Source organism: Canis lupus, chromosome 33, assembly GCF_003254725.2.
Source record: "Canis lupus dingo isolate Sandy chromosome 33, ASM325472v2, whole genome shotgun sequence".
In the NCBI taxonomy this organism is placed as follows: Eukaryota; Metazoa; Chordata; class Mammalia; order Carnivora; family Canidae; genus Canis; species Canis lupus.
This window is the reverse complement of record NC_064275.1, coordinates 18682617-19836049: the sequence shown is the minus strand read 5'-3', so window position 1 is coordinate 19836049 and position 1153433 is coordinate 18682617. Positions and strand designations below refer to the sequence as shown.

The 1153433-nt window shown below is 37.5% G+C and overlaps 3 protein-coding genes and 6 long non-coding RNA genes across 51 annotated transcripts in view; 3 read left to right on the top strand and 6 right to left on the bottom strand.

The window, feature by feature from the left end:
- The first annotated feature begins 23455 nt into the window (after positions 1 to 23455).
- LOC112677973 (uncharacterized) lies at positions 23456 to 54765 on the top strand. Of its 2 annotated transcripts, XR_003147320.3 has the most exons (4): positions 23456 to 23644; positions 23938 to 24068; positions 52167 to 52390; positions 54180 to 54765. It is a non-coding gene; the product is annotated as an uncharacterized LOC112677973 (long non-coding RNA). The 2 variants fall into 2 exon arrangements; XR_003147325.3 differs by lacking the exon at positions 23938 to 24068.
- Positions 25530 to 63636, bottom strand: LOC112677979 (uncharacterized). The gene is made up of 3 exons (XR_004811749.2): positions 63107 to 63636; positions 36180 to 36283; positions 25530 to 26222 (listed from the first exon to the last, which is right to left on the bottom strand). It is a non-coding gene; the product is annotated as an uncharacterized LOC112677979 (long non-coding RNA).
- A 75806-nt stretch (positions 63637 to 139442) lies between these two features.
- On the bottom strand, positions 139443 to 139898 carry LOC112641216 (60S ribosomal protein L36-like). The gene is given in 2 exon segments (XM_035710113.2): positions 139443 to 139729; positions 139731 to 139898. Coding segments are annotated over 2 exon segments (324 nt in total). The 3' UTR covers positions 139443 to 139573.
- Positions 139899 to 271778: 131880 nt separating this feature from the next.
- On the top strand, positions 271779 to 304602 carry LOC112641224 (uncharacterized). Its single transcript, XR_003124560.3, has 3 exons — positions 271779 to 272028; positions 273561 to 273608; positions 304123 to 304602. It is a non-coding gene; the product is annotated as an uncharacterized LOC112641224 (long non-coding RNA).
- Positions 304603 to 362181: 57579 nt separating this feature from the next.
- ZBTB20 (zinc finger and BTB domain containing 20) lies at positions 362182 to 1135791 on the top strand. 41 transcript variants are annotated; one of them, XM_049105214.1, is made up of 19 exons: positions 362237 to 362296; positions 364424 to 364518; positions 433859 to 433923; positions 441243 to 441335; positions 509925 to 509976; positions 568323 to 568368; positions 571446 to 571483; positions 594668 to 594744; positions 595431 to 595551; positions 660838 to 660911; positions 730205 to 730254; positions 764728 to 764775; positions 880850 to 880949; positions 951277 to 951316; positions 1061070 to 1061170; positions 1069331 to 1069494; positions 1069865 to 1070052; positions 1098470 to 1100074; positions 1111019 to 1135791. In XM_049105214.1, exons 16-19 carry the CDS (start codon positions 1069484 to 1069486, stop codon positions 1111438 to 1111440), a joined length of 2226 nt encoding a protein of 741 aa, XP_048961171.1. In that variant the 5' UTR covers positions 362237 to 362296; positions 364424 to 364518; positions 433859 to 433923; positions 441243 to 441335; positions 509925 to 509976; positions 568323 to 568368; positions 571446 to 571483; positions 594668 to 594744; positions 595431 to 595551; positions 660838 to 660911; positions 730205 to 730254; positions 764728 to 764775; positions 880850 to 880949; positions 951277 to 951316; positions 1061070 to 1061170; positions 1069331 to 1069483; the 3' UTR covers positions 1111441 to 1135791. The 41 variants fall into 41 exon arrangements, 39 of the variants coding, with proteins under 39 accessions (XP_048961159.1, XP_048961147.1, XP_048961150.1 ...); XM_049105209.1 differs by lacking the exons at positions 594668 to 594744; positions 595431 to 595551; XM_049105200.1 differs by lacking the exons at positions 594668 to 594744; positions 595431 to 595551; positions 730205 to 730254.
- On the bottom strand, positions 663804 to 668689 carry LOC112678067 (uncharacterized). Its single transcript, XR_003147364.3, has 3 exons — positions 668215 to 668689; positions 665348 to 665676; positions 663804 to 663966 (listed from the first exon to the last, which is right to left on the bottom strand). It is a non-coding gene; the product is annotated as an uncharacterized LOC112678067 (long non-coding RNA).
- On the bottom strand, positions 744691 to 761175 carry LOC112678079 (uncharacterized). The gene is made up of 3 exons (XR_003147371.3): positions 760903 to 761175; positions 746741 to 746877; positions 744691 to 745075 (listed from the first exon to the last, which is right to left on the bottom strand). It is a non-coding gene; the product is annotated as an uncharacterized LOC112678079 (long non-coding RNA).
- Positions 905161 to 928707, bottom strand: LOC118353223 (uncharacterized). Its single transcript, XR_004811748.2, has 2 exons — positions 928502 to 928707; positions 905161 to 905316 (listed from the first exon to the last, which is right to left on the bottom strand). It is a non-coding gene; the product is annotated as an uncharacterized LOC118353223 (long non-coding RNA).
- A 3487-nt stretch (positions 1135792 to 1139278) lies between the features above and the next one.
- TIGIT (T cell immunoreceptor with Ig and ITIM domains) overlaps positions 1139279 to 1153433 on the bottom strand; it is a 15917-nt gene continuing 1762 nt past the window's right edge. Inside the window, exons 2-4 of one of the 2 annotated variants that reach the window (XM_025477128.3) lie at positions 1153245 to 1153433; positions 1150487 to 1150593; positions 1139279 to 1141641 (exon numbers count right to left, since the gene is read on the bottom strand). The exon at positions 1153245 to 1153433 is cut by the window's right edge and continues 141 nt beyond it. In XM_025477128.3, the coding sequence (XP_025332913.1) occupies positions 1141405 to 1141641; positions 1150487 to 1150593; positions 1153245 to 1153433 (533 nt within the window). In that variant the 3' untranslated portion in view covers positions 1139279 to 1141404. The remainder of the gene's footprint in view (positions 1141642 to 1150486; positions 1150594 to 1153244) is intronic. The other variant, XM_035710111.2, reaches the window with a different exon arrangement.

Sequence of the window (1153433 nt, the reverse complement as noted above, 5' to 3'; positions counted from 1 at the left end):
AGGACAATGCTGAAGGATTTGATTTTTCACTACTCCGTTAGCCACTTTGGCATTCTAAAGACACAAATTTTCATTTTCCTAGAACATATCTTAATCTGGGATTAAATGGCATTACACTGCCAGTAAGCTTTTATTGTCTTGATATTCCCATCACTATTAAAGAGGCCTACTGTGGCTAACTCTGTTTGGGACTATGAAATTTTCTTTCTCCTTAAAATTTTGTTTTCATTGCTGTCATTGTTCCTGTTCCTTTCTCCTACATAGATTCCTTCGGCTACATTGACATTCTGAGAAGAGATAGTCTTCAGCAATTATCCACATGGAAACATGTGCTACTTATGGCAGTCTGCTCTTTCTTTTCTGTCTTGCTAATTTTGTGAAATTGGTTATTTGTGAATAGTTACTTGATTACAGAAATAACTTTCTGACGCCTAGAATTGTTGTAAGGACTTAGACAATTAAGGTCATCTACATGAGTCTGAGTCAGTAAGATAAAAAGGGGATATCCAGGCTACCATCTGACTACCAAATATTTATATATGTTTGGGAACATCTTTGGACTTTTGAGTCACATAAAGGGAGCCAAGCTGATAGCTGTCTTATTGAGGGGTTAAAAAATAACAGAGCCTTTGTCCATCATATTACTCATTCCAAATGTCATCCTGAGTCAGGCCGAGAGGAGAGACCAAATAAAATTACTGTTACGTTCTGTACATTAATCTCAGTTTACACCTTCTATTTTTGACATATTGCTGCTTCTGTGTCATGGATTCATTTAGATATCCCCTGTTTGCAGTTCTTTGCAGGTTTCAAAGTAGTATCCACCTATAACACTCATGAAAACTACTAGAAGTGCCATTTTATAATATAGATCCCTAGGCCTTGCCTCAGACCCATGACATCAGATTTTCTCAGGTTTGAACTTAGGAATCTAGAGTCTTTTTGACAAGTGTCCATGTTTGCTTCATGAACTCTAGAGTTCAAGAATCGCTGCTATAAAAGGAAAGACAGAAATAGGGCATGAGGTTCAACCTGAGTTAAATAATATTCATGTTTAGCTTTTGAAGGGAGGGACAAGATATCTGATTCTGGCAAGATTCAGAACTGATGTTTGTGCTTGGAGACCTTTTTATCTCCCTTCCATCTTTGCTCCCTCTTATTCTTCAGTAATTCAACATTGTCATATGTTCAGTTAACACCATGAGCTAGTCATTGGGCCTTGAGCCTCATGAAATCCTCTGGAATAAGGAATAGTACCATCTCCCCATTTTGCAAGTGAAGATATTGAAGTTCGTTGAAGTTAAGGAACTTGTCCAGACCAGGAGCTAAGTAAGGTAGAGCTATAGGATTTGAACCCACATCCATTCTCTGCTCACTTGCCTGAGAAATTCATTCATATCCCATTGTTAGGGGTGTTAGGTTTCAGATGTGTGAATGTCCTTGGATCTGCCTGGTGGCCATCCCTTTTTTTTTTTTTTTAATTTAAGTATAGTTAACATACGATATTATGTTAGTTTCATGTGTACAACATGTTGATTCAACAATCTCATACATTACTCAGCACTTACCATGGTAAGTGTTACCATCTATCACTAAACAACATTATTATAAACATTATTAGCTATATTCCCTAGGCTGTACTTTTCATCTCCGTGCTTACAGAACCTTCAATGCTAGCACCCCTCACAAACACTTTTCTCTTTCCTTTTAGTCAACTCTATTTTCCTTTTTGTGGATATTTCTTCTAATTTTTTGAGTCAAAGAATGAATGGCTGATGGCTGGTGTCTTCTCCATCTCAGCCATCCAGCCATCTCTGGAATGTTTGTCATTAAGCAAATGCAGCCTCTTTGATTAGTACACACCTCACTAAATATCTTCTGGGGAAAAAAATGAGTAGAAGATATGTTATTGCAAAGCCTGTTCTTCTTCATAAATGACTCCATTGGAATATGTGCTCCATGTCCATGCTCTGGTCCCTGTTTGAGCTTCAGCACCTAGAAGAGTGGTTGATGCACTCGTACTCACTAAATGTTGGCTGAATAAATGAATGAACAAATTGAATTTTTTCCCCAGTTTTATTGGGAAACAGTTGACATACATCATTGTATAAGCTTACAGCACACAGCATGATGGTTTGATTTACATGTATTATAAAATTATTACAATAGGCTGAACCAACATCCATCTTCTCATATGGCTGCAATAAAAATAAAAAAAGGATAACAACGTTCTGCTCATGATGAGAACTCTTAGTGTTTTCTGTATTAACAACTTTCCTATATGTCATATAGCAGTGTTAGCTACAGTTATATTGTACCTTACATCCCTAGTACTTATTTATCTTATAACTAGAATTCTGTACTTTTCAACCAACTTTCTCCAGTTCTCTCCCTTGGCTTCTGGTTACTGAAAATAAAAACTCTCTTTCTGAGTTTTAAATTTTTTTTAAAGATTCCATATATAAGATCATACAGTATTTGTCTTTCTCTGACTTTATTTCATTTAGCACAATGCCTTCATGATCCATCGTGTTGTCACAAATGATAGGATTTCCTTGTTTAAATGTTTTTTAATTAAAAAAATAATTTAAATCCAATTTAGTTAAAATATGCTGTATTATTAGTTTCAGAGATAGAATTCAGTGACTCTTCAGTTGTATACAATACCTAGTGCTGGTTACTTTAAGTGCCCTCCTTAATGCCCATCACCCAGTTACTCCATCCCCACACCCACCTCTCCTCCAGCAGCCCTCAGTTTGTTCTCTATAGTTAAGTCTTTTATGGTTTGTCTCCTTCTCTGTTTTCCTCTTTTTTTTCCTTCCCTTCCCCTATGTTCATCTGTTTTGTTTCTTAAATTCCACACGTGAGTGAAATCATATGGTATTTGTCTTTCTCTGACTTACTTTGCTTAATACCCTCTAGTTCTATCCACATTATTGCAAATGGCAAGATTTCATTCATTTTGATGGCTCAGTAATATTCCACTGTATATGTATACCACATCTTTATCCATTCATCTGTTGATGGACATCTCAGCTCTTTCTATATTTTGACAATTGTGGACATTGCTGCTATAAACATTGGGGAGAATTTCCTTGTTTTTTTTTAATGGCTGAATGATATTCCATTGTATATATGTATATATACCACAACTTCTTTATTCATCTCCTTTTTTTTTTTTTTTTTTATTCATCTTCTGATGGACACTCAGGTTATTCTCATGGCTTGGCTATTGGAAATATGCTGCTATGAGCATGGGATACAGATATTTCTTCAAGTTACTGTTTTCATTTCCTTTGGATATAGTCTGAGAAGTGGAATTGCTGGATCATATAGTATTTCTATCTTTAATTTTTTGAAGATCCTCCATACTGTTTTCCATAATGGCTCCAATTTACAATTTCAGTAACAGTGCATGAAGGTTCCAGTTTCTCCACATTCATGCCAGCATTTTTTTAATCTCTTGTATTGGTGATAGCCATTCTAACAGGTATGAGGGGTTGTCTTACTATGGTTTTAATTGGCATTTCCCTAATGGCTAGTAATTCTTTCATGTACCTGTTGGTCTCTTGTATGTAGCTGTGTTTTTTGTTTGTTTGTTTTTTTGTTTTTTTGTTTTTTTGAGAAATATCTATTTAGGTCCTTTGCCCATTTTATAATCAGGTTATTTGATTTGTTTTTTGTATGTATTTTATTTTAACTACTGAGTTGCAGGAGCATTTCCTGTATTTGGATATTAACTAATCCCTTATCAGATATCTGCTTTGGAAATATTTTTTTCCCATTCTGTTGATTGTCTTTTAAAACTGAATTGTAATATTATGGCTCTCTCAGAAACTCAGAAGGTAGGATAGCTAAAATCTGGTTTAAAATTCCCAGGAAGGGAAAATTGATCTGCTAGATGCATCAACCCCTTTCCTGTGCACTCATCTGAGTAAGCAACACAGCTGCAGCTCTGTCCCAACAAGTGGCCCAGGAATGGGAACTTCAAGTTCTTCACTAGAAATATTTGGCCAAATGTCAATGGGGTCTATAGATATTAAAGCCAAGCTCTATCTTTCCTTATAAGCCTACATATTCATTCTTTCCCTCATTAAATAAATATTTATTGAGCAACTACTATGTATAGGCACAGGTCTAGGCACTGGAAATACAACAGTTGATAAAATTATCAAAAGTTCTAGTCCTTATAGAATTTGTTATATTTTGCCTGTGGTGGGGGTGGGGGGTTGGGGGAAGGGTTGGGAAAAGGAAACAAAGACCAGACTAGGTCTGCTAAAGAGAAGAGAACAGGCAAACACACCAACATCAAAGGCATATGCATTGGAAGAGTTAGGAGAGACCAACTGAACATTATACATGAGAAAGTTGTGCTGTGTGTGGCCCACTCTGCCCAGGGCTATCAGTCTCAAAAGGACCGCATTCAGGACAGACTTAGAGTGGGAAAAGCAATGATGTTAGGAAGGATCTGTCCCCACATCCTCCTCTGCCTTTGGAGCCCACTTTTCTACCCTGAATATGAAGGTAGAAAAGATGTTTCTTGCTCACTGTGAAGCTTGTAGTACAGGGCCTGCTGCTTTGGATGCCACAGACACCCTCAGCTTGTGCCTCATGGCTGACAAGGAATAAGAAACAAGTGCAGAGAGAAAGGATGAGGCTGTCTACTCTGGGGGTGGGGTGGGGTGGGGGAGTGGGTAGGGGGTGGGCAGCATGAGGTAGCTTGCCAGGGAAGACCACATACTTCACCTTGCTCATTCTCCTGACACAGCCCTTCCTGGCCTGGGCTGCAGTGATGCAGGGAGATCCTTGTTCGTTGTGGTTTAGGAGGATTCTCCTTTTGGGCAATCTTGAACAGAATCTAGCTGGTCACTCCCTACTCCTCCAATACCTGTGCCTCTGATGCCAGTCTGAATGTGGGTTTTTGTGTTTGTTCATTCTGTGCCAAGGATGGGATGCATAATCCCTAAAATATCATCATCCCTTCTCTTGGAAACATATGGTTCCACTCCTTTAAAAAAAAAATTAAGTAATCTCTACACCCAACGTGGAGCTCGAATTCACAATCCCAAGATCAAGAGTTGCATGATCTACTGACTGAGCAGTGAGGAGCCCCTGGATCTACTTCTTCTCAAAGGACTAATACAGTTTTATTAATGTCTTACTCTTTATTTCCTCTTAAAATACCAACAAGTCAAGGGAGAGTTAAATTAGTAAATTCCTAGCACATACACATGAATTAATTCCTCAGGCACTTGACAGGAGAGCTGAGAATAAGAAAACTGCCAAGCAGAGGAAAAGTATATATGGGGTGTAGAGAGGTGGGGGACACATGCACGTTGCCTGAAATTACCAAAGCCAAACTCCTCCTTCACTCTTCTTGCTTGGGGCATCCCCAAGGTGTGGTGATTCAGCAGTAAGTTGTAGGGGTAAATGCTCGAGCTCTTGGACAAAATGGGTTCTAATTGACTTCATTTCTGTGCATCTGAGTAACTGAATCCCTCTGAGCCTTAATTTCCTTAGCTGTAAAAATGAAGGAGTATGGGGGCACCTGGGTGGCTCAGTCAGTTACATATCTGACTCTTGATTTTGGCTCACGTCATGATCTCAGGGTCCTAGGACTGGAACCTTGCACTGGGCTCTGTGCTCAATGGGGGAGTATGCTTGAGGATTTCTCTCCCTCTGCCCCACCCGCCAATTCACACACTCACTCTCAAATTAATAAATAAATCTTTTAAAGTGAGGGGGGGTGTCGGATAATGACACCTATTTCTTAGGAGTGCTGTGAGGCTCACATAAGATGATATGCATTGGGTGGCCAGCCGTGTCTGACACATCACAAATCCAAGGGCTGTGAGCTTCACAGGGCTTCATTAGGAGAGTGGGCAAGACTTGCTCCTGCCCAGTTGTAGGCAATGGTCTTGCATCCTTTTTTGGCTTCTCCTGTAATAACTGAGAGCTGGTAAGAGTGTTTGGGAGGATTCCCAGCTGGTAGGAGGCAAGTCAGAAGACCCCAGGCCACTTCCATCACGGCTGTTAACCTTATTCATCTGGAAGGGATTAGGAAGGAGGAGTGTGGGCAAGGCAGGGTAGCACACGGGATGTTTTTTTTGCTGTTCGTGTTAGCCTGGCCACAATCTGCACGGAGATTTCTCTTCCAAACTGGATGGCACTGAGGCATTTAAAACCTCATTGCACAATGACTTTCATCTCTCACTGCTGCTTCTCCTGCCACTACACAATTCCCCATGATTGCTATTCATGTTGGGGCCTGGAACAGGTGACGTTACAGGTGAGGATGGGGGAAAGCAGCTTCCTTGGTGCCAAACTCCCTCAGAGCCGGGAACGCCACCACTCTAACAGCAAATATGAAGCTCCTCCCTCACAGCTGACCTTTGGCCTATTCTTCCTGTTTCTGCCCGATACATAGGCACCCTGCACATTTGCTCTGGTGGCCTATTTTAAATTTCACCTCACCTTTTGCTCTCAGCTTCAGGCTTTTGCCAAGTAGAGAGCTAATGCAGCATTCGGCTTCACCTTTATAAACAGAAGACTAAATCTCCAGAACCACCAGCTGTCTTCCTAGCTTCTTGCTTGGGCCTCAAACTGTGTCCCTGGGTGGTCTTGTTTACTGACTTGGGGGCTTCTATTAAACCTGTGGCCGTGGAGAGGCGGTGAGGCAGCCCCATGAGGCTGCTGAGCAGGAATAGAGCAGTTGAAGCAGTAATTCCTCAGGTCGTTACCAAGTGCAGCTAATAGATTAATCAGTGCCTTCCTTGCAAGCCTTGAATATTAGTTTGAAATTAGCTTGGTTCTGTACCCAGGGCAGGAGTGAGCATGCCAGTGCATATATGAGGCCAAGGGATTTAGTGAGTCTTGAGAAATGTTCTTTTCCCTAAGACCTACCTGTTCCCTGTGCTCCTGGCTGCCCCAACATAGTACATGGTTCTATCCCCATGCTGATCCCCAAGCCCAAACCTGGGCTTCATTAGGAGAGTGGGCAAGACTGGCTCCTGCCCAGTTGTAGGCAATGGTCTTGCATCCTTTTGGGTTTCTCCTGTGATAACTGAGAGCTGGTAAGAAGTGATTATGTGGAAGCTCTTGAATCAGGTTGCCTGAGCCTGAAGTCCCTCCGGGGCACTTTTATGCAATTAATCACTCTAAACCTCAGTTTCTTTCTCAGTGAAATGTTAATAATAGTATCTACTTCAGAGGGTTGTGGAAGGGTTAACTGAGGTAATGCATATAAAGTACCAGCACAATGCCCGGCACATACTAAGTACTTAATAAATGTCAGATGCCACTAATAATTCTCTACATTTTTATAGCACTTAATTACTTTCAAAGTATTTTCACATAGTTTCACATAATTCTTCTAACCAGCCCACCAGGTATAAAATGCAAAGCATGTAGTATCGTGCTCATTTTTACAATTATAAAATGGAGTTTGTAAATGATTAAGTGTCATAAATTGTAATTAATGAGAATTCATTCTATCGTCTTGTCCTTTTTTCACCATCCCTCAGCTGCTTTAAGAAAACAGACTAAGAAAAATCTTCTATTTGCATCAGAAAAAGCAGGACATTTGAATTATACCATGTGCTTCTAATCAAATAACAACCTCTCTGAGTTTGATTTTTGCACTTTGGTATTAGAGGGCTCCTTCCAGGACTGATAGTCTGTGGTCTTTGGCTCTCTCTTAACAATGAGGCTGGTTCCAGAGACAAGCGGTAAGGAGAGATGGCCCATTGCTCCCTGGTCCCCGCTCTCTACCATTCCCATGATCCTTAGGGTATATTGCCTGCATTTTGTATCTACTTTTGTGAATATACTATCTTCCAAGTAAAGTCAAGCTCCAGGAGCACAGAGGAACCATTTTAATTGTGTTTCCCCTAGAACAGCTAACACAATGCTTCCCACAGAGTATTCAATAACTGCTTGTGGATGAATGATTTTGTACTTTTGGTTTCTCTAATTCAGGTCTAATTTTTTAAAAAAAGATTTTATGTATTTATTTGAGAGAGAGGGAGGAGGGGAGGGAGAGAGAGAAAGAGAGCAAGGGGAGGGGTGGAGTGGGATGGAGAGAGAAAATCTCCAGTAGACTCCACACTGAGCGCGGAGCCCCACATTAGGCTCAATCTCATGACCCTGAGATCATGACCTGAGCTGAAATCAAGGGTCAGATGCTTAATCAACTGAGCCACCCAGGCGCCCCTAATTCAGGCTTAATTAATGACTATGTCAAGGTTAGCCTCATTATTCTGTCAAGTATTTTGATACTCTGAGTCTAGACATTCAAATAATAATAATAAAAATGCAGCTTTCAAGGGTTTTACCAAGAGGATAAGAAGGGGACACATTTTTGTAAACTTAAATATTGATATTGTTAAGAAACAAAAATCAGTTGCTTCAAACTCCCCAGAGACACCCAACATAATCATTAATTATCAAGAATCGCCAAAAAGAAAGTCTTCCTGCATATACCAGCATTGGTCTTTCAAGATCTCAGTTAAAATGTGACTCTGAGAGCCAAACATGTACTAGATAGACATCATGGCATGCCCCCTGTTTTGTACATTTGGATTCCAAGTGAACAGTTTTGCAGCTTTCATACAAATCAGGTAATGTTCTCTTAGTTAACGGTGATATTTTTATATGGCTCCTTGGACCATGATCATGAATAATTGAGGGCCTAGACCATAGTGCATGCTACAGCCAACATCCCCTTTCCTTTAAAATTGAACTTTATCATGAGATCAGAATTGAACAGTGAACTAACTGGAAGATAATAAACAGAACAAAACAAAAAAACCCAATGACAGAAACAAAAAGCCCCACAAAACTAACCAGAAGATAGTATAAACAATTCTAGGCTGCTTGGAGGAATACAAGCAAATGTAAGTTAAAGAAATATAAATACATGACATAAGAAGAAACGAATGTAATCCTTAACTGTTATCAATGTGTGCTTAATTTAATTCTAGTTTTAGCTTGGGAAGATTGTGAAAAAATTCATCCCAAACATTTGCTCAGATATAAATACATTCCAGGATTCCTGTTCTGCTTTTCAGTGTATTGGCTCATCATCAAATGCCCTCATAAAGAATTTTGCTCCAGGTTGCTTAGCAATTATACCATCTAATATTTAGTTGTTCTGCTTACTTAAAAAAATTCTTTAAATTTCAAAATGGCTATTATTCTTTCTTAAAATTCTAACAGCAGTAATAAGAATAGTCATACAACATGATTTCAAGGTCCTGAGTAAAATCCTTTTTCCAAATGGTTTTTTTTTTTTCATCTAACAACTTTTCTTTACATAAGAATCTCTTTGGAATCTCAGAGTTGAATACCAACTTACCCACTAACTTGTCTACTTATTACTTTCTTACTATAAATTTCTAGCTTGGCCTCTTTGAAAAACCCATTGACACAAATTTTCAAGATGTTTTTATCCTGATCCACTTGAAAGTACATTGTACAAATCATACCTCCTTATCCCTAAATACTTCAATTCTTCTTAAGAACAAGGGCATGCTCTTATATAAACATAACACAATTATTTAATTGAGGTATTTAATATTCACACTGTAGTATTATCTAATAGAAGGTTCATTATCAAATTTTACCAATTGCCAAGCAACAGCAAGTGTTGGTGGGGATGTGGAGACAAGGGAACCTCCTTGCACTGTTGGTAGGAATACAAACTGGTGCAGCCACTCTGAAAACAGTATGGAGGCTCCTCAAAAAAATAAAAGTAGAACTGCCCTATGATTCAGTAATCACACTACTGGGCATTTACCCCCAAATTACAAAAACACTAATTCAAAGGGATATATATGCACCCTTATGTTTATTGAAGCATTATTTATGATAGCTAAACTATGGAAATAGCCCAAGTGTCCATGAATAGATGAAAGAATAAAGATCTGGTATATATACAATGGAATATTATTAAGCTGTAAAAAGAATGAAAGCTTGTCATTTAAAACAACTTGGATGAAGCTAGATTGTATAATGCTAAGCAAAATAAGCCAGTCCGAGAAAGACAAATACCATATGATCTCACTCATCTGTGGAATTTAAGAAACAAGACAAATGAACAAAGAAAAAAAAAAAAAAACAGAGAGAGACAAACCAAGAAATGGACCTTTACTATAAAGAACAAATGGATGGTTATCAGAAGTGAGGTGGGCTGGGCAAGGGGGATGGGTTAAATAGGTGATGGGGATTAAAGAGTACACTTTTTGTGATGAAAAAAATAAAAATAAAAATTTTACCATTTGTCTCAATAATGTCCATTATGAGAATCCAAGATAACACATTTCATTTAGTTGTTGTGTTTCTTTAGTTTCTTTTAATCTGGAACAATTTCTCAGACTTTCATTGCCTTTTATGACATTGACATTTTAAAAAGAGTACAAACCAACTGTTGGGAGTTTGTGTGGTAGTTCCTTATGTTTCTGTGCAGGTTATGCATTTTCAGAAGGTATAGTATATAAGAAATACTGTGTCCTTCCATGTGTATCCAATCAGGAGGCCCATGATGGCAGGTTGTCCCATTGTTGATGATATTAATTTTGGTCACTTGGTTGAGGTGCTCTGTGTCAAATTTCTCCATTGAAAGATTATCATTTTCCCCTTTGGATTAACCAATCTGTGGAGAGATATTTTGAGACTATACTGTTTCTCACCAAACTTCCACCAAAAATTATAGCATCCCTTGATAATTCTTTACCTAATTAATATGGATAACTGCAAAATGGTGGTTTTAAAAATTATATTGTTCTTTCTACATTTATGATGTAATATTCTACTGTAAGAAGAACTTCCCTTTCTCCCCTATTATTTATTTGTATATTTATCTATTATCAATATGGGCCCATGGGTTCTTATTTTATTTAATGGGTCATAATAAATTACTGTAATTATCCATTTAAAGCACAAATTATGACAGATTTGGTCAGATGGAGCCCTTTCAAGTTGGCTCTTATATCCATTTGACATGTCCTCATCATTTTTCGATTATTTCTTTACTTTGCAGCACAGCAATATGTTCTAAGCTCAACTTGGATTTTCTCTGCCCCAATCCTGGAATCAACTATAGTTGCTTTTAGTGGAGAAATGATGTTTAGAATTGCAAATGTAGGCATACAATTAGATGTTAAAACATAGGCTTTAAAAGATATTCAGTGTTTCCTCTGTTATGTCTGAAGTGCTAGTTTGGGCAAAGCTAACTGTGTCCATAGAGCAAAAGAGTGGGCAATCTATATTGGCTGACCCAGTGTTATACATCTTAACAAGAATCTAAAGCACTAGGCTTAATAATGACTTCTTGGAGGGTGAAAGGAGGGTAAACAATCCTATATTAAATGTTCACATTGATTATGAGAAATCAACTAATTTCAAAAATATCTAGATGTGAAAAAAATTTGCATCTTAGAATCAAGAAAATAAGCAGTTTGTCTTGAAGAAGAGCATATCATTATGACTTCATGCAGAATCATTCAAATGACTTAGGGAAAGCATTAAATACTGTTACAAACTGCTTTGTTTATATTTCTTCTCTTACTTGCTATCCATAACTATACTTTTATTTCCATGAGGCTTTAATAAAAGTATACAGGCCAGGTCAAATGAGTCTATTTTATTTTTTTACAGATACATGAGAAATGAAAAGAAATCATAGCCAGAGCTTCTATTCCTCAATGATTGAACTTAAAAAATATAGATCATCACTAGAAATACGTTGGTTTGTTCCACATTTTCTCATATATCTAAATTTTAATAGGTCTACTATATCATCTTAATGAATCAGAGAACTAAATGGATTTTAATAATAATAACAAGAATATTTTACGTATGGATATGACTTTGTAGTTAACAAGCACTTTACAAAGGCAATCTTACCAAAGGTAGCAGAGTGTATTAACTAATCAGGAAAACCTGCTGAGGATCTGATTGCCTGGGGTACAAGTCCTGTCTCTGCAACTTACTGGATTTGTGTCCTTAGGCAAGTACTGAACCTGTCTAGGCTTCAGTTTTCTCGTCTGTCAAAGGAAGATAATAGTAGCACCTGCTTCGAAAAGTCTTCGTGAGGATGAAACGAGAGAATTCAGGGAAAGTGCACAGACCAATGCTTGGTACTCAGTAAACCGCTCAATAAATGTTAGCTAACAAAAAAGTTGATCAAACACAGGTCAGCATCATTCTAGAATCTCAAGGGGACACAGCTCCTTTGTACACCCCTCATAAGACAATTTAGTGTGTTTTCCCTACCTAAGAACCTAAATGGATCTAATAGGAAGGACCTTCTTAAGCTCTAAGTCAGGGATATGAGTGAGGATGCTGCACCACAGGTAGGCAGGGGCACTTACCTAGGGCGGTTTAGTTACTTAGCTCTTCGAGTGATCCACTACTAGTAGGTAATAACTTGCCTAACCCATCTTCTTTTCTCTCATGTACTATCCTCCCATTCATAGGAAAACCATGGTTCATGAGAGTTAGGTTCAGAAAACTGAGCAAAAAATGTTTGAGTCGAGATAAGCAGAGGAAAGGAGAAAAGAGCACACACTTAGCAGATGTGGGCTGCCCCATTTCACTCCGGTTGTCAGCTCCTGGATGACTCACTCTCTGTCACAATGCTGGTCACAAGTGGTCCTGAGGGTACTTATCCTGGGACAATACCACAAAGATGATTAACATTTTCAAGAAAAAAAAAAAAAGAAAAGACATCTTTTTTCCACGACAAGGGATTCACCATTTCCCTTTGAATTCTTTAATTGGCCTTTCTAATTAGAGGGATTTGCTGCTTTATTTAGCAGTAGTTGGCCGTGATCTATGTGGTTTCTGTAGGACTGGGCCAGATTGTTTGCATCTTAAAGGAAGTCTAAGGAAGTCTTACCCCTTTCTAGGGTTTCTTTCATGCTATTCAAGGGCTTTAGAGAACTGAGGTCAAGGATGATCTATTAGCGTGCAGAGGAAGGAAGCTGGGACTCCACTGCCTATTTCAGAGTAATTACATCACTCATGCTGGCTCAGCTCCTACAATGTCGTGTGAAGCTGTGGATGAAGCAATATGTGTTAGCAGACTGTCACAGGTCCTCTGCCATTTGCACAGCTCTTGTACTGTGAAGTTTTAGCATCTGCACTACCAATTCTTGGGAGAGTCTTCTAAGTTCTTCCAACTACACGGTTTGTCTAAAGGTTCCACTTAGGGGCTCCTGGGTAAGCAGTTAAGCATCTGACTCTTGGTTTTGGCTCAGGTTGTGATCTCAGAGTCATGAGATGGAGCCTCATGTCAGGCTCTGCACTCACGGAGTTGGCTTGGGACTCCCTCTTCATCTTCCTCTGCTGCTCCTCTGCTCACACATGCGTGTGCACACTCCTTCTAGTAAATAAATAGATCCGTAAAGTTCCTACCTAGCTAATAGCTGGAAGAAAGGGATTGTTTATTTGAAAATATCAAAATATGTGGGGAGATGTAGGATAACAGCAGAAAAGAGTTCACTAGGGGTTACACTACGATGTGCCTTCAACAAATAACATTACGACACAAAATATAATTATATGATCGTCATAAGAAGCGATTCGTAACAATTAACTCTTCAGGGAGGTCTGTTTCCACTTGGCCCTGCAGAAGCCTCAGGTGTTTGTTCAAAGGGACCAAACCTACAAAGTGAAAGTCTTTTTAAAACAAGGGAGACAACAAATGTTGAGTTTTGCACTTCACTCCCCAGGAAGGCCTTCTGCTCTATTTACACCCCCACCCAAACCACACTTCCCCTCACCCACCAAAGATTACTAATGGTAGACTCAGAAGTGCCTCTAGTCCCAATTTCCTCTCTTGTTCTGGATAGAGACTTAACACTTTCTGGAATTTGGATATTTGGCTGCCTTGTCCATTCCCTCTAGCTACTAGTTTACTGACCAGGATCTGTTGTCTGGTCTTTCCCTGTGAGCATGCATTTCTCCAGCTTCAGGCTTTCCATGGCTCTTCTTGCTCTATGATTTTTGTCCTTGAGTTCAGTGGCTTACCAAAGACCTAATTCAGCAGTCTGTCTGCCTCTGGCTCTTTAATTAGCTCCCCAGAGGCTTTTCTTAAAAGTCATTCTGGATCGTTTTGAAAGGGGCATTTCCTTAATATAAAGCTCCCTCCTCATCGGGAGGTACACAGCCTACCAAGGCCTCTGATTATGAAAACATGCTACTAGGAGGATCAAGGATGAAATAATTTCTTTCTTCATGCCTTCCTTTACTACACAGATGTTATTTGGCCATCTATTATCCTAAATACAATGCAAAAGCTACAATGGTGAATATATTTCCATTCCTGTCTCAGAAGGCTTACAGTCCAGAGCAATAGTTCTTAAACTACACTGTGCATAAGAATCTCCTGGGGAGTTTGTTAAAACACAGATACTCAGAGCCGTAACTCAGAGATTATGATTTCATTGTTGCAGAGTGGGCTTGAGAATCTACATTTTTAATAAGCATCCCTCCACTCTCTGGAGAACTGATGAAGGGCCCCTGTGGATACTCTAAGCACACTACTCTAGGAGAGAGACACCCCTATGTCTATGTCACCCCCTGCCAGATACACAGTTCTGGAAGCCAGTGAAAGAAGGCAAAATATGGCCTATATTTTTGATTTACCTAGGTAAAATGTGGAGTTCCTGTTGTATCTGCATTCTGTATTCCTACCAAGATGCTCAAACTGCTTTTTATGCTTTTACCACCCTTTCCTTTGTCATAGGAGTGAACATTACGTGTCTTGATTTTAGAGATGGGGAAGGTGAAACCTATCACTCAGTCTGCCACACATTACACAGCAAGTCGGTAGCACATGCAGGTCTCCAGTCAACTCACTGCCTCCACTACATAACAAGACAACCTGAAAACACAGTAGCTTCCCCAAGCTCCCATGTGCTCTGATTACCCAATGATGCACAAATAAGAAATGACTTTCTCAGGATCACCAAGCAATGGCTGGGGCCCAGGAATCTGAACATTTTAAGCTTTGTACTCCTGCCTATGCTTTTTCTCCTCTGGCTCCTATCCCCATCTCCTTTTTTTTCCTTGTTCTTATTTCCATTTGAAAAAATACTCAGGGCACAATCCCATCTGTCTGCTTGGAATGACAACTGCTTCTTTCCATATGTGGTTGTCTAAGTCCATTTACCTCCAGAGTGAAGTCTGTGAATTCTCTGGTATATCTAAATAATCCTGGTGTTGAGGGGCCTACATGAAGTATAAGAAATTACAGGTAAGATAAATATATACATATTAAATAGGTATTACATATAATTATATATAAATTATAAATATATTATTTACATATATATACATATAGATATATAAAGTAGATGCACATTTCAAAAATCTTCAAAGTACCTTGCCATCTTCTTTCAACTCTAGCTATCATCTTCAACTTCCAATATTATAGGATGCTCATGTCAACACTATTTCTAATGGAAACTGCAAGGATTTTACTTGTTGGCTCTCTGTCAGAGAAATGCTTGGAGAAGACCATGTCAAAGTTATGTCAGGCATCTTAAAACTCAGGAGAAAGGCAGTGATAGGAAATCTGTAAGTATCCTAGTCAACATAACCTAAGTGGGCAAGATTGGTTCATAGTCAAGCATGAAGAATACCAGTATTTGACTGGCTTTCAATTTATCCTTTTTCTTTCAGTTCTGCAAAGGTTTTCTTATTAATTGTACCTGTGGTGGTCTTACTTGAACACCAGTATCCTCAACTCTGCAGAAAGTGTTTTTTCATAAATACTTACCTACTTTTTTCATGTGTTTCCCCCAAAGTGTAAATGACCATTTTGAGGAAAACTGGGAAGTTCTTGATGCAGTATAGCAAGTGAGGTTTAGGGGTCTATAAACCTTCATTCAAATCCTGCTTTTCCCCTTATTAGCTTTGACCTTGAACAAGTTGTATGACTTCTGAGCCTCCTCAGCTATAAAACAGAGTGGACAGTTGTACCTCCCTCAATGGGATTTTGTAATAGGTAGATGAGAAAAAAAGCACACAAAATGCTTTGCACAGCACTGGGCCCATAATAAGCATTCATTTTATTGTTGTTAAATTTTATTGTTATTTTTACTAGTCTTGGGAACATGTGAAGTTTCAAAGGTATTAGAACTTTTAGAAAAAGAAATAAAACTCCTTATGTCAGTAAGCAAATGAATGAGGATTTGGGGGGCCTAATAAATGTTCTTGCCTGAAAGAATACCACTGACTTTTGAATAAGTTTATTCATTCAACAAAACTGTATTGTGCATATGCTATGTGAATTGTATCTCAATAAATTAAACACACACAACTGTATTGTGCACTCTTGACTATGCAGGGCATGGAGATAGATTCAGGGAATACTAAGCTAAAGACAGCACAATTTCTGTCCCTAGACTGTGAGTGGGAGCAATCAAAGCTGACGGTATCCTGACTTACCACTCAACACATCCCTAGAGTGAACTTCAGCTCTCAAAGGAGCACATGCTACTTTGAATGAGTCAGTGTCAGAACAGTAACCTTGGATACCTCTCTGATTCACCTGATAGCCATCCAGCCACATGGGACACAGGACAAATCCTTTCCCATTCCATATTCTCCCCTTGCCAAGCAAGCCCAGTGTCAGAGTGGCCTCTATCAAGAGTTTCCTTAATAAAGGATTGGGAAAGTGGTAATTATATGAATGGAGATGACAAAGATAACACAATCGTTTTTATTTTACTTTGTTTTTAAGTAATCTCTATACCCAACGAGGGGCTCAAACTTACAACCCTGAGGTCAAAAGTTGCATGCTCTACCAACTGAGCTGGCCAGGTGCCCCAAAGATCAGATAATCAAAATGTAATTTTCTTTCTTTCTCATGCAGGGAGGCCGATGTGGAACTCCATCCTAGGACTTCCGGACCACACCATGAGTCGAAGGCAGATGCTCAACTGCTGAGCCACCCAGGCGTCCCTCTTTCTTTCTTTTTTAAAATGCAATTTGTACATTTGCTATGACAGGTTGGAGGAGTGGCATGAGAAGTAGAGAAAGTGGGGCACCTGGGTGGCTCAGTCAGTTAAGCGTCTTGCCTTTGGCTCAGGTCATGACCTCAGGGTCCTGGAATCAAGCTTGTGTGCTTGCTCTCTCTCTGTCAAATAAATACATAAAATATTAAAAAAAAAAAAAGAAGTGAAGAAAGTAAATTTCCTATGACTTTGGATTTGAAACTGCACAATGCATGTTCTCCATTACTGCAGGATGGTGGAAGCGCTGGTTAACAACATCCTGTCTACTTCTATGATTTTTTTTTCCTCAGGACTTAGAAGTGCTGAAGTATGTGTAGAAGTTTTCTATCCATTGGTTACTTTTTTATTTATTTTGATGGGAGGAGGTAAGAGAAAAAAAAATGTTAATTTTCAAGGAAAGACCAAGGGAAGTACAGCAGTTTGGTAAAGCAGATGGACCAGCAAAGATTAATTTTAGACCATAAATCATTCTTACCCCAGTAAACTTAATCTTATGAAAAAAAAAAAAAAAAAGAAAGAAAGACAAAAATAGGCTCTCAAAGATATTTCCTTGGTCCGAGTGAGATGTATTTTTTTCAGTAGCAGTGGAAAGGCCTCATAATATAGTGGACAAGTCCTGAACTGGGAGTTGAGAAACATGGGTTCTCACCCATGTTCCTATTGGTCTCTGTGACCTCAGGCAAATTTTATAACCTTTCTGGCCTCAGACTTATCATCTGAAAAACAAAAGTATGTGATACTTGAGACCTCTTTGACCTTAGAAACACCATAAAGTGCATTAAGTATGAGAATGTAGCATGTAGCTCAGGAAGCCACTTAGATTATTGAGTGGGTATCTTCCCAAGATTCATCAACATTGTAGATATGAAATTATAACAAAGTGTTAGAGCTGTCCTTCTCACCCTGGATCTTGGCTTTTCAAACCCTGAGCCTAAAGACACCTATGACTGGCACTGCATTTATTCAAGCCAGCTATTGCATCTGCTACTCCACAACCCAATTTCTCTACATTTTTATTTAGTTGTATCACCACTGTGAAGCAAGTATTATGTTTTAGTTTTACAGATTTAAAAAAAATAAGGCTCAAAGAAGTGAAATATTCTATATTCCACAGCTGGTGAGTGGCATAACTTGGACTTAGACTGAAATATTTTGATTTTCATGTTAGTTCTTTTATGCTGTGCCTTTGTAGTAATCCTGATTAATATGGAAAGAGCTATGAGGCTTTGCTGAAGATGTTGTCAGTTGATATATTTTTGTCATTTGTCACCCGAGGCCTTACTTACACCTGTGCCAATTAAACTGATAAGCTTCCACCCATCCCTGGGAGATACTGACCATGAGAGACCTAGGGAAATTATTTACTTCAATAATACAAACAATTCAGGCCATAGCTAATTATTCTTGTCTTTTTTAAATCTCCTATTGGTTATACATCATCATCAATTATGTGTTAGTCAAGCCAGAAACTACAGTCATCTTTGACTTTTTCCCTCTTCTCTTCCATATCTGCTAGTCACTGAATCTTATACATTCTTCTTTGGAAGTGCCCTAAATCCATCTACCACACTCTAAATACTGTCATTTCCTATGGTCAGCTTAAGTCAGTTGATCTCCTTGATTTAAACTCTGTTAGCACTAGATCATTTAAAACACATTTTCAGAATTAGAGCTTTTACTGTGTGGTTCCTTTGCTCAAAAACCTCCCTTCAAGAAACAAACACATACATAAAACCCCACAAGATTCAGATTCCACAGTATAGCATTAACATCCACCTCTGAGTCTACTTCCCTATGTAGTCACTCTGGCCTTCTGAGTCTGCTGAAATTTCACCCTACTCTATGGCCCCATTTCACCCAAGAAGAGCAGATATAGAATGAAGAGAGACGAAATAAAATGATCTAATTTTAGAACCATCAACATTTTGTCAGTTGGAAAAAAAAGATGTCAGCCAATGGGATCAAGATAGAGCAAGGTCCAGTATTGGTTAAGCATATGCATGGAGGAGGTTTTTAAGAAAAGATTTGCAAGGTGCGTAGAGGCTCAGTTGGTTAAGCATCTGACTCTTGGTTTCAGTGCAGTTCTGATCTCAGGGTCTTGAGATCAAGCCCTGTATTGGGCTCCATGCTCAGTGTGGAGTCCACTGGGGTTTCTCTCTCCCTCTCTCATCCCCACCCCCCCCCACACACACACATTTTCTCTCTTTTAAATACATAAATTAAAAAAAACACTTTTTAAAAAAAAAGATCTGTGCATAGCAAAACATTCTTGGTAGCCTCACAGGAACTTCATAGGACACAGAGGAGCAAAAAATGGGAGACTGGATCAGAAAAGGGAGGAGCTGACCTGCATGGGCGCATCAAATTGAACACCTCAGCAAATCTCATGGAAAGGAAAGGAACAGAATTGGGTCTCATCTTGCCACCCAAGGCTGTTTGTAATCTGACCAAGATTCTCATACATAAATTATCCTTATCCCAAGATTCATTCATTCAATAAGTACTTCTGAGTGTTAAAGTTAAGTCAGGAGCTTAGCTAAGCAAAGGTGACCCAGAAATTAACAAGCAAAGGAGAAATAAAAAGAGACAAAAACATTTAAAATTCCATAGTTATTGTCTTCAAGAAGCCCATCACCCCATGTTTGAAAATGACAAGTAACAGTCATAAAATAGTGTAAATAAAACAGTGATAAAGGCAAATACAGAAAGTTGAGGGTAGATAGAATGCAGAGAGATCCAAAAAGTTTTCTTCGTATGGAAAACGATGTGGAAGATGTTGCCTTAATTTGACTCTCAGGTTTTGAAAGTTTGACTGTCTCGCATGTAATAAATATTAAGTTTTATTAGTCTGAAGGTATGCGTGAGATTACACCAAGTATAGGTGTTCTAAGCCACACTGGCCAGTGTAGTGGACTTTGGTCCCTCAACTATCTCATTTTGCCCTTTCCAGGCAGTGCCAAGGCTTCTCTATCATTCTGGGCTTTTGCCTCTTACTCCACTATTTTTCATGCTCTGGACTCACCAATCTCTATTCCATCTAAAGACCATTGCACCTCTGTTGTTCTGTGAGTCTGGGACTTCTGAGCTCTCCAGTGAATTCTGCAACTACTCCACTGGCCTTGGCATAGCATGGGTTTGGGGCCAGAGGCTGCCTGTCCTCTGCTATTGGCAATATGAAGTACACCCTTCTTTTCACTTTCCACAGTCTAGCTGAGTTCAGGCTATGTCTTTTAATAGAACTTTACTGGAGTTCTGGATGGCAGAAGGGAATCACAATCAATAAAGTTGCCTTCAACTGCTTCTCGAAGTGCTACCCTTAGAGCTCAAGGGTCAGGTGTGCATTCACAGTTTCTTTATATCATTGCCTAATCAGTTAAAAGGCTTCCTGTCTCTTTCCAAGGCTATCTCTGAGGCAGGGACTGACCTAATTCCATCACCAGGAATCTGCTAAGTCTACAGTCCTTAGAATCTGATGCCAACCCCATCGGCTCAGAGGAAAAGAAGCTGGACTTTGGTGAAGTGTTAAGTCCTACTTTCCAAAGTCTCAGTACATATCTAAAGAGTAGTGACTTATTGGGATGACTGCCAATGGGAATAGCCACTTTTCTATAAATGAAATGTTATCTTCTACCCACCAGAGTATAAGACCTTGTTTCCAGGTCTTATGAAGGCATCACTTCAGTACAGATGTTAATAATAACAACAACAAATGTTTGTATGTGCTGATTAAGTGCCAAGTACTGTTCTAAGGACTTACATTATTAACTCATCTAATCCTCAAAGCAATCTCATGAGACAGGTACAATTATTTTCCTAATTTTATAGATGAGGAAATTGAAGTACAAAGCAGGTATGTAATTTGCCCAAGATCACACAGCTGGTAAGTGGCAGAGCTGGTTTTTGAATCCAGGTAGTCTGATATCAGAGCCCATGTTGCTACAGCCCAGTATATCATACAGGTTTACATCCCAGAGAAGACCTTGGCCCAAACTCTGAGTTATTCAGTGTTTGCTTTTTATTTTTAAAATTGAGATTTAATTCATTTACCCTACAGTTCACTTAAAAATATGTGGTTCAGTCATTTTTAGTATGTTCTCTGAGTCGTGCAATCATCACCACAATCAAATTCTAGAATATTTTCATTACCCTCTCTCCACTCAAAAAAAAAAAGTCTCATATCCAGTAGTGGTCAGTGATTTCAATTCCTGCTCCCCTCCCCCTACATAACCTGCAATCACCATCTCTGCTCTGTCTGTGTAGGTTGGTCTGCTCTGGACATTTCATATAAATGAAAACATGCAATATGTAGTGCTATGTAACTGATTTATTTCATTTAGCCTAATATTTTTGAGGTTAATCCACATTGTATCACATATGAGAACTTCATTCTTTTTTATTGTCTAATTATAGTCTACTGTAAAGATATACCAATTTTGTTTATTTGTTCAACAGCTAATGGACATTTGGAAAGTTTCAACTTTGGGGCTATTATGAAAGATGTTGCTATGAAACTTCATGTACAAGGTCTTGCATATTTCTCTTCAGTATATGTCTAGTAACGGAATTGCCGGTAACTGCCAGTTTTAAATTATTCAAAATATATAAATAAATATAATTTATTCAAAATATAAGTCATCAAAAGCATAGTCTGCATGGAATTTCTACTGGTTTGCTATCATTAGTTATCTCCTTGAAATGATTTTTACTGTGGGAAATCAAAATCCAATCTGTAGTTCTTAGGTTTTAGGACTGAGCTCGATGATGCAAGGATCTTTGATAACACTCACACACATTCGCATATATTCACATTCACCAGAAATATAAGCAAGAATGTATAGGCAAGGGGTAGTCTACATTCTGATAGAGAAAATAAATATCCTTCTTACCCCCATCCCAGTTTGGCCCCGAAGCAGCCTCATTTGAAGCAATTTGTCTCTGGCTCAAACCCATATCATAATTCACATCACCAAACTGAACCACTGGTTTCTCACTGAGAAGATCTGCTTCCTTCACAGCTTTGGTATTGTTCTTGAAGAACAATGCATGTCCTTGCTTTGCATTTTTGTAACTAGTAGTTATTTAGGTGCTTTTTGCAGACCAAGGGACCAGTTTGCCCAAAAGAAGCAAGTCCTTCCCTCTCATAAGCCAGAAAATGACTTTGGTTCTTCCTGATTCTATCGAGGTTTAGAAAAAAAACCATAAAGCTTGATTTTTTTTCAGCTTGAACATAATGGAAAAATGCCAAAACACACAGATCTTGCTGAATGAGTTTAAAGTCAAAGGTAGTGCCCCCTGAGGACTGCAATGCACTAAAAAGATTAGATAAAGAATTGATATATATAAAAACATAACAAAAAATTTCACATATGATTATTCTAGGTGCCTGTAAAGCAAACACTTTCGTTTGCCTTTGGGACCATGTCCTAACCTTTACTTCCCTTCAGCAGTCTTCACGGAGTCCCTTCCACACAGAACATTCGTACCTACCTATTTGAAGTACAAAGTCAATGAAGGGAAACAGAGCCTATGTATTAATAAGTAAACCTTGAGGAAGGCCCACTAGTCATTTGTTTAGCAGACTTGTGTGTGTGTGTGTGTGTGTGTGTGTGTCCCATCCATGATTCACTCCAGTAATTTCCCCTTATTATCCTGGTTTTCCTCAGTTCCTGTTAGCTGTGGCTCAGTGCCCCCCTGCAGGCTTAAGTCAGGTTACTCTCCTCAGAGCCACCTGAACATGACCTACATTGGCTCCCTGCAATTCTTTTTTTTTTTTTTTTTGGCTCCCTGCAATTCTGATTAACATGCATCTCTTCCCCCCAAGGACTGTCCTTTGGATTTAAAAATACAAGTTTGAAAATTGAGTGGATTTTAAGGTATTTGGCCCTGAAGTAGAGAGAATCTGGGGGTGGGGAGGGGTGGGGGGGAAGAATAAAAATTCCCCTCACAGTAATGATTTCCAAAGACAGACTGTCCATTTTAGACATGTGTTCCAAAGCCATAACTTTAAGTTTCTTTTTTTTTTTTTTTAATATTTTATTTATTTATTTATTCATGGGAGACACACAGAGAGAGAGAGAGGCAGAGACACAGGCAGAGGGAGGAACAGGCTCAATGCAGGGAGCCTGATGTGGGACTCGATCCCCAGGACTCCAGGATCACGCCCTGGGCTGAAGGCAGGCACTAAACCACTGAGCCACCCAGGGATCCCCAACTTTTTCTTAAAAGTTACTTGGTAGAGACCATTTGATCTTGGTGATTTATCTGAATTTAGTTCATCAAAGAAGTTTTGGGTCAGCATCTGTCTTGAGCTATTACCTCTTCTTCCATTCTGATGGCTGACCTCTCTCCTAGGACTATCCAGTTCTAAACTGCTGATGCTGTAGATTTCTGTCTCAACCAAAAATTCTAATTCTAAGAAATTCCTGGGTGGGATGGTCTGCAGAAGCAAAAGACCAAAGATTCCATGGTTGCTGGACCTATTCTTGATTGTCGCTCCTTGTCTACTTGGCTTCCTGACCCACTTCTGAGCCTGCTCCTCTTGTGGGAAGCTTGTTTGCCTAAATTTCTGTTTTGATCCACTTAACTCACAAGCTATCTTTGTGCTCCGGCTTTCCTTTCCGGTAGGTAGTGTCTAATCTTCCTTATTACCCAACCACAGGTTGTGTCCATTTTTATTCTCTTGCATAATCATCACTGCTTTTTTGGCTCACTATCCTGTGCCTCTGCCTTGCTCTCCCGGTTCAAACATCCTGCTTTATCCTCATGTTCTACTGCTGCTGCTGATGCCAACATGACCTAGAACATTTACCCCTCCTTTATCAAGTACCTGAACTCTGCTCTGCAGTAAAAGATACTTGGCCAAGATGAATTTAATTCTATTCCCTTTTCATTTCCCCCCCAAAAATCTATGTAGGTTACAGAGAGAGGGGGATGGAAAATAAAGAACATCAGAGGCAGCATTTTAAAACGAGGATTTGAAAATTGTCAGTGAATCTATAATGAACCATCATTTGATTAGAACGATAGAGCTTCTCTAAATCTACCGTAAGTTAAATTCACTGAATTAACTAAATTCAAATATGATTTTTAAAAGGGAAATAACCAAAAGAGGATGGAAGAAAATTAATTTGTCGATCATTGCCTAACGTTTTAATATTAATAAATTGACTGATTTTGGAAGCATTAGCAAGCCCAGTTATAGATCTAAGGTAGAATCAGAGGTACTATCAGATAAAAAATTGGAAATAAGACATTTACTCCATTTTGTTCATCATAGCTGCCCAATCCAGATGTTAAACTTAATAAGGAATTTAGGTTTCACAATTAGTTTGATTAGTTAAGTATGTTGATCACCATAAAATATAATAGCTAAGGTTTTTTTTTTATGTGCCAAGAATTGTGTTAAAAGCTTTACATGCATTTCATGAATTAATCCAAGAATAGCTTTATTATGTAGGTATTATTAGTAGTATTTTTACCATTTTACAGATTAAAGTGTGGATGCCTGGATAAATTAATTACCTCCTTCAACATCATCCAGCTGTTAAAAACTAAATTAGTGATTCCAATGCAGGTTACCTGACTCTAAAGCCAGTGCAATTAACTGCTAAGTGCATCAGGGGAGAATTCTCTCATTGCTCTTTTTTATTCTTCATATTTTTACACTATTTGTTCAGCCTGAACATGAAGGAAAACTATGGTGTTGATTCATTTAGGCTGTGCTGCTCATGTCAATGGAGGGAGCAAAAGGTTAGATCAGTGAACATGTTCTTTAAAAAAAAATACTGTACAAAAATGTCATTTCCCAAGATATTTCCTCAGTCCCTGAACAGACTACCAGAACTGAGAGGACAAAAAGTTACCTTCATATCTTTCCAGACTCCAGACAGAACTCATCACCCAGAATATTTACAATCACATGGGGGCAGTGGAAAATTTATAAATTTTTAGAATCCTCCTTAGCTATTACCCATTTAGTGTACATGTTTACCAAATATGTTTGTTGTATGCTCTGTGTATTTCTCTTCAGTTGAGTTGCCCATAGCAGGCATTCTCCTTCCTTTGGCAGTTCATGACTGGTACTGGAGTCCCTTGGACTTTATCTTTCCTTTTCCTGCTTCTCCTTTACATAACCACACCCACCTGTCTCTCAGATGCCGCCCAGACCTCACACTCTCTGTGTTTTCTCTTTTCCTCTGCATCCTCTTCAGGTAAAACATTCTCTCTCTCTCTCTCTCTGTTTCTCTTTTTCTCTGGATCTATTCTCGGCATAAATTCAGCAGTTGGTTGCATTCAATTACTTCAAGAAAAAAAAAATCAATCCATTCTAAATGCTACTCTTTAATTGAATTCAGCTGTAATTTTCCCTTGTCTAATTCCATCTTCCCTACTTACCTGTTGCACCAACCTTATGGTTTTATTACTCAAGTTTCCCTCTGTTTATCATGTTTCCATAAAGCCTTCATTCATTCATCCCTGAGTGTCTGGGCCATCCTACCTTTGGCAATAGGTCCATCGATAGTCCAGATGCCTTGCCTGTCAGCTGTGTCTGTCTGTCCCCTGAGCCATCTTATATGCTTTCCCTAAACGGCGCTCCCCTCCCAGCTGAACTTTCTTCTCTAGTTGCTCTCTTATCTTCCAGAGGAGAACACTGACAGACAGTATCCATTTATAGTTCTTCCATGCTTTCTCCACAGATCACAGGCATGATTTGTTTCAGAACATTCAAGAAGTGGAGAGTGGCTGTTGGGTTGTGGTTACCCGATAGGGACCATACGCTTGATATAAATCTAGAGGAAAGAGTCCTGACCCCTGATCCCTTGCCCCCTTCTCTCAGACTTTATATTAACACAGAACAAGGTAGGGGTTTTTCTTTTTCAATATATTACTCTGACACTGAATTGATGCATACAATTACCCAAGACTTCTACATTTCAAAACTCAGTATTAAGTTTTACGTGAAAGGTAAACCATTTTAAAAAGCAGGTGAATACTTCTTTCACTGATAGTCATGCCAACAATTATATTGTAAAGCCATTCTTCTATTGGGTAGATATCTTTGTATAAGGCATATAGTAGGACTGGAATGGAAAGATTTGGTCAAGTTCAGTACACATGGCAGGCATTACCAGTGGTTTGCTGCCTGCCCACACCAGTATCTCCAGGGAGACAGTGGATTTCAGCTGCTGCATCATCAACCTGTTGCCAAGGAAACAAGAGAGGGCAAAAAAATGTCCTCAATGACATTCATTTTCAAGGCAGTCAAGACACCCCTGAAAAGAATTTCAACAGTCCTATGAAGGAAGCTGAAATAGGCTTCTAATTATAAATTCTAAGCCATCTCCTCTCACACCAGGTTATACTGTCTGCTTAGATTTGTCTTTCAATCATTTTCTGTTTACCATGGCATATATATTCCAGCTGTCAGAATAGTGAGAGTGTGTTTCTGGAGGGAGGAAGAGGCAAGGGGAGAAAAGAGCAAAAGACAGAGAGGCTAGGGGAAACATGGCTAATAGCGAAGTGGTTACAACACAGAACACACGAAGGCAAGTGAAGTCATAAGTGCTAACCTGGGGGGCTGACATAAATTTCAGTCCAAATTTGTCAGATTTTTAAATGTTTTTGTAACTGTATTTGTGTCACGACAAATAGAGAAATTCTCTGCACATGCATATGTTATAAAATAGGAGATTCGGTTCAGCATTTATGGTTTTTGATTTTATATTCAAGTACAAAATATGCAGGGCAGGCCTTCTGAGTGACTGCTTTGCACGAGAGGGTTCCCTTCCCTCAGAATGCACAGAAAACATTGTGTTTACCGAATCAGTGTCCTTAGTACTTATAAATTGCAATGTGTAAAGATTTAGCTTTATATAATACGATGTTTGGGGCATACAAGCAATTGTGTGAGAGAGTGTGGACATGTATAACATCAGTCTTTGTGAGGACATTAATGAGTCTGTCAGGTAGAAGTTCTTAGGTATTGAGGCCCTGTGTAGAAAGCACCACTAGCCTGCGCTCAGCAACCTACCCTGGGCTTCCAATCAGTTCCTTTCTCTCCAGCAGCCCTTACCCAGGCCCACCAGCACACTTCCCTCCTCATGGAATTTAAAGCTTTTTCAAATTGGTGGGCCTCAGAACAACATTCTCTGAGAGGAGTACCTATGGAACACCCTAGACCAGTGCTTCTCAACCTTTCGTGTGCATATGAATCATCCAGATTCTCATTTGCTAGGTCTGGGCCAGTAACCTCCCAGATGATGGTGAGGTTGCTGGTCCGAGATCTTAGACCACAGGTTCCCCAAAGGCAGCAGCTGATTCTGATTAATGTCTAATATTGTAACTAGCAGGACCTAAGTACATAATGTATCCATTTTGAATGAAATTATAACACTTCCCACCCCACCCCACCTCTACCCACACTGCTGGAAAATACTTCAAAGTCTCCGAGTTATGGCCAATGGAATGTGAGCAGAAGTGATGTGCATGTCCATTCCCCAACTGTTTCCACTTCTACTGATACCACTGGACCTAGGCCATGGTGTAGCCTAGGAGAAGGAAGGACCATGAGTCCCTAAACCATGTCTTGAAGGAGAATTTGCACATGTTACAGTCACACATTTCAGATTCTATATGAATATGAGATGTTTATCATATTTGAACCATTATGCACTTTCTTTTGGTTGTTAACAGCAGCTAGGATTTGCTTAGTTACATATTTCTCTTATAGGTATTATCACATTATATTGTAATTGTTGGTGTCTCCCACTGGAATGTGAACTTGTGCATATGATAGTGACTGACACATGGTAGGAGACCAACTTTGCTCTATGAATTAGTAAATGTAGATGGTGTTATTTTTCAGTCATTCACCTGTTCAATTCATAGAGCACCTGCCATAAATATAATTCTCATGCCCCATAAAAAAAGACATAGAGAAAGAATCAAGCTTATTTAATTATGCTTAGACTTTAGTTTCTTTCTTTGGGGCACAGATGGTAATGGGTAGGGGGAGGAGAAAAGGTATTGCTACTTAGGCTTCTTTATTTTCATTCAGGGTGTGTGTGACCTTTCCATGACAGATCTGATTTCCATGGGAGATCTGATTGCACGGAATGAAAAGGGGTGAAGGAAAGGGTGTTGAAAAGTAAATATACTTATCACACTTCCTCTTTGGTGGAAGTATATGGGCAGTGAGCACAAATGCATGGAAAATTATAGCCTCAAGTGATTAAGAGGAAAAATATATATGAACGATGTATTTTATGTGTAGCTATATATGGCTATATGATCTACCCTAGCTATATATAATAGCTATATAATATTTTGTCTATTATTTGGATTTGCTTCTTATGCTGTGTCAGGCCTTACGTATATTATGTAAGCTTTACAACAATTCCTATGGAATAGTATGTTCATGTTACTGACCCAGAAGTTACGTCTCAGGTAAGAGAGGTGAATTGTCTGATGACCTGAACTCATCCACATGGTTTCAAAGCTCAGTTTTCCCCCAGCTTCATTACACTGAGCAAAAAATGTACTTAGGAAGACTTTGTTATAGAATATTTGAAAACAGAATTATCCTGGAAATTTAGGACTTCTGGTTGTTGTAGGTATTTTGTGAGACCTTATAAGCAACTATACCAGAGAGACACATTATCTCAGTTTCCAACTTCCATGAGAGGCACTCATGCAAATGTGTGATCCTATGGGATGGCATGGAGGAGGGGTAAGGGACACTGCCTGGGGATTATCCCATGCTTGCTGAGACAGCAGCAGAAATGAAATAATTCCTTCTTTTACCAGTAAAGGAAGTGAGAACTATGATGTCCTTTACCACATTATAACTTGGGTGAGTTACTGGGAAGCAAAAACTCAGGTCTTCTGACTTGTAAACCCTGTTGTCCCACTGGACTGGCCCTTCCTACCTCTGAAGATGTGGGTCAGATATGCTCAGGGCTCCTATAAAAGAGTGGAATATTGGCCCTTTTCTATCCCTTTATTTTGACCTTTTAAACCAAAATTGAGGTACAGGTATCTCAGTTCACTCTGTTAACTGCATAAATTCTTATAAAGAAACTCAATGACTCCCAAATTTCCAAATCTAGCTTTATTTTTCTCTTTTATTTTCTGAATAAAAATACAAATGAATACAGTGGGAAATGCTTCCTTTCTGGAGTCCACAGTGAACAAGTATCCTTTGTATTTTTCAAGAGCCATCCCTGCTCTCATCCTGAAACCTAATCCAAACACTTCTTCAAATATTATACTTTCCCTCTGCTAATCACAATACCATTTGTAATTCACATCACACAATTTATTTTACTTGTATTGTTCCCAAATTGCTTTGCATATGTAAACCTTCTGGGCTTAATTGGGTTATAAGAGTTAGGAATATGTCTTGCCCTTATATGTAAACTCCTTGAGGGTAGGGCCTACACCTTTATAAGCTCTTGCAGCTCCTAGAGCACTTGCACATGTACTAATTGCTTATAAATATCAGCAAAATGAACTACACTCCTTTCAAAGTCCTACATTAACTGGGACAGTGCTGGGCCCATAGCAAAGTATCTAAGCAACTAGGAAACCCCATATATATGGGGTTTACCCGTATGTATGTATGTGTTCATAGCTGTGTCGCTAGTTCCTAGCACAGGGAATGGCCGATACAAAGTACTCAAAAAATACATGTTGAATGAATGAATGTTCATTGCATGATTTCTCCAAATTCCTCTTTCATTCTTTCACATCTACAAAGCTAATCACATAGATCAAAGCTTCTCAAATGTTAATGTGCATATGAATCACCAGAGGGACTTGTTCAAATCCAGGTTCTATTTCAGTAGATCTGGAGTAGGGCCTGGTTCATTAAGTATGGCATCTCTAGCCAGAGCCCATGTGATGCCCAGGTAGTCTATCGATCATACTTTCAGTGGCAACGTTATAGATAACCCCATAAAAGATGCAGGCCTTCCACGTTTGAATTGAATCTTACCAATGTACATCAGGACATGTCTCTCATAAAATGTGTTTAAAGAGCCTTACTTTGCAGCCTCTTGAGAAAGAAGTCCTGGGGTACTAAATCTGTATGCACCGAGATGAATATTATAAAGTTACTAAAACAACACTATCAATATTTAGTCATTTAGATCTGCTACATATGTATTGATCAAATCTAATTATGCTTCAATATTGAGCCTAATTGGAGAGTCTGCCATTTAAAGATCAAACTAATGGGGTTGCCATAAGGTTTTTGTGTATGACAAAGAGGCAATTACATTAATATCAAGAGGAATTGTTCAGGAAGTTTGCCAATGGGAATGAAGATTTCTGGCTATTGGAAAAGGATTTAAAAAATAACCAAACCTCTCAGTGCTATATGAGAGATCAGCTCATTATTCAGTCTTGAATTTGTCTCCATGCTAATACCAAAAATGTCAAATTAACTAAATTGAGTTAAAGTCTTGGGACCAAGGAGAAATCAAATGTAATGTTTAGCTATAATCATGCTATAGATTTTTTCCCATGTTTCATTTCACATGTGAAGGTCTATAACCCACCATACCCAGCATTTACAGAAGTAGATTTATTAGGTGTCATTTGGTCACCTCTTACGTCTTCTCAGAAAATAATCTTTGCAATTAGGGTCACTGTCTATACCGCAAATATTTTAAAATGCTAATTGGCAAGCTCTGTGCTATGCAAACCATTGATAAGGTAGATAATAATAGGTTTTACTGATTACTAAGCAGTGTTGTGCTATAGCCAAAAGTCAAAGGGCTCAATTCAGTTGTGAAGGGAACTGATTTTTCATTTGTTGTTACTGCAGTAGACGCCATAGTAATCATCATTATTGCAGTTATTTTGTAGAGGCATCCATTGTAGAAGCCCTGAGTTCATTTTCCGAATGCGTAATCAAATTTACTCCACCCATTTGCACACACCATAGAGCATTTTGTATCTATTCAGGTAATGCTTTGATACCGAGCCTCATGCATGAAACATAACACCGTGTCCAAGATGTCTGAAAGAGCTCAGTGGGTAGTTTTAGTAGAACAGATTTTAGGAGATGATACAAATTAGATAGGTCAGCCCCATTTTCCTTACTTGGGCCCTACCCTTCTTTCTGGTATTGATCTTCCCCAAATTCACTTTCCCATTAATGAGTCTTGAGATTTGGGTAGAAGAGTGATAGAGAAGCATAGGCAAAGGAGAATATTGGAATGTTAGGGAAAGTGGTGCCAAAGGGAAGGTTTTCATTTGTTTAAGCTAGAGGTGGAGAAACTAAGGGTCAGGGAGAGGAATATCTCCTCCCTGGAGAAGCAGCGTAGGAGAAGGAACGGGATCTGGATAAGGACAGGAAATAAAGCCTGTTTCAGTGTGCCTTGATAGTTTCAAGACAGATGTAGACTTACAAGAAAAACAAAACAGAATGGCAGCTTTCATTCTCTTCTACCCACTTTAACCTCCAAAACAAGTTCTTTGGAGATTTTAGTCCTTGGATTACTGTCATTTTTCTCAGCACCGTTCTTGCCATAATTCTTCACAATTTTAATGTCCACATAAACAATTCTAGTCCCCTTGTCCTGGATCCTTGCTTGATGGCCTCTCATTTCATTCTCATACCCCATCACTATCACTGTTATCTTTGCAGCTTGTTGCCTCCAGAGCCCTGACTACGATACTTGGCCATTGAGAGATCTTGTCACCTTTTCACTGTCTTTAACCCTTCTGGAGCCTCTACCCGCCTCCTTATGCAGCTTGGAGTCCACACTCCATCGTTAGAATACATACACTTGCGTGTATCCTCAACACATTTGCCTCCCTCTTTGTCACAACAGCAACTTAACACAACTGTATGTTCATTAATTCTAACAGTCTATCTCCTCCGTCCCTGTGCTCTGGCACCTGAATGTGACTGGAGAAAAACTCACAAAGTGCTTCATCTCTGTCCTCAAGCAGGTCTGCGGAGCTGCCCCTGCTCTGTTCACTCTTTCACTCTCCAAGATGGTTATTTCATAACTTCTCTTCTAGCCTCAGTCTCATCTCATGACTTCACTTCCCTGACCACTGAAAAACCAGAAGCAATCAGAAGAGAACTTCCACAAGCTTCTACTACCACCTTTAACCAAAGACTAAATCCTGTGCCCATACACTCCACTGTTGTTTTTGTCACTATGGTCCATGTTCCTATGATTAACTTTCCATTTGTACATTAACTATGATAACCGATATTATTTTTCTCTCTATTGGAGGATCAAATTTTCCTTCACTATAGGTTATTCCTAACAGCTTACAAAAATGATGTGATTCCTCTCATCTTAAAAACAATAAAACAGGGGTGCCTACCTTTGGCTCAGGTCATGATCCCAGGTTGCTGAAATTGAGTCCTCTGTGGGGCACCCTGCTCAGCAAGGAGCCTGTTTCTCTCTTTCCCTCTGCTACTCCCCCTGCTTGTGTTCTCTCACTCTTTCTCTCTCTATATCAAATAAATAAATATGATCTTAAAAACAACAACAACAACAATAAAACAAAAACATGTCTCTTGGCCTCACTTCCCTTTCTGGCTATCTTCTCTTAAACTCATCTCTGGCAGATTTTGACCCATCTTGCACAAAACAGAAGCCACTCTTATCAAGGTTGTTAGTGACTTCCATGTCATTTGATCTCCTTATAACATTTTTTTTAAATTTGGATGTCACAATATCATCTTTTCCTGGCTTTCTTCTAATCTTACAGGCCACATATTCTCTACTTCCTTTGCTGATTTCATCTTACATCACCAAACTGGTAAACTTTGAGAGCTCCGGGATCAGGTTTAGACCTCTTCACTTTTCTAGCTACACTGAACCTCTTGTTGGTAACTTCATCTAGTCTCCTATCTTTAAATACTACCTATGTACTGATATTTCCAAAGTTCTCTCTCCAGCCTGGACCTCTCTGAATCTCAGACTTGTATATCTAATTGCCCACTCAATATGTCCACTTGTCTGTCTACCAGGCATTTCAAACTTAACATGACCAAAACTCAAATCCTGGTCATTTCTTCCAAACCTAAGTGGCCACCAAATTCTCTCTCTAAATGACAACACTTTCCTTCCACCCACTCAGACTCAAATCCTTGAGTTGTCATGACTCCTTTTCAGTCCATAACTAATCCATCAGCAAATCCTCTTGGCTCTACCTTTGAAATACATTCAGAATCTGATCACTTATCACCACTTTCCACTCTGATTTATTCTCCATTGATTTCATTTGGATTACTGCAATAGTGTCTCTTAACTGACCTCCCTGCTTCAGCTCTTTAGCACGTACAGTCTATTTTCAACACAACAGCCAAGGAATCATTTAAAAATATGTCAGATCATGTAATTCTGTTCATAATCCTCCAATTTCTTCTTATCTGACTTCAAATAAAGCAAAATGTCTTTACAATAGTTAAGACCTTTTGGTACATCTTTAGTACCTCTTTGGCCATCTTTCTTACTGTTTTCCCATTGTTTCACTTGACTAATCCTTGAATATTCTGGTCACATCCCACTTTAGGGCATTTGTACTGTTCTTCTGCTTAGAATAGAACAGTTCTTCTTTCTAGATATCAATATTGTTTACTTCTTTACCTCCTTTTGCTTTTATCTCTCATGCTACCTTAAGTTTTTCCTGACACCTTTCAGATTGCAACCTCCAACCCTCCATTTCCCTTACCTGCTTTTTTTCATAGTACTTATCATTATCTGATACTATTTATTTTTTAGCTGTTATGTTTATAATCTCCCCATTAAAATGTAAGTTCCATGACAGCTTGAGTTTTTTGCTGTTTGTTCATTTTTGCATACCCAGGGCTAACATTTTCCATCCCTATAAATCATGTACTGAATGAATGAATGAATGAATGACATACAATTCTGATGAGCTTTCAAATTTTGTTTTATTTTTGTTTTGTTTGTGAGTAGCATATAGTATTAGGAAAATCTCAATCCCAGATTTTTTTTTTCCAGAAGATTCTGAGGTTATTAATCTAACACAATGCTAAACATTTCTAATTAAATGGGGAGGGGAATATCCATAGTTATCCAGATGTTTTAATTACCCACAATAAACCCAAGTAATCACCCATTTCTAATCTCTTGGTAACAAGAATAGTTTTAGGATAATTAGATTCCAAGTGACCAAATCTATGTTGCTATTCCAGTACTCGAGCTGATAAACCATTAGAACAATTTTTTTTTTTTAATTTAAAAACAGAAACCAGGGCAAAATGGGATCTAATTAGAAAATTCATTTTCAGTCAACTGTTTAGGAATCAATCAATTCTCTGTCAGGTAATATACATAGCAGTCACTAAAAGCCCAAATATGTTCATTCCTCTGGGACAAGAGATACTTATGTGGTCACCTTCTTTTTGAATCTCGCTTTCTTCTACGTTATTTTAGAAAAATATTCACATTGCATTTTACGTGAAAATAATACATGGATAATTTAGGAGTAATCTAATATGCTCCCAGGAATTTAGTAGGTTATTTTCCCTCCTTCCTTAAGCATTGTCATTTTTTGCAATTATTCTAATGCCATTTGTGGAGGAAATTGTTCCCTATTAAAGGAGTTTCAGGTAATAACTGTCAGGTGGGACAGAATTTAGGTTGGTGGTGTCTTTAGTGAGAGCTTTCCTCTTCCTTCTGTACATGTAATTCCATTTTTCTACTTAGTACCAAAAGTAATGGCAGAAAAATAAGTCAGATTATATTAATCATTTGCTTAAAAACAATTCAATGACTTCCAACTCTATCTAGAATAATATCTAAATTCTTTTTCAGGACTTTAAGATCTTGTATCATTTAGTTACTGTGTTTCTCTCTCTTAATCTCACAACACTGTCTCCTGTGTTCATTTTCATCCAGTCACAAAGGTTGGCAATATTTCCTCACCTCAGGACTTCAGCACATTCTCTTCACTCAGAATAGTCTTCCTTTGAATATTCCCACAAGGCTTATTTCTTTTCATCACTCTGTCAGTTGTCACTTCTTCAGAGAGTCCACTCTGCCCATTCTAATAGCAGGTCTCCTCTATGCTTATTCTCATCTCCTTGTTTGTTTCATTCATGAAAATTGTCACAATTGTACAGTTATTATTACTCATTTGCTTCTTTACATTCTTTTTGTCTGTCTTCTCCACTGGGTTATAATTTCCATGAGGGTAGAGATTACGTCCTTCTTCTGCCTTCTATGTATTCTGTTGTGATGAGATGTTGAGTTTGAGTCTTTCACATATTCATAATAGCTGAAAGCTCAGAATCAATGAGATCACCAAAAAAGCATGTGAATCAAGAAGGAGACTGTGGATAAACCCCTGTAGAAGTAGAACCCTAATATTTATGGAGCAGATAAAAGAGAAAAGGCCTCCTAAAATGATCAGTGCTGAGTGGCTTAAGAAAAGAGAGAGAACTGTTAGAAGAGAAGAGGACAGGTAAGATATGCTGTGTGCGCTGTTAGATCCCCAGCAGTCAGTACAACACCTAATGTTTAGTAGGCACTCAAAAAACATATATCCAACTGTGGGTAAGATGAAAGAATAAGGAGAACAGGTTCAACAATACCAAATGTTCTGAGGAAATCAGGAAAGATAAAGTTTTAGTAATTATGAGACTACTGGCCACCTTAACAGGAACATTCACTTTCTAACATATTATATAATTAATTTGCTTAATTTGTTTATTATTGTTTTCATCCTCTGCTAGAAGGTATACTCTGTGAAGTCAGGAAATCTTTGTTTATTCACTGACATATCCCAGGCTCCCAGAACAATTTCTGAACAAAGTCGAAAAGGTATTAGAAATGTTTAAAGCCAAGGTTTATATACAGAAAAGAATTGTTTTTTTAGAGTGCTTAATTCTTTAGTGACCCCACAGAACAAGAGCATTCCTATATTATCAAATCAGCCATTGCTTTACTAGTGAATCAGTTGGACATTAAGTGGTTCTAAGTCTTATGCTCAATCATCCCCACAGTTTTAGTATGTGATTTGGAGATAGGTTTAAATGTCAGCAACAATTATTCATTGTTCAATCGGTTTAGTGGAAGTCCATCCCTTAAATCTTAATGTAACAACAATAGCAAAGACCAGAAGGCCTGATTTTGTCTTTAGCATCATGGTACATACCCCTTCCTGCTCACTGATGTTATTGTAAAGAACATGTCACACCACAAGAAATTCATTGAAGTCCCAGAGAGCCTGAACTTTTCTGCAGATCAAGGGTTCACCACCTGAGAGAAATTTACAAATATTTTATCTAATCAATGGGACTAGTTCCGTAACTGGCAGATTATTTAAAAATGTAATGTACTCATTTTTATAAATTAGACTATGCCTCCAAAGGCTTTTATTTTTCATTCATTTTTCACAAGCTTTCCTGAGAAACACATCTGTTTTTATTTCCTGAACTCATTAGGGAAATACAAAACTGGCTTTTTCATGGTTTGGGGGGTGGACCCTTTTGTAGTTCTTATGAATACATTTTTTACTTGGTCTCCTTATTAAATATAAAATTGAAAATGTTTAAAATTGTCTCATGTTTAGATATTTCTTGATATTGTGGAAACTGCTCTATGCCAACTAGACTATGGCATTTTGGGATAGTAAAGGAGAGAGAAGATAATTAGATGGCGTGAAGAAATGTTAAGTGAAGTGATTGGGAGAGGAGAATATATGAAAGATTTAGGGAACATTTTGAAAGGAGAAATAACTGCCTGTGTGGGTGTTTGTACATGGAGATTGAAAATTTTAAAACTAAGAATATATATATGTTTTTTTTTTATAACAGGTGTGTGTCACATATTTAGATGTCAAAAAACTATCATTACAAGTGGCACTAGAGCCAAAAGTATTCAATATGAGAACATCAGTTCATCAAGACTGTCAAATAGAGGAGGCATATGTTCTGAGTACTCACCACTGATTGGTCAGCTGCTGTTTCCATGGCAATCCATGTACAGCTCAGACATTTTTTTTTTTCTCCTATTCTACATTACCTCTATTACATAGCAAAGAATGCTAAGATTAGTAAACAGACATATTTGGTAAATGTAATATGGCATCACAGTCACTAAAATTGTGGCTGATTATTCTAATTTTGGAATAGTTACAGTCTATATCGTACCTCAAACTGTGGCAAAGCAGTAAAGAAACCTTATATTTTGTCTTCTACTTGGGAAAAATGTCCTTTGTTTAGACAGTTTCTTGAACACACCACACAGGTTTAGGAAAACAGTGATGTGTGCCTTAAGCTGGAAAGAGTGAATTTACTAGAATTTTAGAAATTTCATAGATAGATAGATAGAGATAGAGATCTCCATTTATTGTCTATGTATTTATATTTGAATTTTACATGTGCAGTAAACACGTTTATCTTAGGTGTGTCTGGCATCTGAACAATTCTTTTAGACTAAAACTAGTCCCCTATACTCTAAATGTGAATCACAATCAATCAATCAATCAATCAATAATCACTACTCGTCAAAAACTGGAACCAGGGAGATAGTTTTTCTCTCAGGGTATTGCTACTGTTCCCTTCTCTAAATGCTACCAAAATTTGAATCCTCATTGAAGTCAACTTGCCGCTATGTTGGAATTAACCATCTATTTTCCATTCACTCTGTTTTTATACAGTGCCTGGTTTGTCTTGGGGCGGGGAGAATTATTCCATCCCCATTCTGAGACCATTCACTCTGGTGGAGCAAACTCCATTCTAAACTCCAGGGCTGAATGAGACTTAGCTCCAGGACCCTACATTCTTTTGGTGATTGGGCCAAGGATGACAATGGGCCAAGGCAATGCCAAGAATCAGAGTTAACTGATTGGAGTCAAACTAACTCCAAACAGAGTTAATTCTGGAACTTTTGCCTGAGCAACCAGAAAAGAGGCAAGCTTCGTTCTCTGGACGCTATCTGGGAGGGTGTGAATCTGAAGCAGCTAGAGAGACAGAAAGAGAACACCTGCTTGGGAATGAGCTACACAGAGGAAGGCAGAGACAAGAGACAGAGGGAGCTGTAAGGCAGGAATCATAATAGACTTCCCTTATTGAGTGCTCTAAGAATTAAATGAATTTATAATAGAAGGTACTTAAGTAGTATCTGACATATGGACAATGCTCAATAAATGTTAGTGATTATTATTATTCACATTGTTTGGATCCTCTTTTAAAGTCAGCTTTAATTAGTTTTCTGTCACTGTAACTGAAAAGTCTCTTTCTAAATATATATATATATATATATATATATATATATATATATCTCCAATATCTATGTATAGACATATATATATGAAATCTCAAAAGTAGTGTGCATTAATGTTAAACTTTTACTCTTTACCTAGCTACTCTGCTTATAGACATGTATCTGAAATGAGATTGAAGTATATGCATACAACCATTGCAGTATTACTGATACTTACAAAAATCAAGCATCTGATTTCTCAAAAAGAAGAAACCCAAGCAAATTTAAATAACTTAAGGGAAGTTATGTGGTCATATATTATGCTGCCATTAAAATTATGCCCATTAAGTATTTTTAATGTATTGGTTTATGATGTTATGTGCAATGAAAAAAATAACAGAATATATAGCATGTATTTATAGTATATGTACATACAATATAATCTCAAGTACATTAAATAATTATATAAAAAGAAGACTTGAAGGAAAAACACTAAGATATTTGTAGCTGTTTTCTCTGAGTCTTGGTACTACGAGGGGCTTGAATATTTTCTTTCACTTTTCCATATTTTTAAAGTGTCTATAATAAGCACTTAGTATTTCAATTATTATTTTTCATTATCTGTACATTCATGGAATTTCATGCATTCTAAACAATAGACCTGATATGATTGTAGCCACATAGTTAGGAAATGAATTTAGAAAAATGCAGAAATACAAGAATCTTAGAAATGTTCTCTAGTTCCATCATTTTTAGAGATTTTGTAGGAAGCTAAGTCTGAGAAGTTGTAACTTACTTCAACATTTGACAGTATTTGGCAGATATTTTAAGACTCCGAAGACATGGATGTGAATCATATTTCATTTTTTTTTTCATTTCTATTATAACACATTTTTTTTCTAAATGCAGCAGAGTGGACTCACTGATCTAAATTTGCATCTGGTTTCCATAGTAACTGCTTTTGGGCTTTTAACATTAGGCACCACCTGTTGTTCTGTGGACAAACCACCAAATAACATCACAGATTATAGAGGAGACAAGGGGTCCATACACCTGTCTCCAAATTGCACTTCCCTAATGTGCCATTTCTCACTGATATTTAGCTGCGCACTAGCATATACCTAAGATAATCTCCTTGCCATTTATGCACACACAGCAGCTGTAGTTCCTGAATTTAAAAATATTAAATCCATACTTTCACACTGTTATGGCAATATGGAGCTCACAGCTAGGAATAATAGGACATTATATGTAGATCTATAGAGTTATGCAGTTTATTTCATGTGATATTTAGAGATTCTGAAAATTACAACATAGTTAAGACTCTCTCACACAAATTCTCTGGTTTTCTACATTTGCACAACAACACACACACACAGAGTCACACTTCTAAATATATCAAGTTATTTTAGAAATTGTGCAAACCCTTTTTCTCTGATTCATTTTTAGGCTTTCTTACTTGCAAGAAACCAGCTGTTGGGGAAGACATAGGGATTTTCCTTAATTAAAATGATTTCTCATAGCTCTGATTCAAAGACCCTAAATTATGATAGTAAGAGTTTCTCTCCCTGGCAATATTCCTTTGCAAAGGGCAAAAGAATTTTCAGAAAGTAGCTTACTTAGACTTTATCATCCCTTGGATATATGTGATAAAACCCTTAAGGTAAGCGAGAAAAGACTCAAAGGCATCTTGAAAAAAATATATAATCAGCAGCTCAAAATGGTGTAGAGCATATATTGTGAGAGAATGTGGCTCACAGCTTAAAACAATCCATTGATACAGAAGCATTCAGTTAGTCGATGACTCTATGTATTATTTATTTATCTCTGTTTGCTGTTCAACATCTAGTGTTTCCTGTTGGAGAGTTAATCCAACCTCCTGCCACCTGGTAGCCAAGTGAGGAATTCTGAGAAGCAGATCAGATTCTCCCTGTCAATCTCAATTTCTAGAACCCATGTTGCTTTTGTAAAGGCATGATCCCCTCTCCGTTGTGCCTTTCTCTCCTCTTTCCTCTCTTTTTCATTGTGAGACAGTGGAAGGAGGCTTAGTTTTGAAGGCAAGCAGGCCTACTTATTTTTTTAAGATTGATTTATTTATTCATGAGAGACACAGAAAGAGAGAGAGGCAGAGACATAGGCAGAGGGAGAGGCAGGCTCCCTGTGGGGATCCCGATGCAGGACTCCATTCCGGGTCCCCCGATCAAGCCCTGAGCCAAGGCTGACACTCAACTGCTGAGCCACCCAGGTGTTCCAAACAGGCCTACTTAAAACCCCAGCTCCACAGGCATTAGCTATGTGATCTGAGCCTCAGACCTCTCCACAAAGAGGTAGTAACACCCATCTCACTTAGTAGAGTGATAGTAAAATGTCGGAAAGCAGATAAGCATGATACTTGGTAGGCACTCATAAGTTTTAGTTCCCTGATCTTTCTCTTCTCTGAAGGATTTCATGGATCTTCAGTTGGAGGTGAGACAGGTCACCTCCTGGGGGCACTCAGAACCCAATGCTGCCCCCTCCCACTCAGCTGTCACTGAGCTTGTCCTTAGTTCCTCTTTCTTACTAACCACAAGAGTAGCTGCAACAGCAGCAAGAGTGGCCCTACGGCTTCAGGGACAAGTTGTAGCTAACAGTTATCACCTGCTGTTCCAAAACTGTGGAAAAACCGAATATAACTTCCAAAATCCCTGAAAAGAAGCAATCAAAATAGGATTAAAGGACATGGTATTTGCAAAGTGCTTAGCATAGTGCCCAGCACACAGTAAATGCTCAGTAAATGTTATCCATTCCCATAGATTATTTTTGGAATGAATGGCTAAGTAGATCAGTAAGGGCTCCACTGGATGTTTGGTTGAACAGTATTAAGTGAACTGAAAGTGTTGGTGGCCATGAACATGAAACCAATTTCTGTTTAAATGAGAGTCTGCAGAGGTGAAATTTCAGATGAAATGTGAAGGGTAGGATATCTCACCTCTCTCAAGATGGAGCACTAGGTTAGATCAAGTTAAGATATAACACATAATACAGACATTAATTTCACTCTCAGCTGAAGTCAGCACAGAATGACTCCCCCAAGTCTTCCGCTTTGGATTTTAGAAATATTATTCTGGGACATAATAATCTCTAGTGTGAACAAGAGTGAGAGATAAAGTTCTGAACTTTTCATGATAGCTGCAAACTCTGTCAACTTTAGCATTAAAATAGGAAAAGAAATAGATCAAAAAGAAAATGTTATATTGCTGGTCTAAAAGCTACAAGATGAAAGTCGCTCTTTCCACCCCCAAATCCTCCCACTGTAGTCTGAAGGAATATTGATGATAAGTAAAATCTCTTGCTTAGAACAGTAACATTTTAGAGGTCAGAAACATCATGAAGGTTATGCAAATTAGAGACTCAAACTGGAGTCCATGGGATAAATTTGGGATGATGGTGGGAGAATCTATGAACCCTCTGAAATTATATGCCAAATTGTGTGTGTGTGTGTGTGTGTGTGTGTGTGTGTGTGTGTGTGTGTGCTTTCTGGAATGCTGAAAACCTGAAGGAAGAAATCAGGGCACTGACTGGGATTTCTCCTTATATGAGGAGGTGGCTGAGTTGATGCCATGGGACTCAAGAATAAGGAACCAATTCTTTGTAAACATTTACTGACTAGGAGTTCACAGGCTGTAAGTTCATCAATAGTGAGGCAATCCCTGAAAATAAAGGGAAGTGGCCCAGCAAGCCCCTCCTTCTTGAATCAGGGAAGACTCTAATTTGTACAAGTAGTGTCTTCAGTCTTTTTCAGGCACCTGGGCCCAAGAAAAACTATGTAAACTGTGGCTGCTCCTGCTCTGTGTGGCTCCTCATTTCCCAAATATTTTGTATTTTGGTGTAGATAAGTTAGAAATCCAATGTAGCTTTACTGACATCTGCATATGTGTGGTCACTTCCTGTTAATCTGTAATACTGCAATAGACATGATTCTGAAGAGATGATCTGTGGCTTTTACAGGGTTCCTAAAGGGTCCTTGACTTCAAGGGCTTAAGAAGCACCTTGATAGATGAATAAAATGATTTTATAGGTAAAGGAAGTAAAGTCTTTGAAAAGTTAGGAGATTTTCCCCAGAATAACCAGCAGAACCATGACTAGGAAACGGTTGTATCCAAGCCCAAATCACAATTTCCACCATCAACTCTTGCAGAATCTAAGTACTTTAGGGGCTGTCTGGGTCAATTCTGGCTGCTACAACAGAATACCATAGACTGGGTGGTTTAATTAACAGACATTTATTTCTCATAGTTCTTGGATGCTGGAAGCATGAGATCAGGGTGCCAGCTTAGTCAGGCTCATGGTGAAGTCCCTTTTCTTGCTTTACAGATGGCCCTCCTCTCCATATATTTTGACATGGAGAAGAGAAAGGAAAGATCTCTTTGGTATCTCTTCTTATAAGGGCACTAATCCTATTCACGAGGGCTTCACCCTCATGACCTAATTACCTCCCAAAGGTCCCACCTCCTAATATTAGGGGTCAGGATCTCAATGTATGAATTTTGGAGGGACACACACGTTCAATCCATAGCAGGAGCCTCAGAGATGATCAAGTGAGCTAGTGTCAACATCACAACATTCTAAATCAGGAGCAGAAGTAATTCCATGGTTTGTATATCTCCTATTTTATAATCTTGGTTTCAGAGAGAACACCTTAAACCAGGGCAATCAGGTAACTAGATGACCAAATCAAGGCAGTAAATGAACCATAGGCATAAAAACTAACATTTGTTTCTGTCAACAAGATGCTTTCCCAGGAAAGCCCTTGCTCCATACATCATGGAGAGAGCAGCCAGCAACAGCTAATGTATCTCCCTCTTAGTTTAGCTGCACATGGCTTGGCCTTGGCAGTCAAACGTCTTCTGATGGATTTGTGCCTCCATCTCCAACAACCTTCTTATTTTTGTTTCTAAGAAGATTGACCCATGGGAGTGTTCTGGGAATATTCCAGGGAAGACCACTTATCACCCTGACAAAACTATTCCACTAAAACAGCATCTCAACTTAGTGGTTCTTTCAGGTCTCTCCTTCTCACTCCCTGCCTTTGGTCTTGGTCCCCTCTCTACCTATTTTTCCTCTTCTGATCTCATCACCTCTTTCTGTTAGGGTCCAACTTTCTTGCTTCCTTTTGGTTGCCTATCTTCCTTCGTAGGTTGCCGAGTATCTAACTAGAGAACTAAATCACGCCATTTGATAAAGATGTTCTTGAGCTATTCATCAGCACGACAACAAAAAAGGCTCTCTGGGATTTAAGAATGTAAGACATGCTATTTTAAAGTGAGACAAACGGTCCATTTCATGCAATGTTCATGTCTTAAAAAGTAACATCAAGATGTTTATAGAAAAATATGGTGGCTCTCTATGAGATCAAATTCTAGTAGGCAAAGTATTCTGAACATTGTCAACTTTCCCTTAACAACCCATCCCATTGGTAGCAACTTAAAATGTTTACTAGGTACCTGCTATATGCTAGGCAGGTACCTAGTTCTTTAAGTTCTTTAAGTACATTTTCTCATTAAATATCACAAGTGTCATTGTCATCCCCATTTTGTGGGTGTGCAAACAGGTTCAGAGAATTTAAGTAGGTAGTAAGTGGTACAGCCAAATTCTAACACAGGCTGGTCTGCCTTCATAGACAATTTTAACTACTATGCATATGACACACATGCATTTAAAATATAGTATCAACAGTTCTAATTTTAACTACCTTTTATGTTAACAAACTCTATGCTGTTACTATTGAACACATTGTTTCTGTGTGCCTCTCATGAAAGATGTTCTTCCTTTCATTTTTTTTTCTGAAAGACGTTTTCAAATAATGTAATACATTCTAGGTTAGCTTTTGGTGAATGGATCCACATTCATTCTATCACACCAGGAGATACAAAATCTAATCAGAAAATCTAATTTTCCCATAGGGAAAAAAAGGGCTGGGGGGTGGGGATGATGAGGAACAATTTCTCAAATAAATAATATAAGAATGTTTTATAGAACCAAAAGACATGAATCTCAAGCCCACCGAATCTCCAGCATAGTGATTGAAAGAAAGACACTCCTGTCATGGAAATTCCAAACATTAGGAGTAAAATCAAGTTTCTCAAAATTTGCAGAGAGAACAATAGGTCATATAGGAAAGAATAGCTGCACACTTCTAGACAGTCATCCACAAGAATCAGGAAGATAATGGAGACCTACCTTCAAAGTACTTCAAATGTTAGTGAAACAGGTCTAGCCTAGAATTCTTTACCCAGACAAGCGAGACATCAAGTGTGAGAGAATAGAAGCTTTCTTCATGAAGCTGCTAGAGACCATACTTGACCGAAATGGGAGCTAAAAACAAGAATGAGGAAGACATGGACCTCAGGAGACAGGAGATGCAACAGTGCAGAGCCAAAGGCAATCTCCAGAGTAATTGGGAAGGAGAGGCCCAGGCTAATAGTGTAGTAGCAGAGCAACAAATCTGATTGGAGTAGGAAGACAAGAGTCTCAATGATGAGCCACCTTCACATGATTATAGTAATAAAAACACTAAATACAGATTTAATGAAAATAAATGTGCAAGATGTGAAAGACAAAGCAAAAAAAACTTTATTGACAGAAGAAAAGAAAGCCTTGAGTAAAGGAGAGGCATGTCATGTACCTTGATAAAAACATTAGATTTTATAAATATGACAAATTTCCAAAATTTTTTCAAAAGCAATTTTTATTTTATTTTTAAAAAAGATAATATTTGTTTATTTTTGAGAGAGAGAGAGAGAGAGAGAGAGAGAGAGACCACATGAGCAGGGAGAGGGGCAGAGGGAGAAGCAGACTCCTGGTGAGCAGGGAGCCCAATGTAGAACTCCATCCCAGGACTCTAGGATCATGACCTGAGCCAAAGGCAGACCAACTGAGCCACCCAGGTGCCCACAAAAGCAATTTTTAAAATGTAATCTGGTCACTTGTTTCTAAAGTTCTAAAAAGCAAATATGTATAGGTTGCAAATACATTTGGGGTGCCTTTTTTCTTGGATAAAGAAATTTATCAGAAAGTTTGAGTGATTTTAGCATTAGCCAAAACCAGATTCAGGTCATAGATAGGAATTCAATGTCTAATTAAGGTGTTTAAAAGCAGGGGGGGACACAATAAACCAGAAAAAAACAGGAGGGTTTTTACAACAAACTGTTAATGATGAATAAATAGCTTAAGAGTAAATGTGGGGGAACAGACACTCTCATGCATATACAAAGTGATGCAACTTGACAAAATCTATCAAAATTTCATGTAATTATCCCTTGACCTTGCAATCCTATTTCTCGGTAGTATTGCTAGAAAAGTAATGTGTACAGCAATATTTGTCGCAAGATTTTTTTTTTATTACAGCAAAAGATTGAAAACAACATACAAGGGATGGAAAGTGATTTCCAAAAAATATTGTTAAGTGCAGTAAAGAACATGGGGCTCCTGGGTGGCTCAGTTGGTTAAGTGATTGCCCTTGGCTCAAGTCACGATCTCCGGGTTCTGGGATCAGCCCCACTTCTTTTTTTTTTCCCCCACTTCTTCCTCTCCTCCTTACTTGTGTGCATGCTCTGTCAAATAAGTAAATTAAAAAAACTTTTTTTTAATGCAACAAAGCACAATTGCATATTATAGTATATAACATTTGTCTATAAAAGGGGGACAATTGTGAGTGTATGTATGTGTGCATGTGTTTGGATCTGTACATTCACTATATATACATTTATATTTGCTGATCTCTATATAAAGTATCCTTAGACACTGATAACATTAGATTTTTCAGGAAAGGGAATGGATGGATGGATAGCTGGGTGACAAGTGTGCGATAGGAATTTTCTTGTATTCCCTTTATGGCTCTTGAATTTCGAACCATGCAGCCATAATGCTTTAAGTCTTTAAAAATTTAAAAATATTAAAATAAATTAGTATTTTCATAATTGGTTTTGGGAATAAGTAGGCTAATTCTTTAATATCTGAGCTTAATATTGCCAGCTGAAGCATGGCTTGACACAGCTAACAGATAGAACCAATAGGTCTCCTTCCCTGGCACTTTGGACATTATTCTGTTATAGCATTTATCACATCCTATTGTGATTCACTATGTATGTTTCTATCTTGCTTAGTGTGAAGTGTGAAGACCTCTATAGGGTGAGGATAGATCAGATATTCATGGATTCATATATTCATTTACTTATTAACTAACTGCTAGACAAGGTGTTTATTCAACCCTGTATCTTTCGTGCATGGCCTGGCAACTGACATATAAGAATTCAGTGGACCACATTTTAGATGATGCATGAATAAATGAATAAGGTGAATTCAACAATTCATTATAGGATTCAGGATGATATATCCTTAAAGTTGGTATTGTTCATAATCCTTAGGACTTCTATCTTTTCTTGACTCAAAAGTTAAGCTGCAATCATATTGAATATACATTCCAAATCCTCTATAAAGAAAATTTTTAATTTACCTGCCAAATGATCAAGCTCATTCAAATACAAAGGAGACTCTAAGGTATCTTTAAATATTATTTTTTTTCCTGATATAGTTTTGCAAATATCATAATTGTATCAGAATAGTCAGAAGAAAAGAATGTTTTTAGTGCAAAATGTTTCATAATTACAAAGCATTATGCATCACTTGGGCCAAATATTTCCCACAATAGCCCTGGGAAGCAGGAGATTTTGATGAAGCTAAGCAGAAAACAGCAGTGTGAACAAACGATTCCTACCAAGTCATACAACACATCAGTAGCACAAATGGATTTCACCCAAACAAATCTATGCTCTCGGGTCATTGTTTCATCTATTTCCTCTCTCAAATTAAAAATGATATTGAGGCTGAATGTGAAGAGGTCATGGATACATATTGATAAACTCACCCAAACAGCTCTTCTAAGAGGGGATAGGATATTAGAAGAAATGAGTCCCTGCTGGGGACTGGCTACCTGTGTGTCAAGGGGTATTTTGCTTAAAAAAAAAACATGATTAAGGTAAGGTAGTTTTTAAAAGAATCCCTGAGATCTCTCTCAAAAGATTTGTCAAAACTCAGGCATTCTAAGGGAGTCAAAGTGTCTCACAGCCCCCTTATATCTCTATATTAGCCTCTCTATCTTACTGCATAGCAATGGATTTCCTGCCTGCCTCCTCACCCCAGCCCCTTGTGAGTACTTCCTAAGAAGAAGTTATATCATCATTTTTTGTTTTTAATCCCCAGGGCTTAGCCTAGTGCAAGGCATTCAATAGTACTTAATAAATATGCAGACAGAAGAATACAGTTCTTGTTCACAGTCAGTATGACATAGTAGAAAGTGGTTCTATCCTTGGCTCTGCCCCTGAGCAGCTTCAGCTAACACATGTACTAATAAACCAAATTTCAGTTTATTCTTCTGAAAAATGAGTGGGTCACTAGCTGACTTGTGATAACATCTTCAGTTGTAAAGTTCCATGATTTTATGTAAGTGTGAGGTAGGTGGGATGATGGAAAAAAGAAATAAAACATAAAATACAGCAGTAAGTATGTATTAAACCATTACCCTGCACCTGGATCCATGCTAAGAAATGTCTTTACCTTCATTTTCTCACCTAATCCTTGAAACAATCCCATGATGTAGAAACTAATGCTATTTCAATTTCACACATGGAGAAACTGAAGTGCAGAGAGGTGAGTACCTTGGACAAGTTCACAGACCTATTCTGACTGAGGAGTTCAAGCTTATCAAGCGCACCCCTATTTGGACTCTACCTAATTCCAGTCACAAAAAGATGGCTGTTAAAAAAAAAAAAAAAAAAAAAAAAAAGATGGCTGTTTTTAACAGCAACCTGCAAATGGAGATTTAGCCCATAACATGTAGGTACTAATGATAGATTAATATGATTTATGTCTCATGAAGAAATCCAATTTATGTAACTATATAATATCCTTCTCTTCCTTTTTTCCTGGACTTTGGAAGGGCATAAATATTTAATCCTCTAGTTCCTTTTTACCAGGAACACTGCATGCTGAGATATGAGTGACTTCTGGGTGGGCTTAGCCAGCTATAAGTAGGTCTGCATTCAGGATGGAGGACTGTTCAATATAGTCCCTTCCGTTAACATACAACGTTCGAATGCTTGACACAAGACAGCATTCCTAAACTTTACAAAGTCTTTGAATCATCTCAGCATTTATGAGTTCTTCCATTCCATCATTTAGAGCCATTGGGACACCTTTCTAACTTAGGTGCTATAAAGGATACCCAGAAGGTCTTAGTTTCTTCAATAAACTTACGTCCTGCAATGGCATGCACATGAAGATGCAATCAACACAGGCATGTTGATTGAACAGGAAGATTTTGCTATAAAATGGCAGTGCTAGAACTCCAATGTAGATCACTCTGTGGCTGAAGCTTGGACTCTTAGCAACTGAAGTATATCCAGCTTCCCAGCTGACAAATTCCTTGATATCAAGGATTGAAGTAGTATGTGCTTTGTTGTAGTGTCATATTGCCATATACAGAGCAGAACTCAGTAAGTGTCTCTGATGATAGTATGGAATAAAAAGTCCAAATTAAACAGAGGTTATAAAGAGAAATTTCCCTTATGTGATGCACTGAGAAGAGCACGAAGAGCACAGCATAATTTCTGTGGTATTCTTGCAAAGAAAGAGTGACCTGAGGCTGGTCATGAGGAAACATCAGAGAAGCCCAGGTTGAGGGTCATTCTGAAGACCAGTGGGATCCCATCAAACTCCCTGTAATGATAGAAAATCCTATGGTCACGCTGTCAACTTGGTAACATGAACCACATGTGGTTATTCAATGCTTGATATGTGCTAGTGTGACAGAAAAATGATATTATTAATTTCCTTTAATATAAAATAATTTTAATTTAAATAACCACATGTGGCTAGTGGCTGCCATATTAAACAGCTCAACTACAGACCCTCCACTGTCTGTTGAGAACATAAAAGATAGGGAAAGAATGAATGAGGAATTGTACACAGATTGGAAGAAACTAAAGAGGCATGACAACTAAATGCAAGGAGTCCTTGGATGCCATCCTGGACCCGAAGAAAAGAAAAGAAGAGTCATCACTGTCCGGGACAGTGTGCAAAATTGAATAGGATCTGTGTTTTAAACAGAAGTGTGATATTATTACTGATTTCCTGACTTAATGGCTGATACAATGTCTGTGTAGGTGAATGTCCCTGATTTGGTAAGTTGGTATGTTCTGGGGGTGATGGGGAATACTATTTGCATCTTGCTCTCAAATGGTTAACAAAAGTCTAATGATAATGGAAGTGTAACATATTATGTGTATATATATACATAAATGTCTATGTAAGTATGTGTATATGTAAATGCCCATGTATATACGAAAATGTGTATATGATGTAAATGTATGCACATTTTTGACATACATACAGAGAGATGGAGAGAGCAGCAGGGAGGAAAGTAGAGAGATGGAGCAAATACTGTGAAATGTTAACAATGAGAAATCTGGGTGAGGGGAATATGGATGCTCTTTGAATTGTACTTTGAGTTTGAAATTATTTCATAAAAATTTAAAGAAGAATTAATATTAATAAAAGTCCTCTGGACGTTTGCCTTTATTTGTCTGTAATCAGCAACATTCATTCTTTCATTCATTCGGCAAGCATTTATTAAGTATATGGTTTGTGAAAAGCACTTTAGGGGATACCCAAGTGAATAAGACAGTTCTATGTCCTTAAGGAATGTATAGTCTATGAGAGGTGATAAAACTTATTCATAGCCACTACACAAAACAATTTGAAAAATATTAAAAGAGAAAGGCAGTAAACACCATATGAATTTATATTTTATACGAGTTTATATTACACAAAGGGTGATTCTATAACATAGAGAAAAAGCTTATTTGAAGGATTATATCTGTCTCAAAGGATAGGAAAGGTTTCTCAGAGTGAAGATGGTGTAAGTGGTTATTCTTGTCTGTGTAAATAGTATCTATCTCTAAAGAAACTTGAGGAACCTAAGCCAAGAATAGTGATAAAGCTCAAATCCCTTCTATAGCAAGCTCATAGATAGTCCTGCTACCTCAGCTTGAGTACTTCTAGGGACAGAGAAATCACTACCCTCTCTGAGGCAGGTTGTTCTGCCATCAGACAGATTTATCCCCAGGGAAAAACTTCCTTATTCTAAACCAAAGTCTGTCTATATATCTCTCACCCAATCCTGGTGATCTTAGGTGTTCCCTTTGGGACTATAAAGAACAAATCTGACCCCCTTTCTTCTTCTGTATGACAGTTCTCTGCATATTTTAAAATAGCTGAATCCTCTTTTCTCTGAACTAAATATCAGAAATCCTCAATTCTTTTGAGTCTCCTTATGATCTCAGTCATAGCTTTCTGAATGTGTAAAGACTTTTCTATGTCTTTCTTAAAGTGTGATGAGCCTAAATGAGTTCAACATGCCACGGATCAAGAACCATGGAAAAAATAAATAATAAAAAAAATAATAAAAAGAATCATGGGATCATTGGCTCCTTCTTTTAAGACAGGTATATGCCCACTAATGGACATTGAGGCATTTTTGGTTGGAGAAAGATCATAGTATGCTGCAGACTTACATAGAGCTTACAGGTAACTAAAAGCTCTCCTTCTTGCGGTATCTCCCATATTATTATTGAATACTTGGCTTTTTAGGACCCATGTGGATCTTACATTTTATCTCTATTATGTGGATTTTTTTAGCATTCAACAATCACTCTAGTTTTGTGGAGATCCTTTTGGGTCCTGACTTGACATCCAAAGTGTTTTATATCCCTCCTGGCTTTATATCATTTTTAATTGTAATGAGATTAATTGCTATGTGGTTACTATTAAAATTTAATTGTGATAATCACTGTAAAAATAAATTAGAAAATGATTTATGTTAAGAGATAAATCACAAAAGATATTAAAATACAGAATTATGAAAATGAATGAAAAGATATGGGTGTGTATGATGAGGAATAGAGAGAGAACACACTGAAGAGAGAAATCATAAACTGAGCAATTGGTAAAAGACAGGGAACAGGAATTCTATCCATGTATAAAAAGTAATTACTCCAGAGAGAGGCATAGACATAACTGGACCTGCATCCTAAGGCAGGTAATAACAAGAGCTATTTCACACTGATTCTAGCTGATAAGATACTGGGACATGCCATCCAAAATTGGGGTGCCTGAGGGATTGTAAATAAGACCTTAAATCTGCTGCCTAAAAATTTCAATAATTTTTCTACCACCTAAAGAGAGAATCTATATATGGCAAATAATACTGTCTACATCTGTTCCAGGCCTTAACATCTTGCCACATCTTGCCTGGAGAAATCGAATATATATACACTAGATTCCAAATGTAAGAAGTGACTTGCAGTTCCCAGAACAGGTCAAACTGCTTGCCTCCACACCTTTGCACACGTTGGCATCCTTCCTTCCTTTGCTTAAAAAAATCTTGGTTCAAGGTTTAGTTAAGAAACCATTTACTTTCAAAATATTTATGCTCCTTTCCTTCAGTCTTGATTTATTTGCAATGGCTATCTATTTTGCACATATGTCTGATGAAGGATTTCTTTTATTAAATTATAATTATCTCTTTCTCTTTCTTTAAAAGCCCCTGCAGGAAAGCTAACAGAGTATCTGGCATATAGTAGCTGCTCAACTGATGTGAACTGAAAGATTGAGGAGGAAAAAAAACCCCTGGAATCAGGTTATTGTATTAGTTAGGAGTCTTGGCTGGCAGTATGAGATACCAACTCAAGTTAGTTTAACCATAATAAAGTGGGGAGGTAGAGAAATGTCTCTCAGAGAATCTAGGAAAGGAAGAGAGCCAGATCCCTGGAAAGTCTGAAGCCAGGAACTGACAAAGCTTTAGGATATTTTCATTCTCTTCTGTTCTTGCTTTATTCAGATCATCCACTTAGTCGTCTTTCTGGCTACAGAATAGCTTTCTGCATTCCTGTAACAGTTCCTGCCATTTACATCTGGGAGTTTCATCTGCATGTCATGACTGACTCGCATTCCCCCATGTCTGGGGAGGAAATTTGATTGACTCAGGTTGTATTGAGTATCACTCACTATCCAGTTGCTCAAGATGAGGAAGGAAGGGGCAGCATTGTGCAAATACTGCTGCTGGTGAGTAGCCCACTCCGCATGTTAAAGTAGGTGAAGGCGTTCTCAGAGAAGGACGGGTGTACACCCAAACATAGGCCATCAAGTCTGTCAAAGAATGCAGTGAATTGCTGCAAGTAGGGGAACTCTGGTTCGTAAGCTTGGATTTTATAAAAAGAAATTTTCTGGGGTTTTCAACAAAAGTTGCCTCTTCCTTTCTTTTAAACAATGGTTGGTCTATGGCTAACCTATCTCAAGTATCCACTAACTCAGGTTATTATAAATTATGTTTGGAGGAGTCTAGAGTACAAAGACGTGTGCAAGTGGGAGGAACATCTTGGAATGAGACTTTGTGATGAAATCTTCATTTTATGTCCACTGATGATTTGTTTTGTATTTTTCCCTTAATGTTTTACATCATAAAAGACCCAATTAATTTTTTTGATAGCATATTTAAAGAATAGTGAGCAATTGATTTTACTGGAGCATCGAGTATGTGGAGGGAGTGACAGTATATAAAAGTTCCAAAGTTAGAGAGTTAAGAATCTTTAGTTTATTTGAAAGAAATTTGAAAGTGTTGAACATTGAGAAATGGCATGATTGGAACTAGGTTTTAAGATTGTTGTGACAGTGGTACAGAGAATGAAACTAATTGGAAAAAGATGATTTAAGAAGCTGTTGTATTTGGGCAGAAAATGATTAAAAAACAGACAAACAAAAAACCCTGCACCTACATGGTAGCAGAAAAAAAGAAGCAAACAGATGATAAATACGACCTGAGTCAAGATACATTTCTGAGTTTATGAAAATTGTCCTTTCCCGCCATAGGTTCATGGATTTCCTTTTTTTTAAAGAAAATTTTTTTTATTTATTTATGATAGTCACAGAGAGAGAGAGAGGCAGAGACACAGGCAGAGGGAGACGCAGGCTCCATGCACCGGGAGCCCGATGTGGGATTCGATCCCGGGTCTCCAGGATCGCGCCCTGGGCCAAAGGCAGGCACCAAACCACTGTGCCACCCAGGGATCCCGGTTCATGGATTTCCTAAAGCCCATTCATGACCATTCATGAGCCTCTGGATTTGAACTTTGTACCTCTTATCCTCTTTATCTATTTCTCCCATCCCCTCGCTGATTTCTCCTTAGAGAGGTACTGGAAGTAAAGTAAAACAATAGGTAGAATTTTGAAACAGATCAGATGTGGAGGTAAGTTTGAGTCAAAGATGATGTGATGGTTTCAAGCCTTGATGACCAGAAAAAGCGTGTTGCCAGAAACAGAAACTGGAAAGAAACTTGAAATCATATAGACAAGCAAGCTGTGTGGGGTGGTGTGCAGAAGACCCCATATCTAATTTTAAATACTTTGCCTCTGAGATTCTTGTGGGAGAGCCATGTGGTCATGGGGGTGGACACATATTTTTTTTGAACATCTACTATTTTCCGGGTAGTGGATATATTTTAACTCTCTGAAGGGCCACTCAAACCCTAGGAGAAAGCATTTTCTTCATTTTACACACGAAGCCTCTGAGGCTTTGAGACTTAAGATACAGGTCCTGCAGTCCATTAAACAGCAGGGAGACGCGCGATCTCAGTGTGCTGGACCACAGACCCGTGTCCTCTACTGTCCCAGAGTGTCGGCCTACAGGTGGCTACGAAGACCAGGATGGACCTTGAAATGCCATTCTAGTCAGTGCCAGAGAGCTTAGAACTGAAATGTTCTGCCAACGTTTTCTGTGTTTGTCTGGTCTCCACATGGAGGTTATGAATTTTTTAAGGGTCGACGTGGCATCATAAATTCTTGCCTCCTTCCACAGCACCTCCTGCAGTTCTGGACACAGAAGAAGACTCACTAAATACTCAGATTGACCAGTGATTCTGATCCCTCGTGAGAATTGCATAGCATCTTCAACTTGAGGTTGTAATCCCCATGAAACATTCATCTGGGTGCCTCCCTCTCCTTGGGTCCAGTGGCAGGTACAACACAGGAGAGGAAGATGACGATGTTGAAATTGTGGCACAGGAACCAGCTTCATTCTCCATCCTTACCACTTGCCGGCCTCTGAACCCGTGCTCTGTTCCTCATGGGAATGCTGAGAGACAGTACCTGGCCATGCTTGCGAAGGCTTGCGGTGTCCCTGGGTTATGCTATCAGTGCTCCCATCACACATCTTCATCTTTCTTTCCTGTAGGATTCATTAAATTTCCCACCCATGACTGAGCTACATTGTGACATTTGACCAACTCAGGTTTGCTGAACTCTTGCCCCTGTCCAGAAGCAACTGGTGGCTGCTACCTGAGATGGGAATGAGAGAAGTGATTTGGAGAGATCATTAGACACACGAGAGAGGTACTGAGGCCTGAGCATGCTTTCCAACGAATAAAAGCTATTTAAAATTGTCAGCTGGACTAATTTCTCTCCCATGGTTTCCTAAAGGGCATAATGGTATCAGTAATAAGAGCAACCATTTAATTGTCTTATTTCATATTTTGGGAGCTTATGAATGCTTTAAATATATTGATTTGTTTAACACTGAAGCCAGTTACCTCAGGAAAACATGTGGGTTACTCTAACATCTGTGCAACAAAGCATAGAAGGATGCAAAAGGGGTGAGATAGCACCTACCTGCCCAGCTTAGAGATAGAGTTGCTCAGAGTTCCCTGGATCCACACGGTCCCAAAACCTCTTATTTTATGGGGACTCGGGGCCCCCTTTTAACATCATGTTTCTGTCTTGTTTACTATTATATCTCCTGCACCTGAAATATAATAGGTGCTCAAAAATATATATTGAATGGAAAAACAAATGAATCATCGAATGCAAGATTCCATGCAAGGTCTTTTATATAGAGCGAACATGGAAGGGATCCTAAGCTACTGCTCTGAGCAAGAAGGAAAAGCAACTTTTGCTCAAGTATGGCATGCTATTCATCTTTCACATCCTGTATTCCATCATTAGAGAGTGTCTGTTTTTAAACAGTAAATGTCTCTCTACTAGCAAAGCCAGATTCAGCTCTTGGCAATCATTTAGAACATAGAGAGATTCCGGTTATCAAATCCCTTTCTGCCCAGACAGCTAGCTGAGGCAAGACTACAGTCAGAGAGTTGAAAGGGAGAGAGGGAGATGCAGGCATGCAACTCTAGGATTCCCAGAAGAACCAGAGACAGAGGCTCTTCCTTCACCTTTCTACTACTATTCTTTAATCTAGGGCCCCAAGCTGTCATTGGTTTGGGGAGAATCCAGAGGCCCAGAGGCTATGAACTGGCCCTCAAGAGGGAGTGCTGAAAACATAACCATGAACTGTTCCACTGCTGAGAAACCTCAGGGCACGCAGAGTTGAGCCAAAAGCAGCTTCTGCCAAGAGCAGCTGTCACAGCAGCAGAGAACAGCCACTGGGAGTTGACTGAGGGTAGAATGGCTAAGGACATTTTACGCTAGAGATATCCATCCTCGTCAAAACCTAGCAAACTAGAGAAAATTAGAGATGATTGATCAGCTGCAATTCTCTTCCCTGATAAAAGACAATGACAATTACCCGCTGAATAAGTGAGAGAGGCCAGGGAAAGGAAGATCATATATATAATGGCTCCTTTGCAACTCTGCTCATGCTCCTACATCTTTAGAGGGTAGCAAAAAATGGCAGAGGCTACAAATACCTAAGGCAGACACTGCTCTCTGTTCACCAAATTTTCATTTTCTTCTTGTCCTTGGCCCATAAACAGACTAAATCTCTTCACCCCTCTTGCATTAGTTCTCATAAAGAGAATATGAATGGAAGTGATATGTGCCCCTTCAGGGCCAAGGTATTATAGGAAGGAGATGTGCTTTCTCCATACTCTTTCCCATCTGTATTCAGCAAATGGGGGTGGGAGGTGGCAAAGCCCTGGAGGATGGCAGAGCCATGATGTGGAAAAAGCCTTGGTTCCTGAATTACCACATGAAGAAATCCAGGTGTTTATAAAAAATACTGATCTTGGACTGTTTGAATGAACAAGAAGTAGCTTTTGTTGTATGAAGCCAGTATGCAATCTGAGTCTGTCTGTTACAACAGCCTGGCTCATCTTAACCTAAGACATGTCCCAAAATACACTCTGCAGACTTATGACAAGAGATGATTGAGCATCCTTCCCTCAGGAGGAAGACAAGACCCTTGGTGATGAACCCTATGATTCAAGGGTTGAATGAATGACCCCATATGAATCAAGATCCCTATGATTACATTCAACAAGATCACACATGCTATGGAAGAGAGTCATCATCAACAAGAGACATTTTCTAAAATAATCTCTCCCCTTCCCAATAGTGACTTACAGACTTCTTGCTGGTGTCATTAGAATGTGGGGAGTAAGTGCAATGAAGGAAACACTCAGAGTAGAGTGAGAACACATAAGGTGGGGGGCTGTTGCTGAAATTTACCAAAGCATAATCACTCAAGGATGAGCTGGAAAACTGAGTATCTAAGTCTATAAATCTGAGATTCAGACCCAAGAGTTTAAATGGTGGGGAGCTTTAACACAGCCAAACTAAATCTTGCTGCCCACCTCACTACCTCTAGCTTCTTATTCATATGGTGGAGAAAAAGAGGATATTACGTTAGAAAAATTCATGCTCACTACATCTCAACTCCCAGTCCCTTAATATAAATTAGGTAGAAGTGTCAAATTCCTTTAAATATCCAAAATGATCAAATTCTATCTGTAAAACCCAGAAAGTAATTTTTCTCAGGGTTTTGGAACATGGTGTCAAGAAACAGGCTTTCAGGAATTAGTAACCCTATAATAACAAAATTATTATAATATCACTAAAGGGTTGTTCCCAACTTTGGATTCCCAGGATCATAATAAATCCTCACAGTATGAATGGAAATGGGGGCTAATGAACTATTTTCAGAATTTCAGAAAGCCATGATAGAATCAATATATGTATCGAGATCATGTTGCAGTGACTATTTAAAACACTTAGGTTCTTTGACTTGGCCAGAAATATATCATCTAGCATGACAGCAATGCTTATTAGCTTACGTTGATGAGAAACTCTGATTAACCATCTTAGATGTGTTCAATTAAAATATACTAGAAAATATTTTTATCAGACTAAACCTTTTATAACATGGTACATATTCTGAAAAGACTAATAACAGCAAAAGGGCCTTTTGTTGAGAAAAAGGCTAGCCAGATTCAAAAGGCAGGATAGGATTAAGGCATTCAGCCCTTTAGATCCAGAGGAAATAAATTAATTTCTTCACCCTGAACACCTCAATATACCTGTATTTTTAATGGGCATTCTAAGAAAATTAGTAAAGATGCCTACCAAAGTGTAGCTATCAGGAGAAAAGGAGGTTGGGTGGTTGGGAAAGGGAAAGATATACATAGAGAAAGATATAATATGTATCTATCTATCATCTATCTATCATCTATCTGATTATCTGATATCTATAATATACATATATCTGATGTCTATTATAATTGTGTATATATATATATTTCTGATTATATATTTCCATGTAATAATACGAGACAGACAGAACTATTACAGGTGTGCTCTTCTCTTACTGTGGGAATAAATAAAGACCACACAAATGAGAACAATTAGGCTTATTCAGACCAAGCTATAGCAAAGAATTCATCTACATCACATTTGGCAGAGCCTCAAAGGCAGGCAGGGGAATGGAAAGCTTTACGACTAACTAGATGCAGGACATCCTGTGTGATTGGTCTGGGGAGTGTATTTGGCTTTCTCTCTTGTTGGTCCTGAACTGGAAGCAGGGGTGGAGGGACAAAGAAGAGGGGTGTTGACAATCACGAATCAAGTCCAGATTGACTGAGGTTGAGCTTCCTGTACTGGTTGCTGCCGAGGTTGAAGATCAGAAATCTATTATCGTATGTGATCTGGCCCTTGTTCATTTGTATACAATCACCCTTTCCCTCTGACACACATTCTATGACCCAGTTTTAGGTCAGGGATTCACTTTTTTCTCCACTTTCTACCACCTCCTATTTCTACTCACTCCCTACTTTTTTTTTTTTTTTTTTGCCATCAGCCTTTTACATGCAATTCCTCCAACCTGGATAGTCCTGTATCGTTAACAGAAACTAAACATAATCCTCACCCCTATGGGCAGCTTAAGCCCCACTGCTGGTCATTAAGTTTCCTTGGATAATGTTTGCTTTTAGTAATTTAACTTTTGTCTAGTGCTCGCTTCGGCAGCACATATACTAAAAAAAAAACACAAAAAACTTTTGTCTACATTCCTGCTGCATTTAGAATTTGTTGCCACATCATTAAACACTTGATTATAAAATGTTTTTAATTGATTTTCATTAATTTGTGAATGTTAATCTTATCTCTCCAACCAGATTATAAATTGGAGGCTGGTATCATAGCTTATACATTCTCTTTCATTTTATGATTCTTTGCAGTGCTCCATGTGGTAAATGCTCAGAAGATAGTTGTTAATTGAATACTATCTATACACACAATTCAAGTGAAGGGATAAAAGAAACTGACACATGATTCTATCTATTACCATTCCAGGTGCTAATTTTAGCCTCTATCACCCCAATTTTCCTAGAACTGGGGGATTTTGTACACTGAAATGAGAGGACCCTTTTCTAGCTTCAAGTGAAAAGGAGGAAAGACTAGTGATTTTTTTCAACTTCTAAGCCCTGTGTAGCAGTGAACCTTTTGAACAATTCATGAGATACATATTGGGTTTTTCAACAAGAAGGATACATGGTGCTAGAGGGCAAGAAAAAAATAAAAGTAAAATGGCTCCCTGAACCCGTGATGGAAGACATGAGAACTCATGTGACAGGCGGTATGAGTATGGATATTTTTCTAATGAGAATTCTCTACCAATTTCTGAGAGCATTTCAGATAAATTAACAATAGCAGCTAGAATAGGATCAAAGAAGAGAAGTTGTGAATATTTCTTTTGTCCAAAACCAAAGCAAGGATATATATGTTCCATGTTTGGTGTGTGGACCATCTAGCTGTGTCCACGCATGAGAGACTATTCACTGAGGCAGCTCTTTCTAGCTGAGGGGAGCACCAGTGGTGTGCTGGAGTGGCTCATATCAGCTCATCAGAGCCAACTGTAAGATTTTCAGAAATCTCCCTAGCCAGTTGTTAAATCATTGACAGCCTGGACTCAGCCATGTTGGGAATACACTACAGAAATTAGTGAACTCTACAAATCAGGATTTTTCTTTTTCCAAAACACAAGTGGCAGAGAGCAGGGTCATCCATCTCCCTTTCTAGAGAGCACCATCAAGGAGGTGGAGGGAAAAGGGTGAAGTGACAAATTCTGCATTTTCTAACTTCCTTGAAGAGTCCCTTAGAGTCAAAAGTATGCAATGTTAGAGCTGGAATGAGATGTTAGAGGGAATGAAGTCTGGAAATGAGAGGTAAGTTGCCTAAGATCATGTAGCTGGCCGGATCAAATAATCTGAAAAAAGCCCCAGTTCTCTTACCCTCACCCATTACTTTCTGGAAATGAATATAGTGTGTGATTATTCAGGATGGTATATTTTCCTCCCTCCTTCCTCTCACATCAAGGAAAGCTCCTGCTGGTAAGACCAGATCACTCTCTTGTGTCAGAGCCCAGCTCATAAAATGCTATTAAGTGAATTACTGATGACCTAATTCCCAGCTGCAGGACACATTCCATTAGAGGCAGGCTGGCTGCCAAGTAGTGTCAGCAATGGCTGGATGGCAGGAGTGATTGAAACCATCCTGCCTTGGGTGGCTGGGCCTCGGAGAGTGCAGTTCGTGGTGGGGAGGAGGTGCTCCTATTCCCCAACATTAGTCCTAGGTCTCTTTCTGGGAACTGGATTCATCAGCTTCAAAGAGAACTTTCTAGAAATAACAAGGGTCACTATTATAGAACCAACTAGAGATAGTGCTTCCCCATCATACATGTCTAGAACATCAGAAGATTGAACTGCTATCATCCATAGCACCAAGTTCTGCAATTTCTTTTTTCTGGCCATGTTATTACTTCCTTTTTGCTTTTCTTTATTGTCACGCTGTCCATCCTCCTACTTCTATATATTCCATTTCCTTAAAACACAGTTAGTTCCTAGCTGGTGATACGGTAGAGAAGAGTAGGAATAATATGGTCTATTTATTTTTAATTTACCTCAGTACTCCACAAATACGAGTTGAGAAAGTATTTGAGGGAAAAATACATTACAAATCAAAATTAGTTAAGTCCCATGTGGGTCATTTTATAGCTGCAATTTACTTCTCATAGAATGGGTACAAACATTAAATAATTTAGATAAAGCACTTAGTAAGCTGTAAAGCAAAAATCTAAATGTAAAAATGTTTTTAGAAGTTCAAGAAAAAAATGGGAAAGTATTTTAATTTCGAAGGAATTTTAGATTCAGTTAGCCTTTACAAGTATCAGAAAGAATGTAGCAGAACTAATACTGGACCCAGAGTCAGGACGCTGGGAGCTAACATCAGCCTCATCAACTCAGATATTAGACAAGTCACTCATCTCCGCCTTACTCCTGTTTTCTCATCTGTGAAATAGAAAAACAGACTGGATAATCACCAGATCCTTTCCAGCTCTGAAATTTCTCTCTAAATCAAGATGAGAATAAACTGGAAGATCCTAACCTGTTCATTAAGTGCTTAAGACATCCTATTCTATTTAGTTTTTCCCCTTCATCTCTCATTTTTTTTTCTACTTTTTAAATCTTCTTTATCTTTCCATTTCTCATGTCTCATTTTCTCCTTTGTGACTTTATTTTGTCTCCACTGACTCTGCTTCTGGCTACTAGTGGTGTCAACTGGGCACTTCCTAAACCACCAAGCTCATTTCTAGGAACTGTCATACCATATCGACTACCAGTACAGAAGTATGCAAGTACATTTGACTGTGTTTGGATAAATGAGGTTCCCATGCGTCTGTGGGTGTTTATTTGAGGTTAAGAAGCCAGGTTTTATTCAATTATCCAGAAGCTGGGCAGAATGGCCTTAGAGTAAACTAGAAGTCCAAAGATATTGTGGTAAACCATGTGCCTGAGAATGAAAAATTAATAAAAATGAAAATAAGTAGATTCTTGGCATTCTGTGCTTTTATATTTTTGTCATCTAAAAATTACTAATATTCTGCTATATTGCCAAAACTCCAGTGAGATGTTTTTATTATCAATATGCTTCTTAACCAACTGAGAGTAAGACCTAGAAAATAGGCCCTTGGTAACCAATATCTCAAGGACACAGAAACTATGGCTAGTTTGAGCACATATATATATGGCTTTATTTCTCTCACTCTTTTAAGAAAGAATTGCCGCCTTTGAATCCCATTACCTCCTGTTACCTTCCATCTAAACGCTTAAAACCATAAATTAGTCTTTGGCTCCCTTGTCCTTTAATTTATTCCTGATTTTTTTCCTAATTTTGGAATTAAAACTAGAAGGCTCATGACTGCGGAGTATGTACTACAGTCAGACCACAAGTGATAGGTGTTTCAAAAATTCGTCTAGTGTTTGTGATGCTGTTGCTCATCTCCTTCTTGTTATATCCCCGGAGTGTGCAAAGGAGTCCCGACTGGCACCAACACCTCCTGCATTTCAGTCCCATTTCAACCACACAAGTTTTTCAGTGCCCTTCACACTCATATAATTCTTAAGCAGCCTGAACCTGTACACTTTTTCAAGCATTCTCTCTCGCAACTCTAGCCTCTGGGTCTCTTAAAATGAAGCCTTTAGGGCAGCCTGGGTGGCTCAGCCATTTAGTGCTGCCTTTGACCCGGGCCTGATCCTGGGGCCTGGGATCAAGTCCCACATTGGGCTCCCTGTAAGGAGCCTGCTTCTCCCTCTGCCTGTGTCTCTGCCTCTCTCTGTGTGTGTCTCTCATGAATAAATAAATAAAATCTTAAAAAAAAAAAAAAGAAGCCATTAAACCTTGAACCTCTAATGCCAAAACCGTGTGGTTTCGTGAGTGGTAAAACTTGAGTAGAGGCCAAGCAAAGCTAAGACCAATACAAATTCCCTTAGAAATTGCAGCAATAGAAATAACTCATCAGAGAGAGAGAAAAAAATTGGAAAACCAGTTCACTATGTCACTTGACAGACAATTTTTCAGAATTGGCATTTTAAATAGGGCCCTTTGTAAAACTTTTTTTTCTAGACTATCCCTACAGAAGTTTTTTTTTTTTCCCCTGTCCTCCCTGTTGTGTATCTACTATAAAGGGCTAGACCTCAGAGGCATCTAATACTAACTATCCTTTTCTTTCTTGTATTAGAATTAATGTCACCTTTCTTAGACTGACCATGGTATGATCATCTGCTGCCTGTCACAAGTGGTCATTTGTGAGTGTATCCGTCTCCCTCATCAGAGCACAGGCGCCTTGAAGGCAAAGAGAAGCCCGCTCATTTTGCACACGCTAGGCCCATAGCAGACCTCAGAGAGTGTTTATTAAACCCAACTGGTTGGGATCCCTGGGTGGCTCAGCCGTTTGGTGCTGGCCTTTGGCCCAGGGCACAATCCTGGAGACCCTGGATCGAGTCCCATGTAGGGAGCCTGCTTCTGTCTCTGCCTATCTCTCTCTTATCTCTCTCTCTCTCTCTCTCTCTATCATGAATAAATAAATAAAATCTTAAAAAAAAAATACGATTGGTTTCTCTTTGTAAGGCCGGCAGGCACCTGCTGGCTTATGAGGGCTTTTTTTTTTTTTTTTTTTTTCAAAGACTTCGTTTATGGAGCAGAGCCCCTGTGACCCGCAGTTACCTAGGGCAGGAGGCACTGTTCAAGTGATGACAGCCCGGAGCTGAGCTCCCCCGGCGACCCCGAGCCACCTGCTTAGCATCTCAGAGAGGCGGCCGGTCCTCCCGCCCGGGCTCCCGCTCAGCCACCTGCAACCCCAGGTCCCACCTGGAGTGAAGCTGACGTCACCGGGGCGCTTGTGCAATCAGAGCATCTGCCCAAGCACCCCGTCCTCCCCTCCCCCCCACTTCTGCAAGGGGTTCGAGGCTCGGGCGCCCGGGGTGCCCTCGGGGTGACCTCGCAGGCGGAGGCGGGGCGCCTCCCGCAGCAGCAGGGAGCCCCGAGGCTCCGGGTTACCACCTGGGCGTCTCCCCTCGAGGAAACAGGGTGCCCAGTGGTCTGCGCTCCTTCCGTGCCTTGCAACCTGAGATCACAAAGGAGGCCTAGAACATCCTTCCTCCGCTGGAAGCAAGCACCCCTCTGCCTCCGGATTCCTGGAGCACCCAGGGGCTCGCCTCCACCACACCCTCCCTGCTGGGGTGCCCTGCCCTGCTCCTTTACATCCCTTCCCCTCACTCCCCCTCGCTTCCCCTCATTTAAATACAAATGCTCAGGGGCGCGCAGACGTCACCTAGCGGTCTCCATGGACGGGAGGGCTGCGTGGTCCCCTGCAGCCCCAGCACCCGCTGCGGGGAGAAGCCTGGCGGGCCTGGGGGTGCTGCGGGGAGACCTTCGAGACAGCACTGAGAAGCTCCTGAAGCATAACTGCATTCAGACAAGACAGGGTATACAATGAGCTAGAAAAAGCAGGGCTAATTGATGAAATTCTCTCCCCATTTTGGTTTCAACCTAGGAACCCTCAGAGGGGACCAGGTCCAAGAAATCCGCAGGGTCTTCCTCCCCCCACCACGCCCCCCACTGCTCAGTGTTCTCATGCAACCAAAAGCACTCAACCCAAAGTGAAGATTATTGGGGGGAGTCAGTTTTCTGAGTTTTCTTACCTTGAGTCAGCTGCCACACCTTACTCCAACAAAACTCTTCCCCCAAAACACTTAAAATGGATAAGATTTTACATTCCATTATGTATACAATGGAATATTCCTCAGCCATTAGAAACGACAAATACCCACCATTTGCTTCCACGTGGATGGAACTGGAGGGTATTATGCTGAGTGAAGTAAGTCCATCAGAGAAGGACAAACATTATATGGTCTCATTCATTTGGGGAATATAAAAAATAGTGAAAGGGAATAAAGGGGAAAGGAGAAAAAATGAGTGGGAAATATCAGAAAGGGAGACAGAACATGAGAGACCCCTTACTCTGGGAAACGAACTAGGGGTGGTAGAAGGGGAGGTGGGGGGGTGGGGGGTGACTGGGTGACGGGCACTAAGGGGGACACTTGATGGGATGGGCACTGGGTGTTATTCTATATGTTGGCAAATTGAACACCAATAAAAAATAAATTTATAAAAAATTAAAAAAAAATGGATAGGAGAGCCAACACCACAGTGCTCCTCCAGCATGTCCAGCTATTTTTAATGTGATGCTTCATTTTATCCTCAGGAAGGTGGCTTTATGACTCCTATTTTACAGACGAGAAAATTGGCTCAGACATGTTAGTCTTCCAAGTTGATATTTAGTAAGGGTGAGAATTTGAACACAGATCTGTGATCACCATAGTTTAGATTCTTTTCCAGGAAGTCTAAACTTCCTGATCTTCTATTTTGTTTCCTAAGTAATTTACCACAAGGGAATCTCTCACACTTCTTCACTGAAAGGAGATGACCTTCATGACAGGGGTTCAAAAAGAGAGTGGAGGGGGAAGATCTGGAAGTAACAGAGTTGGGGACAGCTGCCCTGTGTTAATCTGTGACAGTCCAAGAGTGGATCTGATCATGGGTCTTCTTCTGCTTCTTCTTCTTTTTTTTTTTTTTTTTTTAAGATTTTATTTATTTATTTGAGAGAGAGAAGGACAACACAACAGCGGGGGGAAGGGCAGAGGGAGAAGCAGATCCCTCCCTGAGCAGGGAGCCCAATGTGGGGCTAGATCCCAGGACCCCAGGATCATGATCTGAGCCAAAGGGAGAAGCTTAAGCTTAATCCACTGAGCCACCCAGGCCCCCCCGATGATGTGTATTCTTAGAGAAGTGGTTGGGATGATGCACAAGAGATGATGATGTACAGTTATTTCATCCACAGCTTCACATCCGATATAAAGTCTTAGAGAAAACTGGACCTCCAGAGTAGTTATATCTTGCTGGATTTCTATTTCGTCTCCTTTTGTTTGATGTAATACATCTCAATTCTCCTTTGGTTCTTTTCCTCATCATATTAAGGATCCCTGTATTACAGTTGACTCTTGAACATGGAGTTGAATGGTGTGGGTCCCCTTATACATTTTTTTTTTTTACAGTACAGCACTGTAAATGTATTTTCTCTTCCTTATGATTTTCTTAATATTTTTTCCCTCTAGTTTACCTTATTGTAAGAACACAGTATATAATAATACACTATATACATCAATTGACCATTTATGCTATTGGTAAGTCTGGTCAATAGTAGGCTATTAGTAGGCTATTACTAGGATATTAGTAGTTAAGTTTTTTGGGGGAGGCAAAAGTTATATGCGGATTGACTGTGCAGGGGGCCATGCTCTAACCCCCAAGTCATTCAAGGGTCAACTGTAGTTATCTATGTACTATAACAAATCACCAAAAATTTGTTGGCTTAAAACAACATTAATTTATTACCTTATAGTTCTGAACCTCAGAAGTCTCATGGGTCTAAAACCAAGCTGTTGGTAGAGCTTTGTTCCTTCTGGAGGCTCTACAGGGAGAATCAGTTCCTGTTTTGTCCAGCTTTAGAAGCTGTCCTCATTCCTAGGCTCAAAGCAGCATTTCCTCATCAAAACCAGCAACAAGGGCAGCCCCGGTGGCTCAGAGGTTTAGTGCTGCCTGCAGCCTGGGGTGTGATCCTGGAGACCGGGGATCGAGTCCCACATCGGGCTCCCTGCATGAGGCCTGCTTCTCCCTCTGCCTGTGTCTCTGCCTCTCTCTCGCTCTCTCTGAATGAATAAATAAATAAATATTAAAAAAAAAAAACAGCAACAACATCATTCCCACCTCCATGGTGGTTGTAACTCCTCTGGCCCTTACCCCTCTGCCTCCTTCTTTTAACCCTTGTGATTGCACTGGGACCACTAGGATAATCCAGGGTAATCTCTCTATCTCAAAATCCTTAATTTAATTATATCTGCAAAGTCCCTTTTGCCATGTAAGGTAATATAGTCACAGGTCTGGGGGATGGGGATGAGAATGTCTTTTGTGTGGGAGCGTTATTATGCTTACCACAAATAGCATGCCTTTTCTATCTTAAAAATGATACTTTTTCAACCTTTTGTCCTTTAAATCATCACACAATTTGTCTCCCATAACAGCCATTTTTTTTGTTTTGTTTACAAAAATTAGTACATATTCACTATCTTTATTTCTTCCCGTACTATTTACTTATCTCTCCACTACAAATGGCTTCTGTTCTCTTCATGATATAAAAACTCCCCGATCTAAGTTCAAAATTACTTGCAAATCGCCACTTTCATTCAATATTTACCAGTCTTAGTTCTACTTGTCAGCAGCCTTTGACTTTGTTGAACATTTTCTTCTTTGTGAAATTCTGTTTACCCTGGGGTTCCAAGACAGTACACCTCTTTTTTCCTCCTTTCTCTTCCTGACTCTCTCTCTGACGTCCTCTACTCAGTCCTTTTTGTGGATTTCTCATCATCTGGTTGTCCTTAAACACTAGAATGTTTTCCAGAGTCTTGCTATCCGAAATGTTGTCTGTGTACCTGCAGAATCCATATCACCTAGCAGCTTGTTCAAAATGAGCATTAGGCCCATCCCAGATCTACTGAATCAAAACTTAAGATCGCCAGGTGACTATGCACACTAACACTAGACACACCCGTCTAGAATTTTGTATTTAATCCCTTAATATACTCCCTGGAAAAGCTGATGAATTGCTCAATTTCTAGCCACAAGTTCCAAATTTACATGATCAGCATCAGTCACTCTTGGTATATGGAGCTCGCCAGCAGGCATCTTCCTCTAGATGTTCCACAGGCACTTCAAACTCACCCCATTCAAAAGGAATCCGTCCTCTCCAACTCCCCGTGTTCCTGTTTTGGTAAACAAGTGCTTCACCCAAGTACCCAAGCCAGAACATAAGCCCCTTCCATTCCTCATCTCCACATTCACACTGTCATCTTGTCATGTCACTTCTCAGGAATGTCTTCTCACATCTCCAAGTCCTACCACTCAACATATCACAATCGTATCATCTGTGACTTCTCAGCTAGTGTCCCTGTCAGCAGTCATAGCAGAGTACCAGAGCCTCCCCATGACTGCCCACTCTCAGTGTTTGAAGGCTTTCTGAAACACACACACACACACACACACACACACACACACACAACTTGATTAAAGCAGTGTCTTGTTTTAACTCTCCTCCCCTCATCATATGCAGAATAATATCTTAATTCTGTAGCATGATGACAAAGGTCCTCTTGATTTGACCATTTTCTTTCTCATCAGTGTCCCCTCCTCACACACGTATTCTTCACTTTACACATTATTTGCACCACATGTCTTCATACTTCTTTAGCTTGTGTAATCCCTGCTGCTTACACACTCTCCTCAACATTTTACAATTGAGAAATTCTTACTAAATCCTTTGAAACTGAGCTGAGCCACCTTAACTTTTTCCCTGACTGTAATCTCTTCTCACTCCCAGCAGAAATGGGGTATTTGCTCCTTTTTACAAACCTATACTTCTTTATACGTATATATGCACTTCTTATCTGGTGATTACTATACTTATCACAATGTTTTGAAACTGTAACCACTTGTTTATATGGAAAACTTCCTGAGATGGTGGTTTTTTTTCTCATTTTTTATCTCTATATCTTCACCAGGTTGCATACTCCTTAGCACATCTTAGACATTCAATAAAGGTTTAATAAATTAATGAATCAAATAGACAGTGTATTAATTGATCAATTGATCAAACAGCCCCCAGGTCTGAGATTACAGTGGCATGAAGCTAGGGATGCCTGGACACACTCAGCCCACTCAATGCTGCACCAGTAACTTTAATTGGAAAGAATCCTCAAGGCTGTGCTTTTAAGAGTGCCTGGATACTCAAATAAATATCATGGTATAATAATACTTTCTCTGGTTTTTAGATTATCTCCTAAATTAGCTGGCAGGCTAAAAGACTTAAATATAAATCTGACTGCTGCAACACGATTAGAATTCAACTGCTTGGCTTTACATGTAAAAATGTTTGTTTGAACTAAAAGAGTGAGGTTGATTTGCAGTTACATATTTTTAAGAAATTGGTGGGTTCTTCTATTTGAGCATCCTAACCACTGGATGTCTGGTCACACTCAGTAGGAAGGTGCTGCTTGCTGCATGAATAAAGAGAGCCCATCACTGTGGCTCTATGTCTGGAGCAGGGGTACATGCTTAGTCCACAGAGCCACCATGGTATCTGCTGGGACTTACTACGAAAGGTATTCTTCTTCCCATGGTTGGACAAGGAAGGTCATGATTTCTGTGGGGAGCTTCAGGCTGCCATGGCAACTCCCAGTTTTTTCTCCATTTTCTATTTGTGCTATTTCACTAGAAGAAGTAGAAAGCTGTAATCTTTTCTCCCCCCCGCCCTCCTTTTCTTCTCCACTGGGTCTAGGATGGACAAAGGTTAGCATTAAATCTTGCTTATGATTTTCTACACCTTGTGAGACTTTGTGCAGCCCTACTGATAGAGACAAAAAAAAAAAAAAACAGAAAACAAAAAACCCCACAAAAAACCAGGATTCTACTTCTTTTTCTGAACTACATTGTTAACTCTTAATCAAAACAACATACTGTCGTAGCCAGTGCTCCTCTATTCCCCCGTAGAGTCGGAATGCAGAGCGGGAGGAAAGGGAGTCAAGGTAAGGTAGGAAGAATCTAACTGGGCAAAAACCAGCTACAAAGTTGAGCTGGAGGCATGCATAATCCACTTCAGTTAGGAATTGCTAGAGTTGTAGAAGGTCCTAGAGCAGGGGTTCTTAAACATGTCTGCACATTAAAACACATGTTGGGGGCTTTTAGAGACATAGATACCCTGCCACAGAGTGTACTGGAACCAAACAGGGGTGACTCTGTGTGCTCAGCCTCAGGAAAGCCAGGGGCTGAAATAAAATTCTATGAGGGATAAAAACCAAATCAAGGACTTTTTATAGTAGCAAAAGGCTGGTAGAAAAAGCTAATGTAGGATATCAGGACAGAGAAAAAAAGGAGTGAATGGTTACCTCGACACAGTAAAATCAAGGTCTAAGAAGTAGATGAGGCTCCCAAATTAGGCTAGGATAAAAATGTTGGTATTATACATACCCCCTTCTCAGTCCTTCGGCTTTTTTGCCCCCCTCTCTTTTGTAACCAATTAGTTGCCTTTCTCTGCTTCTGCGGAGTTTTTAATTGTATTCTACTACTTACTAGTTTTTGAACTATAATTTGTCTGTTTACATGTTTAAGTCCCCAAAGCTTAGCACTTCCTTACAAAGAATAGGTGTTCAAAATATTTTTTTTTGAATGAGGTATTCAAGAACCAATGTTTATGGAGCTGTATTTGATAGTGTAGTCAGGGCTAGGTAGTCAAAAGCATTCACTGAGAAGGACACATTCCTAACCCTGTCCTTGATAAATAGAGATGAGATGCCTCCATACATTCTTAATAAAACCAAGGCATCCACTTCTGGGAGACAGCAACTAAATTTGGGTTGATGTTTTGGAGGCCTGAAGTCAATGTTGGCTTTCTTCCATTCTGTTGAGAGGCTCAGTAGTAACTAGAGTATTATAAAGTTGATAATTCTGTAGCAAAAATGTATTCCTCGGTTTTCAATGGATTCACTCAACAGATCTTTAACAAAAGTGAGGAACTACATTAAATATTTGGAGATACAATTATAATTGTGTTTGTGCGTGCTGTGTGTGTATTGTGTGTGTGTGTGTGTGTGTTAAGATTTTATTTATTTGCAGGAGAGCATGAGGGCAACAGCACAAGAGCAGGGGTGGGGGTGTGCAGAGGGAGAGGGAAGCAGGCTCCCCGCTGAGCAGGACCTGAGCAGAGCAGAAAGCAGGAGCTTAACCAACTGAGTAACCCAGGCGCCCCATGGGTGTATTGTTTTAACACCATCTTTAAATGAAATGGTATCTTATATAATACATACAAGCATGGATACCTACAGATATTAATTTATGATAAATTATATATCATAATTTAAATTTTAATTATATAGAAAGTGGTATATATCAAGAACTGTGAAGGGTCCAAGATTTTGCTCAACTTGTAAAAAATCACCTGCCATAGTTTTATGGATGTTGGCAATAGACATGAGACTTCTCACAGCACATCGGGCAGCATGAGATTCATGTTTTTGCCAGTTTTATGTCCTCTAAGACCCCCCCCCTCTAAGTGTGACAGGTAGACATAGAAGAATGCTGCTGAAGTGACAGTTGGTGCTTTTTGTTTGTTTTGTTTTGTTTTGTCACAGCTGAGGAACCCTGAGCTTGGGCAACCCCAATCTTTCCTAGTGGGCTGTAAGCAAACCCATGCAACATTGACCCTGAAGGAAGACATTATCCTTACAAACCTGCCCTCTTCTCTGGAGCAAGACACTATCTCAATTTTCCAAGGCTGTTTGCTATCTACATCCTTGAGAAGATAGTCTAGAACAAAAAGTTGTCAGTGCTTCTGCTCACAGAATGTGCAGAAACACAAAGGATTCACAGAGGGCTGTGTCCTATAGTATAACGCTATAGGTGAATGTGAAGATGGATATATAAGGAGGAGGGAGATAAAAAGGAAGAGTAAATTGACTGAAGCAGATACCCCAAAGTAAAGCTAGCACAGCTAGGATAAGAAATCCTAGGTCTAACTAAGAGCAGGGGCTAGAGAAAAGCATGTAGAAATATTGCCATATACTTGAATCATGGAGAAAGAATAACTCAAAAGATTTGAGTGAGAAATCGAGAATCTCAGAAGTTTCTTAGGGAATAGAGAGGTCATCGGAAAGAGCATCTGCAGGTTGCAGTGCCAGCTTGAAAGGACCATGTTTCTTCCAAAATCGTGTTGCTAAGAAACAGTACCTAGCAAATCTGGGAATAAAATAGGATAAAGATAAAAAAGAAAAGCCAAGTTATATCTCTGTAGCTATTACGAAGATACACACCACAGCTACCCCACTCGACTTGTAATGTATGGATTTAGCGTAGATGCGAGTGGTAGATGTTCACCAGCGTCCAGATTTTTGGAGAAGTCTCAAGTTGTTTCTTCTTAATCCTACCCAGTTTGAGGATCTGGAGTCTTTCCCCTCTACCTCATCATAGCTCCTCCATTTTAGGGGCTAATAAGTATCCTAGGTTCTTGAAAAGGGAAGGGGTCCTCTTAGGGGAAGGGGTCCTAATGGCACATTAGGGTCATTACTTAGAGCTGTAACAAACAACCCCAGAACCTTACAGGGTTTTATCCCCCAAAGTTTCATCTCTCATTCACAAAATCCATACCTAATAATGTTTCTGAGTAGGTGGTGTACTAATCAGCTTTCCTGCATCCACAAGCAACCCCCAAATCCTGGTGACTTACAACAGACAACATTATATGTTGGTGGCTGCAGGTTGGCTGCAGATTCTGTGTCTCTGTTTAAATCCATTTGGCTCTGCTCCGTATGTCTTTTTATTCCCCAACCCAAGCTAAAGAAGAAATCCCTGTGTGGTATGTACCATTTTCATGGCAGGAGGCAGAAGCAGGAAAAAAAAAAGTTGGCAGGATCTGACAGTGCTTCCTAAAGCTTCTGGAAGGTGGTAGCACATATCATGTATGCTCACATTCCTTTAGCTCAAGTAATCACACAGCTGAGGTAACAGCAATAGTGGGATTCTTACAGGGAAGTGAATATATCTGTGAACAATAATATAACTAATGATGAGTAGTTTTCTTGGGAAATTTGTCTTCAAACTGTCCCTCAGGGATCTTCCCTCCATATTGTGTTAGCGCCATCATTGGGGGTGTCTGTGAGAGGGAAAGAAAAGTAGCTGGCACGAAACCTGCTAGAAAGCAACATTCAAGTGGTGTGTGTATGGAGGAAGAGAGGTTTCTAAACCAAAAACAAGTTCAAGATATCCAGGGACTCCTGGGTGACTCAGCGGTTGAGCGTCTGCCTTTGGCTCAGGGCCTGATCCCAGCCAGAGGCCCGGGATCGAGTCCCACGTCGGGCTCCCTGCATGGAGCCTGCTTCTCCCTCTGCCTGTGTCTCTGCCTCTCTCTCTCTCTCTGTCACTCATGAATAAATACATAAAATCTTAAAAAAAAAAAAAAAGATATCCAGAGGAGGGAAGAGGTACAGGTGAAAGGCATGGCTTAGCAACTGCTGACTGTGACATGGTGCCCTGTGGGTTGGGTCATTCAGGACACTCCGAGAAACCTTCCTGAATATGAGATGGGCAAGAGTCTCAAACAACTTGTTTTTCCATCCCTAGCAGTTGACTCTCCGCCCCAGGCAAGTGACCAGAATCCCTTTCCCTCTGTCCCAGCGGCCACCTCGGCCATCTCGGGGGATGCTAGGCTGGCTGTGTTTCCTAAGCCCAGCATTCTGATTCCCTCCACTACTTGGGCAGGTACACAGATCTCCTTCGCTCTGTAATCATGAGGAGTTCTTACATGAACATTTATCAGTGCATTTACTACATGGCCTGCATGCCACAGGGGAAGTAGAAAAGTAAGGAAATGCAGTAAGGGAATTAGCCACAGGATCATCTTTGTTGAAGAAAGAAGAAAGAACTTCCTTTTTATCTTTGGGTAGAGACAACAGAAAATTCAGACTGACAGTAAGCAATGAGCAGAATGCTCATGGGGGATCCCTTAGACTGTAGAGATTCCCCCCGCCCTTGCCTGGAGTACTCCTTCCTAATTCATCACTCAGGTGAGTAAGAGGGCTGTGTATCTAGAGAAAGATTTAAGTAAACAACAGGACACTGAGGAAATTCTTTGCTCACCAGCATCCCTGTTGTATGTGTCCCCTAGTCCCCATCCAACTTCTGAACTCCCATGACTACAGTTCAGATATACAGAGATTCATTATTTGTCTATTTATTTGTTTAATAACCTCGCTTCAACATCCAGCTTTCAATTGAAAGCCAAAAGCTGTTTAAATTGCCCCATTATTCTAGTTAAATCCCAGAGCTTTGGGAAACTCTGAGGAAGGCTGCCTGCATTTGGGTCTAGCACTTTAGTTGAAATTACATGTATGCATCAAAGGCAGACAGAATGCCACAATGCCTAAAAGCATTGCTCATCATGTCTCTTTACTTCTTTATACCTTCTCTCCAAAAAATTGCTCTGTTGATTCCTTGGCTATTTAAATATCATTACTATTCTAGCCACAAGTGAGTTTTTGACATTCTGAATGTACGGTTTGCTTGCATACCCGAATGGGAGGGAGATGTGAAGAAGATGCTCCTGAGAGTGACAGTACATGGGAGGACAGGCTTTGTGAGATTATATGAGTCATTTTTGTGAAAGGTTTGGAAGCAGCAGCTGTAGCTCTTCTGCAAGGGATAAACTTCCATACCTCAAGGGATTCATAGGATGACATATAAAATCCAAATGGCTCATGAGGGGTGAGTGTTGGGTTTGGTAGACTGCTTTATAAGTAGATCATATGAGGACCCAGACCCTACCTGTTTGGGGGCAACTCCCTCAAAGGTGGCTCAGATTCCTCTCCACCCAGGCTGTGAGTGAGGAAAGACCCAGTTGTGGATTACAACATGGGCCTGGAAAATGCTGTCAGCCATTTCTGCCCATTTTCCTTTGGCCAGAACTCAGCACACAACCCCTATCCACCTGGGGAAAAGTTGGGTGATGTAATCCAGCTGAATGCTTAAAAAGGACAGGAATTCAGTGAACAGACATTCAGTGTTTGTAACCAGCTAGTCCTAAAATTAGGAATGCAATCAAAACGTCCTCACTTTGGATCCTCAGTATTCACAAATTATTATCAGATGCTTTCTTTCCCTCTGTCTTTCTGGGTGATGTTACTGCTCAAGAATCTTTTGCAGGATTTAGGAAGAATTCCTAAGGGACAGGCCTCTTTCCCACCCATTCACCTCCCTCAGCCCCAAATGGCAAATGATATTGCTGGTGGCAGTGAAGTGCTGCTAAGGGTGGGGGGCAGGTAGTAGCTGTTATAGAACACTGCTTGGTACACTGAATTTTTAGCATTACCATCGTCCACTTTTCCAGCTTCTTCTACTTCCACAGTATTCTAGAGTTAATTTCTTCCTGTTTTCTTAATCTATGGCCTGAGCTTATTTTAAACACTAGTGCCCACCCTCAAGGTTTCCTGCCAGTCATCCTATGGGCAAGACTGCATGCCAATTGAGGATATGAAACAGACTTAAAAATAGTACTTCTGTCCCCACCCGTAAGTTTCAAAAGAATAGGTATAGGGATATTCTTGCGTGAGACAAAATTGGTGCCTCCCCTCTGCCCTCAGCTTCCCCTTCATTTCTAATTGCTTCCTTCCTCCCACTGTTTTCCAGACTATCTGAATTGTATCAGTCTCAGGCATATGGGAAAGTGGGTACCACCGGATGGCTATTGTCAGTTAGGAAATAGCTACCATCCAAACACTGTTTGCTAATGATCATATTTAATATGATAAAATGGATGTGAATATTAAGTTTGAACCATCTCAGCACCATCTCAGATTTAGAAAAAAACAGACATGCGACTTGACAGCTTTGCATAAACCTCTTTCTTTCTATTTTCTGTAATTCTGACATATTCACATTTCACTAAATAAGAGTGAACACCACCATCCGCCCACTCACCAGGCGTTCACTTTATATATAGCTATAGATATTCAATGCAAAACAAAGCGAAAAGGGATTCATGTAACATAGATTTGTGGTGGGGTTTCGAACAGAGCAGGGGCTAACATTTTTATATTTAATTTTCAGTCCTGGCCTTGGTTTTACAATATGTTCTTGGTTAAGGCACGAAGCATCCTTGTCCTTCAGCTTTCTTGTTTATTTTATTCATTCACTCATGCATTCAATATTTTTTATCTATTCTCCGAATACCTGGAACTATGCTAGGTTCTGGGGATACAGAGCGGAATGATGTATTTGTTGCATAAGGGGCTCAACGTCTCATGGTTGCTATTATAGAAGTATATGATAATAAATGTTATATTTAGGGAGGAGAGAGTGGGTAAAGGCTCCATAGCCCTGGATGGTCCTTGAAAGATGAGGTATTATCCAAAAAGAAGACTCTGCCTTATGTGCCTTTGTACTGAGCATTCACCATGGGCCTGCACTGTCTGAGGAACCACGAATGTGATGGGAGCTAAGGCTACAGAAATTTAGGTTTAGAGTTTAGAGTTTCAATTTAGAAGACCTTCTATCCAATGCATGGATTTGGGCCTTCTTGTCTGAAGACCTTGTGAGCAGAGTCACAAGATCAGTGTCTCAGAACTACTGTCCTATTCACCACCATGGTGAGGAACACAAAAGGATTACATGGATTCAGAGGTTATGACACTATTTGGCAACACTTTTATTTATTCACTCTCAGGTCCTTAACTTCATACATGACATATGTCTGGGCCTTTTTCAAACGGTCAGGGTTATTCAGATCTATTTGTGTTCTCACCCTGAACACATTCCACATTTCAATCATGGTGAGAGAAAACATTGCTCTTGGCTTATAATTGCACTCTCCATTTCTTTCCGCTCCCTGAGTCTTGGGAAGTCCCTGAAATCAAAGCTCAAGGAGCTTAATTTGAGGGTTTTGAGAGGTTTGACTCCTAAAAGGAGGTGAGTTATCACAGCATATGCCTTGGACTTTCTGTAGGCATCAAAGCTCAGAATGTGAACAGAAAGACATGGAAGGTCCTTAAGTTTTTGTTCTTCAAAGAGTGTGGGCCTCGCATTTCAAACCAGTTTCATTTGGTTCCAGTTCACAGCAAGACTCCCTGCTTACTTTCCAGTTCTGGCCACAACCCACCGACTCCAACCACTGACCACCCACAACTCTCATTCCAAAAAATTCTGGCCTAACAGTCGCCTAATTCTGCCCTCAGTAAGGTTATTCTTCAGAATACATGTTTTCCATGGAACAATTTAAATATAATGGTTTCTTGTGACCTATGAGAAAGCCCACTCCCTTCTCCCAGCCCTGCCACCTATATTCAGAAACCCCAGTACTCCTGGGAAAAATGTAAGCTTAAAAGATGGCGCCGCATGGACCTCTTCCAAAGTTGTTCAGGGAAGGCTCATGCTCTGCCCCTAAGCTCATGCTTCCTCCAAAGACATTGGGTCTAGAGTGCCTCCCTTATTACAAATCCACTGTGGATGTTCTGAACCATGCCAGTGAGAACAGGCTGAGCAAGTCCTCTCTGGGTGGGATATTGGGATCTGCTTGTCTTAGCAGCTGATAGCCAAGGACATCAACAGCTGACTCCCAGGACGTCCACAGAGCTCTGTTTGAGAGGTTCAGCAATTGCTACAGTTTTCCTCCATATCAGCTCTTGTGGATGGAAGGGTGGGGCAACATTTTTTTGCAGGAAGTAACCACAATTTTTTATCCCCCCCCAACCCTGACCACTGTTTATCAGAGTTGGGGAGAGTGTTCCATTTTTAGCTGATTGAGTTAAAATGGAATGTTCACTGAGAAACACCAGTCCACACTGATGTCAAGTGTATCTAATTAACACCTCCTATGTTGAAAGCTCTTTAGCTAGTGTTCTCTGAACCAGGCCTTCAGCGTCAGGGTGGAAGCAGAACCCTTCTCACTAACCTCAGAGACCCTCAGGAGGATGACTGGTCCAGCTCTTCGGTTCTCTTCTCGCCCAAAGACTTGTTCAACAATACTTAGGCAATCAGAACAAAGATTAAAGTGTTAATCAGTTCGAGGATGCCAGTGAGCTCAATACAAGGTCAGGATGGGAGCCTCTGAGACATCCTATTTGCCACTAGCATTCCCCAGGCACATTAATCAGGTGCTTCTGAGGCATCGTAGTGGTAGTCTGTGTTTAAGTTCACATGCTTCTTTGCTAGCACTAAACAAGCACTCCTCATCCCTAAACTTTGTTTCCACAATTATTTCCTTCAGAAACAAGAGACAACCTTTCTTAAGGATGGTGGGTTAGTGTCACTTCTAATTGTAAATAAAACCCTTCTCCCCAACTATATTTATGTCATGCAGGATCCAGAACTCTCCCTTTAGAAATGAGGTCATTCCTCTTTCTTTCTTTCTTTCTTTCTTTCTTTCTTTCTTTCTTTCTTTCTTTCTTTTTCTTTCTTCTTTCTTTCTTCTTTCTTTCTTTCTTTCTTTCTTTCTTTCTTTCTTCTTTCATTTTCTTTCTTTCTTTCTTTTTTTTTTTTTTTAAGAAAGCTGGATTAAGAAGGATGGATTTGTGGATGATGTTTCATGGCTCTTTTTGGGGAAAACAATGAGGGTCAACAGACTGGAGCATCTTAAAAAAATAACTCAGAATCACTACCCTGCTGGTGTATTAGCCATGAAAAATTTACACCTTCAGTGGTTCCAGTTGAGCTTCTCTGATGCCTTTGAGTTTTAATCATGGATTACAGGTCACACTGCCATGCCAAGCACTTAGGAAGGGCTTCTTTCTGACCTCCTAAACCACTCTGTTGGTGATAGAGGGTCATCTAGAATTAAGTAAAAGTGAGATGGGGAAAAATGCTTGGGTCTAGTTTGTGTGTGCCATTATGTCTGTGATGTAACCTAAGCTGCAGACAAACTCACATGTTAACACCATCACAAATGGTGCCACCTGTGAGGACAGTATCCTCCCCTGGCTGATCCAGCTCAGACTACTCACAGATATCCCCATGCTAAAGCTCCTGGCAACCTCCCTGACTGTATCCCATGGGCTGCTCTTGGAGTTACAGCTGTCCTGGAAATTTGCAAAAAGTTCTTGGTGCAAATGAAGAGATGGGTCTACTCTTTTAAAGACCAGACAACTGAAGGGCTCAGGTCCCAGGTGCAGGCAGCCTGAAAAGTCCCTCTCACAGGAAGATAGCAACTAACTGGAGAGAATTCTGACTCAAGTTTCCTGGGCCCTTCCATATTCCCCTTCATAGAGTAACCAGTAACCTCAAGGCCCTTTTATCTCCTGATACCAATTCTTACCCTTTTGTCTCAATAAATGGTTACTCAACACCCACTATATGGCAGACATTATTCAAAGTCAAAGGTTCTCAAAATTTAGCTTGCATCAGAATTGCCTAAAGGCTTTTTTTTTTTTTAAAGATTTTATTTATTTATTCATGAGAGACACAGAGAGAGAGAGAGAGAGAGAGAGAGAGAGGCAGATACACAGGCAGAGGGAGAAGCAGGCTCCATGCAGGGATCCCGACATGGGACTCGATCCCAGGTCTCCAGGATCACGCCCTGGGCTGAAGGTGGCGCTAAACCTCTGAGCCACCAGGGCTGCCCATCTAAAGGCTTTTAAAGACACTTATTGCCAATGTGCTGTGGCCAGAACATCTAATTCAGATCTGGGCTCAGACCCAGTTTGTGCTTCTGAGAAGTTTCCAGATGATAATTATGCTGCCATTCCAGGGACTACACCTTGAGAACCTCTATATTACTTACTAGGAAAAAAAAAGACACAAAAATCTGAATTCTCCTGAAAATTATATTATTTTCTCTTCTGTCACAATAACAACCTGGGTGGCCTATTAAAACTAGAGTTCAATGGTTCCAACTATTAGCATGAGGAAAGCTGGCTTCTCCCTTCCTCAGTGCAGAATGGGCTGTATCTTCAAAATAAACATAATTGCTTGATCTCCATTCCTTAGAAGATGAAATAATCTTTCACACAAAATGGGTCAAATAACTCTTTAAAGTGGTTATAAAGAATAAGACAAAATGAGTTTAATCTTCATTTTGAAACAGGTAAATATTTACTTTCTTTAACAAGATCTTTGAGAAGAATTCTTTTGTAAAGAGAATTATAGAAAGCTTGGCCAATAAAAGACTAAATTCTGAGAAGTTAATACAACAGCAGAAGTAGGTAATGGGGTGACACGTGAGAGGATTTACACAAGTAGAAGTAACTGCACTTAAACACTCATCTAGAGTGTGAAGTGAAGGGAGGTGTGATATCAAGAGTGATTCCTAGACTTCTGTCTTGAAAGTCATTCACTAGTTACTGAAATTTATAAAACCTGAAAGCAAACAAGATTGGGAAGTGGGGAAAAGAAAGCTCAATTTTGAGGTTCTTTACTCTATGAAGATGGAATAGTTCTAGTAGACACTTTTATCTAAGGAAGTAGAGCTCAGGGTGAGTTCCAGGCTACAGATAAATATTTATGAGCTGAAGCTTATATATGGCAGCACAAGAATATGGCAGTGGAGGAAACATCGGATTACAAAGCTAAGGTCACAAATTATGACGTATCAACACTAAATGAGTGGACAAAAGAAAAGAAACCCACAGAGAAGTCTGAAAAAAGTAGAACAAGAAGGGAACAATATATTAGATGTCAAAGGAGAAACTACTTTTAAGAGAGAAGCGCACATTATGTCTGTTGCCATAGAGAAGCCTAACAAATTGAAGATTGAGAAGAGTTCATTTGATTGGGCAGTTAGATCATCAGACAGCCTTGCTGAAGTGTGAGGGACATTCAATTTCAGTAGAACAAGAGTGAGAGGGGACAGGAGGAACTGAGACAAGAAGGGAGGTAAGTGTACAATATTCTTTTGAGTAGCTTGGCTGAGAACCCATGTAACATGCCAGACTATGAATTAGTAATGATATCATATCTCTCAACAGCATTCAATAGTCCAAGTGAGGGGCGGAGGAGGAGGAATGAAGGATGACTCAATGGGTGGTCTGCAGCATCAGAATGACAACAGGGCTGAAAAATCAAGGGTGCTGGCAAGAAAGAAAGAAAGAAAGAAAGAAAGAAAGAAAGAAAGAAAGAAAGAAAGAAAGAAAGAAAGAAAGAAAGAAAAGAAAAGAAGAAAAGAAAGAAAAGAAAAGAAAAGAAAAGAAAAGAGAAAAAGAAAAAGAAAAGCCTAAGTGTTGGACTATGGAATCTCATATACTTATGGGAGTCGATGAAACTATTAATGGAATGATGGACTCAGAGAAAAGGCAGAGCTCAAAGTGTTGGAGAGTGAGAAGCTAAGAATGTAAGAGAGGAGAAAATAATGTTCAGTACTGGTATACTTATTATTTTATGTTTATATAACACTGTGATCTAAGCATTATTTAATACTAATTTATTGAATCTGTATGACAATCCCATGAACCACTGTTATGCTTATAGCCCCCAATTTATAAATGCAAAAATCTGAGTCACAGAGAAATATACTTGCCTCGGACCACACAGATACTAAATACTAAAATGGTAGAGTTCGAATTTCAACTCAGGCAATTTGGCTATAGAAGTTGTAATAGTAATAGTACTAGTATTACTAGTAATACTTCATGCTGCCTCTCCTTGATGCTTTGGATTTCAGAGTTGCTCTAGGCCAATAGCTTTCAATCTTGACTGTACCTTAGATTTAGCGAGTTTATACTCAAAACTCAGAATCTCTGGGAGTGGGATCAAAGGATCAATGTATTATAAAGCTCTCCAGAGGACTACAATGTGCAGGCAAGGGTGACACTCATCAATCCTCGACCTAAATAAAGAAGCAGCACAAATTAATATGATCATATTAATGGACAAATCAAAGTGGAGGAAACCAGAGTCAAAATACTATCAAGAAAATGCTACTATCTGGGGGAGATCTTAATTTTTTTTGAATTTTTATTTATTTATGATAGTCACAGAGAGAGACAGAGAGGCAGAGACACAGGCAGAGGGAGAATCAGGCTCCATGCACCGGGAGCCTGACGTGGGATTCGATCCCGGGTCTCCATGATCACGCCCTGGGCCAAAGGCAGGAGCCAAACCGCTGCGCCACCCAGGGATCCCCTATCTGGGGGAGATCTAATAGAATTCACAACCTCTAAGAACAATCAGATGGTATGCAGATTAAGAATGGGTAAAAAGGCAAAAATAAAGATGATAATCTCTCCAGAGAATAATGATGAAAATTAATGTCTAACTTCTAACCCCTGTACCTGAGTATAGTAGAAGCATTTATCCTTAGGTTCAAAACTACATGAAACAACTGAAAGATCTTCATGGGAAAAGCAAAGCTATCATGTGAGTGCCACAACCCAGAGTACAGATCACTTCAGTGTGAAACTAGAACAAGACATAGCTACCTGCTGTTCCACTTGTGCAACCTAAAGTGAAGACTGCCAACCCACTCAACTACCTAGAGAGCAAATACTCTTAGAAGAAACAAGCCTAAATAATTACATAAGAAACCCATGCCAGCTGACTTAACTCTTACATATTTTAAAGATGACTAAATCATTTGTTTCATTTCAATTAAGATAGTAACAATTGGAGTGCCTGGGTGGCTCAGTCAGTTAAGGGTCTGCCTTCTGCTCAGGTCATGATCCTGGGATCAAGTCCCTTGTCGAGCTCCCTGCTCAGTGGAGAGTCTGCTTCTCCCTTTCCCACTCCCCCTGCTTGTGCTGTCTCTCTCTGCAAATAAAGAAAATCTTTAAAAAAATAGTAACAATTGTAGAACACATTATTTTATATACCACAAAAGGAAAAAAAAAGCACCAGCTAAACTGTAATGTAGTATTAATTCTAAGATACATTCTGATTTCAGAGATATAAAAATCTGGGGAAAAAAATCTTAGAATTGATTATATTCAGATTTTGAGGAAAACTAGTAACACACAAAAAAGAAGAATCACAGTAAACAAAACCATTGACCTCAAAATGAACAGGAATAGTTTAGAACTTGAAAATATTTTATTTAATATGTTCAGAGAGATTAAGAAGATATTGATTCCATAAAATAAAAATAGGCTACTATATCAAAATTTTAAAAATCTGAGTATAAGAAGGAATTTTTGGAAATTTAGAATGTGTTCAGCATTTTTTTTAAAAGATCAATAAGAGGGCTATAATAAACACTTGAAGAAATTTCCCAGAATGTAAAGCAACATATAAAAGGATAAAAAAATGTAATAGAAAAGTTGAAAGTTAGGAAATCATTGTAGGATACTCAACACATAGCTAATGCATGTTCTCCAAAGAAAGAACAGAGAAAATGGAAAGGAGGAATAAATTTCAAAATAATAGAACTCATTAGAACTGAAGTAGGATCCAAGTCTTCAGATTTAGAGCTGCTAGAATGACAAGCAGGGTGAAAGAAAATTTCAACTTCAAAGAGGGAAAAAATTTCTAAAAGCTTCAAGAAAAACAAAGGTCTATTGTTACTAAAAATGAATAATGAACAGATTGCCACCAGACCTCTAATCAATATCAATAGATACCAAAGGCAATGCAGCAAATGTCATTTCTTTCCTCTCTCTCAACACACACACACACACACACACACACACACCCCATATAAACATAGAACACTATACTCAGAGTATCAGAAAAGCATGAGTCCAAAGTCACCATATTCTAAGCATACACATACTTATCTTTTATCCACTATTTCTGAAAGATTATTTTATTTGGAATGATTATAGCAAACTGAAAGAGGATCCAAAGAGGAGCAATACACGGGCTTCTAGAACTAGAAGGGTATGAGAGGTAAAAATCCCAGCATAGTTACTGAGAATAAGGCTGAAAGTAACTGAGCCAAATAAGGAAAAGTAATTAAAGAATCCCCCAAAAAAAATATTTTCAAGAAGAAAATGAATTTTCTATATCAAATAGCATAATTAGGATATTTAGGGATGAAGTAAAATTATATGATTCTTTTAACAATAAAAATATTAAAAAAAGAGATTTGAGGAAAAAATATATGAAAGTTATAATGTCTACAGGAAGCAAACCAAAAAGTGTCATGATTTTGAACAACTAATGGAGAGTAAAAAGAGTTTTTTACTAGAGGTATATTCTTCTTCACGAGGTTCTAGTTTTTGACTCAAAGAAAATATTACCTTCTCCACAGGTACGTTCATATTTGCTTCATCTAAAATGAATAATATTTACAGAATTCATTGAATTTCAATTCTTAGAGTCAACTCCATAAACAAAACACTGAAATATAATGGACACTGATTTTTTACTTTACATAGTGAACAGTCAAGAAATAGTATCTACAGGGACGCTTGGGTGGCTCAAGGGTTGAGCATCTACCTTGAGCTCAGGGCGTGATCCTGGAATCCCCAGGGCAGGGGTGGGTATCCTGCTTGTCCTTCTGCCTATGTTTCTGCCTCTCTCTGTGTGTCTCTCATGAATAAATAAATTTTTTAAAAATAGTAGCTACAGGTAAAGATAGATATAGATAGACAGCTATGGTATGTGTGTGTAGATAAATCTTTAAATCTAATGTTTGAAATCATAAAGGTAAGTGATAGAAAAGCTAAAAATAATTAAAATGAGCATAAAGAGAGGAAAATATAAATGGGCTAAACTTTATCTTTTATAGTTGACAGTAAGAGATACTGTGTAGAGTTGCTAAATAAAACAGTAGAGACAGAGTATATTATTTAGAGTAATGGAGCCTACCATAGGAGATCTCAAAATAAAAATACCCCAAATAGATTACTTCTTGGGAGTGAGATTGTGGGAGAGAGGGAGAGTTTATTTTTATTTCATACCTATAGCTGATGCTTAGGTTTTTATTACCCCTGCTTTTATGATAAAAAAATTAATAGTCAAGATGATAGTAAATATAAATGATTACAAAAGTGAAAATTTGTTTGTATATAGGCATTTCCCAGTTTCCCATAGCTATAAGGTGAACTCCCATAACCCCCACATCTTCTGCATTGTACAGTGGCTTATTTTGTTATCCACTACCACCAAAACAGGCCGAATTGACTTTTGCTTCTTTTTTCACTGACCCCCTAGTGTGTGTGTGGGGGGGGTTCTAATAAGAAGCAAAATGACCAAAAGGAAGGCTACCATTGGAAAGAAAAGAAGAACCTTGTAATTTTACTGCTCCTTTGACTTGAAAATGAGATACTGAATTGGGAACTGTTTCAGGAGTGCCTGCCTACCGCAATTTAGAGCCTCTTTACACAACTGGAAGGATGGATTCCTTTATGAACCTGGTAGCAATTTAATATGGCCAGTAGCATCATGAGGCTGATACTGAGGTCAGAGTTAGGGTAGATCTACTGTAAAACCGTATTAACTCTACTAAACTCCTACTAGCCAGTTCTGGGGCAAAGCACAGGAAGTGGGCTACGGATGCATTGCATCACAGGCGAGCTCAAAAGGACTTTCATGATTGCGGATTAAGTGAGATTAGCAAGTAGAGTCAAACCTTGCTTTCAGCTGAGTCTTGGGTAAATTCTGATGCAGATCCTTCTATCGAACAAGTACCAATTGCCTCTCACATTGTATCTGACTGTTTAGTGATCAATTGAGTGGAATATTATGGGAAGGAACAAGAAGGAACAAGAAGTCCTACTGGCTAATATAAGAGTGCAGACAGGGAAAGCTTACCTTCCCATCTGCTGCCTCTGGCACTCATTAGTCACACTGGCATTCAGGAGATAGGAGACAGGTGGTAGGAAATGGAAGCTACAGAAAAGAAAGAAAAGGAAGGTCTTTTTCCTAAACAACCATGACATGTGCTATTGATGGCTACTCCACCAAAAAAAAAAAAAAAAAGAAAAGTATATTTGTGCACCAAGTTCATACTTCATCCCAGAACCTGAGGAAGCAAGTGTATGGAAATTTTAGAATAACTTTCTTATCCCCCTCTTAGTTATTAATAATTCAGAATTGAAGTCTAATCTCAAAATAACCCACTATGAGATCAAGAACACCTGTTAATAAACAAACAAACAAAACACCAGTTAATGATACAGAATGGCTATTCACATCTGGTTTAATTTTCTATTACCTGATAACAAAAATACATCACACTGAATCATTACCAGACTCCTGATAAATCTTACTACAGACTAGAAGCTTCCCTATAGTAATGATTGGAGTTAATACTACAGGGAAGGGATCCCTGGGTGGCGCAGCGGTTTGGCGCCTGCCTTTGGCCCAGGGCGCGATCCTGGAGACCCGGGATCGAATCCCACATCGGGCTCCCGGTGCTTGGAGCCTGCTTCTCCCTCTGCCTGTGTCTCTGCCTCTCTCTTTCTCTCCGTGTGACTATCATGAATAAATAAATTTAAAAAGAAAAAAAAAATACTACAGGGAAAAGGACATGCTAGTGTATTACTAACAAGAAGAGTAGTAAGTAAGAGCATTACATTTGGAGCTCAGGGATTCCTGCCGAATCGCAGTACTGCCAATTGCTTCGTGATGATTATCTCTCCAGCTCTGAACTTTCTTGTCGCATTTTAAAGAGAGAGATGAGACAATTTCCAAAATACTTTACATACCTAAGATTATACAACAGTATATATATTTTGAAAGATAACTTCTTACATTTCTTAATACAGAGAGCTGAAATGTTGGAAGGGTAGGGTAAAAGTGGATTCTCGATGGAGTTATTTATTGAACAAAACAAAGAAGAGGACATGGTTGTGACTAGAGACTTAGCTTGCAAAACTCAGAAGATAGATTTAGTAATTGAATAATGCATAACTGTTAATTTACTTGATTCAATTATAGATTCAACCCTCAGATTCCTTTGCACTAAAGTAAAATAATCATGTCATGCCCTTTACAATAGAATATGTTACACTGCTGGAGACAACATAAGATAGTGATATCTGAAAAAGGTGTGAAAGGGGGAAAGACCTTGAGTCTCAGTGTCAAAATCTTTGGAGGAGGAATTAATTATAAAAAGTAGTGGTGACCGGAACTTACCGCAAGAGTCAGAGATCTTTCTTTCTGTTGGGGTGAATGGGAAAAGGGAAGGAGAAAGAGAGAAAAGCCTGTTTTGTTGTAATTATAAAAAGAAAGCAAAGAGATGGGAAGAGTCTGAGCTCAAAATCCTGGATGAAGGGAACTGATATCCCCATGGCCCTCTGCCCCCACCTGACTAGCACTGTTAGCATTTCATAGCCTCCTCGGCAATTACTTGCTACAGTGTGGTACTTCAAAAATTTACATTTCAACCTGTAATCCACACAAAGTAAAAAACTTCAACTGAAATCTCTTTTGCCCACTTCTTGTCTTGTATTAGTCTCATCTTTCTAGCTCTTGTCACATGAATCAAAAAAGGTCTTGCTTTGGAGAGTCTAACATCATCCTTAACAATGCGTAGATTCTGATTTAGCATACTGAAATATGTATTGTGTCTCAAGGGATGCCCTATATGAGATGTTCCCAAAACATCTAAATTAAGAGAAATTTGAGCTGAATTATCAAAATGAATGTTCTTCAAGTTTTAAAAAATGTATATGGAACTGTCCTCCATATAATAACAATTTATGGAATAGATTGGGTGGCTTCCCCTGGAAAGAATAGATTACTTAATGATTATTTTGGAAGATGGTAATATACTGTTTTCAGCCATCATTATTGGTGATCTCTTCGACTGATTTATTTATTCTTTCTTTTTAAAGATTTTATTCATCCATGAGAGACACAGAGAGAGAGAGAGAGAGAGAGAGGCACAGGCAGAGGGAGAAGCAGGCCCATGCAGGGAGCCCGATGTGGGACTGGATCCTGGGACTCGATCCTGGGACTCCAGGATCACACCCTGGGCCGAAGGCTGGTGCTCAACCACTGAGCCACCCAGAAATCCCCATTTTTCAACTGATTTAAATCTTTTTAGTTAAATCTCATTATGTTTATAATTCAGTTCCCATTATCTAAGCTCATGGAAAGCAAAAACCAGATATTATATTAATTTGTATTGCATAAAGAGCACTGCACCTAGCAGTAATAGGACTCAATCACCACATAAGTGCTTGGATTAGTTGACCTATATGTTATCTAACAACTCAGAAATTCTGATTTGATTACTATGCTTATTTTTTAACTTGATTTGCTCATTCGCTATTATGTCTAAATATCAAACTCCTAAAACTGTTTCAATGAACAGGTGAGGATCATTTGTAATGAATATTTTCTATTTGCATATCCACTGACAATAGCAAAGACATTGGAAATACTCTATGATATTGTTTACTTTATCAAAATGTTTAGCAAACATTTTGGTAGGCATTGTTATTATAAACCTGAATCCATATGTGCAAATTAATAGGTTATTAATGTAACACCAGAATTAGCTATTTTTACTAAAATGCAGATAATTTATTTGATCCCAAGCCCAGAGTGTTATAATACAAATGATAAGGTATTTGCTAAACTTTTAAGGTAGACTACTTTACAAGCAGTTTTTCAGAGCAGTGGAACCTTTGCAAAATAAAATCTATAAAACTAACTTCATATAAGAGGCACCTGGGTGGCTCAGTCAGTTGAGCATCGAGCTCAGATCATGATTTCAGGGTCATGGGGATTGAGCCCTTGCATCTGGCTCCATGCTTACAGGGAGTCTGCTTGAGATTCACTTTCCCTCTCTCCCTCTGCCCCTCCCCCTGTTCACTCTCTCTCTCTCTTTCTCTCTCAAACAAATAAATCTTTAAAACAATAACTTCAAATAAAGTTCATAAATTTGGGGATCCCTGGGTGGCTCAGCGGTTTAGCGCCTGCCTTTGGCCCAGGGCGCAATCCTGGAGTCCCATGATCGAGTCCCACGTCAGGCTCCCAGCATGGAGCCTGCTTCTCCCTCCTCCTGTGTCTCTGCCTCTCTCTCTCTCTCTCTATGTCTATCATAAATAAATAAATAAATCTTTTAAAAAAAAGTTGATAAATTTGTTTTTTATGTGGAATTATTTCATGATACAAATTTGCAAGAATAACTTACACATTCCACAAAAAGGACAAGGCTTTTTATGAATGCAAAAAAATTTAAGTTAGTAACTACAAAATCTTAGCCTCAACAATAGATTTTATTTTCATATTTTCTTTTGATATTTCATAGTAAAAAAAACTGACTCACAAGGCTAAGAAATAACAAAGAACTATACTTTTTTTTTCTTTTTTTTAAGATTACTTCTTCATCAGGATGTTTCTCAATTAAATCCATCCAGTAACCTAAAAACAGATGAATAGATTTTTTTATTCAAAAGTATAAATACTAAAATTATTCACACAATAGAATTTTCCTAAAACAATTTCAATAATTATCCACTCTAAATAATCATACTGTTGTAACAATTTTAAAAACCATTTGCTATAATGTATGGCATATATTGATGATATGACTCTGCAATTGGCCCATCAGTGAGCAGGGCCCAATCAAACATAATTGAATTGGATAGCCCAAATCAGGAATGGTTGAATCAAAAATTCTCTCTCAGAGGCAGTGGAAATCACTTACATTTCATGGAACAAAAGCCATTTACTGCAAGGAAGAAGATAATCCTCTTGTGCAACTAAAAGGTAGGCGCAATAAGGAAATCTAAAGCTTTCACATGTCACATGACATGGTCTGTCTCACCTTTTTCAAAGGGCTTTTACATCCTCTCCTCTGGTTTTGCTAAGAATATAACAGATGTCAATGGTTTTGCTGTACTTTCATATACAGACAAGGATTTCTCAACAAATGGAAATTTTATTAAAAACTTATAATGTGGGCAGCCCAGGTGGCTCAGCAGTTTAGCGCTGCCTTCAGCCCAGGGTGTGGTCCTGGAGACCTGGGATCAAGTCCCATGTCAGGCTCCCTGCATGGAATGGAGCCTGCTTCTCCCTCTGCCTGTGTCTGCGCCTCTCTCTCTCTCTCATGAATAAATAAATTAAATCTTAAAAAAAAAAACTTATAATGTAATATAAGTTATATTATATTTGTAACTTACAAGTTATAATTTATATATTATAAACATTAGTTATAATTATTGTAAGTTATTTATAATACAATTAATAATACAATAAAACAAATTTATAATTAATTTTTGAATTTATTATTAGTTTATATACTATAAATATATTACAGTATATATTATATATGTATAACATAATTTGTAAAGCATTACAAATTCTGAAGTTTTGGCAGGAGAATTGATAAGCAGAAGAATTTATTATATTCCCATTATTAACTATTTAAAGTTTAAGACATTCTATGAGGTTTTCTATTTTCAAAAAATCCCACAATTGTGATGAATGTGAAAGTACAAAGGCTGCTTTCTGTGTTTTCTAATCAATTTATATAATTTACTACTGCTGAATGACAAGTTTCCTAAGACACACAGAGTTCTTAAAACTCATTTATTTCTTATCATACCTTATGTCTCATCTTGAGGTAGAAAGTCATCAGCTCCAATACCCATCATGATAAAAGTTCTCAGTAAACTAGGAATAGAGAGAAACCTCAGCTTGATGAAGAACATCTACAAAAATTCAACAGCTTAATGATGAGAAACTTAAAGCTTTCCTATTAAGATCAGGAACAAGGCAAGGATATATCCTCTCAATACTACTTTTCAACATTGTATTAGATATCCTAGCTAATGCAATAAGAGCAGAGAAGGAAATTAAAATTAAAAAGGAAATAAAACTCTCTTCATTCACAGAGGACATGATTGTCTATGTGGAAAATCTGAAAGAATCAGTAAAAAATTCCTGGAACTAATAAGCAATTCTAGCAAGGTTGTAAGATACAAGGTTAATATGCAAAAGTCAATTGCTTTTCTTTTTACATTCCAGCAATGAATAAGTGGAATTTTTAATTTTAAAATAATACCACTTACATTAGCATCCTTCAAAAATGCAAAACTTAGGTATAAATCTAACAAAATATGTATAAGACCTATAGGAGGAAAATGAAAAAACTCTGATGTACAAAATACAAAAATAAATAAATGGAGAGATATTTCATGTTTATGAATAGGAACACTCAATATTGTCAAAATGTCAGGTTTTCTCCAACTTGAGTTATAAATTTAATGTATTCCCAATAAAAAGCCCAGCAAGTTATCTTGTGGATGTGAACAAAATGATTCTAAAGGTTATATGGAGAGACAAATGACCCAGAATAGCCAACACAATATTGGAGGAGAACAAAGTTAGAGGACTGATACTATTTGACTTCAAGATTTCCTAAAAAGCTATCGCAATCAAAACAGCATGATATTGGTGGAAGAATAGACAAATAGATGATGAAACAGAATAGAGAGCCCAGAAACAGACTCACATAAATAGAGTCATGGACAAGGAGCAAAGGCAATACAATGGAGAAAGATAATCATTTCAACAAATGGTGCTAACTTAACATTCACAAGCCAAAAAAAAAAAAAAAAAAAAAAAAAAGATACAAAGAAGAAAGAAAATAAAGAAAGAAAAAAATCTAAACACAAACCTTATATCCTTCATAAAAGTTAACTCAAAATGGATCATAGACCTAGATGTAAAATTCAATAGTATAAAACTACCAGAGATAATATAAGAGAAAATCTAATAACTTTAGATTTGGCCATGACTTTTTAGATATGACATCAAAGGCATGATCCATGAAAGAAATCATTGATAAACTAAAATTAAAATTTTAAATTTCTGCTCTGCAAAGTACAGTCACGAGAATGAGAAGACAAACCACAGATGGGGAGAAAACATTTGCAAAAGACATATCTGATACAGGTCTGTTATCTAAAATCTACAAAGGATTCTTAAAACAATTTGATTAAAAAATGGGCAAGGACCTTAAAAGACACCTCAGTAAAGAAGATATACAGATGGCACATAGCATGTGAAAACATGCCCCGCGTCATATGTCATCAGGAAAATACAAATTAAAACAATACAAAACTGTATGCCAATCAGAATGGCCAAAATCTGGAATACTGACAACACCAAAGGTTGGCAAGGACGTGGAGCAATAGGAACCCTCATTTGTTGCTCATAGGAATGCAAATGATACAGCCACTTTAGAAGACAGTTGGGTGGTTTCTTACAAAACTAAATAAACTCTTTCCATATTATCCAGCAATCATGCTCCTTGATGTTTACCCAAAGTAGCTGTGAATTATGTCTACACAGGTCCTGCAGATGGATGTTCAAGAGAGCTCTATGCATAATTGCCAAAACTTAGAAGCAACTGACACATCCCTTCAGTAGGTGAACGCATTAATAAACTGTGGTGCATCTAGACAGTAGAATAAATGGGCTCTCAAGCCAGAAAAGACATGAGGGAAGCTTAAATGCTTATTACTAAGTGAAAGAAGTTGATCCTAAAAGGTTACATAGTGTATGAGTCCAACATGACATTTTGGAAAAGGCAAAACTGGAGACACAGTAAAAAGGGCAGTGACTGCCAGGGGAAGGGAAATTTGGTATTATATTGGTGGATACGTATCATTATAAAATTGTCCAAACCCATAGAATGAACAATACCCAGAGTGGAACGACATGAACTATGGACTTTAGTGATAATGATACATGAATGTGGGGTCATAAATTATGACAAATGTACCAACTCTGGTCAAGAATGTTGAAACTGGGGAATATTTTGCGTGTAAAGAGGCAGGAAGTAAGTGGGAAATCTTTGCATATTTGCTCAATACTTCTGCGAACCTAATATTGCTCTAAAAATAGATTTTAAAAAATTTCTCTGGGGAAAACTTTTCTCCAATTCTCAACTTCCCTTCTCTAGGCCACTATGTCTCCTTTATAAGATAAAAGTATGTGGTCAGGTGAGGGTCATAAAACCAGTATTTTCATGCCTCCTTTGCAAATACTGTGAAGATGGTTCATCATTTCACTTTGGGCTATGAATTCAGAATTTGCCACCTTTCTTTACTCTGAACTTTCTGGGCACTCAGTATGAACCATAAGTTTGAAAGAGATTCATTTTAGCACCTTGCTATATATAAAGGTCTTTTTTTACAATACTTTGCCAATATACAAGTAATACATACAGGTTTCCATACTTTTGTGTTTGTAGTCATGAGCCACATGACTGCCTCCAAACTAGGAGTGGTGCATTCACAGAGCAGATGTGCCTGAATCTTGCTTGGCCTTTCAATGATCTCTGTAGACAAGTGCTGTAGAGATATGCAAGTATGAATTTTTCTGTAAAAGACTAACATGGAACTAGAGTTTTCCAAATCTATGACATATCACGCAAAGCTTAAATTTATGCAGGGTAATGACAGGAGAAGCATTATTCATAGGATTGCACAAAACTCAGCTCCTCTGACAATATAAATAATGGGTGTGGTCTCTATCATATTAGCATATATCACATGTTTGAGTGTGTATAGCATCATTTACTATAAGATGGCAGCTTTGAGAACTAAAAATATACTTGAACAAAATTTTATTTTATTTTTATTTATTTATTTTTAAAAACATTTTATTTATTTATTCATGAGAGACACAGAGAGAGAGAGAGACAGAGACAGAGACATAGGCAGAGGGAGAAGCAGGCTCCATGTAGGGAGCCCAATATGGGACTGGATCCCAGGACTCTGGGATTATGCCCTGAGCCAAAGGCAGCCACTCAACCACTGAGCCATCCAGGTGTCCCAAAAACAAAATTTTAAATCAGATATTTGTATAACAAGTTACAGAGAAGAGAAGATAATGGTTTCAGTTATTTTATTTAACTATTATTTAAAAATCTGCTAAGCTCTTTGGCACATTTCTATTATCACATTAAGTGAAGAGTATTTACTAAATAAGTATGATAAAGTCCTTATAATCTTTAAATGTTGAGGTCTGTTATATGTAAGTATATCAATAACCAGGTACTGATAGAAAGAGAGGAAACTCCATTTTTGGATTTGCAATTTGCTTACTTGAAAATGCTCATACCTCCACAAATATTTCCAAGTCCCATGAAATGCAGACATATTTACAAGCACTCAAAATGGTAGGAAGACAAAGCAAAGCTGAACCAATCTAAAGATGCTTCATTAAAAGGAGAAGAGTAGAGGTAAGGATAGGCCAGAACCTTGGGAAAAGTGTTCCCTCCAAACATCTATCCTTAACCCAGACCATCGACTAGTATTTCAGATTTAAGAACCAGAAATCCAAGAATTATTAAATTCCATTAAAAATAATTTCATGTGGATGAATTTAGTTGAATATCTACATAAATGAAACAAACTGCTATTCTAAATCTGGGTGTTAGTTGTAATGAACTCTGAAAGGGAGAGGCCATTTGAAGTTTTGGATATTCTCAAAGGGTGGCAGGGGACCTGGGTGGGGCACCCAGTGGAGACCCAGGAAGAGCTGAAAGCTGTGCAGGGGTTTTGGGAAAATGGCAAAGAATCAGGAAAAATAAAATATGTACAAAATTTTCTCTCTTCTGAGGAAAACATAAGACCCTAAAGAAACTTCTGAAAGTTGCTTGAGTATGCTTACATCCTCAGGTTCCTGATGACCCCCAGGTACCAGGATTAGAGAAGAAGATGGGGGTTTCATTGTCTCCTTTTTCTCTCTCTCTTCAAGCACCTAATGTCTATCCTTCCAATCCTCAGTCTTCCTCCACTCAGAGAGAGAATGGGAAGTGCTTATATGCATGTGCATCTGCCAGGGGTTAGACCCCTCCTATTTTCCTCACTCTCCCCTCAGCAACTGCTCTCACTTGTTATTCTAGCTTATTTTTATATTCCCAACCTTCACTATTCACTAATTCTGCTAAAAAGAATTCCACCAAGGGACTCATATCCTTTCCCTTCCAAGATATTATACCTCTACCCGTTGGATCAGAGTGAGAGCACTAAAGAATTTTTTCAAAGTGACTAATCAACAGGCAAATGATGCTATAATATTTGAGATAATTTAGCAGCTATTTATCTTCTCCTCTCAGGGAGAAGATAATGCTTCTCTCAAAGGTAGCCAGTCTTAAACCTACTTCAATTTCACTCCTAAACTTTCTACTATTTGAGTGGAATTTCTACTACTTCCTCAGGAGTTTACTTCCAAGTATTTACCCTACTAGGGGGGAGGAAAAAAGACTAAGCTTTACCAAGATTTGCAGCTATGATGAGACTAGGAATGTGATGGGTTGTTGGGGATTGCAGAGGGCTAGTATGTATTGTGACATTAGCTGCCTTCAAGGCTGATTATAGCTTCCCTGACCCTGCCAACACATACACCTAAATCACAACTTTTTTTCCAGCTTTCATCTATTCAGTCACGTAAGTAGCCTTGAAAATAAATTAACATGCTGATTTGGCAGGGGTATAAAAGAAATCAAGTATGAAGTAATCTTAGCATACATGGATAGATGTGCAAATGTGTGTCTGGGTGTGTGTATGGTGGTAACGATGGGGGTAGTGTTATTTATGTTTGCTGTTTTTATTCCCCTATTTACCTTGGGAACATTAAGGGAATAGAAGAAAGTAAATTTGACTCTCAGGAAAGAAAGTAACCCTGCAAAATACGATTGAGGCAAATGCAAATGTGATAGGCCAAATAGATTTTTCCAGATTTAACGATTTTCAAAGGCCATATAAAAGTCAGATCTGGCATTTTTGTCTTGCAAATCCCCTAAGACACCCCAGAATTCAAACAGATAATGCAGGATAAAACTATTGAAAGAAAGAGGCTCAATTCCAGATTTCCACCTTAAAAGAATGGAAATGGCAGGAGGTATATTATCACCGAAGTATATAATGCATTACTGAAGAGCTTAGGCAAAAATAGAAAACTAGTGAGTAGGTTGTGGGGTGAGAGAGAAGGGCCTGAATTGTTTTGAGTGCCTATGGTATACTCGCTACTGCACTGGCATTTTGCATGCATGATATTCTCAATCCTAGAAATACTAGTATGATAAAGAGTCTGAATGATTCCGCAAACTGCACTACCAATAACAATCTAGATGTGACATTGGCCATGAAAGTCTTTGTCACTCTAACATTAAACATCCAGGTCAGATCCTATGTGCTTAATTAGTAACTTAGGTCATTCTGACATTTAGTGGGCAAGCACCTTTTCTTAGCTCATTGGGATTATCCTAGATCATATATGTTCTCTTACACCATGCATTAAGTCTTTGCAAGAACACATAATTTCCGCTTTTGGAACTTTTACATTTATTTAAGCTCAACAGAGTAATAATGCTTCTCTCAAAGGTAGCCAATCTTAAACCTACTTCAATTTCACTCCTAAACTTTCTACTATTTGGGTGGAATTTCTACTGTCTTCTTGTTATGTGATATTAGATATCAGATTAGGAATTTAATAACATTGAGCTTAAAGTCTGGCTGGAACAGCAGAGTCTATGTTAAGACACTGAACATAGTGAGCATTCTCAGAGGGATGGAAAATGGCCTGCTCTTGCGGAAGCTGAATATAGCAAAAAAGCATACACATACATTCAGATGGTTTAAATGAAGGATAAGCCTTTACCGTGACAAAGTAGAGTTCTTTTTCCAGTACAAAAGCATGACACAATGTGCTTTTTCAACTGAGGTGTAGAGTTATGTGAGAAATTAAACTTGATGAAATAGATGGGAAGAGAAATTTGAAGAATTATAGGAATAAGGCAAGACTTCTCTTTGGTCTCTTAATGCCAATGTGGCCCTTTATTTCTTTCTTGTCAGTTCACGCTAAAAATTTTTTAAAAAGTAGAAAATGAATGGATGCTTCATGGCTCAGTTTAAGCAGCCAGCTTTTGATTGTGGCTCAGGTCATGATCTCAGGATCATGAGATCCAACGAACGCATGTCAGGCTCTGCCCTCAGTGGGGAATCTGCTTAAGGATACTCTCTCTTCCTCTGCCCTTCCCCCATGCTCGCTCTCTCTCTCTCTCTCTCTCTCTCTCTCAAATAAATAAATAAGTCTTTAAAAAATGTTTTAGAAAAAAGTGAAAATGAAAATGAGATTTGGAGATGCAGCTAAGACTAGTCATAGCACTGGGAACTAAAAGCATTAGTGATAACAGAAAAGGATATAGACGTTGATGGGAACAAAGTCCAACATTGCAAAGTCCAAAGTCAAAGTGGGGATCAGAGGGGAGAAAAGCAATCATCCTGAAGTGTGAATTTGGTGGCTGGGCCAGGAGGTTTTGTTTTGTTTTGTTTGTTTTACATTTTATTTTAATTTTTGTTTAGACTTTAGAGAAGATGGAGGCAGGAATTGGAAAACGTCCTTTCTGAGTGATGGAATGACTATAAGGAGTGAAGAGAGACCCCAGAGGAATCAGTCTTCTAACACATGACTCTGCAAAACTGGCATTCCTTCCCCAGGAGCTGATAAATGGCCAGCTCCTACCTGGGCACTTCCAGAGACTGTCACATAGTTGTAGTTATTAGAAAGGTCCTCCACATACAGAGTTACAATTTTTCTTCCTCTTACTTCCCACTATTAATCTTCATTCTGTCTTCTGGAGCTACACAGAATAATCACAATCCTTCTTTTCTAGGAGAAGAACCCAAACAGCCTTGGAGAGAGAAGGCAGGGTAAAATAGCCAAGTGATGGGACTGTTATGAGAGAGTAATTTCTCAGGTAGATCTAACTTTGAAAGGAAGAACTGAAAAAGATGCTGGAATGGTGAGAGGAAGCTGAAAGCTCAATTTCCAAATGAAGGGAAATTACAATAAAACACAGAAACAAAATGGTACATTTATAAATAGAACTTGGAAGAAAGGAAGCTGTCGATAACATGAAGGATATAGAAAAAAGAAAAATACACTTATAGTCCAATTGGAGCGATGGGAAAATATGTAATAAGCATAACGAATATATTACTTGAAGCTAAAATCAAGCTATGGTACATCATTGCCATTAAATTATGACTTGTATGGTAAGTATTCTAATTTTAAGTTTTGGAGTATAAGAAGATATCCTGAGTTGCATTCAAGCTTCATTCTGTAGAAGAAAACATCGGAGGAGAAATTAAGCAGCATTATGAGCAGCTCCAGGAGAAGGATAAACCAACGTGGTAGACAGACTCCAGGGTGGCCCCCACAATCTCTGCCTCATGGTATTTATGCCTTTTCTCATCCTCTACCCTTGAGTATAAGTGGAACCAGTCAGTGACTTGCTGCTAATCAACAGAACACACGCAAAGCTAATGGGGTGTACGTAATTACATTATGTAAGATTTTTATGTCTGACTTGCAAAAAAAGGCTCCCTTTTCTTTTGTAGCATCGAAGAAATAGGCTTCCATTTTGTGAAACTGCCTTTGGAGAGAGCCATGCGGCTAGACTGTGAGGATGGCCTTCAGCTGACAGCCAGATACAGACTGATGCCCTGAGTCCAGAAGCCCACAAGCAAGTGACTTCTGCCTACAAATATATGAGCAAGGAAGCAGATTCTTCTCTGGATGAGATCATAGCCCAGCTGACACCTTGACTGCTGCCTTGCAGAGGATTCGCTTATGTCCGGATTCCTGACCCACAGAATCTATAAGATAGTAACTGTATGTTGTTTTTATCTGTTAAGTTTGTTAGAGTATTATCACATAGCAATGGATAAATAATACCACCAGCTCTATATGGTTCAGGTCCAAGAGCCGTAAGAAGAATGATTGGCAACTGGACTATGACTTTCTCAAAGAGACAGTTGTAGCTCAGATGAGTCTTTTACTATTGATACCAAGAAAATGATTAATAAATGCGTATCTTTGTGTTTATTTAGCATATTGCATTTATTTACCTACTACAAAGTTCCTTCTGAGAGTAGGGAGCTTTATTGGACAATATCGGATACGTCTCAACAGAGAAGTACTGATGTGTGCAAAGGAGCCAAAACCTTGAGCAGGGAGCACGTCTTACTTCTAAGAATAGAAGGGAGAAGAGAAAAGGAGACAATGAAATAAATTAGAAGTTATACGTTATATAATTAAAAGATTAATTAAAAATTGTAGAATAGTTTGATGGTGAAAATTTCTTAAAAGTTATAAATGTTCATTGACACTACATGTAATAAAAAAATATGTGTGTGAAAATATTGCAAACCATTGAAGAGCTAATTAATTGTGAGGTAACATTATTTCCTAGAATTTGCCACAGTAGACATTACTCAGGTCCTCGATTTCTTCTTCCTCTTCTTCCTCTTCCTCCTCTTCTTCCTCTTCCTCCTCTTCCTCCTCCTCTTCTTCTCCTCCTCCTCTTCCTCTCCTCCTCCTCCTCCTCAAGTTTTCTTGTCCTTGGGTTATTTTACTGAACTTGGGCCTGGGTCTATTTATATTATTACATGATTATAATCCCCTTGTTCAGTAGGACAGGCAATAGTCTCACTATTTCAATTAATAATGAGATACATCTCTGCCTCCAGGGAGGCACTGCCATTTTCACATCCATAAACACTAGTGTTCAGGATCTCTCTTACTTATTGGCTCTCTCATTAAGTTTTGAAATCCAGCTGGTTGGGAAGATTCCAGCTCTTTTTATCAAGCCTCAAAGGACTGGAAAAGAAGTGGGCAGCAAAAATAAAACCCGTTCTTCAGTTATGGAGATTAGAAACAACTTACCAAGCACCTAGTTTTCTTATAAGCTTCAGGGTAGAGAAAAAGAAGTCAAAAAGAAGTTGAGTCTCCATGACCATGGAAATTGTAAAGAACCAGGGGACAAAAAAGAGAATACTTTTTAATTAAAGGCAATAATTTCAAGAAGTCCAAATAAAGGATGGCAAACAATCTTTAGCTTTAATCTCATCTTTTCCTAACCTACAGAAATAATTATTGAGCAAAATACCTCTGACTAAAGGAAAACAATTATTAAGTGTGCTCATGTGATAATGTTTGCTTGCAGAATGATTTTATAGCAGAGACCACTCAGCTTTTATATGTAAGTTCCAGGGGCACCTAAACATCAGATTAGTCCTTTGATAGTTTCATCTCTGAATCTCAACCACAATTTTAACAATATAAGGTTCATTTCTTCTGTTATGACCTGAGCCTCCTTTTTATGGATGTTCTAGGAACTTGGTCCCTCTCTTGCTTGATTCCACCTGTTTTCCAGCCAAGTTCCCATGTTAGATTTTCTGGGAAGGTAGTTTTTCCTGTTAGCTCTCGGAGGATATTTTGGAACCTGGGAATCCTTACCCTGGCTGCACGCTGAGTCTCCTAACAGCTGGTTTTTCCTAATGATTTCTGCCCTGCCTGTAACTCCTCTTTATTATCAACTGTGAGGCCACTAACCATCTGTCCCTAATATTCTTCCTGGTTGGGCTCTCCCTAGATTGTCCATCTAGGAAATCATCAAGCTTCTAGGGTATAGGGACATTCACACATAACAAGTTATTCTGAGAAAAAGAACAAAAGAGCGATTTATCTTGTTACACTGTCCAAAACACATTAATCCTAAATATTCCCAGTTTGACCAGAGAAATTCTTTTATGTAAAGAAAGTCCCACAGAACCATCCATTAGGAAGAAATATATAGTAGAAAAATCCATGACTTTGGAATGAGAACTGGATTTAAATGTAGGCTTTGTCATTTACTATGGGATCTTGATCCAATCCTATTTACCCTCCTGAACCTGTTTCATCATGGGGCTGATGATAACAGCTTCCACCATCTTTATCTGAAATGTGAAAACAAAATTCTAAAAATTGCTCCATAGACTACTGAATTCTGTGTGTAAGACATTATAAGGTTCTATGTAGAATAAATTAGTATTACCAAGCCATGCACAGCATGATGAAACAGAGCAAGTAATTCTTTCTAGTCTTTTCTAAGCAGTTTTAGAAATTGAGATATAGTTAATATACTGAGATATAATATATCATAAACTTCACCCATTTAAAGTGTAATTGAGATATAATTAATATATTATAAACTTCACCCATTTAAAGTTTAAAACTCAATGGTTTTAAGTATACTAATAGTGTTGTGCAACTATCACCATAATCTAATTTTAGAACATTTCATCACCCCCAAAAGAAACTTGTATTATACCTATTAGCAGTCATTCCTCCATCTCACTCTCTTCCCTCCAGCCAAAGGCAACTACTAACCTACTTTCTGCCACTAGATTTACCTATTCTAAGATATTTCATACAATATGTGGTTTTGGGGACCGGCATCTTTCACTTAGAATAATTGTTTTTGAGGTTTATCCATGTTGTAGCATGTATCAGTACTTTATTTCTTCCCTCCACCATTGTATTATTGTTGTAGAAGACACAATGTAAAATTTAGCATCTTAACTATTTCTGAGAATACAGTTCAGTGGTATTAAATGCATCTATATTGATGGTGCAACCATAACAGCCATCCATTTCCAGAACTCTTTCCGTCTCGTAAAACTGAAACTCTACATGCATTTACCGATAACTCCCCATTCCCTCCACTTCCAGCCCCTGGTGACCACTATTCTACTTTCTGTCTCTGTGAAATTTGACTGGTATTGGTATCTCATATGAGTGCAATTACACATTATTGTCTTTCTGTGACTGGCATACTTCACTTTAACATAGTATCTTCAAGCTTCAACCATGTTGTAACATAGGTCAGAGCTTCCTTTTTGAGGCTAGCCATCTCTATGTATATATCATATTTTGATTATCCACTCATTTGTCGATGGACATTTGGGTTGCTTCCACCATTTTGTAAATAATGCTGCTACGAACATAAGTGTACAAACATCTCTTCGAGACTCTGCTTTTAGTTCTTTTAGGTATATATTCTGAAGTGGATTGCTTTATAATACGATAATTTTATTTTTAATTTTTTGAGGGACTGTCAAACTGCATGTAACATTTTACATTCCTACCAATAGCACACAGGATTCTAATTTCTCCATATCCTCACCAGCTCCTGTTATTTTCAGTTCCTTTGAAAATTGCCAGCCTAATGGACATAAGATAGTATATCATTGTGGACCTGATTTGCATTTCCTTAATAGTCAGTGAGGTCAAGCATCCTTTTATATGCTATTGGCCATCTATATATCTTATTTGGAGAAATGTCTATTCAAATCCTTTGCCCATTTTTGAATTGAGTTATTTTGGTTGTTTGAGCTTTAGGAGTTCCCTGATATTTCATTCCTTTTTATTGTAAAACAGTATCCCATTGTATAGCCATATCACATTTGTTTTTCCATTTCCAACCTCCTAAAATTAGAAAGTTTTTATAGTATTAGCAGTAGCACAAAAGAAAAGCCACTGAACATCCTCACATCATCACTAGTACAAGAAAACCATGTATTCATTCAACAAACATCTGACAAACATCTCCAATATGTCAAGCACAGTGCTAGGCATACAATTTTCATAAAGGCATGGATCTGGGCCCATAATATATACAAATATTCTGAACATCTCTTTTTTGTACCAAATTTATGCTTCAGGATTAATATTCATAATACCTACAAGTATATATTTCAAACAAATCTTCAAATTGAGACAAATATTATGCCTGATTCATTGAGCAAAACTTTTCTAAAACCTGAGCAAGAGAAAGTGATCGAATCTGTGTAGGCAGAGACAATGAATCACTGTATCTCATAGTAGCTGCAATGAATAGACAGAGTGGGGAAATATTATAAACTGGGGTATCTGCTCAACTAGTTTTTACAAAAGAATGAGGAACAAGAAAGAATAAATACATTGCAAGCTATAAAATATGTGAAATCCTAGAAAAGATAAAGAAGAGATGTGAAATCTCTGAGAAGATTCCTGGTTCTGTGTAGATTCACTTTCTGTTAAAACGAAACACAGTAAAATCTTAACTGATTCAAAACATCTGGAGGAAGGAGACTGTTAATGAATATAATTTGCGGCTTATAACACATAAAAGAAACTACCTTTTGTTGTTTTTAATTGTCCAGGAAAGCTCAAATTTGGGAACATATTACCAAGCACTAGCCCCACTGAAATAAATTAGGGCTAAAGAACTCTTTCCAAATAAGGAATCAAACACCAGCGTGAGCATCAGGGGTTTGTCCCAATCACATTTCTTTCTAGGTAGGCTGTTTTCTCAGTTCCGTTAAATGGGCAAATAGTTCCCTCAGCCAGGTGTTTAGTCTTTTCATTTCACTCACCAGCTCAACCTCTTGGGAAGAAGACACACACACGTCCTAGCTGTGTTCCAGCCAGTAAGGAATTGGACGACACGATTTTTTAGATCCTTCCTCACACTGAGATGCTCTTGGTCAGGTGCAGCACAGCATAAATTAATGAATTTCTACTGGTCCTAAATACCTGAATTAAAACCTTCCCTCATATTTTTTATGACTACACACTTCTTTAGCACTTATTTATACCCTTTAGGGCAGGGATTGGCAACCTTTTTTTTTTTTTTTTTTTAAGATTTTATTTATTTATCCACGAGAGACACAGAGAGAATGATAGAGACACATAGGCAGAGGGAGAAGCAGGCTCCCTGGGGGGAGCCCGAGGTGGGACTCAATCCCAGGACCCCAGGATCATGCCCTGAGCCAAAGGCAGATGCTCAACCACTGAGCCACCCAAGTGCTCCAATCTTTTTTTTTTTTTTTTAATGTAAAGATTTTAGGCTTTGGGGTCAGTCTCTGCTATTACTGCTCACCTCTGCATGTGGCAAGAATGCAGCCCTAGTAAATATATAAAGAAATGATGCTACTATGTTCTAATAAAGCTTATTTACAAAAATAAGTGGCAAGCTGGATTTGCCTGGCAAGCCATGGTTTGCCATCTTCTATTCTGTGGGCATAATCTTTGTTGGAGGGACGTGCATTTCTGAAGGTGGAAGTGCTAAACTCAGCACCAACCAAAGCAGTTAGAGTACATTGTTATAACTTAGTTCCTTTGGGGATGTGGTTTCTTCATCGTTCAGTGGAAATTGCTCCTAAAGTCACCTCAAGCCTTCACAAGGCCTTTTCTGGCTACCTTACATGTAAATGTTGGTCAATCCTGAAGATTGCAGAGATATTTATGGTTCTCATCATAATATTCCTCTAACACTTCCTAAATGCCTGTGTCCCTAACCCTTGGTTCTTGATCATTTCCTTGAAGGTGAAGAGAACAGCCTCTGTAAAACCTGTGTGCGGTGATTCAGTGTAATAGCACTAGAGCTGTTGCAAAGGAAGGCAAATGGAGCATAGAGTCTTTGGCAGCTACAAGAGTCTAAAACTACTCCTGAGAGGACAAAATAATAGCAGATGGAGAGGCTACACTGAGAAAACAGCTATAGTCTAAAAAATTTTACCGTAGGATAGTATGAGGACTACTCATTGATTGAGAGCATTTACAATACATTGTGCTCACTTCTGATTAGCCACAAGTCTACAAGACAGCTGTGCTAGCTCCCAGTGGTCACGAGAAAACTCTACAATAAAAGTATATATATGTATATATAAATCCGTGCAGTGTACTGGCTTCTTAGATATGGGAGTTGTCTGGTAGAAAACAAAATCCTTACACTCATGGAAATCGTAATAGAGTAACCTTGAAAGTGAGAAAAGTAAAAAAAAAAAAAAAAAAAAGTGAGAAAAGTATATTTAAATATAAATACTTCAGATGTTTGTGGTTAGACTGACTGTAACTATTTTAAAAAGAACCAGGTGAGGGGCACCTGGGTGGCTCAGTGGTTGAGCCATCTTTGGCTCAGTGTGTGATCCCAGAGTCCTGAGTTCGAGTCCTGCATCAGGCTCCTGCAGGGAGCCTGCTTCTCCCTCTATGTCTCTGCCCCTCTCTCTCTGTGTCTCTTATGAATAAATAAATAAAATCTTAAAAAAAATTTTAAATAAAAAAAATAAAATGAATCAGGTGAAATGCACACAGCTTTTCAGTCAGTGGGCTAGCAAGCACTGAGATACAGTATGCAGCACAATGATGGATTTTGTCCAAGTTTCAGATGAGGTGACTTAGATAACATTGGTCAGGGATCAATATGCTTCTTCTGGAATCCTGTGACACTGCTGAAGAGAAGCAATGAAAGAGTTGTGGACTGTGGTAGGTAGCAATGTAGGTAGCGGGAACAGATGGAGGGATGGACCCTGGTAGAAATTTCTCACCGAGATATACCCAAAGCACAAAGATAGTGGGGGCACCTGAATGTATAAGGAGAGCTCAACATAATAAAATAATGGCTGGTGCCAAAAATAAACCATCAGAGGTGTTAAAATGCAGTATCTTGCTTTCTGAGCGTCAAGCAACTTCCTGAAGGAGCTTGTACAATCATATCACTGAAACTCCAAAGTCAGCCTCTGAAATGTAGTCATCCCTTCACACTTAAAGAAGAAACCTCAAGGATCCTAAAGGAAACGAAAACTTTATTTCAAAAAATTGCTTTGAGGTTTGAAAATAAAACAAGATGTATTTCAAACTCTGAACCACTAGACAGCTAGTCCTAATTTTAAAAGGTAATGGCATGAAGTTCTAAGCTTCTGCTGATGCCCTTAACCAGGCAAGGAACGGTGTGTAAGGAAAATGGGTAACAGATCGCTAACTAGCACATTCACCTGAGAATGTATTGGTCAGGACAATTGGTCAGGACTTTCACCCCATTATTCTGCTTATCTTCCCTCTCTCTTAGCTCTTTATCCTGTTGTGAGAACCTAGAAAATACTGAATACACACCCTTCATTCTTTCTCCCTCTCTCTCATTTTCCTTAATCTCCCCTTTCTATTCCGACTTTTCTTTTAAAATCCTCTTCACTCTACTTTTATGATTTTTTCCTGCTCTCCTTTATCTGTCTCCCTTCCCCTTCTCTGTATGCCTTTCTCTTTTCCTAACTTTAAGGTTACACTATGAAAGTAAAATATATTTTTGATTATTTTTTTGCAATTCCTTGATTGTCTGAACTCTGTTTCTAACTTTAAAGTAAATGATGATGGGGATGCCTGGGTGGCTCAGCCGTTGGGCATCTGCCTTTGGCTCAGGTCATGATCCTGGAGTCCCAGGATCGAGTCCCACGTCGGGCTCCCTGCGGGGGAGCCTGCTTCTCCCTCTGCCTGTGTCACTGCCTCTTTCTCTCTGTCTCTTACGAATAAATAAATAAAATCTTTAAAAAAAAATAAAAATAAAGTAAATGATGATGATACACACACACGCACAATGTTATACTGCTCTCTAAACACAGGAGAAAATGTAGTTGATCTTGTGTGGGGGACATTCCTGTGTTTTTTCTTGTTTCGCTCCGAGGTTCCACCCATCACATAGCATCTTGGCTATAAGGAGTAGCACCTTGACCTATGAGTCTGCTGCTGACCTTTCAAAAGATCAATACATCTCCACATTAGCCTTTTTTTAATCCTCTGAAGCGAATGGAAACTGATGCCAAATTTTCCCTTTGCAAGCCTAAGCATTTTTGGAAGGTGAGAGGAAAGGAGCTGCTCAGTGTTATATTTTATAAAATTAAACAACCTGCTACCTTGGCACAGCACTCAGAGAAAATATATCATGCTTCTGAAAGATTCTTTTCTAATGTCATTATCTTCTCCAGCCACACAGCATCCAAACTCCCCTTCCATCAGGAGAGTCCGGCCCGGTGCATAGTGTGGAGCCCTATCACATTACACCACTTCTTATCTCACAACCTATTTCTGGGCTCATTTATATGCATGCAAAAGTGGGTTTCTATCCCCTGGAGAGCTGGCAGGCATCCTGCGGTCTGATTCCTCTTGTCCCTGAACATTAGACACTCAGTTGCCAAAGAAAAGCCGCCAGAGAAATCATGTAGATCGACAGTCTTGGAAATTTCACTTTTATCTCAGTCGATTAGCATGGGGTTTTTTTCCTTCCTAGTGTCAGCACAGAAAGATGACAAGTTAAGGGAAATGTAAAGTAAATGCTGATGGAGAGCAGCTTAGAAAGCAAGAATCAGGCAGTTGAGTCTTGGGTGGTAAAAAGATGTATCTCTACCATCGGTCTCTCTCCCAAGAAAGATTGTAGGGCCTCCAGCAAATGTTGCTGGAAAGTGAAGTTCTCTTAGATGAATTTCACTTTTCTGTTGTCTTTCATTATGAATTTGGGATATGTTATGCTAGGACACTTCAATTTCTCTCTTTTCAGTGTCAAAGCTCTTGAGCTGGGCCCTAGGTAAGTTGGCTTCGCAGTCCTGTGTAAGTCGTCCCCCCAAGGCTGTTCCTACCTCTTCCACCGGCCTGAAGTCTCTCTCATATGTCCTCAACCATCTCCTGTTTGTCAAGTCCCATCTCCCCACCCCCTTCTGGCTTTTGACTCCATCCACCTGCTCCTTCATTCTGGGGCTTCTCTCAGTTTCCAAGACGTCATACTCTTTTGTTCTCCAAAGCTAATGAATGATTCTTCTTTGACTTCGCTGACTCTTCCCCCTTCGCCCATGACCATACTGTGAGTTCCTATCAAAGTGACCCCATCAGCCTTCTGCTCTTCTCCCTCTGCACTTCTTCCATCTTGTCACCTTTCATGAGCATCCCTGTTTGTAAGCCCAATCGGCAACCTCAGTGCTGCTCATACAGTATCTTCATTCAAACTGTCTTGGTAGCATATTTAGTGGGATAAACAGCCAACGACAGCTTTGATTTACTTTAATTTCAATGAGCTCAAAGCTTGCCTACTCATTTTCCCTTCTCTGTTTCTACTTGGGTGTACCTTATATCTCCCCCAAATACTATCTCCCCAAAACCAACCCACAAAACAGTTTTGGCCAGCTCCAAAGCATCCTGCAAATTACTCCATTAGTTTAAGAACATCTATGACATTTCAGTGTCTGCTACATTCAATTCACATTCCTGTGCGTGGCTTTCAAGATTTTTCACATCTAATCTAATTCTGGTTTCCATTACCCTAATATGGGCCACTATTATGGGTCAAGGAAGCCTCTTCATGATGGACACGCCACACTGCCAATCCCATAGCAGTTCTACTTCTCCAGAGGTTCTGCTCTTGTCTCCTGGTCGGAACTACTTTGCCTACTCAGTATATCTCTTAGCTGATTCTAACTTCTTGTAAGACATACGGTTGTGTGACGACCAAGTATCATATGGCAATAATTAGTAGTTTACAGAGAGGCACTCTATCCCAGTGGTTACAAACACAGCTTTGAGAGTTAGAGTAGGATAGTATCCTACTCTATGATCATGTCATGATCTTGTACAAATTATTTAAACCTCTCTCCTGTGTTCTCATTTATAAAATGGAAAGATATATTACCTACCATATAGGGCTTTTTTTTTTAAGATTTTATTTATTTATTCATGACAGACACACACACACACACACACACGCACACACAGAGAGAGAGAGAGAGAGAGGAAGAGACAGGCAGAGAGAGAAGCAGGCTTCATGCAGGGAGCCCGATGCAGGACTCGATCCCAGGACCCCAGGATCATAACCTGAGCCAAAGGCAGATGCTCAACCATTGAGCCACCCAGGCGTCCGCCTTATAGGATTTTTGAGAGAGATATACAAAATAATGCATATAAACCACTGCGCACAGGACCTAGTGCTCCATGAAATTAGCTATTATTCTCATAAAATGTATTATTCTTCACCCTGAACCCAATTTCATAATTTGTTTAACAGATCAATCCTAGGTGGGAAAAAACATAACAAGAGGCATGTATTGAAGACTGAAAAGGTACTAATGAGTTGCTGGAGACGGGAGGGTTGCACAGACACAGGAGGCCCGCAGACAATGGTATCATAAGGGCAGGCCCTCTATTTTCCTTACCATTGTATTTAAGGTGGAGCATAGAATAAGGAGATCTGGTCTCTAGATAAGATTGTGAAATAAAACAAATGTACTTGGAACCCTCCACATTTCTTGGAAGAGATCTCAGGCCGACAAAATAAAATCCTATCTAAAGGAGTGCCAGGCACAGGGTCACCCTCTTCCAAAGTATTTCAGGATCCAAGATCACACTTTCTTTTTCTCCCTTCTAGTCTTCCTTTGCTTACACCTCCCATTCCCTGCAACAGCTAAACAAAAAAGTGATTTGATTATCGTGGTAGAAACTATGCATACCGGGATATAAGTGAGAAGTTCAGGTATTCTTAAAACTGTATCTGCTTTTAAAATATGAGCTAATTAACACACTAGAATCTCTGATTTTTGAGCTGTCAGCATTTTAGACTGAATATCTCCTGTAACTCCTCCATAGACTCCTCAAAGTTCATCACCAGGGAGAGGTTCATCAATTTCTCTCTACCTTAGTATGTTCTGAAGGGCAAGCAGAGAGCAGCGTTGTTGTCAAGCAGTCACTGTAGTCACCCACTGAGTGATGCGGGGTCAGTATCTCTAAGCCACCCTTTCCTCTGCTGCTATTAGGACAGGGTATTAAATCCCATCGGGTCTTATCAGTTCAATTTATTCCCTGTTTTGATTTGCAAAGAATTTTTCTAAGTACTATTACACATGATTAAAAAAAATAATAACACATGTTCTTTTTCCTTAATAAAGGTTAGTCAATTTTCCACTTTCATCCTTCTAAGAGGGAGATTAGCAAACATTTTTAAAAAGGTCCAGATAAGATATATTTCAGGCTTTGCTGACCAAGAGACAAAAATCAAGACTTACCTAACGAGAGAAAACAAATTTCCACACATATTTTATTCATGAAATTAACAACTTTATGAACACTGAAATTTGAATCTCCTCTGATTTTTATGTGTCACAAAAATATTCTTTTAATTTTTTTCTTTCAATCATTTAAAAATGTAAGAACCATTCATCACTGTGGTCCTACAGAAACAGGCCAGGAGGAACGCATGGGTAGGGATGGGATAGGAGTCGTAGATGTGGCTATAGTCTGTCAAAATCTGTTCTAGGAAACACCTCACATTGTTCAAATCCATGAATCTAAGTCCATTCCTCTAAAAGAGAATAAAAGTTACCGTCAAATACCTTTGAATTGGGTACCCATGATTTTCTCTCCCTGTCTCCTCTGCTTTTCTCAGAATGCAGATTGCATTCTTGGCTACTGAAGAAGGGTCTTTTCTACAAGGTAAAGAATATGGCTATGGGCGGCTTTAAGCTTACAGGCCAGCTTGCCTATCTCAGGGAGAGGGTTTCTCTACCTCTGGTTCGGTATAGAAAACCCCAGAGAGGATCACCATAGCTGATGCTGTCAGAACTTCACCCATATCCCTCGCAGGGTCAGATCCATTTTTATGCACGCGTCTCCTAGTGTCTGTCACTCTCAACAGCCAACACCTGCCTCTCGTTGTTGGAGGACTTGCCCTCAGGCAGCTGGAACAGCTGGGCCTGCCCACACAGACTGCTAGAACTGTCTGGAAAAATATGTCCCTGACAGGTAGCCTTTAAACAATGACTGACAGGTGTGGAAATATACTCTAGCTCCAGGAACCAAAAGTAAGGTGTAGCCTGCATGGTTTCCAGAGCTTTCCTATGGGGTTGAGCCACAGGCACCTATGTAGAAAAGCATTTACATGGCAGGACTAAAGCTGCTAACCTTAAAAAGTCCTACTTGCCCTTGCCTAGCATCTGGGAACTTGGATTTCAGAAGGGTTCCCACCGCTCACTGTACCTAAACTGTTTGTACACACGATATGGTTCATGCTAGTCTACGGCCATACCACCGTGAACGCGCCCGATCTCGTCTGATATGGTTCATGCTGAGCACCTGCTCTCCTTCTGGGAGCTTGGAACTTTGGTAAGTACCTGGCAGAGGGTGCCTGTGTGACCAGCTCCCAATAAAAGCCTTGGGCACTGAGCCTCTGCTGAACTTCCCTGGTTGACAACATTTCAGATGTGTTGTCACAGTTTATTTACTGGAGAAACCGAGTGTCACGTGTGACTCCACTGAAAGAGCACTGCAGAAAGCTTTTGTGTGATTTCCTCTGACCCTCACCCTGAACACCCCTTTTCTCTTAGTTCCTTTTTCTCTGTATCCTGTCACTGTGATAAATCATACCTATGAGCGTGATAATACTCCAAGTCCTGTGAACCCTCCTAGTGAACCATCAAACCTGGGAGTGGTCTTAAAGCCCCTGACATAGTACCTTCCTAGGATCCTGCTTGACACTACTTGCTTGGTATTCTCTCCTTCCCAGTTCTACTTTTGTTTTCTCCAACTTTCCTCTATATCTTTCCTGGAATATTTCCTAATAAATCACTTTGTGGCACTCCTCATCTCAGAGTCTACTTCTGGGGAACCCAACCTAAGCCAGTTTCTGATCATTTCAAGCCTTAAGTAATGACTGTAATCAGAAAAACAAGGTGTATTGACTGTCCAAATCCTGACCATGTAGTTCATATCTGTGGCCAAGGAGAAAAGGGCCTTTTGCCAGAAGTAGGAAGAAGGGTGGGCAGGTACTAGACAGACACGACTAATCGCTAAACCATAGATGACGAGGCCTTCCCTAGATCTAAAGGCCTAATTACTAATACAACATGATATTCTTGAGGGAATATCCTCATCTGAAAATACCTTTCTTCTCCTTTATTGCCATTTCTTCACACAGTGAGATTTTATTACTTCACAAGAGCGATAGTATATATAATAGGAAAAAAAAAATCAAAGCTTTGTTGAAATGAAGATGCTTGTCCTTTTGCAAACCTGGCTCACAGCAAAATGACTTGCATCTCAAAAACTAGCTTTTTGGCCTCTAACTCAGGTTTGTGTCTTGAAAAAGTGAAAAATTGTTATATCACAAAATTTCTGAACACTGGAACCTCTGAACACTGAATCCATAAAATCTGGGAGCCTGAGTGGCTCAGTTGGTTAAGCGGCCCAGGTCATGATTCCAAGGTGTTGGGATCCAGCCCCGCATGAAGCTCCCTGCTCAGTGGGGTGTCTGCAAAGATATATTTGAATTAATTTATGGAGCTAAAGCTCCATTGTGAATTTACAGATCTTTTAAAAAATACTACTATGTAGAGCATCACACCTTCCAGATACATCCCGTCTATACTCATAAGCATTTTCTCAGTAAGTGTTTCCTTCCTACCCTTCAACAATATACACTGGAGCATCTGCCCTTTTTTTGTTTTTGTCTTTCTTACCTAGGATTTATTTTACACATTTGTTAAACAGTCTGATCATAAAGGAAATACATTCACACTGGAAATACTTCAAAAGATACAGATATGTACAAAATCAAAGAAATGTCATTCATAATCTCATCCACCAGAGAAACACTTGGTTAAGGCTTTTTAATGAATTCATACATATTTGTATACCAAAAAAGAGGTTCATATGACTAACACCATCCTGTCATTCACTTTGTTACACTTAAAAAAATACGACATAAACATCTTCCTAGGTTATAACAAATGTACCGAAATCTATCTCAATTTTTTTATAATGGCCACACAGTCCTCCATGTTATGACCATCACCATTTATTTAACTATTTCCATATTAATGGTGGCATATAGGTTTCTTCTAATTTTTCATTACTCAAACAACTGTGCAGTAAATATCATGCTATATATTTCTTAAAGAATTTGTGATAGTTATTACTATAGACACATTCCTTCAAGTTGACTGGCTGAATCAAAACATATATACCTTCAGATCTTAAAATATCAGAAAGGGAGACAGAACGTAAAGACTGCTAACTCTGGGAAACGAACTAGGGGTGGTAGAAGGGGAGGAGGGCGGGGGGTGGGGGTGAATGGGTGACGGGCACTGGGGGTTATTCTGTATGTTAGTAAATTGAACACCAATAAAAAATAAATTAAAAAAAAATAATTTCAAAGTGGGCTCAAAAGAGACCAGACCCATTTCAATCCCCTCACTAGTGTACAAAAGTACCCATTTATTTGTATCTTCAGCAACATTAAATATTCTAGGTCTCCAAAAACTTTTCCAATGTAATTAGTATACTTTGAATTTCCATATTTTGATAATTTAGTGATTAAGTATCTTTCCAACTATCTGTTGGTCATTTACATGCCTACCAGAATATATTATTATTTCACTTAATTTTCCTATTTTAAAATTAGACTAATCACTTTTTCCTACTAGGAGCATTTTATAAATTTTGGATATTAATCCTTTATATGTAATATAATATTTTTCCTATTTTCATTTGTCCTTTAGTGATTTTATGCAAATTTTTTTTATCCCAGATTCTCAAATTTTTCTATTATCCATTTTTAAAATTTTACTCTTATGGCTTCTTACTTTCTTGTCATACAAAGGCTTTCCCACCTCCACATTACAAAAATATTTTCCTGTGTTTATAAAATAAATAATTTAAGTACTTGAAAATATTTAAACTATTTATTTATTAAATAAATAAAACTGGTGCAATGCATGCATCTTTGTCTTTGCGTCACTTTATTTCTACTTTGAAGCTTCACCCTTAATGTACGTGTCCCTTATCATCAAATCCCACTTAATCATCACTTTGTCTAGCTAAGTACATTTCTTTCCTTTCATCTTTGCTCAAAGCCAGTCCTCCGTTCTCATAAATTCCTTATCTGAATTTCACCCAATTTACCTAATTGGTTCCTTTCTATCCTTCTAAGGCTTAAGGGAGCGAGCATGCTTTTTCAAGTGCAGATTCATTAGTTACATGCAGAGGATGAGTTCTGCCCTTTTCACATAATGCTTTCCTTTCCAACTAAATTAATGGGGACCATGTTCTTGCCCTATCACACAAAGATTCCTATTGGCACTCATGTTTCTATGTTTCCCTTTTAATGACTCAAGTGTGCCCCATATTGAAGCACTGTCCCATCTCTACTTTTGTCCTCACCTCACCTGGTTTCCCCGTTGACTTCTTCTTCCCTGTGTTTGTGGCACCTAGCTACCCAGTGGAGTAGTTTCCTGGGGCTGCCATAACAAAGTACCACAAACTAAATGGTTTAACAACAGAAATTTATTATCTCAGTTCTGGAGGCAAGGTGTCCAAAATCAACGTGTTAGCAGGGTCAGTTCCTTCTAAGGGCAATGAATCTGTAATTCCATGCCTCTCTCCTAGGTGTGACAGGTTGCTAATGATCTCTGGCATTCCTTGGTTTAGAGAAGCATCACCCCAATTTCTGCCTTCATCTTCACATGGTTCTCTGCGTGCCATCTGTGCCCACAATTCTCCTTTTATAAGGATATCATATTAAAGGCGCACCCTACTCCTGTATGACTCAATCTTAACTAGTTACGTCTGCCATAACTCTGTTTCCAAATAAGTCATACTCTGAGGTATTGAGAGTTTGAACTTCAACATGTAAATGGGAGGGGGTACAATTTAACCTATAACATACAGTCTTAAAGCTACAAAAGAATCTTTGTCACTTATCTTTCAACCTTCCACTTCTTACCAATATCAGATCATATTGCACATGTCCTACTTTATGCCCCCCCCCCAACCCAGATCTTGCACATGTCCTACTTTATGCCAATCTTGTTATCCAAATGTTCAGGTTCTCAGTACCCAGTCATGAATGAATACAAAAACCACCTAACTTCCACCACTCAATATATCCTGTACCCTAGAAATATACTGATCATCTTAAGCTATAACTGGTAAAATTTTAGTGACTTTTCATTACCTATAATATAAAATACAAGTTTTAGCTTATCTTGGCATTCCAGTGATTCTTAGCCTTGGCTTTTCTAAAATCAGAGCCTGAGACAAGAACTAGGATTCATGTAGTTTAATTTTGGAAGAGAGCTTAAAGAACATAACTGTGATCTGACTAGTGTGAAACCAGAAAGGGTAAGATGTCAATTCAAGGATGTGCTACTGAGCAGGTTAATTGCTATGGCAACTGGGGCTTGATCCAGTCCTCTTAGGGAATCTCTGAGGATCCATGGAGAACGGATCTCAGACATGCTCACCCAAAAGGCAATGCTCTCAATTCTCCACTGTTGTTCAAAGTTGCACATACTTCCCAGCTTAAGTGTATCAGAACGCTTAAGCTGGGAACAGCTGGGTAGCTCAGTCGGTTGAGCATCCGACTCTTGGTTGTGGCTCAGGTTATGATTTCAGGGTCCTGGGATTGAGCCTCATCTCTGGCTCCACACTTAGCATGGAGTCTGATAGAGATTCTTTCTCCCTCCTTCCCTCTCCTCCTCCCCCTCCTTGCAGGCTTGCCTGTGCACTCTCTATAAAATAAACAAATCTTTAAAAAAAAAAAAAAAAAAGAGTGATTGAGGAGGTTCTGCAAGCATAGGAGCCCCAAATCAGGAAATAAAAAATATGTGATGAAGCTAACTGGAGGCACTGTCAGCTTATACTTTTGTGCAGCTGGTTGCAGAAGCAATGGCTACAGTAAATGCATCAGCCAAAATGATATGAGTTGTGTATCCAATACAAGTGGGGAGAAATAGAGCCTTTGTTTTGAATCAGAGTTATGTATCTCCCAAAGCCCACATTCATAATCTCTGCAGGGAGACCACAAATGAAGTAGCCCAAGGGGAGTTCCCTTCTTGCATATAAAGGAGGTGGCCAGTCTTCTGGGGTGAAATTTAAAACTTTTCTTGATCACTGCCTACAACAAACATATGGAGTTTATGTCATTGATGCTGGTGGGGTCTTTATAAGAAATAGGGAGCAGAGAAAAAGGAAGGGAAGTGGGGAATGAGATGATGTGTTTTTTTCTGTTTGGGGAATGTTGACTTAGAAGTGTTCCAGGGTGGCTCAGATGACAGTGTTCATCAAACAGTGAAGAATTCAAGTTTAGAAGTTCAGGTACAGAACTGAAAAGTGAAACTAAAAATTAAGATGCCATCTGTAAAGATGTCTTAATAAGGAAAAAAAGGCATAAACATGGTTGAGATTGCCAATGGGAATTCAAGGGAAAAGGGAAAGAAAGAAGCCAAATAAACTAATCTAAGTAACATTTACATGTAGAGTTTGGAAAGAAAAGTATCATCGAATGAGTCATAAAATAGATAAAAGAACTAGGAAATCAAAAGAAGGTTGGTCACAGAAGTGAAGAAAAAGAATTTTGAGGAGGAAGAGGCCAATAATGTCAACTGCTGCAGAACTCCAAAGAACTGAATGTAAATAAGTTCTCAGTTGTGGGTTGTCTATGCTGGTAAACCAAGTGGGGTTGTTGGAGCAAATATCCAAATGATTCCATAAAACATACTGAATGCCTGCCAAATACTCAGTGTCGTGCTGAAACTTCATGTATCTCCTCAAGAAGTTTATATTATATTTGGGAATGTAACAATAGAACATATAACATCAGATAAGATAATTATGTCTATTTAACATTCTAGGGGTTTAGAGAGAGTTGGCTACATAGTATAGCATCCATTATACAAACATTCCATAATTTTTTACAGACATTTTTTGAGACATTTGGAGAGTTAAAAGCAGTTCTAAGAAAAAATGCTGAGATCCTGTGTGCTTTTTGCCCAGTTTCCCCTAATGCTAACAGCTTGCCAAACTATAGTACAACGTTACAGCCAGGATATTGACATTAATAGTCAAGATACAGAACCTTCCCATTTCTTTTTATTTTTATTTTATTTTTCCCCCATTCCTTTTTATTGCTGAGTAGTAGTCCATGGTGTAGATTTACCAGTTTTTTTTTAACTTCTGACCATCTGAGTCGTTTCCAGTTTGGGCTATTACAAATAAAGCTATATAAATAAACTAACAATTTGTGCACAGGTTTTTATGTGAACATATCTTCATTTCTCTGGGATAAACACTCAGATATGTAATTGCTGTGTCAGGTGGTAGTTGCCTGTTTAGTTCTTAAAGAAACTGTCGAATAGAGTGGCTATACCATTTTATATTCCCATGAGCAATTTATGAATAATGCAAATTTCCCAAAACCTTGTTAACATTTGGTCTTCCATCATATTTTACCTTAGCCATTCTCATTGGGGTTTTAATTTTTCATTTTCATAGTGTCTAATGATGTTGAACATTTTTTATGTTGTTTATTTGCTATCTGAAAAATCTTTGGTGAAATTTCTTTTTGCCCATGCCCTAATTGAACTATTTATTTAAGACTGTCAGATTTTGGGGGAATCCCTGGGTGGCTCAGTGGTTTGACACTTGCCTTTGGCCCAGGGCGTGATCCTGGAGTCCTGGGATCGAGTCCCACGTCAGGCTCCCTGCGTGGAGCCTGCTTCTCTCTCTGCCTGTGTCTCTGCCTCTCTCTCTCTCTCTCTGTGTCTCTCATGAATAAATGAATAAAATCTTTTTAAAAAAAGACTGTCAGATTTTGAGAATTCCTTATATATTCTAGATACTAAGATGCCAAATATGTGATTTGTAAATTTTTTCCCATCCCATAGTATGTCTTCTCATCTACTTTTCAGTCTTTTGTAAAGCAAAAGTTTTTAATTTTGATGCAAGTACAATTTTTTTCTATCGTTCATGTTTGGTGTCAAGCCTAAAAACTCCTTCTAACCTAGATCCTGAAGATTATCTTGCATGTTTTTTTCTTAAAGATTTAGAGTCTTGAATTTAACATTTAAGTCTGTGATGCCTTTTGAGTTAAATTTTCATAAAGTGTGAGACTTACATTAAGGTTCTTTAGATTTCTTTGGCTTTGGATATCAATATCCAATGGCTTCTAGAACTTTTATTGAAAAGTGATCTTGGGACGCCTGAGTGGCTCAGCGGTTGAGCGGCTGCCTTGGACTCAGGGCCTGATCCTGGAGACCCGGGATGGAGTCCCATGTCGGGCCTCTTACATGGATCCTGCTTCTCCCTCTGCCTGTGTCTCTGCCTCTCTCTCTCTCTGTCTCTCATGAAGAAATAAATAAAATCTTTAAAAAAAAAAAAAGAAAAGCAATCTTACTTGAAATTGCTTTTGTACTTTAGGCAAAAAGTAGGTGAGTTATTTTTGTGGGCAGAGTTTTAGCTTCTGTTCTGTCCATTGATCCATGTATCCATTCCTCCATCAATGCCACATTGTCTTGATTACTGTAGCTATAAAATAAGTCTGCAAATTGGGTAAGCTGATTTCTCCCATTTTCTTCTTCTTTTACCTATTCTACTTCTTTTGCTTCCAAGTAAATATTTGAATAATATTGTCTGTATCTACAAAAAGTATAACTGGGATTTTGACAAAAATTACATTAAACTTATATTTCAATTTGGGAGAGACTGACATCTTTTCATTTAAGATTTTTAAAATTTATATGAGACAGGGGGAGAGAGAGAGAGAGAGAGAGAGAGAGAGAGAGAGAGAGAGAGAGACATAAGTTGGGGGATGAGGGGTAGGAGACAGAGAAGCAGGCTTCCTGCTGACCTGAGAGCCCCATGCAAAACTCAATCCCAGGACCCTGAGATCATACCCTGAGCTGAAGGCAGACACTTAACTGACTGAGCCACCCAAGCACCCCAGAACTGACATCTTTATTGTATCTTCAAATCCATGCACATATATGTCCCTCCATTTATTTAATCATCTTTAATTTCTTTCATCAGTGTTACGTAGATCCATCATATACATTCTGTTCACGAAAATTTAGCACCTAAGCACATCAGTTTTTGGATAATTATAAATGGTATCGTAATTTTAATTTTAATTGTCCATGTGTTTGTGGTTAGTATACAGAAATACAATTGATTTAGCATATTTTCCTGTATTCTCCGACCTTGCAGAATTCACTTAGATCTAGAGTTTTGTTTTGATAATGATGTCATCTGCAAATTGGAGTAGCTTTATCTCTTCCTTTTTGATCTATATTTCCTTTATTTATTTTCTTGGGGGGATCGTATTGCACTAGATAGAACTTCTAATATTGTGTTGAATTAAAAGAAGAGATATTGAACATGCTTACCCTGTTTCTGGTCTTAGGGGTAAAGGTATTCAGTCTTTTACCACCAGGTATAATGGCAGCTCTGGGTTTTTTGTAAATGCTATTTGTCAAGCTCAGGAAATTCCTCTGTATTTTTTTTTTTTTTGAGAACTTTTAACAATAAATGGATGTTAAATAAGTTTTAATTTAAAATATCATTCAGGAATTTACACACTTGGATCTGTTTCAATTTTATATTGCAGAAATACTTGGGAAAAGCCTCAGGGCAAAGGAGAGACTTGAAAAGGATAGATGGCAGAAGGGATGAACAAATCCAAGTGAGAGGAATGCTCTAGTCAGTGACTCAGGAAAAACAAACCATTGAGGGGGAAGAAAGAGAGAATTTTATTTCTGAGTTGTTCAAATTGACTGTGCAAACATCTAATTATTTGTCAGATGTCAATGTATTGAGGCTGTTTTGTTTTTAGCGCTTCCTCAAAACATATGACCTTGGATAAGTCAAAATAAACTAATAAGATTTTCTATTATCTATTATCTGTTATTCTATTATCAGAATAGTCTAATAGAAAGACAATGGACTGGGAACCCAAAAGACAAAGGATAGGCACCATTATTGCTATTTTTGGGGTGGTACCTTGGTTAAAACCCCTGTTCTCTGATCCTCTGCTTCAATATCTGTATGACAGTATGATGATAAAACACCTATCTTGCAGGATCCTTGAGAATATCAATTGGTGCACTTTAAACATAGGCCATATCTTCAAAACATTCTATCAATTATTTGTCTACCTTCAATAATATTAGGCACTATGCAAAGATTATATTTTTAAAAATAGTTCAGTTTCTAATTTATGTACTTTTTCTAATCCAAAACTAAAGTTTTTAAAAACTTTATTGAGACATAATTAACTTAAAAATTATACATATTCTTGATGAGTTTGGATGCATGCATATACCCTTGATACCATCAACATGAAAGTACTAAACATATTCACCAGTTCTGAACATTTTGTGTTTTATTGCATTGCATGTGTGTGTGTGTGTGTTAAAAACACTCAACATGAAATCTATCCTCTTACCATACTTTAAAGCTCACAAAACCATATTGTTAAATAAAGGTACTATGTCGTGTAGTGGATCACTAGAACTTATTCATCTTATATATCAGAAACTTGATGCCACTTGAGCAAAAATTATCCATTTCCTTCTGTTTCCCTCTCTTTCCAGCCCCTGGCATTAAATAGTTTTGCAAGTAATAGAAAAGTCATACTGCTTATTCCATACTGGTTTATTATTTATTATTTATTCTAGTGCTTTATTATTTCATTTTGAAATGTTTAAAATTTTCAGAATTTTATTTGTTTGGGAGTTTGGATTTGTCTCCCCTTCTTTTCCTCCCATTTAATGCTACATGCAATTAACATGAAACAAATCTAAGTCTCTTTTCAGAAAACTTATTTACACTAGTCTGTGCGTGAGATATAGACTCTTTCAAAACCACTTTCTCAAGAACACTCATAATGAAGCAATTTGAAAATGAGACAAGAGAAAAAGAAAATACTCTACATATAAAATAAATGATACTAGCTTCCAACTATAAAATGGTAGTATTGAGGCAGTTGTGGCTTTATTCTCTGGTAGAATGAATATTTAACATCTTCTGATTAGAGACCATCTGGCCCTCAGATGAGTTTTATACTCACTGTAAAGACACCATAGCTTCTCTTTCTTTCTGCTTCCACTCTATTGAGAAAAGAAATAGGCAAACTGAGAGAGGGTGTTGAAAGCCATGTAGAATTACATTAGCAGTAGGCTATAATAAAAGCATGACTTAAGCCAATATAAGAACATATTGAAACAAAGATGTGTTTAGTACTGTAGATACCAAGATAACCCTAAATCTCATATCTACCTACCATCTCCTAGTATGTATCTCCATCTTTAGTTTCGCAACATATAGAACAATGCCTTGCAAATGGTGGGCTTTTGATGAAGAGTTGTGCAATGAATGAAATAATAAGTAAAAAGAAAGAATAAATTTCAGATTAGCTAGTTATAGGTATTTTAACAGAAATCTAGGAATTATATTTCAATTATATTAAGCAAAGGTCATTAAGAACTAAACCATAGGGATCTACTAATGTATTTACCTGAGTAAAAGGGCATTAAAAAAGAATGAAAATGTAAAAAAATAAATAAATAAAGTCCCTTTTGACCAGTCTTGCTTTAACCTCTTCATTAAACTTATCACTTTTTGACATTATATATTCATTTATGTTTATTATCTTATTTCTCAGTACTCTATAAGATTTATAAAAGTAAGAATTTTGTCTTGCTCACTGCTATATCACCAGCATCTAGAACAGTAAGTAATTGCATGTGATAAAGTACACAATAAAGATTTGCCAGGTTAAAGAGGGGTTGAGGGAGGCTTGTATGTAATGACATGGGAAGATCTTAAAAACATATTTTTAAAAACTCACCATTCTTAGTAGGTGAGTGGGAGGACCAAGCTGTGGTTGGGGGGATATATTCACATTTTAATTTATATGCCTATGCCTTGCTTAAAGTTTCAGAAATAAGTATATAATTGAATATTTGTTTGGCAATTTAAAAAATTGTGTTTCTAAAAAATTATCCAGTTGTTATCTTGTGTAATTGTTTTTACACCCAAATCACATAAAATAAATTTTTAAAATAATTATTCCTTTGTTTAAATTATTAAATTATAACTTGTTTAAAACAAGTTAGTCCCTTGTTTACTAATTTTATTTCTAGTAAGCAATTCTTGAGAAACTGGGACATTTTTATCGACTGTATCTGAACTTGGTTCATTTTTCCTGCTTGTTTGATCATTTAACAAACACTTGTTAACACAAGACAGTGTTGGAGTCTTAGAGGGCTACAAAAGAGAGTAGAGTTCATATATATATAAAGAGCTAGGAAGTTCTCACTTCCAACCTTATAGCATTAAAAAAGTTGAAAAGAAGTTAAAATTTGTGACTTTCCTTGGGCAGGTCCATCAAAGTCACCAAAATCACCTGAAATCTGGGGAGAGAAGTAAATAAGAATGATAGCCAAAATCATCTTACCTGGAGTGGGAGCTCTGGATCTAGCAACTAATAGAAATATGTAAATGGAAATTTTGATAAATTACTGGAAGCTGAGTCTGGACTATCATAAGACAGGTCTTAGGAGCTATAGTCTTAGGGGTGAGGAGCATACTCTAATGGGTTTGTACCTCCAGGAACTCCACAAAATTTTCATGGTGAAGAGACAAGAAAAAAGTCACTTCATTTCTCTGTCAAGGGGAAGAGAAAAGTGACCATTTGGAAATATGCCCAGAGCATTCTCCATAACAAAGGTCTGCTCCCCAGTGAAAAAAGACTTTATCAGAAGCTATATTTCATCTGAGAGAGGGACATTCTCCTGACTCCCTCTGTCCTTCCTGTCTTTTGTAAAGTTGGGGTGGAGGAGGTGAGAAGGGATAGACGGGTAAAGGTGAAAATAGTTGTGAAGGTCATAGCCCATTGGCACAGGCTTATTAAAAGACTGAAATCTAATCATAAGATTATAGGATAATTGCCCTCTCCCACTCCATATCACCACATATACAAGGCTTTAGTATAGTAGCAATGGATTATAGTTAAAGGAGCTGCAAGGCTCAGACTCTTTTTTTTTTTTTTAAGATTTTATTTTATTTATTCATGAGAGACACACAGAGAGAGGCAGAGACATAGGCAGAGGGAGAGGCAGGGTCCTCACGGGGAGGCAGATGTGGGACTTGATCCCTGGACCCTGGGATCACGTCCTAAGACAAAGGCAGGCACTCAACTGCTGAGCCACTCAGGTGTCCCCAAGCTCAGATTCTTTTTTTAAGAAGTTGGTCTGAGTACATCAATTAAAGACAGGGATTACCACAGGGGATAAAAAAACAAGCTTTGACTATATATTCTCTGCAAAAAACCTGTTTTAAATATAAAGACATAATCAAGTTAAAAGTAAAGAGATGGAGAAAGATATAAGAAAGTAGGAGTAGCTATATTAATTTTAGATAAATCAGACTTCAGGAACAGGAAAATTATCAGTGATAAAGAGAAGCATTACATAAGAGAAGGGGGTTAATTCTCCAAGAAGACATTATAATCATTAACAAGCATGTACCCAACAGGTTGTCAAAATATGTGAGTAAAAAGCTGAGAGTATTGTAGTTTAAAGATTAACATCTGTTTTGCAGAAATTGGTACATCAATAAGGCAAAAAAATCAGTAAGGATAGAGTTGACTCAAACAGTACTAATTGGCATTTATGGAATTTCTTATCAGACATCAGAATACACATGTTTCTTAAGCTCATGTAGAAAATTCACCAAGATAGAACAAATGTGGAGCCATAAAATGCACTTTAACAAATTTTTAAAAATGGAAAGCATGCAAGGCATGTTCTCAGATCTTAACTGATTTAACACAGAAATCAGTAAGAGAAAGGCATATGGAAAATCCTCAAATATTTGGAGGTTAAACAGCACACTCCTAAATCACACACAGAAAAAGAAATATAAAGAGAAATTTAAAAATATTTTGAACTAAATAAAAATACAACTTAGCAAAAATTGTGAGATGCAGTGAAAGCAGTACATAGAGGAAAATTTGTAGCATTAAAATCCATATGTTTGAAAACAAATCATAAATTAGTAGTCTAGATTTTCACCTTAGGAACTAAAGAAAGAAATGTAAGCCAAAGACAAGCAAAAGAAAAATAATAAAAATTAAAGCAGATATCTGAAATTGGAACAGGATAACAATAGATGAAATCAAAAAGATCAAAGCTGGTTCTTTGAAAATACTATTATATTGGTAAACCTCTAGTCATGCTAACCAGGAAAAAAAAAAGATACAAACTAATTGTAACTGAAATAAAAGAGATTTTCATTACTACTGATGCACTGCCATTAAGAGGATAATAAAAAAACTACTGTGAACGTCTCTACAACCACACATTTGATATCTTAGATAAAATAGACCAATTCCTTCAAAGATACAAACTATGAACACTTGAAAGAGAACAGATAGATAATCCCAGTCAGCCTATATCTATTAAAGATACTAAATCAATAGTAAATAAAAGCATCAGGGCCAGATGACTTTATTGGTGAATGCTATCAAATGCTGAAGAAATAAATGATGCTAATTCTCTATAATCTCTTCCAGAAATTAGAAGGGGAGAGACTACTTTCTATTTCATTCTATGAGGTCAGCATTACCCTAATACCCAAACCAGATAAGATTAAGAATGGAAAATCATAGACCAATATAAAATTTAAACTCCTAGTAAAACATTAGCAAGTCAAATCCAACAATGTATAAAATGAATTTAAAACCACAACCAAGAAGAGTTTATTCTGGGTGTGCAACACAGTTCAGCATTTGAAAATCAGTTAACATAATTCACCACATCAACAAACTATGATCACATCAACTGATAAAGAAAAAGTACTTGACAAAATCCAACACCTATTCATTATAAAAACTTTCTGTAAACTAGGGATAAACAGGAACTTCTTCAACATGATAAAAAAATATCTACCAAAAACCTATAGGCAACATATTTAATGATGAGAAACTGAGGGGCTTTCCCTCTAATTGGGAAAAAAGCAAGCATACACCTTTTCACCATTCCTATTTAGCTACATACTGGAAGTTTTAGCCAGTCCAAGCATATAATAGAAAAGGAGGAAATGTAAACAGATTGGAAAAAAAAAGAAATTATAACATTCTTCTTCCCAAATAACATGATTGACTATGTGGACAATCCCAAAGAGTTGAAAGAAAACAAAAGGAAAAACCACTTGGAACTAATAATTGATCATGGCAAGATCTCAGAACATAAGTCTCATACAAAAATCAATTGTTTTCCTATATACCAACAATGAACAATTATAATTTGAAATTACGAACATAATATCATTTAAAAAAGCAACAAAGATTGCAATTCTTACATATAAATCTAATGATATATGTACAGGCTCTCTATGTGGGAAATCACAGAACTCAGATGAAGGATTCCACATTTATGAATTCAAAAACTTGATTTTGTTAAGCTGTCAATTCTTCCCAACTCTTCTATATATTTGATGCAATTCTAATTAAAATCCCAACAAACTATTTTGTTAAGCATCTATAAAGTGATTCTAAGGTTTGTATGAAAAGTCAAAGGATTCCAATACAATAGCCAATATAACACTTAAGGACAAAATTGGAAGACTGACACTGTCTAGGTTCAAGACTTATTGTAAAGCTATAGTGATCAGAACAGTGTGGTACTGTTGAAAGAATAGAGCCCCACATGCCTGGGAGGCTCAGTCAGTTAAGCATCTGACTCTTGGATTTGGCTCAGGTCCTGACCTCATAGGCTTATGATTTGGAGTCCCATGTCGGGCTCCCTACTCAGTGGGAGTTTGCTTGGACATTCTCTCCCTCTACCCTTTCCCTTGCTCTCTCTCTCTTTCTCCCCCCCTCAAATAAATAAATAAATAAATCTTTAAAAAGTAGGTTCCCACAAATATAGTCAACTGATCTTTGATAAAGACAGAAAGGTAATTTAAGGGAGACAAGATAGTCAACAAATGGTGCTGAACAATAAATGTTCATTTGCAATAATCAACATCCATCATCTAGATGCAGACTTTGCACTTTCATAAGAAATTAGCTGAAAATGAATCATACACTTAAATTTAAAATGCAGAATGATAAAAATTCTAGAACACATCTAGGTGACTTTCGGTTTAGCAGTAAGTTTTTAGATACAACAAAAAGGCAATCCATTAAGGAAAAAATTAATAAGTTGGATTGAAATTAAAAACTTTTTCTCAGTGAAAGACATTGTTAAGAGAATGAAAAGGTAAGCCACAGACTGGAAAAACATGTTCATAAAACGCATACCTAGTAAGATCTTGTACCTAAAATTTAAAAAGAATTCTTAAAATTCAGCAAGAAAGCAATCCCAATTTAAAAAATGGGCAAATATCTGAACAGACACCTCACCAATTGGGATATATAGAGATTGTAAATCAGCATTAAAAAAAAATACTCAATATCATATGTCATCAGGGAATTGCAAATTAAACAACGAGACACCACTACACACCAAATTAGAATGGCTAAGATCCAAAACATTGACAATACCAAATGCTGGTGAGGATTTGGAGCAACAGGAACTTTCATACTTTACTGGTGGGAGTGCAAAATGGTATAGCTACTTTGGAAGGCACTTGGGCATTTTTTTAAGAAGATAAATGCAGTCTTACCATATGATCCAGCAATTGCTTTCCAAGATGTTCACCCTGATTTGAAAATTTATATTCACACAAAAACTCAGCATGCAAAAGTTTATAGAAGCTTTATTCATGATAACCCCAAACCAGAAGTAACCAAGGTATCCTTCAATAGGTCCATGGATAAACAAACTGTGGTATATTCATAAAATAGAATATTATTCAGTAATAAAAATAAATGAGCTATCAAATCATGGAAGAACATGAAAGAATCTTAAATGTAAATGGTGAAGTAAGGACAGCCAGTCTGAAAAGGCTGCACATGAATTTAATCATATGACATTTTGAAAAAAGGCAAAGTCACAGAGACAGTAAAAATATCAGTGGTTACCAAGAATTTGGGGAAGGGGAAAAGGGTTGAATAGCTGAAGAAGAGGGGATTTTTATAGCAGTAAAACTATGCTATATATTAGGCATTATTTGTTTTTTTCCCCCCAAAACTTACAGAACTTTATAGCACAAAGAGTGAATATTAATATATGTATATTTTGAAGCCTATTTAGAAGATCAGAAGACCTCATAAAGGAATGCAGATTGTGACAAGTGGATCTAACTGTATTACAAATGCTTGAAAAAAGCTTGTTGAAGGAGGTGGGGAAAAAGGGCTGACCTAAACAACTCTGAAAATGACTATAAGCCTAGGGGCAAAAAGAACTGCACATAAGCACTGTAGTCTCAGTTGACAGAGTTGTACTCATGGTAGTATGGGTTCAAAAATCTGGAACCACTGTATATATACATTGGAATTGAACAAGTAAGTAAGTAGGTGGAAGTTGGTGGGAACCTGGTTACTTATCACTGCAGTGGGAATTTACAGATCAACAAGAAAATGAGGCTAGAATGAGCCATGCAGAAACAGATTAAAGCTGGAGATATCAATATGAACTCATATTTAGCTTAATATAGATACAAGTGGCACATACAGAGATACTCATACGTGTATATATGTGGCTTATGATAATACTATATTTCTTTGCTCTTCTAACGTGATCTACAAGCAACCACATACCAGTAACAATGAGTATACTTAGCACCCAAATCTTAGATTCTAATACCATTTTCCAATAAGAAAAACCAGGGCTTAAAAAAAAAAAGAAAAGAAAAACCAGGTTTCTTAAAGAAATTATTGATTTTACTACTGAGGCAGGGAATATACAAGATACACCTGGAGCATCTTACAGTGCCAGGAAGTAGGGAAGTGCTCAAAAAGCAAACAACAGTAACCTCCCCTTCCCCCACACACACTGATGGGGATATACTGAAGAGAAGCAGAAGCCAACTGAAAGAATTCCCAATAGCCAAAGCTGAAACAATTTGAGAAATGAAGTGCTACTGGACTATAACACACAACATAAAATAAATACCCATAAGTCCATACTGACATAAGTTATCGAATAAATTAATAAATAGAAAGAAGAGAAATATCTCTTGCAGAATGCCAAATGATTTATGTAGATAATCTGCCTTTAAGGAGGGGTTATTAGATCCCCACTCCCTAAGTATGGGTCACACATAGTGACATTCTTTCAAATAGTATAAGTCGGGAAAGGGACAGGAAGGAAATAACTTTACAGTGGAAATACCTGAAAAACAGTACCTTAGCTAAAATGAACAAGGTGATAAATCACACTAATACTGTGTAGTTTTGATATGATGTAATGACAATGGTTTTTGGAGGTTTTCCTCTCACAAAACCTCTAACTCCAGTCTAACCATCAGGAAAACATCAAAATTCAGTAAAAGAGCATTCCATAAAATATTTGATCAGAACACTTTAAAACTACCAAGGTCATCAAAAACAAGGAAAATCTAAAAAACTCTCATAATCAAGAGTAGGCTGTGGAGACATGAAAACTGTGATATGGTATTATTAAGGGATCTTGGAACAGAAAAAGACATTTGGTTAAAAACTAAGGAAATCTGGGCCAACTATGAACTCAGTTAATACTAATGTATCAATATTGGTTTATTAATTGTGGCAAATGTATTGAACTAATATAAGATACTAATATAGGAAATTGAGTGAGGTATATAGGAATTCTTTATTACACTCTTAATTTTTTCTGTAAATATAAAGCTATTCTTAAAAATAGAGTCTATTGGGGTGCAGGTGTCTCGGTCTTTCACTGCATCTGTATCTTTGGGGTAAATCCCCAGCAGTGCAATTGCTGGGTCACAGGGTAGCTCTATTTTTAACTCTTTGAGGAACCTCCACACAGTTTTCCAGAGTGGCTGCACCAGTTCACATTCCCACCAACAGTGTAAGAGGGTTCCCTTTTCTCCGCATCCTCTCCAACATTTGTGGTTTCCTGCCTTGTTAATTTTCCCCATTCTCACTGGTGTGAGGTGGTATCTCATTGTGGTTTTGATTTGTATTTCCCTGATGGCAAGTGATGCAGAGCATTTTCTCATGTGCTTGTTGGCCATGTCTATGTCTTCCTCTGTGAGATTTCTCTTCATGTCTCTTGCCTATTTCATGATTGGATTGTTTCTTTGCTGTTGAGTTTAATAAGTTCTTTATGGATCTGGGATACTAGCCCTTTATCTGATAGGTCATTTGCAAATATCTTCTCCCATTCTGTAGGTTGTCTTTCAGTTTTGTGGACTGTTTCTTTTGCTGTGCAGAAGCTTTTTATCTTGATTAAGTCCCAATAATTCATTTTTGCTTTTGTTTCCCTTGCCTTCATAGATGTATCTTGCAGGAAGTTGCTGTGGCCAAGTTCCAAAAGGGTGTTGCCTGTGTTCTCCTCTAGGATTTTGATGGATTCTTGTCTCACATTTAGATCTTTCAACCATTTTGAGTTTATCCTTGTGTTTGGTGTAAGAGAATGGTCAGTTTCATTCTTCTGCACGGGGATGTCCAATTTTCCCAGCACCATTTATTGAAGAGACTGTCCTTTTTCCAGTGGATTGTCTTTCCTTCTTTGTCGAATATTAGTTGACCATAGAGTTGAGGGTCCACTTCTGGATTCTCTATTATGTTCCATTGATCTATTGATCTATGTGTCTGTTTTTGTGCCAGAAAAACCACACTGTCTTGATGACCACAGCTTTGTAGTACAACCTGAAATCTGGCATTGTGACGCCCCCGGCTCTGGTTTTGTTCTTCAAAATTCCCCTGGCTATTTGGGGTCTTTTCTGATTCCACACAAATCTTAAGATGATTTGTTCCAAATCTCTGAAGAAAGTCCATGGTATTTTGATAGGAATTGCATTAAATGTGTAAATTGCCCTGGGTAGCATTGACATTTTCACAATATTAATTCTTCTAATCCATGACCATGGAATATTTTTCCATCTCTTTGTGTCTTCCTCAATTTCTTTCAGAAGTGTTCTGTAGTTCTTAGGGTATAGATCCTTTACCTCTTTGGTTAGGTTTATTCCTAGGTATCTTATGCTTTTGGGTGCAATTGTAAATGGGATTGACTCCTTAATTTCTCTTTCTTCAGTCTCATTGTTAGTGTATAGAGATGTCACTGATTTCTGGGCATTGATTTTGTATTCTGCCACACTGCCGAATTGCTGTAGGAGTTCTAGCAATCTTGGGGTGGAGGCTTTGGGTTTTCTATGTACAGTATCATGTCATCTGCAAAGAGGGAGAGTTTGACTTCTTTATCAATTTGAATGCCTTTTATTTCTTTTTCTTGTCTGATTGCTGAGGCTAGGACTTCTAGTACTATGTTGAATAGCAGTGGTGAGAGTGGACATCCCTATCATGTTCCTGATCTTGGGGGAAAGGCTCCCAGTGTTTCCCCATTGAGAATGATATTTGCTGTGAGCTTTTTGTAGATAGCTTTTAAGATAGCTTTTAAGAATATTCCCTCTATCCCTATGCTCTGAAGAGTTTTGATCAGGAATAGATACTGTATTTTGTCAAATGCTTTCTCTGCATCTATTGAGAGGATCATGTGGTTCTTGTTTTTTCTCTTGTTGATATGATCTATCACATTGATTGCTTTATGAGTGTTGAACCAGCCTTGCATCCTGGGGAAAACTCCCACTTGGTCAGAGTGAGTAATCTTCTGAATGTACTGTTGGATCCTATTGGCTAGTATCTTGTTGAGAATTTTTGCATCTGTGTTCATCATATAGCAACAATGTCCACAATAGCCAAACTGTGGAAGGAGCCTCAGTGTCCATGGAAAGATGAATGGATAAAGAAGATGTGGTCTATATATATGATAGAATATTACTCAGCCATTAAGAAATGATGAATACCCACCATTTGCTTCAACATGGATGGAACTGGAGGCTAATATGCTGAGTGAAGTAAGTCAATTGGAGGACAATCATTATATGGTTTCACTCATACAGGGAATATAAAAAATAGTGAAAGAGATTAAAGGAGAAAGGAGAGAAAATGAGTGGGAAATATCAGAGAGGGTGAGAGAACATGAGAGACTCCTAACTCTGGGAAATGAACAAGGGGTAGAGGAAGGGGAGGTGGGCAGGGGGATGGGGTAACTGGATGATGGGCATTGAGGGGGGCACTTGATGGGATGAGCACTGGGTGCTCTGTTATATGTTGGCAAATAAAACTCCAATAAAAAACATACAAAAAATAGTCTATTTAAAAAATGTGGTTAGAGGGCTGACATATAATGGACATTAAAAAAAAAACTGATTAAAACTTTTCTTGGGGGAAAAAGGAGCAAACCTAGTTTTGACCTAATGACTGGGAGAGAATTAGAGGCTAATAACTATATAATAAAATAGTTCTACTTGAGTCAAACAGTACAAAAAAGGTGGAAAGAAGGCAATTAACAGGGGAGAAGACATTCCAAATGGAAGAAAACACAGAAAAAAAACTGGTCTGGAGGCCAGTTTGGGTGACAATAGTTCTGAGTGGTAAAAGAAACATAAATGGATTTAGACTCAAACTGCACAAATCTTTGAATATCTAATTTAGAAGCTTGGTAACTTATCAAGAATTACAGTATTTATATTGCTCATTGATGCCATTTAAGACCAACAGTTTCAATACAAGAGTTTTATTTTTTGCTGAAATTTTTCACATCTGGAAGAACATTATGGAGCAAAGAGCCACACTCTGGATTAGACATGATAAATGAAGTATTTTGGAATAGGTTAGAGTTCTTCCAACTCCAAAGTTATAGAGAAAAAAATGCTTAAGTTTTAGGGAAAAAATTAACTTTTTCAGGCCAATATGAAGGCATTATGTAACGCTTAATTATTTTTCTTGTTCATGTCAGCTCTCCTCTGCTTCAAGAGTATAATATCTTTTTAATGAAAGATCAAGCACCGTGTTATTTGAAACAAATACAAAAAAATTTAAAAAGGAAACTATTTCCAAATTTTACATAATATCTTAAAAAATAGTTACTGAAATGCCTAGATGGCTTAGTCAGTTAAGCGTCTGCCTTCTGCTCAGGTCCTGGGATCAAGCCTGTGTCCTACTTTCTCTTGCTTTCTCTCTGCCTCTTCCAGGCACTTGTGCTCTCTCTCTCTCTCTCTCTCTCTCTCTCTCTCTCTCTTTCTCTCTAAGTATGAAGAAAATCTTAAAAAAAAAAAAAAAAAACAGTTACCTCAGAGAATACTATATAGTGACTCAAAACAGAGCTTTTAAAAACTATATTTGGTTAAAGAACAGATTTGGAGTCAAAAGAGCTGAGTTTTAAACCTGTCTCCACCATCCACCACCTATGTGAGCTTGAGTGAGTTATTTCACCTATTTGAATCCCATTTTTATCTTCTGTTCAGTTGAGGACAATAGTTTTCCCTTCAGTTTTCTATGGAATTTAAATGAGAAAATATGTATATAATATATTTCAACTTCTGGCACATAGTAAGCCCCAGTAAATGTCAGGTATTATTATTTTTAATAATACCCGAAGAAAAGAGGCTCTTCACCAATGCTCTAAAATAGTAGTCATTATTTTGCACCATGCCTTTCTATATGTGGATGTACATAACATTCTAGTAAAAGGCATGGGTAAAGACACTTCTAGATTTTATAAGCCTCACTTGGCAAAGCTCTAAACTTCTAATGTCTTTAGCCAGCATTCTTGGATGACCTCTTTGTCAGCTGGTTTGTATGATAAATAAAGGACACAACACCATTCTTTCCCATCTCACCTGGAAACTAAGCCGCTGCTGCCGCCCCTGTCTTGGGGATATTGTGTGGAGTAAAGAGCAATTCATTAAATGTTAAGTGCACAGTGATTCCAAGAATACAGGGTGATAATTCAAGTCCAAACTTGTTTTGAAAATGCAGCACCTCACAAATAATGAAACCATGAGTGGTGTGAATGCAAGGAGATATTATACCAGGTGATCTCCACAGTCATTGTCCAGGGAAAGCCCAGGTTTCCAGAACCTGTGAATAGCCCTGGATAATCAGTAAGCAGAGTGTCTATGACACCAGAGGTTTCCCGCACCCCTCAAAAAAACTTTTGAGCATTTGAAATTCAGAGTCCATTCATTAAATACTCAGATTTTCCTCCATATGAAGCAATGACAAAATGTGGGTGAGCATTACTGGAAATGGACATTATTGCATATTTTTGGTTTCATTCTACCAGCCATATGTTAATCTCTAAATTTATGAGGGCATGGTTATATAGTGGTAGTTTCAGAATACAAACATGGAATAAGAGGAAACTTAGATCTGAGGAAAGAATAGTCTACATGTTAATTAAAGTGGAGACTAGAAAAAGAAAGGGAAAACAAAGGGAAACTTATGAGAGAACAAGTTTTAAAGCGACAATCAAAAAGATGCAACAAAAATAAAAGTATGTAACAGAAGGCCTGAGGTCCTCTGAGTGCATGGTCACTTATATGTTGTGCTTGAGGCATAAAATACTGAAGAGAAAAGAAAGCAAAAAAAGAGCATGTGTGAAGGGACTCTACATTTTTAAATTGAAGTCATAAATTATACCTGGAATCTCCCTAGAGACCTGTAAATAGGAAACTAAAAGCATTTGCTTCTATTTTATAAGTACAATAAACTTTATCAGCTTTTAGTATTGGAAACTTGTGCAATATTTATAAGCTGCTTACTTTTGATGTTATTCAGGAGATAGAAGGAGGCTAATGAAAAAGAAAATTGGGGTGGGGTTAGGGGGTCTTTGTTCCTCCTGTCCAACAATCAAGATTAATCATAAAGATTTATCATTTTGCTTCCTGGCCCATTCACCAGAGCCAACACAACGTGCTCTGTCTAGCGTGTGATATAATTGGGTTGGCCAGAGGCACACGGCTTCCTGGCTCTGCAGAAGGTCATTACAGATAGACTCCTTGCACCCGAACAATAAGTGTGCTCTACACCTCCAATGAGGAATCGTTAGTAGAGGAAAGACTGAGCAAAAAAGAGACTTAAGGTGGCTCTGAGTCATGTGGCCAGATCAATAAAGAGAGGTGCTCTGCAAAGCCTCCATCTACCAGAAGTCTTCAACCGCTTGTCAGTGTCAATGATCATGTCGCTCTGGACCTTAAGAGCACGCAGGTGTAGATTTAAAAGGGTAAAGGACAGTTGGTTGGTTCATTGATAAGAAAGAGAGTTCATTGAAAGAGAGTTGGTTGGTTCCTTGAAAGAGAGTAAACTCTCTTTCTATCAATGCAAATTTCAAACTGTGGGTCAAGGACCATAAATTTAAAACCTAGCCATTCTCAAATAACCTTTACAGAATTCTTCCCACTGTCCCTATATTTCTGGGGTGCCAAAATCTTCTTGTCAGGCAGCACGTATTTATGTGGCCTCTACAGACTCCCCCAAACCTTTCTGGGGTTATATGGGTAGTGGTTGTTCCCACTCCTGAATCTTTATAGAAGTTCATATAGATCGTTAACTGTTTTCACCTTTTCTTCCTTCCACTGGCACTGTCTTGTTATTGTTATCCATACGGTAAAACTGCTCAGAATTTTGTTTCAAGCTGTCACTAAATCTCTTTTCATGTACCCATTGCTCATACTTTAATAATGGCCAGTGTTTTAAAAAATTTAGGAAATTAAAAATTTTAAAAAATACAAATTTTACTTTAACATTTTATTTTTATTTTTTAAAAAGATTTTATTTATTAATGAGAGACACAGAGAGAGAGAGAGAGAGAGAGAGGCAGAGACACAGTCAGAGGGAGAAGCAGGCTCCATGCAGGGAGCCTGACTTGGGACTTGATCCCAGGACTCCAGGATCATGACCTGAGCCGAAGGCAGACTCTCAACTGCTGAGCCACCCAGGGATCCCACTTTGACATTTTATAGAACTGACTGGAATTTATAAAAACAATTCAAAAACACTTTAAAATCTTAAATCCTCTGACAGTCTGCTTTCCAGGGAATTAAAAGTAAATGTAAAAATAAAGAAACTTGGATCAATGCAAGTCAAGAATATGTTCTATGAATTCAGTTTGGAGACAAGTGTAGAGAAAAGTCGAAATAACACAGAAGCCTTACTTGAAATTATTATGGAAACATATACCAGAAGCCCACAGCCAATGGTCAACTGCAAGAGAGTTGATCTGTGCAGATAGAAATTGTGTAAGTCCCTACATTTCACACCAAATCTCTTTATAGTTTTCTAAGTCTCCCAACCTACAGTAGAATCAGGCTGCGCTGGCAGCTGGACTACTAGTTCCTAAGTTCTTAGACATCAAGAACAAAGTGTATGCAATACTACTTTACTACACCCTAGAACTGCAATGAGAAATCTGTTCAATGAAGGGTTTTGTTTTGTTTGTTTGTTTGTTTTTGATGCTTTTGATTTTAGTTTGATGGACAATTGCACATTTTCCTCAGGGTCTATTTCACTAAAACAACCTGAGAGCAGAGAAAGAGAGAGGAAGACTTTATTATTATGACTTTATACCTGCTAATCCTGTTGTAAGACGAGGTTCCAAAGTCTCTGGTCCATTCCAGAGTCCCCCAAACTCCAAGTAATTAGGGTCTGTGCTGGAATTTGAATCAGCTGTTTTAGGAATTATTGAAGTGTGTGAGGAATCCTGTTTAGGTCTGCAGGTTCCAGTCTATCCTGGGAAGTTTGTGGAGTCAGATTTCACTTCAATTCCCACTAGAATGAATGCTCCAGGAGGACAGGGAGTTGTATGTTTTGTTTGGTATGCTGTATGCCCAGTGTCTCATGCTTGATAAATATTTTTTGAGTGAATAAATCCATGAACTTGTTAGGAGTTTATAAGATTTAATTATGTCTCAGGTTTCCTGGGAATTGGGGGAAGACCTGGAGGCCATGGGAATGGCTGGGTAGTAAAGGGAATGCTGGCAGGTGCAGCACTATTTAAATAGGGTCACCTGCAGGTAATATTAAGAATACTATAACACAATTTCAGGTCCTTGGAAGTAATAAACTGCATACATTTAATACATTATTAAATTGTGGTCCAGATTACACTCGTGGTGTTGTTGTTTTTTTTTTTTTTTTCGGCTTATTGCTAGACCAGAGAACAAAGAGAGTAAACTTAGCAGGTAATATAAAATAGCAAGTCATAAGAAAATCACTTTGCCTCTTTTTTTTTTAAATTGGCAATTACTAGGAGATCTAAACGGTACAGATGGTTTCATTGAGGCATCTTTTTGAGTGCTTGACCCAACTTCCCCTGTAAAGACTGAACTGTTAGAGGCTACCTTCACTAAAATGTTAACAGACTAGATCAAGTTTAAACAAAATAGGTTCAGCCACCTGTCACCATCACAGACTGTATGAATGTATAACTGAAAACAGAGGAAACTGTCTGTTGTTCGGGACTGATTTTTCTAACGTCACTCTGATCATAAAGCCTTCAGCCATCTCAGTTAGCTGATGAACCGCTCCTATTGAAATGGCTGCTATAAGCTGAATTCTCAATGTTCACCTGGTGGCTGTTCCAACCTGAGAGGTTGTCATGTTTTTCTTTTCACCTGGGAACAGATGTGCTATTCCAATGAGAATCTTTGATCATCCATAAACCACCTGTGGAGAACATTTAAGCACCCCCAGAGCAACTCCTGTGACCCGAAATATACGAGCCCATAGTAATCTAGCAGAGTGACACAACAATCATAAGCTTGGAGCTCACCTCACTTCAAGGAGAACTGCCCTTTCAGACATTTGCTCTTTCTAGCATAGCATGTGACTCAGAGGGTCCCACACAGCTGGTGTCATCGCAGTGGAATATGACCCCTAGGAATATGTAGGTCTGCAGTGTGCTCTCCTGGTCAGTTTCAAAAGCTACATAAAAAACTTAGAATTGGCAGCCGTCTAAATGCCTGCTTATCATATCTACATGCACAAAGTTCTGTGTCATCATTACCCACAGTCTTATAACCGAGTTTATACAAATTACAAAAATTAAAAGTATGCATAATAAGGTTATAGCTTTATAACCTTCATGACCAACATTGTATTACATTAAACCTAATGTTACTTGATGATTTAAATTAGAAAATATAAGATTATTTTAAAAGTCTATTTCATGGGGATCCCTGGGTGGCTCAGCGGTTTAGTGCCTGCCTTCGGCCCAGGGCATGATCCTGGAGTCCCAGGATCAAGTCCCACATCGGGTTCCCTGCATGGAGCCTGCTACTCTCTCTGCCTGTGTGTGTGTGTGTCTCTCTCTCTCTGTGTCCCTCATGAATAAATAAATAAAATCTTTTTTTAAAAAAGTCTATTTTTCTGTTTATCTGATCAAAGTATCAAAGCTAATGTATGGATATAAACTTGTTTAAGTCTACAGAGTTTAGATACGTACAAATATTCAATAATAGAAAAAAAACAGATAAAGGATGAATCCCAATATCTAGTATTTAACTGCAACGATGTTCACTAACTCAATAAGACTGATAAATTCAATGAGAAAGTTAAATACTTGATCAGTTGATGCTAAATAGCAAGTAAGTGTCTCAATTTTTCCTAATAACTTAACATTTTTATCTATTAATCCACACTTTTGGCTTTCTGACTACATATTAGCATTTTAATAGCCATGGCTACTGCATACATAGATGGCAAGCCTTGTGTGGAGTAGTCTAAGCAAGAGTGAAAACTCTAAAATTGTAACTTTGAGGGCAACAGGAAGTCAGAGGAAATTGAGCAGCAGGGTGGGTGTATCCTCAGGCTTGTCTGACTTTGGTGCAGTTCTCCCCCTTTGGAACCTTCAAGCCACATGTGACTTTTTGTTATGAAACCTGTAGTGTTTTAAGAATTCTCATTTCAGCATCAGGAAATTACATTAGATGAAATCCTATGGAGGAGTCAGGAGTCTGAGGTCATCTTGGCTGAGAGAAATTGCAGATGTAGCTCCCAAGTCACATTTCTGTAAGGGATGTGCCCCGCAGCCAGCTATGTATGACTCAGTTCATTTTATTAAGCAAATTTCTCTTTCATCTATAATTGATTAAATAAGAATCCAAACAGCTGTACCCTCCTTGCGCCCAGATAAGGTGACATATTTCTTTATATTCAATCTCTACAGTCCCAGGCAATCAGTTCACCTAATCATTGATTGTATCTGCTCTCGCTCAGCCCTTTTAAAATGTTGGTATGAGCAGCTAAACTAAATTTTTCGATTACTGTGAGAAGCATTTGCCATATTTCCCTGCAGAAGAAACAAAAGATGTGTTTTAGAAGCCAGTGAGTAGATCACAAACACTCAGAGAGTCATCACCATTCTTTATTTATTATTTGTGAAATAGCAGCTGCTTAGTGCAGGGATAGACTTAGAAAAAGGCATAGATCTTAGTCAAGAAGCTAATGACCTATGTCAGACAGACAGAGAAATTTAGTCATAAAATACATATGCAAAAAGGTGGATCTTAAAACTCAAGTAAGAGTGGTGCCTTGAATTCTTTTCAATTTTGAAGGGTTAGCGGAGGGAAAACTTTAATGATAGAGAATCAATGAGGCTATTCACCAAGGAAATAAGGAATTGAGTTATCCAGAAGGATCAGAGACTCTTTTATGATTTTATTCATTTATTTGATTCTCAGAATTTGTCACCTCTTGCTTGACATATGCTGGTTATATCACTCCTCCCTCCTCTGCTCCGGAATGCACACATCATATACTGATCTTCTTAAACATGGAGGTCAGTTCTTATTCCTATCAGAGTACGTGGTACACAGCATGTGCTCAGTAAATGCTTATTGAATGATTAAATGAATAAAAGCTTAGTTCTTTCATGGATTGTATGAATGCTGGGAGACATGATAAGTCCTGAACAAAATTTTTCGTTGGTGGTGTTTTGTTGTGTTTGTTTCTAAATGTGCTAAGGGAATGGGCTTGAGCAAGCAGAGCTAGTTAGAGGAAACTAGCAAACAGGGCCTCAGAAGGGCACAGGGTGAGAATATGTTGTGCCAGGATTTAAAATACAATTTCTCTTGCCATATTTTAGAGAGATTTCAAGAAAAACATAAATTGCTTTTCAGTGATTATATTGATACTGGCTTTGAGCTCCTTATAGAGCTGGGGTTGGACATGAAAGTCATTTTATTTGGGTCATACATATGCAAATCAATTTGCATTTTGCAATGTTCCTTAAAGATTTCATGAAGATATCTGTATAGCTACAAAAATGTTTTCACGTTTTCAAAATTCATTAACAACAGAACTGTATATGGTTCACCTCTAGGCTGTTTATGAGTCATAGGAGCTCGATTGGAGATGGGTGGGAAGAAGAGCCATCAAGATAGAAGAAGGGGCACCAAAAAAGAAAAAATGAGACAAAGCTAAAAATGAACTTTTTAAACTTTTCCATAGCTCTCTATGCTGGCTGTGTAGAACTGAGCTAAGGAGCTAAGGCATGTGTCTAAATTGCGTGGTTAGCACCTCTGTGATGTTCTAGCACAGCCAGATCCTGGGATGTCAACATTAGCTGTACTTCATTTGTTTTCTAGGGTAAACTCACAAATTAGGCTCTAGAGGTATACTCGTCTGTACTTTTATTCCTAGCCCCAGAATAAGACAAAGAATAGCAGCCTAAGGAAGCCACAGCTTGATGGGCTATAAAGATAAGGGCATAATGACAACTAGTACACCAGGGCTCCAGTGGTGGGAAGCAAGGTAAAACTCGATTGATTTCGTTGCAATGAGCAGATGTATTGGCAACTCATTTTGTCTATTTCCTACAATGCTGTTTTTCAAAACTCCAGAGTTAACCCCTAAATATGTCTTCCACTCTACCTTTCCAATAATTTGGTGAATGACACAGGAAGCTGATTTGTGAAAAGCCATCTCTATCTTAATAGTATGTCAAGGGAATCTTGACTTACTGGGATACCAAATTCAGGTTTCTCCTCAGCAGGATTCTGACTAGAAATAACACTGTAACCATAGAAACACCTATTCAATGAATGGTCATGGGAGAAATGACATCACAATACCATTCAAAAAAGAAAAAAAGCAGAGAGAATTCCCTGCCAAATTTGATAGAAGATTTTTTTCTCAACACAAAAGTATTGTAAAGGCTCGGAATTCTGGTTTTTTTTGATTCTCACAAGTAGACATCTTTTTTGCCCTTCATTCATTCAACAAATATTTTTTTTTGAGTGCCAGCCACATCCAGGCAGTGTTCTAGGCACTGTAGGAAACAAAGCTGACCGAGTGGTAGATGCAGGGGAAAGGAGATGCAGCACTATCACACTGCAAGAGGATCGATGATACTTACTAAGGAGGGACAGAGAAAGACCATTATAAAAGGGTGACAATTGAGCTGATGCATGCCAGGAGGAAGCAACCAAACAGATTTCTCATTCTGGCCAGAGAGATATATGGAAAGGCCCTGTAGTGGGAATATTTTTTGGGTGTTGGAGCAAAAGTTAGGAGGCTTGTAATACCGGAATAGAGTAAAGGAAGGTAAACTAGTTGGGTGACAAGAGTGTGGTAGTAGGCTCTGATTAGGTAGGAATGCACAGGCCATAGAAGGGCCTTGGACTTTTACTTTGGGTGATGAAGGACCTGTTTGGAGGATTTAGCCTGAGGAATAATATGATCTGTCTTGATTTTTGAAGACTTTACACTAGGTGCTATCTGGAGGTTAAATTTTAATGGAGATTAGGTGAGAGGCAGGAAAACCAATTAAAGGTGTGATTACAATAATCCAGAAAAGAGAAGATAGTGACTTGGGTCAGGATGGTCACAGTACATAGAGAAGGATTGAGAAGGATTGAGATTGAGAAGGATTGAGAAGGATTCTCAATATATATTGAAGGCAGAACTGACAGGAATTGCCAATGAAATGAATGAGTGTGTCTAGCACAGTGCATTATGGGTGTATGAATAAAAATATACATTTTGGTCAAATATAAAAAATCAATCAATCCAATTTCCTTATTCTTTTCCCAGAGAAAATCAAAACTCAGAGAAGTAAAAGTATTGCTTTATTTTTTTTCATAGCAAAACATTTTGCATCTACATAATAGCCCTCATCCACGACGCTTCTGATGATCCTTTCATAAGTGTCAACTTGTCTAGACTACAATCCCCAGTTATTCAATACTGTGAAGGTATCTTATCTTGTCGATGTAATTAAAGCCTATAATAAGTTGACTTTATTTTACTACATTTTTTTAAGTTTCAAAAAGGCTTTAATGCATACAGAGGGGAGGGATTCAGTTCTTCTTGGCTGCTGCTTTCTTCATGGCTGACAGGATGCTGCTCAGCAATTCTCTCTTCCTTTTGACATGGATGTGTCTCCCCACCCTTTTGTTGATGAACTTGAAGACCTGCTTGTCTTTGGACACTTTGAGAAGCTCCATGGCACTCTGCTCGCTACTCGTACGGCATGAAGCTGCACATCTCTCGGGTCATGTCCCACATGAACTTAGTATGCTTGGCCGGGCACTGGTGGCTGTGGCTGTGCCTAGGCTTGCTCACATCCTTAGTGACCTTGTGGCCCTTCTTGAGGCCTGTGGCCATGGGGTACCACAGAGCCATGACTGCTGCTCCTCAATGGCTCCCTCAGAGGAGGGGATAAATTGACTTTAAATAAGGGAGTTTATCATAGATAATCTGGGTAAGTCTGACTCTAACAGTTGAAATGTCTTAAGAGCAGAGCTGAGATTCCCTAATGAAGAAGGAATTCTGTCTGTGGACATCACCTTCAGCTCATGCCTGGGGGTTTTCAGCCCACCCTCTGGATTTCAGACTTCCCTCTCTAGCCCCCCAAATTGTATAAACCAATTTCCTGCAATAAATCTCTTGATATAATCTCCTGTAGGTTCTGCTTCTCTGGTTGAACGCTGACTGGTACTTATCTCCGGCCCATCCTTCTCTCTGTCCTTGACAGCCTCTTCTTTTCCTACTAACTCTTATGCATCAATGTTCCAAGGGCTTTGTCCTGGTTCTTACTTTCCTTCTAGAGAGATTCTTGTGCAGACCTCTATATAAGTTACCAGTCAACTCTTAGAATTAACACCAACTCTAATGGTTCACTCAACAAGTTTAGACATGTATAAGACATAAAGTTGGAAATAAAATCCAATCATACACAAATAAGTTGATTGATAACTTGTTTATGCAACAGCAGAGTCATTATGGGATAAGTCAATCTTTGTAAACCAGCGTTGACAAGGTCCGTGTTTGAGGGAGTCATCAATAACAGAAGGCATAATACATAGTATAGATTTTGTGAATTATAACTTGGGAACTCTTTGCCTCCTCCTATACCCAAGGTAGGTTGTTTAGAGAAAATTGGTCAGGAGGTGGAGAAGCAAGGCCCAGGTAGGTACCAAAACAAAGAGATATAATGGAGAGATTGCTAGATTGGGAGCTATAAAACTTGGGTTCTTACTCTGGCTGCTATGTCAGTTGGGTTGTTTTGATCACAAATAAAAGGGTCTCATTCATATTATCTGGAGAAGAAGGGAGTTTGCTGTGACATCCAGGACATTGACCGGAACTGGAACGAGGAGAGGGAGGAGCAGCGACAAGGAGCTCTGCTTCATACCAGCTGCGCCTCTCATGTACTGTATGAATCTGTCTCTCACTGGGCTTCTGCTTCTTTGCTCATCCACTCCAAATTTCTCTCCCAGAGCTTGCTTATTTATCTGGTCTATGGATTTGTCTTTGAATTACTCATGGCCTCTGCTTTTATTGCCAGCTTCTACCTCATGGTCCACTATGTAGTTTCTTCGAGCTGGGCCTCTACTGTTAACTCTCCCACTCTTATATCTTCTAATTCAAATTCTCAAGAAAGGCAAGAGGGGGAATCTTATTGCTCCAATATGCAGAGTTGTATATTAAAGATTAAAGGTCATAACTTAGGGTGTTGGCAACCCATTCCTCTCAAAAAGGCTGCGGTTGGAGTAAGGGAAAAAACGTAAAAGGTAAAATCCCTAGCCAAAATCTATTGTTATCTAACCTTTCTGGGCATTAGCAGCTTAAAATTCCCTCCTCCCTTGCTTCTGCAACATTTTGAATGGTCTTTACTTATTTCTGGCCCATCCTTCTCTCTGTCTTGGCAACTGTTTCTTTTTCCATCTACTCTTAGATATCAATGTTCCAAGAGTTCTGTCCTGGTCCCTACTCTCTAGAGAAATTCTTGAGCAGACTTCTGTATAATCAAAAGTAACCCTTGAAACCAAATGTATATTGTCTGATAAAATAAGTGTACTAAGTTTCCCACATACGTATTTTAATTGTTTCAAACATATGTTGGATTTTCTGTTGTAATTAAAATATTAACCTTAAGAAGGAGGTTTCATATGTAAAAAAGATTGACAGTTGAACACCTTTCCATAGTAATCTCATCCTCATTCCCAGCTTTTGCTACTATCTGAACACCAGTGACTCCCAAATCTACATCTCACTTACTTAACATATATGTAATGAGAAAAAGTATGTGGTAGACACAGGACTATTCTTTGGGGTTGCTGCAATGATTAAGACAATCTCTCTTTCATGGAGTTCATAATCAGGGAAGCAAGAATGATCAGTAAGCAGGTAATTATAGAATGTGATAAATCTCCAAACAGAGGCAAGCACAGAAAGCAGTAAGTGTCGGGACCTTAGGGAATCAGATCTTTTTTTAAAAAGATTTTATTTATTTATTCATGAGAGACACAGAGAGAGAGAGACAGAGACAGAGACACAAGCAGAAGAAGAAGCAAGCTCCATGCTGGGAGCCTGATGTGGGACTTGATCCCGGGTCTTCAGGATCACATCCTGGGTTGAAGGCAGGCACTAAACCACTGAGCCACCCAGGGATCCCCAAGGAATCAGATCTTGAAGAACTTCTAGTTGATATTCAAAAGATAAGCAAGCATTGGTAAGATCAGTAGTTTTAAACCATCAGAAGCATCAAGGGAGCCTTTGGAAAATATAGATGTTAGGGCTCCATGCCCAGAGATTCTGATTTCATTGCTCTAGGGATAGATAGGTCCTCAGCATTGTTATATATATATTTTAAGCTATTAAATAATTGTAATGGGAAGAAAGAATTGAAAATCAATGGCTTAGGTAAAGCCAGACAAGAGCACTTCAAGCAGAGGTATTAGCATGTTGAAAAATCTGAAAGCAATAAGAGACTTATCTCGGGTTCAGTTGCCTAGAAAACAGACTCAGAGATATATATTTGCATGTGGGTTATTTATTGGGGAGTACTTTTTAGAAAACCACCAGTAAAAGAATGAGAGAAGAGAATTGGGTAAAAGGAGAAACTGACAGATTTATGGGAGCTCAAACCTCTCGAGGCTTGGAGCTGGAATATCCCTTTTGTTTGCATCATGACAAGAAGGCTGAAACCTTGCACAGCTACATCATCAAGTGGTTAGATTAGACTGCCCTATTGTGTAGCCTTACCTCCTCTTAATGATCAATCAATGACCTCTACCCATATTGTGCTTCCTTTCCTTGCTTGTTAGACTCGGCATGAGGAGACTTAGGTTACCATGTAGTAGTCATAGCTTAAAGTTTAATGGGATCCTTAAAGAGAGAATAAGACTTCCTTTAGGATCCAGGACTTAGTATAGACCCACACGGCCATGAACACATGCTTGAGAATAATACATTCCTCAACTGAGTCACCAGGACTGATAAGTGGGGTCATCCTGGACCCACTGGGGGAACAGAGCCATATAAGGGTCTTTGTTACTGCATCCTCAAAGATGGTGCTCCATCCTCATAGACTATCATCTGCAAGCCAACACCTCAGCTGCTCTTTCAAAAGTCAATTCTATCACCTCTCAGACCTACAACTTCCAATTAGTGCAGAATGTAATAGGCCCAACGGATACATGGTCATTGCCCACTACTGCAACATCATTGTTTGGTCTGAAGCTATGCTATACAGTATATAGTGTGGATAGATCAAATATTCCTGTAAACCTTCTTTTTTTTTTCTTGTAAACCTTATGGTGATGCTAGAAGAGGCCCTGTAGGAAGGAAAAATATATCCCTGAATATGTGTCTTTCATAGTTGAAGTGAATCATTAATTTCCAGGACAAAAAGATTCTAATGTAATCAACAAATCACCAAGTAGCTGGTTGATGTCCTTTGTGGATGATGCCCATAGAGACTCAGCATGGTCTCTTTTGCTGGCAGGCTGGAGAATTAGCAGTGACAGTAGCTTGATCAGCCTTAGTAAGTGAGGAGGGATACCATTGAGCCAATTCCTTGTGACAATACAAGTCCACTCATGCATCCATTATGCCAGCACTGGAATGGCCAATAACAGAAGCTGGATGACATCAACTAGTCCGGTCATTTTGTCTACCTGGCTACTTCGTGTCTCTTCCTTGGTAAATGCTCTTACTAGGCATTATCATGAGATACAAAGACATTCAAACTTCATCTCAAATGCCATAGACAGATGCACATGCCTTTTCTCCAGACCTCCTTTTCCAAGATTTATTTTTCTTCTTTCAATCCCCCAACCAAACAGGTCACTTCCTATAAGTTCCTATTTATTCTTACTTCCAGCTATTTCTTTCTTTCTTCCTCTGCCCCCTAAAAAGTAGGGAAACAGCTGTGGTCATCAGAAGCTGTACTCAGTGGGAAGATTGCCCCATATTGCTGACTCTCAGGGAACCTCTGAAATGCAGCTATATTTTCAGCTTGAACCCACATACAAAGCCAATTAACCAGATTTGTCCTTTTTTTCCTGTGTCAGTTGCTTAGCCATCCTCCTCCCCACTCACATGTGGCCATAGATGTGAGCTGAGGGAGAGGTGTCACTGTAACAGTAGTTGATATGGAGGTCTGTGCTACCTGCAACTTACTTACGCCTTCTGGCTTTGCTCATTCCCAATCCAATATCCCACTTCCATCTTACAATGCATTGTATTGGTTCAGCTTAACTTTATGACTTGCTGGGTCTGAAAGATCCCAGGTCATGATGGGCAGTCCTGGCTACATGGTAAATTGGTGTTCTGTGGTTGCTTTTTTCTACTGGGTCCCAGGTACATGGCAAGAGTTATTTTATAAATGACATTTGGGTCTCCAGCTCTAGGTTTACTATAGATACCATGGCTTTGCTCTAGAATCTTAGGAGTCCACTTTGCAATCTGTCAACTGGGGCTGATCACAAATCTCAAACAACATCTTTTCCATCAGATACCTACCATTATTTCTGCAGGATGATCTGTGCCAGACTTGCTGTAGAGCTCTTTCTTGCTTTGGGCCTTAATCAAAGCTAGTTGTCTTTCTGTGTCACTTGGTGAATAGGTTGAAACAAAGAGATCTTAAAAGTGTGCTTCTTTCTTAGGGGTGAAAGATATGAGATGCATCAGTCTCTCCTTTTCTTTAGAAGGAATATCCTGGCATGTCCCAGATGCCTATGCCCTTAAAAACATACATGTCAGAGCCCTGAATTTCATTAGGTTTATCTCCAGTCCTTTGGAGTGCATGTGTCTTACAGAGGCCTCCAATGTTTTTGCTATTTCTTTTTCATGTAGTCCAAGTGACATGTCACTGAAAGAGTGGACTGATAATATTCTGAAGAATAAAGAGTCTAGGTCCCTTTAGATTGTATTATACCAGAAGACAAGAGAGTTAACATAGCCTGGGGCAAGACCATCATATATGGCTGTTCAGTCCACATGAACACAAACTACTTTTGATCCTTCTTCCTAAAAGGGATAGAAAAGATCCTATTGCCAGATTAATTGCTATATATTATGGATCTGAAGCTGTGTTAATCTGCTCTAGCAAAGATACCACACACAGCATAGCAGTTGCAGTTAGGGGCTACTTCTTGATGGAGTTTGCAGAAATCAACTCTTGTCTTCAAAGACCCACCTGTTTTTCTGTAGAAGTCATAGTACAATTCAAATAGAGGACATGAGGCCACCCGTGAAATCATTAATTTGCTCAAAGATTGAAAAGTAATCTTGGCCTGCTGAAAGAGGGATAGGCCATTCCAAAGACAAAGAACCAATTTAGCAATTCTTCCAACTACTAATGTCCATTACAATTTTATATCTGGGAACCAAAGAAACGATTAAGCAGTGAGATGATGGACTAGTGAACTCACTGTGAGATAGAACTAGACCAGGTTTCCACTTATTAATTGGCTCCTGTATGTTGCTACTCTAATTGGTGCCACGTGATCCTTTAGGTCCCTGGATAGTAGCACTGGTAACTCAGACCCTGTCCACACACCTACTCAAAATAACTGGATATTCCCATTTTTTTCCAAGGCATGATTATTCTAATAGTCGTAGGTACCTGGGAGTGATACTAAGGCAATCATTATCACTTATGGTTAATAAAGAGTTGCAGGTCTCTCCCTCCTGGACATCTGACTTTTCCTTTAAGTGGTAGGATCTAGGGCTGAGAGAATTGGCTCAGTTTCCAGAAACTGAACAAGCAATTTTGGTTTTTTACTGGGATAAGTTCTCTTAACCTCCTGATTATCTCTCTCTGGCTCCTTTGATTGCATACATTGAGCATACCTTTGTTGACTGCCTGTGGCACACTGTGTTCTATCAACAATCTCCTTGGCCCTGTGTGGGTCAGGCGTCCCTGGCTATTACGCAGACTAGCCATTTATTATGATCATCGTGACTACCTTGCTTTTGATAGTAAAGTGCCACCACCTGGCCTCTATTATTTTGCCAGGCTCTGTATTGTTCTAAGGGTTCCCAGTTCAATACCAGCATCTTCCACCATCAGCCCTTGCCTACAGAGGACAGCAACCCCTGAGTATCTGATTCATGCTGGTGCCCCTCTCATTAGTGCATCCTTTATCACTCTGGTAAATGGAATGGCAAGTGGACCCTTAAGTGAAACATGGTTAGCAGATGGATTTTCTGCTTTGCATAATACACCCACTCCAGCACTTCTCTAAACCTTTTGATCTCTTCTTCCATCATGTGCCAGAAAAGTTCTGGTATTTTTAGTTAGTGTGCACCAAAGCTTTTTCCAAGCTTCTAAGAGCCATTCTAATTGCATGTTAGCACTGTCTCCGAGTCCTTGACAGGGTATTAAGTCCTTCAATGGAGAATGTTACATAAAAATTCCCCTTTATCCATACTTCTGTTTTGCCCTCATTCTCTCACATCCTCCACCTTGACCCAGAACCTCAGGATCAAGTCCATACTTTCTTTTCTGGGACTGTTGATACAGATCCTGCAGCTCTTTGAGTGTATAGTTCCTTTCTTTTGCTAGTAGAAAGACTAGATACTTCCCTAGCTAGCTATGTTGTGTCTTGAGCTATGTTGAGTCTGGTGGCCAACAGGGAGGGTGGAGATGAATGAGGGCCGGTATGGTAGGTGTGGGAATATATGTTATTTTGCCATCTAACAAGCAAAAAGAAATGATAACTTTTACTAGGAGGGAATAGGGTACTTCCCTGGGTTCAGAGGAAACAGGATTCAAGATTTCCAAGGGTATCAACCCAGATAATGCCATCCCAAATCTGAGACCTCACTCCTTGACAATTAAGGCCATGAACTTGGTAAGGCAGTTTTGCCAGGTTGACAAATTAATCTTCTCTGGAACTCTGTCATACTCAAAATCACACTCTAGGGTTGGCCCTCAGCTTTTCTACCTTCAGGCCTTCTGGCTCTCTCACTTTGCCCTAAATTTGAGGTTAATCACTCTCACTCCTTCATTGCCTTTCTCTAATGTCTGAGAGCATCCAGTCAAAACCATGTGATTCCATGGTCTCTATATTGACTACATTCCTAGAACCTCCTAATTGCCTGAGACAGTACACCTGCCAGTACATTCTCAGGTTCCATCCCAGTTAACCATTGATGAAAGGTGTAACTTTTGCAATGCTCCAGATTCCAGGGGTTATCAAAATTTCACCTGCTACCAGCAATGGCGTTCTCATTTCCAGTTAGCCAAAGGATAATATAGTTCACAAATCCCATTTTGAAGCTGCTAGGACAATTCTGGTAGCAATTGTTCTAGGTCAGACTTCCCAGGAAACAAACTGTGCAGGAGAAATATGAATACAGATTTGTGGAGAAGGTTCTTAGGAAGAAAAAATTTTAAATAGGGAAGAAGAGCAGGAATGGGTAGAGGGAAAAGTTTGAGTAGCAAGGCAGTTCCAACAAAGACTCAGCCAATCCTATGGGAGAGGCTCTGAGTTGGAACGACCTTCGGAGTTGTCCATTTTGACTTTTGGGCTTTATACCCCTGCACTGACCAGTCATGAAATGCAGGCTGCTTCTGGAGGGAGATGTAACTTTCTGTATGGCAATTCCCTTTGGTAGAAGGCAATTCTTTTAGAAATTCTCGGTTATCAGTGGGCAATAGCCAGCACTTCCGGTAGCTGTGGAAATGTATGCCTTAATCCCAAAGGAAAGATAGATGCGGGAGACCACAGGATTTATCACAGCATGTGTTTTTGCCAAACTGTAAGTAGTTCAGTAGGGCTCAACATAGAGTCTGAGAGAGAGAGAGGGGTATACGAGAAGCCCATACGCATAAGCAGTTCCCAGGTCAGAAAGAGCCTCTGTCTTGCAGCTGCTGTGTAGCAATGCCCAATGGGTACTTGGACATAAAGTCTGGAGCTCAAGAGAAAGATCTTGCTATGAAGTTACTTATGTCTGAGACATTGAGTTGAGAGTCATTAGGAAAAGCCAGTAACCTGAGTTTCAATTCTAGTTCTCTCCATATTACCTCGAATCCTCTGAACCTTAGTTTTCTCATCTAGAAAACCCTCATAGGGTTGTTAGGAAGAATGAGAGGGATGATTCACACAAAGCACTTCAATAGAGCTCTCTGAAAACATGAAACCTTTACACGGCACACTAAACCATCTCTAGCTTTGTTCTCAAGTCAACCAAAGAATTGATCCTGAACTGACAAAACTTCTATAGCTATTTATCCTTTAAAAATATCTATAAAAGAAGTGTGTGTGCATGGTAGGAGGGAGCTTTATTATGTACTATTTGTCTTTCATAGCTGGAAAAACTGAAGGCTGAGCTGTTAAGCTCTTTGGTTGAAGTTCCACCGCAGGATGAGTCAGGGTAAACAATTCAGATCCTTAAACTCCCTATACCACTGGGCTCTGTAACCACCAAACTCATAACCTACTGGGAAAAGAAAAGGACACTGATGTATCATGTTAATCCTGTAACAAATGAAAGGAACTTCAGGGTCATCTTTCTGAGATGATTGCCCAGGGGTTAGGCCCCAGGTGTTGAGAAGAGCAGACATTATAAGGTTTATTGAGAAGAATGTGACAGGGATGCATTATCAGGTGACAGGGTGATGAGGTGGGTGATAAGATTGCACCTTGCCTCTGAGGTCAGCCTCAGGTTGAAGGAGGCAATGTGTGTGACACCCTGGTGGGCATGAAGAATCTTCCGTGACTTCTCTCTGGAGTGAAGAGATGAGCTGATGAGCTTCCAGTCTAAGGCAGCAGCCTCTCTCTCCTGGGTCTAATCAGCTTTTAGGTTTCCTGCCTTCTTAGAGCCTCCTTCCTCCTTTTTTTTTCATAATGTTTATGAAATATTTCAAAGAGGGAAGGTGGAGAAGCAGCCTTGGAAATCCCAGCTTTGTTGTGTTCAAGACAAAACTACAAATACAAAATAGATGACAAAGAGTGGGTATCCAAATAGTGCTATGGGGGAAGGGATAGATGCAGTGAAAAGAGATGGATTGGCTGGAGGGAGAAGGGAAAGAGGAGGGACATGACTGGCAGCAACTATCAAACAGAAAGATTTATCTGTTTTCTGAGGAAAAGAGGAGGCAAGGTGAAAGCAGAGCTTGCTAAATATAAATGTCAGCTGTGAGGCTGAACTACAGAGTAGTGAAAATAGTCCTTGATAAAAGAGAAAAAGAAAATAGGCACCAAACTCCCCTTTATTTCCATCAGGTTTTCTTTTTTATTATTCTAACCTCTCTTTTTGGAGTAGAGGAGGAGAAATTGGCAAGTAATATAAATCAAGGCTTTTCCCTTCACCCTACCCCAAAAGCAAAGAGTTAAACATTTAGGAGCACACAACCGATAAGAATCACCTGGAGAGTTTGCTGAATATTCATATTTGTGGACCCACCTACAAAGCTTTTAATCCAATAGGTCTGCAGGGGCATCCAGGACTGCATTTGTAGCCAACTCCCTAGAGAGGCTGATGTGAGGGATCCAATGATCATACTACGGAAAACACAATTCTACATGGTCACCACCCATCTCAACCTTAACCCAAGACTCAGGGACATGTAAAGCAAATAAATACATGTTTACATGACCAATCCAAATAATTAAAAACAACAACTGGGTAAGAACGGTACTATCCATATAGACATTTCTCCTTTTCCTTGAAGGGTTTCTTCTAAACTAGGAATCTATAAAGGATAGCTCTTTCCAGAACAAAGGATAGTCTGCCTCTAAGTTAACTCCCATTCTCTCCTAGAAGGTAACTTTTTAAGTCAGAAGCTCTATTTTTACCTTCAAAAAGCATTAAAACTTAGTGTATACTCTTGTTACAGGGACAGCGTCAAATCCCAGCTCCAGACCATTTTCCTCATTTCCCAAATTTCCTCATTCCTATTTGCTGGAATCTGGCCAGATCCCGTAACAAAAAAAGGGTAAACTATTTTTATTCCAAAATAATGAGGAATAGAAACATAAAATGGACAGGGTTGCTTCAGCAGAGGTTGTTTTTCTCATAATTTTTCTTCTATTTGATTTTATTTTTAAATAATAATATTAGGCCAAATTTAATTTCTCTCTTCTTAGTTATTAACCACCCAGGAAAGCTTTGTCCTCTTCGATTTGAAAGCTAAAACTAATATTGCATGAGCAGTTTGACAGGAGAGCTGGATCCAGCATTGACCTTTTAATAACTCAGAGTTGTAAGAGTGAGGCAACAAGTGAAAACAGATAAGCTTCCTGGGGCACGCTACTGAAACTGGGATCTTTGGGCCTCTGCGAGGTTCTCAGAGAGGACCCACCTACAGTTTTGTGCATCCAGGCCCTTTGAATTGGGGCCAGGTGCTGGAAGGCTCATGTGAGATCATTCCATTGTATGTTCAAAAGTACTCTCATATCTCTGATCTTTGTAAGTAGGAGACTTTGTCTTGAATCCAAATCCCCTTCCAGATGCTACATCATTTCTTTTCTTCTTTGTACAAACTTCTTAAAAGAATTCCCCTTGCTTGCTATCTCTCCTTATTGCTACCTCTCAGTTTTCAATTCAGTGCAGTCTAATTTTCAACCCACCACTGCTTTGAAACCCTTCCTGCTAAGGTCACCAAAGTTTTCAAAGCCAACGGTTAAATCTCTTCCATAGCTAACTTGAGCTCTGGGCAGCAGCCGATGCAGTTACTGTTCCCTTCTCTGACTGTTTGATATCAGCCTCTCTTGTTTTCCACCAACTTTATGGCTTTTCTTTATTAGATTCCTATTTGCTGGCACTTCTTCCTCTGCTTGCTTGGCCTCCTCTAAATGTGGAAGTTCTTTGGCCCTCTGCACTTCTGTGTCTCCATTCTCCCAGGTGATCTTTTCTAGCTATATAATTAAAATACCACCTACAGCCCAATTATTCCACAGTCTACATCTCTAGTTCTGACTCCTTCTCTGCATTATAACCTAATGTATTCAACTTCCTACATAAACGTATTAGATCCAAATGAAACTCTCGACCCTCTCAAATATTATATTCCATGTCTTTCCTCAGTACAATATCCTCATTCACCCAGTAGCAAGGCCCCAAACCTAGCTGTTGTCCTTGGTTCTGCCTCCTTTTGCCACTGCCTATATCCAAGCTCTCTAACTGCCTCACCTTAATCCAAGCTACCAGCACCTTTTGACTCTACTGCTGCATTAGCTCCTGTCCATCACTTTGCTTGTATCCTCTCTACAAAGAAACAGGATAATTGTTTTAAAAATCACCTTATGCTCCCTTGCTTTATACTGGCTTCCAAGCTCCCCCTCACAGTCTTCAAGACCCTATGTGACTTTGTCCTTTCTAGAACTCTCTATCTTCCTTGTTTCAGTCACGTTAATCTTTCTGTTAATTTTCTCTAAAACCCCAAGCTCAGCACACCTGGGTGGCACAGTTTCAAGCGTTTGACTTTTGGTTTTGGTCATGAACTCAAGGTCATGATATTAAGCCCTGTATCGGGCTCTGTATGGAGGATGGCATCTGCTTGACATTCTCTCTCCCTCTCCATGCCTTTCTTGCTTGTGTTCTCTCTCTCTCTCTCTCGCAAATAAATAAATAAATTCTAAAAAACAAAACCAAAACCAAAAGCAACCCTCCAAGCTCATTTCCACTGTAGGGTTTTCAACCATGGCTTCCTCTATCTAGAACAACCTCCCTCGATCTCTTCATGTAATCAACTATTTCTCATCACTTAGATCTTGGTTCACCTGTCATTTCCTCCAAGAGGCCTTCTGGCTTCCCTAGGTACGATGGACTTTTCTCACTCCAAATACACTTCCCGTCACCCTGTTTTTGTCTTCAGTGTAGCACATATCATGAACTGAAATCTCGTTCATTTTTTCCTGCCTAACTATCCCCATTCCCACTAAATTGTAAGTTCCAAGATGACAGTAGCCAGTGTCTAGCAGATAACAGGGACATAAAAAATATTGAGTTTTAAATTTTAGAATGATCATACAAATCATGTATTAGGTTCATAGCTACAGAATGTTGGCAATGGATAAGCCCTTTAGAATTTCTTCTATTTTATTTGTGGTAGTGGGTCCTGGTTGAGTCCTACCTAAAACTCAGGTAATCTGAAGGACTATCATAAATTGCTGGTGGAAAGCTTCTTGGTGTTTGTTTTATTGATTTGCGCTAGTGGAAGATATATTTAAAAAGGAAGTTTGTGCAAAAATCCAAAGAATTCAGGAGTAGCTATGGAGTGGGAGTAATGAGGTGCAAGAGGGAAGACTGTTTCTCAGCCAGATCTGAAACACTAGGGATCAAGGGAGTTACTCCTGTGGAAGGGAGTTACCAGACGAAGTAAACAGTTTATTGTTTCATGTTTGGTTTTCAGAAATTTGGTTTCTGAAAGCAGAAAAACACAAGTAACGTTGACTCAGTGCTCAGGTGGCAAAGTGAGATACTGCACCAGGAAAGGGGCATCTCAGCATCTCTATTCACCTGTGGCTCCCAGGGCAGTGTGGAAAACACCGATCTCTGTTACATTTGAAGAGCGTGCAGCTTTAGGGGACATTGAAGGCAGTCCTCTGGGCAGAGAGTCAGAGTCCTCCCCTCTTGGCTCTGTTTCCTTAGGATTAGCTCTTGTTTTACGCTACCATGCTCACAAATGGCTGTAGCAGAACCAGACACCACATCTTTTCTCACCCATGTCCAGCGGGAAGAGAGTGGAAAGTTCATTGCTGACAATACCAGGGGAAAAAAATCTCATTCTATCTCCTCAGCTTTGACCCAGTCAAAGGGGATGGGCATTCCTCAAACTAAGATTGGGAACAGTGAGGTGACTGTGGCAAGTGGTTTCTTTTTGTTCACTCAATAGCACTTACTGAGCACCTACCGTGTTCCAGGCACTCATCTAGGTACTAAAGATGCCATGGTGAACAGAGTGTACAAAATCCTTCAACTCTAGCAAGACAACCAAGATTTCAAAGCCACTGACTTTATGGCTCCATCTTGGTTTAACCTACTCTTATCTGGAAATGCATGATTCCAGGGTGACTGTTTTCCACACCACAATAGAGAGGAAGGGACAGCTCAGCTGCTGGTTCTCCTCATTTGTAAGTCTGGCATGATGTGACTCTCCTGCTACAAAAAGCTACAATCACCCAGAGCAAGCATGACCTTTCCCCTGAACTCAGAGGTTGACAGCTGCTGCAACTCTTTGTTTTCACCCACTTTCGAAGCATGTGCATGGAAGGAAAGGAGATTGCAAGGGCAGATGCATGGATGGTGGGGTTGTGCCTTCCTCTGGACACCAGAGAAACTTTGCCTGTGCCCTCCTGACAGAGGAGCATTCACTGAATTTTAACAGAACACTATTCTCTGCAGCTATTTCATTTCAGGCTTACTGGACAAGTGAGGCATCAGAAGGAAGAATGCTGATGGAGGTTTGGGTAAAGGCAAGAAAGCTGATAAACATTTCCCTTCTGAGGCAATATGAAAACACCCACATCAAGGATAAGTAGCTTGCTTGAGAGAAGTCAAAGTCAAAATGAAGTATGAATTATTGATTTTCAGTAAGTCAGGAACTACCATTCTACTTTTACCCCCACTCCATGTTCTCTAATTTTGGCAATAATTCAACAGCCTCTTTCACATCCAGAAGCCTAGCCTTAAATTCCATTTTCCTTTTAACCTCCTTTTTCATTCTCTTTCTTATTTTCTCTCCTCCTCTTTGATCCTCTCTCCCCCTCCCATTCGCATTTCTCTCATTCTCTTGCTCCCCCCCTTCCCCTCTTTTTGCTTTAGGATGTATCCTAGCAACAGCTATTTCAATTTAAAAAGGATGGGAAGGGCCACCCGTGTTGCCAAGGTTACCAGTATTTCCTGCTGTCATCGGAGGAAGTAACTTGTGTGTCGATCACAATGGAATCAGATGCCCCAACACCTTCCTTGCTATGCTGCCTGTCTCCTCAACATCCAGATAATGAGAGGGTCTTCAACATCAAAAAGTCTTACAACTGTCTCACAGGGTCTTGGATGTTATCATTTAGTGAAACTATTCTATAACCCAGATGTTTATAGAAAACTTTAGGGAAATATAAAATAGTGATAATGATAATGATTAGATTTTGAAATCATTTTAGATGGTAGCAATTCTATTCATTTGAGATATATTGCCAGAATTCCAACAGCAAAATAACAGACCAACAGCCCCATTGTTGACCAACAGCCCCCATATGGTGACAATGACTCAATATCAGATACATTTGCCTTTTAAAAATATAATAGTCACAGTAATTTGCACCTATATGCCATCTTTTAAATTTTTAAATTTTTTAAAAAAATATTTAAATTTTAAGTTTTAAATAAATTTATCCAAATTAACCACCATTAAAAAAAGTTAAAAATTCATTTGGCAGGATCTTTTCTATTCATCCTAAAAAGATAGCCATTAGTGTCCAGGAACTAATTCAAAGACTGCTTACATCAGGTCCAAAAAACCTAAGACCAGCCCCTATGTATGGCTCCAGGTCTGAACTCACATTCCCCAGATCAGTCAGGTTAAATAAATTATCTCCGATTTTTCTATGTCCTAGTACTTTATATTGGCCTACTCCCTTACAAAACCCTCATACTTCCTTATTTCATTCCCACATTGGCTATGTAAGAATGAACTTTCCCTATTTTATAGATGATCAAACTAAAAGCCGGGGACTTTGAGTGGTATAAGTGGCAAAAGACCTGGCACCAGACCTTCTAACTCCTAACTCATGGGATAGCATTTTTCTTCCATCAGATGCTGATGAAATAGTACCTAAACATGGCTTCTTCCTCCTGCTTCTTGACTAGTTCTTCCTGGAACCCTCCTCTAGGGTCAACTTCTGGGGAACCCAACTCCTACAACTCCTATCACGGTGCTTTTTTTTTTTTTTTTTTTTTTTTTTTTTTTTTTTTTTTTTTTTAATTTTTATTTATTTATGATAGTCACAGAGAGAGAGAGAGAGGGAGAGACACAGGCAGAGGGAGAAGCAGGCTCCATGCACCGGGAACCCGACGTGGGATTCGATCCCGGGTCTCCAGGATCGCGCCCTGGGCCAAAGTCAGGCGCCAAACCGCTGCGCCACCCAGGGATCCCGCACGGTGCTTTTTCTCCATAGCTTCTCACCATTCCCTTCCCTTGACCCTTCATGCCAGGGGCTGGTAATGGTTCCCACTGTTGCTAGCTCTGGCATTCTCTCACAGTCTTGGTAGTTCCCTTAACTCTGCTCACACTGTCTTTCAGTTCTCTAGTTGAAGTCTCATGAGATAACTTAGTTGCAGATACCAACACTGTTAGAGCCTCTTAACTGATAGCTCCGATTTCTCTTTCACCCTTCCTCTCCTTTAATCCCTCCCCCATAGGCTGGCTGGAGTTATATTTTAAAAATCTTAATTAGATCACATCATTCCCCACTTAAAACCATCAATGGATCCCCACTATGCACAGATAATGGCCAAGCTCCCTGACATCATGGAGCTCTTTCATGCTTCAGCTGGAATCTTCAGCCACAACTCTGACCACTTCCTTCCTAATACGCTCACATTGCAGCAATACCAAACTACATGTAATTCCCAACACAGACCAGGGTTGCATCTTACCTCTGTGCTTTGGTTCAGCTCATGCTGTTCTTAAAGTATAGCATGCTCTCTCCTCCAAATGTCACTAATTGATTCCTCCAGTTAAAGCAAGTGTCATCTCTCCAGGAAGATTATGGTTGCTGGAAGACACAGATTATTAGTTTATTAATTTGTATACCATCTGTTTCTATTCTGACACAGAATAGAAAGCATATTGAATGAGTGGCCTTTCAAGGAGTGAAAATAGCTTCTACTGCACTAAAACACCTTTACAAACCCTCAACTATTATTGGAGATATCTTTGAAGAGTGAACCAATAATGTTAATAATTGCCATTTACTTGTGCCAACTCTGTACCAGACACTTAACGCATAATGTTATTATTTAATCTTCACAACAAATATAAGGTATCATTATCCTTTTTTTTAAAGCTGAGAAAAAAAAAACTTACAAAGATAAGAAATGTCCCTTAGGTCACACAGCTAATAGGAAATGGACTTGGGATTTGAATACCAGCATGTCTATCTTCATTCCCAGGACCATGGCCTCTCCTTTATAGACAATCATCTCCATCATAATGTAAAGTTAAAACCACACCCCTTGACATCACGTGGGCAAAGCCCTCACTCCCCTTCCATTCCCAGTCTTCTGATCACCATTTTTAAAAAAATTTTTTTAAAGATTTTATTTATTTATTCATGAGAGACACACACAGAGAGAGGCAGAGACACAAGCGGAGGGAGAAGCAGGCTCCACTCAGGGAGCCCATTGCCGGACTCGATCCCAGGTCTCCAAGATCATGCCTTGGGCTGAAGGCAGGCGCTAAACTGCTGAGCCACCCAGGGATCCCCTGATCACCATTAAGAAGAGGGACACTTGTTGGTTTCATATATTCAATTCACAAAACTTGAGCAGCATAACCAATGCTCTATATATGCATCTATTTCTCGCTATTTTAGAAGGCATTTTGTTTGGTGGCATTTCATCTAAAGAGAGGGCAGACCTAGAGACAGTCAGATACTTACATGGGATAAAGAAACCCTTACTATATGCCATACACAATAAAATACTCATGGAACATTACTTCCCTGCAAGAGCTACTACTACAGCCCGCATCCCCGGGAATGTCTTTCACCGGTTCTCGGTAGGACTCAGCAAGGCCTTGATCACATGCTGATCACACACACAGAGCCAGATTCAGACAATTAAAGTCGTGATTTGTTTTCGCTACCATCAAAACTTGATAACTAAATGGTAGCAGTAGTTAATGTAGCATTTTATAAGCAACAGTGAATTACCCATGGTTAGTGACTAATAATAAATTAGTATGGTTATACTCGACACACAGAAAGATATCTACAGATGGGAGATCATGTCACAAGCATGAAAAAGCAAAAGTAGGAATCGGGTTACACAAAACTGGAGAACAGGCAACTCGAAAAAACAGATGTGCCTAGCTTTTGATTTCTGCCTAGCTCAGAGCCTCTTCCTTCACTGCACCTTGCGGCCACCACCACAGCAAGATGGCTCTTCTCTGGTCTCTCACCCCAGTGAAGGGACCAACTTATACTAGCTCTACCTAGGACTCTACTGGTTTTAGTACTGAAAATTCTGTATTTACTGCTGAAAATTGGCTTCCAGGTATGGTAACTGTGATAGACAAAGTAATGGCCTCCCCAAAATATCTAAATCCTGTTCTCTGGAATACCTGTGAATATGTTACCTTGCACAGCAAAGGGGCTTTGCAAATGTGAGGATCTTGAGGTGGGCCCTCCCTAATCACATGGGTCCTTAAAATCAGAGAACTTCTGGCTACAGCCAGAGACATGTGGCTACACAACGGTCACAGAAATGCAACATTGCTGGCTTTGAAGACAGAGGAACAGGGAGGGTCTCTAGAAACTGCAGGAAGCAATGAAATGGATTCTCACACCTCCACCAGGTGTGAATCCAGGTCACACCTCCAGGAGGAAACACAGTCCTGCTATACTTTGATTTCAGCCCAGTGAGACCCACATGGGAATTCTGTTCTATAGAACTGCAAGATAAAAAATGCATTGTTTTAAGCTATAAGTTTGTGGTAAATTTGTTATGGTAGCAATAAAAAAAATCTAACACAGTAAGCAACTCATCCCAGTTTGCCCAGGAATGTCCTAATTTTGAAACTGAAAATCCCGCATCCTGGGAACCCCTTGAGTTCTGGACAAACCAGGACAGTTCATCATTCTACCCGCATTTTTCATTCCCAGTACTGAGCTGTAGAATTCTCCACTGACACTTAGGTACTCTCAGATGAAATTACCTGACCTCTCAAATGATGCCCCAAAGCAATGAACCAGAATCTCCTGGAGGGCTTGTTAAGACAGATTGCTGGGCCCACCCCCAGCGTTTCTGATTCAGTAGATCAAGAATGAAGCCTGAGAGTTTGCATTTCTAATATGTCCTCAGGACATAATGATGTGCTTCTGAGGACCGTATTTTTAAACCACGTCCTAAGAGACAAAAACCTGTGGGACAAGCATGAATAGAGGTTCATCTGTTCATCCACATGCCAAGCATAGAAAAAATGAGATGGGTTTGTGTAGGTATGTCTCAACTATAAGACCTGATCAAACAATCTTCTTGATCTGCTAGATCACATGTGAAACACTTCCATTTCTGCCTTTTATTTTTTGATTTTTAATTATTTAAAAGATTTTATTCATTTATTCATGAGAGACGCAGAGAGAGAGGCAGAGACATAGGCAGAAGAAGCAGGTTTCCTGGGGGAGCCTAATGCAGGACTCAATCCCAGAACTCTGGGATCACCACCTGAGCCAAAGGCAGATGCTCAACCACTGAGCCACCCAGGTGCCCATCAGTTCTGCCTTTTATAAACCTTTGGGCTCTCGGCCAGTTACCTACTACTTTGACTCTCAGAATTGGAGCTATACTAAGTAAAGCAGTTGGCATGATGTCTACCATATGACATTGCTCAATAAATGAATAGCCACATAAGAAGCCAGTCATTTGCAAAGCATCATTCATGTAGCTCAGACACCTGTGGATGTTTGCCATTCAACCCTGGTGAGAAGATCTGAAGTCCTGCTTATGCTATTCAAATTCAGCAAATTCCCATCACAGTTTGAAAAATATAGGTTTCCTGGATTCTCCTATTTTTCATTTATTCAGAACCAGAACCAAACCAGAACCATGTTTGAAGCACCACTTATGTACAAATCACCAAGTTAAATGCTGTAGTGCCTTCTAAGTCTAGGATTCATCGATTATTCAACAAATATGTATTAAGGATCTACACAGTATGTGAGACACTACTGTAGGTGCTGGCATTACAATGGGCAGGATGACAGAAAAGGTCTTTGCTGCCAGAGAACTCATGTTTTAGGAAAACTAAAAGAGAGGAGAGGAGAAAAGAGGGGAATAAGAATGTCAGTGGTGTTATGTCCTATAACAAGATAAAACTGGCCTTATAACAAAAAGGTAGTTTGGGATGTCCTGTATCAGGAGGTGACATGTGAGTTGAGAACTCAAAAACTGGGCAAAATTGTTGCAAACAAAGGAACAGATAGTATAGCCTAAGAAGAAATGAGCTTCATACTTACAAAAAGTGTCTAAAAAAAGAACAATGTGGATGGATCCTAGTGTGCCATGGGGAGAGACAGGAGAAGGAAGGATTCTGTGATTCTATGATGTAGATCCTGGGTTGGCATGGAACCTCTTCTGGCAGCAGGAAGCTTTATTAGGCAGGAAAAAATCTTGATTTTAAGGTGTATTTTCTATCCACGGCTAGTTTCTTATGTCTGTTATTCTGATGGCTTATCTGGTTTTTCCTTGTAGGGGGCATATGTTACTGTCAGTCAAAGATCTCTTTTTCTTCTTTTTCTAAGAGAGAAAATTCCCACCGTCTGGTTGGTTAGGGTAAGATTCCAATCAGAGAGTCACCCTATATGGTAACCCTAGCCACTGGGAGGTGAATCTAGGCAAAACCAATCATAAATTTTCCTAACTAAAATTAATGGGAACAGCTCTTTTCTCACAAGTCATAGAGCTATAAAGAGAAAATCCTGAGACAGCATATAGACGTGGTTGCAGCCTCATGGGGAGAGCTTGTGCTAATGAGTGAAAAGAGAGAAGCAGAACTAAAGTATGAGGAGACAGAGCCCTGAGGCCTTCACTTCTCTAGATAAAGACCATAGGACCTTTCTCCCATTATTGCCATAGCTTGGTTCCCTGAGCCAAAAAGTTCCTCTATGGTTTAAGATAGCTCGAGTAGGGCTTTCATCATTTCATTCGAGTTCTCACTGTTATGCTATTCATGACTTCACCTTAAACCTGTGTGTTTCTCAATTCCTGTCCTCCTGGTCTTGACACAGCCCTTCCAGGCATCCAAGCTCTACATACGCAGCTTTCCTTGATTCACCCAATGCCGGGAAGGGGCATAACATAGTTGTTGGGACCTGAGCTTTAAAGAAACAGATTTGTGACTGAACTCCTGGCTCATTTTAGACTAACTACCTGGCCTAAGTCAAGTTACTTTACCTATCTGAGTTCCATTTCCTTCACCTGTAAGGAAATGGAAACAATAAGAGCGCTTGGCCACAGGAAGTATAACCCTTCTGAGTGGGGGAAATGCAGGGGTGAAGTGAGATAATGAAAAGTAAGGCATATGGCATCATAAATGGTCACTTTCATTATAACTCAGCATTCAGATGTTAGCCTCGACCCTTAACTTCCCTCTGGGGTTTGCTTTCTGCTGCTGGCCAAATGGTATTAAATGTCTTCATTCTTTCTTTTTTCTCCCCTACTACTGCCCTACTGACTGGGTTGTCAGTCCATAATCTACAAAAGGAAAATTGGACTGTGTGCCCATGCAGATCTAAGTAAAACTGAGGTGTGTGATGCCCAGTGCTGGTGCAATGTACTTGAGAGTACTGATGCTATTGTGAGACACCGTGTCACTGCTCTGACAGGAGAAAGGATGAGATTAGCTGCTCACAGTTTTACAAAGCGATGGCTGTTTGGAATTGAACTATGAAGCTGTTCTACTATTGGGAGTGTTGACAAGATAATATATGCAAAGCATTTGGTCTGCTTGGAAGGCAGGTATGAGCAAAATACAAAGTGGGATTAATTATTGATTATCTGTGGGAAGGAGGAATAGAGAAGCAGAGACACATACTTTTCTTTTGGCAGATTTTACATTCTGCCTCGTGTTGCAATTATTTCCCTTCCAGACTATAAACTCTAAAATAAGGGGCTTTGCCTTATGAATTGTTGTATCCCCTATAATCCCTGGAAAACAGGAAGTTTCCAACAAATGTTGGCTAAGTGAATGTTGAATAATTAGATACATGGTTAATAACAAAACAACAATTACTTTGTGTGAAATAAAGAATAAGCAAGTAAGAAGGCAGTGTGATATTATGAGAGAAGAAAAAAATTTAGGTTCAAATTCAAGTTCTTCCATTCATTGGTTTTAAAAACTTAGGTCAATACTTGATATATTTTATTTTTTTCATCTAAATAATAGGAATTTCAATGCCCATTTGGCACATTTGTGATGAGGAGTAAGTATAACAATGCCCAGAACTGCTATAAATAATAATTAGTAGTAGAATCCTAATGCATCGAGTTATATTCTAGGTAATTCTGTTTGTATTCTTCTGGTCAACCAACTTAATTCTCTGAATGGTCTTGGTAAGATGCTTCCTTAAAATGGCCTGTTTCCCTCAATTACAAGAGGAGAACATTACATCTTAAACTATTTTTCTTTCTCTTATTTTAAATGTAATTAAATCAACATTCTAGGCCAAGTTAAAAAAAAAAAAAAAAAGACTTCACACTTACTGTACTACAACTGGGCATATCTCCTGCTTTGGTCAGGCATTCCAGATGGCTGCTGCATTCCCTTGGCTGTTCCTTTGCTTGTGAGGTTTTTCTGGGATTGAGTTTGTTCTTAAGAGGCATCAAAGCCCCTTGATAAAACATGGCAGGTGTTCTTTAAAATGCTCTTTAAATTTATCACTCAGTTAAAAAATGCATAGGAAGCAAATAAATCTGTTTGTGGATCCAACTCAGGAAGAAACTAGAGTGAGAACACAGATAATTCACCAGTAAGTTGCTCACTAGGTCCAGCAAACTCTCAATCCTCTAGATATTTTTGCTTTGACATAGGAAGGCAGCAAGGTGCTACCACCCCCACTCTCCAGGATGAATGTTCTGTATAACCAGTAAATCATCCACTTCTTTATTCTAGGCCAATTCCAGAGGATTTCTGATGGGCTACTAGATGGAAAATTCAGGGTTTTGGAAAGGTGAGGGAGGGAGGGATGGAAGACTTCCAGCAGGCTTGACTCAGAGTATAGCTCATAAAAAATAATCACATATCAATGGTGGTCAACTCTTCTAGTGAAATGCCTTTTTTTGTACCTCACTATGATAAAAAGAAATAATTTTCTTCAAATTTGAAGCACCACACAGGGGTGCCTGGCTGGCTCAGTTGGTAGAGCATGTGAATTCTTGATTTTGGGATTGTGAGTTCAAGCCTCATGTTGGGTATAGAGATTACTTAAAAAAAATAAAACCCCAAAGTTGAAGCACCACATACAACATTCCCTAATATAGTGTCCCAGGTACAGGGAAAAGGGAATCCAAGAAAAACACTCTTGTGTTTCCCCTTTATGATCACACAACTACCACACAATACTTCTGACACCAGATGTGTGTGCTTTCCATACATCAAACAATTCTCTGACATGAGCTAGGTATCCTACAATTCAATTAAATTCTGACACTATTTACCTGGAATTAGTGTGTATCCCACAGGTGAAGGGCTCAAACTCAAAAGATCGCCTCAACTTCAGACACCAATTGCAAGTTGTAGGTTGTCACTTGTACTTTTGTTCAATTGGCTTTAAATAGAGACTCCCATGACCTCTCCCCGGGTTTGGTAATTTGCTAGAATGGCTTATAGAACTCAGTGAAACACCTAGTTACATTTACTGGTTTATTATCAAGGTTACAATAAAGAATATGAATAAATAGCCAAATGAAGAGATCTATAAAGTGAGATCTAGAAAAGCCCTGAGCTCAGGAGTTTTTGTTCCTGTGATGTTGAGTTGTGCCACCCTACTGGCATATAAAGTTGTTTACCAACCGAGAAAAGCTCTCCAAACCTGGTAATTTGGGGAATTTTTATGGAGGCTTCATTGTGTAGGCATTTACATCATTATCTTAATCTCCAGCTTCTCTCTTCTTCCTACTGGATGAGGGGTAGACCTGAAAGTCCCAATCTTCTAATCACGGCTTGGTCATTCTGGAGACCAACCCCCATCCTGAAGCTATTTAGAAGCCCACCAAGAATTACCTCATTAGAGCAAATGACATTCCTAAATTCCAAGGAATTTAGGAACTCTGTATCAGGACCTGGTGTCAAAGACCAAATGTTAGAACAAATGTTTCTATTACTCTTATCACTTACAAAATTACAAGGTTTTTAGCTTTGTGCTTGAAGCTGGAGACTGAGACCAATATATATATATATATATATATATATATATATATATATATATATATATATATATAGTCTCACAGAATTTACTCTATAAATAAAACACAAAAAAGGAGAGTTGATATAGATGGAATGGGAAAGAGTCCTTTAAGTTCTGCCTTTCACTCAATTTTCCAAAAGTCAGTCTCCCATGAGCAAGCAATTGGTCAAACGACCAGCTAAAAGAATATATGCGCTATCTGTTTTTTATTTGGTCTTCATACAGTGTTTTAAGAAATGTCTAATTTGTTTCCGAGCCCCCTTCTGCTGCAGCTGGAGGCATCGGAGAATAGTGGGGTTCGGGGGGAAGCTTTCATGAGCTACAACAGTAATGAAGGACCTTTCCCAAGACCAGGAATTCTGTGGCCTGATCTGCTTCTGTCCCCACCACCATCAACTTGGATACCATTAGTTCCCTCTTCGTGATAGGTGACTATTTCCAGTATAGTCTGTGGGTGACACTCAATTTGATCACCACCCCTTCCCAGGCTTCCAGAGCTCTTCTGTTATCTCCTGGCTACCCAAGAATCTCAACTGCAGCTGTCCATCTGGATTCTATTTTCCTGCCATCTCTGCCCATTTCCCTAAGCCACTTCCCCCAACACCCTCTCTCTTTGTCTCTTACCTTAGAACCTATTTGTTTTCCTAGGTGAAAGCCAGTTCAATTAATAAATGGAGTGTGTTATTCCTTCTAGGAGGCATATTCATATTTTAGTGAGTGGCTTATAGATGAGTAGCCTATAAATACTAAAATAATAAACAGCTCTCATTTATTGTGCATCTAATACATATCAGGCAGAAAGAACCACTTTACATCCATTATTTCTATTCTGTGCCACAATCACACAGGGAATTTATTTGCCATTTCAGAATGAGGAAACTGAAGCAATTTGCCTGAGGTCACAGATCCAGTAAAGGACAGAGCTAGAAAATGATTCTGTGTCTATCTGGTTTGATTTGATCAAGCATCTCTAATGTAGGACTTGAGGACATAAACAATAATCACAAAGCCCTTTCAATGCCATAATAGTAAAGTAACTTGAGGGTAAACTGCATTCTTGATGACTCTTATTAATTTTTTTTTATTTTAAAGATTTTATTGATTTATTCATGAGAAACACAGAGAGAGAGAAAGAAGCAGAGACACAGGCAGAGGGAGAAGCACAATGTGGGACTCGATCCTGGGACTCCAGGATCACACCCTGGGCCAAAGGCAAGTGCTAAACCGCTGAGCCACCCAGGGATCCCCTGCTGATGACTTTTATATCACACCTCATCATAGCTTCCTTTCTCCATCCTGGTATAGGCAACTCTTCCCATGAAGACAGTCTTGATCTAAACTAAACATTTTACTCGTCATCAGTTCCAAGGTAAACAGACTTAAGCGCTCTCTTGAGCTCAAATCCCTATAGGTCTTGAATATAGGGTTTCTCTGCTTTCTCCAGTTTAGAAATGAGGATTTCACAGGACAGTTCAAAAAGGATCGAGAAGTCAACTGAAAAACAGAATTCCATTAATGCTGAGGATCAAGCCTGTTGAGCTAACGGTACAGCAGTCTCTGTGACCATGGCAATATCCAGGGAACCCAGGAAAGTAGAGCCTGGTCTGTGAAGAGAAATAGGGTGAGACCTGTAAGAAGGCAGACTTGGTGAATCCTCAAGAACAGAATGACGTGAGCCAAGAATAGCAGGGCAGGTAATTCAGAAATGATTAGTCTTCAAGTAATCTCCAAAGCTGAGAAAAGTTGGAAGTTCTATTTAGGTAACTGCTTTTCTCTTTTATTATGAACAAAGATTCTCACATCCCTAGTAAAGCAGAGTTTATTATATCTAAGACAATAATTGTGAGAGCATCTCTACTGACATTGTACTGGAAAAAGTATGAGAAAGAAGAATATTATGTATGTCCTGAAGGCAAAGCTAAAAAGGAAGAGTCCAAAGACATTGGGTTGCTGGTCAAAGGGCGCATCCCCACATCCCCTTACTTGCCATAACTCTGCATCCAGCCCACTACCCACTTCCCAACATACACGCTCCTTTTCCCCCATCCTACACCAGTGAACTGGGATCCACTGAGCACATTTTCCACGGAAGGCCTTGGGTTTGGTAACTGTGAGAAATACAAAGATGCATGAAACACAGGCTGAGCTCTGTGGTATTTCCTAGACCCTTAGAATCACAGAGCTGAAAGTATAGGCTTTTCATTCAAACAGCATTTAAATCACTTTGAAATCTTGCAAGTCTCTCAAAGTCAAACCTTCTTTTCTAAGGTCCCACTGCAAAGCCTATGAACCTAAAAATAGCAGTCACTAACATTCTAAGACTGCACTCCCCTGATTGCTTCATATGCATTCTCTAGGCCCTACAGCGACCCTCTGAGAGAGGTATTATTATTATTATTCCTGTTTTACAGAGGAGAAAACTGAGGCCTAGAAAGGTTAATCAGTGATTGGGCTGGAATATTCAAGGAAGTCTGACTCCAAAGCCCATGCTGGTATTTACCCTACTGCCTCTCACTTGCTTTATACCAGAATAGGTGAAAGTCAGAGTCTGATTTCACCTTTATAACACTGGTACACTGCAGACACCCTGTGGTTTCCTTGAAGTCATAGAGGGTAGAGGGACAGGCAAGGCAACCACCCCACATATTCCACTAGGGGAAATTTTGTTTTTCTTAATAAATCTAATGAGATGATAACAAACGAGAATATGGCCCAGGATCACAAAGTGGGTGGAGGTCCGTCTATTTTCTGCAGGCAATAATAAAATAGACTCCAAGACAGGTAGGGTTGCCATATGGAGAAGGTATGGAATAACTGGAGCCCTGTCCCAGTACAGAACATCGCTTATTGAGCCCCAAATCTGCCACCTACTAATTGTGTGACTTCGGATGGGTCACAGACTCTCAGAGTGGAGTCTCCTCCTCTGTGGAACTACTATCACCCTGCCTGCCTCAGGCCCGCTGAGGAACTCAAAAGAATAACACATGCAAATCACCTAAAACCCTGCAAGTGCTCTCTCCCCAAATTGGCTATTTTAAGTATTTCCAGTTCCATGGAGCTTTCCTTTAAGTCATACATCCCTGTTCTGTCTAGATCCCCGCCTCTCATTAAGCCATTTTCTCAGAAAGCCACGGTTTTCAATGTTCAAGGATGGAATGTGATTTCTTTGTGCTAAATCATTCAAACAAGTGGGTAAAAAAAGTTCCATGAAAAAAGGGAGCAGGGTGATCAGATAGACAGCTCGTGGCATCTGTGACAGCAGCTCAGGGCAGCACCTTATCCTTCGCAGGGGCCTCAGGAATCCTGAGCCAGGTGGCAGGGAATCCTGCTGTCTGCTCCTGGTTTTCATCTCTGCAGACTGATGCTCAGGGAGAGCAAACTCCTTCCCCATTCGCCTGCGGGGGGAGATGCCTAATTATGCACCATGCTTCTGATTTCCCTCTGGAAGGCTGGCGCCAGGGCCTGAACTCAGCTCCCCCCACAAAGCTCAGGAGACACAAGCTCCTGGAGAGCCTCAGCCACCGCCCTTCCCCCACCATACATGCGCACACACGCGCCTGCAGCCTGCACCCTGCCCCCCAACACAGACAATGGCTGGCGGCATCCGGCCAACCCCACCCAGGAGCAGCACCCTGAGACCAGGGTGGAGAGTCGGGAAGACAGTAGGTGGTGACTGGAGGGCGCCGCTCTGCACAGGGTAGCTCTTGGGGCTTTGGCCAGGCCTGTTTTAAATATTCTGTTCACATGTATACTCCACCACTGCAGTGACAGTTTTTCCCTGGTGAGCAAGCCCTGGTTTTCATATTTCTTCTCCTTGCTTTTAGAGCTCTCCTTGTAGGAAAAAGCTCCCTTCCCCCCTCCCTGCCTGGTATTACCCCTGAGAACATTCCTGACTAAGGCTGTTTCTATCCTGCATTCCCTGCCCCCTCCTTCTATTGCTTGGAGAAACTATACAGTGAAAATTCAGAAAATATTTCATCCCCTTAGGAAAAAGCAATTTGAATGTTTTAGCAAGGAAATCACTTCAAAAGCATGTGCTTCCACCCACCCCCTCCAGCAGCCTGAGAAGCCAGGAAATGAAGGCAGATTCTACAGTACAGACACCATCAAAGAGTAAATCAACACCCCAGGGACTGCAGCGAGGGCCATTCTGTTGCATAAACACCCAGCCACAGCCCATTAAATGGAGCTGGTTTAACCAAATCACAGGGCTTTCCTCTGGGCTTCTAACCCCAAGGGCTCCCTTTACTCCCGAGTGGCTGTCCCCAGCATCTTTCTCTTTGGTGTCTGCAGATTTCATCCATATGGTTTCCATTTCTCTTTCACAAAATGGATAATGTTGACTCTGCTAAACAAGAAGTCTCCAATCCAGTGTCGTGGCACCTGCTACTAGCATCACATAAATTTACAGCTTGATTGACGCTGACCACATATTACATTGCCAATTTGATTTTCTTCCCTTCTCTGCCACCTTCCTTCCTTCCTTAGAAAGAGTAGAGATTAGAAAGAGGTGAAAGAGATGACAAACTGTAACTATGGTAAAATTATGACCTGCTTTCTTTCAAATCATTGGCTCCAAAGACCAATCTTGAGCTTTCTATGAGAGATTGCAGGTTTCTGTCACTGGCAGAGAGGGGAAACTATGGTCCAGCAGCAGCAGCATCGCCTGGGCATTTGCTTAAGAATGGAATTTCAGGCTCTACCCCAGAGCAACTCAAAGCTTCTGCACTTCAACAAGATCTCCAGGTGATCCAAATGCAAGTCAAGGCTTGAGAGGCACTGATCTATGGGATGGTGACACATCACATACACCTTCCAGGACTTTTCCTCACTATAAACCCAAACTCAGTCATAGGGAACAATCTCTGCTGCTCTGTGTATAAAATTACCAAATTTAGTGGCTCTATTTGCAGTATATATATAGTATTCTGCACAAACTTAGTGACCTATGGGGGGCTGACATGTAGGGAACTGAAACACTAGGAAGGGGCCCAGAGACTCATTGACTCTGGAAGCTAGTGCTGCCCAGTAACTCAGCTTCAGCTGGGAAGACTGGCCAGCAAGACAGGCTGCACAAGCCAGGTCTTATCAGCTGCTTCATAGCCTGTGAGCTCCTGCTGACTCTGGCATCACGGTATCAACCCTGGGCCAGAGATCAGCAGACCTGGATTCAAAGTCTCCTTTCATCTCATCCTGGTTTTGGGCAAGTTATTAGATCTATCCTCAGTTTCTTCAATTCTACAATGAGACTATTAATAACAGTTTAGCCTGCCACACAAATTAATTGTGAGGATCACATGAAACAACATATTTCAAAACACTGTAAGCCATAGAGCAGTATTAATTATTATTTATTATTGTTAATTAGTCCAGAATCATAGACGAGAGAGGTAGCTTCAGATTGGAAGAAAATTAGTAGATCCAATCTCCTTCCTTAAACAGGAATCCCTTTCTTGCTAATAAGAGAAATCGCCAGCTGATTCTCTCCTGGAACCTCTGGGAAAAAAATAAAAGGATGGAGGAGTGGACAAATGAACATCCATTGAGCATGGATACTCTGTTAGGCATTTTTGCATATATTAAAAAGATGCTCACAGATTAGGTGCACACAGATATCCTGGTGCACACCATCCCCTTCAGGAAAGAAGGACTTATTCTTCTAGCTACCACAAGCACTATTGGCAGAAAGCCCTCAATTATCAGACTGCTTTGGGGGTTTCCTTTGGCTACAGAGAGTTGTTTCACCCTAGGCTATATCTAATGACTGCTCAACACAAGGGTGTCAAAGGCCCAGCTCTCTTCTCCAATTCAAGATGGCTCCAAAGGGTCATCTCACCCATGTTTCCCATTGAGACTGCATCAAAGCTCTACTTGTTCCTCTGCTCAGTCCTGCTTCCCTTCCTTCCCTTCTCTAGGGATCATCCCAAGAGCACTCCCTAATAAACCACGTGCTTGATAACCTCCATCTCACAGCCTTTTTCCCAGAGAACCCATGCTAATTTCTTAAGCCTATTTTGTTGACCACACATAGTCACTGAACACCCTCAGGATCAGAGACTATCAGAGACTCACAGTAAAAAGAGACTATTCTTTCAAAGCTGAAAGAAAACTTGGGGTCATTTCACCCAACAACTTCATTTAATAGAAAAGATTGAGTTTATATACTTTGACTAAGGTCACCTTACTGGTTAATGGCAGAGCCAAAACTAAACCCCAGGTCTCCTAATGATTCAGTATTTTTTCTATTGCACAAGGACACTGTTCTTGAAAGAGAAAACGCCTAGTACTATACCTGAGGAAGAATTTAGCACTCAACATCAACTTACAAAATTGAAGAAAAAAGCATTCAGTAACAAACCTTCGTGCCATAGTTTTTGGTATGCTGTCAAAAACAGATACATTAACATTTTGAAATACTGCTGGTTTTCTGTTATTTCTTAAGATAGGTAACCAGATACATCAGTTTGGCTGGGCAACCTCCATTTTTGATGAGGTATTTGGGTTGGGAGGTAACCCAGGACAGATTCAACAGGCTCTGTTCTGAGATCTCATAGGGCCTGCTGTAGTTAAACACAAACTTCAAGGTGTCTGAAATCATTTCTGTGAGTTATTATCCTTACATAAGGCAAAATGATCATAATATAGACTCTGGGTTAAGACACCGAGCAGACCTGGAGAATGAACAATGAGAGCTCCAAGAGGGAGCTAAGAAAAGTAGAGACATCTATGGTTTTTTTTTAAGCTTGTAAACAGGACATGGCAACTTTTCTTTCTGTAATAGAAATTACAGTCTCTCCTCTGTACATCCATAATATCTTGTATGGTCTTGATGATATACTGACCACACTGGATTATGATTATTCTTTATGGCCCTATTTCCCCCCACCCCTAAATTGAGCTCTTTGCAGCCAAACACCAGGCTTACTCACCTGAGTGCCAGCATGTGATTAGCACTGAATGGAATGTCTGTCAAATGCATGGGTGGTTGAATGAATGAACAATGTTATGGTCTCCTCATTCGTTCCTTAAAATATCGTACCAATAAAAGCCTTTTAGGGCCCAAGGATTTTATGAGAATTTGGAAAAGAGAGAGACTTTGAAAATTATCTTGTGTTATCGCAGTCTGTTTTACATATTAGGAAAAGAAGCCAGGGGGCTGAAGAAGTGGAAAGATTATGACATTATGCAATCAAAAGAAACAAGTTTTATTAGGGTTACATGCTTAAAAAGAGTAAATAGAACCTATGTTTTATTAGTCCATGTTTTTGTCACCTTCTCTAGATAAAGATTTCCAGTTCCTTCTTCTTATGTTTTAAATCTTTCCCACTGAAATCTGCGATATGCCTTGTGGTCTGAACCTTATGATAAGAGAAACAGTCTAAAGTTACATTCATAGAGTAAGGGTCTTCCGCCATTGATCCTTCTGCTTGTGTGAAATGGATGGAGAGCAGCTGGGATGACTACTGAGGTCTTATTAAACAGGGAGCTAATCTGATCAGAGGTTTGGCTTAACTGGGGCTGACTACATTTCCTCAGGGTTTTTGCTGTCCCTGAGGAGGAGGAGAGTCAGGATGCAGATCAGAAATATAAGTGCTTTCACTGAGGCATGCCTAGATTTGCAATTCAATTCAGCCAAGAGAGGAAAAACAAAACCAAGAAAAGATGGAATAGGCTACTGTGTTGAGGCTGAATGCCACAGGGTCATTGGGTTCCTTTGCAGCTGTGACTGTTCAGATGGGTAGGGAATCCATGGACCTAGGGCAGGGTAAGATACACCAAATGTATTCCATCATTCTGGAGAGAGAATTGCCTCCTGGAAAATGGAGGAGATTGCATCACTGGTTTGATTAGCAGAAGGAGCTGGGCTGAGACTAACTGAGGTAATCCTATATACACTACAATTTTCTCAAACACCTCCAGCTTCTACTATTGTTATCACTGGGGATTATCAAAGCCAAGCCAGGTAGAACTGGATAATCGTAGAAATATTATCAGTCCGTTGTTTTTTGGCTTTGTTTTCATAGTGTTACTAGGTTCCAGAAATATGCTTTGCATGAAAGTATTTTTTTATTGCTTGTATTAATAACACACCTTTGAGGAGCTCAAAAGATAGTGACAGGAAAGAATTAGCACGAGGTCCCTGAGAGTAAAGCTCAGAACCCAGGTGGGCTTACAACAGAGTAGAGGTCAGGCACCCTAGAGAAGTGGGAGCCCTCTGCAGTAGAAAATGAGGAATTAAGAAACTGCAAGATGAGAAGGAAGTAGTTGAGCAGTGAGAAGCCTTCTTTTGCACTAATTTAATTTGAGAAACAATTTAGGGATATTTACCCAAATTGCCATTTGATAAAGAATTAAGTGGCATAACTTGATTACCTGATTATTAAACCCAAGAGCTGAAACATTTTCTGCACCGGACCAAATGTATGTCTGATCATAAAACTGGAGGGACCATATTAAAATTCCACCACCTGGATATCTTAGAGCTATACAGTACACCTTAAACGTACCTACATTTAAGGATAACAGAGGTATCCAGAATATCCACCTAAAGACCACAAATCAAGTACAATAAACTTAATTATGCCTAACAGTTGAGTAACCCTTTACATGTTTCAAAATGCTTTTGTGGCACTCTTATCTTCTTGCAGTAACTATAACAAGTACAACATTATTATCAAATTCATTTTTTCCATTTTATCTCTTTCCCTACTGTCACATTAATTAATGGCAAAAGCTACATAAGGAAGTGTAGGGCCCAGATTTGCTCATTAGTTCTATGGCATTCATTTCTTTATAACGCAAAGCCCAGAATTTAATTTTAGACATGTGCTTTTGGTATCCAAACCATGCTCTATGCACAGTGGAGAATCTGTCCACCATGACAGTTCATCCTGGGAAATGAGGACTCTCAGGACATCTGCCCCTGTCACCACTGATCAATTCAGGCAAATCACTGCAACTAAATAGAGCCAGAGGAGCCAAAGAGGACCATTAGTAGCTCCTGTCCAGGAATTACAATATAACCAGCAGATAATTCATATCATGTTGAATCAGCCAAAATAGAGCATACTACGCTTCAACACTGTGGGCTTTTGCACAAATCGAATGACGAGTCCTGATGCAAAGCCAGGGAGGCATAAAGAGGAGGTAAAAAGCTGCCCTGACCCCCTTTGTATTTCATGAGGCCCAGAGAGAACTGATTCCTAGAAAAATCAAAATTAAAGAGTCATCAGCCTCAGGACACTTTGCTATGATTCCTATTGCCCTTAGAAATACTTTTTTTTCTTAGAAATATTTCTAAAACTCTTCTGTAAGACAACTTTCCTTACATCTTTAGCACAAGGGGAAAAAAAAGCTTAAGAAAACAACTATATTAAATATATTTAATATTGATTATATCTAGAGAATAAAGTTGAGAGGGCACTTTCCTTTCTAATTATTACATATCTCATAATGTTTCAATTTTAAAATACTATCTATTAATCAGAAAATATCACTAAAGACTAAAGAGAGACAGACACACATACACAGAGATGGACTGACCATAGAGATTCTAGGCCAATGCTATCACTTTAGAACTAAAACTAAAGTCAGAGATAATTTAGTTTGTCAAAAGTTACATGGCTAATTTGCAGCTAAACTAACTTATTGAGTTGATCTAAGCTATTGAAGCTTTTTCTTAGTGTCCATGTGGTTAAAGAATGGCAGATAACTCTAAAAAATTTCTTGCTGTAATAACCCATGGTTCTAGCAACTGGAAGGTAATTTGAAAATATCATCCTCAATAGGGCAGTCATTTTATCACAAATGAGATATGTTTGTGAGTGACAGGGGACTACTATTAGTAATTATTCCTAGATACCAAGTATAAACCAGAACCCTCTGGGCATACTTGGTTGTATGGTGACCCTGTCCTTAATAGACGATCAATTTGCAGACATTCATTAGGATTTCAAAACATTTATGTCCAGCTGCCAATATTTCAGAGAGCAAGAGATGACAAAAAAGGAAATAAACTTTAGCCTGTTAGTACCTTTCCAACACTTAAAGAGACATGAAATAGTGGAACAAAACTTGGGCAGTTCATACTTTCTGTTAACTAACTCATTGAGGTCTGGATTAGAGTAAAATATTAAGTGAGTTCTAGACTATGACTTCATGCAATAAAGTGTGAAGAGGTAAAAACAGCAGTGGGGGGAAATTATGGGTAGAAAAAAGAGGGATAGAAAACTGATGATCCATAATGAGTCTAGTCACATGATCCCCTGAAAGGTAGTATTTATAACAAAATCACAAAAATCATCGTTCAGGCAACAGGGTAAGTGGATGACATTGATAAAATATTATCAAAGTAAATATCACTCCTCACTGTGACAAGGGAAGTGCTGAAATGTAAGGAAGCTATGCAGATATTACTTTCATATGTCCTGGCTTACAGGCTGTTAAATTCCCAGCCATGATAATACATATTAATGGGAGGTTGGAAGTTAAATAAATATAATTTGAGCAAGTCAATTCTCTGTGGTATACTTTCTGTAATGGATAAAAAGCTAACTGAAATGATTAGTCATTGTACAAATAAGGCATTGATCATGTAATAATAATAAGACTTAGCTTCCAAACAGCATGAAGCACTATTCAAAAGCAATCAAAGATACCATGTCATTTCGTCCTCTTAGCAACCATGAGAGGCAGGAATTATATTGTTGTCTCAATTTTATAAGCAAGCTGATGGTGGCCCAGGGCAATTATATAACATGCTGATTGTTTTACCTTTACTGGAGAAGCTAGAACTAGAACCCTTTCTCCTGATCCCCCATTCACCTCACAATCCAGTGTTCATTGTACTTTATGCCTAGAAAAGAAGTGACCTCAAGAAAGCTATGGGTTTAGTGATTTCTGACCATCCCTTTTGGCCGAAGTCCATCTTTTTGGTTTTCATATGCCCTAGGGATAATCCATCTCACTCAGCCCTATCCATTCACCATCTGACCTGCCATGCTCTCTGAAAATTGCAACTATGTTTTACCTTTGGAGTAACCAAATTCAATTATAGTTTCTGCCTTTGTGTTTCCTCAGCCTTTTTTCCTACACAAATTGATGGTGACAGCAGCGATACCAATTCAATTACATACCATCTTCTGGTTCCCAGTAATGATTCTGAGTAGGTCAACAGAGACCAGCTAGGAACAAGAATGACCGTGAATTAAAAGGAAAGGATAAAGAGTGAAAGCTTGAATTAGAAACCCATTTTCACTTACTGGGAAAATTTAAGCCAGCTTCTCTCTTAGAATAAGCAGGGAAAATCATAGAAAGAGAAAGGAAAGAATAGCTTGGTCAATTTACAAAAGAGGATTTCTGGAAAGGATTAAGGAGCTTTATAATTGTCCTGCCCATATGAACAGAACCAAAGGGGTACCAAATAAAATAACATCCTGAGTTATGAAAGAATCGATTATTTTTGGCATTTTAATTCATTGAAAACTATTTGTGAATTTAGCTCTCACCATGTAGCAGGTCATTCTAGAATAGAGTAGAGATACTGCAGGGAACAGATAACGAAGTCCCTACCCCCAAGGTGATTACATTCCAATGGAGACAGTTGTAAGTACTATGAAGAAAATACAAAGGAAGATAAAGGGGCTGATAGTCACAGGACAGAGATGTGCTATTTAGGTAGAGGGGTCAAGAAGGGCCTCTCTGAGGAGATGACATTGGGAATTGAGTGCCAAACAGGTAACATACTACCAAATTCATTGAGAGCCAAACAGTAATGATATTTAATTGTTTAACCTTTGTGTATTTTACTAGCACAGACTTTAAAGGTTACTATTTTTATGACTGTCATTTACCCTAAGAATGACTGTAAGAGGCCAAATAAGAGACTTATTTATCAAAAACTAAATCGAACCCTCCACAAAAATGGAAACAGCTTACCAAATCAAGTGATTTTTTTTTCTTCTGTGACAATCTTTTAGAAACCAAGTTCTAAATAGTCTTCTTCTTGCTCTATTGTATGTACCTGATTGTCCACTCTTGGGCAGCTACTTATCTTTTTGTGTTTATAGATTGTTTTTGTGAGTGCCCATACTGTTTATATATTTAAAAAAAGCCCAAATGATCAATAATTGGTTCTGTCATTTTTTTTCTAAATCAGAGTTTTGATTTACACATAATAGGTTAGCTTATACTACTAATTTATGTCAATCCAACAAATATTTATGACATGAATACTATTAGCAGGAGAATGTGTTAAGCACAAAATGGGAGAAAAAGATGAAGGAAAGACTATCTTTGCTCTTAGACAACATACAATGCAGTATAGTAGATAAGTACACTGAAAACCATGAGGAAGAATTGTTTCTCTCAAATAAATTTTTTTAAAGTTGAGAAAAGTACAGATGAGGAACATAAATGATTTCAAGGAGGAGGAAAGATTTGAAAATCTTTTGCATCCTTGAAAGCAGGATAGAATTTCAAACTATGAAAGGAGAACCAGGAGGCATTTCAGAGCAAAGTGGCACCATAAATATATTAATGAAGGCAGAACGAGGCAGAGCATGTTCCAAGAAGGGCAAATATTCCAGTCTGGTGGAAATGAAGGTCATTAGGAGTGAATTCATGATAAGTAGGTTAAATAGTGATAATGGGCTGGGACAATATTAGGAAGAGCCTAGGATGTTGAAAAGCAATGAGAGCCACCAAAGGGTTTGAACTGGGAAATGTCTCTAAGAGGATCTGGTACAGATTGGGAGGAAGTAGACATAAGATGGGAGACTGGTTGAGGAATGCACTTCTAAGGTACAGATAAGAGGTACTGAAAGTCTGACGTAGAGTGATGGTACTGGGAACAATACTTCTTGAAGAGAAACACAAACTTGTTGACTATATGATTGATGGATCTAGGCAACTGATTAGATGCGAGGCAAGATAGAGAAAGTATAGAAGATATCTGAGAAGAGGCACCTGGTTGGGCCTGTAGAGTACACGACTCTTGATCTTGAGGTTCAAGATCTTGGGGTTCATGACTCTTGATCATGTTAGTTCAAGCCCCATGTTGGGCATTGGGTTTACTTTAAAAAAGATAACTGAGAAAAAAATGTCCCCCTTTGGGGGAAAATACTGAGAGGAAATATAGAGTCTCAGTCTTATAAATATTAAGATATTTCTAGGCTATGCAGGTGAAAAGGAGCAGGTGAAAATCTGGGATTGGATCTTGGAGGGGATTTGGTAGAAAAATCATTTCAGAGGTGAGAGTTATGGCCATGGGAGGCAAGCAGAATATTGAGGAAAAAAATATATAGAAGGCAAAGGGTAGAAAGCAGGTGGCTAATCTTAGGGAAGTATTTTTTGTTAGGTAGAGTAAGAAATGGAACCAGAGAAGAAAAGAAATAAGGAGTAGTAAAAGGTAGGATGACAACTTCATTAGAGAAATTAAGGGAAATGACAGTTTCAAGAAAAAAAAAAAAAAAAAAACATAGTCAATAGTATCAGATGTGACTCTGAAATTAAGGAGCATAGAACCATGGGATTTACTACTCAGTGATGGAGGAAAGCATGTTTGGAGTAGAGTAAGCATAGGCACATGTATCCACGAAGGAAAAAGAACACAAGGGCTTCTATGAAAAGTGAAAGCTGAGTAAGAATTCTTAACACAGCACCAGGGGAAAGGAATAAACTAACATTTATCCCATGCCCAGTTTGGTCCAACATTATGTAGGATACATTTATGTTTTATCATTTAGTCCTCATGTTGATACTGTGAAACAGTGTTATGAGATGAAAATCTAAGGTGCAAAGAGGTTAAACAAGTTACCCCAGAATATATCTATGTCCACAACAGCCCTGAAATTCTAGCCTTTGTGAAGCTAGAGCCCAGGCCATGCTTTCTCTGTGACACCATGACATTACCTGAGCAGGAGGCTTAAAGCTAGGCTCACTTGTTTCAACAGGGAAGACAAGCACCTCCTCCTCAGAAATGGGACTGAAAGAGGGAGATGATAAAGTAACTATTAAAGGGAAAGTCATCTGCTGCAAGTGACCCATTGGAAAACAGAAGAAAAATTAATTCAAAATTTGCAAAGTGCAAGAGGCAAGAGATTCTATAATGGTAGCAGTTGCATAACTGAAACAACCTACCATGTGTTAGAGGCTGGAGAAGGAGCTAGAAGCTAGAGCAGGGCTTAGAGGAGGAGAAGTTGAAGGCCTGCAGATCATGAAATGAAACAGAAGGAAAAGAAGGACACAGAGTTGCAATCAGAGTAGGAGATTTCAAGCTTAAGATCATGAGTGTGGGGACATTTTTAGTGAGGTAGAAAGAGCTGAAAAAATTAAAGTAAGGAACAGGGTAATTTAGTATGAAGCCTCAATCACAATGGCTTAATCCTATAGAGGACTAAATTACAAGAAATGTGCTAGTTGAAAAAAATGTGAGTAAGAAAATAAATAATAACTATGATTCACATATTGAATTTGGACATAGAAGGTTCCAGAATATGATATTTCTGGAATAAGAAAGAAGGTAGATAGCATAATCAAATGGAAGAAACTTAATGAAGATGTTGCCATGGAAGAGTGGACTAAAAGTAGCCATGGGGAAGCAAGGACATACTGACCTCTTCTCCTGGTCCTGAGATGCCCCTGGCTACATCGGGAGAAAAATGATGCCCCTAAAGAAAATGCCAAAAGGTTGGCCAAATCTCTGAGCGCAGGTTTGAAGACAAAGGAAATTTATCCACAATCAAGGACACAGGGAAAGGAACTGGTTGAGGGATGGATAGAATGTAAGAGTGCCTTTTAGATGCCACAGGTGAACTAAATTGGGATGCGGGTATTAGGGACGAGAATTCACACTCAGGGCAGATCCAAAACAAACATTAGAGGAGCAGGATCAGGAGGTAAGCTCGAGGGACTTCTTAGCAGTAGATCCGGGTGAGTCCACGTAAATAGTGATTAACGTAGGCAACTGTGGAAATAACCCCAGTTTTTTAGAAGAGGCAAGGCAATAGGGGAAGGAGAACCTGGTACTTTACAAACTTTCCACTCTATGTGCTTGATCATACCAGAATATAAAGGAACCATATGAAGAGAACCACATAGCTGTTTGATGTCTCAGGTGATTAGGTTAACAGAAACAGGACCTCAGCTCAGATCGATTTCCAAGTAATGTTACTATTTTATTTCTTTAAAGTTATCATGACTAGCATTTTATTTACATTTATTTGTTTTTTCACTATCTATATTCCTCCTCCATTCCCACCTCCCAGAGAATTATAGGCTAAATGGTGTCAGGAACTTTTATTAACTTGCTGCTGAGTCTCCAGTACCTAGAATAATGCTTAGTATACAGCCATTATTGAATAAATATTGACTGGCATTTGATAATGAATTAAAAAATAAAAACACTGGCCAAATAGGTGGTAGTTATAAACAAATGTCTAATATATAGTCCCTGCTTAAAGGATTTCATGAAATAGGAGAAACACATCAATAATGTAAGACTATGGATGCATGAAAGAGAATGTGATCAATTCTACTTTGGTGGGGGTCTTCATCGAAAAGATTGCAGAGTAGAGAAACTTATCTCCCCAAATCAGTGCTCTTCCCCCAGGAGAAACAAGCCAGTCATTGGGGGTGAAAATAAAACTCAAAAACTTCTAATTATTTTTACTTATATTTTTATGTAGGTTTATATATAAACATACACATGTACATCATTTTGAATATGTAAATTAACATACCTAAATTTAAATTGTATGTTAATTTCTGTCTGAGGGAGGGCACAATTAAAATGTCATCCATAGACTAGGGGATTAGAACTCTGTGCTACATCTTGAAAGAAAACTAAAAATGTGCCTTCCAATTAGAAGTGAGGCAGGACATTCCAGAATGAAAGCAACAGCATGGATCTATGAAAAATCAAAAGCTATTCTGAGAATTGTAAGACATTCATATGTCTGGGCATTATGATGAGCACAAGGAATAGAAAATAAGCTAGAAAGCTATTCTACTGGAAAAGGGAGATTATCAATAGAGTTATAGGCAAAGGAATGGTAAAATGAGATTTTTATGTTAATTAGTTTATTCCCATCAACGGGGAATGAATTTGAAGGGTAGAAAACTGAACGTCTAAACACAAGAAGTGTTTTAGTAGTTTGGGTAAGAGATGATTCAGGCCTAAGTAAGTGCTGGATTACAAGGTCTAGTGAACCAGATTTAGAACATATTTTGAGGTAAATTAGCAAGTCTTGGTGATAACTGGATATGGGCTATGTATCACGGAAGATAAAGTTCAACCGTAAGAACAGAGACCTAGAAAATGAGTACTTATAAAGAGGGAAGTGTACTTCCCTCATATATGATAGAATTTTGTCTCAGATTGGCTCACTCATATCAGGAGCCCAGCTCCTTCCGTTACTTCACTATGCCATCCTTGATGTAGACCTTATTCCTCATAATCAAACATGGCAAATGGGGCCTGAATCATCACCTCTATGTTAGAGGCAGAAGAACACAGGAAGGGCAAAATTAGTGCCTGCTTCCTGTCTTTACAGAAGACTTTCTAGAAGACTTCTGCCTACATGTCAGTGGCCAAAGCTCAGACATGTTGCTTGTTATAGCTGCAAGATAGGCTGGGAGACATAATCTTTATTCCAAGTACTGGTGTAAACACTTTGGTTCTTCACCAAAAAAAGAGTAGATATTGGATGGCAGCTAGCACTCAATAGACTAAAGAAAAGAAAGAACCATGGATAAATCCCAAGCTTCTAGGTTTAGTAGTCACTAGATGGTGATGACATCAACTGAATGAGACACTGTAAAAGGAGGAGGAAGTTAAACTCCATGATGAGTTCATTTTTGAATGTTGAATTTACAGTGGCTGTAAGACATAGAAGTAAAAATGTCTAACAGCAATTAGTGAAGAATGACCCAGAATTAGATTTGGATGTCAGCCATCTATGAGCTAAAATGACCAAGAAAGAATGTATGGAATGAGAACTGCGAGCTGAGGACAGAACCCTGGTTGATGGGCAGGATGGGAGGATGTTGCCAACATTTAAAAGGCTCCAAAGGGGAAAAGAGCCTATGAAGGAGCCATAGGGGCAACAGTCAAAGTTTTCAGGAGAATATTCTGCCATAATCCAAAGGACGGAATGAAAAATTCTGTGCAATACAGCGGAGAGACAAAATGTGAAGACTAATAGAAAAAAAGTCATTGATTGCCATGATTAGAAGGTCATCCAGAGCCCTATGGAGGCAATTTCATGGGAGTGGAAGGAGTAGAAGCTAGACAAGGTGTCAATCAGACTTGAGGAAGTAGGGATGATGACCAGAGCTTTACGAACTTTACCAGGCATCCTAGTCGCCCGGGAATTTGGTTAAAAATGCCAACTGTGAGGATAGGCTCCAGATTCTCCATTTCTTACAAGTTTTTAATGATTCCCAGACTACTGGTCAGCAGATCACACTCTGAGTAGTGAGGCTGTGGACCAGTGGTTCCCAAACATTAGTGTGCATCAGGATCACCTGTGGACTTGCTAAAGCAGATTTCTAGACCCCACCACCCCCAGAGTGTCTGAGTTAGTAGTCTTAGAGTGGGAGGACAGGGAGCTTGCTGAGATTTCCGTCTTCATTTTACTGTTGGTAATAGTAGTGCCAGCATATTCACACTCTCATTGTATTAAACACAAACGTCCACTATAGGCTAGTTTGATACATATTCTCAAGTTTTCTCTCTGTATTTTCTCCAAATTAGCCTGAATCTTAGACATACAGCAATTCTTATTCAGTCAACCATCTGCACCTAGTTTCACAGTCTGTAACATCGATATGTAATACAAAGAAATTAAAATATCCTAGCATCCCTAACCAGAATAGTATCCCCATCTTAAAGGGATGTTTTCTTCTTAGTTGGAAGAATCAACCTCCTCCACTCCATCTTTTGTTTGTTTTCTGTGTCAAAATTATTGGGTTACCTACTGATTACCAGACCTGGCCAATTAGTCTGATTATCTCATCACATATTTTCAACTTCTCCAGCTGTGAGAGTTTCTTTTTATGTTGACACTTTCAATAAAGAACTCCCCAAGCTGAGACAAATGATGAGTAAAGTAATAAACACCCACCAGCAATTTAACCTGAATATTTACTTAGAGTAGCATAGTGGTACAACTGAGCCATGGGGTAGAATTCAGGAAATGAATTACTGTGCTATGTTTTGAGGCTCTGAAGAGGTCCACAGCTCCTGGCACATGTAAATGAAATTGGTACTAATTTCAAATTGAACCCCATTATTATTATGTATAGACAGATAGGATTACTTTGGGAAAATATCAAATGTTATTAGATCTATTTATGTATGTCTTGGAGGAGTAGAAATGAGAAGAATGATCTGGCAAATAAGTAGGATACAAAGATGAATAGGACAAGCCCTCTTCGCAAGAATATATAACCTAATATTGTCTATTCCTTATTTCTGCCTCTTCAGGGAAAGGTGGTGATACAGATGAGGCATTTCTGTTTTCCCATAGTTCCTGTCTATGGTCAGAGTGGACAGTAGGATAGAAGATCCATCAAACCTCACAGTTCCAGCTTCTTGTATGTGGTCTCCTGATTTATAATGGACAACGTGGTTATACTCCAAAGAGCTCCCCCAGACAGAAATATAACCTGATGTCTTAAGTCTTTAAAGAGGGCCACTTCTCTAGCCATGGTCACGTTAGGCTTTTATTTTTCCCCCAAATAAGCCATCCTAGGAGCTCCATGGGAAAAGAATAGTCTCCGGATAGTTTGGAAAGCGAAACATATCTTTATCATTGAGACCATGCCTGCATTAACAAGGGGGTTGGCAATCACCGCGTGCCTTGTTCAAAGCTTGCTATCTCTCCAGGCCTCCATCCTGCCCGCCACCCCACCCCACCCCCATCCCCAGCTTGCTCTCTGATCAGTGAGATTCTCTGTGTCTTTGCTTAAAGGTCATGGAATCCTAACAGCTGTAAAACATACTGAAGGGGGATTAACTAGCTTGATTCCAGGCTACTGGCTGCAATACATGACTCAGAATGAGAATCTCAGATTAGTACTACATATCATCATCCCAGATGCTAGGAAATATAGGCACCCGTGTAACCTCTCTTGGAAAACAAGTTATCAATATCATTTTCTCAAAGCTCCTGGGAAGAATAAACAATGAAGTGTTCAAAATTCCCTGATGGAGATGTTCAGTTTTAGCCACAAAAGTTCTAAAGACAATTTATAAAGACCAAAATTCATTCAGTGATACAATCAATGTCTCTTGATTTTCTAGAGAATACATCTAAAATCAGTAGGAAGAGACTGGATGTGGGCAAAAGAAAAAAACACACAAGATAATTTTCTAAATTAACTAATTAAAATAAAGCATCAACCGCAACTGATTTTTAGTCATTTGGATGAACTTGTGAGCTTGGCTGGATCAGGCAATTTGAAGTGTGGTATACACCTAAGGAGTTTGGGAGCAGCAACATGTTTATTTGTGCTTAAATAGAAACATAGATAGCTAGTCCAAGCAAGAACTTCCTCCACAGAAACTGCAAATAACCCATCCCCTGGCTGCCAACTAGAGGCTTATTTTAGTAAGAGTAAGTAGGAACAGGATGCCTGGCCAGTCCAGGAGAATTTAGGGGTGCTCTTCCCACACACCAGGCACTCATTAGCATGTCTACTCAGTTTCTCAACTGCGTAACAGCTGCAAACAGACAATAGTGGGAAACTGTCACAGAAAAAGAAAAAAATGTACTGGAAAAGGCTGTTAATTAAAAAAAGATGGAGGAGGATGTTCTCTTTAGAAATGTAACTCTTAAACAGAAGAAAAAGTTTAGTAACAGAGTTTTGAGAGAAAATAGCTCAAAGGAAAAGAAATAACAGTAAATATACTGGCATTATGCTCATGGTATTGAAACCATAGTCACTTGTTTCTCAAGTATTTATTGAGCACCTACTAAGTACAATTCACCATGCTGAGTTCTATGTGGAGGAAATAGATTAGGCCATTCCAACCCTTCAGCAATTGGCATTTAATTGCCAGGATAAAATGTGTATAACCAACAACTATGCAAAATCATGAGTTTCGGTCATTTGTGACATGGAACATACCAGCTATTCAGAACTGTTGCCTTAAAAGGCACATTTCAAGGTGAGCCTACAAAGATAACAATTGAAGATATTACCCTTGACTCTGGAAGGAATGTTGAATGTTTTTATTTTTCCATTTGTTTTTAAGTGGGGATCTCATGACCCTGAGATCAAGACCTCAGCTAAGATCAAGAGTCAGATGCTTAACTGACTGAGCCACCAGGTGCCCCTATGTTAAGTGTAGATTGGGTTGTTGTTGTTGTTGTTGTTGTTGTTTTTCATTCTCCTTTGCTTAAAACAAATCAGCTCATGAAAATACCCTCCTATGTATTGGTAATTGACTCACACTACAAGCTATAGGTCATTCTCCCAACAGAGTTCAAAGTTACAGTCTAGAATGGTGATAGTAAGAAAACTGGGAAATGCAAACAAGGTAAAAGTCCGAAGCAAAAAGAACCAAGGAAAGCAAGGCAAATATAACTAGGACCCCTGAGACATCTAATGAGAAAAAAAGTTGTTAACAAAAAAATTGAGAGTCTAATTATAGAATTAAAAATCAGATCACATTTGATGAGAAATGGAGAATAAAAACAACTTACTGGTTGATCATGTTAGTATGAGGCAGTGATGGGAGTCCCATTTTATAGAAGTAATGGAGACTTGAATGGGTCCATAAGCAGAGAGACAGGAAGTTATGGAATCAGAATTCACCTAATGGCCAATGAACCAACTACTACACAATATGGGACTCCTATTTTGTGGAAACTGCAAGTAGATAGTGGCAGCAATGGATTCCTGAGATTTCCATTCTATGCCCATGTTATCTTCTCTTACCATAGATTGGGCCATGTATGCCAAGCTTCCAGAGGCAAAGAACAGCACAGAGTCATGTTCAGCCCACAGGAGTTGCAGACATTGCTATGAACCATCATTCTCTACTGGCCCAACTCCATTATTTCTCTCTTTTGGGACTGTCAACCTACAGACTTTGTTTTTCTGGGTAGGCCAGAGTGACTTGAGAAAAATAAATCTCAACAATCACAAATGATGCCCTGAAGCGCAGAGACTCAGCTCATACCTTTAAGAACAAAGTCCCTTCTTCAGAGTGGCTTTAGTACATCCAGCCAATAGCTACCTGCCCCTTTGGTCTTTGCAGGAAAGCGTTCAGGGTCCAGAGCTCACACATGCCCTTAATTTGAGTGAATGGATATCCTGAAGGTTGGGGATGAGGAATGCCACATTCATCTGAGGCATGCGGCAATGCCACCACTGTCTATTTGCAGTTTCCAATGACTAACTTGAACCACTAAGAAAATCAAGGTTGGGAACTAAGTAAAAAGTATGATAGGAAACATCCTGGTTTCTCACATTTTTAAAGACTGGCTCGGAAATCATTCTGTTTAGTGTGTGGATGTGCATAAATGCTAATGTTTGAAAGAAGCCACTCCTGGAAATAAGGCTTTGTGGCTTTTAAACTCCACATTGAGTTTGTCTACTAATACACCCAGAGAATGTATCCAAGGATGCTGAGGAGGAGGGCGCCAATGGGGTGGAGATGTGCTTAATGCAGACACCATTAATAAATCACTGATAGTTAAGATATAGATTGGATGATGGGTGGCAGATGGAATAGAGGTATGTCAAATTGCTTTTCTTATATAGGTTATTGGATTACCAAGAAAGCAGCAGGCAAGTGGCAAACTGGTATAACAAATTGCTATCATAAAAAAAAATTTTTTTGAACTTATCCCAAGATGGTAATAAGGTTCTGAAGGCCATTAGCCCTCTGGAGAGGTGCCTGAAGCAGGATTGCCTGAAGCCCTCTGAGATGGTAATACAGAGAACATTCTCCATACTTCTCCTCTTTTCCTCACTATTATACTTAAGCACATCCTGGTGAGGGAAAGGGGAAGGGAGAAAGCCAGGCTGCAGAGGGAAGTTAATTAATTAATGTGGCTATTAGCAGGTGCATGCCCTGCCCAGTAGGTGATAAGTGGAGGTGCCTATCACTTAGCTCTGGCAACCATTTCTGGTTGCAACTGATGCTGCCTCCTTTTTTCTTTTGGTCTCCTTCTTTCCTTCCAACTTTTTATTTTGAAAAATCTTAAACCTATAGAAAAGTTGCACTAGCAATGAGCACCTGACACTATTACAAGATTCACCATTTGTTAATATTTTTTCATGTTGGCTTTCTCTTTCATTTTCCTCCGCTCCTTTTGGTGAATTATTAAGTAGCATCAAAAAATACTTACCCCCTAAATGCTATAATATGTATCTCCTGAGAACAGAGTCATTCTATATATCCATAATGGAACTATCATTTTCAAAAAAAATTAGTCTTGATGTAGATTATATAATATACAATCCATGCTCAAAATTTTCAAATTGTCCCAATGCCTTTTATAACTTTAAAAAAATCCAGAATACAAATAAGAATTAAACATCATTTAGTAATCATGTCTTCTTAGTAATTGGTATTCTAGAACCATGCCTGTCACCCCTCCTTTTAACTTTTAAGACACTGACATTTTGAAGAGTCCAGACCAGTTGTTTTGCAGACTGTTTCTCAATTTAGATTTTTTTCTGATTGCTTCCTCGTGATTAGAATAAGGTTAAACCTTTTTGGCAGGAGTGTCCTTCCAAGAGACATAGGTTGTCAGTTTGTCAAGTTTGGTGATTGTAAGTTCGATCATTTGTTTAAAATGATGCTTCCAGGTTTCTCCAATGCAAATGTACTATGTTCCCTCTAAAATCAATAAACAGTTCTGAAACTGGGTGATTAGGAAGACCAACATTTTACGTAATAGTTTTAGCATGCTTTGATGAGTTTTACTTGAATAGAAAATGATTATATTCTTCCTACACTTATGGTTGCTATTCTGTAAAAATAAACCTTTCTTTCTATTCTCCATCCATTCCTATTGTTTTTGGTACCGCGATGGCCTCATGAAATTTTACAAGTAAATCTATTATAATCCATTCCTGCCATTATTTTCATATGCTAGTTGTCTGAACTTTGATCAACCTGGCTTTCACATTTTTTGGCATTTTATTATCAGTTCTTGAGCACTTCTTTACTTTTTGATGCATCTCAATGTTACAGGCTCAACCTTGCACTCCACGGTCTCAGAATCAGGCACTTTTCCAGGGAGTCTTGATTTCTTTGCATGGGAAATGGTAGTTAGAAACCAAAATCAGGATGATATGTACATTCATTGGTACTGTGGCATAATTACTTCTAAGCCCTTTCTTTGAACCCAGCAAGAGAACATGTATTTTGATAAAGTCATGAGCTCATTTTGATTCCTCCAATTCTAATCCAATACAACTGATTTCTCCTTCCCCATTTCCATTTTTTCTCCACTCTCCTACCATGAGAACTCCATTCCTCCAAAATGATACATTTGCACATTTGTTCAATTCTACAATATATACAAAATAGTTTCAAACTACCAGCAAGTTTTCTGTAGAAAAAAACTCCACTGAAGGTGGGATGCAGTAAAAGTAGTGTTCAAAATATACCTGAATTAATTCTGAATTTATCCCTTTGTGTTCATGTCAGTTTGATACAGAATTCAATTCATGTGATCCTATTTGTATTAAATTTTAGAATTTTATTATATACTGGATGAATTAATATGGTTTAAAAGTCAAAACTAGACTGAAAGATAAATTTAGAAAGATTTCATTTATTTTATTATTGCTTCCACTTGATTTCCACCCATCCCCAACAGCAGACCAATTTCTCTAGTCTGTTAACTAACTTGTGTTCCTTTTGAAGGTATTTGTATATATGTGTGTATTCTTTTTTTCCTTACAAAAATGCTAGCATACTATTTTCCCCTTGCTTTTTTTCATTCAGTATATTTTGAGATTAAAGCTGGGTTCTAAATCCTCTGATTCTGTTCTATTCAACTTCTCAGGTAATGAAATCCTATCTCAGTTCTAGGTAAAATTAGTGGTTCCTGTAAAAAGGAGTTATGAATATGAAAGAGAGTGGATCTGTGTTGAAACAGGGATTATGTGTATGTATTACGCTTAATGAAATTCTAAGTGTGGCTCAAATTACCCCCTGAGGTATTAGGTAAGGGTGCTCATTAAAAATTCTTATTCCGAGGCCCTGCTAACTCAAAATTCTCTGTAGGTTAAAGCTCAGGAATCTGAATTTTAAAACTCCTGGATAACTGTATGGACTTTCAGAAAAACATAGGCTATTATGAGGGGAATAAATGACAGGGAAAGCTTTATCATGACAAAGTCTTTTCACCTGAGTGTTTAAGGCTGCTTTTCCTCTGAGAGCATGGATTTTATTTTTATTTTATTTTATTTTATTTTATTTTATTTTATTTTATTTTATTATTTTATTTTAATTTTTAGAAATTGGGTTTCTTTTGGAGTAAGTAAGCTCTGAGCTCATGTCCTCTGCTGGAGTCAGCCAGGCAGACAGACTCTGTTTCCCTTTTGGATCTTTGAGACAAATTAGGCAGCTAGATGGAGCATACTGGAACCACACTGTCCCTTTCCCTACCCAACAAATCTCAGGATAGCGTTTTCAGGGAACACAGTGACTTTCTAAATGTTTAAGTTCCAAACTCTACATTTCGGTCAATGAAAACAGAAGGAGACAGATGAGTGAGTGATAACTTGAAGTATCACAAAACCTACCATTTCCACTGTTTCTCCCACCTTCCCTAACCCCTTCATATTCTCCCAAAATAGCATGATTGGATGATGCCTAAGGACACACTGTCCACCTAAAATTAGCTTTTTATAAAAGATATGAGATATTCTTTGGGGGAAGGTGGGGGATGAATCATCTATTCCATTCTGAAGCTGTGAAAATTGAGAGGCAGAGACACAGTGGGGATGAGAGGTTGACTGGCTGGGAGCAACTTCCTGTCACTGGGAGAGCCCATCACAACACCATCTAGTAGTAAGTCAGTTCTTTAATAACTCGGTCTTAATAGCCAGTGTTTATCAAGCACATACTGTGAGCCAAGAACTTTGCTATGTGTTTTATCTACTTTAGCTCATTTAATCTTTATAACAACTTCATGAAGCAGATAATATCACCATCTGTCTCTTACAGGTGAATAAACTGCAAATTAAAGATGTTGTTACTTTCCCTGATTCACATAGTGAAGCAAGAGCTAAATCTACTTTGCTAACACCAGAACCAACCCACTAACTGCTACACAAGTGAAAGGGCCTTCAAAACCATGATTCTTAAGGATACTAACCTAAGTGCCCCGTGTCCTAGCCTGTTGACTGCTTGTGTAATGATCTCTACTAACATGTTGTGATAGGATCTACCCTTCAAATTCCAAGGAGGCAAAGCCCCAGGAAATTTGATTGTGGCCTTAGCCAAGCCACCATGCTTTCCTTGTGCTCGGTGTCCTTATTCTGTAAAAACGGGAGGGATGGATTACAATTTTAAAAATAATAATTTTCCCTTCACTTCTGATAGCTTATAATCCAAACGCCAAATTCCCGATTCACATTTTCACGCTAAGGTTTTAATAGTTTTGTTTTCTTCCTCTTTATTGTTTTAATATTTTAATACGCTCCTCTTTATTCCCAAAGGCATCTGAATTCCAAAAGAGGCTAATGTATTAACTTTAAAAGATGAGTCTCTGAAAGTGGAAATTTCCAGGCAAAGAATCCAATGAGTATTGGAAAGCTGTTATATCCTGATTATATTTCTTTTCCCATTCTGAGATGACTGTGTTCAGGAAATGCTCTCTGAGATAAGGCTGGATAAAATGGGAACCAGGCACAGCAATCTGAAACAGAGTTGGCAGAAAAGAGGTGAGAAAACAGGGCCCACAAGCCAGCTGGCATAGATGGCAGGGGTCCCTCCCAGGCATCAGAAATTCAGGGGAACCATAGAAACCATATGTGTGAGAAACACTGGCAGAAGAGGGATAGCATATCAGAATTGTCTCCACATGGGGTAAATCCCAGGAGATTTGATAGGATGGTGGTTTCCAGAACCCTTGTCTTCCAATGTAGGGGAGCAGAAACTCCTCTGCACACCACTCACCAATGAGACAAAAACCACTTCTCTTGGCCTCATTCCTGTGTGGTTTCTCCTGGTTCAGGAACTCCTCAGTAGATGATTAGCTGACTAGAAACGACCTGTGTTTCTGTCCAAAAATTTTAAGATTCATGAGGACAAGACAGACATTTTGTTACTCAAGACAGCTCAAAGCTCTTCTACATATGTACTAACTATATGCTGCATTAAAGGAAGAACAGAGAATGAAGTGTTTAAGTTGGAGAAACCCAATATATATTTCAGGTGAAATGAATCAATGTGTAGACTTAGTTCTTTTTAATATTGCTTGTAATTCATTCATTCAATAATTATTGAGCACTTATGTACCAGGCACTTTACTAGAAAATTGAGGCTACAACAGTAAACAGGATAGGTACTAAATCCTGCCTTCTTAGAGTTGATTACAAATTGGTGGGAACAGGAAATAAACATGTAAACAATAAGAATTTCAGACGAGAATTGTGAATAAAATCGGGATATTGTGACATATAAGAAAAACATGTATTTGGTCTAAATGACCAAAGTATGTTTTCATGTATATTTTTGTCTTCCTCCAAGTTTCCTGGCTCACAGTTCCCAAAGTCCTTGGAATTTCCCAAGTGTTGAATGCTAAAGGTGTCTTTCATTATGTTAATGATGTGGCTTCTGAAAGTACCTAAGGATGTGGATGGGTTGCCAGTGGCACCAACTCATGTGGTTAGAGGATTGGAACTTTGAGTTCTACTTCCTGACCTTTGAGTAGGGAGCAGGGAAAGGGGTTGGAAGTTTAATCAATTACCAATGGCCAAATAATTTAACCAATACTGCCTATATAATGAAGTTTCCATAAAAACCCAAAGGACAGAATTTGGAGAGTTTGGGTGAACACATGGAGATTTAGGGAAAGTGGTACACTCACAGAGAATTGAAGCTCTGGGCCCTTTACCCATGCCTTGCCCTATGCACCTCTTCCATCTGGCCCCATTCCTGAGTTATTCTTTTTATAATAAACCAGTGATCTAGCAAGCAAAGTGTTTTTCTGAATTCTGTGAGCTGCTCTAGTAAATTATTTTTATTTTTACTAATTTTTAAATTCAATTTGCCAACATGTTGTATAACACCCAGTGCTCATCCCATCAAGTGCCCTCCTTAATGCCCATCACCCAGTTACCTCATCCCCCACCCACCTCCCCTTCTGCAACCCTTTGTTGCTGCTATAGTAAATTAATGGAACTCAAGGAGGCGGTCATGGGAACCTCCAATCTGTATCCAGTTGGCCGGAGCACAGGTAACAATATGCGCTCACAACTGGCATCTGAAGTGGGGGTGTGGGACAATCTTGTGGGATTGAACCCTTTACCTGGGGGATTGGACACCATCTCCAAGTAGATAATCAGAATTAAGTTGAATTGTAAGACACTGAGCTGGTTTTGGGAGTACTGATTATTGGTAATGGTGGAGAACTCACTCCCTATGTTGGAATTGGGTCCAGGAACCCTAAAGAAAAACAAAACCAGATATAGAAAAAGATTGAGATAAGGAAGAGAAAGTACCATAGGCAGGAGTATCTGGGAAGGCCTGTGAGCAGAAGATAGGTCAAAGAATTGTAAGCATGTTGGACATGGCCTCTAAGGAGAGGCTCAGAAAAATTTGACACTATTTCTAAATTCATCAAGAATTTTTGATAATAGTTATGAAACCAATATGTATACTTGCTAAAATGTCTCTATAGCATAGGATATAAAAAAGCAATATCCTCCCCAAACCCTACTACTTAATGCAATACCATTAACCATTTTCTTGTGTATTTTTATAAATATTTTCTATGTATATCCAGTAGTCCATCCCATCCACCAAGCATGGTTTTGTTTTCTGAGGTTTCAGTTACCCAAGGTCCATCCTGGTCTAGAAGCAGATGATCCTCCTTCTGATGAATCATAAAAAGGTCTGTAATAGCCTAATACTACATCATAAGGCCTACATCATTCATCTTGCTTCTTCTCATCATGTAGGCATTTTATCATCTCACATCACAGGAAGGATCAGTACAGTAAGATATTTTGAGAAAGGAGAGAGAGAGATTCATGTAAGTTTTATTACAGCATATTGTTATAATTATGCTATTATTAGTTACTATTGTTACTCTCTTACTGTGCCTAATTCATAAATTAAATTTTATCATAGGTGTGTATGCATAGAAAAAAACAGTATATATAAGACCTGGTACTATCTGCAGATTTCAATCATCTACTGGGGGTGGTCATGGAATATATCCCCCAAAGGTAAGGGTGAGCTACTACATAAATGCATTTATTTGAATAGTCCTTTTGTGCAAATGGAACCTTATTGCTTACTCTTTAGAATCACTCAGATCCCCCTTCAAGAAAGAACTTGCCCAGCTGTGAGACTTGATAAGTTTATAGCCTCTGGCTTTTATTTTTTTTATTTTTTTAGCCTCTGGCTTTTAAGGTGGGCCTCAGCTCAGTAACCAAAAGTGGCTTCATCAGTGACTGAGCCAGACTATGGTAAAAAGCCATTTCTACCCAACTGAGACTTCTCTAGCGCATATTTACCCTACGTCTGTTGTTGCTTTGCTTTGTTATTAAGAACAATGCAGCAATTAGCATCTTTAAACGTATATCTTCAAAAAATAAAGAAATGTATATCTTCAGGCAAGAATGGGTGCCTGTTTTTCTCCACCTTCTATTACTATTCAGTATCTAACTTTAATCTGTGCCAAGAGAAAAAAACGGCACTTCACTAACATTTTAATTTGCAACTTCTTAGTTATGACTAGGTCAGAATTATTTTAGATTGTCAACTCACCATTCGTATTTATCTATGAACTTCCTCTTTGTGTTCTTTGCCCTTTTTCTACCAAGTTGTTGATCTTTTTCTTATTGATTTGTTGGAGTGCTTTGTAAAAGAAATGAACTCTTTTCCACAAATGTTGCAAATATTTGTCCCTGTTTTTTGATTTTAAAATTTTTCACAACATTCTTCCCCCCATTCAATAGTTTTAATTTGCACATAAACTTACTTTTTCTGATATAGCTTCTGGGTTTGAATTCATGATTATAAAGTTCTTCTCAGCTCTAATAATATTTTCAGAATTGGTCCTTATCTAATATCTTTAGCTTTTTTCCCTTTAAAGTTAGGGTTTCATCTGCAATTTATTTTGATATAAGCTGTAAGGTAGGATTTCAGCTTTTTTTTTTTTCCCTCACCAAATTATCCTCCTCACTTCCGAATATCCATCTCTTCTCACTAATTCTATATTCTCCTCTTATAATAAACTAAAGCCACATATACTAATTTGGCTTTATTTCTGGACTTTATATTCTAATTTACTGGCCTATTTTGGTGTGCTTCACTGATACCAAAACTGTTTCTTATTATTGATTTATCATCTTTTAATAGCTAATAGGAACTAAACTCTCTAACTGTAACTGGATCAATGTGAGTGTGTTCCTTAGTGAGTCAGAAACTGCAGCAGGTGGAATTGTTCTACAAAGGAAACTTTATTTGCAGCAAATAAAGAGATTGCAGGAAATGGCTTTCAAAGCCCTGAAACGGTGAATGGATTCCTTTCATTTAGGGTTAGGATGAATATTTAGATAGGCAGGCCTTGTCATTGGATGTGGAGGTGGGCATAGGGTGGGGCATGCTCTTTAAGGAAACATGTCTTCGCACACACTATACGTTATGTAAATAAGGCTTGTGTTCTTCCTTGGGGAGAGATTTTAGTATGATAATGAGGTCAAGGTAGTTGTCAGTAATTCTAGAGGTCACTCCATGGTGCATCTACCCAGGCAGGAGTCAGGGGTTAAGCTTAAACTGTCTGTGTGGTCTGGGCTGGGTGGAGGAGGTCTTGTCAAGGCTGTTGCTATTGCTTGAGTGGCAGTTTCCCTTTCCATGTGCCTGAATTAAGAGATAAGCTAGAAAGAAGAGCTTAAGAAAAAATGTGGGAGAAATATCAGTGAGTACAAGCAGGTGGGCAGTGAAGGTAAGGTCTTGGGGTCTAGCTGGTGACATAATTTTTTAACTCTTTGTAAATTCTCTTCTTTCTTTAGGATCTGACTAGTCACTCATCTTTACTACTGTTAGTTTTTTTTACATTCTTTTCCACAGATAACTTTTGCTTTTGGATGAATAGTGAAAATGTGAATCTAAAACTAATTCAATTTTAGCTTTATTTTTCTGGGTTAAGGTCAGTATTATTTTAAGTTCTCTCTCCAAATTTTACCATTTCAAATGTCAGAATTGGATTTCTAGAGTAGAGCAGCTTTCCCTATTATTCTATAGCTTTACAAGTTGTTACCACTGAGGGGGGAAGAAACTGGGTAGATCATAGTTTCTATCTGTATTTTTTCTTATAATCGTATGTGAATTTACAATGACCTCAAGCCTATCATTTTTATTTTCAACTAGCACAATATCTTATACATAGTACATGCTTAGTGAATGTTACTTTCCTGCCTCATTCCCTGTATCCCTTCAACACAATTTCTTAAATGTATTCTTCAGTTTCTGAGTAGACATACATAAATATGTCTCTAAGACAATACAGTTAGCTTTGAGCTAAACTATAAAACTGATGTTATACTCCCACATCTCCACAAGAGTGATCTGATTTGAAAAAATAGCTATAGCAATTAAGAAGTGAATATGCATCAAATCAAAATAACTGGCTACTAGATCATGGGATCTTTTTCAAGTAGGGTTCTTTTAATCTGTGCAGCAATTCTTGTCTTGAATCTTTTTCCTCACTTTGAAATTTTTCTACAAATCAATAGTACCCCTTTTCCTACCCCAGTTGTAGGAAAGACTACATGTGGGAATATCATGTAGCTTTTTATCTGTATTTTCAGAATCAGTAAAACATTCCTATGCTGGCAGTGTTCCAGGAAAGACAGGTTACTGACAAGGCTAGTCCTAAGAAAAATAGGGAGGTAAATAAAACTCGCCTTGAGCCCCAACCCCATTTCCCTTTCCAATACCATCCCCAAGGAATTCTTGGGGAAAGGGTTGCAGTTTCCTTTGGCTTCCTAGAATCCTTCTAATGTTAACTCACTCAAACTTGCTCTTGGTCCATGCTCAACATCTATTTCCCTACCTGCATTACTTCTCTTCTGTCTGTGGAAATCTTATTTCAAAAACTGTTTAATTTTCTTGTTTAAAATATTCTGTGAGACATGAAGGGCCTTTGATCTGAAGTAGTGTAAATGTGAAACCAGCTACTGGTATCAACAATCTGGTAAGTTAATAGCCTTCTATTTTGGGGGGAATCAATTATACATGTTCTGGTAGAAAAAAAGACTTGTTCTGCTCTGCTATATATGAAGAAGAATAAGACATGAATTCAGCAGAAATACATATTAGGAAACCCCCTTAGTGTTGGTCAGATTGGAGGTTACTCCAGACAAAATCAGTAGTTGTGCCTGATTCATCTCACAAAGTGAACTGTCCTTCAGACTGAAGAGAGAGAAAACTAGAAATAAACAACCAAGATTAGGGATTGAACAAAAAGACTAATGGCCAATAGAGGTAACTCTCTAATGCTACAAAGAGTTCGTCATCTTAGAGAAACAGAGAAGGTACAAACACCAGCCCCTAAAAGAAACAGCCCCAATGCTGTTTGACACCAAAATAACCAAAGCTAAATCTCAAATTTCAATAGGGAATTAGATTTAGATTCAAGGGAACAATCTGTCCAAAGCCTATCACTAGGTCAGGAGTGGATTAAGCTATGCCTTACAGAGTGTAAGAAAAGTGCTAGTTTCCTCCACAAGCTTTTATTTCCACAGGAAAAAAACTTCAGACTTCAAGTTGTCAAACTGTTCTCTCTCATATTGGCCAACAATAAGTTCAAGAGCTATTAGAGCATATTGCCTTTGATATGAAGACACTAAATGGCATGTCTGTCTCCATTTCAATTTAACAAGCCCAAATCTTAGGTATTGGGAAGACAAGGCAAAAGAAAATGATCTTTGGAGTAAAAAACCTGTTTTACATCATAGTTTAACTATCAAGTAGCTATGTAATCCTGGGGAATTTACCTAGACCATAAAAGTCTGTTTCTTAATTTATAAAATGAGTAGTATAAGAGGCGCATCTGGAAGAGCATGTGACTCGATCTCATGGTTCTGAGTTTGAGCCCTACGTAGGGTGCAGAGATTACGTAAATAAGGAAAAAAACTTAAAATAAATGAGTAGTATATTACCAACCAATAATATTTAGTGAGGTAATATATACAGATAATATATGCAAAATGGTTAGCACCCTTTAGGCACACAGCAAGGATGAGTGAATGCTTATGACTTTTATGATCATGGCACATTCCAGTTCGCTGTGGCCAGACATTTGTCTCCAAATTGAGGTTTTTAAGGCCATAACTAAACCCATTTTCCAAGTTGATATAAAATTCAAAGAGTTCTGTCAGTGTCACAGTTCCTTCCTCTCAGAGATGACCCTCTGCTGTAACAGTTAAGGCTAAATTCCTGTTGAGGTAGTCATGGCTTCAGGTGTTAGTCTTTCTTTTGTATTGGCAGCATTTTAACCAGAGATTCTCATTCTGTAATTCAGTCATTCAACAACCGGTTATGGCTCAGATACTGCACTAGGTCAGGAAATACACAAATTAATAAGATCACTACTGCTTTTCAAGGAGCTCATGAGAGTCCTAATGACAGAACATAAAGAAAAAAATATTTATAGGTGTTGATTAAGACATTTACTTTCTATTATAGAGGTATATTTAGACAAATAAATGTTTATGTGTTTTATAGTAAATTCATTTGTGTCTCATACCATGGGTCTGGTTAATAAAATAGAAACCACACCAGTTATTTTAATAGAATTTAATATAGGGATTTACTTAGGCTTTGGAGGGCAAGCACAAGGCAGAAGAGAACACTGAGATAACGCAGAAGCAGTGACTATAGAATGCAGCTACCACCCCTAGAGCTGAGGTAACAAAAGGAAACAGGTAATCACACAAAGAAATTTGGAGGTTGGCCTCACAGAGCTGAGACCAGCATTCTAAGAGAGAGACACTGCCCTGTTGGTGTTGATGACTCAGGTGCCCCAAGGGGTCCCTGTGGAGCTAGGACTCAGCTGGTGTAGATATTTGTGAGGAAGAAGGTTGAGTCTGGGGGTAGGAAACAAACTGCTGCTGGGACCAGCCATTGTTGCTGGGGCAAAGGACTGTGCCGATGTGTCAGTGAGATGAACAGGAAGCCCATCAGGAAGAAGCATAACCTTCTCCTTTCCCTCCTCTTGCTTTTCAATCTCGCCAAATTCTAGTGTCCTCCATTGGCAGAGCCTCTATGGGAACCAGCTGGCAGGGCAGCAACATGGTGTGCAGGGGCCCAGCCACAGCATCAATGAGCAGAGCTTAGAAGAGTATGTTTGAATCTGAAAAATAACAGCGTAATATCCAGCACACAATTTGATTTGTAATACTCTGCTGTTTGCCCATAATTCTGCTCACTGCCCTTTTGGGCTAACTTCAATAATGATATGTTTTTATATATCTATTGAACTAGGTGAAAAAAGAAAAAAATTGAAAAAAAAAAAGACTAAAAGTGAAGAAACCTTGACTTTAGAACTTGCTCTGCCAGTAAGTGATAATAAAAACTTTAAGAAAAAATATGTAATATAAATTTTGTATTGTTTTGGAAGGAATAAAAGACTATCTAATCTTGTCTACTTGCTTTACTGAATACCTTAGTAATTTTGACACAATAGGAATTATTTACGACCCATATGCAACCTGTTTTGTTTTTCTGTGAAATCGGAGTGCTGGCATAAATGTCCAAAATGTCGTTTGTCCATCTCACCACTTCACCAACTTTCCCCTCACTAACCACATCCAATCATTCAGTAAATATATAATGTTTAGCTATATTAGGCAGTGTGCAAAGCCCTGAAAATGGAGTTCCTGTCTTCAGGAATACTATAATCTATAGAGGAGAAAGACAAGTTAGCAGATTATGAGTGTTTTAGGTATTCTGATGGGATGTATGCAGACAGCATTGGAGGCATACTAATGGAGGAGGAGCATTTAATCCAAACTAAATGTGGAGCTTGAGTTGAAACTTGAAGTAAGAATTAGCTGAGAAGAGAGAGAATAGGAAGAAAAGAAACAGGAAGCCATTCCAAGTAGAAGGAACAGCATGAGCAAAGTTTAGGACATGGAAGTTGTTTTCAGTCTCCACCAGGGCATGAAACCAAGACACAGTGTGTGTCATGACAGCTTGTGTCATGGTAGCTTCAGCTGCAGTTAAAAAAATTCCTGGACAGCATTATTTTAAAAGCACTATTATTTCACATAACAAGAAATCCAAAAGAAGGAAGTTCTAGAATTTGTTAATTAGGCCATTTAACAATATTGAGCCTTCTTTTTTGTGATTCTTTATGAATTCCCTCTTTTGTGATTCTCTGACCTCTCTTTTCCTAGCTGCAAGCCTTATATCCTCAACACAGTGTCCAAAAGTGAAAAGAAAAGGCAGACGTTTATCTTTATCCATCTCTAATCAGGGAGAAATATCCTTCCTAAAAGCCTTTGTAGAGTCTGAATTCCCCTCCTCCCCTTTCCAACCCTCAGCCTCCCAGAAAAAAAAAAAAACAGAGTCTGGAATAAGAGCTTGACTGGAGATAGTTATGTACTTATTTTGGGGAGAGGGATTAGGATAAGGAGAACAAGGGAGAAGGCAAGTCAATGTAAAGGTGAGTTGTTCAGCCCGCTACCACCATAAGCAGTTGTGGCTCCATCCCACTGACGTCCTCTGAAGAACCAGGTAGACTATCAGGGTTTTCAGTCTAAGACAGAAGAAGGAAACACTTGTCTACCAATTCCTGTCTCCCACTAGACAAAGGTTGAACTCTGTTGGACTTCCAGTTGTATGAATACATGAATATGGCTGAGCATATTCCCAAAGTGCCCCACAGGGAGATACAGAGATGGTCCAAGGCAGAAAGCAAGAAAATCATGGAAACAAAGCACTATGAGCTACCCTTGAGTGCACATCTTCTGTAACAGGCCAGGGCAAAAATGTGGGCTGAGAGAGGCACCACCTATGAGGTTGGACACACCTCCCAGTAGACCTGCCCTCAGTCTCTACTAGTGAGGATCACACCATGGCCTGTCCCAGAACTGCAAAGGAGGGTGGAGAACAGTGATAATACAGGGCTGTAGACTTATCTTACAAAATGTTCCATCAATAGATAATGCCTAAAAATGGAAAAAAAAAAAAAAGCAGCAGCAATTTAGGCATATTAAAAATACAGAGGTATATTTCAAAAGTTAGAAGTGCTGAAAGAATTTGCCTCTGCAGAGCAGGAAATGGGGATGCAGAACAATGTAATTTTTTATGTCTTATAATCTTTGACTCCTTAAATAAAGTTCATGTTTAACTTTGATTAAAGAATTATTAAATTTATAAACTGTATGTGGGAGCCTACAGACACAGCGTAACTTATATAATTCACATGATTTATACCTTTGAAAGCCGTTGGTGGTCCTCAAAATGGCCTTAGAAAGAGCAGAATATACCATAGTGCCTAGCCTGTAGGAGAGAGTCAAAGATGCATAAGAAAAAAATGGAGTGGGTGACGGGCACTGAGGGGGACACTTGACGGGATGAGCACTGGGCGTTATTCTGTATGTTGGTAAATTGAACACCAATAAAAAATTATTTTATTTAAAAAAAAAAAAGAAAAAAATGGAAAGAGGAAAGGAAAGAATGGAGGGCTGAGGGAAAAAACCACCAATATCATCTCCTCACTTTCCCGGTGCAGTAGAAAGGTATCCATGCACAGCAAAACCAGCCTGGGGCTTTCAGTTTAGGGACTTTGCTGTACTTTTCTTACAATAAAGACAAGAAGGGAGTCTCAGACTTAGTTATATCTTTTTGTTTTTGATTCCAGGTGGATAAAATTAAATAATCATATAATTCTAGAGTTTTACATATCAAGACACAAAAAGAACTCCTCTGATCAACATGTATTGTCCTCGGCAACAAAACAACCAACAATCATCCTTGCCAGATCTTATTTATTTAGTCTTCAAATGCTGCTCCATAAATAGATGAAAAATGAAAAAGATGACATTTCTCTTCAGCCAAAAAAAGTAGTCAATGAATCTGTGAATACATCAGAATATCCTTTAATACGATGACATGTTGAGTTTCACCTTTGTGCCTCAGTGTTTACTCCAATGCCTTGCACGTAGGAGGTGCTTTATAAAATATTGCTGAAGTGACTTAAACTATTGAATGGTGGAATGAATTTGGCATGTTTCCCAGTTATTCTATTCCACACTTACTCTTCCCTTTATTTATACCTTACACTTGTTTTCTGAATTCCCTGCTGCAGACCTCAGTAATGAATGGAGAAGAGAAAAAAGAGAAGGAAGAAGTAGGATGAAGGTGGAGAGGTAAAGATGGAGGGGAGAAAGAAAGGGAAAGGAGAATGGGGATGCAAAAGGAAGAGAAAAGGAATTAAAGCTTTGAACAGGGTCCGTAAGGAATAACCGAGAGTAGGAGAGAGTGAACTACAGGTGATTAAAATTGCTCTCTGGATATCTTCAACTAGTGGATTGAATAAAGCTATTTCTACAACTCCTCAACATCTTCAAATGGCCCTGTCCCCTTCACACTCATTTTTTTTTTTAATTTTCCAATTCTGTGCCTTTATCTTTAAAAAGTCAAATCATTTTATTCTTTAAACTTCATTATCTTGATCTTCTAATTTCTTTACACTTAAAATTCTTAGCACAAAACTGATATCAGATAGGTTGGCCTAGGTGCCATGGAAAACAAAGTTTTACTTCCCAAACCTGAATGAGTAGATTAAAATGCTATCTTCTGCACAGGCTAACTATGATTCAGCAATGGAATGCTGCAAACAAAAATACTAGGCTTTAGGGAACTGAAGCATAGGGGCCCCTGGGTGGCTCAGTCTTAAGTGTCTGCCTTCAGCTCAAGTCATCATTTCAGGGTCCTGGGATCAAGCCCTGTGTTGGGCTCCCTGCTCAGCGGGAGGTTGGCCTCTCCCTCTGCCTCCTCTTCCCAGCTCGTTCTCTCTCTAGAATAAATAAGTAAAATCTTAAAAAAAAAAAAAAAAAAACTTGAAGCACAGTATATTGAATTGGATTTGCATCTCCTTTTTACTCTTAATGATGCCCACTTTTAAATGTCAATATTCCAATATTTGGAAGAACTATTCAAATTTGGTGCCACAAGTGTCAAATTCAAGATGAGACAAAAATGATTCCAGATCAGTAAAATGAGAACCAGTATTAAGTCCAAAAGGAGCTGAGATTTTATGTCTTAAAGAAAATGTAGAAACCCAAATTTTTACCAGTATCTTTTAGAAAACTCAGTGAACTGAAGAACACAAGTAATTCACAACTCCTGAGAAAGTAGCAAAGTCCATTGAAGTGGTTGGCATTCACAGGTCTCCATCTCTGGCCCAACTTTATCTCAAGCCTTCCTGTTATTCTACTTAGGCTTTATGACTGAATTTTTTTTTTTTTTTTTTTTTTTTAATTCATGAGAGACATACAGAGAGGCAGAGACACAGGCAGAGGGAGAAGCAGGCTGCCCACAGGGAGCCTGATGCAGGACTCAATCTTGGATCCCAGGATCATGCCCTGAGCCAAAGGCAGACCCTCAACCGCTGAGCCACTCAGGCATCCCTATGACTGAGCTTTAATTATTACTTATTCGCAGATAACTCTCAAATCTATATCCTTCCACTTATATTTATCTCTGTGTTCCTGATTTAAACACTCAATGGAGTATTTCAACTTCTCTTTCTATATCTCAAATTCAACTTGTCCAAATTTGAATGATTCATGGACACCCTTAGCCTCCATCACTTGTTCTTCCTTCTGTGTTTTCTACCTAAGTGAATGTCACAGGGTCCTCTACCCCGTTCTTTAATTCATAAAGTTAGTAGTCATCTTGCATTTCTTATTTCCTTTTGCCCACCTATATAAAAAAAATCACCAGGTCCTTTCCAATTATACTTAACTTTTTTCAAGTACATTCTCTTCTACCCATCCTCAGCATGATTGTTTTAAGTCATTATTACAATAGTCTTTCACCGGGATTCCCTGCCTCAACTTGCCTATACCTGATTCGTTCTCATCCGGACACAATTTATTCATTCAACAAACCTTCTAGGGGCCTACTATGTGCCTAGCTCTGCTCTTGGTTCTGGACTTTACCTTGCATGCAGTGTGATATTACTAACGTGTGAATTTGATCATGTGATTCTTTTGTTTTAAATTCTTTATTCTAAGGTCCTTAGACCTTAATCTTAGTCTTAAGATTAAGACTAACCTTAATCTGAACTCCATAGTATAGCTTACTCAGGTCTCTGTGTCATGGCCCCAGTCTACCTTGTCATTGTCATTTACTTCCATCCTCCCTTACCCCTACTCACACTTCATTTTCCAGTGATATTCAGCCATTTGCAATTCCTCCACTGCCCCATGCTCACCTCCTAGCATGGGTTCTAGTTTCTTTCTCTGTCCAAAATGTCCATTTCCTCCACTTCAATGCTTAACTCACACTAATCCTTCAAAACACACTGCTGGTGTTTTGCCCTTTGAGAAATTTTCTTTGACACTGTCCTACTGCCCTACCTGACTTAGGTGCTTCTCTCCTACTTACTCTCTACATCTGTACTTACCTCCGACATAGCACATGCCATGTGTATTTTTCAGTTTACATGTCTACACATTGAACTCTTTATGAGAACATGCTTTGTTTTAGCATCCCTGGTGCTTAGCACATGGTAAGTGCTTAATAAATATTTGTTCATTGCATTTTTGGATAGTTAGAAAGGTGTCTATGAGATGACATTATGAATGTATATTTACTGTTTAAAAGGAAATATACTTCTTTCAGGGATAGATTGAGATCAGTGGGAAAAATAACCAAAAATAGATGAAGGAAGTGAAGCCACTTAAGACTGCTTATCTATTTTAATTAAAAAGAAAGTCACACCTTTCTTGTGAAAGAGGTGAAAGAGAGAAAGGCATTAAGAAAGCAATTTGTGCCCTATTTTCACAGAAGTCTGAAGCAATCAGAAAAGGCAAGCTATGGGTGTTGTAATAGCCTGAAGGAGAGATGGTATTGATGTTGTTATTGTTTCATATATATTGAGAATGAAGGCAAGTGATTAAGTTATGAGGAAGAAGCAATAACTTTACCCTGGTTATGATAGGTAGGGCTGGGTGCCCCCCAGAAACCTGATTATAGTTTTTTGCTATATTAAGTTAGCAGTGCTGAGCACAGTGCACCTGTTTTCCACTTCTTACCCTAACAATTTGCTTTTTGCATTTTGGAGACTGCCATTCCATAGAAGCACCTGATTAAGTGAGCAATGAACAAAATTAGATAATGATACAGCATCCAAATGAGTCAGTAAGAATTCAACCAAACCACAGTCTAAACCTTGGGAAAACTGTTTGCAACAACCCATATTTATGAGGAAATGGGGAGGGGTAGGAAGCATAATGTAATCAGTGTTCAATGTGATTGTGTTGGTTCATATAGGAAAACCTTACTAAATGTGTCAGAAATTTCATGAACTTGGCATGAAGTAGATCTGCCATCTTCATTCAAACCAGATGATTATGCAGAACCATAAAACATGGAGCTGAAACAAGCCTCTGATATATCCTGGTCCAGTTCTCTCATATTAAAGGTGAAGAAAACAAAGCCTAAAGATCTTAAGAAGATGTTTACTTGAAAGCTACTTTTCATTCCTGCTTTCTGTGGTCCAAATTAGTGAAAATTATCTCCTCACATTTCAGATGCCCTAGTGACAGTTAGGACAGCACAGTTTACAAAATCTCTCAGGTTATTTCTCTGCTCCCATTCCAATGGCTACATTTTCAAGCTGCCACTTTCCTGTCTTATCATCATAGATTTAGACATATTAATGTCAGACTAAATAGTGAAGCAGTGTGTGTATGTGTCTATACAAATTAGTATTAGTAAATTTTTGTCTTTGAGGGGGTCTTTACCTCTAGATGCTTTAACTTGGCTAGCCTTTGTTATTTGGAAGGAATAGCTGAAAAAAGGAGTTTGTCAGATTTGTGAAGGTCCAGAAATAAAGTCATGGAATAAAACATCCGGGCAACCGAGTAATAATACCCTTTCCGGAACTTCTAATAGACAGCTGAAACTTCCAAAGAAAATAAATTGCAGTCAGAAACCAATGATACATCTATTAAAAATAATCTCAACCCTGTTCTTCTACTCTTAGGCTATAATGATATACTTGCAGGTAATTGAGAAAGAAAAGCCCTCTTCTTAATCTTGGAATTAAGTCTTTTCAAAATATAGGTCTGGGAGAAGGATCCAGCTAATTCTTGTTAGACTAGAGAGCCCAGGATATTAAGTATCTAGCATTAGAGGGAGACACAGAGCTAATCCAGACTGTCAATGAAGTTTTAAGGAGTTGCTCAAGCCAGGAAAAGCAATTTGGACTTCAAATTCTGTTGTCTGTCCAGGTAGTGTCCTTTCTGCTGAATCCAGAGAATTCTTGCCAATTTGGACAGTCACACTTTGTAGTGTGGATTCCTGCCCAGCGAAGCTGGATAGCTACCAATTCCTGATTCACAGAGAACCATCTACACTCCTGAGAAGTTTTCTCTTTGTCATGAAGCACACAAAATAAAGTTTGAAAGGAAGTTCACATGAGGGAAAGTAGTACTGGCAAAAGCTACCAATGGTGTAAATAGAAAAGATGGACTACCAGATGATTTGAGGAGTACAAATTGGGTCAACCCTAGAAAAACTTTGGAAAAAAAGACTGGTGAGGTGGTGCAGGGAGAATTGAAGTTTACCTTGATATTCTCCTATTTCTACATTAAATCTCTTTAATAATTATTGATGTATTAAATAATTGACAAAAATTTATTAAACATTAACAACATGCAAGATGTTGTACTAGACAGTATGTGTAAACCTAAGGAGGTATAAAAATAACTCCTCCACTCAGAGTATAGTTGGATAGAAAAGACAAGAAAGTATACAAAGTAGAATGTGATCAAGATCAATAAGGTGTGATGGAATCTATAAGAGATTGTGTGTTTCAGGAAAAGAACCATGGAACTTGAGCTAGAATTGAAAGACGGTGTGGCAAAGACACCAGTTGCCACTTGATATTCATTTTCTTCTTATACTTACTTGTCTTCTTATACTTAGGAAAAGAAATCTAATTCTATTTGTATGGAGACCAAATCAAGAGACAACATTCCCCAGCCTACTGTATACCTGGTTTTAGCCATGTGATTGGATTCTAACCAATGAGATCCAAGAAAGTGGATGTAGACAACTAGAATAGCTGCTTAAAATGACATGAATCTGCAGGCAGAGGTACCAGTTTTTATACTTTTCTTCTTTCTCTGACCTGGCACTTTAACATGATGGCTAAGTGATTATAGAAGGTAGAAATCCCATTCTAGGATGGTAGAGCAAAAGGGGCGTAAGTAGAGAATCTGGTCTTTCAAGATTAAATGTTTAGATATGAGGATTCCAAAATTGTGTGTTGATCAATCATTAAAAAAAATTCTCAAAATAGGGAAGGATAAGCTTTTATATATATTTTTGAGCTTTTATAGATTTTAAATAAAATCAAAAAAATTCATCCTCCATTATGATTTAATGAAGAAACATCTTAACAGTAAAAAATAAGATACAATCTCACAATAATTGCAAGTTGAATGAACTTAACATTAAGAAAAATTCACATATTGTCTTTATTTTTTATTTCAGTATGGACTAGCAACAACGCTTTCAGAGAGCAGCAGAAGTCTAACACACAAAGATTTGGAAAATCTCCCTCAGATTTTAGAAATTTAATTCCGGAGTAATGTTTTCTCAAATGTGATATTTAAAATGACTTTGATTGGAAGAGAATGAACATTTAATAGATGCCAGATGATTTAATAAATGAGATTATTTGGGGTGGTATATAAGGTTTCCTATTATACCTCAATTGGGCAAAAAATAACATTGAATCACAGAGTAAAAAAAAGTTGCCTTTTTCTGTTTTCCTTCAGTTCCTCTGATTGGAGAGGAAGACTTGATTTGGTACTAGTTCATCAGTGATCCAACACTAGGTTAATTTCCCATTTCATAAAGAGGAAGTGGATCTCAATATCAGTCTGGCAAAACTACAGGTACAAATAGTTACAGTTCAATTAGCATTGCTGTTTCCATGATATTTTATGTTTATAGTTTCCTTATTTTTCTAGTAAAATATTTTCCACTTAAACAAGCAATAAAAAAGTTTCCCTTTAAAACATGTTTATATAAAATTCTTAAAAAGCTAATCCATTTAAGAAATTTATTAAGTAGATAGTCATATAATGGTACTTGAACATACTAAAACTCATGAAGATGTTACATGAATTATTATGTAAGGGCCACAAAGTTACCTGGCTCCAGCCTGGAAACGTGGACAACCAATTAAAATGAAACAACCTGGCTCAAGCCAGATCTTGTCTCACCTTTGAGTTCTTTCTGGCCACACATTTCCTGACTGCATTGCCCTGATCTCAGTTAATTTGACCCAAAATCTTGTCTAGTCTTTATCTGAAACTGTATTGCTGTGAAACCTGTGCTCATCCTCCCTTGTCCAGTCCTGAGCTGCTACCAAAACTGCTGACTTCATTTACTCCACCCTGTAGGTGGATTGTGCCCTATTCTGAGCTCCTCAGGCCACCTGTACTAGCATGCTCACTCCTCTTAGTTAATTTCAACTCCATGCCAGCCAGAATTTACTGTTGATCTGAGATCTAACAAGTGCTATTGAACTTCCACTCAAAATTTAAGAGAACAGGTTACATTTAACACATTTTTCAGAAAAGCAAAGAAAAAATCATTTCTATATTTCATAATCTTATTAAACCAATCCAGTTCAGCTCAGCCTAGTCATTAGCTGTATCATTCCACAAACTATTTTCCCCAAATGTTATCTTTTCAAAAAAGATTTTGATTCCATGACATAAAAGATCATTAAAATTTCCAGAACCAAACCAAAAATTACCTTCTAGTAGAACCTAGAGAAATAGTTACCTTTTTTCTGCTTTATGAAGTCCATCAAAACTCTTCTAAGTTTTCAAATAAAATTCCTTTCAACAGTTGATTTTATTTTTCTTAAGAATATAGTTCTCTGGTTCTAGAATCTCACACTTATTTTACCAGCTCTTAAGTTTTGTGAAGGTGTCAGGTGGAAAGTATCCTTATAAGGTTATCTAATTAACCTCTCATGCAAAGTTTAAACCTCTACCAAAAAGTCTACATGGAAATAGCTTTCACCTAAAGATATGCTCTACAACTTTAATGCTTGACAACATTTTTTGTTTTTCTAAAAGTGATGAGATTGCACTGAGATGTCTGTACACTTAGGCTGAGGCTTCTTTCAGTCTGAGAGATGGATGGCCAGGGTTGGTGAGATGTGTTATCGGCGGCAATGTAATCATTTTTCTTATTGGAGAACTAGCTGACCCACATAGCGATTAATTGGTGACTTGGCCTCTTTATTACCCTGAACCAACACAGTTACCTGGACCAAATACTAACAATTGTGGTAGTAAACTAGTTATTTGTGATAGATTTATGTCCTGAAAAAGTTCATATTGAGCTGGAAACATTTAAGTTCTCACAAAATTTTAATGTTGCATTTTAATAAAACTAAGTATTTGGCTATAGCTCCTGGTTTCCATTCAAAAGAGAGTAAAAGAGAATATTTAATAGATGCATGTAATTATGCCAGGCATTTTCATATATCTTATTTAAGCATAATAACTGGTAGAAATTCAGTTTGAAGTAATTTGCTCAAGATCACACAGGAAGTAAATGGTTGATTTGTGACTCAAAAATTTAACTGTAGTGGTGGATACATGACATTATAGACTTGTCAAAATTCATGGAACATACAAAGAGTGGACCCTAATGTAATCTATGGACTTCAGTTAATAATAACGTATAGATATTTTAATCAATTTTAATAAATGTACCACATTACTTCAAGATGTTAATAAAAGGAGAAACTGCAGGAAGTAAGAAGCACATAGGAACTCTCTATACTTTCTGATCAAGTTTTTATAAACCTAAAACTGCTATTAAAGTTATTTAAAAAACAACAAAAACAATAAAAGATTCACACATGTTTAGCTGTCTAAGCATTCTCCTCTAAATTCACTCCAATCAGGTTTTCCATTGTCCCATCTCTCCATCGACATTGGCCTAATCATGGTCACCCCAGACCTCCATATTACATCTAATTCTCAATCCTCATAATACCTAATTTATGAATAGCATTAGATAAAGTACTATAACCTCTTTATTGAAACATTTCTTCACTTGGCTTCAGGGTATCATTTTCACTTGGTTTTTCTCCTCATCCCTGAACCCTTCTTTAGCCTTTGCTGGTTTCTTTTGTCTCTGACTTCTTCACATTGGAGGATCCAAGAGCTTAGTTCTTTTAGCTTCCTCACTTCTCTACCTCACTTCCTTAGTGGTTTTATTCAATACAATGATTTTAAATTTAGATTACGTGCTGGTCATTCTCAAATTTTTATGTCCAACATTGGGTCTAACTTTAGACTTAGGTAAATAACTGTTTACCTATTTGACTTCTCCAGAGAAACAGAACCAATAATTTATTATAAGGAATTGGCTTATTGTGATTATGGGGACTGGAAATCCAAATATGCAGTATGGGTCAATAGGCAGAGACCCAAGAAAGCCAATGGTGCAGATGAAGATGAAGTCTAAAGGCAGCCTGTTGGAGAATTCCCTCTCGATCTTTTCCCTGTACTCAGATCTTCAACTGATGGGATGAAACCCATTCACATTGTGGGGGGCCATCTGCTTTACCAAAGTCCACTGATAGAAATGTCTCATCTCACAATACCCTGCCCAAGTTGACACATAAAATTAATCATCACACATCTCAAATATAGCTTGACCAAATCCGTCCTGCCTGTTTTCTTTTCATAAGAACTTCATCCTTCCACTTGCTTGGGCCCCAAATCATGAAGTCAAACTTAGTTTGTCTTTTCTCTGACACCCTGGATCTACTTCTTTCTTCCTTCTACCACCACAGGTACTACCTGAACCCACACTCTTATCTTCTCCTACCAGGAGTATAGCAAGGGCTTTTTTTTTTTTTTAAGATTTTATTTATTTATTCATGAGAAACAGAGAGAAAGAAAGACAGACAGAGACACAGGCAAAGGGAGAAGCAGGCTCCATGCAGGGAGCCTGAGGTGGGACTTGATCCCGGGACTCTAGGATCATGCCCTGGGCTGAAGGCAACGCTAAACCACTGAGCCACCTGGGCTGCCCATAGCGAGGGCTTCTGAGCTGTTCCCTGGTTCTCTTACCCTCCTCCTCAGTCTGTATTCCTGTTTCTCAAACTATATTGTGCATGCTAAATCCCCTGGGGATCTCACTAAAGGCAGATTGATTTAGTACATCTCAGGTGGGGCCTGTGAGTCTCCACTTCTAACATGCTCCAGTTGATATTCCTCAACACTTTGAATGAAAGAAGTTAGAGTAAAACCTTTAAAACAAATAAAATCGTGTTTCTCTCTGCTCAAAGTAATCCAATAGCTTCTGACTTCACTCAGTGTAAAAGCCATACTCCTTGCAGTGGCCAACAATCCTAAATGATCCAATTCCCCTTTCCTCACCCTCTACCTTTTCCCCAATCTACTATTGCTTGCCCCCTTGCTCCTTCCATTTCAGCCACACTAGTCCCCTCAGTGTTCCTCCAATACTGCAGACAAGATCCTGCCTCAGGCCTTTCCAGTAGCTTGGCTCTCTGCCCAGAAGTCCCTTTCGCCGCAAGCTCCTTTGCCTTGGAGTTCTGGCTTAACTGCTGCGTTACCAGAGAGTTCTACCTACCACCCTACTTAAAACTGAGAGCACCTACTCGGTTTTGGGTGCTTCCCATCTTCCTTGCCCAACTTTATTTTTCTACATACTCTATGATTTACTTACTTGTTAGCAATAATGCCCATCTCCACCATCAAGATGTGGACCTTTGAGAGCAAGGATTTTTGTCTATGTACTCACTCCATCAATTAACAGTGTCTTGCACCTGGCAAATACCCAATCATTTATTAAATAAGCAAATTCCAAAGGCCATTCTTGTTCTAGGCAAGCATGTTCAGACTCTCTCCAAAAATCAAAAACTTAACAAAGCTTCAGAAGAAACAGATTCAAAAGAAAGCCCTCGTATAAACTATATTTAAACTCAGAAATGAATACAATTTTGATTTAGAAAGACAAATGCAGGTAATACTTATTAAATATATATGATGAATGCCACCAATGTATTACATGCAATGCAATATAAACAGTGTGAGCTTGCTCTTATTAATATACATGCTGCATGCAAAAAGAGAAAAGTAGAAATATGGTTAGCAGGGATGAGTCATGGGTAATAAATGCACCTATATTTTCCAACTTTTTTTATAAAAATATAAATTGGTAGTAAAGACTTTAATCTGTGCAATATAATTGTATTTTGTTCTATAAGGTCAAAATTTAAACAATGAGAGTTCCATTTATGGTGTGCTAAAATAGAAATGAGCTGCTGTATTAATCCAGGTTCTTTGTTTCAAACCTCAGAGCCCATCTAGTTATTTCAAGCAAAAGATAAACTGATGAAAGAGTAAGGTTACAGCTCTCCAGAAGCTCACAGCCAGGAAAATCAGGCTAAGGCTCAGCTCTGAGGTTGATTATCCCTGAATTAGAGCCAGATGCCTCCTTCAGTTTTCTGAAGGTGTGATCTGTCCATCTCAGGGCAAAGGCACACAGCACAGTTCTCAGAGCCTAGGGGACCCAGATTGTTGCTGTAGCATCAGTTCAACCATGCCCTGACTCCATGCCCCTCTACCACACTCCACCAATACTACCAGCAACAGAAATTCTAAGCAGCAACCCCTTCTTAGGTCATAGCCTATACTCAGTGGCAAGGGAAACTAGGAGAAGCATTTAGGAATCTAATATAGGAAATTACCAAAACGTAAGAAAAGCATTTAAGAAGTATTGAATAACCAGTTATGACACAGATCTACTCTGAGTTGAGTCTGACAAACTCAGCTCTCAGACTCTCCAACTATTAGTCTCTGGGTTCAAAGCAGTGGGGTGCAAGAAAATGTTTAATGGCTGGCACTCTGGGCAAGGGGACACCTCTTTCTAGCACTTGGAAATTTCCTTGTTTTCAATATTCCCAAAATGGCTGACTTCTGCTACAACATTCCATCACTGAATTCAGGGTCTGAGGAAGAGATGCATAGCAGCAGCGCTCCATTCCCAAGTATTTCCATGGAGATATAACAGATATAAATATCCTCAAGAGCAGAGCTAATAGTGAAATACAGTAAAACAACCAAGAACTGATAAGCTTGGAATACTTATTTTTGTTTTAAAATAATTTATTTAATTGTAAGTTCTATAACTTGGGACACCTGGGTGGCTCAGTGGATGAGCCTCTGCCTTTGGCTCAGGTTGTAATCCCGAGGTCCTGGGATCAAGTCCCACATTGGGCTCCCCACAGGGAGCCTGCTTCTCCTTCTGCCTATGTCTCTGACTCCCTCTCTCTCTCTCTCTGTCTCTCTCATGAATAAATAAAATCTTAAAAAAAAGGAAGAAAATTATATAACTTAATAATTGATGTTTAAGACCTGGCTTACAGGATTTCTGAAAATTAAAAAGTTAGCTCTTGAGAGTCAGAACAGCCAACTCCAGCATACCACAGGCTCAAAATACATTTTTTACATAGCTGGTATCTTTATAGTTTTATACATCAAAAATTGTAAGGTTTTCTTTCTCTAAACTAGATAATCTCTTCATTTAAGTATAAATATTCCTAATGTATTTTTTTTAAAAAAAGGAAATGGAATTCCTATTATCTTCTTGATTTCTTCCCATTGCCATTGGGCATCTGACTTGATTTTCTGAGCGCCTAATTTAGGGTTTCATTTTAAACTTTAGCTTCAGAAACTACCATTCTACCAAAGCTCTAATGGCCAATCTCTCCTAGCTTGTTAAAGCCCACATAGTCAGAGGTTTGCGTAAAACAGTGGGATTTATACTTCAGGTTAATTGGCTGTTCATACCCAAGACATCTGTTGCTAATTAGAATCTTTTCGTTCTTTAGTACCTAACTTGTACCCATTATACAAGCTCATTTAAAGAAGACTTCCCTGAGCCTCCCATATTCTCCATGTTCCCACAGCAACCCTCACTTCCCTGTACCATAATGCCTAGGACACCAATCATAATTTTTGGAGACTGTCATTTTACCTGTCTTTATTTTACTTCTCTGTCTCCCTTTGAGGGCAGGGAGCCTGCCTAATTGTCTATTGCCAGTACCTACTTAGCATAGTACCAGGGATACAGCAGACATTCAATTCATCCACCCATTCATTAGTTCATTCTTTCACTGTTCAACAGATGTTAAGCATCTACTAGGTGCCATATGATTTGTGTGGTAGACAAATAACAGAAAAATCCTGTAATTACAGGGCCAACATTATAAAGGGAGTATGTATACATGGAGTAGTTGGATGAGGATTAGTTCTATGGAGAAAAAAACAAAAATAATGAAAAGTATAGGGAATGCAAGCATGGATGAGGGAGGCTGGTGGTGATGGATTCTAAGTCGAATTGTCAGAGAAGACATCACTGATAAGTTGAGCAAGACCAGAGGAGATGAAGAGGCTAATAATATCCAAATACAATTAGATCCCTCTTTACTTTCATAGTACAGCATAAGAGGGAATTTTTTTGGCTGATGCTTCAGACAGGGATTGTTGGATTTTAGCAGGCCTGTATCACCAAGTGGTTGCCTCCTCCAGAGCAGTTCTAATCTCCATACATTAGTTCCTCCTTTCTGTTCCTCTCCCTTCTCCATTCAAACCCTGCCTTCTCATTCATTCTGCTCTTTTATTCTTGGTCATAATTCTGTATTCTGATTCATTCAATTCTAATCAAAGGAATTTACTTCCTATGTGGCCAGTAGTATGCTAAGTAAAAGGAAAAATTACAAAACAGCACAAGATACTTGAGAACCTTCTACCTACATATAGAAGAGACATAAACAATCCCCCTCCTCTCAACAAACACCTGTGTCAATGTCTTACGACCTATGAAGTGATCTCTATTTTGTTAAAAAAAAAATGCATAACATCCAAATAAAAGGGGACATACATGATACATATCAAATTGGAGAGAGGTTTATTCACTATAAATATCTATATCTTCTGATTATTCTGCAAATCCTGCTTTTAAAATGACATCATTCTAGCAGACAGGTAGTAACTAGATATGCATTATTCATGTATTCAAAGCATTTACAACATTTGTATTTTGGCAAAATACCCACCTCTCCTTCACATCACACTGTAACAATTATGCAGTGGCTAAAAACAATGCAGTCCTTGTCGATGAGCAGTTAAGGGTCTCATAAAAGTGAAGTTTATTTTTATTGATTTAAAAAGAACATACGGATTTGTTCAAATTGGACTTTTATTTGTTCAAGTATTTCCGATTTAAAGGGGCAGTGTTTTGCAAGCATGACTGTATGAGACAGACATTTCCAGTATCCTGGTTTAGTTCTAAAGAAAGAAGAAAAATGGATTAGCGATTGAACCCCTGTTTGGTGCCAGGCATCATGGCAGATACTTTCCAATATATTACCTTATTTAACATGTGCTGTCTTCTGATCTATACACACACACCCACGCATATGTGGGGTGGAGGTACTATTACTTGTCTCAGTTTAAATTAAAAAGAAAAATGAGTTAGAGTTTGAATAGGTTTTTCAATGAGGCATAGCTTGTGAATAGCAAAAATGGAATTCCACTCCAGCTGTGTATGACTCTGAGGCCCATGGCTTTTCTACTTTTTATGAAAACTTTTCTCAGATGAGAGTATTATGCTGATAAGGCCAAGGCCATGAGGTGGGCCAACACCTTGTATTGGCTTCAGTCCAGGTCATAGCCTCCTCTCCTCTCCATCCTCCAGCTTCCACTAAAGCCTTACAAATCCAAAGTGCAATTTAAAAAGATACGAAATGAGAATGTATAAACTAGATGAATAAAAACCCATTCTGACCACTGGATAAAAAAGAGTAAATATCTATGGTGATGGTGGGTCTTCTTTGTTATGTTCAAAGCCTGACACAACTTGACCTCTATTTTCCCATAAATCTAAGTCACGCTTTGTCCTTCAAATGAAGGGCACTTTCATTCATCATGTCAAAGGATGGAATTATAAGGGTTCTAGCTCCCTAGATCAAGAGAGAAAATAGCTAGATTCATTTTGACTAATTATAGCTGTCTTAGAATAACCAGAAAAAGTTGCCAAAATTATATGTCTGCTAATTCACTGCTGCCCTTTGACGATCACAGTTGTGAATCTTGAACTCTACTCTCCATAGCTGCCGCTTTAGTGTACAGAATGATGCTGAGTGTGTTTAAGCTAATAATATCTGGATACACATATGATAATGATTAGAGTGAGTAATTGATAACATGAACTGAAAGGGCTCTAAGGCTCCTTTAGGGGGGATAAATGAATCTGAATCCCGACAAATTAGTAGTCCTCAATTTATGCTACAGTTTATGTGCCCTCCAAATTTTGAGCAATGTATAAAACTTATTTTTACAATTGAGTAAACCACTAGTCCCTAATATCTGTCAAATGGACCACTGAGCTAAGTGGATTTTGACACATTTTGAGGAATGAGGTACAATTTGATGCCAAGTAAGAGATACGAGGTACAGCATTAAGTCAAGCCTATGGCAAGAGGAAATAGTATGTTCATCAGAATATCTAGTTTAATTTGTAAGACAATGGGATCAGTGTCACAGTGCTAATGCCCAATCAAGGGCTCTTGAAAAGGGATAAAAGTAAAGCTGAGGAGTGAAGCCAGAACCTACTTCTAGGGCCTTAGTTCTTTTTATCTACCCATCCAGTGGTTCTAGTAACAAATGTTACTAAGCATTTACCATAGATGATGAATGGAGACCAGTTCTGGAGAGAAGGAGTACTGGCAATAAACAACCATGGAGCTCAACCAGGGCCTGTAATCAAATGTGAAGAGCATCATAATGCACTGAATTTCTTCAAGTCAGTGTGTGTGTGTATGTGTGTCTCACCTATACAGGATCCACTGGGGACATTCAGGGTCTTGTAACTTTTAATTACTGATGATTCTCTGGCAGGTGTGGCTTACCCTAATGGACTGAAGATGTATCAAGTGCTTTTAGTTCTAGTTGGAAAAGTGCCCTGGTCAATGGCAAATCTCTTTAATTGGGCTTTTATCAGGTCCTTTTCTGCTTCCTCAAAGAAGAGGCAGCTATTGGAATGAGATCAGTACAGGTTTTAGGGAGTGCTGACACATGCTTCTGAAAATGAATAGAAGGGGTGGCTTCTTTTGGTATCGTTGAAAATCACTTGCTAGAATGAATTTGATATGGATCAGCCACAAGGGCTGTATTATTGATGGATGACACAAATGAATTCATAGTGGCATTTAAGCCTATTGATTATATCTCCTCTTCATTTTAAAAATATGGTATGACCAGCAGCTTGAGGCCTTACCTCCATGCAGGACATTTGGGAGAACTGGCTAGCCCAGGAATGAATCGGCAGGGCTTACTTTACTACTATAGGTGTATTAGTTTGCTAGGGTTGCCACAGAAAAGTACCACAAATGGGGAGGCTTAAACAACAGAAATATATTGTCTTACAGTTCTGGAGTCTAAACCAAGACCAAGAGTTTGTCCCCTTCTGCGAGGTATGATAAAGAACCTGTTTTATACCTCCAAATCTCTTCTGGTATTTGCTAGCAACCTTTGGTGTTCCTTAGCTTACAGAGGCATTACCCTAATCGCTGTCTTCACTTTCACATGGTATTCCCCCTTTTATGTCTGTGTCCATTTTCCCATTTAATAAGGACACCAGTATTAGGAATAGACCCTTCTCACATATGATCTCATCTTAACTAATTACATCTGCACAGCCTTATTTCCCCCATGGGGTCACATTTTGAGGTACTCAGGGTTAAAACTTCAATATATGAACTTTGGGGGGAGGGGGTTGATTCAATCCTAATAACAGGGAAAGAATAGACAGGGCTCATAGTTTGTTTCATGGAATGAATATAATAGGCTGTAGAACAATTCCAGGGGCCACAACCATGATTGCAACTCCACAGAAAAAACCTTACAAAATTTTCAAACCCAACTCAGATATTAACATATATGTAATATAAAACAAGTTATGTTCTCCTTTCCAACTTGTCAATTTTCTGTTGTGGCATTTTATTCAATCTGAGAGATTTTTTAAGGTTTATTTGTAGAAACGTTTAACTAAATAGGTCATTGAGGTGGAACAATTTGCTTCGGGAAATATTTATATTATATCCTATTTTTCATATTAGTTCCATTGTAATATCACAGGCATATTTATAGAAAGCACTGAAATATAATGAAACAAAATAACAGCTACAGAAAACATTTGTAAATCACATTTTCCATATAAGATTTTTATTTTAAAAAAATTAATCAAGAAACTCTAGTAAATGCAAAGATGACACTAACATGAAGTTATAAAATCATACCTTATGGTAACTAGGTTTTATCTGCCTCATATGGCAGTCCTCTTGGCAGTTTGGCTGAGATTGTCACCAGCCTCAAGCTACACTAGCATTTCTACTTCTGCCTCTAAGACGGATATTCTAACTCTTTATATTTTACTTCATCATTTGAACTTAGTTCCTGCTTCCCCCAAACATCTGCCTAGGAGACCGGCAGAGCTCTTAGCATAGTCCAGGTAGAGGAGATAAGACCTAATTTAAGAGTTGAAATATTTGGTCCTTGCTTACCATTAGAGCTCAGCCTAAAATCTGCTAGGACATGTGGTTGTCTAGCAACCAACTAATGTCCTATAATGATCTACAAATTGGTGCCTGTGCTGAATGAATGTTCTAGTCCAAACCCAAAGCTTTATATAGTTAATTGAAAGCTAATGTCCTCATTAGTGGCTGTTACAGAGGCTCAACAAGTGTAGTTTGCATGTGCTAAGTGTTGAATATTTATTAGATATGTTGTTTAACACAGACTAGGAGGAACTGGACAACCCATCTGGTGGCAACTATAAGGAAATAATGGTACTTTGGAATCGTTCAACCCATAAATGTGTTCAGGAGAGCTGATGCCCATCCTACTGTTCACTACAACTGCCTTAATCTACATTGCATCTTTTTAAAAAAAATATTTGAGAGAAATGTTTATTTGAGAGAGAGAAAGTGTGAGAGAGATGGGCAGGGGGAGGAGGGGAGCAAAGGAGAAGCAGACTTCCTGCTAAGCAGGGAGCTGGATGTGGGATGGGGCTCAATCCCAGGACCTTGAGACCATGACCTGAGCCAAAGGCAGATGCTTAACCTACATAGCCACCCAGGCACCCTACATTTCAGCCCTACATACACTCTACACCCAGGTATTTTTTTTGGTTCCGGACTTTTTTTCTCCCATATCAGGCTTCCAGTATTATGAAGTCTGGATTGCTTCCAACCTGGCAGGTAGTGCTGAGACTTATATTCCCTGTCCTCTATAGTTCATCATAAAATTAGCAGAAAGAAAATGAACCTTTCTAAGTGATACCTATAAGGGTCCTGTGGTTTATATTAAAATAAGGGTAAATTTAACATACATTAAAATTTAAGAACATTATGTGTGCCTTATTTTCACTCACACAATCATCCTGAGCTTCCTGGAATCACCCTGACATGTTTCTCTTTTGCTGGATTTTAAAAAAATCTCTTTTTTAAAGCACATAGCTACTTTAATGAAGATCCAGTACAGTCTAAATAAGTTATTGATACTTGCAAAATTATTCAGTTGATGTACTGACCATCTGTTATGAATTTAGGATTACGCTAGATACCGTGGGAGATAAAGGAGAAGTATTCCATGCAACTTCTCCCCCATGACCAAGGAACCCATCTTTTTTTTGTCACAAACACAGAACAATTGAAAGAAAGTAGGATCCTCAATTATTCCCTTCTACCCTATTCCATAATAAACCACTCCTTTCACAGTGTTCCCACAGAACCTACCTCTATTACTAGCCCCATAATAGCCTTCCTTAGTCTATCTGTTCTAATAAGGTTTCTTCAGGTAAAGGACAGGGTTTTCTACTATGTGGACCTAGCATGGGGTGAATACAGCGCCCAAACATAGTACGTACTCAATGAGTATTTGCTGAATGAATGAATAAATGATGCTTTTATACTTTTGCATCCAGCCCAAGTCTATTAATACATTCGTGATGTTTCTAGCTAAGCTTAACGACATCTCTATGTGAAATAATGCCCTAGGTTAATGTCAAAAGTCTGCCTTTAGACTTCAACTAGTCAATTTCAACCAGTCAACCTACATATTAAATCAGTCCATCAGCAAAAACAAGTATTTTTTGGTTGCTTTGTTTATACGCACAGCCCAACAACTGCCTTCTGAGATAATATAAATGTCCTATGTCTATACTGTCGAATATAGTAGCCACTAGTCACATGTGGCTGGTGTGACTGAGGAACTAAATATTTAATTTTATTTAATTGCAATTCATTTAAATAGCCACATACCATATTAGCTCACACAGTTCTATAAGGTTCAGAATGTGAGGAGCAGTGAATACATCCCAGTGTGTTGCCACAAGTAATACATAATTTTAGCTGCCTGACTAGTGATGGTCCATATTTCCAAGTACCTTTCTTTGTCTAACAAAACAGAAATAGACTAGGAATAGATAGAAGTTTACCTCTATTACAGAAAACTTTCATTCTGTGGTCAGAATTTAACAGTACATTTACCAATTTCCTTAATCCTCTAATGCCATCGAATAGCATCCTTGATTTGATAGCCACTTTTCAGGGAAAAAAAAAAAAGAGAGAGAGAGAGAGAGAGAGTCTCAAATGTTTTAATGACTTTTAAAGCATTTCAGACATATCATAATATGAAAATACTATAACTCTGGATTTTAAAATAGAAAATTATTCAGGCTTCTAATGTAGAAAATATGGCAACTCCACTTGTGTCCAATGTTTTGTTTAAAGAGGAATTGAAACAGCTAGTACATTCTTGAATAGAGCTGTTATTCACATTTAAAAAACAGTGAAGTTTCAAAATCATGAATGCTTCAAAAGCTTGTGCTTCTTAAGCTTTAAACTAATTAGTAATTCTATTAAATGTCCTAGGTTTTTTAACGATCAGAATCTTTGGAAGCATTAGTGTTGTTCTCCTCCTTCCTCCCTATCCATTAGAAACTCTCCTTCTTGCCTTTTTTTTTTTTTTTTTTTTTTTTACAACTTTCTCCTTCACCAAGTCTCTAAATTCCATCTCTGAGGGATATTTTTATTATTGATTATTATTTAATTAGAACTTTGTTCTTTGTATTTAAGCTGGTAATTCTCTCAAAAATAACTACATTTGATAATTCTCTCAAAAATAACTAAATTTGCTTTTTAATTCACATAGCTCTCAGATAATTTTGTACTTCATCTCAGTAGCCCTCAATGTTTTTTTAAAAAGCATTCCTAAAGAGTCCTTTCATAGCAAAGTATGGCAGTGTAAAAAATGTATACTTTGCAAATACAGAAAGAAAAATATTAACTTCATGAAAGAAATAATTTGCCTAGACAAAGAATTTTTTTAAACACACCAGAGCTGAAGGCCAAGTGTCTTTATAGCTTTTTAAATGTATTCTCTACCCTAAACACAAGTCTGAAATGTTACATCTGGCAATAACACTGTGCTCTCCTAGAGAAAGGAAATGACGTTAGTAATAAAATAATAATATACCTGCTATATATCAGAATTTTTCCCTCTCTTTCGTATAAAAACACATACACACATATCCACTGTGAGACATCATTACAGTCATTTCTCAAAAAATGAAAACAAAAGCCTGGAGTCAGTCACAGCCAGTAACTGATAGCAGGAAAAGTAAACTCCCAATGTTAACTACACAACTTTTACTGAATCTTCCAAATCCTTTTCAAAATAACCACCGAGGATTCCTTAGGACCTCAAATTCAAATTTCCAGCCATCCAGACCAACATTTATTTGGTTTGGGGAGTATACACACACATACATATACTATATGTGTGTGTGTGTGTGTGTGTGTGCGCGCCGCGCGCACGCACTATTCTTGGTTTTAGTACATAAAGAAATCCATATATTACAGGTTTTCCTTTACAGTTACATTCCTTAAAGTTTTTCTTTTTTGTTTATTACCATCTTAGCCATTTTTAAAAATTTGAATTCCAGGGTAGTTAACATACAGTGTTGTACTAGTTTCAGGTGATACAATACAATGATTCAATAATTCTATACATTATTCAATGTTTACCATACCTTCTCTGAAAAATTTTCGTGTCTTCTGCCCATTTTTTTAACTGTATTATTTGGGGTTTGTTTGGTGTTGAGTTGTAGAAGTTATTTACATATTTTGGATACTAACCCTTTATTGGATACATCTGCAAATATCTGCTCCCATTCAGTAGGTTATCTGTTAGTTTTGTTGTTTCCTTTGCTGTGCAGAAACTTTTTATTTTGATGGAATCTCAATAGTTATCTTTGCTTTGGTTTCCCTTGCCTGAGGAGACATATCTAGAAAAATGCTGCTACAGCTGATGGCAGAGAAATTACTGCTTGTGCTCTCTTCTAGAAGTTTTATGGTTTCAGATCTCACATTTAGGTCCTTAATCCACTTTGAGTTTATTTTTGTGTATGGTGTAAGAAAGCAATCCAGTTTTCTCAATACCATTTGAAGAGACCATCTTTTTTCTATTTTATATTTGTGCCTCCTTTGTCAAAGATTGACAATATGATTGCAGATTTATTTCTGGGCTCTTTACTCTGTCCTATTGATCCATGTGTCTATTTTTGTGTCAGTGCCACGCTGTTTTGATTACTACAGCTTTGCAGTATATCTTGAAATCTGGGATTGTGATACCACCACTTTTGTTCTTCTTTTTAAAGAATTCTTTGGGTATTTGGGGGCTTTTATGGTTCCATGTAAATTTTAGGATTGTTTGTTTTAGCTCTGTGAAAAATGCTCTTCGCATTGTGATAGGAATTCCATTAAATTTGTAAATTGCTTTGAGTAGAGTGGACATTTTAAAAATATTTGTTCTTTCAACCCATGAACATGGAATATTTTTTTCATTTGTTTCTGTCATCTTTAATTTCTTTCATCAATGTTTTATAGCTCTCAAAGTATAGGTCTTCTCCTTGGTTAAGTTTATTCTTAGGTATTTTTTATCTTTGATGCAATTATAAATGGGATTATTTTCTTAATTTCACTTTCTGCTGCTTCAATACTAGTGTATAAAAATGTAATAGTTTTTTGCATGTTGATTTTGTATCCTGTGACCTTACTGAATGCATTTATCAGTCCTAGTAGTTTTGATGGTCTCACTAAAGTTTTCTTTATAGAGTATCATGTCATCTGTAAATATTGAAAGTTTTACTTCTTTCTTACCAATTTGGATGCCTTTTCTTTTTCTTGTCTGATTGCTGTAGCTATGACTTCTAGTACAATGTTGAATACAAGTGGAGGGTGTAGACATTCTTGTCTTATTCCTGATCGTAGGGGAAAGCTCTTAAAATTTTCATCCTTGAGTATGAGGTCAGCTGTGGATTTTTCATATATGGCCTTTATTATGTTGAAGTATATTCTCTCTAAACCAACTCTGTTGAGGCTTTTTTTTTTTAAATAATGAATAGATGTCAAACTTTGTCTAATGCTTTTTCTGCATCTATTGAAACAATCATAGGATTTTTTCATTGCTTTTGTTGATGTGATGTATTACATTCATTGATTTGTGAATGCTGAACCACTCCTGCATCCCAGGAATAAATCCCACCTGATTGTGGTAAATGACTTTTGTAATGTATTGTTGGATTTAGTTCCCTAATATTTTGTTGAGGAATTCTATGCTTATCAAAGATACTGACCTGTAGTTCTCTTTTTTTTGTAGTGTCCTTATCTAGTTTTGGTATTAGGGTAATTCTGGCCTCAAGAAAAAAAAATTGGAAGCTTTTCTTCCTCTTCAATTTTTGGAATAGTTTAAGAAGAATAGGTATTAACTCTTATTTAAAAGTTTTGTAGAATTCACCTGTAAACCCATGTGGTCCTGAGCTTTTGTTTGTTGAGAGTTTTTTGATTACTGATTCAATTTCATTGCTGGTAATAGGTCTGTCCAAATTTTCTATTTCTTCCTGATTCAGTTTTGGGAGGTTTATGTTTCTAAGAATTTATCTATTTTTCTAGGTTGTCCAATTTGTTGGCATATAATTTTTCATAATATTCTCTTATAATCTTTTGTATCTCTGTGTTGTTGGTTATTTCTTTTTTATTTCTGTTTTTTTTTTTTTTTATGAGTCTAGCTCTAGATTTATCAATTTTGTTTATTGTTGCAAAGAATCAGATCCTGGTTTCATCTGTCTGTTCTATTGTTTTGTTGTCGTTTGTTTTGTTTCTATATCATTTATTTTTGCTAGTCTAATCTTTATATTTCCTTCTCTCAAGGAGGAACTGATTTTAGATTTTGTTTGTTCTTCTTTTTCTAACTCCTTGAGGTGTAATGTTAGGTGTTTGAGATTTTTCTTGCTTCTTGAGGTAGGCCTGTATTATTACAAACTTTTCTCTTAGAACAGCTTTTGCTGCATCCTCAAAATTTTGGACCATTGCCCTTTCATTTCCATTTGTCTTCATGCATTTTGTTATTTCCTCTTTGATTTCTTGATCAACCCATTTATTGTTTAGTAGCACATTATTTAATCTCCATGTATTTGAGCTCTTTCTAGATTTTTTTCTTGTGGTTGATTTCTAGTTTTATAGCACTGTGGTCAGAAAAGACATGTGGTATGATTTCAAACTTCTTAAATTTTTTAAGATTTGTTTTGTGGTCTAATATATGATCTATTACAGAGAAGTTTCCATGTACACTAGAAAAGAATGTGTATTCTGTTGTTTTAGAATGGAATGTTCTAAATATATCTGTTAGATCCATCTGGTCCAAAGTGTCATTTCAGACCTACTGTTTCCTTGTTGATTTTCTGTTTGGATTATCTATCCATTGATGTAAGTGGGGTGTTAAAGACCCACACTATTACTGTATTACTTTGATTACTTCCTTCATGTTTGTTACTAGCTGCTTTATGCATTTAGGTGGTCCCATGTTGGGTGTATAAATATTTACAATTGTTTTATCTTCCTGTTGGATTGTTCCCTTTATGACCAGATAGGGTACTTCTTTGTCTCTTGTTACAGTCTTTGTTTTAAAGTCTACCTTACCTTATATAAGTATTGCTACCTGGATTTCTTTTCATTTAATTTTCATGATAAATGATCTTCTATCCCTTCACTTTTAATTTGCATGTGTCTTTAGATCTGAAATGTGTTTTTAGCAGTCAGCATACAGATAGGCCTTCCTTTTTTATTCATTCTGTTACCCAATGCCTTTTGATTGAGCATTTAGTCCATTTATGTTCAAAGTAATTATTGATAGGTATGTACTTATTGCTATGTTGTTACTTGTTTTATGGTTGTTTTTGTGGCTCTTCTCTGTTACTTTCTTCTCTTGCTCTCTTCTCTCACAGCTTGCGTTCTTTAATGATATACTTAGATTTTTTTCTCTTTATTTTTCATATATCTATTACTTATTTTTGATTTGTGGTTATCATTATATCTGTATATAGCATCTTATGAATATAGCAGTCTATATTAAGTTGATGATCACTTAAGTTCTTACTCCTTACCCCTCCACATTTTATGCATATGGTGTCATACTTTACATCCTTTACTTTGTGAATTCTTTCTCTGTTTTTACAGATGTACTTAATTTTACTGCTTGTATGTTTCCTACTTTTCTTACTCCTCTTTATGATCTCTCCTTTCTATTCAAAGAGTCCCCCTTAACATTTCTTATAGGACTGGTTTAGTGGTCATGAATTCCTTTAACTTTTGTTTGAGAAACTTTTCCTCTCTTCTTCTACTCTTAATGGTAGCCTTTCTGGATAGGGTATTCTTGGCTTCAGGTGTTTTTTTTTTTGTTGTTGTTGTTGTTGTTTTTCCTTTCAGCACTTTGAATTTATCATGCCATTCTCTTCAGTCTACAAAGTTTCTGCTGAAAAATCAGCTGATAGTCTTATGGGATTTACCTTGTATGTAACTGTTTTCTTTCCTCTTGCTGCTCTTGAAATCACATTGTCACCAGATTTTGCCATTTTAATTTCTATATGTCTTGGTATGGATCTCCTTGTGTAAATTTTGTTGAGGGCTCTCTGTGCTTGCATGGATCTAGATTTTGGTTTCCTCTTTCCGATTCAGATTTTCAGTTATTATTTCTTCAAATAAGTTTTTGCTCCCTTTTTTCTCTTATCCTCCTAGAAGCCCTATAATGTGAATGTTACTACACTTGGTGTCACTAAGTTCCCTAAGGCTCTTTTCATTTTTTATTAATTTTTTTATCCTGCTGACTTGGTTGTTTTCCATTACTCTGTCCTCCAGATGACTGATCTGTTGTTCTTCTTCCTCTAGTCTATTTATTCCATCTACCATCTTTTTAATTTCAGTTGTTGAGTTCATCATTCTGATTGGTTATTTTTTTAATGTTTTCTCTTTGTTAAGGGTTTGAGATCCTCCACTCTTTTCTCAAGTTCAATGAGTATCTTTATGACTACTACTTTAAATTCTCTATCAGGCATATTATTATCTGTTTAATTTGCTCCCTGATGTGATTTTTGTCCTATTCTTTCATTTGGGATATAGTCTCATTTATCTGTTTGTTTCTCTGTGTTAGGGAAGTCAGCTATGTTTCCTGCTCTTGAGAGGAAGAGGTCCTGCTCTTGAAAGAAGAGGTCCTGTTGTGCCCTGCAGCACAATGTCCCATTCACCAGACCCTAGAACTTCAAGGGTGTCTCCTATGTATGTTATGTGTGCCCTTCTATTGTGACTGAGCCACTTTTATCTTCAGTGTAGTCATCTTCAAGGACTCTTATTGTCTGTTGTGGGCAGGATTTAGTCCCTGTATTGTTAGTGGGCATGTCTGGGGCCACCTTGGTTTGAGTTGAGTCAGACTAGGAGTTTGCCATAGATGCAATAGCACCAAAGTGCAGGGTTCTTTCCCTGTATGGTGCCCTGAGAAGTTTTTGTTGGGTTTCAGAACCTGCCCATTGGTGGTGCTCAACTGGATTGGTGTGAGTGGTTGTTTCCCCCCTCTCAGCTGGAGTCCTGCTAGCCCCTATTGGGGCTGCTTGCACACTGCCAGGCTTCTGGTATTGCTTTAAGATGGGCTCCAGCCAAGTGTACATCAGAGGGGGCAGGTTTGTAGAAGAACAAGAGGGTGGGGAGCACACTGTTAGAAAGTTAGGTGGAAAGTGTTGTTACTGTGCTGGTTCCTGCAGGTGTCCATGTATGTAGGCTGGGGGTAGAGGAGAGGATATGGCATATGTCAGTTCTTCTGTTCCTGGAGAAGTCTCCCAATGATTCATGTCCCTTCAGCACATGCTCTGAGATTAGTAAATACATCTCCCTCCTGTATATCTGAGGTGTTTTTTCAAACTCCTGCTTCTATACTGTATCTCAGTGGGCTTTTTGTTGTGATGTCTCATTAAGGGCTGGGACTCCACCCTCTCAGTTCTCTGAGAACTGAGCCCATTGATTTTTAAAGTTCTAGGTGGTAAGCCTGATGAATGTAAGAACTCACAAAATTTGTCCCCTCTGATTTTCAAAGCTAAATGTTGGGGGTGGGTTCATCTTCCCTCTGCTTGAAGTTTCTGGGGTGTCTGTTTCTTTCTACTCTTCATACTCACAGCATCCTTCCCTCCTGTGGATAGTCCCATGGGTCCATGTAGCTCCAGACCACATCTCTGCCTTTCCTACCTTCTTTGATGTAGCCTCTTGTATACATTTAGTGGTAGAGAGTCTGTTCTTCCAGTCTTTGTGTGATTTTCTGGGTTATTTACACTGATGTGGTTGTTATCTGGTTGAATCCATGTGAAGAGGTCAGCTAAGCACTCACCTACTCCACCATCTTCCCTGGAAGTCTGAAAGCTTTTTTTTTTTATTTAAACATCATTGTTGAGATATAATTCACATACCAGAAAATCCATCAGTTAAAGTACACAATTTTGTGGTTTTTTAGTATATTCACAGAATTGCACAACCATCATCACAATCTAATTCCAGAACATTTTCATCACCCCCAAAATAAACGTATCCATTAGCAGTCACTTCATTTCCTCCCACCCAGAACCACACACAACCACTAATCTATTCCTGCTTTCTATGAGTTTGCTTATTCTGGACATTTTATATAAATGGAATCATACAATATGCAGTCATTTGTAACTGGCTTCTTTCACTGGGCATAATATTTTCAAGGTTTATTCATGATGTAGCATGTATTAATAATTCATTTTTTTTATTTTCAAACAATAGTCCATTGTATGGGCATACCCCATTTTATTTGTCCATTCATTATTTGATGGATATCCACTTTTTGGCTACTATAAATAATTCTATGAACATTTGTGTACAAGTTTTGTGTGAACATATGTTTTCATTTTTCTTGGGTATGGACCTAGGAGAGAAATTGTTGAGTCATATGGTAAATCTATGTTTAACATTTTCAGGAACTGCCAAAATGGTTTTCCAAATGTATTATCTTACATCCTCACCAGAAATATTATTTTACATCCTCACCAGCAATGTATGAGGTTCCAACTTCTCCACATCCAGCAGGACCCATTCTTATATCTTATCACATGAATACAGTTTAATAAAGGGGAATTTCACACAAAAACATGAAATGCAAAGAAGATTTTCCAAAGGTTAACTTGTAGTGCTGGTGAATTTCTTCAAAATAATGAAGAGTTCAATATAGCTGATATTTGGCCGATTTGAGTACTGCTCTGGAGAACATCTTAACAACATCAGAGGTTCTTTCTCCAAATGTATATAATTATCATATCATAGCCATCAGTATTTTTTAAAAACATACCAAAACTAGTGGTCATTAACCATATTCAAAGGTTACATTTTGTCATGATCCAACGTAAGATGGCATTTCTGTCTAAATTTTCTAAATGGCAGGCATTTCAAACAATGTTCTTCATATTTCCCTACAAAAAAAAAACCAAACAAAAACCATCTCCAGGCAAAACTAGGCATTGTGTACATATCAAGTATCTGTAATCTCTAAATCTCTGACATAAAAATATTTATATTCAATGGTGCCTAGCGAAATGCTTCACATTAGGAATTAGTAAACACTCAATGAGGGAAGAAAGGAAGGAGGGAGTGAGGGAAGAAAAAAGGTAAACAAAAAGAAAGGAAGAGAGGAAGAGATTGAAGGAAGTCAGTTAAGAAATTTAAGGATGCCCCTGGGAAACAGAAAGGTAGGTATTTACTAGAATATAAGTGTATTCAGAAGGCCAGAGTATGCAAAAATTAAATACCTCCAAAGCATATTGTACAATACCATAATATGTGAAATTTCATCAATATTTGCCTATGTATGACTATAGGTGATTACAGCTGAATTTAAATAACATGATAGATACCTGTTTCAATGACTAATAGAAACTTGGGATCTAGGGAAATGGTACTATATTATAGCTAGACCAATCACAAAAGCTTATAGGTGAGAACCGGGTACCAAAGTTAAACAGGTGAATATAAGACAGTGTTAATGCTGAATGGGATAAAAGAAAGGTCTAAAAATTATAGCCCTTGAGAACTTGTAGAAAAATATGACTTTGCAAAGTACATTGAAATTGAGGAAATGTAGAATGTAAGCAAACAGACTAGAGAAGAATACATGGAGTAAATTCTTGGAGTCAGGACACATGGATTTGAGGACCAAATATGATAAAATATTTATATAATTCATGTTTTGTTTGTTTTATCATCTATAGTGATAGATTCTTTTTTAGTAGGTAAAATCATATTACTCATACAAATACTAAATGAACCCGTGTCCCAGATTTTAATGAAGGAACCAGTAAGATACTACAACTAGTTCAAAAGAGAACTCAAAGTGCCACACAGCCATAGTTAGATAAGGAATGCTGAATTTATAAATGCAAAATGAGTATAACTGATCTATAGCCATAGGGTGGTAATCAATTGCTCTCCATTAGATGTATTTCTATAGACAGGAATTATTTGCTTTACTATCGGTCTTTTATAAGTTAACCTTTATCTTAGCAGAGTTGTAAAATACCTTGCTAAAGATAAGAACTAATGAGGGTACCCACCAAATTTTAGTCTTTCACAATTTTCTCTTATAATAGGTTAATCTCTCAGGCTCTTTTCACTTCTAATATTCAATTAGTTTCCAAAATCAATAAAAGGAAAAGGAAAGAGAAGAAAAAAGAGTAAGAGAAGCAATGAACTGAGAAGTCTCAGAAAAAACCCTTACATACTGGTGATCTAGTCTTGTCAGTAATAACCTTCCTGTCTCACATTCCAGAATTGTGTACTTATTATTAATAGATACCATACTAGTTTAAACAGAAAGGGGGAAAACATAAATCACAAGAGACTCTACATTTATTATATTCATGGATAAATGGCAAAAACCTTCATCGCACATTCACTGGATGCCAATGAAATACCATGATCCTTGGTTGAAGTAAAATTTGTTCTTGGTTAGAATGACAAGGGTAATTAATGCTTCTATAGAAAAGCCCTGATCCCAGTTACTTTATGTCACATGAAAGAAAATTCCCCTATCCACTCCTCCCTCGTCTGCGGTTAATATTGAGTTATGAATCACACAATGACAGCCCTGCAGAGACAGGCAAAGTGGGGGCTGAGCTAACCCTGCAACACGAAGCACACAGCCAGGGCTGCAGGAAATAGCACATTCACCTTCCCAGAGCATAGCTGAGCAGAATTTCTTTAATAGTTTTTGTTCAAGAGAAGGATATCCAGGCTCTTCTGAGGCCTGTAGTTATGCTAGCATCTGTGTGCTATCTAGTCAGATATACACCTCTCCCATCCACAGACATCCCTTTTTTGTTTCTCTATCTCCAATCAGGGCATGCCATTTAGAAGCAGGCCACACCATTAGTGCTATGGCTGAAAGGAACAATTACATGGAGCTCACACAGAAGTTATTTAAATTGGTATCTTTAAATTTGCCAACATTTATTAAACACTTCCTCTGTGTCAGGCACACTATATTCATTATCTCATTTAATCCACCCAACAAGCCCATGAGGTAGGCTCTGATATTATCTCATCTTATAAGTAAAGACAGTAATTAATTTGCCTGGAGTCCCATAGCTAATAAATGGCAAAGTCAGGGCTCAAACCTGGGTCTGGCTCATCAGAGACTCCACACTGTTAAGCACTGTGCACATAGCTTCATCCCCACCATTCCTCCCTAGTGAGCCCTAACCTTACTCATGTGCAGGTAAAGAGCAATCCTACTTCCCTCAGAAAGATAACTGGTCGATTATTTCATACTCCTCTGTGCTGAGCATGGCCAGGCACTCAGTCCAGGCTGCAATCAACTTAGGACTAGAAAATATGTGTGCAGGGAGAAAACTGAGGACCTTAGGACAGCACAGAACAGATGCTGCTCTGCCCTCTGCTCACTATCACCTTTTCCCCCTCAATGAGCTCTTTCTAATGAAGAGAGGGAAGTAGGAGTTGCTTTTATAATCAAAGTTTGTTCTGGAGAGTAGGGTTTTCCTTGGGCAGAGTAAGTAGATACAATGAGGCCCGAGAGTTCTTCACAAGATTTCATATCCCTATGTGTTAGAATTCTATAATTCCCTCTATAAGAAATTCTTTCCTTTGTGGCATGCATTTCTAGGCAATGAAATAAGATCAGATTTTGAAGGAAGACCAATCTCTAACTTTTTACCAACTCTACCAACTGTGTAAGTTCCTGACCTCTTCTGAGACCATTTTGTCAACTGTGAAAGGATAACCTAGTGATCAACAAAAGTTGTTTAAATTTCCCCTCTTTAAATGCAAATTTATCTCAAATTACTACCACTTTACTGTGACTTAGTTTACAAGATAATTTTTCTCTTCAATTGATCTTGGGGAAACAGCTGTTTTGGTAGAAAAAGGAAGACTCAAAAATTGGAAGAATAGGGATCCCTGGGTGGTGCAGCGGTTTGGCGCCTGCCTTTGGCCCAGGGCACGATCCTGGAGGCCCGGGATCAAATCCCACGTCGGGCTCCTGGTGCATGGAGCCTGCTTCTCCCTCTGCCTGTGTGTCTGCCTCTCTCTCTCTCTCTGTGTGACTATCATAAATAAAAATAAAAATTTAAAAAAAAATTAAAAGAATAAAAAGAGAGGTGAAAAAGTATCAAAGATACAGTCCCTCCCCCCCCAAATAAATAAATAAATAAATAAATAAATAATAAAAGATACAGTTTCCCTAAATCACAAAAATCACCTCAAAAGGAGAGGTCTCTTCTTTAAAATCTACATCATATCTGATAAAGAGAGGAGATAAGGGAAAGGGCATCAATACAAAGGATTTGACAATGCAAAGGACACTAAGGCATATGCTTAATGCCTGGGCAAAAATCTCTTCTCAGATTGTACAATATCACCTCCAGGATTTACACACACATCTTGAACACAGCAGACTTTCAGGACCACTCAGAGCCCTAGGGAAAATTATACTTAAATAGTCACCACCGTATCTTTAAACAGTACAAAATGGAGATGCTGCATTGATATTTCATTGTTTTTCACTTAAAAAAAAAGATACCTGGCACATCAACCAACTAGTAGAACAACACAACTGTGAGTCAAAAGACTAACTACAAGCCAGAAGACTGCTGAGGTTAAAAAAAAAAAAAAAAAAAAAAAAGCAAAGGAACTATCATCTATCATTTCCCCTTCTAGCCCAACTTGTCATCAGTATCACTCCTCCACACACATACATATTCAGTATTTTTTTAATTTAACAAAGGAATAGAAGACATAACTAAACTATGTATATGTCTGTGTACGATTCATTTCTCCGTTAATTAAGACTGGTGTCTTGCATTGTTGGACTTCTAGGGATTCCCCAAGGCCCAACCTGTCACTAGCTCTGTATCACTTCTTTTCCACTGCTCAGTGTCTTTTCTCCCTGATGCCCATATTGGAAAGAAATTAAAAAATAATTATAATGGATGAGTCTATTTTGTTTGTGCTTCAAAGAGCTTCTGGAAATAAAGCCCATAGAGGAAGAACATGACTAGGATAATTCTACATTTAACTAAGATCTGTGGACTCCCAATTGAGAAAAATGGTCTAAACATCACAGTGAATATTTATTGAGAGCTTACAGGTTTACTAATGCTGGGCTTTTTGATAGTCACAAACACACACACACAGAGAGAGAGAGAGAGAGAGAGAGAGAGAGGCAGAGACACAGGCAGAGGGAGAAGCAGGCTCCATGCACCGGGAGCCCGACGTGGGACTCGATCCCGGGTCTCCAGGATCGCGCCCTGGGCCAAAGGCAGGCGCTAAACTGCTGCGCCACCCAGGGATCCCATGCTGGGCTTTTATTTTTGGCAGTCACAACTTCAGACAGAAACAAAGGTACCTTTTTATTGAGGTAGAAGTAAAAAAAAAAAAAAAAAAAAAAAAAAAAAAAACAGGGATTCTGCTCCAGAATCTGATATATTCTATTTGAACCCCTTCTGAATTCTTCCCTCTGAATAGGGTTTACCTGCCTGCCTCAAAGGGTTATGGTGAGAATCAAGAGAGAGCCTATATAGAAAAATGCTTTATAATCTGTTAGGTATTACAGAAATATTAAACTGCACATAAAAACATTATATTAAAAAAACAAACAAACCCTGGAACTTTAATGAAACCAAGATGAATAGTACTACTACTGTAAATAATTCCCCCCACCTTAAAAAATGTACAACAGCAGTAGAGACAAAACAAATGTTTAGATAAGACTTTCAGGATCTGTGTAGTCAGCTAAGCCCACCCACTAGCAAAATATCTCACTACTCCACCTCAATCTCCCAGTACACATTTCCAATTCATAGCTCAGCAAAAGTACAATATATGTCATTCTTTTTTTTTTAATTTTTTTTTTATTTATTTATGATAGTCACAGAGAGAGAGAGAGGCAGAGACACAGGCAGAGGGAGAAGCAGGCTCCATGCACCGGGAGCCCGACGTGGGATTCGATCCCGGGTCTCCAGGATTGTGCCCTGGGCCAGAGGCAGGCGCCAAACCACTGCGCCACCCAGGGATCCCAATATATGTCATTCTCAAGTATTACTTATGAACATCAGAAAATGCAACATCAAACCCACTCATGACAAAAGCTGAAGTATGGTGGCAGAGGAGGTGTTTCCAAAGATAAGTGTAATTAGCACACAATGCCAAAACTTCCCTCAAATTACTTCCACCAGTCTAACCCTTCCAGTCTATCTCACAAGTATGACATGATGTGAGAGCACCCTGAGGAACAAGGAATATTTCTCACCCACTTCCAAATTTCTAAGGTAGGAATTCTAATTATTAGAAACATGTTTAAATTTTTGAAAATAAGTAAAACTATATAGACTTTAGCTAAACGCTATTTAAACTGCATCATTAGCAATGGTTTAATCAAAGTAGAAAAATGTATAACACTGAAAATTTTTGTTGTAATATAAGTTAGCCAATAATAACACTTTAATCACACCATTTCTACCTGGATGACATTTTTTTGGTACCATCTACACATAATTGTCAATATTTGTCATTTAGGCTCAGCTGTATCAAACATTCCCTTGGGGTAGCTTCGTGGTTCACACTGATTACTATTTTTCCCATAACTCTACCCAACATACAAAAATAGGTTCTATAAACTATGTCTATACTATGAGACCCTATTTCCAGTTATATTTGATTAATCTAGTGGGTATCTATCCCTAAATTCTCTCCCAAGAATTTGTACTTTTGGATTAAAGGGGCAAAATTACTTTGGACCAAGTATTGGTGCTTTGGAGAAGCTGTCCATTAACTAAGGTATCTAGGGCCTCCTTAGAACCTAATCTTCCCAATAGCTGCTTATTCAATTCTTGTTTGAAATATGTAAAATAGTCCAGTATATGTATAATGAATTCCTTTTCAGCTTAAGTCTTTTAAAGTTAACATAGCTATTTGCAATAAAAAAAAAACTCTAATATAGAAATTGCTATGCAAGTTTATTTTTCCTTTACCTATTGTTACTGGTATAATTCTAAAATGACCACTCAATATTCCCACACCCTGGTATGTACTCCCTGTATAATTCTCTCCCCCAAGTGAAGGTAGAACCTGTGAATATGATGGAATATCATTCCTATGATTAGGGCAGTAATCAGTGACTTTAAATTAATAAAAAAAGGAGATTATCTTGGTGTGACTGATCCAATCAGGTAAGCTTTTAAAGGACACTGGGTCTTTTCTGAAGTTATAGAGATTTGAAGGGCCTAGGGAGAAGGCCATGTGGCAATGAAGTGTGAGTGGCTTCTAGAATTTGAGAGTAGCGTTTGGCGAAGAGCCAGCAGGATTATGGGGGCCTCAGTCCAATAATCACAAGGAACCACAAGATTGAATTCTGCCAAAAAAAAAAAAAACAAAAAAACAAACAAACAAATGAGCATGATGACTCCAAGCTCTAGGAAGGAATATAACCCAGTCAACACCTTGATTTTTTGCCTCATGCGACTTTGGAAAAAGACCTAGCTAACCAAGGCCCAGAATCTTAACCCACAAAAACTCTGAGATAATAAATTTATTTTGCTTGTAAACCACTAACTTTGTGAGAGTTTGTTATACAGCAATAGAAAACCAATACAGTTATTCATTATTTTGTCTGTGATTACTTGAGGTTTCTTTTGCTATATCTGCAATTATTTGAAAATTATCATAACTCTCAGTGGCTATACCACTGAGATAATCTCTTACTTCATGCTCCCTCTCTTCTTTCCCCTTCTCTCACCTCTCCCATCAACACTCCTGTCCATACTGGGTTCAGCATTCCTGAGAGGTTGGGCCAATCAGCTAGAGTTAGGACAAAGAAACTGTGGTTCAGAACCTTGGAGAGCAGCCCACTTGCTGCCAGCCAATCCCTTTCTCCACACCCGTGCTCTCCATCTTGACTAGTTACAGTTCCCTCAAGCATATGAATTATGATGTGCTGTCATTCCTTCTGTTTCATGCTATCTGTCCCAACAACCTACAATTAGAAAACCGATGGAGGAATAAGATCACTAATAGGTCATCATTTGCCTTTGTTCATCACTTATACCTGTTTTTCCCAGGACATTTTCTATACTAGTCCAGTCTGCACTGACTCTTCTCACACATTATGTTTCACAGTACTTGTATATATCATACAGCTCACATAGATTACCTTAATTCCCTCCCCTCATCGACTTTTCTCTTTTCCTAACATGGTTATAACTAATTCCTTAAGGGAAAGAATCATATTTTGTACATCACTATAACCTTGAATATAGATTGGCCTTTAATGGTTGATGGGCAATACATAATGTTATCACCAACATTAGTCTCAGAGAAAAAACTAAAAAAGAAAATTATGAGGAAGGATTTCCACCCACTGGTGTACACTTAACTATATAATCTTCTTGGTGTGGACAAGACCTGTGAATATAATGGGAATTAAAACATCCAATTATGATTTTGTGGCACATCTATTCATTAAATTCTATTTTAGATCCAGGTCTAAAAAGATAAGGACTAGATTTAAGAAATAAAACTCATGGACACTGACTAGTTCTATGCCCAAACTTGATCAAACACCGAAATGATAGGAATAACACAGAGACAAAGGGTAACATCAGGGTGAACATATTTCCCTGGGGACCTCTCCTGTGTCTTGGGGGTGAGGTATCTACAGTGGTGATGTTGGCAGTCAGCATGAGGAAAGGAACAAGCCAGATCAGAGTATCTGAAAAAGAGTCTCCCAAGATCTTCTCTACTCCCTGTGGGAATGGCCAGGAAAGTGCCCAGAAACAACCTAAGCTCCCAGATAGGGGAAATTATGCTCCTCACAAGCAGCATTATACAAATTCGTTATAAGCATTCTGAGTACTGAAATTCTTGTTTATGTAGATCCCTCTATTTCTGAACCTCTGCCTCAGATTAGGCAACTCTTTATCTGACTCTAAATTGCACGACATAAGAATTTTCTATTTCTGTCCATTTAGGGGCTTTCTGACAACAGGTATGACTATATTGTGCCATACATTTAGGGAGGTCAGTTTGTCCTCAAGAAGTGGTGCATGTAAACATAGAATACAACATGAGAAGTGACACAACAGATGAACAAATTGCTGTAGTAGAACAAAGGGAACTAACCTCCACCTCCCAACTGCCAGGGAAGGTTTTAGGTTAGGAGATAAATGGTAGAATAAGTTGGAAAAATCATACAAATACAAATTTAAAAAGTTAGATATTTGATGGGGGATATTGATAATAGAGGAAGCTATGCATTTGTGGGGACATGAAATATATGGGAAATCTCTGGACTTTCCTCAATTTTGCTACAAACCTAAAATTGCTTTTTAAAGTCTTTTTCAAAAAGCAAAGCAAATGAATAATTAATATTAAATATCAAGAATTTGGATATTTTTACAAATAATACCAAACAAAACCCCAAAATTACACATTTCTGAACTGAAACATTTAACACAGAGGAAAACCCAGAATTTATTAAAAAAAAAAAAAAAAAGATTGCAAGTGCCAAGGATTTGTTAAGAACAGTGAGGGTGGGGGCATTTGGGTGACTCAGTTAGTTAAGGGACTGACCCTTGATTTCGGCTTAGATCATGATCTCAAGGTCGTGAGGTTAAGCCCCACATCAGGCTCCAGGCTCAGTGTGAAGTCAGCTTCAGGTTCACTTTCCCTCTCCCTCTGGCCCTGAGCCCCTATAGTCCTTACCCTTGTTCACACTCTAAATGAATGAATGAATGAAATCTTTAAAAAAAGAACAGTGAGGGACAAGAGTCCTATTACTGCATTTAGAGTTGGAAGGCATTGCCTCTCTTTCCCCAGGTCATTTTCCATGCTTTCTGCTTTGCACAAACAACTCTGAGTGGTGGTTTTTGTGTTTTGTGGGTTTTTTTTTTTTTTTTTTTTGCATGTCAGACTAGTATGACAGTGATCCAAACAGACACCAACACAGAATTGGAGAGGAAGCCCCATTGAGTCAGTGCTGGCAAAGGAGGACACTAACAAAGGCACAATGGAAGCCATAAAATGCAGGAAGTGTGTGGGCAGAGGTGTGTGGGAGAGGATGTCAACACCATGAGTCAATGCCTGAGGACAGGTGGGGGTGGCCGTACACAAAGAGAAGACAGAGGCAAAAGGCCCAAAATAGAAATGAATGGAAGAGAGATGAACTGAAGCACGAATGTACAGATGTTAAGTTAGAAGATACAGAAGGAAGAGAGAGAGAAGCAAGCAGAGTCCAAGAGTCGTGGTAGCAGAGGCTCAGAAACAGAGAGACAGAAAAAAAATCATCCACAATGTCAGTGCAGTGGGGCACAACTCCACTGTTGAACTCTGCATTTCACAACACTGTGCATTCAGCATGTTCTATGGAACACCATGCCCTAGAAAAATTTTCCACCTTTTTCAGGACAAGAGCTTTTCTTTCTTTGTTCTCCCCCTCCATCTATGCTATCATTCCTCCTCTCCATCATGAGATTTCAGCAATATTTCTCTGATCTTGAAAGCATACATAGAACAAGTAACCCATTATGACCGTTCCAATAATTTTAATGAATTTTAGGACTTTCTGATGGGGGAATTGGAACTTGCAGAAGGGAAATGTTTAGCCAATTCTTTAAGGTAACTCTGTCACCTGAGAAGAGAGGCACATTAATTATACTCTTGTGATCAAGTAACAATCACTATTAGGATAGCCAAGAACTGGGCAAGCAGTATCTGCAGCTATATTTAGCGAAGAGCAAATTTCCACTTTGCACCCTAGTTCAACCCAAGATGCCAAAGAAGAATGTAACAGCAGCACGATCAGAACTCCTGAATGCAGCCACAGCATAATACTGTGATCAGTTGTGAGTTCTTTCTGGCCTTTGAAGACCTCATAGGAGAGTGGAGACAGAGCTGCAGGAAGAAATTTAACTCCAGTAGGAGGAGACAGGAACAACAGAAAAATAACTTTTCCTTCTCTTTGCAGCTTCTGTAGTCATCTTCTCTCCCTGGAACTTTTCCAAACACTGTAAAATCATACAATCTTCCAATGACATGAATCTATCTGCAAAGGCAATTTATCCCATATCCTACTTACAGTAGAATATCATCAAACAGAAAAGAAAAATAGGCCATAAAAATGAATAAAAAAGTGAATTCCTTCATTTGGTCACTAGATTTATGGTAACATATTGCTGAATTATTCTCCCAGGCTAACAGTTCCACGCTTCAGGAAAAGGGTAGGAGATGAGGCTGGACTCTAGGTGGGTAAAAATATGCCTGAGAGATTTTTGAAATATCACATCCCATGGTGAAATCAAGTCTAAGAACCAATCAAATAAAAACTCAATTCAAAGGAGCTGGGAAGAGAAGCAGACATAAGATAGGAAACAACAGATCCAAGAGAATGGGGTCATTCCTAGAGGTTGGACAGGAAAGGGATCCAGGGACTTAGGACTTAGGCCTCTAATCCACCTGAGCAGAGAGATAGCTAGGAGCAAGGGCCAGGTGGCACTAAGTGACCATTGCCTGAACACTTTTTAAGGTCTAAAATTATGACTTGATCTACCAGTCTACCTATTCCATTGCTAGACACTTCTGGTTACCAGAAAAGATGATCATAAGATCTGAGCCAGAAAGTTCTGCTTCTCCCTAATATCCCTGATCATCACATTTATCTTTTTGTAGCAGCAGGACTTGCCTGACTTCTTTTCTTTTTTCAATTCAAGCCCTATTCATAGTTCTTTTTTTTCTCCCCCCAAAAGTGAGCTCCCATTGGATTTTTGCTTCCCTCAACTATTTCTCCAGGTATGTGATCCTCTTTTTTGTATTCATTTTTGATGCTCTTCTTTGCCATACTGACTGTAGGTCCATTAAACAAGCTGAGTTTGCATATAATCTGTAAAGCCATTTTACTTTCTAACTAGATCCCCTCTTTTCCTTCTCATAGAAATTATTTACAATTGTATTTAGAATTTTCTTTTTCAAGAGTTCCAATCCTTTGAGCCAAAAAATAATATTTTGTTAGAGTGTTTACTATAGAAGCAAGAATAACATTGTTTCATATTGAAAAAGACCACAGGTCCTGAGGTACATAGAGGGCATGAGGTGATGGCCAAATGAATACTACAATAGATGTTCTTCTAGGCAGACCTGGAGACAGTTACTGCATAGCACAGAACAACAGCACCACATGAGAAGTAGAGCTGAGCGGGGCCCACTCACCGGCTGAGTGGTTTGCTTCTGCTGACCAGCCTTTCAAGATGAGTGATTCTAATTTTTGCTTCAACAAAATCACAATCTGAATGAGTCATGGATATTTGGGTGGTTTTAGATTTGGTAAAATCACAAATGTCAAATCCACAAATCTAAAAGCCTACAGCAGGGATCAAAACACAAGTGTTTATAGGAGCCAGCCAGGAAACATAAATGAGCAACTCAAGATGGAGGTAAAACAACAGCAAGTAGTAAAGGTTATGTTTAATTGGGAAGAAGTAATAATAATCATCATCATAGCAAACATGGATATAGCACTTACTTTGTACCAGGCACAGGATGAAGGGCTTTCCATGTATTAATTTATTTAAATCTCAATACCCTCCTATGAGGGGGGTTATTATCTGTCAGTTATTAGCTGCCAATTTAAAGATAGGAAAACTGAAACACAAAGCATTTGAGTTACAAGGCACATAGTACTCAAATCTAAATAATTGTTGACATTAAGGTCCGTGATCCAGTACTGTCAAATCTGCTTTTATAAGGTAAGAATTCAAATTTGTATGTGAAATCTTGGTTTTAAGCTATGGCTCATAATCTTTACACATATTATGAACCAAACATATGCAGCATTCAGCCCATAGGACACTAGTTTGTGTTTCTTTTTCTTTTCTTTTTCTTTTTTTTTTTTTTTTTGAGAATAGTTTGTGTTTCTGATATTAGAAACACTTTCAGAAAGGGATCTCCTCAATAATGACAGCTCTGCAATTAGCACTTTCTGCATTTTCTTTCTGGAAAACTATTAGGAAAGGTGAGATTAAGAATTCCTCATGAGGGATGCCTGGGTGGGTCAGTGGTTGAATATCTGCCTTTGGCTTAGGGCATGGTCTTGGAGTACTAGGATTGAGTCTCATTTTGGGCTCCCCTCAAGGAGCTGCTTCTCCCTCTGCCTTTGTCTCTGCCTCTCTCTCTGTGCCTCTCATGAATAAATAAATAAAATCTTTTTTAAAAAAGAAACTTAAAAAAAAGAGAATTCCTCATGAATGGAATGAAAATGAACAAATGAAAAAACACATGAACGAATGAATAAAAGAAAAATGTCTGGGCCATAAACCCTTCAAGTAGATAAACATACCACACTGCTGCTATATAAGAACCAGTTTTAAAATTCCAGAATGGCATGAAAAAACCTGTGTGTATAGCAAATAGAAGGGTATCCAGTGAGTAATAAGCATCTTTTATAACAGATTTTCAAATTCATTTCTGAATCTCCTAGAACCCCAGTGCATTACAACCATCTCCACTTCCTTTCCCTTCTTTGAACCACTCTCAAATGAGGTAATGCTGAAGCCACAGCACTGTTTCCAATCTACCTATTATTCCAGTCCACTCAATTCCCCTGCACCAAAAGCCTCTCCAACCACCCCAGGAATTGGCTTATACTCCAAAACATGCCTTCTGGATATCATTGACTATCCTTACAGAGGGAAAAAAATTTCCTCTCAGGAAGAACATACAATGTAAAGACAGAAAGTTCATACAGCCCAGCTCCTTCCCTTTAAAGGTTAAAATAATTAAGGTATAGAGAGATAAATCAACTGTGCAAGAGTTTATTCTACAAGCAATCTGTGAGCTTCATTCCAGTATCCTAGAAGATGACTAGTTGGCTTACTATTTTGGGAACTTCTGGAAGAATTTTAATGTATCATGAAAGCAAATACATGCAAAAATCCAGGTAGTTTTTGATTTCTTAATTTAATGCTTTTCTTTGACACCGACTTCCCTCATTTTCTTCCTCTGGCTAACCACTACTCATTGTTCAAGCACAAATTAATGAATCATTCCAAAATGAGCCCTCCCAGATACCCCTTCCTTATAACATGTTCAACTGAGATGTTGCTTCTTTGTGCCTTACTTCCATCAGTGGTCTCATCACACTGCTCCACAATGACTTTAGGTGTTTCCCCTGCTCCCCTCAACTCCTGCCTCTTGGGGGAGGGGAAACAGATGGGCCTTTTATTACTATAAACCCAGGACCTGGCAAGTTACTGACAAATGCATAGTGAGCTGTAAGAAAAAGTTAGTTTAATGAATTGATGAGTAAATGCCCTTCTATGCCCTTTGGGAGACACAAGAGAACGCTGATATCTCTACCAAGGTGCTGAATGTCTAGGTAGGAAAATACTTCCTCAGTGACCTTACCTTTTGAAGGAGGCAAAAAGTGAATCTCTCCCCCTTGACAATTTCTTTCTCTGATGATGGACTCTTAAGGAAAGTGTGATTATTTTACCAAGGATGACTTAAGCATTTATATTACCCATTGATTTTTTAAAGATAATCTGCTTTGTTTGAACATGGGCTCCTGTAGAGGGGTCATGGGTGGAAAAGAAAAGAGGATTCTTTAGGCTTGGTCCGCATACACGGTACAGATTAGAACTGGGCTTGCTTACCTGCTAAGAATTATCTACTGGAAGATCAGAAATCTATACAATGTCTGTCTGGTAGTGTTTTGAGGCACATTTGTGTGTGTTTGCATACTTTGTTTCTCTTTTATTTTTCCCTGGATCCTTCAACAAAGTTATGTTTCTAAAATTCATCTGATCTCAGCTGTTATAAAGGCAGAGAATGGTTTTGCCAATGCTTGTATCATAAAGAAAGAGCAGCAGTTTCAGCAGAAATAAAAGAACCTCAAGGGCCTGAATATCTGTCCTTTAAACACCAAGAAAGACAGCTTAGAGAATATATAAATGTGATTTCTCATATACCTCCTCAATATGTTTTGTATTTATCACTTTCTTTTGATCCTCATGACCACAATTTCTATTCAGAATGTTTCCAATTTGCATCATTTCATTCATTACCTCCTCACTGCTCACCCAGACTCCAAGATCTCACCTTTCCCATGCTCCAATCTTCTAATCCATTCACACCATGCTGTGTAGTGATCACTCTGAAAAATTCTTCTATTTGTGACCAAGTTAAGCTTCAGCACCATTCTCTTAAAATTCTTCAACATCTTCTATGAGGGCAGTATTACCGTGACACTAAAACCAAAGCTATCACAAGAAAAGAAAAATACAAATCAATATCCCATATAAATATAGATGTAGAAATCCTTAAACAAAACACTAGCCAACTGAATCCAATAACATATAAATAGGATTATACACCATGAACAAGGTATATCATCACAGAAAAGCAAGGTTGTTACAACATATGAAAATAAATCGACACACACATTAACAATGGACAAAAACCATATGATTACCTTAGTAGACGCACAAAAAGTCATTTGACAAATCCAACAATCTTTCATGATTAAAAACAAACTAGGAATATAAGGGAACTTCCTCACTCTGATAGAAGACTTTTATTAAAAACCCATGATTAATATTGTACTTAATGGTGAAAGATTCAATGTTTCCAGCCTAATAGAAGAAAGGAGAAAGTTATACATTTTTGCATTCCTGTCAAAATTGTACTGGAAGTTTTAGACGAAAAACTGGGCAAGAAAAGGAAATAAGAGGCATCTAGATTGGAAAAGAAATAAAATGATTTCTATTTGCAGGTTACAAGATCTAACGTAAAAAATCCACCAAAAAATTATTAAAATAAAGTATTTCAGCAATGTTAAAATAATATTTAATGGAATATAGATGATTTTGTACACTACAAAAATCTAAAAATCAACTGTATTTTTATATACAATGATCAATCTCAAAGAAAGCCATTTTTTACAATGATATCCAAAAGAATAAAATACCTGGAAATAGATTTAACATAGAAGTGCAAAGTCTTGAATGCTACAAACAATTATTAAAAGAAATTGAAGAAAAACTAAATAAATGTATAAGTATCCCAAGTTTCTGAATTGCAAGATGTAAATCTGTTATGATAGCAATATATCTCAAGGTGATAGATAAATTCAGCAAAATATTTACCAAAATTCAGCTTTCATGTAGAGACTGACAAGATTTTTAAACTTTTAAACAAAAGTTTAAATGGAAAGTTAAGGAACAAAATCAGAGGACTTAAATGTTCTAATTTCAAAACTTTCTATAAAGCTATTGTAATCAAGACAAAGTGATGCTGGTGTAAGGTAAGCTATATAAATCAATGGAATATAACTCAGATCCCAAACATAAATCCTTACATTATGGTCAACTGATCTTCAACAAGGGTGCCAGGATAATTCAATAGAAAAATATCTTTCAATAAATGGTACTAGGAGAGCTAAATATCTACATGAAAAAGAGTGGTGCTAAAATCTTACCTCATTCCATATACAAAAATTAACTCAAAATAGAAAATACCTCGTATAAAATCTAAAACTATAAAAACACTTAGAAGAAAACATAGGAATAAATTTTTATGACCTTGGATGAGGCAAGAATTTTTTAGATATGGCATCTAAAGTACAAATGTCAGAAGACAAAAATAGGTTAATTGGACTTCACTGAAATTGAAAATCTTTTTGTTTCAAAGGCTACCATCAAGAAAGTGAAAAAATAACCCAAGAAAGGGAGGAAAATATTCATAAATCCATATATCTGATGAGACTTGCATTCAGAACAGATAAGGAACTCCTACAACTCAAAAATTGAGACTTATAACCTAAAAAAATAAAATAAAAAATAAAGAATAAAAAGACTTATAACTTGATTTTAAAATGGTATAATGAACTGAACTGTGTTCCCACTCCACCACCCACCTGCCACTTGGATTCATGCCGAACCCCTAACTCTCAATCTGACTGTGTTTGGAGAAGGGGCCTGATACAAAAGATAAGTACCAGAAAGGGAATCTCAGCACAAGCTAACCCCTGCAAGGTGACATAAAGTGCTAAGGCTGAAGTTTGAGAACCCGAAGCATGGGGAACCCTACTATAAGCATTGGATAAATATAGTCAAATAGGTTGGGTCAGACTAGTCTTCACCTTTGGAATCATTTGGTGGTAAGAAGTAACACTGACAGTGGACTAATCAGATCCCAGTTCTCTTTCATTAAAGTAGTAGTCCAGCTCCTCTTTGCGATTGCACAATTGTAATAGTAAATCCTACTGATTTGGGGGCACTTCAAAAGATCTTGGTTTCCTGCTAAATGCAAAGATGGAGGCTCAAGAGGTTAATTAAAAATATAAAATTGTATGACTATCCTTGTGCCCTACAAATATAGTACACTTCATACTACCTACAGATTTGAGCATTTTAGTGAGATTATAAAAAGTTTTATAGTATTTACATGGAATTAAAAAAAATGCAATTTACACCAAAAATTCTGTAACATCCCTAGTAGTTCATACTAGAGAACTTATCCTTACAAGAGTTAGCCCTGAAAAATGTTTAACCTTCTAAAATAAGAAATATATAACTCCATGCAGTACTATGATGTGTATAATTTTTTTCTGATTTCTGTGATTAGAAGGGGTCGGTACTCACTTCTGATTAAAAAAAAATAATAAAGCTGTTAAAAACAGTGTTCAGATACCTCTCATTTCCAAGGAGAGGAAGCTAGCTACCTTGTGTATAGAGAAATGGCTTCACTGAGTATTAAGGTTTTTAAAGAATAAATGGAATGAGGGATTCAATGATATTTTATCTAACCTTAATTAACAAAGAAGGTTGCAACAATGGAAAGGAATAGAAATACTATTTAAAAATAAGTGTCTGATTAATAAAATAAGCATCAGTATATTAGATATTCAACAGGGAAAAGTATAAGATTTCTAACATTTACTTTCTCTTTAACTTTTTCAAAGTTTGTCTTCTTTCTCTCCTGAGCTTCAAATCCATATGTTCATTTGCCTACTTGACCTGTGTACTGAGGTACTTAAGAGGGATCCTATATTTAGCATATCTAAAATGAAATTCCCAATTTCCATCTCTGCTCACACTAGCCCAATGGGCTCTTCCAATTTTCTTTCAATGGCTCCTACTTGCCCAAGCTAAAAAACTGAGTCATTCCTCAACCTTCCAGTGGAGATTATTCAACATAAGACTATTCTTTCCTTCATGCTTTCTACTTGGCTGCTTCCATGTGTTAACCTCCCCCCACAATCAAAAAAGTTCAAATCCAATCTGAATTCTTTAGTGAGAGAAACAGCAATGTCCTCTTCTAGTATCAAGCAGATGATTTCTCATTTTCTGGACCATAGCCAAATTCAAAGAGTAATTGATTCTATCTCCCATTGATTCTATCAAGCCCCCTCAGCTAAATCAAGGCAGCACTTGCCAAAATTACCTGCTAGTGCTATATGTGTAGTGGGTGTATTTGTTTACTATGATAGTTCTAACAAATTACCCCAATCTTGGTGACTTAAAAAACAGAAATTTATTCTTTCATATTCTACAGGCCGGAAATCTAAAATCAGTTTTACTAGGTCAAACCCAAGGTGTCAGCAGGGGCATCCTCCCTTTAGATGCTCTAGGGAAGAATCCATTCCCTGCCTCTTCAGCCTCTGACGACTGCCAGCATTCTTTAGTTTGTGGATGTGTCAACTCCAATCTCTGCCTTTCTGCCCTCTCTTCTTCTGACTATGTTAAATTTCCCTTTAGATAAGAGTGTTTCTCTATGACCTTTTATAAGGATACATGTGATTGCATTTAGGTCCTACCTGGATAATCCAAAAAATTCCCCCATCTTGAAATTCTTTATTTAATCACATCTGCAACTGTCTCCCCACCCCTGCTTTTTTCACTGTAGAAGGTAAAATTCCCCTGTCCTAGGGATCAGGATATGGATATCTCTTGGGAGAGGGCATTCTTCAGCCTACCACATTCATGTAAATATTTCAAGCAATGACTTTAAACATATCACTGATTGGATGAAGAGACCTAGGCTGGATGCCAAACCCAATTCCAATCTCTATCCAAACCTATCATCCCTATTATTGCCTATAATACAATTACAAGTAATCAGTGTTTATATTAATTACTACAGATAATTTATTCTTTCTGGATTATTCCAAGATTTGTCAGCTGCTTGTCACAGAAGGCATGCATATTGACAGTTCCATTCAGTGACTTAAAAATCAAATCCATCTTCTTTATCAACAGAATATCTCATAAAGAATCTCTCTTGTCAATTTTTTTGTCAATTTTATTTTTAAAAAAGGAGAATTACACCCTAGACACGGTATCTTATATCACCCTTCTTCCATGTTATTCAGAAAACCAGTGATTTTTTTTTTTAAATTTCTAGGCACTTTATGGTCAGATCTTTCAAATATCTATTTTTGAAATAAAGTTATGCTACCCCTGCAAAGGGGCTCCTTTTTCTCCCCAACTAACCATTAAGTTTAATGTCATGGATTGAAAAAGTTCAGTGTAATGCAAAGATCTCTGAGTCTGTGGTCATACCACCAGGGTTTCAGTTCTACCTGCTATTTATTTTACCAGGTCTGGTTTCCTCATCTGCCTAATGGAGGTGGTCTTAATAAAATCTATAAAGCAATGTTGCTAAGAGAATTATTATTTTTTAAAGATTTTACTTATTTGATTCATGAGAGACACACACAGAGAGAGGCAGAGACACAGGCAGAGGGAGAAGCAGGCTCCATGTAGGAAGCCCGATGTGGGACTCAATGCCGGGACTCCGAGATCACACCCTGAGCCAAAGGCAGACACTCAACCACTGAGCCACCCAGGCGTCCCATAAGAGAATTAAGTAAGTATATTTTATGAACTATAAAATGCTATTCAAGTTATAATTGTGGTTACCTTTGAGACCCTTCCTATAGATGTCTTTGAAACAAGGTTTTATTTCCAATGATCCTCTATTCATTAATTTGCACTTATTCATTTAACACTTACTGAATACCCATTGTGTATTAGATATTGTTCTTCATGCTAGAGATACAACAGTAAATAAAGTCAACTAAGTCATTGCTTCCATGGCACTTACATTCTAATAGAGACCATTAGACTTTAAAACCCCAACCAACGCTTTAGAGATTTTTGCTAAGAAATAGCTCTTTTAGAAGTTGGTTCTATTCTGGTTTATAGAGAATCACACATATACTCATTTTTCATTCACTCAGCAGATTATTGGGCATCAACAATGTGTTGGAATTTGCTATGGATGCATTCATAAAAATAATGGTCCCTTCTCTTAAATGGCAACCTAGCTGAAATAATAATCTGGCAATGCTACTAGGAGAAAAAGAAAGAGAGCAGCATCCTATAGGAGCTTCTAAGAGGGAGGATCCAGCCCAGGATGTCTTGACTTCTCAGAGGTGACAATACCTAAGGCTGTGTCTTGAAGGACTAACAGGATTGGTGAGGGAGAGATCAGTCAAGGATTGTGGCAGATAACTGTTAGGATAAGTAGTTCATGGGGTCATTTGAGTGGTTGCAGCTGAGAACCCTGTGGCATGGGACTATGCAATAACAGGACATTCAAATAACATCCCCTACAAATTTTGGGAGGGATTTTCCTTTCTATCCTCTCTAATAATAAATTACTTAGCAGTCTGAGTTTAAAATTATTTTTATCAGTATTTAGTACCTTGTGAGTTAACATACTAAGGGAATGCCCTCTTTATGTTCTAATTGAAGGACTGAATGGGGAGTCAGAATATTCTCAGTTGGTCAGGTCACAAAGGCCTTTTTGACACTATCTTTGCGTGGTAAGACCAGGCAGGTTTTTCACAACAGAACTGTCTTTGATGTTTGTCTTGATACACACGTCTAAGTGACTGACCTATAGTTTCTTATAATTCCCTTGACTAATAGAAACTGAACTGGAGCAGAGCTAAGAATGCTAAAGAAGAGCATATAGATTCAGCTGTAGGTTTTGGCAGTGGTAGTGACTAGAGCAATTCTAATGTCACTCACTCATCAGGTATTTTTCATTTCCAATTTAGTTAATTCACACTATTATTATTTGGAAGGCTGCTGATTAACCTTATATCCTTGGTTCTACCATTAGTTGGGCTACATATTTATTTGGGCAAAATATTATTTTTGTATAATTGCCCCAATCATATTTTTGTATACTTGTTACTCATCTTAGGATTCTTCACCTTAGACTACACAAGGTCTTTCATGTTGCCAAAGCTAGATACTATAAAACTATAGAGTGACCTTCTGTATGACCAAAGTTTATCTTGCATTATATCTGGATTCTAGTGTGCTTCTAATGCCCTTTTCATGGCCTGTTTATGCTGTACTAAGGATTATCAAGAGTATGGTATTGGTAGAAATCTGACAGCATTATTCCCTTCTTCAAAAAGACAGAGTTAACTCTTTTTTTTTTTTTTTTTTTTTTATGGGAACAAAGGTAGTAATTACCCATTGGTTTGCTGACTGAATGTAAAACATGCCTTTATTATGACTCTGGCTTTTGTATAAAAGTGTCATCCTTTGATTCAAATTTGAAGGGCCAGATTAAGCTAGTTAAGCTTGGCACTGAGTCTTGAAATCACTAACCCCATAAAGTATTCAATAAGGAGGATGGTTTTAAGACAGGAAACATCCTCTTCCCCGTTACCTTTCTGTGGAGATGACTGTCATTCCTTCATTTGAAGTGTTCAGAATGGTCTTGGTTGTTTGATTTATCATAAGAACTGGTTCTTTCTGCTCTTTCCAGTACCTCTCTTTTTTAATCAATTGATCTGACACCTCCACATTTTACTGATATAATTTGTTCCATCCAGACATCCTCTGAATCAGTATAATTAGGTTCCTTTTTCAACTGAGTACTTTCTGGGATTTAAAACTCCCCTCTTATTGGCACAGTGCACCAAAAACTATGGAACCAGAGAAGAGAGAGCACTAATCACAACAAAAAACATCACCAATGCAGGACATTTTGATTGGACAGAGAGCAACAATACTCTACAGACAATGCCAGCATTTGGAGGAAACAAAACCTTTAGTGAAAATCATCTAATGAAGAGCCATCATTGCAAGGCTATGTTCTTATATATAGTGATGTCACCAAGATGGCAGAATAGGAGATTCTAGCATCTGTCGCCCTACAAAGATCAATTAGACAGTTATCCAGAACCAAAACACCATTGGGAGAGTTTTGGAATCCATTTAAACTTTAGACACACAGTGGGGAAAAAGTTGAGAATACCTCATGACAAAGAAAATAACAGTTCCATTTTGCTTGTATCATCGTATTCCCCAAGCAGTCATTGCTCAACAACAAAAAAAGAGAACTTCCTAATGGAAACAGTTCCCCTCATGGGGAAAGGAAGAGTGACACGCGTGATCAGGTTCCTCAATCTTTTCAGATATTGCACAAAGAACCCCCTCATTTTCACCCACAGACAAGCAAAGCTGAGATGAATGGATAACTGGGAACAAAGGAGAAAAGTAGGAGCTACCAATATCATCCACATGGCAAAAGTGACTACATTTCCCAGTGACCAGCTCTGCAGACAATCCCAGTAGCTTTTACCACTGAAGAAACCCACAGCCAGAAAAGCTGCTGTGGACCCCTCTGCAGATTTCACTGGGTTTGTTTGTTTGTTTGTTTGTTTGTTTTTGTTTCAAAGACATTTATATTTACCGATGCAAGATACTTGAGTCCCTCTTTCATTCCTCCTACTTCCACCACTGGAGCCTAGGACCCACACAAGCAGCCAGTCCAGACTTCTGCAGCTGCCTGAGTACAAGATGACAGCCTACAGTCAGGCAGCTGACCCTCATTGCCATGTGCCCACACAGAGCAAGATTCTGTAGCCACAGAAATATGCTGATTGCCAAGGCCCCCACAGCCTCTTTTGGGCCTGGATTCAGTTGTCTCCAATCACTGGCCTGCACCACTGGGCTCACTTGCAACTAGCAAAACCACCGTACAGTTGTCCAACTGCATGCTCTGGCCCAACTCTCATCACTGGCATCCACTGCAATGCATACTCTATAGACTATGCAGCCACAGATTGGTTCAACATATAAAAACCAATTAGTATGATGTACTAATAGAAGGAAAGACAAAAATCATATAATCATGTCATAGATGCAGAAAAAGCATTTGATAAAATTCAACATCCATTTATGATAAAAACTCTCAACAGGGATGCCTGGGTGGCTCAGCAGGTTGAGCATTTGCCTTTGGCTCAGATCATGATCCTGGGGTCCAGGATTGAGTCCCACATCAGGCTCCTGCAGAGGGCCTGCTTCTCCCTCTGCCTGTGTCTCTGCCTCTCTGTGTGTGTTTCTCATGAATAAATAAGTAAAACCTTAAAAAAAAAAAACTCTCAACAAACTTGGTATGGAAGAACGATACCTCAACATAATAAAGTCAAAATATGGCAAACCCATAGCTAACATTATACTCAATGGGGAAAGGTTGAAAATTATCCCTATAAAATCAGAAACGAGAAACAGGTGCCCATTCCTACCATGAATATTCAACATAGTACTGATAAGCTTAGTAATCAGGCAAAGAAAAAGAAAAGTCATCTAAATTGTAAAGAAGCAAAATTGTCTCTGCTTATGACATGATCTTATATAGAGAAAATTATAAAGATTCCCCAAAAACCTTGATAAAACTAATCAATGAATTCAGTAGTTTCAGAATAAAAAAAAAGCAACAGACAAAAATTGGTTGCATTTCTATACACCAGCAATGAATTATCAGAAATAGAGATAATAATACCATTTATAATAGCATTAAAAACAATAAAATGACTAGGAATATATTTCACCAAGAGATGGAAAGATCCATATACCAAAAAAATAAAAAATAAAAATAAGACACTCATGAAACAAATTGCAGACAACACAAATATAAATGGAAAAATACCCATGTTCATGAATTGAAAGAGTTAATACTGTTACAACAGTCCGTACTATCCAAAGCTATCTATGGATTCAATGCAACTCTCTATCAAAATTCCAATGCATTTTTCATAGAAATAAAAAAAAAACAATTTGAAAATTTATATGGAACCACAAAAGATCCTGAATAACCAAAACAATCTTAACCCAAAAGCATCATACTTCCTGATTTCAAACTATATCACAAAGCTATAATAAAATAATACGGCACTGACATAAAAACAGATATATAGTTTGAAATCAGAATGTGAACCATATAATTGTGCTTATATGTGGAATCTAGAAAACAAAACAAATGAACACAAAACCAAACAGACTCAGATATAGGAAACAACCTTATCAGAGGGGGCAGGAATTGGGAGGAGTAGGATGAAATAGGTGAAGGGGATTGAGAGGTACAAATTTCTAAGGTAAAGTTGTGGGGAAGTAATACACATAGTAAATAATATTGCAATAATTGTGTGATGATAGATGTTAACTAGACTTATGGGGATCATTTCATAATGTATGAAAATATCAAATCCCTATGATGTACACCTAAAATGAATAGAATATTGTATGTCAACTATATTTCAATAAAAAAGACACTCAGACCAGAGGAACAGAATCAAGATCTCTGAAACAAATGCATGCATGTACTATCAACTAACATTTGACAAGGGAGCCTAGAATACTAAATGGAGGAACAATAGTCTCTTCAACAAATGGTGTTGAGAAAACTAGATTAAACACATGCAAAAGAATGAAACTGTACCCTACCTTACACCACTGAAAAAAATTAAAATGGATTAAGAACATAAAACTAGCAAAAATGTAAAAGTCGTGAAACTAAGAATCCTAGAAGAAAACACAGCAAAAGCTCCTTAATATCTTGGCAATAATCTTTTGGATGTGTCACTTAAAGCAGAAGCAATGGAAACAAAAATAAATAAGTGGGACAATATTAAAAGCTCCGGATAACAAAAGAAACAATCAACAAAATTAGAAGGCAACCTAAAGAATGGGAGAAAATATTTCCAAACCATATATCTGATAAAAGGTTAATATCCAACTTATGTAAGGAACTCATAAAACTCAATAGCACAGAAAAAAATTGGCTTAAAAAATGGGTGGAGGACTTGACCATTTTTCCAAAGAAGATATACAAATAACCAACAAGTACATGAAAAGGTGCTCAGCATCATTAATTGTCAGAGAAATGCAAATCGAAACCATAATGAAATATTACTTCATACTTGCTAGAATGACTGTTATCAAAAGATAATAGATAGATGCTGGTGAAGATGTGGAGAAAAGGCAACCTTGGTACATTATTGTTGGGAATGCAAATTGGCACAAGCCACTATAGCAAACAGTATGGAGGTTCCTCAAAAATTGAAAATAGAACTACCATATGTTTCAGCAACCCCACCTCTGTGTATAAATCCAAAGAAGATAAAATTACTACCTTTAAGAGAAATCCATGCTCCCATCTTCACTGCAGCATTATTCACAATAGTCAAGATATGGAAACAACCTAAGTGTCGATGGGTAAAGAAAATGTGACACACACATACATAGGAATACTATTCAGCCATAAAAAAGAAGAACTGTCTTGCCACTTGGGCAAGATGGATAGACCTTGAGGGCACTGTCCTAGGTAAAATAAGCCAGATAGAAAGAGACAAATACTGCATGCTGTCATTTATATGTGGAATTGTTTATAAAAAAAAAAAGGAGTTAAATATATAGATACAGAATGGTGGTTGCCTGGGCTGAAGTTTGGCTTAAATGGGTGAGATACTGATCAGAGAGTACAGACTTTTTGTAAAGTAGTTATAAGATGAATATACTTTACAAAAAGATATGCTTTTGGTAAAGAGTTATAAGATGAATAAGTTCCAGGGATCTAATATATAGTATGCTTTCTATAGTTAATATATTATATACTTAAAAGATTCTGTGAATAGAGCTTTAATATTCTCGCCATAACAACAACAAATGGTAATTATATAAGGCAAAGGATGTGTTAGCCAATCCTACTGTGGTAAATATTTCATACTACACATCTGTATTAAATCATGACATTGTAACCTAAAAAATATTATCAATTATATCTCAATAAAGCTGGGGGAAGAGAATATAAATAATCAGTTAACTTCTTAACAGTTTCCAAAGGTAGGTCTTGAAATTTTTCACAAAATATTTGAAATATCCCTTAGATAATATTATTAAGAAAGGCTGGAATTGTAGTCTATAAGGGGAAAAAAGAGGCTAAGTTTACACCAGCTAAAATTCCACAAGGTGTAAAGTAACAAAGACACTGGTTATACCATAGAACAAGAGCAATGTAGGATATATAGAAGTGGGTTTAAACTAGAGAAGGATGATTCTTTCAGTCCCACTAGTGAATGGTTACCATCTGTTTCTCCCTGGGAAAAACTAGAAATTTACATCAGATTCTCTCCAGTTTTCTCATGTTAGTTTTCATTGTTGTAACACATTACCACAAACTCGGTGGCTTAAAACACCATAAACTTATTAGTTAACAGTTCTGAAAGTCAGAAATCTGGGGCTGCATTCTTTCTGGAAACTCTAGCAGAGACAATTTCCTTGCCTTTTTCAGCTTCTAGAAGCTGCCTGCATACTCCAGCCTCTGCTTCTATCTTCACATCTTCCTGGCTGATTCTGACCATCCTATTCCCTCTTGTAATAACACTTATAATCACTTTGGGCTCACTTAGACAAAGTAGGATAACCTCCCAATTTCAAAATCCTTAGCCACATGTGCAAAGTGCTTTTTACTACATAAGGTAACATATTCACAGGCTCCAAAGATTAAGACTTTGATATCTTTGAGGGCCATTATTCAGTCTACCACAGTGAACTCTCAGTTCTTTTCACAGACTGAGGGTTAGTTAGGAAGAGTCAACAGATCCTTCTTGTTATCTTTATAGCCCACTGTGGCTCCACCTGACTCAGATATACTTGTGGTTGTCCAATAGTCAAATCTGGTAAGCAACGTCCCACATAAAATTATTTTACTGAGATTTCTTTTGATCTACACTTCATGTATAAATAGATTCCTTCATGCAAGTCACTAACATAAATTTTGAACTGCCAAGGACAGAACTATGTTCCAGTCAAATGAAGATGCCACTCCTTAAATATTTAACAATAACTATTAGACAAATTATGAATTCATCTAATAGCCCATGAAGTGTTTTAACCATCTCATCTCATTCTAAATAACAAAGAAAAAATGACCAAATTCTACACTTAAATCAACAGATACTAAACCAATGATATTTCCCTGAATTAGTAGCCAAAACCACTACTTTAAAATGATATGAAATCAACATGCTTCACTCATACTTGGTGAAAGCATATTGGTTCCTAGTGATCATCACATTCTTCTCTAAAAGTTCACAAGCCTTCTACTTAAAATTTAATCCCAAATGCTGATAAAAATTAAAATCTAGTTGTTTAGTTAATACTCTCTGGCATTAACAGGTCTTCCTTTAAGAAGTGAAATAGCATATGCAAATCTCAGGTTTCTTGTACCCCTCATTGGTGTCATGGACCTATAACAACTTATTCTACAGAGTTAGAATAATCATTTGGTCATTTTTTTCTCTCTCTCTAAAGCTGAACCCCATTCACTTCACCTGTGCTTTAAGCTCCTCAGTGCTTTTCTTATATTCCTGTCATTCTTTTATTATATGTATATGTCTTTTGTAAAACTCTTTTATATGCCTGTAGAATGGAATACCTATGCAACTACATTATTTTCCTTAAATGTCTTTTCTTTTGCCTTTCTCTTTGAACTTTGCAAAACTTTTGTACAGCCCAAATTACATGTAGAGAGCTTTCCACCCTTCATCATCTATTTTCCCTTTCAGAGTCTCAAGGAAGCATTTCAACAATTGACTTTTAAAGTCTAGGGCACATGGATAATTAACCCCAGTGTTCCTTTTCTTTGGTATTAGGCATTTACTGTTACATTAATTATCAGTTTTTCCTTCTTAGTTTCCTTCAAGACCAGGATGGTATTAGACTATATTAAATCTTTTACTTTCTTAGTAATAAATCATCTCATAGTAAAAAATTTATCAGATGGCTTACTTTTTGGCCAAATAAGACTTCTAACAGATTTTGAAAGAGCTGAAGTCTCCTGAAACACCAATATCTTTAGAATCTGACATTAAGAAGCTTATTCTGTCTGTTGAAGAAGTCTGTGAAACACCCCGCATTATCATTTCAATTTAGTTCTCTTTCTGTGTCATCCAACTACCCTTTGCTCTGCTTATGAACTAAAGTTCATGAATTTGCATACAGTTAGTACTTTTCATGGGAGGAGCTTCTATTTCTAGTTGTTACGGTCCTGTCTAAAATTGTGTTTACTTCCTTGACAACAGATTGGGTCCAATTTATTACCCATCTTGGATCCTAATTACCAGTTTAAGGCCCAAGTATCTTTTAGGATATTTCTGTGCTTTTGCTTCATAATCCCTTGTCAAAATAATCATTTTTGAAAAGAAGTACCACTGCATACAGCTGATGTTCAAAAGAATCTGCATGTGCACAGGCGCACACTCATTCACAGACATCCTACAAAGCCTAGCAATGAAAAATAAATTCTGGCACATTTGCCAGTGGAATATTATGGTTTTATAAAATAACAAGTATGTGGATGATGTTGACACATGGAAATAACTACAGCATTGCATATGGAAAATGTTATAGGCAGCAGATCACCACACTGATTCCAACTATGTGAAATGAATATATAAATTAACAGCAATTGGAACATTTGGAGAATGTAAATAGTTGGTGTTTAGTCTTAATAGCAGTTTCAAGAAATCAAGATTTTAAAACTGTAAGTAACCAAGAAGTTCATATCCTATGTATACAATGAGACAAATGTATATAGTTGAACTCCACTCCAGTTGTAATCATTAGGTTGACCCAGATGTAAGAGCTGAATCACTGAAATTCTTGTGAAGTAACTGGACCAGAGGAAAGGAAAAAAATAATTCATCTGCTGTTTCTAATATTTTATATGTATGTGTATATGCATACACATATGTGTATCTAGAAAGATCAAAGATTTTAATTGGGGGGTTCATGAACTCCTACATTTCTCAAATGCAGCCAAAATTAACCTGCATCAGACATCAGACTCATTTGGTATTTTTGTTTTGTTTTGTCTTTATTTTTAAGAAAAAGGGCTTTCCTGGTCCTGTCCCGGCTTCTCCAATTACAAATGCTGGAGCCTGGGACACTTGGTTGACATTCACCTGAGTGGATTCATAGACATCTTAAGTTTTAAGAGCTATAAGATTATCATGAAAGATATGAAGGGATCCATCAACCCCAAATCCTGAGCATATGATCATTTCTCATGGTTATCATTAGATTTTTAATGAGTTCATGACTCCCAAAGGCTAGATGGAACCAAGAGAAACCTCAAGATACTTTTCTCACAAGCATGCTTTTCTATAATAGATGTGGCTAAGTTTTGGATGGCCCAGTATGCTATGAGAGAGAAAAAATGAACCCTCATCCTGAACTTCTTCTTGAAGAGCAACAGTTTTCAAGGATATTTGAGAAATAATCCTTTTCCACTTTTTGGCTTAAATAAGATTTACTAATGGAATGAACCATCTAAAAGACCTATTTACCACACAGACTGATCAAGTTCAGAATTTTATTTGACATTAACAAGGCTGATTTTTCTACAATGAGAAGCCCTAGTGTTTAATAATGTAGGATGTGAGTTAGTCTACAACCTTTATGACAGATCTAAAAACCTTCCCATAAGTAATGCAGAGATTAGGCAGTAATCTATGTCACTGAGGATATCAAGAGCTTTTCTTTCAGGAATGGCAATTCTTAGAAGGCAGATATCTTTAGCACAACTAAATCTACAGCTCTGAAAATGATCAAGTTTTGTTCCAAGTTACATTGAGACTATGGACTTCAAGATTGATAATGATGCCTTGATGGGAATAGCTTTGAGGGGAGATGGGAATAACTTTAAGGGGAGAGTGAGGATATTTTGTATGTGGATGCCAGTGAATAGGCAATGGCAGGCTGAAAAATTGAGTCACAATATGTTACAGCTCTTACCATCAATTACAGTCTATCTTCAACTCCTTATACTGGGTAATCTTATGATTTACTTTGATCAATAGAATTTAACCAATTCTAGCAACTGGGCTGCAGCTTTCATATTTGCCTTCGGAACACTCTACTTCCATGTAAAGACATAGAATAAGCTACCAGATGAGAGATTAGATGGAGGAAAAGACCTACCTTGTCCACGTGAATAAGACAATTTTAGACTTCTGTCTGTAATTGAAAGAATATGACTGCAGCTGCATGAGTGACCTCAGAGAAGACCAGCAGAAAAATCACCCAGGTGATCCCAGCTAACAATTTGGAGAAGTACTAAATCGTTGTTATTTTAAGCCACTAAAAATTTGGAGTGTTTTGTTATGTAGCAATAAGTAACACACATTACCATTTTATATTAAAGAAATAGGAATAAAAATATAGGAAGTACTAGAATATATTTTAAAAACAATAACTTATTGTAGTAGACAAAACTATATGCTATCTAGATCTCCCTTCAAGGAAGGACTTGTTGTCCAGGGGTAGGGTATGCAGTTAGCAGACAGCCTCCAAATGTCAGCTCCTTCAGGGTTTATTTCAACTGCTGAGAAGTGTCTCTCCCAAGGTCATGCCTTTTGTAGGGCTGCCCATGTTCAATGGCTGAATGGGATGGAAATACAGAATCCCAGCAAATTCAGTCCAAAAAGCAAAATGCTGATAGGCAATTCTTGCTCAAGAGCTTCCCACTGGGTTTTCCCAGGGCTTTTAAATAAGTTTGTGAGAATGGTTGTATTAGGGAGAGTTTCTTTGAGGTTGTAGACTAATGGCAAACATTAGCCCCTACATGGCCAGGGTCACTCTGATGAGGATTCCTATCATGTTCCCTTGAGACTGGTGCTACAAGGTATGATGAGGAAGTGATGAGATAAGTCTCTACTTACTGGCCCCTGACTGTCATGTTCTCACCAGTTAAGCAAACAAAGCAGTTCTCACTACTTACCTGGCCCCACTAGACTTTACAACTTTGCTACTCATAGCACAGGAGTGAATTGATAAATAACAAATCAGACCCTGTCTAGAGACTTTCATTGATTTGTTTAAAAAATAGATTAGCTTTATCAGAATATTGAACTACCTACCTAAGGTTTTTCAAATCATTCAGTCCTCACAATGACTCATTAAGATGCATTATTCTCATTTGAAAGAAGAAAAAACATACCTCAAAGCTGAATTACTCAAGGTCATACAGGTCTTAAAAGGTACAGAAAGATTTTAACCCTGGTCTGTCTGACTCCTTAGCTCAATGTTCCTTCTGCTGGCTCACTGCCCTTACAAGGCTAAGCGAAAAAGGAGTACAATGTGACTGAAGAATGGGCATGGCCCCAAGGCCTACCATGTATAATTCTTTGTTACAGCTAATAAGGAAGAGAGGGAAAAGCAAAGATGCAGAGGAAGAGAATGTGCCAGAAAGGAAAGAAAAGTGGGGAAGAGATAACTAAACTAATCAACTCTATGGGAAGAGGGAAGAGTGGCCATAGCAGGAGAGGCTGGATAGAAACCTATGAACTCACACAACAGATGGAGTAATGAATACAACAGTCCAAAAACTATGATATGTAAGAATTTAGATCTACCTCTGAAACATGTAGTAGTTGATTCTAGGACAAATAAGAAGTACTGCTTTATTGAGTGAACTAAAGAATTCATTATCCCATTGAAATATTGGCTAAAAATGCAAGAGTTATAAGAAAATTTCATGACTATCAGATCCTTAATGATTTGCTGAAGGAACCTAGAAAATTTGGGATTGGAAAGAGAAATCCGCAGTGCCGCCCAGTTCCCACAGCCCTCCCCTGGTCCTCAACCAGAGGCAGAAGTCTGGGCAGGATGGAACTTACTCTGCCCTAGTTTAGCATTTCCAATATTCATTTACCTGCTTCTGGAAGGGAGAATATGCTGCCCTGGCAAAATTTGTCCTGACAAGGCTTTGGATTCAATTTCCAAACACTGAAAATAATCTCCCTTTCTCTCTTAAAGACAGAGTTTGTCTCCTTGTCTCAAGGTCACTTGTTTGATATGGTGTGGTGTGGTGTAGGAGTGGTCCAGGGGCAGCGAGCTCCTTCCTAGACTTTAGAACAGTGTCCCTATAAAGTCCAAACCCTCTAACTTGGGTTTAACTCCTAGATTTTTAAAATGTAAAATTCATCTCAGCCCCTAAATTGTGCTTGTGTTGAAGGGGGTTAAATTTTTCCTTCTCCCTCTATCATTGGGAGTTCAATAGATTTTTGTTCTCTCCGTCTCCTGGCCCGCCCCTCTAGGGCCGAAGGCTTGAGGTTTAAGTCTCTCTTGAAGAAATGGCCATGCTTCATTTAATCCTACTGCAGCCAGACTGCTGTGGATGTCATGCCTCTGATGAGACATTAAATCAAGGTAAACATTAATCCCCCAGGCTGGAGCATCTATGAAGAGAAGAAAAATGTGGCTTCACCTCTCAGGAAACACTACAGTCAATCCAGGCCCTTTACTTTGTTTCCTAGACCCCCCATTCTCAAGAATATATATAAAATGCTCCCTCTGGAAATATATTAGAAGCCACATTTAATTTGGTGAGGAAAATATTTTCACAAATCTTACCTGAATACAAATGCTTTTGACGAGAGACTAAAATACATTCATGCATCAAAACAGTACTTTTCCTTTCAACAAAGAAGACCAATATAACCTACATTCCTGCATGACCTGAGTGCAGTGTAATGGAATGCAGACTATATGGGCAATTCTGCAATCCACTTAAATCACATAAAAAGAGAAAATCTGATTTGGGAAAAGACCAAGGAGTGCCAGCTCAGGATTGCAATTTAAGACTTTCTCTAAATGTTTTAATTTTTCATATTTTATTCCAATGCACTTTGAACTTTGATGATTGTTAATGACATATTTTTTAAAACTATTTTACCAGCACCACTATTTGGAGAATTATTATTTATTCTGACATAAAACATACATGCTAGGCCTGTATCTAGGCCTTCTATTCTGTTCCACTGCTTTGCCCATTGATTCCCACACCAGCACCACATTGATTTGATTATTGTGGTTTATTGTATGTTTTAATACCTTATAGCTAAAGTCTACTTTCATTTTTAAATTTTTCATTGCTATTCTCATCCATTTATTCTTCCACATTAAAGATTCATTTTGTCAAGCTCAAATAAATAAATCTCAATAGGATTTTCATTCAAATTGATTTTGGAAAGAACTAACATGTTGCTTTGAAATATATCTCCACTAGAAAAGTCCTTTCTTAAAATGTTTCTCATTTAACATTTGTGAACAATATCATCTATATTAGTCAAGATTTTTTGTTGCTAGAAACAGAAACTCAAATCATATTTAAAAGGGGGAACACTATATGCCAGAATTAACTCCAAATTGATCGTAGTTCTGTACGTAAGCTCTAAAACTATAAAGTGTCTAGGAAAAAAAAAAAAAAAAAAAGGAAAATTTTCCATGGCCTTGGGTTTAGCAAACTATTAGGACACAAAAAGCATAAAGCGTAAAATAAAGCAATTGATAAATTGAACATGTTCAAAATTTAAAGCTTCTGTTCCTTGAAAAACACCTCTAAGAAAATAAAAAGACAAGTCACAGTATGGAAGTAAATATTTGCAAAACATATGGAATTATTTATTGTGGCTTTTGGCATAATTACCAAAAGCTAAAAATAGTCTATATGCTTATAAACTAGTAAATGTGTAAACAAACCGTAATATATCAATACAATGGAGTACTACTTAGCAATAAAAAGGAAAAAACTATTAATACTTGCAACAATGAAGATGAATCTCAAATGCATTCAATCAAGTGAAAGAAGAAATACTCAAAGGCTACATACTTAAGGATTCCATCTACTTGTCATTATGGAAAAGACAAAACTGTAGGGACAGGATAATAAGTCAGTAGTTGTGAGGGGGAAGGGTGAAAGGAAACACAATACACAGAAGCATGATAGAACTTCCTGAGGTGATAGAAATATTCTGTATTTTGATCGTGGTAGTGATTGTATAGTCTTTACACATCAATCAAAATTCATGGAATGACAGGGTGAGTTTTAATGCATATATATAAATTACACTCAAATAAATATGTCCTAACAGGGAAGAAGTATTTATTGGCTCATATAGTTCAGAAGTCTGGGTGTTTTCTAGTTTCAGAGGTATTTGGGGCTGAGTACTTAAGCAAGGTCCTCAGCCATACGTCTCTTGCTCTTCCTTCCGTCATGTCAACTTACTCTTTCCAAGTGGCCCACCTGTCACTCCTATCTCACTACCATCTTTATAGCTCATAAACTCAGAACAAGATCTTCTCTCTCTTCCTATAACAATAGCTATTCCCCCAGCAAGACAGTGATTGGCCCCACATAGATCTCACACCCATCTCTAGGCAATGACTTTTTGGGCCCTGGGAAATAAGATACTCTGATTGGTCACCTTGAGCAGCAGGAGAGATGGGCACATCAGAATTGCTTGGTGTGGCGAAGGAGCACTTTCCAAAGGAAGGGAAGGCTGGCAGACAAAATAACAGATGTTCTAACACCCTCATTCTTGATTGCCGCATATAAGTGATCTGTCTGCTGCTCTTGTTGTTAAACAATACACAGGCCTCCCTCCTGCAAGCTGTGTTCCAAGGAATCTCTACAGCATGTTTTAGTGATTTCCATCTTGTAGTTTTAGGCTCTCACTTGCAATACATCATCTGTTATGGATGCGTCTCTTAACCTTCCTCCTTTTTCCACATAAGCCCAAACCAGTGTCTGTGGGTTGGAGTACCTCCTCCGTGCTGAGAGACCAGCTTTAGGGCAGAATGCATTCCACCCCTTCCAATTGGTGATGTGACCTGCCATTTTGGTGACAGCTATCCTAAGAAGTAACACTGCTATACAAATCACCTGGTTCTCAGTGGATTCACTCAGCAGTTGCCTTCATACAGAGCAAGAGAGGACAAGGCCAACAGGTGAGTTGGACTGACTTTCATAATTAATCTCCCCACACAAGCCTAACCCATGCACGTGCACCTAAGCTTTCTTTCAACTGCAGAAAATGATTATACTACGTGTGATTTTTTTTTTTTTTAGGCCCCTCAAGAAGCAGCTACATTTTTGGAAGAAACCTTAGAGACAATTTAGTGTGAAAGTCTAACTTCACATGTGAGAGAACAGAAACCCTGGGAGCTTCTTGCCCACAAGCTCAGACTAGAACCTGGGTCTCCTTATCTATTGACCTGTGCCTTCACCTCTATTTTCTGATGCTTCTTTTTTTCTGAGATTTCCTTCAGGTTAATGATTTGCTCTGAACATTTCTACCACAAATGAATGTAAATGTTTTGAAATGTAAATCAGTCAAGGTTGCCACCTATTTAGTAATAAATTGCAATGTTAGTCTGTCATCCTGGGAAAATGTAGAATTTAGTGAGCTTGAATTTCAGCCCTGGTTATAAAAGTTATTAGCTAGGTGACCTTTGTAACTTATTCAACCTTTTCTAACCTATAAAAGGGAAGATAATAATAGTATCTCCTTCAGAGGGATACCATGCAGAATAAATAAGATTTTTAAACATTTAGCATAATACCCTAGTATGTAGTCCCTACTAGACAAAATTAGCTATCCTTTTCTCTTTGGTCTATACTTCTGTCCTAATCAAGAATATAAGGTTTAGAAAGAAGAGGAAAGCAAAGAATTTTCCAGGGACCTTAGTAGAACAAAAAGAGTGATCTCATTTAATTCTGCTTTAAGAAACTAGTGGTCTCTATATTGCTATAATAGATGTTGGAATAGGGAGGGTAAGTGATAGTTGTTTTTTGTTTTGTTTTGTTTTTTGTTTTTTGTTTGAGATTTATTTATCTGTTTATTTTAGAGAGAGAGAGAGAGAACACACATGGACGGGAGGGGCAGAGGGAAAGAGAGAAAGCTCAAGCAGACTCCTTACTGAGTGCAGAGTTGACACAGGGCTCTATCTAGTGATCCTGAGATCATGACCTGAGTTGAAATCAAAAGTAGGATGCTTAACCAACTGAGCCACCCAGGCTCCTCCTGCCCCACCCTCTTTTTTTTTTTTTTTTTAAGTGATAGTTTTAGTATAAGAAAAGCTTTTGTTTTTTTTTGCTAGGTAATATTGAAGCTTACTTTAGTATCTTCAACTCTGGATGATACAGTGGAAAGAAGATCAGTTCAAGATTTGGGCAGCTGAGGGGACAGAGAGGGCCAGGAAAGACTACCCAAAATGACACAAGAGTTGAGGGTCTAGAGGGATTCTTAGATAAGGCAGGAAAAAGGAAATGGAAAGGCTTCTTAGATTCAGGCAGGCAAACGGTCAAGTTTAGAGATCAGCTGAACAGACAGTTGGTATAGATCAAGGGAATGGAGGGTACAGTTGCAAGAACAAGTGGCAAGAATCAGAAAATTGACCATCTGAGTCTCACTATGAGGTTCTGGTTCAATAGGACACTGGGTCACATGATGAGAATTACTAACAGTGAACCTGGATGCACTATAGCCACTAATGTAAGAATTTCACACATGTCATGGCCAAATGAACACTGAGGTAGACTATGGTAAAGTCTACAGACAAGTTAAAGGGGGAAAACATTTAGGCCAGAATGGATAGTAAGGAAACCTCGTCCCATTTGTAAAGAAGTCCTTTGCTGTTTTCCCATGACAACAGACTTTCACAATCCACATGACTTAAAATAGAAATAAAGAACAGGAAAGCATGATTGCAGGATTTACAGAGATATTTTTATACATGTGCCCAGAGGCATTTAAAAAATATGGCCTTGTTTTTCAAAATTAAGAAAATAAAGTGAATACGTTAATGATAAAGATGGTATCACAGTAAAACCCAATGGATACATTTATAAATCATTTTCAAGTATAGTCTAAGGCTCTTAGGGTACAGGGTATTTAGTCAAGGGAGAAGTTTTCTTTCAAGTAACTTGCAATTATTTTATGAAATTCAGAGATGAAAAATTCTATAGTCATGGACAGTTTTAGAAATTTGGATTTGTAAGGATGTGTAAGGACCCTGAAAGGAATATCTTTATTGCCTGATAGAGCAGTACATATATGTTTCTGTGTTTAGTAAGAGGCACGTAGAGGTATGGGCACTACTAAAAGTTAAGGGATTGAATATAAAGCAATGGACATGATTTCAGCAATTACAGAAATCATCTGATGTTTTTCAAACTGATTTACACAGATCTGAAAACTGAGTTGGAATTTCAGTGAACGATCTAAGAGAAGGAATAAAAAGAAAGTTCACCTAGAAGCCCCAGTACTCATTTCAACCACAGTGATTCTACTTTCCACATATGTTATAGAGAATGGTTCCATGGAACATCCAAAACAAAGGACTCCATTATTTATCTCGGGAAAATTGTAAAGGATCTCTAAATAGACTGAAATAGATTACTGAGAGTCCTGTTAAGTCCTTTCAGGTTATTTTACTTGGAAGAGTCTGTACCTCCTATTGTCTTTGTGGTATTTTATAACTCTATAAAATACTTATAGTAATGCAAATGATTCTTGTCCGTAGGAAGGCAAATTATTTCTCAGGTAAAATATTGCCTTGTGAATACGGACCAGCTTTGCATCTGTTTGTAAACTTATTACCTATACAGTATATGTGTCTTTGAATTATTTTGGGAACCAATTGTCCCATCTTATTGGCTCCCTCATTAATTGAGTTAAATAAAAGTCTTTGGCATGTGCTCATTTTATATTAGTATGGGATTCGAGATTCAGAAGATACATTTAAAAAAATTATCTTTTGAAACTTACAAACCATTGGCAGCTACTGATATAAATATAATTCACAAAGAAGTTGTAGTCTCCTGAATCTAAGCGGCTTGCTGAAGTGACAGTAAATTGTAAATGTCTGCGCTTGACTCAAACTCGAATTTCACCAACTCCCTGCCCAGTGTCAGTACTGCTCATGTGAAATACTGATCACTGATGTTTTAAATCGGATGAGAAAATATAAACTTAACATGCAAATATTTCCTGAATGTCAAAAAAGAGAGTCAATTAAGTTTGTCGTGTATAATGAAGTTAGCTCTGGGTTATCTCAGAAAATGTATACATTTGATTTAAACTTTAAAAGGACAGGTTTAGACTGAAAACAAATTATTCTTTACCTCCCCAAGGGAGATCCCTGTTCCACAGGGACTCTTTGGGTCTAGAGGAGAGAGTTTTCTGCCTCGACCACGTGATGGTTGAGCCACATGTGTGACACACTCTGTGGGCACAGATATGGTGGTCTATCCATTACATACAAATTCTTACACACTGGATGTTACTTCCCTTTCTTCCTGCATAAGAGAGCGTATCAGAATACAGATGAATGAATATTAAGGGTTTATTCTGAAATACATATTTTGAAAAGGCAAATCATTTGGTAGAACTGGGTATTTTACCAATTATAAGGAATAAATTATCTGAACATATTTCACAATCCTGGGACTCACTAGGTGATTTCACTTCCATGGTTGATAATTACTGGTTCAGAGATAGTTAACCCTTTTTTTGGATAAAAGGAGGAGAAGCATGTATCTATAAAGAAAAGAAAGTGGAAATTAGCAAGGAAAAACCAATGTAAGAGAAAACAAACTTTGAAAGAGATAATTAGAACTGAAAGGAAACAGATTTCTAAGGGAGGGTCCTACAAAAGAAAGGATTAAAGGAGGGAAATGGAGAAAGATAAAGACCACATGAAGAAGTCAAATCAGTAAGAAACTAATTCCAAAGTAAGTCTTTAAAAATATTCTGTTGTGTTTTTTTTTTTTTTTCAAGAATTTTTTTTAATTTATTCATGAGAGACACACAGAGAAAGGCAGAGACTAGGCAGAGAGAAAGGCAACTCCCCGCAGGGAGCCTGATGTGGGACTCAGTTCCAGGACCTCGGGATCACCATGTGAGCCAAAGGCAGTCGCTCAACCACTGAGCCACCCAGGTGCCCCTTTGTTGTGTTTTCTAATGTAGAAAGTTTTATACTGTTATGAGTTGAGCTCTGCCCCCACTCCCAAACTAATATGTTGACATCCTAACTCTTAGTACTTTACAATGTAACTTTATTTGGAGGTAGGGTCTTCATAGAGGTAATCATGTTAAAGTGATATTGTTAGGGTGGTCTCTAATTCAATAGGATTGGCGTCTTTATAAAAAGGGGAAATTGGAAATAAACAAGCACACAAGTACAATACCACGTGAAGATACAGGCAGGAATCAGAGCAACATTTCTACTGGCCAAGGAACACTAAAGGTTGCCAGGAAACCACCAGAAACTAGGAGAGAGGCATGAAACAGATCTCTTCTTCACAACTCTTAGATGGAACCAACCCTGCTGACATATCCATTTTGGACTCAGCCTCCAGAACTGTGAAACAATTTCTGCTGTTGAAACCACCCAGGTTGTGGTACTTTATTACATCAGCCCTACCAAACTAATATACTTCCAAGGCAATGACAATAGGCCTCAAGAAGTTGTGTGCATGTCTACTTGTCAGAAAAGATGGATCTCTCTGCTGTGGATCTAGAAATTGGTGAGAATTAGGAGACAAGGAACCGACAGCTGGACAGAGATTGCCAGTTAGTGTGAATTCAATGAGAAAAGAGGAAAATCAGACATTATGTGTACCCGAAATGCCTTAAAATAATGAGAGGGTTACCAAGTGCTTCTAGGGTTCAGAATTATATTCCTGGCAGCAAACAGGTGAGGCAAGGTGGAGTACATGATAAGCCTGATATGCCAGGCTTGTCCAGCAGTCTGGTTCTCTCCAGGTCTAAAATACTGTTGAGAAAGAGAGTGCCTGCAGCTTGAATGGTAATTTTCTGGGTAAAACAGAACAAAATTAAAATGCATGTTAACTTTTAACTATTCTCTTTGAAAATGTGACTAAATTCAGCTCTCTAAGTTTGCACTGGTAATGAATAAAGAGTTGCATTGTTTGCTCTCGCTTATAGACTTCTGGCCATTATATCCCTACATATGAATCCTCATGCACCTTTCAGGGAGAAGGGAATACTACTGGCATTATCAAAATTGTTGATTACATTAAAAAAATCCAATGTGTGCAAAAGTACACGAGGCCAAGAATATAAGGATTCCTAGAACTAGAAAACATTAAAAACAGGAGAGAGAGACTCAGTTTGAGCAGTGAAAAATGTATTCAACCATTAAAAGTATATGCATTAAGAAAGTACAAGGATAATCACATACCAGTGCATAAAATAATTTGGCAAATTTCACATCAGATTATAAGACTAGTGTGTTAATACTGAGCTACTATATTAGTTACGTTACGTGAAAACGTCCTACCACCAACCATCCCTCCAGTCATCCCAGAATCTTGCTTTCCTGTAACAGTTCTGTACTGTCAACAAGGCATGACTACTATTCCCTTATGTAGACCACAGTCAGTAGCACTATGAAAAGCAACCTGCCTTGAAAATGAATATAGGATTTTCTTGACTGTCAGTTGTCAAATGGTTGTTACCAAACTTGCATCATAGTTCTGGTTATGCAAGATTTCTATTCTGGAATGTGCCCTACAGACATTATGCTCTTCTCTGGATCATTATCCCTCTTCGGTTTTCTTCCTTTGATCATTACTTTTTGTTCTTTGCTTTTGTTTCCCTTCTACTTAGTTCCATTCACTTGCTAAATCAGGTGAATTTTATCACCTATACTCCTGCTTCTCCAAAATGTGGTCCATGGTCCTAGTACCTGTCCAGACTAACTCTCCTTTTTCATTAGGTCCATACCTTAAGTTCCCTAACCTTTATTTCTCAGAGAGAGTACTCTAATCCTAATATCCTTTACCCCATAGCTGAGTAAATAACTGTCTGTTGTTGGAGAGGGAAGTCAGGTTCCTTCCCAGTGTCTTCAAGCATCCACAGCCTTACTTCTAAGACAAGTAAAACATCTTCATTTGCTCATTTCTACGACCTTTCTCTTCCTTTACTCTTATAATTCACTTGCTACTCTTGTCACAAAGAGAATGAGGCTGGGATCAAAACCCTGGATTCAAGTACTAATCATTTTTTTTGCTCTACAGAAGAAAAGCCTAGGAAAAGCCTTTAGCTTTTTAAAATATTCTCACCTGTACAATGGGACTCGATCATCAACCCTACCACACAAAGTTATTGTGGAATTGCCTGAAAAATGCCTGATCAGACTGAAAATTAGCACTAGTTAGAAAAATTATAATATTATTGAGATATTAGACACTTTACACTCTTGCCTGAGAGAAGTCCATGAACTCAAGATAGGTAAACTAAACCTTATGCAAAGATTCAGAAGAAGTCCAGGTAAGAGAATATTGACCAGAAAGTGGTGTCAAATTTTGAAATGTTAAACAAATGAATGAAAAAGACTGAAATTAAGGTATCTGAGGACAGTTTGAGGAAGATGGCATTTGCCCAAAACAAAAGCTTCTGATCATGCCACTGCCCCTTTCTGGAATTTTATTCTCACTTCCCTCCTGCTGAGCCAAATTTTATGGCTGATAATACCAGCCAACATTGAACTTGCCTCTTCCTGACATCTCCGTACACAGAAGGTCTAGATCATTTACTTGGGGCCTTAATTAATAGGTTATTGCATATTGTCTTGATTTCTAGGCATTCCTTCATGTTAATATTCAAGCATATCTTAGGTTCAGATGATTTATAGCAGTCCATAGGGCTATGAAGTGTTGCATATATTAAAGGTTATGCCATCCATCTGTTTTTGCATCCTATCCTATGATGTTTTCATATTTCTGCTTTTCTTTCCTAGATTTTATGTTGTATTGCCCAGGAAAAGCCAATTTTCTAAAATTTTCTTCTAGACTTTGGGTGCACTGCTGGGGATTTACCCCAAAGATACAGATGCAATGAAACGCCGGGACACCTGCACCCTGATGTTTATAGCAGCAATGTCCACAATAGCCAAACTGTGGAAGGAGCCTCGGTGTCCACTGAGAGACGAATGGATAAAGAAGCTGTGGTCTATGTATACAATGGAATATTCCTCAGTCATTAGAAACGACAAATACCCACCATTTGCTTCGACGTGGATGGAACTGGAGGATACTATGCTGAGTGAAATGAGTCAATCAGAGAAGGACAAACATTATATGGTCTCATTCATTTGGGGAATAGTAAAAAATAGTGAAAGGGAATAAAGGGGAAAGGAGAAAAAATGAGTGGGAAATAGCAGAAAGGGAGACAGAACATGAGAGACACCTAACTCTGGGAAATGAACTAGGGGTGGTGGAAGGGGAGGTGGGCAGGGGGGTGGGGGTGACTGGGTGATGGGCATTGAGGGGGGGGGCACTTGATGGAATGAGCACTGGGTGTTATTCTATATGTTGGCAAATTGAACACCAATAAAAATAAATTTATAAAATTAAAAAAAATCCTTTCCAAAGTATGCTTTTTCTTCTATATATTCATAATTATATTCCCCTTTTTCTGTAGTATTCTCTGTACTCGCCACATTGGCTCCTACTACCTCTCTGCACAGTTAAGCACTGGATGAATCCTCAGATCTACAACTAGTCTGGGTTCATGTCTTAACTTACGTCTCTATAAACTTATACTGGGCTGAAATAGCTCACTTCCTGGCTTTCTGACACTCTAAATAGGTTCTTTCCTGCTTTTTGATAGTTTGTATCATGCTAATTTTACGAAAGACCTATACAAGTACCTGTTTTCATTAACAACAACAAAATTCAAAGGGGATTTTTGTTTTTTATGAAAACAGTGGAAAGTAAAAATGGCATTCAGCATTTGTTTGCAGCAAGCCCATATAAAGGCAGAGTGTACCCAGAGCAGCAAGAGTGGCACTGCCACGCTTCTTTCCCACGAACTACTCAGCAACTCAGCCTCAGGCTGCCATAGCTTTGGATTGTGTCTCTTTGGATTGAGCATCTCTGCTTTATTTTGTGCACCCTATAGCAAGATATGTCCTGAGGTACCAGAAAAGCCTAAGAGAGGTTGTTTTTGGGGTCTGAGAAGGCTCTAATTTTTTTTAAAAAATATAAACTATGGTAATTGCTTTACTTTACGCCATTTCTATTTACAAAAGATTTCATGGGGATGCTCTACTTCTGGATAGTGGGGGAAACCTATATACTAGCCATCACTCTCGAGTCTTTTCCTCACCTAGTATATTTTACCTGTGGAGTCTCTGCTTCTCATGATACAATGCTTTACCTCCCCAACCTCCACATTACTTCCCCCTTCTTTCTGGTTATGGGATCTAACTGGATATAAAAGAGAGGTTTTCAGAAACAGTGTGAATATGCTTAACACAACTGAACTATACACCAAAAAACCAGTTAATATGATAAATATTATGCGTTTTTTATTTTACCACAATTCAAGAAAACATAAAGATGGTGAACTCTTGGTCGGGTTTGAGGAAAAGGAAAAAGAGAAGGCAATGTTAAGGTTACCCTAAAAAGCAGCAGATAAGTGGCAGAGGGGTAGCTGCCCAAATTTTTATTTGAAACAAAACCAGCTTTTGTGAAAGGAGAGACAGACCATGGAGGTGAAGAAAGTCTTCCTAAGTACTTTGAGTTGAGCATAACAAAAGTAAGCCACTAATTGAGTCTTTCAATATAGAATCAAAGACATTGTAGCTAATGGAAATCCCCTCAGATTCCAGCAAATAAGTGGACTGTCGGTGTCACTGCAAATTTTTACCTTTTCTCACCTTTCTAGGTACATCTGCAAGGAAGAGACTTTATTAGTTGAGCCACTATCAAGTTGCTGTTTTACAGAAGCCCCTTTTAAAAGCTCATTAAACAACTCTCAAATCAACTTTTCATTCGTGTTTAAAAGTTTTCAACTAAGAAAAAAAAAAAAGCAGCCCGCTACAAAATCCCTGAAAAATTTAGAAACTGATTTGAAAGGGGGTAGAAGCTACGAACTATCAAAATGAGATGTTCCAGGCATTTGCAAACATTTAAAACACAGTCTAATAACAAGGGACAAGAAGAAGACATTACAAAGAGCCATCCTAGTAAATAAAATTATTTTGCAACCAGCTTAAGGGAATAACTGTCTTCAATACTGGCCTAATGAGGGGTAGATTGTTCATTAGCATGTAGCTAACATTCTGTTATAGTTTCCAGCTGTGCAGGGAACTCGGCGAAGAGAATAAACTAAGTCCACTACTCTCTGGAATCATCAATCCGTGTATAAAGCTTATGGATTCTAGAAAAAGATAATCACTCATTCCACAAATATTTACTATATATACACAAAATCAAGTTTACTTCTTAAATAAGCAGATCAAGCAGCTACTTCCATGGTGTGTGGTAAAAAGGAATTTCACTGCTTATTAATAAGAAGTCACCTTTCTTAACTTTCCACCCAAAAGGCAATGCTCCCATTAATACCAAACCTACCAGTTACTACCTATGCTTTTCTCCTATTCACTAGCTGCTACCTTCAGAGGCAAGAAGGAATCCAATCAAAAGGCAAATCACAGGAGGAGACATTTTTATTTAAGCTGGTTTTACTGGATCCTACCATATGAAACCATCATGTAGGTGCTGTGAAATATGCACAGATGAACAAGGCACTATTCTAGTCCTCAAAGGAACTTTATATTGGAGAAGGGAAAACTCAGCTTAGCCCAAGAGTCAATGGGAGAAAACAACAGAAGTTGGCAGTTGACAGTGGATTGAATTGGTAGAAGGTGGTCTCAGGGTAGTTCCAGGGCTGTTACCTCAACTCTTTCAAATCCTGTTTCAGCAGTGAGGAGACTCTTGGGACCTTGCTTTGATCTACTGACTGGAGAAGAGGCTATACAAAGGAGTTGCTTTCAATTCCATTCCATCTGCCCCATATGTCTGTCTGTTGAAGTGAGAGGGCCCTAGGAAGGTCTGATCCCAGATAATTAACAATTGAAAATCAGGAATAAGTCCCGACATAAAGAATTGCACCCCCATATCAGTTTTATAAAAACACAGACCTGCTTAATGCACTCAATTCTACGTACCACAGAACGTGGCAATGGCCTTGCAATGATGCAGAATTATGTCAGTAGTCTTAGGGAAAGTAAACCCTACTACCCACTGCCTGACAAGTTGATTCATTCACTCACCTCACTATTTCTTGAGGACCTTCTACATGCCAATCACTGGGGATATGTAAGATGCTACACAAGCATACAGTCTAGAGAACCGAACCAAACCATACAAAACAGTCCTTCCAAATGCTTTTATTAGCCATGTGTGTCACCCTCATAGGGATGCATCCAGGCTGAAACAGTCTACATCTCACTGATTTGGACCTGCTCAGTCTTTGACCTTTGGCTTTCTTTTATTGCCAGTGACATAAAGGATTTTTCAAGATATTGCCTGTGTTATGAGAAACCATTAGTCAGAAAATTAGAATTCATTAGCAGGCAGATAATGTGCTTGCTACTATGATATATGGGACTATATTTATCCTGCAGTGTAACATATCTCCTCCATCAGTGCAGGAACAGGACGATCTTTCATCTGGATGAAATAGCCTTGAAAGCTTCGTCACTGCAGTGCAGCAAGAAGCGACTAAAATGGTTCTTCCTAGTCTCTTTTTGCTGATTAAAAAAAAAAAAAAAAAAAGGCTGCACCACCTCCCAAGGGCTTCCATGCAGTTGCTATAGCAACACTACATCTGAGTCAGAACTATTAACAATCACCATGGCAACAAGTGTCTCACTTGCCATTTCCAGAAACTCATTGCGTTTGGACTAGAATCATCACACCATGTAAAAAGGGGTGGAGTTTTCCTCACTAGGAAACAAGATACTTTCTTCAAATAACTTATCGAAAAAATGTTTTAAATAAAAGGAATTATAAGGGAACCATGCTGTCATAAGCTGATTATCCTCTTTTCTGAAATATTACAGTGTAATGGAAATAGTTAATACGTTTATATGGTAGATTCATTTTTCCCACTAGGATTCCATAGAATCTTTGGTATGTAAAAAATTCCTTTTTTTTTTTTTTTTACATTCTCGTAACTGTTTTATTTCTCTTGCCCAGCTCTTTTTGTCTCTGCTAATTTCCCTTCCTTCACTCTGTCAGACACCCTCTTGAATATTTAGCAGAGCAAAATTCTTTAGAGATTTATGGATCACACTTGTCAAGTTAGAAACAGCAGAAAGGATCACGCATATTTCTGAAATTGCACCAATAATGGAGTGTGTGGTACTCCATCAGAAAAAGTGGTCATAGTGGAGCTGTGGGCCCACCTTGTTTTCCTTCTTTATACACAAGATGGTAAGATGGTAGTGTTCAGATTTTCATCTAGAGCTTGGCCTCCACAAGTGGTTAAACACTAGAACAGAATAACACGTCAAAGCTTCCAGCAGTCTGAGAACTACTGGATCATCTTTCCATTCCTGTCACCCTTGCTTCCCTAGGTGTCCCAGAACACCTCTTCACCTCCTGATCCCACTGCCCTCCTCATGCCATGTCATATCACACAAGGACATTTTCTTGGAATTTACGACCTGGATCAGAGCTGCTAAGGCCAGATAAGTTTGAGCAGGGAGCTCTCAGAAAAGGTGTATATCTGGATGGACCAAAAAAATGTGCAAAAATATTTTCCAAAACCAAAAGCCAAATTACATCAAATCCCAAATTGTTTTTAAGTATCTTGTCTAACGAAAACAAAGATTCCATGTTCTGATATGCCCTTTCTTCTGTCAGAGCTTTCACACCCTAGAGAATGAAGGCAGACTGCAGAACAAGGCAATTTTAATGCAGAAACCACCACTGTACCAGGGATGCAAGGATGGGAAGGAGGGAACTCTTCTTTTCACTCTGAATCCTAGGTTACTGACTCCTCATGCGTAAGATTGTTTGGAATATAAGCTGGAGGAGGGGAGAGGCAGGCAAAATTGAAGTATCTCAGTAAACCACCGTGATTAGGAAATCTTTGAGTTAAGACTCACCATCCTGTTGTTGACAAGCTAGAAGGACTCTGAGGTGAGGGTAACATGAGGCTGAAAGCTGAGGGCCACCCTGTCGCCCAGGGTAAAAAGTCATTCAGAAAGAAAAAAAATGTTGCATTTTGTAATGAACTCACCCCTGAATGAGGCTGTCACATGGCTCCCCTGACTCTGGATACCCAAGCAAATACAAATTGAACCTTCTCCAGAAAATGTAAATGATACTAGGATATTTACATTTATAGTTTCCTCTGATATTCTATAATATGTCTACATACTACTGAATTTTTAAATGAATTTTTCCCATGTTCTTAATGAAACCAAGCCAAACCCCTCTAGAAAACTGTGGGTTTTGTTACAGGGTGTAAGCAGTCAAATTAAAGGTTTAGCTACATAGTAGTCAATGTAAAGGACTTCATCTGGGAGACCCCTACTCTGATTGGCAGTTTGCCATGGTTATTTGTGTACCAAAGTGTAAGTAAACACTATAAGAACCAGCTTTGGATTCAAATCCCATGTTCCTTTCTTTCCTAGCTCTAAAGTGACTAGATCATACTGACCATATTTTTTTCCTCATCTTTGAGATAAAGCTAATAATAGTTCACAGAACTGTTCCAATGACTAAATGAATTGATACATGCATAAAACACCTAGAGGAGAAAAAAAAGGTTGTATTTTATAATGAACTCACCTCTGAGTGACGCTCAATAAACACTACTGGCCCTCAATACATACTATCATATTATAGTTGGATTCAGTTTGTCTATATATTCATTGCTTCCTAGTCATACAGATATAATTTTTTTTTGCTTTAAAAATTGTTCATTAACTGTATTCCTTTATCTCTTCATTCAACAGGCATTTATCTCTGAGAGGTGGAGACAAGATGCAGGTCTGGCCTTATAGGTACAGTCACTAATGTTGAAGAGTAGTATGAGAAGGAAAGCATTGCAAATGAGATTTCAGTTTTGGAACTAAAGTGATTTTTCCCAACTGGGTGAAGTAGTCCTGCATTAATCTTTGTGGACTGCTCTCCTTCTCTAACACAACTTTTAATAGGTAAAAATACCCACGGGCTTTTGTACTCCATTTGTGAAGCTATAGTATAGGTTGTCCCAATACTGCCATTAAAATTCCCTAGCATAAAGTGTGTGTTACTCTTGGCTATAAAAATAAAAGTTCCCTATAGACTAGAACTTGGCAAACATAGTTTGATTAAGTTGGGCTATTTTTATTTTATGCTCAAAGGGAAGCAATGTGCCCTAGTGAATCAAGCTGTTTTGAAGTCAGAAAATGAGAATTTTCATTCCAACTTTGCCACTGAGTTATATTTGGAAAGTTCCTCAGTTTTTTCCCCATTTGAAAAAAGTGGAGAATAGTTTCTGCCCCCCCCCATGTGTTATTATAATGAAGGTGAGTAAAAATGTTAAATATAAGGAATCCTAATCCTTTCACATGCTGTCTCAGAATGGAAACTGGGATATACTGGTTCAACTGTTTTCTTATTCTACAAAATAAGAGCAAGTGAATAATCAATCCAGCCCAACTTAGCCACCTGCAAATAGATCTATCAAGTTCAGAGACAGAATTTTCTTAAAGAATTCAGACATGTTCGGCCAGAATGAAAAAGCAAGTAGGTAGAGACGGGGGTGCTCATCCCCTGAGTTCCAGTTCAAACATTTTGTTACTTGTACATTGCTGTAGATTTTTCACAAATTTCCTTCTCACAGCAATTCGCAACATTAGGAAGTAAATTGCTTTGAGATGTACTCTACCTTCCATTTCTTCTTTCAAGGAAGCTCACAGAAGGCAGCAAACAGAAGATTTATCTTTGACACACTGACTTACACACACACACACACACACACACACACACACACGACACACATACACAGACACACACCCCTAAGGCCAAATCATTTAGTTATCACCATCTCAAGTCCCTTTGGGTAGAGGCCATCCTGGGGAAAATCAGCTGCACCACTGGCCTGACAAGGCAATGACACTGTTCAGGTCTACTCTGGACTGGGAAGTCCTGTGAAGTGAGCTGAAAATCAGCAGTAAATTCACAATGAAAGAATTCTGCTTTTCTCCACAGTCTTTCGTGGTCTCTCCAGCTTGGAGATTCTTTCTTATAAAAGCTTCAAATCTGTTTACTTGGCAAACTCTCCAAAAAGGTTACATGTTCTCTGTGGGCAAAAACTCTACCTTATGTTTGTTTTCCTTATAGCAGCTAAGACAAATAACTCGTATGCCCTTGTTAATTAATGTTTTGATTTTAGAGTTCTGTAGAGACAAAAATTAAAATACTTGCTGACTGCTGCTGATACATGGACAAGGGAAACGATTCCATCTGGGGACAGGGCTTGCAGTTTCCTTTGCAACCTCGTCTACTGAAAATAGATACTGTTTGAGGTGTACATATATTGAATCAAGAGCTCTCTAGTAATTTTGCTTTATGTACGTGGATCTTATTAAGACCAGGGCACCATCTTAATTAACCAAGCTATGACTAGATGAAGTAGAGAAAGATCAGAAACATGGGCAAGCACTACCATTCTGAAGTATTAAGATCGCCCCTATGATTTAGACATTCCAATGCTATAGTACCATATTCAGACTGTTACTACCAGGGATCCACCGCATACTTGATGTTCCCTTTGACCCCCTGTAAGCAGTCATCTGCAACACTTCAGTTTAAAAAAAATCTTAAGCTTCTTTGGTTTCTAGCAACAGAAATAGCTCTAGTGAATTTGTGCAAGAACTATACTGTAGGAAAGTGACCAGGAAATACACAGATAATCAAAACAGAAGGCTGAAGAGCCCAACTTAGAACAATTGTGAACAAGTAGATCTCAAAGGTCTCAGCATTATCTCAGAAGATGCTTCAAATGAGCGGGTTTTGGGGTTTTGTTTTGGCCAAGAGAGTGATTAGCTAAGATTAGGGCACATGCTCACTGTTTGGCTATCCTGGAAAGACAAGTAGGGAGAGAATTTGCCCCCTTCTATCCCTTGAAATATCAAGAAGATTTAAGCAATGGGAAAAGGGATATTGTGTGCCTCCAAACCAACAAACCTCTACTACAACCAGCACCCTACTTTCTCTTCTACTGTAGCGGTAGGATTGGATCTACTGTTAGCCCTTAATAGAAGACATGGGGCAATTCTGTATGCCTGCTGTCTAGAACCTTGCTGATAATGAACTTGAGTCATCAGCTAGTCTAATTTTCCTGGTACTACATTCACACAAGCTTCTGAAATGAAGATCCAGCCTATTCTTCTTGTGCCCCTCTGTTTCACAGCATGGAATCCAGGTGCTCAATTTAGTAAACATTTTGCAGCATCGATACTATCCCCACCTGCCTTGCTTAGAAGAGGATGATAAGCAAAATGACAGTGGCAGCTTTTTAATATTTTCCAAGCTCAACAAAGGAAGAAGGATTCTATAATATTAACATGCAGCTGGATTGGAATAAGCAACTAAAGCAACTAGCTGTGCAAGGTTTATGATGTCTAAACTCCCACCAAGCTGCTATCATCTCTCCATATGTCTCCTGGTCACTGGGAGCCAAGTTTAGAATTTACAAAAAATCAGGGCAATGCCTTTTCTGGTCAAGATACCTGTAAGCAAGCAAATCATGAGGATGACCTACTATTCACCAAATTGGCATGTTTAGTAGCAGTCGTCCAGAAAACATGCCAGAGAGCTAAGACAGGACTTGCATTCATACAAGGCCTCAAAAGAAAGATTCTGCATGTCCATGTTCTGCAATTTCTCTCCAATATTTACACATTAGAATATGACAGCATAATGTATATTTACTCTGATTACTAGGTCATTTTCACTTCCCAGCTATTTGGCTGATAATTGCTATTCACTGTGTTTCCTAAATGCTAAATGAGCAACACGCTAGTGCTGATGAAAGTTGCATGTGCCATTTTAGTGCTGTGCCAGGAAAAGAAGCTGGAACCACAGGGGTGCCAACTGCAAAGGCTTTCCCTATACTGACCAAACTTTAGGTCCTCATTTTTTCATCCAATGTTTCAGAAGTGATAGTTTCACAGTTAACACATTTAAAGTAATAGAAATGATTTTTACGGTTCACTTATGCCCATGACTAGCCAACAAACTAAATCCAAAAGATCCTGAATTATGTTTTAATTGGTTCTTCATGGTGAATACACAATCCAAATAATTGCCAACTCTTTCTTCTATTCTATGCATTTATAGGCCAAAAGTTTGGTTATCTTCCCTGCTGGTTTTCAAGGACTTCAGATGTCTGTACCAGCCATAGGAACACACTGCTATGCTTTAAGATGTGGCATTTCCTGCCCAATAAAAACCTTTTGAAAAAGTCTTCCTTCCAAACTCTGATTTTAGATGCATCCTATCTGCAACTTTCCAGGCCTAGGAAAAAAAAAAGAAGAGAAGATAAAAGCTGAAAGCTGAGGATATGCCTGCCTTTGTTTCCTGAGGTTTGGGGTGAAGATCAGTAACAGCACTGTAGTGTAACCTAATGAATTTCATCTGCTTCTGGTTTCAGGCAAGCATACATTCAGACATAGGTTTGGAGAGTTGTGAGGAATAAAGAAATAAGACTAAGGAGTTGAAGCGGAGACTAAACCTACATGTCCTTCATAAATAAAGCTCCATGCTCACCTGTTTGGCTGTAGCTCTACTTTCCCAGTGAGCTGCAGTGTTATATAATGACCAGGGGCCCGGGTATAATGTCAGGAAGGACAAAGGGGGCAAAGCAAGGCTTGGTATTTTGCAAGTCTGTTCAAGGCAGGTTACAGAGAGGTAATTATTCCCAGTGCTTGCCCCACGGGTACATGAATTAGGCAGATATTGCTAGGAGATAATTACAGGTGTTTCCACAAAACCAACGGGGAAGTTTGGTAGTTTTGGATTATGGTTGCAGACGGGACTTGGCAGTAAAGAAAACTTAATGTAATTGTTATTTTTTTAAGCCACAGGAGAAAAGAGACAAACAATTGTATTAAAAGGGTGTCATAAATTGGGGTGCCTGGGTGGCACAGTTGGTTAAGAATCTAACCCTGGATTATGGCTCAGGTTAGTGTTGTGAGATCCAGCCCTGTTCCCTGGTCAGGCAAAGTCCTCAGCGGGGAGTCTGCTTTTCTCTCTCTGCTCCTCCCTGCCCCCCACCCTTGCATGCACATGCTCACTCTCAAATATTTTTTAAAAGTGTCAAATTCAAGAATTAGTATTCTGACGTACATGCAGTTTGGAAAGTTAAAAACAGAGTGGCATTGCTGGTAACAACAAAAACTACTCCACAACACTCTCTCTTCCATCTTTTTCATTTCATCCTTGCTTCTACCCCCCAAGTTCCTTCTTTGCCCAAGATTGTCTTACCAGCACATATAGACTATAATCACAAGCTAGCCATTTGCCACCATTCACCCTGTTTTGGGCTCCAGATATTTCTGGTGCATCTCAATTTAACCCTTTGTCTTTGTTGTTGGTTTGTCTGAAACTCTGTAAGAAAGATAACTGAGCTTGAGTAAGAACATTTTGATATCCATTCCATTTTTTACAAGTTAAGCAAGACATTAAGCCTCTGTGGGCCTAGGCATCTCCATTTGTAGAATAACACCTAACATGGCCAACTCATAGGATTATTTCAGGAATCATGAGAGAGGAATATAAAATATGCTTTATAAATTGCAAAGTGCAAAACCAACGGGAGTTGATTCTCCACATTTTCTTGGCTTCGGAAAATTTGGAAAAATAAAATGCAAACATGGACAGATTCTTTTCTCAGACGCACAGATTTCAATCAGGGCTAAAAGATCTCCTTCCTCATTTCTGTGCACTCACCTAGGGCAACTTCTCTCCACTAAAGCAGCAGAATCTGTGCTCTCTGATTCTCTGAATCCAGAAAATCCATGGGACATGGAAATTCTGAACATATACTACTGCCCAGGTCCTTCCTACATTCTTTTAAGTGGATCTTCCAAATGGAATGTGCCATGTTCGTCTATACATACATATGCAAAAACTTCCCATTCTGATGTTCAATTATTTCTGGAAGCTCTCTCTGAATGCTTCTAGATGGACTGCTAGGAAATCATGGTGTCAAAATAAGGACAATATAAAAAGCATCATTCTACAGGGACAGAATACGTTGGATTTGTGGTAGGCACAGATCCTGGTGATTGGTGGGTATCTTTAGGTCTTCTATTGTCTGGATCTGTCATTGTTTTGTTGGTTTGTGGAATTATGTGTTTGTGTGTTTATCTCAATCCAATTCTATCTGTGGCACAGGCAGCAGAGAATATTCCAAGATATAAGCTTCAAGGTGTTTGTCAGTCTTTAGTGTATGGTTGAGCTATGTTTTCACCTTTTCCATGTCCTCAAAAGTATTTTACCATCAAGTGAAGAATATATTAGTTAACTAGCAAAAGTCTCAGACTTCTGACTCAGAGGACATGTTTTACTCATTGGTTTCATCCTAACATGCCTGGATTTGTGATACCACAGCATCTCTGTCCATGAACATTTTCCCATGATACCTAGACAATGTTGCTAAGAGGGACTTGGAGGGGAGGCCATGGTAGATGGAAGAGAATAGACACTAAAAACATACAGCTACATAAAGTCCACTAATGCAGCACCCACTCTAAATTCCTTGTTCTCATTCCAATGCTCTTACTGGCTTTCATTTGCTATATGTATCTCATCTATTAGATTTTCTTGTCTGAAAGAGGAATTTTAAAATGCTAGGAACAGAAAAGTTAAAGGCCTGATAATTATGCAGAAGGCAGGGTTGTTGGTGGCAGGGAGCCAGCACAGGATGAGCCCTTGTGAGCACTTCTGTCTTTCCTTGAGTAGCGGAAAGAGTTCAATCACATTCATCAAAGATTAAAGTGCTTTGAGCTGCCCCTCCAAAGCACTTGGAAAGAGATACCTTCTTCCCTGTCATCCAGAGCAGCTTAAGTTTTTCCATCTATTAATTTTCTACATCTGGTATAGTTTTTCTAACTTTCCACCAGAGCTTCCTCTTAAAAATGATTGGTCATTCAAAAACATCCACTTTTCCTTTTCCGAAAAAGTTTTGAGAGGCCCGAAGAGCTAGAAGAGAGGAGGGGTCAATCTGAAAAAAAAAAAAAAAATGAGGATTCATTTTGTTTCTTTAGAACCCCCGGTTTCCTGCTCTGTATTATATATCTGTAAAAATATATCTATAAAAACTAAATAGAATGACTGTGGGAGAAAACCTGAAGCATTCAAGCCTAAGAGAATGCGTGAGTCTGAATCAGGTTCAACTCATTCCTACAAGTATTGATGGACTGCCTGCAATGTGCTATCACAGGGTTAGAGCAGGCTAAAAAGCAAAAAACCTACAGAGAGGAGAGTGATCAAGGCTCTCCCACCTATTGCCCTTGGTGCACTTTTATACCTGAATCTTGACTGACAACTCATGAATTACAAGAAATTTCTGTGGGAAGTTTTGCCTTCAGAGTATTCATTTGCCCTACTCCTAGTAATAGGATAATGATTTTCCTTGGGAAAAGCCCCCTCCTACTTTCAATCCATGACATTTGTTACAATTGATTCCATCACCAGTAACAGGAGAAGAAATGTGATGTGAACTAAGGTGATTGGAGCATGATATTCCCCTAGCTACAGTGACTGGTTCAGGAGAGGGCACGTGATGATATCAGAGGAATCTGAGCTAATCCTGAGACTATTTTCCTGAGCCACCAGGAAACACCCTCTCTTTGTGGAAGTTTCTTAAACAGAGTAAGGGTCTGAAGCTTCTGGCAAGCATTAAAAGAAGTTGCCTGAGGAAAGACCTAATCCAGAGACAAGCACCAAAAAAAAAAAAAAAAAAATTCCTAAAGCCACTGTTTGAAGCCTCAGAACCACCATTTCCAAAAGCCACTCCCCTTGGATTCCCAATTACTTGAATTTTGGGGGGTGCACTTGGCTGGCTCAGAAGAGTATGTGACTCTTGATCTCAGGGTCATGAGTTCAAGCTCTATATTATATACAGGGATTACTGAAAATAAACTTTTTTAAAAAAATGTTTTCCTCCTAACCCAGCTTGAATTCAAAGAAACTGACAAAGTTATTCCTATATTGGATAAATTATCCCAAAGAATATCAACTTTCCTTCCATTATTCTTAGTTAATTGATAGAAAAGATATTAGGAAATCATATTTGTGATTTTTATATATAGCTGTCTAAGCATGTAATTTATCTTAATATACCTTCCCATCAAGAAGGAACTCACAAGTAAAGACCAACTCTCATTGTTAATTTGGGGTAAAGGGAAGACTTAACTTGAAACCACTGAACAAGAATGTAAGTTCATGGGTATGTAGAATGAATATTAGTAGTGTTTTTATTAATAGGCACACTTGCCAATGGTTTTGTCAACGCCATTTACCATATCTCCTAATATAAGCACATATGGTATTCCTTACCTCCAACTACGTGCAGTAAGGAACTATTGAATTCCAAGAGACTGACAATTCTTCTAACTTGGTCTAAAAGATTCTGAGACAATATCAATTTTCCTATCGCAGTAACATAAAGCTCACCATCTCTATAAACCTCTTTAATTTATTACAGAATGCTTACTATCTTCCAGCCAAGATGCCAAGAGCTTTTACAAGCCAAACAGTTCACTAAAACTTCACAAGTCTCTATTATGAATCCTATGAAAAATCAGAAAACTGAGGTCACTAAAAATTAAATATCTTAACCAAAAGTCAGTTAGAAATGGAGAGCTGGATGTGAAACCATGTCCATATGATCTCAAACCTAGAGCCTCAACTATATTATTCTCAGTCTATAATAGTTTCACCTTTTCATCTTTTGCTCACCATCATGGTTACCAATTGAGCTCAACAGAATCTTGAGCCAACTAATTCAGTTCAATTTCTTGAGATTTTAGCCCTGCTCTGCCCCACACTGAACTTCTTTACCTCAATGATAGGATTTCCCGAATCCTCAAACTTTGAGGATTTAATCTATGTCAGAGAGCAACTACTCAGGGAAACTCAGCCTCAGTGGGCAGGGGAGGGGGAGGGGGGAAAGAGCATACAAGGGATCTTCTAGTCCTTTGTAATCCACTGTCTTATTACAAACTCACCATCTTCCTCTTTAAATCAATTCCTTCTCTAATTCACCAAAGCTTAAGTTACTGGGACAGCTTCCTCAAATAAAGGATCATTTAACCAAGTGCTAAATTCGGCAAATTCCCCCTTCAAAATTACTCCTGTTACTTTCTAATCCTATTACATGTAACATTTGTTGTCCTACCTGTTCTCCTTAGGACTATTACAAGTTCTTCCCATCCAGTTTGTTTCTGATCTTTCCCTTCTCAACTCCTCCTGGAGGGTAACCTAAAAGATCCTTTTTAGCACATTACCTGACAGCTTAAAACAAAACAGGCAAAACTTCATCTTCTTCCATTGTTTACTGAATTTTTTTTTTTTTTTTAGAAGTTTTAACATAGTTCCTGAGGACATCCATAAATTGGCCCCAGCCGACTTCTCCCTTCCTTTACCTCCTCCTCCCTACATAAGCTTTTATTCTGATTGCTGGCCTCTAACATTCAGCTTGCTTTCTTAACTCTGTGATCTTGTTTACATGGTTCACTCTGCATAAAATACACTCTCCCTTGTCTCCACCCACAAGGATTCTATTTCATCCTCAATGACTGGGAATACATTCCATTTTTTCAGAAATGCCAAACAAAAGTTACTTTTCTTCCTCTGAACATCCAGGGATGGATGATATCCATCACTACTGATGGATATCGCTACTTCTTGATATTTATTTCATATTGCCCTGTACTACTACAAACAGGCTGGGGTGGGGGTTGGGGGGACTTCATCCTCTCCACCAAGTATCATACTTTTAAGAGCAGAACTGAAAACTCCCACACGTCTATGCACTAAAACAGCACCTGGCCTATGCTTTGGCTATCAGAGATCCTCTATACTAACTGCATAAATGAAATGCATGAAAGGAGTAAAATGCTAGGGTCGTCAACATCTGAGATGGTCCTTAAGGAGTCCTGCCTCCTTGTATTCCTGCCCTCATGTAATCCTCTACCACAATGAATAACCAATAAGATGTTACAGAAATGATAGAATGTGACTTAAGAGGTAGTCATAAAAGATATTGTGAACATCAACAGTGACCATAATATGGTCATTGGGTGATTATGGACTTTGGGTGATTATGATGTGTCAAGGTAGGCTCATCAATTGTAACAAATGTACCACTCTAGTGGGGTGTGCTGATAATGGGGCAGGCTATGCATGTACGAAGGCAGGGTATATATGGAAAAAATCTCTTTTTCCCTTAATTTTGCCATGAAACTAAAATTGCTTTAAAAAAATTAAGTCTTACCATTTGCTTCAACATGGATAGGACTGGAGGGTATTATGCTGAGTGAAGTAAGTCAATTGGAGAAGGACAAACATTATATGGTCTCATTCATTTGGGGAATATAAAAAATAATGAAAGGGAATAAAGGGGAAGAGAGAGAAAATGAGTGGGAAATATCAGTGAGGGTGACAAACCATGAGAGACACTTAACTCTGGGAAACAAGGGGTGGTGGAAGGGGAGGTGGGCGGGGGGTTGGGGTGACTGGGTGATAGGCACTGAGGGGGGCACTTGACAGGATGAGCACTGGGTGTTATGCTGTATGTTGGCAAATTGAACTCCAATAAATGTTTTCTAAATTAAGTATTTTTTAAAAAGACACTGTTCTCTTTCATCTCTGCTCTTGGAGAGAGGAACCATGTCATAAGGACACTCAGGCAGTCCTATGGATTGGTCGTATGGTGGGGATCTGAACCTTCCTGTCAACAGCCAGCATCAACTTCTCTAGTACATTAATGATCCACCTTGAGAGTGGATCTTCCAACCCCCAATCAAGTCTTCAGAGGACTATAGTGCTAGCCAACATCTTGACTATACTCTTCTGAGACAGAATCATCCAGCTAAGCTGCTCCAGAATTCCTGACCCACAGAAACTAATAGGTGTATAATCTTAAGCACCTAAATTTCACTATAATTTGTTACAAAGCAATGTATAACTAATACAATAGCCCATCATGGTAGTGATAAGAATAAGAAAGTCCAAAGAACTTTCACTGGGTTTGAGGAGAAATATCTGAGAACCATCTGAAATATTTGAATATCTGAGTTGTGCATGTAAGATTGCTCTATTGCTGGAGACCATAAATGAAAGATTGTTTCCAGTATCCAGATCTCTGTACATGTTTCTGAGTGTGAGCCATTTCTCTAGGTAATTTGTAATACTATTATCAAGCATATAATAAATATTGGGAACTGACATTTATTTATTATTTCTATGTGCCAGAAACTGTTCTAAGATTTTTCCCAACAACCCAAGAATATAGGTACTCTAATTATCCCAATTTTACAGAAGAGGCCACTGAGGCACACATTAACTTGCTCAAAGTTTCAGATCTAGTAGGTGGCAGAGGTGATTCTGCCTCTAGATAGCCTAGATTTATACCCCACACACTGAACCACCATGCTGTATGAAACATCATACTTAAGACAACAATATATGCATTTTACAGAAATCATTTAAAGTATTAAAATTGAGTTTATTTAAAATTGGTGGTGAAAATTAACTCCTAGATTGGCTCCGGCATCTTCAATTGGTTACAAAGTTTTACTTTACTTCTTTTGATAGTTAAAATCGTGAAGTAAAGCTGAGAGGCTGTCTCATTCTGAACTCCCTTAAGAGACTCCTCTCAAAGCCTTGAGTGTATTTATCTCCAGCCTAGTGGGATTTGAAGCATCCTTTGATTCAAGTTGGGTGCATCAAACAGTGATGTTTGAATCTAGACTGCAATTGTTGATTTTCTAAATACAAGTCAATCCATATTATTCTTTTGTTGAAGTTTAGAAGGAACCTGGTAAATGATAAAGCACAATTTGGGAGATATTTTCACTCAGCCTATTTTCAACAAATGCTGTTCAAAACCCCAAGAAACAGATTTTCTTACAGGAAAATCTGTAAGACCCTTCCCTCAAGGAGTTTATACTCTAAGAGTTATGAATTAATTATAATAGCTTTTCATTATCAATAAAGATAAAATTGTCTATTGGGTTCTTACAATTTTTTTTTTAATATTTCAAACATCCAACAAAATCTTTCACAGAATGGATCATGGAGTAGAAAGTCAAAATAGATCCCTTTGCGATATTCTCAATACAAACTTATCCAACAAAGGCAGTATTTTCAAAATGCATTATTTTAAAATATTACATATATGATAAATGTATGCTTATTAGAAGTAGTTTAAAAGGGGTATCTGAGTGGCTCAGTCAGTTCAGCTTCTGATTCTTGATTCTGAACTCCTTCTGACTCTCAGCTCAGGTCATGATTGTAAGATCAGGGTTGTAAGATCAAGCCCGACATTGGGTTCTATACTGGGCAGGGGGCCTGGTTAAGATTGCTCTCCCTCTCCCTCTGCCCACCTGCCCCCCACGCCACCCAGGGAGGGAGAGAGAGAGAGAGAGAGAGAGAGAATGAACAAAGATATACAAAAAAAGTCTCTTCCCTCACCCTTCCTCTATTTCCATTCTCATAAGCCAACTAGTTTTTCTCTTGCCATACCTTGCCCCACACCCAAAGATCTTCAAGCAGAATACACATAAACAGAGTGTGTTATGCTGTCATTGTTTTATAAAAATGGGAATCTCAAAAACTCTAACCTTTCAGTGAACATTGTTCCTTATATTATAGACATTCCATGAGGTTAATGGATAAAAGAGTTAACTCATTCCTGATCAAAGCTATGTAACAGTCCAAAACTATACATTAGTTTATTCTGCTATTCTTTTGTTGATGGCCATTCAACTCTTCTCTAGATATTTTTATCACTACAAATAGCATCACAGTTACATATTCCTGTACATATGGCTTACATTCTGCTTTTATTTCTGTAAGATGAAGCTCTGTTGGGGTGGGAGAAGTCACTGGGTCATGAATATCTTTTTAAATTTTAATAGAAATTTCTGAATTTTTTTTTCATAGCTACATTATGGTGTTTCACATTTCCAGGTGCCAAAGCAATCTATGCTTTATCCCTGCCAGCACTAGATTTTCTAATTCAATAATTTAGTTAATGTGGTGTTGGGAGAAAGATCTGGAATCCCCCTTAAGGGGGATCCACACAGAAGTCAAACCTACAATTACAGACTATGTGTAGCCATTCAGCTGAGCACAATGTAAAAGTTGAGGTCCAAGTTGGATATTCTACTCTCTGCTATAAGTGAGATCCTGCATGACATCTTGAATTGTGCTCATATTCAACCATAACCTGAGACTTCACTGAATTCCATTTGAACTTTCAGAACACCTGTAAGCCCCTGAAATGGTGTATACCTAGATACCCAAAAGCCAATTAGTAGCAGCTTGTATGGTGAAGTCCTCAGCACTTGTATTTGGATAGCACTGCACAATGTGAAAACCACCCCCATCACATAATCATTTTAAAAGATATCTTCAATGGGCCATTTAACTTCCAAAAAAGAGTAGGTTACAAAGTAGTTTTAATATTGTAAAGACAATTATTATTTCAGTATGGTTTGAGGACTCAGGAATTCTAGAAGGGTATAAATGTTGATAGTGAATTAGAAGGATTAATTTTAATATTTAGTCAAGACACTATAGCCAATTCATAGAGTGAAACAGTGTTACTACTTCAGAATATTACTCAAACTGATTCTTTTCAACTTCTAAAATCCTGCTAACCAAATGAAAAGTTAAAAACAACCTGGTGACATTTAAAAAAATTATCAGCCTCTGTCTTCACAGTGTGTTTGAATAGTTTTCTTTCCTTTTAAAGAATATCTTTCTAATAACCAACAATGGATTTGGATTCATAAGAAAAAAAGAAGAAGAATACTTCAACCTAGAAAAATGTACTAATCCCTGCAGTAGAGAAAAATCCTAGCTTGGCCTTGGTCTGTATGTTTATTCTAATTCCAAGTTGGAACACTATATTGTTCCTTATCTCTCAGTATGCCAAGAAACCAATTATGTTAAATAATATTGCCCGAAGGGATTTTTCCATTGTCGCTGGAGAAAGATCAATGCAATAACCTAGGACCTTAAACATCAATATTAGTTTTAGGAAGAACATATTTTTTAAAATACAGTTTTGTTAAATATTTTCCAAAACAGATTCAAAAACTAAATATCTTATAACAATATTCCTACTGTGATCCTTTGGTGTACACTAATGAAAAATATAGCAGGACAAGCAATAAAGTATAAATACCAAATATTTACTGAAATAATATTTCAAGGAAAACAGAAGGCTCTTATCATATCAATCCAAAGGGACTTATTTAACTGACTACAACCTTTAATATAAATATCAATCAGATGGGTTGGATATTCACTCCCTTCATTTCCCCCATACTGCAAAAAACTACACATTTGTTGGACCTGCATAAATAATAAATTGTCTTTGGTACAAAGATGAGCCTTTATTGTTCGATCCCTCAATCAAAATGGAAGTGCCAAAATGAAAACTATGTCCCCAGGCAAGAAAAGGGTGCGCTTTAGGAGATATGGGATTTAAAACAAAATTAATATTGTAAAGTAAGAAAAGAAAAGATTGAAATATATATCAGGGGAATAATATCTAAATAACATTAGCAAAGGATCCTGTGAAAAAATAATGAGCTATTTAAAACATATGTGCAGAACTCACCACAGGCAGCATTTCTTCAAAGGAAGGGGAAAAGCTTGATCTGGTCAGGGCACTGACTCTAATGGTGAAAGCCCTGGGTTCTATTTCACATTATGCCATTGAGATTGCTGTGAGGATCTGAGACAGACACTGTCTGTTCGTGGGATCCCAAGTATTTTCCATTACCCCTCCTCAGTATTCGTCCACTAAAGCTATGCTATAATGAGCCCAGGTAAAGCCAAAAACATAAACATTTAATAGAGATCTTAATAGGGAATGTCTAACAAATACAGCCTGTATCTCAAGTTTGTATTTTGCCAAAAAAAAAAAAAAATCCAAACAAACAAACAAAACCGAATCCAAACACACACGCAAGAACACAAAGTCTGGGAAGAAGTAGTTAACTATTGGCCTCTTCAAAAAGTTTCTTGGTTGATGAAAATATGTGGATAGTCCTTCTGTCTATATCCTCTTTCTTCCCTTCCTCGTCCATACCCTCAAATGGAAGATGGGCTAACGTAAATTGTTCAAATGAGAAGACACACACAGGGCCTTCCAAACGTTGAAAATTCCAAAATCAATTAGGAATGGCCTTCAAGTTCCTTTTTGGACGTTCGTTGTCCCAGGAATTTGGAGATTTAAGATATAATCCGAATGCCCATACTCTTATCCACCTTACTGAGATCTCTCAACTTTGCATTCCCTTCTGCTTCTCAAGGGTATGTGATGCCTGAGCTATAACATTCAAGCATGGGTTTTAGCTGCAAGTTGAATATGATGCAAGTGAGCCTTTTAGCTTCTTTCATTTTAGGCCATTCAACATACATTGCCTAGGAGAGGACTTCTGCAGAGTCCAGCTAAATGCACCAGAATTCTGCATCGGATCCTGGATCCAAAGATCCAGCTGATAGCATATTATTTCTTGATTTGCCTCCTCTGTGAAAATATTTCTTGGAGTCTCTCTAGGTGAGAATGGCCAGTAAAGATTTGGATATGGATACTCTGAGTCTCTTAGCCAAATACCATCACTAATACTATTTAAGCAGCATAAAAGCATAATTAACTTGCATGCCATTTTGACACGATTCTTGTATAAAAAATACAAACCATACTGTCAACTTTTAAGTAAATACTTACAAATCCTCTAGAAGTTGTAAACTGAGCATTCTACTGTCTTAGCAACGAAGCTAGTGGGCCCATATTAAGTAGTTTCTAGTTGGTTAAGGAACCGCTTCTCTGAAACCTTTGCAGAGTGTAGACTGCCTGGGGCACAGTTTTGGCTAAGGCCATGAGACCAAAAACCATGCCAAAGTTTAGTAAGAAACAGACCAGGTTCAAGGGATCTACTTTAGTGTTAGTGTCAGAATTCACTTCTCTCAAGTTCTAGAGACTCCGTGATCTCTTTCAGCCTAAGGTGATTTCTACAGGGTTTTGTGACAGCTTGAATCAGGGTAATCTTCTGGTTTACCTGTGGGTTCTGTGTGTGTCACCCTTAACTTTTCTTTCATTTCATACCTTGCTCTGCCAACCACCACTATCAACTTTAGAACGTATACCCGTGGACTTCTGACCTTTCTGGGGTTCGTGAAGTCCCTATAAAGTTGTACTGCAGCATGTTTTTAACTGAAACCATTGTGGCAAATCCTATAAGCTCTTTCAATTATACAGAATGTAGGACAATTTCCTGAGCAACTGTGGGATTTCTACGGAATGAGTCATATTAGCTAATAACATGGCTCCACTTAGCCTTTTCTAAAGAATTATACAATTAGAAACCCCTTTCTGGTATTACTTTCTTTACTGATTATCTTCTTTACGGATTATATTCCAGAAATCTCCATTACTGAAGGTCTGGTATTTCTAGAACTCTGATCAACAGGCTGCAGATAGGAAGTCATCACCGCCCTTCACCAAGTAGTTTCTATAAAAACCAACTATAATTTCCCCTAGGGAGACTGACAGGTCCTTTCTCCTTTTATGGTGATTTTTTTTTTAATTTTTATTATTTTTTTTTAATGGTGATTTTTGTATTGGAAAGAATCTCTGTTAGTTCTTCATCCTGCTCCTATAGCTTGGGATATTACTAACTTCTAGTTTTCTTGCTTTTGGAGGGCTCCCCATTCCACAGGGTGTAGATCAATATTCCCCAAGCCTTTTCACTTCCACATTACACATTTCTGTCTATCAACCACTCATATTAACATTCCCAAGTCTCCCTTCTCCTCATTACGCAGCTTCCAAGTCTACTGGCCATTCCAGTTATTCTATGGCTAAAGCTTAGGCTTTGTTAGCATCTCTTGAGAACATTTATGTACCTTCTTAGACTTCTGAAGGAGTTTTGGGGAGATGTTTTGGAATCATTCAATAGTCACCAGGTAAAACAATTCCTCCTGGTATCACATATTATCACCTCCCTATATAGGTGTACCTTGATACTGCAACAAGCATAAACCTACTACTCTCGTTTAGGTTACAGTGATTCTTCCAGGTTATAAAGATGCCTTGAAGGGCACTATAGTAGAGTGTATTGCTATCTCTCTGCATCTTCCAAACCCAGATCTCCTAGGGGCTTGGCAATAAGGCCTTGGTAGTTGTCCCTAATATCTGCTTCTCCCTTTCTTCTCTAGCAATAGTTTTACCTCGGTACATGATTACCTAATTAAAGACCTTAGTCTTCATTGTAGGTGAAGATGAGTGTGTCCAATGTTACTAACTCAGACCAATGGAGTCTGAGAAGTGTTCTGTCCCCTTCAGGTCTTGTTTCTAAACAATTGGGCATGCAGTCCCCTGACTCCTTCCTGCTTCCCATTGGCTGCCTGGGAGATAGAAAGAAATGGAACTTCTCTCTTAAACTCAGATATGAAAGCCTGAGGTTGAGATTGGGAGCACTGTTTTACTGCTCTGGATTGTGAGGAGGAAAGAGGGAAACTCTTAAACTAAAAATAAAATTAAATAAATAAATAAGTAAATAAATAAATAAATTTATTTTTTAAAATAAAAACTTGTATTTTGAGCTCCATTTGTGACAGAAAATTTAATCTGTAAATAGTAAATTTCCCTCCCATTTATGTTCATATTCACCCTCCAAATCTCATAAGTAGTAGTTTTTTCCAAGATAAGTATGTAAGCCCAACTCTAACAATAATCCTTGATTATACAATTCTAGCATAAAGGACCTAGAAGGAGGCTGATAATAGTGTTAAAACCTTCTGGTCAAAAAAGAAACAGACTACATTGCTTATAATTGTCATGATCTCAATTCTGCATGTTAAAGTCAAGAAATTTTCAAGCATCCATACTCTTTTCTTACAACCGATCCAATTCAGTAGCCTATTGTGGCAGAACTGTATAGGAGTTTTCTTTATGTGCTTGTCTGAAGAGAGAAACAACTATGCTTTTCTTTAAGAGAAATGTAGGCATGACCACCGATCACATCTCCCAAACTAAACCTGAGAAGAGGAATTTGCTGAGTAGTTATGAAAATTGCCCCCATGGAGCTTCTAAATTGTTCCTTTACATCTCAGGCTGAGTATTAAGGTTGATCCCCTGAAGGGAGACAGGATGCAGTATTTTTCTGTCCATTGGTGATAAGGGCTGCTATTTTCTCTCTGTGGGATACACAAGGAGATGATTTGCTATAGTCCCCATTGTTTATAAAATAATGTTAACCACATGCTCTCTCTTGAAGTAATAATCTGTCTCAATAATTATTTCACATCTTTTTTTACCCTTTCCACTTCCTTCCTAGAGGGTCTCATAAGAGCACATCAGGTCATCCTAGAAGTGACCCATAACTTTTAAGTAGGCTCTTCAAGAAGTAGAAGGAGAAAACATGAGAGGACTTTAATAGAACTTATATCTAGGAAATATTATGAAGTCAACTCTTCAGGCATGTGAAGATATTCCCCTGGGAATTTTTTTTTTTTTAAGAGGATCCTAAGAGTCAGTTTGAGAACCACTTGTTTAGGGTGCACAAACTCAATATCAAACACTATCAACCATTGTCTGAATCTCAATATCCCTATATTAGAAATTGTGATTGGAGACAGAGAAATCTCTTACCAAGTAACTTTCAAAGGAGAGGAAATGAAATGTAAATTTGTTCTACATTTCTCAACATCTGCTTCAGACATTTAAGATGCCTTCTAGGAACATACTAACGTCCTTTCATCTCTCTTATCAACTTATTTATTATCTTATAACAACCTGGAATTCTTCATGTCATTCTACATATTCTAAAGAAGTCACCCCTCCCCTTTTCACATTCTTCGTTCCTACTGCCTCCAACACCATCTGTATTATACTAGTACTACCCTATAGATTGATCTAAAACACTCTATTCTGTTTGTGCTGTCCAATCCATATCAATCACAACTGATACACATCAATTCCAATATGTTTCACAATCTGTCATGCATATGCCATTTTACTAAATATTCCCAGCAAATGGGATAATAAATGCTATTTTCTTTTTTTAAATATGGAGTACAAGATAACGATTATTGTTCTTTAGTTCCTTGTTTTATGGCTGACATAAGACCTAGATAAATTAGTACTCCACAGAGTAACAAGACATATTGGAATTATTTTGGAGACCATACAATTCATTAAACCTCTTGCATTACTATTAAATACTAAATCTTTGGAAGCAGAAGGTCTTTTGGCTGCTTTGATGTATACTCCTTTCTGACTTAATTGCCCTAGCACAATCATTCCAAATGGACAAAGGCTTTACGAAACCAGTATCTTCATTAACACCAAAATGACTACTGTATTCAGATTCACTGTGTATTATCCCTTAAAAACAACTGATAATTAGTGCCATAAAGTAGGTGAGAGCCTATATATGGACATCCACACTCACAAACTTACAGGATTTTTATATTGTTCATCTAACAACTATTTACCATGCATCTCTTCCCCCTGCACCAAGCACTATACTCTCCTAGAATACTGAAAGGCTGTACTCATTTAGCAATCGCAAAACAATGTCATCAGCCCTATAGCATTCTCTTTTGTTCAGCATCTTTTCAATTCAGTGATATCTAAACAGTTCACCAGGTGATACCTGAAGGGAAAATAGAGGAAAACAAAATTCTTTGAGTTGTTTTCATATTGGATTTATATAATAAGAAGTTAATGATCCTAAAGAATGTGCATTTTGATATAGTATGAGGTTGAAACACTCAAATCTATACTGACACACACAGAACTGGAATACAAAATATTTCCGGTAGAAAAAAAAAAAAGAGAGAGAACACAATGTTTTGCTGCTTTTAAATAAGCCAGTCAAACAGCTCGGACTGAAAGGCTGTGTGTGTCAGCATGAGATAATCCTGCCCTGTCTTCCTCTCTCCTGCTTCTCCAGGGAAATGACTCACACCTGGTCACTGCCCTTGATATGATGTTTGATATTCTAAATTCCCATCAGCCCCACACAGCTAGAATGATGTCAGCACAGTTGACATTGTTAGATCCCTGTTCTGCTTACATTAACTCCCTGTCGCTCGGGCGTCAGATGAGTGTGGCAAAGGGGAGAAGGCATCATCTTCTTAGCAACCAAGCCCACATAGTCAGGATCCAAAAATGACATCTGGCACTTTGCTTTGGGGATTTCCAGCACTTCCTAGAATTTCAGCCAGATTGGAATACTGCTGTTTGGAGTTTAAAGGGTATTACTTCTCCTCTTCCCATCAGTATGTGTATACTTTTACAATACTTGAGCTCAAAATCCCTACCACCTGAGCACTTTAACCATAGTCCTCATTCCATTATTTTCTCAATTCTTCTGGGATACCCTTCATTGACTAATTAGAAAGGATCTTTCTTCTGGTTAAAAAGGGGAAAGCTACAATGAAACTGCCTTATCCTTCCGCCTCAAATCAAAGATATGTATAATATAACAAAATTGGACAGAAAATAGAAATGATTGGGTAATTATGGTCTCTTAAATTTATTTGAGATACAGTATGGAATGATTTTTGTGTGTTATATGCTGTATTATAACCATTTAGCAAAAAAAAAATGCAATAACACAATGAATTCAAATGATTGCAACCTATAGAGACATTCAATCATATATTAATTGCTTGGGGAATAGAACGGGGAAGACTTTAGGATAGAGACCCAAGAGGACATTTTGGAAACTATTGAGCCACAGTGGAAGAACTGTGGTAGCAACATACGACCATTCTGTAGCTTCAGAATTTCCAACAATGGAAACTATTTTCCAAAACCAATTTAAGTGATTGTAGGTATCTTGACTACTTCATGCCAATGGTTCTAATTACTTTGTAGCTCTGATCACTTACTTATTCATCCAACAGATATTTCTGGATAGGATTCCTGTCTCCATGACACTTAGAGACAAATGCAAGAGTTCAGTAAATAGCCAGACAACCACAGTACTATGTTATCAGTGCTCTCATAAGAATTAAACCCAGGGTGCAGAGTCTAGAGCCCAGATGTGAGAAGTCCTCAAGGAGAGCTTGAGTTTTCACAATTCTCTGTTGTAATGAAAATTATTTTCTTAAGACCTGACATCTTATCCATCAAACACTTCCAAGATTTTTAACAAGTAGCTCTATTCAGTCCAGACAGTTCATTTGCCTCCTGACATGTCCAAGCTACCATCCCACAAAATGAGAAGCAGGTATTATATTTGGCCTCCCATGGTAGGGAAAATGAGACTTCAGAGAACTCTCTTTCCATATCTCAAGACCTGAATAGACAGGGGCTGTTGGTTGGGGGATATATAAAGAAACTTGTAGTTCCCTCATTCCTCAGCAGATTACTTTAGAAGTTATGCGGTCATTGCTTCTTTACTGTCATTGTCAAAGTATAATTACTCCACCTTATTTACCCCACAGTATCCACGAGGTATCCCCACAGTCTAACCTAGGCTCTGGAACACAGAAGGTGCTCAATAAATATGGTTGTTGAATATTTTGTTTTATGCTTCTACATCTCTTCCTGATTTGAATCCTGGTTTTACCCCTACAGTTTAGAGCACTGTTTCCTAACTTTTTTCAAATACTATCCTACAGAGAAAATAATTAGGTTCATAAGGCACATTGTAGTAAATAGGGGAGGCTGCTCCAGACTCCCAGCTGTTAGCTCCAAGCCTTGCTTGTTGTCCCAGGACCTCATCATCCATAGCCTACCCCTCCCAAGAGCTCAGGGGACCCACATCAGAGTATATTTGAAGCTCCTCAGTTGGGAAGTTCTTCTGGTTTAGAGAATTAAAAAGGGAGAATAAGTTAACCTTCTTGCACTTGGCTTTTTGTTCCCCAGCTTTCCTTTTCAACATTTTTTAGTGTTTTTCCTATTAATTTTCAGTTTTTAAAATATGGTTATTTTGGAACACTTGCACATTACTGATTGGAATATAAAATGTTTTGGCCACTGTGGAGAACAGTATGGTAGTTTCTCGCATAATTAAACACAGAATTACCAGGCAATCCAGTAATTCCACTTCTGGGTATATAGCTCAAAGAAACAGAAGCAGGGATTGAACGGATGTTTTGTATATGCATGTTCATAGCATTATTCACCATAACCAAAAGATGAATACAATTGAAGGATCTATTGACAAATGAAAGAATATACAAAAATATGGTACATACCTACAATGGAATATTATTTGGCCTTAAAAAGGAAATTCTGACACATGCTACACATGGATCAATCCTGATGACCTTGTAAGTGAAATAAGCTAGTCACAAAAAAAATACTGTAAAATTCTACTTATAAGAGATACTTAGAGTAGCCAAATTCAGAGATAGAAAAGAAAATGGTAGTTTCCAGGGGTTCAGGAGAGGGAGCAATGGAGAGTTATCATATAATGAATATGGGGTTTCAGTTTGGAAAGGTAAAAATTCTAGAGATGGATGGTGGTGGTGGTGGTGGTCACAGAACAACATGAATGTGCTTAATGACACAGAACCATACACTTAAAATGGCTAAAATGGTAAATTTTATGTTATATATAGGTTACCACAATAAAAAAGATATCTTTTTAAATAGTGAATTCAAAACGCTTAAAATAATAATTATTACTATACCTATGTATGGAATGATTAATGGGATGCTTGGATGCACTGTTCATTTGTCCAGACATCACAGAAGGCACTTTTTGTTTCTCATCTTACAGAGTAGAGATCATCAATAAATGTTCATTAGTCTCAGCCCCAACCCCTGCCCATCATTACTTCTACCAGTATCTGTTGTCCAGATGGGTCCCTAATATTCTACACATTATGAAATTCTCAAGTCATTTCAGAATGGATCTCAATTTGACTTCTTTGTCATAAACACAGACCCATACATTTTTCCATTCTCACTCTTGCCTTAAATTTTTAATAAAATGTGATTGATTAACATTTAAATGCAAACACAAAAGCCTTGATCGACCTGCACTTAACTGATCAATGCTTCCAAGAAATGCAAAAGCTCTAGTCCTTTGAAAATGGAAAATAGTTTTGGACTGACAGATTTTCATAGTGTGCTTAGCATTGGATTAACACTTTTCTCATGATGTGTTTACATAGCACAGCACAGAGTTTAACGTGACTCAAAAGAGCCTATTCTTTTGCTCATTTCATTTGCTGCCTTTCCAAGTAAAAATTACACGTTGTGTGTTTCTCTCTCACCCAGCTTCTATGCCTTCTTTCTCACCTTCATCTTACACTCTTAATTTAGAGTCTCATTTCTTATTCTTGAATAACCTGTCCTCAACTTGATTTTCTTAAAGAATAATCTTGCTGGGAGTCAGTAGAGGGCAGAAACTGGCCAACAAAAAGCATCCAATTGTAAAGCCACAAAAAATTCTATGATCAACCCAGGAAAAAATGGCCAGGAATATGATTATCCTATGCCTAAACACTAAGTTTAGTATGTTAATTTCTTGAAGGCACAATACATAATCTATACAATGCGGTTTGGAGGTTATACTTCAGTTGCCTCACCATTGTAATTTCAACCCCTTTCAAACTGCCCAGCACAGAGTAGGACTTCAATTCTACTTCACAGTACCACCTTCTTCTAAATCAGCGACTGCAATCACTGAAAACAAGTTGCTTAGTAGAAGGAAATGTAAATCAACTTGTAATTTATCTACAATACTTTCCATTAAGACCTGGCCCTGAAGGGTTAGAAAAGGTTCCCTGGAAGAATTACTAACCACATGAAAAAAAAGTAATCATCCTCATAATAAGTAGGGGAGGGTAAGGAGGAGTTTGAGATTTGTCCTGGGCAATGAAGAACCATTTAAAGGTTTTAAGCAGGCAGTGAATATGACCAGATTTATATTTGGAAAGATCTGCTATTTGGAGATGAAACTGGATTGAAGAAGAAAAAAGAGAATTAATGTGATTAATAGTTTTGTGGGGTGTTTTGTTTTTGTTTTGTTTTAATACAAGTGCAGCTTGGGCAAAGTTATGGAGGATAAAATTTTGGTCATGGAGAAGCCCATTGGTTCACTGGGTCCCATAACTAATCAGGGTCTATCTCAGACCCTAAACAATTTCAAACCAGATATGATACCCAAACTGGACTAAGCCTGTTCACTCATTCTGGACCTAAAAGCATTGGCCCAGGTCCTAGAGGAGATCTTTGCTTTCTAGTTCCTTATAGGAGGCTCTTCCTGTTTATTTCATAGATATCTTAAATCCAACATGTTCCAAACCCATGGCCTTTTTCTGTCCCCTCTCTCTCCTAGACCACAGCTATGCACCCCATATTCTTTATTTCAGTAAATAGCATTACCTTCTCTACTAGAGCCTAAAAGCTAGGAATCTTTGCTAGAGTGTGAGTATGCATATGCACACCCCCCCACCCCCGCAACACACACTTGATTCTCCTAAATACTTCCTAAAATCCTTCCTTCTTTTCTGACCCCATTGATTGTGCCATAGTCCAAACCCTCTCATCTTTAACTCCAACTATTATGATAGTTGCTACTAGGCGCCATTGCCTTCAGTCTCCAACTGGAATCCCCCGCCTACACCATTGCTGCTCTGAACTTTCCCATATGCAATCTGTCGTGTTGCTCCCCAGTTTAAAATTCTGCAATGACAAACCAACTGAAACCCTAATTCCTTCATACAGCTCTGTGTGATTCTTGACCCCTCGCTAAGCTGTCTGTTCAGCATCATCTCTTGTCACCGCCACCTTCAGCATGCCAGCCTTAATTACCATCTCTGATTGAGAAACTCTTACTCAAAATGTCAAACTCGACTTCCAATGTCAATTTTCCTGTGCCTTAAAAGGAATTAGCCCCTCTTTTTGCTCCATGTTCCAAGAGCACTTGGAACATGTTAGGCTCTAATATTATTGCTATCGATTGTAATTATTCATTAACATGCCTTCCTCCTACCTGCTTTCCCCAACCCTAGGTTTTAACTCTGGTTCCACTGGCTCCAGGATGTGTTTTTTTTGGGGCGGAGGGCTCCATGTGCCTTCAAATAGCATGCATAATTCTGTGTGTAAATGTGGGTCCGCACATGCAAATGACTTTCATCAGCTCTCAAAGGTGTCTATGACCTGGTTAAAAAAGTTAAATATCCACTACTGCCCTAAAACATGAGCTTTTTAAGGGCACCGAATATATTGTGTGCTTTTTTTGTATAACCAGTTTATTGAGGAGTCTGATCTCAGCAGGGCATAAACATGAAACAGTTTTATTTTTCTCTAATCCTTACTTTGAACTACGTTCTGTCAAATCTTCCTTTCCTGCTCTTTAATGACATCTCAGACAGATTTTATAGCTTTCTGGTCTCTTCCAGTTATTAAAAAGACTAGTTCAGTTGTTTGGTTCCTGATTCAAACAAACCACCTCTAGAAACACATCTTTGAAATAGTCAAAGAATTTGAATATGGACTGGTATTAAAGAATATCATGATATCATTGTTAATATTACTTAGTATAATAAAATTGTGATTATATCTTTAAGTTCCTACACATTAGAGAGATATGTGGCAGTTTTTAGATTAAAAAAAAAAAAACCATGAGATACCTGGGATTTGATTTATAATACTTCAGACAATATATTAATACTTATTTAAAGTTAGAAAATAGGTATATGAGTATTCTTAATATTATTCCATTTTTGTGTATATTTGAAATTTTTCCCAACGTGTTTTTCTAAATTCTATCCAACCATGTCTAATTTCATTCTAACTCCTATCCAGTGGTATGCTAGCAAGTGTTTGCAAACCAGCTTTATGGGGGAAAAAAAAAAGCCCTGTTATAAAGCATTTGCCAATTTTCATAGTGTAAATACTACCATGGCCAATTCCAAGTTACCAATGTGATATCATTGAATTCAGAGTTGGGAAAAATGCACAGGAACACACTATTCAGAGAGCATTTCCAACATACCCAATACAGTAAATACATCATAAAGTAAAATGCAGTAAAAACAAGAAGTGATGATCACAAGATTCCTAAAAATTTAACAATCTACTCCCATGAACTAAAATAAGCCAGCTCCAAAACACCTCAGCAACATTTTCCCCTTTCTCAACCAGCTGATATGGTAAAGGTTGAGAACAACTGCTCTAACCTGAACTGATTCATCTCCTTCACTCCTTACTCATTGCTGTAAACATACCCAGGTCTTTTCTATCAGGCATAACCAGTCAGGGAAAGGGAGAGGCGAATCACTCTCCTCCATCTGCCACTCTCCCTTCGTGTCACTCGGAATCCTTCATTCAGGAGTACCCCTTGAATGACATCCCAATTTGCTCCCTGTCTTCTTGAACCTTGTGTTGGTCTCAAAATAGTCACACACATAACTACAAGATTTCATAAGTGTTTTCCTCCCTCACAAAGTAATAGTTTAAGTTTTCATGTATTTTAAAGCAAGAGGATGAGAGAAACATGTGTCCCCCCCCCCCAATAAACAGGGTATTGATATCTTAAATTACTAAATGAGCACCCTGTTGGCTTAAGCGTAAGTACGACCTATCCACTGATTATTTGTAACCATTTAAAATTTTTTTTTTTTTTAAGATTTTATTTATTTACTCATGAGAGAGAGAGAGAGAGAGAGGCAGAGGCACAGGCAGAGGGAGAGGGAGAGGAAGAAGCAGGCTCCATGCAGGGAGCCTGACGTGGGACTCGATCCTGGGTCTCCAGGATCACGCCCTGAGCCGCAGGCGGCACTAAACCGCTGGGCCACCTGGGCTGCCCCCATTTAAAATTTTTAAGTAATCCAATCCATGCTGTTACTTACACTTGTCTTTTTCAAATTCTAAATCCGGTGACTTCAATTTAACAATGATAAACCATATGTAATCTCACATTCCAGTTGAAATGACTAGATTTATTTTGACCACTATTCCCCAGAACAGGATCATGCGTTGTAGGAAGGAGGAAGAGACTCACCAGAGTTATGCTAGCACAGTATTTTATCATGACTAAAACCAACAATTTTACTAAACAGTACATACCACATTTCCTGTAATCTTTAGTCAATTTTTACTCAACCTAAATAGTACAAACTTACTGGATTTCCATGGGACGAATCAATTCTGAGATGGCACACCTAAACCACTCAGTTCATGCAACAGGCAACTCATCTAAATACATCGTAGACTATGCTGCCATAGTCACAGACTGACAATGCTGGAAGAAATACCTAGCCACCATGTTAATCCTCAGAGATATTAAAAGAATTTCAAAGTACACACTGCCCTCCCACACACACAAACCAGCTAGTCAAGAAATATTAGCTAGAATGAGATCCATTATATAAATCTCATTTAATACTCATTATCTACTAAATATTATAATATTCATCTTGTAGAAGAGGATAAAAAAATTCAGAATGATTAAGTAATCTGGTCAACCAGCTAGGAAGTCAGAGAGCCTGGATGCAAATAAAATGTCTGACCCCAAAGCCTGCAATCTTTGCCCCAAATCAAGCAGTCTTCCAAATCTGGGGCTTCACTCTGGTCTGCTGACTCTGATGACCTGTCTACCACAACCAGCACCATCTTAGCACATTTAAAGCCTCATTAGTGCAAATCCATAAAGGAGCCAGAAAAAAGTCCTGACACCCATTGAAGGAAGTACAATCTTAAACTCTTCCATTCCCCCAATGGTTCTCCTATACCAATGTGAAACTGGAGGAAAAAAAAAAAAAATCAAGCATCTATTTTGATGCTTGGTATTCCTATCTGTTAGGAATACTACTACCACATGTCTGAAGGTATCTGTAAACTAACCCATACAGTACAGGTCAGGAGAACCTATTGGCCTTTTCCAGCCTGTAGCCTTCATCTCTGGTTTGCTGCTGAAGCCCCATCATCTACAACAGTGCCTGAACCAGCATTAGGAGCTCAGGAAATGTGTTGACTGTATAAAAGCTACTGCAGATGAATAAGATTTTGAACATAGCAAGCAGCCTTAGTGCAAGATACAGGGCTCCTCTTGTGTTCACACATACAGATTTAAAATGGGGGGGAAAAAAGCCTTTCACACAAGAGAAGGCAATCATAAGCTCAACAAATGTGCTGCATTGCAGAAGCGCAGGGTGAGAGGGTGAACTGAAAAAGCAAAAGTAAAAATGGCTTTCCTTCTTGCAAATAAATGTTCCTTGCTTTTTATGACCTAAAGATTATTTAAGATATTACAAAGAATGCAGCTAGGCTGCTGTGAGATAGTCATTCATTTGTTGAGAATTCCCCAGAGGTTTCTAAACAAGTATGCACAATAATTTTATGTATTTATTTTTGATGGAGGCTTTCAAGGTTTGTGCCCTTGTCCTCAGCAATTTTTTAATGAGCATATCTGTTACTTCCGAGGGAGACAATTGCTACAACTGCTTGCAATGGTTCCTCATTGACATTCAGGAAGGATCTCAGAGACATTGAGCTTAAGAGAATCTGTACAGCCTGTCTGTTGGGGAATAAATGGCCCTGAGTGCGTGCCAGGTTGTGGGCAGTTCTGCCACAGAAGGTGGTGGTAAAACAAAAAAACAAAAAAACCAAAAACAAAACAAAAATCGAGGAAAACATACAACGTACCCTGGAAACTGAAGCGACTCGAAAAAGGGAGGAATAGTCATTGAAGTGCTAATAATGGTGCCAAATTAATACATTTGCTATCATTTTTACTTTTTTTTTTTTTTTTTAAATCAGAGACTAAAATGGAAACTTAGGCTAACAGTCCAAGCAAAGAAATGCTGGGCTCTTACGCAAGCTGGTGCAGAAAACCCTGCACAGCACAAAGTGGCAGAGCAAGTGTTCATCTTGCAGGATGGCCATCATATCTTTAAAAAACTGAAAATAGTGCTTATGCTATTTCAAGAGAATCTCACCTATCATGAACATAACATCAGTTATTTTTTTTTCTTTACCTTACCTGGAGTGGGGTTGGTATATGGGGGGCGGGGATAGGAAGGATCAAAGTCATTGCCACTAAATCTCGTGAGCCAGAATACTCTTTTATTCTATCATTCCAATCAGAACCTAATCACTCTCAGTTTGTGTACAATTATAAGCAAGTTTGTCTTTATGGTCTATAAGACTACAGTACACTATAAGCAACACATTTTTATTAGCAAGAGGACCTACTTGATCACATACTAAACATTGATAATGATGAGAAGAGGTATATGTCGTAGTGCCTGCAATATAAAGACAATTAAGAGTCGATACAAACTCAAATATCACAGCAATCTAGAAAGAATAATGTAGAAATGAGATCCTGGTATACCCTGATGGCCCTGGAGGGCATCACTGCTCTGAAGAATAATCATTGATGCACACAATGAAGACCTTGAGTCATCAAGAAAAGGTTAAATAATGTTCACCCTTCTTTAATTAAGAAGGCAGCAAAGTGTACAATCCATTTTAGAAACATTTCCTTAATAAAGGCCTTAAATTTTATACAATTTTAAGCAGATAAACCTGTTACCTAAAATGACGTATTTCTCAATCTTTCTGACGCCCTGAAACTATCACACATCCTGCATCTTCTTTAACATTCCTCATCCCATTCTCAGAGCTGACGACTATCTGTGCCTTTCTAAGCATCTGAAACTAGTTCTTTCCTTCTTGGTTTACCTTTTAGCTAAGTGACCCATCCCTTCTCTTAAAATCTATCCCAGTCATCATAGTGCTTGTGGCCATCAAAGTTCGAGACTATGTAGCTATACCTACCTAGTACCTAGTGAGACCTAATCACTACATCAGTGAGATCACTGTGCTGGAAGTCATTAGGGATATAAAGGAGGATGCAGGGATAGATTAGAGAAGGAGAAACCAGAAGAGCACAATTATTGTTGATTACAGCCTGCTATGGACTGAACTATATATACTATCCGCCAATTCATATGTTGAAACCCTAGCTCCCAGTGTGATGGCTTTTAGAGATGAGGCCTTTGGGAGATAATTAGGTTTAGATAAGTCATGAGGGTGGGGTCTTCATGATGAGATTCATGTCCTTATAAGAGATCAGATAGCTTGCCACCATCCCACCCCACTGCCCCCACCCCTGCCATACTGAGGATACAGCAAGAAGGCAGCCATCTACAAGCCTAAAAAAGGGTTCTCACCAGAACCCAACCACATTGGCACCCTAAACTCAGACTTTACAGGCATGAGAACTGTAAGAAATTTGTTTAGTTACCTAATCTATTGTATTTGTTATAGCAGCCTGAGTAGACTAAGACATAACCACTCTCCACGACCATACCCAGCAACTCTTATTCACTATTTGCTATCATGCATTTAGGAAAGAATATCAAGTTTTTACCTTTTTCATTTATAGGATAGCATGGGAAGGAAACAATCTCCCCAGGGAGTGGCAGGGCAAAGGAGTGAATGATGAGGCCCATCATTCCATATGTGTTTTCATCAACTCTTTGCTCCAGCAGGCTTTTGCTTTGCCCTCATATTCCCCTGTGGACACCAACACTAGCAGTCTGGGTTTCTGTAGTAAAGGAGCTGGTAATAATGATCTCTATCTTAGGAGAAGGGAAAGAACAAAATGTAAACCACCAATGGAGACAAATAGTGTTACGGGTTATAAGGCAGATTTCTACCGCAGACAACAGTTTTTTTCAAATATAATCAGATAATCCAAAAGATTCCTAAAAGGGGTTTCTTACTCCTAAAATTAAAAATAAACTCGAACATTTGGGGCGTTCACTGGAAAGAAACTAAAGTTCCATCCATTGTGAGACAACCCTTAGGGTGAGGTCAGAAAAGGCTTGAAAGGCCATGGGGAAAAGCTGTGTTCAGGTCAAAACTGAGTGTTAAGGCATTCCCATTTCAACCGGATCTCCTGAAGCCTTCAAGATTTTCTAATGCATTCTCCCCCAAATATCCAAAATATTACCAAGACAATCTGTTAATAAAACAAATCTCACTTTGATAAGGGAGAAAACTGTCTTGACAGTATTAGTAGCATTTCAGAGAGGAAAGAGAGAAGCTAGGATATTTATTGAGATTTTAGTCTGGTTTAAAGTAGGTCCTTCAATGAAGACTCCTGGTTAGAATTGAGTAAGAATCATCATATGGTGGTTTAGGACTGATAGACACATCAAAACAGGTATTTTGAAGTGAGGAGTTCTGAGGTCTTGAGGTGTATATGGTCTTTGATGTTTTCTAGTAAAGAGTTGATGGGTCTTTCAGGAAATTCCTGAATGAACAATAAAGTTGTAACTTTTGTCTTCCAGGACAAGAGCATCTTGGCGAAGAGCAGAATGTGCTATCATAAAACATGGCACTTTGGCACAAGGATTATTTTGAGCTGAATGCAACGGAGAAGCAGCAGATACAAAAAAAAAAAAAAGCTTCCTTTCTTGCCCCTATTTATCTTAATAATTTGTATTACTCTCCACTCTCCTTTAGGAAGGACAGAAATTAGTCAATAGACACAACTCTAGACTCATAGTACAGAAATGGCACCAGAGGACATCTATAGAACTTTACTAACTAGCTCTTATCTTTCATTAATTTCCCATGTATTTTACCTTCCTACAATTTGCTTCCCCTAGAACCTCAAATATCTTTGTGTTGTGACTCCTCTAAAAATTCATTGTTCTTTTAAGACAATACCTAACCTCAAATTCTAACCAATCCTTTTGAGTTACTCATGAGTGCTCCCATTTGTAAGTGAAATGCAAATACAAAACAAACTTGTTTTCTCTTGTTAATATATTTTGTAATAATTTACAGGGCCTCAACTGGAGAACCTAGGAAAGTACAGAGAAAAAACTTTCTTCATTACACAGGGATAATAATGTAATATTGATGGTGAAAGCAAAGAGTAAAGTCAGATTATTGTAGAAAAAAAGCTCTGGATGGTTTCCATTCTCACTCCACAATGCCCCTAATTGTATTCAGTTGTAAACATGATTGTTTCACCTCTAATAAATTGTGAGCTCTTTCAGAACAGAGATTATACTGCCCTTCAAACACTGTCCATTGTCTCTTCTGCCCCCGCCCCATATTGTTTCAGCTTCAAAATCATCATCTCTTAAGACATGTGGGTGACTTCTAGAAGGTTTGATAATTCTCAACCCTTCTGGTAAGCAAAAAAGCTACTAAACAAGATGATGAGAAACACCAGTTGTGAGTTTTCCTAAATGAAAACTGAAATCATCTTGGATTCCCTGAGCATGTTCAATGTAATTCATTCAGAGAGCACATGTTGTGAGCTAATTTTAACATGGATTGATTGTTAAGACTTCTCAATTGTTTGCAAAACAGCGCTAAAATAAGATAGCTTGGGTATGTAAAAGTGTATTGTGTTTTTTTTTTCCAGCAGTGCTAAGTGTTTAAGGATCACAATTGTAAAAATTCCATTTCAGTGTGTCTTTATTTTTATTACACCAGTTTGTCATCACCAAAACACTGTGAAGATTCCTGAGAGGGAAGAGTTCCTTTGCATTTGAAATGCCTAAGAAATGTTTGTAATTATAACTGTTATGTCAGATCCTATGTTAGTCACAGGTGCCCTGCTGATGACCTTCCCTATGAACCCTTTAGATCTTGTATAATGCTTCTCTTTTAAGAATGATGTTAATCTCTCTTTTCTCACTTTCATTGCATTTTATGTATCCATTAAATGTTATAGTTTACCTCAAATTTCCTTCCTTATAAGTTTATGGAAGGTTTCTCAGAGATATCACTTGAAGCTACAAGAAGAATGTTCCATGAAAACAATATTGGATTTTTTTATTGCCATATTTACCACACCCAGCACTATGCCAGGCATGCTGGGCATTTTCTCAATTACTCCTTAAGCCCATTTTCACATTCCAAATTTTAAAATGAGACTCTCAGGTAACTGTGCTACAGAGGACATAAACTTTACTTTTACCTCACATCATTCAATAACCCTTCATTTTCTTAAGAAATCTGGTTAGGTGCATGTTTGGTAGTCTACGGCATGATTATGAGCAAAGTTCAACACTGTGTTCTCCACAGTTGTCAAGCGATGAATTCTGGAGTCTCCTGAAGGCAGTGGAATAGTGCTATAGGAGATTGTATAAGTCCAAATTGACCAAAACATGCCCCTGGCTCTTACATGTTACAATTTGTTTTCAGATCGTGATCTGCACCTTTGTGTTAGAGGGAAAAAAAAGACTGAGAAATGCTGCTTCGAGATTTGGGAGATAGGTGAGCTATGCCTTTATCCCACTATTAAAATCTGGAATGGTTTAATTACAATTTGGGAGATGAATTCCAAACAGTTGTATTTCCCAAAATGTGGTAGATAGTATCAATAAATGTGTGAAAAGGGCACTTTATTGCATATCTTTGAGAAAGCTGCATTAAACAAAGTCAAATAGATGTCTCTACTGGATTCCTAGAACCTTTAATATGTTCTGAGGGGGATTTCTATATGATGATTTTCCCAGGTAACTTATAAAATAGAACACTCACAGAATATTTCTTAGGACAAATGTTTAAAGAAAAACCATTGGGGGGGATCCCTGGGTGGCTCAGCGCTTTAGCGCCTGCCTTCAGCCCGGGACGTAATCCTGGAGTCCCAGGATCGAGTCCCACGTTGGGCTCCCTGTGTGGAGCCTGCTTCTCCCTCTGCCTGTGTCTCTGCCTCTCTCTCTGTCTCTCATGAATAAATAAGTAAAATCTTAAAAAAAAAAAAAAAAAAAAAAAAAACCAAAAAACCACCATTGGTAAACACGGGGATAAAAAATTAAATGATTTCAGATTACTCTGTATTCTTTATCAAAAGCAGATGAAATTAATCTTTCACTAATTAGTCCTGTGACTTTGGTGGGAATTATCTAAATAAATACAGTGAGTTATATACCTGTCCCTCACCATTTGCTGTGGTGAGGGGAGAAAATAGTATGTCAGATGGCCTAAGACACATGTCCATCCCTAACGTTGCCACCTGGGAAAAGTGGGAAAGGTTTCACCCATATGTCCTAAGTGAAAAATCATTAGTTACTACATTGGTATAATAAGATCTGCCTTATATGATTGTCAGAATGAAATGAGATAATGTATTTAAAGCTCTTCAGCATAATGCCTGGCTCATAGGAAGTGATACAGGAATGGGAACTACTAGAATCACATCAATAGCATGGCACCCTTTCTACCCATTCAGGGCGTGTCACCTTTAGGTTTCTAATGATAAAGCAAGTGCCTCCTCACTGACCTATCCCTAATCCTCTCTGCTAATTCTTCAAACTGCATCGAAATTACCTTTCAAAAATGCTTCTCTGAGCATGCTACTCACCTACTCTGTAGAATAAAGTTCAAACGCTTGCTGCAGAAAATTCTGTCTTGTAAGAGTCTACCTTTACAAGTTTATGTTCCACCATATGCCTGGTTCCATGGGCTCTATATTTCAGACCTACTGCAACTCATACATCTGAAGACCCCACACATTCTCATCCATCTGTGTGTTTAACCACATCATATACTCTGAGATAGGCTTCCCCTAACTTTAGCTGCAAAAAAAAAAAAAACAAAAAAACAAAAAAGGTCAAGGCCAACTCAGTAACTATCTATCTGTGATATTCCCAGTCAAATGTAATCACTTTCCCCCTTCTGCTCCCATATACTTTTTACATCTATTATAGCACTCTTCACACAGCCTCATTTAACAACAATTACTTGCACAAGTGTATTTCCATGTGTTACTCAGGACTGGCTATTGCAGGTGATAGGAACCGGATTTGAACTTGCGTGGATAAAAATATGGAGATTGAATTAGAAATATCGTGGGCCACTCATGTAATTCATAGAATTAATAATCAAACTTCAAAAATACCAGAGATATATCCAGACTTCTGAAAAAAAGAAAATACAACTACAGACAAAAACACAACCCAGAATTTTGTTCCAAAGACAAACCCGCATCACAGTTTTTCTCTGTGGGTGGGATTTCCTTTTCTTTGTGAGTGTATAGAGGTAAAATTTACATATAGTAAAATATATACCTGTTTTTGCTACACAGTTCTAAGAGTAGTGACAAACACATACAGCCCTAGGACCACCATTATAAGAAAAATATAGAATAGTTTGATCACCCTCCCAAATCCTCTGCCATGCCTTTATACTCAAACTCTCCCTGCAACCTCAGTCCCAGGCAATCACTGATCTGCTTTCTCTCCCCAGTTTTGCCTTTTCCAGAATGCCATATGAAGCCATACAGTATGAAGTCTTTTGAGTCTGACTTCTCTCACTGAGCATAATGGTTTTTGAGATTTATCCATGATGTTGCACATATCGACAGTTTCTTGATCTTGCCTTATTCACTAGAAACTCGGTATGATATTGAACAGGACTGATATGAGTGGACATCATTGCTTTCTCCCCCAATCTTGGAGGAAAAGCACTCAGTAATTCACTATTAAGTACATAGCTGTTCGTTTTTTTGTACATGCTCTTCTTTGGGGTGGATTAAGTCTCCTTCTATTCCCAGTGTCCTTCTATTCCCAGTTTTTGTTGTTTTATAAATCACAAATGGGTATTGTTTTTTATAGTTTATAAATTATAGTTTTTTCATTAGTTTGCTGATATGATGAGTTATATGGATTCATTTTCAAATGTTGATCCAGCCTTTCATTTACAAGATAAACCCCATTAGTCACAACATATTATCCTTTTTATATAATGTTGGATTCAATTTTCTAATATTTTGATGATTTTAGCACCTGTTCATGAGGAATAATTTTAGGTTTATTTGTAATATTTTGTCTGGCTTGGTATTACAGTAAAATGAGCTGACAAATGTTCCCTCTTCTATTTTTTGGAAGAGTGTGTGTAGATTTGATATTATTTCTTTCCTAAAAGTTGCATTTTAGTAGACACAGGATTATTTGGGTTATTTATTCTTGCAGGAGTTTTGCTAGACTTACAAGACAAAGACCATGTCAATCAGTTATTGACTGTATGGACATAGAACTGTTTATAATAATCCCTTATCGTTTTATGGTCTATAAAATAGTGACATTTCCTCTTTCATTGCTGTGTAGTCATTTTTTTCATCTTTCCTTTTCCCCTCCCCTTGGCTCAGTTTGGGTTTATCAATTTTATTGATCTTTTCAAAATACCAGCTTTTTGTTTCATTGATTCTCTATTTTTTATTTTTAATTTCTTTGATTTCTATTCTTTATATTTCCCTTCATTCTGCTTGCTTTGAGGTTTAATTTTTCTTTTTCTAGATTCTTAAGCTTAGATCATGGATTTAAGACTTTCTTTTGTAATATAAGCATTTAACTCTATAAACTGCACATATAATATATTGCTCTAGATGCACCCCACAAATTTTCATGTTTTGCATTATTTTCATTTAATTCAAAATATCATCTCATTTCCTTTCTGACTTTATCTTTAACCCATGGATAATCTAGAAGTGGTGTTTACTTTATAAAATGTGTGTGGATTTTCCAGATATTTTCCTATTACGGATTTCTAACTTAGTCCCATTATGGTTAGAGAGTGTACTCTGTAATTTCAATCTTTTAAGTTTGTTTTAATAGCCCAGAATATAGTCTACTTTGATGAAGGTTTCATGCATTTGAACAGTATGCATAATTCTTCTGTTGTTGGGTAGACAGTTCCATAAATGTCAACTAGATTAAGTTGATTTATAGTATTCATGTCTTCTATATCCTTACTGATTTGTCTTCTCTCAGTTACTGAGTGTTGGATTCTCCAGCTGTAACTGTACATTTAATCTATATTTGCTTCCAGTTCTAACAACTTTTACCTCATTGTAAGCTGTGTTAGGTACATATATATTTAGGATTGTTATGATTTCTTAGAGATCACATTTTTTGTTATTATGTAACATGCATGAGTAGGTTTTAAAGTCCATCATGATTTCCCCACTCGGAGGTCATGAGCAATGCCAGACTGTGAGTTTCACATTTTGGCCCCCATTGCCAAAGAATGACTTTTTTCAAGTAAAACTGACTCAAACTGATCCATGGTTTAAGTTAGGCACTCAACCCTGGAGGTGAGTCTGTAAGAATATGTCATCTACCCTATAAATTCCATAGCTGGAATGAGACAAGAAACAGTTCATGGGGTTGGATGCTTGGAAGATAGTTTCAAAAGTATCTACCATATACTCTTCTAAATCATAAAAATGCTGAAGTTGTGATGCTTGTTGTATTGGTCATGTTCATCCTACAGAATCTAGCAAAATGTCCACCAAAGGAGGTTTGGCCAAGATCTTTGTTTTGACTGCTTGTTTCTCCCTCTGCCCAACCATATGTCCTTCCCTTCCCCATTAGGTGTAAATGCTGAGAGTACTTCTTGGTATACTTCCTTCACATTAACCTCCATCTCAGAGTCTGCTTTCTAGGAACCGAAGCTGTAATACAGTTTAAGGATCTCTTAAAAGATAAAACTTTGCTTAGAATAATAAACATTCAATTTTATGGAATTTAGGGTATCACAGCATTTATATTCTCACCATGAACCCTAAGAGAACAATTTAAGTCTCTCATTTTGCAGAATCTCAGGCCCAGAGGTATTTGTAATTTGCCTAAGGTCATGTGATGACTCAATGGCAAAATGAGAACTAAATTCTTGTTTTTAGTCACAGAGCCATTTTCCATCATCTTGAAAAATTTGGATCATTTGCCTATTTCTATATTTTTACTGAAATTAATAACCTAATAATTATGGAAAATGTGTTCTAGGCACTTTGCTTAATGTTTGTCCTGTATTGTCTCATTTAATCCTCAAAGGAAACTTACGAAGTAGACATAATTATCCTTATTTTGCAAATGAGGGAAATGAAGCCTTTCCAGAATAACTTCCTAGAGGCAGAAGAGCCAACATGTGGATCCTATTGTTTCTCCATGCAGTCAATTCTCAACAGCAATACTATTTATACGCGTTGTAAATGCTTTTGTGTAGAATACATTTTGTTGTTTTTCTTCCACATATTACAAATACATACAATAGGAAGCCTACACAAAACCTGAAAACCTGGACTCATTCCAAATGGTTGGTTTATTAAATAAGCAAATGACTACTTAGTGCTTAATATATGCCAGGACCCTCAGCAGTGACCAAGATACAGTCTATGCCCATACAGAATTAAGTCTAGCTGGGGTACAGACAGTATTGTAAGTATAAATTTAGTTTACTTCATGCTGTTCCTTTTTATATCAGATCACTGTCAAAAAAAAAAAAAAAAGACACAGAATGCTAGAATGGCATTTAACAGGGGAACCTACAGAATCAGAGGGTGAGCAGACACTTCCCTAAGGGGTAATATTCATTCTGAGAACTAAGAATGAGTACATGAGTCCAGTGAAATGAGATGAGGTACTGAATTTGACAGGTGAAATAGAGATGAAAGAGACAGGTCTCTATTTCAGTGGAAGATAACCAGGATTGTACTTACCAACATTTTGAGTGGCTTTGACTATCCAGGCCCCCATCTGTTCTGTTTAGAGCATGTTTTACCTTATTTATACCATGTTTTTACAATGTTTGTTCTCAGTTCTATAATTATCCTCCTTGATGAATGGAAATGCAATATTGTTAGTTCTCCTTTTCTTTCTGATAAAGGCACTCATCTCTGTAGGACTTGAAGAAAATGCCGAAAGTGGTCTTTATCCCACTCTACCACCTAACTCATCAACACACACAGCTATATTAGGCCTCCCACTCAGCCTCTTCATTCATTTAAGTAATGATTACCCTCTACGGTCCTCATTTGGAAAAGGCAAATCCTCCTAGGAGTGAATGAAGCCCCTAAATCAGGCCAAATGATCTAATTGCATCTTGTGCTTTCCTTAGGACCCTAATGAACAGGTGTCAGCAAACTGTCCTCTACCTTGGAAAGACTGACTGTAAATTCCTCATATAGCCCAAGACTCAGGACCTGGTTTCCTCTGCCCTGTGACTGTCTCACTTTGGTCTTTGGTACTTTGCTGTGTCACTCAGAAGAAAAGTGCAGAATAGTGTTCAAGCTATTGATAAGGGTATTTTCCATCCCCCTGAAGAATAGCCAGGCATTCTCATAGACAATCAAGTGACCTTCGGATCTAAGAATACTCTTGGTGCTACTCAATCCCCAACTCAGCCTCATCCAGGGCCCACTTGATGAGAAGGGACTTTTTTTTTTTTTTTTCCTATTTCATGATCCTATGGTCTAAATTTGATGTGTGACCTGAAAAACTGGGAAAAGATAAGACAAGGATTGTGGAGAAAAATAATTCTGCAGAGATCTTTAGATTTTAAAAAAAGATTCCACAGGTCTCATTCTCCACTGTAAAATAAGGTAATGGGACTAGGTGGCTTCAAAGATGTCCTCCAGCTAGGGTAACCAACTTTTCCCAGTTTGCCTGAGGTGGTCCCTGATTTTAGAGTTGAGAGCCTCACATCCTAGAGAACCCCTCAATCCTTGGCAACCTAAGAAAGGTGATCGCCCAACTTTCTCTGCTGGTCTGTGAGGAAGTCCCAACTCTTCACTTGATACACACATGTTTAAATTTATGTTTGGCTTCAGTGGTAACAATCTCCACTTTGTGATGTTTAATTTTAATAGAAATGCAACATTTTTGTCCTCTTCCTCATGTGGGCTTTAGTTTTTTCTTTTTTTTAAATTGTGCATTGTTTGTTAATTTAGGCAAATGAGTGCTAACGGAGTCAAAGGTTGAGTTTTTATTTTGCCTTGTGAGATTCTTGGATACACCACGTTATGTTTTGACTCAGTGCGCCATGGCATCTTCTCTAAGTGGCAAAGCACAGTGACATGATGTCATCCGCAATCTTCCCAAGAGCTGCTCTCCCAGCATCATTTATCTGACAGGGCAAAGCATTTCACTAAATCTAAAATGAAAGGTCACAGGAATTTGTAACTGCTACAAAAATTATCAGTGGTTCTTTAATATTAACATGTTTCTGTGACTCTTCCAAATTCATTCCTAGTCTCTGCTCAGAAAGGAAGCAATGACCTCATCCTTAGCTACTATTCTGAAATCAGTCATAGTGACTAAAACCCTTGTTTTTTTCACAAAAGAGAAATCAGATGACCTTTGCTCTGACCTTTGGCTTGATATTTACAAAAGCTAATTATGGGGTGGGCAAGTGTCCTTTATCATTCAGAGACATTTGGTTAAGGTCTAGTCTTTAAAAAAGAAGAGTCAGGGTGCTGTTTAGAGCTGCATACAGTATGATGAAATCTAGAAAGGGATAGTTAATTTTGAATTTTGGCCGTCAACATCAATTTTCTCAAAACCAATCAAGTAGAACATAGAGGCGATAGAAATCAGTCATTAAAATCAGTATTTTGACTAACAAAACAGAATCAGTCATCTGGTAGTTTGGTGGTTAGAGGTCATAGAGACACTCAGTCTGACAGCTTTAGCATTAAACCTCTCATTTTCCACCACTACACCCTCAGCTACTGCATCAGCAAGAAAAGAACTGCAGGCAACTGTGCATTACTTAAACTCTAAAGGTTACTTGGCTAATAAAGAGAAGAATGCCCTGAAGATTGAGTGCAATCATAGATCCCCACAGTGCACACGGCTTACTTGTTTACCTTTAATACAGTCTTTATACTCATAAAAAAGATTTTTAAAGGGTAAAAATTCAAAAGTGAAAAAAAGCATTTGGTAATTCAAACAGTAATGGAGGCACACAACATTCCTTTCTCCCCAGGCTTCCCCTGGCAATCTTTCTCAGGGTAAAAGTAGAGGTCTGATTCCTTTTGTTCATTCCAGCCACCGCCCTTTAGCAATCTGAGTCTGAGCAAGACTGCCACGCCCAATCATGGGACAAAGGCAGAAATAGGGGAACTCTGGGCTCCGAGACAGCTCGACTTTATTTATAGATGTGTAATATACTGGTCTCAATGACATGAAGGTGCAAGTCAGTTGCTATCTCTGCAAATGAACAATTAAAACACGGAGCTTAAAATACATGGATGTTCTAAAATGCTATCTGATCAAAGTATTCTTTTCCTAGAAAGAAAGGGACGTGGCCAACGGGTTCTCTGATTTTCAGAAAAAGGGTGAATGCTGCCCCCTTTTGACTGTTAAGAGCTATATATATACCATAAGCCTTAAAGCAGAAACATAATGCAATGAGTAGACTGTGGGAATAAAGATCCTATTTCTGTCGTGAGAAATCTGATTATATCTTAGCAACTGGCAAGCAAAAGGGGACTCAAAGTTCATCCAGTAAGACTCTTAATGGGACTTTTCTAGTTTCCTGGAAGATTGGTCATCCTTCACCCAGTCTCCTACCTCATTTTAGTTGTTCCTCTTTTTATTGACTTAGTTCTGCCTGGAATAACCATTTGAGTTTCTTACTCGGGTTTCTCCCAGTGCTGATAACCTCCTTGTGAGCCTGGGTCATTCTTTTTTTTTTTTTTTTTTTTTGCCTAAGGGTTAGAGTGCCTACAAAGAGTTGTACATGGTGAGTGCTCAAAAAATATGTTTATTGAAAGCAAATGTCTAGCTGAGGTCAAGATCATAGTCTAGTAATGAATGGTTCTCTCTGAGCTAAGAGAAGGAGTCCATTTGGGTGTTCAAGTCAGGATATTCACATAAGTAGCAACATACTTTAATTCACAAACTCAATTCTGAGCACACATTCCTAATAAACGTTATGGTTATTTATAGATTATACAGATCTACTACTGAACTGTTACGTACATTCAAATATACACACAAAAAATGGAGATGAAAAACTTAGTCATACTGCACACAGACATAACACTGTGTGAAATAAAATAGACACAAAAGAGTGCATTTCTATAGGATTCCATTGATATAAACTCAAAATGAACAGGCAAAACTAACAAAGCATTAGGAGTCAGGATTATGATTATCCTAGGGGGCGGAGGAGGGAGTACTGACTAGAGGGAAGGGTAGGGGTGACTCCTAGGATACTATATGGTTTTATTTCTTGATCTTGATGCTAGCTAGGCAAATATGTTTGGTTTGTAAAAATTCATTAAGCTATATATTTAAGATATCTGTGTGTTACACCTCACTTAAAAGAAAAAGACTTTTAAACAATATTTTTCTCAAATTCCAGGAGACAGACTTACATATTTCCTAGAGTCCATGACCTCCCATTTGGGATACCTCTGCTCTAATTAACAAAACCAATCAGACTCTTCTGGCCACTGGCCAGACATAAATATCCATATATAAAAATCTCTAGCAGGAAAGTCTTTGCATCAGCAAAAGACTGAATTGTTCTGAAAATTGTTCTAGCAATTACAGGGCATCTATCCTTGGGAAAGGTCTGTTGATCTTCCTGCCCCTCACAGGTCCCTAAGATGCTATTGCTGACTTGGGAAAGTCATCTCATGCATGTGTGCCTATCTTCAAGGGGGAAGGAGAACACTTTCACAATAAAGCTTGCCTCCCACAGCCTCAAATTTCTCATTTGTGAAATGGGAAGTAGACTTCATGGCTTTATGGGAAGGATTTACTATATTAAAATGTAAAGAGGACACGACCTGGCAACTTGTTGACTTTAATAAATTTAAGAAATATCCTACATTAGGAAACATGTCCTGCTCTCAGAGTCAGAAGACCCAAATCTTAGACCTGGTTCTATCAGCCATTATAGCTCTTACTTACTTCAACTGTAAAATGACCAGATAGCCTTTAAGTCACAAAAGTAAACATTTAGATGTGAATGAAAACTAAAGGAACAATACAAAACCCTGCCAGCGAGTAAACAGAGGTTCAATTTATCCCTGCTGTATGATCAGAATTTTATGACTTGCTGGCCAGTTGCTTTCTTGGCTTTTCACTTTATTACTACAATTTCCTGTGATAGTATAATTTCCTGTTTTCTCCCCTGCCTTCCTTTTACCTTGCTTAACCACATTGTGTTGTTGGACCATAAAGTTTTAAAGGAAAGGACTCGAAGGAGACTTTAAGCCCTTTGTGACTGACTGGTTAGCTCTAACAGGACGTGTCCTCTGACACACTAGAGGAAAATTATGGAAGAGCAAACAAAAATGCTTTGGCCTATGTTAAAAGGTACAGCAAGGAAAGGATATCTTAAAAGGAAGGATGTTATTAAATTCGCAAGAGCTAAGTGAAACAATACAAACTAATTGCTATAAAAAATAACCTGGAGATGATGCTATTCAAGAAAAATCTGGAGTATTTTAAGCATAAGAAAGGCCAGCTTGACCTCGAGTATAATTCTGCTTTTAGAGAATAATCAAACCCTCAAATCAAAGAGGAACCCTGCTCAAGGTAGAGGAGCACAACTCCAAAAAAGACATTGATGCCCAATCACAAATATTTAATACTAATGCAATGATATGAAAAGATAGAAAGGGGTCAGGAGATATATAAAGATGCTTTATATTGTTCAAGACCTTGGAAATACGGTATAGAACTAAAGAATAAATGAAGGCCTATGAATTGCAGATAGGCAGTCTTTCAGATTTATCTCATTAAAATTCTTGAGATGAGTAAAAGATTAGACTATATTAAGGACAGTGTGATGGATGAATAGAATTGCAAAGAACATAAGAAAATGGGAAATTAGAGTAAGCTTTCAAAGGAAATAACAGTAACGGAAGCAACACAGGGTAAGTATCCCTGTAGAAAAGAATAGATAACAAATAAAAAAAGCAGATTATTTCCACTGGGGAAGGCTGAGAGGCCAACGCAAATGCCAGAACTGTCCAGGAGAAAGGTCAGGACTGTGATGAGAGAGGCCACTTCCCAGTTGGAGGGTAGTTGCTTTAAGCTTACTTTAGAGAAGCCACCATTTGAAAACTACCTAGTTTCAGGTGCATAAATTCCTTTAATAAATGGCAAATAAATTCCTTTAATAATCTATTTTAATAGATATTTACTAATAAATATCTTTCACAAATTCCTTTAATAATCTATTTCTTCAGAATAATGGACTTTGTTGTGTAAGGCAAGCTTTTTCTGGAGGGTGGGAAAAGCTTATCAAGTCCTAAAGCTGTATACTCCATTAGAGTACCTATGGGAAACAATGGCAAGGGGTCGGGTGTGTCTTGAGTGCAAAAGAATTATTAGATGAAATATCTTCTACACTAGTGTTTCTCAAACTATATTGTAAATGTGAACCACATGGAGAATCTTGGTGAATCATAATCTACATTTTAACAAGTCTGGAGCCTGAGATTCCACATTTCTAAGATGCTCCTGGGTGATGCCCATATCTGGATAATGATCTATAGGTCATACTTTAAGTATCAAAGTGAACATGGATTTTTTTTTTAATTTTAAGATTTAATTTTTAATTTTTTTTTAATGTAATGTCCACCCTCAACACAGGGCTCAAACTCATGACCCTGAGATCAAGAGTCGCATGCTCTACTGACTGAGCCAGCCAGTCATTGTTCCTGGTTGTTTGGATGACCAGGTACCATATAACTATGTGCCTGCAGCAGAGAGACAGGGACCTGACAAGATGGGGAAAAGAAAAATAAATGGCTTGTAGAAAAGCACAGAGGCCAGGCACTGTAGTTGCCCCCACTGGCATCCCAGGTACTCTCGTAGGGCTCAAATCTTCTCCCAACACCTTTAAAACATTATTCACCACTTCTCTGTGACTCCATCTTTTAGGTTCCTGGACCCAATTCCAACATGTGAGCGCAGGGGTCCCCACAACAAACAGCAGTTCTCCAACACCAGCTGGGTGTCCTACCATGCAACTCAGTTCTGACACTATCTACCCAGAGACTGCATCAGATTCCAGAGGTTAAGGGTTCCGTTCTAGAAGACTGCTGCTGCTTGCATGCGTGCATGCCCGTGTCCCCCCATCCCCTCACGTCCCACACACACTTCAGAAGGCAGTCACAAGCCCAGGTTGTTACCTGGGCTTCTGACCAACTGGCTGCACGAACCAGAGGTTCCCATGAACCTTCCTCAGGTTCAATTAACTTGTTAGAGCAGCTCACAAAACTTAGGAAAACAATTTACTTACATGTGCTGATTTCTTGTAAAATAATGATAAAGGATACAGATGAACATCCAGATGGATAAGAAGAGGAAGAGGAGGAGGTATGTGGTAAGGGGCACATGCCCTTCCATGCCCTTCCATGCCCTCTCCAGGCATACCACTCTCCTTGCACCTCTCTTGTTCACCAACCTGGAAGCTTTCAGAACCCAGTCCTTTCAGGTTTATATGAAGGTTTCATTTTTTTTTTTTTAAGATTTATTTATTTATGATAGACCTAGAGAGAGAGAGAGAGGCAGAGACACAGGAGGAGGGAGAAGCAGGCTCCATGCCAGGAGCCGGACGTGGGACTTGATCCCAGGACTCCAGGATCGCGCCCTGGGCCAAAGGCAGGCACTAAACCACTGAGCCACCCAGGGATCCCCTATATGAAGGTTTCATAACAGAGGCACGATTGATTAAATAATTGGCCACTGGTGATTGGTTCAACCTCTAGCCCTGAGGTCAAGAAGCAGGATTGAAAGTCTCAACTGTCCATTCACGTTGTTAGTTCTGGCAACCAGCCCCCAACTTTAGGTGGGACCCAAAAGTGGCCTCATTAGCATAACAAGACACCTTTGTAAGCTCTCATAGGAAATTCCAAGGCTTTTAGCCACTCTGTGCCAGAAACAGGATGAAGACCAAATATATATTTATTATAAATCCCAGTATCACACTCTAGAACATACCTATCCGCCTCAACGGGGCAGAAGGTAGGAGTTCCTGCCTCCTACCATATGCAGGCTTTTGCCCACCCTTCTGTCACAAGACTGTTCCCACTGACATTGTCCTGCAGTAAAACATGAAATTAAATAGTCACTTGTGTCAGGGTTTTTTTTTTTTTTTAATGGAGCTCAGAAGCCAATAAAGACGTGTACCTTATGCACATCCTCACCAGGTGGAACAATGAAGTTTTAAACTGGACCAAACTGAAGACACTCTGAGGAACCTGTCTGCACAAACTCCTGCAACTTGCTACAGTAACAGACCTTTTGTGAGAGCCTGATCACCAATTAGGTTTAGACAGGGTTAGTTTTCCATCCCCAATACCAATAAAAATTCTTTGTAAACAACATATACAAGCTTTCCCATTTTGCCTATAAAATTCCCACAAGTTCCCTAGAGGATCACTAGTTGGGTTGCTGCACCCAGAATCGCAATTCTTTGATCCAAATAAATGCATTTGCTTACCCGTTGCCTGACAATTTTAGGTTGAGTTTTCCTTTGTGTCCCAACCTTACTCCCAAAGATTTGCTTCTGTTCTTACTTCCTTTCCTTGCCCTCTATCACCACATTCAGTCTCCACTCCGACTTCCAGGCCCTAGCTGACTAGCAAAATGCCATAGTGGGAAATGATTTTGCTACAGCTGAGACCACTTTAGTTGTGAAAATACTCAGCACCCAGCTGAAGTGATTTAAGTGCATTTAGAAAAAATAGAATGCTATGTTTAAGAAATAATTCGTATGTCAGGCTGTCTACTGGTATTTCAAATCCAGTATGTCAAAGCTATGGTAGTTATTAGTTATTAGAACTAGCCCTGGTCATAAGCACACCTTATTTATAAGTTTCCCAAAAGTCAGCAACTTCTAAATGGACAATTAAAACATCTTTTCTTTCCACATTGGCTTTTGTGATACCAGACTCTAGGAATTCTCCCTCAGGTGTTAGTTTTCCATTGCTGTCCCAATGAACTGCCACACACTTAGCCGCTTAAAACAACACCCATTTATTACCTCACAATGAGTGGGGCAAAAGTCTGGACATAGAGTAGCTCACCAGGATTCTCTGCTCAGAGCCTCACAAGGCAGAAATCAAGGGTTCAGGCTCAACTCTTACCTGAAGTCTCTGGAGAAGATTCCATTTCCAAACCCATTTTGGTTGTTGACAATTTTGTTTGTTGTGGTTGGAGGGACTCAGATCCCTACTTTCTTGACACACAAGCCCCTTCATCTTCATACCCACACGGGCATTTCTAATCCTTCTTTGGTTTAGAGCATCTAACTCCCTCCCTTCTACCAAAAAGGGCATGCTCTCTCTTTCTAAAGGCACCTGTGTGTATATTAGGACCACCTGAATATCAGGATAAGCTCTCTATATTAAGATCAGCTGATTAGCCCTTCAAAATTGGTTTTTGTTACCTAAGGTTAAAAAAAAACCTCACATGAGTAACCCCAGGGGGTGAAGGTCACTATGGAGGCCAAAATTTTGCCTAACACATTGTACATTACAGCAACTTATTGTTAATTCATCCCCACCTCTACTAAGGTTTTCAACTGAGTGCATATAATGATCACCTGGAGAGCATTACAAATATCTGATGCCCAGTCCCTAAAACCAACTAAGGTAGACTCTTTGGGAGTGGGATCTGCCTCAGCAGTTTCTAAAAGCTCTCCGGATGATCCTAATGGCAGCTCAAAATGAACGACTGATCATCATCACTCTTTCCTGGGTCAGTTTAGCAATTGATGTGCTTTTAATCATCACCTCTATCAAAATCCTACTCTGGTCTGCATCTTCATCTCTGACCCCTCTTGTATTGATGAGGAAATCAATTTTTTTTTTTTTTTTTTTACTGGCAGAAGTATCCCTTTTATCCTGACCATTTCTGAGGATGACAAATATTTCAAGAATCAAACTCCTTTTCAAGCATCCAGATTTGCTGCAGACAACTAATGAGATTGTCTCTCAGACAAAACCAAAATGTCGAGGCACATTCAACTATGGTGATATTTTATATACACTGGGAGAGAGAATGTACAGATGGAGAATAGTACCGCATGCTCATCAAATGGTGAATGTTCTATCTGTAAGCCATGCCAGACACATCAGTGAGGGCTTGCGTTTAGATGATATCTCCAGTTCTCCTTCCCAAGCTTCCACATCCCAGGTGAGAACTCCTGGAGGTGGACTATCTGGACCAGCCCAAATCAGTCCCACAATGGTGGTAGTAGGGGGCTGTGGCCTGGACTCCAAGAGTTTCAAGTTTTATGACTGAGGAATCCTAGAAAGAGCCTAAGAGCAGGACAGAGGGGACCAATGATCATTATGCCTTCAGGTCACATGTTCTAAAAACATAAATCACATCCAAAATGATCTTCAATATCTATAGTCTCCTTAGTAAACTGCCATAAGTAATTTATAGAAACAATATTTTTATTTATATGTGCCCTTATAACCTAACTTACTTTTGAATGCATGCTGTTGGTACCCTTTAACAAAAAGACACTTGAGGTTTGCTTACCCATAACAAAGTCCTTTTCTCCTTTGCTGAGCAGCCACTTGGTTCCTTATTTCCCACCTAAATGTTTCAAGAGAACTCCCTCAATGCCTAACAAAGCAATTCTCAGAGAAGTCTGAGAATATAGTTTTGTATAAAATAAAGCATGCATTCTGGATGTTTTAAGGAACCAGGGGACGATAGTTCCCAGCCATTGGCTGGGAACACTCCCTTTGTCCTTGAGTAGTACCAGCCTTATGAATAATAGTCTCAATTTTAAATTCTGAGAATGTTTTCCCCCAGACCAATCTAGAACAATTCAATATAGATACTCTCTGATGCCTTCAAATTCAACCTATCTAACACAAATTCACCAACTAGTGTGTGGATTACTTGACTGTCAACCTAGGCTACAAGACTAAAAGGTTTTTCCCCTACAGAGAGCTCTCAACTGAGCCCGATATTATTTGGAGAAAACAATGGGCTTCCACTCTCCATAGATATAGGTTTGCTTATTTGTTTGCTTCAGGTTAGATTTTCAGAAAGTCACATATCCTCCAAGAAGCAAAGACCAATTATTATATACTTCTGTTAACATTGCTTTAATTTTACAATCAAAGAAGCAGTATAGCCCATTGTTTAAAAACTAGTCCTACAACCACACTGCTTGAGTCCAATTCCAGTGTTACTTCTTTGTGATCTCAAACAAGTCATTCATATTTCTGGGTGTTTTCTCAACTGCAAAATAGGATAATAATGGTAGCGTTTTAATGAGAGGTGTTCTTGAAGATTAAATGAGATGATGCACGATAAAGCATCTATAGTAAGCACTTTAAAAAAGGTGGTCATTTAAAAAAATATAGTTTTTTTTTTAAGATTTTTAATTTATTTTAGAGAGAGAGAGAGCATGTGTGCACATGCCTGAGGGTGGGAAGGGCTGAGGGAGAGAGAATCTCAAGCAGATTCCATGCTAAGCACGGAGCCAAACGTGGGGCTCAATCTCATGACCCCAAGATCATGACCTGAGCTGAAACCAAGAGTGGGATGCTTAACTAAGACAAAGGTGTCCCAAGTGATTTTTTTTAATTAAAAAAAAAAATAATGTTGCTTACTAAGACTTATTTAGCTTAACCCTACAGAAACATTATCGCCAAATTGGGAGGCAGTCTAGCAGAGTAAAAGAACAAAACAGACTGCCTGGTTCATATGCTAGCTCTGCCACTTATTAACTATGTGGCCTGATATAAAAGTGCTTAACCTTTCCTTACCTGTAGAATCTGGGATAATATTAGAACCTACCTTCTGGGGCTGTTTGAGGATTAAGTCAGTTAACATTTGTAAAGCACTTTGAACAAGACTTGGCACATAATAAGAACTATGTAACCATTTACTATATTTTAAAATGATTAATTTCTCAACTTTTATCAAGGGTTAATACAGTTGTTATAATAATAACTAAATAGTTTATATACTCAAACTTACGAACTTAGTAACTTTTTAGTTACTTAAAAGACAGAGTTTATCATTTCTTTTCACATTCTCTCCTTATTTTTTGGAAGTTGGCAACTCATTTTGAAAATTTCTTAAAGTTCTCATGATACTGCATCTAATTGAAAAATTAATGTTAATATTCTAATCACCTTAAAAATAACTGATTTGCTCTCAAGTTTCTATTTTCTCTTAAACTGGTCTTTTTGGCTCTGGGATTTTGTTGAAAAATCATTTCATATCTCTCGTAAAATTTTTTCTACCTTCAGAAAAAAAAAAGTCAGTTAAAATCACCTAAGGAAAATTAAGTTTCATGTATTTCCCCCCTCTTTACTCTGAAAATGAGATTCAAAATCATTGTAATCTTTGTATCTATATAGTGTTCTCTCCTTAGCAGATTGAAATACATCTTTTAAATATTAAAAATAAAAGAATTGAGTGTTTAGGAATTCTTTTGTTGAGAATATCTTCTGATAGGAAATCAAATCCTGAGATATCTTTATTTCAATAAAAAATGGCGTTTGGTGATTTTATAATATAATTCCATGTTGCCAGAATTATTTTTCTTCCTCCAGTATTCCCAATTATCTTCAGGTCAAAGCTTCTGGTTTCTTTCTTTTTTTCTTTCTTTCTTTCTTTCTTTCTTTCTTTCTTTCTTTCTTTCTTTCTTGTTCTATTTTTTTTCCTTGCATCACTTTGCTTTTGTAAACTAAAATATATTTTTTGTTTGTTTATGGTAATAGTCTTTATACTTTATTTTAGTCTATGTATAGATTTTCTTAACATTTTCACTTTCTCTACATGCTCAGTGTAGTATTTTTGTATTATATATTTTGTATTACATAATATCAATTGTTCCATTTTTTGATAATTAAAAAAACCCCTAACATTTACTTACTTCATTTAATAACATCACTATTTCTTCCTCAAAGATCTGTGTGTCCAGTTATTGATATTTGTTTTGCATGTGTTTGGAACTGTTTTACTCTACAATCTTTTTCTTCTCCCCCTCCTCATTAAAACGAATTTAGCCAGGCAGGACCACTTTGCAACATTTATCACTACATCACTCTCTCAGAGATCTAGCCCACCTCGCACATTACTATTTAAAAGTTATAGATCCTCTTTAAATTCTTGGAGAATCTTCTCAAATTGTAAAAGCCTCATAGGCAAAAATGGTAGTTTTTTTAAACGATTCTCTGTCTGTGGTGGCCTTCAGATGTGCCTCATAGGCCTCCACCTCCATTGATAGGGTATGTAACCCACCAAGGGTCCAGCTGCAATGTTCTGAGATTCACCTCTGTTGTAAGGCCACGCTTCCCAAGGGGAAGGGCTACTTCCAACCAGACTGAACTGCTGGGGATACTAACAGGTCCTTTCCTGCATCTGAAAACCAACTTTAGCTCTAGAACTCCCCAGTGGGCCTTGCTTAGGTTCTGAAGTCTAGGATGCTTTCATCAGATTTCCTTCCTTTTGTCCTTCGCTTAGAGTCAGACTGCATCTCTTAGAATAGCTCCACCACTTTACTTTATTATACCAGCAATTTCTCTAATTAAATACATTTAATTAATCCCTTCTTATCTTCTGTGCTTTTAGAGGAACCAGGCTAACACATTGCCAAATACATAGATATATATTTGGAAATACCTACAATGCAGGTCTGATGCCAAAAATAATGGGTTCCTAGAAGGAAACCAGGAAAAAGCAGGACAAATACTATAAAGCATTGCTCTGCTTAGGTCTTCAGTTCAGAATTCAATAAATTTATTCCATTCTAAACTAATCTGCCTTTTGGGGTGTGGGGTGGGTACCACATGTGGTAGAGGGATAATGTCTATATGATTTCCCATCCACAAATCAGTCTGCCTTTTATTAGCTTCCCATTGTGTTTAAAATATAAACTTCTTATCATAGCCACAAAGCTCTGCAAGGATTAGGTCCCTGCCTGCTTCTCCAACCATATTTGGTACTATTATCACCCTCACTCTCTGTCCTAAGCACACTGACCCTTCACTTCCTTAAACACACTAAAGCCCTTTCCCCACCTCAGAGCTTTCCTTCATGCTGATCTTCCTGCCTGAATCCCTCCTGCCTCCACTCTTTGTCTGGTTAACTTCTGCATCTTTCAGCTCTTGGCTTAATTAAATGTCCCTTCCTCAAAGAGGCTTTCCTTGCTCTTCACCTCACAAAATCAAAGTTACAAGACCACGTTGCTCTTCTAATAGACTCTGTTGTCTTGGCCTCTTAGCACTATTCCCAATTCTAATTATTAATATTTTATTGTGTGTTAAATGTCCCACCAGATTATAATCAGTGAGCTGTCAAGAACCATCACTGTTTTATTTCCCTTTGTATAGAGTGACATACAGTTCCTAGTACCCTATCCATACATGTTGAATGAATAAATGAATGAATGAACAAATTTCTTAAAAAAACATTTTCTGAACAACTAGGGTCATGTGGCTTGATGGAATAATGTTCTTTTTGTGCTCATTCCACTTTCTAACAATAAAGGAAGAAAACCTTAGTCACAGTACAGGATATCTTTTGGCCTAAATCCCATAATATGTATACAACCCTATGTAAACATGAAATCCCAGACATACATATTCATTTTGTTAGTAACCAGAATATATCTTTCCACTTTTTTTTACTTCTATCAGAGTGGTGGTAACTGTCACCTGCTGAAATCCTTAAGCACTATTTTAGAAAAACTTCTCCCCTACACTGATATCTGATATCCATCTCCCACTTGTCATTATTCCAGAAAGTAGACATAGACTTCCAAATTGTTCTTAATTTGAATAACAATGATAGATACTCCCTGATAACAGTAATTTCTTAAAATCCAGTATTAAGATATCATTTTCCTCTATGGAGAATACTTTCACAGTTCAGTCAAAATTGGAATAGTACATGCCCTTTGGCCAAACAATCCACTGAGGGATACTATACTGTCTTATCAACTAATTATTGTTTAGTTAAGTTCACCCTTTGCTGATATCCTAATCCACACAGGTTACATATGCATCCTAGAATTGTCTACATAGCAACTCAATTAGTAGTCTTTCCTTCTATGACAAATATCTATCCCTGCCCTCTCTATCATTTCATTTTTTAAATGTTGGTAATAAACTAGTGATGCTGGGTTTTCTAGAACAGGATCCAATCCTGTAATCTCCAAGTGGGAAAAGTCTCAGGTCCCACTGTGAAAGAAAAAGGAATGGTTTCATCCCAGCTAAGAGATTCCTAGCCCCTCCATAAATCAGCATCATTATTTTACACGTTTGAGAGTAGAGATCCTATCTCTGTAATGACTGTCTCACTTGTAGTAAACCAACAGGTAAACCCTGGGACTTTTAGAAGTTCTCACAGAACCATATAAAGCTTTAATTTCCATCAGTGTTCTAACTCCTTTCCCAGAACACAGAATTGTGTAGCAGGTTCAATCCAACAATATAGCAGCATTCACAAGTGTCTTCATTATCTCATTCTTTCTCAGACCTTCAGGAATGTGTTCCAACCCACAAAGAATCTGTGCTCAGGCATACAATTCTGTAAATAGCAGGGGGGAAAAGCAATGAAAGAGTTAGCAAGAGCAGAGAATTGGGCTAAGGGAATTAATGTGGCATTAGGGCTGGTCTCAAAGAGAAGTATAAATTTGAACCTAGTCATACCTTATCCAGATATGCTTAATGGACTCCCAAGAAGACAGGGAACTATATGAAGAGTCTTTGGATCATTGGGGAAATATTTTGGTTGTAGTTAGGCTAGTCTAGATTGAAAGTGGACCTGAAGTAAGGGCCAGCCCCCATGAAAAGCAGACTAACAGAAAAAAAAAAAGTGGAATAGTGCACCACATAGGTAAATGGCATAAAGGTTAGCCAAGGCTACCATCCCAGCAGGAATCTGGATTGCACACCAAAAAGGAAGCAGAAACCCTGGCATGTGGACTAGTTACATATGTTGAACATTACTGGGCAGATTGCCCCTCACTGCAAAAGCAGGTGGCAATGAGCTTTGCCCAGGATACTAAAACTCAGTCTAAAGACCACAGATTATTTCCAGACCCTATTCACCCTGTTAACTTGAGCAATTAAAATTTGGTTTCCACTGGTTCAGGTAGTTGCAGGATTGGGCCTATTGGAGAAAGGTCATTAGAGCTTGCATCTGGACAAGACTGAGAAAGCAAGAACTAAGCAATTTATATTCCAGAGCTAATGAAGGCAAAAGGACTAGAAGATACATGCCTATAGAACAGTAATATTCATATATACTACATCACAGAAACTAAAATGCCACCTTGCCATGCAGAGGTATGTTGAGTGATTAAAAAGAAAATCTCTGTTCATTGTTTATTCCTTTGTCCTTGTGAACACCCCCACATCTTTTACGATTTCTCTGGAGGCTGGAATGTCCAAGGTCAAGGTGTAGGCATATTCAGTTCTGGTGAGAGCCACTTACTGGTTTACAGATGGTTGTCTTCTTGTATCTTCCCATACTGGAGAGCAGAGACAGAGAGTAAGCTCTTATAATGTTTTTTAAAAGGGAACTAATCTCATGCAAGAGGCCTCCATCCTCAAGTCCTAGTTACTTTCCAAAGGCCTCATATCCTCACACTATCCTATTGAGGATTAGGATTTCAAAATACAAATTTTAGAGGACACAAACATTTAGTCCACAACAACAATATAATCATCTGTCTGGCTGTTTACTTTGACATCTCAATTCTACACCTTACTTAGGTCACTTGGAAGCCACCAAATGTATATTTCTCTGGCTGGGAAAAAATGAGAGGCTCAGGAGACAGCCAGCCTACCTTATTGCTAGTCTGGCATTAAGTTCTTCGGGAAGTGGCTTGAACTTTGAAATTGGGAGTAATTTCATGTGTAAATAATTAGTGGCATAAGTGGTTATTAGTATAAGTAGTAATAATAAAGTAGTAATAATAACTGAGATCCTTTCTTCCATTATCAACCCCCCACTTCCTACCAGAGTACTAGTTATTGGGTCTATCTTGTTTACTGTGCCTAATTGATTTCATTGATTATATATTTCTTCATTCATTCATTCATTTATTCATTCAAGAACTAGTAATTGAAATCTAGTCTATGCCAAGCATTATTTTAAGTGCAAGGATATAATAATGAGTACACAGGATTCTCATCCTTGGGATTTACATTCTAATTGAAGAGTTATTAGGGAGAGCAGTATAACTGAAGCAGTGTGTGTACAGAGGAAGATGAAACAAGATGAAGTAAGAGAAATTTATTTAATAAAGGACAGATCACATAAGGCCATGTAGATAATGGTAAGGAGTATGGATGTTATTCTCTGTGGGATGGAAAGCTACTGAGCAGTTCTGATCATAAAACTTGGTTTTATATTTTAAATATATAAATTTATATAAATATAAACTTGGTTTATATTTTAAAAGAATCACTCTGGCTGCTGTGTGGAAAAGCTAGAGTGGAAGCAAAAAGAAAGGTCAGGAAACCATCGTAGTTGACCAAGGTAAAGATGATATCGGTGTTGACTAGAATGAGATGAAAAGTGGGTGAGATGAAAAGTGGTTGATATCTGGCTCAATTTTTAAGGCAGAACTGATACAACTTGTTAATGGATTGAACATGAGAAGGAAAAAAGAGAAACTGGGGATGATTCCTAGGTTTTCACCTGAGGAATTGCATGCGAAGATGTGCCATTTGCTACAGAAACATCAGGTTTGGGTGGCTCAATTCTGGATTTTGAATATGTTAACTTTGAGATGCCTATTAGGCATTCAGATGGAGATATCAATTAGGAAGTTGGATAGAGCCTGAAAGATGAGAGGAGAGTCATGCTGGAGAGAGAGATTTGAGAGTCACCAGGGGTCTTATATAAACTTTTAAGGAAATATATTTATTACAGTGTTTCTGGGGGAAAATTTATTTCCTTGTGATGTAAATATGGTATATTTCTTTGTAATAAAGTCCCAATACAGAGCCTGTAATAGTTTTATTCTTTTGATTGCAGGCATCAAAAACTGTCTCTGCGAAGTGCGAAGAAAAAGAAGAAATGCGTTGAAAGCAATCTTTTGGTTCTCTCATAGAATGAAAGAAAAAGCTGAAATCTCAACTCAGAAAGGGCAGCACTAGTGGTAAGAGTTTGATACCATTAATATCATTCAGTTCAATGACTCTAAGTCCACCGGGGTTCTAGTAATGCCTTGCAAAGCCATGCCTTCCCACATTCAATCCCTTCATCTATTAAATAAAAGGTTGAAATAAATCTTTGCTATTGAAAAGGTGGTCCTTTCATCAACAACTTATTTGGAATGTGAATCTGGATCAGGTCACACACTCCAGACTATCAATCAGAATTTTCATTTTAACAAGATTCCCAAGTGATTCATAGGCACATTAAAGTTTGAGAAACAAAGAACTAAATGATTGTCTGAACTGGCTAGGTGTTTCACATATCAGCTACATTGAGGAAGGTTCTCTGGATTCCTACCCATATATGTTTCATTTAAAATAGAATTGCTAGGGTGGAGGCACTTGGGTGGCTCAGTCAGTTGAGTGTTTGACTCCTGCTTTCAGCTTAGGTCATGAACTCAGGGTTGTGAGATCCACCCTCACACTGGGTTCCATGGAGCTTGCTTAAGATTCTTTCTTTCCCTCTGCCTCACCCTGCCCTATTTGTGCTCTCTCTTTCTCTCTCTCAAAAAAAAAAAAAAAATTACAGAGGTCTGTGGGTGGCTTAGTTGGCTAAGTTTTCAACTCTTGATCTCAGCTAAGGTCTTGGTCTCAGGGTCATGAGTTCAAGTCCCGCATTGGGCTCTATGCTGTGCATAGAGCCTATCTTAAAAAAAAGAAAAATAGAATCACAAATGGTTTTGTATTAAATGATCAAATTAAATAATTAAGTTGTGTGTTTAGTGTACATCTTGATTATAGGCAGGTAAGTTATATCTCGTAGAAACATGATAAACCTCTTGCTATACATCTCATGACCCTTTTTTCCAGGAAGTTCAGAATTACTTTTCAGGCAAACTTCTATTCTGATATAGAAGAATATATAGGTGATTGATATATTAATTGTATATCATGCAGTCTTACTAAGACTCATAGATTTGATATTTTGATTGTGTCCATGTGCTGAAGTAGTCTTTTATTTATACTACATAGCTACTTTCATTGACCAGAATTCTGCATTTGTAGTGTTCTATTATTTATACATTTTTGTCATACTTTTATGATATTATTCTTGAAAACTCACACAATCTACCAATTATAAAATAATAGAAATGGGAGGAAACCTATAAGTATTGATGCTATTTTTTTGAAGAAAGGCATGACAATTGTTATTTGATGGAAGTAAACATTTGCAGCTCATTAAAATTTTGGCTCAGAATTGTGGCCCAGAAAGCCAATGGGTCTTGAAATAGAATGTAACCTACCTATGAACTTACAGTCTTTAAAACAACTTCCATGATTCCTTAAATAATCATGTCCAAAAAAGTCTCTTAGAAATATATCTAGTAGATATGATTTAAGGAAAATATGTCAACTTTTAAAAGTAGATTAGCTATTGAAACCTATTCGTTACCACTGTTAGTTGAAATGTGACCCTTAAACTTTTTATATTAGAATCACCTGGGAAGCTTATTAAACTACAGAATCTATGACTTACTACAGACCTACCAAATCAGAATCTTTGAGGGTGGGGTCCAAGAACCTGCATTTAAAAAACAGGTGAGTCTTATCGCACTAAAGTTTGAAAATTACTGTATTAAACATTAGATTTTCAAATTTGGTTTTCAATTGACATTAGTGTCAATTTTCAATGACTAAGCAGAGTTCAGCTTTATTGTTTCCCATTATATTTTCTCAGACTCTCCATGCTTCACATTGGAATGACATTTTGACAATACATGGCTTAATTTTTCCCCCATTTTTTCAAAAGCTTTAAATATTCCTTTTGGGCAACTTATTAAGACAATATGTGTTAAGGCATAGTATTTCCAGAACACCAAAGAATATTGCCCTGGCCAGGACTGGGGATCACTTTTTATAGAGGATCACTGATCCACAGTGTGGGGGAGGAAGAAAAAAGGAAAGAAAAACAATAAAAGAAGAGATCAACTTACTTTAATATTTTAAAGTAGATAAGTATTTATCTGTTTAAAAATTTAAGAAAACTCTTTTCTAAAAATTGATGCAACTTTATTATTTTTTATAATACATGCTTGTTAAATCCACGATAAAGAGAAGGTAGAAATTCTCTCACTATCTTATGCCCCATATATGATAATATGAATATTTTTAGAGTACCTTTACAGTGCTTAGCACATAGAAAGTACTCTCTCTATAGGTGTAGAGTGAGAGAGAGAGAGAGTATATATATATGTAAAAATATATACAGTTTGAATAAATAAATGGCACATAAAATGTGTACATTTTACATACTTTCTTGAAATTGATTATTTTCCAGTTATTAATATACCATAGAATTTTTCTGTAGGAATAGAAATCTAATATTCTATTGTATTTGATGTATCATAATTCACTTAACCAAGCCCCTACTAATGGTCATTTACTTTCAATTTTATAGTGCTAAAGGGAATTCTGAAATAAACTATCATACAATTGTCCAGTTTTTGATGGGACAAATTCCTAAAGTGGAGTTGTTGAATCAAAGTTTATATATCTTTAAAGTCTAGTACATATTTTCCTCCTAAAATGTTGATTCAATGCCATTAAGTTTTATAACTGACTATTCTCCCACAATGGATATCTTTGTCAATCTAATAGTCAGTAAATATAATCTCATTATTTAAATTTGTGTGTACCTAATTACTAATGAGAATATATCCATTTTATAAATTTATTAGCACAGTTATTTCTTTTATGAATTGCCTGTTCATCTTTCTAGTGGAATGGAACAGGAAATTTTAAATTCTAATTAATAAATATACCATATAAATAATAAAAGACAGAACTTATTTATAGCAAACTGAAATCAAATAAAGGTTTAAAAAGCCAAAAAATGAAACACAGAGACAGACAGTGAGAGAGAGAAGCAAGTCATATAAGCAGAGGGTACATTGAAATGGCCATGGAAACAGAGGACACAAACCTTATGTGTGACTACACAGACACAGAGACACATGGAGAGATGCATCAATAAAAGCATAGACAGAGATCAAAAGTAATGGAGACACCCAAAGAAAAAGCAGACCAGGCTCACATGCATAGGCACAGGAAATGACAGTAAAATGTATATACACAGTGGCATATATAGAAAGTCACATAAAAAATACAGCACAAACGTGTCAAAAAAATCTGCACACAAAATATAGAACAGAGATACAAGAAAAGATATGCAGAAAGTAGTCTCAGCAATATGGAGATAGGGAAATTCAGAGAGATGCGTTTCATGGATTAAAACCCTATAATATGGTTTTTAAAGATATACTTACTAAGGCCTTCTAAATTTATGTGGCCTTATCATCCCTGGAAGCCAAAGTTGATATGTCCTGCTTTTTCTCCTGCAGATCAGATGATCTAAACTCAAGGATTGTATGTAATCACAGACTTCGATTTCCCTTCTCATTCTGAAAAAAATACAGAGGTACCCAACTAATAACACATACACAAAATAAATTCTTATTTTAGCTGTTCCACATAAATACACACATAATTTATTCCTTTTGATTTCTTCATTTAGACATAGTCATGAAGCATGAAAACTTTTAAGATGTAAATCCTATGTTGAGAACCACGGGTCTCACTAAAGCTGCCTCTTTAACTAAATCCTAATGCCAAAATGATCCTAACAAATCTACCATTTTCTGAATTACTGCTGGGAAGGAGATGAAGGAAAGAGCTAAAATAACAACTGGGAATCAAGCATCTGAAGAGATTACAGTAAAGTTAATCTAATTTGTTTATGAAGTTCCCTTCTCTGAGAAGGAAGAAAGTTCAAACACTGCTGGTTGTTGTAGCCACCCTACTATCGAGTTAATCAAATCAACTGCATGGAAACTCTATCAAACACTCATCAATCAACCATTATGAATGACCAAAAACAAACAAACAAAAAGACTTAACTAGAAAACCATCAATTCAGCCTTGCTATACAGACACCGCCAAAGTATTGCAGGGAGGCATAAATATTTTGAAATATGTTTAAATAATGTGTCCTGACTGCCAGTAAAATTTTTCCAAGCAAATGTTATTGAAAATGTTTGGGCTATCCACAAATGTTTTTACAAGCATTCCTACTAGGCAACTACTGAAGCCTCAAAAAAAATTCTGGCCAACAGGAGAATTCATAAGAAAGAAGCGCTGAGTAGAAGGTGACCTAAGGAAATGTAGTCAGGAATATCTGAGCTGTTGGGATGATTCAAAAACAAATGCATGTTTCATGAAAGCTTTAGAAACAAATAGCTCTGGCTAAAAACAAACATTTGGACAGTGAGGACACACCCAACAAAAATGTTTGTTTGCTGATACTAACATTTTATTTGGCACGTATTCGCCAGAGCAGAAGCGGGCAAAAATAAGATAAATGCAAACATCTCACAGAAGGCAAAATCACAGTAAATTTATAAGTGTAAGAAATATGAGAACATTTGTTTACTGAACATAGAGAAAAAAATAGATATTTATGGCTTATTTAAAGTAATGACAATTTTACCAACATAAGATCAGAAGCACAAAAAGAAAATCCCTAAATATTAATTCTGTTGTACATTATTGCAGCTTTTACATTCATGCAATGCGGCATAGTTATTTTCAATTAACTCACAAAACAATTCTATGGGATCAGTTGATGACAAGTATTATTATCCCCATTTTACAGATGAAATATGCTAAGTAAATAGGGCTATTCCTCCTCCCTTTATATCACATTTGCCTCCCAAAAAAGATTTATGCTGTATGCTATTGGCTAATATTGAGAAAATAACTTGTATGATAAAGGAGAGGAACTCGGAATTGTGGGAAAATATAAAAACTTATTTATTGGTGCATTTCTGTAGTATCAATTTTTAGAATGCCTGCTGTCCACTCTTTGTTTTCATCCTTTATCATACTCACCATCAGATTAAGTCTTAAAATACATAACATCCTATTTATTTTTCCATTTTTCTCCCTCAATTCCTTGATGTAACCAGGCCCCAATTCTAAATGTTGTAGACAGAGGAGGTCCAGGCTCAGACACAGTTGTCTCCATCTCTTCTCTGGCCTTGGGTTTCTGATCTCCTTTCACTTCTACTTCTCTTTTGCCTCCTTCCATTAAATGTAGTCAGTTTAGTAGGTTCTGGTATCACTTTGTTCTTCCATGCTGACTCCTTTGCTAACCCCAAACCCTTTGAGGTAGGTAGGGGAGAGACGGAGAATATCTCTATTTCTGGCCCCACTTGTCTCACAGCCAAACCTTCATTTCCAACTGCATGATGGAGATCTCTTTTTGATGTTCTCCATTAGCACACCTAACTCAAAATGTCTAAAAATATTCATTAATTTCCCCTGACAAGCAGCCAAATCTCCTCCGTTTCTGTGGATGGCAATATTATCAACAATAGACCGAATGTATCTCCTCAAAATCCATATAGAAACATGATCCCCAATGTGATGCTATTTGGAGATGGGGCCTTTCAGACATGATTAGGGTCAGGAGGGCAAAGCCGTCAAATATGAGAGAATGCCCTTACAAAAGCATCCCCAGAGAACTCCACTGCTTCCTTTGCATGTGAGGACATGGTGAGAAGATGAAAGTCTATGAACTGAGAACAGGGCTCCCACCAGACACCAAATCTGCTGACACCTTAATAGTCGGCTTCCAGGGACACCTGGGTGGCTCAGTGGTTGAGCGCCTGTCTTTGGCTCAGGGCATGATCCTGGGGTCCAGGATCGAGTCCCACATAGGGCTCCTTGTGGGGAGCCTGCTTCTCACTCTGCCTGTGTCTCTGCCCCTCTGTCTCTGTCTGTGTGTCTCCCATGAATAAATAAATAAAATCTTAAAAAAAATAGTGGGCTTCCAGCCTGCAGAACCATGAGAAATAAATTTGTTATTAGCCACCCAGTCTATGGTATTTTGTCATAGCAGCCTAAACAGACTAAGGCATCACCCTTCTAATTACCTTCTAAAAACTCCTCCAGCTTCCACTGTCTATAAATCTGATTGCTAAATTCTATTGATTTTACCTCCTCAGTATCTGTAACACACAACATTCCCTTTATTCTCACCAACACTATTCCAGTTTAACCACCAATCATCAACTTAATATTGGCTTCTTTACCGATACTACTTCCTCTTCTGTTTTCCATCTCTCAATTTGCTTGCTGCTATCAGATTGATCATCCTAAGCAATGCCTCACATTCCTGTGGCAAAACAAAACCCTATGGACCGATATTCCTTCAGGTTTATCGGTTCCTTCTAACTCCAGGAGGAGTTAGAACCCAGATTCTAGGATTTAGCATGCTACCATTTCCTCTCCCAAAGAAGGATTTTGCAGTCCAGCTAGAGGTATATTCTCATGGGGTGGTCTTCACTAATGTTAACCTATCATTTTACAAAATTTTCAGTTGGTCGTCTTCATATTCCAGCAAACTGAACTGCTCTCTACACTCAAAGTGCCTTCTATACTTTTCAACTTCTGTGTTTTTGTTCAAGGTCTTCATTCACTTGAACACAAAAGTGTTTAAAAATTTCATTTCCACTTGTCCAACTTCTTGCACTCTTTATGTCATTATATATATAGGCATTATATATCTATAGTCATTATATATCCAGGATATATATCATTATATATCTAGGATATTGTTGCTTAACACTGTGTAATAACTTTCTTTATTCTTTTAAAATTAGGTCCTAAATATTTTCCCATGTCATTAAATTTTTCAAATATATCATTTTCAGTGACTCCAAATAATTTTCACTTGCCATTAAACATTTTCCTATTTTTGGGCATTTATATTGTTAAATTTGGCTTTGCTGTTGTAAGTAACACTGTAGTGAAAATATTTTTTACATAAATACTTCTTCACATCACAGATTAGTTCCTTAGATTAAATATCCAGAATTATTTTTGAGTTAAAAGATATGAATGTTTTTAAAAGCTCTTTATGCATATAGATGGTCAAAATGTCTTCTGTAAAGAGTTCTGACTTAAACTTTCAACAGAACTCACATTTCAATTGTGAGATGACTGTTTTTTCCACATCCTTCCCAATATCGGGAATTTTCACTGTTTTTAATTTGCCTATTCCAGAAATTAAAATTAAGACTTTATTATTTTTAAATCTACATTTCTTTGGTTATTGATTATGATAGCAATTACCATTGCTGAGTTAGCTGTAAACCTCATTTTACAAAATGCAACATGTTCTTTGTCTATTTTTCATTCGAGTATTCATCTTGCTTTGATTTTATTACAAATATTTCTTTCTCTGAATTGTTTATCATATGCCTAAAATTATTTTATGTACAAAATTAAAAATAAATTTCAATGTAGTCTAATTACTTTTTTTTTTTTATTGCTACTATGGTTTGAAAGATTTTCTCCTACTATAATGCAGGCTAAATTTTCTTAAATAACCTTATTTGTTCATTTCTCTTAATCACACTCAAATCTCTGTCATCTTTCTATTCTTGCCTTTATAGTTAAATCTTTATAATCTCATCAATTACAATAGTCTCCTACCTCCCAGCATATCTTTCTGACTCCATTCTAATTTATTTTTCTCAGGAAAATAACAGAAGTCTTTTTACATATGTTAATCTGACTGGGTTTTTCCCCAGTTTAAAAATCCACAATGATTCCCATTGTTTTCAGGGTGAAAACTAAAAACCTTCATGAGACCCTATGCAGTATGGTACTTGCCTAACTCTAGCTACCTATCCCAACAAGCTCCCTACTGGTTTCTGTTTCTAGCTGGCTTAATGTCTTTCCATGATGACCTTCACATGGACTGTTTACTTTGCCCACTGTGGTCTTTTTAACTCTTTTCCCTCTTATACCCACATAACAAGAATCCTTGAGGTCTTCACTGAAATGCCATTTCCTCCAGTAAATCATCCCTAACTCACTCAGCACAATAGTGTTGTAATTGTAAATATTAGCTACCTTCTCCAACAGGCTATAAACTCTGTGAGGACAGGGATAATGTTGACCTCCTCAACACTATTCTTAGTGCCTACCAAAGTGATCAATAGTATGTTTTAAAAATAGAGTATATTATTTTACCAATGCTTCACTGTTTTAATGAGTATAGCTTTATAATATGCTGTAATATCTGTTTGAATTTATCATCAAATTTATTTTATTTTTAAAATGTAATTTGAATATCTTTGAATTTTTAAAATGTAATTTGAATAATCTTTGCCCGTTTATTTTAACAGATAAGACATTTTGTCCAGTTCAAGAAGAAATATTATTGGTGTATATGGAATGACTTTGAAACTATAAATACATGTGGGCAGAAAAGTCAACTTGATATTTGTCCACTGTCCCAGGAACATGACATTCAAGTCTTCTTGTACCTCTTTGTCTATTTTGAAAAAATTGTTCATACAGATCCTGCAACTTTTAATTTTGAGAAATTTTATAGGTTTGTTGTTAAGAATGAGATCTTTCTTCTATTATTTTATAATAGACTTTTATTTTGTGAAGTTTTACACAAATAATTTATCATGTAAATAATAGAGTTTTTCCTTACCCCACACCCATTTCCTTCTATTCTTAACATCTTATATATTAGTGAGGTACATTTGTCACAGTTAATGAAACTGATACTAGTATGTTATTTACTAAAAACCATGCTTTATTCAGGTTTCCTCTGCTTTAACCTTTTTCTGTTCCAGGATACCACGTTATAATCAGTAGTCATGTCTCCTTCAGCTCCTCTTGGCTGTGATGGTTTCTCAGGCTTTCCTTGGGTTTGATGACCTTGACAGTTTTGAGCATACTGGGCACGTGTTTTGGAGAATGTCCCTCAGTTGGTATTTGTCTGACGTTTTTCTCTAATCACTGATTAGACTAGGGTAATGTGTTTTGGGAAGGAATCCACAGAGTTTAAGTGGCATTCTCATCACATCACGAGTACATACTGCCACTATGATTTATCACTCTTGATGTTAACTTGGGTCACCTGGCTTGAGGTAGTGTTAGGTTCCTCTACTGTCAAGTTTCCTTTTTTGGTCTCCTTTTCCATACTTTGGAAGAATCTCTTCTTACATTTTTAACTGAATATTTTTATATAATTGAAGGTTATAGATTTTAGCACTTACATACTAATTTAAATTATAAAGATTAAACATTATCAAAACATTTACCAATTATAAAATATCAATAAGAAATTAAAGTACTTACATAAACAATGCTTAAGGAAATCTAATTTTTTAATATCATTTTACAAAAATAGACTTACTTGCTGTGGCTTAGCAGTATTTCTATGATTTCTGGGAAATACTGAAATTGTGCTTCCAGTATTTTATGATTTTATACAATAAGAATAAAAATTCATGGCAAATGCCAGGCTATAAGTCCCATGGAAAGCTACTCTGAATAAATTTGATTCATTGAGAAGCACTGATCTGTATATGACAAAAAGAAACCTATCCAGCTCTGCACCTAATGTGCTTATTGTGGGAGATTGATTATTTACCAAATATTTCAGTTCTTCTCTGTATTAGTTACCTATTGCTACAAAAGAGATTACCTCCACAACTTAGTGGCTTAAAACAACAATCATTTACTATCTCACAGTTTGTGGATCAGGAATACGATGGTTTAGTTGGGTCTTCTGCTTCAGGGTCTCACACTGGGCTGCAATCAACTTGTCAGACAGAGCTGAAGTCATCTCAAGATTCAGCTGAAGGCAAATCTACTTCCAAGCTCACTAAGTGGTTGTTGGCAGGATCCAGTTCCTTGTTAGCTATTGGACTCAGTAGGAGGCTCTCAGTTCTGTGCTGGTTGTTGGCCAGAGGTCACTCTCATTTCCTAGTCATGTGGGCCTCAAGTTTTGTAAAAACTTAACTTTTTTTTTTTTTTTTTTTTTTTTTTGTGCTTCAAAAGACACTAAAACGGGGCACCCGGGTGGCTCAGTGGTTGAGCATCTGCCTTTGGCTCAGGTTGTGTCCCTGGGGTCCTGGGATCGAGTCCCACATCAGGCTCCCCACAGGGAGCCTGCTTCTCCCTCTACCTATGTCTCTGCCCCTCTCTCTGTGTCTCTCATGAATAAATAAATGGAGTCTTTACAAAGAAGACACTAAAACAATGAAAAAACAAGCTATAGACTGGGAAAATCTGCCTATCATATACCCGATAAAGATTTTATGCAGAATATATAAATCACTCTTAAAGTTCAGTAAGAATTAGAAGATAACTTTAAAAACTGGCAAACGATTTGAATGAGTATTTCACCAAAGGTATGGCTAATAAACACATGAAAAGATGCTTAATAACAGTAGTCATTTGAACTTGAAAATATAAATTAAAACTGCAACAAAATACTGTTCCATATCCACCAGAATGGCTAGAATTAAAAAGACAAAGAATAGCAACTTTTTGCTAAGATATGGAGAAAGTGGAGCCCTCATGTATTGCTGGTAGGAATATAAAATGACTAGTCACTTTGTAAAAGTTTGACAGTTTCTTAAAAAGTTACACATGAATTTATCTTACAACCCAGCAAATCTACTCCAAGGTATCTACCCAAGAAAGATAAAAACATTATGTCCCCACAAATCTTGTGTATTTAGGTATGCAGCTGCATCACATGCAACAAATACCTGAAACAACACAAATGTCCATCAACTGATGAATAGATAAAAATGTGATACATCCATACAACAGAAAATTATTTAGTAATAAAAGGAAGCAAACCATCAATACATGCTATAGCACAAGAAGTCAGACATGGAAGATACACACTACATGCCCCCTTAATACAGAATGTCCCTAAAAGGCAAATTTTTATACAGAAAGCAGATTAATTGTTGGTGAGGGCTTGGGGTAGGAATGTGGGTTCACTGTAAATGGGGACCGGAGATTTCTTGGGAGCGATAAAAATGAAATGTTCTAAAACTGGATTGCAGTGATCAGTTGTACAGCTCTGTAAATTTACTAGAAATCATTAAATTGTACACTTACAGAAATTATATCTCAGTAAAGCTGTTTTTAAAAAGTAAAAAGTCTATGTGTGGTTTAAGTCTCTCTCCTCTGTATCAAGATGACCATTTATGTTCCAGATAAATGGTATTTCAACAGCCTGGGTTGCAAAATGAAGATACATGTGGATCAGAGCTGTAAGCAAACCATGATGGATGTGAACGAGAAAACAATCTTTGTTGCTGTAAGCCACCTAGATTTAGGCATAACAGAACCCATCCTGACTGGCACATTTATTTTTCTAAGAAATAAAATGTATTATGACATATTTATGTTAAAATTCTTCCATGAAAAATTTTCATTTAAGGAGTAAAATTGTTACTAAATGTATTTTCTGCAGTCTCATAATTCTTTAAATTAAAAATACAAAACTTTCTGTAACAATTTAGTGTTCCATGAACCTTAAGTCATATGACAAAATTATTTATACATATTTACAAAGCACCTTACTTAGGGATGGGAATATCCTAACGAACAAAATCAACATGGCTCCTACCTTCACAAAGCTTGTAGCCTAAAAAGCTGTTTATTATCTGTATGCTTTGTTTTATCTATTACAAATAGATCTGAATTTAATTTTCATGTCGATATCAATTCTATCTCTGCAATAAAGAAACTTGGTGATTGTCCTTTCAGTCTAAACTTCTGTGACTATCACTTTGACTTACCAGGTAATTTTTAAGTTGTAGTCAGTTTTTATTTCCACCAGCAGGTGGAACCCTTTAGATTTATTTTGTCTCAGTTTAACAGCAATATAGGTCTTCATGATTTTTCATTTTTAAGAATTATTTTTTCTTTCATTTAATATTTATTTCTAGAATGGAAGTAAGTGATAGTGAGCAAGAATGGTCATTCCACATTCCAAAAAAAAATCTCTACGTTAATAAAATCCACATCAACATATTCAATTGAAGTTTTAAGTTTACACTTTGTCATAGAACACTTGTTATGGGGTAAATATACTTGCAATGGAGAAAAAAAAAAGTATGAGTTAAAATTTAAGAAGCTTCTTTCTTCTCGACCAGGAGTTGGCATACTTTTTGTAATGGATAAGACAGTAAATATTTTAGTCTTTGTGGGTTTTAGGGTATTAAAACTACTCCAGTCTCCTGCTATAGCCCACCACAGGCAGCCATAAACAATGAGCAAAGCTATGTTCCAGTAACATTCCATCTAAAATAGATGGGCAGATTTGGGCTATAGTTTGTCCATCCCTGCTTCAGGCTAGTGGCTCTCACATTTGAACATGCATCAGCATCACCTGGGGGGCTTGCTAAGGCACAGATTTCTAGGCTGATAAGGCTGTTCCCCAGAGGGCACAAGAAACTGTATTTCTAGCAAGTTTCCCCATGATTCTGATGCCACTGGTCTCGGACACATGCTTTTTACTCAGGAACACCTACCCTGAGAACTCTTTCATCATTTCTACTGCCATATTTTTGTAACATTTTAAAACAGCTAAAACAGACTTTTTCTTTTTTTTTTTAATTATTCAAACAGCTTTTATTATAAAACTAAACAGCAGTTTAGTTTTTTTTTTAAAAACTAATAGTTTAGTTTATTATGAATAGTTTAGTTTATTATAAACTAAACTATTATAAAACTAAACTAAAGGTGTCTACAGAGTTGTCTTTTTCTTGACATGAACACTATAAGATTTCCTAAAGAGATCATTTGTCAGGAATAAAAAGGTTGGGGTGGGTAGGAAATAAGACTGTATAGTGACTTCTGGTTCAACCATCACCATCTATTATAGTGCTGAGTTATTTTGTAACTGAGGATGATGCTATAGAAAATACATCTTGCATACGGTCACAAGCTGGAAATGTTCTCACAGTGTAAAAAGGTACAAAAAGAAGCACCCACCACTCAGAGGCAAAAAAATGCTTTCGTCTTGATATAATTTCTGATTTTTAATGCATATTTTACACAATTAAGGTCATATTACAATATGTATACTATATTATAATAGCATTATACTATGAATAATATTATAATGACCTTATATAAAAATATACTACAAAATATATTAGTTTTGTAATATGCTCTTTTAGCCTAGTGATCAGAATCATTTCCCCTTACTATTAGAAACAATTTGTAGGGCAGCCCGGGTGGCTCAGTGGTTTAGTGCCTCCTCCCCAGGGTGTGATCCTGGGGACCCAGGATCGAGTCCCACATTGGGCTCCCTGCATGGAGTCTGCTTCTCCCTTTGCCTGTGTCTCTGCCTCTCTCTCTCTCTCTCTCTCTCTGTTTCATGAATAAATAAATAAAATTAAGAAAAAAAGAAACTATTTGTAAACATTTGTAATGGATGTGTACTATTTCCTTATAAATGAATATAAACATATTTTAGAATGAGTCCCACCACTTCCATAATTCTTGTACTCTCTTCAGTCTTTCCCTTTAGGAATAATCTTGTAATGAATATCTTTGTGCAAGAATTATCACCATTTTTATATTTCTTTTGAAAACAATTAAAGAAGTAGAATTTCTGGATATATATATATCAAATTTCTGGATATTTTTAAGACTCTTGATGGATATTGGAATTTTTTTGCTATAACTTCACACTTATTATATAAGAGAGCCAGCTTCACTATACCCTATCCAACATTGGGCATTTCAGGCAGTTTTCTTAGTTTATAATATGAAACAAAGTGACTGGAATGGGCTCAGTTTTCCCTATCATATTATAAAAGTGTCTATTTATCCTTTTTATCTCTGGCTCCAACCCTATCACATAGTTCCTTTCATCCTATCTCATTCCTGCTACTCCTAATAGCATCATATATACATAAATACAATTGCAAGATATCTGGCTTCAGGCCCAAACAGTGCCTAAGCCTGTATTCTCTCAGGTGTTGCCTTACCTGGCAGAAACACTCTTATGTATCTCTGTAAATGTGCAGAGCAAAAGTCCACTTATATGCAGAGCTATGCTAGAGTGCTAGACCAGAGTGTAGCTCTCCAAAGAATGGTCAAGGGACAGAGCTCTCCATCGTTGTGGCTGTCTCTTCCGCCAGCACACAGCAAAGGTTAAATCAAGCCATGGTTGCTGGGCAGAAGCAAATCAGCACAGGGAAAGGATGATTAAGGTTCCACAAGAAGTCACAGATATGCTCCCATGCTAATAGCAGCCCTTGCCCAAGAAAATTTATCCCTGAAGATTGAATAGAGAATTGGCGAACTTTGTAAGCTTCTGCTTGGCTCAGCTTTGAAATTTGTTTTTGATGAGCTTATGGAGAAACATCGAAAGAATCATCTTGTTGGGAAAAATGAAAACTCAGAAGGGTTCTGAGCTGATAGACAACTGAAGATCACATTAGAAATAAGTTGTTCCTGAAGATGCCAGGACTGATAGATGACAAACTATGTCAAATTCTTCCTCTACTGCCTTCCCATGGACCACTGGGAGAACTGAGGTATAACTCCAAAGTGACTAAGTTTCCACCACTCAGCAGAATAGAGTCTGAAAGTTGAAATTAAGTTCAGTTGATAAATAAAAGATGAAATTATATTTCCTGCAAGCTAGCTTTGTGGACTGAGACTCAAACTCAAACTTCTGTCATTTTCTGATACTCTACGTCAGGTATGGCACCAATGACTATGGCTCTAGCCTCCACAAAAAGGATCTTCAGAACTGACAGTGGATAAAATTGAGGTAAAAACATATCAACACAGCATGAGTGTTTTCAAATAACTGGCTTACTGTGGAAACAATATTGTATTGTGTGTTCAACTGAGTTGATGGTTAAGGGAAGCCCAAATAATTGATCTATAAGGTCGTTATGATCACATCCTTGACAGCCTGACCAAATTTATAGAGAATAACAGCAGCAGAACCCAGTTTCTGTATTTGTATTTCTTGCTTGAACTTTATGATGAAAAACATAAAACTGTTCTGAGTTATTTTAACATTAAACACATTCATCCTTGGAATTGGAAAATGCTAATGCTTTCCTATGTCCATATGCTGAATAAAATTGAAAGTAAACAGAGCTAGCATATTTTGGGAGTTGCTACTATAGTCATCAAACCAATTAAAAATTCACTTCAAGGTGGTTATTATAGTAGTATTTGTTGTTATTTATATGTCTGAAGAACACTTCTGTAGCGGTGTAGTATACTACATATATTAATAATATAAAAAGAACCAAGAAAACTAATCCATTCCATTAATGCCAGAATTGTTTCTTACAGCCTAAATTTTTTAGAAGCAACCTCTTAAGGATGAAATCCTTTCTGTATCATTATAAGCTTAACATTTTCAAATAAAATTATGTGTATGGTCATAAAAGCATAATAGATTAAGAATAATAATGTTTGATTGTCTGACTCATACCTATATGAGTCTTTATTTGACCAGATTGCCATAGCCTACTCATAAATTAAAAAGCTTTTAAGGAATTAATAGTACAGTTTGTCCTAGACTATAATATAATTCATGGTTTCTAACATATTTACAAGTTTAAAGGAAAAAAAAAAGTTCTGTTGTAACAACCTTACCTCTATTATGCTAAATATTATCCTAAAATATTTTATAGACTAAGGCTTTCATAGGAATTTCTTCAGCCCATTGTTAATAACTGTTTTTATATAAGAATTTTTTCCCTTCAACTACAGGGTAAATGAAACAGAAAGAAATGTATATTGTTGTTTATAGCTCTCAGCATCACACACTTCTCTAGGTTTGAGCCATGCTTTGTGCCTGAAAAAGTCTCATTCTACATGTCAGGAAGCTTTACATTTAGTCTTCTCTTTTTCTTGAAGACATGTTAACCATAGGGTTTTATTTTTAAATAAAAGCAAGCTAAAAGTATTAAATAGTGTGTGAGAGGAAAATTGCAGTGGTGGCTATCATGCTTACAAATGCCCCAAACATACTAATGGTGGTCATTCTTGCCCTGTACCATGAGAAGTGATAGGTAGGAAAAGTCTCTGTGTAGTCTCAACCTTCTCCAGGATACTGTTAAAAGATATACTCACATTCCCAGCCAGCCTTATAAAGCCAATACCTTTCCTCAGAGGAAGCTCTGTTCTTGGATCCTGGATTCTGGCCCAAGTCACACCTAAAATTCCATTTGCACTTCTTAATCCCATCAAATATCTACGTTGTCCTGCATTTTCTATAGCTCTCCGTGAGTATTGCTTAACATTATAGAAAGGTTTGAGAAAGTCTTGGCTACCAACAGATTTGCCCTTCCAATAGATACCTGGCACTCCTTCCCCTGTGGTTATACTGCCTGGTTTTGCAACCATTACATTGGATTTATTAGTCATACTTAAAGCCTAGAGTACCAGAGATCGGGATTTCTGTATATTATATGTACTCACAACAAAGAGACATATTCTTCCTTATTGGAATTTTTTTGTTTAATCAGTCTTCTGAGTTGTTTGCAACCTCTTTGCCTTGGGCTTTAAGAGAATCACTTCTGGAAGGAAGTTGGTGGCACTTTGAGTGCCGGCCATTTCCATAACCCCATTCTGATTAAAGCTTCCATGTCCACAGACTTATGTAGAAGAAATCTGCCTGTGTCAGTTAGCTCTTGCTGTGTGACAAAGGACTTCTAAATCTTAGAAACATTTATTTAGCTCATGTATCAGTGGGTGGGTTGATTAGAGGTTGGCTGACCTAGAATGAGCTGAGAGGAGTGAGCCAGTTAGGGCACTTATATTCTGCATGTCTCCCATTCTTTTCCTGGGTCCAGAAGACTGGCCCAGGTCTGTTCTTTCCATGGCAATGACAGAAATACACAAAGATTAAAAAAAAGAAAAAAGAAAAAAGAAAAAAAGAATAAGTCCTCTTGATCTAGAATTACCATTGGCATACTGCTACTTCTGCCTCATTCTTCTGGCCAAATTAAGTCACATGGCCACATCCAATATCAAAGAATGAGAAAATATATTGTACCTTTTTAGCAGGAAAAATATGGAGTCTCAGAGCAAACAGCACAGATACAGGGAGAAGTAAAGAACTAGAGCCATTAATACAATTTATCACACAGCCACAAGCCTTTCCTTACCTGCAAATTACCTTGCTGTGAACCCCAGGATTACACTACTCTTGCATCACTGTGTTATGATTTAGCATCTAATCCAACAGCAACTATATGCCCTCAGATATTTTCTTTAGTAATTGTAATTATTATTATTAAGACCTTAATGTACATTAGATCTGACTGATATTGATGTTTCAAAATTCTGAGAAGAATAAGCCCAGTTCTCTGACAGTTACTAGCTGTGTGACGTTCGGGAAGGTTTTCAACCTTTCTGTGTCTCATTTTTGTCATTTGTAAAATAGCAATGGAAGAAGTAGTGTCTACCACATGAGATTGTTGTGAGAATTCAAATAAATATTATGTGCTTAAAACAGGGTCAGTCACTTTTTCTGAAAAGGGCCAGATGGTAAATATTTTAAGGCTTTGTGGACAGTAGGATCTCTGCTGCAACTTCTCAGCTCAGTTGTTGTAGGGCAAAAGCAGCCATAGATAATATGTAAACAAACAGGAGTGGCTGTATTCCAATAAAACCCTATTTACAAAAACAGGTAGCAGATTTGAACTGGGCCAGTAGTTCATCCAGCACTGACTTAGAAGGTAACTAGCACATAAGTACCAAATAAGTGTTGGCAATTTTTATAATTACTCTTACGTAGCATCACAACAGGTATGAGGAAGTAGACCAAAACTGATGAACAAAAGGTTTCCAAGGGACTTTAATGTTTAGTTTTAGTTACTTTCCCCTGTAAAGGAAGATGATGGTTCTCTCCGTCAACTTACAAAGACCAATGAAGAAAATGGAAATCTATATAGATAACAGGTCCTTTTACTCATATGAGAAGTCATGCCTCCATTGAAGATATGCTCAGGAATGGTACAGAATCCTGCCCAATTTACAATATATAACAGAGGTCACTGAAAGATTTCTTGAAAGAACAAGTATACAATATTCTTGATGGTGCCTGTGGGATCCTACTGTTCTAATGTGAAGGGGCAACCAGAATTATGGTCTAGGTTCTCTCATAAACCTTCTTCAGCATTCAATCCTAGGAAATTTCAGCTAAGCAATTTAGCAGTTCAGATTTTGAAGGAAGGAAAGTCAAAACTAAGCCCCATCTGAGAAGGGAGGCTTGATCATCTCCTTGGTGTGAAAGGGATCACTGAAATGAACAATTTTTGTTGCATGTGCGCAGTATGCCTTTTCTAAGTATTGACTCCCTCAATCCCTGCAACAATAAATTTGCAGAGAGAGAGATGCCTCATTTCTAAAATGGGATCCATCCCCTTGATTTGTTCTGGAGTAGACTTCTGGCCCTAGTTGGGCAAATGAGTTTTTGTCCTGAAAATTTTGCATCAAGGATATAAATAGAATATTTCCCATCTAGATGCTTGGACTAACCATAGTAAGCAAGTACACATCTGTTGGCAAATATAGTTTCTGTCAATGGACAGGGAAGCAAATGAAACCTCTTTGTAACTTTTCCTGGAGTGGTACGAAACTGTACTCCCTACTTCTTTCTCTTTGCTGGGGATTCCCCTACTCCCTCCCTTTTAGTTCATGCGAGGATGGCAATGTAGTCAACGTATGCTTATCTCCACTTGGAGATCACATCTCTACATAAAGACCCACTCAATTAGTAGGGGGAAAAAAACTGCTCCTGGCTTCACCTCCACAACTAGAAAATTAGTCCTTAATCAGACTAATTAAATGCTGTAAGTGTTTTTGGGCTCACAGTCAAAATTTTTAAAGTCATATTAAAAATGTGTCCCAGTTACTATGAGTAAAGATAAAGGCTGTTTTGTAACTATTATTCAGGCAGCCCAGCACTTTTATATTAGAATTCCTTCTCCCTACTGTCTACAAACTATATTCTTGCTCACCATTCAGGACACAATTCAAACCCTTATTTGCCATGAAGCCTCACTAAGCTAAGAATTCCACATTAAGCAGTCCCTTATTTGATCTTGCACCGCATTTATTAGCAATATGCATAGTGCGGTTTTCATGTTGTTCATGGGGCCCCCTGCCATACACTCACAATGCCTGTGGAAGACACAGTCCAAGGGAGGGGTGTCCTTCATAGATCACTCCTCCACTCAACTCCAACAAACAGCTGGCTCATCTACCCTTTGGCCAATGGTTGGGTGAAAATAACTCAAGCTAAATGAAGTTTGAATAATTAGCTAAGTCAAATAGATTCTCTCTCAGGAATTTGAACTCGAACTCTAAAATAGAGGGGGGCAGAGAGAAAGACAAAGAGAAAAAGAGACTCAGAGAGTAGTCATGTATCATTATGAATGTCAGAGTGTTCTACCAGTCGCCTTGAATCCAGGACAAGCCTCCAGCCCTTATCCTCCTATGACACCATGGCATAGATCTTTATCCTGGAATTCCATGAGATCCCATCTTTCTTTTTACATGAATTCTAATGAAAACCCCCCAGTGAGTCTCTATGACTGGAAATGAAAATAACTAACTAAAACACTAGCCATTTATTATATGCTCTCCTGTGTCTTTTATTGCAAATTGCAAGCCTGTCTTTTTATTTACTGAGACTATCAGCTCTTTGAAGGCAGAGATATTATGTATCTTCCCAAAGGAGCTAGCCCAGTCTTCAGAACACTAAGACCCCCAGGAAGAACATATTAAATTGCAGTGACATCCAATCCCAACATTGTTTCTAAAACCAATTTAAAAATTATTCTAAATATCCGTTACATGCTATTTTCAATAGCTGAATTCCTTCTTTCAGATGTGGGGTGTCCTACAAGACTTATTCCCAGACAGCAGAAAGAACAGAGCAGTTTATCAAATCTATTATTTTCTCATGCATTTAATTTACTTACACTAGAGACAGAGAATCAGCCAACAACTTCCTTAAACCACTACTATGTATTCACAGCACCAAATGTTCTGCTGGCAAAACTTTTCATCCCTTGCTTCTTTGCACCAATAAAAATCATACCTGGAGGTGAAAAAAGTACTATGGAGAGGAAGAGTGAGAAATGAGAGTGAGCCAGAAAAGTATTAGGTACGTGTATCATCAGCTATTTAAACTCCCTACTATTAGCCACACCTATCTTGGGAAATAGAAGCAAGGGGTGAGGTATTATCTTTCAGCCTTCATCTCCGTACTGCATTCTGACAGGCACACTAGAGGCTCATTATATATAAGTTTACAGAGTAACTCTGCAAGGCTTTAGTTTTCCTCAAGTCTGTGATGTTTTGACATTTCAAACTATTAATCTTTAATAGAAAAGATAAATCAAAGGCAGGTTACCTTGGAAAGATTTTATTTAGCAATATTCTTAAATTACATCTCATAACTTTGATCCTTCCCTGGAAGTCTATACTTGAATGTGGAACTTTCACAAATTTTTAAAGCTTTAACTTTTAAAATACACAATAAAGATGCAATAAAAGCAATCATGTATGTTCACAATATATTCAGGATCAAATTACCTGTACTATTTTTTTCTAATTAATAAAAAGAAGAAACATTACATAAAAGCAGAGTCTATCCAGTGTGTCCTTTCATTAGAATTAAGTCCCTCTATCAGCCACCATTGCATTTCTGCCCTTTGAAAGCCATGCTAATTCTTGCATTTTATGAAAGGATTGGGAGAAACTGTCATTTTCTAGCAATTTTTCCTAAAACATGTCTTACTCTCTTCTAACTTGTTTCCAGAAAAACAGACATTGCTTCTTTCTGTGTAAGAAATGCTATGGCTATAAATCTCAATTTCCCCCTCCCACTGGAAAATATTACCTAATCTTTTCATACACTAAATAAAAATTCAGCTGTTAGTACTCAAGAAGTTTAACACGTTATTTTTCTAGTCTTCATGTCTATGGCAGGAGACACGATCAACTTCCTCATCTAGAAGTTAAAATAGAGCAATTGGAGATATGATTTGGACGTATTTTATAGTACACAGCTATTGTTTGGCCTGTTCTCAAAACTTGCCTCAGCCATAAAGACCCACTCACTCTCCTCTTTCAGTCTAGTGGGGTCCAGATGAGCCTGAGCCAATGAACCTCTCCAGTGGGATAACTCCTTCAAAACTTTTGCTGGAACAATAAAGAAATATGCATTCTGTCCTGTGGTTGTGGGTATTACTTTTTCCAGTATCTATCTCACTTTCACCTGTTACCTAGCAGACATTTGGCTTGGATGGGACCTTTACCACCCCCAACTCCAAAGATGGGTCCTGATTAGTATAAGCCAATCAGAAGCATTCCTATTCATCTAGCCCTAGATATTGGTTCCAGGATGGGCGATGACCTAAGCTAGTCCTCACAGAATGAAATTCAGGATTTCCATCCAATAACTGAGGGGAAAGATTTGTTTTCTTACTCTTGACTGGTGTGCTATGCATCTGTGAGGCCTAGGACCCTAAGAAGGACTAAGAAAATCTCAGAGAGTTTGATTGAACCACATCCAAAATTGTACTACATCTGGACTTCTGTTATGTGATCCAGTACACTTACTATTTAAACCGGTTTGTGCTTAAGATCATGTATGCCTAAAGTTTTCATTAACATCTCTGCTGTTGCACAGAGATAACCCATCTGAGAATGAAGCCAAAGTGAAGAAAAGAAGAGTCAGCAAAGAGAGCAGGACAGACTGAGTGCTGGTAACAGCAATGAGGTTCCTTCTTCATATGTAAATTAATATAATATCCTTTCTTATTTAAATTGATTTGAGCTGGGTTTCTTCTACTTGCAAATGTGGACTCCTGATTAATTCAGCTGTGTTTCTGATTTGTACAATTTATTGGCTCCAAGACTGGATTATTAGTCAATAGAAAGGGCCATCATAAGAACCAGATTTGAAAACAAAACAGAGATAAAACAAATACGATCTCAGAACCAAGTTGAATATAATATAATATATAATATATATAATATATATTATAATATAATTGGTCAGAAAACCTTAATTTGTTTTCTGGCAATCACCAATCTGTTGCTTTAAGGGATAGTAATGACTACAAATTACAGAAAAAGTTCAAAAATAGCTTAGATAAATTATATCACCCTCTCAGTATCTCATTAGGTGCTCATTCTATACCCTCCCATTGGGTGATTATTATTTATTTTATACTCCAGGCTGCAAAGGAGGCTCAGGCTTCCTTTCTCTCTACCACTATCATGAATAAAGAAAGACTGCGTGAATCGAGGCCAAGAGCTCTGCTGGACTACAGTGCTAAGGGACAAGACCTCCAAAGTGAAACAGGAGGTTTGACATTGCAGTGACTTCATTCTTCTCTCTGAAGTTATTTTTTGAAATAATTTAATGGGGGGATCCTATTCTGGACCTTTCTTTTCCCCCATGCATCTGTTATTGTCACAGGAGTTTTGGACTCTTCTTTCCAAGAGTTTTTCTACTCCCATCACTTGTAGGCCCCCTCACAGATGGACAGAACATTAGAGGAGTCAGGCAAGAAGGCCATAAGCTCAATGATTAAAATACAGACTGGAAGAGAGAGAAGCCGTATTAGATGATATTTCGACCAGACTATCAAAAAATATCTCATGAATCGATTCAATCCCACAGTAAAGGATATCTCAGCAGTAACCTAGATGTCAGTCACAGTAAACTATCTGACATTTCCCAAGAGTTCACTATGCTTTTAAACTTGCTAAGCCTCAGTTCTTCATCGGTTTTAATGGAAATAATAATTGTACTTAACTGATAAACCTATGGAAAAATTAACTATATATATAGTCCTTAAGGATACAGTAAACATTCAATAAATCTTAGGTTCAAGACCTATCTCCACCATGATCCTTATTAGATTGTAGTGGAATTAACATGCTTCTTTCAGCAGACTACTACTTTCAGGTACACTATCATAGACTATCGTAGACTGCATGAGGGTAGAGACTGATTAATTTATATGTATGCATACAATATTTAGCAAAATTAGGAAGTTCTCAATAAATGTATTTTCAATATATAAGTAACTGAATGCTTAGAGTTTAAACTTTGTTTTGCCATGAGGGAGAATGGAAAAAAACCCTTTCCTTATAGATATTTTAAATCAAATACAAATCATATTTAAATCATCACATATAAATTCATATAACAATGTAATAACGTGGGACACCTGGGTGGCTCAGCAGTTGAGCATCTGCCTTCGGCTCAGGGAGTGATCCCACGCTACCACGATCGAGTCCCACATCAGGCTCCCTGCATGGAGCCTGCTTCTCCCTCTGTCTGTGTCTCTGCCTGCCTCTCTCTCTGTGTCTCTCATGAATAAATAAATGAAATCTTAAAAAAAAAAAAAAAAAACACAAGTCCTTCATTCCAAGTGTTTTGTTCTTAAAATCTCTCAACAGTACCAGTCTTTCGATGAAATCCTTGAACAATTTTAAATCTTTTAGCTCTGAGACCAGCCTTCCCCCACCCAGAGTGAGCTTATAAGTGCCACCCATAATGACAGATGTGTATAGATCCACTGAAAATTTTTCATTCGGAATGATAGTCCAATGGTTTCACAACGTTGAACATTATTTGCAAAGTGTATAGCCTACTAAGACTTGAAGGAAATGGTAAAATTAGAGGGCAAGGAAAACATTTTTTATGATGACTTATTTAAAAAGTAGAGGAGGGCAGCCTGGGTGGCTCAGCAATTTAATTCTGCCTTCAGCCCAGGGTGTGATCCTGGAGACCCGGGATCAAGTCCCACATCAGGCTCCTGCTTGGAGTCTGCTTCTCCCTCTGCCTGTGTCTCTGCCTCTCTCTCTCTCTCTCTCTCTCTCTCTGTCTCTTATGAATAAATAAAATCTTAAAAAAAAACAACACAAGTTCTTCATTTAAAAAAATAAAAAGTAGAGGAAAAAAAGCTTACATTTTTAGGGGATTTGTGATCTCTAAATAGGCCAAGAAAATTAAGTTAAATATAATGTGCTTGCATATCCTTAAACAACCAAGTTTATTGTATATCTGTAATATCTGTAGAAGGTGCTGAAAATAGGCATCATATTTTCAAATAGCCAGCCCTCAAACTGAAAAGTTTATTGTCATTTCCCCCTGTGGCTTCTGTAGTTGCCAAAGATTTTTATGAGGATAGCTGTTTAAATCTGAATCTCAGGAAGGCATCCTGTTTTGAAACTCAACATGAAAAAAAAAAAAAAAAAGAAAAAGAAAGAAACTCAGAATGTCCTTGGCATTTAGAATATCATTCATTTAGGTACATTTCATAAACCTGGAAACATGAAAATTCTAACTAAGATGTTGAAGAAACAATGGGGTTACTAAAAAAAGTTTTAAACCAATCTTCTCTGGATATTTAATACAGAGCAGACTAATTTTCTGCACAAATAGTTCAGGGATGCACAATTTGAAAAAAAAAATCCTCTAATTTCCTTTCTTCTTTTCCCTACTAGGTGGTGACTTTTGTATTTCTTTACCCAGAGGCATGATCCACTTACTGCAGGGTTCACAAAGATAGTGACCTCTGTCATAAAGTCACAGTTTTCAAGAAAAAACAAGTCGCCAAAAGTCTTTTTGTTTCTTTTTGCCAATTAAAGACGGACAAAAAATAAAACAGCTTTCTATTTGAGAGTACACTTCTGAATTTGCAAAGAAGGACAAAGAAGGATCTTGGTTAAGTTTACAGACTTTCTTCTGGCTCTAGCTTCCTCCCTGTGATTCTGGATCAGACACCAGTGCATTTTCCATTGGCCTGTGAGAGAGATGTAGTTAATCTTTGATAAACTGAGCTATTTCCAGACTGTTGCATGGTTTTGAAAGATCTTAAAAGAACAAATTTTAGGACTGTTCTCTACAAAACATTTAGCAATGGAGCAATCCTACTTGCCATCTCTAACTTACCCAGCCTAATGTCTACACCTTAGAGATTAGTCTAGAAATCCTTGAACTATAGAAATTGAGTGGTTCAGTTTTTGAGTTTGGGAATTGCTATATAAAAAAGATTTACTCAAGGCTACTGCTAAGATTAGGAAGTTATGTTCAGACTATTAAATTTGATTTTTTAAAAATGAGAATGCTATATTCTTTGGGCTGTGATTCCTGAGAGAAGCGAAGCACAACAAGGTGAGCTCTAAAGTCATTCTGGCCTTTTCCCTGAGGCATTAGCTAGTTCACAAAGTGGAGGACAGAGCCTGAGTAGAGAGCTACAGGAGAGAGGACAAGGTTTGACTCTTTCAAAGTGGTTGAAACTTGAGGGGGAAAATTTTGAAGAGGATGGAATGACCCAACTAAGGCCAAAACTATGCATTCAATTTACCTTGAGAAGCCTGTGAACTTTTAAGCTATAGATGCAGAGAGTAACTTCAAGAAATCTACCAGAAAACAGCAGCTAGGAGGCTAGAGCTGAGCAGAAATTTCTTAGTTGGGAGACAGAGGATGGAATTCAAAGATTGCTAAAATAGAGAAGAACCTGTAAATACCCAGGCTTCCATTTGAGCCTCCAGAAAGGCTCTGCCTATGGAAATACATCTTCTCAAAGAGAGTTTCCTGAGTGAACGCTAACACCAGCCTGCATCAGGATCAAGGTGATCCGCCTGTACTCTTCTGTCTCCCAGAAGAAAACTTAATCTCCATAATTGTTCGTCACAATAACAGCATTCAGTAAAAAAAAAATTATATGACATACTAAAAAAAAACCCCAGGAATGAATGACTCAAACCAAGAGAAAAACAACAGAAACAGACTCATAGGTGTGGGAATTTTACTTAAATAAGTATGTTTTACTAAATAAGTTTAATATGTTTAGAATAAGAGGACAGGCTGGAGAATTTCAGCATAGACATGACTCTATCAAAAGGAATCAAATGGAAATTCTACAACTGAAAAATATCTGGAATTAAAACTAAAATGTTAAATTTCTGCCTTCAGGCAGGATGCAGAGATAGTAACAGGCCAGAACTCCCACTTGAACTAGAAAAAAAAAAATCACATAAATTACAGAACTGTATTTTTAAAAACACCAGAGACTTGTGGATACAAAGAAGAATTGAGGAACTAAAATGCCAGAGAGAAAAGAGCTTCTCTCGGGTAAGCTGAATTTGCCAACTACTTTTTCCTGGGAAGTATCTGTTGCGTCTGTGCATATACAAAGAATAAGGCCTGCCATAGACAGAGGGACTCTAATAATGTAAAGGAGAAACAAGTGGAGCTTTTGACATTTGTGCGATCTGGAGTGAAGTCCTAAACAATAGCTGGGAAGTCCAGAGGGACTATTCAGCTGAACCTAACCCAAATTATGAACTCATATAATCAGGAGCAAATAAAAAGTAGTTGTTTAAGCCACTAAGTTTTAAAATGGTTACACAATAATAGTTAAGGTTCTAAAATTCTCCAAATGAAGATGATTCAGATGTCTGTAGCTAAAAAAATTAATTTGCAAACAAAATTATATAAACAAATAAATACATAAACAAATAAAATCATCTGCTGGCAAAGAAATAAATATGGTGCTGTCAAAAACACCAGTTATGGCCACTTAAACAAGATGAGTGAGGGGCGCCTGCGTGGCTCAGTTGGTTAAATGTCTGCCTTTGGCTCAGGTCATGATCCCAGGGTCCTGAGATCGAACCCTATGTCGGGCTTCGTGTTGGCTAGGGAGCCTGCTTCTCCCTATTCCTCTGTGGCTCCCCCTGCTTTGTGCATTTTTCTCTCTCTGAAATAAATAAAAAAAGAAAAAGTAAAACAAGTGGAGTTTAAAAATAGACTAGTGATTAAAATAAAATAATACTATGTAAATTAAAAAGTAAATTTGAAAAAAAATGAATTTGAGAAAGGAATACTTTTCTAAGAAAATTTAACTTATCAAAATGACTCAGGAGGAGGTAGATAGATATAGTGACCAAAAACTATAGAATTAAGATAATAGATAAAGATCTATTCTTGAAAAAAAAAAGTAAATAAAAACCATAAATATGGTAAAAGACATAATTTTCCCAACTGAATCTACGAGGTTAGCCTGATAAAAATCTCAAAATTAGATAAGGGCTGAACAAGGTTCATCCTACTCATGAACATCAATCTCTGAAGTTTTCAAATTCCAAAACAAAAATATTAGTAAATTAAGTACATTATTCTTTAAACTATAATATAATTAAAAATTTATTTAGAAATGGAAGAATGGTTCGACACCAGTAAATCTATCATTATAATTCAATGCATTAATAGAATAAAGGGAAAATAATCATTATTATTTTATACATTTAGAAAAGATACTTGATAAAATTCAAAACTCATTCATGATTTTTAAGATACAATACTTTGGAAACTATGAATATGCAGCAACTGCTTTAACAGAGCTTTCAGCAAGAAACATAAACGCACAGCATCAACAATTCAGAACTAAGACAAAAATGCACTATACCATAACTACTATTCAACATTTTGCTGTCAGTCTGGTCAACAAAATAAAATAAGAAAGAGAAACAATGGATAACAAATACTGAAAAGAGAGGGAAATTATCACTATTAGATGATATGAATTTTGTCTTAAAATCAAGAGAATCAACTGTTAAATCTTGTGTTTGCTAAGTAAGATGTCTGCATATAAAGTCAATACATAAAGACAAATAGTTTTTCTATATGAAAGTAATAAAAATGGTAATGGAAAAAATGTCCCTGTGTACAGTTGTGGAAAACGAATATAAGCTATTTTCAGAGGTAATGATGAAACTTTGTGTGATTTATTTAAATAAAACTAAAATTACCAATGAACATCAACTAAGACAAATGTCAAATTGCAAGTGACACAAACCATCTTAACCAATTAAAAGAAAATCATTGACTTGTGATAATTCAAACCACCTTAACCAATTAAAAGAAAATCATTGACTTGTGATAATTAAGAATGATAAGGATATAGTTGGTTCCAGGCACAACTGGGTTTAGGGACTGAAGGAGATCCCTGAGCTTTTTGCTATGCTGTACACCTATTGTTTTTGTTTATCCTGTGCTCCTTTGTGGGACTGTTCCTCCCAGAATCAAGTCATGTAATTCAAACAGAACCATCAATTATAGTGCCCACTTCCCATTTGCAGGTCGAACACATAATCTAGTTCCTATTAGGACCTGAAATTGATTTTTACATCTGTTTTTTTTATTTAAGATTTTATTCATGACCTAAGCCAAAGGCAGATGCTTAACCAACTGAGCCACCCTGGTGCCCCTGATTTCTTTTTAAAGACTTTATTAATGAGAGACAAACACACAGAGAGGCAGAGACATGGGCAGAGGGAGAAACAGGCTCTTTGGAGGGAGCCTGATGTGGGACTCGATCCCACTACCCCGGGATCACGCCCTGAGCCAAAGGCAGATGCTCAACCACTGAGCCACCGAGTTGCCCCCAGTGCCCCTGATTTTTTATACCTTTTGTAAACGAGAGATTCAATTTCCTTTATATTCTACCATTTATTGAATAATCTTTTTTTCCAGTAATCTGTGTTGATGATCCATTACATTATCAAAAGGCCATTTATGCATGAGCATGAATCTGTTGCTGGATTCTCTTCTGTTCCCATTTGGTTTGTCTACCCTGGGCCAACCCCACACCCGTTAGTAGATTTCTTCTTCTTCTCCACTCCCTCTACTTTCTTTTCCCTAATATCACAGTCTTTAGCCAAGTCCATTATATTTTCATTATGTGAATGAGGTTTTGGAGGAAACTCATGGCTCTGTTGTGAATTTCCCATTTAAGTCAATGGCTTGGGGCAAAAGAGAAATATGCAAAGAAATGAGTGTTTGGGTACAGGAACTTAGGAAAACATAACCCACTGCAAATCCAATGTAATATTATAAAGGGCTTCATGCTTTTCCCATATGGCAGGGGTTAAGGCAAATCTTAAATAAGCATCTAGGGTCTGATTAACTTATATCACACTTGGGTTAACTGGATTTATGGAAATCTTCCTTTAGCTGCTTTAGACGGAGTTGTCTAACCGTCATTATTAGCATGTTGTCCTAAAACATTTGGATGTTAAAAAACAAAACAAAACAAAACAAAAAAACATTTGGATGTTGAACTCAACTTTATTTCACTATTACAGACTCATTTCTCTTTTAATATTTTTATTCACTGCTATCTGCTCAGGTTAATGGTGAGCACATATATAGAGAGGTACCTGTCTTTGAGTAAATATTATATATATATTATATATTATAAAATTATATGTTATATATTTAAATATATATATTTAAAATATTATATAAATGTTACATATATTATATATATATATTTTTGTATATGGCTTTATGTGAGGAAAGGTGCTAAGTTCTCTAACACACCCTTCAAAGACCATCTCAAAAGTCACTCTTTCCATTAAGATTTTCCTGATTTCCTACCCCCATTCCTCAAGATGTAAACAGTATTTTTTTTCTGACCTCCCGTAACTATTTATTCCATCATTAAGACTCTTCTTGTTTTGCCTAGAAATATAGTTCTTTTACTGTTAATGTCTACTTGGCAACTTATTAGAATCTAAATCCCTTGAGAGCATGATCTAATTTGATTAACTTTTGTATTCAGTATAGTGGTGAGTTCAGTGTATAGCAAATATTCTCAGATTCTTAAGAGTTAGACATTTTCTCTTCTGTAATTCCCATGTTGTATATATCGCTTATGTACACAGCATAGTAATTTATTCACTATTTATCTCCTAATACTGGAGACATATTTGGACAAAAATGCCATATCTTGTGTATCTTTAGTTCCTGGAGATTTTTAAATGCTCATAAATATATCTTTTATGAGGAAACGCACTTAGTATTTCTTCAATGAATGGATGAGTAAATGGCATAGCAAAAAAAGGAAGACAGGCTTAAGTTTGAAAACAAGCTCTGCCACTTGTGACACGGATATAGCATTCAAAGTCTAAGTGTCCTCATTTCTAACGTAGGAAGAATTCACTTACTGCTAGTCTGACCTCTTTTAATGCACTTTGAAACTTTAGGGATTGTATACTATTTAAGATCTGTGAAGGTAATAGATATTGAAATTTCTTATAAAATTCTTCCCTAAGCAATCATTACTTTTGTTTTCATTTTCTCTCAATCACGCCTCCTTCATCACCCTTGCATTCTTTGTTACCACATCATTCTTGTTGTATCCCTTTTCTCAATTCTACTAATTGCTAAACCAAGAAAACATCTTTGTTACCCTTTGATACAAGTAATGGAATTCTTGCTGCATCTTTTGGGATCTTGGTGTATCTGTGTGTATGGGTGGGGAGGGGTTGGAGGTTCAGGTCTGTGGGTAGGTAATGTAAATATAAAGACTGAAGTATACCTTTTAGTATACCTTTAGAAAACTATACCTTTTTTTATACCTTTTAGAAGTACACCTTTTAGAGCATTCTAACCCCAGATCCTCACATCAGGAAAACTATATATAAATTGGAATATTTTACAAATATTTATAAGTTAGAATATAATTAGAATATTTTACACTGCTTTCCTAATGACTTACATTATAATCCTAACAAGTCTCAATGCTAGTACATTGAATAATACCTTTAAAAATTTGTTGCAAAGGATGAGTTTTAAGCAGTACATAGGAGTGGCCACTGTCTCTTGAAAAAGCTAAGGGATTAACTAAACACCTGTTACATTTTACAGAATTTTCTCGTCTAAAGCTGAGTATTCTGTATGGACACTTGTTACACTCACTATATCACTTTTCAACTAAGATTTATACATGAATTCTAAAATATTTTAACTTCCAGATTCAATAGCAATTTGTACTTTACGTTTGATGCAATAATTTTACAGATTCTGAGACCCTTATATTTTCCTCAAAAGATAGATCTAATTGTACTTATGAGGTCAAGGCTTTTCCTTTTTTTTTTTTTAACCGGGGCCGATTTCTTGTGCTTAGGTTCTGCCAAAGACTCCTAATCAAAGGCAGGCATCTGTGTGCTTCCTTGTACGATTCTGTTTCAGTTAAGAACCCTTGTCAGTCCGTTTAGCAAGGATCACTCCTCCACCCCCAATCTGATCACTCTTCACATATGATCAGGTTCCTCATCTTCCACCATTCTCCAGGTGACGCCTTGTCACCTTGGCCTGTCTTCAGCAAGAATGCTTTTAGGTGGGTTTAGCCAAAATTCCCTGATGTTGCCTTGTAGTAATCCTCCATCCACCAGCCTTCACCTTGCTCCTTGGTTAAAATTCCCACTTGTCCATGATGTAGTTGCATTTTGGCCCAGTCTTCTGCTCCCGCTGCAAAATTCTATCACAGTGGTCCTATCCATCTGTACCTGTATCTCAATGGTCCTGAATAAAGTCGGCCTGGCCCAGCTCTATCAAAGTGTCATGAATAACTTTTTCTTTAATGAATACTCTATGTCCCGACGAAGTCAGATAAAATTCAGAGAACACTTATTAGAAACTACACATCAAATGCATGTTCCACCAAAGAGAGTTTTCAAACTGCATATACAGTCAAGTCTTTGTATGCATGGTATTTTTCATAAAGTCCCTTAATTTGTGATAAATCATTGTTATCGAAGTTCCCTAAAAAGTGCAACTTCTTCTTTTGGCAGAAAAAAATTTTTTTTTTTTGTTGTTGTTGTTTAGTAAAAGGGAATACCCCTTTCCTCCCGCCCCCAATCTTACGCCTTTTTAGGAATCCTTCCTGAGCATCTTGCTGGCCTGGAGCCTCATGCCCCCGCAAGGCCTGAGCACTGGACTAACACTTGGTAAGGATCTGGCTCTGGGGAGCGCTATGTTGAGTGACAAATGGATGAGGATGAAGGTTTTATTGAAGCATCTGAACCGCATTTAATTTTCCGTGTTGCTTTATTTGTTCCTTCTAAGCCCTGGGGATATTGAATTTTCCGGGCTCCGCTGGTGTCGTCGGTACTTCGGGGGGTTGGGTAATAAGAAACATAATCTGTTTTTCCCGTTAGGATTCCCGTTAGGATAATATCCTCGTTTTTTATTAAGGGCGGCTTACTACGAACCGTTTCACACACAGTGTTTTCCTAGACCTCCTCGATGGGCCGATTTTGCCTCGGAGGAGCCCGGGCTCTGCTGCGGCCTCTGCTGACCCCGCAGCGCCGCGACCTGCAGCCCGCCCCGGGCTGGCCCCGCGCGCCGCCGACTCGCCCACCCCCGCTCCAGCTCCGGTCCCGCGGCCTCAGCGGTCTGCACCGGCCACACCCCCCCGCCGCCCCCCCTGCACCCCCCGGCGCCCCCCCCGCAGCCCCCCGGCGCCCCGCCTGCACCCGCTCCCCCTGCACCCCCCGGCGCCCCCACTGCATCCCTCCAGCGCCCCCCCTGCACCCCCTTGCCGGCCCCCCGTCACCTCCCCGCCGCCCCCCTGACCCCCCTGCACCCGCTCCCCTGCATCCCCCCGGCGCACCACCCCTGCACCTCCCTGCCGGTCCCCGTCACCTCCTCGCCGCCCCCCTGCACCCGCTCCCATTGCACCCCCCCAGCGCCCTCCTGCCGACCCCCCGTCACCTCCTCGCCGCCCCCCTGCACCCGCTCCCACTGCACCCCCCGGCGCCCCCATGCACCTCCCTGCCGCCCCCCTGCACCCGCTCCCATTGCACCCCCCGGCGCCCCCCTGCCGACCCCCCGTCACCTCCGCGCCGCCCCCTGCACCCCCAGCGCCCCCCTGCACCCGCTCCCACTGCACCCCCCCGGCGCCCCCCATGCCGACCCCCCGTCACCTCCGCGCCGCCCCCCCTGCACCCCCGCGGCGCCCCCCCCCCCCCCCCCCCCGCCGGCTCGCCGCGCCAGACAGCGGGTAACCGCCGCCTCCGCTGGGGCATCCCGGCTCCACCGGCCCAGCGCGCTCCAGACACCTGCCTCTCACTGGCCGCCGAAGCTGCCCCTCACCCCGCAGCCCCCTCGGCTATTGGCCCCGGGCCGGCCCTCGTCATCCTCGGCCTGGCCGCCAGTCCCGCCTCCGTCGCCGGGTCATTTAAGTTTATCACAAATAAATAAATAAAGGAGGAAATAGAAATGCGTAGAAAGTAAAAGCAGTCGGGAGGGGGGCTGCGGGGGGGGCGGAGGAAACAGGGGGGCGGGGCGGAGGAGGAGACAACCTAACCTGATCGTGTCGGTGCTGGCCAATCACGGCTCACTCCAATCCGGCCTGACGGGCGGCCTCGGCCAATCGCCTTCCAGCTCTCGGATCACTGAACGGCGAGACGCGACTGACCTCTCCGGAGTGGGCGAAGGGGCGGGCGGGGTTGGGGGGAGTGGGAAGACGGCCGGCCAATCGCCTGTCGACGATCGTCTGAGCGAAGTTTCCGCCCCCCAATGGGTGCTTGAGATAGCGGATTGGGCCTCTCCTAATCCAATCCAAGGTGGTAGAGATGAGGAAAGAAGCCGACGGGGGCGGGGACTTGGGCGAGGAGGAGGAAGAGTGCATTTTGTTTATGGGCGGCACCCTCACGAGGGGCGTCCCGCTCTTATTGGCTCGCGGAAGCCAAGAGTGGCGTAGGAGCGAGCCAATAGGCGCAGAGGAGCGGGGGTGCGCGGCGTGAGGCGCCCAATGTGGGCCTTCTGCCGAAGAAGTAGGGGCGGGGGGAAGTTTAGGAGTTGAGGAAAGAAGATTAAAGAGCGCGAGGAGGTAACCCCCAAAACTCTAATTTGTTGTGGGGCGGGCGGGAGGGAGGGGTGTGCGCGCGCGAGGGGGCCGAGGCGTCCGCGAGGCCCTGGAGTGGGGGGCGACGGGACGGGCAAGGAGGGGACTGGGGTGGGGTTGGGGGGGGGCGAGTCTGAGCGGCGGGTCCGCGGGCCGGCGGCGGCCGAGTGCGCGCGCACCTCCGCGCCCCCGCGCCGCGCCCCGCCCCCGCCCCTCCCCGCCCCCGCCCCCTCCCGGGCGCCCGTCCTCGCGCCGGGCGGCGGCTGCGGCCTCGCGCGACCCGGCGGGGGGCGGGGGGGGGGAAGGGGGGCGCGGGAGGGGCCGTCCCGCAGCTGGAAACGTGTCTTCTGCCTTCTTCTCTCTACTCCCCGCGCCTGGAGCTGCCGCTTCCAAGAAGAGGAGCCGAGGGGGACTAGCCGGGGCTCCGGAGCTGTAGAGGCGCCGGCTGCCCTCCCGCCCCCTCCCTCCTCGCCCTCCCCCGCGCCCCTCCCTACCCCCACCGCTCCCCCTCCCCTCCCCCTCCCCCTCCCCCGCCCCGCCGGCCGCGGCTCTCGCGGTCTCTGGAGCGTCTTCGGAGAACTGGGGGGGACGGGGAGGGGCGGGGAGGGGCGGGGGTGCCCTGGCCCCGGGGCCGCGGGGCGCCCCTGCAGACGCCGCAGCTACCGGCCCCCGCCCGCCCTGGCTGTGCGACCCCGGAGGCGCGGGCCGGGGAAGGGACCGTTCGCCTTTCCTTCTCCCCCCCCCCCCCGCCCCTTTGGGCCCGTCTGGAAACATGGGGAAAAAAAAAAAAAATGTTGACGCTTTTCGATAGCTGAACGGTCGGAAGTTTTTTTTTTTTTTGGAAAGTTTGAAAGAGGTGCAGCCTCCCGCCTTGTGGAGCGCGGTCCGGGCCGTGTGGCTCCCTCCCCGCAGCTGCTGCCCTTTGTGAGGATGCTCGAGAGGCAGGAGGCAGGGATCCTCTAAAAGTTCTATTGATAAACACACTTGCACAAACATATGCCAGGCGCACACATCAACTATAAACACGAGCGAACAACACAATATGGCGCGCAGCTCCCCCACCTAGCGCTGCACCCGCCGAGCCCGGCTGCACGGGGTCAGCCGCGGGGAGCCCCCGTCCGCGCCCCCCGGGAGCGGGGAGCAGTCGGGGCGCCCCAGCGGCCGAAGGGCAGGCTCCGGGGCAGCCCCGGCCTGAGCGGAGCCGACGCGCTGAGTCCCTGGAGACTTGGGAGCGTGGTGTTCACGGCTCCCGGCCCCCGAAAATAATGCAGGTGAGGCCAAAGGCGAGACCGTCTCGCTGCCTGGCCCAGGGTTAAGCCCCGGCTGCTCCAGCTCGCAGGGGCCGCTCCTCCCCACCCCCCACCCCCACCCCCCACCGCAGGCTCTCAAGTGGAGCTCTGGCCTAGGGGGACTGACCTGACTTGTTGCTGTCGAGAAAGTCCAAAAAAAACAAAAACAAATACATGGTAAGGACGGTTCTGTAAATAAACGGCAGAGCTGGAAACATTAGGGGTAAGTGATAAGCAGTCCCATTTGCAAAGTCAGGTCGTGCACACGCTTTACTTTCTTACCTGTCGGCCCTAATCCCGAATGCCCTCTGCAGTGACCTGGGAATAGTTAACATATGCCCTCCACTGCCCCTCGTGTAAGTTTGACCGGCCCAGATTTCAGCTTTCCACGTAGGTATTTCTCTAGTTCTAGGAAAAAAAGAAGAAGAAGAAAGAAACAATTTGCACTGACTTTTCACATCTTTGTTTGCTCTTCTCATTCTTCATCAGAAATGTGTCAAAGTGGATATGCACAAGCAGTGCATGCTGATACCACTGTGCCCTCTCGAGAATTGTCTTCTCTCAAAAAAAAAAAAAAAAAAAAGCTTTTGGAATTGCCCTTGAGGAATCTCTGACTTTACTACTCCCCCGTTCAGGGCTCAAGGTTTTAATTCCTAAGATTGCGGTTGTGACTTACGTGGAGCTCAGTTTGGGAGGGCTTTAGGCTTAAGAACATGTGGTGCTCACGTAAACAGGTGAGAGGAAGAAGAAAAGTAAGTTTTTAGACATCTAGTAGCTGCTCGGGGAGTCCAGCAGTTGGGTATTTTTGGTTTTGTGATTTCAGATCTCACAGACCAGTGGAATACAGGCCTTTTGCATATGAAGATCAGGTGACAAGTTAACTGTCTACCAGCCTCCAAAGCAATACGCCCTTTCATGGTGAGGTCCCAATTTTAACAGACTAAAGAAAAAGGTTTATGATTAAAAAGTTGTCAAATTTTCTCCATTCTTGGGAAGAAGTCTTTATGCTGATCTGTCTAGTTGGATTAAGATCCCAGTATTTAAAGGTTACTACTACAGCAAGAAGATAGATAGCTTATGTGCACACAGAGTAGCTACTGAAAGACAGTTTGAGTTTAGAGGAAAGAAAAACTTCTATGTGAAAGTTATAATTTTGGGGGGGGTGTTTAGAACTACTAGACGTGAGGCCAGTTTACTACATGGCTAGTTCAGAAAGTTTTTGTGACCCACAGATACCCAACAAATCTTGCTGTCAAATTAATATGAATTTGCCTACTTGGCAAATTTTATTCCTTTTTTAGGAATAAAAACCTAAAGAAGAAGCCATTTTAAGTGAATTATTTTTATCTCAGTAGTGAAAATCTGAAGAGGGCTTTCTAACCAATCGGACTTCCAGAAGAAAGGCTTGACTGAATAATTAGGTCAATTTTGAAGAGCAATAAAAGATACAACTAAGTTACTGTAAAGGATCTAGAATTTCTAAGTGAATTAGAAATTATTTCAAATATTTTAGATTGAGTGCCAAAGAGAGACTTCTTTAAAACATTTGCAATACAGAAGTGGAACTTGATGGGCTCTGCTTTATTCTGTGAAATAATCATGCTTTTCTGAAATGGATGTTTAAATTCATGAAATTGTTCTAGACACTTGGGATGTAACAGTGAACAAGAGATAAAATAACCTGTCTTTGTGGAGTTTACATTCTAATGTCACATATAGTTTGCATACTTCAGATTGCTAGAAGAAAAGATTTTTGTATGAAATTTTAAAACCTAGCATATATTTTTTTTTTTTCATTTAGAGAGTACAATTTGAAAGAATCTACAGATGTTTGAGGGGCAGGGAGGTGTTTACTAAGTGCCAATGATAAGAAAGGAAGAGCTAACTTTATATGTACCCTTTGTTGTTGTCATGAAACATTCTCAATATATTTCAGTAGGTCTTTTTAACAGATAGAAGTTTTTTTTTTTCCTATAATTTTAAGCGTGCTTTGAAATAAATAAAATGTTACTTTATGTTAAAAAAAATCTGTGTCTTGGAATTTACTGTAAAATTCCGATGGAGCTTTTGTCTTGTTAGCAAATTGTGGCAAAACAGAAGCTAGACTACCTTAATTTTTCAGTAAGAATTTGTTTTAGGAGTATGTCTGAAAAATTAAGTGCCTAAATCTTTTTTGGTTGTGGTTTTATCAAGAGAAGATGGAAATTTGTTGTAATTAATTTATAGGTGACATTAAAGAGAGAAAAAGAGAGGCCTGCAAAAAAAAATGCTTTGTTATTTAAACCTTTCTTTCAAACTACAAAAGCGTTTGATTGGCACTTCTCTGATTTAATAGACCATTTGTAATGCAGGAGGAACATTACAGAAGATTTTAGCATTACTTTAATCATTTAGTCTGTAGGTGTAAAAATCTTAGGTTTCTAACAGAAGGAAACTTGGTGCTTGGTTAACAGAGTATATGATTTAATGCTGAGTTTGTTGCTTTAAGTAGTGGGTGTCTCACCTTTCCAAAACCTAGTTCATAGTTCTCAAATAACAAGTTCTGATTTTCGTTATTTTTCTCTGTCACAGTGAGTCGTATTTTGTTAGCCAAATCGGTGTTCAGTTCTTAAGTAGGATAACTTTTATTTTTTGACACACAATTCTCCCACCTCCAGTCCTCCCATCCCCTGCTGTGAAGGGCTTGAATTTCTATACCTACATTAGATCTCTATTTATGCTAATTTGTAGCATAATCACCTCTTCCACAAAGGGTACGTAATAATGCACTTCAGAGAACAGTCAAGGTTGCTTCTGGCTATTTGTATACAGACCCGCCAGCATCTGAAAGCTATAAATAGGAAGATCTAGGAGGAAAAGCAGGGACTATAACAATGGAATATACTGTCTTAGATGAAATCTTTTTTTTTTTTTAAACAGCAAAGTGGGAGAATGGTTGATAGAATGTTAAAAACTAAGAGTTTTTCCTAATTCTAATGGTTGATTAATATGTGTTTATGTGTATGTGAGTATATATTTTTATATGAACATTTTTGAATAAAGACATATTCCTGTATTGGATGAATAATTTCAGTCCTGCCTTGTGGTCCTTAACATGTTTCCAGGTGATTTTGCTTAACTCATTGTTACTTACCAAAACTTTGCTCCAAGCAACACAGAAGCATAAGCTAATTAAATATTTGTGAATTTTGTAATAATTTTGGATTAAAAGTTACTAGAAGTTTCTTTTTTTTTTTTTTTTTTTTTTGAAGCATGATTAGCAAGCAGCCCCCGTAATGAATGAAATCTAAAGTAAGTGTTCTTAGAACCCTGGATCCACATAAGACAGTTGAAAGTTTCAAAAAGAGGTATTCATAGGGCAAAAGACAAACCTTGATATCTGTCAAATTTTTATAGTAATAAAATAAAATGACTAATCTATTAATATTCATATTTTTAAGGTAAGTGTAAGTATGTGTACACTGCATTTTAAATAAAAATTTGGGGTGTTATTGGCTAGACACAGTCATTTCTTTGCCAGAGATACTAGGCTGTGTGAAGGCTAACCATCTGTCAAGTGATAGAGACAAAGAAAGGTTTAATACACTAGTCTAAAATTTCTACAAACTTGTTTTGAATTGTATTGTCATTTTGTTTTGGCCTTCGTACTCTGTGTGGAATATGCACTGGGTCAGTCACCCCACTTTGTTTTATGAGCAAACTCTTCAAGGTCTAGATAAGGTTATCATCGCAGCTGATGTGATCCAGAGGCATGATAAAATATGTTTTGATTTTGCTTTCATGTGATGATCAAAAAACTCATAAGTGGGCCACCCACTAGCAGTTATACAAATGACTTCAAGCACACTTGTTTTCACCCACCCATTCTGAATTTTGGGTGTCTTAACTCCTTTGCTTTATATATTCAAGCCTTGTATTTCAAACCCATTCCTGAGCTGTTTGGGGGTGGGGGTGGGGGGGGAGTAGCAACAGGAATCCAGATTGCCTGTTTTAGGTACAATATGGTGTGATGTGAAATTGAAACAGCAGATTGGTGAGAAACTTTAGTTTCAAACAAATATAAACTAGTTTGTTTGGTGAAGTCATACACAAAACAGTAGTCTCTATTGACAGGGCAGTGTTTTTTTCCCCATACCTTGCACATCATGAGGTCACTGTGGTTCTTTGGGCCAGAGTCTATTGCCAAAGCATCTTATAGGAAAAAGAAGCTCTAATATTGCTGATTGTAATGATAGACTTAGATATAGCAGACCGAGGAATTATTTATAGCAGTGCTAATTATATCAATAAAAATAGCAATATTAATACTGCGAGTGTCAAAATCCATTCTTGACAGTACGAGGTAAACAGAACTATAGTCAAACAAAGCAGCCAGCCTGTTTCTACTGTCAGCTCATGAATATGCACTTCAGGAAAAATATACACAATTGGTTTACTGATTTAATCTCTTTTGCAATTACTTTTGATTTTTTAGAAGATGTTCTTTATTTCTAGTTCAGACAATATTAAAAAGATTCAGATTTTTAGTTTTGAAATTCTTGGTACCATTTTCTTACTGTCATTAGTAAGTTTCTAGAGGCTTATTTGTTCATGGTTAAGTACTTTATAATTAATTATCAGAAATTCATTTTATATGTATCCCCATTTTTGGAACACAGATTACCATTGCACAGGGAAATTGGAAGAACCTCTAAAAATTTACAAAACAAAACAATATAAAACAAAACCCACTACTACCATACATGCACACACAACCAATAAATCTCTGGCTTTTTTTAGACATTAAAAAATATCCGTTTCCATGGTTCTGATTTAAGGAAAAGCATAAATTTTCTTTGTAGTTTTCATTACTTCTCGTCAGTTTTTGCAATTTCATGTTATTTAAAACTTATTTTCCTAGTAATAGAAAATCATGTAAGTAGAAGTTATTCAATCCAAAGGTTTTCAACTTGAGAGGACAACATCTGATTTTTTAATCAGATCCTCATATGTTAAATTTAACTTTTATTGCACATTGTCAGAAATCTCAGATGTAGAATTAGGAGGGATTGCTGCCACTGGTTGTATCATTTTGGGCATGTCACATAACCTGAATTTCTACCTTCTTCATGTTCAGGGTCTTTTCCAGCTCTAATAATACAAGTATGTTTCTTTTGACACTTGGATCCTTATTTTAGCTTTAGGGAACATGACTGGAAGTGATAGGTAAGGTGCTGAGAAAGAGCATATGTAAAATATTTGATGTTACTTTTTTACTTTTAGTCCTTGATACAAGTTTCATTTTAGTGATACTTAAACTTTCAAATATAGCATATCTGGGACACCTGTGTGGCTTAGTGGTTGGGTGTCTGCCTTTGGCTCAGGGCATAATCCCCACGGACTGGGATCTAGTCCCGCATGGGGCTCCTTGTGGGGAGTCTGCTTCTTCCTCTGCCTATGTCTCTCATGAATAAATAAATAGAATCTTTAAAAACATATATATAATATACCTCTATAAGTATAGATATCTAAAAATTAAGTACTTTTGTAGTTCGTAACTATAATAAACTTACTATTTTTTATAAATTTTTTACCAACTCATTTTCACTCATGAAGATATGTTGCTAATATAATTTATAAACGGGATTCTTTACATTTTATTCCACATAAGGTTGCTTAATTGGAAAAAGTGGATAACAACAGGATGAATTAACTCTGTCATTTTCTAATTCTATGAAGTATGTAGATACAGAAATAAATATATTTCTTCAAAGAAAAAAGGTAAACTAAACTGTTTTTTTATGCTTCTTTAAGCAAAAAATATACTCTGAGTAATCAGGAGCCATTATAATTTTTAACTACTGCACTTAATTTTTGATCCTACATTAACATTTGATCATATGTTATACCTATCCAGGGATAGATTTATATAGAAAGGATATAAGGGAGACAAAGTTGACTCTTATTTGATGAAGAAAAGTAGAAAGAATCTGTGTTAGGGAAGACCTTGCAAATACTCTGTGGTCATATATAGAGACAAACAGCCATACACAATTCATATATACCACTTGTAGGTATTTAATGATAGCCTCAAAGTTTTTATTTAAAATTTCACTCTCAGTTTCTTTTTAATTGACTCACATTTCTTTTGTTGGTATGATTGGTAGTGAGAGCCTCAAAAACATCGCATACTTTACCTATTCATAAATGGAAACAGCAATCTGGAGAAAGTTATACAATCCCTGGATCCTTCCTCTTCCCTATACCCACCCATAGCTGTAGATGTTCTGGTACTAATTATAAACATTTTATAAATCTCTTCAGAGGCAGGATGTATGTAAACTACTCAATATAGTAGGTAATGCCAAGCTATTCTAGCCAACCAAATATCTAGCCTGTTGGGAGAAATGGCAAGAAAATTATTAGATCCACCATAGGGCACAAAAAGTGGTATGAGTGCCTCAATGCATGCAAACAGGGGAAAAAATTCTAAGGGATATTTAGAAGGGAAGCTGATTTTACAATATTACTTAACTGAAACCTAGCTCATATATTGGTGAATTAATGTAAACTCTATTCTAAAGGCACTACGCCAAAAAGACTAGCTAAATTATTGGTGGGAAACATAGTGAAAATGAAATAAAATTTATCTGTCCTTGTACTAAAACAATAGTAACAGTAACAACAGCAGCCAACATTGATTGAGTGCTTACTCTGTACCACCAGGCATTGGTTATATTTGCATTTTCCCCCATTAATTCCATAATCCTATGAGACATATACTTTTATTATGGCATTTTTGAAGATAAGCAAGCTGAGGCTCAGAAAAATTAAGTAACTTGCTCAAAGTCACACCGCTAGTATATAACAGCTGGGGATTCAAACTCAAGTTCAACTCTAAAGAACCTAAATTCTTAAATACCACCTCACTATGCCTCTCTATTCTGCGACCATTCTCACTCAGTGCTTACCCAGATTAGTAGTGGTATTTTTTTTTTTAATTTTATTTTTCAAAGAGACAGAGTGTGTGTGCGCACAAGCAGGGGGAGAGGCAGGCGGAGGGAGAAGCAGGCTCCCCACTGAGAAAGGAGCCCTGGCGCAGGACTCGATCCCAGGACTCTGGGATCCTGACCTGAGCTGAAGGCCGATGCTCAACTGACTGAGCCACCCAGGTGCCCCAGTCCTGGTGACTTTATTTCAAGAAAAGCATAGTGGATTTGGAGAAGGGTTCAGAGAAGGGCGCAAGGTGAAAGAGCTACAAGTAGGAGGAATGGTTGCTACAGTAGAAACTAGTTTTAAAAGGTAACTCTCCAGCCTAAAATTACTAATGCTAAAAGGGAATTTATCTAAGGGTTTTACAGTGGATGGACTGGGTGGCTGCTGCTTGATTTGCTTCAGTGCACAACAGTGGAGCTGGGTAACATGTTAAAGGAGGCCAAAGAAATCCTGAGTAGGTGCAGGTCAAAGGAAGCATTAGATACTGGAGTCCTGGAAAGGTAGAGCTCAAAAAGGAGAATTAAATCTAAGCAGATATTGAGTAACCGAGAGCTAGGGATGAAGAAGAACAGAAACAACATCTTCAAAAGTGAAATTCTACTTGACTTTGGAATGCCCTTATGTATATTGTTCGTCCCTTACGTTTGTTGTGGAAACCAACAGCTGGCTTAAATAGAGCCTCCCCCCACCCCCACCCCCGCCCCCGTCCCCGCCCCTGAGTTTGGGATATACAGATTGCTATGTTTTTGGCACACACAAAAAAATGTGGTCATCAATAATAAGAATTAGGCAGTAAATTTCTGTCCATTACAAAGAAATGTAGCTTAGCACAGAGACCTATATGGTAAACCTGAGACTAGCTGCCATTTATTGAGGGTCTACCATGTGACACTCAGTTCTGAAGTCACTGTTTCCGGGGACACTTATTTGCTGCTTGCTGTACAGTTTTCAAATATAAGAAAACACCTGTTAGCTTTTCTAAGAACGTGAATGATGAAATAAGTCATACCATAATTTTATTTCATTTCATTATGTAATTTATTGATCTCCACCTTTCTGTAGTATTGGAGTTCTAAACCAGGCTCCACAAAGCTTAAGGTGGAAGAGAGTCTAGACTTCTCTTATATAACTGTAACTTTTCCTTAATTTGTCACTATACTGAAAGAAAGATTTAATTTTATTTGATAGGGTAAAAGCATTTATGTCAGGGTAATAGGCTCAAATGATCAGCTCAGGTAAAGTCAGCATACATGAGTTTGGATTATATTTAGGACAGTCAGCATGATTTAATGAAAAGGGAACTATAGCAACTTTTAAAGTGATTTTTTTGTTATTTCAAATAATCTTAAAGACATCCAATCAATTACAAACAGTTATATATGCCATGTATGTACTCATATCCTTTGTCTACTAGAGACTTCAGAAGTTTTTAAGAGATAATATTCGTTGTTGAGCTATATTATGTGAGTTGGATCATTGAACGGAGAGAAAGAATAATGAAAGTGCTATACTACTACTTATATGTCTTTACTGTTCTGTATGACAATATCTCTGGTCTTTTCTTCAGACTCTTTAGTGCCTGGGAAATATAGTGCAGTAATCATTTTGTATGTCCTAAATGGATACATCACTAAGCAAAATATACTGTGAAGATAGAAAGATAATATTCAGACACCTTTCCCCTTCAGATTCATTGTTATGGCTACTCTTGTTCTTGTTCTTTTGGCATCTTGTGGTACTTGGTCTTTTCAACAGCTATGTTGTTTGCATCTGACCTTCTTTTATGTATGTATATATATATATATATATGTATATATATATATACATACATATATGAGAACTACCTTTGAAAACTCGTGTTCTCAATAACCTTTCTTGTTCTAGTAAAGGATTGAGAACAGGCAATACTATACTGAAATGGGTGATTTGAGCTGACAAAGAATATGGAAAAAAATGAACAGGATTCCAGTCTCTTCTGATTCAGATATTCTACATTATATTCTCAACATTTGTCATAAAGTGAATTCCCAAAGTGTGTAAAAGCCAAAAATAAATGGTTGTTGCTTTTCTATGGTTTCATGTTATGCGTAATACCTCTGTTTCTATTATTTGTGTAATGATGAGTTTTATTATGCAAAAATGGGTACATCCAGCATAAAGTAAATTTCAGTTTCTTGTTTTATATGCAGTTTAACTCGACTCAAATTCTTTGATATTCATCACTCAGGAAAGGTAGCATTTAGAATTGTATTACACTGAACTGCGCTTCTTTAAGGGCAAGTACCATATTTTATGCATCTTTAAAGCCCTAGTGCTGAATATAGTACCTGGTACACTGGAGGGATTCAATGTTGATCGGGCTCTTTAGTAGCTGTCCTAGGAAGATTACTTGGATCCTTGCTTACCAGCCTATCCCACACCCTTATTTTCTGTTGACTGGTTAAATTTAGCATTGTTACAATTATTATTACCTATTTTAGGCCTTCTCTGTACTTTTCTAAGACCCAAACATTTTATACACGCTCATGTTTTTTCATTCTTTTAGATACTTAATGAAATTCTGTCATGGCACAAGTTTCAATATAAAATTATATTTACTGTGATTCAGAAAAGAAATATATCAGATATCACCCATCAATGGTAAAGCAAATCTACTACAATCAATTCAGGATATTGTGTTGAATAGAGTACACAGAATTACATTACCTAGTGATTCAAGGATGAAACCCAAATTTCATATCCTATATGATTCCTATCTGGGTAGTAGGACAAATAACCCACAGCATTTTTTTGCACTTAATAGATTGCAGTTGAGATTTTGAACATTTTATATGAGCTTCTTAATTCTTAAAAAATGTTCATAAAAGTTCATACAATTAAAAAGCAGGATGTTAGCTTATTTTACCTTATTATCTTAAGTTATTTAGCAGTCTAGTCCAGGGAACACTTTAATGTTAGCTCTTTTAGCTCTTCTAGAAAGCAAAAAGTGTTATTGGGCTGTGAACAATAAGGAGTGTAATGTCATGTAAACCACCATGCAGGTTGCATGTTTTTTTCCAATATAACACTGACATGATTTTTTATAAGACTTGCTAGTTGGATTTTGCGAAACTTACATGATTGGGCAAAGTCATAATTTGTCTCTCTACTACTGAAAACTGCAACACATGGATTTGAAGATGTTTCTAAAACAAAAGATAATTATGTCCTGAAATAATTAAAACTGGGATTACATTAAAGCTTACTTCAAGTGATTAATAGCTATAGTATATTTTGGGATCTGTATCTAAAAGCATAAAGAGAACACATTGTCATTTTTATGTATTTAGGAATATGCTTTTTGAAGAAAGTATTGATTCTCAAGAATCATTATAAAGTAGTTCCAAACACACCCTCTACCCACATACCTCTCTTCCTATAATATTTTTCAAATTAAGGATTCTAAAAACAAAGTGACCTGTGTAAGGCTATCTTCCCCTTCACTTCCAATTCCTCACTGCCTTTCTCAGTACAATTGCCATGACATCTCGGGCAGGGACACTGCTTTGAAACTGCTTTCATTTGGGCAAACAACTAGAGAACAGTCCTGGAGTTGAGAGTCAAAGATCAGAAAACAGTACACATTGAGAAGAGGGGTTGGGCTTCAGAGATGTGTGAATTACTGGGGGGAAAATAAGGGTATTTTTCATTTAAGTATCCAAGTCTCCCCCCACTGACTAATAAGCCAAAGTTCCTAAATGTGCTGGTTGAGTTTTCTCTGTCCCTAAGGTTGAAAAAAATAGGACAACAAAGATCTTCCTCCTCATGCCTTGGCAGGGAATGGATGACCCTCTACCTTTGCATTGCAAGAGTGATATTTTTGCCATTAAGGATACTACAACAACCAGAACAGAGCTTCAGTGAGCTATCCGTGAAAAATAACAATCCATAGGAAGATCAGGTAGGAAAATCAGAGTGCATACTCCATGCAATTAGTGCTTTTGCCAAAAATAAGTGCAACCTGAATTTAAGGTAGGAAAAAAGATCATTTAATGAAATTCAAATTCAGAACAAAAAAATTTCAGATACCAATAAAAAAACATATCTCAATTGAACAATTCAGTAGAAAGATTGAAGAACATGCTCACTGTTGAAACATGAATCAGTGAACTGAAAGACCAAGTCCAAGAAATATGTCAAAGCATAGAACAAAGGTAAAGCATGATGAAAATATTGAATAAAAAGATGAGTCTTTGAGGTCAGATCAGAATCAAAACGTGAATAATAGGAATTATGGAGGGAGAGGTAAGAATAGATGGAGGAGAGGTAAATAATAGAAGATAATTTCTCTGAGATTAAGAAAGATCAGAGTGTATGGATTGAAAGGGTTTACTGTTTTACGGTCTTGATTGAAAGAAAAGACACACATAGGCATATCCTGATAAAAGTTTTGAACTCTAATAATAAGTTGAACTATCTTATAAGCCCCCAATAGAAAGAACAACTTTCTATAAAAGGGAAAAATATCAAAGTACCATAGAACTTCTTATCTGCAACATAGCAAGTTAGAAGATAGTGAAGTGACATCTACAGACTACAAAAGAAAAATGACTACAATGTAAGAATCAACACTCTGAAAATTATCATTTGCTATGAACATGAAAGAAATACATTTAGGGATAATCAAGAACTCAGAACATATAATTACTATACCCCATCAGAGAAAATGCCTGAGAATAGATTATAAACAAACAACAAATGAACCAGAACAAAGACTTCAAGATGAAAAAGATGAAGAAGATGAAGAAGAAAGGAATATAGTGGTGAATAATAAGCATTTTAATGTTATTGCATGTGTGTGTGTATAATTTCATTTAAGGCATAAAGATAGGGTACCTTACTGGGTCAGTTGATAGTACATGTGACTCTTGATCTTGGTGTCCTGAGTCCAAGCCCCATGTTGGGCATAGAGATTACTTAACTAAAATTAAAAATAAAACTATTAAAAAAGAGATAAAGCTATATGACTAGTAATTATGTAATAAAATATAATTTCAGATTTTTGAAATAAGATCATATTTCTGTAGAGGAACTTTTTAAAGTACTACACTGTCTCAAGGAAACTTAGCTGGGGGCACCTGGATGGCTCAGTTTGTAGTAAAGCATTTTCCTTTGGATGAGGTCATGATCCAGGGTCCATGCTCAGTGGGGAGCCTGTATCTCCGTCTTCCACTGTCTCTCCTCCTGCTCCTGGTCTCTCTTTCTCAAATTAATAAATAAAACCCTTAAAGAGAATTTAGTTGATGGAGGGGATGGGCAAAAGAAAGTAAAAGAGGAAACTGAGTAGTGTAGATGACAGACAGAAGGATGAGAAAAGGGAGGAAAGTGAATGTATCCTAAATATCTATTTAGGAGGAAAGGAAAAGGACAGAATCTCATGATGGGGGAAAAGTTTCTGTTCTGTTAGAGCAGAAAAGAGAGGAAAAAAGGGAATACAGTAGTGCACTATGTAGAACTTCAATATTAGCAAGGAGAAAATAGAATGCAGAGCCACTTGATCATGTAAAAAATGAAAAAGGTAACAAGGAAACAATAATGTAAAATAAGAAAATACAAGTAAGTAGAAGAGATAAAAATAGTCACATCAATTACTATGTTTATTGTAGATGGACAAAATACTCCCATTTAAAAAAATTTTTATTTATTCATGAGAGACACACAGAGAGAGGCAGAGACCTAGGCAGAGGAAGAAGCAGGCTCCTTGCAGGGAGTGCAATGTGGGACTTAATCCCATGACCTCAGGATCATGTCTTAAGCCAAAGGCAGAAGCCCAATCACTGAGCCACCCAGGTGCCCTCAAAATACTCTCATTAAAAGACAGATGTCAGATTGAGTTTAAAAACATAAACTACTCCAATTAAATTACAGGAATAACACCTATGACAACGTTAAAGAGAAAGGTTTGTAAAATGGGGGACATAAAAGACAGGAGGCCAATGCAAACAAAAGGAAAATAGAAAAAAAAAAAAGAATGGCAGCATTGATATCAAAAGGGATACTATACTGATAAAAGGCACATTTATGAAGAAAATAACCACATAAATCTCTATACAGGAAGTTTATAGTAAATAAGTACATAAAGCAAAAACTACTGGAAAGTTCCAGACAGTGCTGTTAAACACATACAAATAATGACTGAGAGAAATGGAATATAATTCATAAAAATAATATATATGTCAAATCTGATGTTCTTTTTTGAACATGTCTGTGTTTAAGTATAAAGAAAACTTCATAAATTTTAGAAAGATTTTACAAGCACATGTTCTGATTATCAGCTTGTGTGAGTAGAATTTAATTTAAAAGGTAAAAAAAATGATTACTTGGAAATTAAAGAAGATAGTCCTACATAACCCTTGGATAAAGAGAAAGCACTTGAAAAACAATGAAAAGGAGAATTTTTATGTAAAAACCTATGGAGAATAGTAAAGGGGTTGTCAGGAAAGATGAGAGCCTTATATAACTTCATTATTAAGAATGATAGAAAATAAAGAGCAATCTACTAACTTTAAGATATTAGAATAAAAAATTTAAGATAGAAGAAGTCAGAAGAAAAAGAGGAAGTGGGAATTAATTTTTAAAGATGAAATTAATGAAATGGAAAACAAAATATAATAAAATCTAAAAGCTGGCTCTTTGGAAAGACCAATACAAGAAGATGGAAAAGCAAAAAATAAAACAGACCCAGCAATTCTGTGAAGTGGGAGATAATTGAAAGCATATGTTCACATAAAACTTGTGTTCATATAAAGCAAATGTTCATAACAGCATTATTTACAGTAGCCAAAAAGTAGAAGCAACTCAAATGTCCATCAATTGATGTATGTATGGATAAATAAAAATGTGATGTGTCCATACAGTAAGATTTAGCCATAAAAAGGAATGAAGTATTGATACGTGCTGCAACATGAATGAACTTTGAAAACTTTATGCTAAGTAGAAGAATCCAGAGACAAAAGGCCACATATTGCATGATTCCACTTACACGAAATGTCCAAAATAGGCAAATCCATAGCAATAGAAAGTAGATTAGTGGTTGCCAGGGCTGGGGGTAAGGCAGTTTGGGGAATGACTGCTTAATGGATATTGAATTTCCTTTTGTGGTGGTGAAATGTTCTGGAATCAGATAGTTGGTGATGTTTATACAACCTTGTGAATGTACTGAAAGCAGCCAAAACGTTTACATAGTTAAAATAGTGAAGTTTGTGTTATGTAAATTTTATCTCAATATAATAAAAGTTTCTGGAAAAGAGAATGATCTAAAATAGACACAATCAGAAATGAGAAAGTAGATAAAACTAGGAGATGAAAAGACTTTTTTTTAACTTAAAATCTGAAAAGTATTTTAAAAGAAATCTAAATACAACTGTCTGGCAATAAATTTGAAACTTATGAGAAAATGGAACATATTTTATTCAGATGCAAATTATAGAATTGACCTAAGAAGAAGTAGAAAACATACCTATTAGCACAGAAGAGATTGGAAAGTTGACCAAATATAGTCACTTAAAGGAATAAATAATTTTGATGTAATTTAAATTATTCTAGGTCATTGAAAAATACTGAAACCTCTCCTAATTTTATTTAAAACCTAACTGATAAGTATTATACAGAAATAAATTATAGTTAAGTTGTGTGTGCGTGTGTGTGTGTTTTAAAGATTTTATATGAAAGAGAGAGCACAAATGGGGTGAGGAACAGAGGGAGAAGTGCTGGCAAAAAGCAAGAAAATTTGAAAAAGAAAGATGGGATGCTAGAACATGCTAGAATATATTACAAAGCCAGCTAACCAAAACAACATGGAAACAGCATAGGAATAAACAAATAGATCCATTGAACAGATTAGAGAATACTAAAACAGATGACAGTTTAGTTGGAAGATAATCATTTAATTAATGGGATTGGCATAACAGGTTATCTTTATGGAAAAGAGTGGAAGTATATTTCCATTTTGCACATTAAACTAAAATAAGATGAAACAAAAACTTGCCAAAAAATCTTGGAAACTATATAATTTTTTTTTTTTTTAAGTAGGCTTCATACCCAGCATGTACTACTGTAAATAATGCTGGTTTTTTTTTTTTTTTTTTTTTTTTTGTAAATAATGCTGTTATGAACATTTTCATTGCTTGAACTTAGGACTCTGAGATCAAGACTTGAGTTGAGATCAAGAGCCAGATGCTTAACCAACTGAGCACCCCTAAAATCTTAACAAGAGTGAAAACTAAGAAAGTTTAAGAGTTAACAAGTTAACTACATAAAAAAAAAAAAAACCCTTTTATATGAAAATAATAGAAATCATTAGGAAAATAGAGATTTGGAAAAGTATTTGTAATGCATGTTAACATGAAGGGTTAAAATCCAAGATCTCTTTGATATTGCTGAGAAAAAAGTTATGAAACAATCCAATTTAAAAAGAAAAGACAAAAAAAATAAGAAAAGACAATTCACAGAAAAGCAAATTCTGTTGGTTAACATTTGAGATGATGCTCAATTTCACTAGGAATTGGAGAAATTTGGGGCATCTCGGGTGGTTCAGCAGTTTAGCGCCGCCTTCAACCCAGGGGGTGATCCTGGGGACCTGGGATCCTGGGGACCTGGGATGGAGTGCCATGTTGGGTGGGCATGGAGCCTGCTTCTCCCTCTCCCTGTGTCTCTACCTCTCTCTGTCTCTGTGTGTGTGTGTCTCTCATGAAAAAATAAAATCTTAAAAAAAAAAAAAAGGAATTGGAGAAATTCAAACTTAAGTAACAGGTAATGTGTCTTAGCATTTAAAATTTGTGTTAGTCTGATGGGTGTAACATTTAATGCCAGTAGAGATGTGGGGAAGGGAACTCTTATTGTTACTGGTGGAAATGTGGTGTGTGTTAACTGTTTTGAAATGCAGTCTGGTAACACCTGTTAAAAATTTCACTTCAGAGACGCCTGGGTGGCTCAGCGGTTGAGCATCGGCATTTGGCTCAGGGCGTTATCCTGGAGTCCTGGGATCGAGTCCCACATCGGGCTCCCTGCATGGAGCCTTCTTCTCCCTCTGCCTGTGTCTTTGCCTTTCTCTCGGTGTCTCTCACGAGTAAATAAAAAAATCTTTAAAAAAAATTTCACTTCATAATATTCTTTGATTTAACAATCTCATCCTTGGGAATATGTCCAATACAAATAGAGATATCAATATTTAAGGACATACATATTTTTTGGTTTCAAAGTTGTTACACCTTGTTTGTAGTGGAGTGGAAGAAAAAGGAATTCCATTAATAAGGTAATGCCAAAAAATAATGGAAATTATAATGCAGTTGCTAAAAGATATGAATTACAGTTATCTCAGGTGACCTGGAATAATTTGCAGGAGTCATTGATGAGCAAGCAAGGTATAGAAAAGTGCATAGAATATTAAATATTTGTACAATGACAAAAAGTCCTGAATATGTGTTTTATATGTAAGATTTGTATATGTATATATCTGCTTTACAGCAAAGTTATTTGCAAAGGGAGAAGAATATGGAAGGGTGCATACTAACTTGTTAAAATGGATTACTTTGAATGGGAGGAAATGCAGAGGGAGAATAGCAGAGTACAGCAATGACAAGAAAAGAAAAATTGCACTAAAAGCATGTTCACAATCCCGCTTATACTTCTTAATAAAATTAATTAAATTTGAATATGTGTGTATGCATAAATTTAATTAAAAGATTTATAAATACTGTGACGACTTTTGGTGGTATTGACTTCATATTTCTGGATATTGGACCTGAGAAGTGTTTTTTTCTCTTTACATTTTCAATTTCTTTAATTCTGTACCACATACTTCCAGAATTTTCAACATATTCTAAGAAATCTTTAGATAATCGAGCATTTCAGGCCAAATAAACTTGTCTGCAAATTATTGGTAGTTTGAGATCAAATAAAGTCTGAGTCCTATCCATGTCAAGGCTGACATGCCGCCAATATCCTTTGGTGAAACTTAGGTGATATGTTTCAATTTGTTCAAATATTAATTTTCTTTGGTTGGTACCTTTTGTGGTTAGTTCTTAAGTATTTTTAATATTACCCCTGTCAATGTTACAAATTAATTATAACAACAATTATGCAAGATTGGAAGACTTTTGCATAGAAGTTGCTTATTAAATGCCTGCTGACTTGACATAATATTTTAGGTACAGTAATGATTTTAACAAGGTAACAAATGTGAGAATAAAAGCATTTAAGGATATTTAAAAATAAAACTATAAGTTGGCATATATATGAGTTTTAGGCAAATGACCTCTGTATCTCAGAATCTTAATATTTAAAATAGTATATTTTCCTCACTTATTTCACAGTCTTTAGGTGAAGTGAAGTAATAAATGTTTAAGTGAAAAACATAATGCACTGTACAAAATGAAGATGATAATGAAAATCTGAGGGCAGTCATATTTTATATTTAAGAGATGTATTTTATATATGTATATACATATATTTCAAGTTTCATGTTTGATGTTAAGACTTTTAACATTTCAATAACAGAAGATATTACTGATAAAGCTATCAAACCCTCAAAGAGACAAAACCGTGGGATCCATGGAACGTGTGAATACATTTAATTGCTTAAAGGCCAAGATGAATCTCCAGAATTTCTTTGTTTATTTTCCTAGTGATTGTGGGAAGTTGTTTATTCAGGTATATCTCCTGATGACCTATTGTTCTAATATAGAAATATTAATGTTTTGTAGAATGTCTGGGCCTTCATCACATCTGGACATAATGATAATGTTGCATTGTGTTTTGACTTAATAAATGGCCTTCAACAGCTAAGCACAGCTGTGTAATCTGTTGTTATATTTTATTGCAGATTCCCTCCTTGTAATTTATAGCGGCAATTACTAGTGACTATAGCATGAATACTTTAAATAGTAAAATCTTTATTATCTTTTAGTCACCAGACAAAAATTTGCCATTGGCTAATTTTTGAGGGTATGCAACTATCAGGAAATACCTACATTATAATTTATTAGTTGGAAACAACACTACAAAAAACACACATTCTTTTATTATAGAAACATAAGTAAAATCTTAATTTTCTAGAGTCTATACTGTAGAATACTATTAAAGGCATCTAAATTCTGGTTTGGAGAAAATGGAATGTATGAATGTGTTTTTCTAGGTCGAAATATATTATACCTGACTCTTTCCAAGAATACATCCTTATTTTAAAATCTTCTTGTCCCAAAAATTTGGCTTTTACTTTCTCTGTAAATATTCTTGCTATTTCACTGGTCTAATTTCCTTCAGTTTCTCTACTATTCTTCCAATAGTGGAAACAGTGTTATAAGAAAGCTGAGAAGATAAATCTTAACAGAGAACGAACTTGGATTTCTTTGAATAGACCTTCTGTGACACTACTAGTAAAAAATACCTGAATTGATTCTTTTTGATGCAGTGTATGTCATTTAATGATATCATTCTAATCAGGCATATTTGCATTTTATATCTGTGTTGATTAACTTTATTAAATATGAAATTATCAGCAATGTGATATATTTGAATATATCTCTCTACTCTTGTTTAGCAATACTAGTGTTGCTGGAGCAGTAGAAAGACTTTTTAGAATGTGCTGTATGCATTCTTGGATGTATATGCCATTGAAGTCCTCTTTTAATTGTTTTTCTACCTCCTTTCAAGAAAATTTCTAATCACCAGTGATTACTCCCTCAATGTGGGCTGTAGTTTGATAGAGAACAGTGAGGGAACCTTTAGGTAACCTTTTGTTCTCATCCTAAAGAAACCAAAGTGATCTTTGCTTAATTCTTAATATTCTTTCAGTTTTTTATAACTCAGGAAAGAAGTTCCTTTCTTGTCAAAGTGAATTCTGAATCCCAGTATCTTTTATTAAGATCTTCTGCTTCACTTTGGAATGCAGTGAAACTAAATCATTATTTCTTAATGGCATAATCAACTTCCCAAAATATGACACCTATCATTCCATTCAGTGGTCAGATCAGTTTATTTAGTTTATCCTTTCCAGTCTCTGAATTTGAGTCACTGATGCTCAATCTTAAAACCAAGGTTATGCATGTTTTTTCTTTTTTACTTCTTTATTATTAAAATGAGTTTTAAATTGATCAAATAAAAATACTTGTTTAAACCATTATATGACAGGCTTTACATTTATTGTTGCCTTGAGTGTATCAATCTTTTTAGCTTCCATTGTACTTCATATTTGGAAATCAATAGATAGTATAGATTATGGTCTGTTAAACCAGCAGCATCCACATGTGGGAGCTTAGAATGCAGAATCTCAAATCCCATCCCAGTCAAAATTAATTATCATCTTCATTTTTAATAAGATCTTAAGCTATTCATATGTACATCAAAGTTTGAAAAGTATTGCTAAACTGTTGTCATTTTTCAATTGGACTTAAGGTGCACAGAATTGGTTAATTATGATTCAAACTCATTGTTCCACTTATCCTCTTTTGTTACATTCATCCATTCCTTATTTTTAATCACAATAAATGCCTATGAACCCAATATCCAACCAAAGAATTAGAACGTTGACAATTTACATCAATCTTTATACTCATCCCCTATTCTCATCAATACTCCCCACCCAGAAGTAACCACCATTCTGACTGAATTTTGTGTTTATTTTCCATTGTTTTTTCAAACAATAATATATACAGCCATACCACTTATAAAGCTGCAACTAAATAATATATTAACATCCTGTATTTGTCTCTCAACATTAAGTTATTAAAATTACACATGCATGTTTTTATAAGTAACTGTAATTCATATGGTTTTCACTTTTATGTGATATTTATGACAATGGCAAAGTATATTTATCCTTTCTCCAATTAATGGGCCTTTGAGTTGTTTTTCTTTTTTTTGCTACTATGAAGAGTGCTGGTATAAATATTCTTGTGTATATTTCTTGGTGATGTTTCCAAGAAGACATTCTCTTGAGTATATACTGAGATTGGAATTGCTGGATCATGGATTATATAATTGCTCAACTTTGTAAGAGACTGTCAAATTATTTTTCCAAAATTGTATTCCCCATTTATACTGTCACTAGTGATGTATAAGATATCTCTGTTGATCCATATTCTCTTTTTCACATAGTTATTTTGTCAGATTTATTAATTCTTGCTACCTGAATGGATAAAAAAAAATCTCACTATGGTCTTGATTTGCATTTTCTAGTTTACCATGAAGCTGTGAACATATATATGTGTTTTCTCTTCTGTAAAATAATTGTTCATGTCTTTTGCCCATTTTCTTTATTTAATTTTCTTTTGGGCCTTTTTATTGATTTGCATGAATTCTTTATATATTCTAGATACTATTTTCTTCTCCTGATTCACAGCTTGTTTTTTCATTTCTCAGGATATTTTAATGAATAGAAAATATAAATTTTTATCCCTTTAGAAGACAACTTACACTTTAATCTCTACATGAGGTATAAAAATCAACTCCAGAGTAAGCCACATTAGAGATATAAAAAAGCATTAACTATAAAAATAATGAAAATAATAATTTGCTTCAGCTGATGGAGCCTCTCTTATTCATTTGCCTTTTTCCCTTCTCAGATGTCCAGAGCTTGTACAGTGGTACATTTGTCAGAGGATTGACAAGTATTCTGCTTAATGTTTCTAGTAAAGACACACTTCTTTGACAATTTAATCTGTCTCCATTCTTAATCCTTTGTGTTTCTAGAATGTGTATTTCTTTTGTTTCCTATTCTCTGTCTCTAGTTGGATTTTTAAAATAAAAATATACAATCAGATAGGTAAACAAACAGTCATGTTTAATTAATAACTCATATGAAAACCTATTCAACTATTAATCTTTTCAAGGTATTTATAAAATTATGTGAAAGGCAAATGTTCCCTGTAGGATGGAATGAAAATAGGTGCTCACAAAAATATTAAGAGATGGTGACAAAGAGCCAAAATATGAGAGTTTTAATATTTTTACTGTGTGCTGGCCAGATATCTTTGGGGATGTAGATTTTAAAAAGCAGAGGAAAGCACCGGCTCAGTGAAGACAACAGGGAGAAATGTAGGATAGCACAGCACACAGAGGTAGCCTATGATAGATCATTTAGCAAAAAGCGAGAGTTAGAACTTTATGGAAAAAATCATACATGTTTTTCATGGTGATTGGAATGTTGAGATAAATAATTAGGACTTGACCTTTAACTGATATATTTTTGCCTTAGGAGTGGATATTTGGTATTAGAAATTAGTGTGTAGAAAGCAGAATGTAAAGGGGTAAGCAGTAGTTGGAAGGTGATCTGGCTATGTGAGTGGAAAGGTAATTGTTAGCAGGGGATGGACACTTGAGATGCTTGAAATGGGATATTAACCAATGAGGGATAGAAATAAATTAGGATGTATAGTAATCGTAGGATGTGTGGTCAGAAAGAATGAAGAATAGGTCAGAAAGAATGTGTGGTTGGTCTTTATAAACGTTCTTTGGAAAAGCCTGAGCTTAGACTTTATGGAGAAACAGGGCAAATAAAAGCATTATGAGGTTGTGAAACTTTTGAATGAAGTAAAATCTATGGAGAACTAAGAATATCCTCAGAGATGTAGGACTGTACAGAGATAAAGTTTAATTTATATGAAATATAGGATGGAATTTTTTGATTCAGGACCTTTTTATAGTTGAAAGGAGAATGGAAAGCAAGAGACAACTATATGCTAACATTTTGCTAATGAAGATGGAGAAAAGAATTAGTTTTTGTTCATTGCATTTGTAATCTGAAGTCATTTGGGAGGGTTTAAATTTTAGAAGGAGAATGCATATCTTGATATTTACTGTGTATGTATTTATTTATTTTTCAAAACTAGTGCAGCTTTATTGGTTCAGATAGTGGACACTTTCATGGTCCAGCCTGCCCCACACTTCCTGCCAAAACACCCACCTGTATCTTGGTATTTAGATAAATCCCTTAAAACTTCAGTTGAGTCTCGCTAGTAATTTCATTTTAACTTCCTTTTCCTCATCATTTCTCATATATATGTGCTAATTTTTGCCTTTTGTTTCATGATGAAAATTGAAACAGTTCAGCATAATGTTCATCTTTTCTTTTCAGTGAAGATGTTGTAGATGTACTTGTATTTGCCGCAGAGCTAGCTGGTAATAGTCCCTGCCTTCAACATTTAGACAAGAAACTGAAGTGAAATTCTAAATGTGTGGAAGAGTCCTCCAGGGCCTAAAAATATATAGTTTCATTAAGGTTACAAAAAAAACCCCACTGAACTTGACAAAGTCACTTTATATTCTAATTTAAAAAAATATCTAAAAATGGGAAAACTTTCAAACACACAAAGAAAATTCATGGGAAATAAAAATATTTTACTATAAAAATAAATTGAACTTTCACAATTAACTGAGTTCTGGTGATATTGAAATTTTGTCAGTAGTGCCAACCATTCTTTGTATAGGTGCTTATTGGAATATGGAATGTTTGCGGTTGTATGAATGTAAACATGATGAAATCAAACTTTGTGTTCCTCAAAGCTAAACTCATTTTTAGAAACTATAATCTCAATGAAGCTTCATAATCATTCTTACCCCACTTCTTTGTGTCAAACTAAAAAAAAAAAAAGTTGGAAAATAATTCTTTAAAATACTCTCCTTCCACATAGACAATAGCTTCATTGATTGTCAACTAACATATTTAGACTATTCTACTATCAGACTTTCACTTTATTATCCCTGGCTTGTATTTATGTTCCTCACAATCTGGAACCTTTCAGGTTTAAGTCTCAGTGGGTAACACAGTGAAAATACTGCTTCCATCCTTTCTTTTTCTTTTCCCAAAGATGGTTCTGTTCTTCATCTTAAGTTTGTTCAGTCACTTAAAGGGGGAGAATAGGTGGTGGTGGCAAATAGGCAAAACGTGAAAGGTAAAATGTTGTGAATTAATGAAACTGGATAATAAGTGCAAGAGAATTTCTTTGTGTGCTATTTTTGTATGCTTGAAAATTTTCATAATAATTTTTTAAAAAAATTCAGTCAGAAAAATCAAATAAATCAACCCAACCAACAATGGGTTTGTTGCCCAGTTAGAACTAGATATGAATTCAGGAATTTCAGGGTACAGACTATAAAGTTGACCTTATTGCAACAGGTTATAGTTTATTTTATTTAGTATGATCAGCCCAAGCTTTCAAGCACTTTGAATTATTACCTAAGAGGCAATAGCTCTGATCTGAAACCACCAACCAGAGAGCCTGTCATCACTTCCCATTAATTCTGATGTGTCATCCCTTGTCAAATGTCTAGTCTATTTTGTTTCTCTTCTTGTTAAAGCCATTTGTAGCTGTTCCTTGCCATACTAACAAGAATGCTTGAGTCTGATTCAAAGGTTTTCCATTTTGCCACTTTTTCCCCCTTAAGTTTGTTTAATTACTTCCTTGAGTCAAACATGTTCTAATGTGCCAATCTGTTACAATAGAAAAAGCACTGGATTGGGAGTCCAGTTTTTATTTATTATTATTTTTTCAAGATTATATTTATTTGAGAGAGAGAGCACAAGCAGTAGGAGGTGGAGGGGCACAGGGAGTGGGAGAAGTAGGTTCCCTGCTCAGCAGGAGGCTGACAGGAGGGTCCATCCCAAGACCCTGGGACCACACCCTGAGCTGAGGCCGATGCTTAACTGACTGAGCCAACCAGGAGTCCCTGGAGTCCAGAGTTTTCAGTCCCAGCTTTCTAGAAACTAAGCTTGATAACTCTGGGTAATTATTTTACTCTTTAAAGCCTTCTAATCTGAAATTCTCTTTAATTTGTCATTTGGGGACTTTTAACCATTCAAAACTACTTCTTAAAAAATGCCTTTCCTAGATTAAGGCACTGACACTCTGTCATTTCCTCCTCTGACTTAAATGCATCCTGGTAGTCACATCATCTCAAGTCTGCACTTTATATGTTTACGTTCCCAAAACAACTTCTATTGACTTTTTTGGTTGAATTTTTTCAAATAGATATTTTTTTTTAGAATAGTTTTAGATTTACAGAAAAAATGAGAACATAGTACAGAGTTCTCATATATCCCATATCCAGTTTATTAATATTTTGTATTTGTATGGTATATTTGCCGCAACGAATGAGTCAGTGTTAATATTATTATGAGCTAAAGCCCATGGTTTTTTCATATTTCCTTATTTTTTACTTAATGTCTTTTTCTTGTCTAGGATCCCATCCAGGATAACACATTACATTTAAAGACTATATATATATATTTTTTTTTTAAAATTTTATTTATTTATTCATAGACACACACACACAGAGAGGCAGAGATACAGGGAAAAGGGGGAAGCAGGCTCCATGCAGGGAGCCCGATGTGGGACTCGATCCCGAGTCTCCAGGATCACACCCAAGGCTGCAGGCAGCGCCAAACCGCTGCGCCACCAGGGCTGCCCAAGACTATATATATTTAAAACCATTTTTAGTTTACAATAAAATTGAGAGAAAAGTACAGAGATTTCCCATATACCCCTCTCCCACATAGGCATGGCCTCCCCCATTATCATCACTCACCAGAATAGCACTTTTTTTTTTTTTTTAACTAGCATGAACCTACAGTGACACATCATCATAATTATGCAAAGTCCATTTTTTACTTTAGGGCTCACTCTTGGTGTTGTTCTATGAGTTTGGACAAATGTACAGTGTCATATATTCTTCATCATAATATCATGCAAAGTATTTTCACTGCCCTAAAAATCCTTTTTTAAAATGATGGTGTTTAGTAGGGTAAGAGCAAGGAATCCTGAAATTGCACTATTTGAGAGCTACTTCATTCAATTTAGAACTGTTAAATAAGAAATCGACACTTGGGTAAAGTAGAAATAAACACAAAACACAAGCCAAGGTTTATTAAATGCTTACAATGTGCCTGACATTGAGCTTATTGAATTTAGCCTCCAAGGTTTGTACTTAAAATTAGTCTGCTGGATTTAAATCCTGGGTTAGTGTATTAGTTGTAGGATCTTAGACTCACTTTTTTCACCTATAAGAGGGATAATAATGGTACTTACTTTATAGGGTTTCGTGATTATTAAATGTGGTGATATATATAATGTTTAACATAGCACTCACTATATGGTAAAATGCTTGGTAAATGTTACTTATTACCAATATATGGGTGATTTCATTTAATAATCACAAAAACCTTTTTGTAGGTACTTTTATTTCCCCCAATTTAAAGAAGAGGACAAAAGGCTTAATGAAATTAAGGGATTTGGCTAAAGTGCTAGGGCCAAGATTTGAACTTAAGCAGTCAGAATCCAGAACCCACATACCTTTAATTTTTATGCTCTATTTCCTCCTAATAAGTAAGAAACAAAAGGGAATGTAAGGGCCCAAAGAATTAAGTCTTTAAGTGTAGTTTTGTGAGTCTGAAGTCATCCAAGTGATTAATCAGCTGTTCTTTCAGAGTTGGTTAGATGAAACGGTGATCTGGTTTTAATGGCCCACCCATTTTACACATAGCTATTTTTCCAATATTATTTTGTGAGTGTTTTTGATGATTAGGTAATTATTAAGATATTTTAGAATTATAAAATGATACATGTACTACATAGAAAGTGTTGAAAATATAGAAAAGTATATAGAAAAAGGTGTATGATTTCAGTACTCAGAGACAGTGGCTTTTTAAAAAAGATAATCTGTACTTTTTACATTTGATTTTTTTTCTCAGCTTTAATGAGGTATGATTGACGATAAAAATTGTGTATATTTAGGTTGTACCACATGGGTTTTTAAAGAGGTACAATATGATGATTTAATATATGTATACATTGTGAAATGATAACCACAATCCAGGTAATTAATACGTCTATCACCTCACATAGTTACCTTTTTTTTTCCTTTGTGGTGAGAACACTTAAGATTTACTTTCTTAGTGAATTACAAATATACAATACAGTGTTATTAACGCTAATCACTATTCTGTACATTCCATCCCCAGAACATATTCATTTTACAATATCATTTGGGAAGAAATACATTGATTATTGAGGAAATTTAGTGTATTACTGAAAAATATAAAATTACACCCTAAATTTTATTTGAAAGTCATTCTCCACCATTAACAGCCAGACTAGCTATTATAAATTTTCATATAGGTGTGTATTCATGAATTCACTGTTTTTTTCATAAAAAGCTATTTTTAGGAAGGTGTTATAAAAGTGTTACAAAAATATTCGGCTGCACCACTAGAGCCACTAGTGATAATAATGTGATTATATCCCTACTGTACTTTGGGGCTGTGTAAATAGTTTAATAATATGTATTATCCTTAGATTTAACTTTCATAGTATAAAACATTCTTTCTGTTAGATCTGGCTAGGACTGTTTTTTTTTTTTTTTTTTCAGTAATTGGGTAACCAGGCTTGATGGAATGGTAGGTGAAGGTTCAGTTTGTAACTTACCATGTACAAGGTCTTATAGGAGTTATTTACTGTCTTTGAAGCTCAACTTCTTACTGTAAAAAATTAGGATAATGTCAAATTACTTCATAGGGTAGCAATGAAAATTAAACTCAATGGTTGATATGGAGAAATGTTTTAAGCTGTTATGTGAAAGACAAATATAAATTGTTGATGTGAGTCATTGCTAGTTAGAAGAGATCCATAGTACAAAAAAAAAAAAAAAGAATTGAGAACCTCTGGTTTAGGAATAAAAGGAGGGAATGGATTATCATTTAATGAATTTTCACTACAGATCAAACACTTTTAATCTGTTTTCTTTTTTTTTATCTGTTTTCATTGAATATTTTTGCTCAGTTTTTCCTGAGGAAACTGAAATTCAAGGAAAATGAGTAACTTATTTCAGGTCAAACGAATGAGTGTGGAAGCTTGATTCAAACCCAGGCTTGTTTGACTTTAAAGCTCATGTTCTTTCTACCCAAACATTCTGCCTCTGTACACTTAGAGATGGAGTGTACCATTCATGAATAATTAAGAGAAAGATGAAAAGCTAATCTTTCAGGTTCTCATTAAGATACAGTGATGCCTTACATTTATTATTCCTTCCTTTACTTTCTCTAAATATTTCAAAATGATTTGCTTATTTTTTCTTTACAACAGTACTACGAGTTGGATAGAAAACTTTGTGAGATTTCATATGTGATTAAATGTATCACAGCTGTTTTTTCTCTACCTCAGGTCACTTATCTAAAAAAATAGAGTCATGAAGAACATTAATGGTTTATCATGCATTTTACAAATGAATAAAATATTTTACAGAAAATGAAAATTCTTAACTTTAGTAAAGCAAAAGGTATATTTCATGTCTTTTAATTGATTTTTTATAATACCTAGCCAGTCACGATTTCAAATTCACTGGTGAGAATTGCCTGCTTTATGCAGAAAATATCCCCATGATAATCAGCATTTAAACATTTCTTATCTTCCAGGGAGGGCTTGAGAAATGGAAAGTTCTATGTAGGTTGAGTAATCAAAGTGGGGTAGCTTACACAGAAGAGTTAAATGAAGGGGTAAGATGACAGAAACTGAATTGCATTCAACTTCTTTCTAAGTCAGCTTTTCATAGTGTAGCTTATTTTGTTGCAAGTGCATTCTCTTGTATAGAACATTAGGCATATTCATAGTCTAATATAAATATAGAAACACATTTCAAAATCCAAATAGAAATTACTTTTGGATTATCAATACCTTACTTTACATCTGTTTATACAAATCATCAAGGGTTATTGTATTTTCAAAAGCTCTGCAGAGTGTTATCCTTACTGCAAAGGTATAATGCGGTATGTATAAAAACAATAGCATGTTTTGCAATGGAAGTGCAGTTAATTGATCATTCCTGTCAGTAATGGAGTTGCCCAAGTTTTTACAAACGATAAACAGCAAGTTATGGGGGCATTCTTTGTACATTTATTCAACAACATTTATTTAATTATTGAGCACTTAATACATTCAAAGCATTGTATTTTGTACCTATTATGATATAAAGATGACTACAACATAACTTTGCCTCCAGGAAACTTGAAATTTTATAAAAGAGATAAGCATATAAACAACTAACTCTACTTGCCGTAATAAATACTCTTGATTTTGTACAATTAATCTTTCTCTTTCCTGGGGAAGGAAACTAATTTTTTATCAAGTGTTCATTATGTGTAGGTACTCTACTCAGGAATTAATGCATTTCATGTGCTTTGAATAATGCCTTCTACTTTGTAGGTGGTCAACAAATCCTGTTATTCTTAATCAAACTAATGTAATCATCAAAACAATTCTATGAGGTAGTTATTTTTATTTTACAGATGAACCATACAGACATGGATAAGCAATTTAACAATATATAGCCACTAAGTATTGTTCAGTACTGAGTCCAAGGCCCATATTGTACAGCAGTATTTTCAAAAATTGTGGGCATGTACCCTAGGAAATATGCAAGAGGACATATTAGGGTTTGAGAAGATATCAAACCTTTATGTAATTTTTTATTTAACAAAACTAAAGTTAGTTTACTAATTTTTAGTATGTAAGTTGTGGTTGGCAATATAAAGTATCATTCACATGCATTGTATGTTATACAAAGTATCCTGAAAGGGAGAGTAGGAGTTGATTTGCTCTAAGATTTGAGGGTACTGACTTTTATTCTTGCCTTGTTATGAGGAGTCACAGATTACACTATCCAGTTTTAAGTAAACTAATTCTTACAAAACAAACAACTGACTGCAAAAAATAGCAAAATAAGGATGGAATAATACTCAAGCACATCTGAACAAGAATATCTGTAATACATATTATGAACATGTTGGCTATATTACAAAGTAAAGACAATGATGACTTAATCATATTTGACAATGTGAGCCAAAAATAATAATCAAGAAGTCTATCTGAAATGTGGATTTATATTCACTCTCATTAAGGAAAAACCTCACCCTTAGTGTATGATGTGCCTTGAGCCAAAATGGCTAAAGTAATGCATGAGAAATAAGTAGCAACAAACTATATCACATTGGTCAGCAAATGCTGTTAGAAGATACATAGAAAACACTGCTGAAGATTTTAGAAAGGAAATCTTTGAACAAATGGTACAATGTGACTTACTATACACTTAAATGAAATTATTTGATATTTCTAATATTTCAACCAATGGCATTTGTTAGGCTCTATTTCACTAAGACAAAGAATTGCTTTTTTATGAATCACTCAAAGCGTTACTGGGGGAGATACCTGCTAAGCATCAAAATACTTTTTAAGTAAAATAATGCATTCTGAAAAAAACTATGTTAACGTAGTTTTGGAACATTGGAGTGGTTGGCTTGAGTAGAATGGAAAAGATTCTTGGGTGAGATTAGAGATGTTCTTCTACACATGAAATTCATTTGCTCATCATTTATAAAGCTATTTTAGCAAATTAGTTGAAGTCAGAAGTATACACAAGTGCTGTAGGATGTCACTGATGTAGTTAAATTCTTTTAAACAAATGTTTTATGATCTAATAGAAAACACAGAATCAAATATGGTAGATTCTTAAAATTTTAGTAGAAGTTTTACAAACCTTGTAATAAGACAGAGAGTGTCCATGAATGGAGTTTCACTGGTTATTCAGTGGCAGAGTATTGAAAAGCAATATGAAATCTATGGTAGTTATGCATTTTTCTTTTACAGAATGACAAGAGTTCTAATTTTGCTGACCTTTTATGTCAGACATGTGGCTGACAATACTGTGCTCTCTAACATAAATTTTTGGAAAAAAAGAAACATACTTGATCACTTTATCTAAAGTAGTGATACTAACAATGAGTGAGAAGGTAACTGCGTTTTGAAAGGTTCAGGGCATGGAGAGAACATTTTCGTATTGAATATTTGTATTTATTTGCATTACAATGTGTTTTTTGTTGCCAAACCAATATGATAATAAAACTCTAGTTTCTGCGTAGTTGAAAACTGTATAACAGTATCTGAAAACTTTTGAAAACTTGGAATAGAAATTTTATAACTTGTTTCAGAATCTTCCAAATGAAATCTCTAAAATAGGCTTTAAAATTATTTTGTTAAAAATTTTTTTTAAATACCACATATACCTTTATTTTAATAAGAACTGATTGACATACAGAAAGATGAAAATTTACAAGACAAAGTTCAAGAAAATCTTTTACATAATTGGTGGTTGGGATTGCAAATTGAGAATTGTGATTTAATAAGCACAGCCAATGATGCTCTTCTTCCACTTGGATCCACTATTTTGTGAGGCTTTTCTCCCACTCTGACGGCCATTACAGCAGGTATCACAGTAACCTGAATGTAGTACCAGATTTTCAAATGGCTGTTTCACAAGGTGTAAAACCAAGCAAAGATATAAAGAATTCTAAATGTTAACCCAATTACCCTGTCTAAAATTTTATTTTTTAGTGAGGGTAAAAATGTCTTCAAAATTGCTACTAAATACAACAAAATTAAAACTTATTTAAAAATATCATTTATTTCTTGTTTTCTCACCCTTTAAAGTGGGTATTCATAATGTTCTGTAATGTGTGTAACATGGTAGTATAAGTCTAGAACTTATAAATAATTATATATTGAAGTGTGAGCTTATACTAACCAGTGCCCAGTCAGAAAAACAGAAGTGACTCCAAACAGAAGAACTTTATTTATTTATTTTTTTTAATTTTTATTTATTTATGATAGTCACACAGAGAGAGAGAAGCAGAGACATAGGCAGAGGGAGAAGCAGGCTCCATGCACCGGGAGCCCGACGTGGGACTCGATCCCGGGTCTCCAGGATCACGCCCTGGGCCAAAGGCAGGCGCTAAACCGCTGCGCCACCCAGGGATCCCTATTTATTTATTTTTAAGATTTTATTTATTTATTCGTGAGAGACACACAGAGAGAGGTAGAGATAGGCAGAGGTAGAAGCAGGCTCCCTGCGGGGAGTCCCATGTTGGATGCAATCCCAGAACCCCCATATCATGCCCTGAGCCAACCATTGAGCCACCCAGGCGTCCCCAGACAGAGGAACTTTAACTCAAAGAATTGGTTACAAATGTGTTGGGAAATCTGGTGGAGGGAAAGAAGGTGGCAGTAATACTTAGTGACGAGTATCTGCGGAAAGCAAGAGCAAGTTTTGTTCCCAGAGCTGGCAAGCCCTGTGCAGCTGAGGCAGCTGGAGCACTGCTGCTGCTGTAGCTGTTGGAATTGCCATTGCCACCGCTTTGCAGGAAGCCAGGCACCCACACTCCTACAGCCATGGCAGGAGCCAAGCAGCCCACATTTCCACCAATGCTGTTGTACTTGCCAGGGCTCTTAGAGCTTCTGCTGCTGTTCTGAAACCACACTACCATTGCTGCCATGAGCAGTCCTAGGAGTCAGATCCCAAGAGCTCTGAGCTGCAGAGGCTGCTGAAGCACCACTATTGCTGAGATTGCTAGTGCCAAAAGCAGAAGGAGAAAAAAAAATGTTCTCTTTGACCTTTTGCCAGTGCTTCTCATTCTGGCAAAGCAATGTGGGAAATGTGGTTTTCAGGTTCCACCACAGAGGAGTATGGATGGAGTGGGAATGGAGTTCAGAACCGACATATAGATAAGTGATCCTTGTAGACTTCAAAATATTTTTAATGATGGAATATATAATTTTTAAAAATTGGAGAATCCATTGCTCTAGACTATAGCAGTAGTAAAACTACATCTTCAAGTTTTATTAACTTGTTTTAGAAGATGGATTCCGGTTTGTTATCTAAAGCTAGGGTTGTTATTCAGGAAGTAAACACTGGCACTGTATCATTTATTTACAACCAGTATCTGTTTTGATTAGTTGCAATGACATTTCCTATTGGTCTCTGCCCATGCCTTATCAGCTATAAATATTTTGTATATCACCCACAATTTCGTAAAATCTGCTCTGATTTATTATTTCTATATATTTATTAATTTAACTTTTAAGACAATAGTAACAGTGAAAATGTAGCACCTGGACAACTTCAGAATTTGCCTCATTTATAATACCTAATATTATATTTCATAATATCTATTATTTTTTGTAAAATATGTTTTAATATCTGACGAAACTGCTAAAGCACACATTAATTATTTAATGGCACACTGAATTAATGCATTTATTGGTGGACAGAGTTTAGGAGAAGTTTATTTTAGGCAACAACCACATGAATTTTATTAAAATATTAGCTTAGAGTGGTTTTCAGTTTATTTCAATTGCAGACTGCTAGATATGACATCATAAAGAGTGTGTATTGGAGTCCCAGACCATTAAATTTCTAAAATGAGCTCCATAATGATGATTCATTTCTTTCATAATTAATACAGATTTAATTATGGGCAGGGTTCTTCTCTTATTGATTACTAATAAAACTATTTCCTCAACTGGTGAGATACTTCTTTTATGTTCATATTCTACATAGGTTTAACAGATGTTGGGACTATTTGTGTTGCAAAAAGCCCCACTATTACGTTTTAAGTAGCATAATGTCATCAGTTTGAAATAAAGTAGGACATCTTATTTAATTTCATGATAAGTCTAAGTTTATGGATTTTCAACATGAAATTGAATATTTTTGATAATTTTAAAATACCTAATGTTATTAAATTTTAATTTAATTCATTTAATATAATTCATTTCAAAATTTCTTCATAAGAATCCTATAAAACATTGCACATTGTTTTTGTATGTATATTGATTAATGAGATATTTCTGTATTCTTAATACAAATTAAAAATGAGATATTTCTGTATTCTTAATACAAATGAAAAAGATTGAGATTTCATGTAGATTCTTTTCCAAAAGTGTGATATGTTTAAAAGGTTATGGTTGTAAACCTATAAATTATTGGGGTTAAAAGAGCTTTCTTAGATTAAAATCAGAGATACTGTTTCTACCCATTTGGAATCATCCCTATGGCCTGTTGCCTCAGAGAAGTTAGCAGGCTGTTATCATGCTGACTCTATTATTAATAACTGGCTTCAATATTACTGGACAGATTGTTATTAATATTTCCAACCCTTTAATCACACTGGTTCATGGTATGTTTCTTTCATCACTTTTGAAAGTTGTTTATATGCTGCTTTTCTCCATTATCCTTTCTTTACATTTTACTTTGAGACAGTTAATATGATTTTTCTCAAATATATGTGAAATATGTATTGAAATTATCTGGGGAATCCATATGCTCTCAAACCTGTTTCCCATCATTAGTCTTTTTTCAAAATTTCTAATCTCATCAGTTATTATTCTAAAATTGTTGGAGTATTTTTGTCAAGCCCCTCCCTCTATCTCTCACAAATTCTATTTGGATTGATTTTAGGTCTGACTTGTACCCCCTATTACGTACATGACGGTGTGCCTCAGTATCCTCATCTATAAATGAAAACATTAATATTACCTTTCTTACAAGGCTGTCAGAAGAACTAAATGATGTAGTATATGTAGTAGCACTAGGCACAGTTCTTGACACATGTAGTAGTGGTAACTTTTAAGAACGAATCTTTACTAATAGTAGCAGCTTTTGTAGATAGGAAGAATGAGGAGGCTGAGTTTTACATGTAGAATCACTAAACAGGATGGTGGGAATCTCACCGATCTGCTGGACAAGTAACATCATAGTAATTAAGGTAATTAATTTTATATATCTTCTATATGACTTTTATTTTTCCTATAGAATATACTCCATAGTTTCTGTTTCTTTTTCCTTGTGTATTGAATATAGCCTGTACATATGAATAAATTATTATGTAAGTGTTGAAACTTTAAAGCAGTTGCCAGCACTGTCCTAGATTGTTTAGGAGAGAGGATTGAGCAGGGAGCAAGAAAAGTTCATGTAGTATACATGTCTAATACATTTTTCTAGAGCCAGGGAGATATTATGAATGACATTTTTATGTTTTTTAATTCTTTGATTCAAAATTTATCATGTCATGAAAGTACTCTCTTCCCCTATGTTTCTGAAGATATTCATATCATTTAAGATCAGTTTATGGAGGTAGTAACAACAATGAAATTACAACAAAACAGTAATTCAGACATTAATCTATATGCTTCTTCTCCATATGACCATATTTCTCCTGTATCTTTGTGGAAAGAGGTGATTGACTCAAATCCATATTTGAATCATTCTGTGTTAAAGATACTGTTGACTTTTTGCTATTCATCATTCACTATTTGTTGGCTGGTATTCACGGTGCCACTGGTCAGTCCTTGGAACTCCTGTCTCTCTCATTAAGAAGCTTCTCTGTCTACAAGGGCTACAGTGTATGGGTGAATTCATGGCATACCTTCATTTTCCATCCTTGTACTCCTTGTTACGCTACTAAACAAAGCTGTACAATATATCAAGCTTCTCAGAAGGTTTGAAGAGAAGATTTGCATCTCAAAAATGTAAATGTCTTAGAAGTTAATATTAAGCATCACTCTCTTAAATTTTTTGGCCACCACATTGGGAATTTCTCACTGCCCATCTTTCTTTTTTGTCATTCTCCTCTCCTCCTCCTCCTTTCTCTTTATGTTCCCCTACTTTCAAATCGTTACTAATATCTTATGCAGCACACTTTCACCCCACAAGAAGAATTATTCATGTCCCACTTTCTGACCCTAACCAGCTTATCCCAAGGTATTTTTCTTCAAAGGGGACAGTCCTTCTCCCATAAGGAATTTTAAGGCCAACTTCTGATTTATACTTGAACACTTGTGTAATAGAAGACATAATGACTACATGAAATGTGAAGGCAAACTGAATTTTCTTCTCAGAGATGATGTGAATTAAAATTGTGCTAGCTATGGGGCAACACTTTTTTCCCAACATTTTCTTATGAAAATTAAAATTTAAAGACTTTATTTATTCATGAGAGACTCAGAGAATGAGGCAAGACATAAGCAGAGGGAGAAGGAGGCTCCCCTACAGAGAGCCTGATGCGGAACTTGATCCCAGGACACTGGGATCATGACCTGAGCCAAAGGCAGATGCTCAACCATTGAGCCACCCAGATGCCCCATGAAATTTTTCATACATAGAGAAAAGTTGAGGAGTATTACTTTTTGTTCTATTAAAACCATTTTGTTTTCTCAAGATCTTAATAATATATTTTATATGTAATTAAAAAAATTAAATGCTATTTAGAAGTTTATATCATCCTTTGAATTCAAATTTATTAAAGTTTTTAATTAACCAAGGTTTATAAATTCCATGTGTTATTGCTTTGTTTTTTTCATTTGTTGATTCATTCCTTTATTCATTCATTTAAGAAAACTCTGTTGAGCTTTAACTATATTCCAAGTGTTCTTCCAGATAGTAGGCTGTCAATGCTTAATAAGTGGAGCCCCTATTCCGGTGGGCCCCTCAGTCTAGTGGCAATGGAGGTATATTAAAGGACAGATGATTATGGATAGCACTGCAAAGGGCATAGTAAAGGTACTCCAAGTAATGTAGTTTTCATGTAATTTTTGTTTGTTTGTTTAAAACTTAAATATTTGTTGACTAGAATTGAAATACATCTTTTCCCATATAAGGTTCAAACTACTGACGTAGTGTTGGTAAACTACGATTTATCTACAATCTCTTCTAGTTTTTCTTGGGACTAATGGGATACAATTTTAAAACAGATGGCCCAAATTAAGGATTATCTAATTATGCTGCATAGAATTAACTTTATGATGGTGGCCTCAATGACAGTATAGTCATAGCGCTTACTCATTTTGACCCATTAACCCGTCTTTCCTTTTCCTCCATGTACTAGGACTAAAACTCTTATTCTTTCCTTCATTGTAGCATGAACTCTCTTTCTTTCTTTCTTTCTTTCTTTCTTTCTTTCTTTCTTTCTTTCTTTCTTTCTTTCATTCTTTCCAACTCCCCCTTTTGTTTTTAGGAATGTTCTTATGAACAGTCTTAAAGTATTTCAACCTTTTTTTCTGTTTAGCCTCACATGATATAAAAACACTAATGATGCCTGAAAAAGGACTTTGCAAAAATATATTTGAGATAATGATGGTAAATGCTTTTGAAATTGGTTGATTTTTTTTCTTTCCAAATTAAAAGAAAATTCACCCTCTACATAGTTTTGAAAGTATTCATTTATCAAAGGACTCCATAACTCTAAAATTAATGAAATTTTATGTTCTAGGTTAATAGTTACCACTGATTTCTTCAAACGCTTAAGAATTTCATGTACTGTGCATTTGTAGAAGACACTTTACTAGGCAGCTTGGGGGCAATGGATAAAGTATACTCAATGGGTCTATAAACCACGCTGCTGGAGAATAAATTATTTGTCTCCAGTCTAACCTCAGGACATCCCCCTGTTCCATGTGCGCATACACATACACATCTTTCATAAGCCACATACTAAATTTAGGTATTTATATTTATCTTGTTGGATTTCATTTTTAGCTTTCTGAGGGAGAAGCACAAAGTTTAAGGCACTGCATTACATGGCATATCACATTATGGAGTGGCAAGATTATTTGCTTACGCTAATGCTGTTTACATGCCGTCTCCCACCAGCCTGTGGAGTATTCAAAAGCAGAAACTAAATCACACATTTTAACTTCACTTTTCACCCCCAAGTATCATGAATGGCGCATAATGGGCACACAATCCATGTTTAGTTAATGCACAGAGATCAGAGAAGGGGCAAATTCTTTCTTGCGGAATGAGTCATTAGTATCAAAGTGTTCAGAATATATCTTTAAATAATTCAAAGTTAAAACCAAGTGTATAAAATCAAATGATGGTATTACCCAGCATCTCTTTCAAATCATTTATAATTGAATCCTTGCTTTTCCATGCTTTTCTCAGGCTATTGGGAAACGGGATATTTGTTTTGTTGTATTTTATTTATTATTTATTTAGTTATTTAAGCAATTATTTGCATCAGTAGTAGATATTCGATACTTGAGCTAAGGAACCTTTAAGGATTATGTAGGCTTTTTTAAAAAATTTTTTTGTTTGTTTTTTTAAACACAGGGCATTTAAATGGATAATCTAGGAAACTATATGTAATGCAATTAGTCTTTATACATTGTTTATTTATTGACTATAGGTTTTTTTTCAGTTTAAGCAAATGGAAACATATTTACGGACATTCGGGAATAAAGGTGATTGAGTGGAGTATGTAAACTTTTAGAGTCGTTAGACTCTCAAACCAAATGTATTAAGAACTGTGTAAATTAGAAGAGCAAATTTACACTATATTAGTAAGCGAGGTATGAGAAATCATCAGGATGTGCTGGGTTTGACTTATAAGCACAGAATCTTATGGATAGATGAAGCCTTAGCTGTCATTAGATACCAGGACAGAGTAGGGTACAGGGACTAAGCACATGAGCTCTAAGCCAGACAGTCTGGGTTCAAATCCTATTACTGCTATGCTGTGTGATCTCAGGCAAATCACTTAACCTTTCTGTTTTTTTTACCTGAAAGTGCCACTAAAAATAATCTCTACCTCATACGGTCACTAGGATTTAATGAGTTAATAAGAGAAAAGTATTTTGAAGAGGGCCTGGCAAATAGTATAAGCACCTAAGCATTAGCTATTATCATAATCATTATTATGTTGTCCACTTCAGTTCTTTCCTTTTAAATTTAATTATTTTTTCATATGAAGAAATGGAAACTGAGGATGGTTAGATGGCTTGTGTAGGGTATACAAACTACTTGTGGCAGTGCTGAAACCAAAACCAGTTTTTAACTCCCACTCTAGGATCTTTCTACCAGATGAAATTGTCACATGGCTTATCAACATACAAAACCACTTAATTTAATAACTATAACTTCCAGAGTCTGATAGTCAGTTAGGAGTATTGTTTCACATGGTGCTATGGTTAATTCAATACTTGGGTCTCCCATCCCAGCAAGAAGAGTGTGACTTGAACTCCAGAAAATACTAAGAATGTGCCACTTACTGTGCTTGGAATCTAGTAAAGTGTGCAGATATAGAGGAAAGCATTGAGGTGTTGTGCATTTTTCACCAAGCCAAAATATTTGTTTTTCTTTTTTAAATTCAACTAGCTAGCTGTTCTTTAGAAAAGGTGAATAGCTTTCACGGTCCTTTACATTCCTTTTGACTCCTGCTGGTGGAACTCAAATAATGTCTTCTTATTCTCTTTGGGTTAAAACAAAACGAAAGAAAACAAAAATACCTAGAACCTTGTCTTAAAAATCAGGACATAGTAATATCTAATTTGAATGAGTCTGTCAAACTGTGAGGCTTGTGTGCTTTTTTAAGTGGTATTTTTCTTCAAACATTTGAATAAAGCTTTAGAGAAACAATAGGGCAATAGTAGAAAAACAGAACTGCCAGGCTGAGCAGTAAGGGGCGAGATGCATGCTGGTACCTCAGGCACACTAAGTGTATTTTAGAAAGGTTTTTCTTAAGACATGTGACCAAAAGCATATTCCTTTTATTTTATTACATCCCCTTGCCTGTGTATCTGTCCCCTCTTTATTAAGCAACCAGCCTTGAGAGAGGTAAAGCACTATTACACCACCTGAGAATTGGAATTAGTGGTTGACACTAAGAGTAGAGGGCTGGACTCTTGATTTCCTAGTAGAATTTTCCCAGGACAGTTTGCACAATGTGTAGCTAGACATCGTCTTCTAATTTCTGTGTTATAGGTTATCTGCTCTTAAAATAGCTAAAACAATACTGATCTCTGTTCTGAGCATGATCCAAGATTCACCTGATATGCTAAAAGATTTTTGAGCATCAGATGAAGATACAGTTGATCTGTAAGTTATATATTGAAGTAATTAAGTTATTTATTTTATCAACTGAAAATTGGCTTTTAAGGGAAGGAATTGATGCTTATATAATACAGTAGTTATGTTTATGCAAAATAACATTCTAATATTTGCAGAATGGTAAAATAAAAACACTAAGCCACACAGAAAGGATGATTTTTAAATTAATATACTTAATACACAATTAATTACTGGTGCCCAGATTCAGGATTTGAATGGGTCAGATGAATTCACATTTTTCATTTTTATGTAAATTTTCTTTAGAATATTTAACCTTTATTATGATGTTCCTAAGTCCCATCTAAATGACACACAGCCAAATTGTACAGAAATATTTTAAGGAAGGTGGTTGTCTAGGTAGACAAGCAGAGTCTAGCTTTAAAAAATTGGGGGACAACAGGAGCTTGAAACTTGTTCTGTTTTCTGATGTTTGTAATTCCATAGCTGCAAGTATATCACCTATGGGAGAAAAAGGCACCAGGGAGTGGGGAAAAAAGGGTGGGGATCACGTGATGTGTGGGGAGTGTAATACCAGCATTATTTTGGTTCTAGCATATTAAAAAAATGGTTAGAGGTATCAGACAAAGAAAAACATGTTTTTTTTTTTTTTCCTTTTTAAGAAAGGTTTGTTTAGAGGCATTGATTAATTTTATTTTTCCCTCCTAATAAAAGAACAAGGGGTTTCTGCTATGGCTTCAGACCCATATTCTCTGAAATCTTGTCCTGCTTATGATGGAAGCTCCTTATGGGATTTATTTCTGTTGTTGTAACATTATCTACTATATGCATTGCACCTGTTCACACAGAGTACATTGCATTGTGATATTTGTACAGATAGATGCTTCAAATAAGAAACCAATCTGCCTCTTCTGGAGTACTAGTCTATTAGTTACTTAATTAAACTTAATTATGTTTTTGTCTGCAATTTTGCGTATGGTCTTGATTTATTTACTGAGCAATGATTTCTTCTTTGCAGTTATCAGTTTTGTCTGAGATCAGTTTTCCTATTGTATGGAGTCTTTCTTTCAGAGCCTCCTTTAAGACTGCCTCTGACTTTAAAATCATTACTAGGCTTTTGTCAGAGCAGATTTGTTGACACTCTTCTCACATTAAAAAAAAATTTAAAAGATTGCACAAATAAGCTATGCATTTCACTATTTCCTGCTAATATGCAAAAATGTATTTATGATAATTACATGTACTGTGTGCCAGAACTGAAACAATACATTCCTCATAATGGAGCATAAATAAAGAAGGTGGAGCCAGCTGCTCTTAAACTGTTTATTTGCAAGCAGTAATGATATAGAGAATATACCTTTTTCACTCTGTTAGTCTGGCAATACTGAACCTGTTGCTGCATTAGACGAGTTGCATTTTGCTGGATAGGGGAAGGAGGGCTGTCTGCTGTCTGGTAGGAGGGCTTTGTCTGTGCCTTTCTCTCTCTGTTTCTTTCTGTTTTTCTTTCTCTCTCCTCCTCTTCTCTCTCTCTCTCTCTCTCTCTCTCTCACTCGCTTGCTCTGTCTCTGTCTCTCTCTCCCTCTTTGCCCCCCCTCCCTCCCTCTCTCTTGCTCTCTCTCTCTCTTCCCGTCTCTGTGGTTTGTAAGGTAGGTTGCAGTGTGTGTATATACACAACATCAAGAGCAGGAAAATGGACTCATTAGGGAGGCAGGCAGTCATTACCACTCACACTGTACTTCCAGGGAGACACCGATTATGAGAAGAGAAACTCAGCGCTGGGGAAGAAGGTAGGGCAGACAACTTTCATAAAAAAAAAAAATCCTGCTTCTTCAACCCCCCCCCCCCCCACCTATCATCTCCTTTAGCCCCCAATGCTTTTATTCTTTCTTCCTTGAATTTTAATTTCCAGATTTAAGTTTGACAGAGCTGCTGCTAGCTTAAAATTTGGAACATTTATAGGAGGCCTACCCTCTACTCCTTTTCTTCCTACTTATTTAAAGGGTGTGCCCTTGTGATTCAGTTTAATTACTTTAAAAATAATTGCAAACAAACCTATTTTTCTCACTAAAGTACCAAATAAATCAGTATCTTTCACTCTTTTATAACAGACCCCTCCGTATGTTTGTTAGTCTCTTTGCTTTTCTTGTCTGTTTATGCAATTCCATCTGTCTGTCTATATATCATGTTGTCCTTATTTATTGCTAACTGGGTTGTGTTAGTTATGTGCCAATGAGTTTTAGCTGCAGTGCCAGTGCGGGTATTACTAAAGTGAGACTCTTGTTCTTTGTTTTACATTGAAGTTTAAAGTCCATATTTACAGTTTAAATCCTTTAAGCAGGTTGAATACTTTTTGCCAGCATATTTATTTGATGGCATTGGCTGTAAGGTGAGGGGTAGTCACTGAGGCTGGGTAAGAATCTAGTGATTATTTTTTATCACACCCTCTTCTATATTACATGTGGGGGGTGTATTTTGAAAGGAACAAGGTACTCTGTTTTGTAACTTTTATTTTGCAGAGGGACTTTTGGATTTATAGGGATATCACTGGGATTAGTAAGGATGCAAACTTTCTTAACAAACAGTTTTTATCCTAGGACAGTTTCTTTTTAGTATGTTACTGTTTATTTATGCTTGGGGAGGGTGGGGTGGGGGCTGGCCATCTTTTTATGAAGTGGAAGCTATGAAGTGTATCAGGCCATCTTATGCAACAACTGCAAGTATTCATTTAACATTTCGGGGACTATAAATAATGTATTTGTTATTTCAAACATAGTTCTGAGGTGCTTTGTTTTTCCTTTATTTTTTTTTCTTTTTTATGGTGGGAAAAGTTGCATTTCACAACTAGTGGACATTGTTGAACAGTTTTCCCAGAACAGTGTTCTTCGAAATTCAAAGGAGTAGTTAAATAGGTCTATTTGAAATGGAATCTTAATGGAGTTTTATTCGGATTTGTCTGAAAGTAAAACTGCCATTCATTTGATAAAAATTAAGTCAGATAGTAAGATACACAGATGTTTTGAACATATACAGGAGGAATGATAAAAAATAGATGCTGATCTATAGAGATCTTTGATAATACAATCACCTTTTTCATAATAAATTATTTATTTAATAGAAGTGGCAGACTTTTTTTTTTTTTTTTTTTAATTCCATTAGGCCTCTCTGACAACACAAAGAAGTCCATAAAGCAATATTCTTAAGCCACCTGGGACGTTAGAGCAGATTCCCAAACATATTCTCAAGGTTCAGACCTAGTAAAATGTTTATTAAAAATCCATTATTCCAAAAGGGTGGTGAACTTTTGCTGCTAAAAGTCTTTTTTTCCCCTTTCTTTTTAAAAATTTATTTGGAGACTTTTAATTTGCTTCTATTGCCTAAAGTGTCTTTTAAGCTGGAAAGGACAGCTTTGACCAAGAACAGAACAAATACTAAGTACACTCAGGTCCTGTCAGAGATTTTTTTCCCCCCCAAAGATCTAAAGGGAAACTTTTGGGGGAGTTATTGAAAGTGTATATTAATGCAGGTATGCAGTATATGGTATTTCAAATGTGATTTTCTCCATCTTAAACTCTTGACCCAAAAATTTGTTTTAAAACTAACATCTCAAAACTGTGCATGTCTCATGCACCTGTCATTTTCTATGTTAACGTTGTGAGGACTATCTGAAATTCTACCCTTGTTTTCAAAAGAAATCTTTCATGTATCTCTTGATCAAGAATTCTCTTTTTCTGTATACATGTACATGTGGGGATATCTATGTGCATATATATGAATGTATCTATATGTTCTCACACATGTGTACGGGTAAAGAAATCACAGATTCTTTGCAGATATGACATTTTAAAAATTTCATGTTAAGCATATTTATGTTAATGAGAAACAAAAATGGAGAGGTTTTAGGAGAAGGTAAAGATTTCTTTTAACCTTCTAGAAAGAATAAAAGAAAGTAAAAATTTAGTCATATTTATGGTTGGCTTGATTTTTAGAATGTATAGAATTATACACATTATAAGAATTATAATTCTTAGCCTTCAGTAGATTTAAAATATTTTTAGTATGAAAAATAATCTTGGCCTCTTTTGGGAGGGATTGTCATAATCTAAATACTACAGGACACTGTAAAATGTGAATAAGTAAACTTAAAACCAGTGTACTCTGATATATAAGACTTTGGAAAGCTGAAAGGCTTGTGTCACAGGAGGGCTATAGGATGCCAAAAAGTCATTAACTAGCCTTACAGGTTATGGTGGGCCTTTCCTATCAGCACATGAAATCTATTGAGAGGCCCGAAATCTTGGTCAGGTCAGAGTGGGTTTCATTTTAATATTGGAACGGACAGTTATCTAACACACCCACATGAGGAAGTGCTCTAAAGCAGTTATTTCATGCTTTGCCATGCCCTGTAGCTAAAACAATTTGGTACTGAGTGACGTGTGTGTGCTTTTTAACTTCTATCCGGTAAAAAATCAGCTTTGGCTCCTTGAAAAGGACCAAAACTGGAATAGCAAGACAGCATAATTCAAATGCTAAGCATACACTGGTTTAAACTTTTTTTTTTTAAGTTAAGGGACGAATTATCACGATTGTTTTTAATATAAAGACTATATAGTAATTTCCTGGATTTTACTCATTAAGATTTCAAAACTTGCAGATACTTTTCTTCTTCACATTTTTCTTCAGAAGCCCACATTCATCAAAAGGATCACAGCTGCATACTTTCCCCGAAATGTGAACAAATAAATGGCATTCCTGTTTATTTATCTATTTTTGAATTTTAATGATTAGTCCTTGTGCTAATTAACAAATTCCTGTATTCATAAAATCTGGCACTTCATAAATATCCAATTGTGTGATTATCTACACATGTCCTGGCTTCCTATAAATATAGAAATTATCAGTGGATGTGTTCATGGACTTGCCCAAGGCTGAATAGTGGCTGGCCATGCTGCCACACAGGAAACCATGTTCAGACCCTGAGCAAATGTGTTGTCCCAGGGCCTGGCAAGGTGTATGGAAGTAGCATATTGCTGATATTGCTAACGAGTGATCCTTTCTGGCAAAGGAAGGACTGATGTTGACATTCTTTGAGTGCTGCTAGTTCCAGTCTTCTTCAGTCCTAAGGGTGGCCTTTTTAGGTCTAAAAGTTGATAAAGGATATTAAAGCTGACTTGCCTTGGAGGCCACTTTAGAACTATTTTAACAAACTACATTTTTCAGTGAAAAATATACTGGACTTCTATGACAGAAGTAAAATAGTATATTCATCCCAAGTTCTTTAACCAGTGAGAATCTTATTAGCAGGAAAAGTTGTGTAGAGCTGAAAAGAAAATCTAAGTATTTTTGTTTGTATGGCTGTGTAACTATTGCAAGCAAATTACAGGAATCAAATATCATTTACATAGGAATAGTTCACCTACATCAAGGACAATAAACACTAGCAGTTGAAAAAATGCATACATATAAGAGTTATCATTAATTGGAAATCAACTATTTTAAATGATTTTTTTTCATATTATATGAGCCGTTTTGGTTACCTCATACAATAATTAGATATTATTTACAATGATACTAGAATCATCATTGGCCATTTGATTTTTTGCTCCAAATTTTCAAATTCTGTATAGAATTCCTAGATATTTGGCAAACTTGAAACTTAAATTTTCTCTCAAACTTGTTTTGTGCATTTCCAATGCTTAAGTAATTTCTAGCATTTTGCAGAATCCTCAGGGATTATAGCCAATGTCAAATAGCTACTAAAATACTTTTAATTCTTTACCAAAAACCCAAGGGCAATATCTATATCTCGAAATTCTAGAAAATGCCTGAATTTGTATATATTCCTGTAACATAGTTATTATACATTTAATCATCAAATGTACATTGTTGCCAATTATACTGAACGTATCAAAAATATATTCTTTGAACTCTTTTACTTCTGATTTCAACATAGGCAAGCTTTTGAGGCTGTGGGAAGAAGTAATGCCATCTATCATTACTGTCATGTATGTAGTAACCACTATAACAGATGTTGGGAACAGCATTCAAGAGCCCATAAGAAAAAAGGGCTTTTATGCCACTGTAGTTGCTCAACTGTAATAATAATTAAGTAGTGTGCAACTTATGCTCAACTTTGGCTTTGTAACCTCTCCTCTACTCTAGGGTCAAGCCTTGGGTGATTCTACAGTTTACTTGAAAGTAATCAACTTGAGGACATGGTGCTTGCCTTTATGAAGTCTTTTGATACTCAAGTGAAACTCCAGCCTGGCATGTTTTGTAGTTTAGTTAACCAATGCAACACTTTCATAATTGTTTTAACTTTCATAGGGAAAGTTAACTACTGACTTCCAAGTAATAATATTGAGACAAGGAACAAAGGCTGAATTCATTGACCCATCCAGTTATTAGATGGAAACTAAAGATATTATTATTAATTTCTGGATATTCAGTCCTATTTTTGAAACTGATGAAAAGGGTGGTCATTCTAGCATAATGTGTTTACCTTCTTCATATTAGAAATATTTTAGCACTGAATACCCTGAATCTCAAGGTATGATAAATTTAATGCACAGATCATATGTTATACATTTAAAATGTTAATAAGTTTTTGAAAACTTTCAATATTAAAAAGACTAATGTAAAGACTTGCATTTAATTCATATGAAACTACTTCATGGAATTTGGAGTTTTTGGAAATTAGATTTCCAATAAATTGAAACAAAAATGGTAATAATGATGAATTTTATGCATAATAGTATTGTTTTGCTCACCAAAATTCTTAATCTGAACTTTTTAAAAACAAGATTTGAATTTAAATTATTTAAATTTTGATTCCATCTAATGGTTAGAAGCCTTTAGTTTTTTACTAAATGAGCTTGGAAATTTGCTATTTTTACCTTTCCTTTCAGAAATGTTCTCTGAATTACTGTTGTAATCAAATTGTGATTTGTTGTTAGCAAATTCCTTTTATAGTATGAGCTTCTTTCCAGTAAATGAAATGCAACTGGGAGAAAATTAAAGTAATGTTGTCAGTTTGCTCGGGTACCAAATTAAAACTTAGTAAAAAACTTACTAGCAGAAAACTATGAATGTTCTAGGCTGTGTAAATTTTTGGGTAGATATGTATGTATATGAAAACTGTATGGCTACTATTGTAAACAAACAAAAACACCTTATTTAGACACCAAAACATTTAAACAGTGAAAATGTTTATTCTTTCTTTTATGTTTAAATAGGAATTAGGGACATCTAGTTGCAAAGGTGACTTTATACATTGGATTTTTGTTTTGTTTTGTTTTTAAATACTGAACTTACTACAATTCCTTTTGGCCCAGTACTTTGGGTCTGCACATATTTACTAATGTCTCCGTCTTCTTGGCCAAATGCGCCTATTACTGGCACTTTAGGTTGGGTCGAAAGAGCTAGAATAGTTCTCACTTTATCTAGTTCCTCAAATCAACAGTGGCCTCACCTCATCTGGAGAGGGGAGAAGAATAAACATGATTAAAAAGCAAATGGAAACAAGAATAAAAGTAAAGCTGTGGGTGGAAGGGTAGGTGCTTTTGAAGCTTCTAAATTTATAATGAAAGAAGAATACTTTCTTCCCAACCCTGAGTAGAAGCCATCTGACCTATCCAACAAAGCACTCACTGCCTTCTCACTATACCTATTGACAGTAGGTTGGTTACATTCCCCCTCCACTCCAAGATAGATTCCAAAGGTGCCACCAAAAGATCATAGAAGAGGAAGTCATAACATCTCACGTTTCTAATGTATTCACTGCCAGGATTTCTTCATACCTTTTGCCTTTGAAGCCTTAGGTTTGGATTTGTGAGCAGATTTTTGTAGTTGGTGGACAGATTTCATTTGTTTTGATAAGAAGCCTTCCCAACAAAGCATTCCCAAGGCATGCGGCAAAACAGCATCATGAGTTTAATTAAAATGGATGAAGTGATCGACTGTGTAAGTTTGTGTGTGTGTTTCCTCTCTTAAAATAAAATGAAGTCAAATACTTTTTATATAAAACAAAACAAAAAACAACTCCAAACTTCCTGTCAGCCTGAATGGATTTAGATTTCTTTTTACAAAATGGCTTTCTGAAACCATTTCTGTATAGTGGGTTTGACCAGCACATTCTACTCTATTCCCTGCCCACTTGCTACTTTGCTTTCTAAATGTTGAATGAATGTAAATAATTTGTTAGTTAAAAAAAAAAAAAAAAAGAAAAAAGCATGTTCTTATAATAAGGCTCAGAATATACCCATGAAGATGTGTTAGGACTTACATACAATATCTTCAATCCTATCAACTTAGCATGAAAATATGTGAATAAAAGTTTTAGAAACTAATTATTTTCCTAGCATGTTGAGAGAAACACTATGGTGTGGTTAAAAAAAAAAAAAAAGCACTGCTTTGGAGAACAGGAGGCATTAATTAATGCCAAAAAGGATTTAAAGTGGTTAAATCTGGAGGCCTGGTTTCTAGTCCTGACTATAATGACTTTGAATAAATCATAATCTCTCTGTTCATAAGATTTTGTGTTTATAAAAATGAAGGGAAAAGCTCCCCTTTAGATTTTCTTTTATCTTAAAAAATGTATTATTTTATTTTATACAGCTATATATGTAGGTGGTTCTGCTTGTAATTTCTACCTGTAAATCATAAACATCTGGAGAGAAGTTTAGGTTGGCAATGACGGGTGAATAAAGGGATTTTAGTTGGTCTGAAAGAGCACACATACTTTATTTTTTTGGTCATTGTTATCGCTAGCATAAGTGGATGTCACAATGTATTATTGGGTCTACTTAATGATTCAGTGAATGCAATAAACCCAAAATTGCCATTTGTCAGATGAAGTGACATAATTGCCTACTGTTGGTTTGATAAGGGGCTGTTTTTAACTGAGTGAAACACTATGGTTCCACTCCTCCCCACTGGCCACTAGATGGAGAGGCGGTCCATGTCCACAGCCCATGGTAAACAGTTCACTTCTGACTTTCCACTGGCAGAGGGGCACTATATTCCTTTGGACATTTCCATGAGCACACAACATGACATTTTGCAGAAACCATCAGAGAATATGTTCTCTTCTATAGAGGCATCATGTGATATTCACGAAATGCAAAATGATTTACTCCTTCCTCAGCCACCATTATTGCTGGTAGACCTAGGAGAAGGCCAGTACAGTAATATCACTCTGGTTTTAGTTGTCACAGTAGGGCCTTTGCCTCTTTCCAAATTGTCCATTTAGAAAGGACCCTGAATGAATGTCAGCACGACAGTGCCACCTTGTGTCTCTGACGCATGAGCCAGTGAAAAGGAAAGTATAGGACATTTACAGACATTTGGCAAATTGTTTCAAGCTCTGATTTTGCAGTAGCTACACAAAAATCTGTTTTAGTGTGTTTAGCAATTCTTGTTACCAAAAAGAGAAATTAGGATGTGTGTACTTTAGCCCTTCCTTTATCCCACTGTGTATTAAAAATACTTCAAAAATTATAGGCACAGAGATGTGTTCAATTTAGATTTGGGGATGAAGAAGGCAGAGATTGTTAGAGATATTCATTTGCCTAATCTTACCACTTGGAAGGCTTTTGGTCAATCATTCCAGACAGTGAGGTGTTCCTTCCTGCCCATTCTCAGAGCAACTTTTATATGCTCTGGTAATATCACTTTCACATTGTATTGTTTATAATGCATTTTTGTATTGTTTTGTGTTGTTTGTAAGCATATCTTCCAACTAAACCATGAGCTCCTCAAGGATAGAGTCTGTGTCTTATTCATCCTTCTGCCTCCAGAACTTTCTATGGCATTCAGCCCAGAGGCACTCAGACATTTAAGATCTGAATGAATGATTATGTCTGGCTGGTTTATAACTTCTTATTTATTTTTATTTTTATTTTTTTGGTTTTAAATAATTTTAGGGCCTTTTCTCTTTGGAAAAATACTTCTGATACCACCTCCTTTCCAACTTTCCCTTTATAAATTTACTTTCTTTCATATTAAAATGACTTCTGTTTTTGATTATGGAATTGCATTGCCTATTTGCAAGTTTCTATTGTAGTTGACTGTGGTAAAGATACTGAATTTCTTGTTTCAGCTTTATAACAAATTTGCTATGTTATCTTGGGTAAGATGCTTAACCTTTCTAGGTCTATTTCCTGTGCATAAAATGAGCAGACTGGACTAGTTGATCCTAAGGTACTCAGGGCTTTCGTACAGGTTGGATACATGTTAGTATTACTCTAGTTGTACATTTGGTTTAACAATTTTAAAGTACCACAATAGCTTAAAATTAAATTGCTAGCCTTTGAAAGTGCTATTTGATATTCCAGTTTTAGTAGAGGAAATTGAGGCACAGAAGATTTTCTTATAGAGGGTTAAACTACAAATTGGGCAAATTGTATTATAATTGGTGGGCATTCCAATTTTTTGTTTAACTTTTCTGTTTCTTTGATTTTGGTTAATTGAGCTCCACTCTCCTTCTATCCTTAACCATAAAATAAATTACAATAACTTTAAATAATAAGATGAACCCATGCTTCGGTATGGGACTGCAGACTATTTGCAATTTAAAGACTCTTTCATGCTATTTTTTAAAAAAAGATTAGATTTATTTATTCATGGGAAAGAGAGAGAGAGAGAGAGAGAGAGAGGCAGAGACACAGGCAGAGGGAGAAGCAGGCTCCATGCAGGGAGCCCAATGTGGGACTTGATCTTGGGTCTCCAGGATCATGCCCTGGGCCAAAGGCAGCGCTAAACCACTGAGCCACTCAATTGCCCTCTTTCATGCTATTTTGAATTTTTTTTTTAGTAACCCCTACAAATGAGTGCTAACTTTTAAATTTCAGAATTTTTGCCTGGAATTTACATCTGAGATTTCAGTCCACATATTACCAGAAACACCAGCAAACACCATTATGACTTTGGGCAAATTGCTTTAGCTTTTTTGCTTATTTGCAGAAAGTTAGTAATAAATGTTACACTTCCTATCCACCTTACAAGGTAATTGTGACGATTAAAGGGGTTCATGTATATGGAAATTCTTCATAAATAGTAAAGCCCTGTGCCAATATTAATAATATTTACCATTATTACTGCTCTAATTAAAGGAAGAATGGATAATAGAAACCTCAGTCAAAGCAAAAACAGACGAATTTTAAAAACACTGAAACTGACGGCATCTCTTAGTTGGAGTGTTTCTCGGTGGTTGTAGGCTCTGGAGATAAAAGTTGTGTTGTGTTCACCCTATTACTTATGTTTTGGTTTAAAAACCTGTAATGAGGGATGCCTGGGTGGCTCAGCGTTTGAGCGTCTGCCTTTGGCTCAGGGTGTGATCCTGGGGTCCTGGAATCTAGTCCTGCATCGGCCTCCTCGCAGGGAGCCTGCTTCTCCCTCTGCCTCTGTCTCTGCCTCTCTCTGTGCCTCTCATAAATGAATAAAATCTTTAAAATAAAAACATGTAATAATAATATTGATAATGTTTATGAATCTAAAATTCATGTTTTCTTTGGATAAATTTATTACCTATCATTCATAAGTTCATTTTTGATGGTAGTAAATTTATTAATATAGAAAGAAAAAATTTAAAATAACCAAATAAGATGAAAAATTTTATATACGTTTTTGATATTGTAGTATTGGACTCCAGTCTAGTGGTTATTTAACTTTAATGTACTCTAAAATTACCTAGGGTATTTGTTACAATTCAGATTTCTGAACTCCTTCTCTAATAAGTCTGGGATGGAACTCAGGCATCCCAGGTTCCACCTGGTTCACGCAGGTTAGAAAACACTACTTTCCTTGGCTGTTGTACATCATAATCAGCTGGGGGCTTTTTAAATGAATAGATTTCTAGGTTCTACTCCTAGATATCCTAAATCAGAATCTTTAGATCTAGATTTGGGCATCAATATTTTACAAAGACTACTTCATAGGTTCTAATAAAATTACAAGGTTTGGGAATCCTTGCTCTTGTTTTTATGGTATATTGATAAACTATATTTACTGTTGCGCCTGAATCCATTCTCATAATTCACATTATTTCCTAATGAAATACCTCATTTTAAAAAGAAGGACAAAGTTGATACAGCTGTGTAAGAAAAATTCAGTCTTGACAATTACCACTCTTGCCCTATAACCCTAGAATTAAGGAAAAGAGAAGTTACTGAGAACCTTTCATATAAATTGCTTCATTTAGTTTTTACAACAACTCTGCTGTATACCCTGGTTGTCTGCCTCTGTTACAGAGAAAAACCTCCCCCAAAACCAAAACCAAACAAACAAAAAACCAACGAAGCTCATAGAGTAGATAGCCAATGTCACACAGATGTTAAACATCGAAGCTGAATTCAGAGCCTACGCTCTTTCTACTATATCATATTATTTTTTACCCCTAACCAATAACTCTTTACCAGGTTCCTATTATGTTAAATGATAATGTCTAGTCTTGAGGGCCACAAAGTGTATTACCGATATGGTATAATAATTATTACTTACACGTGTAAAATAAATCGATATATTTTTTTCTAATTCTGCCATTGAGAAGTGACTTTTAGCCAGAGGTAGAATTCAAGTATTCTGAATGGTCAGAAGGGGTCTAAGTAGTAATAATAATCATAATTATTGAACTGTTAAAGAACATTGTCTATGGGATCTTTAATCCCCATGCCTTTGCTATGAGTAGTTTCTTAACCCAGTATACAGATGAGGAAAGCCTGATTTGGATTGGTTAAGTGACTTACTGATGATTGTAGTCTAAAGTGGCAGAACCAGGACTGGACTCTATAGAAGTCTAAATTCGAGAGCAGTTGGTGCTCTTAACCACCGGTGTATGTCATTTCTGACTGTACAGTTGACTTCAGAGTCAGGCTGTTCCTCTGGCAAGTACAAGCCACTAAATACTAATTAAACTTTGTGGGACTAAAATTCATTTCCTTTGTAGGGAACAAACCATTTTGCCACACTTAATCAGTCTAGTAATTTTTTTTTTTAAGTCTTGTAAAGTTTGGTGTTAATAATGCATAATACTTTAGGGAAAACCCACTGAATAATCTTTTTTTGTTTATATTTTTATTTGAGAATTCCAACTCTTTGATGGAACAGATTATTTGAATGAAAATTTTATATCTATAATGACATGCCATGAAACAATAATTTGATAGCATAGCCACTGTTGTTGGTCTTAAAATTATTTATTTATATTTAAGATCCCATGCAAGTATTAATAGTGTCAATGTCATAGTGCTTCCTAGAATCTGAAAACTGATTCCTTTTTTTTTTTTATTGAAATTCGATTTGCCAGCATGAAAACTGATTCCTGAGCACTTTTTATATTCTCAGTTTTTAAAAAAAAAGCACCTCATAGTATAAAATGACAGCCTATGTACACAGCATAGTACATAGTACAACTATGTTGTACATAGTACAAATAGAATTTCTCATTTACCAAGTAAATGAATTGCTAAAAATGCTATGTATACCTTTTTATAGATTTAATAATATTTTAAATATATTAAAAATTAGAAGGAACTCTGAAATCCATTTTTTATGTGTAAAACTAATCGTGATTTTATAAAGTTTAACATGCATATGTTTGGGAGATATTCTTAATGACTCTATAATTATATTTTAGAAGATACATTTTTTTAATGATTTTATTTATTGAGAGAGAGAGAGAGAGTGAGCACAAGCAGGGTGTAGGAGCAGAGGCAGAGAGAGAGAAGCAGACTTCCCACTGAGCAGGGAGCCCAGTGCCGGGCTCGGGCTCATGACCTGAGCCAAAGACAGATGCTTAACTGACTGAGCCATCCAGGTGCCCCAAAAGATACATTATTTTTAAAAGACTCACTAACCAGTGGATATAGTGTTGTCTTTAGCTGACTTTCGAGTTTATTGGAGATTTGGGTTCTATTTTAACTTTCTTCTCTAAGGGTGGTCTTTTCCCAGATGGCATTCTTTTAAACTCTATCAAGCAAATGAATGCTACCATGAAGAAAGAGTGAAAATATATAGTGAAGAAGTTTACCTGTACTCTATTTTCATATGTAGAAATTAAAACATGATTTTTTAGAAAGTCCCATTTAGCAGCAGAGCATAAATTGGAAAATTTGGTCAGTGATTTATTTAGACTCCACAGGGAAAATCCTGTAGGGTGTTTTTGAATATCCTAAATTTATTTTGATTTGAGACCAGCTTAAAGGGCATGTCTATCTTAAAACAGTTCTCCATTTTCCTGAGAAAAATTCCAGTAGAGCTAGTTGTGGGAGGCAATATCCCAACAATGAACCTTTTGGGGCCAAATAAGCAATTTTGCACAACTTACTCCATCTCTTTCCTTAAACCTTGCTCACTGGGCTTGTTTAATTTTGACTGCTAATTTTATTTCTTTGCAGAGGCAAAGGAGACAGGAAAAAGGAGGGAAAATAACGGATGGCATGTGGGTGAGGTTTTGGCTCAGGGAATAAATTTTAAAAGATCCTAGCCAGTGTAGGGCTACAGAAAGCAGTTGGTGTCTGAAATTTACCTCTGTTTTGCAGATTAGGAAATAGATGCCAGTAGAGGTTAAATAAGTTGGCTAAAGTTACATGGTAGTTTCCAGCATCAGAGCTGGTCCTGGGAACTAGGTTACTCATTGCTTCAATAAGATAATTGGTCAATCTACTTTCTCTGTAGATCAAAACGTCTATTATTCTTATTCTCTTTTACTTTCCTCCTTTTTTTTTTTCTGCTGCTACTATCTTTTAACAGCTAAAAAATCATTCTGCTTATAATTTCAGGTTTAGAAGCTGGTTGCACAAGTGTATTTTGACTATTAAGACCATTGAGAACTAGCTGACTTGTAAGGGCCCTGTGTATCATGTCAAGCTTTCTGCCTCTATTTTATTGGTATATGTGGGTAGTGAACGTGGAATAGAAAAAAAATAGCTTCTGAGCTCATGGCACACTTTTAAACATGTACAAATGTGGTGGGCACCTAATAAAAGATAAGCTATTGGTTTTTTTTGTTTTTAGATTTACCAAAAAAAAAAAAAAAAGTTTTGCACATAGCACTGAGTCTGCGTATTACTGCCCCTCCTCACCGTGGATTCACCTTTAGGAACATTTTACATTAATACAATCCATTTGTTAAAATTAATGAACTGGTATTGATATGTTATTATTAACTAATATCCATAGTTTATTCAGATATCCATAGATTTTTAAAAATTGTTATTCAATTTATTTAAATAACAAAAACAACAAAACAAAAACAATTTAACCATTTCTCCCTCAGCCCCTAACCTCTGGCAACCATCAATCTGTTTTATATATAAGCTTAGTTTCTTTTTTTAATTAAAAAAATGTTTTAGATTCCACATATAAGAAAGATCATATGGTATTTGTCTTTGTCTTATTTCACTTAGTATAATTCCCTGGAGGTCCATTCATGTTATCTCAAATGGCACAATTTCATTATTTTTTAAGTCCAAATAATATTCCATTATATATGTATACTGCATCCTCTTTATTCATTTTCATTGATGGATCCTTAAGCTGTTTCCATATCTTAGTCACTATAAATAACGTTGTAGTGAACATGGGGGTTCATAGATCTTTTCAAATTAAGTGTTTTTATTTTCTTTGAAAGAATACCAGAAGTGAAATTACTGGATCATATTATTATAGTTCTATTTTCATTTCCTTGAGGAATCACCATACCGTTTTTCATAATGGATGTACCAATTTATGTTCCCACCAACAGTGCACCAGGGTTCTTTCTCAGCATCTTTTTTTTTTTTTAAAGATTTTATTTATTTATTTGTGAAAGACACACAGAGAGAGACAGAGAGGCAGAGACAAAGGCAGAGGGAGAAGCAGGCTCCATGCAGGGAGCCTGACGTGGGACTCGATCCTGGGGCTCAGGGATCATGCCCTGGGCCAAATGCAAACGCTCAACCACTGAGCCACCCAGGCATCCCATCTTTTCTCCACATCTTGTCATAATTGTTACTTCTAGTCTTTTTGATAATAGCCGTTCTAACAGATGTGAGATGATATCTCATTGTCGTTTTGATTTGTATTTTCCTGATGATTAATGACATAAATCATCTTTTTGTGTACCTCCTGGACATCTGTGTGTCTTCTATTTAGATCTTCTGCCCATTTTTTATGGATTATTTGAAGATTTTTTGCTATTGAGTTCTTTATATTTTGGGTATTAACCCCTTATCAGATATATGATTTGCAAATATTTTCTCGCATTCAGTAAGTTGCCTTTTAATTTTGTTGATGGTTTCCTTTCCTGTGCAGAAATTCTTTAATTTGACGTAGTCCCACTTCTTTATTTTTGCTTTTGTTGGTTTTGCTTTTGGTGTCACATTCAAAAAATCATCACCAAGACCAATGTCAGTAAGTTTACTGCTTATGTTTTCTGCTAGGAGTTTTATGGCTTCAGATCTTATGTTCAAGTCCTTATTCCACTTTGAGTTAATTTTTATGTATGGTGTATGATAATGGTCCAGTTTCCTCCTTTTGCATATGTCCAATTTTCCTAGCACTATTTATTGAAGAGACTGTCCTTTCCCCATTATATTCTTGGCTCCTTTGTCATAAATTAATTGATCACATATATATAGGTTTATTTCTGGGCTCCCTGTTCTGTTCTGTTGATCTATGTGTTGATTTTTATGCCAATACAATAATTTTAATTACTATAGCTTTCTTATGTAGTTTGAAATCAGGAAGGGTAATGTCTCCAGCTTTGTTCCTCTTTCTAAAAATTGCTTAGACTCTTCAGGGTCTTTTATGATTCCATTCAAATTTTAGGTATTTGTTCTATATCTGTGGAACACGCCATTGGAATTTTGATAGGGATTACACTGAATCTGTATATTCCTTTGAATGGTATGGGCATTTTAACAATACTAATTCTTCCAATCCATAAGCATGAAATGAAAGAAAGCATGAAATGAAATTTATTTGTGTCTTTGTAAGTTTCTTTCATTAATGTTTTGTAGTTTTCAATTTATAGGTCTTTCACCTCATTGGTAAAATTTATTTCCATCTTTTTGTACAATTTTGAATGAGATTGTTTTCTTAATATCCCATTCTGATAGTTCATTATTAATGTATAGAAACACAACAGATTTTTGTGTGTTAATTTGTCTGCAACTTTAATGAACTTGTCTAAATTCTGACAGTTTGGGTTTTTAAAAAATATTTTATTTATTTATTTATTCATGAGAGACACATAGAGAGAGACAGAGACATAGGCAGAGGGAGAAGCAGGCTTCCCGTGGGGAGCCTGGTATGAGACTCCATCTCAGGACCCTGGGCTCACAACCTGAGCCAAAGGCAGAGCCACCCAGGTGCCCCAAAAGTCTGACAATTTTTAAAAAAGATTTATTTAGTTGAGAGAGAAAGAGTGAGTGAGTGCAGGATGGAAGGGCAGAGGGAGAGGGAGAAAGTCTTAAGCAGACTTCAACTGAGCATGGAGCCTGATATGGGGCTCAGTCTCATTACCCTGAGATCGCAACCTGATCTGAAATCAAGAGTTGGCCACTTAACTGTACCACCAGATGCCCTAATTCTGACAACTTTTTGATGGAGTCTTTAGGGCTTTCTTTAGGACTTTTCTATTATGTATTCTGGACATAGTGACAGTTTTACATTTTCCTTTCCAATTGGATGCCTTTTATTTTTTTTATTGCCTCGTTGCTCTGTCTAGGACTTCCAATACTATATTGAATAAAAGTGGTGAGAGTAGGCATCTCTCTTTTGTTTGTGATCTAACTGGAAATGCTTTATGATGTTAGCTGTGGGCTTGTCATATTATATGCTATGTTGAGGTATGTTCCCTGTATAACCACTTTGTTGAGAGTTTTTATCATTCATAAATACTGAATTTTGTCAAATGTTCTTTCTGTGTCTATTGAGATGATCATATGATTTTTATCTTTTGTTACAGTTGCATATCACATCGACTGATTGGCAGATGTTGAAACATTCTTATATCCCTTGACTAAATCCCCCATGACCATGGTGTATGATCCTTTTAATGTATTATTGAATTTTGTTTGCTAATATTTTGTTGAGGAATTTTGCAACTATGTTAATCAGGGATATTGGCCCACAATTTTCTTTGCCATTCCTGTCTGGTTTTCGTATCAAGGTAATACTAGCCTTATAATATGAGTTTGAAAGAGTTCTCTCCTCTTCTATTTCCACAAGAGTTTGAGGAGGATTGGAATTAATTCATCTTTGGGTGTTTTATAGAATCCACCAGTGAAGCTTTCTGGTCTTGGACTTTGTTTCTGGGGAGATTTTGATTACTGATTTGACCTCTTGCTAATAATGATTCTGTTCAGATTTTGTATTTCATCATGATTCAGTGTCGTTAGATTATATATTTTTAGGAATTTATCCATTTCTTATAGGTTGTGTAGATTTTAGCATATAACTATTCAGTAGTTTCTTATGATCTTTTGTATTTCTGTGGGATCAGTTGTAACATTTCCGCTTTCATTTCTGATTTTATTTGAATCTTCTCTTTCTTGGTGAGTGTAGCTAAAGATTTGTCAATTTTGTTTATCTTTTCAAAGAACCAATTTAGAGTTCCATTGATCTCCTTTATTGTCTTTTTAGGGTCTATTTCATTTATTTCTGCTATGACCTTTGTTACTTCTTTCCTTCTAATTTTGTTTATTCTTTTCCTAATTACTCGAAGTATAAAGTTAAGTTGTTTGAGACTCTTCTTGTTTCTTAAGGTCTGCATTTATCTCTATGACTTCTTTCTTAGAACTGTTCTTACTGCATCCCATAAATTTTGATATGTTACATTTCTACTTTCAGTTGTCTCATGGTATTTTTTGATTTCTCTTTTGGTTGCTTTTTTGACCCATTGAGTATTCAATAGCATGTTGTTTAATCCGTAGATATTTGTGAAATTTCTAGTTTTCTTTGTGTAATTACTTTCTAGTTTCATACCTTTGTGGTCAGAAAAGTTGCTTAATAGGATTTCAGTCCTCTTAATTTTATTAAGACTTGTTTTATGTCCTAACATATGATCTTAGAAAATGTTTCATGTGTACTGGAGAAGAATGTGTATTCTGTTGCTTCTGGATGGGATGTTCAATAAATATCCATTAACTTCATCAAGTCTAACATGTCATTTATGGCTGATGTTTCCTTATTAATTTTCTATCTGGATGATATATCCATTAATCTAAGTGGGATATTAAAGTCCCCTACTCTTATTGTCTTGTGTCTTTCTCTCTTTAGGTCTGTTAATATTTGCTTTATTTATGTAGGTGTTGCTATGTTGGGTACATAAATATTTACAAATGTTATATTTTCTTGGTGGAGTGACCCTTTTGTAATTCCCATTATGTAATTATGTGACCCATTATGTAATTCCTCTCTTTATCTCTTATTACAGTCTTTGTTTTAAAGTCTATTTTGTCTGATATCGGTATAGCTACTCCAGCTTTCTTTTAGTTTCTATTTGCATGAAATATCTTTTTCCATCCTTTCACTTTCCATCTCTATGTGTCCTTACATCCAAAGTGAGTTTCTTTTTTTTTTTTTTAAAGATTTTATTTATTTATTTATGAGAGAGAGAAAGAGAGAGAGGGAGAGAGAGAGAGAGAGATTGGGAAAGAGAGAGAGGCAGAGACACAGGCAGAGGGAGAAGCAGGCTCCCTTTAGGGAGCCTGACATGGGACTTTATCCTGAGACTCCAGGATCATGCCCTGGGGCAAAGGTGGTGCTAAGCCACTGAGCTACCCGGGCTGCCCCAAACTGAGTTTCTTGTAGACAGGTGGGTCTTGTTTTTTTAAAATCCGTTCAGCTACTCTGTACCTTCGATTGAAAAATTTAGTCCATTTACATTTAAAATAATTATTGGTAAATATGTACTTATTGCCATTTTGTTAATTATTTCTGAGTATTTTTGTAGTTCTTCTGTATCTCTTTCTTTTTCTCTTCCTCTGTTCTTTTGTGCCTTGATTTTAGTTGTATACTTATATTCCTTTCTCCTTACCTTTTGTGAACTACCTGAGGTATACATTTACCTATAGTAAATACACAAAAGACAAAGAAATATAAGCATACGAGTACACTTATCATGATGAGACTGAGTAATGTATAGAATTGTTGAATCACTATAGTGTACACCTGAAACTAATATAACACTATGTGTATTATAAATATATGTTAACTGTACTAGAATTAAAATTTTAAAAATACTTAATAAAAAAAGACACATACTACTAAAGAAAGGACATGATTCTTTATAAGTCCTAATTACAGTTTATCACGGAATTTTGAGATGAATATATGCTACATTTTAATACCTTTTCTCCTAAATTGATGTGAGTATATGAATTTAGGCTGAAAAAGGGGACCTTGGTAGAAATACAAATCAGAACTTTAGTCTTTCATAAAGAGTTTATAACTGCCCCAAGTATCCCCTTTGTTTGGACCCCATGAGAAAATTGCTTCTTGGCCCTAGTATCACTTTGCTGACATGGTGGGTATGTACTGAGTCAATTTCTCACTGATATAATAAATATTTGCTTTGAAAATGGATAAAACATTGTTGATGTTGAGGCGCCTATTGAATATTACCAATTACCTTTTAATGCCATTAATTTGGTTCTAGATTCCAAACAAACTCAATTGGAATATTAGTTGTATTTGGTTCTCAGCAACTAACCGAATATGCAATAGAGCATAGATGTAATGTCATGATATCTGACATGCTACAAAAGGGCCACAGTGTACTAACAGATCCTATAAATTTTTTTTAAAGATTTTAATTATTTATTCATGAGAGACAGAGACAGAGAGAGAGAGAGAGAGAGAGAGAGAGAGGCAGAGACACAGGCAGAGGGAGAAGCAGGCTCCTTGCAGGGAGCCCGATGTGGGACTTGATGTTGGGTCTCCAGGATCACGCCCTGGGCTGAAGGCAGCGCTAAACCGCTGAGCCACCTGGGCTGCCCAAGATCCTATAAATTTTTAATCGGAAATAATCAAGAGTTATTCAGAGTACCAATACCCCAGTGTAAGTCAGATATATGTCCTTATGTTGACACACCTACAGACTTGGATTCTATTCTAGGAATTGCAGTTTGAAGTAATCTATATCAGAAGCAGCTACACATTTGATTCACCACATGTGTCCTATGTAATTGTAAATAGCAGCTTATTTCCTTTTAGGGTCTGATAAGGTTGTTGTTGTTTTATATCTTAGTAATTGAGTCATTGGCAGTGGCATACACAGGCTAATTGTTAGAAAATAAAGCTTTGTTAGAAATGGAACATAGGCTTTTGGTAATATTCTTAAATTTAACCAATTGTCAGGAAATTAAATATGGTTCTCTTGGAAATATATCACAGAAGGCTTAAACTAGAAGTGGTTAAAAAAACCTTCTTCATAGGAATTTAGTTATTTTCTACCCCCCAAAAGTAATTTTTCTTTTATCTCTGTCTTTACTTAGCCTTTGAGGAGAGTGGCAGCCACAGAATGACAGTGACCTAAAAGTATAAAATTATAGTTAGTGGAGTTTGGATAATCTTTAGGACCCAGATAGCTTAGGATATTTATCAGTGAGCTAAAAAGGGGAAATGCTGTTTTCAGCATACTGCAAATAAAATGCTTAATTAAAATCCCGTAAAAATATAATAACTTGTTACTAAGAAATTACTTTGCTTCTGAAGAAATTAAAAGTAGGAGAAAAAGGAAGAAAAGAAATAAGCTGGTACTCATAAATAGTTTTTTTTACATGTAGGTGCTTTTAATTTTTAAAAAAATTATTTTTATTAATTCCTGAATTCGAGTGAGAGGGAGATGGGGATAGATTAATTGCCATTTAAATATGCAGTTCCAGATTTGTAGTCATCCTTCTGAACCAGGATGGAAAGACCATAGAAAAAATTATAGTGTGGAAATTATATTTCATGTGGTGAGACACAAAGTCAAGAAGTTTTCTGTTCTAATAAGGTGAAAGTGGTTACCAAAGAAACAAAAGTTTCTTATCACTGTGCCTGAGGCAAATGTGGCATATTAAGCTTAAAATGAATTCTCCTCTCCTGAATGCACACAACTCTTATTAATGTCTTGGAAATTATGCACACATAGGAAAAGAGGAATAAGATTTTCTGGATACATTTGAATAAGCATCCATTGGGGTGTAGGGGCTATCTAATATCTATGGATACCTTAGTGTCGAAATGGCCCCAAATCAGTTTTTGATATTTCACCGTTTACTTGGGTTTAAACTTTAGACCGAATGACTTGTTTTCCTCTTAAAAGAGGCCTTTCTTTTAGTAAGAGTTAGGTTCCCTGGTGGCCTGAAAGAGTTAATGCAATTTCCAAGAGTGTCCAACTTACTTCCAGGGAGTAGTGCGTGCATGTGAGAGTCTGGCTCCAGGATATTTGTTCACATCCCAAAACCAATTTGGCACAACTTAAAATGTCTGCTAGGGAGAGGATTCAGAGTGTTGTTAGGCCACGCAATTAGTGCTTTATTTCATGAGCACCAAATTCACCCAGTAGTGTTTTGTTTTAAAGAAGAGCTTGAAATTCACAATAACGGGTTTCATTTATCAGAGCCATATGGGACTCACCATCTTTGGATATATTTGTAAGGCTTTCACAAAGAAGACTCCTTAGGCATCTCAGATTTCACGGATTGGAGGGCAATCTGGATGAATATCTTTTTGGAAATGATGAACTATCTTTTTCATATGTAGTCTTCAATTTCGATAATCCTTGAGAAGCTCAAAAAAAAAAAAAAACCAACAACACAACAACAGGAAAGAGTTAAGTAAATATCAGCTTACTAGCTTTTACTGGAAAACAAAGACCATAATTCTTAGATCTGGTTCAAATGCCAAGTATACCTTTGATATTGAAATTTGGCCACCTAATCTTTGCAGTTTGTGATGTGTTATTTATGAGAGGGAAGGTGGTTCTAAGTCTCAACCTATTTTTGCATTTTTTGCTAATTTTGTCATGGTCATATTGATCATTGAAGGCTATCTGCAACATACAAACGGTTAATATAACATTGTGGGGTTTTTTGGTGTCTACCCAAAATTATTTCTTTGCTGCCTCTTCTTTTCCCATACTTTTCTGATCATTAGAGCTCTATCTTAACACAATATTTTTTGGTAATGTCAATGTAAATTGATTTTTTGATGTATCTCATATTTCTCTAGTGATCTGTAAATTTAGAGATTTAAAAATGAAATCAAAGTGATCTTCATTTGGCAGTGATTGCTAACACTTTAATTTTTTATTCCTAGATTCTGTTAAGCTATCAATGACCTATAAACAAATATTTAAGTGTTTACTAATTAAAAATGAATATATTTTTAAAAGCATAGAGTTCTCTTGTGTTATGATTGATGGCCACTAGTTTTTCAGGTTTCAGATTTTTGTTTTCTCAGTGCTCTAGATTTTCTTATAAAGAGCACACTTGATTCTGTTTGATAAATCTGCTAAGTTAGGATATTTGCAAGTCATAAATAGTACTATAACAATGGTTATTGACATATATAAAGTCTATGTAAACTTTATAGGGATGATAATTTCATTTTATTTTTAATTGTTATGGAAAGTTGGTAATTATTTTAAATAACTTTTCATCATTAAATATATTTTACTGTACTCAGCCTTATTTTGTTATCCTCTAGTTTATTAAAAAAAAAACTTTTAACATTTCATTTGCTAATGATGTTTATATTAGCATGTTTTAAGTTTCCCAGAGAATGTCCACTAAATTTTGTTCTGAGTTATGAGCATGCTGAATAACATTAAATTAAAATAAATTAAATAAAACATGAAATTAAAATTTAGTATTCTTTGCTACCATTTAAATTTTATATTCATACCAATGTGATATATTTTAAAAACTATTTTATAGATTCAAAAATCTACTCTATAAATTTCTTCTCTAATATGCACTTAGACCTTTGTTACATAGCATACCTGTAGAGTGCACACTTGTATTGGTATATGTCATTGGCCCCTATAATAGACCAATGAGGCTGCTAGACAATAGGTAGAACATTGGAATTTTAGAATGAGTTATACCTGCTTAAATTGACTTGAGCATTAATTGTGCTGGATGGTTGAACATCTCATATCCTCTCTATATTTCATTCTTAGCGAAACATTCTAAAAATTATTTAATGAGTATAATCAATTGTTAAAATACTAATAGGATCAAAGTATATTATTACTCTTTTCCTCCAAAAAGGTATTGTGACTCAATGAAGTTAAGTGTTTTTCTCACTGAAAAAGTCATTATGGTGCTACAGATGAACTTTTGTTTTCGCCAATGCCTGCTGTTTTCCATAGGAATTTTGAAATATTTTCTTTGGGAAAGTGATATAGTGTTGGTATAATGGTCAATGGTAACAGAGTAATTAAAGATGGCAGAAAAACTCTAGATAGAATGTGTGGATAGCAATACAGTGGTATTTCATAGGTCTTTGGATTTATATAAACTATAGGCTGTGAAGGGAAGATAGATACATGGGTCCACAAGAAAATGTGGCTGTAATGATCAATGGCTAATTCTCTATGATGAAAATTCCTACTAAATGACAGATGATGGAGGGAAGAAGGACAATTTGGAGGAATGTATGTGTGAATGGTTAAACAGTTGCATGTTGAGAGAAGAGTGTGGAAAAAAGAGATAAGGATTATATGTAGTTTTGTGGCTATAATTGCCTACTTTTCTACACTTTGGGTTTCTGTTGTAGGGACAAGTGGTTCCTATATATAACGTTCTTGGTGTAAGAATTCATAAATCATTTGGGTTGAGCAGGAATTTTATTTGCTTGTGTAGATAGAACTGTTTGATTTTGAGGTCTGGTGTGCTAGTATTCTTACCTTATGGTCAGTGTAAAGTTTATATTGTTTTTGTTCAAATTAAGTATAATTATGTGGAGCAGATGTGTCAACGTGTGTGTGTGTGTGCACGCATGTGTACACATGTAAAGGACACTTTCACTTCCGTCTCTTTGTTTATCTGACTCTGTCTCTCCTGTGTCAGCTGCTTTTTGCTTGCCAGTTTTTCTTTGTGTCTATCATTTTTATCATTGAATCCATCTGAGTAGAAAATAGGATGCTTTGTTTTTAAATTTTTAATGATTTTTAATTTCTTGTTATTTTTGTTCTTTCAACTTATTTATTTGATTATATGTACCTCAAGAATTAAGGCTTAAGTACAGGATGTTTTATTTCTCACATTCAAGAGGTGTTTCTGGTTTCTTTCCTGTCCGTTTGTCCATATGTTTATGGGTCTCTGGTAAGCTCTGCAGTGAGACAGCAGTTTACTATCTGTGTGTGTGTGTGAAATTAGCTAATTGGTGTTAGCAGAAATATTTTCACATGTTTTATAAGCAAAGTGCAGCAAGGTATATAAATGTAGATATGATCCAGACACGCGCACGCTCACGACTGTCACTGCTCATGCATAGGCGCTCAGAAGTAATTAATGTTAATAAGATTTTAATGTGCTTGTGAGATCATAATGAGGAGAAATGAATGCTCTGATTAGGAAAAGGTAACTGTGTGTGTGTTTTGGCTTAGAACAAGATTTCAATTTTTATAAACCGCAATTTTAGAACTTGTTTGTGATTGCATCAATTGGTTTTAAAAGTTTCTTTTTTTTTTTTTTTTAATTTTTATTTATGATAGTCACAGAGAGAGAGAGAGAGAGAGAGAGAGAGAGAGGCAGAGACACAGGCAGAGGGAGAAGCAGGCTCCATGCACCAGGAGCCCGACGTGGGATTCGATCCTGGGTCTCCAGGATCGTGCCCTGGGCCAAAAGCAGGCGCTAAACCGCTGCGCCACCCAGGGATCCCGCATCAATTGGTTTTTATTTTCAAATTAGAGGTCTGTTTAGCCATTTGAATGATTAACCAAATAAATGGGTGAAACCCTGATCATAAGGAATACTGCAGGTTTTCATTTGCAAGGCAATGTTAGTGTACAGCAAGGGCTGTGATCGTGTCTTTTGCCGATGTACCATTTTTTATGTTGTTTTTTAAAAAGCTTTTTCAGAAGCCACTTGTGGAGATAGAACTCACTTTTATTAATGTAGGTGTTATCAGATACCAATCAGACACTGTAACTACTGTGTCAGGACACATTCCTACCAGTCAGTCATGGTGTATTTGGTGTCCAAAGAATCTATGTTACGCTTCTTGAAGTGTTTATTGAGAAAAAATGTAAAACAACCAAGGTATTTCTTCCTAAACATCATCCTTAAAATTTTAGAGGCTTGACATCTTTGATAGTGAGGCAAAATATCTAAAAGTAAGCAAAGATGCTGTCTCATTATGGACTCAAATGCTATGCCACACTATAGACTGGCTTGAATCCAGCTGGACACCAGGGGTCCTTCTCCACAACAAATTTTTTGAAGTTATTGTTTACAGAGCTTTGACATACATTTGCGTTATTATTATTTTTAATTATAGGATAAATCTAGATATCTGTTAAGGGCCCTTACCCTGTAGCACATTTGTTCATATAAATAGTGGGTTAAGATAGTCAGGATGTAATCCTCTTTAAAAGTAAGTATAGTGCTGAAATCCAGAAAGTCTTGGATCTGAATTGGAATGTGAGGTAGCACACTTTATTTCCAACTAAATCCAACAGATGTGGTTTAAGTTCTTTCTCCCAGGTTTTGGTTATGTTAATACAATGTTTCTGCTGGAGTTTAAAAATGATGATGAAGAAAGACAAGGTATTAGGGTTTATTGTACTGAACCATCCTGCAATTTTTGTGATTCTTAGAGGTGTGGTAGATTCAGCTTTCCATTTCCTGTCCACAAGCATGATGATTGTCTGACCAAGAGAGGCATTTGCCATTTATAATATTTAGTTGATTTTGTTGGGACTTAAGTCATTGGGACATAATTTTACTATAAATTTTGCCCACTTGCAGTTTGTAAAGGAATTGATTGATGCTTTTGTTCTGGTACTTGCATGGCTTCCTATTGGAAATTTTCCTATGCAGTCATATATACTTTTAGATTTTCTATTCCGTGCCATTGGTCTGTCTAGTCATGTGCCATGATTACATTATTTTAATTATAGAGGTTTTAGATTATGCTTTAGTATCTGAAGTGTTATTCTCCTTCCTCACCCCCACCAGCACGCTTCTTTTTCAAGGCTTTCTTGTCTTTTCTTGCTTTCTTGTTATTCCAGATAAAAGTAGCAGGCCTTGAGGTGAAAAAAATCTTGGTGGTATTTTTTATTATAATTATGATAAATTCATGAATTAACATAGGGACAATTAATATCTTTATGAAGTTATTCAAGAACCTGCTTCTTTCCATTTGTTCAATAACTTTTGTCTTCCAAAAGTAGTTTACTTTTTCTCCTTATAGAGGTCTTAAACATTTGTTACTAAGTTTGCTCCTTGGTGTTCTATTAATTTCTTTATATAACTCATTATTACTTTGTTTTTGTTTTTGTTTTGTTTTGTTTTTACAAACTTGCTATCCTAAAGTCTTCTCTTCCATAATATTTTCTAAATGACTTTTTGTTTCTGTAAAAGAAGGTTATTGATCTTTGTATGTTAATTTTGCAGATTACCACTTTGCAAAATTCTCTTATTGTTTATAGTAGCCTGAGGTGGGTTTGAGCCCTGCTTCTACAGCAGTGTCTGTGAGACTATGGACAAGTTATTCTGAGCCATTTTACTCATCTACACAGCACAGATAAGAAAACCCCGTACCCCCAGACTGCTGGAGACTAAACGAGATCATAGAGTAAAGCACCTAATATTTTGCCCAGCATGTAGTAGTTATTCAATTGCTGATATCCATTAATAACATAATATAATGTGATATGTCATAATGTAATATAACATATTATCATTATTATTATTCAAGTATGGTTAATATGTTATTGGATTATTAAGGGTTTATCATATCAATTTTTACTACAAAAATGGGGTGAATTAAAGAAATGAAAAAAACACTTTAACTTTCTGATAAACCTTGGTGATTTAAGACACTTAGGGACCAAAGACTAATTCCGAAGTTAGGATATTTTGCAGCTGGACATGTATATTTCCATTACTTCTACTCTAATTATGATTATTGCATGCAAGACTCCTTAGCTCTGGAGAGTAAGTGGAGGGAACTTCTTGATCATCTAGAGTGATTATTCAAACCAATTTATGGAGTACATTGATTCTAGCACTTACTGACTATCTAAATAGATGTGAACATCTAATCTAAAGGCCTGTAACCATTTATGTTCTACTTCAAGAATCTGGCAACATTACTACATTTTCTTAGTAAATAATGCACTAACTTGTGAATGAACTTTTGTGGAGTAAGTATTGAACATATATTATTGCTGTAAGCAGAATAAAAGTGTTTTCCAGCCCATTATATAAAACTTGTCATGAAATTGATGAAAAAACAATAATTAATAAAAGTGTAGTTCAGTATAATTGTTCCATGACTTTTCAGCATCTATTACAATTTAATAAAGTGGTTATTAACTTTGCAAATACGCTTTTAATTCATCTGACAGAATCTTTTGCTAAAAAGTGAAAATGCCAGAATTTCAGGGCTCATTTATTCCTACCTCATGGTTGTTTTTTGAGTGTTAAATGAGATAATGCACTGGCATTATAATGCTGTTAATTTATGATGATAAGGCAGGTGCCTGGCTCATGGTAAGTGTTTGAATATGGTAGGTTTTTTTGGTTACTTTTATTATTACCGTGGCTGGTTCTTCACTCTCACCCCACACACATATTTTCCAACTAGTTTTATTCTTACTAGGAATATGGTTCTATGCTTAGAATATATGTAGGAAACATGTCTCATAATGGCCATTAAAGAATAAACATAAATAATATATTTTATATAATTTTTCAATATTGAAGTTAGCTAAGGTAGAAGTAAGAACTCCATAATTGGAGGATACAAAACCTTTCATTGCTTGTGGATGAAATTTCTGAGGAGTTGCTAGGATGAAGAATGATTTCTTTCAAAGAATTATAGATACATTTTGTCCATAGGTTAGAGTTTTCTGAAGTTCTGGCTTAGCACTCATTATAATTATTCCTTCATAGCCCCAGAGAGCTCCTTTGCTCATTTATTCATGTGGAAAATAACCTAGGGTATGTATTCGGTATAAAACACTGTTCTGGGGAGTTTGAGATATACAAATAGCAAGGTTTGTTACGTGAGCTGTCTCTATTCAAGAAGTCTGGAAGACTGTTAGATAACAATGAGGTTATGTGCAAAGATTTTGGAGCCAGATTATTTGGTTTGAATCCCTGCTTTGATGCTAGTTGTGTAACTTTAGGTGAGCTATTTAGCCTATTTGTGTTTCAAGTTTTTTTTACCTACAAAATGAGGCTGAAAATAGTACCTACTGTTTAGGATTGTCCTGAGGATTTCAATAATTGAGTATAGGCACAGAATTTAGAGCAATAACATAAGCTTTCAATAAATGTTGGTTAACATTAATATTATTATTACGTAGAACAGAATAAAATTAATGCTGTAAAACATAAAAACAAACTAATGCAGTATCGTAGAAGATGATAATAGTAATTTTCACTGTGGCTGGGGAAATGGACTTAGAGGAGCTTTATTAGATGAAGTAATGTTTAAACTGAAACCTTGAAGCATGATTTCTGTAGGGTAAGGAAGAATGGAAGGGTAGGAGTGAGTTGATTTCTAGGTTGAGCGAATGGTCTAAGCAAAGATTTAAAAGTGGTGGAAAGGTAAAAAATAAAACTTCTGGGACTTTGCAATCAGAAAGACTCATTTCTGAACCCCAGATCCACTTGTTAACCGAGTGGCCCTGGGCAAAGCAGGCTCCGCTTTTGTTCTCTCTTTTTGAGGTGTAGTCTCTTAACTCTCCGTAGGCAGTAAGCTACAGCAGTTGGAGGGCTGACCTTGGCATGTGATGCCTATTGTCCAATAAACCATTATTTTGTCTAGTTTTTAGTAGTTTGAGGTAGGAGACTAAGTCATGTTTCTATTACTTCATTTTCAGAAGCTGAAGACCAACATACTACTTTCACTTTTCTCCTCATTGAGTTTGGGACTTATCATCTAATGTGTTAGCATTATAGTTGGTTACCTTGTTGTGTACTCACTACATTGCATTACAATTTTTAGCTAGCTTATCTGTGTCCTCATTACACTGGCTTCTTTGAACACAGGCACTATGTCTGGTTCATCTTTATCTCCACTACCAACCCACTCTTCTTTGGAGTCTGGCACATAGCAGGAAGTTAATGGATATCTTTTACTTTCAATTTGTAGTTAAAAAAACAATTTATTGTTTTGTGCCCTAACATGAAAGACTTTGAATTCTACACTAGAGTTTGGATTTTATTCAATAATAAACCACCCAGGATTTTTAAGGAAGTGACGGAAATTCCTTGACCAATTAGTGTTTATTGTTTTGTTTTGTTTTTAAAAGAAGATAACTCTGGAAGCACAAAGATGGATGAAAAAAGTTAGAGGTTGAAAGTAAGTAGATTATTTAGGATTTTAAGCAATAACAGTGGGAAAAGAAAGAGCATTGGCCCAATCTGGGGATTAGTTGGATGGGAGTGCTGCTAAAAGGAATGGTGAGAAAAATGATGACTTGTTTTCATGAACTGTTGGATCAATTCCTTTAGAATGAAATGTTAGGTTATTTTGCCTTCCTTGGCACTTAATTAAAGGACTTTAGTGTAAAATTTGCAAACAAAATTTCACAATGTAAAGAAGTAATTAATGGTAAGGGTTTGTCTAAATTCCATTTTAGGTTTTTTTTTTTTTTTTTTTTTTTTTTTTTTTACTAGAATACAGTGTGAATTTAAGACATTCTATAATTCTTACAGGAAATGGATTGTGAATTTTATTTTCTTATGTAGTGATAATTTTCTGTTATACTACAAATATCATTGTCTCTTTTTATATACATTTTTTTTAAATCCCTTTTCTTTGGGATGAACTATTTTTCCATCTTAGTTTTCTTCTTCTGAAAGATTGCTTGTCTTGTCTTCAGAATATGTTGTTGGTAATGAACTCAGTGCTATAAGTTCATTTTGTTCACTTGAGTGGGATAGTACCTGTAGAATGATCTAGAGTGAGAGTTAGTTTTTCTCAAATATACTTTAACTTTGATTTTGTAGTACTGCTTCTCATCCAAATTGTCTTCTCTTTCTGAGAGAAGTTTGAAGAGCTCATGAGAGAGTGGAAGCAGTGATAGAAGTGGAGGGAACAAAAAACATTAAAACAATCATAGACACCCTCCAGTGCCAACATTTATGTATACAATATAATAGTAGCTTTTTGAAAAGTTAAGATACTTGTAACAAGAACATGTTTACAGTGGTCTGACTGACATTAGTTAGAACTAATGGGCTGAATATGTGGAAGGAAACATTTTTTCCAATGAGTTCTTTGCATTTCGGATGATCTAACCTAAGAAAAATTGGCACAATATTCAAATCAGCCACAGCAACCTGACAAGGTAGGGGAATATTTTTAATATTCTATTCCATTTCTCATTTCAATTTCTGATGTGAACTATTTCTTACTCCTGTTATAGAGAATGGCACAGACAATGACTATTATTTATCGAATCACCCTTTGTGCTGAGAACTGAACTACGAGGTAAATATTATCTCATTCTTCACAAAATCTCGTAAATTTGCATTTTATCAATGAAGAATCAAAGGCTAACTTAGATCAAGCTACGTTCATAAGGCTACACATCTAGTTATAGTGGAATTTTTTGGAATCAAGGGTATAACAGGTAAAAATGGATCATGAAGTCTGATTTGTGTACTGTTATGTATGATGAAAGGAGTTTCTCACTTTTATCCAGTAAACAGAGGAAGTCAGCTTTTTGGAACTGGAGTGGAAAAGGGCCAGGAAGAGAGGGCAAATGTTTGTGTTTTTGACACTGTAAGTTTATTAGAGAATAAGAAAGCTTATGCCTCATGGTGGCTTGTCTTTCCAAAGCATAGATACTGCTTTTGGCACCCTGTTAGGCAGTAGTGGCCAGGGCACCTGAAAAACAGCATTATGCCTTGCTGAGGCCAGTTGAGAGGCCAGGAGCAATGGTGGCCTTATAACTTTTAACTTTGTTTGAAACACCTTTTGTGGGAAAAGTTACTGGGCATAGCTATTCCACACTGTTAGAGCCCATGGGACCTGGTGCCATATATTGAGTGCTGCATCAGTTTCACCACTGATCTGACCTGAAAGTCCGTGGTCTTAACCACTGTGCTATTTTGTATAACAAGCATATTATTCAGTATACCTGCGTCACTTGCAGAAAAACCCAACACCTATTCCTGCAAACAGTGTTAAACTCCAAAGTAACATGGAATTATAGCGTAGAAGGGGGAAAACAATATGTAATATGATCTCTTACTGTGAGTGGGGACCCCCCCGCCGAATGTATAAGCAATTAGAAATTCTCTAAGCTTCATTTACTTGCAAGAATATTCACACCTAAGTGAATTGCAGAGATTAAAAAACCCTGACTCTCAAGTTCAGCTGTAAAAAAGTCTAGTTATTTGCCTAAGTTTCAAAAGAATAGTTCCCTAAGTATTTCAAAATGTTCAACTGGCTGCCCCAGCCATTCTCTTTGGAAGCTTCTTTCTCATCCTCATGGCACATCCCTCTGGCATGCATGACCAGCTGCAAGCTAAGCCCTGTGGAATAAGAATTCTTTCATCCCTTTGTGTGATGTGTTTCATTTTCAGAGTTTGGATGATCCTCTTCGGTAGCAGCAGCAGGCATTGTTAGTTTCAATAGGCAGTCTGGATGCACAAGAACAGTCATCATAGAGAGACAGGCTCTAGGGTCCATCCCTTCGTGCCATGGTGCTGTGTTAGATCACTTTCCTCTGCTGGATTAATGGCCAGAGAAAAAGGGAAACAAACTGTACCCAAAGCGGTCCAATTAAAGTACTTGAACTTCACTGACGTCCATCCTATTGTTGTCTTAACTTCCTAACCTATGGTTAATTACAGAATAACATAAATAAGAGAATTATCTTAAATTCCCTATTTTCTTTAGTTTGACAAGCCATCAAAATTTTGTTATGTAAGATGAAATAATAATGTTTTTGGTAGAGTGCAACTTTTGTTGTCGTTGTTAACCTTTCTGCCTCTTTCCTAATATCTTCACCAAAGTCACTGCCAGGACTTATTGTATGAAACTACTCAGCCTTTAAATATTTATCTCTGTTCACAGTCTACACTGCAGCATTAGTTTATTCTGGGCACTTTGGTTTCCTTGAATCTCCAATTGATCCCACTCCCATGACTGCGATATTCTTTTCCTGGTTAATCAAGAATTCTCTATTTCTGCTCTGTCATCCATGCCACTGTAAGTAGGAAAGTAATTTAGGCTTTTGGCTCTCAGCCTCGTCATTTGTGAAATGACCTCCCCTGACTCTGAAGTTCTGTGTCCAAAATACAAACTAGGATTTCCAGTAGTAATAATTTATATGTGTATGATGATTGATAGTCTGCAGAGTGTTTTCATAGATTTTATTTTATATAATTCTGACCATAGTTCTGGGAGGTCTGTGTGTGTGTGTGTGTGTGTGTGTGTGTGTGTGTGTATGTGTGTGTGTAGAAAACGGTATTGTTGTCTCCTTTTTCAGATAAAGATACTGCAGCTCGGGGAGGTGAAGTGACTTAACCCACATATATAATAAGTAGCAACAGGCTGAATGTGAACTTTAAACTCCGAATTTTTCCTTTAGTAGGGACACAATTTCTTTTTAAACCTAAATTTCTTCATTGATTATAAGTTTCATGCTTTGGGAAGAGGCTTCCTTGTACTTAATTGATTTTGGGATACAATATGTCACCCTAGTTTTATCAGTGAAGGAGTCTCCTAGAATTTCTAATTAAGAAAGATAAAAAGGAATATGTTACCTTTCTAGTATAGAATGTTGGTATTATTGTGAACCCCTCTATCAGATTTAATCATACTTTTCAATTGTAAACCCAGTCTGCCAGAAACATAATATAGCCATATACTTATTAAATATTATTTCTTGCAGTTAGGGAAGATATGAATATAATAGAAGCCCTCTTGGCCAATCCCTGCTTCAGGCAAATAAGATACACTCTGAAAAATGGTGTATTTTGCTTATCTGTTTACCTGCTGGTATGCTTACTTCAAGTCATTTGTGTTTGTCTTCAAATTTGTTTATGCCAGTTGAATGTGCAATTGTAATTTATGCAAACTGATGAAATACAAGTAAAAAAAATATAAAGCATTATTGATTTTATGAAACTTAAGTTAAATGCTTTGGAAAGACTTTTTAAAGGTGAATCACTAAACAGATTACAACCTAAATAGGTGTGTAAACAACTATGTAGGATAGCCCAGGTTGGGAGGTAGGGGCCGAATGTAAAAGATCTGGAAGGATCTTGCACTGAATTTGCTTTTGCAAGTCCCTTTAATCTCTCACTGACTTTAAGTAATCCAAAACCTTTAAACTCTCACTGACTTTAAATAGATGATATGATGTGGTACAGTATAAGCAAGAAGAATAATGTGACTTACCAGACCAGGAGTCAATGGCAGGCAACTCTTGGTCCTAAATCAAAAGGATGGTCAACAGGTGTAAAGTTTTATGTTTTACTTTGAAATAAACTAAATATATTAAAATTGTTTTAACCAGCTTCTATGTCTCAGTGTCCTGTATAAAATGAAGATAAAAATAATTTTACCTGACACTCCTGCCAGTCATTAGAATATTTTAGTTGCAAGACATAATAATTCTGGTTTGTGTTAGTAACAAAACTGTTCATTTCCTGCTTCCATCACACCCTTACTTTCAGGATTTATGGGAAGAGGAGGCTTGCCTGCCTACACCTGTTCTCAGGAGATGCTAAGATCTGAAACTATAAGACATAAATAAAAGGCCTAGGTGTACTCTCTGCTAAAGACCATCGAAAAGAGAATTTAGCGTGTATTGGTGGAGTAGTGTGGGATGTGTATGCAGTACCTGCCCACGTGGAGTCTAGATCTAGCTCAGGCATTTCTTCCTTAAATGAACATTAACTTTCATGATCGTAGTCCTCTCACAATTGCAAATAGCAAACAAAGGAAAAGGAGAAAAAAGAAAGAGTGATAAGAACCTGTTAGTCAAACTCAAATAATTGTGTGGTAGTCAAATACCGACTGTAACAGTTGTATTCTACTCAATGCCCACAATTTCTAAATGCTTCTGGTAAGCGATAGATTATAGGTTTTCATTATTGAATCCACATTTAAAAATTGCTTTTTAGAGGAGAATTAAGCTTTTACTCGCTTTCTTTCTGGATGCTGACACACACATTCTCATATCATTTTATATCCTGGTTTGTTTTTTTTTTTTTTAACCTACAAATGTCCTCCTTATAGGAAAGAAGCCGGTGCTTCAAGGTCAGAGAAAACACCAACGCTGCTGATACTTCCCCCTTGGTTTATATGTTATAGGGATTCTAGTGACATTAGAGTAAATACACTATCAATCATTTATTATTATTGCTATTATTCTTATGAAATAAGTGATATAATTCACCTTCTATTAATGATTTATGTAGCACTGCCATAATCCTTAAAATAAAGCAAATAGGTAGCAAAGTGGAATTTAAGACATTCTCCAAAGTTGAAAAAATTTTAAATGGTATAATCTAAAGTTATCAAGTACCCATTTTGTCTTTTTAAAATAGTACAAGTATCATCATTGGTCACTTTCTGTAGCTATTATGGAATTAGGTCTATTTGTGTTTCATATTGTAGTTCATCCTTACCTGTCATAATGTTTTTTGATTAAGATAAATATTGTTTTTCTACTTCATAGCTCATCATTACATTGGGATTACCTCAGCTCATACAACATACATTTTTTTTTACCCATGAATGTTATTCAAATTTCTCCTCTACTCTATCTTTCCTGTGCCTTCATTTCAGTCATTATATGTCCTTCCAATTTCAGCTGTCCTCAGCCTTTAGCCCTCAGATGTGTATTCATATATATATATAAACTCATATATATATGAAGTCAAATAATACATATATATATTTGCTCTTCTGTATATAATCATTTGTTAACTTGTATCCCACTTTCTAACCAACACTTTTATTCCTTAGTTTGTTGATTTAAATTTCACCCACTTTTTTCCTTAGCTATACTATTTCTATAGAGTGATTTTACATGGAGACAGTAGTAGAACTTATAAAAGCTAGGCAGTAACCCAGAAAAAGGCGGTGTTTATACCAAAGTACAATAGTCTAGGTATTCAGGTTCTGTGCAGTGAGGACCTACCCATGATGACCTCTGGTTATACAAGACATTTTTAAGGAGGTAGAATTAAAGAGAATTTTTCATCATACGCAGTTTCTGTCAGTCAACATGATATTCAGAACCCCTTGCCAAGCACCTTTCTAGGCAGAGAAAAGAGTTACTCTCAGTTTGGATATATTCAGAGTGCTCTGTTCTTGACTCCTATCCCTGGGGACCAACCCTTGATAGTTTAAATTTTAGGCTGTGGATTAAAGTATTTCTGTAAGTGACTTGGGATGCTTTGCTAAACCCCAGGTGATGGGTTAATACCTCATCAGCAGTGATTTGCTGTGATGCTAAAATTGAGGTAGGTAAGCAAGTTGGCTTTAGTGAATAATAGTGGTCAGAATATCGTGGAACATGAAGTTGATATACTGGAAGAATGTAAAATTAGGCTTATGCACATATGCAATGGTGCTATTTCTATTTTGTTTAGAAGGAAGTTTGGGTATCATTGCAAATGATATGAAAGGCAGTAACTTGATCAAAGTTCTAGCTAACTTCTCATTTCTCTTTATTGAAGAGATGTAGGGAGGACAATCTAAAGTAAGAATAGTAGCAATGAGATTGACTCTCTTTTACTTGGTTTTCAAGTAGTATTTTTTTTTCTGTGTTGAAATTTATTGTTTTGTTATCTATTGAATGATTTAACAGATGTTCAAATAAAGATCAGATTGATGTTTCATATAGATATGCACACACTTAGAAAATGCATATTCATAAGATTTGACTAGGTTGATCAGCTTTAAGTTCCATTGAATTATTTGGCTTATCAAAAAGCAGATAAGTTATTGCTACCTGAGTTTGTTGGCCTGATGTTATCTGTAATTTTATTTAATCATTCATTCATTCATTCATTCATTTTTTCACTGGGTACCTATTATGTTGGGGATTGTATGTGGCACAGGAGGGAAGGCAAAGATGAGTAAGACATGGTCCCTGCCTACTAAAATTTGTAGTCTAGTAGCTCTTGTATAAAACATTCTTAGATTGGCCTTTACTATAATAATGTGTTGGTCCCTTGACTATTCTACATCCAAGAGGTCTAATTACTTTTGTTATGATCAGATTTTTAGTTTGTATCTTTAATGTTCTGTATACTGAATTTAACATAATGCCAATACCTTTAGACAGATTATAATCCCTGAAAGATAACATAAAATATTATAAAATATTATGGTAAACAGAAATTTATCAAATACTTTTTATAGATTTAATACTGATTTTAGTCATATCACCCTCTTTCCTTTCATCTAATTCCTCCTTTATTTGGGAGAAGGGATGGGAAAGGATGATTGACATTTAGTAGTGAAAATCCACTGTGAATAGAAAACCCAGCAGAAACCTTTTGGTTTCTACTTGGTTTCTAGTTCTATAAAATACAAGATTAAGAGCCAAAGGAAATGAAGATGGAGAGATATGCAGATGACTACCATGAAGTATCTTTATCTTATATATGCCATGCTAAGGAGCTAGAAATGAGGTAGTATCCTAAAGGGTTTTAAGTGAGGAAATGAAAGCTTAGTTCTGTTGAGAAAAAACAAAACAGAGCAAAACTTCAGGTAGAGAGAAGAAATTGGAGTCTGTGGGACCAGACAAAACCATTTTCTTATTACCTCTAATAGGTGATTGAATCAGATGATCTCAGAAAAGCTTTTTTAACAGTAAAAATCATATGATTTTATGACCCTATGAATGACTACACCTATAGAATTACCATCTTTGGAAACCTTAACAACTGACTTCTAGTGAAGCCTAGTGATTGAACCTGTTTTTCCTAGTTCCCTCCTACTAGGGAACTAAAATCATAAATAATAGACTAAAAAATAAAAGACTAATAGTAATGAATTGACCAGCATAAGGAAGAGAAGGCAACTTATGAAAGAGATACAGTTTTTAGAAGATGTAAAGGAATAGAGGATAGAGGAATTAGTAGAACTGAGAAGGCTAAATACAGGTGCCTGAAGAGTGTGAGGCCAAGGAGAAAATAAGCCAGTTCATGCTCCAGAACTGACAAAAATTGGAAGGCAATAGCTGAGGTAAAAATAAATTATAATTTAATGTACTCAAAGAGACAGGAAAGATAGTACTTCCATGAAATTTTCCTGAAAATAGAGCAAAAAGTGAGATAAATGGAAAATAGGGAGAAAAGATAAAATCAGGCAAATAACATAACCACACATCTAATTTATAGTTTCAGAAAACAGAGGAGAGTGCAGAAAAAGATAGGGAAAGAATGGTCATAAAATTATATTATAAAAATTTTCAGAATTGAAGGACATTAGTTTCTAGTTTGAGAGAGTCAACTGAGCGCCCATAAGAAATGTAAAGCAGATCTATACCGAGGTCCATAACTGGAAAATTTTAGACTACCAGCAATATATACATAATAGAAGCTTGTAGTTAGAAAATATAGACCTTACACGTTTGCTTAAAAATGAGACTAGTATCTCATTTTTTTTTTAATGGCTACATTCAAAGCTAGTGGATGTGGCTTTAAAATTCTGAGGGAAAATAGCTTGTAACTTGTAATTCTATACCTAGCCAAACTATTAATCAGTGTGAGGGCAGGAAAAAGACATTTTTAGAGAACCGATCCTCAAACTACCTTCCATTGTTGCTTTCTCAGGAATCTTTTGGAGGATGTGCTATATCCAAATGAGGAGAAACTGAGGAGGAAAGAGGAAGACAGAGGATTCAGGAAATAGGTGATGATAACAAGGTGAGAAAGGTGAAGGGAATTTCCTGGACAATAGCTGTGTGTTGGTCTTAAGAATGACCAGTCCTCAGTTGGCCAGGAAGATGAATAACTCCAGAAATGGATATGATCAGAAGGTAGAATTAGAATTGTCAGGATGCTTCATTTTAAGACCGTGAAATATATTCAGACAGGCTTTACATTTTTGTTGTAGAGGCTTGGAATGGGGTCAAAGTGGCAATATTAACAGTAGGAAGGATACATTGTTACTCAAGGAAGGAAATGTATGAAAAATATGCTAGCTGGCTGAATATTGGGAGGATGAAAGAAAGGAAGGTGGGTGTTATAAAGAGAACTAATTCTTTTTTTTAAAGATTTGTTTTTATTTATTCATGAGAGACAGAGACAGAAACAGGGAGAGGGGGAAACAGGCTTCCTGTGGGGAGCCTGATGCGGGAGTCAATCCCACGACCCGGGATCATGACTTGAGCTAAAGGCAAATGCTCAACTTCTGAGCCACCCAAGGGCCCCAGTCTTTTCTTTCATGATAGGAAAGAAATAGATCATCTAAGCTTATAAATAAAAATTAAGAATATAAGTGTATTATTTGGAAATAAAGAGCTAAACACTAGATATTTTGACAAACCTCAAAGTTGGGATATGGGCTGCCATTTCTCTTTTGAAATCTTGTGGTACTATTTAACTAGCAAACTGTATAGATGTACTACTTTGGAAACTGAGAATTTATAATTTTAAAATTGAGAAGAAGAGGAATAGAAGTATATTCGGTTTTGCTTTTTCATATAGAAGAGTAACTCTTGATGAAGTATATATATTTTACTTATCTGGAGGAGCTAAATAGATTATACCCTGGCATTGCTGACATTTGTCCATTCTGTTTCTTGAGAATAACTATTATTGGGAAGGGTTTCCTTTTATCCCTTCAAGGTGCACATATTGTTTGCATGGTGAAAGTAATGGTGAGAAATCTTAAAGTTGTTGTTACAATTCTCAGAACTTAAGTGTGTGTCCCAAATAAAAGACAGCCAGTATTACTAAGGGTTAAGGAGAAATAGAAGCACCATGGGTAAACTTCCATTTGATTTGGTAGATACACTCATATAAGGCAAATTAAACAGTTTATTTGTTAAACAAAGAATAGCGTCCGCTCATTCCAAGTAGTCCTAAATACTCAAGATTTTTTCCTATCAAAAACTTCACATGGCTAGTTCATGCATTCTCATGGAATGCTTTTAACTGTTCACTGACTCATTACCTATTCATCTATAGCTAATGTAAAACCACTTTTGCTGTGGTTTACAAAAATATGGAGGTTATGTGATTCAGTGCATGCAGTTCAGAATTTAGATTATCTTTCAAAAATCAGAAAATGCTTTGCCAAAAATCCAGTATGAGTGTGCTCAAAATATCAAGTGCCTTTTGAAGTTTTTAAATAAAAAACTTCAACAACAAAACCCAACAATAAACAAACAAAAACCCCAGAACATGTCTCGTAAACAAAAGAGTTTAGCAGACATCCTTAAACCTCCTTGAAAGAATTTTTAGAACATAAGAGAGGCAGAAACAGAGACTGAGGTAGAAAAAGGAAATTTATCCTTGAATTTTTTTTTTCAAACCAAGGACATTTGGTGTTGACAGGAGAAGGAAGAGAGAAGAAATGAAGAAAGAACATGATCTGTCTCAAAGATTTATTTTATAATTGATTGTAGCTTATAAAGGTTTTCATTGATGGTTGTATGGGAGGAAGAATTCTAAGTTTCAATGCTGACACTTTGAAGAGTTGCCCTGTTGTTGCAGCTGCTTGGGCAGCCTTGCTCAAACATCAATGGTGCATTGTGGCAGCTCGCTCTGCTTCCCTGTTTCTGATGGACATTCTCCAGGCAGTGAAGGGCAAAGGGGCTGGCAGTGCTGGTAACTGGCATAATGGAAGTTGTTGGACCAGTTTTGAGTGTATGCGTGTGAACAGAACACTTAATGACAGTTTCTGTATTATGGTCAGTCTAAGTTCAGGGTCAGAAGATACTTTCTGGTCAATTAATAGAGATGGAAATATATGTATTTATCTTTTTTGTGGTTAGAGTGCATATTATTTGGTTATATACATATATACACATATATGTATTTTTACATATATATATGTGTTTGTCTTTTTGTGGCATAGAGTGAATATTATGTTTTTTTTTTTATAGTAGTTGGTAGAAAGGACTGTTCAAAGCCTAAAAAAGATTCAGTAAGTACTCAAGATATAAGTACACTGAAATATTTCCATCATAAAATAAATGTCTTTTAGTGTTCATTATACTTAATTATTGATCTTTTAGGATATTCTAATTAAATATTTTCTATTTGTGAAAATGTTTCATTTTTTTCAGCTTTTTTCTGTATGTTCAATAACATTCCAATTTGTTCTTTTATAATCATAAAATTTTATAAGGGATATGAAAACTCACCTCATACTGAATAAATAGAGCCATTACTTAGAAGAATACATTATAATTTTAGGAGGTGATACAGAGAAGAAAGAATTGATGAACATTTATTATGTATATATTTTTTCTGCTAGAGGAAAAATCTTCAAGTTGGAAGAGGGAAATGTAAATCAATGATTGAATTGGTTACTAAGAGGCTTTTTTGGCAAATTTGAAATCAAAGTCCATAGGGTTTAGCAAATTCTATTCCATAATTTTTGAAAAAACAAAGCACCCTGCACATTTATATAATGTGTGTTTTTCAAAGTGTTGTCAACATATATTTTTACTAGATCCTTATAGTGATCCTGAGAAGTAGCCACTACTACTTTGAATAGTAGACACTAGGTCTACCTTTTTATTAACTCTCATTTATTATTCACTATACTCAAGAAGACAATATTATCTCCATTTATATATGTTAAAATAAATTAAATAAATTTTTCAATTCCTAGCTATGCATCAAAGTATTTGGAATCCAAACATAAGGAGTTTTTCTCCCAACGGCTATGCCTTTTCCCTTGAAATCCATAAATTCTAGATATAATCACATTTGAGAGTTGGAAGCTATAAAATACTAGGTATAAGCAAATGTGTAAAATCTTAAACATAAAATAAAGATGAATTCTGTAATCTACAGAGTTAACTTTATCTCTGGCAAAATTCTGAAGTGAATTAATCAATTCACCCATGTCAATTAAATATCATTAAATGCTTTAAACAGTTCAATTAAAAGACAGAGATTGTCAAACTAGATAAAAAATAGCCAACTATATGCTGTGTATAAGATTACTATATTAAATAGAAAAACAGAGATAGATTAAAAATGAAAGGATGTGAAACTATATACCAAGCAAACATTAATCATAAGAAAGGTGGAGTAGCTATGTAATAACAGAAAAAAGTACACTTCAAGACAAAGAATATTGCCATAGATAAAGAAGATATACCCATTTTAAAAATGTGTGCATATAATAATGGCTTCAAAATAAATGAAGGAAAAAACTAATAAAAATTAGAGAAAAATGAATAATTATACTTGGAAGTTTAAATATGCTTTTCAGTAATTGATAGAGTAAATATAGAAAACAACCAGTAAAGATGTGGAAGGCTTAACTAACACTTAACCAATTTGATTTAATTGACATTTATAGAATCTTATATCCTGCAGTAGAAAATACACATTCTTTTGAAGTACACATGGAACATTCACCAAGATGGTCATATGCTGGACCTTAAATCAAATCTCAATAACTTTTAAATGACTGAAATTATACAAATATATTGTTTATACACAACAGACTTAATTTAGGTATAAAAAGCATAGAGAAAGCTGGGAAGGGTTGAGGTGATGGAGTATTAGGAGGACCTTGCCTTGTCCTTCAAGCACAGCTAGATAAATATCAAATCATTCTGATACCCAAGAAATCAATTTGAGGACTGAAAGAACAAACTGCACAACTAGAGGGAGAGAAGAGGCTAGCCACATCATGGAAGTGCAGAGGCCTAGTTGGGGGAGAAACAGATGGATTGTGAATGCTGCAGCAGGGAGGGAGCCCTTGTCATGGAGAGAGGCAAGAGAGAGAGAGAGAGAGAAGCACACAGGGGATTGCACAAAGAGAACACTTTCCCAAAGCCATTGACTGGGAAAATGAGAGGGGCTGAATTTTCAAGAGTTTATAGCCAAACTGTGGAAGGAGCCACAATGTCCTTCAACAGATGAATAGATAAAGAAGATGTGCTCTCTATATACAATGGAATATTACTCAGCCATCAGAAAGGACAAATCCCCACCATTTGCCTTGAGGTGGATGGAACTGGAGGGTATTATGCTGAGTGAAGTAAGTCAATCGGAGAGGACAATCATCATATGGTTTTACTTATATGTAGAATATAAGAAATAGTGAAAGGGATTATAAGGAAAAAGAGGAGGACTGAGTGGGAAAAATTAGACAGGAAGACAAGCCATGAAAGACTTCTAACTCTGAAAAACAAACAAAGGGTTGCAGAAGGGGAGGTGGGTAGGGGGATGGGGTAACTGGGTGATGGGTACTGAGGAGGGCACTTGATGGGATGAGCACTGGGTGTTATAGTATATGTCGGAATATTGAATTTAAATTTAAAAAAGTATAAAAAAGTATAAAAATGTTTTTACAACCAGCAGTGCTCAAAGACTGGTTTTAGGGGTCCATGGCATGGCCAGTGTGGAGACCTGAGGGCGTTGCAGTGCTCCTGTGGAGAAGGAGGGCAGATAGCTTGTGGGCAGATGGCTTGATCTGAGGATCCTCTAGATTGCACTGGGAGAGACAGCTCTCCTTTCTTGGAGTGCTTCTGGGGGAGTGGGCATTGCCTCTCTGGGGACAAAAGAGCCATCAGGCACCATTTCCCTCCTCCACCCCTTAAGGATAAACTAACTTCAGTAAGCAGCACAGCACCAACAGTGGCAGCCTAAACTGCTTACACCAAACATGGCCCCCCTGCACTCTGCTGGTGCTGCTTTTCTGGGGCAAGTGTGCCTGAGAAGCAGAGCGCTGATCCCCTCCCCAAAAGACCAACACAAACACTCCCCTTCTTCTGCAGGCAGCATATCTACCAACCATAGAGCTCTGCAATGCTTTAGCTCTACTAGAAATGAAATCAAGTCTGTTTTAACAAGCAGACCAGAGCACACCTAGTTAAAACTCACCACACTCTGGCCAAGGTCTAAACACTGCCACTACAGGCAAGGAGAAACAGGACTGACCTGAAGAAAAGAGCAGCCAAAACACAGCAACAGAATGCACACAGCATACAATGGAGATACGTCCTAAAGTACTGGACCTTGAACAATATATGACATCTTCTTCATGAAGCCATTGCCCTCAGGAGCAGGACACTTAACAGGCTTTCCTAACACAGAGAAGAAGACAGAGACCTAGACAAAATTCCAAGATGGAGGAATTCATCCCAAAAGAAAGAACAAAAATTGTCATGGCCAGAGATCTAATTGAAACAGATATAAATAATATGTCTGATCCAGAATTTAAAGCAATAATCATAAGGATAATAGGTGGGCTTGAGAAAAGCATAGAAGGCACCAGAGAATTCCTTTCCACAGAGATAAAAGACCTAAAAACTAGTCAAGCTAAAATGAAAATTGCAATAACTGAGATTCGAAACTGACTGGATGTAATGAACACAAGGATGGAAGAGGCAGAGGAGTGAATAATTGTTAAAGATAAAATTCTGGAAAATAAAGAAGCTGAAAGAAGAGGGAAGGAAAAATATTAGAATGTAGATTTAAGGCACTCACTGACTCTATGAAGCATAATAATATTCATATCATAGGAGTTCCAGAAGAAGAAGAGAAAGAAAGGGGCAGCAGGTTTATTCAAGCAAATTATGTGTGAAAATTCCCTAATCTGGGGAAGGAAACAGACATCCAAATCCAGGAGGCACAAAGAACTCCCATCAAAATGAAGAAAAACAGGCCAACACCAAGAAATATTATAGTTAAATTTGCAAAATATAGAGATAAGAAAAAAAATTAAAAACAGCAAGACAAAAGAAGTCCCTAACTTATAAGGGAAGACAAAAAAGGTTAGCAGCAGATCTATCCACAGAAACTTGACAGACAAGAAGAAAGGCACGATGTATTCAAGGTTCTGAATGGGAAAAATATGCAGCCAAGAATGCTCTATCCAGCAAAGCTAACATTCATAATAGAAGGAGAGATCAATTTTTCCAGCCAAACAAAAACTAACGGAGTTTGAGACACTAAATCAACCCTGCAAGAAATATTAAAGGGGACTCTTTGAGTGGGATAAGAAGACCAAAAGTGACAAAGACTAGGAAGGAACAGAGTAAATCTCCAGAAACAATGACAAAACAAGTAATAAAATGACACTGAATTCATATCTATCAATAATTATCTTTTTTTAAAAAAAGATTTTATTTATTTATTCATGAGCAACACAGAGAGAGAGAGACAGAGAGAGAGGCAGAGACACAGGCAGAAGAAGAAGCAGGCTCCATGCAGGGAGCCTGATGTGGGACTCGATCCCAGGTCTCCAGGATCACGCCCTGGGCTGCAAGCGGTGCCAAACTGCTGTGCCACCGGGGCTGCCCCTATCAATAATTATCTGAATGTAAATGTAAATTTACATTACTCTGAATATAAATGGACTAATGCTCTAATCAAAAGACATAGGGTGTCAAAATGGATTAAAAAAAGAGACATCTATATGCTGCCTACAAGAGACTCATTTTAGACCTAAAGACACCTGCAGATTGAAAGTGAAGGGATGAAGAACCATTTATTATGGTAATGGACTTCAAAAGAAAGCCAGAGTAGCAATAGTTATATTAGTCAAACTAGATTTTAAACCAAAGACTGTAATAAAGGATGAAGAAAGGCACTGTACCATAATAAAGACATCTATCCAACGAGAAGATCTAACAGTTGTAAATATTTATTCTCCTAGCTTGGGAATACCCAAATATATAAAACAATAACAAACAGAAAGGAACTAATTGATAATAATATAATAATATTTGGGGACTTTAATACCCCATTTATATCAATGAATGAAATATCTAAGCAGAAAATCAACAAGCAAACAATGGCTATGAAGGACACACTGGACCAGATAGACTTAAGGGATATATTCAGAACATTTCATCCTAAAGCAGCAGGATACACTTTCTTTTTGAGTGCACATGGTACATTCTCCAGAACATATCATATACCAGGTCACAAATAGGCCTCAACAAGTACAAAAAGACTGAGATCATACCATGTATATTTTCCAACCATAATGCTATGAAACTTGAAGTCAACCATAAGAAAAAAATTTATATTCTACTAAAGAATGAAAAAAAAAAAAAGAATGAATGAGTCAACCAGGAAATTAAAGAAGTTAAAAAATGGAAACAAATGAAATTTAAAGTACGATGGTCCAAAAATTTTGGGATGCAGCAAAAATGGTCATAAGACGGAAATATATGGTAATATACACCTACCTCAAGAAGCAAGAAAAATCTGAAATATGCAACCTAACCTTACACCAAAAGGAATTAGGAAAAGAACAACAAATGAAGGTTAAAATCGGCAGAAAAAGGGAAATAATAAAGCTTAGAGCAGAAATAAATGATATAGAAATAAAAAAAACAATAGAACAGATCAATGAAACAAGGAGCTTATTCTTTGAAAAAAAATTAATAAAATTGATAAATCCCTAGCCAGACTTATCAAAAAGTGAAAGACCCAAATAAAGAAAGCCATGAATGAGATAGGAGACATTATAACCAATGCTACAGAAGTACAAACAATTATAGAAGAATATGAAAAAATTATATGCCAACAAATTGGCAATCTGGAAGAAATGGATAAATTCCTAGAAATATATAAACTATCAAAACTGCAACAGGAAGAAACAGAATACTTGAACAGACCAATAACCAGCAGAGAAATCCAATCAGTAATCAAAAATCTCCCAACAAACAAAAGTCCAGGGCCATATGGCTTCACAGGGGAATGATACCAAACATTTAAAGAAGAGATAACACCGATTCTTTTTAAACTGTTCCAGAAAATAGAAATGCTTCCAAACTCATTCTTTGAAACTAGCATTACCTTGATTCCAAAACCGGACAAAGATCTCATTAAAAAAAAGATAATTACAGGTCAATATCCCTGGTGAACATGGATGCAAACATTCTCAACAAAATACTAACAAATTGGGGGATCCCTGGGTGGCTCAGCACTTTGGCGCCTGCCTTCGGCCCAGGACCTGGTCCTGGGGTCCTGGGATCGAGTCCCACATCAGGTTCCCTGCTTCTCCCTCTGCCTGTGTCTCTGCTTCTCTCTCTCTCTCTCTCTCTCTCTCTCTCTCTGTGTGTGTGTGTCTCTCCCGAATAGATAAAAATGAAATCTTAAAAAAAAATACTAACAAATCAAATCCAACAGTGTATTAAAAGAATCATTCACCACTCTCAAGTGAGATTTATTCCTGGGTTGTAGGGGTGGTTCAATATTTGCAAATCAGTCAAACTGATACGCCACATTAATAAAAGAAAAGATAAGAACCATATGATCCTCTCAATAGATGCACGAAAAGTATTTGACAAAGTATAACATTCATTGCTGATAAAAATTCTCAACAAAGTAGGGATAGAGGGAACATACCTTAACAGCATAAAGGCCATATGTGAAAGATCCGGTTATTACATCCTCAAAAGGGAAAAACTAAGAGCTTTTCTCTATGTTCAGGGACACAACAGGGATGTCCACTCTCACCATTGTTATTTAATGTAGTACTGGAAGTCCTAGCCTCAGCAATCAGATAACAAAAAGAAGTAAAAGCCATCCAAATTGGCAAAGAAGAAGTCTAAACTATCACTATTTGCAGACGGTGTGATACTCTGTAGAAAACACAAAACACTGCCAAAAAACCCGCTAGAACTGATACATGAGTTCAGTAAAGTAGCAGGATACAAAATCAACATACAGAACTCTGTAGTATTTCTATACACCAGTAATGAAGGAGCAGAAAGAGAAACCAAAAAGTCAATCCTATTTACAATTGCATCAAAAACCATAAGACAGGGTTAAACCTAACTAAGGAGGTAAAGATCTATACTCTGAAAACTATAGAACATGTATGACACAAAGAAATGGAAAAATATTACTTCCTCATGGGTTAGAAAATCAAATATTGTTAAAATGTCTCTATTACCCAAAGCACATTTATTGCAACCCCTATCAAAATACCACCAGTATTTTTCACAGAGCTAGAAAAACAATCCTAAAATTTGTGCAGAACCACAAAAGACCCTGAAGAGCCAAAGAAATCTTGAAAAAGAAGGAGGCATCACAATTCCAAAGTATATTACAAAGCTGTATTTAAGTTATATTACAAAGCTGTAGTGATCAAGACAGTATGGTACTGGGACAAAAACAGACACATAGATCATTGGAACATAATAGAAAACCCAGAAATGGACTCAGAATTATATGGTCAACTAATCTTTGACAGAGCAGGAAAGAATATCCACTGGATATTCTTCAACAAATGGTTTTTGGAAAACTGGACCACTTTCTTACATCATACACAGAAATAAATTCAAAATGGGTGAAAAATCTAAATGTAAGACAGGAAACCATTAAAATCCTAGAGAACACAAACAGCAACCTTTCGACATTGGCTATAGCAACCTCTTACTACACATGTCCCCAGAGGCAAGAGAAACAATCAACAAACCTGAAAGTCAGTCTATGGAATAGGAGAAGATATTTGCAAATGACAAATCTGATAAAGGGTTACTATCTAAAATCTATAAGAAACATAAAAACCTCTTTCATCCAATAAATAAGCAGATAAACAATGTATAAAAATGTGAATAATATATTTCTCTCCCTATAGTTTAGATTGACTTTAGCTTTCTGTTGTTCTAATTGAATTTTGCAGTAGCTTCCATTTTATTACCATCCTTTTGTTGTAACTCTTTTCTGTAGATAAAACTACAAAGTAATATTCTAGCCTTATATCCATATTAGTTGACATATTGATCATAGCCTTTAATCAGAACTAGCATCCATACATAAACAATTTTGTTGAAAAGTTCTCTAAATTTATATGCCAATTAACCCAAATTTGTAAGATGGTATGTGCTTGAATATTTATGGCAAGGATTATAGAAAGTGGAATAAAATTCAAGAAATGATTGTGAAATGTAGAGGATCAATCATGTAAATGCACATATTCCCAAGTTATCTTAATTTGTAAGATGTATTGTAAATTGTCTTTGCATAAATTGTTTGATAATGTAATATATGTTTTGATTTCTAAGAGAGAATGGAAGAGAGCTTATTTAGTTCCATCACTCACTCATTTAATCATGTATTTGTCAAATTCCATAGATGCCCCCAAATAAGATATCTGATTATAGGTCAATAGGTTCCCTGTTTTAACATGGGGAAAAAAAAACTTTCAGGAGATTTTGGATGCAGTAGATAAATGTTTATTTACCTATCTTGGTAATTTAGTAACATATGTATAATTAAAAATAATGTCACATAAAATTATAATATAATTTACTAATATTATTTTTCAATTCTAATTTTATAGGAGTTTTATTCAGATTCTTCACATACATTTTTAAACTTAGCATCTTTTTCAAAGTTTTCTTAAGTCTATCTTTGGTTTTGCTTAAGTTTAGCTTAGTTGTAGCATATTTTAAATCCGGGTTTGATGCTGTCACTTGAAATTTCATCAGGAGTCACAAATGCCATTTCCATTAACCCTAGGGAATTCTTTTTAACACTGTCCCTCAAGTGTTTATCGTGACCTCTGTGATGTAACCATATAATTCTTTGTTTTTCTAAGTGATGTTTGAATCTAATTTACATTAATATCTAATACAATTTTGAATTAAATTGCCAAGGAGAATCACTAAGCATGCGTTATTTATTTATTATTTTTGTCTCCATTTTTAACTATTCTATTGGAATGACCTGTAAGACCATCCAAAGCCAATACGGATTGAGGTCATTTCTAGCTAATACATCCTTCCCAAACAGTACTTTGTTGTTTAAAATAAAGTAATTGGGAATGTGTTTCATAATATGGAACCTCTCTTCTGAGAAATAACACTGAGTAAACATTTTGCCTTGATCCTGATATTTACCATATTTAGTCAATACTCCCTATTTGTCCAGATGTTAGAGGTTCAAAAGTAATCACCAAATACTCCCTGTCCTCAGAGAACATATGGTATATAGGGAGACACAGGCAGATCATCAGATATTTTCCAAACTGTACAATAATTGCTATTGAAGCAAATTACTACAGAGAACTGTAGAGGCATATAGTAAGGGCACCTAACCCAAACCAAGAAAGGCTTCCTGTAGGATACAATAGGCAAAATGACACTGGAAAGGTGAGTAGGTATTAGCCAGAGGAGGAAGTGTTAAGGGTATTATAGGAAGAAGAAATAGCTTGTTCAAAAGCTTGGAAATTAGGGGTACCTGGATGGCTCAGTTGGTTAAGCATTTGCCTTCTGCTCAGGTCATGATCGTGGAGTCCTGAGATCAGTTCCAAGTCAGACTCCCTGCTCAGTGGGGAGCCTGCTTCTCCCTCTCCATCTGCCACTCCCCCTGCTTGTGCTCTCTCGCTTGCTCTCTTTCTGCCAAATAAATAAACTCTAAAACACACACACACACACACACACAAAACAAAACCAGAGTGTGACAGGTTCTTGGGTGTGCAAAACCTTCAGTGTGGCTGGAGTGAAGTTTGCAGGTAAGAGTGTGTGCACACGTGAAAGATGAAGTTGTAGAAGTAAGTTAGAACATGCATGGATTATTATAAATCCCCTTTTAGACAGAAATCTTTAATATATACTCTTGTAGATCATTCAAAATTACTATTTTAAGACAAGTATTTAAGAAATGCTCAACTAAAATGTAAATGAAAATTTAAAAGTAGTCACATCTTTATAAACGATGGACAGATTATTGGTTTTACTTCCTACGTGTGTGAGGAAAAACTGATGAATGACCTTTCACAGTAGTCCTTAATACTTAAAGTCTGTAATAGTAACAATTGTTGAGTTTGATTCATTTTGTGAAGCTTATGGCTGCTTTGAAATGTACACAGTAATAATCATCTCAACATTTGGTTTAATTCCGTCATGATTATTTATCTTACCTGAAACAACACAGTCTTCTGTTGGGATATTATTACAATTATCATTATCATTTATCAACATAAATCGTATGAATCCAAGGCCCTGACTTTGGTATAGGATTTAAACCACATTCAGTAGGGTGAAATAGATAAGGGGATTAAGAGTACACTTATCATAATGAGTAATGTATAGAATTATTGAATCATTATATTGTATACCTGAAACTAATGTAATACTGTATGTTAATTATACTTCAGTAAAAAACTTTAAGGGCTGACTCAGTAACAGGTTTTGTGGGGTCCACTTCGAGGAGCAGAAGCTCAGAGGATATCAAAGAACAATGATGCAGAGGGGTCCTCAATGAAAAGTCCTTGACAGAACCCAGAAGAGCAGCTCATAGAGAGAAAGATAGATGTAAGCCTGTCACACATGGACATCATTAAGGACCAAGAGAGAGCTGGGATATGTAGCACCCAGGGAAGCAAAATGATTTTGCCCTTTTATTCTGCATCTACTCCATCACTGGTCCTAAAAAAGACCCTGGAAAAACAGGAGGTGGAAAAATGAATAAGAGCTTAATATTACTGAAGGCAATGGGGAGGGCAGGGGGGCAGGAAACTGTTCCTTATGTCAACTCTCACTGACTTGTGTCCATTTAATACATCTGGTTGCATAATTTAAAAAAAAATAAATAAATTGCAGTAAGTAGACAGGACTTGATGCGGTCTTAGAATGGAAATGCTTGTGTGGGGACTTTTTGATTTTAGCCAAACTAATTCAGGAATAAAGACTAACTGGATTGAAATAAAAGTAATAGACTTTTCTTGAGTGTGTAGATATACTTCAAGTAAAAAGAGAATTGGTATTTGATATGGAGAATTTATCAGCTATTAATAATTATTTATTTTGTTTATTCCAACATCGTGATCACAATGTTACAGGATTTCTATTCCCTCAATGCCTGTGGTTGTTGGGCATGCTACTTTGAAGAATGAAGAGGTAGGCCAGATGAAGAGTGGTGGACAGCAAAGCAAAGTTTATTGAGTGATAGTGCAATACTCCCAGAGAGGGAGGGGACTCGATAGGGTCGCCCTTTTGGCGTTTAAATCTAGGGGTTCTTATGAGCTCTTTTGAGGAACTATCCTAGCATCCTGAGTATGGGCCACTTGTGGAATGGCTACCAAGGCATGCCCATCAGGGCTTTGATCATACACCTGTCTACCTATTAGGTTAAGGTTCATATGCTGATAATCTTTTGGGCTGACATTTGGAGACTAACTGCCTCAACTTGAGATAGCGACCAATGTTTTTATAGTTAATTGTTTTGTCTCAGGATGTTTTGCAAAAGTCACATTTGCAGGGGATGCTAGACAGGATGCTATTGTGGTCTTGTCTAAGCTGTAAAACAGGATGCTAGTGCTGTTTTGCCTTAGCTGTCCCTACTCTGTATCTTCTTGTTGGGGACCCTGGCCCTGACTACCTATCTAACTGTCCAATTAGCTCCTAACAATACTATCTCTGGGATAAGGGAATTCCCACAATTCCGGGTAACTGCACAGGGAACAAGACTTGTAAACACCCAATGCCATCATATGTAAGGCAGACTTACCTATGAGAGCAAGCTATTAACCACCAATTAAAACATGATCTGTTTGTGTTGAGTAAATTGTGACAACATTCTGACATAGCTCCATATTTTTTCTTTTTTTCATAATCTTTGTTTTTCTGAGTATTTCCTATGTAATATAAGAATTCCACCCTTCTATCAGAAAACAGAATTTAATAAGTAGAGGGATGCCTAAGGGGGCTCAGTGGTTAAGCATCTGCCTTTGGCTCAGGGTGTGATCCTGGAGTCCAGGGATTGAGTCCCACATCAGGCTCCCTGCATGGAGCCTGCTTCTCTCCCTCTACCTATGTCTCTGCCTCTTTCTGTGTCTCTCATGAATAAATAAATAAAATCTTAAAAAAGAATTTAATAAGTATAGAAATAAGTTATAGTCTGTACTCTTGGTACATTTTTTTTCTAAGGTAATTTTGGTTGCAATATGTATAGAGTAAGCCAACTTAGCAGGAGAAGAGTAGGAGGTAGCTTCTCCATGTTATATTTTTCTATTACCTGTCTATGGAACATTCGTATGTGGGACAGGAAAATCTTGTGTTCCCAAAAGCAGAACTTCTAACAATGTCCCTGAAGTGAGTAGAAACAAGTTTATTAACAATTCAGACGTTTTATCAATACTGCAGTAGGAAAAAAAAAAAGGAGAAAAGAACTGATGAAAAGTAATACCAAGGGAGAAGGAAAGTACCTACTGTTTTTTTTTTACATTTTTGAAAATTCAATTTTCCAACATATAGTATAATACCCAGTGTTCATCCCATCAAGTACCCTCCTCAGTGCCCGTCACCCAGTTACCCCATCCCCCCACCTACCTCCCCTTCCGCATTGGTTTTGAAAGAACTCACACTTCGTATCTATAATCTTTTTTGCTCTTAGTTCTACTACCATAGCCTTTTGGCCTCCCATTTTGCAATATGTTTAAGGAAGTCATGGTACTGTGATTGAAATGTGTGGCTATTAGAAGGTGGGAATTTACCTTAGGATTTATATCTTCAAGTGCCACACGCATGCATAGGTTTGCTCTAAAATTAAAACTAACGTTTGGAAAGAAAATCTTCTGAAATCATATCTATGTATCTGTTCTGCTTGTTTGTTTGAGCTATTGCTCAAGAGAAGATCCTTCTCTGATACCATACAAGCCATTCTGTACCAAGGAAGCCCACTTTTATATAGACTAGACTAGACTGTGTATCTGAATTTTATTACTCAAGAGGTCTATTGAATGTGATTATGTCTGGTATTTTCTTTCAGTGTTTCATAACAAAGTATTTGGATGAAGCATTTTTCTCAGTCACAGATGAAGGCAAGGAGGATTGTTTATGATGTGAATGGGTTGCTGTTGAAAGTGTCTCAATTACTTACTTAGGTTTTTAATATGCAATAAAGATCTGTCTTTCCGGCATCACCTGACCTAACTCAGACTTCTAGTTTTTGTCCTTTTATAACAAAGTTTCCCTAATTTGTTGCCTTGGACTTGGCAATTTATCAAGGGGCCCATGAATTTTGGTCGTTTTAGAGGGGAAAAAAAGCAATGAAATAACTCTGTTCGTGTTCATTTCACAACATAAGAAGTTACATTTTCACAAGCTTTTGTATATGTATACATATTATATATTGTTCATATATTCATATTGCAAAGATAGTTTTCTCACTAATAATGGGATACAGTCTATAACATATTTTGGCTAAGATGTCTTTATAAAACTTTCAGATTATTGCTACTTTTCTGTTATATTCCCAGTTCACAAAAATCTATTAATAGTGAAAAGAAGGTTCACTGAAATATAAAAATGTAGGTATAATTTTAAAATAATTCATAATAATATTATAAATATGTTGAATATTCTGGAACAATATTGAACGCGTATTTTGTATACGCAGGTAAAAGTGAATATGCGGGTGTGAGGATTTCATACAAGTACTTTAAAAGTACAAGTAGAAAAGCCTAATGATGAATATCAGCAGTCTTCCTAGTTCCTAGTGTTATCTCTCTCAAACTTTGTCAGATAATCAAAGGAAGCTATAGAAATTTTTTGGCCTTTTTAATGTTTTTTTTTTTTAAGATTTTGTTTATTTATTCATGAGACACACAAAGATATAGGCGGAGGGAGAAGCAGGCTCCCTGCAGTGAGCCTGATGTGGGACTCGCTCCCAGAACCGCAGGATCATGTCCTGAGCCAAAGGCAGATGCTCAATCACTGAGCCACCCAGATGCCCCCTTTTTAATACTTTCTGATACAGAACTTGATGACTTATGTTGCCAAGGGTGAAAAGATCAAAACTACAAAGGCGTAATTCAGAGTTGTACCTCTTAAAGCGAAAACAGGTACAAGTAATGTGCAGGATTGCTTTAAAACCTGGTAAATCAACCTTGAAGTTAGTGGCAAATATGCTTCAAGACAAAGGAGAAGAAACTGTTGATAAGATTCCTTTATCAAACCACATTGTTTGATTTTGGATTACATCAACACATTAATGCATTGTGGAAAAAAAGATATGGTCTAATGTATGTGCTAGCAGATAATTAAATTTCAAGTTGGAAGGTCTAAATCAGCCCTTGCCATTTGTACCAAGAATATCTGAGGAAGAAGTGCTTGATGACTTTTTGTTCTGCTTATCACTAAAACCCCAAACTTTACAATAGAGATTTGTGTTTGTTTTTAATAATGATTTTCTGTGCTGTGATGTTGACTGGAAGTGTCATTGTTACAGTATGAAGTAGGGAATCTTGTCATAGCAAGGTGAAGTTTTGCTATACGTGAATCAAAATAGTTTCTCTTGAAGGCCAATTCATAAACTACCTTGGCAGGTATGAATGAAGGAGAGAAATATTTCTTCATAATACTTATAATGCCTATAAAGACTATTCCTATAATTGCAAGTAGCATCATTAAGTTGTATGTATCTGTTCTTAAATAGCCTTAACTTACTAATTTAAAGTCAATATGAGTTTTAGTTGAGATAAGAAAGCAGAACTTTTTTTAGAATACAAACCCTGGTACAAATTTCTTCTTTACAAATTTAGTTTTAGAAAGTTTAGTTTCAGGGCGTCTGGGTGGCTCAGTGGGTTAGCCTCTGCCCTTGGCTCAGGTCATGATCCCAGGGTTCTGGAATGGAGTTCCGCATCAGGCTCTTGCTCAGCTGAGAGCCTGTTTCTTCTCTCTCTCCCTCTCATTCTTCCTCTCCCACTGCTGCTACCCCTGCTTGTGCACTCTCTCTCTCTGTGTCAAATAAATAAATAAAATGTTTTTTCTTAAAGAATAGTTTCTTTGTATTTTTCAGTGGTTATAAATTTTATTTGTTTAATTCCGATGACAAAACTCTGTTGTTTTACTTATTGTAATAATGGTGTGTACTTCTTGTAGAAAACTCAGAGGGTACAAAACATTATATAGGCAAAAGAAAAATATATAGACATATATAAACATCTATGTTTACTTCATATATGCATATATAAATAGAATCGTATGCTACATGTTTTGTGGTTGGTTGAAACTTGATATAGAGAAATTGAGGAAAAATGTTCAAGATAACTAACTGAATGAATGGGATTGATACATTTTTCCAGAAAATTGAATGCTGAGTTCCACAGAGCTTTTTATGACCCTGTGTGTGGCATGAAGATACTTCAGTGAAGTAACATCTATCAGAGGACGCTCAAATGTGATTTGCTGCCTTTTCCCCTGTCTCCTGGTATAGCACACTTGCTTGTTGAGATTGATTTTGGAAGAATATTTTTCCTTCTTAGTCACAGGAATGTCATGTCCCTTCTATTGCGCTGATAGGCCCCATATCTATGCAGATATAGCAAGAGCTCTAACAGCAACAGTTCCAAAAATATTTGAGTGCATGTTGTATCACTATTTTAGGCTCCTTACTAGCATTATTTCATATAACCTCATAATATCTACATAATATAATCATTATGCCTATTTTGGAGTTGAGGAAATTGGCAATCTTATAGGTTAAAAGCAGGCTATGTTCTTAATATAACTGCTAAATAGTCAACAGCAACAACAAAATTCAGTCCCAGGTATGCTTTAAACTTGGCTCTGCCGATTGAGATTTAATCAGTATAGGGTGGGGCTCTGGCATTAGTATGTTTTAAAAGTTTCCAGGTAATTCTTATAGTTAGCCAAAGTTTGAAATCACTAACATAGATAATGACCAAAGTAATTTCATTTTTTGCACAATTTTTTATAAATACTCCTTAATGTCCACAATGTCATTTGTTTTAGCTGTTTTTTAAAATTATTTTTAATTTTTTAATGTTATTAATTTTTGCCTTTTAGATTAACCTGGTAATAGGGATGAGACACATTAGGCTTTAACTTCTCATTTAAGGTCTGAATCTTGGATAAAAGTATGTATGATACTTAGAAGTAAAATGACTCTTCACCTCTGTAGATCAAAACCAGCTTTAAGGATTAAGTTATTTTTTTTTCTCACTGGGGAATAAAAGAGAGTAAACCAGCCTGGCTGGCAGCAACATGCCAAAGTTAAGTCTAGTATTATATGAAATCTCTTGGAAAGTAAATCCTAAAAGTAAGGATTCATAGGAATTCAAGAAAGTAGAAATCGTGGAGGAGGGCTAAGAGATAAAGAAAATGTGAAGTGAAACTCTCTCAAAACTATTCCGATATGGTTGATGATCTCTTCTTTTCTGATTTCAACTACCTTTTTTAACAATATTTCGTTTAAGAAAATTGTCAATTCTTTCAGACAATGTATTTTCAGGGTTAAAATATTTGTTTTAAAATCTACCACTTACAAGATGTGCAGATTCATTTTGATATCACAGAAAATTTTAAGTCGAGATGTGAAACATTGTCAACATGATACTTTATGGATAGAAACACTATCAGGGTGGGGCAAGGAAAAGAATATACATTTCTAGAAAGATGCAGCCAAAAACTGGGGAAACCAGAATTTCTGGATGTAGAAGCTAATGAAAAATTTTCAATGATATGTCTTCAGTTAATTATTTCTTCCTTTTGTATTAAAACCAAAAGGTTAGATTTAATTTTGGATTAGACATTATGATCAAATTTATTGGTCTCTATTCTTCTTTGCATAACTTTTTTTTGTTGTTTAGTTGAAGAAATGGAGTACGGTGATAAAGTATGGAAAAGGTGTAGTTTCTTGGTGTAGGTGTGATGGACATTTTTCAAATTTTCAAAAAAAGTTCCCTCTTATTGCTAGAATAAATTCTCTGAGGAAAGAAAAAACTCTTTATTTTCATAATCCAGGATGAGTTATTATAGTATTTTCCCCATAGGAAATAGAGGGAAGGAGACCTTCTATATTACTAAATATATAATTTCACTATTAACTATTCAAATTTTTGCACCTAATTTTAAAGGTATGATGACATGGGACAAGGAGAACTGATTCTCCATAGGAATTTATAGTCATTTGAAGTTTTTTTGTTTTTATTTTTTTAAATTATTTTTTATTTTTTTAAATAATAAATTTGTTTTTTATTGCTGTTAAATTTGCCAACATACAGAATAACACCCAGTGCTCATCCCGTCAAGTGTCCCCCTCAGTGCCCGTCACCCATTCACCCCCACCCCGCGCCCTCCTCCCCTTCCACCACCCCCAGTTCGTTTCCCAGAGTTAGGAGTCTTTATGTTCTGTCTCCCTTTCTGATATTTCCCACACATTTCTTCTCCCTTCCCTTCTATTCCCTTTCACTATTATTATTTATATTCCCCAAATGAATGAGAACATATAATGTTTGTCCTTCTCCGATTGACTTACTTCACTCAGCATAATACCCTCCAGTTCCATCCACGTTGGAACTGGTGGGTATTTGTCATTTCTAATGGCTGAGGAATATTCCATTGTATACATAGACCACATCTTCTTTATCCATTTGTCTTTCGATGGACACCGAGGCTCCTTCCACAGTTTGGCTATTGTGGCCATTGCTGCTATAAACATCGGGGTGCAGGTGTCCCGGCGTTTCATTGCATCTGCATCTGCTGTTAATCCCAAGCAGTGCGATTGCTGGGTCATAGGGCAGGTCTATTTTTAACTCTTTGAGGAACCTCCACACAGTTTTCCAGAGTGGCTGCACCATTTCACATTCCCACCAACAGTGTTGAAGTTTTTTTTGGTACTAAGTTACTCATCATCTCTGTGTTTTGCTAATTATCTCATCCACAAATTGTCAGCTCCACCCCCCACCCCCGAAAAGTAAAGAGCTTCTCTAGTAAATTCCCTGATGGCCCTAAATATTGGTCATCATTTTATTTGGCATGAAAATTCTTCCAAAATAATTCTCAGAAAAGCAGGCAATTCAACTTATAGTACTTGCATTCTCTCTCTCTCTGTCTTTTCCACAGAATTTCATGGAATTACTTGTTTCTCTCATCTCTTGTCTTATCCCGTCATAGTTTTTAACTGTTTTTCAATTGTGAAGCATGATAAAGTAAACCGGGGAATGGACTTATAATCACAAACTAGAAGTTTGATTTTGAGACTATCATCTGCTAAATGTAACATATAAATTGGGTGAGAAATTTAATTTTTATGAGCCTCAGTTTTATTCCTGAAAAAATGGGAATACTGATGTTTATACAAATGTTCATGGTGGGGATCAAGGCAGAGAGAAGAGATGGTAATATGAAATTGTTTTCCAAATTTTAAGTGTAATGTATTATTATATGTATTACTAGAACTTCAAAATAAATGGTAACTTCTGCAAGGGAAATTTTAAAGTCCATTGAACATGAGATTGTATTTCTAATTTGATTCACATATTTTTTATCTTTTTTGAGTTAACTGCCTTTTTCCCCATTGTGCATCTGCATGGTCTTTAACTCTTCAAAAAATGCTTATTCCTTTTATGGTAATCTACTTCATACCAATCAATATAAGTAGTGTTCACGCATTTATGGAATTTTTGAATAAGGAATTATTGAAGTCAAAATACAGGCTCAAAATAATAACTGATATTATAAAGAATAAGGTGCTCCAGGCTGCCATTTACCACTTATTAACTTACCCTGGCTAGTGCCATTAGTTGGAGGACTTAACTCCTCCTGAAATATGTTTCAAAGCAAAAACTAATATTTGAAGGAAATTAATTTCTTCACACCAATACTCATAAATTCTCTAAAATCCAAATCTGGTCATGTCATCTTCCTACCTGGAAACATCTTCCCTTTGCACTCAAGGTAAATCCAAATCCTTATATTGTCCAAAGGTATTTACCCATAAACTGTGTTGTCAATTTTATTTGTATTGTTTCCTCACTCTGTGTCTTACAATTTAGCTTACCACGTTTTTTGCCATTTCCCCTAAACATGCTATGTACTTCCATGCCTCAGACATGTGATGCTTCCTCCGTCTAAAATACCATTCTCTTCCCTTACTCTTCAGTGAAATCCTAATAAACTTGTAAACAACAGGTTCAATCCCACCTCCTCTGTAAAGTCTTCCTTGATTCTCCAGGGAAAGCTAAATACCGTTTCAGTATGCTTCCAGAGCATGTGCTTCTAGAATAACATCTGATACTTTATAAAATGGTTTTTGTGTGTCTACCTAGTCTAATAGATTATAAGCAGATGCTCTATCTTGTTCTCTCTTTTTGTCTGCCACCTTGGAGTCTTTGGCACACATCAGGCTCTGAATAAATATTTGTTGAATGACTGACTGAATGATTCAGTCAGTGAGTCATTTAGCACTTTGTCAGGCCATATTTCTCGAAGTAGAAAAAAACCCGCAGCTTTTGGGAAGCATTCACCATTGCACAAACTACTTATTAATTTGGGAAAAGAACAAACTTTTTAATATTTTGCTAATAAAAATCAAACAATAGATTGATAACTGCAGACTCCAGGTACCATTAGAAAAACATCTATAGCTCAGTAAGATTAAATATTTTAGTTCTTAGCTTTGAGAAGAATCATTGAATCATATGGAAAAATTGCTCTTAAAGGTAATATAGTCTAATTCCCCACTTTTTGAATAAACATATCCAGTCACTTATACTTGCTCATATCTCTGTGAGCAATTATGACGTTAAGTTCTTATCTACTTTAAATTGAAATCTGTATCTTGTATTACCAGCTCATTATTTTAGTATATCCCTTGGTACCATGTAGAATAAATATAATAGGAAGCTTTTAAACATTTTAAAATGTTCTGCTCTAATTATTCCCCCAATCCCATAAGTAGTAACATTCAATATCCTTGATTCTTTCGACCTTCCATGGTTCTAGTCTTGAATCCTCCCTTGTTTCCTTTCTTGGAATATCATAGTGATTCTGAGTAATTCCATATCACAATATTGATCATGTCATCTGACCATTGCTGACGAGAGTGGGACTGTTATCTCCCTCATTCTAGATAATGTTATTCTGCTAGCACAGTTTAAGACTTAATCTGATTTTTTTAAATGTCCATATCACATGGTTGAGTCATATTGACCTCACTGAAGATACTATCTCTTCCTATCCAAGGATACAGTAACAGGTCACTGAGATATTATCTAACAATGATGTCAGAGAAGAAGCCAGTGATCTTCAGTAAAGAGAGAGAATGCACAAAATGAAAAAATATGTATTAAACAAAAGGGTGAAAATTATGTGAGCTAAATATAAATATGACAAAAGGCTAAAAGCTATTGAAAATATGCTGAACCTTTAGATTTTGCTGCATTTATATTGGAGACATGTTAGCAAAAGTTAATACTATTATAGATTTTAGAACTATAATATAATTTAAATTTCATTCTTTAGCATTTCCTTTGAATGTAACAACAGTGTTAATAGTTTATCAAAAAAATCTGTTTTTGTGAAGTTTGTAATTTCTCTAAGGTTGAATGAATTCTTTATATAGAGAAGTAAACTTGTTTCAAGAAAAATACCTTTGATTTTATATAAAAATTCAAGGAAAATATGATTTACTTAGCAAAAAATCTATTAAGAAAACTTCACTTGGACAAGTTTAGAACATTAAACAATTATGTATATAATTTTCATTCCTTACTTTCTTAAATACTTAATAATTTACTAAGTAAATTTATTTGTGATTTTTAAACTTTCTACTGTAAAATCTGTATAGCCAAGTCAGTTTTCTTCTTGTGTTGTATTTGCTCTTAATAGAATTTTATGGGGTTATGCACGCAAGGAGCAAGTTTTGTTACTGAAGATTGTTAACTGAGTTTGTGTGTACCTTCAGAATGCAGGGTGTGTAGTACTTGCCTTGCTTTTAACAAATGCATCTTGGATTAGTATGTGCTGGTTAACCAACCTTAATGCTTACATAAATTTTCCTTGTCAGTCTTTGAACCTATAACATTTATAGTGATACTTAGGTTTTAAATTGGAAGTTTAACCCTCAGAAGCTGCTCTTTTAAATATATATATTATATATATGTATATGTATATTATATATGTATATGTATATTATATATACATACACACACACACACCACATTTGACTATAACCTAATAATGTGTGACTATGTAAAGTGGTGCCACATTGTTTGAATATAGCTAAATTTTCTATAATTAGAATAACTAAATTGTTTAATTGTAATTTTTAGGTCATTTGTGCTGTTTAGAATTGAAAATAGATTTATCTACATTAAAATGACAAAGAATAGGAGACCCTGGGTGGCTCAGTCCTGTAAGCCTCTGACTCTCGATTTTGATTCAGGTCATGATCTCAGGGTTATGAGATGGAGCCCAGAGACAGGCTCCATGTTTAGCCTGGATTCTGCTTGTCCCTCTCTGCCTTTCCCTCTCCCCTTCTACCTTCACCCGCTCACACGTGTGTGCAAGCCTGCACTCTTTCTCTCAAATAAGTAAGTAAAATCTTTAAAAAGATGACGAAGAATTAATGTTTTTAGTGGATATCTTCATCTAAAAAAACCACACAAAGCAAAATGTAAAGGAATAGCCACATTGAGGTACAGCTGTGTGTTTTTTGTACTAATCTTCTATTAATCACTGCTTAAACTTCCCTACTCAGATTAAGTCGTCAATGTATTCATACAAGTACTTTAGGCATATATGCAGCTCAGCTCCAGTTGTTCTTTAGAACACTTTAGCTTCACGTGTACTTGCAAGAGGATTTTTATTTCAAACTACCAGCTAAAAGTCCTCTTTGCCTAGTTAAAATCCTTGACTTTGGATTCAGATAGATGTAGTTTTAACAACCACTCTGTGTTTGTGATGTTATGATGTTAGTTTTCTTGATTTCATTATCTTTGTATCTAAAATCATCAGATTTCATTGGGCTATTAAGAGAAAAAATTGTAATATTTTATAAAGAATGCTGAACATTGTGTTTGCCATTAGTAAGAACTCAGTGAATAGCAATTACCATAACTATATGTTACTATCCAATCCAATTTCTCTCTGTGTCATCCATTTCAATCAGTAACTCCCATCCCTTTAAGATTATCCTGAATGCATCTCTGTTTTTTTGCACACTTCCTTCAGGGATGAAGCTGAATTTTACTTTGGATTACTTGCTGTTAATTCTATGGAATGTTCTTAGTTTAATTATTTCTAGGCTTCATGGTAAATTCTCTGAGGTCTTGAGTTCTTTCAGAGGTTTGTCTTTTCATTCTCTAGGCCAAATTAGAAAAGAAAATCATTACTATTTCTTCAACCCAATGCTTAGCAGCGTGAGTTCTCCACAATATTCTTTTCTTTGGAAATAGCACATAGAAAGTTATAAAGCTTTGCTATTATTTTTCCCCCTTTTAAAAAATGTGGTAAAATACTCATAACATATTTGCCATCTTAACCATTTTTAAGTGGCAGACATATTGTTGTGCAACCAACACCACCATTCATTCATCTCCAGAAATCTTTTCATCTTGAAAATTTATAAGTCTACACCGATTGAACAATGGTTTCCCATTCCCTTCTCCCCCTAACTTCTGGAAACCATTATTTTACATTCTGTCTGTGTGATTTTGACCGCTTGAAGTACTTTATATAAGGGTAGTCATACAATATTTATCTTTTTGTTGTTGGTGTATTTCACTTAACATAAGTTCATCCATATTGTAGCATACATGAGAATTTCCTTTTTAAGACTGAATAATATTGCATTATATTAATATACCAAGTTGCTTATCCATGGATATCCATGGACACTTGGATTGCTTCTTTGTTTTTGCCATTGTGAATAATGATGCTATGAACAGGAGTATACAAATATCTCTTTGAGATCTGGCTTTCCATTCTTTTTAGTATATACTCAGAAGTGGAATGACTGGATCATATAGTAATTCTATTTTTAATTTTTTGAGGAACTACTGTGCTGTTTTCCACAGTGATTGTAATATTTTATATTTCCACCAGTAGTGTACAGGGGTTCCAATTTCTCCATATCCTTGTTGACACTGTTCATTCATTCATTCATTATTTCTTTTGCTTGCTTTCTTTCTTTTTTTCTTTCTGCCATCCTAATGGGTGTGCAGAGGTATCTTATCATTTTGATTTGCATTCCTTTAATGATTAATGATGTTAAACATCTTTTTAATATATTTATTGGCCATTTGTATATATTCTTTTGAGAAATATCTATTCAAACCCTTTGTCTAATTCTCAATCAGGTTGTTTATTTTTTTATTGTTGAGTTTTAAGTGTTCCTTATGTATTCTAGATGTTAATCCCTTATCAGATTCATAATTTGCAGATATTTTCTTTCATTCAACGAGTACTTATTTTGCTCTGTTAATAGTACATTTTGATGCATGAATTTTAAAATTTTTCATGAAGTTCAATTTGTCTACTTTTTTGTTGTTGTTGCTTTTGGTGTCTTATACAAGAAATCACTGCCAAATCCAATATTGTAAAGCTTTTACCTTATATTTTCTTCTAACAGTTTTATATTTTTAGGTATTGAATTAAAGTCATGGATCCATTCTGAGCTAATTTTTTATATATGGTATTAGGTAAGGTCCAACTTCATTCTTTTGTGTATAGATATCCAGTTTACCTAGCACCATTGATTGAAAATACTATCTTTTCCTTATGGAGTGAGGAGAAGGTATTTTGTGTTATCTGTCTTCAATCTATTGAGACTTAACTTATGGCCTAAAGTATGATCTATACTGGAAAGTGTCCCTTGTGTTCTTGAGAAGAATGTATTTTTTTGGTTGATCAGAGGGTTCTGTGTATGCCTATTACCCCATAATTGTTTTTGTATTACTAACACAAGTGATGTGATAGCGTTTTTACCTCAAACATTTCCGTTTTTATTCCTAGCAAATAGCTAACATACTTTGTGTATTTTATTCTCTTTGTAGTGACTGTATAATATATCTTCTCCTGCCTCTTCCCCTTCCCCTTATTTCCTGCATCTACACGCTTTCCTTTCCCATTACTCAGATTTAAGAACATTGGCTTTTCTAAGGACCTCTAAGAGATTTGTTCATAATAACCAATGATATCAACCAATATTATTTAAGACTGATTCAACCAATAACTCATTCAACCAATAACTTATTGTCTGCTTACTGTCAAGGCTATTTTATAGAGAGAATTCAGTCTGCACCATATTACCTAAAATGGATGCTATTATCTTGCTTTTATTTGATGCTAAAAATGGTATTATATATACATTATTTTGTTCTTAAAGATAGAGACTGAAGAAGTCATGATTCTTACCACTGTTTAATTTAACTCATTTAAACAATTTAAATTTTCCCACTTTCCTTGAAGCTCATAGGGAGACAATTTTGTCCTGATAATATGACACTATCTTTTCTTTTGATAAGGATGTTAAAAGCAACCAGTCTGATGTACTCAGGGTTGGATAGCATGCCCTAATTTTTGTTGACTAGTGACCTCTAAAACGTATTGCATTTGAGCCTACTTAATACCAAGTCACCTGATGGAAGCACATTTCTTCCCACCAAATCATTTTGTACTAATTCAGTACAATTTTGCCCATTTAATATCAATTGACACTAAACGATTTCCTGTGCAATGTCAATTGAAAATCACTGATTTCCTGCTAATACAGCACTTAGTGTCAATTTCTGTGTACAGCAAAAGCATTTTTTCAATTAACTACACCATATAATTTTTTGTTTTTAGTTGTTTGCATGGCCTCTCTGATAATAGTTTTGTGAAACAAAGACATAAGAAGGAGAAAAAGATGACTTTCTTCCTTGGCATTAAATAATTTAAATCTTATGATTTTATTTTTAATCTATAGGAGGTCAGCTAGCTTATTGGAAAACTTTAGAATATTATCAGACAATGTGATAGTAAACTGACATTAGCTGTAAATAAGATTGTGCATTTTTGGATATATACTAAGCTATATGTTAAAAAATATTTTGATTAACATCAAAATTTCTCACCAGTTCATCTTCTCATGATTTAGCTTAGGAAGACCTACTATTGAACATTTAATAGTGAAAATTATTCTTTTTATTGTAAAGAGATGAACTAATTTAAATGTTCTCATATAGTCTTACTGGAAAAGTGAGGTAACGTTACCTCCACTAATTCATGAGAATTAGCAAAGCTTTGTGGCCTGGTACCACTAGGAGTAAGCATATCTGAAGCTCTTCTTTTGACTAGGTAATATCAAGTTTCCTCAGTGAGTGAAAGTATTTCTGTAATACAAAGTATATATCCACTATTCTGAATGTTATTAGGTAAAGGAAGAAATTGGAGCTGACTCTTTTTGTTCTAGAGAATTAGAGAATATGTATATAAAAACATAGAAAATCATTCAAAGCTATAAATAAAATAAATTTATATTGGATCTTTATTAAATTGCTAAGCTATCCAGCCAAATATATTGTAGGATACATAACTACAATAAGGCATGGCCTCTTCTTGTAACAGGGCTCAATATTTGATGAGAAAGAAAAGATTCATAGATGAGAAATAATAACAATGAACTTTATGTGATGAATTGTGGGACACTGTAAGTAGTATATGTCTTCAGATTTTTGAAAAGATCAGTATATACCTGGGATGCTCTAGGGTGAATCATTTAGTTGTACCCTGAAGGAAGCTTCTGGTATACCTTCAAAAGATATATAGAAGGAATTCTCCTTAAATAGCTAGGTCTGTTTTTTTTTTCTTTTTCTTTTTCTTTTTCTTTCCGCCTTCTTATACTGTTTGATCCTTCTTATGTTGTTTAGCTCCCTATGGACATTAGCTCTGTTTTGGAATATTCCTGGTTAGAAGAGATTTTAACAATAAATCAAACCATTTTTTTTTTTTAACGTGTACTACATGATAGAGTAACAAGCACTGGTGATGCAGAGAGAGTATAATATAGTTTTTTTTTTTTCTCTTAAGGAACTTTAATCATATAGAGTGACATATATAAACAGATAATGTTAATATTATAAGACACTGATTTCATGGTGCACAACATTGTGCTATGAGAAAACAAAGAAAGGCACCTATTGTAGCCTGATAATTGAGGCAGAATTTCTTGATGTTTGAAGAGATGTCTGAAATGATCCTTGAAAACTGAATATGAGATGACTGTACAATGAGAGAAAGAAGATCTCTTTGGTGAGAGGGAACTGAGTAAAACTACGGAGATTCTAAACACCATAGTGTGGAGGAAGCCATTATCTCCAAACATACCTATATTTTACAAAGCTGGGGCTGTAATGTATGTACTGTTTTATAATGCTTTCTTCATGTAATAGTATATGCTGATCATGTTTCTCACATCCTTAATTATATTGCATAAAACATTTAAAAATTGATACATGATATTCTGTCTTAAGTTTCAAATGATTTTTCTGAATTTATTGTCTGCCTTTTAATTTCATTTGTTTTTGCTATGTAGACCTTTTCTTTGTTTTATGTGTTCAAATCTACTATTTAAAAGACCTATTGCAGTTTTCTTTATGGCTTCTGCCTTTGCTTTTATGCTTAGAAAGACCTTCTCCAACTTAGATTAGAAATTTTCCTATATTTGCTTCTAGTTCTTTTATGGTTTCATTGTTTACATATAACTCTTTAAGCCATCTGGAATTTTATTTTGATATACAGTGTGAGATAGGCTCTAAATTTACTCTGTTCTAAATATTTAACCAGTTGTCCCAGCACCATCAATTGAAAAATCTCTGTTTTCCTCGTTGATTTGATATGCATTATTTATCATATGCTAAATACTTAATTTACAAATGGATTTGTTTCATGCCTTCTATTCGATTTCCAGCCTTTCTATTTTTTCTCTTAAGTTCTATCAGTTTCTGTATTCTTTATTTGGACTATGCTATTTTAATTGTTGTGGATTTTACAATACAGTTTAAACCTATTAATGAGAGTTTCCTTTTATTATTTTTCATTTTAAAAGATTACTGACTATTCTTATCTAGTTGATCTTCCATAAAAGCTTTAGAATGATTTAATCAGTCTTCCTCTACCCCCTCTTGCAGAGCCTTCAATTTCACTGGACTTCTTATAGGAGTTGCATTGAATTTATGAATTATTTTGGGGAGAATTGACATATAAGTTTGTTAGGTGGAAATATTGGGATTCAACACTTTAGATGATGGGTACAGTTAAAGCTCTACATAACTATATATTAACCTGGACAGAAATGTCTGCATTTGACAACAGATGTTTGTTGTTGTTTTGTCTCAGTCTTTTGATACCGTTATTGTTGCTTTTCATTCTCTGTATTTTCCTTTTTAAAAACACACATGTATTTTTTATATCAAAAAGTAAATCCTTTGAGGGGCCCCTGTGTAAGCGTTGGACTCTTGGTTTTGACTCTTGGTTTTGACTCAGATTGTGATCTCAGGGTCCTGAGATTAAGCCCCACGTTGTGCTCTGAGCTCAGTGAGGAGTTTGCTAAAGTTTCTCTCTCCCTCTCCCTCTCCCCTGCACACGTGAGCTCTCTTTCTCTCTCAAATAAATAAATCTTAGAAAAAAAAGGTAAATCCTTTGACTTTATTTTGGTTAATCAGTGAACAGAGGAGAGAAGAGGAGGGAGAGCTGTGGCTAAAGAGAAGCCCTGGGATCCCTGGGTGGCGCAGCGGTTTGGCGCCTGCCTTTGGCCCGGGGCACGATCCTGGAGACCCGGGATCGAATCCCACGTCGGGCTCCCAGTGCATGGAGCCTGCTTCTCCCTCTGCCTGTGTCTCTGCCTCTCTCTCTCTCTCTGTGACTATCATAAATAAATAAAAGTTAAAAAAAAAATTAAAAAAAAAAAAAAAAAAAAGAGAAGCCCTGGATCAAGGGAGATTTGTATTAGAGTGAAGGTGATTTATGTGTTCTGAAAGTAAAGAGCCAGTGGAGAAGACATGGAAGATGAGGAGAAAGAATGATGATTGATAGAGCAAAGTCCTAGAGACTTTAGGAGATTATAAAAATCAAGTATGCACGTGGAGGTGGCCTCAAGTAGAAGAATAGTGATAGTGGGTTGGAAGATAAATAAATGAAATTATGAAATTCATTGAGTGCATCTGATGGTCACAATAGCTCTGTAATATAGGTATTTCGTTCTACAGGTGGAATAATTTATTTTTAAAAATGTTAGATGAGGAACAATTAATTTTCAGAAAACTTTGGTGAGATGAGACCTGGGATTTGTGCAGTTGATGTAAGTGAGGCGTTTATATGTTATAGATGAAATGATTTCAAAGTGCCAGGAATAATTTGGGATAGATTATCAGTAAGCACAGTACAGTGAACATGTAGAAAGTGGATGAAGGGGAATTGTCATAAATAATCCTAGTCAAAAATGAACCTTGTTTAACTTCAGTTTTTTCCATTTTTGAACTTCTTGCTTTACCCCCTAAGCTATTAAACATTATTTATTTATTAAACTTTCCATAGGGCCTTGAAATCTAAAAAAATATTAATTCCTGCATCCTCTGTGTATCTCTTAAGTGTCTCTAGCTATTTAGATATAGTCCTGACTTTGCAACATTCATTTACATTAATGTGTTTTTCTATTTATGTAATCTTCAATCTCTCCAACTAAATTTTATTAAGCCACTTACTTTGGGTTAGGCATTTTGTTAGTTTTGGGGACACAAATATAAAAGAGGTTCTGATTATTTATGCAGGCTCTTCAATTATGATATGCAGAAACCATAAAATTTCATGTCATAGAAGAGTTGGATATATTTTGCAAAGCATTCACACATATATCCAGCCTGGAAACAAACATAGAGTTTATTCTGATTTAAGCCTTTCATTTTACAGGGGAGGAAACCAGGTTCCTTCAGATATTAAACCAGATATTAAATTATTTTTTCCTATAGCTATTATATCAAATAGTCCTTGTCTTTCTCAATACATACAATTTTGATTTTGTAATTCCATGAATCATTGTTTTTGATATATTTAAGTATGTCTAATTTTGTTTTCTTTCTATTGTAGAATTGTGTATATGTAATTAGAAAACAATCCTAGGTTATTTTTTAATATATCTGATATAAACCTTAATATGACACCAAGGAATAAGGGCAACTTTGATAATTATAATTCCTATTTTAATAACAGTAGTTTCTAATGGTAACTACGACTACTACTACTACTACTACTTCTACTAGTAGTAGTAGTAATCAGATTCAATTGTATTTCTTAAGTGAACAAGTGTGTAGCATGCTGTGTTGTTTAAAAAATAATAATGTCAAGGCTATATAAAGGGAGGTTTTATGTAGGGGACTTAACCCTTTGCAGTTGTGATTAAAGTGTATGAGGAAGTTCTTACTAATTTTTTTTTCTTCTAACAACATTCTATACAGTTCTTGTAATCCCCCCGATTTAGCAACCAGTTCCTTCAAATGGGGTAACTTGTTAAGATGCAAGAGATATGTGATGTACAGGCTTTACTTGTTTAATATCCAGTGCAAGTTAATTTGGGAGATTGGTTTCCCAAGGCACCTGTCCAAGAGGTGTACCTTGTGGGAAAATGGACTTTACCAACAGTTATGTTTTAACAAGGAGAACAGAGAGGTGGGTTGTAAGTACAGGGAAAACCCAAGGAATAAAATAGAGGACTCTGACTAGCCAGATGCATAATGAGGATGGCAATCTGTTCTTACTTTCGTTAAAAGCCTTATCAAATTATTATATTGCAGTCTGTTCCTGCCTTTCCACCTAAGTGTAAACTTTTCTATGTCAGAGAAGGCCTGCCTAATCAATAGCATCTACCACAGTTCCTGGCAAATAGTTAGGGTTCCACAAATATTTATCAAATAAATAAAAGAAAAAAGGAGATCTATGAGATCAGGTTTATTACATGAAAGAAAAGGGAGAGTTTGAAGACAAACATCATCAGGCCCATTTCTCTTTGCCTTGACCAATATTGCCTTCCGGCAACAGTAGTTTTTAGATTTAGTCCTGCAAGAAGATGGGAGCTAAAGAAACTTTCTATGTACTATAAATTAGTGTGGCATAGTTGGGAAACAGAGTGTAGATAACAAATATAAATGACTTGGTCTCTCTAAAAAATAATTTATTAAAACATATTTATTTCCAGACTACTAGTTTTTTAATATTTGATTCAGAAGGGAGAGATAACTTGGAATCATCTTTAAAAACTTAACTGAACCTGTATGAAGTACAATGCTTGGAAGTACTGTTTAGTAATTTTTTTTAAGATTTTATTTTTTTATTCATGAGAGACACACAGAGAGAGGCAGAGACATATGAAGAGGGAGGAGAAGCAGGCTCCATGCAGCTAGCCCAATGATGGACTCGATCCTGGGACTCTGGGATCACGCCGTGAGCCAAAGGCAGACACTTGACCACTGAGCCACCCAGGCGTCCCTGTTTAGTAATGTTCTGATTGAAAATATATTTGGCCTTTTTGTGTCATTTTTTCCTCTCTTTGTGTCCATCAGCAGTGTCATGTAAAATTAGGAAGGAAAGGAAAGGGAGGAAGGAAAAAAAAAGTGTAAAATTTGGAGATAGTACAAAGAAATGAAATGAGAGAAAATTAAAAAAAAAAAAAAGAATGAAAGAAGTACAAAGAGAAGGAGTTGTTGGAAACTCCATACTGTAAAAGTTTACCCAAGTTTGAGTTTGTCTATGGGAAATATTTTCAAATATCAGTTGAAGAGTGTTTTTTTCCTCCTTTGCTACATTGCTGTCCCCTTCCTCCTTCCCTCCCTCCCTCCTTGCCTTCCTTCTTTCCTCTCTCTTTCCCTCCCTCTCTCTGTAGGAAGCAGGATATATATATCCTATATACTGGGCCTTAAGTGGCAAGATCTGACACTAACTCTCAGAAAACAAGTTTCTGTGTAGAGTTATAAGTCCTGGGGTCTGTGCTTCTTTTCTTATTTTAGTTTTACACATTAATAAAGGATAGATAAAACAAGAAGAGGGCCTTTCATTTGCCACAGTCCATTTCCTTGGGTTCCACTTCTTTCTTTGTTCAGAGATGAGGATTCTGTGTGTTCTCGTGCAGAACACAGCCGGTTTTTCTTTCCTCTATTTTAAAGGGTATAATATTTCTTGAACTGAGGGACACAATTTATAATGTAATTCCAAAGTGAGATTTTAATTTACTTGTCATTTTCATGGAAGATTTCTCTAAATTTTTGGCAAGAGATATTTGGTTATAATTGGTCACATTTATCTGTCTTTATTTCAAGGATCTCCATGGTACTGAATTTTCTGTTTAAAGAATTTGAAGAATGTTCAATTATATACAGCCCATGCAATGTATTTACTTATCTATCCTCTATTGTGTCAGCTATTCCTTTCCAAATGTTAAACAAGGTTGTTAAAGCTCAGTGTGTGTGTGTGTGTGTGTGTGTGTGTGTGTGTGTGTGTAGGAGAAACGAAGAAGGAAAGTGGGCAAGGTCATTGCGTTTGAACCAATAGGCACATTTTTAGGGAGAAGGATTTTATTCTAAAGAATTTGTTTTTAATTCACCACTTTTAATATGTTTTTAAAAGGTTTACAACAATGTTGTTGAAACCAATTTAAATAGAAATTTCCACCTTTTTGGTTTATTTTTGTGGTAACCACTTGGGCATTGAGCTGATGTCTGTTTAACTTTTGAATGACCTCAAATATTTTATGAATAAAAAAATCTAAACATTTTCCTTTGTTATCTCAGAAATGATATGTGTGTTTTAAAGCCAAAAAGTTCCTATCTGACTGGATATTTAGTTGCTATCACTATTTTAAATTTGGAGTTGAACAGAACATTGTTTTTAAATAGATATTCATAAAGAATTAAGATTCATTGCAACTTACCTCGTTCCATGTACTTATCATGCCTTGTCTCACCCAAGGCTCTGAACATCTCTTTGCATTAATATAATTAACTCTTGTGTATAGGAGATGAAATTGAGGCTCAGAGAGAGTAGGTGACAACTAAGATGACTCAAGACTTGACAAACCTCTATCCACTTCCCTATCTCCACTGCTACTTTAGTGGGAGTTATCATGATCTCTATCCGGGACCATTGTGTTAATCTTCCTAACTTAACTTGTTTATTCACTAATTGTCTTGCTGCCATGATCCTGGATGAAAGGCAGGTTTATTCTTGGATTATGTCCACAAATTCCAGTGGCTTCCCATTTCACTTATTGTAACATTCTTTATGGTTTCTCTCAATTTCTTTTTACCCTCATCTCAAATCCACAGTCCTTTTAGCTCAGGACATTCTAGCCACATTGATTGTCCTTTTTGTTCCTAGCCAATGTCAAGTGCTTTTCTTCTTTGGAGCATTCATACATGCTGTTCCCTGCTCTGGCCTTCTGCATCATCACATTCTTCTCATTCTTGAAAGTCTCAACTAAAATACCACCACTTAAAACAGAAACCATCTCTGCCTTGCCTGGATCTTTGTTAGTTTTTGTTAGAGGACCTTCTTAATTTGTAATTCACTGTTGGTTTACTGTCTATTCTTCCTTCTTCCCCACAGTACACTGAAATATTTGTGAGGATAGAAATATTGTTTTATTTATTACTCTTATACAGTGTTCAGCCTGTAGGCACTCAGTAAATATTAAGTGGATAAATAAATGACCAACTAAACAAACAAACAAACAAATAAATAAATAAATAAATAAATACATGTTTCCATATTAATTAGATTTGTACTGGATAAAATTTATCCACTTAGCAATGTATATGATATTTACCATTTTGTGTGTTTTTGTTGTCCTTTAATAAAGTTCAGAATATGTGAAATTATGGCATTTCTTTTATTTCCATTGAGTATTTTTCCTTGCTAAAAACATGATATCTTCCTGCTTGGCCAACCCAAACTATATTGTATTTTTGTGTTTTAGAAAAATGTCTCAAAGAATCATAAAATCATAGTGTCATGGAGCTGAAGGGCCCCTTCAGCCTCATCTGTTCCCATTAACCCCTGGGTCCTGAGCCTCCTCTACAAACCATCCACCAAGTGGTCATGTGGCCTGTGGCTGGACATCACTATGTCCAGGGAACTAAACACTTTCCAAGGAAAACCATCTAGATCTTAATGTGTTTTGGTAGTCTGACATTTATGTTTAGAGTTGTAGGTGTTAAATCCTTCCAAGCTTTTCCTGTCTATTGAATTTTCACTATTTATGCCCTTAGATTCATTTGAAATCTTTTCAGTTTAACCTAATTTTGTTGTTCCTTTTTATTTAGAAATTCAATTAAGGTGACTTTTCCCCTGAATTAAAATAGGAATATTAAGAAATTTCTTTTTGATTCAGTCTTTTAGATTGTTAGTAAACTTAATGATGAGAGTAGGAGTATTTGGAGATTTTCTGCAAAATATTTCCATTTATATTTGTTTCCATCTCTCCTTGTGCCAATTCTGTCCTTTCAGCCAGTCATTGCATTTACATCGGAATCGGTTTAATGTTTTAAGTAAATTTCTGAAATAAATCTATGTTCTTCTTGGTTCCTCTGAAAAACATCTGTTTTATTGATAAAATCAAATGAAATATTTATAATTTCAGCTCTTCTTGAGATATTTTTTCCTGTATATGCTCCATCATTTAATTTACCAAATAATGCTGCTAAATTTGAATAATGGAGGGATACCATTTTCTAAAATTGAAAAAAAGGAAACAGAGACAAAAGAGAAGGAAAGAAAATTAGAGACTTTTTAATTTTTTTTTTCAATTTATTCATGAGAGACAGAGAGAGAGAGAGAAAGAGGCAGAGACACAGGCAGAGGGAGAAGCAGGCTCCATTCAGAGAGCCCGACATGGGACTCGATCCCGGGTCTCCAAGATTATGCCCTGGGCCGAAGGCAGGCGCTCAACAGCTGAGCCACCGGGCGTCCCAAGGGAATATCTTAAATAAAGTGTGCTATGTGTGTTCTGAATGCTGTGCCACTTTCATCTGCCAGGACCCTGCCAACTCACAATTAGCTGTATAGTAAATACTTATATAACCTTGGAAGTTGTTCTATTGCTTAACTTTTTTTTATCAACTCTACATCGAACCTTTTCTTCTCGATTAGCTCTTTCTTCTTAGCATATAAACTTGTGAAAGCATCTCTCCTCTCAAATACACAAAGAAAAACCCCAGACAACAAAATAAGAAGAAGGAAATCCTTTTTTTTCTTTTTTTTCTTTTTTTTTTGAAGATTTGCTCTGTTACACTTTCTTCTCTTTCATTTCTATTCAAAGCTTCAGGAAAGAATTTTTACTTCTTCACCTCTCATTTTCTCTACAGCCCACTGAAAACTGACTTCTGTCCTTGAAATATAATTTAAAGTATTACCATCAAGATTACTACTGAGACAATCAAGAAATTGTCAAATCCAATTGCATATATTCAGTCTCCACCTAACTTTATTTCTTGGATGTTTTTAACACTTTTGACAACCTCTTTCATTTGCAACTGTGCCCTCCCATTGGTTTCATGATACTTTTTGGTTTTCTCCTCTCTCTGGCTTCTTAAGTTTCCTTTGCAAGGGACTCCTTCCTGTCCTTATGTTTCTTCCTCCTCCTCCTTCTTTTTCTTTTGTTCTCTCCTTTTTCTTCTTTTTCTTTCTCTTTTTTCATCTCCCATCTCTCTCTTCCTCCTTCCCTCCCTTGCTCTCACTTCATACCTCTTTTCCAATGATTATATTTGTGCCTTTTGTTTCATCCATTATCTTTATTTTGATGACTTTCAGATCTGTAGCTTGTGCACATGTCAGCTCCTTCGTCGTTCTCCAGGCTCACACATACACCTGGCCACCGGATATTTTCAGCTAAATGTTTGCTCCCTAGGTACTTCAAACTTAACAGGTCTCAAACTGCAGATATTTATCTTCACTCTAAAATGTACTTCTCCTGTTCTTTCCATCCCTTTGATTGGAACCATCATCCACCAAGACGGTCTGGAAGAAGCTGAGTTTGCCTTTTCCTTATACAGTTGCCTTGTAGATATGTATGTCGGGGTCAAAGGCAGAGTCAGGGGAGAATGTATATCTCTTTTAGAGGAAATTTGCTATCAACATCCCACCAATATTGGAAAAATAACCATGAAAATGCTCCTGATAATGAGTAGGTTAAATACAAAGGACAACTCTTTGTAACTAACATTGGATGTTTGAGAGGTAGAAAGGTCCTTGAACATTATAAAAATCCTGTACATTAATCTTGCATATGGAGAAACAATCCTACAGAGGGAAGACGAATATTTAAGATAAAGACAAGTTAACGATAAGAACAGGGATTAAAGTCTAGATTCACTCTTTAATTTTTGTATCTCTCTAATAATAGAAATAACTAATTCCTCCTGCCCCCAATCTATGTGATGACACACTTTTCTTTTTGTAGGGGATAAATCAAGGCATAAGGGTAGAGGAGGCCAAGTCTAAACAAAGTATATACATTCATATATGAATATATATATGTTACATAATGTAAATTTCTGCTGGTGGAATTTACCCTACATTTCAAAATTTGAGAGTTTTTATATATTTCTCTCCCAAAGAATTTACACTGTTTACTCACCCACCATTGTGTGATATCTGTTTCCTATATGGTCACTAACCCTGAAAAATATCCAGTTTTAAAGAAGTTTGTCAGTCTGATAAAGGAAAATGGTATGATTGTCTATAAGACTGATTATATTTTCATATATTTCTTGGATATTTATTTATTTTTTTCGGTGAACCATGTTTTCCTATTCTTTGACTGCCTTTCTATGGGGTTATTTGTATTTTTCCTTTTTGAATTATTTCTTATGTTTCTTGCATTATGTTTTCTTCTGGAACATATTCTTCAGATACATTTTTTTATTGCTACATATTTTTTCTCTATACTGTTTTTATATATTTGTTTCATTTAATATGAAATTTACAAATCACTGCATAGTCCTTAATTTATATGTTTAAAGATCCCAGATCTTTAACATCCTTTGACGCTCTTCTGCATCCAAGCTTATCTGAATCCACCCTATCTGAATCTAAGCATGTTAACTTATCTTCTGAGATTTTGGTTGAGGACCAAAATTTTACTTTGACAGAGCCAGTCAGCCCAGGTGTTTTATATTTTCCTATTCATCTGTTCTCCCCACCACACTGTCTCATCCTTTTTTAGGCAGTGAGGACAAATCAGGTAAAAATAATTGGTTTTGCTATAACAATTATTCTCTGTCTTAGCTTGGGCTGCTATAATAAAATACCATACACAGGTTGGCTTATGAACAGAAATTTACTTCTCACAACCCTGAAGGCTGAAAGTCTGAGATCATAGTGTTAGTAGGGTCAGGTTCTGGTAAGAACCCTCCTTTGGGTTGGAAGCCGCTGACTTTTCATTGTACCCTCACATGGGGGAAGAGCAAGTTTGCTCTCTGGCCTTATCTTATAAGGGCACTGATGCCATTCATGAGGGCTGTACCCTGATGACCTAATTACCTTCTGAAGGCCCCACCTTCTAATGCCATCATATTGAAGGTTAATATTTCAGCTTATGAATTTGGAAGAGATACAGACATTCGGTTCATAACAGTCTAGAAATGGCAAGTAGGGACTCTATGCCTATCCATGTGGCTCTTCCATCCAGTCTCCTTTTTCCCGACTACTCTGTATTACTTATTTTTCTCTTTGGTTTTATATTCTACTAAGTGCCTATTTATAAAGGTGATTAGCTTTGGGAAATTATCATGGTTTTGTCTTCCCTTTCCTACTTTCTTTCCATTAAAGAAAAAACAAAATGGTAAGCATTGACCATTTACCTTTCCCAGCCAAAGAAGTTTGAAGGGCTTTCTAGTCCTTTCCCTGCCCCCCTCCCCAAATACCGATTCTCCCATATTAAGGTTTTCACTCTTTTCATTAAACGTTTCTCCAAACTGGGGGCTATTAGTAAAGTTTTGCTTAGGATTTTATACACTCAATTTTTAAAAAACTATTTCTGATGTAAGAGAATACTGCAAATTAGGAGGTGTATTAGTTGCCTCTTTCCTTGGCTGCCACTTTTCTACAATTAAGGAAGGAAGCTGTGTTCCTTCCTTTTATTAACTATTGCTGGCAATTATTTTCTTTGGGGAAGCTGAGAAAAGTTCTGTCAGAAGCCTCCAAATTAATTTTATTTTATTTTGAAAATAATAAATACATAGTATATGTGTGTGCATTCTCATTTTAAAAAAAGATTATGAAAAATCTCAAATTTACACAAAAGAGAGAATGATATAATAAATCACTATGTGTACATCACATAACTTCAATAGTTATCAATAAGAGGCCAACAAAGCACATCTACCCCTCCCCAATTATTTTGAAGCAAATCCAGGATGTCATAGAAATTCATTCATAAACATGTTAGCATTTCAGATATGGTTTTTAATGTTTTTTCTTGCTCCTAAAATAGTTTCTAGAGAAATTCTCTGTTGGATTTAAGTTAGATTACCACCCCAGTTCATCTCTAGCCTATTTCATGAATTTGTCTAATGCAAATACACAGAAAGTAGAGGAACAGAGAGCATTTGTAGTTTCAAACTGCTTGCCTCCTTTAGGCCCTGGTCTGTTGTATTTTTGTCATTAAAGTATGTACACAAATTAATTCATTTTAATAAATATTTACAGAGGTTTTACTGTGAATCATAGGGTTTCTTAGGTAATGCAGTTATTGCAGCGAGCCAAGATAGTGCTCTGATGGAGCTTATAGTCTAGTGTTTAACTTTGAGAGGTGGCTTGAAAGTTCAAAGTCTCTTTATCAAATAATATTTCTCAGTGTCTTTTTCATTTTGTTATTTCTGTTTAATTTTTGTCGGGCTCCCAGTGCATGGAGCCTGCTTCTCCCTCTGCCTATGTCTCTGCCTCTCTCTCTCTCTCTCTCTCTCTCTCACTGTGTGCCTATCATAAATTAAAAAAAAAATTAAAAAAAAAACCTCATTGGCTATTTTAATGACATCATATCTTGTAGTTCTTTTATGAGGGGCATAACATGGAAGGAGTCGGGAGAAGTTTAGCTAGAGCTCTGTTTATTACCTGCTGTGTGATGGGTCTCGGATGCCCTATACACTCTTGCAGGTAGAAATCATTGCTTATTATTTTAATGTAAGTTTGATTGGAATGTGACTAATTACATAAGAGAGTTATACAAGAAACATAAAACAGGGATATTCTAGATCTGCTAATTAAGATAAGCAGTAAGAGGTAAAAAGGTATGGTTTGTGCACAGATAAAGAAACATACTGTCTCATTACTGTATGATAGGGTTGATAAAGTTTCTTTGAACTGAATTGCCAACAAATATCTTCCAGAATAGTTTATGGTATAAATTAATAGTTTAAGATGGCAATCTTTATTGCAGTAGGCCAAGAAAAAGACAACAATCAGCTATCACAGAAAGGCGTAAATTGAACTACCTGTTGAGGAAGTCTGTTCTCACTGATGTTTCCTCAGGATTTCTTTTATATTAAAGATTTTAAATTTTTCAGTGGTGAACTATTGCATTTGTGTTATTACCTATGTATAATTCCTTCAACAAATGTATATTGAGTAAATACTATGTAATAGCCACTGTGCTGGAATTTGGAGATACACTGTAATAAAATGAAGCATGGCTTGTGGATCTTAGAGCCTAATTGAGATAGATATGTGTATTTCCACACACACATCTGCACATAAGCATTAGATAATAAAAATATTAATATTTACTTCCAGGGAATGCTACTAAGTTGTGGTTAGTTTTGTACTGGCAAGAGATATCCAGCATTGGGATTCATATTTCAATGACTTTAAAAAAAAATTGCCTAAAGTATTTTTTATGCCTAAAGCTTCCCCCTACCCCTGTAGTTTCAATTACAAGTTGAATCATGGCTGATTTGTACCTATGAAAGTTACAGAGATATCTTATTTTGTAGGAAGTTTATAAGCACTAATATTTTCCATTATTACTAAGAGATGCCTCAGTTGCCTGGAATTTATGCCACCAAGGGAAAACAGTGGATAGTGAATTAAAGCATTAGATCATTGGGTTAATTATGTTCTGCCAGAGTATCATTACTATCTTTTAAATAAGAAAAAAAATTAAGTTAGAAAATTTTTAACAAGTTAAAATTAACCAGGGACTATAAAGGAAAGTAATTTCAGCAGGAATATTTATGCCCTCAATCAAAGTTTAACACAAACAAACAAACAAACCCAAAAAGGTGTGTATGTGGCATCTTCTTACTTTTTGAAGATGATTCTTCCCATCTTTTGTTCTTTGATCTCTACATGAGCAGAAGCACATAAAGTGGCAATGGGGCCAAGGGTGCTAGATGTCTTGGCACTCATTAGCTATGGCAATTAGCACCATTTAGATTGATATATTTCCAAAATGAAAGCATGACTTGAAGCAGACAAACAAAAAAATCATGATGGCATTTGTGAAGGTGGAATGACATTGACCAACAAGAAACAAAAGAAACAAAGCTCATCTTAAAAGTGTTGGAATATTTGAAAAATTGATTACATGATAAGACTGTTTCAACATAACTACAATTCCCTGAGGACTTATTAATGCTTTGGTAGCATTAAAGTAAAATGAAGACACCAGGGCAGTCCGCTTTAATAGCTTGCTGGCTTGAACCCCAATACATAATGTTCTTGTAATAGTTTATGGGTGACTGCAATAAATTGGTAGTGAATGTTTTCCATTTTTTTGGCTCTTTATATCAGAACTGCTCTTAGAGAACATTTTGTTCTGAGAATATTATGAAGGCAATTGATCTAGTTTAGAAGTTGCTTGACAATTTTAGTAGAGTGTTAACTTTTCTCCCCTCCAGATTGTGTGATTTTTGTCCTTTGAGCTGAGGTCAAATTAGAGTTTGGCCCTTCACTGTTTACTCACTTATGACTAAATACTTTGTAAGTACTGCCCCAAAGAAAGAAAAATCTAATTTTTTCCCAGTGCTTTAGTTACCTATCTGTCTTTTAGATAGCAGTTTAAATCCATCCTTCTTCTTGACAGAGAAAACAATTTGAGATGGATTAATTTTGAACCTAGATAGTTTGTTGATGAATCATTAATGATCATATTCAGGGATTGTATTAGAAATAAAAAGAGAATTATGATTCACCAAAAGAAATTACTGTATTTTAAACAAAATGAAGGCTGAGAATTTTCTGCGATTTAGTGAACTAAATTATCTAATATTAGGTACCCTGAGGCACTTAGTGCATGCCCAATCTGTTTTTTAGCTTTTAAGCAGCAAATATTCATGCTGTACATACAATAAAAACAAGTTACAAACTTAATAGAAATTGAAATGGTCTCAATGTTAACATTAGACCCATGGAAAATTAGAGGATATCTGAGTACCTTATTCATTCTTTTAGTCTTCAGTGTGCCTAGGAACATTTGTTTCATATAAAAGTTATATTACAAAATTAATGGACTGAGGGCGGAAAGGGAATTTGGAGGAATGTGAAATAAAGTCTGGTTATATACTGAATGCAGGTGGGAGATGTTTGAGGAACATTTATGGAACAAAGTGCAGTCTCTTCCTACTAAGGTCCAGGCTTCCAAAAGCGACAAGAAGAGTCCATGTGGTTATATAAAACTGCAAAGAAAATTCTAGTCGGACAGAGAGCTCTGAAGAAGTGGTACTGAAGCAGTAGAAGGAAAAACTGAGAAAATAAAAGAAAAATTCAGGGAGGAGCTAGGAATAATTAGAGAAGAAATCAAATGCCTCAACAAAAATAGGAACAACAAAAATTCAGGGGATGTTGATGCAGAGCAGCCCAGCCGGAAAAAAGATCTTAAAATTGTGTGTGCAAGAAGCAGACTACATGATTGGAAATGAAGTGTTTGCTTTTTCCTGTAAGAGTTGACAGGTAAGACATTCTGGGGCAACACAGTCCCATGCTAGGATTAGTTGTACTTTCACAAACATATTTTGAAGTATAAAGCTGAAAGCCACATGTCTTCAGCCACCTGAAGCACCCAGAGTCTTATGTAATATATAAATGGCCTGTAGTGTTTTATGGCATGTACAGGAAAGACAGATTACATTTAAAGATTGATAATTTATGTGAGCATGGTTAGGCTGCATCTGTGGAGCACCAAAAATAATGCCAATAATAGTCAATCAACATAGTCCATTTAGCTTCCGTATTTAAAAAACCCTTCAAAATGTTTTGTTAAATCCCATAAAAGTGGTTTCAGTGACAAAGGTTTCAGATCTTTGCAAATGATAATGAATTCGGAGACACATAATGAGAAACACTGTAGTGAGGTCTAGACAGATTTAGATAAATTAATGACCCGACTAGTTGATGGCAGCTACAGTCTTTAACTTTGAGTAAAGGAATCTTAAAAGCAGCTCAATGAAGAAATATTCTTTCTCTCCTTTTTCTTTTTAAAACAGTTAATTGTCTTTTTTGAGGGTGTAAAAGAAAAGATGAAATGTAAAGACTTCATTGTACTGCACTCATTATATTCTCTCTCCTGCCTTATACATAAATCTATTCTGCTTCTTCATATTGACTCACCTCTTTCTTTAACTGAACATGTATTGCACATATATACCTTTTCTGTATGAAAGTATATGTCATAATCTTTTCCATTTATAGTAAGTCTTTTAAAACACTTGTTGAAATATTTGTTTTGGGTGGATTAATTTTAAGTCAAGTAGTTTTATTACAAAAGGAAGACTTTCTTTCCATTAAAGGGAAACTTCTTTTAATACCAGAATGAGGCTGACATTATTGCTACCGTATGACTTTGTATGGCTGGATGTCCTATTGGTTGTAGAACTTTAGTTAATTTAAATTTTCGCAGACTGGTGGGGTGAGTAAAGGACAGGATGCAGTCATGGACTGCAGGTTTTTCGTCTCTTAGTTATTTCTATAATTCATACTTTAATAGGCAATTTTTATCTTGTGACAAAAGTCAGGTTTACATTGTGTGTGCTATTTGATTCTTCCTTCATTTTTTTGAATGCCATTGGTAATTTATGGTATTTTTAGGGGAAATCTTTAAATTTTTTTTCCTGGATAATAGCTTGCATGAGTATAAAGCACCTGAACTTTAGATATAATCATTCTGATTTTTCTTTGCAAAGAGGCTTCAACCTATGAAGTTTAGCAACCAAGGCAAAAGCAACCTTACTTACTGAAAGAGCAGTATTATTTTCTGACAGCTTACTGTAAAGACGGGGACAGTATATATATATATATTTTCCAATATTTTATATGTATAACACATATATATACACACACATGCACACAGTTTATTAAAACCTGCATTTATGTAACACTAAAAATATTACTAAATGAAGTTTCTGTGTAATGAAGCTGCTCTTTTCAATGAGGTTTTATATTGTGAAAATTTGTTGAAAAATTTTTGTGTAATGAATGCAAACATGAACCCTATTAAAAATGAATGTATTTGCATGTGTTCTGCTATATAAACTGAGGAGGCCTGTAAAAAGGATAATGCTATCATTCTGCTCTTTCATCACCAAGTTCTACTTTTACAATTCAGTTACTCTCCTCCATACTCAAAGAAGTCACCATCACTTAAAAAAGGTATTTTCTTATAATTAAAATGGCTCTATCTTTGTTAAACTAAATATTATGTTAAAATATTTCACATATTTCCACAATGTTGTCCTCTTTAAAGAAAAAACAAAAAAAGAAAACTGAAAAGGGACATTTTAAACATGGCTAGACTTTCAGATCGAAATAAATATGCAATTTACACATCAGTATAACGATTTTAGGAATTTATTACATTTTAAAACTTTTTTTCTGAATAGTGGCAGTATTTTGGCCTTTAAGACATAATATTTAAAATATTTTGAATAAAAGTTCAAGAGACATTTATCCAAAGATTAGACTCTTTCCACATAATCGTTCAGGTGATCTCCGTATTTAAGAACCTAATTTATGAAAAGTTAGGATTTGCAAAAAGAGATAAATTAATGAGTGGTGGTTTGTTATATGGAATTATGGTCTGCAAAATATTTCAAAAGTATAATTTCTTCATAAAATTTGATTTACACTTATTTAATATATAAAAAGAATCAACTCCATATTCTAAAACTTGTATTTTTTTTAAACAAGTGCTGTCTATTGTGTAATGGAACTTTATGCATCCAAATGAGTATTATTCTTTGCAAAGTAGTCACCTTGCAAGATATTTCTTCTTTTAAATAGTACAGCCATTGCTCTAAACATTCTAATGTGTTGGAATTGCCTTTAGAGCCAACAACATATCCTTTTGAATATTTTCATTGACAACTACTTTTAATTTTTAATTTGACTCGATTTTTAGAAGTAATCAAGAGTAATTTAGAACCATGTTTACTGAATAGAACCAAGTTTATTGCCATAGCAAACCCTGGCCTATTCTGACTGGACAGTTCTATAAATCCCTTATCATTTCCTCACCTCCATCTCCACAACCTACTCCAATTGAGTGCCCTTTGTCCTGTCCACTCTATTCACAGTACTCTTAGAATTCTAGGACTATGGCCTGTTTTGCATGATCAACAAGGGCATTAAAACAAAACAAAACTTATAAAGCCACTTATCTTGTGTGATTTTGTGCAGTTTCTAAAGGCAGTGTCAAAAGAGATACAACTTTGAGAATGGTAGAATTATGGAATAAAGGTATTACCTCCATGGCGACAGAGTATTAAGTCTTTGATTCTTGGATAGGTATCTTCACTTCAGTGCAGTAAATATTTATTGAACATGTATATTATGCAAAACACTGTAGTAGACACTGAGGCAAAAATGCAAAGAAAAAAATAGTAAGGGAGGGGAATACCTTTCAATGACTCTCCCACAAGACAGATGGAAGTGTTCTCTTTGAGTGACAAAGCACTACATAAATACAGGAGAGGGAAGGATTCGTTTTAACTGGGACATTACAGTTAAATTGAACCTAGAAGGACACAAATGGCAGGTGGGGATGGAAGAAAGGACATTCTAGGAAGAAGTAACTTTTTCAATTATAGAACATGGCTTATGTCTTTCAAAAAAATGAAAATTTTACTTTCTAGTCACAGTGAAAATTGTACTGTTTTCAACTTTACCAGCACTATAGGATTTGCCTTGATTTAATTCAATTGCATATCACAAACACTTTGTCTTTTGTTTCATCCTTCTGTGTGTGTGTGTGTGTGTGTGTGTGTGTGTGTGTGACTTGTCTGTTTTTTATAGGGGCCTGTCTGTGTCTTTCTCTTACTCTGTCTCCTTCCTTTCCCTTTTTAGCTTTGTCTTACCTTCCCTACCTTTTCGATTCCTCTCTCATATTCTTCTTTCCATCTTGATTGTCTGTCATAAGGAATTGAAAAATATATATATATTAAAATTGCACTGTATGTTTTCCTGTCCTTGATTTTAGAAATAGGTGGTTTAACTTTTCTGTTTAATTAATACACTTTATGTTTAGAGCATTTAGGTTTACAGAAAAACGAAGAGAATGTACAAAGTTCACAGACACTCACTCACTTTTCATCTTCCACCCTTTTCCCTATTATTATAGCCTCATACGTTGGCATAGTGTATTTGTTACAATTGATGAACTGATATTGATGCATTATTATTAACTAAAGTATTTAGTTTACATTAACATTTACCTTGTGTTGTATTGTTCTGTGGGTTTTGACAAATGCATAATGTCATGTGTCCACCATTAGAGTATCATACGAATAGTTTCACTGACTTAAAAATTCTCTGTGCTGCACCTATTATTTATGCATCTTCCCTATACTCCTCTTTTCCATGCCTCCAAACCCCTGGTAACCTTTATATGATCCCTAGAGTTTTACCTTTCAGAATATCATATACTTGCAGTCATACAGTATATAGCCTTTTCAGACTTGCTTCTTTCATTTAGCAATATTTATTTAAGATCTTCCTAGATCTTTTTTCCTTTTTCTCTTAAGATTTTATTTATTTATTTGAGAGAGAGAGAGAGCACTAGAGAGAGCAAGCATGAGTAGGGGGCAGAGGGAGAGGGAGAAGCAGGCTCTCTGCTACACGGGGAGCCTGATGCAGGGAGGGCTCAATTCCAGGACCCTGGGATCATGCCTGAGCTGAAGGCAGACACTTAACCTACTGAGCCACCCAGGCACCCTGTCTCCATATCTTTTTGTGACATGATAGCTCATTTCTTTTTAGTGCAAAATTACAGGCCATTGTATGGATGCACCATGGTTTGTTTATCCATTCAGTTGTTAAAGGGCAGGTACCTTGGTTGGTTCCAATGTTTGGCAGTTAAAAATAAATCTGTATAAACATTTATGTTCAGTTTTTTATATGGACATAAGTTTCAACTAGTTTGGGTACATACCAAGAAGCATCATTGCTAGATCATAGATCACTATATTTAACTTTATAACAAATTGCCAAACCCTATTCCAAAGTGGCTGTACTATTTTGCATTCCTACCAGCAATGAAGTCCTCATTGCTTCATATCCCTACTAGCATTTGGTATTGTCAGTTGTTTTGGATTTTAGTCATTCTAGTAAGTGTGTAGTGATATCTCATTGTTTTCATTTTCTCATGGCTTATGACATTGGGCATCTCTTTGTGTGCTTATTTGCTATCTATTTTCTTTGGTAAGGTTTTTGTTCAGATCTTTTGCTCATTTTTACACTGGGGATTTTTCTTATTGTTGAGTTTTGAATTCTTTGTATATTTGGATACTAGTCCTTTATCAGAAATATGATTTGCAAATATTTTATTTTAGTCTGTGACTTGTCTTTCACAGAATGGAAGTTCAAAATTTTAATAAAGTCCGATTAATCAATTATTTCTTTCATGGATCATATTTTTGGTATTATGTCAAAAATTAATTGCCAAGCTCACATCACCTAGATTTTCTCCTGTGTTATCTTCTAGAAATTTTATAGTTTTATGTTTTACCTATAGGTCAATGATCCAGTTTGAGATAATATTTTGACATTTTGACAGGCATATTGTTAGAAGCTAGATTTATTTATTTATTTTTGCATGTAGATGTCAGTTGTTCCAACACTATTTGTTGAAAAGACTATTTTTGCTTCACATGTTGCCTTTTCTTCTTTGTCAAAGATTGATTGAATGTGTTTATTTAGGTCTATTTCTGTCTATTCTGTTGCATTGATCTATCTTTTCATCAGTAGCATATTGTTTTGGTTAGTATAGCTTTATAGTCAGTCTTGACTTTACTCTCCTTCCGTGCTAAGTTAGGTCTTTTGTCCCTCCCTAGAATCAGTTTGTTGACATTGACAGAATAACTTGCTGAAATTTTGATTGAAATTCCATTGAATCAATAGATCAAGTTGAAAGAACTGACATCTTGACAATATTGAGTCTTCATATCCATGAACATGGAATATGTATTCATTTATTTTGTTCTTTGATTTCTTTTATCAAAATTTTGTAGTTTTCCTCATATGGATCTTATATATATTTGATTATATCTATACCTAAGAATTTATTTAATATTTTGGTCCTAATGTAAATATTTTTGTGCTTTTACTTTCAAATTTCAGCAGTTAGTTAATCCATGGTATGTAAAAAAGCAACTGAGTCTTGTATACTTTTATTTTTTTTTCTTGTTTTTTTTCTTGTATACTTTTAATGCATGATTCTTGTTTTCTCTTAAAAAAATCCCGAAGCTAGTATAAATATAGTCAATTACTCTTTGCTTTTATATGGTTTCTGATTGTTCTATTTTTTCTGTGACTAGAAAACAGCCTTTCATAATATATTCATAATACTGACAGTGATCGCAATCTCATATTTTCATTTTCATATTTGAATGTTATTCTGGAATATACATCAGATATGGCATGATGCTTTTCCAACCACATTATGATTCATTCATGTATTCATTGGAAATAAAAGAGTAGTTCTGACTTTTTCTTAAAAATGGAGGGCACCTGGGTGGCTCAGTGGCTGAACATCTGCCTTTGACTTGGGTTGTGATCCTGGGGTCCTGGGATCGAGTCCTACATTGTGCTTCCCACAGGGAGCCTGCTTCTCCCTCTGCCTGTGTCTCCACCTCTCTTTGTGTCTCTCATGAAAAAATAAATAAAAATCCTTAAAAAAAAGTCTTAAAAGTTGAGGGCTGTAATTTATCTTGTAATACTTTAAAGAAAAATGAAAGTAGTCATTTTAATAAACCCGGAAAACACTGTAGAGTGCAATTTTTCTTTTCAAAATTCTACAACATTGGCAATATTTTGGAGCATAGGTTCCTGTGTTTTTTTTTTATTATTATTTCTGAGAAAGGATATCAAGATTAGAGAGGGCAGGCTCTACATATCGTTTCTTCCTAGTAATCATCAAAGGTTGGGAACATATAAGATGAAAGTTTAAGCTAATTCACTTAAGTGTAGACATAAGCAGTCTTTTCAATTATGCTAGTATTGAAAGAAGAGCTATTACCTTATTTCTTTTCTCCCATTTTGAAATCATGTTTTTATTGTTTTGTTTCTTGACTTCTCACCTTTTTTCTTATACTACTTATATTACTAAATATAATGGATACCTCTTTGAAAAGTTAAAATTCACATATCATAAAATTTCACCCATCTAAAGTGTTCAATTTGGTGGCTTTTAGTATGTTCAGAAAGTTGTGCAAACATCACTACCGTCTAATTCTAGAACATTTCCATCACCCTGAAGATTCTGCAGTGTGGTCCCAGAAGTCATTCCTGGAGATCCAGGCTACAATATTCCAGTGATTTTATAACTAAATGCTCTTCTATGTACATAATACTCTATCAAGAACATGTTGATGCTGGAGATTTCTCTGTCTTCTATTTTTTAAGACAACTCTCCCTAGTTTTTCAACTATTCCCACTATTTCTGTTTTTTTAATTTAAATTCAATTAACCAATATATAGTACATCATTAGTTTCAGATGTAGAGTTCAATAATTCATCAGTTGTGTATAACACCCAGTGCTTATCATATCACGTGCCCTCCTTAGCCCATCACCCAACTACTCCATCCTCCTCACCCTGTTCCACTCCAACAAACCCTCACTTTGTTTCCTATAGTTCAGAATCCCCACTATTTCAAGACTTCTCACCATTCTCTATGTTTTTCTTTATAGGCTCTGATATGACCATGTCTTTATCAAAACGCACTTTTTAGAGTAAGTTTCAAAATGGACTGTTTAGAGTAAGTTGTGTGGTCTGGCCGGTGCACATGGGATAATTGCTGTCTTCTTTAACTTATTATTATGGCTGATGTTATTGATCATAAAGCCTTGATTGATACATAAACATTCTAAAAATCTGTCAATATTCCCAACACTCTCACAATATCTGTAGTTTCTTGCTTCTAAGAAGTAATAATAATTAAACATATTGGGACTGGGGGAAGGCAAAGGGAAGATGAACATGGGGAATTGCAACTAACAAAAACTTAATGTACACCCAACATAACCATAAAGCATCAGTTGATTCACTACAGTTGCAATTCTGAATATTCTAGTATCCTAAAAAATAAACAGATTAAGACTAAGGTTGGGAATAGGTGTATATCTTGCAATAGACCAGACATCTGTGGGGTTTGTGATAGTACTAAATGAATAAGTGTTATATTCTACCACATGTGACATTATCTGCAGTAAGTAAAATGAGCAAATAATTATATTTTGAAGGAAGAGGATAAAAAGTGCTTGCATCCCATTTCTGCTGAGAGTTTTCCCAAAGTTATTAAATAAAAACAACATTTGCAACTTAGGGTGAAGCTTAGGAAATAGAGGTCTTTGCACTGATTTTTTTTTCTTTAAATGTTAGATTACTACCAGTGGATAGTTTAATGATTCTAAATGGAAACTGTGGAAAAGCAGGTCTAACAGTAACCAGATGTCTTGGGATTTAGAATGGTATGCTAAAAGCAGCTGCTTATATAAAGCCTTTGAAAACTTAACAATGCTTGTCATTTCTTATTTTCTTTTATGAACTGTTTCAAAAATATAATAAAGCACAGAATTAATATAAATACCAAATACCCATCATTCATTTAAAAAATGTTAGCATTTATCATATATGCTTAAGAAAATTTTTACGGAGATTAATCATTACGGAAGTAGTTGAAGAGTCCTCTCTTTTACATTTCACTTTTTTTACATAGAGGCAACTATTCTCCTGAGGTTAATATATATATTATTTCAGTCCATATTTTTACTATTTTTATATTGTAATTTTGCCTGCATGTCACCCTCAAAATTTGGAGTAGTTTTGGATACCAAAAAACATTTATGTACATCATACCTCATGGTTTCCAATGCCATGGTTTCCGATTCAGGTACCATGGTGCTCCCAGAGTGCCACAGTGAACTTACAGGTGTGCTGTGGGATATTTTAAATTTTTAAGAGAAACATGGCAATATTCAGCATCTTTCAGATACCAAATCAGCCACTAGTTTGAGATAGTTCACAATTTCAGCTTTTTAATTTCAGCACATTCTTCTTGATTGTGTTGTCTTTGAGAAGCTGTTTTTTTTTTGGGTAAGTGGTGTCATAGAAAGCAGATACTGTGTGAAAATCAATATACAACAAAGGAAAAAGGTGGCAGTGTCCAAACTGATTTCAAGGTTTGAGAAGTTCTACAGTCCTCAACAGGCACATACATCCCAATAATAACTAATTTAAGGATGGCTATGTAAGCATTGAGTTAAAATAATATTTTCCTTGCAATTTCTGTTTATTATTTTTTTGTACGACCACTAAGTGGCTGGGACATAAATACTTATTGAGCTGTTTAGAACTAAACTACAAAATAAATGGTTCTATTAGAAATATTTTTAGGCTAAGTTTGCTGAGAAAACATTACTAGGACACTAAGGGCTCTGTTAAAAATAATAATGAGACACTGAGGGCTCTTGTGAACTGAGAAATACTGGGTCATTCTGCAACATCTTTTGGTTTCACTTAATATTATGTTTAGGATTATTTATGTTGGTACCCATGGACCCAGGCATATTAGCCACTGTATATAATGCAGTGTTATTCCATTGTGTGACTGAGCCACAATTTATCCATTTCCTACTGATGCACATTTAAGTGTTTCTTCTCTTCCTTTCCCATCCCCTTCATTCCCCTCAACTTCATTCTTTTCTTCATTTCCTTCCTTCCTTCCTTCTTTTTTCTTTCTTTCTCTTTAATTTTTCTATTACAGTCAATTTCACAGTAAATATCACCTTGTGTAAATGTGAGAGAATTTCTGTATTTGAATTGCTAGCTTTAGAGAATATACATTTTTAACTTTACAAAGAAATGGAAAACTGGTCTCCAAATTTTTCTGAGTTCCCCTTTCTCCATATCTTTTCCAGCTATAGATCTTGATATAGACTTTTAAATTTTTTATAAGAAGATAGAAGTAGTGTATCTATTTGCTACTTTAATTTTATCTTTTTATACAGTTGAGCTTGTCTTCTTATTCTTATTGCCTAATTAGATGTTATTTTATCTGATTTTCCATCTCTATTCTCTCAGCAGCTTTTAAAGTTATAATGCTTATTTTTTTATTGATTCTTTGTAGCTTGTTATATATTTTGAATAGAAATGCTTCACTGGTTATGTATGTTGCAAATATCTTTTCTTAGGCTATTTCATGTTTATAATGTTTGGAGTTTTTTTTATTTGTTTATGTTGAGGGAAGTATGGCTTTTCTCATTTAATTTCAATATGGCGTATATCACTTAATATATTTTCTTTTTTATTGAGGTAAAATTGGTACATAAGATTTTATAAACTAGGTGTATAGCATAAGAACATTAATAATTCGATATCTAAATACACTCCATAGTGATCACCATGATAAACATAGTTACTACCCATCACCATAAAATTGAGCCCCTTGACCCATTTTGTGTAACTCCTTCCCCTCTGGTAGCCACTAATCTGTTCTTTTTGTTTTGTTTATTTTGTTTTTTAGAGTCTAAGTTTTATGGTATTTGTCTTCCTCCATCTGACTTATCTTATTTAGAGAATATCCTCTAGGTCCATCTGTGTTTGTCACAAATGGCAAGCTTTCCTTCTTTTTTATGGCAGAGTAGAATTCCATTGTGTATATACATCACACCTTCATTATCCATTCCTACATTGATGGACACGTAGGTTCTTTCCATATCTTAACTATTGTAAATAATGCTGCAGTGAACACAGGCGTGCACATATCTTTTTGAATTAGTGTTTTTGTATTTATATTTTCTGATGTTGAATAGTTCTTACATTCCTGGGATAAGTATTCTATAATTATTATGTATTTATGTGTATATATACACAAATGCACATGCATTTTGCACATTTGGTTTGCTATTTCCTTTAGAATTTCTTAAGTGAGATTGGCATATACATTTCCTTTCTCATGTTTTCTTTATTAGTATCAATTTCGCTATCAATTATTGATCATAAAGTTACTCAGGTTTTCTATTTTTTATTGTATTGATTTTGTTATGTTGCACTTTTCTGTGAAATTGCCCATTTCATTTCAGTTCGTAAGTTGATTGCCCTTTTGTTGTTTAGTATATTCTCTCATAATATTTTAGTGTTTCTTTTATCTTTAGAGATATATTTTCTTCATTCCTAAAGCCTCCAATTAGTGCCTTTTCTTGCTTAATATTTAATGATTAATAATATTTTGATCAGTATAGATTTTATTATTAGGTTGAATTTTGACAATTTCACATGGTTTAAACCATTTTATTGTCTTTTTAAAGAACCCATTTTCTCTCTCTATTGTATATAGGTTCTATGTCACTAATTTTTGTTATACTCTTTACTATTTATTTCCTTCTCCTTATTTGACTTTATTCTGCTGTTATTTTTTAACTTCCTAAGTTACATCCTTAACTAATTAATTTTACAACTTTTTAACATGTAGTATATGCATTTAAAGCCATAAATTTTCTACTAAGTACCACTTTAGCTGCATCCCACAGGTTTCGATATGTAGTGTCTTTATTGTTGTTTAGTGTTAAATATTTAATATTTCCATTATGATAGTTTGACTCATGGAATATTTATAAATGTGTTTTTTAGTTTCCAAATATATAGAGATTTTTAAGTTGTCTTTTTTTTTCTTAATTCCTGGTATTACTGCATTGTGGTTAAATAACATGCTTTGTATGATACAAATTCTTTGGTGTTTGTTGAAACTTCTTTTATGGATCAGTAATCATTGAATCTTAAAAATACTGCATGTTAGTTTGACAAGAACATACAATCCTCAAGGGGAAAAGTTTCTACATACCAGGGAATTCAAAACTATTAATTCTATTGCTTAAATCTTCTATATCTTTACTAATTTTTTGGTCTCATCTCTCTCTCTCTTTTTTAAAGATTTCATTATTTACTTGACACAGAGATAGAGAAAGCAGGGGAAGCAGCAGGCAGAGGGAGGGGATGAAGCAGGTTCCCTGCTGAGCAGAGAGGCCCAAGGTGGGCTCCATCCCAGGACCCTGGCATCATGACCTGGGCTGAAGGCAGATGTTTGACTGACTGTTGTCATCTCTCTAAGTATCTTCTGCCTCATGATGAAGTCTTTTACTTTGTTCAGAATTCTGCCAGAATTTCACCTTAGAATGCCCTTTTGTCAGCATCCTATCGAAAATACCTGCTTCTTCAGATCTTCGCTCTCTTTTCCCTTATCCTGCTTTTTTCTTCGTAGCATTTATCTGTATAGAACATTATATTTTATGTTCTATGTCCATTGTCTAACTCACTAGGACATAAACTTGTTGAAGACAGGAATGATGCTCTATTCACACTGTATTTTCTTGCCTTCAACAGATATTTAATATATAGTTGTTGACTGAATGAACAAAAGTAGAGCTGTATTTCTGATATTCTAGTGAGCTTCTTTTTAGTTGAAGGAGGTTGTTACATGAGAGTTCTGTAGCTCTTTGCAAAGTGTTTTAGAATTCCTTTCTGTCTTGTGACCCTAGATCTGTGCCTATAAGAGTCTAAAGAAATCCAGATTGTTTTGTGTTAATTTTTAAGCTTAGATTTTAAGTTCTAAAAATAGGGTATATAAATGTTGATTCCTAAGGTACCCAAGGGACATATCTGAATTTCACATTTCTTTCATGTGACTTTCTATCACCTGGATCCCTACGAAGGATTTGGGTATTTTTTACTGTTTCTCCATGCTAGTCTGGAGATTTTTTCTACTCCTAATCTAATGGATTGGGTATTCTCTAATAAGAGTGTTTCAGTTGTTCTTCCATGCATCTCTTTGGCTTTAGGTCTTGTCTGCTGTCCACACATTGGTGTTGATATTCCATATGTCATCCTAAATATCTGGGTTTGTGTGAATATGATGCTCTGGATTCCAACAAGGCTTCAGCCCCTCGTTCCCCATTTGCTCTAGCTTTGAGTTCTCTGTTTTTTGTTTTTGTTTTTGTTTTTGTTTTTGTTTTTTTCTGACACTCAGAGGTATCCCTTTCTGTCTTTCACTCTAACATGGATCAGTTTTTAATTATCAAAATTTCCTAAATATCTGTGTATTTGAAGTGAAAGAGAGACACAGTCACATTAGTAGAATCTGATATATTCACTGCAATTAATAGCATTTCACAGTAGCTTGCTTTACTTCCAATAGGTCCATTAGGATCTTTATGTGAATCTTTGTCAAGTTTGTTTATAGCATGGTAATCACCTTACAGAAGATGCATGGTAAGTATACTAGCACTTGATTTGGATCATGTTGCCCTAATTCTCCACTGGCTAACATACTTCTGTGCTGTCATATCAATAATCATATGTGATTTTTTTTTTCCAAAGAAAAAATATCCTTTAACAGTTAACATCACGCAGTGTGTATTTCTCTCTCTCTCTCTCTCTCTCTCTTTCTCTCTCTCTCTCTTTGTGTGTGTGGTGGGAGGGAGGGGAAGAGAAAGAGAGGTCAAAGAGTTTAAGTGGAATGAGAGACTGTTAAGAGGAGAACAATAGTTGAGAGGAGGAGAGCTAAGGGAGAGGATGGGGAGTGGGTAAGAATACAATAAGACAGCTTGGCAAGGTTGGTTCAATTCTTTATAGTAAGGCAGATGAATTGTTAACACAGGCAGATAAATTCTCCCAATGCCAGTCTACCCTCTCCTTCAACTCCTTGGACCTGACTTCTTTTCATATGTAGCTAAACTGGTCCGTTTGCTGATACCTGAGTGAAGTTGAGAGGTTTGCACTTATACTCAGTTTTTGGCACTTTGTGATTTGCACTGTGCTCATGTTATAGGGGGAAATTGGTCCCTCTGAGTAAAGATCATGTAACTGTCATCTTGATTGTATGTGAAAGCTTCTGTTCTAGCATGTTATGTTAACAGGAACCCAGGATCAGCAAACCTGTGTTCTTTTGGAACTTCTTTGCTTCAACATTCTCAGTACATAGCAAGAACATAGGTAACAAAGGAGGTATTCATTTCTCACAAGTGAGGCATGGGCATTTCCTCCTCTTTTGTAAATATTGCAATGTTTTGTGATCTTTCATATCAGAGAAGAGAATCTTCCTTTATTTCTTTAACAAATCAGTTACTTTATGAAGCTTTCAAAAATGTTATTTGCAGATAGATTCAACAATCTTATCCCTATTGTGTAATTTAGTAGTAAGCTTTCAGCATTCGACTTACCTGGGAAGGTCAAGCTTTTTGTGACCTCAGAAAGTCTGATCCTTGTTTTGTACAGACAATTACCTAAATGTTCCCATTATTTAGAATGGATATTTCAACCATCTCAAGGTTTACTTTTATTAGAATTCTCAAGTGTTTTCATTTATTGAATACTGAATCCGATTGAAGCATTTTTATAATATTATCTAAAATCTTATATTTTCTCATTTTATTTTAAAATTCGTGGTTGTTTGACATGCAATGTAATTTAATAGTAAACTTTACATTTAAATGTTATAGCTTTCACATTTTTACAGAAGTGCGGTTGAAGCTAAAAAAATATTTTGACACCATAGTCTTTAGAGATTTATGTAGCCAGAAGAGATAGAGTGAAATTGAGTGACAGAAAGGTAGAGTATTGGTTATCACAACTAGAAGGTCTGATAGCTTAATGAAAGCTGATTGGCAGTAGAATTTATTACAGCAACTGTAAAGTGGAGAATAGAAAATGATAGTGCTACTGATCAGTAAATAAGTTATCTCATGACAATGTGGATCAATGTGCTATCATTTAGAATCTTTACACACCAAATTTTAGTTTAATTGTGCAGCTATTTTGGTGTTGGAATACTATTTTGAAAAGCATAAAATGAGTTTTAGAATGTCTTTTGAAAATAGGTATCAGAATCATGTAAAAGGGTATTTAATACTTTGGGTTTATGAAGCTGTATTTTACTTGGGAAATTTAGAAGACCTAAAAAAATTTGAGGGAGAAACAATTCTTATAATAGATGTAATGAAAATGTAACCTGAAATGGCCTGACAACACTTTCAATAAAACACTGGAAGAGAAATCAGTAAACATCTTGAAGACAAAGAAATCATGAGCAATGAACAAAGTAAGTTTATTACAAACAAATCATGCCTGACAAAATTAATAGTTGTTTAAAATAAAATTGCAAAATTAACATGGATAAAGAGAATGTATTTTTTAGACTTCAACCAAGTATTTTGTGACTTTTCAAAAATAATTTTAATGTTATGATACAAATAATATGATGGATTGGATAGTTATGAAAATACGATTCTATATAATGTCAAAATGTAATGCCAAGAATATGCCTAAATTGATTATGGGATTAGGTGGCAGTGACAAGAGTGACCTAAGGGGTTTAGGTCCCCTGTAATTCCCATCAATCCCCCAAAAAGTATTATAATTCATGTAAAAGCAACTTGTATATCTTGTAAAAACAGCTTCTAATACAAGTCCTCATAACCCCCTCTAATTAAATTTTGTTGCTAAATCTCTCCTGTATAGAAATTCTGTAAGCTTTACTCATGAGTTCGTATCAAAGGTCAACAAATCTGTCCAACTGTTTTTTTTTAATTGAGATATAATTGGTATGTGATAGTATGTTAGTTTCAGGTGTACAACATGATTTGATATATATATATATTGCAAAATAACTACCAATATGTCTAGTTAACATTCAGTCCCACACATATTTACAATATTGTGTGTGTGATTAGAACTTTTAAGATCTACTGTCTTAGCAACTTTCAAATATACAATATAATATTTTAAACTATAGTCACTATGATGTAAATTGCATCCCCAGGACTTATTTATTTTATAACTAGATGTTTGTACCTTTAGACCACCTTCACCTATTTCACATGCAACCCAACCCCCTTCTTCACCACTCCCTCATACCCTGGCAACTACCAGGCTGTTCTTTGTATCTATGAGTTCAGTTCTTTTGTTGTTGTTTTTTATTTGTTTTTCAGATTCCATAAGATTCCATTAGATGTAAGTAAGATCATATGGTATTTGTTTTTATCTGTCTGACTTATTTCATGTTGCTTATAATGCCCTCAAGATCTATTCATGTTATTGCAAATAGCAGAATTTCCTTCTTTTTGATGGCTGAATAATAGTCCATTGTATATACATGCCAATTTTTTTTTTTTTTTACTGCATTCATCCATCTATCAACACTTACATTGTTTCCATGTCTTAGCTATTGTAAGTAATGCTACAGTGATGAGGTGCAAATATCTTTTCAAGATAGTGATTTCATTTCCCTTGGTATATATTCAGAAGTGGAAATGCTGGATTGTATAGCAGTTCTATTTTTAATTTTTTTAGGAACTTCCATTTTGTTTTCCATTGCGGCTGCATCAATTTACATTCCCACCAATAGTGCACAAAGGTTTTTTTTTTTTTTTTTTTCCTCTACATCCTCACCAACCTTTCTTTTATCTTGTCTTTTTGAAAATAGCTATCCTAACTGGTGTGAGGTGATTTGGTTTTGATTTGCATTTCCCTGATGACCCTACAATTTTTGTAAGTAAAGTTTTATTGAAATATAGGCATATTATGTGTTTATATATTTATTGCCTATGGCTACTTTCATGAGATGATAGCAGAGTTGAGTAATTGAGACAGAAACTGTATGACCTACAAAGCTAAAATATTTATCATTTGGCCTTTTACACACATGGCTTTTTTTCTGATCCTTAGCTTAAATGAATGATTTTTTTTAATCTTTAGAAGCATTTAGAATAGTCAAATCTGGGCATAGGTAGAATGTTTGTACACTGTATGAAGAAGGCAGTGAATCTGTACATGTTACTACACTTAGGGTCTAGTACTCTAACTCTTCCACGTTTCATGAGTACTGACTCATCCATTTCAGCAGTAAAATACAAAATAAGATTTGTGACATTGTCACTGCCTTCATTCAGTTCCATTCAACCGTTATTGACATTATAAAAGTTGATGATGATATATCAATGGGTTTAATGGTGGAATGTGAAGGGAACTGTAGTTGAGAAAAACAGTGATGTTAGTCTTAAGTATCAAGACATGCTAGGTCTAATTCTCTGACAGTTTATTTTGTTTAGAACTCTCTGTCACCAAATTTATCTTGAATCTTTCTCCAAATGTAATTATGTTAGGGGCAGAACATTCCTCAGCCTGGGTTTTAACTTTAAAAAAATCATTTTGTTCACTGTGCTTGATAAATATTTATGGATTGAATATTAATAATTATTTTTGTATCTATTTATTTATCCTTCAGATATTTGCATGCTCACCATATGCCAGGCATAATGCCTGAATGCAAACAATTTGACAGTGAATTATGTATAGCTAAACTGATAGGATCCCTAATGTAGGAAGATAGACAGTGAATGTGTTTATCAATAAACAAAATGATTGCAGAGAGTGATAACCTGTGAAAAAAAGAAAACTGGGTAGTAGAATAAAGAGTGACTTGGGGCAGAAAGTGTGGATAGCAGGATAAAGAGTAATGAGGTGCCATCTGAGTTAAGATTGAATGATGAGAAAGGGAAGCCATCATTAAATAATCTGGGAGAAGAGCCTTAGAAGAACAAGTTCAAAAGCCCCCAACAACTGTGGCCTGATAAAGGAATAGAAGACAAGCATGTTTGGATCCTAGTAAGAGTTTGTGTGTATGTGTTGTGTTAATTTAAGATCCACCATGTTTTGTGTTTGTGTGAGAGTGTTGGTGGGAACAGTGCATAAATTAGCTCTTAGTATATATTTTTAGGTATTTCAATGATCATATTTTCAAAACTGAAATGTGTCTGAGCTAAAATGAGAGGGATTGAACTGATTATATCTGAATCAATTTTTGTTGAATCCAAGGGAAGACTATGCATAGGTGTCTGGGTAGGAATAGAAGAGTGAGAGGGGAAAGCATTGAGATAGAGTTTTGGAGAAATTGAAGATTAGCATTGGTTCTTTGGCTCCAAGACCATGTAGATTTCAGTTCCATAAATACTCGTTAACATATTAAAGGCTTCACTAAATGTTTGTCAAATCAATGTATACAGGTTTAATCTGATTGGCTTGGAGGGTACAATTTCTGATTGGATTAGAGAGTATAATTTCTGCATTAATTGGAAGAGAGGATACACAATGAAATCAAATTATGGAGGGCTTTGCAAACCGAACACATTGGATCGATATTGTAAGTGATTGGGAATCATTATAGGGAATAAGTAATAGCTAGATCATTTCCAAATATTTGTGTTTTTTATGGTATGTAGGATGAGTTAGAGACAAAAGGAGCTGAGGATGGTATTTTATTCCAGATATACTTTTAATTTTAACCAGGTTTTCATTCCCAGGGAGGCTTGGCTGCATTGGAATCAATCACTTCATAAAAGTCCCTGGCTCTAATGATGAAAAGCTGCCTCAGTTACCAAGGTTCTTTCTTGTTATGTATTCTTGCATATATATTCCTGTTTGCCTTTGCTGTGCTTTCTTTCCTGTTTATCTGACTTTTAACCATTTTCAGGACGCTAAACGTTCTGCCTCATTTTGCCCTTTTGTATTTGTATCTCATTGGTATTTGCTTGATTGCATTTATATTTAGGAAGTAATTCAATAAAAATTAGGTGGAACAGATTTATAACTCAAAACTTTTCTGTACAAACTATAAAAATGGGATTTTTTTCTGTTCGTTCTTTCCTCTTTTTCTCTTTTCCTTCCTTCCTTCCTTCCTTCCTTCCTTCCTTCCTTCCTTCCTTCCTTCCTTCCTTCCCTCCCTCCCTCCCTCCCTCCCTCCCTCCCTTCTTCTTTCTTTCTTTCTTTCTTTCTTTCTTTCTTTCTTTCTTTCTTTCTTTCTTTCTTTCTTTCTTTTTCTCTCTTTCTTTTCTTCTTCTTTCTTTTCTCTTTTCTTTCTTTTCTTTTCTTTTCTTTTCTTTTCTTTTCTTTTCTTTTCTTTTCTTTTCTTCTTTTCTTTTCTTTCTTTCCTTCTTTCCTTCTTCTTTCATTTTTCCTTCTTTCCTTCCTTCCTCTCTCCCTCTCAGGACCCCCCTCTCTCTTTCTTTCCAGCCTTTACTTTTTATGGGACTCCTAAAAATATTAAGGTTGGCTCTCTGAAAACAAATGAGATAAAAATTTATTGCTATCTCTGGGAGCACTCAATCCAGACAGTGAGAAAGATGCACCAAGAAAATTTTCACGTTGTTGCAGCTTTAGCTACAAAAGCAACTTGTCTGCCTGCCCTCACCTTTGGGAACTGTTATTACAATATGGGCCATTTATCCTGTTGTCTTGGTTGGCCCTTAGATTATATAATTATTCAATTTTGTATCTCACCAGAACTATTTCCAAAAATAAAAATGAAGGGTCAGCTTTTATTGTAGAGTCCACATTTACTGAGATACTGATGCCCTATTTTTTCATCTAGGCATTTGACTCTGGGAAGTTAACAGTGGTATATAACTGCCAGCTGCACATAGGTGGTGCCAGTTTTGTCAACAATATATGAACAACTCCCCAAATGTATATGTTTAGGAAAAAACAGTATGAATGTGTCTTGCGTAGTAGTGAAGAGGTGGACTTGTGTTAAATGTAAAACCACATAAGAAAACCTATCAATTCATTACTGAAACTGAACATGTGGTACTGTTTGTAGAAGTGCAGATTCTGTGGCCAGTTTGACTAGGTGTGGATCCTGGTTCTGCCATTCAGTAGAGAGGCGATCTTTGGCAAATCACATAATCTCTTTATGCCTCAGTTTACATATCAACAAAATGAGAATAATGACATCTGATATCTAGCTACCCATCTTCTAGAGTTTTTGTGAAGTTTAAATAAGCAAATATACATAAAAGTACTTAGAATAAAACCTGAATATAGGGAATGTTTATATGTTTGTGATTATCTGATAATCTTTAGAAGTAAAGGTGAACATTAAATAGCTTTCTCTGCTAACTCTGGGAAACGAACTAGGGGTGGTAGAAGGGGAGGAGGGCGGGGGGTGGGAGTGAATGGGTGACGGGCACTGGGGGTTATTCTGTATGTTAGTAAATTGAACACCAATAAAAAATAAATTAAAAAAAAATAAATAGCTTTCTCTGACCCTGCCTCCTCTGAGAGTTACAAAAGTGTAAGAAAATTGTTGCGTCTTCTAGAATGTGGAATGATTTGAAAACAGCACTATATTGCTCTAAAGCTCAAACTCTGCTAGTGAAATTATCCTAAAAGAAAACCAACTTAACCTTTAACTAAGACTAAATTAAATAGTTGTTTTTACACTCCCCTTGTAGAAGAAAGGAAACCAATCATAAGAAAATATTTCTTTATTAGAGATGTCTTCAAAAAGCAACTTTAAACATCCTTGTTATGCCCAGTCTCACTGTCTTGTTAGTGCAATCTCCAATGTCTATGCATTTACAATTTTGTAAAATTAGAAGGCAAATGATCTTTTGTGGGTCCCTTTGATGTGGAAATGTTGGGGTTCGGATTGAACTTTCAAGAAAGAATTCTTGAGATAACTTCGGTGTAAAAAGGTGGTTTTATTAAAGCACAAGGACAGGTTGCATGTGCAGAAAGAACTGCACTGGGGTTTAGGTGACTGATTATATACTTTTAAGTTGGGAGAGGGTTAGGGATAACATAAAATCTCCAAGGAATTTTCGCAGCAAGGTTTCCAGGACCTCGAGGGGGCTAGTTCTTGTTAGGAAAAGATCATTTATTACTGTCTAATAAAACTTTAGTCATAAGATCCCTCAGATGTCTTATCAGTGCGCCATATGCTTAGAGGATGATTGCCAAGATATTTCTTGGAGTGGGGTTGGGGGAGAGATGAAGGAAGTTTCCGAAGAAAATTTTATGTTTTATACATTAAAGTAGACTTCCAAATCCTGGGGGTTTGGGATAATGTTAAGCTAAGATTGCCTTTTGCCATTAGCAAAGTGTCAACATAGAGGCAGTTGAGTTCCTGGAAGAAGATCACTCTCCCTGTTTCAAGGACTTGTCAATGAGATGTAGGCAGTAAGGAAATATGATTTTTTTCTTTTGCCTTAGTTTCCCACATCACCTGGACTCCTAGAAATTTATATAAAATTTTGTGAACATGTACACTTCTAGAGAAAGAGATAATCGGTTTTCTATCATCTTCTCAGAGGGGCTTAGGACCCCCCAAAAGTTTAAGAAATATCCTCTATGGCAGTATACATTTTTCATCTTTAATGAAGATATAATTATAAAATCCTATTTACCAATGAAGGAAAATCTGCTAGTTATCTTAGGTTTCTAGTTAAAAAAAAAAATCTAAACAAAAACTATTTTCTCTGGTGAACCTTCAGCAAACTAGAAGTTCAGTTCATCAGCATTCCAGATAATCAGTGCTTACTTGAGAAAATGGTGAATTTTATTTATTGTTCATGCCTTCTTTTTGTCCTTCTAGTTTTGGAATTATTAACATTTTCTATAGTTTTGTCATTGCATATTTCTTATGATATGCTTAGGAGTAAGAACATTATCTAAATGCTCCAAACCCATTATTATATCCATCTTATTAATATAATTTAATAGAGAATATTTCTGTACATTCTGTCCAAGTATACTATGGAATAAAGTACCTGAAAGAGGACAAGGGAAAGTTGGAAAGAAGGGAATTTTACTGATCTCTGAAATCTTAAAAATGTGTTGTATTTCTTATGCACTTATCTCAATGTTTAAATTCACATTTACTTTGATGTTTTTTAATTACTTTTATTAAAATTGGTTAATAGAATATTTTAAAATAATTTATGGATTCTTAGGAAGGGTATACATTTTAAGCTCAAAAACTTTAAAGTTTTTAGTTGAAGGAGTTTAAGTAAATAATTCAGAAATGCATTCTGTTTACCTGTTAATAATTAAGCAGGTTAGACTGTGTACTTTTTATAGTCATTGAGTTTTAATTTATTTATTTGTTGGTGTGTTGGTTTTTAAGAATTTATTTAAGGCATTCTACTATTGGGAAATAAAAATGAACAGAATAAAGCTGCACATAATAAAGGAAAGGGATTCAGTTATTTTAAAGAGACAAGTGGCAAAAAAAAAAAAGAAATAGACTGGATTTTAGGATTAAAAGAAGTATTTATTACATAATCTTTCTGAACCTCTCCCCTCTGGTTGGAGGGGAAACGGAAATACCTAACAGCAAGTATGAATGAGTCAAGTGAATAGTCTTTTGTTGCTGCCCTAGAGACTGATTCAGTAGAACTTGATTTGATCTTAGATGGCTTCATTATGGGGTTTGGCCAGGTCATTTTTATGGATTTTTGGAGAAGTCTACCATAGAACTTATTAGATTCTTGGGTGCTTTAAAAACTCTGGCAATATCCAAAGTCAGAATGAATACCTTCATTCTAAGAAGCACGATTATAGACTAGAACTGAATTAGTCTTTTCCAGTCTTTGAGGAATTGCATCTTGTCCTCTTGGCCATTTATGTATACATTCTTCCTGATGTTTTTTAAGGATTATACATTAGTTTCCATTTGCCATTTTTGATGAGGTACAGTCAAACTTCATATTTAAAATTTTATTTAATGAAGAAGACTTACTTTCTATAATTATCAATAAAGGAAGCCTTTAGCAGTTTCCATTTATTTTGTTCTAAGGTATCTTGCTTGCTTTTAATTTTTACTTATTTGAAATTATAACTGTAATAGTCCTAACACTGAAATTGATGCATTTTGTTTTCTCTTACATAATAGTATGCTTACAATATAAATATAGCCTCAAACTTCTTTTAAGATTTCTACATTCCAGTTTTCTACATTTCAGGCTGTGCATTTCTTTGAAATTTTAATTAAAGATCTCTTAGATTCCTAGGAGCCAAATTTTAATTGATTACATCTTTAAGCTTATTAAAGAATATTTGTTATAGATTTTTATCTATTATTTTATATATATCTTAGCTTGGGTTTTTTCTATCCTGAACTGCCTATTCACTTGAAAAAAAATGAGATCTTTGTTTCATTTTATTTATTTATAAAGATTATTAACTCTACTTTGAAAAATTTTTTTAGGTAGTGAAATTCATAAATCTTTATTCTTATATTCTGCTATTGTCTATGTGGCTTAAAAGCATTTTCACCAAAATTCAGAAAATTATATACATAGGTTTTCTTATAGTTCTTTACTCATTATATTAAGATGTATCAATCTGATTTATATTTCGGTTCCTGGTAAGAGGTAGGGAACAGAAAAATTTATTTTCCTATATCATTAGTCTCAATTCTGTGAAAATGCTACATGTAATCCTTATCCCATATTAGAGTCCCTGAGGTCTGTTGTGATCTGTCTCTTCCACTGCCAATATCACCCCATCACCTATATTCCAATCATTGATGAAAACTAACCTTGTCCTCTACTCCTTTGCTGAGGGTCAAAACCAAATACTAGATTTTTTTTTCTTTTGTGACATCCTATTTGGTTTTATTTATTTTTAAAAATTTCAGCTAACTTTAAAGCATCAGAACTACTAAAGATAGTTCTAATTCAATTTAGTTCAGCAAAGACTTATGGAATGTTTGCTATATACCAGTCCTTGTACTTGTATTAGGAACATGTATGTGAATTGGAAATCTGCGTGCTACAATCCTTGCACTAGAAAAATGTATTAATTTGGTGGAGGCAGACAGAGCATGAACGTGGTCAAGGTAGTGGCCTAATATTGTACCTTTATTTTTTTAATTCTTTTTTATTTTATTTAAGTCTACAATTTACTGACTCTAGCCATTTTATGTATTTTTCCTTTTTATCTTTCTTTTAAACCCAGAAAAGATGAAGTAACATTGCTTTAACAGAGTTATATTGACTCAGGCATATGAAATATGATGACTTTTTCAGATTCATACAGTCTGTTTACTTTTTCTAATTAATGAACTGATAATTGTGTCTTCCTGTTTTCAGTTCTGTAAATTTTTATTGGATATTTGCTAGGCACTATTTAAGGAGCCATAGGGAGAGAAAGATGAATATCTTTGACAAATTTATAATTTAGTAGGGGAAATTCATTATTCATAAAATAATAGCAACATAATAAAATAATAGATATGAAGAGTTTTGTTTGCTGTGTGCATTATACAAAGCAAGGTAATATATATTAACTTATTTGCCTCTTAACAATAGCCCATCTAGTCCCCTAGACACTTATTTGACTCTCTCACTTCATGCAAACTTTTTCTTATTGTCACCTCCTCTGAGAAGATTTCCTGTCCAAACCTGTTTAAAATATCAGCCCATGTCATTCTCAATGCTGTTACCTTACTGTTTGCACTCATGGTACTAATTATATGACATAAGTTTACCAACCTGTTTGCTTATTGTTTGTTTTCCACTACTACACTGAATATTGAATGGAAGACTAAACAATGGGTTGTATAAGTTTACAGTAGTGAAAGAGCAAAGTTTAATATATAAAATTTAACTTCTTTATGTCTAAATTTCTTTATCTGTAAATGGATGCAGACTTTGTGCTTATTTTATAGTTGGTCAGGCTGTTCATTCTTTCATTCAATAAATATTCACTGATCTTAGTATATGGCAGACACTGTTCATGAAATTGGGAACAGAGTGAAAAAAGACAATGTCTGCCCTTATGGCACTTCCATAAATAAAAATTACTTTTATAATACATCACAAAATGGCCAAATTAATTTTCTCCAAATTAAATTTCCCCACCTATCCCTACAATCTGAACATTTTTTCTATTCCTGATTATATTCTCTGTTTATCCTTGATTAATGGTTCTAATCACACTCCTAAAAGATTGTAATTTTCAGTGCTTCTTCTAAAGTTTGGTGTTACACAGTAAATGTGGTATTACTCATGTATCCCAACTATAACAGTACTAGCACCTTCCTTTCCTCAATCTCATTTATCAGTACAGTTTAAACTCAGGTTTGTTTTGGTTTACTGGTATAGTTTGCTGTTTAATTCTTTGTTTTCCCTTCATAAAATATTATTTATGCATATTAAAGATCCAATCAATTAAAATCCTTAGATATTTTTCATTTTAATGATTTTTTTTTGACTGTAGATGCACTGGATGATAGGATTGGCTTATGTTTATGTATGTACTTCCATTAGTAAAACTGCTTTTGAGATTTTGAATGGCTGAATCTCTGTGGAGATTATTAGTAAATATGACATCAAGGTCATCATTGAGATTTCATAGCAAATTTAGAGGGAGAACTTTCCAAGGACATAAAATATCAAATTCAATTTTTAATAGGAGAGTTGTTTCTAGTTAAATTTTTTTTATATTCAGACTCATCGAATAGCCTTTAAAGGCACCTCAACATCCTGCCTGTTTTCCTGACTTCAGTCCTAGCTTTGAGTCTATACCATCAAATGCATTTGGATGGAAAAGAATTAAAAGTGGCTCATCCATTTGCTTGGCATCCCTGCCTCCAAATCTGCAATAATAGCCTTGCTTGCTGAGACAGAAAACATAAAGCCATGTTCTCATGTCAGTGCATTAGGTACTATACACCAGTTCAAGCTATATTGAACATATTACCCTCTGTTCCCTGTTTCTTTCTGTCCATTTACTTTTTATTCTATAGATTATCTTCCTTTATGCAGATCTCCAGCCTCACTCATTATTTTGAGGATAGGGCCTGTGTTTTATGTTTGTATTTTTCCTAACTCATCAGTACTTACCAGTGTATTATATACAATAGATCTTTGCAAAATCTCTATTAATTAAGAATAAACAAATACAACGGCTAAGAACTATTTGGGATTCGTTTTTTTTTTTTTCAATTATACAAACATAAATGTAAAAACCTGTAATTGTGTAAATTAAGAAAACTGTTAATAATACTGTAATAAAGACCCTGGTCTACATCTAAGCCCTGTAGCTACCGTGATTTAAATAATATATTTTTGTCACACTTTACTGTGTACTTGTACTCACATATACAAATGAATATGTTAGCTTTTATTTTTCTTTTGGAAATTATAGATCTTAGTTGACACACACAAACTCAGCTACCTACTTCTCAAGGTTATAAACAAGCTATGGAAATGTAAATTGCTTCCTTGGAAGATTTCTAATTTTAAGTATTTTCTTTTTACAGTCACACTAAAAGAAGTATTAAGAATTGCCCTTTGAGACTCTGAAGACTGAAGGTAATGTCCAGTGATATTTTCTTGAATGGGTTTTATCTTCTTGAAAAGTTTCATAATACTTAAGGTCTTGGGTTTACCGCCTCAGGTCTTTATTGCCCTTTAACACATTATATATCTTTTTCTGTCTCTAAAGAATAATCTGAAATTGTAAGTCAAAAAAGAAGAACCCTTGTGTCATGTCAGAACGTCTCAGCCTAATTGGGTGTTGCTATACTTCTTCTTCCTTCTATATGGGAATATGGGAATGCATTATGGCCCTTCCCTGTTTTTGAAATCAGTTCAGAACATTTCTGATTTTATACCTTGCCCTTTTCTTAAATAGACATATTGGCTCAAAGCCAAAAAGTCAGCACCATTCCTCCTTCGGAAGGGCTTTACAACTAACTATATGAGCTAAAAATGCATTTGTTGCAGACAACAAAACCGTGCAAGAAACCATGCGGATGAGATTTAGTGGCTACTTATAGTCACAAGTCTAGAATTTCAGGCAAGAAGTGTACAATAGACTTGTGTTGCTGTATTGTGTATGAAGAGCTCATAGGGATTGAAGAAGGTTTCTGAGACAAGAGGGGGCTGTAATTACTTTGCTTCTTACATGCATGGTTAGATCTTCCAGCAAGAATAACATGGTAGGGTAATTTATTATAGAAGAGTAAATCACAGATTACATTGGAGGGGGATGGGGTGCTGCGATCCAACCATCAGTTTTGTGAATACATACACTTAAGCATGTGTGATAGCTTGTTTTTAATTTCTTTACACCAGTGCACACCTCAAACATTCCGTTTAGCAGTGGGATATGCAAATTGTTCCAAATGCAGCAGCAGTACTTTCACCTGAATGTCAAAACTGTCAGAGAGCTTTAAATCAAATCTTTATAACATTTTTTTAAAAACCAGCCAGTCCCAAGATTGAGGCACCAAACTCTCTGCAAAAACTTGATTCCCATGCTTCTAAAATGCTCCAGTATGTCAACAGGGTAATGTCAAAGTTCTAATTCACCTGCTTTCTAATTTTAACCTTTTAAGGATTTTATTTTATTTGGCTTAATTACGATATTTTCTACAAATTAATGATAAATGCCTTGATTAATAAAACCAAATGTCAGAGAAAATGACAACTTGATGAAAAATTAATACTCGGCAATATTTTAAGGTACAGAAGTACTAAAGATGTACTCTTAAACCTTATACTTCATCAGCTCTTTTTGAAGGTGGGTAACAGCATTATTTTTGCACAGAAGTTTCCATAGCCACATGTGTAGATGCATTTTAGCAATATAATTCTCATCTGTTGTTTTTACTACTAGCTGTTATAGATAGAAATATATTCTTAATCTCTCCTTTTCCTCACAATATTATTCATTTTTATTTCACAAAATCAAGGAAAACTACATTTTAGGTTGGTTATAGAGATGAAGCAACCATATTAAGCATCCAAACAGCAACACATGTGTGTGTGTGTGTGTGTGTGTGTGTGTATTTCGAGAGATCTCACGGTATAAAATGTAGTAGTTTGTGACTGGATATCTGTTAGACTGTTAATTCATTTGGTTATAAATATTTCAACTGGAACATTTAAAAATTATTCGGCAAAAGTATTACATACAAAGAGAGAGCATCTCTATTTCAAAGGGAAATAGATTTTAATGTGGGGATTTACTTTTTTTTTCAATATTTTTTTCCTGAGGTTTTATTAAGAGACCTGAATACCAATCAAGAGTTGTAATTTGCTTTTTTTCATATAAACTGTTGGTTAGATTTAAAAAACCTAAAGAACAAGAAATAACGACTATTTTTTCCCCTTTTATAGAAGGTCATGGAGCTAAAGGATTTTTAAGGATTCCATGTATTTTTTCAGTTCACAAACACCAGGATGCCTTTTGGATATGAATACTTAATTATTTGATCAAATGTTATACAGAAATAATACTATGCAGGAATTATAGTTGGTTTTGTTTTTTATTTTCATATTTTCACAGATGAAGCTGCCAACCAAATGAGGGAAGGCACAATGACCTCTTCTGTGTTGTGCTTTTGTTTGGTTTGGTTGTTCAGGGATAAAAAGACACACATAATGCACTGTCAGTGAAATGGACACACTTTGACCATCTGTTCATGTAACGACATGATGGCCATACCTATCAACAGAAATTTCTGCCAACTAATCTTAAAATTACTTTTTTTTTTTTTTTTTTGGTGATATGCTGGGAATTTCTAGATAGGTGTTTCAGGCATGTTGCTATGCATAGTAAGATAAATAGAGCTAAATGTTGGTCAACATCTTGTAAATACAATTATGCTAATCCCAAGGGAAAACATTCTTCAGTGGAGATTTCTGGTACTGTTTAAAATTGGAGATGGATTGTGCTGAATCTTCCTTTAGCTGGCTATAGGTTTTATTGTTTTTGTGTATTGTCTGTTCCAGACATCCAGTCTGTACTGGCAAAGCTGCTTGATGAGTAGGGGCCACCAACATTGCTGCCCTGACTGCTTACATACCTGCCATGAATAATAGATTTGTCAGCTAGTTAATCATTGCATTGTAACTGCCTCTGTTCCTTCTTAGCTGATCATTGCCCAGATAAGTTTACATTGCACTGTAGCACAAAGCTTCTATTATGTTTCTATACCTGCATTTATTTGTATACCAAAGCATCTATTCTTTTTTCAAATACTGGTAAATGACATGTCACACTTCTTTGACAATTCTTAAATTACATATTAAACAATGTACTTCTTCCCCTTGTTTATTGTATTCATCTGCCTTTCGCCAATTTACTTCCATATATGAACCAATTAACTTTTATTCATTAGTTAAAGGATTTCGTTAAAGAAATACTAACACCTACCTTACAATTCAGTTTTATAAGTTTCCCATTGAGATTCTAGTTATTTGGATTAAGTACTATAAGAGAATGTGATCATTTCCCCCAAAATGTTTATGAACAAAGGAGGTAGAATGAAACCCAAAATAATCTTGTTGTACTTGATGTGACATTGTTTGATCCTAGAAATGAGGACAACTGACCAAACCTTATACAGTTAGAATCTTTAGTTTCAGGAAGATGGAGTTGATTTTTTAAACTTTATGCTGGTGTGAACAAACACAATGATCAGCTGATGTTCTTTGGAGAATCTAAAGTTTATGGAAAATTGAACCTGTTCGACTATCTCTTATCTGACGGGGAAAAAAAAACCCTAAAAATGAATTGGTTTTCTGATAGACTTAAAATACATCAATATATAGTTTCAGTACCTATAATTTGACCATATCTCCTCTCTAAATGACTATTTACTCCCTTTGGAAACTGCTTTCTCTCCTTTAAGCTCACACTGTTTTACTCTGCAAGCTCAAGTAATTGAGACCTTACTGGTTTGAAAAGATTAAGGCAGCTTCCAGAGTTGCCTACTATATAACATAAGTACCAGTAGAATGATCAGTTCCTCTCAATAGGATTCATTTACCTTCATTTCCTTTGCAAGCTTGTGTTTATTAATGAATAAACTACACTCATGAAACACACTGCTAAATAGATCAATCAAAAGATATCAAGGAAAACCGTGAACATTGTCCAAGATATGTAGGGGATTTGTGTTTCCTGCCTAAATGCTGCTTTCATTCTTCCTCCCTATCTACCATCCCCCCTAATATCCAGGTCTCTCTTTGTATCCTTTAGTGATGACAAGATGTTTTTTATTCCTCTAATGAAGTGGGAAACAGATTAACATGCTTTCTTCTTGGGAATTAGATTACTTATTGTAGTACTGCTCAACATATCTTTGTAATACTCCCCAACCCCTACCCACAACTAATTAGTGACTTTCAGAATTAGGGAAAATCTTGGTTGTGTGGTGGCTCTATATTTACCAGTGATCAAGGAAGTGTTACTAATACACTTGTCAGTATTAAAAAAGAATTAAGTAAATAAAGGGCCAGATGGCCGAGCCCAGGACCTATCAGGAACCCAGTATGTGTGGGCTGGTCCAACGGAATGACAGAAGCATATTACCAGGCTAAGTGGAATCAGAGTTAGGCTTTCACTTTTAAGAAAAAGGACATTTTTCAAATGTGTTTTCTTATGATATAGTGATTTACATGTTCAGACCTTATTTGTACTAGTAACATTTGAAAGCATGTAGTTCCTTGTATATCAAGAGACCAGAGTATTTATGTGTATCAGAAAAGTCTGTTGGAACAGGACACAGTGCATTTTTGCTGGTTCAGAGAAGAATCCTGCTTTGTTCTCTCATGAAAGCCTATGTTTACTGTTATAACTTACTACATTTTATTTTAATTTGAATATTTGTCTCCTCCAATAGACTCTACTATGGCTTATGATATAAGGAACCTGGTTATGTAGAGGTTGTTATGGTTTATGGCCAGTTGAGGAACTAGTCAATATTCTCTGTTTTGTTACAGTAAGAGCATTACAATAGTGGTTATAATAAGATTAACTTAAAGTGAAGAAATTGAGAAAATAAATTCCCTTCCTTTCCTATGATTTAATCGTCTTTACATGAGTACATATATAAACATCTTGTTTCCTACTGTATATTCCGTTTTCATTTATTTTATTTTATCTTGCAACAATATACTTTTTGAGGCCATTTTAAATCTTTGTGGTTAGATAGATAGATAGATAGATAGATGGATCAGTGAATTGTTGGGTAGGGAAACTGACTAAATAGAACGTACATTTTATTTTCTTAGATTTTTCTCTTTACAGCCACACAAATAATGAAGAGATTAGCTAACCATAGGCCTTCCGTCTTCTTTCTCTCCATGCCTTCTTTTCAAACTCCAGCAGATATTTAGTGAATGTCTGCTCTGCCAGGAACTTCTCAGGTGCTAGGTAATCTGCTGAACAGTAGAGGCATAGTCCTCATTCTTGCGGGGCTGAGCATCTAATTGGCAAATATAATAAACACATAAATAAACATTACAGACATAGATATGTAATAAAATGGCTTATTTTGCTGGACTTCTCAATTCTGAAATGGATTAGGGAATTTATAGTGGAGAAATTATCTTCAGTGGCCTGCCATATTAATAGTGGTAGATCACTTCTAGATTAAAAAAATGCAGGTTGGCCAAATTATTTCAGATTAGGTTTTATGGAGTGGGTACCCTCAGGATGGAGATATATAAAGCAATATTTACTTTCAAGGTGAGTCATAAAGAAGCCAGCTTTATAAACCTGGCTTACTATATATGATGTAAATGACCTCAATATGTGTTTTCAAATCTCAGATTAAGAAATCATGGGAATTTCTAGAATTTTTAAAATGATGAAATATTATCCCTTATAAAGATTACTTATTAATAGTCCAGATATTTACCCATGAATTGGGTTATAGTAATGGTGATAAAGGAGTAGGTGATAGAAATGTATATTTTTCCTTCCTCTCTTTGGACATGTGTGTGGAATATTTTTGTCTTCTGATCAGATTGTTCATTATGCTCCCTTTGGATGTGTGTACTGTTTGGCCTTCCAGCCTTGCATGCTCATTCAAAGGCATTCCAAGTCATTATGCTGGACTTCAGCCTTGTTCAGTAAAAAGGCCATTTCCTCCATCAGCTGTCCACTTGGACATACATCCTTTTTACTCTCAAAAAGATTTTATATGCATTCAGAGTATATTAGATGGATTTGTCAAATTACTCACAGATAATCAGTTTTTTAAAGTTATAATTTGAGCTATGACCTCTCAAACTGTGAATTATAAGGTTTGACCCTTTGGTTCACTGTTTGACACAGCAGCCATTAATTACAGTTTTTAAAGGACATTTTATTTCAGTTAGAATTTGTGTTATGAAAACAGTTTAAGTATTTTTTTTCTTTAACTTTCAGGAATAAATGCTGAAATGTAAATGTATGTATGTGTGTTTACACATATATGTTTATTTTATTGTATTTATTATATGTTATATGTAAATATGTTATGTATCATAGCTATTTATTATATTAATATATAATATTTGTATTCAAATATAATAAATAGCTAACTTGCATAAGCTTACTAAAATCAAGGGTATTTATGCATATTTTTACCACTACATTACTTACTACCCATCAAGATTTTTCTATAATAACTTGTGAGTTTATACAAGGATCATGCTTATTTTATATAACTCTGGTATTAAGAGGAGACTGACTTTTTAAATATGTTTATCAGGGTGACAGAGACTTTAGTATTATTTGAATCTAGGCTTTTCTCTTTTCTTTTCCTTGACCAAGGGTACAGAGGTGGGTATCTACCTAGGAGTGCCTGATGTCTAACAGTAATTTGAAAGTCCTCTAGATAGCTCAATCTTGTCAGGTCAGGTGGTTTTTACAGATGTGAAGCTCAAGGTTGAGATGAAAAGGACATAGCAGAAAGGTTGGTTTAGCTAAATGTAGAAAGACATCTAGATGTATGGATCTTTTCTGATGGAGTATATAGCTTGCATTGTATTTTCCTTTTAGCCTCATTAGTTTGTGATTTTTTTAAGGGAATGTTTACTTCTATTTTTTTTTCAAAAAGCAAAAGTAAAGAATATATAGTAAATGTAGAATTTTCAAAAGACAGAAAATTTCTGAAATTAATTATAAGCAGATTTTTATTTCACTAAGTACATGTAATCATTTTCAGATTTCCCAGAATATCCTGGGATATGAATCTACCTAGCTTTTCTCTCCTCTAGCTTCCATTAATATATAATCAAACAATCTTTTAGATACATTTTAGGAATTTTATTTTCTCACTGGCAAAAAAAAAAAATTAATTCTTTGAACTAAATGTAAGGGCTTGTAAATACATCATGGGGATTATGAGATCTGAAAGTAGTTTTCAGAGATCAGTAGGCCGAGAAAAATTCAGTTTAATTTTCAGGGTTTTTTTTAATTTTCAGGTTTGATACTGATCTCATCCTTGTTGGATAAAGATATCTATTCACCTTTTTCTATTCTTCATATTACTTAAAAGCTAGTGTAGGATGACACTGAAACTTATATTTAATTAGGTCCCAATCTACTTCCTGAGCCCCTAATTTCCAAACTTCTCTCCCACTTTTCCTATCTGTTCTCACCTTCTTTCCCTAAGCACACAGTTCTTTCCACCTACACTGCAGCATTTGTGGTCTTCTCCTCCTCCTCCTCCTCCTCCTCCTCCTCCTCCTTCTTCTTCTTCTTCTTTTTTAAAGATTGTATTTATTTATTCAAGACACACAGAGAGGGAACCCTGGGTGGCGCAGCGGTTTAGTGCCTGCCTTTGACCCAGGGCGCGATCCTGGAGACCCGGGATCGAGTCCCATGTCGGGCTCCCGGTGCATGGAGCCTGCTTCTCCCTCTGCCTGTGTCTCTGCCTCTCTCTCTCTCTGTGACTATCATAAAAAAAAAAAAAAAAAAAAAAAAAAAAAAAGACACACAGAGAGAGAGGCAGAGACATAGGCAGAGGGAGAAGCAGGCTCCCCAGGGAGCCTGATGTGGGATGCCTAATGCAGAACTCGATCCCAGAACCCTGGGATCACATCCTGAGCCAAAGGCAGATGCTCAGCCACTGAGCCACCCAGATGCCTCATTTGCTGTCTTCTTAACACACACTGTCCTGCCATGTGTAATGCCTTTACTCATAGTTCAGTCAGCCTGCTATGGCCTTCCTGTGGCTCCGAAAAATGCTGTATTTATCCTCTAATACAGAATCAACACCTCTTTTTTTTAGTGTTTCCTTTACATTTGCTCACATGAGTGTAACACTTACCACACTATATCCTAGTTATGCCCATTGCCTTTCCCAGATGTCAAGCTTTGTGAGGAAAGGGAATATGCCTGTTTCATCCTGAGTTTAGCTCAGACCAGGTACTCAAGAAATGCTTCCTGAATTGGTTAGTCTATCAATAGCCATAGAGAAACTATATGATCGTTTGTACTCAGAATTTATCTACAACACAAACCAAGCAAAGAGGGATCTCTTAAGGAGGTGTACTAAGTTTCTTTTGTGTCACTATGTGATTTCCTTTACGTCTGAGTACTTGTTTTCATCCTTATTTCTGTAGCTCAGTAAGGAAACAAAAGTGTCCTATACGCTATAGTGAAGTGCAAAAGACGTTTTATTTATGACAAAATTTATTAGGAAACATCTTTATGACAAAAGACATTTATTAGGAAAAAAAAAAAAAGAGGACCAAACCAGTGACTTGTCAAAGTAGTTTTAGATCTTCACATGTGAAATAACATGGGAGAACCAATACAGAAAGTCTTAGGAGTGTTTAATACTCTAGAATTTTGTACTAACCACTAGTGACGATTGTACTTAGATTGAAACAGCATTGTATCTGTGTAGGCTTACCCAGGATCTGAAATTTAGGCAATAATTAGCCTCTCAAATGGATCTGTTTGGAAAGCAGTATAAAATAATAGCTCCCTTCCCAGAGAAGGATGCTGCTGTGCTCAGGCTGCACTCATTTAATGATGTCTCAACTGAAACAGGTGCCTTACTTGCTTTGTTCTCCAGGAGCGGCTTTATAGATTTAAGCACTGAGCATACAGTACACAGTGGCACTATTAACAAATCAGAATGAGGCCAAGGGAAAACTCATCTAGGATCCACACACCTAAATGCAGTTAGTAAACAGAGACACTAACTCTCATTAAGCATAATTAAACCTAATATTGACTGTAAACTGTTACTTACCTTAAACTTCTCTGTAGAGAGTGTGGAAAGGGATTAACCTAGCAGATTGGGACATTAATTACTACCTCTTTCACATTAAAGTTACCATCAAGAAGGGCTATATTCATAAATAAAACATAGAAGGGATTGAGAGACTGAAAATATGTAAATTTACTTTATAAAAAGGAAAGAAAAACCTAAATTAAAAAAAAAATTAGGGAGCTGTGAGCGATGCCAGCCCCAGCAAAATGGAACTCTGGCTAATTACTACCAAAAAAATAGGCTGAAAGAATCACAGAAATGTGTCCTCGCCTTCTGATGGACAGAATCTGCTTCATGGGAGGCTCCTGTTCAGCTGAGTCCTCTTTTTTTTTCATGCATAGCTTCCTCCACCGCCAAATCTAATGTGGGGTCTGAGGAGCCAATGAAGGGACCTGGGAGAAATATAATTTCTTTCTTTTCTTTCCCCTAGTCATTAATAGGCCTTTATTTATGAAATTGATTATAATGATTATATAAATGTTGTTTGATTTGTCAGCGAGAAGGCATAGTGCTGTTTTTTTTGTTCGGTCAAAATGGTCTGGTAACTGGTCTCCTGCTACTATTTAATAATCTCCTTCTTGGGTGCAATCTAAAGAGTATGTTGTGAAGGATATAAAAATGTCAGCTAAATTTAAGATCGACTGTTAAGTTTTTATATTATACCGCTGCCCCAAGGGGGGAGGCCAGGATCTTGGAGATAAAAATTCAAAGAGAAAAGCAAAGTAATGACAACACAAACTTATCTATCAGCCTTAGAATCCTCTTCAAAGTCTATCAGCCTGTCTTGCTTGCTGCGAATGTGTTCTGCTTTCCATTACCTGTTTTGTTTCCCTTCCAATAAAGAACCATACACTGTTCTCGTTTCTGGGCTTTCTTATTACTTCGCCAGGGTGGGGTTCTGATTTTTGGAACTGAATCTGACCTACAACGTTGCTTAAGGTTGTAGTATTAAACCATGGTTTAGGTTTAACATGTTAGGCTCCCAGCCAGGTCCTAGTGCTGTCATGCTAAATTTTATCTTTCAGGTGCTCATGAACACCCGAGCAATATAGTAGTTGTGCGTCTGAAAAAGGAAGCCTAGAAATTAAGCCTGGAGCATGTACTCATTTTTTTAAGTGAATGTGAGGTTTAATTTTAGAATAAAACCCTTAATTTTTCCCCATGAATTTAAAGCTAGTTTCACAGCTCATGAGATGAACTAATGAAACAGAAATAATTAATGGACAAAAATCTATCCTTCATTTCCCCCATTGAACAAAAATTCGCAAACTGGTTGGATGACAGAGGATGAACAAAAACAGTGAAAGTAAGAGTACTTCTATGCTCTGTTCTTGTAACAATCGTGACATTACGAAATAACCATAACAATGGCACTCTTATTAATCAGACATATTTATACAGAATTAGTGTTGGCTTCTGCTCTATATTACCTTTAGTTTTACATGAACTTTTATTATCTGTGCATATCAAAAGAGACATGGTGAATGAACAAAGAAGCCCTGTTATGAGACAAGTATTATTTGACATTTTGGGAAGCTCTTATTATAGGGTTTCCTCTTAAGTGAGAATAACGGGAAGGTTGTCATTAGTTGCACTATTACAGACACTCTGGATTGTTAAAAACAGAAATGGAGCCCACTTTTTTCCTTGAAGAAGATTCATCAGTTAGAACAATTCGAATGATCCAAGACTTCTGTGACTTGTCCCGTCCCCCCCACCCCCAGTCTTCTGATTTTAACATGTTAAACAATGATCCCATAAGGCATTTCTTAAGCTCATTGTTTTCCCCTTGGTTTACAGAGCTAGTTGGCTGTATGGTTATCTTATTTTTTTTAAGATGCATAATAATTTTAGATTTCTGGAAAATCCCTGATTAGACCAAAATGCAGAAGTCTTGCAAGGTCTATAGTCTTACTGAGAACCAGATGCCTTTTATTTTTCATCCTAAAAGAGGGTAGCTCTATGGAAGTTCTTCTAAGGACTTCACCTCAGGCTTCTGACAGGGACTGACTGGGAATTATGGTGAATAAAGCATGATGATGGGTAGTAGAGAATCTCCTCTTAAAATCACTGGGCCTGGAATTTTTGATTGATCAGTGGTCATACTTTTTTTTTTTTTTTTTCTATAGCTTGGGATAAAATTTTAAGTACAAAGCATAAAAATAACGCTGTTAAAAAGAGCATTGATTTCACTCCCATTGCAATACATCAGCTGCCTGAATGAGAACAGCAGTTCTGAAAGTGGAGGAAGTAGAGCTCAAAATCACCACCTGTGGGGTATTTTCAAATGAACCTCCCCCAAATTGACAATTATTGGTGTAGATCCTGGTTTAAAAGCCAAGGATACTAGAAAACAGTTTGACTCATTGATAATTTAGCTGCTTTTATTCTTTTGAAGTTTAAATATAGAGAATAGTATAGAGATTTTATTATTGCAGAATTTCCCCCTATCCTCTATCATATCTTCCTGTCTTAGATTAACAGACACTGAGTTTGGGGGCTCCGTGAAAAAACCAACAAAATCCCTAAAAACATGTAAGCTCTAAGGAAGAAAAAAGGGCTGCTGATTTTGGGATTTAAACACATGTAAAAGCAAGCCAAGTTTTCGGAATGAACCACACACACACAAAATCATTAAATTCCTCATCACTCACCTATCCTACATAGCAATAGGGCAGGACACAACTGTTTTGTACAATAAAACAAACTGAATCCTTTTAAAAAGTTATCATTTGCTTATTTGTTTTTAATTTCTAATGTTTTCTATTAGACATTTTAAATTGGATACTAGAAAAATAGGCAAAATGATTTATTTTTTTAAATAAATTAATTGTTTTTTGGTGTTCAATTTACCAACATACAGAATAACACCCAGTACTCATCCCGTCAAGTGTCCCCCTCAGTGCCCGTCACCCATTCACCCCCACCCCACGCCCTCCTCCCCTTCCACCACCCCCAGTTCGTTTCCCAGAGTTAGGAGTCTTTATGTTCTGTCTCCCTTTCTGATATTTCCCATACATTTCTTCTCCCTTCCCTTATATTCCCTTTCACTATTATTTATATTCCCCAAATGCATGAGAACATACACTGTTTGTCCTTCTCCGATTGACTTACTTCACTCAGCATAATACCTTCCAGTTCCATCCACGTTGAAGCAAATGGCGGGTATTTGTCCGTTCTAATGGCTGAGTAATATTCCATTGTATACATATATCACATCTTCTTTATCCATTCATCTTTCGATGGACACCGAGGCTCCTTCCACAGCTTGGGTATTGTGGCCATTGCTGCTATAAACATGGGGTGCAGGTGTCCCGGCGTTTCACTGCATCTGTATCTTTGGGGTAAATCCCCAACAGTGCAATTGCTGGGTCGTAGGGCAGGTCTATTTTTAACTCTTTGAGGAACCTCCACACAGTTTTCCAGAGTGGCTGCACCAGTTCCCATTCCCACCAACAGTGTAAGAGGGTTCCCTTTTCTCCGCATCCTCTCCAACATTTGTTGTTTCCTGCCTTGTTAATTTTCCCCATTCTCACTGGTGTGAGGTGGTATCTCATTGTGGTTTTGATTTGTATTTCCCTGATGGCAAGTGATGCAGAGCATTTTCTCATGTGCATGTTGGCCATGTCTATGTCTTCCTCTATGAGATTTCTGTTCATGTCTTTTGCCCATTTCATGATTGGATTGTTTGTTTCTTTGGTGTTGAGTTTAATAAGTTCTTTATAGATTTCGGGAACTAGCCCTTTATCTGATACATCATTTGCAAATATCTTCTCCCATTCTGTAGGTTGTCTTTTAGTTTTGTTGACTGTATCCTTTGCTGTGCAAAAACTTCTTATCTTGATGAAGTCCCAATAGTTCATTTTTGCTTTTGTTTCTTTTGCCTTCGTGGATGTATCTTGCAAGAAGTTACTGTGGCTGAGTTCAAAAAGGGTGTTGCCTGTGTTCTCCTCTAGGATTTTGATGGAATCTTGTCTCACATTTAGATCTTTTATCCATTTTGAGTTTATCTTTGTGTATGGTGAAAGAGAGTGGTCTAGTTTCATTCCTCTGCATGTGGATGTCCAATTTTCCCAGCACCATTTATTGAAGAGACTGTCTTTCTTCCAGTGGATCGATCGTCTTTCCTCCTTTATCGAATATTAGTTGACCATAAAGTTCAGGGTCCACTTCTGGGTTCTCTATTCTGTTCCATTGATCTATGTGTCTGTTTTTGTGCCAGTACCACACTGTCTTGATGACCACAGCTTGTAATCTGAAACCTGAAATCTGGCATTGTGATGCCCCCAGATATGGTTTTCTTTTTTAAAATTCCCCTGGCTATTCGGGGTCTTTTCTGATTCCACACAAATCTTAAAATAATTTGTTCTAACTCTCTGAAGAAAGTCCATGGTATTTTGATAGGGATTGCATTAAACGTGTAAATTGCCCTGGGTAACATTGACATTTTCACAATATTAATTCTGCCAATCCATGAGCATGGAATATTTTTCCATCTCTTTGTGTCTTCCTCAATTTCTTTCAGAAGTGTTCTATAGTTTTGAGGGTATAGATCCTTTACATCTTTGGTTAGGTTTATTCCTAGGTATCTTATGCTTTTGGGTGCAATTGTAAATGGGATTGACTCCTTAATTTCTCTTTCTTCAGTCTCATTGTTAGTGTATAGAAATGCCATTGATTTCTGGGCATTGATTTTGCATCCTGCCACACTGCCGAATTGCTGTATGAGTTCTAGCAATCTTGGGGTGGAGGCTTTTGGGTTTTCTATGTAGAGTATCATGTCATTGGCGAAGAGGGAGAGTTTGACTTCTTCTTTGCCAATTTGAATGCCTTTAATGTCTTTTTGTTGTCTGATTGCTGAGGCTAGGACTTCCAATACTACGTTGAATAGCAGTGGTGAGAGTGGACATCCCTGTCTTGTTCCTGATCTTAGGGGAAAGGCTCCTAAATCACAACAAGAAGTTTGGAAGGACCTCAAACACGTGGAGGTTAAGGACCATCCTGCTAAAAGATGAAAGGGTCAACCAGGAAATTAAGGAAGAATTAAAAAGATTCATGGAAACTAATGAGAATGAAGATACAACCGTTCAAAATCTTTGGGATGCAGCAAAAGCAGTCCTAAGGGGGAAATACATCGCAATACAAGCATCCATTCAAAAACTGGAAAGAACTCAAATACAAAAGCTAACCTTACACATAAAGGAGCTAGAGAAAAAACAGCAGATGGACCCTACACCCAGCAGAAGAAGAGAGTTAATTAAAATTCGAGCAGAACTCAACGAAATCGAGACCAGAAGAACTGTGGAACAGATCAACAGAACCAGGAGTTGGTTCTTTGAAAGAATTAATAAGATAGATAAACCATTAGCCAGCCTTATTAAAAAGAAGAGAGAGAAGACTCAAATTAATAAAATCATGAATGAGAAAGGAGAGATCACTACCAACACCAAGGAAATACAAACGATTTTAAAAACATATTATGAACAGCTATACGCCAATAAATTAGGCAATCTAGAAGAAATGGATGCATTTCTGGAAAGCCACAAACTATCAAACTGGAACAGGAAGAAATAGAAAACCTGAACAGGCCAATAACCAGGGAGGAAATTGAAGCAGTCATCAAAAACCTCCCAAGACACAAGAGTCCAGGGCCAGATGGCTTCCCAGGGGAATTCTATCAAATGTTTAAAGAAGAAATCATACCTATTCTACTAAAGCTTTTTGGAAAGATAGAAAGAGATGGAGTACTTCCAAATTCGTTCTATGAGGCCAGCATCACCTTAATTCCAAAACCAAAGACCCCACCAAAAAGGAGAATTACAGACCAATATCCCTGATGAACATGGATGCAAAAATTCTCAACAAGATACTAGCCAATAGGATCCAACAATACATTAAGAAAATTATTCACCATGACCAAGTAGGATTTATCCCCGGGACACAAGGCTGGTTCAACACTCGTAAAACAATCAGTGTGATTCATCATATCAGTAAGAGAAAAACCAAGAACCATATGATCCTCTCATTAGATGCAGAGAAAGCATTTGACAAAATACAGCATCCATTCCTGATCAAAACTCTTCAGAGTGTAGGGATAGAGGGAACTTTCCTCGACATCTTAAAAGCCATCTACGAAAAGCCCACAGCAAATATCATTCTCAATGGGGAGGCAAAATGATTTAACTTGTGGCTATTCTACTGTCAAGTAGGAGGATACTTAAAAAACCTATTTAACATAAGAGAGATCCTCCTTGTCTGGAGTCAAGAGAGTCTTTGGCTTTGAATTCTAGGGCAAGATGTCTTCTCATTTTAGGGACACTTACCAAACCATTTATTTAAGACAGGATCACTCTATATACTTAAAAAATTTTTTTATTATTTTATTTTTTGCTTTTTATAAGACACTTGTTGTTCAAATAGCACTGGAAGGTGGCTGAAAGCAGTACATATTTCCACATGTCTTAAATCCCCCACCAGATTATGAACTGTGGGAGGAAGAAATGCATTATTTATAACTTTATATTCTTGTTAATGCTTTGGACGTTGCAGGTATGTAGTACATTTTTAGGTGACTCTTGTTTTTAATGTGGACAATCTGAGGGCAGTGAGGAGAGTCACTAAATTCAAAGGTAATTCAGTGAACTTTTTTATATTAGAATGTGATTCATCTTAATTTTCAAATACATAAAATGTTCAAGGAAATAACTTCACCTGTGACTCACAAATCACTAGTTTCCCCTAGTAGTCAATTATGTATATCCCACCTATGACCTAATCTAAAGCTAGTTATACTTTGGGTTTGTACTGTGTCCTTAGTAACAAATCCATCCTTTCATTCACTTAAAAACATTTATTAATGCTAACTATGTGTGAAGCATACAGTTTAAAATATAGGGTGTCTGCTCTCAAGAGACCTAGGGTTGCTGGGGTCTCAAATTCAAAAGAATTCTGTAATTGTTAATACTGTAAGAGAGGCCTAAAAAGGTTACTATGGGAACATAGTAGGAGATCAAGGGAGAATTCATAAAGATAATACTGGAATGGAGATTTGAGAGGTGAATAGGAATTACATGATACATGAAGGTGATACATGAAGGTAAAGGGGAGTGGTGATTGTATTGGGGAGCATTCTAGGAAAATGTTAGCAGTATGCAGGAAAGCCGAGAGGAATGGGAAAGCCGAACTCATTCAACTGCATCTTAGGGTGGAAGTAAGAAGGCAAGATGGGTAATTTTGGTCAGATTATAAAAGGCCATAAATCCTACCTTAAGGAGATTGGATTTTATCCTATCACTATTGGTGAGTCATTGGAATATTCATATAAGATGATATATTCAAGATAGTGGACTTATAATCTATACCACATAATCAAATAGGTATGGAGGATGGTGAAGGAGTCATGAATGAGTCAGCTTCCTAGCTTTGGTGAGTTTTAGTGTTGTTTGTAAAAAGATAGAAAATGCTATTGGCTACTACCCTCTCTTTTCCAAATACACTCAAATTTCTCCAGAGATGTTCATCTTCTCCATTTCATTTCCTCACCAATACATTCACCAGTTTATCTTGTCTGTTTCAGAGACCTCTATCACTTTACCAAAACTCTTATTGAGATCTCATTGGACATTTGTATTTGCTGACCACTTCCTTCTTTTTGAAATGCTTTTCCTGCCTTAATTTTCCATGGCATCACGCCCTCCTGTTTTTTTTCCCTGTTCCCTTATTATTCTATGATACTTCCTTTGCAGGCATATTAACCCATATCCAGCTATTAAATGCTGGTAATCCCTAAGGTTAGATTCAAAGCACTTCTGTTGATGCCCAGTGTTTTAGGTATCTTTGTAGCCACAACACATTGAGATGTTTTCAGGGAAAGTACCATAATTCTTTTAAAGTTCTTTTAGGAGGACGATGTTTCAAAGGTTGTATTTCAATACATATTATTTTATTCTTTATTATAAGTGATGTACAGTACTCAGCACATGCCTGTAGGGGAACTCATATGGTAACTTTGGTTATAATTGTACATCCTATAAAATCTTCTTGATGTTTATGTTTTAACCTTGGGCAATGATTAATCCTCCTTGAATCTTATTTTCTTAATCGGCAATATATGGGCAGCCATCCCAGCTCTTTAAGATTTCATGATGCTGTGGTTTGATATTTTACAACATAAAGAGGATAGTGAACTTTAAAGGATGTTCAGATGACACTTTGAATCCCAAAGTCAAAGTTTATAAAAATGTTTAACTGCCTTTTTTACATCAGTACTTCACATAATGCGTCCTTTACTTAAGGTAATTCCATGCTTTTTGAAATATATATTCCTAATTCTATGCTTACTTGAAAATTTTTAGACAGTTTTGCTATGAAATTTTGTCAAAAACTTTTTGACAATTTGAATAGATTGTGTATTCTGGTTACTGCACTTACAGATGCTTATTTTAACCTCACAAGGAGCCCAGGTGTAGGATGTTCAATTAACCGCCTGGGGCTTAAGCTTTTGGGGAATCTTACCCCTTTTGTACATATCTCCCTTGTCTGTCTTTGGTTAGCAGCATTGCTTTTAAACTTGCTTTTTGTGATGGTTCACATTGCCAACGTACTATTATTACTCTGTGAAAATGGCCACTTTATAGACAAGTTAATATTCAGGGCACAGTATTATTTTTGGTCAGTGCCCATTTAATGGTAATGATTCATCTACATCTAGGTTCTTAATTAATTTTAGGATGATCTTTCCATTTGTCACTATTTTTAAACTAGGATCTCCTAATTTGTGTGCTCAAAACATATTTGAGGCATGAAAATCTCCTTAATGTTTTCCTACTATGTCTGTACATACATATTTATTTTTTGTTATTTAGTAAAACTGATCTTTGAATTTTTTTACTTAGCTAATTTTTTAAGCTAATTTACTACTTTGGTATACAAAAAACAAAATACAAGAAAACCTTGAAACAACAACGACAAAAGAAAACTCACTTGCTACTGGTGTTGGTGTCCTTTGCAAATTTGGCCTCATTTTTTATTATTTATTTACCGTACATTTGCAATGTGCAATTTACCCGGATTATCCCCTCAAACCTTACACTATGTGGCCTTCTTTTACTATTCTGAGCAGTCTTTCAATTTAAAAAATGGTCTTTTCTCTCCTATTTTTTTGTTCACTTTATTATTTAAACATACAGTGTGATATTGTCCATTTCTACTTTTCTCTTCCTTTGTGCTCAGTTTTTGGTCCTTGACATTTTATTGCATAAAAAAGTAAATGGTTGAGCAATTTGTGTGATTTTCTGTTTTAAAAACAATCTTTTGGGGGATCCCTGGGTGGCTCAGTGGTTTGGCGGCTGCCTTCGGCCCAGGGCCTGATCCTGGAGTCCCCGGATCCAGTCCCACATCAGGCTCCCTGCATGGAGCCTGCTTCTCCCTCTGCCTGTGTCTTTGCCTCTCTCTCTCTCTCTGTCTCTCATAATGAATAAATAAAATCTTTGAAAAAAAACACAACAACAATCTTTTAATGAGAGACTCCTAACTATAGGAGACAAACTGAGGGTTCCTGGAGGGGAGGTGCATGGAGGGATGGGGTAACTGAGTGATGGGCATTAAGCAGGGCACTTGATGTAATGAGCACTAAGTGTTATATGCAACTGATGAACCACTGAACTCTACATCTGAAACTAATGATGTATGTTGGCTAATTGAATTTAAATAAAAAATAAAAAATAAAAGCACTCTTTTAAGTTTTGCTTGTCTATCTTTAACTAATTGTCCATTAGTGTTCTTTAGAGGAAGTGAGAGATCAGTTCCTTTTAGGTTCTGGAAGAAAAAGAGCTGAATAATTAATTTATGACTTTTAGCTTATGGTCTCCCTAAATCATGGTTACACATAGTTTGGTCCTAAGCTTGCCAGAAATTGAGTTTGTGAAAAAATTAAGTGCAAGGTTACGATCTCTGCCTAATTTATAAAATCAGATTATTTCTCTTGATATCTTCTGTTATTCCAAACTTAAAATCTATACTTTATTCTGCTCTAAATAAGAAAAATTCCCCCACTCAAGTGCAAATGTAAATATTAAGCTGCAATAGGAAGCTACCAGCTGATTTCATCTTCACTTAAAATTTTTTATATATTATACTATTCCTTGATTCTGTGGGTAAGGCTGGCAGATGAAGCATTATGAGCTGTTTATTACTGTCACACAAAGTCAGTCACAGGAAGCAAGAAATATTTGAACTCTAAAAATATATTATAATATAAATTCTTTAGACTAGAAACCATGGTTTCTTCGTGGATCTTTTCTATAGAAGATCCATCAAGGAGTAAACAGTCAACATAGATTGATGGTAAAAATGTCTGAAGTTTAGCTTTGAAAGGGAGCTTTTTAAATAACTAACCTTGGTTAGCTTTAGGGAAAATCTCTCTCCTGAAATGCTATGTATCAAAAAGCACAAATATTTGTGTGGAGGCACTCAAATAGAGATAAGTCCATTTTTAGTACATTGTGTGGGGAGTGACATGTGTGGAAGTCCATTAATAGCAATGTATGTTGTGTTCCTTTCATTTTATTTTGCTAATGAATTTAGTATCAGATTGATGGGTGCTTGGAACAAAAGACAATTTGCAGTAGTTAGAGCAGTGTATATCCCAGCTAAAGGACTGCAAAATGATCTTTACTGGAGGTCAAGCTCTAGATACAAAAGCATAGGTGGAAACATGTGCTTCTCATCAAGTATGAATTGAACTAGTAACCTTCTGTCTGTAGATTCATATTTCTTTACAGAGGGTGACATCACCTCCTAGGTAGCATTTAGAAATGTGTGGTTGTTATGGTGACCTGGAAGCACTACTGTATTTTAGTAGATAGGGTAAAGAGATGACTTTAAGTCCTGTGAAATGTAGACTGATTACTTAGAAGGGAAACTTGACCAGCTCTCAAGGCCAATAGCATTCTTGTGGAGAAATGCTATTTGGTCAATCAGAGAGGTAGCCTTTATAGCAGTAGTTTTCAAACATTTTCATAATAATACACTGAAAGAAATGCCATTAAATCATAACCTAGTATACACAGAGGTTTGAGATATATATATATATATATATCCAAAACAAAAATTTTACAAGACGTATTTGCCCTACCTATGTGTGATGCCTACAAATATGTTACATTTTATCCTATTTTATCTCATTCTACCCTATGCTATTTTTTCCTTTTCTTTAAAAGTCTACAACCTACTATCTTAATTTCAAGACCACTTATAGTATACCCTACATCTTGAAAAACAATGTAATAAATATCTTTATACTTTACACTGGTAAGAACAAGATAAAGACAAAATAACTGAAGAGTTGCCTCTAATATGACTTGGTTTCCTTTTATGCTAAGAAGAGCTCAAAATTTCTATGTGTGACTATGGTCCAATTTCATTTTAAGAGAAGCTGGGCCCATATGCTAGCCATCCAGGTATAAAGCCTGATTGCCACCTTTGCCCTTTGTTGCTATGACAATGAGGAAAGAGACTCTGAGAACACCATCCCAGTTCACTCACAGCATATGGATCCAAAGGCTCAAAGTTGCCTCTGGTACATATTAGGAACTATGTGGTATTATGTTAAAATGAATGGGATTCAATGAGATGAGAATGAAACACTCCACTCTTCCTGTCAAAATGAGTCATCCCTAAGCTGTGGGATGGTGACTTGGCATATTAGGCCTCTCCCTTAAATATTGTTTATTGAAACAGATGTGAAGTCAAATAGCCTGCATGTTTTGGTGCAGTGCCCAGTTTATCATGGTTGTATAGAGTTAACCAAATTCTTGGCTTCTTAGAATATTGTCAGAATATTGGCTTCTCAGAGTAGTTTTAGGGGACAGAGTTACATATGGCAAGCCTACCACGGGAGCTTAATTTTCTTCATGTCCTTTACCTGAAGTGATTATACCATTTAAACCTAGTCCACTGTTCTCAGCTCAGGGAGGAGAAGGTGAATTGGGGGGGGGGGGGGAAGAGTAGCTTTTATAGTGATTTTAATGTTTTCCTGGTAGAGGACCATTATTTGGCTATCCATAATACCTGCCCTGCTCTCTTAAGTCATCAGGAAATAGGCAGAACAACATTTAGTTGCACAGAGGTGAGTTGAGCATGGGAAATTTTCTGCTGTCATCTTTCTGGTTCATGTGCTATTCTCATGAGCATTTGTCCACCTATTTGACTGAAAAGGCTGGGATTTAGCTTCATCCTTGATTTTGTTATGTTCATACAGTGACAATTGCAGAATGGCTTAAGTAATGAATTAGAGATTTGTATTTGTAGGATCTGGGTGAGCTCTGTAAACAGAATTCAGGAAACTCTATCCTATTTATTTTGGTCCTCAAGCACTTGGTACATGGATACATAAAATCTGACTTTTTGTTAGAGTGTCCAGGTAGTAGCAGGAGGCGCAGCTATCTTGTTGCTAGCTATCATCCTTTAGGAACTTGCCCAGAAGTCTCTGGAGCTGGAGTTGTCAGAATTCATTCAGTCATGAGATGGCTCATGCTATTGTACAAGTTACCCTAGGCTGGTGAAGGGTTGAATGCTTGATCTCCAACATCTGGGTAACCAGAGTAGTGGTAGTACTGGACCCACCTGCTCTGATGGGATAGTTGTGTGGGATGAGGCACAGTCCAAGACTGCCACTTGTCAACCATGGTAAAAGTGGTTTCCTTTGGAATGACTATTAGCCTTTCTGTAGTAAAGGAGCCATGTCTGTAGCAATAGCAGCTGTAAGTGAAGGCACCTTTGTTTCCCTGAAGTTCCCCAGAATTAGTCAGGACAGGGTAAGATCTACCTAGCTTCATAAGATGTTGTTCCAGCAAGAACCCGCTATCTATTCCTCTGCTATTTCTCTCAGGGAATGACTGGTTTCTAATAGTATTTGCTGTTGAGTGTTCTTGAGATGTCACAAATCTTCTTCCACTTTGGAAGAGGCTTGTGACTATTCAGCTTTCACTTTCTCTCAGTGTTCTTATGGAAGCATGCAGGAGCTGACACTTCTGAAACTCACTCTTTGCTTGGGTGGGTCCATCTTGACTCCATAGTTTCAGATTAGAAGATACCTCTCCAAAGCAACTTTCTCAGCTCACTCAAAGGTAAGACCCTCTGGCTAATCCATATGGCAGTATCATGGTTACTTCCTCCTTAACATATATAGCTCTGGGAAAATGTAAGCATGTGAGTCTGTGTGTATGTATGAATACTTACATTTACATTTAGTATAACTATTGGCGTTTGAATTTATGTCTTATATTTTGTTTCTTGTTTTATTTCCTCTCTTTTCCATTCCTCCATTTCCCATTTCCTGCCTTGTTTTGGGTTACTTGAATATTTTTTTTAGTATTCCATTTTACTTTATTGATTGTGCTTTTGATTATATATCTTTGTATAGCTTTTTGGGAGTTCTAAGGTCTGCAATATACATACTTAAATTTTTGTTCTAAATACTTAGAATCAATATTTTATCACTTTAATATAATGTAGAAATCTTGCCACCATGTAAGTTCATTTACTCTCCCAGTTTTGCATTGTTATTGTCCTGTATTATATCTACATGCATTGAAACTCCATCAGATAATGTTACATTTTTCATTTTCAACTGTTCAACATATTTTAAAGAACTCAAGCAGAGAATAATAGTTTATTATTTTTACTTATATGTTTATCATTCCTTTGCTTTCTTTTTATTCATGATGTATACAATTTCTAATATCATTCTCCTTCTGTTTGGAGAACTTCCCTTAGTAATTCTTTTAGAACAGGTCTCCTACCAACAAATTTTCTAAGTTTTGTTTTCATCTGAGACTATCTTTATTTCACTTCATTCTGAAAAGATATTTTTATTGGATATGGATTCTATGTGACATTTTCTTCCTCTCAGCACTCTAAAAAAGATGTGTCATTTCCTTTTGGTTTCCATAGTTTGTCTTTCTTTCTTTCTTTCTTTCTTTCTTTCTTTCTTTCTTTCTTTCTTTCTTTCTTTCTTTCTTTCTTTCTTTCTTTCTTTCTTTCTTTCTTTCTTTCTTTCTTTCTTTCTTTCTTTTAGAGAGAGAGAGTATGACATGGCAGGAGGGGAAAGGGAGAGACAGAATCTCAAGAAGACTCCCTGTTGAGCACAGAACCTAATATGAGGCTTGATCTTATGACACTGAGATCATGACATGAGCTAAAATCAAGAGTGGAAGGAGCCTCGGTGTCCAACGAAAGATGAATGGATAAAGAAGATGTGGTTAATGTATACAATGGAATATTACTCAGCTATTAGAAATGACAAATACCCACCATTTGCTTCAACGTGGATGGAACTGGAGGGTATTAGCTGAGTGAAGTAAGTCAGTCGGAGAAGGATAAACATTATATGTTCTCATTCATTTGGGGAATATAAATAATAGTGAAAGGGAATAAAAGGGAAGGGAGAAGAAATGTGTGGGAAATATCAGAAAGGGAGACAGAACGTAAAGACTGCTAACTCTGGGAAACGAACTAGGGGTGGTAGAAGGGGAGGAGGGCGGGGGGTGGGAGTGAATGGGTGACGGGCACTGGGGGTTATTCTGTATGTTAGTAAATTGAACACCAATAAAAAATAAATTAAAAAAAATAAATAAAATCAAGAGTTGGGCACTTACCCAGTAGCCAACCAGGCACCCCTGGATCCTATGGTTTCTGATGAAAAATCTACAATCATTTGACTTATTGACCCCCTGTAGGTGATGTATGATATCCTCTGGATGCTTCCAAGATTTTTTTTTCTACCATCAATTTTCACACTTTAATATTCAGATAAATTGAAATGATATATTGGGCATAGATTGTTTTTATTTTTATCCTATTTGTGCTTACTACACTTCTTGAATCTGTATATTTATGTATTTCACAAAATTTGGAAGTTTCAAAATACTTTTCAAATATTTTTGCAGCACTGTGCTCTTTCTCCTTTCCTTCTGATACTCTGATAGGAATGCTAGACTTCTTTTATTGTCCCATAGATCCCTGAGTTGTTAATTTTTTTCTCTTTGTGTTCATATTAGATCATAGCGATTGGTCTATCTTAAAGTCCAGTGACTCTTTTCTCTGTCATCTTCATTTTGTCATTGAGAGCATCTGTGATCTTTTTGTTGTTTATTTATTTATTTATTTTTGTTTCAAGACTGTTCCTTGTTAGAGCATTTTTGTGATAATAATTTAAGGTCTTTGTCAGACATTTTCAATATTTGTATCATATCAATATTTGTGATTGTTAGTTATCTTTTCTCATGTGAGTTGAGATTTTCCTGGTTTTTTGCATACCCAGTAATTTTTTTTTAATTAGGATCTAGACATTGTAAATATTATGAGATTTTGAGTCCTGTTTAAATTCTATGGAGCTGTTGATATTTTTTGTTTTATCAGGCCATTGATCTAGTTAGGTTCAAGTCAGAAGTTACAAGCTGTATTCTATGGTTCCAATGCAAGTTTTATTTTCAGATTTGTACTGTGTATGTATAAGAGGTCAGTCTTGGACCTAGGCACAGACCTATGTGTTCATTTAGTTCTTAATTTCTTTTGTATGCTGATTAAAATCAGATCCATATATGTGTGGCTTGGGGATGAGCCCAGAATTTCATAACAGTTTTATGGGATTACTTTCCTGAGCTCTTATCTCTCCATGATATCACTGGTATTTTGTAGTTCCCTGCAGCTGCCCTTTTTGGCCCTCCAGCTAGCAAGCGACAGCTTTATTTACTGCACTCTCATGCACATTACTGTAACTGAGCCCATGTTCAAGGCCAAGTGGTGAGAGGACAGAAAGATGAGAATAAAAGCAATGGGAGCTTACTAAACTCTTATGGGACCACAGCTAAATTTTTACAGGCACACAAATTATAAATATGCATCTAGATGTGTTTTTAGTAGGTGACTATACCCATGTAAGCAGCACCCAGACCAAGAAGCAAAGCATTACCAGACCACAGAGATCCCCTTTTTTCCTCTTTACACTCCCCAAGGGTAACCACTATCATGACTTTTATTACAATAAATTAGTTTTGATTGTTTTTGAACAATATGGAAATATAATCATGTGGTGTATTTTCTTTTGCTTACATTTGTGAGATTCATTCATGTTGTGTTGCATCGATGTGTAACTACAGACTTAAAAAAAACCTTTTCCTTATTTTAAGACATATTTGTATATGAATGTATTAAAATTTATTTTTTAAGGCTATTCTACTGTAGATGGAAATTTGGGTTGTTTCCAACTTAGAACCATTATGGAATAGTGGTTGTCATATGCACATTCTTGTATATCTTGTTGTACATATCTAAGTATTTCTATTCAATCTATACCAAAGAGTCACATTGCTGATATGCCTATGTTCAGCTTTAGTAGGTATTGCCAAATAGTTTCCAAAGCTATTATACCAATTTTACTCTCAGTATCACTACATGAGAGTTCCATTTGCTCTAATCCTTGACAACACTTGGTATTATCTGTCTTTTTCATTTTAGATTTTCTGGTATGTGTGACATGGTAACCATTATTGCATTAGTTCTCATTTTTCTAATGACTAGTGAAAGTGAAATTAAGCATCTTTCCATGAATTTACTTCCAGTTAAATATACTTTTTTGTAACGTGCATTTTGATGTTCATTGCCCATTTTATAGTTGGGCTTGTTACTATTTCTGTTTTTGAATTGTTCTTCCTTTCTGTAGTCTGGATGTATGTCTTTGTCAAATATACATATTACAGATATCTTATATTACTCTGAGGTTTGTCTTTTCAATGTGTTATAATTGTCTTTTTATAAACAAAAGTTTTCATTTTAATAAAATTCAATTTGTCAATCTCTTTTTTTTTTAATTTGTCAATCTCTATAGTTTGTTTTTCTTTTCTTTTCTTTTCTTCTTTTCTTTTCTTTTCTTCTTTTCTTTTCTTTTCTTTTCTTTTCTTTTCTTCTTTTCTTTTTTTTCTTTTTTTAAAAGATTTTATTTATTTATTCATAGAGACACAGAGAGAGAGGCAGAGACACAGACAGAGGGAGAAGTAGGCTCCATGCAGGGAGCCTGACCTGGGACTCAATCCCAGGTCTCCAGGATCACACTCCGGGCTGCAGGCGGCGCTGAACCGCTGCACCACCGGGGCTGCCCTATAGTTTGTTTTTCTTATATCCTATTTTAAAAAGAAAAACCTCTACCTACCACAAGATCATGAAGACATTCTCCATTGTTATCTTCCGGAAGCTTTATTGTTTGCCATTAACATTTAGGTCTGAATTTTCCCTGGAATGTATTTTTTGTAGTAAGTGTAAGCTTGGGGGTTGGGTATACAAGATTCACTTTATTTTTTAATGTAGATGTCTAATTGATCAAGCACCATTTGTTGAAAAGGTGGTTCTTTCCCCAGATACTTCAGCAGTAAGTTTATCATAAATCAAGTGCTTACATAAATCATGGACTTATTTACGGATGCTCTATTCTATTTCATCAGTCTATTGGTCTATCCCTGTAACAATACATCATTCATTAGTGTAGGTTTATAAGAATTCTTGTATTTAGTGGTATAAATCCTTTACATATATTCTTCTTTTAGATTGCTTTGGTTATTCTTGGTCCTTTGTGTTTCCATAAAAATTTTATAATCTGCTTGTCCATATTCAAAAATGAAATTTTCTGGGATTTTAATTGAGATTGTGTTTTGGGAAAATTGATATCCAATCTATAAATATGCATTATATTTCCCATTTATTTTAGTATTCTTTCATTTCTCTTAGTCATATTTTATAGTTTTCTATGCTGTAAACTTTCATACTTTTTGTTGGATTGATTTCTAGTATCTGATTTTGCTTTATGCTCTTGTAAATTGTAGTTTAAATTTCATTTTCTGAATGTCTGTTGCTAGTATAGGAAAAAAACCCATTCATTTATATATATTGATTCACCTTGTAGCCAGGGATCTTGCTAAATTCACTTATTAATTCTATTAGATTTTCTGGGTTCTCTTGGAGTTTAATAACACAATCACGTTTTCCATGAATAATTACATTTTACTTCTACCTTTACTGTCTATATAACTATATTTTATTTTTCCAGGTTTATTGAGATATAATTGACACACAGCATTGTATAAGTTTAAGGTGTATAATGTGATCATTTATATCTTTATATATTGGAAAATGTTTACAACAGCAGGATTGGTTAACACTTCTAACATACCTCACATAATTACGATTTCTTTTCTCAGGTAAGAATATTTAAGATTTACTCTCAGCAACTTTCAAGTATATAATATATTATTGTTGTATTTTATCCCCAGAAGTTATGTATCTTATAACTGGTCTGTGCCCTATATATAGCTTTAATTTCTTTTTTTTTAAGATTTTTAAAATTTATTTATGATAGACATAGAGAGAGAGAGAGAGAGGCAGAGTCACAGGCAGAGGGAGAGGCAGGCTCCACGCTGGGAGCCCGACGTGGGACTCGATCCCGGGACTCCAGGATCGCGCCCCGGGCCAAAGGCAGGCGCCAAACCGCTGAGCCACCCAGGAATCCCCTAGCTTTAATTTCTATTTCTTGTTACATTACCTAGGACCTCTAGTATAATATTGAGTAAAAGCATAATATTTGCACTAGGTTGGTTGGTTTGTTTTTAAAGATTTTATTTATTTATTCATGAGAAACAAGAGAGAGAGAGGCAGAGACATAGGCAGAGGAAGAAGCAGGGTCCTTGCAGGGAACGCGATGTGGGACTCAATTCTAGGACTCTGGAATCACAACCTGAGCCAAAGGCAGATGCTTCACCACTGAGCCACCCAGGTGCCCCTGTTTATTTGCTTTCTAATTGTAAATACCCCTTATCAAATTAAAGAAGTTTTAAAAAATGTTTTTCAGTTTTCTGAGTTTGGCTTTATATGAGTGTGTCCATGTGTGTCTGCATGTGTTTAAATCATCAAGCGGATTTGAATATTATTTTCTGGATATGTTGAAATCCACTCTTGCATTTCTGGAATAAACCCAACTTGATGTTGATGGGTTATCCTTTTTTTATAGGGAACTAGATTGAGTTTGCTAGATATTTTTGTCTGCATTCAAAAAAAGATGTTGGCCTATAATATGTTTTAAAATACACATATAAATATATAAATATTATGTTCTTATCAGGTTTTGGTTGCAGAGTTCTAGTATTCTCACAAAACAAGTTAGAAAGTATTCGTCTTTCTCTACCCTTGGGAAAGGTTGTGTATGATTGGTGCTGTATCTTCTCTTTAGCTATAAGAAAGAATTTAACTGTAAAGCTATTTGGGCCAGAAATTTTCAGTATGGAAAGATCTTTTTTTTTTTTTTTTATGGAAAGATCTTAACTTAAATATTAAGTTTCTTTCTTTGTGGAGAGATTTTAAATTAAACATGCAGTTTTCCAATTTCTTCTTGTGTCCATTTGGTAATTTGTGTTTTTCAAAAGATTTATCCATCTCATCTAATTTTTCAAATTTATTGATAGGTTGCTTACCATATCCCTTTATTATCTTTGTATATCTGCCTTTTCAACTAGGTTTTCAGATTTATTAATGTTAGAGTGCTTATCATATCCTCTTATCTTTGTAATGTCTGTAGCATCTATAGCAATGCCTCATTTTTCATTCCTATTAAGAGTTTTTGTGCCTATTCCTCTTTCCTTTAAAATTTGTATTTCTAGAAAGTTATTACCTTTTTTTGTCTTTCCAAAAGGAATCTTTAGATTTCTTCTTTATGTATTGCTTTATTTCAAAATATTTGGGGTATTTTGGGATTAATTTTGCTATTAATTTTGAGTTTATGGTCAGAGAACATATGCTAAATGATTTAAATATTTTGAAATTTATTGAGATTTGTTTTCTGATCCAACTTAAGGAAAATATTAGTAAATGTTCTATATGAACCTGAAAATTATGTGTATTTTGTAGTTATTGGTTATAGGGTTCTATACATATCAATTAGATTAAATTTGTTAAATATTGGTGCTTAAAACATTTATTTCACTACTGATATTTTTACCTCTATCTTCTATCATTTATTGAGATTTATTTATTTTTTTTTTTTTTATTGGTGTTCAATTTACTAACATACAGAATAACACCCAGTGCCTGTCACCCATTCACTCCCACCCCCCGCCCTCCTCCCCTTCTACCACCCCTAGTTCGTTTCCCAGAGTTAGCAGTCTTTATGTTCTGTCTCCCTTTCTGATTTATTATTTAAAATTTACTCGTATGGTTGTGGATTTGTCTATTTCTCCTTTTATCTCCTGTTAGTTTTTGCTTTTGAAGGCTATATTATTATTTGTGTACGAATTTAGAATTGTGATCTTGTAGACTAACTAGAACTTCTTATCATTACTAAATTCTTTTCTTCTAGTATATCTTGATTATATTCTACTTAGATTGGTGGTTTAATATATAGTTATACTAGCTTTCCAAAAGAATATGTTTGATTGGTAAATTCTTTTTTAGCCTTTTACTTTAAATTTTTCTGTATGTTTATATTTGAGGTATGTTATTTGTGGATAGCATAGTGTTATTTTTAACTTTCATTCTAAAAGTATTTGTCTTCCAAGTATAATATTTAATTTATTTACATTAAATGTAATTAGTAATATTTGTGGATTTAATTCTATCATCTTACCACATTTTTCTACTGTTGTACGTTTGCCAGTTCTTCTCTTTAACTTGTTACTAATCTTTTAATTTCATTCCCTGAATTTTATCTTGCTAATTATATATATATTTTTTCATTTTTAATGATTATCCAAATAATGCCTACTATAAATTACACTTTTTATCTTTTCCAGGAAAGAAATTACATTTGTTCCTCATCTCACCATTTGTATTATTGTTGTGCTGTATTTTAATACTTCTGTTGTTCTAATTTCAATTAGAAATTTTTTTTTCCTGCCTGTATATATTGTTTTATATTCCTCAGACTTTGGCCTTTTTGGTATACTTCATTTCTTCCTAAATTTCCCAATCACTGATAGCCATGATTTTCCTTCTACCCGAAAGAAATCCTTTAGTATTTTTTATAGTAAGAATCTATTGGTGACACATTTTCCAGTTATATTTTCCTGAAAATATTTTTTATTTTGCCTTCATTTTAAAGGATAGTCTTATTGGTTATAGAATTCAAGGTTGGTAATTGCTTTCTTTTTTTTTTTTTTAATTTTTATTTATTTATGATGGGCACAGAGAGAGAGAGAGAGAGAGGCAGAGACACAGGCAGAGGGAGAAGCAGGCTCCATGCACCGGGAGCCTGATGTGGGATTTGATCCTGGGTCTCCAGGATCGCGCCCCGGGCCAAAGGCAGTCGCCAAACCGCTGCGCCACCCAGGGATCCCGGTAATTGCTTTCTTAAAGCACTTTAGAGTTATCATTGCTTTCTTCTCTGATTTCCATTGTTTTTCATAAGAAATCAGTTCTTGGAAAGTAATACATTTTTATTCCTCTGGGTATGTATGCATGTATGTATGTATTTATTTATTTATGATAGTCACAGAGAGAGAGAGAGAGAGAGAGAGAGGCAGAGACATAGGCAGAGGGAGAAGCAGGCTCCATGCACTGGGAGCCCGACCTGGGATTCGATCCTGGGTCTCCAGGATTGTGCCCTGGGCCAAAGGCAGGCGCTAAACCGCTGCGCCACCCAGGGTTCCCTCCTCTGGGTTTTTTGAGATTTCATCTTTAACTATATTTTAATCTTTTCTTTTGTGTCAGTTTCTTTGTGTTTATTCTGCTTGGGGTAACTTAGACATTCTTAAATTTGTGGCTTGATATCTTTTGTCAACTTGGAAAAATTCTCAGCCATTACTTTGAGTTTTGCCTCTTCCTATTTTCCTTACTCTTTCCTTCCAGAACTATAAATATTTGTATGTCAGGCTTACTCATCTGTGTGTGTGTGTGTGTGTGTGTGTGTGTGTGTACGAGAGAGAGAGAGAGAGAGAGAGAGAGAGAGAGAGAGAGAGCAAGTGGGGGAGAAGCAGAGGGAGAGGGAGACGGAAAGAGAGAGAGGGAATCCCCAAGCAGATTCTACACTGAGTGCAGAGCCCATTGTGAGAGTTGGTTACAACCTTGATATGTTTTGAGCCAAAATCAAGCATCAGATGCTTAACCAACTGAAACATCCAGGTGCTCCAGTCTGGCTCTTTTCTATTGATTTATTTTCAAGATGATGAATCTCTTCTGTTTAGTCTAATCTGCATTAGCTCTATCTATTGAGTTCTTGATTTCAGTTATTTTATTTTTAATTCTAGAGTATCATTTGGTTTTTTATAGATCCCAGTTCTCTGGTAATTCTCAATCTTTTCTTCTACTTTTAAAACCATATTAATCACAGTACTTAAAAGTTTGTGCCTGATGATTCTCTCACCTGTTACATTTTTCGAGTTTATGTTTTTTTTTTTTTGTTTTTGGTTTTCAGTTTCAGTTATTCAGCCATAAGTCCTGGCTTGCCTGATGATGATCTTTGTGTATGAAAATTTTGTGTGATATTGTATTTTCCCACAGATGACTTATTTTCCTTCCTGCAGATAATTAGAGTAGTGTTAATTCACTTTGATTTGATCAGGAATTATAATTTGAAGTTGGTTTTTTTTTTTTAAGATTTTATTTATTCATTTGAGAGATAGTGTGAGAGACAGAGTGAATGGGGGGAGGAGAGAGGCAGAAGAAGAAGCAGACTCCCCACAGATTGGAGAGCCCAATGCAGGGCTCCATTCTAGGACCCTGGGATCATGACCTGATCTAGAGGCAGATACTCAACTGACTGAACCACCCTCAAGTTGGGTTTCTCATCTTTGTGATAGCTTGCCTTTCTCTATTTGGCCCTTCCTCCTATAGACATTTAGAGGTTCAAATAAAATTATGGAATGATTTTCAAGTGGTCTTTAAACTCCAGTTTTTTAAAAAATAAAAAAAAAATAAAAAAAAAGGGATCCCTGGGTGGCGCAGCTGGTTTAGCGCCTGCCTTTGGCCCAGGGCGCGATCCTGGAGACCCTGGATCGAATCCCACGTCAGGCTCCCGGTGCATGGATCCTGCTTCTCTCTCTGCCTGTGTCTCTGACTCTCTCTCTCTCTCTGTGTGTGTGTGTGTGACTATCATAAATAAATAAAAAAAAAAAATAAACTCCAGTTTTTGCCTTCTTGACACTGTAAGACCATAAGAACTTGACACTAAACATTCTGTTTAATTTTCTAGTATCCAGGTTGATGCTGTCTGCTTATTTGTTTTTGTTTTTTTGCAGAGGAATGTGCTTTTCACCACATGAAAGGGAATCTACAAATGCCTCAAGGGTTAAAAGTGTGAAACAATATAGTATTCACCTTATTGCATTTACCTACTGTCCAGGAGCTTGGCTCCCCAGGTCATGGCTATCTTGACAACTCCCAGGTGTAATTTTTCTTTCCCCTCCACTAGAGTAATTAATGTTCTGATCCAGAGCTTTGTGCTCCATGCCTTAGCTCAGTGCTACTTAGGTTCACTAAGTGCCTAAAGGCAAAAGTGGTAGACATCATACTAATATTTTTCCTTTCACAATATCTTGAATTTTTTTTAAAGATTTTATTTATTTTTTCATGATAGACACAGAGAGAGACAGAGATAGAGAAAGAGACACAAGCAGAGGGAGAAGCAGACTCCATGCTGGGAGCCCGACGTGAGACTTGATCCTGGGACTCCAGGATCATGCCCCGGGCCAAAGGCAGGCGCCAAACTGCTGAGCCACCCAGGGATTCCCAATATCTTGAATTTTAAGTTAAAATCACTTTGGTTGGTTCCTAGTCCCTCATCAAACAGTTTTTCAAATAATTTTTATTTAGCTTGTATAGTTTTTCTCAGCAGGATGAGTGTTTTGATACAAGCCACCCTATCATGGTAGAACTAGAGGCCCTCTGACAATGCTATTTTGGTTAACAAGTTATTTGGGAGTGAGTGATTGGGAGTTAACTATTTTGTTACTTTACAAAATAATTTATGAAAATACACTGGTACTTTCAAATATATTTATACTCCTCTTCACATGAATTCCTTACATCTATTTGGACCTAAATATTATTTCTTCAGTATTTAAAAGTATAAAACGTGTGTTAGTGAAGTTCATTTGACTTGTACAAATTGATCAATCTCCATTTGAATAGCTATATTAATCTCTCTAGTTAAACCAATTTTGAAATTTAAAAATCACCAAAAATACCATTGCTGTTTTCTGAAGGAAAAGTTGGATATATCTAGTACAAAGGATAACTTATAGTTTAGATAATTGCATGCATTCTGAGAATCCAAATAATAACGATAGTTTTAGTGAGCTCTGATAGTCTTCCCCACCTTGCGTTGTAAACCACAATTAATGTTTTCCTTTTTAATAAACTGGTGCCAGTTTCCTTTTACCATGGTTAAGGGGTTTATAAAGGGAAGTCAATGTTATTTAAAAACTGTCATTCATATGTATCTTATGGTGATAGCGATGAATACCTAGGCATAGAATATAGTTTTGTAAATGGGGTATAAAGAATTTTTGAAACTATTTTGATTTACTCATTTCTTTTCCTGAAATTTACTTGTCTCTCTGGATAATGTGATGAATGTAATATTCAGTTAGTAAAATCAGCAGCAGCAGATATATCAGTATTTGTCCTAGTAGATTCAGTACTGGGAACTTAGATAAAACGAAACAGTTGTAATGAGAGTTGAATAGTAAGGACCTGGAGAAGCATGCCTATTTAAACAGCATAAAGATTTATTTATTATTATTAATGACCCATTGTATTTTATAGTAATTAAAGCCTCAAAAGTTAAATACTTTTTGAAACAAAGAATAAAATATAAATACAGATATCAAGTAATTATTTCAGGGTCTGTAGAATCCTTAGGTATCTTTTGACTTATCTTCCCCTTGGCCCTGTCAATCAGAGACATATCTTTCATTCTATCTTTCTATCTTTGGTCTGTATCAGAAACTGCTATGGTTGATAGACATTAAGGGTTCTAAAAGTTTTGTACATAATTTAAAAAGACATTGCAAATCATGGATTCTTTTGATTTGAAAGTATTAAAAAAACCAAACCCGGAAGTAGGAGTCAGGCAGCCAATGACCTAGCTCCAGGTACATGTTGCTGTCAGGCAAGGCTCTTATCTTCTCCGGACTCCAATTTCCTTCTTCATAAAATAAGATATTGTAAAGCATTTGCCTTACTTTCTTAGAGCCATGAGGACCAGATGAAAAATGCTGTGTGAAACTCTTTTCCCAAAGTAAAACTATTATACAAATGTAGGAGGTTCCTCTTGTTATCCTCATCATCATTATTGGGGCCAATGATTGTGGAGGGCTATAGCGCTGCTCAGAAGCATAAAACAGTTTTGAGACAGATTTCCCATAGTTTTCTGTTGATAAATATAAAGTCTGCCTTCCTATCTGTAACTTATTAGTGGCAAGTAGATTATTGTTTCTGTTATTCTATTCGTTTTTTTTAAAAATTGCTCCAAATTTGCTCTGTGAATTTTAGGAGAGCAATCTAGTAACATGTTTGGATTACTTCTTTGACAATAACAATGAATTATAAATTCAGTGAATTTAACAAACTGGGACAGAACTCCATGTTATTAAGAATAGGTCCCTTAAGGTTTCTGAATGCATTTTACTCATTGTTGAGTAGAGAAGCAATAGGCTCCTTTGGAGCAAACTTACCGAATTACAAAAGGGAAATAGTTTATCCTTGAACCACAATGAAATCCATGGCATGGATGATATTCACCCAAGGCCAATTTGTAACATAAATATAGAAAATATTAACTCCTTTAAAGGGATGTGCATTATATTAATTCATGTAATCATTAAATTAATTACTTGAAGATCACAGATCATTAGTTGATGGATTTTAAATGAAAAAAAAAAAGCATGCTGAATAAGAAGATAGGTATGCATACATCAGAGATGTCATGCAAGTATACCTAGAACACACAGTTGTTTAATTAGGGAGCATAACAACAATCTATGAAACCAGTGCTTGTGAGTTCTATCTACCCTGAGAGGGTTTGGCTCACTATAGTAGGGTTCATGATACTTTTCACAGTCAAAAGAAGGTCAGAAATGAATGGATAATGTCTTCCTTTCTTCATTTATATGAATTAATCAAATTGTAATCAGGTTCTGTCACTCATGTGCATATTATAGAACATCTGAAAAGCAATGAAATGCATTATATTCAAATGGACAAATACTCTGAAGATGTGGACATATAAATTTGAAATATGTATTTCCTATAAACAATTTTAGAATACAGGCATGCCTCAGAGATATTATGGGTTTGGTGTTAGGCCACCACATAAAGCAAATATTGTGATAATGAGAGCTAAATGAATTTATTTTATTTCCCAGTGCATAAAAAAGTTATGTTTACACTACATTGTAGTCTATTAAGTGTATAATACATTATGTCTGAAAAAACAATATACATACCTGAATTAATGTTATTGCTAAAAAATGTTAACCCTCATCTGAGCTTTCAGATAATCTTTGTAATCTTTTTGCTGGTGGAAGGTCTTGCTTCTTTGTTGATGGCTGCAGACTGATCAGTGTGGTAGCTGCTGAAGGTTTGGGTGGCTGTGGCAATTTTTGAAAATATGATAACAATGAGGCTTCTGTATCTCCCTTTCATGAGTGACGTCTCTGTAGCTGCAATGCTGTGTAATAAATAGCATTTTACCCAGAGTAGAACTTTTTTGCAAAATTGGAGTCAATCCTCTCAAACCCTGCTGCTGTTTATGAATTAAGTTTATGTAGTATTCTAAATCCTTTGTTGTTTTTTAAACAACCTTCTTGGTATCATTATCAAGAGTGTATCCCATCTCAAGAAGCCGCTTTCTTTAGTGATCCATAAGAAGCAACTCCTCATCAGTTCAAGTTGAGATTGTAGCAATTTAGCCACATCTTCAGGCTCCACTTCTAATTCTAGTTCTCTTGCTGTTTCTACCACATCTGCTATTACTCCCTCCACTAGTATTGAACCTCTCAAAGTCATTCATGAGGGTTGAAATTAACTTCTTCCAGATTGCTGTTAACATTGACATTTTGACCCCTTTCCATGAATCACAAATGTTATTAATGGTATCCAGAGTGATGAATTCTTTCCAGAAGGTTTTCAATTGACATTGCCCAGATCCATCAAAGGAATCACTATCTATGGTAGCTATAGCCTTACAAAATGTATTTCTTAAATAAGAAGACTTTAAAGTTAACATGACTCCTTGATCCTTGGGCTATAGGATGGATGCTGTGTAGCAGGCATGAAAATGTTAATCTCATTGTCCCATCTCCATCAGAGCTCTTGAGTGACCAGGTGCATTGTCAATAAGCAGTAATATTTTGAATATTTGAAAGGAAATTTTTTTTTCTCTGAGCAGTAAGTCTCAACAGTGGCTTTAAAATATTAGGTAAACTGTGATATAAGCAAATATGCTGTCATCCAGGCTTTGTTGTCCTAGTTACAGAGCATAGGCAGAGTAGTTGTAGCAGAATTCTTAAGGACTGTAAGTTTTTTGGAATGGCAAATGAACATTTGACTTTAAAGTCACCAGCTGCCTTAGCCTCTAAGTCAAACCATCCTTTGGGGCTTTCAGGCATTGACTTCTTTCTAGGTATGGAATACCTAGATGGCATCTTCTTTCAATAGAAGGCTGTTTCATCTACATTGAAAGTCTGTTGTTTAGTGTAGCCATCTTCATGAATTATCTGAGCTAAATCTTATGGATAACTTCCTGCAGCTTCTAAATCAGCACTTGCTGCTTCACCTTTACTTTTATATTAAAGTTGGAAAGATGCTTCTTTCCTTAACCTCATGAACCAACTTCATAACCTCAAACTTCTCTTCTGCAGCTCCCTCATCTCTCTCAGTCATCTTAGAATTGAAGACAATTAGGGCCCTGCTCTGGATAAGACTTTGGCTTAAGGGAGTGTTGTGGCTAGTTTGATCTTCTATCCAAACCACTGAAACTTTCTCCACATCCACAATAAGACTGTTTTTCTTTTCTATCATTCAAGTGTTCACTGGAGTAGTGTTTTTTATTTCCCTCCTGGACTTTTCCTTTGCATTCACAATTTGGCTGTTTAATGCAAGAGCCCTAGCTTTTGGCCTACCTTGGTTTTTGACATGACTTCCTCACTAAGCCTAATCATTTCTAGCTTTTGATGTAAAATGAGAGATATCTAACTCTTCCATTTGCTTGAACATTTAGAGGCCATTGTGAGGTTATTAATTGGCCTAATTTCAATATTGTTGTGTCTTGGGTAATAGGGAGGCTCAAGAAAATGGAGAGAGATAGGGGAATGGTTTGGTCAGTGGAATAGTCAGAACTCAACATTTATCAATTAATGTTGCTGTCTTACATGGGTGCAGTTTATGGCATCCCACAGCACTTAACAATAGTCACATTTAAGATCACCGATCACAGATCAACAAATGTAATAATATTGAAAAATTTTGAAATCTTACAAGAATTACCAAAATATGACACAGAGACATGAAGTGAGCAAATGCTGTCAGAAAAATGGCACTGATAGATTTGCTCAATATAGTGTTGCCACAAATTTTCAATTTGTAAAAACCACATTATCTGTGAGGCACAATAAAGTGAAGCACAATAAAATAAAATACAGGGCTAAAGCAAACATTTAATCATATTACTTTGTAACCTTTGATTTACTCGCACAGTGCCTGGCATATGATGACTCTCAGAAAATTCTTCAATTGTGTGTTGAAAATGAATGCACTAATGAACACACCTACATACATATGCAGAGGATACTCCTTACAGTGATAGTAGAACACCTATACCGAATAGTCATACAAGAGTGTATGGAACATCAGTTTTCATTCAGACACCCAATACCATCATTAAAATAAAACAACAACAACAACAACAACAAAAGAAAAAAACAAACAAAAATTCCTGGATTTGGAATAAAGCCACATGCAGTGACCATGGCAGTGCCCTTTTTATTTTTAATTTTATATTTTTAAAGATTTTATTTATTTACTTATTTGATAGAGAGGAGGATGGGGAAGAGCGGAGGGAGAGGGACAAGTAAGCTCCATGCAGAGTGCGGAGCCTGATGCAGGCACCCATCTCAGGATCCCAAGATCTTGACCTGAGCTGAAATCAAGTCAGACACTTAACTAACTGGCTCACCACAGTGCCTTTTATTTATTTAGATTTTATTTATTTATTTGACAGAGAGAGAGAGAGAGAGAGAGCACAAGCAGGAGGAGCACCAGGCAGAGGGAGAGGGAGAAGTAGAGTCCTGGGTGAGCAAGGAGCTCGATGTGGGGCTTTATCCTCAGACCCTGGGACCACCTTTAGATTCATCACAGCATTCAGGCATCCATATGCTTCTCTTGGGCTGCTTCTAGGCAATGACTGAGCTTACCAGTACTCACTCTTGCACAACATGAGATTCTAAGGGGCAGTTTTTGCCCAAGGACTCCCCACCAACCTGTCTTAGACTTTCTCAGAACTGCTCTACATGTGAAACTCCTCTTCTCTCTTTCCTTTCATAGGTGTCAAACCTGCATCATGGTCTGAGAATTCTCTTTGCCTGGTGTCCTCCCTCTTATCACTCACAGTTTGTTGCCCCAATAAATATCTTACTTATCCAATTGGTGTTAGTGCCAGAGGACCCAAAATGACATAGCATTTAATCATTTTCAGGCTCTTGATGCATAATGCATATTTTTTTTCAAAAAAATTTGTACCAGTTTCCATACTCACTGAGTGTAGTTTCTCAACACTGGATTTTTCTTCCCTTATTTTTTTTTAACTTACATTGATTTGATAGATCAAAGTATGATATTTCATGTTCAAAATTTCTATTTCCTTCATGAGAGTAAATGTCCTTTATTTTCCATTTGAGATTTATTAAAATTTATTCATTTTTTCACTAACAAACTTTTAATATAATTTATATTTATAATCCTTCTTTTCAAACACTTCTTTTTACCAGTGTATTTAAATGAGAGTCTCATTCTATACTCATTTACCAGTAGTTCAGGTAAATTAAGAACATGGAACAAATATGATCACTCATTTACTCAAGACTAAACTAAAACCATACATGCTATTTTTGATTTTCCAACAGCAGCAGTAGTAGAATCCAGGTCTCCTGTATGTCTTTAGGAAAAGCATATAGTTTTAACATTTTGTAATTAAAATGTGTGCATGTGTGTATGTATACATGCATGTGCCTGTGCATGTACACACCTGAGTGTGAGGATGTGTGTGAGTGTGCAGCAAATTCTGCTGGATGAGGGGTTAGGCTTAAAATTTCTTCACTTTGTTGTCTTGTATTTTTTTCTGCTATTAATATTGCTTTTCTCTTTTGTTTTTCTTCCACTGTCTTTGCCCCACATTTATTTCTAAGGTGTCCCTGATCATCCAACACTTATTAGGTTAAATTATGCACGTGCCAATCTCTGTGTCCCCAAACACACATAGCTAATCAAGAATAAAACCATTTATTGTAAATTTACCTCTAGAATGAATTCTCCTTTCTCTGATTTTGAGGATGGATAGATGCTCATTATGATCTGGGAGACAATTATAACATGCACATTTAGAGTGTAGGTGGATAGAATAGTACTCTGTGTTAGGTGTGAAGACTTTTATTTTACTCATTTAAAGACAAAGATTTAAACGTGCTTGTTTAAATTCAACAAGCCCTTAGAGCCATGAGGCCTTGGGGGTAAGAGGTGCTTAAAACCAAATAGCACAGGAGCTAAAGAAGTAATTATATGCCAGACTGAAGATAGAGCTGAACAAAGAGTGAGCTGATCGGGGAACAGGGGCTGGAAAGCTGAATTATGTCCCAGGTATCCACAGACTAAGAAAATAGTAGGAAACCTGCTTCTTCCTACATTTCACCAAATTTTATAAATGCTGATGCTTTTCAGGTGGTTTGTTAATCTGATTTTTTTTTTTTTTGCATATTTGCTTTAATGTAAATTTTTAAAATCTGAATTGGCTGGGTGTTTTTAGTGAAAAACACAAAGACTTCATAATATCACAAATACTCTGGATTCAAGGTGGTAGGAAACAAAAATAGATAGAGTGGAATTTCAATGATCTTATCTCCCTGAAGACCAACCTGTAAAAAGCTACCTCACCTCCCTCACCTATTTCAAAAGGTGGCATGATGCGAAAGGAAGAAGGTGAGAATCCCTCTGAACAGATTTCAGGTATTCTTTTTTAAATTATTTTTATTTTTTATTTTTTTAGATTTCAGGTATTCTAAAGTAGTGAGCTTTATTTCATATTAAAGACTTAAAATGTCTCACATTCCCAATTGCTGAAAATGTCATAGAGAAGAGGCAAAGACAACATATTCTTTGTTCCAAATCCTTTCCTAGGAAATCTGGTCTATGGTTTAAGAAATGACTCTAGGTCTAGGTAGAAAGGCTTCCGAATGACCATAAGCCCACACTGATTTTTTTTTTTTAATTTCATAAAGTCGATGGTTCATTTTTTGATTACAATAAAAATGATACCTATTAAAACTAACATTGACAGGCCCGCCGATCCGACTACAAAAAAGGAGATTGATTGTTTTATATTTTTTAGAAAAAATTTATTAAACAAGCTCACCATGAATATACAAGTATATTTTCTTACCTATGAAAAATCCTTTTAAAACTCAAGATACTGTGAAGTTTTGATGTTGAGAATTATAGAGGCCAGCATTGAGGTCTGTTTCTGCATAGCATAGTAACAGGACAAAAGGTTCCAAGTTAGCAAGGGATTCTTGAGCAAATAAGCAAGTTCATTTTTGCTCTGTTATTTTATCTTTTTTTTTACCAAACTGTCTTTAAGTGGAAAAGAAAGTGTCAGTATGATACCTTTTTATAGAAGACTAAAAAGGAAAAAAAAAAGAGAATGGAAAGAAGGGCCACAGTATGCTTATATCCTCCATTCAGCTTCCATTAAAGTTATTCTGGAATGGTGAGAAGAGGAGAATAAAAGGACCCCGTTCATTTACTTATCCAATAAATATTTATGAGGCACCAAATGTATTCCAGATAGAGGACATTGGTTCAAAAATTTATAAGACAAATATCTGATTTGGAGGACCTTACATTCAGTGGAAGGAGAAGGAGGGATATCAGGAAAGGGGATATGGAATTTCAGCATAGAGCAAACTGCTGTAATGGGAGTAAGTGTAGATTGGGGGAGGGGTAGACAACAAGGTTAGAGAAGGCTTTCCTGAGGAGAAAATAGCTAAGTTGAGACCTAAGGATGGAGAGGAGTTTGTCAGGGAAGCATCTGGGAGATGGGTGAGGAAGAAAAGAGTATATTTCAAGCAATAAAATCATAAATAGGATTTCAGTAATTCAGTGGCTTGACCAGATTTGTGTGTTAAGAGAGAGATCTGGCAATTATGTAAGAGGGACAGAAGCCCTAAGGCAAAGGGTTTCAGTCATGGCGAGGTGGGTGGAGGAATGCAGGATTGAGGTTGATCCTTTCCTGTGGCATTAGTAGGGAAGGGGAAATAGATGGATATGAATGCAGTGGGTTTGTAAGTAAGGTATCAAAAAGTTGATCTAAGGGTCTATACTTTCTCACTGGAACGGGTAGCAGATACTGAATGGGCAGGAGTGGAGTAGAAAATTTCAGGAAAGAGGGATCCCTGGGTGGCGCAGCAGTTTAGCGCCTGCCTTTGGCCCAGGGCGCGATCCTGGAGACCGGGGATCGAATCCCATGTTGGGCTCCTGGTGCATGGAGCCTGCTTCTCCCTCTGCCTATGTCTCTGCCTCTCTGTCTCTCTCTGTGTGACTATCATAAATAAATAAAAATTAAAAAAAAAATTCAGGAAAGAGGGAAGATTTGAAATGGATGTCATATGTAGAAATTGAGAGAGTTGCTTTAGGGAGATGAAGGAGGATTGTTAAGGCACTTTGGGCCCAGCCAAAGGTGGAGGCCAAGGACGGGAAGCAGTTACACTCTGTGTATGTAAGGCCCTCTGTAGCTTCTGAACTCTAGGAGTGGAGAAGGCAGGTGCTCCAGGATTGGGTCTTCACTGGTGTCAGCACTCTTTTTGTTTCTCCCCACTATTCATTTCTTGTCACTGAGAACTTCTTATGGTTGATACTTGTGACTTTCTGCTTAAGGGCATTTTTCCTGGATGTGTAGCAAATTTGGGCAGTTTTGAAATACCAAGCAGTTCATGTCACAAGAAGAAGCCTTGAGCAAATAACTGGTGGCAAGTTAGTGGATAAATACCTTTGCACCGTCCCCCTTTATATGGGTTAACTGTGAGGCATGTTCTGTACTATTCGCCAGCTTAATGCAGTAGAATTGAGCTCTAGTTCATCATAGCAATAAGCTGCCTAATAAATGCACCCCTTATTGACTACCCACATGCTTCCTGTATGGCTATGTAACAAACTACCCCCAAACTCAGTTGCTTAAGGTGATAAGGATTTGGTTTTTCTCACATTATGTGGGGTGGCTGGACTTAGCTGGGGCATCCTTCTGTTCTGCCAGAGGATACCAGAGGTCATTCATGTAGCTGCTTTTGGCTACCAGCTCATGGCAGTCAGGAAGGTCCACACTGGCTTTACTTACAGGACTAAGGCCTCAGTGCAATGGGTGGAATAGCTGGGTTCTGTCTGGACCTCTTTCTGTGCGCATGGTTTCTTATCATTCACTAATCAACTCAGAGCTTCTTTACGTGGTGTCTGCATCTCAAGAAAGCAAAAGAGGAGGCTGCCAGGATTCTTTCAGCCTTTGCTCAGAACTGGCACAGTGTGACCTCTGCTACACTCTGTGGTCAAAAGTAAAAGTCTAACCTAGATCCAAGATGGAGGGAAACAAACTCTGCCTCTTGATGTGAGGGACAACATGCAAGAACAGAGATCTAAGGGCCTGTTGATGGTTATCTTTGCTGATAGTCTGTTTTATTTCCCTTCTCTGCCCCACCCCCACCTTTATTCCTTATTAGTGTTTCTTGGGGTTATGTCCCAAATAAACTACTTACACTAAAATCCTCATCTTAAGATCTCAACCAAGAGACCTTGGTAAATGAGACAGGGCAAAACTAGAAAGTGAATTCAGAGTATTAACAAAAGAATAAAGTAATGGGTCATGTGGTTGGGGCTAGGTCAGAAAGACAATATAAAAGGGATTCAAAGAGTAGAAAATTGGCAAAGCCTAGTGTTTCACAATATCTATGATACTGAAGAACTACACATGAGGAGTTTGGCTTGGAGAGAAGCCTGGAAGGAAAAAAGACTATGGTCGTAGGTCCAACAATGGTGGCGTGCACCCCAGGGACTCCAAAGAGCAGACACCAGTGGAACAAAAACAATATTTCATTGATCAACCTCTGGACAGGCTGCTGCCACCTTCTTAGTTGTGAGGCTCACCACCTTTGAAATTAATTTCTAGGATGTACATTAGGCAGATACTCCTTCAACTTGTTTTATTATAGATGATCCATGACACTAGATCTGGAGAGGAGGGAACCATTAATATACTCCAGTGCACGACCCCTGATGAACAAGGCTGCCCAAAAACAGCTTGAGGAGAATCTCCTGCCTTCCAGAGCTGCAATCCTAAGGAAGTATGCTACTTTTGAAAAATGGGACATGAGTAGAAATAATATGTATTGGAAAGAACAGATGCTTCAGAGTCAAGTAGGATCAAGTCATGGTGTCACCAGTTAGCTGACATGTGATGTCACAAAAATAACTTTACATTTTTGAACTCCATCCTTTCTTGCATCACATGGTGTTAATACCTCATTTGATTGTGACAAAATTAAATAGCAAAATATTTGCTAAGTGCCTAGTCGAAAATAAGGTATAACTAAATATTAGTTTCCTTTCTTGCATTCTTGCTTCTTCCAATCGATAAAGGAGGATTCATGGGCAAAGTATAACACACCTTCTCTTTCTGCTCTTATAGCTTGTTTCTGAAGAAGCACAACATGAGTAGCCTACAATATAGTACCATAGTGGCCTCAAGGGTTCACTCTGTCTCCCTTAGTTCTTGTTCGCTATGAGGCCATGATTAGGGAGACTGTTACTTAGTGGAAAGTGTCTAATCTGAAGAATTTTTTTTTTTTATTTGAAAGGAGAGCAAGAGGATTCATCTGTACTAAGTAGCCACACAATCAGCTTGGAAGGTATTTGGCATTCATGTGGATTTTGGCAAGAAATAAGCTTCATCTGAACTCTGTTGCACTCTTATTCATTTTGTTAAAACTGATGTTCAAAATATTACAGTTATATTCAAGTAAGAATAGGAAAATTTTCACCACATAATTTATGTTTGTAGATTTTTGTGAATTGTAAATTAAACCTGCAAGCTCTTGGCTAAAGTATTTGCCTCTTCATTTCAAAGGAAGGAGTTAAAATTCTTATTCTTATCATTAGTGTGATTATAGATTAATTTGTTCTTACTGCCCTTTCAGAACAAAATGAAAACCAGTAATATTTGATTCTAACCATTTCACACTTTCAATAGAATGATTTAGAAAGGATGCAACTGAATTGCACATATGAACTATATAAATAGCCTTTTAGGGAATAGGAAGTTGTAAACAGGAACTTGAAGGTAATTTTGTCCTTATCTTCAGGTTTAATTTGCCTGCCAGAATTTGTAAACTGATAAAAATTGTTACTTGTTTATATAATTTCTGCATTTATTGACATGTTCATGAGGTAGAAAACTAGACAAACTCAAAATTCCTTCATCTATGGTTTTACTCTTATTTTCTCAACTTGGAAGTCTTCTCATAACAGGGAACTCACTCTACTTCTGTCCTTTTTCAACTCCCAGCTGCACAGTCATCCTTGTGTCCCTTCAGGACAGTAATACAGGAATTTTATCTTCCAAGTGGGCACCTGTTAGGTCTTCAACTGATTACTGGTCCTCTAGGTCCGCAACTCTGCCTGTGTTTCTCCAGGCTGCTCTAGCCATTCCACTACCTGCTTCCTCAGGAGCTAACTCTGAGTGTCCTTCAAGCTGTATGGTTAGCCACTTCCTGCAGTGTGATCCCCACTTGCTTAGTTCCCCACTGGGAACAAAGCCTAAATACAGGGCTCTCTCTTTTCCTCATTCATAGTATTTACCTCTTCTTGCTATGCACTTTATATTTTATGTCTGTATGCCCTCTAGTATATACTGCTTCTTATAAATTATAAACTCCCTAAAGGCAGATGTAAAATTCTTTCTTATATGTATGTGTCTCACAGGGAACAGTATAGTACCTTGTACCAACTAGGTGTTTAATGCATGTTTATTAAGGTTATTTGAATCCGTGTAACCTAGGCAGTTGTAAAGAGCATTGCATTACTTATCATCCCACTTTTTGTTTCTAAGCAGTTTTTATAAGGAGATATATCTCAAGTTCTCAGAATCTTAAATATTATAGCATCTTTTTTTTGAAATTCATGAAAAATGTCCAATTGTCTAATCTTCACATTTAAAATTATTTTAACACACCATTCACAAAATTATCCCACTCACTTGAAGTACTGATATAAATATGGTTCCTGTCTTTGTAGGTATGACAACTTCAGATGTCAGTTGATGATTTACTTGAAATTGTATGTTGGAGATTGTATTTTTTTTCTCCTCACTTTTCTACAGAGGATAATTTATCTCTTCTGAAATCTTTTCCATAGTCCTGGCATCTGAGGAATTTTCCAGACCTGTTATGCAGAAATAATACAATAATGCCTATAACATTGAAGAATACAGAAATAAGGCTATGTATATAGTCATAGAATGCTGCAGTTGGAAAGTGGAAACAATCTATTCAAGCCTCACAATTCACATGAGCAAACTGAAACATTGAGAGGTGAAGGGACTTGTCCAAGGTCCCACAGCTATGTAATGGTGGAACCATACCTTCTGATGGCTGAAGGAAGACTGTTTTTCACTATATCCTGATAGAATTAGATCCAGAGGCATACCAAAGGAGAAAAGAATATAATGAAATTATTTCAAATGATAGATCTCTTAAAGAAATTAGATTCTTGCTGAGTTTTCAATGAGGTTTTTTTCTTACTATCTGATGTTATCATGTCCTATAATGTGTCAAGTCTAAAACAGATCTTGTAATGATAGAGATGTATGGCCTTTGTTTTCATCTATAAAGTGAATGTGCTTTAGTTTCATTTTAAAAAGTTACATTTGAGTATGTGCTTGTTTTTAATTTAGAAAATACAATTTAGTTGGGAACTTAATCATTGTCAGTTCTTGAGATAGTTTTTCAAGCTTTGAGATGTGTTGTGGATTGCTGTAAATGTTGGCAAAAAAAGAACCCTTTGAACAGAGGTTCTTTTATCTATTTGTTTTTTCTACTTTGGTTCTGAGATATGATGAAAAATGTTGGTCTTGAAACATTTGACTGACATTATTTTCCATTTCCAAAACTTTTGAGGATTTGATATATTTGAATTTCATTTTTATTCATATTTGGTGGCACATATTTCTTTATATTTATTACCCACTCTATTGCCCCTTTTCTTCATGTGTTCAGTCCTCTCCCAGAAGCAAGTGACATATTTCTAGCCTGTTTAATATGATTTTTTATCTATACTTCTTGATACTTTTTTTAGAGTCCTCTCTTCCCCCAATTAATAATAAAAGAGTTTTGCTACTGGCATGGAGAAATAAATTTCTAACCAATAACCTACCTGCAAATAAAAATGATAAACTCAGAACAAAAGCAAAATAAACAAAACAAAATACAATATAATGATCTGAAGGTTTTGAAATATGGACAATAGTAGGAAGATTTAGAAGAGAACTGAAACTTGGATTAAGCAACTGGTATGGAGTGGGGGGAGTTTCACATTTTTGTGGCTTTTCCTGAGGGTATCTGCAGTTGTAGTGGCAATGGGGCAACTAAATTCCAAAAGAAAGCCTGCTGCTTAATGACTGGAGGAAACCTGACAAAGAGTACAGATGCCAGAGAGTGAGGGGGGATTCAAGAAAGGAAAGAGATAGATCACTTCTCAGCCTTTTGGCTAAGATCAAGTGAAGAAAGGAAAGATATAGAGATGAGGGACCTCAAGTTCTGTATATAAACTGTGCTTAACACTCTGGCTGACTCTTGAACAACATGTGTATAGAATATACTGAAAGCAACCAACTGAGAACAGAACAGGACCAAGTTTGCAATTTGAGACTAACCAACTTTATGGACTGCTAAAACAAAAGTATGCCAGCAGTCTCTGGCTCTGTATAACAAAATTCAGAGTACCCACCATTAACATTGACAACATCCAAGATAAAACTCCAAATTAGTTCAAATGCAAACAAAACAAAACAAAAACCCCAACAAATTCTATTTCTTAAGAGAAAGGAAATCTGTCATCTGTAAGATGACAATCCTGAAAGGACCCAGATGTTGGAATTATCAGGTAAGAAAATTAAAGGAGTTATTACAATTATGCTCAATGAGGTAAAAGAAAATATTGTTGAAATGAATAAAAGGGTAGGAAATCTCAAAGAGAATTTTACATCTATCTGTCTATCTATCTACCTAGATATAGATATATAGATATATGAACATATAACAAAATGGAAAGTTTAGAATAGAAAAATACATTATCTTAAATAAATTAGAATAAATAAATAAAGAAGAATCTCTGAGGATTGGAAGACATTTAAAAAGATCTACCATATAGGTAATTGAAGAATAATAATGGGACAAAAATATTTTAATATTTTAAGAATAAAGGTCAAAACTCTGTGAAAAACATACATAGATACAAGAAGTTTAGTGAACCCCAAACAATAAATTTTAAGAAAACAATGCCTAGGGGTATTATAATTAAACTGCTGAAATCCAAAATTATATTGCATTCAAAACTCAGATATAGTGTTATAAAGACATAGTGTCCTATTTGAATGTAATTTTTAAAAGATAAGGAAACAGTAGAAGGTAGTATTTTAAGTAATAGGCTTTAGAGTGCTAACACCAAACTCTGCCACTTATTAGCTCTGTGACCTTGAGCCAGTTTCTTATCTCAAAGAGAAGAGCATCACTGAGCATCACTTCCTCCTCCTCCTTCTCCTTCTTCTTTTTAATATTTATGTATTTATTTGAGAGAGAGAGTAAGCACACAGAGGGAAAAGGAGAAACAGACACAGCATGAGCAGGGAGCCCGATGTAGGGCTCAATCCTAGGAACCTGGGATCGTGACCTGAGCTGAAGGCAGATGCTTAACCGTCTATATATGTATATGTATATTTTTTGAAAGATGGGAGGGACAGAAGGCAAGGGAGAATTTTATTTTATTTTATTTTATTTTATTTATTTATTTTATTTTATTTTATTTTATTATTTTATTTTATTTTATTATTTTATTTATTTTATTTTATTTTTTATTTTTTATTTTTTTAAGATTTTATTTTTATTTATTCATGATAGACATAGAGGCAGAGACACAGGCAGAGGGAGAAGCAGGCTCTACGCAGGGAGCCTGACGTGGGACTCGATCCTGGGACCCCAGTATCGCACCCTGGGCCAAAGGCAGGGGCCAAACCGCTGAGCCACCCAGGGATCCCCAAGGGAGAATTTTAACCAGGCTCCATGCCCAGGACCCAGCTGGAAGCAGGGCTTGATCGTACAGCCCTGAGATCATGACTGAGCTGAAATCAAGAGTCAGACACTTAATGAACTGAGCCACCCAGGTTCTTGCCAGTTATGTTTTTCAATAAAATTGTCTTTTCATAGAAGTCCTAAAATAGCTTGAATATTTAGCTTCAATAATACATAAAATTGTACATAGTATTCAGTAATTATTTTAAATCTCCAAACAAATTTGTTCTTTTTTCCTTTTTAATGCTATTTATTCATACCTTCTTTTTAATAAAACTTCCCAACAATTTGTTTATTAGTCTTTTCAAAGAACCACATTTTATTAACTGTCTTTAGGTCTGTTTTTTATTTCACTTATTCATGACATTATTTTGTTGTTTTCCTGCCTTTGCATTTTTGGTTTTACTTTATTGTACCTTTTCTAAATTGATATTTTTTACTATTTTTCTTTTTAACATAAAAATCTAAGCTATATATTTTCCTTTGCTTTAGGTGCATCCCTTGAGTTTTCTTATATGTTGTGTCCATTTTCATTAAGTTCTACATATTTTCTATAATTTTCAAGCTTTCATTAGTCTTTGACCTGTTATTTATATGAAGCTTTAAGAAAAAATTCTAATTATTGGAGATAACTGTTTCACTTTCATTATTTAATGACCATCTTTATTATTTAATAATGCTTTCACTTAGAATCTAGTTTCTTAAACATTACTATGCCTACCTTAATTTTTACCATTCTTGTAGTTTCAAACATTCTCTCATATATTAGCTAAGTCTCTCATAAACAGCATGTGATAGGACTTTTTAAAATTCAAACTCCTCCCATTCTCAAATACTTTTTAGACACATGTTAGATCTTTTTATTCTGTCTTTTATTATCCCTTAATCTGTTTTTATGTTTTTCATGTTTTTATTCCAGATAAATTCCTTGGAGTTTATTTTTCAATTCAGTAATTCTTCCTTTAGCTACATCTAATGTGATATAGTTTGATTTCAGATGTTAATTTTAATAAAAATTCAATTCTATGCATGTCTTCCTTTTAAAATCAAATTTGCCTCTTTTGTGTTTTTTTCTCCTTATTTTTGCCTTTTTCTTTTAAAATTTCTTATCATTTGGGAGCAACTGGGTGATTCAGTTGGTTAAGCGTCTGCCTTTGGCTCAGGTTGTGATCCCTGGGTCTGGGATTGAGCCCTGTGTTGGGCTCCCTGCTCAGTGGGAGCCTGCTTCTCCCTACTCGTGCTCTCTGTTGCTGTCTCTGTGTCCCTTTTAAATATAAACAAACTCTTTTTAAAAAGTAAAATTTCTTATTATTTTAAGTGTTTATCCCATTAAAGTCTGAAATTAATATTGCCACTTCAGATCTTCAGACTATGCTCTATCCATTTTCTAACTTAATGTTCATGTTTGACATAAAACACTTATTTTTAAGTATCTGCTAACTTATTTATGGAAAAACCTTTCTTCACGTGTTTGATATTTTTGATATGTGAATACTTATTCTTTTTTTTTTTTCTACGTGACTCCCACATGGCCTGGGTTGTTGAAGGTGTCTTAGCAGAGCAGATTTGATACTTCTAGGTATATTACTTGGTTGCCATTCTCTGTGGTCACAGTGGTTGTAAGCCTGCCTTGTGTCCCTGAGATCCCCTGATTATTACTGAATTGGATAACATGCCTGGGTATTGTGGTAACATTGTAATCATATGCCAAATGCCCTGTCCTTTATATTCCTTTTTCTTCCTATCATCGTGGAATTTTAATTTCTTTCTCATGAGATCAAACATTGAAAAAATTTTCTCATAGATCAAACATTGAAAAAATTGTGCATGTGTTTTTGTATTTTCTCTTTTAAAACACCTCTGTGTTTCAAAAGGAACATTTCTCTGTGACCCTAGTCTGCTATTTTATAGGAAACAGGAGAGCATACTCTTCCCAGAGGGCCTTTCCATGTCTATTTCTTTGGCTTGGATACCTTTTACCTTTTCTCCAAGAATATCTTCCTAACTCATTCCCTCGTTTATTTCAGGTCTTTATCTGAATCTGATCTTTCAATAATGTCATCATCAGTTACCGTATTTAAAATTTCACCCCCAAATACCCCATCTCGTCATTTATTTCCCCCTCCCTAGCTTTATTTTAATTCCTTAGCATGGACCATTGTCTATCATCCTATATATATTTTACTAATATTTCTTATTGTCACTTGCCACAAAAAAATGTAATCTCCATGAGATCAGAAGTTTTCATCTATTTTGTTCATTCCTATGTTCACTACGTAGAAAAATGGTACATAGTAAATACTCAATAAATTTTTATTTAATAAATGAATGAAATATTCAGTGACTGCATATTGAGTGCCTATCCTATATATTGGTGATGCTATAAAATAAAACAAGATAGACACAATTTCAGCCCTCATGCAGATGACAGTCTTAAAGAGAACATAAACTTTAAAAAGCATTGTATCACCAAAGATGGGCAAAGGCTATAATTTCAAATGGACTCTTTTGATGAACTTTTTGATATCAGATTGGCATTCCTTGAGATGGAAGTATGGAGGCATGGTGGTTATTTTTGATATGCAATGCATCCAAGACCTCTTATTTTCTTTATGTAAGAATAGACCAAAGAACACACACACACACACACACAAACACAAAGATAATGATTTAGAAAACAATTTACTGAGGAGCTGATGTAAGTTTGACTAAAGCAGTGAGAAAAATGAAAGCACCTAAGTGTGAAAAAAGAATTTCCAATAAAGTTTCCATGATACCAGGTTTCTTTTTCAGTGTTGGTAACCACTGTCTGATAAGCACAGAATGCAAAGGAAGGGCCTAACTCAACATTCTGCTGCCTTGTAATTGTACCTAAAGAGCAAGTACACATTTGCCTTTTATAACTCTGCAGGTAGTACATACAGGAGGATATGCTGTTACTTTATCATAGTAAATAATAAAGTTCATGGCTGTATTTACACAGGCTGAGTTTCTAGCATGTGAAATCATGCAAAGAATGTTAAATCTCTAATATGTGTTTAATGTACATTTCAGTTGATTTTTCTCCTAACTATACTAGTAGCAATTATTTTATTTATATGTGGAGAAGGCTGTGTCACTTAAGGGAAAAGCTAATAGATTTCTTGGCAATTTTTCTATCATGTTAAAATCTATTTCCATTTCTAACCGTTGTTATATTTTACTACTCTGTCTTATGTTTTTTAGTTATAGTCCTAGCACCTCCTTTATTTCTTCCTTTGAGCTCTTGTTTTCTCTCTATTAAAATGTCTGTGCCTGGGCTTGTAGTCAAATCATCTCTCTATCTTGCTACAGACTGGCTGGCCAATGCGAAAGAACTAATTTGTAGGGAGCCCTTTTTCCTAAATTCCATAAATTATACTACCAGCTGCTTTCACATATATAATCTCATTCAATCGCCATTAAAAACTCTGTGTGTTATAAAAAAAAATCCCCTCATTTTAAATAAGATGAAACTATTAGGGAGATTACATAAGTTCCCCTAGGATACACACTTAGTAAGCTGGAATTCAAACCCCAAACTTCTAATTGGAAGTGTTTGCTGTTCTCATTATAATTCCATTACTTCTCCTAGATATTCCACCTCAGCCTACCTGGAATTGCTTTTGAAATTTTCCTGATTTGCCATTGATTGAATGGGATTTATAATAAAAGCGTTCTTACAGCACTGAGGTTTCCAAGTGGTAGACAGAGTTGGAATGTAGAAAAAACAACGGTAGGGGTAGCTGTTACCTACCTAATTTTATAGTCTCTTTTGATTGAAAGCTGCTGCTCCAAACCTCATATTTATGCATCTGACTAATAGTTATTGAGTGTTTATTGTGTGTCAGGCACTAACCTAGACCCTGGATATAGAGTGCCAAGCAAAATAATGTGGTCTCTATATAGAGTGTACAACCTTGTGGGGGTGAGAAAGAATAAACACATAAACCAATAACCACATGAATAATTCAAACTGTTACAAATGCTACAAAAGAATAAAATAATGGTGAGATCTGTCTGTCATCAATTGGAGGTGGCCTCTCAGAGAGAGTAGAAGAACCACACAATTGGTTGGGGGCTGCAGAGCTCTTTGAGGGAACCCTGACTCAACTTCTATCATACTGTACCAGCTGGCTGTTAATGGGGGATTTAGAGCACTCACCCCTGCCCACCCTGGGGCCAAACCAACCAGTCTTTCTAATCTGTTGTAAACATTTGAGACTAGGATTCTCATCATTTGGTTTTGTAGAAGAAAAGTAGGATGGAAAGTAAAAGAAAAGAGGTTCAGTAGGTTAGTCCTTTAAGGATTGAAAAGTAATTTGTTTAGGAATGTAATTCCTTATTTTTTTTTATGCAATGTGAATTTTCTTAATCATCAGGAATAGATTGTAACACAATTCATTCAACATTTCTTTTTTTTTAATATTTTATGTATTTTTTCATGAGAGACACACACAGAGAAGCAGAGACATAGGCAGAGGGAGAAGCAGGCTCCTTGAAGGGAGGCCGATGTGGGACTCAATCCCTGGACTCCAGGATCACGCCCTGAGCCAAAGGCAGACGCTCAACTACTGAGCCACCCAGGCATCCCCATTCAACATTTATTAACCAATATTTAGGCCGTATCTACCATTTTTCAGATATTGTCCTAAGGACTAGAGATGTAATAGTGAATAAGACAAAACCCCTGTTCACATACCTATGGTCTTATGTGATAGATAATTACAATGCAACGCTATGATTATTATGACAAGATTAAGGACAGAACATCATATTCTAGAGGAGGAAAATATCTAAACTGATACATCAGGGACTTGTACATGCAGGTCAGTAGAATTTTCACATTGCCCAAGAATAAATCCTTTCTGTAATCATAACTTCAAGATGTACTGTAAATGAGGATATAATTCTTAATGTTTACCTAAATTCTAGTTTGGTTCATTTTCTTGATAGCTCTTAAGTTTTGGTATAAGAATTAAAGTTTTAAAATATCATCTATTTAATAAAACTTTCTCTTTAATATACTGTGAAGTGTGGATTACAGAATAGAGTTACTTACAGTATATTATAGATCAGGTTTCTACATGAAAGTTCAAATTAATTTATATGTAAAATCTGATATTAAATTGTTTTAAGAGGTAGCCATTAATACTAGAAAATTCAAACAGCATTTTTTTATGCTTAGTCTTTCATACATGTAGTGGTCTGACAAAGGTGTAGACAGACCAACTGTGCTCTTGGCCTAACGGGTATCTATCGTATGATTTCCTTTTCCTTCCTTATTGCCCTTTATCTATTTCCAGTTCACAGAGTTGATACATAGATAACTGTTGCTTCTCATACTTCCTTTTTCTGATAGGAAGAGAGATTTGTTTAAGTGTGAAGGGCTAAATCTAGCTTTGTAATTTACAAAAACAAGCATAATTAGTTTTTCAAGTCTACTTTTAAAATTATAATTCCTCTTACTCTTCATAGGCTTATTGTTCAGATAAAACCACAGAAATTAAAACACCTCAATTTTTAAAAAAAGGAAATTGTTTAAATAAAATCTTTAAAAAAATGAAATTGTCTTTATTGATGATTAAATTCAGCATTTTATAATAACAATATAATTAATGGTAGAGCACTCAGCTCGGCTCAGTAGAGGGTCCAGAAGTAACACATATGAAATAAAATAAAAATATTTTGGTTTACAAATTGTCTTTTCTCAAAATAGGTCAAACTTGAAATGTAAAGCACTTAAAATGTTCATAAGGATGCTCACTTGGTCACTGGGGAAGTAGTTTATGGTCTAAATGTAGGTTCAGATCTCTTTTGTGGAGCCACTGGCCCCAGCAGACCCTGCTGAGGCCCTTTACAGTGCCTTAAATGAATTAGGTATTCGATTTATTAATGGCCCATGAGGCACCACTGAGTGCCCCCCTCTTCCATCTCTAGCCAGGCCTAACCAGTATGGAGGGAGGATAAACTTTCCTGCACTTCACAGCACAGAATTGGACTTATTCAGTTCCCATTGGGCAATACAGCTGTGCCAGCCTAGGAGTAAAAAGAATTTAACACAAATCCTCTATAGTATATCTCCATCTGGAATGGTGCTGATAGCAACTTCACCCTCATGTGACCCAAACCATTCTAGGGATTATGTCATCTTCATGGGATTCCGAAGACACCATTTAACAATTCTGGCTCTGTGCTGTCCTCCAAATCAAAACAGAAATAAGGACTGTCAGAACATCATTATTCCTTCACTTACATGTTCCAACCCTGGAGAGAAAAATGGATTATAATATTTTTTTACTTCTATATTCGAACCTTGTGTTATATGTGAGCTTGGGTTATTTGCAGGGTCTCTTTAGAAGACATAAAAAGGTGATTCTGCGACTTGTGATTAACTGTTAAGGAGCCCACAACACCTTGGTCTCTTTCCTGTTGAATAATTACGTTTATTTCATCCTTATTTTCAAATTTTTTTTAGATTTATTTATTTATTTATTTATTCAGAGAGAGTGAGAGAGAGGCACAGACACAGGCAGAGGGAGAAGCAGGCTCCATGCAGGGAGCCTGACGTGGGACTCGATCCCGGGTCTCCAGGATCACACCCCGAGCTGCAGGCGGCGCTCAACCGCTGCGCCACCGGGGCTGCCCCTCATCCTTATTTCCAATTCCCTGATTGTAAAGTATAGAAAATAAGCCTTCATTTTTCACTCAGAAAAATGGGCACTATCTCTGTACATGTTACTATGACCCTACTGTCTTCCTCTTCAATAATAGAAATGGTGCTTTAAAAGGCTGGTTAGGGTTGCTTATTGTGGCTATTACTATTGTTGCTGATTCAAGAAACATCCAGCATCTGACTTGGCTCTACAGCGAGCTGTGGGATATAGAGTGATATCTTGAGTAAGCCATCTTTCTATCTTTTTACTGCCTGCTTAGGTTAGCACTTTAACTTAAAGGGACAGATATCCTCTCCTTTTCTCAAACCACCAGAGCAGTACTAATAGCTTCCCTTTAATAATGCTCACTTTATAGCAGGCACTGTGCCAGTTCCTTTAAATGCTTCTAACAGGTAATAGACACAAACGATCCTAGAAAGATGGGTAACGTGATCTTCATTTTACAGACAGGGAAAATGTCACCTGCCCAAGACCCCACGATTGAAGAGAGAGAGCTGGAATTTGATTCCAGGTTTATCTGATGGCAAAAGCCAATCACTTAACCACAGTGCTACCTCGTATAACTGCTGCTGTGCCGAACTCTGTGAGCCACAGATCTGCAGATCGTTGATTGCATGAGTAGCGTCTCTTCCTTCTTGTCACCACTTTGCACAGGCTTACCATACTGACCAAACCTTAAAACCATTGCATGTCACTTCAGAGGGACAAATCCTGGTTACATTATGGTTACGGGCCAAAAGGGAGCTGAACTGCTATTGAAAGAAGCATCACTTTACCTGCACCACAAAAATGGTCTCACCCACTCCCATCACCACCTTTGGTTGGTGATCCCCTCAGTGTTCTTCTGTCCACTCCTATCTCCTTTCCTTTCCCTGGTAGTGTCATAACAGTGTCTTTGGCAAGGTTAGCAAGTAACCACTTATTTACTTTGGTCGCCAATAAATAACAATAGCCTGTTAGTAATTGTGCATGTTTTATGTAGCTTTAGATAATCTAAGACAGGCTTAGACATCTGGCATCTGAGGTTGGATTAATATGCCTTCATACCTGGTCTCCTTTATATAATTCTCTATTAACAAAAAGTCAATCATAAAAGAAACAAACTCAAATAATTAGAGCATTTTATAAGTGATATACACTCATGTACTCATAACTTTTTCTTGAATGTTACCTAAATATCAGTTTCTGTGCAATAATATGAAAGAATAAGCTTGATATATGGTTTCTTTTTTTAAAATGTACCATATCTGTCACAAATACCTCATACGATATTGTTTGCATCTCTATGTGAGCTGTATGTACATATTTTTGTTTTATTTTGTTTTGTTTTTTGTTTTTAATACTTTATCTCTTAAAAACAGTTTTGGGTTTCCAGCAAAATTAATAGGAAGGTATATGAGCATATTTTTTGCACTTTTAAATAGTTAGCTCTATGAGGGTAAGGTATGTTCTGTTTTATCTTTTAGCATATCATAATGCCAAATACAACACTTTGCATGTACTAGATGCTCACTAAATATTGTTGACTTAGTGAATAAATTAGTCTATAATAGGTTGAACAGATTTGCAGTCCTAAATTGTTCTTGCCATCATTTCACTCTGCATAATTAAAGAAGTTTAACTAAGATGATTAAAAATGTGTTATTGAATTACTGGTGTAGATTCTAAAGCAGTGGGATGAAAGAGACCCTGGCTGTACCCCTCTGAGGAAGCAGGGAAGATGAGTTTCTCACTGTAGGTATACTTAGTGGATTTTATTGTGACTGAATTAATTTATTTCACTTAGGAAGGTTAGATTTATGATTTCCATATGGCAGTCTATAACTTCTTTCTTTTCTCCCTACCCTGCCAGCTAATATTTTTTCCTATTAGAAAAGTAATGTTTACTGTAGAGCCTAACTATATGGAAAAGTAAAAAGCAAACATTAAAATTATCTGTAATCTAATTATCTAAGATGCAATCATTCTCCATATTTTTGTATGTTCTTTCTGGGTTTTTTCCTCATCTACACAGTTTCATTATGTCCATGCAATTGGTATATTATATGTTTATATAACATTATACTACCACAAGTTATTTTTTGAATTGTTGCAAAATATTCCTTTCTATGATGTGTGCTATGCTTTATTTAATCAATTTTCCATTGTTAGACATTTAGTTTGCTTTTAGTTTATTGCTATCACAATAGTTATTTCCTTTGTAGATTTATGGTTTTCAGTCATACAAAATAGATTTCTAGAACTAAAATTACTGAGTAAAATTTTTGAACTTATTACCTAGAATTTCCTAGAAATTTCCTAGAAAATTTTTAGCAATTCACAGTCCCATCAGAAGTGCATGAAGATGGTGTTTCATTGAATCACCATCAAAATTGATTATTTCCTCAACACACTTTGAAGCAAGTGTGTAGACCTACTAACTTTCATGTTACCTTTATTAACTCTGCTTAGAAGTATATAAACTAAACACTTAAGTTTGCTTTCAGAAAGAATTATGGAATATTTTTAAGGGTCAAAGTAGCCAGAGGCCGCATGTTGGAATACAATTTCCACCTACGTACAAATATGTTTCAGGGATAATTGTAAACTCTGCAAACTTTGAGCTGGATTTACGTTGCCTTCTGTATTGATACCTACTTCACTGGCAGTTTTCTCAAAGTGTATTGGGCTGAGGCATTATATCTGGTATTCCCTCTGGTAGCTAAGCAATCTCTTTTCTATTTGCTGTTGTAACCTAAAGTTAATGAACATTCAAAGTTTACTTCTTATTTATTTATTTATTTATTTATTTATTTATTTATTTATTTATTATTTATTTATTTATTATTTATTATTTATTTATTTATTTATTTATGGATGTTTGTGGACAGCTCCACAAAGCACCTTTCTTCCTAACCGGTGTTCCATTCAAACTGAGTGCAGATGAATCTGTGTGGTTTCATTTTAGAGAGTAGCCGTCATGTTTGTTTTAGGAAGGCAATAGTGTTGGAAGAATACCAAAAAAAAAAAAAAAAAAATCATTTTTAAGTGTTTGCTTCGTCCTCTGGTGAAAGCATTTTCGTTTTAGGGGCCGTGGTGAGTCTTAGTCCCTTGCTGGTATTTGTTCTTGATAACACTGCTAAGGTCTCTGTGTGTGTTTATTCACACATATGAATTTGGGGTGGTCTGAAATATACTCTGGGGAAAATATAGATATAAAATTATTCACCTCTTTAAGGACTGCTGTCTTTTCTACTTCTCTGCAGAAACTGCCTCAGCACAAATACTGGCTCCAGTTAGAAAATTAATTTTTACTTATATGATACGTTTGTTTTGCATTTCAGAGTACCTGATAAATTGCACGTCCATCTGTGCCCCATAGCTGCACAGGTATGTATATGAACCACCTATAGTTATGTAAATCTATGTATTAACTGACAAGTTACTACAGTTTTGTGTATTAAAATTGCTTACAGATTTCATAATGTGAAAGTGTTAATTTTTGAGCACTTACAAATATTGACAGCTTCCAAGAAGAGTGCATTTTATACATACCTTGCATTTCACTCTATTGTAAAAATCAAATAAACATTTCTAAGATCTGATGAAGCAGAATGATTTTAATTACAAAGCATTCATCTGGTGAAGAGATTAGAGAGTGTTTCATGGAACTGTATTATTAAAGCGACTGCTGATACGGGGTCAGAGACTATTGCAGAACCACTCTTTTTGACATTATTGTTTTATTCTCAAACTTTTTTCTTTTTTACCGCTTTTGAGTTTATTTTCTGTGGTGGTTGTTTTAGGTAAGGAGTGGTTGCAGATGTACTGTCTGCTGCACTGTCTCAAGCACTAGAGGAATGGGAAAAAAAATATTTGCACCTGTTTAAAATCTCAACTGTGCGGTGTTGTGGTTCCTGGGCAACAGGCAGGAATTCTCAAAAGCTTGGTTGCACCTGCTCAATTGTTTCTTGCAGCTGTGTCATATGAGCGAGCGCACAGAGAAGCTTGTTAGCAGTTTGCTCTAGCCGTTACGTATTTTGTGTACTCTGAGTTTGAAAGATTATAATTTGATGTCGACCTTGAACTATTACATTGTTTATTATGAAACTCACTGTTTTCTCCCAATCCTTTGATCTGAGTCTCAAATATATTTTTTTCTAATAGCTGTTGACTGCCCTCGATAATGTGCATGTTAACTCCCCTAAGGGATACCTGGGGAGAGTAGATTTCTCTGGAGTACTGGGTGGATAATCATTTTTGTCCTGGTAGAGATATTTTGTGTTTGGCTCGGTTTCACCATGTTGGCAACCCCACTATGTGAGACTGGATGTACTTATTGATCCATTTAGCTGAACAGATTTGAAAGCATTTGGCTATTAGTGGACACATGGGGCATATTCAGAAAATTTAAGTATATATTGTAAGATCATTTCTTGATTTCTGCATGTGTCTATTGCAGTTGAGTGGAAGTGAGAGAGGGAAAAAAGTAAAACTTACATAATGGTAGTCTTAGAAAAGGGTCTAAAATCCCGATGTAGATTTTAAGGCTGGAACATTAACCTTTACTTTTACCAAATCCTTGTCACCTGGTATTTTTTTTTCCTCTAAGTGTTGATTTCTTAGATGTTAATAGTTCTACCCACTTTCTGAAAAATATCTACATTTTTAGTATAGACAAGCTATTAGAGACCATAGCTTGTACTAATTAGGTCAAGTTCTTTAAATGCAATATGAAAAGTGGCAACTTATATAACAAGTATTTAAATAAATAACTTATTTGGTAGTCCCAAATTCCTGATGTTGAAAACTTATTCAAATAACTTGCATTATTTTCCTTAATAATGCTATCTTAATGAAAAGTTAAGGAGTTGCCATTAATATTTAGTAACACATAATCTTAGAGCTGGTGTATCTTTACTTTTTATTGATCCATTTAAGCTGTTGTTTTTCTCTTAATCACTGTAATATAAATTTAACCTCTTTTGGAGTAGGAAACACAGGTATTGAGCTATGTAGAGGATTATCCACAGCCTTTTAATACAATGCTTCATACGAAGTAGGTGGTCAGTAAATGTTGAATGAATACGTACATGATTAAAATATGTCTGGAGTTGTATTAGAAACAGAGGACTAGGGAGTCTTAGAAATCTGTTACTTGTTATATATTCTGGATGGGTCTTTGGACTTCCTTTAGTTCTCATACTGCTGATTAGACAGAGATGAGACTACTGATAAATTCTGTCCTTAAAATGAGAAATGAATATGTAAGAATTGATCCTCATTATAGTCAAGAATTTACATCACACTATTTGCAATATGCTTTATATTTATTTTTACTGACTATGAGAAAAGTCTTTATAACTATTTTTCACACAATGCTGAGGTATTCAATGACTGAGTTACTTGTCACTTTAGAAATACTTTGCGGCATAGGAATAAACAAATCTTCTGTGTTATATGATCAATGCCATAGGTATTCCTGAGCAATCACTTTCTCTCCATCTCTTCCTCTCCATCTTCCTGTCTGTCTCTCTCTCACCCACCCCTCCTCTTTCTTAATCTCTACCTCACTGTATTCACAAAAATAAAATGTATGTTAACTTTCTTCAGGCCAGATAAGATCAGATTATATTAAAAATCTGTAACTGTTTTTGCTAAACATAAGTAATGGGCCTTGTGTTTACTGTATACATGTTTATAATTATGGTTTCTGCTATTCATTAAATTCTAACTGTAAATAAGTAGAGATAAAGCCAAGTAGGGGTAAAGTCAAAATAGGGTAGTTAAGACCTGCTTTGGATAGGCTCCTCTAGAAATCCATCCTGTGCCACATGTGACAGTCACATGACAAAGGCAGAGGCTGCAGAATGTGCCAGTATCTAGTGAATCAGAACATTTTGTTTAGGCTTCTCAAATTTCGATACCACCAATTATTGTTATTCATAGATACTGTTAGGCTTGGAAGTATCTTTCTTCTGAGAACAATTTTTCTTTTACCTTGGTTTATACCAGTGAGTAAGAGGCCAGTAAAAAGGGCATTCTTTTTTTTTTTCCCCAGAACCTTAGTGTGTTCAAATAAACTATATTCTTTTGTTAGTCTCAATATTTGAAGTTAAAAGATGAGGCAAGAAAAAAAAAAAAAAAATAAAAAAAAAAAAAAAAAAAAAAAAAATAAAAGATGAGGCAAGAACATCAGTTAGCTAGCGTACTAAACCAGATAACTGTAGCTGCTTCATTGACTTGTACCAGAAATTATAGTATAGAATCCCCAGGAAGGAGAAGTCGCCAAGCCACAGGATGCCTGGGCATAATTGTAGATTTTTCTGTGATTTCAGGATTAAAGATATAAAGGAAGAAAATCAATGTTTATTAAGGATATAGTATGGCTAAATATGCTTCTTTTTACCCTTCCTTCCCTCTCACCCTCCCTTCCTCATTTTCTTTCTTCTTTTTATTCCACACAGTAAATGGATACCTACTATTTGCCAGACATGGTGTTAAGGTAAATGAATAAAGCAAAGTTCTTGTTCTCAGAGAGCACACAGACTGGAACGGGAAACAAAGATATGTCAATAGAGCTTTTTTTGGTTTCACCACTTACTATGAGTATAGACCCAATCAACTTACCTAATTTTTCTGTTCCTTTTTTACTTCTTTGGAAAATTGGAAAAATAATAACATCTACCTCATATACTGTTGTGTCAAGTTAAATATCAGGCAACACATGTAAAATTCTCAGGTGGTTTTCACATAGCAAGTGCTCAATAAATGTTAGCTATCCTAATATTATTTCTATCACTACCACCACTGCTATCACTTAGCTACTGAGGAAAGATCATCTAATTGCCTGAGACCAGAGATCCTCACTTGAACATTGTCACATAATTTCTTAGAGGTTTTATCCGATGCTACCTCTACTTCTTTATAGGTTAAGAGAGATTTTAAATGTCATGGTGTTAGAACTTTATGAAACTTTAATAGTCATCCATCTAACATCTTTATTATATCCATGGTGAGGAAATATGCTCAGAAAAGTTCATGTACTTGTCAATGATATATAGTCTAGTAGGTGAGAGATACAGAATTTGAAACTAGAGCTCTTGATTCTTGGTCTGTGTAAGATACCTCATGTGGAATACCTTCCTTCTAGAGATTTGAGAGTATATCGCTTATCTCCAGGAATTAAATGGACTATGCCAAGTTGCTGGAATTCTAATCATAAAAAAACTATCACTGTACTGAATTTAAAGGACCTTCAGGTATTCTTATAATGGGATTAATTTGATGGAAGTTTATTGAAGTTTGTGTTTGTGAATAATTGATTTCTTCTTAAGGAGAATAAACTGAGTCAGGTTTAGCAAGACATCTATCTATGTGACTTCAGATGTTTTAAAGGAGTCTATGAATTGCAAATACCTTTCAGGATATCTGGACTCTAAATCTCTTGCCTGAGTTTAAATTTAGGGGCTTTGCAGTCCAAATGGCCTGCATTGAAATCCCAGTTCCACACTGCAGTAGCTATGTGACCTGACCAAGGTTGCCTAACCTTACTAAACCTCAATTTTTTGTCTAAAATATGGTGATAAGAGCATCTATCTTTTAAATGAGAGATGAGAGGATTGAAGTTAATTAGATATGCAAAATGCTTTATTTGGTGCACAACATTCATTAGTATTCCCTACAAATTAATTTCCTTCTTTCTCCTTTCGTGTGTGTGTGTGTGTGTGTGTGTGTTTGTTTTTTTAAGATTTTACTTATTTATTTCAGGGAGAGAGAAAGAGAGAGCAGGCTCAAGTGAGGGGAGAGGGAGAGGGTGAGAATCCCAAACAGACTCCCTACTGAACATGGGGCTTAGTCTCACAACCCAATAGATCATGACCTGAGCTGAAGCGAAGAGTAAGTCGCTTAACTAACTGAGGCATCCAGGCACCCCTAGACTTACCATTTCTAACTATACATGCTACATGTCTATAGAAGACTGGGGCTATTTAAAGAGAAACATAAGATGTGGATAATCACATCCACCTCAAAGTCTGTGATTATGAAATGTACCTTTCAATGGAAGGGCTCTTGATACAACTCCCAGACAACTATCACCCCTCTTTTGAAAGTCAGGTACCCTTAAAACCAATCTTTTGCAAACAATGAAGAACCCATCCTCCCCAATTGAACCATGTATTCATACATGCATCCTAGTGAACTAGGTGGTCCTATTGAGAAGGTTGGCACAAAATTAAGCAGCCTCAGATTTAGGGAACATAGTTGGCAATGAGTAAATGGCTGTATAAATCTTTCTTTTTTCTCCTGGGAAGGGAATTAGTGTGGTAACGTGTTCTGATACTCTCCTGTGCAAACTCCCTCAACAGTAGAAAACTGAATTATGAATTTGTGTGTATGATTTTCCCTTAATTATCTTTAATAAAAACTAGATGATCTTAATTATAGTAAACCAGTTTTTTTCCTGCCATCCTGTTTATATTGTAGCAGTATCTGCCTGAACAGCAATCAGAAAAGAAGGGAAAAAGCACAATATGTGGAAGAGACTATTATTCAGCAGAGTTCATAAAGTTGTCTTGCCTAATGTCAAGTGTCTAGCTTTGACCATGATGTGTAAACACTGATGATTAATAAAATCTTTAGTTAGTTGGGTATTAGTTTGCTAGGCTGCATCACAAACTAGGAAACTTAAACAAGAGGAATTTTTGTTCTCACAGTCCAGAAGTTTGAAATCAATGTTTTGGCAGGACCAGTTCCTTCTGAGGGCTGTGGGGAAAGGATCTGTCCCAGGCTTCTTTCTTATACACTTAATAGATGGCCATCTTCTCTCCCTGTCTTTATCATCTCTTCATGCTTATCTGTGTGTCCAAATTTTCCTTTTTTATAAGGATACTCATCATATTGGATTAGAGCCCTCTCTAATTATCTTATTTTAACTTTATTACTTCTGTAAAAACCCTATCTCCAAACAAGGGCACATTTTATGGTACTTTAGTTAGGACTCCAATATATTTTTTTTCTTTTCTTTTGGAGGGGAGGGCTCAATTTAACTCAGAACAGTTGGGTTAACAGTTAACGTTTACTGAGTGACTTTTGTATTACAAATGTTTTATACGTATTATTGATAAGCCTTACAATGATCTATTAGGTGGATATTATTCCTTATTTTGCAGGTGAGAAAATTTAAACTCAGAGAGGATTAGCAATATCTCTAAGATTACACATCTAGTACATGTCAAATTGCTAATATTTGAACCCATAGAATTTCAGGCTGCATTTTTAATGGATGAGCTTCATTGACAACTTGGTCAAAAGCCTCCAAAACATTTGTACTTTAAGCATTCATTTAAGGTTCTTTTTTGGGGGGAGGGGAAGGTGGTCTTCATTAGGGCTTGTGCCAATGAACATTTTATCCATCAAAAAATGGTGTATTGTGCTATTGCTAAATGCCCAGCATTGCCCTACATCTTCACTCCTGAATGTTTTGCTGATTATTGTCTTTGAAGGCTTAGTGTTTTCATTCTCCTGCACCTGATGAAGCTTTTGGACAGGATGGATTCTGAACATAGACTACATGGGTTGATTCTGGCCCCAGTTTGTGTGGATGGCACTGAGAGCCTAGTCATGCCCAGTGTCTGCTACTCAGCACATGTGCCCTCTGTTCTCCTTTCTCTCTTTCTTCTCCCTCATCTTTGTTTTTCATTCTTAACAGGTAGTTTGTGATTTTCTCCCCTTTTTTGCAGTCTCTGCCATCAGTGATAAACATTGAAAGGGATGAGGTGTGAAGAATGACAGAATAGGAAATATCTCTGCTTGTGTTAAAGCCAGTGCCTCTGCAGGTGTTTACTGTAAACTGGCTGCAGCCTTGTTACTTATTCAAACCAAAGAGCAAGGGTTATTGTGTACCTTATTTAAGTTTCCTATCTTACCAGTGGAACAGTTTGTTTCTGACTTTGAAGTTTTAAAGCAGAACTTGCTCATGACCCAATTTCACTAATAATTCTCTTAAGTAACCCTTGTACTCATTTATAAGATATTTTTTTCCACCCACTGTCTGTCTACCCTGGTTTAAAATTTTATATATGTACTTTTAAAAAATTGATTAGCTGGAGAGCTGCCCATTCCTCTGTGCTGTATAATAAGGGTTTAAAAACTGCACACTGAATTCTGTATAGTGTAATTAAAACTGACCCACATTTGGACCTGAGTACACCAGGACTTAGCCAAACTTGCCATGAGCTGAGTTCTGGTGGCAGATGGGAACTAATGAGGACACACTCCACTCCAGAATTTCCCAGCTGCTTGGCCCCTTTTTGTACAAACAAGGTTTGGAGCGAAGTCCGGATCCCAAGAGCATGTTCTGTAAATGTGCTGTACCCAATGATTTGGGAAATGTTCTCACAAAATCAGGCTGTTTCAAGGTATCCTTAAGACCTCAGCTACTGTCAGATTTTAAACATGAAAATTAGAAGGGGCCTTTTGTGCTGGCTCCAACCAAGTGAATTAATATCACATTCCCTGTCCCCCCGCCCATTTTTTTTTCCTGTGCCTGGGGATAGAATGATCATTCATATCCAAACCTGGAGATTTGCAGGTGGTTGTCTCAGGACAGACTGGGTCTCCTTGCAACCTATGGATCTCTTCAACTGGTTTGATGTCCTGGGACTATTCAGGCAGATGTAATTGAATCAGTTTGAAGCAGCTGTAGCTGGCATGTGGTCTCTCAGATTGCTAGCACCTGCTTGTTTTTTTGCAACTCACTAGAGTGAGAGAAGTGCCAAAACCAGCATTGGTCTTGGAGCAGATAAAGCACTTCAAACCTATATTCCATTCTCCTTCCAACCTAACCACATCATCATTGGTGCCTGAATTAATAAAGCCCCCTTTCATGATTATGTCTGAGGTATACTTTTCCTTCTCACTCTTCTCAGTATTGGGATCCTGATCCTGACAGTACTGACCATGCGAGTCCAAAAAAATAAGGGAGTATAATGGTGATCAGGTGGCTTTGGGGCTCTCTTATCATTAGACAACTGGGTAGCCTGTGGTTTGCAGAATCATTTAAATGAACGTCCCAAATTCATTTGCTGTTCCAGCACAGTCTTATTGGCACAGAGAATGAGCAGTTAATGTATAACAAACTGTGAGCTGTTATGGAATATGATAAATACATTTGCTTAGCAGGGGGGAATGTAAAATGGAACTATTTCTCTAATGTAACTCTAAACTAATCGACATGGATTTCTTCAACACTTATTATGTGCAGGAAGATGCAGTCTACTAAAAAAAGGATAAAAATTCTAGGACATACTAAAGATATAAAATATATTTTAAAAGACACAGCTTTGGAATCTTTAAAAAAGGTTTAAATTCATTTAAAAATGTGTATTTATCTTCTCTTTATCCCACTGTGTTATTTGGTAGGCATATATTTAACCTTCAAATATTACCAATTTTCTAGTGTTTCATTTGAACCTAGAGATGACAAAGACTATACATTTACTTAATGTTTATGTTACAGTGTTTTTTTTTTTTACATGCTTTTGGCATTGATAATCTTTTGAGAGAAACCAAGAGACAAGATGAGTTTGTGAATAATAGTAATAAGAGTGAATGCCAAAAAAAGTCATTTCACTATCATCAGCAGATACCTACTTTACAAGGCATGCCTAGATGCCATGGACATAAAGAATTATATATGGTCCTTGATTGTAGGAATCTTATGGGATTCCTGAAGAAACATGATATAAATTTAAAAATAAAATAAGGCACTCTCAGTGTTAAATGCATCCCGTAGACCTGAATTTGGTATCAAATGAATGTTGTAAAAGTGAAAATAACGGCACTCCTGTAAAACGACTGCCCTGGACCATATGTCCTGCTCCCCCTCAGTGCCCATGAAGGACATCGCCAACCCATTATGGTTCTCTCTGCCACTAAACTAGAACTTGATCTAAAACTCCTCCTGAAGACAACACTTTAGACAATCATTACCAATTGATGGAAGTTGGATGTAAAATGAAACTCATTTACTATTGCTGAATAAGTCATTAAGTAATAAAGATAGTCCATGGAGAGAGACATCTCAGTGAGCTGCAAGTAAGAAATGGGACTTGAACTAGGCCTTGAAATAACATGAAACATAGGACATAAGACACTTGAAAGGAGAAAGGAGATCATTTTCAGGCTGAGGAGTCGTATCAACAAATGAGCTAAGTATGGAATTGTGTGATTATCAATGATAATGAATAGTCCTCAGTTGTAAATATGTAAGTGCTTATGTAATTTTTAGTTGAACGCTTTTCTTCTTTGCTAGACTACAAATTCCATAAAGTGCGATATTGTTGTTTATTTTAAAATACCTTCTCAGGGAGAACTTCACAGACTTCTCCTATCTGAATCAGGCTGTACTACATTTCTATAGGTTCTTATTTTTTCCCATCACAGTATATAATTCACCTGACGGTTTGGGGAGCACCTTCTTACTGCCAATATTCTATATTTAAAATTGAGGCTGAATCAAAGATGATTTTGTTCTCTATAAATTTATGTAGCAACAACGATTTTTCAAAACCTGATTTTTATTTTTATAAATACTGTGGCACTCTCAACACTAATTTGGGAGATTTTAAGTTTTTAATTTTTTTTAACTTTTTATTTTTGGAGGAGACTTTTATTTTAACTCTAGGATTTAAGAATTTTGTTACATATTCCTCAGGCACTGGGTGGCTCAGTTGGTTAAGCTTCTGCCTTGGCTCAGGTCCTGATCCTGGAGTCCTGGGATCAGTCCTGCATCAGACTCCCCTCAGGGAGCCTGTTTATCCCTCTGCCTATGTCTCTGACTCTCTTTCTGTCCCTCATGAATAAACAAATAAAATCTTAAAAAAAAATTCTCTTTCTTTTGAAGTATAATTATCTGATATTAATAATTTATATATCTAAAATAATTGTTTTATATTATCATTTTTTTATATTGATCAATTTTAAACATTGCCTTTTTATGTTTGATTTATTTATTCATTCACTCATTCAGTGGAAATTATTCTAGCTATTGACATAACTGTATTCACTTTCCATCTGATTATATAAATACCTTAATCATCTATATCTTGCTGAGCTATTAAAGTGTTAGGAGACCAATGTCTCTGAAAACAATTTGAATATAAATAGACTCATCTTTGAGTTGTTAAAACCATTTTTTCCCACCTTTAGAATGTTTGGTGACTAGAAGATTGATCAGAAGGTTGGCTTGGCTAACTAAAATGTATTAACTACAGAAACAATTTCATTTACTAATAGTTACTGCACATCTCTCAGGTTAAAAAAAGAAGAGGAAAAAATAATAATTGATCTATACTGTTTCCTATAAGGATAATTCCTTCAGTATTTCCTTCTTTGAACATATAACATTTAGTGATGGATATCTACATGTGCCATCCTTATGATTTTGACCTCTTTAAGGGAGTTTTTAAAAATAATTTCTAATTTTTTAAATATATGCATTTCTGTGTTTTTAGGGTAAAATGTGTGAATAGATCTTTTATCATTCAAAATATATTTTCATTAAAGTATTTGAACTTTTCACACTATTTGCTCTTGTTGGTTTTTGTTAAGAAGATCGAAATAGGGGATCCCTGGGTGGCTCAGCGGTTTAGCACCTGCCTGCGGCCCAGGGCATGATCCTGGAGTCCCAGGATCGAGCCCCACGTTGGGCTCCCTGTATAGAGTCTGCTTATCCCTCTGCCCGTGTCTCTGCCTCTCCCTCTCTCTTTCTCTGTCTCTCATGAATAAATGAATAAAATCTTAAAAAATAAAGATCAAAATAGGATTGCACTATAGGTCATAACTTTTTAAAGATAAAAAATGTAAGTGTGTTAGGGTCTTTTGAATTTTGAGATTTAAGTAAGTAAAGAAACATAATGCAGTATACAGAAAAAAAGAAGTAAACTGGAAATTACCTAAAAATGTTGCTTTAATAGTGTCTTAAATTTATATAGCAAATTGTATAGCTGAGTTCAGTATTACTTTAAAAAATGTTTCATTTTGAGTATTAAGAGACAAACAGAATTCGTAATCATGCTGATATGATGCCTCAAGCAAAGTAATGCATGCTTACTAGTATCTTTACCAGTGTCAGGATAGGATATACTCTAGGCCAAAAGAAAATTTATTTTTCCCTTGTGTATTTGTCACTTGATGTCATAATTTCCATTAATCAAAAATGGGCATATTTACTTTTTGAATCCAATTCTTCAACAACATCAATAATTTTTAATTTGCTTACTGATTTAAGTGATGTTCATTTGGGGCACCTGGGTAGCTCAGTCTTTAGTAGTTAACTCTTGATCTCAGCTCAGGTCTTTATTTTAGGGTTGTGAGTTTAAGCCTGCATTGGGCTCCACACTGGGCATGGAGCCTACTTAAACTGTGTTCGCTTAAGTGATATTAAGAATACCCTCTGCTATTGATCATGTACCATCATAAAATATTTATTAATTGTTTAAGTCTGTATTTCGCTCGGGATTCTAAAAAATATAAATGTCATAATTTTCTTTTTTTAGTATTTATTTAAAATTTTGTATATATTTTTTAAAGACTGATACCTGTTTAAGACCTGTCTTTGACTTTCTTGAAAGCATGGGATTAGAAGAGGTTACATTATTTTGTGATAGCATCTATCTATAGGATTTAAGAGGGAACAATGCGAAACAGAGGGCCAAATCCCTTTTCAAGTTGATTTACTACTACCAGCAAACTTCATTGCAACCTCCCAGTAAGTTTTCTCTTTGATCTTTCCATACTTAAATGTTCCTATCAGTCGGAGACTTTGAGGTCACCATTTACACTTATGGAACTGCTGTGTCAGCTTCAACTTTGTTGCGGTACAGAGATAGCCTATTAATTCCTTAGGAAGGCTGTAACAAATTGCCACAAACTGGTTGGCTTAAATCAAATCTATTTTCTCATAGTACTGGAGGCCAGAAGTCCAAAAGCAAGGTCCAGAATGGCCATACTCCCTTTGAAGGCTGTAGTAAGAATCTTTCTTGCCATAGTTTCTAGTGGCCCCTTGTATCCCTTAGCTTTTGGCAGTATAACCTCACACTCTGCCTCCATCTTTACATGGCCTTTTCCTCTGTCAGTGTCTCTCTGTTTTCTCCTTTTCGTATAAGAACATCAGTCATTGAGTTTAGGATTGACCTTAAATCCAAGATGATTTTGTCTCAAGAACCTTAACTAGTTACATCTGCAAAGGCCTTATTTCCTAATGATATCCATATTTTGAGGAATTAGAAAGGCATGAATTTGTGGGGAACACTATTCAACCTACTATAGAGAGTAACCTTATTTTTCTATAGTAAATATCTACATATCTATGGAAGGCTTACTTACATAGTCACATATTAATACTTTCTTGCTTCTGTCCTTGACAGTTTTTCTGCTCAGTATTGATAGAATACTTGTTGCCTTAACACCTTAGTATTTTTTATGGATTTAATTGAATCACGAGTCATTCTCTTGCATAGTCTTTTAAACTATTGGAAACTTCTCTTTATTATAAATATTAAACTTGGGGGATAGAATAGGTAGTGATTAACAGGGTTACAGTTACTCCACAGATGCAGGGCAAAATTCAAACCTGACTTTGGCTTTTTTATGAAGCCGTGTGTATTAAGATACCAAATATCTTGTGAAGTACATAAAACTTCTAAAAAAGTTTATAAACTAAATCATTAGTTACAGAAAAGTTTTTCATAATGGTCTTTAGATTCTGTAGGCCATGTATGCACCTGAAATTTAGTGTTGTAGAATGACAAAGACGTTGTGCTAGATTTTAGCTGTTGAAACCATGAAACTTATCTCTCTGTATTTAGCATAGGCAAGGTCTTTATTAGAGAATTATGAATCTGGGTATCTATAGAAATACACCTCCATTAAGCGATAACTGGAAGTCAGAAGTTCCAGAATCAGACTGAAAAAGCAGGGCTCAGCTCAGAAAGGTCAATTTCAAACTTTATGTAGCCAGTTATTGACTAACAGAATTGAAGCTCAGCTATGACCAAATGAAACACCTCCATTTTTTTTTTTGTACTTCTCCCAAGTTGATTCTGAGGTTGTTCAAAGTGTTTTTTGTTTCATATAAGGAGTAGACTACTATTACGGTAGGAGTTGACAGAGGGAACCGTTCCTAAAAGAATTGGGATAGAATTGGAAGCATTTTTTTTGTCATTTCCACCTCATGATTACTAGATATTACAGGTGAGTTTTCTTGTGGGGTGGTCAAGGGTGGGCTTTCTGAGGAAATAATACCAGAACTGAATTAATCTAAATTTGATCTTTGTATTCTCACCGGTTGCTCAAGATTGTGCCCCCAAAGTATATATGTATTAGAACAGAGGGACAAGGGGATGCATGCCCTGTCTGTTAGCTATTAACAATGTACAATTAGGAGGTCAGCTTCAGGGACAACCAGTTGATGCTCCTCTTTATCTTGATAGTAAACACAGTAATAATAGGCATTCAGAAATGAACGAAAGATGCTCAACTGTATCTCCCTAAAGTTGAACAAACTTATTATTTGTGAAAGCCAAAATTAATTTGGCCACAGAGAGACTGGATTCATTGCTACTCTTAGCTGTCCTCATCAATTCCGTTGCCACTCTGGTGCAAGGGATTGGTAGAACTACAGGGATTCTTGAATCATCATTTCCCTCTTTGGCAAATAATGTTTTCTAGGAATAATATCACCCCCTTTCCTTTTTCTCCGTGTATCCAGGCTGTAAAAGGAAAATGGAAGGTCAAACTTTAGATTTATTTATTTATTTTTTTAAGTATTAGTTTCATGGCAGGCCAAGATTAAGCACAGAACTTTTCAGGAATATGTAGTTAACTTTCCATTTGAGGTGAGTGCAGAGAATCTGTTCTTTTCATCTTTTCATCTTTACTTTCATTCTGAAGTAGAAACTTCTCCAAATGCTTCATTCAAAATTAAATTGTTTATCTCTAACTAGACAAGGACGTGTGGTGGTAAATTATTGAAATTGATGAGATTTGATTGAATTTTCCTGAGTTTAATGTGTCTAATCAACATTGCACTCACGGCACTATTATTTTCTTATTGCTTGCTGCTGTAACAGATGACAGCATTACCATGACCCAGGCATACGATATGAAAAAATGCACAAGGAAGTAGACAGTCCACCGTGGGCATTTGAAAAATGGAGCCAAATGACCTTTTCAGAAATTATTAAGATTTTAGATGAGAGGGCTTAATTTTTTTTCACTAGAGAAACCAAAAAGTCTCTTAATATAATTTTCAATAGGCTTTACTTTCATTCCAATTTATAAACCAAATTATGATGCAATTGATAACACAACATTATTATCAGTTATACCATTGAATCATGGTTCTGTTCTTGTCACAATCATGGAAGCCAGAAATGGAGGAACAAACTACTTTCCTAGAGAAAACACAGTGTGAAATTTCCACTGTGTAACTTAAGTGAACATATTATTTGTCATCCAAACCGTGACTGAGAGGTTTTGCTTTTATTTTTGAGATGTTTTGCTTTTAAAAACACAATCCAAATGACAAGAATATTAAGTCACAATGGAAGAAGGTAATTATCGTATCAAAGTTTAAAGGAGCACAAATTAAAAAGGTTCAGAGCACTTCCTATAACTTGAGAGCATGCATTAAAATGTTTTAGAATATCACAAACTTCTAAAGAGTGCATATGGCAATATATAGCTGAAATTATAAACCATTTTGACATTTTGTTCTACTCAAGTTGTGTATTTGATATCATATATCAAGGGTAAATTCAAGAAAATACCTGGGCCAAGGTTAGAAGTTGGCAGTAAAGTATATAAGAAATACGTTTCTGGATCAATCCTGTTTGGCATGTTTCAAAACTTTGAGACCTGTTGAGGCCCAGAAGCACTACTTGGACAATGAGCATATTTAGTTTATTCAGCTTGTCAAATTTTTCAGCATTATTCATTATTCTCTGTCACCATAAAGACATGACTACAATCTGTCTATAAAGTACCAAATAGAGATTTGTTAATTGTAGTAACTATAGATGTTCAAAGTAGATACTGAAATCTCAAACATGTTTTTCCACTCTTCTATAATGGATTCTTAAGACATAAAACTATAACCTGTAGATATATAAGATAATTTACATACCACCTTTCTAGTGTAATTCAATTATGTTACAGAGGAGGAAATGGAAACAGTGAATAGGTGCAATCAAGTACAAGTGAGGGATCTAGTAATGAGGTACTCTACTTCCTTAGAGGGTACTTTTTACCATTTCTCACTATACTGAACAATTGTCTTTGCCGTTTTGATCTTAAAAATACATGCACATTGTAAAAAACTTTTGAAAATAAAAGGCATTCAAGGATATGAAATGAAAAGTATTTCTTCACCAACTTATAGTGCTATTACCAGAGATAAACAGTTTCAAGTGTATTTGTACAGAAATGTACCAAGATACCTCCATTTTAAAAACAGAAAGGAAAAGACAAATAAAATTGAAGAGATAATCATACCATTAAAGTTATCTTTATATTTTGTTTTGTTTTCTAATGCCATATCCCAGAGATTTTTATGGTATTTACACTATAGAGTATTATGCTATATCATCTTTTATTTTTAGATAGCTGCCTAATATTTCCATTTTATAGATATAATAGAATGTATTTAACCCTGCCAAATTTATGGACATTTGGTTATTTCCAGTTTCTTTTCTACTCAGAAAATATTGCAATAAACAACCTTCTAAATATATTTTGTACTCATTTTAATGTACATAATATAATTTCCTAGAATATTTGTATAATTAAAATGTTTACAGCTATTAAAACTTTTGCCTCATTAATGGTCTAATATACACTTCTATACAACAGTGTATGAGAATTTCTGCTTTCCACAGCCTCACCAAAACTGAGTTTTAACATCTTTTTTCTAATCTGAAAAGTGAAAATGATATTCTATCGTTATTTTGATTTACATTTCTTTATTTATGGGTTGGATTAAAAACATGTTTAAAGATTTTACTAGCCATTTATATTTCTTTTTCTGTGAATTGGCTATTAAATATTTCTTTACTTTTTCTATAGAGGTTCTTTTTAATCTTCTGTTGATTTGTATAACCTCTTTGTATATCAGCAGAAAATAAAACTTTATGTAAGAGATGTTTGAACTATTTTTTAGTTTTTAATTTGCTTTTTGACTTTTACTATAGACTTTTTATGAGACTAGTATTTATCAGTCATTTCCTTTGTGGTATAGAAAACTCATGACAAAATTACCCATATATTTTTCATGTATTATATATTTTAAAAATATTTAATAACACTTATTTTGGGACATGAAAATAAACTTTATTTCATTACTTGAAATGTAAAAGAATCACATTTTTCATCCCATGAACTTTTTAGCAAGAACAAAGCACTAAGGCAAAAAAAAAAAAAAATATATATATATATATATATATATGCTGGAATAAAAACTGAGATGTCACAATTGGCATATTTTTCTTTTATTTATCAATCACTGATGTCTATTGTTTATGACATAGGAAAATCCCAAGAAACTTTTTTACTTATGAGAATAAATTATTGTATTTTGATAATCTAAGCAATGATTAAATCAGTGAAAGCATCATAGAATAAATCAAACCCCTAGCGAGATACTTTTAACAGCAATTCCAGTTCATATGGTAATGTTAATTTTACTTACTTAAGAGAAGCACTTACTTATCAGTAAGACCTTATAACTTTACAAATAAAATCAAAATGTGAATGTTGTAATTTAAGCAGGATGCAATAGCCAGGTGATAAATAGATACGTTTGTACCTTGAAAAGTTCACTTCAAGTCATCCTCATTCCAGAAGGGCAAGGGCAGTTACTTCATTTGGTTTTCTAAGCTTAAGAAGCAACTTGGAGACTACCCAGGCTCTGATGGCTGACATTTTTGTCAAGTTTGTAAATAAGTAAAGGATCCATTCAGCTAGAAAAGTGGAATATTTAGTAATAAAAGAATATTACTCTGTTTAACATCTATTCATGACTGAAATTGATAAGAAGAGAGGTGAGGCCAGATGAGATGTGAAATCTAAGTGAGGGAGAGGAATCAGGAAATGTAATTTAACTTTTTCCTGCCATTTATTTTTAATAGAGTATTTATTTTTTCAATTATAAAAGTAATACACCAGCATGGTGAAACTATTTGGAAAACACAAAAAAGCAAAAGACAATAAAATCACGCTTGACATTACTATTCCCACTTAGAAGATCAATATTAACATTTTGACGTGTGTATGTATGCGTGCATACAAAACCGTAGGATTATACTCTGCATGATTGTGGATTCTGATTTTTTCAACTAGCAATACATTGTGAACACTTGTTTGTGTTAATAAATACTTTTTCTGTGGCATGATTTTTTTATTGATTATATAGTATTCCACACAATGGATGTGTTATAATAATTTAGCCAGTCTCTTATTCTTGGACATGTAAATTGCTTCCGATTTTTCTCTATTAAAAATAACATATGAAGAATATCATTGTGCACACATTTTCATGAACATCTTTGATTATGTACTTAGGATAAATAACTAAAAGCAAAATAGTTGAGTCACAGAGATATGCAACTTTCAAGCTTTTGATGCCTTTACCTATGCCACTTACATGTTGCTGTGGCTTCACCAGCAGTCTCTGCAAGTGCCTGCTCATATCTTCATCAGCTCTTGATGTGTAACTTTATATGGCTCAAAGAAAGCTATCAGTGGTCTGAGAAGGATGAGTACAAAGAAGTAGGAAGAGGTCAAGCAGAGTTAAGTAACATTTTTGTCTGGGAGATATTGCTGGCTGTCACAGGCTATGGAGCACAGCTCCAGAATGAACTTGCATTTTCAGAAACGGCTCAGACTCTGTTAACTTGGCACAGTTGAAATGTCCTTATTTGCTTTGAGGCAATGGCCTGACCCCTTAGGCACACCCCATGTATTCAGTGATTGAGACCACTTACTCATACTAATCATGGCACACAGAAAATACATAAAAGATTTGTATTCATCACTCAATATATTTTGCTCCTCGAGTGTCATGAAACATTCAGGGTATATTAACTGGCAAATGCACACCTGGAGTACGTTACTTAGCTTTAGAAACTGCTAATTTAAAAAAATCAAATATTTAATTTTGAAGAAAAAAATCAGTTTTGGATTTTGAGCATATATATCATCTTTCATTTTGGCCCAATTAACCCAGCAGGTGTGTGCAAATTAGGTCACTACTTTGTCACCGTGGTAACATGCTTTGGGGAGGTGGATCTTAACCACCTCCAGCACAGGTGATGTTGGCGGAGTTGGTATTAAGAGATGCTTTACAAACAAACAAGGCAGAGTTTAATCTGTTAAAGTGTAGAAAATAGGTCTGGTGCCGGGTACCAACAGATAGTGTTCTATGACATGGGAAATAAGCACAACCTCAAATTTATATCAACAAGAGAGATCTAGTGAGCCTTAGAAACAGAACTTCCATGTTAAACTTACAACCCCTCAGGAGGTAATTGCCTCTGTCTGTTCTAGAGCAAGGGGTGTGGGGTGTCAAGGTCAGTTTCCCTGGAATTTCAGGATGGTTTTAGAGCTAAGCCATGGTTTTCAGAGGATCATCAATACCTTCCTTTCTTCTCATTATAGGGACTAGAAGCTAGTCGGTACCTAGGGGATAATGTCTAATTTTAAAAGGACAGGTTAAAAGGACAGTGTCTGATCATTTCTTTTAGGTGCTATTGGATCATTATTCAGAATTGCTTATGGGTTAGGAAGTTGGCAGACTTGGTCTATGCCAGCACTCCAGCATTAATACAAGTCTCTAACTCAGGCTTCTTCTCACCAGGTGGAAAATCAGACATGCTTCAAGATCCCTGGTAGAGATTGTGCAATCTGTTTGGCTGCTGAAGGTTCCAAACCATGTGGGCATTCTGCAGCCCCACAGAGTAGTAGAATTTCTTCACTTATCACTGACAAGTTCACACCTCTTTTGGTCATTAAAATTGTAAATCTGCATTATCAGATGCAGAAAATAGGACACCTAATGATATTAAACATATTTCTAAGAAAATGCATCTTCCATGACCACTTCCAGCACCCATTTATGGATTATATTTCCATTGAGCCTCTGGGGCAATTCATATGTGGCTTTATGTTTTTTTTTTAATTTGTCCTAGTATCTTGCCTTGTATCTGTATCGTTTGTTATAATTTTGAAGCATTTTTATATACCATACTTTATTTTTTTGTGGAATTTTACACATGGCATTTCAGAAACTCGAATCCTTCTCGTGTTTATTTTCATTGGTTGTGACCGCAGCTTTATTACTTATTTCATGTGTTTTCAATAGTTAATATTTACAAAACACTGAACAAACTCTTCAAGATTGCTTTCTATAATCTCCCTCTCCAAGCGTCAAAGATGAGAGGCACAGAGAAGAGTCATAGTGACTTACCCTGTGTCACAGAGTATAGGAATTCATTTTCAAATGAAGATCAAGGACCCCAGGTTTACGGTTTGTTTGTTTTCTTCTTTTCTTCTCTTTTTTAAATGTCTCAGTAGTCTTCTGGGTTTGGAGTTTTACAGGGGGGTGGTGTTGCAAAATGGAGAGACAGTTGACTCAACTCTTTATTTCTCCTTTGGCGTATACCTGCTGTGTTCAGGTCCTCTTTTCCCATCTACTCCCCAGTGGGTGCTGGAAACCATTTCTTTTGAAGAGTTGGTTCATAACATAAAGACCAGAAGTCCCAGTAAAATCTCTTCTTACTAAGGTATGGGTATGCATTTTTCACTGGAGAACAGGATGTCATATCTACCCCGTCCATTCCTGGAACAAGACAGGTGGCAGCACAAATTAGCATTGAAACAGAGCTTTATCACAGCAGAATCCCAGGTTGTTTTAGGAATAAGACTCGAAACAAAAATATGTGAAGGGATTGAATCCATCAAATCTAATAAAGGAAATTGTAGATTCAGGAAAGTTAGACCCCTGAATTGTAGTAAGCAAGCTGGGGAGGAAATGGGCAGTTAAACAAAGTAGTGCTGTATCTTTCATTGTTTGATGAAATAATTTTTGCCCCTTTTAACTGGTATGTTGAAAAAAAAAAAAAAAGCCTGGTATATCTGAAACAAAGAGCTTACACAGTCACTGAGCTGGTTGGTTTTTATACCTTCCTTTACTGAGTATTGTCCTTCAGTACAATACAGAGCCATTTCTTTGTTCTCACAAGCTAGCAGTTAAATTGTATGTAAATGTATGCAAATTAGATGCTGTCTAATAAAGAGAGTCATTAGATGGAAGAAATATTTAGTTTAGGAAAAAAAAAGCAGGTGTATTGTGTAAAAGAAAATGTAAGGCTACAAAAAAGCCCAAACTTTTGTGGACAGTTATAGAAAAAAATTATTAAAATAGATTTTTAAAAGACTTACGTCTTCCTGACCTTTCCTTTGTGCTTACATATATGTGTGTGTTTTTTAAATATTTACATATAAAACTAGGGGATTGGCTTCTTTCCCAGAATTACTGGAAGCACCTTCACCAGGAACATTTGGACTTGAATAATCTCCACAGCAGCATTTTCTTTCTTGAATTAAATGAATTGTAAAATGGATGATTGGCTCAGGAACACTGACGGCTTATGTGGGTTCCTTTCCTTTAGATTGAGAGGCTTATGGCTCCATGGTGGGTAGCTTGCAACTGATGATCTTGGCTACTTCAAAGGTTCCCCTTCCATTCTACTCGACCCCAGCCTTTTAAAGGCTAACATAGGCTCTTTAAGATACATGTAGACTACAAACTTCTTTAGAGGAACCAACAGTTCCTTTATGAGCTTGCTCAATGCTGTATTGAATGTTTAGCACAATGCCTAGCACTTACTAGGCACTCACATCTATTTTTTAATGATTAAGTGAATAATTGAGTAAATAAATAAATAAAAAGTAACTTGACAGACTTTAAACATTTTAATGGTCAGTAAAGTGGTTATGTGTACGTCAAATACCTTCACTGTCCCCAGCAAACAGTTAGTGAAGCAATCATTCAGACTTGCATATAGCAGTTACATAGTAAGTACACAGTAAAAAACATACTTTAGTGTCCAGTTTCCTCAAGTCCACCATAACGAGTGTGTTATGTGCTCACCATATGCATCACTCATTGTGGCAGGTGAAAAGACATGGTGGCTTCTCTCCAGGAGCTCCTAGTCTTCCAGAGGAATCAGACACACGCCAACTTAAAACATAGCATACTGTACACAGTAGAGTTACAGATAAAATTGTATGGGAGCACCAGAAAAAAAGAGAGAAGGTTGGATTGAAGAGTGTCTGAAGTAGGTTCCTGGAGGAAAGTGGGATTGAGCAAAACCTTGAAGGTCGTCAGGAGCAGATGGCTGGCGATGGTGGGTGGAGAAAAGCAGAGTTTCAGAATTCTCCTAGTTTCAGTCCCCAGGTAATAGAAACATACTAGATTTTCTTCTATTCTCTTATGAATTTCCAGCAACAGCTTGATTTTAACCTCTGTGGAAACACAAATGAGGGCTGTGATGGATACAATAATGACTAAAGTTAAATTATAACTCCAAGTCAAAATTTTAATCACATTCAGCTATTGAATAGGAAATAAGATAAAGTATGCAAAAGAATTTTATAAGTTTTAATTCCAAGGCACTGAAAGTATAGAATTTTATTATCATTCCCAATGTTTAAGGTTGTCCATGGTAGGAAATAAAATTTAGGGGAGAAGAGGTTTGGAGAAGTAGAAAGGGGTCTCTCATAATCCAGAACCTTATTGTTTACAAAGTACCTTCCTAAATTACTGTTTACTTCCTAAATTACTGTTTTATTCTATCATCACAACAACCCTTGAGGCTTCAGAATTGACCTTATTTATTTCCATTTCACAGGTGAGGGAACTGAAGTTCTAAGAAGTTAAGTGACTTAAGTGAGATCACACAGTAAATGTCAGAGCCAGGTGTTCCTGAAAGGCTGTCCAGTTCTTTTCATATACCTCATTATCACCCAGGAACAGTACATAGGAGAATTCTATAGCTACATAAGAAGCATATGTCTTGATTCTAACTTAATTCCAAATTTTTTTTTATTGATTTGGTTTTATATCTACATCTTGTCCATTTTGATATGGATAAAAATAATGCAAGACTGAAACTAAGGAAGGCACACATGGACAAGAATGATTATTTTGATAACCGATATGGATATGAAAATCATAATAGGTCAATGGATTGAAAGCATTTTAATTTATTTTCTTGACTTTTGAGTTAAAGATTTCAATGTGAAGGTGCAAAATAATGCTGCACTGAACTCATCTTGGAGGTAACCAAAGGGCTGTGGGACTAACAGCTTTTGATATTACTTAGTGCTTATTATTGTTATTATTATTATTTCTTTTTAATTATGCAAAGTGCTAATCAGTTTGATTATGCACAGTGCTAATCAGGTTAATTATGCAAAGTGCTAATCAGTTCTTCTTGAAGCACACGAGGAGAGCAGAGGTGCTGGCGGTGAATGGCGTTGGTTGATGGGGTAGTCACGGCAGTCATTCCTTATTAAGATAGGAGTAGACAAGATAGCAAGGGGGGATTTATCCATAAAAATAAGGAGGAAAGGAAAGAGAACTTTGAGCACACGGAAGATTGTGGTTTTGGCAGGACGGTGCTTGCGCATAGAAAGCTGTTTTTCCCCCTGTTGCATAGTTTGGTTGGATAGTCTCTGTTATATTTTGAAGGCACTCATTTGAAGCCAAAAAGACTGCAGAGGGAAAGAAACAGAGTATTGTATAGCTAGACAAGTTGTCAAAACAACTTATTGTAGTTGGCAAGCACCAATTCCTGGGAGGACAGTAGAGGAAGTAGAATCTAATAGACCTATACATGAAAGAGGACATCAATAAAGAGAATTGAAAAATTAAAGGAGTGCCACTCTGATAAAATAAACAGGGCCATCTCAGCACCACACTGTTATTGGGATGGCCGTCTGTGTAGCATATTTCCTGAGGTGAACTGAGGGCTTCGTGGTGCTGGCAGTGGTCTCTACTGAGAGTGGTGATGACGAATATGACAATAAGAGTTTTATGTAATAGCTCCTAGTTGGATCAGCTTTGTTGCTGCTGAAATCAAAGTGAATTTTAATATTAACTTGCAGGTCTGTGCTTATTAGCTGGGTGACTTCCTGTGAAGATGAGTTTATAGCAATATGTTCATATGTTTTTATAGAACAATGACCATGGAGGTCCCCTAGGAAAGCCCTTTTTATTCACTCCTCCTGTTCTATTCTGTGGTTTGATAAGCTATCAGTGAAATGCTACGATACCTACTTGTTTGAATGTATTCAAAGAGCAGAAAGCATTTCAGGATTACTAAGTGAATATTCATTTTTTAAAAGAAATGCATTCAGGCCATGTGACTTTTCCTTGACTCGGGAATTTGAGCAGGAGATTTATAAGTCATTTATCAAAAGGAGGGTCTGCTTCCCCGTTTACAACCCGGGGTTTATTTACTTTTCCTTTTCAGGCTTCTGCCTAAGTACAACTCATCTTTACAAATGCCCGTAGTGAGCTTGATTTCTGGAATTGTCCAAATAATGCTAAGACTCCTGCAGAGGCAAAGTCATTGGTGGTGTCTTCAAAATAGGGCATATTAATGAGGCATTTGTCCAGACAGCACTGGTATTTGGAATAAAGACAGGCCTTCAGTTTTCATTTTTGTTTTAACCAGGACCAATTTCCTTTTAAAATATGAAGAGAATGACATAAATCTTTGGTTTCCAAGGAGAGTCTGGAAAGGAATAGATTGTGAGAGGACAGCGCCCACAAATTGAGAAAGCCTGTTGGGGGCCCTTTGAGAATTTGGCTGGAAAATTCTGTTATAAGCAGTCCTTCTGCTCAGCTTCATGGGAACATGGTTTTAGAAATGAAACATTGCTTCTGTGTTCCCCACCCCCCAAAAACTAAGATAAAGAGGAAATGTTCATATTACCACTTTATCAAAATCTTTTTGAGTTATTTCTTGATAAGTTTAAAAATTTTTCCCGATGATTCTACCCAAAGGTCTGTGCAAATTCCATTCATTGGTGGTATACTACACTCTTGATTTCTGATGAAGTCATCTGAAAGCAAAGATCTTGCTATGTAAGGCATTGAAGATGTTGGAAAATTTCAAGGAGAAAATGATGTGAGCCAATGGCAGACAAAACTTAATTTAATAATACCCAACTAATATGTTCAAACTCCTGATTAATTACACTCTTGCACCCACATCACACACACTCTCCCACACAGACCCACTCATCCTTTCATGAAACTGATATTATTTGGGCACCTCCTTTTGTAAAATGTGTACCATGTGCTAGTAACAGCCACCATTTACAGTCCTGGATAATGGAGATACAATTATTCAAAAAAAAAAAAAAAGTGTCTAGCATTATGGGGCTCACCTACACAGGATAAGATGGTATTTTTCTCATGATCTTCAGCTTTAGGAACAAAGAATTTGTACTTTATTCCTTCTCAAAACTTTTCTCCTTAGTAATCTATATAATTCAATTAGATAGCATTAGTATCTTCAATATTTGCAAAATAAGTGGTTGCACTAGATGGTTTCCAAGGTATCTTCATCTCAAGTATGCTATTAGCTGATTATACTATAAAATGAATTTATTTTTTATTACCATGTGAAGAGCCTTGGGATCATATGCAATCTCTCTGAGACTTTGATCTTTGAGAAAATAAAGTAATTTTAGGCTATTTTTGTGGACACAGCCTCCTTGGATTTAGGCCATAATTGAATATATGAAGAATTGACTTTGGAATTCAGACTTCTTGAGTTTGAATCCTGGCTCTTTCAGTGACTAGCAGAGCAAGTCATAACTGCTTTGAGCCTCTGTTTCCTCACAGTTCTTACCTCACAGGGTGGTTATGAGTATTAGTTGAAATAAACTATATAAATCACTGAACTCAATGCCCAGTGGCACACTGGAGCATAGCTTTGCTCCATAGTCAGTCCCTTTTTCATTTCTGGCAACTGTAGCCTTTCTGGCTCTTGCTACCAAAAATATCTTGAACTAATTCAACTTCCTTTCCCTAAGCTGCTTTTTCTTACATTAAGCCTGTACTTCAATTAACTCAGTGTTTTTTTTTCCTCCCGTTACATCTTTATAGTTTATTTCTCCTTGCTGTCCTTCTTATGTATGTTGACTACTTCTCTGCTTTTTGTGAGTCAATTTTGGGGTACTTGTAATGTACCACATGTAATATAGCCTTGATTATAACAACAACAACAAATATGTACAACTATAATTCAAGTCAATTATATAGAAATATGCTGTTTATGGCTGAGCTGGACCATAGTTTATGATTTTGACATCTTGACTATACTGGAAACTTTTTGAGGGCAAGGTTAATATTTTTAATTCTTGTATCTCCAATATTTATCATGGCTCTACCAAGAAGAATCCCACAATTTAATAAGGGCCAAGAATTTTAAAGCAGTAATACATATAATCTACTAGTGGGGGAAGTATTATGGAAGTGGAGATGTTGAAAGCTTTAGGGAGCAGATAAGGGGAAGGCTTCCAAGAGCAAATGATATCTGAGTTTGCTCTTTATAAAAAGTACTTAACTTTTTTTTTTTTTCCTGGTGGAAAGAGGAAAGAAAAATAAGTTTTATGCAGAGATAAGAGCTTTATGTGTACAGTTGATTTGTGGCAAGAAAGCAGTGGATCAGGTGGCAAAAAGGAAGACTAGAAAGTTAAGTTGGAGCATATTCTGAAGGACCTATGAGTTGTTTAGTGTTTTATGTGACTAATCTTAGCTTTCCAACATGAGTATATATTTGTGGTTAAGAGAACACTATGTTGCAAAGATATAGACATTAGCTTTTTGTATGTGAAATAAGAAGTAGTAAGATTTAACAACCAATGAATACAGGGAAAAACAATGAGAGATCGTGACAGAAAGAAGGTCTGAGCCAAGTCCAAGCTCGATTCCATACTTCTTTATGACCTTAAATAATTCACTTCATCTTTCTGACCCATATATATCCTTTCACAACACTTTCTATCTCTCGCTTAAATGTATATGAGTTTAAGTCACTTCTACTGATAATAATTAAAGAGAGCTCTTATTTTGGGTGCTTTGGATCTCAGAGATTGGGCTTGTTTAATGAGAAAGATGAATTTTGTACTAGTAGCATAGTTAGGTTAAGCCAGAGGAGGGATATTTGGGAAGAAAAGGAAGATGAATAAGAATAATACTGTTCTGACTAGAAGAAGGTGAAAAGGTCCTCTAAAAATAAAGGTAAAGTTGTGGCTATCAGAAGACTGTAAGAAGGCAGAGATACCGAAAGATGAGTTTAATAGATTTTCACATTTGGGGGATGGACATAGACCCATGGACCTAAGAAAAAGGGACCAGGGAGTATCCTAACTTCTCTACCCTGTATGTTGAAAGTTAACTTCTATGACTGATAAACTAATCAAAATATGAGACAAGAGAGGAGTTGTGCAGAGAAGATAATAAAAGGGCGCTGGCACATGGTTGGCAAAGCTTCGAGGCCTGCATATTTTCATGGAAGGGCTCGTAACCCTTGTCTTTCTTCTACCACAGAAGAGGACTCCTCTCAGGTCCCATCCTTCCTTTCTGTCTGAGAATTCTGTTTATGCTGGTGAAGCGTCAGGACTTTGGTAATGTAGAACCAGGGGAATTGAAAACAACTGGGAAAGGGATCTTGGCTGGAGGAGGGGGCAGATAACTTATAAAGTGGCAGGATTTTATTCGAGTAAGAGAAAAAAAACAGATGAGAAGAACAATGAATGGGAGTGGGGGCTGCTTGTGAAGGATGGATAGGAGAGAGGTCTGGGTTGGGAGGTGAACGTGAGTAGAGAGAGATACTGAGGCACATTGGTGTCTGTAGTCGATGTGCCTAAGACACAGAGGAAGGATTCTTCTCTCTCTTTTTATTTTATTTTATTTTATTTTTTTGAGAAGCTAAACAAAATAAATTGTTCTGTGTTTTGGGATTTTTTGCATGTTTCTAGCCTTGGCTATTTTTGGGGGATCAAAATTAGATAAAACTTGGGCCACAATTTTGTTCTTACATTCCTACTACTATTACCAACACAACACAGTGAAGAAGTGAGGATCAGAATTATCCCAGTGTTCAGGAATCGGTAGACTTCTGTGATTTATATTGTGTTTATCAGTTGTTGTTGATGTAACATTTAATCCCAGAAAATATAGGTATAGGAGTGGAAGGATGATGGCCAACCAGTATGTGATTTATATTAGATGGTAGTTCTCTGGAGATGGCCTGAATTTCTAGTACGTTTCACCTACATGCTGATCTTAATTCATATTTTTTCCTTGTTAGGGGTCAGATCTGCAAAGCAATTTCATATTAACCACAACAAATTTGTGCTTATGTTCAGAGGAAAGAATTCTACATCTCAGGCACTACTATGTTTTGGAATAATCTTTCGAAGATTAAAAAGGTAATTAATCAAGACTCCTACAAGAAATGTTAGCAAGTAAACATCATCCAATAAAACACTGTTAGTCATCATTGTTATTTAGGAGTTAGATATGGTTCAACCAGGGTAAGTGTTGTGTCATGAAATCATTCTCTGTAAGATTGACTACTGATATATGTGGACGTGCTTCAGTTGATGTGTCTATGAACTTGGTGCCACCCTAGGCCTGGAATTTGCAGGACTGTGTGAAGACTTCCTGACATGAATAACATTTTTTATAAGGTGAATTGTATATATTATCTAATGTCCATTTTGGAAACTTTCTTTTGTTTTTACTTTTGGCATTAAAAAAGGATCACAGTTTTAAAAATCCACATTTATTCTATTGTTTTTAAAAAGAGATTCCCACTGGATTATGTAACATTAAACATATGGCTACACAAAGATTAGAAAAGCTGTGGCCATCAGGAATAAATATTGGTAATAACACTGATGGAACTTCACACATGTAGTTTAATGTGAGAAAAGTAGAAAGACTTTCATAGAACTTAGATAAGGGAATAGGCTTGTTTCTTAACAAAAGTATAAATGAAGGCATTTGTTATTAAAATGGTAGCCTTCGAAATTGGCTTCCTGCTTTCACATAAGAGGAAACACTTTAAGGCACATGATTTTTTTTCTCTGATGAGAATGAAAAATAACCAAACCAATCTGTACACATTTTGTTATGAAAAAAGAAATACTTGGAAGAATTCTATTGGTATAAGCTAATGCAAGATGACAATTTGTTTATTAAAAAGTGTTTTGCATGTCCTCGTCTATCGACCATGTGCAATTGGTATAAACAAAGATCTTGTGTATGGTAGAGGGCTTATATTTGCATTCCTTTGCATGTTTAGGCATTCTTTAGCAGGACTTATTTTTCTGTTTATTGACAGTACTCCTCAGATCTTTGTACAATTATGTGTATATCAGCAGTGGCAACATTTGAGTGTACATTAAGGATAGGTCCTTTAGTCAAAATAGCCTGAAGAATAGAAATATTCATTGTATTGATTTCGGTGCTTTGAGTAAAATAGATTTGCTCTATGAGCTTCCCACTGCACAGAAAAAAGCTATGTTCAGAAGACATGAAGGCAGCTGAAGAGTCAAGAAAAGCTGCATTGGTTTTGTTTGGGGAGTGCCTGGCTTTTCATCTGCCTGGGAAAGGAACAGGCCTTATTGCCAGTTGCCAAGTGCTCTAATGCTGAGAAGTGTGTCAGCTGTGGTTACTCTGGGGATTTTGGTGACAATAAGCACTTTTCCTTGAGAAAATCAGCATAGATACCACACATTGGAATTGGACAAATTGCTTTTATTTTCTATTTTCTTTAAAAATTAAATTTGCTTTTCCTTCTTTTCCCAGCTGTTGCAGCTTCCTTGGTTTTTAGCTCAGATGATGGGAGAAACATATGTTCTCTTAAGAGAAAAACCCACTTATTTTCTTCGTGTGTGAACTCCTTGAAGTCACATTACTGGCTAACCCTAACTGAAGAATGATATTTAGAAGGAGATATTCAGGGAGAGATGTTCGTTAACTGATGGCCACAGTGGATAAGAGTAATTAAATCAGTATTTCAAGGATATCAGTGTAAATCACATGCATTAGGAAACTTGAATTTGCCATTTCTAGGATGTTTTTAGCTGAAAAACATAGGGGCCTAACCTGTTACATAAAGAAGTCATTTTATTCCCCATAGTTTCTAGCTGAGAACAAAGTACATATGTAGGAGTTGGGTTGGTTGGATTAATGCACTGTAAGCCAGGCATTAAACAAATCTGACCTTTTCTGTCAATTCTTTGACTTTCCCTATAACCTTTTACCTCTCTAAGGAGAAGTTCACATCTGTATTCCCACTGAGCTTGCCATCACGGTGAAGAACCAAAATTCCCTTCCGGAGTACTTAGGGAAATAGTACCCTTCCCAAAGTAATAAAGAATCAAAAGATTTCTAGGGATATTGTCTTCATCTGTAAATTTTAAGTGATAGAATTTCAGGCACAGGAAGACTGTAGAGGAGAGATTTCTCCAGTTTCCCTCAAATTACCCCAGATGTTTCTAAGATAAGTAAGACTGATGAAATCTAGAAAGGTATTGAAAGCATATTAACATATTATACATAGAATTGTTTTGAAACAAACTTCTTAGAAAACTTTTTTTAAAGAGAGAGAATAAAAATAGTGTTTTTCATTCAGAATAATTTCATATATCCTCAAAATGAAAGGAAGGTGAAAGGTGGTGAAAGAAGGTGAAAGGAAGCCAAGGAAGAGTGCATTGTGGGATAAAAATCTCAGGGCCTCTTTTTGTGACTCTCTTGCCTATTTAGCAAAAGCCATGAAAGATCCACTACCTGGGACAAAATATTTCTCTCTCACTATATAAGACCAAGAATCACAATTTCAGAATGTTGTATCTGACTTCTCATCTGTCAACTAAAAGCAGCTGAAAGGCAAGAGCCCTGGAGAACTGTTTTCCTACATATGTATTTGTTTTTAGACAAATGTGTTTGTTTGAAGGTCTAAACACCATGGAAATGGGCACCATGGAAATGCATAGTTGGGGGGTAGAAGCCCTAGAAGTATTGACTCAATCCTTGATCCTTCTGTGTGATGGATTAAATGCCACATGCTTCAGTTTGCTGTGTGTGGGGTCCTTCAGCACAATTTATAACAAACAGCAATCCTGTATGAAGGACATAAGAAACTTACTGACTTTTTTTTCCAAGAGATTAATGAGAGATCGTTTGTCATCTGGATGTTACTTATGGAAAGAGAATCCAGAGAAAATCATTGTGTGTCTTATTTTCTCCCTCACTCCAAAGTGTTTATTTACACATGAAATCAGGTTAAAATTAATATTAAGGGCACCCTTGAAAGGGAAACATAAAACCCATGCGCAGGTTGAAGGGAATGTGAGAATGAAGGTGAGAAATGTGGGGCACCCTCTTGCTGGGAGTGGGGGGAGAAGCTGGAAGCCGACTACATATCATCCTCAACACTTTAGTATTCTCTTTAGTTTGTTTTTGAATTTAACTCCTGAAGCCAGAGCAAAAACCCTTCTTTAACAAGTTTCCCCTTGAGTTACTTAACCACCCACTTGTCTCCTACAATTTGGAATCTTCTGAAAGTAGGCAATAGTTGAGGATATTGCTATATGAAAACTAATGGAATGGGATGAAAATTTTATGGTAAACATCAGTTGGAAATGTCTTCTCTGCTGTGAGATAGCGGTTATATTATCATACCATTTTTATTTTCATAGAATTATAAGGATTATTTATTTATTTATTTATTTATTTATTTATTTATTTATTTATTTTGGCAATTGACATGAACTACATCACTCAGGAAAAAAAAAAAAAAAAAAACTAAGCAATAGGAGACCAGGAAGGAAAATGTAATTGTGTCTGGAAAGCTTTTTGCCTCAGCTAAATAAATAAATGATAAGAAGTACAATACAATAAGAGATGAGAAAAACTGAGGTTCAAGCAGACAGCTTTATTTAATTCCATTTAATTTTATTGGGTTGAATTTGATAGAGACGATGTCAATGGACATGTACAGGGAGATTGGTAGCAGAATGCCTGGGGCTGTTGTATCATTGACATAAATGTGTATAAACAGAAAGGGAATGTTAAGTAATTCTGAATAGAGGAGTGATTTTTAGATACCACATTTTGGTTTTGTAAATGCATAGAGCAGCAGGTTGAAGCAGATCTGTTACCTGTATTTAGTTTTTGATTTCAGTATACTGAAAATCAAATATATCAATATATTTTTTCTTTTCTTGCTTTGCCAATAAGTGTTTAGAATGTTTTCCCAGCATTGCTGAATTCCCAGCTAACATATATAGTTTGACTTTATTTTTAGAGGAGGAATTAACCTAGCAATGGTTAAACATCAAACTTAGATTGCCTTGGACTCCTTGGTTTTCTTACAGAACTCAGCTTCCATAGCATAGCTGAAGAGTCAGTTTACAAACATAGATGTTTGCAAAAACTTGATTTCATGTAAATGTAAAGCCAAAAAAACTGAGATTGTTTTTGAGAAACCAAACATCTCAAGTGGATTATCAGAGTGAAATAAATTCAAGTATGCATACTCCTCAACAAGCTGTACTCTGGTCAGTTAGGCTTTCAGAGAATTTGTGTAGTAGACAGAAGGAGCTCATGTTATAGTCCCAGAAGGTGAACACAGGTGCCACTGCTGGCCTTTGTAGCATAACTTTTCTAATTAGTCCATACATGATAGGGAACTGGTAAGACCTTGTTTATCTTCTGTTATTTTATGTGCTTCTTTCTTTCTTTTCAGTGAAATGATATTATTTTTTGACTTATCCATTAATAGCTGCATCTGGATTCCAATTTGGAGCAGCCCAAATGAAGCTAAAGACTTGTGTAGATAAAGTTGAGAATTGACAACATAGATAGCAAAGATAGATAACGCATACCTTCCAGACCTCACCCTAATGCCGAAATTAACTTTTCATACAGTGATCAGTTTGTCTAGGTAGTTGTCAGAGAGCCACTCCTCTTTATGGATATATGTTTTAATTAATAAGTACACCTACATTTTCTTATAGTTTCCTCAAGGGCTGAATTATCAAAGCATTAGCAAGTTAGGATGGTAAAATGGTAAAAACAAACAAGAATCACTGCTTTATAGAAAGTTCTTGCCTCATAATTACATTATATACAAAGACATCCTCCTCTCAAACACATAAACAATAATTTAAGCTCTGCAACAGCAAGCACCTTGTCTTTATTTCTAGAACCTCTTACAATACCTAGCATATAGTGTGTGTTCAACAAATGTTTGTTAAGTAAATGAACTCCATTGTAAAAAGGCTCATTGTTACCCTAGATTTAGTTACACACTGGGTCAATTCAAACCTCTTCCCTGTTCCTTCACTCTAAGAGCAAACATTTATATGGCCTGTTCCCAACTTACAAACAGGTTGTGTTAACAAATTTAGATGGTTTGGTCATTTGGAACTGAGAACGCATCTCTCATTCATACATTTGTTACAAGTATGGATTCAGCATGCATTCTGACCCAGGCACTGTTCTAGCTCTTGGGATACAGTGGCGAATAAGAAACAAAGTCATCCCCATTTCCACTAGCTCTTAGAACAGTGCCTGACACATAGTGAATGCTCAAAAATTGCTTACTGTTATTTTTAAAGAATAATTCTACTATTTTCAGGGATGTTTGTTCAGAGTCCTTTGTATTGAGTTATCAAGTTAGGCTATTTTAGGTACATTCTTATTTTATTTCATTAATCTTCTCTGGGCACCCACTTTCAAAGGGAAGGATCTTGCTATTTATTTATTTATTTATTTATTTATTATTTATTTATTTTAGTTTAGTTTTGCTATTTGGTCTTCGCAAGTTACGGGTCCTTCCATGTGAGTCTCACCTGAAAATAATGAAGATGTGGTAATATTCTAATTCACATGGAGAACATAGCAGAACTTAGTAAATTAATGTTTGCATAGTGCTTAGAAATCTGAGGTTAAATTTGCTAAGAGAAATGTACAGAACTATTATTGCCACTAAAATTATGATAGACGTTTTTTCCTCTACCAAAAATACCTCAGTTAATTGGTATTTGTATTTTAAAAGTTGAATGCCACCTTAAAGAAAATGTTCAATGTGTATCTAAAGGAAAACAAATAAAGATCATGTCATTTCATTATTATGTGATATAAAAAATTTCTAAGGAATCACTAGTTTGAGGTAAGTAAACAGTATTTAGGACTTTATGATTCTCCAGTCTGGCCATATGGATTATTGCTTCTCTTAACGTAAATGACACATGGTGTCACGCAGCTCTGGTGAAATGGTTTCCAAAGGTCTTCTGATTTTTACCTCTCTTCTTTAGCTATTGTTGGCTTGGAGTAAGTAGCAATCCTCTCCAATTCCCATAGTAAGGAGAGCTTTGGTTTGGGTTGGGTTTTTCTGGGGTGTGTGTGTGTGTGTGTGTGTGTGTGTGTGTGTGTTGTCAGCTCTTTGGTTAACTCCATCCATTCGGTGGTCTAGCTAAAATTGCAGACTCTAAATGTCCCACAGCAACAGGCTATGATTTTAGACCAGGTCTGAACACACTCTTCCCAGAATAGTGATTCTTAACGTGTTGACTTCATACATTATCTAGATCGCGAAGGGTCATTGTATGTGATGCTCTCTCATCAGAAGATGAAATGAGTTTAAATTGTAAAATTTAAAGCTAAGTATCTTAGCTGTAAGTTTTATTTATTTGATAAATATGTAGTGACTACCTACCATCTGTATTAGGCACAGTTCTCAACACTAGTAATACCACAAGGATTAAGACATAGTCTGGCTCACCAAGCTTATATGTTAGTAGGGAAGACAGATAATAAGCAGATAAATAGGTAATTTCAGGAAAGAATAAATACTAGGAAAAAACAACAACAAAGTTTAGCATGGGAGGGTGGGAGTGTCAAGCTCTTTTAGCTCTATTATGTCCAATATATTTTGTCTTATCTCCTGAAAAGGTAATATTTTAATAGATACCAGAGTAAAGAAAGAGAGTGAACATGCCAATTTGGAGAAAGAAATTCCAGACATAGGTAAAATGAAGTTCTCAGGGCCTGAGGTGGGACTTAGTTTGGTGTGTCCCAGGAAAGAAGGAACACTTTACAAACTTTGACAGTCTATAAAATCCTAACGAAGCAGGTAAAAATTGACCCATGTGATGAACACTTAATTTTCTTTATACAACCTTATGGAGGACATTAAAGCATCCTTGCAATGTGAGTTCCAGTCTTAGATTTTAAGATGTCTTCATGCTACTTTTGATGTCAGTAAAACCATAGAAGGACTGAATGCCTTCAGTCATGTGGCACAGGACTACATCTAGTCTGATAAGACCTGAAGTTTATTCCTCTGAAAGTGCTTTGGAAAGAATGCCATGAGACAGTTAATGCACACTGTTAATCTCACACTGGTGAGAGATGCAGGGTGACCACAGGGTGACACAGATGAATGCACAGCACTCTAGGTACTACTTTATTTTTTAGCCTTTCTCCACTTAGGAGACATCTACCCTCACAATCACCTATAAGCCCCTCATGCCCATTGGTTTGACTGTCTTATTAGATGCATGAGTATGAGGAACATCTGTTGTAATGTTGTAATCCATAATGCTGTTCTGCCTCAGGAAACCTCTGAGTGTTCTGAAAATACTGACATTTCTTATATTATGGCAACCTTTCTTAAAAAGTTTTGCGAAAATAGAAGAAAATTAAATGTTGACATACTTGGGGTTGCTGTCTCCTCAGTGGAGACCTATGGCAAATTGTGTTGTGAAACACGTAGTCAGATCCTCACTTTGTCATCATTTCAGAATTTGATATATTAAGTCTTTACAGTGACAGACATCCGTGGAAACAGACTTTTTTTTTCCAGTACCTTCTATGGTATTGGAACATGAAAAGCAGGTTAGCCCCTTGTCCTGTTTTGTCTCTTAAAGTTTGTTTAAAGCCTTAGACTTGAATCTAGAAATGTAGAACTGCAAGGGGATGATATCATTCATGGCCCTATACTTGGGAAATGCAGTTTGAACCTTTCCTTGATTGAACTTCACTATGGTTTACTCTGTGCCTTTACAAAAATAATTGAAAATAATAGTTCTTCATTGGCTACTGAAGTCTTTCACAGAAGACTACCTTGCTAGGGTATATCACAGACTGCAGTTGGAATTTGGGAGGCTGTTATAGGAATGTTTGGAAATAGCTTGATACCTGAAGGAGAGCTGTAGGCTTTGAGGGTGAAAAATGCCATAAGAATTCATCCAAAATTCTCCTCTAAATCAGTGCTTTGAGTAGTAAAAGCACATGGATCTGAAACAAAAATATTGTTTCCTTACTCAAAGTTTAATGCCACCTCTCCCTAATTAGAGAAGAGAAGGGAGGTGGAAAGGAAAAAAGGAAGGAAGGAGAAGGGAAGGACAGAGGCAAGAAAAGAGAGGAAGATAAAAAGGGAGAAAGAGGAAGAACGCTTCTCTTGGCATATAAAATGAAGAATTTTTATCAAATTCTTCAGACATTTTGTTTCTTTTTAAATATTGTTTTGTCTCATTATAAAACCTTGAAAGTTTAAAGTTGACTGGTATACTGTAAGAAGCATTAAGTAAATGTAATTTCTGTTTTTAATAACGATAGCTCAAATTTCATGTGAGCTCACACCAGCCCTCCAATGTAATTAAGTTTATGGCTTTCTTAGGCACTTTCAAATATCCACAATGTGTAGTTAACAATATTTTTTTTTTAGGTAAGTATTAGGACACCACAACAGTGAGGCTGCAGTGGCTGGTGTCTAGTAAAGTAGATGCAACCAGGTAATGGAAATTATAACACATTCTGTTGTGATTTGTCTGAAATCGTTCATGACAGAGAAGTCTGTCTTAGCTGAATTTCCAAAGTGATGGAGGGCTGATGTGTTTGAATGAAGGAAAGGGGTGTGAGGCAAAGACTACTTTGAGGCTGCAGACTGTCTGCACAACACAGGTATTCCCAGAGGGCTCAAACGTAACTTTATGGTAGGGAGTGTGTACTAGACAGACATTACACTAGTAGCTCCTAAAACAAATATGATGTCCCATGATTTCTTTTAACATCAGAAGAAGAAAGAAAAAAACCCACAAGTAGAAACTGCAGGTGCTCCCTTTTTATTGCACTATGTAAAGAGAAAATGTAAAATGGACAAGCTTTCGACAATCATGTTCTCTTCATCAAGCTGTTATTGTTATTTTAGTGAGTCCACTAAAAAGAATTATCTAGAGCTTCTTGTTTTTACTTCTTTGTGTACTTGATGAATATGATTACCATTTTTACCTCGTGTTTTTAAACCCCTCTGCCATAATCCCATATTCTGCCTAAAAGCCATGTCTGTGGGAGCTTTTCCTCCTTCCCTGCAATAGTTTTTAGGGATATGACTGCATTTAAGCAGGTGCAGTAAATGCATTTTTGGCGATTTTCACTGTTGTATGCAAGTGCAAAACGTCTGACATAATTAAGCTGAGATTAATAGAGACTATTAGTAAAATAAGCTTGTTTTATGAATGAAGACCTCACACTCATTCAACATAGCCTTTCTTTGACAAATGCACTGCATTCACTTATGTAGCACAGAATTGTATGCCTGGAAAGTGAATAAACATTTGTCAGGCTACCTTCCAGAGTTTTCCATTAACCGTCTTCTAATTCCCTTCTTGTGGTCTGCAAAGGGAATCCGATTTTATTTTTAAATGGAACAAAGAGATTGGCCTGGCATCACAAAGGCCAGTGATTGTCAGAATCACAAGAAATCTTTAGTTAATTTTGGTCCTGAATTGTTCTTAGTCCTGTGTTTCTCTCACTTTAGAATTTAAAGCATCCTATTCAAAATGGCCACCATACAGAGGAGGAGGGAGCAAAGGAAAATAATAAAGAACAGTGGCAACTGAGTTGATGCTGTATAAATAAGCACATTTGCTGTGTCTCTGTTCTGCAGTCTTTATGTCCCACTGATGAGAGAACTGGTTTGAGATGTAAATTGCTTCCCTTTGATTGAACCAGGGAGGAGATGTCATGTAACTCATCTCATCAGCATAGAGCATTGTGCGCCTTTGGTGAATTATAGGATAACAGAGCTACGAAGAATTCCTTAACCTCTCTCTGCAGCCTTGTTCCAGTGTTTAATAACCACCAAAGGGAAGTACTTCCCTTCAGTTCACCTGACTACCTTCTGTGGTTTGAGCTCATTTCTTCTGATCCTGTCCTCAAATATTTTGTAAAGGATCACTGGAAAGTACCACTGTTTTAACTTGTCATGCATATCCTGTAAATTAAAATATGAAGTTGTGGGGAGGGGATTTTTTTGTTTTTTGTTTTTTTGTTTTTTTGTTTTTTTTTTTTTGTCTGCTAATTTGTTTTAGGTAGAGAGCATTTAAAAGATCGCTTTGGAAAACAAGAAAGAGGATGAAGAAATGACCGGAAGGCATTATTTTCCACTGTGTGTCTCACTTAACGAGCTTAGGATAAACCTGGAGGGGCAGCTCTCCAGGAAACTGAGGAGGGAGGCGGGGGTAGGGGCTTGAAAACAGGGGTAGGAGTTCTCTGTGATATCCATGAGATTGTGTGCTATGTGAGCAAGTAATTACTAAATTAATTTAAAACAAAAGAATTGGAAGTAGGCCTGCAATCAATCTAGCCTAATATCTCAACAAACCAGGGACTATATATATATAAGAAATTCAGGGCAGATATCACAGCTCTATCATGACAGCACGGCCTTTTCTTCCTCCCCTTCTATTAAATCTACATTTTGAAGGTGGATGGTGCTGACTCATAAATTAAATTGGAGTAATACATACAGTGTATATATATTTCTGTCACTTTGTCTCAAATTAAACACGAACCTTCTCCCCTGACAAGATGATAGAAAAGTTAATTGCTCGCCCTGGCTTTAAATTGGAATTTGAATTTGCAAAATGCTAAAGGTTTATGAGATCTAAATCATGAGGAGCTTAAATTACATTCCTGTGATAAAATATTAATAAATCAATTAAAACATAAGCCGAGTATAATATTACTTTTTTTTTTGTAGGAACCTTGAACACAATAATTCATTAGGGTGTAGTGCAGTAACAATTATTGTATCTTTTTTTAATTTTCTTTTTATTAGTTTTTTTTTGATAAATACATCATCAGATAACATTCCACATGGTGGATTATCATTACCCCAGTGCGGCATCCAGAAATTCTGTTGCACCCCTAAACAAGAGCTCACAGCCTAAATTATCTGCTGTTGCTTATCCTTGTTAGCATCAGCTGCTTCTTTTACTGAAGGGGTATTTTCCTCTTGGGAACATCTGTTCAATGCCAACTCTGCCATTTTGTGGTTTCTGAATCTCTCCTCTAAAAATGGGCATAATCATAATAATACTATCTCAGAACCGGCATGAGGATCAAATTAGCTAATGTATGTGGAAACCATTTGTAGATGGTAAAGCACCATCAAATGTTAATTATTACTATTATAAATTGGGGAATTTGTACCTCTAGAAGGGCTCTTAGACATCACTTAATAACCACCTCCCTCATTTTAAATATAAAGGATCAGAGGTCCAGAGAGGTTAAGCCACTTGCTTGAGGCCCCACAGCCAGCTAGGGAAACTGCTGAAACTAAAATCAGGACTCGTAAGTCCCAGCTCAGGGTGATTTCTACTTTCTACCCTAAGCCACTCTACAAAAATGCTAGGAGGTCACTCTCCACGTTGTTTTCCTTTTGAGGCTTTTTTTTTTTTTTTAATTGACTAAACATTAGTAATTTTAGGAGTAATTTTCAAAGGGACTCAGTGGCATAAACATACTTCCCCACAGCTGTCAGGAAGGGGTTCATTTGGCTAAGGAGAAACTGCCTTGTCCTGCTGCTCCCCAAATGAAGACTCAGCAGTATGTCTTCCTCTCCTACAGGTTCTGGAGGAAGCCTCAGATGAGAAAAGATAGTGGCCTTCCTTCTTAAATATTTCTCCCATGTAATGATGGATGAAGATTCATTCACAACCAGTTTAATCTCTTTTACCTTCTTTCTGCTCTCTGGCCCTAGCTTGTGGTTTTCTTGCCCCTTTCCCAACCCCAAGTCCCAAGAATCATTAGGATTTGCTTTGTACTTGTTTTGAAAATAAAGAGAACAGGGACGCCTGGGTGGCTCAGCGGTTGGGCGCCTACCTTTGGCTCAGGTTGTGATCCCGGGGCCTGGGATCGAGTCCCCCATCGGGCTCCCTGTGAGGAGCCTGCTTCTCCCTCTGCCTGTGTCTCTGCCTCTCTCTCTCAGTCTGTGTCTCTCATGAATAAATAAATAAAATCTTTAAAAAAAAATAAAAGAAAGAGAACAGCCTCTTTAATAGTGAACAGACCTTTCCCAAATAATAATACTTTGAAATGAATCGATCTGTTTCTCCCTCTGATGCTAAGGCACCCCTAGCGCAATCGGGTATCAGGAGATCAGAGAATAAGAGACGGAATGCTCCTCCTGTTTTTCCTGGTAACACAGGATGTGATATCTGACAAGTTTTCATCATTCCATCTTTGTTTCCTCTACTTGCCAATAGTAATAACAAGATCAGTCTATACTAGTGTGTTGAAGACCTCCATTAAATGAGTATGAAATGCTTGCAAAATGACAAAGGATTATATAATTGCTATATAATAATATTCTGTGATGTTCTAGGAACGAAAAGGAATGAACTCAGATGGAGTGGATAAAGTCTTGGAATCAAGAACATTCACATATATATAGTCCTTACTTAATAGTGATAGTTTTTACAGAGTATCCAGTGCATTATGAACAGACAATATGGTCTTTTTCCTGAAGGTTAAAATTAGGATATATTATTTTATAAGAGAAAAAAAGGTGATTAAGACAAAAAGATATTAATTGAAACAGAGAAACTTTGGAAACTATGGAATTAGTCAAGGACATCAACAAAAAGTAGATCTATGGAAAAGTAGATTGTATGGTGCCATTTAGAAAAAAAGTGACATGGTTCATGGAATAGAAAAGCTATTGATCAGGGGCACCTGGGTGGCTCGGTGCTTGAGCATCTGCCTTTGGCTTCCACCATGATCCTGGGGGTCCTAGGATAGAGTCCTGCATTGGGCTCCCTGCAGGGAGCCTGCTTCTCCCTCTGCCATGTCTCTGCCTCCTCTGTGTGTCCCTTAAGAATAAATAAATAAAATCTTAAAAAAAAAAAAAAAAACGAAAAGGAAAGCTATTGATCAAAACATGGCAATAGATCAGTTATTGAGGTTCATGAAATCTGAAGAACATAGAAATAAGTGAAATAGACTTTGAAGAAAGCAAATGAGATTTGACAAAGTCCAAAAACTTTATATATTTAATAGCCCTTCAGGGTATCTCTGATTTTAAAATCTATTTGTGGAACCCAAACTATGTACCAAACCTTGTGTAGATATGATCTAATTTTTCCATAATAATACTCAGAACATTCATTTTACAGTTGAGGAAACTGATTCAGGGATATTAATTGATGAGCACAGGGACAGGACACCAAAATTCAAACCATGGCTATCTGACTCCAAAGCTTCATTCTCTTGTTATCACTCAGTACTATCTTTCAGGGCAGATTTAAGACAATGAAAAACACAAAGAAATAACCAAACAAGAACCATGTAAATGTACTGAGGAAAAGGAAGCAGGATGAGAGAAAGTGTTGTTCCTGGAGGCAGACTCACAGAAAGCATTGAGAAATGGTAGTTTAGAGTTTAGCTGAACAATTAGAAAAAGTGCACAAAAGGATGACACAATCATATCATATTGTGTCGGATAAACTGCCCTATATACCTGTATTATCTTTGACAGTGTTGTAAGTCTTTATTTTTATCTGGATCATCTTTTATAATTAAGGCCCTTATACTTTTCTGGTTGTTTATTATTCTACAAAGCATTTTGACATATGCTATTTCATTTGCCACCCACAGTAAACCTATATGGTAGGAAAAGAAAGAATGCTATATCCATTTTACAGATGGGAAAACTGAGGCTTGGGTAGCTTAAGAGAGTCTTGCCAAAATTTTATTTTCCACAGTGCTTAGAAGTCCAGTGTACTTAATCCTGTGTACTTTCACACCATCATTTCTTCGTTTTAAAAAAATAGGAAATAATTATAAAGATTTACACCAAATGTTTAAAAGGAAGCTGTTCAGTCAACTAGAAAATTTACTTTCTCTTGTTATCCTTCTATCATAGAAAGAAAATGAGGCATTGCAGTAGCAATTTCAAGAGATAAAAGCAACTCAAACAACTTTATCACTCACCCACATGTGATAATGTTACAGCTACTAATTGGGGTCTTCTGCTTCTTTCTTACATCTACCATATTACTTGTCATTCTACGACCATAGCTTCATTTCATAGCTTCATCTGGAAGCCCAAAGTTTAGCATAGGGTTTAAAGTTCCCTATTTAAATGCAAATATGCCTATGAAGGGAGCCCTGCAACGGTCAACTAATTTGAATACTGTAGTTGACACCTTACAATGGATTAGTACAGTTTTGGGGACACGGATGGGCAAATATTTAATTGAGGAAAGGGTTAGAGAGGAGCTTGTAAGTGAAGTCCTGCTTTTGCCAATTAAAAGGACATTCATGAAAAACAAATGCAATCCCATTTTATATCTTCCTGTGCAAAACCCAAGCAATCAAACAAACAAAGAAAAATGACACACATAAAAACCCTCTTCCTTTAGAAGACAGACACAATCCCAAATCAGAAACCATGGAATACTGTGACATTTAGACCAAGCCAAGGGGGGAATGTTGAGAGTAAATTAAATATACACAGAATGCAGAACCTCCAAAAATAAATGGAACAACTGCAAGGGACACATATTACAGTTACTTACATGGAACAGGAAAGTCTGAGGTCACAGGTGATCGGTGGAAGCATCTGTGAGCCTTATCCTACAGCAGAGGTTAACAGAGAAGGTGGCAGTAAATGAGAAATGGCATCATTTGCCACATGTATCAGAATTGGCATGTGAGAGAAGCAAGGTAGGGATAATAAACCACATCAACTTTGCCATGTTGATCACATTCAGGAGAAGAGAAAGGAATGCTGAATCATGACCTCTAAGATGTGTAACATACAGGACTTCATGAAAATCTTTTTGGGCTACTGTTAACCCAGTTGGGAAAATCACTGGGCAGAGGTGTATCCCTTGAGCAATAGACACCGTGGAGTTAGTGAGAAAGCTTTGATGTGCTAAGAAATACGTCACCAAAATGAAACTCCCTACTGCTGCAATTCACTCCCCTAGCCTCTCTTATCCAGCAAAGTGCTGATAAAATTAACTGACTAAAAATTGGGAAATAATCAAAAAGAAACCAGCATTGGACCCATTCTTACCTCATTATAAGACAAAGTAACATTAGGAAAAGCAGATCAAGATATATACTAAGAGAAGAGATCTACCAGAAACTAGTATATATTTTCCATAGTAGCAAAGAAATAGAAGAAATTGCAGCTTCTTTATAATAAGAAGCCAAAGAGGAGCACCTAAGATCAGGTCATGATCTCAGGGTTGCGAGATTGAGCCCAGAGATTCTCTCTCTTTCAATGCCCCTTTCTCACCCCTCTTTTCCTCTCTCCTCCCCTCTCTCAAAAAAAGAAAAAAAAAAAGGTCAAAGATTAGATATACAGGATCAAAGAGATAAGACAATAAAACAAGAAATAAAATGAGCTGTATGAGAACAGGAAAGAAATGGAAGAGAAAAATAAAACTGTTCTAGGACAAAAAGCCACATTAGATGCAGAAAGCAGAAGGAAAGAACTTCTAACAATACCACCATAATTGTGGGGAGGAAAAATTAAAAAAAATAAAAGAATTTAAAAATAGTTTTAAAATGATGGGAGAAAGCAATAATTATAATTGGCAACTCATATCTCAGATAAAAACATTAGCTCCCTAATAAATTAGAGCTCCTGCAAATTGATGGGAAAAAAAAAAACAATTCAATAGGAAAATGGGCATAGGACATCCAAATGGCTCTTAAACATATTAATAGATATTTAATTCATATATAATAAGAGAAATAAAGAATAAAATATACATGATAAGAGAAATGCAAATTAGAAATACATCAAGATGCATTTTCATCTATGAAAACATCAAAAGTAACAACTTCAAATTGAAGTAAATGTTATAATAACTACTAAAATAACAAGTATATATACTCTTTGACCTATCAGTTCTGGTTTTAAGAACTTATTCTACATGAATAAAATAATACAAGTACAAGATTATTGGCTGCAGCAGTGTTTGTTGTTGGAAACAATGAGAATATTTGTCAGTAGGTGACTGGATTAACTATTGGGTATCCATCAAGTATATATGCTTTAAGTGAAAATTCAAGATATGGAGCAGTAGGTATAATATAAAAATATACACATAAAGAATATATTTTTGTTTTCATGGTATATATGGGTTTTCTTATTTTTATTTTTGCATGTCTTTTTTTTTTAAAGCAAACAAACTAATAGCAGTGGTTATCTGTCAGAAAATGGCATAAGAACTGGATTGACAGAAAACAGGGTGTAAGAGAGACTTTTTACCATATATCATTTTATATGTTTGTATTTGAGGATCATGTGAATGAATTGATCATTAGAATTGAATAAATGAAAATTTTGTGTTACACCTTTGGAAGGCAAAGGAAATATAAGGACAACTGATAATTGGGTGGGAAATAAAGAGCAGAGCAAATGGAAAACAATTTCAGTGTGTAAAAGGATATAATTTTTCTGGAATAAAGGTAATCCTGAATCTTTATATTGAGGGAATACACTGTATTCCAGGAAAATCATTGTGCTCAGCAATAAGCACTGATATCTATCGTGATATAGTTACAGAACTTCAAGGCTGAAGAAAGAAACGTGGAAAGAAAGCATACAGGAAAAAATATCAAAAAGGGAGAGAGTAGATTTGCCTCAAAATTTTAAACTGCAAGAGCTCAGAGACTCTAACACCATGAACAATTCTGGTAAACAAATAAAACAAAGCAAAATGTTGAGTGATAAATTTAGGCTACCAAAAGATTGAAAGAAGCCATGATAAATAAGTGGATTTAGGCAACTCCCAATTAGACTTCTGACTAAACAGTGGAAGTGGGTGGGGACTGTGTCACAGAATGGAATGTGAATGGTTTAAATCTTGATGATAGAGAAATAACATGGCAGAGCCTGAGTAGTTTGAAAGGTAAAGAGGAGGTTGGAGGAAGAAAGTGTTCACTCATGGCCTGTGTTCCATGGCAGGGAATGAGGGATCAATACTCCAGAGCTGATGAACTACAGAACAGAGATGTAGTTGTGTTATCTAAAGCTATGATGACCACATCAAGAGTTTAAAGAAAAATTCAATCCAGGTCTGGGGGTAAAGAGGAAGGAGAGAGTGGAGGGCAAAAGGAAGTATAGAGTAGAGTAGTAGTACTTTCATAATTTTCTAGAGAATCCAAAGTTGTATTCTAAAGTCATCAAATCAAAAATAGGACTTTCCCTCTCTTATTAAAATGTATACTGTTAACCATTAGAATAGTGTACTCAAGTTGGGTCATCAGATCATTGGGATGAGTATTACAAAGATATCTCAACTCACACCTACTGGATCTTAGAGTGGAAAGGAATGAAGCTTGGAATCTGTGTTTTCAGTAAATCATCTGTGTCTGAGAAAGCCTGAAATAGAATAATTAATTCTATTATTAATATTAGAATTCTATTAATAATAGAATAATTAATCTATGAAACGATTCCCAAACTTTTAGGAAGGAAACTCATAGTAACAAAGCAAATCATTAGGAAAGAAATGGAGCAACTTTTAAAATACTGTAAAATAATGGATAAAGAAGAGATGGCCTATATATATACAATGGAATATTACTCAGCCATCAAAAAAGATGAATACTTACCATTTACATCCATGCAGATGGAACTGGAGGGTATTTATGCTGAGTGAAAAAAGCCAGTCGGAGAAAGACTATTATCATATGGTTTCACTCATATGAAGAATATAAGAAATAGTTCAGAGGTCCATAAAGGAAGGAGGAGAAACTGAATGGGGGAAAAAATCAGAGAGGAAGACAAACCATGAGAGGCTCTTAACTCCGGGAAACAAACTGAGGGCTGCTGAAACGGTGGAGGGCGGGGGGATGGAGAAACTGAGTGACGGACATTAAAGAGGGTGTGTGATGTAATGAGCACTGAGTGTTACACACAACTGATGAGTTATTGCAAACTGCATCTGAAACTAATGATGTGTACTACTATATCTTCAAAAATCAAATTTAAATAAAAAGAAAGGGAAAAAAACCCTGTAAAATAGGATAACAGAATTAAGATCAAGCATACATTTTATAGCAATAAACATAAGACTAAAATCATCTTTTAAAAAATGTGGTGTAGGGATCCCTGGGTGGCGCAGCGGTTTGGCGCCTGCCTTTGGCCTAGGGCGCGATCCTGGAGACCCGGGATCGAATCCCACGTCGGGCTCCCGGTGCATGGAGCCTGCTTCTCCCTCTGCCTGTGTCTCTGCCTCTCTCTCTCTCTCTCACTGTGTGCCTATCATTAAAAAAAAAAAAAAAAAAAAAATTAAAAAAAAAATGTGGTGTATTATTAGGAAGTCTACCAGGACAATTAACCATATCAGTAGATCAAGAAAGAAAAAAATATGGTGCCTAAAGGAAGTTTGAAAAAATTCAGTCCATTCCTTCACAATGTAATGAGTTAGAGATTAATATTGGAAAGAAACATTGAAAGTACTATCTCTGTGAAATTTAAACTTTCAAAATCCATTCTTAAATTAAAGAGACATTATAGAATTTATTTTTTAAAAAAGCAGCACATATGGAGATAGAGCAATGTTCAGAGGAAAATCCATAGCTTAAAACACTAATACGATGTGAAAAAAAATTATTAATATATTAGCATTTATCTCAGGAAGTTCGTTAAAAAGGAAAAAAAACAAATCTGCAAGCAGAAATAAAGAATTGATAAAAATAAAATCAGAAATTAATGAATTAGGAAACAGAAGAGAGACACTAATAAATCAAAGATTTGGGTTTTTCAAAGAGAATAACAAAGCAATAAATAAATCAATATCACATGTTTAATTACTAACGGAGAAAGCCCACAAATGCACAAAATTAGAAATACAGAAGGAAGTAACCATAGAAATAGAGGAAATTAAAATAATTATAATGAATACTTTACAGATAAATTTGAAAATTTTAGATACAATGGATGATTTGTAGGTAAATATAAACTGATTTAAGGAAAATAAAAAGAAATTTGAAAGTTTCAGGGCTACCACTAAATAAAGTGTGTGCGTGTACACGTGTGTGTGTGTGTGTGTGTGTGTTTGCTAAGCAAATCATTTTGTCAACTTTGTTAAGAGAATTTTTTTCCTTCTTATCTGAAATGTGTCCTCAACTTACTTCCATTAGCACTGAGTAGTCAAGAACAGGCTCCTCTTTTCCAGGAGGGGACATCTTTTCTGACTGTTTTGCTAACTGTTTTGTAGGAAGCCGAGTAGAGGGACTGGACTCATAGTCTCTGTGTCCTTCAGTCAGGTTTCTTCTGCTTCAAAGGCCCGGCAGCTGATAGAATTAAGACTAAGAGGATAATGAGAGAAGCTTTGGTTTCTAGGTTTGGTTCTGCTACTTCTTGCTTATAATAATATGTAGCATTTGCATTCATTGCTCTATGGCTTTTTTTTTTTTTTTTTTTTAAATCTCTCTACTAAGAGACTTGGACTAGATTCCTGGTTCATATTCTTTTCCCAGAAAGCTGTATCTATCTATCCACAAAATTTGGGGACATCACAGTCTTCCTAGATCTTCTCTCCACACCTGGAGTTTTAGAGCCATGCACTAGATAATTTTAAATTGCTGGATAAGCCTTGGGGACTGCACAGTTTTAAACCGAACACAAACCTCAGATAGAATGATTATCTTTGTGAAAAGCAGCACAAACATGGTGGTTGCAGTTTGACTCTGGAGCTAGACTACTGTAGTTTACAATCCAGCTCCTTTATTTACTTGCTGCAAGACCTCGGACAAGTTACTTAACTTCTCTGTGCCTCAGTTTCCTTGCCTGCAAAATGGAGAAAAATGACGATCCCCACTTTCATAGGAGGGGTGTTAAATAAATAAGTACATACATGTGAAGCTCTTAGAAGAATACCTTAGCACAGAAGACACTCCAGAAGTATGAACTGTCATTAGTGTCTGCCTACTAGTTGTGAAGTATGTTAGCAGAGAGATAAACATCACTTGTCTTTAATCTACTTGTTGTGAACCATCTCTCTTCACATTTTGGTCATGGCTGATATAGCACAATTCCCCGTGTGAACCTGTGATCGGATCCATTGCTCTGCTGTTAACTAGTACTTATGAGAATTGTCATATGCAAGATGTTTTGGAAGAAGCCTTTTATTTCTAGAATTACCTTCCACATTTTAGGGTTGTTTATTAAGCATCTCTGACTAGTAGAGGAAGTGATTAAAGTCAAGTAGGGATTAACTTCATTTTATAAAGGGAATTATTTTTTCATACTTTGTCCATTTTTGTAAAGTTTTATTTATTATGTCTGTGTACATAATCTATGGCATAAGGACAACTACTGTCCATGAAAAACACAATAAAGTGAAAATATAAAATTATGATTTTATTTAACTGTACTCAGCATGTATTGTTTTTTTGAGTGGCATTTAAAGTAGAGAGCTTATTATATAAGCATATAAACATAAACTGTCTATTAGAAAACAAAAATTAAAAAATTAGTATATACAGTTTCAGTAAGACATATAGGTTGCTCTGTCTTTATCCTCCTTGGTAGAAAGCATTTGCTGATTTACTCTGGTCATAGCGAAAGTGTACCCAAGGAACAATTAAGTTTCAAAATATTGAACTAGCGTATATGGAGACAATTTTATCTCAAATTTATAAACAGTTATATAGAAAAGAGTCACATAAAGTATCAAAGGCTGCCTTGGTTGTATATCGAAGATAAAAGCCAAAGTTCTTACATGAAAAGAAATGGTGATTTATCTTGAATTTCAAAGGAAATGATTAGATTATCTATGTTGCCTAGTTATCACAATTGTCTCATCTGCTGTGACCTTAGTTTATTTTTTTAAAAAACAGAGTTAGTGCTTTTCTGGGGAGCCAGAGACCATCTCAATACTATCTCATGTTTATTTTTTTTTACATCAAATTTAATATTTTGAAAATGTATAAACCCAACATGACCACTTTCTCTACAGGTTTTACGTTGGACTGGTGCCATCTGTGGTTGTGAAGCCAAGTGTTCTTTTGGGGCAGAATAATCAAATCAAAGTTAATGGGGTGACCATCTAAGCAGGGCTCTTTGTCATTAAGGTCCACTCTTGTGATAGTAGCACATTATCCTGCTGATTGGATTTGTAGGAAGGCATCCACCTGTGGCCACATTGGCAGAGGAGAGACTTGCTGTGAGGCAGTCCTGGCCAAGTAGGAGGTAGCTGTCCTGGGTAGCAGATTCTTTTGCTGGAGAGCCAAAGCATGCAGGACAGCATGAGCAACATTTGTAGATGGGTGATTCACACATTATTTGGTTGATTTAGGTCCCAAGCAAAGTAACCAAAAGCAGAGGAGTAGAAACTAAATCACTGAAGAGGAATGACTGGTCATGAGCCGGGGGGAGGGGAAAAGCAGGTATATGCTGAGACAGGGAGCAGATGATCAGACAAGCTTTCAGTGCGTGGAGCCCTTTACCTCCATCTCAGGAATGGTTTTCTCTGTTTGGACAAGAGCTATTGTAAGAATTTCCATGTCTGTTGGGGGCACTGAGGCTCTCACAGACTATGGTAAACACGATTTGGCTCCCACGCTCTCATAATCAGGCTGACTTGCACTGAAACAGAGAGTGCTCTATAGCAGTGCCAGGCCTCTAGCGGTACCAACTGTTAAATAATAAACAGGCCCTGTTTGTTGGCAGCCTCTTCCCCTCCCGCCAACATGGAGTGCCCATTCTCTAGGTTTACCTGCCTGCGTGTGTCCAGACACTCGGAACAGTGTGCGTGTTGTGTGAGGTGGTGGTGGCATGGAGGCATCAGTCTCCATCTCATCTGCTTAGTTTATTCTTCTCCCAGGGCCTCGGGTGAGCTAGTGAGCACGCAGGGCTCTGGCAGCCCGAACAATGGCTATGCTGTCATTCTAGATAATGTTACAGGCTTTGCAGAGTGCATTGGCTAATTGTTTTTCTTCTGTTCATTTTCTCTTCATATTCTTTCTTTTCCTTTGAATTCGTTTGGAGGGAGTGGGGAGTAGGAAGGACAAGAGTGGTTCTGACAATTTGCTACTTTACTTACAAGAACGTAGAAAGCATTTGTGTTCATTGTTTTATTTTAAAAGCAAGATTTGTGTGTGTGTGTGTGTGTGTGTGTGTGTGTGTCTAAGTGTTGTGTGTTATCCACATCCATAGTGAATCAGACATTCACTCAGTGACTGGGTCACTCAGTCAATCAACAGATAGGTACTGAACACCCACAGGGTGTATAGAACCTCACACACAGTAGGTGCTTAAACTTAATTCATTGTGCTTTGTTTACTGTGGTACCCTACAACTCCCTGGGTGAGGTCAGAGTTTTCTCTTAGATTCCAGATACCAAATGACTATAGATTCTGGTAGAGCAGTTCAATAAAGAGACAACCCAGAAACACATGCACCCAGAAGAGAAATGATACCTAAAAATCCTCTGTTTGGTCATGGAGGATTTTCCCCATTCACTAGTCCCAGGGATAACCAACTTTTGATAATCTCAGTTTTCTATTGCTTTTTTGGCCAAAGGAGTTTGGTATGCCATGCCAATGAAATGCTCAAAAATAGACTTTCTTAAATCCTAGAAACTTCTCCCAGCCCTGGCTCCCAGTAAAACCCGGGATAAATAGTCTATGATACCAGCCTCTAGGAGGAAGGTTTTCACTGATCGGTGTAAAAGAGGCACATTTAAGGTCAGGAGGTCAGGAGCATGTAGTGGTAGAGAAAAGGTAACTATGAAGCAAAAAGGACTGATTTTTCTCATGAACTGATTCTAAAGACAGTGCCCCATCTTTCAAATAATGACAGTATCCCTGGAGGAACTTTTCTCCCAGGATGACCACTATGAAAAATAGCCCTTATTAGAGGTCTATGTTATAATATATTTTTAAAAAATCCAGTCATATCCGTTTATAATGATGGTTCCCATGTGATGAAGCTGAAGCTGTCCTTTGGCTGGAATACCAAAACCATTTGCTTGAGTGAAATGAAACTTCTCCTACCTCTCTAAATCACTAAATATGCTTTCAGCTATGGGATAATCATTCAGTTTCCTGGGCTAGCATATTTTTGGATCAAGAATAAATATTTGAAGTAAAACCTCATGATAGCTCAGAGGGTGTTGCAGAAAGTTAGGATGGTTATCCAATATTCAACCTAATTTCTCCTAAATTCATGCCTCAGTGGTGTGCAATGGGTACATTTGTGGTGTTCTTCTCCTTTTATGAGGAGTGCAAAACTCTATCTTCTCGTTATCTTTTAAGAAAGATTTAGCTAATTTATAGTGTCAAAAGTGGTTTAAAAAATTCAGACAGTAATGAATTCACTCAGAATGGTTCATAAATACCTGGTGGTAAAATCAACAGGGAGATACTCATTTAAAAGGCAACCAGCAGTATATAACAAAATAATTAATTTTTATTTGTTATCAGTCTCCTATTAGATCCATATCCCCTTGCCACTGAGTTCTCAAAGGTTTCATCCAAAGGAACTCCCTGATTAATTCTCTTTCATCCAAGAAATTTTGCCCATGTCCACCAAGCCTTCTCCTGACCAGCAGGCCCCTGTACTGCCTCCAGAATACTACCTGGATGGGTTCTGTTACAGCTCTCATTTATCCCTACATCAACCTGCTTGCAGCTAGTATTAACCCCAAGCTCATCTACTCTCTTGAATTTGATCTGTTGTTGATGGAAAAGCAGATACCCAAAGTTTTTACAATTGTGTCTAAAATGAAGAACGTGTAGACTCTGAGTGAGGGCATGAGGAGCTCTCTTAGGAGTCAAGCTCATCAATGTGGTGAATTCTGTTGATTGCCTGACCATTTTCTCTACTGCATTCCAGTGAGTTGAGTTTCAAACACACACATACTGTATAGGTATGTATAGTTCCACACATAAAACACATTATATGCTATATAATATGCATGCCTATAACATTGTGTATTTATCAATCTAGCTTTCTACCTGTTTTTATCTCTTCTTATTGCTCTTAGTGATTTAGATGTTAAAAATCTATGAAAAATAGCCTTTGTGGGAGGTAGGGAGGGTATCTATTTAAGCACCACATATCTAAAAGTCCTCCAGGTGCTAATTCAGGATTCCACCAGATGTCATATGATCAAGACATGTAATTGAAGACCAATATAGTTCATTATCTTATTACTTATTAGAAAAAAACTTTACTGCCTACCATAGTGTTTTACATAATATAAGAATGTTTTGGTGTATTTAATAAAAATATGTATATAGTTACAGTTGACTTTGGTTGTTGGGAAAATGGGATTGCTGGAACAGCACTTAAATAAAACGAATAGTACTGACCTACTTAGAAAAATTAATTATGAAAGAAAAAATAATGGATTATAGTTGCAGATAATGGTTTTGGGGACGCTGCTGGTTGAAATCCATCCTGAGGCTTATTTATAATTGGCACAATTAGAGTTTTCGAGAATTCAGCAGCTTTGATTTATTTACAGGGATTAATATAGTATTTGAGTTATTGAGGAGGTGGGAATGGAAATGGGTAGGGGACTTACTGCTTTACATTGAAGTTCTACAGAATTTCAAACTAATATTTTGGGAGAGAAAGAATTCTCTCCAGGAAAAGCGCAAGGTTCTTTAACTGAGAGAACTTAATACATTTGGGTTCTTATACCAATAAAATTTTATACTAGATCAGATAACAAAAATTGAACATGACTTTTCACTTAAGACTACTTACTTTCTATGGTGCCTATAAACTAAGTTTCTACAATTGCATTTAACTCCTTGAAATTTTTATTTATTCATCAGATGTTTATTGAATACCTACTGTGTATTCAGGTACCATTCTAGATACTTGGTATCCACCAGTGAAAAAGATGAAGTATCTTAGGAGTTGATAAGTGCATGACCCATTTACTCATGATCCATAAAAGAATAAATTGGACTTTATGAAAATTAAAAACTTTTACTCTGAAAACATTATTGAGAGAATGAAAAGGCAAGCCACAGACTATAAGGTCACATTTGCAAAGAATATATCTGATGAGGGATTTGTATCCAGAAAATACAAAGAACTTTCAAAACTCAAAACTTCAGGAGAGACTGGGTGTGACTTGTTAACTCCTATATCCCCAAAGTATCTGGCTTCCTAGCTAATTGTTGCATGAATGAACAAATGTCCTTAGAGAAGAGAAGATAGAGATGGAGAAGGTTGGAAGTTCAAAGTGCTAAGAAACAGTTTTCCCACTTCATAGTCTGCCTTGGATTAGCCCTTTGCCCTAAGAGCAGTTCCAAATGGAGAGGTTCTTGATACGATATGTGCTAATAAAGCTTAATGCCTTCAGAATCAACACCTATGCTATTGGCCGCATTGACACTAAGGAAGAAGCCGTAAGGAACTGATGCTTAAGAGTAGAGTAGTCTCGTGGAAAGAAAACGAAGCTGAAAAGAAGAACCCCAACTTCCAGTCTTAACGTTGGTATATAATGACCTCTAACCTCTTGGAACCTAGATTCTGGTATGTAAAGAGTTATGCTGACTGCCCTGCTTCTTCCACAATCTTATTTGAGAGCCAAAAATGAGAATGAATATAACAGCAAGTGTTGAATTGCTCTTATCAAAATTAGGGTTTGTTATGAAGGGTGACAAATCTCATAAAGGCAATCTTCCTTAACTACTGCAGTATTAAAAATTGATGTTCTCTCGGCTCTCTCTTAGGCTCTCCTGTTTCTCTAGATGGTCCCCCAGGTTAGTCTCATTTACTTCCATGGCTTTGATTAGCTTCTTTATACAGACGGCTACCAAATTTTTCTCTCCAGCTCAGACTTCTCTCTGAACCCTACTAAATGCTTCCTCCTAAGTGTTCTTTAAATCTATTCCCTCTTCTCCATACCAAAGCTACCATGCTGATCTACAATATCATTTTTCTCTCTGAAATTATTGCAACATTATCCTGATTTCCTTAATATTAGTCTTATAGACTGGTTCCTGTTTCTGGATCTAGCCTGACTCAGATCACTTTTTTCTAGCCTTCTATGCTCCAATCGTACTGAACTTGTTCTGGTCTCTTCAATGCATTCTTATTTCTGGTCTTTGCCTGTATCTTTTCCCTTGTTTGGAGTACCTTCTATTCCTTTCTTCTTCCCCATTCTGCTCAAATACCCTGAGATAACTTAGCAAATCTCAACTTAAAACTCACTTTTTCTGGGATGCTTTCCCTAATGCCCTGACTAATTAGAATTGCCTTACATTGTACTTCTATAATGAATGCTTTATTTTTGTTGATTATTTTGCCTAGATACCTTTAAGATACAGAATAGAACTGTCCTTCAAAGCTGTGTCTATAGTGCCTAACACAATGCCTCATATTGATTAGGCATTTAATAAATATTTGTTGAGTGAATGAATGAGTACATGAATACATAAGTAAATTCAATAGATGCAAATAATGTTATGGCTGATTTAATACACTTTTCACTTTAATTTTTTATTTTTTGTAATATTTGCCCTGTTTGTCTCTAGAAAAGTAAAAGAAAAAAATTCTTGAAAATTTGTTTCACTTTATATGTATTTTGAATGGATCTCACTAGAGTCTCAATTTTGTGGTATTAAGGGTTGTTCTAGAACATGAAATACCCAAACTGCATGATTCCCTTTTTTTTTTTTCCTCCAGGAAAATTATTGTCAAAGCTCCTTTTATTTATTTATTTTTGTCTGCCTTAATGTAGGGATAACTGAAGGTGTCCATGATTGGTATGAATTTGACAACTTTGTCCAAGAGATTATTATGCTGTTGTCAATTTCCTTAGACTAACATTTAGGAAAATTCTATTATCACCGTCTTTGCCTCTATATCTGGCTGTCTTAAGCCCCAGCTAGATGGAAACATTTTTCAGTAATACTCTGGCTTTGCTTTCCGTTGTTTGTCTGTAAGAAACTGGGGAGGATATTAAAGATGAGACAGTGAGTAACCTGACAGGATATGGTTCCACTGACAACCGAGGAGGTTGCTTAAAATGGCATATTCAGTTTGCAGTAAAGGTTCGTCAAGACATTTGGTATTGCACAACCAGTTTCCACATTAATCAATCCCTTATGCTCTAATTAATACCTTGCTAAAATGTTGATTCTCGAGGAAAACAACAGTTTTTAACTTTTATAGATATGTGACACACTTTTGAATTTATTATTAACAGGTTAATTGAGTATTGAATATTGAGCAGAATAATATTCTGCTGTCGGAATACAGCAAGTCAGGCACTTTACATCTCTATATCCAACAGTGATCCTACAATGAGAATTTGCCACCATTTTACTAATGAGGATCCTGAAGTTCAAAGATAAAAAGTAACTTGCTTTTAATATCAGACAACTCATGTAGAGAAAGCCCAGACTTAAATCTGAATCTGTCTTGCTTAAATGTTTTTTCTACTCCATTTCATTACCTCTCTGTGAAACAATGACTTGTTCTGGGTATATTAGTTTCCCAGCATTGCTGTAACAAATTGCTGTAAACTGATGGCTTAGAACAACAGAAATATTCTCATGGTTCCAGAAGACAGAAATCAGAAATCTGAAATAAACAAATCACCAGGACTGCAACCCCTCTGAAAACTCTAGGGGAGTATCCTTCCTTGCTTCCAGCTTCTGGTGGCTGCAGCTATTCATTGGCTTGTGGCTCATAACTACAATCTCTGCCTCCATCTACACATGGCCTTCTCCTCTGTGCCTGTGTCTTCTCTTCCTTTGTCTTTTACCTGGATAATCCAGATTGATCTCATTTCAAGATACTTAGCCTAGTTAGATCTGCAAAGACCTCCCCCCCGCCTTTTTTTTCCAAATAAGACCACATTCACAAGTTTGGGAGATTAGGATATAGACATAACTTTTAAGTAGCCATCATACAACCTAATATACTGGATATTGTTGTAGGAACTATTTTGCTCTCCCAACAATAGCTATATCCTTGGAATATTTACTAGTCAAAATGCAGAAAGTTAAACTTCACAGGTATTTACAAATGGCAAGTTATACTGATTTTCCATCAGGCCAGCAGTAGAACAGTGAGTGTTACTCTCTCACTAATAGGACAAGAATGATAACATCTTATAGGATGCTATTCATGCTTTTGGAAGGACTTCACTGAAGCTGTGACCCATCTTGCTTATGCGGTTGCAAATAGAGACTTCAATAAACAGATTGAAAGACATCTAGTTTCCCTCCTTGATGCCAACCTCAAATCTATATACTATCATCATCTATTTTGGTATATCCTCTGTGAATTTCTCCAACTACTTACTTAATCTTTGCTACCTTTCAGGTTAGACATTCTTTAAAATATGGAACAGCATTTCATCTTATGACTCTATTTGTGATCCCCTGAACTTGAAGTTTGTCCTCTAGTGTTAATATTCTAGGATTTCATAAATAGTTCTGTGCTTACCCTCTTCATAACTTTCATAACTCAATTATGTAATAGATCAGGGTTCAGTGCCCTTCCTTTAACTTTTCAGAAAGTTTAACCCCAAGTCATACTGTGAATGTTCCAATTCCAAAGCTGCAACACGTCCATTTCCCTTTAAGCTTTCATGGATTGTACAGACTGGAAATGTATCATTACACACATTCAGAGATGTCTTAATTTTACATAAAAATTGAAAAACCTTTCTCTTCAGCACACTTGGTAAGTCCCAACATTTTATTAGGCTTTTTGGCCCCAGGTTCATATTAAACCAGTATCATTAGTAAGTAGTTCAAAGTGATTCATAGATTCTATTTTGAATTGTATCTGATGTCTGAAATACCATCATTTTAAAAATATAACTTGTATTATTTTCTCCCAAAATGTTTGACTTGCATTTATGCTCACTAAGAACAAACCACCACCAACAAAAACAAAAAGAATAATAGCCAATGCTTATCCAATGTCTTTGATTTGTGAGGCCCTATATTAAACATTCCATATGAGCTACCTCATTAAAGCTCCAACAACATGGTACAACTACTTTCTGTATTTTACTGATGAAGAAACTGAGGCTATATTGCTGCTAGTTTTTTGTTATTCATACAACCTAATCTTCCTACCTCTTTGGTTTGAATGGTTTAAATGTCACTACTTTGAGTGAGCTTTTATCCATTACTTTCTCTTCTTGATCATTGGCACAATGTTGAATCAGGATAGGTTCAAGGACTAATCCATGGGAAATTCATTTATTATTCATTTGTTCACTAAATTCCATGAACTGTTTGGCACACTAAGAATATAGTCGTAAGCAGTTGTGATAAGTAGCTTCTAAGATGACCCCCCAATGATCTCTATATCCTGTGTCCCACCTCCTGTGTAATTCTCTATGCTTCATTATTGACTAGATCTAGTGACTTGCTTCTAAAAAGGGCTAAAGGGGTAGGCTGTCACTTCCAAGATTAAGTTTTAAAAAGACTGTGGCTTTCATCTTGGGTACTTCTTTCACTCTCTCTTGGGTTATTTTCTCCAGGAAAAGCCAAATGCCTTATCATGAGGCAGCTCTGTGGATAAACCCAATTGGCAAGGGATCAAGGCCTGCCAACAATCAAGTGAATGAATTTGGAATTGGATCCTCCATTCTAGTTCAGATGAAACCACTGGGCTGCCTGAGTTTGATCACAACTTCCTGAAGGACTTTGACCCAGAGGCTTTGATCCAGACTTACCCAGGCTGCACTCAGATTCCAGCCCCTCCAGAAACTATGAGATAATAAATGTTTGTTTTTTAAGCTACAAAGTTTTATGATAAGTTCTTACACCATAATAGATAACTAATATAGCAATATGGCTAAGAACCTTACTCTCATGGACCTTAGAATATATTAGAGACTATACACACACACACACACACACACTATGTATATATATATATATATATATATATATATATATATATATATGAGTGAGGATGATAGTAGTTATTCTAAGAGGAAAATGGGGTAGAGTGAATTGGGGATGCTGTGCATATCCTGATCAGGGAAAGAAAGACCCCTCTGTGAAGATAATGTTTTAACTGAAGATAGTGAGAAGGTATCAGTCAGGTGAAGATATAGGGGCGGGACAGTCCAAGCAGAGAAGATAGCTAGAGTGATAGTAGGAATAGGCTTGACTTATGTGAGGGACAGAGTGGGCCACTGAGGCAGAAGAACAGTAGGTAAGGGAAGAGTGGTAGGAGAGGACATCAGAGAGGTGTGTCAGAACAGACAATAGAAGGACTTACTGACCATGATTCTAAACTTGAATTTTATTCTTATTGCAATGTATATACAGTGTGGATTTTGTGTAAGAGAGTTATATGATCTGTTTTGCATTTTAATCCCACTCTGGCTTTTGTTTAGAAAATGAATTTTAAGAGACAAGAATGTAAGCAGAGAAATCAATTAGGAGATCAAGTAAGAGCTATTCATGATTTAGGTTGGTGATAACAGATATGGTAAGAATGTAGTTTTAGGGGTTGAGTTAATGGTGATTATTAGATTAGATAAGTTGGGTCAGGCAAAATGAATTCAAGGGCTTCTAATGTCTGGCCTAATCAACTAGGTGGATGGTGGCACCTTTCACTGAGGAAGTGCAGTTTGAGTGGAGGTGGAGGTAGCACATGGGTGCTATGAAATCAGAAGTTTTGTTTTGGATGTGTTAATATGGAACCAACGAGAGAAGTGCCTATTAATTTATATTCTGTGCTTTAAGCCAGTTTCTTACTCTGGAAAGCCACTTCTAACATCTCATAGTCTCTTTTTTCCTCATAAATTTTGTTTTTCTTTTTTACTTTGCGGTTGAATTTTGTCATAGGCTATTTGAATGCTTACATAACATACATTGACTCCATCCTTTCAATATAGTGAGTTAATCAGCAGTAATTTCTCTTATAGAGTGCTACAAAATCCACTGAAGAAAAAATCGCTGTAGTATTTTGGCTATAATTTGTCATAAAATAAATGCCACCTTACATAAATATCACATAATACAAATATCAAATACAAGTTGATGCTGTCTCCTTGATCCAGACTTTGTTATAGCCTCTAATCGTGCCTTTCCCTCTTTATTAGTGATTTCTTCATGCCACCCCACTCACCTTAAATGTTTGTCACAGCTTTGCCAAAACTCCCATAAGTACAGTGGGGAATTTGGATGGATCATTTTTCTCTTCCTCTACAAATTCTATAGTAAGAAAAACTACAGTTATATCGTACTTTTGTCCCATAAGACAAAGTGATCTGAAAACTCCAGAAGAAATGCTAACAATGCCAACAGTAATGAGAAAGTGAACAACTGTCAAACTCAGTGTCTTACAGAATTAAAAAAAAAAAGAGCTTAATATCATCCAGGTTATTTGAACATCAGTGCCTTGCATGAGTAGTAGCAAAAATGTCTTTAGTATCTATGTGCTGCCAAATATGGAGTGATTTTCTTTTTTTTTTTTTTTTTTTTTTTTTAATTTTTATTTATTTATGATAGTCACAGAGAGAGAGAGAGAGGCAGAGACACAGGCAGAGGGAGAAGCAGGCTCCATGCACCGGGAGCCCGACGTGGGATTCGATCCCGGGTCTCCAGGATCGTGCCCTGGGCCAAAGGCAGGCGCCAAACCGCTGCGCCACCCAGGGATCCCTGGAGTGATTTTCTAGCATACTGGAAAATTTAGAATTGACTCTCAGATACTAAAATATGAAACTGAGGGGCATAGTCTTGATCTGCTAATTTTGAGCCAATGTATTATAACTACTGTGCATTGTGAGATACTAGTATGAACTGGTATATTATAAAATTAAATTGTATTGTATAGTACATTGTATTGTTCCGTCAGATTTTGATATCCTCACTTTAAATAATTCATGGGAAGAAATGATCACTTCATAATGCCACAAACTCACAGCAGGCAAAACTAATTTTACACAATATGAAAACAGATTTTATTTATTTAAAAGGAATATTAAAAAAACACAACAACAACTTTTTTTGACACCAGCTGCTGAGAAATAAATAGAATACTTTATGACAAAAAAATCTAAATCTATAAAAACTGTTCCTGGGAGACCAAGTGAGGAATTGTAAAGATACATTTAAATGCCCTGGTCAATGCTATAAGCCTTATTTTGAGGAAAAGGAGCTCTTCCATCTTGCTCACTCCCTGGGGGAATAAAATGGTATTGGGAGAAAATTAGCTTTACAAAAACCCTCCTGACACCTACAACATAATGCCAAGGAACTGGCAAGCTTTAGTTATCACTCCAAGGATAACCTCCCCTCCCCCACTGGTCCAAATAAACATCTATAGGTAATTGGTAACTAGCATCCTTAAATACAAGCTAGCAATCACTGCTTAGCTTTGTCAAAACCATTAACTGGAAATGGAAAGCATATTTTGGAGTGACCACAATAATTTTCATCTCACTGTGGCTTTAAGAGTAGAATGAAAAAATAAGGTGAAACTATAATACGACTATTTCCTTTGAGAGAGTTTGTTAGATAGACATTTTTTATACAAATATACAAATATCATGCATTTTTATATAAACAATAAGAAATCTGGGCTTGCTGTTCAATTTGATAATAACTCCGTATCTGACTCCATCAGACACTGGCTTCAGACAAAGAACGAGACCCATGCCATGGATGGGTCTGGGTTTAATCCCAGAAACGTGAGGGTCCAGGCATTGAGGCAGTGTGCAGCCCTCTTCCCTAAGCTTCAGGGAGACAACAAGTATGGAGGGGGCAAGGGTTGGAGCAAAGGAGCTAAGAGATAGACGAAGCAGAGAAAGATGAGACCAAAGTTGAAAAGAATCAGATATTTTAGCACCAAAGCAATGAAAATACATTCTTTTGGGTAATATAAACATTGTTTATTGAATTTTTACTCTTAAAAAATGTTTAACTGAAAAACTCTTGCTGACAGTGGGAATGTAAATCTGAGGCAAAGAGACTGACTCACCAGCAGAAGTTTATTATTATCTCTGATAACAGCTGAATTCCAGTCTTCTTTGTGTACTGTAAAATGGGGCAGATTTGTATATCCATGGCGTCATAGGCACCCTTAACGAAGGGCTTGTCTCTGGTTTTGTTATAAGTTTCCTCCTTGAGGGGTTATAAGTCAGGAGTTAGAATTTATTTTAGATTTCCAAGAGTTACAAATTTGAAGGGATGCAAATGTGGTGCTGTTATCCCTTAACTCTTCAGGATTTAAAATACTTTACAATGTAGCTGAGATTTAAAATGTTTAGTAGGTGTTACCAAACTCTGATGGGATAGTGTTTTTAATACCTTCCTGTATTTTCAGGGGAAAATAGTTATACAGAGATAATGGGTTTCCTTTATCCTTACTATGTCAGTGCAGTCTAAAATATACATTAACAAGGCTGCTTTGGGAATAATAGGAAGAGCGCTGAGATTCCAATGATCTAAGTGGAAAGTCTGGCATAATTCGACTTGCCAGTTGTTGCCTTTATGCAACTCATTTTAACCTTCTGTGTCTTATTATTTTCTTAATCTGTAAAATGGGGTTAACAATACCTATTTATAAGGGTCTCTAACCATTCATTGAAATAATAAAGTTCTTAGGGAAGCTTAAAGTGCTTGAAAGCATGAAAATGCTGATTTAATCTTTTGGCGAATATTATATAAATTCTATTTCTAAAGGCAACAGTGTTGCATTTTAAAGGACGGCTTTGTACATGTCAAAATGACTCCATTTCTGCTGAGCATTTTACTAAAACACCACTAGTTATCCTGCAAACATTAACCAAAACAAAGCTGGTATAGCAAAATTAGTATTAGATAAACTGAGGAACATTGTAATGATTTTTCAGTGAATGAATGTATGTCAGACTATTTTCTTATGTATAGAAAAAATAAAACCAGAAATTCCAAAATCTCTAATTTCCTTTCTTTGATTTTTCTAAGATTTCTATCTTCCAGAATATAAAGTTCAGCTTCAAGCTTCTCTTCACAATGCAAGGGCTACAGATAGAATGAGACTTAAACATTATTTAAAGAATTACTTAAAGGCCATATTAGTGTTATGAAATTATAGATATCCTGAAATAAGTTGTCACCTTTCTACCTGCTCAGATGCTGTAAGTCAGTTATCAAAACAGAACACACACACACACACACACACACACAAGCAAGAAAAACAAACAGAAAACCAATCAAAACAGAACATTGGCCTAAAATATTCATCTGTTTTATGTAGGAACAAGGATGGTCAGACCTAAGTGGGGGAGAGTAGTTTAATGCACAGATTTAGTATTTAAGATTTGAAACATCATCACTGTCCATATAATTAAGAACACTTAATTGTTAACTTTGAACATAGAGAATTTTAGAAATAGAAAAGATAGTATTTCATAACTTCGATGAATACAATGATACTCATCTTTATTGATAGAATATGCTTTATGCTTAGTTACAAAATGTCAAAGATCTTGTCATTTGTGAATCTGGGGTTGTTGCCCTTTGCCGCCTTGTGGGATTTAGACTAGGTTGGCATAGGTTGCCATACTCCTTGGAAGACAATTGATTTGATATTGGCACCTGTCCCCATGCCTGCATTAGAGGTAAAGTATGTGAGTAGCGCTGGTACATTTAACCATAACAAAACCATAACAAAATTAGCTGAATATTATTTTTTTAGCTGAATATTATATATATATATAAAGTGATTTTGGGGAAGGAAGAATTTGTCCAACCTGGATGCACTTTTGTGGGAAAGAACACTGATAACTGTGTGTCAGTTTGGCATATCATCCAAACCTGGCACTGTGTTTATCTCTGCTCTGAGGTTCAGCAACATGACTGAGAATGGACGGGGGCAGGTTGGGCAGAGAGAGGGCAGGATTCCCTGGACCTGACAGAAGAAGATTTTGGGTTATGACCTCAGAAATAACATTAAATCCCTCTCTATGCAATTATAACATCTTTCATTTTCCAGGAGACCTGTCTATAGAATCTAAGAGGCTTATTCTCTTTCATGGAAATAATGCAGTTAAGCTGCTTGAAATCTCAACAGATTCATATAAATGTTCAGATAAAAAGTTAGTATTTTAATGGTAGTCTTCAAGCATAATTAGTAATAAAATTTAAGCAGGGCCTAGGAGAATAGAATCATAGAATCGCAAAATCCTAGGAAAAAAAATCATATCCTTTTAGAGGTAGGATAGTCTTATCCCTCTGTGTAATGGACGAGGTTTGTAAAGTGACTAGTCCACGATCGTTAAGTCGGAGTGTATGGGAGAGTAGAACTAGAAACAGATCTCTGGTCTCTAGTCAAGTGCATATTCTAGTAGAGCTTGACTTTTTTTTATCTGGACTCTAAAGTCAGTATCATCAAATGATATTGGCCATATATTTTTCCTAGGCAGCTAAGTGTTCACCCACTCTTATACCATGAATAATAATGGCAGACATTTACAGAACTTACAACTTACTAAGAAGGACCCTAACTGGTTTGCTTACAGTCTCTCTCTTAAATCTTCAGAAGAGCCTTATAAAGTGGGTACTATTGCTATTTTCATTTCATAACTGAAGAAGAAAACTAAAGCACAAGACACTGAATAAATTCACCAAGGAAACAGACCTATTAAGTAGTAGAGCGTGGATTGGAACCTAGGCAATCTGGGTTCTAGAGCTTCTGCTCTTAAGCACTCTGCTATGCAGCCTCCCAGGCATTTATTAGTCACATGCCTGCTTAGAAATGGCATGCATAAGTCTCAATGCTCCAAAAAACGAGTTTCAAGAAACAATAGAATTTATGTGAACAGCAGACATACCCAATATATAAAATAAAAGGTTCAAAGAACTGGGGAATTTTACCTAGAAAGGAAGAAACCATGGGAGGAATGTGATAGCTATGGGAAAATGGGATTCTAATCTTTTTCAGTGACAACAGAGCAAAGCTAGGACCAATGGGTAGTAATTATAAGGAGATAGGTTCTGGCTCAATAAAACAGTGCAGTAATCAGAATAAGCAGCCTTAGTAGGGGGTTCCCTGTCTGTGTATACAGACTGCATGTCTGGTTCCTGTTGCTGTAGACAGGTTTGCTGCCCTGGGGTAGTACGTCAGAGTACAGCTATGTTTTGTTAGGTGAGAGTTAAGGGGTGACATTAAATTTCATCTGAAACAATGTGGTAAGGAATGTAAAGACCAGAGCTCTAGACAGATCTGGCATTGAATTCTGGCAGCAACATTTTAATAGGTGCATAAACTTAGTCAAATTACTTAACTAAGTACTCTGAATCTAACTTTTCTGAATCCCAATTTCCTCATCTATAATTGGTATAATTGTATTAATCTCCTAGACTTGTGGTGTGGAGGAGTAAATCAGATCATTACGTAAAATGCTTAGCACTGTGCCAGGCACATAATAAGTGCTCGGAGTGAGAGATTCATTAAATTTTTCAAAAATGAACTACAGTGCTAATTACTCTTTCATATAGAAAAGGAAGCTTGGCCTAGTAGGTAATAAGTGGTAGGACTTTATGCCCACCAATCTTTCACTGCTTTTGGATAAGAGACCTTGGACTCTGGAATGTGAAAAGTGCTTATAAAGGAAGCTTTGTAATACAACTTATTTCGAATGCAGTACAGCAGCTTATGATTTAAAAGCATCCTGTGGTGAATGCTTTTATAATGTGAATAATCACCCCCTAATTTATCTGTTTGGTAAGTTCAGAATTTGGATTATTGAGTCTTCTTAAAGCAAAAAGTAACACCTGCACTCTTCTTCCCACAAGGTAACAGGATTTTCATGCTGGGCTGACTTTCAGGGAAATACGGGTGCCTCCAGGATTCAGGATAACATGGACGGAATAACTGCTAAAATATACGAGGGTGCTGTATTCAGAAAGAACATTAATTGTACTTTATGATGTATGCATTTTTAATGAGCATGCGAGCTCATATAGGTCCACTGACCACTAGACTGTTGCATATAGGGATGTTGCCTAAATTGAAGAGTTGTATACTTAAAAGTTATTTTCCCCATATCTTTCTTTCTCCAAAATTTCAGTGGAAGTCAACATGAAATTGGGATATGATACTTAGAAAATTTGAGGTAAACCAACCAGCATTGGAAAATTGTGCAATAGAAAGAACACCGGGTTAGGAACTTTGAATAAGACCTGTCATGTACTAACTGCATGGCATGGGATAGGATGCCATTATTTTTCCTGTGTCTTAGTATTTTCGTTGTAAAATGATCAGGTTAGACTTAGATCTGCTGTGTAACATCTAACTAAACATTTTAGTGCATCTGATCCATAAAATGAGGTGGAACTATTTCATTTCTTTCCAATAGAAAGACTAGAAAAGGAAATCATAGAAAGAACACTTATGAATAGTTAAGAGGTTTTCTTATTGCCAATCAGCAATACTTGTCACTCTGCCTCCGCTTGAACCCTCTTGCAGATGTGAAGATTTATAAGACATTTTATTTTGCTATGATATAGAAATGAATATGAACGTGGGCAAACTCAAACCAAATAAGTCTTTTCTCCCATCAGCCAGCAAACATTGACCTGTGTTTAAAGAAACTTGAATGTATTTGAGAAAAAATGACCTCACTCACAAATTAATTATATCTAGGGCTAAAAATAATTATATCTTTTCATTGATTCCCTTTATTTTCACAGTATTCATGGAATTTTGCCAATTCTTTATAGAGTGCTTTAAACGTATTTATAACCAACTTAGATGAAGCATACTTTCAATATATGCTGGTGACTCTATCCTCTGCAAGTTGAATGGAGGAATAACATGCATCAGATGTGCATGCTTAAACTATCTGGTGCTTCTCAAAGAGAGCCCCTTAAAAGTTCAGAATCCACTTAGAATTTTCCCAACTTTTCATGCTGGTTGCAATCCATGCAGGATGTTGAAAGGAGCCAGAATTCACAAATGGCACAGACTTATCTTTTATCAAATGAGAATTTAAAACACATTTCTATACAGATTCATGCACTATAAAGGGCTACTATTCAGCCCTGAATTTCTTATTTGTCAGAAACTTCAAGCCAATTTTTGAGAGAAACTGTTAAGCTTAATTCAATTAAGGAATAATGAAACTTCAAATTTAACCAGATTGAAAATGCAGACAAAGCCTTAGTATTCTATAATCATCTTCAGAATGATCCTGTCAACTCTAAAGATGCTAAAGCCATCAAAATTACAAGCATGTGTGATGAGAGGTCACCATGATGCCACACATAATGACCAATGACCATCAGTAGTTCAGAACGATTTACATTCTGAAAGTGAAGAAGAATTTTACTTAGACTTTTGATTCTTAATAAGAACATTGCTGTGGGGCAGCCTGGGTGGCTCAGCGATTTAGTGCCGCCTTCAGCCCAGCGCATGATCCTGGAGACCTGGGATCGAGTCCCACGTCGGGCTCCCTGCATGGGGCCTGCTTCTCCCTCTGCCTGTGTCTCTGCCTCTGTGTGTGTGTGTGTGTGTGTGTGTGTGTGTGTGTCTCATGAATAAATAAATACAATCTTTAAAAAAAAAAAAGAACATTGCTATGTATGGTTACATGCCATTGCCAACTTTTTAATGTGTAGACAAAAAAAAAAAAACCCTGCTTAATCTTCCTAATAAATAAAAAATAAACATTAAAAGTTAATCACAGAAAACAATTTCCATGTTCCATTTTTCTCTTAAGAGTGTAGCTAAAACAGGAAGCATAAAGAAAGAAGCTAACATCAGGAATAATTAGAATAAGTCATTTAATATAAATTCAAGAAAGGTGAAACCAATATAGAAAAATGTCTAACATATGAAGTAGAGATTAAAATTTAATTATATGACATCTTATCATGAATATACTATAGAAATTTCTATATGCAGTCAAAGATACAGACATTTATCGAATACTTATTCAATGCTCAGTATTGGATGTTGTTATTAATACAAATAATAAATATATAAATAATTGCCTCAGATTGATTCCTTTTGACAGCTAGATTCCATCTACAGGTCCTATAGAATAATGAAAATCTTTTCAGTAGATATATAAATTATGAACCAATTACAAGACCAAAATTGTGTTTGTAAAAATACATTTGCAAGAATAGTTTCATCAGTTAACCCCATTTAAGCTCCTTTTGATATCTCGGGAAGTTTCTGCAGTTACCTAATTAGAATGCAGACTTTTGAAGACCTCTAAGATCTCTTGTGGGTCTTGTATTTTGAGTCCACAAGTTTAATACCAGTAGAAACATGTCAATTTCAAAGGAAAATAAGAACCAGGATTGAGGTTTGCTGGAGACATCCTTACATCTATATTGAAGTATTGGATACGGGTTCCATGATGGAGTCCAACTTACACTAAGGCAGAGCATTTCCTAAGCAATTCTTGGTTTTCTTATTGGAGAACTGACAACTCATAAAAGCCCACGAGCACCCTCTAGTGAAATTTCTGGAGTAGACCTAAGGGGTTTGTTCTTGACCTCCACTCTCCTTTCAAATGACCTTTGATCGCCCACAATATAGAAACTGGAATTCTACTATCTGATTTTACTTTCAAACAACATCAAATAATTTCCAGGTTACAAAGAAAGTGGTATTCTTGTCGAGTGTTTCTAGTGGTAGAAATGCTTAGACCCCAGACCCAAATATTCCATGTTCCCATGATTTTTTTTTATTTTACTTATAATACTAGCCTGCTGCACATGACTTCTCCTATAGTCATGTGTTAAAATAGTTTCTGAAACAAATATAACTAAATAAATAGTGGGAAGCTTTAAAAATGTTACTGGATGTTAATACTCCTGCCCCTGCCTCCACCTGTCTTATGCTTGCCACGCTTGGTTTGGGTACACTATATCCAGGAACTTCTTTAGTACTTGGCAATATTAGAGGTCAAGGGGAGCAGGCCAAGATAGTAAGTAGAAGTCAAAAATTATAAAAGAGGTCAAAAAGATTAAGTCCAAGTATTCATGCACTTCTGAGTTTTTATATTATCTGATTATTGCCAAGATATTTTTGCTTAAATCTTGAGCAGGAATGAAAATGACATATCCCACAATGTTCAAGATAGCACCTTATTATATCAGAGCAGTAGTTAGAGAGATGATTACAAAGCAGGCCCAATCTTTGCTGTAAATTTGTTAAAGCTGTGAATATAATACCACTCATTTACATTAATAACTCTTATGTAATAAATGAAACAAAGCAAATCACTACTTGACTTTGTAGATAGCATACTATAGAATGCTATTTTGGAAAGAAACTTTGAGATCAGAATCTCCCCATATTAGAAGGGGAAAAAAAGCAAGCAAAAACAAATAGATGCACTTAAATGTTAAGTAATGTGCCCGAAATTATATAATTTGATAGTGTCAGCTTCAGGACTAAAATATGGGTCCCTTGTACCCATTCTAGTGTTCATTATGCTGTAAGAATCCACTTATTAAAGAGCTTACAATAGAATTTCAAACCATTTCATTGTCATTGGTTATTGGTTTTTATACCTCTAATAATTTATGGATGTGTCTTCACACTTTTAATGAGAAAAAAAAAGTGTGTGTGTGCCTTCTAATTTCATCTCTTCTCTATCTCCACTTTCATGAATGGAAGAATAAGTTGCTTTTTTGGTGACCATTAGGAAGAATACAGAAACATAATCATTTGATATGAGTGATATTATTCTTGAAACACGGTGCCATGCTGTGTTAACTTTGCACACTGGAAAAAATGGGGGTCCCATAATTCGGTTTGATCATCTAGCATTACTGATAACCACCTCAACGATTTTGTGTTCTAATAGTGCTTACTCCCTAGTGTTGTTGGAAGGATTGCATGGGTGAATGTAAATAAAGCAGGTGGAACATAGCTGACATTAATTAAGTGCAGTATCTGTATTAGCTGTTAATACCTAATATTTTTTAAAAGGATAAAAATAATACTATATTCTTAGACTATCCAGTAGAACTCAGAGCTATGAACTCTATTAAATAGTTTTTAGGATTATAGTCCAATTTCCTGAAAATAAAAACAAAAAATTCCAAGATCTCTCCAAATTATTATTTTTAATTGAGAAGGATTGTGTAGGAAATTGCCCTTTGTCAAGGCAAATCACATATTATCTTGTTAGAAGTTTATAATTTTTTCATTTCTCAGTTAATTATTATATTTTAGTCTTGGCTTTAACCTTAATCTTACCACACCTGACTTTAGTATTCAATATTTCATTTATATTATTGATAATGTTTAGTAGGTGAGGTGACTGTGTGTGGCAACTCAAGGCACAATTACATGACTTCAGTTTTGCTGTAAAGTTAATAATTTAATGATGTTTTGTTCCTTGCTCTTTGCCTACTTGCTATTTCTCAACGCTCAGTATTGGTATTTAGAATCATAAAATCAGCAAATATTAGAATGGGGAGAGATTGTAGAGACCAACCAGTCTAATTCCTTCATCTTACTGAAGAAGAAACTGACACCCTAACAGCAAAGATAACTTCTGACATTTCATTCCACATACTGACTTGTTAGTGGTAGAAGATTATAGTCTCATATTTTCCCAGAAAGAATTAAATCTGTTCAATTGATTGCTGAATTTTACATTGATACTGTGAACCAAAAGATTGACAACATAAATCATAAATCAGTGTTACCTGTGAATAGACAATACAATAGTATTTTAAACCTACCTATTCAGTAGGACAGTATGCCATGTATGCTTGCCAGTTTTGTAATTCTTGCACTTTGCAGTGATGTTAAAGCCCATCCTGAAACTCTTAAGTGATTATCTTTAAGAATTCTTTTCCAGCCATGCAACTAAACAGTCTGGGTAATGAGACTACATGGTCTCTGCATGGTCTACTAAATACTTCTAGGAAGTGGAAGCCCCTTCTGGAGTTACGAGAGAAATATCACTTCTAAAATGCCTTTAAAAGTGCTCCAGCATAAACATTACACTGGAACATTTCATTAGCTTTTTGAGAACAATAAAGAAATGTGGAGCATAATAGGCTAATATGTTTAAGTGGTCTTGGTAGAACCCTACTTAACTCAGTGGGATTTTCCTGTAGCATGCAGAGGTGGAAAACCATTCCCTACATATTTATTGTGTAGGTCTGCCTCCTTCTTTATTGCATGCAGTTTATATCAAAGGGAAGTGACTTTACCTGTAATTCTAAAATGAAGAAAGTCTCAAAACACAAGTTTTAGGAAAATCAATATTTAGATATGATGATGGACAACCAGCAGTGCTGGCTTTTGGCACTGTGGCTATCTGTCAATAAAGATGAAGAGGGGCCAAGTTCAATTTCAGTATTTCCTAGCCTCATAAGACTTAAGTAGCCATCAGGGTATTAAGATTTGTGAAGCCTTTAAATTCGTGAAGAAAAAGACAAAATGTAAGCCAAACCTTATTGGTCACGAATTGCAAAAACTAATTAAATTAATAAAAATTTTCAGTTACCTAAGTCAGCAATAAAACTTTCCTACACAATATTTTGAACTAAGCAAAATGATAAGTTAATGAAAAAATATAAAATGGTGATTTTTATGGTTTTATTAAAATTCCAAGTGATTGCACTGAATATAGTGCTGGACTTGCAGTATGATCCTTTCCAATACTCTTTATCTCTCTGAGCTTCTATTTTCTCTGTCATAAATTGGTACTCATTAGTCTTAGGAACACTGTGATCATTGTGATTTTCTTGAGCTTGTAGGGAAAAAAATGGGTGTAAATTAAGCCCATAATTATAATATTTTAAGTAAGTTCAAATAGACATACATGATGACAAATTAAAAGTTTCCCTATAGGTGTTGGTTTCCTTTGTGTAGACAACTTGTCACCAAAATTTATTGAAAAGTAAGAATTCCTATTTGTGTGGCATTGAATTAATGATACAAAAAAAAAGCCTCTTGACTGACAGCTCTAGTGGCTGAAGTGGCATATTTAAACCATTATGTTTGTTTGTTTCACTTACTGTCAAACTCTGTCTTAGAAATACTATCAACTGGTTATAATGATAGATGGAATCTGTCTTTCAGTTCCAGGATATGTTTTGTATCAAAGTTTTTCTTCATTGGTTTTTGGAATGTATAGGCAAAATAATACATAAACACAAATGTAAATCCCAGCTGTAATTGTTTCTCAGCATTTGGTGACATCATAAATTCCTTAAGATTTATACTCATATTGTATTGTAAATATCACTAGAACCATTCAGTAGGAGGATAAAAACTCTAAACAAAACTTGAAAAATAATGCATATGCTTCTTCTCACTATGAGGAGCGTTTCCTAGCTACCCTATTTACCCCAGTGGAATTTTACAAAAATGTTGCTGGCGCTCAAAGTTGATCTAACAAAGAATCAAGTGGGTTTAATTTAAAATTCGCCCCTAAATATGTTTGCTGGTTTTGAAATTCTGATTTTGTGCTTATGTAATACAAAAACAACTTTGGTTTAAAACAAAAATTGGCAAAAAAAATAGTAGTGCATTATTATGTGTTCTAATCACGTATGGTGTTTTGAAAAAAGGGATTCAAAATTGACAAAATTATTTCATTGCCATTGCAGTTCAAATGCATGGCTTTTCTTTCCTACAAGTTGCATAAAGTAAAAATAAAATCAACAACTATTTCTTAAATGAGTAGTCTATGAACTGATTTTTAGAATATGTAATCTAACAACCATACTATAGACAAATCTTCATTCTGTGTTTTTGTATCCTTCGACTTACAGAGTTTAGTACATTGCAGTTTATGGTCAAGTCTGTAATGTGCTTTAGCATCAGTTTTAAAGTGTCTGGGGTTCTCAAAAAGTTTCCCCCAGTGATATGAATAATGCTCAGATGCTGGTGTCGGTGGCTCAGCTTTCTTTGATTTTTCTTATAAGTGCTTTTCTTGGTAAAATATATAAACTTAGAAACAGAAGTTCCCTTGGCTCATATTACACTCAAGAGACAATGATGATACTGAAGTCCCTTTCATAATCAGGGCCTTTGTAGAGATTGTCCAGGTAGTCTTAGCCAAAATATCCCTCTCATTGTACTCTACTCCAGGGCAACATGTGGCGTGCCAGCTGGATGCCCTCCCTACATGCCTCAGGTGGCCACATTTCAATGGTGTCTATAGAGCACAGGCCAAATTCTCATTCTCTGTGTTAATCAGTGGGAGAATTCCCATAGAAAATGGGATGGGAGCATATTTTAGGAAAATTCAAAGAGATTATCCAGATGATTAGGCCAGGACATTGTAAATTCGGGTTTTATGTAGAATTTCTATAGCATTATCTTACTTGACCAAAGAATGCTAAAAATTTGGATATATTTAGAAATTAAAAATAATCATGCTTTTTATTCTACTGTGATTTCTCCAAAGAGATCTCTACAAAAATTTTCTTTGGATGCAATAGAAGCTCATCTTGATTCATAACATCAAAGACAACTGATGTACCTACTAATATAATTTGATTGAACTTTTTCCCATGATCTTGAAAGGATCTGAATTCTACTTATAGAAGTCTCATTATACCTCTCTTTTCAATTAAATTCTAATCAATTCTACAAACATTTAGTATTTACTATGTACAAAGCACTGAAATAGATGCTGTGAATAATTCTATGTATGATACTTTATGATATGTGACATATTTTCACATTCATTATCTTATTTGGTAAAGATTCTCCTTATAATTATTATTTATTTAAATTGCCTAGGTGATGCTGTATTTTGAATTTAGCGTAGAGTTCTGTTTTTTGGGTGAGTCCAGAGACCATTCTAGAAATACATTTAGTTTCCCTTGAATGAAAGATAAAGATATATCATTACATCATTATATTAAATTGAATTGGGTTGGAAACAGTGGTATTTCCTGAGATTTTCTGTAGGTTTTATATGTCATTAGGCTCAGTCTAAAGTGCATTTTTAATGACCTAATTGAAAAGGTTTGTCAACATGTTTCCAAAAATAATTTTTTTACAATTTTAAGGCAATATTGATTTATTGCATTTCCTATAATGTCTTTTTTAAGATAAGAAATTGATTTCTCCAGAAACTACTCATATTTAGAATTATGTCAAATTCTACTATTCAACCATGAAGACTGTAAGTGCAATACAACTTCTAAAGAATAGATCTGAAAGCTATTATTCTCCATTTAGCATGTACACTATTCTCTAATATTGTTGCATCTAATGCCTATTGAAATGTTCTATTTCTCTATTAATATTACATTATAAAGTCTTATTTCTACATATTCCTGAGATTTTTTTCAAGTAATTTTCTCAAACCTACTTTATAAATACTTTAAAACAACCTTAGTTTTATTTTTATTTGTCTTACTTCTCTTATCCATAGTGTTGAAATGGAATTTATCGTTTCACATTTTTAATATTTCCAAAAAATTTAAAGGGAAATCATCTTCATTTTAAGCACTGAACATATCATTCTTTTCACAAACCCCAAACTCAAAAACTGGGAGGAACATCTTTATTTGCTTTATTTATAATATCAAATGTGCAAAAAGGCACTCTCCAGGTAACTTTCAGTTATGTCACCCTGGGTGTTTGGCCAGAGGGCAGTCATGTTGACCCCATCTGCAAAGTCTGGCTAAACTAGAATCTTGGACTATTAGAATCCCATTCATCAAGGTCCACATAAAGTAAGGTAGGTGGGAAGCAGGAGGACAGATGGTAGGGTCGGCAGCAAGGAACTTGTTTGTTGACATTGATATAGACCCTTCTTCTTGCCAGAGTGACTCCATGGACTTGTTTTGGCATGGAAGACTAGGCCAGAGCTATCATCTTAATAGAAGGTGAGCTGCAGGCAAACTGGAGAGATCCATGCACAGTAGGTGTTTAGGGTTGGCTTAGATTTTGTCTATCAGCTTGACTGTCATACATACTTGATTGATGTGCAGTGGGGCTTGAAAGTGCTGCATTGATGTTGAGGACTGTGTCATAAGGTTCCTGATATGGTGCACATGTCTGAATGGAGTTGGACATTGACTATCCTTGCCTATGCCAAGCAACACCAGACTTGAGTGCATTATTCTGCAGTTGAGTAGCAGATGGTGAGTGCAGACGTTTGGAGGGGGTGTGCCTTCAAACACAATATGGAGCCAGCAAACTTACTTAGAAGGTTACTGCATGTCTTGACTTTGGCAGCTATTTTTTAAGCACTGATGAAAAATCCAACTCCCATCCATTGTTACTCTCCGAATATTCAGCATGGTTGGTGTTCCAGGCAAAGGAGATGTGAAAATCAAATGCACTGTTCACTGTGTTGGTCACAGTTGGTTGAAGGTGACTCCTTGATGTTGGCTAAATGGGCTAAATAAACATTCTCAGACTGAATATTACTGAACTTGGTACCAAAATAGTTATTAACAAAATAGGAAAACTTCATCTAGAAGTGGTCAGAGAAAGGGCCTTCAAAGCACTGGAAGAACACTGAGGTCAAATATGGTACTTAAGAGTGACTTTATTTTCTTTGGTTTTTAATTCAGGGAAAGTATTATGTTCTTTGGAAATAAAAATAAGAAAATCAAATATCTCAGTAAAGGTTCCTTATACTCAGAATTATGGAGATCCACAGATGAATGAGCACAGTAATTCCATATGTATAGGAAAAGTAGTTTTTATTGGTGTTTGATTTTTTCCCCTGAGTGGGTTCTGACTGAATACATATAAATTCATTTTAGGTTTAAAATAAAGGTTGTTTTTCTTTCAGATTAAAAGGTAAAGTATGCTCATCGCATATAATTATGGAAATAGAAAAAATATATAGCGCATAAATTTAAATCAGGTATGAATAATTCTAAGATTTTACTCAGCTTCCTTCCAATTTTTTTGTACATTTCTAAGTGGATGTGTGTGTGTGTATTTTTAAGTAAGAATTTGGATCATATAGTCTTTATTCTACTTTTCTCAATTAGCATTAATTATAATATTAGTTCTCAGAGTCATAAAATACTCATTTTTAATGGTTGTATAATATTATACCTTATTTATGTACCAAAAAATGTTAAACATCTCCATATTTGATATATAGGTTATTTTCCACCAGTATCTCTACTGAGGACCATTCTTATATGTGCACTTTTATCTACATCTTGAATTATGTTTTAGCATAGCTTTTAGAAGGTTGATTTCTGAGTAGAGGATGTAAACTTCTCAAGGTTCTCTTGTCAACAGCTCCCAAACCGTATGTGAGAGTGCTTTTCTAAGTACAATCTTACCCACTTTAAATAGTATTATTTTATAAATATTTGCTAATTTAGCAGGCAACAAAAACCTGGCTTATTTTGTTTTACTTTGCATCAATTTGATTAATATGGAACTGGAATGTCTTTCGTAAGCTTATTTCCCATTTTTTTCTTCTTTCTATAAATAGTTTGCTTATGTTCTTTACTCATGTTGTCTTGATGATTAGTAAGATTTTTTAAATGTTAAATCATTACTTTTGTCAAATGTGATGCAATTTAAAAAATGTGATGCAATTCTCCCAGTTTTAATATACCTTATAATAGTTTTCATTGTTGTTGATGTGAGAAAGTGTCAAGTACTTTTTTAAAAGACTATTTATTTGAGAGAGAGAGAGAGAGAGAGAGAGACAGCATACTAGCACACTGCCAGAAGGGGCAGCAGGAGAGGGAGATGGAGCCCCAAGCACACTCCTCACTGAATGAGGAGCCTGACACTGGGTTCTATCTCATGACCCAGAGATCACAAGCCTAAGTTCACGACCTGAGCCAAAAGTGAGAGTAGGATGTTCAACAAACTGCACCACCCAGACACCCTGAAAATGTTAAGTATTTGTATACTCAATTCTATTGTATTTTTTTCCCTATGACTACAGCCTTTGCTTTTATCTTCTTTTTTATCAGCTTGAAATCTGATAAAAATTCACCATTTTTCTAGTATCATCCTGGCTTTATTTTGTATTTTTAACTCTATTCCTTCCAGAATTTATTTTAGCTTAAGGTATGTGGTAAGCATTTTGATTTTGTTCCTAAAACTGAATCAGTTGTCCCAACACCATTTCTTCATTGGTGCCATCCTTATTACTTACTAATATTTATCAACATTAGGATCTATTTTTGAATTATCTGTTCTTTCACTGGTTCCATACAGTTTCCATTAGAGCTTCACAGGAAGTTTACACATCTGTTAAGTCAAGTACTTCCTTATTTTTCTTTTTTCTTTTTTTTTCTTTTTTTCAAAAAGACTTTGACTGTTGTCACCTACTTATTCTTCAAAATTAGTTTACCTCATTCGGTTCACCAAAATGTCCCATTGTAATTTTTATTGGAATTTTATTAAACCTATAAATTAGTATCAGTTATCTTTGTGATATTCAGTCTTCACATTCAGAACCATTATATGTTTCTATTTCTATAATGTTTACAACTAAATAGTGTCTTTCTGTTCATAAAAGTCCTCAAATTCTTTATTATATTTATTTATTTTTAATTTTTTTTCTTTATTATATTTAAGTATAGGCATGCTGTGTTCTTGTTATTGTCCTTAACTGTGTATATTCCACTTTCTAACTGTTCAGTAGAAAAGCCATATCTTCTTAGTAATAATTTTTTATGATTTGATTACATAAATTTTAAAATGATTACCACAATAGGTTCAACTGACATCTGTCTTCTCACATACATACAATAAAAGGAAGGAAAATGCAAAAAAAGAATTTTTTTCTTTGTAATGACAATTCGTAGGATTTATTCTTTTAACAACATGCCAATACATTATATAGAAGTGTATGATATTTATTATCTAGCTACTTTATTCAACTTTAATAATTTTAGTAATTTTTTACATTCTCTTAAGTTTTTAAGGTCATTGAATTATCTGTGAACAATGATGACTTTATCTTCTTTTTTTCCTTATTTCTGTTTAATGTCCTACTCTATTGACTAGAATTTCCAAAACAGCTAAGTAACCATGAAGAAAGAAGGTATCCTTTTTCTTGATTATGTGGTAATGTTTCTAGTTTGTTTGATTGTTTTTTAATAGTTTTAAGATGGATGTTTGTTGTTGATTCAAGACATAATCTTTGTCATATTGGATTAAAGTACCATTTCTAACACTTTCTTAGTTTATTAAGAATGAGTGTTAAAGTATATTACATGCCTTTTGGGATAAATATTTTTAAAATCTAACTGATGGATATAGACCTTTATTGTGATGTGTTTTTCAATTCAGATCAGTTCTAACACACATTTATTCAGTACTTACTATGTGCCAGAAATTGTTTGCTGGGCATTGGAATTCAGATGCATATTCCTTTTCTTAAAAACATAGGATTATTCAGAGCATGATAATTCAGCAAGGGATTTATAGTAATTGATTTCCCATTATTAAATTGCCCTGCATTACTAGAAAAACATTACATTTGGTATTTTATGAAGAACACTTTGAAGGCTTTTATAACCTAATTGTATACCATGTCAAAATGTGGATTTTAAAAATAGCTAAAAATAAAATTATTATTTACAGTCAAACTTACAGGTTTTTATATCTGAAGTAATAGTGTTCAGATTCTAATAAAGACCATTTATAAATTTGATAATGTCTCAGAAAATTCATAGATCTCTATATTATAGTTTGTTTACATTCTATATTATCAGAAAATTGGAATTTCCAATCATATTTTATCACTTCTTATACCATATGACAGAAATGGTATGAGATATTGGGACCCATCACTTTCATGATGCCAACATTGTGTTTTCATTTGTCTGGGAGTCTTCTGCATTATCCGTGGGATTTAAGTATGCACTTACATTGATTTATTTTCAATTGAAGGGTTTTTTTGTATTAATTCTCTTGCTTCAGTGTAGGTTAGCATAATATATCTAGGTTATTAGATATATTATGTTTTATATCTACTATAAAACTATAGTTTTATAATTTATTTTACTTTTCAGAATTCTTTATTTTGTTATTTTATATAATATGCATGAATATCAAATATTTTAAAACTATACCCTTTTAACCTGATTCTTTATATTTCACTCAAATCAAAACAGCAAATATTGATCAAGAATCAATTTTCTAGTTAGCATCATGCTAGTTAGCATCATGCTAGTTATGAATTATACAGAAAAATGTAAATCACATACTGTCAGGAACTTACTTCCTGGTTGGTAGATAAGGTACAAACAAGGAAAAAATGAAAAAACAACACATCCTAATGAAATGTCTGTTTTTATAGTAGCTAATATAAATATAGTCATATTCTTGTTCTATATTTAAGCAAATGTATTAGAATTCACAACATACCTTTTGTATATTGACCTCACCCTGGCTTCTTGCTTTTCCTATCTTATTGTCCTTTTACAATTATTTCTTCACTTGCTGCTTAAAAATTGTATTTATTTTGCAAGATTTTTAAAAGTGTCTTTGGAACAACACCAGATAGACAAATGTCATGTACATTAATTTCTGAAATATTACCAGTGATAATTTGTCTCACACAAAGGTGACCCTGCTCAGCATTTGGAAATAAGAGTAGTGCAGGCTACTATAATTATAAACTGGAAAAGCATTGCTTTCTGAATCTATTTCATTAAAAAACTTGCCCTGATTTTTACAACCATTCACAAAAGAATTAACATGTAAAGTAGGAGAAATCCAAATGCTAACATGAAGTTAGCATCTCTACTAAATGGGAATTTTAGCAGTAATCTTTAGTATATTAAGGAAGTAGAGTCCTATCCTTTGGACTTTGATGAGATTTTTCTATCATGGGGACATCTATTTTAAATTTTATCATTTGATCTATGTTTAAGTTTTAGCCTGAAAATTTTATCGTATTTTGGAAAATTTATATCCCTCTCAATTTTTTAATGCCTGCATTGCATGATGTTTGTCACAGACCACAATACCTATCCCTGTGGAACTGTTATCCTATCTAATTGAGAAGTAATACTATTGATTAAGTAATACTTACAGCTTCCAAACTTCAAGGCATTTTTTCAGCCACCATTCTCCCTAACCTCACTGGGAGCTTCCTGTGTGGTATCATTCATCTGAGGTCTTATTAAAATGTAAATAAATTACACCCAGCACACTTCCCCTATTTGCCCAGCTTGTTACTATATCGAAACAACTGTCTTAATGAAACACATATTGATGTATTGTGTATTTCCGTGCTAAACCAAAGTGAGAAGGAAGTTATGTGAATATATAATAGAACCCACTTCATAACAGTTTTTGTTAAAGCATTTTATGAATTGGAGATAATCTGAGCCATGGGAGATGATGTAATTCTACATGACAGAGCTTACAGAAAGAGGATAGCTCCTCAGATAGAATTGGATTAGACTCCTGAGATATATGCTTTTGGGCTTTTATAGTGCTTTACCTTTATAAGCATAGCCAACTCTCAGTTTTCCATACTATATTATAGTATTGTGGTAATTATAGTAAAAAATAAAAATAAAGAAACAACTTTATTATCTAAGGTAGTTTTTCTTTGGCCTATATATACAGTATTTGACATTTTGACATCAAATTTGCCATTTTATTTTTGTTTTTCATGGGTTAAGGAAGCTATTTCTAATATCCATATTATGGAATGGAAATGATCTAGCACTTGTATAATGTCATACTTTGTTATATGTAACATATATTCTCCATAGGGCATGATTGGATAAAACCTGACTCATGTAATAATGAGCAATAATAATAAATAATAATAATAATAAATACTAATAGGCCTATGAAATACAATAGTACTTGGTTAATTGCTAAATTTGTTTGTAGAAAATAATTATTATTGCTTGAGTACATACCAAATAGTGGGAGTAGGAGGCAACTGAGTGATATGCAGGAGAAAAAGAAGAAGCCAAACTGGGATTAAAATTTGTCATGTTTGAATGAAATGCTGACATCCCAGTAGTAATTGATTGTCTCTGTGATCAGACTTTCTGGTGTTTGTAATTTCTTTCTTATACTTTCCTGTATTTTCCTTTTTTTTTCTTTATCCATTGGGCATATGTTAATTTTGTAGTCAGAAAAAGTTAATGTAAAAATGTGTTAGGTGTTATGTGTTATCCCCATTTGCAAATAATTCGTTGAGTGAACTGTATAAAGTCTCCCAGGGAGAGTGGAAGCCACGAGCTAAATTTAAAGGCAAAGTACTCCATTACACAAATAATCTGTTGTCTCAGAATGTATTGAAGTTTTGTTATCACTTCTCATTGTCTGAAAATTCCAAACTGGAGACAACTTAATTAGGGAAATAGTAATAATATGAATAACATTATGTTCTGCACCCATTTTTTGACTTCATTTAGGAAGAAGAGCTTCACTATGTTGAGAATATGATCTGATATATGTTGTTGTCATCTATGGCAAGAGTGTTCGAAGCATCCTTTTTCTCCTGTCCTGTTTCAAAATCACTCTCCCTGAGGAAAACTGTATATGTAATTAGCATCTCGTTTAGCCCAAGTCATGGAGACTCAAGTTCATGTAGTGAGGGCATTAGTACTAGGAGGCTTACCTGAATATTTATGTAGCATATAGCAGTTAGAGAGCCAGCTAAATATTAGTGGAATTAATTATATTTTGTTAGAAATATGTTATACTGGGCCTCTGTTACTTTCAGAGAGGGTTAGTGCAATTTAGAAAAATGTGACCTCTTCCAGGACCTTTGTGCAAATTATAAAAATAACTTGCTCCAACTGATGGAGCTTGGGCCAAGGAGCATGGCTTCTAGAGTGGAACACACACCTAGATTGGGTGCTCTTGTACAGGGTACAACCTGCACACTCAGTCGTGGCTGCCCTATGTTATATGCTTTATAAATTATTTGAAAATAGTTGCTGTTGCTTTATAGGTTCCAAACTGTTCTCTTGCACAGCAAACCAAGAATCACCTTCAGGTAGCTTAGCAAAAAGATGCCTATCTAAGCTTGAAGTTAGTCTGGGACCCTGATGATACAAATCTATTACTTTGCTTCAGACATCTGATTTGAATAGCACTGAGGGTGGAAGGAAATGAAATAAAGTCACCATAAAATCATAGATGAGTTTTTCAAGTCTGACTCCTGGAAGATCTAGGTTATATTTTGAAATGGCATCTAAAATTTTGGGCTATCTTACTGTAACTTCAGATGGCTTGATATACAAAAGGGTAGATAAAAAGAGATATAAATGGACATCTCCTTGTTCTGAAAAGAATGAAAGGTGGTTTAAAAGGATACATAGATATATGTTATAAATATACATAAGTATATGAAAGTAAATATAAATAAATTATATGATATAAATGAAGTAATTGTAAACTGAAAACATAAGGGAAAAACATAAAAATTAGACCTATATATTAAAAAAAGCCATTCTGTAAAGAATCTTATATACATTTACAAACTGGACTTTGACCGTTTGTTTTAAAGAAATACATTCAGACTAGAAAGAACTATCTTCCTCTGATACTCTTCAGTATATAAAGAGGTCACTGTATTATGAATGAATACCATGATCAATGTTCACTTTTATGAGAAACAAAGAATATTTTGTAGGTATACCTCTATTATAGCCCTCAATTTAGATTGATAACATCTCAGTGATGTGCAATTTGGTATCCTCACTCTTATAAGATACAGACCAGGTAGGTGACACTCCATTCTGATAAAATTCAAAGGAAGATTCTAGAATATATCTAGATCTAACCTCCAATGGAAGAACTGCAATTTTTTAATAGATATTGTTTTTCTAGGTTATGCTTCTAATTGTTGTTAGATAATATGAATTCTAGATTGTATTACTGGAAAAAAAAAGCTATTTTTGTTAATTAATAGCAGAAACAGTAATCAAGTTAGGGATTGAGTTGAAATTCTCTTATAGAAATTGCAAAGCCTCGCCAAAACACTTAGTCAAAAAAATGTCCACCCCACTTTACCTGAGAAATTAGCTGGAGAAATGTGATTTCATAGGACCCCAAAAATCTCTTTAAACCTTTATTTTCTTCTTCTTTTTTTTTTTAAAGATTTTATTTACTTATGAGAGAGAGAGAGAGAGAGAGAGGCAGAGACACAGCAGAGGGAGAAACAGGCTCCACGCAGGGAGCCAGATGTGGGCCTCAATTCCGGGACTCCAGGATCAGGTCCGGGCTGGGCAGATTTAGGCAGGCACTAAACTGCTGAGCCACCCAGGCATCCCTAAACCTTTTTTTTCATTCTGTTGTAATATGCAAACAACTGGGAGATGGAGACTCCAATTTCTTCTTTGCTATAGCGTGGATATTGCCTAATTCTCATACTACAAGGTGAGGGAATTTTATCACATACTCCATCACCAAACTTTCTTGTGTCCTTAAGCAATTTGTGTGATGTTCCATGCTTTATTTTATGGATTAGATGTCTTGTTTGCCAAATAGAAGTAGTAATATTTACTGTTACAGGTTCCTGGGTTAAAGGTGAATTATTATGACATTTTTTTGTGTGAGATAAAGTCTGGTGAATACTTTGATTTCTTTGACACTTTGTAAATGTGAAGGATTAATGTTGATCCAAAAACATCAGTAAGATATTCAAAGTTAATGCATCCTACATTCTGAATTTTTACAGCACAAAGTTTGCTGATTTCCCCATTCCTTTCAGTCTCTATGAAGAAAAAAAAAAGTTTTGAAAATCCTGGAAGCAGATACTACATGTTTATCTCATTTTATGTGATGAGTGATTTTGTAAATCTATTCATAATTTAAATGCTCTAGGAGAATCTATTCTCAAGGGAATTTTATTGTGGATCATTATGTAAAGCAAAAATCATTTTTAGAGTGCATATTACTCCCTATTTCAACATGGGAACTTTCTGATTTGTAAGAGTTAGTTAAGTGCCCAGAGAAGCATATCCCTTTAGTATGTTCCTGAGGAAATATAGCCACAAAACTGTGAGGGAATAAGTTGCAAAATACTACCTTGATTCATTTAAGTATTTGGACCTCTTTAGGGAGATTCCTTAGCTACTATTTGGTATAAGATTAAGTCTAGATGACATGTTCTCCACAATTGCTTGGAATGGGTTTATTCTAGCTCAGTCCAGCTCCAATTTTTTTAGCAACTCATTATGAACCATGAAATGCTAGCTCTTCTCATTGTGTGGTTTCTGTCAGCATTGTAAGGTCATGCAGAATTCTTTATCTCCTGTGAGGGAAGTATTGTACCCTCAGACTCGCCTTCCATCCATGTCCTAGTCCTCTTGATTGGCAGAAATTCCTAATCTCTAGAACTCTTAGACTTTTTTAGAGATGTAGTGGAACAGGCAGTTGAGGATTTCCTATTTACATGTAACCATCATGGAAACATTCATTCAATGGCACTTGGACTTCCCCACCCACCCATATACACACCCCTGTAGCTGGGCCTCCAAATCTTGTATTACATGAAATAGAATTAGGCAATAGTTATTTGCTGAAGAAATATCATAAGTTTTTTATACTCATTATATAAAAAGAGTTCATAAATTATATCACCCAAACTAGATACTTCTGAGAGTAAAAGGAGCCATATTAAGAATTATGGTAAGACAACAGGGATAAATAAGGTCTGGTATTTTAGCCAGACTACATCCACCACTTACCCCTTCCCAAACTCCATTGGCACAATAGATCTTTTGTGGCAGGCTAAGCCATGAAAACTCACAACTTTCTGCTGAAAGGGGCTGACTCAATGGAGCAGAACATGAAAAATCACATGCCCCTAGGTGTCACAAACAGCAGCAGTCTCAGTGGTAAACAAATAGGGAGGATAAACATTACAGCTAGCCTGAAGTTGCAATTCAGGTTGGGGCAGGCAATAGACTGGTAAATTGCCAGAAGTGTAACAAGGAAAATTGGAAAAGGAGGCTACTGTAGTAGGCATTAATAAGCACATATCCCTGGTGGTTTGAAGTCTACACATATTCTAGGAATATGTGGCCAGAGAGGGTCCAAGATATCCACATACCCAAGGCTGACCCTAAGACCTTCTGCAAAGAGGAGATATGAGCGATCTCAGTACAAAGTAAGAACGAAGGAAGACATGTTAAATGCCTGAACATTGAATGCATTTCCAACCCATACACATATGTCAGCAAAAGATGTTAGTTTATTGCCCTCAGAGTCTTTGAATCCAACTCCAGACCAATCATTAGATGTGAACTGCAAACTGTGCTGACATAGGGGCAAGGCTTAGCTAAAAAAATGAAAATAGGAATTATAAAAACTGACCATAGACATCAGCAGCTGCACAACATGAGGGAGATAGACCCCACAGAATTAGATTGGTAAATCACTAAACAAATAAATAACAATAACAACAACAATCTTCTGGAGGGAAAATTCCAAAGCCAGAGTTGCTATAATATATTGTATAAAATGTCAACTTGCAAGAAAGAAATCATAACACATATAAAGAAACAGGAGTGTAACCAATACCCAGTTATGAAAGCAGTCAGTAGAAACTGTCCCTAGGTTGGAGGAGGGAGAGCAGATATCAAATTTAGCAAAGATTTGAAAGCAACTGTTATAAATATATTCAAATAACTAAAGGAAACTATGTTAAGTAATTAAAATGTTAATATAATTACTTTTAAAATAAAGAATATCAATATAAAGAGAGAACTTTTTTTTAAAGAAACAAAAATTCTGGATTTTACAAGCTCAGTAACTAAAATTAAGAATATTCTAAGGGACTCAACAATAGATCTGAGATGGCAGAAGAAAGAATCCGTGAACTTCAAGATAAATCAGTAGAAATTATCTAATCTGAAAAACATGAAAAAAAGGAAGAAAATAAACAGAGCTTCAGAAACCTGAGATACCATCTAGCATACTAACACATGTGTAACAGAAGAAGAAAGAAGAAGATAAAGGACAGAAAATGATATTTGAAGTAATAATGGCCCCAAACTTGCCAAATGTGACAAATAGCATTAATCTACACATCTAAGAAGTTCAACAAACTCCAAGTGTGAAAAATGCAAAAGGATCCATATATTGACACATACTAGTCAAACTTTGAAAGCCAAAGAAAAAGAGAAATTCTTGAAAGCACTAAAAGAAGAAAAGACTCATTCAGTATAGGAAACAACACTCTGATTAACAACTGACTCCTCATCAGAAACAATTAAAACTAAAGGCAAAGGAACAACACACTCAAAGTGCTGAAGGAAAAAAGATTTTTAAAGTAACCATCAAGAATTTTATACTCAGCAAAACTGTTCTTCAAAAATAAAGATAAAAGAAAGATATTCCAAGATAAACAAAGACTGAGGCAAATTGTTGCTAATAGACCTTGTAAGAAATACTAAAGGAAATCAGTTTAGATTGAAAAGAAATGGCAGCAGTAACTAAAATCTACATGAAGCAATACATTGCATTATAATATTAAGTCGATAAATATAAATATGGCATAAATATATAACAAAATGCAATTGAAGAAAAAGGAAGAAAATTATAAAGGTTAGGCCAGAAATCAGTGAAATAAAAAACAATAAAATGGTAGGGAAAAATCAGTGAAAACAAGAGTTGATTCTTTGCAAAGACCAATAAAATTGACAGACATGTAGTTAGAATGACTACGGAAAAAGTAGAGAAGATAATAGATTACTGAACTCAGGAATAAAAGATGAACACCACTACCAACTCCATAGAAATTAAAAAGATTAAAAGGTAAAACTATGAACAAATATATTCCTAAGACAGCTTTGGTGAAATTATCTAGCTGCTGGAAATGTACAAATTACTGAAACCAATTCAAAAAGAAATAGAAAATCTGAATAGATGTATAATAGCAAAGAGATGAAATTATGAATTAAGTCATCTCACAAAGAAAATCTGTATGAAGATATCTTCACTGCATCCTATCCATTATTTAAAGAGAAACAATACCAATATTTCACAAACTTTTTCAGAAAATAGAAGGAAGAGGAACTTTTTTTAGTTCATTTTATGACAATAATATTATGCTGAGACCAAAGCCTAATAACCATGTCATAAGAAACCATTAGCCCTCATGAATATAGACACCAAAGTCCTCAACAAAATATTCCCAATTCAAATACAGCAATTTGTAAATGTACTGTACACCCTGCCCAAGTAGGGTTTATCCTAAGGATGCAAGTTTGGTTGAACATTCAGTAATTAATAAATTAATTGATTGATTGATTGATTGATTAATGTAATATATCATATTAATAGAATAGAGGATAGAACCCTGTGACTATTGCAATACACAAATGTATTTGAGAAAATCCACCATCCATGACAAACACTTTCAATAAACTAGGACTAGAAGAGAACTTTTGTAACCTGACAAAGGGCACCTATGCAAAATCTACAACTAACATCACACTTAATGATGAAAGACTAACTGGTTTAACCCTAAGAACAAGGAGGGTTGTCAGATCTCACCTCTTCTATTCAACATTGTACTAGGGTTTCTGGAAAGAAAGTTGTCAGATCTCACCTCTTCTATTCAACATTGTACTAGGGTTTCTGGAAAGAAAAGAAAAAAAAAAAGAAAAAAGAAAAGAAAAGAAAAGAAGAAAAGAAAAGAAAAGAGGAAAGGAAAGGAAAGGAAAAGAAAAGAGAAAAAAAGAAAAGAAAGAAAAGAAAAGAAAAAAGAAAAGAAAGAAAAGAAAAGAGAAAAGAAAGAAAAGAAAGAGGAGAGAGAGAGAGGAAGGAGAAAGAGAGAGAGAAAGAAAGAAAGAAAGAAAGAAAGAAAGAAAGAAAGAAAGAAAGAAAGAAAGAAGAAGAAAGAAAGAAAGAAAGAAAGAAAAAGAAGAAAGAAAAGAAAGAAAGAAAGAAAGAAAGAAAGAAAGAAAGAAAGAAAGAAAGAAAAGGAGGGGGGAAAACAAACATAACAGAAAGGAAAGAAACCAAAGGAATCCAGATTAGAAAGTAAAAAGTTAACACTTTTTATTTGCAGAAAATGAATTTTGTAGAAAAGCTTAAGGACTACCTTCATGCACACAAATAAATGAGCTCACCATGTTTACAAATTATATTTTATTTTGTAATTATATAGAATTATATATTATAGTATAAAATATATATTATTTTATAATTATACAAAAATCAATTGTATTTCTATATACTACCAGTAAGCAATGAAATTTTTTAAAGTAATTCTATTCACAATAGCATCAGAAAGAATAAAGGCATTTTTGTAGAAATTGACAAGCTGATCCTAAAATTTATATGAAAATGCAAAGAACCCAGAACAGTGAAAATAATTCTGAAAAGGAAAACAAAGTTAGATGACCTATGCTCATGGTTTTAAAACTTACTATAAAAATGATAGTAAGGAAGAGTATAGTACTGACACATAAATCAATGGAATGTAGTTGTAAATTCAGAAAATTAGCCTTTATATTTTTGGTGAGTTGATTTTGACAAAGGTGCTGAAGCAATTTGTTGGGGACAGGAATACTTTCGTTGTTGTTGTTTTAAATGAATAGTGTTAGAACAATTGGTGCTAGGACTATATGAAATATAAATGAATATCCATGGTGCTAGAACTATATGAAAAAAAGGCTTTATATCTTTACCTCACATCATACACAAAGATTAATTCAAAATGGATCATGGACCTAAATGTGAGAGCTAAAACTATATAACTTCTATAAGGAAACAGGAGAAAATCTTCATGACCTTGAGATAGACAGGGTTCTTAAATACGGCACCAAAACATGACACAAAAAATTAAAAACTTGATAATTTGGAGTTCAATAAAATTAAGAACTTTAATACTTCAAAAGATATCACTAATGAAATGAAAGAGTGGGAGAAAAATTTTTAGATTTTATGTATTTTTAGAGAGGGAACATGAGCAGGGGGAGGGGCAGAGGGAGAGGAAGAGGGAGAGAAGCAGATTCTCCACTGAGCAGAAAGCCCAATGTGGGGCTCGATGGGTCATTTAACCCACTATACCACCCAGACACCCCTTCAAGATTTATTATTTGCAAATATGTATCTGATCTTTGTCCTCATAATATATAAAGAATTCTTCAATAATAAAAAGATAAGCAACCCCATTAAAAATTGGGCAGCATGTTTGAATAAATATTTCACCAAAGATGATATAAGATTCATGAATAAGAATATGAGAAGATGCTCAATATCATTAATCCTTAGAAAAAAAGTATATTAAAACCACAGAGATGCTGCTTTATGCTAGCTAAATGCAGTAATAATAGGCATGCAATAACAAGTATTAGTGAAGATGCTAAGAAATTGGAACCCTCATAGCTAGTTGAAATTTAAAATGCTACAGCCAAAAAAAGAAATAAATAAAAATAAAATGATATAGCCACTTTAGAAAATGGCTTAGCAGTTCTTAAAAGTTAAAATAAACTCCATTCAGTGTGAAGTCTGCTTGGGATTCTCTCCCTCTCTGCCCCCAACCTCTCTAAAATAATAAATAAATAAATAAATAAATAAATCTTTTAAAAAATATATTCTTAAAAAGTTAAAATAAACTTACCTTTATGACCCAGAAATTTCACTTCTAGCTATCTACTCAAGAGAAATGCAAACGTGTGTTCCCACATAGACTTCTATATATGTCAATGTTCAGAGCAGAATTTTTCATAATAATCAAAAACTAAAAACGATCTACATGTTCACCAACTGATGAATGGGTAAACAAAATGTGGCACATCCACACAATGGAATACTATTTGTCAATAAAAGGGAACAGGCTATTGCTACATACCACAACATCGATGAATCTGGAAAACATTATGATAAGCCATATGCATAATGATAGATATTGTATGATTGCAAATATATGAAATGTCCAGACAAGGTAAATGTTTAGTGACGGAAAGTGGATTAGTTATTGTTTGGGGCTGGGGGTAAGAATGGGTTGATTAAGGACATGAAAGGTCATTCTGGAGTGACAAAAAATGTTCTAAAACTGAGCTATGGTGATGACCACTCTAAATTTATTTAAAGTCCTTAAGCTGTACACTTAAAGGGTGAATTTTGTGTTGTGTAAATTATATCTCAAGATTGTTAAAAGTGAAATTATGTTAATTAAAACTAAGAAGAGAAGTGGCAGACACTCCCTTAACCAAATGACCAAGATTAACCTCCCCAGTGAGAAGTCATATGGATATCATGTACCTTCTGATATGTTACAAGAAGAGCTCTTCATTCATTTGCATTCTTCCCTAAAACTACAATCCCAGTCTAATCACGAGAAACATCAGACAAATCCAAGTTGTTATTTGGATTATTATTAAAAATATTTGGCTACTACTCTTTGAAACTATCAAGGTGATAAAAAAACAAGAAAAGACTGAGAAACTGTCACAGATCAGAGAAGAATTAGGAGAAATGGCGACTAAATGCAATGTGGTATCCTGGATTAGACCCTTGGAACAGAATAAAGATAGTAGTAGAAACACTGGTAACATCTGGATTAAGTATGTAATTAATAGTATTGTATCAATGTTAATTTCTTCTTTTAACAAATTTACCACGGTGATGTAAGATGTTAATGTTAAGTAGTGAAGAAAATGCAGGAATTCTCTGCACTATCTTTACAACTTTTCAATACGTGGGAAAATTTCCAAAATACAAAGTAATTTTAAGAAAAGGAATGGGGGATTTAAAAGTTAAAAGAGAATCATGATTTAAATGTAATATGTGGATCTTGTTTAGATCCTAATTCAAACTAGCCTGTTCAAAATGAACAAAAAACAAAAAACATTCAGAAGTCAATCATTTGACCTAAGATATTGGATAACATTAAACATTAAAGAATTGCTATTATTTTTGATGCAGGATGATAATATTATGATTTTCAGAAGCCATTCTTTTTTAGCACTACATACTAATGTATTTGTGAGTAGAATGACATATCTGGAATTGTCTTTAAAATGAGTTAGTCAAAGAAAAAGTGGATGAGTATAGACAATAAAAGGATGGCCGGTGGGTGATGAATATACTCATACCATATATGGTAGCTCATTTTACTATGCTCTCTACTCTTGCGAGTGTTTGAGATTTCCCATAATAAATTTTTGTTTAAAGGTAAGGAAAAAAGTCAATGAGAAATAATTAAAATATTATAATTTCCCTCTACACTGACCAGAGGCAGGGCTTCTCTTAAAAATCATCTAAGCAATGTCAGAATGAATACATTATAGAGAGGTGAGTGAACTCTCAAAAAACAATCTGAGCAAGATACAATCAATGCTGAATAGTTGGGAGAACATTAAGAAAAATGCCCGAATTAGCATGGACCTCCTAAAGTAGAGTACTTTGTTGTTCTTTTCTTGAAGACCTGGTGATACCTAAAACTCCTATGCATCTGAGGATTTTTTGAAAAGTACAGAGTGTGGTCAGAAGCAGCCCTGTGTTACTAGTCAGTGTTGCGATCTATAGTTCCTCACCCCCCTTCAGTTTTCTTCATCATCTGGGGCTTTGTTTTTTGGACTTGTGAGTTACAGGATAGGTTACTGTAATATAATGCATTTGCCACTTCTCTGGAAAGCCATTCAGAATCTCTAACTAGTGCAGAATGTACAACTCTTTTGCTAAAGGGTCTCTGCCAAGAGAAGCATTCTTCCGGGCTTTGTAATTTGCATTGATTACTGACTGAGCTGTTTCCCAGTGCATCACTGGGTGTTGACTGTAATCTATAAAGCCTTACATACTTTTGTCCTGATTAAAGAAGTCTGACACTGGTGGTCAATTTTAATAATGACCGAGATCGATCTGGGTGACTTTTAAAAATTTTAACAGATTTTGGGACCTGAAATGTCAAGAGTAAGTTATTCTTATTGATCACACATACTCTGGAAATCTACTATTTTAAAGGTGGGTACAGTGTACAGTACTGAAGTTCTTAAAAAAAAATCAGGAAGTTGAAAAGTAGATAGTATTGCCAAAAATGTTCTAGCCCTGACTTTGTGCTCCCTAATCTAATCCGACATGCCTTCAGAATATTTCACTTCCTTGATGACCATTTTTCCAGGTTCCATCCAAAACTTACCCCCACTACATGGTGACAGAGTTAATGATTATCTCATGAGGCAGATATGAATAGGAACAGTATTCATATCAGAGACAACTGGTCCCACTTCCAGGTCCATCTTTGGGCCAAGATATGTAGTCGCCAACAGTGAGTTGGCGACTGTATTTTTTGAGTCCTGGCGCAAAGTAAGATCCATCTGTTTTGCCCAGCCGTTTGCCTGAGTGCCACAAAATGGTCCTGTTATTAGTCTTATTTGTGGTCCTATTTGAGGTTAGGGGATAATATAAATAAACTTTAGTCCTCCTTGTGATGAATGTAGCATGGGAATTAAAAGTGGTGGTGTTGGTAGTGGTAAGTGATGTTGCGTCTCTATTTTCTCAATTGCTCTGTTTTCTTTGGATTGGGAAACAGACATTTAAGAATGAGTTTGTCATCTGGAAGGATAGTTGTGACCAAGTTTCCCTCAACAGGATACAAGATGTTATTTTTGAGCTTCATTACCCTCACCAAGGGGAAAAAAAAAGAGAGGGAAAAAATAAGGAAGAAAGTGAAAGTAAGGAAGAAACATGCAGAAAGAGAAGTGAAGAGAAAGGTCAAAGAGGATGAGGAATACGTGAAGGGAGGAGAAGAATGTAACATAGCAGACTACCTATTCATAGAAATTACTTTATTATTTTGAATTAATAGTTCAGTTAACTCAACATCTGGTGAATTGAGGAAAAGGAAATCTGACTGATTAAATTGAACTGCTAGTTGTCAGTTAAATAGTTTATATATAAATATGCAGCCTAGTTTCCATCACACTTTCTTGTATGAACTAGATGGTGAATCAGTTTTTCACTAACCATATTTGGGCGGTAAGTAGAACAATACCAATTGGTGATGCAGATTTATTTAGAGGTGGACAGTTTTTATATTTCTGAATTGTTTATCGGGGATTATTGTTATTCCATATAATTTCTAAGCATGAGTTATTTTTGTCAGTTTCTTTTATGAATGTTTTGTTGCCTTTTAAGGAAATATGTGCACTCCCCTCTCTCATTCAGTTGTCCCTGGTGACGCCTCCATAATTTCTGTCTTTACACTGGTGCATTTTTAGTCTAATTCAGGCATGTGAGAAGCAGGGGAAAAGTTTAGTTAGTCAATGTCAGTGATTTTTTTTTCTGATCCATTCATGGATGGATTTCGTGAATCTGAACCAGTTTGCATTTAAAAATCTATATATATCAAATAGACACAATACCTAAAATATTCCTCCATATACTTGAAGGGAAAAAAGAAAATAGAATTCATAAGTCAGAACAAGATGCATTTTCTAATAATAGATGCAATTTCAGGGGTGATTTATGATCATGCTCTCGTATGTGGAGATATTAAAATATTACCTTGCACTAATGTGAAGGTGGACATAAACACACCGCATTCAGTGCTACAAATATATATAAAAAATGTACTGCTGTGCTGTGAAGTAAAAGAAAGATAATTGTATTATTTTCATTTTACACTAAAAAAGCTATATTTTTCTAAATCCTGTAGTGTCAGTTATCTAAAGCTAAAAATAGGGATGACTTAATCTAGTCTGTTTTTTTTTAACTGTTATCTTATTTAGAGATGGTGTTGTATGAAGAAAGAAAGGATTGAAAAAATAGTGTGACATTTTAAGCCCAAATATTTATGACATAGTTGGAGATTTTAAAGCCTGGACTCTTAATTTGAAGATTAAAAATACATATTAAAAAATGTGGTTCAGTTATTTAAAACCAGGAGATCTGGTTCAAATCCTGATGGTCCTCTCTTTCTGCTTCACATAGCAGTGGCTGCATGTGATGGGATATATGTATATAGGATGGTATCCGGCATGCTAAGCCCACAGTAGATTGCAATGGGCATTTCGTATTGCTCAACATGTTCATTTACCTCTACTTCACCATCTGCCCCACCACCAATGCAGTCACTTGAAACTAGTAGATCTAACATTTTTTCCCCAAACCTATTTGAAGTCATAATTTCCCTTCAACATGTATATTCAGATAATAGATTTTCTTCTTTATTCTCTAAAATTAACATTTTATGTAATCTTTAGGCTGTGAAATTGTTGTTTAGGAGTTTTTTTTTTAAAAAAAATCAGATAGAATTTAGCTAAAATTCAGAGGCACTGAGTTTCTAGTCATATCATTATGAAGTTCTAAACAGGGAGGCATATTTTGTTTTTCAGAATTGCTTTTTTTTTTTCCTCTTTAGATCCTTTTCTTTTCATTAAAAAACTACTCTGGGAAGAGGTTTTTTTTTTTTTTTTTTTTTTTTTTTCTGTTAAGAAAAAAAAAAAAGCCACGCTTGACTGATAATGCATTGCTTTGGATGGTGAAACATTATGAAAGTTTAATTTTTAATTAAATCTGAAATACCAATTATAACTGAAAGAGATTTTAACCTGTTTCTTTTCAGACTGCCTGAAGTTACATTTAGAGACTGAAATCACTGCACCTTAAAAACAAAAGATTGAGCTGCACTGCATTCCTGTAAGTGAAAGCTTCCTGTACCTTCTTCCTCTGTGATTTTGTGACCAACCCAAGAAAAGACAAAAACATTGGAAACAGAGTAGCCAGGCATGAGTAAAAATTTAAATATCCCTGAAGAAATATATGTTTAAATGATTTTCTTCTATAAAAAAAGAAAATTTTTTTGGGCTCAATATTCAGTATGTCTTTTTTATTCAACCTAAATTGTGAATCCTTTTTTTTTTTTTTTTTTTTTTTTTTGCCTGGTTTGAATTGCATTAGAGAGGGTGTCACCCACTGTGCATCCACACAGTGCCTACACCCTGACAGGAGGGATGCTTACATTTCTGTTCAAGTTTCACTGAAGGTAATAGATTTCTTATGGAATCAAAGTAGATTCCTTTTTCCTTTGTGATGTCATTAGAAATTTTTAGCCTTTGTGTCAATGGAAATGGAGAGGAAAAAAGTTCATGATGACATCACAAGATTCTGTTGCCTTGAGGACTTTGGGCAAAACTAAGTAAAATGCATAATTCCCTTGTGTGCGTGTGTTCCCCATTCTGCTATGAAGCAGTCAAAATAGCACATCTTATGTCTTCCCGTGAGCTACAAGGCTGTCTCTCAGAGCCCCATTGTTCCATAAATGCATGTCAGAGTCTACCACAGTCTGGTCTACCCTTATTTAGCTGCTGTTTTGTCAATGTACTTGGAAGAACAATTAACACTTGGGATTTCAATGTCTGAATAACAGGCAGTGAATAGAACCCGAGCATATAAAAGATTCAGACGCCCAGGGTAAGAAAACAGAAGCTTATAGTTGGTGGGGGAAAAAAGAAAAGCATTTTAATGCTGCACTCAAAGGTTGTAAAATACTACAAGAAAAGTCAATCCTTTTTTTTAAATTTTAGATCAAAATGTATGTTTTGGTAATGAAATCCAGAAGGTTATGATGTCTTCCTAAGTTTTGCAGTTTAATGTGTTGCAAGGTCTTTCCTTAGAGAGTCTTAAAACATTTAAATAACATTTGTCTCCTTGAGTCCTTGTTGGAATGCTGGATGCAGGGTATGCTGCATCGTGGTTTTCAGAGTGCCACCGTGTCTGTCCCACAGAGTACGCTAAAGGTGATTCGGTGTCTTCCATTTTCACTTTGGTTCATGGACTCTTTCATTATTGGCTATAGGACTTGTGTGTTGACTGCAGATAGTACAGAAGTTGTTTAAATATCTCCACGTATGGTTTGAATTTCTGCTAGGTCCATTTTTTGGTGGGAGGAGAGAGATGATGCATGGACAGAGCAAGATCACCTCACCATCGGGGTATCTGGTGAATGAAAAGGGAGCTTGGGTGGATAGTTTATGCATGGTGCCCACTGAGCACAGTGCTTGGCTGGTATAAAGGAACAAATGATGCATATTATTTTTGTTATAACTACAACAGTTCAAACCCATAGACAGGAAGATCTCCAAAAGCTAGGTCTGTTTCATATTCATTTTTGTAATCTTCAGTGCTTGGCATAGTACTAGTAATGAAGTAACAGTTACTGTTATTAATACAATTAAAAAATTTATTAATAGTCATAACTTCAGGATTTATTCTGTCAGAGAATATTTTCTGTGGAGAGTGGTTGAATAAAGTTTTTGACAGTCCATAAGACAATTTTAAAGGAATTTGGCAAAAGCAAACCAACTGTTCATTGTATTGCATTAGGCATCTGTCTATCAATATTTCTCCTCATTGACTTTACTCTTCTTTATCATCACCAAGATGGGGAAGACGCATTCATATCATATCCTTTTTTTCTATGAAATGGTCTCCAGCAGTTTTCTTTTTTCTCCAGCAGTTTTCCACCTAACTTGTGTGTCTTACATCCCATACATTGGAGTTGTCTCCAGAGATAAATCTACCTGACTCCAGGATGGCTTTTACCCTATTGGTCTAATTGCCATGCAGTGAATTGTGCTTCAAGAAAATAGGCACATGATACAATAGGTATCAGATTAACAAGGCAAGGATTTGGAACCAATTGACCCCATCTGACCCCTCTGACCCCTTTAATATTTAGCTTCATGGTGGTTTTTGTTTTTTTTGTGTGTTTTTTGTTTTTGTCTTTTAGGTTGGTTTTTTCTTTTTCTTTCTTTCTTTTCTTTTTTTTTTTTTTTTTTTGGTGTTTTGTTTTTGTGTAAAATTCTCCACCCTCCCCCACCAATTTTAATTTATTTCCAAAGGAGTCCCCTCATTTTTATTAAATCAGCTGCTGCTGATGCAAATTAAGGCTTTCATAAAACGTGGCCTCTGAGGCAAAACTAAAATGATGAAATTTAGGCTTAGTGAATTGTACTGTTATCATGTTGAATAACATTTAGGGACATCAAAGAACTTTATAAACATATTTCATATTTTTTAAGATTAAAAAATTGAGGTGTAAAGGATTTAAGGGTAGAGCCTCATCAAACAGTACAGGTACAAAGGCTGTAAGAAGTAGAAGTCCAATAATCTCATTTTGAAATAAATATACTGAGGCCCAGGGTACGGCATGCAAGTTACCCAAGCCATAATGACCACCAATGCAGACCATCCTTTAGACATCTAGGCCTGAGAGTAAACCTGAATTTAAACTCTGGGGCTTTGTTCTTTCCTCTATACTCAGGGTCTAACCAGTGTTTTCTGAGGGACAAATTGCCTTATGCTCATTTTTTGAAACCCATGGACCTGGCGTCCCCTCCACTGATTAGTCCAAAATTAATATATAAGGGGTATTCTGGAAATATTCATTGTCATAAGATTTTTTTTCATCTTTTCTGTATATTTTGATATCATGCCTCTGGTTCTGCAATGAGTCACATAGAAGCAAATTTATTTGGTCGACTTAATATTTTTTGTGACGATTTACGAAGTGGACAGAAGACCATTAGAAACCTCAGTAGTTTAATTGCGCTTAAAGGCATGATAAAACCAGTAATCTGAACAGAGCCATTGTGACATGGAATTCAGACTTCCCAAGAGTGTGCATCATGCATGGTGTCAGAATGTCACTGTTGCCAGGGGTCATTTCTGTCAGAGAAAAGTTTTCCAGGGTCTGAAAAAAAAATGAAATAAACTTTAATAATTTAAAATGAATTACTTGCCCTAGTAATTTATTTCAGGTTGCCTTTATTGCATTCTGTCATTTAGCAATCCAAAGAGATCAGTGTGGGAACTTTTCTATTATTTTACCCAGAGCTAAGTCCTGAATAGATCTTAGTTTCTTCCTCAGACATATTTTATACCCTCCCCACCTTCCCATCCCTACTGTGTAGCACTCAAGTTTCTATGTACAAAATATTAGTGCTTATGTTTTTGTGCCCCAAATGAGGAGATGGTGTTCTGCCTTTAAAAATTCCTTGGAAAAAAAAAAAAAATAAAAAAAAAAATAAAAATTCCTTGGAGGGGCACCTGAATGGCTCAGTGGTTGAGTTCTGCCTTTGGCTCAGGTCTTGATCCCAGGGTCCTGGGCTTGAGTCCCTCATTGGGCTCCCTGCAGGGAGCCTGCTTCTCCCTCTGCCTACATCTCTGCCTCTCTCTCTGTGTCTCTCATGATAAATAAATAAAATCTTTAAAAAAAAAATTCCATGGAAGCTTTGGTATATAGAGAAGGAAGAATTGAAGCATGAGGATGCCAGAGCAAGGCCTTGGATGTAGGTGCCCAACATGGTCCTCCCTTCAGACCTCTTCTCTATTTTTTCCATAATGATACATCAAAATTTACTCTGTGACTCTTATGAACAGATCATTTTACCAGGGTAAATATAATATACTTCCTATCATCAAGGAGTTCATAATCTGTTTGGGTAATGCTATATATTTCTTAAAGACAGAATGTTGTATGGGTACAGTAAAGGAAATAGTTATCATTTCTTTTGGACCATCAAGAAATTATCTGATATTTACCAGTAGCCCAAGTAGAGGGAGTAATGAAAATGAAAGTTGAGGGAATAGTGAATAGTAATGGTGTGATCTGAGGATAGGATGCTGGTTGGAGCCAGTGTTTTCCAAAGTGTGGGTTGCAAAACATTCATAGGTCATGGATTCATTTAGAGGATCATGGTTAATATGCCTTTAATGAAATAGTATCAAAGAGGGAAATTTTTTTTAAAGTGTGTTACATATAATATATTGCAAAATAAATATATTTCTTAATGAGAATCATGCCACCAAAATATGAAAGCAGATCTAAAGAAGATAGGTCTTTTAAATAATCAATTCATGTAATCCTAACTAAGGGATACTATTATTTTCCCCCTCTTTATATATGAGAAAGAGGAGGGATTAGGCAATTAATCCCAGGTCACACAACAGGTGAATATAAAAGGTAGAATGTGAATAGGTCTGTCAGACTCCACATTCAGACTCTCCCCATGATCTGATACTGCTTTCCAGGGTTGCATGACTTCAGTTATTACACTACTGATAACTCATACATTTTCATCTCTAGTCCTGATATCTCTCCCAAATTTCAGTCTTGTATTTCCAATGTCCTTATTTAAATCTTCAGATAGTTGGCACACTAGCATTCTCCAAGTCAGTACATCAAAATTGAATTTATCCTCCTGTGAAAATGAATCATTCTCTTTTTGACTATACTAATTTTCTTCATCTCAATTGTCCAGGTCTTCTTGACTCAAATTATATCATTCTTGCTTTCCTCCACCACCCCCCAAGGTGTCCAGTAAGTGGCCAGGTCTTGTTAATTCTCCTTCCTTGGTATCTCTGTCTTATGTTTTCGTCTTCTCTTGCCTTCAATAATCTCCTAATTAAGAGAAACAAAGGGAAGGGAGACCAGTTCATTTTATTTATTTTTTTAAGATTTTTATTTATTAATTCATGAGACATACACACTCACACACACACACACACACACACACACACACACACAGAGGCAGAGACACAGGCAGAGGGAGAAGCAGGCTCCATGCAGGGAACCCAACGCGGGACTTGATCCCGGGACTCCAGGATCCCACCTTGGGCTGAAGGCAGGCCCTAAACCGCTGAGTCACCCAGGGATCCCCGACCAGTTCATTTTAAACACTGCTACCTCATTAGCTTTCCTAAAACAGGAACCCTAAGACTATGTCACCTTTGTTCAGACAAAATTTTAGTAACTCTAGATTAATTACCAAACAATTTCTAACCAATATTTATGATCATCTAAAATCTGATTCTAACCTCATTTCTGACTTAACCTTGTGGGTTAATATGCCACACACTCAGGCCAAATTTCCTCACTACCACCACTACCCTCTCCCCTTTATTAATATTGTTCCTGCCATCTGGAATGTCCATTATTCTGTTTTTCCGTGTGTAAATCTAACCCATCCTTCCGGGTCTATTTTAAGTGCTATTAATTCCATGAAACCTTCCCTCTTTGACCTACCCAGAAATAATCAACTCCCCCCTACTTACCAAACTCACTTAGCACCTGTAGTGTCTCTGCTGACAATTTGATTTTGGATTTCTAGCATTCAAAATTGTGAGAGAATGTATTTCTATTAAGTCAACAAGTTTTCGGTAATTTGTCACAATAGCCTAGGAAACTAATGTAGCATTTATCTACACTGTTTTTGAGACTTGAATTACTTTCTATATTTTCTAATGATACTTATGTGCATGCTTTATCCCTTTACTAGAAAATAAATTCTTTAGGGATAGAGTCCATATTTAATTAACATTTCTAAACTCTCCAGAATCTACCACAGCAGAATCATTAATTCATTACGCAACCAAGCTTAATCCAGGGAATATAGAAAGGATCCCTTAGGCTCTCATGGAACTTACAGTAAGTTCCGCTGTCCTAAGGGAATCAGACATTAAATAAGTAAACAAATAATCACAAAATTACAAATTGTAGTCCATGAAAAGAGCTAATAGATATACAAGACAGTAATGCATGGGGAAAATCTGTTATACTATCCATTGAGAAGTCAGGAAAAAATTCTCTAAGAAAATTTAATTTAAGTTGATAGTTGAAGTGCAGGAAGAATCAGGCAGGTGAAGAATTTGAGATGGGAATAGAAACATGAAAGGAAAAGAAAGCTCCAGACAGGAGCAGCATGGACACTGCCCTGAAGCAAAGACAAACTATGTGTAATCAAGGAAATAAAAGGATTCCAGAATGGCTAGAAGAAAGTAAATAAAGGAGGAGAGTAATTAGAAGTGAAGTCAGAGGAGTAACCAGGGTGAGGAATTTGGATTTTATTTTGAATACACTGGAAAAACACATATTGGTATTTTAATTGTAATTAATTGAATTAATTGAAAAGAACAAGATGAAAATAATTCAAAAGCAAATAGTATGTACAAATTCACAACAACCATACATTTATTTTGAATCCTCACCAAAGGTTCACTTCTAAGTTTGAGGAGGGTTTGGATTTCTGAAACTGAGGTCTAATAGTTCACAACATATTTCCTATCTGCATAACCAAAGTAGATCCCTGACAGCCTTCTAAGATAAGGTCAGGTTAATTTTATTTCCTTTCTAGTTAATAATTATTAAGATTCTGTTGTTGGTTAATGAGACTCTTATTTTTGTTTATTTTTAAGTTCTCATTGCACAATGTAGCAATGAGTACCAAAAATGTGTTTTACTCCCAGGATGTATTTTCAACTGTTAAACCTTAATCTTATTTTTAATTTTGGTGTATTTTATCATGTACAATGACCAGGGCCTACAGGCATAGAAAGCCTTGAAATGAATTATCATTATCCTCAATATCACTAATTTCATTATTACTGAATTTTGGGATTAAAAACAATCCAGATTACTTAAAGTATGATGCATTAATATCATGGCATACCACTAAGTCAGAATGGAGATATTGGTTTATTTGCAAAATGATAGAAATTATCCCCTTTTGCCAAAGGAAAAGAAAAGAAAAAAGGAAAAGAAATACAATAGAAAATTAAACCATAGAAAAGTAGGTTAAACTCTAAAGATATGAGGATATATCTATTATTACTCAGTAAAAAGATGCTAGAATCATAAAATATTATAGTGACAGGGAAACTTGGGAATTATTTATTCCAGCCTCCTCATTTTAGATGAACAAAATTCAAACCTAGAATTCCTATCTAAGACATACAGTTAAATAGTTAATGGCAGGGCTAGAACTGTAACCCTAATTCTTAGGAACTAGATTAACACAGCTAAACCAGCTAATCAGTGATCAACAGCCCTACCATAATAACCCTTTCAAGGTCTTGGGTGGAAAAAACAATATTAAGTACAGGAGATGAGTCTACAGACAAGCTGTAATTAATAAAAATCTGAACAATATGTATTACTCACAATCTGTTTACTTAATGTACCAGATGCTTTATGAAAGTTTTCTTTAATCCTTGCTACCACACTCAGCAACCACTCTGCAAAGTAGGAATCATTTCCATTTTATAATGAGAATACTGAGCTCCAGAAAGATTAAGTAACATCCAAGATTGCAAAGCCAGTAAGTGAATTTGTATTGATGCCAGACCTAACTGATTCAAACTCTGTACTATCTCCTGCTTGGTGTTTTTATCTCTTGCATTTTGTTATCTCCTTAGCTCATGTGGTCACACAGGTCATTAGCTCTCTAATAGTCCAAACTTTGATAAAAAGTTACAAAGGAAAGAAAGATTTAGCAGGTGTCTTCTCTGCATAAAGCTCTTCACATTTAATTCCCTCAACAGTACCTCAAGACCATGTTTTAATCCTTAGTTTAAAATTTAGAAGACCAAGGTTCAGTGAAATGAAATTGCCCCACACATCTTAGTAAAAGCCTGAGCCAGAGTTCTAACACAGATTTGTCTGACCCTAGGTATTCTTTTCATTGTTCCATCAGCCTTCAAGTCTGCTCTTCTCCTGGATGTCGTTTAGTTTTCTACAGTCCTCACACCTCAGTTCCTTATCTGGCAAAGTAGAATTGGAATGCACGCTCTCATAGACTTCCCAAGAAGGAAGAGAGTGTGTTGAGAGGGTGCTTTTATAATTAACTAATATTACCTTGTCTGGAAATAAATAAATGCCCCCTATACATTTCCTTCTTTGAGAAATGAGGAGCTGGAAAGATAGGTCGAATCTATGACGTTACCATATTACAACATCTCTACATTATCTGACTCACTTTGTGTCTGTGCCCAAGACTCCAATCATATCACAGATAATGCTGTATTGCTAACCCATATCATACTTGAATACACCTTTGAAAAGTAAAAGAACTAAAAGTATTGTATTTATGAGGCCAATATAAAGGAAGAAGTTTTACATTATCCTTCTCAAAACTAACTTATTTGAAGCCTTATAAGTCTGATTAGAGATACTGGTCAATGAAAGAGCTCATTGTTAACTGCTTCTAGAAAAAGTGCAAAACTGAAAATCCAGACGTATTTATGAATTATTAGATTGTTTTCTAATGAGCACTGAGGACTACATGAGAAGTGAACTTCTTAGTAAAAGCAAGGGAGAGACAGAGAGACGGAGGGAAGCATGGAAGGGGGAAAGGGGAAGAGAAAGAGATTGGAAACACTTGTTGAAGGACAGCTCTTGCTTAGACAAAATCTTGAATTTCCTTCCGTGTGTCAACTTTAGCAACACTGGATGCATACACCTTCATTTCTGAGATGGCCATTTTGTTATTAGATAGTACTCTTGAATAATCATTCTAGAACCAATTTCACTGTAGAATGGCACCAATATACATATCAAATTTATGGTGATTAGAAGTGATAATCTGCTCTTCTCCTGGATGTCGTTTAGTTTACCTGTTAGCTTACCTGTTAGGGTTCTACAGCTGTTACTTTATACTCTCTGCTTGTTGAGTTTGACTTCCAAGTCTTTCTGAGTTAAAGAGTCCATTCAAGTCTCTTAAAATAACTTCATGAAAACCATCTTTCTACTTTGCAGACCCTTCTTTGTTCTTTGGCCTATCCTTGAACTTTGCAATGTGTTTTGCTAGTAGTCCTTAAATCAGAAACTACATAAATATACCCTTTGAACTGCTGGGTCTCATCAGGAGGAAAAAAAAAGTTTTCAACAATCTTCTAATATTTTGATAAAAATCCAATTCTGGTTCAATGTTTTGTTCTCAAAGGAATTTTGAATGAAGAAAAGCTTTTGTAAGAGGGAGGAAGCTTATCTAATCTCTTCAAGACTGGTAAGAAGCAATCAGGAGACTTGTGACTCTTTGAAACAGTAAATTTCCAGGGAATTAGGCACAGGTTTCTCAAGAACAATAAAGAATCTTACACTTCAGGTTGCAGCACATTGGATCTAAATGCACCCTTTCATGCACCCCAAAGAGCAATGTTAAAGCACCATTTTTGAGTCAAGTAGGAAGGGAACTGACATTCTTTCAGAAGGTCATGAGGTATTGAATGCAGTATGAACTCAGTCCAATGGCTAGTATCCGATTCTCCTCCTATGATAAAATGTCCTCAAAGACACAGGAAAATAAGTTTACTCGTGCTGATAGTTATGAGTATTAGAAGATTAAGGTTTTTGACAGTCATTTACGTGTTTGCAATTGCACTAAACTTGACCATATAAAATTTGCTTAACTTTTGCCACAATTTTACCAAACTATTCTTTGCTTAACTTACTTTAATATTGTAGGACTTTATTAAATAAGCAATATATGTCTAGCGTTGTTCCCATTGCCACTGTTATTACTATCAGAATTCTATCTTCTTCTCGGGACTAGGGCTGGCAGGAAGAGCTGAGAACCTGAGTTACACATTTCACACTCTCTCTGCCTTGTCTTCTTGCAGCCCTGGAAAGTACGAGCAGCCTATTAGACTGGCTGCTCTGTAAGTGAACTTAGACTCACCGAGAAAGCTTGTCAGTGAAGCTTTATTCATAAGGCCCTTTAGCAGATAGAGAAATAGTTTGCATGTAAAACCCTTGTTTTTTTAATAAGTATGGACTCTCTCATGCTTTGTGAGCCTTTCTGATTGATTACATTGTAGTACCCACATTATCATTGCAGTTATCAAGAAGGAGGCAGCAAGTGTCATGGAAAGGAAAGAGCGTGGGGCTGACTACCTGAAGACTTGATTCAGGCATTAGTCAAATAGTTTTGTCTTAAGATCATTTTCCTTATCTGTAGGGGATAGTTTTCTCGATTGTGCAGACATTATACAAAGAAGCCAAATGATATATATGAAGTATTTAGAGCTCTACGGGATAAAGGTAGTTCATAAATATCATGTATTACTATTACAGTAAAAGTATTAGCAGAATTATAAATCACTTTGAGGTCTCTAGAGTAAGGTGCTTTATCCGAGGTCTTTCTGCTTAGAAATTAGTTTGTTTTTTTGAGTTGCCATATAAGGAGGTACTCTGTTGCTGTCAAGCACTGTTCATACATTGGAAGCAATGACGAAGAATGAATTGCTAGTAATATGTTACTCCTTTTATTTAAAAAAAATCTTTATTATTTTTTCAATATGCTACTCCTTTTAAAGATTTATTTAAAAGGCATTCTTTACTATAAATTCTCTGAGCAGTTACTCTTAAATTAAAAAGAAAAATTAACTGTTTTATCTCTCATAGTAGACAGTGAATTTCTTGAGGTAAAGAACCTGGGTAATTTACTAGTTTTCTCAGTTACTAAAACTGCTGCCAGATCGATATTCAGTGCTTGTTGAATATCTTGGGTAAAAATTTAGTAAAATTTTAATAAACATTTTTAAAAGATACAGGATTTATGAGTTTGACTACATATATACCATATGATATGGACAGATATTATTGAAGACTATATAGCCCTTTGAAAAAGAATGAATTATATCACTATTGATCTGGGAGGATGACCATAATTTATTAAGTAAAAAGAGCAAATTTTCAGGGTAATTAATATTTGTGAGTAAATATATTGTGCATGTTGTATGACCCTATTATTCACAATGATTGTCTCACAGGATTCAGAATATAAAAGGACTGATGGAAGACTATTAATTTTTTCTTTAAACATTTTTATTGTTTTATTAGTTATAGTGAATATCTATTATGAAAATAAGTTTAAAAATGAATATATAAAATTACTTTTTAAATTACTACTTTTTGCTTTTTGAAGAAGCAGCCTGAGAAAAATCATCACCAGATAGAACTTTAAATTTTATTGTATTGCCTCAACTTCCGTAATACAGAGTAAAGCACATACTCTAAATAGAGTGATTCATTTGCTCAACAAATATATCCTGAGCTCTATAATGGTGCTCGTTCTTGTTAACAAGCATGATGTGTGTGTGTGCGCGCGCGCGTGTGTGTGTGAAAGCTGAGCTCTTTCATCATGCAGATTCATACATGGAATCATATACAAAGAACTAATAATTGAGCAAGAAAAAGTTGTTAAAAGTAATTTTAGTCTTTAGTATAGTTTCTCTGAATATATAACCTACAAATTCACCAAAAAATATTCTTGGGTTTGGTTTTCTGTGGGGGGGGGGGGCCATCTGCGTCCTCTGCAATACGTCTCTCACAATAGCTGCCTTGAAGTTCCTGCTGCCTTTCCCTCACTCTCCTCTTCAAGAACTCTCATTAACCCTCCTTGGCCCAGGTCAATTAATTTTTCTGCTCACTTCCCAACACCTTGCAGGGTCTATCTTTTTCTTTCCTTTCTGATGTAAAGGACTTTAGACTAAACTTTCAGGCTTGTTTCTTCACTCAATGAGAAAAAAGGAAGGAAGGAAGGAAGGAAGGAAGGAAGGAAGGAAGGAAGGAAGGAAGGAAGGAAGGAAGGAAGGAAGGAAGGAAGGAAGGAAGGAAGGGAGAAAGAGAGAGAAAGAGGAAGGAAGGAAGGAAGGAAGGAAGGAAGGAAGGAAGGAAGGAAGGAAGGAAGGAAGGAAGGAAGGAAGGAAGGAAGGAAAAGAGAGAAAGAAGAAAGAAAAAGAAAGAAAGAAAGAAAGAAAGAAAGAAAGAAAGAAAGAAAGAAAGAAAGAAGAAAAGAAAGAGAAGGAAAGAAGGAAGGAAGGAGGAAGGAAGGAAGGAAGGAAGGAAGGAAGGAAGGAAGGAAGGAAGGAAGGAAGGAAGGAGAGAAAGAAAAAAAAAAGAAAAACACCTCTGCAAGATAGGTTTCAGGACTATATTCCCAAGAGAAACTTCACAGGAGTTTTAAGTAATCAAAGGGGCAGACCCAGAAGCCTTAGGTTAAAGATAAGCACCGAAGACCCCCTTTAGAATGTACTTAAATAGACTTGAGCCCCTGAGTTGAACAGAATATCTGGATTGGAACCAGGCAAGAGAGGACTATACACTCTGAGATACTGTATTTCCCAGAGTCGGTGCATTCTACTTCCCATCACACAGTAGTCCTGACAGTGACTGACCTTTTACGGAGAGAGAACAGAGGCACCATAAGCTAAATTTAAAACACAGGAAAGTTGTAATGTGATGACCACAACTGGTACACAGGCCTACTTTATGTCATGTTATAGCTAGTTATGATAGAGGTTTTATGAAAAAGGGGGGGGGATGGAGAGAAAGAGACAGAGAAATGAAGGGAGGGGGAAAAAGAGAGGCACAGAGAGACAGAGACAAATATGGAGAGAGAATCCCTCCTCCCAAATGAAAGTCAGAGCCGGTGGAGAGTGGAAGATGGTGATTAGTTAGGAGATTAGGAAGCATGAAAAAATAAAATAAAATGTATTTTGACACTGCAGCCATTTCTTTACATCTATACAAATCTTCCTGTCCTGGTCCCTCATAGGTCCTACCTACCCTGTGTGGGCTGGCTCTGCTTGGCACTTCCAAATAGCCAGCTGTCTTCTCCTTCCACTTAGGGAGTGCTGGCTCAGAGTAAATTACTTACAGGTGTAGGGAAATCTCTAGAATATGCTCACAATCATGTTTGTTGATCCTAACTCCAGGGAGATGAAGAAGTCAATAAGCAACTGGTCATAGAAAGCTTGCCCAAAGGTGTAGGTCCCCTTTTCTGCACTTTGCCTCCAGTTTAGGGGATTTACACAAAGAACATGATTACTTGTCTATTATGTGACTCTACCTCCTCCAATAGTCTGGTGAGAACAGTAACTCTACTTAGAAAGATGTCAAATAATAGAAATGTGATTAGAAAAACAAATAGTGTTTATGAAGAAATTTTAATAGGACAAGGGATGCTTATATAATGTTTAAGTGGGAAAAAAAGCAAGACAAAACATATATTAGTGCTCATTTCTGAGAGGTCATTATTCATTTCTTTTCCATTCTTTTCATTTTCCAAAATGTCACACACACACATACACACACATACACACACACAGCGAAAGAGAAAAGAAAAGGAAAGGTGCTCTTGGGATATCCTTCCTTATTTGACATTTCATTTCCTTGCTTTTGATCAGTGTTAATTTTAATAATTGGTACCTCTTACAATGAAAAAATTTCACTTCAAGTTTAAATGACAGGATATTGTTGCTGAGGATATTTTATAAACTACTATTGTGATGTAGTGTTCTGGTCATTTGTAATGTTCAAGCAGCCCTTCAGGTCTGGTAGAGTGATTGGGGGAAGAAGGTTGTGAAGGAGATGACTCATTATCTAGCTAATGGTAACAGATTAGTGTAGTGCACACAGGACCCTTGTCACTTCACCCATGAGAAGTCCACCTAAGTAAGGTAGGTCAATGGATATATTCAAACTATGCTTTTGTATATAAAATAAATGTTTACTTAGATGACAAATTACATCATGTTACACCTATAAAGTTCAGCTAGTACAAACATTTAAATGGAACAAAAACTATATACAAGCAAGAAAGTTGATATTTCTCAAACTTTATAATCTCTTCTTCCTCTAAATATTCACCTATTTATCTTGGTCTCACCGTATGACTTTCTCAGACCATTTTCATGACTTAAGTTTCTAGTTTAGGTCCTGGAGCGCCTTAGAACCTAGATGTTAATTATTCTTATAATTGACACCTCTCCTGCTCTTCTGTTATAAGCTGAAAGGCTACTTAATGTTTCCCTGTTTGAGTGATTCTTCTAACATTTACAATTCTGAATTTCTCTTCCCTCCATTTTGATGCTGCAGACCACAACTGCTTTTTACAGTTGCTTTCACATAGCTCTTCTCCCTAACTCAGAATCTCTTTCTTTAGTTCAGAGGTTCTTAATTCTGGCTACATAGTAAAATCACCTATAAAGTAAAACACACACACACACACACACACACACACACACACACACACGTCCAAAAAATGAAACACGAAACAAAACAAAAACAATGCATTAGCCCCAGCCCAGATATTCTTTTTTTTTTTCATTTATCAAAGGTGAAGTTTAGTGCAAATTATACACTTAAGATGACCAAACTCATTTCATCTCAAAATTTTCAATTCAAGTTTGGTTTAACCTGCTGCTTCACACTAGAAAACCATTTTTCTAAATAATGACTATCTTCCTAAATAGGCAATAATAAAGCTTTAACAGTATGTATAATATAGCTTTATGCATTTCACAGACATGCATGTCACACACACATTAAGCTAACGACCAAATTGGAACAAATATTTGTTAAACATAGAATTACTATTAGTATAATAATTAGTTCGAAACTAAGTACATCTGACCAAATTTTAAAAGTTCTCTTTAAACCTGACTATTGTAAATGAAATGCCTTACATTGTTAAAGAGTATCAGAATATGCTTGAGTTTGATTTATGGGGGAAATGATGGCTGACAACAATGTCAACGGGATGTGCATTTGATAGTCAGAAGGTGGAAACAACACAAGTGACCATTGGCAGGTGAACAGATAAACAAAATGCGGCATATAAATACAGTAGAATAGTATTCAGCCTTAAAAAAGGAATGGAATTCTGACACATGCTACAACATGGATAAACCTTGAAGACACTATGGTAAGTAAAATAAGCCAGACAAAGAAAAGCAAAAATACTGTATGATTCCGTTTATAAGCGGTATCTGGAATAGTCAAATTCATACAGAAAGAAAGTAGAATAGAAGGGCCAGAAGGAGAGAAGAGTGGAGAATTATGATTCAATGAGTACAGAGTTTCATTTTGGTGGGTTTTTTTTTTAAGATTTTATTTATTTATTCATGAGAGACACACAGAAAAGCAGAGACACAGGCAGAGGGAGAAACAGGCTCCATGCAAGGAGCCTGATGTGGGACTCGATCCTGGGTCTTCAGGATCACACCCTGAGTTGAAGGCAGATGTCCAACCGCTCAGCCACCCAGGTGTCCCCAGAGTTTCATTTTGAGAGCTTAAAATATTCTGGGGATGGATGGTGGTGATGGTTGCACAACAATGTGGATGTACTTAATGCCATTGAACTGTATACCTAAAAATGGTCAATTTTATGTTACATATATAACCACTAAATAAAATTAAAGGAATTTAAATAGATAGATAGATAGATAGATAGATAGATAGATAGATAAACATTTTAAAAACTTTTATAATATTTCAATGAAAATGAATTGTAGTTCCCAGGTTCAGAGGCACAATTGAACTGAGTAATCTATTCACAGGTTCATTAGGGCTTTATGAAATATAATAATTGATTAGTTTAAGTAATAGTTTTTACTTTGCTATTGAGGCCTGTCACATTTATGATAAGTGCTGGTATTATCCTTGATTCATAAGCAATAATGACTGTAATAAACTACAGAGACCAAATTCTAAATAAATAGGACTATTATTAATGCTTGTAGCTGTACTAGAATTCTCATTTTTTTAAGTGATGATAGAGGCAGAGCATCAGGTTTCTTTGGCACCAAAAATACTATCTTTTACCAAATTATTTTATTGGTAGGAGAAGCCATGGCTTTGTATGAGTCTGTATTTTAAAAATAGTCTGTATTTTTCCAATAATTCAGTATGTAAGACAATTGCTTCCTTCCCCCCTACCCCGAAAATGTTGAACATTTTTGTTAACTTTTATAAATGTCTTGGTTTACAATTCTATGAATTTTAATACATGTATAGATTTTTACAGCTGCCACCACTATCAGAATACAGAGGAGTTCCATTACCCCAAAGAACTTTTTTTTTTTTTTTTTAAGATTTTATTTATTTACTCACGAGAGACACACAGAGAGGGGCAGAGACACAGGCAGAGGGAGAAGCAGGCTCCATGCAGGAAGCCTGATGTGGGACTCGATCCTGGTTCTCCAGGATCACGCCCTGGGCCGAAGGTGGCGCCAAACCGCTGAGCCACCCAAGCTGCCCCCCAAAGAACTTCTAAATGCTCTTTATCCCTCCCCCAACCACCAACTCCTGCAACCACTGATCTCTCCTTTATCAGTATAGTTTTGTCTTTCTAAGAATCATCATTCACATAAATGGCATCATACAGCATGTAACCTTTTGAGACTGGCTTCTTTCACTCAGCATAATGCAGTTAAGATTCATCCATGTTATTGCATGTATTAGTGGTTTTATTTTTAGTGCTGAGTAGTATTCCCTTGTATAGTTAGTTGTACCAGACTGCTTATCCATTCACCCACTGAAAAACCCTTAGTTGTTTCTTTGTCCTTTTTTTTTCCCCCCCGTTTGAGGTCAATTATCATAGAACTGCTATCAACATTTGTGTAGAGGATTTTGTTCAGACATAAATTTTCACTCTCTTGGGCAAATACCCAGGAGTCAGATTGTTAGGTTAGATTATATATATATATATTTTTTATAAGAAACTGCTGAACTGTTTTGCTAAGTGGCTACATCATTTTGTATTCCCATCAAAAATGGATAAGATTTCCAGTTGCTTCACAACCCTGACAACACTTGGTATTGTCATTATTTCTATTTTCTTAGCCATTGTAATAGATGTGGAGTGGAAACATTGCTTTCATTTTGACTACATATTTTAAAGCTATAGATGACACATGATTCTAGGGCCATAATCCTTCTGACTCCTATTTTTAGAGACTATTTTTCTGTTCCTATGTACTTTTTTCCCCCACAGGAAAGGAAAGTGTGATCTATTAGTTTTGGATTCCTGATACTGTTACTTTTCCCCTACTCTTCTCAGAATGACTAATTTTCCCTATCATAGTGCATTCATTTAATTCAAGATAGTAATTCAATTAATTTCAAGAAATTTCTTTCTTGAAGATCAAAAAAATTGCCTCTGTATATCTAAATTCTAACATAGCTAAAATAGTGTACGTACCTATATAAATGCTAACTATGAGGTATTAGAAAATTACTGTACTCATTCAGTACATGTTTTTTGAATGTTTGCTATATCTTGGCCAGTTAGGTGAATAATATATGATACAACAGGAAAGGGCAATCTGAGAGAAAAAAAAAAGCAAATTATAGTTCTGTTTGTACTTCTAAATGTTGAGGCAAATTATATTTGAGAATGTGGTTCCTGAAATAAAATTCTTCGAGATCAGCACATCAGGTGTTGAATGGGTCTTAGTCTCTACTTTAAAATAACATTTTGGAAAAATGAAAACATATTTATGTTAATGAGCACACATTTTCTTTTAGAGAAAAGAGCCCTGTTCTGGGAATTAGAAGACTGGCATCACAGCCCCACTTCTCCCACTTTGTAACTTTAGAGTGGGGCAAGGTATTTCACCTCTCCAGATTTATTTCCTTGTCCATAAATTTCTCTCCAGATTAAAAATTAAAAACTAACATTGTGTCTTTCCAGGATTTACATCTAGCTACCAGTGATGACAAGAAAGGCAACATTTTTATTGTTCTTAACAAATATTTACTTTGCATCATAATGTGGCATAATTAACTAATCTGTTTTTTATTCTTTGCTGTAGGACATTGTCTGTACCCTGATATAGAGGCCTGTTCTCATCTTATTCACCTCTCAGAAACATTTCAAAATGTGATCTAATTCTTTTGTGTGCAGGTGTGTGTGTGTGTGTGAGATAATATCTACCCTTGGCTTCTATGACTTCACACTCTCCTGATTTCCTCCTACCTTACTGATTTGTCAATCTCTTATGTTAGATCCTCCTTCTCTTTTCCATTATACACTCCAGATGATCTCATCCAATCCGGTAGCTTTAAATACTATTTATATGCTGATGATACCAGATATTTATCTCAAGTCTGACCTTAACCTATCACCTGGGCTCCAGATTTATAAAAGCAACCATTTACTTGCTGTCTTCTTTGGATGGCCCTGTAGGCATCTTATATTTAGTAAGAGATCTTGATTTAGTAAAAGATCTTGGTTCTTCTCATTTCTGGTAAACAGCACCATTCAGCTGGAAGAGGCCTGCTCCAGTTATGCTCTATCTCATCTTTTTTTCCTTATTTTTATATCTTTGGCAATACAGTTTCCTCAGAAACTTAGTTGGTCTGGTCCATTTGTTTCAGGTGATTTCTGCATGTGGGTAATCACAGCAGAAACCTCAAATAGGCATAGTTTTTAAGCCCGAAATCTCTGTGTTTATTTTTATTTTTCTGTGTTTATTTTTAAACAGGCCCTGTACTCTCCCCATCCCCACCTTCTTCAATTTAATAGTGGCCATCTGGGGGCCATTGGAAACAACAGGCAGGATAGGAAAGCATGTTCTTAATCTCTTGCTCTGAGCAAGTTGCCATTGTCTATCTGACAGATAACACTTGAAGGTAGACACTTTATCTTGCTAAGGCTGCCATTTTGCTTTTGGTATGGAAGAAAGTGGCTCTGTGTTAAGCCTTTTTCATATTAGTCCTTTGCAGGGATTGGTCTTTACTGTCTAGTCCCAAGCTCGCTAAATATTATTTAATATGTCTCCTCCAGCTAGAGGAGTCTTTTCCCTCTCTTTTCTTCCTAGAAATGATCAATTCTGAGTGAAGAAAATGGGTCATTCTTCTACTCAGAAACTTTCACTGACTCCTCATTGCTTCTAGAGGTGCAATCCAAGTCCAAATTAAGGTCCTTCAAAGTTCAACCAGTAGAATTTCTATGTATAATAAACTTTCTATATTGAAATGTATTAATGTATTTAAAAGGCACATCACACTGCCTAGAATGTTAGGTACTAAATAATGGTCATTATTTTAACAAAATTGCTTGGTGTTTTAAATGTTTAAAAAATCCACTGTCAAGAAAAGTTGATATAGTGCAAAAGGAATATATCTTAAGACCCAGTAATCCACTTGTAGTACTCTTTCCATAAGAAATACTTGCACATACATTACAATTTTCATTGCAGCTTTATTCATAATAGCAAACATTTTAAAGCACACTCTATTTCCATCAAAAGATAAATGGTTGAAAATACTGTTATATTAGACTATATCAAACTATTATAAAGCATAAAATAGATCCATACATACGACTCTGAGGATATTTGCATAACATTTTAAGTTTGAAAAGGAAGTTATAGATTGATACAGGTAATTCTCTTACCGAGTAAAATACAACTATCTGAAAGAATGGGAAGAGTATATTCGAAACTGGTTATCTTAGGTAGTGACCGAGAAAGATTGAAGGTACAGAGTGAGAGTCTTTCACTTCTTGTTAAAATTTATTTTTAAGTGGTGGGATTGTTTGTATTTTTTTAAACTTTATCTTTTGTATGTTTATGGGAGGAGTTTTCAATAGTTTCAAATAAAAACTTTAAGTTAAAAAAGCCCCTGTCAAAATTTATATTGCCTTGAAAGAGGAAATATATACAAAATAGCATTAATACATTTATTTATTCAGAGAATCTCTGGGTGGCTCAGCGGTTTAGTGCCTGCCATTGGCCCAGGGTGCGATCCTGGAGTCCCGGGATCAGGTCCCACGTCAGTCTCCCTGCATGGAGTCTGCTTCTCCCTCCTCCTGTGTCTCTGCCTCTGTCTCTCTCTCTGTCTATGTCTATCATAAATAGATAGATAGATAGATAGATAGATAGATAGATAGATAGATCGATCTTAAAAAAATAGATTTGTTGATTCATCTTTACCTGGGAAAATAAAATGTAGTATTTAGGGAAAATATAAAATTGAATTTAAAGTAAGTGAAGCTTTTCAAACACTTAACAGTTTTGCCAGGACCAACCTTATTTAGGACCATCCAAAAATTTACATAATAGCACCATTTCATAAATATTTTTTTAAGATTATTTATGTATTTATTCATGAGAGACAGAAAGAGAAGCAGAGACATAGGCAGAGGGAGAAGCTCCCCACAGGGAGCCTGATGTGGGACTTGATTCCAAAACCCCGGGATCATGCTCTGAGCCAAAAGCAGACACTCAACCACTGAGCCACCCAGACATACCCATTTTATAGATCTTTAACTCAATCAGGAACCAGACACCAGAAACTTACTCTATAAGTTTCTATAAAGTCTTCCAGAATTGTTAATTTTCTGTTATTTTTGATTATTACAGAAGTGCTCAAATATGCCTTCAATGATTGACAAATCACGTGACACTTGGCCTCAAGTATCATAGATTGATTTTTTAATTTAAAAAAATGCAAAAAAAATAAAATAAAATAAAATAAAATAAATTAAAAAAATAAAAAAATAAAAAATGCAATTGAGACCAAATGAATGTGTGAAAGTAAGTTCTTGATATTTTCGCTTGAAGGAAAGGCAAGAAATCACTACCTCTTTTGGTGTGTATTGAAAAGATAATGTGTATGCTGGAAGTCATCTGTTTTTACTACCTTTTGTGAAAACTGACAAAGAGCCTAGAAACTTCTTGGAAAATTCGCATGACTAACCATAGAAGTTTCAATAATAATAGTAATAACAACACCAACAATATAATAATAATAAAAAAATGTAACAACCACAGTTGGCAAGTCCAGCACCAATTCATGTAAAGTATAAATTTAGATTATTAGTTTCAGGTACCAAATATTAGTATAGAAACACAGAATTAAATAATATGGAGATTCCCTTCAGTAGGAGACTATGTATATGTTGTGTTTACTCTTTTCTTGTTTCTCTATAAGCCTAAGGTGATTTTCTCCATTCCTCTAACATACCAGTCAAATGCCTTTCCTTTTCTAAGATTTTATGTATTTATTTGTCAGAGAGAGAGAGAGAGTACAAGCAGGGGGAGTGGCAGGGAGAGAAGGCAGAGAGAGAAGCCTGATGCAGGTCTCTATCCCAGGACTCTGGGATCATAATCTGAGCCATCTGGATGCTTAACTGACTGAGCCACCCAGGCTTCCCTCAAATGCCTTTTCAACAGAAAGTTTATTCCTCTGTATGACAGGGGCCTGTGGAAACACAGTGAAATCAAAGTTGTCCTGAAAAAACTAAGACAACAATAATCTGCAAGGCAGATACAAGTTTTTGTTGCTGCACTTGCATTCATCTATTCACTTCGTTATTAGAACGTAGAGAGTACAGGTAGGATTTATAAATTTCACTTTTTATAAAAATGTGCTAAAGGCACTGAAAATCAAAATTATTATGCTTTTAAAGTAAGATAGTACCATAAAATCTTTTTTTTTTTGTACCATAAAATCTTGAAGTTGGAAGAGTTCTGAGAAATAATCCAGTACAGAGTCTTTGTTTTCTAGACCAGGCGTTAGTGTAACTGTAGCCAATGAACCAAATTCAGCTTGTTGCTTATTTGTGTCTAGCCGATGAGGTAAGAATGGTTTTTACAAATGAATATTTACAGTTGATTCCATGATAGGGACACTGTCTTTGAACCCCAATTAAGCAAAATGTTATCCTTTAAAAAAATTATATATTTAATTATTATTATATTTTAAATTTTGTTTAAAAAAATAACAATGTGATTTATGTTACATAGCTTTACTTAGAATTAAAATTTTTAATTAAATATTTTTTAATGAAAATATTTTTAAAAATGTAATGTGATTTGTTTTCTCATTTGTTACATAAGTTCCAATATAATAGAGCATTCCTGGTTTTGCCTCTTGACCCACAAAACCTAAAATATTGATGATCTGGCTCTTATAGAAAACATGCGTCCACCCCTGTTCTAGATGAAGGACCTAAAGTATAGAAAAGCTGAATAATGTTCCCAAGGTACTGGTTAGACTCCTTTCATCTCTTTGGGTCTGAATATTCTAGTATTGTATGGGCTCTGGAATGTCTGGTTTGTTTCCTAACTCTCTTTTTACTAGCCTGTTCATCTTCAGCAAGTTACTTAACTTCTCTTTGCCTCGGTTTCCTTATCTGTAATATAGTGTTGCAATCATGAAATTAGATAATATATGTGAAATGATTGCAATAGTGCCTTGCACATGGTTATTGCTCAATAATTGTTATTGTGCCAATTAGTGTCAATGAATTTAATTAGTAGGCAATCCTAAAAGAAAGGGACTAATCCACATCTGATCCTATCTTTCATTTTCTTATAAGAGGAGTGAGGGTATTCCATCTCCCATATGGGGAAGAATTGGCATTTATTCACATTCTCTTTCCTACAGCATGATTTGTTCATCCTTTATGATAGCTTCACAAGTTAATCCAAAAAATTATGAACTTCTAAAATACAAACATGCATACATAATTTATAGGATTGATGGGAAAACTTAAACACAGAGCGGTTAAATGACAGCCACACAGCACACCAGCCCTGAGCCCAACAGATGAGAATGAGACTTTCTGCTCTCTCATCCTGCATGTCCTATGGACTTTTTCACCATATTTAAAACTACTTGAACTGGTCATGTTTCTTTCAGTGATGGGGCAGAGGGTCTGCTGCTGTTGTTCTTCTCTTTTTAAAAATAATCATATTTAATTGTATTCTGTGTGATGGTGAAGTGTTGTATTTCTATTCATTCTTTTCTATGCTATTCACATAAAACATTATTTGCCCAGCTTATTGATGCTTTTCATCTACTGCTTAGACTACAAAGCCATGATGCTGTACTAGATGAAACCCAGTGAGATAAATGCCCTACGTATTAGATCATTTAGTATTTTACCCTGTTAGTCCCCTACCTCATAGCAGCTCTAGTTTAGTTTTTCATGCAAAGAAAAAAAGGGGGGGCAGTTTTCTTCCTCCCTAAGATTAAAATGAAGGGGAGGGGCACATGTCATCTGCTTTAATAAATCTAAAGTTTTGGTTTCTAAGAGAGACTCACTGTGTGGATGACAATTTTGGGGGGAAAATGTCATAAGGTACAGGTGATAGCTTGAATTTGAAGAAGAATCACAGCAAAAAGGTCAACTCAAACCTTTACTTATTAAAATCATAAGAATTGGTGTTGCCTATAATTGTTTCCTCTGACTCCTATATTGTGTTTGTTCAATTTACCAGTCCAAACAAGATGTTACTTTTCTTAGGCCTGTAGATATAATCTCAGAAAGGAGAGCACTTTTTTTTTTTTTGTTTCATACATTGTCACCATCACCTTCTTGAGGTCGCTGTCATTTTAATATATTAAAAGATGAACCTTAACAGAAAAGAGAAACACCAAGGTAGGAAGAATGCTGCTGCCATGCTTAAAGACATTGAGAAAACCAAATGTATTTGTGCTTGATGTATCCATAATTATATAGGTAAATCAAACGACAAGATTTTGGAGAGCAAGTGGTGTGTGTAAGACCCACACATGGCAGACTACTCTGTGGATAAGCAACACCAAATGAGAAGAAATCCAAGGTCAATAAAAACCATTAGCACTTTATATTTACCCAAATATATTTGCCCACATTTACCGAATGTGGTTCTACCATATTTAAAGTATAAATAGCTTACAAGTATGTTTTCTCGTAACATCCAGTTCTTTGCCTGACACAGAATTTATCGTATTGTAATTATTAATTTAATTGTCTGAATCTACTTCTTGTACAGAGAGCCTATTCTGTCTTAAGCACCATGATATCCAGTGTACTCAGCACAGTTCAAAAATCTGATATGTAGTAGGTCCTCATATTAGGTTGAAAGAATGAATGGAAGTATTTATTAATGGGTGAATTTTCCAAGGGGCATTATTATTATTTTATTTACTGAGTGGTTTGCTGTTACAGAGACATACATCAACTAATATCCAGCTTTTCATATATATGGATACTTTGGGAATGCCTTGGATGTTACTGTCCTTCATTTACAGATATTTTCACATGTATCTGTGCATCATTCAGTTTCCAGTATAAAATCATAATGCTTTATTTTGACAGGTTTAGATTGATCATTAGCATCAAGATTGAGCTCAAATATTACCCCCTATACTAAAATTACCTTGATTCTTGCAGCTATAAGTAGCTACCTCTTCTCTGATCTACCACAACACATTATCTAGAACTGTTTTATTGAATTTATTTTCAGATGTTTGCCATGGTTTGATAGTCCAATTATATTTGTACCCCACATTATACTTAGTTCCTCTGACTTGTAAAGTGCTACATAGTAGATCTTCAAATAGTTGTGAAATTTTTTTAAAAGGAAGTTATGATTTTAAAAAAAAAGAAAAACTTCAAATGTATTTTATGCTTACTGAGAACATTTGTCTCCAGCACAGAGTCTGGGGATCCATATCGGCCAGTCACTTGTACCTCAACACTTCCCTTCGTCGAGGAGGAGTACCTCTGAGAGCCTTAGCTCTCCTGTTATAGTATTCACTAGTCAATTAACTAGTTAAGTCATTCATTCAGTGAATGTTTTACTAAGCAACTATTGAACAAAAGTGAATGGAATCATTTTTGTCCTCAAGTAGATCACCGTTTAATCGGAGAAAAGGAAATGTAAACAGATATTCACACAGAAGGTTAATAGCTTTAAGACATGCATAAGATACTGTGAGGTCATGTAAATGGGGCACCTTCGCTCTCTTTTGAGAGTGTTCTCTCATGCTCCCATGACATCAGAAGATATATGCATCCTGCCAAGCCTCCCCTGCTCCCTCATTTTCTCCTTTGCCTTTTAAGAATCACCTCTCAGTTGCTTCAAGCCAGAACAGTCAGCCTTTTAGCTTATTCCTTTCAAAAGAATGATAATCCCTGTCTCAAATGCATCTAAACAAATTAAACTGAGGCTTTTCCTCATACTATTTCATTATTCATACTGAGATGGAATACTGGCATAAATTAAGTAAGGCAACACATTGAAACACAGAATACTTAACAAGTCTCATTAATGAAAATACCCCTACCCCCTGAAAATGTTTAACAGCCTTGTGTGCATTAATAGTAACAGCTGTTTATTGAGTAATTAGTATGTGCCTGTCCCTGTACATTTGTATATGAAGATCTATGATTCCAACCTCACTTAGCTCTTTTAAGTAGTTGCTCTTGTTATCCTGATTTTACTGGTGAGAAAACTGAGGCACAGAGGATTAAACTTCCTCCTTGCTCAAGGTTCAAGTAGGTGGCAAAGACAAAATTCAGCCCCAGGAAGTCTAATTCCAGAGTTTGTACATTTAAGAAGTTTATGTACTCCTCAGTATCCAAGTTAAAAAATTTATCCTTATGGAACACTAAAAAGTATTCATATTTTCTCTGTTTTTATGTGATAATCTTTATTTTAAAATAGATCTTAACTGTGGTCATCGTTTTTGCCTTCAATTTGCATGTACTGGGGAAGTGAGTGGTGATACCAGTATAAATGAATCAACTATGTCAGAAATATAGAATGTTCCTGTTTATTTTTGATGAGTCATGTGATTTCAAGAGGTAAACCTGTCTGAACTGTTTAAATGTTAATAATCTAAGCAATTCTTTTTGAAAAATGAATGCTAACATCTTTGTAATATCTCAGCCAGTCTCTAACAAAGAAAGACCTGGATGCATATTAGAGAACAAATCTCTGCTTAGTGCTCTACTACATGAAAAAAGCCCTTCTCTCTTCTTTTTTCTCTCTCCTTCATTAACCTTATGCTGTTAAGTCTTTTTCTGCTTCTCTCTTCATATAACAGCCATTTTGTCTCAATACAAATCTTCAAATAGGCTTTATCAAAACACTCACATATTGTTTCTTCATCTGTAAAATGAGGCATTGGATTAGATGATCTTAAAGTTCCCTATGGGAAGACTGATCTATCTATATATTTGACGGAGATCCCATTTTATTAAGAAAAAAATAATCTATAACCCAGACACATCATGGCAGTCATTGATGTGGAACATTTTTTATCCAGAATGTAAAGTCTGATTTTATTCATTATTGATTTTTTTAATTCACTAAACAGTTTCAAAGAAAAACATATTAGCTTTACTTCTTTGTGTATGTATGTAATTTGCTTATGTATAAGGGACTATATAAAGTCTATGTAATTTGAAGATCTAAGTGCTTAATCAAGCGATGTTTATTGGAAAATTTATACTAAGTACTGATAACTTGGGACTTTGATTAATTCAGGTCCCAGGAATATGATGACTAAAATACTAGAGACAAGTCCTTGTCCTCTTAAAAGCTATCCACGTACATCTTATGTCTTCCTAAATGTCCTTGACTTTTGACTTGTAAAGCCCCATTCATCTCAACCATTTCCCCACCATAGCAAACTATCACACAAAATTCACCCTCTTGTATTTGTTATGGCACAGTATCTTTGCTATGGAGCAGTACAGATTATTGGCTTTTAGTATTATGATAAATGCTAAGTGAGTTAAGATACTTTTGTATTAGGATTTTTAAAAATCCTTACATGTTTGATCTCTTCAGCACTCAGTGTTTTATTACAAAGTTTGCAAAGCCAAATAGGCCAATCCCCACTGGTTCCGGCCAGCCATACTCCTGTGTCTTGAGTTATAATATCAAGTAGTTACTCCTTAAGAAACTTTCTAGATGTTGTAGACCTAAGGGGAGTGAGTTAAAAAGGAAAACATACTGTCTACTCTTTAGGATCTCATAGAAACAGGTGGGGTGCTGATTAATGAGAATGTTAACAATTGCCTTCTGTGTTGTTGGAGGGTTAATAAGTGAGTAAAGAGTAATGTAATTATATGATGCTGTGAAAACCTGCACCATACTCAAAACAAACGTATGTGTTCTGTTCTTCCAATAATAAGGTATGTATAGTGTTAAAGCAAATAAAACAATGAGATGTGGAAGTATGAAGGTGGAATTTATATTGATTGCGCTTCATTCCAGATCGCGAAACTCTGAAATCCTGAGACCTTGAACTGCCTCCAGTCAGGACACAGCTAGTAGTGGTAGGAAATGGAAAACAGCAATGCACTGAGATTCTCATTATTGATGCTTCCCCAAATGTATGTGCATGGGGATAACTACTGGTTCCTTTAGCCTCCTGGTAGTTTGAATGCCTTGAGATATAGTTGTATTAATCATCAGATTATCATTTACTTATTGCAATAATTGTATTAATAATCAGATTATCATTTACTTATTTTGTTAAAAATTAGGATTCTGTTTTTAAACCCACTGTCAAATGAATGCTCTGTGGTAACTATATGAAAGTAGCTAGAAATAAATGACAACCTTTTACATATTCAATCTTTGGAATGTTATCCTCAAAAGGAGAACTCAATCTCTATATGCTTTTCAAAAGTATTAGGGAATAGAGTCAGCATTTCGACTTAATTTTCTCAATTCTGCTCATTTGCTGATTGATCTAGAATCTTTCTGGGCCCTCCAGAACTTTATGTCTTCATCTGTATCGGTGGTCTACAGATGTCGTGTTGATTATGAAGATTAATGATTTGGTTGTTGAAAAGCCCAATAGCTGAAAGAATCATGAGGATGGAGAAGTTCTCTTGTCCGTTTTAATGATGCAGCTTCTGTAGATTTTTTCTGATGATCTAGAAAACATAATAAACCAGGTGATCTGGTCACACCATAATCATTTTGTCATTGGATTTCTCGAGATTCAAGGTATTATTTTAATACATCTATTAAAAAATTCTTGGGTTTAGGTACCAAATTATCTTTGGGTTAATCTTTAAATAAAAATATGCAAATTCATATTAGCAAATTGGAGCATTTACATTCACAATCCACACAATCTGCTAAATGCCCACATGTACTGTTTTTGCCCTGTTTATTTTCACTTATGACTTGCTGTAGATCAAGAGTTCTCTTATGAACTCTAGCATCCCTATAAAGAATTTTGACTTAAAGTCTTGAGACTAAATAAATAAATAAATAAATAAAGTCTTGAGACCCTATTTTCCACTCCTCCTTGAGCCCGAGTTTGGTGATTTCGGGATTGTGGCCGACAGCGGGGTCTTGAAGTAACCCTCTGCATTAGTTTCCCCATGGCTGCTTGAACAAATTACTTCAGCATTGGTGACTTAAAACACTGGAAATTTTTTCTCTCAAAATCTGGAGGCCAGAAGTCCAATATTAGTATTGCTGAGCTGAAATCAAGATGTATTTCTTCTGGAGGCCCTGGGGGAAAATATACGTCCTTACCTTTACCAGCTTCTGGTGACTGACAACATTTCCTGGCTTGTGGCTGCAACAGTTCCCATGCTCATATTGACTTGTCCTCCTATGTCTGTGTGAACTCTTCCTCTTAAAGGTTACGTGTGATTGTATTCAGGGCCCATCTAAACAATTTCCCTAGCTCAAAATCCTTAACTTAGTTACATCTGTAAAGTCTTTTTTTTTTTAATTTTTATTTATTTATGATAGTCACACACAGAGAGAGAGGCAGAGACATAGGCAGAGGGAGAAGCAGGCTCCATGCACCGGGAGCCCGATGTGGGATTCGATCCCAGGTCTCCAGGATAGCACCCTGGGCCAAAGGCAGGTGCTAAACCACTGCGCCACCCAGGGATCCCCGTAAAGTCTTTTTATTTCCATGTAACGTAACAGTAGCAGGTTTCAGGGATGAGGATGTGGACACCATTGTGGGGAGGGGTCATTATTCAATCCAACACATCATCTTCACCTGTGTACCTACTTTCCATTTCCTGCCTCTCTCCCTTCTCATATCTATGAGCATCCTTAGCCAGACCAAGAAAATACATGAGATGTCCAAAGACTTTACTTTTCTGGCCACTTCTTTACTTTATACTTCAGATGGAACAATTGGACAAATAATATGACAGATCTGGGTGTTACTACTTTATAAGATTGGGTATAACTAGGTCTGTGAACAGTGGTCTGCAGACTTGTATATTTTCTTTGGTGCAGTTCACATAATTTCCATCTTAATTCTAAGGACACTTGCCTAAAGAGACCCAGCCTGCCTTCTTCAGTGTTAACCTTCCTCCATCATTTTGCCTAAGGCAAGGACATCCCAACAGTTCAATGAAATGTCAATCCTCTGTCACACTCCATTCAGGAAAACTGTATGCTGTAGCAGTGGGTCTTGAGTGTTTATTCTTATGCTACATAATGAAGAGGGACATTGCAGAAAGGTGGCTGTGGGGAAAACATCTGGAAGAAATAAATTTCCTAGGATCAAAGGGCTCCGTGTGCAGCCCAGAGGGTCCTCAGGGTGCTCCTCAGAGCAAACAAACAATTCTCCTGATGAGTCACTGCAATTTTTTTCTGCCAAAACCCCACATGTGTTGCAAGATCTCAAGGAAAAGGGGTGGAGTAAGGAGAGAGAAGGAAAATTAAAGAAGGCAAAGCAAGTGATTTTAAAAAGAATTTAACCATATGAATAAAAGAAATCCTCAACACTGCATCACTATATTGCTGCAGAGTAAAAGGAAGTATAACAAAATAGTTTTTAAAACACAAAAAAACCAGCAGGGTAAAGAAAGGATGTTGGGGAAGAATACAACACTATGAAACAACATTTTTTTTTTTTTTGCTCTAATACATGAAAACTGGCAGAGGAGGGTGAAGCCCAGGACTATGTCCCAAACCCTAGCCAGTGGCATTTTACTGAGAAAAAAAGTTACTTATGAATCAGTACAGCCATGCTTTGTTCTGCATGAGTGTTTTAATAGAGCGAGTGTAATATAAGGATCAGGTGGGCTCGTGGGAATGGAACAAAAGGTTTTGTAAAATTAAAGCAAAATAATTATAGCTCTAGGTGCAAAGCGAGCATACTCCAGCAGTTGATAGCAAGGACCTGCTCAGAATGGAGAAGGGAGGGGGCATGCTGGAAGTTTTTTCTATTTTTTTTATTCACTAACAAAGGCTTTTAATAGGTAACAGTTGTAAAGCGTCTTTGAAAGTAATTAATGCACCCACACAAAAATTTATTAAAATGAAAATTTAAGGAATTGTCTAAAGTGAATTAATTAACAAAAAAAGAACATCATGCCTTTCTTATTTTTTAAAGAAGGAGAGGAGGTTAAGCAAAGCAGATTTTTGTGAGATTGGATTTTAAAACGTTCCTGGTTTATTTAGTACCTGAATAGCCCTAAAAAAAGAGAGTTGGCGGGATTTATTATCCATCACCTTTAGAAATACTAAATTGGGACAGACATAAAATGGGGATTAATTTGCTGTGTGTGAGCCTCAAAGTCCCTCAAAATTATGATATTTCCTTATAAAATGACCAAAGTTTTTAATAAGTTTTCAGAGGTCTGTGGGAAGCAGAATGTAATGTTCACAAGAAGAGGGAGGTGTGTTTTTTTTCTCCAGTGGCCTTCTCCATACTGCTTTGCTCTTAACCACACCAGTACAACTGTGCTTCCTGTTGTGGCCTCGTGGAATACAAAAGGAAAGCTGCACAGTGTGTCGTTAGTAATTTTTAGTATATTTTCTGTCTCTACAGAAAAAAACAATTAACTGCATTTATCCTGTTTCTACAAGAATTTTTAATCACTATATTTGTTTTTCTTCCTATCTTCTTTTGTATTATTTCATACTGTGATATAATTATAAAGTAGGATATGAACAACCTGCTGAGAATTTACCCTTTACCATGAGAATCATTTCTAGTTGATTACAAAAGTATCCATTTTCAGCTTGTTGTTGTTATACCTCAAAGAGTTTGAGGTTATGAACTTGAGTAAATCTTCAAAAGTCAAATTCTAAACCTTCCGTGCTAAAAAAGTCATTGGAACTTATTGCCTTTCTTCCAATGTCGTTATGTTCTGTTGAGGCCACAATCTGGATGTACAAAAGATGTGAATAAGAAAGAAAATTAATTTTGGAAGGTACTTTGAAAAATACCTCTGGTGATGCCATATAAAAATACATGATTGTAGTTTTGAAAATGATTTCCTTTAAATGTATATGACAACTTATGTAGCACATCTTAGTATACATATGATCTGTGAATTTTGGATATGCTCAGATTTTCTTTACTTCCTTTTCATTGTCTCTTAAATGACCACCATCATCATGTTTCTATAAACCCTTGACTATTCTAAGATTTTTATTTTTATTTTTCAAGACAGTTGATTTAGTTGGTATGAGTAATGTAACATTATTAGGATAGTACTCTTGCCTGTGGGGAAAAGGCATATTTGTGAAGCTTCTTGGTGAGGACACTTGGCACTTAGATACACACTGCTCATGATCTTTGTCCTTCAGTCCTGTGTTATTTCACTTCCTCTTAGGATATGACTATAAAAAAGAAAATCAAGAAAAGAATGTGTTTGTAATATACTAAGAATCTATGGTGTTCATAATAGTGTTCCAACTCTTTACCATACAATTTTAAACTATGGTATCTACCAGCCATTGAATTGGAATGGTATGTTACTTTTCTATTGCTGTTGTAACAAATGACCACAAATTTAGCAGCTTACAATACCACAAATGTATTATTTCATGGTTCTACACACCAGTTTGGGTTGACTCAACAGAAGTCTCTGCTCCAGATTTCATGAGATGAAAATTAAGATGTCAGATGGCTGGCTTCTTCATTGAAAGCTCTGGGAAGAATATACTTCTAAGCTCATTCAGTTCCTTGTGGTAGTAGGACTATGATCCCCATCTCTTTATGGCTGTCAGCAAGAGGATATCCTTAGCTTCTTGCACACAGGTCTCTGCATCTCAGTGCCAGCAAGAATGCCTTGAATCATTATCACACTTGGAATCTCTCTGAGTTCCCCTTTACTGTATTTTTTTTTCCCAAATTCTAGCCAGAAAATGTCCTCTGCTTTTAAGGTAATTAGACTGGACCCATCTAGATAACCTAGTATATTTTCCTTATTTTAAGGTCCATAATCTTAATTATATTTGCAAAGTCCCCTTTCCGTGTAGCATAGCATTTTGCCATGTACTAGAGGTTCTGGGTATTAGAGAATGGACACTTTTGGGGTACAATTATTTTGCCTACCACAGAGGATTTCTAGAAGAATGGGTCACCTCTTATACATTTCTAGAGTACTCTGAGTATTCTTTTTTTTTTTTTTTGCTCCAGAAGTAGAAGAAAAGACTCAGTGTGAATACTTAGAAAATCTGTTAGTACATTTTCTCCTAACAACTTAAATATTGACCCCTTCTATATCTCATGGAATTTCATAATAGCGTTTTTTTTTTTTTCTCACCTGATAATTAGAACAACTAGGGCACAGGAAACCAAGCTGACCATTAAGCTAAGCTAGAGGTGTTCTGGCTTGTGGTACAGATTTTATTCAACATTAGCCTTTTATTCTCCACAAAGCATGCTAGAACCATAGTGGTAGCCCAACTGGGAAAAGGAAGTAAGCCAAAATTGAGTGAACCAGGAATGGGATTACTGAAATATGGTAGACATGATTTACACAGGAGGGCTGAGATAAATGCAACTACAACTTGCCAGGAAATAGAAAAATCTCAAGTCTCTCACTGGTATCTAAGAAAGTGTGCCCTGGTAAGTCCAGGCATGACACAAGGCAGACTGAAATTAGTCAGATAGATGGCAGCATTTCAATTCAGGGATTGCCAAGGGCTAAGGATATAGTGGTAGGAATCCAAGTTAAATAAGGACCTCAGTTTACAGCTGAAATTAAAGAGGAAGGTTCTAGCACCCCAAGGAAAGGGGGCCGGAAGTAAACCTTTTGATAAGTTTACTTATCAAAAGGAAACAAGGTCAAAGAGAGATAAGGGAGAGTAACTGGGGATGAGGTTCATCTACATTTCATATTTTTTAGGGGTGCCTGGATAGCTCAGTTAGTTAAGTGACTGACTCTTGATTTCATCTCAGCTCATTATCTCAGGATCATGAGATCAAGTCCCATGTCCCCTCCATGCTGAATGTGGAGCCTACTTAAGATCCTGTCCTCTCTCTTCCCAGCTCAGGTGCATGTACACTCACACACACATACACTCTCTCTCAGGGGAAAAAAAAAAAAAAAAGGATATACTTCACAGCTTTTCTCCAGGTGAGTTTTGATATCTGGGATGTAAGAGAGATTTGTAAATTATTTGTCAACATGTGCCACTACTGAATGCAAGATTAATAGCAAAGTGCGAGTTTAACTTGACAGTATTGTTTTCAAATAGGATGACTAAGTACACACTGATTCTCACACACATATGCCTGGACACCCACATATACATGTATCCATTGTGGAGAGTTTACATAACGTATTCAGTATACATTTAAATATATCTGTGGGCATCCCTAAAATAGCTAATATACTTACCTTTTCACTCTATTACATCTGCCAAATCCTGGCATGGGAAACAAATGTCATGGATATGAACTCATTTGAGGGTATGTAGCATTTCCCTCATTTTTAAAGTAAGACAACATACATGTCTAAGTGAGTTATATGTAATGAGTGTATTTTGAGTGAAGTATAGAATAGGAGAAAAATTTAAATACTGAGGTTCTAGTCTTGGCTTTGCCACATATTACATATATGATACTAAACATGCAATTTAATCATTTTTAGCCTCAGTTTTATCAGTTATAACATCAAGATATCTCTCCTGTTTACTTTCCAGTGTTGATACCCAAATCAGAGAAGCTAAAGATACCTTAAGGCATTTAAAGATTATGAAGTACTATGAAAATTATTATGTTTCAAACAAATATAAACAATTCTCATTATTGCAGTTATGGCATGGTCCTTGTCTTCAAATATATACAGTCTAATTAATATGTTGAAATTAGTTTATTATTCCTTTTCCACTTTCACTGCTAAGTCTTCATGTCATTTCTTGTGTGTCTGGTGAGTTGCTATTCACAATATTAAATAGCACTGGTTTTCAATGCTATTGTATATGTGAGAGCTAATGTTTAAAATCAGGACAGTATTACATGTCAGTGCATTACCAAAAGCAATTAACAAAGAGGAATGTAAAATTAATGATTAAAAACATGCAGAATCACTATAATATAATTTATGCTTTTCTTTATTTTTGTTAAATAGTTCATTAGTCAGGTCATAATTTTCTGTGTTCTAAGTTCCAAAAATAATGAAAAGAATAAAAAGCTTAAGAGTTGACTTGGGAACAAGGGACACCTTTTTTACATAGCTGTTAGTTGGTCAGTTATATTTCCCATTTCTCCGTGTCCCTATCCTCATTTATTTCAGCTGGGTCCTGATTCTAGAGCCAATGGTTCTTTACAGTGAATTAATTGATGGTTGGAGGACAGGGATCAGTTCAGAGTTTATATGAATCCCTTGAAAATATATGCAAAAATACTTTATATGTGTGTATATGAATATGTGTGTACTTTATATGCATTTGTAAATGTGCCCTTTCTTTCTCCCTAGGAGAGGTTCATAGCTTTTTTATTCTCAAAGGGGCACATGAACTTAAAAACGCTTGGACCCGCTGCATTACAAATTTTATACCTAAGTGAATATTAACTGAAAGGAGAAATTTTCTTCCCCCATCATCTTTTCAACTAGCGCAGTTGTGTTCCAAACATTCAGACTGAGTAGGTAGTGAGGGAGGAATATTAGAGGGCCAGCCACTAAGAAAGGGTTGAAAGAGTATCTCTATTAGTGATTTTTCCCTCTTTCCTTCTTTCCCATTTTCTCACCTTCTTACTTTCTTGCTTTTATGCTCACTCAATTATTTACCTTTCTTCCTTCCCCCCTTCCGTCCCCCTTTCTTCCTTCCTTTTCTTCCCTCCTTCCTTCCTCCTTCCCTTCATCCCTCCCACCCCCCATGGCCACTTCCTTCCCCTTTCTCTTTTCAATTCCTTCTCTTCAGAGGAGAAAACTTAAGTAGGCATTATTTTGAGTAAGGGCCAAAATCATTATTTAATGCTGTAAAATTATGTCTTTCCTCATCTCCTTCTCATTTCTTCTCCCATTGATGTGACTTTATACATTTTGCTACCATCTCAGTTTGGAGAGCATTCTTTCCTATCCATCAGAAGTAGTCATACTCTGCAGAAGGCATTTCTATAGCAGAAATAATTTACAAATCAGTATAAAGAAAAGGCAATACCTACATAAAAAATATCCCTCACCTTCCTTTTCGACATTTTTGCTCCCTATTTGAACATCATTATCTAAGCTAAAATTTCCCCCATGAAAAAAATAAAACAAATAATTAAACTGATTTGTGAATTGTTTAACATAGAAAATAGATTAAATTAAACTGTAATTCTTCTATTTAATGATATAATTGAGTTATTTTTGAGATGTGGACAGGGCCAGCTCCAACTTCTAGGAAGAATAGAAAAAGATTACAGTTTTGACCATCCTGAGTAACAACTTCCTATTACTATAAAGAGTGACTAGCTCTCTTCACTTTCATTTCATCCAAAAACATCTCTGTGTGATCATTAACTTTTTTTAGAGAGAGAATGAGTTTGGGAAAGAAAGAAAGAAAGAAAAAGATGATTGTTATTATGGATTTCTGTTGGCAGTTGAAAATGTTGCTGTGCAGAGTTTTCCCTGCACTCTGGTCTTGTAGGATTTGAATTTTCCAGTTGGATTGACTTGGCTGTCAAAAAGTCAAGTTGATTTTTCTTTCCCCAGATTAAGTTGATAATTGGCTGAATAAAATGTTAGGAACAATTAGGAGAGGTAGGATTCTAAATCCACTTAACACAACAAACAAACTTTATGGGACTAGTTTGTCCTTGTTCATTTTTATTTTTATTTTTGTAACTTCTCCAGGGAACATATTGTATAAAGTTATACCTTCCTGTTCCATGAAGTATTTCTTCCTTGACCTACCTACCATAGCTGCTTAGTTTATACTTAAAGAGAAAAAAAGTTTCCATTCTACAATTGAATCCTTTTGAAGAAAAATCAAGGTACATTCTTTCTTTTTCACACAAAAACATTTAGAGCACTAGTTTTAAAGAAAGCTTAATTCTTGGGCTAGATGTTTTTGACTCTCTTCCTGTTCAGAATACAGGAGGACTACTCTCTCTTGTCTTTGTTACCACCTGCAGGACTTTTTATCATTTTCATACCCATTTCAGATTGTTTTATTCTCAATATCAGCTAGCTTTCTTTCATGTTCCCTTCACTATTGTTTCTACTCTTCCTTCTTACTCTTCCTTTGCCTCAGTTTCCTTATTTTTCCCCAGTCTTCCTCATACTTAGAATTGTCTATAGCTTCTCATCTGCATGAATGTCTCTTACTTTTGATCTAAACTCAAATTCCATTTCTTAATAGATCCTTTCTATGTAGGGCAGCCTCTTCTTTACCAATAACTTCTCTTGGTATCCATTACACCCTCATTAGGTTATGTATTTTAAACAAATAAATAAAAGTAAGTTAATATTTATTTACCCCGCTAAAAGAATGCTCATTAGAGATTGAGGACTCTTTCTTTGGTGTCTTCTATAGAGTGCATATCGCTCTGTCCTTTTAGTGAGGAGACAGAATTCAACACATAAGAAGTACAAACATAATTTTTTGTGTACAGCTCTACCACACTGATTTCTGAGATATTCAAATATAGGCATGTTTGCAAGGTGTACATAGCTCTCACTCTTGTATACTTCATCCCTCCCCTACCCTCTGTGTCTCCTCTTCATTCAGAGATACAGGGTGATTATTGCCTATAGTTATCATTATGCTTTTTTCCCATTTAACATGAATGGACAGTCCCAATAACTGCTACTGTGTATTAAGAAAGAATAAATTGGTTCCAAGGTAAAGTCTCACAGACGAGCAAAGATGAATTTGGGCAATAATGTATACTTTATAACACTATTTTAAATTTTTCAAGGATTCTGTTTTCTCTTTTGTGGGTTCTTGACCATGTTAAATTGAGATAGGCCTATAAGTGAATATGAGCATACCAGATAATTGAGGTATTAACGTATTGTTTTCTTATGACAATTATGAAAACTAAAGAAACATATCTGATTTAAAAAGCAATATATCTGATAAAACTATGAGAAATTGAATTATCTTGACTACTAGTTGCCCAAGATTTTACCCATTAATGTAGGAAAATCAAGGTTCTATTCTTAGAATCCTATAAGGTGTGAAATCTGAGTAGAAAGGAATTATGCTTTGTGTGACTGACATAGTGTCATACTGAAAACATCCAATAAACATAATACTACCGTAGAAATATATTGAAGTCAAATGCTGTGATTGGAAACATGCACATTCAGTTTTTAGCAGGTAGTCCTCCTAAGCAGGATGAAGGGCCTGCTCCCCCAGGTGCAGGCCTACCAGGAATGGCCCATGTGGTTCTCAGGGCACCATGCTGATGAGCCACCCACTGTGGCAGGCTCCAATTCTGGCAGGCATAGCCAAATCGGTGCTTTGATCCTTGGAGTGGCTCCTGCTACAGTGAGTGCCTCTATTTGGTTTGCCCCTCCCCTTGGTCATTACTGCGCCCACCTGGCACTATAGGACAAAAAAAATGAGAGGTGGGAGGGGTGGTGAGGGGACACTTCAGAAACACAGCTCTGCCAAGTATGAAAAGCTGCTTAAACAGTTCTGGTTCTACGAGCACATGTATAACATTTCTGCCAACCCATTAGTGAATACATTTTATTTTCTATATCATTCAACAGTCTGCTGAAAATCACTTTCCTTGATACTGTTTTCTCATTCCTGGGGTCTAGGATCTACCATAAAATGTAGCCACACAAATAAAAGGATTTCTCCCATTCGTAAATAGTCTTGTTTCTTACATATCTGAATATGCTTGGAAACATTTACTTCATTTTATGCCTCAATATTTTAAAATCAATTTCTCTGCTATATTTGAAAATCAGTTTTAGTGGCTTGATGATATTGGTCATATTTTCACATTGTATGAAATTTTTGTTGAAAGTTTTAAAAGATTATGCAATAGTTTTTCCATTGCAATATGTTGTTTGATGGAAAATGTAAACATCATTCTACCCATTTGATTGCTGAAAAAGTAGAGGCACTGACGTGCTAAATATGTTACTTAAGATTATACAGGGTGTTGGCATCTGCCAATTTGATACTGGTAGAGTCATTCAGATATTTTGCAATTGAGGGTTTTAGCTTAGGCTCTATGAGATGATTAAAATATTGAATCTACATTATCTTCATTTAGGAAATATAGATAAGAAGACAAAAAATTGAGGGGCACCTGGATGGCTCAGTGAGTTAAGCGACTGACTCTTGATTTCCACTCAGGTCATGATCTCAAGGTTGTGAGATCAAGCCCCACATTGGGCTCTGCACTGGGGCGGAAAGTCTGTTTAAGGATCCCCCGACCCCCACCCCAGCCCTCTCCCCACTCTCTCAAATAAATAAATAAATAAATAAATAAATAAATAAATAAATCTTTTTTTTTTTTTTAAAAGAAGACAGAAAATTGAGGCATAGGAAGATATTAAATGACTTGTAGCAAATCACATAACAAGGTCACAGGAAAGCTGATAAGATCTTGGACTCCTTCACTCTGTATACTAGCCAGGACTAGTTTTCTGACAAGAAACATTTTTCTCCTTCAGGGATTCCCAATTTTCACATTTGTAAAGGTTGGAGATTTTCACCGAGAAAGCAATGTCTCAAGGGACTAGGAACTTTTGAAAAAATTTAAGGTTTTTAACCTCAGCCTAGTACAGCCAAATATACTGATCAACATTTAACAATTTCAGAATGTTAGAATTCTAAGATTCTTGTTTAGACAGAAATCTAAATTTGCAACTGAAAGTAAGTCATCTTTCTCCTCCTTCATTATCTGCTTGTCACTAAGTAAAACATTTAGTTATTAGGTGTTTATATATGTATGCAACAATTCATGTTTGTTAGCTATAAAATATATGGGATTTATTTGGGAAAAGGTTATAAAAAATATCATCTACTTTGAGATGTTTCTGTAATGACTTCCACTTGTCATCATTTTCAATCAGAAAATTTAATTTCCCTATTTGGGTCTTGGAGACTCAAGCAGTAAGGAAACAGAGACCCAACCAGACCAAAATTTTACTAAGTCATTGTTAACCAATCTAAGGAAAGAGCACATAAGGTAGTCTTCCCTGCTTTAACTTTCTACTAATTAGGATTTCCAGTAGAGAAGTGAACAGATTCTAGAAAGCTCTGATTGCCCAGGTTAGTGTGGCAGTCTCTATGCTCACTAACTCATCTGCTACTTTTCCCATACAAACTGGATCTTAGCCAGAGGCCATAGAATAAACACCAATAATGCAAAGTCTAAGCAGTCCCTTATCCCAAAGAAATCCTCAAAGGAGAAACTTCACATACACATTCAAGTAAGTGAGAAGAGCCCTTGTGAAGCCCCTCCAATGACTCCTACATGAAGAAATCTGCATTTCACCTAAACCAGCGTTGCCACCATCAGTAAATATGTGTTCCAATAATATTTGCTCCAATAGGACAGGAAATGGAGATGGCTGGACTTAATCAAGGTCCAAGAGAGAAGGAAGTATGTGGAGAGGACATCAGAGTGCCTGGAGTTGAAGAATACTGGTAGTTAGTTAAGTTAGCAGCATCGGGTTATCTGAGGAAAGAAAGTGTATGATTGTGCTGAGTGCTGGCTTCCCCAGTGATTGCCAAATAGGCTTTTCCATCTCCATGAAATAAATGTAATATTGTATTAATCACTTGGAAAAGTAAGTTTTTCTATTATTAACTGGTAAACTCCCATGTCATCTATTTTTCTGTCAGCTATTTTCTTAAACACACCATTCAGCTATATTATAAACATTCCCAAAGGAAATTCTGCAGGATTAGCAACTCCAATCTGCATTAGCTAAGACTTATTTACATTTATTGTCTAAGACAGCCTTAGATAATATATGTGTTATTTGGTCCAGAAATAGTAAATCTTAGTTGTATCTGATAGACATTAACTCTGGATACTTGGAATGCCATATATTGTGCACTTATTCAGAGCTAGTTTCTATGCTATGCACCTTATGTACATTATCCCCTCCAATTTTCCTAACACGCCATTTTAGAGATGAGAAAATTGAGCCTCAGAGAACCCTAAGGAGTTTGGGAGTAAGTGGCCAACCTAGGATTCAAACACAAGCCTCTCTGACTCAAAGACCTCTTCCCCTCTTTTAAAACCACTCACTTAATCTGCTTCTAAAAATGGGGAAGATTCTGAATTACCTTCTACAAGTCTATGGAGTTTTAATAAAGGGAGATTGGGGCTGCCATAGCATATGGTTTTATGGTGCTAGCTTTTAATCACAATAAAACATGCCTGATTCAAGCCTATTGTCAGTCTCTCAGTGTAACCTACAAGCCTATTGATACCATCAACACAATTTTCTAGTCTTATTTAGTGAGACATGCCTTTACAACATATACGGTTTAGCTTAATTCTCAAATTAACCTCAAAACCACCTGAATTTTGCTAGATTGAAAATAATAACATAAGCCTACATGTGACTATGTAACTGTGAGATAGTGGGACTGATTTTGGGTGGGTATTATTGGCACTGGCCTGGTTATTTAGAATGAATCCGTGTAGTGCATATTCAGATTCACTACCGATGAGTTTCATAATCTGTTAAATGGAGATGATACTAGTACCTATTTCATAATATCAGTGTGAAGATTAGATGAGATGATAATATATATAAAGTCCTTAGATCAGTTCCTAACAAATAATAAGCACTCAGTGAGTAATAACTATTACTGTATATGAGCATTACAGAAATCAAAACCAACCAATTGCTAGTTAAGTACTTGGTACATAGCAAAAGCTCAATAAATATATATTGAATGTATTAATACATTGTATCAGTCCTTCAAACTGGGCTGTGTGTTACTTATCTATGGTAAATGCAGTATTATGCCTCCTACTATTGAATTTAATAATAAAATGTTAAGGGACACCTGGGTGGTTCAGCGTTTGAGCGTCTTGCCTTCGGTTTAGGTCGTGATCCCGAAGTCCCAGGATCGAGTCCCACATCTGGCTCCCTGCATGGGGCTTGTTTCTCCCTCTGCCTGTGTCTCTGCCTCTCTCTGTGTGTCTCTCATGAATAAATAAATAAGATCTTTAAAAAGAAAATGCTCAATGTCATTAAGAATCATGCACAATTTGCAGAAGCATTTATTGATTCTGAAAGAGTCTTTTTGGGGGCCTGGAGGTGTCATTTCTTTTCCTCGAGACTTCCACCCTTAGTACTATATGGCATGCCTTTTGTGATTAGAGTTATATATGTGACTACCACACAGATATAGATTTTCCCCTTCCTTTAGCAGTCATGTAGATATGATTTATCTTGTGGTACCATGAAAACAGAAGCTGTACAAGTATGTATAGTAAAAGAAGACAAATGACCTGGGAGAAACAAAAAGGCAATGTGTGTCATGAATGCTTCTTACTCGTCTGACCCAACTGAAAGTAACACACTGAAAGTAAGAAAGACATATCTTGTCACTATTTGTTCCAGTTCTGGAGATGCTGCATACTTTTCTGATGACGTCAAGGTATTATAGTTTGGGGGAGCTTTTTTTCCTTAGGAAATTTATTTTGAAATCCTGAAATGTTTGCTGTTAGGGATGTGAAATTATCATGCTTTAAATACCACAGTATCTAACTGGTCATCTAATTCCAGTAAAAGTTTTAGCAAGGGTTCAAAGGTTTGCCTTTTCCTAGAACATTCTTCCTACCAATGATATTCCCACTCCACCTTGAGAAATAGTCTGCGTATTACTTCTAGGAGTACTGCCTCCTACTTGTATGCATATTTGTGTCATTGCGCTTGATATATTGCATTCTTGTGTTTTCTGTTTAGATATATATTTTCTCTTTCAGAACCTAGTGACTAAATTGTGAGCTTCTTGAAGACAGGGGCTGTGTGTTTGTTTTTAATCTCTGGATACCCAGTATTACTCAGTGGTTCCTAGAATAAATTAGGTAGTCAACAAATATGTATCCAATAAATTAATGAACTTGCAATCATACACACACACACACACACACATTAGATCAGGGTCATGCATAAAATTTTCTGTCTTTGCATGTTTCTCAACCACTTATGAATGCTTTAACTTGCTTATGAACAGATCAGTGTTTCTGAGTGCTTTAGTCACGTTGAAGGAAATTTTCTAATCTTTGAAAAAAACTGTTTTTACCTGTTCATATTCTTTGTTTTTACTCTGAGCAGTTCTTTTGCATGTGGACTCAAGTGTGCTGTCAAGTTCTCATTACTTGGTTGAACTACACAGACATGGTTATGAATCTTTGTTTTTATTTGCATGCTATATGTTTGGTGGCTTTGTTCAAGCACATTATCTATATGTTAAAAAAAAACGCATGTGCTTCATTGGAAAAGTCTTACTTCTATAAAAAATTCTCAGCATTAAATACCATGGTTGGCATATAGTTGGGATTCGATAAATGTTTGTGGAATGCATGAACAAATCAGCCATTACTATTAACTGTTTTGAGGATGAGGTATGAGATTTCTTTTAAAAAGACTAAATGAAATGCCCAGCAGAACAAGAGTGAATAAGAGCGAATCTGATACTCATAATTCTTACCTCTGTGTTTCTAGACTGTCACGCAGGCTCACTGAGAAGTGCCTTGTATGTCTGATTTCTCAACTTCACCCTGCAGTAAACTTTTGCAATCTGGAGGCTAGAGACCTCTTTTGTAAATGTTGTCTGCCCGAAGTGCGTTGGCACGGAGGAGGCCTTAGCAGATAAAGTGGAAGAACATATGGCTCCCATCTGAATACAAATTGGTGGACATAACGTGGTAATTCAGCTGAGATGTCCTCTATATTGTAAACTGAAAGAGTATGATTAGAGGTGTTTATAAACGGCGTCTGATTTCCCCCACACACACCCCTCTCCACCCCCTTCTACTGTAGTTTTATCGGCCTGAATCATAGCCATCCAGCGTCCCAGTCTCACTGTGTTATTTGTTAAAATGGCCAGCGTGAGGAATTATTAATTAAAGCTAACAAATCACCCTGACGAGCTGTGCCCTGGCATGGCTGAGGGTTGATTGGCGAAAGTGTTCTCCTTTGGAGAAAAGACTTTTTGTGCTCGTGACGCAGTCAGGGACGGATTATTGAATATGCAAGTTAGAAGAAAAATCACAGGACAAGCAAATTGAGTATTTACTGGCAAATAATTGCTCTCTTAAGCTGTGGCTCTCTTCCTAAATTCTTAACATTCCCGAGGGTTAGAAAGAAACACAGAAAAATGCATCGGTACAGAGTACATTTCAAAAAAAATACATAGACTGATGTTTCAGACTTGTGCAGGTAAGTGTGATTGTGTGTGCATGGAAAGTGAAAGAACAAGGGGATGCAAGGGAAAATGGGGGTAGTTTTTAATCTGGTGGGTTTTTACAAATCAATTTGTTGTTTATTGGAATACTGCTCGGCATATTTCTAAGTTGACTGAGAATTTAGTTTCAGTGCTGCATTTACTGTGAAAGTTAGAGAAAGGAGAGGATTTTCTCAGAGTTACTTTATGTCTTTATCAGCAGAAAGATATGTTAATGTTTTGCCCCAATAATAGTTACAAACTTTGCTCGGTTATTTGTGGATATATGTATAAAATTATTCCCTGAGTTAGAATTCTTTAGTTATTCTCAACATTTAAACATGACCTGTTTAACGGTGTCCCAAACACATTTGGGTACAACTGTTGCATTTATTTTCCCAAGTAAACTCAGTTTTCCATTTGTACCAGGCTAGTCCTTGTTCAGAATTTCGAAAAGGACATTACAGTTCTGGAATAGTTACTTAAACTTCGGGCTTCTGTAATAACTAAAGTGTCCTTATTATCAATTGTGTGGTCTTTTTATCTGAAATGTTGATCAGAGTACTGAGTTTTGTGGACATTGTGAAGTAAGTGAGACTAGTTTATAAAGGTTATTTCAAAACCAAACTTAAACACATCAAAATGTAAGGGTGGAAATAAAGGCTCATTCTATCTATAAAATATAGACAGTAAGAAACAAAGATACTCTCCTAAGTATAGCTAGGTTATGTGAACAGCATTATCAAAACATGCATATCCACTGAGGATGAATTTCATATTCTATGAAAACCTAGAAAATTTGCTTTCATTGACAACAAGCTGTTTTTGAAATGAGAATAATTGGCTGGCGAAATAGCATTTTAGGGTTATAATAACTATGAATAACATGGATTTAAAACAAAGGCATAAACATAATTTAAACTAAATTAACTAATTAATAATTGCAAAGTGCTTTAACAATAAAACATCCACATGATAGTAATAATAGTCAGAATAATAATAAAAATGAAAAGTCTGGCAGTCACCCAGAAATTAGATCAGATGACTTTCATAAAGTTTTAGAGAATCAGAAATTTAAAATATAAACATATAAAACATATTTTACCATCTAATCTATTCCTTGAACCATGCAATACCGTGCTGGTCAGGATTTTTCCCTACTATATCCTATTTTATTAAAAAGTATAGTTTGTCTTAGTATGTAGAATAGAGCTCATAAAAAAGTTTAGAAAATGTATTTTTTAAGGTTTAATTCCCGCTGGATAACATTCTGTCCTCAGATTTCCTCCTTAAAGTTTCTTGTGACTATTTGAGGGCACAATTTGGTCCATTATTTTGAAATAGCAAAGGGGGCATTTAAAGCATATGTTCAGAGACTAAACCATCTGCCGGCTTTATTATGAATACCGCAGAATATGAGGACTTGGAAAGGCTCAAAAATTGAACCAGAGTTCTATGCAAGATTTAAAAAAAAAAAACTACAGCACTTTGATTTTAAAAAGTGTTTTGCAACCATTTACTTTTGCTAAGTATTTCATTAGTTTTCTATGGGAGAATACTGTTATCACACCCTTTTGATATACAAGGAATGCATGGCAAGTGTAGTTGAGTGACATGAACCTATGGAAAGGTAACGGTAATATTTTCTCTCTGATTTAACCCACTAAATTTAATCGCCTTTTGGAATCTGAGGTTGACTTGTCAATAGTGAAACTCTCAGTGAGTTGGAGAAACATAAAATGGTGACTGCTGGAACAAAAATGAAGTCCAGCTGCTAGCTTCTGGACTATATATAAATGAGTTGCAAGAGACATGCAGAGGTCAGACTAAAGAGCACTTCTGTAATCCAGTTGTGATATAATGGAAGTATGAATCAACTATTGGTTGCCCATGCTGGAGGGGGTCCCCTCCCCCCGAAACAAGCATAACTTGATGTTATTCCAGGGTACTACTATATTCCTTTGGTGTCTGGAAGGATAAGAGATCTAGAAATTAATATAAGAACAAAAATCATATTTAAATCCCAAACGCAATAGAAAGCCATCAGAGAAAGACAAATCAAGATGAGTAGCATCGTTAAGATGTCTAGTGCTCAGTTAGAGTTCTCTTAACTTTACCTAGATTTTACTAAAATCAATCTGAGACTAGCTGGATCATTATTAGAGAAAATGCAGAAAATAGACTAAACCAACTTAAGGAAGGGCTTTCAGGGTTGAAATGACTTATCCCTCTTTGTTGATTTAATGAAAATTATTTAATTAAAAAATAATAATGGACACAAAGGACTGTAGTGTTTGAAGAGTGTAAGTAAATGTCTGTGTGCATGTTTGAAATATGTAGGTGAATAATACATGAAACCACACATATTATTACATGTATATGTATATAATTTTTAAAACAAAAACATTTTCAGAATTGTGCACTTTGTTAGGCTGATTGAGCCTAGGACTGTCTCTTGTACAGTCAGTCTAAAGACTGAACACACATATATTAACATAGCTAGAGTTGGCTTTCGCTACTTGAAGGATGTCAGATTTAATGATTTGGTGCTGAGAATACCTATGTTGAATTTTGTATGGATTTTCTCAGAGAGGTATTTTAATTTTATGCCTCCCTAAGTTGCAATCCTGCAAGTAATCAGGTGAATATATTAGCCCAAAGACTACAAAATGTCTCCATTATTTCAGGAGGTTAGTTTTTATTTTATATTTTGGGTGGGTTTGATATAGATACCTAAAACACGCACATGCGCATGCCCACACACGCACACCCACACTTTGTGATTTGTTTTCTTTATTTCTTTCTGCCACCTTTTTCCAATGAGGGAATTAAAATGGCTGATGAAGGAATTGAAACAGATAATACAGTGAAATACATGAATTAGAAGTAGGTAAGAAAAATAACACAAAACCATAAACAAGGGCAAAGACATAAAAGTGGAGTCAAGAATAAAGTCAGCATACAGATGACATTCAGTGAAGTGCTGTACATTTGCCTTTAAACTTCCTTGCAGCCAAGACAAAGAGAAAACCATGACAAGTCATGCAATTTACATTTGTAAGAATCATAAAATAATTTCCGTCATTCATTACTAAAGCTCTTAAAAATATGACAAACTGAGTTTTTAGAGAACTTAGTGGTAAGATGACTCCCATTGAAAATAAGTATAGCCTGCAGAGACCTAAAGGTCAGAGTGAGAGCAGAAGCCATGCCTTCCCTGGGACAAGTGTGGAGGAGTAGACTAATCTCCCTTCAATCCCAGGGGATATGTTGGAGGGGGCACAGGGTGGTGGGAGGAGGAGTACAATTAGTGCAATGAGGTTTGCAAGGCCAAGATTTTATGGAAAATTAGGAGTTGAGGGAATTTTAAAAATTATTTCATATAAATATATATGTATATGTATATTAATAGTAGCCCAAAGATTTAGAGGGTGTCAGCATATATAAAAGCCATTAAAACACATTTTATCAAATAAATCTTTTGAATAAACATTACTTTCCCAGGTTGATCATACAACATTGCTGCACCACTACCATTCACCTACTTCAGGTGCACTGCCAGTCTTTCTCAAGTTTTAAAAAGAGCCCTTTATAGCTAAAAATGTAGTGTTTCTTGCCCTTGCATCCTCCCTTGGTTCACTTTCAAAAGTCTTAACAAACTGCCTGGTCTTTTCACAAGTAAATTTGATGGTTGAGTCACATTGAATAGGCTACTCTTTTCTCCATATTGAAAAGGTAAAGAGTAAGGATTTTTTTTTCTTGTTATCTTGGGAAGTAAGTTGTCCAAGGACCACCTGTATTAGAATATCCTAGGCTACTTGTCAAAATGAAGATTCCTGAGCCTCATTCCAGAATTTCTGAATTAGAAACTCTGAGGAGGGAGTCTGGGGATCTTGAATTTAAAAAGCTACCCGGCTTAGTAATGCACACTCAAGTTTGAAAACCACTGTTTCAAGATTTTGACTAAAATATTTGATATGTGAACATAAAATGGTGGGATTTCCGTACCACAGTGTATGAGACTTTATTATATTAACACTACCTAAAACACTAATGCATATTCAATAATACGTGATGATTGCCTTGTCAATAAAACTGGAAAGATCAAGCTTAGAAAAAAATCTGCTTTTGTTTGAACCCTTTAGGTCATATCTCAGCATGGTATTCTTTAATTCTTTAATTATTTTAGCTATCATTTATTGAAAATTACTATATGCTAAGTCATATGTTGAGTCTGGGTACTAGAGATACAAAGATGAATAAGCATGAGACAGTCAGCTGTCTGAAAAAACTCATAATCTAGGATTATTTATCACTAGAATATTATCTTCTTCATACTAGGGAATTGTCACATAATCTCCTCTTGAGTAAAACTCAAGATTTGCATTAATGTATTAAGTATACATTTTGCTGATAGCAATTTCATATAGTAGGATCCTGTGACAATTTGGAAGCTATGAAACATAAGTAAACTTTGTAAGGACCTCTGACTTCCCTCTAAGCAGGAGATTGTATCCCCCAAGCCTGGGGTAGGAGGCATCGCTGGGACCTTATAATTCCATTTCTACCACCATCAATCAGTGATTTTATTGCCACTATCCTCTTTGAGAGGAGGAAAGAAATGTGTTAGCGTTAGCAAGTGTACCTGACAATAGGAAAACTGTCTCTCTCCATTGCCCCTCTAGGGAATCAGCTAAAGTGTAGGAAATGCTGGAGTCTATATGGCAGCAACCTCCATTATTGGCAAAATATGGAGGGTCTCAAGCTAATCTCACCTACTACTCAGTAGTGCCAGGAATTGGGTATTAGTAGGCTAGCAGGGACATATTGTACATGAAGGAATTTGGTAGTTGGTCTGAGGAACAGGATGAGAGCTCGCAATTTCATTGCTGATTCATGTTTTTCTGGAAAAGTACTGAAAACACCCACTCCTTTTATTATTTCCAGAACAATATGAAAAATATTGTGAGAATTTCTATATCTTTTTCTTCCTTTTTAAAAAAAAACATACTTATTGAATGTTTAGTGCCCTGTTCTCTTCTAGGAAATAGAGATACAGTGATAAATAAAATAAAGTTTATACCTACATGAAGTTTATATTAGTGTATATAGTATATTGGGGATAGAAAGTAAAATTACTAAATGTAAAGTAATATAAATATAAAAATGTGCTTCATTTTGGAGACATTGGCTGCTGCATTCGCCATGACTTCCAATTATATTCATGATATTTCATAGTGTGTTTGTATTGAATGTGTGTGTGTGTGTGTATGTGTGTGTACACGCACGTGTATACCTTATTGCATTCATAAACTTCTCTGTGACCAGACCAGTCAATTCAGGATACTCCTTGTAGTGGGAAGTCGTTTTTCATGGAGACCTGCACATAATGTAAAGGGAGAAACAAAACACGTGCAAGGACCAAAAAGCATGTAGTCAACCACATGATTATTCTTTTTCATTTTTTTACTTCTTTGTGTGTGTGTGTGTGCATGTGTCCATTCTGGGTTGTTTGTTTGTTCTTAATGAACTGAATGTAAGTCACCCTAGATGTCCAAGGATCTGAGAGGTAAATAAATTATAGAGTCATCATGGGACTAAACATAGAGGTGACAGTTAACAGTAGTATGTGGCTTTCATAAAGTTCTATGAAAGATAAAGAGTACCATCCTAGAATAGATCAGAGAGTAGAGCAACTGGAAAGATTCCCCAGAGGGAATTGTTATTTAACTGAGACTAACAACCTAATAGCAAAACAAAACACAAAGAATTTTTAAAGTAAAGTTCTAATTTTTCACTTACTTACCTAAGTATCATATGCCCTTGGTGAAAATATTTTGGAGAATTGGGCAATGTATTTTCTTAAAAAGAGGGTGGGAAGGGAAATCACCTATTAACTTAACACTTAGAGAAACCATTATTAACATTCATCAGATACTTTTTTGAACACGTATTATGTTCTAGGGTTATGCCAACCAGCCACCATCTTCTCAGAAGGGAACATTTTAATTAGCAGGCCATATGAATAGCAGAAACTCAAATTTTAGCTCCTATTAGCTGTCTTCAGATTTGGACTTACAAATTAGCTGGGTCCCAGTTCTAGTTGATGTAGACAGAACAGCACAAATGCAATATTCTCCTGCACACACATCATAGCACCTGCTATTGCCCCCACCTTATGTAGGTGTGAGAGTCAGACTCATTAGGTTCAAAGTTTGGCTTTGCTTTTTTTCCATCTGTGTGACCTTCGGCAGGTTATTTGACCTCTCTGTGTCTCAGTGTCTTTCTCTGTAAATTCGGTTGTTAATAGCATATACCTCATGAGATATTTTGAGAAATGAATAAAATAATGAACATAAAGTGTTAATCACAGTACTTGGCACATAGTAACATATTCAACAAATGGTATCATTACGATGCTAATTACTATTATTATTATTATTATTATTATTACTATTACAGTTATTTTCATTACCAAGGAAACTTGCTGAAAATATATTTTGTCCAGTGCAACTCCATTATCACTACTGACAAAACAACTCAAAACACATTTCCTACTGGGGGTAGGTCAGAAATATCATCTTTGCAACACACATTAAGAATCTGGGTTTATAGCTGAAAATTATAATATAATTTAGCTCAGTAGATAAATGACATTATGCAGACTAATTTTCTGTTTCTAGGTAGAAATGATGTTTAAATCTCCTTTAAATGACCTTCATGTTGCAGATTTTGTTTCGACAATTTGTAACTAACTAGGTTTGTTTTATTAAAAGGAACTTTTAAGTCTAAAGCTCATGTTTTTCACATAGTGCTACATTTCTTTATACCATCAGGGACTGAAAAGGATGAGAAATATGATTTTAACTAAAGAGGTGTCTTTCGGAAGGAGAAGATTCTTCGCTGCAGATCTGTATTTTAACATGATGGTGAACAAAGATATCTAGTTTGGCATGTGCCTCATAGTAGGTGCTTAAAGAATTTTTTACATTTTAAAAGAAAAGACATGTGAATGTCAATGTAGATGTCCTATGAAAGTGTAAATGATTTTAAGAGAATGATGACACAATGGAATAACACTGTATTAGGACAAAGCAGTTATGTGAAATCTCGACAATGTATTATGATAACTGTCTAAAACTGTGGGCTTGCTTGTAGACAGAACTAGGTAGTGAAAAGAAACATAGATTCTATAGTTGCATAGCCATGTTTTTGGTTATCACATCCACCATTCAAATCACATGCTCACAGATATGCTATTTCTTGTGTCTAAGACCTCAAGTGGAAAATGGAGAAATAGTGGCCTTATTATATGGTAGGTGTGTACAGTGCCTACAGGAGTCCTCGGAACATAATAGTTACTCAATAAATGATATCCATTAACGACAGCAAAAAACAACAAGACATAAAAGCCCTGGGTGCAATGAATATGAACTCATCATTCATATATATAAGTACACATATATATATGTGTGTATATATGTATTTGTGTGTGTGTATACATATATATAATAGTTTATTAATATAAACTAGTAATACTTAAAATCGTCTTGCTTAATGTTTGACCCACAGTAGGAATTCTGTGAGTAAATTTTACCTGTTTAAATGACTTCATGTCAAGATTTGCTGTAGCTATTCTAGTTAAGTGAAAATAGAATTCAAAATCTAAAACTATATCTTTTGAAAAAATGATAATAAAAGCAAAAGCAACCAAAGGATTCGTTACTAAAATAGTCAAATAATTTGGACTTGATGCAAATAAAGAGCAGGGATAACACTCCACTTCAAATAGAAGAAAAAGTGAATTAACGTGAGAAACTGTTAGGTGACCCCTAATTTGAATAGTATTAATTGGAAGTATTCTAAAGATCAAAGGCTATTATTGCTCGTTGCAGTGGTAGCTACATATGGAAAATGGCTGCAGAGATTCACAATACAAAAATAGTTCATTGCTAAATTCGAAATTCTGTTAATGTCACAAACAGTGGGATGTGAAACACAAATGAATTGTGATGACAGTTGAGTCCCAAGCTGCCTATTTTTTTCCCTCTGAGCTGCCCATATTTGGTCTTATATTTTCCTCAGTCCTGATTTAACCCATCAATATTTGTATTTTCTGAAGCTAGCACCACCTTGGAACTTCTACTTAAGGATTTTATTCCTAAATGCTTCTCAGTTCCTAGGACTTTTGCTCTTACTGCTTTTCTTCCCACAGGTATGTATTATTGAATCTTTACTTCTCAGCTCAGAGTCAGAGTTAGTTTAACTTAACAGTCTTCTAGGACTCGATATTGCTCTTTACTCCTCCATTTCTCACAAGTGTTTCGTCATTCCATTCTTGTTCATCTGCATGGCAGATTTCTTTTCCATGTTGCTATGACTTAGGGGGCACTTGCTGTCATCCTAATCATCTGCATTCATTTCCTAGTGTAATCAAAAAAACAACAACAACAACAGGGTTTTCTAAACATCAGTTTTATCTTTGATGGTTGAAGGTCTCTATGACCCTGGATTTGGGGGAACAAAACCAGATACGCTATTTTATGAATGAATGAAGCACCCTTTTAAATGCAGCAATTCCATATAACCATAAGTTAGCTTGACTTTTGGGAAATGTCATTTTAAAAAATCTCTGAAGAGTATTGTTAAAATGACCAAATTATTTCAGCTTAATGGATTTTGTAGCATGGACACCAGATCTACCTGCACGGAGGAGTAGTCCTGGCTAAATATGTTTTATCTGGATTTTAGTGCAGGCAGTGATTTGGCTCCTTTTATTGAGTGACCTCTCTATACCATGCATTGTGCATTTAATTCTTAAAATAATCCTGTGAGATAGGTACCATTATCTTTACTTAATAGATAAGAAAATGTTGACCTAGAGAGGTTAAATGACTTGTTAAAGGGTGGAAATAGGATACAAACTCAAGTTTCTAAGACTCTAAAACCCATCTTTTCTCCATTACCAAATGCTTGCACCTGGCTTTATGTTTACCTTATTGGTAGTGGGAAAGAAGTTTGTAGTATAATTTAATTGGGGGCATGGCCAATTTCATCAAAGCAAACAAAGTGATGATGAGATTTTACTGTGTTATCATTTTAATGGAAATATGAACTCAGGGCTATGGATTCACTGGATCTCCAGAAGGGCAAAGCACAGGAGTCCAGGCAGCTTTCTTCACTGCGTCCTTTGGTTTTAGGAGACAGGTTGTTACTAGTTCTCATAGACCAGGAGTTTTTGACTGCCCATGAAAAACATTCTGTGTCTTGTCTTCATATTTTTTTTCCAAAATTAAAATCTGCTGATTCTTCTCAACAATTGTATTCTGTAGACTGTATCCTGTAGACTTTTCTCACACCAACTTTCTGGAAGGATTAGTAATAGTACTAGTAGTAGTACTAGTAGTATTTAGTATTTTTATAAAGCAAATATTTAAAACATTTTATATCCATTCATCACCAATCTATATGTTTCTCTAAAGAGGCATTAATATCAGCTTACTTTTAGATGCCTCTGTACAGTTTACAGTTTAGAAAATACATACCAAAAAATAGTATTGTTTTTTTCCTTAGGATCACCAAAAATAGAGATATATAATGTCACCATGTTTTCCACATACAGTAAAGCAATGATAGGACTACACTTCAAATTGAGAATCTTTATTTTCCAGGGTAGTACTAAGGCCTGATTTTCTTTTTCTTTTTCTTTTCTTCTCTTTTTTTTCTTTTCATTTTTCTTTTCTTTTCTTTTTTCAAGGTTTTATATATTCATTTATTTTAGAGAGAGAGAGAGAGAGAGCACAGCAGAAGGGGATGGCAGAGAGGGAGGGAGAGGAACAAGCAGACTCCCTGCTGAGCATGAGCCCAATACAGAACCATATCTCACTATCCTGAGATCATGACCTGAACTAAAACCAAGAGTTAAGGCTTAACCGACTAAGCCACTCAGGTGCCCCGTGGACCTGATTTTCTAATTTGCCTTTGTGCAGTTGGACCATTGAATGCCACTTTACACTCTAAGTACCAGAACTTTGTTTTAAGCGTAGATTGGCCTAATTTATCACTTTACCACAACCACTTCCTCCATTTGGATCAGATCTTCTAAAAGGATGTCCTGAAATTTCCCTAGAATTTAGAAATTTAAAGTGATATTTTAGCTAAAAAAGAAAGAAAGAAAGAAAGAAAGAAAGAAAGAAAGAAAGAAGAAGAAAGAAAGAAAGAAAGAAAGAAAGAAAGAAAGAAAGAAAGAAAAAAAAGAAAGAAAAGAAAAGATAGGAAGGAAGAAAGGATGGGGATGCCTGGGTGGCTCAGTGGTTGAGCGTCTGCCTTCGACCCAGGGCATAATCCTGGGGTCCGGGGATCGAGTCCCACATCAGGCTCCCTGCACGGAGCCTGCTTCTCCCTCTGCCTGTGTCTCTACCTCTCTCTCTCTCTGTCTTAATGAATAAATAAATAAAGTCTTTAAAAAAAAAAAAAGAAACTACAACACAAACCTTAGGACCATCTTTCTTCAAATATTTCTCTGAAAAGAAAAATATGCAAACTTTATTGTATAATGCTGAGTTTTTGTTTGCACATCAAGAGGTTTTTCCTGGGATGTTTCTCTGATGTTCACCTTTTCTCCAATGGCAATGAATGTTTGTTTCAATGTCCTTCCCTCAAATTTGACCTATTGTCAATTTTGATTTTTCTTCATTATTATTTATTACTTTAATTTAAAGTGAGGTATATGTTTCATTCTTTTACTTATTGAATATTCAGAAAGTTTATTATGTGTTTGTCAATACTCACTTGGCCCCAAACCTGTTTTTTTAAACAAATATTGCCATTTTCTATAGCTCTGAATACCTTTGTTTATTTTCACCTTTTCTCTTAATCCCCAAATTCTTCAACTTTTATTCTTCCCTGGAAAGCATTGAGTCTTAATTAAGTGAAAATTAATGGTTTTAGAAGATGAGCATAGGATGGTGCTATTTTCAGTTGTATTCAAAATGGACTTCCTGTCATGCTGTTTGTATCATTTTCACAAAAGTGATACTGCATGGATATTATATAAACATAAGGGATATTCACAAGTGTTCATTATTAAAAATATGGAGGAAAATCTTATGTATAAATGTCCTCCCCCCACAATGAATTTTGAGCATGAGAAAATATCTTTCCAACGGCAGGGTGTTACGTTGTGCTTGGTGAACTTTAGCATTTCCATCCTTTGGTGTTCATGTTTGTGAAAAATATTGAAGACTTATGACCTCTTTTTCCTTTTAGCTGCACAGGCTCAATATAATACGTTTTGAATATAGATTCAATATGGTTATAATCCCGATCATACCACATTTAAAAGCAAAGTTCTAGACTGTATTTCTCTGCCAGCATGACTCCTCAAAGAAAATGAAACCAGCCCTAACAAAACCCTCCTTAAAACAGAATAAAATGGGGCTTACAAGAGCTGTTTTGAAAAATGGTTTGAACAGTGACTAACAACCAATTTTTCAAACACCGTTGTCTCCATTTCAAGCCATAGAGTGGACAGTCCACAGGGGAAAATCAATAAGGGGAAAAGATCTCTGTCACAGAAAAAAAAAAAAAAAAAAAAAACTAAAAATACCGTTAAGACCAATTCCCTCACTATGCGTCTCCTACTGCATTCCACTAAAAGGTGTTGAAAAAAATCAGCCAACTTCTACTAAAATGAAGTGTCCAGACAAGCGAGTCTGTAAATAATTAAAAGAATAGACTAGAGTAGAAAAAAAGAGAATGGGGGTGGGGCAGGGAGGAGATCAAGTACTTAAAATGTTGAATGTACCGAAAAGCAGAAAACTCAGGGAGAGAAAGAACTTGTTCTTCAAAAAAAATATACTTTCCATCCTTTCCCAGTAACACAGAATTGATAGTCTGATAATAGATGCCCTGTGGATAAAGCTGGTGGGAAGAACACTGTCTTCAGAAAAGCTTCACTAGGTATTCAGTTGCCCAGGGCAATCTGATCAGAGTGTCCTTGCTTCTAGAGTTGAGTAAAACAAATCAGAATGAACAACACATGGTTTAATAGTTAACTTTTAGAACAAGGGACAGGAAGATGCTTTTATGCCACGGTCCCAGCATTCGTTCCAATCTCATTACTAAAGTCTGTTCTGAGAGCATTTACAGCTTTCCGGAGAGTCTGACTTTGGCTGAATCCTGAAGATAGAAATATAACCTTACCGACCTCCTTGTCCTGGAGTCTCCCTTAATGCAGGTGAATCTTTGTGATAAAACATGCTCTAGGATCCCAAGTATTCTATTAATATCATTATTATTAATATTATTACTCCTTTCTTATGTTGGTACTTATCTCTTCATTTTCCTATTCTATTCTAGAAATAAGTGAAAGTTTTGTGAATATGCAGAGTTACTTTCTCTGAGTTTCTCTGAGAAAGTTTATGTGTCTTCTTCCAAGTTGGAAATTTGAGATATTTTGAAATACAGTTGTATGTGCAAGTCCAATCCTGCTTTTTAAGACCAGAGACAGAAAAAATTTTAGAAACAATCTTTTATTTGACAAAGGAAGAGGACAAAGGAAGGGAGAGAATTCTATTTTTTTGGCTGATTAACTTTTCACTGCTTGGTATTGTTTGGCTAGTGGTGTTTTTTATCAAGGTCTCTGCTTTCTCAGAATCCTAATCAGACTCTTCCCCTATGACTAAGAGAAACTCCCCAACTCTTAGCATCTTCTTGTCTCAAAAGTAGAGTAACCATGGGCTAGGATTTAAGATACCTAATGAATGGGCCTTTGGTCATAAACAGGTAAAGTACTAAGGGAAAATAATGTGCAAATTGAAGGCAAAGTCACGATAAGTACTGAGCTTGGGAACTGCTGGAAAAATCTGGTATGGGGTTGCTGTTAGTAATAGAGCTGAGATAAACAGCAATAATAGCAACAAAAACCCATACTTGTCACCTTCTCCCTGATTCCATGTAAAAAGAACCACCACTGTAACAACAGCCCAGCAGAGAGACAGCAAGGCCTGTATTTTTGCTGTATGACCATGTCTCTTCATCATAGCTCCTCTGCCATATGTTAACAGTTACTTATCCCTCCTGTTTCTCAAAGATCACCTTAGTGCATGTCTCCAAAGTGTTACCATTCCCTCTTCTTCACTTTCTCCTCTTATTTGAGCTCTTTTTTTTTTCTTTTCATGCGTGCAAAGAGGCTCTTTCTCTAGCCTCTTTAACACATTCACCATTTCATTAGGACAGATGGATGTTTCTGTATGATGTCTTTTAAAGTGAGGAGATAGTGAGAATAGATTTTGAACAATATTTTACCAGTATTATGGAAAAATTAGCAACTGTATATTCCATATACACATGCAGAAGCTGCATAAAATGCAAATTCTATTCATGTCTGATCTCTTCTGCATTTATATAGTGACTATTGCTGTGGCATCCAGGCACTTTATGTTATTTCCTCTTATTATTATTTACCACCTGATCATTGCAAAGTGCTTTTTACAATCAGAGAATTTCATTAACAACCCATTCGCTCTCTCTTTGTTTTTCTGCACCCTTGCCTGTGAAAATATCAAGCATCTTAGAAGCTATATCAGATAAATTACAGCAAAAAGATAGAGGACTGCTATCAGAAGCATGGGGGAGAAAACCATCCAAAAGCATCTCCTAAAACCCGGTTTATGTTTTGTAGTATCCAAATAATAATATTATAGAAATAATTATAAAAATTATAGAAACATTACAGATTGAACCCAACCACTAGCTATGTACTTTTATTTACCAGAATTTCCACCATTAGCAATGGTCAGAAATAGGAGGTGAGCAAGGAGAGGATTGTCTGCACTTCACACAAGGAGGGGTCTAAGCAATTGTACCTTTTCACTATAGAAAGCTGATGACTTCTTATTGTTTCTTGAGCTGCCTTTAGCCCAGAATCATAGAAGTCAATCTGTTTTAAAATTTGAAAAGGTACTGTTAAAAAAATTTTTTTAGCTGAGAAGATAGAGATTTGTTTATAAAAAGGTTCATTATGATTATAGATGAGAGTGCGTGGTTGGTACCTTAACAGTTTGATTGAATTAAAATCAAGTTCACTCTGGGGTTTCCTTCTCAGTTCTACTCCTTGCTTTCTCTTTGACTCCAAGCTAATTGCATAACCTCTGGTTGACTTGTTCCTCGTCTACACATTCAAAGTGAAATTCAGAAGTGAGGTTTATTAATCTAACTAATGTAGACTATAACATGATTTCTCTAAATATTTCTGTGAGAGAATTTGAGATTTCTGAATAAGCAGACAGTAATAAAAATTAACAATTTTATGCACAATCTACTCTTATCCTTAAACAACAACTCCATGGAAGTAGATGCATCAGAATCACTTGGAGTGCTTATTAAAACACAGACTGCTGGGCCCCTCTCCCAGAGTTTCTGATTCTGAATCTAGGGTAAGGACTAATGATTTGCATTTCTTTCATGAGTTCCCAAATGATGCTGGTGGGAACCACACTTTTAAAATCACTATGAGATGTAGCATAAGTACAGAAAAGGAAATTGAGGCTAAGTGGTTTCTAGTCATGGCAGTAAAGTGGCAGAGGACAGTCAAAATTCTAAGACTCCTGACTTGAAATCTTACTATCTTTCTACTACACACATTTTTCTTTACTTCTTTTTCTTTACATACTACTTGTATGTTTTGAATGACTTTCAGTTGCCTTGAGATCCTGAGTGAAATTTCTTTATAAAGGAGTGGTAATTGGATCTTTTCCCCCTTGGATCTAGTAGCTATTCTTGTTGGATTTGTGAAAAGAGAGGAGGCCATTCCAAATTTTAGTGAGTTGCTTTGGTACAAAGGGCTTTTAAGACCAGCCTTATACTCCCCTTTTGGGGATCAGAGTAATGAACTTGAGTCTTCCTTGTGTTCATTCATCATAGCCCATAGAATGATATGAACAGCTTCTCTTCGGTGGACTTATGACCATGTTCTCCTGTGACAATGCTTTGTAAAAATTTCCGCATGTATATTACTTTTTCAGATAGTCAAGAACAAATGTGGTGAGGAATATATGGTGAGGCAGGGGAAAAGCCATTGCAAAGACATTTAGGGCATTGTTACCAGTACTACCTCACCCCGGTATAAGTCTACTGATCTTCATGGGGAGTAGGACAGCGTAGTGCAGAGGTTCGCAATCCAGCTGCACATTACTGTCATCTAGGGGAGCTCTGAAACCAACACCCATGTCCAGGCCTTATATGCAAGAAATTCTGATGATGAATTGTTCTGGGGGTGGGGTCTGAGCATCAGAAGTTTTTAAAAGCTTCCCAGATGATTCTAATGTATAATCTGAGCTAAGAACTACTGGCCTAGGGATCCCTGGGTGGCGCAGGGATCCTCTTGTTTCTCCCTTAAAATATACAAATTATGTTTTTGGATGGACAGAAAGGAATTATTTGACTGTCCAATAAAAGTACAGATGGTTCCATTTTCCTTGACTCATCTCACAGCACACATTAGTCAGGTCACATGCCTATTTGGGAATTTTTGTAGCACTAGGTCACTTGCCGAGCTTTGGGGCACATAAAAGTCTATTTGCCTGGCTTTTAAGTTTGTGGATCTTACACTGTGCCTGGCATGGAGATAGGAAGGACATTTTTTTTCCATTAAGCTTTTTCACTGTGTTTTGAAAGGAAAAGTTGAAACAGAGTCCCTACTGAGATTTTAACATGTTCCATGGTGGTAACCATAGGAAATAAGGAAACAGAAAATTTTGGGACAGAAGGAAGCCAAGGAGTCCATCTCAGCCTGTCCTCACCTCTCAGATACCAGTTGGACTCTACAATATTATTTTTATCTAGGTGTATATCTAATGCTTTGTATTTCTATAGCTTGCTTTCTGATAGAAGGGAAACATTGCTACTGATCATCATGAAAAAGATTGCTCTCTAAACCATACTCAGTTCCCTCTTCTGGACAAATCAATGGAAACATTCATTCAGATGTTAATAAAGCTAAATCATGGGATTTTTTTATTTGGAAAAATCCATTTTGATGTTTAAAGGGATTCTCAAAGGGTGTTACGATAGAGCCTATGTAAACTACAGTTATGGAGAAAAGAACTTGTTTCACACAAAGATATATAAACACAGAATAATAACATTTTTCTTCATTAAATTCAGGGTGCTTAAATTCACCAAGTGCACACACTCCAAGCCCCCTCCCCAAAAAACACACATTCGCCATCCTTTTCCTCAGCTTACCCCTTGCTCTAACCTCCGAGGATCAAAATATACTAAAATATAAATCTACTCCCATTTGTGAACGATCCTATAATGCCACTTGAGTAAAAGTGCTTGATAGATTTATTGGTCTTTTTCCCTTAAAACTTAAATATGAACATTCGTATGTATGCCTCTGTATGTGTGGTGGGGGGTGGAGGGTATGTTCTTCCTACGGGCAGGTAACATTTTTCAAGTAATCTGGTCTGATAAAGCTCTATTGAAAATTCACAGTTCGTTAACATTATACCTATGCTAATAGTTTCTATTTCCTTTCATTATATGGCAGTTATTATGAATGAGATTCTAAAATACAGCTTTCCATGGTTACCTTCAAATCGTGAAATACAGCTAACCAACTAGTAGTCAAGGCTATTGGTAATTTTTTGATATACATTCAACATGGCAGCAGTTATATTTTCTTTCTTAAATCCACACTAGCACTAAACCTTAAAGTGAATTATGGAAATTCAAAATGATAAGATTTTTACAATTGAGCTCTTTACCAGGTCAGAAATAGTACCTCCCAGCATTGGCACTAGCATTGCTATTATTGCTATTTTAAACTGGACCATCCCAGATTGCAAAGTCCTATGGTACACAGTAAAATTAGTTTTTTTCTCATAATGCATTTTTGAAAGATAAATACCATTTACACGAAAGTATAGACAAAATAGGTCAGATACAGAGCCTATAAAATGGGCATTTTCCATAAAGGCAACAGAAGATTTGCGCAAGGAGCAGGTTGAAAAGCAGGGCAGTATAAGGTTAGAATGTCTATGCTCTAGTTCAGATGCTACCATTTAACGAGTTAAACTTAGTTAAAGGATTTAACTTCCCTATACATCAGTTCGCACATCTGGCTCAATGTCAACCTACAAACCTCCTCCACTTTAGTAATGATCAAGATAATTAAGGTCATCAAATTATTTTGAAGAGTTCAATATTATATACAAATATAGTCTGTTAATGGTCAAGTTTTAAATGGGCATTGGGACCAAATCCTTGGGAAAAGGTTTCTTGTTCCAAGTGATGGAGACTAATTGGGTGATAATCAAAGCCTGAATATTTTGCACCGGTTGACAACAAAGGTAGAGCGAGAGAGAAGCGGCTGCCTTAGGCAGGGCAGTGACAGTAGACTATGGTTCTTAAATTAATAGGAGAAATGAGAGATGCTGGAATCTTTCAGGAAGCATATTACTTGATCAAATGTGTTATGGTTCGTGTATATAACTTTCACATTTCAAGGTCACTGTTCAACTCGAAGGATGAATCGAAAAAGCTTACTGACCAGGGGCACCTCTGGTGAGAAGCAGGGGTTTTGGCATAAGATATTCTCAAACTTAATTCCAGCTCAGGTGCTGGCTGTAAATGCAGATTCTAGGGTCATATCCTTAAAGATTCTGATTCTACAGTAGCTCTTGGACAGGGCCTGTGATTCTTCATTCTAGCCAGCTCCTCTGGTGATTTGGTTGTGGATGTCCCAAGACCATTCTCCAAGGTTTCCTGCCGTAGCCATTCAGTGCTCTAGACTTCAAATTATGCAGCTTCTGGTTAGGAGGAAAACTGAAGGAATCATTTAATGCTCTGCAAAGCCCTACAAGTCAGAACTTTTTATTTATTTTAATGGAAATTCCGTATCTTTGAAATTCTCTGTGTTTGTTCCTACTAAATTTGCATGTTTTAGCATTTAGGAGAGAATACAAATAGATCTGTTTGGTCAGAATTTTTACTTAACTTGGCACTATAGGATCTATCAGAATAAGGAGTCTTTTAAAATTTTTGTTATTTTTTTTGTCCTCTTTTTATGCATGTGCCCAGCTGTCTTCACAAACTAAAATGAATTTTAAAAACATAAATGAACAGTTCCATTTAATATGTTTATTACGTGTTGTCATATGAGGTACTGGTGCCATCTGATCTAACCCATCTAAAATTCTTGAGTCAGTAAGGATAAGCAAGATATATTCCATTACTAAAAATTTTTTTATTATATGAAAGAAAATCTCTCTTATTCCACATATTCAATTTCCTTGTCATTTTACATTATAAATAAATAACAAACCAATTTGGCACATGCCCACCGATTAAAAATAAAAGTTGTCAGAGTGAGAGGGGAAAGACAAAAATATGAATTATTAATTATAATATTAAGCAGCACAAAAAAGCCTAACATGAAATGATATCACCTAAAAAGAGAGTTTATCAAAATGAAAGTGGGACGATGATACAGTCTTTATCATACAATTTGCATTGTTGTCACTTTAAGCCAGAAATATATTTACCATATCTAGTGCCTTTATATCAAATTTGATGAGAAGATATTTTAATCATGGCAGAATGAAGAAGTTATTTATAGAATAGTAGGATTAAAGGAAAGCTCAATTAAAGTCATATATTAAGTTATCATATTGACCTGGTGGTTATATTCACTATGACATCATACTCTTGCATATTGTTATTCTAAAAATATCCAACTACTGAAAAAAAGCATGAATACTTAATTAGAAGAGAGAGTGATGTTTTTCTTTTTAAGATGATTTTTGGAGCTTACATAAGCTCATATTGGAATGGAGATGAATGAATTTTGGTGTTTCAGTTTTTTTTCTAAGTGGAGATTTCAAGTGAATATACATTTGGTACTGGTTTATAATTAAATACGGGTTTTTAGGAGAGAACAATTTCTTCTCAAAAAGGGAAGCTTTCAGGACTTTAATGGAAATACTTCCAACTATGTCTAAGTCAGTGTTATCCAACATTTGTGAGTGACTTAAGTTTCCTTTTCCTAACTAGGCTAGTATTTTGTTTTTGGTAATTTAAAGGCTCTTTTTTGATAAGGTTTCACTTGTTTCATCAAAAGTCTTTAAATTTCATTTGCAACAAGAGCAGTTCTGAAAAGAATCTCCACATTTGGAGTAGTCTCATAGGAGTTCTCCAAGTAGATTTTCAGAAAAAAAAAATTCACTTGTTATTCCCATGAAGAACAACTTTGGTTCTGCTTAGTAATATTTTTGTTTTAACAATATAGACTGCCTTCTTGACTTGGGTTAAGTTTGCTAGTCCTGTTTCAGCTGGTTGCTCATCACCCTGATAATTTATTCTCTCAGGCATGATGCTATATGATCAGCTCAATTTCCTTGGCATTATTGCCTTTTTTTTTTTTTAACTTTTTAACTGAATTTAGTGCTTATTGAAGTTGAGAGGCAGGTCGATACCTAGGCACAAAGCAAAAAGCCACAAGTCTGTATGCATCTTTGCAGTAAACCAACTGTTTGCTGTTTTTGTTATCACCTACTTGAAATATTTTTTCAAACCGCAAAATCCGTAGAGTCCTATTTAAGAAAAGCTTTCCTGTCATAGAATACCCTGTCCCAATGTCGGCCGAATGGGTTCTAATTTTAATTTATCTTGTCCATGAATTTCTAACTCTGGCTCTTAAAAATATATCATTCTCATTGCTATTGCCATATTACCAAGCATTTTTTAGGCATTCCATCTGTATCAGTATCCACGAAGATGTCTCCTCAATGCAGGTGATGCAGTAATGAAATCAAATGCACTAAAATTTTTCATTTGTCTTCTCACTCTCTTCTTACTAGTAATTTCCATTTGATCAGAGAATACCAGTCCTTTCAGTGTTACTATATTGTGCAAATATTCATCCAGAAATGACTTCCCTGGCTCCTGTAGTCCAAAGAATCTGTTCATTAAGCTTAAACTTATCTTGTAAATCATGTAAGTTTCATGGCCTTCCATTTTTTTCTTTTGTTTCTTTGGGGTTCACTGATTCCCACCATGTACAGCCATTTCACAGCTGCTGTCATCAGCTGCTCTCCCTTGGTGTGATTTATTTTTAATAACATCCTTTTTTGCCCAATTTTGATAACCATTAGTCTTAATAAATTCCTCATAATGTTTAGTTCTTTGAGTTTTACTTTTTAAACCACTGAGTAGGAACGAGAAAATAACACAAGCACTGACAAAAAAACAAATACAAAAATACCAGAATGAAGACCTGTAATCCTATCTGATAATTGGGGTGCAGGTGGTGAGATATTAACCAGAGAACATTCTAGAAACAGAAAAAATCTAAATAGAGCATCATTCCAGAAGGGAAGAACAGATAGTCAGTAAATTATGAGTAAATTCAGGTCAGAGGAAAAATCAGAAGCAAACAACTGGCTTTTAGATGCTTAGCAATTTTAATAATTACGGTTAATATTTATTAAGAGCATTTTATGTGCTAGGCAACATGTTAAGCAACTTTCATTCATTATTTTATACATTCATTTATTTCTTACTACAAATCCACAAGAATCGGTATTTTTATTATTTCTTCCATTTTATGGAAGTGACAGCTGAGGCTTAGGCAGTTTAAGTAATTTGCCCAAGAATTCACAGCTAGGACTTTGGAGCCCAAACAGAAACCCAGGTACATTTGTAACCTATACACTATGGTACATTTCAAGTCACGGCCTTTAAAAACTAAATACACACAAAAATTCTGGTTTGACTACTATATAATAGAGACCATAGAAGATATCAAGTCAATTTATTATTGACTTATACTTCAGTGTTAAGAAAGTCTGAAACATTTCCATAGTAGAGCGTAGTTCAGGTTTTGGAAAATGGATCTTTCAACTCAGGTTTGCTAGTTCCATTCTCTGTAGTAGTGGAAAATCATTTTTGGCTCACTCTTTTTCTGCCATTAAACAATGACTGATTAATGTTAGGAAAAAGTCTTCTGAAGTCTTTTGATATAATACATTTTGGGTAAGTGTAAAAATAAATGAATAAATGTCCATATATTACGTAATTAATAAAAGCAGTACTTCTTACCTAAAGAAGTTTCCATTGACTTATTTTTTGGTTAGTTAGTACTGTTAAATTTTAAACTAATATATTAAATTATGATAACCTGGCATTCTACAAATATCTAATGAATTTCATGTACTGGGTAAATTTAAGACAAAGTGACTTCTTTTGATGCATGATGTTTTCATAATAAATAGTCTATTCCTCATTGTAAAAATATCATCTTTCTTAGGCTTGAAGGGATAGTAGCCAGTATATGAAATCTGGTTTGGGCCCAGTATATCTGCTGTATGCAGTGATCTAAGCCAGCAAGTCAATAAATTCAGAAAATAAGCAGTCTGGAGCCAGAACCATGAGAATTGTATGGCCTCGAATTGGAGGGATCATACAAATATTTTGATCCAGGGATTTTTTTCATATTTCTTTTAAACAACAGAGTCCTCTAGCACTGGGTGTTATATGCAACTGATGAATCACTAAATTCTACCCTGAATCTAATGATATACTATATGTTAACTAAACTGAATTTAAACAAAAATAAATAAATAAAAAATAAACAACAGCATCCTCTTTTCAAAATAAATGTGATTGTATCCTTTATGTATGAACTAGTAAAAGTAGTATTTTATTAAACTCATTTTATAAATTAGAATTGTTTATCATAGTAAATATTATAAAAGTCAGTTTCTGAGGTATAAATATATAAAGGTAATACATGCAAAGAAATACCTTTATATATAAATAAAGGTGAATATGCAAAGAAATGGAAACTTAGGACTGGATTGTTATATCGGCTTAAGCTTAGTTTATTTTTGTATGAGGAATGGAATACTATATGGTGTCAAGAAAATCATGAGACACACATAAGCAGTTGCATGTATCAACAGTTTTTTGTTTGTTTTTAAAGAGCTTGCCTTCCAATTTCAGAGCCTTAATTTGAGGCCTATGTGAAAACTAGTTAAACTTACTGTACATATTTAACTATTAGCAACACATCAGTCTCCAATTTTTTTTTTAATTACATAAATACATTTAACCAAGCCTCCCACCCACTTCCCCTCCAGCAACCCTCAGTTTGCTCTCTGTACTTAAGAGTCTGTGTTCTGGTTAAATGGTTGATGAGAATTAAGGATGGCACTTGTGATGAGCACTGGGTGTTGTATGTAAGTGATGAATCACTAAATTCTATACCTGCAACTAATATTACATTGTGTGTTAACTGGAATTTAAATAAGAACTTAAAAAAGGAAAATAATAAAACTACATAATACATTTAATTTGCATGTCATTTTTATCTCAATTATAAATTGATACAAATATATAATTTTTAGCATTTACATTTTAATTCAACATTTAACTGCTCAGTCATCTCTTTGTAATCATTTGTTTGTGAGCTTGGGGACCATGGAGCATAGTTTGAAAACCACTAATTTGGTTCAAAATTTAAGGAAATAACCTTATTTTTTTCCCTCTATTCCTTTATTATTTAAGGACAATTCAACCCTTTGGGGATGCTTTTTCTTATGGGTTTTGGTATAGTTCAATTCTTTCTTCAACTAGAGGTTAAAGTCCTAAAGGGCAAGAATCTTGTTTTTGTTTTTGTTTTTGTTTTTTTGCTTTGTTCTCTTCACGAGACTAATATTACACATTGTGCATAGACATGGGGTTTGCCCAGTCCATAGTTACCATCTGTGCACACTAGAGAATTTGAAAAAAAGGGCCTAAATCTCAATCTTAGTCCTCCTCTCATCTATCACTCTATGTTTCTACACAATGATGTTGATAACAAAAACAGTTCAGTTGAATTCTCTGGGCTTCTGGTTTTCAGAGCTCCCAAGAAGGGCCTGTGTATTGACAGATTGTGGCTTCTATGGAGTGGAGCTTTGAGGGAATAAGAGCAGTTGAATGGTAGAAGAGGGCTCAGGAATAGGACCTTCTGATGAACCAGAGCAAAGGGAGGAAGGGAGATAGAGAAGAAGTGAAAAGGTTAGGTAAATGCTACTGTAGAAGAAGGAACCATTTACATGCTAGAGGCAAGACAGTTCTGGTACTTAGTGCCTTCTCTAAAAGCTTCGAAGTATACAAAAGAGGGATCAAAAATCAAAACTGACTATCCGGACCACAAATAAAACAATCAAGTACAAAGAGAGAATGTGGTAAAAGCTGTGACAACCAACCAAATGACATCAGAGACAGAACAAGAAAAATGTGTGTGGAACCCAGAATACTCTGCTGCTTTTCAACCTTCCATCAGGTTTTGGGTATCCAGGTAGGCTTGGCCATTAGGGAACGCCCCAGTAGGAAAGTCATGCCTTACTGAGACCACTATTTAACGAGCCAGTGAGGAAATGAAAGCAAATACAGTATGCTGTGAATTCACAGAACCCAAACTAAGTCTGTTTTTACAAATGGGTAACATTTCTACCAACTTACTTGAAAAAAACAGTTTTTATAATATAGGTGTTTACATAAAACCAATAAAATGTCTTGTGTGTGTGAGAACATTTTGCTTTCATGTGGTAGACCATTTACCTCCTCTTCAGAGTCTGTTGAAACATTTATTTTATATTCTCTATTTTATTCCTGTTGCAGCATTTATGTATGATTTGTTTGTTACTTTTATCAGTTGATCTTGCCCTCCCCATATGCTCATGTCTCACTGGCCTAGTTTCCCACATTCAGTATGTGATCTCTAGCCCTTCTTAAATATTAATTAGTGTAATTGAATTCCCTCCAGTATTTCTAACCTCAGGCACCTGAATCTTAGTGTTTTTATTAGAAGTGATTTGTGCATTTGAAGTCCAACCTGCTTTTCCATTTCCCATCCCCCCACCCCAAACAACTTTTCTTGATTAGGTAAAGGTCGGGGTACATGCCTGCCTCAGAGAAAGTCTTTGTGGAAAAATGAAAGTGTTATATATTACAACCTTTCTCAATGAAAGACTGAAAAATACAACGCTGTCTTGAATCTTTGGCCAAGGAAATCATCCAGAGTAAGAAAAGGAGGTAGCCCTGTCCAGGGGCACAGCTACAAGTCAAAAACAGAAGTCAGGCAGAGCCATTCGTAGAGATGAAAGCAAAGCCTCACCTAATCACAGCCCATTCTCCTCTGCCAGCATGGCCAGGCCCAAGGACAGCACCTTAAATTCTCCATACTCTTCTAGTTTGCAGATCTACCCCTGACCAGCATCTCTGGATGCAATCCATGATTACACAGGAGTGACTCTATTCCTTGGAAGGAAACAGGAAAAAGGAAAAGGAGAAGAGCCTGAAAATAGGGCTAGAGAACCATAAGCTAGTGAGAGGATTTGCCAATAAGATAAGTAATTATTGCCATTTGTAGCTGAGGAGAAGCAACAAAAAGTGTTAGATAACTAGGAGTGCAAAACGTGTTCTGATTTTTGGGAAGTATAAGAAGATAGTTTATAAGGACAAACAACACGATGTCACTCCTGAGAAAGACCTAGATGTATTATTCAAACAATAAAGCATAAAGCGGTGGTTTATGATTCCCCTGAAAGAAATGGTGCTTGCTATAAACCAGAATGACTTCAGTGAAAGCGGATCAACAATATATGATCTGATCTTGCCTGGTTAGATGTACAGGTGGATTGGTACCTGGTTGAATGACCACACTATTAAGTGCAAACAAATGGCTCAATGTCATAATAGAAGAGATTCCTATGGAATAAGTCAGGAGAATCCTAAGCCGTATTTTGGCCACCATTTTTTTTTCAATTACTGGGATGAAAGCATGTCCATCAGAGTTGCAGATGATATGAATCCAAATACATAGAAAATCTATGGAATTAAGAAATTAAGGAATCATGTTTCAAACATCTTGAAAGACTAGAGCAATGGGATGCATCTAACCAGAGGAAACTTTTAAAATGGATAAAGGCAAATTTTTGTCTTTATATTTTTAAAAGATTTTTCATGAACTCTCTGAGTGATATGTGGCTTAACAAATTAGTACAAGAAATCTAAATGAATAGGAACATCTTCAAAGGAAAGTGACCAGGAGGGTAGGGAAATGAGATGTGTGATATGAGGAATGGTTAAGGGAACTGGAATTGTTTAGAAATTCACAAAGAATGAATATGATAAGTATGTTCAAGTATATTAAGGATTGTCACATAGAAGATAAATTATGTTGTTTCTGTGATTCCAAGTAGAACACAACCCAGTGATAAAACATACAAGAATAAAATACTCAGGTCAATATAAAAACTAACGTTTTACATCCTTTTGTGCTCAAAGGTGGAAAACAAACAAGAAGGAAAAATATTAGTCTGGAGGACCAACCTAGATTAAAACTTGGTTATGCCACTTATTGATTCTGTGTCTCTCTCATGTTTTGAATGCCCATAATCTATTTCTGTACCGATAAAGTAGATTTAACCAATTCCTACTCGGCAAGTTGTAGAACTTTAGAGCGTGTATTAGTTTGTGCAGACTGCCATAAGAAAATATCACAGACGAGTAGCTTAAATTACAGTAATGTATTCCTCAGTTTAGGAGGTCAGAAGTCCAGGAATCAAGGTATCAGCAGAGTTGAATTTCATGTGATCTCTCCCCTTGGCTTGCAGAAGGCCATCTTCTCCCTGTGTTTCCTCAGCCCTGGTGTCTCTTCCTCTTTTTATGAGGACACCAGTCCTAGAAGATGAGTGTCCCATTCTTAGGGCCTTATTTAACTGCATTTATCTCTTTAAAGACCCTATCTCCAAATACAGTGAGTTAGGGGATAGGACTCCAACATGCAAATTTGGAGGTTGAGAAGGGGTCATATTCAGTCCCTAATATCAACAAATATTAACTCTTGAGACCAAGATGTTTAAGCATGGACAGTCACTTTACAGGAATGTTTTATAGGATGGTAAAGCCTTAGATAATTATAATACATAATTTTGATGAACTCCAACACTAATATTCTGTCATTATAAAAATAGTATCTCCAGTGAAGCATCAAGTCTGAAATTCTGCAATGCTCAGTCGTAAGGTAAGTTGTTCACTACATACAACAGTAATCTTTAATAAATGTTTTCACTTAGTATTCAAAATTCCAGTCTGATTTCACTGATATTTACTCATATCCTAGACCTCCCTTAACTTCTAGAGCACAAATTCCCGAGATGCATTCTAGGTGAAACCTCTTTGTCTTTTGTGGGAAGATATTCCTTTGCCAAACCTTTAAATGCTCTAAATCAAAGTGCCTGGGTGGCTCAGCGATTGAGCATCTGCCTTCGGCTCAACGTGATCCTAGAGTCCCAGGATCGGGTCTCACATCAGGCTCCCTGAATGGAGCCTGCTTCTCCCTCTGCCTGTGTCTCTGCCTCTCTCTCTGTCTCTCATGAAAAAATAAATAAAATCCTTTTTTAAATAAATAAATAAGTGCTCTAAGTCAGAAGTTGCATATATGCAAGTGAAGGGCGAATATCACTATCTTAAAAAACAAAACAGGCAAATGGTAAAAGTAAATGTATGTACAAACTAAAAATTGCTTATCAGTTATACAAGTAAATGTGTGTAAAAACTAAAAACAGCAAGAGGTATGGCAATTTAATCCAGAAGTTTCAAAATCTGAATCTACACCTTGGAGACTTTTGAGTTGAAGATAACAAAATGAGTAATTTATTTTGGTCATACATCTTACACTGTTTTCCTCATTTTAATATGCATAGGCATGTCCACATATATTTTTTTAAGATTTTATTTATTTATTCATGAGAGATATTATTCAAGAGATAGAGAGGCAAAGACATAGCCAGAGGGAGAAGCAAGCTCCATGCAGGGAGCCCAGTGTGGGACTCGATCCCAGAATTCCAGAATCACCTCCTGAGCTGAAGGCAGACACTTAGGTGCTGAGCCACCCAGGCGTCCCTGTCCACATATTTAGAAACAGAGTTTAGGAACACCTGGGTGGCACAATCAGTGAAGTGTCTGCCTTCAGCTCAGGTCATGATCCTGGGGTCCTGGGACGGAGCCCCACGTCTGGCTCCCTGCTCAGTGAGGAGTCTGCTTTTCCTCTGCCCATTCCCTGCTTGTGCTCTCTCAAATAAATAAGTAAAATCTTTTTTTTTCTTTTAAATAAAAAGAAATTAATAGTTTAAAGTTGAGCCTATGCCAGAGGGCAACCTTTGAGGTTGGTTAGTCTTTTGGTTTGTCTTTTTTGTAATGACCATTTCCACGGAAATAGGACTGTGTTGTCACCTGTGTCTGTGGATAGTCGGAGTGACTTTTAAAACTCAGTATTCTAAGCCAGTGAAATAATACATTCTCTTCTTTTTTTCTTGACAGACTAAGTAATATAAAGTTGCACATCTTCTCAAGGAGTGTGTACCTTTTTGTCAGATGAACTAAAAACAAACAAAAAGCCTGGACACTAGTAGTGGTTGTAACACTTGGCAATTGAACAAGCTTCATCTTGAGAGGGCCATTTACTATAACTAGACATTTACAACTTTTACTATAACTAGACATTTACAACTGAGAGTCAAGTCTAGGGTTTGGAAAGTCAAGTCTAGGGTTGCATGGCATCTTGGGCTGAATTACCTGCATTCCAGCCCCCAAGTCTGTCATTGGTAACCTTGAGCAGATATCAAATTCTCTGAGCCTTGTTCATGTTATGTAAAACTCTATAATTGAGGGGCACCTGGGTGGCTCAGTGGTTGAGCATCTTCCTTCAGCTCAGGTCATGATCCTGGGGTCCTGGGATGGAGTCCCACATCAGGCTCCCTATAGGGAGCCTGCTTCTTCCTCAGCTGACGTCTCTGCCTCTCTCTTTTGTGTCTCTCATGAATAAATAAATAAAATCTTTTTTAAAAAGTTCTATATTTGGAATTCTTTTCAGGTCAGCACACAGTTTGACCCAATGTGACTTATTTCCTTCTTTGATCCTTAATTCTCTCACCTTCTGATGGGTATAATATTAATACTTTCCCTACTTAGCTATCCCACGGGATTGTTGAGACAATCAAATAATACGATGTTTGTGTAAGTGCTTTATAAACTGTAAAACACTATACAAATGCTATTTCCTTCTTCTTATGAGTGGATGGGGATGCTTAACTAGAAATGGAATTGGGACCAGCCAGGAATTAACGTTGATACTGTTTCCTAAGAGACGTTAGAGGCCTCATGTTTTTGTCTATTTAAATTGCTTGAACTGATCTGTAAAATGAAGATCTTTAACAAGAGGTATTAAAGTTTATTGTCTATTTTTCTGTGGTACTTTCCAGGGAACATAGGAAAGATTTTTTTCCTTTCAGTATTTTCCCCCGTATTATTGGGTTGCTGTCTGTTCTTGAAAATACTAAGACAAATTCTTATCCTTTGTTAACTATGGGAATCTGGGCCCATGGTGCTTACTATCATTATTTCCGTTGTACTTGTGGTAATTGTTGTTATTGTTATTATTAATTATACTTTGTAATTATATAGCTTCTTATTTTAAGGAAAGATAAATGGCTAAAAAAAATAAACAAGCTGCTGTTATTGAGGGATTTTTGGAGTGTCAAACATTTTAAATCCACTTTTGGCCTTTTTTTCACAAAGACTTCTGCATGAATCTTCAAATAGAATTTTTTTGGGGGGGAGTCTGCCATTGAAAATAAAGTACTAACTAGTGAGATGACGCCCTTGGAGTCACGCATGAGAAGATAGAGTCAGAGCCTTTCATTTCTTCCTTCTACCTTTTACAATATTTCCTACAGTATAGTTACTAAATAGTGATTGTTTAGGAGAAAAAGTTTGAAGCAGGAAGTGGAAATACTTGAACAGTGACCCAGGCCAAAGTAGAGAGGTCTTGTTGCCTCAGCTCATTCCTGATCGCCTGTTGAAGAAAAGAAAAAGGTGAAGGATGACCGGAGGGGGTTGAAAATAGTTTGTGGAGTATGGGGCAGGCAATCAAGTATAACCCAAGTACAAAATGTGCCACATAGATTGATAGAGGATCTTTGGAATAAAAAGTCCACCCACTGTCTTTAATCTCTTGGTTCTATTATTTTCAATTCTTGAATATTCTTAATGCTGATGAAGTGTTCTCTAAGTTTCCAGGTTGATTGGCCTGGGTCCCCATGGGGCGTGGGTCTCTTCATTCCCACAGTTAAAGACCTGACTCCAGTAGTGAGATTAGGAGGTTAAAGTAAGCATTTGTTTTTCCTTAGGTAACCTCCATGTAGGTTCTTCTGTGACTTGGTATGCAACTGGCGATGAAATTTTACAGGAAATAGAAGGTTATTCAGTTGTCTAATCATTTCTTACTATGAGGAAAATCCTCTTCCATCCAACTGTTGTCATCTTCTAAAGCAGTGGTTCTCAAAGTGACCAGTAGCATTTGCACACCTAGGAATATATTATAACACAAACCCCTGGGCCTTACTGCAGCCTACTGAAATGAAACTTTGGGGTGGAGTACAGGTATTTGTGCTTGAATAAATCCTCCAGGTGATTCTGACACACAGCAAAATTTGCAGACCATTGTTATAAAAAGATGTTGAATTACACTGGGAAAATATTTGAGCAATTAAAAATTCCACCAGAAACCAAAGGTGATTTTGGAACTTAGAACCTCTATTGTTTTACCCCAAATTATCTCTTATCATATTATCCTAAACTATTTAACAATTTTGTCCTAAACTACTTAACACTTTCTACCTCTGACCTGCAGGTCATAGCAACATCTCCCCTGTAGCCTAAAATGGTCTTTGTCGTACTTTCTAGACAAATCTTATTTGTTCTGAATTATCAAACTCAAATATCTCTCCTTGCAAAAACCTCACCAGTCATGTCAACTTTCTCTCAATTTTGGGTTTCTTTAGCTCTCAATGTCTGTACCATTTATGTAAGTCTTATCCATGACATATCTTGTATAACAAACTGTCAACTATTACAATAAACAACTGCTTGCATTTATTCAGTACCCACTCTGGTCACTGCAGCCTTCCGAGAGAAGTGCTATGCCTGAGTTTCTGAGATCTTCAGTAGCTTACCCTAACTCACACAGTACGTATCAAAGAGAAGATTCTCCTTTAGCCTTACACTTGACCATGAGACTATATTATCTAGTAATACTGATAAACTTTCCTCATATTGTTATCTTTTTTCTCCACAGCTTAATTGTATGCCCAATTACAATTTAAGACCATAATCCTTTTGTTATCTTTACAATAACTTTTAAAATATAGAGAATTCATGCATATCTGTTAACATATTGTACTACAAACTATAAATACCTTTCTGGAATTTGTTTTTTCTTTAGGAAAACCTTGAAAGTGAAAGTTTTAAAATTTCCTCTTAGATCCAGAACACTCTCCATTTATAGGTAGAGTATCTTTATTTTAGCAGATTAATTCATTGATTGCATTTAAAATATCCAACTCACCATTGTGCACTGATTTTTATCATCAATTTTGATAAATGCATTTCAAGAATACTTTATAATGCCTTTCAAGGAAGAAATAGCTACTTTTGTTATTTAAAGAATTTACTGATTTTTAGGAAGTTTATTTTTTTGTAAGAAGAAAAACATGATGAGATGAAAATGAATCTGACCCATGCCTTTATACTTGCACGTACCCAGTAGTGATGAAAAAAAATTGAAGATATTAGCAGCTTAAAAAAAAAGATATTAGCAGCTAAATACTAATTATTCAGGAAGTTTATTTTAATTGAAAAAAAGTGGTTTTTTTGTTTTGTTTTTTACTATGTAAGCATAACATATTCTGTGAACATGTTTTATTTGTGCATAACTTAAATTCTCCTGACTAAGTTCTGGCCTAAGGAAATGAAAACATAGCCACACTGTGTGGCTATTTGGGGGATAAATATTTGGCCAACTTATATTCCTTTATAGCTGTTTTATAAAAGTGAGGATCCTTGACCCTGAGTCAAAATCATGTGGATGGTTGCTAAAATGCATGTTCTTTGATTCCAGCCCTGAATACTGAATTACAATCCCTGGTTGGGAGCCCAGCAAGTTACATTCATAACTATCACTTCCAGGTGATGGGAATGCACAATTAAATTTGAAAGTCATTCTTATTTGAATTCTTTTTTTCTCTCTGAGGGATCAGATCTTCCAGAAAACTGAGCAGTGAGTTTCAAAACTGATGTCTTAGGCACAGAGCCTCAGTGACAACCTTAAATTATTATTGTATTTGCCTTCAACAGACTTTTATTCAGTTCTGATACTTTTGTTTGCCATATACTCTTATCTAAATTAATGAGTTCAAAACCCAAATGTTTTTGTGTTTCTTGGCCCCATTTTAAGGATCTGATCATTGAGGCTTGAGAAGTAATTACTTTTCTGAAGGCCACCCAACTAGTAATTAGATTCAGTTTAACTCCAGAATGTGTGTTCTTAAACTCCAGAACAGGACTGAGTCACAATTTAAAATCAGATCTTTTTAATCCTGCCTTTTCTCTTTCTAAGAAGTCAGCTGCATAGTAAAAGTGACAACAGCTAATTCCAAGTTTGTGTCCAAACTCTGAGATATTATGATGCTAGTCAGTGGTCATCTTAAATTATGTGTTGGTAGCTGATGGGCTCAATCGGTAAACTATCACCTTCAGTGTTCTCAGATGGATCAATGGAAGCATCATCAACATAAACCTGTCTGTATTGTAGTCTTCCTTGTCTTCTATTGTTCTTAAGAGACTTAATATATATTCTATGCAAAGGTTACTAGAAAAAGCTTTTTATCATTTTATTAAGGGATTTTCTACACCATATCGGGCTTCATTTCCCTCAACAATGGTTTGTTTTGATAAATCTTTTGCAAATACAGCTGGTACACTGTAGAGCTGACTCAGTGATTCTTAACATTGACAGCACATCCAAATCACCTATGGACTTTGAAAAATATACAGATGCATGGTTCTAACTCCTACAGATACTGAATCATTGCATCTGGGGTGGGGGCTCAATGCTGATTGTTTACAAAGCCTCACAAGTGCTTCTATAGGCATCCAGGATGGAGAATCACTGATCTACTAGTTCACTTGATAAAGAATTTGAGACTATCTTATACATTAAAAGAGCAATTGAAGGAAGCAAAATCTTTCCATAAATCCTACACGGAGTCCTTTGAAATAAAAGTGGGACTCGTGAGCAGCTTGAGAAGCTGTTGCTTGGGCTATCCAAATATTCAGATTTGACTCTCAGATAATGAAAAGGCAAGAAATAAGAAGCCATTAGAGCATGGTACTAAGTGGAATTATGGGAAACCATCTGTAAAATGCTGTGGGGTTTGGAAGGACCTGTTCTTTTTAATAGACATTTTTGTAATAGAAAACAGGGTAATGGAAATAGCAGCATATTTTAATCTATCTGCATTTCCTTCAGATAAAAATAAAATAAAAGGGAAGGGCATAACCTTGCAAATGTATCTTGATCTGATATTATTTTTGCAAGTTAGACAGATATGGGGCCACGAGACAGCCCAACTCAGGGCTAGCTATCAAATCAGAGCTCACTCTTCAAATCCCAGCACTAATCGAGATGATAAAGAGCTACCTTTCGATTAATCCTGCTCTGGACTTTAGACGAAAGATACTGCAGTTTAATTACTGAGCGAAATTCACTTTGTCTGATCTGCCTGTCTTTGCTGTAATGTCATAATATAATCAGCATCACCCCCATCTGAAACATGGGGCTGTGAAGTCCAAGAACCTGTGTGATTGGAAGAAATAAAATGATGCTCAAACAACAACCAGCCGCAGTGCAGTAATTATTCAAACCTTGTTTTCATCGGTATGTCACTCTCCTATTGGCTTGTCATGACAGCAACTGAGAAAAGGATGGGAGAGCATGTGATTGAAAGGGAGATTGACCTGAAGGAAACGGACTAGGTGTGGGAGGGAAGACCACGCTGTATAAAATCTTAAGGCTAATTAAACTTGGTTTTTCTTTAATATATATATCCCACTGGCTGCTCCTGATCCCACAAGTCCAAGCTAAACCATTCAGCTGATATGTCTCTCTGCAATTAAAATCTCCCCTTCAGTTGAAACTCTACAGTTTTTACTTCTCTGAAAATAATTTATTTTTCTTTTAAAACTGGCAATTACTTAACAGATTTTTTTCTATAAGCCTCAATAAAGTTTTTGTAATTTAAACTCAATGAGAGAAGAAGGTTGCAGATTTTCTTCTGTCAGAGATAATGGTCTTTGCAAGCATCCTTTCTAAGTTTGCACGGACCCACTGCCTTACATAGAAGCGCTGAATCCAGATACCTGGCTTTGCTATGAATTGTTACCCTATCTTACATAAAATGTTTACAGTAACTTGGGATCCCTGGGTGGTGCAACAGTTTAGCGCCTGCCTTTGGCCCAGGGCACGATCCTGGAGACCCGGGATCAAATCCCACGTCAGGCTCCCGGTGCATGGAGCCTGCTTCTCCCTCTGCCTATGTCTCTGCCTCTCTCTCTCTCTCTCTCTCTCTCTCTCTCTCTCTCTCTGTGACTAACATAAATTTAAAAAAAAAATGTTTACAGTAACTTGCCCTAGGTCCTTTAGTTAGAGAGTGGCTGAGCCAGGATTTGAACTGAGATTTGTTTGATTCTGGGTCATACTCTTTTGACTCTACTCTTCTTCCACCCTTTATTGTTACTAATTTATGGTTAATACCCCTCCAGTTGATTCATTTAACACATTGCTGAGCAGCTCCTATATGCCAAGCACTGTGTCATACTCCACATATACATTAGTGAACCTTGGAAGGAAGAATCAGCTAGTATCTGTCTTCAAAGGCTTTTAAGTTTGGTGGTTCAGTTGCTTTTGTGACTTCTATTGTAAATTAACATTTTAAATCCAAAGAGCAATTGGACCATTGAGAACAAATGTAAAATATGAAGTCCGGAGCTCTTTTCTATTTCCCTGTTTTTATTCATAGTATCACCATTCTACCCATCACCTCAAAATCTCAGAATCAATGTTCCCAAGAATCTTAAAGTTTTATAAAACCAATCATCAAGTCTCATCAAAATTTGCCATATATGATCCATCATCAAGGCCCTTAAGCATCAAGGTTAAGCAGACAGGCTCTGGAGGCAGATGACCTGTGTTTGAATCCTGGCTCTATCACTTATTAACTGTATAAACTTGAAAAAGTTGCTTAATCCTCATCTTTAAATAAGAAACAATAAAAAAAAAAAAAAGGAAACAATAGAGTTACTTGCCTTTTAGGGTTGACATACAAATTAAATGGGTTAATCTACATAAAGCACACAGTTCAGTGCCTGGTACATAGTAGAGATTTAATAAATATTATCCTTTCTTCCTTTAAAGTCTCCAGAATATTTAATTTCCTTTCTATTTCTACCTATGCTACCAAGGTCAGATATTTATCTCATAGTTCCTGGTTTATTGCAAGAGTTCTCTCTCTCTCTATCTGTCATTATCTCTGGGCTCTCCCTGTTTCAAGTTTTTCTGTCCACCAACCCCAGTTACTTATACTAAAATACCAGTGTGATGATGCCAGTGCCTTATGTATAAACCTTTACTAGACCTCTTTTGCCTACAGAATAAAGTGGATTAGATAGTCCAATATTCAAGGAACCTCTTCAAATTCCAGGCTCAATTTATCTTTCCAACATTATTCCTATTCCAATTCCCACTAACTTGTTTATTTGTTGCTCCCAAATATGTTTTTCATTCTTTGCTTCCACGCCTTTTCTCATGTCCTTCACTTAACCTGCATCTTATCACTTCCCCATTGTCAGTTTTGACATGAAATGATTCTCTTTAAATCCTTGTTTTGAATACTGATTTGCCTTGTATTGCAATTTTTTTGCATTATCTCAATGATTAGATATTAAGTACCTCAGACATAGGTCAGTGTCTCAATATACATCATTGTTTGCCCAGCGGCATCCAGAGAAACTCAAACATAGTTAAGTATACAGTGAATATATGCCAAACGAATAAGAGGTCTGAATTTGGAGTTCCTTCCTTCCTCTAATTACCTTTTCCTTCTCACAAATCACTCTGAATTTTGTCCAATATTCCTAGTGCCTGTTGATCTTTAAATATTTTAAAACTTCTCCCTCCTTGCTCCCCTTCCCTGAGCACTCACTTTTATAATGTCTTTCCATTCCACAGCCATCCCCTCGGTCATCATATTCATTCATAGGCTGCTAATGGGTTCTCGTTCTTCTAGTTCATTCTATACCAACTACATCAATACTAGGGTAATACTTATCTGTAGAACAGAAATAACAGAACCTGGTCTTTTACTTTTTGAAGTTGTCACAAATGGCATTATATGTATGTGGATATGACAGTATTTGACAGTATACTATTTTATAAACTGCAAAAAGCTCTATAACCATAAGGTATAGTCTATAGTGTCTAAATATTTTCCAGTAAACATGTAGTCATGTATTAAATATATAATTAAAAATATCAACAGTCAGGTCCGATAAGCTGTATCATTTCTTGTATCTAAATAAGGTACACATGTGTATCTAAGGATTATTCTTTTACATTCTTATATCTCCTCCTAGATCTCCTCTTTTTCCATCTAATTCACTCTTGTCTTGAGAAACTCACATTAGTTGGCCTCACCTCATCTGCGGGGCAGTTGGGAGTCTTCCTTAAAAGACCTTCACTGGAAAGAGTCTTTTTTTTTTTTTAAGATTTATTTATTTACTTTAGAGAGAGAGTGTGTGTGCATGAGTAGGAGAAGGGGCAGAGAGAGAGGGAGAAACCACCTAAATACTCCCTTGCCTATTTCTGTCACTCTCTTCCAAGGGGATCTGATATACTAGAGGCAGTAAAATCTTTACTCCTTCCTACTGGCCTTTTGGCTCCTCCTGCTTGTTTGGAGTTTTGAGTTAAATTTTTCAAGTTAATATTTAACTCATGAGATAACTGTTTACAAAATTGTTGGTTGGCAATCAGGGATTTTTCCCCCCCTGGATTAATATGGTTAAAGTTTAACTTAGTGGAACAGCTCATAAAAAAATAATAAATATATGTATATAATTAAATAAAAGTACTAACTCTGGGAATTTTGCTGATATGTCTTCTAGACCCAAAATGGAATATTTGTTCTAGTTCAGATAAAAGAAAGACCTTGGCTATAGGTCTGGCAAGCCAACTCTGTGGAAGAATTTAAGTAGAAGGGGAAGCCTGAGTCTACTTTTGGGTAGCAAATGACATGCAAATAATGAGAACATCCCTTTTTTTCTTAAGAAAATGCCCTTTATGCATAGCCTTGGTAACATCCCATTCAAAAGAAGTTGTTGGGATTCCCTCCAAATAGCATATTTGGATAATATTAGGCTTTGATCAGTCCTGTGCTATCTTGACATTCTGCATTGTCAGTGACTTTGTATAGTACAGTGTTATCAAACTTAGAGGCAGATGTGAGATGAAATTACTCTCTTTAGGTATTACCCTTCAGCCATATTCATAAGTCAGAAAGGACTGTCTCTTCTCCTGAGACAAAGATGAACTCAAGCTCCATCTGATGATTGCCAGAGCATATCTTGCATTCCTATGGGAAATCTTCATGCTTTTGTTAGGGTTCATGGGTACAATCTAGAATTGAAACCCTATTTGGGTTACTTCGGTTTACTTGGGAAGGGGTTTCATCTTCTAGTAATGCAGACCTCAAGGAATAGTTGTTGGAGAGACTTGGGGAGCAATTAAGTAAATCTCGTGAAACTAGAAGGGGCTGCATATATGTGAATTTCAACTTTAACATGGAGTTCTCCGAAATTCTGTGCCATGAAGATATGCTGTGTTTTGGCCATATATAGAAATCTGCTTGGCCAGTTTCTAGTTAAAGGATCATTTTTGGATATTCAGAAGTCAGTTGTTAATAATTTTTGCTATAAGAATTAATCGGCTTAAAGCCAAAACAAGAACTAGATTTTCAGCCCTATTCTGCATTCAGAGTCATAAAGCCAGACATTCAAAACCTGGATATCTCATAAACACCTTCTTAGTGTTTGTTGTTTTGCCAAATATGCTGTGTTTATCCCAAATCAGAAGCCATTTGAGATAGAATTATAAGTAATAGATTTCAAATTTGAAGAGACTTAAGCAGGTTTTAAGTGCCCAATAAGGCAAGTAGGAAAAACTAGAAAGAGAGGTGTTTCAGAAATAGCCAGTGTTTCAAGTAGAGGACATGGTTAACCATGTTAAATTGCTGCTGAGAAGATGAGTAAAATGAGAATGAAAATGTGAACATTGGACTTGGCAAGAGCAGACATGTTACAGTGGAATGGAAAAAGCCACATTGGAGTAGGTTGAGGAAAGAATAGAAAGTGAAGATATGAAAAAAGAAAAAAAAAGAAAGTGAAGATATGGTAATAGCTAATATAGACAATTCCTTCAATAAATTTTGCCAGAAAAGGAAGAAGACAAATGGAAAGTGACTGGAGAGAAACTTGGAATCAAGAAAGTATCATATAAAGATATACAAAGCATGGTGGTTTCTTGTCTTGTTTTATTTTTTGTGTTTGTTTAATTTGCTTCCCCAGGTGAAACACGACACAAATAAGAATCAAAGCCTGAAATCTGGAGTAAAAAGAGATGAAAAAGGCAAAATTGGCCTTGTGAAATGTAGAAGGTATTGGCTAAGATTCAACAGATTTTGGTTCCACGTCAAACTCTACCAGCTACTAGTAATATTGCCCTAAATAACTTTTCAGTATGAGCCTACTTATTTATTGATAAAATCTAAAGTCCATTTATGATATTTCAGTTCCAGAGAGGAAAAAATAACAGACGTATTTCAGAAGTCCTTCTTTAGTAGAAATAAAATTTATATCATTTTTAACCATTGACAAAGCACTGTATTATTTAGACAGCATTCATATCTTGTTAGTTAACCCTCACAAGACTCCTACAAGGTAGATGATTATATTGTTTTTTACTTAACAGGTAAGGAAACCAAGGTTCTGAAAGATGAAGTAGCTGGCAAAATCATATGGTGTGTAAATAGCAGAGGCAGAGCTGAACCCCAAATTTTTAGAATATAATTTAAAGGTTCTTCCCACCTCATAGTGCTCCCTCTGTGGTGTTTTATTTTGTTTTGCTTTTTTCCCCTCACTTCTCAGTGAATCCCTTTAAAAAAAAAATTGATCTGGTTTCCATTATTTTTATTTCTTTCCATTCTGCTTCTTCAGGGATTTCTGAGTATGACCACCTCCCTGAATATCTGCATTTCTTCACAAAAGGGAACCAAATGCATAGGGATCAGAGGTCTGTATTAAGTGCCTAGGAAGAATAACCCTACACCAAAACCTTTTTACCAGTTTAGTGATAGTGTTTCAAACACCCATGGAAAATTAACACTCTGACCATCAATGTTAGTGGTGGAAACCCCTTCATAATATCTTGTCATTTGGACTTACCAGCTTTTAAAACCAAACAAAGTAGGAGGAGAAGATGGGAAATGTGAAGTAGGAGAAGAGATGGCATGGAGGGGTCCAAGTGTTGCTTAGTATAGGCCCTGCAGACCAAAAATTATTGTGTTTCTAACACTATTGATTTTTTCAGCAGCTGATATTTCAATCTGGGTGCAGTGTGTCTGTGAGTCTACGCACACTGTCAAGAAGAAATATGATAGTGTCTTAAAAGATTAATAATATCGCTGGTCCTCTGGAGGCCTGTCTTAATTCACTGGCCTGTTCCCTGGCATGTACTGTAATTTATCTAGTCTGATTTGAATAGCAAATGGCAATCGGCTGCCATTAGGGAAATGGGCATCATTCTTATTGATCCAGCATGGGCTGGATTTTATTTAAGGAGAACTGCAAAATGTTATTACCTTCAGGAAGAGAAACTGAAAAGGGAGCTTTTCCCTCGTGTATTTTGGAAATGTTCTACCTTTAAAAGAAGGGAATGGATTGTGGATTTAGGAGAACAGAGGGAGATGATGATCCTATTGTGTGAACAGGGACATGTACAGGCTGTTTTCAACATAATTGTTTACCAGCAGGAAAGAGTGCTCATGATTATGAGAAAGAGGCCATGGCCTCAGAGGTTAGAACATTGGAGAGTTAGTCAGATCTGATCTGTTTCCTTGTCCAACTTTGTGAAAAGCCCCTGGTTGCTTGGAATTTACTTGTCAATCTATAAAATGGGCTAAAAAAATCTACTGGCCACATGCAAGGTTTACTTAGCGTTTGTTTCACATCCTGAGAGCTTGGATAAATGGTGCTGTGGAATAAAACCAGGAAAAACAAAGAGGGCCTATTTGACATCGGAGGGTGAGGTTTCAATATTTATTATTGCTCTTCACTTAGAACTCTTGAAGGAACAGGTTATGCGCTGAGTGGAGCATGACGAACTAGTCCCATAATTCTCATTAACCATAGCAGGCATCTCTCAGGTGAAGACTGAATATGTGGACTTTAATGTTCACCTGTTAGTGGCAGATCTGAACCTGCACTTGTAACTTGTTCTATAGAATCAAGGAAAGCCATCAGCATTATGGTAGCAAATGTGGGAGACAGACCCATTTTGCCCATTCTCTATGCGCTTTGTCCAGAGGTAGGGGCTGAAAGAGCCATTCCCATCAGAGCAGTGGAGATTTGCTGTGAGGGAGCACATGCACATTCACTCTATCCACAGCCTGTTTTAGCAGCCTCTGAAGGGGAGAAAGGTATGACAAAGGTGGCTAGAGGAAGTGCTCATTGCAACTGAAATTCTCCTCCATTCCACCTCGGGTTGTTATGGAAAGAAACGATAATGTGCTACAGGAAATGGCCAAGTATAAAAGCAATAAAATAAATTGAAAATGACTTTGTTTTTTTGAGCGGCAGTAATTGCTATATGTTGTGATGTTTGCATAAGGAATTAGTTAATGTGTAGCAGAATGGCATGTGATACTTTTTATTTGCCTGATGACTATAGTCTCTGAGTGAATGACTTATTAAGGTTAATAAAGAAAAATTTGCTTGTGACTTGTAATGATCCAATTGCTAGAATTTAGCATCCCCTTATGCATTGTTGCCTAAAGGGGAGAAGGAAAAAAACCCACACACATTAATGGCCGACTGGCTCTGATTTTTTATAGTGGTGTGAGAACAAACAATGTCTTCTAAATTGTTGGTCTGTCTATCTTTCTGCCTGCCTGGGCAGGAACGTTATGGCTTTCTTAATTCTCCTGTGTGATTTATCATCCTAAATTCATTGTTTTGCATAACTCTGCTCAAAATGAAGAAATGTCATTATTTTGCAGCGAAAAAGTTGTCATTTGCATAATGCCTGCCATTAATTATTGTGAGACTAATGCAGTTGTTGATATTTTTAGGGCACAGTGGTACAGCCCGCACCTTGTATAATGTCATTCTGAAAACATTGGTAGTTAATAGGTGCCACAACATTGCAGAAATGGAAAAGAAGATGATGAAGAAGAAGGGGACACAATGGAACAGGCTGTGTGATCTTTATTTAGCTTTTTTTTTTTCCCCCTGAAATGCTTGGTGAAGAAAGACTATAAAAGGAAGCGAATAGAGCAGGGAGCTGTGACATCCAAGAGAACAAAGGGATTGAAAAGCAGAGGTTTTCTATTTAGACTGAATTAGTATAACCTGGGTTCCAGCCAGTTTAATGGAGGAAGTCGTGCTCCTCTGTTTTGGCTTACAGACTTCACCAAAGCCCTGAACAGAATGTAGGGTTGGGCTTTTTTACACCAACAGTTAGGATAAGAGTTTGCTCTGAAACATGCTCATCTTGTGGGAGAATTCTCGTAGCTGGGCACTTGGCCAAAGTGAAGAAGACACACCACAGTTTCATGGAAGAGAGCTGAAGACTCTGCTTCTCAGGATTTGCTTAATCAGTCTTCTGTACCTTTCTTTTCCTGCAAAAAGCAGAGGAATACAGGAGTAGCATATTAGGGTGAATTTTTTTTCCCTCTGTTCCTTGCAATAGAACTAACTTTTGCATCTGATTCTTTAGGGCAAGAGCCTACCAAAGCTTTCTATTTCACAGGTAAATGAAAGTCAGTTATAAAAATTCGATCAGAGATGAAACTCATTACACTGAGTCTGGGAGGCATAAATATTACAAATGTAGGTAACTGTTGATCTTTTTAGTCATGGGAGCTTAAAAAAAAACAGGCTCACATCAAATAGAATTTTTTTCCTAATTTCACTGTTTCATGTGTATTATAAATTTAGATCTTTCCTCTTTATCATTAAGTTTAAAAGACATAAAAGAAATGGAGCCTCAAAAGTAGGTCTAGTTGCTAAGACTGACCAGAGATATTTAGAAAGAAGATATTGCCCTTCAATGTTTAAAGGCTGGAATTGTAAACTCTGCAGAATGCAGTGCTTCTCAGACTGTAATCTAGATTCTGATGACTATCCCTTGCCCAAAGACTGACTACTATTTTGGACCTCCTTAAAGCCAGGTGATCCTTGTGAGGGGGTCATAGGAACGTGAAGGAAACCACGAGGGGCTGTCCCAGTTTGTCTTACAATAAAACCTCAGCAGAATTGAGGCTGGGATCCTTGTTTGGTAGGTCTCACCTTGGATTTTGAACTCAATCTGCATGTGTTCAGTTCTGGCTTATGCAGAAAGCACACATTCTGGGTTAGGAAAATTTTAATTCCCTACAGTGACATCACCATCATAAATTACCACATTTGGGGTTGTAAAAAACAGATGAGCCCATGCGTCAATGGAGACCACTCTTCATTGGTGCTCTCACTTTTCCCTTTCTTCTGGAGAAAAGGAAATTGTCCTAACACCCCAAATTAATATCCTTTGAGTGTAATAAAATCAACACAAGCATATGGTTTTAAAACGTAAGAAGAAGGTCCAACATAGGGGGCCGTGGACAGAAAATAAAGAAAAGGGATTTACACTTCCTATCATACACTGGAACAACACAGGCAGACTCCTCCTCAACCCTCTCATGTTTGTGGCCTGATAATGCCTGTGTCTATCATATTCTACATACACGTTAATAATCCTACATATAGGTATGTATGAATATCTGATAATTAAATGAACAAATTATGTCGTGATTAGGTGACAGCCCATCTTGGCTAGCCCAGAACTTTCCCTGTTTTAACACTGGAAGTCCCACATGCTAGGAGTCTCCTCAGTCTCAGGTAAACCAAGGAAGTCAGTTACCCTAAGGCCTATTGATTTAATAGTTATATTATATATTTCATCTTTTATTTGAAAAGGCTTTTATATTTAGTGAACAACCTGCTGTTAGGAACTATTTTTTATAACATCCACTTGCTAAAGCATTTTACCTCCCCATAGGAGTGTTGAATAAAGAGGTGTGTAGACTTCCATGCATTGAGTGTCTAGCACTTTGATCAGCAATATTCTGGAAAGTAGCAGTCTCATAGTAAATAATCAGCATCAGTTCTGATCCCCTGTGTTCAGGAAATAATTTTATAGCTCAAGTCTTCCATAGAAGCAGGGTAGGAATCCATATGTTAGTTGGCATGGTTTTCATCACCTAACATCTGATAATCATGTCAGACTGGCATTCTTTAATACTCACTGATTCCTGCCAGGACTTCTAACTTCTTTATCCTTTGCTGTGGAGTTTTTCTCCTTTTGCAGCCAGACATCCTGCTAAGAACTGAGGATACAAGATGGATAAGACATGGTCCTTCACAAGAAGTTTTTCAGTTTAACCTATGAAGTGGGAAAAAAAAAAAAAAAAAAGCTGTGAGAATGAATTTTATAAAGTATCTAATTGAGGTGATTTCTGTATTCACTAAGAATGGTTAATGCTGTCACAAAGCTTAAGACATATAAGAATAGCACTTAAAATTGTTGTTTGTTATATGGATTGGTCTGTTCATTTGTTTAGTAAACATTTATCGAAGTTCTAGTATCTGCTCAGCAATGTTCTGCACACTGTGGATACAAAAATGAGTCATACTTGGTAGTTTTACAAAATAGAGAGTACAAAAGGATACTCCATTCCCTCTCCAGGTTGGGAATCCTTCAAGTGCAAGATTGCCACGTCAGCATTCCATACCAGTCTAAGACACTTGGACTAGTTGGGCTGGGAAAATATCTCCCTTTATAGACTCAAAGGAGACATTATTTTTAGTTAACTACCTAATTTCACTTCACTTTTCCCAAGAACCATATTCTAAGACCTGAGCTGTAGCATGTAGGTGGGTACCCAGATTGGCTTGTGCAGTCAGATGGAAAGAACAGAGGCATCTGGGACAATCCAGATCAGCCACTACACTGTGCAGAATAAAAATTTTCTATTTAAAGTTGATATGACTGGGATGAGATTTAGAACGCTTTATTCATCCACTTATTCATTCAGTCATTTAATATCTATCAACCACCTATAATGTTTCAGACATTGTCCTAATTACTGGGGAGAGAGTGAAAAATTAACCAAAGTCCCCTAGGAAACTGACTTTATAATGAAAGAAGAGAAAACCGATAATTAAGTAAGCAAAAATATATCATTTTAAATAATGATAAGATCTAGGAAGAAAACAAGGCAACGTGCGGGGGTAAAAATAGGAATGGATGATGGAGAGAGTGCCCTTTGCGATAGAGCAGGTAGCGAAGGTCTCACTAAAACAACGGGCATTTGAGCAAATATTAGAATAATGAGGAGCTAAGCATGTGATGATAAGAAGAAGAAGATTTGAGGTTTAGGGAATAGATATTATAAAGTAGGTAAGAACACCTTGAAATGTTCCAGAAAGAGCAAGAAGAAATGTGTAGCTCAAGTGGGGTAAAGCAGGGATGGTCACAAAGCTAAGGATGGATCAGATCACATAGGCTGTGGTAAAGACTGACAAGAAGCTGTTAGCAGGTTTTAAAAAGGGTATGTGCTCTTGGGGTTTCTGGGTAGCATAGTGGGTTAAGCATCTGACTCTTGGCTTTGGCTCAGGTCATGATCTCAGGGTTGTGGGATCAAGCCCCCTGTCTGGCTCTGCACTCGGTGTGGAGTCAGCTTGAGAGTCTCTCTCTCCTTCTGCCCCTCGTGCTCATGCTGTCTCTCTAAAATCAATAAAAATTAATCTTAAAAAAAAGGTATGTGTTCTAGTTTATAAATCAAAAAAGGTCTGTGGCTATTCCATGGAGAATAGGCTAAAAGGATCAAAGACAGAGTAGGAAGACCAGTCAGAAGTTACTGTGGGAGCCCAGGATATGATGGACAATGGCAGTGGAGGGCAGAAAAATAGTTCATTTCTGAATAATTTGAATGTACATTGAAAGCAATTGCTGAGGATTTTGATGTGGTATAGATTAGAGAGAGACACATCAGGTGCGGGGAGTCCTAGGTGTTTGCCCTGAGCAACTGGATGAATGGCAATATCATGAACTCTGTGGAGTTGGGAGCTATAGAGGATATGGTGGAAAGAGTAGATTTGGGGGCAGGGATAATTTATGAATTAATTTGGGGCATGTTGACTTTGCAATTCTTGTCCAAGTGAAGAGGTTGAGGAAGTATTAGGTATATGACTCAGGAACTCAGGAAAGGGATTAGTACTAGAGATACAAACTGTTGTTTGTCTATTTTTTTTCACTTCTACATATGTATTTTCTTTATAATGTAAAGCTTACAGAGTACAAGGCGTGTATTCTGAGTTTTTGAGGTAAATATGTATCCCCTATGTTATTTGATGATGAATACACAGGTGCTACTTCGATTCATTCTGCTGTCTTTGGAAAGTCTCAGATGTATATAGCAAAGAGGTCCCAACGAAAACATACGAACACTTCCTGAGGACTCATATGGTTTATGATCTCACTGAGATGCAAAGCAAACCTAAGTTATTGTTTCCATAATGATTTAAGACAGAGGGGACAGCACATACTCTGTAACTTATTAATGGAGGTGGAATGCATGAGAGTTGGAAGGGAGGTAAAACTTGAACCCAATTTTGGAAGTGGGGAGAATTTAAACAGGCAGTAAGGAGCATGCACAGTATTTCAGATAAGGGCAAGTTGGGAGCAGATGTACAGAGACATAAATTCACTTTCTCTTTGGGGAAGGCAAGAGTGGGGAACAGGAGACTGGCCTGGCAAGAGCAGACTATTGTGTTTATGTTTATTAGAAGAGATGAATTTATAAAGGTTGAACTTACCCCTAGGCACATTGGTCCTCATCTGTAGGGTATTTCAGAATCACTTCTGGAGTTTTGAAATGAGGATGCTTGGATATGGCTTCTGGAAATTCTGATTTCCATAGGTTCTTGGAAGGTCCCTGGCATTTATACTTCACACAGGGAGCTTATACAGGAACACATCTCCTTCCTAAAGCTTTGATTGTTTCCTAGGGAAACAGTCCTATTGGACTCCTAGGTAGAGTTCTCTCGGGGCACCATCCTAGTGGGGGATCCCCAGCTGGCTCTCCTTGATTCCCAGTGTTTATTTCACTGCTCATGCAGAAATTGAAGTCTGTAGCGCTTTCTGTCTTTTAGTTATGCTATGGACAGAAGTTGTTTTATTGTCCCTCCTTGTTGATCCACATTACTTTTGGAGAATATCTGGAAAATTCAAATTCAGTTTGCTGCCATTATCCAGTGGGAACCCAGAAGTCTGCAGATTTGTTTCAAGAGTAACTTCCTGCGTTAGGAAGTGGTTGCCACACTGCCCTACATCACTCATACATCATTTACACCTAAATGTACATTTACCTAAATGTAAATTCCATAGACCTAACATAGAAACTTGTAATGCTCCACTTTAGCTATTTGAAATTTCCATGGTGAAATCTGAAACTCGGGCTTTACAGAGTCTGAGTTTTGGATTCTATTGAAATCTCAAAGTTTGAATGCCAGGTGTTATCGGTGTTATTATTTTTATTTAAAGGAATAAGGACTCAGTTTGCTGGATGATGGAGATATGTTTTTGAGATATACATGGCACAATAAAGGAGTTCTAAGGAGAGGTTCTGTTGAGGGCATTCCAGATGGAAGGCTGCCCCAGGGACCGTCACAGCAGGGCTTCAGGGAGCTTTAGTACACCAGGTGTCTACTAACCTCAAGGTTATATTTAAAGTTACGGAAGCATGTTTATAGATCAGTAGTGCTGCAAATGAGACAGTTTAAGGAGTATAATCTGACAGTGGATTAGAATGTGTTCCTGTCTTGTGCCTGCTGTGTGCAAGCATTCTGCTTATCCTGGATAACAATCAGACAAAGAGAAATGAGGGAAGAGAGGAGGGAGGCAGGGGTAGAGGAGGGGAGAGAAAGAAGAAAGAGAAAGAAAGAAAGAAAGAAAGAAAGAAAGAAAGAAAGAAAGAAAGAAAGAAAGAAAGAGAGGAAGGGAGGGAGGGAGGGAGGAAGCCCACCTCTCTTATTTGGACTGACTGAGCACTCACAGTATATTAGGTACTGAACCGAACATGCATGAGACGTAGGTCCTGCCCTCGGCCTTACAATTCCGTGCACCGTGATTCATAAGGCATCACCTGAACAGGGGGCTTCTAGGCCATACGGGGCAGGCCGACTCCAGGACACCTGCGCTCCACATTTGCAAGTAGACTGTAAGTCTTAATATCTGTGGAGTCTGGGAGAAGGGGAGGTATCTGTTTCAATTCAATAATACAAAACACTCAAGGGATTCCTGCAGGGGTAAGTAGAGTTAAGTGGTGGACTAGAAATAAGTGATGGCTTGAGGAGAGAAAAAAAAAAAGTCTCATTCCCATTTTTCCCAGGTGTCCCCTCCGGGGGGAGTCTGTGCCACTGGGAAGAGGCCAGTTTTCTCCATGTGGTAGCTTTGAGTTCCTGAGGTTTTCAAAACTGCTCAAGGAAGAGTATGGCATGAATGTAGACACTGTTTTCTTGTGAAGACAATGGGATGGAATTTAAAAATGGGCCTTTCGTGAATAACCAGGTTGCTGTGGACCTGGGACATCCTGGAGTGCCAGTGTGATTTGTCACACTGCAGGGAGGTGTGATGGGGGTGAGGTTGGCTTGACTGAGAATTAAAGAAGCCAGAGTTCCCATCCCACTGCGTGGACCAAACAGGCTTTCTGACAGTTCCTCGGTTAGCTAAAACTGGTGTGAGTTAGAGGGACAATTGTAACAGTGACATAAAAATCCCAAATAGCCCTTCTGCATAGATACACATTTAGGAAATGCATAATAAATGACATATAGTGAAAATGTAAACAAGCCATTTAATAACATTTTAATGCTTGATTCTGATCTCTTAATTAAAATGTGCATAAAAGAAAACAATGGTGGAACATCTGTGTGTGTTATTGGGATAGCAGGATTTATGCTGCACCCTGGGCTTTTTTGTCCGCTTCTCAGTGTGTGCGCTTACATGGGAGGGTCTCCTCTTTGAGACACAGTTCCTCATTCGAGCCCCACAGGGTCCCCACTCCCACCCACCATCTCTTGGCAGTGGCTGTCTCTTCTTCTCTTTCCTCTTACATTAAGTACTATATGGCTTGTTCGCTGCTGCAATTAAACTGCTCTCAGCATTCGATGTGAAAGCCACTCTTGGCCCCACCCCTATAACCTGAAACCCTGACCTAACCCTGACTCACCCTTGTTATCTCAGCAGATGTACACAGCATTACCTAATGGTTCTGGCCTCAGTGAATAATCTCAAAGAGCCCTAGGGAACCACGGCCCTTTGTATCTGTGACCTTGCCACAGTTATTACTCAGCTGGACATTATGTGGTTTAGATGTTAAAGACAGAAATTCTACTCACCCCTGGTGGTGATTTTTTAAAAATTATTATTCATCTGGGGGATGTATCTCTGGGCTTCATTTGGCCCAGTAGTTAAATGAGAGTAGCCACCATCACAAAAGTGGAAGGCCATGAGGTGCTTTAAGATCTTCCAGTGAAAATGTTACGCTATGAAATGCTCTTATTTCTGTCATCACTTGGAACATATCTGATCACCAAAAAGTTTATCTTTGATTAAACCAGTATAAAGGACCTCACGTGTTCTTTTACTCCCGAAAGAACTATGTGCCATTTATGCAATAGAAAGCCACAGCCAAAAGGTCTTCTTAAACATATAATAATTAATATTTAATGGCCCCCTTTATGAGAGGGACATTGCTGTGGGACTATCTCTAATCCTCACAATGTTCCTGCAGAATCGATGGTTTTATTCTTCATTCCACAGGTAATGAAACTGAGATTCAGATCCATTTAAGTGATGTGCCTAAATCTATACTGTTAATCAGTGGAAGACTTGGGATTCAAATTCAAGTCAGTTTCTCTCTCTCTCTCTCTCTCTCTCTCTCTCTCTCTTTCTCCCCCTCTCAGCCATAATCCTTCCACAGTATCAGGCCCTTTCAAGGATAGCTCCCATTTCCTGGAGACGGTAGTGAGATGGTGTTCTGAAAGAGTTAAGTAAAATGCACCCTGTTTGTGACAAATGTCTGAAACTTGTTTTTATAACTTGGATTTAATTCACAAATAAAGAGTAATTATCAATATGTCACAGATGAAGAGCTGCATGTATGGATCAGTGTAATTTCTGTTCCTTGGCTTATGGATGCAGTATGCCCCAGGGAGTTTCACAGAGCCACATGGCATCTTCTAGTGCTGGGTTCTGTGTAAGCTGAACAACGTGTGAAACTCCTATGTGTTGGGATAGCTCACATAGCTGGTTACTATCTGAGGAAATCTGTATGAAATTACCTTAGACATGGTTGCCTTTCTGAATCTTTCTTGACACTTAAGTGGGGGTGAAATACCAATTTTTGGTACTGGCTTTGAATTTTTTGATAGATGTTTATTTTTGGAAGTGGTGTCCCGAGAGAAGAAGAGGGGTGTGGTGCTTGCTTTCTTTTGCTACCCTCGTTTTCCTCCTTGTGCCTCTATTTCCCATCTGATTCAATTTTATCAGTTTGCTATCATCTTTTGATGAAAAAAACATAAAATGTTCATAGACTAGAAGTTATTAAGACTTTAAATCACGTAAGACTACCCTTGGGGTGATTTTTTTTTTTTTTTTTTGGACTGAGTTTTGCATGTTTCGGTTTTCTATTAGAGGGTTTGCGCTGTATACTGGGGATGCACAACTTATACCTGTTCCACTCCCTTTATTTTTTCTCAGACTGAGAACCTCTGCTTTAGGCTTATGACGTATCCTGAAACAGGCCAGTTGTTAGATTTATGTGATGCTTAGACTGTGGTACTGGGGGCGTTCACCGGGCATTTAGATGTGTATTAAGGAAAGCATCATCATTTAGTGGGAAAAGCACAGGCTGTGAAGGATCACAGGAGCGTGGCTTCTTTGCTTACTAGCTGTGTAGCTTTGAGTGAGTTATTTAATAATCGGGCCTCAGATGTTGTATCTGTAAAATGGACATGAGCAAGAATACCGGCTTTATAGAGCTATTGTACAGATTAAGTGCTATCATACATTTAAAACAGTTGGAGCAGTTCCTGACTCTCATTGAATATTGGTGGCTTCCATTTCATGCGGCAAAGAAAGGGAAACAATACGGAAGAGTGGAAATTAGATGGTTTGCCTTTGAGAAAACTGTTTCGTCATTTCGAGTCAGCATAGCAGAAGATTCGTCTAGGAGTTAGAGTCCCACGTTCTGCTCCCAAGTCAGGTCGGCCACTAGAAAGCTGACAGACCTTCTCTCTTAGCCTCTCCGCGTCTCTGCCCCTCGTCTTTAAAATGAGTAAGTCAGAACGCCTGAACTGTATTTAGTTACATAGTTTTGCTCTCTGAAGAGTTTTTCTCCTTCCCAGAGTAGTCTGTGGCTGTCACTCCTGAGTGTGTAAGTCTCAAGTCTTGCAGACAGGCCTATTGTTAAGATACGCTTTTCCCTGTACAACTATGTTTATATGTACATTTATGTTCTTGGTATATTTGTCATGTGTCTGAGTATTTATGCACCTGCACGCTTGTTGAAATAAGCACACTAGCATACATTCATACATTTTTTTGTGGGTATGTGTGTTTATATATAACCTATATATATACAGTATGTGTGTATATATATAAATATATGTCTGTGTGTATGAGAAACAGATGCACTGTAGGCAGATAAAGCAGATAAATATAGATCCAAATAGAAGCAAAGCATATAAATATAGACGTTCTATAGAGTGAAAGCAAGCAGATCAGCACCATTTCATTATTGCTTGAAGCCTTTGTAATAAAAGAGTTGAAAATCAGTAACTGACATTGAAATTATTGATTGAATGACACTGTCAGATCAGAAGGCACGGTGTAAGGTAAGAAAATAACCTGTCTTTCAACTTTGAGGAGCAATTAGCAGGAAGATTTGTTACTTTTAATTATTTGATTTATGAAAGTTTTTAGATGCTATGTGGTGTGGTGTTTTTTAAGAGTACAGATTATGTCACCTTTCCTAAAACTACTACCAAACAACAAGAAATAATACATAGGGGGAAAAACACCTATTCCAGTCCTGAGAAAGGACTTGGTGAAGGTGACAAGATCCCTTTTGTTAGCAGGCTGTGATTGGCAGTCCTTTCCTGTTTCTGGGTTCGGACAGACAGTTGGTTTCATTCTACGTTATTTTTCCCAAGCCCTTTGAAGTCTGTAAGGAACTCACCTAAGGGGGATATTTTGAAGCACTAGGCCAAAGTCACCATTGTTGAGTTATTTTTGTGGGGAAGCTTGCAATTGTGTTTAGTGAGTGTGTTGTGTGAGTAAAACTGGGCTTCCATCTGTTACTTTCATGTCACTGTTTTCACCAGTCAAAATAATTGTGAGTTTTTGCTTTGTTTTGTTTCAGTGGAGAGGGTATTGTGAGTTATTTTTAGCAGGTTTGAGTTAACTGTGTAATTTTTTTAATGTTGCAAGTTATATCTTGGTCATGCATTTAAAAACTGTTTGAAAATAAGAAGTGCCTCCTATTTTCACCCAAATTTCATCTATTTCCCTAAGCAGATCACGTCTTTTCTTCAGCTTTGTTGTAAGACCATCCAGAGAAGCTAAAATGTGAAAAAAAGCCCTCAAAGTTGTGCTGAAACAAATCTTGCCTTTGCCTAAGCAAAACTGTCAAAGTAGTTGTTGTTGCTTTTCTGTTGTTTAGTTTACTATTGCTTTTCCTTATAAGGATGAGAAAAGAAGGCCAGGAAGATGTTCTAATTCTCTGTTCTTTTGTGCTTCTGCTAAACCAGAAGTTACTGTTTCTTCCTTCCTGCTCCCAATCAGATTTAGACTTAAAGCACAAAAGGAGGGAAGGGCAAAGCAATATGGATATATTAAAAGTTGAGAAATAAATTGATGCTGCTAAAGAATTGTTAATTCGTTCTTTCAAATCTGGTTGGCTACTATTACTTTATTGTTAAGCTCTTCACCAAATTATCATCTTAAAAATATATTTTAAAAAATGTCCCAGTGGCCTTGAGGATAGGACATCTCACTCTCTTTCTCTCTCTCTCTCCCCGTACCTCACTCTTTCTCTCCCTCTCACACACACCTCTCTTCTTTTCTTTGTTCTTTCCTTTTCTCCTGCCTTAACCTATTTACTGGTTAGCTTTTGTCAAGTATCATATAGTAAATTACCAGAAATTTTGACAAGGAAAAATATTATATACACATACACATGTATCATATACACCTGTATACACACAGATACACAGTCATATTAATTGTTAATGTACTAATCATCGAATTTTGTATGAGTTATAAACTATTATATAATTATAGAGTATAAATTTTTAAAGGGATTTTTATAAACACTCAAATATCAGGTCTGATTTAAAGATTCCTGGGAAATGGTACATTTTCTTATCTACGACAAAAAAATATTTACCAAATATACATTTAGGAAACAGGGATTTATCAGAACCAAGAGCAAAGCAAGAACCTGTTTCTTTTTAGGAGTCATTTACCTTTCCCAACTCTTACTCGGAGCATGTGGTGGCTCTCATCATTGGCATGAGGGTTATTTATTTATTTATTTATTTATTTATTTATTTATTTATTTGATGGCTTCATATTCTGCTCCTGGCTTTGTGGTATCTTACAGTACCTGTGGGCCTGGGAGTCAAACAGATCCTGATCCTCACGTGCACAACATTTTAATTAGCTCTGTGTCCTTAAGAAGTTAGCCAGCAGCTCTGTAACTAGGTTGCTAATCTATGAAACTTAGGCCAATCTTATTTACTTCACAGGGGCTAGCATTAAATGGAATAATGAAGTAAATGACATATAATATGTACTAAATAAATGCTAGTTTCCTCCTGGCCTATTAATTTTTCTAAACTTTTTTTTAATATTTTATTTATTTATTCATGAGAAACACAGAGAGAGAGGCAGAGACATAGGCAGAGGGAGAAGCAGGCTCCTCAGTGGGGGCCTGATGCGGGACTCGATCCCAGAACTCCGGGATCCCGACTTGAGCCAAAGGCAGAAGCCCAACCACTGAGCCACCCAGGCACCCCCTGGCCTATTAATTTTAATGTATGTCTGTGATTTCCTCCTCCTGTCCGTTCTCACCACTGTGGCATAGCATTGTACTATAGCCATTAGATGTCATGATCAATGCTAGAGAAATAAGAAAAACAGGTTTTAAAAAATTATTAATTATGTAATATCCACCCTGAAAATGGGCATATGAGGAAAGAGATCAAAGGAAACCATCAGGAATTCTTATCTCCTATAATTTAAGGTTTTCTAGTTAACAAACAGGAATGGAAGACTTTTCAACACCGTATTGTCAAAATCCTATTCACATCATTAAAATGGAATGAAGTACCAATCAAGTGATGCACATTAAACCTTTTAGAATAACAGGACATCCTTTTTATTTTATTTCCCACTCATAGTAGGTTAATGTCCTTCATTCTACAGTGGATGTTGTTCACCTTAGCTCACTGTAGATTAGACTCCTCAACTGGCACCTGCTCTTAGAAAGAAAGAAAGAAAGAAAGAAAGAAAGAAAGAAAGAAAGAAAGAAAGAAAGAAAGAAAGAAAAGAGTTATTTACTTATGAGAGAGAGGGGCAAGGTGGGGCAGAGGGAGAGTGAGGGGGAGCATCCTAAGGAGGCTCCATGCTCAGCATAGAGCCTGACGCCCGACTCGATCTCATGACCTTGAGATCATGACATGAGCCAAAATCAAGAGTTGGACACTTAACCAACTGAGCCACCCAGGTGCCCCGGCACCTATTCTTTTTTGAAGAAACATATGTGGTCAGAATCCAAATGTCACTGAAATTTCTGAATAGTTGCTTCATGTTTTCTCTTTTAAGGAATTAGGAGGGGGAAAGTACTTCCCACTTGAAGATATTTGGAACTGTGTTCAGCCTAGAGCTGATCATTTTAGCTGAATTGTAAACCCCATAAGAGTTAATGTTTTATAAGGGAAACAATGACACAATCTTAATTACAATGATTCTGGCAGCAACATTCCTGTTATCCAGGGACTTCTTTCTCTTGTCCAAGTTCTCTTTTAACCTCCTCAGACTTCACTTTCTGTGTAGCTGCAATTTTTGTATGCAACTCTCTCGGACTTTTTTTTGGAATTGAGAGAGTTTGGCCCGTATCATGAAGCCACGTTAAGCCACTCGGATTTCTCTGGACCTTCTTCTGCTATGCCATAATCAGTCCCAAAATAGTTATATCTCTGGAATGGAAAGAAAGAACAGGGAAGAGAAAGGTGACATGGTGAAGCAGAAAATGAGTGGCCTGGAGATTGTGAGATTTGCTCTCCCATCTGATGAGATTCCTTGTAACATAGGCTCCAGTCTTATTGACAGTGACAGGGTTTAGGCAGCTCTAACACCCTGTGGCATAGCCTGTAAGTTGTCAGTATCTTGTTGCAGTTTTTATTTCTTAATTTGTGTATACATGAAAGGCCTATTTATTGTATAATGTTAAATGTAAATTTTTTCTTCCTTTATGACTTCTAAGGATCTCAAAGCGCATTAACAAAACAATTATTTCATGGGGAAAAGTAATGAATAAATGTTGGGAAAACAAATGCAAAGTGAGAGAAAGGAAAGAATTTGAGGTCGGCAATGGGCATAGTGATCTAGAAACAGAGTTAAAAGTGATTCTATCTAAAGAACTAAAGAATAAGAGGAAGAAGGGAAAGAGGAGTGAAGACTAAAGATAAAAAAATGAAGTGTAAGATAGCTTTAAGGTGAACATTGTTACATAATCTTATAAAAGAATCTTATAAAAGACTCTTCAAATCTTTCTCTTTGGGATTTAAAATAAGATTTATCCTGAAACTAATATTACACTATATGTAAACAAATGGGAATTTAAATAAAAACTTGGGGAAAAAAAAGGGCCAAAAAATAAAATAAAATAAGATTCAATTTATACAATATTAACTTATCCTAAGCTACGGAGAGAGGAACTGTGAGCTTCAGATACTAGGCCCAGCTTTGTCTCAAAATATATATCCTTGAGAAGATTACCTTCTGAGCTTCAGAATCTTTATGAATAAAATGAGGGTTCCAACCAAGTTCTCATTCATTTTTTTAGAATCCATGAAATGAAATAGCACGTGGGATGGTCTTGTCAACATACTGCCAGGATGCTTATGTAAGGAAGTTGCTGAATTTGATTAGATTAAACCATTGATCAAAGTTAAAAAAAAAAAAAAAAGCAACTTTCTGAAGGTTTTGACTGAAATGTATATGCCTACTCCTAGATGAATTAGCAAAATGGTCATTGCACTATTTAAAAAGCACTATGGCTGCTACCTCCAAACAGGCTTTTAGTTGAATCTTCAACTGGAATTTCTGAGAGATTGGCCCATGCAACTTTTCTTGTAAAGATCTCATTCACCAATTCACTGAAAGATAGCATTTCTGACTTTCTAATCCAGATTTTTTTTTCCTTATAAAACTCCTGTTTAACCAAGAAAATGGAAATCAGTACATTCTTGGTTGCCCTGCTATTAATTTAAATTTGCATAACCTAATCAAAACTCAACCTGCCTTGCCCTTCAACAAAAAGCTATATTCTCTCCCATTACTAAATGGCTACATTCTTCTCAGTAGTTTTTAAAAGATGAATTATGTTGATACCCCCTGACTTTTCCTTTAGAATGTGTCCATGGAAATTAAAATGGACTTTTCTGTGCCCAAGACTGAAATGTAAAATAGTTCAAAAGGGCTAGTGGAAATGAACACAAAACTTTGCTGATGCTATCAACATTATAACTTTTGTTAAGCTTTTTTTCAATAAAATGGAACTGAAGTCAACTGTCGCCAAATAACTGATACTTCCTCTATACCATCATTTTGTGTCTACAGATAAATGATAGAGTAATACAGCCTAAGATTTCCTGTAAAGCCCTGAAATATGTTTTTCTGAGGCTTTTCTAGCTACTTTTCCTACAGAGATGTTTCTCCCATAATCATTTTACTGTTTCAACAAATACTTGCTGAGCATCGAGAATGTGCCAAGCATTGTGCAAGGTGCTCAACATACAACAGTGTATACACAGCCATCGATTATTAAAGCATCCTTGACAAATGGATGAGTAGGCACCTGTTTAATATTTAATAAGCTAAGTTGGGTGAAAAGAGATGATTGGACGATCAGAAATGAAACCTTACACTCTTGTTCTTTCTTTTGGATGTGATTTTTCCTAGTCAGCATTTACAAACCCACACTCAGGAAGGAAACACAACAAACCCTTGAGCTGGCTGCTAATAAAGAGAACTTCTATTTCTCTTCCTCACCTTACTAGTTGTTCTCAGCCATGGGAGGGCACTCAGGTACAGGAAGGTCCTGTGCCTAACAGCAGAATCAACTGCACCCTTACCTTCCAGCCTACGATTTAGGAACTCACAGTACGGCCTGGCATGGAAAACACTGAGGACTGGGAATGCCTATCATCATCCTGATCAAAAGTTAAATTTTAAGTGCTCTCCATGGGCATAATATAAGAAATTATTTAAATGTCTTTTTCAAGTGTTGTTCATCAGTTTAGAATCTCTCCTCATTTTGCCCATTTCTCTTTGATTATCCTGTATTAGGCAGTTCTGTGTAGTCACATGATTTGTGGTCTATCCTCTTCCAAAGTAAAATAGTGACCTCAAAGATTTCTAAATGCATCCTTCATACAATTGTGAAAGGAGATGGGTAAAGGAGAATGTATTTCTCTTTGCCCTGTGTGTCTTTCAAATAGTGTTTGCAACTAGGTAAACCAGTTGGACCATGGCATCGACTATCACAGATACAGATTTACAAACGCATAGAGAGAATGATAAATAGGTGCATATGGGGAAGTCTGACAGATGAGTGGAATTGCTTTCAAGTAATTTGACACACTAGTACTTTCAGACATTCACCTGCCAATAATCCTGGTTAGAAACAAGACTGGAATATTGGGGTCGCTTGCCCAAAGTCCATCTTTCTGAGACCTGAGCAATAACCAGAAGTCAGAGCTAGAGGGAATGAGAATGAAAGTGTTGGAGGCTTTAGAACTGTTTCTCTAAAGGAGCTCTTTCTCTCTTTCCTCTGTTCCTCCTCTCTCCTCTCGCCCTTCTCTCCTTTCTTTTTCCTCCCTCCCCCTCTCGTTCCTTTCTTTTCAGTGCTATGAATTCATTAGATGGCATAGTGTAAATCAATAGTAAACGCTAACCGCCTACTCTGTACTCAGTTACGCAACATCACATAACCGGTACACAGAGACAAAAAGGGAAAAAGCACACACAGCCTTTACATTCAAAAGCTCTTGCATAATTTTACTTTTCCACAGCCAAAAAGAAAAAAAAAAGGAAATAACAGATGGGGAAACTTACAGTTTTTTTTTCCCTTTTCTCAGACTGTTGAGGAGGGAGTTAGTTAACATCCGTGGCCATTTCGAGTTGCCCTAGGCTGCAGCAAAACATCCCATAATTGTCAGTGCCTTAACTGACTTTAACACGGGATTTTGTGACCCTCCATGATGTGGTGAATTTTCCAAGTAACATAAGACTGAAATTATTCAGAGGTGTTTAATGCTGACTTGATTCTTACTTGTTTTGTGAAAAATCAACAACATTTAAAGTATGAAATGAATTTTAAAATAGAGGATAGGGAAGACGGCTGTGTGTGTGTGTGTGTGTGTGTGTGTGTGTGTGTTTTCATTTGAAATGTATCCTGATGTAATATTTATGTAAAAAGCCAGTTATATAAACCCTGTCTTTCTCTCGCCTTTTACTTTGGGGGCTGTAGAAAGCTCTAATGTTTTTTTCTTTTTTTTTTTTTTTTCTCATGACAAACTCCAAAGTCATAATGAAAGAGAAAACATCTAGATGCTATAGCACAGGCACTTAATGCAAACTCCCTATAGAATTCATCCCCTAAACAACAGTTCCACTTAGGAAGCTGCAGTTTCTGGAATTTTCATTTAGAACTTTCTGTGATATTCTTCCCTGGCACACGTTTAGATTCATGGCACCAGCTTTATGTCTCTTTGTGCCTTTGTAGCCCATCACTCCTTTCCCACAGCCCCTGTTTTTTTGCTGGAATAACTTCCTTCCCAGCTTAAGTGGGAACACAGTGAGATTTGGGTGAGGCCTATCGGTCTTCGGGGCCCGTTTCTAATATTTTATTTCATTTAATGGACTGATGTCCTCTGGCAATCAGACATGCACTTGATGATGGAGTTTGGAGGACTTTTTAGTTTTGTTTTATTCTTCCTTTGTAGTTTCTGCCTTCCGAGTGCTCATAAAATGGCCTCATGGGACTGGGCATTTGTTGGGCATCAGGTGTGTGAGGGGTGGCACCACTGGCAGTTTTGATCCTTCCTTACGCAGTCTGAGAGGATGAAAATGGTCGGGGGAGGCACTTCATCTCCTTGTACTGGAGGTCAGGAACATGCCTCCAGGTCATACTTTTCTTCTGGATGGAAAAGCCAGATGAAATTGGTTCATCTGATTTGACCGCAGGTGAGACATGAGTGCTCCTTCACTTTTTAAAAAAAGATTTGGGCTATGTCCTAGTTTGTTTACCTTTCATTTATGGGTTAGCTATTAAATTTAGGAGTCCCTTTGTATGGAGAAATCTAGTGCATAAAGATAAAAATCAAAGCCGGGAGAGTTTTGTCTGGTTTTTCAGGTCTCATTGCCTGAATCTGTGTCTCTCTTGCAATAGCCGAGTAATCAAGAGGCCTGGGATTATCATGTCTCTGTGATGACGTGGGGGCATCTTTAGTTGTCTTAGAGAGTAATGAGCAAGCTAATATATATGTGTGTGTGTGTGTGTGTGTGTAATTTGTAAGTATGTCTCCTGGTTTGTTTGGTTTTTTTTTCTCTTAAAAGAACCTATAGCTGAGGTAGATTTGTTTGTGGAAAAATAATGGAAGTTGGTCATAATACTCAAGTCTTTCACCAGGAAATCATATTCCTGTGTATACATTTTCTAAGTGTTTCTCTCCAGGTGTCATGGCTGAAATTCTGTATGTATATACCTGCATCGTGTAGAATTCTATACTTTATAATAGAATTTGAACATGATCATTCATCTGCCACCAAGCACTTATTTTTGGTGTGTAGTTCCTTATATGGGGAGTCATTTTGCGTATCATGATTTTTAAATGGGTTGCCTGGATTTAAAAGAAAACTCAGAACTCTACAGATGAGTGTTTTCTTGGTTTTCAAAAATAGAGGAGTGTATTATAAAAAAAAAAAAAAGGAAAATGTCTTTAAGTAAAATATCTTTTTTTTTCCTGCCTGTTTCTCAAAATAGCTTCCATTTTCGGTGGGTTTTTATATTCTCTGAACCATACTTAGGGCAGAAGTGACCTTTCAGTGTCCAACGACTGCCAACTGATTCTGGTCAGCCCTCATTTTCAGTTGCAGCCAGGGCCCTGGAAACATATAGGCTGCTTCTAGCTTTTCTTTGGTGATATGGGATCCAGGCTTAGAAGGGCCCGAAGCCGAAACTTTCTCTTCCCAGAGCATACAAGAAGCTAGGGAGAGTTTGAAACAGTTTCTAATTTTTCAGAAGTCCTTCATAACACTTTCAACCTAGCTTCTCCTCCCTGTTGGCAGTAGTAATAGATATTTTTAAATGTTACAAGGAGAACTTTAGCCACTGACTTACCTTTCCAAGGAGGATTGCTCTAGTTGTGCCTGGCATATAGTAGCCCCTTCATAAATATTTTACCATGTTTTTGTGAGCTGGTGAGGGACCTTCTATGGCCATTCCCTCACAGTGCTTACACAGGTGAGCAGTAAGCCGTGAGAGGAATAAAGGGGAGAGATGAAATCGGATGCAGTGCTCTTCAAGTCGCAGCAATGGACAGATCACCCCATCCTAGAAGAAAGCCCTTATTATCCTGTCTCTGTCTTTATAAAAGTTGCAAATCGCAGAAGGCAATTTTATGTTTCCTAGAGGCCCCTTTCAGTGATCAGTGCTGCATAGAACAGTGGATCATTTAAAAAACATAATTTTTGCAAGCTACTGTGGTGGTCCTCATTAAGTTTCATATGCAAATGTGTTAGGAACTTAGGATTCTAGGTCTCAAACACATTCCTCTCGCACTGGGCTGCCACAGGGTCCTTTGAATCCTGGCTTTTCTCATTTTCCCTGGACAATTGCATTTCAAACTTCTTTTATTTATATAAATGTTAGGATGGTGACTCTAGACAAATTTATGTAAAGTTCTTCCTTTACATAGAGTTTCATTACTTTTAGTCACAATAATTCCAGATCTTTCTAAATCAGTTTTGACTTCAGTTAGTTATGCTGGTTATTTTGAAGGCTGCATCCTGGTGGTTATATTGGGGGTGGGAGGTAATCTCTGGTAAACCATCTAGGGCTTCTAAATTATAAAAGCAGTGAAAAGACAAGTGTGTGGAATTATTGATAGACTGCTGCTCGTTAGGCAAGCAGTTTTTAAAATGCAGATTATATAATATTGGGGGATTTTGTTGCTCCACAGTAGAAGCTTTTTAAATGTTAATTTGGGGTTTGTTTTGTTGCTCTGTGACTTAGCATAAAAGGTTTTGGTTTTAAAAGGTTTCAGTTCACTCGTTCCATTTGTCTTAGAGGACTTGGAATATAATACTATACATTTATTTATACTCATGAAGGAGAATAAGGCCAGTAACTCACAACTCATGAAACCAGGGGTAAATAATCCATAACTTGTTCTCCCACCATTGCCACAATATTTATACCCAGAACACAAGTAACAAACAACTAAAAACAAGAAGAAACCAGTTTGTTTTTATTTACAAAATGTTTAATCAAAAGTACAGTAAAGTTCAAATGGAGCTGCAAATCCTGGTGGTTCACAATGGTTTGATTTATTTTTTCAAACAGACCATGGATAATTAACCATAAAACATAACTTTCCCAATACAAGTTACAGTGAATTGCAGAAATGGGCAGCAAGTCATTCACAACTGGTTGCAACTGGTTCGAGCCCTTAAAGCTGAACATGCAGACAGCAGCACAGGCCACTTTCCCAGGGCACACTAGAATGTTCCTTCCCCAAAAGAAGGCTCCTTTACTCTCCATATGCTATCACTGAGTCAGTGTCCCAAGGTGACAAGCAAATGAGTTATTTTCCATGATCACTGTGTTGACATGCATTTGTCAAATGCCCAGCATTTACGATATTCTTTTCATTTCAGAATGTTTCACCATCACTAACTGGATATTCCTCACAACTTTGCTGTCCGGTAAGTAACTTTCATTATCCCTAAATGGCAGCCTAGATATCGAGGTGCCAAGAAGTCGAGTGTGTTTCTCCCAGTCTCTGAAAGAATTCAACCTAAAGGCTGTGGTGTGTTCACCACCTCAAGTATTAAATTTGAATAGAACGTATTTTGACGTTGATGAACGGTACATATTTTATATCCAATTTGTTCGCTTGGAATACCATCATTTAGAATCATTAGAAACATGATCCAGAGAACCTGTGATCACAGATTTCAACAAACATTTCGTGATGATTTTGCCATGCAGAGGTGGAAGTATTCAAAGGACTTGGTTGGCAGACTCTGCGGAGATATATATTTCCGAAGGAGGTGCCTGAATGGACAGAGAGGATGATGTGGTGAAGTTGGAAACTGATGTTGCCCATGTGGAACATCGGATGCTTTGGCATTAAACAAACAAACACAGAACCTTCCAAACACATTTTGTGATGCTTGGAACTACTTATTATTCTACGATATGCTAAAATTTTGAAATGCATTTGCTTCAGTTGAATCAATCTTGAAATCAGATGGTATTGCTCTTGTGTACCCACAAATGGAAGGGGAAAATGTCCTTTAGGAGCATGAATGTAGATAGCCACCTCTTTTTCAAGCTAAAAGGACCAACCCAGAGCTGCGAGTGAGTCTAGCTTTGAAAGCTTTGAGGTCTACGTGTCTTTTAGTGGAAATTGAAGTTTCAGAAAGGTTGGTATTGTGGCCTTCTAGAATTCTTGAGATTTCGGTGGCTGGGAGGAGAGTGCAGGTCAGTACTACGGGTATATTCGTAGAGCATCATTGAGTCAGAAAGAGTCTAAAAGAGCTGAGTTTGCTAGAGGTTGGCCGGCATTGAAATACTGGAGAGGGAGGAGGACCGGAGGGGGTGACTTGCCTGGCATCTGATGATGTTACGCCTGGCTCCAGCCAGGCCTATTTTAGTCATGAACATCATATTCATCCAAACCTTTAAAAGTTACACTCTTGACTTCACTTTATATGAATGTGCATAAAATGAGGAAAATAACCCCTTGGGGTGATAAAGATACTTTTCTAACAGGGACTTTCCACATCCATTGCACATAATCCATAGTTGTCGCTGTATTTTTGTTTCTAGTTGTGTCTCGCATCCACCTCTGTCTCTTTGACCATATCCATCTCACCAATGAAGGCCCCAAGCCTTAAGGATTGTAACTACTCCCACCACCCAACTCCCACTCCCGTGCTTTCTCTGTTACACTGACAAAAAAGAAACTCCTATCAGTGTGAGCATCAGGACTCAAGGGACAGGCTTACTTGTAACTTTAATTTGTTGCTCCCATTGCTTTCATCGCAAAAGGATCTCGCCACAAAATGGCCTGAATTTCACTCTTTCTGGCTTGCAGAGAAGCCGGTTCCTCCCCTGTTTCTGTCCAACACACAGAAAGCTCTTTATGTTTCTATGATCAGATAAAATCTGTATTGACGTTTCTTTTCCTGTGGGTGTATTTCACTTCTAGGTATGAAGATTTAAAGTATCCGGGCAAAGCTGTGTGTTTGCAGTTTCTCTGTTTTAGTGAAAAGCTCCTCGGGAAAGGAGAGCACATCTTATCCACTAATGAATAAAAATTTATTTTCATTTTAAAATGATACATGCTCATTAAAAATAATTTGGAAAAACACATAGGAGTAAAATGAAGAAAAATACAAGTAATTATTTCTATAATTTAAATCCAATCATTAATAACTATTTGATGTATTTCTTTACTCTCATTTTCCCCTGAGGATATATTTTTTTAAACATGTCGTAAACATACTTTGTTTTTTTTTTTCTTTTTTTTTTTCTTTTTTATTTATTTATGATAGTCACAGAAAGAGAGAGAGAGGCAGAGACATAGGCAGAGGGAGAAGCAGGCTCCATGCACCGGGAGCCTGATGTGGGATTCGATCCCGGGTCTCCAGGATCGCACCCTGGGCCAAAGGCAGGCGCCAAACCGCTGCGCCACCCAAGGATCCCAACATACTTTGTATATAATTTTGTGTCCTGCTTTCAAAACTTAACCTAAGAATTTTACATGTAATTACATGGTTCTTATGAATGTCATTTTACATAAATATATATGATTCCTGAAGAGGAAGGAATAGCTTATTTAATCTAAATATGCAATAATGAGTAAAGGGATGCAAGTTCCATCAGTATATATTTTTGAATTTTTTATTATGAAAACTTCCAAATAGATGAAAGTAGACATATTACAGTGAACTCTCATGTACGCATCCCTGGGCTTTTACAGTGATGAGCTCATGGTCTATCATTTTCCCATGTTACTACCATAGTATTTTGAAGCAAACCCCAAACATCACAGCATTTAGTCCATCAATATTTCAGGCCCATAAGGACTTTTTCGCATGTTAACGCTATAAACACTTAGATAAAGAGTTCTAATCCTTGTATAGAGGATTATTTTTCTTCTGAGTATACTGCCATTATATTTCCTAAAATGTAACGATTGATCATAAAATCCTGTCAGAGTGTTTCATAATATTCTTAGGTACATGTGTTAGTTACCCAAAGGCCAATTTGGTTGACTCGAGGGACATTTCACAGATTTGGCTAGGTTTCTTAGGGGAACCTTTATGGGGAGTAGGAATATTTTTACTGACCCAAACGTAGAATGATAATTTGCTGCTAGTTCTACATAGCTTTAGTTAGACTTAATATGGGATATATGTTGTGTTATATGCAATTGTGTATCTGAGGTGAAAGGAAAACATAGTGCTCTGACTACTATAGAAGTCCGGTGTGGTTGCAGCCAACCCATAGTGGATAAACATGGCCAACCTACTTAAACCAAATATAACACTGGATTAAAAGCATCGTTTTTTAAAGATTTATTGGCAGAAAGGAAAGGTTGCTTCCTAAAGGGGCACTTATGAAGTCTGAAAAGGGAGAAATTATATATTAACAGTCTGAATAATTAAAAAAAGAAAAGCACTGTTTAGGGAAGTGAGGGTCAAAGGAGACGGTGTATTGTAGAACAAAGGGCACTCCCTGTGTGCTTGCATATATTTCTCTAGTTTACTCTAAGAATATTTAAAGAACCTAATTTTCTGTGGCTAGACCAGATCCTTTGCATACAGAGCTCCACAGATGAGGAGGGCTCTGTGCAAAATTAGGCTCTCTGTAGAGAACCTATAGTTAAGAGTTTAGTCCTGCCTCGCTGTCTTTGAATTGTAGTCAGTGATGGTTCAGTAGCAGTGTGTTGTCCAAAAGGTGTATTCCACTCATCAGAAATTCAGGGTGTGAGTAACTGTGTAACATACTGCATCAGTATAAACTGGATTTATGTGTTACTCAGGTCTATTTAATCTTAGGAGCACATTTTCCATTGGCCTCGAAAGTGAGTAGCTGGAATATTGATGTGCCTAACCCTTGGGGAAGAAAAAAAAAAGTGCTTCTCCACCACACTAAATCTCTACAAAAATATGAGGGCTTACAGTAGGGACACATACAAAGTATTTTCAACCAAAGTTGGTAGAGGAAAGCATGTGGAGAAAAAAAAAAAAGAAGAAGAAGAAGAAAAGAAATAACATCGGCAATAAACTATCCCAAGCAAACAGAAAGCATCTGTAAAATTTGCCAGACTGGATGGTGTAAACAATACAAACTTTTTTCTTTCCATTTCATTTTGTCCCTCTCAGTCTTCTGGTCCTCTCGATTTCTCTCTTACCCTGGTATGGCATTACCACCATTAAAATGTCCTCAGAAGTCAGGAAAGGATCTGATGGCTCTGCACTGAGCCAGGCATTCCAAGGAAAGATAGGTGGGGATGAGCCACTGTTTTAAAGCTGCGAGGATATTTTACCATAGCCCAAAACACCCATATTTTAAAACAGCTAACCTTTTCATCATTATTTTTAAGATTGATATTAACAATTCAATAACTGAAATAAAGGCATAAGTCTTCACCTTTTCCTGAATTCTTTTCTTATATGTGTTAATTATGTAGCTCATGTCGTATAAACCAGAATACAAACTGCCTTTTAAAGATAAGAATAAGTTTACCCTTGGTTCTTTCTAGCTAATGTATTACACATTATACCCAAGTGAACCATCATACCTCATCCCGATAATAGCTATAATAATAATTATTATTATTAATGATAGTGTTTGCTTCTTGGTATATGTGTGTGGGGTTTCCTTATGCTCTGCCTTTGGGTCTGGTGTCTGTTCAATTGTTGATATTTGTGACCATATGTATCCTCAAGCTATAAAACAGCATTTCTTGGAATAAAGTAGTAGTCCATACCCTCTACTTCCTCCTCCCTGGGTAATCATCATTGAATGATCTGCTTATACAGGACAGGGAATCCTTTGTAAATGCTTGCATCAAGCCAGGGTTTTCATTTTAGACCGAAGACACAGGTAGTTGCAAAAGAAAAAAATGGTTTATTCATATCATCAGATCCATGTTTCAAAAAGTTGGCAGATATTCTGGGTAAACTTTTTTGGATGTGTAATACATCATCATATGCAATTACCATCAGAATAGGAGTTACGGCATTCTCATAGTGAGATAGATCACTTGGGTGATCCTGCCTTTACCTAGAGTGTTGAGGGGAGATTGAAAACCTCATTCAAGCCAGATATTCAAGACGCTTTTGCAGCCAGCTCAGTCCTTCTTTTTTACATTGGAAATGCTGAAGAGAAGTCTTAACTTTTTCTTCCTTCATTAGAGATTACTCAAAGCCTGTGATATAGACAACATACTTTGGAGATGGTCTTCTCTTTGGAGGACTGCTCCATCTGCAAACCATGCTAAGGTCCACAGAGAATTGGTTGTTTGTTCTATCCTACTCTGAAATATTAACATGCTGTTGATATATACTTTTTGGTCAAAAGTAATTTGCTTTCTGGTTTTTGATGGCCACTCTGTGAATCAACCTAATGTATTTGTGGTGTGGGGATCTGTAACCTTTGAACACTAAGTTTAAAGACTTTTATAATTAGGGACCCCTGGGTGGCGCAGCGGTTTGGCGCCTGCATTTGGCCCAGGGCGTGATCCTGGAGACCCGGGATCGAATCCCACGTCAGGCTCCCGGTGCATGGAGCCTGCTTCTCCCTCTGCCTGTGTCTCTGCCTCTCTCTCTCTCTGTGTGTGACTATCATAAATAAATAAAAATTTAAAGACTTTTATAATTAATTATTTAAAGACATTTAGCCCTTAACTCTTTCTCTGTCCATGAACAAGGTGATTGGTTAATCACATCTTGTTTATTTTTATTATTATTGCTGTACACATTGTACATGAAACAAGAAAGAGGAGAGGCTGTTTATAAGAGCTAATTATAATGGCAAAATTGGACTTCTAACTGTTCTTATTTTGTATTTGATTATATCAAGACCTGCACTCCAAGAAGTATATTTCAGTTTTCCTAGGTAAATGACAGAGGAGAAAGATAGATCCAGTTGTATAAAGTGATGTCAAGCATAACTGGGCACAATTGCAAATATCAATAGTTCATTCAAACCCTGTTTGTCCACTCCTGGAGGACTTTGATTTCTGGCCATCCTTTGATAAAGATCCAGAACAAGGAAGAGACTCTCAGAGGTCTAATCTTTTAGGAGGATATGACGGTTCTAAGGTATTCTTAGGAGCCTGAGTTACTTCTGAGATGGCTTATCTGGCCCTTGGTAGAATCAGAACTCAGAGTTTTCTGTAGATCAAACACAAAACCCAGAGTCTGAGTCCTAAGATTCTTTGAACAAACTTTTGGTGACGCTTCTTATGTGACAGGTAAATGTGAACTAACTAACGTCCTTCCTTCCTTCCTTCCTTCCTTCCTTCCTTCCTTCCTTCCTTCCTTCCTTCCTCTCTCTCTCTCTCATTCTCTCTCTCTCTCTCTCGCCTTCTAACTCCTTTCATTGTTTTCTTTATTTAAGCAAGGAGAAATCTCCTTATAGATTGCAAAGAGCCCTGTGTATATTTGCGTGTAGCCAAAGATCCTGTCCCTTCTAGAAACTCTGGTTGTCACCCGGTGATCTTGCCTTTGTCTTTTCTTATGGTTCTGCCTGTGGCGCCTGTCACTAGCAGTCAAATAAGGACAATTTTACCATTCTCTCCTGCTGCTCTCATTTTTTTTTTTTTAGTGCCGGTACATGAATTTGTTATTCTTTATAATTCCCTTTGAAGTTGGAAATCCAAGGGGAATCTAAAACCGACCAGATGTTTCTGCTGCTGGAGAGGGAAGAGAGTAGGATTAAGTTTAACAAAAACTTGGTCTCTCGGAAGAAAAATCATTTCAGCTGGAAATCATCTTTAAATGCACTCATTTGCTACAGATCTGTTAGTTAATTTACATTTACTAGTCCTTTGTAGACAATATCGCCTGTCAATTTACTTGGGAAAATTCATAAATTTTGTGAACAGATAGACTCATGCTGTGGTTTGCTCAGGCCTACGTCCCTTTTGGGCGTTCTAGTTCTTTCCGTCGCTCCGACTGTTCTCCTCGCGTGCCTTCCAGGGAGGGTTGCCCCTCGTCGGTGTTGATGTCGTTGATGTTGTTGAAGGATCACCATCGTGTCACATCAGGCGGGGACGGGTGGGGGGTGGTGGCGGTTGGGGTGCAGTTCTGCAAACTGTTGCAAGAGGGTGAGGCCAATGCAGCCTGCGGTTAGGGAGGGAAAGAAAGGAGATTTGCCAAAACGCTTCGCCTTTATGCAGAACTTCATCCACTTTAGGGATAGTAGATCAAAACAAGAATAAGACCGATGAAGACCTTCAGGGTAGAAAAGGAAAGTTTTGTCGTCCCTCCAGGACTCAGCTGATGTTGCAGACAGCATGAATAAACAGATTGGGAGAGGAGAAATGGGAGAGAAAGTGAAGTCCAGGAGAGCCCGAGAGAGAAGAGAGCGTCGGTGAAAAGACATTTGTGGGGCGTCTCCAACTGGGCGTCCGGGCTCCAGGCGCCTGTACGGGAGGGAGGAATGGTTAAAAAATCAAATTGGAGGAGAGTCTTAGAAACCAATCAGGATGTTTTGGTGGTTTGCTTAGCACTTCACAAAAGCGTTGGATTGCAGGGATGCATTTTTATTTGCTGGCTTCCTGCACGGCATCTGTCACACTGGCTCCTTACGTTGCTGTCAGGATTTCCTCGGTTTCCCTAGGTTTCCAGGAGCGGGGAGAGCCGTGTGCATAACTGCCTCGCGCCCCTTACCTCGCTCGGTGGACTAAACGTCTGGAAACATTTTCCACACCTCACGAGGGATGAATACTTACAACTCAGAGTTTCTCTTGCCCCAGCCTATCTCCGTTTTAAATAGAAAGTCTGAGTCCTCAGTAATTATATTAAGCTTCTTAAGCAGCACATATCAATTGCATATACCATTTTAAGCATTTTTTTTCAGCCTCTCGAAAGAGAGTAGGGGAAGAGACAGAGAGAAATCACTTAGCAGCTGATTCACTTATTTTAAGCAGCTTTCCCCATTTTAAAATATAAAAAATTCAGGTCCTGGAACATTGGGTGATTTGAATGTTCTGTAAGGATTTGAAAAAAAGATTTTTAAAATATCATATGTTCTACATTCAGGGACCCGGATTTTCAATTTAGTTCGGGGGAAAAAAAAGGATTGAAATAAGGGAGTTTCAACCTAAACAGTTTCTCTTCTTTCTTTTCATTTATTATTATTAATTAGTAGTAGTAGAACTAGTCAGATGGTATGAAAAGCATTTATGTTGGTCTCACTGCTGTGACAGAGCTTAACCTAATAATCCAAGACTTGGAACTTGGTGTTTCAATAAAGGAAACACTGTTTGAGGTATTTTCCATTCAAAGGCAGCATCAAAAGTTTTTAATTAACACCATCAGAAATTAATGGGCTACACGCAGGACAGGGTTCCTCCAGACCCGACTACCGGGAACAAGACAGCAAGAGGGACCCATTGTGCATGTTTTTATTTCATAATGTATTTTTATTTACTTGTTGAAACCCAGTCCCAGCTGCACGACGACGTGTGGAGCCACAAGAGCGAAACCTGTGAGGGCGGCTTCACCCCAGCAGTTTCATTTTGCTGATTATTGTCCTGCGTTCTTTGTGATTGTAATTGGTTAGAAAGTTTGAAATTAGCAAGTCCTTGTCAGGCCCTGAAAGCTTTGAAATCACGAGGCTCCAGACAGCCATCAAGCCTTGGAAGCCTAATGGCCTGTGGGGTGAAGAGCCTGTGAGGGCCGAGCGCCCCTCCTCGGGCTTGGCCGGGTCACAGCCCCCGGCCGGAGCGGTGGCTTTGTCTGAAGCCCTGTCCTTTCCATCACCGAAGCCTCTTTCTCAGGATGAACACAAATGGTGGGGCTGGGGGACGTGAGGGCACCTGGGAGAAAGGGACGCAGAGGATCAAGGGATGGCGAGGAAGGAAAAGGGAGAAGAAAAGGCAAGAAAGGAAAAGGAAGCAGGACATAAGATGGAAAGGGCTTTGTAAATATTGACGTTTGGTTTCTGTGCAACTGGCTGTGATGTCTCGGGATGGAACTCACTGACGGAGCCTAAATGGTCCCTGGAGCTTTTCCTTTTTTTCTTTCAGAACTTTATTTTAAAGACTCGCCCACTCCTTGTCAGAGGGAAGCCGCCTGTGTTCATGTACGTTCATACTACCACCGGCACCTTTCCTAGGGATTGGGAATCCAGTGCTTTCCTCCATACATTATAATAGCAGAACGAGGGGGTCTATCAGTTCTTCTCTTGCAACCACAGAAGTATCTACTGTTTAACCTTACGCTCTAGGCCCCCAAACCAAAATTCTCCAGAAAATTCCTACACTGCTTGGCAAATTGCAAAATAAATTCACCTTCACCCTTACGGCAACACAGGAACTGCTTGCGCAGGGTTACCTAAAGTGGATCTTGTCAGCAATGATGAAATGTTTATAGAAGCTTAAAGGTCTGAATAACTTCCTGTAAACCTTCTCGTTTATGTTCGCAGCCTTCAAGCTTAATACATTTAGGTGCAGTTTTTAACCTTTACCCACTTCTCTTCTGCTTTAATACAAAACAAAACAAAACAAAATGCAAGCCAGATACAACAACGTAGATATTACTGCCATGAATTGAGAAATGTCAGGAAATTTTTCAGTAGGGCCCCATCATGACAAAATGATGCAAAAATGTATCATCGTTTTTGGAAAAGCTCCTTAGAGCAGTTCAAAGAATTCTTCCCTGAAACACAGGGAGATCGATACATATCAACTTCTAGGGGATAATTGGTGAATGAGTGTCAGGGGTTTCACAAGAACTGCTGAGTCCAATCTTGACATCCTAGCCAGAGAATCAGGTAAGCCGATTAGCAAATCATTTTCTCTGTTTCTTACCTGAGCGGTGTCAGGATTTACTGTCGCAAAGTTTGACTTCTTACAAGAGTCAGAAACACTTTATGCGGAATATAATTAGGAAAAAGATGTCATTATAACCTTCCCCAGACCATCCTTTAGGGGCTGCTGGATCAGACTGCAGTATATTACGCCCCACTCCCCAGAAGTCTTTGTAGGCTACTCTAGCAGACGTGTCTGACACTTAGCCCCTCAGCTCACCTCTGATTTCAGCTCCGCTTGAAGCAATTCTGTGTTGGCCCAGACCCCCACCTCAGGAGTGCTTTTCCCAGGACCTTTTCCATGGCCAGGGGGTGCTCAATAAATCTACATTAGATAGGGAAAGGGAAGGTTGGCTGCTTAAGGCCGCAGAGCCTCTCAACCATTGGAGGAACAGAACTGGAGAATTCATGTTCCAGCCTCTGTTTCCTTCAGACGATACCGCTGGAGACATTGTGCACAAGTCTCAGAGATGCTGGTTGAATTGTGCTCCAGTTAATACTCTGGTGGCCCCTTCTACACATTTTCATCACTGCCTTGTCCTCTGCTCTGACTCAATGCTCTTCACGCTTGCCTTCTGAGATCACCTTTTTTTTTTTTTAAGATTTTATTTATTTATTCATAGACACAGAGAGAGAGAGGCAGAGACACAGAGGGAGAAGCAGGCTCCATGCGGGGAGCCCGATGTGGGGACTCAATCCCGAGTCTCCAGGATCACGCCCCAGGCTGCAGGCGGCGCCAAACCGCTGCACCACCGGGGGCTGCCCTGAGATCACCTTTCAAAGTAAAACCAGTACCCAGGTTCTTGTTGCAGACTCTTCTTTGGAAGGAACCAAAATGAGATAGGTTTTCAGATTTATTATTTGTTTGTTTGTTTGTTTGTTTTAATTAGATCACAGCACCTTCTTCTCTGCTCTCTACTACCTCCAGTGTATTATTGCCCATTAGTAGCCTGTTTTCCGAAACCCAATAGAAGCCCAATTGCTCACATCAATAGTTGTTAACACTTGAAGAGAGATGTTGTTTTATTCATCTGTGGTTTCTTGTATCTAGCACTGTCTTGACACATAGTAAGTGCTCAATTAATGTTTGTTGGATGAGTGAATAACGCATGATTTATACCAGTGATTTTTATTGTTGGTAATAAGAAAGTCTTGTGGGTTTCAATCAAGCGTGAGATGTGTTACAATAAATTTGTTATGAATAACAAATTTATGAAGTATATGTATTTGATTTACTCTTTTAAAAATTAAATTAAAACAAACACAATACTGTTCCTGTAATAAAGTTATACTCATATACTTGTGTTTTCTAACATGCTTTGTTAAGTGGGAGCCGATTGGTTTTAGTTTGATATTTATTGCTATGATCATGTTAATCCAGTCTGGAATGAGACATGGTGAAGTCTTGTTGATGCCTCTTTTCTAGACAGAAATGTAAGATCCACTATATCTCTATAATCAGCACCAGGGAAGACCCAATCTTCTGTGAGAGAAATTAGTGAGGCTCTAGAACATAAATAACAATAAGATGGAAAGTTTCAAACTCTCTTCCGGACTCTCAGTGTCCAAGACCATGGATATTTTAAAGCTATTTCCAGGGTTTGGTGACCAAGAAGATCACCCTAGCACCAGAAGCCTCCTCCTTATTATTCAGAAACCCAAGCTGAAGAAAACTACAGGAAACAGCGTCTCAATTTCATCCCCATGGAAGTACCAAAGGACTTGATGTTGGGTGTTAGCTATATTCCTGCAGAAAAAATATATATATACATTTTCTTCCCTAATTTTAGAAAAATTTTTAAGCTTTTGTTCTGGAAAGATAAGCTATTGACTGTTAGTGAATTTATCCCAGAAAAGATGTGCTCACTTCGGCAGCACATATATCCCAAAAAAGAAAAGAAAACAAGTGTTGGTCTCAGGGAGAAAGGGTGATTCCCATTTACTTTCTTAGCATCCATTGTGACACCTGAAGACATACAAAGTTATGAAAATTTAAAAACATATTCTTCAAGAAAAGTCAACGATCTCATCTGCTGTTTTCTAAAGTGGCCTTATTTAGATTTTGTACTATGCCTTCCAGCATAATTTTCTAAATACTGTCATCTTTTCTGTAGTGGTTATTGATCAACTGCCTAGGAAACCCCTTTCCACACTAATGTTGTTTTCCAGAAAATATCAGCTCAATTATGAAAGATCCAAAATGAGGCTCAGAAACAGTGATGGTAATTGGTGATGCTGTTTGTGTTCTGTAGAGCATGTGCTTGTATCCAGTTTGTAGTTTGCCAACTTATGTGGAATGGGTATGGATCTCCTCGGAGAGGCCTAGTGACAGCTGGAGCAAAAGGGTTACTTATAGATAGCCCAGCAGAGCCCCCTCTAAAGCTCCAAATCTCTCCTAGTTTATCCCAGTGAATAAGACAATACAACTCTTTCTTTTTTAAAAAAAATATTTACTTATTTTAGAGAGGAAGAAAGAGCATAAGTGGGAGGGGCAGAGGGAGAGGGAGATTGAAACTCAAACTCAGTGTGGGGCTTGATCTCACAACCCTGAACCAAAACCAAGAGTCAGACGCTTATCTGCCTGAGCCACCTAGGCACCCCTACCCTTTTCTACTTAAGCCATGACCTGAAAAAATTTGAGAAGTACTAATGTTATGGGCTGAATGTTTGTGTCCTCCCAAAATTCATATGTAGAAGCTCTACCCCCAACCCCCGTGTGATGGTATTAGCAGGTGGGGCCTTTGGGAAGTAATTAGGTTTAGATGAAGTCATGAGTGTGGAGCCTCTATGCTAGGATTAGTGTCCTTATGAGAAGAGGAGAAAACCCCAGAGCTTCCTCTCTCTGTGTAATGTGAGGACTTGGTAAGAAGGTGGCCATCTGCAGTCCAGAAGGAAGCCCTCACTAGAACTCAGGCCATGCCAGTATCTTGATCCTGAGCTTCTCATCCTCCAGAACTGAGAGAAATAAGTTTCTGTTGTTTAAGATAACAAGTCTGTAGTATTTTATTGTGGCAGCCCACGCCAACTAAGACAAATAATCTAATGGATTGTAGTGAAGAGTAATTGAAGTATCAAAAAGAGAAAATAGAGAAATAAAGACAAGTTTGCTGTTAGAAAGCTACATTTCAGAAAGTGAACTTATATGTAAGATTTTTCCATAAGCGAATGCTGCAATATTCTAGGTTTATCAGTATATATGTCCATAAGAATGTCCTGGGGTGCTACATTCACACTGTTTGAGTGGGATTCTAGTTCCAGTCATTAACAGGCGTGTGTGTGTGTGTGTGTGTGTGTGTATAAAACTGGGAATCTATACTCACCATTAACATGAGAGCTGTCATTTGATTTGTTTGCAAGGCCCATTTCCTTTGACTCTTCTGTCTCTTACGTGAATTGTTTCATTATAAGATAAAGATAAAATTTTAATCAAAGTTATATCCATTCTTAGTTGCAGACTGTTCCAGACTGTCTTCCCTGTTTGCGGCTGTTTCTTACATGTGGTTACCATTATCTGTCCTCTGTAGCTTCACTATTCAGAGTATAGTAGTATTAGTAATATCAGTACCACCTAGGAACTTGTTTGAAACACAGAATCTGAGGCCTCACTTCCAACCTCCTGAAGGAGAATATGCATTTTAATAAGATCCCATCCCAGATGATTTTTCTGTGCAGTGAAATGTAAGAAGCCCATTCATGGCGAACTAAAAAGCATAGTAGCTTCTTCATGTATGAAATTTCAACTGACAACCTTTTCTCATATATATGTGTATATATATGCTATCTGTAGTGGCAGGTTTCCTAAACTTGTGAGATATATATGGAGACAGAGAGAGTAAATGTATACTACACACACACAAAAAAAAAAAATCAGAGAGAGAGAGAGAGTAGATGTATACTATATATATATTACAAAACCTACCACCACGGATTGCATTGATAGTTGTTTGTATATTAGTTTGCTATTGCTATGATAATGCTGCATAACAAACAACCCCCAAATTTATGTGGCTTATAATTGTAAACATTTATTTCTCACTTATAGGTCTATGTGGCATCTGGGTACCTCTATTTCAGGCTGCATTGGGGTTCATATCTTCTTCACGCGCTTCTCATTCTGGGACTCAGGATGAAGAGATCAGATACTTGAGACAAAGTTTTCTTATTTCAAATTCCATGTGCATAAGAAGCCAAGCCAAATCACTACTCATGGCATTTCTGCCAACATTACATCAGTCAAAGCAAGTGAGTTGACTTAACTCAAACCTAGGGGACAGAGTTATACTCTATTCCCCACATTAACACACACTACTGAGAGTTACAGTAAAGTCATGTGGTATGTGTAGATTTATAGTTCTCTTATAGAAAGAGTGTGAAGAATTAGAGAAAATCAGTCTGCCATATATAGTATTGGACTCAGAAACAAACGGCTTATACAGTTTCATAAGCAACTTAAGAAGCCTGATGTGTTAGAACACCTCTGTGTGTGTGTGTGTGTGTGTGTGTGCTTAAAGCACATTTGCATAGTATCTCTAACCATGTGCCAGAAGTCTTCTTCATAGATTACTTTTGAATTCCTCATAATTATGACCACTGGCTAGAGAATAGAGTATAAGAGAAAACACACTGGTTTGGAAATGAGGAGCTTGGGTTCTATTCAAGCTCCATCTCTAAACAAGTGTGGAGTCACACATCTCTACTAATGTTGCTGTTTAGCATTATATCAATAAATTAAGAATATTCTGTCCTAGCTATTCTTTTTTATTTTTCTTATTATGAAAAGCATAAATAGTCATGATAGACTATATAGAATAAAATATAAGAGGACAATTAAAGCCATTCATAATGTCCTTTGGGGCTATACCTTTCCGGTTGTTGTTGTTGTCATTGTTTTCTGTGTCATTTTATTTTTGGTAAAACATTGGTACACTGGAATCATACTTTGTCACTTAAAAACTATATTATGAGTAATATTTAGCAGCACGTTAAATACTTCTCAACACCATTATACTACTACTTTAGTATATCCTACATTCAATGCTCTATTTTTGTGAAAGCTAATATTGTTAAGTCTTTAAAAAGCAGAATATACTTTAAAAATAAAGGTATCGTTGTTATAAGATTTTAAAGATTGAAGAAAAAGAGAGGCAGTAACATTTAATAAAGCCTACTCTGTGCCATGTCCTATTCTTGGAACTATTTTTACATTGTCTCATCTAATAACCTTTTAGGCTAGGGCACCTGGGTGTTGTAGTCAGTTAGGCAGCTGACTCTTTCAGGTCAGGTCATGATCTCAGGTTATTAGATCAAGCCCCAAGTCAAGCTGTGTGCCCTGTGTTGGGTTCCCCATTCAGCGTGGAGTCTGCTTAAGATTCTCTCTCCCTCCCCCTCTGCTCTTCTCCACCACTCTCTGTCTTTAAAATAAATCAATAAATCTTTAAAAAAAAATAACCTTTTAGTCTAATTAGCTGTATGCATGACGGTTAAATTCTGTGGGCTATAGTCTGATCGCACAGCCACTTACTAGCTTTGTGACTTTGTTGAAAGTTTATTGTCTTCTCTTTGACTCAGTTTCCACACCTTAAAGTGGTAACAACAATAATAATAGTACTCCCTTCCAAAAACATTGTTGTAAGGATTAAATGAGTGAATATATCCAAAATGTTTAGAACAGTAGTAAATATTAGCTCTTGTTTTTTGTCTTTTGATGCCTACAGTAAAGTCTTCCATAAAGCTATCCATCAAAATGTAAATCTACATAGATTTCAACTCTTTTGGTCTGGAAGTATGTCCTAAGAAGTAATTTAATATAAATGGAAAAGACTAAGTAAGGGCTTTCAGCTTTTTGATTCTGGCTACTCCAGCCTCCTAGTAATGTGGCCTCTGGGAATTTAGTTAAGATTCTTGCATTCAGTTATGATTTTATTTAAAATAGATAAATATTAGCCATGTTAGGGTTTTTATAAGAATTTAAATGAGATAATATATGTTTGGAATCTACTAACTTGCCTAGACAATAAATAGCTTTGTTAATGTCAGTCTTTTCTCCCTTATATTGCTATGAAATGGTTTTATTTCCTTTCAATAGCATCTCTGGGCAGGCAATTCATCTACTTTTGCCAGTACCATAGGTACTCTCATATTAGTACAAGATGGTCAGAAATACCTATAGGCTATATGGAGGCAGTGATGAGCTAGTACATTTCTCAGTTTTCTACAGTTTCTAACCAGTTTTCCTGATTCTAGCTTGGAATGTACTCTTTAGATGTACCCATTGTTTATTTGATTTAATAATAATAATTATAATATAATAGACCTCTCCTAGCCTATTGATTTGTAAAAGATTTTTATTCAAATGAACAGAAAACTTTTTCTTTAAAGATTTTATTTATTTATTCATGAGAGACACACTCACACAGAGAGGCAGAGACATAGGCAGAGGGAGAAGCAGGCTCCATGCAGGAAGCCTGATGTGGGACTTGATCCCGGGACTCCGGGATCAGGATGTGAGCCATAGGCAGATCCTCAACTGCAGAGTCACCCAGGCGTCCCCAGAAAACTTTTTTTATAAAGAAATCTTTACTTTCTTCTTTGAGCATGTAGAATTAATGAATTAATTAAAACGTGAGTCAATGAATGATTGAGTGACTCTATCTTATTCATCTAACAGTTATTGAGCATTGGTTATGGCAGTGTAGCATCTGGATATCATACTTGGCCAAGTATATCAATACTTTATGCTTCTTTTCCTTTTTTGTTTGTTTGTTTGTTTGTTTGTTTGTTTGTAAAATTTAGGTGAAAGATTAAGGTCAATACCCTCAGTTTGTTAACCTTCTAGATTCTAGGAGAGAGACTTAGAAAGAAAGAGCTTCAATATAAAGTAGAGGAAAAAAAATGCTGATGTAGAAGAATAGGTGAAACGTTGTGGGGAACCAGAGAAAGTGGTTGAATCTAAGGTGAATGAGAAGGAAGATTTGGGAAGGCTGTGGTCTTTCAAACAATGTTGGAGAATGAATAAAGTTTTCACCTGGGAGAAAAATATAATCTGAGGAGCTGTCAGGAGAACTGAAGCATGAAGATATAATAGAATCTGGAATGGTGAGGAAGGTACTAATTGGCAAGATATTAAGGCATTACAGAATTTGGGGAATAAGTACAGTTATACCCTGTACAGTTTTCAGGAGCAGATCATGGATGCTTCAGAAGGAAGCTCCATTAGCTAGGTCATGGAAATCATTAAAAATGACTTGTGTTTTTAAGTAAAGAGTAGTAGCATCCAATCAGTGTCTTTCAGAAGCCAGATACTACTTAATTCATAGTGGACTTCATTGGCAATGAACTCTGGATCAGTTAGAGAATCACAGCTCCAGCCAAAAAATCACATCCTTGTGGGTAGTATAGTGATGCTATACCAAAATGAATGCGAACACCAAAGTTCCCTTTCTATAAAGAAAAATTCAGGGCAGCCCTGGTAGCTCAGCGGGTTTAGCACCACCTTCAGTCCGGGGTGTGATCCCGGAGACCTGGGATCAAGTCCCACATTGGGCTCCCTGCATGGAGCCTGCTTCTCCTTCTGCCTGTGTCTCTGCATCTCTCTCTGTGTGTCTCTATGAATAAATAAATAAAATGTTAAAAAAGAAAGAGAAATTCATCATATTTCTCACCTTAAAAATGTTTCTCCATTTCTTATAAAATAAAATAAAAACTTTATTATATCATATTACAAAGCCCTTTATAATCAATCAACACTAATTTTTCACATCTATGAGAAGATTATACCTATCCTGAAGGGTTGGTATGAAGTGATTCATCTAAAGCACCTTGTACGTTGCCTTGATACATGACAGGCCCTCAGCGTGTGGCAGCTATGATTGTAATCACTTTATTGTCTCTTCTGTGTTCTCTCTCACCATCCCCATTTATATCCCTGCTATTTTTCAGATCTAGTTGTTCTTCATATTGTCCTTGTCTATTATAATGCCTAGCATATAGTAGGTACACAATAAAATGTATCTTTAATGAAGTAACAGATTATGCTAACTTCTGAAGGGCATTCTACGGTCATGTATTCTAGATATAAAATACTCTTCTTTGGCGTTATATTTTAAATAATTCTGCTGAAATGAAGCATTTAATGATAGAATTTCAGGAGAACTTTCCTTATCCTTTTGAAATTATCAAATCCATATAACTTAAAGTCATACATAGCAAATAATGATTCTTCAGAGTATACCTGAACACTACTGGTTTTAGAATTATCCACTCCAAGCCCTAAATAGATATTTTTTAAGGTCACAGACAAAATGCCACCTGTACCTTCAGCGTAGAGGCAAGGGAAGTATTGGCAAGGTCTGCTAGCTGACTGGAGAGTTTGTTACAGCAATGGTTATGGTCTTCTATTGCCCTGAAACTTTTTCTGTTCTTTAGACAGCAGGCTTGGTGCTGTGTGAGTTCTACACATGCATTTTTCAAACTTTTTAAAAAACAGAATAGAAACCCAGTTTTCAGAGCGATGCTGACACTAGTTGAAGATGCCAGGCGCCCATGCAGGGCGTGTTTTTTAAGCTGAATATGTTCTTATTTTCTGGTTTGTTGATTTTAAAGCCAATCTAAACATGTGAAGAAAAAAAATTCAAATTTTGCCAATTTGAAAAGAACAAAAATAGCTAAAACCTTCTTTTAAAATTTCTAAGCCATTATGAGAATATTACAGACAAAAGATTGTACATGAAAGAATTTTTTTGAAAAAAAATCAGGTTGCTTTGCCTTTCTTTAGTCACTTCAGAAGTCTTTGTCAGATATGAAAAGGAAATATACTCAAAATGAAGAGTAAATATAATTAAAATGGTTCCTTGCCTTGACATATAAGCTTCTTATGGGCAAAAATCTGTATAAATTTAATACTATGAAACTTGGGTTTAAAAGAAAGAATAAGGAGTGGGCAGGGAAGGAAGGGAGAAAAGTTCGATTTTTCTAAGAGTAGGCATAGCAAATGGAGGTCGTGAAATTACATTAAATTTTAATTGCTTTTGATGAGAAAATTTTAGATCCATAGTGTTTTTTTAATTGCTAGTACTTGGCATGTGCCTGGCTATGAATGAATGATATTGCACAGGCCACATTAGTTTGCTGTAAGCACAGAATTTCTGATGACAGAAGGAAGTGACTCAATTGATTCACCACGAAGACCAAATATTTATGAACACTTGCTTTAAATTCATTCTTTAGAAGGTAGTAGAGGGTTGTGGTTAAAGGTTCACATTCTTGAACACTTGCGTATGTGACCTCTGTGAGCCTTGGTATCCTCTTGTGTAAGGTGGATTTTGAAAGTCCCTCATTCAGAGGATTATGAGGAGAATTACATGAGACAATACCATCATGCACTTGGTAGTGCTCCTGACACACAGTAAGTGTTCACTAAATTTTAAATATTGCTCTAAATATTACATTACTTATAATATTCTAAGTAAATATATATCCTGATAGAATTGTTATGAAGAGGGATGGATGTCTGGGGGCCTCTGTGGTTGATTGTCTGCCTTTGGCTCAGGTGGTGATCCCTGAGGGTCCTGGGATTGGGCTCCCCGCAGGGAGACTGCTTCTCCCTCCCTCTCTCCCTCTGCCTATATCTCTGCTTCTCTCTCCATGCCTCTTATGAATAAATAAATAAAATCTCTAAAAAAAAAAAAAAGAATTGTTTTGAAGATTTAATGAGTTAATACATGTTATTATGGTGGCATCAAGGACATCTAAGAGTTCAACAACATATATTAAGACCCTGGAAAACCATACACAAAACAGTTAGGATTCATACTGATGACTTCTCTGGAAAAAAAAATATACAATAAAAAAAAAAAGAAATACAATCTAGTTGAGGAAAGGGAGCATATGTATTAAGAGATTAAAAACAGGGATAACAAAGCTAGCCATAATTAAGCATTGACCCTCCACTGAGCTCTAATGGGCATTCTCCCATTTAACCCTCACAGCTACATGAAATTGGTATTATTACTCCTGTTTTTAACGAGAGGAAACTGAGGCACAAATATCAGGAGAGTTAAGCACTGCTGATATTGGGGATAAATACTTATATCTGTCTCCAGAGCTTAAGCATTACACTACTGTGATATTAAAGCAGGCTATGTGCAAACAGGTGTATAAGTGTTCAGAAGGGAAAGTGAACACTGAGAGCTACTCTGCCGAGGAATTGCTTTAGGAGAAATAAGGAGCACTGGGCTTTATGGGACCAAATATTCACTGTGTAGCAGCATCTGGCTCCCTCAGTTTGCATCCTGACTCCTCTATACACGGACTGTGTGATCTTGGGCAAGTTTTTAATCCCTCTGTGCCTGTGTTTCCCTATCTATAAAATGGGAGTGATAATAGCATTACCTCACAGAGTTGTCATGAAGATTTAATGAGTCAATCGATACATGTGTGGTTATAATGGTACCAAGAACACCTACAAGTTCAAGAAATGTTAACTTTACTATTGTTATTAGTGACTGCAATACTTTGAAATTTTTTTCCTTCTTAATGAGTTGGCACTCAAAATTTAAGGAGAGACTAATATTTCAAAGGTGTAGATCACTAGAAGACTTAAAGCAAGTGTTTTTTTTCTACTTTCTAACTAAGTTTCAGTCTAACTTGAAGGGAGAAGAAAACACATTATGTCAGAGATTCCATTGTATATTTGGGTGAAAGAAATTCAGTAAGAGGATATGTTTGCTACCCTCATGTGTTTTGTTTTTTCTTTGCTTTATGCCAGTCCACTGATATTTCTGTTAGCCTTCTTAAGAAAACAGTAATATCGTTAAAAATTATTGTCATTTTTACTTCTTCTGGACATATAAAGATTGTTTTTAAAAATATGCACACAGAAGCCTTAGAACAGACTCTTGGGAATGCTAAACCACAGCTCACACTGTCACGTTTGGTCCATTTCATTAAAGGAACAGTAATGTGCTTAGTGGCTAAGTGTGTAGAAATAAAAAAAAAAGTACAGTAACCTTATTCGTGAGAAGAATATGATAATATTCATTGACAGGGGAACTACAAGGAGCAATTATCCCAAGCTGTGTCTTTCAGACAATGCTGTCAGTTTTTCTACTTTGATGAGTACAGCTGGGCCTGTGATGCAGGGCAAGAAATTCCAATGTGGCTAAAGGACCAAGGCACTGGCTACCATATTAGCAATATGGAAGGGAAAGTATCTGTAAAGGAAAGAGGGATTTTTAAAATGTTTATAACAGGAGTGATTATTGGCAGCACTTGTTCTCTGCTAGTGACCCTGGCAGAAGCAGTTTATCAGAAACTCTTTTGCTTCTACCCTGTTTAGAGGCCCTTTGAAGCCAGAAAGCTATACCAGACAAAACACCCATATTTTTGACATGTGTGAGTGTATCTGTGTGTTTGCATGCATGTGTTTAAGCACACATCACATTTGGAATATTCTGCTGTGTTGGGTATTATGTATCATATGACTTTTTATAAATCAAAAAGCATTTTTAATATTTACTAGTTCATGCAAAGAAACTGAGCCAGAGTTGCAACTCTGGCTTTCAGATTTTTGACTTTCTGTCTTTCTGTCATTTTGTCTTTCTTTCTCTCCCTACCCTATAAACAGAGTAGAGCTTAATTTTGGTATTTACAAAATAATTTTAGTTTATACTGTTTAACTTTATTTTCTGGTACTCATTCACCTTAGTCTACACCTGTTTTTACTCAATATTGGATTTTTTTAAAAAATGTAAATCTTCAAGGCTATGAGTTAATAATTAAAAATAGAGCAAGGTACCACATATTCATTCGTCTCCTTGCTTGCTTTCTTTCCTTTTCAAAATCCTCAACTGCAAACTTTATCGCATGGAAGTACAGTACCTCTTTACATACACATCGAAACTACTTTGTGTGTGAGCTATAAAACAACTAGAATTAAAACTTGTCCAAGGCCCCAAAGCCTGTTCTTCACAAAGAACCTTTTTTGCCCGATTTAGAAAGTGTTTTGAACGATGCATAACTAAGTAGAGTAACTAAACAATTGCTTTTGAGCATCTGAAGCTTGCCCATTAAGATTTCTATAGCCTTTTCTTTTGCTTTTTGTGGTTTAAGAAGTGATTCATGTTTAGTATATGAAAGTTCTGGGTTGAGCCCCCTGAGCTTTTAGTGGGAGGGTCTCTGTAAATCTAATAAATAAAACAAATAATGTAAGAACTCAGGGCAGTTGAGCTCTTGTGAGTATATGCACCAAAATATTTTCTTCCTAGGGAGAAAAGGTATCTCTTGTATGTTTTAGTTTCCTAAATTCAGAAATAGAAACACACTCTAGTTTTCTTAGGAAGATACAGAGGAATCAAATTTAGTAAACAACTGATTTCAAATATTATCTGGAACTTCATAGAATAATGTCAATCTTTTTTCAGATAGAAAAACCATTGCCTACCAATAGGGGTGAGTTATGAACATATTCCAACTAAGCAAAATTATAGTCATGCCTTACTCATGCTAAATTTTAGATGTTGCTCCAGTGAGATATATTCTATACAAATAAAAGACCAAAGCTTATTAGACCTTAGGATGTGTGCCTGAGTTAGAATTACAATGCAGCTGTCACTTCTGCATTTCCTGGCTTTCATAAAACAAGACTAGTGATCCCCTGTCATTTAAGTCATGGATTTATCTTAATTTTCCACCTCTGTTTCCCTTTTTTGTGATAACAGTTATGAGATACGATGATGTACAGTGTTTCTACTTAAAATGGTTTCTGTCTTGTCCCTTGGCAGCCTAAATCTTCTAGCTAATTCACTGATCAGTTAAATAGTCAAGGTTATTATTATTATAATTATTATTTTACATTTATATAGCACTTTCCTCCAAGGGGCTTGAGGCATTTTACACACAGTAAATTACCAAATAGGAATTAATCCTTATATCGCCCTGTGGGGTAGGTACAGTCACATAAATGAAATTCTACAGAAATCCTGCCTGTGTCACAACTGAGCTCTACTTCCTCCCACCCTCCCACCCCCGGTGAACCTACCCTGCCTAAGTGAACATAAGTGGAAGGCTTGTGGCCTGGCCGGGTGTGGCTTCAAGCGGGATCTTTGGGAAGATGGTCCTATGTCTTGGCTTTGGTGCTTTGAGCTACCCTGGAAAATAACAGTAGTAAGAACAGCTCAGCATATATGTACTTTTTTTTTTTTTTTAAGATTTATTTATTTATTTATTTATTTATTTATTTATTTATTTATTTATGATAGACATAGAGAGAGAGGCGCAGAGACACAGGAGGAGGGAGAGGCAGGCTCCATGCCAGAAGCCCAACGTGGGACTCGATCCCGGGACTCCAGGATCGTGCCCTGGGCCAAAGTCAGGCACCAAACCGCTGAGCCACCCAGGGATCCCCCAGCATATATGTTCTGATTTGCAGTTTTGCAGACACATTTCACCAAAATGGTTTAATTTAATCCTGACTCAAGACAAGATAGAATGTGGCTCTAAAACATTAATATGCAAAAATTGTTTGGGAAGTGGGTCTCAAATGAATATTCCAAGGCTTTCTAGCTCACAAAGAGTCTAATTTAATAAGTTGGAAAGAAGCCTTGGAATCTGTATTTTCACCTCTGGTAATTTCAAGACAGATAATGCTTACTCATGTTTTGAGAAACCTGAGCTGATTAAGGAAGAACTATAGCTCCCATTCTGCATATCAGAAGATTGAATGCTCAGGAATGCAACATGTCACTGTATTTGGCAGAGCTGGAACTAGAAACCAGGTTTTAAGATTCCAAAACCTGTGTTCTTTTGATTATGCTACAATGCTTCCCAGAAAGGAAAATCACAGAAACAAAAAGGGATTTAAGTGTAAAGGAAAGGAGTTCAATGTGCATGTGAAACACTTTGCACTATTATAGACTGGTGTCTGCTGACTCTTTGGGAACCTCGAGCTGATTTGTGATATCTAGACTGAGAAGACCATGATCTATAGGACAGGGCTAGGTTGCATACAGCCTGTTCCTTGATCTCAGAGCCACTTAGTTCCTTCCAGCCAAGAAGTCAGTCAACTAACCCCTTATCCAGCGGGTGCCTGAAGGATTTGCAGTTTTGATTTTTCACCCTGCCCACTAAAAAAGTCCTCTCCTTAATAGGTGCTGCCATCAAAATAAAAAGTAGGCTTTGCCAGAAAACCAAGAAAAGCTCTTTTAATAAGCTTCCTGTTTACGTGAGTGGGCCCTTTATGGGATGGGATGGGTTTTACATTTTTTATTTGAAGCATTCTTACTCCATTTCTAAGACAGAGAGAAAAAATATAACAGGAAATGGTTATGAACAATTTAACTATTATTTTTCAATTTAGTATTCCATTTGGGGTAATTTCACTCATTTTTTCTTGAATTAATTTTTATTCAGTTTTCTTCAAAAACTGGGACAAGGCATTATAGGAAAAACTGCAGACAGTCATAGTGCATCTAAAGATTTTATTTTGTTTTGAACCTCTTACTCAGAAGTGTCAGAATTCCATGGTGGGGTTTAGAGGTGCTTGTGGATTTTATTTGGGGTTTTCAGAAACCAAAAAACAGATATGTGGTGTTACTCATGGTAGAAATTCTCACACGCTGCAAAAACTCACCACATTTTTCAGTAGGTAGTACTGTAAATTGTACTGAGAGAATTTCCATGTCCTTCCTTTTCTCAAATGCATATATCCCTCAGCTATGAATAATAATTATTACTGTTTTAGTGAGAAATTTCACGAGTCTCTAACATGCCTTTTATCCTTAGAAATTATCTTCTACCTCTGAATTTTTTATCTTTTGAAAAACAAAAAACAAAAACTGCTGTGAGTCCCAGTCCCAGTCATTGAACAGAGAGAATTTATATGTAAAAGAATCTAGTGACCTTGTAACAGTGGGGCAAGATGGCATCTATTCTTTGGCAGGAGTGAATGGCAGAGACAATAGGAGGGATACATTTGGAAATGTAATTTTTATATCCTTGTGAAAGTACATTTTGTACCCTTTTCAGAATTGGCCTTTAAGGACTGTCAGGTTTGCTCCCTTCAAGGTTATTTTATACTCAGGGTGAATCAAGATTTTGCCAGACGTTTACACTATTTGGGGTACCCTTGTTAAGAAGAATACAAAATTATAATTACAAATTAACCTACAGGCATTTGGAAGGGGCCATGCAAGTGAGGGCCTTGAAGTTTAGGCTTTATTAAATTTCTAGTAAATCCACCTCTGCACACCCCCATTTTGGGCTTTACAGAGGCACCTATAATAAATATTACTGTTTTATGTAATAACAAGATTATTTGAGGATAATGTTCTTTAAATGTCTAGTCTTTAGGTTAAAAGTAATAAAACATTCTAAAAATAATGCAAGCCTACTTAAAAACAATTTGACTTACTGGTTCCCTGTGATGTTCGTCTCTGTTTATTGAGGCTAACCTTAACCTAATGCAGGTCAACAAATACCATTAGAGCAGACATCTCTGTGTATAGCTTGGTATTTGAAGCAATACTTGAGACATAAACTACAGGGCAGCAAAAAATGTCAGCAGTTCCTTGAAGTTCTTTGTAATGGGATTATAGCTGAATTATGAAACTAATATCAGAAACTAGAGTAGGTTACTTTTGACCCATATGGTCTCTTTCCTCTGAGTTGGAAAAGATGTAAGAGGCATGGCTTTCACACAGCATTTTGCTTCCACTATTCATTTTTACACTTAATTACACTGTTTCTTATTGTTCTTCAGTTATTTTAATTCTTCTCTTTTCTCTAGAACAAGATTGCAAGCATCATGAGAGCAGAAATCCGATTTTTTTTTCTTGAGTCTTTCATAGTACCAGGACATTGCTGTTGCCTTCTTATCTTTTTTTTTTCCTTATTTAAAATCTCTTATTTTGCTTTGTTCTAGAATTGTTAATGGTGATCTCCTGATAAAGGATATTTAACAATTTTAAAATGAACTGCTATGAAAACCTATAATCATCTCTACTCTCCCCACCACTATCCTTCTGCCTCTAGAACTTGTCCTTAAGGGAGGAAAAAACAAATGTTTTGGAGCTATATCTAGAAGTTAAAATGGAAAAACAAGATATTGGCCACTCTGAAATTAGCATGTTTCCATTCTCTGTGTGGCTAAGCCAGTTTCACCTCTTGTTTCCTCATCATTGAGAAATGCCTGTCTAGGAAGCAAATTCTTGGGGTACTGAGAAATAAGTAAAAGCCAATTTTTCTGAGGCCCTGAATTCATTTTAATTTCAGGTACCACTGATCAAAATAAAATTCAAAAGCAAGAGAATAATTGCAAAGGTGAGAAAAAATGTACAACCTTACCACTGGGAGTGTCCAAATGCTCACCTGAATGTCAGTTTCAGGCATCCTTTTTCATCAGAAAAATATGTGATGCCTTTGACAGAGAACCCTTAAAATATAATTTGTCACATAGTTGAATCTTAACCATATTAAAAATAATTTTCACATATTTTCTTCATTTTCCAATTTCATTTTTATTGGCTCTTCCTTTTATGTGTAATCAGCATCCTTTAACGGTAGCAAGGAGTTAAATGTTTGCAGAATAGTTGTGGCTCATTGAAAAAATAAATTTCACACCTACCTTAGATAGAGTTCATGTTGTATTTCCTTTGCTGAAAGTGACTCTTGCACAGAAACGGTTCTCAAACTCTGAGCTTTAGCCTGATTTGTCTTCTGAAAGAAGCAGTGTTCCAGTGTGGGGCTGTGGTCTGCACAATCCTATGCTTGTGATACATACGGAGAATACTGTGTGTAGAAATAATCCGCCCTAGGTAATTGGCTCCTAACTGTTCAGAATTCATTTGTGATATCTTTTTTTTCAATGTGTTCACTGCTTTCTAGAAACCATTTCAAAAGATCTCTGTGTGAGGATAATATTGCATTAATCCATAACTTCGTATTTTTAGACCTCTTGCAATTAAGAAAGGATGTTAATCTAGTTGACTCAGTAATATAAAATTATTTGTTTGTAATATTTGACATAATTAGCTACCAAACAACTATTCGTTTTACCAGTTCTTTCCTTAGCACCACATCCAAATTTGTCAAATATATTTGAAGTGGTGCTTCTTGTGGGCATATTCTTCAACTGTTAGACTATCCTTTCGATGTAGTCTCTTAAGTGTTGATGTGGTCATTGGTTTAAGGCCAGTGTCTCTGGGGTAACAAGTTAGTACAAGGTTTCTCTACGAGCAGCACTGTCGCCATTTTGGACCAGGTAATTCTTTTTGGGGGCCTGGATGGGTGCTGTTCTGTGCATTATAGACATTCAGCAGTATTCCTGGCTTCTATCCACTAGGTGCCAATAACTTCACTTGTGACCATCAAAGTTGCTTCCAGATTGTCAATTGCCCTTTAGGAGGGAGAGGACAAAATTGTTCCCTGGTTAAAAACCACTGGATAGCAGTATGCATTACATACAACCAGAAGCATAGATTTTGTTGTCAATTTGTTTTTGTTTTTGTTTTTAAGGGAGTATAGGAACTTCTGATCTGAATAAAGTTGGTAGTTCTCACCTGGGAATTTCTTCCATAGAACTGTGATGAGTTCTATTTTAAATGTCAAATTACATAGGCAGGACTCAGAGTTTCCTTTAATGATATGTGTTAAAGAAAGGGTTCCAAGATTCAACATAGATGTATATTTTATTCTTTTTATTTATTTATTGGTCTCCTTATTATGGTGATCTTTCTGAAAGGCAGATCAAGCTGGCATACTGCTATTGACTTCTAAATCCTCCTTTCAAAATTTACTTGCTTCAAAGAGTTTAATAGTTGATATTTTACCCTTAGTAGCATGTAGGTAAAGAGAGATTCCGTGAAAACTAAAACCGACAGGAAAATCCACCCTGGCTTTGAGGCAGAAAGATGGCAAATACACAAGCAGAGATTCACCCCACTCATTTCAGAAGGTCAGAGACCAGAAGTGAAATTTGGAGATCACTAGCCAATCAAAGAGACCAAAGTTCTGCTCAACTAACCTGATGTCAGTAACTTTCAAAGATTCAGAAAGGCAGCCTCGTATTGACTGTATAAAATCCAGTCTTCACAGTAAGCACAGGAAGCCTGCACTGTTGTTATGCCATTCTCCCAAGTGAGGATAGAGGGCTACTGAGGTCAGTGATCAAAATCACACAGCCTGTAAGAGATAGAAGCAAGTTCCAAGTTAGCCCGTAGTCCACAGTTGTTGATCTGAAGTCCTTTAAAATATTTCAGGATTTAAAGTGAAACTGATGGGCTGATATTTCAAACACCTATGAACAGGTTATTTATGCAAAAGAATAAAGGAAGAAAATAGACCCTTCAGATTTATGGGAGGGTGATGATCAAGAAGAAAGGGTTACTTACATACCTAATAATCAGCTAAGTTACCATACTACATTATTTTTAAAATATATAATATTTACAAAATTTTCATAGAATATGTGTTCCATCCACAGAATCTCAAAGTATTTTCTTAATGCCCCATTTCCATTTGCAGATTGAGAGATTATTTTGCTTATGAGCATGATTGGTCTGCAACAGATAATTTCCACTCCCCTTCATTAACTGTCGGATAATGCTATCTCTCATAAATACTTTTGCCAGAAAACACAAGAACTTAAACCATAAATAAATCAGATATCATTATCTTATTTAATTATTGAATGTCCAAGCATCTTTTTTAATATACTGTACCCACTAAAATATTCCTGGATATGGAATACTGTGGTTGAAAATTATCTTGATACTTACAATTTTCTAAACATCAATATTACTCAATAGGTAAATAACCTTAGTTCTTAATTTATATCCTATAATAGTCACTCAAACTCTTCTTTTGATTGGTTGTAATTTAAAAAAATAATGCCAAAATGATGTTTCACCCTGTTCTCTAACTTATTGGCTGGAGGTAAGGCTGCTATATTTTGTGCTGGAAGATGAACAGAGGGGTGGGCACTTTGAGAAGACAGTAGACCCATTTCTTTCCAAATGTGTTTAATCACAGCAACCTGCCATTAGAACACATTTTGACTGTTATCAGAATGAGATACAATCCACTGGTTACCTGTAACTCTAATGACATCCATGTTTCTAGAAATAATGAAATTATGTATGTAGACTCACTCTTTTAAAAATTATTTTGCTTACAGTTGTGCCATCCTTATCAAGGCCATTCTTCATGAACCCAGCAAAGTTACTTTTGAGAAATATTTTAAGAGCATGATTATGGTGCAGGAGGGAAATTCTGATTCAGCTTTAAATTTTTTTAAAACTTTTCATTTTATTATTTTATATATTTCATTTATAATCTAAACTATCACAGTAGCTTTAATTATTTTCTACCTGTATTCTTAAATTATCTCGTGCAGCCCATATCTGTTTTTAGTATTTGCATCTTGCTGGGAAAGGTATTGCTACTATGTCTCTTTGTAAAGCATTGTTATAGATGGGATTTCCACCCATAGAAATGAGATACCACATTCACCAGTCTGTCCTATTTCTAAAGAGAACCTCATAGATAGTTTTTAAAAAGAAAGCCAAGAGTTTACCATGTATTCCAGAAACTCTAAAACCTCATTTAATATGCCTGCTTGTTCCTTGCAGATGAAGAGAACAGTATCTCCTCTTTTATTTAGAAGTCTTCAGCAATTTACCGATCCCTAGCATGTATAAAATCACAGAACAGAGTCACCGTTCTCAGATTCTGAACTTGGAGTTCCTGATAATTGAACCATGGTTGCCAAATAAGAAGAGGGTTTTTGAAAGCTATCACCACTTACCAGGAGTTTTTATAAGCAGAGAAAATCATACTTCTTTCTGTCTTCATACAAAAAGAAGTGGCTAATTAATCTTTATTGCTAGGTGAATTAACTATATCAGAAGAAATGGGCAACCTATAGAAAGAAAGTCTAACAGGTATTTTAGAATTCTATCATGATACAATTTTGTAACCGATACTGGTGGGTAGATTGCTATTGTGGTTTATAACAGGAGAACCACTGTTAACTTGTAATACATCTACTGAGGCAGAAGAAATAAAATCACTCTTGACTGTGGAAAGTTTATTATATCTCTTCAACAAGGCAATGTGTTCGGGGCTCATAGAGGTCCGTTCTAGATAGCCCAATGACCACTGCTAAGAATTAGACTGTCTCTTGGCTCCTCATAGGAAGGGAGACATAGGGTAAAAGGAAATAAGGAAAATAAGTGGGAAGGAAACTAGGATCAGGGATCTGGATGTGTAATCATGGATAGGTTACCACAAGTAAAAAATTGGAGAATTTAAGGGACAAAGGAGGCATGGGGTCCATTTAGAATGGTGACAATATCTAGAGGATCCAGTCTGGTCTCATCAGGCTGGTACAGCTTAAGGAAGAACTTAGTAAGAGTTTGTTGAATGGGTTAATAAATATCAACACCCAGAGCTGCAAGATCACTAGTCCATAAGTTCAGAGAGTGGAGAAAATCAGACAACTAGGAAGCTGCCATGGCAGCCAGTTATTAAGAACTGTCAATATGATGTCTGCTACATAACATTTATTAACAACCATGTCATTTGCATTTTTCTCATAGTCAATGAATTATTATGATATCGCAAAATAACTTGTTATCTACCAGCTTATATTACATTAATCCAGTTTGAATTCTTTAATGACTGTCGCATGAAGAAATTCTGGAACATTATGTCATAGGAAAGTAGTACTCTAAGAGCAAAGGGTTTTATATGAAGGAAGTATAACTTTTATTTTCATTACTTCTCTTAACAATGACTAAAATTTCCAAGGTATTTTTGCCTGAAAGATGCCAGTGGCCTTCAAGACCCCTTCCTAGTTAAGACTTAAAACTATCCTTTTATATATTTGGATATTTTGGCTGTTTATGTTCACACTGCCACCTTTCTGCACACCTGGACAAGTACCCCATCAGCTTAGCTTTTTTCTGCTCAGGGACGTTTAATTCTATCCAAGTATATCTATATCCATATAGTATATATATCCATACTTGGATAACTTACTGTGTACTTCTTGTTTCAGATTCTTCATCCATTCACTCAGCAAACTTAACTGAGCTCCCACTCTTTGCCAGGCAAAGTGTGAGATGCTGGGGTGACCAAGTCATTTATAAATGTGTTGAACGAGGTTGAGCAAGGTACTACCAAGTCCTAAAGAATCCTAACTTGTTCTGTATGTCCATTTACCTTTAACTCGCTTTAAGCTTATTTTGTTTCCTTGCAATATTACACAAAACCATGGTGACACCAGTTTTCTCACTTTGGCCCTCTATGGTGTATACATAAAGCAGCTGAACAGTGGCTCACCGACATAAATTTAACACAGGAGCCATAGGCCTAGTCTGGTACTATGTGTGGATGTGTGTGGGTCTGGTACATTCGTGTGTGCGGGTGTGTGCACATGCACGTTTGGAAGAAAGGCAAGCAATAAACCTATGAGAACTATTTCCCACAAATCCAGTTCAAGTAGTCTCAAGAATTGTACACAAAAGTGTTTCTCCATTGGTGCTTAGGCTGTCCTTTGCTTAGTTTTGTTGTAATGAAGGGCTGCATAGTAACATTGATTTGTTTCTAAACTCTAGTATTGTTTAATTTCTGCTCCTTGAGGTTGGTATATTTTTAAGATCTTAGTTACTTGATTTTTAGCATTAATCTTAATGTTCTGTCTAAAGTATAGCGAAGGTTTTCTTGTGCTTCAGTTCACTACAGCGCTTGAGAGGGAGTCACCATAAGTAATGATTTTGCTTTATTCCTTGGCAGTGCGACCACAAACTAGACGGTGGTTCAAAATCTCAGGTTTTGCAAGGGATTGTGGGAGATTATACGCAGCCTCAGGGAACTGCTAAAATGTCCAGATTAATTGCCTAGATTCAAGTTCATGAGTCTCATGAACATTTACTCTTGAGTTAGAAGAAACTCTAAAATCACTAAATCACTATTAAATGTCAGGGTAAACCACATGGTTTTATTGGAGGTAAATGGCATCCATTAAGAAGCAAAGTTCTAATATCTAAACTAGAGTTGAGGTAGAATAGCACATGCAAGGGCAGCATCCATGAAACCCATGGCAGTGATTTGGCCTCTGTAGGCTTTGTTCCGTGGAGTCGCTCTTTCTTTTCCAAATTCACATGATAGACACATTTTTGTTTATTCACATGAGTAGACAAACTCATGAAATGGTCTCAAGCAGCCAATGGTTTTGGAAGTCAGAGAGAGTGAACTCATCATTGGTTTGTAAATGTGCTGTGATGCTAAAGAATGGCTGTATTAACAATCAACTTCAACAAGAAATCAGGGATTTGAGGATAAGAAGCTGCAATGGGTAAAAAAGAACAACAACGCTAAGAGCAAATGACATGCCTGAAAAGTAAACTTCATCATTTGAAGGAAGATTATGTAAAATACAGCTTGAAAATAATGAACGAGAAGGCCAACTTGATGTGTTTTAAACAGAGTTAGTTGGGAGAAGGCGTCAATTTGGCTCTGACAGTACTATTGCTAAATGTGGACAGAGTGGAGTTCACATCCCCCAAAAATCACATCTTTCAATTTTTATTTATGCTGAGCAAAGATAGGAAGAAGGTATATTTTCCTCCCTCATTACCAAACTTTTTTTCTTTCTTTCTTTCTTTCTTTCTTTCTTTCTTTCTTTCTTTCTTTCTTCTTTCTTTCTTTCTTTCTTTCTTTTTCTTTCTTTCCTTCTTTTTCTTTTTTTTTTTTCCCAGACTGTAAATCAGTTAACTAGGCAGGGTCATTTTTGAGAGCATTCGAGATGCCAAGAGACACCAAATGGTGAGGTAGATCAAAGGGACAAAGAATTATAGAGGCATTGAGCCACTTTCCTTAGGACCCTGAGTACAATGTGAACAGTCTGCTTAGCTCCAGGCCCCAAACCAAGTATTTTGCAGCAGACCCAGTCTGGATTTCTTGGGAAGTTCTCCCTGTTGCTTTTCATAGTTTAGATAATCCACATGAACAATCCTGATTAAATCAGTTGCCCCCAGGCTATGGACAAAAGCATAAATGGTTTTTAGGAGAAAATGGTCCTTAAAGCTTGTCTCTCTCTCTCTCTCTCCCCCTCCACCTCCCTATCTCCCTCTCCCCCACCACTCTCTCTCCCACTCCTTTGCTCTCTTATTTGTGTATTTCCTTGGTTTTTTAGTTACTCAATTCCATTTTTTCCTCTGAAATTCTATCTAATGCAATGGTAAATAGAATGTATTACTGAGAAGGTGCTGTTCCTCACTCCACTTCATGATTCAGGTTTTGATTTTGAATTTTATTACCTGTCTTGTTGTGCTGATTATAAACAGTTTTTTGAAAGGCTGTCATCTACAGGGTGGTTATCCAACAATATTACGGAAGGTCACCAGGCATTTGTCTCTTATGTCTGATTCTTTTTAAACTGGGCAATTACTCTATCATTTAATAATCCTTACCTCAAAGTTCACTTGAAAGAAAGCTCATAAGATTTAAGGGGAAAAAAAATCCCTAAAAATAAAAGTTAGGCTAGACTAGGCCAGGGTGGGAAATTCCATTGTGGCTAGAAGCCCATGGCAGGTAGAGTGGAATTTAATGAAGGAAACTGCTGTGTTTTTGTGTCTTTCTGTATGTTTTTCCTTTAAAACCAAGAGCTGGGCAGGCATCCCATTCGACCTGACGTGACCCAAGCAAATTGCTTCTTATATAAAAACAACTGCAGACTCTGAGAATGTGAAAATGCACTGTATCCTTCTCCAACTGAGGAAAACGAAAGCCTGAGAAACAGGACGGCCCTGTCAATACTCGTTGAGCAGAACTATCACTCAAACCTGATAAAGGGAGATTAGAACAGGCTTCCTTATGCCAGAGGAATTCATTATAAGTTGGACTTTTTATTTATTTTTTATTTTTTTTTAAACAAGCTCAGTAGTAGATGGAAAACACACTTTTTGTAAGGCAGGTTTTATTTAGGAAATGACAGTATGCACAATTTTTAAGTCTTTTCATTGAACTAGCATTTTTTAATTAAAAAAATAATATTAAATTTAAAAAGACAAAGAGAAGCATTTTCCTCTTCTGCCACAGTCTTGGACAAGCAAAGAAGAGACTCAGGGTGTGTCCACTGATATTGCATTCAGATGTGTTGTCTTGGCTTGTGTACTGACAGATTTATTTTAAAAACAAAGTTTAAAAAATGCATTGTGTGCTAGTGAAGTCACTTCATAAATCTTTTCCTTTATGAATTATTTTGATCACAAAGCTCGTTGTTTGAATCACTGAAGGACTATTCTCCCTAAAAGAAAAATGCCTTCATTTCCAAGCCGTCAGTTCAGAAGCCAGCAACTTCCCTTGAACAGCATGCAGGGATCCAGAGGGGCAGAGACAAGAGGACCACATGAGTTCTGACTCCAACATAAGGCATCATCCAGTTTAGATTTGCTGTGGTTCACAGAAGAGACACATTTTGAAAATTTGGACCCAGAATCCGTCCTTTTCTAATAGATGACTCAGTTTGAAATCCTGATTCTGCTTCAGGGAAAAAAACAAACAAACAAGGGAACACAGCCTTTGATGCAGCTGGTCCGTCAGAGGGCGGAAGGTTAGAATTAGAATACTCTTCAAGCTGTTGCTGAATAATGAAGGGTAGGGCTTCCTAGCTGGGCAGTGACCACAGTCCCCTGGGAGTACAGAGGACAAATATTACCTAATGTGTACAAAGACTTTAAAAGTTAAGTTGATTACAAGCTGAGTGAGGAGGGTTGGATGAGGCAGCAAGGACTAGTTGCAGCAGAGGGACCTGATAGGAGTCACATGGCTCCACTTGGCCCTCAGTTCTGAGGGTTAAAGGGTTGGGTACCAATAGGAAGTCAGCGAGGTTCTTGAAATGAGTAGCTTGCATGAAATCGTTACATAGAAGGAAGAAAAGTAAAACAGCATATTGGAATATATGTATACATAGAGACTGATGAGATAAGTTGGATGAAATTTACACTGTAGGTAATGGGTAAAATATTTGTAACCAAAGTGTAATGTGCTCGAAACTAAGGACCTTGTCTTGTTCTTCATTTGTTTTCCACACAATACCTTGAATAGTGTTGAAACATAAAATTAAATAATTAATAATTGCCCTGTTATATCAGTTTGCCAGGGTAGTTGGTCAGCTGGAGTGGTAGATGTGGTTCCAAGCTAAACAGTGGAGGCTCTCTATAAGAGATGAATTTCAAACTAATTCTAAAGGACAAGAGAGGTGAGCAGAACTAGACAAGCAGTTTCGGGTTCATTGATTCCAGAGGTATTTCTCAGCCCTCACTGCTTCAGTCTGAGATCTCTATTTTACTGCTGCTTCATGAAATGAGCAAGAATCTTACAGGAAGGATGGAGAGCAAGTTTGCATGACAGAGGAAGCAAGTTGCTAACGTAGGATATGGGAAGAATATTAATAGGAGATACATATCATCAGAACTTGTGATGAGTGTTATGAATGAGTTTGATCTTAATTCCAAATAGGCAATAAGAAGAAATGGTTGGAATTTAATTTGGAGTCTGACTACCTGGGCTACCTTTTAAGTTCATCTATACAAATTACTTAGCAAATGCCTGTCTTAGAATAAGGCTTTAAAAATGGTGAGGATGGAGTTACCAATTTTCCCTGGATAGCTATACCACATTTTCAGATTCTCTGTCATAATCAGAAATATCACATACCATTAATCTCCCAAGTATATTCCTTAAGGTGATTTTCTTCACTTGTAACTCTATTTCATTTCACTCATCTAGATTATTCTGTTGAATTTAACTATAAAGATATTCGTTGGCCATTCTTAGTAAGTGGAATACCTATCATTTTCCTAGGTACTGTGAATGATTTTCTTTAAAAAAAATTTAATAGCATTTCTCAAAAGGAAAAAGCGGTCTAATTAGAAAAAGAAATCCTCTTGACACTGATTTTAATGCAATTTTCCAAATCAACTTCTAAATACTCTCTACCATAGAAAACAGTTCTTTTGATAGTTCTGATTTTGGTAATAAAGGGGTAACTTATACTATTCCAGGACAAATATTTCCTCAGATAGCAATACCAAACTCTGGTTATGATTTTTTAAAAAAACAACTAAATTGCAATTAAAAACAAACAATTATGTGAAGGCATCAGAGTGGTATCAACAGCAGACGAAATCTGAAGTAAACTGTTGTGGGTGGAATCCACATTTATCACAGCTTTTCCTTCAAGGAACTTCCCAGTTTGTGTGGTGTGGGGCAGTTAGAATTTGAGAAGCAAGGTTACAATCTTATTGGTTTGAGGTGTCAGAAGTTTGAGTTTGGAGTTGGCAAAGTAACTGAAATTGAGGGAGGAAATCTTGGAAAGAATGGACCCACAGAGGGAGGTTACCTATAAATCTGCAAATAAACTCTAAGGAGAGTCTTGGTTGATTTGTAAACTGTGCATGTAGAGGGGAAGCTATAAGAACCTGCCGAAAAAGAACAACTAGAATGCTGAAAGAGCTGAGCAAATATATCTGATGAAGGGAAGACAAAACTAGGAGTTTGAGTTTTACTACGTTAGAAAGATTTGGTAAATATCTAAGGCTTTACTTAAAATCCAGAAGGGCCATGCCTTAGGAATATAGATGATTACCCAGGACTAAGAAATTAGTTCAAAAACAAAGGACAAATTGCAGCATTGCAAGGCTCTAACAAGGCATAAAACTAAGCCACCAGAATGTCAAAGTGGTCAACCAGTAATTTAATTTTTTCTAGAATAAAAATACATTACTTAGGGAAAGATAACAGAACACAGTCTCCTACAACATATCATACACAAGACCCAAATGCAACTAAATAATGACTGGATATGGAAACAGGAGAATGTAATCTCTAACTCAAAAATTTAAAAAAAAAACAGTTAATAGAAACAAATCCCTAGATTATTCAGATGTTTAAATTAGCAGGCAAAGGCTATAAAGCAAAAGTTATAAATATATTCATGGCTTAAAGGAAAATATGATTTTGAACATGAAGGAACAGATGAGAAAATAAACAGAGAAATGGAAGTTATTAAAAAGAATCAAAAAGTTAGGGTATAATGTTTGTAACAAACAAAATAATTAGAGGAGTTTAGTAACATATTGCAGATGACAGAAGAAAGGTCAATAAATTTGAATACAGATCAATGGAAATTGTTAAAGAACAGAAAGAAAAAAAGACTAAAAAAATGTGTTGTCAAAGATCTACAGAATGATATCAAAGAGTCTAATATTCTTGGAATGTTTCAGTAGAATATAAAATGAATGAAATTACTTAAAAAGAACCAAAGGGTTAAAGTACAAGAATTTAAATAAAAATAATTCATTGAAAAGGCTTAATAGCAGATTGGAGATGGCAGAAGAGAGAATGGGACAAAAATGATGTAAAAAATGATAGTTGCAAATGTCTGAAATTTAATGAAAAAGCAAAAATGTGCAAGAAAAATCACTTGCAGATCTTGTTTTCAGACTTCTATAAGCCAAAGATAAAAAGAAAAATCCTGAAAGGAATATGGGAAACAGATTGCCTATAGAGGAACAATTAAGTAGTAAATGTCGACTGATTCCTCATCATAAATGATGGAGGCTAAAAACAATGGAATGCCATTTTAAAAAATTATTTATATTGTCAACTCAGAATTCTATATATAGCGAAGATATATTCCAATAACAAAAAGGTAAAGTATTTCCATATAAACCAAACTTGGTGTTAGCAGAACTATTATAAGAAATGTGAAAGGAAGTTCTTCAGGCTGAAGGGAAACTGAATCAGATGGGAACAGGTTTTTTAAAAGAATGAAAAACACTAAATATTGTCAATCTAGGTACATGTAAAATAACATCCTTTTTTATTCTATTAATTTCTTAAATGACCATTTAATGCATACATTATAACATTTTATCATGGGTCTATAATATTTGTAGATTTAAAATATATAAGAAAATACTACAAAGACAGAGTGGTGCTAGTTATACTCTTGTAAGACTCACATGTTTATCAGAAGTGATATGATGATAATTCTGAGTACACAGTGATAAAGAAGCATATTATAATCCCTAGAACAACTGCTAAAAACTAATACAAAAATCTACAGCTAACAAGCCAATAGTGGATTTTGAACAGAATATTAAATTACCAGTTTAACCCATTAAAAAGGGAAAAATGAACAAAAAAAAAAAGAGAAAGAGAAGAAAAGAAAGAAAAGAAAAGAAAGGAAAGGAAAAGAAAGGAAAGGAAAGGAAATGAAAAGAAAGAAAAAAAAAAGAAAAGAGAAAAGAAAAAAAAGAAAAGAAAAAAGAAAAGAAAAGAAAGAAAAGGAAAGGAAAGGAAAGGAAAGGAAAGAAAAAAGAAAGAAAAGAAAAGAAAAGAAAAGAAAAGAAAAGAAAAGAAAAGAAAAGAAAAGAAAAGAGGCGCCTGGGTGGGTCAGTGTTTGAGGGTCTGCCTTTGGCTCAGGTCCTGATCCTGAGGTCCTGGGATCAAGTCTCACATCGGGCTCCCCACAGAGCCTGCTTCTCCCCCTGCCTATGTTTCTGCCTTTCTGTGTCTCTCATGAATAAATAAAGTCTTTATAAAAGAGAGAGAGAGAGAAAGAAAAAGCAAGTGATGAGATGGAAAATCTAAACTCAAACCATAGCAATAATTTCATTCAATGTAAATGCTCTAAACACTAAAATTAAAAGGCAGAGACTGTGATTGAATTTAAAAAGTAAAATTCAACTTTATACTGTCAGAATGCACTTAATGTGTAAAGATATAAATATCTTGAGAGTACGAGAATGTGAAGATATATACAATACAAACAGTACACATATGAAAGCTGCAATTGGCTACATTAATATTAGAGTAAACTTCAACACAAGAAGTATTATTTATTCAAGGTAAAGAGAGATGCATTGTAATGAAATGTGTTAAATTATCATGAAGACATAAGAAGCATATATCAGAAAATGTCAGAAATACAGAAATGGAGTAATAACAATTACTCCAAAATAACAATTGGAGATGTTAACGTCCTTCTCCCAGTACTTGATTAAATAAGTAGATAGAAAATTTAAAAAGATATATAAGATATTAAAAATACCTTAAACACCTTGATATTTACAGAAATTATTCCCACTTGCAAAATATGCATTGTTTTGTACATTTACAAGATACACAAAGACATACATTCCTTATGTGTACATTCTCTACACATGGAACTTTTATTGAGCTAGACAATCTGGGCCATCAAATGACTTTCAATCATTTTTCAAAAGATTGAGATACTACATAATTTGTTCCCTGATCAGAATGCAATTAAGTTACAAATAAAAAACAATAAAGTATCTAGAAAAGACCATTTGGATATTGAGTAAGTAAGTTCTAAATACTTACATTGATAAAGTCATGAGAGAAATTATAAAACATTTTAAGTTAAGTTATATTGAAAATTTAGTATGGGTTAAAGGAGGGCATAGTAGACATCTAGAGTTTTTATTCTTAAACAGAAGAGAGAAGAAAGGTTTAAAATCAACAACATAGATTTCTACTTTAGTTAAGTAAATATATATATAATTGCATTAAAGTATATATATATATATATAATATTGCATTAAACTCTAAAGTAGTAGAATAAAATAAATAATAAAGGCAAAAATTCAAGAAATGGACAACAAACAATGTATTTACAAAGGCAAAACTTTATTCTTTGAAAAGATAAATAAAACTGGTAAGCATCCAGCAAAAATGATCAAGAAGAAAAGATACAAATTACCAAAATCAGTAATGAAAGGGGATAGATAGCATTACATATTACACAGATACTGAAGGAATAGATAACAAGGGAATATTATGAAAACACTATGCCAATAATTTCAGCAACTTCAATGAAATAGGTAGGTTCCTTGAAAAATTTGCCAAAAGTGACACAAGAAACATAGAAAATCTGAATCATACTATATTTATTAAAGAAATTTAATTTGTTATAAAAAAAACTCCTAAAAAGACAACCCCAGGCCTAGATAGTTTCAGTGGAGAATTATATGAAACATCAAAGGATGAAATACTAATCCTCACAAATTCTTTAAGAAAATCTAGTAGGAGAAAACACTTTAGATCAAAACAATTTGGGAAGTTTTTTCTTCTACTATATTTTCTTAAAGAATTTGTATAGGATTAATATTATTTCTCCTGGTCATTATAATGGAATAGAGAGGGTTCAGGTATCAGCTCTAAATATGTAATCAATTGATATCAACAAAGGTGACAACATAATTTAATTGGGAGAGGGAAAATCTTTTCAACAAATGGTACTTGACCAACTGCATGAATATATAGGAAAAAATTAAACCTTGGCCTCTGTCTCACACTACACACTATAGTTAATTTGATATGTACTAAGCCTGCAAGAACTAAGCTTATAATGCTTCTAGAATGATGCATAGAGGCAAAATCTTGTCAACTTGGGGTAGGTAAAAATTGTTTATAGGACATAGTAATCCCTAAACATAAAAGAAAAAAAATAAGTCACATTTTATCCAAATTAAAAACTCTGGTTATCAAAACACACTGTTAAGAAAATGAAAAGGCAATCAATAAACTGGGTGAAAATATTTGTAAAATATATCAACAAAAGACTCATGTCTAGATATGTAAGGGATGCCTACACTTCAATAACAAATAGACAAAATTTAAAAATCAGCAAATGACCTAAATGGGCACTTCACAAGAGAAGATCTAAGCATGGCAGTAAACTCATAAATAAAGGTACTTAGTATCATTAAAATTTAGGGAAATTCAGATCAAAACCACAGGAAGATTATAGTTCATGCTTACCAGAATGACTAAATAAAAAAGACTGACACATTAAAGTGTTGACAAGGATATAGAATACTTGGCTTTCTTAGGACATTTGCCGGGGGGGGGGGGGGGGAATATTCCAATATGGAAAACTGGGTTTTCCAATAATCTTATAAAATGTAACACATAAACCTACCCTATGATTTGGATATTGTGTTCCTGATTATGTAACAAAAGGAAATGAAAACTGGGCTTTCAAAAAGACTTATACAAGAATATCTCTAGTAACTTTATTTATAACTGTCTAAAAATGGAAACATCCAAGTGTAGAAAATGGATATAACAAATTGTGGTGTATTCATGGAAAATAATACTAAATAGTCAAACAAAATCATGGAAAAGAATACTAAATAGTCAAACAAAATAGACTATAATACAGACAACAATATGGATGGATTTCAGAAATGTGTTGGGTGAAAGAAGCCAGGACCCAAAAAACTACGCATTGTATTATTTTATTTATACAAAGGCAAAATTAATCTATGGTGATAAAAAATAGAATATTGGTTGTTTATGAGAGATGGGAATTGACTGGAGGTGGGCACAAAGAAACTTCCCATATCTCTGTTATGATGGTGATTCCACAGCTGTATACATTTATCAAAATTCTGTATTGTATACTTTAAAATCTGTGAATTTTGCTTTATATAAATTTTACCTCCTTAAAGCAAACCAACAAACAGCGCTTGACCCTAATCAATTTTCTCCTGAAGTATTGCATCCATTTTGCTAACAATTTTCCTGATCCCTGTTTTAACTGACCTGCAAAGCTATGTGAAAACTGTTATTTTCTCCCTACTACTTGGATTCCAAGAGATGTGGATAGAACATGAATTGTCAAGATGTGGAAACCCAGGGAATGTTCAGGGTTAAGGAAAGAGGTATCTAGTAACAAACCCCAAACAGTGCTTTGGACGGGCATTGCCACTACAGGCAAGTTTTCACTGCTCATGTGTAGTTTTTTGTTTTGTTTCGCTTTGTTTTGTTTTACTTTTTGTTTGATCACATACTGCAAAGTCAATAGCAAACTCTAGCTTAAAAACTTCAGAGATTGTCAAGGTTTTCAAATTTTTCCTTCTTTCTACTATCTAGCCATTAGTTTTGTTTATTCCCTGGTTTACTTTATACTTTAAAATAGTCATAGTCGCAGAGAAGAATAATTGAATATTCAAAACTGACAATAAACAAGATTTCAGGTTTTTTCCTCCAAATGCAGGCTTACCACTTCCCTGTGTTGAACTGTGAAGCTGGTATTTTGGCAGGATCATCATACTCGAGAATTCTGCTTTACCTAAAACACTTTTTTGTTTTCAGCTTCTATAGGTGTCATCAGGTCTTGTCTGATTTTACTCTTCTCCACCCACCCCAGCAAATCTGTGAATATCTTTAACAAACATTGTCCAAGTCTGACTTGTAATGCAGCCTTTCTTTTGTAGTGAATATTTATTAAACACTTAGTACCTGAATTATGAAATGTAGACAAGAGCACATTAACCTGGCTGAGTTATTTCCTTTCTTGTTTTTTTTAACACATATTCTAGCCCAGTCTATCAACGCCAGATGGCAACTACATTTTGATACACTGAATATTTACCAAGTCATGTGGTATGCTTTTGAAGTATTTTTTTACCCTTTCCGTCAAATGAGCTGACTCATACCTCATTCATTTATTCCTGCTTTTAACAAGTTGCATTTTTAGAAACTTGACCTCAGCTTTATCAAAATGATAAATGATGTTCTCAAATGATGCGTCAGAAGTTCTGAAGACCTGACTGTATCTTATGTCCTGTGACTATCTTGTATATTGTTTAATTTTTAAATGTTAATGATGTACCAATTTCCCTCATATATTTTAATGAAACTTGACTTCAACTGCATTACTATGTTAGCACAGAGGAATGTGGTGGGAGTATATTTGTACTTAGCTTTGGGATATTCAGGGAATTAAAGCATTTATGGTTCAAATAACTTAAAATGATCACGAAAATAACAACTGAGCAACTGATGTTTATGTCCAAGTCCTAAATAAAGAGACCTGTATTTTGGGTCTAATGAAAGATGCAGCCTATTAGAAATAGACAGCAGGCCTAAGAATAGTAAGAAGAAAAAGAAGAAAAACTAAAGGAAGGACATCAGAATACTTTCTCATGCTTTCTTCTTCTTTTCTCGGTTTCATAGGAATATGCATTTGTAGGCACAGGCTCCAGATATTTCTGTAAATAAATACTGATATTCCTTAATCTAGGGATCAGAAATTTTTGATGGATCAAAGTACATGACATTAAAAAATGTGGCTGAAGGCCAGTGCATATTATAAGAATTCTTCTGGGCCTATTGATCTCTGGAGAATATTTTCAGTTATTATTTAGGTTTTTATGGCTACCTGTCAATGATTTTTCAGAAATAGTAGACAATATTGTGTGTCTTAAAAAGTTAACCATCATTGCTTTTATATGAGTGGCAGTTTTCTTTGTGAACAATTTTTTTCAAGATTATTATAGTTTTTTTTTCTTTTTAAAAGCAGACATAGAGATATTTGGAGGGATTCAAACAGAGAAACATGAAAAGACCTATTCAGTTTTACCAAAAATCCCCTGTGAAACTTTTATCCATTATATTTTGTAGCTCTCTTATATAATTAAAAATGCTTCTATCTTTTGTGTGTGTGTGTGTGTGTGTGTGTGTGTGTGACACATTTTGTACAGTGCCTAGTCTGGAGTAGGTTCTCAAAAGCATTGATTGATTTATTAATCTATTAATAATGTAAAACTCTCAGCAAAATACGTGATTCCTGGTGTTTAGTCAGTTATTCATTATTACTGTATTAGTATTGTTGTTGTTATTACTACCTGCAAAAGGAAATCTTCAGGGCAGCCTGGGTGGGTCAGCGGTTTAGCGCCGCTTTAGCCCAGGGCGTGATCCTGGGGTCCCGGGTTTGAGTCCCACGTCGGGCTCCCTGCATGGAGCCTGCTTCTCCCTCTGCCTGTGTCTCTGTCTCTGTCTCTCTCTCTCTATGTCTCTCATGAATAAATAAAATCTTAAAAAAAAATGAAATCTTCAACTGGCATTTAGACATTATCTCATTTAGCTTATGTGTTTTTATAAAAGATTTGAGAAAAAAATAAAAATTTAAATTAAAAAAAGATTTGTGAAATATATAATCTACTTAGTGTAAATTTACTTTTGTTTCTTTTACCTAGTGTTAATTTAGAGTTAAAAAAATGTAAGTTATATTCTAGAGACAGAAAAAAAATTAAAAACCACCAACAGTACTGAATTCATTAAGGTTTGAATTAGAATTCATTCATTTTTTATATGTATATAGAACTTGAGATCAAATACATTTTATCCCTATGACACATGTGGAATTTCTTTCTCTGTAGACTTTGTCAGCTTACTCACCTATATGAGCCTTTAAAAGAGGAAGTACATCCTGCTGAAGTATACCCATGAATCACAAAGCAGGGGCTCAATTCCATTGTGTACTCTTGTAGATTTTGTAGATCTACAGAGTTGTTAGTGGTTTCTTTAGAAAAGAATCTCATGGAATTGCACATTCGCTTACTAAATGAGCTCAGAAGATTTTCTCCTAACCCTTTCACTTTTTTTAACCCTTTCACTTTTAATAGTCCTTTTGTGTATAATCGGCTACTCAAGAACTGGAAATTGTGTAGTCTATTTATCTTCTTTATTTTATAAATTTCACTTGAATGTTACTAACTTCATGGAGACGCATGTGATTGGATGGTAACATTTTTTATTCAGTCAGCAAGAGAGCTACTTGTAAAAGCATTGTGGTGAACACACACAGCCCCCGCGCCCCCCCCACACACACATCAGGTTTTCCATAAATTTTATATTGTTTTACTTACCCTAATGTAAAGTAACAATGAAAGAATATCATATTTTCTTTGATTCCTCTGCCAGATTAAACTATGAGATAATCAAGTTCTTATATTATTGGAGGGAATAGGAAATGGATGAGTATAGGTTAAATTTTTGAACTGTGAGACACTTCAGATGTAATGAGGATTCTTTTATTTAGTAACATATTGGTCAACTGCTTAAAGTTGTATTATTTTTTAATCTTTAAATATTTAATTTCTGAGCCTGCTGGTTAGTCAAAGGAGTAGGAGCTGGAATAAATCATGATATTTGCTTTACTTTTATTTTAGGAGGAATTACTTTCTATGTCTGCATTACTTCAGCTTGATGCCTTTGGGTTGAAACTTAATGATAATCCCCTGACAATGTCAATGATCTCTGCCTATTATATTTATGAGCTCTGAAACAGATTGGGACAAATTCTAGTTAAGCTTAAGTGTTTGGTTTTTCTAAATTCTCTCTGTATTTCAGATGGAATTTTGTCCCTCTATTAAGCTGTTATTCTAATGGATTTCTTGTGTACAATTTATCAAATGCTATCTTTTAGGAGCAGCCTTTCAGTGTTGTGTAATGTAAGATTATTACTGCATATAGCACAAGTTAGTAAAGTAGTTAGTAATACATTTTAATGAATGACACTTTCTAAATTTAAGATATAACCATTCTCTTCTATCAGTGCTTGAAACATTAGATATGGTGAGTTTTCCTTTAACAAAAAAAAAAATGATCATTTCTCTTCATTTATATACTGCTCATTAGGTCTTTGAAAGTATTAAGTGAAAATGTATACAAAATGCTTAGTAAAATGTGGCACACAATAAGCATTCAATGAACAATTCTTATTATTATACATAATATATTTATAGCTCTTAATGATATTAAAATATTAACAGTGTAATAAGTACAATATCTAGTACAAAATAAGTAAAAATACTAATTATGTTAATTAATAGGTCCCTTGATAAATTTTTTTATTAACTGGGGTGCTAAGACAATAATGGAAGGAAGGTCAAGGCAAACTCTATAGTATAGTAAAACAACTAGTCAAAACATCGCAGAAAATTTAGTTAAAATTTACATTTAATAAACTTTTTCTTCTTGTGATAGACAACCATATCAAAGTAGAGAATATGTTCTATAATGTGAGAACACTAAACACCATATGTTTGTGAAAAATCTCTGAAAGATTAACCTTAAAAATAATCTATTATTGTCTTCTATTTCTTAGTTCTGATCTTTAGTTTTTTGCAAGTGATAGAAGTTAGAGATTAATCTTTTTTCTTCCACTCCTAACATTTTATCAATTAGCAAATGAAGAGATGTCAGCAAAGTAGCATCTGGTCAATCATCAAATGATTGTTAAAGACTGTAAGTGCTCTCAGGATTAAGTATCTTTCCTTTCTTTCACATAAATGTCCTGTTTACTAGCTCCTTACTCCAAATCCAGTTTAGAGAGCTACTAGAAAAGTCTTGAGTAGTGACCAAGTACCTGCATGGTATATGTAACACAGATTCCGTAGGTAATCATCATTTTAGAGATGACTAAACTGAAGTTTAAACAGGTTGGCTAATTTGCTCATGGTCACACTGGTAGTAAGTAGTAGAATTTGGCTTCGAATTCGTGCCTTTCTGATCCTAAACCCATGCTTTTCCTATCATGTTTCCTTCATTCACCCAACCTAAATAAGTTGCCAAAAGTGTTTTCTGGAAGCTAAACCTCAACTTTATTTATTTTTTTTAAAGATTTTATTTATTTATTCATGAGAGACACACACAGAGAGAAAGACAGAGACACAAGCAGAGACAGGCAGAGGGAGAAGCACGCTCCATGCAGGGAGCCCGATGTGGGACTCCATCCCGGGACTCCAGGATCACGTCCTTGGCTGAAGGCAGGAGCTAAACCACTCAGCCACCAGGCTGCCCAAACCTCAACTTTAGACTTCTGAGACTTCCCAGTTGTCACCTATGACTTATTGTGAGGTCTTTTATCTTTGAGTCACCAAAGGAAAAGCTGTGGAGGTGGAAGGAAGAAGAAAAGGAAGGGTGTGTGGGGATGAGTGGGTTTGTGGTGGTAGGGTAGGAGGCAGAGGTGATGAACATTCTTCCCTGGCTTTCTCTCCATGATAAAACTCTTACCTTTATTCCCAAGAGGAAAAATGTGGAAGTCTTCCCTTCTTGGGAAGTGTAAAACTATCTCAACTCAGTTCCTTTCCATCAGTGATTGACTAGCAACTCCAGCCAAAATTCTAAATATTTTCTTTTCCTTTCCAAAGGTAACTCTTAAACCTTCCCTCCTACTTAATCTTCATAATGTACTGAGGTAATTTATCTTGCAACATTTTGCAGGTTCCCCTAGGAATGTCCTTAACAACTGACTTCCATACAAACTTTCTGGGAAAGTTTAGGAGATCAAATCCTTATAACTAAATAAAATAGAACATTTGAGTGGAAATTTAATAGCAAATTAGATTAGTGTCACTACAGGAGAATAAATGAAACTTTGGGGCTTTTTTTTTTTTTTACATTTACAGTGGAAAAGTCAACAAACTCCATTATACAAGAGACGAGAAAAAAAAGATTTTTCTATTTTTTGGCTTATTGTTCAATATCACTTTTTACCACATCGACCTCCAAAGCAAATCTTAAACTTGGTCTCTTTCCCATTGCCACTGTCTAGTGCCTTGTGCCTTGATGATTTGCAAGCATTCCCAGTGGAGTGTTCATTAGGAAGGAGAAGTTTTTATTAGAAGGAAGTACATTTTTCCTTTACCAAATACAACCCTAGTACAAGGAAGAAAAGATACTTCTTTCACTATCTTTAAACCAGGGCTTCCACTTGTTTTCCCATATGAAAAGTTTCCAAATTTCTTCAATCTACCAGAAGCCTACTGAGAAAAAGCATCAAGGAACAGCTAGCTGGAGTAGCCTCCTTTTTTGGCCCATGGGCTCCTATCATCCTCCCACTCACGTGTTTTTCAAATAATCCATCTTTCTTGTGTAGAGATTTTTGGAAAGCTGAGAAATTTGAGAAAAATGTATTCTTAAAATGTTATGCCCTATTTTTTTTAATAAAGGATCTTAAGGAAATGACTAAGGAAATAAAGGTGACTCTCCTCTATCAGCACTTCTGATCACCTTCAGTAATTCTACTAATCCTCAGCATTCTTTTCAATCTTGCTCCATGCTTTGGATTTTATGCCATAGTTTGAAGGTTCTATTTCATCAATTTTTCTCTTCCTTCTATTCCTTAAAGCTATATCTTTGTTTAGTAAAAAACTGAGAATGAAATATCTCTTGCTTTGTAGATACTTTTCACACACATTTTTTGCAATTGTATCAAGTCAGAGAAAAGTGTTTGTGTCTAATGGGTAAAGCCAAATGGCTAAATGGATCCTGATTTAATGGATAAAGTTAATTTGACTACTCTATAACAAAAGTCTACTTGTACTGGAAGTCTGTTTATCTTAAGGAGACATTAAATCTCCATGAGTCAGTATCCTCCTATGAGACACTGGTTTGGTGGTGATGGTGGGGGAGATGCAGGAGTACTAATAATAATATTAAAATTAAATAATTTTGACATTCAACAATACTATCTATTGTAAACTGATGTCAACCAGAAAGATACCAGAAAATAGTTGACTGAAACAAATATAGATGTTTCTCGAATTAACAAAGGAGGCTAGTTTCTGGAGAGTGCCGTCAAGTCAAAGGAATATGCTCTTTGAGTGGGAAGAAGCTAAGAGGTGAGGTTAAGAGACCCTCACCATTTGTACATATAATTGATTAGATTTATCAGTAATACTTTAACTTGTATTCATAAAGATTTGAGGTAGACATTAAGTAATCATATTTAAAAATTCTTTGATATGTGTGTTTGAGAACAATTGGTAGTAAAGAAAATTCCTGTACATAAATATTTTTCCATACAAATTATTATATGAATTATTAAAGAAAAATAGATAATCTTTGGTATTCACTCACCAACATAGTCTCTAGCAATGAGTCCTTCAGAACACTAGCATTTTATTTTTATATAGGCAACCCTTACTATATTTTCATATGTCTTTGAACCTTATAATATTCACTTCAACAAACATCTGTAGAAGCCATAGTTTGTGTGTGTGTATGATAAACTGTATTATATTTAAAACGAATGTGTATACAGTATTAAAGTATGCTAATATCCATAAGGAAAGAATTTTTTACCTTCTAAATTAATTTTCTGGTTTTTTTAATGTCTAGAGCTGATTAATTTTTTTAAATTGTATCCTAAATATGCTTTATCCTGCCAACCCACAACTACATAATTCTGTGATGTAAGGGCTTATTAGTCTTATTTTTCTGTTTTACTCACTACCTTAGTGTTAAGTTTTTTAGTAACTAGACGGAAATGAGACCGCCAAGGCAAGCGAGGGTCCAAGAACAGATTTTATTGCAGGCACCCTCGGGCGAGGTTCCACGACTCACGGGGGAAAGAGAGTGAGTCGAGGAAGTCGCGCCAAGACAAGGTGGTAGGGGGTTTACATAACGTTGTAAGGCAGAACGGTTTCCTATTGGTTGGCTCATATGCAAAGGAAGGATTGCAATCCAACCAGTCAGAGTGACCCTCACTATGCAAAGGAAGGATTGCAATTCGACAAGTCAAAGGTGACTTCCTCCTCTGGGGTTTGAAGGGCATTGGGTTCGGTTGAGGAAGTCCAAAGGAGAGGTGTAAGGGTCTGCTCAAGCTGTCGTCCCAAGTGGAGGTGGTGACAGGAACCTCAGCCATTTTGGCGAATCCACCATCTTGAGGAGTTTCCCTTCCCGCCTGGCCCCAACACTTAGCAACATCAATAATTAGACATAAAATGACCTGCAGTGATATGCAGCAATGTGGATAAACCTTAACAATATAACATTAGTAAAAATAATTAAATTTCAAAACATTATCTGCAGCATAATAGCATTTTATAAAGTTTAAAGCAATCAAAATGTATACATATTAAATACATATTATATATGCATATATGTTTATACACAAACATAAATTTAGGCATGCCTATAGATATGATAAAACTATATGAAAAGGAAAACAAATAAATAGTAAACATAAGAATCAGGATAATGGTTATCTTAGGTGGGAGAGGCAAGAATATAAGATAGGGGGATGCCTGGGTGGCTCAGTGGTTGAGCATCTGCCTTTAACTCAGGGTGTGATTTCAGGTCCCGGGATCGAGTCCCACACCAAGCTCTCCACAGGGAGCCTGCTTCTCTTTCTGCCTATGTCTCTGCCTCGCTCTCTGTTTTTCTCATGAATAAATAAATAAAATCTTTACAAATATATGTATAAGATGGGGTAAACTATATGGATAGATATAGGTTATTATAAAGCTTCTAGCTCTTCTTTTAGGGTCTTAGTTTGCTAGTGTTTATTAATTCATTTAAAAAATAGCTAACTATGTGAATTAAAGTAGGCCAAGCATGGACCGGTAATGAGTATGCATCATGTGCCAAGGATTATGATTAATTCAATTCTGTACACCTCAGGGGTGGGAGTAGGGGGAAGCCATAATCACTCTATTAGTTATCTATTGCTACCAAAAAAAAAAAAATTATCTCAAAATCTAATGGGTTCAAGCAATAAGCATGTGTTATCTCTCAGGGATCTCCCAATATCAGGAATTCAGAAAGAGCTTAGTGAAGTGGTTCTGGTTTCAAAACTTTCATGATGTTGCAGGCAAGATGTCAACAGGGGTTGCAGTCATCTGAAGACTTGACTGGAGTTAGAGGATCCATGGTGGCTCACTTAAAGGCTCATAAGTCAGTGTTGACTGTTGGACTCAGTCGCTTGCCACATAAACCTTTCTATAGGGCTGCTTGGGTGTCCTCATGACATAGGGGTTGGCCACTCCAGAGTGAATGATACAAAGGACTAAAAAGGTGCAATAATGGCTTTTCTGACCCAGCGTTGAGAGTCACATAACACCACTCTCACCACATTATATTGTTCACATAGGCCCATGTAGGCAGGACTATGAAAGGGTGTGAATGCCAGGAGACAGGGATAATGGGCGGGCGGGGTGGGGGGTGCTCATCTTGGAAGCTGGCTACCACACAAACCAAACTGACTTACCGTGAACATCTAGCATTTTTATCTACTGCTACTCTTAAATTCCAAACATTTCTCCTATTCTGTTCTTGGTGGCTTTGGAGAATTTGTTCTCTCCAGAGTCAGAACAATAAGAAAAAACTTTCTGCTTGTATATAATAATACCAACTAGCATTCTAATTTCAGTCTTTCCATTTAATGTCTTAATAAACAATATAGTAGCTTTCTTCCATAAGTGCTTTCAATTGTTTTGAGCTGTATATATTTTTTTCTTTTCCAATTCTGGAATTCCTCATTGTTAACCTTCTAGATTACATCCTTCCTAAATGTCCTTGGAATTATTAATCATTTTGTTATTATCATGGATGTCCCTCCAAACTACAGATTTATTGATTTACCTAATTAAAAGTTTCCTATTGTTTACTTCATAATATTTACCCAGGTGATTTTTCATGCATTCAGCACACATGAAACATATTTATAGATAACATATCATGTGCCCAGACTGGAGAGTCTCAGTGTCAAGCAGAATTGGGAAGGTATGGGAGTGAAAATGTGTAGGGAAAAGAGGAGTGTTGTAAGGGAAGGTAAAGGCAAAATGTAAAGTAAAAAATCAGATAAAATAGTTGGAAAGATCCTCAATTGTCTTATAATCCTCTTCTATTTGTAAGAACTATACTTCAGCCGTGCCAATTCCATAATTGACTGTCACACTTAATGGTCAACTGAGAATCATGTAACAAAACTCCAAGTTCAGGGTGTGTGAAATTTTAATACCTCTGGGACTTTACACTCCTTCTGGCTGAGATACCCTACAGTGGGGATCCACTTACCTGATGGAACATAAAAGTGTGTCTATATTTATGTTTAATAATAAGACAAATATTTATGTTTAATAATAAGACAAACTTGTCTAGTACTTTAAAGGTAACTGAAATTGGCCACACAAAGAGTCTCTCTCCCACTATTGCTTCAGTGATTTTCAAAATGCATGCAGGTGAATAAGCGGCAGAGGGATCAACTAAGAATACGCAACATGTTTGTTGTCCCCCAGTGATACCCTGTATCATTTCCCAGCTCACATCTATAAAGAAGGGGATTTTCATTAGAGGGTTTCTTTTTTTTTCCTTATTAGAATTCATTTCATTAACAATAGAATAGGAAGAAGATTATTTAGAACAAGAAGCCACCAGCACAACAAAAAAGCACATGGAACAACTAAGAAAATTCGGCAGCCTCAAAAGAGGAATACTCATAAAGGAATAAGCATGTTCCAACCATATGTTTTTATGTAATCATTTACAAATGTATCCAACCACATGAAAACTAAAAATAGCCATTTTGGCGGGAAAGATGACCCCTTTTCTTAACAGTGAAGATTTTAGCATGTTTATTTTTCATACAAATGGAGAGATGATTAATGATGTCATAAAAATTTTTTCCTTGAATTTTTGCTTAGCCAAGGACTTGTAGTTTAAGTCACTTGTAGTCTAATTCGAATTTTGCAGCCTTTTGATAACAAGGCAAGTACCCTTTTACTAAATCAGATCTAGAAATAATATATCTTATATCCTGGAATTGCTTACAGTATGTCTAGGATTGTATACCATAATCTCCAAAGAAGTAAATGACTAGTGAAACAATGAAAAAGGACTGGCCCACATTCACTTATTTTTGGAATTCATTTACCTAGTAAGCTTCAAACCTGGTAGATTGAACCAGAAGAGTCTTAGAATCCAAGGTTGCCAAGTTTGGGAGGTAATGAGAATTAGATAGAAAGGTTTCCAAGAAAGCCTAAACTCAATTAACTTGCTCAGGCTAAGTATTTAAAACCTAAAGTTTGCAGTTTTCCAACCTGTTCTGATCTCAGCCAGACATTGGCAATCAAGAAAAAATGGTCCTTTTGTGGTACTGCAGCTACCACCACTGTCCTAGATGAAAACTACGAAACATCAGGGGGCTCACAAATGAAATCCCACCTCCAGTTCCACTCCACCAAAATGTCCCTTTTCCACTCTGAGCTATTTGTTCATTCCTGGATTGTCAATATCAGTTAAGTGTTGATCATATTCTAGAACATCAAAGTAATTAGCAATAAGGTGTGAAAGAGGTTTACGGGTTCACCAGAGAGATTTGCATTTTAAAAGAGGGTCTTGTTAAACACAAATGAACTTCTAATAGAATGTGTGAGAGATTTTTTTCTCCAAAGGATGGGGGAAGATATCTAGCTCTCTTTTTCAGCCCAGGATACCTTTTCCTCTCTGCAGTCTCTTGCCATTCACTCTTCTTTTTGTTCTACACCTTTTCACGCAGAGCATATTTAAAATTGAGAATGATTGGGTAGAGGGTTAATTGATAGAACCTTGTACAAACCGAAATATCTTGGAGGCCTCAAAATAGGTAAAGAGCTCCAATCTCAGAGGAGTCAATTTAAACATACAAAAATGCCCTGCATTCCAGGATTAGCTCTCCTTTTAGGGTATTTACCTGTCTAATTATTGCGATGAAGAATAATTTATCCAAACTCTTCCCACAATTACTAAAAACTCTAAAGAAATGTCTTTTAAACAATGGCAAGGTGGTGGAAACTCAGAGTTTTTGTTTGTTTTGTTTTGCTTCATTTTGTTTTAAATGAAATCATTTGTTACATTCAAATCGATGAAAAACTAAAAACACTTCCCATATAATTTTTGACATCAGGTAGATTAAAGGAATTAAGTCAGAACACCTGGGTATTTTTCTGAGACAGAGAATCTAGAATTTCAGAGAAGAAAAGGCAGAACATCAAGAAGATAGAAGAGTGTATCTACAGGGATCCAGGAATGTCTTAGAAAAATGTGGCGAGTAAAAAGAATATCTTTCTGCTCCAGGAACTAGCCCTTCTCATCTAGCTCCTCTTACTGCCATGTTTCCCTTTTCTTTTGAGGCAAGATTATCTCTGTCAGAAACTACGAATAAAATTTTTGACCAGAGTCCTGTGCTTTATAGCTCAGCCTTTCCTTCTCTGGCCTCAGTACACAAGGTCCTTAGTCTTTTCTCCTTTGATATTTGTGGGCCATCAATGTCCATGTACAGGGCTCGCCCAGAAATGTGATGAAACTGTCAGCAGAGAGTCTAAAGAGAGACCCCTGCCCTCTCACCTGTGGTTCAGTCTTAGCTGCTGTTGGCAGTTCTTCTTCAGTCATACAAGTGTCCTAGAAATTGTCAAAGGGAAAAGCTGTTTTTATTATTTAAAAAAAGAGTAACTATATTGAAAATATGTCACTTTTTTTTTTACAGTATTTATAGCTCTTTCACTTCTGGTTTCTAAACTGTCCTTAAGGACAGTTTAGAAGGGGTTAATAATAATGATGTTCACAGAGATTATTTGAATTTGCCAATTGAGCAAATAGTTGAATTAGGTTTCACATCCAAGATACAAAGAATTTCATTTCAGATCTTGTGCTTTTTTCATTATAATAAATTTTAAGGGGAAATAAGCTTTCTTGTTTGGAATAGGGCTAACAAAAAAGCCAATACTACCTAAAATTACGAATCCTAAATAATTCATTGAAATATGATTTTCCAAAATTACTCTCATTTACGTAAACTTTTAGATGGCAAAATCTCTCTAGTTAAATCATTGGGATTAAAGTAATAAGCTTTCAGTTTATTTCTCTCTTTACAGAAGTTAACCAATAGTGATTACTTTAATTTGCCCTACAGAGAGTGATTATCACTGCAAATGGTGCTATAAATAACTTTCCTTAAAGCTTATATGTAGATAGCCCCATAATTTATCATCCAAACTGGGACACTTTTGAGAGTAAAAGTGACCTGTATTAATAATTGTGCTTGGACAGTTGGAACTAGAATTATTCTGAGTAAACTGGGAGATATGGTTACCCAATTTACAAGACATAATCCTGATTCTGAGAGTGATGGGTTTTGAGTGAAAAAAAGCCAGCAAAATGAAAATCCATGTATCCGACCTTTGACTTGTCTTGATTTCCAGCTCCCATGAAGTTGGTTGTTTTTTTCTTTTTAAAGACTTTATGTATTTGAGAGAGAGAGAGAGAGAGCAGGGAAAGGGCCTGAGGGAGCCAAATGTGGGGCTCAATCTAGGACCCTAGGAATCATGACCTGAGCCAAAGTCAGACCCTTAACTGACTGAGCCACCCAGGTGCCCCAAAGTGGTTCTTAATAAGCACTATTCAACACTTCAGTCTCATGTTCTGCCCACAAGTGATGGAGTGTTACATCCATTAAGACCAAGTCAGAAGGAAAAGTGTCACCTGCTGAGATTCAAACCCTAATTTTTTATACTACTTGGTAGTTGGAAGTTCCCATCTAAGCTTTAACTATATAGTATATAACCCAGACTTTCAGACCAATAGACATGTTCTATGCAGTATTCCTCAGTAAACTCTAGTCACTTTTATAGGGGTCTAAGAGACAAACATTAAATCCACACTTGAAATTTTAAAAGGGAAAATCTATTCAGCAGTTAAATTGTTTTTACAGCTGACCAAAATAATATTATATAATGGACAAATCTTAAGTTAGTAATTAATTTTTAAAATCACACTGCTAAAAAATAGATTTTTATATACCAAAGCTAAATACAATAGCATAGGGCTGTGTTTAATCTTAGAACATCCTCATAACAGGCACAAAAATAAATTTTATTTTGAAAAAAGATACTATTTATGAGAATGTATTGCTATGCATCATCAATGTAACAGTCTTCCAATTTTGCCTATAAAATGCTGTATTGAAAAGTGACCCTCTGAGATGGTACAATCAACAGAGTAACACTACCAGAAGATGGTAGATGGAAAAAGAGTTTGACAGTTAACTTCCAACTGTTGCTGAATTATTGGGAAATTCTTCAAATGAGATTAATTTTCTCCACCTAGCTTAAGAAGTATTTTCCTAGTCAGTATAAAGTTCAAATTAATTTCATTAGATTCCTGGGGAAAAAAATGTCAGTTTTTTGCAATTTAAATTTTAATGTGAGGTAGAAAGTTTCCCTTCTGGACAAGTTGCAGCCTGGAAGTGGTCAAATGTCTGGGGTTGGGGAGGGGGGAACTAATGAAACTTTGTTGTGGAATAGTTCACAAAGGAATACAAGATGTGTTACATAATGCAGCCCTTTGTTTGTGGAGGCTCTGACAAAACACTGCAGTTTGAGCTCAAACTGAAAGCGGCCACCAAAGTCTTCCCTAACTCCAGGCAGCTGAGTCTTTTTCCCCACCTCCTGCTATGATTACTCTGGCTTCTGATTAAATCACACCTTATATTTAAGGTCACTAACCTAAAACGACCCAAAGCTACTTATTTCTCTGAATGGTTCCCCATTACTTGTAATATTTGGAAGGCTTGCAAATAGCTCCTGTCCCAGCTTTGGTAGTCTTCTCCAAAAGCAAATGCTCTAACAATTTCCTCATGCATGGGTTAAAACCTCAGGTGAAAGATTTTGGAAGCTAATTAGCATGCTAAGGACTTGAGCATTTGGGTGAGTCACAGTCATGCTATCTAAGGGACAGAGAAAGTGTCTTTTTACAAGTGATATTTAACAAGTGCTGGTTCCTCACTGAGTTTTAATATAGCTGAAACGCCATTGCATTGTCTTCTTTGTATTTAATAGAAATCTTGTTTATATGATCTCTTCTTTAAAACATCCATCCCTTTGGGGCATATTCTAATGTTTTATTTCTTAAAATACATTTCTATGAATTTTGGAAAATCTTTAAAAATTTCTTTTATTATATGAATAACTGAACTAGGCTGTAACAAATTCCTCTCATTGAACTTCTTATTTTAGACTCGATTTTTTTTTTTTCATTCTTGACCTGGTTTGTCTTTTCATATCTTAGTACAATTTTCCCCTTTGCTTTCAGAATGAGAATTTCATTACATGTATTGAATGTCTAGTATATATAATCGAGATGTGAAGCAAATGAGTATTTATTAAATGCCAAGAATAACCAATGTTTGTCATCTAGTTAGGAAGAGTAGTTAAGATAATTTAAATTATGAAAGTTATTTCTTGGTTAGAAAAGTGTTCAGTAGCAGAAATCTTGACATGAGTGGCTTAAACAAATAGGGGTTTGTGTTTCTCACAAAACAGCAAGTCCAGAGGTAGGGAGTTGCTGGTGTGTGATAAAGTCAAGGCCAACATCTCTGAGGTTCTCTTTGCCTTTTGTTCATGCTGGTTGCTTTAGGATCACAAAATAGTTGCTGCAACTCCAAGCATCATGTCTATGCTCAAAGAAGGAAGAGGGGAATATCAGGTGTAAGGAAGTGTTGAATCACTATATTGAACACCTTCAAACTGTGTCAACTAACTGGAATTTAAAATAACCAAAAAGAAGAAGAAGAAGAAGAAGAAGAAGAAGAAGAAGAAGAAGAAGAAGAAGAAGAAGAAGAAGAAGAAGGAAGAAGGAAGAAGGAAGAAGGAAGAAGGAAGAAGGAAGAAGGAAGAAGGAAGAAGGAAGAAGGAAGAAGAAGAAGAAGAAGAAGAAAGAAAGGAGGTAGCAAAGGATCGCTTTTTACCTCTACCTTTATCAAAAAAAGGTAGCTTTATCAAAAAAGAAAAAGCTTTCTCAGAGGCCGGCAGATTGTCACAGAGATCTTTCTGAGTAGAACTGGGTCCCAAAGCCATCCTTGGTTGCTAGGGAGGCAAGGAAATCAGAGTCAGATTTGTCATAATTTGTTTAGAAGTATCATAATTCATCATGCAGGACTGGGCACATTCCATTCTGAACAAAATAAGGGTCTGTAAGTAGGAAGAATTGGGGGAATGGATATTGGGTAGGTAACGGTGTCGACTCTAGCTATATGGTCAAAACAAAAGGAGAGTTAATGCGGACCACAAAAACTACAAAATGATTTATGTGGAGGTAGAATAAGATAAGTAAAGCAATTAGATCAATGAAAGAATAACAATAGGACACTCCAACTAAGGGAAGAACAAAAGCTTAAAAGCAGGAACATATATGCTATATATGGGAAGTAGCCACTACATTGTGAATTCCTTAGTTCTTTGAAGGCAGGAAGAAAGCCTTATTTCTATTTATTTTCCTAGTATCTCACACACAGTAGATGCTTATTGAATCACAGTAAATGAATGCATATAATATTCCAACCCAGAAGTCCAGACATGACTTCACAAATTATGGAGATAATAGAAGAGAAAATTTAAAATGTAGGACTCCCTTGACAATACCAGGATAAAGGCAAACACTAATACAGTCCAGCGATACTCCTGAGTACTTGTTGGGAAAGAATGGAACCTAGGATGCCTTAGCAAGGTAGAGCAAGGACGTGGAGACTGAGATACCAAGTTAATAACTTGAGCTTGATCTTTGAAAGCCCGATTATGTTTCTGGAATCCAGTTTTGGTAATACACAAACAACAATGTCCGGCACTGTTCTTCTAACTCGTTAGAAGCACCAAGCCTGCTGCTATTGTTTGCTCCTTTTGCTCCAAGTCCTGTTCTCTTTGACCTTCAGGGATTTCCAGTGTGCTAGGAGCTTTGGAAAAATGCAAAGTAGCTCATTGGAGATTTCCTAGATTACTACTCTCCAACAATTGAAATTTTATTCGGCATCTGTTGTATGCCAGTCACCCTGCTGAAGTTTTTAGGAGATGATTGAAATAACCCTGACTGCAAATTATTTACCTTCTAATTAATAATTTAAATGTTTTGATTGATTTAAGGTAAAAGAAAGGAAAAAAAAATAAAACTGTTCCAAAAAAAAAAAAGAAAGAAAAGAAAGAAATCAAATCAGTCAAAAGGATAGTTTAACTGGCTTTATGGTTGTGGTACTAATTTAACCAGACAACTGATCCAAGAGTCGAACAAACTTGTTTCTGCAAATACTATACAAGTAACTCCCACCAAAGGGAAATTGCCTCTCTCACTATAGGGCTGCTTTTTTTTTTTTTAATTTAACAAAGGATAAAGTATCTTGTCCTATTTTATTTCCCAAAATCTAGAATTTAAATTTGGTTTACAGGCTACAATATGGCTTAATAGTAGACCGAAATAATAGATAAAAATAATTTCATTTTTGAATTGCACCTTCATGAATCCCACATAATTTCAAAGATTTGACACTAACCTTTTTGTTTGTACAGCCTTGATTTTACCTGAGAAATATGACAACAGATTAGGGGATAGGCACAGTATTAAAACAGGCAACACTAGTTAGTTGGCATTTCTAGCATACTTATGGTCTATGGCCATTTAATGAAGTTTACTTTGTTACTTTGGGTTTCAGCCTCCCTAGTTAAATTAGAAGATTTCAGATTTATTTGAACTAAGAGTACTTCTTATTTGACAAAGGAACATCCATTTTGTTTTAATTGACTGAGTGATATATTTTCAGTGGCAGATCTTTAACAACTCCTCCAAAGACATAACATTGAAAATATTGCACTTGGATAAGTTAATTTATCTGGGCATCAGTTTTATCATCTGCCAAATGAGTTTACTGTTCTTATTCGATTTCTAGCTACTTTCAGCTCTCAAATTCTATGATCTTATTTTTCAGTTCAATTCAAGGTATATTAGTGTAATACTTACATAATGCAAACCAATATGGTCGAATCTGGATAGATACAGAGGTGAATAATATAATATTTTTATGTAAGTAGCTTATAATTTGATGCATTCAAGGTTGAGATGTCTATTTCCTAACACATCCTAGCTCCAAATGTTTGGGATGTCATTTATGAATGAGGGTATATAATTTATTCCCAGATGGGTGCAGATTCATTCATCTGTCAATTTTTCTCATATCTGGATTTGAAGAACCCAAAAAAGGGTCTGAACTATCATGTTAACAATATTGTACATTTGTATCCCACCTTCACTGCAAAGAATTTAGAGCATTTCCAGAACTATTCAGAACCATTATCTCATTCATCCCTAAAGAAGCCCAGTGCATGTAGAAAAGGATATAGTGCCCTAAAGTGTCCTCCATACTGGATCCTTCCTTGTTCCCTGTTCAAACAGCAGTTTAGCCATTGATGATTTCAGTTGTACCAACTGGGGGATAAAGCATAAGGGAAGAATGGTGTGTGTGTGTGTGTGTGTGTGTGTTGTGTGTAGCAACACTTGTGATAAGCAAGCTGTGTATGGTACCGTGATATGTTTCAGTGTTGGGCGTGCATTAAAATTAGAAGTGAAAAAGGGGCACCTGGGTGGCTCAGTTGGTTAAGCATCTGCCTTTGGCTCAGGTCATGATCTCAGAGTCCTGAGACAGAGCCCTAGTTGGGTTTCTTGCTCAATGGGAGCCTGCTTCTCTCTCCCCCTACCCCTCCACCCCCACTGGTGTGCATGCACTCTCTCCCTCCCTCCTTCTCTCTCTCCCTCTCTCCCTCTTTCTCAAATAAATAAGATATTTAAAAAAAATAAAATTAGAAGTGAAAAGAAGTTGGGGACTTCTTCATCAATCTAATTCATAAACATTTGACTATAGAGACCCAACAGGCATAAAGAAACCTGTACTTATGCTAAGTGAGAACATTATTCTAAACATGTTACCCTGAAAACTATGCCTACGTCTTGGTGTCACTTGGATTTTCCTAGCCTGCTTTCAAGAGGAGTCGGGAACATAGGAAATTTCCCCCCACCCCCCTTTTTTTTTTAAACAAATCTTCCAAGTAGCTCCTTGGAAACAAGTGATTATATTTCCTTCTTTCCCTAAATCTTCCTAGGTTGTAAAAAAAAGTCATATCCATGTTTAGTCTCATGGTTTCCTTAGTTAAAAAATTTGCATCTGAGGCCTAGGAAAATGTTTGGCCTTCACAATTGAATGTTTAAACAGGTGCACACCGCACTGGGCTGGCTGAGGAAAGGTAGTCTCCTCCTTCTGGAAACCCTGACGTTAAGAGAATAATCCTTGTGTCGGCTTTCACAAGTGCTTGTGAAGGAAAGTTCAGGTAATTCTTAAATCTTATTACCTGGTTACTAACCAACTTGCCCCCCCCATTCTGTGTTCTCATGAAGAAATTGATTTAATAGATTCAAGATATTATTAAATACATTCTGCATTAATATTATATGTCCTCTTTGAATCCAAGTGGCAATACAATAGAATTTCATTTTATAAATAACACCTTTCAAGCTAACACCACAGGGCACAGTACAAAAGAATCAAAATAGAACACAAATGCTGTAATCAAATGCAGACCCCAGGAAGGCTGATTAAAAAGGCATGTTGCTAGTAAGAGCAGCCGACAGGGTAAGTATAGTGGGTCAGAGCAGAAAAGCCTGCTGAACAGAAGGGCAAACTGAAATAAAACGGACTCGCCTGCCTGACTCACATGGACTTAACGGCTCTCCTTTGTCATCATCCCCCTTTGGACTCAGAAATCACAAGGGAGAGGTGTGTGTATGTGTTTGTTGGGGAGGTGGGGATCAATTGTATGGAGGGTCATTAGGTTTATCCGTATGTAGGTTTACTCCTCACACACAGCACAAAGGAGAGAACATCCTAAAGACAACTGCCTGCAGCTAATAGAGATGCCGCCAATGATTGTGAGACAGCCTGATGAGGCTTGCTTTGCTCGATTGATACCACTGGTTTTCAGAAAACACAACTGTGAGGAAGCAAGTAGGTCCTTCCCATAACATCAAGCACCGGCAGTACTACTCCTGGCCAGGCATGGGGGAAAATAGGTAAATGAGTGAGATGCATGCTTTGTGGCCTTAGCCTGGTGATAGTCTCCGCTCCATAGGACCCTCTTCTCGCAGAACTGCTTTCTATCTTTGGCCTCCCACCAACACAACCGTTCCTGATATCAAGGGTTTGTATTTTAAAACCCTACCTCTAATTAGAGAATAAAAGTTTCAAGCCTCTTTTTCTTTTTCTTTTTTTAAGATTTATTTATTTACTTGAGACAGACAGAGAGAGAGCAGCAGCAGCAAGCAAGAAAGCAGTGGGAAGGGCAGAGGGAGAGGGAGAAGCAGACTCCTGGCTGAGCAGGGAGCCTAACATGGGGCTCTATCCCAGGACCCTGAGTTCATGACCTGAGCCGAAACTAAGAGTCAGACACTTAGCCAGCTGAGTCACCCAGGCACCCCTAGGCCTCTTTTTAAAGGAATTAAGGACTTTGGTGAAACAGGGACAGTATTTCAGCAAGATACCTCCCTATCTATATGTAAAACCAGTTTTAAGAATCATCACTGTATACCTCGAGGAAAGTACCAAATTGATCATTTCCTGATGCTTCTCTATTTGATATTGAGGATTCAACAATATAAGACAGAAACTGTAGGAAAAATTTCCTACTAAATATATGATAATTTTTTTCTGAAAAGAGCAACCTATACTTAACAGCCTCCTCAAAAAATGAGTCAACAGCAAATATGGCTTCTGGAGTCAATAAAAGGGAAAGGGAGGAAAAAAAAGGAAAAATGATAATTGAGGCAATTTTTACCTCTCTTGAAGCTGTGGGTTTTTTTGTAATGCTCTCTGATTATCATTTAGTTGAAATTCTGGACTGGGATCACTGATACATAATTTAGGTCAATAGCTTAGCATTTCTGTACATCTTTTTCTTAATATGCAAATTATAAACAATTAAAACATGAGCAGCATTTGAGGGTGAAAGGTTATTATACAAATACTAGTATTGCTATTTTTTTAAAAATATATTTTATTTATTTACTTGAGACAGAGAGAGTATGAGTGGTGGGGGAAGGAGTAGAGGGAGAAGGAGAAGCAGACTCTCCACGGAACAGGGAGCCTGACTGCGGCGATCCCAGGTCTCTGATATCATGACCTAAGCCGAAGGCAGATGCTTAACTGATTAAGCCACCCAGACACCCTGAGTATTGATTACTTGTAATCGAATCTTATTTTCCTTATTTCTGACAGTGTTTATTCAGTTAGGCAGTCAATTTATTAGTAAAGATTAACAGGATTAAGTAAATTGAGAACAATGGATTATAATCAGCATATTATTTTTATAAAATAGTGACAAATAATTATAATTGTTAGTTATCAATGCATTGCCTCTCAAGTCCAAATTTAGCCTTTCTTACCTTCTCTTAAAAAAAAAAAATATCTGAGTCCTTTAAATATGTTTCTTTTCCAAGCTGGTGTGAGTGCACTTTTGTCAATAAGGGGTTCAGAGAGACATTACAGGAGGAAAAAGTTTTCCTTGCTGGTTCCTGGGTAATCCTTTGGCAGCTTCCAGCAGTAAGCATAGTTTTTCAAAGGCCTGGCTCCTCTAGCACACACATCTGCTTTGGTGTCCAGCAGCTGAAGAACATGTAGCTTCTTCAGGGCCCAACGACCAGCAGTTTCCTCCAGCACCCACCAACATGCATGCACGCTCATGCATGCACGCACATGCACACACACACACACACACATTGGGTAGTAAGTGTAATAGAGTGCCTGAGATGAGACAACTCCCTATGAACAGCTTCTTTGCTCCCTAGAATGCAGATTTCCAGCAAGATCTGCTAATGCAACTCTCTAGCAATTTCTCTGCCATTCATTCATCAGTATCTGTACCTGGTCCACCAAGATCTGGGTGCCATTCCAGGGTTGGAGGGAACTCTTCCTTGGGCACTGTATCTCAGCCCTACAAGTACCAGTTGCCCCTTATATTTGCTATTCTTATATAATTTAGAATTCTCTTTACTTCTTACTAGCTACTCCCTCATTACTGCAGTCTGCTGTTATAGTTAATAATTCTTTATATTAAACTTTTCCTTCTCAAATTGCTGTGTGGTTTCCCTCTCCTAATGGACCCTAATACATACCCAAAGAATATTAGAATAATCTGTATTCTTTGGGAGTATGGAAAAGTAAATATGATAAGCCATCTCTTTATAGAATGGATTATCATTGATATAAGGCACCTTATCTAGGTAGAGCTAATAGATGAACAAAAATTTTTGAGAATCTGATGCTAGATTGAAGGATGATGTAATAATATGATGTTATATACTATTTTAATTATGTATCATTTTAAGGACCATTTTAAAATATTTTACTTGATTTCACTAAGAATGTCTTAAATGTGAACTATAATAAAGCAAACAACCAAAGCCTAGACTCAAAAATAATTTGTTGACCTTGAAAAGATGTTGCAAAATAACAGTGTGATATGAATTGGTAGATTATTAATGCTAGGATAACAACATCCATCACTAACTGAGAACTCAGAAGGTCCTGAGCATTTTACATTAATTTATTGAATCCTCATAACAATAAAGGTGGATACTATTATTATCCCTGTTTTACCAGTGGGAAAATAGAGGCCTGGAAAGGTTAAAGAATTGGCCTAGCATGATATGTGTGGTAAATTTCAAAGCCAGAATTTGAACCTAGACTTTCCTGTGAGCCCTGGTTTTTAACCACTGCACTTTGCTTCTAGAACACTACCACTGAAGCAGATAGCATGTTACCTGGGAGAAAAAACACAAAAACTTGTTTTTGTTGTGTTCATCAAATATCCGGGGGGGGGAAAAAAACAACTTCTCCAAAGTATCCCAGAATGTATACCATACTCTGAGATATATCCGAGACCAGCAATTTCTCACTTGTACCCAACAAGATATGGTCAAAACTAGATGAACACTGGTGATCCAATCCCCAGAACCAAAGTGTTAACAGTGTATCAAAAACCCAGCAGCCGTTACTCGGAGCTGAAGTGAAGGCAGATGAAATATTAACAGCAGTTCTAGCAGCACAAAATGAAATATGAGATCCTGTATCAGAAATTATTAGTAACCTGTTAAAAGAAATGCTGAAAAATGGCAGTTACCAAATTAAAACTGGGAAACAGAGCCCAAATGGGAAATTTCGAAAAGTTTGGAGGAAAATAAATGACAGATTGTCCTCTTGGCTCTTATTACTATGCCATCCTAAATCCTACTTGGCAATACATGGTGGAGGTGAAATAAGAACTGCATCACTGCCAGTGCTGGGCCTCAAATTTGTAGTCCTAAGTGTCTGTGATGATGTCTGAGATTGATTGGAAAAGTAGTTGGAATTTGGTAGCATTTAGCTTTATCGAAACTGAAGAGTCTGGAGACTCTTATTATGAAAGGCTTCCTCTCATTTGTGAATTGGCCCCTTTGCTCCACTTTTGGATGGCTGGCTTCCTCCATGCCGAGCTACACTAAATGCTCTACATGGGAAAGCTATTCTCCTTAAACGCCTTCAAATTTAAAGCATCTATCTGGTTATGTTCGTGTTTCTGCCTCCAAATATCTAGCATCAAAAAAAGAGAGAGGTTACAAATACCAAATACCGGGTAGTAAATGAAGGAGATATTTTCCCTTCAGTAACTGAGAGCAGAGAAAGGACTATAAGCAGAGTGGTTGAGCAGTGGATGCCAGAGAGAAAAAGGAAATGAGCTATAGGACCTTAGAATCTTAGTGTTGGCAGAGACTATGGAGTTCATGTGGTCCTACCCTATCATTTTTCAATGAAGAGACTGAGACATGGGGAGTTAAGGGACTTGACTTGCCCTAGACACATAGTTGTTTACTGACAGTCAGGCCAAAAACATTTCCCAGTTCCCAGTCTGGAACTCTGCAGTTCAGCATGCTGTTGCCATCCTCCACTGAAAATTAACACTAACCCAGCCTGGAACATAGAAGAATTCAGCATCTGTGGGGAACAAGAAACATGATGAATTTTGAGATGGAAATCAGTCTGGGACAAGGAGAAGGGAAATGGATGATCCTGCTTGGTTGTGACTCATTGGCCAAGCTTGTGCAAGACATTGTGTGTCAGTTTACACCCCCGTGCTTTCCCACAAAAAATAATAAAACCTTCAGTTGTAATCCCCCAGAGTTTATATTTGATGCATTCAGATTTGATTTGCTTAGCAAACTCTCCTGTGTGCAGGTTATCTGCAGGTATAGATTGGTGGCATTGCTATTGATCCCTGTGATTTACAGGAGCCTAACATTCTTTCTCTAGCAGTAAAATGTGTTTGAGTCTTCTCCATAGGACACTCCTCACTGAGGATCAGATGTAGGTTCAAGATACAAGACTTATCTTCTGTTAACCCTTGTATCCTACTAACCTCATGGAGAACTTGGGCAATATATGGGCCTTTTAATCAGGCTTACAAGTTAGGTGAAAGAAAGGAAAGAAGAAAGGAAGGAAAGAAAGAAGAAAGAAAGAAAGAAAGAAAGAAAGAAAGAAAGAAAGAAAGAAAGAAAGAAAGAAAGAAAGAAAGAAAGAAAGAAGAAAGAAAGAAGAAAGAAAGAAAGAAAGGGAAAGAAAGAAAGAAGAAAGAAAGAAAGAAAGAAAGAAAGAAAGAAAGAAAGAAAGAAAGAAAGAAGAGAGAGAAGGAAGGAAGGAAGGAAGGAAGGAAGGAAGGAAGGAAGGAAGGAAGGAAGGAAGGAAGGAAACACAAATATTTTTTTAATTTGGAAGCACAGATTAATTTAAAGCAAATCAGTAGCAAAGAAGAGACAATAAAAATGTCTCAATAGGATTCCCTGTGAAATAGCAATACAGGTATTTTAGACCAAATATTTTTCAGAATAGAGCAACCGGAAATGAGAGAATCAGACAGTATGATGAAAACTACAGATGGAATGCTTTGCATGAAAAGTGATTATAGACAAGAGAGGGCTCAGGAGTGGGTAGGCGTGGAGTTGGGAAAGAGGGGGTAACTGAAATAAGAGAAGATAATGCTTGACCAGGTCTAGTAAAATATTCCCTGCCACAACCACTGTTCCATGAAGAGATTGAGCCAAGAGGCCTGAATAAACTAACCTTAAGTTCAGAGTTGCCATTATTGTGGGAGGCATCAGGGAGAGCACATCCGGATTTGTGTTACACAGTAATCACTGCTGGGTGTCAGCATTCATCAGCCAGATGGTCAGACCCACAATTAATCAATTAGGCTGGGATGATCAACTGGACTAAGTTTTCCCCTTTGGTAAAAAACCCTCATCATGCGGTCAAGGCCAATAGCACTTTTATCCTGTTGCTTTTGGAGACCCTTCTAAAAAAAAAAAAAAAAAAAAAAATCCCTCTTTTCTTTTTTAGGCTTCTAGTTAACTAACAAACACTGTTAGCTTCAAGCTGCTTTGACAATATAGATACCCCAAATTGAGACTTTAACACAATAGCGTCTCAATATCCTCTGTGTTCAAGTATAATGTTTAACACACCCAGACAGAAATAAGCTTTTTAAAGCAGCATTCTCTGAGGAGCATTACCCAACTCATTGCACTGGAGCCTTCATATTGGTTCCACTCAATCCAGTGGAACAACACTGGAAATGGCCCTTTCAGTGGGCACTTGGGAAAATACGATGATCAAATAGAAACAATAGCAATTTATTGAGTATTCACCGTGTGACAGACACGGCTGTGGTAAGGACTGACAAACACTGATTCAGCCCTTATAAATAATTCACCAAGGGTGATAATATTCCATTTCAAAGACAAGAAAATCGAGGCTAGAAGGTTCATCTGCCCAAGGCTGAGCATTTCGTAAAGATGTGTGGAAATAATTTAGTACGCTCCAGAACGATAACTAAATAAAATTCACTTTCCATTTACTTACATATGCATGCATCTCTAAGGGATAACAATCAGGAAGGTATAGCAGGTCCTTATTATTCCTTGTCAAAGAACTTGGAAGAAGTCTTTTACTAGTGCCTCTCTACTCTGTAGATCTTACTTTCTTTTCATGCCATTCTTGCTGCACACCAGCTGCCTTCAGATTGCTTTCTTCCTTATTAGGAGGCCAGCACTCTTATTTGCTGGTAATTCTCGGTCTCCACCTCAATCTCCTTATCCAGATATGGTTCCTCTAAGGTTGTTTCAGATACTAAGATATTTCCCTATCTGGTGGCTCATAGGGTGGGTTTGCCTCCTCCCAATCAAAATGTCTATTACTGACTGATTTATTTTATGTTGTTTTCCCCTCTGATATTTTGCTTTCCCTCTCCCCTTGCTATATTATGGCAATACTGAATGGGGAGAGATGTTGGAAGGTCCTGTTGCTGGGAAGCCTCTATTTCTGATGACCCCATTGAGTAGAAATACAGACACCATGTCATATTCCTTTGTCATCATTGAGCTTGGTCCCCTCTTTTCTCTGTTCTTCCCTGCCTCCACCCAAGCTCAACTTAAGGAGGACCTCTCTTTAGCCATTTTGTGACCAGTATTTTGCAAGTTATACAAAGACACTGTGGACTCAAATGTACATCTTTGAGATCAGTTCTTTATTTATAATTACATTCTTGTATTGGAGCGTGAGGCTTCTTCTTGTTATTTAACTGCAGTGCTTTGCTTTTATTTGCTTGTTTTGCTACTTACCAAATTGGGAAAGCAACACCCAAATGCCAAGATAGTATATAGGGTAACCACTGTTTCTTAAATCAAGTTCAGGAGCGCATGGGAAAAAAAGGTATTCCAAAAATCTTAACGAATCCCTCTTCTCCTCCGGGGCTCTCACGGTGCCCTTTTTTTTTTTTTTTTTTTTTTTTTTTCCGCCTGTGGTACTCTGATTTGTTCTTGTTATGTTTGGTAGGCGGCTGTTCGAAGTTTATCCCTTGCTGCTTCTTTTTCTACAATCCTCCAGCCCCCCCCCCCCCCCCCCGAGCTGATGAGGCTCTTTCATTTTGACCTGCAGTATCTCCGTGTATTGCAGAGCTTAGCCCTGCCATCTAGACTGCCTTTCTGCTTCATTTTGCTCCTGACCTAAACCCCCCTGCTATTCCAGGCCTGGCCTCTCATGACCAGAGACTGCTGACTCATCCTGGCCTGTGCCAAGCTGTGCAGTCGCTTAGCGATGTGGACAGGAGTCGAAGGACTAGAATGAGATCACTGAACTCATTTCACTTGTTGCTTACGGTACAGTCCAGCATGAGCTGGAAATGTAGGAACCTCAGCCTCCCGAGCAGAAAGAGTAAGTAGATTACACACACTGCATCACCAAGTCCTCAACAAGCAGTGGTCGGGTGGTGGGTGGGGGCTGGCTTTCTCATGGCCGTGGCCAGGGCATTCCGGTTCATCAGGAGTGTTCCTTTGTCCTCTCTTCTTCCTCTCCTCCACAGTCGTACCCTCCCCCGCTTCCCTGAACTTCCCTTCTGAAAATGTCCGGATGGCACAGCAATGATCTGGGCAGAAATGAAATTTTGCTAATAAGCAGCCTGTGCAAGAAATCCTGGAACAGTGACACTGTTGAAACTGCTTCGTTTAGTTTGTCTACTGGGAACTCACATGAACTTCCCAACAGAATTCAAGGGGATGAAAAAATCATTTTGGTGGTTTTTTTTTTTTTTTTTTTTCTTGATTCTCTTTTTCTTTCTGTTTTGAGGGAGGTAGTTTCAGGAGACATGGCTGCATTCTGGTGTGGTGTAAAGTTTTCCGTCGGGAGACAATAATGTACATTCCTCTGGCAGGACGGGATGGGGTTTTTTTTGTTTCTCTTGCTGTTGTTTATTTATAAGACATTTCCTCTCAGTTAGTGGAAGTTAGATCGTAAGAGGCTCCAGTGATTTTCCTTCCACCTCCCCTCCCTAATTTCTGTGCTTCAGCACTCTGGAACACTGTGAACTCGACAAACTAATCAGAGCAGGGAGCTTAGCAGCCAGGCCTGGACACTCTCAAGAGACTGTGCTGATTCTCAGTCGACACTCCTTGGATCAGGAACCACAGTCCTGGTGAGTGGTGAGGTTCCAGAATTTGATGTGTCAAGGATTCTATTCTTGGTGTCTCTGAGGCAGTCAGGAAATAAAGGGTGTTTAAAAAAAATACAATTTTTTTTTTCAAAACGCTACCAAACAATCCAACGGAATGATGAGGATTTTAGTGTGCACAGCTGAGAGCACTCTATGTACAAGGGCAGAGCCTTGAGTCCGTTCTCAGGAGGATCCTGCAGGCATAGGTTTCATGCTGCCACCGATGGATGTCAGCCTTGACATGCCTAGCAAACATGCTTGTGGGAGGAGGAAGGTAGGTGAGTGTGTGAGGGCAGGGAGGTAGCTCTCGGGGTGGTAAGAAGGGGAAATGAAAGTGGGATTCATCGTTCATCTGGAGTTTCTCTCTACCAACTTCACGCATCTCTATTCTGGACATTTACATTCTGCTCAGAATACTTACGTACCCAGCTAAGCAGGAAAGAAAAGTGGATGCATAGCCAAGGAATATTGTTAATACTGTTCTTCTAAAGATCATTTTACTAAGAGCTGGTTGCTTTTAAATGTGAGGGAACCTCCCCTCATCCGACCTTTGGAAAATATTATTTGTCACACCCTCTTCTTTATTCTTCTGCATTCAGGATATCGAATAGAAGAATGCAGTGAGAATCCTTATTTGGTTCCAGGGAAATTTATCATCCTGACCTAGGAAAACTAGATGACGGTCCTCGCAGTATTAAACCCAAATATAGTATTGTCCTCAATTATAAGAGACTCTGATTGAGTGTGCTCTGGGAAGTTGTCGAAGGAATGGAATGGGGGTGGTTGCATCCTGTTTGATACGAGACTAGCAGAGGAGTCAACAGATAAGCTTTCAGAGGCAATATGTGCCTTCCGTGTCCTTACTGATAACTCACGCTCTCCCCGGAAGTGTAATTTCAGCTGCAATGTATGTTTGCCCTTTGCCATCAGGTACCTACTTAGCTGCTCTTTCAAAGGGATTTCATCTTACCATGTTTTCTTGTCTTCTTTCCAATTTCAGGAATCTGGCATATTCTGAAATATTAAAAGTGGAAAAAAAAAACAAAAACAAAAAAACATGGTGGCCATAAAAGCATTTGACTGTGTGGCACCATCTGAAGTAAATTGCTCTTTGGAAAGAGGGAGGAGCCTTTGATGTTTCCAATATGGTTCTCATAGGCTAAAACTTTCAAGAACCACAACCCAGCCTAAGGGGCACTTACTCGATGTTCTTAAATATTTGGAAAGAGATGTTATTTTATTGTTTTAGTTGTCCTTGCTATTAACACGTTGCCAGTAGATTCCTCCTAAAAGTTAAAAATGCTTTAGCAATAGTTGATTTTACATTGAACCAGATGTGTATTGTGTGTGCCTGTTGTGTGCTCTCTTGTCCAAGTTGGTGCAATCATCCAACATATTCCATTGGTACTTAGCTTTGGAATTTTGTTTGCTACACTGAACGATTCAGATTCTTACCCGGAGAACTCACACATGCTCATGTATCCCAGGTTCTCTACAGAGACTGACCCCTGCTACAGCCTCATCGAGGTCCGTCATGACCTCCAGAACAGAGTCAGGTTCCTAACACAGTACCTATAATTTGTGAGGCACATCAAATTCCTCACCTATCACTGTGACAGGAAGCAGTCTCCACATTTTATTAGGAAGAGGATGATAAACATTTCTGATGTATGTAATGGTAAAGTTTGACTCTTTCAATTATAGGCATGCTAATTACACCCATACTATTTGTGTGTTGAATGTATCTGAGGGGTTTTTCATTAGGCTCTTATTTTCTTAAGAAAGGAATTGAATAGGCAAGTGGTGTTAAAATTTTTAAAATATGGTATAAAAAATGTAACTAGCTTTTAGCCCATTACCACCAAGACCCAAGCAGGAGGTTGTGCTTCCCTCAGTTAACACTCAGGCTGCAGACTCCCAGGAGAATTACCTGTAAGTCTCTGGAAGGATGTCTATTAGGACTACACCAAAGGCAGACTGGATCTCTGATACTTTGAGAACATTTGGATGTTGAAACTTCCTACGTCTGATATATAAAATTTTCTGAGCATCTTTAAGCAGAGAATAGGTAAACATGAATATCTAAGAGTGTATCCCAAGAGATGACATTTTAAAAATATAACCCGCCAGAGAGATTTTCTGTATTATTGGCAAGATCTGGAGGTCCACGTGGCTGAGGAAGAATTCAATGGCTAAATTGGAGCAAATAAGTCAGAATACGATCAGTACATCTCTGAGAGGCAGGATAATGATGTATATCTTTCTGCTTAAGTTCTTGTATTAATACCTCCTCTTTTTTCAATGCCTGTGTCATAAACCCTGCTAGTGTACTATCAGTAATTCAGTTTTTCAGTGCTCATCTTGAAAAATTGTAATGACATTTTAGAGGATGCATGCTTTAAAAAATGTGTATTTTCTTGCATGCGCGTTTTAGCCATAAGCACTTCCTGCATGTTACATTCATTTTAATTAGGCAATCACAATTAGATAAAAATGACATTGCTAAATAACAGAATTATGATGACACCAATAAGAAATTATTCTTGATTATTTATGTAAAAATGCTTTTTGATATTTGTGATTCTTTTAAAAAGATCTATATTTTCAGTGGTAAAAAGGAGTTGACTCATTGTATCATGTGACTGTGTATGTATGTTAGCTTGTAAGTGCATAGATACTTGCATCATGACGTACCAATACTCAACTATTAAAAATATGACCAACTAGGACCTAGGCTTACTTGCCTTTGAATTCAGTCAGACGTTTTGCAAATTGACCTTATGTGAAATGTGGTTGACATTTTATCACACTGACAAGACAGAAATTTTGTACGAATATTTATGAACAGTATCTGCAAAAAGTGGGACTCAGTTATTAGCCAATAAGATTAGTAATTATCCTTCATCAATATACATGTTAGATTATAAACCTAAATTCTATTATGTACAATCTCAAAATAATAATTGCTGTATCTATAAAGTAGTTAAAATTAAGTAGAAAGAAATTAAATTGCTATTAATTATCTTAAAATTGAGGGCATATTTAATGAATTCGCTTTATTTTATAAGAATGAATTTATATACAAATGTCCCAATTTATTCCAGTTTCTCAGTTACTTAGCTGTACGTTAAATATGTTGATGCTGTATTTACGTATCAGCATCAGCGACTATAACCTTCCAGATACCTTTTCAAGACCCTCAGGCATGTTATATCCTTGTTAAGTCACACTTTTTTCCCTAAAGCTATTTATGATAACCAAAACTAAAAGTTAACTTCCCCTTCTGACATGGGGGATAGCATTTAAAAACTCTCTAGCTTTCAGTTTGCACTTATCATATACTGCCTTGAACTGAAGTTTTTTGTAGGTATCAAACTACAGGTGGTTAGAAGGCAGGTAGTACATTTTATATTTATCTCCCTCCCAACCAATGTCAGATTGCCTCAGTCTAAGTGAAGGATCAATGAATGGGTGATTAGTGAATATCTGTATGTCAGCGCATTGACAGTGTATATGTTTTATTTATCATAACAAAAGAAATAAGTCCAGAAAACAAATCAATAGATTCTTCTCTATCTGAACCCCTTAAGTTCCCGTATCAGATTTTCCAACAGCCCCTACAGCCATCTACTAAGATACCTTCTAAAATTTCTACAACGTATAGGGGAATTCTGATGGAACATGGGGTCTTAAGCTTGCAGTAGTTCCATTCATTTTCCAAGACTCGTGAGGGTAGCCATATACCCAGCCTGTTGTGCTCATGCTCATGCAGTCTGAAAGGACCAGACTCACCCAGAACATGACCAAAAGTCTCTCTGGCTTGCCGATTACTCACATACAATCAATGGTTCCTCTTTTCCTCAAACCCAACATCTAAGGAGTGCAGGCTGATGTCAGATGTGGACAGGCATGAAGACTGCCTCTGAATGCCCTGTGAACTAGACAGAGGAGGGGTGGGCAGACAGACAACACAATAAAAACAGAGGCAAGAGGACAGGCAGCCAAATCATTTACCCTATCTTAACAGGTACTAATTAAATGCCCCTTCTTAGGCAAATAATAGCTGAAAACACTGCAATTGTTTCTCATGGATGAGTAGAGAAATTGGTGGGCTTTCTTTGTGCTGTTTCAATCATTAAGCCACAGAACACTAAGGCACCTTTAGTGCCCGGGGAACATCAGAGGAAAGGAGAAATCCCAGCACCTTACATGGCACCCTGACATGAATTACATTCAGGGAGTAACTTTATATACTACAAACCAACCCTCATAAACAATAACTGAAAGAAATCAAAATATTGTATAAAATGTGCTTTAATTAAGGCTGTTGTCAATGGTCAGTCAACTTGGCAGTCCTCAAACTGCATCTAATTCTGCCTCCTACACTGAATTCTTTTCTGGAGCTTCTAATACATATAAACGAAATGTACTAGTTTCATTTTCATCTTTTTATGTTCCCTACTTATCCTTTAGTAAACTGAATTCCTAGATGTAAGTAGCCAGAGGGAGAAAGAGAAGTGATTCACATAATGGATAATTAACCCTTGAACAATGGAAAGTTAACTCTCCACAGACATGCCAAAAACTGAAATGTTTTGTTGTTGAATTTGTTCTCCTTTGGGTGTTAACACATTAAGGACCCCTCCATTAGCACAAACTTGGCATCAAACAACCTGTTCATCCTCAAGATACAAATGCCACACTCACCTTCCAGTTCATCCTGGCAGGATTTGTAGCCTGATGTCCTCTTGGGTAGCCATGTACAAACCACTCCGAGGGGCAAAATTGTATGAGTGCCTAATCCACTTTTGAAAATGAAAGAAAAGGATCTGTCTATGAAAGGCACCTAATATGGAAAGACACAAATTGTAATAAAAGGTATTAGCACCTTGCACCTCCTGTTAATTGGCTTCCTAGTCAAGAGGAACCAAAATAGTGTAATAAATGTTAAAGCTACATCATGAACAGAGTGCAAAGAATTGTCTTTACCTTTTAATACTGAAATGAAAAGAGTAGCAAACCTTAAACTACCCATGCAGTCTTAATTTAGGCTCCTAACCTTTCAGTTACTCCGTTTGTCTAACGAGGATAATACTACCCACTCAGCTTACTTACTGGTGTTGTTATGAGGATCCGATTACAAAGACTGTTCCTTCAACACATTCATAAAGCAAGCGTGGATTTAACATTAATTCATTCACTCACTCATTTATTTATTAATTCAAGAAACATTTTGAACCCCTACTCTGTGTCAGGTATTATTCTAGAAACTAAAGACTGATGCATCTATTAACAAGTATTTATGGGGGAGCACATACTGCTCGAAAGCACCCAGAGCTTTTGCAAGGGCTGGGGTTCCTACAGTAAACAAAACAGACGGAAGTCTCTGTTTCCATAATGCTCACTTTTTAGTCAGGGAAGAAAAATGATAAGTACATATGTCAAATACATTACATTGGATAGTGATAACTGCTTTGGAGAAAAGTGAAGGAGGAAAGAGAGTGAGAATGTGTGTGTGTGAGGGGTGAGGGTGAAATTTTAAACTGGAGAGAGAGGGAATGCCTCATCGAGGAGGCAACATTTGAGAAAGAGGAAGAAGCAAATTTCATAGATAGCAAGGCAAGAGCACTTTTGACAGTGGAACCAAGTGCAAAGGTCCTGGACGAGAATGTACCTGGGAAGTGTGAGTGAGAACCGAGTAGACTTTGTGGCAGGATCAGAGTAGGCAAGGAGAAGCGTGGTAGGGAATAATGTAAGGGAGGCAGTGGGGCCTGGGCATGAGCGCTTTCATGTGCTCTTGAGAAGGCTTTAACTTTGTTGGCGACAATATAAAGATGAATAAGACATGACCCCAAGTTGCTCCACAGGAAAGACAGATAGGCAAGCAAGTTGGGATGATGCCATATGTGAAGTATCATAATTGAAGGACGTTCAAAGAACCTTGGAGGCACAAAAGAGTGTGTTCAGCTAAATGTAGCTTGGGCAAAGGGTCTGGGAAAGCTCCACAGAAGAGCTACTGAATCCATGTTGGGCTCTAAAGGATTTTGCCAGATGGTCCAAGGGAGGGAAGTCACTTCCATAGGAAATAGCGTGGCAGAGTCAGGGATCAGTGTCACTGCTGTTTTAGCAGAGGAGTGGTGAGAAATGAGGCTGTAGATGTAGTCAGGGAACAGTCATGTTGGGCCCTGATCACCATGCAAAGAAGTTTTAACTTCATCTTGAGGCATTTGGGGAGCCATTGAAAGTTTTAAGTAGAGAAGGTTAATGATCAAATTGTGTTATGGAAGATCGCCCTGGCAGTAGGCTGGAGGATGGATTGGAGGAATGGGAGGATGGAGGCAGGAAAATGAGTTAGGAGGCAACTGAAATTGTTCAGACAGGAAACAATGAAGCCCTGAACTAGGACAGTAACTGTGGGAATAGAGAGAAGGAGACACGTTCAAGAGATAAGAGGCAGAATGAGCACAATTTAATAACCTTTGGGCTGGGCATCGAGAGAAGAAGGCATTTTGGATTGCTCCCAGGTTTCCACCTCGCACAGCATAGCAAGGGAGGCTACGAGGAGGAGGAGCAGGTTTTGTAGTCTAGGGAAGATGATAAATTTGCTTTTGAATGTGTTTATTTTGAGATGTCAGGGGGGCATCCGGACTTCTGGTAGGCTGTTGGATTTAGTCAGGAAAGCTGAAGATAGGTCAGGGAGAGACATAAGTTGGGCAGTCATCTAAATTGTCAGCATCACAGTAGCAGTGAAAATTATTGAGTGGACTTTTCTCAAGGAAAATTTATTGACAGAAAGCAAAAGGGAGCAGATCCTTAGAGTATAGCACATTTATGGAACAGCGAGAGGAAGAGGAGCCTTAGAGAAGATGATTATTGTGAGCAACTATTAGAAGCCAGTCGTTGTGCCAAATGGTGGGGGAACCCATTGTGTGACTGGCACCCAGATTCTGCCCCGGAAATACCTGCAGTTTGTACAAATGTAAGAGGCTATCATTACCGTCACCAGCAGCCATGGGACGGTGCTAACAGAGGAAATGCCCGTGCGTAACAGAGAAAGTCGTGTGGAATACTCAATTAGCATCAGGGGAGATCATCATAAAGGCAGAATCGTAGAACGCTTGCTGCATGCATTTTCGCTATACAGTTCATTTCTGATTTCTCTAATACTTGTATGTGTATGTTCCACTGTTAGCATGGGTTCAAGCTATTGGCAAAACAAGCCAGGTGTAAATTATGGTAGAATTGAAATCGATAGCGCTTTGAAGCACTGGAGTGCCCAGTTCACATCAGGGCGTGCGTCTGTGTTCACTGAAACATGGCTATCAAGTGCACCCCGAGTCATTAGATGTGTTATCCAGTGAATAACAGCATAATGATATTTTAGCAGAGCAGCCTTATGATAAATTCTGCTTTAGTGAAACTCCATATACAGAGCAATTTCTCCTGGCCGTGTACATTGCATGGCAAAGAAAGGATATCCTGCTGCGTATCAGAAGGCTGTAATTTCATTTAGGGGTTCTATTGACATCGTAAACTGCAAGAGCAGAGCTCAAGTGGCTATTTAAGTCATAGGAACTTCAAGCTAAAATTACTGCCTGGTCCTAATCGCCACCTCCAGGGGACTCCTGCCTATACATATGTGCTTTATATTTCTACCTTTGTGTCTATAAATACTCAATCACTCCACGGGCTGAGGTGATAAGCTGTCCTAAAATATGACAGGTATGATTCACCTTTGTGGCTAGTGCAGGCAAAGGGGGAAAAGCAGCTATATTATTCATTGAAGGTCAAGTTTTAGCTAAAAGGGGCCAGAATCTCCTGACAAGTTCAGAGGTCCAGTGTTTCTATTTATCTGCTTCAAGATATTCTCTACCAAATTTAGGGTCCTGGTCTTCTAGCATGTTGAGGCTAGAAAGTAGGGATTTTTGGACTCACCTGTACAGCAGGGTTTGCAGCTTATAAGTCCTTGTCCTACTCTTTCCTCTCTTTGTTTTGATGCAGATCACTTACAAAAATAATAGTACTGAATAGTCCTAGCATCCAGGAAGATATGGGTTAATAGTGCCCAATGAAAGTGGTTCCCTAGATGTCTAAAGGGGACATTCTATCTTGAAATCTATCTTCTATCTTTCAGTCAAGCTGAAAATTGGAAGCCATATAATTGACTTGAATGTCTATGATGCTTTGCAATTTGATTCCAAGGAGACCCAAAAAGAAAGAGTCAAGGCTACCTATGGGGGGGGTTTGTTTGTTTGTTTGTTTTTAATGAAAATTTCATGTTGATAGCCCTATGTTAGCAATCAACTTTGTCAAGAGTAGACACCACAAAATTAGACACTGGAGTCCAAACTACTTCAGCCATTATGGTACTGATGTGTTTGTTGTTGTTGTTGTTGTTGTTGTTTGGTCATTCTCATTCCTGAGCTTGGGTTTCACTGCGCTGTCTTAATAAGAAATTTCAACAGAATTATTATGGTTAAGAAAATCACAGTAAGAAAAGAACTTATGATTCCTCATAAGGTAAATGTGTCCCACAGTCATCTTATTAACCCTCATGTCACCCTGTAGAGAAATGGATGTTGAAGTGGTAGAGAGCTGGACCCACACATGCGGGGTTGACTGAAATTAAAATTTTCACTTTCCATATTGACCTGCCTATTGTTCTACATCTTCACACAGTATTTCTTTATTGCTTAAATTGTATAATAAAAATTAAAGTCCACAAGAGCCAAATCTCTCTCATCTGTTGCCACTATACTTTCATTATATTCTTGAACAACATAATATGCCATTGTTAAATATTTCTGAGAAGGATTACTGCTCTAGTAAGAGTATCCTCGAATCATTTATATTTATGGGAATGTAAAAAGATATTATGTAGACATAGACAAGCTCTGACCTGAGATAGTACAATTCTTCTATTGTTCCTCTGGATTTAGGCAGCAGAGCAGAGTGATTAAGAGGGCCGACTGTCTGGGTTCTAGAACTCACTAGCTGTGTGAACTTGGAAAAAACTAATTCTCAGTGCCTCAGTTTCCTGATCTGTAAAATGGAGATGATGATACCATCATCAGAAAATTATTGTGGGGAGTAAATGGTCTAATGAATGTAAAATATTTCAACCAAGACCTGGGATACAGAAAGCACTCAGTAAACATTAGCTGCTGTTATAATCACAGTTATCATCCTCCTCATCATTTAGTCCTTTCCTATAAAGTCATGGTTAATACCTGTTAGGAAAAACCCTACACAAGTATGTGCATGCCCACATACACAAACACACATGCATCCATCCTATCCACCTAGGAAGGCTTGCTTACCCTCAGCTGTGAGATTAAGCTTCACCTTCATGTTCAGTGTCTTCTTAGGCAGAGAACATATGAGGAATTCATACTTCAGATGCAATGGGTTTGGTTCTAAGTTTAGCATTAATACTGGTTTCAAGTACTTGATGCAGAATTACTGAGATGCTGGGCTCACTCATATTACCTACTCACTCTGGTTGTCCTCATTCTATCACTTAAGTCCTTACTAAAGTATAGATTCTGCTAAGCACAGTCTAGTCCAGACCTATTGATCAGTTCACCATTACAGCTCAATAAATTATTATATCAGCTTAATAAATAAATGTAGGATAAATGAATGAATGAACAAATGTACTACTTCCAGCCTCTCCACTTGGGTCCTGATGTTCTAACTGCTGACCTCATTATCTACCTAAGTGACTGTATTTGCTATCTCTGACTATTATTCTCAGTCTTCCAGTCCAAACTCTCCCCAGTTATTTTTGCTTTCTTGTCTGATTTAAAACTCCCAATACTGACATCCGACAAATATAATAGGCCTACCCCTCTATCTGCTTCATTTTTTCCTTCATGGAACCATGAACACCATTTTTAGAATTATGTTCTTTATGCCTCTACCTATGCCTTTTCCCCATTTGAAATTTGAATTTTAATCTTACAAGTGGTTCATTATCCATTCACATTTTAATCTGATGTCCTTGGTTCTAACCTTGATTTTGATCTTCATATGATTCTGTTAACATACCCCTTTCTGTATTTATTATATTTTAAGAAAAATATGCTTGTATCAATAAGAAGTAAGTAAAATTGATATCAAGCCCTCCCTATCTGTAAGAAATAGTATTCAACAACCTTGGCAGACTTTGCCTTGTATCATTTGCTACACTTCCCACAGTGGTCCTTATCTTAGCTCCTTGATGAATATTCAGAGGTCTTATATCCTGAATTTGGTCTCAATTGCCCTATAGCTGCTCTACCTCTAGGTTGGTTCTAACCACATCCAAATCTTAATTAATGTAAAATTTAATTGGGCAATGTTGGATTTTGTGTAGAGTGTGTTCAAATAGTAAGTATCACATGCGAGAGGGAGAGGAACTAACAGCAAAATGCAACATTGTTGTAGCCAATAAAGACCATTAACCATTATATGTTTATATATTTATTATGTTTCCGTTATTGTCACTACTTTTTTGAAAGGGAAAGAAGTACAATTTAAATTTAGAAACAAGTATGATGATAATCTTAATTAGCATCTGTCACAATAGTTAACAGTGTTACCAATTATCAAAGATACAATACCTGCTTACAGGGAGCTTATAGTTTGTATAGTCTTACTGCAGAGATTAGTAATTAGATCTAGAACTAATTAAGTGGAAATTACTAGTCTGTTATTGTGCACCAAAATAGGCAATAAAGAAAGTAGTCAATGCTACAAGAATTCACTTTGAGGTGGCCCTACTAGTATGTGGAAGGCTTCATAGTAGAGGGAGAGCTTTAGCTGTATAAGTATATATGTAAAAGCTGAACATTGAAGAATGAAGGGAAAGGATCTTTTGGGGAAGAAGGAAAGATAGACTGCCATACTATGATGTCAGAAACCAGAGGAGTACTGAGAATGAAGAAAGCATTCAAACAAACAAGGTATGGCTGTGGGAATGAAGTTGGTGTGTACAGGAAGTGAAATTAGAGATGAGGTCGATGTTGGCGAAAATTAATATATGAATTTGGAAAGGCAGATGAAATCCAGAATTTATTCTTTGTGGGTGATGAGAACATACAGTAGTACAATTAAAACTCAGTAAGGGTTTGCTGAATACTTGAGCAAGCAAAAATAATGAAAGCAGTGTTTTAGGAGTTGACCTGGCTATAGTATACAGAATGGTTTGAGGATGATGAGTCTAGTCTGAGATGCCAGCTGGGAGAAGATTGCAGCCATTCAGACGTAGAACAATCAAAACTCAAATATAGTCATGACTGTGGAGATTTTTTTAAGGGGGGGGGGCATATTTCAAAAACACATCAGCAGCACTCTCCTTAGTCTTTTCCCTACCAGCCCTAACCCTAGTCCATCACTTTTACTGGAAAATATCTCCTGACTATAGGATCCTCCTTCCCTTTTGGGTATATTTTAGTTAAGTTGGTTACTACTTATAAGGTAGAACAATATTGGAGAATGGACTCTCAGGGTCACTCAAGCTTCGGACCAGTGAGGCTTTATTATATGCCTGAACAACATAATATTCTCTCGAAGTTTGGTTGCTCAGGGAATAAGCTCAGGGAATGCACAGTCTCCTCTGGGTGCCCATTTATGAGTCCCAGATATGCACAACTCTGCAGGAAATCTCAAATATCATAAAGTTCTGATCTGCTCAGGGGGGATTCAGAAGGAAGTTTCTTTTGTTTTGTTTTGTTGTGTTGTGTTGTGTTGTGTTCCATTCATCTCCATGTGCTTTTCTTCAGGAGAAAGTTTCTATAGAGTTTCAATGCCTGACTCATAAGTAACAATAGAACCTTTTCCCCCCATTTTCTCCCTTCCTTCTTCAGTTCAACCAGATCAACACCAAAAGACTATATCCTAGCAGAAATCTCGAGACCATCCCAAGCTTTGTCTTCACCCCAGAAACAGTCTCAGAGGTCCCAATGGTATTCTCATACTTTGTTGTGAGAAACAATGCTCATTCATTTGTCCTCCTTCACCCATCATCAGTCATGCTCCCAATTGGCCTTTCTTTGGATAATTGACACTTCTTGAAAAGCAACAATTTGGCCAGCATATCACATCTATATTCAACTTTCTTTGGCCAAAAATTGTATGTATGCATTGCTATGTTCTATTCTTAAAGTAAGTGCCCCATTTTATACTATGGTTATTTGAGTATTTTCTTGCCTACTTAGAGCTCCTTTTAGATAAGACCATGCCTTGCTTTCCTATCTACTGGGTTCAGCATAACGTATGCCCCACCATAGACCACCATTATACATTTTTGGACACTCCAAATTTCATGCATTTTTTAAGTAAACTCTACACTTAACATGAGGCTTAAACTCAGAATCCTGATATCAAGAGTCACATGTTCTGGCTGAGCCAGCTAGGCACCCCTGACTTCATATATTTTGAACAGGAACACCCTTCCATGAAGTTTTGAGTCTCTAGTGTAGAAAATACCTACTAGGTATCAAACTCTCTTGCCTCCCCAGCCAGCAATACCAGAGACATACTAGGCCTAATTTTTCCCAGCAGTTGGCATAGGGAATGTGAAATTGATGGCTCTGCCTGTCAAACCTGTCTGTCTGCACAGTGTAGAGTAGCACCATTTAGAGGAAGGGTGTTTAGAAAATTAAACAAGGACTGTCTGAATAGGAGACCTATCGGCCTGCAATGGAATGACAGGTTTCTGCCCACAAACTGGGGTTAAGACCTGAATATTGATGCTTCTTTTCACCCATTTGTGAGTAATGGGTCTCACCCCATTAGTGGGTGAATGTGTTACACCACTGGAAGTTGTTATGCATTCTCTGTAGGTCTGTATGAAGGAGCCGTAGATATACATAAATATGTACTTGCGACAGATCTCTGTATTTATCTGCCTGTCAGTGGGAGCAGACAGGGCAAGCTCTCTGATGGGCAAGAACTGCAGGTCAAAGCTGTGCTCTTACGATTGCTGCTGTTGCTGCTGTTGCTGCTGCTGCTGCTGCTGCTGCTGCTGCTGCTGTGACTGCTGTGGCTTTATCATTTGAGTCCCAGAGGGGGCTAGGGGGGCAGCTTGTCAGTTGTCGTTCTAGCCTAATCCAGGAGGCTAGCTCTGGTCACTGACATAATTAAAGAGACCTTGCAAATGTTGACTGCCAATGTTGTTGTGGCCAGCGGAGTTGGAGTCTTGAAGCCATGGTCACCTACCACCTGTAATCTTGCTGTTGTGCCTCAAGAGGCCCTACCTCTCTGTTACCTTCCAGGCACTGTCTCTAATGCAGTTCCAATGCTGTCCGATCCTCATGGATTCTGACTGCCAGGTGCATTTCCTGCTGCAGGCTGTACCACCCTCTGTCTCTTAGCCTGCACCCCACTCAAGAGACACACCCTCTCACAGTTGGAAAAAATTATTGTGCTTCAAGTTTCTGAGGGAAATAGTCTACTAAACTAGGTGCTTATTTTAGCAGCAGCCACACCCCTACAAATACATACATCACTGAGCTTGGTCTGGATCATCTCAATATGCAATATGCCTTACAAAGAAAAATACTTTTTTTCCTCTGAAGTAACAATATAATGGTGATGGCAAACCGAATTTATTATTACTTTGTATATAACTGAGGAAAATAAGCAGAGCAAACTTGTGTTTTTAATCTAGGCCCGTTTACCAGCTTAATTTGATAGTGGGAATTAATTGTGCAATTCTTAATATAACTACAGTACAACCACAATTAAAAGACATTCTTTACAGTCACTGCCCCTCCCTCCTATGCTTATAAGAGGGTACAGGCCATTCTTTTCCCCAAAATTCAATTTTCCTCAAGATTGTGGAATTATTGCAAAAGAAGTGACAGGAGTATTTTTGTTTTTTGGTTGGTTTGCTTGGTGTCCATTTAAAAGAGTCTGAAAGACACAAGGAAGGGAGTTCTCTTAAAGACAGTGTTTCCTGACTGGTGCCTTTTTCTAAAAGGTAGTTGGAAGAGCAGAAGAATTTTATCTCATCCAGAATTTGGAAGGAAAGACAATAACTCATCAGAGAGAGGTGAGATGATGTGAAAGGGCTTATTTCTGAGTGTCAAAAAGGTGAAAGACAGATGTTTCACTGAGTAGGAGGGGTTCTGGAATCAAATGTAGAGATTTCTATTCTGAGTTATTTTTGTTTGGTATGTTTTCTTCTCATTACTATTGTTAATATGTCTGGGATGCAACAAAAGCAGACTGATTTTTCTGTAGATCACCTCCAAAAGGATAGAAATTAGTAATTTGATCCACCAAAATGACAGACAATTAAATAAAGACAAAAAAAAAAGGAAGAAACTCTGTTTATAATTAAGGATGTTTCCTGAGCACAGGATTTTTTAAAAAATTAATTAGAGATTGATATTTGGGAGTTAGAAGTTGATGCTTCTGTGGGAGTGAGCTAGTTAAGAACCCCTTTTGGGTTGTTGCTATGCTAAAAGCCCGACAACTCAGTAAATATATGAAGTGATTTTAAAGGAACATACAAGTTTGTAGTTTTGCTCTAAGAGTCTGCACCTGCTTAAAATGTAGAACTGCAATGATTCATTAGGAATGAAGAACTTTTTAGCTGCTTTTGCAAAGGTTTCTCTAGGACAGTGTTTCCCAAATGTGTCCTTGATCCTAAGAATCATCAGGGTTACCTGTGAAGTATGCACATTTCTGGGTTCCACCCCAGACAGAGAATCAGAGACTTACGTGAAACAGTCTTGGTATTTGTATCTGATGTAAGAAACCTAGTCGATCAGTATGATCAGGGAAGTTTGGGAGACAGTACTCTAAGTATTTTTTTTAGAACACATGAAAAGAGGGAATGATGTGTCCATTTATTTCATATAAAAGTGATCCCGTACACGCATTTCTCCTGTATTCTTATCAGGAATTCAGAGGTATTTCGAGTGAGTAAAGGAACTGTTTCTCTAGACCAGGGTTTGTTTTGTTATAGCATCTCATATCTCTCCTTATCCCTTCATATTGGTGACCCTAAGACTTTGTATTTCCCTCCTTCCTACTCCTTATCCCTACCTAATAAATAGTCACCGCATAAAATAGAAGTTCCTAGATTTGGAATTTGGAGCTTGAATTCTAGTTCTGGCTGGAACTCTGAGCTATGTGACCTTATACCTCCTCATAACTTAAGTGTTCACATTAGAACAATGATGAGATTGCACAAAATATTATTTGTGAACCATTGCCAGCTCAACATCCTTACAAATATTAAATAACAACACAGTCAGAACTTTGTTTAGGAACCATAACCATATATGATGATTTTTGTGCTTGATGGGAATGTGGGTGCAGGTTTAGACATGTGCCTAGGCATTATTTCCAGACTTTTTACCTATTTCTGAAACTAAGTTATAGTTTAAGATAATAAACTCTTTGGAAGACTTATGTTCTGCTTCTAACTGTTAGAAGCATCTTCCAGGGGGAATTATTGACAAGGGCTTGTCATATTGAAGCCACATAATGGATAGTGTGTGTTAAAAGAGTCAGGGAATGAATGAATGAATGAATCAATCAATCAATGAACAAAACAAACGAACAACCTAGTGTAGGTGCCTGTTCCAGGTGCTACCACTTTCAAGTCTATAAGAGGCTAGGAGAATTATAACCTTCAGCTAAATGTTGGAAGACTGCCAGTGAAAATAACTTTTAAATACATATAAATGGTCCTGGCTTGGGATTGTTACAAAGCTATATGGAAACTACTTGGCTGGGGGCAACAGTAAAAATAGGAAAGGGAGAAAATGCCACTCTGGAGTTTTGAAGGTGGAAACAGAGAAGTATAGTGCTAGAGGTTTACGTTTCTTAAACTCCCTTGTCAGCTCAGCATGTCCTCAGTGTAAATACACATGTGACAGTGGCCTATGCACTCATTCACACTTCAGAGAAGCCCTTGGTTTCCTTTTCTCCCTCCATTTTAGCAGTGGGCAGCCTGCAGCCTTTTGATGCAGCTGACTTTGTACATTACATGACTGAACTCAGCTATGCCAAACATCCTCGAGGAAGTTGACATTTGTGTACTTTGAAAGAAAAAAAAAGAAAAGTGAATCCCAACTGCTTCCTCCTGCCCTTTTGATTAAGAGAACGGTAAGTCAGCAGGAGAGGTGCTGCTTTTAACAAGCAGGGGTGTGCAGAACTGATTGGTATCTTTCTTTGAAAAAAAGTAGAAAAGATTGATGTTAAACAACACTAATCAGAGTTGATTACAGGGACTGAATGAATTCATTGATGGGAAAGAGCCATGGTTCCAGAGACAACAAAAGAGATTAGATAATAGTCAGGGGAATAGTATTTGGAATTGTTCTGCTCATCTCTGACACCCAGGAATCAGTGCCCCTAGCTCTTTAACCACTCCTTGGAATAGACTTACCTGTACACCAAGTGCTCTTCTCTGCTGGGAATGCTCTTCTCCCCAAGCTTTGCATGGCTGACTATTTCTCTTCATCGAGGTCTCAGCCCTCCCTGACCATCTTATCTAAAGTTGTGCTTCCATTACAACTTGGGTGGGCCCTACCCACCTCTGAAAGTTCATTTCCTGCTATTCCCAAACATCACCTAAGTACTCTGTCTGGAACTACCTGTGGTTTCCTGAATGGATTATACTCTACCTTTCTCTGTAATTAAATTTTTTTAAATTTTATTTTGTATTTTTTCTTTTACGATTACCTGGTGTATCTTTCCATTCTCTTCAGTCTTTGCCTGATCAACTCCTCCCATTATATAAGCTTCAGCTTCAGGCATCATCTCCTAAACTTATTATTGAACCTTGTATTAAAAGTTAGGGTCCCATGCCTTAATTCAAGTACAGCAGCTATCACCCTATGTCATGACTAATTGGATTTTGCTTTCCTTTCTCCCCAAAAGACTAAGATATTTGAGGGCAGGGACTATGTTTTTTTTTTTTTTTTTTTTTAAATCTCTGTATCTCTAATGCTAGCAAAAGAACCTGAACATATTGAGTCTTTAATTAATAATCAATCAATCAATACTTCCTTCCTACATTCCTCTATGTTTTATTTTTTCCTACATGTTTTAAAATAATTGACTCATGTAAATAACAACCCAGAAGAAGAAATTCTTACACAAAATGGATAGCTCATCAGTTACCTGTTCATCAAAAAAAAAAAATTAAAAATTAAAAAAATAAATAAAAGGACAAAAGAAATAGAGAATCAAATTTGGGAACTTTTATAAATTGTTCCAGATAGCACTCTAACTGTAAATGAGGAAGCCTTTGGGGAAACAGCTTGGTGGATTAATGCTTTAATTTCTGACCAGTGAATGAATGTGTTGCTTATTATACAAAACTTAGGCTGCTGTTATTAAACTTCTAATTAATTATAATGTATTGTTTACATAGATTTCTCCTTTATGAACCCCCAACATAGATCATCAGCCTAATGTTAATAATCTGCCTCATGTTAATAATCTTATGCATCCTTGAATATACCACCTGAGTACCTTAGAATCTCGACAAATATTATCTAGCAAATGAATATATTATACTCATTATTTTTAATAATCTCCTACATCTAAACTCCTACAGAAATGTGTTTTCTTCTGATATAGCAACAGGTGGATAGTCCTATCTCCACTCAACACAGGAAAGCAGAACATATGGAGAATCACCCCAGGCTTTTTTTTTTTTTTTTAAGATTGGTTTATTTGATACAGACAGAGAGAGTGAGAGCGAGAGCGAGAGAGAGAGAGAGGGAGAGCAAGCAGTAGGGAAGGGCAGAGGAAGAGAATCTTTAAGCAGGCTCCCCACTGAGCACAGAGCCTGACACAGAGCTCAATCTCATGACCCATGAGATCATGACCTGAGCTGAAACCATGGGTCAGCCCCCTAACCAACTGTGCCACCCAGGCACCCCTCACCCAAGGCTTTTAAATGGAATTTGTCCCAACTAGTTCATGATTGTAACATTTGATTTATTTCTTTTTTAAATTCTAGTTAGTAAACACATACTGTAATTTTGGTTTCAAGAGTAAAATTTAGTGATTCATCACTTATGTACAACATCCAGTGCTCATCACAGATGCCCTTCTTAATCCCCAGCACCCATTTAGCCCATCCCCTGTCTACCTCCCCTCCAGAAACCCTCAATTTGTTCTCTATAGTTAAAAGTCTCTTAAGATTTGCCTCCCTCTCTTTTTTCCTTTCCCCTATGTTCATCTCTTTGTTTCTTAAATTCCACATATGAGTGAAATCATCTGATATTTGTCTTTCTCTGACTGACTTATTTCACCTAAATACACTCTAACTCCATCCATGTCATTGCAAATAGCAAGATTTCATTCTTTTTGATGGCTAAGTAATATTCCTGTGTGTGTGTGTGTGTGTGTGTGTGTGTGTGTGTGCATGTGTGAGATCTTCTTTATCCATTCATCAGTTGATGGACATTTGAGTTATTTCTGTAATTTGGCTATTGCTAATAATGCCATGATTGCAACATTTTAATATTATTTTAGATTTGACTAGTAATTCCATTGGGCCCAGAAAGGAGCAGCCATTTAATAACAACATAAGAATGCTGTGGAACTAAGGAAATAAGAACCTGAAGCATTTTATGATTCAAGGTAATAGAGTCCCAAGGAAGCCAAATACTGGTTTACCACATCTGCTGAAATGTTGGTTGCACCACTGGCTACAAGATGGGGGAGCTCTGGACCACTGTATTATTACCATGAAACTCTCATTTTCACTTTCATATGAGATTATTCTTGAATTGGTCAATCTCATATTTTTCAATGTAGTTCTCAGTCTTACTTTCCCCAATATATCTTGGAGACCTTTCCATATCAAAACAGGCAGAGCTACCTTAACTTTTTATTTAGCTGCACAGTATCCCATTACATAAATGTGTCATAGCTTTATCCTACCATTCTCTATTTGTAAACAATTTTTGTGATTTCAAACAATGCTCTAGTGAAAAACTTTGTACATTAATCATTTTGTAGATGTGCTGGTTTTCAGCAGGATAAATCCTAAGAAGTAAAATTGCTTGTTCAAAGGGTTATATTCATCTTAAATTTCAAGAAGTTTTGGGCATCTAGGTGCCTCAGTCAGTTAAGCATCTGCCTCCAGCTTAGGTCATGATCCCAGGGTCCTGGATTAAGCCCCATGTCTGGCTCTCTGCTCATCAGAGAATCTGCTTTTCCCTTTCCTTCTGTCCCTCCCCCTGTTCTTGCTCACCCTCTCTTGTTCACTCTCTCACACATAAATAAATAAAATCTTTTTTAAAATTTCAAGAAATTTTGCCAAATTCATTTCCAGAAGGGTAGTATTAATGAGCAGCCCCATTGGTAATGTTTGAAAGTAACCCTTTACCTCTAACCTCTAACTTCTGAAACAGAATCTTTTTAGATTTTGGATTTTTGCCAAATGTATAGGTAAAAGATGATATCTCATTATATTTTTAATTTGCATTTTCCTTACTATGAGTGATTCTGAGCATCTTTTAATGTGTTCGATAATTTGGGTGTTTATTTTTCTAAATTGTGTCTATGGTTCATCTCCTTTACTTTCTGTTGAATTCTTGGTCTTTTTTTATTGATTTATTGCTATTTATACATTAAGGAGATAATCTGCTCACCTATATGAATATTGAAAATTATTTTATCTACATGAAAATATGTAAAATCTTTCCCATTTACTTTTTAAAAAATTAGTGTTTGTGGTGCATATATTTTTTGCCATATGGAAGTTTTTTTTTTATTTAATGCAGTCTTTTCTATTATGGCTTCTAGATATTGAGGCATAGGTAGAAAGTCCTTCCCATACCAAGATTTTGAAAGGATTTACCAATGTTTTCTTTTAGTACTTTGATAATTTGGATTTTTATTTGAAAATTTTGATTTATTGAATGAGATTTTTAATCCAGAAGATATTTTCAGGATAAAGGAGGCTCTGGGGAAAATGAAGCCATAATGTGCCCAGAGCTTACTGAGTTGTAGCTGACTTACTATCATTTGCATAGTATACTAAATCTCATTCCTTTCTGCCAATAAGAAACAATACAATTATGATGAAAAAGAATAATCTGGATTTTAAGTTAAACTTAAAAATGACCATGTTTAGAGCAGCCCCAGTGGCACAGCGGTTTAGCGCCGCCTGCAGCCCGGAGCCTGATCCTGGATTCCCAGGATCGAGTCCCACATCAGGCTCCTGCATGGAGCCTGCTTCTCCCTCTGCCTGTGTCTCTGCCTCTCTCTGTGTGTCTCTATGAATAAATAAATAAAATCTTTTTAAAAAATGACCATGTTTAGCCTTTTGAGGTGTTCACCTTTCTTCTTTCTATGTTGCTCTTTGTTTTATTTTTTTGTTTGTTTCATCATTTCTGTGAGAAGGCTGTCCACTAACAGAGAGGCTCTAAGCTAATGGCATTATTTATTGGTTCAAATTCTAGCATCCTATGCAATTCAGCACTAAACACTTATTGCTTGTAAAATATAAACTGGTATAAAATATGCACAGAACTTAGCTCTTGGTGTCAGAGACCCTGAATTCATTTACTGTACCCCAGAGCTTCTCTCTTTGCCATGATTTCCATCTATATAAAATGGAAAGAATGAAGTCATTATTTCAATAACAGTAGAAAGCAAATAGGTGCATTTAAAAGTGCTTTGAGTACTATGGAAAATTAGTTCATGAAGTTATTAGTTGATATCTTCAAATTATAGGATACATGAATTTTTGGAGGGAGGCTTTACTTAGAAAGCTTTTTTCTCCCATACTCCAGTTAATATTTGCTTATCATCTTCCATATTTTGCTTTCATTTTCAAAAGTGGTTTTCCAACAAGTATCTGTTCTAGGTTCTGGGGTAAGAAAAATAGACCTATACAAAAAGTTGTTATCTTCAAAGAGCTAATATTTGGAGGGGAAGGGCAGAAAATAAACAAATGCACATGTAAAATAGAAAGCATATTAGAAGTCAGTAAGTGCAATAGTGAGCAATAAAGAGAGAAAGAGAGGAGAAGTGTTGTGAAAGGGCTATTTCTATGATGTCTAAAACCAGGAATTCTACACAATTTATCAGTGAACCTTAAAGGGTATCTCAGAGTTCTAAATACACTGAAATGACAATTTGTATCATAGGGAGAACCAGAACTAAATATAGGTAAATAACCAATTCTTAGTGAACATATTAGCTCTATTCAAATAGAATAGTCAAATAATAGCTTATGTCAAACTTCTCTACAGATATTATACATGTGCACTGATACTCCTCTTTATCATTTGAGCCAGACTCACCATCAGCCTTTAAGCAATTCTGTAAAATTTGTTATTGAGAATGAAGGACCAATGTTGATGTGATGAGGATGTGATTAGGAGCTGGTGAGATTCTTAAGTCATGTGATGTGATTAACCTCAATAGATGGAGTATAATAATCTTAGCTGGAGTAAGACTCATTAGAAATGAAGACCTTTTCTCTACCACTAATGTATCATCTCCCTGTGGAGTCTAAAGCCTCAGACGTTGTGACAGGTTGTAATTCTCTACTGAAATTATGACACTAGTGGGTTGTTTACTGAACTTTCTTTAAATTTATATTCTTGACAGAGTAATGTTCTTTGGTTGGCACTTAAGGGGCACTTAAGGTCCCCTGTTAACTAGTCTTAATTTATCTAAAAATTATCAATTTTATTTCTTACTACTCCCTTTCACAAATTAAATTATTTGCTTCACCCAATGCATGATGACCTTTTTGTTCATATCTTTTATTCTACTTGAAATGCTCTCTTTCCTTCCTGTATTTTGAAATCCCATTTATCCTTTAATACTTCTGCATCTGGAATCTCCTTCCTTAGCTATTTCTTAAGATTATGACTCATGCATATTTAATCTAGGTAGCTATTATTTATCTGTCTACCTATCTATCGATCTATCAGTCATCTATCATATGACTATCTATTCATTCTCCTAAGGTCCTTGGTATTTATTGTATAATGAATAAATAGATGAGTGGTGAAATGGGAATAGAAGATAACTATGGAAATATGAATGAGTAGTAAAATAAATTGTTCTTAAGTAGATCCTATAGTCTGCTTATGACAAAACATTAAATGAAATGTAGGTGTAACCTTGTATGAATTGGTCTAGAACCAGGGAGGCTGTCTGGTAGTTTCCCGAGCTGCTGTCATGTATAAGATAATCTGGAACAAGGTCTCCTCTTAGAATTTATAAAGGATACTTCTAGCTGATGTGTCCAAGCTACCTTATAAGAATATAGACTCTGCTAACCTCTCTCACTTGATACCTGTTGTCATGCTAAGGTTGGATCTTGTTTCCTACTTGAGCTCTAAACATAAGAAAGCTAACACATTTAATAAGGCTTTTGTGCCCCTAATTAGTTGAATCTAGCATTTTCAAACATCACTGCTTTTCTCAGGATCTGAGCAACAGATGGTTTATTTTTAAAATTTCATTCTTTCTGAATATTTTCCACAAATAAAGGATGTCCTGAGAGAAGAAGAATTGAGGCATTAATTTAAGAATAAGTCTTAGTTCCTCAAGAAAAGGCAAGCACCAAGATGCAGCTAGTTGTTAGAAAGAAGTGAATTGTGGGAGCATATAGGTTGGCCTCAGTCAGTAACATAACACAATCATGTCTGATGAGACTAGAGAGTGAAAATAGCACTTCAAGCCCAGAGTCAGGTTTAGTTATGAGTTAGAGGTGAAGTCAGTACTATTTAAAGTTTCATTTTATTTATAGGACTCATTAGTAAGTATAGAGTTTCCAAGAAAGTAGAAGATGTGGTTCCTGACCCAGAAGGCTTTCAATATAATGAATATGATTAATCTAATACAAGTATTATTAATACATATTACCTAAACCTATAACCAAACATACAGAATAAGTAGGGTACCAATGGATTTATCTAATTGGAAATCTCAAATTAGAAGAATTTTCTATTTTCTATCATGTATAGGATAGAACTGTCAGGTAAAGTATTATTATTTCATACAAATTCCAATGGAGCTCATAACTAGCAAAAATAAAACAATGAAATCACTTCTAGAAACTGATAGAATAGAATCAGGAATTACCAAACCAAGGAGACTAAATAGAGGGAGACAAGAGGTCCTAGAAAGTCATGCCAACACACAGACTGCTTCCCGTATAATACTCATAGGCACAACCTCCACCTGAACCCCTGCCTTACATCAAGTCTTCATCACAATCTGTTAGGAATCTTTTTTTCTATGATTTTATAATGTAATTGCTCTGTGATTTGATAATAGAAGTTAAGCCTATACATTTCCATAATCACCTTCTCCAGAACACATCCATTATGCAAAGGAGGGAAACATGTATAGCAATAATGATAATGTTTTATTTTAGGTGTACTAAGTACTTTCATGTATATTATCCCATTTATCCTCATAATAAATCTCTGAGATAGGTGCTATCCATTTTAGAGGTGAGGAAAATGGAGTCCTAGAGAAAGAAATTTTATAACATTTTATTCGAGTTCTCTCTCTCACACAGTCACACAGTAATAGAAAGATAAGAAAGTAAAAAAGAAATCTCTAAGCATGGTTTGCACTCTTGAGTAAGGAGTCATGTAAATCTACTCTGAAAAATTATCTTAAGGGAGGTTTCAATCAGCCCAAGGTAGATGTGAGTCGTATCTGCCTATTAATGAATTTGTGATATTTGACAAGTTTTTCAACATTTCTAAGTCTGGGTTTTTTAATCTATAAAATAATAACAACAACAATAGTGGTATTTTGAGAACTAAATAAAAATAGTGTATGTAAACTGCCCAACCCATAAAATCAATCAATGAAAGTTAGCCATAATAAAAATGATGATTATCATTATTATCTATTTTCAAGAACAGCAATAACAAAGGTGGAAAAATTCTTAAATGTGTTGAAAAGAGGATAAAGTACTTAAAAGATGAATGGTAACACCCAGGTGTTTGCATGGTAGAGAGAGTTACCTCAGAAAATAATCCTCAACAAATAAAGTAATGAAAAGTATTGTAATCTATAAGTCAGTTACCTAAGAAATAATAGCAAGTATATCACCTCTCTACGTGCTTTCAACTTCCTTAGTTTTGAATAAATTCTAAGGCACCAGTATCTTGCAGGGAAGCATCTCTATATGTTCAGAAAAACAGAGCATTTCTGAGCCCTCCAGAAACTATTTTGGTGCAAACACTATAATAATTGTGGAGCATGATGAAGTCGCTTTGGCTTCCAACTCCACGGAGATCACAAGATCTCTATAATGAGTTTCCAGATACTATTATAAAGTAGTAGAAGGATCATGCATTTTAGGGAGCAATATCAGGAAGGAAGACCTGTGCACTTATAAGAAGCGTCACATATAGCTTAGGCTGCTCCAGCAGCATCCTAGCAATCAAAAACAGTGTGTTGATGAAGGGTATCCAGAAAGATATACAGCAGAACAGTTCATAAGGCTCTTTTGGGTCCCTCCACCTAAAAGAATCTAAAGAATCTTTCTACTTTCCCCAAAATTGAGGGGAGAAAAGACTTCACAAACTGGACACAACCCACCAAAAATTCAAAAGTGGTTATTGTTGAGCCAAAGAATTACAGGTTTTTTAATGCTTTTTTAACTACTTTCAAATTTCTTATGATTACTTTTATAGAACCTATTTTAAAGATGATTCACTTTAAAATATCATATAAGTTTTTTTAATACAGATGAAAAATTTAAAAATTCCTCATACCTTTCCTTACCAAGAATTTTGTCACTCAAAATTCTTACTGGAATATTTTTTAAGCATATATTAGATATTTAAACAGAGTAGAAAAAATATATATAATCAAAAGTAAACTTCCCTGGTCCCTCTAATCAATAGTGTCTTGTATGGTCTCCCATAAAAAATGTGTATTTATATACCAGTAATATGCACATATGTCTTCATTTTATTCATGCAAAAAGAATTATCATACATGTAGTATAGCTTATCATATAACATATAAAACTACCTTATTCTTTTTTGGCAACTTCATAGTATTCCTTGTAGTATTCCTTGTAGGGATGTACTACAGTTGTTTAACCAGTCATTGAATATTTAGTGAACACAATTATGTTTATAATCAGAACAATTTTCATATACTTTCTTTATGTGTTTGTTAGACCTAACCCTAGTGTAAACTAAAACCTTCTTGTTTATTATATGGTCATAGGAGAAAAATTACTATATCCGTATGTATGTGTGTGTGTATATTTGTGCGTAACATATTAGAGAGTACTGCCTTGTTCTATAATTTTACAGTATAATATGTCAGAATGGCCACAGGAAAAGTGGACAATGTTTCTTTATAATTTTGGTTGAATTGTGGCCTCATGTGGAAGTTGACATACTTCTAGGGAGTTTTAATGCAGTCACTGATTAACAGGTTCTGAGATTTTACACAATTTCCATTGAGTTAAAACTCATTTTGTTTTTAAAACAAGTCGGACTTCTGCAAGATGGCAGGAAGATCCTGATCTCACTTCCTCCCATGGAGACACCAAATCTACAACTTCATATGAATCATTTCCCTCTGAGAAAGATTGGAAAATTATATTAACTATTCTCTACACACAGGATAAAAGTACCACATCGAGATGGATCAGAGAGGCAAAGACACAGTCTTACCAAAAACTCCACTGCTGGTGTGGCAACCCAGAATGGGAAGGATCTCACAGTCTGGCACTTCCCCTAGAGGAATAAGGCATTGATACCCCACATGAGATGCTCCAGCCCCTGGAATCTGCACCAGAGGGATAAGCCCTCAAATTTTCTGGTTTAGAAATCCCAACAGGGCTGACTCTTTTAAGGGTTCATATGCTATGTCACTTGCCCTGAGATCCAGAGAAAAAACAGCAATATGAAAAGCACTTAGACTATAAGGAAAGGGCAATTATTTGCTAATATTTAAAATCTTATGCTAGGTGGGCAGGGATCAGATGAAACATGGCCTGGGGATGGAGACCCTAGTAGATACTATTTTTGCACTCTCCACGTACCCTGTGGCACAGGCAGGTGAGTTCAGACATGGCAACCTCCAACCATCTTAGTAATACAGGCAGGGTAGTGGTCACAGCACTATTCTGCTGTATACTGAAGCAGGATAGTGCAGGTCATTGAAGTACTACCTCGCTCCCAGCACAGTTGCAATATGCTCCCAGCCTAAAGTTGGCATGTGCAGACAGACAAAACACTGTTCCACTGCATTCTTGAATTTTGTGGGTGCACCCAGTCAAGACATTTACCTGCTGCCTTTCTGAAGCTGGCAAGTATTTCCTGGCCTTACACTCTCCAGCTACCTAAGTAAAGCCAGTAGGTATGCCAATCCACACAAGGGATACCCCTTGATGGCCTGGCCCTAAAAACCAAGGGCTCTGGCATTCATGAGCTCCATGGATTCAGAAAGACAGTTCTTGGCAGTCCACTATCCCCAGGGCACTGAACAGACAACTGACTGAAACACAAGTCTTCCTGTGTAAATCGCCTATACTCTTAGCTTGGAGCTTCAGCCTAAGTGATAGGCTTTAGTTTTCCCCCAATCTAGAAATGAATGCACTGTTCTCAGGGAATGTAAGCAGAGAAACACCATCCTTGTACACCCCCTTGGCCTCACTACAGATTGACAAAACTCCAGAAAGGAGCTTATATATTCATTTGGAGTCCCAATTTTTGCAGTTGTTGCCCAGGGGACACCTCCAGAACTCCTGATCTGCAGGCCAGCAGGGATTTTGATTACAGACTCACAGGACTATATATGTTTATATACTTTAAAAGCTACTGCCTGAGGATCTGGCTTTCAATTATCCAGAAACTAGATGCTCAATTAAATTCCTTCCCTTGGAACACTGCCAGGTCTTGACATTCCTTCAACAATGGGGATATATCAAGAAAATCAAGTGGTTTAGATAATCACAAATGTCTGAGGGGCAACCAAAAACTAGGGCAAAGTTGAACAATAAAGTTAATTACCCACATAGGCCACATAGACTGAAGGAGATAGCTATTTTGCCTCAGACATAAAAACAAGCAGATAGTCAAGAAAAAATGAGGTAACAGAGTAAATGTTTCAAATGAATAAACAAGACAAAACCCAGAAAAAGATCTTAAAGATAGGTAGATCACTTATCTACCTCATAAAGAATTCAAAGTAATGGTCATAAAGATGCTCACCAAACAGGGGGAAAGAATAGATGAGCACACTGAGAACTTCAACAAAGATATAAAAATATATAAGAAAGTACCAAACAGAAATTATATCACAGAGATTCAACAGCAGACTGGATGAAGCAGAAGAATGGGTCAGCAAGCTGGAAGACAAAGCAATGAAATCACCCAGAAAGAGCAGAAAAAGAAAAACAAAATAAACGAAGACAACTAAAGGATCTACAGGACAGCATCAAGCAGAATAACATTTGCATTATAGGAGTCATAGAAAGAGGGGAGAGAAAGGAGCAGAAAACCTATTTGAAGAAATAGTAGTTGAAAATGTCCCTAATCTAGGGGAGAAACAGACACCCAGATCCAGGAAGCCCAGGAAGTTCAAAATAAGATGAACCCAAAAAGATCCACACCAACACATTATAATTAAAATGTCAGAAGTTAATGATAAAGAGAGAATCTTAAAAGCAGCAAGAGAAAAATAGTAACATACAAGGAAAACCCAGTAGGCCATCACAGATTTCTCAGTAGAAATCTTGCACACCAGAAGAGGATGAAATGACATATTCTCAAAGTGCTGAAAGGAAAACATTTCCAACCAAGAATAATCTACCCAGTATGGCTATCATTCAGATGCAAAAGAGAAATAAAGAGTTGTTCAGACAAGCAAAAGCTAAAGGAGTCTGTCACTGCTAAACTAGTTTTACTAGCAAGTTAAAGAGACTTTAAGAAATGACCCTAATTAATAGTAAGAAAATCTATGAAAGTAAAAATCTCAATGGGAAAGATAAATATATAGTAATGTAGTAGATTAATCACTTAGAAAGTTACTATGAAAGTTAAAAGAAAAAATAGTAAAAATTAGAACTATAATAATTTGTTAGAGGAGACATAAATAAAAAGATGTAAAATGTAGCATCAAAAATATGTAATGGTGGGGAGTAAAATATAGAGCTTTAGAATGTGTTTCACCTTAAGTTATTATCAATTTTAAATAGACTATTGCACATATTTTTTTTTGTCACCACAAAGCAAAGACTTATAGTAGATACACAAAGATTAAGAGAAAAGAATCTAAGTATACCAGTAAGACAGTCATCAAAACACAAAACACAAAGGAGCAAGAGAAGAAGAAAGGAACAGAAAAACTTTAAAATAACCAGAAAACAATTAACAAAATGGCAATAAGTACATACCTATCAGTAATTTACATTTACTTTAAATGTAAATGGATTAAATTCTCCAATCAGAAGAGAAAGAGTGGATGAATGAATCTTAAAAAAAAAAAAAAAAAAAAAGGATAAGACCTATCTATGTGCTGCTTACAAGAGACTCATTTCAGTATAAGGACACACACAGACTAAAAGTGAAAGGGCGGAAAAAGATATGCCATGAAAATAAATATAAAAAGAGAGCTAGTATATCTATACTCATATCAAACAGGGTGGACTTTAAAAAGACTGCAATCAAAGACAAAGAGGGGCAGGGTGGTACATAATGATAAATGAAAGGTCAACCCAGCTTATAATGCAAATGGGTTTATAAGCTGGGTTAATATATATGAACCCAACATAGGAGCACGAAAATATATAAATCAAATGTTAACAGACCTAAAGAGAGAATTTTTCAGTAGTACAATAATAGTAGTGTGCTTTAACACCCCCATCTACATCAATGAATAGATTATCCTGGCAGAAAATCAATAAGGAAATATTAGCCTTAAATAACACATTAGACCAGATTAACTTAATAGGTATATACAGAAAATTCTATCCAAAAGCAGCAGAATATACATTCTTCTCAATTGCACATAGAACATTCTCCAGGATAGATCATATATTAGTCCACAAAAGAAATCTCATTAAATTAAAGATGATTGAAATCATATCAGAAATATTTTGGGGACACAAAAAATTAGGGGTACAATGGTATCAACTCAAGAAACCTAGAGAACCTACAAATAATTGGAGACTAAACGACATATTACTGAACAACTATCAGGTCATAGAAGAAATCAAAAGAGAAATCAAAAAATACCAAGAGACAAATGAAAACAGAAATATGTATACTAAGATCTATGGGATGTAGCAAAAGTGGTTCTAGGAGGGGACAACACAATCCTACTTCCAGAAATAAGAAAATTTTTTTAAAAAATTTTCACATAATTGTGTGAAAGAACCAATGAAGTCCAGAGCCAATAGAAGGAAGGAAAAGAACCAATGAAGTCCAGAGCCAGTAGAGGGAAGGAAATAATTGATTGGAGCATAAATAATGAAATAAAAACTAAAAAGACAATAGAAAAGATTAACAAAACTAAGAGCTAGTTCTCTGAAAAGATAAAATTTTGTCACTTTGGTTTGACTAGACTCACCAAGAAAAAGAGAGAGGGTGCAAATAAATAAAATCAGAAGTTAAAAAGGAAACATCACAACTGATACCACAGAAATACAGAAGATCATAAGACTACTGTGAAAAATTATAAGCCAACAATTTGGATGACCTAGGGGAAATGGATAAATACCTAGAAACTTAGTCTTCCCAGACTGAATCATAAGTAGAAAATCCGAATATACCAATTGTTAGTAAAGAGATTGAATTGGTAATAAAAAGCCTCCCCTGCAAAAAAAAGTTCAAGACCAGACAACTTCACTGGTAAATTCTACAAAACATTCAAAGAAGAATTAATACTGATTTTTCTCAAACTCTCCCCCCCCGCAAAAGAGAGTAAGAGTGAACATTTCCAAATTCATTTTTTGAGGCCAGCTTTACCCTGAAACCAAAAGCAGACAGGGATATAAAAGAGAGAGAGAGAGAGAGAGAGACGGAGAGACAGAGAGAGGGAGAGGAAGAAGGAGGAGGAGGAGGAGGAGGAAGAGGAAGAGGGAAGGGAAGGGAAGGGAAGGGAAGGGAAGGGAAGGGAAGGGAAGGGAAGGGAAGGGAAGGGAAGGGAAGGGAAGGGAAGAGAGAGGAGAAGAGAAGAGAAGAAGAGAAGAGAAGAGAAGAGAAGAGAAGAGAAGAGAAGAGAAGAGAAGAGAAGAGAAGAGAAGAGAAGGAAAACTATAGGCCAATATCCCTGATTAAAAATAGATACAGAAATCCTCAATAAAATATTAGCAAACCAAATTCAATAGTGCATTAAAAGTATCATACATCATGATCAAATGGGGTTTATTCCAAGGATGCAAGGATGGTTCAACACACACAAATCAATCAACATGTCACACACATTAACAAAATGAAGGATAAAAATCATATTATCATCTCAATGCATGCAGAGATTGCATTCAACAAAATTCAGCATTCATTTGTGATAAAAACTCTCTACAAAGTGGTTATAGGCAGGACATACCTCAACAGAATAAAAACTTTGTATGACAAGCCCACAACTAACATTATACTTAATGGTATAAAATGTGAAAAAGACAAAAATGTTTCCTCTAAGAACAAGAACAAGACAAAGATGCCTATTCACCTTATTTTTATTTTTTAATATTATTTATTTATTTATTCATGGGAGACACAGAGAGAGAGAGAGGGGGCGGTGGGCAGAGGCACAGGCAGAGGAAGAAGCAGGCTCCATGAAGGGAGCCCGATGTGGGACTCGATCCCGGATCTCCAGGACCACGCCCTAGGCCAAAGGCAGGCACTAAACCTCTGAGCCATCCAGGGATCCCCACCTTATTTTTATTAAATATACTATGGCAAGTCCCAGGCAGAGGAGTTAGGCAAGAATATACTATGGCATAATATACTATGACAAGTCCCAGCCAGAGAAATTAGGCAATAAAAAGAAATAAAAGGTATTCAATTTGGAAAGAAAGAAGTAAAATTGTCACTATACGCAATTTCTATGCTATATATGGAAGACCCTAAAGACTCCACCAAAAAACAAGAATAAAAACAGCTATGGCTCAGGCTGCTTGGAATTCTTTCCCTCTCCTTTTCCCTCCCCCTCTGCTCCTCCCCCTGCTCACAGTCTCTTTCTCTAAAACAGATAAATAAAATACATTAAAAAAACTATTAAATGAATGAATTCAGTAAGTTTGAAGTGTACAAAATCAATATACAAAATTGTAGCATTTCTATACTCTAATAATGAACTACCATAAACTGAAATCAAGAGAACAATACTACTCAAAATCTCATCAAAAAGAATAAAATACCTCGAAATAAATTTAACCAAGGAGATGAAAGACTTATACATTAAAACTGTAAAACACTGATAAAAGAAATTGAAGGAAACACAAATATATGGGAAGATATTCTGTGCTTGTGGATTGAGAAAATTGATGTCATTAAAATGTACCTACTCCCCAAAACAATCTATAGATTCAGTGCAATGCCTACTAAAATTTCCATGACATTTTTTCACAGAATTAGAACAAATAATTCAAAAATTCATATGGAACCACCAAAGACCCTGAATAACAAAAAAAATCTTGAAAAAGAACAAAGCTAGAGGTATCATGCTTCCTGTTTTCAGACTATACTACAAAGCTATATGATATTGGCATAAAAACAGACACATAGATCAATGAAACACAATAGAGAGCTCAGAAATAAACACACATGTATATGGTTAATTAATTTACAATAAAGGAGGCAAGAATAATGCCTCTTTTATAATGGCATGGGGGGTATAATGTAAAGCATAGAGAATATAGTCAATGAGGAAAGGATAGTCTATTCAATAAATGGTGTTGGGGAAACTGGACAGCTACATGCAAACAAATGGAACTGGACCATTACCTTACATTATAAACAAAAGTCAAAATGGATTAAAAACTTTAATTCTTTTAAACTTTAATTTTTTAAAAAACTTTAAGACCTGAAAACAAAATTTCTAGAAGAAAACATAGGCAGTAATAAGTTACTTGACATTGGTCCCTAGTGATAGTTTTTTGGATCCAACTCGAAAAGCAAAGAAATAAAATTGAACTATATCAAACTAAAAGCTTCTGCACAGCGAAAGAAACCATCAACAAATAAAAGGCAACTTACTGAATGGGAGAAGATGTTTATAAATCATATATCCAGGGCAACCCAGGTGGCTCAGTGGTTTAGTGCCGCCTTCAGCCCGGGGCCTGATCCTGGAGACCCAGGATCGAGTCCCACATCAGGCTCCCTGCATGGAGCCTGCTTCTCCCTCTGCCTGTGTCTCTGCCTCTCTCTCTCTCTCTCTCTCTCTCTCTTTCTGTGTGTGTCTCTCATGAATAAATAAATAAAGTCTTTAAAAAAATCATATATCCAATAAGGGATTAGTATCCAAAATAATATAAAGAATGCATACAACTCAACAACAGTATGATAAACAATACAATTTAAAAATAGGCAGAGGACCTAAATAGATGTTTTCTAAAGAATATATTCAGATGGACAACAGGTGCGTGAAAAGATATTCAACATCATTAATCATCAAAGAGATGCAAATCAAAACAAGATATCATCTTACATCTGTTAGAATTATAAAAAAGATAAGAAATAACAAGTGTTGGCTAGGATATAGATAAAAGGGAACCTTCATGCAATGTTAGTGGGAATGTAAATTGGTGTAGCCACTGTGGAAAACAGTATGAAGGTTTTTCAAAAAAATTAAAAATAGAACTACCATATGATCCAGCAGTTTCACTACTCTCTATCCGCTGTATCTATCTGAAGAAAACAAAAACATTAACAAAAAGATATACGCACCATTTTGTTTCTTGCAGCATTATTTACAATAGCCAAATATGGAAGCAACCTGTGTCCATCCATAGATGAATGGATAAAAAGGACATGGTGTGTATACATGAAGGAATACTAAGAAAATAAAATCTAACCATTTGAAACAATATGGATGGACCTTGAGGGTATTATGCCAAGTGAAATAAGTCAGAGAAAAACAAATATCACATGATTTTTCCTTTTATGTAGAATCTAAAAAGCAAAACTAAACAAAACTCAGATTCATAGATACAGAACACAGATTGTGGTTGCCAGAGGAGAGGGGTTGAGGGTATAAAATGAGTGAAGATCAAGTACAAACTTCTAGTTATAAATTAAATGGCATATAAAGAATATAGTCAATAACATTGTATTACTTTTTTACAGTAGCAGATGGTAACTAGACTTACTGTGGTAAAGATTTCACAATGTATACAAATGTCAAATCACTAACTTGCACACCTAAAACTAATATAATAAGTATGTCAATTATGCCTCAAGAAAAATAAAAAACAGAAAATAATTTTATTCCCATGGCAGAAAGGCTAATTCCTTTCGTATTATCTCCAACATAAACAAAGAAAGCTACTAAGAAATCATTAAAAAGCTGATGTAAAAACAAAACCCCTTAGAATATATGAGCTACATAACTTTATTCTCCAAGTACTTGCTAAGGTCCCAGCTACCCAAGACAGAGCCAGGAAAATAATGTAAACCAAGACTTATTGTAATGCTAGTAGAAAGGCAGTTGATGCTTTTTGAAACCATATTGCAGCAGGTTGAAAAAAAAATAACCTGTGTGCTTTTGAATAGAAGGAAGAATTTTGTTTGTGGGTATTGGCATGATTGCTCTATGTAAAATGTGGAGATTGCACAACTCTAACACGGAAAAGAAAGTGCGCAAGCAAGCCGTATTCTAACCTTGAATATGTGGTTGCTTTTAATGACACAGTGCATCAAGGTCAAGAGAAGGTGCCCTCGGCAGATGGAAGACTTTCAAAATGAAAAAGCTTCATTTACATTTAAAATATATTGTGTTTCGCCTGATTTCTGAGGAACACTTGGCTGTTCTAGTTATAACCATGGCTCATTTCTATAATCATGTGTCAAGTAACTGACTTACCTCATATGCTTCCCTGACAAGTGTTTTTCTATGGAGAGGCAGGGAGAAAGAGGTGGAGGAAGGTGCTCCTTAATATCTTGTTATAAACCCACTAGGTGTCACTGCTTTCAGTGGGACTCTGGAGAGGAGACTCAGAGGGACAAGTCTGTGTCTTGGCAAAAAATAGATTTCATGGCACCTTGACTTTTAATCTCTAAAATACATGGAGAACTGCTTAGGAGACTTTCTCATGTTCATTTGTGCCTGCGGTTCCTTTATTTTGAATTTTTTTCTAAGATTCAGTTTTGCAGTATTTGTATTTGAATCCTATTTTGTTCAGAAATAGTTTGTTGAAGCTATTCTAAAACAAGTATCCACCTTAACTTTTTAAATATACAATGGAATTATTAAAGGCGTTTGAGTGCTTTGGTAACACAGAATGCATTCAGAAGATTTGATCTCCCATCGTTTACAAGGCACTTTAGAGATGAGATGCCGCATGCTTTCGTGCCCGAAAAGCACAAGGATTTTCTTCTTTCTCTTTTCTTATCCTGCCTCTCATTCTGTGTTCTTTTTCTCTTCTTGCTCTTCCTTTCTCTCTCCCAGTTTCATGAAAATTCATTTATCTGTGACATTTAAAGACTCTGTCTGAGAGGTGTCTGGAGCTGTGGCTGGCTGTGTACATCAATAGTTTCTTGGAATCTGGCACTCTGTCAATATTTGGGGGCCTCAGTAACCGCACTTAAATGCACTGCCTGCCAGCCATCACTCTCTTGGTGTCTCAGTAACGAGTCCGAATGAATGGATATTAGCATGTCAACTTCTTTTACAACTGGCAAGACTTTGTTGACAGTATACGGGCAACTTACATTTGCCTGCTGCACCTTTCTGTTTGTGTGCTTCATTTATATGATGTCATTTTCCCTCTGTGTACAAAAACAGGAATCTCTAAAACATACTATTATGAAACCAAAATAAATGGCATCATTGTACAATCTTGATTTGGTGAGTTTTATAGGATATAGCTATATGCTATGGCTTTAGGTATTTCTTTCTTGCTTAGGTTGTATTTGGACCAAAATTGTTGTTGTTAATTCATTGTAGAAATATATATGTTGAGACTTTATAGGTGAAGTCTCCATAGTTTATATATGAGCCTCATATAATAGAGATTTAGCTACATAAAGAAGAAATATTAGTAGGTAGGAGAGATAAGATTATTCTCTGAAACAGAAACAATTTACATTTTCAAACATATCTCAGTTATTCTTTCTACTCATCAGTGAAATGGCTCATTTATAAATTAAATCATAAAGCATTATTATGTCAACTTTCCCATGAACTGCTCTAGATAACAGCATATGGGCCTTTCAAGGTTTGCATAAGAGACCACTATTATGGCAACATTTTAGCTACTAAAATGCTGTGTGCTCTCAACCTGTGTATAATCTTGACCATATCCTATAATGAGAATATGTCAGGAATCTGGACTTTAAAGAAAGAAACATGGAAGATGAGAGTTGACCAGTGACCAGTCTTACCTTGGAAATCTGCACCCAATCTAGGATAAACAGAAGGATTTTCCAAGCTATAGGTCATGTTCAGATTAAATAATCCAGGTTCTTATATACAAGAGTCTATCTTAGAACTATTCCCCTGGATATAATTATGAACTTCTGCTCCCTTGGACTCATGGGACCAGTAATAACTCTTAAGTTGAATGAATTCACCCAATCTTCTTTGTATTCATGAATCTTTCCCATTCTGGATTTTCAATTCAGGTCCTAACATATGAGTTCCTGCTTTCATATAGCATCTGCTATATACCATGGCAAATGCTCTTCTTAGGACTGAGAAAAAAAGTACCTAATGAACAGTATTAATGCAGTTTCAGTACAACTGAACACAAACTCAGGACTTCTAGGGCCTTTAGTTATTCTTCAGAAAGGGAAATACACATATTTATTTGCCTCATAATTATGAGTCATATGTAAGGCTAAAAGTTCACTTGATCAGCCATAAATGCTGCCTCCAGATTTTATGTCATAATATGTAAATCATCGTTTAAGTCCAATCAATCATCATCTTTGGTAGGATGAAGGCGTCTTGGGAGTGTTGTATTAAACTAGACAGCATGGATGGACAAAGAAATGTCACAAGGACTCCAGCCACCAAAAATCATCTGGCAGTATAAGAGCAGGTCTTGAATTCAAAAAAGAAAAAAATAAGCACAAGGATTGAAAGAACAGGAAAAACGAAAGCATAGGTATCCATGGAATTGTAATATGGTCGGCACCAAGGAATTTGGTGTTTTTCTTCATAATTCATTTACAAAAGAATATAGTAACATGTAGGGATTCTAATGAAGAAATAAATAAACATGCTCCTGTGTATACTTATATTGTTTTTGTGGTCCCACAGAGGAAGGGGAATATATGGCATTAATAGTAAGATTTTTATACTATCGAAACTTCATTTCAGGATTCAATAGAGAACATTTTCAGCACCTTCTATGAATTAATTACAAATATCTCTATTAATATCAGCAAGACTCATCTGCGGGGCTAAGGACTTAACCTCCTCTTGCTCTGGATTCAGAATTTTATGAATATACATTATATCTGTTCTTTATTATATACTGTTTGTTTAATGTTAGACACTAATCCTTTCTGGGGCAGAGGAAGAAACCAGAATAAGATGAGAACATAGGGGATCCCTGGGTGGCGCAGCGGTTTGGCGCCTGCCTTTGGCCCAGGGCGCGATCCTGGAGACCCGGGATCGAATCCCACGTCGGGCTCCCGGTGCATGGAGCCTGCTTCTCCCTCTGCCTGTGTCTCTGCCTCTCTCTCTCTCTGTGACTATCATAAATAAATAAAAATTAAAAAAAAAAAAAGATGAGAACATAGAATCATCCTGCAGAATTTATAGCTAAGGACAGAAGGAATTTTGTTTTCTTTTGGATCACTTTAGACACACTTTGGAACTGTAGTTGAAATTTGATGGGCTGCAATTTAACCATCTCTTTTTATTAATACTAAAATGTTCTCTTGCCTGAAGCAGGAAAGATTTGGGTTCTTCTTCCTTAGAAATCCTAGCAACTTCTACAGCTCTTTCTTTGCTGGTGTACCTTTTGTCTACTGATCAGAGTGAAATGACAGAAATGAGGGCAGTGGGACAGAAGTGCTGAGGAAATACCTCTGATCCCACCCCAGCAGGCACAGATATTGACTCTTTAGCCTTGACTGCTCCGGCAGAAAACAAATAGTTGCCTGACTAGATGGCTAATAAGCAACAGAACACTTGAAGGAGTTGTTTACAAGGTCTATTTTAATACGAAGTGAAACCTACTATTGTCATGGAGATGAACTGTGTTGGTGATAGACATCACTCAAAGAGAGACCCTCCACCCCAAACCCAAATGGCACAGGAGGTAAATGGCCTATCTAGTTCTAGTTATGTCCCCATTGGGACATCTTTACTCAGAAATCTGTCTCCCTCTATTTTTAGCCAATAAATTGTCATTCTTATTTTTAGTTTATGAATGATTGAATGATTTATATAATGATTACAGCCTCAATTTTCCTAAAAAGTCTACTTGGCAACTTTTCACTGAAAAGGACCCCAGCTAAGAAGCATTATTACTACTAAAGGAGTGCTTTTAAGGACTCACCTTCAGATCCAGTGTAATGAAAAAGTGAATACTGAATTCCTGATGTACATTCACTAGAATGGGGGCCATTGCCTTTGTTCTTTTTGAAAAAAAATGAGCTTTTGAAAAAACAATAGTCTTCTCTATAGTCAAATCCCTCTATTCCCCAATAATTACAAAGTATATATACTTTTCAAGTTTCTACTCATGTAATAGTGACTTGGAAGCTACCTGTTTAACTAGCTGTCATGGATCCAATGACCATCTATATGTCCAGCAGTAATGAATGTTTGGTGTTCAGTTTTGTGGGTGAATCTCTTAGAATTGTATGCTGGGAATAGACTAGATTAGGGCTTAGATTAATAGATTATATTATAATAGGCGTAAGAATAGATTATGTTGTTAGAAAATATACAGTATAGACTTGTGGCTAGTCAAAAATTGAAAACAGGTTGGATAAAAGGATAGAACTAAGTATTTTAGAGGAAGGTTCTCTAGAAATTTAATAAATGAGCTGCTTATTAAAAACATTGCTATATTTATACTTAATGTCATTTAAAAATAAGATCAGCATAGAAATTCAAACTCTTGGCCATAAATGGTGCTCTGTGGCTGATCACCCAGGAAGGAAGGCTGCAGTTATTCTCTATCTCAATTGGTGGGTGATGATACTTTCACATCTACGTTCATTGCCTCTTCTCTGCCAAGATGAAACTATTTGGAAAACTGTACCTGAAAATAACCATTTTAATACTTCTATCTGCAAATTATTGACGCAGAATCTAACCTTCATGCAAGGAAATATGCCAGGAAAACCCTGCTAAACTGATTTGCCAGTCCTCTGACAATATGAGGACACTAGGTAATAACCAGCACAATGTTATGATGATATGTTTTCTTTCTTGGTCCAAAGAGAGTCCTGCTGAACTCAGGCAAAGCTAGAATTATGATCTCACTCCACTTAACTAGCAGACCTTTAAATTTTGTCTCTAAATGACAGTCAATCAATCAAATTTCTAATCTATTTCTTTGGTGCCAAGCACTTCAGAATTCTCAGAGAATGTTTATTAGGAGACCAGTCAATATGGAGAAATGGAGAAATGGTATGTCATTGATGTCCATCCTGGATTCTGGTCTTTGATTGCCTTGATTATCTAGACACATGGTTTCCAATATGACCAAACTCAGTGTGGTCTAAATTATTGGTAGCAACATTTTGATATGTCAAAACAAAATTCATTTTAATTTAAAATTATATTTTAAGAAGGAGTAAGCAGGGAAAAGTGATGCAAAATCACATTAACAACAGGACACCAGAGATTCTAAATGGTTGTAAATCATTATTTTAGATCTTGAGGATAAGGAATGCATGCTTTCAAAGTGCAGTGCTTTTATGCACAGTGCCCAAAGAGCAATAATTTGAGACTTCAGAGAGAGGATAATCATTTGAAATAAACAGTAAAACAGAAAATAAATAGAATGTCGCTAAATAACAGTTGACTTTAGCATTCTTCACAGGAGGGAAAGCAAACCTCCCAAGTGGCAGTTCATTCCACTACTCCCTCATCACACATATATATAGAATTTCGTGGGATCCCTGGGTGGCGCAGCGGTTTAGCGCCTGCCTTTGGCCCAGGGCGCGATCCTGGAGACCCAGGATCGAATCCCACATCAGGCTCCCGGTGCATGGAGCCTGCTTCTCCCTCTGCCTGTGTCTCTGCCTCTCTCTCTCTGTGTGTGTGTGTGTGACTATCATAAATAAATAAAATAAAATAAAAGAATTTCGTAATAACTGTACTAGCTTTCATATGTTAATAACTGCTAAACCAACACCACATACCTGAAGATACATATCCATGTTGCTTTCTTTATTCAGGACTGTCGTCTTTTTCTACAAATTAAAGAGTTTGCAAGGGAAGGCATATAACTTTGTTTCTTCTGAATCTTTTTTTTTTTTTTTCTTCTGAATCTTCTTGTAAGTCTTGTATTTTCCGTTACCCATGATGGTTTGGTAAATGTCACTGATGGACTGAAAATAAAGAATCACTAGCTCTATGGGCAAAATAGCATCTAGAGCATAGAAAGTTAATCAAGAGTGTGAAAGGTAAAACAGAAATTTAAAAATAGCTGTAATAGTGAAATGTGTAAGAAGCATGCAGAATATAGATATCTCTGCTATTTCCTCTGAGCATAGATCAGATACTTAATCATGCTTGTTCTGAATTCACTAAAATTTGAATGAGCATCCGAGAGAGAAAGAGTTATAAAACCCCTCCCAATAAAATTTAAATTTAACATTTTGAGAAAAAAAAAGTTCTTTAAGGAAAAGTCAAAGACATTGAGACTTTTTTACTCTTTTTAGAAAAAGGAAGGTTGAGATACTGATACCAGTTTTTAAGCAAGTTAAGGGAAATAAGAAACGAGACTTTCTTTTTTTTTGCTGACAAATCATAGTAATAAAAACACTTATCCTGCAACAGAAAATCTTTAGGTTTGATAATGAAGTAAGTTCTTGATAGTGAGGCTTCTGACTACTGCAAGAGAAGCTGTGGGATAGTCTTCTGTGAAGGTCTTTAACTTAAACCAGATAGACTCACAATCTTTCTATCAGGGAAAAATGATTTCTCTAGGTGGTTCATATTTTTCAGGAATTTCTTCTCTCTCTCTCTCTCTCTCTCTCTCTCTCTCTCTCTCTCTCTCTCTCCTCTCTCGCTCTCTTTCTCTCTCAGAAAAAGAGAGTCTTAAGCAGGCTCCAGTATGGACATCCAGTGTGGAGCCTGAGGCAGGACTTGATCTCATGACCCTAAGATTATGACCTTGAGCCAAAATCAAGAATCCGAAGCTTAACCAACTGAGCCATCCAGGCACTCCAACTTCTCTCTCTTTTTTAAAGTCACTCTTAGTGCCTGGGTGGCTCAATCGGTTAAGCATCTGCCTTTAGCTCAGGTCCTGATCCCAGGGTCCTGGAATCAAGTCCCACATCTGGTGCCCTGCTCAGCCGGGAGTGTGCTTTTCCCTCTGCCCCTCCCCCTACTTGTGCTCTCTCATGCTCTTTCTCTCAAATAAATAAATAAAAATCTTAAAAAAAAAAATGAAGTCACTGTTATTTAGAGGAAAAAACTGCTGGAAGCTACAGGAACTTCTAAATGTGCTTGGCAAATGTGAAAGCAATAGCAGTGCCAACCAAAGTTTTAGTGGACAATTCTTAGGGATCACAAAATGCTATCCTTTGTTACATATGGTCACATATGCAGCCATCACACTATGTTCCAGTTATTTTCTATAACAACTGATTTACTACAAACTTGGAACCGTGGGTACGGCTGCTGAAAAAAAATGTGCTTGTGAACAAGGGGATCAGAGCATATTGTTCAGTGTTCTGTAAAAAGTTAGAAACTTTTAGTGGAAAAGTTACAACACTTCACCCTCTGCTTGTTGCTTTCAGTACTCAAAGTCAAACCCATTACCATTTTACTTACACCATTCCCTTCCTACTGTACTAATTTTTTGATTCATCCCCAAAAACATGAAGCCAGTAAATGTTGGTGGTATTTGCTATAAATAAGAGCAGAGGCCCACCGAATGCAATTAGGAAAAAGACATCCTCTATTAGGAAAAAAAAAATCTTTAAGCTCTTCCTACTTGCCTAGCACTCATCTAGGAACTGGAGGTACTTAGGTAAATAAGTTTCCATCAGTAAAGAGTGCTCACAGACTAGTGAGAAAAACAGACGGGTAAATAGGCAACTCTGGTGCAAAGAGATATGTATTGGAGTGAAGGTATGTGCAAGGTACTGTATGGATTTGCCTGGGACAATTCTGGCTTAGCCTATGGTCTTGGTATAATTATTCACAGGGCCTTTCACAAAATATGCCCTGGTTTGGACAATACATTATATGGTTACCCTATAAATAGCTATAACCATCAAATCTGCCTGAGGTTGTCTAGCAAGATTTTCCACAGATTAGGACAGAGAATCAAAGAGATTAAGAATGCTTTGCCACACATGTTGTCTACATCCAAATGGAAATGAAAAACTTAGTAGAATGACTGACTCTCATTTCTTCCAGCATTGTCAGAGGAATAGAGTGGGAATTTAACTCTTGTGGGGTGAGGAAGGAGGAACAAGGCAGGACTATCTAAACACACGTATTGGTATATGATATGCACAAGGGGTATCTTTAAATGAGCCATTAGATTATGGATCCTCTAAAGCTCTCAGCCTTGAAAGGTGGTGTGAGTAAAAGACTAGAAGTCATGGAGGGAATTTTAGAAAGACAACTTTAAGGTTCAACATAAGGAACCTTATTTGGTGTCAAATTTTGTAAAGAAGCATTCCAAGCAGGATTGGTTTGCCAGTGAGGCCCAGAGCCCTATGCCCCTGGTAGTAGCAGCAAAGGCTGAATGAACACTTGTGAGCAAACCCAGGCACTACTAGGTCAAAACTTGGGCCACTGGTTATTTAGGCTTCTGAACATATTGCTGATCCTATGGTTTTACATTATGCATGGGGTCTTTTTGAGTAGCTTTTAAGTAAGAATCCTATGCTTGGGGAAATCCCTATAAGCTAAAAAAAAAAAAAAAAGTAGAAATAACATGAAAAACAAACAAAACACAGTTTGTGTGAGCTAAATGCTCTTGTGACTCCCTCTGAACACACACTAATAGAGAACAGGGAGTGTCAATACAGATCTCACTGAGCTTATTCTTTGCCACTTTTACAAGGAAAGCAGCTATTAGACACAAAATATTCAGAAGACACGCCGCCCTCAGAGGCCCCTACCTCTTGGACACATACTCATTTGAAGACCCAGTTGCCCCCAAGTCTTGCTTCCCGGTTTGATTTGCATAGCTCTGGATTGGGACCTGTGGCAAAGCTATCATTAAAGAGAAACAAAGCAGAAGACTGAACAAAGGATACATTCTGTGCAAAGTTTGAGGTTCACACTGTTTCAGTGATCCTTGTCCTGGTAAGAAAGATGTCCGCCCCTCCCCCCACCTAAAAAGAAGAGCAGAGACTGACAAAAGGAGGCTCCCTGGAGGTACCAGGGGAGCAAAGAGTAGGGGAACTAAAGACCGTACACATGAAGAGAGAGAAAGGGGTTGGCATGGACACAGGAGATGCGGCCAAACACCCTGCATTCACAGCAGAGATACGTGATTTAGGTTGGAATCACTTTTCACCTCTTCCCCAGGGTATGCGAGTAGGAGAGGCTGGGGCAAAAGGAATGACATCTTGACGAGGCTCAGCTTTCCCAGGGGCCTAAGAAAGGTGGCAATATAGGTAGAGCCAGAATATTCTCACTGGCCCTTTTATATGAAATCTTGAATATCTGCATTTACAGATTAAAATGTTTTCCAGCACACCAGAGAGAGAAAAGTCTTCTGAAGGTAGTGGAAATGACTTTAGTTCTCCCATGGTTAAGGGTATAAGGGCTCAAGAGTGAGGAAAGCTAGTTTCAAATCTCTGCTACTTTAACAGATTTATGGTAAAGTATTTAAATTTCTCTAAGTTTTAACTTCCACATGTTAAAAAAAATGGTAATGCATACACCACTGAGCTCACGTAAAGACTGTATTACATATGTAAATTGTGTAACATATGTAATGTCTGGCAAATAATTATTGACAATAAAATTTTTATTCAGTGAGGACTGTTATCCATTTCCGTAACATTCTCTGGTTACCCATACCAAGCTCTGCCTCATTTTACGTCATTGCTTTCTGTCTGGTCCTTGACATTCCACGCTGTTTCAGCTTTGACCTACTTCCCCAGATACTGTGGTATCTCTCTGCTTCAAAACTTCATGCTTCTGTGTTCTTTAAAAGGTATACCTGCAGTGATATGTAAATTCAGTGCTAACAATGTGCAAATATTTTAAATCATAAAAAAAGAAACATGGCTTCCAGGAAATGCAGTTCTTGTTCTTGAACTCTGAAGGCATTCTTCATCTCTGATAATATTGACCCTGAGCCCAATTCACGTCCAGTGAACAAGGTATTATTATTTTATACCCTCTTCCAAGGGGGTTAAAACGACTCACCAAAACCTACTCCGTGATCTCAGATGAGGAATCCAATGAATCAATCTTGAAATCTTGATCTAAAATCTGCCAGGGTCTCCATTTAGTGAGAAAAAGTCAGCCTAGGGAGGATGATCCCCAGTAAATTTTATATCATGATATTATTTTTAACCACATGCTTAAACTGTTTTCTGGATTTGAACTGGCCCTCCGATTACCCACAGAATACAGGGAGAAAGCTGCGTAAGCTCCCTTCTTCCACAGTTAAAACAGTCCTTGTCACTAAAACTATCATATGTTAGATCACATGTCAGTGTCTGTGACATAGTCAGGCCTTGGCTTCTCAGGATCCACTCATTACAAGTGAGTTTATGTGCCTTGAAGCATATGGCCTTGATATATGATCCCAGAGCAAAAGAGCAAGGTATTTCAAGCTGGCCACAATTTTATTGACTCTCACAGGCTTGCTTTGTAGTCATTCCAATAAACTAGACGAGAAATTTCTGATGCTCCAAGCTATCCAGTCTGCAGGACTCCATTTCATGATTCAGAGTCCAACTAAACAACTCAAGAGTGCTTTTGTGTGACACTCTGACCACAGGAATAAATAATTGCTTAGTAATTCTCTTTGAGGCAGAAAATTCTAAACATGGAGGAACCATTTCCCCTTAATGGGAGCCAGAAATCCTGTAAGTGCTTGAAATGGCATTCACAAGTCTGAATGGTAAACAGATAAAAACAGGAGCGCACCAGTTGCACAAATGACTTGCTTGTCACAAACTTGTCATTGCAGTAATCTAACATTTCTTTCACAGAGCCCGATGGAAAGGATGGAACAAACAGGCCCTGCTGACGTTTTGGCTCTGCTAAGCCTTCCTCGGAGCTAAAGCATCTGCAGCATCTTCCCATTCTAGATCCTTTATCTGCTGAAGTTAGCTGATACTGTACATGTCAAAGAAATGTTTGACTATTGCATTAACAAGTTGATGACAAGCAAGTTATCCCTGCAAATGAAATACTGCTGCTTTTAGCAGGCTGCCATCTTGACCTTCATCTCCTCCTACAGAAGAACCCCTAACAGAGCAGAGCACTAGGGAGAGGCCAGTTTTGTCACCCTAGGCTGTACAGATAAACAAGGACCACTTGGTGGTCCTTAGGTGCAGCGGTGTCAGGGACACACCAGGCAATTCCATTCGGGTTGTGGGTAGGATTTCTCGGTAAAACATAAACGTTGCAAACACCCTGCACTGTCCCAAGGATGCTCTTGCTGGGATAAAGGAGCTGCACAGAAATGCATTTCCTACTGCACCTCCTCCGTTCCCCATACATGGGGGAGGGGGGGCACCTGTATAAACTTTATAAAGTGTTAATAGCTGGGAATAGTTAAGTTATTGAAAAGTGTATTCCAGCTTCAAGCATGGTTTTTGCCAATTCTTGGAGTTCCCCCCATCAGGAGCCTCTCTCCTAGCCTCCTACTTCTTCAGGATAGCAACTGGAACTATCTAGACCTAGTCAGAACCAGGCTCTTGTCCCTGAAAAGTCAGGTATGTCCTTCAGCCTCCTCCCGGAAACCTTGGGCAGCCCTAAGACACCACCAGTTCACCTCCAACCTTGGCTGCCAGCAGGGAGTGCTCAGACACTGCACAACTTCCAATTCTTGCCTTGCCGTTGCAGTAGCCCTCCTGCCCTGGGGGACCCCCCTCGGTGTTCTTGAGTGTGCAGAGCGGTGGGCCCTGGGCTTAGCAGCATACAGAGCTGAGCTAGAGCCTGTAACAGGAGCCTGGCCCGTCGTGCCTGGGTACTCGGCTTCTGCTGGGGCTTTGGGCCTATCAGCACTGGAAACAATGGCGTTTCGCCCTCAGACTTTGGCCTTTTCATAAAGCTGAGCTTCTCTTATTCATCAGGGTGTCAGGTGCCCTGTATTTTTTTCTTTTTAGACCCTTGGTTAAAGGTGCATCAATACTGTCTTGTCTGCTTTAAATATCGACGGGAAAAACTTGCATTCTCAGACTTATTTTCTGCTGTTGCCTCAGGTGCTTTCATTTTTAAAAGTCTTGTGTAAAAACGGTTATCATCATTCAGCCATGAGAACCCATATTTCTTGCCAAAGTAGCGACGGGGCTTCCCTTTCTCTGAGATCTGGCAAACGGACCATAGTACTGTCTCCCAGGTGAAATGTTCTACTCCCATCCCAAATATCTCATGCTGCAATCTATACCTCAGCTTTGTTACTTCAGAAGACAGGTGGGAAGGGTATAAGAGAGGGTCCTGTGTTTTCCACAGTTAAAGTTATTACCCCTGGAAAAGGAGGTGAAGGTAGTTTGAGGCGGGACACTTGTATTTTCTGTAAAAGAATACATGCAAAGGAACTATTTGAATTTTAAATGGAGTTTTAGTGACTTTTTCTTTCTTTTTAAAGTTCCTAATAGGATTTCTGCAATGATTTTGTGTTTTATTTTTTAATAGAACTTAAATGGCAAAGAAATAATATGCTATTTTTGATTCGGGAAAAAAATAAAACCTTTTTTTTTTTATGGGAACTCTCTTTTTAAATACACATTAGGGAATAGATAATGGCACCAACGATAAAAAATGTTCTCTCTTCCTATTCAGAGGGATAGCTGATTAGAGTATGTGTATGTGTTTTTAATATGTATTTACTTACTTATTTGATTGTCTATTTATTTTAAGAAAGAAAGGAAGAGAGAAAAGTCAAATTCTTATGCTAGAGTAATCTCATTAGATTCATAGGATTTTAGGGCTGGAAAAGAACTCAATGATAGGCTATGACTTTGTATCACACTCCTGCCTAAGCGATGTGGATACTGAGACCAAAGATGCTGAATACCATAACAAAGATACACAACAAGGTTGTGACAGAGCTAGGCCTAAAATTTTCTTTTAAATGAACAGTCTCATTTGAATAATTAGCATTGATATACTTAAGTCTAATAAGGCATTTGTTTTTGGAATAATTGGGGTTGTGTCCTGGCTAAGCCAATTTAGGGATATACATTTGAATAGTTTGGAGATATTTCTTTCTAAGTTGTATTTTATTTGAGTCACGAAAGGAACCATTACAATTTCCACTAATTTTTTTCTCTTATAAGATTTCAAAGAAATACTTTGTCCATTCCCATTTTGGCACCTGAAAACACATATTTTTAAATGGGTCTGTTCCTTTAATAGGTATTCACTTAAGTAGATCATAATCTAACATTCTTGGAGATAAAAAATCTTTTATCAGATTAAAAGAAATCTGGTTTTTATTCCCACTTTTAGCCATGTTTGAGTTGGTCCTTGTTAATTGTCAGTTTCAACAAAACACTGATTAAAGTTAAAAACATCAATGTTTTTGTTTGTTTTGGTTAGTTTAGTTTAGCACAAGGGGAAAATAAAAAATGCATTTACCTTTTTTGCAGCCATGATAATTATATACTCTATTTTTGATTTATGCAAAACTTTATTTTTGAGGGTTTTCTTTTTGTTTCATTTCTCCGTTTTTGCATTTTCCAAACATCTGTACCGTGGCTGGTGGCGAGAGTAGCAGTGGCTGGCACTTTTCCTCCATGCTTTGAGAGAAAGAGAATTGGCTGGAATAAAACCTTGCTTTCCATATGGTCGACTTGAAATACAGCATTGAAAAGGTATCGTCTCTTTTTTCTTTTCTGAAACCAGAGGTTCAATGCACCAGCAAATAGCAATGTTGATGCCAAACCACCTGTTGATTCATATCAGAAAAGTCCTTGGCAAGGCACCCCCCCGACACTTCGTCCGTTGAAAACCCGACTAGATGATCTTTGTGCCTTGGTAGCATCATATCAACAACATATGCTGCTGGTCATTCACTTAAAAAGCCTAGATTCTACACATAGTCGGGGGATTAATTGAAAATTTTGCTTTTGCTTTGACAAAATGAACACTTTTTAAGTATGTTTGGCTATGATGTGCTTGCTGATTCCTTGCTGGATCTATTGTCAGAAACAGTGAAAAGGTGACACTAGTGCTTTCTTTCACCTTGATTAATTCTAATTAGGAAAAGCAGAGGTCTTTGTCTTATCAATTATTTTAAAGTAAAATACTTCAAGCACATCAAAATATCAAGAATAATGTGAACACACAAGAACCCACACCCAAATTAAACAAATATTTGGCACACTTATTCCTAAACCTGTTTTTTTGTCTTTTATTATTCTAAGCTATGTACAATGATGTACACAAATTGTCTATAGCTTGATGAGCTTTTATGTAAGTATATATATCCATGTGACAGTGCACAATCCAAAATACAAAACATTTACAGTACCTAAAAAAAGTCCCTTGTGCCCTCTTGTGTGTGATACTCTCCAAAGCTTTAACAAAAGATTAAAAACGAGCAAAACTATTGTGACTTCCACCATTATGCATTAGTTTTACATAAGCCATAAGCCATAGTATAGGTTTATATAAAATATATATTATACTGTAGGTATCACTAAAATTTATTTGTTGAGTCTTTCATTGTTAGATGTTATTTCTAGTATTTCCCAATCACAACTAATACTACAGTTAACATCTTTATACATATTTTTACATAGAGGAGGAATTGCCTAACTACAAGAAACATGAATTTTCAATTTCACTAGGAATGTAAAATTTCTCTCCAAAGTGGTAGTAGTAATTTATATTCTCATTAGCCATCTGTGAAAACTTCTCCGTGTACTTCACAACATTTGAGATGGCTAGACTTTTAAATTTTTTGCCAATTTGATAGTTATTAAATAATATCTCATTTAAGAATTGCTTTACTTATAAGCCATTGGGATTTCCTTGTGTGTGTTGTCTGTTTGCATCTTTACCCATCTTTCTGTTAGGTTATTTGTTTGGGTATTGTTATTTGGACCAAGTTAGGTTTTGGTTTTGGTTTTGGTTGTGGTTGTAGTATTTTGGATTCTCGTCCTTTGAGCAATAGAAATTACAAGCTTATTTTCCTCATCTGTGTCTGTAATAGCTTATTTTTAAAACTTTCTAATTTTAATGCAGTTATTAATATTTTAACCTTTATAGTTTATGCTAGGACTCCTGACTGGCTCAGTCAGTGAAGCATGCAACTCTTTTGATCTCAGGATAGTGAGTTCAAACCCCATGATGTGTATGTCACTTAAGAAATCCTTCCATATGACAACCTTCCTTTATTTTTTTCCTAACAGTTTAAGAGTTTGGCCTTTTATGTTTCGATCTCTAAGTTTCTTAGCATTTACTTTTGTATGTTATATCTTACATGTACCCTATTTTATTCTTTTTCCATGGATAACCCAATTATCCCAGCACCATTTAATAAGTTAGCCATCCTTAGCCACTAATTTATAATGTCATCTCTTGCCTACATTAAATCTCTTTTTAGAATCTTTGTGTCAACCAGTAAACTATTTCTCTATTCTTGTGCTGACATGACAGTGCCTTAATTATCATAGTTTTATAATATTCTTGCTATCTGGTAAGGCAAATCTCTCTACATTGTTCTTTAAAATTCTCTTGGCTCCTCTTGGCCTTTTGCTATTCAATATAAATTTTAGGATTAGTTGGTCAAGTTTTGCAAAACCTTTGCTGAATTTTATTTGTAACACTAACTTTAGAGAACAACCTGCGGGAGAATTAACGTTTTTATAATATTGTGTCTTTCTACCTATTAACAGACCATATTCCTCTACTAAGTCAGATCTTCCTTCATGTTCTTTAATAATATTTTATAAGTTTTACTGTAAAGGTCTTGCGAGAACCAATTATGTCAGATTTCTTCTCATATTACTTAGATTTTTCTTCTATTATGTATAGAGTCTGTTTTCCATTTCATTGTTTATTGGTCATTATTGGTATATATTCAGCAACTTTGCTGAACTCTCTTATTAGTTCTAATAACTAAACTTAAAATTCTCTTAGATTTTTTACATTGGCATCTATATCATCAGTAAATAATGACAGCTTTTCTCTTAAATTCTAATTCTTAAGTGTCAATTTCTTTTTCCTGTCATATCATGTGACTAAGACCTCAATATAGTGTTGAATAAAAGCAATGATATTATGAATACTGTTCTGTTTCTTACTTTAATGGTAATTTGGGGAATGTGATATTTGCTTAGGATCTTGATAAATCAAAACTTATTGTGTTAAGGAAGTTTCCACCATCTATTTACAGTTTGCCACTCATTTTTAATCAGGAATACTAGTCAAATTTTATCTAATGCATTTTCTGCATCAATACTATGATAAAATTACCCCTTAACATGTTGATATTTTATATGCTATTAATACATTTCCTGACATTAAACATTTCTTATATTCCTGGAAAAAAAAAACTTTACTGGTCCTGGTGTATTTTTTTAATCCACTATTGAATTTAATTTGCTGATATTTTATGTAATATGTTTGTACAGGGAGATCAGTCTTTAATTTTCCTTTCTTAAACTGTTATTGTAGAGTTTTGGTGTCATGGTGATATTAGCCTCATAAAATAAGTTGAGCAACATTCATTTCTTTCTTTCTTTTTTTTCCTATTTCTGAAATAGTAGTCATATTAATAGGGATTACCTATTCTGAAAATTTTATTAAACTTGCCTGAAAAATCATCTGGACCTAGTATTTTCTGTCCAAAGTGGGTAGGTAAAGTAGGGTGGACTTCTGATTATCAGTTCAATTTCTACCATGGTTATTGGTTTATTCTAGTGTTCTATTTCATCTTAAGTGAATTTTTTTTAAAGATTGTATTTATTCATGAGAGACACAGAGAGAGAGGCAGAGACGTAGGCAAAGGGAGAAGCAGGTGCCACCCAGGTGCCCCCTTAAGTCAATTTTAGTAAATTTTTTTAGAAAAATATGCAATTAACAGTTAATCTACAATTTCAAACTTATTTGCATAAAATTATTCATAATGGTCTTATGATTTTTAACTTTATCTTTAATATCCCCCTCTTATTCCTAATTTAATTTATCTGAGCCTTTTTATTGCTCATGTTAGAAATTTTTCTGTTTAATTTACTTTTTTTAAACCTGTCTTTTGATTTAATCTACTTTATTGTGTCTTTGTATTCTATATCATTATTTTGTGCTTTTATCAACATTATTTTCTTCAGTCTACTTTCTTATAGTTTAGACCATCTTCTTTTAGATTCCTGAGTTCAAATATTACTCATTTAATTTCACTGCTTTTTCTTATTTTAAAAGATAAACTTTAGTCTCTAAATTTTCTTCCAAGTTTTTCATTAGCTGCATATCTTGGTTTTGATATGTAGTTTGTTCAATTTTAAATATTTTGTAATGTCTGCTTGATTTATTTTTAGCCCTTGAGTTACTTAAAAGTGTAGTTTTTACTTTCTATACATAAAGTTACTCTACTGATTCAGAATTTAATTGCATTAGAATGAGAGGATATATTTTATATGGATTCAATTAAAAGTTGTTTTTAATTTTTTTTGTGACCTGGGACATGGATTTTACTGCTGACTTGAAAACTCTAGGTGGCTTATCTATTTATTCAGTGCTCATATTAAAATTTTTATATGTATGCCGAACTATATTTTTCTAATAAAAAATAAAATCCACTTTTTAGTATTTCTGACTTTCTCCTTAATGTAAAAAACACTGCCTTGCATGTTTTATCTACTTACTGATTATCAACCTGTTATAGTTATTGAATGGAATTTGTTTTACCTATTTGTTTTAAGCATATGCAAAAGTGGTTATCATTGATTTTTATAGTTAATACCTAATTATATTTACTCATATATTTTAGCTATTGCTGTGTCCACCATTATTATTGGATGATACAGCTTCCTTTCTGGGTTCATTTTTCTTCTTGTTGAATTACATCTTTCAGTAATTCTTTTGAGAGAGCCCTGGGGAGTATACTCTTTTTATATATCTAAAAATGTTTTTATTTTATCTTTTATATTAAATAGCAGCTTATCTATTTTTGTTCAGCAGTTGAGGATATTACTCAATTAATCTTACACAATTATTTTTCGACTATCATTACTTAAGAGAAATCTGCTATCAGTCTAGTTTTCATCTCTTTGTAGGTGGTCTGCTTTTTCCCTCTGGTGACTTTTAAAAAGTTTTTCTATATTCTTGATGTCTTATAGTTTCTCTAAAATGTAGCTAGATATGGATTTATTTTGAGTTATCAGTCATGAACTCAGGGTATACTTTCTAATCTCGGGACTCTAGTGTTAGAGAAAATTCTCAGTTATTATCTTTTCCTTTATTGTTTCTTTGTTATTACATCCATTTTCTTTAGGGATTCTTATAAGATATATCCTGGTGTTTCCTAGTCAATTTACATATCTCAATTGCTCTTTCATTTTCTAAAACTATATTTTACTTTCTGTGATTTTTTTTCTGAATGCATTCCTTATTACCTACCAACTCACTAATGCTCTTCTTGAAATTGCCAAATCTTATTCTTTGCCCAATCTTAAATTATCCCATCTATTGCATTTTTAATGTCAATGAACATATTTTTCATTTTTAAGATCTCTGATTGGTTCTTTATTCACCTATCTTTATCTCACAGCTCTGTTTTTATTTAATAATTTCTTACTCTCTTATAAGTATGATTTTTTTATTGTCTCCGAGCGTTATAAACATATTCAAGTTGAGGTCATTGTCAGACAATTCTATAATATCAAATTCACTTGTAGTGAATGTTCTAATTATTAATGTTGTTTGTTTTTCTTATCATTAGATTTCTTGCTATGTTTTAGAATTTTTTTTTTTTTTTGCAGGTTAATGTGGATTGTAAGTCTTTTTTTTTCTTCTTTTTTTACTTGTATCTTGGTTCTTTTTTCCTCTTTTTTTCTTCGTTCATATATCCCTGACTAGTGATTTTGCAATTGCCTCTGCCGGGATTCCTGGGTACCTAGTCCCAATTCAAATGTTGTAGCTTTCAGGTTTTTCTCTTTAAGGATACTTGATCATGTGTCTCTATCTTTCCACCTCTTAGTGCCTGCAGCTCTGTATAAGCTATTGCCCCGGAAAGCAGTTGGCCAAATTTTTTGCAGCCTCTTGCTGAACTAGTGAGCTAGTCTCAGGCCCACCATTTCATATGGAGCCTTTTGGCTTCATTACTCCAAGAGCTAGACTCCCAGATACCTCTGTGTGCTTCTGGATCCAGATCTGAGCAGGCTTATGGCTTTAGCCCCCTTTGCTGCCTTTAGTTTCTTTATAAAAATGATCACTTTATTTTTAAATTTTATTCTCTTAAGAGAAATCTGCTAGTAAATATGTGTTGAGTATGAAATGAATGTACCTGTTTTGTGTATACACACATGCATACAGAGAAAGAAAATGTAGCTGAAATGTCATTAGAGTCTCCCTCTACTGCTAGATAACCCATCTATTCATTTAAACTTTGGATTTTATAAACTGTTGGGCCAACATATAATTTAATAAGGACTCTTTCATTCAATTCTTTTGTGAGGCAAACATACTTTGTGAACCAACCCTTTGCAATTAGTGTGCCTCTGTCCCACTCATAGCTAGTTCCACCTTAGCCACTTCTATCCTATCTTCCCCTTACAAATAATAAAATATATCTGGCCACTCCATTCTCACGTCAGCAACTACCATTAAGTCTTCATTTGCCAAATACTGTGTGATTCTTGAATATGAAATCGTGATGAAATATCAATAATTGTATCATATTCAATTGCTAATAGCCTGTGTTCTTCCAGAATTCTTCATGTTGTTTACTATTTAAATAGAAGCATTTTGAAGTACTTCTTATCGCTTTATTTTTTAAAGATGATTCTTAAAATCCCCAATTATAGTCAAAGAATTCTTTATAGAAGTTGCTAGGAAAATTGAATTTTCCTTTGAATACCATTAGATATTAACAAGAAACTTAATGATGATCTGTAACATGCTAAAAAAAATATGATGCTTCTATTGTAGATTAAATAAAACAATGTAGATTAACAAGAAAAAAGCAAACTAGTATAAAGTGGGTCATTGCTGATGTGCAAATTTTATGGAAATTTTAATGGCACATTTGATCAATTTATAAGAAGTGCATATTTGTGTTTATAAGAACACTCCTATATGGCATGATTTTAACAATCTTTCATATGTAATAACAGATTGAAATTAAACTGTCTTCCTAGCTGTTTCTATTCTTTAAATTGTAAAAAAGATTTTTATTATTCTCTATTTAAAAGTCACTGAACTGGGAATCAAGAGACTTGGTTTCTGGTCCCAGTTATGTCGTTTTACTAGCTCTATTCTCTTGAGTAAGTTATTGAAATCTTTGAGTCAATTTTTTTATTTATTTATAAATATAAAGAGTTGGGCTTAATACTCTGTAAAGCCCCTTCCAATTTTTGTATATAGTATTCGGCATTGTATCTGTCTGTATCTGTATTATATAAATACCCACATATAAAAACTTCACTGTGTATAGGTTCCATACATCGTGTATAGGTTCCATACATCAACAGCCTGTGTTATTCTAGAGAATTCATAAGGAAGTATCCAAGAATGAGATTAATTATCCCCTGAATAAGGCAGTTGAATTTATCTGATAGATAAATAACTGGGAGCTACAATAGGTTCTTGATCAAGATAAAAGCAGTATGATATTTTCAAAAGTAATATTAGGCAGCAGTATATCAAATGGATCAGAATGGAAGAAATCTGGGATACACAGACCGAATAAGGCCGTGGTTCAGGATGAGATAAAGGGGTCCCAGAATGTAGTGATAACATCAGATAGAGTGGAAGCAAAAGATATGAAGTTACTGAGATAAATATTTGTTTTAAAAAATCTAAGAAGATTATGAAAAGAAAAATCATAAAAGAAGAAATACAAATACCTAATGAACATATGAAAAAGTATTATAACTTGCTAGCACTTCAAGACATTGTTTATAAAATAATAATTCTCAAAGCTAGTAAATGTGCAGTTTAACTGGCACACATACAGTGATGGTGGAACTATGTATTGACATAAAATTCTACAAAGTAAAATGGCTTTATATTATCAAGAACCTTTCTTTAAAAATATATCTTTTGGGGGCACCTGGGTGGCTCAGTGGTTGAGCGTCTGCTTTTGGCTCAGGTTGTGATCCTGGGGTCCTGGGATTGAGTCCTGCATTGGGCTCCCCATGAGGAGCCTGCTTCTCCCTCTGCTTATGTCTCTGCCTCTCTCTCTGTCTCTCACAAATAAACAAATTATATGCATATATACACACACACCTATATATGTATGTATATCACTTATATATATCTTTTGACTTAGTTTTACTTCTAGGAATCTGTTGGGAATAGAAACTCTACACCAAGATATATGTATAAAGACGTTCATCACAAAAGTGGAAGAAGAAAAAAACAATCCTAAATATTTAATTGAAATTATTATCCAAATTATGGGACATTCATAGATATCATTGCATATATAGTTATTGAAGATATTTTTAAAAATTCTTTACTAGAACTTTTTTAATGAAGCAATGTAACAGAAATACCTGATCCAGAAGAAACTTGTACACCTAACATGATCCTAAATTTTAAAAAGTACATGTAGTATATGGTTATAATAGAAGGAAATACATTAAAATGTGAACATCTATATGGTAGAATTTTTTTTAAAGATTTTATTTATTTATTCATGAGATACACAGAGAGAGAGGCAAAGACACAGGCAGAGGGAGAAGCAGGCTCCATGCAGGGAGCCTGACGGGGGACTCGATCCCGGGTCTCCAGGATCACGCCCTGGGCTGAAGGCAGACGCTCAACCTCTGAGCCACCTAGGCATCCCTCTATATGGTAGCATTAAGTGATATTTTATTTCTTCTTTTCTTCAACTTTCTAAATGTTCAACAAATACTATACTAATTAGAAAAATTTAAAATTTAAGCAAACAGCAAATAATTTAAATAAAATTCACTCCAAATTTAATGATAATTCAAGAGATGAATACATGTTTACTATTTATCACCCCTTACTGGAGTTAAAATGTTTTGCTTTTCCAATTTATTAAGCTTTTGAAATATCTGTGATACAGATTTTTGGAATCATATCATATTGAATATAATATGGCTTGTATTTTCTGAATCTGATCACGTTGTTTCTATTGGCCAGTACTTCTCAGAGTCAGTTTTTTTGTTTTTTGGGTTTTTTTGATTCTTGTGCATTTGTCTCAGTTATCAGCTTGTGCTCTGACATTCTAGAACCTCATTTTCTTTAGTCCATCAGTCAGTTCTGACATTAATACACTCAAAGCACATGTACATGTATATGAGATTATCGTAAGGGAAGAAATCTAGATCACTCTTTATATTTTCAATTGTTTTTAACTTCCAAATTTCTCATCCTGTAAAAATTTCATAATCTAATCATAATAGCATTTTGAGTAATTGAAACACGAAAATGAAGTAATGGGCACAGCCAATATGTCAGTATAAAGTCACTTTTATTGGTAGAATAAACTACTACTGATAAAATTTATCAGGCACCCATCTCAGGAATAGAATTTTGGCTACTCTATGTAAAGAATGAATAAACATAACAACCTACTTGGCCCTATACACAGGACTTAGCCAAAAAAGATACCCAGTTAGATGCCAGAAAGAATGAACCAGACAAAGTTTTATTGGCTCAAAATATACAAGTAACTTAGTCCACTCCTTTTCTAATGAAACTGTATAAGTAAAAATGTAATCTTTAAAATCTAAATTCCTTACACTAGCCAATGGCAAAGTACAGGAATAACTAAATGTTCCCAGACCTCACCCTCTTTCTTTCTGCCAAGAGAGTGAACCACTCTCTCTCCAGCTCAGGCCTCCACTAACTACAGGTTAACCCAGAACTACTTATACACAGCTCATCTTTTTTTCAGAACTGTAATTCCAGTGAAGGTAGAAGCTAGGTACTATTTATCTTTGTCACCTCAGATTCTGGCAAAGCACATGATTGTTGAATGAACTAATGAAAGATACCAGCTACTCTTTAGATGATTTTAGTATCTACAAAGATAAATGAAGGAAAAGTTAACTTGGTTTCAAATGTTTGCATCCTATGTATTCTTCTGTAACCAGTCTCACTAGCATTTAGGCAAGCTCCTTCACAATGCTACTATCACCAAATTATGAACATCCTTGAGAGTAAACATCTTTCAAGAGCATATTTGTCATGGAGCCTGGTTAAGCGATCAGTAAAGGGACTAACTTGATTTCGGCTCAGGTCATGATCTCAGAGTCCTGGAATCCAGCCCCATGTCAGGCCCCAAGCTCAGCGGGGAGTCTCCTTAAGGATTTCTCTCCCTCTCATTCTGCCCCTATTCCCTTTCTCTCTCTCTCTCTCTCTCTCTCTCTCTCTCTAACTCTCTCTCTCTCTCTTTCTAATAAAATAAGCAAATCTTGCCTGGCTAAGCCCTTGGACTATTATTACTAGAATTAATTCCTCACAGGACAGCTGGTTGTACTTGCACATGTTTCTTGACACCTGGGACAGAGGGTAGGTATACCAGCATGGCTCACATTGGATATAGAATCAGAGAGCTGAAGTACATATGCCAGTGCTTTTCAGGCTTTAGTAGCATAAGAATTACTTGGGAAGCTCATTTAAAAGGTAGATCTTTGAGTTTCACCTCAAGATATACTAATTTAGTTGATTTGCTCTGTGATGTGACCCTAATATATGGTTTTTTACGTTCTCCTCAGGTGATTCTGGTGTAGCTGGTCCCAAACCAAACTCTATGTAACCCTGGCACCATGACTCTATCCCATCCTCAATTGCATATCACCTCCAGCCCCATAGCATCATTCCCCAGGACTTACCCTGCTGAATACTTCTGTGGTTTTGCTGCCCCCACTCCTTCATCCTACCCCATTAAAAGCAGAGAGGAGAATAGGGAAGACAACGTCAATAAGGAAAACTTGAGTAGCTGCAGTAAATTGTTATTTTGTATTAGTTGGACTAATGGTCCTTTGCATTAGTCCAAAAGTGAGCTGACTTGACAGGTAAGCTTGAACTTTAGAGCAATAGTTTTCCTCCAATAATTGTAGAATGATTGGCTATGAAGTTTACCTCCTGGGTTTTTTTTTTTGTTTTTTGTTTTTTTTTTTTTTGGAACTGCTATCTATAGAACTTAGATGAATAAGCACAATTGAAGTGCAAAGTGTTAAATGCATGCTTCGATTTAGTCAATGCATTTGCACATTGAAGTAATTAAGATGTATTTAAAAGCATTCTGCCTGCAATACTTTGTTCTCCATTTCCTACAAATCAAATTAGTGAGGGTAGATTTGATTTTGACATCATTTTGAAAATATTTTCTTTTTCTTTTTTAAATTTTCTCAGTATTACATTTTTACAAAGTTCAAAACACAACCAACTGTGACTAAATTCATAAAAACAAAACAAAAAGTCCAAAGTGCAAGAAAATGAAAAACAGCACAGAGTAATATGCAGTAGAACAACATAAATCGTACCTCACAAATATAGTTGTAATAATACACCTTATCCATGTCTGATCAATTAATAACAAATACATATTCAAAGAGCAAATAGCTCATTCTCCTCCTTTGATAGAGAGCCCCAAATTTAATTATTCATCTCAGTCCAAATAAATATGAAAAGGTAGCCAGACCTTCTTACAAAAATCTTAACCATCTTCTATTTTCATTGTAGTATATATAATGCAATGAATGAATATGAAGAAAGAATATAAAGGTGTTTTCCTTGTTTGCTAACAAAGCAACAAAGCATTCAAGCAAGATTATTTATTTTTTAAATAAAGTTAGACTTGGTAGAACCAAGAAATGTTTATGGCAGTATTTTCACCAAGACAGACTGGAGTTTAAATCCCAACTCTGCATACTGTCTGTATGGTCTTTGACAAGTTATTTCACCTCCCATGAGCCTCAGTTTTTACATCTGTAAAGTGAGAGTAATAATGTCTACATTACATAATTGCTTTCTTAACATTAAATGATGTAGTGGAAGTGCCTGGAATTTAATATGTACCCAACAAATGGCAGTTATTATTGTTAATTCAGGAAAGAAAATTTGAAGGGATAAGAACCCTACATCCGCTGAGGAAAAAAAGACTAAACAAAAATATTCTGTGGTCTCACTTTCTCAGAGGTTATTTACAGGATTCTCAGATTTTATCCCAGAATTTTACCTACAGAAGAGATAGTTTTACCTTTATAATTTTCTTGCCACCCAAATTGTTGTCCTTAATGTAAATCAGTGACCTCAAAACACATGTTGAGAAATACCATTTATACTATTGAAGTGCATCTTTGAATGACTATAATTTTCTAATGCAAATTATTATCATATTCTTGTGTTGAAGATAAACAGTACTTTGGACTGGGTACAGATTAGATAAATCTAAGTCCTCTTATTTTTTTCTATACTAATTTTGTAGATTTAGAAGTATATGTGTTTATGCATGGAAGTGAAGGGGAGAGAGAGAGAGATAATAGACAAGAACAGTAGATTCATTTGTGTTTCTTAGGAAGTAGAGACTACTTTGTTCAATCCTGTTGTCAGTGATTAGCTCTGTGTTTCACATATAGAAAGTGCTCGATAAATGATTTTTGAATTAATACATGGGGAGAAAGAAAATGCTAAGAAAATATCTGTATAGCAGAAAGGAGCCAGCTCAAAAGTAGTGTGTGCAGATAGTAAGCAGAGAGCTTAAAACTTACTTATGGTTGTCAACACTCCTTTAGTTAGGAAGGCTCCATGTGGAATTACTGGTAGCCATTTTTATTCAGAACTTCTAATTTTAGCTGGAGAAAGCAGCGAAATCAGAAGAGCCAACTGATCCTTAGTCAGAGAGCCATGACATGACCTTCATGTTAGAGCTGCAAGGAACCATAGAGATGTGCTAGTACAGGGTCCTCACTTTCCAGCTGAAGGAAACGAATGATTTCCCCAAGCACTTGGTAACAAAGTTTACTGATACTCAAACTTGTGTTTCCTAATTCTGGTCCAATTCATTTTATATTGTACCGTGTTGCCTCTGTCTTGGCACACTCTCCCCTGAGGGTTTCCATATATCTACAGTGGTTTCTCATCTTTTGACCAAGACAGTGCAATGGAACATCTACCAATGCCTCTGATTAGAATCTTCTCACCTTGTCTGGCATTTTCCTTAGAGCCTAAGAGGCCTCAATAAAGAGATTCTTCCTTTGACTCTTAAATTCACTTTTTTAGAATCAAGAAATAACCTATATTAAATGATTATTAACCATAAAAAGCTCATCCAAACTACTTTAGCTCCTTTCAAATGATTATCAGTTGGAGCTAAAAGGAATGAAGAATAAAGAACCATTATAATTTGATTGGAGGAAGAAAAGGAAGAACTCTGTCTTGAGGTGTTAGCTAGGGCAAGGCAAGGTCAAATGGGCTGTGATGGGCAGAGGGCAGGGGGATCCAGATTACTCAGGAGGTCACTGAAAGATGTGAGTATCAGAGAAGAGGGGAGGGAAGAAGAGGTGAAGGGATAGAAAGAAGAGGTAAAAGGAGGAGAGTGCTGCAGGTAGACTTCATCATTTGGTTTTTGGCTCATTATTTACTGTATTTGTAACCCTTGGGCTCAATGGATAAGGAAACCTTGGATTCAGGTCATTCGTGTCCTTGTGATAATTTATATTGCTACTGTCAAGCAATAGCTAGGATTCCTTGAATCAAGTGTTAACGACATCCATGAAAGAAGAAATAAAGCATTTAATAGGTAAATATCTTCCCTTTCCAGCCTAAAGAAAGGAGGAAGTGTTGATGGGCTGTTGATGGTGAGCTAAACTGGCATACCAGGAATTTTTATAAATGGTTTTCCCATGCTCCATTGAATCTGTGGCTAAGACTTTAGTTGTATACCAGCTGTGCGTGCAAAATCTCATAATTATTCTTACTGTATTAAGCATTTTATAGCAATTTTAGCTCTAAAATGCTATGCAATAGTTTTTATGCAAGTGTACCAGACATGTAAGCTGTTCCAATGAAAACATTTCCTTTCATTTAGACACGTGGTTTTAGGTTTCCAAACTTAGCTCTTTGCATTGATGGAAGAATCTTTAGGCCAGACATCAGGGTTTTTGGTGGGTAGTTGGATTTTCTTGCACATACTTTATTTCTTCAAGCAGCCTCATCAGAAAAGGGGCATTTCAGTGAGTATACAATTATGATTTTAGTGAATACTGCTGCTGAGTACTAGTTCCTCCACAGCCTGTCCTGTTGAGAATGGCACTGGAGAGGAAGCTAGGGTTATCTCGGCATCCCTCTGGGGTGTAATGACAAGCAGGCAGAAGGACTTGGACTTAACCTCTCTGCAGAAGGCTGACACCTTTAACACCGCCGCACATGCTGCTGCGCCCTGCAGTGGCAAGTCTTGGGCCTGAGCCCAAAGCTGGTGTGGAGTTTGAACCCTTGGCATTCTGGCCCAGGGCCAAGTGCTATCAATGGAACCCCACTGACACCTTTAGTTATTCTTCCTAGATTAGGATAGTAATTTACTTGTCTCTTTGATTTCAAGTGTCTGGTTTTGTTTCCAGATGCCTCCCAGCTCATCTGTATTCCAGGGGTTTCAAAAGACTTTAACCTCATTGGTTCTTTCCTTTGTCAGTTCCATTTGGTGAACACAGGAGGGATACAGAGACTATAGAGAGGCGAGGGAGGGGGCTGTGTGCGCGTGATGTAGGGGGCATGTGGGGAGGGCTTGGTGAGACTGCAGGAATAAATGAAAGGCATATTCAGTTTCAGAACATCAGCTATTGTACCAGAGCAAGTCAGGGTGGAGTATAAGAGGTGATGTGTAGGACAATGTAGTGAAAAGTGTCATTAGATGGATTCATGTGTAAAAGCCCTCCAAACAGCAGTAATCTCAAACTCCCGCAAACGACTGCAATATATGAAAGAGATAGAGAGACCATAGAAATTTTATCCCAATGCCAATAAGGTAACAGCACTTGGATTTTAACATGCTATCGTAGGAAAAGGCATTTATGCAGGGGTGTCATTTCATGTTTACAAGGGCCTGTCTAGCACTGTTTATTGATTTTACTGCAATTCTTTCCCCAGGACCCTGTAGATAGATAATTGCTAGAAATGTCCATCATTAGCAGAGCAACGAGTACAACCATCACACCAGGAAAAAGATACACATAGGACCCTGCAAGCAGGCATCAAATGGGGGTAAGAGTCACACAATAACACGTGCAGCTATAACTCCAGGCAAACACACACACACAACACCCTGTGTAGCCGTTGCACTGAGAAAATACACACAGCCCCCTGTGCAGCCATCACACATCAGGAAAATACACACATGACACCCCTATGCAACCATCACACCAGGCAAAAGCACAGACATAAAATGCTAAGTCAATAGGAATGAACAGCTCATAAAAGCCTACTGGAATAGATCACATCACAGCCAGGTACATCTGTTCTCAGCACTAACCATTATCGTTAGCTTAAAATGCTTAAAATCACTGCGCATCCTCAGGTCTAGGGACAGATTATTCCAAGAAGATTCTGCTAAATAGATTTGGCAATGCAGTGAAGGGGACCTCTACTACATTAAAGTGATGCATTTTGCATCTCAAAGGCTGTCAACTGTATTTAGAGGAACTATGTGATTGAAGAACAATGCTCTAGGATGGAATAGCAATTTTTTCCAGCCCTTCTAAATCTGAGGGTGATTTTTACCCCAACTTGAGTTAAGTGTACAATTGAATGGGCAGTTATCGGTTTGGGAAGTGACTAATAAAAGCAGAATTGGAAACAGCTTTCATCTGTGCTGCAAAGTAAGCTACTCCAACCTGTTTTAAACTGGAACTCTCAGGTGGGATATGATATCCAGAGGTCTTGGTGAGGTCAGACTTCAAGCAATCAACTTGAGATAAATAAGTAGGAGCTACAGTCCTTGCTTCAGAGGGTTGCCTGCCCAACTGGGGGGAATAAAGGAACCACCCACCTCTTCTTTTGCCAGAGCCTTCTCTTTATCCATTTGCCTTGGTCTGTGATGTTATCCTAACTGTGTGACACAGGGGTTACAGCACTGCAAGGGAAGCTCTGTGTGTCCTTCTGAAGAGTGGCCCAAAAAAATAGTTAGAAAGAGTTTCAAGCGCGCAGTTCCATGTTTCAATTACAGTGGCGTTATATGTTTCTACTGAGTGAGACAAGTTTCAAGCTAGCTTGTTAAGAATGATTTACACCATAATTCCAGGAAAAAACAAATGTGAGTGACTGAGATTTGAAAGGGAAGAGTAGGGGGGAAGTGCCAGACTAAACGAATCCTAAGTAAATAGGGTGGGGTGGAGTGGTGGGGTGTTTTTTGTTTTTTTGGGTTTTTGGTGGGGTTGGGTTTGTTTTTTGTTTTTTGTTTTTTTTTTTTTTGGTATTTTTCTGTTTGCTACTTTGCTTTTTTAGAAAAAAAAAAGAAAGAAAATGTATGTATTGTTGGTAATTACTTCCTCACCTGGGTGGAATGAAGCAAAAGAAAACAGAATTGCTCCATTTGCTCCTTAACCAAAATTTTAAGAGAGGACAGGTGTTTCTCTTAATTCATATGACATCTTACTGGGAATGAGCAGTACTAGAAATGAGAACTAAGAATCCCACTTTTTTTTTTTTTTCAAATGTAGTGGAAAGGTTTTGCTAAGGAGAGATAAGCATTTTCCATAAAACAATGCAGTAGTGACATGAGGTAATTACATGGTGACTGGGACACACCGCATGGCATACTGGAGAAATTGCATGATACCTACGTGATAACTAGTAACTCTAGTTATCGCTACCGTATTATCTCCTGATAACTATATAATTAGTTTGTGTCACAAAAGCACCCTAAACGTATGCCTGTTCCAGCTACTCTGGTAGGAAAAAAAAATAAACTTTTTTTGCAAGGGGGAAAAAAAGCTAATGAAGAAAGTTGCCAAGAACAGATATTTTGTAATCTGTGCTAAATCTCTGCTGGAAAACATGAACAGTAACGAAGCTGAGAAGACAGTAAAAGAAATTCGGGGCAAGGTGCCAGACGCCCAGACGGAAGGAGAATGTGGACCAAAAGATTGCGACAATCGGGTAATTATGGTTTATGAATTTCAGCTTTAATCTGTAGTTCAGTGAGTCCTGATTAAATATCTGTTAAACACAATTAAAGTTTGTTTTTGTATTTCACCGTCTTGATCAGAATAATTAGAGACTGCGTGTTTCATGTCAAAAGTAGCAAGAGGAATTTTAGTGAATGAACATCGTTTTTAAAAGCCATTTGTAGCACCAGCTGTTGGCATTATTTTATATTTTAGTGTTATCAGCATAAAGATGGTCCTCTGGATGCTGAATAGTTTCCAGCAGGACAAGGATGTTAGGCTGTCACGATGGGCCTGTGCTGCCGAGGCATCAGTGTTGGAGGGCTCATGTTCACAGGAGGTAGTGGACAGGGGAGATGTAGGTCAGGGAAGCAGATATTTGAGGTGAGGGAGGAAGAAAGACATTTGAGTTACATTTATCCAAACAAGGAGCTGGAAGAGGGGATTTCTCATGGTGTAGTCGTTTGTGTTAACACCTGAAAATGCTGGTTAGCCTAGAGACAGGTTGTCTATATGTAGTGCCCGAGGGAAGGGCACGAGAAAGGTGTGATGAGCTATGCTGGAACTCTGTCCTCATTGGCTCTTGGCTAAAAACCTGGATCTTTTATTCCTGGAGTTGGTAGAAGGTAGTGCTGAGAGAATTTACCATCCTAATCATTCTTTGGCTAGGGATAGCAGTATGAATTCTGCAAAAAGGACAAGTTGGAATCTAAGAAGGATTAACTAAAACTGGGTAAAGGAGCAAAATAAGACTCTGCAAACCAAAACTAAGACTATGATTTCCACATGCATGTGCCAAAAGGGAAGCTGGGGAGTTGTAAATTACTATCTCTTAAAACTTATGCGAGGGTATATGTGAACACTTCTATGCAGCTTACCATGATATGAGCTTTAAAGAAATAAAATAGTATCTTGCTTGCTATGTGAAATGTTGATCCTTGTGATTGACAGAATGATAACCACCTCCCCCCCCCCCCCAATACTAATCTTCAGAACCTGTAAATGGATACATTGCCTTTCATGGCAAAAAGGACTTTGCAGGTGTTAGCTATGGATCTTCAGATGGTAAGATGACTGCAGATTATCTGGGCTCCTAATATAGTCCCAACAGCCCTTATAAGAAGAAGGAAGCTGTAGGGTCAGAGTCAGAGAAGATGTGACGATGAATCAGAAACTGAGATGGAAGATGTGGCACTGCTGCCTCTGAGGAGGAGGAAGGGCCATGAGCCAAGGCATGCAGGCTGTGTCTAGAAGCTGGAGAAGACAGGAAATGGGGACTCTCCTCTGGAGTCTCCAAAAAGAGTGCAGTCTAGCACCTTGATTTAAGGACTTCTGACTTCCAGAACTGTAATCATTCCTGTTTTGTAAGCCATAAGCAGCAATAGGAAACCAATATAAAACCCATGAATCTGCTCCATGGATTTGGTCTCCATGTAAAAGTTGTCCAGTTAAAAGTGAATCCAGGGATGCAAAAAAACAACCAGCCTCTATGAATCTCATCTTCTAAAGCCCATTCTCCAGACTGTCTCTGTGGTGTCACTTGGAGGTAGCTGCCTAGGTATTATCAATTAAATTATTGGGCAAATTCAACCCTATCCCCTAACACCACTTACCAATAATACATTCCTCATGAGTAGAAATATTTACAGGAAGGGAAGACTATAAAGTGAAAATAACTTCTCCAACAGCAATAGCAGTTGACATTTGAACACTTAGCCACAGGTTGAACTATTTCACTTTGTCAATTTCCACCTGCAGAAACAGCAATTTCATATGGTTCAACATACCCTGTGTTACCTCATTTAAACCTCTAGGACTAAGATTAAAAATCTCTCCCAAGATTGTAAAATTAATAAATGTCAGATTTATGTAGAGGTTAGGCTAATAAAATGCTTACGTCCAACATATTCAGGTAAAAATGAGATTAAATCCCAACTGGCCAAAGGTGTTTCGCAGAGTTGAGGATGCAAACATGTATCTCCTGTGCTATTCCAAAAAGTAATAGCTTGAGTCATGAGAAAGTTGTAGGGTAAAGTGAACATAACCCAAATAGACGAAGACAATGATTGAAATTTGCCACCTAACATCTTTGTATTCTAAAGAGCATATACTACCACAGAGGAAGATGGCATAGCAAGTGTTTTTGAATGGTATTGCTTAAAAGGCTTTCTAGCTTCTTTTAGTTTAAGGCTTCCACTAATAATCTCATGAAAACTGTGAAACCTCTGCCCACAAAAGGACAGCATCTTGTCAAAGGATTCACAGGCCCCCTCAAGCCTATTGACGGACCTCAGATTAATTATGCTTGGTTTACAATTGTGTTCCAAGAAAAACACTGTGGGACTGTCTGGTCTGACATGATGTAAGACATAATTATGTGATACTTAATTTGCCACATGATTTTGGACCAGTCATCAATGTACACTAAGGTCCAGGCTTTTAATTTAGTAAAATTAGTACTTTTGATGCTAAACTGATAGGCAAGTACATTTTTGTTTTTGAAACATTGGAGGTGTATTGAAAGACCGGCTAAAAAACACTGGTATTGCTCTTGCTTGCTGTCCATTCTTTTATCATTTAGTCATTTATTCATTCATTCAGCAAATATTTGTTGAGCCCTTACTGCTATACGCACTAGGAATATAATAGTGAACAGGACTTACAAGGTCTTCTTTCCTCATGGAACATTCTAGTTAGAGGAAGTAGTTAATAAATAGGTAAGCATAAGATGCCCGAAATTGAAGATAGCAAGCAAGTAGTCTCATGGCCACGTAATATATTGTCTCATAGAAGATTTCAGATTATGTTGAGCAGCCAAGAGAGCAGAAACATTTATAAAGTATAGCATCTTTTATGTTTTTGGTTGACTAAAGGATTGTTTTGGGCTAAAAATGTTCTTCCTGAGAGGAAGAGGAAAAGGAAAAAGAAATCTGAGCACAGTCTAATATTGGCAAATGAAGCAGTTATGTGGTAGGGAGAGGATTGTTAAGGTAACTGAGAAAGTCACCAGCAATGAGGAACCTCAATAAATAAGGGTGTTTTTGAGAGTTTGGGCCCATTTCACTAAGGTTCATTACAAGTCTGCTTTGCCTTCGCCTAAGGCGAGCTTAAGATCACAAGTTTCATGAACTCTTTTCGCCCCTTTTAAATGTGGGCTTAGGATTAGAAATGACAAATACCCACCATTTGCTTCAATGTGGATGGAACTGGAGGGTATTATGCTGAGTGAAGTAAGTCAATCGGAGAAGGACAAACATTATATGTTCTCATTCATTTGGGGAATATAAATAATAGTGAAAGGGAATATAAGGGAAGGGAGAAGAAATGTGTGGGAAATATCAGAAAGGGAGACAGAACATAAAGACTCCTAACTCTGGGAAACAAACTAGGGGTGGTGGAAGGGGAGGAGGGCGGGGGGTGGGGGTGAATGGGTGATAGGCACTGAGGGGGGCACTTGACGGGATGAGCACTGGGTGTTATTCTGTATGTTGGTAAATTGAACACCAATAAAAAATAAATTTATTATAAAATAAATAAAAATAAATAAAAAATAAATAAATAAATGTGGGCTTAGGGGCACCTGGGTGACTGAGTCATTTAAGCATTAACATTAACATTTAAGCATTAATGACTTAACATTAAGTTAAGTCATTTAACTCTTGATTTCAGCTCAGGTCCTAAAATCGAGCCCCATGTCTAGCTCCACCCTCATCACAGAATTTGCTTGAGATTCTCTCTCCCTCTCCTTCTCCTCCCCCTGCTTGTGCTCTCTAAATAAATAAAATAAAATCTTTTTAGAAACAAAATAAATGTGGATTTAAATGTCCTTCTTCTTACCACCATCTCCCCCTCAAAGTAGTCCATAGAGAAGGTCACTACAGGGATTAGGAGCAAATGTAATGTAACTTGAAAAAACATTAGGAAAGGAAGAAATCCTGTTGTTTATAGGTGCTTCCCAGTAGAATTAAGAGATTAAGTCCAGGAGTAGAAATTTGTGCAATGTATTGGGGCTTCGGTGAGTCACCAATATTACTTGAAAGAAGTTTAGTTCAATTATACTTTGCCAACCAGCTGAAATCCTTTAATAAATGGTGAACTATAATAAATACACCCAAAAATAAAAATAGTGATGTAGTGTTAGTTTATGAACAACTTATTTTCACTAATAAGCTGGAAAATTATATTAATCATTGCTCAATGACATTCATAAATAATGCAAATTGGTAAAATATGCAAGTATATAAAAATGTATCTGAAAATCATTCAAAAGGCAAGGGGCAGGAGACTTTTCCAACTGGCATTCCTATGAGACTATATGTTACAGCTTCAGGGTTAAATGTGATGAGGTGAAAAAACTGCCCTAGAGTGAAGGGTAACCAACCGAAAGTGATGCTGAATTTCATAATCAGAGTTCCTAGAATGAATATAATGCAAATTATATTTCGGGGGGAACAGGAGTGTAATAGCTGTATATGGAGTAGCTGTATTCCATGGACCAGAAACAATTAGGTATTATATTTGAAAGACCTGTTGCAAAAATACAACATGCAAGGAGTTTATGTTAAGTGGAGGCTTAACAAATGGTTATTGCTGTTGTTGTTTGCTGTTGTTGTTGTTTTAATTAAAGTTGAAATCCTGTAATAGAATTTCCTGCCCTTTTGCCATCTCAGGTCTTTATGCTATTTTAAACCCTTCCCTCCCTCCAGTTCCCAAACTGCCCTTTCTCTGGGGAACAGAATATAAATTATCCTATCTAAATTTCAAGAATGACTATTCCCACGTGAGAGAATATCAAAGCTGAGAAGAGAATACAGAACTCTTAACAACCAGTACTATTCACGCCAGCTCATCTGCTACCTCCTAATAAAACTGGTTGTTAATCTTCCCTGATTTGTCTACATCTTTCAGGTAATAAAAGTGTCTAAACCATAATGCATTCTTCCAGAGAAGATAATCAGGTAACTTAATACCTCTCTGCTCAGCAACACAATGTCCCTTTGTATCCAGTCCTGAATTGGATTGACATTTCTAGCTGACGCTTTACATCAAAGGTCATTTTGCTCAGTTCACTATCTGATCTTTTTTATTGTCTTCTAGCATATTCCTAATTCTCAAAAAAATTTCTCCATCTCTGGCAGTATAACTGAGAGCTCCCAATTTCATTATCTCATTGGTATATTTCATTAATTATTAAGATCTCTCTAATTGGGAGTTTCTCTTCCCAAGAAAGTGTCTAAGTCTCATCATTAGAGATATTAATAAGCAGAATTTTGTGAACACCCAAAGTATAGTTAAGTTGGGCATAACCCTGAACTGCCAAGGGAACAGAGATCTCCCAAGTACGAAAGCTCCCCAAACTGTAAGGATTTCATAAGAGTGATTCATTACTTGGTAAATTTTCATAAAAATGGAATGAGTCAATGTGAGAAAAAAGATTTGGTTCCTTTCATTTATTTATCTTGAGCCATTCCACTCATACAGATTGGAAAAAAATTCCCCAGGCAAGACCAACCAATGTTTTGTGAGTTAATATAGATGCTACATCCTGAAGGGTACCATTTATTTTCTCTTCGGTTTTCGCTGTCTCTGTTTTGCACCCTAAAAAAGGAAAAGCATAAAAATCTATAAAATAGCAGGACTAATAAATAGGATCTAATAAAATAGCAGGACTTTCAAAACTTATTTACTAAAAATTAAACTGTACTGATTAAGTGTTTAATACTATTAAGGTTGTCAACAAAAAAAGATAGAACAGAAATTAGAAGTCAAAAATGTATTAGGAAATCACATCACAGAAATATGAAAAATATGGTGCCCTTTCTAGAATCTAAAAGCCCTGAAGAGGTAGTACTACTACTAGAATGAGGGAGATAGGATCAAGCGAGATCACAAGAGAATATCTAGGTTTCAAAAGAATGAGAGCTGAGGAAGAGAGATATTTTGGATGAAGCTTTCATAGTGATAGAGCATTTACCAAGGTACGAATAGTCTATAGAATGCAAGATAGCCTATCTTGCAACAAGATTTGATAGTAAATGCAGTTGAGATTGAGAGGGTAGGGAGGATTGAAAGAAAAAGGCCCACATAGGTTAGTGAGGAAACAAGACTTGTGGGAGATACTTTGAAAATAATGAGTTCATATCACGTAACTGTTCATCTTTATCCTACTTTGTAGAAGCAATGTGTGAACAAATCCAGAAGTAGAGGGAAACCCACAGGTAGGAAACAGTTAACTTCTCACTGGCATGCTTATTCTGTTTTTTTTTTTTAAAAATTGTGTTTATATTGGATGGTGGGGTGTTGTTACCTTCCATTGAGAGAGGATAAAAAAAGGAAAAGCAGAGGAGTGGAAGGCAACAATACCTGTGTTATCTTCCAACATATTTTTGAATGACTCTGATCTAACTTCAGTTTCAAGCTGTTTAAATCTATCTCACTGACGGGTCCAAATCTAGTGCTCACATGTTTGGGACAATTAAAATCAGCAGGGTCTGTGGCTCCCTAACCCAGGCTTTATTGTATAAGGGGTAAACAGCCACTTGTAATTTAGTGAGTAAGTGCAGGTCTTTCATGATGCACATACCAGCCCCACTGAAAACCGATCAATTTCTGCGCTTGGCAGTGGCATTCATAAGGCCCCTATGGAGCATTATCCCATGCCTGAGGGTCATTACTCTTCCACAGAAGCACTGACAGTTGTGATGAATGGCAGTACCTGGGAAGAGGAGTGTTTGGATGTTTAAACAGATTACATTTTCCTTTTAGAGCAGTAGACATTAGATCACATCTTAGACTGTCTACTCATGTGGACAGTGAGGATGAAATCAGAGCAACTCGTATGTGACCCAGTGAGATTCAGGTGTACCAATCATCTTTTCTATTGGGGGAAATGGACTTGACTTTGCATCCTGTCACGATATTGTATGTGCTGCCAAGCAATGGGTGATAGCCATATACAGCTGCTGAGATGCTAGGCTGTCAACAGGCATGAGATTCCGTCCATCACTATTATCTACAACAAGACTCATTACCTGCCAGCCAGTAAACATCCCATTTACACCATCTGCAATGAATTAAAAAGTGACGAAAAGAATCAGTATCTGTTTGAGTTGCAACATGATTGTCAAGTTCATTTTCATCTCTGGAAGCCCTTCAGTTCTACGAGAGACTTTGGGGAAAAATATATGATGAAGAAACCCAGGAATAGCCTGGCAGTGACAGTTGTCACTGACAATTGTCAGGCTTTTAACTAGGCATTTACAAATACAATTAGCTCCTTAAAGTGTAAGAAAAGTCCAGGCCTTTGTCAATTCCCTTTTTCAGTTGTTCCCTCTCTGGTTTTCTGGTGTGCTAGAACTGGGATTCAGTGTTTGATACTCCTAAATTGATGCTGACTACAGTGAGAAATATTTCATAAAAATGTATATTTCAACATAAACTCTGAGGCAAAGCTGCCACTGTATCCAGAGAGGAAGTGATGATTAGTTTCTAATTTACACGTGCAGTGATTTCTTTGGCAAGTGCGAATTCCATGTCCTACAGTAAGGTTCTCTGTAACTGTTCCTACTTGAAGCAGTTATTGGGGTATTAAAAAGATGCAGAGGTCTGCTGGCACTTGAGGCTATTTAATTTATATATAAGCAATCTAGCTGTCTGTCCAGATTACATGTGTAGGTGGTCAGGCGGTGGGAACTGCAGAGCAAAAGATCAAATAGAGGTGTCACACACAAACCTCGTGAGAAATAGCAGAAAGATTTGACATTTATTCTTATGCATCACCTTTTATTAGCAGAATCTCTTGTGTTGTTTTTTTTTTTTTATCTTCCTTTTTCTTCATCAGATATTTCAACAGCAAGGAATCGACTCTCATTCTTACCTTGAGGATAGGGGTTTCTCAGTGCTGCTCCAGGTACTGCTCTGAGCAGAGAGACCAATTCTGAAATGAGGGTATTGAAGATAAGCCCTTCTGAAAATAGCCCTGGCTATGCCGTAGGATTTCACTCCCAGAAATCCATCTCTTCCTCCCACAAATTGCCCTTGTGGTAGTAATATAGGAAGGAGATTATATATTACCTCATCTCCTTACAGAGAAAAGGACAAGTGCTATGGGAAAGCTTTGTTTCTTTTAATCATTCCAGGCATCCCCTGCCTTCAATATTTCACTAAAGAGGTCCTCGGTTGCCTCTAGAAAGACACTCTAGTGAGAGAGAAAGAAACAGAGTAATGAAAATGATGACCTCATCTGGAAAGGCTTTCTAACCCAAAGGGATAAGCTAGCTGTGACCCCCATCCTCAAATCTGTGAAGCAGACTGGGATAGAAAGGTAGTATGAAGTTATGACTACCTCCTCAAAATTGTGCTTGGTAACTGTTCAATCTGATACTACAGTTTAGCAGAAAACATCTTTTTCTAGCAAGCTCATCTTTATGTTTTTATAAAGACGGGAAGACACAAACCTCTATGTAGAAGATTTTTAAGGCTAGTGACTTTGTGCTAGAAATAAGGAAGAGAAATGTCACATTATGGGAATAAGGAAGCTATTTTGCAGAACCTAGCAAGGGAGTGAATAAGTTTCATTCTCCCTTCCTCTTCTCATCTACCCATTCCTGAACTTGTACACTGTATTAATTCCATTAGGGCAAAGTTAATTGATGATGGACTCTGTGCTTCTCTTGAAATAAAATCTTTTTATATTTGAGTCATTTCAGTGCTGAACAGCACATTTTCAAACTATAGGAAGAAGGAATGTACCAAACAAGTTATACTGTGAATTTATGGTATTTAAATAAATTTGACCAGCCTCACAGTAAGGTTGGGTTAGGAAAGCTAGAATCCATTTCTAATAGCATAAGAAAAAAGGAAGCCCGGTATATTTGTAGTAAATGTACACATAATCAAACACAAAATTCTGTTTTCACTGATCTGCCAAATATCAAAGAAACACTTTAAGAAGGATGGTAAGAAGAGATTACATGTTTGGAAAAAGTAAAGTTAAATTATGCTTTAATCTGTTATATTTTTCCTACAAAATAACTTAATGTACCTGCCAGAAATTGATCAAAGTTGAGCTACTGTGCTCATAAAGTGTTAATACTTTGCACACCACATCATACATCTATATAGAATACAATACAGTAGAGCTCTTAAAGTCTTTTACGTGTCACTAAGAGCCAGTTGTTTTGGCAGTCCTATGGTAAAGTCTTCACTGGATTGCTTCTTGAGTCTAAATGCCCAACTGAACATGAGGCATTGCTCCCAGTTGTTTTATTGACAAGATACCATATAACTGTCCCATGAAATAATTTGGAACAAAGAAGGTAAATTTTTGAAGCTATCTTGAGAACACATCTTTTTTTTTTTTTTTTTTTTCTTTTTTGTTTTTTTTTTTGAGAACACATCTTGAGGTGACCCAATAACAGTTGTCCAACTTGGACTAATTTTCTGTTTATATTAAACAGTGTTATTGAAAACAATCATTCTGAGGGCAAAAAGCTAATACAAAGCAATAGCACCATCTTCACATGTATTAAACTCCTAAGCTTCCGTCTTGAGGGCAAATAGAGAAAGACCATATTGAAATACTTGGCCTTTGTGCCTAGCTTTGTCTTACTCTACCAAACCCAAGGAGATTGTATGTAAATGTGTGTGTGTGTGTGTGTGTGTGTGTGTGTGTGTGTGTTTTGAAACAACTACAAACATGGATCAAATGGTCTGGTAGTGCAGCCAGTGGCCACATCTGCAGCAAAGACTTTTTTGTGGGAGCTCCTAAAGCTCATAACCATGGAGTGAACCATAATTATATTGTTTAGAAATCCATGTCAGAGAAAAAACTCTTTTGACTTTAACCATTTCCTCCATTAATTTCGGGCTATTTGGAAACTGGCCATAGGACTATTTACTTGAGTCTCTGTAACTTTTCTATTATTTCAATGGTTGTAGTGTAGAGTTCATTAGTGAATAACTAAAAGAAATTAAAAAACAGAAGGAGTCAAGTAAAACTTCAAAAAGGCACCACTGTCCTTAAACTTCATGATCTTTTTGGATGAGATTTGATAATCCTTGATGTCTAGTCCCAGAGAACTTTAGCTAGAGACAAAATAATAAGGAGATATGGTTAAGCTATAATAGTAAATAGATACCCAGGTATCTAGAATGTCCATGTTTTTAGCTGCATATGAGTTTCCATTTTTTTATAGAATGAAAAGTGTTCTAAAATAATAAAAGTTCTGTGAACTGTAGTTCTTGAAGACCATATTGAAAAGTTTACAAAAACATCTGGGCAAACGAAGGCTTGTCTAGTCACATTGTTACATCTATTTACAACCTTTCTGACTTCAAAAGTAGCATACCTTAGGGGCTGGAAGAACATTGTCCACTGAAAACCATGAGATAAATGGCAGCTTTGCTTAGAATAGTCTTTAAGAATAAAATCCAAAATATTATCTATGGTTTCCATAGAAGAGCATTTTCTTTTTCTGAATAGCCCACTTTTGGTCTCACACTCTTTACTTGATTGTTGGTATACACCCCATCTTCATTCCTCTGTGTCAAATGTTATCTATCCTTCAGACCCATCTCAAACGCCACTACCTTTATGAAGTTTTTGGCCTACGTCTCTTCAGCTCTCTCTGTAGCAAAAGTCATTCTTCCTACAAAGACCCCTTAACAACATTTTGGTGCTTCTTTTATGAAACTTAGTACTTAATTTGCATCATTTTCTGTAATTTCTCTACTCCCTCTGCAAGGTATGATTCTTCAGGTGAAATAACTACTTTATATAAAGTCTTAGAGGAGATTCTCAATAAATATTATTATATTTAAAAATTGTATTATAAATATTATAACAAATTGAATCTCTTTCATTAGAAGCAGAAATTTTTCTTGAGAATTTCCCATATTACTAATAAGATAGACTGATAAATAAGAATGTCTTTAAACTCAAAATTAGACAATAAAAATAATTTTTAATCCTTGTGAGTCTACAAGCTCTCTTTGTTTCAGATGCTCAGGCATCTTTTACTCCAGATCCTCTTTTAAAAAATCATCTTAAGACTTCATATGTTCAAAAGATAACTTATAAATTATGTCTTTTAAAAAGGAGAACAAATATATGAACTGGAAGGGAATTAAGAGATTAAGAATGGGACCAAAAAAAATTTAAAAATTATCATTTTCTTCCTAAAGAATGAATGAAAGCCTTTAAAGACAACGAAAAAACAAAACAAAACAAAAAACTAGAAAGCTAAAACAACATATTTGTCTTCAAGATTTCCTCCATAAATGAAGAGGAAATAAAATTGAAGAATGTCAGACTTGTCTGGTATGATGCTTACACAAAGCTTTAAACAAATCGACTTGCAATTTGGATTTCAATCCATTTGCAGTGAGTGTGAATCAGTTTGATAAATGTATATGCTCTTTGCAAGTCATCAACCAAACTATGGAATAATGATGTAAATACAACTAACCACTGAACCAAAATGTACTCAGGAAATATTTTAATTGTGTAAGAAAAATAAGATTGAATGTGATAAGTGAGGGAAAAATAATTAAAGAAGATATATAGAAGTAGAAAGAACATTCTATGTTGGGAAAATGGTGGAAGCACGGTGATTAAAGCAAAAATAATAGAAATGGAATAGTTAGGATCCATCACTCAAACAAGAAAAATGTCAAGTTAGAAGTCATTGCTTAACTTACAGGTTCACCAAAGTCTAATATAAGCATCAATGAAAAAAATAAAAATTAAAAATAATCAACTTGTAACTCGTTATGGAATCAACCCTGCCCACAGCTTTCTAGGAAAGAATATTCTTAGTATGATGATTAGAGAAATGAAAAAAGAGAAGGCTCAAAGGAGGACAGCAGTAAATTGTTTATGTCCTAAATCGGGCATCATTAGCACTTTTATAGTTTGGTGGAAATTGCTGTGTGAAAGCCAAATTTCTGTTTACAAAAAGGAAACGATGCTGTAGAAGAGAATGGATTATACTGCATGGATTTAAGATATGAGGAGCCATGGTGGTACTAGTAATAGTACCATGGTGGAAAAATTTAGCAGTGAAGATACACGTTGAATATTTAACAGGATTTTGCCATTATTTCGGTAATACTCTAGTAAAGTAGGTAGAAATATAGGACTGATAGAAGAATTTTTGTATATAATTGTCCCACTCGATGAGATCATACCCTACAAAATTAGCAGTGACTCCCTCTTAAAGAAAATATTTAACACGCTAACACACAGATGGCATGCTTAAGAAAAGGTATTATTTGTACCTTCGTTTTAAGCACTGGGGAACTAGACTATCTAAAATCAATGCAAAATTCTCTTTGGTTGGATAGATATTTAGTGAAATTTCTTTTTTGTTTCCTTGAATAAGAGGAACCTCTGCCATTATATAGAATATTATAGAATCATCATTCGTCATATTTTCTCAGTAGCCAAAGGTCAGAAATAAATATAGTAGTGCCTTGGTATATTAAGAGGTTTTCATATGTTCATTTATTTCTTTGGGTACTCTTCCCTTTAACCTCTGTGAAGAAGTGATTCTCTTGTCCATGACTGATTTTCTTCAAAGTAAGTTTCAGATCTTAATAATTATGAAGTGTGATTCCTGCAAACATTTTCTGTGCTTTTTTTTTTTGCTTTATATTATTGTTGAAGGACTAATCTAGCCATTTTTTAAAACTTGGTTTCCTCTTGGTGCACTTGTAGATGAACTCTATTTTGAGATTAACTGATCTCCTGGAACTTTCTACTTCCTTAGGTATCAGCTGCGTAAGAAAAGTGAGTTGATATAAGAGATCAGTACTGTAGGTAGACTTCCCATAAGTTTTCATCATACCAAGTAAAGGATAAAGAGAAGCAAAGCCATTAGATTCCTGCACAGTGCTCTGTGCAAAATAAGCATGAATTTTCCTTTCTCCTCTCACCCCCAAACAAGCAGGAATCCACAATGTAAGTGACAGCAGTTCTGATTCCATGGCAATAAGCCCAAAATCTGAGTGAGGCATAGACCATGCACATACACATATATCCCTTCCAGGGAACCACATGGTTTTTGATCAGGACTGGTCTGCATATAAATTTAAACCTGCTGTAAAGGCACCTTATTCACTGGTTTCATGTAAATGCATAAAAGATATTTGAAAAAAAAAGATAGCCAAGTACCCTAAGAAAAATTACTTGCTTATAAACTGTCCTGAGATGGCACATCTGTCATCAATTAAAGCACTACTATGTCTTTGGCTTAAGAATTACAAACAATAGAAAATAATATAAAAAATGAAAATGCACCCTTTAAATAACATTGCAATTAGGCTTAAACCATTTTCCATAATGGTGGGACTTTTGAATCTCTTTACTGTAAACCTTAAGTATCATCATCTTGTAAACCTTACATATAGTCCTTACATATAGTGTAGGCACTTAATAAATACTTATTTAGTAAAGAATCGGGTAATTTAATGAAAATTGTAAGTTGTTACATAAAATTAGGGAAAATGAGGCATTACTCCTAACTCTGACCTGCGTGTCTGTAGTTTACACACATACCATGTGAATATCCGGTCACTGCCCAAAGCATCTTCCACTCCAGCCATCCATTTTCTTTCCCAGTTACTGTCCTTAGGCCCTAGCACTAGGATCACTCCAAAAGTCTCTTTTCTTGCCCCTCCCTTCCCATTCAGTGAATCCCAAAATTCTGTCAATTTCCCCTTCAACAATCTCTCTTCAGTTGGCCTCTTTCTTTTCATTGCCAAGACTTCACAGTGGGCCTTGGAAAGGATGGCCCTTATCTCCTTTCTGAATTTAGAATAGGTCATCCTTCCTTCATGATGTTTTCATAAAACCTTTAAGCACCTAAAATAATTGTTCCCACCATCATTTTCCTCATCTCACTTCTTGACGCAGGAACCTACACTGTTTCACTCTACCTATAAATTAAAACCCAAATTCCTCATCTGGCTCTACAGTTCCTCTCTTACGAGTTATTCACCTTGTCCTCTTTTTCTTCCCAAACTCCAAGGTCCCCATCATCTTCTGTTTCCTCTAACATAGAATGACCAAGGGCTCCAGTTGGACCTCCAGAGGGACATGAGTCAGTCCCTTATCTATCTCCATGCACCTGCAGTGACCCTTCTGTTCATTACCCTGCTTTAGCATGTTGGGGGGATTCACTCTTTCCCACTTCCCTTTGTTTATGCTCTTTCCACTATATGATGCTCTTCTCTCTCACTTCAGTAAACATATCCTATCCACCACTCCCTTCCACATTTTTTTATCAATTGATTACCCTAAAGACTTTATATATTTTGTGCACTCATTTTTATGTTAATCTGAAAGCCGTTTTTCCTGTATACATTATGTCATTTCCTCATTCTCAGCAAGACTATAGGCCTCTTACGGAAGTAGAGAACATTTTCTTAAGTATGATACAGAACTCTGCATAAAAAAAAACTTCTACAGCAGCAAACAAATGTTTGCTGCTGGCTTCTTAATGAAATATGTGACCATTAGATCTCATTAAGACATTTGGATTCTTCAGTTATGATTAAAAATAGTTGTATGTTGTAGAAAGACTTGCTGCACATCCATAATCTCCTGGTCCAGACCAGGAGCTTAAAAATGTTGGAGGAACAGGTAAAGCACTCAGGACTGTTAGGCAGGGTGTTGAGTTGGGAGGCCTTGAATGTGTTCTACTCTGTGAAGAACATCAAAGGTCTTAGGTTTCCCAGACAAGCAGTAGTTCTCAGAGGCAGTAGGGGGCAGGTTCACAATTTGGTAGAGGAAGCTTGCCAAACGTTGTTATCATATCAGATGGGTTTGTCCTTAAATGAGCACATCTGACGAGCATCCCCACCCAAGCTGCTCTCTGAAGATGTAAGTGGGCAACAAAGCACAAGTGTGACTCAGTCAGCTGCCAGAGACTGACTGGCTCCCAAAACATCCACACCCACCACTTTACACTGTGCAAAATGTACTATTTTGCTCTGGTTTGTGCCAGCCCAGTGTTTGAGATTTATCAATGAATCAGGAAAGGAGAGAAGCCATCAATATTACAGATTTCAAACATTCTTCATTAGAAAATTTAACAGACTCTCTAGAGGTCCCATGGGGTCAACTGATATGTAAGGAAGTCTTCTTCTGATTATTTTAGCCCACCTAATAAAATCTGATGGCCATGCATGGGTTGCTTCAGGGAATATAATTTTATATTAGGGTTAAAAAAGAATGAGAATTAAATTTTATATCTTGGTCCCAAAGAATGACTGTCTTTCTGAGGGTATATGGAAAGGCCTTTTTGGCCATGAGTTAACCATTTTATGACACTATCTGTGAGAGCGGAAACCTGGACTCTCTTATTCACTGCCTTACCTGGTGCCAGACATAGTAGGTGCTCAATAAATAGTTGCTGAATTAATGAATGAATTGCATCTAATTCATTTGTCATTTAGTTTTGTAAGATTTCCTGGAATAAGAAGGAGGTATTTAAATTAACAATATTTATCTATTTTCTGAGACTTGTCATGCTTACTCTTAAAGGTAAATTTTGCATGAAAATCTCTAAAGAAAAAGACCTCAAAAGACTTTTGAGTTAAGCTATTATAAACAGAGAACTGTTTTCTTTCTTGGAAAATAGTTATTACTTTCATTTCTGTTTTTATGACCATTGAAACCTTACCTTTAGTCTTGGTCTTAAAAGTATAAAGTGTATTATTATAAATATATGCTGATGTTGTTAAAAAGCTTGGGAAATATGTCTTGGGTGTAGATAGCCATAGTCCTTGGGTTATTCTGGAAACAGCCCATTTTCTAATAGGATTTATATCACCTAAAGGTTTTATAGTGAATTTACTACATGTTGTCTAGAAAATCAAGTGCCAAGAAGAATGGCAACTTGGACCATAGGTAGTCAGAGATGATACGTGATGCTGACCTCACCGATCCAATTCTTCACCCTATTCTTCCATTCAAAAATCTCATCTACACCATTTATTTACATTGGAAAAGCCAATAGGACTCGGAAATTATTGGTTATTTATGTTTTTCTGGGTACTGTATGTATGTGAGATTTTTTGGTTTCAATCATTGTTATCAAGTTGTGATTCACAGTTTCAGTATAGCTATCTCTGCCTTTCATTTAAACCACTCCCCCCCCCCTTTTTTTTTTTTGCATTGTAGTACTCCCAGGAGCAAATCCTGGCTGTGAATGTGCCAGGAACTATGCAATAAGTTATCTGTCTGTTGAATAAAGCTATTGAAGAATCAGTATTTATACCTTTGGAAGGGAATTTGGCTATGTTATTCTGAGTGGGTCTGATTCGCCCGAACCCTGCCTGTGTACCTCACTGCCAAAGGAGAGAAACCAAGTAGGTGGAACACATGTATCTTTTGTGTACCAGTCTGCTAGACCTCAAACAAGATTACTGTTGACAGGGAAAAACAAATTTCCTTTTCATTCCACAGGATAACTTAGCTGCTTTCAGATGCAAAAGCCCTTCCCCCCAACCTCCATTCTCCCTCCTGAACCCCCTCCCCTTTAATTCCTGTCTGGAATGGATTCCTCCCAAATGAGGATAATCCTGCCTTAGCTGTTTACTCACTTGGTTACCTTCCTGGGCTCTGCACCGTCCACAACAGGCTTTGCTGCTTGTATTTATTCCTGCCAGAATGCACTTAGGAGTTTTTATTATTGTTTTGGTTGAGGTGGCACTTTAGCTTTAAGCCCTTATATTTATGATTTATAACTTTCTGTCGAAATTGCATGTTGGACTAGAATTTCCCCGGCATATTCTCTATTTAAACACAAATGTTTCATAAAATTTGAAGAAAATGTTGGGCATGGCAGTCCAGTATTCAAGAATTCATTTCACTCACCTGCCTTCAGAAGTAGCTGACATACCTCGATGCATTATGTACTGAACATATCTGGACACTCAATAATAAGCCGTAGACACATACTTAACCTTAGGAAACTATTATGAAAAAGAATTCTATGAACCTTTTAATAAAATGAATTTTCGATGATCATTGTTTTGTGTTTCAAAAGTACCTATGGATAGCTACATGATAGTTAAATTATGGTTATTCATTCTTTAATGGTAATAGTTGCTATGGTGCTATAAACTCCAAGAGAGCTTTGCAAAGCCTGTCTCACATATATTACTTCATTTCATCTTCATAATCACCCTACAAAGTGGGTATGATTACTCTTGTAACTTGCTCAAAGTCACCTTGGCTGGTAAGTAGCATTAAAGGATTTGAATCCCTATCTACCCATCTCTAGAGCCTTTGTTTATTCTATTAGATGTACCCATAAACCTGAGTAGTCTGAGTTACTTATTCTTCTTAAATAATAGTCCCACATGAATACCTTTTGTCATGTGTTGAAAGAATTGGCACATGTATACTATCACAACCCACAGGTTGTTTTGTTTGTTTTTTAAATATAAATTCTCTTTCCTTCACCAGGGAATAGCTAGTTTGTAATCAGAAGTGAAAGTTAAAGGATTTGTAAGGGAAATGGGTAAATTCCTAAACAGGAATATGATAATCACTCAAATGGGGCATCATAATTTTAAAATAATTGCACTTTCCCAGTGTTGTTGGTTATATAAAACTCTAAGCAGACATCTACAAGTTCAGTTCTAATCTATTGTGTTTTATATTCTTTCCAAGGAACTCCATCACTGACACATTTAAGTTAAACATATATTGTAAAAAATCATGTGAGGAATGTTGTAGAACTGACAGAGAGTGGCACTAGACACCTTAATTTTAAATTTCATGACTTTTGTGCAATTAGAAGCTCAACCTTAACATTGCATTAACTTAGCTTTTTTGCATTTAATTATAGATATTGGGTTAAAGCTATGGAAGTTAATATTTTAAGCCTCCATTAATGGTTGTAATCGATTTTTTGTATTATTTTTTGCTATAATAATCAAAAGAGCACTTAACCTGGACAGGAAATAAATCTGGGATTCTGGAGATTAATGTTAAATCTGCTAATGTATTGTCCTACCATTCCCTGGAAGCCTAGGTTATCTGATGCTATATGCAAGTGCTTACAGGTGACAAGAGTCTCTTCTAGGTTTCAGTATTTCTCTTTGAATTGTCATAACAGCATTGTTTTTTGTTTTTTTTCAGTTTCACAGTAGGATGCATTTTAAGCAAATGGAGGGTGGGGATTCCAAGATGAAAGGAATTGACATAAAAAAACTAAAGGAATTGCTTAATTTGTAAATTTAATCCTGTATCATGATTCCTCATTAGGGATATTTGCTGTTCTGATTCCGTACCAAGCACAGGGGGCAAATGGGACAGAAAGGGCACTAACTGTATTGAAGATGGCACTAGAAATTTGGAGGGCTCTTAATAATTAGGTACTTAAGCTCACCTAGAGAAGTGATTAGTGTTTAGAAGTGGAGACATGGCTACAGGAACACAGATAAATTAGAAAGGAACAAAATGTCCAGTTTACCACAGTTCTTTTAAATAATCGTAGCCTGTACCAGGGATGTGGCAACACTGTCCATGCTGCTCACACAGCCTTCCCAGTCTTCTGAGTCCCAGTGCCTTTGACTGTGGCACAGAGACAGCCTGAGCATGAAGAGCCCTGGCTTCGTTTTTGCCTTTCTGTAGGTCTCTGTCACAAACTCACTGGATACTCTCAAATAAGCTATTCACTCCCCTGATTTTCCATTCTTCTCCTCAAGACATGGATGAAATGCCTCCCTCTCAAATAGTGTGAACGTTTACAGCATTTTCTTAAAAAGCGTGGGTCGAAAACAGTTTAGGACCAAGAGAAGATGAACACTTATAGCTCAGAGCCACTCAGCAAACACGTAGTAGGATCTCACCAGAGCCTTCGAGGTACAGGCATGGATGCAACATTGTCCTCGAGTAGCTCTAAGTGAGGACTGTGTGAACCAGAAGGGTGGATACAGTCTAGAAAGAGATCAAATAAATATGACAGGAGTGATACTAGTGCAGGGCAGAGGAGAGCATGATGGTTGGATATTTGAAAAGCAAGAATAAGTAAATAATGGTCATATGATGTAGAGGAAAGAACACAGGAATAGGAGTTTGTTCTGGCCTTGGTTGCTTACCGTGCATGCTCCAGAATAATATTCTTTGTTCCTGTGTTTCTTTATCTATAAAATGGGTGTGCTGTCTGATTGCTTAGCCACAATGTATGCTGGGAGTCAAATAAGAACTTTGCAGCAGCACTTTGAACACTTTACAGTGCTTTGCAAATGTCTAGCAACATAACTAGCATATCACCACAAATGGTGGAGAATCAACATAAATCAGTAGGTGATTCGACCAAAACTTATTTTGCCAAAAATGCCAAACAGTTGCACCAGAAGTAAACATTGATGCTTAATGAATCATGCCTCTGACTGAAATTTTGTTGTATGGAATTGAAATGTTCTGGCCACAGACTAACAAAGTAATTCTGACTTTCCAAAATTATAATCTCTTGAAGCTAGGAAAGAGAAACTTGAAATTGGAAAAAGGCTGGACACTTATACATTAAAAATGACAAGATGAAAAAGAAGGAGGATTGTGCTTTTCCAAATGTCAAAATTTGAAATGCTAATAAAATCCAATAAATAGGATATTTACCATGGCTACAACAACTAGCAAAGGTTAACATGGACAAGGACTAGAAACCATTAAAGGCACTGAAGGACAACAATCAATGATAGTGCCAACCCTGGAAGAGTTTTAATTTCACTGGCATGTGCTCAAGTCATGGAGCATCTTTCATAGACTGAAACCAACTGTAATCATTATTTAGAAGAGATTTTTTTTAATACACATATTATTTCTTTACTGTGTTTTTTTTTTTTTTGCATAGCTGAAGTTACTTTTGAATCAAAGTAAAAAAAAAAAAAAACTGTTTTTACATGATTTAACTCCAACAGTTTGAGTCAGAAGACAGAATGCTCAGACACAAACAGGACCTGTCTCTACACATCTTAGACAGAGAGCAGAATATTCAAACATGTGTATCTTGCACTTAATTTAAACTGCGTGCTTGGTTACCTATCTCTTTGGCAATTCAGTATAAAGTTTTATTACTGTGAAATAGAATAGGGTAGGGATTTATGTCACACAAAAATGAATTTCCATGGATGGGAACACACATGAAATAATTTAGGTAAGCAGTATGTCAAATGAAAATTTAAGATGTTAGAGCTGGTGGTGCAAAGGGAGGAAGCAAAGAGGAGGTTTGTGTAATAGATGATAAATACATCACCAGGGAAAGAAAAAGGACCGCAGTTGCTATAGAAAGTTATTACTGATGTTGAAGAATTGTGGAAAACATTGAAGAATGAATTTTAGGACCAAGAAATCAAAGCAACTGATTAGATGAAAGGAAATCTCATTTGAATGTCAATGGAAAACCTAACACTTAAAATAATTGCGAGCTTTTATTATAGTTAGATCCAGGAATGAATGAAAATCTTGAGCCTAGAGGTTGTGTAGGTTTAGCCCTCAGGGACATTCTTCAAACTCTTTTTTTGCCAAGGTCACTGAAAGAATGGTGATGAGCAAAAAGCTCCTGTCACTTCTGCAAAAATCCTTCCTTTCGTTGATTCAGTTTCATTTCAAAGCAGTCCCAGTTTTGAGAAATGGAACGTGATAATGTTTACTCTTGTGCTTCTCTGCTGGTTTCTAGTATACCTCAGGTATAATGGAAGGGTCTGAAAATCTTCTTTTTGTCTTTCCATACTTCTGGGATTTTCTATGTGTTTGTGTGAAGAAATTTATAGTAGCAAGTCTCTGACATTGAGGTAAAAGAAGTCCAATTTTTAATTGGCCTTCAACTCTCTCCAGTCCTCAAACCTAGGCTAAAAGTCTCAAAAGAACCATAAAGTCACTATTAGGATTTAGAACTTAAGTAGCTAATTTAGATAAGGGGCAGAAGAGAAGGATAAGGAAAGTTTAAAGTGTCTAACTTGATGTCATCTGCCAAGAGAGATAGCAGGGGAGGAAAAAGAAGAGATTTGCCAAGAAAGGCAAGTGATGCTTTTGATTTGGGACTTGTATTTAAGATGGCTGCAAGATGTTTAGATTTTCTCAAAATATCCAGGGACCATAGACAACACGTCTGGAGCTCCAGAGAAAGTGCTGCACTGGAGGCAGAAATTTGGGAGTTACTTGTCAGGAAGTAGTAGGTGAAGCCATAAAAGACTAGATGACGTGATTCTAGAAGTTGTGAGGAGAAAACTCAGTGCAGAATAGAAAAAAATTCTAGTACTCAACGAATGGACAAGAAAGTGGAGCCAAAGAAAAGACGAGAGAGGACTGTCAGTGACAGAGAGTGGGAAAACGAGGCCAATATTGAGGAAACCAAGGGTGAGGTGCTGCAGAGAGGGCCTGTGGTGAGACCAACTAAATATAAAACAGAAAATGTCTAAGGAATTTGGCTCAAAAGAGGTTAATACTGACACTGAGAGTAAGGTACCAAACATACAGTGCTTTATTTGAGGTAATAGTTTAAGGCAAATAATTTCATTAGTGGTAGTGGTAGTAGAAGCCCCATAGAACTTATGGCATTTTTTTTAAATCCCTTAGTTCTCATATTTCTCAATTTATCTCTTCACTTATCCCTCCCTTTGGTGTTGTTTTAACTTTTCAAAATATTTAATGTGCACTTTATTTTGGGAGCACAGTTCGTAGGAAGGTAGTCCACAAGATGCATTAAAAGGCTGTGGATATCATAGTAACATTTCAATGCCAGAAAAACCCACCATCCCTACCTGCTACCTAAATAGGACAAGACAAAAAGCTAGAATTTTTTTTTAACCACCTTATATAATTTCCAAACCAGTTATGTTGTATTCAACGTTTTTTCAACTACAGTTCTGTGGAGGATGAGAAAGTAAATAAAACATGTACTGTCCTTGAAGATCTTACACACCAGTGAGGAATTCATTACATTGTGAAAATTCGTTTCTTGGTCAAAGAAACAAATAAAGTATCTTGGAGAGAAAGCCAATCTCTGGTTTAGGGGAGTTCTTAGTTAAGGTGATATTGGTTTTTATAACACATAAACCTCCAAATCTTCGTGGCTTAACCTAATAGAAGTTTCTCTTTTGCTCATGTAGAGACTGGCCAAGGAACCAGGTTGACAGAAGTTCTGTCATCTTCACTCAGTTTCCAAGGTCACCTTGGGTGTGACTTCCAGTCAGAACACTCATAAGAGAAAGAGCAATCATGGCAAAGGAATGTTTTGGGACCAGGGCAGGAGCAGCTCATGTCATGTCTACTGACATCCCACTGGCCAGAATTTGGTCACAAGGCTATAGCCATCTGCAGAGAGGGCTGGGAAATGGAGTTGAGCTATATGCCAAGTGGAAAAGCAAAGGGCTTTTTTCATGCCTGAGCTCAGGGAGGTTCCCAAGGTTGGGATTTAGACTTAACATGCAATGGGGGGAATCCACAGAAGAGTGATACAGAAGGGGAAAAGGGAGGGTTGAAGGAAGGAGCTGTTCTAACCTCACCTCCATGGGTAGGGTCCTCAATGGTGGTAGGGACATGTTAGCTTTCAATATAAGCTCCCTGATGACACTCTTCTCTCATCTAAGAGAATTCATCTATTTCAGAGGGAAAAAAATCTCCAATGCATACTAATTTACCTCACTGGATAGTAAACGTTAAAACAGAGAGGAATCACAGGCTTTCTCCTTAATTCCCTTAATTCCCTACCTCATTTCAGAGGTAAGAAAGAAGAGCCCAGGGAGCTCATGCCATCCGGGCCTCACCCTGGGAGGCATTGTCGAAACCAGGGTAGAACCCAGGCCTCAGCTGACCTTCCAGAGCTCTTTCTATGAGGAAGGTACAAGTTGTAGCATTTTTGTAGGAGAGGAACAAGGGTTAAATTCCAGTCACCACAATTATGTAGAAATAACCATGGAGCCTCATCATAATTTTTTTTCTGTCATCGTATTTTAAATTCTACTGCCAAGCTCAAGGAAGTCAGCTAGTGCTGACGTAAAATCTCTTCTATGATAATCAGGATAGTCCATATTTACTTCTTATGAAAAAAAATCTTTTTTTTTTTTTTAATTCTGAAGGCCAGTGTATATGTCCTATTCTTCTCATGTCTCGTGTAGGTATTTAACAGTCCAAATATAAGAGCAAGTGTAGATGCAATCAGCATGCTTAATGTTAGTCTTTCACCTAAATTTTAAAAGAAAGAGGAAACCAGAGGTTAGTGGTTAGTTAGTCAGATGGCTATAATTGAGTTTGTGTTGCTTTCATTGTTATAAAATTTTAATTGGCATCAATGCTTAAATGTATATCAGAATGCATGTCACAGCTTTTGTACAAAAATACAATTGACTTTAGAACATATTTTCTTAAATGAGAATGATAAATTATCTCAGACTTGTGATTCTTTACTTTTAAAAACCATAAGGTCAGTTCTTTAATTAAAAGATAAAGAAAAGTGCTCAGTGTCCATGTAGTAAAATCATTTATATCAGGACAATCTGCTAACAAAAAAAAAAAAAAAGATAAAGAAAACTATGGAGGGAGGGATTCAATCTATCTGCATAATAATTCGCCTCAGACTGACTTCTTTTATGGTCTCATAAGATCCACTTCTTGAAGCCCCCTCTTTCAGTGCAAAAAAAATGGAAATGATACAAAGTACAACAAAGAATTTGTCCTAAATTTATTCATGTCAGTTTCAATCATGAGTCTTAATTATTTTTCTATTAAATAATACGTCTCTTATATATAAACATTCTTTTTTTTAAAAAACAACATGAATATATTGTAAGTCTCTGTTATAGAAAACATAGATATAGGGGCTCCTGGGTGGCTCAGTCAGTTAAACGTCCAATTGTCGAGGTTATGGGATAGATCCCCAAGTCAGGCTCCATGCTCAGCATAGAGTCTGCTTAAGATTCTCTCTCGCTCCCCCTACCACTCATTTTCTCTTTATTGAATAAATAAATAAATAAAATCTTTAAAGAAAAAAGAAGCTATAGATACAGGTATAGATGCAGATAGGTATACACAGAGATACAAAACACTCAATTGGATCTACTGGTAAATAGATATTAAGTATGGTACAGAGTACAGACATGTGTTTTGCCCACCCAGCCTGTTTGATGGCCTTCTCCATGTGTCTCTACAGAGGCAGGTTAGTTAGATACTTACTTTTTATACCTTTGAGATTATGGCAAGGTATTACAAAGACCATTAGATAATGAAATACAGCGGAACATTTATAAACACTAGATCTGAAAATGTTTGTTGATGGAAGGCTCAAGATCCAGCTGTATCTGGGTTGGAAAATGTGAACACTAATGTGCTCCTCCTCCAATAAGGAATCACGTGGCACATTCAGGATTAATGACGAGGGTTTGTGAGTATTGTGATGACAGACCTTGCTGTTAAAAGGCTTCCCTGTGAAGTAATGTGGATATTGTCTTATCCACCCAATGTTTGGCAAAGAGAAGAGGCTCTTTGATAAACCAATACCAGACTATATGCCAGAAACATTCTATTTCCCATGTAAGATTTGCCCTTTTGTGAGGCTCCAGTCAGATTTTTGGACCTGCCATCTAGTGGCCACTGCAGTAACAAGGCAATCGACACATTTTGGTTTTCACTTGAAGACTGAGCTCATCCACAGGTAAATAGGGAGGCGCTCCAGCCATTAGGCACAGTCCTCTCTTTTTTTCCTTAGACATACTGCCATTTTCATAGAGCAGCTTCAAGCAGAACATTTGTTATATCCACAGGAAAACAGATTTTTCACATGAAGTTATATACTTCCCACCTAAAATTTAAGAAAGAAGAGATTGAGAGAGAGAAAGACAAGAGAGAGCAGAGGAGGAAGGGGAGGGAAGGGGAGGGAAAGGAAGGGAAGGGAAAGAGAGAGAGGGAAGGAAAGAGGGAGGGAGGAAAGGAGGAAGGAAGGAAAGAAGAAGGAAGGAAGGAAGGAAAGAAGGAAGGAAGTCAGTCTTCCATTATTGAAAAAAGCTGTGGAGTGCTGAAGGAAGAGGGGAGGGGAGAGGGAAGCTGGAGAGCAGGCACATTTTCTGTCAAGTAGTTCTACTTGTGAGACTAATTCTGACAAACTGTGCACCCAGCAGAGTAAACCTCTTATTTTGCTGCTTTTGCTCCGATCCCCCACATAGCTGTAATGTTCTACTTGTTTTTCCCTGTCCTATAAACCACATAGGCATTTGATATGATACATAATGTTGGCAAAGGAACAATTTACAAATGACTTAAGTAGGTAATTATTTATTAGAATATCGGTCTATAGAAGTCTATGTTACTGTAGCAAAACCTGGTAAGAGGTTAGTTTTGTCTCAGTGTTTCTATTATAATCCCTGTTTATTAGTTTTCCTTTTTCCAGGGACTTATGAGTGGAATGTAAAAATGCACAGTGGGCTATTATTATTATTTATTATTTGTCAAAGAAGCATGAATATATAGAGCAAAGGCCAGTTTGTGAACTATGCCAGACAGGCTCTAGCCTCAAAGACCTCACAATACAACTCTTAAGCAGGTCCTGAAAAATGCAAGACAGAATGAAAACAGATGGATGAATGATACTTATTCAATATCTTAAATATAGAACTCAGTGGTGCAGGTGCATCTTCAGATGTTATTTGAAAGAAGAGACAGCATATCTTGGCATTGTGTCATTTATTCATAAATATTATAAATTTTATATTATTTGAGAAACTATTCTAAATATACAGGGTGGTTTGAAAGAAGGTGTGAAAGCTGATCCCTCAAATGAGACAAAGGGCAAATCAAGTGAAAAGCAGGGACCCAACATACTAAAAAAAAAAGTGGAGGAGAACCAGTCCAAGGATGGAGCCAAGGAAAAATAAACCCCAAGGGGATACATAAAATTTGATGAAAAAGAATTGCAAGGATTAAAAAAAAAAAAAAAAAGAATCAAATCAACCAAGAAGAAAGATGATCTTGGCAGCTATGTCCTGAATATACTAAAATTGCCAAGAGACTCCATGAACAATAATGGCAAAGACAATGATTTAGTTATGGAAATTGCAGCGCAAGGCTGTAGAATTCTCTGTGGTGGACAGAGGGCCTGGTCTCAAACACAATATCTATATAGCAGGAAGAATAGTCAGATTTAGGTAAAAGCAGAATAAAAGATGGGACAGGAGTCAAGTTTGTCAGTTGAGGAAGAGAGAAGCCAGTGAAACTATCCAATGCAACCATGGTATTTTTTTGAACATCCATTATCTGTCCTACATTATGTTAGTCATTAGGGAGTGTACTATAGATATAAGTCAGGACCCTGAGCCAAAAACAAACCTCTGTTCAAAGTGAAAAGATAAAACTGACACACCTGCAACAATTAGAAAAGATAAGGCAGCTGATGTTATTAGGCATAGCAGAATTTTCTGGAAGAGAGAAATCAGCCGGCCTTAGAGTAATTGTGGAAAAGCCATCCAGGAGATGAGCCCCAAGCTGAGACTTGAATCGGTGTGTGGAGAACTGACATTAAAAACAGGGAGAAATGTGATGCAATTGTCAGGACGGAAATCAACAGAGTGCTTGAGGGAAGCTATAAAACACCCCTGGTGAGTGGAGATGGATGGTTTGAGCAGGAGCGTAAGGAGAAACAGGTAGGATGGTAAAGTGAGGCCAGTGTCTGTGTTTAAATACATAATCCTCCCAATACCTTGCATTTCAATTCCTTGATTGTCTCATCATCTGCCCTCCACCCTACTGTAGCTTTTCACTTCTGTGGTTACATTTTTGACCTTTTCATTAGTGATAATGACAACTTTTCCACGATCTCAATTTCAAGCATCCCACTCTTCAACCACCACCTAATATTTTCACAGCTCCCCTTACTGCAACAACTCCAGAACACACAGGGACCTTTCATTCATCAGCTCTACCCTTAACCCCTCGTATTCTCACTTCCTTGTATAGTTTAGATTCTTTGGACAATGACTGTAATCTTTTTCTTGCACACGCCTTAACTTCCTTGACCTTCTCTTGCTTCACTGTCCTCTCCTGGCAAATCCTAATCATAGTGATCGTATGCAACTCCATGCCTGTTGTAGGCCTGCATGCCAGCTGACTGTGGCTGGGGAAAAGCATAGAAGTAAACTGATGACTCTCCCTGTAAACTCTCGATCACTCCAAGAGGTTCTTAGTGCTGCCCTGCACTAATATTGTCCTTCTCCATATCCTACAAGAGCATTTCATCTCTTTTCCTCTCTCAGACTTCCAACAATTCCTTCCCTATTCTCACTCTCAACTTATGACCCTCCTTCCTACTTCATGGAGAAAATAGAAACAGTCAAAAAAGAACTTGTATGAACGCTGGCTCTCCAGCACACCTACCCTCCCATCTGCATGCATGCCCACACACTGCCTTCTCCCCTATAACTATGGACAAACCCTGTGCGCTCCTGTCTCAGCACACCCCTCGCTGTGCCTTCAGTCCCCACCCCGCTCACATATTCATAAACAGTGCTCCTGAAAAACCTCCCCTCTCTCTCATTTTACCAATTTCCCCCTATCTTCCAAATACTCCCTATATAGCATACGAACATGTTGTAAGTTCTCTCATTCTAAAAAAGACCCTTTTTTAAGCCCCCACACCCTGCCAGCTGCTACCCCATATCTTTGATTCCCGCTATAAGCCAAGGTTCTTGAGAAATGCTTATCATCACTACTGACATTCTCCACTTCTACTCTAATTCTCTCTTGACTCTAATTAGCACCTGCACCCACCATTAAGATTCACCAGCAACTTCCATGTTGCCAAATCTATGAACTAATTCAGTCTTTGTTTTTTCCCATCTGCCAGCATTGTTTTCCATGGTTCCTTCTTCTTGTACCATTAAAACACTTTCTTCACTTGGCAGGCTTTCAGTCCCCCACACTCATTTGACTTTTTCCCCATCTTACAGGCCATTCTTTCTCAGTCTCCTTTGCTAGTATATTCTCATCTCTGCAACATGTAAACACCGAGGGTCCTAGAGCTCAGTCCTTGAACCTCCTCTCTTCTTTATCTCCATTCACTTCCTTCAGAGTCACACCCCAGGTTATAGTTCAAGTTCATACCTCTGGTCCAGGCCTTTACCCTGAATTCTAGGGTCACATATCTAACAGTCTACTCAACACCTCCACTGTGAGCCTAATGGACATCGGGTACCCAATATCCCCCCAATGGAATTATTCATTGTATTCAGCAAATATGGTTTTCCCCATCTTAGTAAATAGCACCTCCATCCTCCATCCTCCAAGTCAAAGTTTTTATTTCTCTCCTAGCTTTTTATTTCTGGCACAAATTCAATTTATCAATTAATTCTGCAGTTCTACCTCCAAAACACATTCAGAATCTTACCACTTCTTATCCTCACCACCACTACTACCTTGATTCAAGCTACCACCATCTCTTGCCTGGATTATTTGATAGCCTCCTAATTATCTTCCCTGCTTCTGGCCTTGCCACTTATAGTCTACTCACAAAACAGTAGCCAGAGTGCTTCTTTGTAATGTATGTAATGTAACTCAGACCATGTCACTCCTCTGCTCAGAAGTCTCCAATGGCCCCTGTCTACTCAAAGGAAAAGCGAAAAGCCTTTATGGTAGTCCAAAACGCCATACACATTGTTTACCATATTAACTTGTGTCCTTCAACACTTGATCTCTCATTCACTCCTCTCAAGCTTCCTTGACCTTTTTGCTTTCCATACCTATCATATATGATTTCACTTCAGGGCCTTTGCACCAGCTTTCTTTGCCTGTAATGCTTTTCCCAGATAAGTCTTATTTACTCACCACCCTCAGGTCTTTGCTCAATTTTCATTTCTAAGAATGTCCTTCATAACCACCATGTTTAAAAATGTACTCCCTGCCCCCCACTTTGCTTCATTTCTTTTCACAGCATTTACTCCCTTTAGATATATGTTTTATTCGCTTACTTACTTCCCCCTGCCATGGAATGTAAGCCCAATGATTACTGGGTTTTGTTGTATGGTTTTTGAGGTTTTCGTCTGTTTTATACTTTAAGAAATCCCCAGTGTCTAGAACAGTACCTGGTGTATAAAGGTGTTCAGTAAATATTTGCTGGAAGAATGAAAAAAGAATGAGTGCTTCTTTCCCTGACTTTGCAGGTGTTTTTATTAAATGCAAAACTTAATATCGTGGCATGGGCCCCTTGATTCTCCATGGCAAAATTTTTAGATTCTTCAAAATTAATTTTGAAAGTAAGTGCACTTTTTTCAGGTTTATCCAGAATATTAGATAAGCCACTATTTCTGTTCAGCACCCAAAGCAGCAACATCTAAAGTACTTATTATTTTTTTTTTCATTTGGTAAATGTTTATCAGGGAATATGAGCATTCTAGACACAGGTAGCGAGTTGTGCAAAGGCTCCGTAATATAAGAGAACATAGTACAGTGGACTGTTAAAATATCACAAGTGACAGATAACAGAGGCCTGAGTTAATGTGGTACAATGGGAACAGGAGACCTAGAAAAGTGAGAAACATCCATAAGTAAAAGGTCACTAGAATGAAGAAGCCTGGTTGATGGGAAAAACAAAATACTGCCTATCTTTATCAGGCTATAAAGTGGAAAGTGATTGTGAAAGAAGTGGGTAAGTGTGAAACAAGTTGAACTTAGAAGACGGGAGTTGCGAAAGTCCCTTTGTAGGACATAGACGGAGAATCCCTCATTGTTAGAGTTACTGTGAAGACATTCAGTGTATCCACTGGTGACCTTGTTAGAATCATTCCAGAAGATATTCCCAGATCAGGCCCTAACTCTCATTCTTCCAATTGCCTGACTGACAGTTGAAATAGTTTGAAGTTCCTAATTTTCTACCTAGTGACCTCATCCTTCCTGAAAGTTTTTTTTCTTCTTATTTTATACTGAAATTACTAGACCAAGAGAGTCTAGTACACATGTACAAAGAGGTATACACACACACATAATAGTTTTAAACCCAATTAACTGTAAATATCGCTCTCTATGCACAAAAGCCTCCCTCAGTTATTAAAAGAAATTACATGAGAATTACAAATCTGGTGATTATTTGAGGGGTGATGAAAAAGCAACAGATGGTTCTCAGGTATGGGGCTTGGGCAGATGGGTGATTGGTAATGCTATTTGCTCACATAAGGAACATAAGAAGAGAAACTTTGAAGAAGAGGATGATTCAACTTTGGCCATGTTGAGATATCCGATTGGAATTGTCCAGTAGGTCTTTTGATATAGAGAGCTAGAGGTCAGGACAGAACTAATGGCTCAAGCTCCTGATTTGAGAGACATTAACATATTGATGATCATTAAAACTGGGAATCATAGGTATCCAGTGGGCAGTGGACATAGCAGTGTGAAGTATGTGTGATAAAACATTGCTAGATGTGACCTGGACATCAAGGAACTTCTAATCACTTATCTGACATTTTCCTAGACTAATTTCCTCTTATATGCATTCTCATACATCCCCTACACCAGCCCACATCCTATCCCCAGCCTTCTATTTATTTAAAAACATCTCTAATTAAACACTTGAACCCTTTACATTGATATTTGCGTGATCTCTGTAACAAAACACCTCAAAATTGAATGCAGAGAGAAAGCTCATACATAAGATCCCACCATTAGTGAACTCTAAGCTCTCATTATTTTAAGAAACTATAGAATAAGCCTATTTACATCATGAACAATGTCCCCTAATTTACCCTGTCTCTAAGAGTTTTTGTCATATTTTCTTTGACTGGCAAGGGTCATATTCATGTGTCATAACACAAACCATTGGGATATTTAAGGAGATCTCTGTAAACAAATGAGAGGGAGGTCATCTTTATTTTTTTTTTCTTTCCATTTGCAGTAAAGGAACCAGAGGCACTCAGAACTTAAGTTACTCCCTGAGGGCCAGCCTCTCTGTAAGTCAGCCATCCTACAGAAATATAACTTCCAATTTTATTGAGCTTAGATTACTTATTTTTTTCTTGACTTGAATTATTTAAATAAGTTTTCTGGCCATACCACTTTTGTCACCTCTATACTTTAGTAGGTTCATTTATTTACCTTTTAATTTTAAAATATTTTGTATGTGTTCTCTCACCTCATACTTGGAATTTTCCCAATAGAGGCAGCCTTTGAATGGAAAATGTATGTTGGTTCTATAGTAGTAGTTGTTATCTCTGTGGTCCTGAATTTCTAGAATCTATGATTGTCAGGGACTTCTCTTTGCTGTGCCTCTTTATTGGCAGTCTCACTTTCTTTCTTGTGTCTTATCTTTATCCCTCCAAAAAAGCTTCTGTGAAATGTGTCTTCCCCACCAATCTTAATGCTACACTGTTAGTGTATGCAGTCTCTATGGTAACTGGGACACATGCCACAATACCAAGATTACTGGAGCAACCATCATAGTGGGGAAATCGGCACATGCACTCCTTTGGCACCATGGAGGTTTCCCCATTGAAACTGGAATCAGATAGTAATATTTTAATATGCAGGGCAAGGAAGGGAGCAGAGGAAATACTATAAACCCAGTCTTTCTACAGGCACATTATTGGGTTTTGTTGGAATTTGTGAAGTTGAGCTAATTGATCATGAGTAAAGCTAGACTGATGCATATAGCTTCTGACCGGACATGGATAAACTGGTTGAATTAGGAGAGGGCGACATTTCTTATTCTTAGAGATACATGACTAATCTGTAAACAAGCTAATTTTACTGAAGTTAAGATATAATCTTAGGTAGACTCAGGGAAAATTACCAATAAACTATAAAATTATTCACTACTGTTATAGGGACAGACTTTTTCAGGTGGTTTCCCCAGCAACTGCTATTGACCCGGTGGGGGGCTAAAGGCAAAATGACTATCTCCCAGTGTGCCTTACGTAGGCTGGAGCAGTTCTGTTGGGAAGAAGGAAGGAGAATGAAGCAAGAACGCACTTTTGGTTGCTTCCTCTAGCACTCAACCTCCTCTCAAATATATGGAAGATTGTACTCCCAAGTTCACCCAATAGAAACAAAGGGCCTACAGCAGCATTTTGTAACCTTGGCCCTGTTGACATTTGGGGGTCAGATAAATCCTTGTTTTGTAGGATGGTCCTATACATAGTAAGTTTTATAGCAGCATCTCTGACTTCTACCTACTAGATGCCAGTGGCAACTTCTTCAGTCTTGACAACCCACAATGTCTCTAGACACTGCCAGATGTCTCATGTGGGGGGCAAAAACCGCCCCAGGGTAAGAACCACCTGCCTAAAGCAAGATCTGACTTGGGTGAGAAAAGAAAGTTGGTGAATTCCTTTAAAGGCCCAGAATATTCATTCAGTGGATACTTCAGCACATATTTGATGAATCTCTACTACCTTCCAGGCACTTTTCTGTGTTTCAGGGATGAAATGATGAACAAAGAAAGCCCTGGTCTCCAGGAGCTTACATTCTGGTGAATGTGTACCAAATGTTCCTAACCAGCTGGAACCCTTTCCCTCAACACAGCCTAACAGCAGATACTTCAAGCCAGCTGAGGGCCAAGAAAAGAAAAACCAAGTTCATATTTGAAGACTCTTTCTCAGTTTATGAACCTCAAAAACGGCACTGATTTAAAAATGAAACTTGGCAAGTGATTAGTTCATATGTTTTAGTTTATAATATGTTTTAATCATTTGGGGTGTTTTCAAAACAAATGGTGAGATTAGGGTTTTTTTTTTTTCCCTTCTATTTTTGGCCTCTTTCCTTTGGAGAGTCCTTCTCTTGTGTTTAGTTTTGGTGTTCTTAGTATATTTGAAGAATGCTTTTAAGTGTTTGAAATGTGTGCACGTGGATGAAAGGAGATGAGGAAGAAGAAACATAAGACTTTGTGATCCCTGATCAAACAAATACCCTTACCTTAGCCCCAAAGCAGTGTTCAGGCATCACTTCCTCAAGAAAGCCTTGTCACAAAACCCTCGTGGCAAAGTCCCCTACCCATCCCAGGTGTTCTTCTAATGTTCTTCATATATCCTTAGCATAAGCGAAATTAAGAAATGGACTGTGAAATTAGTTGTTCAGGTGTTTCCTTGTAGATTATAAGCTCAGTGTGGCTCAGCATCATGCCTGTTCTCCCCAGAGTTCTATTATCTTCAGCACAGGGGCTGGCACACAGCAAGTGCTTAAGAAATATGTGTTAACTGACCAAGAAACCCAGTTTTTGAGGTGTGCTGTCCACACACTTTTAACCCATGCACTGCCTGTGGATTACCCTACCCCACTATCAGACTTAATTGTCTTGATCATTATTTTGTAGGCCATAACGTAACATGTAAATTCTTAAAATCATGCTTAAATCAGAAAGTCTAGAGAACAGCTTAAGTTCATTAATCTTAGGGATATTTCAGGCTTATTTAGAGATTGCAGGAATGTAAGGGAAAGAACAGGGCATGGTATTTAGGAATATTTTAAAGTATTACTGATGCCCTGAGCATTGTTCAAGAATTACAGGGTTTATAGGATAAGAGTGTATAATTGTCAGTATGGGACACAGAGAGAAATTATGTGATTTATTTATACGTTTTCTTGGTTGATGTCTGTTTCTCCCACTAGATTTTAAGCTCCATGAAGGTGGAGAACTTGTTCTATCCATACTTTATTCTCTGCGCCCAGAATGATATTTGACACATAGTAAGTATTCAGTAAATATTTGTTGAATGAATAAGTATAAGCATCCGTTAAACCAATCCTATGTTGATTGATAGATTAATTGCTTATTACTGCATCAAAAATGCAGGAACACGATCAAGTTCTTATTCATTCATTCAACAAGTGTATTTTGATGCCTTGCATCCTAACATCCTAGAACAGTGTCTAGCACATAGTAGGCACGCAGTATTTGGTAAGTGAATGAGATAATGAGTATTCACATATACTCAAAGAGTGTTCATTCACTAAGTGAATCCATTTACTAGGGCTGCCATAAAAATGTGCCATAAACTGGAGACTTACAATAAATTTATGTCTTACGGTTCTAGAGGCTAGACACCCAAGATCAAAGTGTCCACAGAATTGGTCCCTTCTGAGGGCTCTAAGTTGAATCTGCCCCATGCTTCTCTCCTAATTTCTTGTGGCAATCTTTGGTGTTTTTTGGCTTATGGCAACATCACCCTGATCTCTCTGCCTTCATCTTTGCATGGTGTTCACCATGTGTTCATGTCTAAGTCCAAACTTCCCCTTTTAGAAGGACCCTAATCACACTAGATTAGGAGCCCACCCCACTCCAATGTTACTTGATCTTAACTTTATTAGTCACATCTGCAATGACCCTATTCCCAAATATAGGCATGTTCTGTGGTACTAGGATTAGAACTTCAACATATGAATTTGGAGAGGAGATAGTTCAGCTCAGTAACACTAAAATAACAAATCTTCAAGTAATACCATTTTGATGGTTAATTTCTATTTTGGAAACATAAACTTCTCAAAATAACATCTAGTTTCATGAGTCTATATGGAAATTAATATGATGATATTAATAGCATTTACTATATTACACAAAAACTTGTATGTTTATAATATAGAAAGGGAACATGAAGAAAGTCCAAGAGGCATGAATGTACATAGCACATTGTGTCGAATAATGTGTGACCAACAATGGGTTTTGTGAGGAAGGCTGCTAAAGATTCTGAAGGAAATTGTATATGAATCAAAGGCATTTGGTCTTTATTTTACAGACATCAAGGAACCAGCACAGAATTCAAAACTTATTGAACTATAGAAGTGTATAAAAAAGGTGAATCATATTAAATTATTCATCAAGGGACCTGACTTTAAAAAGAAAGGAATAAAATGATGAGGTTGAAGAATGGACCTTGGGAACTAGCAATTCAGAGGTTTTTAGTGACCTTGGCAGTTTAATTAGAAACAGCTAGGAAATCAGATTTTAATGCGTTGAGGAATAAATTTTGGTTTTAGGAAGCTTGGAGGTGGTACAAAGGAGGGAAAGACCAGGTCCACGGAAGATGGTTTGTTATTTGTTAATTTGTTATGGTTGCTATTATTTGTCTTAAATGAGGACAGCTGAAGCATGTTGACAGGCAGTAAAAAAAAAAAAAAAAAAAAAAAAAAACAGAAGAAAAGAGTAATTGATATAATAAGATCCTGGAACAGGTCATCAGTACTAGAGAGAAAGGTCTCTGAGATGTGATAGGTAGATTCTTGACAGAGGTGGAGGGAGGAGATGCTATTTGATGACCTCTGTTTCTCTGTGAGAAAAGAGACAAGGTCAGTTGAGAATGAAGAGTAAGAAGATAGAAGGAGTTAATTAGAGTGATAAATGGAAGATGGGGAGTCAAAAAAGAAAAAGACTGGGAACAATAAAAGAACTATAAAGCACTTCTGAAACACCAGCTGGAAACCAGGACTCTGGAGAGGCCCCAAACTATACAGTTTGGGAAGACCAGCATTGTTCAGCAGCCTGGGAGCTGAGGACAACACACATGAGTGGGTTCATGTGGGCTCAAGAACTAGCTAGGTTCACTTGAGAACCAGAGGAGAGGGAATTAATGGGGCTGGTATGTCTTTTAAAGTTAACAGCTTTGGAATCCTGGATGGTAGAGAAGAAACTGGAGGTTAGTAGTCTGGAAGAAAAATGAAGGAAAAAGTGAAAGTTGAAAAGCCTTTGGTAACAAGGTAGAGTACTTGCTTTCTGGAGGCATGTATATACCAATAAGGACGACTGCCCCTACCACACGTGTCTTTGGGTCCGAAAGAAATCACAGAAAGCAGCCTGAACACTTTGGAGGACATATAGTAGGCCCAGAAAAAGCCTGCAGGTTAGGATTTCATTCCCAGCTCTGCCAACAACTTAACTTTGTGTGACTTAAGGACTTTGTCATCATTACCACCGTTGTTGCAGTGTGCAGATCCTTAGGGAAAGAGTGTTACTTGTGTATATAAAAGTAGAATAAATGGGACAATGGTGGTAATTGACAAGAGCCAAGTATTTTTACTTTTTGCCTCATATTCCAAAAGCATACTGATGTTTCCCTCAAAGCATGCTTATTTATTTCTCTCATTCTAAGATTCTCTATTTATTCTGTTAGTGAGTCTCCAGAGCTGGCACTGACTTCTTTGGCACTCACTCTCCCTTTCTGTGTCTCTTTCCTTGCTTCCTCCTGCCTTTAGGCGTTGAATGTGGTGGTTTGTCTCAGCAACCTCCCCCCACCCAGTGACCAAATAAAGTATTCTCATAAGCTTTGTGTTGGAATTATTTTCCAAGAAGACAGAGCTAAAAAGTTGGTGCTTGGTTAGAGAATACTTTTAGGGACCTCCCAGATGACCCTGTACAGCTAACCCCTCTGGCCCTGTGCATTCAGATGAACCTGAGTGTCTCTCCATGGTATTCATAAGGAGAGCCCTGTTCCTGTGGGCCCAGTCTCCATATGTCAGACTGGCGAAGTAGCCAACCATGTTATTCACTGTGAGATACCATGTTCTACTTATCCTCTACTTGCTTAAATGACTGTGATGGACATAATATACAGGATTTAGTACTTTCCTAAACCCTGTGAGAATTTTTAGACTCCTTCTCTTGATATTGTCCATGTATAAGTTCAAAACATAATTTGGGGGCAATTCCAATAGACAACTCTAAAGAAGTTCCTTTTTTCCTCGCAAATATAAATCCTTACAAGATTCCATTTTTCCCACTACTCATGACTCTATTAAAGCTCTTTCTAGCACTGCTAAAAACCAGCTGGTCTAGAGATTAATATGACCAGACATACCATGAATTTTTTAAATCTCAAAAGTCCCAGTTTCTAGTTCTTGGTCAATCAAATGTAGGTTGTATTTCCTTGTATATGTGATGTAAAGTATATTGTCACAAGTCTTCTCTAATGTCTTTTTTGGTTTCACTGTCCCCTAAAATTGTCCCCACATGCTTCTGTTACAGAGAAGCAAAGGAGAGAACCTGAAGAATGCAGGGGAGAGAGTATGTAGTTATGGAAAGAGAAAGCACACTAGGGAAGAAGGAAAACCAATGAGGAGATGGAATGAGTAGTGATTTCCCTTTTCCCTAGTCCCCTGATGGTGTTTTTATGTTTGGTTTTTGATATTTCTCTCACCAAAGGCCCCAAATGACCTCCTCCTAGCCAGTTGTTCTACAAAAATAACCTTTTTCACTGCCAGCAAATATTTCCTACCTACCCAACAGGTCAGAATCTCCTGCTCTAGTACCTTAACATCCTCTCCAGCCCCTCAACCTCTTTACCCATAGACTCTGGGGACTGGGACCCACTGCCATTAGTTCCTCCCTCCCCCTATCCTTTGCTGGCATGGAGAGTGTTAATGGCTGGTGTAAATCTGAAAAGAACTCTAACAATAATTTGGTTTTACTTTATTAACATTCAAAAAATAAACAGGTAAACCACAAATTGAATTCATTAATTCTTCCTCTACGATTTGGAAAGATGAAAACTGCATTTTTAAAGAAGGGATTGATTGGTGTCATGTACGTATTTATTCACTTCTGTTTATGCAAGATAATAAGAGTATTAACATGGAGGTAAAACAATGGTATTTATAATTCCATCACCACTGTTTATAATAGAAAGTATCTGAAAAGAAATGGGGAGAGAACATTTGCTGCTCTGTACATATATTAAATTCTTCCATTTTTGTTTAAAAGGCACATGAGGAAGAAAAAGTTAAGTAAATTGAGGAGGAGTTAGTGTTCTGTATATCATGTTCACTGACACTGACCTAAGATTGCTAAGTTTAGAAAAGACTAAAATATAATGGAGGGATACTTCCTTATAAGGAGCATAGAGACCAAAGACATGTGCTCCATTAAATCCTCTCTGAGATTGAGATTAGTTGAATAAGACTAGGATCCTCTTTTGGGTGCTAAAATGTCCTATCCTGGAGAGTAGTGAGTGCTGTGTCTGGCACGCTTGACTCGTAATTTGCCTATAAATCAAGATATGCTTCCTAGGGGCTGATGAAGCCCCATTAATTGTTCCAAAAAAGAAAAAAAAACGATGTTTCAAATAAGTTTGTTAGGACCCATTTCTAACATTTAAATAGTTCTGGGCAGACTTTTATAATATTTTCTTGGCTGTTTCAGAAAGAAAATGTAATTGGTGGTGGGGAAAGGGTGTCTTACCTAAGTAGGAATTGGCAGATTTGATAATATCGACTATAAACAGGTCATTCACGAGGGCTTAGTGGGTGTCACAGGGCAAATGGAAAGAATGAATGAGGAACAAGAAGAGAGGTTTTTAAGTTTATGCTAACTTACCTAAGTGGGCTAATAACCTGTCAGTGACAATGGAGGCATAACTTTCTAAAGCATACATTAGAGTGAAAGGTCCTTGAGAGCAGGTTTGGAATCCAATTAGCAGAGTGATTAATAATAGACTCTGAAAAAAACATCTGTTAAATTAATGAATTAACATATGCCTCCACCTGGGCAATTCTTTGCAAAGTCTCCTTTATCTAACCAGTTCTCAAGGAAAGTTCAGACACTTTGTTAGGTTCTCCAGTGAGATAGTTGAATTTTAACAAGGGCATAAAGTGACTAATTTTTGTTGATTTATTCATTTTAAGCCCATTCACATTCCTGTTCTTGCTCATCCACCTGGGTAATCACATCCTATTGGTAGTTGGACCAATTTTACGTGAGTTCAGAGAAGTAGTGAGAGATTGGGCTTCATAGGTAATGGTAAGGGCTTCAGAATCCCAAGCATCAGTGAAGCTGAAAAAAATCTGATGGGCAAGTCTTTGAAATCATAACCCAACTATAGGATTACCAGATGCAGCAGTTTCAGCCGAAGGCTGGAGGCATACATGTAAGAGCTTGATTTAGGCTCTATCTTAAATATAAAATTTCTGACCACTGTAAATTAAAAAAAAAAAAAAAACTACCTCATTGGACTCTCTTCTTTGCCTATTGAATCAGTTATACCCACCTAACACTCCCAGTTGGCAGTCATACCCATGAAAAGCTTAGGGAGCAATAGTGAATATGTTTTAGAATTTTCATAAGGTCTTTGGTTCCAAAGCATAGTATTTAAGACACTTCAAAGAAGAATTTTAAATATTAGATAGGTTTCCCCTTGTACTGACTGCTGTGCTAAGAATTATGAAATTCTCGGGCATTTACTAGTGTGTGCATAAATCACTTTGCAGAGGAAGAAAGGTTGAAAGTTCACACAAGACGTGCACGCTCTATGGCCAATTCATACCAGAATGAGCCAATTTGGCACACGTGCTTTTGAGAATGAAAGAGAGCTGATAGTTTGCCCAATATGGGACATTCAGGGGAGGTCATTTTCTTGTCCATCTATGTATAAATCTTTAAAATTCTGAAGCCATAGACTAGAATAACTGAAGGAAATAGCCCAGAATTTTTCTTATCATGTAGCAGAGATGACAGACTTAAAATCTGATGGCTCTTTCGATAGCTTCTGAGAGAACTAGAACTTGTCTGGCTCCATTTATCTGACCAAGAAGTATTTCCATGATTTATCCATGAGGATTTCTAGCAGAACCTTATACTTACTGTCTAAATTAATGACGCTCCTTTCTTTTGCCATGACAAAAACCACTCTATGCTATATACATTATGTTAAAACTTTTTTATTTTAGCATGTGGACATATTCTATAAAAACATTTTCAGTTTCATCACATTGACAAGCTGATTCCATTAAATCACCCACCATCATCATGTTCACTTTTTTTCCTTTTTGAAAAGTTAGAAAACAGTGATCATCTCGCAGTTTTCAAGGCATTCACTTCGGCAAAAATAAATCTAGAAAAACCTGAGCCTATTCCTTGAAGTGAAAAAAAAAAAAAAAAAAAAAAAGATGGGTTATATCATTCCGTATCTCATTGGCCCTTCTCTTGAAGCTGTTAAAGACAAGGAAGGAGGCTGGGTCTTTTTTATCTTTCCTGGTAAAATGAGATGTTAAAAAAAAATTCTGGATCTAGATCAAACTTTTCTGCCTCAGTATTTATTATGTATTATTTGTTATTTAAAATAGAGACCTCAGCAAGTCGAATGAATAACATGAAAGGGTTTAATTCAAGCATTTTTGAGCATTTCTGCACCCTCTGATAAAATGTCATTTGGTAATATTTTCGAGTTACACTGCTGTTTTGAATTAGAGCAAATATATCCTAGCTCTCCCATCACTGTGCTTTCCTCACTGAGAAGGGAAAAAAAAAAATTATCTGATCATGCCACTGCTGGGTCATTTAAAGCATTGAGTGGATGTGTGAAATGAGGGGAAAAAAACCACTCGGTATGGGGTTAATTAGCTCTGTGGCGTTGTGGGTGGGTCACTTCCTCAGGACCAAATCATGCAGGAGGAACCATGCATGTGCCGACTTGTAAAATTAAAAGAAAGCTATGAACCCTCAGACTCTGGGGACCCAAACTGATTGCCTTTGGAGACAAGAAAGGAACCCTTCTGCACGACGAGTCCTTTGGGCTACACTGGTCAGGGACAAACGGACTTCCCTCCAAGGGTCTGGCGTCGACCACTGTCAGGCCCTGAAAATGAAGCTGCCAGTGGAGAGAGGCCTGGCCAATCTGCACTTTTTGACATTTACCTCTGCTGGACTCCTTTTAAAATCCTATCATCTCGCTCACTTTCTTTATCGGGCCTTCTTTTCTGGGCCTCCTCTTGGAAACAACATACTCTCTTGCTGAAAGTATGAGTGAATCCTTTCTATTTTCCTAATTGTGTCGTGCAGACCGCCACAGGTTCCCTGGCTGCTGGGAGCCCCGAGGGTCCCCGCCAGCCTGTTTACCGACTAGGCCCTTCTCGAAGTCGGAGGTGCAAGAGCAGGCAAGAAACATCCTCCAGGCCTAGATCCTTAATAGGTGAATCTGAGAATTCGGGCCTTTACAGGGAAATGTCACAGGCAGGGATTTCTAGGGAAGGAAGATCTCGTGAAAAAAAGACTCCCAGAGCATATGCTAACCAAGAGACGGAACCGGTGGAGATGAATGTGAGGAAATCACTACCGGAGAATATGCTAGTCAAGTGTCAGCGCAAAACATTCATGTTTTCTTCCGCTTCTGCCTCAGTCACTCTGACATGAGTAGAAACAATTCATGGAGTGTATGGACAGAAAAATCCCAAAATGGGTGTTATAACTTTTGAGAGGAAAAAAAAAAAATATGTGGCGCAGGCACATATATGTATATATCTTTATTTGCATTTAAACTATAAGCGACATCTGCTTCTTGAGTTGGGGAAGCAGTGAAAATGCAAAATTTGAAAAGTCCAAAGCAGAATCCGCCACCGCCACCACCACCACATACAAACATAATTGCCATATTTCCTCTATCGCCTGTGGAAAAACCTGAACCTAGATCTTGTAAAGGCCATTAAGTAAACGCAGATTCCACTGAGAGGAAGGTACTGAATTAAACTCACAGATTTTCGGATGACTGAGAGCAAGTTGGATTTGAGGAGGACAGAGAGCTGACTTAGCGTGTCCCCATAGTGACAGTCCCAGTCACACGTGTTCCTTTTTCTTCAACTGCCTGGTATAATGGGCGTGTGGATGTGGAAATATGGCTGTGGGGATAAGAAGACTTGGAGGGAGACAAGCCATGAGTAAGCCCTATGAATTATTTTGTTGTTGTTGTTGACGTATAATGGACATACCTTATATTAGAATAATATATTGGTTTCAGGCATACAACATCGTGAGTCAATATTTATATATATTCCAAAATGGCCTCACAAGATTGGTTAATGCCTGTCACCATATATAGTTACAGAATTTTTTTATTGTGATGAGAACTTTTATGATTTCCTCTCTTAACAACTTTCAAATACTCAGTACAGTATGATTAACTATAGTCACCATGCTATTATATCCCCATCACTTATTTATTTTATAAATGGAGGATGGTACCTTTTGACTACTTGCACCCATTTTGTCTACCCCCCTACCTCCCACCTCTGGCAACCACCAGTCTGTTCTCTGTACTTATGAGCTTCGCTTTTGTTTTGGTTTTGGTTTTTTGGTTTTTTGAATACCACATATAAATGAGATCATGTGGTATTTGTCTTTTTTCTTCACTTAACATCATGGCCTTAAGTTTTATCCGTGTTGACACAAATGTCATTTTTTGATATAACTGAATAATATTCCATTATGTGTATATACCGCATCCTCTTTATTCATTCATCCACTGAGGAACACTCAGGTTGTTTTCATATTCGGGCTGTTAATTTAAAAAAAAAATACCGCATTGAACAAGGGAATGCATATATATTTTTGATTAGTGTGTTCATTTTCTTCGGATAAATACCCAGAGTAGAATTGCTAGGTCATATAATAGTCCTATTTTTAATTTTTTGAAGAAGTTTCATGCTATTTTCCATATGACTACACTTATTTACATTCCCACCAACAGTGCACAATGGTTCCCTTTTTTTCCACATCCATGCCATCACTTATTTCTTATCATTTTGATAAATAACCACTCTAACAGATGTGAGGTGAATTTCATTGTGGTTTTGATTTGCATTTTCTTGATGATTAGTAACATTGAGCATTTTTTCATTGTACGTATTGGCCATCTGCATGTCTTCTTTAGAAAAATGTCTATTTGGGGCACCTGAGTGGCTCAGTCAGTTAAGTGTCTTACTCTTAGTCTTAGCTCAGGTCATGGTCTCAGAGTCATGAGACGGAGCCCCAAGTTGAGCTCTGTGATCAGTGTGAAGTCTGCTTCAGATTCTTTTCCCTCCGCCTCCACCCATCCCCCTGCTCACACACATGCATGTGCTCTCTCTCTCGCTCTCTCGCTCTCTCTCTCTTAAATAAATAAAATCTTTTTTTAAAAAGGGGGGAAATGTCTATTCAAATCCCCTGCCCACTTCTTTAATCAGATTTTTTGATATTAAATTGTATTAGTAAAAAATAAATAAATAAATAAATAAATAAATAGTATTAGTTCTTTATATTTTTAGATATTAATCCCTTATCAGATATATAATTAGCAAATATTTTCTCCCATTCAGTAAGCTGTCTTCTCATTTTGTTGATGGTTTTCTTTACTATGCAGAATATTTTTAGTGTGACATAGCCTCACTTGTTTATTTTAGCTTCTGTTGCCTTTATTGCTTTTGGTATCAAATTCAAAAAGTCATTGCCAAGACCAATGTCAAGAAGCTTACCACCTATGTTTTCTTCTAGGAGTTTCTTCTATATTCAGGTCTTTAATCAATTTTGAATTAGTTTTTGTATATGGTATAAGGTAGTGGTCTAGTTTCATTCTTTTATGTATGGCTATCCAGTTTTCCCAACATCATCTACTGAAGCTACTGTCCTTCCCCCCATTGCATATTCTTGGCCTCTTTGTCATAAATTAATTGACCATATATGAGTGAGTTTATTTCTGGGATCTCTGTTTATTTCTGTTCTGTTAATTTATGTGTCTGTTTTAATGCCAATACCATACTGTTTTGATTAATATAGCTTTGTAATAGAGTTTGAAATCAGGGAGCATGAAGAACCAAACTTCCTGCTTTGTCCTTCTTTCTCCAGATTTCTTTGGTTATTTGGAGTCTTCATATTTCCATACAAATTTTAGAATTCTTTGTTCTATTTTTGTGAAAAATGCAATTGTAATTTTGATGAGATTGCATTGAACCTATATATTGCTTTGGGTAGTGTGAACATTTTAACAATATTAATTATTATAATTCACAAACACAGAATATCTTACCATTTATTTGTGTTTTCATTTCTTTCCTCAACATCTTATAGTTTTCAGGGTACAGGTCTTTCACTTCCTTGGTTAAATTTATTCCTGAGTGTTTTATTCTTTTTGATGTAACTATAAATGGAATTGTTTCCTTACTTTATCTGATAGTTTGTTGTTAGTGTATAGAAACACACCTGATTTCTATGTATTGATTTTGCATCCTGCAACTTTACTGAATTCATTATTCTAACAGGTTTTTTGTTTGTTTTGTTTTGTTTTGTTTTCTGGTGGAGTCTTTGATCTTTTCTGTATATAGTATCATGTCATCTGCAAATAGTGACAGTTTTACTTCTTCCTCTCCAATACCATTGCCTTTTATTTCTTTTTCTTGACTGATTGCTCTGGCTAGGATTTCCAATACTATGTTGAATAAAAATGGCACAAGTGGGCATCCTTGTTTTGTTCCCAATCCTAGAGGAAAAGCTTTCAGCTGCATCAATTGAGATGGTCATACCATTTTTATCCTTTATTTTGTTTTTTTTAAAATTTTTATTTATTTATGATAGTCACACAGAGAGAGGAGAGAGGCTGAGACACAGGCAGAGGGAGAAGCAGGCTCCATGCACCGGGAGCCCGACGTGGGATTCGATCCCGGGTCTCCAGGATCGCGCCCTGGGCCAAAGGCAGGCGCCAAACCGCTGCGCCACCCAGGGATCCCCTTTATTTTGTTAATGTGGTGTATCACACTGGTTGATTTGCAGATATCCTTGCATCCCTGAAATAAATCCTACCTGATTGTGGTGTATGTACCTTTTAATGTACTGTTGAATTGGGTTTGCTAATGTTTTGTGGAGGAATTTTGCATCTATATTCATTGGGGATATTGGCCTGTAATTTTCTTTTCTTGTGGTCTCTTTGTCTTGTTTTGGTATCAGGTTAATGTTGGCCTCAAAATGAGTTTGGAAATGTTCCCTCCTCTTTTCTTTCTATGAGTTTGAGAATAATCAGTATTAATTTTTCTTTGTTACTATCCGGTCCTGGACTTTTATTTGTGGAGAGTTTTTAAAATACTGACTTAATCTCTTTACTAGTAATTAGTCTGTTTGGATTTTCTATTTCTTCATGATTCAGGTTGCATGCTTCCAGAAATCTATCCATTTTTTCTAAGTTGTGCAATTTATTGGCATATAATTGTTCATAGTAGTCACCTAGATGTTTTGTATTTATGTGGTATCAGTTTTAATGTCTCCTCTTTCCTTTCTGATTTTATTTCTTTGAGGCTTCTCTCTTTTTTTCTTGGTGAGTTTAGTTAAAAATTGTCAATTTTGTTTCTCTTTTTGAAGAACCAGCTCTTGGTTTTATTGATTTTTTTTTTGTCTCTATTTCATTTATTTCTGCTTTGTTCTTTGCCTTTTCCTTTCTTTTGCTAGCCTGGGCTCTGTTTGTTCTTTTTCTGGTTCCTTAAAGTGTAAAGTTAGGTCATTTATTTGAGATTTTTCTTGTTTGTTTGAGATTTTTCTTATTTCTTGAGGTAGGCATTTATCACTATGAACTTTTCTCAAAGAACTGCTTTTGCTGCATCCTTAATTCTGGTGTAAGTTTTATGAATTTTAACAACTGACATTACCACCCATTGTACCAGAACTTTTCAAAATTCAAGTTCATGGTTAGCTTGATGCCTTTGCTGTTTAGTTCATTCCTGTCACTTGAAACAGTATAAGCAATGGCTACATGCAGCAACCATTATCCTAGTTAGGTTGTCAAAGTCAGCTTAATGCTCCTTTTTCTGTAGTGATTCTGAACTATAACAAAAATGTTTCTTTTGAAAGGTCTTAGACTTCTATCCTTCCAAATCCTGATCACAGCATAACCACCCTCAAGCAGTCATTAGTGAAGACTAGGACAGTATCTCACAACAAGTCAGCTATGAAGAAATTGGCATAGTTTATGTTTTTGATTCATGTTCTTATGACAATAATGTGTTGCAAAATAAAACTATATTTCTTTCTCCCAATCTTTTTTCACCAGATTATTACAAGTTACATTGGGATTGATTTTTTTTCCTAACAAAGGTTGAATAATACTCAAAGGCTTTAATTGCCAAAGTCCATCTTCAGAAATAGCTTTCTTCTATAATGTACTGCCAATTTCTTATGTGTGTGTATTTTGGCCTTCCTGATGCCTCTGCTATGGGCTGCCTGTTGATTGGTACATGTTAGTGCTTTGCTTATAAGAGTTGGGCAATAGTTCAGTGATCCAGTCCAAATGTGGGCCATAGATAGAATAGGCTCATCTTCTATTTAAGAAATGTAGCAAACTGCTTTAAATGAAGTTGGTTCAGACAAGGTCATTGGAACTGTTCATCTAACCCTGTGTGCAGTATGTAATGGACACTTCTGCTGAGCTCCAAAGCTGCAAGGTAAATAGACAAGAAAGCCAGTAACTTGCCACCTCTGTGGGAGCTTTCTCTAAGTCTGTTATTAGATTTACATTCTTAATCATATGGGGCCCATTTTGGTCATTTAGAAGGACTTGTTCACTGGTTCTCCTGATGTCTTTGAAGATAGTCCTGGGAATAATAATAGTGAGTTCCTATATTATTTTCTGGTCTTTTCTAACTTTTTTTTTAAATTGGAGATTGATGCATATTCATACCAGGTTTATGAAATATTCAGCTAAATTTCTTAGACATGAAAGAATTAATTGTTAGAATGTTTTATTCTGGCTAATCATTATGTTTAAACTATAGTAGGTTCAAGTACATTTTTCCTCAGTTCTATTTGTGACATATACACTTGGCAAATTAAATTGAGACGTAAGCATTACAGATACTATTTTGAATTTAGTAACTTACAGATTTTTGTATTGCCTAATCCTCTCCAAACTGTAGAATGTATTTTACTCAACTGTGTTGTGATTCTGTATAGTTTTTAGGATCAACATGTTACAGGATTTTGTAGTCATAAAGAGCGAATCACTCTGAGAGAAGGTATTGAATCCATCTCCTGACTGGAGGCAGAGCAGCAATTTTTCCATCCAAAATAGATGAAGATCTTTCCTATTTTTAAATAGCCATGTTGATAGAAATTTCATAACTGCTCTTAGCAATCTATTTGATTATTTACCACTTGCATTTAGGATGCTCATCTTTAAGTCTTAACTTAAATTCTTCAGTGGACAGTTTAATATCATTATGCCCTAGGACAAAAATGTCGATCGTTATCTTCTTTATAACAACTCTCATAGTCAGAAAACCATGAAGCTATACCTTAGCTTTTTCTTTCCAAAACAAAATTATCCCACCGTTTTTTTTTAAATATTTATTTTTGTTTTTATAGCTCTTTCTGTATGAGAGTGGCACAGGGGACTATTTTAAAAAGTTCTGTCATATATGATGCCTCTGAGAAAGACACTGCATATTTTAATTTCACTGTGCTGATGTGGAAATAGCCACAGCTTTTTCATTATATGCTGATGGACAGAGCATTTGTGTTCATTTAACCTTGAGGTTGAAACTTGTTCCCAAAAAAGTAACTGACTCATAGCATTGGCTAGACCCAAGAATAAAGAGCATCAGTTTTCCTAATCTTAAAGCTCATCTTGCCCCCACTCCTAAAACGCACTAAAATTAACTTTTCCTTGACCTCTCTCTTGTGCTATTTATTTACTGATTTAACAACTTTTTTCTATCATCTTTGTCTCCTAAAATAGACAGACAGCATTTATTCAACAAATGTTGGAGTGTCATGCTGTGTTTAGGACACTATGCTAGGCTTGGGAGATTCAAGTGTGAACTGTTAGCAAAGGCTCAAAGACAAAGATGTCCTAGGCATGTTCAGGGAGGAGCCAATAGTCTGTCACAGTATATAAGGAAGCAGCGGTGGGGGGAAAAAAGCCAGAAACAAACAAACAAACAAAAAACAAGAGGGGTGGATTGGGGCCAGATTGTGAAAGATCTTGGATTCTCTTAAGCAAATAGTTGATGGTGACAAGGACGAAAGTAACATTTTTTCAATCTATATTGTGGAAGTTCTTTCCAAGTCTTTAAAACACATACTGTGCCCATGCTGTCTTCTTGGTTTAGTATCTAACAGATCATTAGGTATAAGTACCTGCTTAATTTATATCTTTTGGTATAAATTTTATGTCATGATTTTTCCCTTTGAGTTAAAAAAATTGAGGGAACCATTTGAGTAAAGACAGCCTTCTGTTCACACTGATCTGGATGTTTCTTTCTCCTGCTGTGCCCGTATTTATTCCAAAGCCCTCTGTACCACTAACATGTTACTTTCTGTGTTTATACACTGAGGGATCTCAGGATGAGTTTCCCTTGTAATAGACACAACCTTTTTGTGCCAAAAGGCATTCATGGCGGTCTCTGAGCAGCATTATGACCAGGTATTTCTAATTGATTCGACCATGTGATAACATTGCCAGACCTATTTAGCATTCCCTAAGGGATATCACTGTACTATAGTCAAAGGTCCTGGTAGACCAATCTGTCTTAAACCCGTGAAACTACAACTTCAGGAGTTCAAGATACAGAAGGAAAAGTTGTTTGGGTTCAGGTCATAGAGAGCTCTTGACTGTCTTCATAACAGAGTTAGATCTGTTTGAGGAACTGTAAGAAATCATCCTGAATGTATTAAACAAGTTCAGTCCCTGACATTACCTCCTGCCCTGTCCTGCCACCCCCCTCAGCTCTCCAGCATTTGTTTCATTCTTATCTTTCAGGTCCTATACCTGTAAGACTCAGGAAAACTAGGGAGGATTTATATGGGGTGGGGTGGAGTGTCAAGTTCTATCTCAGCAATATCTCAGACCTAGAAACAGGCCTAGACCTAAATGCTAAACTTTAGTTTTTGAGTTATCTCTTTCTGTTGATCATTATTTTATCATCTAAGTTTTTTTAAGGTAGATGTTTTTCAGATTTAACATAGCATATTAAGGAGAGCAAGGCATCATTTTGATTTCCTTATCATCTTTCTCAAGATGGATCCAAAAAAATGGCTGGTCTTGAAAAGCAGACCCTAAGATATGAAAGGCCATTGTGGCATTTATGGTCTTCATAAGACGGACCAAAAGGAATGAAAATATTTCAAGAGACTTGTCTTCAGGAGACCCCAAAATCTAGCTAGTGGGAGATTGCACATGCTCTATACACACATCCGAATAACCCTTCCATCTGACTTTAACTTGTAAACCTTTTGCCAGATAGAAAATAGAGAATTAAAAACCTCCAAATTCAGGGAGCATGAAATGTCATTAAATCTAGCATAAAATTTCTTGAATCTGTCAGATAAAGGAAATCATGTATCCATAGAGAAGATGGAATATCAATTGACAGGAACCTATGAAGCTGGCACTTATTCTGAGAGACATATGAATCTAAAAATCCAATAGTGCCTCAGCCTTTGAAAACACAGAAGCCAGAAAGGTATTAGGGAAATCAATAAGGTAAAAATCTTCATCCTACTATTTGGAATGACTCCCACATAAGAATTAATTAATACAATACTTCTAGAACATTAAAAGGATGTTAAAATGTTATCTCTACCCATAGAAAACAAAGATATAAACCCACATGACTTCTAGAGAGAAGGTTGAAGAAAAAAGATTGGAAAGATTAAAGGCACATGGAAGAGGTCATTTCTGCCCTGTTGTCACACCATTTACCCTCTTCAGATAGAAGGATAAGTGTTGAACTTCAGTTCATCTGAATTCCTCAGCTCTATCATCAATGCTGTGACACATTCTAATTTTCTGATTCATTTGTGATGAATAAGCTCTCTCTTTTCTATTCACAGTGCTAAAAGTAACCAATTTTTGCGAGTGAGTTATGATTACTTATTTTCCATTTTCGTATTGCACGATTATTTTCCCCTTGCAAAGTTTCTCTCACTCTTTCTCCACCAGTGTGAATCCCGTGTACAAAAAAGCCTTTGGACAGTACTGCTGCCTAGGCTTCAGTCAGTCAAGAGGAATGAAAGACTGACAACCCGATTCCGTTTTTAACCCAGCCAGATACCTCAGCTGGCAAGTGGCTCAGCTTCCGCACCATAAAATGGGTATAATAATAGCTTTCCCTTACCACTGTGAAATATTTAGAATACAAATCAAGCCAAACCTGTCTCCTTCCAAAGGAGAAGCTTAAACTAGCCTACAAAATCCTGAATGAGCCCAGATTTCAAGGGGAAACATAAAATGGGAAATACCTAGATGTAGTATAATTTAGTGGTGAAAAATATGTAGACTTTGGAATGGTACAAACCTATTCAGATCCCAGCAGCTGTGGGATTTGGGGTAAGTTTCCTAATTTCTCAAATCTCCCTTGTTCTATAGTAAATTGGAAGTTAACAGTATTTACTCTTCTAGTCAGGATGAAATGATCTACGGCTAATGCTGCTTTTCGAACTCTTCCACAGAGGTGATCCTCTGGTTACAGAGAGTGATCCAGCACTCAGGGTGCAAGCCATTGCCTGAAGCAGTCTGCCACAGATGAGACTTTTCAGTGAGCTCTCAGGGTTCATCCTACAAATGACACATTCTGCATTCCTCTTCCTCACTACGTTCTTATTTGTTTCATTGAACTAGAAGTTCCACAAGGACAAGAACAGTGGCTGTTTTCTCTTCTCTAATATCCAAGTTATCAGATTAATAAACATATGTACAAATAACAGTTTAAATGACTTAGCCACAGGGACAACTGACCCTCCAAAAAGACAGTCATGTCTTTATTATTTATTCCATGACTTGGTGCGCTCCTGTGACGTTGCTCCACATCCCTGGACATGCCCACATTCAAATTTGAGAAGCATTTACTTAACAGGATGCCTGCAACTGCAGAAGGTGCTGAGTAAATAGTAACTGTTCTCATTTCTCTGCTCACTATTCCTTTACCTCACTGTTCCTAAGCTTCTGTGGACTCGTTTAAAAAGGAATTGTAAAGAACTAAGTAAGTCAGAGTCTGGTAGTCTGGGTGTCCCTAGCCATACACACACACACACCCATGTAGTGCTCTATTTTCTATATCTTTTGTTTTCTTCTGGCTTCAGCTTATAGCAACTTGCTCATCTCCCTAGAGGTGATAGCAGTGGGATTTCACAGGTGTTCTCTCACCTCTCCCCTAGGCCAAGGGTGGCTTTAACTGGACTTCATGGATAACCTTTCTGGAGTCTGGAAGTTTCTTGAAACTTGGTGTTGGTAAGGAGTTTCTTTGGGGAGGGATTTTCATAGGGATCCATATCACCTCAAAATGTTGGAAACCATTGCCCTTGAACATTACATAAACTGAAATCAGAGTTGACTAATCTTTATTAATAATACATTTAATTAATAATACATTTAGTTCCTTAGAGATTGACACTATACAATAATTTCTGTGGAGAAATCACAGGATGCAATTAGACTTCACCATAAACCACCCCCTTACCCCACTCTACTCTTACCTCCCCCACCATGTTTTAGGGTCCTGATTCATTTGGACTTTATAGTTATATATTCTTTCTAGGTAGCCTAGCATGCTTAATGCAAATGTTTTTCATCATATGCAAAATTACCATGGATAATTCTTTGCATTTCAAATGAAAACAACTTACAGACATATAAGGTGAATATTACTTAGGCAGAAAGGGTGCATATCAATAAAATAACAATTTGAACAGAACAGGAATAAACCTATGTAGATTAATACATATTCTCAAAATTGCAGATTGTAATTCAATCAAGAAGTAGGGGCCTTTTGACGTTTATGAACATTTATAAATTGTATAAGAACTCTGAGATTAAATTTTTAGCCTTAATATTAAATTTGGAATAGGTATTACTGTTTTTCATTAATATATAAAGACAACAATTATATCCAATAACATCTTCAATTTAATTTGGCTTTAATTTGTCTTAGACTGTGACATACACACTGTGATTTTTCTCTCCATCTTGGATTCCTGTCATTGACAGCCTGTGTGTCACTTGACATCCAGAAAAGATATTTCTTCTTCATTCCAGACCTTGGATGTAATAATCAATCTGGGTACAATTTACATTGATCTCTTTTGATCACATCAAAAGTTTAATTTTGACTGATTAACTTTTATGAATAAATGCTTCTTGAAATTTGAAAAGGAAAGTTATGTGCTTAGATATAAGAATATAAATGCTAAGTATAGTTTTTAAAAAGCATAATGTATTATTGAGAGCTATTGGGCTTATAACATGCAACAGAGAAATAAGTGGGAATATTTCATAAAAAACCATGAATCATATTTTTCTCCTTTTTCCCAAAGGTTGGGGGGAAAGAGCAAGCTCAAAAAAGTTGGAAGAAAAGGAAAAAAGGGAAAAGGAGGGAGGAAGGAAGGAGATTTAAAAAATAGACTGGTGCAACGGTCTAGGATCCTGGTTTATAAAAGGGACTAGAATGTAGCAAAACCTAGAATTTTAAAGTCTCTGAAGACTAATCAATCTTTATATATATTTTAAGTTTGTGTGTACTTCCAATGAATCATATATAATCTAATTATCTTGCTTAAAGTTTTCATTAAACTCATCAATTTTGTAAAATAATTTGAAAGCAGTGTAGACTCCCAGCCTCTCTTGTGTTAGCATACATTATTATCCAGGCTGCAGATTTTCATCTTAACTCTTCTTGTTCAAGGACGGGAATACCTTCCTTAACACTTACAGGTGCATGGCCAGGGTCTCACATTAGCCATAAAGAGAAAACTTTTCTTTTGGAGGAAAGTCTGTGATAGGGCACTAGTCTAGAAAACTTGTTGAGAAGTGAAATCTCTCTGACTGGTTTGTTTGTTTCTTTGTGTTTGCTTTAGCCTTATTCTAGGCTAAGTTATATAATCAGATCCCTCTACTTGATCTTAGTATGATTTGTTTTGCATACTTCTGGAGCCTTCTATGAAGTAGTTAAAATCATGGTGTCAGAGAGGCAAGAATCCAATCAGCATATATTAAGTCCTTGATATATTTGAGTGGGGTATGGGTAGAGAGACCTGCTTTTTTAGTATCCCTGCTTGGTTTATTAATTTCTCATGGATCTTCAGTTTTATTTTACTCTAAGAGAAGTTGTCAAAACAGTGGTGAGCAGGCCAATCCCATTATAGCTCATTTGGCTTGTAAGTTGAAGATTGCAAAGGAGAATTATCTGATTTGAAATACAGAAGGAGAAACTATTAAGATCTACTCCCTGCAAACCTGAGGCTTTCATCATTAATGATGCGTTTGGGGAGACAGATGCTTTCATTTAAAATCATTTTGTCAGAGGGGACACTCCTAGGCTGGAGAGAAGAGGCAGAGGAGGTGGTATATGGTTCTCAGTCAAGCCAACATGAGGCTGCATCACATCAAGTCTTCAGCTGAGGGGCGACGGGGCATGTAGGTGTTAAATGTGTCCATAGGATCTTTGGGACGTTAAACATACTGAATTTACCCTTAAAAGAGCCAAAGCTTATCAGAGTTTTATCCATCTTTGTTGTAATTCGATAAAACTTTCCCTGTACTATACGGTAAAGCCTTAACCTATTCTAGTCAGTGCTGCCCAAATAGACATTTATGCAGTGATAGAAATGTTCTACCTATAAGGCAACCACCAGCCACAAGTGGCTACTGAGCACTTGAAATGTGGCTAATGTGACTAGGAACTAAATATTTATGGTTTTTTTATTAAAATTTAACTAATTTATTTATTTTTAAAAGATTTTATTTATTCATGAGAGACACAGAGAGAGAGGTAGAGACACAGGCAGAGGGAGAAGCAGGACTCGATCCTGGGACTCCAGGATCATGCCCTGGGCCAAAGGCAGGCACTAAACTGCTGAGCCACCCAGGGATCCCCAAAATTTAACTAATTTAAATAGATAAGTGTAGATGGGGGCTACTGTATTGAAAAGCATAACTCTAGAAAATACTCGTACCATACAGATCAGAATGAAGTCGACAAAGGAAAAGGTTGTCTCTCAGTGTACTGGGAAGTACTGTGTTGGTCATATAGCAGAACATCACACCTTTGGAAAATTTTATGGAGCTGGATCTTTTCTCTTGGGCTACATGTAATAAAACACGCTCCTACTACTCATCCTTAGGAGCAACCGGTTTTCTATTACCTAGATTTCCTTGTAGTATCCTTGGATTTATTTTTAATTCCTTGTTTTTGTTTTTGTTTTTCCAGTTCCTTGACCAGCAGTCTGTGGCCTGCCCTTTCTCTTTATGTAAGTAAAATTGGTTTCTTTACTTTTCAAGAAAGTGTCATATTTGGGAAATTTGGATCTTTATTGGCATGTTTTCTAGTTGACTTTGTTGTGGTTTCCAGCACGTCTTTGCTATGTGTTAGCTTCATTTGGGTTTGGAATTGATGCTATTGGTGGTGGTAGTAGTTGCCATCCATGAGGGGGCTGAAAAGACCAGGGCCTCAGGCATTGGACTTATATAAAGACTGCCTTTTACTAAGCCGCAGCTGCTGTTTGCAGAAGTCACTGCTTCTCTAAACTAGAGCTTACATTCTTCAGCCAGATATCAGCAACAGTTGGGCTTTTGCTCCACTGTCAATCAATGGGCAATTATGTATTCTTCAGTTATACACCCATCTCTAGGTCCAATAGTTAATTTCAACTTCTCGGTCAGAGCTTTCATTTATGGCCAAAATTTCCAATACTCTTTTACTTAAGAAGTACAAGCGTGATCTATAAAGCTTGATCCATTTGGGCTAAAATAGTGTCTGTAATAACAAGTCCAGGAAAAAAAAAAAGAGAGAGAAATCTGGGATTACATGTGCCAAGAGGTTTGTAGAAGGTACCATCCTTTTTGAGAAAAGATGGGAAGTCATTTGAAAAGGGAGGGGAAAAAAAAGAGAGAGGAAAAAACTTGATTTCTTGATTTCAGATGAAAAGAGGGAACATTTGTTCTTTAAAGCCCAAACCAGGCTGTACTGAATGGGTAGGATAAGCTTTACCTCGGGCTGCTTGTAAGAGATTCTGCAGCAATGAACCCAAATAATCCTAGTCACTCACTACATGAGACACTGCCCGAGACATGCTACAGGTAGGGGCAATCACCTTATGTGATAATAATCATCAGCATCTTCCCAGCTGCTTCTAGCTCTCTGGTGAGTGCTGTCCCTTATTCACAACATCTGTCTTATTTCACTGACTTCTCACTCGGAGGTATTTCTTGTGTGGTAATCATTTGCTCAGAAAGGGGGTCCCCATGGCTCGCTTGTATGTGTGTGTGGCTTCCACTAACATTCCTGGAAGCTAGTTGCAAATATATTCCGGGGAGCACAATCCCCCAAAGGATGGACAGTAAGGCTAAAGTCCAAAGTGACAGCCATTTGACAGAGAAAGGAGATTGGTTAAACTCCCCAAAGACAACCGGTACTGTGTGTAATGCATTTATACAGCAGGAGTGGATCCTCCCTGCCCCTGACAAGTCGTGTTATTCCTTATCCTCTGTGTTGATAGAGCAGGTCTGTCAATGCTTGGGAGGGTGTCAACGTGCATGCTTGTGGTTACCACTTTATGTCTCTGCATCGCTACTTCAGTTACCTAGCACTGCATATTTCTAGTCCTCTGGCAAATCATTTTTGTTACAGTTCTTTTGTGTAAAAACAGTTCACATAATAGCTCCGTGTTAGACAAGGCATTAATCCTCACATCACCGGGGATGAGTCAGCACAGTGCACTCCTGCCCGCACGGCTCAGCTATTATGACGTCAGCACTGTAGGGCAAGCCTCAGACACAAGCGGTACAGGGGACTGGGGACCTGTGTCACAGATTAGAAATCGAGGGGGAGACCTTTGAGATAAAAACGTAATTGAAAGGCTGTTTCTGGCTCATAGGAAAATGTGAAACTGATTCTATGCTACATCAACCATCAATCAGGCAGCTTCTAGAGAGATCCTAGTTTTTAACCAGAGATAGGGCTGAGAGGATGACCTGTAATGGGCTGACAGCCCGTGCCTATACCCACGATCCTTGTCCCAGCCCCCCTCCCTGGGCCGGGCTTCATGCTTGCTTGGGTTGTTCCAAATCCTGAGGCTGCTTTTGTTTCGAGGGTGACGGGGCCTGTGACAGTCCTGCTGTCCTCAAGTGCCCCACAGACACAGCTGATGGCTTCAGGGGTGGTGTCCCAGATACCTATCAAAGGGAAAAGAAAAGCTCCTTGGGAACAGATCAGAACATTATCCCCCGGTGTCTCTAGCTCCCAGGGCCTCTTCCATGGCCTTCTCCAGACAGGTGCGAATTCCACCCTCCCTCCCTGGCCCTGCATTTGGTCCAAAGTCCCAATCTGGATTTGACACAGATTTCAATGAGAACGGAATAGCTTCCAGATGTTCCCCCCAAGAGTTTTCCATTCCATGACTCTTCAGCAGAAACAAAGAGGAGCCCTCCATAGCCTGCCACGCTGCCTTGTAGCAGGTAGCACAGACTTTGCCTATTTGAGAAACCAGGTTATTATAAATTAGACCTCTCCACAATTCAGACTCAGATTCATTCTCAGAACAATACCTTTCAGTACTGAAAAGGCTAAAAATTCACTGCCTCCGTGACATTCTCTCCTAACAAGACATTCTTCCATCACACCCTCTATCCCTCACTCTTCCTTTCACCCCATGATAACCGTCAGAGAGAGCCTTACTGCTGCGATCTTCTGCCTTCATTAGATTGCTAATAGGCTCCATGCTTAGCTTATAGAAGCTAATGCTACTGCTTGGCTTAGTTTTGATTAATTATCATGCACAGCTCTTTATTCAGTTTTCAGTCAACAAACATTTATAGAAAGCTAGTCACTATGCTTCGTTCCTGGAACTCCAAGATAAATAAGAAATGCTCCCTGTTGCTAAGAACCTCACAGTCTGGTGGGGGTGATAAAGAGTAAATAAAGGCTGTAGCTTGTGATGGACGCTGGAGTGGAGGTATAAACAAGATGTAGCAAGAGGAACAAGAAAGGAGTGCCACCTGCAAGCTGGGTCTAAAAGTCTACAAAATGAATTGCAGTTTGGGGAGTCAATGTTGGGGAAGGGGAGGAAAAAGGGATCCAAATCCAAAAAACAAAGCAAGAGTATTTTCAAAATCAAGAGGCGTTGAGCAGCAGCCAACTCTAGAGGACATTAGTTCAGTATGGCTGGGGCATGGCGGCCAAAAGGGGATCCTGGGAGGTGACGCTGGAAAGTGGGTAGAAGGCAGATTGCGAAGGGTCTTGGAAATCACGTGGGGGAATTTGGATGTGATGTGTGGCAGGCTTGTGGAAGCTTTGAAAAATTTTAAGCAGATGTATGTTCTAGAAAAAAGAGCACTCTAGCTACATAGACATGGATGGTTGAGAAAAGGGAGACCAGGTCAAAGGTAAAAACCAAAGGCCTGGACTGTGCAGTGGGGGTGTGAGTGGAGAGGAGAGGCCCTCTGGTAGTGTCGACATAGACACTGACATCTGCGTAATGCCAGCATATCTTGGCCTAGTACACAATCCCTGCCTTCTAGGAGAAAGGTTCATGAGTTGTGATTTCAAACCAAAGCACTCTTTACAGGAGCTTTACAGGAGACCTGAATTTGAATCTGAAGTCACTCTGAGCTGCTGCCTGCTGGTCACAGAGATGTGTGACTTCTCCTCCCACAGTAGATTTGGGGGAGTATCAGGCGGATAAGGAAGAAGCCATTTCCAGTGTCTTGCTTTTCCCTTCTTTCACTTGAAATTGAAACATTTCTTAATAGCATCCCCTTAAAGTCAAGCAATACCCAATTTCTATCAGTTTCCTATGCTGTCTTTTTCTAAGGAGTTCCAAGCCATTGAGCTGAATGGCAATGTATATACTGCCGGTCTTTAAACAGTTCAGTATGTCTCTTAGCTCTTTCTGAATTAGAGTTCACCATAAATGTGCTTTTCTCTTGTTCACTTTGGGCTGCCAGGACAATTTAAAGGAAATTTTCAACAGCTTATGTTTCATGGGCCATGTTCTCTTTTGCAAATGGGAGGGTATGTGTGGGTGTGTTTAAGTCTTCTCTATATTGCTTTCTGAAGAAAGGTTTGAGAAGATGAACAAGATGAGGAGTAGGGACCTATTGAAAGCCCAGGTCCCCCCAGTGACCTGAATGCAGACTGTAGGCTGGTGATCAGATGGTCAATTATGTGTTTGTCAAAACATAGTGGGCTGCATTCCAGACTGCCAGCTTTGGAAGCCCAGCTTCTGCCAACCAAATGTCATCTGGGAACATGCAACACTGGGCACTGTGAAGGAGTTTGAAATAGACCATGCCACAGCCAACCTACTGCCAGTCTTATAGCACCAATATGGCATGCACAGCCGGGCCCCATGTTTCAGAGCTCAGGAATTCACTGTACTAAATTCAAGAGGTCAGATGGGTTCATGTTTTCAAAGCCCCTATTCTCCGCTTTGAACATTGTGACTTGCTCCTCAGTGATTTCCAAGTGATTTTTCTAGTCATATCTCTGTGGAAACCACCCTTTTTATGATGGTTATGAGAGCCTTGTAGAAGTCCCAGAGGAAAGAAAAAAAATAAACTCGCTCTGACAATGACTGTGATTCCAACAGAGGGATTCCAACTCTTAGGAAATTACATTAAAGGTGCATAGCTTTTAAAATATCAGGAACCACCTTGGCAACTTATAAAAAGCAGAAGGGCTTTGCCTATTTTATAAAGTGATTTGCATATACCTGCATAAATAATGTCCCCACCTGTACTTTTATGCATTTAGGTTGAATAAATTAAATTCAGTGATCTTTAAAATATTCACTGTCTTTCATTGCTCAGATACCATTTTCAGGACCTTTCCTTCTAATTTATTTCCTGTGGTAGTAGTGGCTATTTTTTTCATCTTTCGACTAATTCAGAGAATCAAAACACTCTGCACACCAGCCTACCACACCTAAGAGCATTACCTCCCTCTGCTTGCATTTCTCTTAGCCTTTCTGCCTATCAGACCATGTATTCCATATGCCTTTCATAAAGGAAAATGGAGGAGTATATTACCAGGATGAAAACTCAGCACATAATAGGATTAAGCTTCACTACCTGTATATATCTAAACAGTGCTCATAACACAGTTCAGGGACATACTCATAGTAGCATTTTTTTTTCCTTTGGCCACTGCCACCACCCCTTCAGAAACCATCCAGCCACTAAACCATATTAATTGTAACTTGATCCTTCAAATCACAGCCTGGTCAGTGGGCCAGCCTCAAGCACAATCATCCCATAAGATATTATTAAGAACTTACTACATAAGAAGAAATCGTGTTTAGTGGAGAGCTAAAACATAAATCTAGGACACTGCCCTTGCTTGCTCTTAAGGAACTCAAAATTGGATTAGGAAAAGAAGTTACACTGTTGAGTATGCCATATGTATATGAGACAATAAGTGACAATTCCAAAAGAAATGATACAGTCCAGTAAGTACTATAAGATTTCATTCATGAAAGAGAACCTTGAGGGCTGGAAAGTGTCATGTAAAATGTGATTTAGCTGGGTCTTGAAAAATGGCTAGAATATATATATAAAGATGAGAGCAAACAAATGATATCCCAAGCAAAAGCATAAACCTCAGTGTTTGAATCTTTGACAGGGTCCAATAAATGTCACTACTCTTTCCCACTAAAGTTGTAAGCCCATTAAAAAATGAGACGAAATAACTGCTAGGTAAGGAAAAAAATTTTTCACTAGGCTTGGTTGAAGGATGTATGAAAGGTAAGATGGGCTCATTGATTCCCTTCCCTTCTATCTAAATTTTAGAAAAGCCCTCCCAAGGGAAAATTTGGATCTGCGTAAGAGCAATGCTCTTCCAGGCCACTAACTCCCATTCACCTCTATGGGGAAGTATAAGGAATGAGACAGAGAAAAGTTGTGTTTAGAAAACTTCTTTCTAAAAAAACAAAACAAAAAACTTCTTTCTGGAAACTAGGAATCGGAAAGAAGCATTCCTACCAGTCTTCTGATCCACAGGCTGGAAAACAAGAGGAGGAAGTACTGAGTGAGATGAAAATGAGAACCACAGCCAAGAGACCAAACAAGGTATTCACCTAAGGAGACATACCTTGGCTTGGAACCTGTAGTCATAGAATTATCAGAGATCTAAACTAAGGGTTCTTTTTCAGACTCTCAGAGTTCCCTGAATCAGAACCCCAGGAACAGGCAAGGAATTAAGATAATGGACTAAAACCTCATTGGGGAAAAAAATACAAAAACTCTTATCTTTAGTTAAACTAATAATCACAATAAGAAATAGCATGTGTCGAGTGCTTGCCTTGCTTTAGGCACTGGACAAAATACTTTTAACAGCTATGTGATTTAACTTTTAAAATTATTCTTGTTAATTAGATGCTGTTGTAATCGTAATTTTGAAGATGAAACAGAGATTGTGCATGTTTGAGTAATTTTTTCAAGGATGCCTAGTAAGTAAAATAGAACTTGAATCCAAAACTATCTGTCTTAAAAACTTTGGCTAAATTTCATCAAGCACAGAGTGACTGTCTACTAAATGCTGAAGATATAATGGCAAGCAAAATAGACATGGTCTCTGCTCTACTCAGTTTACAGTCTCGGGGATGGAAGCCATATTAATCAAATGACCATACAAAATAACTTATAATTACAAACTGTGCTTTCTGCTGTGAAATAAAAGTTCCAGGAGCTCTAGGAGCAATTATAAGAGGGGGTTCTAAGTTAGTCTACAAGTTCACAAAGAGCTCCCCTGGGAAGTGATATTTGAGCTAACATCTGAAGATAAGACAAGAAGTGAGATTAGGTGGTGGTAGAGGTTTCTAAGCAGAGAGTTCAGCATAGGTGAAGGCATCAAATATAGCTGGATGGAGAGATTTTGGTAATGAGCAGCCCAGATTGAGGTTGAAAAGATATATGATGATGTCATGATCTTTGTAGGCCATGTTAAAGACCTTCTTCAGGGCAATGGGAAAGCAAACTTAAGAAGGAATATGATATGATCAATTTTGTATTCTAAAAAGATCATGTGACCCTTATATATTTATCACAGACAGATGGAAACATATCCACACACAAACCTGTACACCAATGTTTATAACATCTTTTTTCATACTAATCCCACACTGGAAACAACCCAAATTACCATCAATGAGTGAGTGGTTAAACAAACTGTGGTATATCCATGCCATGGAATACTTCTCAACATTAAAGAGTAACCCTCAATACATACAACAATTTGTGTTCATCACAAAGGTATTATGCTGAGTGAAAAAAAGCCAACCTCAAGATTACATACTTTATAATTCTATTTATATGGCATTCTTGAAATAACAAAATTATAAGGATGAAGGAAAGATTAGTGATTGACAAAGGTTAAGGAGTGGCGGAGATATGGAGCTCCCTACGGCTATCAAGGGTAGCACAAAAGAGCCTTATGATGGCACTATCATGTATCTTGACTGTGGTGGTGATCGTGCAAATGTATATAGGTGATACAGTTGCATAGAACTAAATACACGCATATACATACACACACAAAATGCATATAAAACTGGTAAGATCTAAATAAGGTAGATGGATTGTACCACTGTAAAACCAAGGTCAATTTCCTGATTGTGATATCCTACTACAGTTATATAAAATATTACTATTGGGTGAAACTGGGTAAAGGGTATACCAAATCTCTCTGTATTATCTCTTACAACTGCATGCTAATCTGCAGTCATCTTAAAATTAAAAATTAAAAACAAAAAAGATCAAGTTAGTGCATCGTGGTGAACGGTTTTGCAGGAGCAAAAGAAAGGAAGCTATTGTAGCATAGCAGATAAGAGATCAACTAGGATAATGACTAGGAATGGAAGAAAAATAAATGGAACTGAGAGATAATACAGAAGCAAGATATACAGGATGTTCTCAAGGACTGGATGTAGGAGATGGAGGAGAGAAAAACAGCAACGGTGACTACTGGTTTTATGCTCATAAAATTGTATGGAGGTCGGTACCATTCACGGTTACACGAAATAACAAAGAAAAACAGGAATTGAGGGAAGATTGAAAGATCTGTTTTTGAGATGTCTGGAGTGAGGTGTTTTTGATAAAGATAACTGAGCATATTGACTAGGCAGGAAATCAGAAGTTAAGTCAAGGCAAATGAGACTTCAGGCGAGGATGATACTGCCTCGGACCAGGGGGAAGACTGAGGAGAAAGCCCAAACCAAGACTTTAGGAACTCTTACTATTTAATCACCTGGGAACAAAAAAAAAAAAAAAAAAAAAGAGCCATGAAATAGCCTCAGAAGGAACAGCTAAGGGAGTACAAGGAAAACCAGAAAACAGTGGCATAGAGGCCAAGAGAAGAGAGTGTTCCAAGAGGGTGGTCAGTAGTGAGATGTGCTGCTGTGAAGTCAAGTCAGTCAGGAACTGAAAAATGCATTTATATATTAATGTGGAGGTTGTGGACTTCGGCAAAAGCCATTTTGTTGGGACTCCTGGGTGGCTCAGTGGTTGAGCATCTGCCTTTAGTTCAGGGCATGATCCAGGGGTCCTGGGATCGAGTCCCACATCAGGCTCCCTGCAGGGGTTCTCCCTCTGCCTATGTCTCTGCCTCTCTCTGTGTGTGTCTTACATGAATAAGTGAATAAAATCTTTAAAAAAAAAAAAAAAAGCTGTATCGTTGAAGTGGTAGAAGCGATAACCTGTTTGTAATGGTACGGGGAAAGAGTGAAAGGTTAAGAAATAGAGAACACAAATATAGATAACTCTCAGAAGTTTTCCTGTAAAGAAAAGGAGAATGAACTACTGTAATAACTTGGGAATGAGGGAGTGAGGTCAAAGAAAGGTTTGAGAAAAATGGAAATACTGGTGTGTCTGTATGCATTTGGGAAGCATACAGTAGAGAGGGGAGATTCAGTTTATGGAAGAAAGAGAAGAGGTCGGGATGATTAGTAGTGTAAGATTCCTGGTAAGGCTAGGGACATGGAATCCTGAGCATATATGGGAGTATTGGAGGAGGGACATCTCCTATTGTTACAAGAAAGAGGAAGGAAAGGATGGGGGCAGATGTGCGCCGTGTCCTGAGAGGTTGAGTGGTTTCCAAAACGATAGCTACTAGGGGGCAGAGTCCTGCGAAGAATAAGTGAGGTGGAGATTTGAGGAAAGAGAAAGTTTAAAATAGTTCTTGGGGGCAGCCCTGGTGGCTCAGCGGTCTAGTGCCACCTTCAGCCCAGGGCCTGATCCTGGAGACCCGGGATTCAGTCCCACGTCAGGCTACCTGCATGGAGCCTGCTTTTCCCTCTGTCTGTGTCTCTGCCTCTGTCTTTCTCTGTGCCTCTCATGAATAAAATAAAATAAAATAAAATAAAATAAATAAAATAAAATAAATAAAATAAAATAAAATAAAATAAAATAAAATAAAATAATAAAATAAATTTAAAAAAAATAGTTCTTGGGACCAAGGGACAACAAGTTGACCAGAAAAACCTAGTAGGATTCTCCTTGGCAGTATGGAAGGCCTAGGTGAATCTGGTGGGTTAATGTTGATACCCATCTGCCTTGGGTACTTTTTTTTTTCCAGCAGTTCAGTGACCAAGGTGGAAGCTCAGAAAAGATATATATTTGAGTACAAATTAAATTGGAGTTTTACCCAGTATGTGTGAAAAGACATTAGGGGTTTTAGTTTCTTTCTTTCTTTCTTTCTTTCTTTCTTTCTTTCTTTCTTTCTTTCTTCTTTCTTTCTTTTTTTCTCTTTTTCTTTCTCTCTTCTTTCCTAGCTGAGGTTAATAAAAGGCAGTAAAAAGGCTCAGTTAAATTTTCCAAGTAGCTAGTGAGCATCTATATTACACCAGGCACTGTGTTGCATACAGGAAAAAAAAAAAAAAAAAAAAAAAAAACAGAGATAAATAAAGTACCATCCCTGCTGTCAAATAGCTCCTAGTAATGGAAGATTGAAAGTTGCCATTTGGTCCAAAAGGCCAGGAACACGTGGTTAGACAACTTTAGTCAAAGGACACAGAAACCCACGTCGATCCTTCTTTCTTGAGCCTGCTCCTTCCCCCCATCCTGGCATTACCTACTTACTTTCTTGCATTCTCAAAAATATCTACTGCCTGCCTTATTGCCAAGCCTCAACATGCATTGTATACATATGAATGACAATTCTGACTTCTCCCATCATCATTTTGCCAAAATATGATCATTTTGGAACAATCAGATGATCTACTTGAAATGTGGCATTGGTACTATGTGAATTTTCTCTAAATTTTAAGAGCTGGCATCCAACTGTACAGAAAGGCTATTTATTTAAAAGAGGGAGGGAGACAGGAGAAGTGTGTAGGTAAGTGGAGGAAGGAAAGAAAGAGGGAAAGAAGGAAGAGGGAAGGTAATGAAGGAAAGAAAACTAATTAACTACAGAAGATCTTATGTAGCGACCTATCCTTATATTTCAAAGAACTCCAATTTGAAATAAATAACTGAGCCTCCGTTTCTAGTGGTGACCTATACCATCAGCCCCCAAAAACAACTTCCAGACCTGGACACATACCAGAGTACTATAGTGTACCTAAATCCCAGTATCTGGCAACATAAGGCAAGATAGGAAGAGGATCTGAAGAACATGGAAATTCCTAATTTCCAGGAGAAGCAGGATTCCTTACTCAGATTTATTCTAAGCATTAAGAAATGGTGACAGAAAGAGGTGGTGGCAATGGTAGCTTTCCTTTATTTGAACACATTCCATTCTGCTAGATTCCTTTAGGAAATGACATTAGGGCCATTTGACTCAAAACTACATTGCAGATACATCTGGGGTAAGGATTTGGCAGCTGTTGAGCAAAGCAGCTGTATTTTTTTAATATTTACTTCTTTCATGGCTCTATAATTCACACATACTGTAAAATATTAAGAAAGTATAGAGTACAGAGAAAACATCTATAATGCCACTATACAGAAACAACTATTATTAACAATTTTTTTTTAGACTCCCTTCTAGTCTCTCCTCTGGATTTTAGCATAATTGGGCATACATTGTATATATAGAGTTATATCCTATTTTCTAACTAAATATTACATTAAGTGCTTCCTTTTTTACATAAGTGTTCTTTTTTTAAATGCCACTGTTAATGTCTGCATGATTATTTATCAATCATATAACCCTCTAGAATTTACCCAACTGTGCCCTATATATAAATATTTGGATTATTTCCAATATCTCAGTTTCAAAGTCCTCTAAGGCAAGAACTACAATGTATCACCTGCAATTGCCTGACCTGGAGGGAAGTTGAGGTAGGCAGTGATGTCGTCCTATTAAGAGAGTTTCTAATTGCTAATGACCGAGAAACTCATATTTGAACTTTCAAGTAGCTGTTGCGGGGTGTGTCTAAGCTCTTTTTCCCCCAAAGTAAAAGTTCTGATTTTTATTTCTAAAGAGTATACATTTAGTTTTGTTTGAATTTGTTACAATTATAATATAAAAAGAAGAATATAAAATCCATTCAAAATTTCACTGCCCAGGGAGTGAAATTTACTATTAACACTTCGGGAAATATATTTCCATATTTATCCACTCATCTGTCTCTTTTTCTTTCTCTTTGTCTTTGAAAATGAAAGGAAGAGTTGTTTGCTGTCCAGTAATCTACTTTTTGACTAAACATTATAATAGGCATTTTCCATTTCATAAGTACAGATCTACATTACCTTTTTGATAGCTACACTGTACTCCAGTTTATGGATAATTTATTGAGTCAGTCACTTTTTGATGGACATTTAGGATACTTGGACTTTTTTTCTAACTAAATAATGCTACAATATCTATCTTTATACACATATACATTTTCAAAAATGCGCTTTCCTAATTTATCTCCTTAGGATAAATTTCTAGTAGTGAAACGGTGAAAGTAAAATTTATCTATTGCTAAACTGTCCTCCAGTAAACACGTATCAAATTATACCTCCACCGATGAAAAAAGAGATTGCCCATTTTCTTGCATCTTCACTAATTTCGTAAATGTCAATTTTGGTAATTTGTGCATGTGAATATTTCATGTTGGGAGTATGGGATGCTTTTTCCAAGCATAAAACCAAAGCCTGAAATATTTTATTTAATGTAATCTTTTTTTTTTAAGTGAGGGAAGGGGGAGAGGCAGAGAGAGAGGAGAGATGCAGGGCTCAGTCTCACAACCCTGAGATCATGACCTGCGCCGAAATCAAAGAGTCAGATGCTTAACCAGTTGAGCTACCCAGGTGCCCCAAAGTCTAAAATCTTCAAGAAAATATATTAAATTTTATTACCTGAAAATAAAAATCACTGTGATAGAAAAAAAAATTTTTTTAAACTGGGAAAAAAATTGTGACATGTCCTAATATTTTAAGAGTGGTTATAAATCAACAATGAAAAGGTGAGTGACACAGTAGAAATTTGAAAGGGCAAACGAGCAGCCTCACACATGTTTAGCTGCTTCCTCTCATTCTTCCTGCACAGGCAGTGCTCCCTGAAGTCCTACGAGGGCAGCTCCAGTGCGGTTTCCTATGCCCCTGTGCCCCGGTGGCATCACCCACCCTCACTGGCCCCCTGGGAAATATGATGGGGACCCAACAACAGTCAAGGGACCTGAGGAGTCTCTGGGTGGGGGGACAACAGTTAGTACTTCCCTTGATTACATATATTTATATTTATTTGGCATGACCATCCCCCAAAGAGACAAGCTAATTGTTCACTCACATGAGTGTAGAAGTGATCATCTGAGCTCTGCCATCAGACCAAAATCAGTAAATTATTGGGAAGGGAAAAATACACACTGGCAACATTGCCTGATCCATGTCTCCAGGGCAGAATTGACACTATTCTTCTACCAGATGTAGATAGAGATTTCTGGATGTTCTCATAAATAAAGTGCTAGAGGCCATGTCATCAAATGTCCTCCACCTTTCCCTCTCTCTTTCTAACTCCCATGTGTATTACTACATACTTAATGACATGGAATATTTTTCAGCCACTTCAGGGAGCGTGAAAGACGCTGGAGAGACAGAAATGCCACAGTGACAGCATCAGCCCCTGCCTCCACAGTACAAACTGTGACAGGGCGTCTTCCCTGTGTTTTGGGCTAGGGAGCGTCTGGGTTCTTGGAGTGAGTTCCCTGAGTCTTTTAGAGGAGCAGGAGTTGTGCAAAGCTGTTCTGAGTGGTAACTGGAGCTTTCTTTCAGCACAAGAAGTTTATTTGCAGATGATAAGGGATGGCATGTGCTCCGGGGCATTCTTTCTCTGTCTTCAGAAAAAAAAAAAAAAAAGTGTGTACAAGAAAGTTGTGTGTGTCTAAATCCTTAGCATCCAGAAAGAAAGACAAAAGGCAAAACTTATCAAAGATTATATGGAAACCCCTTCAGGCCAAGCAAGGCAAGTGGTGGGTACCAGGCCTAGTCAACAGCTCGTTCTCCACCTGAACAAACTCCCCGGGAAGGGTGAGATGTGGTTAAGAGGTGCCGGATGCTGCTAGAGGCCACACAGCTGGCTCAGGGTACCCAGGGCTCAGACTACTGAATGTCTGGCTTTCTTATGCTCTTAGAAAACTTCACGTATTATATACACCTGCCTCTATAACATAGCTTCTACTTGGAGACCAAATGGGGACACAGTAATGATGATTAACGTGGAGTGCTATTAATTAACATTATGAGTATTCCTTGTGTCGTTTATCACCCTTCTTTATCACCCTTCTCTTTTCTTCCCCAAAATGATGATTGCCTGCTCAAAGCCGGGAGGGATATATATGGTACCTACACAATCTACTTATTCAAAGAAGCTTTCTACTAGGGCACTTGCAGGGGCATCTTGTACCAGAGATCTTTGTGGTGATAAAATTAAGATTTTTTTCTTTCATGAGATTCTTCTTTTACACATTCTTTCTCTAGTCTTTTTGTAATTCCTCGTTTCTCCTAATTTGAAGATACTCAAGACAAATCAAGCCTAACTTCCTTATCCCAGAGAATCATTTCCAGGTATTTATTTAGAATGGGCCGCCTTAACCCCTCACAATGTGGTAGGCTAAAGTGAATTCCACCTTTAGTTCCTCCTTGTAGATTTCTGGGCTTTTTGGTATGTGGAAAATAATTATCACCTCTAATTTAAAATTAACCCTGTATTTTGGGTAAGAGAAGCGTGTCTCATGACAGAATTTGAGTAAAAGGTACACCTAAATCCTTTAATAATATCCTTTGATCTGGTCCTCACAAGCAAGTCTAGCATGCATAAGAGAAGTAATAGGAAATCTCCAGTGAAAATCCTCTTCTGGGGGGTACCTGGGGGGGGGGGAGCACAGTCGGTTAGGCGTCTGACTTTTGAGTTTTGGCTCAGGTTGTGATCTGAGGGTCATGAGATCAAGCCCCATGTCAGGCTCCATGCTCAGCTCAGAGTATGTTTAAGATTCTCTCTCTCCCTCTCCCTCTGCCCCTCCCCCTCTCAAATAAATAAATGAATCTTTAAAAAATAAAATAAAATAAAATAAAATAAAATAAAATAAAATAAAATAAAATAAAATAAAATAAAATAAAACAAAATCCTCTCCTGCGGTTTGTTTTGCCTTCTTGCTTCCATCATCACAAGGCTTGAATAATGTCCACTATATTGGTTCTTCACTAATAGCTTCCACATATTCCTCTAACCAGTTTTATAACCGTACATTTCAGTAAACATTAGAAAGAATCTTAATACTGTTTACTTTTCCCAAAACGCATGAAGTATCTGTTAACAGGATGTCTGCATACGATCTATCCCACTATGTATAAAGAATCATCTTATTACTGCCAGTCATTAACATCACTCATCTAGAATAGGTTCAGAGGCCTGCCACCCCATAGCAGGCTGTGTGTCTACCACTCTGGCCTAGCTCTGTAATATACCTAGGGAAAGAGTTTCAGAAATGTATACTAACATCCAGAAAACTACTTCAGAGATCTGAATCTTGGTGCAGAAATCCAAGAGAAATCTTCTTGGCCACTATTATTTGGAATTTTTCCCTTTTACCCAAACAACAAAGAACTACAGCCAAAATACTTAGAAGAATTCCTTTTGAGCCATTTCGGTGTTGGATTCTGGTTTATTCCTTCTTAGAACATGGGGGATTACATTCAAATTCCAGATAAATGTTTTTACCTAATAAGAAACGAATGTGTCATTTTTGACTGTTGTAATAAAATGATCTTTCATGAACTGCAGCATTTAACACTCATCTCTACTCTTGGATGACCAAGAGATGAAGGTCTTCTTTAGAGAGGAGACAGAGAGGCTAGTCCCCCGAATGAATTTGAACCTTAAAACAGGATGCAACTAGAAATGAGAAAAACAACAGAGCACAGTGTGCACATTAACAGCACCAGCAACCCTAAAATGAATTAGGCTTTAGTTAAGGTGGAATAAAAAACATGCACTCTAGATATTCATCCATTTCGAGGCTTGTGCAGTTTCATTTCTTCTCAACTCTTAGCAAAATTCTTTTTGTAAAAATAACTCGATCTCAGAAGAAAGATTTCCCCACACCCCAGTCAGATTATTTCATGGGAACACTACACCCATTGGCAGACCACACTGACTTGTGGACCAGCCTGAGGATCCAGGGAAAATAGACTGAGTGACCCAGAGGGACAGAGTCAGGGCCAGCTGTGGACAGGAGTCTTCACCATCTTCCAAAAGCTACCCAAAATCAGCCATTTATTTCCTTTCTCGACAATAGGCATTGGAAATCTTAAAGATCAAGGTTCCTTTTAAGGCCAGAGCTATTGATGTATTTATATAGAGATTATTTCTAGGTCAGCTGCAACTACCTCTGTCTGTGGCTCAGGACCTCAAAGCAGTCCCATTCAGGAACACATGCACGCCACATACACACGTGCACCCGCAGTCTACCCATATGAGCTTTTTCTCCTGCCTATTAGATGCATTACAAATTTACTTTTAATGGGGCCTCTCTGCATTCCAACAGAAATATTTCTGGATCTCTCCTGGCTCCCACCACATTTGCGGGGTGCACATTTAATATGTTTTAGCTTTACTGCCTGAAGATGGAATCAGGGACATCTACCTGCACATGACAGTGCTTTGGCTCTTGCAGTTGCAGAACTTAATGTATGTATCAGTAATGAAAATCTTAATTAAGAAAGCTGCATCATTGTCCATGAACACTCATTTTTCTCCCCCTGCAAAGCCCTTTGTGTAGTGCAGTATATACCTGGTCCAGACAGACAGAGCCCTCGAAGAGCTTGTCTGGCAGATCTTCTCTTGATTATTAACAGCCAGCAAATGACAAAGTCTCACTCTCCTTTTGTCTTGAAGCTGAGGCTTGGAACAGCAGAGCACACAATGTACTGTAGGGTTTGTTTGTGTTTTTTTAAACTTGCTTTTATTACGTTGGTGGGTTTAAAAATCCGACAGTGTTGATCAAAACTAATTTAGGTAACTTAGAGTTGCCAAAACACTAGCAGATGCATATTTACACATATACTCTCAGAGAAATGTAATTTTCCATATAGAAACAATGCACAAACATAAGAAAGGACAATTTTAAGCTGTCTGCCCATGTTTCTGGTGCCTTTGGCCTCCAGTGCTCAAAGCCTGCCATATCCCTACTAGGGGCCCTTAGCAGATACTTCCTCCCCCATGCCAACGTGTATGTGCCAATTTGTCACTTGTGCAGACAGTAAGAAGCTTTGGAAAATGGAATAACTTTAGGGAGGCAACTAACTATACCCATCAAAAATTGAAAGAATTATTAAGAAGGTCCTTTGGAAAGGTGGCCTGTAATTATGTTTATGAACCCATGTCCAATTAATAATACTTTAATAATGCCCAAATGATAATTCCCAAAACATAAAGTTAATTTATTTAAAATTCCCTTAAAAGGGGTGGCGCAGTCAGTTGAGCATCCAACTCTTGGTTTCGGCTCAGGTCATGATCTCAGGGTCGTGGGATCCAGCCCCACGTCGGGCTCTGCACTCAGTAAGGAGTCTAAGATTCTCTTTCTCACTTTCCCTCTGCCCTTCCCGTATGGTCTCCCCTAAAATAAATAAATAAATAAGTCTTTAAAAATAAATACATAAAAATAAATTCCCTTAAAAGCCTCAAAGCATTTCACTCTTCAAAAGTAGCAACTCCTACTATTAATTCCATGACCTTGAGCCATGACCTACACAATGAGGAGAGAGACTAATGTCTCATCCACTTGCATATTGTTCAGTCTTCTGCATTTTCTAAGTCTCTAGTCTATAGCATGAACCATTTTCTGGAAAGGCCATGTAAATAATTGAATTGGGCTCTACCCATATATTTATATATCACTTCTACTGGCATGGGAGGGCATGGCCACCTAAATGAGTCTAAGTAATAAATATTTAGGACCTGTCTTCTTATCGTATATATACTGCTCTCATCAAGAGGGAGCAGACACACTGTCTGATGGCACTAGTGTGATCTATTTATTTACTCTACTTCTTAGAACTTAACATGCTTTAGCTCATTTATTTTCAGAATCACTGTAAAGTAGGTAATGGTCAATTTTCTGCATTTCTGTATCATAAAAAAAATTGTATGAATTTTCTCTATGGATCATATGTGAGGAAGACCTTATGGGAAAGTTGTTTTTGAATATTCTGATATTAAAAGCTCATGATTGCACTGAGTATTTTTAATTAAGCTTAAATATGAAAAGTAAATATAACTAGACTTCTGATTTTATACTAGAACCATAATAAGAGGTTAGAAGAGATGCTACCAGGACTCTTGGTTACTAGATAGGAAACACTGAACAGGTTGTTTTACTCTGGAAGATTTTCCTTTTCAAGAACCATCTGGCCAACTCTGACATAAATCCTAAAGCAACTGTTAAAGTAATTGGGCTAGAAATACATTGCAGGTATGTATTGTAAGGCATATAGTTGGCTATCAGTAAATGTTTGGAAAATGACTACATTAATAACTTATGAATGAGTAAGGGAAAAATGAATTTGTTGGCATTTCAAAGATTAAACCAGAAGATCTGGTACTTTCCCTAATTTTGGAAAGTCCTTGATTAGAAGATTGATGTGTACTGAATTCTAGACTTTGATATTTAACTCTCCAAACAATAAAACACTCAGTAGGATTATGAGGAATCTTTTAAGATTTGAAGTTTGGGTAGATCAGTTACTTTCCTCTGAAACCACATACACGCACATACATACATATATACGCCCTTATTTCAATGAGATAGATCTAGATGAGTGGATAGATCGATAGGTATCAATTTATGTGTGTAAACAAACAATCACTGGATCACAGTGTAAAACATACAATAAAAATGTTTGCAAAAAATTGGGCAGACAAGATAGTATCTTTTCTCATTCAGCAGTCTACAATTTGCTTAAAATTGAAGAGCGACTAGGCCCATTAAAAATGGCAGGTGGCAGGCCTCCTGATAATTTACCCTCATCTCTGCCTTGCTGCTGTACCTCAATGTGTTTCTCCATCGTTTTTGTGCTTGAAATACCATATGTTGTATCAACTTTGGCCCAGTCAAGAAGCTGAGGAATCAAGCAGGTCTAGGGCCAAGAAGTCTCATGCAACTGAAGTAAAAGGTCTTTCAAAAGCATATTGACTCTAGAAATGCTCTTCAGTTCAAACCTGGCTGCCCTTTGCTCTCACGCAGAAATACATTCACTAGCAGTGTTATAAGTGATCCTGTCAGCAAACGTGTATCAGCAGTCCACCAAAACATCGTATTTATGTGTGCGCCCAATGAGATGTTGGTGATGCAACATACAGTTTATTATATATTTAAGTGCCTAAGACTTCTTTATTTCAAAAGCAAGTACCTTTAAACATAGTAATGGCATTTCTCTATATGCAAACCTCTGTACATAAAAAAGGTTTACATTTTAAAACAAACATGTTTTTGAGTTTTATCCAAATTCAAAAAAAGCATCTGAAAAATTTAACAGCTGAAAAACACTTTCTCCTTGCTGGGAAAACTTAAACCTTGCTAGGCTTTATGCAACTTAAAAAAAAAAAAATCACTTCTGTGCTGAGAACTAGCATGAGAAATCTCAGCATGAAAGGTTGTTGGAATTTTTTTTTTCTTCATAAGCTAAAACCAATCGGTTTTAGAGTGATACCACAATATGCATATGCTTTGTCAGGAATAAGTATGATCTAATTTCAAGGGCATCCTCACCAAAAATCAGGTGGTAGGGGCGGGAGGATGATATAGGCTACTTTGGCAGGAATCCAGTCTCTGGAAGCAAAGGTTGAGAATATCATTGACCATCAAGGTCTAGAAAGGCTGCTAACCCTGAGCTGGTTGTTACCCCTTAAAAAGCCTATAAGTATCAGTTTCATTATTGTCTCCCTTGATCCTTCCTTAGCCAAGAGGATCTCACAAGGAAGCGCTGCTCTGTGATGCTGTCCAGGACTTCGTTTTCTATTTGTTTCAGCCCCGCAATAAATGGTCTAGTACCTGCCCTGGTGACCGGTATGCAGTTTCTGAGCAGTGTTTCAAGTCAGAACAAATTATATGGCTGCATTTCTAAAAAGTTGAACCACCTTCAGGATAGTATGCAATTGGAAACACACATAGCCATGTCCACGCAATTGTATGTTTATACTGGACACATATGTTCAGGCATATTCAGAAAAACAGGAAAAAAAGAAAACAGAGTGGACAGTGCCGACGTGGGAAGTACAGCTTGTTCAAACACATGCAGCCCATGCTCCTGAGGGTGTACATGTGGAGAAGTGACTTTCTAAAGCAGGCCCACACTCAAGCTTAGTCCTCTTAATCCTCGCCCTGGAAATAAAGAACAAGATGTGATTTTGTTCACAGCATATTGGCTACCTTTCGATTGTGATCCTTCTGGTAGTGACCTAGGAGGCCAGGGATGCAGAGGAGACAAATGCATACCTCTATTATTTACAGGGTGATTTTTGAGAGAAATAAGTCCTTCCTTGAAGACAGGCTTCGATATTTCAAGACCTCCTCAGAAAAATTTTTCAGCACCTTCTGTGCTCCAAACTGAGGCAGTTTGTATCATGTTTCAATATAACTGAGTAACAGGCTGGCAAATTCCCTGCTTTCTTATTCACCAAAATCCAAAATAGAACTCACAAAAACTCCCTCTTTCAAACCCCCACCCCACAAAAAACACCCCCACTGTGGCCCCCCAGGGAGGAACAGACCAGTAAAAAACAACCAGTAAATAGAGCCAGCCCTGAAAGACAAATCCCCAGCTGTAACTGTAGCACTTTGCTCAGTACTGTGAGCTTGCTAGAGCTGGCACATTTTTTAGAATACAGATGCATAAATGCGCTGTCTGAGGCAGAGGGGCGGCTGCAGCCCCTTTGGTGTTTCTGGTTTAGAGTCTATTGCAGAGGAGTAGCCTCCCTCCACCCAGAATAAAAGACCTAATTTGCCATTGGACTGGTTTTGTTGTTTGTTTGTTTGTTTTTTAATTATGACCTGTGACTTAATTTTCATGATCTTTGTAGGAAACCACCTTTTTCAGACTTTCACAGTATTTGCAAAATTCAGACTTCCGCTCTCTCTGTCTTACACATACGTACATATGCACACACATTTACAGATTACAAATTTAAGGTGAAGTGTCAATATGGACAACTTGATAGTCTTTCTAAAGAGCATGTGTATGTGTGTGTCGGGTAATGAATTATTTTACAGTGAACATAAGATAATCAGACCGATGGGAAATCATTGTTCAAAACCAAGATGGGTATTAATCTCTCCAGACCATGAGATTCACATTCTTGAAAGGGCAGCATATGTTACGGAGTACCCCTTTGTCGTCTCTAAAATTATTTTCTTTTTTTTTAAGATTTTATTTATTTATTCACAAGAGACACACACAGAGAGAGAGAGAGAGGCAGAGACACAGGCAGAGGGAGAAGCAGGCTCCATGCAGGAGGCCCGACGTGGGACTCGATCCCAGGACTCCAGGATCATGCCCTGGGCCGAAGGCAGGCACTAAACCACTGAGCCACCCAGGGATCCCCCTAAAATATTTTCTAGATTAAAATGTTTTGAATAAATAATGCTGATTAAAGTACAAGGAAGAAAAAAATATGCTCCAGCCACAGATACAGTTAAACTTCCAAAATAGGGCCGAAATGTCCCAAATTCAAATCTGCCCTCTAAAGGATACAGATTAGAAATGCTGAGGTCTGTGCAAAAGAATCCAAGATCCAAAGGCCATTTTCAATAACTCAGGGACAAATTCCAGGGGCTCTGAGTTGTGTTTGACGATAGTCCCTGCCTGTCCCTGTGTCCTTTGGGACAAATTGATTAATCTTTAAACCTCAATTCCCTGAGCTATAAAATGAGAATAATAATAGTAATTCCTTCACAGAATTCTTGTGAAGATGAAATGAGATGATCCTTGTGAAGCGTTTAGCCCAGGATCAGCCACATAGAACATGCTCCATAAGGGTAATTATTCATCCAGATTATTTTAGCCTTGGCAGCATCTTTGAAGTAAGTGCCTCACCTGGACATGGAGGTGATGCACACTTTAGTTATCGCTGCCATGTTTCTCAGTTTATACATGATGATTTTTTTGAATAAACGCAATACATACAATGACATAACCAGCATTTTGTCTCTTCAAGGTGGTATTAATTGCCCACTAACAATGTGCCAGGCACTGTGAAAGGCATTTGATGCCCACCATCTCATATAATGCTTACAGTGGTCTTCTAAGTTACCATTATCATACCCATTTTGCAGATGAGGGAGCCGAAGCTGAGAAGGCATTAGCCGCTTGCCACAGTTTCATAACTACATAATGGTGGAGTCAGACTTTGAACCAGCCAGTTAGTACAAAACTCTAAGAAAATGATCACAAATAAATAGGAACCATTGTAAACAAGATACTTATCATAGATAAATATATTTTTATCTTTTTATTATAGACATTTCACATTTGCAAAGTAGGAAGAACATCATAGAGAACCCTCATAAGTGTCTCACTCCACTTCAACAATTTATCAGCACACAGCAAATCTTGTTAGCTACATCTATATTATAAAACTATATTATAAAATAATAATATATATTATTTATATATAAATAAACTATATAGTCAACTCTAGGGGCATGATTAAGTGTATTATGACAAATATACTAGATAGAATTTTTTTTTAAGATTTTGTTTATTTATTCATGAGAGACACAGAGAGAGGGGCAGAGACACAGGCATAGGGAGAAGCAGGCTCCACACAGGGAGCCCGATATGAGACTCGATCCTAGGACTCCAGGATCAGGCCCTGAACCGAAGTCAGATGCTTAACGGCTGAGCCACCCAGGCGTCCCTAGATAGAATTTTTTGAATCATTAAAATGTTGATAAAAAGCTTATAGTAACCTGGACTTTTATGCTAATTTTAAATTAAAAGGTGACATACATAATTTACATATTGTATAATCACAACTACTTATTTTAAATAATAGATTGTGGACCTTGGAAATCTAAGATTTTTTTAAATTGTTTTGTCTTGATTACTTTCTGACATTTCCTAAATTATATATCATAGGAATATTTCATTTTTAATGATACAGGAATTATTTCTCCAATATTTAGGAAAATATATAGGTGTACTCAAGTGTAAAGAGAGAGATTACTTATCGGACATCACTATGGAAATCAGTTTATGTAACAGAATATTCCATATAGCCAATAAACAGAAGTTTATCTCCTCTTAATTATCAAAAGATTTTTTAAATTTTATTAATGTGAAATTTTGATGAATAGTGTCTAAATTTATGTGCATACCCAGCTTTCTGATAATATGCGTACCATAATTCAAACATTTCTTAATGACTCGGGGTCATCATTTTATTTATTTAGTATCTATCTTTAGGGTCATTATTTTAAACAACAATTGTGTTGCGCATCTACTGGTGCTAATGGGGATGTGGAAGTACAAAAATAATGCTGTATATTTGAATATTGTTTTGTGGTTTCCAAGCAGTTCCATGTGGCATTAACCATTTGTCCTTAGTCTATAAGATTATTTACTTCTCTGCTTATTCACCCCCAGATAGCTATAATATTTTTAGTCCTCATCTCTTCTTTTTATAGTTTTTATTTCTCCTCTTTAGCTATCAAGTTACTTCTTGTGAAAGCCTGTAAGATCCTCATTCCTTCTCAAACGCACTACTTCTGATCTGGTTTGGGATAGGAAAACAAACAGCCAATGTTGTTTAGGTTGCATATAAAGCCCATGCATTCACTCCTTCACTCAACAAATATTTGTGAGCAGCATACTATGTATTGAGCAATGGGAAGGATACACAGGTAAAAAAGCACCAATCCTGCCCTCAGAAAATTTTAATCTAGCAGCATTGGGAGGCATGGGCCTCCTTTGCTAGTGTCCAGAGTAGGTGCTGTGCTCTATGAAAGTAGTACAGATAAACTATTACTGGAATCCCAGAGCAGGGCTAACTGGAAGATTTACCAGAAGAGCAGATGCTGGATTGGGGTCTTGAAAGGCAAAGAGAACTCAAGCACTCACAGATAGAAAGAAGAACATTTCTGAAACCATGAGCAATGCCTAGAAGAATCAGAGGGGAAAGATTCTGCAGAGAAGTAGTTGAGTTTAACTAGAGCATGTCGTGTATAGAGGCGAGTAGTGGGAAATAAAGCAGTGAAAGCAGATCGGGACCAGTAAGTGAGAGGGCTTGATTAGCAGGCCAAGGAATTTGGACTTTATTCAGTAGACAATGGGGAGCTATTGAAAGTTTTTAGTAGGAGAGTTAAATAATCAGAGCTGTGCCTCCGAAAGATTAATCTGGCAAGAGTGAATAAAGTGGATCCGAGTGGGGAATGACCAGGGGGGACACAGGTCAGGTAGGAGACAATCACAGCAGTCCAGAAAGAGGCAGTGAGGGCCCTAACTAGGGCAGAGGCAGAGGGAGCGGGCCGAGCTGGTGAGCTGATTTATGAGACATGGCAGAAAGAGGATTAATCCATCATATTTGGGGAGCAAGGGGGAGAAAACCACCGAAGACATCACTACGATTTGGAGCCAGAGTGGGACCATAAACAGAAGCAGAGGGCTGCAGAGCAGGAGCAGATAGAGGAGGGGAAGACGCTAGTTTAATTCTGAACACACTGAGTGAAGGTACTGATTGGGTATCCGTGAGAGGTCCTCTGGGCTTTAGGAGGCGAGACTACAGCACAGCACAAAGTCAGGCTTGGAGATGGAGCGGTTGAGCCATCTCGGTCTCCCAGACCAAGAGGCAGAGCCCATCACAGAAACTTGAGGGATTTCTGTGTGATTTACCTGATGGGCTGCTCTGCAGATCTTTTTCACATCCTTCCTCTTCTTAACCAGATTAGGAATGCCGCATAAGTGACTTGCAGATGAAGGAATTATTGCATTATACAGACAAACATACAAATACTTTCTAAAGCAGTAACTTGGACTACAGCTAATGGGGTCCCTTACATGTTATTCACAGTCTTTATCTTCATACGTGGTATATTCCTGTGTGACCTTAGAGAAGTCACTGTTTCTCTCTGAGTCTCAGATCCCTTGTCAGCTAAATGAAAAAGTTGACGAAGATCCTTGGTCCCCATAACTGGCTGCAAGCCGCCAACACTGACATTTTATCAGAATCACTTGGAGAAGACAGGGAAGGGGGCCAAGGCTCAGGACTTTTATTTTTTAAACCAAAGTGCTATCAATATTTAGACCAAATGTGCTTTTTTAGCCACAACTCACAAATAAGAATCCAAAATAAATTTACTGTCAAATTCGGTTCATCTATAACAAAATACTCCCCCTCTCCCCTTTAAGTTAGGAGTGAAATACAAAGTGTATTTGAGAAGCGCTGAATTTAGAAGTCTCCTGTGATGTTATAAAATGTGAAAGATGTGTGTATGGAGAAGATGGAAGGGGAGGAAACCAAGGAGGATATGACTATGCACACGTACAGCGTGCTGTCCTCCGGCCACATCCGGGGATCATCCACGTACCCATCATTCAAGCCTGCCTGGGCTCCAGAGTTGATTTTAATGCTCCAGTGGTGCTCGTTGAAGCGCGTGGTCCTCGTGCTGCCTCTGATTGTACCTGTCAGGTTGTATATATAAGCATTTCTGAAGTACCTGTGCAGACTGTCTTAGTCGTCCAGGCTGCTGTAACAAAATACCACAGACTCGGTAGCTTATTTAAAAAAAAAAAAAAAAAAAAAAAAAACAGAGATGTATTTCTCACAGTTATGGAGGCTGAAAGTCTGAGATCAGGGAGCCAGCAAGGTCGGGTGATGGTCCTCTTCTGAGTAGAAGCCTTCTGTTTGCATCCTCACATGGCAGAAGGAGCTAGGGAGCTCTGTGGGGCCTCTTTTATAAGAACACTGATCCCATTCAGGAGAGCTCTGCCCTCATGACCTGAGCACCTCCCAAGGGCGTCACTTCCTAACAGCATCACATTGGGGATCAGGACTCCATTGTGTGAATCTGGGGAGTCTCCTCAAACCTTCACACCACAGCACAGACCCAGCACAGGTCCAGAATGGGATAAAGGACCATAATGAGATTCTAGTGGGGGCAGATGAGCTTTCTCATTAATGAGCTCGTCCTTACCGTATCTCTTTGTTTTTCATCATACACCTCACAATTTAACTTTAATGTAGCTCCTTTGTCGCCTCAGCATTCACAGGAGCTACATTCTGAAGTCCTCACAAAATCTAGAGCAAGCTGTACTAGGCCACACAGGCAGAAGGAAAGAAGGAGGAAAGGTATCAGTCCTTTTCCCCCTCTTGATATTCTTTCTCCCTTCCTTCCACTGAGGAAACTGTGCTGAACCTGACAGGTTGGGCTGAATTAACCTAGACTGGAGAAGAGACAGGTTGGAATTCGGGAAATCTGAGAGTTTCCAACTTCCAAACTAATTTTGACATCCCAGTCATTCAACAATTATTTATGGAGGAACTGCATATTATGGAGTACGGCATTCTGCTCACTATTTACGTGAGAAATTAACAACCAATTGTGATTTGGGTTTCGCACTGGGTGCTACCAAGATTCTGAACATAAGTACAGAGTAGAATTGATGATAATAACTCTAGTCGTTTCTACCTACAGAGATCTTAACAGTATTTGTGCAGAATTATATATGGTGCCCTCCCACTCCCCTAGGGAAATCCTTCTCTTTTGTATCACCTCCCACCACCCTTCTTCCACGCTCCAGCTCCAGTTAGCCGTTACCTTTCCTCAAACTGTGACTTCGCGACTTTAATTACACTCAGGTGGTTTGGTAACCTTAAAGCAATTTCCTCCAAGTCCTAAATGATGCTTAACCCTCTTGGAGAAATTTGTGTTTTTTTTTTTTTAAGATTTTATGTTATTTATTCATGAGAGACACAGGGAGAGAGGCAGAGACACAGGCAGAGGGAGAAGCAGGCTCCCTGTAGGGAGCCCAATGTGGGACTCTATCCTGGAACCCCAGGATCACACCCTGAGCCAAAGGCAAAAGCTCCACCACTGAGCCACCCAGCTGTCCCGAAATTTGTATTTTAAAAAAAGAAGTTTGTTAGACTGCTGGGTTTCTTCCCCGCCTCCAGTTAGTGACGTGTGAAAAGAGATGTTTCTGAGTAGGTCTTTCAGACACATCCGCTCTGCCCTCTTGTCCTTGCAACACACAAAACTTTACTTACATTTGTAAAAGAGAACAACATAGGCAACAGCCAAACATCCTAATTTATCTTAGCTCCCACCTATTCTCTCTTTCTGTCACTCAGCTCTACATGCTGCTATACTTTTAATGTCACATGACCCCCCCCTACATCAGACACCTGCTGACCTCCACCATGCTGGACTCCCTACCTTCGTTCCTACTATGTCCCCACTCAAAATCCTGAGTCATACTCCATCTCCTATTTATAATCTTATAACTGCTCTTTAAATTTGCCTTTCTAAATCTTGTTCCCCACTTTGGGAAATAGTTTAGTAAAGTAAGTGAAGCTTAAACACTGGAGACAGATGCTACTCACTAGGCACATGAACATATGCAAGTAAATTATCATCTCTAAGCCTCTGTTTTCTCATACATAAAATGGACATATTGTGAAGATTAAATATGATATGTAGAATCAGCAACCTTTTTTTTAAGTGTCCAATACATGTAGTTACTACTATTCCTATTATTTATCATCTCCACTCCCCTCAACAACTTTGATTTGGATTCCTTCTACTGGTTCTACCTTGGAGGATCCAATTCTTCAGTGTTCTGTACTGATCAGAACTACTTTCCTGGACTCTTTTGGCTTTACACACAAAGTAGATAATGAGAGACCTTATTTTCTGAACATAGAACCTAATTTTATAAATACAAGCGTATTTATGGGTATAATAAAAGGCAAGATTTGAAACCAGGTCTGTCCAGGACATCAGAAACTTTTGGCTTCTATATGTTTTCTTAGAATATGAATTTTATACTCTGAATGAATATGAATTCCAGAATCACAAGGTAGTGCTAAACGTAATTAATAATGTGACCTCCCTGATAACCTATCATATCCAGAAAGCAAGGTCGATTACACGAGGAAAAGTGTCTACGTTTCAAGGAGACATTTTTCTTCCCCCAAAAGAGAAAGCAGGGGCTTTGAAGTCAGATCTGGGGTTGCCTCCAAACTCCCTCATTTAAGATCCATGGACAAAAAAGAGTCCAAACCCCCTATCATTAATCTGTTACCGATAAAGCAACTGAGGCTCTGATAAATCAGATAACTTGACCAAGATTAATGATATCCATCTTGCAGGTATGTTATGAAGATTAGAAATTACATATAAAAGCTGGGCATGTTGTTTAGTCTAAATAAATAAATACATTTCCTGGAAATCTAGAGGCAAGTTTCTCTTCAAGATGAAAAGGGACTGAAATCATGCCCACGTTCTATATAACCAGTCTCTATATTTAAAAACAAAAACTTAGGTGGGGTTTAATGATGGAAATAAAGATTTTGTACATTTACATGCTTCCTCTCAATTTGCCCAATAAATAATTCAGATAGGATGAATATAAACTAAGTACTTGGCAACAATGACTTCTAAAAAGAAAGTTTTCAAAGGATTCCTGATGCACTTTAGCAGTATAGAAGCATCTTTTGTGTATAAGGGAAACATAGAGTGATCTGAGGCTAGTGTCATAAAAAAGCCATAAAAGGTCACTTAACATTTTATGGAGAAATATGGAGCCACTTGTGAAACCTCACAAAAAAGAAACTCTGTATTTCAATATATTTAATGCCTAATTTCCAAGTAGAAATATTACTTTTATCTAAATAAACCTTGAACGTTTTACATAAATTGAGAAATTGTATGCTGAGTGGTTTTTGTTTCTTATTTCTAATGAATCAGTAATTTTGACTCATGTTCTATATGCCACTTTAATTTATAGTAAAGTCATACTGATTTTTCAAAAATTAATATACAATCTCAAGTCACAGAGTTTTCCAAATTATATTTCCAATGGCAACTGAATAACATGTTGTCCGTGCAGTTAGTGAGTTGAGGCAATTTGAACATAATGATAAAAGTGGGAGGGGGGATTACAAGCAGTGTTATAATTAAAGGTCTGTTGATTCTTCAGTTTAAATGCCATTGTTGAAAGATTTTTCACTCAGATGTCAAAGTCTGTGGCCAGCCAAAACTTGGCATGCTAGAACTCAGCCCAGAGAAACATTGTGTTCTACAGATTTAAAAACCAAAATCTGTTAAGAACAGAAATGTTGGGCTTGGGCTGATTTCTCCTGAATCAGAACCAGAGCATAGCGAAATACCACCTCCCCTTTACGAAAAGAAGTAGTGCAGGTGGATGTTAATGGGAAATGTTTGTTCAGAAGGGGAATTAGCATTAGATGTCATAATGCAGAGCACTGGGTTAGAGATTTATATAATTAAAGCATCTTTCCTTGAGAAGTCTGTAACATTTTAGAAGCTTCTAGTTTAATGAGGAGCAATATATACTCACCTTCCAAGATATGCATATAGAGGTTCAGTTTCTCCATATCGCATCCCTTGTTACTGGAAAAACTTGAAGTGAAACTTTATTTGCTTAACTCCCTATATACTCCCTATATAAAAATGTTTTCCAAACATGTTTCCCTTTCTTTAATTTGAGGGTTAGAAACTAGTGGCCTGTGTGCTGTGCTTGGCTAGCCCATAGATTTGGGGATGAGGGATCCATTGAATATTTTAAAATAATTTGGGACTTTGAGCCAACCTTTTAAAGATCAATAAATCTTCCCCCCCCCCAAAAAAAAAAATCTAGCTTTTTTCAACTTCTGCTGATAATTTGGAGATCTGGCACTATTAGATCTGCATTCTTACATGGCACCAATATCCAGGCTGCTCCCTGCAGATAAGTCATGTCCTTTTCACTTTGACAGAGTCCCTCTCACCCCATATTTTATGCCATACACACTTCATTCATTTACTTTATCATCCTGGCTCCTAGAAGCATCTGACTTTTCTTTCTTTGCTTATGGAAGATGTATTAAGCAAGTTCTTCCCTTTCTTTGCTTGTAGTATGAAGATTTAAACCTTCAAAAATTTCTTTCCAGTAAATAATAGCATTGCAAAGGCTATGCACAATGGTACTCAACAAAGCATTATTGAAAATGATAAAAATTGGAATGTAACCAACCTGTCCAAAATTAGGGAATTGCTTAAATATATGTTGATATACCTATAGAATGGAATATTATGCTGGATTTAAAAATATATGTCTTAAAAGAATGCAGGTTACAAAACAATGTATACAGCAAGATTCCTATTTTATAGGAAAAAAATTTTGCTTACAAGAAAAGGGTTACAGTGCTATCTCAGAGTGGTATTAGAAAAATATATACATATGCAAAAATATAAGCAAATAAGCTAATAAATAAGCCCCAACAGTAGCTTTTATCAATTCCCTTCCCCAAAGCTTTTATATTCCATTTTTTTAAAGATTTTTATTTATTTATTCATGAGAGACACAGAGAGAGAGAGAAGCAGAGACACACAGGCAGAGAGAGAAGCAGGCTCCATTCAAGTAGCCTAATATAGGACTCGATCCCGGGTCTCCAGGCTCACACCCTGGGCTGAAGGTGGCGCTAAACCCCTGAGCCACCCGGGCTGCCCCTATATTCCTTTTTTTTCCCCTATATTCCATTTTAACCCAAGAGTTGGCACAAACATATACTGAGCTATTCTTCAATTTTCTTTTAAAACTGATTTTTTTTTTTTTTGCTTTTATACCTTAGAGAATACAATCAAGAATAAGATTTCCATAGTTGTTTTAAATACTTGAAGAATATTCCTGCTTGGCCATATACTAGACTATCATCATGGCAAAGCAAGAGCATCAGTTCCTGTGTTGGCCTGGAGTGGGTTTGTTCTTCTATAGCACCTTATGCCAATACCAAAAATTATTCAAAAAAATTTTAAAAACATCGCAGAACAGAAAAATTACACAGAAATATGCACTTTAAAAAAATGAGCATAAAAACTCTTAGGGCGCCAGAACTGAAACTCATAATCACAAAGGCATCAGTTGTGTCCCAGTTAGCCACCCATAGGAAGCAAAGCTCACAGGTAAAAGTCATCTATGCATTTATGGAAGTTCTTCTGATGCCAGCACTTAGCACAATACTTGGCAAATAAGAAAGTCCCTAAAAGTATTTGTTGAATAAAATATGAATAAATTTGTACTCCCACCAAGGAACAATTGACCCACATGTCAAAAACTAAGTCATCTTTTAAATACAACTTGAGCAAAAAATATTCAGACTTTACTCATAAAACTTCCAGATATAGTTTGAATTAGTAATGCCATAGCTTTTTTTTTTTTTTTTTCCCAGAAAAGGAAAATGTTTGTTTATATGTGTGGCTGAGTACATGTATGAGTTTGGAGAAAAAAAATATAAAGGAATAAGAGGTGGTTCTTTCAAGGAAGGGTACAGTGGTGAAGACTCCAGCTCGTAAATGTCTCTCTTCCTCCTGGCAGTGCTAGCTTTATTGTTTCTGATCGGCTGTTCCGTCCATCTATCTTCACTTCTCTAGAGCATTCTTTACCCTTAGGCTCCACTGCATGTTGTTTTCATAATTCTTCTGTTCCCATGAATGATCCTTATTGCTCCTTCATCCATTGTCCCCTTCATGTGCCCACAAGATGTAAGTTAGCCCTCCTTTCTTCCCTCAATGTTTCCTGAAGTCTGTGGGCAGTTTCATGGACCCCATACAGCTGGAACCCAACATTCATATCACCTCCCTGAAGATTTGAGTATCTAGTTCTAATGTGTCAGTTCTAGTACTATGAAGATGGGTTTCCAGCTGCCACTAGACACTTCCACTGGATGTGCCACCCACAACATTTCAAACTCCTGCTGCTATCTTTAAGTATTCTAGAAGTAATGAAATCAACCCCAAATACCCCCTATGCTTTCCTGTCCCCATGCTTTTATTCTGTGCCCCTTGCCTAAAACCTCTCTTTCCAAATTCAAACTGTTGGAACTTTCCCCCATAGTCCAAGGTCCACCTCAAACCCTGCTTTCTTCAATAACTTTCTTCAGTGTCCATCATCAAATGATATTCCTCAAGCCACTAAACCTACAGACTTCTGTTGGCAACCTTTTATGGTATTTGCCTTCTTTTGTGTTGTATTTTAGTTATGTGGTGTTTATTTTCTTCCAGATTCTAAATATTAGGTTTATGGCTTCTTATTTATCTTTGTAGCTGTTTTCTAGAGTTTAGCTCCTAGCAGAGTCTTTTGCTCATAGCAGGCCCTCATTAAATATTAAATTGGTTTTATGCAATAAATTAAATTAGGTTTATGTATTAATGACTATACGTGTGTTACAATTTGAAAGACCCAGAAAGTCTACCCACCCAGTGTCTCCCCTACTTTCCGAGCCATAATATGTTGCTTTTGGGACTTTCTCTTCTACAAATGGGGATTTTTCCACGCAGTTTGTGTCTTTTTGTTCCCTAGCAATAAACTATTGACTAGTTACTACTTGAGTTCCCCCACTTTCCAAAACTAACTCATTATCACCTAAGAGGAAACAAAGTCTTAAAAGAATAGACCAGACGTGAGGTATATTCGCAAGGAGATAACAAATAAGTAGAGGTCTGTGAGAGAGGTAGGGTCATGGAAAGTGCCCTGGGTGCCACTTACTAGTTGTATGCCTTAGTTTTCTCATCTATAAAACTGGATGATAATAGTAATTTCTACCTTATAGAGATGTTACAAGAACTAATATTACTAAATACTAAATAACAAAATACTTAGAATAATATCTGGCACACTGTAAGTGCTGACAAGTGCTGGCTGTTAAGTATTCATATATGTGGTATATACATAGCATATACGATCATATGTATAGTAAGTATATATACTTAACGGATAATACATATGTATAATATATATGTGTATTACATATAATATATATATTTAACAACTATCATCATTATTTAATTTTATTTCACCCCGTGTACCCAATGGCAGATTGCAAAGAAACTCCTGGATAGCCAGAGACCTTGAGTGTCTGGGGATGGAACATTTAAAAGAAAAGAGAACAAGCTTGGTCAGACAGATGAGGATTTGATACACAAGTCAGCCACCTCTGAACTGTGCACATTGAGGAAGTTACTTAACCTCTCTGAGCCTCGGATTTTTCATCTATAAAATCTGACCGCCTATCTTTTACATTTACTTTGAGGATTAAGCGAACTTTTGTTCTCCTAATCATTTTGAGATTCAGTCTCATTCTTTTGGTGATTCCTCTCCTTTTGCTGAACTTCACATTTGTTTTCTTGACAAATCAGATTCCAGACTTTGCATTTTGGACCAAGCATAGAAGAAAGAGGTAGCATTGCTTCGGGAAAACGGTGGCAGTACCAGCTAATAATTTGAAATTATTAATAATTTAATGCAGTAGTGAAATGTTAAAATATGTACCAATTAATATGCACCAAGCCTAATAGAGAACAAATACTTACCAAACTGTGGCTAAATCCTTAATCTAGAACAAATTTAGCAGCCTGACCGGGTTTTTTTTTTTTTTTTTTTTAATGAAATATGTTCTACCTATGGAAATAATTAGCTGTACTAATCCACAGGTTTTACAGTTGGTCATTTTTTAAAAGTACAAGAATTTAGATTTTCACTGAAAAACAAAAAGTCCTTTCCACACAGTCCTGCTTGAAAGGAGTGTGTGAGCGTTGGGGGAGGTGGGGAGAGGGAAAAACAAAGGAGAAAAAAGCAGTCATGAAAATATCTACAAACTCCTGGATATTTGGATCTGAAAGCAAAAGAACCTTCTCACATTTAGTCCTGTTCTTGTAGTGCTGTGATGTGGCATTTAATGCTCTAGGGGACCTAGAGCAAGTGTTACAAATGCAACCAAAAGTCTCATGAAAATGAGCCTCTTAACAGTGTGTGAGCTGGTCTGCAATGGCCTCAGGAAATCCCCCCAGCTATTCACGTCCTTTTTATCCACTACATTCTCTGACTCAAAGGGAAACCTCACTTCACCTCCTTGACCAGAATTGAGCAGACATTGATTTGGTTACCCGGTGCTTTATTTATTCCTTTATTAGCCTTCATCATTTGTATTCCACTGGAACAAAAGAATATATCTTTTCTTTGCATTAATTTAAGTTTAAGGATGTGCAAATGTGTGTTTGTGGGAGAGTGCATATTTATGTTTGTGTAAGTTTATGGGTAGCTTGCTTTAATTTAAAATATTTTCCATCAAAGCTGTAGTACTCAAAGCTTCACCATCACCATCATTGTACCGAACGACTCTCCTTGACATATTAGCTGAATTCCTAAACCATTGCATGAAAAGTGAGCTCTTTAAAAGAGAATCATGTTTTTCTATTCGTTTTTATAATTAGTCAGGTCAAGTGTCACATGGGAAAAATAAGTGGCCCCATGCATAATTTAAAAAATATATGAGAATCACAACTTCTATCTCAGTAATAATGATGCGTTTATCTATGGGCATTTTATGTGTCTTAATTGCCCCCAAGAAAAGCCGATAAGAAGTTAACCCAATTAAACAGCAGATATGTTGGAAGCAAATGCTATGGATAAACCACTGTACTGGAGGCAATGGGAAATTCAGAGAAGTAGAGGCCAGCGTTTATCCTCAGGCAGCCTACAGTCTAGTTAAGGATACATGACAGAAAAAGTGGAATTGCACACAACAGCTAAAGACTTAAATAACAGTTCAGGGTATTCAGATATGTTTTTTGCACAATTATATTAATAATTTATGTTCAAATATACCACAGAGTTCATTTCTGTTCATTTCTGTTGGAAAGACTCGCTGATTGGGTAGCGTCTATCTGTATAGGCATGAAAATAGCAACAGTCCATGAGATCTTCATCTAAACTTGAGTCACAGATTTGTTTAAACAATGTTTGGACAATTCAGAAATTCAAATTTGCGTTGTAGCAGAATACATGCTCCTGTCCTTTTAAATGTTGAGCGCCTGGTAGCTTTACCACAAATTTTCCTTCAGGAATGCTCGTTGAACCAAGAGATATTTCTAAGTAGATATTTGATGGAAAAGCAACCAAGGAATGGCCTTTGAAGATATTTTCACTACTCCATACCAGCTTTGGATGCCACGCTTTCTTCAATTTTATAATAGTGAATTTGTTCTTACTCAGGGAATACGTTCAAAGTAGAGTTGGCCAGAACACAGCCATAATAAATTCTGCAGCAGCGTCTATTTAATGTATAAGTGATCATAATCAACCCAGAGATCATATAGGGACTTAAAGGAAGTAACTTCTTTAGTTACCACTTTAGTCATAATCTGACAAAGAGATTCATGTAAGTTCAGGGGAAAACCATGGAGGTAGGCACAATGTAAGTGTCTAAAAGTATGCAAACTACCATGCCCAACAATTCTGTATCTACCTTTACTCTTCTGCTGAAGTGTAAATAATAATAACATCAATAATGCGAAGCAAACGGGTTTCTTAGCTTACAAAGCATTCTAGATACATCATGCCTTTTGATCCTCAGTGTGTGATCTCAACAACCTGTGAGATTGGCAGGACACATACTATCCACATTGTACAAACGGAAAATCCATGAAGTTTAAAAGTTTAAAAGGACAGATGACTTCCTTAAAGTCATAGAGCTCTTAAAAGCTCCTTCTGATGCTCACATTGTGACTGGCTCAGAGGAGAAAGCAACCCCGACAGAGTCTTTGCCTCCCCGCAACTGTCCTGCAAGGTACACAGGAGTTGCCAAAGTGCAACCTGTAGACTTAAATCTTCAGAGGATGGAAGAGCCCTCAGGCCAAAAGGCATACCTGCTATGATTTCATGCGAGAAGGAAAAGGGATGGTTAGCTGCCTTTTATAGTGTTTTCTCCCCCCACTGATACAGAGTCCTGGGTAAATTCTGAAAGTTTTCATACTTACTGATTGGATAAAATCCTGATGATTTGCCACAAAATCATAGTTATATCTGATCTGGTTGTGTCGGAGTTTTTCCCAGCCCCCTAAAAATTGGGATTTGAGGGATCCCTGGGTGGCGCAGCGGTTTGGCGCCTGCCTTTGGCCCAGGGCACAATCCTGGAGACCCGGGATCGAATCCCACGTCGGGCTCCCGGTGCATGGAGCCTGCTTCTCCCTCTGCCTGTGTCTCTGCCTCTCTCTTTCTCTCTGTGTGACTATCATAAATAAATTTTTAAAAAATTTTTAAAAACTTGGGATTTGATATTTTTAAAAAGTTGCAATTCTTAAAAAAAAAAAAAAAGTTGCAATTCTGATCTAAATAGTCCTTCCCACCTGTCAAGATTTATGGCTTTTCTGTTGAAACTCTTGTGAATAAAATCAGTTGTCTTTAGGCTGGCTTCCTGGACCATCTTACTTATTTAAAAATATGGTATGGAAATGATGGAGATCATGGGCCACTCTACTAAAACTGAATGTCCCTGGGAATTGATAAGGAAGTGTGGTTCTGAATCCTAGAAGCTGCGAGCCTTCATTGGCAATATAGAATTCAGAGCTGTCACTAAATTTTGCTACCTGATGAATAGAAAGGTAGAGTTTCAAATCAAGAAATTCAGCACTTAGTTCCAGAAAGTAATAACGTCAGTGGCTCCTCTGCTCAATATCGCATCCTTTACAAGTCTTCAGACTTCCAGCCTTCATTTTAGCTTGCAGAATTAGACCTGGCATCTTGAGTTTGTCGAATTTTTACTATTATTACTTCGGAGCCCCAGCTAATGCAAAAAAGCAAGGCAATATCCCCAACACCTTGGTCTCAGGACATTCGCAATCCAAATTAATGGTTCTTCGATAATGATAGTCCTGCAGTTATAACATATTTTCATATTCATGATCTTATTAAGTCTTACATTAGCCTTATACATAGACAGGAGGCCCATTATTATTATTATTATTATTGTCATTAACACCATCATTTCCATTTTGTAGATGAGATAAACAGACTAAGAACATGATCTGTGGTCACATCACTGGTGACAGAGCCACAGTTAGGTCCAGATGAGCAGGTGACCTCATTCATAGTGCGTATTTTTCACTAGGCTTGCCAAGGCTCATAGATTCATCCTATGACAATGGTTCTCAGCCAGGTTTCAAAATTACCTGAGGGGATCTTTAAAACATAGGCACTGACATACCCACTTCTGTGTGTCTGATTCACTAGGTCTGGAGTAGAGCCCAAGAATTTTCCAACAATTTTCTGGGCAATGCTGATGTTGCCAAGGAGCACTGTTTTAGGAGCGCTGTTCTATAGATTGTATGCAGTAACTGAATGGCAATGATACATTAAGACAAGATAGTCTTATAAGAAGGAAGTCTATTTGCATGACGCTGCCTCATGTCTCATTCTTTTCTCTATTTCTGACTTCTACTGGGGAAGAACAGAAAAAATTGGGGGAGAGAGGCTGATAAGAAGGCACCTCACTGTTTAGAATAGTTTAAATCTTCTGGCACTTAAGAATTGGACAGCAAATCCGTTCAGTTTGCTTCTAACTAGAACCTGCTGTTGTAGATTAACTTGGAGGTATGATTGTCAACCTAGCAATGAAGAGCTGCTCTAAGACTGGACATGGGCAAATGTATTTAGATAAATCTGTAGACAACTGATCCATTAATCAATAATCTTTAGATCAATTTCTCCATGTCAACCTAGAAGGATGTTCTTAATAGCAAGAGAGAGAGACCCATTCTTGACCTATCCTAGTCAATATTTTTCTGAAGACTGGTGAGAAGTCCTTATATCATAGGCTCGGTTTGAGTCAACAAGGTAATACATCTGCTAAATATATATATATATATATATATATATGTATATATGTAAAATATAAATATATTTACATATAAATATATATGTAAATATACAAATATATATTTTTATTATATATATAATAAAAAGAAGCTTGCCTTTTCTCGCTTCTGGAGGCCATCTGAACTCCTTGGCTTCTGACCCCTTCCACAAGTGACTCCAACTTCTTATCGTCATCATATCTCCTACAACTAGCTCTCCTCCTCCTGGCCCTCTCTTATATGAACCCCTGTGATTACATCTAGAGCCTACCTAGATAATATAGGTTAATCTTCTCATCTAAGTATCCTTAATTTAACCACATCTGCAAGAGCCCACTGCCATATAAGGTAACATCCATAGTTTCTTGGGGTTAGAACAAGGATATTTTGTGTGGGGTCATTATTCAGCCCCTTTGTGATATGTTTCTTGAACTACATGAAGAATATGGTACTTTTTTCTTGGCACGAGTATTTGAGAGGTTTTTTAATAAAGAAGAGGGCATGGGACCAGGAAACAGAAGAACTGTGTTCCAGTACTAGTTTCGCTTCTACCAAGTTGTGTAACCTTAAGCTCGTCTGACAAAATGTCTCTGAAGAATCTTTCAACTCTTCTCTAAACTGACAGAACCAGAGAGTCTCCTAAATACTTCCTACATCTGAGATTCTATGCTGCCTTAAATCTATTTGCCTGTTTCTAGATGATATTTAAATTTAAAAGCAAGAGCTTGCTTACCATTTCTAATATTCAGAATAAATCTTGTTCACTTTTCTTTTGAATTCACTTAAATTTTGAATTTAGAATGTGCTACCGAGGACTTCCTGCTGTAAAAGTCACAGTGAGGCTAGGAAAATCACCAATACAAGTGCTTTTTGCTAGTTAATTCTTAAACATCCTATCCAGTAGTACAACTTCAGTCTAAGCATCAAATCACTAGTCTTGTACTTATTGGACTCTTGAAACACAGAAAGAATAAATTGTAATTGCATATGAAGAACTAAGAGAGAACAGTCGTGGCTGCCAGCTTTCCTGAGATACCATTTACCACCATGGGCAGGTGTGATACTGGACAATATGTTAAAAATGCCAAGCAGAGTATAAAGACATTGTCCCAGAGATCTTAGTGTCAAGGTGGGAGTGACACACTAGAGGACAGTCACTGAGGGGCTATTGTTATTTCTACAAGGGGACAAAGAAGTGGGAAAGGGCTGGGGTCTTATTCATTGTTGCTCTTTTTGTTGTTGTTGTTGTTAATTTTCGTCTTCTCAGATAAGGGCATGGAACTTGACCACTGATTCTCAAAAGGAAATAGGGCTAGTTTGATACAAATCTCTCTACCGTGTTAGAGTCATCCCACAAACACCTATTTTAAATGATGATTTACAGAGGGCCACGTAGAATAATTTGGAGGAAGTTTATAGGAAGGAAAGCTTTGAGAGCTGAACCAGAAAAGGTGCTTGAAAGTAAATCAAATTATGGCATACATTGAATTATGGCATTTATTATTATGTGCAGAGTATGCATGGAATTTTGAACTAAAAGCCGAAGAAGCAAAGGTCTAGAAACTCTCATGCATAGTAAATAAATTAACCCTTTATTCTCTTAACTTTCTACATTCCCTATATTTGGTGACTTGTTCATACAAATATACGCTGAAAAGGACTGATAAACCATGCTCCACCTTTGGTACATTCAACTATTTGTGCACATGACTCAAATACATGCCTCCAGGAGATTTTCTTTGGTATCATGTAGACACAGTATTTCAAAGGCCAAGAATTCTTTGGGAAAAGAAGAAGGGTTATGTGTGTTTATGACTGTCAAACTTTCCTAAGCATATTAAGTTGGGATCCTTTGTCCTTTCCTTCTACAATTTGAAGATTATTCTAGTAATATGTTTGGCAGAGAAAAAAACCTGCCAGATAAGTCGGGGTCTAATAACTCTTTAATGACTATTCTAAAACCATGAGTTCAGTATACTATACCATTCAGAACCTGGTGTTACTTTCCACTTTAAAAAATCAGTTTTCATTGCTATTTTTTTATGCTAGAAACTATATATATATATATGGAAATCAGCTTATCGTGAGCAGGTCATCAGCTCTTGATATATCTGCCCGTGAGAAAAAAATATATATATGATTGGGATCCTGTCACCAAGGATATGGTTTAAAAATCTGTTTATTTCAAATATTAGCTTCAACTAGTTATCTTTATTTTGCAATGGCTTTAATTCTTTTGCCCACTCATTCATTTATTACATGGCCACTATACAGTAATCATTTAGAAAAAAAGAACACCCTATATTATTATGCAAACCTTAAATATAACTATATGTTTTTGTGTGTTCACATGCTTTTTTAAAGAGCACATTTGTGACAGGAAATGAAGAATGGCATAGTCGGGGAAAAATTAAAGAGACACGATGTAATTATCCGAACTGGAATTAAGCCAATTAATAACCCATGTGCTAACACTACCCTCAAAGTGCTGAAAATGCCGTCAGATATTTAAATGCCCTGGGTGGTCATAGCTAGCAATCTTCACCTCATCCATTTTCAACACCACACGGGGACATGGCTCACCCTGGCTTCTGAGGAAGGGCCACCTGAAGTGAGCTGCTGAAGAGACACAGGTACAGAGTGTATCATTCGAGCACAAGATTCTCTCAAGTGATCGTGCACAGATTTCCACTTATTTTTTTAATGAAATCAAAACACTGGTGTTTTATGCAATTTGCTCATTTATTCAACACATATTTACTGAATAATACGGTAGGTGTGCCAGCCCGGCATCATGGCTAGGAAACAGGCTTCAGAGTCGGATTGCCTGGATTTTCCTCCCCAGTTCCACACTCACTAGCTGTGTGCTCTTGAGCATGTGACCTAACCCTTCTATTCCTCAGTTTCCTTTTCTATGAAAAGAAGCTTCAGAGTGCCTAGTTCTTAGGGTTGCTGTGACACTAAAGGATGACACAAATGTAAAGTACTTAGCAGAGTGCTTGGCATAAATCAAGTACTCGGTAATATGTTGGTTATTATTATGAGCTGAGAAATATACCAAAGTCTGTGTAGAAAGAGATCAAATAGTCCTCCGGTGATCTTTGAAGTTTAAATTCTAGAACTTTGGAGTTCTAAACTTTATAGTCTCTACTGCCAACCCTTTCTAATAGAAATCTGTATATTAGATCCTTGCTTTGCTGGGAGTATTCCTGTCCTGAACCTACATGCTTTGAATATAATACGCTCAGCTCATCTAGAGTACGCAGTTTTATTTATCTACACCCTCATTTTATGCCTACGTCAATAATAACTGCCATCTAATACCATCCATGGACTTTATATATGTGAGCTCATGTCATGCTCAAAACAACCTTATGGGATGAACATAATCGCCTTTTACAGATAGGGAAACTGAGGCTCTGAGAGTGGCCATGACGTCTGCAGTGTTCTAGAGGTCTGTCTCACTCTAAAACACATTCCTTTTTCACCCAGTTCACCCAGCACGCATTTACTAAGCACCTCACTGCTCTGCCCTGGGCTCTTGCCGTTCAGGTGCTTTGAGACCTACAGGAGGACCCACCAAGGTCAAAAGCGGTGGTCCCTCCTCCCCCTAAATTGACTGACTGTGGACCTTGTGTTTTAGAGAAGTCACAGTAGCCATTGTTAAAGGTTGATGTGCCAATAAAACTAAATGACTGACTATGGCTTCTCTCAGCTCACTTGCCGTCCAGTGGGCTCCCAGGTGCCTGACATTTCTTTCAGTTTTCTCCTTCCACCCTAAGTAGCAACATCGTCACCCAAGTGTGACCCAGAGGGAGTTTTCGCTTTTATATACAGCATGTTTTAGGACCAGAGACTTAATCTCTCCAGTAACATCTGATGGCACTGTTCTCTTCATAAGCACCTCTTCCTCCTTTATTTAAATTAAAAAAAAAAAAGTATCTTCAATTATCTGTTGTCAAGAGGGAGATCCATAATGAATACGATCATACGTGTCCAAAAAAAAAAAAAAGATAGCATCAAATATGTGGGCAGATAATACCCTTTCCCCTTTCTATTTTAGAAGCTCAACTCAATCGAAATATACAGGAAAAGTTGCCCACAGCTAATCTTCCAGGTAGCAAATCCCATCAGTGATTTAGAAGGACGTTGTGGGCTGAAAGCCTCAATCTCTTTCACCCATAGTGTGCCTATATTTTAAAAATGAGTTGTAGGAAAGAACGACATCTTCCTTCATGGTGATATACAGCAGATGATACACACAGAGAGAACTGCAAACTCTGGGAGGGGTCTTTGTAGATGGATCCACGGGCCTTCCTTAGCTTGGAATGTGGCGACCCCAGCTATCCCTGGCTGAGACCAGGCCTCCACAAAGCCATATTTTTCTGCTTTTCTCTGAGACCGAATTAAGACTTAAATCCCTGTCCCTAGAATTCAAAACGGACAAGAAAATATTTCCACTTAGCTATTTAGACATTTTAAAAACTGGAGCTCTGTGCACTAACTGTAGAGGTGGAGAAATCTTGTTATTCTGGAGACAAGGGCGATCACCATACCTGTTGGGCCAGGGTCTGTGCAGAAAGCAGGAGGTTAGCTGGTATGATGGCCAGAGCACCAGCCTGGTGAGCCGCCGGGGCCCTGGGTTCCAGTGTCGACCTTGCTACTGCCTTTGTGATTTATTAGCCTGAGTCTCTGGGCCTCAGTTTCCTCGTCTGCTAAATGAGGGCGTTGGGGAGATTGATCTCCGTGGCTTTCTCCGGCTCTAGTATTCTCTGGGTCTGCGAGTCGCCTTCAGTGTCTGCCATAGTGTGCCTTGCCAGCTCTGTTTGTCACAAAGATTAATCCATTTTAACTGTACCTTAGAGTGCTCCCGGGAGAGAGGATGGATGGATTGTTTTGCACCTATTATTGCATCAGAACTTTTGCCTTTTTAGACGAGATCGTGCCGTGCCTAAAATCCGTCTGCCTGTCTGCCCACTGACTTTGTCTGTGCTGATCTCTTGCCACGGTGCCTCTTCTTCCAGCATCCATCTCCCTCCAAGATCTAGACTCGGCATCTGACTGTACCTGTCTTGTTCTCTGCAGCATCTGTCTGCTACACTCCTAGACCATCGTTAATAAACTTTCACACATTACACGCAGACCCTAAGATGCTGGCACCTGCACATAAATATCTACCGTTCCCAGGACTGGGGGAGAAAACTCCCATTTTTTTAAAGACCTCTATCTAGTGCCATTTGTATTTGCACTTTTTGTTTAGTTGTAAGTTTTAATAGTTCCCCCTTTGAGGATTTGTCAGTACGAGCAGTATTGCTTATCAGAACACACCAACAGTCTTTTTGTAATATTCGCTTTTCCCCTTTGGTTCAGCCGAGCCTGCTGACAGATCATTCAAATTCAATTGTTTTATGTCTAAGCCGAACAGCTAATTAAAGTAGGGATGATTAACCTGACTGGCACTGTCGCTCTCCCTCGCGCTCTCTCTCCCTCTCCCTTTCTCTCTCTCCCTCCCTCCTGTTCCAATCAGTCTTTTTCTCACACTCTCTCTCTCTCCTTCCGTGTCTCTCTCTCTCTCTCTCTCTCTTCCCCTCTCTCTCTCCCCCCCCCCTCCTCTCCCTCTCCCTCTCTCCCCCCTCTCTCTTCCTCTCTCGGTCTCTCTCTCCCTCCTTCGGTTGGTCTCTCTCTCTCTCTCTCTCTCTGTCTCTTGCTCTACTGTTTTTTTTTTTCCTCTCTCTCTCTCCTAAACGTGGTCTGCTTGCTGATGGCAGAATGGCACTCGGAGATTTGTGCATTGTGTCTGGTTTCCTACGGGCAGGCTGACCCAGTGCCTCCAGGGACTTATCAATAGACCACTCAGAAGAGACACAGACAGGAGAGAGGAGGAGGGGTGGGGGGAGAGAGAGAGAATCAATATCAAGAATAGAAGGAGCTCCGAAGCCATTTTTTTTTTAAAGAAGTATCGGGACTTGGGAGAGGGTGACAAAGAAGGTTTTTCAAAGAGGCAGTGGAGGAGGTTCTAATAAATTTGGAAGGAAACAGTTCCCTGTCTTGGGAAAAGGAGAACTCCTGACTGATTAGCATTCACACCAGGTATGAGATGTTCGCTACCCCTTATCACTGTGTCGCAACCGAGATGGAAAAGCCTTTTTTTTTTTTTTTTTTTTCCAGGAGACTGAGGGAGCATGTATTTCGCTGTGTTTGTTGTTGGGGGGTAAGGGGGGTGGCGTGAGATCTGTGGGCATTTGTGTATGGGAGCAGAGAGAATGGAAGCAGTACAACGGGGGGTGGGAAAGAGTATGGAGTGTGTTACTGTCTTCCCTGTCTTTGTGCACCCCTGGGGGGTTACCCAAGTTCATTTCTAGCAGGTGGATTTGGACGGGAGTTACTTAACGCTTGACCGCCAGTTTTGAAAAAAAAGAAAAAGAAAAAAAAAAAACGTTGCTTCCTATGTCTATTAAAGGAAGCTCCAATTTCTCTCTCTCTCTCTCTTCCCTTCTCTCTCTCTCTTCCCTTCTCTCTCTCTCCCCTTCTCTCTCTCTCCCTCTCTCCCTCTCTCTCTCTCCCTCTCTCTCTCTCTCTCTCCCTCTGCCCCCCCATCTCTCTTCCCCTCTCTCCCTCTCCCTCTCTCTTCTTTTTTTCCTCTTCTAACCAGACAGCGGGAGGGTTCCTGGCTCCCAGCCAGCCCAAAAGCCTCTAAGTGTTTTGCACTTGTTTCAGGGAGTAGCTGCCCGGGGATTTTTCAGCATTTTCACTAGAGAACAAAGAGTTCTTTACAAAGGGAAGGGGGGGGGGGGAAGTGAGCTTAATGTCTGATATATGTTTTTCTATTTTTATTAGTTTTTCGCCTAAAAAGAAAGAGACAGGAACAGAACATTCACTCTATAAAGACACAAAGACATTCAAAAGAAATCCAGTTATCTTTTCTCCCCATCACCCCAATATATATACGTACAAAATAAAAAGGAAAAAGACTAATGAAGTTGGATATGTTGCTCTTTTCTCCTCTTTTAATCTTTCTAAATCCAACTGTTCTTATGCTCACTCTATGCTATTTTTTTCTACTCACAATAAAAGTTGCTCAGGATGCATCTTCTCTTACCATCTCTTTACCCTGTCTGGGTCCCCAAAATCCTGTGGAGGAGAGGATGAGAGTACGCCAAATAATCAATGTAGTGGCGAGAACATCTTCTACTTTTGCCACTTGGGTAAAAAGTTAATTAAGGAATTTGGGCTCCCCAAATACCAATGGGGTGCATTAGTTCATCCAGCCTCACAAGTTCTTGCATCCATCTGTTTAAAAGGTACCGCCTGTGTCACTTGTCAGTTATTAAGAAAAGGTACTAAGGGAGCAGATACTTGTATTTTATTTTTGTTTCCATCTAATTACGTAAATGACAAAAACCCCCAGAGAGATTACTTGCCCCATCCGTGATACACTAGTTCAAGCGAAATATAGTCTAGACAGAGATTTTTCAACGATTCTGATTGCCATGTAGCTTTGTGTTCTCTACTTGATTTTTTGCCTATGCTTGTATATTTTTACCATGAATTTGTGTTTGTAGCAAACATTCCAGAATGCTTATCATTTTCAAATTAATGCTCCGACAAAAGGAAAAAGAAATCAGCATGTGAACTGTATGTGCAAAATGTACTAAACAGTCCCATCGTTTATAAATGGATTTATATCTTTATCCTAATATTCTTGAATTGTAAACTCAAGTAAATGTTTTCTTGCTGAAAGTTCTCCCCCTAATGCATTTGTATCTCGATTGTCATTTGGAAATCTTTTTAAGGTACATAATAGACATAAACTGAATAAGGGGGAAAATGCAAAAGCACCAGAAAAATGCTTAAATATATATTATGTACAGTACCTAAGTACAGATAACTATTTTACTAAGTGAAAATGAGCTACAACAGTTGTTTCAAGATTCAGAAACTCTTTTCTTTCTTTTCTTTTCTTTTTTTCCATTCACTGAAAATATAATCTATTCCTGTCCCTGGGGAGAAAAACTGTAGGGAAAATATAGATATATACATTTTTCCATATTTTTAGAATGCATTTATGTAACTGCTTCTTAAGAGTGTAACACATATCAGGGCAGAGTGTGATGTCTACTAGTCAGTAAACCCTTCTGGCTGGGAGGTGTGAGCGCCTTATGTTTGAAGTAACTTGATAACAAGGAGTCTTTTCGGGAAACCTTACTGTGTATGTGTTGCCTCAGTAATGACCCTCAGAGAAAAAACAAGAGCTAGGTGGCCACTTGAACTCGCTGAAAGACATTAGATTTAGGGGAACTTTTGACAAATCCAAAATTTTTTAGGGTAGCTCCCTTCTTACAGTTGTGTGTTTTCTTCGGGAAAATTCTTGTATTGCCTCCAGACTTTTCTATCTTTTTTTGTAAAGATTTTTCATGCTGCTAATAGTGCTTCAGGAGAAAAGGATCTTTAAAAAGAAAGTCATCAAAATAAGAGAAAAGAAACTCGATCTTAAAAAAGTTTTATATTGAAGGCAAGAGCTTCCCCCCCACACACCCCACCCCCTTTTGGCTTGTTTCTGATTTTTTTCCCCTGAACTCTTTTGTTGCTGTGGGCTGTTGTGCTTACATTTTTGTTTTTTGTTTTGTTTTGGGTTTTCTTTCTTTTTTTTTTTCTTTTTCTTTCTTTCTATTTTTTTTTTTTTCTTTTTTTCTTTTTTTTTTTTTCTCCTGCTCTATTTTTTTTATGTGACCAAGGGGGTCTAGGGAAGGGGCAGAAGGGGTCTGGTAAGAGGCTGTTACTGAAAGCTGTACTAGCCTCTCTTGATCCCAACTCAGGCAGCTCCTATCAGCTAGTTGTGCCGCCAAGAGTACAGTGAAAGGTGATAGCTGTCATTCTGGGATTCTTCGTGGATCTGACCTGAGAGTAACACATTCACAGTCGAGGAGAAAAGGGAAAAAAAAAAAAATAGAGGAGGAGGAAAGAAAAGCTCTTTGAGCTGGAATACACTGGCCCTTTCTTCCTGTAGGCAATCCGCTCCAGTTCTTGGCGACGTGTCCTGCACTATCAGATATCATATGACTTTTTATTTAGATTCCTTTTCGGAGAATGGCCTGTTAGGACTCTGTTTGTTTTCTTTTATTTAATTTCCTTCTCCCCTCACCCGCTAGTTTTGTGTATCTGTGTGTGTGAGAGAGAGTGTGTGCGCGCATGCATATGTGTGTGCAATTTTTATCTTTGTTTTTGTTCTGTTGATCTGATGCTTTATTTAAGGACAAAGCTTTAATTATTTCAGTATACTGGTTTAATCATTTGCCAAAAAGAAACCTCATTCTAGGCTTTTTGGGGGGTCCATTTTTAAACACATCCATTAACACAGGAGGCTAGAGATCCTAAATGCCTGCTGGTCGGCCCCTGGCCCGCTCCCTCACCTTCACTTAACCCTCCCTTCATCAGCATGCACGGCAGTGTGAGTTAGGAAACACCTGTGCTGAGTTCAGAGGGAAATAAAAGTAGAAGCAACTTCTTCAAATCTGCACTCCTAGTTTCACTTTAATAAACTTTTTTTTTTAATCGTTGGCTTTTTTTTTTTTTTTTTTTTTTGGCACCCTCTGCTGAGTTTGAAAGCATCAGAGATACTGAACGATGTGTCTGTGGAGCTTTTGTGAGGTCAGCTGAGCACCCCTGGAAAGTAGAGCAGGGGCTGAAAGTCATTCAGAGACTTCAGAATTAAGTGGGAGATTTCAATAAGATCTGTGAGATCTGTGGGCCGTGCAGGGCTTGGTGATAGATGGTGAAATGGAATACTTGGGGATCCTCAAGGAGGAGAAAGAGAGACATTTCCAGGGAGGGCAACACAGGCATTCCTGCTGCATGGAGTACTTTGAGAATCATAGTTAATCACATTTTTATTTTGTGTAACTTGCAGTTTAGCCAATTGATATGCGATTGCCTTCCTTCCATGCTTCTTGTATAAAACAGAGGAATTAAACTGACATTATTACAGGGTTTCTCCTAAATTTTTGATGTCTTTCTTTTTCAGTTTTGCAGAGTTCAGATTTTAGTTAGCAAAAGAAAACAGAACTTCTCTGGGTGTGTAACTGGTTGGTTGCCTATACATTATCCTCCACATGCTATACCTTATCTATACATAATATGACATATCCTGTTTGTATCAGGATCCTTTTTTTTTTTAAATAGTAAATAGTAGTAACAAGCTAGACTGCTCTGAACGTTCAGATGACCATTACATTCTTTAAATCCATAGTTCTTAGTTCCTTGTTACTTTCCCTAAGATGATTTTTCACAGACCTTAAATTTCTAATGCTTATCTCAGCCAGAGGTGAGTTCTGTTGAAACTTGGAGGGAAATTTATTCCACCCCTTTAAGAGTACCCAAAAGGGAAGGGAGAAGTATTTTTTCGTTCAACAAAAAATTTTAGAAGCCTTTTTTTCCCCCAGCGGAAAACTCTAAAACAGCTTTGTCTCAGAACGTTAAACTTGGCATGGATAAGAAATGTGAGTTTTGCTTTGTTTGAGGAAATTTGTTTTTGAAACAACAATGTTATAAATATTTTTAAATTGCCTGCTGAGCATGCGCTGTATCTGACTTTATTCATAGTTTTAAACACACACCAAAGTGCAGTCTTCTGAATGGCCACAGGTAAGGCTGTTGATTTGTATGATCTTTCTCAGAGCTACCTCCAGTGAGTCTACTCAGTTTTCCAGAAGGGAAAAGGGCGAGAGCTGAGTTTAGACCTGGACTCCCTTCTAAAAATCATAGAGCAAAAGTAGATTCCCCCAGTAAAGCTTGCACATTATACTTAGGGTAAGTACTGTTCAACTTTCCTTTCTTATAGGAGTCGCTTGCCTTAACTTTTCGGCTTAATAGTAGCAAAGTAAATTAGCAAAAAATTTAACTCAATGAGGTATTTGACTGAATTAGAAAATTTGCAGATTTTTAAAGGCATCTCTTGTGCATAAATTTGGGGATACGAGGATTTGCCAGTGAAATGATAGCAGCTCTGTGCTTACAGAGCAAAGATGTGCTAGTCTGAACATGCCTGATCTCATCTGGAATCGAAAGCTAAATCTAGGTGGGCCTGTAATAATACCAGAAAAGGAACACATGTATCTTTTGTGCAGCCTTTAAAAAAAAAAAAAAAAAAAGCCAGGCTTCCAAAGGGAATGACAAAGAAGTAGGTTCTCCTCTTGCTTAATAAGTAGTCATATTTTGCTTCTGGAGCTATGTGTTTCCAGTTGTTTTGGGTTGTTTTGTTTTGTTTTGTTGTTGTCACTGCTGTTGAAGTATATTCTTTCCTGTCAGTGATTGTTAACACTTTCCATATTTCAGAAGGGCTTTATCTCCATTAATTCCGTTTGATGTTTCCTCACTTGGTTACCTTTCTCAAGTCTGCGATGACCCTTCCAGGCTTTGCAGTTCTGATCGATTCTTGCCAGAATATATTCACTCATTAGCTGTTTGTTATAGTTATGATGGAGATAATCTTGTTTTTCAGGCCTTTATAACTCGCCAAACAAATTTCATTTTGAGGTGAAATTTCTCATAGTTGTTCTTGACTCAGAACTGAACTTGTCTTGGAAAGGCTTGAAAAAAAAAATGCAACTAGCCGTTGAGGGTTTTTTTTTTTTAAGGACTAAATATTTCAATAAATGCAGAGGGATTATTTTACAAATAACGTTGATATGCAATGTTTTTCTAATTTTTCTTTTCATGCTTTAAAACAGAACCTGAAAATTAAATGTATAAAAAAAAGAAAAAAAGAAAAAACCTGCCAGGTTAATGCTGATATTTTAAATACCCAATTTAAAATAATTCAAAGTTTTGATTTCTATGCAGCATATCACCTTTCAATGTCAGTCAGTAATACTTTGTGCAGACATACATATATCTACACACATGCACACACAGAGACGCAACTCCACTTTACATCTATATTAATTTTATTTTTACATAAAACACGATTAGTATTAATGCAAACTTTTATTAATTTATTATATTCTATTTTTTATAATTTAGAAATCCAGTTAACTATTGCCTCTGATTATTTAATATATGTATATGCTTATTAATATTTATTTGTAGTTTAATAAAGTATCTTAATTTATAGAGTATTTTATAAGTCTTTCACACTTGAATTTCATGCAGCTACATTAACATTTGAGTTTTCTCAGATACGCTTTGCTTTTTGTTCCATATCTGTTACTATGTTAAGAAGTTTTTTACTTTCCCAATCTAGAAAGACTATGGCCATTTTCCCCTATATATGATTTCTATATATCTTCAGTATTCTGAAGAAGAAACTTTCCAACCTTTTGATGTCCTGGAAAGCCTTCAAACAAGTGGGAGAAGTAATCTTTACCTTGCTACTCCCCAAAACTCCTGCAATATCTGCCCTCACTGTACCACCCCTCACCACCAGCAACCCTGAAAAAACAACAATAATAAACATGATATAATTTTTCTGATCACAGAACCAGGAAATACCAAAGAAAATTGTGGCATATGTAGGCAAATGCCAAGAGCTCCTCCAGTAAGATCAGCTGTTTTTGTACTTTTTTTTTTTCTCTCCTGAATTTTGTTTGTGACTCTTTTGGCTTGCTGAAGCATATCCCCATAATCTTACGAAGCCACAGCAAATTCCCAATGCCACAACAACACTGTGCAGCTGGGGAGAGCCCAGAAGAACTGATCCTGGGTGGCTGCAGACTTCCCCAGCAATGATGCAAAGCAGGAGGAGTAAGTAGGCTATACACTTCTCTTTGCTTTTTACCTGGGCTGCTCCACCGGCCAGGTAGAGTGATTTTCTTTCGGTAGCTTTAGCTTAGCTATGTAGGGCTTTTCCTTAGCTATCTAGGGCTTTTCCTTCTGTAACCAATGGCTTTCTGCCTCTTTCCAAGGATGGTTTATATAGCAAAGCATCCCATTTTCCTTTTATACTGGAATATGGAAAGCTTTGGAGATTAGGAAGGGTAAAGGAAAGGGGGCTCAGAGTATCTGGGAAATACTCTGAATGGCCTCAAACTCAAAAGCGTTTGGGGGGGCTGTAACTTTTTCATTCTCTCCAGAGCCTTTAAGAGATGGAAAGTAGTGAATGGGATAACTGTAGGGTGCGAACCATGATCTAACTGATGCAGTAGATGGAGCTCTTCCCCCTAAGTCTGTATTTAAATTAACGTCCCACTCTAGTTTGTGGGGCTCTCTGTTTCAAGGTGTGTCATTACTACACACGTAAAATCAAGGGCCCAGAGAATTGGAGAAGAGGTTTCCTGGCACTTTTCAAAAGAGATGAAGCATTTGTTCTGAAACACAAAGCATAGTGCAGGTGAGAAGTAAGACTGGGGTGGGAAATGAAGTTTACATATCTAAATTTCTCCCTATGTTTGCTGATAGCCCTAAGTGTGAAGTTAAATCCTAACACTTACTATACAAGTGATTATTACTTTAAATGCAGAAAAATGTAGGGAACCTGTAGGATTTGGGGCTGTGTTCAATACAGACCTTCCAGGCTATCTGAACCGGGCAGATCTCCTCTCATTTTATTCTGCAAAGGAATCTTAAGACTGAAAAGGTAATTGTTTCATCCAATTAGTCTAGAGAACCTGGCTGAAATGTTACAAATTCTGAATTGTGACAGCGCAGAGGAGGGCAAAGCAGCTGTGTTAGGAAGGTGCCTTTATGGAAGCCAAAATATTTTCAGCAATAACTGAAAATAGATCTCCAGTATCTGTTTGAATATGGAAAGAACTACTTGTTTATTTCTCTCTAAATTAACTGAAATGAATAATTGCCATAAAATTTGTGTCGCTGTCGTTATTCTCAGCACCAATAGGATAAGTTCGATTGTGTCCCTCTCTGCTTCCGGGAGGGAAAATATATGTATTCTGTAGGTAGTAAATTATCTTCCTTAGTGAATATCTGCTCACAGATTGGAGATATTACTGCATATCTCTTGTTAAATCTTGATAAGATCATTTGGCCAAAGTAGAACTCGGCTTGGCTTTAGTACCCAGAGAAATAGCATTTTTAAGGGACTTGGATTTCCTTTGCATACCACGTGTCTGAGTCCGATACGGTCCAGGAAAATAGAGAGGATGAGACAAAATTATTCCTAAGCAGCCGCCGTAGGCCAAACACTGAAACAGTGCCAACCTGGACCAATCAGGCCGGCTTCTCAGAAGATACATGCTTTTGTCGAACACTTACATGAAGAGAAAGAGGGAGGAAGCCCTTGAAATTGCATTCATATGAATGATTCCTCACTAATTTCAATAAAGTCCCTGGTAATAAATTCACGATTTTTATTCTTTTGTAAAGTAGAAAACGTGAGCTTTCTTGTCCAGCTAAGGATCTCTAAATATTGTACTCTGACATCTTTTGAACAAACCTATCCTTTTGAATTTAAGCAAGTGAAAAACTTCTCACAGAGAGCAAAGAGTAAAATTGATGGAAACTCAAAATCAATTCCAAACCCATTTCTGGCATGATGAGAATAACATTTGTGCTGTGTTTAAAGCAGTTTAAAACAAGAAAATGATAAAATGATCAATATACTTAAAGCCAAAAATAACCAGGACAGAACGATCTGTAATCCATTCCCATTCCTGAAACTCTCCCTCTTGATCGAATGTGAAAATAAACGAATGTATCTTTTATAAGGTGGCATTGTCAGCCTTATAATATAAAGCAATGATGAGATGCCAAGCTTTCAAGTCTATTATGCTATATTTTCAGAGTTTAGCCAAATTTCTAGATTTAAACTATTGTAGATTTATTTATTTGTGCATGCCCTGACCCCTGACCATAGAAAGAGCAAAGTTGAGGAACATATAGAATGTGACAGTGAACCACATTGCTACTTCACAGTCCATGTACTCTATTTATTAAAAAAAAAAAAAGAAAGAAGAAAGAAAGAAAAGAAAGAAATAAAGAAAGAAGAAAAGAAAAAGTTTAAGACACAACAGAAAGAATATTTTCAGCTCTATCTGAAAATTGGTGGATTAGTCAATATGGAACAGGCTGGAGATTTCTTTTAAAATACCTGACTCTCGACGAGTTTATTAAATTCAACACACACATAAATACAAATCATGCATATTTTATGCTTATTGCTTTAATAGACTGAAAGACTAAGTTCACACTAATAAATTTTGGACTTGTGGATTCAAGGTCAGTAAAATGCCACTGTCCAGGTTTATAAAAACCTACCTAGATGTAAGATTTTGCCCCAGTGAATGATTTTCTACCAATTTCCTAGAGTCATTTGACTGACTGGTTATATATTGATCAGATAAAATAAATTGTCCTTCTGGATGAAGAAGTCCTAGCTGAAAAAATTAAAATGACAACAACTTGCATAAGCACGTTTAATTCCGTTGACCTAGGGTGCAGTAGGAATGACGATAATTCTAAATGAGCACTGTGACGAATGTCACTACAAAGAAGCATGTATGATTACATCAGTAAGAGTGAACTCAGTGGGCAAGGTTAGGAGGGTGAGACACAGGAGCTATGACAGTAGGGACTAGTGATTAAAGTTATTGGAGATGTTTAAAGCCGGTGGCTGGCTGGAAAATTAACATATCGAAGAAATGAGTCGGTCAACTTTATAAGTAGGTAGGAAGGCAGTACTTTTTCCTATAGGATATAATTAACTGAAGAATTCACCTTTGCTGAGAATTTTAACAACTTCCTAAAGCTTTGGCTGTCCAGTGTGATACTAGTTGTAAAGAGCTGTTGTGCACATCTGCTTAAAGATTCATATAAGTGTAATTGTTATAGCAACTTGTTATGCTATTGTTTGAAGTTGAAAAGCTCTGCCTTAAGTGTCGACAAAGCAAATGTCAGCATCATAGAATCATAATCATTGCATCTTAGAGCTTGAAGGAGCCTTAGATATCTCAATATGGGTGAGTGGGTTAGCAAACTCTCCAGAAAAAAATACTGAATATCTGTTTGCAGCACCACATAGGATTTGAGAAAAATATGTATTTTTATGTATTACAATGACTTATATTTGGAAAACAATTTAAAAGGAAAGCTTAAAAAAAAATAAAGAATGTAAAGCTCCACAAATTCATCTTGACTAGTGGTGCTGTACAATGGATTCTGTGAACCAGGGGTCTAACTAGAGAAGAGTGAAAAAAATTTCAGAAAAGCATAAGGTTTTATTTTCATCAAAAGGGGCAGGGAGAGGTTAACAGATTAAGAAATGCTGTTTGGGCTTAAACCATTTACTTTGCTGATAAGAAAATTTAAACAGAGAAGTGACAAAACTTTCTCAAGATGAGAAAGGTAAATTGTATTAGAACTCAGGTTTTCTAGCTACCACTCCTACACCACATCCTGACCTCTAACACAATTTTTATAAAAATTAAAAGTAGATGATATTCCAGAAGTAATTGAGGAAGAGAACAAAAGAGCCAAGCCCTTTGGGCTCCTACTGCTGTACCAATAATCTTACCGTAATGGGGCAGGGGCAAATAAATGTGCTAAGGATAAGGCATTCTGGGGAATAAAAGAAAATGTAACCAGATCTTGCACTTCTTGGATACCCTTTGCTGTCAACACTGTTCCCCTCACACTCATATGTCCTCTAGGATAATTCAAGGTAACTTTTATTTCATTTCTCTTCTTCCATCTGCCCCCACCAAAAAAAGGGGGGGGGAGAAACAAACAAAGAAAAAAGAAAGGAAAAGAAAAGAAAAAAATTACAAGAAATTGTAGTCAGATCTTTTAGAAAGAAGACCTTCTTCCTAGAAATCTTTTTGTACAGATGGATGTATCTTAGTATCTTATCAAAGTATGAGTTCTAATCCGAGGGCACTGAGTCAACAAGTTTAAACGCATTACAGACTGGGCTACTCCTTATTTCCTAAGCACACACCACACTTTCACATCCCTGTTCCTTTTCCCCTGGTGTTCTTTATTGCTACAATACTCTATCTTTTAATGTCTCTTGCCATATTCTATCTTATAGGTTAGTCATCTGTGTATCTGTTTGTAACATATGGAACAGGTCTATGTAATTTGGGGCAATGCACTTAATTTCACTGGGCCTCTGTGAAATCCACATCTGTAAATAGGAAAATAATAACTATCTTGCTGAAATATTGTTAAGAATTTTTATGAAATGCAGTGTATAAAGTGCTTGGCACAAAGACTAGCATGTGGCCATCAGTCAATATCATTGCTGCTGTTACTACTACTATTATTAATATTCCCTTGTCTGCAGTTCTTTCCCAACAACATTCTTCGTGGGGTCATAGGTTGATCTCATTGAGTTCATTATCTCCTCAAGCAACAAACACAAACACCATGACTTTTACATAATAGGAACTGAATAAAATGTACTAAATCTTATGCAAGTCTATAGGGTCTATCACTCCTTTACTGAGATCCTTACGTTGTTTCCTGGAAGTGGAGAATAGTGGCTGGTGTTGGCCAGTGCCGACCTGCGTACACCATAAAAGATGGGAGTGTCGCTCACTGTACACTAGCAGGGCCGCATTCTCTTTCAGGTTCCCCACAGACCCCCAACCACTTAGGATTGCTCTTTGCAACATCCCCAGGAGTGTCAGCTTATAGTTCTGGTTCATGTGATTAATGAGCTTGTTATACCTCTGTCTGTAGCCTGAACTAGAAACTTTCACTTTAGAGAGCAGGTCAAGATATCGAATTTAATTTTAGTTGCATCTGTTATAAGCCAATTGTGTATTCATTACATTTATAGATTCCCTCTCCAGCCATATATTTTCATGGCTGTTGAGAGCACCTGAATCTGTGTTGAATGTCCTTAGATTTTACTTTGGGGACCTGACAATGAGGCAGTGAGACAATTTTGATAGCTAGCTATCATCTTGGCATTTTTTCCCCCTTTATGTCTAATCTGGTCTGTTTGAAGAAGGGGGCACATATAGACTTTTTCTCTAACTTGGCATATGCCATGGTAATTTCTGTATTAATGATGGCTGTGGTCAACGTAGTTCACCTACGTCTCTGTTTGTCCTGGCATGCAACCACATCCTGTGGAAATGGGAAACTGGAAAAATGCAAGTGAGAAATTAACTTGTGGCGGGGTCAGGGTGGAGATGTAGCATTAAATGCGTGGGTTCGGCTGCGGCGCTGTGGCATGCAAGGTGGGCCCGGGGAGTCCATGGGCCTTGTTGGTCCTTCAGGTTTGCAGCGAATAATGAGAACATTTTAAAGGAGCAGGTCACGTGATCATGGCCGAGGAGAGACTGACTGATGGGAGGGTATGCTCAAGTCAGAAAGAATGTTGCTTCTTACTCAGCCAAAAGTTCCATGTCTTTGAGAGTGTTGCTGGTATTCAGGAGGGGAAAGGGTCACACTTAGTGGAGCTGGTAATTCAATAAAGGGTTCTGACTTTGCCAGAGTAATGGTGTTGGCATCAAGAGAAGAAAGTTTTGCAGATTTCTGCGTGTGCACTTGCTGTTACTGGTGTTCCTGGTGGGTGGCTGAATCATCCTGATGGTATTCAACAGGAACCAGCTGCTGAGAATATTAAAATGCAAGCATTTATTCCTCTAGAGAGACAGTAGCATCTGCAAAGTTTTCCTATCTTGATAGTACAGATAATCCCAGGGAGCATTCTCTAGTAGTTTTAACTTTCTATTTATTTATACGTTTTCTTTTCATCATCATTGTCAGAATCTCAAGTTCCAACTGGAGAGTCCACACCAGGTTGTGGAGACGGATAGTAAGCACTTGGCCCAGGGACATGGTATTGCTTCTCGGGCTTTATCTTGAATTCTGATTCTCTAGAGGAGAAATGGGTATTTCCTTCCCTTGGCCTGTCTTCCCAGCAAAGTGCTGCCCAAAATCCTAAGTCCTCGGTGAGCCCCACTAGCAGGAAGGGAAGGCCTCGGACCTCCCCACCCTCAATACAGGCTTCTTCTTTGGAGCTTTCCTTTTTACTTGTAAAAATTGTGAATTTGTTGCTTTTCCTGTGTGATTTGTTGTTGTCGCTGTTGTTTTGAGCAAGCATCAACAGTTGGGGGAAATGGAGGTGCGGAAAGGCGGTTTGGTCTCAGTAATCTACTAGGTCTTTTCCATCTCTAATATTTATGAATAATGTATTGAACTGATGGAAAAATGTTGAATATGTTCATTATGAATTATATTCACCGGCGTGTTGCCTGGAATATAAAAGAGCAAAGCCGTTGCAGCATAACTAGTTCCTTACAATAACTGCACTGGTACAACAGAGCCTTGTCCCTTCCTGGCCCATTGTGTGTCACACACACACACACACACACACACACACACAACACACACACACAGGGGCTCTCCGTGTCTGAGTGGCAGCTGCAGACTGGGTACCTGATGGGATGACAGCCAGCCAAGGTTCTGAGGGGCCCGGAGACACCCTTTGTGGAGTCTGGGTTCTAAACAGAAGTAGCTTTCCTGAACATGTTGATGGGGTGGTCTCCTCCAGGAGGACTCACCAAAGCTGGCTCCATGCAGCAGATGGTTCTCAGGTGCTAGTGTGCTGCAGGGGTTGTAGCTCTCCTCACCGGAAAGGAAACTTATCATTCTGTCCCTTCTTTAAAAAAAAAAAAAAGAAAAGAAAAAAAACACCTTCACCCGGATAACTACTTTGTCAGCAACGTTACATTCTGATGATATAAACAAATAAGAATGGCAGATATTTCAGAATTAAGGAACTTATACCATTTAGCTTCAAAATTCATTATATATGTTCTTCTCTCTTGCTTCTCTTTCACAATTATGTTTTATTTGGGATGCATTAAAGTAAAATTGTGTTTCCGAAGCATTAACCGATATCATTGGGAAACATTAACCAGAAGCATGAGAAGTGGCAAGAAACCTAATATTCTTTTTTTATTCCCATAAATAATCAACAAAATACATAATAAGGAGTTAAAACAATACTGAAATAGTCTTTCCGTGGCTAAATAACAGTCTGGCCCAGGTTTTTTTTGTTGTTGTTGTTGTTGCTTTAATCAAATATAGCTCTGTAAGTGACATGCAAATATGTACCAAAATAGAGAAAGACTATCTAAGGTCAGGAACTTAGAGGATGCAGCCCTGATGTACAGTAGACAGCAGTTGCAAGTTGAAGCAGAAAGAGGCAGCGAAAATTCTGACCCTCATCTGAGATCCCAAGAGAACAACAGTGTACCGATGAGCAAGTCGTGCCTCCGAGAAGCTTTTGCTCCTGTTGTATCACTTCAGAGCCATGGACTAGCTCTTGTGAGAGGGGATTCTAAGACCTCACTTGTACCAATATTCTAAGACCCCCAATATCACTTGTACCAATACCAATTTTCTTGGGGACATTAACTCAAACAAACTGTCCCAGCTTTATTTATCATTATAACATTTTGGAGGTGATTTTTTCCCTATGTCTGTCCTCTTAAGAGCTAAAACCCATCAGAGCCCATGAAGAGCAAGTATAAACATAGAGCAGCCACGTTTATCAATAGTTTATAATAGTCTCAGAGGGAAGAGAGAGCAAGGAAGCATGAGAAAGAGAAGAAAGAGTTAAACTCTTTTTTTCAGAAAATTGCCTTGTCCAACCTTTCAGTCAGGTAGCCCGAAAACAGTAGTGGTTGCCCGGTTCCAGAGTGATATAATAGGAGAAAAGATATGGCAGGGTTTTGTTTTTTGTTTTTTTGTTTTTTTCTCCAGCTCCACCCTTCCTTACAGGACAAATCTCCTAACCCAGCTCTGTAATAGTACATTTGTCAAATAAATAGAAAACCATCTATCCTCATCTCCCTCACAGCAGTATTGCTAAGGCTGATTGTACACATGTATATAAATGTATATATTATAGCTATCTATTTACAGCAGGGGAGAATGATTTAAAAATAAACAAATTGGGATTTCATACATGCAACTGTTGCGAAGGTCAATCACTTTTTTTTTAAGACCTTCTTAGCTAATTACCGATTGTTAAAACATTTGCAAATGATGACTGGGCCTAAATCACCTCTGTGAAATGGAAGATTTTTAGAAATCTAAGCATGATTATAGAGATTCAAAGACATTTCTATCTACTTATGGACCCGTGTGGCCTTACTAAAGGCAGTACAAGCCTACCAAGCAAAATAAATGATTAGCTTTGCCAATAGATACCATTAAAAAAAAAAAATCTAAATCGAGGTGTGGTATCAAAGTACAATTCTGGCTGTAGGAATGAACTGGTTCTCTATATTAGACAGCTATCTTTTAGAAAATGGGACAAGGATAAGGAGAGGATAAGCTTCAACCTATACAAACATTCTGGGCACCTGCCCAGGCCACTGGTCTGTCCCAGTGAGAATCAGACTCAGTATACATAAAGCCCTTAAGATCATTGGAAAAGAGGCCACATTCATCTATTTTGTACGGCCACTATTCTTCTGATGTTCTTCCTAGGGTAAGGACGTTCATTTGCTTCTTGTTCAATCTCTGCTTCTTGTTCAATCTCTGCTTTCTCTATCCAGACCTCAATGGGATGGCAATGACATGAGGGGGGCAGGTGAAAATAAATAAATGTGATGTTTTGGTGGGTTTTTTTTAAAGATTTTATTTATTTATTCATGAGAGACACAGAGAGAGAGAGAAGCAGGCTCTGTGCAGGGAGCCCGATGCGGGACTCGATCTCGGGACCCCAGGATCACACCCTGAGCCAAAGGCAGGCACTAAACCGCTGAGCCACCAAGGGATCCCTCAAATGTGATGTTTTTAACAGGACTGGTACCCTCTGCTTGCTTTTCTCTGGTCCATTCCCAGCACCCAGAGAAGGGAAACTGGCTTCCATGGAAAGTGAAGTCACAGTTCCAACTTAGCATAATAAGGAGTGAAAAAGAGAGAGAGAGGCAGCAGGCATACTGTTAGCGAAACAAGGAGTTTCTACTGGGCTATGACCAGGTTCTCTTGTTTCCTCTGTTTTTCCCCCAAACTGAAAAGAGTCATTGTGGTAATTCACCTGTGCTTTGAGCCTGTGTGCACATGTCCAAGAACTGCTCAAGGTAAGGCCAGAAAGAAATCGGGGACAGGACTTCCATCCAGGAAACTCCTTCTTTTTAGTAACTTCTGCTTGTTTTGTTGCGTGTGCATGCGCGCGCGCACGTGTGTGTGCATGTGTGTGTTTTCAGGGAATTTGTGTTTTTAGAAAATATGTTTCAATTCCCAGACATTGATATCCTGGGCATCTTTGGGTTGTGACAGAAGCGGGGATTAGTGCCTGTGACAAATGTAGCAGAAGCCAGTGCAGTTGCAATCTATCAAACATGTTGGCAGACCCCAGATTTTTCTGATCCTTGCTGCAGGATTCAGTTGCGTCCTTACCCTAGGAAGACAGGATTCACTGAGAATTTTGAGAGCAATGGTGCACCTTTCTTAATTTTGGTCTTGGTAATTATGGGACTGGACTCTGAAAACAGTAACTAGAATCAGGACCGCCCTCCTGGGAGGTAAACCTGCACAATTGCTCATGGTCCCATGATTACGAGGGCCGTGTGCTTGGTTTAATGCTCTGCTGTTGCTGTCTTGAAATTCTTAACGATTTTCAAATAAGGGGCCCTCCACTTCCATTTTTCCTTGAGCCCTACAAATTATATAGCTGGTCCTATCTGGAATGCAAATTCTCCTGGCATGCCCACTGGAGGTAACAGGCACATGTCTTTTCTTACTGAAAACGATCCTCTTCTGATTCCTCAGAAGCTAATTCCTGTGTTAAACTTGGAAGATTTCTGTCCATATAATGTGGTTCCGAAGAACCCATCACTCCTTCCATCCTCCAGACAACTTGAGATGATTATAATCAAGATGGTCTTGTCTTGTAATCAGAAACTCAGTAGTAGTTGTCTCAGCCAAGTATCTTTTTGCTAGAGGTTGATATTTGGAAGAAATAGTTGTGGTAGGGAAGTCTTTGCCCTTTATTGGATGATTAAAATAGGCGTCAACCATTAAATGAAGATTGAAGAAACAACATCGAACATTCAGGTTACTTTAGACCAGGACTTCCCAAGCATTATGTGATCAAACACACTAGGGTATTCTAAAAACAAATTGATCTCCCAGCTCCGGCCCTGGGCTTCTGTCTCTTAGACTCCCACCATGGCAGGCCACAGTAGCTCTGTTTCCTCTGTGCTCCACACCTCCCCTCCTGCCTTCAGCCCAGGGCAGTCCTTTCATCCTGCTTACTCAACACTGGCATCAGGAGGATGAAGTTCCTCTACATATGGCATCTAATAAGACTGATTTTTGCTGGGCATCTGGGTGGCTCAGTGGTTGAGTGTCTGCTCTTGGTTCGGGTCGTGATCCCAGCATGGCATCCTAGGATCCAGGCCTGCCTCAGGCTCCCCACAGGGAGCCTGCTTCTCCTTCCGCCTATGTCTCTGCTTCTCTCTGTGTCTCTCATGAATAAAATAAGAATGGTTTTGCTAAATTTTGTACATGCACACTAACCCCTACTACCACCCTGGAGAGTACGAATGACAGAAATTTAAGACCGGTCTGGATTAGACCCCAGGGAGATGTGGGGACCTGTCCCCAGTGACAGTCTGTTAGAACGAGGCTTTCACCAGAAGAATCCAAGCCTCCAGACTCCTAGCAGGGTTTGCTTTTGACGACTCAGGGCATCGGCAACATTTTTAAAAGACCTATTCTAAATGACAGGCCCATACCCCAATACCTAAGCGCCCATTAGCAGGAGGAGGAGGAGGAAAGCAGCAGGGAGAGGTATGTGTGAAAAAGAACCTGACTGGTCACCTGAAGTGAGCTAGCTTCTCTGCACCTATAAAAATACTTCCTACCACTAATAATGCCTCCTGGCTTGCTGGGAAGATCCAGAGAGAGGTTCACTTAACGTGGGAAGCCTCGCTGGCGGCAGAAACCCCGGTGGGGTTAGCTTCCTCCACCCTCTCTGCTCCTTCCCTGCACCCTCTTTTCTCCCTGCCTCTTCTCCCTTCCTGCGTAAGGAAGGAAAGCCAGAGGAGTCTGGTGGGGGGGTCCTAGACTGCGGAGTCTTTTCACATTTTTAAAAAATATTTTATTTATTTATTCATGAGAGACACAGAGACACAGGCAGAGGGAGAAGCAGGCTCCATGCAGGGAACCTGATGTGGGACTCGATCCCGGGACCCTGGGATCAGGCCCTGAGCCAAAGGCATATGCCCAACCACTGAGCCACCCAGGTGTCCCCAATCTTTGCGAGTTTAAGCCTCAGATGAGAATAACCTATCCTTGCCTGAACCAGGTAGGCCGAAGTTTGCTAGGTTTTAAATCAGTGCCAATATCTGCCTGCCCCGGCACAGTCATGGCACCGCAGAAGGGCCAGAAGCTTTGCTCAGAAACCCGAGCATCTCCAGACAAGGCCCAGGGCAAAAATGGCAAAAGGAAATTGAGTCCTTTTCAGTCATGGCCACTCCCTTCCTCCTTTCCTCTGCCTTGGGGCCCAAAGTCCTTGTGTTAATCTGACCTCCTTCTCCTACACCCCACCCCCCCATCCCTTCCCCTAGCTCCAATTCAAAGCTACTTTAAACTGCAGTAGCCCTCTTGGGGTTGAAGTGCTTAGAGCTTGAGGCATGAATGGCTTAACCCCCCAACAGGATGTTTGCATTTCAGAAGAAGTGTTGGAGATTGAAATGTACCTCATTCACAGGGGGGCTTGGGCTCCTTGCTTTCTGTATGTGGCTGTCCTTCCCAGCCAAACTCCTCTGCCTAGAATCAGCCACGTCCTAATGCAACTGTCCCCACCCACCCCCATCTTTATCTTTGGTCACATATGTGATGTGAACTCAGAAAAGCGAACTTTCTTCCGGGGGGGGGGGGGGGCGGGAAATGTAGGTTTACACAGTGAATAATCAAACCCCAGATGATTGCAGAGGGTCTCTGTTACAAAAATATGCCACAGTAACATTTTTTTTGATATGAAAATAAGTTTCTATCTTGGATAGTCAAGGCCCTAATGGGTATGGTTATGAAAGTAGAGCAAATAAGTGTAAAACTGACTGCTTTGTGATAAATCAAGGCTCCTACCTCCTGTGAACTCAGAGCATTTTGCAAATTTGAATAATCAGTCACCTTGAGTTTCCTCTTTTGCAGAGATGGGTGTTAGGCTTAGATGGGACGTGGCTTTTTTCCCCTGGTCACCCAACTCACATGCGAAGCCAGGTTTGGGGCCCTCAGCTGCAAGGAAAATATAGCTCCTCTAGCCAACCATCCAGGGAACTCCTAAGGGCACCTCCATCTGCCATAGCGAGCTCCTCCACGTTCTAGTCTTTTCACTAGTTGTTGCTGCTGTGATGTGAGAGAAAACGTTAGCAGGAGAATCAAAGGCAGGCGATGGAGCATTAGGAGAACATTAGCAACTATTGAAAAGACATTTTGACCTATTTCTGTAGTTATCAATGTAATAGTATTTGTTGCCAGGAAATGCACTGATGGCAGGTGGGAGGTTGGATTGCACGAGCAGCCTGCTCTCAGGGGCCCTCCAGTTACAGGAGGTGGTAATTCTAGTTAATAAAAGGGTGAACTTCAAACACATTTTAACCAAATCAAATTGTAGCGGGAAATATCATATTACTGATGTTCAAGCCGACTCACAGCTGGTAACATTAGTCCGCGGATAGGCCCCAAATTCTGGCTTTTCAGCATTTTCAGATGAGTTTCTGGCACTGAGAGAGTTCCCCGGGTGCAATGTTATATAGGAAGAGGAGATTTTTTAACTAATGTAGGAGCTAGCATAAATGAAAAAATTCTTTATTCTTGTTAGACTTTCTATAAGATTGTCAGATACTCAATATGTAACCAAGCCAAACTTCAGGTGGTGGATAGGAAATCTCCTAGAGCCAGGAGTTTTAATTTTTTTGTTGTTTTGGTTTTTTTCTATGACATGTTGGCAAATGATAAAAGCGATTCACTCTGCTAACCAGAGATGCTGGGCAGAGTTCCCCCAACACTGATTCCGTGCCACGAAAAGCACAAGGCATGGCGAGGAGCACAGGCTTTGTGTCTTACTGCTTGGATTGGACTCCCAGCTTAGCCCCTGCTGTGTGGCCAGAGGAGAGTCACCTAACCTCTCTGAACCCTAAGCTCCTTACAGAGAAAATGGGCAAAATATAAATCTTTCCTATTTGTTATAGGATCAAATAGAGTGTGTATGTAGAGAAATACACATATTAAAAAAAAAAAAAACTGCCGGGCATGTAGCAAGATTCAGAGGTGATCATTCTTACCTTCTACCATTTTTTGCTTCTGTTGTTTGCAAGTCTTTTTTTTTAAGAGCTTCCCCCCCCTCCCAGTAAAATGCACAGTTTTTAATATGGTAATAAAAGCCATGGGGTGCCAGGGTGGCTGCATTGGTTGGTTAAGCATCTCCCTTCAGCTCAGGTTTGATCCCAGGGTCCTGCTCAGCAGGATGTCTGTTTCTCCCTCTCCCTCTGCCCCTGTCCGCAGCTTGTGCATTCTCTCAAATAAATAAATAAAACCTAAAGGGAAAAAAAAAAGTGAACACTGCTACAGATACTCTGCAGGCCGTTCTGGTCAGTTCTTTCTGAGTGAATAGCTGTTGGCCACTTTATCTTGGCCTCAGTTAGCCTAGACTTCTTAGTTAGCCTCCTCTGGGTCCATACAGTCAAACCATAGGACACATAGGAACTAAATCAGCTGGACCCCAGTTGTATGGGTGCAGGTGAGACAATGGATCATATGAGCAACTGGAATTCCCCATGCCCCTTCCTCATCTGCCCTACTCCAGCTCACCTGGAATTAGGGAAGATGTCAGACATCTTTCTGTGGGATTGCCTTCTTGCCTGGATTCTTTTCTAAACTTTTTCCATGTGCCTGAATCTCCATTTTCACAGAGATTAATTCTGATTTGGTTCGCCTACACTTTTGAAGCTCTAAAAGCTTTCCATTGTGGGCAGATTGTCTCAAATACTGTATCTGAGGATGGAAAAAGAAAACTCTGCCCAAATGTAAGCACCAATGAATCAAAGAAATGGTATTCTTTTTTCAAATGCATTCTTTGAGGATCCAGACAACCTTGAATCCTTTACAAAAGCACATCAGTAAAGCCATCCTCCCCCTTAAAAAGACACACACACATACACACACATACACACCAACTACAGAAGGCCACTATTCATGATGCAGAGGGCTGGAGTATCCAAGAAGAAGAAAAATTGAAAAAGAAGGTGATTCTATAGATAGAACCTAGACCTAGAAGCCACACCATCCAAATTCTGTTTCCTTTTGCATGATACCGACCTTCTTGTATGGACCACCACATATCGGCTGAGGCCCTGCTCCACTATCATTATTTCTAGAGTGTGTGGGTTCTGACACCCCATGCACATCCCACGCATCCTCCTGAGGGGCTAGCAGGGAGTTCATTTGTTGCTGTTCTGACAGACATTGTGATACCTGTACCATGGGCAAAGTGCTTCCTCACGTGGAAGGATGAAACCCTGAAAGGCACCTTCTATCACTCTAGAGTGGATAAAGGACTCAAGTTTTCACATTTTGGTAGGAAGAAAATCACGTCATAACAATGCCAACTTCTACCCGGTATTAATAATCATTAATATCCAGGAGTGATGCAGAACCACTGACCTGGCCTATCGTCCATATTGACTCATCTTTCATCCATGCATCCTTTGGGTAAACATTAGTGTGAGAGGTGTTGTGGATACAGGGTGCATTTCCCTCCCCTCGCAGCCTAGCTAAATCCCGATGTGCACTGGTAGCTAGTTGCCTTGAAGCTTGGTCCAGGCCCTTTCCTTTCTGTGCGTTGAACCATTTTAGTAAGTCTGTGGAAGGGCTGTTCCACAGCCAGAAGGTCTTGCTTCTTCCCAACTGTTAAAGCACTTATTTCTATGTCTCATGTGGCACTGATTACATACTCTTCTATACTAGAGTATGTTTATCTGTGTCTCATTCCTCCTACTACTGCACAGTAAGCTTCATAAATACAGAGATTGTGTTTATACACAGTTGGTATCCCCTTCAACACCTAGAAAGTACCAGCAGAATTAAAAGGTACATAGTAAATACAGTCATTCTAATGAGTCAAATTAACAATAGCATATAAGTATTTGGCAGCAGACTCTTTGAGCTCTATAAATGCCTACCCAGAAGCTAGCCTACAGAGAACAGCACTCAGTTTTATCTGTAAAGCTTAAGGATTTTTTTTTTTGAATCTAGTATTTATAGATTTCATTCTTCCCTCCTCTTGGCTGGCAGTATTTGCACACAGTAGGTTTTTAACAAATGATTATCGATTTATTAATTTAAATCATAGAATAAAGCAGCGATTTCCCACTTCTTTACGCTAAAATAGTCATTTTGATCCCCATCTACATCTTTGTGTTCTGACCCTGTCAACCTCCACAATACAAATATCCTGAGATTTCATTCTAAGTGGCACCTGGCATAGGCTTAAGAATGGTCGTGAGTTTCAATTTGGCCTCTTTCTCAACCCTTTTACAAGGCAGAGGAAATTCTTTTTTTTTTTTTTCTGTCTGTCTCCTCTTCCTCATAGAACTGTTATATAGAGTAATGAGTAATGAGACCCATGTCTGTATAAAAATCTTTTAATTCCTGGAACAAACATAATAGATTCATAATGTCAGATTGGGGAAGCTTTGGCATCCCAGCACACCAAATAATTTCGTACATCCTATGTTTTGAACTTTCTCATGGACTTTTAGGGGTGAGGGGCATATTCCTCTAAGCTATCGGGTTGGGTGCGTATGATCTGTACCAGCTACAAACGAGACAGCCGATTTAATAGGGTCTCTCCAGCCACACAAAAGCACCACCATTACCCTCTAACTCGATTAAATCCTAAATTTCATCCACACAAAATGATCTGAAACCAGTCACTTTCGTGCTAGGTCACAGGACGTGATGTGGCAAAGAATTCCAAAATAGATACATTATTCCAGTTTTTCCTTGGTTCTTCCTCAGAGAATCTGTCTCACAAAAAGCCGGGGGAGCCAGTCCCTCCTAGGCTAGACATTCTGTTGAGTCATGTTTACTGTCCCCCTCAGAAAGGTTCCAAAAGCAAATGCGAGAGGTTGCCGAATGCAGGGACATGTGGCGTGCACGCTACCGAAGTGAGAGGCATAGCGTACACCTGCTTTTTGGCTGTGGCAGGCCATCTTGACTGTGCCATGCCACAAGTTAGCATTTTGGATGAGCAATTGCCATTCTGTTGTTTTCTTCTCAACACATGGTGTTCAAAAACAGTTAAAAGAAAACTGTACCCATTTGCTCATCCCAGAAATCTAAAATTTCAAAGAAGCATGCCAAATTAATTTTCACATAATATTTTCCAAGCTTTTTCTTTGCACTGAGAAATGATATTTCACTTTTTGAACTCTTGGTGTCCCGGCCTGAGGTAAATGGGTGCAGTTTCTCTTTAAATGGCATTAAACATATCAAAGCAGGATTATATCTGTCACCGTCTTTTTTTTTTTTTTTTTCTAATGGAATCAAAATCCTTCAGGGAGTGTCCTAAATCCACATTAATGTCTTTGAGTGCTAATGTTTCCACTGGGACTTTTACATTAGCAAAATACAAGTGTGTGGTTTCCCCCCACCTCTGCTGTCTGTATAAGAGAGAGACGAGTGCACATCCCTTATTCTCCATGGCCTTCAGCTAACCCGTGTCAAGATGGTTGAAGATGACTGGAGATTTTGGTGCTCAGGCTTCCTTCTCTACCCTTTCCTTCCCACGGGTGGCTCACTTGCAAAGCTAACATGAGTGCTCTTTCCAGCAAGGGTGAATCTTTGGCACCCCAACCGCCAAATTTTATTCAGAAAAGGCTAACCTGCAGTGGCCATCAGTACTGTCTTTTGAGGGCCTGTTACAACCTAAATTTCACCTGTAGCTCTGATCGTGGAAAAATTCAACAGAGATCCAGGGGTTTAGGACCTCGCTATTGACATTTTTGTTGCTGATTTGGGGATATCGGTCTTGCGTTCTTATTATCGCAGGACAATTAATTCCTGTCTACCTGAACCGTTCTTTTTTTATTTCTTTAACAAGCCAGTGGAAGTGGCATGCTGTCAACTCTTGATTACCAAGGGGCAAGGAAAGCCCGCAGGGTCGTAGTTAGATAATAATTATAAATAAAGAATTGGGGCATAATAAATAATGAATTATTCTCACGTCACATTTCATGTTAGAGTGCACCTTTTTCTTGCATTTGAAGGTACTCTGGAAAGTTACAGCATTTCCAGAATAATTGTTTTTTTATATGTGGCATAGAAGGGGCTGGAAAACTGAGTAGCATCACTCTCCAGCCTCTGTCCAGGGCCTGCCTTCTTCCAGTGGGATCCTGGCCACAGAGGGCTTTAGTTCTGGAGCTGATGGAGGCACCCCTCCCCGTCCCCAGGGATCTGGGAGGAGCCCTGCTGCCTCAGCTCTGCTCTTTGCATACTTTCACTTCGGGCAGCCCTCTGGAGGCCACCACCACTTCCCCTGACTCTCCTCCTGTCCCCTCCTCTTTCTTCCTCTTCTACACCCTTCCGTGCTTTTTCTTTCCTTCCTTTTCTTTTTCTCCCGTGCATGAAACTAAGGAGAGGGAGCTTGTGTGCCTGGCTGGCGGAGCGCAGGCAGGAGGAGGACCTCCCAATGCCCCAGCCGGCCACTAGGAAAGAAACGGTGCTTTCACTTAAACAACCTGTCCCCACAGCTAAGCCTTTATTATGTGGAAGAAACACCCAAACCTTTCCCTTTCCACGCTTTACGAAAGACAAGGTAAGCAGAGGCAGTGATAATGTCAACCCTGGACCGAATGTGAAGCCTTTAAGTACAAACTAGATGCTCACCTTTAAATATTTTTGAGGATAAATCCCTATCTATTGGCAATTAATGAAGAATTGGCTGTGCTAGATTTTTGTGGAGATTGTGCGTGTTTTTCTGTTGTTGAAAGAGTTTAGGGGGGTTGTTTGTTTATGTTTTTAAGCATTAGCTGCACAAAAGCTTTGCAATGTCAGGTAGACTGTCTGTCTTTAGAACTGAAAAAAGTCCCCTTTTGTACATGAGTCATTTGAATTTTCCACATTAATATTCTTTTTGGTGGGTCCAATGTCAGTTTGTTCATGTTAGCATATTTAAATGTCAAGGTGGCAGAAAATGTGTGTTTATATTTGTATAAACTTCTGCACACAATTTAGCACTATATAGCAGACACTCACTAAAAATACTGCCAGTGGCATTCACAGTTGTTTCATCTTTGGGTTTCCCTCTTAGTAAACTTTGGCAAAGAACGCAGGCTTTGTAGACGGACACACTTGGATCCGCACGTGAGTGCCATAAATTACGTCCTGCCTTGTGAGTCTGATCAAACCACAATCTTGCTGAGCCTCAGTTTCTTTACCTGAAGAAATGGGGATAATAATCTCTACTCTGGAAGGTTTTTATAAGGATGAAATGAGATGATATGTGCAAATCCCCTAGTATAGTCTCTGAACATGGTAGGCCCTCAAATGTTACTACTCCTTTCCCTCCTTATTAAGAGAAATGCCTGGATGACATGATCACTTCTTTGGTCGTAAGCTTACTATTCATGATTTTTCTCCATAACGAGATTACTTCAACCCAGCATATTCATCAGGTTTTAGCCACTCAGTTTCTGTTGATCTCAAAGGAAATCATTGTGCTCTGCCATAGACTAAAATATAAGTGAAAGGACTTAGAGGTTAGGTAGTGTGTGGAGCTGATAGACACAGGCTCAGCCAGGTTCCTTGCTTTATCCCCAGCTCCACCCTCATCCTTGACCTAAATACCCTCTCCGAGACCACGCAGAAGCAGAGCAGCAAGGTCTACAGAGCCTGTTTCCAAGCTACTTAGGGCAGTGAATTTGGTAGATTCTGAAGGGAAAAACACGTCCAAATGCTGGGAACAGCTGAAATCAATGGCTCAACCTCTAGATTTGTGGGGTTAGAAACATTCCAAATTATTTCCAGTCTCTGACTAAAGTATAGTGCAGAGTTTATGCCTTCTCTCCTGATTCAAAAATCAATGATTATGTTTTAGATTCATCCAGAATGGCTACTCGATTATTTTAGGTGGTTGTGTTGCAGATGGAAACTCTTTGAAACAACACAACCATGCCTAAAAATCATACACTCTTCACTTCATAATACTTGCACATAATCGGAGCTCAATAAATGTTTGTCTAATTAATAAATTAATCTAGCCAGTGGCTTCTTGACCACAGTAGTGATAATGTTACAACACAGGATCCTATTTTTACTGCCCAGTAGTATATTTTATACACATGTCTATATCTATAGATCTCTCCCCCTCTCTGTATGTCTATGTGTGTGTGTGTGTGTGTGTGTGTGTGTGTGTGTGTGTGTGTTTATTTATTTAAATAAAAGGCCTTAAGGGACCCAATTCCATTGGATCACTATTAGTCCTGGATCAGTCTATAGACTCATTACTGGTAAAATTGCCAGCTACTTAATTAACTCTGTGACCACTGGCAAGTCCTCAGTTTCCTTATTTACACAATGACTAGATTAAATAATCACAAAGGTAGGAAAGTCTTCCAATTCCCTAATTCTATTCTTTCTCTCTAGTGAGAAATGTCATGTGTTTTTGAGAGATGTGCTATTGTTTGAACTTTGCGCAAGTTTTTCCCCTAATGCAAGAATCACAAATGGAATCTACTGGGGGCCTAGAAACTTTTACTTGCTTTTAAATCTCAGGGCAGCCATTGAAATAGGTGTCTTTTCAGTTCAATTACTTATCATTTAGACATGGACTCAACATGGTGTGGTCAGCGTGACCCCCAGAGGAGCCTGCCCTATTTCTGTCATTCCAGAAAAGAGAGAGAAAGCTTCCCGGTCCCCCTTCTGGAAGCTTTAAGTGCACTTCCTCACTGGTGGAAATGAGGCCTGCCAGTTCCAGTGTAGATTCATAGACGCTTTTGTAGATCACAGAGTGTGGTTGGTGCTTGATATTAATGGCACAGTCTGCCTTAGTCAGCTGCAATATTTCCAGAGTGGGGTGTTCCTGGTGGGTTGTTTTTTCCCGTTTAATACCTGTGTATTTAATGTGTGTGATAGGGTCTGATTGTCTTCATCAGGCAGGTAGGTTTTCATGTCATTAATACACTGATTTGGTTCATTAAAGAGAGAGCAAACTGCCCCGTATGATGTAACAGTTCTGGGAGTTATTTTCTCCCTCTCCTTTTCCCTATTCCTTTCACTGGAAGAAAAAGACTCTAAATTGTGCCCTTTGGATTATCGGCTTCTCCATATGCGTTTGCATTTCAAAATCCTCTTTAAATGAACAATTCTCAAGGTTTCCATTATGATGGTTGCCCCTGGGTGTGTCCCTGGTGACTTTATGGCTGTAGACACGTCTCCCCTTCAGCTCTTTGTAAATTTTCTGTGTCCTGGCCCTCTCAGAGTCACACTGGCATCCAAACAGTAACTTTTTCCCTAGCTGGTGCTTCTTGTTACCAAAATGACCATGCCATCTCTATTGATTTATCCCTTTTCAAATGCTCCCCACATTCCTGAAGAAAAAAAATGTCTTAACATTTAATTTCTTCCATGATAAGTTTTGATAAGCACCCAAGTATTCAATTTTGATGACTGCCAAGGAGAAGACCCAGACAACAGACACCAAATCTTATTTTTGTAGACTGCTTTATAATATAAATGTACACCACTAGGGAGTACCTAAGTCTTGCACATTTGAATGAAAGAAAAGGGTTGCTACCTCGTCCGTGTCAGGATCTCCTCCTCTTTGGCCTGCAATGCAGTCCTGCTTTGGTTTAATTAATCCATTAAGGTCTATCTTAACCCTAGTCAGTAATGATGGAGGGGCTCACCGGAGCCATCTAGAATGGGAGAAATTAGATGGATAATGATTTTTGTGCTGATGATGTGTTCTGTCTTTTTATATAGTTGATCCCGTGAGGGGCATATTTCTTTGGTGTATTCCTGCTGATGTTCTCAAGACAGATATATTACAGAGAAATAAATCAGACTATGGGATTTTGCTAGTGTCTAATTCTTGGTGTGTAAATTTAGTGTCTCAAAATCAAAGCTATTTTTAAAAGTATATTTTTATCAATGTAATATCAAATAAGAGAATAAGAAATTTAAGAAACTCTTATTTGGGTATTATTTTTCATTACACTTAGATGTCGTTATGGAATATTTATGTTAATAGTCGTCTTCTGACTACTCCTTCCTTCATGAGTAAACTGTTTAAGATGATTCCTCCTCAATCCAATTCAACAAGTGTTTACTGATACCTACCACATGCATAGCAATTGACAGTTCTCAAAAACCAGGAGATTTAAATGGCTTTATATGTCTTAAGGTAATAAAACAGGACAGTTGGAGCTTTTTATATATACTTGTTTGAAATCAAGACCTAAGGTTGCAAGGTAACCAATTAATCATAACTATTGGTTGAGTACCCACAGTATTTTTTCCTGTCATCAGTGGAATTTATAAGCAACTGCAATATACATTTAAAATACAATGAGTTTTTTAAGTATGATGAGGTATATGGAGTCACTTTTACTTTGTTTTCATTGGGTGATAGTAATCCTGGAAGTCTCTCTAAGAGAAGCAGGGTATAAGTTATAACTTGAAGGAAGGAAAGATATTCTACAGTGGATGAGGAATTATTCCACAGTTGCAGGCTTATGGGGGAAAGGTTCCAAGATGAACTTTCCCCACATAAAGGGAAGACTCTCAATGGCAAGAAGCCAGAAGGCAAAGGAGATTTGCTTCGGGGAAACAAGTGGGCTTTCGTGGTACCATTTTCTGACAGATCAGATGAGCAAACCTAGAGAGGGCTTTCAGTGCTGGGAGTTTGGAATTCACAGTTGATCTGAAGTAGGATGGGAATCCACTGGAGGACTGAGAGGGAACTGTGCCACTCAAACCACTGAGAATATGTTTGCCGTGAGGAGGCAATTTTCACATCTTAGATACAGTGTGATCAGAAGCTGCCCAGGGATCGTATTTTAAAATGTATATTTGAATTAAGATCATTACAAGAAATGCTCTAGCGGTGCCTGGGTGGCTTAGTTGGTCAAGCATCTGACTCTTGATTTCGGCTCAAGTTATAATCTCAGGGTCATGAGGTCAAGTCCCACATCAGGCTTCATGCTTGGTGGGGAATCTGCTTGTCCCTATGTTTCTTCCCCTGCTCTCTCTCTCCCTCAAATAAATAAATAAATACAGTCTATTTAAAAAAAAAAAAGAAATTTTCTAGATATGATCATTTTCTATATATGAGAAGCAAAATATTTTAAAATACGAAAGTTTAGCAGAAGTTTGGGACATTGGATCGTGTCACAGACTGTGGTTGTATAAAATTTGGATTGAAGAATGATTTAAAAGGAGAGAGAGAATGTTCTAGATGGAATGTGAGCTGCTGGCAGATCTGATCAGGGGTATTCTGAAGAGGAAGGGTTAACTAAGTAAACTTAACCCTAACTAATAATCGTAGCTTATAGGAAATGATAGAGGAGTGCACCAACCCCTTGAATCCATGATTGTCAAATAAAATACAATCATGGGAATGGGGGCTTTTTGTGGGACAGCATATTTAGGAGACAGTAAAGGAAGAGCGAGGGAATAATTGAAGATTGAGCCAAGATTTTAAACTATAGAACCACCAAAGACATGAAAAGGCAGCCATTTTGGGAAGATTTTAGGAGAGAAACAAGCTTGAGGGAGCCTTGCAGAATCGTCTCAGCCAATGCCCAAATTCTGTGTCTGGGGAGAAGGGGGCCTAGAAGAGAGAAGTGGAAGAATTTGTAACTTGTAGAAGAACCAGGACTTGGGCACAGGGGTCTCTGATGGTGGTCAGGTGCTCCCGCCACTGTGCGATGCCGCCTCAGTGAAGGACTTGCCCACTCACCTCTTGCAAATGTCAAGAGTCAAGCAAAGAAATGCTGAATCTGTAGTGGGCCAAGCTAGCACAAGATGGTTTGTGTAAACCTATTGAGAAAAGGAGAAAGCAATACTAAAATCTCTGTCACTATTTAAGCTGTGGCCAGGATGGTCCCCAGAAGAAGGAGAATGAAGCCTTTTGAGTATTTCAGAGCAACTTCTTATTCTCCACTAAGTATCTGTCCCACATCTGTAAGAGGGCACTTAGGGAATCAGAGCTACACAGCCTTGCAAACGTCAAGGCGTATTTATATTTTACCTAAAGATCACTCTTCAACTTGGTCCTTAGTGGTGAGGGAAAATTCTAGGGGTTGCTTGAGTTAGAATAGTTAAAATTGAACTTCGATTTAGTTGGTTAAAACAAAACAAAAATGACAGGAAAACTGAAGAATCCTTCACTCAAACCTAAACGGAGAAACTGGTTTGCTTTGGACCTTGACTGGCTTTCTTCCGTGTAGCCGTGCAAAGACTCGGCCAACGTATAATTCAGAAAACATGCTTTGCTTGCTAAATATTTTTAAATTGGCCCCTTTTCTTCAGGAAGACCTCCTAGGTTTTGCATGAGTAAGGACCATAAACTTGAGCCCACGCTAACTACAACTGTTAAGGTCTTACAAGGGACGGAGGAGATTCTGTGCAACTGTGACACATTGAAGGGGGCTCCCCTGCATAATGTGATCTATGTCTTCAGGAATAGAGCTTTGCTCCCATGTTAATACATTCTGGAAATTGCTCAAGAGGCAGCTTTGGCATTAGAATAGCAACTTTCAAAGCAGTGAACGTCAGCACTTCTATTTCTCCTTCTTCTTGGCGTGCATTACATGAAGCTGGAAAGACTAATTGGCTAAATGAAGGGACTCAGTGTCGCAGAGTTGAAATCCTGGCATGCAAATGGGGAGGTGGGGAGAGACTTTGCATGCATATCTCTATGGCCTCCCTTTGTGAATTATCATAATAGGAATGGTCCTGCCCCTCCTCTAGTTTCCCTGCGAAATGAGTTGGGGTGTGAAGTGCATGGCACAGAAATTCACCATGCTTTGTATCTATGATTACTTGTCTCTGTGTGCATCTTTCTACTCCTCAATTACATGTTTACCTGAGGTTGCTGAATAATACATTGTTTTAAAAGATGTGTCCCTGAATTAAGGTTATTGTATGACAATTATAATATGGCTGCATGCAAGCTGAATACTGTAAACGAAAAAAAATCAGTAAATGCCATTTTTTAAAGCAAACAAGGAAATCTCTTATTTGTTTTATAGGTATTGGATTTGTTTCCTTGACCTCTGCAAAGCATTTATAAAGACTGATCAATAATGGAACCAAACAGTCCATATGAGATTGGTTCCCTGTGATGGTAGTCAACTTAGCATATGAGCTGTTTCAGTCACTGTGCCCCATGTATGCTTTTTGTGAAAGAGTATTTCAAGATAAGCTCTACGACTCATTTTTAACTTTTATAAAAAGCCGAAGTCTAGAACTCATTTGGTTCAGCTGCCCTGCCTTCTAGCAACACTTTACCTAAATTGTCACAGACAAAAGGAGACCAAATGTATTTCATAAAACTTATAATAGGACATCACAATATTTCATACGAGGATTTAACATCTCCTGAAATATGTCAGAATTTTATAACTAAACCAAATCCCTGATGCTGCTTAAGCCCCCTTTTTAAATGTTTAATCAGAATTATAGATAAAGAACATCTATTAACACATCATCTTACTGATAACCATTATCAAATCACCTCTTAAAATATTTTGGGCAAGGAAGGAGGGAAAGTTCTTTGACCTCTGCCTTGAACCCTCTCTAAGCTCTTCCCATTTCCATTAATTATAGAACTCTGAATCCCAAGGTTGATATAAAACACAGGGTGAATTTAAGTTATCCATTCCTTGTTAACTTTGGTCATCATTTTATTTATAAAGCGCATTTTATGATTAGTGGAATTTATGAGAGCTGAACTTGATACAGCGACAGTCTATAATAGAAACACCTCACAAACTAATCATTGTTAAGCTGTTGATCATTGAGAAAATAGTTCAGTCAGTGGGTACCCTTGTATGAAATCTTATGGTTCAAGAGTGTAGCTCAGCGTTGGAAGAGGGCCTTGGTGACTTAACTGAAAGTTAAGCAAGCTTTGAACGTTGTTAAAACCAACCTCAAAAATACCAATTTTGATTAAAAAAATCAAATAATAAATGTTGCCCTCTGACCCCAGAAGAAAGGGGTTTGCCTTATGGGTAGGGCCAGGTGCTTGCAGCCAATAGATAGAAACTGCCATTCCTAGCAGACAGGCGATAAAATGCAGTGAACTTTGAGTATGGCCAGTCAGGGGTCAGGCCACTCCTAACTGTGTGACTGACCTTAAATATATATAACAACTTTTTGTCTGGTATAAATTCATTCATCTCATCAGTACATAAATATGGATGAATATAAATATAAATGAGGGTGAATGGCCAGAGAGCATGCTCCCCAGATGGGAAATGGGAAAGCTAAGATTCACAAGCTTCAGTGCCTTGTTTACTGTTACCTGTATAACCAATAGTAAAATCAAGAGCAGAACCAGGCTGGATGTTTGGAATCTACAGAGTGTTGTTTTCAGGGCCGAGTGGAGCAAGTTATGTTTAGTTTGGTCTTAATCCACTTCAGAATCTGGACAACATCTTACAAAATGTCTGATTGTATCCTGTTTTTCCTGTAGGTTTCTAGAAAGGGAGCTACAATCGGGGGTGGAGTGTAAATCTATTTTCTGACAACGGGGTGTTTTTGCTCTTATAATTTCATCAGCCGAATTTCCCAAAAAAAATTCATATTCTGTGTCAAACTCACATAAGGTGAGTAATGACAGGTAGCAATAAATTCACAGAATGTACCTTCTTGCCCTGTGTTCCTCACACGTCGGGCTAAAATGGCTTTTGCAGAGCTCTAACTGGTGATTATATAAGGTCCTACCTCACTGCCACGAGGTCTGGAGATCTTTGACACCACAGAAGTGGCAGCAACAACCCCAAAGGGGCCTCTGCCCTTTGTTGTCTTAGAGCAACTGACTGCCTGGTGTGCTCTGAATCCCATTGTGAGAAATCCCGGGGACCAGGGAGGAAAGCCAGAGTTGGAGCAGAAGATAACAGTGGTCGAAGCAAAATATAGTTAGGCTTCTACTTCTCTTCATTTTTTTACCCTGCTGTCCTGCCTGAGGGACAGAGAAACCGGATTTAAAAGGAATAAGCATTCCTCCAAACTTGACCTACCTCTCTGCTCAGCAGGGCTAGGGAGGGGGCCGTGGGACAGAGGAACACCCGTGCCCGGCCCATTCCCTGCAGCAGATTATTCTTCGGGTCCTTCTGCGAGAGATTGCATGATGATACGGGCAGAAACGAAGTGGGGGTGGGGGTGGAGGATAAGAGACAGATGTCAACCAGATGAGGGACACTGAGAGAGGGGATATTTTCCCTGAGAGCTTCACCAACCACAGAGAGTTTAAAAAACAACAACTGTAGCCTTAAAATGACTATAATGTCTTGTTTTCCCCCCTTCATCAGGAAATTAGCATTCTGAAAGTTATGTTTCTGAGTGTGGCCTGATGTACGTCTAAATCACGAGTGCATTTTTATGGCTGGGTTGTAAACCCATCACAGTAGTGAGGGGTTAAAACGGAATGCCTTCAAAAGATAACCTATACCTACTGCAGGCTTGAAACTCGATTAGCCCAGCTATTAAAACCAGGAGGACAAACTGTTTCTTCCCTGGATACAAAAGCTGTTAGGCTACGGCCTGACCCAGTACAAAAGTTTTCTGAATCTCTCTCCACTTTACAAAACGTCGGCTCATTGCTGCCGGCTGCAGTGAAGCTGTTTACAGCTCTGTGCTAAGTGGAAAGTTCAAATCAATTATTGTCCATTAGAGTTTAGGTATAACTGATGAAATATCCCCAGAGGAGTATTGTAAATGTATCAAGACGTCCTTCCCCATTATAGAAATGGGGACGCATAGTGAATTACTTACCTTCTCTCTTACCCTTAATGCCTCTGAAAGGCTGCTGGGCAGACAGAGTTTATCTTGTCTTGCTGGGGTTTAAAGTGAGAACTTTACCATTTGGTGAACATGTGTAGTAAGCTGACAGAAATTCCAGGTTCCAACTCCCTTTATACCTTCCATAAACTTCCCTGTGGACATAAAGGACGAAGAAACAAAAGATATAAAAGAAAACCCTAAAAAAATATATATATGAAAACTGTAACCCAGAAGTCTCCTACCACCAGATTCTTTTAGAAATAGTAAGTTTCTTATTAACAATCAAATAGGAAACGCTTTGACTCCAAATCCTCAACAAGTGACAGTGAGATTTAATGCCAGATAGCTTGTGCCAGGATGCTTTCTTTCATAAAGTGAGGTCTCTACATCAAGGGTCAGCAGGGCAGAAAAGGAGACCCACTCACTGCTCGTCTGTGAGAGGGATTCATTTCCCAGATTCTGTTCTTCAGTTACAGAATCAAACAGTCCTTTCACCCTGTCAAGACCAGAGCTGAGAGGGAAAAGAGGGTCTGATTTGTGATCTGCCATGACAGGAGATGGAATAGAGGTTCTTGACTTCCTTTTAAAGTTGTCTTTACTTACTCTCTCCCTTAGTTCTGCCCCATAGCAGTCTCTGTGCCCTAGAGATCCAAAGGCTGAAATGCCTGTGGCCTCATCTTGTCATGGAAAAGCTTGGATATTATTCCTCAGAGCACTGTGATTGGTCAAAAACCAGAAAGTGACAGAGAAAGGTCGAGGGAACATCATTCTTCTACGTCAACCTTGCCTCATCCACATGTCCAGGTGGGCAAGCCATCTTTTTATTTAAAGCTGGCCCCGTTTGGCTCCAACGGCTGCAACGTGGGGAAGCAGTGGGACACAATTCCGACACGGTTCCACAATCCAGTCCTACTGGGGAGAAGCAGCATCTTTAAATGCAGCACTGATTTGTGTAGATTCTCTAACTCCAAGGATGTTTCTTTCCACTGACAGCTCTGTCCGTGGTGCTAAGTAGGAAATTGGCTGAATTTCTTCCCTGTGGCCCATACTGCTTACCCCCAACTCTCCTGGGGCTTCCAGTCATCTGTCTATAGAGATGCTAATTGCTGTATGGAAATCTGGTTGAGATGAAAACCAAGCTTCCAGGATATTTATTGGGTCAGATTTTCTTGTAGGTCACTCAGGTAATGAGAGATTTCGTGTTGTTTTTCACCTTTATCTAGATAGATCTGTTGCTTTTTTTTTTTTTTTTAAGTTGAAAAGGAGAAGTCATTTGGAATCTACCTTTGGTAGGTAAACCATGGCTCCTTACCAGATCTTGTACTGTGAAAACTGCCGCTCACTCAAAGGGAGCAATCTGGCTCCACGCCCAACTAGATCTGCACCTCCCTTGACTGTACATCTAGGCCCACATCGCTGGCTTCTAATAATTTATGGTATTTAAATAATTAGTCCATCTCTTTCCTCCACATTCATAGTAATGGCCATTGCCTTGCTTCACTCAGCACGCATAGGGTATGTTTCTCTTCGTTCAGATCTCGTCTGCCCAATCCAGAATATCAGTTGTTTTCTCAACTCAGATTGTACAATTGGGTCCTCTCAGTATTGGGGGGGGAATTATTTCCCATGCTAAGTTTGAGGCTTAAATTTAGTGATCAGGTCTAAATCCTTTAAAATAATAATATTATACAGAGAGATCTGCCTTCAGATTTATCCTGTGACTTAATGACAAAATTCCACAGAACTCTACAGATCAGTATCTTTCTTTACTGGAGGAGGGCATCTGGATTCTATACCCGAAAAGCAGCTTAAATGTGATAGCATTAAATAGATACCCCAGGACCAAATGTGTGTTCAGACTTATTTTCTTCCCCCATTACTATTGATAAGAGTGCATCTAGTCAGTCCTTTTCAGATCAGCTTCCCTGTGCTGAGCCTGTTTTCCTGCCCTCTTCTGAGTCTCAGCCAGCACACCCCTAGATTGCTAATATCGCTTGCTTAGATTTAAGGAGCAGTCCTGATTTTCAAGTTTCTTCTAGCCATTATTTGTGTTCCAAATTATCTTACTGCATCTGTATTAATTTTCTGTTTCCAAAAGTAAACTCCATGTATTTCAAGGCAGCACGGTTTCTTTTTTACATTTTCCAGGGAACTGGTGTTTTTAATGTCATGTGAGGACAACATTACACAATGGATCTTTGGCAGGGATACCCAGAAATGAATACCGTGTGCGAACAAACATTAAATGGCAGTCTTAATTACAGAGTTTGACTCTGTTGTTTTTAATGCCCTTCAATTTTATAATTTGATGGAAAATGCATCAACACAGCTATTTTCTTTCTACCCTAAATGATTAAGGATTGATAGACCCCCCAAGCCAGAGTAGCTGGTTAGATGGGTCCGATCAGGTAGGTCTTACATTTCATCCACTAGAGGGCAGTAGGGATACACATCCACACCAACATGTGCAACATATGGTCGATGTGGAAACATAGTAGCCATAGCTTTCGTGTGTATGAAAAATTCCCATTACAGTGTTGCTTCACTTATAATTATATTGAAAGTAAACACTAATTCACAGACGGACTACGCATATTTTATTTCAACATACCCCACTAGTGTTTTGTCTATTCTGGTTTAAAATGCCCTGAGTAATGAAACTTCCGACTACTTCCCCTGGGAAGTTGTATCAAACCCCAACTGTTCTCGCTGCTTGATTTTTTTTTTTAATATACTCAACATCTATTAGTCCTCGTTCGAGTTCATCTAGAACTCTGTTATGCACTGCCTTCTCCCTTGCAACAAGGCTAGGTCTATCCTGGAAAGCAAGTGTTTATTGAGCTGCTATTAGGCATAAGGCACCAGTAAGTGAATGAGTGGCTACAATTAACAAAGGTTGCAGCAACGCTTTGGGTGAATTGGCATGAGTCAGAAAGCTAAAGGGGAAGCTTTCCTAGGTCAAACATCCAAAGGGAAGTTCGTCTAAATTCTAAAATGAGTGATATCCATAAAGCTGTCACAGCTTGGGGAAATGTTTATTTGTGCTTGGGTTTCTGCATCAGAACTCAAAAGGTATTACAAATGCATGATGGTATCAGATATCACCTAGAGAACTGTGAGGTGTGCGGCTGACGTGGCAGTGGCTTCATGCCAAGCAAATGACCTGGATATTTACTAATGAAGGTTTGATCCTTCTTCCTTTTGCAGCTGGTTGTCAGATTAGCCTAGAAACTTCAGAATTTACACTGGGGCTCTTTAGACCCAGTTATGAAGGACAGGAAATGGGTCTTTGAATCTCCCCAAGATAGTGGCACTTTGCTGTGTATCATGTTGTATTGTCTCTTCGCTATCATTGACTCTCTGGATCCAATCTTAGTCACACTGTACACACTACACAATGGAGAAGAGGTCCAAGTTCATGTGCAATACTCTGGTTTGCATCATTAGTTTCTTGGCATATACTTCGATTATTAAGTATCTGAGAGGGAGGTTGGAAGAAATCTAAGCCAAGAAAGTTCCTTTAAGGCTAGAACTCACAATTACACAGTTGTTAAAAAGTCTTTTTTCCCCCTTACATTAGAGACATAGCACAATTTTTTGCTCTATTGGGTATATTCATCTGGAAGGATTTCCATAAGCTGTCCCGATCACCAAGAGCAATCCCCAGATAGACATGTCTGCAAACAAGAACTGTTCAGACTCTAAGAGCAAAAATTGAACATTGCAATAATTCTAGAAATTATACTATTTATTATTAACATCCTTTGAGCCTCTGCACGAAGTAACCTATTCTCCAGAGTTTTTGAAATAAAGTGCTTTCCTTTGCCAATTAAGAAGGCAAGAATGCAGTTCCATAGACTGTCTTTCTTTGGGAAAATAATAGGGAAGGGTAGAGAGTCTACACATTCCCATAGCCCAGGTTTCTATCACAAACAAAGCTTAGACATGAAATTTATGTCACCTGTAATAAAATCCACACGGGTATTTTACATGGAAGTAATTAAGTACAACTGTGCAACAGCCATTTTTGTGTTTTTGTTTGTTTCAAAATACCAGAGGTGATTAGGCCATATTATGAACTAATTACTTACTTAATTTATTTAAGTTGAAATGAGTTTTTGAGTTATACAGGGGCCAAAAACAAGAACTCATTAATCCATTCTGCACATCACTGAAAGGAACAAAACAAAGAAGTTAACGCCTTTATTTTATTATGTTACAACACACCAATATTGTGAACACTGATGAAGACCCAAGTGGTCAAAACATCTGTATTTGGTAAGAAACTAAAACAAATAAACTCTTTTTTTCCCCCACCACTTGGTCCTTTCAGTGGTGTGCTGAAATTCAGAATGAATCATTAAAGGTATTAACATGGCGTGTCTTTTTTAGTGCATTTTCCTATGGAAAGTTTAAAAGACTCTTCAAACATATTTGAAAACAGTAAATAAATAACCTACAAAACTCAATATTTTCTTAAATGTGGAGGCAAACCACAGTCATTCTGGGGCTTGGGACTCTGTGCACCAAGTTTCAAACCAGAGCATATTTTGGTATTTTGATGGTTGAGTTACAACCCCCTGAAAAGAGGGACTGCTTGTGTGCAGTAAGGACAGCTGCCCGCGGAAGTACAACAGAGCTACTAAAATAAAACCAGTGTTTACTTGTCACTGCTGACCAGGAGATGGGAGACTCAGTAGATCTGTTCTGTCAGCCATAAGAGGAGCTCTGTCAACACCGTGTGACTGGCTTTCACCCTCCACGTCTGTGCTTGGCCAGGTTCTGGAAGGAAAGGAGAAGGAGTTCACAATCCTCTCATGGCACCAAAAACAAAAGAAAACAAAACCAAACCCTAGTGTTGGAAGCAAACTGAGGATGTCAAAGAACATTTATGACCCCGGGTTATTTGGTCTAATGTTCGAGTTTTCATCTTTCTGATTCTAATTCCTCTTTATTAGTTGGTTTTGCAGGTATTGCTAACGAATTCGAAGTATGGGATATCTGACCACACTGACCAGGTGGTTGATAATATCATCTCAATTTGTATGTTTACCTGTTCTTTTATGAGGCCTGTGATTGCTGCCTCAATCGTGGGGTATGCTAAACATGGGCAAAGTCTATGCTCAAATATTTTACAAAGAGGTAGAGCTTTAGTACTGGTTGACTTGTTTCCCTCGTCTGTAGGAACTAAGGTGACCTGTAGTAGAAGCAGTCTTCTCTTTTCCCGCCAGAGAAATGGAGAGCAAAAGAGCTGTGCTTTGCATACCTCAACCGAACATTGTGAGGAATTGATGAGCTGTTCATATAATCTTAAATTCAGGGAATTCTCTTAGGATTACTATCTTTCTGGAAGAGGGTTTGGGGAAGTTTACTCTCAGCTGATCTGAGGAGTAACAAATACTAACCTTGTTCTTATACCACAGCTAGCTATATAGCAATACCATGGGCTTAACATCAGTGACACCCGCGTTTTGAAATTCTTTTCTCAGAGGCTCAGATGCATTGGTACCAAGTCCTACGGTGTCTCTCAGCTCTCCATTTTAACCTAAATAAGAATCTTTGATTATGAAATAGAGTTTTTCTTTATACCAAGACATTTATTCATTGAACAAATATCTATTGAGCCAGTACTATGTGTGAAGCACTATACAGGGCCATCTTATGTGTATGAGAACTGAATTTATGATGTTAACCTCATGAAACCCACGTTCTAACCAAGAAAACCAGCCAGACAAGACTCACAAAATCACAACTTTAGATTTGAAAGGAGTCCTTCACTTTGCAGAGGAAGGCATTTAGCCTAGACAGTTCAGTCATTTTGTCCATTTTGCCCAACACATCTAATTAGCATCAAGAGCCAGAACCAGAGCTCAGAGCTGCTGGTCATCACTCTAATGCTCTGTCTACTATACGCCCCTCCTCCCCTGAGTCAAAGGACATGAGCCAAGCAGAGACCAACCCCAGCAACTTAGTGTTGTCAGGATTCAATCCAAGGGGCTGAGCTAACCAGTTTTCACTGGGGTTTTATCATTAGGAAGAGGCTATGAAAATTAAGTATTATAGTCAAGATTGCTGCATGGAAGGAGAGAGTCCAATCAGTGCATGATGCTGTGAGCCTTTTAATACATTTAAGGCCTTCACTGAGGAGTTTGTTTCTGAGTCTAGACAATAACCCCTGACATCTTCCTCATACTCTCTTTCTTCTTTGGCACTCATCAGTTCCTTTAGTTCAGTTAAGCAATGACATCATGATACAGCCTGGCCAGGCACAGTGATGCCACAATCCCACTGCAATCCCTCACTTGCAGTGAGATTGGCAACTTTGTGTTGAGGGAAAGTAAGTCTTTAAGTAGGAAGTGTTCGTAAAGAATGAAAGAATTTCTGCTCGGAGAATTATTTCAGTCCTTTCTAAATAATATCAAACCACACTGATTTTTCATCGGCCAGTGATCATCACTATTCAGAGCGCCCAGCTCCGAGGGAAAATTGGTGAAAGCAATAAGTTGCCAGTCAGTGTTACATCTGTGCTAAAATCCTGGAGGTGGGGATGAGAGGAAGAAAAAAAAAGGGAGCAGAAATATAAAAGAAGGAAAAGGAAAAGAACCCTGCAAAACAGATTATAGGTGACTTTACCTGAACTTTTCATAATACACATAAATAGCTCCTCTTTGCTGTAAACATACACAGTAATTTTGAGTATATTTTTTTTAAATGGTCTCATTTGACAAGGACAGACTTTAGGATATAAGTACTCACCAACATATTCAAAGGCATCAATAATTTTGAAAGGCTTTTTATTTTTGTTATGAGGGACAGAAAACTCCTTAAATATGTTATCACAGCCTTTAGGTTGGCAATACTCTTGTATGACAAAACCTCCTGCAACTGAATTTAAAATCCTCAAAATATGAAGAAAACCAGACTCGGGAGGATTAAATCACCCAGAGTTGGGGAAAGTAAATTCTGGCTATTTCTCTAATTTCTCTTCTCCTCCCAATGCTTCTCCTCACCACCCAGACATTTCTTGCACTTTTCATCTTCCATTTTGATCTTCCATCCAACATCAGAACTGGTCAATCAAGGATGTTTTTCGGATCCATGATATTCACGCACTTCCTGGATATTACTTTTATTGAAATCCGTGGGTTTAGATTAGGAAAACTGCGAATGAATCTGTAGATGAGTTGTTAGAGGAAGTTGCCATTCATTCACACTGTAGTCTGTGGTACTCCATCGCATCCCGTATTGCCAGCTACATGTTTTTACCTTCTCGCGATCTGCTTGCTTCTCTCATTCCCTCTTAACAAGAGCTGGAGACATCTTAAGGTAAAGTCGTAGATGTTTACGTGGTTTCTTAGCAAGAAGCCACTGCACACACCATTTAGATACTGAGGGAAATTAAGAACAAGACTTTATATAGCTTTAATAGACTACGCAGGCTACATGGCCAAAAACAGAAGCAGTATGATAGCATAGCTCTGGAAACAGATTATCCTGGGTTCAAACCCCACTTGCCAGCTGTGTGACTTTTGTCAAATGACTTTTCCTCTTTGAACTTCTCTCATCCGTAGTTTTCTCATCTGTAACATGGAGACAATCACAATTTCTGCAGAGAGGGAGTGGCATGGCTTAGGCAGTATGACATGTGGGAATGTAGGCTCAAGAATTTGTGACCCTTCCGGGCCCAGCATCTCAGCATCTCAGTTGGCCTCTAATTTCTTATGACAATATGGTTATAAGAAAAGCCCCCACTGGCTGGGTCCCTTGGACCTTTCAGCTCAACCTTCACCTTCTGATTACAGGCCCAGGAACTTGTTTTGTAAGACACAATTGTCCTTGTTGCTAACTTCAGGAATTAGAGTGACTTTTCTCCAGACATCCTAGTTTCCATGAGTAAACCACCATAGACTTGCTATCTGTGAGTTTAGCTAAACCTTTGTGATACTGTTTCTGTCATCAACTTTTAATGAATTTTATAAGGTTACTGCCTACTGTGTCAAATAGTTGTTTTACTTTGTCTTAAATGCTTTGTTTTAAAGAAGAATAAGATGACTTCTAATTCACATATATTGGAATTGGATAAACGAATCTATATTCACTTTACCCTAGCCTTTCATTTCCCCATAGACATGTATACCCCATCCCTTTCTGGATTTGATCATTATGAATGGAAATCCTCATCTTATATCATGGTTATCACATTGATTCTGAGCTTTCTCCTGTCCGTCCATATGTGTGTCTGCATGCCGGTGTGCATATATTGAAGCGCTCCATCCAGAAACATTGTCCCACACATGCCCTGCCACTGTCTCCTTCCAGAGTTGTTGTGATTTAACTCTCCCCTTCCTCTGTCAAAATTATATCCTAAGGAGGCTTTGGGCTCTAACCAAAATAACCTTAATGTGAATGCAATCATATATGGGCCAAGGTTCAGCTTACAAGCAGCTGGCAAAATGTTCAATCAACCTGACCAAAAGGAAGAATGGCAACAGAAAATGTGATTCATTCTATTGCAAAGTGAGAAAGTCGCCTTAAGAAAAGGTAGAGACTGAAATTGTCTGCCCATTTTGGAGATCCTAACAAAGAGGTACGAGGTAATGCTGCCTAGCCAATTTGTTCCGTTGGAACTGGAAGTTGATCTTGGCACACCCAGGGGTGCAGAACCAAGTGTAGGTTGGGCTAGGTGGCCTGTGTTGTGGTGAGAGGCTGAGGCTACCATTTCTATAATACCGGCAGAAACCTGCTGTAAAAAAACCTAAAACTACCTACCTCTACATTAGCATCGCTAGCACGAAGTAAGATTGAACTTTACATGACTCATTGTGAGTGGGTGGCAACCTACTGTGGAGGCAATCTGTGAACCCAAGGTCAACATCCCCGGTGAGAAATCCCTGCTGGTAGCGAGTCATACAACCAGTCAGCACTGAGATAGGAGATCTGCGTCCTCCTCAGCTTTGTCAGAGCCTTTTCTGCTTTGTTTCCAATCCTGTTTCTAAGCATATTTGGCATGCTGTTTGGCATGTACTGGGCTCCAAGGTCTTTAGGAAATAGGAATGTCTTATGTGTGTACAGTGCTTTTACATAGATCATCTCACTTCCCAACTCTGCTCATGTGCCCATTTTATGGATGAGGAAAACTGATTAAATTATGTGTGCAAATGTAGCTAGTAAACCATTGAGCGAAGACGATCTTATGATACTAATTTTTTTTGTCCTTTTCATGTCACTAACACATAATAACCAGGTCATCTCTGGACACCAAAAATAGACTTTCTTCCATTTTCCCTTAAATGTATCACATTTTACTTGCTTCTGATAAAGTCGATCTGAAGTCTTTTGGACAATGGCAAGGCTCCTGAGATCATTGGGCAGATTCGACCTTTTGATACCCGGAATACCAATAACACGGAGATTTCCCTGTGTTATCCCGAGTGGAGAACGTGCATACCACGTAAGCCCAGGATAAACCTCGTGTGTGAACATGCAACCCAGAGAAGAGGTCATTTTGCTTCTTTTCCTGACCTTCCTTTCCATAGTCAAATCCCACTCCCGCCCCTTAATTCGAATGTGTTCCAACATTAGTTTAATGACTGAGAGGCGTCCCTACCTTACGTCTTTCTGCACCCTTCCCTTCCTCCCGAGGAGTAGAACCCCTGAATGATCCTCGTAAGTTCTGAAAAGCCTTAGCGGGGTAGATAATGGGTAAAGATCATTGCATTTCAGCTCCCCGATCCATTACACTCCCGCCTTTCACCAGCATGCAGAGTGTTGTGTTTTTTTTTTTTTTCTAACAGAATAAATTAAATATGAAAGAGAAGGACTAATGTAATTCAAATAAACATGTTAATGACCCTATTTTTCCATTTGGTAACTAGACCGGATGCGGTGGAATGCCAGTTTTTTACTGAGCCTGTAATTTAAAACTTTCAACAAGGACACTTTTTTCCCCTTTTATTTCCATCCTCCACTCCCACCCCCTTGTACTCATACAGACACTCCTTACTGTCCAATTAGTTTTGGAACAGGAAAGCTGTCCTCACTGCTGCCTGGAGTCATCGGGGACCTGGGCTGGTTTATCTCCGGAGGAAGGCCTGCAAGCCTCCGCTTTCACTGGCGGTTACCCTGGCCCAGCTCTGTGCTGTTGGGGGCTGTGGGCCAGGGGGTGACTGGTGCCTTTCACCAACCTCCTCTCTAGCCCTGACACCCCCCCACCCCCGTTTTGTGGATTGTTTTTGTTTTGTTTTGTGTGTACATGCTTGCTGCTGTAGGCAGTACTTGGACGCTCGGATTTAGGAACTTTAGGAGGAGCTTGAAGATGTTAACCCCGCAGATAGCCATCTGTTCCAGCACCAGTTTTCTGAGTCACAGCCATGTCCTGGGAGCTTGTTACCATCCAAACTGAAATCCCGACTGACCCCCTGTGCCCCAGATCTCTCCCCAGTTTATCACCTCTCCTCTAAGACCCCCGCCTCCGCACCCAAAGAGTGGTCATTTGCCCCCAGGACCTCCCAACCCTCCGTCAGAAAACTGCCCAAAATGAAGCCCTTCCTCTCCCGCAGAATTCGAATTTGCCACCTGTCTGCTACATCAGTCAGCTGCAGAGCCTGACTTTTCTCCAAAGCGAGCTTGCAGGTCTAATCTCCAATTTCTCTTCCACCTTCAAAGTCTGCTGTCCTTTGGCATTTTACCGGCTACAACTAGCTCTCCCTTATTTCTTTGGCTTTGGTCACTTTTCCCGTGTTTGAAGGAAGACTTTTTGATCTGAACTCATTTCGGGTTTGTTTTGTTTTGTTTTGTTTTTCCAGTTTACCCGAGAGGGAGGAATGGAGGGGAGAGGGGGCTCTGGCCCTGTTACTTCCTGTTTGTTTTTGTTCTGGAGAATGCAGACCATCTGTGTCTCTCACAAGCTAGTCCACAGCCATCGTGCTGATTTTGATATTTGACTTAGTTCTTCTTTCCCTCATTTCTCTCTAAATAATTTTCTATTCCTCTTCCCCCGAACTACTAAGCCCCTCATTGAATCTGTCTTCCTGAAATTTCTTAGCTTAATAGTACCTCTGGATACATTTCAGTCTCCATTAAGGCCAGGATTCAAATTAAGTAAACAATAATCGCAGAGAAAAGAGAGAGAGAAAGAGAGAGAGAGAGAGAGAGAGAGATGGGGGCAGGAGGAAGCAGTAGGCAGAAAAAAAAAAAAAAGGTAGATTCACATATTAAAACTGGATTCACTTTTTAAAACTGGATTTCACAAATTCCCAGATCTAATTCCTGGGTCCTTGGAGCCATAGTGGAACTACGGCCTCACCTGTCAGATGGGCTTTGCATTTTCTGAAGAAACATCTGTGGCTATTAGGTATCTTTAAGAGTAACCTGGAAGGAGCACCTGAGTGGCTCAGTGGGTCGAGAGTAACCTGGAGGAGTCCCTCCAGAGTATACGTTTCCAGCTTCCACTTTACTTAAGGCTGTGCTTTCTCATAATAATCCAGGTGGTTATTTCTCAGAACCAGTGGAGATCTTCTCACTTTTCTGTGGGCTGCCAATAAATCCCAACGTATAGTCACCCTACATAAAAGTCCTAGATTCTTTCTTTGTTCCTTTTTCATGCAACTTCACCAACAGGGTGGTCTCTTACTAGATCCCCTTCGGGTAGATGACTCTAACTCTGTAACTTAGGAAAATTTAACTTTTTCATAGCACAGTTAAATAGGCTGGTTCCTGAGAAGCCAATTTCCACCTTCGTTTCAGATGTCATTGCAACTTAGGACACAATATTATATTCCCCCATCCGTATTTTTAAAAAATCAAAGGACTTTGTTTTTTTTTTCCCCCTTTAATTCTTAGGGTCAGAATTAAAAAGCTTAAATGAATTCCAGGTTTCCAACTCCCAAAATTATATTTCAGCTGGTTCAAGTCCTCAGCGTGCTATCTGCAGGGCCCTGGTGAAGTGCTAGTAGCTGTGGCCTTCGTGGAGTACCAAGAACGGACTTTCTGGAGCTGTGGGCTTTGGTTTACCATCTCTATTCCTTCAGCAGCTGCTGCTTGTTCCTGCTGTAGTGCCTTCAGCCATGAACATACCATTTAATCAGTGGTGTATTAAAATGGACCTGGTGCAGTCAGCAATAGCGAGGCCAAAATCGATTGGCTATTTTTAAAAGGGAAAAAAAAAAGAGGATAGAAAATTGCTCTTTTAATCTAGGTAAATCAAATCGTGCCTGCCTGCTTTCCACCTGTAGCTAAGTGTAGGCAAGAGCATTCAGATTGCTGATCGTACTTTTTTTGTGCTTCTTTATTCATTCTTATCCACTTGGGGTAAAAGCACCAGGGTATCTTCAGAACTGAGTTTTCACATTCACATGAGAAAGCTTGTGCCCTTTTTCTCTTAGGGGAAAAAAATTTATCTTCCCTTTTGCCCTCTCTTAGAAGATTGGAATAAAAGCAGAACACATTCAACCTTTTCTGCCTTTTTGGTTTTTTTTTCCTGCCATGAAATCATATCTGCCTGTGACATCACAGTGTGTGGCTTTGGGCAGCCTTGTGATGTACGAAGGCGAGGACCTTAATTGGGTTAACAGGGCGCACCAGGAGCCATGGCAGCCGAGCGCTGCTCTCCCACTAGGCAGGTCTCTGCTTTAGGCGGTGAGAAAGCAGCAGAGACCAGCTTGGGAGGAGCTCTTTTTCCCACGGATTTTTTTTTTTTTTTTTTTTTTTTTGTAACTCTAGGGCTTTCTCTTCTTTTAGTATATTACTAACCAATGAAATTAATTTTTAAAAAGAAGACGGTGCTTTGTTTTTCAAACTGCAAGTGGGGGGATAGGGGAGGTGGGAATGTGCTGGCAGGTTTATTCTATAGCATTGATTTGTAACCAACAAAGGAAATGTCTACTTATGAGACACAAATCAATGCAACCAGACTGCGAAAGTGCAAACAGAGATGTGAGAAAATTATTCAATCATTAGTCTTCTACGGAATTTCGAAACATAGTCTTTTGATTGTTTCAATGAAAGAGAGAGAGAGAGAGAGAGAGAGAGAAAGAAAGAGAGAGAGAGAGAGAGAGAGAGAAAGAAAGAAAGAAAGAAAGAAAGAAAGAAAGAAAGAAAGAAAGAAAGAGAAAGAAAGAAAGAAAGAAAGAAAGAAAGAAAGAAAGAAAGAAAGAAAGAAAGAAAGAAAGAAAGAAAGAAAAAGAAAGAAAGAAGGAAGAAAGAAAGAACAGAAAGTGAATAACTAGAAGAAAGGAAGGCAGGACATGACAACTGGTTCTAATTTTCTCTCACGATTATGGAAAGGTCAGGCAAGGTTATGAGATTCCTAAAAGATTAACAATGTTGTGAATGAATTTCGGAACTCATTAACCATGTCCTCAGATGATATTGTGGAAAACTGGTAGACCAGTTTATGCCTGAATTTCTGCTTTAGTCTCCAATAACCTTGGCTGCTGTAAAATCGACACTTTCTCGAAAACTCTCTTTATCCAAAAATAATCTGTAACAAGTAGAGCTAGCTCTTCGTAGTATTTTTTTTAATTGTATAAACGTGTTACAAAAATTAACAAATCAAACGAGTACAAAATGTAACTCTAGGAAGCTAAAGATGTTTATTTTGTAAAACTTCACCAGTTCAGACCCACTAGAAAATAGACAACTGATCTGAATTAGCTGAAAGTATGAATCCTCATGGAGTATTTTTATGTAGTTTGAACTGAGATTTCAAACTGTTAACAACTAGAGTTTCTTGAGAACTGACTTCAAAATAAAAATTGTCGACAGCTTATCACATACGCGTATTTTAAAATATTTAAGAAGTTTTTCCCCCTCCTATAGGTTAAACATGGTTCTCTCTTTTCCTTCCCCAACGTTAACGCTATTTTCTTAGAAAACTAAAAATCTCTATTGCTTAAAAATCTGTGTTTTCAGAGATAGGGAAAAGGTAAATTTCAACACAATCCCTATCCTAACCATCACAGATTGTGAATTATGCTGATTTGCCCTTGAGGGAAAAGGAGAAAAGATGATCAGATGTTACTTTTCTGAACACTTAAATTAATATAAATAGCTTCACAAATTTTAAAATCTTTTCATGTGTTCAGTGAGGCCAGAGTCCTGTTCAAAATCTAGGGAAAAACTGGAAGTCCAGAGAAATGTTCTCACTTGCTTATATGTCTTTGCTTTTGTCCCTGTGATGAATTTCCAAGACTCTCACTTTACCCTAAGAAAGTGTAGTATTTCTTTACTTCTCAAAGTGATCACGTTAGTCGCATTGCCTGTAGAAATGAAATGAATGAAGTGGAATGGGTCAGAAACCTATAAGCAAAGTGAACAAGAATAGATTACTGAGCCTCAGTGGCTCAGTTGGTTAAGCCCAAGACTCTTGATTTTGGCTCAGGTCATGAATTTAGGATGGTGAGATTGAGCCCCGTCATGATCTCAAGGTCATGAGATGGAGCCCCACCTGGGGCTCTGCCCTAGGCCTTGAGCTTGCTTGAGATTCTCTCTCTCCTTCTCCCTTGCACCCTCTCCCCCCTCCCCCACTCCCTCTCTCCTCTCCCCCACTCCCTCTCTAAAAAACAAAACAAAAAGTTTTTTTTTTTTTTTTAAAGAATGGATTACTAAGCAACTTCTTTATTTTTGGTTTGTTTTTTTTTTTTAAGATTTTATTTATTTTAGGGATGCTTGGGTGGCTCAGTGGTTGAGCATCTGCCTTTGGCTCAGGGCATAATCCCGGGATCTGGGATCAAGTCCTGCATCGGGCTTCCTGCTAGGAGCCCTGCTTCTCCCTCTACCTGTGTCTCTGCTTCTCTCTCTCTGTGTCTCTCATGAGTAAATAAATAAATCTTAAAAAAAAAAAAAAAAGATTTATTTTAGAGAAAGAGAGAGTATGCAGAGGCACAGGGATGGGGGGCAGAGAGAGAAGGAGAGAGAATGTCGAACAGATTCTCCACTGAGCACGGAGCCCAAAACGGGGCTCAATCCCACAACCCCTCGACCATAACCTGAGCTGAAACCAAAACTTGGTCGCCCAACCAACTAAGCCACCCAGTCATCGCAACTGAGCTACTTCTTTGAAAATGAGAATGCTTGCAACAAAAGAGCATAAGTATCACGCTCTGTGTTACACAATAACACCTCATAGTTTGATTTCTGGCAGTTCAGACTTCTGAATCACAACCCTTAACAAAGCAGTAAATAAAGACCTTCAAACACCCAAATGAGTGTCCCCAAAGTCTCTGACCAAACCCTGCTTCCAAGCAATATTGTCTCTGTAACACGTATGTACCTGACATTCTAACCCAAAGTAGACTAGAAAATATACCTAGCATAGAGGTTTGGAAGGAGATGGCCCTTAAAAACTAGGACAGTGCCACCAATGAGCTGCAGCAGTGGATAGTGGGCCACAGCTTAGTCTATGGCCGTTAGACTGAGCATTGAGGCAGGAGTCCAATTCTCAAGGAAAATAAAAGTGTATTACTGAAAAAACAGGAGCGATGAGTATTCACAAGGATGACCCTGTATCATATGAAAAAATGTAAATGACGTCAGCATCTCTGTTTATAAAAACGGGGATGTGTAAAAGTTTTCCATGGGGAAAAAAAAGTGTAAAATGTGGTTTATTGCTTAAAGAGGCAAATTGATGTCATTAAAACATATATATGGGACATTTTATTCCCCAGTATGGTTCTTTTTGTTGGTGGTGGTGGTGTTCTTTTTTTTTTTTTTTTTAATTCGGAAAAAATCAGAGAGTTTTGCACTGCCATTAAAAGCCCAGAATCTAGCCAGAACTATTAAGAAAAACACCTTAGAAGGAAGGCTATTTATTCTTGAATAGTTTTTCAAGTACAGATCTTTTAAAATAAAGATGTTCGCTGTCATTGATCTTAGTTATATAATGTATGGTGTCATCTGGCGTAAGGCACAGTTGCTCATATTTAGCTGGTTTACTTTGTAATGCGTCATTATAAGTGACCAAAAACATGGTACAGGAAGTTGTTTGTGTGTTTTTTTCATTGCTTATGCAACTTCCAAGCAGAAAATGTTCTTGAGACCAGATGGTAAAGAACAGTCAAGTGCAAGTTCTATTCTCCAGATGTATTGATGTTTCGTGTCTTCTTGAAGCCAGTTCAAATACATTTGTAAATTCGAGTCTTAACTTCTAGTAACCCTTTCACGTCTGTCAGCCCCTATTTCAATTGACAAAGAATTGGGCTGGAATATTTAATTATAGGCTCTCTGAAGCCAGCTGTACCATGGAGTGGCAATGCCATGGCCACATAACTTCAGCTGAGTAAAAGTTGATCACATGTGCTTTGGCACGGATCTAGTTGCTGTGCTACAGTGATGGCTGTGTGTTTATGTTTATGGTACCAAACCTCTTTTCAACTTTGTCTTTTCCAATAGTGCACTTTGTAAGACAATTAAAACACACACACACACACATACACACACACATACATACACACATTTACCCAGTGTTTCTACTTGGCATGTGGGTGGGTTTTTTTTTTTTTTTTTTAATCTGCTCAGCAATTTGGGAGTTTGCTTGGAACACAGATGAGTTAAGATAAAAAGCTGTTTTTCAAAAAATGTCCCTAGTAAGTAAAAATGAAGATACTATATCTGAATGAATGTGAAAAGTTGTCCCCTTGTATATTTTTAAAGCTTCCCAAACCATCCCCAGTTCTCAGCCAAACGCAGCCTACCCAGATTGTCTTTAGGAAAGTAGCAATTCACAGAGATTTGCAGTGAACCGTGCATCAAACTGCACTCTCTCTTCAGTTCCTGCTCACAGCTCCACCATTTTAGAATATGGTGAGATTTGCCAGAGCCCTACCATCTGTTTAATGGGCTAATTATGTTTACCACATGCCTACTTCACAGGAATACCATGAGTGAGGTTGCCAAACATCATACAAATATATATGTTTGTATATATAGATATAAAAATATACACATAAATAAAATCATATACATATATAACAGCATCCAGCATTTCTGAGCTTCATTCTATCTCTTACTATCAGAATATATCATGGCCCATCACTTCAGCCCCGCCAGGCACCGTCAGAGTTTGTCATAATTCACGGTGTGGCCATCAGACCCAGGGCGCTTGGGGGCAGATGAAATCCAGATTCTACACATATACCTCTGTCTGCCCATCTTCACGGAGCCCCGTATTCTCTCTGTTAAAAGCTTGACAGTTTAGCTTCATCATTAGTACAATCAAACCCTATGACACTATATGTTGCTATATGCAATGTCTCAGCTCCTTTCAAGAAAGAGTACTTCTCTTCCTTTATTAAAAAAATTAAAAAAAAAAAAAAGAAAAGTGAAAGAAGGGTCAGGCCATTCAAAAACAATCCCTTTTGTACAAGGCTACAACTTTCCTTTATAAGGCCACAACTTTTATTTACAAGGCTACAGCTCTTCTCTTACATCCCACAGCTTCTATATTGGGCTTGTTCTTAAAGCCCTTTTTCCTTTTATGAGGACTCTGCAAGTCTTCATAGTCTTTTTTTTCTCTGGTGTTCCCCAAGCACTTCCCAGATAGGTGATCCCAGTAACTCCCCTTGTCACATAGGCTAGTTATCACTTGCCAGCTTGCCAGCCATGAAAATTATCCCTGGGTCCCAAGTTGGATCAGCCTGTTGCTTCTTGGAAAAGGGGTGTGAGCTAGGTGGGTCTCGAAAGATAGGAGGAATCATGGGCAAGAAAGGGAGTCACACGGAGGACATCCTAGGTGTCAGGAATTAAACCAGCAAAGGAACAGGAGAGAGATGGAAAGGAGTGAGTCATGAGTAACTTGCAGCACCTAGTCAGGATATGATATAAGCTCCAGGTACCGGGTTTTCTATGTGGCTCCTTTGTCTACGTAAAACTAGCTCAGCATGCTCTGGGCCTCCTTGGCATCCAGGAGGCAGTGGCCTGAGGAATATTGGGAGATCTAGCCATGTCTTTACACAGACTATAAACCCAATATGTAGCATTCTCTTTGAAAATGGAAAACAGTAACAACAGATGAGACTATCATTGATGTAACATTTTATTTGGTCTTTTCTAAGATACAGGAGTATTTTAAAAAGCTTTTCTTTTTCCTTGAGTGTTACAGTGTTTTCTTACATTGCTTAAACTGAAGTAAATTATTCAAACAGAGCTGTTTTGTTTTATTTGTTTGTTTTTGTTTTTGCAGCTCTATGCTTACCAGAGATTTCAACGAGTTGAAAGAGAAAAAATAGCCAGGACATAAATATAGAAATAACCCAATCAGATAAGCTTGCATGAACATGAGAGAGGGCCTGGGATGAGGATGAGAAAGAGCCTTCCTCAGAGCTAGGATGATCATATTCTTACTCAGTTTGTCAATCTGATTGAGAGGAGACACCAACATAGAGAGAAAAGGAGAACTATTTGCCTATTATTTTCCTACATATACAAGGAAAAAAATGACTTATTTACTGTGGGACATCTAGAACCCAGAAACCTAAACCTAAATCAAATCACATAGACACAGATCAAAATAAGGGGAAGAGGGAATTACTCTGTCATCTTTCCCATCTTTAAAATCAGCAAATGTTAAACTAGAAAGAAACTTCGAATCCACCACTCCCATTTTACAGATGAGGAAGGTGAGGTGAGGCTCAAGAGACGTTTCACTACTCGTAAGATCGTGCAGAGTGGACAAACATGCCTGGGGACCCAGGTCCTCTAATTTATAGTCAGATGTCTTCCAGCAGAACCACTCTGCCATTTCTTCAGTTTCCCTGAAATGGGTTTAGAGAACTCTAACTTTGCCTTATCCCACCAATGTTGCTTCATGTCTCTTTATTGTCAACAAGCATCTCCAGTAATTGCTCTGGACTGAAGTTTAGTTTACAATAATAAATTGTTGGATTCTTATAAAGGATTCTAAAAATTACAATGTGTTCTCAGAAGTATTCTGAGTATGCTCCAAATAGGGAGAAGCTTACTAGATAAACATATATGCCTCTTTTTCATAAGAATCTTAGTATTCTTGTAAAAATGGCATGATCATATGATTAGATTTTTAAAAGTTTCTGGAGTTCCAGACATTTGTTGGAATACATGAAGCAGACCAGATCTGCTCATTTACCCCCTCCAAATTGTCCCTGAGATGTTCTTAAACTGCTGTGCCTTGATAAGGACGTCATTCCCACTGCCATCAGTATCACCAGCGCCTACCATCGTCAGTGTGGCCAGCCACTGCACACTGATTGCCTATCAGGTTCAAAAAAAAAAAAAGCTGTACTTGGTTTTACTGATATTTGGTTCAGTGTTAGAGGAGAAAGAACATGGTGAGAGCCTGGCATAGCCCAGCTCCCTTCTGTGACCAAAAAGTACATCACTGACAATAGGCATTCTATAAATGCTTAATGAAAGGGGGGAAGGAGCATCCATTTCTCTTTTGAAAAAAAAAAAAAAAAAACCCTCTAGATTATTTGATTATTTGAAGATGTGAACTCTAAGCTTCTGATACAATGTCTTGTGGTTTATTGCACACATATGGTTATTATGATCTAGTTGTCAGCAACATCCAGAAATACTCTTATTATTGCAATGCAAATAATAAAATAACCCACTTGTACATTTTAAATGCGTCTGGCCCTTGCTCAGGTGCCAAACACACTACTGTGAAGGAACCAGCTGACGTAGTGCCCTGAAATTTCAGGTAAATATAATCACCTAATGAACATATAGGAGAGGCTAGTGTGTGAGGCCAAGAGGAGGAGAAGAGGCAACGGCCCCCCTGCTCTTCCAGAAGCAGGAATCATTCAGCAATATATTCGCAGTAGTTAGAAGGGAAAGGCTTTTACAAAGAAAACAGTGGTGTCTCGTGGCTGTTTTTATTAAAACATCTAGTCGACCATTGTACCAACTCTAAGATCAATTTACTTCAGTAAACTGTGAATGAAATAAGCAGAAGATTCTAGCCCCATCAGCCACATCCCACCACTGTGGTCCTGTTGTTATGTGGGGTGAAGTAGTGGTGACGATCCCTCCTGTTCTGCATTTGTATATTTGTGAGAAAAACCTAGAACTCATTTCCTCCAGAAACCACATCCATATGGCACATAGCAAAGACCATCAGAGAACAGCAGTGGAGGTTTCGTTATATGCTCCAACCAGGTTTGCAAGTGGGGATAAGGAAACATTAGTGATTTTCCTCCCTCTTCCTCTCTCTTTTCTTCTTTTTTTATTCTTTCTCTTCTTTCTTCTATTTAAAACTCTTTTCCTTATGGATTTAGAAAGTGTTCTAAAAGGAAAATCGGCAAAGTCCTATTTTGAGGGAACACACACCATTTTGACATATAACTATATCCATATGCCTTTTTTATATCACTACACAACTGTCAAGTGGCAGATGAGACCGGGTGCTGGTCTTCAAAGTGGGTGTCTCCAAGGACATTCTTTGGTTTGAACTAGCTTAGTTCACCATTTCATGTTATCCAACAACCAAAACAGAGAAGAAAGTTTTCCTTCTGTAGTCCTGGCCCAAATGAGTGGCAGGGTGTAGCCTCCATCTGCAATTTTCCATGAAGTCCTCCCCGGGTCCAATTTACATGATATCTAGAGTTCTGGGGCTCCGGGGAATGCATGCTCAAAAAATAATGCCTGCGGTGATTGATCTCAGATTGACCAGGATGAGGTAGTGAGCAACTGAAGCCATGCATGTGGCAAATTTATATATATTATTTTTCCCTCATACACTTTTTAATTTGCTGTCTGGAGCCTAATTTTTTTCCCCCCTCACATGGGTGGTTTAAAGGAAAACTCACCTTTATGATTTTCCAGCCGTTTTTTTTTTCAGCCTGTCCTATTATTTGCTTTTTGGTAATCACCTTAACGGGTGGCTGAGTGGGGCTCATGTATGAAAAGACCTCCTCGTGTTGTACAAGGCAGAGATTATGCTCATGGGAAAAATACAAGTCTTCAGATGCAAGGTTCTCTCTCCCAAAGTGAGCAGCTCAGGTTACAATGCCCGACACTGTATCACCTGCATAGTGGGCCACGGCAGCCGTGTTTTCAGTTGCTTTTCACTGTCTGGAATTTTATGCAGTGACTGTAGCCAAGAACCTTTGGAATATCTCTCTCTGGTCAAGCCAAAAGGATAGGAGGAAAAGTCCTTTGAAAATTAAACCTATCTGGTGCTAGCTAGTAGCCAATCCAGCAAAACTTCTAACCCAGCTCCTACCCTTTATACCCTGCTTTCATCTTTGGGGTTTGGGGTTTTTATACAGTCGTAGAGTGGTAGAGAAGGTGGCTGTCTGGTGTGTTTAGGGTTCCTTGCTATTTCAAATTCTTTGAAGAACGCTTGTTTCCTTCAGTTTATTAAACTAGCTCATAAACACACCCATCATCAAGCCTCATGATGTGTGATTACTCGATATATTTTAAAATATTAAAAAAAATCAATTGTGCTGTCCCCTTTCTCCTTCTGCCTCCTCCTTGTCTGTCTCACTCTACTGTGAGGCACTGGGAGTAGAGTGTGTGTGTGTGTGTGTGTGTGTGTGTGTGTGTGTGTGTGTGTCTGGGAGGAAGACAGACTCCCTACCTGTAAATGGCTTGCTATTATTAGACGTTCAGTTACCAGGGGTTATGTAAGACAATTGAAGCTCTGTTTTTTAACAGAGACATGATTCATGCTGCTTGTAGTAACAGTAACCACCTCCAAACGAGACAGAAACCAGACGCAGACAAAGGCTGGAGAAATCAATGCGGACTCGGTGCAGCCATTCTGCTGATACCCTCTGCCTTTCAATCAGAGCAGCACTTAGGTTATCAGGAGAGGAGGCTCCTGCTCATTCTGGGTCTTTTCTGTCTCCTGGGGCTGCCGGGTAAAATCATGTGGGCTGGCAAGGCGTGCGAGAGAAAACCAGGCCTTGGGAGCAGTGCAGTCTGACCTTCCTCCCCAGCTCCCTGGACGGACTGTCCCCGGGGTCTCCCCAGTGTTTCAGATACACTGAAGGAACAGGGATTGTCACCTGCCCTGTGGCTCAGGATCCTCTGGAGCTCCTGCTCAGAAAGGTTTGGAACTGGGAGGTTTGGCTCACCCACTCAAGGAACTTTGCTCGAGTGAGGCTCTGCGGCAGGCCGACAGAGTGGGATTTGACTGATTTATTACCGTTTCTCCAAAAACCTGAATGGAAATGGACTGCGCTGTCAACTCCCACACACACAGGGGACCCATTGCTAATTCTTCCAGTATTCATTCTTTGAGACTACAGTGATTCAGTACTTCGCAGAATGCAAAGTCCTTGCACATGTTCAGCTGACTTGAGCCTCACAACTTCATATAAGATAGGCAAAGCACACATGTTTAATCAATACTGTTTTACAGGTGAGAGGTTTTATGTCTGGAAGGTAATTATGCTATTCATTGATTCCTTGCTCTTGATTTTATAAGGTTCAGGAAAGTTGACTTGACCATCGTCACAACAGCTAGTTCTTATCAGATCCAGAAGATGAGGCAGGCCTTCTGATTCTCCACCTAGTTCTCTGCTACTCAGACTTGCTACAGAGCTCTTTGGCAGCCATGGTATTTTCAGAAAAAAAGGGGGGTGGTGGTGAGGTTTCCTCTAAAAACCTTGGTTTTAGACTAAGCTGTACTCTTCATTATCTGGGCAACCCAGAACGTAAAAGTAAACACCTATTTTTACCACAAAAAGAAGAGACTAAGATATTTTACCATAGAAATGGCCCATGGCTCTCAGAAAGCAGTAGCCTTGACCCAGTGGCCTCTCACACATCTAAAAGGCAGGCCACCGTTCATTTTCACTCTCAAATGTGTAAATTGTCCAAAAAGGCAACTCTAAACAGGAGCATGACAGAAAATATCAAAGCCATTTAGCTTCACTAACCCAAAATCTCCCCTAATAAAAATTCCAGTTTTAAAAATATTTCTTCATTGACTACTACTACTAATAAATATTGTAATACACTCTTAGGAATTTTAACTAAGGACCAACACAGAGTTTTCTTTTACAGAATCTTTACCATTATCCTACTATTTTTCACACATTACATAATACAGTCTATACCTATTTTAGAGTAAACATAAGTAAACATTCTCATTTATAAATAGTTTTTAACTAAATCTTTTGTTTGTATAACACTTTTTATCCAGGAAGGTAGCAAAATACTTCACAGACTGTACTTTAATTAAATACATTTTCTCTTTTGCTAAAACATGAAATCATTTGTTGCTGCAGTTTGAAGAAAGGAAGCTATACTGACTTCTCTCACGTAATAAAACTCCCTGACTAGGTATCAAGGCATTAAATTTCTAGTCCTAGACTCACTATGAACTCTCGACCAGGGAACCTGTTCAGACCCAACTTCAGATAACATCTAATCTGAAAAACTCAAAGCCCTTTAATATCTGGTTATTGCGCACTTGCCTGAGACGTATAGCTGCTGTATGCTCTTATGTCCTGTGGCAATAAGAAGTTTATGGGAAAGAGGGAATTCATCATTTGGGGGCTGCATGTTGTGCTGCTGGTAGCCAAGCCGCCTCGACCTCTCCAGTGTAATATGTCTCCACACGGATCCAAAGAGAGAGTTGGAATATGAGTGGAAGGAAGAGCGCATGCAATCCTCTGACATTCGGCAGGTGGCTGCCTGGTCTATTCTGTATACCAGGCACATTGTGAGCAGTGGGTCCTTGCACAATACTGCCCCTGACTTCCCTGCATAGGGGAACAACCTTTTCTTCTTCATTAGGTTACCATGATTTAATGACCATGAATGGTAATCTCATCATTGGTAGAGAGGCATTCCAGAGATACCTTTCATGGGTCCTTTGATGATCCTAGGTGATTTTACCCTTCTCCCCATTTGGTGTCAACTAATGCAAATTCCTGTTTTCACTTAAAGACAGAGCTGCCTTTGCTCATCTCCATCTACTCTTCATCTCCTCAAAGCATGTGTGTTATCATTTGAAGAGGTGATAATAGTGAGGGTAGGTGGTATTTCTTCCCAACAAGGTGATAGTACATTTCACCTGGGTCTGTAGCATAATAAACTATCCCAATAGCTACAGAAATCACATTCTGTTCACCCATGTCCCAAATGTCCTCTGCCTCTATCTACAGTAACCTTTACTATGGTTAGAGACCCATAGCATGCACAGAGGACTGCATAGTGTGCTGGAGTTTCTGTAACGTGTAAAACAAGATCCACGCCCTACAGAATCGACATTCTCCCCAAAAATATAGAAAATAGGTGTTAGACAATAGCCATTTATTTTAGTGCTCACTGAGTGGCAGAGCTCAATATGGGCAGAGACCGTTTTCACAAGGAAAGGTTTCATAAGGAATACATCGTTTCGTGTGGGTCTTGAAGAAGAGGAACGGCCTAGCTGAGGCAAAGGAGATAAAGGCACTTTAAACAGCCAAAATACTATGTTCAGGGTCTCAGAAATACAAATGTGCTCAGTCTTTCCGACACCCTGTAAGTCAACTGGGTTAGACCAAATGGAGTATTGACAGAAAGGAAATCTGAGAGGGCCTATTTGATATAGATTCAGTGAACTTACATACCCAGGCTAAAGTATTTGGAACCAGGGAAATCCATTAAAACATCTTTGTCTAAGTATATTCTGAGGTCGATAAGTGTTCCATTGAAAAGGGCGGGGGATGGTCTGTAATCTAATAAGTTTGGGCAGTGCTGGGGTCTTCAGCACCTTTAATGTCTTTATGTGCCTTATATAAGTTTGCAAGAGAAACATATTGCATGCAGCGTTTCCCATATTTCTTTAAACAAGGAACTTTCTTTGAGGTGCATCTTGAAGTTCTAGTGTTCTATAAAACCCATCTTGAGATATGCCACCTGGAAATATTCTGAAGGGCAGGAGTTGAAGGTGGGACAAAACACTGTATTGTGATGATTAATCTGGTACTATTATAAATGGACATGTCATCAGCTACAGAGAACAAGATATGATTGACAGAACCAAAGGGAAGAAGAAAGATCAGAAGTTAAGAGGACAACCTCCAAGATAGGAAGAGAATGTGGAAAGAGGTGTAGGTATATCCTGAGGAAACAAAATGATGAAAACTCAGAGATACTGGACATGAGAGCCAGTAAGCTTACCACACTGGATGGTCTAGATTGTCTTACAAATGTGGGAGGCAAGGTCATCAACTGAAGAAGAAAATGGAGAATAAGCTTGATAAAGTAGGACGTGCTAAGAAAACTATTGGAGGCTTGTATTAAGAAGCAACCCTGAGCAGGAGTGAGGGTCCAGATGACATGCATGTGTCAGGTTTTGTTCTGAGAGTGCGAGAGAATGACAAGTGGTGATATGGATTCAGGGTTGCAGAACATGAGAAAAAAGACCCTGTATACAGAAGGTCAGGGAGCAAGGAAATCTGGAGCGTTCTTGAGAACAGTGTTGAAATGGTTGATCCTGGAGTAAAGTCAGACTGGACAAAGACATCCAGTGAAGCCAGCAGGAGCCGACTAGTAGGCCAGGAGCAAAGAGGAGATTCCTTGGGCTTTGAGGAAGGGGAGTTCTCCAGCTGGGGTTGGAACACTTAATGTCAAATGTGAAACCTGGAAAGAGTCCATTGGAATGAAGATGAGGGCTACAAAGTAGCTGGAGAAGGATGGTGGTAAAGATCTATGGAAACAATGGTAATGAGTTTTGGATTGAAGCATCGATCAAAGTAGAGGGAGGGAACATAAATCAAATGTGGAAGGTTTTGAAGAAAGGTTAAAACAGGTACAAGAAGGCAGCAGAGGACTATGATGGAGAGTTGAGTACAAACCCCTGGCGAGGAGCTCAATGAACAGGGGTGGGATGCAGGCAGGAGAGCACTAGCTAGGTGTAGATTAAGATGTAGAGCTCTGTGGCTAAAACCTGGCCTTAAAGCCCTGCTTTGCTACCCTCTGGCTCTATGACTATGGTAAATATTCTTATTTTTCCTAAAATGTCAGTTTCTTCATCTGTAAAATCAGAATATAATTCCTACTCCTAAGGAATGATTATAAGAAATAAAGTTAAGCAAGGGCACCTAGGTGGCTCAGTCAATTAAGTGTCTGCCTTCAGCTCAGGTCATGATCCCAGGGATCATGCCCTGCATCGGACTCCCTGCTTGGTGGGGAGTCTGCTTCTCTCTCTCTTCTCTGCTTGAGCTGTCTCTCACTATCTCTGTCGCTATATCTCTCTCTCTCTCTCTCAAATAAATAAATAAATAAATAAATAAATAAATAAATAAAAAAAATCGAGGGACACCTGTGTGGGTCAGTGGTTGAGTGTCTGCCTTTGGCTCAGGGCATGATCCTAGGGCTCTGGGATCGAGTTCCAAATCAGGCTTCCCGCAGGGAGCCTGCTTATCCCTCTGCCTGTGTCTCTGCCTCTCTCTGCGTGTCTCTCATGAATAAATAAATAAAATCTTTATAAATAAATAACTAAATCTTTTTTTTAAAAAAAAAAAAAAAAGGAAAAGAAAGCTAAACAATGTATGGAAAGTGCCCAACATAAACACCTGCCACCCAGTCAGCACTCAGTTAATGGTACGGTAGAGATGATGGAAGCAGGAAAAGGGGAGTGATGTTCACTTGGAGACGGTGGCAGTGTGTGTTCTTCAGGATAATGTCACTTTGATGTTTCTCAGTACTTGTTTCTCCATTTAGCCAGAAACCGTAATGACTAGTCCAGAACATGTACTCCGTGCAAGAAGCAAGGTACAGATAACTCCGATATTACACAAATAACACGCTGCACCATAAGTCATGTCCCTGTTGGAATCCTCATTACATAGTTTAAAATGGCCTTCTAACCAGGACCTGTGGCAGGCTTGCTGATGGGGAAGATTCCAGTGCAAAGTGACTTAGAGAAGGAGTTCCCATTGCCAGTTATCCATTAAAACCAGAAAAATTATTACTGCCTATATGTGTGTGTCTACATAGGGATATGTGATATGTATATGAGTATTGAAATAGATATCTCTCACCTGATGCAGAGATCTCTTAGTTTAAAATTAAGAATCAACTGTACCTGATAGCTCAAAGTCTCCTGGGACATGCAAGTGTTATTAGCAGAGTTTGTGAATTGTCAAAGAGGAATCAAGAGGTCTCTATGGAGAAAATTAACATAGATTTAATGTGACAAACAGCAGGACCTTCTATTGGCAAGGCCATCCCAGGGGTCTTCAAGCCATCAGACGTATTTCTTCTGGACATGGGTATTAACTAGTGATTAATTAAAGAGCTAAAAAAAAATTTTTTTTAAAAGGACCTAAAGTATTTTAAAGTAAAACATTTATTATAGCATTGGAAAGTGAAGATGGGGCTGATGACTTGTTTGTCTGGCCGTGATGACTTTGGTGCCTTATTAAACGGTTTTTATTACCACTTTCCAGAGAGGTGGGGTTAGTGATGTGGACTTGGGAATTCATTTCAGGTAATTAGTTAAAAAGTTAAAAGTCAAATAGATTTCCTTACAGGTTTAATGGTTTAACAGGTTGATGAGCTACTTAATCTCCACATCTTTCTTCTCGAGGGACTACTGTAGTTTTAAGGACCCTTAAAAATCATAAAATCCACATTTTCTTACAGATGGAAAAGCTGAGCCACCTAGAGGTTAAATGACTCATCCAAGGTCATTGGGCTAGTTCTATAATTTCACTTTCTTCATCCTCTTATTCCCCTTAACTCTCCTTCCTTTTTTCTCTCACCAATATTTTGTGCCCTACTACCACCTCTCTGCTGACTATTTCTTAGATTTACTTTGCCTTTATAAAATTTCTAATGCCTCAAATTATGAGACGTGGGTCTTTGCCAATTAGTAAACCTCCACCACTAATTCATCACTACATTTGGGGCAAAGAAAGGAGGGAAGTGGAACAATTTTAAATTTACTGTGATCTTTGAGACAGCTTTATCTACACCTGGGAATTGCTGTTAGACAATTAAGGTTAGCAAAGCTCATTGAATCTCTCAGAGGAAAGGTGTTATTTGAATTATTACCAGATAATTATTGTTAAAAATAACAATAATGTAAAAAAATAGGAATTTTACATGTTAGAGACATTATCATTTTAATTTCCAATGGGGGTACAGTAGAGCCCTGGGGGATCTAGGAACAATTTTTTTTCATAATGTGCTCTATGCCAGAAACTCCTTGAATTCTATCTAATGCCTGATGACCTGACAAACTGGCCCAGAATCAGAAGCCAGTCGTGCCGTGTGAGCTGTTAGCCAAGTTGTTCAGCTTGAACTCCTCCTTCCAAAACAGTAGGAAGGCAAGTGTCAGACATGAGACCTGTGGTACCCAGACCAGTGTCATCAGTATCACTTGGGAGCTTTCTAGAAATGCAGAATCACAGACTCATTCCCAGACATGCTGACTCAGAAATCCTGCATGATTCATTTGTTCATTAGTCTGAGAAGACCGATAAAAGATCTTCTCGTCTTCAAATAGAAAGGAACTTAGGAAGGAGCTCCACTTACTGATAGTTGCTGAAAGAGCTCCTTCACGTGAGGTCTGTGCTCCTAGTTTTTTCAGTAGCTCTGAATCATCATGGAAATAGCATAAGCATCTTTCTTATGCTGATGTCACAGTAGGAACTAGAAACATGTCGCTGTGATGGAACAGTTGTTGTAGAGTAAGGAAAACAACAACAACAACAACAAACAAAAACAGAACAACTCCCTCCTCCCAGATTTAAAGTCAGAGCAATCTGGCTCAGATCTGACCTTGAATTCTGACCTCACTATCCACAGAATGGATACTTGAGCTCTCTTCGTCTCACTTTTCCTCATCTGTAAAATGGGCATACTAATACCTACAGCACAGCATTGCTGTGAGGATTCAAGGAGCATGTATTTGCATGTAAAAATATTCCCCATCCAGTGCCTAACAAAATGTAGCCATCTAACAAATGGTAGCTATTATTGTTACTATTATCTTTTTTGTAAGCTTTGGTCATGAAGGGGCCCCATCTGTCATTTTAGAATGATTTGGTGTGATTTCCAAAGAATGGGAAGAGCCACATTGAAATGAGACCTCCACAGAAAATTCCTTGAGGTGATGTGTGGCCTTGTGTTACATAACAGCTCTGCTCTCCAAGGGCTTCCAAGGCAGAGCTGCAGAGACGTCAACAATAAAACAGACTGGAATGGAAATGACCCACTGTCTCCTCTGCCTCTGACACCATCAAGAACTCTGCCAGCTGGGTTCCAAGAGCAGATTCTTTATTACAGTGATGATGTAAGAGGCACAGAGAACAGCTGGATTTCCAGACTCCGGGAAGAATGTGTAGCCCCAGCAGCCTCTCAGAATTATCCTTTGACTTAAAAACTATGTACATTGGATATGGAAGTCATTGCAAGAGAATAAATATGAAACCTCATGAAGTCATTCTCACCGAGTCTTTTTTAGAGCATCCCCACCCTTTAAGCAGTAAAACATGACACACTACGCAGTAGTTCTGATTAATAGGCCCCTAGGTGTGTGCTGAGGCGTGCAGGGAAGTGAGGAGAGGGGGAGAGGTGACCGTTTGCCAAAAAATGAAAGGAAGATTACAGCAGCAGGATGTGGGGCTGGGAAAGAGTTTAGATTCAAGGACAGAAAGATTATGTCTCCATTTAATTATAAAATGCACAGTTTAAGCCAAATGTTAGGCATATTTAAAATGCACATTTATCTAATTACACAATGGATTCGTATGCTTCCAGGTGATTTTTCATTGCAATGTACTAGACATATCGGTCAGTGATATCCTTTATCGTTTTAACGTAGTTGCCGTGGGGAGAAAAGAGAAAGGAAGCTGTGTCTGGTGAAGTGTTGATAACCTGTCCAGCCATAAGATGGTTTAGTAAGAACTATAGAGAGCTCTTGAGCCCAGTTTGCCATTTACGTGGCTACTGGGGTGTTGCTATTGAATAGATGTCTCAGTGCATAGCATGGCTCCCCCATATTGGCCAAAAAGGATCTGATTCATAGTACCGAGTTCTTCCTCTGGTGAGTAACACTAAGTTAAGTACTCACCTGGGAGAGGCAGATGAAGTCATGTAGTGCTGGAGGGCTAACATTTAAGAGCTGAGCTTTCCTGGCCAAGGAAACACCACCGTGATTCCCTGGCAAAGTCTGGTTTTCTCACCTAGGTAAACGCCGTTATCCCACATGTTTTCTGGGGAGAGCTTTTCATCTTTGGGCAAAAGGAAAGAATTCTGCTTGAGGATGAGGATAGAAAGGAGATTAAACAATGATACTTCTTCTATCGGGAGGGGAAAAGAAGGGAAGAAAGTTAGGGCAGACTTGGGAGCACTCATCTATGCCTTTCCCCAGGTAAATTGATGATACAGTGAAAGAAAAATCAGGGAAAATTTAGCCAAACTTATAAGATCAACCCCAGGCAAAAACTAGGTGGAAAAGACACGCTGACGTGAGTCGCATAATAGCAGGATTGCCAGTGGCCTCTGTTTCCACAAGGTCAGAATTTAACCAGAGAATTACTGGGGCATGTTTTCACCAAGAACTTCAGCTGAACCCACTGCTTCTGTAAAGCGTGAGAAATTCCTTCATCCTGGTTTTCACCCTGAGTTTATCACCCTGTGGTAGCATTTGCAATATTGTCATAATTGTTTCTGCTGACGGTGTTAGAAAGGTTCACTTCCTTGTTCTTTAAATCCACCCTCATTTTTTAACATTATTTATCTACAAAAGGATATTTATTATTTCAGTGTACTGAAGTGAATAAGTGAAGCACATTTCTTTATATTTTGGGACCCAATATATCCTTGCTGGCTGTGCACCCCCCCGAGCCCCTCATTCTCTCTGGTCCGGTCACTATTGATGGTCTACTGGGCCTGTTGGTGCTGAGCAAGCACTGGCAGATGTTTAAAGATCTGTGACCTTTTCTATCAGTGATAGCTGTTCAACCAGGAGCAAGGATGTGGCCTTGAGCAAGTCCGTTCCCTTAATCTCATCTGAAAAATGAGAGGCGATGAGCTTTCAGGTCTTTCCAATTCAGTCTCAGTTTCCATGACTCGAAGTAAGAATCTTGATTCCTTTTAACTTTGGCTCAGCAGACATCAGCTGAGCACAAATCTCCGTGTAAGGCACTGCATACTTTAGAGTAAGCAAAGTAAAAATCGTCTCTGCTTCCTAGGAGCTTATAGAGGGGGAGCCAAGTTGCACAAATAATTACTAGAGTTCACAGAACATGCAAAGCGAGTCATGCAGAAAGTGCCTGAGGACTCAGCTAGGGCACTTTCCTTTGGGAAATGCTTCATAAGTGAGGTGGTATCTGGATGGGAAAGAGTGGGACTTCACTTCCACTGCAAAAAATGGAAATTAGATTGAGGCTACATTGTGGGGGCCTTGAATGCCAAACTGAGAAGTTTGAATTTAATCCAGTGGGCAAAGAGCAAAGGAGTGATATATTTAGAATGGTATTCAAGAAAAATTAATGTGGTAGTGGTGTGAAGGATGGGCTAAAAGTAAAAAGAACCCGGAAGAAGTGAAGCCATTGAGAGGCTCTCATGAAAGTCCTGGCATAGGTGACAGAGGGATAAACAGGTGTTGGGATAGAAAGTAGGTACTGATTTAGGAAGCACAGCCTCAGCACAAACCACATCTCTTGGCCATCGATTGACATTGAGAAGCAAAAGAGAAGGAGGACTTGAAGCTGACTCCTCCATTGTAGGACCAAGTAACTGGGTGGAGATGGTAGGAAATGGAACATGGCAGGAAATGGGAACATATTTTCAGGGAGAGACCATGAATTCTGTTTTAAAATTCTGAATTAGAAGTGCCTGTGCAGTATTTGATGGAGGTGTGAGCTTCTCAGAGTGAGAAGCCCTGTCTTATTCATCTTTTCCAGGTGCCTGATAGATGCTATGCAAACACTGAATGAATGAATGAATGAATGAATGAATGAACAAGCAAATGAGTGAATGAACCAATAACCAGAGGTTATTAAGAATATGGATCTGGAGCTCTGCAGACAAGCAGGAACTAAAGATAGCCATGTGGGTGTTCTCTATGGAGAAGTGATTGTTGAGGTCATGCAGGGTGGGTGTAGGCAAAGATGAAGAAGACAGTCTTGAGGGATATCTACATTTAGGGAACAGGAGGGAGAAGACAAGCCAGGAAAGGAGGCAGATGAGCTGAGGGGTAGAAGGAAAGTCAGGGTAATGCGGTGTCCTGGTGAGAAAGGAGGACAGTTTGGGGAATAATGTGGTCATCGGGGCTCAGTGTGGCCCAAAGGGCAAGGCCTGGGATATGGACCTCTGGGTGCGAGGCTGGAGACGATGGTCGGCCCGGGAGCCCCTAAGGCTGAGCGCCACGTGTGAGGACACAGGAGACAGCGGAGACCTTGAAGTGAGGGGCAGGGGCACAGCACAAGCTCAGACGTGGCCAGCTCAGTGACGTTTTTAGAGCAGAAGAGAACTGGGCACTAAAGTAGGGGAGGCTACCGTGGAGCCAAGAACACCGAAACAGTCGTGACAAGGTGGAAGGACACCTCCCCCTTACACCCCAGCTTCCATCTCCCCACCACGAAATCAAGCCCGTGTGCACAGACAGGGTGCTGCTGAAGATCTCAGACCCCCCGGAGCCCGGGCCACATCCTCTCTTCTGCCCCCACCACCCCTGCTGTCCCACTCGCCGGTGCAAAGGGGCAGGAGCAGACTCGCACCCAAGTCCCTGGGCTCGGTCTCCATGGACACAACTGGTCACCATCACCTGTCGTTTAACGGCCTTATCTTTCTTCCTTGTCTGCTCTAGATGCAGCCGCTCTCTGTTCCCTGCCCCAATGAACATCTGCACTAGGCCCAAGCCTCGGAGTGATTTACCTGAAGAGTGACACCATTTATTTGGAAACTACTGTGAGTACATTATGCCTCCAGTGAAAGGCTTCTTAATTCACTTAGTTTGATTTAAAAAAAAAAAAAAAATCCGCCTCCCACAATTGTAAATGCAGGTGAAATTTCTGATGGCTTCATGTCTTGATCGCAGTGAGGTTGCAAGACCCAATGCCGAGGTGCCCACAGCGGCCCTTAGCTGCCAGCCTGCGGTGCCCGCCCTGAGCAGCACATGCCCTTCTCACCAGATGACTGTGCGGGGCCGGATCCAGATGTTCTTTGCAGGGACTGGGGCTGTTCCGCTTGGTCGTCTGCACCCTCCCCGGAATGGTGGCAACTCCCACCTGATCTCTTGGCCCCTTGTCACCTTCCGTGCCATTCTGTTGAATTGCACTGCTACTTGTCATTTCATGGCACCCTGGTCAAGGCCAGGAGCCGGCTTCCCTCATCGGCATCTCCCTGTCGTCGGAGTTGCATCTCTGAGCCAGCGTTGTTGTTTCCTCGCCACTCTGTGGGGCCATGGCCCAGCCTGGGGACTCGGGGCTCCTTCAGCCACGTCTCTCGCCATTGCCCCCAGCTCAGCCCTGCCCTCCGGATGCATGGCTCTGTGCGTGAGGCTGTTCCCTCCATGCCAGGCATTTACATAGAAGTACAGCCCTTACAAGGCAAGGTGCAGAAACAAGTTGGGTTGGGAGGTATGATGCCTACAGGACGATACTTACGAAAGATTGATATCAAGTATTCATTAACCATTGCTAAAAGTAACAGATGAATATATGCTTTTTTAAATGAAAAAGCCAGAAATCTGAATTATTTAGAGGCTATGCATGCAAAATAACTTAATTATATATTTTAAGACAACACCTCATTCTAGTTGTAGTCTCAGGTTTTCCTATATATGGTATGAGGCAGGTGATGGGATGGGGTTTGACAGACATCTCTGTTACTGGAAAACAGTAACCCTGGGAGAGCCACATCCCTCTTAGGCTTTCAGGTAGGATTTTCACATTCAGATTTTCCCTGTCTTCAGTTATTTGGGCATAAATCACACCCAAAGGGACAAAGTCTGAGTTTCTGTTTTGCTTTGTTTTGTATTGCTTTTCATCTTTAATGCTTTGAGTCACCAGGATTGTAATGAGTGGTAGTAGAGTGTGAGTGGCAGGCAGGCTTGCCTGGCCAGCACGGGGATGGGGACCACCAGAGTGATGTGCAGTACTACTGGGTCAGGGCGCTGGGAACTAAAGACGTGACAGAAAATAAAAACTAATTTCTCCATACCCATGCAAGAAACTTACTTGTATATTTTCATCCTCAAGTTGAAGTGCAAGGAGTGCCTTAGAAATTCCCACATCTGGATGGTGTTCTGGGGTTTTCTGCATTACGGGGTCACTGTACTGGAGTAAGTAGCACCACTGGGCTAGGGTGTAAACTGGGTTCCCAGGTTCTTTTGTTTTTAAGATTTTATTTATTTATTCATGAGAGACACAAAGAGGCAGGCAAAGACATAAGCAGAGGGAGAATCAGGCTCCATACAGGAAGCCTGATGTGGGACTCGATCCTGGGACCGTGGAATCACGCCCTGAGTGGAAGGCAGGTGCTCAACGCTGAGCCACCCAGGCATCCCGGCTCCCAGGTTCTGTTCCTTTGGTAGAGGGAAGAGTCTTTACCACTCCTACCTTCCTGCAGAAAACTCAAATCCAGACCCAGAAATTACAACCTAGAGTTTCCTGAAAATCACGGGGAGACCTACCAGTGAGCCTCCGTTTCTGCCCTAGGAAGCATTTTACCTGTGCACAACACCACGTCCTACCTGTGCAACAGGTCCTACCAGTGACAGACTGGGCTTTCAATTTTGCAGGCTCTGCTTTTCAGAAACTCAGCTCTTTCATATAGAAAGAAGAAACAAGAGTAAAGCTTACATACTGGCTAGATACAAAAGCAATAAGGTGAATAAAGCACAAAAATGTGGACTAACCACAAAATTCCTGAGGGTTGACCATGTCCTGGGCCAGGTGTCAAGGCTTGGGGGTGGGCAGGGAGGGGACAAGTGTTAGATTTTAAAACCTACCCACTCCCACACCGCTTGCACAACTATGCTAAGCAGCTGCCTACTTATTTGGACTGTTGTGATCGTTAAATGAGATAATATGTGTATAATGTCTAGCACAGCAGAAGTGAATATATTTACTTGACCAACTGAAATTCACGGGGCAGTTTGCTACGTGCCGGACACTGTTCTGGAAACTAGGGATGTGGCAGCAAAGAAAACACACAAATAGGGCAGCCTCAGTGGCACAGCGGTTTAGTGCCACCTGCAGCCCAGGGTGTGATCCTGGAGGCCGGGGTTCGAGTCCCTCGTCAGGCTCCCTGCATGGATCCTGCTTCTCCCTCTGCCTGTGTCTCTGCCTCCCTCTGTCTCTTTCTGTGTCTCTCATGAATAAATAAATAAAATCTTTAAACAAAAAAAAAGAAAAGAAAAGAAAACACACAAATATCCCGGCTCTCACAGAGCCCACATGCAGTCTTCATCCCCCACAAAGGGCAAATAGACCAGATAGGTTCATGGACCCTGAGAGAACTGACTTCATTTTCTTTTGCTGTGTCTTTCTTTCCAGAAAGTAAGATCGAGAGGGAAGGGTAAAGGCAAGGGAGAAGAGTAAGAAGCGGCCCGCTGATTAGTCTCCCCTCTACACACACACAAAACCCCTGAGCCCTCCTCTGCCCTGGTATGTGGCCCAGGAGGCCGCCTTTCTGGACTGCACTCCCCAGGCTCTCTTTCACTCTGGCTTCCCTTTGAATTTGGCCAAAAGGAACATCCGTGAAGGATGTGCGAGGAGGAGGAGAGTGAGGGCACGGTATTGATTCGTCCAGACCCCCTTCTAACTGCAGTTCTGACTGGACGCAGAGAATGCCATGCCTTCCTTGCCCCTTGGATTTAACAGTTGAAAGCTGAGATTTAAAGTCCTCCCCCCACCCCCACCCGCTGCTAGTGCTAGTGCTGGTGCTTCACCCTCCCTCGGGCACCCCTTTACCTCCTCTGCACCTTACTGTACAGTCCTTACATTCAACTCTCTCCAGCTAAAACCTGTGAGTGTGCCAGCTGTTTCTTGCCAGGATCCTGACTGATACAGCGAGGGAGAAATACACTGAAAAACACTATAAATCAGCCTTGCCAAGAAGGTAAAAAAAAAAAAAAAAATTGAGAGAATAAAATGTTTTAATTATGAAAACATCTTCAATTGGTCTGGGAACATTAGACCAAGTGGTAAAAGGATAAATTGTAAAAGGACGTAATAAGCGAAAGTGCCAAAGGTTGGCTTCGACGAACAGACCATGGTGCCCAGGCTCGATGGGCTTCTCCGGCCCAAGTGTAGCTTGCTCGATCCTCAAGTTCAAGAGGAGTTCTTGGTAGAGCAGCAGCAAAGGCAAACACATGAACAGAAAGACGGTGTCAGGAAGGTAATACAGTAAGATCAAAGTGTTGAAGAAGAGATGGCTTATCCTTACGTTCTTTCCGCCTCTGCAACAATTACAGTCCATTTGCCCCTGCCAAAGTCTTGACACTAGAAAAAGATTACTAAGACCAAGGAAGTGCCTCCTCAGAGCTGATGAGAACCATAGAACTGATGCCGTCTCATAGCTACCATCATTGAGCACTGACCATGGGCCATCATCACTCTGCCAATCGCTTGGCATGAATTATCTCATTTACTCCTCACATCAGCGCAAGGAGGTAGGTATTATTTCCCCATTATTTCCACCGAGGCCCAGAGAAGCACAGTGACCTGCCTAGGGCCCACAGCTACTTGATGGGAGAGCTGGCTTCCACTGGGGTGGTTTCTTACACCTCTGCTCTCTGCCCCCTCTCCCCAAACACTCTCCTGAGCCTTTTCAGTGTTTTGTTGGGAAAGAGAATAAAGAAATGGTTACCATTCAAAAAAAAAAAAAATTGGGGGAGGGCATCATGGGGCTAAATTGTCATGATTCAATGACTGAGTAATTATTTATCAAAAGGAGGTTCTGACTAATTCTTTCCTATCCAACCAGACTGATAAGTGGAAGGCATGTTAATGTGCAGGAGAGGGTGGGGGCCCAGTGAAGAGAGAAAATTGGGAGAGCGAGAAAGAAGAGAGCACTCTCCTCTCAACAGCCCCGGGAGCCTGATAAGAGCTCACACAGATAAAATATTTATTTTCCATATGTTGCAGAAGGCATTGCCATCACTGTGTGTGTGCAATATGTGCAAAGAAGTGTGAAATATATACATCAAATGCCACCGATCTGGTTAATTTCCACGCATTTAACATGCCTAATACCTACCATCTCATCAATATGTTTCAATGCATATTTCTTTCCACATGCAATATGTCTAGTCAGGAAAGAGCCAACATCATCTACAACCTCACTCACTGCTACCTTTCAGCCCAAAACTTGTTGCCAGGACCAGCACAATGAGAGTTAAAAACCAGCCACCAGTCACCTTAAAACGCCTTTCCAGTTCCTGAAGCAGCCCTTTTTTTCTCATAAGAGAAACGTTTCCAGTGGGGAGATGAAAATGTTTTTGTTCTCTGTGGACAATCGGGAGATATTCAGTGAGAATGTCAGAACTGACCGTTGAAAGGCAGGTGCCTGCAGCCACACTTTTTTTTTCTTTTTCTTTTTCTTTCTTTCTTTCTTTTTTTTTTTTTTTTTTTTTTTTTTGAATGCAGGGCTCCACCAGTGTGGCGGGAGGAAGTGCACAATGATTGGTCTGTTCCTCTGTGGAAGTGTTGAGGGTACACCCAGTTTGGGTTTGCATATATTTACGAAACATCTGCCCTTCTCTTGTTCTTAAATCCTTCTCCCTCACCAGCCCCCTTTCCCCTTTCTCCCGGTTTCTTTCTTTGTTGTTGTTGTTGGCTTGTCTAACTTTTTCATTGGAGCTTTCATTTTCCGGTTGAGGGGCGACTTCATCAGAGTGTATAATTTTAACATTGAGGGAGGGAGGGAGGGAGAGAGGGAGGGGAGAGAGAGAGAGAGACAGAGACAGAGACAGAGACAGAGAGAGAGACAGAATGAGAACTGAAAAGAAAGAAAGAGGCTGAGCGGCCAGAGCTTGGCAAACCAACCTTTGGCATGATGACCGAGAGGAAGGTTCTGGTCTGGTGGGGAGTGTGCCTCTCCGCGGCGCTGCCCCGAGTTGCCTGTGTGCTGCTGCCCTCTAAAGGCTCCAGGGAATAATGCATAGCCAGGGAGGCTTGGACAGGCTTGCCCTCAGATGTGCCATGTTTATGTGATTCGTTTTGCACAGCTAAGGAAGGTATTTTCAATTAATTACCGCAAGATTTGCTCTTTCCTCCTTAATAAACTATGGACTGACTGCAAAAATGGAGTCAACATAGCAGCACCTGTGCATGTCTGCACAGACTGCTGCTGCACTTCCGTGTTTCCGCATTTCTCAGCTCCAGAAAAAGGAGTCCCACCGAACTATTAGGGTGAGCGGGGGAAATGAATTGCTTCTAAGGACAGTGAGTGGCCCTCTGTTATCTGTGCAGGTGGAAAACGCCCAGTGGTATCAGGATAAGCAAATGAGGGGGTGAGCCGAAAGGTTGAATTTTCAATATTTTCACTTGTAGAGGTGGCTTCCGATGCCTCCGTGCTGCAGGTGTTTTCTGTAGGTGATCCTTGAGACAACAAACAGAAGGGTGTGGTGTAAAATGTCAGGTGGGAAGCAGGATCAAATCCAGGGAAGGAAGCAAGGGCATTTATATACAAGACAATACCATTTTTGCAGTGTTAAAAGAGTGAGGTTGGTTGTTTGGCCATGCACTCATGTTTGAAAGAGGGCTTTTTTTCAGTTTCCTGAAACAAAAATCCAAAACTAGCCTAGGCCTTGTCTATAAGCGTCAGAAATAAGTATTAAAAAATTTTTTTTTCTATTAAGTGATATCTATCAATAGAATTTCATCCTGATATTTAAAGGGCTCATGAGGACCAGCCCAGCTTTGTTGAGCAAAATGATCCTACTCTTATCAAATGCCCGTCCTGGATTCAAAGAAAAAGCAGCCAGTCAAGGTAGATTTCACCGCTGCATAAAGAGTAGGAAAACTTAATTGGGATTTACACTATGACCATTCTCAAAACATACCTTGATTTCAATTCTGCTTTATCCCATCAACAAACAAATATTGAATGACAGCTTTGCCTAAGCTACTCTGCTTAACAGTACGCTCTAGAGAGCAAACTCTGGGAGGAGAGCAACCAGGCTTGCGGCATTCCCTAACCTATGTTGGCCCACCATAGGTGCATGATATTTTAAGATGAATATGTGAAAAGATGAATGGTGGGAAGAAAGGAAAAAGGAAAGAAAGGACGAACATAGGGAATTAAAGAATAACTAATATAGTTCCCTCAGAGAATTTACAGTCTCACGGGATGGATAACCACGTAAATAAATAACGATTATGAAAACAAAATTTAGTGAGTAAAAAAGAGAGAAGTAAAATTTTGGCGGAGGGGAATTTCAGAGAAAGGTGGGAGGGAGTTGAGTTTCAAAGAAAGAGACCTTCTATCTGGTAGAGGTAAATCAAGATGGTTACAAGATGGAGACAACCTTTAATAAGTAAGGATAAATATGATTTCAACAGAGTTGTAAAACAGACAACGCAAGGGAACTAATTTGAACAAAGATGTAGAGCCAAGGATGTAGATGGCCCAAGATGCTCTGGGAATTTTCAAGAACTTTGAGAGTCCTGTATGGCCAACCAGACTCAGCTAGAGCATCTATAGAACTCATCTGGGGTGTTGGGCTAACCTGGTTCCTCAGAGGGGTCTAAGAGGATAGAGAGCCAGTCAATAAACAGTCTAAATGAAAGTGTCAAGGGATAGCAGTAGAAATGGAAAGGAAACATGGACGTGAAAAAATAAGGAAACAGAATTGTCAGGACTTGATGAGTCGGCTTTAAGGCAGAGGAAGGCTCTGCTTGCCTACAGTTTCAGCCGGTTTCAGCCAGTGATAGCCAACAGTAATGGAAATGAGGAGGGACCTTAGAGGGGGCGCTGGCTTCCAAGGATAAAAAAAGGGTTAAGCTCTGGAGACTTTGATCTTGAATATTTTCTCAAACTGCACACCAGAAACCAGGGTCTTGGAGGTCCATGTAGATGCTGAAGACTTGGGGGTTGGTTCTACAGTCACCCATCCAACAAACAGTTGGTAAAGCATTGCAATTTTTGCTTCTCTTATATTGGCTTCCTCCATGCTGAAAAATATGTCTGAAAGCTTCTCCTCTCTCATCATCTTTACCATGCCATCTCTGCCTCCTGCCCTCTGAAAAAAGCAGATTTGATTTCGCAACCTGTTGGACCAGAAACACAGCATGCTAATCATAACACCATATTCTGCGAGGGCAGATTTAACTACCCCGTACCACAAATTTCGATACAAAATATTCTGCATGACAAGTCCACTGCCAGGCTTATAGAAACAAGAAAAACATGGAAACAGAGCTACTTACAACAAATTCTGTCATACACATAGTCTTCCACCAAAAAATAAAATAAAATAATTTCTCTGGTCACCATCCACATAATGATAGAAAAGAGACACAGAGACAAGGAAATTGGAAGGCACATTCCAATTCAGGATATGCCTAATAACCCAGTATGGCTGGGACCTAGAGTACATGCAGTATTTCTGTGTTTATGGCAATTTTATTGTCCCAGGCGGGGGTGGGGGGGAGACACCCACAATACCTGAGCTCTTTTGCTTCCTGTTCCTGACCCCAAGCAACAGTGGGCAATAATTGCTTTCTGGTTCCCTTCACCCATCTCTTCCTCACACCCCCAAACACACAGTCCAAGTCCCATACTCCAGGGTCTTGTGCTAAATCAACAAACAAAGGGCATTTTCAGCTTTGGATGAGTAAAGAGTTGGAATAGAGGATATCCATGTGTTACCGCTTTACCTGCTAGAAGCTAAGCTCATCTGTTTCACTTTTCATTTGCTACTTTCACAAAAATCTCCATCACTACCCTCTCATCTCTATGGCCTGCAAATTCAGACTGTGATTGGGAATTATGTGTTAATCTAAAGTGAAATCTAATAACAGCAAGAAACTTGAATGTTCCATGATGCGTTCCATGAATAGAAACTTCAAGCTGGAAGGAACCTTCAAGGCCTTCTAATCCAAGCCCTTTATTTTACAGATGAGGAAACTGAAGCCCAGAGAGGTGAAGTGAGGTGCCCAAGGCCACACAGCAAGTTAGAGGCACAGCTAGTACCATAGCTCAAGTCTCCTGACTCCCAGTCCAGTGCTCCTCCCATTACTCCACGGGTCCTGTCTCTAAGCTTCCTGACAAATGCTAGAACGGTAAACCTCCACTAGTATTTTTCCAGACCATGTTAAAACTCTTAAGGGGGAAAAAAGGATGCTTTCTTGGATAATGTCAGCCATACGTAGCTCAATCTGTCTAAAGTTCTGGGACAGGGTCTTTTTATGCAGCCAACAGAGTCCAAATGTGGTGCTGTTTGCTTGGCCCATATGCTTTCATGTGTTCCCAGTTAGGCCATTACTGGAGGGAAAAAAACAAGAATCAGCTTGTTTTAAAACAAGGGACATACTGGACTCCCTCCCATCCCCCCTCAGAAAAAAAAAATCAAGTTATCTTTAACAGATTCTAAAAATGCCTTTTCCCAAATATGCAGTCAGTTCCTTCAAAGGGCCCTTTGTTTATTTTCAGGAAGAAACCCAAGACAGCTGAAAACCAGAAGGCATCTGAGGAGAATGAGATTACTCAGCCGGGTGGATCCAGCGCCAAGCCGGGCCTTCCCTGCCTGAACTTTGAAGCTGTTTTGTCTCCAGACCCAGCCCTCATCCACTCAACACATTCACTGACAAACTCTCACGCTCACACCGGGTCATCTGATTGTGAGTACACCAGTAAGGTGATGGTGTCTTCGCGGCACTTGGAGCGTGCTTCTCCCCCGGGTTCTGGCTTTTTTGCGTTCCGAACAAGCCATTTCCGTTTGGTCTTCTAGAGTAGTCAAAAGGAACTTGCCTCCATTTTGATTCAGCCAACCGTCTATATTTTCAAACTAGCGTGTATTTTAAAACCAAGTGTCCAGCCACTTGACCTCAAAAGGCTGACTGATTAGATGGACCACATTTTCTTTCATAACATTCACTCAAAAAAAAAAAAAAAAGTTAGGTTACTGTTTTCTAATTATTCCTTTGTCCCCTCGATCTGAATAACAGCACTTCCACCATGACTAAACTGAACCACCAAATATGGACCTCAAAAAGCCAGTTAGACACAGGAAACATCCATTTTGAAATTACATAATACAAGTCAGCTTTGCATTAGTTATTGGAGTCTCATTTGGCTTGGCTGAATTTCCGTCCTTCCAGTTTTTAATTTATTTTGAAGTGGTTAAAGGATAGCATAAATTTACAGAAGAAAAGAGAATGGCTTCCAAGAATTCAGAATCCACCCAGACTTCACGTAGCCAATAAGAATTCAGGTTAAAAATATTTTTTAATTAAAAAAACTGCCTACGGGCTAAATTTGGAAATGGGCAGCTTAATGAGATCGTCGCTATTGAAATCACTCCATTGCTGTTTATTTTTGCTGTCTTCCCACTAATCTGGGAGTCACTTCTTCAAATTCTATTTTAAGAAAGTTGATAAATCATGTTTAGGAGCTTTTCTCTTTTTGAAGTGTAACCCAATACTTCAAAGAGAAAGGAACATGTGTGTTGACAATGGAAAGGAATAGAATAATTTTGGGGCCCAATCAGAAAGAATATTCCTTTTGGTCTTAAGATACCCAACAAGTATTCTGAAGTGATCTCCATAAAGGATGTCTAGTAACAGGCAAAGAGCTGGCATGTTCTTCTTTAGAAGGAAGAAGAGTAAGACCAAGACAGTTTGTTTTCAGAAAAGAGCTCCATTTATCCTGTCCATGAACACAAGCATTATTAATTAAGAAATGAGAATCTAAATTTCCTTTTGTTATTTTTCTGACAAAACAAATGGAAAACTCTGCAAAGTGGGCAAGAAATGGATGCTTCTGGGAGATTCCCTTCCCTACTTGCTTCATCATAATTAGTGTCTTGAGTAAAGGGATAAAACCCGGGGGTTGAAGTTGGGGTGAAAGGAGCTCATCCTACATGGTGGCTGGGCTGAGACCCTGCCCCAGCTATCACTACTAGAAAATTAAACGAGAAAGAATGAGATCCCAATCTCTAGAGCCCGTGTGATTTGTACCAAGTTGCTGCTTCTCTGGAGAAACCTGGGGATCAGAAGCAAGGACTATGTTCTGTGGCCCATCGTAATAATAACATCCTTGGCCCTTCTTGCCTGGCAGTCTCCAGCCTAATAGTAATTACAGGAAGAATTGGAAAATAGCATGGCACGGTGCCCGTAGACATGTGCACACTGTCCCTACCTACCAGGAAGGTAGCCCGTTCCTGTGGAGAAGGGCCTGGAGCTCCTGCATGCCGACCTTCATTGCCTGGCTCTCTGCCACACCTTATGGGGAAGATTACATAGAATGGCCTTAGCCCAGAAATCCCCTGTTGCAGTAAAATGAATGTTTTGCGGAATAGAGAAGGCGCCCGGCTTCATTTATTGTACTTTATCATAAGCATCCTCCAGCCAGGTCTTGGCATTAGCGTGGAATACGTACAAGAAACTGTATGAGCATGACACTGCCGTACAGCTCCTTGGTGACCCTGAGGGAGCCCGTAGATCTGAGCTCACAGTGAGGTGTCTGAACGTGCTTGGAAGGAGAACAAATAGGGAGGAGTCACCTAATCTCCAGCTGCTTAGAACGTCATTCTGATTTTGCCATTAAGATGTGTAAGTCTTCTCCCTTCTGACCTGTTGTTTAAATTGATTAGACTTTTCTCCAAATATATTTGGATTGTAGTTTGTCCTGATTTGAGCCTACACTTAGAAGAAAATTGTTTTTAGGAAAGATTCACAGAAATCTGTCCATTTGGAGATTGCTTGAGAGAAGACAGGAAAGAGGTTTATTTTAAGCTGTTAAATTTTTTGGATGCTCTTCTTGCATTCAAGAAGGTTTTTTTGTTTTTTTTTTTTCTTTCAAATGTCATTCGTACCATAGATTAATTTAAAAGCCTAATTTCTTTAAGGTAAAATATTCAGTTCCTATTTAGAACTAACAGATTTGGGGCATTTAAAAATAGTGCCCTTGACTTGTTAGTCTCTTTAACTTCAGAAACATTCCACCAGTGTGTGGTGTTCCAAGCTTTCACAAGTGCCTGAATTTTTATAGCACCTTTTTATTTGTTATGTGTTTAGCAAAATTATTCTTAGTCATGCTCTAATGCCCATTTCCTGACAATCATTATAATTCTTCCCAATTTACGGAGGAGAAGACTGAGAAAATTGACACTTCTGTAGATGAATGACTTGCTTGGCACTTAACTCCTTCAGACACCCAGGGATGTTTATGGAATTGCTCTCCCAGGGAGCGGGCTGCATGCTCTGTTCCAGGCCCATAAATGGCATCCTTGCAAATGTGCAGCTACTCATATTGGTTAGTGAGTTCTAAAACACAATGGGTCACCATCCCCACAAAGGAAGAGCCAGCTCTGCCTCCGACCCGGGGCAGGGTGGGTAAGATGTACTGCTGTCGTACCCGAAGGACCCAGGCCAATGTTGTAGACACTTCTGATCCCTAAAATTCTCAGTTGGCTATTTAACCTGCTGAGCCACTTCACATTTTACAGAAGATCCCAGTAATATTCAAAACAAGAAGGAATATGGCTGAGAAATGCTTCCCTTTGTGAGATGATGAGGTTAATACTGCTACGGAACTGTGTGCTGCTTCGCAGTGCACCCACTAAGTGACCTCTTGGCGACATTCCCCCATGACCTCCGAGCTTGTCGCCTCTCCACCATTTCCAAGCAAACTCAGATGGTGAGAACGCAAGGCACAAAACGTTGAGATGACTTTTGGAATGCAGAGGGTCCAAAAGCCCTAGGTGTTTGACAGAACCGTTCCCTGCCGAGGAACAGGCTGAGGATGAGCTGAGCCAAGCTCTCTCTTCAAACGCGTCAACAGGCCTAAACCAAGTCAGCAGAGCAGACGAAGCCCTCTCTATCTTGACAACTATCAAGCTGTAGCACGTCACAGTCATACATGTGACAGACCCGACCAGAACTTTGACTTGCGTGCTTCTCCCATTTTGTTTTCCCCCAAATAAGGCTCCCATAGAAGGGAGAAGTGGTTCTCTTTGCCCCTCCTTTGGCAGTGCTCCCTACCTTGGGCTGTAGATGCACCTATTCTGGTGTCTTTTTTTTGTTGGAAGCTGACGTCGTCCGTGGTTACTTACCTTCCAGTGTTTTGCACTGGCCTCAGCAGGCTGTCTCATTTTTTTGTGTCCTTGCCAAGGCGCACTTATGCATTAACAGTTTTTATTTATTTTTAATTTAACCTTTACACATTACCAAACTGTTGTGTGGGTGGGTTTAACTTTAGCTCTGTAGGTATAGCATGACTCTGCTGGGGCTGAGCTCTGTCGAGGAGACGGCCGGGCCCTTCTTTTCTCTGGCCTTCTACCTTCGTGGGTCTTTCCCCTCCCAACCCTTGGCTCCCCCCATCCCACCCACCCCCCACCAGGCCAAGTCCTCGAGTTTACAATTTTTAGTACACTTGGTTCAGTTTGAACTTTTAAGCAATTTTTTAGAGAACACAAGAAAGAGGATTTTTTATGGCAAACTCCATTAATGCCACATTAAGGCTGACATTTTAATTACCCCAAAGTCAGGAAATGCAAAGTTCAGGTTCCCACAGCAACAGAAACTGTCCCCTTGAGTGCCAGCACCACAGCAGATTCTTTCACTCCCTGATTACACAACACCAGGCGTGGTGACATTGTTTTCTATCCACATATGTGGAAAGGAGCACGGTTTTCACCCTTTGTTTTTTTCCTGTAACTACAGTTGAGGATATGGGCCTTTAGCTTCCCTTCCCAGACCATCTATACGTATTATCCTGGAGCGGAAGACTGTTACGGCCCTACATGTGCACACGGACAGAATTAAAGTTGCCGTGGGAACGTTAACTCTGATTTCCGGACTTCCGTGCCAGTCACATTTAAACCATAATGTTGTAATTTTTGGCATGTAATAAATGTGCATTTCATGTACACAGACAGAAAGAAGCATAAAATGTATTTTAAAGAGCAATTAATTACTAACTTTGTGATTAAAAAACATTTGGTGCATGTTCCTTCCCATTTAGCATCAGCTGCTGGTCTTAGCCAGGCCTAATAGATGACATACTGTGCCTCATCCTGTATCTCAGATGTACTTACTGTATGTTCCTGTTCTTCAAGATAATTAATTCCCTTAGTAAAGCTGTAGGGGGAAAACAAAATGGAAGGAATATGCAAGCATGTAAATAGGGTAAAGGATATTTTGAAGGAAATGATTCATTTCTGCAAATAAACCTCTTAGTCCCTGATAGAGAGCCAGAAATCTGCTAAGTGGGTGTAGACAAAGGTTTCTGGCCACCTTAGAGCATCTGGTCCAGGGCTGTAAGAACAACTTGAAAGCAAATTTCCCCCCTGAATTCCGGGCATGCCCAATGGGGGAGTGATTTTACTCCGTAATAACTTTTCAGGCTGACGGCTCAAAAAGTTATTTTACTCTGCCTCCACTTTTCAGTTTATGTTCAAACTGGAAAAGAAACCTTGTAAGGAACCAGGTAAAATAAGGGCTTTGTCAAAAAACCCGTTTTAGAGAGTAGAGGTATTTGCTCTTCCTGGATTTGAATCTGGTTGGCCCGTTTGTGTTGGAGAAGGAGGTGTTTCAAAATAAATGTTTGAACAAGTTTGGGAGTAAAAGGGATGGGCAGCAATCCCCTAAAGGTACAGTGTTCAAAATCCCAGATGCTCTGGGCATGCGTTCGAAACTGGGCGAGAGAGGGTATGTGGCTTAAACTCTCCAGTAAAAAAAAAAAAAAAAAAAAAAAAAACTCTCCAATAATGCTTTAAGGGGAAAACACTCGGGAAGAGTTTGAGCCTCTGTTCTCGCTATTGGTTCATTCTCTCTCCTGTCACACATTCCTTTTTGTTCAGTTTGGTTGCGTCTGGTATTTAACCTTTAAGAAAGACACTTGAGTTTTACAGGGCTCTGAGTTGCTTTTACGTGGGCTGTCTGTATGTGTGAATGTATGTCTGTATGAGTGAAAACTGCTCAAGCAAGTTTGAAGGTCTCCTTGGCAAATCTGACTGTGCATTCAGAAAGTTTCCAATCAGAAAGCTGATGCAGTGTAAACCCTTCCAAAAACTTCCTGAGGCACCTGTTCACATGAAAAGATTGGATTTCGGCTAGAGGTGCTCAGAAGGCAGTGTTTATAACCGAAGATCTCTGTTTGGAGTGCCAAAAAATGAAAAACATTTTGGCCCCCAAAAACCCTCCATAAATGTTCAAAATGTATAATCAAACAAAAGCTTCATTTGGATTCAAATGCATGTATCTCAGCAGATGTGTCTAAACTAACTGGAATCCCACAGGAGCAGCTGAACTGGATTTGGGTATGTCTTGATAACTGAGAGAGTTATTCTTAGGCTTTGAAAGGACAAAAATGGTCCATCTGTGAAGAACCGTAATAGAGACATGGCAAAAAACAGCATCCTCTGAAAGAGTTTATTTATGGAATTTAGGACAAGTTGGACAATCCTGAAAACAATTTTGGGGTCACACTAATTTGCAGAAGAAATATAATCAAACTGGGATGGAATGAGCAACCACAGAGAGCTATTATCCTATGGCTTTGCTATTAATTTTCTACTGGATTCCATATCAGTTAAACAGTCAAATAGAACGTCTTTGATAATAACTAAGTGTTCTCGTTAGCCCCAGAGTGCCCTACATCCCTCTGTATTCTACTTCCCATAAAGAATTACATATTTACCTTTTCATACCTATCTTTCTGCTACATCATTAGCCAAGTAAACCTCTTACTTATTAAGTGTGGGTTCATTTCTTTTAGAGATAGTCTTTCCCTTTATAAACAGTCACCTTTCTGCCTCTGAGTTAATTGATACAGAATCTCTTTGGAATTACATTTATTATCTTCGATACCCTCTTATTTAGAGGTCTTGGTGCTTGGTCCAGTGCTTATGCATCAGAAGGCCAGCTGATGTTTTTATTTGCTGTAATTCCTAGAGTCTCTACTTAGAATGCCCGGGGACACATTTCGTGTTAAAAGTCTCTTCCTTGAAGTTTCATGTCACAGTCTACCTCTTGGTAAAAAAGTGTGCCTCCTTTTAGTCAAACCTGTTCTCTCCCTATGCTGCTAATTTAACTTGGTGTCTTCCGTGGTCACTGAATGCAGTAATTTCTAGTAGCCCTTTACCTCATTCATGCGCACAGTCCTTCATTTAGTCGTTCATCAAATGCTATTGTGCCCCTGCTTCTATGCCAAGTCCTCAGTGAGGGCTAGGGGTGAAGACACCAACCAACAAGATGCCATCTCCCCACTTTAGGAGCTCAGTGTGCCCCAAGGACTGGCTAAAACTATAAACTCATCCAGGGGTAGGTACAAATGCAGTGTTAGAGAGTTTTTGAGGAGGGGGCCTGAAGGAGTGGAAAGGGGCCATTAGACCTAGATCATGAAAGAGCAAGTGTGTGCAAAGTAAAAGAGGGAGGGAATGGCATTCCAGGCAAAAGGAACAGAAGCAAAGCCACAGAGACAAAACAAACAAACAAAACAAGCATGATGTTTTCAGAAAACAGAGCATTTCAGTTACAATACTCAGACTTTCTCAGGCTTCACTTCATTTTTATATAAACCCATAGGGCAGTTTATATTTCAGTAACATTGCCTGTCATTAAAATTCAACTGGGCTGAATTGCACATCCTTTCTAGAGACATTTCCTTTCCATATAAAAAATAAAGCAAGACACTCATTTATTTTCTAATAGGTAAAAGTGCCCTCTTTCCTATAATCAGTAGATGTAGGAAAGTGTTGAGGGACCTAGTAATAATTTATTGATGAGCAGATTTCAAAATAACTTTTCCTATTGAGAAGTGTTCATTCTTGGAGCCACAGAGTCACCTGTGTGTCACATTGGAACTCCGTCACTTGGAGACTGGTGGTCTCCCCAGGTTCTAGCAATCTGTCCTTTTATGCAATCCTCTCAGTTCCCCTGGCACATCTGGTCTCGTGACCCATTGCCTCAAGTTACTCCATGCCGGATTGCTCTCCCAAATATTGCATGAAGGTGCCTATAATTGTCCACATATAATTGTTAAGACCGACTGCTGATTTTCAGGGCTCTGTTCTTCATCTCGCCATCCCATATCTTGCTAGAATACGTCTGTAATTCTTATCTGCAGCTGCTAGTGACAGTTTCCTATGCGTTTCCTCCACTCATGGCCAATTTCATTATATAAAATTAGTGTTCCTCCATAACTGTCAGGGCTTCTCACATCCTGACTTAAAAAACCAAAATTGCCTCAGAGAGGGATCGTTTCAGATCAAATGAGAGCATGCCTGAGGATTCTAGGAAATCCTCGCTTCAAGAAATTTCAAGTCAAATCCTTCCACCAATCGTGTCAAGTACCATAGTCAACCCAACCCCCTTGTTAACTCATCAGCTGAATAAGCACTTTGGCTTTTCTCCTGCCTCTGTATCCTTTGTTCTTTCTAGGGAATGTGTACCAGTGAGTACTTTTTATCAGCACTGGAAGAGATGAAAGGTTACCTGATCTAAATCCACTATTGTTTGGTTGAGGAAACTGAGGCCCATAGATAGCAAGTGTCTTACCAAAAGGTTTCCACATAGTGAGTTGAAGAGCCAAAAACAGAACCCTACTCCTTCTCCCACTGTACTGTGCTGCCTGCTACCCAGTCGGCTTCAAGGAGAACTTAACGTTTTCTGAGCAGAAAGAGAGTCAGGACTAGTCATCTATTTATTTACTAAATGCTTTCAATGTGGAGGGCCAGACCTAGGTCTTGTGCAGGATGCAGTTTTATACACCGAAGCCCTATGTACAGAGGCTTGGAGTCTCGTAGACAAGATCAGATACTTTCACAAACAACTACCCCGTGGAGTAGTTGCTTCAAGATACGTCCTATACACCTGGTTGCACTGCAGCATTGATTCATGCCTGGCCCTACATGGAGTTCTTTGGGGGATACAAAGGTGGAGACAACCAGACCCTGCCACCAAGAATCTTAAAACTTAGTGTGTGTCCTCAGATCACCATTATCTGAGATAGAAGTGGGAAAGTGCATAAAATACATTATAATCTGGTTTGTGGTAATATCCAGTTTATCAGGAAAGGTTCCATTTGAGCTCTCTTGAAAAAGGAATAGGATTTCTTTGGAAGTAAAGCATGAGGGTAAGGGATAAGGAGTTTGCATTCTGGTGTAGAGTTGTGGACGGGTTTTAAGTAGGGGTTGCATGCTCAAGACTTTGCTGTAGGAAGCTTTAATTTAGCAGCAATGGTGTGGAGGGTACATGGACATGCGAAGGGGTGGCTGGGAGCAGGAGAGAGCCAGGGAAGCTTTGTCAGTCGTTCAGACTTTGGGTACCCTGAAGGGGGCTAGGGATGAGGCAGGTTCAACAGACTTTGTAGATGAGAGTGGACAGCTCTAGGAACTGACTGTTAGTTAAGAGAGAGGAGATCATCAGAGATAACTCCAAGTTATCAAAAAGAGGAGAAAAAAAGGAAATGTTCAGAAGAGTAGAATATGGTTCAGTTTTAAACAACCCTGAGAATGAGACACCAGGGTAGACCCAACGGAGACAATTAACTCAGGGTCACAAATAGGGTAGTGGAGTACAGCAGGAAGATTTGAAATTAGGGCTAGTGAATGCTTTCACCAAGAAGCCAAACTTGACGCCATGAATAGGGAGTAGATTCAAAGAAGACATTGTTGAGAGAAAAAAAAAAAAAAAAAGGAAAATAGAATACCTACAGTGAGTGATAAGAAAGAATGAGGAACAGCAAAGGAGGAGAAGAAAAGAAAGTCTGAGATACAGAACGAACACCAGGATAGTACACAAAGACTCTCAGGGAGGAGAAGGGTCAGCAGCATTGGGTGCTGCAGACACCAAGGCCTGGTAGCTTCCTGGCAGCTGTTAAGAGAGCAGAGTCTGATGCATCACAAAACACCATAAAAGTGGGTTCAAGGGTCACCTGGGTGGCCTGGTTAAGGTACCTGCCTTTGGCTTTGGTCAGGATCCCAAAGTCCTGAGATGGGGCCCCACATCGGGCTCCCTGCTTGATGGGCAGCCTACTTCTCTCCCTCCAGCTCTTGTGCTCTCTTGCAATCTCTCTATCTCCCTCTTTCAAAAAAATAAATAAAATCTCTTAAAAAGGGGGGGTGGTGGATTCAAGAGCAAAGAGAAGATAAATGAGAAAGAAAGAACTCTGCACTACTTTTTAAAGAAGTTTAATACTTTGCAAAGAAATAATGAACAGGTAATACAAAAGCAGGGTAGGGAATATTTTTATGATATAAGAGTCTCAAGCCCATTTATAGACTGAAGAATAGAAACCAGTGTTAGGGGAGACTGCAATTAAATAGGCGAGGTGAGAGAGAATTAGATCCTCTGTGTACACCACAATTGGAATGATAAATATATTAAAAAAGAAATGTGAAGTCACTACCCAAGCCGAACAAATCAGTAACTGTATCATATTAGTTTTTTTCTCTACTCCTCTCCAGCATGGCTTTCTCTTCCCTTTAGCTAATAAGAACTAATGCTCTGTAAGAATTGTGCACGGCTTCTTTGGATGCCTTCTCAAATATTCTCTCACCCTTAGTAATCTCTAAGCATTAGCCAGAGGACAGGTACCATATCCTTTGAGTACTAAAACTTTCCTTAAAATTTTAAAAAACTAGTTCTCTTAAAGCATAATCTTTTTGAAATGTCACATTCTAAGAAATTCTTTTTGTGATAGGTTCAAGTAGCTCTGTATTACCAGTAACAAACTTATGTGTTGTTCTCGCGTACTTCTTTATTGTCACAAGACATCGGCAAGTTCATTATTTTGTGGAAGTATTTTTTAACTTTTTACTTGGCCTGTATTGTTCTCTCTGATGGTTGAAGACATCCCTAAGGCCACTGTCACTTGGACACAGTATCTGCAATTACTTCTACTTCAAGATGGTGTTCTAGAACCAGCTAAATCAAGTGTTACTTTCCTCTGCTATTAAATTACCTCTAAAACACATAAGACAGTTAATTTATTACTATGAGAAATTACATAAAAAACCACCTGGAAGAACTGTGAATATGAGTCTTTATCATTTCACAAGGAAGAACAAATTCATAGTTGATGCCAAAATGGACCTTGAGTTTTCCCTTTCCTCTCCAACTCCAAAAAAAGAATTTCTTCCTCCTCATTTACCTTCAGTGTTTTTAACTAGGTTCATGTTATCAGTTTTATACCAAGATCTCGTGCAGTGTTTAACCAGGCATACATAATTTTTTAAAAGATTTATTTATTTATTTATTTATTTATTCATGAGAGAGAGAGAGAGAGAGAGAGGCAGAGACACAGGCAGAGGGAGAAGCAGGCTCCATGCAGGGAGCCCGACATGGGACTTGATCCCGGGTCTCCAGGATCGCGCCCTGGGCCAAAGGCAAGCAGTAAACCACTGAGCCACCCAGGGATCCCCGGGGCATACATAATTTTTAAGAGCGCTTGGTGTGCCATGAAGAATACCACATGAAAAATTGCGAGAAGTGAAGTGAACTTTGTCATTAATTTTTTTCATATCATTTTCTTTTCTGTATAATATTTGCCTTGTATCTCAACTGGGTACTTAGATATAAAGGAGACAACAGAAGAACAGTGTACATGCATTTGAGCTACAGAGCATAATTCTGTGTCTTTACAGAATGTGTATTATAATACACATGCCAATTCTAGACTTTAACCATTAAATGTTAACTCCAAGTGAAAGGATGCATAGCCTTTTGTCAGGGAAAGCTGTAGGTTTCTGCATGCAGGATGGGGTGGTTTGGGTTTTTTTAAGGAAACTCCTGGAAATCTGGTCTATTCCATTTTGTTCCTGAGGGTCTCAGAGGAGTAGTTGGATCTTGGGCTTCTCAAGTAGACAGTAGTCCTGGGTTAACACACTGAGAGGCACTCTAAGCTGACCTCCTTGGGCAGTGATACAGGCAGAGGCGTCATGCAGAGGCTATTCTTTCCTTCCAGAAGAGGGACCCCTCCAGGAGAGGAGATGTTGACCTGGAGGCTTGGTATTATGGTACAATGACTGGGCCTTCCTCTCAGTCTATGAACCTCCTAAGAAGATACCCACACATGCATGCCTGTGTATGCGCTCTTTTTAACGTGAACTCCAGCCTGTGAATGCATTTTGCGTATCTACTTAACCTCCCTATATTTCCATTTCCTCATGTGCATAATGAGAATGCAAATAGTACCCATCTCATGGGGTTATTACAAGAATTAGATGGAATGCTATATGTAAAGCTCCTAAAACAGCACCAGAAAGATGGCCAACATACAGTGAATTTGAGCATTAGCCCTAGTTTAAATGTTTTACATTATTAAGTAAACATGTACTAAAATTGATGCAACATAAATGATGTATATCGTAGTAGCAGGGCCCGCATCCTTGCCCCTGAGAATGACTGGGAAGAGGTCTGGATCTGGAGGAGAACGTGTGGGGCAGTCGCCCTCCTCACCTCAGGAAAAGCCTAAAGGATGGCCCTCTCTTGGTCCCTTCTCAGATTCAGGACCAGGTCGACTGGGAAGCCTCTCCATTTTCTTTTTGCCTTCTTTCATGCCTTTGTTTGTCTTGGTGTGGGATTTTTTCCCTAAAAGTGGAAGAGGACTAATATTTACTAAGCATCCACCGTGTATCAAGTACATGCTATCATTCTTACAAAACGTTCCATTTTACTGATAAGGAAACTGCAGCTCAAACAAGTTAAAAAAAAAAAACTTTGAATCTTTTCTTCTTGGTATAAGGAAGGTTTAGAGTATTATTTATATGCTGCGACAGTGGGATAGTATTGGCCTATTAATTCCTTTCTTGTCTTCAAGTGTGTTCCAGTCAGTGAGAGGTTTTCAAGTTATGGGGAACAGATCTGTGTGCTGTCTTAGCTCAGGCCCCGTGGTAGCACCTGTACCCGCCCCTGCTAGGCATCCTTCTTTCATCAGAAGCCCCTGCCAGCACCAATACCCGAAGAGGCCAAAACAGCAGTTCCTCACGACGGGCAAAAGGCTGTGCTGCTGCATCCCAGGGCCCTCTCCAAAGAGACATCCTTACAACTAAAGAAACTCATCTTTCAGCTTTTTGAAAGCCAGTCTGCCTGATGGCTTCAGAGTGTTTTGAAATAATTGAAAATAGAGGCAAAGTTAGAAGAGCAAATGTGTTTCACTGCAGAGGAGGATTGCTCTGAATCACCCAGCTCGCTTACCTTCTTCTGTTCCGAAGCCGTTTGCAGGAGTCGAAATAATGTATATAATCTTAAGAAATTCAGTTAAGAACTGTTGGCTCATTGTACCCAGTAAGCCTTTCCTGTCCCGTGGTGCCCACATCGTTTTTGGTAATGGAGATAATTGTGGACATTTGCTTTTCCTAAGTCCGGAGCACTTTTACAGCTGAGTATAGCATTCCAGGGACACATGGGTATGGAACTTGAACCACAGGCCTCTTAGTAAAGAGGTGCAGATCAAATGCTTAACCTAGATTGTATGTATGAAGTCCGTATAAATCCCAAGTCAGAGTTTTAAAATAATGACGTACTGAGTGGCAATTTCTGCATCTCATATGCGATATTCCTTAAATCCTATGTTGACACCTAACCAGCAGAATCCAAAGATACAAATTACCTGGCGCAGTATTTACAGAGAAAATATATGTATAGCTTGAAAAGTAACAATCCCTCAGGGTTGCAGTCCCACCAAGAGAAAAAGAAAAAGAAAAAAGTAGCAGTTGCAATCTGAACTGTCAACATTGTAGCCAAGAAAGGACCCACTATAACAATAGACAAAGCGAGATTGGAGACAGAACATCTTAGTTGAAGGAGTCTGGACCTACAAGAAATATGTTTGAGAAAGATTCAGAAGAAATTCTAGGTAAGACAAATTATCCCCGTTCCTCAAATGACATGCTGGCAGTTAAATTATTAAATGCTTATTTGGGCCAAGCAGAAGAACTCGTGAGGGCAGAAATCTTTTCTTGTTCACTGCTTGATCCTTAGCACCTAGCAGAGTGCTTGGCTGTAGTAGGTGCTCAGCAAATATTTGTTGAATGACTAAATGCATGAATGAATGTGATGGGGGAAGAACAGGGCAAAAGCAAGGGGAGATCGCGTTTGTGAGCGTTTTGCCCATTTGCGAAAGTATAGGTGATTTTTTTTCCTGGATTTTTTCTTCTGCAGACCTGTAAAGCAAAGTGCATCATAGATACCCTCTGGTTTTTATGCTGGGAAAACAGAATGGTTTTCTGTTGGTTGTAGGCTGCTACATGTTTTGATTCTAGTAACAATATGGCAGGGTTAAGGTCAACTTTGTAGTATAATCTGGTGCCTGTTTTTGATAGATATCATGAAAATAGATACTTATTTTCAAGATGCTCAAACAGATGATTAGGCGAAAGCTCCAGCAAACCTTGAAACAAGAAAAAGGAAAGGTTTTCCCACTTCCACCTCGCATTCCTGTACCATCCTGCAGAGTTTCCTGCAACCCCACACCTCCTTGTTTCACCCTTTTTCCTGGTCTAATCCTCGCCTGTGCTGTCAGTCTAGCAAGGAGGCCGTTCTTGAGAAACCCACCCCCCACACAGTGCTCCCCAGCTCCTCTCACGGGGCTGGCGTGATTCGATCAACAGCAGGCAGAGCTGGCCCAGGGAAACAAGAGCTTGGCTTAGAGTCCCAGTGCCCTCCTGCTGGAAGGGCCCTCGAGAGAGTTCTTCACACCCATCCTCCCTCAACTGGCTGGACACTAGAAGAATGTGTAGGAAAACAAACTCCTGGCTGAATGAATAGAGGATTAAATGAATGAGAGATGAGTTCACTCCTCCAGAGTCTCCATCATCCCACTCGAATAGAAAGCTAACTTTGAAGCCACTCTGTTCTCCATGGCACGATTTTGTATATACTCAGCGTTGGAATATGGTTGCCATCTGTGGCCGGTGCATAGGACTAAGGAAGCACTGGGGTGAGTAGGAGGGGGCCAGGAGGGAAGAAAAGAGACACTTAAAACGAGCTAATGATCTCCTTTGTGTTGGAGTCTAGGTTTCAGAACTTCAGTCCTATACTTCAAGAACAAAACACCAGTGTGCCTTAGACCACACCAGGCGCCGGTACATCAGATAAAACCTGCCCTGTGTGGTGTTCAGCCACTGAGCCTCAAGAAGTTCTGAAAGTGAAATTAAAGGAGCAAACTGGGGAAACTGAAAGGAGTAAAAGCTTAGGGAAAAACACAATCGGGAGGGCTCCGCAGATACGCGTCTTTGGGGTTACCGTAGTTCAAAAATGAATCTACTAATTAAAGAGTTGGAAAATGCCATAAATCCCAGGAATTTAAGGATCTTTAGAAGAAATGAGATACTTCTCCATACACTCGGAGCACATTGTGATCCTTTAGTGGAATCTCAGGGTGCAAGTGACCTGGCTATTGTGTATTGCTGCGCATTTCAACGGTTGAGAGTTACAGACAGCTGTACTAGAGTCATGGGCGGGTGGTCTTTTAAAAACAGGAAAAAAGCTGTAAAGCAAAGTCAAATAAGACCAGAGAACATCTCTGAAAGGCAGTGAATAGTTCACACAGCTTCCTAGTTTCCCTGATATTATCTGTATGAATTGGTTATGGTACAGAATGATATTGATGATCTATATACTGAAATCACATGCCAGGGAACAATAATTAAGCTGAGGGTATACACTAGAGGGAAAAATTATTATGGTAAAGTTAACTTTGCTTTTGAAAAAGGTTAGCTAGGGCAGCCTGGGTGGCTCAGCGGTTTAGCACCACCTTCGGTCCAGGGCATGATCCTGGAGACCCGGGATCGAGTCCCAGGTCGGGCTCCCTGCATGGAGCCTGCTTCTCCCTCTGCCTGTGTCTCTGCTTCTCTCTCTCTCTCTCTCTCTCTCTCTCTCTCTCTCTCTCTGTGTCTCTCATGAATAAATAAATAAAATCTTTAAAAAAAATAAAAAGGTTAACTAGTTAGTTAAGCACCACGTTTGAAGGCAAATATTGTTATATGTTTAGCAGTAGTTCTATTATATCAAGTTTGAGGGATTTACAGGGTAGGGAGATGGAAATCCTTTTGGCCTTGCAGGGAAAGAATCTCATCAGGGATATATATATATAATGTATGTTTAGAAGCATTGACAATCCTAGGCATGCACAAATCACTTACGGGAGCACAAAGTGATAGCCTAGCAGTGCATCACGCTTGGTGCCTTAGAGTGGTTGAATCAGTAAATGTTTATTGGCTGCATGTGTCTGGCCTGGACTTTCTGTGTCTGCCATCAGTGACAAGACACACACCTGTGACTCAACAACAATTAGAATATTAGTACCACCCTAAAAATCTGTCGGGTCTACAGTTTCTTTTCCCAGGAACCCTAAGTGCCTCTATATTTGCATCCCTGTTAAGCATAAGGATCTTCATTTTACAGGTGGGATAACTGGTCTACAAAGAAATAATTTAATTCTTTGTCTTTAAATATGAAATGATTCATAGTCATTATATGACCCAACTCAATGTACTGTTTTTTTCCACATTATTTTAGGTTTCCAAGAAGAGAACATATTTTATCTTTCTCATTATTATTTTTAATTGGTTTTCAGAAAAACTGAGATAAAAACAGAATCTAACAAATATCCCATGGAGATATTTGGTGTTCTCTTTTCTCTTGAAGAATAAATTAAGACCTTCTCTGCCCCTCTCTCCTGGCTCTCTATGCAGATAGTCAAAATCCCATGCCAATTTTCAAACAAATAGGAGCTCATTCTAAAAGCTGGATCACAGTCCCCTCTGTTGAAGAAATGGCCTTGTAAATAAATTCTGTGTAGAACTTGCAAAAGTTACTTTGGTTCTAAACCTTACTAATTTTACCTGAGCATTTATAAACAGTACCAATTTCTGACCTGGTTTTAAGTTCAATAATACATTTATACCTAGTATGTGAAAGGCCAAAGAGAAACCTAGTGTCTAATTCCCACTGGTGACCTACAGTAAATAGTGTGTATTTACTTATTTACTTTGTAAATGAGGACACCCAGTGGCCACCAAGTGAAAATATTCTAAACAATCTCTGACACTGTTTATGCAAAAATGCATGCCCAGGTATTAAAGCTGATTGGTAGATATCTCTGTAACATCTGCGAGCAAGCAATTTAGCGTCCCTAAATTAGGCAAGAGGGGTGGGAGTTTGGCCTAACAATTTTTATGTCACATCAGAGATTGGTCGTCTCTTCTCACTTTGGGTTATAAGTTATGGCTCTGCTCTGAGCTCCACTGACTCCTCAGCTGACAGGAGGACCTAATGAACTGTCTCTTGGGTCAAATGGAATCCAGGAGATGAGGACAGTAAGGCCTGTGTCAGAAACCATACTTGAATGAACACAGTTTGTGAGAAACTCAGTGAATGCATCAAAACCCAACTGCCTTAGACCTTAAATTCATATTGGAAATAGAACTATGGCTATTCCCTGATGAGAGACAGTAGATGGTAAAGGAGAGGGAGAAGAGCATTACCCAGAACTTCAGAGACAGAAAGACCCCCTGGGACTATAACATGCAGACATATCTCGGAGAAAAAATGCTGCCGGAAGTTCCCAGCTACATTGTCAGCATGTTTGGCCAGTTCAAAGGAGACTTGATCAAACAGATACTCAGTTAGGACCTACTCAATGTTAGGTAGTGTGAAGGCTCCAAAAATTCGTAGTTGCAGCTATAGTTAGAGCAAGATAAAGTACTAGCCTTCGGGAAGCTTGGAGTCTTCTTGTAGACATAGGTAAGTGTGAATGAAAAGAGACAATAATCAATCATGTACTGAATTATGTGGTCCGTGCGTAAGATGTTCGGATTTATTCCTCAGCATTCGGTTGCAGAAAACATTTCCTTGCATTTCTAAAGCAAATTTAACCTGAGGCTGCTATCGTGAAGTTAGAAATTTCATGAAGCTTCAGGCTCCACTCCCTTCCCCAGACTTGTGCAGGACTCGTGAATTCAAGGGAGAGGTCAGATCCTGAGTCCACAGTGGTCTCCATCATCCACATTGGTTGTCTACCGGACCAAGACCTGGGTCCATCTGACTACTAGTCACTACTGCATTAGCTGTATTTAGAGATGCCCTCCCAGTGGTCCTTGCCCCCAAATCATCACTTTTCCTCTAGAGGCAGTGCCTTTTTCTGTCCAGCCTCCAGAAATGTACCAAGAACTTACCCCGATTACAGTTGTGTATAAGCAGAGACTTCAAACTTTATTACCTTCCCCATTTGAGGGGTAGTTGAGTATTTTTCTCCCTCAGACTACCTCAGTCTAATTCCAAGGCACCAGTCACACCCACTTCTCCCTAGAAAGGGCCTAGCTTAATTCTCTTTAGAAGGCCTAGATTCCAAAAACAAAGCCCTCTGTCTCAGGGCTTTGTCTTTAAGGCTTAGCTTCTGAGTTAGACTCTGAGGCCACGACTTCCTTAGCCTTTCTTAATTGCCGTATTGTTAGGAAAGTCTTCTCATTCAGTTGGGGGGGGGGGGTGGAGACCAAAAAAGAAATTAATGTTTCAATCTATTGCCTCATCAACCAGTTGGAACTAAGAAAAGAGAGAACTCAGGATGGACTCCAGTAATCAAAGAAGGCTCCACAGAGATGGAAGAACTTTGAACAGGGTTCTCGAATGGTACCTAAGGGTTAGTAAGTACAGAAAGCACAGTATTTTAGAACACAGGACAAATTCAACAGGAGAAGAGAATTAAGAATAAATGGATAAACGCAACACATGCAAGGGATGGCAAGATGTCCAATTCCTTATATTAGTGCGGAGATTTTATTCGGGGGAAAATGAGAAAATGAGATCAAACCAGTGACATAAGATGAGATCATTAGAATGTTTCCTATAGCTATAGAAGGCTCTTACAGCTTAATATCATTTTTCCTATGATATGTAAATAACATAAAAATATTTAATGAAAGAACACATAAAGAATACAATAAAAATAAAATAAAAATGAAATATCTTAGTCCTTATTAGAATAATTATACAGTATGCCTTCTGCTTCATTTACTTAACCAGTGTCTCCCAAGCTTTTGAGTTCCAACAACATTTATCTAGGCTCTTCATCTTAGCATGAGCCAGAAGGACTTACATCTTATTCTTTCTTAAAGAAATCCTGTGCTTGGCTTTATAATGGATCATCCTAGGTGGGCTGTTGAGATGTAGTTTCAGCTACTTGTCTTAAACTAGCCCACATCAAACCACCTCTGTGCTTCTCACTTCACTAGTAATCCAGAAAAACAAATTTACCTTTTTCCGTGGCTCTTCCTTGTTGCTTTGAGATAGAAGGCTTTCATTTTTTTCTGTAAAACGATCTATCATGGCTCAAGCCCATGCCCTCTATAGAGAAGTAGTGTAGTCCCTTCTATTGACAAACAGAACTATGCTTGAAAACCAGTTGTCACATTGGAAGTAACTTATTTTTTCTAGGAAGACATAAGCAAAGAGAACATTTGAACGTAAATCTGAAGATCTGCTTCAAAAGCAGTCTCAAAACAGTGCAGCAACAGAGGACCAAAGGAAGTTCTATGGATTGGGAAGCCCTGTGATTATTTTAGTAAAAAGGCTTTTTTAAAACGACGCTATGGGGTTCTGTTTTCTCAGTCGTTGAAGTTCAGATAAAAGTTTTCCCAAAGTCAAAAAACTTAATTTCTTACCTAACCATACTTTAACAACCAGTTGATATTTCCCAAAGGAATGTCATTCCTGGGAGTTATGCTGATCTTTGAACTCACTAAAGATAAAACTTTGTTTTTCCTTTAAGATAAGTATACGATGGTATAGAGATCAAAAGAAAAACAGACTAGTAAGTAAGAAGATGCTGGTTTTTATATAAACACTTTTAAAATGTATAATTTCTTTTCAAGCAGAAAAAAAAAGGACCGAACTTATTAACTGTACATTTGAATATAAAGATTCTTCTTAAGGCCTATCCAAAGCAAAGTTCAAACTGCATACTTTCACCGTGAATTTAAGTAGATCCTTTTGTTCATTTTTGTATCCCACCCACGGATGCAGCATCTCTGTGTTTTTGTTCCCCAGATTTAGTGAACAAAAGAAAAGGTTACAATAGGGCAGCAGCTAAATTTGTAAGGAAAGAGCTTTATAAAAAAAAAAAAAATCAAACTCCTAAAAGGTGTCTCAAAAGGTTTATGATATAAGAGGATTTAAAGGCATCAACCTCAGATTTCATTGACTTTCCTCCTTAGTCCCAGCAGGTCCTCTCTCCTCAAGAAGAAACCATTTCATTTCAGCTTCAGAATGAGGGCATAGGTGTCTTTTAGAATGTTGTCTAGAATTATAGCTGTCCAATGCCTTTGTTCCCAGAGTTAAAACTTAGCTTTCACAAGCTGTACTATAAGAGAATAAAGAAGGTATTTGAACATTCCGTGTTTTATGCCACTGGAATCAGATGCTCAAAGTGTAGAAATTCATAAGGCATGTAGCTTGATAATACCCCAAGCTGAAGGTTTAACTTATATTTAGAATGGGTTCCATAAAGTTGATGTTCAATTACTTCTTGATTGTTTGATTATATCCTTACCTCATAACTAAAGGGATTTCAGTTGGCTTAAAAGAATACTTAATACATTAGTGAATATATAGGAAAATATACATAACTATAAAAAAGAAATCAGCCTTGAAGTAAAATAAGGAATCGACATTTGAGTGAGGCTAAGGAGTAAATTTTACTTAGAATAGCATACCATGAGGTTCCATATAGTTGCAAAAATGGAATCTAAATTTTGATTCTGAGCTCCAGGTATGATTTGCACAGGGTCCACAAAGATAAGAGTAGAACCAGCTTTTCCTGGGCAACGAGGTCTGAGAGAAGCTGATTGATTAATATACGTTTCAAATGTCAAAGGTCCTTACCGATGAATTTCTTCCACTTTTTTTTTATTTTTTATATTTTTTAAAGATTTTATTTATTTATTCATGAGATATATATATAGAGAGAGAGAGAGAGGCAGAGACACAGGCAGAGGGAGAAGCAGGCTCCATGCAGGGAGCCGGACGTGGGACCCGATCCTGGGTCTCCAGGATCACACCCTGGACTGAAGGTGGTGCCAAACTGCTGAGCCACCCGCGCTGCCCTCTTCCACTGTTTTAGATTTCAGATCATCTATGGCCTTCTGTATCCATTTACACAAGGGTATTCTCAGTAAATGCTTCACTCATGAATTGGTGAAAACTCAAGTGACCCCCAAAACAACTGCTTTCATATCATTGTATTCACAATGCTAGATGCATAGTCAGGCACTTCTTAGTCCCTGCTTGGAGGTAACAGACTGAGTGTGGAATCAAGCAAACCAAAGGCCTGGGCTCTGAGGGAGACTGTGACAGCCTCCAGAGCCAAGTAAAAAAAGCTTCCCTGGGACTTTTCCTTTGGCCCTGAAAATCCTACCGGTATTATCAGTCTCTTCCTATCCATGAGACAAAGCATAAAGCTTACTTTTTGGTAGAGTGAAGAGAGTGGAAGGACGACAAGAATGGAGACTTGGTCCAGATTTGGGGATGGGCCTGAAGATCATGGGGCAAATGTGTTCCTAGTTCACAATTTTGCCCGCTTGTTCACCATTCTTGAAGCTTAGGAAAACTGAATGGTATAGCAGAAAGAAAGAAGGAAGAAAGGAGTGAGGCAGGGGGGAGAGAGGAAGGAAGGAAGGAAGGAAGGGAGGGAGGGAGGGAGGGAGGGAGGGGCGAGAGAGGGAGGGAAAGAGGGAGGGGAGGGAGGGTCATGAAGGGAGAGAGAAAAACAAAGAAAGAAAAGCCAACTGCTGGGGCACCAGGGTAGCTCAGTGGCTGAGCATCAATCTTTGGCTCAGGTGGTGATCCCGGGGTCCTGGGATCGAGTCCCGCATCAGGCTCCCCGCAGGGAGCCTGCTTCTCTCTCTGCCTATGTCTCTGCCTCTTTCTGTGTTTCTCATGAATAAATAAATAAAATCTTAAAAAAAAAAAAAAAAGCCAACTGCCAGTTTGAAGTACTACAGAGCTTTCAGGTGAACTCTATCTTGTTGGCTAGATTAGAAGTGCATATTAAGTTAAAAAAAAAAAGAAAGAAAAGTGCATATTAAGTTTATATTTTTAAATTCAATTTATACCACAATGTCTCATTCTTAACAGTCAAAAAACATTAAAGGATGTTTCCTAGTTCTTCCATGGATCTGTGTTAACCGTCAAAGGGGATCCACTCTGACAAAAACCTGTGGTTGGCCTCATCAACTGTCAAACTATCTAGCTCTGTTACATTCCTCCAGGTGTCAGCCAACATTAGTACTTTATCATCTACATTCCTGTTCTCTTTTTTCTCTCTTCCTTTTCAATCCTCTTTTTATTTTTAAACCATTCTCTTCAGAAAGGTAACTGCTGTCATTTTGGCTAAGACTGTTGAGTTTATCACATAAGTTAGCATCCGATCAGCCTCAGTACATGGGAAGTATCAGCCCGCTAGGCCCGCTGCATCAGATGCAGGATGAGGCAGCACCAGTTTCAGAGGCTCTGATTAGTCAGAGTGGTTAAGAGCAGCCTAAAGAGAGATACTGATCCTCAATTCATGGGTCTCAATTTGGGAGGAGGAGGGAGACACAGACCTCTTAGGGATTCTAATGAAAGACACTGACCTTATCCTATGAAAGTAGAAACATACCCATTCATGAAAACATGTGGACACTCCTAAAGTCCAACACATGTACTTCCCAAAGACCTTTTAGTACTTACACTATACTCCCGAATGAATGAAAGTTCATTGTGTGTATGAATGAAAGTTCAAGGAATAGGAAAGACAAACCCAAGTACAGTACTGAGATCATAGATAGAATGGTGTTATAATCACTTTAAGCAAGTTAGAGGGTTGACTATCTCTGTCCATCTAAAATAATAACCATTTACTACAAAAGTATATACAGCCTGTTTCCAATATTCATAGGTGCTGTCCTCCAGAAAATATGTTTGGAAGTCAAATTGCTGAAAGGTGAACAGTTGATTTATGTTGTATGAGAACAATTCTGTTACCAGTGCTAAAAAAGAAAAGAAGGGGAAAAAAAGAAAACAGCCTCTAATGGTTCCTGTACCTTGGGCTTAGATGACTGGGAAGATAGAGGACAACTCTCACTCACCGGGAGACAGCCCAAACACGCCCCCTTTACACCCAGGAGTGGGTGCATAACGCAGTGCAGCTGATGACCCTCCCACGGTCCCCACTTCCAGGAGGCAATGACAGCTGGGCTATGCTAGGTGTATGGAGCCAAGGTGAGAGAAAGAGTCTTGTTATACAACCTGCCACCTTTTGTTTGTGTGTTTTCCCCAGTGCCCCCGGCCACCCTCCAAATGATACTGGCAGGCCGGTTCATGGACCCAGAGGCAGTCCCGCAGGATCAGCCAAGAGGATCCTTGCCTGTGTTCAGGATAGAAATCAAACACAAGCCAACAGGAGGTGAAAGCAGAGTTAATTGAAGGTATAGAGAGAGTGCAGGTTAGAGACAGAATGTCTGGAACAGTCAGAAAGGAAAGGAGGGAGTCTCATCTTCACTTAGAGTCTGGGGGTTTTTTATTGACAATTGTGGTCTGGTGTCTGTGTCCTCTCAGGCATCCAGAAACTGGTCAGAACAAGGACAGAGTCCAGGTGTCCATCATAAGTGACTTACTCCCTAGAGCCAGGGGGTCTTGGCGTCGATATGTCTAGCGCCGGTGGTCTGGAATATGCACATGATGGCCATGCCTGGTCACTCCTTAGATGTTATCTGTTGTGCTGGAAGACTCCAAAGAAATCATTAACTCCTTGTCCCTTATATGGAGGACATACATGAAGGCATGTGTAGGGCAGGGGCGTAGGCCCTAACAAGATTTAGAAGCAGGAAAGGGAGCCAAAAGCAGGTTTTTATGGAGTTCTTCAGTTTCTCTGTCTCATAAAGATTGTGAAGATGCCAGTGAGATAGAAAGTATGTGGAGGGACATGTGCTTCAGATGGTGAAAGCTGTGAGCAAGAAAGCTCTATCCTCCCATCATGCAGAGGCTCTGTAGTTGACCACCACCCCTGCACCCTGCATGTAGGTCAAATGGATATGACCGAAGTCTTGGCCCTGGCAGGGGCAACAGATGTAGATCTGGGGAGGAAGGGACCTGAATCTTCCCCAGGAGAAGAATGGGCCTTTCCGAGCATGACCCACTTGGTATGTAACACCAACACACAGTAGCTTAGGACCGTCACTAATCACCTAATATATGAGAGAGCAACCTCAGCAGGATAATGGTATTGGTGTGCAGTGTGGGAAAGAGTGGGATATGAGTGCCTGGGCTGGGGAGGCCTGGCCACCCTAGCCCTAGTTCGTGAGCTGACCCACTTACCTCATGTGAGCCTGGTGACCCAGATTGAATGCTCAAGGGCTTTTCAGCCCTGCCATTTGACTTAGACGTGTTGACTTGACCGAAATTCATGTGGGTTTTAATTTGAGAGCTGGTGTTTCCTCCCAAATCACAGAGACTTCAAATTCCCGTCTCCCTCTGTAGCACCTCACCCTTGCACTGGTCTCATTTTATATATCCGGGCTGAGAAAGGACTGGATTTCACACCTAATTAAAGGAGATTGTATTGCCTGCTGTTTCCTTTCTTGTTCATTCTCCCTTGTGCACAAGCAGCTTTTCATTCTCATGCTAAGTCCTACCCCCCGGACGCCCGCAGTTGAGGAGACAGGCAGGAGCTGGGTTCCTGCAAGGCAGAGCCAGGCCCTCCACCACCTCTTTCACTACAAGCCCATTTCTCCTTCGGTACTCACCCTGGGTCCGCCCCATCCGCATTGTGCGGGCTCACAGAACAGTCATTCAGGACACATGACCACTCTCGGTGGTAGGATTCCTTGCGTGTTTCCAGTGAATGCCATCTCAGGCTGACTCTGTATTTTCACTCTAGTGGAAAGAAGGTCAGTTATTATTTTTAAACACACAGAGAACCATTGTCATCACTCTTTTCATTTTACCCCATCAGTTCTATGTTCAACACCACCTTGGGGGTATTTTTGGGGTGAGGTGATGTCCCCAAATATACATGATCTTTGTAAAGTTGTATGGTTTTGTGGAGTTGAGAGAGTGGTTGGTGTTTTCTTTCTTCTTTCTTTCTTTCTTTCTTTCTTTCTTTCTTTCTTTCTTTCTTTCTTTCTTCTTCTTCTTCTTCTTCTTCTTCTTCTTCTTCTTCTTCTTCTTCTTCTTCTCTCTCTCTCACTCTCTCTCCCTCTTTTTTTTTTTTTGAATAGCCCAAATGCCTATTCAGTGTCAATCTAAGAAAGAATGGAGTCAGCATTTTCACACCATTCCTTCCTATACAGTCCGTGAATAACCATCTAATCAAGATTTGTTTTCAATGGGGAACAAATCTTCTACAGTAGAGTATTTCAGATTTATTCCATTGGAATCTATACATTAATGCCCATTGGATGAAAGGACCTGCTTCACAAAAGCCTGGACATTGCCTTGCTGTGGCAGAAACTTTTTCCCACTGTATTAGTGCTAAATATAAAAGAAAGCCTGGGAAAGAATTGCTTCAGCATTGTGTGCAGGAGGAACCAGGCGTGCTTGAATGGAAAGGCAGGGTCCCCCATCGCATCTGTACCCGTATCAGCAAAGCCCATTCAGCCTTTCATAGCTGCTCACTGCCGTGTGGGACCAGTGTACTCGGGGAGATGTTTAAAAATTGTGTCTATAAAAATCTAACTAGGCTTGTCTCGGGTCAGGTTGTACATGTGTGCAAGTTTGAGTTTTAAAAACCGTCTCTGTGGTTTCTAATGAAGTTGGTGACAGTACTGCAATAATCATAATTGAGACTATTTAACAACTTTTAGTGATTATCTCTATAGGGTTACCTGATTGTTTAGATAGATTCGACCAAACAAGCACTTTCAATTTTTCTCATGAGATTTTAAGTGTGTGTGTTTGTGTGTGTGTGTGTGTGTATGAGTATGTGTAGTATGAGGACAGCTTTTGCTGTTGACCGTTTCCTACTCTAGAGCAACCTCCATCATCGCTTTCAGTGTTTTTATCTTTTCTTCTATGTCCTGAGGATTAGGATGGCCTTAGATCCCTAGGCAATCCGAGTTTCATCCTTCAGTGACCCAGTGTTATGCAGTGAGAAAAGCATCAAGGGGTGTGGGTTCTAATCCCAACCCTGCCTCTTACTAGCTGTGTAAAATTTAGGATAAGTCACTTCAACACTTTGATGGCCTCAACCTTTTTCTTACATCAAATAATAATAATAGGACTTGTCCTAAAAACATAAGGATGGCTTTAAGGAAAGACTAAGATGTTGTATGTGAAAGAGTTTTGTACGCTATGAAATGTTATGTGGATATTAATGATTATGATACTTGTCATAGAGTTTCTTCCCAGAATTATCAGAAAGAAGACGAGTCTTCATCATAAGTGACAAGCCTAGTGATATTGCTGTGACTGGGCTAAGAGCAAATGTGTGTTTAAAGAGTGTTTTCACCTGTGTGGAAAAAAGTTACTTAATAAATCCATCCTACTCAGAGATGGTGACTTTATTAGAGACTCAACCAATTTTAGTGCTTACTGTTTTACTTAAATAAAAAAGACTTTAGTGATAGTAAAACTGTATATAGAAAACTCTACATTTTAGTGCCAGGACAAGTTGTTTGATCTCTTGCATTATTCCATTTATAAACTAAAAAAAAAAAAAAAAAGTCTTTTAAGTTAGATTTACTGAGACTACGTTGATGTCCCAAGGCCTAGAAACATGAACACCATGCTAATTCAAGGGTAGGTGTAGAAGCAGCTGGAGAACATATTGAACAAACTTTTTTTACACAGCTTTACAGTGGATCTATGGACACCTAAGGGCCAGACTTCATTTGGGGCAAAACATGCAATGCAATGAAGCAGGTAAGAGTGTGAACTCTAGAGCCAGACCCCCTGGATTCAAATGCCAGCTCTACCACCAATTGCCTCTGTGGCCTTGAATGAGTTTCTTAATTTGTCCAGCCTCAGTTTTCTCATTTGAAAAATGGGGATAATAATAATACTACCTACATGATAAGGGTTGCTGTGATGATTAAATGAAATAATATGTTAATACATGGTAAGCATTAAATAAAGGAGGGTTTACTCTTGTTCTCATGCTCTATGTGCATGGGGGACTCAGCAAGAACTTAGAATTTGGTCTGCTGATTGATTTCCTGAATACCTTCCTGGGTTATTGGGGCCTTCCTCTGGGGCTGTACTTTGTATTAGCACAGTTATAGAGGATTCACCATGATTCTTTAATCTGGCAATGACAATTTGCTTTTACAACAGTGGGAAAAAAAAAAAAAAAACAACCTAGAAACTGTAGCCCAGTGCAATATTTTAGGCACATCACAGACCTAATGGAAGTCAGGACAAAAAGGAATTCTCTTCTGTAAAAATCTTATGCAAATCATATGACTGAAAGTGAGCATAAGAGCCTCTAGGCATGTCTTAAGGTAACTGGATATGTGTGAGGCTGACTAAATGTAAAGATGGGAACAAAGGAAATAAATGAGTATATGAAAGGATGCGGCCGCACCTCCTGAGCTCAGACAGCATGCAGAGATTGAGTGCAGCAAGGTAGAGCTGGTGTGTTCCGACTCTCTTGAACTGGTCCTCTCTCCTAAGGCAGAGGAGAAAGAACCTGAGGAGGTGGGCATTCCTCCTATCCCTCAGATCATTACCTCTGGGGGCTCAAGACACAGGGATGCCCGGTCACAGGCCAACAATCAGTGTTTGGGCCACCCTGGTTGTGAAAGGCCCACTCGCGTGGCCTCTCTCAAGGGGACTGTTCACCTACGAAGGCAAGAATGGGGACTCTAAGTGAAGAATGGTTCCGAAAGAGGGATTCTTTAGAGCCATTTGAGAAGTGAAGTAGAAAAATAGGAAAGCCCTAAAACTTAGTGGTATAGCCACCCATTTTAATTCTCAGTCTGTGATCCAAATGTAACCATTTTCCCCCGTGTGCAGAGCGCTGGGTGTTAGGGTGGCAATGGGTCAGGCTATGGACAGCCTCTGCATAGCTGACTGTTGCCTTCCCACTGGGAGCCCTTTGATACTTCCCTGGAGCAAGTGCATAGAACACGGTATTGCCTCGGGTGATCACACAGCCCATTCCTGGTTTACTCCTGCTGTCCTCACCTAATTATGAACAGTGCTCCCTTTCACTCACAGAAGTGCCCAGCTGGAACTCTAAATATGATCACCTAGGATACTAAAGTCTCCCAGGTCAGTGCTGCCATGTCCGACCTTTTTAAACACTCCTTCCTCGTTCAGCTTTAGGAAATGCAGAAAACGACCCATGTCACATACCACCACTCTAGAAAGTCCTCAAACAGGTTGTCGGAGATGCCAAGAAGAGTGTGTAGATACAGAAATCAGTGGGTGAGTGCCGCTTTAGCTCGCAGGCTGCAGCCTATAGCCTGTCCCTCAAGTGGAAAACATGGTGACAGCTGTTTGGTGGATATCTTAGTGTGGATTGGATTTTCCAAGGGTTTTTGCATACATGATGTGGATTCGGAAATAGACATATAAATTAATAGGAAGGGAGGCAAATTTTTGAACTATGAATATTGTTGCTGTCTATGGATAAAATCAGAAACTGTGGAAACCTGGAGAAAATACAAGCCTTCCCAAAGGACCTCAGCTTAGACCTGTGTAGGGTAGAGCGTTCCATGAGAACCTGTCTTCCATTTGTTTCTCAGGTCTTGTGTGCTGAAGCTGTAGGAAGAGCAGGCAAGTGACCCATCTGTTTATTAGGCTGTCCTACTTCAACTGGCAACCCTGGCTGCAGCTCTAGGGCATTAATAGAGATTCGATACCCAAAATAGCTGGGGTATTGTTGGAGCCAAATTGAAGGCCTTTTTCTCATAGGCGGTCATCCCGGCAGCCCGATCCCCGTGCAAGGCATGTCCGTCTCGCCGCAGAGCCCGCTTGTGTGTGCAAGGTCAGGGGTGGGGGTGCTTCCAGGAGCCATGAGCGTAACCCACCTGAGACCTGGGCGTTAGGCATGCAGTCAGCTAGCTCTGACCCACACACCCTGTCTTGTGTCTTCTGTCTTGCCACCGTGCAGGTGACATCAGTTGCAAGGGGATGACCGAGCGCATTCACAGCATCAACCTTCACAACTTCAGCAATTCCGTGCTCGAGACCCTCAACGAGCAGCGCAACCGTGGCCACTTCTGTGACGTGACGGTGCGCATCCACGGGAGCATGCTGCGCGCACACCGCTGCGTGCTGGCAGCCGGCAGCCCCTTCTTCCAGGACAAGCTGCTGCTGGGCTACAGCGACATCGAGATCCCGTCCGTGGTGTCGGTGCAGTCGGTGCAAAAGCTCATTGACTTCATGTACAGCGGCGTGCTGCGCGTCTCGCAGTCGGAAGCCCTGCAGATCCTCACGGCCGCCAGCATCCTGCAGATCAAAACCGTCATCGATGAGTGCACGCGCATTGTGTCACAGAATGTGGGTGACGTGTTCCCGGGGATCCAGGACTCGGGCCAGGACACGCCACGGGGCACCCCCGAGTCCGGCACTTCGGGCCAGAGCAGCGACACCGAGTCGGGCTACTTGCAGAGCCACCCGCAGCACAGCGTGGACAGGATCTACTCGGCGCTCTATGCGTGCTCCATGCAGAACGGCAGCGGCGAGCGCTCCTTCTACAGCGGTGCGGTGGTCAGCCACCACGAGACGGCCCTGGGCCTGCCCCGCGACCACCACATGGAGGACCCCAGCTGGATCACGCGCATCCACGAGCGCTCGCAGCAGATGGAGCGCTACCTGTCCACCACCCCCGAGACCACGCACTGCCGCAAGCAGCCCCGGCCCGTGCGCATCCAGACCCTGGTGGGCAACATCCACATCAAGCAGGAGATGGAGGACGACTACGACTACTATGGGCAGCAAAGGGTGCAGATCCTGGAGCGCAACGAGTCCGAGGAGTGCACGGAAGACACCGACCAGGCGGAGGGCACTGAGAGCGAGCCCAAGGGCGAAAGCTTCGACTCGGGCGTCAGTTCCTCCATAGGCACCGAGCCTGACTCGGTGGAGCAGCAGTTCGGGCCCGGGGCGGCGCGGGATGGCCAGGCCGAACCCGCCCAAGCCGAGCAGGCCGCAGAGGCTCCTGCCGAGGGCGGCCCGCAGCCGCACCAGCTCGAGACAGGTGCCTCCTCCCCGGAAAGAAGCAACGAGGTGGAGATGGACAGCACGGTCATCACTGTCAGCAACAGCTCCGACAAGAGCGTCCTGCAGCAGCCTTCGGTCAACACGTCCATCGGGCAGCCATTGCCAAGTACCCAGCTCTACTTACGCCAGACAGAAACCCTCACCAGCAACCTGAGGATGCCTCTGACCTTGACCAGCAACACACAGGTCATTGGCACAGCCGGCAACACCTACCTGCCGGCCCTCTTCACTACCCAGCCCGCGGGCAGTGGCCCCAAGCCTTTCCTCTTCAGCCTGCCACAGCCCCTGGCAGGCCAGCAGACCCAGTTTGTGACAGTGTCCCAGCCTGGCCTGTCGACCTTTACTGCACAGCTGCCAGCGCCACAGCCCCTGGCCCCATCCGCAGGCCACAGCACAGCCAGTGGGCAGGGCGAAAAAAAGCCTTATGAGTGCACTCTCTGCAACAAGACTTTCACCGCCAAACAGAACTACGTCAAGCACATGTTCGTACACACAGGTGAGTACAGGCTCCCCCTGGGGGCCTGGAAGCAGGCCGTGGGTATGAGGGGGCTGTAGGAAGAAGGGAGGGGCAGACAGCAAGGGGAAGGGAAGGTTTGGAGTCATCTTTCAGATTTGCAGGAGACCCCGCTGTCAGCCATCTTCTAGAAGCCCCAACAGTACCCCCATTGTAGGAATGAAGCATCCTGCCACCAAAGCTCAAAATGACAGAAACCCTAGGGAGAAGGGCCCAATGGGGAAAAGTCTGACAAAGAATCTACAGGCACAACATCCCTTAAATATGCTGAACTCTGCGATACATTCTTTGATTCTAGCTGTTTCGAACTGGAAAAGTCCTTGGAGATTATATACTCCAGTCACTTCATTTTACAGATCAAAGTCATACAGGCAGAACAGGGATGCGAGTTGCAGTGTGTAGTAAATTCTGTATGAACCATCAGCTTGAAGAGGCCACAACAAGGCTGATGCAGGCTTATGCTGTATTTGTGGTCCCTGAAATGAAGAAACGTGATAGTTTCACTCTATTTTCAATTGCTTATTCTCTCTTTTTGACATCTAGAGACCACAGTCTGGTCTGGGCACTACCTTTTCAAAAAACAGTAGACTGATTGGGACATATTCAGAGGAGTATAATCGGGATGCAAAGGAATGCAAAGCCATGGCGTATCATGGTTGAAGGTCCTAGGGCTGTTCAACCTGCAAAAAAGAAGACTCAGAGTGTCTTATAAGCCACATCCAAGTATTTGAGCTTTGGGGGCAGCATAATATAGTAAGCTGGAGCTCTGGAGACACATTGCCTAGACTTGCAATTAGACTTAGCCACTACTGATGTCTGTCACCTTTCTGTACTTGTTTCCTTGTCTATATAATGGGGATGGTAATAATATATCTCCCTTAGAGTATCGTCTTCAGGATTAAGTGAATTAATATATGAAACTCTTAAAACAATTCCTGGCACATAATCAGCACTCTATAAATGGTAGCTGACATTAGCACTGTTAACTTTATTTAAATGGTTGGGAGGAGAGAAACATTAAGCTTGTCTTGGAGCAGGTGGAGCACTACTTGTCCACCACCCTTCAAAAGGTAGAACTGGACCAACGATTGGAAGCTATAAAGGAGACTCTTTCAACTAAATAAAAGAAGCTGCTCTAAGATAGGATAGACAGCCTCCAAAGGGATTGAGTTTCTATAATTAGAGGTGGTCAGAGAGAGAATGATCATTTCATCTCAGGGATGTTGTAGCGGGGCCTCAGTCATTAGGTGACTAGTTGGGTGGGCTGGTGTTTCATCCCTGGATTCTGTGGTTCTAGAGCTAAGATCTCCTGACTGCCAGCTAGTGCGCTTTTCCGGCTCAATTATGGAACATAGAAGTGGGAACTTCATGGATGCTCCTCCATATAAGTGACCACATATGAGATATGATTTCACATAGATTCTCTTGTATCTGAAAATACTTATCCCAGTGGTGATCCCCGTATTTGAAATTCCTATCATGAGCCCCTCTTCTGGTGTACCTCTGGTTCCAGAGCACCCCTGTTAAATGACAAATAAATTGCCAAAAAAAAAAATTACCTACTAGAATTACAATGCATGAAAACAAATTAGTTCCTCCAAGCAACCTTGTTTCTCAGTTCAGCTAGCTGATGATAGGACATAAGGCAGATAAAAATTTAAGTTGGAAAATAGAATGGAAGGAAAACAACAGACACTGAGACAAGGTACCCAACGTAGAAGTGAACAACTAAAACAGAACATTCCTTACGATGCACTTTGCCTTCTTCACAGTCAACTTAAGACAGTAGGTAAATCTGTATGTGCCTTTGTGTGAATCAGTTGTTCTAAAGGAGGATGTTTTCACAACTCCAAAGCAACATAGTAACTCACTACTGAATTCAGGAAGGAAATCAGGTAGTGATAAGTCACCATGTTTATTTAGGGTAAATGTGAATGTACTGATAACCTGAGATCAATCAAGGACAATTTCCCATGTGGTATAGGCATCATCATCATCATTTGGCAAATTGACCAAATAGTAATATTTTTAGTTATGTGGCACTTTATGGTTTACAGAGTGCTCTCACATCATTTGTCATTTCTTCTTCTGAATTATTGTCATACAAACCATCAAATTAAAGGTTAGTGAGGAAAAAGAGACCATTTGTGGAAGTGTCTCATTAGCCAAAGTTCACTTTGCTGGTCTTGGATCCATAAACATTTCTATTCTCCCTCTCCCAGACCATGCATCTCATCCAGTAGACCTACATGGGTATAAAACTCACTTTAAGATCACATACTGAAATAAGGCTGTAAATTTGCAACACAAAATTTTCAGTGCACTATCAAAAATTGTTTTTTTGCTATATAAACGCATTTATCCAGTGGATTCACTAAAGGATTCTGTGGTTAACCCAAATAACTAGATTTGCCCATGAGAAAACCAGTAATGGGTTTGTACATTTAGACCTCGTAGATACAAAAACTATGAATAAAGTCATTTTCTAAATCTGAGTTATGCTCAAAGTGTAGCCTTCAGATTTCTAGTAAACTATGAAGATCCTCAGTAAATCATGAAGGTTTTATATTGGTGTGTATAACATGGCAACATCTGGGAACAATTAATAATACACAGATATCACTTGAGCACCTCATTTAGAAGAAGAGACACTCTTCCCATTCACCCTGAATTATTTGGCAGTGGCAGTTTGGAAGGGCCATCTGTCTATCAAGACTTTTTTGTCTAGCTGAAGTGAAGGAGTCCATAACCTAACAAAGTTAAAGAACAATTGGTCTAGATTTTTCAAAAGGCAAGACAGCCTGAACATATGGAAGTAATTCAGGACCTGGATTCACTGCGGCCTCCATTTCAAAACAGAGTTCTCTCCAATTTCTTGGGGGAAAAAAAAAAAAAAAACAACAACCCAGGGCCTCCCAACTTCATAAGAGCCCAGTGGAAATGATAAAAATCCAGAGCAAAAAGTCTAAATGTTGGTCTGAAAAGATTCTAGAAAGTATTAGGGACACTTGGAAGGATAGGGATGGTTTCAGTATTCTCACCTATAACCTAATTTAAAAGAATCTTACTAAGAAAGAGTAGCTTGACAGAGCTAAAAGGAAGGAGATTTGGGTTCTCTGCATCACAGCTATTATGCATGCTACCTGGCTTTGCATTTCAGTCACTCCAACATTTAACGTAAATAGTACTTACTATCCACAGCTGCAGGGAATCTATTCTGAGATGTGGACTCCAAATAAAATTCTGTGGAGCTCTGTGTTAATGATCTACATATTCACTGAAAGGAAGTATTTGAAACAAATAAGTAGGCTATTGTATTGACTTTGGAGCTAAGCTCTGCGGTAGAGAACCAGGCAGCCCTGGCTGTAATGCATATTCCATAATGATTATAACACTGAAACTTACAATGGGGACATAAGTGAAATTTATACTAGAATTCGATTATTTGGGTTCTGTTTTGATTCCTTTAATTGGCTGCATGGACTTAAGCAAGTCACTTAATTGTATAACCCTCAGTTTCTTTGAGTTTATAATGGAAAGAATAATTTTCCTGCCTTTTGAGTAGCTGTAAAGGTATCATGCATTTAAGAGGTTTTCATAAAAGGTAAAGTACTAGTTAATGTTTAAAAAAGCCCATCATCATTATTACCTGAGCCCCCTCCACCCAAGAGACATTGACTTTCTTTGCTCTATCTCACATCTCTGAATAATAAGCTCTTGATAGATTTCCTTCCTCTACGGAATTCAAACGCTATAGCCACGTGATACTTCTTGGGTTTCCCCCGAACTTCCTTCATAACATCAGCATTTTTTTTTTTCACTTCTGAATGATTTTTTTAAGAGTATAAGAAAATCCCTCACCTAACTACTTTCTCTACTCCCCAACAAACCACAGCGGTACTCCATTTCTCCCAGGAGTGTCTCAAGATCACTTTACTACAGCTTCACAAAAGTTGTGAGATACGAAACTAAGAGTTAAGGATGTATTTGAAAACAAGAGAGTCAGAGAAAAACAGATAACACAAACCATCCTGTCATTGAACCAAGCAGGGCTCCTCTATGTCCCCTCCCCTCAAGAGAAAAAACAAAAGTCAAAAGAATGGGAATAGAAGGGAAAGACAGAGGACACAGAAGGACAAGCTTTGGTGTCAATGTGGATACAGAAGGCAAGCAATAGGGAAAATTCAAAGATAACCCTGAAACAGTGGTTTTCACCACGTGATTCCCATTCCAGCAGCATACAGATTCACAGGCCCATCCAGACCTGAATCATCCATCCAACAATCTGTGTTTCAACAAGCTCTGATTCAGTGTAGGTTGGGAATCGTTTCCCTAGATGGCTGGGAAACAGGCAAGGATAGCATCAGGTTGTTTGTGTTATGTAACATGGTTCTCTAAAATTCCACTCTTAAGAACCTATGCATTTGGAAAAAGTAAACCAGTTGAAAATAACAGCTTGATTTTATCGTGGATAAGTTATAATATGGGGGCAAACACCTCATTTATGAGAAATGAGCTAAGTTTCTCAAACTGCACAAGTGACCACAGCAAATACTGCCTTCTGGCACTTAGAAGTACTGACTTGTATTATCATTATGCAATTGTCTCTACACCTTCCCATTATAATGTGAATTCTGTGAGCCAGAAATAACTGATAGGTAGGTAGATAGCCAGAGATAAAGATCGTTATATATCTTATATATCAGCATACCCATCATAATACCTTACATATGATGAACATTCAATAAATATTTGATCAGTGAATGAATCAAATGACCATGATGGCTTTGGAGGATTTATCTACCCCCAAGTATAGGGGGTATTTATTACCCTCAGGTAATATGTATTATATATATATATATATATATATATATATATATATATATATAATATATTTAGGACATATATATAGGACATCCAGTTAAATTTGAATTTTGGATAAACAATTGTATTTCTAAACTAAGTATGTCCCATGCAGTCCCATTCATTGCTTTCCTGAAAGTCAGATTTAATTGGGTGTCATGCATTTTATCTCGCAGTACTATCCAAGTAGAACTTTCTTTTAGGACCGAATCTTAGGACTTCTTGCTTTTTAACCTATATATGGGGGCACCTGGGTGGCTCAGTTGGTTAAGTATCCAACTCTTGATCTCAGCTCAGGTCTCGATCTCAGGGTCATGAGTTCAAGCCCCTTCCATGCCCAGTGTGGACCCTACTTAAACAAACAAACAAAAATTATAAATAAATAAACAAATAAAATCTGAATATGAATACAGGCTGGCATATGTAATTGCTTAACAAATACTTTTTGAGTAAGTGAATGAATGTTCAGAAATGTAGGCACACGTTCCAGGAGAATTTAATTCAAGGGACTTATACATAAATGCATTATTTTCTAGCAATACTTACATTTCTCTTTCTTTCTTTTTCTTTTTTTATTTGCTGGGGAATTTATTGTATCCTCATTTCTACTTGCGTTTTCTTCCCTAACATGTGGTAGATGTTTGAGCGTTTTTCGGAATCATACTATCAACAGCCCGGTTTATCGGTGACTGGCTTTAGTCCATTAGGGTCATCTGCATATATGATAATCTTGTGTGTTACTTTGAGAAGCTCAGCTCTTTCAGCCATGAATTTGATATAAAAAAATATGGGAATAATAGTAACATAACAAAAGTCAGAAATAGTGTAAAAATACTGAGATCAAGATAATAACGGGATAATCCTCATGCAGAATTTGGGCTATTAATTATATCAAGCCAGTGGAGTAATAAACAAATATCATATTTGAAGTAAGAGAGGCTTGTTTTTACCACTCTCTGAGTGACCTTCAATAAATTCTACAATCAACCTGAGCCTTAGTGTTTTTGCCACAAAATATATAGATCTTAATAATTCCTACTTTACACAGTTGCTATAAGAATCAAATAACATTATTTCTGTGAAAGCACTTAATCACAAGTACTGTAAAATTATCAAAGCCATTTAAGAACATATATGTTATTAACATCATAACATTTTGTCACATAATCCAGAGAGCCGGAAATCGTTAACAGGAGGAGGAGGTGATAATCTGGCTAAGCTGGTATCATCCTCTCATCTGTTACTGACTTTTTGGATGACCCTCAGGATGTTACTGTACCTCTTTAAGGGAGATCCCATCTTCTGAGGATATTAATGTCTACCCCGCTCATAAAGTTGTAAGAAAAATGAAGTAACGTAGATGAAGTTCCCTGAGGTCTTCAAATTCTGCCTAACACCAAACTGTTAGTTGTCACTGAGGCCAGAGATGTTTTGTGAATACAGTATGTCCCCCAGTAGGCAGTCCCATCCCCCACCCCACCCTGATCAGCCTTACAGTCCCAGCTGGCACCAGAATCACACCTTCAGAGCTGGAGAGAAAGGCTGGCCCTCAGTCACACCAGCCGCATCTCAGGAATGTAGGCCTCCTTTCAACTAGACTTCTCCAGTGGAAAGCAGACTCTTCAGCCAGTGAAAGCTCTGCGTGACTCTGAGCACCCTTCCATTCTTGCCACTGAAGCTTTCCCATTTTCTGTTGTAACCTTGATGTTCTCCATTCAAGGACTCCTGCTCTCCTCGCCAGTAGCCATCTTCCCCTACCCATACTCTCCTCTTCCTTCCCTACCACCTGCCGTCTCACCAGGCTCCCAGCCTCAGTTGGCTGGCCCCTCACCAGACTCCCCTGAAGAGGAGGGTGTTATGCTAAAGCAGGTGATAGAGAGGCCAAGAGAATGGGAGAGACGGGTGGGAACGGTGCTTCTAGAAAACATCCTGGTAACAGCATTCACTGTACCTTCTGCAAGCCAGTAGAAGCCTGGTAAGAATGAGAAAGAATCAGCCGAATAAATGGGTCCTTGCTAAGCCCCCACTACAGAAGTCACTATTCAGAATTGGGGTGTTGTTCTCGCTTCAGCAGCACATATACCAGAATTGGGGTATCCTTTACTTGAACTTTGGGCAGACCCTCTGTATCTATTAACCTAGCAGTATCTCTCTTCTTCTTTCTTCTTTCTTCTCTTTTTTTTTTCCTGACTTGAAATCATGGTAGAGTGTCAGTGCTAGCCCACAAGGAGTTTAAAAGAGGCCCTTTAGAGAATAGCATCTCTGAAAAAAACTGAAGAAAAGTCTATGTGTCCACCACCCTACCCCCCTACTGTAGGAATTGTAAAGGACACTGCCCTCCCTATGGTTTCTCCACGTTGGACAGTTTCTTGACCTCCAGAGCTCAGTTGTCACTTGCTCAGAACCCCTCTGTCAGTGCTAGGTGCTGATATTTTACTCATGGTGCCAATTCTTTGATTAGCATATGTAACTGAGAGCAGACCATACTCTTAACTCTGAATTACATAGCTTCATTGATTATCTGAAAGTTTTTTGTTTGTTTTTTTAAATCCTGAGTTGGCTTCCCCATGCAGTGCAAGTTATTTCTCAATTGGTTTCATCTATCATCAGTTCCTTTCTACTGAAAGAACAGTTGTTGTTTTTTTTTTTCCCTTAAAATAACCGCATACTCTGGCTAAGTGCTTTATCTCTTTAATTTTCAAAATACCTTCACAAGACAGGTATTTATTGTAGTACTCTCAAGTTACAGATAAGGAAACTGAGGCTTCTAGAGGTTAAGTTACATACTCAAGTCATTCAGCCAAGGAAATGGAATTCATATCTGACTCCCACATCTGGATAGCCCCAAATGGAGCATTTTAAAGTGAAGGGGCTTATATGAGCTTCTCCCTCATGTTATAATTCCGGTGTCTGCTTTGGACTTCGTATCCCTTCCTAACACAGTGATAGATTTGCCATTCCTGGCTCTAGACTCAGACCTGAAAAGCCGTCCACTTCCACTCATCTTAACTCTTCATTTCTCCACATCGAGAACAACAATTAGCAGACCTCATCTATTTCATGTATAATGTTGAAAGCCCTTTTGGGGTCCCTATAAGTAAAATGCAGGAGAACAACAAGAAAGAAAAATAGTAACATTTCTACAGAGTGCTATTATTTCAGATCCACACACATATATAAGTGAAAGTTGCAGCTGGCTGACTAATCTGAAAATAAACCCCATTTAGTAAGACAGTTCTGAAATACCTCTGCTCTACCAACACGGCACCCTAATAATTATAGAGAGCATTTTCCTTTAAGGAGCTCCCAAGTGCTTTGCAAATGTTTTTCCTCATTAACTGTCATACCATTTTTTGCGGCAGGGAAGGGAACAGGATACCTTGTCCTATTTAAAATGTGGGACTGCTTATGCTGTGAATGATTGAAGCAGGTTGCCCTCAGGTCATGTGCTGACAAGGCCTAGACCAGAGTCCTCAGGGGTTGTGGGTCAGGATGGGCAGAAGGCCACTGAATCTGCAAAGGGCCATGGCAAGTGCTCCGTCCAGCTCCTCACTTTCCGAAAGGGAGACAAACCCAGGGAGACTTAGAAAGCCCAGGGTCACACAGATAATTAACAGCTGAGCCAATACTACGTGCATACAAACAACATACAGACGTATGCTATGAAGGGAAAGATAACAACTGTGAAGAATCAATTTATAGTCAGATTAGAAGGTTGTGAAAGCAAAAAACCTTCAGAGTGACCTTGCCTAGAGGAAAAACACACTGTAAGAAGGTGAAAGTTTCAAACAGCAAGAGCATTTTAACATAAAGTTTCAACTTCCTAGCAGCCAAAATACCATCTGGAACTTAAGAAGGCAAGCTTCCCATTAAAGGTGACGGGTGGCTGTGTTTTAAAAGTTAGTTGACCAGCCTATCACAGCCTCTAGAAAGTGTACTCCTAGCACAAGGATGGCAAAGACCAGCTCGAGTTCAAGCATGTGTACAGCTGACAGAAATGTTCCAACTAAAAATAACATGCATGACTGTCTCAGGGAATCTCTCATTTCAAAAGAATGTACTTCCATCAACACCATGCGTAGCCTAAATGCGTCGTTTGGGAATGAGGCTTCCCCAAACTCCCCGCTTTGTCTAAAAGTGAACTTCTTCTCTTCTACCCCTGTGATCCTACTGACCATACTGTCCTATCTGTGAAAATAAAGGGAAAGAAACCAGAGAAGAGTCGAGAGGAGAGGGAGTTAGGCCAAAATGTTTGCAAATAACTAAGGGAAAAAGAGCTCGAAGACCAATGGCATTAGTTAAGAAATTTGTGGCGTGAGTCCTGAACAAATTAGCCATTTCTTCCTATCATGTGCTTCGAAACATATCCTTTTAGGTTTATAAACACAATTAGAAAGGTTTCTGATGAGATAAAGTTCCATGAAACAGATCATGGACATAATATAGCGCTACACTGAGCCTGACACACACTAAGCACCGAATATGTGCCGATTGTTTTCACTGCCGTTATTACCGTGATGACTCAGACCTCTCCTGTTTCAGAATGGGAAACATGGGAACACAGTCAAAGCACATATTTTCATTGGAAGTTAAGTCCATTTTAAGAAATAGATTTCCTACCCTGATAGTCCACTAATTGAACAATGACCCTAGAGAGTTTCAAAGGCTTTGGGCTTTATGCTGGGTTATGGAAGGGTACGTAGAAGGACTTTCTTCTCCGAGGTGGGTGTCTCCACAAGGCAAATCAGTAATGAGGTGGGACAGATGGAAAGACCCTACCTAATGCATTTCATCTCACCTGTCCAGAGTAGAGCTGAGAACTAACAGCACCAACAAAAACAAGGCTCTGCTTATCCAAAAACATGTCAGAGGCCCATGGACATGACTTACAGAGGAATACTTATATGTGGCCAGTTAGTAACAATATTTTTATTTACCTTAGTCTTTTCAACAAGCTTGATCGTTTGGTTTCTACGCCAACAGCAAACCAGAGCATTATACTGAGGAGAAAAGAAGGGTTTCGGCCAACAGCCTGAGAACAAAGAAAGAGAAAACTATTTTCTAAATTGACCTGAGAGTTCAGAAATGCGTATGGAACCATTTAATTGGGGTGGGGGGGGGGGAGAATAGTTTTATAATAAGAATACCATGCAAGTATTCCCACACCACCCTTGGTGGTCTGCAAAGTGATTTCATATGTATTTATGTCAACACCAGCGCAGTGAGGTAAGTACGGCTGTATACCTCAGAGGCATCTGGAGATTTGTCAGAGTGCCATGCCGAATGTTGGTGCCCAGATTTGGACAGGACCGTTGGACTCTGAGATCACTGTGTTGTCCACCACCTACCCTACCTCCACACCAGGCAAGACCCATTTGCAGCTCAGGGCAGTCAAGATGGAAATAGCCAATTAACTATAACGCTACATTTCAGGAAGATTTTTGTGTAAAATAAATAAAATCGAAAGCGTAGCTCATCAGAACGACTTGCTCCTACGTTGGACAGTATTTTCCAGACCCATCAAGGCAAAATACATTTCCTAGACAGAATACTGGAAATGGAAACTATCCCCGAAGAGCCAAGCTACGTAAACACTGTCTTTAGTTTCTAAAGATTGCAAAGAACCCTAATTCTTGGACGACCTTTCCCCCTCTCTTATTTCTTGCATGTGTTTGATCGAATTAATGGGAAACACATAGTTAAATCCACACATTCACGAGGAGGCTGAAAATGACCCCCCTAGAAGTAGCCCTCCCTTTTCTCCACAGAATGACCTTTGAAAACCTTTGGTGGGGAATAGCTTGCGGTTTTCCAAGAGAGCCATTTTTTCTGGCATGGGGAGGTGGAAGGCCAGACTGTCCTGGCATCCCCTGAAAGCAAGGTTTCTCAGCACATGAGAAGCCAGGAAGGACTGGATCTTTCCACCCAAGGGTGAACCAATCGGATTTTTTTTTTTAATTTTTCTGTTTTTGTTTTTTGTTGTCTTCGTTTTTCTGTCTCTCATTCTCCCTCCCTCGCTGTGTCTCGCCCTGTTCTGCTTGCTGTCTCTCCCCACCTCAACAGGTGAGAAGCCCCACCAATGCAGCATCTGTTGGCGCTCCTTCTCCTTAAAAGATTACCTTATCAAGCACATGGTGACACACACAGGAGTGAGGGCATACCAGTGCAGTATCTGCAACAAGCGCTTCACCCAGAAGAGCTCCCTCAACGTGCACATGCGCCTCCACCGGGGGGAGAAGTCCTACGAGTGCTACATCTGCAAAAAGAAGTTCTCCCACAAGACCCTCCTGGAGCGACACGTGGCCCTGCACAGTGCCAGCAACGGGACCCCTCCTGCGGGTACACCCCCAGGTGCCCGCGCTGGCCCCCCTGGGGTGGTGGCCTGCACGGAGGGGACCACTTACGTCTGCTCCGTCTGTCCAGCAAAGTTTGACCAAATCGAGCAGTTCAACGACCACATGAGGATGCATGTGTCTGACGGATAAGTAGTCTCTTTCTCTCTTTCTTATGAACAAAACCACAAAAAAGAAACAAACAAACAAACAAACAAAAAAAGCTATGGCACTAGAATTTAAGAAATGTTTTTGGTTTCGTTTTGACTTTCTGTTTTCGTTTTTGTTTCGTTTCATTTTGTACTACATGAAGAACTGTTTTTGCCTGCTGGTACATTACATTTCCGGAGGCTCGGGTGAATGATAGTTTTCCCAGCCTCCCTCGGATGGTGGCCTTAAGGCCTGGTAGTGCTTCAAGAGGTCCACTGGTTGGATCTCTAGCTACTGGCCTCTAAATACAACCCTTCTTTACAAAAAAAAAAAAAAAAAATCTTTAAAAAAAAAAAAAGTAAAAAAAAAATTTTTTTTTCACTTGTGAAGAGCACTACAAAAATATATAACAAAATCTAAAAGGCCTACTGTCTTTAAGTACACCGCTTGCAGTGTTTCAGTGGACATTTTAACAATTCTGGCCGCTTGGACTTCACAGTAACCAGTTAAAACTGTGGAATATCACTTCTGGTCGAAAACCCAGAGGAAAGGCCCTGCTGTTTTCCACCTACCACATTGTCTGATTTCATAAAAGGGCTGGGGGGGTGGGAAGGGGCAGTGGGTTCGGTGGTGTGGGAAAGGCGAATGGCAGGCTTCTCCCCCAGATTCTGCTCAAGTCCACACACCCTGGCCCACCTCCTCCATATCCCCCCTTTCAGCAGAAGCCAGGAAGACTTGGACAAGCATCAAGCAACAGTGGCTATCGTATTTATTCAGTGTCTTCGCTGAGCCACAGCCTCAGCACAATCAAGAGGGACTTTCATGAAAGGCAGGAATGCAGATAAAACAAAGATATCAGAGGTTTGCACCTACGTTTCTAGGTACAAGAGAAGGATTCTTTCCAACAATCTTTGCAAAAAACAAAAACAAAAAAAAAAAGTGTCAGGATATATTCTTGTGGAAGAGAAAAAGAAAGAGAAATGGAGGGTGGGGGGAATAATAAAAAGTTCTTGAGGCTTTTTTAATTCAAAATTTTATAGAGGGGCAAAAGTGACGTTTACCAGATAGAATGCTGATTTTTTTAATATATTTGCAACAGTATTTGTGTAAAAAAAAAAACAAAAAAAAGTGAGATTGTTAAAAGTAATTTTTTTTTCATTTTGGTTTTGCATACACTGCCACCAATCCCTTCTCTTTTATTTTATTTCACACACATATATATATTTTTTGGTAAGTCAAGACTGTTAAGGTTAGCGATACTGCTTCCAGATAGAAAGAATAAAAGGCAATTAAAGTTATATTTGAAAGAGAGGAAGGATATTTTCTTCATATTTTTTTTAATTTTTCTTAATTTTTATTATTTTTAAGTATTGCCTGGGTTGATGAGGGCCTCTGTGGCCAGCCCATCCCTGCTGTAATTTGAACTGCTGCTTTGTATTTTGATATGTAGTTCTTTGACTTTTAGCAAGCTTAAGTTGCTCCACTGACTATTTTTTTCAACTGATCCATCTAGAATTCTGTTCTTTTTCATGGGAGGACTTTATCTTTCAGAAACAGATTTCTTGCTTCTCTAAAAAGTTCATTGAGATCTTATGATTCTAGAATTTCTATTGCCTTTACTTCTTTTCTTTAATGAAACACTAGTAGTCTAGAGGTCATGACAAATGGGTTTTCTTTTTGTGGTCAGCCAGGAGGAGGAGTTCATGCCTCCTCACCCTTCACAACTACAGAGAGCAGAAGCCTGGTACAGATCGGGAGGGCTTGATGCCAAAATTACTTTCTTCCTTCCAAATACCACCTTCTGACTATTTCCACCATGGTTGAGAGGGCTAAATAAGATGAGCGTCCTTTAGATGATTTATTAACCCTTGCTTTTTGGAACAGTTTTAAGGAAATTAACAAAAATTTCTCAGATACCACCATCCATCATTCAAAAGGCCACCAGTTCATTGCATCATCCTAGATGCCACTCTCTCTTCCTAGTTGGGATTTCTCTCCTCGGTCCTAATCAAAGTATTGAAATAGGGATTTTTCCATTATAGACAGTGTCCTGAAGGGATTCCAAGTCAAATATAAAAATTCTTAAGCCTAACAAAGACTCCAAAGGTGATTTCATTGCTGGGCATATTTTAACACTCTTAAGGGGGAAAACTAAATCTTTAAACAAAGCAGAAACACCAAACTGTAATTTTTAAAAAGAAGCAAAGACAGTATTTTAGTTTCAAAATTTCTTTGCATTTTAATTTTCTTGTCAGCAACGTATTTGCAAAAACTGTGCAACAAATGAGGAGAAATCTTCCAAGGAAAGCAACTCTATAGTAACTAAATGGTTTTACTCATATATTTTAGATACCGGTTAACTTGGATCTTTCCCATAAGTTCTTGGTGATGTTTAGTAGGGTTAGTGCAACTGGAGTACATGTGGGTTTTATTTGGTCCTCTGTCCTTAATTCAGTAAATATTTTGCTGGAAGTTTAATGTAGACTTGGATGGTTAACTGACTATTGGTTAACACTCATGATTTCTAAGAGGAATCCTATCAAGAACTATGTGTCCAAAATTGACCTGTTTTAAAAGTTAGTGGGAAACAGCTTCAAAACTAAGAAAAAGTCCATTTTTCTCTTGCTAATTTTCCTTTTTTAAAATAGCAGTGTTGTAAGACTTTAATATTTCCACTTACTACCAACAGAGGGAGCATTAGTTAGTTAACCATGTCAGGGAATTGTTTTGGTATCTTGAAAAACAAGTCGTTCAAACCATAATATAAAAAGGAAAAAATTGATATTAACTAACCAACTTGTCTAATCTAGAGGAAAAATGATATTAAATCACTTAGTATATGTTACAAATGATGAAGGCCAAAAGCCACTTTAAAATATTTTCACTTATTTGACAGCAGCTGATTTAAGATAGGGTCCTTATTCCAACCTTTGCGAAATAGGCAGGATTTATAGTACCTCTAGAAAAGTTGATCATGGGTGCCATTATGGGCCACGGTTAGCTGTCTGCTTCTCAGTTCAGACGGAGACCCACTTGCCTTAATGTTGATTTGCCACGTGAGAAGCAAAGCAAATTGGGTTCAAATAAAATCCACATTTTGATACAGACATGTAGAGGAAAAAAAAATCCAGTTGGGTTTGAAACGCTAATATTCATCCTTTCCCTTCAAATGAAGTATCTCTTTTCTAAAAATGTTGAAGAACTCGCAGAGAACTCTTGGTGAGGTGATGTAATCATTATAACCACATGGACTCTCCAGGTTTGCATAGTGGTAGACTTCTTCTTACCGTATGTCTATTCCTCCCAAACATTCATAGTCTAAAATAGTTGACAGATTTGTTCTCCGGAGAGAGGGAGAAGCTAGACTGCAGTGGAAGGTCTAATCTGGAGAGCAGTGAACTTGCTTTGGGGTCATTACTATATGCTTTGACCTTCTGAAAGGGCTACTTTCCCAACTGATGTAAGCCAGACTGTACCTATTTCAAAAGGATAGAGATGCTTTCTGATTGCCAGTCCTTACTTTTCAATTAAATAATTACCAACATCTTGGGAAATGGGAAAACATATTTTGCTTCAAGAATAGAGGATGAGCATGAATCCTTTTATTTTTTAGTTTCAAATCCAACAATCTTCTTACATTTAGAACTTCATGCTAGGATGCTATGAGTGCTAAAAAAAAATTTTTTTTCAGTAGTCAGGGGAAAAAATAGATAAAATGGAAGCAAATGTTCCAGATTTAAGACCTCTTAGGAGGAATACAGGGAACAAGAACTGGTTTGGAAAAGCACATTTTTTTTAGTAATTTGTGATTTAAAACTGGGTTAGCTGAACAAGGGAAGGGAAAAAAGTCAAAGGGGAATATTTATCTCGAGACATTTAGATACAGTTTATGAAAAATAAAATTGCCCTGCACTGAAAACATTGGTAGCATCTCAGTATGGTAGGCGACTTTCCCCTTATTACTATAATAAATGCCAATATTTGTACTAAAAAAAAACCCAAGTGGTAAAATATGGCCCCCAAAGAGGAAGGAATTGAAACAGATGGATCTGATACAAATCTACACACATGGGGAAAGATTAAGAAACAAGCCAGGCAAAAATAATTTGAAATGAAAGTCTCTGTACCAAAATGGTTTTTACTATATATTTTAATGGAGTTGTAAACTTCGGCTCCTAATAATAGTTTATAGACTTTTTCCTGCCCAAATTCCTAATGCTCTGAAACTGTCTATGCCATGAGTAAGTGTGGTAGATAACTTCCTTCTCGTGTTCCCGCTTTAGTCCATTCCTTCTTCATAGGCGTCTTGGAGGTCGCAATAGCTCCCAGCTTTATAAGGAAAGACTTGGATTTGCTTTGTTGAAAAATCATGGGTTTCATTTTGTATCATCCCAATATTCTTACAAGGACCAAGAAAACCCTTTGTAACCCATGAACAGTTAGAATGTGTGCACTCTGTTAGAAGAAAAAAGGTTTCCTCTGGGTGTATGAATTACTTTCAAGTAAGCCCGAATGCCTTGACCTACATGTCCCTCCATCACACAACCACACCAATAGTATGCGCCAGCCCATACCCCAAATCTGTTTTCCCTCAGCAGTTGAAAATGAGGTGTGTCCCTTATAAAGTCCCTCGGGTCCTCAACAGAACATAATAAAAGGTTCGTGTTGCTTCCTAGATGTGCTTCCTCCATAACGCTCCCAACACCTGTTGCCTTTAGGAAAGGGAGCAGTGAGCTAGATCTGGCCAAGATTCATACTCAACCTGTCCATTCAGGAACCTTCCTCTGTTGTTATAGAAGATGTTATTTAATTAGCTGAGGCTGGGAGCAGAGGATATGTGATTCTGCAGCAAAGATATCAGATAACCAAATCAGGTCTGCCTCTGCTAGGCAGAAAGAAACAAAACGAAGGTACAATGCAAGAGCAGACACAACCTGAGATGCCCTTGGGATTTGGGAGAAGGGAGGGTGCCCTTTCTGTTGTGACCTGACTCTTAAAAGAAATCTTCTGAAAGAATTCTTTAATTTAGTAATGAGTTGAAGTCCAGGGTAATGGAAGCCCTGGGGAAGAGAACAAAAGGACTGCAAAGTGTATTCAGCACCCAATAATGCGAAACCAAAAAACATCCAATCACAACACTAGGAAGTTTGGCAAGAAGTATTTAGAGAAATCTCTGGGCTTTTCCATGGGTAGTAGGGTCGACAGACTTTCTTTTGAGTGATTTCTGGCTCTGAGAAACCTCTTTACTCACTAGAAAAGAACTTTCTTTAAATGGCCAATTTTATCCCCCAGAAAAAGAAATTTAAAAAAATAAAATAAAAATAGGACACTAAAGACAGAACCATGTGACCTGGTAGCAAACAAAAGGAAGGGCCCACTAGAATTTCAATAGGCTCCCTAATTCCTTAGAAAAAAGCAAGGCAACCCAACGCCTCTCCATCTGCAGTGCTTGAAGAGAGGGTCGCCCTGGCCCAGCCACCTGGGCTTGCTGGGACTCTGGGCAGGACTGCCCCACTGGGGTGGCTGCAGCCCCTTCCTCTTCACCTCGACATGAAGGAAAGAACTGTTCTCTTAGGTGCCCGGAAAATAGATTGCACGGGCCAAAATCTCAAAAACTATCTTCGCCCTGGTGCTCAGGCAGCACATGGAGACAGAGGGGGGCCACAGAGGAGCTCTTGCTCCAGTGAGAATATTCTCGGATTCCCAAGGGCTCTCTGTGTGGAGTTGCCATTTCTAATACCACTTAAATCGCCACAAGAGGAAAAGCCGTGGTGACTCAGTGTTGGTATAAACACAAAACGTGAAAATTGCTAACCCAGAGCATCATTTCTAGCAAGAGGGATTAAGGTGATTAGCTTAACCAAAGTTTCCCAAAGATGTTTCTAAGTCTCCAAACAATCTTTTTTTCCCCCTTGAACACTGAATCCACAGTGGTCAGCGGTGTACATTCACAGATCCCAGAAAATGGTTTGGAACACCAGGGTTTGTTTTCAGTTCTTTTTAGGTTGAAGAAGTAGAAGGTGAGGGCTGCATAGCACGGGTTCTTTTTCAGAACTAGGGATTCCACTGAAAAACTGCTAAAAATGCCCCGGGGTTGAAGCAACCAACTACAACCCCTGGATTCCAGTGGTTTCTCAGGGCCAGCCTATTGCTCCACAAACTAAACAGACTAAAATCTAATCTGAAGCGACCTCAGTTGAGGTGTTTTCACCAGAAGCCACTTATAGTAAAGAATTATTGCCTTAAGTCAGAAAGCCCAGGGAAGAGAACAGAGGACAGAGAGGTTGGAAGGATGTGAAGACATAGACATTTCTTGTTTTTAATTCCGCTTCGTTATCAAAATGGGCCCTCTTCATGAGTGAAGACGATGGAAACCTTGGCTTTGCAGGGACGTGTCAGACTTGTCTGGGACTGACAGTTCTCAGGAAGTGGTTGCTCTTTTTTATATCCTCTTTCAGTGACTTAGGTCTGGGCTGGCTGTAAAATAGGCATCATATTAGTCAAAGAATAAATCCCATAAGACATGATCACAGGTGCCAAGGATGCCAGTTTTAATCATTTCCTTCACAGGGAGAACAGTCTGTACTAAAAGCTTTCATTCCCTATACAGTATATATTTCTAAACTCGGTTTTCCTCGGTTTTAGTGAGCATCTGGTTTATCTGGTGGTACTTTGTTTAAATGCAAACTCACAACTTACAAATCTTCAAGGAGGGAGCATAATCTTCAGATCATAGAGGAAATCTAGCCACACTTGTGGGAGTCCTGGCTTTTGAGACACCTAATTAGGGTATAAAAAGTTCCTACCAGCCGTCTTTCAAATTCAGGGGTTTCCTTGGTTCAAATGCCTCAATGAGATTCTGATAGACCTAAGATAGAAAAACAAAAACAAAAACAAATTTGACCCCACAGGAGACATCTGTTTCTACTACTGTCACAACAGTCACAGCTGCTGTCCAAAATGTCTATAAATGAGTACATGTCATGCAGGTACACACGCAGTGTGAGGTCCTCTCACTGCAGAACTGTTGCATGTCCGTATTCCCCAGTGGTAGATTCTGGAACTTCTAGTTAGTCAAAGGTCTCACATATCTCCTGCCTGCTTCTGCTCTGTTGCCTTAGTTGGGTGCATCAGTGCCGTCCGCTGTCTGTGATGAGGTTCTAGGGCATTCTGAAGGAGCCCCACCATCAGTAATTTCTATTGTACCAGTTTCATGAGAAACTTAAATCTGCTGCGTGGAGTAGAGTGCACTTAACAAACTCTGCACATCCGCTGCATTTACCGACGTGTGCACGGGCGCGTTTGCGTGGATACTTGTAGTGTGCGTGCCTCTCAGAAAGCACACGTGGGCATAGGTCCTGGTGCCTGATACGGTTGCCTCTTCCCACCATTGCGCTCCAGACTTGTGGCTCCCTGCCCAGGAAGCAGTCACCTGCCCACTCTGTTGCTTTTCGTAGCGTGTCAGAGTTGGGAGAAACAAAGGCAGCTTGTTGGATCCACAGCAAACCTACGGTGACAGGCTGTTTTCCTCCAGAAGAAGGTAGAACAGAAGTAGTCAAGTGGTGAGCAGACACAGAGAGAGGCAGTCCGGGCACCCCTCCGGGTCTTCTGGGGAGGAGGAGCACCGAGGCCAGGGAGGGGAGGCCCAGTCCATGGCTCAAAGGCCTTCAGTGCTTTCCTCCGCGCAGCCCAGTGTGTGCACCCAAACACCTGCTCCCCTGTAACTTTCACTCCCAAACCAGAGTTTCCCCATCCTGCCTGCATCTGCAGGACATCATCAGAATTCCAAACCGTGTCTCCTGAAGCCACCGTGGCCTCCGCAAAGTCTTTCCAGCAGCAGGTCGTTTACCGTGTCTAGCAAGCCAGTAGACTCCCGGGGGAATCATGTTTGGTAATCTCTAAGAATCGACAGCTCCGGCCCATCTCCGACATGAAAGTAGAAGGCCACATGCACTCTCGTGCACGATTCTGAACAAATGGACCTGGCTCTCGTAGCTGACCTTAAAGATTGGCCTGGAAACAGTCGGATTCAGTTTGCTCACCCCCACGCCCTTCTTTCACTAGGTGGCTTATTATTTTTTGTGACATGTAGATTATTTCTGCTGATTTACAGAATTCAGAGGACATTTTCTTGCCTCTTCTATTTTGGTGACTTTTTCCCCTACCCCATTAAGTAAGGCTACTTACAGTTAGAATCTTTTCATTGTTGTTATTTTTAAAAATGTATATTGTCTTTCTATATCCAAAAGAAGTCTGTGACTGTAACCATAGGTATTTCTTTTTACTGGAAAAAAGAGTTGTTTTTTTTTTTGTTTTTTTGTTTTTTTGTTTTTTTTTTTGTTTGTTTGTTTTAATTAACAGTACTAGTGACTTTGTGGAAGAACATGAGTTACATTTAGGTATGCTTACTTAAGTACACTACACTACATTGCAGTATTTCTGAAAGCTAGAACATACACATTATATATAACTCTATATTGAAATATATATTACATTATATTCATTTTAACTTTTGAATCTGCCTATGATCATGAGTTGATTGAAATATTATTTCTTTGCATTTATCACCCATCACCATCCTGCTGCAGTTAATCTGGTGCATTTAATAATAATCATTACTGCTCTAGTTCGCTTTTTATATTATCAGCTTCAGTATTGTCTTTACAGGATTTTAGGATTTTTTTAAGCTCAGACTTAGCAAATGTAGGAAAGTGAAAACTTTTTTTAAGAAAACTTTTTTTTTTTTCGGTGTGGCCGATACAAAGAGGTTCGTATTCAAAGTGATCTTGTTTAGCTGACCCGCTCAATATCTGAAGAACAAAAGAAGTGCATATGAATGTATCTGTGATTTTCCCTTTTAGGACTGTCACTGTCTATATTTGCTTTTGAAAACATGACCAAAAGGGGCTGCTTCACCTCCATAGATCTGACCAACAATTGCAGGCTGCCATTCGAAGGGCTGCTCATCTGAAAAGCTTAAGGGAATGAAATGCCTAAGCTGTCCCAACTGGATTTTCAGACGTTGATTTTAATACTGCTTCTTTGCAGACTACTTTCTGTTTTCAGCATGCTTTACGATGATTTTTAACTAGTCTTCAATGCTTCCCTGGAGGCAGCTTGGCAATATAACATTCATTTTCCTAGGAGATTTTCTTTCTTAAATAAAGCCAGAATTTGAGGAAATCTTTCATGACAGAGGCTGAGAGAAATAGAAGCGAGAAATAGAGATCTCATTTTTTTCCATCTGCAGAATCCATAAAATGGTGGCTCTTGGGGTCTCTGGCCCCCCGTATCTCCATTTGTCTGTGAAGGTGGGGATCTGGTGCCAGGCCATCATGGAAGCTTCAGAAATCAGGCATCCTGTCTTCCTAGCAAGAAATATTTTCAAGTAGTATTTTCAGATAAAGAGCTTCTTCTCCTTCCCTTAGCTACTCAACCCAATGCCTGGAATCTCCGCAGTTGGATAAACTTTACACCCATCCTGGAGACCTAAAATCAGATTCATTCTCTCAGTTCTCCATTCAGGGCAAAATGGAAACAGTGGTTTATAATAGTGTGAAAACCCTTCCCACACTGGACCAATATTAAGGCCTCAGCATGAGTAACAAACACCAACTCCTTCCTTTCTTCTCTCCTAGTAAATTTTTATTTCCAAATCCCATCCCATTCTGCTGTGCCCGCCCCCCAACCACTGGCAGCAACAAATCTTTCCTGACCTCCCCTTATGCAAGCCCCCAGAAGTGCCCTCCACTTGTAAAGCCTCGTAGACCTACCCCAAGCCTACTTTGAAGAGGTTACCATTGAGTCTGGTAGCAAAATTCTGAGTCTGTTTCTCCACAGTTTTCAACTAAAAATATTTCTACAGGCACCAGACATAATTGTGAATTGGGATTCACCGAGCCTGTTGCTTTCCCAGTGACCTTGTAATACCCAAATCGTATCAGTTTAATTATTTTCCTCTTTCCTTTTCCTAACTATGTTCCTTTATTTCTTGTTTCTCTTCAGGACTGTTTAAATTACTTTTTCTCCTCCTCACCACCTGAAGAACTTAAACAGTTATGACCCCTGAGTGCTCATTTCCCTCCCTCTCCCACCTGTCCTGAATGTCCTCTAACTTTTGTGCAGTTAAAGAGCATTGACAGGAGTCAGCTCATCAACTTGAGACTCGTAGGCAGAGCGAAGAAGCATGTCTTCACTGTACCTTCAAATTTTAAAAGTTATCAATATTCTTTTGAGAGTGGGAGGACCTGAGTCACAATTTTAAATGTCAGCTGAGCTAGTGAGGTCATTAATTCCTTTCACCTTCACATCTGGCCAAAGGTAAAGAGGAGAAAATATTTTCTGAGGGTTTTTTTTTTCTTTAAATATCACAGTGTTCAAATTCCTGATACGAAGAGACCATTTCTGAGAGGGGAAAAAATTTTTATCAATGTTGACTGTCTCAAGTCCTGCTGATATTTAGCCAAATGACATATTTACCACATACTAGATTTACAGAAGTCTAACAGAAGAGGTACCATTTTAAAATAATTTTGATAACTGCTCGAGCCTTAGTGAACTCTCTTAAAACAAGCAAAGCCACTTCTGCTAAAGTAGGAAGAAACAACTAGGAAGAATTTTTTCATATGTCATCTTTCTGAAAAAACAAATAATTGTTGATTGATTTAGAACTTTAAGCAGTGATCTGTTGAGGGATGGAAAGATGCATAAAGTGTCTAAAGTATCTATCTCACAAGCAGTTGTTTTTAAAATGTAAACCATGTGTGTATATAAAATAGGGCTGACCAGATACTTGAAGGGCCATGTAATACACTCCCCAGTACCTAAACATTCAACATGTAATTTAGTCATCATGCTAGATCTCATTTCAATGAGTTACAACTGCCTTGTTGCCAAAATGTTGCCCCAAAACTGATACCATTCTGGATCTATCCCTTTACAGGTTGTTCATAATGTAATACCTTCTTTCCTGACTTCCAGTCCAACGTTCTTGCTGTGCTCCTGCATTGCCTCTTGGCTCCCATGAAGACAAATTCTGTGTCATTTAGAGTATTACCTGGTTCTGAGTGCCCAGAAGAAGGACGCTATCTCATTTCTTGCTTTACTCACTGACAAACAGAATCAACATTTAGTATGAGAAATGCATTCCTGATGTGACCAGAGGCCTGACCCATCTCCTACCTTAATTAAACCAGTTTATAACATCAACTCACACCACAGAAAGCAATGAAATAAGAGATAGTTCAAACCCTTCCTGGGTTATATTATACATCTAGTAGGAAATCAACATTTCTTAAAGCCAGTATTTATGCTGCCTAGGATGGTGAGCTTCACTTGGTTTCCCCAGTCAATCCCATCTTCCCTTCCTTTGTCTGTTCTCCCTCTATCTTTTTTGTAAAAGTGCTCTTTATCTAAAGTACTCTTCTCCTCAGGCTTTGGCTTCTGAAACAGGAGAAGACTCTCTTTTAAATCCTAATTACTATTGTCTAAAGGATAGTGTAGAGTAGGAGAGGATCTAGTTCTGACAGGTCCCATTTGGTCCAGTCAATCACAGGGATTCCTCCAGGATGCCTTCTTGATATTATTCCTTCTGGTTTCCTGAGAAGAGCTCTAACCCTGAGATGAGGATTTCTCACCGCAACCTCTGCATTAGTCTGGAATTATGTGCAAATCCCGGTAATATTCTAGAGACTCCAGGGTGTGAATTTCTTATTGCTCATGAGCCTCCTGCTTTTCTAAACTGACACCTGTCAGGAACTCCAAGAGCCCCACCAGTAACTAATGCAGCAAAATGATGGTCAGAAACATTATAGTACATAATAGGGAGGATGGGAAGAGATTTGTTTCTTCTTTTCTCCCACAAAAAGCTTGCTTCCCCACCCCACCCCACCACCACCACCATGCGTTTCAGAAAGTCTGCATCTCATTTTACAGATATGTAGTTTTAGGATTTGCAAATATAGCTTAGGAAATGTTCTGAGATTGAAGCTGGTGGCAAACCAGTTTATTTTCTGCACTGGACTTTAGGACAAGTGTGCACAGATACAATTCCTTCAAAGAAAGTGAAACTAATATAGTAAAGCAAAGGGATAATACTTTTACACATTAAAACAGTTGTTTGCTATCTGTAAACCTTGATTTAAGCATAATTATTATTTTTAGAAACCTGAAACTGGAGGAATGTGTATTTTAGTAAAGTTTGTTTGTCGATTTGTTTGTTTCCCTTTATCTCTTTCTTCTCAAGATAGTAAAAGATTTGGATTCTTTAATTTGATACTGTCCCTGGCCATAGGTATCAGTCAAATAATGCCTGCCCTGACCATACTCTTTTCCTTTTAGAGTAAGAGCCTTCCTGCCTGCCATTAAGGAGCCTTTTCTCCTTGAAAATCTTATCTTCCTTTTCAATTAGTATGTGAGCTTTGAGGAGAAAATCTCTCCCTGCACTTTGAGAGTAGAATAGTTAAAAACTGTTTCTTGAGAGAAACCCCATTTAGCTAAACTAACAAGTCTGAGGCCAAAGAATGGGAATTGATTGCAGATGAAGGTCATGTATTTTACACTACAAATCTTTATTGCCTCTTCCAATTTTTGGAATAAGGCTGAGAATAAATTAATTTCATGAAAATCTGCTTTGGATGTTTCTTATTAATAACTAATGCAAAATACCCAGAAAAGACAAAGAAAGATGCTACTAAATGCAAAGTCAATCTATAGATTTTTATAATTATTCAGATTTCTTTTCTACTCATTTTCAAAAATATGTGTCCATGAGATCTTAAGTAGAGAAACATCTGCTTTTCCATTGCTTCTCATCTCCCCCACCTAGCACTGGAGATGAGAGTCACAGAGGGAGACCGGCAATGCATTGCCAGTCCTACACCCATTTGTACCACCCCACCACCACCACTACCACAAAATAAGGAAAAACTAAATTAGAAACTTTTTTTTGAAAAAAAGGAAATTGTAGTGCTTCATTTGAAAGCATACAGTTTTTAACTCAATTCAATTTACAGATAGCCTGACAACCTTTTTATAACCTGTCTTTTGTGCTATAATTTGCATTTTTAACTCAATCTTTAAAATAATTGCCATTTCAATTAAGTGAACAGAAGAAAAGCAAAGAGGGGAGACAGGGCAATGTGATGGGGCTAAATCTGATACAGTTCTGGATTCATAAAGCCAGTTCTCAGAGTTACCAGAGAAAGCTAATACCACTCACCCTTTGCCATTCTTGCCCATCCTTACTATTCTAGTCTTAAGAATTGGTCAGGAAACCTCACTTCTTTAGGATTTAAGACTTTTCTTATTTCTGTCAAACCCATTCAGAGAAATCATACAAACCCTTGACTGCTCCTATACCTAATCTGCTCTCCAGGGCATATGCAGAGAGATATCTGAAAAAAAAAAGTGATGGTTCAAATTTGGTACAAGATTTAGACATAGTCTAAAATACTTTGTGTACCTTCACTGCGGAGAGGTTCTTTGACAGATAAGGCTAGTTTCTCTGCTTCCTACTCTCCCTGGGACAAATTTGATTTGGAACCATCTGTATGAAGATTTGTAGGAAAAAATTCTCAAAAGCACTGTCAGCAGTTAAACTCCTTCCTTAGTTCCAATGATTTGAACCTCAGTTTTCCTGGGAGGGGCCTATTAATATAGACATTAAGGGTAACTTTCATATATTGAATTAAAATTGGTTTTTTGCCCCCTGTTGAAAGAATTGTGGTTTTCAGAAAAAAAAAAAAAATGAAAGCAGGATTTCTTCGTAATCCTCCGTGTGGCAAAACAAAGGCAAGAAGTTGATAGGGTAGAGAAAATCTATGGTAACTTTATGTCTTAAAGTAATTTGACTGTACTAGCCCCACTATGCCAAACACCTTTGTTTCCACAATGTATTCAATACTACGTCTTGATTCTCCTGAGACTTCCAGCATGCATGTGTGGGTAGGAGCAGACAAGCAGATTTACATTTGGAGAATGGAGACCCAGACAAACCAAAAAAATCCACTCTTAGAGGAGTATCAAATACAAAATATTTCCCCAGAATCACTCAGCACTGCGGTATCCCAAACCAATTCCAGATTGATCGTTAAGTGAGAAGTAAGCTCCCTAAGATATCCTACTATGAATGTTTTTTTCTTACAGAATAATACAAGAAGAGGTACAATGCAGATTCTTAATTTGGGTGTAATTATAATTCACTTTTATATTTAATAGCTGTACTTTTGTGTGAGTGTGTCATTGAGCTATTCGTACCAGTTTTCAATCTATCATCCTGAGAGGGGCCTCGAAAATTTCTGCTTATGTGTATGTAGATCTGTATTTCTGTGTAGTCAGAAAACAAAGCAAACGGGAGGAACGAGAGGAGGGAGTAGGCAGTCAATGTGAAGAAGTGAGTGCTCCTAGCGTCCCTATTTATGTTAGGTAAGGTGGCTGCTGCCAGAAGCCCTCCAGGAAGAGTTGATTGCACTATTCTAAAATAAGAGCCCAGCACTGTTCAATTTAGAACCATGTTTTGGGAAACAGGAAAGTTTTATCTTTTTCTGTACCCATTCTCTTTAGCATCAGAGCCATTTGACGTGATGAAAACCATTCAGTAAAAACCACTACTGACCTTTGCATTAAATAGCTATTTTCCTCTTCTAAATACTACCCCTGGTTTCAACTCATCTACTTCCCTTTATTCTCTGCCTATTGATTTAACATTTTACAGAATAATACATAGGCGCATGCTACTTGTTTCTCTCTTTGGAGCTGAAACAAACAGGGGCAACAAGAGATGACTCACAGAAGTGTGAGGTAAAGACTGAACTTCCCACTTGTGTGGCACTGGTAACCTTTACTAAGAACTGTTTAGGGTTGAGCTTGGGTCTATAATAGGGCTTTTTTTTTTTTTTTTTTTTTTGTTGTTGGGGGATATTTTTTTTTGTTTTGAGGTTTGGTTTTTTGTTTTGTTTTGTTTTTGTTTTTTTTGTTTTTGTTTTTTTTTGCACTAAATATGACTGCACTGCATTGCACTACTGAACTGTATTTACTTGTGCTGGGAGAGAGTGTGTGAGGTATGGGGAAGAAAGAGGCAGTTATGAAACAGGAAGCATCACAAAATGGAGAATTCTTTCCATCGTGCTTGGTCTTAGCAGGGTTGGTGAGAATCTGTGAATCTACTAACTCTTGATCAGGCCCAGAAACTGCCATGCTGATAGGATTTATTGTCTTATTATAAAGAAGCAGGGCTAGTACAGTAAATTGAAGATGTTCAAGGAAAAGTTTGCCCAATGTTGTCTCCAACTAAGCTTTCAGTAACAGGTTGCAATGGTAAGGGAGCCAGCTGAGGTGAGGTTGAAGTCTTCACCTTGGCCTCACCACAAATCCCCTTGATGACGCACATTCCAGTGTGGCAGAGGGCAGTGGCATTTCCTACATTCAAGAAAAAAAAAACAAAAACAAAACAAAACCTAGCCTTGTGTGTATAGGAGATATCCATTCAGCCTGAGCATGCTTTTCCATCCCTGGGTGAGACCTAGGTCAGGCTAACCAAAGAGGAAGGCCATGCACGTGGAAAAATCCTTTAAGATGGCAGTAAGGGAACAGTGCAATAAACACTGAAAACCAGTGAGGTGAAAGGTTTATTTTGAAACAAGTTAGACCAACATTGAAATTGAAGGGAGGGTTGGAGAAGTGATCAGAACCTACTTACTAGCTGCTCCATCATAGACTATCCTTTATTAAGCAGAAGACCTTAACAGTGCCTAAAAGTTTAGTTTTGAAGTTGCTGAATCTTTTCCACTTTTTTATTGGGTTTATTTTTATTGCCTTTGTAAACCTGAGAAGTAATTAGCATGTGACAGCTCTTCAGTGACTATTCGTAAAAGAATCTTGCACCACAGGAAAACAATAGATTCTGTAAAGGAAGTAGATTCTGTAGGCACAAGAGTAAAGATGCTTGAAGAGCTCTTCCAGAATCCAAGGTGACAGCTTTGAAGATTCTGGTTCCGTAGGAAAGGGTCACAACACATATAAATGGCTAATGTTGAATTTTTCCGAACACTATCACATGTGGGGACATCAATTTGGAAAACTGTCAGTTGAGGTCTCTTTCCTAAGATTACAACATTGCTACCTATCTCTCGCTCGCTCTCCTCCTTAGCATCCATCCAAGTCTACTATTAGAAGGAAAAAAAATTGTAAGAGAACTGTCAGCCTTACGAATTAGGAAAAAACACCACCCCAGGGCTTTCAGAACTAACGTAAGCAATCCCTTAAGCACTCAAAGCATTATCTCAGTTTTAAATAGGAACCTCTAATTCAGAGCTCTTCACAGGTACTTAGAGATGTGTATTGCGTAAGCACTAAGACGGTATTGACTGCACCAAACCAAAGGTATAGAAAGAAATAATTGACCTTTTAAAATACACTCACATTAACTGTCCTAGTATACTTCTCTTGAGGCTTTGCGGAAACAACTTCTCTTGTGAAACTTGCATACCCACTCCAGTTTTGTCACCAAAGATTTTAATCACCAGAGCCTAATCTCCTCTCTCCCACACAAAAATAATACGACAGGCTCGACGGGTATGCTTTGGTGGTCAAAGGAGGACACTTTGGTTTTCATTCTGTTCACGGTGATATTTACAGGGAACTCATTATTAGAGGAGCTACTGAACTGTCTTTGTGACTTAGGGTTTAGTCAGAGGTTTAAAAAAAGTAGGGGGAAAAACTACAATTGTACTTTGACACTGTAAACTGGTCTTTAATAGAGTCATGACCTGAAGACTGATGGAGAGAAAGAAACATCCATGGAAGAGAGTGAGCTAAATCACATAGAACCAAACAAGGTCATTGGTGAAATGTGGGTCAGTGTAGACAACAGAGCAGATCGCTGCTCTTTGTGGCCAGAGCCAACAACAACGGCCAGAGGGAGAGTCAGATAACCGGCAAGTGAATTCAAGTACTGAAAAGGCCACGATCTGGGTTTCACTGTGGTTGCTGGAGTGGTTAAAATGCCCATGCCCATGGCAAGGACAGTGCTGAGGCTGACCTGTTGTGATAGTGCCTTTCTTGTAGCAAGTACTCAATAATTTGTTCAGTTAGGCTTTTCTGGACCATTACCCCCAGTCTTCTGAGGAGGTCTCAAGGGATAGTATTCACTTTGGATGAAGGGACAGGATATTGCTCCTGGGATGATGTGATTTGATGATATTTGCACTAGATTCTAAACTCTACTTTAAACTGGAGCAACTGAATAAGAGAAAAACCAAGGATGGTTCAATGTTAAAAGAAACCAAAAGCAGTATTTTCTGACTGATGCCTCTTCTCTTTCTTCTCTTTATTCTCATTCTTCTCCTTCTCCTTCTTCTTCTTTTCCCTTGAAGGAAGCTTCATACTTGCTGATTACCAAGCCCAACTCTTACCAATTCTTTTCCTTCATTATTTTTTCTCCCCACACTGAACCTTCCGTGTGAATTAACCATCAGGTAGGAATGGTCAACGTAAAGGGCATCTGTCCTTACAACTTTGCATGGGTCCTCTGTGTCATCGAGGGCATGAGGCATTGGAGGTGGGGGTGGGAGTCTCCTCCAGAGCCACCTGGCCCTTAGGAAGGCTGAAAAGCAGAGATCTCATATGGAGAGCTGAGCTGACACATATTTGCCCAGAGGACATTAGAGCCTGTGGTTAATCCTAACAAATGCTTAGAAAGAGAAGGAAACCCATGTGTTGGAGAAAAACAAGGAAGGTGGTGCGCACTGTGCCCGTTTCCCCTCTCTCTTCTCTCTCCCACCTCACCTCCTATCCTCTCTATCATAATTATATTTCATCTCATTTATTTATGTTACCAGAAGAATTATTGGGTTCCTTGGTTTTTCTCTTTATCAGTGGGCTGGGAACTCTTCCAAAATTAAAAGCAGATCCCATCAGCGGCTCCCCTGTAGCCTACCAGTTTCTCAAATGCTGTCCACCTGGTCTTGACCCAGTCAACTAAGATAACTTGGAAGCTTTGGCTGGCTCAACCACCTGTCACTTTATTTTCATTTTGTTTTCATTTCCATTTGAATTCTGAGTGATCCTATGAGAAGGTGGAAATCACAGAAAAGGTTTAGAGGCTGCAATTCTAGGGCATAGCTTGTCAAGAGTTTGTATTATCCAAAATATAGCTTTCTACGCCTGTTTTTCTGTTGAATCTGTTGCCCTGATTATAATTTCTATTATATTTGTGGTTATTTTTATAAGAATAGAGTCCATTTGCTATGTCTATTTGAGTACTTTTTTTCTATTTTCCCCACATGGATGCAGTACCAACCTGTTAATGAAATATCTTTTTATTATATTATTAATATGTAATTCTACTGTAGACCAAAAATATAAAAACAAATTTGCTCATTTTAAAGATATAAAGAACTAGTGAGTAAAAGATTAAGAGTTGAAGGAAAAGACAGAAGAGCAGTGGTTAACTATGTTGAGTTAGAAATCTAAGAGTAGCCTTACCTATTTTTTAACCAGTGCTTGCCAATCATACCATAGTTGGGATTATATAGTCTTGGCTCCTTCATGCTTATGTTCTATAATTTTTGTTTGTCTGTTTGTTTTTCTTTGATGTAATTGAGGTTGCACATCATGCTATTTTTGGCGATGCCTGATTTTATTATATTGTACTTTTATCAGTCATTTCCTTTAGAAGGATGGGGGGAAAAGTTTTATTTCTTTTTTTAATTTAAAATTTGTTTAATGCACTGGAAATAAAATTGGACACATTTCACTGTTCAAAAATTCAAAAACAAAACAGAACAAACACCACAAAGAAAAAACCAGCAACCAAATAAGCAACAGGAGAAAAAAAAAAAGCTATGAGAAAAATCATCTAGTCCTACTGAATTCCCATACAAAATCCATCTCACACAAAAGACAAACATCATCAAATAAGAAAGATAAGTCCTAAAAGTGACCGTGCTGAAAATATAAAAGAAACCTGGGCTCAGTGGGGATGGGGAAAATGAGGCATTCCTTTGAGATCTGAGATCTTACCATTGTCCCAGTGAATGCCAAAAGAGTTAAATGTGGGAGAGACCATGATGGGGGAAATAAACCCAGCATTTCTGAAACTCTCTCTCTCACCATTTATCCTATGCTCGGGCTCCATTTTGGGGGGGAGGGGGGAGATGTGCTATGATTGAAAAATTGGCTTGTAGAGAGGTGTGTGTACAGTACACAGGTGCACCCAGTTCGGTCCTCCGCCCACGTACTACCTCACGTGTTTCTTTTCCCCGTGAGGATTGCAGGGGGGAGACCCACAACATGGGAGTCCATAAGTGACCCACTAGAACATCAGCTAGTGCTAAAGAACCTCTTGACTCCAAGTCGACCCTCCTTCTTCAGCATTCCCGATACCAACAGAGCCAGTTAACCCATTCAAATGCACAGTGAGAGGAACGACAGAGATCATTTGCCTAGCCAAGTGGTTATATCATTTGTTTCACGTTTGCTGGGTTTTTCTGGTTTTGTTTTGTTTTGGAGTAGGGGTGGGAGTGGATGTAACTTCACAATCCTAATACAGTAATTGTTTTGCATCTTCCATGTTTTATGCAAAAACAGACATTTGAATCAATAACTAATTGTGCCCTAGACTGAAAGTTAATGTTTAGGAGAGGAAAAAAATTGTTGGAATTTTTTCTACATTTTTTTGTGAAGAATCTTTTTTGGAAAGGAAGGATACATATTTTTGTTGTGTAATATTTTCTATTTTTGAATGCATTTTATTGGTACAAGACTGTTTTTTTGGTGAAGACATTATTTAAAAAAAAAAAAGAAAAAAACTAATCGAAAAGTTTGCCCTTAAGGATATGCTGCAGTTTTGAGGTTAAAAAAAAAAAAATAACTGATTCAAGATGCGTGTTAAAAGTTGGGATTATATTGTTGTTTTTTGTAATTGTTACAAGAAGAAGTTTGTACCCACTGCTGTTTATTTTGTTTCAGATGAGTAAGTAAAGGGATTGTTCTTGTTTTATTCTTTTTTTAGAGAAAAAAAAGCTATTTATGAAATGTCAAAAACACTGGACTGTGAGTTTAAGTGTGGAAGCATTTTACCACCCTGTGTCTTCGACCAATTATGGGAAACCCCTTTTCTCTTTCCCCCCGCCTTAGCCTTGCCAAATGAGAAAAAATATAACAGCTGTCAGATGATGAAAGCCACTGAAGCCCTGCTTTAATTTTTACGGTTCGAAAAAGTCAGAAAACCAAAGTTCAATTTGTTTCTGAAATCCCACTGTCTGTAGCCCTTTTTTGTATGACACAGCCAGCCGGCTCTGCCTCTCCGTCTTGGATCATTGCCTTCTTAAGGACTGGGGGCCAACTGTGATGCAAAGAGAAGCATGAAGGTGGTGGGCCTGGGGGCTGAGGTCTCATGAAGTCCATGTGAGTGGGACCTCAGCCTCCCGGTGGGCAACCACGCTTCCCCAGCCAGTGGCCAGGCTGCTCAGAGGGCGCAGCGCTCTCCCTGCCGGAGGAGAGAGCCCGATGCCTCCACCCTCAGCTTCTGAGACCTTCTGTGACCATCGCTCTCCAGAATGGCTTCGCCTTTCTCGGCAGCCCAAGTTCCGTGGACGGGCTGGAAGAGGGAGGATCCAGTTGAAAGAAATGGGGAAGGTAGGGCAAGGGACCATCGAGCACAAGGGATCTTGTCTGCCTCATCTTTGATTCTGTGGATTGTCCATCCATCTGCTCACTGTGAAGACGGAGAGGCAGAGTGCCCTAAGGCTGTCCAATAGCTTTCCATATTTTTTCAACATTGAAAAAATAATTTTTAAAAACTGTGATTTTTTTAAAAAAAAATCATTTGGCTGGAGGGAAGGGAAAAGGGAAACACCAAAAGCTGTAACATGATTAACTGGAGATATTTAACTGGGGGCACTTTCTAGACCAAGACAAATGAATTCCATTCTGGACCCTAAAGCAGCCAAATCTTGAGACTGTCAATGACAGAAAGCTGAAGAGAGGCCTCCACTTCCTCCTTTCTCCTTTCTTCTCTCTGTCTTAGAACTCTCTCTGTTCTCCTTTTCCGACTTCCCCTGGACTACTGCCCCGGTGGCCCTCAGACTCCCATTTCATGTGTGTGTGTGTGTGAGCGCATGCACGTGCACACACACACACACACACACACACACTTGGAAAATACCATTTTTCTTAAGGATTGTGGGACCGAATAAAATCATGTGCCTTCATTTTTTTCCTTTTATAGTTAGATGAACCTCTTCCTTTTTACAGTGCTTAAAAAAAATAGGGGAGGTTGAAGTGTTAGTGGAGGACTTGGGCATCGTTTTGAGAAGTGATTTTTGTTGAACACATTCCCCCTAACTATTAACACAGACACGCCAACCCCTTCGTGATGCTCCTTGGACATTTAGAGCATTACCTAGCCAGATACACGACAGCCTGAACCCATTTGACTTTAGAGCAATTCCTGAAAAGTCTATTTCGTACGCTTCTTTCATTTTTATCAAAAATGAGGTGAACAACGGCAAGCGGCCTTGTTCTCCGGATTTGGTGCTTCTGAGTGTGGCATGGGATGGGCGTGGGGGTGGGGGAGTGGGTGTGTTTCGATAAAGGGTGCATTCCTATAGCTCTCTGGTGCTGAAGGGCCTCAAGTTCCTTCCAGAGACTTGCATTTGACACACTTTAAGTACACACAAATGAATGGTATCACATGCAATATTTTAATGGAGCAACGGGAGAGGCTCTTTGAAACGGGGTTTTGCATCTTTTTGTAACATTTTGATTTCTCTGGTGCCTTATTCCTACTTGATGCTGGCACTCACATACCCACAGGAAGGGACACGGAAGTCAGCCTGGGGAGTGGGGACGCTCCAGCGATGCTGGGGCGTGCGGGCGCGGGGGGCGGTGGGGGGTTGGTGTCAGGTGGCGGGGAAGGGACTAGATGGCATCTCTTAGCTGAAGCCAAGAAGGAACTGCACAAACCCATACAAAGTGAACAATTCTGACCTGCAAACACACCGCAACCCCATCCTTCCTCATCTGAGCTTTCCTTCCTTCTTCCTCTTTGATCTCCGCCTTCTCGTAAAGGTGCTGCTGCTGCTGCTGCTAGGTGCCCGGAGTCCAGAATGCCCAGTAATCACTCAGGCACAAGCCTGGCACTGCCACGTCAGCCCCCGGCATGACCAAACCCAGGTTTCTCTTGCTTGGGGCTGAGAACTGTCAGATTTTTCTCATCAAAAATGTTTTCCAAGGAATCAGTGGATTACAGTTATTCTGCATTGAAAATGCACTTTAAAAAATAAATAAAAGCTCCAGACTGTTTAAAATGTACAGAGGGAGCAGGGGAAAGATAAACATGTGCTAGTGTCTGAACCCAGTTCAGTTTATCTCCAGTTGAAACAATATACACTATATTATGTATAAATGTATACACACTTCCTATATATATCCATATATATATAGTGTATATATTATACATGTATAGGTGTGTATATGTGCATATACACACACATGCACATAACAAAATCAGATGCTCATTATAAATCCAGATGCTCATTACAGATGCTACACAAACAGCAGCAGAGGAAACAAGGTTGGACTCTTGCAACAGATCACAAAAAATAAAAACAGCCACTTGCAGTGATTTTGGTTACTTCTGTATGTTCACAAGGAACGGATTGTAACAAAGAAAAAAAAGGAACAGTGTTAGCGAAAGAGGAAAAAATGGGCGAAACCATCTTGATCCAATGGGAATGCAGTAATGTTCTATACCATTTCATCTGTTATTTCTTTTAGTCATGTTGATTTGATTTCAGTTTTTGGCCATTTAAAAAAAAAATCTTTAGACTCAAGTGACCCACAACAAACTGAATAAAACTACAGTGAAAGCCCTTTTCAATGGAAGATGTCAGAAATCTCAAAACCCTTGGCCTGGCTCAGAACTACCATGTGCAAATCAGTACTCTCTTAATGTTTGAAATAAAAACTGAAAAAAAAAAAAAAAACTTTTTTGAAGCACCTTAAATGTGGCCATCCATTCGAAGAGTGGGTGCCACTTTTTTCTTTGAGCACCTTATTGACGTGTTTTGCTATCTGCTGTCTTTCTGTTACCTGTTGGCTGAATGGCTAGCTGTTAACATACGCATGTGCGCAGACCAGATGTCTGAGCATGTGTGTTCTCAATGAAGTTTACTGTGGTGACTGCTGAAAGGTGAACCCATTTCCTGATTTTCCTGCCACAGTGTTGTGATAAGATTCAAAGAAACCCTATTCCCTGCACAGAAATGTTTCTTATCACATTGTATCTTAGTATGGAAAGGAATATGGTCCCTTTTCTGCAATTGCTACTGTACACACACGCACGCACGCGCGCACACACACACACATGCACATATTCATTCGTCCAAGTGGTATTTTCAACGTCTGTGTGGGTGTCACTGTTCATGCAGTATCTATTTCCCAGCGAACTTTGAATGGAGGGCAACTTTTCTAACCAGATTGTCTTTTCAGACCGAAGACCTGGGAACTGGGGAAGAGTTTGGAAAGAGGGAAAGGCAAGGAAAGAGTGAGCTTTAAATTGAAAGAATAATTTCCCAACAGGAACTTGGGCTCGATGACTGCAGAAACTATAACCCTCCGATCTTTGCAGGTGGGCATGGAACACTGCTTGTATCAATCTGTGTACCCTATAAACCCATGTATACACACACACATCCATCCATCCATCAGTATATACGTGGTTTGGGATGAGCAGGTCAATAGTTTTGAGAGGGAGTTTGTTCCTTTTTTTTTTTCCTCATTATACTCTTAAATTGTTGTCAGTTATCAAACAAACAAAAAATTGTTTTGAAAAACCTTGCATACGCCTTTTCTATCAAGTGCTTTAAAATATAGACTAAATACACACATCCTGCCAGTTTTTTCTTACAGTGACAGTATCCTTACCTGCCATTTAATATTAGCCTCGTATTTTTCTCACGTATATTTACCTGTGACTTGTATTTGTTATTTAAACAGGAAAAAAAAAACATTCAAAAAAAGAAAAATTAACTGTAGCGCTTCATTATACTATTATATTATTATTATTATTGTGACATTTTGGAATACTGTGAAGTTTTATCTCTTGCATATACTTTATACGGAAGTATTACGCCTTAAAAATACGAAAATAAATTTTACAAGGTTTCTGTTTTGTGTGGAAGAGTAATTGATGTTGCTAAGAATGATGTTTGTTTTTTGGGGTTTTTGTTGTTTTTTTTTAAATGTTACCAGCACTTTTTTTGTAAGTTTCACTTTCCGAGGTATTGTACAAGTTCACACTGTTTGTGAAGTTTGAATATGAAGGAATAATTAAAAAAAAAAAAACTCTTCTCTGGGTTTCCTATTGCGTCTTTATGTTGTGGCAGGGTCTCTGTTTCAGGTGGTCCTTCACAGTCTCTCATACCCTGTGATCAAGGTCTAGCTGGAAATTATCCAAACTGAGGATTATACCCAAAGACCAGAGAAATTTTCAATTCATCAGTCCTCTTGATATAAGACATAAAAATCCCAGAATTGGTGATATCATTTTGGGGTTACAAAGGCAAATTTGGGCATTTTCGTCCTCCCGTCCAAAGCTCACGTGTAATCATGTGACTCAATTAGTGTTGTCTAAACTGATTCACCATTTTTTTTCCTTCCCATGTGCAAATCAGTATCTATCTGCCTCCCATGGAAATAACCATGTGACACTACACCCTTCTATCCTTGTATTGAAGGAAAACTCATGGCTCAAAATATGTCCCCATTTGATGATTTGGGGGACCTCCAAGAGGCTTCTATTTGCTCCATAACCCCCTTCTCGTATACCTACACATAAGAGCTCTCAATCTCATGGTCCTCACGGAAATTACTGGCATGATGAAGAAAACGTACATCTTATTTGTCCCTAGGGCAGTCAACGCGACAGAAGTAAATTCACCAAGTCTTCAGTAAGCACCTATATTTCACTCAACATTGTGCAGTTTGTGAAGGGAATGAAGACAATTAACCCTGACAAGCTTTGAAATCTAACAACTAGGAGTAAAGATTCCATAAGATCAAGAGCTAGGTTGTACGGTTCAGATTGTCGGTGCCACGGAAGTTCATGAACTAACAGAAAGATATACAGGCTGGGTTCATCAAAGAGGGGTCCAAGGAATGAGCAGTTTGGGGACTCCCAGGTACTTGCAAGCTTTGGGTTGGAGGAGGTGAGTGTGGATGGACATTTCCACCAATGTGAGAAACACGGATGCCTTGGCAGGGGCTTGGGATGGGGAGAGTCTGAAGGAGAACTCTGGGCTGAAAGGTGACTTCTATGAATTTAAATATTGACTTCTTGCATCTCAGTCACTGAACCCCTAAGTTCTCCTGATACTCTAGCAAGTCGAAAATAAAGAAAAGCAAACATTTCACAATGCATGATTTGCCCGTATTTGATTTTTTGTGAACCCAAAAAAACACCTTGATGAATTATTTATTTTAATAATTTGAAATAACAATTTCATATGTTGGATGATGCTTTGCTGCTCACAAAGTTAGAGCCCTGCTTCGGCCCATGTCCTTCTGAGGACGGCATCCCTATAGTGTGCAAGGTGAAGACAACTCTCTAATCACTTTCCTACTCTTTCAACTACTGCAAAATCTTCCACTATTCCACACCCCCCCCCCCCGGAGCAAATGAATCATTTATGAGTTAAATTTCCATGTCTTGAGATCAACTTAATTGTAAACACAAATACAGAGACTGAAGGCAATGACAATACTCTGCTTTAAAAAGTCATCGATATCCAAGATATGTTCGACTTATTAAAAGTTTATCTCACTTAAAACACAAAATTTTAAAATACAGAGAACTTGTAGACCCCAAGGATACATCTGCAACTCTTAGCATTCCTTACATCCCAGTTTTCAAGAGTTCGATAATTCCAGACACCTGGGTTGCTCCCAACAAGGTTTGATGCCCCCTCAGGGACCTCTGTGGCATCAGCAGCAGTGCCGTGGAACAATAATGAGAACATTAATTCTGCATTTTTAGCTTACAAAGACTCAACCACATTTTCTTCGTCTTCCCGAGAACCTTAAGAAGTAGGTATTATTATCACCATTTTACAAATGAGGAAACATTTATAATGAGGATCAGGAGGTTAAGTGGCTTATCCAATGTCATAAAACTAAATAGGCAGCACTTAGCACTTAACCAAGTATCCTCTCTGTCCATAACACATCCTAGCTACTTCTCTTTTGATCTCTGCAAAATCAATTAGACTTTTAGCACCAGAGGAAGTATTCTTCACATGAAGTCAGAATAAGTGTAGTCTAGGGCAAATCCTGTGATACGAGTCTATTCCTGCATAACACCTACGAGTTGCAAACCTTTTGACAACGATGACCCTGTTTACCTGAACTCGATCCCTTAGCTAATTCAGATACCTTTTGGGAAGAGTCTGAAATAAACAAATACACAGTCTGTTTTTTGGGCTCATGCTTTGTTTTGATCAAAGGAAGGACACAGCAAAAGAAAAACGAAGGACACGGAGAATAGAAGAAGACCTCCATGTTTATTCCTGGTGGGAGCCCTTTCAAATGCACAGCATCTCTACACCCACCCAATGGCTTCTAAACATATCTCTTCTGTGTTTTCTCCATACGCAAGGGAATTACTAGAATTGTGATGTCTAATATAGTAGCCATGCCATTATTTACACTTAAGTTAATTAAAATGAAAAGAAATTTAAAATTCAGTTCCTTAGTCACATTCACCACGTTTCAAGTGCTCAAGAGTCACATGTGGCTGGTGGCTGCCATATTGAATGGCACAGATACAAAACATTTCTATCATCATGGAAAGTTCTATTGGGTAGTATTATCCTAGACTCTACTTTCTAAAAAAAAAAAAAAAAAAAAAAATTCTATCAAACATCAAAGTACCTAATTCTGATTTCTTGAAAGCTCAGGCTCTTGCACACATAAGAATCCTTTGGGCCTCTTGGCAGGTGTACTTTGGAGTGGATGTGGAAGTTTACTAGTTACAGCCATGAATTAGGATTGGGAAGAACTGGAAGATGGAATAAAACTCACAGCCCACAGCTGGCAGCCACAGCCATGCTGCTGAGTCCTTCCCCTTTGTGGGTATAGTGTGCCCACCAGAATGCTGCCAAGCGTACGCAGCACACACAGCCACCCTGTCTGTCCAGCTTAGCACTGACGGAAACTGTATGCACCTGAGTATATGATGAAGCACCTCAAAATCACAGGTGAGAAGGAATGAGTCATGAAATAAAATTGTATGGGAAAATACTGTCTACTCATGAAGATCACCTACCTCAAAACTCCATGAATCAAAATTCCTCATATTTATTCAGGGCAATTCTCTGGATTATAGATCAGACTCTAGATGCCGAGGCTTAGAATGTGAAGTAATAAAGGGTTGGGAATCAATACGTTTATTCCTTCCCAAACTCTCATTCATTAATTCATTTTTTCTCCCCTTCTCCTACCATGAAATCCAAGAGGGGATCCAAGAGGGGATCCAAGAGAGCGTAGGATCACTTCCTGTGTGCACTTAACAGTCTCCCACCTCCATCTCCCCTGTAATACTTTCCTATGTGTTTTTTTCAAATGTCATAGTAGGAGGGAAAAGCCTCCTCAAACTCTATTTTGAATTAGAGAAAAAGAGAGAGCCCACCAGTCAGAGATAGACACCCTTCCTTGGTGCCAGCTTGGCTTGGGTGTAGGGTCTAGTGCTGCGTGGTCCAATAAAAACATAATGGGAGCCACATACACAGTTTTAGATTTTCCAGTAGCCACATTAAGAAAGTAAAAAAAGAAACAGGTGAAATCAATTTTAATAATTTTATTTAACCGACTATATCCCAAATACATCCTCTCAACATGTAATCAATATTTTTAAATTACTAACATGATAGTTTATATTCTGATTATTCACACTAAGCCTTCAAAATCTAGCGTGTATTTTACACGTCTAGCACAGTACATCTCAATTCAGATTAACCACATCTCATACACTAGACGGCTACCCATGCAGAGTGGCTATCCCACTGGACAGCCCATGTGTCCAGGAACCCGGCTTTATGGGATCATCTTCTCTGGTCCTCCATGGAAGATCCACTTCAATGAATTCCATTTTAAAATGTATTTTCTAATTCAATCTCATTTTAGCAACCTGACCTATTTATAACATCTATGGGTCCTTTTATATTTTTATTACCATCCAAATGGCATTTCCTGTTTACCATAACCACGTTAACACTGCGACTCTCAGTCTAGCCGAGACCCAGTCGCCATCTCTCCATCAAACTGCCACTCCCTTTTGTCATGACATTTTAGTTCCTCTCCAACTCATGAATTGGGTTCTACTCCCAAGCAGTTTGCAGGAGTTCAGCAAGAAGAGTGGGGTGACCTGCCCTGGCACATCACAGCATCTTACGTGCATCTGTCTGTCTTCCGAAAGATTTAGCACTCTGGACAGATTTCAGCTCCTTGCTCCTAACTACATACGTATTTGGTAGAGTGACCAAAATCCAAATCCAAATCCAAGGAGCAGGAGTTGAATCGTCTTCTTGCTCAGGCTGCCTAATTCTTAGGGAGCAGAGCAGAGCTTGATTTCAACCACCAGTAAGACAGCCTTCTTCCCATCCTCACTCAGTTCCTATGGCCGTGGAAGAAAACCTGTCACCTGTAAGCCCACCTTCCCTCCTCACTCCTGTAAGAGAAGTGGTGGCAGGATAGAGGCCGGATGCCAGTTAAACAGAAACTGGCACTTAGATGCCACCCAAACCCCAGCACGAAGAGCTCAAGGGGTGAATTTAAGGGTTCAGAGAAGCTAGGGAGAGGGCATTCACCTTAAACCCTCGATCCCCCTCTTTCTTCTTTTTCTTAGGAAGAGTCCCTATGTTTTAAAATCCAGGTTTTCCTTTTGGTAGGACACAGATTCCTTCCTCACAAGCTCAATGGTGGATTGATAGAGAAAAGGTGGGTCCTGGCCGGGGGCTAGGATGCAGCTCCTATAGTGGACCAGCACTCCTGCGCATGTCCCTGGCAGGCATCTGGAAGGCCTCGAGTCCCCTGAGCAGGCCATCCCTGGACTCCAGGCCCACCCAACAGAAGGAGTCCTGAAGGATCTGCCCGAGGAATAAAATCCCAAGCACTCTCAGCTCCCTTGGTTCTTCCATGTGGGAATTTCATCAGCTCTGCTTCAGTTTCTCCACCCTCCCTAGACACAATTCCTGATCTCACCACACTAGCCTCACTGTTCCCTCCATCCTCCTGAGCCACTTCACCCAGGCAAGCTTGGCCTGATGACCACAGCCTACGCCAGTGGCTCTTCCCAAAGGCCTGCGTCTTATATCTCTGTTTTCGCACTACCTTTCATGGAAATGTCATTACCCTCACTTATCTGTACGGTCTAAGGGGGCTGAGATCCGAAAGCCTGGTGTAGTCCTGTCCGAACCTCCCCTTGGCAGCCAGTGCCAGGCCTTGTTCATAAAATGCTTTGAAAAAAAAATAATAAAATAAAATAAAATGTTTTGAATGCGTGGTTGCTGATGAAAATGACTGGGAGAAATGAGATGAGTCTTACCATCATCATCGTCGTTGTCATCACCATCATCCACGACAAAACTGCCACTTGCCAGGACCACCAAAGCCCTGCCCGGTGCTACGAGGGGGAATGCGTTCCTCAGAGCCACAGGGTCTGCCCACACTGCCCGATTCAGAACCGACTCATTGTTTCTTGACTCTGCATTCACAACCAAGATACAAGCTGCCCACTGTGGGTCTGCCACAAGGGAGGGGAGGGAAGGGCGGGGACGAGGATGACATTCACTCACTCAACTGAACACACACTCACATGCACACACAGCAGCGATGGAGACCGCAGACCCTTATGTCACCACCTGTCACAGCAGGGACAGGAATGCGTCTCCCAGAAGATGCCTCTGCGAGCTAACCAGTCTCGGCCAGGAAGCTGAAGCTTCCAAGGCTCCTGTAGCTCAGGACGTTGAAGTAGTCGTGTGGCTCAGCATAGTCGTCTGCCCTCTGCTCCGTGTAGAGGCCCACGGGCACCATCTCTACCTGGATGGCCCTTCCAGTGGACGACAGGATGCAGGGACTCTGTTCCTCCTGTTCATACGTCATCGTCCTGAGGCCACTTTCCCCACAATGGACTCTGCGACATTTCTTCTAAAAACAAACAAACTAGTAAGTGAGGATGTAGGGATGTTATTCAGAAGTTACTTCTCAGCATAATACATAGTTATGATGATCTCTCTCTTCCTTTCTTACACACACACACACACACACACACACTAACAAGGTTGTGTTCTTACCGACACCAATTCCCCAACCCTTAATTGCTCAACGTCATTACAACTAGATTTCAGGACTAACCGCTCCAGTGAACCTACACTTGCTCCACATGCAATGAGCCCTGCACCCCATTACTTACTACTCTCTAAGGCCAGTGAGGTGGCTTTCTGCCTCAAACTCGCTTGTTCTCTTTACTGCATCTGACGCTCTCGACTTCTTCCCTTATAAAATGTTCTCCTTCCCTGGCTTCCATGGCATCACTCTCTCTTGGTTCTCCTCTTCCTGAACTCCCACTTTCACCCTCAGCTAGCCCTGCTTTTCTTCTGCCCCCACACTGGCTCCCCAAATAAGGGGTTCCCCAGAGCTCGACTCTCTGTTTCCTCACACTCAACACCCTCTCTGAGTCACTTCATCCAACGTCCCTCTACAAGCACCATCGGCCCTCTGAAGATTCCCGATCTCTACCCAAACTAACCCAGGCTTCTGCCCTGAGCTCCAGGCCTAGGCAGTCATAGCAAGTCATCATAGCAAGCCCAGACTCACCATGTCTCAAATGAGACCATCATGTTCCCTCCTCTACAAACTGTTCCTGTCTCTGCATTCTCTACTGGCTCATGGCACCAGCTAACCAGAAACCTGAAGCCCGATGTTAAACTCCAATCAGTCTAATCCCATCCAATTGTACTCCTAAGTCACCCTGAAATCACTTCTCACTTCTTTATTCCCACCCTCGTGTTTTATCTCACCCTATGCTTCTACACCTGCCTGCCTCTGGACTCCCTCTTTCTTCTGGTCTGACTTTCAAATGGCCACCAGCATAGTGATAGTTCAGGACTGGGAGTTGGAAAAGCTGTGCTTCTGCCTACAGCCCTTTGATGACTCCCCTTGTCTGCTGAAGGATGCTTAATCTTGTATAGAAGCTACAGGTAGATGTCAAGGGGTTTGTAAAACCCCACAAGTCAGTCCATAACTTCACTACATTCCCTGCAGGAGATTGTATGTGATGCCCCCTAAAATGCCTTTTGTGATTTGGTCACACTTACCTTTCCAGCTACACCTCCTGCAGTGTTTCCCCACCCAACACCCCAACTTTTGGTATAGGGCCTGGGTGCCAGAGAGATGCCATTTTTTGAGAAGCTGCTATGAGTATGCACTGGCTCACAGCATATGTAATCTCAGCAACAATCTTATTGAAGTTTCTACTTTTGAATAAGTAAAGAGGCATCAATAGGTGAAGCACCTTGTCCTGGACCAAGTTCTGAGTTGGGGCCAGGCCATGCTCTGTCTCCTCGGCCAGGCTGTCTCTCATCTGATAGCTTCTTGAATGCCATGCACTGTTTCCGACCTCCCCAATTTTATATATGCTACTACCACTGTCCATTTCTTGTAGTTCCCCAAAAAGTTGTCTCTTCTTTCCTCCCAACTCAGCTCTATAGCACATTGTCCAAGAAGCCTTCTTTGACCTTTCTGGGAGAGTGACATTCTCCCTGGATGCTAGAATATGTTCCTGGATGTTCTCTGTTACAACATTCAGTGCTATCCTGAACTTATTATTACTCCTCTCACCTCTTCAGCCCCAAACCGTAAGCCTCCTGAGGGAAGGATCTCTTCTCTACTCCCCTTTGCAACCTCATAGCCCATACAGACATTCAATATATGTCTTAGGACTGAAATGTGTGTGTACTCACACATGTGTGCACACACACATATGCACATGCAAGCATTCTTCCTCAGCACCGTACCTCAAAGTCCCAAGCAGGGACTCATGGTCAGATAACTATGATTGCTCTTTTGGGAAAATAGAATAGACAGCAAAATCTGTTTGGGAAAATAAAGGGTGTGAAATCAGCCATTACCCCATAGAAGAGCATCACAGGGGAAGGTTGTCCTAAGCCAAGGAAATCAAAGACTAATAAGCACAAGCAGGATGGCAGAAGAAATACCTGATAACATCCCAATGTAAAGGTAACACCCTCTTGGTCTTTCTGGAAACTGTTCTAAACATGTCCTCATCCCCACCATAGGTCTGGATAACAAAATCCCAAAAAGCAACACACAGGCTTAGAAAATAACAGCAAACACAAACCAAATCTCATTCTTCCCACCTTCATTGCTTCCTGGGATAGGAAGCAGCAGCATCATGGGCTAGAGCCAAGCTCAGCAGTGCACAAATAAAAGCGAACAGGTAGGGTGAGTGGGCTGCATAGATGTACATCATGAATAAATATCAAAAATTAGGGTAGGTGCCACACTGCAGACCCTGAGGAACCTGGCCTAGAGAGAGGCCATCATCTCAAAAGCACACATAGGAGCCAGGTGGTCTCTCTCCACTGTGTCATTCATTCCTTTTCAATAGCAATGGCTGCACCCTAACCACAGGTATGAAGAAAGAGCATGGTCATCATGGATCGTGCTGATGCTGGACTTCAAAGAGTACTACATCCCTTGATGCAACCCAGTCCATTTAAAAAATATAAATACCCAATTCTTTCTCAAAGAACTGATTGTGACCTCTGATGCTGGTGTGTTCTCATTTCCATTCTTAGACTAGCCACACTTGCCCTGGAATATTAAGACCATTTTGGTTTCCAAGGTCTTCTGAGAAATGTAAACATGCCTGAAATGGGTCTGTCAACATGTCCGGTTTTCATTTCACCCCGCCTAGGGGACTCTGTAATTGTCAGTATAAAAAATAAGCCTGGGACTGATGTCCTAAAGGACCAAAGGGAGCTACAGAGATTGCAGCTGGGTCCTAGGAGGACAAACATTGCCCCTAGGAGAATGTGAGGAGGACGGACAGTTGGCAGTCATTGTTATGGAGCTGGACACACCCATCCCTCCTTTCTCAGAAGGTCCCGTAGGGGAATTTTTTTTTTCAATAGCTGCTTAGCAAACAATATCCATTCATTTAGTCATAATCAATCCATGCAGGATCCATATTTTTGAGTACCAAGTATTATGAAGTGCCACGGTAAATAAAATTCATAATAAGAACTTAATCACCAATACTTATTACTACATGCCAGGAAAAATGCCAGTGCCTTACATGAATTATTTGACTCAAGTTTTCCCACAACCCTACAAATCATAATTATTCCCATTTTACAGATACTACCACAGCAACTCAAGTGGTAGAGCCAGGATCCAAAACTAGGTCTGATTCCAAAGTCTATGCTCCTAAATAATGCAATCAACAGGCTCTCCGGGTCCGTAAGGAAGGCTGTTGGTACCCCGCTCAGATCCTCCCTACCTAACCAGTGCTCCCACTCCCCAGACACTGGGACTATCGGCTACCGGTGGCTCATAGCTGCCCCTTCTCTGGAGAATGGCTTTTGGGCCCTTTCTGGTGAGTAGCCAATGGGCAGTGATGACCGAGGTGAGTGTTCAAAAAGCCAGCTCCCTGCCTCAAGGTACAACCAACTCTGCATAAAATCTTACTGCAACCAAGTCTCCTGCTGAGACCACGTCAAGCAGAGCTTTCTTCCCTCAGCCTTATCCTGATTCCCTCACTACCCTTTACCTGAGAGTCCATCCCAATAAATCACTGTCACCAGAATTCGCATGTCAGGCTCTATTTCTGATTTAAAAGGGTGTTCCCACTAGACGGGATGAGCACTAGGTGATATGCTATATGTTGGCAAATTGAACTCCAATAAATAGATAGATAGATAGATAGATAGATAGATAAATAAATAAATAAATACTCCCGTAAGTGACCCTAGAAGCAGAAGCAGACACAGGATGGGATTATGGAGGAGAACCTCCCCCTCTCCCGAGGTGGATGGGAATATAAACCCCACTACCAGTTGTGAAATGGGATGGGACACAGATGGAAGGGGATTAATGGGATGGGACACAGATGGAAGGGGATTCTCAGCTGGTGTCACATCTCTAATATCTGAGATATATGGGAAAACAGTATTAGAACTGTGGAACTTGAGACACCTGGGTGGCTCAGGGGTTGAGCACCTGCCTTCTGCCCAGGTCATGATCCTGGAGTCCCAGGACCAAGTCCCACGTCGGGCTCCATGCATGGAGCCTACTTCTCCCTCTGCCTGTGTCTCTGCCTCTCTCTTTGTGCCTCTCATGAATAAGTAAATAAAATCTTTGAGAAAAAAAAAGAAAAAGAACTGTGGGACTGAGTAGCTTTTACTTAATTCCCCCAGATGCACTGAGGACAGATCAGGATAGGCTTAGATCTATCAGCACCTGGAAGCAGCACCTGGAAGCAAGAAGTACCTGGCAGCTTCAGGTGAAACTTGGATGTTTCAGGAAACATCCATCTCCAGCACTAAAGGTCAGGCACAGGACCTACCTGTAAGAGAGAGAGAACTTCGAAGCAGAGCTGGATTCTAAGCTTGGGCAAGCCTCCTATGTCTAGAAAAGAAGAGATCTCTATGACTCGGGAGGAGGATCCCTGGGTAGATGCATTTGAAAGCCACCTGCTTCTCTCGTATCATCTGGAGCTGCCAAAATGGCCCACTTCCCCTTCATGGAAGGTAAGGCCCTCTTAGGACCTGTCTCCACCTCTTGTATGGGCCATCAGCCCCATATTTAGGGCAAGACTACAGCCTGGACTAGCTGAGAGAATGTCGGGAATCCTGAGGGAGGAGAGAGGTTTTACCTAAAGGACATGGGTAACGTGTACTAGCAACAATGGGAGAACGTGTCTGGGAGTGAATCCTGAGAGTGATGGTCTGGGCTGGGCAAGTAGATTATGAGACTGGGCGAGGTGTAACTTGTCAATATTGAGACCTATCTCATGACTGAAGATGTAACACCCGCACAAGGGTCCCAGAAGATAAGGCTAATATACTACTGTCAAGAGATATGCTAATACTGCTTTGGCAAATTATGGAAGAGAAAAACAAAATGCTCAAAGAGGTGGGGGTGCTATAATGGATATGTGCAAAATCATAAGGAACATATATCTATTGGTCCCTACCCTCAGTTTCTACTAATGTTTGGTCTTTAATCCTGGCTCCTGACACAGTGCTCCTTAAACCCTTATAATCTCCTGGGTGATAGGAATGTCTGACACAGGACTCCTAAATCTCTTGGAATTTCCTGGTGATAGGAATGTCTTTTTGTTCCAGTGAGGCAATGTTGGCTGGGCTCCTGGATGGAGGCTGGTGACCAGAAAGACCAAGCCATGATTAGAAACTTAGAACTGTCAGCCTCACTCGACTCTCATACTCCAGAGAGAGGAGAGAGGCTGGAAAATGAGTTCATAATCAATCATGCTTCTGCGATGAAGTCTCCATAAAAATCTCCCAAGTGTGGGGTTCAAAAGGCTTCCAGTTTTCTGACAACATCCACACGCCAGGAGGGTAGCATACCCCAACTCTCCAGGGACAGAAGCTCCTGTGCTTGAGACCTTTCTTGACTTCGTCTTGTGTACCTCCTTCATCTGGCTATTCATCTGTATCCCTTATCATATTCTTTATTATATAATAAACCAGTAAATGTAAGTGTTCCTCTGAGTTCTGTGAGCTGTCAGCAACTTATCAAATCCAAGAAGGGGGTTGTAGGAACTTCAATTTATAGCCGGTCAGTCAGAAGTACAGGTGACAATCTGGGACTTGCAGTTGGTGTCTGAAGTGAGGGCAGTCTTGTAGGACTGAGTCCTTAATTTGTGGGTTCTCATGTTAATTCCAAGCAGATAGTGTCAGAACTGAATTGATTGTAGGACACCCAGATGGTGTAGAAGAATTGGTCAGTGTGGGAATAAACCCACCCATCTGGTGTTTAGAAGTGTTCTGTGCAGTGTTAAGAGTAGAGAAGAGGAAAAAAACAGAGTTTTCCCCAATATAACCTACTAAATCAGGGATTGGCAAACTAAGGCCCATGGCTCAAATCTGGCCCACCACAGATTTTTGTACTGCCCGGGAGCTAAAAATGATTTTTATATTTTTAAGTGGTTGAAAACAAATTCAAAAGAAGAATAATATTTCATGACACATGAAAATTATATGAAATTCAAATTTCAGTGTTTATAAATAAAAGTTTGTTGGAACACAGCCATACTCATCCATTTGCATATTGTCTGTGGTGCTTCATGCTACAGCGGCAGCGTTGAATTGTTGCAACAGAGACCATATAGCCCACAAAGCCTAAAAGATTTACTATCTGGCCCTTTACAGAGAAACTTGGCCCTTCCCTGTACTACGTAATTTTGAAAATCCAATAGCTAATTATGTTTCTAGGGAGGAGCCAGAGGACACTCTTGGAATTTCCTGGTGATAGGAGTGTCTTTCCCAAAGGTGGGAAGGAATGTGCTAGGGAAGAGAGCAACGGGCATCACTAGGAGGCTTCGTGGTATCTCTCGTCTCTATGCTGGGGCTCAATGCTTTCATAGAACTGGATCAACACGAATGAGAAGACCCCCAAATAATATAGGGGCAGTGGCAGCTTAAGAAACAAAGTGGATGCAATTACTGCAATGGCAGCCAGGGAAGCCTGACCCACGGGGATATTAAAATGGTTAATAAAGCAGTGTTCCTAAGAGAGATAGAGATGGACAGCCAATAAGGGGCGTTACTTATATATGTAATCAAGAGATCAAGAATACATGAGAGAAGGCCGAGGTCAGCACCCCCTAGAAAGTCAAGACCTCTTGCCCAGTTTCCAGGTCTTTGAGCGACACTGGGTTGAATATCATCTGTTCACCCCTCAACTCCATCCTCCAACCAGCCTTCTGTTTCCTTCCATCCTGATTGTTTCCTAAGGAGACTGAACTAGAGGTGTTGCATCAGTGGGCTCCCTTGCTGTCAGGCTTGAGTTGGGTTCAGCCAATGCAGTAGGGGAATGCAGGGAAGGAGAGTGAGGTGAGGGTATATTGTCACCTGGCATTCTGTGTGCCAAGGGTGGCCTTAGGCTGGCTATAACCTTCCCTCAGGACTACAGAACTTCTCAAGGTAGTCCCGTCCACAAATCTCTCTCTATCCAGGTTCTGGTAATCATCCTCTCCCCTAAAGACTAAGGGTGACACCAACATGCTGCTACATCCTCCTTAATGCCCAGTCCTTTGTAAATGTCTGTTTTAAACTGTCCTTAACCTACCCACCTTAAAAGCCCTACATGGTCCCTTCTACATCTAATTATATCACTGTACAGTTGCTGAAAATCAAAGAGAAAGAAAAATTTAAAAGAAGCAGAAGAAAAAGCCATGTCTGCAAAGGAGCAAAAATAAGATTCACATAATTTCTCAACAGAAATATAGGAAGCCAGAGCCCATGGAAAAATGTTCTCCATGTGCTGAAACACAGAAACGTAGACCAGCAAAACAGATACATCACTTTTAAATTAAGGAAAAATATATTTTCAGACAAACAAAAACCAGGATGACTCATCACCAGCACAAAAGGAAATACTAAATAATATTCTTCAGACAGAAGGAAAATGATCCTAGTTACAAGATAGGAAATGCAGGAAGTGAAGAGCAACAGAAAAGATAAGTCTAAGTGAATATTAACTTTATATTAACTAATAACTATAATATTAACTATTAACATTTCCTAAGATTCTTGCATAATCCAAGAAATGATAAAAGCACTCATTTATACTAGACCTTAATAAGTCAAGGGTATATTTTGTAAACTCCAGTGTAACCACTAAAAGAATAGCAAAAAATGCCTCATTACCAAATAGGTCTTTTTTTTTTGTCATAAAAGACAGCAAGAAAGACCAGGGGGAAAAAAAAAACAGGCAAAACAAATATGAAGAAAATAAGGTGGTGGCTATAAATCCACTTATATCAGTACCAACAGCAGCAAGTACACATTCCAGAGAAAAAAAAGTCAGGGATGAAGAGTTAGGTTGTTAACTGAGTGGAACCCAGGTTGGGGAGAAGTGAATCAGGAACTAGGGAGGGGGGTCTGGATGAGGCGGAAAATAATGTTGGCAATCCCATTCTTGCCTTCCCCAAAATGTTTGGTGACTAGAATGAGGGTGACCAGGGAAGTCTTCAAAAGTCCAAAAGGGCAGACAAAACAAGTGGTGGAAATCCCTTCACTCATCAGTAGCTACGGTTACAATACAAGCACGTGACAACGTGCCACTTGTTCACCACAACCCTGTGACAGAAAGCAAGCAGAGTCACCATCGTCCCCACTTTCTGTACGAGGAAGTGGAGGCTCAGGAGATTCAGCAGCTTCTCTGTAGTCACACTCGGTGCTGACATTAGAAACTACATCATCCGCTTCCCCATCCAGGGCTCTTTCAGCTGAGTCGCCCTCTTAAGCTGGAGTCACAGAGGATTTGCAGTCTGCTGATCCTGCCATGGACCTTTCACTCCTCAATCTGGGGAGTGCTTATTACACACCCTACGGAAGTGCTACGTAGCCCAAGAATCTGGAAATGTTGTTAAAGATTTAAAAAGCTAACATACAAGACTCCCTAGATGCCCAAGATGCATCCAACTCACAAGAGATCAATCGAACTCTCAAGGGAGTAGCTTTAGGGACAGGCAGGAACTACAAACTGTTAGGTGATAGCAAGATGGGAAGCATACCCCAGGCTTTCTGGGGTCCCCAGACAGAAGGGGGGAAGGAGACAGAAGAAGAATGGAAACAGCTTCCCTGAAAGGCAGAGCAAGGACCATAGAAAAGCATGAAGAGCAGTGGGAGAGTTTACATCTAGATATTTCTCTGGGCAGAAGGGGACATGGAAGGACAGGGATGGGGTGCCCATGACCGAGACGTGCAGCCAGAATCATTACCTTTCTGGTCCAGAGGCCCCCCAGGATGACTGCCACACAGATGACGGCCAGCACTGAGGCCATGGCTCCCAGCAGTGGGATCTGGAACGCAGCGCTGCGCTCAGCCACTGGAGGGATGACAAGGTAAAGAGGACGGGGTCAAAACCAGAGTAAGAGGCACCCACCACACAGTGAAGCCCCTGTGTCGGGGCACTGAGATGGGGGCTCGCCAGACCTTTCTCGAACCCCAGGTACAGGGGTTCGAGAAAGCCCAGCTCTTCGGACAGCAGGGCATCAGCTGGCCTGTCGTGACATCAACAGCGGATCTCCCGAGCAGTGGCGCACCGCTGCTCCACCTTGACGTCAGAGCTGACCACTGTTAACACCCCTTCCTCTAATCGATAAAATCCACTTTCTATAATAATCGTGAAATGAAACAAACAATAACATCCAGGATTTAAAATAAAAAAAAACCAGAAAGTGCATGTTTGCTTTTTATTAAATTTCACATTTACAACCATACTAAGTAAAAAAAAAAAGTTTAATTAAAAATTAAAATAACGTTAATATTAAAATACCAAAAAAAAGAGAGCAAAAAGCATATAATCTTTCACCTTAAGCCAGTAACATTATTCCTGCTGTGAGATCCTAAAGAGAATAAAGATCTAGAGCTTTATTCTTCACTTCTTCTCAGCACCTGGCACGTAGCAGGTGCTTAGTGAATATTTGTGACATGAATTAAAGCGTGAACAAATGAACTTCTATTAAGATGTAAAATGTAAGGAGGAGAAGCAGAAAGAGGGTTTTGAAGAGAAGAGGGGAACACCTGGGTGGCTCAGGGGTTAAGCGTCTGCCTTTGGCTCAGGCCATGCTCCCGGGGTCCTGGGATCGAGTCCGGCATAGGGCTCCCTGCATGGAGCCTGCTTCTCCCTCTGCCTGTGTCTCTTATGAATTTAAAAAAAAAAAAAAAAAAAAGAGGGATAGCTGACCCAAGGGGAGTGTGAAAGGAACAGGACAACTGCCAAGATGTGAGCTATACTGTCGATGGAGGAGTTTCCAGGCACTTAGTCCCCCCGCCCCAACCCCCCCCACCCCTCCTTCCCAGAAGTTCTGGAAGATCTCAGGTGTCCAGGGAAGTCTTGAAAGAATGGCCTAGCGGAGGCTATCCCCTCTAACTAAGGGGTTACAGTGTGGGAAAGGCGGCTAAGGGATGCAGTCACTTAGGGCAAGGCAGTGCTCACCGTACCCAAGGGTGCGAGGGCGAGAGCCCTAGCTCCCCAGATGAGTTCCTTGCCCCGCAGGTGGGGAAGGGGGCAGGTGGGGAGCCAAGTGGTCATGCGGAACACAGCTCCCGGGCCAGAAAGGGCGCAGGCTCTCACCCCCCTGCTGCGTTGACCTATGTCAGAGCCAGCCAAGGAGCAGCATTTGAAAGGAAACTTTAAAGTGACCTTTCATCTTCTCAGTCATAAAATTTAATCTCTAACACAATAGATGGCAGCAGATAGAAGTTCTGAGGCTGGGGCAGCCCGGGTGGCTCAGCGGTTTAGCGCCGCCTTCAGCCCGGGGCGTGATCCTGGAGACATGGGATGGAGTCCCATATTGGGCTCCCTACATGGAGCCTGCTTCTCCCTCTGCCTGTGTCTCTGCCTCTCTCTTTCTCTGTGTCTCTCATGAATAAATAAAATCTTAAAAAAAAAAAAAAAGTTCTGAGGGTGTAGTTCAGTGAAACCAGAGGCTCTGTGTTAAAACCAGCTCGGCTGCCCTGAGCAACAGAGCTAGTAAAGCTCAGGCCCTGCCTCCATCAGGCAATCCCATGTGAGTGGCCGGCACTCAGAGCTAACGCTTGGCGCTTACCGTGTTCAAGCCCCTGGTAGCACCTCATAAGGTTACATTTATTTCCATTTCACAGATGAGAAAACTGAGGCGCGGAGAAGCTAAGTAATCTTGTCTGAAGTCAACTGCTGTTGACCAGGCTTTGGACCCAAGCTGTCAGGTGCCCGAGTCTGACCTCATGAGCACTCTGCTCTACTGTCTCTCAGGTCAGTAATCTCTTCCCACTTTCCAGAGAACTGGTTTAGGTGTTCGGGTGGATAATGAATGTGAGAGCATTCTGGAAAGTGTGAAGTACCATACAGATGTAAATTACTGTACTTGGGCATTTAGCGCACACTGTGTCTAAATCCTTTATCAAGGGATCCCTGGGTGGCGCAGCGGTTTGGCGCCTGCCTTTGGCTCAGGGCGCGATCCTGGAGACTCGGAATCGAATCCCACGTCGGGTTCCCGGTGCATGGAGCCTGCTTCTCCCTCTGCCTATGTCTCTGCCTCTCTCTCTCTCTCTCTCTCTCTGTGTGACTATCATAAATAAATAAAAAATTTAAAATAAATAAATAAATCCTTTATCAAACTTTGATGCTAATTTTAATTTGCATGATTGAAGCTAAACTAATAAGCAAGAATGACCTTCCCAAATGACCCCAAAGACTATTCTTCCTAACCAACACACATAAAATGCACCTCTTACCCAAAACAGTGGTTCTCAATTCTGGCTGTGCACTTGAACCACCAGGCTTTTAGGGCCTATGACATCCCAACCTTGCCCCTGGAGGTTCTGATTAGGCTGGTCGGCAATGGGGCTCCAGCAGCAGTACCACTGACGCTCCCCAGTGATTTGAATGTGAACCGAGGTTGAGAAACTCTGCTCTTGCACACTGTTTGGCAGAAACACATTTTCTATCCTGGAGCATGAAGGTCATCAGCCACCCTGCTCCAGAGGGCATACCTGAGCTTTGCAGGACCTCCAGAAAGAACGTCCCTCTGTAAATCCCATCAGGGTAGGTGTGATAGGTACAGAGGTACTCCCCCGTGTCATTCCTGGTCAGCGACTGCAGGGTGAGGCCCAGGTTGGGGCCTGGGGCCACTCGCTCCCTGAAGGCCGGATAGATGTGCCACCCCAAGTCAGTGTGATGAA

Bases quoted from the DNA above. Each gene is read 5' to 3' on its own strand.
- ZBTB20 (XM_049105202.1), top strand. The intron at 1,070,053-1,098,469 runs GTGAGTACACCA...GCCACCGTGCAG, and splicing joins TCACACCGGGTCATCTGATT to GTGACATCAGTTGCAAGGGG. The intron at 1,100,075-1,111,018 runs GTGAGTACAGGC...CCACCTCAACAG, and splicing joins GCACATGTTCGTACACACAG to GTGAGAAGCCCCACCAATGC.